The sequence below is a fragment of the Bos indicus genome, chromosome 2 (genome assembly GCF_029378745.1).
Source record: "Bos indicus isolate NIAB-ARS_2022 breed Sahiwal x Tharparkar chromosome 2, NIAB-ARS_B.indTharparkar_mat_pri_1.0, whole genome shotgun sequence".
Classification (NCBI taxonomy): domain Eukaryota; kingdom Metazoa; phylum Chordata; class Mammalia; order Artiodactyla; family Bovidae; genus Bos; species Bos indicus.
Window position 1 is genome coordinate 33,243,710 of NC_091761.1, and position 1,097,325 is coordinate 34,341,034.

The window sequence follows — 1,097,325 nt, forward strand, 5'->3', positions numbered from 1 at the left end:
GGCATTGCCTTTCTTTGGGATTGGAATGAAAAGAGACCTTTTCCAGTCCTGTGGCCACTGCTGAGTTTTCCAAATTTGCTGGCATATTAAGTGCAGCATTTTCACAGCATCATCTTCCAGGATTTGAAATAGCTCAACTGGAATTCCATCACCTCCACAAGCTTTGTTCATAGTGATGCTTTCTAAGGCCCACTTGACTTCACATTCCAGGATATCTGGCTCTAGGTGAGTGATCACGTCATCGTGATTATCTGGGTTGTGAAGATCTTTTTTGTAAAGTTCTTCTGTGCATTCTTGCCACCTTTTCTTAATATCTTCTGCTCTGTTAGGTCCATACCATTTCTGTCCTTTATCGAGCCCATCTTTGCATGAAATGTTCCCTTGCTATCTTTAATTTTCTTGAAGAGATCTCTGGTCTTTCCTATTCTGCTCTTTTCCTCTATTTCTTTGCATTGATTGCTGAAGAAGTCTTTCTTATCTCTCCTTGCTATTCTTTGGAACTCTGCATTCAGATGCTTATATCTTTCCTTTTCTCCTTTGCTTTTCACTTCTCTTCTTTTCACAGCTATTTGTAAGGTCTCCTCAGACAGCCATTTTGCTTTTTTGCATTTCTTTTCCATGGGGATGGTCTTGGTCCCTGTTTCCTATTCAATGTCATGAACCTCCATCCATAGTTCATCAGGCACTCTATCTATCAGATCTAGTCCCTTAAATCTATTTCTCACTTTCACTGTATAATCATAAGGGATTTGATTTAGGTCATACCAGAATGGTCTAGTGGTTTTCCCTACTTTCTTCAATTTCAGTCTGAATTTGGCAGTAAGGAGTTCATGATCTGAGCCACAGTCAGCTCCTGGTCTTGTTTTTCCTAACTATAGAGCTTCTCCTACAATTGTTATGTCTTCCTCTTGGGTTGATCCCTGATCATTATATAGTGTCCTTACTTATTAATCTTCTTTATTTCATGTCTATTTTTTTCTGATATGAGGATGCTACTCCAGCTTTCTTTTGCTTCCCCTTTGCACAGAATATATTTTTTCTATCCTCTCATTTTCAGTCTGTATATGTCTTTAGGTTTGAAGTGGATTTTTTTTGTAGAAAGCATATATATGGGTCTTGTTTTTGTATCCATTCAGGCAGTCTGTGTCGTTTGGTTGGACATTTAATCCACTTACATTTAAAGTAATTATTGATATATATGTTCCTATCACCATTTGTTTGGGGTTACTTTTGTAGATCTGTTTTCTTCTCTTGTATTTCTTGACTATATAAGTTCCTTTAATATTTGTTGTAAAGCTGGTTTTGGTGGTACTGAATTCTCTTAACTTTTGTTTGTCTGATAATCTTTTTATTTCTCCATCGATTTTAAATGAGATCCTTTCTGGGTACAGTAATCTAGGTTGTTGATTTTTCCCTTTCAGTACTTTAAATATATCCTGCTATTCCCTTCTGGCCCCAAGAGTTTCTGCTGAAAGATCAGCTGTTAAGTGTATGGGGTTTCCCTTGTATGTTACTTGTTGCTTCTCCCTTGCTGCTTTTAATATTCTTTCTTTGTATTTAGTCTTTGTTAATTTGATTACTATGTGTCTTGCCATGATTATTTAAAACCCAAGTTTATTAAAACCCAAATTTATTTAAAACCCAAGTTTAAACTCCTTGGGTTTATCCTGTATGAGACTCTTTGTGCCTCTTGGACTTGATTGACTATTTCCTTTCCCATGTTGGGGAAATATTCAACTATAATCTCTTCATAAATTTTCTCATACCCTTTCTTTTTCTCTTCTTCTTCTGGGACACCTATAATTAAATGTTGGTGTGTTTGATATTGTCCCAGAGGTCTCTGAGACTATCCTCAGTTCTTTTCATTCTTTTTACTTTATTCTGCTCTTCAGAAGCTATTTTCACCTTTTTATCATCCAGCTCGCTGATTCATTCTCCTGTTTCAGATATTCTGCTATTGATTCCTTCTAGAGTATTTTTAATTTCAGTAATTGTGTTGTTTGTCTCTGTATGTTTATTCTTTAATTCTTTTAGGTCTTTGTTAATTGCTTCTTGCATTTTCTCCATTTTGTTTTCAAGGTTTTTGATCATCTTTACGATCATTATTCTGAATTCTTTTTCTGGTAGTTTGCCTATTTCTTCTTCATTTATTTGGACTACTGTGTTTCTAGTTTTTTTCTTCATTTGTGTAGTATTTCTCTGCCTTTTCATTATTTTTTTAAACTTATTGTGTTTGAGGTCTCCTTTTCCCAGGCTTCAAGGTTGAATTCTTTCTCTCTTTTGGTTTCTGCCCTCCTAAGGTTGGTCCAGTGGTTTGTGTGAGCTTCGAATAGGGTGAAATTTGTGCTGAGTTTTTATTTGTTTGTTTGTCTTTTCCTCTGGTGTGCAAGGCTGAGTGAGGTCGTAATCCTGTCTGCTGACGATTGGGTTTGTATTTTTGTTTTGCTTGTTGTTTAGATGAAGCATCATGCACAGGGTGCTCCTGGTGGTTGGGTGATGCTAGGTCTTGTATTCAAGTGGTTTCCTTTGTCTGATTTATCACTATTTGACACTCCCTAGGGTTAGTTCTCTAGTAGTCTAGGGTCTTCGAGTCAGTGCTCCCACTCCAAAGGCTCATGGCTTGATCTCTGGTCAGGAACAAAGATTCCACAAGTGGTTTATTATGACATTAAAGCAAATATCAAAAAATGAGAAATCAAAGATGAACCCCAGACCAATGCAGTTGCAAAATCAGGCAAATAATAATTAAAATAATGGAGTACACACAAATACATGTACACCCATGAGCAAAGTCAAAACAGTCTAACAAAAATAAAGTACAGTAGATTGACCTGAGACACAAGGGAAATCAAAATTATATTTACCAGTTAAGAATAAAACTAACTAAAGCACAAACTGGAAAACAAAACTAAAGCAAGGTGCCAAGTGGGGAGTAAAGCAATGAAAACAAAACTAACAAATATGTAGAGAGGAAAAGAAAGAAAGAATAGATATGGAAAGTTAAATAGACGTAGATGAAGAAGATGTATATACAAGATTAACTGCAAGGGGAAAAGAACAGTAGGAAAGGCAAACAAAGGAATAAATGTAGAAAAATATAATAGGTTAAAAAAATTAAACATTAAAATTATAAAGAAGAGAAAGAAAGAAAAAAAAAAAAAGAACGGAAGAAATAAAAAAGGGGAAAAAAAGAAGGAAAACTCCCCAGAACTGCAAAAGCCCAAGGTAGAGGCAGGAGTTTATAACAACAATAAAAAATGTGACTGAGGGGAAAAAAGAAAGGAAAAAATGCTCAAAAGCTTAATTAGATTTCATAGTGCAATAAAACTGACTATTACAACAGAGGGTGGGGGGGATGGAAGAAGAAAGAAATCCAGAATAATCTACAAAACAAGTCAAAACATAAAAAAAATGTGATAAAAACAATAAAAGCATAATAAAACATAATAAAAAAACATAATAAATGTTTTTCTTGAGTTAGTGCTGTCAGAGTCCTTTCCCTCACTTGGAGTCACAGTCCACCTCACCTCCCTAAAAAAGTTTAGTCATTCAGTCATGTCCGACTCTTTGTGACCCCATGGACTGTCGACTACCAGACTCCTCCATCCATGGAATTTTCCAGACAAGAGTGGGTTGCCATTTCTTTCTCCAGAGGATCTTCCCAACCCAGGGATCAAACCCGGGTCTCCCACATTGTAGGCAGACGCTTTACCATCTGAGCCACCATGGAATGATCTCTAGACCCATTGTGGGGGCAGCTCGGATTCTAATCTGGTCCTACCCCTCTGTGTTCTTGCCTCCAATGTCCACAGCTATAAGAACTAGTGCATCTTCTTTTTTGGGAGCTCTCAATGACCTTTTACATATTCCATAGACACAGAGTCTGCCCAGTTGATCGTGTGGATTTAATCTGCAGCTTGTACAGCTGGTGGGAAAGTTTGGGGTCTTCTTCCTTGGTCACACTGCCCCTGGGTTTCAATTGTGGTTTTATTTCCACCTCCTCATGTGGGTCGTCCAATGGGGTTTACTCCTGAGGCTGCCTTGGAGGAATTGGGTTTGCCCCTATGAGGCCAGGGGTGGAGGTGGTGCAGCTGCTTGGGTTGTAGGGTTTCTGGCAGCACCAGATACTCAGGGGAGTTGGCAGCAAGGGAATCCCATGGACGGAGGAGCCTGTTAGGCTGCAATCCATGGGGTCGCTAAGAGTCGGACACGACTGAGTGACTTCACTTTCCCTTTTCACTTTCATGCATTGGAGAAGGAAATGGCAGCCCACTCCAGTGTTCTTGCCTGGAGAATCCCAGGGACGGTGAAGCCTGGTGGGCTGCCATCTATGGGGTCACACAGAGTTGGAAACGACTGAAGTGACTTAGCATAGCATAGCATAGAAGAATATAGCAACCAGTATTGGCCAATATGCTCCAGTATTCTTGCCTGGAGAACCCCCTCCCCACTCCTAAACAGAGAAGCCTGGCAGGCCACAATCTATGGGATTGCAAAGAGTCGGACACTACTGAAGTGACTCTGCATGCATAGACACAAGACATTTTTTCCCTGTGGCAGCTCTGCCCCAGTTAGAGTTGAGCATGAAGGTGGCACAGCTGCTTGGGTTGCAGGGACCCAGACTGCCTCCACCACAGGAATTATGGCCCTATCAGAGTCTTTTTTTCCAGCCTCTGGTAGCTGGCAATCAGAAGACCTCTTTGGCTAGTCTTTCTACATAGCTCCAACCGTTCAGGCACTTAGAGGGCTCCCTTGCCTGGAATCCTTCTCTGTTGTTCAACATGTCAGGCACATAGAGGGGTCCCCTGGCTGGAGTCCTACTCTGTAGATCAGCATGTCAGGCACTTAAAGGGGCACCCTGGGTGGGGTCCTACTCTGTAGTTCAATGCATCAGGCATTTGATTGGCCAGCCTCTCTATTGTTCAGCTGCCAATGCTGGCATGTATGGGGAGAGAGGCTATGGTGATGGCTCCACCTCCTACACATGCCTCAGCAGTATCCCCTTGCTTCCATGGCTTCCCAGCTTTCCTCCACAGGCATTTCCCATCAAAATCTCCTCCCTCACATCTCCTGGATCTGTCTCTCCACAGTCAACAGCAGCCCTCACCCTGGGATTGCTCCACAATCTCTAAACTCCAGCTCCCAGCTGCGGCACCTTCCAAGGGATCTAAGTCCCTGTCTGGGGTATATATGGCTGCAGCAAGGATTGTCTGATTCTCATTCCATTTAGGCTACCACAGATCAACTGTTTCACCCTTAGCCTTAAATGTTTCTCCTCTGACTCTGACAATTGCCCCGATGTGGGGATCAGACCCCTGCTTCAGTTCCCCCACCCGCTGAGGGCAGGTCCAGTCCTACTAACACTCCTGTTTTTCCCCCTAGTTCCTTTGTCCTACCGAGTTTTTGCGTGGTTCTATATATTCTTTTCCGCTGGTCAGTTACTCCTGTCCACTCTCAGCTGGTGTTCTGCATGCACTTCTGTGACTGAAAGTGTATTCCTGATGTATCCATGAAGAGAGATGTACTCCATGTCCAGCTACTCCTCCGCCATCGTGTTCTCCCCCTTTTTGTTTTTATTCTTTCCAATCTCTTGCTCTTTTTCTGTGGAATCACTTCCAAAATAAGTCACTCATATAGAAGCTCTCATTAAAGCTCTGCCTTCTGGGAAAAGCCTAGGTGAACGCAGGGTAACTATAGGCCTTTGATTTTGTGTAACCTAAATTCCTTGATTGGCTGTATGTTAAAAAAAGAATTCTAGGTACTACCAACTCCAAAAATTAATAGTTGAACTGAAACACTTTAGGGAAGGAAGTGAATACCATGTGTTCCAATTTTGAAGGAAACTAGAATGAGTGGAGCCCAAGTTTCAACTGCTCACAACCCACACCCGAGTTGTAAGAACATCTTAGGATTATATTCTTTCCATCTCTCCTAATTAGAGCTCTGTGCAGAAAAAAAAAGGGGGGGTGGGGGGAAGAAAACACCTCTGCCCACATGTTTTACCAGCACAGACTCAGCCTTAAGGCAGATTCACATTTCAGTTATGTAGGCCCCCAACTGAGGCTTCCATTCATGTGCTCTGTTCTAATTTCATCATGAAATTCAGTTTCCCTTTCTTAGTGTGATCCATTCCATGAGAACATGCTAGGAGTTTCCCATCCCTTTGACTTTTCTGTGGCACCAGGACACACATGGCCCGGTCGCTGACAGCCACATTGCCACTGGCATCTTCCTTGTACTGCACACTCTGCATGTGTCAAGAAGCCATGCCTCCTGTCTTCTTTGCCAGGATATTATGTATTGGCCTGCCCTGGTGGCTTAGTCAGTACAGAATCCTCCTGTAATGCAGGAGACCGGGTTTGATCCTTGGGTCAGGAAGATCCCCTGGAGAAGGGTATGGCAACCCACTCCAGTATTCTTGTCTGGAGAATCCCATGGACAGAGGAGCCTGGCAGGCTACAGGTCACAGAGAGTCAAACATGAATGAGCGACTAAGCATACCACAGCAAGCATTGGCTTTGGGAATGAGCCACAGTCTAACATCTGGACACTTCTGATTTACATTGCCCTAAGGGAAAAAAATATTTCCCCAAACCCTCATTCTTTATTTAACTGATTAGCAGTTAGCTTATTTTTCAAAAATATAGGGATCAGCCATATGACTGTACTGCACTACGAAATTACTCACAAGAAGTTGGAAAGCTGGTCATTCAGTCTCTGTCTCCAATTATGTGCTTCAGAGGAAGTCTCATGTGAAGGCTTTTGCTTTCAATATGATCCGAATTTTCAGAAAGAACTTAAAAATTTTGACTATTGTATCTTGTTGTCTGATGTTATTTAAAAAAAATGGAGCTTCATTTAAACTTAATTCAGTGTAAGGTCATTCCCTCTTGAAGGTATGGTGGAGCTTAAGAACAAAATAAATATCAGACAAAAATGGGTGCAGCAACTGCAAAGTCACTGTATTTGATACCTTTTAAAATATTAGACAAGTGCTGTGCCATGCTAAGTTATTTCAGTCGTGTCCAACTCTGCGTGACTCTTTGGGCTGTAATCCGCCAGGCTCATCTATCTGTCCATGACATTTTCCAGGCAAGAATACTAGAGTGGGTTGCCATAACCTCCTCCAGGGGATCTTACTGACCCAGAGACTGAACCCACATCTCCTGTGGCTCCCACATTTTATGTGGCTTCTTTACCCCTGAGCCACTGGGGAAGCCCATTAGACAGGTAGGAAATCACAGCTTTTAGTTTATGGCAGTTTATTTGTGGGTGTGTCAGGAGTGAACAAAAGCACTCTTCACCTGATTTTTGAACAAGTGAAATGACAGGTTTTGTGATTTATATTCAAGGCAAGTATAATCATATACACTGCTGCTGCCGCTAAGTCGTGTCAGTCGTATCCAATTCTGTGTGACCCCATAGACGGCAGCCCACCAGGCCTCGCCGTCCCTGGGATTCTCCAGGCAAGAACACTGGAGTGGGTTGCCATTTCCTTTTCCAATGCATGAAAGTGAAAAGTGAGAGTGAAGTTGCTCAGTTGTGTCCAACTCTTAGCAACCCCATGGACTGCAGCCTATCAGTCTCCTCTGTCCATGGGATTCTCCAGGCGAGAGTACCAGAGTGGGGTGTCATCGCCTTCTCCAATCATATACACTATTCCTATGTAAATAAAAAATTGGGGGGAAAACTTTTGCTTTTTTTTGAAGCTACCACTAGATGGTATGCAAATACTCTTTCTTCAATGCTGGTTCTATTATTTTTCAGATTGTTAGGATATGGGAAGGACTTGTTTATGTGATGTTCCAATTTAATTTTATTCTTATCTTTGAGACTGAGTGTAGGCAGAGGGATGCTGCTGAAATTAGACATTTTTCATTAAATATTGTCAGCTCTATAGGGCCAGTTTTATTCCCCTAAATGTTAATCGTGATACTTTGACTTTCTTAAGCTTTACATTTTCTCATACCATTTCTCCAGTGTACCTAAGAATCAACTTTTAAATAATAGAATTTAGGAATTTTCTGCAAGTAAACTTTACATATAAAACTTCTTTGGACTTGAAGAATTAAAGATATTTTACATTGTTGATTTTAAAAAGTTACTTAGAGGTTTAAAAAAAAACTACATAGTTACCAAATACAAATTTCACCTCATGCTAGGGGAAAAGAGAATGTGCTTTTCATATAAATTATCTAATACTTTAAATAGCTAAAATTAATTTCTAGTTTGGCCTATCTAAATATCTACATCTTTCAGTATATGTAAGAATACTAAATGTCCCTCTATCCAATTGAGATTCTGTTCTGTTTTCTTGTAACTTATAAACATTAGGCTGCAATTCCCAATGAGGTAATGACATTCATCATCATATAACAATTTTATGATGAGTCCAGGTCTTTCCAAAACAATTATTATTTGAAGCACCAATCAACTCTAGCTTATAGTATTAGATAGCATGTTCACTCTTCCAACTTCATTATTCCTGCTATAACTCAAAAGAACTTCTGAACAAAAGCCACCTACAAGATTTCCCAATCGATGGCTTCCAGATTGGCAGTCATGGCCTTCCTGCCATTCTTCAGGATGGGCGATTAATGAAAGACCAGTAAAGTGTAGGGAGGAAAATGAAGGTGAGGTGAGATGGCCATAAGCATCACTGACTCAGCTGTCAATGTTTAAAATGAATCTTTTCTCAGAATATGTAGCACAGTCCTTTGCATTAGTTCCAGAGATTTCAGAGATAAAGTGCATCTGATCTCAGCATAATATTTAGTTTATATAACTACATATACCTACACAGCTATACATTTCATAAATGTAAAAAGTCATCCACACACATAACCATGTAAATAGTAAGGAATTGCCTTTTATCTCAAATTATCCAAATTTTGCTGTTTGTTCATTTTCAGATAATTAAGATGTCATCATCTGAACTTCATGTTCATCAATTTTATTCCACTTATTGCTCCATTTTTTCTAAACCTTTGTCCTTTGAGTCTCATACTTGCTTTCTCTGTTTTTGCTCTGAATCACAGAGTAATCCCAGAGGAAGACAGATAGCCGTGCAGATTTCATGTGGTACAGAGACCAGATCAGTAGGAGTCCTCCTGCTTGCTGGCTTACCACAGAAGACCTACTAGTAGTCATACCCTTCCTATAAGTTCCGAACCTCACTGATTTCACACATGCGCTATTTGCGGATGAACTAACCTCTAGCTTCATTGAAATGGAAACTTGTGGATCTATTCTCATTGACCTCTTTTCATATTTTCTGAAAGATAATTGCAGGAGAAGGTGTAGCAATCTTTGTAATCCATAATCATTTGCTCTTGATCTCGTTTCCTGACATCAGAAAGCTGTGATCATTTATCTGGTTCTGAACTGTTATTTCTCTTGAGCAATTCCTTCTTATTTAATACATAATATTTCTTCTCTTAAGACAACAAAGAAACAAAAACTAGTGAATCTTTCCTTCACCCCTCCACACTTATAACAAGTTACCAGTTTTTATCTTTTATTTCACTGAAAAATGTGTTAATATTCCAACATTTTAATTCTTATCTTTATCAGCTGTAACCTCTGCAATTTTATATCTGACCTTATTCTTCTGAAAAATGCTCACTTTCCAATATTCTATTTATTGCTACTCTAATGACATTTCTTATCTGCCTAGACCTGGAGACTATATTTATTTTTTCAATGAAACTTTCCTTTTGTGAAACTCCCTTGTGCTATGAACTTAGTGATCACTACCTTGATGTGGCTTCCAGCATTCTGATAGCGTATCCATTTATTCTAGGTCATCAGCATTTCTTTTTTATTCTTAATTATAAACCTTTCTCAGGGCTCACTGCATCCTAATCCTTTACTCTTCTATTTATTTCCCACTTATTTACTTTTTTATTCACTCTTTCCTTTTTTACAGCTATCATACTAGTCTACTCATACACCATTACATATGGTATCATTACAGAAGAGCGAATTAGCAAACATAAAAAGAATGCTGGGGTTAGAGAATCATTTTGTAACCACATAAAGTTAAGTATATAAACCATGTAATCTTAGCAAAGATTTGTTCAGGCAAGAATCACCAATGGATGCTAAATCTAGAAGAAAATTTTGATGAGGTGTAAGATATTTACCTTATTGTATCTTTCCAAATATTAATTGTTATTGATTATCTTAAGCTGTCCTTCCAAATTTTGATTAATAGCAGAAGCAAGTAAGCATCATATTAGATGAGTGATAACATTAACATCACAAAAGGTTAGGGTTAGGGTTACCAGATGTTATGCTCAGGTACAACATCATTTAAGCCATCACTTCAGATTCCTTAGCAACGAATTGAAGACGTGCCTTCTGAATACAAGGACTCAATACCGTGCCTGAATCCTTGTAAGCATTCAGTTCATTTCAGTTTAGTTGCTCAGTCGTGTCCAACTCTTTGCGACCCCATGAATCGCAGCACGCCAGGCCTCCCTGTCCATCACCAACTCCCGGAGTTCACTCAAACTCATGTCCATCAAATCAGTGATGCCATCCAGCCATCTCATCCTCTGTCGTCCCCTTCTCCTCCTGCCCCCAATCCTTCCCAGCATCAGAGTCTTTTCTAATGAGTCAACTCTTCGCATGAGGTGGCCAAAGTACTGGAGTTTCAGCTTTAGCATCATTCCTTCCAAAAAAATCCCAGGGCTGATCTCCTTCAGTAAGTGTTAATTTCTTCTTTCAAATTCTTCCATACTATGTCTTCATACAACATTGCTCTTTGTCTTATTGCTCTTCATTATGTCCTCTTCACTCCAGTCATATGTGTATCTTCTTTCTCCAGCTAGGTTGTCAGGTAGCATTTAGTATTGTGTCTCACATACAGTAGATACTAATACATATTTGTTGTTGCCATTGGTGGTTGATTACTGTATGCACTATTTTATTTGATAAACTGAACAAGAAAGGACTCTTCTAGGTTATACAGTCTGTTGCTATAGATACCACATTTTCCTCTAGATTTTCATTTTTTTTACTTCTCTACTCTCTGTGGTACCAGCAAATTATTTTCATCACATCTCTTTTTAACTTGATTTAGCTACGCAAATAACAAACAGAAATGCAATGATTTAATTTAAAATACAATCTAAATTCAATATTTATAAACGATTTCAAAATAAAGTTTATTTGTTAATAACCAAATATATCAGAAGACATATTTATTGATTATGCTGTGGTGTTTAGCATAAGGCTACACTAAATTTTAAAGGAGTTCTTTTCTAATAGTAGCTAAAGAAGAAAGTTAAGACTGCATACATGATACAGTCTATTTAAATATTTTAAAATCTCATCAATTACATTAAAATTGTATTGAAAAACTATGTTTATTGATTATACAGAGAAAACAAGGTAACTATAGATTTTAAACTAAAGTTATTTTCCAATTGGGTCTAAGAAATAATTAAGGAGTTAAGGTTTAATGCATGATTTATTTTCATTAAATCGCATTAGAAGTTCATCCTTTACATTAAAATGTGTTTGTCAAATAGGGATCTTTGATGTAAAGACCAATAAGAAATATTGTTTTAGTTTTTATTATCTATTATAGTTAGCATAGAATTTGTGCTCTTTAAAACATATTATGATTTGTCTATATTATATCATGAAATAAGGAAAAGGAAAATTCATTCAATACAAATAAAATGGAATCAGATTCATTTAATATTGCACTAGAAAATACTGCACTAGAACTTGAATTCTCTGCATATACAGGTAAAAGCAACCACTTCATTTGGTTAAAAAATTAGAAAAAGAAATTAGCTTCATGACATCCCAATCCATAACATTTTATAGCTTGTTTTTAAATTCAGAGTAGTATTGAATTCTTGCAGTAAAAACCATTGAATAGCAAATAGAACAATTTTGTTTATTTTCTTTCTTTCATAGTATTTAAACACGATGGTATACAGAATAACTAGGGAAACAACATAACACTATTCTTGTTAAACTTACCTGGAGCTTCCGTAGCTATCAGTAACCAAAAAATACTTAAAATGTATATAAATAATATATTCACCAAGTCTGGAGGGTAAAAGAAGTACTACTTACCATATTCTATATCAATAAATTAATAACATATAAATGGCACCTTACATACATGAATTTTCACTATTAACTATATTTGACAAGTAAGAAAATATACTTGTATTATCTTTATTTGACAAATGAGAAAGTAGAGACTTCCAGAGGTTAAGTAATTTGGCCAAGGTCATGAAGCAAGTACAAGCAGAACCAGAATTTACAAATAGATCTGTCTGGGTTTAAAGCCTGTAGTTTTATCTGGTATGCATATTGCCTTCATGGATGTGTTTATATTTCAAGTGTGAAGGTCAAGCAAGTATTTTGTTTCTGTTGTTCTCATTGTTGTTTAGTTGCTAAGTTGTGTCCAGCTCTTTGCGACCCCAAGGACTGTAGCCCACCAGGCTTCTCTGTCCACGGAATTCCTCAGGCAAGAATACTGGGTGGGTTGCTGTTTCCTTTCCCAGGGGATCTTTCCAACCCCCAGGATCAAACCCAGGTCTCTTGCATTGGCAGGCACGTTCTTTACAACTAGTGCCACCTGGGAAGCCCTGTTTTCCTTTGAACATGGATATATTTTACTTTCTTCTCACCAGAATTGGTTAAGAAAAATATGAGAAGTTTCACATAATATATCATCTTTTAACCCTATATTTCATAGAAAGAAATCATGGATATATGTTAGTTGGGCTTCCCTGATGGCTCATACATTAAAGAATCTGCCTGTAATGCAAGAGACTTGGGTTTGATCCCTGGGTTGGGAAGATCCCCTGGAGAAAGGAATGGCTACATATTGATACTAATTATTTCCATTTTAAAGTGAGGAAAATAATTGTTGTTGGTGTTCAGTCTCTCAGTTGTGTCTGACTCTTTGTGACCCCATGGACTGCAGCATACCAGGCTTCCCTGTCCTTCACCATCTCCTGGAGTTTGCTCAAACTCATGTCCACTGAGTCAGTGATACCATCCAACCATCCCATCCCCTGTTGTCTCCTTCTCCTCTGCCTTCAATCTTTCCCAGCATCAGGGTCTTTTCCAGGGAGTCAGCTCTTATCGGGTGGCCAAAGCATCAGTCCTTCCAATGAATATTCAGGGTTGATTTCCTTTAAGATTATTGGTTTGATCTCCTTACTATACAAAGGACTCTCAACACCACACTTCAAAGGCCCTCAAAAGTTGTTGTAAGTATTAAATGAGATAAGACATCAATGAAGTTATATATAAGAAGTTACTCATGTGTTCTACAAATATGAGCATTACTTTTACATTTCTCTACGCTTTTCATGGGGAGAAGGCAATGGCACCCCACTCCAGTACTGTTGCCCGGAAAATCCCATGGACGGAGGAACCTGGTGGGCTGCAGTCCATGGGGTCGCTAAGAGTTGGACACGACTGAGTGACTTCACTTTCACTTTTCTCTTTCATGCATTGGAGAAGGAAATGGCAACCCACTCCAGTGTTCTTGCCTGGAGAATCCCAGGGACGGGGGAGCCTGGTGGGCTGCTGTCTATGGGGTTGCACAGAGTCAGACACGACTGAAGCCACTTAGCAGCAGCAGCAACATGCTTCTTATGAGTGTTCAGTTATGACCCGAAAAAGGAGCTTCAACTTTTGGATAAATAGTGCCACAAATTAATTCTTAAGTGTGGTACAGTAAAAAGTTCTGCATTTTCCTTGCACTATAAGGCAGATATGAACAATTTTAAGGAATTCTAACTGGTATTCTGATACTCTGATACACTGACTGGTTTAGATCCTCTGGGAAACAACATTTAATGTAATAATTGATTAGCATTTAAGTTTGTGTGTGTGTGTGTGTGTGCCCTTGATTTGAAAATAGGTATATCTATATCTATCTATCCCTATATATGTTTTTTAATGGATATTATATGAGCCAGCCACATGCTCACCTACAATGATAAATAACTTGCAAGGTGACTGGTTCATACATCCTTTTTCTGATACTGTAGACTGCCAATGTATCCCTATGGAAGGGCCCTTCTGGGCAAGAAGACAAGTAATACTTAAAAAGTTTTTCAACAGAGTGCCAATTCTACCACCTGCACATCTGGTACCTAAAGCATAGATCTCTCTAATGAATTACACGAATATTATCCCTTTAGGCTGTTGTCACAGAATTCAATCATGAATTGATGGTGATTTAATACTTGCCAAATGTTCACTTGAGCTGGAATATTTTACAGGTGGTACAGGTATTCATTAAGTATCCATTCCTCTGAACTCCCTAAAGTTCTTCACTTTTCCCTGTATTATATTAAACCATCACAAAGTAATATTGGGTCTGTTTAAACATTTAAGCTTCTCATAAAAGACTTGAAATTGGGAATAGAGGCCCTACTCATATGGTTATAGAGTGCCACATACAGATTATTTTTCTTCCTTCATGAAAAATAACAGTTCTATACCCTAACATGTAAAGAACTTGGAATCCTTACTCCTATTATCACAAGGAAAAAAAATATTAAAAATCAACACTTGGAGGCCCAGTTATAGGCCCTCCCACTTTCATTACTTTTAACTTCTGGAACTCTACCAGATTCTCACCGTGGATTGGAGAAAAGTCCTCCTGTGCTTACGGCCGGAGGAGAGGATAAGTAACAATTTTTGAGATCCACCTAGAACATTCTGATGTCCCTGATGGACAAAGGTCCATCCTCAAGGGGAACTACCAGGTAAAGCCTTACCTGACCTGGGGGAAGGACAATAAGGTAACTCCAGCCCCCTCACGCCTTCCTGTCTCATATAAATCAAGAAATAAAAAAGCTAAGAAACTACTCTGAAGGTCATAATCCAGGGATTCTGCCCTCCCCCTTCTTCCAGATGAAGATTTTATTTTAGGATTATAGAATGCCTCCCTTTCCCAATACTTCACATCATGTCATCAGGGTGCTTCTATTCTTGTAGAAGACTACAACTTAAGAGAGTTGTAAGACAGAGACTTCCTTTAAGAAGTTACTAGGGAAATCCAAACACAACAGAGTAAACACATATGAGGAACCTAGAGGAACTGAAAGCCCTGACACCTATGGCAAACATGAAATACAGCCTAACTCCTATACAGATAAACATAAACCATTAACTAAAGGCCTGCTTTACCTCAGTTCCTATTAAACAATCTGCTGTGTCCAATAGTCAATAGAAAATTACAAGTCATGCTACCAGGCAAGGAAATAGGCAGTCTGAAGAAACAAAGCAAACATCAGATCAGACTCAGATATGGCAGATATTTGGGAATTATCAGAACAGGAATTTAAAGCAATTAATATGCTAAGGGATCTAATGGAAAAAATGGACAATATGCAAGAACAGATGGGTAATCTAAGCAGAGAGGTGCAAACTCCAATAATCAAAAGGAAATGCTAGAAATAAAACAGACTGTAACAGAAATGAAGAATGCCTTTGATGAACTAATCAGTACAGTGGACTGGAAATAGATAAGTGAAAACTTAGTAAAGTTGGAAATAATGTCAATAAAAAAGTCTAAAATACGTCTGAAAGTTCAAACTGAAAAAATGAATTAAAATAAAAAGGAATAAAATATCCAAGAAAACTGGGGCAATTACAAAAGAGAATGGGCATGGGAGTACCAGTAGAAGAAGAAAGAGAAAGGAGCAAGAGAAATATCTGAAGGCATACTGGCTGAGAATTTTCCAAAATTAATGACATACGTTAAAACACAGTTCCAGGTACTCAGAGAACCCCAGCAGGATAAATACCAAAAATGTACACCTAGGTATATAATACTCAAACATCAGAAAGTTAACCACAAAGAGAAAATCTCAAAAGAAGATGGGGTAAGGGGAAAACATACCTATAGAGGAACAAGGATAAGAATTACATTGAACTTTTATTCAGAAACCATTCAAGGAAGAAGAGAGTGGAGCGAAATATTTAAAGGCTGGAAAGAAAAAAATAGCTCACCTATTCTGAATTCAGTACCAAGTGAAATTGTCCTTCAAAACTGAAGGAGAAATAAAGACTTCCTCAGACAAACAAAAACTATAGAATTTGTTGTCAGTAGACTTGCCCTACAAGGAGTGTTAAGAGAAATTCTTTTGGTGGTATAGACAGAGACTCAGATTTGCATGAAGGAAAGAAAAGCATTAGAGAAGGAATAAATGATGGTTAAAAAAAAAAAACTTTTAAAAATTCTTAACTAATTTAAAAGATAACTTCAAAATTATATAGAAACAATTGTAAAGGCTATGGTTTTTCCTGTGGTCATGTATGGATGTGAGAGTTGGACTGTGAAGAAAGCTGAGTGCCGAAGAACTGATGCTTTTGAATTGTGGTGTTGGAGAAGACTCTTGAGAGTCCCTTGGACTGCAAGGAGATCCAACCAGTCCATTCTGAAGGAGATCAGCCCTGGGATTTCTTTGGAAGGAATGATGCTAAAGCTGAAACTCCAGTACTTTGGCCACCTCATGCGAAGAGTTGACTCATTGGAAAAGACTCTGATGCTGGGAGGGATTGGGGGCAGGAGGAGAAGGGGACGACAGAGGATGAGATGGCTGGATGGCATCACTGACTCGATGGACGTGAGTCTGAGTGAACTCTGGGAGTTGGTGATGGACAGGGAGGCCTGGCGTGCTGTGATTCATGGGGTCACAAAGAGTCGGACACGACTGAGCAACTGAACTGAACTGAACTGAATGTATGGGATAATTGTATCTTATGAATAAGCAAGACGCATAACAGCAATGTTGCTACCCATGAAGTTGTATAGAGTTATTTGAAAGTGGACTTAGATAGTTGCAGAAGTAAACTACAAACCATAAGGCAGTCATACACAATACACACAAAAAATGAACATGAAAGGATAACATAAAAATTTGTGAGATGCAGCAAAAGCAGTGCTTAGAGGAAATTTGAGCTCATATACTAGAATTGAAATAAGATAGAAAATCAATCATCTAAATTGCTGCCTTAAGAAACAAGAGAATGAAGACCAATGTAAACCTAAAAGAAGAAAAGAAAAATTAGAGCATAAACTAATGGAATTGAAACATGAATATTATAAATAAAACCAAAAGCTGGTTCTTTAGAGGTAACAGTAGAATTGATAAACCTCCACCCAGGCTAATTAAGAAAAATAGAAGACTAACTGCTGATATCAGAAATGTAGGAAGGCCCATCACTACTGATTCTGTGATATTAAAGTATAATAAAAATATAATGAGCAACTCTGTGCGCACAAATGTGATAGCTCAGATGAACCAGTTCTTTGAAAGACATCTACCAAAATTGCACAAATAGATAGACCATCCGAACAGGCCCATGTCTATGAAAGGAAGTGAATCAACAGCCAACAATCTTACAAAAAAGATAGTATAAGGCCTAGTTGGTGTCACTGATGAATTCTACCAAAGATTTTTTTCCTAAGAAAGGCAGACTGCAACACACAACACCTCATTCGAGGGTGTCTGAAGTCTTGTACGCTTGACTTCCCTGTGTTCTCCTACAAGTATATGTTGAGAGCTTATTTGGTCTACCAAACATTTGAGAAAGAAATGACACCTATTATCTATAACATTTTTCAGAGAATTGAAGCAGAGTGTACACTACACAACTCATTCTATGAGGCAAACATTAGCATCCTAATGTCAAAACTAAAAAAAGACATTACAAGAAACTACAAATCAACATCTTACATGAACACAAATGCAAAGATCCTCAACAAAATATTAGTAAATATAATCCAACAAGGCATAAAACATTATGCAGGAGCACTAGGTTGGGATGAGATGGATGACAGAGGATGAGATGGTTGGATGGCATCACTGACTTGGTGGACATGAGTTTGAACAAGCTCTGGGAGTTGGTGATGAACAGGGAAGCCTTGCGTATTGCAGTCCATGGGTTGCAAAGAGTTGAACACGAGTTTCTATTTTCCCCCTTTTTGCTCCACATGTTCCTTTCAGATAAGTTAGAAAATATATATAAAAAAATTTTAATTACCCATATCACCATTTAAAAATAACCACTGTTAATATTTTTATGGCTGTACTTCCTGACTTTTTCTTATGTTCAAATCTTAGCTTCATCATTTAGTATGTGATCTTAGACAGGTAACTCAACCTTTCTGAATAAGTTTTATCTTCAAAATGATGATAATAATTTTCTTCATTGAACTGCTGTGAAGTTTAAATGAAATAGTGCATTTTAAGTATTTAGAATAGTGCCTGGTACTAGCTTATAAACTTAAATGCACTCATAGCCTTTGATATGCTGATTATCCTTCTAGATATTTACTTATATCAGTTACACCACCCTCCCCATAATGCACAAATATTGAAAACAATCTGGATATCCAGCAACAATAGAGTAAAAAAAAAATGTGATGAAGACCACCCAGCATGAAAAAGCACGAACTAGTGATAAGTTCAACAATATGGCTAATCTCTAAAGCATTTTTGCTAAGTGAAAGGAGTCAGAGGCAAAGGACTACATAATATGTAATCCCATTTCTATGAAGTTTAAGAAGGAGCAAAACTAAAATGGTGCAATCAGAAGAGCAGTTACATTTGGGGATGGAGTTAGACTAGAAATGGCATGAAGAAAATTACTGGGTTGTATCTCAGTTGGAGTGATAGTTATATAGATGTGTGTGTTTGACATAATTCTTCTAATTCCACTCCTAAAATTGGTTCTTCAGTTTTGTGTTAGAATTGTACCTCAATTTAAAAAAAAGTCTTCCTTCTCACATAATACTTGACTGTCATGCTATCTCCAGCCATATGTCTGTCATTGCCATATCCAATTAATAGCTTGTGGAAATCACCCTGTTCTCTTCATCTGCACTGCCACCTCATGTATTCAGACTACTATTTTCTCTCATATAATTTATCCAACTATCTCTTAATTAAGATCATTGTCCTCAACTTAGCTGAATGGGTTGTTTTTTTTTTTAATACAAAACAAATCACATCACGTTATTACTTAAAAATCCTCCAAGGACTGTCAAATCTTGAGACAAGTTTCTATCTCTTTCTGTGTCTTTTTGGGGACCATTTGACCTGGGCCCCCACATCCCACTTTACTCTTATCTTCTAGTATTTATCCACTAGAATGTTCAGTCCCAGATATTAGAAATGTTTTTTAGTTTAATTTCAAACTCCTTGTCCCCTCTTTTTTTTAAATGAGGAGCATCTGTAGGATAGGAAGCACAGTGTATACCTGGCTCTAAGGCAGAATGTGAAAAGAAATAACCAGGGTTAGCTGGAGTCAATCCCATTTCTTGATTCCAGTTCTTCCCCCATGCTTTTTCTTTGACATGGAGCAATTCTATTTTCCTCTTACTTGGCTAGTCCTACTAGATCATCTGGTTTAAACTTAATTCACTTTTTGATCTAGGAAGCTGTCGCCAACCACATATTCTGTTCAGGACATAAATGCTACCATATTATCCTGTTCTTCTCATTGTGAACTTAATTACTTATTTGTCCATATCTATTTCTATACTCTTTAAATATATGATCTAAAGGATCATATCTGTCTTGTTTACACTAATATCCACGATATTTGCAACAATCCCTGGTCCATAGTTGGGTCTCAGTAAATACATAATTATTACTGTCATTAAATAATTGAATGAATAGATGAATGATGAGTAAAATAAAGAATGAGTGAATGTTATATCCTTGCCCTTTTTTAAAACAGAAACTATGAAATAGCCACTTAAAAATTAGATAGATAACGTTTGTAAAACTATAGTAAAAAGTTTCACACACAGAAGTTTCATGGATGCTTAAGTTCTCCAACATTTGTGTCAGCTGTTAAGAAAAACCCCTGCCCAGTACAGGGCAAAATGAGTGAGTGAATAAAACTCAGTTGTGTCCAGCTCTTTGTGACCCCATGGACGTTAGCCCACCAGACTCCTCTGTCTATAGAATTCGCCAGGCAAGAATATGGAAGTGGCTTTCCAAGCCCTCCTCCAGGGAATTTTCCCAACCCAAGGATTAAACCTGGATCTCGTGCATTGCAAGCAGATTCTTTACTGTCTGAGCCACCAGGGAAACCCATAGGACAAAATAGTCACCACAATTTCTAATAATTTCTGATATATTAAATGTATTGTGAGAAGGTTAAAACTGGCCTGTTCCTATGTAAATAAGACATCAGTTCAGTTCAATTCAGTCACTCAGTCGTGTCCAACTCTTTGCGACCCCATGAATCGCAGCACGCCAGGCCTCCCTGTCCATCACCAACTCCCGGAGTTCACTCACACTCACGTCCATCGAGTCAGTGATGCCATCCAGCCATCTCATCCTCTGTCATCCCCTTCTCCTTCTGCCCCCAATCCCTCCCAGCATCAGAGTCTTTTCCAATGAGTCAACTCTTCGCAGGAGGTGGCCAAAGTACGGTTATCCTATTACTGCTGCTGCTGCTGCTAAGTCGCTTCAGTCGTGTCCAACTCTGTGCGACCCCATAGACGGCAGCCTGCCAGGCTCCTCTGTCCCTGGGATTCTCCAGGCAAGAACACTGGAGTGGGTTGCCATTTCCTTCTCCAATGCATGCAAGTGAAAAGTGAAAGTGAAGTCACTCATTCGTGTCCGACTCTTTGCAATCCCATGGACTGCAGCCTACCAGGCTCCTCCATCCGTGGGATTCTCCAGGCAAGAGTACTGGAGTGGAGTGCCATTGCCTTCTCCATACCCTATTACAATAGGTGTTAAATAGTTTAAAAGGAAAATAAACAGTCTATAAGTCAGTCTCCCAAAGGAAACTCAAAGGAAGCAACTTAGTGAATATCCTCTTATAAACCATGTCAGTTTTTAATTAAAATAAAATTCCCAGTAGGTAATTTGGGATATAATTCATGGCACTTCTCAGGTAACACAAGGAATCACAAATATCTGATGATAACTATCTAAATTATTTTTTTTTTAATTTATAGCCATCTTACGATTTCTCATTATTTGTTAAACCCTCACTATTGCCCTGGTTGAAGCCTGGAAAAACCATTAGGCATACAAACATTTGATAGATAAAGTTTTAAAACAGTTAAATATTTTTTTTGTTATCTAAATACTTTCAAATCATTTTTATTGCAATAGGTTATAATGCTATTAGCCACCATTTACCACATGATTATATATCAGCTAATGTTCAGTTCCTGAGCACTGAGAGGTCTTGTTTCATCTTTATGAAAATGAATGCTAGAAATATGTCTATAATTTGTTATTGAAAAATGAACATATTATTCAAAAGGATACTGACTACATTTCTGATCATTTAAAATGATAGATACGCTGTGTACATGTAGGAAACCCTAGGCAGATTCCTCACCAAAATGTTGACAATGACTATGTATTACTTTAAAAACAATATTTGCAGGGTTATAAAAGGCATTTTATGACAATCACACATTACTTTATTCATCAGTAAAACCTCTTTTCTCTACACATATCTTCACTTTGAAGAGATATAATAGACTTTTATCATATTTATAATCTTTCCTCTATTTCCAGGTCCATAAAGAGAAGGCTCCTATTTTTCAAGCTTTAATGATTCAGAGGTGTTTTTTTTTTTTTTTTTCCTATAGTTTTATGTCTCAATCATGATATTTTACCAGAATCAGAAGGAGTGGGAATGACTCAATGATAGATAAATGAATCATTTTAAATGGAATAAATTGTAATTCTATTCTGACTCTAATCTCTTCTACTCATATAAACAAATTAGTTTAGTTTTAAAATATATTGGATCAAGATGTCCCAACATAGCCTAAGAATGTAATCATTAATTACATTTCTTTACTCTTAAAAGTTGGAATGTACTTGAGATTGTTTAAAAACAGTATTGTCACAGCAACTACACCAAAAACTGAGTGTTTTCAACATGAGAATTTCCCAGTTTTGAGATAGACAATACAAAATCACTCCATCCAAAGTCTACTCAACAATTTATGAAGCTGAAACTTGAGAGTACAGCTTGCAGATAACATATTCTGGTATGCTCAACAAAATCTGTGAACTTCAAGTCATCTAGAGATTTTCTTATTGCTTATACTTATGTTTAAAATTTTATAGCTTTCATGTTCATGCTTCTCCAGGTTTAAGGCAGATTTGGAGATCATTTTGAGAAGCTATTTGGAACTTATTCCTACAGTCTGTCTTCTCACAAGAGTACAATGGTACCATATGTTCAATGATGTATGTTGACACAATTACTTAATGAAATATTATCTAAAGCAAGTGAAGTCTCTGTTCAACCATTTAAATAATTTCCACACTTTAAATATTGACAAGAGAGCTTCATTCTTCTTTACTGACTCTTCCAATTCATGTCAAACAAATATTTGAAACAAGTGTTCCTTGAGAAAGAACAACCAGAAAACATGCTATTTCTACTATCAGTGACTAACTGTGCTCACTTTCTTATGAAAAGACCACTTGTACAAATAAATTTCTTGAAGGTAATTTCCTACTTCAGATGGGGAACCTTAGGGAACATGATCCAGTGAAAGACATGTCCCAGGTTCAGATGACAAGAGCAAGTGAAAACTTTTAAATCCACCATCATGATTATTTTCTTGATTCCTTAGACCTGTTATGCACTTTGATCCTGTGTTTTATATTAGCAACGATGCCAAGAACCATGAGGTGTGGTGTCTCATCTTCTATCTACTCAGTACACTCTGTCTTAAAACTAAAGATGGTATAAGAGAACATCTTGTCTTACAACTAAGGGTTATAAATGAAAGGAGGTGGTGGGGTGACACTATATTTGTATTTTTTATTTACAGTATTAAAACAATTAGGTTTTATTCTTTTTGAAAATTTGGAATTTACTTTTAATATTGGAACTTGATTGTTTTGAAAATTTGTACAAAATACTGTGTTCTAAAAGTCATTTTTTTTGATTCACCTTTTATTCTTTGGACCAGCACAGAGGGTTTCTTCAGAAATGTCTATTGACAGGAAGGAAAGTTTGTTTGACTTCTATCAAGGATCAACTGAGTAAAAAAACATTTTTCATCATATATAAATACTTATTTCTCCTTAAGTAAATTGTTCTTCCTAAAAGGAATAAGATAGAGAGGAATGATAAATTACTCCAACAATTTGGAAAATAAAATGTCTCCCTTGAAAATCTTTCTCCAAATTGGTCTAAGGATACAATTAACATTTTTTGATAATCACAGTATACCACAAAATAATATTATATCATTGTATATATAATTTAAAAGCCTTATTATAGTATAATTCCATTTATGTCTCTCCTATTTTTTGAGCTACATTGTCATTAGATTTACTTCTATATATGCTCCAAACACCACATACATTATTATTATTTGTGAAAATAATCAATTTACTTTTAAAAAATTTTAAGAAAAGAAATAATATTCATCATTCCTTCCTATATATAAGGATTTCCATTCTGGAGTCATTTACCTTTAGCCAGAGAACTTTATTTAGCCATATTTTAGTGTGTATCTACTGTAGTGCTATCAACTTTTTTTTACCTGAAAATATCTCTTCATTTACCTTGAAATTTTAGATATTTTTCCTGGATATAGAATTTTTTCTTTCAGAATTACTGTTATTTCATTATCTTTTGATTTACACTATTTCTAAAAAGGATGCAGGCAATATTTTAATGTTCTTGTTCCACTGGACATTATTTTCTCTCATTATCAATAGTTTGACTATGATGTACCTAGATGTACTTTTTTAATGCTGTTTTGGGTTCACTGAGTGTCTTGTATTTTAGTTGCTCTTTTTGATCAAATTTGGAATAAGTACAGCCAGTATTTCTTTAAATATTCGTTTCTACAACCATTCTTCTTCTCCTGAGACTGATTACATGTATGTTATACCATTTGATGCTGTCATATTGGCCACTGAGGCTCTATTATATTTTTCAGTCAGCCTGCTCACTGTATTTTGGTTTGGATAATTTCTGTTGACTTCTATTTATGTAACCAACCATTTCTTTTCTTTTGTGCAACCTATTGTTAGTTGAATGCAATGAATTTTTGATCAGATATTGGTTTTTTTTTCAGTTTTACATTTTTCATTTGTTCTTTATTGTTCTGTATATTTTCTGAAATTTTCTATTGCCTCATCAGTTCTACCCACATTTTCCTCTAATTTCTTTAACATGTTTATCATAATTATATTACAGTCTTGACTGCTAACCCCAAATCTGGGTCACATGCAGTTTTATTTTTAGTGAATTATATTTCCTCTTTCTTCACATATCTGGGTTGTTTTTTTTTTAATAGTTGACATTAATTCACTGTAGAGAATCTGGAATCTGTTATTGTCTTCTGAAAAGTGCTATATTTTGTAAAAGCATGCAGTTAAACTACATGTCATTTACTTGATCTTTGAAAGAATTATTTGTAGGTTTTCTTAAAGTGGTCAATTTTTTTTTTTTTTTGAGTCTTCTAGTAAACTCCTTAGTCTTTGGATGAAGTCTTTTTTTTTTTTTTTAATTAGTTAATTTTTTATTGTGCTATGACATACCTAATCTAAAATTTATCATCTTAACCACTTTTTTTTCTCATTAGCTTTCCATTTCATACATAACAATGTATATATGTCAATCCTAATCTCCCAATTCATGGATACAGTTTTTACTCAGAAGGTGTTCCCCTTAGGTTGTTTCACTGGAGACTCTGAGATATTTACCAATCCCTTCAAAGTGTTGAGATTAACATGGCAAGCCTATCTCTCCAGCAGAGGCAGCTACTAATGTCAAACACAAGTCTTTCAGCCTTCCAGATGTTCTTTTCAGTAAAAGGGCCTATTGATATCTTATTGTGGACTTCCTCATAGCTCAGTTGGTAAAGAATCTGTCTGCAATGCAGGAGACCCGGGTTTGATTCCTGGGTTGGGAAGATCCCCTGGAGAAGGAAATGGCAACCCATTCCAGTGTTCTTGCCTGGAGAATCCCATGGGCAGAGGAGCCTGGCGGGCTATGGTCCATGGGGTCACAAGTGTCAGACACGACTTAGCAACCAAACCACCACTACCATAGTTTAGGGTTCAGGGATTTGAAAGGGGTTTATAAGCACAGTTTCTGTGATTCTTTCCTTTCTGGGATTCTTCCCTGACATTCTATTCACTCTTAGGTCATGAATCCTATTGTCTGACTCTTTAAACCAATAAAACAGTAGAGTTTTTCTTCTCACTTGAGTTCTGTCAAAGGCATATCATGTAGACTTAAGAGATCCCTCAGGGGAAAAATCACATAAATGGGGTTCTTACCCAGAATTTTTCTACTCTTCCAGGGTTAAACCTCCTCCAGTTTGCACTTGCTTCTGTTACTCTCTAGTTACTTTAAGTATATACATATTATATTTTGCTCATGGTTTGTAATCACTAGCAGCAGATGAGTTCATCCATTATATGTTTTTCTATCATTGCTAGAAGCCAGAAGCTTTCAATCACTTTTATTTCCTTTATTTTCAAATTATTAGTGAACTAAGACATTTAAAATATTTTACTAAAACTAAATTCATTTGCATGCAAATTACCTCTTAATTATGTGACTGTTGGTACAACAAATGAATAAGAGCTTCAGAAGTTAGGTATGCCATTATTTTAAAGAATATTAGTCATTATGCAATCAGATCAGATCAGTTGCTCAGTTGTGTCTGACTCTTTGCGACCCCATGAAACGCAAAATGCCAGGCCTCCCTGTCCATCACCAACTCCCGGAGTTCACTGAGACTCACGTCCATCAAGTCAGTGATGCCATCCAGCCATCTCATGGGTATTCTTTTTGCTTTGGCTCCATCCCTTCATTCTTTCTGGAGTTATTTCTCCACTGATCTCCAGTAGCAGATTGGGCACCTACTGAGCTGGGGAGTTTCTCTTTCAGTATCCTATCATTTTGCCTTTTCATACTGTTCATGGGGTTATCAAGGCAAGAATACTGAAGTGGTTTGCCATTCCCTTCTCCAGTGGACCACATTCTGTCAGATCTCTCCACCATGACCTGCCCATCTTGGGTTGCCCCACAGGCATGGCTTAGTTTCATTGAGTTAGACAAGGCTGTGGTCCTAGTGTGATTAAAATTTACACAAACAGATACTTGAAAGATGGCAATCAAGAATCTCAAGTCATATTTATCCAAGTATTTAATGAAGTTGCTAACATTTTTCTGATGTCTCTTGGCACTACTCTTGAATTTTAACTCTATAATTGTTCAGGTTAATTTGACTATTTAAGCCAGCACTAAATGTCTTGGAAAAGGATCTATATACTTATTCAACATAAATGATTATCCCTAAGGATATCTCACATTCATAAAATATAGTTTGCAAATAAACTTCACATATGGCTACATGGTCTAATTCTCTTAACCATCCTCTTAGGTAGCATGCCAGTATCTCCATTTTATAGATTATAAAATTAGAATATTAAAGGGATTATGGTGACTTTCCAAAAAAGAAAAACCAAACCCACAGATGGCAGGTGATGGAGCCAAGTCTTGGACTCGGATATTCTGCCTTCCAATAAAACTTTGTTCCACTAATTCATCACAGTGTCCTTAATTGGATCCCCTCTAATTCTGCTTTGGATTTCAATGCCATTCTTTGTATAAATCAAATATAATATTTTGTGTAATCCTTTTATAATACAGAGTGATACAGGATATTTGATACTAGCTTTTAGTTTGAAACTAGTTACCTTGATGAGAAAATAAAATTCAGAAAAGATTCAGTTCAGTTCAGTTCAGTTCAGTCACTCAGTCATGTCTGACTCTTTGCGACCCCATGAATTGCAGCATGCCAGGCCTCCCTGTCCATCACCAACTCCCAGAGTTCACTCAGACTCATGACCATCAAGTCAGTGATGCCATCCAGCCATCTCATCCTCTGTCGTCCCGATTGACATAGCTCAGATTAGAATTTGGGAATCTTGATTACTAAATGTTCCATTGGTTCATGCTTGGCACAGTTAAAGAGATGCATTCTAGCTGATTATTTTCTATTACCCATGTTTATATTTTAAAATCTTGATCAACTTATATTTAAAATCTTAATACAAACAATTCATTTTCATTTGAGCAGGAAGTTTTTGTGTAGGAAAGAAGTCTATAACTGCAAACTTGGAAGTAAAAATGTTAGACAAAAATCTGTCTCTCAGCATCCAACGTTTTTTATCAGGCCTGAAACTGAGTTTAAAAATTACTTGTTAATAGCCTTTTATCTCTGAAGTCTAGAACTAGTCTCTTTTGTCCTGTGGGGAAAAAAAGATGAACATCAGTCAGTTTTTTATTTACAAGTCTCATTAATTTAACCACACATGGACATTAAACTATTTTTTAACTTCTAGCTCTGAAAATAAAACTTCAACCTCTCAAGCCCTGTGCAATGTGCAGCATTTTGATGATACTATTGATTATTATAGGCATCTCCTTCTAGGTAACTTATTTGAATTTTGCCACCTGAGAATCTATTTGGCTTAAGAAATTTGCTTCCTGAGGATCTATTTAGCTTTTCCGTTCTCTATACTATAATTACACCCTTACTTTGATTATTAGATACCCTGTGAAGAAAATGGAGCTGATTCTGAAAAGCTCTTACTTTGCTAATACACTGAAAGCTTGTGATTGTAGAGAGGGAGCTCTTTGAAAAACTATCATGTGACTCTTGTTACCAGGAAACCATATTCCTACATTAAATCTCTCATACAGCCATTGCTCAATATAGACATATATAAATATGCTATACATACATATGCATATGCATATCCCAATCTTTGGACATACATAAAAAACAAGTTAAAATAAGATCTAGCCTTACAGAGATATGGTTTTACAAATCTAGTTGGACTGAAAAGCAAGTCACTTTTGAGATTTAAAACAGTCAGATGATTCATGTTACATATTAGATTCTTGATCTTAGAAATATACAGAATGGAAATTAAAAGAATAAAACAACCTAAATTTGAAACCTTCCACTTTCTGTTTATTCTGTATTGAAAATATGTGTGGAGGGTAGTGAAGAGAGACATTTAGTTTAATTGTCAAAGCTGAATTTAGATATATTACAAGATTTACAAATTTATTTTCTTTTAAGAGAGTAAGAAAGACATATATATATATATATATGACTACATTGAGATATATCTCAATGTAGTCATTTTCCTGAAACTTAAAAAGTGTTATAGCCCATTCAGACAAATTTTCCTATTACTACCCTTTTTATAAAATTACATAAAGATGCCTTTTGCAAATTGATATAATAGTTAGGTGCATTAACTCAAGTACTGTTGTTCAGAAAACTTCCTTTTGTTGAGGACTTTTCCTAAAATTAAACCTGACATAGAATGATATTAAAATGGAGAATCATTTTGACCTAGTGGCCAGAAGGACCACTGAATTTCTTGGGACCAGAAGGAAAGCTCCTAGGAGCTATCTCAAAGAGCAAAATGGTTACTAGTTCAAATATACTTGAAGAAAGTGTGTTAGACGGGTGTAAATGTTGTTGTTCAGTCAGCCAGTTGTGTCTGACTCTTTGTGACTCCATGGACTTCAATACACCAGACTTCTTTGTCCTTCCCTATCTCCTGGAGTTTGTTCAAATTCATGTACTTTGAGTCGGTGATGCCATCCAATCATATTATCCTCTGTTGCTCCCTTCTCCTCCTGCCTTCAATCTTTCCCAGCATCAGGGTCTTTTCCAATGAGTCAGTTCTTCACATCATGTGCCCAAAATACTGAGCTTTAGTTTCAGCATCAGTCCTTCTAATGAATATTCAGGGTTGATTTCCTTCAGGAGTGACTGGTTTGATCTCCATGTTGTCAAAGGGACTCTGAAGAGTCTTCTCCAACACCACAATTCAAAAGCATCAATTCTTTGTCACTCAACCTTCTTTATGGTCCAGCTCTCATATTTGTACATGACTACTGGAAAAACCATAGCTTTGACTATATGGTCCTTTGTAGGCAAAGTGATATCTCTGCTTTTTAATGAGCTATCTACTGGTGGAATATAAAAACCTAAAACCATTGTGAAGAATTTATCAAAAGCGAAGAACTGACTCATTTGAAAAGACCCTGATGCTGGGAAAGATTGAAGGTGGAAGGAGAAGAGGATGACAGAGGATGAGACGGTTGGATGGCATCACCGACTCAATGGACATAAGCTCTGGGAGTTGGTGATGGACAGGGAAGCCTGGCGTGATGTAGTCCATGGGGTTGCAAAGAGTCAGACACGACTGAGCAACTGAACTGAACTGATCACTAGCTGAAAAGTAATCAGCAATGAAATTTCTCTTTTACTTCATAATCTTATATCTAGAGATTTACCTTTAAAATACATTCAGGAAAACAAAACTAAGGAAATATTCACAGAGGTATTAATTGCAGCAATATTTCTAATAGCAAAATGTTTATTTCTCATTTATAAAACTTGGTTGAATAAAATATGTTAATTCTGCACAAATGGACAGTTGAGTAGATGTAGTAAAAATGAAAATGATCTCCATGAATCAATCATGTGTTATTTTCAGGATATATCATGAAGTGGAAAAAACAGATTTGGAAAATATATTAGTTGTAAGACATTTTTTTAAATGAAGGTAATAAAATATTTATAAATATAAAAGAAACAAATGCAGAAAGGAACAATCAGACAGTAAAGGAAATGGTTATACAGAGGGAGTAGTAATAATTAGGTGAAAACAAATGGGTTGGGAATGAAACTCTTCTAATCATATATTTTCACATTGAATTGAAAGTATTAGTCACTCAGTCATGTTTGACTCTGCAAATCCATGGACTATAACACACAATTCTCTGTCCATGGAATTCTCTATGCAAGAATACTGGAATGGGTTGCTATTCCCTTCTCCAGGGGATCTTCCTGACCCAAGGATTGAACCTGGGTCTCCTGCATTGTAGGCGGATTCTTTACCACTGAGCCACCACGGAAGCCCCATGTTTTCACAGTGGAACTATATAAATAATTTACTGTAAACTGTGTAAATAATTTAAATATTTAAAAATAAATTAAGTCAAAAAGAGTACAAAAGAAGCAAACACCTACATGAAAAACAAATAGAAACAAAAGAATGAAACATAATAATATTGGTAATTAAATGAAATATTTGATCCTTAATTGGATCATAGATTGAAAAGAAACAGAAAATAGGCATTATTGGAACGATAGGAAAAATTTGGATATGGACTTATTTTCAATTTCAGGAGAATGAGGCTTGCATAAATTGAAATTAATTTAAATGAATTATCTTTAATTAAAATTACTAAGGAATGGTGGGCTGATTTGGCATTATTGAAACAGAGCACATATTTTTTTACTTTTTATTTTATATAGGAGTATAGGTGATTATCAGAGAAGGCATTGGCACCCCATTCCAGTCCTCTTGCCTGGAAAATGCCATGGATGGAGGAGCCTGATAGGCTGTAGTCCATGGGGTCGCCAAGAGTCAGACACGACTGAGCGACTCCACTTTCACTTTTCACTTTTCACTTTCATGCACTGGAGAAGGAAATGGCAACCCACTCCAGTGTTCTTGCCTGGAGAATCCCAGGGATGGGGGAGCCTGGTGGGTTGCCGTCTATGGGTTCGCACAGAGTCAGACACGACTGAAGTGACTTAGCAGCAGTAGCGTAGGTGATTATTGGCTTTCCTGGTGGCTCAGATGGTAAAGAATATGGCAGCAATGAAGGAAACCCAGGTTTGACCCCTGGATTGGGATGATCTCCTGGAGAAACGAAAGTCAACCCTGTCCAGTATTCTTGCATAGAGAATTCCATGGACAGAGGAGTCTGGCAGACTATAGTCCATGGAGTAGCAAAGAGTTGGACATGACTGAGCAACTAACACACACACACACACACACACACACAGACATGCAAACTTACGGGCTTTCCAGCTGGCTCCATTGTAAAGAATCCACCTGCCAATGCAGGAGACTTGGTTCGATCCCTGAGTTGGGAAGATCCCCTGGAGAAGGAAGTGGCAACCCACTCCAGTATTCTTGCCTGGGGAATCCCATGGACAGAGGAACCTGGTGGGCTGTAGTCCATGGGGTTGCAAGGAGTCAAACACAATTTAGCGACTAAAACAATAACAACATGCAAACTTATACATTAAACAATCTAACCCCAGATCTGTAATTCACAAAAAGTTCTTAATTCTCTTTAAAATATTTCATAGAAATATTAAAGTAAGAACTTACCTTTATTTAACGTATTTACTTTGAAAATATTTGGCCATTAAGACCCGTTTCTTTCTGTATGTGTGTGAAAACAATATGCTCTCTGAATATTATAGGGAAAATTGAGCAGGCCTTTCTGTATTTAGGCAGCCAGTAAGACAGAATTCAGGCATTTATATGGTTTAATTTTTTTCATTTTAATTTAACTGTGAGAGAATAAAAAGGTAATTATTTTCCTGTTATTTTCCCCATGTGTTCCCCACACCCGTCCAGTGTAAGGAAAACCAGTTCTGCCCAGTAAAGTTGGTGGCATTAATTACTGCTGCTATAAGAAGCGCTATGCAGTGATGGCTGGCTGCCAGCCAAAGGGAAGTCTTCCCTCTCCTTGGCCTTTCTCATTCTTCTCTCATTAGCTGCAAATGAAATTGTCATATATATTTTTATAAGGGGACTTTTTCATGAGAACCTAACTCATTCAATATTATATCTGGCCTGAAATTCTAGCATCACATGCTCCTAAGTATTTCAAGAAACTTTATTTTTAGCTTGTCTCTTTTTGTGCCCTGTCAGCACTTAGGGCTTTCCTCCCTCTGTAGCTAGGTGGTTAGGAAAGGCTAAAAAGACAGATCTATTCGGAAAGAAGAGTCTCATGAAACTTGAGATAACTATTTCTCTTGCTCTGCCAAATATTTATGTAGCAGCCTAAAAATGAGCACTGTTCAATTGGGGTTCTTTCTCTTTCCATTATCACCAAAGGTGAACACTTCCTTTTATGGATTTTGTTTGAATATATGTTTACACTCATGAAATCCAGATTTTTGTTTCTGTCCCTTCATCTTCCAAAATGCTCCAGCAACAACATAGTTCTGATACTCTGAATAAAAGTTCTGCTAGACTTCAGTGATAATGCTATCCTTGAAATTGGTAGGTTCTCTTGAGTAACACTGTGTCACTTTTATTTTTTGAAAAAATTTTGTCAAATTGATTGACATACCCTGGAAATATAAATTACTTGTAAGCTTGTTCTAGGGGGAGGGCATGGTAAGGAAAATAATTTACCAAGGTCAGTACAAAAAATAGTTTTGTTACTACTTTTGGAAATTGATTTGATTTGAGCCTAGTTTTTTAGTTTAAGGAAGAAGCTAGGTTCTCACACTCCACTTTCTCTGTACCTTCCTTGGTCTGAAGGACAAACCCCAGAGTCTCTGATTAGCAACTTTGAAGTGAGAAGATTTGAGATATTCACTGGCAGTGCTCCTTGGTGAAAATACTTAAGAGGAATGGAAAGAATATTGAAGATCACATTGTTTATTTTTCAGTGCGAGCCAAAGAATTAATGGAAGTAAACATTAGAAATATGAATTACCATCCTAAATCCATCATAGATACATGATTGCTCATGTTCGTGTTTATGTTCACATTTATGAACAATGAGCAATATGTCTCTTTCCCCGAAAATATTTTTTCTGTAGTGAAAATTATTTTACTGGCTTCTCAGATCTAGATTCTGAGGCACTTTAATATGCTTTAAAAATTCAAGTTTGACCACCACTATGAATTATGTGAAGGACAGTTTAAATAGCTCATTTTATATTTGTTAGTTTATTTTGTATTGGTATACATTTAACACTTTTCATTACTTGCAATGATTTGCTTTTACTAGAGAAAGAGAGTGCCAAGCTTAAAGCCTAACTAGGTAGTGACCAGTAGTACAGTACCTAGTTAGGTTTTGAAAACATTATTTTTGTGTTATTGCATTTATTTTAAAATTATCTTCCATTTATGGAAATGTTACTATCCTCTTTTTATAGTAGTGATATACATTTTCCTTATGTATTTAAGTTTAGAAAGTGAGTCATTTTAAAGAAAATAGTGATAATAATGTATATGAGGTATGAACATCATGAGACTTTAAAGGTAATATTTGGGAAACAGGGATCATAAACGTAGATTAAACATGTGGTCTGAGCTACTAGTCCATCAATAACCATAAATTTACCTCAATCTTAATCAGACGTTTTAGTTTGTTTTTTATGGCTATACACAGCTTCTTGCCTTGGTGAGAAAATTGGCGGACAGAATATGATTATAGAATAGTGCTCTAATTGTAATCTATGCCTTAGTGGTGAGATGATCTAGCTGGGCAAGGTAAATAATCTGATTATGATTAGTTGGTAACCCACATGGTTTAAAGAAACTAAACCACCCTCAAACTTGTAAAAATCAAATGAAAAGTTGGCCAAGGAACAGATTAGAAAAAGTTGCATAATCTAGAGAAGCGATCGTGATTAAATCTAAAGAATCACCCGGAAAACTTGTTTGAAATTTTATGCCTATGGCCTACTCTGAATAATGAGTTAGAATTTGTAGTGGTGGGTCCTCTAAAAATGAGTTGGAAGCAAATTGCTACAGACATATGATCTTGACAATATGTTCCTGAAATATATTGGGATTAATGCAATCTATAATTTATTCCAGAGAAAAAAGGCTTGTTTTAGATCAAAAGAACGAAAAAGAACATAGGAATTAGATGATCAAGAAATGAATCTTAGATATAAACACATATAAATATCTAAGTTATAAGATATTTAAATTTCTTTTATTGTTTAGTATTGTTAAAACACTATATTGATAAGAAGTAGAACTATTTGGTTTTGCCTTTTTTGTTGTGTTACTCTATCTGTTGATGAAAGAACAACATTTAAAAATTCTGAACAAGACAGTAATTTATTCTATTTCCTTTGCAAAAGTTCAGTCATATGGAATATTTCTAGTCATCATAACTATTTAAATGAAATATTTACTGAAAATACTTTTCTGAATGATTGGAAGAGTGGAATGAAAACAGGTTACCATTAGTAAGAGTAGACCATCTCCATGCTAATGATTTGAATAAAAAGTTTAATTCATTGTCAAATATAAAAGAATATAAGACATGAGATCCCCATCCACCTAGCCAAAATGCCATGCAAAACTCTTGTTTTCTAATCATAAAATACATGCATGTTTGTGCTGTGTTCAGTCACTCAGTCATGTCTGACTCTGTGACCCCATATACTGTAAACCGCCAGGCTCCTCTGTTCATGAGATTTGCCAGGCAAGAATACTGGAGTGGATAGCCATTCCCTTCTCCAGGGAATCTTTCCGACCCAGAGACTGAACGTGTCTCCTACATTGCAGGCAGATTCTTTACCACCTGAGCCACCAGGAAAGCCCCACATAAATTTACACATACATATTAAAATATTTTAAAATACAGCTTTGTTGTTGTTGTTTAGTTGGTAAGTCCTGTCTGACTCTGCAACCGTACGGACTGTAGCCCGTCAAGCTCCTCTATCCTTGGGACTTTCTAAGCAAGACTACTGGAATGAATTGCCATTTCCTTCTTGAGTTTCTGGTGTCTCCTGCATTAGCAGGTGGATTCTTTACCACTGAGCCAACAGGGAAGCCCAAAAGACAACTTACACACTCACATAAAAGAGAAGGTTGTTTAGAATCAAAACAATTTTAAGAGAAAAATAGAATAGAGGATTTGCTCAGAAATTAGGTTGGTGAAGGGAAATTGTGAGTATGTTACTAGTGCTGTCTGTCTACTAAAGAAAGAGAAAACTTGGCATAATATAACAATCCCATTAATAGAATCCTTGAACTTGATTTAATGACTTCCTCCATCTCATTTCTCATAAGAGAAAAAAATAGAAAGAAATTAGCCTTTTACACAATTAGACCTCATGATGTCATGACTGCACATCTATTACAGATATGCATATGAAATAAGATCTTCAGGAATCTTATGATTATAAAATAGAGTATAATACAGTCATTCCACCATAAGTCAGCCTTATAATATATCTAGATTTTTTTAACTTTCTCCTTTATAAGAAGCAGCAATGGAGAAATAGATCTTAGACAAATAACATGAAAGCGAACTTTACTACTATAGATTTTTTGTTTATTGTTTATTCATTTATTTTTGTTCTTGGATGCTGGAAAGCACATCTGAAAAGGCAGTGGTTACTTGTTCTGTCATGAAATTTTGGAAGTGGTAGAAAGTATAAATTCTCTAGTATTGTTTGAGTGCTGCAATAACTGTATCTTTAAAGCCCTATGTGTAGACACACACTCTGAAATAGTGTAGACTATTTCACTATTTAAACTCTTAAATAGTGTAACACTATAAAAATAGATATTTTAGTAGTGTTTTCAGAAAATATCTTTATTTCTTTCAATTAGTTGCAGGAAGGTCCAAGCTCTTATGTGTGTACTTTATATTTGTAAAACAGAAATAAATTCAGTGGCTTTTAGTTCAGATCTACCAAATTTAAGTTTTGTGTTTTTTTTTTTAACCTTTAATACTTTTTGAAGTTAATTGAGTACCAGGGAATAAAATGAAACAGAAAGTCCTTATTTTCTACCTTAAATCACCCTTGATATTAAACTAGGGTTTAAGAACCCTTACCGGTTATTTTCACTCTTTACTGTACTGACTGTGCTTTTTAAGGAACAGACAGTACTCATCTAACTTTAAGGCATTCAGTTCAGTTTAGTTCAGTTCGTCGCTCAGTCGTGTCTGACTCTTTGCAACTCCATGAACTGCAGGACGCCAGGTCTCCCTGTCCATCACCAACTCCCGGAGTTCACTCAGACTCACGTCCATCGAGTTGGTGATGCCATCCAGCCATCTCATCCTCTGTCGTCCCCTTTTCCTGCCCCCAATCCCTCCCAGCATCAGAGTCTTTTCCAATGAGTCAACTCTTTGCATGAAGTGGCCAAAGTATTGGAGTTTCAGCTTTAGCATCATTCCTACCAAAGAACACCCAGGGCTGATCTCCTTCAGAATGGACTGGTTGAATCTTCTTGCAGTCCAAGGGACTCTCAAGAGTCTTCTCCAACACCACAGTTCAAAAGCATCAATTCTTCGGCGCTCAGCCTTCTTCACAGTCCAACTCTCACATCCATACATGACCACAGGAAAAACCATAGCCTTGACTAGATGGACCTTTGTTGGCAAAGTAATTACAGACTAATTAAAGAAGGGAGATTTACAACAGTGAACTAAGTCAAGAACTTTAAAAGATATATGCCTCAGTGTTAGCTCGTGCAGTATGTGCACAGGAGGTGTAAGAAAAGGAAAATGATTTTTGTGAATTAGAAAAGGTAAAATGTGAGTTCTATTGTGATGGAGCAGATACAATGTTAATTGAAGAGCAGGTGGGAAAACTGTATAGTCAAAGGGAATGGAAATACTAAACAAACTGTACAAACGAAAAGGAGATCAGCTTTATTGGTAACTACTGCTGTTCCTCTTTAAAAGTTGAGAAAATTGAAGCATAAAAATTTAGAAAATTTGTCAAGATCACACATCTTGACACGGTAAGTGGCGCTACATGAATTTCAAACTGTCAACAGGACTTAGCCAATACGGAGCCCAAGGTTTGCCCAGAGGAGCAGCGAGAGACAGTAATAGGAATAGAAAGGGTTAGGTCTCTTCTAAAACTCAATTCCTCCTACTCACTTCTACTTCTCAGTTCTGGTTTCCTTTATTTCCACTTCAATATTCTCTCCTTTGAAATTTATTTTTCATTCTAGAATTTTCTCAAAAGAGAATTCTTATCTTTAACTGGATTTCAGAATTCTCCAGTCACTGCCTGAGAAACATCAAAAAATATTTTTTCTCCTACTGAACTTTTTTGTTTCTGCCTCATTCAGAGAGTTTCTCTGAGAATTAAGGACAAAGAGCAAGTGAAGAGCTGCAGATACAGCTGGACTGGCTAATTATCATTTCAAAGGAATTCAGTGGGAGGATTTTTGTCCCCCAAGTTCAGAGCTCAACTGTTTCACAGCTGTAACCATAGTAGTTTACACACGAAACCATAGAAATTGCTCACTATAGATGTCTACCTTTCTGTCACATTTTGTTCTGTCCTCCTTCTATGCACCTCTCCCTTGCGTTTTCATTGTAGTCTTTAAATGTTCTTTCTCTCAATCTCTCATCTTGTTATATTTGTTTTTCCTCTTTACATTATATCATTTCCTTTCTTTCTCCCTCAAAAATATCTAATGTATAGTTGAAAAATATTTCTTGTATTTATTAAAATGCAAATTATTTTAATTATTTATTAAAAATGATCTCTAAAAATTTAAACATGGCTTAAAATTTTATCTCTCAGAAAGAATTTATCTACAAGGATTTATCTTGGAACTCCATCCTGATAAACTGAACTATATTAAAATTTTGAATTTATTTGAACAAAAATCAATTTGAATCAAGCAGCATCCAATATAGCAGACCAAAAGGAGCTCCTAAGAGCTATACCAAACGAAGAACTTTTATAGGCAGAAGGGAGCAGGAACAAGAAATTTACAGGAGACAAAAAAGCAGATTGGTTGTTGAAGGTTACTTTCCTTTAGGGGACGGCAGAGATCTGTCAGGCAGATTGCCTAACTAGTGCTGCCAGGCCATTCCTCATTGATTGATTTAAGATGTCATTTTTGAGAGAGCCAAAACTGTGATTAAGTCTCAGCTTAGTGACAAGGCACTTAGCAGAAATGACTACATTTGGGGCTTATTGTCTTTTCTTCTTTTTTTTCTTTAATAATCTCCAACACCCTTTTTTTTTTCAGCATTTCAATCCCCTACCCCCCCCCCAAAAAAAAAAAAAAAAAATCTTACTTTTCCTTCTTTATGAGTAATGTTTGGAACTTTTTTAAAAAATTCATTTATTTTTTTAGTTGAAGGATAAATGCTTTACAGAATTTTGTTGGTTTCTGCCAAACTTCAACATGAATCAGCCTGCCTGGGTGCAAAAGCCCTCTTTGCCCTGTAAAATCTCTCTGTGCTGTGCTTAGTCACTCTACGACTTTTTGTGATCCCAAGGACGTAGCCCACCAGGCTCCTCTGTCCATGGGATTCTCCAGGCAAGAATACTGGAGTGGGTTGCCATGCTCTCCTCCCGAGGATCTTCCCAACCCAGGGATCAAACCCAGGTCCCCCACATTGCAGGTGGATTCTTTACTGTCTGAGCCACCAGGGAAGCCCTCAACTCCTATTTAAAAGTTTCAAAAACACTAATATATTTACATTCGTTCTATCATTTAAATAACTATTTGGCCTTCAGTGTTTTTCCGTAGCATGGAACTTTCATTTCATGTTACACTACATTTGCATACTCACAAAGCAATCCTACAATTGTGAAATAATCAGTGATGAATGCAACAGATGATTTGCTGCAAGATTTCTCAAAGCTTTTAATGTAGTAATCTGCTTTGTGAATTCTCTTTAATTATTATTTAAAAAATTAAATTAAAATTTTTTTCTTCCAATTTTATTGAGATATAATTGATATACAAGGCTTTCTACTGTGGTGCAGTGGTAAAGGATCTGATTCCCAATACAAAAGAGAGATGAGGATTCGTTTCCTGGGTCAGGAAGATCCCTTGGAGGAGGAAATGGCAACTCAGTTCAGTACTCTTGCCTGGAAAAATTCCCAGGGCTGAGAAGACTGGAGGGCTACTGTCCACGAAGTCCCAAAGGGTAGGATAGAACTGAGTGACTGAGCACACACGGGTACACAAGATCGACTATAGCACTGTATCTGTATAAATTTAAGGTGTACAGATTCACGTTAAGGTGTACAGATTCACGAATTGACTGACATACAACATGAAATGATTATCATAGAATGTTTAGGGAGCATTCATCATCTCATATAGGGTATATATTTACAATGCTGTACATTACATCTCTAATACTTATTTATTTTACAACTGGGAAGCTTGTCCTTTTTAACTGCCTTCATCTAGTTCACTCTCGCCCTAGCCTGTACCTCTGGTAACCTAAAATCTTATTTCTTTTTCTTTGAGTTTGTTTGTTTTTGAATTATAATTTACTTACAACACTCTGTTTGTTTCTATTATATAATATATAATACAATATATATACAATATATAATACAATATAATGATTTGGTATTTTTGCTCATACCAAAATGATCACCAGGATAATTCTAGTTACGGCAGCATACAAGCATATTATGTAATTATTGACTGTATACCACACACTGTACATTTCAAACACATGAGTCTTTTATTGTGCACCTGAAAGTTCATATTCCTTAATTTCTTTCATCTATTTATTTCTTCTCCTTACTCCTGTTCCCTCTGGCAACCACCTATCTGCTGTCATATCTATAGCTCTGCTACTGTTTTATTATGTTTTTTCATTTATTTTGATTTTTAGATTCCATATATGAATGGAATCATACAGTGTTTGTCTTTCTCTCTCTGACTTTTTAAGCTTAGCGTAATACTGTTTCAGTTCAGTTCAGTAGCTCAATCATGTCCAATTCTTTGCAACCCCATGGACTGCAGCACATCAGGCTTCCCTGTCCATCACCAACTCCCAGAACTTACTCAAACTCATGTCCATCAAGTCGGTGATGCCACCAAACTGTCTCATCCTCTGTCGTCCCCTTCTCCTCCTGCCTTCAATCTTTCCCAGCATCAGAATCTTCTCCAAGGAGTCAGTTATTTGTATCAGGTGGCCAAAGTATTGGAGCTTCAGCTTCATCATCAGTCCTTCCAGTGAATATTCAGGACTGATTTCCTTTAGGGTGGACTGGTTGGATCTCCTTGCAGTCCAAGGGACTCTCAAGAGTCTTCTCCAACACCACAGTTCAAAAGCATCAATTCTTTTGCACTCAGCTTTCTTTATAGTCCAACTCACATCCATACATGACTATGGAAAAACCATATCTTTGACTAGATGGACCTCTGTTGGCAAAGTAATGTCTCTGCTTTTTAATATGCTGTCTAGGTTGGTCATAACTTTCCTTCCAAGGAGCAAGCATCTTTTAATTTCATGGCTGCAGTCACCATCCGCAGTGATTTTGGAGCCCAGAAAAATAAAGTCAGCCACTGTTTCCACCATTTCCCCATCTATTTGACATGAAGTGATGGGACCGGATGCCATGATCTTAGTTTTCTGTATGTTGAGCTTCAAGCCAACTTTTTCACTCTGCTCTTTCATTTTCATCAAGAGGCTCTTTAGTTCTTCTTTGCTTTCTGCCATTAGGGTGGTATCATCTGCGTATCTGAGATTATTGATATTTCTCCCAGCAATCTTGATTCCAGCTTGTGCTTCCTCCAGCCCAACATTTCACAAGATGTACTCTACATATAAATTAAATAAGCAGGGTGACAATATACAGCCTTGATGTACTCCTTTGCCATTTAGACTCATCCAATATTGTTGAAAATGACAAGATTTCATTTTCTTTATAGCTGAGTAATATTCCATTGTATACATATATGCCACATCTTTTTTAACATGTGTCTATTAATGGTTACTTAGGTTGTTTCCATATTTTGGCTATTGTAAATAATGATGCAATAAACATGGGGGTTTGAATACAGATTTTCTGATTAACATTTTTGTTTCCTTTGGATAAATATCTAGGTGTGAAATGTCTGGATCATATGGTAGTTCTACTTTTAATTATTTGAAGACTCTCCATAATTTTTCCATGCACCAATTTATATTCCCACCAATAATTGAGAGGATTCCTTTTTCTCCACATTCTGCTAACACTTGCTATTTTTTGTCTTTTTGATAATAGCCGTTCTGACAATTGGGAGGTGATATCTTACTGTGGTTTTGATTTATGTTTGATGATTAATGATGTTGAGCATCTTTTCATGTGCCTGTTGACCATCTGTATGTCTTCTTTAGAAAAATATCAATTCAAATATTTAAAAATCAGGTGGTTTTTTGATGTTGAGTTTTGTTAGTTACCTGTATATTTTGAATGTTAATTCCTTATCAGATATATGCAAATATTTTCTCCCATTCAGTAGGGCTTTTGATTTTGTTGATAATTTCCATCATTGTACAAAACTCTTTAATTCTTTATTTTCTTTTTCATGACAGAACTGGTATTCCACACACATAGTGTTGCAAATATCATTGCATTTCCGTATGTGTGTGTATTTATGTAGTCAAAACAAAAATCTCTATAAACAGTATTTGCTTTTTTTGCATAATAAAGCAAAAAAGTGTGAGTGAGTGATAGTTGCTCAGGCATGCCTGACTCTGCAACCCCATGGACTGTAGCCTGCCAGACTCCTCTGTTCATGGAAATCTCTCGGCAAGATTACTGGAGTGGGTTACCATTTCCATTAACTCTCTATCAGAAAAAATGTTGAATCTAAAATAAGAAGAGTATATTGATATTCTTTTGTGGGCTAGAAGTACCTGAGAGAATCTATTCTAGGTTTCATGCTCATTGGTTTTTACATTAAGAGTTAAAATACAGATTTGGGTTATAGACAGAGCTGACATGCTAATAAAAATAAAATGTTCCATGTCTATTTTTCCAAGATACCTTGAAAGGAAATTTCACATGGTAAAAATGTTGAGATATAATTTAGAGAGTGTAAAGAGTAACATTGATCTATTAATAATTGGTACATCTGACTCTTAAAGTTTGGCAGTTATCTTTGTGCCACCTGATGTCTTTTTTCCAAAATGGAATTAAAATCTGACAACCATGTGTTCTCAGTATAAACACAGATATATACAGGAATACACAAGGATTATAACAAGATTGCTTTATTGCCTTCTGCTAGGTCTGCATCAACTGAAAATTAAATTTTTTGAAGTTGGCAATTTAAATGGAAAAGCCATAAAAATTGTGTTGAAAATAATATTTCTCTAATCTATGAGTCACTGATGATAAGACATTATTTCTTTTAGGCACTCTGATAGTGGTTATTTAGATTTTCTCATTCTTGAAAAGAAATTATGTTTCTCTAATTATAAATTTGGTTGTGTGTTTGCTGAGGTTTAAACAGATTGTTAATAAATGTGCTGTATTCAAAATTTATCATCTTTCAGATCAATTTAAGCTTCCCCTTGAAAGTGGGGGTCTGCTCATACCTTTCCACTTTGGATTGTCAATCTACATTTAAACTGACCTTTGCCAAAACTAGTTAAGGTATTTTAATCTTCAGAAATAAACATTAAGCATAGTATATGTTGGGATGCTGACTTAATTTTTGAAACTTCAACAACACCAGTGACATCTTTGCAATTAATACAGCATCAAGCTTCCTTCAAAGGGCTTCAAATGGGCAGGATGGGAAAGTTTACAAAGACCTTCCAAGGTGGAAATTAGAAAATTAATAGAGGTGACCATGGGTTCAAGAGACTATATTTCTGTTTTCTTTATTTGCTTCTCTCCTAGCTCCTACTGGGAAATCCCACACAGGGACATTAATCAAAATTCCACCAGAAATTGCCTCAATCTTTTTATGACAACTCATCAACGAAAAGTCTAATGTCTGGAATGAAGTTTGAGAATGTGAGTTAAATTGAGAAAGTCCATCTCAGAGCTGAGAAAGGGGTAGAAATTTTCCTTAACATTAGTCTGCCATTTAATACTAACACTCTAGATTCACATCAGCGATTTATATCTTATGGAACCCAATATATTTTGAAAGCTTTAACTCCCTTTCCCCCTCCTTCACAGAATCATTTCAACAGGGGCATGAAGTATCATTTCTATTGTAAGAGAGGTCACATCGCACCAGGGAGTTTTTAGAGAAGCTGGCCTGTGTCATTCTAAATTTAGTAAGAAAATCCCACTCTGCACAAACATTTGGTCTACATAATTGCCGAGTCTCAGGCTATATTACAGAAGCTTATGAAAACAAATGTAACTCTCTACCTCAGCAATGGCCAAGTACCCTTGAGCATCTCTAGACCTTGTTTAATTGACGCTTTTCCCAGCAAAGCACCTGCTCCTTAAACATGCAAAATTCCAGCCATATCCACACATAATAATCAGGCTGCAAAAGAGGGAAAGAGTAGAGAGAGACCCAAGGCAGCATGAGTTCTGTACAGAACCTAAAATCTGGCATTTCTGCCAGAACCAGAAATAAAGGATTCCTTTGACAATAATAATTGGGACTAGCTGCTGAACTGTGTTCCCTTGAAAATGTTTCAAAGTTGCCTTCAATGGGAAGAAATGCATGATGTTAGTAAACTTCAAATGATAATGAGACAGTATTTTGTAGAGAATAATGTAAGAACTGTACCATAAAAAACAGATAGCGATTATGAATCAGGAGACTACATAATGAATCACATGAAAAAAATTGTTTTGTTCTTTCTGCTTGCTTTGTTTTTATTTAAGTTTGTTTCTGCCATGTAAGAATTAGGAGGGTTTCACTCAGTTTCTGCCATCTCCTAAAAGTTGGAAGATCTGAACAACCTAAGTGTTCATCAGTGGGTAAATGGATAAATAATTTGCGATAACCACACACAAGAATGTTATTCATTCATCAGAAAGATGGAAATCTTGTCATCTGTGACAAAATGGATGGATCTTGAGAATACTGTGCTAAGTGAAATAAGCCAAACAGAGAAAGACAAATGCTGTGTGATCTCGCATATGAAATCTAAAGACAATGAATTTATAGAAACACAGAGTGGAATGGTGGTTGCCAGTGATTGAGGGGTGGAGAAAATGTGAAATGTTGGTCATCTTCTAGTTATGAGATGAATAATTATAACATTGTTAGTATAGTTAGGCTCCCCTGGTGGCTCAGAGGTTAAAGCGTATGCCCGCAATGCAGGAGACCTGGGTTCAATCCCTGGATCAGGAAGATCCTCTGGAGAAGGAAATGGCAACCCACTCCAGTATTCTTGCCTGGAGAATCCCATGGACGGAGGAGCCTGGTGGGCTACAGTCCACAGGGTCGTAACAATACTGTATTGTATACTTTAATAGAGTACTTACAATATAAGTAGAACTGTAATGTTCTCACCATAACAATAACAATAAAACAGTAATTGAGGGGAAGAACCAACCTTACCAACCTTACTGTGGTAAACACTTTGCAATATATATGCATGTATCAAATCATCAAATTGTACACCTTAAACTTACACAAAGCTGTCAATTTTATCTCAATAAAGCTGAAAAATACATGTACTTTTTAAAATTGGAGGACCTGATGATAGTGAGCCAAACATTTCTTAGTGTCAACAAAGAACTGAGGCTTGCATCACCCAAATCCTTGTCCTTGGTCTGTTTTGAATGTCACTTGGCATCAAAGTTTGCAAATCCTGCTCTAAAGGAAGTTTGAGATATAAAAACTGCCATTGGTTTTCAGGCATCAAAGGGTGTATAAAGAGACCTCTAGGAGAGGAATCAAGAAACATCAGTTTTTAGGTCATTGTAATTTATCACTACTTTTGCATATAATGAGCTCAGAAATATGTGCTATACAACTAATGGGAGTATATAAACATTAGAAGGCTACTAGGAATGACACAGGTAGCTATGAATCCATGAATTGAATCCTCACTGTGAATTTCCACCTACATTCATCTACTCTAATTCAAGGAAAAGCCTTGGGACTTTGGGAAGGCTCCTGGGTTTGGCATACAGTATAATGATCTGTCTGTGTTATAGTTTGTCTCTTGAAACAAGCAGACATTTCTCTTCACTGAGATCTTATGTCAAAAGATTTTAAGCCAATAATTACTGTCAGTGATATAGAAGCACTTAATATGTGAAAATTATATACAATAAGCTTTCATAACATTTTACAACCTGGTAGCTCAGATGGTAAAGGATCCATCTGCAATGGAGGAAACCTGGCTGGGTTCGATCCCTGGGTTGGGAGGATCCCTTGGAGGAGGGCATGGCAATCCACCCCAGTATTCTTGCCTGGAGAATCCTCATGAATAGAGGAGCCTGGCGGGCAACACTCCATGGGGTTGCAAAGAGTTGTATATTACTGAACGACTAAGCACATATAAACATTAACTCCTTCCTTTTTAAAAACAACTCTAAAAACAGTAGCCAATTCTTATAGGTCTTTGTTAATAGATTTTTGCATTTTCTCCATTTTGTTTTCAAGGTTTTTGATCATCTTTACTATCATTATTCTGATTTCCTTCTCAGGGAATTTTCCTCTTTCTTCATTTATTTGGACTTCTGTGTTTCTAGTTTGTTGCTTCATTTGTGCAGTATTTTTCTGCCTTTTCATTTTTTTTTAAGTTATTGTGTTTTAGGTTTCCTTTTCCCAGGATTCAAGGAAAGTTGAATTCTTTCCTTGAAGAAGGTTGAATTCTTTCTTCCTTTTGGTTTCTGCCCTCCTAAGGTTGGTCAAGTGGTTTGTGTGAGCTTCAAATAGTGTGAGATTTATGCTGAGTTTTTATTTGTTTGTTTGGTTTTCCTCTTACGGGCAAGGTTGAGTGAGGTGGTACTCCTGTCTGCTGATGATTTGGTTTGTATTTTTGTTTTATTTATTGTTTAGATGAATCATTCTGCATGGGGTGCTACTGGTGGTTGGTGATGCTGGGTCTTGTATTCAGGTGGTTTCCTTTGTGTGAGTTCTTACTATTTGATACTCCCTAGGGTTGGTTCTCTGGTGGTCTAGGGTCTTGGAGTCAGTGTTCCCACTCCAAAAGCTCAGGGTTTGATCTCTGGTCAGGGGCAAATATGCCACAAATGGTTTGTTATGGCATTAAGGGAGAGTAAAACAAATATCCAAAAACAAGAAACCAAAGTTGAACACCAGACCAATGGCAGTTACAAAACCAAGTAACTAATAATTAAAATAATGGAATATACACATATACATATACACCCATGAACAAAGTGAAAAAGGTCCAATAAAAATAAAGTACAGTAGATTGACCCAGTGAACAAAGGAAATCAAAAATTATATTTACCAGTTCAGGACAAAATTAACTTAAGCACAAACTGGAAAAAAAACTAAAGCAAGGTGCCAAGTGAGGAATAAAGCAATGAAAACAAAACTAACAAATATATTGATAGGAAATGAAAGAAAGGGAAGAAAGAAAGAATACATATGCAAAGTTAAATAGAGGTAGATGAAGAAGATATACATACATTAAAGATTAACTGCAAAGAGAAAAGAACAGTAGGAAGGGCAAACAAAAGAATAAATGTAAAAAAAATTTAATAGGTTTAAAAAATTAAAATTATAAAAAAGAGAAAAGAGAAAAAATGGAAGAAGAATGAAAAATGGGGGGCGGGGGAGGGGAGGAAAACGTCCACATTCCTGGACAGGAAGAATCAAAATTGTGAAAATGACTATAGCACCAAATGGAATCTACAGATTCATTTGATCCCTATCAAATTACCAGTGGCATTTTTCACAGAACTGGAACAAAAAAGTTCACAATTCATATGGAAACACAAAGGATCCTGACTAGCCAAAACAGTCTTGAGAAAGAAGAATGGAGCTGGAGGAATCAAACTTCCTGACTTCAGGTTAATCCTACAAAGCTACAGTCATCAAGATGGTATGGTACTGACATAAAAGTAGACCAATGGAATAAGATAGAAAGCCCAGAAATAAACCCATGCACTTATGGGTACCTTATTTTTGAAAAAGGGGGCAAGAATATACAATGGGGCAAAGACAGCCTCTTCAATAAATGGCGTTGCGGAAGTTGGACAGCTACATGTAAAAGAATGAAATTAGAATACTTCCTAACACCACACACAAAGAAATTCAAAATGGATTAAAGACCTAAATGTAAGACCAGAAACTATAAAACTCTTAGAGGAAAACATAGGCAGAACACTCAATGACATAAATCAAAGCAAGATCCCCTATCACGCACCTCCTAGACATGGAAATAAAAACAAAAGTAAACAAGTGGGACCTTTTAAGTTTGATTAAACTTAAAAGAAACTATAAGCAAGGTGAAAAGACAACCCTCAGAGTGGGAGAAAATAATAGTGAATGAAACAACTGACAAAGGATTAATTTCCAAAATATACAAGCAGCTCATACAACTCAATGCCAGAAAAACAAACAACCCAATCAAAAAGTAGGGGAAAGACCTAAACAGACATTTCTCCAAGGAAGACATACAGATGGCTAACACACACATGAAAAGATGCTCAACATCACTCATTATTAGAGAAATGAAAATCAAAACCACAATGAGATATTACCTCACACTGGTCAGAATGGCCGTCATCAAAAAGTCTACAAACAATAAATGCTGGAAAGGGTGTGGAGAAAAGGGAACACTCTTGCACTGTTGGTGGGAATGTAAATTGAAACAGCCCCTATGGAAGATGGTATGGAGATCTCTTAAAGAACTGGGAATAAAACCACCATATGACCCAGAAATCCCTCTCCTAGGCATATGTCATGAGGAAACCAAAATTGAAAGAGACACATGTATCCCGTTGTTCATTGCATCACTATTTGCAATAGCTAGAACGTGGAAGCAACCTAGATATCCATCGACAGATGAGTGGATAAAGAAGTTGTGGTATATATACACAGTGGAACATTACTCAGCCATAAATAAGGAACACATTTGAGTCAGTTCTAATGAAGTGGATGAATCTAGAACCTATTATACAGAGTGAAGTGAGTCAGAAAGAGAAAGAGAAATACTGTATTCTAACACATATATACAGAATCTAGAAAAATGGTACTGAAGAATTTATTTACAGGGCAACAGTGGAAAAACAGACATAGTAAATAGACTTATGGTCATGGGGAGAGGGAAGAAGAGAGTGAGAGTGAGATGTATGAAAAGAGTAACATGGAAACTTACATTACCGTATGTAAAATAGAAAGCCAACGGGAATTTGCTGTATGGCTCAGAAAACTCAAACAGGGGCTCTGTATCAACCTAGAGGGGTGGAATGGGGAGGGAGATGGCAGGGAGTTTCAAAAGGGAGGGGATATATGTATACCTATGGCTAATTCATGTTGATATTTGACAGAAAACAGCGAAATTCTGTAAAGAAATTATCCTTCAATAAAAAATGAATTAAAAAAAAAACAATAGGCAAAGCAGATATTTGCTGCTTTTAATAGTCTCTGACAGTAAAAATGACTTTTGTCCAAGAATAAAAAAATTGAAAAACCATGAACAGAGCTCTGATCTGTTTTCTACCAATAATAAAATTTTGAAGTGTGTTCTTTAAATACCTAAATTATCAGCAATTGAGTAAATATTATACAAAAGTGTAGTTGTTAAGAAGGAAAGTTCTGGAATTAATAGAGCTGGGTTACTACTCTGGGTGTGATGCTTAATACCTCTGAGACCTTGGTCAATTTAATAATATGTTTTATTTTTTCTCATCTGTAAAATATACATGATTGCAGTTACCTTACAGAATTATTGTGAAAATAAATGAAGCAATGCCTATTAAGTACTTGTAACAGTGGCTAGTACATAATAGAAATTCAATGCTTAATACTTAAAAGAATTATATTAAGATTTATAACAAAATACAGAATTTAAATATACATGACTGAAAAAGTGATTTAGGTTATACTAATATAACTTTCTCTTTATGAATTCAGTGCATGTATGGAAAGAAAAAGTCAATGGGGTATTTAACTTAGGTAACTGAATATATGTGTACAAAAACTCCTATAAAGATGTCAGAATGGTATTTGGGGGAAAATTGCCATTGGAGGCTATTGATATTATTCATTTTTTGTGCTACAAATTTTTTTGAAAATAATTTTGTTTATTTATTGTCAGGATATTTTTATTGGAGTATAATTGCTTTGCAATGTTGTATTTCTACTGCTGATTGACTTCCTTGACAGAATATTTTTTTTCTTTTAAATTTTATTTTATTTTTAAACTTTACATAATTGTATTAGTTTTGCCAAATATCAAAATGAATCCGCCACAGGTATACATGTGTTCCCCATCCTGAACCCTCCTCCCTCCTCCCTCCCCACACCATCCCTCTGGGTCGTCCCAGTGCACCAGCCCCAAGCATCCAGTATCGCGCATCGAACCTGGACTGGCAACTCGTTTCTTACATGATATTCTACATGTTTCAATGTCACTCTCCCAAATCTTCCCACCCTCTCCCTCTCCCACAGAGTCCATAAGACTGTTCTATACATCAGTGTCTCTTTTGCTATCTCGTACACCAGGTTATTGTTACCATCTTTCTAAATTCCATATATATGCGTTAGTATACTGTATTTATGTTTTTCCTTCTGGCTTACTTCACTCTGTATAATAGGCTCCAGTTTCATCCACCTCATTAGAACTGATTCAAATGTATTCTTTTTAATGGCTGAGTTGACAGAATATTTTTAATACTTGAAACATTTTCAAGCATAATGCTTTTAAAAGTTCATTTCACATTTGCATTGGCAAATGGAAACATTCTAAACTGATGCTTTCTCCATTACAAATGTAAAATTTTTGTAAAGCTCTTGGAGAGTTGCAATCTGCTTTTTGGTTTACAGGAAACTTGACTTTTTGTTTTCGTTTCTGTCTTTCAGAGTTGCTATCATTCTTACTGGGTAATGAGAAACAGGTGCACAAGAGTCAAAGCTCATTAAGATTAAAACCAACTGAGGTTCGTATTTCTCTGTAACAGATGCAGGGCTCTCATGTTTAAATAAGTATCACTCTTAATTTGTTGCATGATTGTTATTAATTAGAAATGAATCCTGATAACAAAATTGTAATACTATTGACTTTTAGTCTATGAACTGTATCCTTACCAAACACAACTAAACTGCATATTCTTTATACTGCACTGCTCACATAGTTCCCCAGTTCCAGTGGCAACAATACAAGCCCCTCTAACTTGCTTTCATGCTGCTGCTGCTAAGTCACTTCAGTCATGTCCGACTCTGTGAGGCCCCATAGACAGCAGCCCACTAGGCTTCTCTGTCCCTGGGATTCTCCAGGCAAGAATACTGGAGTGGGTTGCCATTTCCTTCTCCAATGCATGAAAGTGAAAAGTGAAAGTGAAGTCACTCAGTCGTGCCCGACTCTTAGAGACCCCATGGATTGCAGCCTACCAGGCTCCTCCATCCACGGGATTTTCCAGGCAAGAGTGCTGGAGTGGGGTGCCATTGCCTTCATAGTATTCATCAAATATCATGTCTATTTAAATACCTTTAATATTGTAGGATTTCATGCAAAATTCCACTGTTCTATATTCAATTATTTGAAACATCTAAGTCAAATTGATAATTATTTGGGGTCTCAGCTTAACTAAAGCACTGAAAGTTTAGGTAAACTCATTAGTTTTTGAGGTTTCTATTTCTTAGTTTGCTTATAATTTATTTGTGTACATTTTCCCAAAAACAAAATTTAATACCTCTCAAAACTTGGTAGTGTGTAATGGGGGCCTGGGAGGGAATATTTGTATACATATTGCAGATTTACTTTGTTACCCAGCAGAAACTAATATATTGTTAAGCAATTATTCTCCAATAATAAACAAAAACATCAAAAAAAAAAAAAAAAAACAAATCATCATGCTGTACATCTTAAACTTATATAGTCCTGCAAGTCAATATATCTCAGTAAAACTGGAAGAAAATCTTTTTAAAAACTTGGTAGTTTTAAGAATTATTTATAAGGCCAATGTATTCTTTCCCTTTAAAAACAGTCTTTTCTTTTCTTTTTTTTTTATTTTTTGACTTTACAATATTGTATTGGTTTTGCCATATATCAAAATGAATCTGCCACAGGTATACATGTGTTCCCCATCCTGAACCCTCCTCCCTCCTTCCTCCCCATACCATCCCTCTGGGTTGTCCCAGTGCACCAGCCCCAAGCATCCAGTATCGTACATCGAACCTGGACTGGCGACTCGTTTCATATATGATATTATACATGTTTCAGTGCTATTCTCCCAAATCATCCCACCCTCTCCCTCTCCCACAGAATATTTAAGGATGAAATAATTTTTTGTTTCAGTCTACAGCTCTCTCAGATTCAGAAACTTTTGTAATCACACAGCAAAAAGGAAAGGATAAAATCCTCTTTCAGAGAGACACGTGTACCCCAATGTGCATAGCAGCACTGTTTAGAATAGCTAGGACATGGAAGCGACCTATATGTCCATCAGCAGATGAATGGATAAGAAAATTGTGGTACATATACAAAATGGAATATTACTCAGTTATTAAAAAGGACTCATTTGAATCAGTTTTAATGAGGTGCATGAAACTGGAACCTATTATATAGAATGAAGTAAGTCAGAAAGACAAACAGCAACGCAGTATATTAATGAATATATATGCAATTTAGAAAGATGGTAACGATGACCCTATATGCGAGGCAACAAAAGAGACACAGATATAAAGAACAGACTTTTGGACTCTGTGGGAGAAGGCGAAGGTGGGATGATTTCAGAGAATAGCACTGAAACATGTCTATTACCATATGTGAAATAGATCACCAATCCAGGTTTGATGCATGAAACAGGGTGCTCAGGGCTGGTGCACTGGGATAACAACCCAGGGGGATGGGATGGGAAGGGAGGTGGGAGGGGGTTTCAGGATGAGGGATACATGTACACCCATGGATGATTCATGCCAATGTATGGCAAAAACCACCACAATATTGTAAAGTAATTAGCCTCCAATTAAATAAATTAATTTTAAAAATCCTCTTTCAGTGGTAGTACCAGAAATTTTTAATTGCCCTTTAATTAGCTTAATAGCTTACACTTGATTGCATGCTCCTGCTCAGTCACTCAGTCATGCCCAACTTTTTGCGACCCTTTGGACTGTAGCCCACCAGGCTCCCCTGTCCATGGAATTTCCCAGGTAAGAATACTACGATGGGTTGCCATTTCCTCCTTCAGGGGATCTTCCCAAACCAAGGATGAAACTCACGTCTCCTTTGTGTCCTGTATGGCAAGTGGATTCTTTGCCACTGAGCCATCAGGGAAGCCCTACTTCATTGTATATATTTTTTCATCTGGCAAATTTTATATAAAACCCCAGTGTTATTTTTACAGATTTTATTGACTATCAAATTGTTCATCAGTTACTAACATAGGCAAATTATTTGAATATATACATGTTCATATCTTGGTCTTCATATGTATGTTTGTATGTGGTGTGATCTTTCCAATAGTTTTTATTAAATCTGTGTCCATAATTAACATATTTTCTGTATGAAGAATAGCAAATAATCAAATTCTTAAAATATGTAGTATTGCTTAGCAGTTTTTTATAAGCTACAGGGCTTTTATGCATTTACAATGGAAGAAATTGTATTGTATAAAGATCTGCCCAATGAAACAGCATTAAATTATTACTTATTCTGATTCATTGCAGTGTTTGTTTATAAATTTTCTAACTGCACAGCTAATATAATGGGACTGCTGCTGCTGCTACTAAGTCGCTTCAGTCATGTCCAACTTTGTGTAACCCCATAGACGGCAGCCCCCCCAGGCTCCCCCGTCACTGGGATTCTCCAGGCAAGAACACTGGAGTGGGTTGCCATTTCCTTCTCCAATGCATGAAAGTGAAAGTGAAGTCACTCAGTCATATCCGACTCCTAGCAACCCCATGGACTGCAGCCTACCAGGCTCCTCCGTCCATGGGATTTTCCAGGGAAGAGTCCTGGAATGGGTTGCCATTGCCTTCTCCAATAATGGGACTAGAAAAGCTAAAAGTAATGTGAGGAAAACTAGTAGCCAAATATGAAAATTAGCCAGGTTTGAAAGAAATAAGCAACAGATCCTTATTAATTGACTCCTTGTATAATGCAAGTTGTTGGAGGAAAACAGACTCTTTCCATTGTTTGCACATACTCTCTAAGAAATATGTTTAATGAACTACATTAGAGTTACTAATACTTCACTATTTGTGATCGAAAGTACCAGTAAAAAACAACTGAAATGCAAGTAACAAATATTATAAATTGGCATTATTGGTTATTCTTACATGGTGATTTGTTTTTCTAGAAGCTGCTCTATAAAACTACAAAAGAAAGCGTGCCCAGTTCTTTGTCAAATGTTAAAAAAGTCGCCTACTCCCACTACTGACAAAGGACCCATGCATGCCTGAGTGCTTAGTTGCTCCATTGTGTCCAACACTTTTGCAGCCCACCAGGTTCCTCTGTTTTGGGGATTCTCCAGGCAAGAATACTGGAGTGGGTAGCCATTCCCTTCTGCACGGGAATCTTCCTAACCCATGGATCAAACCTGAGTCCTTCAATGCAGGCAGTTTCTTTACTGTCTGAGCCACAAGGGAAGCCCCAAACTACCCATGAAGAGTTCCCTCTCCTCTTCAAAGGGCCTTCAGGACAGTAAAAATTGTTTTTTAACTAGTCCTCTCTTAAATATATATTTTTCCTAGTTCTAAATTTTAATTATAGAAAATTTTGTATATATACTCTAAAAAGAAAGTTGTAATATACTTTCTAACTTATCCCAAAAACAAACTGTAAATGAATTTATTTTCTAATTATTCATTGCCTATTCCCTTTTAAAATTTCTATTCAAAAAGAGAAAATGCAATTTATTGAATAAATCAGGAAGTCTTATATTTTCCCTGAATTTCATAAAATAATTTGGATCACAGAATTTCACCACTGTAATATTTTAAACTATACTGGTAAGATTAATATATTGTTGGCATTTGTGCACTGGAACAAGATAACTATTTCAGATAAATGTATAATCATTACTAACACTATCATTATGACAGCTAATATTTATAAAGAATGTTATCTATGTCAACCCTCTTCCAACAACACAAGAGAAGACTCTACACATGGACATCACCAGATGGTTGACACTGAAATCAGATTGATTATATTCTTTGCAGCCAAAGATGGAGGAGCTCTATACAGTCAGCAAAAACAAGACCAGGAGCTGACTGTGGCTTGGATCATGAATTCCTTATTGCCAAATTCAAACTGAAATTCAAGAAAGTGGAGAAAACCACTACAGCATTCAAGTATGACCTAAATCAAATCCCTTATGACTACACAGTGGAAGTAAGAAACAGATTTAAAGGCCTAGATCTGATAGACAGAGTGCCTGATGAACTGTGGATGGAGGTTCCTGACATTGTACAGGAGACGGGAATCAAGACCATCCCCAAGAAAAAGAAATGCAAAAAAATAAAATAGCTGTCTGAGGAGTCCTTACATATAGCTGTGAAAAGAAGAGAAGCGAAAAGCAAAGGAGAAAAGGAAAAATACAGCCATTTGAATGCAGAGTTCCAAAGAATAGCAAGGAGAGATAAGAAAGCCTTCCTCAGCCATCAACGCAAAGAGATAGAGGAAAACAATAGATTGGGAAACACTAGAGATCTCTTCAAGAAAATTAGAGTTACCAAGGGAACATATCATGCAAAGATGGGCTCAATAATGAACAGAAATGGTATGGACCTAACAGCAGCAGAAGGTATTAAGAAGAGGTGGCAAGAATACACAGAAGAACTGTACAAAAAAGATCTTCATGACCCAGATAATCACGATGGTGTGATCACTGACCTAAAGCCAGACATCCTGGAATGTGAAGTCAAGTGGGCCTTAGGAAGTGTAACTATAAACAAAGCTAGTGGAGGTAATGGAATTCCAGTTGAGCTATTTCAAATCCTGAAAGATGATGCTGTGAAAGTGCTGCACTCAATATGCCAGCAAATTTGGAAAACTCAGCAGTGGCCACAGGACTGGAAAAGCTCAGTTTTCATTCCAATCCCAAAGAAAGGCAATGTCAGAGAAGGCTCAAACTACCACACAGTTGAACTCATCTCACACGCTAGTAAAGTAATGCTCAAGATTCTCCAAGCCAGGCTTCAGCAATATGTGACCATGAACTTCCAGATGTTCAAGCTTCTTTTAGAAAAGGCAGAGGAACCAGAGATCAAATTGCCAACATCCGATGGGTCACCAAAAAAGCAAGAGAGTTCCAGAAAAACATCTATTTCTGCTTTATTGACTATGCCAAAGCCTTTGCCTGTGTGGATCACAATAAACTATGGAAAATTATGAAAGAGTTGGGAGTACCAGACCACCTGATCTGCCTCTTGAGAAACCTGTATGCAGGTCAGGAAGCAACAGTTAGAACTGGACATGGAACAAAAGACTGGTTCCAAATAGGAAAAGGAATATGTCAAGGCTGTATATTGTCACCCTGCTTGTTTAACTTATATGCAGAGTACATCATGAGAAACGCTGGGCTGGAGGAAGCACAGGCTGGAATCAAGATTGCCGGGAGAAATATCAATAACCTCAGATATGCAGATGATACCACCCTTATGGCAGAAAAGTGAAGAGGAACTAAAAAGCCTCTTGATGAAAGTGAAAGAGGAGAGTGAAAAAGTTGGCTGAAAGCTCAACATTCAGAAAACTGAGATCATGGCATCTGGTCCCATCACTTTGAGGCAGATAGATGTGGAAACAGTGGCTGACTTTATTTTTCTGGGCTCCAATATCACTGCAGATGGTAATTGCAGCCATGAAATTAAAAGACGCTTACTCCTTTGAAAGAAAGTTATGACCAATCTAGACAGCATATTCAAAAGCAGAGACATTACTTTGCCAACAAAAGCCCATCTAGTCAAGGCTATGGTTTTTCCAGTGATCACGTGTGGATGTGAGAGTTGGACTATAAAGAAAGCTGAGCACCGAAGAATTGATGCTTTTGAACTGTGGTGTTGGAGAAGACTCTTGAGAGTCCCTTGGACTGCAAGGAGATCCAACCAGTCCATCCTAAAGGAGATCAGTCCTGGGTATTCATTGGAAGGACTGATGCTAAAGCTGAAACTCCAATACTTGACCACCTGATGTGAAGAGCTGAGTCATTGGAAAAAACTCTGATGCTGGGAAATATTGAGGGCAGGAGGAGAAGGGGATGACAGAGGATGGGACGGTTGGATGGCATCACTGACTCAATGGACATGGGTTTGGGTGGACTCCGGGAGTTGGTGATGGACAGGGATGCCTAGCATGCTGTGATTCATGAGGTCACAAAGAGTTGGACACGACTGAGTGACTGAGCTGAACTTAATACAAATACTCTAAAGAAAGAAGGATGCTTTCATAATTAGTATTTTATAACACACATACACATATGAACACATCTTAGCATTTATGAAATGAATTGCAGCACTTTGGTCTAGTGTCCTTTCCAATTACCTGACAATTGATGACTCCATAATTACACCATAGGCATCTGTTGTTTTGCTGCCCATTTTCTTGGTCATCTGTTAACGGCACCTTCAGGAAGATCGCCTGGAGAAGGAAGTGGCAACCCACTCCAGTGTTCTTGCCTGGAAAATCCCATGGACAGAGAGCCTGGTAGGCTACAATCCCTGGAGTAGCAAAAGAATGAGGTATGACTTAGCGACCAAATAACAACAGCAAATTTGCTTTGGGAGATCTGAGAGTGATGATTACAGGCACTCTCCTTGGATTTGGAAGCATATATGTGCTAGGTCACTTCAGTTGTGTCCGACTGTTTGTGACCCTATGGACTGTAGCCTGCCAGGCTCCTCTGTCCATTGGATTCTCCAGGTAAGAATATTAGAGTAGGTTGCTATGTATCCAGGGGATCTTCCCTACCCAGTGATCAAACCTGCATTCTTACATTTTCTACATTGTCAGGCGAGTTCTTTACCACTAACATGACCTAGGAAGTATGAACAACATCAAAAACACCAACCCTGATACATAGCATCCTGAAAAAAAATGTCAGCTTCTTTCAGATTTTGAAACTGCCTTGGACCTGGCACGTCTAAGCCCAGTGATTTTATGAATTTTTTTTTTCTTTCTTAAAATCTGTAGAGCTGCCTTACTTCTTTCCAACCTATTTTTCTCATTTCACTTACTCGCAGCTAATGGACCCTGAGTTAAAAAACCTATCAAGACAGTCAAGTGATCTTTGATACATGATTCCATGGTCATTTAGATATTACAAACAATCCAATGCAAATAGAAGATTTAATTTATATGCATACCTATAGATATATATCTTTCAGTTTGTTTTCCTTTTAATGAATTCATTTATTAATTGATTAATTAATGTTTTAATTTTAGAGTATTTTGTTGCTTTTAGGAGTTCTTAGCAAAGACATCATCTGAGAACTTACTAGAAATGGATTCTCAGGCTTCACCCCCGATACATTGAATTAGAATCTACATTCTTATAAGGGTGCCATTCTCAAATGTTAAAGTTTTAGAAAAGCACTGTTTTAAGTCATTCTGAGTCAAATTCATGAAATAGAACTCCGTCTTCTAAAGCAAATAGAGGTCACTTTCAAAACTATTAAATCCATTAAACTGAGAGGCATCCATGATTATTGCTAAGTGCTCTTGGAAAACCTACAACTTTTGCAAGTGGCTAATAGAAGAGGGCATGACAACCCACTCCAGTATTTTTGCCTGGAGAATCCCCATGGACAGAGGAGCCTGGCGAGCTGCAGTCTATTGGGTCACAAAGAGTCGGACATGAATGAGCTTGCACAGCACAATATTCAGTTAAAAGTGTTTTCTGTTTACTATTTTTTAATCACAAAATGTACAGATTCTTAAACTCAGAGAGCAGCACATTGTTCAGTCAATAAGTTGTGTCCCACTCTTTGCAACACCATGGACTGCAGCACACCAGGCTTCCCTGTCCTTCACTATCACCGGGAGTTTACTCAAATTCATATCCATTGAGCAGTGATGCCATCCAAATCTCATCCCCTTCTCCTCCTGCCCTTAATCTTTCCCAGCATCAGGGTCTTTTCTAATGAGTTGGCTCTTTGCACCAGGTGGCCAAAGTATTGTAGCTTCAGCTTCAGCATCAGTCCTTCCAATGAATACTCATGGTTGATTTTCTTTAGGATTGACTGGTTTGATCTTCTTGCTGTCCAAGGGACTCTCAATAGTCTTCTCAAGCACCACAGTTTGAAAGCATCAATTCCTCTGCATTCAGCCTCCTTTACGATCAAAATCTCACATCCGTACATGACTACTGGAAAAACCATAGCTTTGACTATACTGGCCTTTGTTGGCAAAGTGATATCTCTGTTTTTTAATACACTATCTAGGTTTGTCATAGCTTTCCTTCAAAGGAGAAAGCATCTTTTAATCTTGTGGCTGCAGTCACTGTCTGTAGTGATTCTGGGGCCTAAGAAAATAAAACCTGCTGCTGTTTACATTTTTCCCCATCTCTTTGCAATGAAGTGATGGGCCCAGATGCCATGATCTTAGTTCTTTGAATGTTGAGTTTTAAGCTAGCTTTTTCACTTTCCTCTTTCTCTTTCATCAGAAGGCTCTTTAGTTCCAATTTGTGTCATTATATTACATTGAATTCTTCCATTACAACACATCATGCAACTATAAGTTTGAGATATTAACTACTTAAATTTTTTAAACAAATCAAGAATAAATATTCTGTCTTATAAAATATCACAATGATAAAAACAAATTAGCGAAATACTGGAGATTCTTTGCACATTGCTTACCTCAACAAATCCTTATCTCCCTTTATAGTTAGTAATTAGTTACATGCCCTTTCAGATATTTTTCTGTTTCTATGTGTGTAGCTTTCAAAGAGTTATATATGTAGATCCTGGAGGAGAAATGGAACTCATTCCAACATTCTTGCCTGGGAAATCCCATGGACCAAGGTGCCTGGTAGGCTACAGTCCATGGAGTTGCAAAAGTGTCAGACGTGAATTCGTAACTAAACAACAATGAGATGTAAGATAGATGAATGTTCTATATGCAAATTTAGATATACAGATAGAAACTAATATATGAATTTTCAAAATGTCTCCAAAACCTTGTTGTGGAGAAAAAAATGCTTTGTTTACTTTTTTTATACCTGAACTTTAGATGTATCCCCATTTTTCCCCAGTAAAGGAAAATTTATTTTTCGAGTTCATGGAAAACGCAGTCAATTCAGACATTTCTCAGTTGGTTCAGAGATAACTTACATAAAATCATGATATCAGTAGAAGACTAGTGCTTGGTCACTTCTCCATCTGCTCGGATATTAGGTCATATTCAGAACTGATGGCTTCTTTGCTATTTGCAGCCATATGGGCACATGCTTGTTTTCATGTACTTCTCCCACAGAGGTCTTTGGGGACTCTGAGATTGGAACAAGTCCATTTGCCTAGGCACCCCCAGGTAGCCATTTCTACTCTATTCTCCTGTGACATGGTAGCATGGAGAACTTCAAGAATTACCTAGCTTTTAGGTCTCTAGGCAGGAGATAGAATAAAGGTCTTTCCCACTATCTGGTCTCTGAACGTACCTAGCAGTTCTGGTGTTCACCTCTGATCAACATAAGGGTAGGTATAGAATCCTTTCTCAGCACATCTTGCCAGTGTCAACATTCTTACTCCTTTCTCTATGGAAGTAAATTTCACCATTTGGAGAGTGGGAAAGTCTGTCATCATGGTCTCTTCTCAGTTCTAACAATTATCTCTTTATCTCTTTTCTTTTTTAAAAAGGAAATTAGCTGGAACCTCTCATATCTGTTGAATACAGTGCTGATAGTGTGCAATTTTGCTTTTACTATTTAGTGCCTGGGCTCCTCTGTCTTTCGAGAAAATGTCACTTTATCAATTTAAGAAAGTTTCCTTCTGTTTCTGATTTACCATTAAAAAAAAATCTGTCAAATCCCTCATGCTGGTTTTTCTCCTTGTAACTCTTAATTTCCCTATAGATTCACTAGTGTTGAGTTATTCTTACATTCTTAGGACAGATGCTACTTGGTTTCAATATCAAATCTGTTAGTACACTGTTCAACTGAGTAATATTTTATCTAGAATCTTACATCTGTGCTCATAAATAAGATTGTTCTACTATTCTCTCTTTTAATAATTTTATATTTTATTTTAGTGTTGTCTAGCACTGTTATCAATATCCTTTGTATAAGAATATTATATGTGTCTCTACTGAAGGACTAATGAACAGTGCTTTATAGGGTTTTTTGAGTAACCAAATTTTATAATATATATGTATATAATATATAGGTCATATATATTATGTTATATATATTCACATATATGTATATGTAGAAATATAAACCATATGAACTACTTATGAACCACATATATGTGTATAATATATTCACTAAGTAGTGTCCAACTCTTTTTGCGACCCCATGGACTGTATCCTGCCAGGCTCCTCTATCCATGGGGATTTCTCAGGCAAGAATACCGGAGTCGGTTGCCATTTCCTTCTCCAGGGGAACTTCCCAACCCAGGTCTCCTGCATCGCAGACAGATTCTTTATCCCTGAGCCACTGGGGAAACCACATATATATTTAAAAGTATTAATCTTTGGGAGGAGGAGGGAGTGTCCAGTCACCAAATCCCCATGGTTTTCCTTTGTTTTGCTTTCTATTAAAATTAACTGAGTCTGGTACATTGTCACCTTGCACTTGAACTCTATTATTTATTGTACTAATTCTATTCACTGCTTTCTAAAATATTTTTCATATACCATCATTAAAGTAATCTTCCCAATGGAACAAACTACAAATTCGCTGTTTCATGTATTAAGGAATTATCTTTTTAACTCTTGAAGTTTGCTTAGGGATAGATCTTAAATCAAAGAATTTGACATCAGTTGCTACATTTATTTAGGTGAGGAGCTGAAGTTTGAACTAACCAAGCTTGAAGGCCTTGGTATCTGAAAGACCTATACAATTTTGAAACAATCATTCAAATTCTTACGGCCTTTAAGAAAGCTTCTAACATCAGCATGGGTTAGTCTTGGCTAATTTGACTACAGTTGATCCTTAGACAACAGGGGTTTGGACTGTGTGTGTCCACTTCTACTCAGATATTGTTTCCAATACATACATTGTACAGTATGACTAACACATACACACACACACACACACATACACGGAGTCCATGATTGTTTGAATCCACATATGCAGAACTGCAGATTTTAAGGTCCAACTGTAAAGTTTTACTTGGATTTTCGACAGGGTAGAGAGGTCAACATCTCTAGGGCCAACTAACTGTATATCATTTGGTCCTCACAAAATAAATTTGAGGTATACAGGAAAAAAAGTAATCTTCCCAATCTTTGCATTGCCATGTTTTATTCCCTTTTCAGAATGCCTCTCCAATACTCATTCAGTTGTGAATATTGTACTTTATTCAGGATAGAGACTGGATAAATTTATTTCCTTATATTGATTACTACAATAAAAACACACAGATATTAAATAAATAATATAAATTATTAATATTTAATTCTGAATGTATTTTAGAATGTATTAGAACTGAATTAAGAAACTTCATCAAATAGTTTATCTTTGTATGGTGCTATAAAATGGGGGTGAGGTATCTTATGTTTTGGGATCCTAGATAAACTAGTTTTTTCTCTCAAAATTCCAGGCAAAAATTTGACAAATATGTATAAAGCAACAATAATATATTTTTCACTCTATATGAACATATGTGGTATTTGCATTTAAGAGTTTAAAGAAGCAAATATTGTTAGTTGTAATGTATAAAGAAAATGTGTATATTTGTCATTCATCAAAAATTTGGAGTGTTTTAGTGTGTGTCATCTTGAGAGAATTAAATGAATCTTAGCTAAATATAGAGTTCAAGTTTCTTTGAGTTTACTGAGTCTCATCTGTCTTTGCAGAATGTACAGCTTTCATTCATCTTGGGAAAATATGCCTGTATATGTACATATGTGTATATATATGTATATATGTATATATGTATATATACACACACACATACATTAGCTTCCCTGGTGGCTCAGAAGCTAAAGTATCCGCCTGCAGTGTGAGAGACCTGGGTTTGATCCCTGAGTTGGGAAGATCCCCTGGAGAGGGCACAGCTACCTACTCCAGTATTCTTGCCTGGAGAATCCCCATGGACAGAGGAGCCTGGCAGGCTACAGTCTATGGGGTCGCAAGAGTTGGACATGACTGAGTGCCTTTCCCTTTCACATACACATACACACTGTGTATAGATATACACACTGACTAACATGACAAATAATTAAATGCATTTGGCTAAAGTGAGGGAACAGCACGCATGAAAATGCAAGGAGTAGTGGAAACACAGAGGCAACTGGAATTTCTGAAATATATACTGGAAAATGTAACTTGATCTAAAGGAGCTCTTAATTCCAGCATCAGAAATATATACACAAGCCTCCCTGGTTGGATCTATTTTAGTCTATAGCCTGCATTTTTATTTATATACCAATGTAGCTAAGTTTAGTAATTCTCTCTTCTCTGTTACCAGTTGTAAAACAACACTCCAGGAATAAAAATATGCTTTTCACTGTGACCTGTTTAATATTCATTTTTTAAAGTTTAGCTTTATCATATGATTCAAATATAAATGGATACAAATTGATTTCTTTTATGCAATAACTGGTTACCCAACCTCACCCCCTTTCTTACACATTTGCACTGTATATTAACTCTACACGCTGATATAGAACCCCATGTTATAGACACAGGACACAGAAGAACTACTGAAATTAAATTTCCGTACAATTTGTTAGAACACCAGCAGAAATAAAAATTAAGTACAATTATAGAAACAAAATGTAGTTCTTACAGGTCTGAAATTCATACCCCATGGAACCTTACAGTTGGTTGTTGTTTTGAGAAGGGAAATGTCAAAGAAAGGCCATTCCAGCAAGAATAACACCTATGGAAAGGCAAAAATATAAACTTGAATATTTCATATGGTGCCCAGACACTGCATGGCTCCAAAGCAAAGTAGCTGCAAAGTAAATATTTACAGAATGTGCCGAACTTGGCATTGACACAAATAGCTTATAAAACATTTTGCTTTTCTCTATGAAAACCCTATATCGCTAAGTCCAGTGTACATTTAAGAGAACTACCTGTTGACTTTTCAAATGATTTGCATACATTCTCACTTTTATTTCCTACCCTTTACTTAAAACCGAAAGTCCCAAATGAAATGGTTTACTCTTACATCACCTAATCCAAAATGATTTTAATTTCTCATTCCTTCTGTCTGCATCTCTTCAACTATAGGACACTATACGTCCAATACCCAGGTTGACCTATATCTGCAACCTCTTGGGTCTCTTAATACAAGTGTCTCTATTTCCACAGCCACCTACCAAGGATAAAGCCTTTATTAGCTCATAGTCAGATGTGTATGATTCCACTCAGTTGATTTTTATGTGTTTAGGCTCTCTTCTATCTGGTGTATCTGCAGTATTTCTGCTATGAAAGTGTCGCTCAGATGGTCCGACTTTGCAGCCCTATGGACTATAGCCTGCCACACACTGTCTGTGGAATTCTCCAGGCAAGAATACTGAAGTGGGTAGCTATTTCCTTCTCCAGGGGATTTTCCCAACCCAGAGATCAAATGCGGTTCTCCTGCTTTGCAGGCAGATTCTTTACCGTCTGAGCCACCAGGGAAGCCCAGTGTATATATTTCTCAAGAATCTTGTCAGTAATTTAAATCTTTTCAAGCTTTAATAAATTTAATATCATACAGTCTTCAATATCTTGTATTCTGTATAATTTTAGTTTTACGAGGTTTTCTATCATGTAGCCTTTAAACTGGTCTTTTCCCATATTTTCTACATATAGAACTAAACACTACTTCTTTGCCTTTTTGAAAACAGTTGAGATTTCTACTTCTATATTTGAGTTTTATTGACCTTTCCATAAATTATTATTTTTGTATTTATTTCTCAAATCTAGCTAGTTCTATGACTTCATAACACTCCTTATAAAAGCAAATAACTTTTCAACATGTGATTATGTGTCCTAATTAATTAACTCAGTAATTATTTTTATGGTAGTTGGGATAACTTTGACCTTTACACTTCAGTTTTTATTACTAGAACTTTTTTATATTCTGTATCTTGAGATTTTTATTTAAAATACAAATAAAATAAATTTGCTATTAAAAAGTGATCACATTCTGTCACTATAGTTTGGAAGGCTGGGTTCAAAAGATATTGTTATTCCAGTGTGATAACCAGCAGGAAAGATGTGTGCAGGGAAATCCACAAATTCAAGGATGGATGCGTGAAAGAGAACTTTAAAAAAATTTTTTGGAGTATAATTGGTTTACAATGCTGTGTTAGTTACAGGTATACAACAAAGTGCATGTACATATATTCATTCTTTTCCAGATTCTTTTCCTATATAGATTTTAGAGAAGATTGAATAGTGTTCCCTGTGCTAAATAGTAAATCCTTTTTGACTATCTATTTTTATGTACATAGTAGTGTGTATATGCTAATCGAAAACTCCTAATTTATATCCCCCCAACCATATTTCCTCTTGATAACCATAAGTTTGTTTTTGAAATCTGTGAGTCTGTTTTTGTTTTGTAAAGAAGTTCATTTAGATCATTAAAAAAAATTAGATTCCACACATGAGTGATATGTGATATTACTAGGACTTTAAACAAAATATTTTAATGAGAGTTCAAATGTATAGTAGATACATTTTGAATTCTTATTGCAATATGTTAAGGAAATAATGTGAGAACTATCTCCATCTAAAATGAAAGAAAATGAAGCTTAGCAAAGTTGGGCAATTTATCAAAAGCTACTTAGCTGATGGCATATTCGAAAAGAATATACAGTTTATGCTGAACATTTGTGGTCCAAACTTCCGTTTCTCTACAGCAATATCACACCACATGAGTAGAACATTAATCAAAAATTCAGATTGAATGGATTTACAACTTAAAAATAGATCATGTGAAATTCTACTTAAGTAGCATCTGTTCCCACCCACTACCTCTTCTGATTCTCTTTCCCCAAAGTGCAAGGAAGTGATGATTGAGGACATTCAGCAGTTTTCATGTGATTTACCACCAAATTCGAGGTTTAAATTGAACTTGTCATGTGAGCTACATTGTCTGATAAGGAATCAACTATATAGTCTATAGTAAAAATTCCTTAAAGCAAAATATATTTCATTCTAAGTTTTTAAAATTAGAATTTGTTATTCAGCTAATAATTTCTTATGGCAACATTATACTGAGATTTTACTGAACATGCAACTATATATATATTTTTTATTTTTGTCACAAATATAGTTTGTTTACCAAATATATGATCTGCTCATTTTTGTTTTCCATTGCAAGATTTTCTTTTATTTGCATTTTGCACAAGGTAATGATCTAAAGACCCACTCTAGATGTTTAGCACTCTATCACTCTACAAAGCCTTTAGCTTATAATATCAGACATGATCCCCAGCTTCTTCTTAATATGTATTACCATTTATCACTAAGTCATTAAGATCTACAGAATTGTCATAGATGTTAGGAAGCACCTAGAAATGTGTACGCCACTGGCAGGGCTGCAACTAATAAAAATGGGCCCCTATGTATAGTTTCCTGTGCTTCTCTCTCTCCAGTTCAGCTCCCTACTTTCTCCTGCAAGCAGGCAAAACAGATTTGGATATTTATGGATAAGTTTCTCGGGACTCCCTGGAGGTAGAAGGTGATATCCTTCTTATTTCTCCATTAGTAAGCACAAATTTACCAAGAAAACAAGGTCTAGAATTGAGTGCCAAAAATAATATTCCTAGTCCTTGGTGCTCCTTTGAGGATTTACTTCTGTAAACCAAAGAATAGGGTATTTCTTCTCAGTAGTCAGCATCAAGTAGGAGCTAATATGATAGGTGTTTCTCTAATTGGAACATATTGAAGTTAAACTTGGACCAACAGGCTTTCATGTTGGACAAAGATTTCTGAGGTCTCTCAGAACTCAGAGTTTCTAAATTTGTCCACAGATTTTATTTTCTTTGGTTGTATCAGTTTCTATTCTACTCAATAACTGTTAATAGGCATTTAACTGTTAACAGACACTTCCAAGCATTTTATACTTACCAATTTTTTAGTCTTCACAGTGACTCAAGGAGGTTATTTTAATTCTCCAAATAGTCATATAGGGGACAGTTTATATTAATTACAGTTTATTCCAAATCACCTTACTTTTTCAGTAAAAAAAACTCCATCATGTCTTGTCTTTAAGTGCTATAGTAATTAAATTATAAACAAACAATAAAATAATTCAACTAAATTAAACCAAATTAATTAACTCAAAACCAAAAATAATCTGTTAAAAATGAAAATATCAAATGAAAATTGGGCATGATGAATCAAGAGATGATGATGTTATTATAATCATTTTTAATAGCTCTTCCTTTAGAGTTTTCCTGAAAGTCAATGACCAGTGGATTGCATTGGTAGGAAGTGATCTTAACTCATGAATTGATTATTTTGCTATTGATGAAGAGAAAATTTAGTCCACAGATAACTATATTTTAAAAAGAGAAAGTTTATTTAAGAGATTGAGCATTAGTCTTTATTGTTTTGATTGCAGTTTGAATCCATCCTCACTTCTAAACTCAACTGCCACTTTCTTACTGAGTCAGTTCACCGACCAGAACAATTATTGCCAATCCCCAGTTCTATTCTTTCAATTCTACAATAGTACCTCCATTCAGCTTCTAAAACTGCCATTTTCTTGCTTACATCCATGCCTAGGTAAGTTTCCAGCTAGTATGTAATAGTAACCACATAAATCTGAATCTCTCCATACACCTTCCAAAAACCACAAGATCAAAAATGACAAGGAAAACAACACAAACAAAGAACAGAAAATTTAGTTCAGTTCAGTTTATTTTACTCAGTCGTGTCTGAGTCTTTGCGACTCCATGGACTCCAGCATGCCAGGCTTCCCTGTCCATCATCAACTCCAGGAGCTTACTCAAACTCATGTCCATCACTTTGGTGATGCCATCCAACCATCTCATCATCTGTCGTCCCCTTCTCATCCCGCCTTCAATCATTCCCAGCATCAGGGTATTTTCCAATGAGTTGGTTCTTCACATCAGGTGGCCAAAGTATTGGAGTTTCGGCTTCAACATCAGTCCTTCCAATGAATATTCAGGACTGATTTCCTTTAGGATGGATTGGTTAGATCTCCTTGCAGTCCAAGGGACTCTCAAGAGTCTTCTCCAACACCACAGTTCAAAAGCATCAATTCATTGGCAATCAGCTTTCTTTATAGTCCAACACTCACATCCATACATGACCAGTGGAGAAACCATAGCTTTGACCAGATAGACCTTTGTTGACCTTTGTCTCTGCTTTTTAATATGCTGTCTAGTTTGGTAATAGCTTTTCATCCAAGAAGAAAGTGTCTTTTAATTTCTTGGCTAAGTAACCATCTGCAGTGATTTTGGAGCCCAAGAAAATAAAGTCTCTCACTGTTTCCATTGTTTCCCCATCTGTTTGCCATGAAGTGATGGGACCGGATGCCATGATCTTAGTTTTCTGAATGTTGAGTTGTAAGCCAACATTTTGCTCTCCTCTTTCACTTTCATCAAGAGGTACTTTAGTTCTTCTTTGCTTTCTGCCATTACAGTGGTATATCATCTGCATATCTGAGGTTATTGAGATTTCTCCCAGCAATCTTGATTCCAGCTTGTGCTTCATCCAGCCCAGCATTTTGTATGATGTACTCTGCATATAAGTTAAATAAGCAGGGTGACAATATACAGACTTGATATACTCCTTTCCCAATTTGGAACCAGTCTTTTGTTCCTTGTCCAGTTCTAACTGTTGCTTCTTGACACGAATAAGGCAACAGGAGAAGCTAAATACAAAGGAGAAAAGGAAAGATATACCCATTTGAATCCAGAGTTCCAAAGAATAGCAAGGAGAGATAAGAAAGCCTTCCCCAGTGATCAATGCAAAGAAACAGAGAATGGCAAAGACTAGAGACCTCCTCAAGAAAATTGGAGACACCAGGGGAACATTTCATGCAAAGGTGGGCACAATAAAGGGCAGAAATGGTATGGATCTAACAGAAGCAGAAGATATTAAGAAGAGGTGGCAAGAATACACAGAAGAACTATACCAGAAACATCTTCATGACCCAGATAACCACTATGGTGAGATCACTCACCTAGAATCAGACATCCTGGAATGCAAAGTCAAGTGGGTCTTAGGAAGTGTAACTATGAACAAAGCTAGTGGAGGTGATGGAATTCCAGTTGAGCTATTTCAAATCCTAAAAGATGATGCTTTTAAAGTGCCGTACCCAATATGCCAGCAAATTTGGAAAACTCAGCCATGGCCACAGGGCTAGAAAAGATCTGTTTTCATTCCAATCCCAAAGAAAGGCAATGCCAAAGAATGTTCTAGCTACCACAAAATTGCACTCATGTCACATGCTATCAAAGTAATGCTCAAAATTCTCCAAGCCAGGCTTCAACAGTACTTGAACTGTGAACTTCCAGATATTCAAGCTGGATTTAGAAAAGGCAGAGAAACCAGAGATCAAATTGCCAACATCCATTGGACCATTGAAAAAGCAAGAGAGTTCCAGAAAATCATCTACTTCTGCTTTATTGACTATGCGAAAGCCTTTGACTGTGGATCACAACAAACTGTGGAAACTTCTTAAAGAGATGGGAATATCAGATCACCTGACCTGCCTCCTGAGAACAGAAAATTACTACTGGCCATTCTTCAGATATGCTAGGGGACAGTGAATACCACAAACTTTTAATTACTTACAAGAAGACAAATGTAAAACAAATTCCAACAAGGTTTCATGACTGGCGAAAGTCTGTAAGTATGAAGAGTGAGGGAAGGCAATCCTAAGTGATTCTGTGGAAAAGAAGAGTGGAACAGGAGATGCAGACAAACAAAATCCCTTCCAGGAAGTGAAATTCAGTAAGCATGAAATTGCTATACGAAATTTGAAGAATCAAATTATAAGTTATAATTTCAGTTATAAGATCAGTTATAAGAATCGGACTTGCAAGTAAGAGGAATTAGGTATTAGTCCTTGGGAAACATTACCTTTGGGGGAAGAATTTGCCTGATAGAGAAGGGGTATCAGTGAAAAGAAACAAGTGACCAAGAAAAAAGGAAAGAAGAGAATGTTAAGGATCCCACAGAAACCAAAGACAAATATGACAAAGCCTCTCTCTGCTCTTCCTGTCACCATCTGTTTCATCACCAACATAATCACATTTTTAAAATACATTTTAAAATATTGGTATTAATAGAAGAGGACACTCTTGAGCCAAGAAAGTTATTAACGGAAAGCCTAGAATTAAAAAAAGAAAAGTTAATGCAGTATAAAGTACTACAAAAAGTAAATAGAAAACTCCAATTAAAATATTTCCTGTGATGGATATTCTTTCCGAAAATCAATAAGGGAGCAGAAGAACATGGTAACAAACTTCTAAATTGAATTAAATATTCTTAAACATGCCATTAGTTTTAAAACAACAATTTTAAAAAGGCACTGAAACAAATTTTAAAAACTAATGACCAAAAGAAGAGAAAACACAAATAAAAATGCAATGACAGTCATCAAGCTCAGAGAAGGAATTGAAGAAAAAGTTAACCAGAAAATGCAAAACAAATTAGACCGTGCCCAAGAGAGTACAGATTGGAATACAATTTTAATAAGGAACTTTGAGGAAAGCAGGAAAACACGCAAGAGAGTACATTTGCAATTTTAAGAGCTGAATGAAAAAGTTTAAGGAGAAAATGGAGGAAATGCCGGGCAGGCAAGAAAAAATTTTTGCTCTTTTTATAATTAGAATTACTTGGAAAGAAAAAAGAAACACAACAGAAATAAATATTTAAGTCTATAAGACAACAAAACTATTTGGAAATAAAAATTAGCTTAAATTTACATGTGGAGATGGCCTACCTTGTACCTGGGAACATTATTCAAAACAAATGACTTTGAGAAATATGCTACTAAGATGATTTGATTTTAAGTGGGAAAAAAGTCATCAGGTCCTCCAAACAAACAATAAAATTATAATGAGAAGAATGTTAGTCTAGCACTAGCCTCTCAAGATGGAGAAGGCAATGGTAACCCACTCCAGTACTCTTGCTTGGAAAATCCCATGGACGGAGGAGCCTGGTAGGCTGCAGTCCATGGGGTTGTGAAGAGTCGGACACGACTGAGCGACTTCACTTTGACTTTTCACTTTCATGCACTGGAGGAGAAAATGGCAACCCACTCCAGTGTTCTTGCTTGGAGAATCCCAGGGATGGGGGAGCCTGGTGGGCTGCTGTCTATGGGGTCTCGAAGAATCGGACACGACTGAAGCGACTTAGCAGCTGCAGCAGCAACAGCCTCTCAAGAGTATAATATAATGCAAAGTAACAGTGGAGCAACATTTTCAAAATATTCCATAGAAGAAAAGTTAACCAGGTTATATTCAGCCAAACTGTCTTTAATTTATCAAGTCTATAGGTGAATAGTTTTGCCTGGCAATAAAGCAGAGACTATTTTATAGGCGAGTCATTCATGAGGAATGTACTATAGAATGAGTTCATGTAAACAGCACATACTGAGGAAACCTTGGTAATTAAATTGCTGGTGGTTATTCCATTAAAACTGGGAGGAGAGGGAAAGTGGTGAAATTTGACAAAGGTAACTATTGTATATATGAGTGTCAATGAGTTCCATTTAAAGCTGACAGACTAGATAGTTTAAAAAAAATTTTTTAAGAAAAAATGAAGGGGTCTGCAACTGGTACACATATAAAGATTACTAGAACAAAACAGAATCTTTCTGAAAAACCAAATTAAATAATAAAAGAAAATTTTGCTATATTTATTTTAAATAAAACATGTCAGTTATAGCATAAAATAATGTTAAATTGAAGTAAAATGTACTTATAACATTAAAAGCGCCTGGCAAGAATGTCTTCATTCAACACTTTTTTTGACATTAAATTGGAAGTCCCAACTAATGCAAAGAAAAATAAACAAAAGATTTACAAAATGGATAGGAAGAAATAAAATTGTTTATATTTGCAGATACAGTAATGGTCTAAGTAGAAAATGCCAAAGAATCTTTAAAATAACCTCAAGAGCTAAAGAGCAATTTTAGTGAGCTGAAGGATACAAAGTCAATATATAAAAGTCAGTTGCTTTCCTAAGTACCAGTAATGAAAAACTGAAATTAAAAAAAATACTATTTACAAAAGTATAAAAAAGTCAAAAACTTAGGCACAAATTTAACAACATGTATACAGAATCTATACGTGAAAAACTGTAAAACATTGCTGAAAGAAATTAAAGATGAGGTAAATGAATGGATAGATATTTATGTTCATGGACTGGAAGACTCAGTATAGCCAAGACGTACATCTAGATCTATAGGTTCAATCATCTTGATCTATAGGTTCAATACAAAAAAGAAGTGAAGTCGCTCAGTCGTGTCCGACTCTTTGCGACCCCATGGACTGTAGCCTGACAGGCTCCTCTGTCTATGGGATTTTCCAGGTAAGAACACTGGAATGGGTTGCCATTTCCTTCTCCAGGGGATCTTCACAACCCAGGGATCAAACCCAGGTCTCCCGCATTGTAGGCAGATGCTTTTATCGTCTGAGCCACCAGGGAAGTCCCAGGTTGAATACAATCCCAATCTAAATACCAGGGATCTACTTTGTTAGTGTTGATAAACTGACTCAAGTTTACATGGAAAGGCAAAAGACATGCAATCCTGTTTAATGTAATATTCTTTCTACATCAGTTACCATGTTTCCTTTTAAAAAGATTGTTTTTAATCTTAATTCCAGACTTCCATTTTAGTAAAAACATATCAATAAATATCTCTGCAAAGGTAAACTGACAATTAGAAAATTACCTTGGAAACCAGACTCAAGTGTATCATCATAGGATACATGTTTGCCATTCTTGAGGAAATTGGAAAATAATCAATTAGTTGTTGATTTTTGTTGCTCTGGGATTCCATTGTAAACTTTCCACCACTGTATACTCTAAAGCATTACACATGCCTGATGGTAAGTGTGCTGAGTATGTACAATTTGCTTTACTTAATTACTCAAATATTCAGTGCACATCTTGGGAATATATAAACTGAAATTCACAATTTGTTTTTTATTGAACATTAGGGACTTATCAATACTAATTTTTCTTTTCATTCAGGCTTCTGGTCCTGGTGCAATTTTTGAGACAGCTGACCAATGAATGGGTCAAATAGATTTCAAAATCTATTTGAAAATCTATTTGATCTATTCAAATAGATTTGAAAATCTATTTTGATCCCCCAGGAAGGCATAGTGTTGGTGTTCTTTTTATAGCACAGGAAACTTCTGAAAAGCCTGCAACTACTCCCTTTGATTTCTTGACTGAGGATGGTCTATTTAGAAAATATGAATTACAAACCTAGAGAGATAGAAAGAAAAGAAAGGAATAGGTTCCTTCTATTATGAAAATTACCAAAGTCATTATAGATCTACTTAATAAATTTAGAAAGCTAAATATTATGATAGAACTAAACAATCTGGTGAAAATTTATTAAATAAAAACAAAAGTCAAAACAGCTCAGTAATTCAGTCTGGTAATAGAGTCAGTAAAATCAGATTGAAATTCTATCTTTACCTAATCCTGCACATGAGCTGATAAGCTAAAATTTATGAAATTTTCTATAACTGATCATTATACTTACCCAACAAAGCAGCTAAGTTTTGATTTGTATCATAGCCACCTGGAGAACTTGTTAAACTAATAAATGCCCGCTCCCCAAATTACCATATAAAATCTCCTGGGCATTGGTCTTTTCTCTTCTTAACTAGCTCCCCAGGTAATTTTGATGCACATCAATATCATGAATCACTGTCTCAGCACATAGTAGGCCCTCTAATATGGTGCATAAAGAGAATTCACTATGATTGCTCATTATCTGTATCTAGTATATAGAGGACCTTTTCTTTTGGTGCAACTACACTTCTTTGTCATTTTCTCGGGATTTCACTTCACATTAATATGTCTATCCTATAGCGGTAAGAGAAGAGAAAGAAAGGTAAGACAAAAATTTTCCAATTTTTCTTTTCAAGGATTTTGGTAAAGATTGAGTGAGAAATAGATTAAAGTCAATATTAAGAATTGTCTCAGGATGTTGTTGTCTATCCTTTCCATGTTTTTGGTTATCATAGATTAATAGAGGTGATTATATTACCTTTGGGCTCCCCTAGAGGCTCATTTGGTAAAGAATCTGCTTGCAATGCAGGAGATGCAGGTTTGATCCCCGGGTTGGAACTGGGCAAGCTACAGTCCATGCAATCGCAAAGAGTGGTACATGACTGTGCAACTAACTGGAGAACAAAAGTGAAGAATGTGTTTTAAATTGCTTCAGAAAGAGTTGGCCCTAACCTCTACCTGCAGGCTCACTGATCTAAGCACTCTGTCATGCCCCAGTCTCTTTGCACATTCTATTTCTTTTACTTGGAATTCTCTTCTCCTGCTCTTGACTTCCTTGATTTCACCTACCATGCAGTTTTCCTACTCTTGACACCTGAAAGTGAAAAGTGAAGTAAAGTCTCTCAGTCACGTCCAACTCTTTGCAACCCCATGGACTGTAGCCTACCAGGCTCATTTGCCCATGGGATTTTCCAGGCAAGAATACTGGAGTGGGTTGCCATTTCTTTCTCCACGGGATCTTCCCGACCCAGAGATCAAACCCGGGTCTCCCTCATTGTAGGCAGACACTTACAGTCTGAGCTACCAGGGAAGTCTCTTGACTTCTAATAGAGTGTAATTTAATTGTTCCTATGCTTGACTGCTACATTTCCTCCCAGGCAGAGATCATATTCAACCCATCTTTAACTCACCATTTCTTATTACCACGCCTTGCCTATACTAGTACTTGATGTTTGCTGAATGAATGAACAGTTAAATGGAAAAAAAAATACAAAACTCAGAAACTTCTTGACTAAAGAGTTGTAGGTTAACAAAAACAAGTCACTGGTGAAAAAATAAAACTGTCTTCTTTCTCCAGAATTGTCTAGAAGGTAAATATGTGAAGCCTCTGTTGCTTTCTTCTTACCTATTCTCACTTCCAAGGATACGGGAGAGGCAACGAGCATAGCTGTGGTGGCCTCTGAGAAGCTGCTGTTTTGGTTGGATCTATCACTTTCTGAGTCTGAGCACAGAATCTGGAGGCCGACTGTTTGGAGTGATACTTTACGTTGCAGAAGTGAATGGCATGGGCTGTAATTTGCAACCTCTTGTATCAGAGTAGCACCTTCATAGCCTGGAACCACACAGCCTGAAAGCATAAAAGCTGGCCTCTAACCAGGGAAAAATCAACTCCCATCACAATAGACAGAATAAAATACAATGCACTTTGTTTTAACCAGAGCTTCCGCAAGTTTAAAGCGTGGAGGGAGCTTGTAAACCCACATTCCTATAAGTAATTGATTATGGAGGTGTAGGAAACTGCCCAAGAATCTGCCAGTGCCTGGTAATTCTAATGCAGTTAGCCTTTTGAAAATTAATGCTATAAAGCCTTGTTGTTGTTTAGTCACTAAGTCGTGTCCGACTCTTTGCAATCTCATGGACTATAGACTACCAGGCTCCTCTGTCCATGGGATTTCCCAGATAAGAATACTGGAGTGGGGTTCCATTTCTTTCTCCAGGGGATCTTCCTGACCCAGGGATCGAACTTGTGTCTCTGCATTGCAGGCAAATTCTTTACCACTGAGCCACCAGGGAAGCCCATAGAGGATTGACTACAAGGGAAAAATATCTGCTAATTACATGTCACAATTCTAAAAATTTACCCAAATAAATAAAAATGATTAAGAACTTCAGCTTCTATGGAATTCATCAAATAATGGAGGAATTTTATTTAATGGAGGAATTTTTATTTAATTCCCATTCTTTTCCAGATAGAGGCAGTAGTTAGTAGAGGTAGTAGAGGTAGTTCAGAGACTATCCTCTGGCTTCTTCCTGTGCCTTGAATTACAAGGAATTTTGTGGAAAGATGCTTAAATATTTTGCATCTTTATTTCCTCCTTTTTAAAGAATGGGAATAATAAAAACACTTTCAGACTGCTGTAAGGATAAAATCAGTTCATATGAAGTGCTTAGTATCTGGGCTTCCCAGATGGCTCAGGTGGTAAAGAACCTGCCTGAAATGTGGGAGACCTAGGTTCAATCCCTTGGTCAGGAAGATCCTCTGGAGAAAGAAATGGCAACCCACTCCAGTATTCTTGCCTGGAGAAGCTCATGGATAGAGGAGCATGGCAGGCTATAATTCATGGGGTCACAAAGAGTTGGACTCGACTGAGTGACTAACACTTTCACTTTCTTTAGCACTAAGTACTGGTTCTAGGAAAGGTTAAAGTTATCAGTTCTGATGCTGTTATAATGTACAGTTTCAAAGAGTAGATAATATTTGGACAGTAATGACTATAATACAAATGGGATTGGGAAAAGGTAAAATATTCAAAATATCTCTATTAGATAAGAGCAATTTACACGCGGTATAAAACAGTCAATTCCATGACACAAGTAAAGATAGAGTTCTGTGGAGGTCCAGAAGAGAAATAGTGTATTCTCGTCTATCTAGTGTTAGTTGTTCAGTTGTGTCCAACTCTTTGTTACTCCCTGGACTATAGCACATCAGACTCCTCTCTGTCCATGGGATTCTCCAGACAAGAATACTGGAGTGGGTTGCCATGCCCTTCTCCAGGGGATCTTCCTGACCCAGGGACTGAAACTGGGTCTTCTGTATTGCAGGCAGATTCTTTACCACTGAGCCACCAGGGAAGCCCATAGAGTATGGACTACAAGGGAAAATTTTCTGCTAATTACATGGCAAAATTCTAAAAATTTACCCAAATAAATAAAAATGATTAAGAACTTCAGCTTCTATGGAATTCATCAAATAATGGAGGAACTTTATTTAATTCCCATTTTTTTTTCAGATAGAGGCACATGGTATTAATAGTTCAGAGACTATGCTCTGGCTTCTTCCTGTGCCTTGAATTACAAGGAATTTTGTGGAAAGGTGCTTAAATATTTTGCATCTTTATTTCCTCCTTTTTAAAGAATGGGAATAATAGAACACTTTCAGACTGCTGTAAGGATAAAATCAGTTATATGAAGTGCTTAGTATCTGGGCTTCTCAGATGGCTCAGATGGTAAAGAACCTGCCTGAAATGTGGGAGACCTAGGTTCAATCCCTTGGTTGGGAAGATCCTCTGGAGAAAGAAATGGCAACCCACTCCAGTATTCTTGCCTGGAGAATCTCATGGATAGAGGAGCATAACAGGCTATAATTCACGGGGTTACAAAGAGTTGGACTCAACTGAGTGACTAATACTTTCACTTTCTTCAGTACTAAGTACTGCTTCTAGGAAAAGTGAAAGTTATCAGTTCTGATGCTGTTATAATGTACAGTTTCAAAGAGTAGATAATATTTGGACAGTAATGACTATAATACAAATGGGATTGGGAAAAGGCAAAATAATTCTAAATATCTCTATTAGACAAGAGCAATGGATTACACAAGGTATAAAACAGTCAATTCCATGACACAAGTAAAGATAGAGTTCTGTGGAGGTCCAGAAGAGAAAGAGTGTATTCTCGTCTATCTAGTGTTAGTTGTTCAGTTGTGTCCAACTCTTTGTTACCCTGTGGACTATAGCCCACCAGACTCCTCTGTCCGTGGGATTTTCCAGGCAAGAATACTGGAGTGGGTTGCCATGCACTTCTCCAGGGGATCTTCCTGACCCAGGGACTGAACCTGGGTCTTCTGTATTGCAGGCAGATTCTTTCCTGTCTGAGCCACCAGGGAAGTCCAGTGTTTTCTTCTATGGAACAAAAAACAGAGAAGGCATTGCAGATGGAACAACATTTGATTTGGGCCTTGAAAGATCAGTAACCTGTGAACATATGGACAAAAACATCTCTGCCAGAGGAAATCTTGAGCAAGTTTTAGAAGCATTGAAACACACAGGGTGTGTATGAGTGAGAGAGTGCCTGTTTTGATTTATCAGTGTAGTACTGAGAAATACGATAGAAACGTTTCGAGTCTGAAAAATATAGAAATGAAAGCCTTGGCTTATTTGATGTTTTTTTCCACACAGGTGCATCTAACATGAACAGAGCAGCAGACACTTTTATTTTCAGCTTGAGAAGCAATTCCAGAGGTGGTAACTGGAATGTCAATATCATGGCCTTTTCAAAATGCAGTGAGTCAGTTGGAGTCTAGAGAAGAGGTCTTTATTAGTCATAGATAAATATTCAACTGAGACTGTCACATGAACCTAACAACAGGGGAGGTGCCGAGAGTATTGAACAGATGCAGGCTTTTCACACTACGGTCTCCAGCTTTTTTCTAAAGGGAATATTAAGACAATGACAGCATTTATAGCCAGAGAAGACTAACACCACAGCCTTTGGTAATGAGCACCATAACATAAGGCCAACAAGATCTAATCCTGGCTCTAGCACTGACCCCTCCTATGCTCTGGGGGAGATTTTAAAGTATTAAGGCCATGCTCCTTCCAGGGGGGTGACTCCAAACCAAGTTGAAACAAAAATCATTATAATAAAAATTTCAAAACCTTGCTTTAGGTAGCAAAGTTGATGCTGCCGATGCTGCTGCTGCTAAGTCGCTTCAGTTGTGTCCGACTCTGTGCGACCCCAGAGACTGCAGCCCACCAGGCTCCCCTGTCCCTGGGATTCTCCAGGCAGGAACACTGGAGTGGGTTGCCATTTCCTTCTCCAATGCATGAAAGTGAAAGGTGAAAGTGAAGTCGCTCAGTCATGCCTGACTCTTAGCGACCCCATGGACTGCAGCCTACCAGGCTCCTCTGTCCATGGGATTTTCCAGGCAAGAGTACTGGAGTGGGGTGCCATTGCATTCTCTGAAGTTGATGCTATTAACAAAGAAATATTAAATGAGTGCTATGTTTTTGGACTTAAGGTAAAACTATGAATATATTAGCCAAGCAAACCTCTTATGAATATCAAGTTACTAGAAGGTAGTTATAGCCACGATGTGTTTATTCTTTTCCTTCAGGAAAATTAGATAACAGAAAAAAGTATGGAGCCAAGTTCAGATGTTCTAAATTTATCAGAGACTCTTGTTTATGTTTCTCTATATATTAAAAACTCATGTGCTTGAAATTTATGTATGCATATGTTTAAAAAATATATGCTCAAAACATATATACACATGTATGCACAATGTGTTTAAAACAATAACACAAATGTTTGTAGGATTCCCCAAGAGGATGTTCATTCGCATATGTTCAGTTCAGTTCAGTCGCTCAGTCATGTCTGACTCTTTGCGACCCCATGAATTGCAGCACGCCAGGCCTCCCTGTCCACCACCAACTCCCGGAGTTCACCCAAACTCATGTCCATTGAGTCAGTGATGCCATCCAGCCATCTCATCCTCTGTCGTCCCTTTCTCCTCCTGCCCCCAATCCCTCCTAGCATCAGAGTCTTTTCCAATGAGTCAACTCTTTGCATGAGGTGGCCAAAGTACTGGAATTTCAGCTTTAGCATCAGTCCCTCCAAAGAACACCCAGGACTGATCTCCTTCAGGATGGACTGGTTGGATCTCCTTGCAGCCCAAGGAACTCTCAAGAGTCTTCTCCAACACCACAGTTCAAAAGCACCAATTCTTCGGCGCTGGGTTTTCTTCACAGTCCAACTGTCACATCCATACGTGACCACTGGAAAAACCATAGACTTGATTAGATGGACGTTTGTTGGCAAAGTAATGTCTCTGCTTTTGAATATGCTATCTAGTACTGACCCCATTAATAATCCAGAATTGTGCATGGTGTTTACATACTGAAAAGGAAGTTATTGAGGATGCCTCACTGAATAGACAAACCTTGATGATTATTTCTACCTTATGATAGTAGTGAGCCAGCCTCACATAAAGGGTAGACCAAGTTGTTGATCCTGAAGATAATATTAACATGTCAGATGTAAGGACATGGTTTGTTGAATGACAGCTGGAATTCAACACGGCAACCTTTAGCTCTGACACTTTTGCTGACTAATATACTTGGTAGCATTATTGACTTTTCGAATGACACATCTTTTAAACTTCCAAAATGAACACACACATTGGGCCCACATCAGTTATTGACATCATCAGAATGACAATATACCAATACAGTATCACCATAGAGGTGCCACATAAAAAAGATACCCAACCTACTTATTCCAAAATTATCACTAGAATAAACATGTCTTCATTCAAGTACGAAGAATAATAGTAAGGTGAACCTAGAGTCAAGTGGAGGAGTCATTTCTGTAAACATCTGACTTAATCTTTAGTATAAAAGAATGAAGGGAGCAGCTGCGTAGGTCAGAAAGGGAAAACACCAAACAAGCTTTGATTTAAATTATTTAATGAATTCTATAATTTCATTATTGCTAATGTTTTTATAGAGAGAACAGGCCTTGTGGTATTAAGTAGTTGGGCAGCCCACATCCTAGTAATATTTTAAAATCACCATTTATATTCTGGAATATTAATGAGTGAATATTTTATTTGAGAACATTTTATGTGCAGAAGTAATTCCAAATTTTCTTAATTGATAAAATATACTGCCTATAGAAACATGTATCCTTTAAAATAAGCTTAAGAAAATCCCAACTTTACTTTTTTTAAGTAATGTCTACTTCTGGTCTGAGAGCAGGGCATCATGAATTTGGCTAGTTTTCCCAATAAATAAATTATGTCCCGAGGCAAATTTGCATGCTTTGGGACTTTGACTCAACAAAATTGTGTTATGTGTCTCTTTATTCCTCCTAAAATTCAATCCTCAGAGCTTGTAAGCAGAACTAAAATGGCTATTTAGTAACCATGTACCACCTTTTGGCTTTTTATTGTTTTATTCTGTATGAGTATGTGCTCTATTTATCAAAAATATATAGAATATGGGGGGGGGGGGATAATTTACCATGGCCTAAAGAAATCTAGTTTGACAAAGATTTGCTATATACCAACTGTGAATCAAGAAATGTTACTTGAATTTTTGTTGATATATAGTATTCAAGAGTCTCAGGCAGAGAAATTAGTCTGGATGCTCTGTGATCTGTGGATTTGAAGCAATCACCTCATCAGGAAGATGATGCTATGGCCCAGGTTAGAAACGTCCAAACTTTACTCAGGCTGTGAGAAAAATGATGGAGAAAGAATCAGAGAAAAATTCAAGAAATACTAAAGATGTAAACTGGCTCCTTCTGATGATTAGTTGTATACAGAGACAACTGAGGAAATGAAAAGAGTTGAGGATGTTTCTAAGATTTTTTTGCATAGGTTGGAATTGTTAATGATATCACTAGGCGCAATACAGAAGGTATTGCTTAAAGACAAAGGAATATAATGAGTTGATCTTTGGGGTATTTTAATTTGAAGGTTCTTCAAGACATGCAGGTAGGGCTTTCCACCTGAGGTGAAATTCCAGAGCTCAAAGAAATCTCAGGGATAGATATAGACATTTAGTCAGGATCAGTAAATGGTAGTAGAGCAGATGAAATCACTTCTGGGGGGAATGGAGAGGAAGAATAAAAATAGTTTGATGGCAAAACCCTGTAAAGAGTATTGATGTTCAAGACATGGATAGAATAAATGGTACTAGAAAGGAAAAAAATAGAAAGATTGGAAAGGTAGAATAAGAACCAACAATACGGATTCAATGAAGCAAAGTGGTTTCGTGAATAAACCACATTGAGTGTTCACTTAAAATATCAGCTCCTTTGGAGCAAGGTACTTGCCTGACTTCTCTCTGCTGCATCCCCAGCACCAGGACCAATGTCTTAACCTAAATGGACACTCAAGAAATGTTAAAGGAGTGAGTCAACCAGCAGTATAATGTGCACTATAGAGGTTTATTCAAATAACCACTAAAAAACCCCCATCGATGAGGTGATTGAGGACATTGGCAAAAGTGATTTTAATGAAATGGTGGCAGCAGAGGTCAAACTCTCAGGCAAGGTAAGTAATACAAACACTGAGGGATGACTTCTTTTCAAAACTGTTGTATATAAAGGAAAAGTAAGAGGAAGACATTTCTTAAGATAATAAAAACGAAGCTTGGGAGACAGAAGATTATCAAAAGAAGAAAGTTCTCGAATGTCAGCACACAAAGCATTGGGGTCAAGTCATTCTAAATGGAGTATAGAAAGGACAATCTCAGCACCATATTGTAATTTCTTGATAACATGGACAGTATCTCACTGAAATACATGTGGGTTCTGACATAAACCAGGTACTCATATTGGGTGCTTTTGCTGAATCAACTCTATCAAAACTGTATAACTGTATGCCAAGATGAAAACCTATATTAATCTGTACTTATCAGTCTAGTCCTTTCTCTCTCCCCTCTGCCAGCTTGGCAACATAGAGATCTCAGGAGCTGGGCCCACACTTAAAGGAAAAATGATTGAAATGGGCAGAGAGGATGTTAGCACAGTCCACAGAAGGGGCTTAATTATGCTGTATTCCTGGGAGCTCTGAGGAAATCAGATGAAACCACTGCTCTTCATTATGAACATAATTCTCACTCATCTAGAGACCAGATGTGTTATGTGGCACTTGAAATTTTTCATATGATTCAAGGGTTTGAATCAGATGTTAAAACTATTTGATATTGACAAAATACATGTTTTAGTGCTGTCTGTTGGCTCAAAAGTTTGTTTCTGTGGATATACTTAAATTGCTTTCACATGTTTGCCTGTATATTGAAAAATAGTATTACTTTAAAACCACAATTTGTCTTTGTTTCCTTTCCTCCCTCCCTCCCATTCGTTCATCCATTCACCCATCCATTCATTATGGTTTTAAAATAATACTATTTTTCAATATACAGGCAAATATGTGAAAGTAATTTAATTATATCCACAGGAACAACCATCTTTATCTTAGGATGCTATGCTATGCTATGCTATGCTATGCTATGCTAAGTCACTTCAGTCGTGTCCGACTCTGTGTGATCTCATAGACGGTAGCCTACCAAGCTCCCCCGTCCCTGGGATTCTCCAGGCAAGAACACTGGAGTGGGTTGCCATTTCCTTCTCCAATGCATGAAAGTGAAAAGTGAAAGTGAAGTCGCTCAGTCGCGTCCGACTCTTAGCGACCCCGTGGACTGCAGCCTACCAGGCTCCTCCATCCATGGGGTTTTCCAGGCAAGAGTACTGGAGTGGGGTGCCATTGCCTTCTCTGTATCTTAGGATAGATATACATATGAAGAGGGTATGGCAACCCACTTCAGTATTCTTGCCTGGAGAATCCCCATGGACATAGTAGCCTGGTGGGCTACAGTGCATAGTGTCGAAAAGAGTCAGACACCACTGAGTGACTAAGCACAGTACAGCACAGATATACATATAAGCTGGATGCTTTCATTTGGGTGATTATATTCCTATTTTGTTTCATGTTTCTCTCTTGCCTTTACACAGCTAGTTTACAGTGTTTGGGTACATTCTTCGTATCTGTATTTTGTTATATAAGTTACTGTTGCCCTGAAGACCGTGAGCATTTGGAGCTTTGTCATTGACAGTTGCAGATATTGGGAGCTGTTTGATATAGGTTTGCAGGATGTCTCAGCAGATCTTTAATCCGATGTGATTGTGCCAAAATAACCTGGCACCATGCATGTACAATATGTCTGTGCTAAAAATTTCCACAAGAATTTTGGATGAGTAACCTCACAAAGTAACTGGGATCTGCTATTTTAAAAAAAGAACTAATGCAATTGTGTTTTTTGTTTTCAAATCACACAAGGTATGTTATCACCATATATGCTCCTTTGCTTAATATATTCCCCATAAATATGTGTTATTCGTGGTCTACCTTAAAAATGTCAATTTAACATATTGGTGCTTATTTATTTTTTCTCCGTAGTCATGACAGTAAAGCCCCCATTGCCTATTTAAATGTTCATTTTTGGTGGAAAACTACTTAGACTATCTCCTAAGACTCTTTTTGATCACCTCAGAAAACTCTGATATAATCAGCTTTAGAATCAACTATAAAGATCAATGGGCTTCCCTAGTAGCTCAGCTGGTAATGAATCCGCCTGCAATGCAGGAGATCTGGCTTTGATCCCTGGATTGGGAAGATCCACTGGAGAAGGGAAAGGCTACCCACTCCAGTATTCTTTCCTGGAAAATTCCACAGACAGAGGAGCCTGGCAGGCTACAGTCTGTGGGGTCGCAGAGAATTGGACACAACTGAGTGACTTTCACTCTCATAAAGATCAAAGGGCTTCCCAGGTGGTGCTAGTGGTAAAGAACCCACCTGCCAATGCAGGAGATGGAAGAAACATGGGTTCTATACCTGGGTCAGGAAGATCCTGTGGAGAAGGAAATCGCAACCCACTCCAGTATTCTTGCCTGGAGAATCCTAAAGACAGAGGAGCCTGGTGGGCTACAGTCCATGGGGTCGCAAAGAATCAGACAGGACTGAAGCGACTTAACATGCACTCACATAAAGATCAAATAATTAGCTAGAAAGGGGAGGAAAAGCATTGACTTGATATGTGTTAATGTTTCTCAAACTTTCATGGGCCTAAAAGTCACTTTGGAGGCTAAGTAAAATTGTAGTTTGATGAGCTATATCTCATGCCTACTGGATAGGAATCTATAGGTATGGAGGCTGGACCAGGAAATCGCATAACTGCCTTTGGTGAATTTTATGTCAGTAGTCCGGGACACAAACTATGTCCATGCAAAGTTTTAAAACTTTCTGGGATTCAATGCTAGCTTTTTTTAATCTTAGTTTCTTTTACTTTCTATTCACATAAGAAGGTATTGTGGGATTATCAATAGACCATCACAAGTCTGTCAGCTGAGAGTGAGTGAAGTTCAAGAGAAGAGAAAAAGGTTCCTCCCTTTTCTCTTTGGACAGGAGATGGTGATAAGCTATCCATACTTAAGCAAACTGACCAGGGAAGTGAAAGGAATTAGATAATTTCCTGAGCAGGTAAATTTGCTATTTGAATTATCTAGGGAATTGACCTGATTTTTTTTTTCTTGTTAGTGGAGTGTTGGTCTAAATTTGTCCTCATTGCTAATGCACACCAAACATAATAAGTAGTCAGATAAATCCATTGGTCCAGAGAGCTTTTAAAACATTTGCGTTAGTCTTTCATTAGCAACAAAGTTGAATTCTATTATTAAGTTGAATTTTAGATATTGTGGAGACTTTTCATGGAAGTTGTATCATTTAAGCCTTAGTATTAAGTTCAGTACAAGATTTCTGTTCCGTGTTCATGCATAAAAGATTAAAAGCGCCCCTCCCCCCCAAAAAAAAGCTAACAGCTTGGCTACCTGGAAATCAAGGACTAAAACCCAGGTTCCCTGACATATTGTTTAGTGTTATAGATTTGTGCTTGATTTATTTTTTCTTTAAAAAATAATTTTAAAATATTGATATGTATTAATATGAGTCTATTAGAATATTTTAAGTTGCAAGTTATAGAAAGTCTCAATCTGGCCTAAACAATAAAGGCGATTTATTGAGTCTTCAAAGCAAATGATAGTACAACTACTATTGCTTCAAAGAAGCTTGATCCTGGAACTCAAATAAGAACTTAGTATTAATATTATCCTCTATTTCCTCACCCAGCTTACCACTGTCAACTCAATGTTGATGTCTTGCAGCATCATCTTTCTTTGTGGCCATAAAACAATGGCCAGGAACACCCAATTCAAAACTTTTCTTATCCAGTAGGAAAGAAAAAGCATTTTGCTTTTTTGGGGGGCCCATGGCAGGATTAAAATTTCGCTGGTCTGATTTGGGTCATCTATCCAGTTCCAAGGGCAGAATAGATGGTATGATGGTTTGAGTCAAGCATAGTTTACACTGGAAGGTAGTTCTCATAAGCCCATTGTTAAAAGAAAAGGATATTGTGGATATCAAAAGAATTTTGCTTATCAGTATTCTGTTTTCAAAGTCCCAATATATTTTACTGTTGATTTTTAAAATATTTGCCTGGTGAGCTGGAGGCTTGTGATAATGAAGTCAAGAGACTGAGTAACAAACTGATTAGTTTTATTGAGGAAAAACTCCATGATTCTCATAATTTTGGCCAGCATTCTGACAAAGATTTACCTTTGATAATAAAATGAACCGGGATGGAGATTGTGCACGATGCATAATAATCTTTCTTTTCTATTAACATGTAAGATGATATGGATATATAAAATATATAATAATAAAATAGGGTATATTCTGTACCACTGATCTCTTAAGGACTTGGTGGGCCATTTCTTTGGCTTTATTCCAGTCCTGCTCTCCAGAGACTTACTAGGATGAGGAAAGTTAGTTTCTTTGAAGTAGCCTTGGCACTAATTACTAGGTACACAAAAAGAATGTATCAGTGGAATAAAAATATGGAAGCAAAAGACAAATGAGGAGAATAATTTTTGTGGATCTCCTTTAGAATTCTCCTATGCCAAAAGAAAAACTCTGAAGTTAGGAAGATTTGGTTATCTTGAGAGAAATCATTCCAATTTCAGAAGCAACAGTTTACACAGAAAAAGTAAGCATTAAAGTGTTCAATGAACAAATATTTCCTAAGCAATGACTCTGTGCAAAGGATTTATTTAAGCATCCTGTTAAATTACTGCAGAGGATAGATTGAGTCTGTTGCTTTTCTTTTATGTTTGATTATTTATGGATTGAGTAGCCTCTAATCCCAAACTTGCTTTAGGAGGATATTGATTTGCTTTTTGAAAATCATAACTTCTTAACTCTCAGTTCAAGTGGTTGCCATGTATTAACCATACCTCAGTACTAGCAATGAGCCATGATCAACTCACCTGGCCAAGAACAGAATTTCTGTTTCCCTGTGCGCACTTACTGGTTCAGAGATTTACCCATACCAGATCAACAGCAATCATTTCAGGACATTTTGCTGAAGCTATTAAGAAAGGGAAACTGGTATTACTTTTTACATAAGCTACTAAGATACAGGGGCTTCTCTGATGGCTCAGTGGTAAAGAATCTGCCGGCAATGTAGGAGACATATTTTTTCCCAGGTTGAGAAGATCCCCCAGAGAACGAAATGGCAACCCACTCCAGTATTCTTGCCTGGGAAATCCCGTGGACAGAGGAGCCTGGTGGGTTACAGTCCATGAGGTTGCAAAAGAGTCAGACAGGACAGTGACAAAACACACACACACACACACACACACACACTGAGATACAGGCATCAAGCTTCTGGGGGCCACCACTGGGAACTGGCTGAGAAGTAAGCAACATGGAAAAGAGAAGAGCTGAGAGATACAAATGAAGATCTAGTTCTGATGATAACATTTGAGTGTCTGTTACCAGTGTCTGAAATGTTACTATATACTTTTCAGTTGGGCAACCTTATACATTCTCTCTTCTGTTTAAACTAGGTTGATCGTGTTTCTTACACAATTAAATAATAGATTAACATAGTTTCCAGGTTTCTAAGTATAAACCCTTGCTTGTTAAACAAATCACTGAAAGAAACTACATATAATATAAAGAGAATGCAGCAAATTATAGTGGACATTGTGTTAAACGAAATAGAAACAGTTTCTATAAGTGATTGAAATTTTCTAAGGGGTAAACTCAGTTTAACTGCAGAATTTCCCAGTAGAAAACATACACCCCTCCTATATCAAAAGGAGTCTGAGATTTCATCCCCTTCATGGAAAGACTAATGCAGAAACAACACCTCTATATACTTCTGTTGTTTTTCAATAAAATGTGTCTATTTCACATAGGATGCTAGTCCAGGGTCAGGAAATTTTATAGAGGTGACCTCAGCATTTGCTTTTACCTTAGCGCTTCCCTGGTAGCTCAGTAGTAAAGTCTGCCAATGCAGGTGACACATGTTTGATCCCTGATCCTGGATGATCCTGCATGCTTTGGAGTGACTGAGCCCAAGTACCACAACCACTGAGCTGGTGCTCTAGAGTCCAGGAGCCACAAATACTGAGCCCGTGTGCCCAGAGCCTGTGCTCAGCAACGAGAAACCAGCGCAATGGCAACACAGGGCACTGCAACCAGAAAGTAGCCTCCGCTTACTACAACTAGAGTCAAGCCTGTGTAGCAAGGAAGACCTGGCACAGCCAAAATTAAATACATTCTCATGATTTCACCTTAAAGAGGTTAAACAGGGAATGTGAAAGCTGTAGATTTTTGGTCTAGCATGTTCGTCTAAGTGACTTTCTGTTTGTGACGTTTGGAAAGTGCAAACCGTGAGACAGCTGAGTGTTTTGATAACTCCTAAAATAAATGGTCAGAAACCATAAGAGGGTCCCAAACTGTGCTCTTTTAATTTAGGTTCTAATAGGGAAAACCATTCTTTCTTCTTGAGGTAAAATGCGCGTACAACAACAAAAAACCCTTCATAGTGTATAGGTTGAGAGCTGTGATAAATGTATATACTAAATACATCATCATAACCATCACACCAGTAAAGATACAAAAAATTTTCAGTCACACCAGAACATACTCTGATAAAGAGTTCTAGTCAAACAACATCCCTTTAAACAGTCACTGTCTGATTTTTCATTTTTTCTTTATTCAATTAAAAAAATTTTTATCTTTAGTTTTTAAATCTCTGTAGAATATTTGCCTTTTCTTGAACACCATATACATGGAATAATAAGAGTATTTACTCTTTTGTGTCTTATTTTATTGCTTAACATAATGTTATAGAAATTTACTGGTAGTTTGAGTGTATTAGAAGTTCATTTTAAAATCAAGTTTATTGGGTTATGACTTACCTAAAATAACATTTCAGATTTTAATGTATAATTCAGTGAGTTTTAACAGACTTACATGGTCGTGTAACCAGCACACAAACAGTGATATAGACTATGTCCATCACCACAAACATTTCCCACATACATTTTTATTGTCAACACCTTCCCCTACCCTGAATTCCTGCCAAACACTGATCGCTTTCTGTCACTATAGCTTTGCCTTTTTTAGAATTTTATAAAAATAGATCTACAGATTGTGTAATGTTTTGTGTCTGATTTCTTTAGCTTAAAATAATGCTTTTACAATTCACTCATTTTGAAATGTAGTAATTTCTCTTTTCTGCTGCTAGATGTTATATTATTGTATCTTATTATATGACTATATACCATGATTTTTTTTTTACTATGGGCCAGTTGACAGATATTTTAGGCTTCTTCCAGTTTGAAACTATTAAGAATAAAGCTTCTATGAAAATTAAAGTGCAAATATTTTACAGATTTTTAGTTTCATTTTTTTTTTCTATTTACACAACTGACTAGTTGTATAATGTACGGTAAATTTATATTTAACTTTATAAGAAATAAACAGGTCACTTTCCAATTTAGCTCCACGACTTTGTATTCCTGTTGGAGGAGGTCACGGAAGGGACATGACAGCTGATTGCCCTGCAAGCTGGACTCCAGCAGTTTGAGGCTTCTCACCCCCTCCCCTGTCCTTGGAATGTATCAATACATTCCACCCCCCATTTCCCACACTAGACACTGTCCCAAGAGCGCAGCCTTGAGAAAGCAAGGTGTTGTTGAGACCATCTGGACTGAATCTGCTGACTGAACCCCAGTAAAGCCTCTGTATAAACTTTCAGGGTTGGTGGTCTGGTGCGGAGATCTCTGCTTTGGGTTGCTAAAGGCAAGCCTCCTATGTAAATTCCCTTGCTTATTAAACGTGCCACCTAATGATCTGGAGTGGCCTGGCTTTCTTTGGCCTCAGATCCCTGCCCTCTGGACTATGGGGCCGAGTTTGCAGACCAGCAGTTCTCACTAGCCACGTGTAAGAATTCCAGTTTTTCTACCTGGTCACTAATAATACTTGGTACTGTCAGTTTGATGTGTGCCTGTGTGTGAACGTTTGGTTCATTTTAGCCATTATAAGAACTGCGGCATAGCTATCTGAAAGTGAAAGTGAAGTTGCTCAGTCGTGTCCAACTCTTTGCGACCCCGTGGGCTGTAGCCTACCAGGCTCCTCTGTCCATGGGATTTTCCAGGCAATAGTACTGGAGTGGATTGCCATTTCCTTCTCCAGGGGATCTTCCCAACCCAGGGATTGAACCTGGATCTCCCGCATTGTAGACAGACGCTTTACCATCTGAGCCACTGTTTTTAATTTGTATTTCTTCAATAACATGATGTTGAACATTTTTCCATGTGATTATTTGCTATGTATACTACTTTGATAAAGTATCTGATAAGAGATTTTGTCTATTTATATATTTTTAAGTTGTTTGTGTTTTTAAAATGCATATGTGTGTTAATCGCTCAGTCCTGACTGACTCACAGTCAGCCCACCAGGCTCCTCTCTCCAAGGGGTTCTCCAGGCAAGAATACTGGAGTGGGTTGACATTCCCTTCTCCAGGGGATCTTCCTGACCCAGGGATTGAACCTGGCTCTGCTGCATTGTAGGCCGATTCTTTACTGTCTGAGCTACCAGGGAAACCCCAGGGAAAGTGTTTATGTAAATCCAAGTTATTTATGATTTGTTTTGCAAATATCATGCTGTTTCTTTTTTTAAATAGTATATTTTAATGAGCAAAACATTTTAATTTTGATGAAGTCCTATCTATTTATTTAGTTCATGATTTGTATCCTAAGAAATATTTGCCTAATCCAGTTTTCTCCTACGGCATTTTTTCCAGAGTATATCTTTAGCTATTAAATTTAGGTTTATTGTTCATTCTTATTCTAAATTCATAGTGGTGTAGGTAAGGCATGAGGTTCATTTTTGCGTATGGTTATCCAATTTTGTTTCAGCACCATTTGTTCAAAATGCTATTGTATTTGCTTTCTATTAGTGCTGTAACAAATTACAAGAATTTTACTAGCTTAAAATAGCACAAATTTATTATCTTATAGTTGTGGAGGTAAGAAGTCCAAAATCAGTGTTACTGAGCTAAAGGTTTTGGCAATGTTGGTTTCTTCTGGAACTTCTACTACGGGAGAATCCTTTCCTTATCTTTGTCAGATTCTAGAGGTTGCCTCGGAGAAGGCATTGGCACCCCACTCCAGTACTCTTGCCTGGAAAATTCCATGGATGGAGGAGCCTGGTAGGCTGTAGTCCATGGGGTCGCACAGAGTCGGACACGACTGAAGCGACTTAGCAGCAGCAGCAGAGGTTGCCAAGGCCCCTCTAGCTACTTCCTGCATCTTCAGAACCAGCAGTGTAGCACTGTCAAATCTACTTTACTGAGTCAGCTTCTGTCATCATGTTGCCTTCTTTCACTCTGAATCTTCTGTCTCCCTCTTGTAAGGACCCTTGTAATTACATTATACCCACCAGCATAAAATCACTGTGCATGTTCAGTTGCTCAGTCGTGTCTTGACTCTTTGCAATTCCGTGGACTATAGCCTGCAGACTCCTCTTGTCCATGGAATTTTCCAATCAAGGATATGGGAGTGGGTTGCCATTTCCTGCTCCAGGGTATCTTCCTGACCCAGGGATTGAAACTTTGCCTCCTTAATCTTCTGCATTGGCAGGCAAATTCTTTACCATTGCATCACCTGGGAAGCAAAAAAAAAAAAAAAAAAATTGTGCCCACTCAGAACAACCCAGAAAATTAAGATCTTTTTAAATGTAAGTTTTATTTATTTTTAGATTTTTGGCTGAGTGGGGTCTTTGTTGTTTTGCATAGGCTTTCTCTAGACGTGGCAAATGGGGACTACTCTTTGTTGAAGTATGCAGGCTTCTCACTGTGGTGGCATCTTGTTGTGGAGCAGACAGGCCCTAGGCACACAGGCTTCAGTAGTTCTGCTGCGTGGGCTAGTCATTTCTTGGCATGTGAAATCCTCCTGGGCCAGGGATCAAACCAGTGTCCCCTGCATTGGCAGGCAGATTCTTATCCACCACTGCTGCTACTGCTAAGTCACTTCAATCGCGTCCGACTCTGTGTGACCCCATAGACTGCAGCCCACGAAGCTCCCCTGTCTGGGATTCTCCAGGCAAGAACAATGGAATGGGTTGCCGTTTCCTTCTCCAATGCATGAAAGTGAAAAGTGAAAGTGAAGTCGCTCAGTCCTGTTGGACTCTTCGTGATCCCATGGACTGCAGCCTACCAGGCTCCTCCACCCATGGGATTTTCCAGTCAAGAGTACTGGAGTGGGTTGCCATTGCCTTCAGTCATGTCAAACTCTGTGCGACCCCATAGACTGCAGCCCACCAGGCTCCCCCGTCCCTGGGATTCTCCAGGCAAGAACACTGGAGTGGGTTGCCATTTCCTTCTCCAATACATGAAAGTGAAAAGTGAAAGTGAAGTCGCTTAGTTGCGTCAGACCCTTAGCGATCCCATGGACTGCAGCCTACCAGGCTCCTCCATCCATGGGAGTTTCCAGGCAAGAGTACTGGAGTGGGTTTAACAACATTAGCAAAGTCCTTTTTGCCATATAAGGTTATATTTCATAGGTTTAGAGGATTAAGACACGTTCATCTTTGGGAGGAGACATTATTCAGCCTACCGTATCTATCATTTCATTCATTGAATTACTTCTGTTGTAAATCAATTGACCATATTTGTATGAGTCTGTATCTGGACTCTGTTCTCATCCAATGATCTATATATCTACCCTAATATCAATGCCACACAGTCTTAATTACTGCAGCCTGAAAGTGACTAATGAATTCCTGTACTGTGACCCCTCCAACTCTATTCTACTTTGTTGCATGTTTTGCTATTCTAGATCGCCTATGTTTATAAATGAATTTTTGAAGTGGCTTTTTAATGTCTACATTAAAGCCTATATATCGTTTGGAAGAGCATTAACAGCTTAGTAATATTAGATTTTCTGATCAGTGAACATATTGTGTAAGTCTTCTATAGTTCCCTGATCAGGTATTTTATAGACTTCAGACTATAGATATCAATATTAGATCTAGGGGCCTTTCCAGTGGTTCAGTGGTAAAGAATCTGTCTGCAATGTACGAGATGTGGGTTCAATCCCTGGGGCAGGAAAATACCCTGGAGGAGGAAATGGCACCCCACTCCAGTATTCTTCCCTGGGAAATTCCATGGACAGAGAAGCCTGCTGGGACACAGTCCAATGGTGTTGAAAAGAGTCAGACACGACTGAGCGACTGAGCATACACAAATAGATCTAACCATATTTTGTTAAGTTTATGTCTATGTATGTCATATGTTTATGATGTTAAAACAGTATTTGTTTTTACATTTAATTTCACATTGTTTGTGGCAAGCATATAGAAATACAATTGAATTTTCTACCTTTATTTTATATCTTTTAATTTTGATATAAATACATTTATTAAGTTGAGTAGGTTTTGTATATTATTTAGAATTTTCTATATTCATAATCAAATTATCTTGAATAATGACAATTAGATTGTAATTACATTCATCAATGTATTCTTTTCAATCTGAATGCTTATTACTCTTTTCTTTGATTTATCGCTCTATTTAGAAGTTCCAGCATTATGCCAAATCAAAATTGTGAGAGTTGGACATCCTTTCTTTGTTCCCAATCTTAGAGGATTTCATTATAAAGTATGATGCAAATGAAATCATGCAGGTTACTCTCTTGATTCAAGATGTTCCTTTGTATTTTTTATTTACTGAGAGTTTTAAGTTATGAATTTATGTTGAATTTTTTATATACCTTTTTTTGCATCAATTAATAGGATATTGCTTTTTTGTCTCTTGAGGTAAAATACAGGGTCTGGTTTTCATCTTTAAACCCCCAAATTTTGAAATTCAGCTTGCATTCCTAGGATGAACTCACTGAGTCATGATGTATTATTGTCCCTTTTATACTATTTTTTTTACTGTATGATCTTTCTTATATTTAAAATCTAAAAAACAAAATCTCACAGATATAGAGAACAGATTGGTGGTTGCCAGAGGTAGGGGCTGGAGAGAGGGGAGCAAAATGAGTGAAAGGGGTTAAAAATAACAAACGTACAGCTATAAAATAAGTCCCGGGGATGTAATATATAGCATGGTGACTGTAATTAATAATGTAATATGTACTTATAAGTTGCTAAGAGTAAATCTTAAAAGTTCTCATTGTAAGAAAAAAATTTACAACTATGTATGATGATGTTACTAGACTTACTTGTATGTTGAGAAATGATCACAGTATCAAATTGTGATGTACCCCAATACTGTTATATCTGTTACGTGTCAATTATGTCTCAATTAAAAAAACTACTTTGCATTATGATTGGCACAGAAAGCTTGCACATATTTAGTGTAAACTATGTGATGAGTTTGCCTGATTTTAAATTTTTGTACTTACTAAATTTATAAAGCTGTGCCTTGGAAGAGATCTGATATTTTCCTACTTGTTCTGTGTTTCACTGGCAATTTCCCACACTCCTGTCATCCTAAGTCTGTGGTTTTCCTCCCTTCACTGAAGGTATAAGTAACACACTGGGAGGAAAAGAGGAGTTGGCAAGTTTGTAACAATTGTATGGATGGGCTTGAGCAAGAAGCTCCAGTAAAAATCTAGAGAGGCACTACTTTGTCAACAAAGGTCTGTCTAGTCAAGGCTATGGTTTTTCCAGTGGTCATGTATGGATGTGAGAGTTGGACTATAAAGAAAGCTGAGTGCTGAAGAATTGATGCTTTTGAACTGTGGTGTTGGAGATGACTCTTGAGAGTCCCTTGGATTGCAAGGAGATCCAACCAGTCCATCCTAAAGGAGATCAGTCCTGGGTGTTCATTGGAAGGACTGATGCTGAAGCTGAAACTCCAATACTTTGACCACCTGATGCGAAGAGCTGGCTCATTTGAAAAGACCCTGATGCTGGGAAAGATTGAGGGCAGGAGGAGAAGAGGAAGACAGAGGATGGGATGGTTGGATGGCATCACCGACTCAATGGACATGGGTTTGGGTACACTCCTGGAGTTGGTGATGGACAGAGAGGCCTGGCGTGCTGCGGTTCATGGGCTCTCAAAGAGTCAGACACGACTGAGTGACTAAACTGAACTGAGGAGAGGAAGTGGGTTGGGAGCAAGGTGTTTCCCTGGTCTCTATTTCTCCCTACTGACTGCTCACTAGTGGTCAGAATTTCAGTGAAATAAACACATTCCTAGTATTCAGAAGGCAGAGAGGAGAGACAGAGACCTACCTTGTATCTACTCAAGACTTTGCATCATGATGGCCTAAATATGCAACATCCAGACATGGCCCCCTGTATGATAAGCCCTACCTGTAGGGCTGTAAGGGTCTGAAGCTCTGCAGTGGGACTTGCGTTCTGCTGTTACACTGCATATAGGGCATATAGGGGTAACCAGTAGTATCTTAAGTTGAAACTTAAATCACTGCTTTAAAACTTTTCTTCTTTCCTAAAATGATCACTTAATTTAATACTATAAAATTCCCTGAAAGTAACGCTTTAACTCTGTGCCTCATATTTTTGTATGTGATATTTTTCTTTTCATTCAATTCCAGTTATTTTATGTCTTGCCTTGTGATATCACTTTTGACTATGAGTTTTTTCAAAGTGTGTTATTTAGTTTTCAAATATTTGAAAAGTATCCAGATATCTTTTTAATTTTGTTTTGTTTAGAGAACACACTTTGTAAGCATTCAGTCCTCTTAAATTTCTTTTGATCTTTTATGGGCCAGAATATGAACTGATTTGATGAATATTCTGTATACACTTTAAAAGAATGCTTATTCACCTAACATGGAACAGAATGTTCTATAAATGCCAGTTCTATAAATGCCACAAAGTTGAGGATGATATTCAATTCATATGTACGTTTATACGTGTTCTATCAATTTTTGAGATATTGGCATTGGAATATACAATTTAGCTGATTTCACATTGATCAGCTTAACTGTTTAATTGTCAACAGGACTCACAGGTCTCAAACCATTTTTACTCACAAAACAACTTTTAATGAAGACCTCAAACCATCCTAAGCTTGCCTATAAGCAAAGCACCTTTGTACTGGGAAGCCCAAGGTCTATCATGGTGAAGGTTTTTTGAAGTAGGCTGATTTTGTAGGCATATACTAGTTATGTGACCAGCCCCTATTACCACCATTTCCTGAAACCAGGTACAAATTATAAATCCAATTAGTATTTCTAAACAGCATTGTCAAGCTGTTAAATCCTGTTCTGAAACAATTCACAGACCCATGGTTGCAGAATATTATCTTTACAATAGATTTCATAACATTGCCCAAGGGTCAGTAACTCTGGAGATAGGCATGGTATTAATTCAGCCCAGCTGAAATAAATCCACACAGTACTAGTTAAGTGTGCTGCTGCTGCTGCTAAGTTGCTTCAGTCGTGCCGGTTAAGTGTAAGTATCAATTTAAGAAGACAAACTAATACAATTTCTGTGAAAACTTTTACCATATTTTTGCACCAACTTAACTATTCTTACAGTCTTTGCCTACTGTAATTTGAACTTTGTTATAAGCTTATGCTTATAGATTATAATGAATACTGCTGCTGCTGCTGCTGCTAAGTCACTTCAGTTGTGTCCGACTCTGTGAGACCCCATAGACAGCAGCCCACCAGGCTCCCCTGTCCCTGGGATTCTCCAGGCAAGAACACTGGAGTGGGTTGCCATTTCCTTCTCCAATGCATGAAAGTGAAAAGTGAAAGGGAAATCGCTCAGCTGTGTCCGACTCCTCGAGACCACATGGACTGCAGCCCACCAGGCTCCTCCGTCCATGGGATTCTCCAGGCAAGAGTGCTGGAGTTGGGTGCCGTTGCCTTCTCCGGATGTGGACCTGAAGAGGACTTCTATGTTATTCATAATGAATAGAAGTCCTCTTCAGGTCCACATCTTCCATTGAGACTGCATCCTAAGCAGATTTTAACTCAGTTTCCTTGTGCATTTGATCAACTATGTCTGTATTACCACGTCTTATTTTCACCTTTCAAATTGATAGGTAATAGTTGATTAACCAGTTGACCAATGACCTCAGTATTGTACTAAATTGCAGTATCACTATAGACGTTAAAAATATAGTTTAAAAAAATCAGAAATTTTATGACTGTAGTGTTTGTTACTTCCCAACTGAAATAACTATTTCCTATGTGCCAAATATTATTACGTACACACATATTATCAAAGACGATGTTTTTGTAAAATGTGGAGTTCTTAAGTGTTCTGAATGAAGATACCTTCCGTCCATCACAAAGGATCAGACCAAAATGGGTTTCAAATGAAAGGAATCTTTTAAGAAAGCCCCTTAACTGTCTCTTTGTAGTATTCATGTAAGTTGAAATGTTTTCTATGCTCACAAGTTGTATAATTGGAGTATCTTATTCCAGTCTATTGATGTTTCTGGAGCTGTTAAGAAGACTGATGTAAAATATATTCCCCTTTTGCAAACTGTGTTAGTGAGGGGATCCATATAGTTCCATGAATGAACTACCTGTATTTTGTCAGTTGTATGCCAGGCCAATGGGATTGCCTTTTTTTGCCTCTATTTGACATAATATATCTAAAACTCTTGCTTGTGTCATAGTGCAAAGCTTTTTTCACTGTTGGTCGAGCCTGTTGTCTTAACCTTGTTCCATTTGTAAAAACTATTTAGTTGAAACTGCATGATTAAACTAAACAGCTTGATGTCTACTTCATAAAATTTGAAAACTCCCCAAGCCACCTTCTTTTTTTGCAAGATTTTTCTTTTCTTCTTTGAAAACTCTCTTAATTAAAGCAAATTTTGTTCATCTGAACATGCCTAAGCTTAGGCTTTCTCTTATTCCCCCTAAAGTACTCCCTGGTCTGGTGGTAAATGTTTTATGCATCGTGCTTGTTGTTCCTACTGTGTGCTAACTGCCCATGTGTAATGGGGAAGCATATCTCGCAACCAAATATGCCCTATTTCCCAGGATAAAGTCATATGGAAAGTTAGTACTCCTATATATACCTTTGTGGATACCAGAATGTCTGTCATAGGTAGTCTGTCTAAACTGCAGATACTGTATCTCTGGTACACAAACCGCTAGGTTAGCAGTATGGATTGGTCAACCTCAATAACACTAATGTTCTTTTTTCTTTTAGTTTTTCCTTAAAGGTATTGATGTATAACACTATGACATACTAGGCAAATAACGCCTTTCATTATAATCATAACATTTCATAATATGATATACTCATAATCTTAACATTTCATTAAAATTTATGGGTATACAATGATCTTCAGTTCGAACATAAAACAGAATAAATGATGTTTGACCAAGGGAAAGAAATTCCCATAGAAATGATCTCATTTGGGGTCCTAATAGTAAATAACTATAAAATGAGAGCCAAAGACATACCATGTTAGGATTTTTCTGTTTAGACATCAGGAAAACTTCTGTTATTGTATTGAAGCATCTGACATTGCCATTTCAATAACGATGTTGTTTAATGCTATCTCCCAGGTCATGGCATTTTGTTCTAGTAAGGATGGAACATCTGAGATATCCTTACAAACATCTGAATCAAAGCTAAGAAAGAAAATAATTTTTTGGCTTTGTCTTTCTCAAGATAACAAAATAATGTTTATCCATTTATGAATAATTCCTTTGTTAATTCTTTTACCCTCAGTGATTATTTTAGATCTTTCAGTTTACTATAATCCAAACTTTTTCTCCCAAAGTATGCACTTAGTTTCGGCTCCTGAGTGCATAGAAAGAAATATATGCCTCCCTCTTAAATTATTGCCATTTGTTTGAGCAAGGAAAAGAAAAATGTAGGCTCACAGACTATCCACCAGGTAACAGGGCACTTGATCTTACTGAAGCCAGTTTGATTTTATATATTTTGAAGATTAGGCATATATATATTCAGTATTTTGTGTCTTTTGATGAATTGTGCCATTTTTTCAGTTTTATTGAAAGAATTGATATACAGCACTAAATAAGTTTAAGATCAGCAAAGTGAGTTGACTCGTGAAATGATTACCACAATACATTTAGCTAACATCTATCATTTTATATAGATACAAAAAAAGTTTTATTTTTCTTGTGATAGGAACTTTTAAGATCTGTTCTCTTAGCAACTTGCAAATATATCATACAGCAGTCTGAACTCTATTCATCGTATTGTACTTCACATCCCCAGTGTGTTTACTTATTATCTTATAACTAGAAGTTTTAAGATGGTCTTTTGACCATCTTAACTCAGTTATGAATTGACCCTATAACGTTTTAAGACATACAGTTTATCCTTCATAATATTCCTTGGTCTAAAATGAAACTTTATCTAATTATTTTTATAGCCATTCCAACTTTGTTTAACTTGTGCTTACATGGTATATCACTTTTTATCCTTTTACTTTTAACATATCTTTGTCTTTATAGTAGATTTCTTGTAGACTACGTGTAGTTGAGTCTTATTCTTCTCTGTTTTACAATTGTAGCACTTGGATCATACACATTTGATGTAGCTATCAATATACCTGATTTACATCTATAATCTTCCTCTCTGTTTTCTGTTTTTTTGTCATGTGTTTTTTTCCCTATAGTTGGCAAAACATTTGGTTATTTAAATTTTCCTAAAATATAAAAAACAGAATGGTTTCCTGAAATACAGTTTTTGGCAGTGAGTAAAGGTTACAATAAAAAAAATTAAACCCCAAGTTTCCATAGCAGCTTTTATTTATCTCTAAAAATAAAGTTCATTTTCCTACAGAGATATTCATTTAGAAGTATATTCTAATACACATGAGTTTTTTTCCTAAAGTGCCAAAACTCAATTTCCATTATTTCAGAGGAGAATCATAAGTCAAAGAATGCATCAGCTTCAATATTCAAAGTCATCTTAAATCCTTAGGAGTGCCTGGATGCTGTGATAGGAAATTATTTTGATAGAAAATAGTTGGGCTAAAATTCAAGCAATATGTACTAAATCTACATCTCCTGATTCTTAATTTTTTTAAAATATGGTAACAGATTGCTTCCATATCTAATTATGTGGTAAAAAGACCTGAGAGTGTTTTGTAAAGATTTGTTTTAAAAATTCCTACTTAAACTTTGCCAAAATTTTATTCTACTATCTATATTTTTCTTTGTTTTGTATGTCTTTTTTTCTTTCCACCAATTCCCAAGGGCAATTCTTTAAAAAAAAAAAAAAAAAAGCCTATTTGTCCTATTGTTTAGGGGGAGGTAAGCTTACTCCCATAATCATAAGGTCTGTGGCTGTCTAGAGTGTAAATTTGGTCAGCCAAATGGTCTCCAGTGGTCAGAGCAGTTCTATGTGGAGTGGTCTGGTCACTGCTCACTCCCACCAGGCTCAGCACCTCCAGCATCATGACACTGAAGCCACTGAACCACTGCTTGGCATTTCCACTGAGCCACAGTGCAGGGAACCTAAGACAACCAGAACAACATCTTTCTTTCCAAAGGACATTGTTCAGTCACTAAGTTGTGTCTGACTCTTTGTGACCCCGTGGACTACAGTACGCCAAGCTTCCCTGTCCTTCACCATCTTCCGGAGTTTGCTCAAACTCATGTCCATTGAGTCAGTGATGCCATCCATCCATCTCATTCTCAGTTGTCTCCTGCCTTCAGTCTTTCCCAGCATCAGGATTTTTTCCCAGTAAGTTGGTTCCTCACAGCAGGTGGCTAAAGTATTGGACATGGGCGTGGATTGTATCAAATATGTGTCCATATAAATCTAGAAGAATAAAAATGCAAATAAACAGATGAATCACAGGAGCCTTTGAAAGCACACCATCCAAATAATGTTCCTCAATTAAATGTCAACCCTGAGCTAATTAAGGCCAGTATGTAATTCTTTATAAGCAGGTGGATAATGACAAGAAGTAAGAAAGCTTCTCCCAGAGCTACGCATGTTATTGCAATCCTGGTCCCATATGTCATTAACAGTCTGACCTGCTCCATGTATCAGAAGAGCTCCAGTGTCACAGAGTTATACTATGTATGAATCTGGAAAACAACCTTGTTCAAAGGCCAAGTCAATGCTCCAGGTACACTGCAGACACATCTGTCAGGTTCCAATGGATTTGGTCAACCACACAAGGAGCATGTAGGGCTTTAGGGTGTGGGACACCAAATCCACGATCTCCAGTGCTACAGGGTAGTGGCTTATGAGCCTGATGGCCACCAGTTCCCCTGTGACATGGGCACCAAGATGCTGGAGCAGCCCTAGGAGTCAGGCAGCTATGCCTGCCTCACACCCGAAAGTCCCAAATGAGCCTAGGAGGCATGGTCCCCTTGTCATGGGTTCTTTGTGCTCTTTTTTTTTTTTTTTTTTCCTTCATGCCCTGACTTCTTTTGGTTAGTTAATACTTCTTTTGATTTTATAATGTCATCCTCGCTTATCTTATTAGATCTGTCTCTGTATGTGTGAGAATTCTCTGGGAAAGCAAAACCAACAGGCTATATTCAGAGACTGGTTTTGAGAAATTCGCTTGTGTGATTGTGAGGGTTGACTAATAGTAAATCTGGATGCTCCCACAGGAGTTGATGTTGTCTTGAATCTGAAATCTGTAGAACAGGCCAAGAAGTTGGAAATTCAAGTTGGATTTTTGTTACAGTTTTGAGGCAGGATTCCGTCTTCTCCAGGAAACCTCGATTTTTGTCTGAAGACCATCAACTGATATAGATCGTGCTTATCATCACAAGAATTCCTCATGTTGCCACTATAGCCATACCCACTTCTCTCCTATCCCTGGTCTCTGCTTAACCAGTGTCAACCACAAACATGTTCTCTATTTCTATATCTTTTCAAGAATGTTATATGAATGAGATGGTACATTGTACTTTTACAGATTTTTTTTTCCACTCGCATATTATTATTTATTCAGGTTTCCTATGTCAGGTAATTCTAACATTTCTATCATTTTGGTCTTGACATCTAATATTTGTATTTTTGACAATTCAGTCTGGAATCTTCCTTGTTCTTGGTGTGAGGCATGATTGTGTTCAGTTGAAATCTGGACATTTTTTGTATGGTCTCAGACTTTAGATCTTATTTAAAGTTTGTGTTTTCTGTTTCATCAGAGAAAGAAGGGGAGTGTTGCCTCATTACTTCCAGATGGAGATAGGAGTGCAGGTTCAGCACTTGGTCTTTATTGACAACCAAAGAGCAAAGTTCCTTGTTACAATTTGGACATGCAAGTCTGAGCTCCCCGTGTGAAGTTCACTGGTCTTGTAGTGGGATGGCCTCATCACTGCTGTGTGAGAGTCCTGAGTCTATGCAGGGTCTGTTACGACACTCATGGGGAAGGGTGCCTTGTTACTGCTGGGTGGGTATGCAAGTCCAAGCTGTGGTCTCCGTTAACTCTGGGGGGCTCACTACCAGATAATGGAAATGAAGATTTTACCTCCTTACTTGACCATCTCTGACACCACCTCAGAGGAATTGTTAGAGCATTTCATTGTAGCCTCCCAAGAATGCAAGCCTAGTTTTCCCACTCAGCCTTTTCTGGTGTGGATGGGGTATGGCCATAGATGTTGTTGTTGTTGTTGTTGTTGTTTTTCTCCTTCATTTTTGATTGAAGTAGATTACTTATTATCTAACAATTTTCTTTTTCTAGATTGCCCTTTCCTGGCACCTTTGCTAGAGAAAAGAGGCTCTTAGGGCATTTTTTTTTTTTTTTTGTCTGCACTGTTTCATTTTTTAGGCTACCAGCTTCTTCAACTCCAAGTCTAAGATATGAGCCAAAAGAAACCCTGGAGAACTTACCATCCTGTTATCCCTCTGGTCCTGAAGTCCCGGCTGCTCTCCTTTCTTGCTACCTTTCAGAGTCTTCTTAGAGTTTCTCAATCTCTCTCTTACATACACACAATCTATCTGATCTACCTATCTTACCTATCTATCTTTTTATCTACTGCCTATCTTAGTTTTCTAGAACTGTCTTAACCAATACCATATACTGGCTGGCTTAAACAACAAATATATTCTTTCACAGTTCTATAGGGTAGAAGTCCATGATCAGGGTGTTAGCAGATTTGGCTTCTCAGGCTTCTCTCCTTGGCTAATAGGTGGTTGTGTGTGTGTGTGTGTATGTACACACACACATTTATCCAGGAATTTAGTTGTAGTTAGATGAGGAAATAAGGAAAAGTATATACACTCTATCTTCCCAGAAATGGAAGTCTTTATTGTTATTTGTCTTAATGTCATTACATTAAAGATGTCATTATATTCTGGTCTCTTGTATTTAGTGAAATGTCATTCAACATTTGTAAAGTTGTATCTCTCTTTGTATTATAATATAATATATATATATTTTTTTTCTTCTAGTTTTCAGCAGTTTGACTGTATGTCTAGATATGGTCTAATTTGTGTTATACTATTTTGTATTTGCTAAGCTCATGTACTTTATGTTCTTTACCAAATTTTTTTTTAAAAGTTAAAAGTTCTTAAATCTTCAGGCATTTTTTTCTGTCCCATTTTCTCTCTCCAGTCCTTTTGGAACTCCAATTACACATAACAGGTTACTTGATTTTGTGTCGCAGATCACTGAGGCACTTCTGTTTGCTTGTCATTTTCCTGTCTGAATTGTCAGATAATTTCTGTTGAACATTTTCTACATATATTGATCCCTTTCTTTGGCCATCTCCAACCATCTGTGGATCAGTTTCAGTGAACTTTTTATTTTCAGAATGTGTGCTTCAAAATTCTAAAATTTCTATTTTTTAAAATATATTTCCCATTTCTCAACTGAGATTGAGGCAGGAGTTAGATGAACCCTCCCCCCAGGGTAAAGCCATTGGAAATTCATTCCCTGTGGATTGAAACTCTTAAGACATGGGTGTGTGCTAAATTGCTTCAGTTGTGTCTGACTCTGACTCTTTGCAACCCTATGGACTGTCGCCCAACAGGTTCCTCTGTCTGTGGGATTCTCCAGGTAAGAATACTGGAACGGGTGGCTATGCCCTCCCCCAGGGGATCTTTCCAACCCAGGAATCAAACCTGTGTGTCTTATGTCTTTTGCATTGTCAGGCAGGTTCTTTACCACTATCACTATCTGGGAAGCCCAAGACAAGAACAGCAGGACGATTAAGGGAGGAGGCTGGGCCCACCCCAGACCACATATTTCTTGTTCTCAAAGTCATACCTCCTAAGCTACACTTGCGCCCAAAAGCTTCTTGGAGTTCAAAAGGGAGTGATGCTAATATGGGGCTAGCCACAGGCCTCTTTGGCAGAATCCAGTTTGGCTAAGAGATTCGTGCACACACACTGGAGGACTGGAGGATCCTGAGATATACCAAACATGGACTGTGATCCAGGAAAATCAAAATGATTGGCCAAAGGAAACGCAGAAGAAATACCCCATAAAACTAATTCAAACTGCCACAAATGTGGGACTCAGGGACTCTCCCTCTGAGTCTGTCCATGTGTCTTTCCACATGTACTGTGCTGTTTCTCCTCTTACTAAATACTTGTTTTACTACTTTCCATCATCGTGGGAGTTTTTTCCGCATAGTTGAAGGGCCAGGGCCCTTGTCACTGACCACTGGTCTAGCAGCTTGGATCTGGTGCTTTTACCACCGCAACCCAGCTCAGTCACTGGCTGGGAACCCAATCCCTGCTTCAATCTGTTGCAGGCCAAGCCCACCCGAGACCAAGATCTTTCTTATATGCACTCATTTTGATAAGAGTTCCCATTTGATTTTTTAACAGGTTTTACATAACTGCTATAAAGTTCTAGAAATTCCAGCTTCCGGGTTATCTTGAAATCTGTTTTTATTGACTTAAAAAAAATATGGGCCACATGTCCCTGCCTTTTAAAGTACATCTCGATATTGTAGATAATACTTGATAAAATTTTGGATTCCATTAACTTCCTCCAAAGAATGTTGATTTTTATTTTTCAGATGGTAAATTATTGGCTGTTAAGTTGACTCATTGGAAAAGACTCTGATGCTGGGAGGGGTTGGGGGCAGGAGGAGAAGGGGACAACAGAGGATGAGATGGCTGGATGGCATCACCAACTCGATGGACATGAGTTTGAGTGAACTCCAGGAGTTGGTGATGGACAGGGAGGCCTGGCATTCTGTGATTCATGGGGTCGCAAAGAGTTGGACACGACTGAGCAACTGAACTAAACTGAATCTTGAATTTTGGAGGCTTGGTTTTATGCTTTATTAAAAGAGATCATTTTTTGTTTTATCTTTGTTCAATATAGATATTTTAGTCTACTACATCATCTATAGCCTTAAGGCATGATCTTATTGTATTTTGCTGAAAAGAACTCAAATTCAAAATTTTATTTTTCTTCTGTGGGAAGAAACTGAGATATGTGTTCAGTTATTTCAGGCTTACACTTGATGACTTCCACTGTTATCACTGAAGCCTTCTTCATATATGCACAGTTTAGGGAACAATGTTATGAGGAAGGTTATATGCAGATCTGGGGCCTATACTCACAGTGCCCTCTTTTTATCCAGGATTTTTATGCTCAATTTCCAGCAACTCTGGCTTCTGTGACCTTAAACCACTGAGACAGCAGTTTTCTGCTTGAGTTCTAGTCACTTCATGCCGTATGGACTAAAGCATGTTATAGTTAAAGGTAGAATTCACTGTTAAAATATAACCCCTCTTAAATTTCAAGTCTTGATTTGATTGCCCATTCCTTCAATTAGTTACTTAAAAGGTATTTTGGTAGAGTTTATAATTAAGAATTGATGCTTTTGAACTGTGGTGTTGGAGAAGACTCTTGAGAGTCCCTTGGACTGCAAGGAGATCCAACCAGTCCATTCTGAAGGAGATCAGCCCTGGGATTCCTTTGGAAGGAATGATGCTAAAGCTGAAACTCCAATACTTTGGCCACCTCATGCGAAGAGTTGACTCATTGGAAAAGACTCTGATGCTGGGAGGGATTGGGGGCAGGAGGAGAAGGAGACGACAGAGGATGAGATGGCTGGATGGACGTGAGTCTGAGTGAACTCCAGGAGCTGGTGATGGACAGGGAGGCCTGGCTTGCTGAGATTCATGGGGTTCGCAAAGAGTCGGACATGGCTGAGCGACTGAACTGAACTGAACTGATAATTGTTATCTGGGAGATCATGAAGTTATATCAATAAAAGCTATTCCCACACACCAAAACCAAAACTTGTCTTAGTTTATATTTGTAATTAAAAGAAAATAACCAATTAAAAAAATGAAGATAGAAGGAAGCATAAATTATAACAATTTACTGATTATTAGAATGGTATATTTAAACTTGGAGAAGGGAATGGCACCCCACTCCGGTATTCTTGTCTGGAAAATCCCATGGACAGTGGATCCTGACAGGCTGCAGTCCATGGGGTTGCAGAGTCAGACATGACTGAGCGACTAACACAACACAATATTTAAAGTGCCTCCCTAGTGGGGTTTTTAGTTTTAGCTATTTGGTTTTGTTTTTATTTGAATAAATATTAAGAATTTCAAGTAGTTCAATCAGACTATGAAAAAAGTCAACAAAAACAGAAAAAAGTCAGAGAAATATGGAATTTTACTTTAATGCTATATGCTGAAATTGGATTTTTAGATTGAGTCTCACACCAACTTTTCTACTTCTAAGGCTACATAGAACAATTTCAGTTACTATATCTGAAACTTCAAAGGAAAAAAAAAGATGGACATTTAACATTTTTTATCAGGTTCTCTGAAAATCAAGATTTCTCTTATGACTACAGAATTATACTATCAATAATAAAATGTCAGGCAGTGATCAGTGTGTGCAACTGCATTTGCTAAACATAAAAATTACATCTTTAGGGGATATTCATAAGGAACAATTAGTGTCTACAGATGAAATTTTATATTCTTTTTCAAAATCCTTGTATTCTTCAAATTACTTGCAAACAGCTTTCACTGCCAGAGAGTAGAGTAATCAGCTAGTTCACCTTGAGTGGGAAAGGAGGCTCAGTTTCATAAAGCCAAATTTCTACTCTCGTGATTTCAGGGCAATTTTCTTTTGCTTCCATACATAATTTCAGGAATCAAAACTAATTCCTCCTTATAACTATTCCTATAAAATCCATTTTAGTAAATAGAATTACATAGAAAAACAATTCTGTTCAAAAAGTAAAATAATAATTCTCTCAGCCTAAACTAAATTTCCTAACTATGCCAATGTTGTAAAAAAAATGAAAATCTTTTCTGTTATTTAAGCTTGGTCCTTTTTTCTTAAGCTCTCTTCTTATTTGGCTTGCAAATATACAGAAAGCCTCCCTCTAGGAGGATTAAAAAGTAATTTTCTGGGAAAATACTTTTACACAATTAAGTGCTTCTTTTAAAGATAAATAATGAGAATTATGTGCATAATTATAGTCCTTTAAGCTAAGCTACTATACCCTATTGGATAAATCTGTATTCATACTTTATTTTTTCAATGCATTATTTTTTATAAAATAGACCAGAAATATTATGCAATTTAAGTTTCAAATATATGTTATCTATAAGAAAAAAATCAATATCATTAAGTTGGCTCTTCATAAAATAGTGTTTTTTTTTTTTTTAATTTGTATATGTATTTTATTCCTAACAGTTTCATTTTGGGAGGATTTCTATGCAAAATAGAGTTCAAATAGCAACTCTGACTCAACATGGTGCCGCTAAGAACTTTTCAGTATTGGTCAAATAGATCAGATATTTCGGCACTGTCTCTCCATGTGGCTCCATTATAGCATTTCTCTCCATGAAGACTGGAATGAGTATTTTGATATTTATCTTACACATAGTATATATACATGTGTGTGTCTCTTTCTCTTATCCTAATCATACGCCTCTGGCTCTCCCTCTCTTTCCAGTTCCCCCTTCTACCTCAGTCTATCATTTCAATTTCATAAGTGTTGATTTTGCTAGTGACCTTCTTTCTGATTCATCACATTCTCTGCGTAGACACTCATCCCTTCACTAAATGCAGTCTTCTTTTAAATCTTATTTACTGTCAAACATTTCCACACAGAGACACCCCTACCCTCACCCCCCCTCCCACTGCCACCCCAGTTATCAATCAAGTAGAGCAATAACAGACTTTACAATATTTCTTTTACACCTACTGGTTCAACAAAGAAAGAAAGTATGCATGGGTGAAGAAAAATGTACAACTGGGCTCTTTTGGGAAAATTGTCATGTCAGGTCCTTATCTTTCTTAACATTTATTGTGCTTGTCGCTGTTTCTGCTAAAGTACATCTACAGTTTTCAGGAATTTATACCTTGTTGAACCTTTATTGCAGTGTATATGACACAAAGGATTGTGGTTGTATTTTGACTCTTAAATCCTACTATCTGCTCCTACACATATTAGCGACTGTTCTGTTTTATATTTTGGAATATTTTAACACATATTTTATCTAAGATACCTAAAAGAATTGTGGTATTTATATAATAACAATCGCACTAAGAAACTTAAGCAACAGCAGACTTTGAATATGTCTTGTCACCTGTCCATCCCATAATATTTGCCCAGCTTAGCATTGCATTTATATAATGTAACTGAATAGTTTTCATTCAAATGCTACATGCAACATGGCATTTTGTTACTTGTAGCTTCCTCAGATTTAAGAGGATCGTTTATTTAATTCATAATTATCAGACATCCAAAGGGACTTGCCATTTATTGTAATTTATTTACCACTGTGCTTGCCTGCCAGAACTAGAGTCACATTCATCGTGTTTAAATCCTCTACATTTGCTGAAATATTTAAGAGGCAATGTCAACAATGATTTAATTAAAAAATTACACCAAGAGATGTTTGGCACGGTGTACAATCTAGGTTGTGATTAGGTTTTGTCTCTTGATTATGGGATAAAGTAATTCCACCAGCATTGCTTTTGTACTGTCCCATGTTGAGTAGGATGTCAAGGGCCTGCTCTTTCTTGAAAAGAAATAGTAATGGGTTAATAGTCAAGGGCAGCCCTTGAAGAAGGCAGCCCTTTTGCTTTTCACTTTCAAACATTAGTGTGTACCAAAGCTCTATTGATTTATACAATGTGTTCTCTTTCCTAACAATATGAGACTATGAGCTCATGACTGTAGTTACACCTTAAATTATTCACAGACATTATAAACAGCTTACTAAGGAGAGTTTAAAATAGCAAGGTAGAAACTATTAAATAGTGCTAAATAAAGTTCTTAGTGTATACATTAAGATAGTGTATATGTGAGTTAGTAAGACTAACATATATAATAAGAAAGGGTTTTCCATAGTTCAAGTTATCAAAGGAAAAAAATTCTAAAAAAATTCACTTGACAGATGTGAAATATTATTTAGTATTCCTAAACAAAGAGGAATGAAGAAATGATGAAATATCCATAAATTCAAAATTTAAAAATAAGAGAGATATAAAGAGGTTAGTGTTGAACATGGAGTTGTATATCTTCATTGTATGTGTATTAGTTGCTCAGTCATGTCCAACTCTGCAATCCCAAGGACTATAGCCCTACTGGCTCCTCTGTCCATGGAATTCTCCAGGCAAGAATACTGGAGTGGGTTGCCATTCCCTTCTCTAGGGGATCTTCCTGACCCAGGGATCAAACCCAGGTCTCCTGGATTGCAGGCAGATTCTTTACTGCTTGAGCCACCAGGGAAGCCCATATATCATCAGCGTGCCTACCAAATTATCAGTCACTCAGCTTCTTTTAACTTCCCTCATAATTCAGTTGGTAAAGAATCCACCTGCAATGCAGGAGACCCCAGTTCGATCCCTGGGTTGGGAAGATCTCCTGGAGAAGGGATAGGCTACCCACTCCAGTATTCTTGGGCTTCCCTTGTGGCTCAGCTGGTAAAGAATCTGCCTTCAGTGTGGGAGACCTTGGTTCAACCCCTGGGTTGGGAAGATCCCCTGGAGAAAGGAAAGGCTACCCACTCCATTATTCTGGCCTGGAGAATTCTGTGGACTATATAATCCATCGGGTCCCAAAGAGTCAGACATGACTGAGCAATTTTCACCTTCAGCTTCTGCTTGGACTCTGGGAATGATGAGAAACTCATTACGTCATGAGCAAGCCTACACCCTCATTAGACAAATTTAACTGTCATTTAAAAAATAGTTAGCCGACATTTATTTTTCTAGAATTTCTGCTTGGTGCTAGACATATGAGAATTAAAATGAAATGACAAGCCAGAACTATCATTCTTTACCATAATATATATTTTATTGTCTGACTTTTTAAGAGTAAAATTCTGCTTTATTTCTAACTACATGAGGATACTGACGTTGCAGTGAAAAGGAAAGAGAGGAATGAGTTCTTTTTTCTTTCCCTTTCCTGAGAACAAAGAAGATAAAGAGAGCAGTGAGCAGGCCCGAACATTCCTGGTTATTTCACTTTTAACTGCTTGCAACTCTGCATGTCTTAACTGTTTGCTTTTCTGTCCCCTAATTCAGCAGGAGCTATACTTTGCACCTATTTTCCTTGACTCTATGCTAAATACATCCTATATCTGGTGTTTACCCTTTTAACACCTTTCCCCTTGAAGTTACACATCAGAAAGGAGGTCACAGAGTCATCAAACTGCCAGACTCAATTACTCCATTACTGACTATCTTTGAAACAATGCAAGAGGAAGAAATCACGATCCTAACACCTTTGTAAAAGGCAATGGCACCCCACTCCAGTACTCTTGCCTGGAAAATCCGATGGGTGGAGGAGCCTGGTGGGCTGCAGTCCATGGGGTCGCTAAGAGTCAGACCCGACTGAGCGACTTCACTTTCACTTTTCACTTTCATGCCTTGGAGAAGGAAATGGCAGCCCACTCCAGTGTTCTTGCCTGGAGAATCCCAGGGACGGGAAGCCTGGTGGGCTGCCGTCTATGGGGTCGAAAGAGTTGGACACGACTGAGCGACTTAGCAGCAGCAGCAGCAGCAGCAGCAGCAACACCCTTGTTCCTCACCACGACTCCTGACTGAGCACCCTTAGCTTATATAATCCCCTAGACTCCTCATTGGGGTGGGTGGCAGTTCTTGAGGCGTGAGCCAGCTGTGTTCCCCTCTCTGCCAGCTGAGAATTAAAGCCACATTTCTATTGCTTCCAAACTCTGGCTCCACATTTTTTATTCAGCTTCAGTGGGCAGAGAAAGCCAAAATTTTGGCCAGCAACAACATGAAAACAAACAGGAAAAGGAATGAGTGATCTAAGACTATGACTTTTCGGATTCATCCAGGTTGGGCTTGGTTTAAGTTTGAGATGAAGTTATGTATAGTCCTTTTATTGTAACCCATCTTCAGTTCAGTTCAGTCACTCAGTCATGTCTGACTCTTTTCGACCCCATGGACTGCAGAACACCAGGCCTCCCTGTCCATTACCAACTCCCAGAGCTTGTTCAAACTCATGTCCGTGGAGTCAGTGATGCCATCCAACCATGTTATCTTCTGCCGTCTCCTGCTTCCTCCTGCCTTCTTATTTAAGTGACCCATCTTACTGATCAAGAATTTTTCATCCCTTTACTAAATAAGTATAGGGATTGTGGTTTAGTAGCTCAGTTGTGTCCAATTCTTTGCAACCCTATGGACTGTTGCCTGACAAGCTCCTCTGTCCATGGAATTTTCTAGGCAAGAATACTAGAGTGGGTTGCCATTTCCTTCTCCAAAGGAACTTCCCAACCCAGGGATGCAAATCCAGACTCCTGTATTGCAGGCAGTCTCCCGCATTGCAGGCAGATTCTTTACTAACTGAGCCACCAGGGAAGCCCAAATCTTCTTGCTACATGAGTTGTAAGATATAATCATAGGTCTGTTGCAGCAAGTTGGACACATTCCAGGACCCAAGATTGGACTCTTATCTAATACTTGGGAATGAGTCGTCTAGTATTGAGAAGGGACGTCCAAGCCAAGATCAGCAAGGTAAGGGAACTACCCTGCCACATGGCTTGCTTCTCAGGTTTAATGGTACTAGGGTTAGCTTTCAGGTTGTCTCTGACCAATCATCTTGCTTGTTCCATATCTGGTCTGATGAAGGGTCCTTCCTGGTGGCATGCACATCTCCAGGTCAAGTTGAATTCCAGCATGAGGGTTTCTAGGAAGTTGGCAGGACATACCTTCTCTGCCCTCTTCCTTTTGTACCCTTTCAAGTTCTCCCCTTTGGAGACAACTCAGACAAATGGTTATTATCATGTTTGGCTGAGGCAAATGGTTTTGGTCAATGGTTCCCTAAGAAGTCTATTATCAATCTTGAAATGTACCTTGAGGCCTTATTTGTTGGGATGTGTGTAGCTAATTTAACTTAGTAAACAGTCTTTCCTGGCTACTCTAAGCCTTTACCTTTTTTAACTGATAATAAAATGACTTCCTAAGTGGCACTAAGTGGTAAAAATCTGCCTACCAATGCAAGAGACTTGAGAGACTTGGGTTCAGTCCCTGGGTCGGGAAGATCCCCTGGAGGAGGGCATGGCAACCCACTCCAATATTCTTGCCTGGACAATCCCATGGACAGAGTAGCCTGGCGAGCTACAGTCCATAGGGTCACAAAGAATCTGACATGACTGAAGTGACTTAGCACACATTCAATAAATCGACTTTGTGATGGTGGCTCAAGTAGTGTGCAGGCGTGGATTATATTGCCCTTCCCCTCTTTCCTCATCACCTGCTTCCGTCCATTAGTCTCTATCTGGTATTCCTTAGAAGATCCCAGAGACATTCTTGTTGTGATTTCCAAAAGATCCTTTTATATAGCATCATTATTTCCTATCGAGTTCTGAATAATTTGAGAAATAGAAAAAGAATGATAACATGAGAGCCAAAATATCACCTTTGTTACTGATAATGAACAGATTAGGATAGTAGATTCTGTTCAATTCAAAAATAAATGTTCCCATCACCCTGCAGGTGCTGGCAACACTGGATAATTGGAAGAAACCACCATCCCAAAGAGACAACAGCCCTGGGGCAGCAGTGGAAGGATTGTTTCTGCAGCAGACAGCTTCCACCTGAGAGGAAGGGAGGAGGATTGAGTTAAGTGCCTGGTGAATTGGCTCAGATTTACACATCAAATAATCATTTCACTTTTCTACTGACAAAAATAGGTGAACAGTTCTTCCTCACATCAGATAACAATAGTGGTGAGGGAAGTGTTCTCACTTAACACACTCATGGAGAAGAAATAGTGATGGATGAGTCTTTGCATGCTGGTCACTGAAGCTTCAGAAAACCAATTACCTTCAAAATGATTCTCTTCCAAAGGAATATCAGGTGAGGTTAAAAATACTAGTTGGCACTATTTTTTTTTACACTATTTTGACTAGATTTTCTTCTAGCTTATACATTTTATTCTTCTAATACATCATGAAAAATGTTGGGCTGGATGAAGCACAAGCTGGAATCAAGATTGCTGGGAGAAATATCAATAACCTCAGATATGCACATGACATCACCCTTATGGCAGAAAGTGAAGAAGAACTAAAGGGCCTCTTGATGAAAATGAAAGAGGAGAGTGAAAAAGTTGGCTTAAAACTCAACATTCAGAAAACTAAGTTCATGGCATCTGGTTCCATCACTTCATGGCAAACAGATGGGGAAACAATAGAAACAGTGACAGACTTTATTTCCTTGGGCTTCAAAATCACTGCAGATGGTCACTGCAGCCATGAAATTAAAAGATGCTTGCTCCCTGAAAGAAAAGCTATGACCAACCTAGACAGCATATTAAAAGGCAGAGACATTACTATACAAAGATCCATCTAGTAAAAGCTATGGTGTTTCCAGTAGTCATATATGGATGTGAGTTCTGGACTATAAAGAAAGCTGAGCACCAAAGAATTGATGCTTTTGAACTGTAGTGTTGGAGAAGATTGTTGAAAGTCTCTTGGACTGCAAGGAGATCCAACCAATCAGTCCTAAAGGAAATTCAATCCTGAATATTCATTGGAAGGACTGATGGTGAAGCTGAAACTCCATTACTTTGGCCACTTGATGTGAATAACTGATACCTTGGAAAAGATCCTGATGCTGGGAAAGATTGAAGGTGGGAGGAGAAGGGGACGATAGAGGATGAGAAGGTTGGATGGCATCACCGACTTGATTGACATGAATTTGAGTAGGCTCTGGGAGTTGGTGATAGACAGAGAAGCCTGGCGTCCTGCAGTCCATGGAGTTGCAGAGTAGAACATGACTGAGCGACTGAACTGAACTGAACTGAATGACAGTCACAGGCACCCAAACTCCTGAGCAAGCGCCAGGCATTGCCACTGTGTTCCAACACTTAAGCTTTTGTAGCCATTTATTAATGGTTACTTACTTCCTTTATTGTTTTGTATTCAGATCATGTTGATGTATGGCAAAACCAATACAAAATTGTAAAGTAATTAGCCTCTAATTAAAATAAATAAATTTAAATTAAAAAAATTTTTAGCTATTTATAATGAAGTTTTTAAATATGACTTCCTTGGAGCAAGAGAAATTCTTAATAATATTCTTTGTTTTGCTAAGTTTATAATATTTATTTCTACCCTTATGGCAGAAAGTGAAGAGGAACTCAAAAGCCTCTTGATGAAAGTGAAAATGGAGAGTGAAAAAGTTGGCTTAAAGCTCAATATTCAGAAAACGAAGATCATGGCATCTGGTCCCATCGCTTCATGGGAAATAGATGGGGAAACAGTGGAAACAGTGTCAGACTTTATTTTTCTGGGCTCCAAAATCACTACAGATGGTGACTGCAGCCATGAAATTAAAAGACACGTACTCCTTGGAAGGAAAGTTATAACCAACCTAGATAGCATATTCAAAAGCAGAGACATTACTTTGCCAACAAAGGTTCGTCTAGTCAAGGCTATGGTTTTTCCTGTGGTCATGTATGGATGTGAGAGTTGGACTGTGAAGAAGGCTGAGTGCCGAAGAATTGATGCTTTTGAACTGTGGTGTTGGAGAAGACTCTTGAGAGTGCCTTGGACCGCAAGGAGATCCAACCAGTCCATTCTGAAGGAGATCAGCCCTGGGATTTCTTTGGAAGGAATGATGCTAAAGCTGAAACTCCAGTACTTTGGCCACCTCATGCGAAGAGTTGATTCATTGGAAAAGACCCTGATGCTGGGAGGGATTGGGGGCAAGAGGAGAAGGGGATGACAGAGGATGAGATGGCTGGATGGCATCACTGACTCGATGGACGTGAGTCTCAGTGAACTCGGAGTTGGTGAAGGACAGGGAGACCTGGCGTGCTGCGATTCATGGGGTTGCAAAGAGTTGGACACAACTGAGCGACTGATATGATCTGATATGCAGTATAAAAACATATTACAAAACATACTTTAAAAATTCAAAACTATATTTTAAATTAGAAACTGAAGTCAAGAGACACAGACTTATATGAGGTCTCAAAATTAAGGTAAATGGATTTTTGAAAGAAAACAACCACTTCCTGATTATAAAATGTGTTAAGTAACTAACATAAACTAACATATATATATTTTAGAATACACAGAATGCATTTATTTTACTCAGTTGATATAACTCTTTAAGTGTGTAATATCATTGTCCCAACTTTCTAGATAAGGAACTGAGGTTCAAAGGAATTATGCTGGGGTTAGAATAGTTGTTTGGATTTGTAATATAAGAAAGGAGAGGTGGAATATATAATTTTCTCAAACTAGTGTTCAACTAATTTTTCATTTTGCTAATGTATTTTTAGACTTTCTAGGACTGGTTAACACAAATTCCATTTCTCTCAGCTTCCTATACATTAGGTTTTGAGACTTGAGCTTTCTTACGGTAGCCAATTAATTACCCCTGTTTCAACTGCTTTCGAGCATCCAAAATTTGGTTGCTGTTTTCTACTCTACTGTTCTTTGACTTTTTAATTTAACTTTCTTTACTTGTAATTTAGTGAGATTTTAGTAGGGAGCAGAAGGAGGGAGGTGGGTTCAATCTGTCATCTTTAACCAGAAACTATATTTGGTGAAGATTTTGGTTTTGATTAAACTAAGCCAATAAACTAAACTCAAGAATTCTTCAACATAAGTTATTTTTCATATGTTCCTTGTATTTTGTCTCTAGGTATTTAAATACTTTTTCATTTTATACCTATTGTATATTCTAAAAAGGCATTGTTAGAATAACAAAAGTTAATAATTTTCTGGTATTTTTGTGCCCAGACAATTAGAGAATTCTTTTACTAACTTTAAACTGTTTAGTTTTCTTGGATAGGTAATAAACGCTTTGTTAAGATGCTTTACTTTTGAAGTGTACTTTTATCTGATATTAAATTAGATATAAACATTTGAGTTATGAGATAAATACCTTTCACATATTTATTTTACTTAAATTATGCAACTTGGCATTAGTTAAGCCTTTAAAGTTTGAATATGTTATTTATAAAATTGTCAAACTCTGGAGAGTATTCTTGAATTGATATCTGATGTTAAAAAATTCTGCCATTTTATTATTATTTCTTTCTCTCACTCTCTCTGTATAAATAATACAAATATATTTATATAATATATATAATGTATTTGATATATTTCACATATAATATTGAAGTTTTAAAAATTTTACTCAAATTTTAAAATATTCCATGTATAATTATATGTAATATAAAGTATACTTTTATAATATCTTGCCTACACTTCTTGTTACATTACCTGTTGACTGTATTATCTGTTTCTCTCCTTAATTAGATTTTCCAGGTGACTGTAATTTTGGGGGGTGTAAAAGGTCTTATTTATCTATCCATTTACTGTTTTATAATGCATTTCTTCACATTTTGTTTTTACTATGTTCCCTTGTCATTTTCTTCATCATTTGTTACTTTAAGGAGTTGAATATTTATCTCACTCAATTATTCATTTTCACAATAATATAATTAAAAGTTAAGAATTGATAGATACAGCTTTGGGTACCATTCACATTTTTGTCAGAAAATATGGTTTTCTTCTGAATTATCTGGAATTGTATTGATGGTTTTGTTTTGGGTTGAATTGTGTTCTCCTCAAATTTTTATGTTGAAATCCTAATCCTCAGTACCGTGGAGTGTAATGTTATTTGGAAATAGGAGTATTGTGGATATAGTTAAGATGAGGTCATGCTGGAGTGAGGTAAGCCCCTAATCCAGTATGACTGGTGTCCTTCATAAGAGGAACCTCATATGCCTGGGGTATGTAGACGGGGAACACCACAGGAACATCATGACAGAGATCAGAGCAATGCATGTCTAATCAGGAAACAACAAAGATTGCAAGCAAATCACCAGAAACCAGGAGGGAGGGTGGAATAGAGTCTCCCTCACAGCCCTCAGTGGGAACCAATCCTGCTGACACCTTGGTCTCAGATTTCTAGCCTTTAGGACTAGGGAACAATGAAAGTAAAAGTGTTAGTCACTCAATCATGTCCAATTCTGTGACCCCATGGACTGTAGCATGCCAGGCTCCTCTGTCCATGGGAATCTCCAGGCAAGAATACTAGAGTGGCTTGCCATGCCCTTCTGCAGGGTATCTTCCCAAGCCAGGGATCAAACCCAGGTCTCCCACGCTGCAGCCAGATTTTTTACACTCTGAGCCACCGAGGAAGCCCAGTGTGTTGTATGAGACAATACATTTCTATTATTTAAGCCTCTCAGTTTGTAGTACTTTTTAGAGCAGCCTGGAAATCTAATACAATTACAATTTTCCATATATTGTTTAAGATTTTATACTGTAAAAAAATTTTTTTTCATTGCAAAAAGCAATTGCAAAATATTTTGAAGTTTCCTGTTTAGATTAGCCCTAAGTTCCCCTGAAGAAGAAAATGGCAACTCACTCCAGTATTCTCATCTAGAAAATTCCATGGACAGTGGAGCTGGGTGGGCTACAGTCCAAGGGGTCACAAAAGAGTTGAACATGATTAAACAACAACAAAATATCATTATGGTTGGAAATATCCCGAAGTCACTTGAAGTTTTATTCTTTCAAAATATAAAATGTAATATCAAATTCTTTATTCAATACATATTTATCTAGCTTATCATGTACCAAGCATTACTATGAGTGCTGGGAAAATGGTAGTGAACAAGTCATATAAGGCCTGTATTTATGTATGTAAGTAACAGAGGAAAACAGATAATAAACACATAAATATAAATAGTTTTTTGGTTTGTGTTGCATCCTATAGAGGAAATATACAGAGTTGTATATTGTACAGCAAGAAGGGTAAGGCATGGAGAAGTTCTGTCTGAAGAGATGGCATTCAAACCAAGAATCAAAGATTGACAGGGAGCCAACTAACTGGAATAGTGAGTGCACATTCTGAGCTGAAGCATCAGAAGTGCAGTCCATAAGACCAGAATAAATATGACCTGTTCAGAAATGGAAAGGAGACTAGGTTGGCTGGAGCAATGCAGAGAGTAGTTAGAGAAGTAGACCAGAAACAAGTCATATACATCCAGGGAGTGGACTCTGCTGTGGTCTGGCATCTAGTGCACCATTTCTACTTTTCCTGGTAAGGAAACACATTTTTGTTCTAGGGGAATACTTTCTTCCCCCAGTCTCAGTCCTGAGCAGAATCTCAGTTTGGGTCTCTTCACCCAGCTTTCCCAGAGGTGGATACTTGACGTGGGTCTGGCCAAGAAGCTTTCATATTAGTTTGTCATGTTCAGTTCAGTTCAGTAATTTAGTCGTGTCTGACGCTTTGTGACCTCATGAACCACAGCATGCCAGGCTTCCCTGTCCAACACCGACTCCCGAAGCTGGCTCAAACTCATGTCTATCAAGTCGGTGATGCCATCCAACCATCTCATCCTCTGTAGTCCCCTTCTCCTCCTGCCTTCAATCTTTCCCCACATCAGGGTCTTTGCCATTCAGTCAGTTCTTCCCATCAGGTGGCCAAAGTATTGGAGTTTCAGCTTCACCATCAGTCCGTCCAATGAACACCCAGGACTGATCTCCTTTAGGATTGACTGGTTGGATCTCCTTGCAGTCCAAGGGATTCTCAAGAGTTTTCTCCAACTCTGTCATGTACTTGTGATTAAATCAGAGGAGAGACTCATGATGGTGAGACATGCTCTCTTCTGCAGCATGAGAACCAGGCATTTCATCATCATGTAGATACCAGTTATGATGCAGAGAATCAACCAAGAATCAATAGATTCTGGCATCACCTAAGTCCTTCATTCAGGGAACTCTGAAGCCGGATCCATCCTAATGCAACACCTATTTTTGAGTTGGGCTTTCTATTACAGTCATAATAGAAAAAAAAAGATTATATATATTGATCCTTAATTGTATTGTTTAAATCATTTTTTTTACTAATTCAGCTGTTGAGTGATATCAGTATTTTAAAATCTCTCCTGCAATTGTATTTGTCAGTGTCACATTGCATTTCAACAATTCAATATATATCTCTTTGTTACAACTTACACCATTCTTTATATAATATTACCTGCTTTGATTGGTTTGATTAATTTGCTCTGAGTTCTCTTTGCTAGTAGTAGAGGCCCAGCTTTGCTTTTGCTTTTTTTTAAAAAAAATTAGACCCTTACATATTCTTTTGTTTTTGTAATTTCTTTCTTTCATTCTTTTTGAAGTAATTATTGTGAATTGATAATTGTTAGTTTTTTGTTTTTTTTAAGCAATCTGAATTCCAACCCTGATGTGTCAGGCCTTACATGACCTGGTTCTTCTGGAACTTCTGACTTCATGGGCAGATATCCTCAAGCTCACTACTATAGCTATAGTTGCCTACTTCCCAGTCTTCAAATACCCCTGACATATTTTCTCTTTAACATGTGCCATTTTCCAGCATACTTTACCAAAATGAACATGCTTTGAGGGAAGAGATTTCTGTCTACTAATCACTTTATGGCCTCTCCTGGTGACTCAGTGGTAAAGAATCTGCCTGCCAAGGCAGGAGATGCAGATTTGATCCCTGGGTTGGGAAGAAGATCCCCTGGAGAAAGAAATGGCAACCCACTCCAGTATTCTTGTCTGGAGAACCCCATGGACAGAGAAGCCTTGTGGACTACAGTCCATGGGACAACAACAGTAATGATTACTCTATACATAGGGCCAGAAATATTGCCTAGTGTATCATACATACTTGTTGACTGAAGGAATTGGAGAAACTATTTGGTTTTTGAAGCTATAACATTTAATTTTGGCATGCATTTCATTTATTTTGTGCTTCCTACCTGTTTTTTTCCTCCTGTGTTAAGTAGTCTTAATCCTATTTCCTTATTAACTTCTGGAATTATTTCAAAATTAATCTCATGGCTTTTAATTACATGAATGGATTTCCTTAAAACTTTTCTGTGAAATTTATAGATTAACATTATACTGTAGAATGTGGAGATTAAAGTTAAATCTTTACTTCAGTACCTCTCAAATCTGTGACTTAGGCAAGTTCTTTAACCTGTCTGTGACAGCTCAGCTCCACAACACAAGATAAAAAATGGTGGAAGAAAAACACAATACCTATAAGAATGGCACCTGCTTGAAAAAGAGAAAAATAGGAAATACAGAAGTCTCTTCTCCATAGTAAGTATTTCCTACTAAATAGAAATAGTTAAGAGTCACTGCCTGCCAGGGGAATAGGATCCTGCGCTGGTTCTGCTCTCAGGAAAGAGGGTCCTTTTCCATTGCCCTCTGTGATCACAACAGAGAGGTTCTTTCTCTGTCTATGCTGCTTCAGGAGCCCCCTTCCTGTTGTGGTGAGTCAGGGGCCCTAGGATTGAACATGTACACACTGTCAGGTCTTTAAATATCTTTCATCAATGGAATTCCCTCAAAAACTTAACAGTGTTCTATAACACTGATTTGTTGAGCTAGTAACTGCAACCAAGACCTTGACTACAATCTGTGTTATCCCCACAGCTAAGGTTTAGTTTAATGGCCTCTGCCTTGAGTCCAGGAACAAATAAGCAGAAATTGGATTTCTTCTTAATCAAGTTTGTTTGTTCTGCTGGTGAAGAATGCCCAGTGAAGGAACCTGGATTAGGTTTGGGTCTCACTGTCAATGACCATATTTGCTGCAGAATTGCTTACTTCCTGAAGGTATGAGTTTCCGCTCAAGGATAGAGAATTTAGTTTTAGAAGCCTCGAAAAGCACCAGATGAAGGCATTGAATCTACTTCGAAAGCCTGTAACAGACAGAAAGCATGTTCTTTCTCAAGGTTGTTTTCTTTCCTTTGTCCTTTAAGTTCAATCTTTCTTTCAGCTAAATTTCTCTCTGTTGTATTGTCCTTGCTGAAAGCCACAGTATGAACCCAACTCACCAAGCATTTTGAATTTTCATTTTATCTTTTTTCTACTTGTATATCTCTCTAGTAGGAGACCTGTTATGCTAGAAAATAAAGCAGAAGTGGTGGTGGGGAGGGTGTGAGAATAGGCAATGACTATTTTATTTTAATTTTATTTTAAAATTTTACAATATTGTATTGGTTCTGCCATATATCGAAATGAATCCGCCACAGACATACATGTGTTCCCCATCCTGAACCCTCCTCCCTCCGCATTCCCCATACCATCCCTCTGGGTCGTCCCAGTGCACCAGCCCCAAGCATCCAGTATCGTGCATCGAACCTGGACTGGCGACTTGTTTCATATATGATATTATACATATTTCAATGCCATTCTCCCAAATCATCTCACCCTCTCCCTCTCCCACAGAGTTCAAAAGACTTCTATACATCAGTGTCTCTTTTGCTGTCTCGTATACAGGGTTATTGTTACCATCTTTCTAAATTCCATATATATGCGTTAGTATACTGTATTGGTGTTTTTCTTTCTGGCTTACAATGGTCAGCAACGTCTGCTAGACTCAGGGCTTAGTAAATGTTTATTGAATCATTTTGCTTGTGTTCATAGTTGCTTCTGACAGCTCTTAATATTAAGACTGTTTTGTTACTTTAGAAATCTTTTCTTAACTCGTTTTCCCCGATGTTAATATGCCTGTATTAATTAGCATATCAGAGTGCTATATAAAATATCACAGGTTGAGCAGCTTAAAAAGGAGAAATTTATGTTCTCACACCTCTGACGGATAGAAATCCAGCATCGAGGTGCCAACAGGGTTGGTTTCTGATAAGACCTCGTCTGTCTGACGTACAGATGGCTGCCCTCTTCCTGTGTTTTCATGTGACCTTTTCTATACACAGGAGTTGGGGAGACAGCTCACTGGTGTCTTGTCCTTGCTCTTCTAGGGACACTAATCACTGGATGAGGGCCTGCCTTTTTAACTTCATTTAATTTTAATTACCTCCTTAAGGGGCCTATCACCAAACATGGGCACATTGAGGATTGAGGCTTCAACATGAATTTGGGAGAGAGATAGTTCTATCCATAACAACCTCATTTTAAAGCAGAATTTTAGTAATAAGTGAGTTTCTCTTGGGATATCTATTACTCCCACTGTGAATGACACCTTACCACATTTAGGACAGAGGAATTGCTGAGGAATTGCTTTAGGTCAGAGAAATTTAATTTAAACATTAAAATAGGGTTTGGCAAGATCCAGCCCATTGCTTATTTTTGTAAATAAGATTTCACTGGAGCAGCAGAAACATGTTTGCTCCTTTGAAACCCTTTTTATGACTATGGCAGGGTCTAGATGACCCTCAATACTAAAAGTATTTACTCTCTTGATCCTTTAAAAAGAAAAGATGATGATCTCTGATTAGGTGAATGCAGGAAGCACCATGCAGCTGTCTAAAGCAAAAAAAAAAAAAAAAGAAAGAAAGAAAGAAAGAAAAAGCACGCGTGCACACACCTGGAACTTCCACTAGTACTATTGAGGAGATGGGGAATCTTTCACACTGACGCAGATTAAGAAAAATGAATATAGAATGTATTTAGTGAGAGGGTTAGAAAGGTATAATTGTGTGATTATTGTACTGGAAAATGTGAGTTGAGTTGCTAGAAGTACAATTTACCAAGTTAATAGAGGTAAAAGAGGTCTTAGTAAGATACAGGAAGACACAGGAGAGAGTGAGAAGAAACTGTGAGGATATCTGCATTCTTGTAACTGAAAATGGAGCATTCTGGGACATATCGTCTGACTAAGTAGGGTAAAGGTTTAAATTACGGGACCATGATGATTGCATTCCTGGTTTCCTTGGTTATCAGACCCCTTTGCCAAGGTAAGCCATTTGTTTTGAGTGCCTAGTGCATTCTAGGCACTGAGGCTTGTGCAGTGAATTAGATGCAGGTAATAACCATGACCCGTATCTCCTCAACCTCTGGCTGCAGAGGACAGTTCTTAGGCAGGCTGACAGCTTTTCCACTCCAATAACTTTGCTTCTCAGTCTAAACATTAGGCTCTCTCCAGAACTCAGGAAATTATTCACCCCACACAACTGACAGCCCAGGAGGACTGGGAATGGAACATTAGCAGGAGAAATCTTCTCAATGAGAAAATTCCTAGGTACCATCAGTTTGGTTGTAATGCTTGTTTTGAAAATGTGCATTTATTCCAACACAATCAACATGTTAAGGAATGATTTGAACAGACCTCAATCTTTTGTTTTGTTTATGCATGATTTCTTCCATGAGAAGCATTATATTAGGGATTGGCAAAATCCAGCCCATTGCTTATTTTTGTAAATAAGATTTCACTGGAGCAGTAGAAACATGTTTGTTACTTTGAAACCCTTTTTGTGACTATGGCAGGGTCTATGTGACCCTCAATACTGAAAGTGTTTATTCTATTGATCCTTTAAGAAAAAAAATACGATAATTTCTGATTAGGTGAATGCATGAAACAACATGCAGCTGACCAAAGCAAAAGAAAAGTACACGGGCACACACCTGGAACATCTACCAGTGGCCTCGTCACTGGATAAATTATAAACCACACTCAGGCACTCCAACGCCTTCCAACTTTTTGCCAGATTTCACATAATTCTTCTTGTATCACTTTGTAGTAACTCACAAACTGCAACCCTTTCAGCACGCACTACAACAAGCAAACCTCATGCCTTCGAAGTCAAATGCCGGATTTATTGTAGATTTTACTTATTTCTTAACTATTTAACATGTGTGACACTGTGTGACCATTTTTAAGGATTCTATCCTTCTTATGTGTGACTGTAGCTTTTGAGAATTGTGCTTCTAACTTCATTTTTCTCCATAAGCCCCGTGATTTTTATTGCACGATTTTGTATAGCAGAGCGATTTTTTTTTTTTTTTTTTTTAGGAACACATATGCCACATTCTGTCAGAACTCACTGTAGTTTCTACACTCTGTTTCTAAGTTTCCCAGAAGAGTGAATCCCAATTGGCCAATCAGTGACTTGCTTGCTAACAGACAGGTTAAATGGCTTTTCTTTCTTCCCTGCCTCACTTCTCTCACTCTTTTCCTTGTGCTTCCTCGGATCACTTTTCACATCAGCAACCTGCTCCCAAGTGCTTATCTCAGGCTCTAATTCTGGGAAACAAGTTTAGACAAACAGATTCCTGCCCTCAGGGAGCATAAATTTGGATATATTCAAATTTGGTAGAGAAACTATGATCAAGCAAATAAATGAACAAACAACAAGCAAACAAGATAAAGACAGATTGTGGTGTTTTAAGTAGGAAGAAACCAGGGTGATGAGAGAAATAAAAAAAAAAAATAGGGGAGGTACTTTAGGGAGGATTCAGGGCAGGTCTCTGAGAAGGAGACATCTGACTTGATCCATGAAGGATGAAAATGAGCCAAACTGGGTAAAATAATAATCATGTTACAATGCATTTTCAAAGAAAGAATCAACAAGTAGGATAAGAGATCAACAAGCATGATATAAAAATGCAACAGGTGGCACAGATAAAGCATCTAAAATGACCCTGGGAATCCTTAAGTCCCCAGTAGAGGCTCTCAGGGAATAATGATGGCTCTAACATTGCATTGACAGTTGTAACGGAGGGTGGTCACAATCATGGTGTTGATTGATTAACAACTCTTAGTGCAGAAAAAATGAAATATATTCTCAGCCTTAGGTTTCTTGCCAATTTAGAAGAGACACAAATTCAAATGTTCATTATAGACTGGCTCCTAAAACTTAAGGTATCTTATTCAAAAGAGAGAAACAGAGGGAAGAAAGGAGGGATCAAGAGAAATGACATTCTGAGTGTCCACATGTCATCACTCTTCGGCACAGTTTACATCTTATACTACTCATGTCACAATAATCATATGTGATAGTCTATCCAATTTTTATATACAAGGAAACTGAATCTATAATTTGCCCAAGTTCACAGAGCTCATTCAAACCAAATTGACTCCATGCTAACAGAGAAAAAACAAGTCAACTAATATAGACTGAGTGGATGTGAGTAATTTTAAAGAAAAGAACAAACATGGAAAAACTGAGTGCCATCTTTAAGACTTTGTTCAGAAAATGTTGGAAAGCAGAGAAGACAGGAAAGGCTACAGTGGGACATGAGGTCATCTCACATGGATTCTATGGTTTTTAGCAGTGAGTTCATTCTTGTGGATCATCACCTTTACTAATATACAGTGTCAAGCTTATTGTCAGTAATTAAACATTTGTGCTGATTTTGAAGAATTTTATGGACACAGTAGGGAGGCCAAACTGACTTAACTGTTTTGCTAATTGCTAATTAGCTTCAGTATAATGGCAGGTGTTTGCATTTGTGTAGTTAGGAGGAGAGCCAGAATATCATTTGTAAGAAATCCTATACTAAAATTCGAAAAGTGAGAACTGTTATCAGTTGAGCAGGTTCTGGACAATAAAGCAGGTGCTATGGATTTTTTTGTTGTTGTTGTTATAAAATTACATTAAGATACAGTTTCTCTAGCTCTTCTTCTACCCTTTTTATGAGAGTAAACTGATATATATCTAAATCTTTCTACTTTTTTGCACATTTAGGAATGAGGCTGTTAGTAGACTAATGGGATTAGTTTATATGGAAAACTATGGAACTAAAACCCATCAGTAGCCGCAGCTCCTCCCCTGTTCTTCATCTCTTTTTCTTACTTTAAACTCTTCTTAAATTTATCACTGTAATTTTCAAATTTAACTTCATAAGTTTATCTTCATAAATTTAACTTTTTAAGACAATTTATCTTCATTCTTTTTAAAAGTATCATTCTCATTTATATTATACTAACTTCTTTAGTGTAATATATGTTTAGTCTTCAAGTTAAATTTTCTGTAACAGTAGGGATTCTCTGTCCATAAATGTTGTTTGAAATTCTTTATTTTCTACTTGAAAAACAAAGCTCTGTTACTGATACAATGTGCCCTCGGTCGAATAGGTTAATCAAGATATCAAGAAATTGGGGAAATTGCTTCATACTTACACTACACTGTATTATTATTTTTTTCATAGCTTTATTTTACCAATATGAAAAAGATGAAGCAACTAACTATGTTGATCTTTATCTGCATCATTTACTTCCAGGAAACATCAGACAGTTAAGATTTCCTCTCACTGTTTTGTATCTCCTCATCATTTTATGTTTCAACAAACGGCTAACCTAACAACAAAGGACCTGCCCTCTCTCATACTTCAAAAAATGACTCACCTCCATCTCCATCTCTCCTCAGTGATCAGATTAGACCAACCACTGACCTTCTTCATAACTCCCATAAGACTCAGTAGTAATTTACTTGTTTACCTGCCTCTGAAAAACTTCTTTTTTTATTAATGGACATTCTCACTATTGTAAAAAGCCTTACTAGAATCACATCCTTAATTGTCCAATGCCTTTTATCTTCCAAAGAAGGTTGAATGACTTGGAGGAGATACTTGAATTTACACCTGGCAAAGGCTTTCAGCCCATCCATTCTTTGATCTTTAGGTACCCAGATGACTGAAGAACATAGCACATAGCAACTAGCTGGTTTAATTCACAGACTCTTGACACAAGTATGGTTCCTAAAGCAGATGAGATGGTATTGAAGTTCATCACCACCAAGTGATATGAGTTGAGTATCCTAGGATGACCTTCTATTCCAAATTGTCTTATCCCTACCTTACTGATACACCTTCACAGACCTAGCAAAGAAAATATGCAAAGGTTTTAGTTCAGTGACTAACACATAGTGAATGCTCTATTAATAGTGTGTGTGTGTGTGTGTGTGCGGGTTAGTCGCTCAGTCACGTACAACTTTTGTGACCCCATGGACTGTAGCCTGCTAGGCTCCTCTGTCCATGGAATTCTCCAGCAGGAATACTGGAGTGGGTTGCCATTTACTTCCCCAGGGGATCTTCCTGATGCAGAATTGAACCCAGGGCTCCTACATTGCAGGCAGATTCTTTATTGTCTGAGCCACCAGGGAAGCCCCTATTAATAGTACATTTTGCTATTATTGTTAATCAAGTACTCATGATTCTTCTGGTAAATTACACTTTCATTTCTTTGTTTGGAAGGCTTTCTACATCTGAGATGCTCATAGTAAATGCAGATCCTCTTCAGAAAATATACTTTGCTTACTTTCTATAGCGTATCTAACTTGCCTTAAAAATATCCCACCACCACATTACATATATATCCATTCGACTGGTATAAATAAATAAATTATATATATATATATATACACACACACACATATGTACACAATTTATATATATATATATATATATTTAATATATAAAGATATATCTTTTCCACATGTATCTATTCTGGGGGTAGCAGGGGGACTAACTAGAGGTAATTCAGTCTGACAAACTCGATCCAATCTTATAATTTAGTCTCTATCTCTTTCAGGTCAAAACAAATTTTGAAGATACCTTCCTCCTCCTCCCTGCTCCTTTCCTAGATAGATTTCCCCAGGAGGCAAAATTGGCCCTGGTTGAGAGTAACTGGTCTACCATTGATCTATTTATAATTGAGAATTTTCACTGTTTAGTCCTTTGCAACCTTGGTTCTGGAGAAGGCAATGGCAACCCACTCCAGTATTCTGGCTTGGAAAATACATGGACAGAGAAGCCTGGCGGGCTCTTGTTCATGGGGCCACAAAGAGTCAGATTCGACTGAGCAACTGAACACAACCTTGGTTTGGTCACTCTACTACTGTAACTCTTAGGTACTTACTTCATCTATAAAATGTATATAATAATAACTATTGCATAGGAGTGTTACAAAAACTAAGTGACCAAAATGGTTTGTGTGACATTGTATCTGAGGGGAGTGGGGAATGATGACTGGATCTTTGATTCACATGGTACCCTGTATGCTCCTGGGCAGATGCTATGGTCAGGCCTATCTAGGCTACCCTCTGAATCAGTAATTGCTGGTCCTGTCCAGCCATTAAAGCCATCTTGTCGCAGCCCCTTATCCTTAGTCAGAAGGTCCTCACACCTCACATGGGGTGGCTGCTCTGTTTGGATTCCAGGCCTTTGCAGATTTACCAAACTTAGCAGTTTCTCTGGGCTCTTCAACCAGAGCATACAGAACACCTGAACTCCCTGTGCTTCACACAGGGCTTGGAAACCCAAGCATTTCAAAGATTTTTCTAGACACTTCCTTTTGTTCGTGCTATACAACATTCCCACATCATGAGAGGTGTGACTGTGTTGTTTGTTACACATAGAGGTTTGTGTCCTTCCTTGAAAGATATGCCACTGGCCATTGCCAATGCTCACCAGCCCCCCATCCATGTCAGCATGTTTCTCCCATTCTACTTTCATATCCTTCATGTCCCACCTTGAAAGACAGAAAGCAACGACACACATGTCTGATTTTTCTACACTCTCAACATGTATGTCTACTCTTAGTTAGTTACCATAAACTGGGGTCGTAAAGGGTGAAATGTCTTTATTTTTACCAACCCCTTCAAGGCAGAAACCACCAAACATCGCATTTTCAACTGGGACAGTGGATTATAAAAACTCAAGAGACCCTTCTGGCTAGGACAAATGGGCATCTCCATGATAAGCAGCAGGAGAGAAAACCATATGGAATACTCTCAAATGCACTGCATGAGACTCTTGGTATTTAACATGGTTCTCTGGAGTAAAGGAAGCACTAGAAGTAATTGAGCTCTAATTTCCCAGCAGGCCAACCAGACAAGGGCTCTTTTTTGATCGCCATTGAATTTAATTAAATTAAAAGAAAATAGAGAATGAAGACATCTCTTGCAAAGCTTAATTTGTGGACAGCTCACTTCTGCCAAATAATGTCATTCCTCTCCACTATAAATTCAAATTTTCTAATGATCTTCCTAATGTTTATAAAGACTAATGATATAAATTTAGACATTTGTACTTTGAATTTAAAATAGATTTCTTCTTCCTCAAAGTGCAATTTTAATTGATGTACACCTTGCATGCTTTGCATAAACTCTTAATAGTTATTTATTCCTCTGAAGGAAATTGAACTTTTGCAATTTATTATACAAGAATATCCTTGAGTTTCCCCATCATCATATGGTATGATTAGTATATCAAATTTGCTGTATCTATATTTTTAACAGTTGTGGCTTTTAAGAATTTTTTAGAGACAAGATGTACTCGACTCACATATTAATTCTTTATGCTGTGCAAAATATCTAAATCAATAAATATTTCAGACGAAGAAAAATCAATACTGCCCAAACTCCAGGGAGTAGACTATGTCCTTGTGCTTTAGGTAAATGTTGATGATTTGTGGGGAGACCCATAATTGGGTTGATTTTGGTTTTGGCTTTGTGGTACATCTTGATTATGATACATATTATATTACCAGTGTCACTCTTTGCCATAAACTTATGCTTTCAGGATCAGAGTCCCGTTTTCATTGTATGTGTTTAGTGTGTGAGGGATATCTGGGGTCATCGGCTTAAAGATACAAGGAAGTGACTGTAAGAACAAATGTTAAAGGTGTTTTGTAAACTGCTTTATTTATATATTTTTATTTACTAGATCATGGTAATAGAAAAGTAATGCAGTTTACCCAATCCTGGAAAAAAAGAAGGAACATCAGAAGTAATTGACTTCTAATTCCTTCACAACAGACCAAATGAGGGTCCTCCATTGGCCTCTACTGAATTCAGTTTAATTAAAAGAAAATAAATAAATGATACATTTCCTGAAATCCTAAACTCAAAATGCTAAATGTGTTATAACTGGATAGATAAAGGAGTACAGCTATAATTCATTAGTCATTGTGTTGTTCAGTTGCTCAGTCATGTCTGACTCTTTGCAATCCCATGGACTGCAGCAGGCCAGGCTTCCTTGTCCTTCACCATCTCCCAGAGCTTGCTCAAACTCACGTCCACTGAGTCAGTGATGCCATCCAACCCTTTCATCCTCTGCCATCCCCTTCTCTTCATGTCTTCTATCTTTTCCAGCATCAGAGTCTTTTTAAATGAGTCAGTTCTTTGCATCAGGTGGCCAAAGTATTGGGGCTTTAGCTTTAGCCTCAGTCTTTCCAATGAATATTCAAGATTGATTTCCTTTGAGATTGACTAGTTTGATCTCCTTGCAGTCCAAGGGACTCTCAACAGTGTTCTCTAGTGCCATAGTTCAAAAACATCGATTCTTTGACACTCAGCCTTTATGGTCCAACTCTCACATCCATACATGACTACTGGAAAAATCATAGCTTTGGATATAGGGACTTTTGTTGGTAAAGTAATGTCTCAATAGGCATTAACTCCCCCAAATTTTTATGCAGGTGTTAATATATATATATTTTTTCCTATAGTTTTTAGTAAATTGTTGGCTTGAAACAATAAATGCTGGAGAGGGTGTGGAGAAAAGGGAACCCTCTTGCATTGGTGGTGGGAATATAAATTGATATAGCCACTACAGAAGGTGGTATGGAAATTCCTTAAAAATAAAGGAATAAAACCACCATATGACCCAGGGTACACATGTACCCTAATGTTCATTGCAGCACTATTTACAATAGGTAGAACATGGAAGCAACCTAGGTGTCCATTGACAATGAATGGATAAAGAAGCTGTGGTACATATATAAAATGGAATACTACTCAGCCATAACAAGGAACACACTTGAGTCAGTTCTAATGAGGTGGATGAACCTAGAGCCTATTATACAGAGTGAAGTAAGTCAGAAAGAGAAATATAAATATATACTGACACATATATACAGAATCTAGAAAGATGGCACTGATGAATTTATTTTTAGGGCAGAAATGGAGAAACAGACAATGGAGAACAGACCTATGGGCACAGGGGGTGGGAGGAGGGAGAGGGTGAGATGTATGGAGAGAGTAACATGTAAATTTATATTACCATGTGTAAAATAGATAGCCAAATGTGAATTTGCTGTATGACTCAGGGAACTCAAACAGGGGCTCTGTGACAATATAGAAGTGTGTGATAGGGAGGGAGATGTAAGAGAGGTTTGGGAGGGAGGGGACATGGGTGTATGTATGGCTGATTCTTGTTGATGCATGACAGAAAACCACAAAATTCTGTAAAGCAAATATCCTTCAATTAAAAAAAAAAAGTAGAAAAAAAAACCAAAGAGTCAATTGTATGCCTGAAATGTTAGACATGCCTAACTTCTCTAGCCAGGGTTGCTGAATGTATTCTTTTCAGTTATAATTAGGTACAAAGGTGCACCAGGTGGATCAGTTGGGTTTCATTGCCTCTCCCCCAAAATTCATTTTTGAAACCCTAATCCCCAGTGTGACTATGTTTGGAGATGGGGCTTTTAGGAGACAATTAAGCTTAAATGAGGCCATAAGGTTGAGTCTCAATCTGGTAGGATTAGTGGCCTTAAAAATAAGAGGAAGAGAGACAGAAAGAGATCTCTGTCCATGTGCAAGTATCAGGGAAGAGCCATGCGAACACATTGAGACGGCAGCTATCTGTAAGCCAGGAAAATATCCCTCATGAAAATTCAACCATGTAGGCACTCTGCCAGCCTCTGGAAGTGTGAGAAATGAAATCCTCTTGTTCAGCCCTCCCAATCTATGATGTCTTGATGGTAGCCTGAGCTAAGACACCACCATTTTGTAAAAGCACCATTGTGCATGCATATGTGCTCAGTTGTGTCCGACTCTCTGGGAGCCCATGGACTGTAGCCCAGCAGGCTCCTATGTCCATGGGGTTTTCCAGGCAAGAATATTGGATCAGGATGCCATTTTCTACTCCAGGGGATCTTTCTGACCCAAGGATTGAATGTACATCTCTTGTGTATCCTGAGTTGGTAGGTGAATTCTTTACCACTGTACCACCTTGGAAGATCTCTTTCTAATCAGTGTCTACTGCCTCTGCTAACGTGATGATGACTCTTTTTGCCTGCTGGCCCTTGGTCACAAGGAATCCAACAGCCACGCTTGCAACTGTAGCTTGTAGTTCAGAGACCCTTTGCAGTGTTCCAAGACTGCACCTTTTTTAAGAGGCTATATCCTCCAATCCTATAGCAACCAGTGTTGCCAGGATAAAGAGCATGATTTTTAAGCAGGTATTTGGGAGTGACAGTAAGAGGGGCCAGTCCTCATAGCACCCCTCAGTTCTCAGATCTGTGCATTCTTATTGGGATCACAGTTCCATGTACATCTCTAATGTAGTACGTATTTATGAGTCCTGAATGATGACACCAAATTCTTGCAGAGTATTCCTTCCAATCTAGCACTTTTAATAGTAAGCCATCCCTGTATGAGATGGGACTAGATGCTTCTGCATGTTGCAGTATGTGGTGTAACTAGTGGGTCACAACCTTATAGGCCCATTCTTGTAAAATGGGTCCTTTGGTTGAATACTGTATTATATACAATTTAATGCCTGAAGATCAGGCATTCCCTAAACCAGTGGATAGTGGTTTTGGCTAAAGATTTGTAGGCAAGAAGGGAAAAATCAATTTTTCAGAGAGGCATCCATCTCTATAAGAATAAACAACTGGCACATCCAGGACAGAAGGTCCAGTGCAGTTAACTTTGCATCAAGTGACCCCTTCATCACCTAGAGGAACTGTGCCATCTTATTGGCTCAGTGTTGGTCTTTCTTGCTAACATGTTAGACATTCAGGGGTAGCAGTAGCTAGACTGGCCTTGGCAAATACACCGTTAGAATTAGTGATATTTTAGGTACCTGCATGCTGGAATTTTATCAGTTTCTTTTTTTCAATTATTATCATATCTTTCAACCTTCATGTATTATATTTCCAATTTTTTTAATCTACCCTTTTAGCATGTAGGCTGGCAAAATAACTATCAAACTGGAGAGGTGCCATGCTAAAAAGATTCATAGGTTTGGCAGTAATATAAAGGTTTTGTGCTTCAAAGCAAGAAATGTCACCAACTGACTGGGTGTGCTTTGGCACCTTAATGTCTATGTTTTCCCACATCAAAAATATGTGTTCAGTTCAGTTCAATCACTCAGTCGTGTCCGACTCTTTACGAGCACATGAACCACAGCACACCAGGCCTCCCTGTCCATCACCAGCTGCTGGAGTCTACCCAAACCCATGTCCATTGAGTCAGTGATGCCATCCAACCATCTCATCCTCTGTCATCCCCTCTCCCCCTGCCCTCAATCTTCCCCAGCATTAGGGTCTTTTCCAATGATTCAGCTCTTCGCATCAGGTGGCCAAAGTATTGGAGTTTCAGTTTCAACATCAGTCCTTCCAATGAACACCCAGGACTGATGTCCTTTAGGATTGAATTGTTGGACCTCCTTGCAGTCCAAGGGACTCTCAAGAGTTTTATCCAACACCACAGTTCAAAAGCATCAATTCTTCAGCACTCAGCTTTCTTTAGAGTCCAACTCTTACATCCATACATGACTACTGGAAAAACCATAGCCTAGACTAGACGGACCTTTGTTGACAAAGTAATGTCTCTGCTTTTGAATATGCTATCTAGATTGGTCATAACTTTCCTTCCAAGGAGTAAGCATCTTTTAATTTCATGGCGGCAATCACCAACTGCAGTGATTTTGAAGCCTCCCAAAATAAAATCTGCCACTGTTTCCTCATCTATTTGCCATGAAATGATGGGACCATATGTCATGATCTTAGTTTTCTGAATGTTGACGCATATTGAATCTTATTCTTGGAAGTTTTTATGAGAAATCTTACCTAATAGAAAATAAGACATACTTTTTCCTGTTAGTTTTTCAATGTGAATACATTTTACTCTTATGGCTTAACATATACATGTTATATGTTATATGTATATGTTATATACATGTTATAAAGGAAGTAATTCTTAAATTTGCCATTGTTTGCTTTGATGAAACAGTTTATATAGTTATTTTTTTGATTAAGGATTCTTTACCACTCTATATTCAAACTTGCTCCTTGGAAGAAAAGTTATGTCCAACCTAGACAGCATATTTAAAAGCAGAGACATTGCTTTGCCAACAAAGGTCTGTCTAGTCAAGGCTATGGTTTTTCAGTAGTCATGTATGGATGTGAGAGTTGGACTATAAAGAAAGCTGAGCATCGAAGAGTTGATGCTTTTGAACTGTGGTGTTGGAGAAGACTCTTGAGAGTCCCTTGGTCTGCAAGGAGATCCAATCAGTCCATCCTAAAGGAAATCAGTCCTTGAATATTCATTGGAAGGATTAATGCTCAAGCTGAAGCTCCAATACTTTGGCCACCTGATGGGAAGAACTGACTCACTGGAAAAGAGTCTGATGCTGGGAAAGATTGAAGGTAGGAGGAGAAGGGGACAACTGAGGATGAGACGGTTGGATGTCATCACTGACTCAATGGACATGAGTTTGAGTAGACTCTGGGAGTTGGTGATGGACAGGGAGGCCAGGTGCTGCAGTCTGTGGGGTCGCAGAGTTGGACATGACTTGAGTGACTGAACTGAACTAATATTCAAACTACCTCTCACATCTAGTGGCTTTAAACTAATCTCAGCATCCTTCTACAAGGTTCTTCATTGTTTACTGTTTCCTCCATTTATAGTTTCATCCATCTGTGAAAATCCTGTTTTTCTTTTACTGCTTTATCTCCCCAAGATAAATTTTCTCCTTCTATTCGAGTAAACTTCATCGAAATAGATATTTCATTTAAAATATATGAGTGGTAATACTTTTCCAGCTTTCTTTTTTATTATACAAATTGACTTAGAAATACTAACATGTCTATTTTATTTATTATTTACAAATATATGTTTAACATGTTTTTACTATGACTTGCTCTGAAAATCTGTTTAAATTTTTAAAACTTTTTGTTGGCCAATGCAAGATACACTCTCTTAAGAGAGTACTTTGACTTCTTAGGAAATCTAGAAGTATTATGAAATTTAAATTTAAGTAACATGGCTATAAGCTAATTACTATATGTGTTAAAAGGAAATATTTTTTTATTTAAAACTGAGGAAAAATATATCTATTGAGGAAAGAGTTGTTTATAAATAAAACCTCTACTTCTTCATCCCCCATTTATTCTTTATCTCAGCCCATTCTCAATTTTCCTCTAGCATTCAATTTAGTTACCTTTGTCAAGGTCACAAATGTTTTCCAAATCCAGGGAATATTTATTGGTTTTATTTAACTCAGTGGACTTAGGTTTTCACAGCTGAACTACTCTTTGTGAATCACATTTCTATCTTGGCTCTAATGATGCCATATTCCAAAGTTTGATTTTCTTTTCTCCTTTCTTACCTCCCCAGCTGCTATAATTTGATCTCCATTTCTGACTTATCAAAATGTGCTGTGATATTCTATGAAGTCTAATTTGGTCTCATATACCTTGCAATTATGTTGGTCAGCTATTTCTGTGTAACAAACAAGTTCCAAATTCCATTGGCATGCAATATTGAAATTTGTTTCATATGTGTCTGTGGATTGGCTGGAGTGGCTCTGTTGATCTTGGCTGGGCTTTTTCAGGCATCCATGGACTGGGGCTTGGATGGAGTAGGTAGATAGAATTAGCTTGCCAGCACTGATTCAAATTTAAGTTCTGCCAATAAGGCAGGTAGCCTTGTTTTCTGTGTTTCCCATCCTTCTAGACTAGTGGACTGGACAGAGCATGAAGACTGCAGGAGTATAAGGCGGAAAACTAGAGCATTTAGTGTTTGTAAGATTAGATTCAGAACTGGAACACTACCAAGTCCATTCAAATTCCACTGGCCAAAAAAAATCACATAATTGAATGTACAGGCAAGAAACATGAACATATACTCAGCCTTTAGTGCAAGGAAATGCATTATTATGTGACAGCAGATGTGGCTATAAGGATAAAAAATTGGAGCCAATAACTCAGTTTATTTAATACCATGTTTTAACTGAGGTTTTGGTAATCAATTCTATTAATGGATTAAATTTTCCCCATATCAGAATCTTTGCACATAATATTCCCACTCTCTGGGAGGTCATTCCATCTGGTATTTGGGTGACTGTGTTTTGTGCAAGATTCATCTCTTCAGAAGTATCTTTTCTGACCCTTATGGGATAATCAGCAAGTTCCACTTACTTTTTCACAGTACCCTCTTGTTTCTGTACTGCAATTTTGTAGTATGCTGTATATTATTTTATTTGTGTTTTTGGATATTTCTTTCTCTAGAATTCAAGCTTCATCAAAGCAAAGAGTAGGTTTGTCATTTTTTCACTGTTTCTCAGCACCTAATGCAAGTTCTTGTGTATGGTATTTAATCAATAAATATTTGTTGAGTAAATAAAATAAAAAATATGATTGGGCTTTTTAAAAAAATTTTAAATTATAGAAAAGAGGTAGACTCAAAACATTATATCTAGATTTTTATGCCCCAGATATTTCTTTGCTGTGGTTAAAAGGGGGAGGCTGATAAGGTGGTTATTAAGCATAATGAAGAATATTTTTTCTTTTCTTTTCTTTCCTTTTAATGTCAGAAGCCCATTACTGTTAGAAAAATTTCATTCTTTAGCCTATAATGTAATAACATCACAAAATCAAAGAGACCAATTAGAACATTATTGGAATGGTAGAGATGAGATAATGACTTGGAGTAGATTGGCAAAACAAGAGATTTGGGAGGAAGATGGGGAGTTCTACCTTGAACATGTAGACTTAAGGGGATTATAAAATATCTAGTAGATCATTGGAAATGTAAGCTAAAGAATAAATTTGTTAGAAGCTAAATAGATAGTAATTGTAGCCATGGCAATAACTAATATTATCTCTATGGAATAGAGAGAGAATGAAAGATGTTTTAGAATTTGGCCCTAAAATGCTCCAACATTTAAAGTTTAGTTAATGAAGATGAAAGAAGGAAAGAAAATGAGAATACACAGTTAGAAAGCTAGGAGGAGCACTATGCTATCACAAATCACAATGGAAGACATGTTTTCTGAAACAGAAATCGGTAAACTGGATGACTGCTATTGAAAGGTTAAATACAATGTGAGAAAGAGTATACACTGGATATGGGCATACTTTATGCTAACAAGAGCATAGCAGAGGAGTCCTGTGGGTGGAAGCTAGAATGGAGTGGTTGCGTGCGCTAAGTCGCTTCAGTTGTGTTTGACTCTTTGCGACCCTGTGGACTATAGCCTGCCAGGCTCTTCTGTTCATGAGATTCTGCAGGCAAGAATACTGGAGTGGGTTGCCATGTCCTCCTCCAGGGATCCTTCCAGACCCAGGGATCAAACCTGCATCTCTTATGTCTCCTGCATTGGAAGGCGGGTCCTTACCACTATTGCCACCTGGGAAGCCCCAGAATGGAGTAGACTGCACATTAAATGAGGGCCAGAAAGAAAGTCAGCAGGTGTAGATTTCTCTCTGAACAGTTTTCCCAGGAAGGGGAAGAAGTATGCATACAAAATTATCATTTCTCCATATGCCTTATATCGCTTCTGGACTATCTTTGTTTGTTTTTTCTTCTTTGTCACATGAAGTAGTCAAATATCTAGATATGGACTAGTTAACCCCTGGGCTTGAATCTTTGCCCGAGAAATTACCAGTTATTTTACTAAACCTCTAAACCTCATTTCTTCATATATAAAAATGGGGATAATAATACCAAATTTACTGATGTCCACAAGTGTCAAAGACATAATTAATGAGAAAATGACTGTAATAGAGAACATGGTTTGTAAAAATTTGATTTTAAAGTGGTAAATTTCAAATACTATAAAAACAGAGTACGTGTTGTCAAGGGCTTCCCAGGCGGTGACAGTGGCATAGAAACTGCCTCCACATGAAGGTTCAGTCCCTGGGTTTGGAAGATCTGGAGAAGGGCATGGCAACTCGCTCCAGTGTTCTTGCCTGCAGAATCCCATGGACTGAGGACCCTGGTGGTCTATAGTCCATGGGGTCACAAAGAGTAGAACATGACCAGAGTAACTTCGCATGCAGGCACACTTTGTCAAAGAGAGGGCCTTTTAAGATATTGTTAAAATCAACATATTTTCTTGTCTTTAACTTTGGTACTTTGATTCTGTACTTTGTTTTACTTTTCTGTAATAGTATTTTCATTTCTCTTCACTTTCACTCTCTTCATTAGTATCTATTCCATCAAGATTTGGAAACATTTTATGCTCTTTGTTCTCCCTTTGACTTTCTGATTAGCTAAATTTTTATCCCTGGTACCTTCTCTTATCCTTACATATTAGTTGCAGTTATACAGTGATGTGGATGATTCTCCAAACTGCATTTCCTTCCCTTAATCCCAGTCTCTCTGGCTAGGTGTTTATGTAATTTGGTACTTAACTCTTGGGGGGCCTATTAATAGTAAATACTAGACAAAATGGTTTAGTAGCTTACTCTCACATAGCATATATTTTATGCTGGACACTTATTATTTGTCAATCAATGTCATGTATAACACCGTTTTTTCCTTATAATAACCCTATGAAGTATGTAATTAGTATAGTCATTTTGTTGATAAAGAAACTAAGGCATAGAGAGGTTGAGAAATTCGTCCAATTTACACAGTTACTAAGTATTGAAATTATGCTCTGTAGGTTCATAGACTCTTGTCACAACTCCTAAATTCAAAAGTTCTAACAACTATACATTTTAAGATTCACTTCTGGCAAAAAGAAAAAAAAATCTGACTTTAGCATGAGAGTCCAGGTGCTTAAGATGGCAGTACTATCAGGAAAAACTTGTCTGGATAAGGGGACCCAAACATATTTGCAGGTGGCAGAGAAGGTCCTCATGGAAGAAAAAGAAAATACATTATTTTGACACATGTATTCTTTTAAATTTATTTTTTTTAATTTAATTTAATTTTTTTTTATTTTTTAACTTTACAATATTGTATTGGTTTTGCCATATATCAAAATGAATCGGCCACAGATACACATGTGTTCCCCATCCTGACCCCTCCTCCCTCCTCCCTCCTCCCTCCCCGTACCATCCCTCTGGGTCATCCCAGTGCACCAGCTCCAAGCATCCAGTATCGTGCATCGAACCTGGACTGGCGACTTGTTTCATATATGATATTATACATGTTTCAATGCCATTGGAGGATAATGCTTTATAATATTTTATATTGGTTTCTGTCCTATATCAGTGTGAATCAGGTATACATATGGCCCCTTTCTCTTGAACCTCCCTCTCACCTCTCACACCCCTCTAGGTTGTCACAGAGCATGGGGTTCGAGCTCCCTGTGTCACACAGCAAATTCCCACTGGCCATGTCTTTTACATATGGTAATGTATATGTTTCAGTGCTATTATCTCAATTCATCCCACCCTCTACTTCCCTAACTGTGACACATATATTTTTCACTGTATTTTTCCTACCTGAAACTGCTAGCTTCTGAGTATTCAGTGATGAACTCAATATAATCTCTGGCCTCATGGAGTCCATATTCTGTAGAGGATAGAAAGAGATTTCAAGGGAAGCAGGAGGAGATGGGATTTAAGCAGCATGATGCGAAGTATGGTCCACTGATGATAGCATCAGCACCACCTGGGAGCCTGGCAGAAATATAAATTCCAGGCCCACTGCATCAAAACCTCTACCAGTGAGACCGTGGAATTTGTGTATTAACATACTTTTTACCGGATTCCTATGCACATTGAAGTGTAAGAATCACCGGTCTTGAGCACACGTAGATGGATCAGCCTTATTAGGGAGGAAGAGACAAATGGGAAGAGACAGTGAAATTCTGAGGTGTGCTGAAATGAGACAAGGTAGATTACATCAGAAGATGTTCATTTTTCATTGAAGAAGGAGTGAGGTCATCTGCTGAACGTATTCTGCCTACCTTTCATCTCTCTGCAGGTCTGTCTCCCACTAAGTCCCTACATAATTTCCACTCTAGCCAGTGTTTCTTAAGCACAATAGCACCTTTCTGTCTTGTAGTCTTTCCCTTTTATCTTAAGAGCCTTCTTTTTCCTCTTAATTTATTAGGGTGTTCCCTTCCCTCTTGAGTCAGCGTGGCCTTCTCCTAGAAATGCCTTTCCTATAAATTCCTGCTGTAGCCTGTAGAATATAGGTTTCCTACAGCATAGACTCTGGAGCCAGTGAATGGGCTTATATCAACACTACAATTTAACATGTAACTTGGGAGAAAGTTAGCTAAGTTTTCTGAACTTCAGTTTCTTCATTGTAAATTAGAGATGATAATAGTATCCACCTCACAGGTGTACTTGGCACATGATAAGCAACCTTTAAATATTAGCATTTATTTTTTATTACCTATTTTATATTTGCCCTCAGCATATGCTACCTGTATGGTTATTTTCTATATATCTATATGCAAACATATGTGTATCATATATATATATATATCACATAATATATATATGTCATATATATATATATATATATATATATATATATATATGTCACATACATACATCCACATACAGATTCTCTTTCCACTGGAAAGAAAAGGCTGAATTTTCGTTGCACAACTCAATCTATCTCCAGATAACCATCTGGGGACTTCACAAATGGGTTGAATAAATGATGACGTACTTGTTTTCCATTTGCCGTTTTCTATTTTGAGTTCTGGGCCAGACCATCGCTGTTAATGTATCTAACACAGCATCTCAAAATTGTGTTCATATTGTTGTTTTAATAGCTTCATTATTAGCTTCAGAGGAGAAAACAGTGATATGATAAGAACACAGCCTTGAATTTGGACACATCTATTTCAGGGTTTTTTAAGCTCAGCACTATTGGTGCTTTAAGGCGTCAGTTGTATTGCCAGTCTTTAATTATACAGAAGACAATTATTTGTCCTCTATCTATCACATGATGTTTGGCAGTATCCAGAGCCTCTATATCCTGGATGCTACTAGTTCCCCTGTTTCACTTGTGAAGACAATAAATGTGTCTAGACATTACCAAAGTCCCCTAAACGACAAAAATTGCCCCTGCTGCTGCTGCTGCTAAGTCACTTCAGTCGTGTCCGACTCTGTGCGACCGCAGAGACGGCAGCCCACTGAGAACAAATGGTCTACCATTGATCTATTTCTATCTGAGCTTTGTCATTTTTTAGCTCTTCAAAATCTTAGTTAGGTCACTCCACTACTCTCAGCATCAGATCCCTCATCTATAATATGTGCAACATAACGTGTATAACATGTTTTTTCCTTATAACCCTATGAGGACTTATTGTATATTTATAGTTATATATTGCAGAGGAGTTTTGTGAGGACTAAATGAGATGCTATATTGTAGTGTCTCATACAGAAGTTATCAATAATACAATTTGTTAATCTTGATTTCAGATGCCTCTATTGTCTATTTAGGCAGAACAAGAGAAAATGCCAAAGACACCTGAAGTGTGGGAAAAGATCATGCCCATTTCTAACACTCTTACTTCTCTCCCACCTTGGCATCACTTTCCACTCGATTTGACCCACCTTTGCTGTGGGAGCTGAAATTGGCACAGTATTAAGTAAACTTCACGCACCACCTGTCTCTTCTGGCAGTCTAAACTTAAAGAGAGACAGGTCAGAAGTGGAAGGAGAAAAACAAAAGACAACAACCAAAACACAGAAGCAGCCAGGAGTAGTGGGATTTTGTAGTTAGAGTGAATTCTTTGTCTTTAGGGAAAACATTTCTCTAGTGGCTTCAAAAGTTTCAAGTATCTAGACCAAATTTGAGGGATACTAGTTTTTATACTTGAAGAAAATAATATTCCTTAAATGGAGAACTTAATCATTATAGAAGGTAGAATATTAAATATTCCCTTTATAGCTTAGTAGATTAATATAACTGCTAACCATGTAGAGTGAAATTTTTCTTAAGAAATTGCTTGATTCAGCAAACCAATTCTATCTTTTTATGGTATTGAAACTATAAATAAAATATTACAATTATTGAAATAATCATGAATGCCTTAGAAATATAGACTGAAATTAAATAAGTCAAAGGATGTAGATATGGGGTCCTTTCCCAAAGGATGTGGTAGTTCTTAGATGTAATGGAAGACTTGATTGACCAAGTTGCTGAAGAATTGAGCTATACTGTTAAACTTGAATAAGTTTAAACAATTTCCAAGTTTGGGTATATCTGTACATTTTCTTGACGTAAGAAAGAAAACACCCTGAGACTTTCCTTGCCAACACATGTTCTTGAAATGTTTCAGGGATCTGCAGTCTCATGAAGACTGAGTAATGAAGAGATAGAAAACATACCATCAAAAAAGAGCCAGAAAACTTGTGTTTAAGGTTAAGTTCCAGAGACCCACTGATTTTCTTATATTTATTTCTGTTTGATAGAAGCCAAGCACAAAATTATCTAGATAATTTAGAGTTTATTAAAGTAAGATTGATTTTTTTAATTGTAAAATATAATTTAAGATCATTAGAGTTCTTTCTGTAATAATAAATTGCTGAGCTGGTATTAAAATATTTGTCTACTTAATACAGTTAGCCTAAATTCCTAAGGGAGCCTTGTAAACATGTGGATGAATATAGTGTTCTATAACTTCCCCTTTCCTTTCTCCCTCCATCCCTCCCTCTCTCCCTTTCTTCTATTCTTCAAGCCTATCTAGATTCCACAAATATTTATTGACTATATCAACCTGTTTCAGATAGTTTGACCACTGTTGATAAAAAGTGAGTTATTTCAACACTAAAACATAATGTCTTTGATACTAAATGTGCTATAGACACATTGCTGAGATACAAAATATGAATTTTCTAGTTACTCGATGTCTAGCTGTTTTCATTAATTTTAGAATAGAACTCAAACATAAACTGCCACCAAAATAATTTGAAGCTATTTTAATTTGTTTCAAAATAATAATTTGAAAGGCCTCATCTGTCTTTCTTGATTTCAAAAGGATTATAAGGAGAGAAAGTAAATATTAATAATCTCATGATTGATCATAAATGACAGGTAAAAGAGACTTCCCTGGAGGTCCAATGGGTAAGACTCTGTTTCTTGGCAGGGGACATAAATTCAATCCCTGGTTGGGGAACTAGGATCCTGTTGCACAGAGTGGCCAAAAAAAGGTAGATAAAGTGACAGTGTCAATTTATCTACCCTGGCCCTTACACATACACACATACATACACTGAAACATACCAACAAATATATAGAACCCTCTATTCACTCCTGTTCTGGCTTATTATATAATGATTTTTAAGACTAGTTTATTGCTACAGTGGAAAACTTTACTTAAGAGAGAAAGCACAGGTTTGTCTGTGATGCAAAAAGAATCTTCGTCCTGTGGTTTAATTAATGATTTGCAGGTAATGTTCTCTCTGATTCCAACTACTCGTTTTTATAATTACTTCTCTATATTGCTCTGGGACTAGAATTTCTTGACCTTTCATATGAGAAACAAAAGTGAAGTATTTTGCACTTGACTTTCCTATTTTAGCTGTATTTTTCTGAAATGACTAAGAAAACTTGCTCAGATTGTATATCATAGACTTTATAGGAAAATAAATAGGAATGGCCTTGGCCTTTCCCATGATTGCTATATATTACAAATATATTTAGTTCACTGTCATTTAATTAGAATGTTGTAAATATTTCCTACTTCAAATATCTCTCAGGCACACACACACACACACACACACACACACACTCACACACAAAGGCATGATAAAAATTCTGACTTAAGAATTTATACTTGAAATTATTCTGACTATATGCAGTCATTCTGTATATATCTAAACATTTATAAACAAAAGTATTTAAGCATTAAAAAAAATATAAACATTTTGTATATATGCATATAATTATATATTTGCTGTTATCTATCATATATTTACAATTTTATGTATGTAATTTTATATATTTGCAATTATGATTATGCATAAATACATAATTATATATTTGCAATTATATATGTTTGCACATATATTTGCAAATTATAGTTGTTGCTACATTTTATACATTTGAAAGTATTTTTCATATAATTTAAATCTCAAAAATTTTTCTCCATGCTTGATAAAGAAGGAAACAAAGCATAATTTGGTTAAATAGTTTATTTAGGGTCACATAAGCAGACATGCTTAACCTGAGACTAGAATTTGAAGTTTCTGCTTCCTAGCTTCATGACATTTCTGCTACAAGTTCTTTTGCTGGTTGAGGATGTTATAATGCTTGTAAGGGCAGAACTCAGGAGACTGACTTGCGTCCAATTAGGTAAGCTGGATATAATCAATGTATAATGGATAGTATAACCTTGACAAAGAACACTATTATCTTAAATCACATTTTATGTATATCCTTCCAATCAACACAGGCAGGCAAATTTCCTTTCATTCTCTGAATGCCCTTTTTTGGATTTTAAATGTTTTGCCTCTCTATTCTCTTCATCTCCCCATACTGCATACCCCTCTGCCTGCCATACCTTGCCTTTTTCTGGGCAGTGTTCTCAGTTTAGAGTGTGTGTGTGTGTGTGTGTGCGTATCTGCACGTGTGTGCACTCAGAACTGTGTGTGTGCATGTGCTTTTTCTTGTTTATTGTGATGTACTGCATCCCAGATTCTGTTTTTGTTTGGAGTGCTTTATAGATTGTTATTAACATTCTCATTAAAGCTCTTTACAAATACAGTGCAAAATTCAAGCTTCCTACCTGCCATGAAGCAGGTAGACAGAGAGGCTAACTATTCATCTTTGCATTTCTAATCTTCCTCAAGGAAAAATAAAAGAGGTGTGAGTTTAGAAAACACAGACAAGGTGAATACAAAATGCTCGCTATTCTGAGACAGATGTCAGCGAATCAAGTCAATTGAAGAATAACTATGAAACAGTAAAAAAAAAGCTATTGTGCTGGGAAAACAGAACCAACATGATCCTGCACAACAACTTTAAAAGAGCTGTTTCCTGTACTGATCTGCTATTGTTCCTTTATATGAGATGTAAGCTTGGGTAATTTGAAATGAGAGCCAGAAGCCTTCACTTGATCTTAAAAAAAGGGGAAAAAGAAAATGCTAAAATAATTTTTTTTATTTCACTTGGCAAGAACAAATTATGCAATTTTTATCACTTACTGAACAACTCTAAACTCGGTGCAAAATACCACTTAACCTTCCTAACTTGTTGAGTAACATTTGAAAACAGAGCTGCACCATCTTTGTGACTGGGCCGCCATAGGTGCCATAGATTGTGGCCGACCCATCTACCAGTTGGACTTTGGTCATAGAGCCATGCATTAGGGTTCAGAGAATTGTGGCTGTCATCCAGATTTCTCTGAGTCGTATTATTTCATAGAACTGTGTGTACACTGTGATATTAACATGCCAGGGGTTTTAGTTTAAACTGATAATCATAAGTAGATTAAGCTTTAGTGATACAGCTGATATTTTAATAAAAAAAATAAGGTCCTATAAAATATCTGGGGAAGATTTGGCTATATAAAAGAAAGTATAGTCAAGTTTTGTTATTAATATCATTAATATGATAGATTTACACTGGTGATCTGATAAATCTTGCCTAATCTCTCAGTAAAACACATATAAACACCCTGTGAAAAATGCTATTTGACACTCCCAACTGGGAATAGTTGGTACTTATGAAAGCTTTCCAAGATAGGTTTCTAACATTTTTTCCTTTGTTCTTATCTGATTCATATTTTAATAACTTGAATCAAGGAGGAAAATGAAAAACTGGCCACTAAAGGTGTCACAACTTACTCTGGAAATAAAACCAATATATCATCTAATTTCAAAGAATATTAAAAAAAATTCTATTTCTGAACCTGAGTACTTTTAAGCCTGACAAGTATGAGCAAAGTAATGATCTTTTAGCGACAGTCATGAGATATAGACTGTGTAAAGCAAAAGAGAAGTAAAGAAATTTGACTGTAGTGCAATAAAGAAGCTCATTTGTTATTTTCAAGTTTCTTCTTATCTTAGTAACCATATCATCAAGGATTGTTCTAACCATGAGAGTCTAGTAGATTAGCATGATCTCACAGAGGTACTCCTTGTGAATAGCCTAAACTCTGATGAGTCAATTCAACAAAAATTAAGAGGACATCTCATTTATGTCAGGTCTTGTATGGGAACTCATGGTCAGAGCTGCTATTGTCCTAATGACAGTAGAAGGAGTAAAAGAGCATAGGAATTCTTTTATATGTAGTAGTTAGACTTTTGAGTATTGGCATGGCCTTCACCCAACCTAATACTGCAAACGGCAGTGAGCTATCAGCAATTCTTATCTCCCAGGAGCCTCATTCTGCATCAGCTATGCTAACCACAAAACTTGGGAGAACTAGGGAACTCTAGTTCCTATGGGCGGTGGGTGGGGGCAGGCGCTACATCTACTTGCACATTTGCATCCTTATCTCATATATTGTTTTCACTGTTTATAATCTGCTAGTAAACTGAGGCGAAATCAATGTGCAGCAGGTGAAAAGCATTTTAACCATATTCCGATTGAAATAGATCTTCATGGCTCACTTTGGCTCACATTTTTCTGGGTGCTCCTGAATATGCAAGAACATGAGTTCTAAATGGCAAATACTTAAGCTTTTGACATTTGCTGTTCAATTTACACCCAAAGATTTTATTTTGGTCAACAAAATGAAAGAAATCTGTCAAATAGTTGTGTTTTTTTTTTTTTTTTAATAGAAACTGACTCCAATTCATCATGTGATTAATTACACGTGAACACTTAATACAGGAGTTATGTACAGGGCTTCTCTGGTGACTCAGACAGTAAAGAATCTGCCTGCAAGGCAGGAGACCTGGTTTCAATCTCTGTGTTGGGAAGATCCCCTGGAGAAGGAAATGGCTACCTACCCTAGAATTCTACCCTGGAAAATTCCAGGGACAAAGGAGCCTGGTTGGGCTACATACAGTCCATGGGGTCACAAGTAGTTGGACATGACTGAGTGACTAACACTTTAGATATATAGACCCCTCCGCTTTCTCTTTGATTCTGTATGACTCTTTTTTTAAGACCACAGTAAAATCAATTGTGAAATCATAAATAAGATTTTCTGGCTCACATTTTTGATATTTTAGATGGTATATTGTCTTCAACAAGTAAAAGTCTTTTCATCTGGATATAATTTTGAATCTAATTATAGTATATTTGATCTTTACATACAGACACATTATTTAAAGAAAAAAAATAGAGTAAGTGTATTATACACTTAGCTGGTAGGTGCCAGTACCTTTTTCATCTGCTGTTCCTAATCTGGAACAGAAGAGTTAAATTATTTGCCCAAGATAGCAAAGAGGCCATCAATCTTGTCTAGATTATAACTGAAAATTCTCACAAAGTACTCTTTTCTATTTATACTATGTGCTAAGTAGTATGAATATATTCACCATATTTGAAAAACTAGTTTATTGAAATACTAAAAGCCAAACTTGACAAAGGCAGGGAATGCCAATCCTGAAACATAATCATTATCAAAACTAATCATATCACTTTTATATAAAGATAAATTGTAGTTTACTAGATAGGTTTATTCATTAGAATAAATATTTTTATCTACTTATATGGTTACTTCCCATTATTCAAAGTAGTGGAATATCAAAAAGGATCAAACCTAGTCTTGGACACTGTATAAATTAAGTCATTTCAGTCATGTCCAACTCTGTGCGACCCCATAGATAGCAGCCCACCAGGCTCCCCTGTCCCTGGGATTCTCCAGGCAAAAATACTGGGGTGGGTTGCCATTTCCTTCTCCAATGCATGAAAGTGAAAAGTGAAAGTGAAGTCGCTCAGTCGTGTCCGACTCTTGACCACCCCATGGACTGCAGCCTACAGGGCTCCTCCATCCATTCGATTTTCCAGGCAAGAGTACTGCAGTGGGGTGCCATCACCTTCTCTGATAAATTCACCAAGCAAACTTAAAATTCTAAAACTAAACTGGAAAACTTTTCAACCCTGTGGAATGTAGCCCACCAGGCTCCTCTGTCCAGGGAATTCTCCAAGAAAGAACACTGGAGTGGGTTGCCATTTCCTTCTCCAGGGCATCTTCCTGACCCAGGGATCCAACCTGGGTCTCCTGCACTGCAGGCAGATTCTTTACCATCTCAGCTACAAGGAAGTCCAAAGTATAATTATATTATTTAAATTCTAGAGAAATATTTAAAGTTAACTTTCAGTCAAATTCTGAAGACTCTCCCCCAAAGTCCTAGAGTCCTTTAGTGTAATTCTTTTATTTATGCAGATGTTTTATTTGTTAAACATCTGCCTTAAATTTATCCAAGGCCACTACTAGCCTGGCTTCCCAGGTGGCTAGGTGGTAAAGAATTCACCTGCCAAGCAGGAGACATAGGTTTGATCACTGGGTGTGGAAGATCCCCTGGAGAAGGAAATGGCAACCCAATCTAGTATTTTTGCCTGGGAAGTCCCATGGACATTAAAGCCTGACGGGCTACCATCCATGGGATTGCCAAAGTGTCAGTCACAACTTAGTGATTAAACAACAACTACTTAACTTAGCATTCCATTGCTAGCCTATCTGGTATCTGTACAGATAGAAAAAGTACCCATTCTGGGTAATTAATTAGGAAAAAGCCTTCGTTTTGGTAGAAGCACTCCCATGGACACAGTGCTTGGTGAGATGAGCACTGGCTAAATTTGAGTCCCCACTCATAGCCCCAGCTGGTGCCTTTCTGCTGTATTTGGTATGCATAAGGGTCCTGAGTTCACCCTCTGCTATATGATCATTATCTGCATTCTCAATTTTTAAAAAAATTCTTGTCCTTTTGTAAGAAACACCGGATAACCGATGGATTCCTTGCCCTTATTTTAAATCTCTGCAGCCAAGATTCTAGCTTTATACATGCTTGCATTTATCAAGAAAAGGACAGCAGCAAAAAGACAAAGCTAAACTCTTTAAGAGATAACTTTGCAAAATGTGGAAATTTAAAGAGAATAAAAAAGCAGAAATCACACTGGGATCAAACAATGAAAACTTTTAAATATTTTAGCTTAAATTCAATCCCATGAAGGTACACATGAAATATTTATACTTTAATGTCCCCAAAATAGTTTAATCTCATCTGCCAAGCCACAGCCACAGCAGAGTACTATGTCCCAGGGTTGGGCAATGTGCTGAACTCAGCAGGTTGGGCTCAGTTTCCATAGACAAGAGGATATGCCCTACAGGCTTAGAGGAAAAGTGTATAAATGAGCATCTCCCTCAGCCCTCACCTGCAGAGTTCTCTTAGAAATGTTAAAGAATTTTCTATTTAGATCTCTGCATTTATTATTCCTTCATTGATACTAGTGGGAGAGTCAGTATTTGTAGAATTACTACACAATTGCTATACAAACAAACTAATAATCAATTTTGAAGTACCATCTATAATTAAAGTTATAAAGTTGCTTCAAAATTTAACTGTTATTAATAACTAGCAATGAGAAGAGTTTTTAGAATGGAAGGATAGTAGAGTAAATCAATCTTAATTCATTTATCAGTTACTCAGAATAACACCATGATAAATAATTATCACCTAGAGGTGACTGGTTGTACCATTTCCTTTCAAGTGATATTTGTGACATATTATCAGCATACACAACTTAAAAGCTTACACATGTTTTTCTCATTTGTATAATCTAATCAAAGGTGCAAACCCTGGATCTACGCCAATGCAAACCTTCCCTTGTTACCGAGTTGCAGCCTGCACGGTCCATCTGGAGTTGCTGGTCTGCTTGATGTCAAACGACAGGTCCTACCGGCTCAGAAGATGAAAGGATGTTCAGGCCACGTGTCTGGGGATGACAGTTCTCTTTGTGATGAACCACAGAGTCACAGCTTGTTAAATAAGCCTGTGACAGTGATAAAAGACAAAGCCATCAGTTCATAGCAGAATATGGGCTATCTGCCCATGACAAACCATGCTATCTCTACTCACACAGGCTGACATTTCATAAAGCATTCCCACAAGTGGTAGCTAGAAATAGTCTCTGAAGACAGCCCCAAAAGAGAGTAATAGCTTGCCGCTTATCTTCGAGCGAATGAATGGAAAAAACCTGGAGTGCAAAATGTAGTTCTCTTAGCCTCAAAGATAAAGGTGACTTCCTACTTAGAACAATTTTTATGGTAGGCCTGTGTCACTTAGGTCTAAATGTCACATAACATTAAAAATTTGAGCAGTGTCATAAAGACGGCTATGAGGCCTTTGCTTTTAAATACATGTTGATTTTAAACTCCCCTTATATTCTCATAATTCCATAGGCCCACTTTACATGACTGCTTCTGTCTATTCAGAAATAATGCATCTATTAACCAAATAATATTAAAAGAACAATAATAAGACCTGTTACCTAGTCAGTGCTTACAATGTTCTAGACAGAGTGCTAGTCGCACAATAAACAGCTCAATGAATCCTAGAACCCATCTATCATCTACAAACAACTGGATGTACCATTTCCTTTCAAGTTAGAGCAGTATTGTATCTGTTTTGCAAATCAGGAAACTGAGACCCAAAGAAATAATTTACCCAGGTTAGTCCATGGATGATTCAAAGATTGGAATGTGAGACTCATAATTTATCATTTCTATCCCACGAGAATAGTAACAAATACTGTGGACCACATGATAAATATATGGATTAAAAAAATGTGAGGTCTAAAGCCTTGTACCTCATTTTTGATGAACTTAGTGTTGAAATTGTTAGGTCCAGGTATTTTAGGTAGGTTCAGATATATCAAAATAACTGACGTATCTAATTATGCCAGAGAAATATCTTCCAGATGTTTTGCAGATGGTTATTCAGAATAAGGAAACATTTAAATAATATTTAGGGACTTCCCTGGCAGCCCCATGGTTAAAACTTTGCCTTCCAGTGTAGGGTGTCTGGGTTCAATACCTAGTCAAGTCCCTAAGATCCCACATGCCTCTTGGCCAAAACCCCAAATGTAAGACAGAAGCAATGCTGTAACAAGTTCAATACAGACTTTATAAATGGTCCACATCAGAAAAGTAAATAAAGTAACATTCAACCATCCCTTTTCCTTGACTTCTTTTCCCTTCCTCCCATTTCCCTAGCTTCTTTCTAGCCATCTGACTTTCACCCCGTCGTTTTTCGCCTGATTCCCTCACACCTTAGGCTGTCCATGATGCCTTTGGCCCCTTGTCTTCCTGATCAGCCATTGTACACACACACACACAACTTAAAGGCAGGGTGGTAAGTTCTATTTAATCACAGGATGGTTTCACATTGTTCCATAATTGTTTTATATATGTAAATTTCACCTCTCTTCCCTACAAATTTCTTGAGAATGTAAATGGGTCAGACACTTCCTTTGTCCATGTATCAGACTTTGCAGAGCCTTGGACAACCAGAAGACACTCAGTGAATGGTTACCCAAGTGAAGTGCTTTTTTTAGCAAGTGGATTCAAAGACCAAAGAGGAGACTGTACCCCTGATGTTAGGAAACAATAATACCTGACAAATATAAATTCTTAATAAGCTCTCAGTAGCAATAGAAGTTTGCTTTGGGAAAAAAATGACTTTATGGTACACTAAAATTGAAAAAAAATCATTTCAATCCAGTGGTTCCTACTGTTCTAAAGGGATTGCTGCTATATTGGTTTTGATAGCCACCTTAATTCAACATGCTAATGATAGGCTTGTAATAGAATTTACAGACATATTAGGATGCAAAGCTTAGTACCTAAGAATACTGTTTTAATTATAAAATGACAAAATAAGAAATTTTCAGGCTGGAATTGGACTTTCAGGTCTAAGTACTTAATCTTAACTGATTCCCATCTTCATATTTCAACCAATTCAATCAAGTCATACATACACACACACACACACACACACACACATGCACGTGCGTGAGAGAAGGGGTTCTCTGGAGGTTCAGTGGTAAAAAAGTCTGTCTGCCAATGCAGGAGATATGTGTTTGATCCTTGGGTTGGGAAGATCCCCTGGAGAAGGGAATGGCTGCACACTCTGGTATTCTTGCTTGAAGAATCCCATGGACAGAAGAGCCTGGTGGGCTGCAGTCCATGGGATTGCAAAATGAGTTGGACATGACTTAGTGACTAAACAACAAGAAGAAGAATATTTATGAGAGAGAGCAAGAGAAGGAGGGGGAGTGAGGTGGGACTTGAAATGCCAAGCATTTAAAAAAATATTTTCAGTTGATTTTGATGTGTATTCAGAGTCAGCAGTGATGTAGTTTAATCACAGATCGGTTCTAGAGTCACTTGTATAACATGCCTTCCCAAGATCAAGCAACCTATTTTTTTTAACACCTTCAAACAACAGAGCGGTCAGTGTACATCATTACACTCCTGAACTAAAAACCTTGGTCACTTGTAAAATGTAGTATTTACAACCAGAAAATCACCTCTGATTAAAGCATACAAGGCTTTATATCTCAAAATTAGTGTATTTGAAACATTTACTTCATAATTTAAAAAATATACTAGATAATATAACTTTAAATCCAATTTCTTATTCTCAGTGAGAGAACTGGAGAAATCAAGTGGAAGATGGCTAAGAAAAGAGTCTCAAAAACAAAACAATAGGAAAAGGAGAACAAGAGATTAAGTTGGAAAAATAATCATTACCTAGCACATTATTCTGCATGTTTGATCATATCCTTTGCTTAATTTTCAACAGCCAGCTTTAAGTCACAGAAAAAGAACACTAGAAATCTGAGTTGTTTAAGAATGCTGGCCTGCTTGATAAACTTACTTGCTAGTGAAATGAACTAATACTTCTTGAATATCTGCTATGTGAAAGACACTGTTAGAAAAATGACTTCCTGAAAGGTAGCAGGACTAGCCAGTATATGGAGGCCCTGACAAAATTAAAAAGGCTTGTTGAGGAGGACTAGTCTGGTTTGAAAGAGACCAGAGACAACCTATAGCTAGAGACAGAGACAGAAAAACATATCAATGTCTGAGGAGAATGGTAAAAGCAGTGAAAAATGATTCTAAGTGGGAAGGGAGCTTGGCCTCCTGTCATAGAAGAAGAATAAAGGTCATTAGAAAATATTAATAATTACCCACTTAGGAAGACAACCTTCTGAATGATTTGATAATATTGAACTAATGATTTCTATCTTTTCCTTGACCAAGAATCATATTATTATCCCCAAATTGGAGTTTACAGAAAGGATGGGAAGGATGATATTGCAAGTGGAAGATAATGTGAATTTCAGTTGTAGTTATTTAAAGTTCTCCTGGATAGGGCCCAAGAAGATCATCAGACACTGTGCTATATATAATCAAAGATATCAAAGGGATTAAGGTATCCTTTTCCAACAGACATGTTCATAAGGAGATAATAAGGAACAATAAAGTTCAACATCTCAGAAAAGTTGTCATGAGATTACAGAATATTAATTGCCTAAGAATTTGAGTTGTTCAGATAATATTGTCTCTGAGTCTCAAAGAGGTACAGATCCCTTCAATTGGAAAGGACAGAAATCTGAAGGCAAAAACCTCATATAACTCGAAGGCAACATTCCAAGGGAGAAGCATTTTGTCACTAAATGCTTAGAGGCAGAGTCCTAAAACAGTCATATTAAATGATTTATTTGTTAGGAATGGGATATTTGGAAAGGATAGCTAGGTTTAGGTACTAGAAAACATGCTGAATAGTTTGGGCTTTATTTTAGAAACAACGGGGACCCATGAAAATGAAAATGTTAGTCGCTCAATTGTGTCCGACTTTTTGTGATTCCATGGGCTGCAGCCCACCAGGCTCCTCTGTCCATGGAATTCTCCAGGCAAGAATATAGACCGTCCTTTTAGAGGAAAGTTACTTGTGATCCAAATAGTATTAGAGAAAATTGACTTAATTATTTATATAGGACTAATGGAAGGGGAGAGAAATCGGAGCACTGAAAATCAGTTGGGAAATTGTCACAAGAGACTAAACTTAAGGATCTGAATTTGGATCATGACAGTGAAATAGAAAGAAAAGGTCCCATGCAGGAGGTATTCAATGAGTGAATTGAGATGTTGCAAATACTTCTTATTAATTTTTGTACTTCTATCATTGAACTGTGATCAGAAGTCTCAAATAAGTTGATTTGGTGAAATATTAGCTCAGTTGAAATGTGTGACAATTTGTCACTTAAAAGGTCACACAAGTCAAACCTGAAAGGCTTTCTTATCTGGATATAATTATTCAAACACAATTTGGAAGCAGCATTTTCACTTAGATGCTGCCTAGCAAAATATAGCCAGCCCTCTTATTCAGGCCTTTTCACCCGTGGATCTCATCCAAGTCAATAATGTTCCTTGGCCTCTGATGTCCTTTCCAAATACTAGCTGACAAGGAGAGAACCCTCTGTCTGTACTGAAGAGAGAAAATAGCATTAAATTCTAAGGCAATACAGATTCATTATCATTTAAAATGATTTTGAAAACACAAAGGTTATGAATTTAAAAGCTCTACTTAGCTGGTTGGGTGCTTTAGGTGGTGGTGTCGAGAGGTCAGTTTTGTAGGTGGCAAGAGCAACGACAGTAATGAGAAAAAAAAATAAACTGTAAAAGTCCTTAAAACAAGATAAAAACTATTTAACTTTGGAATTTTTCCAATAATTGAATATTTTCCAGGTAAATTCTGTTTATAGGGAATAGTTGAAATTTTTATTACCTAAAATATATGAATTTTAGAAGAGTATATCCCCTAATTATTTTCCAAAGATCTATTGTTAGATGATATAGGTAGAATCTTCATTTTGGTTCTATTTGCCTTACCTTCCCTGAAAGTCCCCAGGTTCATAAGGTGTAACTTTCTCATTCGTCAGTGATCTACTCTGTAATTTGTTCTATGTAAAACATTCTGGGATTATACAGGTATCTTCAGAACATCCTCTTTTCTGCTTTATTGACTATGCCAAAGCCTTTGACTGTGTGGATCACAATAAACTGTGGAAAATTCTGAAAAGGACGGGAATACCAGACCACCTGACCTGCCTCTTGAGAAATCTGAATGCAGGTCAGGAAGCAACAGTTAGAACTGGACGTGGAACAACACACTGGTTCCAAATAGGAAAAGGAGTACGTCAAGGCTGTATATTGTCACCCTGCTTATTTAACTTATATGCAGAGTACATCATGGGAAACGCTGGGCTGGAAGAAGCACAAGCTGGAATCAAGATTGCCGGGAGAAATATCAATAACCTCAGATATGCGGATGATACCACCCTTATGGCAAAAAGTGAAGAGGAACTAAAAAGCCTCTTGATGAAGGTGAAAGAGGAGAGTGAAAAAGTTGGCTTAAAACTCAACATTCAGAAAATGAAGATCATGGCATCCAGTCCCATCACTTCATGGGAAATAGATGGAGAAACAGTGGAAACAGTGTCAGACTTTATTTTTCTGGGCTCCAAAATCACTACAGATGGTGACTGCAGCCATGAAATGAAAAGATGCTTACTCCTTGGAAGGAAAGTTATGACCAACCTAGATAGCATATTAAAAAGCAGAGAGATTACTTTGCCAACAAAGGTCTGTCTAGTCAAGGCTATGGTTTTTCCTGTGGTCATGTATGGATGTGAGAGTTGCACTGTGAAGAAAGCTGAGTGTTGAAGAATTGATGCTTTTGAACTGTGGTGTTGAAAAAGACTCTTGAGAGTCCCTTGGACTGCAAGGAGATCCAACCAGTCCATTCTGAAGGAGATCAGCCCTGGGATTCTTTGGCAGGAATGATGCTAAAGCTGAAACTCCAGTACTTTGGCCACTTCATGTGAAGAGTTGATTCATTGGAGAAGATCCTGATGCTGGGAGGGATTGGGGGCAGGAAGAGAAGGAGACAACAGAGGATGAGATGGCTGGATGGCATCACTGACTCGATGGCCGTGAGTCTGAGTGAACTCCAGGAGTTGGTGATGGACAGGGAGGCCTGGCGTGCTGTGATTCATAGGGTCACAAAGAGTCAGACACTACCGAGCGACTGAACTGAACTGAACTCAGAACATCCTCAGAGATGATAATCCTTCATGGAAACATGACATCTTAAATTTGGAAAATCCTTTTGAAATTATATAGCTACCTCCCACTCAAAATGGAAATACCTTCTCTGACAAAGATATCCCTGACAGAAATTATCACCCAGACTGAATGCTTTGCAAGTATTCCATTCTATAGCAATCCACTCAAAAAAAGTCTTTCTTCTATACCTATCTAAGGCATTTGTAAAATTGTTGAAAAAACAGAGCCAAATGCTGATTGCACAGTACTGGAGACCTATTAGAAACATCACAATTCCATTATTTATTTATTTTTTTCTTTTGTATTTGACCATATCTCATCACCTTGCCCATAATGACATAAGAGATTTTAAGACCTAAGTAATTAGATACTTTTGAAGTAAAAGCATTTCTAAACAGAAAAATCCAGGTGCTCCATCTAAGGAATTCTCATCTGCTGAAGGCATTTTCATCTGATTTTCTATAGAAAACCATGAGGTTTTCCAGTCATACCATTTTATTTTCAAAGTGCAAACAACTGATCTATTTAATAATTTATTCTAGAATTTTTTCAAGGCTTCATATTAAATTCTGTAGATACATATTTATGCTATAATTTATTGATTCATTTGGTTAGATAAATATCATTAAGCATCTACTTTATACCAGCTACTCATCTAGGTTCTAGTGATGTGATGGTAAGTATATGCTCTACATTCTAGGAGCTTACAAGCTTACAAGCAAAATCAAAATTTAAATAGCCAATTTAAACACACTGGTAGAAAAGATAAGAAAGGAATAGTACGACTTTTGACAGCACATTGAAGGATCATTTATTGAGGCTAATAAATGTGTTTTAGAGGATTTTAGATCTCAACTGAGATACAATCAATAGGTGGTAGTTAAGTAAAGACAAGTATAATCAATGTGGAGGAATCAGCATGTTTGGAGGTCCTAATGATAGATTTTCAGTTCAGTGGAGAAGGTCGGAGTATGTAGAGAGAGGGTGTTGGGCTAGATTGTGGGGAAGGTGGTAGGGAGGCTGTCAGAAGAAATGAGACAAAAGAGAAGAGTACACAGAGGAGCCATAACAGCCAGGGAACATACTGTGTGAATTTAAAAGATATTGAGATATAGAAATGAGAAAGGTTGAAGGAAAGCCAGGACAATGTGGTGGCATGAATGCCAAAGGAAGACCATTTGCAAGCAGGAGTCAATTATGCCTCAGTTGTATTTTAAGATATTAAGCAAGGGTTTGGGAAGGGTTTATTGGATCTGGCTACACACAGGCTCTTGGTAACTGGTGTGAACAATATCAGTGGAGGTAGATTTGCTAAATCCTAATTGTTATGGGTTGAGGAGAGACTGCAAGGGGAAACATGAGTATAAGTATAGAAAACCCTATGGATAACTTTACTGTGAACAGAGGATAGGATAATACAGTAGCTACAAAGAAATTTCAAGGGAGAATTTTTTTAAGCATAGAAACATTAAAGTTAGAAAATGTTTAAATCTTGATATGGAATTATACCAAGGAATAGAATTAGGTATAGAAAAAGGAACAAAAATAACTTATATAACAAAGATTTAAGAGAGAATAAGATCAAGATCAAGTAAAATCACGATAGCTAAGAAAAGATACACTTCATTTTAAAAGGAAGAAAGGTAAAAAAAGATGACTGTACATGCAGGGACGTTTTTAAGTTTGTTCATAGCTATAGGAAATCAGGAAATGCTAATCTGATGCTTTCTACTTTCTCAACCACTTAAATGGAGATATATCTTTAAATTCAATGTTTACAAGAGTGGAGAAGGCTTTGCAGTGAAGAGATCTGGAGGTTGGAATGGCTTGTTTTCCAATTCATTGGAAATCTTGAGAATATTAAAGCATTGACACATCATAAAAGTATCATCTAGTAGCACTGAAGTTTCATTTAGGGATGATAACCATCAAGTTATAACTTCCGCAGTTTTGTGAAACTTATCCATCAGGGTCATTGGAGAGATTGTGAGCTGTGAGAAAAAAGCAAATATTTAGATTAAAAATGTCTAAGAAACATTGGCTAAAGTAGAATAATGGTGAGAGTTATTGGAGTTAAGACCAAAATACTAAGAGACTGAGGTAGCTGAATGATTTGTCATTGTGGAGGCAGATGTCCCTCAGCACGATTGAAGAACTGGAGTGGAAAAGAAGACAGACACTAAAATCTCCAGTGAATGAGGAATACACACACACACACACACACACACACACACACACACACATATGTATGCTGCTGGTGGTGCTAAGTTGCTTCAGTCGTATCTGACTCTGCAACTCCGTAGACGGCAGCCCACCAGGCTCCCCTGTCCCTGGGAATCTCCAGGCAAGAACACTGGAGTGGGTTGCCATTTCCTTCTATGTATATGTAAATACAGTTGGGTTGTGTATGACTGCAGTGAGGAGGACTAAGGCTTGTATTATTCACCTCCAAAGATGTGCTGTTACAAGGAAATAGAGAAACAATGTCTTGGAGTCAGTACTTGAAATCTTGACAGGAGCAGACTTTGAGATGTGGGTGAAATAGTCTCTTTTTGAGGAGTCTGCAGAAGGGCGGATGTGGGTGATAACATTTTACTTTATTTTAAAAAGTAGAAATTGGAGTTGCAGATCCAATCTCTGGTTCCTCTGGGTTTGATAAAAGATGGATGATAAGGCATTTGAAAGGTGACTGAGGTGTCCAGGATCCTCACAGTTGTGAGTGCTAGACCATTATAAGTGATTGCTTAGTGGCCACTAGCAGGTTTTGCCCCATCCCATATTAAAGAATGTTCTTACTGATATAAAGGACAAGCCAGACTAGAAAAATGTGATTCTGACTGAGAAATAATTCCTTCTCACTACTGGTTCTAATAGAACACCACGTTCCCTGCTGACTCACCAGGACTCTGTCATGCAACCTCACCAACACATGTGTCTTTACATGTGGCTTCTGGCTTGCATCATTTCCTTTTGTTGGTCTAGTTTAAACATTTGTGGAGTTCCCTGTTCTCAGCCACTGCACCAGTATTAAGTGCCATGCTAAGAAACAGAAATGTAAGATAACTTCACTGCCTTTCAAGGAAGTTAGAAACCTAAAAGATGACTAAGGAGATCTTTTCAAGGCTCTCTGATCTGGAATCTTATAAGCGGACAACTGAACTTAAAAAATAGATGGTAATTGCAATTTGTGTGGGTGTGCTCAGTTGTGTCCGACTCTTTGTGACTCAAGGGACTGTAGCCCTCCAGGCTCCTCTGTTCATGGGATTCTCCAGGCAAGAATACTGGAGTGGGTTGTCCATTTTCTTCTCCAGGGGATCTTCCCAACCCAGGCATTGAACCCACAGTCTGCTGCATCTCCTGCACTGGCAGACAGATTCTTTACCACTGTTCCACCTGGGATTTTTCTTTAAAACCCTGAATTTCCATGATTCTGTGATCCATTCTTCGGGTTACACTATCTTGTTCTCCAACATGCTCCAGACTTTTGTGATTTTTTTGAAAATTCTAATCCCTAGTATATAAGTGGGAATTAAACCTCTTGAGATTATGGGCCAGAATACCTATAACTCTTTGAAACTGATTGTATTTTGCAAGCCTGCAGAGCTTGATAAGCAAGTAAGCATGGATGGAATATATTAATACAACAAATTTTCTCTGGACATGAAGTAAATATTTATATGCTCACAGAAAAAGAAATATTTCTACACTCTAAAATGACAACTTACTTAAACATTTTACTTCTTTCATTCATTCACCTTATAAGTATTTTTAAATGATTACTATTGGCAAGGAAGTTGGAAGGGTACAAAAAAGAACTCAAAAAAATCCAATTACAAAAGATGATTTCCCCCCATAGTGAAGAACAGATGTGAATGTGAATAATTATCATTTGTGAGAAATATTTTAAAGGCCTTAGGAATCTCAGCATAAATTTAGCCACAATATTTAATGCTGACTGTGGGGATTATAATTACTGTTCTCAATTTTTTATATACTGATGGATACAAGAAACTGGCAGCAATTTTTCTCAGTGATAGGCTGGTAGGGAAGAGTTGGAAGGAGAATAGAATATTTACCAAGATCTCTGTAGGTGGGAGGCATGCATGATTTTTTTAAAAACTTCCAAAGGATTAGTGTATAGTATCGCCCTCCCCCTGCCCAAAAATCCCATGGATAGAGGAGCCTGGCAGGCTACTGTACTAGGGTCTCAAAGAGTCAGACACAACTGAACGACTAAACTTCCACACCACCACAACCACCACACACATGAACAGGCACAAGTGTGCATCTTTTGAGGACTTCTGGGCAAAACAAACAAAAACTATACTGAGATAATTCTTTATTCATAATTTGGGAAGACTGACTGGTGGCTAAGAGATTATTGTTGGGTTTAGATTATTATTTAGATTATTATTAACCTAATTAATATTTAGATAATTATTGTTGGGTTTTAATTAAACTTAAGATTTAGAGTTCACTGCTTCTTATTAGAGAGTTTCCAAACTAGAAAATATATTTAGTTAAAATTTTTAATGATTAATGACAAAATACTTTTCTAATTATTATAAATATTTTAAAAATACAGATTGGATTCTGGGTAGAAGAGGGAAAGCGATGTGAATTTCAGGTTAAAACTGTATAATGAGTTTATGAAATACAAACTGAAGAAAAAGTTGAAACAGAAAACTAGACCTAAAAAAAAAAAAAAAAAGAAAAGAAAACTAGACCTAATTGGCTGAATATCTTTAATGTTATTAATCAAGAAGAAAATTCTTAAATACTTCAAGGTGCTCGTTGCCGTGGATTTAATAAGAGGAAAGGCTTATCTACCACATATAACACAGTAGTCAGTCATTTCGGTCAATTCAGTTTTTCAGTCGTGTCCAACTCTTTGCAACCCCATGGACTGCAGCATGCCAGGCTTCCCTGTCCAGTGCTAACTCCCTGAGCTTACTCAAACTCATGTTCATTGAGTTGTGATGTCATCCAACCATCTCATCCCCTGTCCTCCTTGTGTAGAGTCTTCTGTTGTGTTGTTGGAAGAGGGTGTTTGCTATGACCAGTGTGTTCTCTTGGCAAAACTCTGTTAGCCTTTGACCTGCTTTATTTTGTACTCCAAGGCCAAACTTGCCTGTTAACTCCAGGTATCTCTTGACTTCCTACTTTGGCGTTCCAGTCCCCTATAATGAAAAGGACATCTTTTTTAGGTGTTAGTTCTAGAAGGTCTTGTAGGTCTTCATAGAATCATTCAACTTCAGCTTCTTCTGTGTGACTGGTAGGGGCATCAGTCAGTCAGTTCAGTTGCTCAGTCATGTCCAACTCTTTGTGACCCCATGAACCACAGCCCACCAGGCCTCCCTGTTCATCAGCAACTCCAGGAGTCTACCCAAACTTGTGTCCATTGAGTCAGTGATGCCATTAAACCATCTCCTCCTCTGTCGTCCCCTTCTCCTGCCTTCAATCTTTCCCAACATCAGGGTCTTTTCAAATGATTCAGCTCTTTGCACCAGGTAGCCAAAATATTGGAGTTTCAGCTTCAACATCAGTCCTTCCAATGAACACCCAGGAATGACTTCCTTTAGGATGGACTGGTTGGATCTCCTTGCAGTCCAAGGGACTCTCAAGAGTTTTCTCCAACACCACAGTTCAAAAGCATCAATTCTTCGGTGCTCAGCTTTCTTTATAGTCCAACTCTCACATCCATACATGACTACTGGAAAAACCATAGCCTTGACTAGATGGACCTTTGTTGACAAAGTAATGCCTCTGCTTTTTAATATACTGTCTAGGTTGGTCATAACTTTCCTTCCAAGGAGTAAGTGTCTTTTAATTTCATGGCCGTAATCACCATCTGCAGTGATTTTGGAGCCCCCAAAATAAAGCCAGCCACTGTATAGACTTGGATTACTGTGATATTGAATGGTTTGCCTTGGAAATGAACAGAGATCATTCTGTCGGTTTTGAGATTGCATCCAAATACTGCATTTTGGACTCTTTTGTTGACTATGATGGCTACTCCATTTCTTCTAAGGGCTTCTTGCCCACAGTAATAGATATAATGGTCATCTGAGTTAAATTTGCCTATTTCAGTTCACTGATTCCTAAAATGTTGATGTTCACTCTTGCCATCTCCTGTTTGACCATTTCCAATTTGCCTTGATTCATGGACCTAATATTTCAGGTTTCTGTGCAATATTGCTCTTTACGGCATTGGACTATTACTTCCATCACCAGTCACATCCACAAACTGGGTGTTGTTTTTGCTTTGGCTCCATCTCTTCATTCTTTCTGAAATTATTTCTCCACTGATCTCCAGTAGTATATTGGGCACCTATCAACCCAGGGAATTCAACTTTCTGTGTCATCTTTTTGCCTTTTCATACTGTTCATGGGGTTCTCAAGGCAAGAATACTAAAGTGGTTTGCCATTCCCTTCTCCAGTGGTTTGCCATTCCCTTCTCCATTGGACTGCATAGAAGACAGTAGTAGAATCAGCTTTATTAGTCCACTTTTCCCAAGTGCAGAATAGGATGCTGATGAAATGCTCTGCTTGAGTAAAGGAGGAGCTGTTTAATGAGAAGTCTCATGCTGCAGGCACTGGAGGAGGGTGAGATAGGCAGGAGTTTTAGACTTGGAGCTCCAATGGTCAAGTATTAACGGAAGAGTCCTGTGTTCTATAAGGATGTTTATCCCTTGATAGTCATATTGCAAAAGCAGGCATGTAGGGTCAAATGGCAAGGATTTCTATACTTGCTATGATTGCATGTAAGAGTTAAAATGTACAGAAAGATTCTCCATGTCCATTCACCTCTGTGCGACAAGACAAAGCAAATCCACAATTTCCAATACAATTAACAAAAATGGCCTTGGCCTGCTTATGGACTTTTTTATCCTCTCTTTTTCTTTCCACCACTCTCTTTTGCTTTCTTTATTCTTTCCTTAGTCCAATACGCATATCTACCAGATCTACAGAGTTCATTTAGTTTATGCCATATAGTTTATGACAAAAAGCAAGTAAAAAGAAAAACTGGGTCCATGAAAATACGTACTGCTGCTGCTGCTGTCGCTTTAGTTGTGTCGGACTCTGTGCGACCCCAGAGAAGGCAGCCCACCAGGCTTCCCCATCCCTGGGATTCTCCAGGCAAGAACACTGGAGTGGGTTGCCATTTCCGTCTCCAAGGCATGAAAGTGAAAAGTGAAAGTGAAGTCACTCAGTTGTGTCCGACTCTTAGCGACCCCATGGACTGCAGCCTTCCAGGCTCCTCGGTCCATGGGATTTTCCAGGCAAGAGTACTGGAGTGTGTTGCCATTGCCCTCTCCGAAAATACGTACATATATATGTAAAACAAAGTAACAATGACAGAAATAGGATTCAAATGATGACTTATAAAGTTAAAAATATCAGTACTTACAAAATATAGTAAAATATATTTCATTTACAACAGTAACAAAATATAATTTAAGAATAAACGTATGAGTATTGTGGATTTATAATAAAATAAAACTAATAAATAAAAGAAAATACATTTTATTATGGCATATAAAATAAAATTTGAATACATGGAGGCTATTGAATTAGAAATTTCAAAGCTGTAAAGATGTTAATACATGATATATTGTTCTAGAAACCTAATAAATTATTAAATCCCAAAGTATTAATTGTGGTGTTTTTTTAATATCTAAAAGAAAAAATCTCCCATTCTATTTTTTCCCAAGTTTTCACAGATATTCTTATTTGTGCATTATATTAACTTATTTTTAGGATTATTACATCAAATCACTAAGTAAATGACCAATTTTTTGATAGAAGATTGTGCAAAGGTTTAAATGTAGAATGCAAAGAAAAAGAACATAAATAAAAATAGCCAAGGAATATTTGTAAGGTACATTTGTAACTTCCATCATATGAAATGCAAATAAGAACATGCGTGACTTCTTTTCCACCCCAGAATGACATTTTAAAACATCATACTACTCTGTGTTAGTAAGGGTACGAGATAATGGTGTCCTCTACTGCTGGTATGAACATAAGGTTATAAAGAGCAAAATCCTTAATCTTTAATATAGTGACTCCCTGCCCCTTCCCCTATGCCCCAGAAATTCAACTTCCAGGAAATAATCTGAAAGAAATAATGGAATGAAAAAACAAAAGATATTTATGAACCTATTTAGAATACAATACTTCACAGAGAATAGGTCATCAATCAGCATTTTAATGGATTAGGGATAGTTGCTTAACTCCCCAGCTCTCTATTTTCCCACCTTTGAGATGGGATCAAAATCGCTATCATTCAGGATTGCTATGAGGACAACTATGATGATGTAGGTAAAACACAGAGCTTATTCTGCACAAGGAAAGTAGTGCTTGATAAGGGCATTTAAAGAAAAAGATACATAAATACATTGTTGTTATTGTTTAGTCACTAAGTTGTATCCAATTCTTTCAGGACCCCTGGACTGTACCTTACCAGGCTTCTCTGTCCATGGGATTTCCCAGGCAAGAATACTTGAGTGGATTCCCATTTCCCTCTCCAGGGGATCTTCCCAATCCACGGATCGAACCTGGGTCTCCTGCATTGCAGGCAGATTCTTTACCATCTGAGTGTTAATACTTGATATATGTTGATCTAGAAAGCGAATAAATTATTAAATCCTTCCTGCATTGGCAGGAGGATTCTTTACCATTGAGCTACCTGGGAACTCCATATAAATATATTATTTATGCATATATAAGATTAAACATTTTTGTATGTGCTTATAGACTGTTTCAACAGAATATTGCTTTATTTTCTATTCAAATATAGCTTTAAAATGTTTTTAACTAAAATGTTTTAAATCATTTATTTTTTCCCTACATAAATAGAGCTGCTGGAAATGTAGCTGTGTCCCAGCACATTTATCTTTTGCTGTGTAGGTGAAAACATCTTAGTAAATTATAATCTGGGGAAAAATGAAATTGTTAAATATTTAATTTCCCTACAGCCTCCCCAACCACTTGTTCTCAGAAAACACACACACACACACACACACACACACACTCACTCACACATATTGTACTGAGGTATACAGTAGTATTTAGTCTCATGCTCTACAACCTATTATTTCTTATTTCATAAGCTTCCCTGAAATCATCTAATGTATCCTCATGATTGCATTTATGCCTAATATTGATATCTTTAGTGCATACACTGCCACCACTTTAGAGCAAAAGAAAAATATAGACTATGACTCGAGACTGACTGCTTCAAGGAAGGACAGGTGTATTGTTGGCTCTTCTGTTCCATTTCTTCGTGTTCTTGGCAGAGCTGTTTGCCCAATATAGCAGCCTGGGACTGTTTGATTGTTTACACAAAAACCTCATCTTAGTGTCTTACAAACTACACTGAAACCAAAGTCACACATAGCAATGACACAAGTTAATTACACCATTCTCAACAGTGTCAGAACACAGGGTAATGTGGGAGGAAGGCTACTTGAAGGAGAACTCTATTTAAACTTCTAAAGACAGCCAAAAGTAGGTTGCTTACTCCTATTATCACTAACCAAAGAAGGAGTCAACCTCTCTATAAACTCCACTATTTAAAAGTCTTTCTGCAGCTTGGTGTATTTTAACCTAGAAACAATGCAATCCAGGTGCAAGCACTGTGTCTCCTTTACATTTTTCTACAAATACACAATTTATGAATCATCTCTTAAGACACAAATTGAAAAAAGTAAATGATTTTGAGTTGACACAAAATGTTCCCAAATTTTTTACTGACCAGCCAAGATTATTTCTTAACAAATTTATTAGATTTAAAATTTCTAAAGCTGAACTTTCAGGTCACATTTTCTTGGATGAATTAATCCTTCCTAATTATCCTAGTCTCCTCCAGAGTGAAATGTAAGCACTGCACTGCTCTATTTCCAATGTGGAGGTAGAATTCCTTTGGGTTTTGGTTCTCTTAGCTAGAAAGTAAGCCACAGTAACCAGAAGTTCTTGCCCTGGCTTTTTTTGCCTGACTACATTGAAAACTCTCTAGACTACTGGAAGTTCAGAATATAAGGTTAATGATCCAAAGAACTAAACAGGCTTGGTAAGAAAAATCACAATAGGATATGCCAGAATGGGTTGTGCATTTTTGTAACCCTTGTGTTATGTGGAGTGCTGAGCAAAAAAGTCATTTTGCATTTTAATAGTTAGCTTCTGAAAACAGTACATCATATCCAGCATTAAAGTGAGAATCAGAAGTCTCCAGTGATCTCCGGGAGATCAAGTGTCTCACTTAGATAAAATGAAACATTAGGATGCCATTACTTTAGCATTTCAGGTTTGGAAAATGACCTACTGTGTTTCCTATATTTCTTACTGTAATTCTGGAGTCCATTCACTTGAAATAAACTGATACACTGACAGATAAACTGGCACTGTGGAAAGGGCTATAGCAAAACTAGACCCTCTGGGGTCTAAACTGAAGATGTATGACAACTGAAGCATAATAAGAAGCAAATTGTTGATAGTAGGAACATTCACATTTAGGAAATACTGTAGACTGTTCCCTGAATTGCAGGAGATGTGGATCCATCTTGAAGATATTCATGACCTGGAATGATCACTCCAGCTCCCAAAATCATCCATATTGGAGTTTAAATATCTTGCTCATATTTTGGACAACATAAGTATCTTTGGAATTGTTACTGTGAATTGTCATGTCTTGATTGAGAGATGGAGAACACGAAACATGATAGGTAGCAGAGAATGACTGGATAGGATAAAAAATATTTGCTTAGTTTGTTCCCATACGGAATAATTCATGGATAACTAAAAAAGTTGAATTTTTAAATTATTCAGATGAAAGATAACATCTAAGTCTTTTATATTGCTATCACTAATATGATTATATCAGTTCTTATATTGCTATCACTAATATGATTACAGCAGTTCTAGATATGGGTAGTTAATTTACAGCTCAAATAGTCTAGCTTCCTATATGATATTTGAGGAAGTTAGGTGAAATAATTTGCACAACAATTTGCACAATCACATGCCCAGAATCAAGAATGGAATCCATATATATTCTTCTACTATAAAAGGTGGTCAAGAGACTTGATCAGGACTTAAGAGCCCTAAGTGAAATTTTACTAAAAATATAAATACATGCACAAACTGCTAGGCAGAATAATAGTTCCCTAAAGATATCCACATTCTAACCTCTAGAACTTGGAACCTGTGAATATATCACCTTACTTGGCAAATGGGATTTGCAGCTGTGATTAAGGATATAGACCTTGAGATGGGGAGATATCATGGATTATTCAGGCATTATTCAGTTGCTGGCTTTGAAAATGAAGGGAGACAGCCATTAATTCAGTTAAGTTGATCAGTTGTGTCGGACTCTTTGTAACCCCATGGACTGCAGCACACCAGTGTTCCCTGTCCATCACCAGCTCCCAAAGCTTACTCAAACTCATGTTCATCGAGTTGGTGATGCCAATCCAACTATCTCATCGTCTGTGGTACACTATTCCTCCCACCTTCAATCTTCCCCAGCATCAGGGTCTTTCCAATGAGTCAATTCTTCGCATCAGGTGGCCAAAATTTTGGAGTTTCAGCTTCAGATCAGGCTTTCCAATGAATATTCAGGACTGATTTCCTTTAGGATTGACTGGTTGGATCTCCTTACAGTCCAAGGGACTCAAGAGTCTTCTCCAACACCACAGTTCAAAAGCATCAATTCTTCGGTGCTCAGCTTTCTTTATAGTCCAACTCTCACAGTCATATAAGACTACTGGAAAAACCATAACTTTGACTAAACGGACCTTTGTTAGCAGAGTAGTGTCTCTTCTTTTTAATATGCTGTATAGGTTTGTCATAGCTTTTCTTTTCTTTTTTTTCTTTTTTTTAAATTTTATTTTATTTTTAAACTTTACAATATGCTGTATAGGTTTGTCATAGCTTTTCTTACAAGGAACAAGTGTCTTTTAATTTCATGGCTGCAGTCACTATCCACAGTAATTTTGGAGCCCAAGAAAATAAAGTCTGTGACTGTTTCCATATTTCTCCATCTATTTGTTATGAAGTGATGAGATCAGATACCATGATCTTAGATTTTTGAATGTTGAGTTTTAAGCCAAATTTTCACTCTTCTCTTTCACCTTAATCAAGAGACTCTGTAGTTCCTCTTCTGTTTCTGCCATAAGTGTGGTGTATTTTGCATATCTCAGGTTATTGATATTTCTCCCAGCAATCTTGATTCCAGCTTGTGTTTCTTCCAGTCCAGCGTTTCTCATGATGTACTCTGCATATAAGTTAAATAAGCAGGGTGACAATATGCAGCCTTAATGTACTCCTTTCATGATTTGAAACCAGTCCATTGTCCCATGTCAATTATAACTCTTGCTTCATGACCTACATACAAGTTTCTCTTGAGGCAGGTAAGGTGGTCTGGTAGTCCCATCTCTTGAAGAATTTTCCACAGTTTGTTGTGATCCACACAGTCAAAGGCTTTGATGTAGTCAATGAAGCAGGAGTAGATTTTTTTTTTTTTTTCCTGAAATTCCCTTGTTTTTTTCTATGATCCAGTGGATGCTGGCAAGTTGATGTCTGGTTCCTCTGCCTTTTCTAAATCCAGCTTGTACATTGGGAATTTCTCAGTTTACCTACTGTTGAAGCCTAGCTTGAAGGATTTTAACCATGACCTTGCTAGCATGTGAAATGAGTGCAATTGTGTGGTAATTTGAACATTCTTTGGCATTGTTCTTCCTTGGGATTGGAATGAAAACTGACCTTTTCCTGTCCTGTGGTCAATGCTGAGTTTTCAAATCTGCTGGCAAGTAGAGTGAAGCACTTTAACTGTTTAAGATTGTATTTTATGTATTGTATTTTAAGACTGTATTTTATGATTCATCAATTCCTATCTTTTAATTTTTACCGTGTCTATGTGTTTATATTAAAAACATTTTTCTTCTTAGCAGAATAGTTATTCTTAATTTCAAACTGACAAGTGTAATACTTTAATTAAAATACCAATTCCATTTTCCTTTAATGTAATTATTGATAATTTTATTGTTGTTCTTTACTCACTAAGTCATGTCCTACTCTTTTATAACCCCAAGTGTGTAGCCTGCCAGCCTCCTCATCCATGGGATTTGCTTTCCCTGGCAAGACTCCTGGAGTGGTTTCCATATTCTTCTCCAGGGGATCTTCCTGACCCAGGGATTGAACCTGTGTCTTCTGCATTTGTAGGTGGATTCTTTACAAGTGAGCCACCAGGGAAGCCAATTATTGACATTTGTTGTTGTTGCTTAGTTGCTAAATTGTTTCCAATTCTTTGCGACTCCATGACTGTAGCCTGCCAGGCTCTTTTGGCCATGAGATTTCCCAGACAGGAATACTGGAGTTGAGATTTTCCCAACTGAGGGATCGAACCCATATCTCTTACATCTCTTGTATTCCATATCTCTTACATCTCCTGTATGTTCTTTATCATTATCCTTATGTTCTTTATCACTAGCGCCACATAGATTTAAACCTCGATTTTACTATTTTCTCTCCATTCTGTCTCATTTATCCTTTTGTTTCTCCATTTAATTTTTTTTTGATTTGCAGAATGTTTTTATTATTATATTTTCTGTCTCTAATATCTTGGAATTATACATGTTAAAAATTATTCTTTTAATGCTTACTGATTAAAGATTCATCATTGACTTATTGCCAATAAATACAGGTTTTTAATAGTTTCACTTCCCTGTAATGCTAACATCTTAGGACACTTTTAAGAATTCACCTCTCGTGTTTGGATCATTGTTGTAATGCATTCTAAGTTTGTATTTATGCTATAAACTTTATGACATTAAATTATTCTTTTATACAACCAGTATATATTTATACAAATACTTACCATTCCCAATGCTCTTAACTCCTTTGTGTGTTCCATTTATTTGCCTGGAATTATTTAACTTCTGCTTAAGAACTTTTATATGTTTCCTAATGCCTTTTAATGACATTCTCTTAGTTTTTCCTTGCTGAGAACATCTTAATTTCATGTTTGCCTTTGAAGAATATTTTTCTAAGCATGTGTTTCTAAACTAACAATTATTTCAACACTTTAAAAATATCAACTACTTACTTTACAACTCCATTATTTCTGATGAGAAGTCATCTGTCACTTTTGTTTCTGTTCTTTTGGGAATAATATCTGTTTTATTAATTGCCACTTGTCAGACTTTCTCCTGATCTTTAGTAATCTGCAAATTGACTATAAAATTCATAGTAATATATCTTTAAATCTTGCTTGTGGTTTGCTAAGTTTTTATCTGTGTCGATGATGTTCAGCTGTTTTCTGAAATTCTCAGCTAACATTTCTTTAAATGTGTCTGTTCTGCCCCATTTACACATATATTGGACTTTTATAGAGTCCATTATGTCTATTATGCTCTTTTTTTGTTATTCTGTACTTCAGACTTGGTATTTCCTATTGACCTGTCTTCTACTGTCTAAACTTAGGTCAAAACTGTTCATTATTTTACTCATTTTCAAATGTTGTGTTTTTCCTTCCACAATATTCATTTTATTCTTGTAGTATATTGAATTTCTCCATGTTACCAATTTTCCATATTGCCCATAATTTCTTGATTAGTCACAGTCATTGACTTCTGATTTCAATATTAGGATCACCTGAAAGTCTGATTCTATTGTCTGTTTTTCTTCTTGGTTATTGATCATATGGTCTTATCTTCTTCCTTATTACATTAAAAAATGTAAAGGTTCATATTATAGATGCCATTTTTTTTCACCAGCGGTGTTCTAAGAAATGAAATAATCACTTTAATCCAATCAGAAATGGGGCCAGGTCAAAAGTGCACTTGATTATCAAGATTCACTTTTTTTCTACTTTGTCTTTATTCTTCGAGTACACCCACCAAGACCTTTTAATCAAGAGACTGGAAAGGATTTTTCTTCTCACCTCTGGGAGACTGTTGGAAATCTTGCTCTGTCTTTCAAAATTTTTCTTTTTCTTTTTAAAAAATTTGTAATATAAATTTATTTATTTTAATTGGAGGCTAATTACTTTACAATATTGTATTGGTTTTGCCATACATTGGCATGAATCAGCCATGGGGACACATGTGTTCCCCATCCTGAACCCCGCTCCCACCCCTCTCCATCCCATCCCTCTGGGTCATCCCAGTGCACTTAGTCTTGTCCTGTACAGCTTTTGAAAAGCAGTTATGAGAAATTCTGGCTATGTGTTTGATTGACAAAGTGCTTGTATGGTTTTTATTGTGTTTGTTTTGTTTTGTTTTAAGGCCACCCACATGGCATTTGGGATTTTAGTTCCCCAACCTGTGCCCCTGCAATGGAAGTTTGGAGTCTTAACAATTGGACTGCCAAGAAAGTCCTCTCCAGCTGTATTCAGAATAAGCAAACATTCCCAGAGAGAAAAGCTAATAGAATATCAGCGTCAGTTCACTGCTTTCTCCAGTACCTTTAAAAATTATTTTATGGACCTTTCCTCTAGCAGAGAGACTTCAGTAAATTTCATTAGTCAGTAAAAAATTAAATACAGTTTCCAACTTAGTTCTTTAAATACTCACCATACCCATCTATAAATTATGTTCTTTTTAGAGAAACTGACCATGTTTGAGACAATTTAAGTCTCCAGCCCTCCATGACTACTAAAAACCCTGTTGGTTTATGTATCCCTTCTCATTGGTTTTCTCCCTGAAGGAAGCCCAGATTCTCAAGCTCTAGATGACACTCAAAATTATCACATGCTGCCTTGAAAAGACAGCTGAAAAATCTGAGCTCATATCTGAATATTTTCCAAAATTTTCTCCAAATATTTGGTTCCTCTAATCTTCCTTGCATTCACAGCTCTCTGATGTCTTTAAAATATGATTTGTATAATTTATCTGATTTTCTTGGGTTCTCACATTAAGAATGTTAGCCTTCTGAAAATTATTTCATCTTACTTGGAAATGAAAGAATCCATAGATCTTCATTTTAATTTGAATACCAAAAAGAAGAGCAATTGTAGTTTTCCAAAGATTTGATGAACCTCTATTGTCTAAAATTCACAGCCTGATGCCTTGTAGAGGAAGTTTGTGACCACAATACTAAAAGACACTATACATTTTTTTGTCTCCTTTGCTGCACAGTTTGTATCCTTTTTTTTTTTTTTTTTTTTTGAGGTTCACATCAAGCCAAACTCCCGTGGGACACCTTGTCTTACTGGCAAGAGATATCTAACTTTCAATAAATTCCTTGACACTATTCTTCTCTGCCATACTACTCAAAAATAAATATTTTCAAAGAGCTCATGTGTTCCAAAATATAAAAACATCCCTATTGTCTGAAATAGTTTAGATGTGAATAGAGGACCAGGGAAGAATGGAGTTTGACTCTTGCCAATTTCATCTCACTCTTATAATTTTGGTTTATAAGGTTTTACTAGCTGTAGATTTCATGGAAGATAAGCAAATAGGTTTTTGAAAGAAGCAGGTCTTAGAATACTTTGGAAAATGTATATTATAGGTCTCCTCAGTGCTATCCTGTTTCTGCAAACTGAAGACAATAAACAAAGAAAAAAAAAGTGCACCCAGGAATCAGTTGTCCCTAATAGAAATATCAAATTTATCCCACTGGATCTGTTAAGTTGTTCACTTGACTATTCTGCTTCTGGCTACACTTAAAATCCCTCAAGAACCAGAGTTAAGTGAAAGACCCATGATCCTATTAATAAATTTTCTCTTCCCAGTTTAGGTAACGGTATCCCTCTTGGCCTACAGGCAATCAACTAGTGCCCCAAAGCACGCAACTGAAGTATACAATTACTAATGTTAATAAAATGATGGCCCTTATTTTTAAAAATAGCTTATAGCAGTATTGATAATATTCCAGCAGCAGAATTTGGAAGTCCAGCCACAATATCTTAATATTATATCTGCATATTCAGTACTGTACATTTATCAATACATTGCCACATGATTTATTCATACCACTCACCCACTGTCCTCTAGCATTGATCTCAAGGCTGTGTTTTTTTTAGCTCTGTAATGAAAACTCTAGAGCTCAAAATCCTGATCAAATGTCATCACTATACCAAATCAGAAATAGGGCCTATAGGGGTTAAGGTAAGATAAATTATTTTGGGCTTTAATTATAAAATCTTACCCAGAGATAATATTGAAAAAGGGGGAAAAAATAACTCAGTGGGTCAGAAGATTTACTGTAATTTTCCCCTCATCAGGGTAGATTGTGTTTATCCTTCTGAACCACGTGCTCCAAATATATATATATATGTATATATATATATATATATATATATGTATATTTAAAGTGCTGTTGAGAATGTGTTAAACCTTGATGAGAGTTTGGAAATGCATTTATGATGGAAAGTAAGAACAGCAAACAAATTTAAGGAACTAAAAAAAATATCATTTAAAATGAGGCTAATTTAAAAATAGAAACAACCTTGGAATGATAGTAGTGAGACCCTTACTAAATTGCTCCATTTTGTGTGTATTTGTTAAGTTGCTTCAGTCATATCCAACGCTATGAACTGTAACCCTCCAGGTTCCGCTGTCCATGAAATTCTCCAGGCAAGCATACTAGAGTGTGTTGCCATGCCCTCCTCCAGAGGTTTTTCCTGGCCCAGGGCTTGTACTTGTGTCTCTTAGTCTCCTTTATTGGCAGGCGGGATCTTTACCACTAGTGCCACTTGGGAAGCCCATATTGCTCCATTATCATTGTTAAATACTTGGAAAAGAGCTCTGGTTTGGATGAGTAATGGTCATCCAAATGTTACCATTTCTAATGCCATAGGCTCTGAGTCATGAAAATGACTGTTTCATAAGCAAAAAAAAAAAAAAAAAAATCCAAGGAGACCACTGAAGTATTTTTGGTCAAATTCTTCTTGGAGGGCACCTTATAAACAAAAGATCTCTGTCTATATGGTGGAGCTGGAGATGGTGGTCAGTTCAGTTCAGTCGCTCAGCTCTGTCTGACTCTTTGTGACCCCATGGACTGCAGCACGCCAGGCATCCCTGTCCTGGAGTTTACCAACTCCTGGACTTTACCTCAAACTCATGTCCAATGAGTTGGTGATTCCATCCAACCATCTCATCATCTGTTGTCCCCTTCTCCTCCTGCCTTCAATCTTTCCCAGCATCAGGGGCTTTTCCAGTCAGTTCTTCGCATCAGGTGGCCAAAGTATTGGAGTTTCAGCGTCAACATCAGTCCTTTCAATGAATATTCAGGACTGACTTCCTTTAGGATGGATTGGTTGGATCTCTCTGCAGTCTAAGGGACTCTCAAGAGTCTTCTCCAACACCACAGTTCAAAAGAATCAATTCTTCGGTGCTCCACTTTCTTTATAGTCCAACTCTCACATTCATACATGACTACTGGAAAAACCATAGCCTTGACTAGACAGACCTTTGTTGGCAAAGTAATGTCTCTGCTTTTTAATGTCTATGTCTAGGTTGGTCATAACTTTTCTTCCAAGGAGTAAGTGTCTTTTAATTTCATGGCTGCAGTCACCATCTGCAGTGATTTTGGAACCCCCAAAATTAAAATCTGCCACTGTTTCTAGAGATTGTGGTGGGGTGTGACAATTTGCTTTTAAAAGATAGCAGAGTATCTAGTTTCTATATTGCTTTATTCAAACAAAAATTTCCATCATATATATTTAAGAACTTGGGATGCTAATAAAGTCAGTCCTCTTTTTTTATATTTTTACACTTCTATATTAACAGTATACACAGATCTATATAAGAATCAAAAGTAATATATAAGAAAACAAGATCCCATATGCTTACAAATACTTATTGACCCAGGAAAAATCAGACTGTAGCTACAATAAATATTCACAAAACTGACAGGATACCTTCTAGCAATGAAACATAATCTCTAAGTTTAATTAATTTTTAAGATATAACAGTATTTTCCTGAAGGTTAGGAAACACAATTCAGTAATCTTAACATAAGTCATTGGTTAATGTTGTTTGGAATTATAATCCAGGTAACTGTATAAATCATGATTAAACAAGAGAAGCAGAATGCTTTCCTTTTATAAAGGAAATGTAAATTAAGAGATGTATTGTAGGGAACTGACTGACACCGTTTGGGGGACTGGCTACGCACGTCTGGAACTTGTATGGCAGGCTGTCAGGAAGGTCAGGCTGGAACACTCAGGCCCAGGATAAAAGCCTTGTCAGCATCGTTTCTTCTTATGGAAGCCTCAGCTCTGCCTTAAACCCCTTTCAGCTGATTGAATCAGGCCCTCCCAAACTATCTAAAATAAATTCTATTTTCAAAGTCAGCTGATTATAGATTTTAATCCCATCTACAAAAATCTTCACAGCAACCCCTAAAATAGTGTTTGAAAAAATAACTGGAGATTAGCCAATTTGGCACATCAAAAAGACTACTACAGTACTACATGTAAGTTTAAGTATTGGTTGATTTACTCAAATCTCTAAAAGCACTGAAGATTTCTTATTTGATATTCAAACTCTGCTGTCTTTAAGAAACCATCAAATGTGGTATGTATTATGTTCTCTGATCTTTCCTTCTTATCTGGCTTTCTTGAAAATAAAGTTAAGTTAAAGAAAGCTCAGATCTTTCTTACTATAAATTTTTGTCTCAGTTTTAATAAATATAATATGCAGAGGAGGTACTTCTGGATAAAGAATTTCCTATAACATGAAGCCATATGAAGGAAAGAATATGAATTTCCACTATTTCTCTTTTTAAAAATAAAAAATAGAAGGGATAATTCTGTTCACATATCTAGTGCAATTGTCGATAATGGATAGCATTAACTCTTATACATTGATATATTAACAGAGAATTAGAGAACTTGTTTTCATAATCCTTAATTAGTACTGTAGAAATCTTAATGTATAGGAAGATAGGGGAGATTTCAGTTATTGAGGAAGATACACCGTGGTCTGTCCCCAGCATTTTAGAATGAGTGATGCAAGTTTCATTGTTTGCTTTTGGTTTTGTGATTTTCACCATTTAAAACTGTGTGGTGCTCACTTTGACAGTACGTTTACTAAAATTGTATGAGCAATACAAGCAAAATCAGAAAACCTCCCTATAAACAAACGTCCAAGACCAGATAGCTTGACATATAAATTCTACAATACATTTAAAGAAGAGTTAACACTATCCTCTTAAAGTATTCCCAAAAATTGCAGAGGAAGAAATACTTCCAAACTCATTCTAAGAGACCAACATCACCCTGATGCTAAAACCAGACAAAGGCATCCCCCCCACCAAAAAAGAAAAGTACAGGCCAATGTCACTGATGACCATAGATGCAAAAATCCTCAACAAAATATTGGCAAGCTGAATTCAATAATATATTAAAATAATCATTCACTATGATCAAGTGGGATTTATTTCATGTATGCAAGAATGGCTCAATACTTGAAAATCAGTTAAGGTGATACATCACATTAACAAATTGAAGAATAAAAATTATATCAATATCTCAATAGATTTAGATAACATTTTAGGTAAAATTCAACATCCATTTATGATTTTAAATAAACTCCCAACAAAGTGGCTATAGAAGGCACATACTGCAATATAATTAAAGCCAGCTATGATAAACCTACAGGCAACATCATACTCAATAATGAAAAATGGAAGACTTCTTTTTTACATCTGCTTTATAATCTCTAATCCTTAATTAATGTCTGAACATTACATTCCTAGGAAAACTCCACTTGATGTGGGTATTAGTCTTCTTCTCTACGACTTCACTGAGTTTTCACTTCACAGGATCCTCACTTCCCTGCCCTCTGGCTAGAAAGCCAGGGTTTTATTTCCCCCAGTCTGTGGCATACTGTTAATAATTGTGACTGCCTTTGAAACTGCTTCCCTTGTGGCTCAGAGGGTAAGCGTCTGCCTACAATGCAGGAGACCTGGGTTCAATCCCTGGGTAGGGAAGATCTCCTGGAGAAGGGAATGGCAACCCACTCCAGTACACTTGCCTGAAAAATCCCATGGACTGAGAAGCCTGGTAGGCTACAGTCCATGGGGTCGCAAAGAGTTGGACATGACTGAGTGACTTCACTTCACTTTGAGAGTAAGTGATGAGATAATGGAAAGAGCGAATAAAAAATGATAGACATCCTCTCCACATGTTGAGGAATACAGTTCCTCTAGACAGAGAGAAGGGTTCACATCTTTATAATTATAGAGTTTCTGGAGTCTGATCAAATATTGATTCCATTGCTGCTCCCACTGCCATAGGAATGCCTGGGGCTACAAAAGAGGAGAATGGATGGAACAAAAAATATAGGTGTTTTCCTTTACTCTCTCTGACTCATTAGAGCTTTCTTTCTCACTCCTCAGATCAGAGATGAGGCCTTCCCTTGCCCACTTTCTGTCTACATATAGGGCACTTCATTTAGAAGCAGTGAAATACATTCTTTTCAGGAAACATTATTTTCAAGTGAGCATGGGACATTCTCCAGTATGGTTCATGTACTAAGCCAATCTTAATAAATCTAAGAAGATGGAAACACTGTCAAGCATCTTCTTCAACATAGTGAGTAGTTACAGGGCTCAGATTTCCTTTGAGTCTTGCCTGGGAATCACTGGAAGAAAAATTAAATGGGAAACTCCCCTAGTTCAATGGTATTTCACTTGATCTTAGCCAAAAGGCTGAGAAGTGATTCAATGGTATTTCAAATTATGGTTTCTTTTTCCAGTCCACTCACTAATTATTTTTCAGAGCTCTTAGAGGGCTGCTGCCTGAAATGTATTCAGAGATTTTAGTTTCATTTAGTATGAGAGAGAGAGTAAAAATTTCTTACTCCATCTTACCTGGAACCAGCATTTACACAGTTTTTCTTTTTCTTTTTTTTTTTACTTAATAAATGAAGTACCTTTCATACCTCTGAGTAGAATTTGTTGTTGTTGTTGAGTCACTAAGTTGTGTCTGACTTTTGTGATCCCAGAGACTGTAGCAAGCCAGGCTCCTCTGTCCTCCACTATCTCCCACAGTTTGCTCAGATTTATGTCCATTGAGTCGGTGATGCTCATCTGCTGCCACTCCCTTCTCCTTTTGCCTTCAATCTTTCCCAGCATCAGTCTTTTTCCAATGAGCTGGCTTTAAGCATCAGGTGGCCAAACTATTGGAGCTTAAGCTTCAGCATCAGTCCTTCCAATGAATATTCAAGGCTAATATCCTTTAAGATTGACTGGTTTGATCCTCCTGAAGTACAAGGAACTCTCAAGAGTCTTCTCCAGCACCACAATTTGAAAGTATCAATTTGTTGGTGCTCAGCCTTCTTTATGATCCAACTCTAACATCTGTACATGACTGCTGGAAAAACCATCACTTTGACTATATAGACCTTTGTCAGCAAAGAGATATCTATACTTTTAAATACAGTGTCTAGATTTGTCATAGCTGTTCTTCCAAGGTGCAAGCATATTTTAATTTCATGGCTGCAGTCACCATCCACAGTGATTTTGGAGTCCAAGAAAATAAAGTCTGTCACCTGCGGGGAGCCGGCGTGAGGACCTCTACCCGTGGCAAAGGTCATAAGGAAGGAGGCTTGACATACGCAAAGGCGGGATCAAGCCTCAGGAGCCCCCTGGAAATTATTGAGCATCTGCCCCCAAAACCAGAGTCTGTCTACTTTACTACTTTGTGCTCTCACCTACACCTCTGACTTTATGGGAGGCTGTCCCCCACCACCTCTTTCGGAGGAGTTCACTTAGAACTCTAGTTAATAATTTTTGGGTGTGACAGGAGTGTTCTAAACTTACAAACTCCTTTGAAGTTTCTCTAGCCTGCCTGACAGGCTTGTCCGGCCACATGTGATTGTTCACAGCCTCCCAACCGTGAGAGGCACAAGATGTTAAAAACAGGTTCCTTAGAGAAGTTAGAAAACTATTAGTATAAGTATAGTGGGCTGATTAGAAATTGTATTGGTGAAGGGTTTCTCATTTGTTGAGCCAATGTTTGCTGCTAAGTCTCCACATCCCCTGCTCTTACACACATTAATGAATATATAGAAGAAATAAGTATTAACCTTTGATATAAATCACGTTAGACCTTAGGCTAAGTAAATTCTTTTCTTAATTAAAACCCACTACACCCTCACCCTATAGGAATGTAACTTTATTTGGGTGGCATCTGTTTTAAGAATAATCACCCCTGGAGAAATAAGTGTTCTGGTTGACTGACTGCTGTCACAAGGAGAGGGTCATAAATTGTCAGCAGGCCCCCTGGCCAGAAGATGATGTAACCTCCCTAAGACCTCTGTATACATCTGTATGAAGCACCTGACTTTAATAAAAGTCAGGACTGCTGACCCTGCATGACTTTTGTATAACATCTCAGTGTATAAAAACAGACCCCGGAAAATAAAAAATTGGGATCAGTTCCTCGAAAGACTGGTCTCCCCATGTCGTTCTCTCTCTCAAACTCTGGCTAAGTTTCCATCTGAAGTGCGGAGCCCACCAAGCTTATTAATTATGCCTGGGCTTCTAAGATCCGACTGGGAAGGCCTCAGTGTCTCCTCTCCTTTGGGAGAACGGAAGGACGCCTGCGGCCTACGTAAGTGGTGCAAACTTCTTGTCTTGAAGTTTTATTGGTTTCCCGCATAAACCAAGCTACTCAGCCTCTTTTCTCTACTGAATTTTCCTGCTGAGCTATCCTCATTCTATTACTTTTTATATCTCTAATTAATATCTAATTAAAGCCAGTGTATTCGCCAATGCCATCTCTCCTTCGAATTTCCCTGGATCCACCAGGGCTGGACCCCGACAAGTGGTGCCCAGATAGGCTGATTCAAAGGTAAGCCCCCCACAAGGTATCTGCAATCATCAGCCCTGAAACCCACCCCCCAGGACAATTAGGGTCATCAGCCCTATTGTTCCCCCTGTGTTGAGTTTAGGCTGCGCTTTTTCATCTTCTATTTGCCATGAAGTGATGTGACCAGATGTCTGATCTTAGTTTTTTTAATGTTGGGTTTCAAGCCAGCTTTTTCACTCTCTTCTTTCACCCTCATCAAGAAGCTCTTTATATTTTACTTTAAAGTGCATTTTGATCTTCAAAAGAGGGTCATTCCTCTGTATAGTTGAACTGTACATATTTTTAATTTACAAACTTCAGTCTTTAGAAATTACAGCAGAAAAAGATGCATATCATAGATTTAAAATAACAAATCAGAGTCACAGATCAGACTACATATATAACAAAAATCTGATTTATTTTTAGTTTAGGAGTTAGAAAATAATTGCCTTTCCCTGAATTTTCCTTAATAAAAACCACTTATTATTGGGAACAGCTTGTGAGGCTATCATCAGATGCAGCTCATTATGTGGCCTTGCGTTGCTAATTATCCACTTTGGCTTAGCATGACTTACTCTTAGCAGGGTGGCAGCTTCTGCACTGTCGTCATCGAAGTGCTTTATGTGAGGTAGCAAGGTGATGGTGGAAAGAAACAATAGGTGTAGAGTGTGAGCGAACATTCAGACTTGAATTTTCCCCTTGAAGGGAGTTATTTCCCATCTGGCACCTTTTAGCTAAAAATATTAGATGCTTGCTTTCACTATTACCTCTGTTGCTAAGCCCCAAGGAAAGAAAAAAGAAAAGATATGTATCTATAAATTGGAAGACTTCTAGGTTCATGGAAACTGCAGGCTACCTGAAGAAGTATTTGGCATGCCTGGGTCCAAGTTGTCCAGGATCTCAGTTTAGTTCAGTCATCTTTCAGTGATGTCCAACTCTTTGCAACCCTTAGGACTGCAGCACACCAGGCTTTCCTGTCCACACCAACTCCCAGAGCCTACTCAAATTCATGTCTGTTGAGTCGGTGATGCCATCCAACCCTCTCATGCTCTGTCGTCCCCTTCTCCTCCTGCTTCGCATCAGGTGGCCAAAGTATTGGAGTTTCAGCTTCAGCATCAGTCCTTCCAATGAATATTCAGGACTGATTTCCTTTAGGATGGACTGGCTGGATCTCTTTGCTGTCCAAGAAACTCTCAAGAGTCTTCTCCAACACCACAGTTCAAAAGCATCAGTTCTTCAGTGCCCAGTTTTCTTTATGGTCCAACTCTCATATCCATACATGATTATAGGAAAAACCATAGCTTTGACTAGATGGACCTCTGTCAGCAAAGTAATGTCTCTGCTTTTTAATATGCTATCTAGGTTGGTCATAGGTTTTCTTCCACAGAGCAAGTGTCTTTTATTTTTTTTTTGCAAGTGTCTTTTAAATTCATGGCTGCAGTTGCCACCTGAAGTGATTTTGGAGCCCAAGAAAATAAAGTCTATCACTGTTTCCATTGTTTCCCTTTCTGTTTGCCATGAAGTGATGGGACCAGATGCCCTGATGTTAGTTTTTTGAATGTTGCATTTTAAGCCAACTTTTTCACTCTCCTCTTTCACTTTCATCAAGAGGCTCTTTAGTTCTTCTTTGCTTTCTACCATAAGGGTGGTGTCATCTGCATATCTGAGATTATTGATATTTCTCCTGGCAATCTTGAGTCCAGCTTATTGGATGGATGCTTCATCCAAGCTGGCATTTCACATTATGTACTGTGCATATAAAACTTCCCTGGTGGCTCAGACGGTAAAGCATCTGTCTATAATGTGGGAGACCCAGGTTCAATCCATGGGTCAGGAAGATCCCCTGGAGAAGGAAATGGCAATCCACTCCAGTACTATTGCCTGGAAAATCCCATGGACAGAGGAGCCTGGTAGGCTACAGTCCATGGGGTTGCAAAAAGTCAGACATGACTGAGCGATTTCACTTATCACTTACTGTGCATATAAGTTAAATAAGCAGGGTGACAATATTCAGCCTTGACATACTCCTTCACCAGGATCTATAAAATGACTATGAACAGAACTCCCTGTATCAGGCAGCATAGTGCTGGACAAAGAGAATGAGCTAGAATAACTGAATTCTAGACCTAGTTTTACCATAGAGCAATCAATGCCTTACCTTTCTATTGTGGGTTAGAATTTTAAAACACTCAAACTCCCACGGTCTCATTTGATCTTCCCAACCTTGTTTTCAGCCAAGAAGAACTCATATTGTTTTCTCAGTTCTCAGGATGAGAAGTAAAGACTCAATGCAGTTAGCATCTACTTTCTGTTAGTCTAAGATTCTTTCCACTTGAATGTCATTATTCATTTGTGTTTCTAGAAGACTCAGTTTGTGATCTATAAATGTAAAGATTTTCAGTGAATTTTTTTCCAGGTCTTTTCAGTTTTATCTAGTCATATTCTTACATTTTAGACACCTATCACCTCATAAATGGTTTATTAGGAAATTTTTCACAATTGCTCAACCTATAAGATGTCCCATATTCTGTCATTAAGATATAAAGCATTTCTTCTGATCATACTCCAGTGCGTAAGTACCAGCTGGGTATAAGAGAGCATATTTCTTAGTATATCATCTGATTTCTCACTGTGTGTGTTAAGTCATGTCCAGCACTTTGTGATACTAGGCGCTGTAGCCTGCCAGGCTCCTCTGTCCATGGGATTCTTGCCTGGGGCAAGAATACTGGAGTGGGTAGCCAGGCCTTTCTTCAGGGGTTCTTCCTGACCGGGGATGGAACCTGTGTCTCCTGTAGCTCTTGCCGTGCCACCGGGGAAGGGTCCAGTTTCTCATTGTGTTTATAGAATTATATAACTTGAGAATTGCAATCTATTTTACAGTCTATTAAATTTTGTTGACTTCAACCACTCACTCAAATTCTCTTGATTTAATTTGTCTCATTAATATAAACATCCAGTAGAAAGGCAGAAGATATAAATGGCCAATTCATTAAAGAAGAAAATAATTAGACCATATATAGATAGATAGGTACTCAGCCTCATTAATAGCCAACTAAGTGCAAATTTAACAATACGACACCATTTTGCACACATTAGGCTGGAAAAATTGTAAAAGATTAATAACGTACCATGATAGTATGCATATACAGAAATGAGAAAGCTCATATACTGTGTTACTTGAGTAACAGCTCATACACTGTTGAGCCTGGTGGCTCAGATGGTAAAGAATCTTCCTGGAATGTGGGAGACCCGGATTTGATCCCTGGGTTGGGAAGATCCCCTGGAGAAGAGAAAGGCTATGCAATACAGTATTCCTGGACAATTCCTGGACTATATATTCCATGGGACTGGGAAGAATCAGACACAACTGAGCGACTTTCACTTTCACAGCTTTCAAGCCCTTCATAGTGTCTGGCTTATAGCAAGCATTTAAAGCAAGCATTAAAAAAAAATTCAGTCAATAAAATAAACTGCTATTGCAAGTGTTAATTGTTTCAAATCTTTTGGAAAGTTATCTGGAAATACCTAGAATCACTAAAAATTCATTTAAACTTTGAGTGAGTACTGCTACTACTACTACTACTACTACTAAGTCACTTCAGTCGTGTCCGACTCTGTGTGACCCCATAGATGGCAGCCCACCAGGCCCCACCGTCCCTGGGATTCTCCAGGCAAGAACACTGGAGTGGGTTGCTATTTCCTCCTCCAATGCATGAAGTGAAAAGTGAAATTGAAGTCACTCAGTCGTATCCGACTCTTAGCGACCCCATGGACTGCAGCCTACCAGGCTCTTCCATCCATCGGATTTTCCAGGCAAGAGTACTGGAGTGGGTTGCCATTGATGCTTTTGGCAAATACCTCACAGAAATAAGGGCACCATTATTTAATAAAATATATGGAGAAGGATGTTTATTTCAGCAAAAAATGCTGAAAATAAAGTAATTTTTCATCAGCAAGGGAATGATTAAATAATTTTATCAGAGTCCCAAGAAAACAAATAAGTCATGGAAATTTGAGGGAAGTTTATTCACAAAAGGGGTATTTTAAAAGTATAATCAGTATGAAAGCAGTCATAGATTTTATTTTCTTGGGCTCCAAAATCACTGCAGACCATGATTGCAGATATGAAACTAAAAGACACTTGCTACTTGGCAGGAAAGCTATGACAAACCTAGACAGTGTATTAAAAAGGAGAGACATCACTTTGCCTGAATATTCATTGGAAGGACTTTTGCTGAAACTGAAGTTACAATACCTTGGCCACCTGATGCAAAATGCCGACTCACTGGAAAAGACCCTGATGCTGTGAAAGACAGAAGGAAAAAGGAGAAGAGGGCGGCAGAAGATGAGCTGGTTAGATAGCATCACCAACTCAATGGATGTGAATTTGAGTGAACTCTTGGAGATACTGGAAGACAGAGAAACTGGTATGTTACAATCCATGAAGTTGCAATGAGTCAGACACAGTTTATCTACTGAAAAATGACAACAAGGGAAAATCTATTTTAATAACCTAGTTTGAATAGGAAGAAGGCAATGGCAACCCACTCCAGTGCTCTTGCCTGGAGAATCCCAGGGACAGAGGAGCCTAGTGGGCTGCCGTCTATGGGGTCGCACAGAGTCGGACACGACTGAAGTGACTTAGCAGCAGCAGCAGCAGATCTATTATCTTCCTGGGCTCAAAGTGAGGAATCTGTGACCAGAGCACAGAAGGAAAGTGCAGTAGTGGAGAAGTTCTCCTCTTTGGGAGAAGTGGCCTTCAGCTGAGGGACACAGCCAGGCAGAGGCAAACTTGAATGGAGGGATCCAGGAATAAATACCCTGCCCTCAGCATTTTTTCTTTCATCTCTTGCCAAGGCTGCCTATTTGTTACCTCAATCAGAACCAACCAAGAGCAAGGGAAGCCATAAGAGTCTGCCTCCCAAAATGCAGAATAGAAACAGGGGGAGAGAGAATCTAGGTCATCAAGCAAAAGGCATCTAACACAATACTCATGTCACGTAGTGACTGTGGAATAATACAAAGCAATGGAAATATTATGAACTGATATGGATGGCCCATTTCATGGATCCATGTATGCTACATATTTGGGAAAAATGGAGTGTGAAGTTTTGAATATGATTTAAGTTTAAAAGCAATAATGGTATGTATGTAAATGTATATATGTACCTGCTAAGTCACTTCAGTCATCTCTGACTCTTTGCAGCCCCGCGGACTGTAGCCCACCAGACTCCTCTGTCCATAGAATTTTCCAAGCAAGAATACAGGAGAGGGTTGCCATTTCCTCCTCTAGGGGATCTTCCCGACCCAGGGAGTGAACTCTCATCTCCTGCATCTCCTGCATTGGCAGGCAGATTCTTTACCACTACCGCCACCTGAGAAGCACATATGTATGTATACATGTATAAAAGTGTATATATATATAAACATGCATGTGAATATGTCAACTTTTTATATTAGTGTTTCTACAAAGTGCTTTGAAATCCATTAGAATGATAGGACGTCAGGAAGATTGTAATAGTGCTAAATGCACTTTGCATGCTCATGGCAGGTGATTAGTAACATGGATTGGTTGATGGAGATGGCTGAAATATTATTTGTAATTTGCATAAACTAAATTTTGCCTTGTAATAATGACTAGACTAAACAGTGTACAGATAAATGAACCTTCACACAAAAAAGATGCAAATTCTATGTTTTTCTCATATCCACATGGCTGGAGTTGCAATGGACCAAAGCATAATGGGATCTGACCTGCTTTTGAGTCAGGGAAATTTAACAATCATTTGTGTATGTGTGCTAAGTTGCTTCAGTCATGTCTGACTTTTTGTGAACCCATTGACTGTAGCCCACCAGGCTCCTCTATTCATGAGATTTCGGAAGCAAGGATTCCCTTCTCCAGGGGTTCTTCCCAACCCATGGATCAAACTTGAGTCTCCTAAATTGCAGACAGATTCTTTACCATCTGAGTCACCAGAGAAGCCCAACAATCACTTGTAGTCAACTCTGAAGTCAGGAATTCAATGAGGCCCTCAGCTCCATGGCAACTTATCTCAAAGTCAAATTTTTACCCTCAAATCTGGAACATTTTTTAGATGTTATCAGGTAACAATTCTGTTTTCTACTGTTCAGCTGAGGTTCTCTAAATATTCAGGAACTTTTTGTTGACAGAAAGATATTTTTATAAATATCCCCTCCCCCATTTTTAATGGATGCGTATGTTTACAACACATTTCTCATTTTTTAAAGTATTTTCAAACGTCACTAACTTTCAAATATTACTTTTTCACAAACCTACTTGCAGACCTTGCTGTTTTTAAAACACATGCCAGACTTGGACTTGCTACAGATAACACACCACACTTGCACAGCTGTTTCATCAGCCTTACCTGGGATCGTTTTCAAAATTCCAGGGCAGGACAGGAGTCCCACAGCATAGTGCCTGGAACACAGCCAGTCTCACAGCACTGAGTCAATATGACACACACTCAGTCAAAAGTACATTTGATTCTTGAGTCTAAAAGACACAAAACACCTGGTGTTGTCTTCTTTCTTTCTCTCTGTCTCTCTCTCTCTGTCTCTCAATCTCTGTCTCTTTGAGAGAAATATGGAAGCTCTGGAATTATGGGCAGAGAGTCTATTGGGAACAGTCCTAAGAGAGCCAAGGTTTATATGTGAGCGCCTGGGAAGGAACATGAGTCACACTTGGATCTTTTCAAGCCTGGCTGCAAACGTGCTGAGCCTTAGCCATTATTAGTGCTGGTTTCTGATGTGAGAAGCAGCAACTCCATAGCTGCTTTTTAAAAAGAAAAACTCAGGTTTGACAAAGAATTTGCTAAAAGGATATTAAAATAGAACTCTTACTTTTTAACCTGCAGGAGTAGAGCCTTACACCAAGGATATTTGTTGGTACTTAGTGATGAACTTTCAGATTTTCAAGCTGGTTTTAGAAAAGGCAGAGGAACCAGAGATAAAATTGCCAACATCAGCTGGATCATGGAAAAAGCAAGAGAGTTCCAGAAAAATATCTATTTCTGCTATATTGACTATGCCAAAGCCTTTGACTGTGTGGATCACAATAAACTGTGGAAACTTCTGAAAGAGATGGGAATACCAGAGCACCTGACCTGCCTCTTGAGAAACCTAGATGTAGGTCAGGAAGCAACAGTTAGAACTGGACATGGAACAACAGACTGGTTCCAAATAGGAAAAGGAGCACGTCAAGGCTGTATATTGTCACCCTGCTTATTTAACTTCTATGCAGAGTACACCATGAGAAACGCTGGACTGGAAGAAGCACAAGCTGGAATCAAGACTGCCGGGAGAAATATCAGTAACCTCAGATATGCAGATGACACCACCCTTATGGCAGAAAGTGAAGAGGAACTAAAAAGCCTCTTGATGAAAGTGAAAGAGAAGAGTGAAAAAGTTGGCTTAAATCTCAACATTCAGAAAACTAAGATCATGGCATCTGGTCCTATCACTTCATGGGAAATAGATGGGGAAACAGTGTTAGTCTTTATTTTCTTGGGCTCCAAAATCACTGCAGATGGTGATTGCAGCCTTGAAATTAAAAGATGCTTACTCCTTGGAGGGAAAGTTATGACCAACCTAGATAGCATATTGAAAAGCAGAGATATTACTTTGCCAACAAAGGTCCGTCTGGTCAAGGCTATGGTTTTTCCAGAGGTCATGTATGGATGTGAGAGTTGAACTGTGAAGAAAGCTGAGCGCTGAAAAATTGATGCTTTTGAACTGTGATGTTGGAGAAGACTCTTGAGAGTCCCTTGGACTGCAAGGAGATCCAACCAGTCCATCCTAAAGAAAGTCATTCCTGGGTGTTCATTGGAAGGACTGATGCTGAGGAGCAAACTCCAATGCTTTGGCACCTCATGCAAAGAGTTATCTCATTGGAAAAGACCCTGATACTGGGAGGGATTGAGGGCAGGAGGAGAAGGGGATGACAGAGGATGAGATGGCTGGATGGCATCACCGAATCGATGCACATGAGTTTGGGTGAACTCCCGGAGTTGGCGATGAACAGGGAGGCCTGGCATGCTGCCATTCATGGGGTCGCAAAGAGTCGGACATGACTGAGTGACTGAACTGAACTGAACTGAGTGATCGATTTGTATCCCTTTGCCTGAGGAACAATTCCTTTAGTTCTAAATTTGATTACTTTACCTGAATGATCTACCAGATATAAATTATACCCTTGACACTATAAAATTATAACTCAAGCTAAGTATCTTATAATTAGTAAATTATGAATGTTGTATTAATAAAAAATTACATGTAGCAAGTTAGCAATATAGTGAATGAGATAGTCTAATAATTGCTTACCCTATTTTCATGATTCATCTTTGTAACTCTGGACGCTTGAAGGTGGTGGTATAGCTAGAATTTCATAAGGTGTCTGTAAGCTTTAATCACAAATAACAAGCTGGTAATTACTACTGAAAAACTTACACAAATCAGGTCAAAGTCTGAGAATATTAGCATTTTCCCATGTCTCCACTACCCACTACTTTAGAACATGGGAGGTTTCTACGCTGGTAGGAAATGGAGCAGAAAGCAAAACAGTAGCAAAATAGAGCAATAAAAAGTTAAGTGAATAGGTAACCTGTGGGGTAAATCAGAGACTGTGACTATTTTGTAATGTCGGGAAAGTTAGAACAAATGGCCACCATATGATATAATAAACTTCCTGTGAATTACAACCCAAAAGCAGAATGACAGATCAATACTAAAGGTAGGATGCTGGAAAAGGGGGGCTTTATCTGAATAAGAATCTTTCAACTGTTTTCTAAGTGCAGCATTGCACTCAATCCATTTTCTTCTTTACTCCTACAGAATTACTAGTAAAGGGATCTACCAGGAAGCAATTTTGACAGTGTCATGTAACAGTATGTTTGCAGATTGGAACCTACTGATAATCCTTACAGAGCTAATACTAAATATTTACTGGCAGCCCATGACTTAGTACTGATCCATAGATAAAAATGCCTGTAATTTTCCCTGCTGCCTCTCAACACCACTGATTTTCTCTGAGTGTTACCTGCCCTTTCCCTACTCCTCCCATAGTGTGTTAGCTCTTAAGGAAAAGCTAAGAATTTGCTACCCAATTAGGGAGCCTGTGGATTCAGAGGTTTTCCTGGTGGCTCAGATGGTAAAGAATCTGCCTGCAGTGTGGGAGACCTGGGTTCAATCCCTGGGTCGGGAATCATTCCCTTCTCCCTCCTCCGGAGAAGGGAATGACAATCCACTCCAGTATTCTTGCCTAGAGAATTCCATAGACAGAAGAACCTGGTGGGCCACAGTCCATGGGGTCACAAAGAGTCAATCCTGCTGCTGCTGCTGCTGCTAAGTCGCTTCAGTCCTGTCCAACTCTGTGCGACCCCATAGACAGCAGGCCACCAGGCCCTGCCGTCCCTGGGATTCTCCAGGCAAGAACACTGGAGTGGGTTGCCATTTCCTTCTCCAAGGCATGAAAGTGAAAAGTGAAAGTGAAGTCGCTCAGTCGTGCCCGACTCTTATCGACCCCATGGACTTCAGCCTACCAGGCTCCTCCATCCATGGGATTTTCCAGGCAAGAGTACCGGAGTGGGTTGCCATTGCCTTCTCCGAGTCAATCCTGAGTGACATTTTCAGAAGCAGAAGTTAAAAGGTGCGAAAGCAAAAAAAAAAAATAAAAGTGATCTTAGGGGAAGAAGTATTTCACACTCCTAGATCGGGCTGATATGTCTACTTGGTGATCCACTGCCAAAAATTCCTCTTGAGCTAGCTGAATTTTCCACTTAACATAATATTGGATCAAAAGCCAAAAGCCTCTTGTTGGGTTTCAAAAATTACCAAAAGTGTCCAATCACTGTTGAGAGACTGCTAAGTAACAAGCATTTTGATAGACATTTTATTCTTACAATCAGCCTGTGACTTATGATACTATTAATCAAATTTAAGATGCAGGCAAACAAAAGCTCAGAAAAAGGTTAAGTGATTTATCAAAGCCAGGGTAATGGAGTCAGAATTCAAAGACAGGTGTCAAGCCCTAGAGAGTATCTCTGCTGCTGCTTCTGCATTCTACATTGTCTTCTTCATTGTTGGCAGTGTTTCATATTTTAGTTTGATTTAACTCAACCCTGATCCATGCATTTATCCAGCATTCAACAGGCATTTGTAGAGTGCTGTGTGGGCTACCCTGTTACTTCCCGAAGCTTCCTGAAATTAGGTGCACTGGGGAATTGTTTGATGTGGGGGTGGGTCAGGTGGCTACAAACTGATTATTTAGCTCAGGCATTTGATAGGCACTTCCTGGTTTGGACCCCCAGGGACTTTGTGGGCTGAAAATTGGAAAAGAACTAGGTAACGGGAAGTGAGAAGGTACTAGTGACTAGTTTTACATCTTTAATATAATCACTAGATTATATAGCCTTTAAATGTGTCAACTGTACTACATTTCCCATAATTCTCTGTGTGTTTCTGCTTAGGGTGGGGAAAAAAAATCTTTTCATGGGAGATTTGGAAGGCAAGAGTGAAGCAGCAGCCATTTTTGTCTTCATGCTCAGGTCAAGGCAGGTGGTTTTGTAGTTCATGCGTATTGTCACTTAGTTGATGGCTCACCTTGGGAGGAGTGAGTAGCCAGGCCCACAACTGCCTCACCTTCCCTTCATTCTCCTTCAGTGTTTCTGACTCCTGGGACAGAACTGTGCCTAGCTCCATGATAATTGGGTCCCAGGTCTGTCCTCATAGAGTTATAATTGGTGGGTGCTGATAGATGCCAGCTGGCTCTTGCACTTCTTACTTAGAGTCATCTTCTCTTCCAGACCATCTGCAACCTGTGTGTTTCAATCTCCAGGTTCCCAAAACAAAGGAAGTAGTCTTACTGAGACTGCTTTCACATTGTGTGAGATCAAATTTCTATATCAAAATCTGCTTCTCTGGTTCACCTCTCACCAATATACTAGGAAAGGAGGGGTCTAAATATTTTCCTCCCTCCCTTCTAGATTGCATAACCTGACTGCATCTGATACTCTTGGAAACTCAACTGTTTAGCTGCCTCAGGGATTGCATGTCTGTGAGCCAGGAAGCAGGTTCTCACCAGACACCAAATCTCCCAACATCCTGATCTTAAACTTCTCAGCCTCGGGAACTGTGAGAAGTAAATTTCTGGTGTTTATTAGTCACACTGTGATTTCAAGTGCCCATTCTAAGGCCCTGTGAGCTAACAAGTATCCCTCTCTATCGGGAGGCCAAATTTCTCTTCTGCACTTCAAACTTGTATATTGGGTTGTCTACTGAGAAAGCCCAATGAGATGTACTATATACAAAGTGAAGTGAAAGTTTCTCAGTCCTGCCTAACTCTTTGCGACCCCATGAACTACACAGTCCATGGAATTCTCCAGGCTAAAATACTGGAGTGGATAGCCTTTCCCTTATCCAGGGGATCTTCCCAACCCAGGGATTGAACCCAGGTCTCCCCATTGGAGGCAGATTCTTTGCCAGCTGAGCCACAAGGGAGCCCAAGAATACTGGAGTGGGTAGCCTATCCCTTCTCCAGCAGATATTCCTGAACCAGGAATTGACCCAGGTTCTGCAGCATTGCAGGCAGATTCTTTGTACTAAATACAAACTAGCATTTAATTTCTTCAATATCAAACTGATGATTGCTCATCCCATACTCTGAAAATGCAAACTAATAGACAAATACCCCAAATATTCTCTCAATGTTTTTTTTCTTTAGCTACTGGAACAACTGTCAATCCAGTGCTCAAGTCAGAATACTAGCAGTTCTTTTTTATTCCTTGGTATTCTCTTTTTCTTTACATTCAGTCACTCAGCTATAAAATTTCAAAACATTTATCAAATCCATTCATTTCTCTCCACAGCCACTATTTCAGCTCAAGACACCCATTCTCCAAGAATTATTAATAAGTGTGTGTATCATAAGATATAATGCAATATATGCTTTTGCTACATGTACATTATATATTCAGTTCAGTTCAGTTCAGTCGCTCAGTCGTGTCTGACTCTTTGCGACCCCATGAATCACAGCACGCCAGGCCTCCCTGTCCATCACCAGCTCCCGGAGCTTACTCAGATTCAAGTCCATCGAGTCAGTGATGCCATCCAGCCATCTCATCCTCTGTCATCCCCTTCTCCTCCTGCCCCCAATCCCTCCCAGCATCAAAGTCTTTTCCAATGAATCAACTCTTCACATGAGGTGGCCAAAGTACTGGAGTTTCAGCTTCAGCATCATTCCCTCCAAAGAAATCCCAGAGCTGATCTCCTTCAGAATGGACTGGTTGGGTCTCCTTGCAGTCCAAGGGACTCTCAAGAGTCTTCTCAAACACCACAGTTCAAAAGCATCAATTCTTCAGCGCTCAGCCTTCTTCACAGTCCAACTCTCACATCCATACATGACCACAGGAAAAACCATAGCCTTGACTATCTGGACCTTTGTTGGCCAAGTAATGTCTCTGCTTTGAATATGCTATCTAGGTTGGTCATAACTTTCCTTCCAAGGAGTAAGCATCTTTTAATTTCATGGCTGCAGTCACCATCTGCAGTCATTTTGGAGCCCCAAAAAATAAAGTCTGACACTGTGTCCACTGTTTCCCCATCTATTTCCCATGAAGTGATGGGACTGGATGCCATGATCTTTGTTTTCTGAATGTTGAGTTTTAAGCCAACTTTTTCACTCTCCTCTTTCACTTTCATCAAGAGGCTTTTTAGTTCCTCTTCACTTTCTGCCATAAGGGTGGTGTCATCTGCATATCTGAGGTTATTGATATTTCTCCCGGCAATCTTGATTCCAGCTTGTGTTTGTTCCAGTCCAGCGTTTCTCATGATGTACTCTGCATAGAAGTTAAGTAAGCAGGGTGACAATATACAGCCTTGATGTACTCCTTTTCCTATTTGGAACCAGTCTGTTGTTTCATGTCCAGTTCTAACTGTTGCTTCCTGACCTGCATACAGATTTCTCAAGGGGCAGGTCAGGTGGTCTGGTGTTCCCATCTCTTTCAGAATTTTCCACAGTTTATTGTGATCCACAGAGTCAAAGGCTTTGGCATAGTCAATAAAACAGAAATAGATGTTTTTCCAGAACTCTCTTGCTTTTTCCATGATCCAGCAGATGTTGGCAATTTTATCTCTGGTTCCTCTGCCTTTTCTAAAACCAGCTTGAACATCAGGAAGTTCACGGTTCACGTATTGCTGAAGCCTGGCTTGGAGAATTTTGAGCATTACTTTACTAGTGTGTGAGATGAGTGCAATTGTGCAGTAGTTTGAGCATTCTTTGGCATTGCCCTTCTTTGGGATTGGAATGAAAACGGAGCTTTTCCAGTCCTATGGCCACTGCTGAGTTTTCCAAGTTTGCTGGCATATTGAGTGCAGCACTTTCACAGCATCATCTTTCAGGATTTGAAATAGCTCAACTGGAATTCCATCACCTCCACTAGCTTGGTTCATAGTGATGCTTTCTAATGCCCACTTGACTTCACATTCCAGGATGTCTGGCTCTAGGTAAGTGATCACACCATCATGAGTATCTTGGTCGTGAAGATCTTTTTTGTACAGTTCTTCTGTGTATTCTTGCCACCTCTTCTTAATATCTTCTGCTTCTGTTGGCAATATATACTTTATGTATATTTGCGTGTATGATATCATGTTATACATACTTTTCTGAAACTTACTTTTTACTTAATATCTTATAAACCACTCTTTATCTAGTGCAAATATGTGTTATGGGTGTACCATTAGTTGTTTAAATTATACAAGTAATAGATGCATATAGTCAAGAATGCATGCAGAAAGCTATGAAATATAGAATAAAGTATTCCTTTTCCCATGACCCCATTTTCATTCTGCTATTGCAATCACTGCTAAAAGTTTATTGCATTAGTCACACCAAATTTAATATTTCACTTTAAATCCTGTGCTATACCTCTGTTTTTTCATCTGTCAACATTAAAGATTAACTTATTTACTCCCTTAAATAAAAGATGAGAATTCACTGCATTTATATCATCTTCCATTTCTTTGCCACAAACTAGGCAACATTTTCTGATTTAGCTTTAGTTTTTCATGTATTAATTTTAACTTTAAACTATATTCTTAAGCTTTTATTTCTTCCTTTATCAACTTTCGGCAATATCTACTGATTCCACTTTATGAAAAATGAGAAAATTAATTAACCTGCTGGTCTTTTCCTAGATCTTATTTTTCTCCATATCATATCTCAGTTTCTGTTGATTAAATCATTTTTTCCAACATCAAGATTAATAATATTGCTTAGTATGTTGAGTTACATCATTATAGTTAAAAAGCTCTTTTTATTTCTAGGTTTCTTCTCAAAGATAAAAAACAATAAATAATGTGGGTTTTACCCACATCTAAATATACCTATTTACTATACAACAAAATAAAATATTTGGACCATAAAAGGAGCAATAAAATGGTGTGACTGGAGACTCCAAAAGACAAGCCTCATGGCTTCTCTTTTATTTTCATGTTGAGTATCCATTTCTTCTGGATATTTTTCAAATACCTCTGTTTTTTAAATCCTGTTAATACTTCCTTAGATCAACAGGAACACATCCAACTGCTGAACATGTTGGGTTTATTACCTGTTGCAGTAGGGAAGACACAGATCAATGGGAATTGCTGGATATCTCAGTGAGAGGGCATTAAAATGAACTATCGGAAATTTTCTGAGTTCTTTAATATACCCTAAGGTTTATTTTCTTCTCAGTTGATTAATGATTTGACTAGCTATAGAACTGTAGGCTTAGAATTTAAAGTAGTCAATTATCTTCTATAATTCAATTTCATATAGCTGATGAAAAGTCTGAGGTAAATGTGGTTTTTATTTCTTGATATATGTTTTTTACTCTCCCTGTTTCTCTTAAATCTTTAAGGATTTATCTAGGTATGGGTTTATTTATATTTTTTCCATTAATTTCATGGGTATTTTCAATGTAAATATTTATGCTATCCTTCAGTTTAGAAACTTTTCTTTTAGTTTTAAATGTTTTCTCTCCTCCATTAACCCTGTTTTCTATGCTCTATGCCTTTGGAATCTATCCTCCATATATTGTTAACTTTTCTTGGATACTTTCCTACACTTTATCTTTTATTGTATATTCTAGGAAACTTCTTTAATTTGGATCACATATTTCATCTTCGGTTATTTTATTAACCAGAAAATTCACTATTTTTTTTGAAAATAAGAACTTCCAAGAACTTTACGTTTTCCTTTGATTTTCTTTTCTTTATCATGTCATCCTGATTTATTTTAAAAGTGCAGTACCATTTGAAAAGCTATGAAATTATTCATTGTATATTTTAATTACCTTTTTTTCTTTCAGTGATTTGTTTCCTAGGCAGTTTTATTATTGCTGTCACTCAGGATGTTGATTGTCCTCTGCTCTCTGCTTAATCTTGATTGCTCACTTATAATTAATTGAATGAATAAATTGATTGATATAGTCAGGGAGCCTGGAGACTTAACCAATTGCCGAAAGGAGGGCTTGACTTCTCTAGAGATGGAGCAAGATAAGTTACTTCCCTCAACAACAGATTGGATTTTTCAGTTCCTATTATCTGGGCTTCCCCTGGTGGCTCGGACTGTAAAGACTCTGCCCATAATGTGGGAGGCCCTGGTTCAGTCCCTGGGTCAGGAAGATCACCTGAAGAAAGGAATGGCTACCCACTTGCCAGGAGAATTCCCTGGACAGAGGAGCCTTGATGGCCACAGTCCATGGGATTGCAAAGAGTTGGGCACGACTGAGTGACAAACACTTTCAAACTTTCATACCTTATCTGATATGGCAGTCAGGCGTGCTCAAACCTCCAGTGTGCCTCTCTCCTAGGACCTTAAACCCTCCACAGACAGATTACAAACTTTCTTTAGTTTGTGTCAGGATTTTATCCAGATGGCAAAGTACTTTGTGTTAAGTCACTCCTCTTTATTTTTTTCAGTACAAGAGAGGAAGGAGTTACTCAGCGTTTTTGTTATCAGTTATGTAATGACTTTTCCTGATGGCTCCAAGGCCCACTTTCTGTTCTTAGGATTTGTTGGCTTTAATTTAGCACTCCTTTAGGAATCACTTCGGAAAAATAGTACTCAAGGATTGTAGGCTTCTCTGTCTAGGGCCTCTCTGCAGGTTTGTGTAGGATGAACTGGGCACTTATCTGTGTGAATGGAGACCCCCAGAATTGCACAGTGCACAGCTTGAAAACTGAGGCTTGCTATTTCATCTCTACCTAGCTCCTGAAATGTCTCCAAATTCTTATCTTCATGGATTCCCAGTGATATTCTTTTTTGTCTTAAAAAATACTTTAAGTACTTTAACGTGACTTTGGAAGTACAGGAAAAAACAAATATTCTTAGATGAATGACTTGAATCAGAAACCATGTATTAGTTTTATTATTTCTTCTAGATATTATCTGTACTTAGATTAATACCCTAAATATTATCACCCTAAAACTGATGGAATGGGGAAAATAATCATGCTTCTCACAACATTTATGTATAAAAATTTCAATTCTTTTTGAAAAACTATGATTGCCTCAGGTTATTTTAGGGTGAGAAATTTAGGGGGAACTATCTTTATCAGATACTGATCATTTAAACATAGAAATACATTAAATAAAGGTTTATGTATATAAATGAGAGAGAGTCATGAGGATGAAAATTATTTTTAAAAATAAATGATAATATTTATGCTTGAGAAATTCCTCTACTTACAAATTTCAGGTAAGGTAACTAAATTTGATTTAAGGGCAAAAGGATTAGAAACTTGTAGTTAAGAAAGAAGAAATTAAGAGATAGAAAGCAATAAAGACCTGATTATTGACTGTCTCTTTCTTTCCTATCGCAGCCAATGTGAAACATTCAATGGTGTCCTTGGCTTACTATTTGTCAGCCAAAGAAGGATAAGGTATGTGTCTCACTGGTTGGGTTACCTGAGAAGCGGACTCTGCAATGATCAGCAGGATATTTATCAGAGTGCTCTTAGGATCAATACATATGGAAAGGAAACAGGAGGACATAGTTGAACTAGTTTATAAGCCCCAGACCTCAGCCCACCCCAGATATAGCTTTGGAACTCATCTGCTCTTTCAGAGATGTCTTGAATTCGGGGGCTGTGTATCCTGGGAATGATCATCCACTGGATGTGGGCACACCTGAAAAGAGGTGTGACTTGACAAGTAGCTTTCTTCTCCTGTGGCTAGGCTCCCAAAACACCAATAGTTGACTACTATCCTCTAACATCACACCCATCAGCCAGGGAAGTATTTAATATTATAATAAATCCTTTATTTCTGAGAGAAGCTCAAGGCATCTTATATCAACCATAATCTACCCTTTCTACCACTTGGAATCATTTCTTATAGGTTCTGGGAGCATCTTCCTTCTCTTAGTGGAAGGGAAAATAAAGTAGAAAGATTAGTGGGAAAAACCAGCCCCAGCTATTAGCCTCAGGTCCCAACAGCACACCAGGAAATATTTCTCAAAAGCCATAAATCTCAACTGTAAATGCAATGGCCTTGCTCCAAAACCCTAGAAGGCTGCATGATATTCTCCTGCTAGGGCTTATCATAAAATCAGTATGGGTAACCCTTCCCACCACTAATATCTCTATCTAGCACCACAGGGTCTACTGAGTCGTATGTCCACCATCCAAGCGGCTGAATTACTTGTACTTAAGCCTGGAATTGCCGCAGAGCCCTTCCATGATCTGGGATCCACTCATAGCTGCCAGCCTTTCAGACACTAGCTATATCCCCAGGTGGAAAATATGCTACCTCTGGGTCTGTCAGCCACTGTGTTTCTTCATGGTGCGAGGCACAAGATGCAATAGTTTGTCCTTTACTTTGGAGAGAATGTCCTCACACACGGAGACCACAGACATTTTTATTAACTTGGTGGGCCTTGGAATCTTTCTATGATTTGTTTTGTGCTTTCTGGAGGACGTATGGCTTACAAGACTTTAATCATGCTGGCTACTTCTTGCTCATGCAGTCCAATTAGAATAATGTCATTTATATGATCGTGAAACAAAATGATATTCAGACATCCTGGAAACTATGTTATGACAAAGGACAGACTAGCTACCAGAGTCCTAGCACAAAACTGTAAATATATTCTGTTATTTGGGTCTTTCTTCTGACAAAGATACAAAAGAAAACATTCTCCAGATCAAATCAATGACCACTTACCAAGTTCCTGAGGACATGCTAATTCGTTCTAACAAACATTTCACATCTGGCTCCACAGCAGTATTTGGAGCTACTATTTTCTTGAGTTTACAGTAATTCACTTTACTCTTCAATATTTGTTGGCTTTGGTTTTGCTCTTTGTTGTAGGAACATGACGTGTATGAAGCAGAGATAGGAGGATAGCTGTTACTTGTGCACCTTTTACGTATTTAAGGGTGATGCTAATTTCTGTTCTTCCCCTGCCATGGGAGATGTGATTTATTTGCTCTCCTAGCAAGGTGTGTAGGTGGCGCAGTTCAGAGACACCGTCTTGGCCTTCATAGCGCTTACACTATAGGCCAAGAACCCATTATATGGGTTGCTGAAAGTGAAAGTGTTAGTCGCAGCAAATATAACCATTATACATTTAGGGACTCTAGAAACTACCATTGGGTGAGTCTGCAAATCCAGTCAACCCACTGTGAACTATGACTGGGCTAGAACCCTGTTTATTAGCTATCCTCATATGATCCCTCTAGAGCAGAGAGTGTGTGTGATAAGTCGCTTCAGTCATGTCTGACTCTTTGCAACTCTATGGACTATAGCCTGCCAAACTCTTCTGTCCATGGGGATTCTCCAGGCAAGAATACCGGAGTGGGTTGCCATGCCCTCCACGGGAATCTTCCCAACCCAGAGATTATACTCATGTCTCTTATGTCTCCTGCATTGGCAGGTAGGTTCTTTACCACTAGTGCCACTTGGAACTATAATAGAGTTCAGATCAGTTCAGTTCAGTCTCTCAGTTATGTATAACTCTTTGCGACCCCATGGACCAGCATGCCAGACCTCCCTGTCCATCAGCAACTCCCAGAGCCTACTCAAATTCATGTCCATTAAGTCGGTGATGCCATCCAACCTTTTCATCCTCTATTGTCCCCTTCTCCTCCTGCCTTCAGTCTTTCCCAGCATCAGGGTCTTTTCCAATGAGTCAGTTCTTTGCATCAGGTGACCAAAGTATTAGAGTTTCAGCTTCAGCATCAGTCCTTCCAATGAATATTGAGGACTGATTTCCTTTAGGATGAACTGGTTGGATCTCCTTGCAGTCCAAGGTACTCTCAAGAGTCTTCTCCAACACCATAGTTCAAAAGCATCAATTCTTCAGCACTGAGCTTTCTTTATAGTCCAACTCTCACATCTGTACATGACATGTTAGACATGTTCATGTCCAACTCTTTGCCACTCCATGGACCATCCATGAAATTCTCCAGGCTAGAATACTGAATTGGGTAGCCTATCCCTTCTCCAGGGGATCTTCCTGACACACGAATCTAACTGGGGTGTCTTGCATTGCAGGCGGATTCCTTACCAACTGAGCTATGAGGGAAACCCTTAGTAAATTCTTATGGGTCCCTTTGAGACAAAACTTTGGAATTACAGTAATGTACAGTTGCTGGGGCTTGGCAGGGCTCCTTCTCCTGGTGACCTAGTCTCTTTTTCAGTCATTAGGTTTTAGATTCCAAAGCTGGCTTGGGGTGAAAACTGGTTAAGACATTATGAATTTTATCAGTATTTCTAGCCTTACTCTCAGTTTACTGATTTTTTTTTATTATTGAATTTATAGATTGAGTAATATAGTACTTTACTTTTTGGTTACCTATTATTTCCCTTGAGATGCTATATTCTATTAACCATCACTGTAATTCTCTGTGACTTGATTTTCTTGGCCCTTTGACTTGACTCCAATCTTTTTTTAATCAAAGTGGAGTTGATTTACAATGTTGTGTTAGTTTCTTGCATATAGCAAAATGATTCAGTTATATATATTTTTAAAATGTTATGTTACTTTCTGGTGTACAGTAAAGTGATTCAGATATATATATATATATATATATATATATATATATATATACACACACATATATAAAAGATTATATATATGCATAATATTTTATATTATTTTCCATTATGCTTTATTACAAGATATTGAATGTAATTTCCTGTTCATTAATATACAGTGGTAGGAACTTTTTCATTTATTTTATATATAATAGTATGTATCTGCTAATTCCAAGCTCCTAATTTATCCTCCCCTTTCCCCTTGCTAACCATAAGTTTGTTTTTTCTTTCTTTGAGAACTTGACTCCAATCTTAATGCTCTTTACAGCAAACACACTCATCTGCCTATTGATGCTTATGTGCTGCCACCTGGACTCTACTGTGCTGGGTCTTATGATGCCCCTTCAGTTCTATGATGGTATTTTCCACTCACCTGGCCTAGAGAATAAAGCAATAGATGAACTTCTCAGTGAGGTTGGGACCAGTCTCACTGGCATATTCATTAAATGTTTCAAAAACTGGCCCTCCCGTGGAACAGAAGAGTCTAATGGGATTTCTCTATAATATATCCCCTCTAACATAACCATATCTCTAAGACTTTTGCCTCTTAGTCCATCATTTGCCATGACAATTCTGACATTTCCACCTCACCTAGATTAGCCATCTAACTGGCATGTTAGTAATGTCATCTTAGCTGTGTGTTCGCATCATCTCCCAGAGACCTTACCATGGTGATAAATTCTATACTATTTTCCTGACCCAGGGATCAAACCTGTGCCTCTTCCATCTCCTGAATTGCAGACATTCTTTTCCACTGAGCCATCTGGGAAGCCTGAAGAGTACTAACCAAATTTATTTTCTACCCTCCCCTTGGTTCAGCATGCTCAGAATCCAGTCTCAAGCATGTCCTTCCACCTCATCTTAGTATATGTTGTTCAGATCCAAGTGTTCCTTTGAGGCTTAATCTCTTTTTTCTCCCTAGCAAGGCTAGCACTTCCCTGCCTGGATTGTTGTAAATTTTTGCCTCAATTATTTTCCTGGTGGCCAAAAGGTGGAAAGAATGTAGATCTGGAAGACGTGTTGCTTTTTAGGGAAGGTGCCTCTGCCTTTTGTTTAGACAAAGGGAATTTCTAACTTTAATAAAGTTAGCTGGGCCATTTCTATGAGTTTGGAAGGTTCAGAGGGATCTGGAGATTAAAGATCTATTACCTCAGGTATCTCCATTCCAGGTGTCAGTGCCTTGTTCTTCCCCAACAAAGACTCTGATTTTGGCATGGCACATCTCCTTTGACTGGGAATTTAGCCTTATTTTGGAGCTTGGTATGCTAACCAGTTCAGTGCTGGGCCTGGCCCTCAGCTTTCTCTTCCCTTTTGCTCTAGGAGATGAGAGCCTCTTTATACCAAGCAAGCTTTCTGGCTTTGATATTTAGCTGTTAATTGCTTATTAATCACTCTTAATTTGTTATATTTTTTCCAGAAGATTGACAGAGCTTAGCGAGAATGATCCAATTCTAATGTCCTGGGGTTACCATTTCCCACATATTTCCAAGTGTCTAATGCATCACCCAAGCTAATGCAGTTTCTTCACAGTATGACATCCCAGTTTGCTGCTGATGAAAATTTTGATAATTGAATTGCTAACTTGTGCTCAAGGGCTATCCATGTTCAATTACTACTAAAGATGGACTCCTTATTCCCTACACCAGACAGGGACAGGTGATCCAGTTTTCAAATGCCTGTCAGTGTCTGGTTCTCTGACCAATACCATTGTAGCAAAGTTGGTTGACCTGGGAAGCTGGCTCTGAGATCGAGATTAATGCGCAGGAGCAGCTTTATAAGGAGTACATTTGGGATCAACATTTGTGGAGGGAAATTCAGGAAATAAAGTGTGATTAGGCAGTGGGCAGGCTTTCCTGGTTGCTCAGATGGAAAAGAATCTTCCTGCAATGCAGGAGACCTGGGTTTGATCCCTGGGTTGGGAAGATCCCCTGGAGGAGTCCATGTTAGCACACTCCAGTATTCTTACCTGGAGAATCCCAATGGACAGAGGAGCCTGGCAGGCAACAGTCTATGGAGCAGCAAAGAGTCAGATATACCTGAGCAACTAAGACCAGCACAGGCAGAGGGAGAAGAGAGACTGGGATGAAGTTCCAACAGAAGCCTAAGCTGACAAAATGGGGAGTTCTGGACATGTAATGGCCCATCAGAGTTGTCCCAACTTGGGACAAGGGGGCTTTTTGCTCCTTATTTATAAGTCTTTGAATATAAGCTTTTCCTGGAAGAAACTATGAAGTTAAATGAAGCAATTTTCCTTAACTAAAGGTAATTCTAAAGAGAACTGAATTTGAAGACACATTCCAACAGCTAGGGAAAAAATCCTTCACTCAAAAATGTGATCTAGATGATGCATCATAGCATCTATTTCATGATGCGATCCATTATAGCTGAAAGAACATTTTTCAAACTGAGGATGGAAAAAAAAATTTATGGCAAAATAATGTTAACAGTTCCTATTCTAGTTGTTTTCAAGATGTGACTAGAATAAAATTATTTAAATAAGAAAGACACTCATCTGTTATTTTCTGACTTGCTTAAAAAATCACCTATTGAGTAAAAATGTCTCATTTTAGACTCTGTTGAATTCAAATGTAAATATAAGTCCTACTTTCAAGATTATATTTTATGAGTGGGTACAAATATTAAATACATATGTAAATAAATATATGGGATAATTTCAGAAATTTAATAATAATGATATGTTATCAAGATAATTTAGTATATTTTATTGGGCAACAGTTCTATGCATATGTTAAGTACTGAGTGGAATACAGAAAAAAATACATTCTGTTTGTATCCTCTGCTAAATTAACTAAACATAGAGGTCATTAGACTGATGTTATTCTGATGTCCTGATCATAAACAAACTGAAATTTAAGCCTGTAAATGCCTCAGACCCACCTCCCAGAATATTGGAAATAAAAGCAAAAATAAACAAATGGGACCTAATTAAACTTAAAAGCTTCTGCACAACAAAGGAAACTATAAGCAAGGTGAAAAGACAGCCTTCAGAATGGGAGAAAATAATAGCAAATGAAGTAACTGACAAACAACTAATCTCAAAAATATAAGCAACTCCTACAGCTCAATTCCAGAAAAATAAATGACCCAATCAAAAAATGGGCCAAAGGACTAAATAGACATTTCTCCAAAGAAGACATACAGATGGCCAACAAATACATGAAAAGATGCTCAACATCACTCATTATCAGAGAAATGCAAATCAAAACCACTATAAGGTACCATTTCACGCCAGTCAGAATGGCTGCGATCCAAAAGTCTACAAGCAATAAATGCTGGAGAGGATGTGGAGAAAAGGGAATCCTCTTACACTGTTGGTGGGAATGCAAACTAGTACAGCCACTATGGAGAACAGTGTGGAGATTCCTTAAAAAACTGGAAGTAGAACTGCCTTATGATCCAGCAATCCCACTGCTGGGCATACACACTGAAGAAACCAGAAGGGAAAAAGACACGTGTACCCCAATGTTCATCACAGCACTGTTTATAATAGCCAGGACATGGAAGCAACCTAGATGTCCATCAGCAGATGAATGGATAAGAAAGCAGTGGTACATATACACAATGGAGTATTACTCAGCCATTAAAAAGAATACATTTGAATCAGTTCTAATGCAGTGGATGAAACTGGAGCCTATTATACAGAGTGAAGTAAGCCATAAAGAAAAACACCAATACAGTATACTAACACATATATATGGAATTTAGAAAAACGGTAACGATAACCCTGTATGCGAGACAGCAAAATAGACCCAGATGTATAGAACAGTCTTTGGACTCTGTGGGAGAGGGAGAGGGTGGGATGATTTGGGAGAATGGCACCGCAACATGTATAATATCATATATGAAACAAATCGCCAGTCCAAGTTCGATGCAGGATACAGGATGCTTGGGGCTGGTGCACTGGGATGGTACGGGGAGGGAGATGGGAGGGGGGTTCAGGATGGAGAGCACGTGTACACCCGAGGCAGATTCATGTTGATGTATGGCAAAACCAATACAATATTGTAAAGTAATTAACCTCCAATTAAAATAAATAAGTTTATGTTTAAAAAAAATGGTAGGGATGCACAGAAAAGAATAACATAATGTCATTTGCAGAAATATGGATGGACTTAGAGATTATCCTTATAAGTGAAGTAAGTCAAATGCAAATATCACATGATATCACTTATATGTAGAATATAAAAAATGATACAAATGAGTCTATTTATAATACAGAAATAGACTTTCAGACATAAAAAACAAACCTATGGGTGTGTGCTTAGTTGCTCAGTTGTGTCTGACTCTTTGTGACCCCAGGAACTGTAGCCCACTGGGCTCCTCTGTCCATGAGGATTCTCCAGGCAAGAATACTGGAGTGATTCCCATGCCCTCCTCCGGGGGATTTTTCCGATCCAGGGATCGAACCCAGGTCTCCCACATTGCAGGTGGATTCTTTATCACCTGAAGAGAGGGATAAATTAGGATTTGAGGATTAATGGATACACAGTACTATATATAAAATAGATAAACAAAAAGGACCTACTGTATAGCACAGGGAACTATATTCTTTATCTTGTAAGAATCTATAATGGAAAAGAATCTGAAAAAGAATGTGTGTGTGTGTGTGTGTAACTGAATCACTTTGCTGTATATCTGAAATATTGTAAATCAACTATGCTTCGATTTTTTTTAAAGATACCGGATAAATAAAACATGGCTTCTTCTTTTAAAAAAACCAAGGACAATCAGTCACAACCAACCAACCAGACTTTAAGTTATAACAAATCAAGTGATTTCCTCTCTTTACTTCCATAATTTCCTGTCTGTCTCCTGTCCCTGGAGGCTTCTAACCACATCCTGTTTGGTTCTATCCCATGTGAATAGACTTGTGCTCAAATAAAATGGTAAAAATTTTAATATGCTTCAGTTTATCCTGAATACTTAATTGAATTTACAATCTTACTGGAGAAATCAGAGACAAATACAGACATATCTCAGAGATACTGGGAGTTCAGTTCCAGACTGCCACAATAAGGTGAATATTTCAATAAAGAAAGGAACATTAATATTTTGGATTGCTAGTGTTTAAAATATTATGTTTACACATAGTATTCTATTAAGTGTGTAATATCAGTAGGTCTAAAAAATGTACATACCTTAATCTTAAAAAGCTTTATTTCTTCAATTAAATAAAAAAGATAATTGCATCTAAGGGCCTGTGAACTTAAATATAAAATGTGCTGTAGTGGGATTAATCTTTTAGGGAAAATAGAGGGGTGACTGTAAAAATGATTTTTGAACATACCCCCACACAAATACTTTATTACTAAAGCATGCTAACCATTATCTGAGACCTCAGTGAATTGAACTCTTTTTGCTAATGGAGGGTCTTGCCTCAATGTTGATGGCTGCTCGCTGATCAGGGTGTGGTTGCTGAAGTTTAGCGAGGCTATGGCAATTTCTTTTTTTTTTTCCATTCATGGATGGGTTTTTTAAACCCACTTTTATTCATTAATTGTAAGTAATACAAATATTTCAAAAATATAAACAGACACTTAATGGCATCCTACATTTCAAGTTTTTGAATACAACAAATTTATCAAATTATGGACTTGTAAGCAAGGTGGTCAGAACCCCAGAGCCCAGTCACAGTGGGAGGCAGATCTCCCTGACCCTCCAGATGGCGTCTTGAAGGGGGTTGAGCGGCACAACAGAGACAGGTCAAATCTGAGATAACTACAAGCAAAGAAGCTCAGGGCCCCAAAGATGAGAGTCTGCTCCAGGGGCATGCCCCACAGCATTAAGAGAATGTGGCAGGGGGCCAGACCTCTGCCTCCCCTCTTGCTTTCATTTGAATGCTTGGAAGCCATTGTTCAGTTCAGTTCAGTCGCTCAGTCGTATCCGACTCTGCGACCCCATGAATCGCAGCACGCCAGGCCTCCCTGTCCATCTCCAACTCCCGGAGTTCACTCATACTCATGTCCATCAAGTCAGTGATGCCATCCAGCCATCTCATCCTCTGTCGTCATTGTAGGATTATTATTAATTTTTTGTTGTATAGTTGACTTATTACATTAGTTTCAGGTGTATAGAGTGGTAATTTGATATTTATATAGGTTATACTCCATATACCACTCCAGTACTCTTGCCTGGAAAATCCCATGGATGGAGGAGCCTGGTAGGCTGAAGTCCTGAGGTCGCTAAGAGTTGGACATGACTGAGCGACTTCACTTTCACTTTCATGCATTGGAGAAGGAAATGGCAACCCACTCCAGTGTTCTTGCCTGGAGAATCCCAGGGATGGGGAAGCATGGTGGGCTGCCATCTATGGGGTCGCACAGAGTTGGACACAACTGAAGCGACTTAGCAGCAGCATACTCCATATAAAGTTATTATAAAATATTGACTATATTCCACATGCTATAATTACATTCTTGTAACTTATGAGTTTACACTTAGTATTTTGTACCTCTTAATCCTCCTCATCTCTTTTATACCTCTCCTCAGCCTGTCCCTTTTAGTTACTAGTTTGTTTTCTGCATCTGTGAGTCTGTTTCTATTTTGTTATATGTTTGCTTTATTTTTAGATTTCCCATATAAATGAAAATATACATTATTTGTCTTTCCCTGACTTATTTCACTAACCATAATACCCTCTAGATCTATCCATGCTGTTGCAAATATTTGCTGGCTTAATTTCAATACTGTGTCTTAGGGAACACGGAGCCCCAAGGAGAGGAAGAGAGATGGAGTAGCAGTCAAAACATACAGAATATTTGTCTATTAAGTTTACTGCCATATAATGCAGATTCCTGGTGCCTCAAAATAATTACAATAGTAGCATCAAAGATCACTGATCATAGATAATTACAATAACTACATAGATAACTACAATAACATAGATAACTACAATAAAATAATAATGAAAAAGTTTAAAATTTGCAAGAATTATCAAAATGTGACACACAGATATGAAGTGAGCAAATGTTGCTAGAAAAACAGAACTGATAAACTTGCTTAATGCAAGGTTGCTACAGACCTTCAGTTTATAAAATATTCAGTTTATCTGCAAAGCTCAGTAAAGTGAAGTACAGTAAAATGAAGAGTGTCTAAAGAAAATCTGCAAACTGCAAATGAGAGTGATTAAGACTCAAATGAACTAGACGATAATTGCTGTGCCATGTTTCTAGAAGTGTACTCACAGATTCACCAGAGTAAATCAACTACATTTTTTTGTTAAAAATATAGATTCTGGGGAGCTACCTCAGATTCAAAATTTCTAGAATGTATCCTGCATTCTACTAGCATTGCAAGTCATACTGATGTACAGTTATGTGTGAGAGGAACTTGTGAAAATGGCAGCTTATAAGAGGTTAAAATAATTGTCAGAATGCAATAAAGAATCTAGGAGCTATGAGTCTTGAGGCAAACCATGAAATGGATGGAATTTAGATCAAGAAAGAGGAGAGAATATTTTAGACAAGGGGAACTGAATCCTAGAGATAAATAAATGAGCAAGAGATATTTAAGATAGATTGAGAAGAATAGACAATTATGATGTACAAATTGGAGAACAGTAGGAAATGAAGTTGGGCAGAGAGTTTGCACCAGGTGGTAGAGAACTCTGAATGCCAGACTTGAAGAATTTTTAACTTTATTCTGGAAGTCATGAGGAATATTTGATTTATACAAAAAGAAAGTATTGGTACAAGCAAAGTTTTGAGAATATCAACCTGGTGTGGTACATGAGATAGCTTGAAGAAATACTCTAAACAGGATCTCAGTTAAGAGATCATTGAGATAAACAAGGTATGATGTCAATGGCCTAGATTAGCAAGTGAAAATACAAGAGGTAGATGGATATGAGAGATTACAGAAATACTCTGTGTGTTTTCATTCATTCTTATTTTTATGAAAGCTGAGAGTTAGTTATTATCCTGAGGGATTCAGATAAACTTAAATAAGATAAATATTTGATATCACTTATCAAATGAGTGATATTTGGTAAGTTATAATGTGGGCCTTGTCTGGTCACTAACATGGAGCTGATGCTCACTGAGTGCCAGCTCTAATACTGATTATTATTCATATGTGGACAAATTTGTGCTGTCAGGAAAGGACCATAATTGACTAGAGTCAGAAGTGCTGGGCTCAAATGCTGGCAAGGTCTCGCCTTTTGCTGACCCATCTAGGATGTGCAGAAAATTAGTTACACAAGAGAGCTTTAAGGTCCTCTAAAGTTCTGAACATCTATGATTTTAAGAAATGATAACTTAATGGATCTTGTAATAGATATCCTATAAAAGAATATGTATCATACATTATGAAAACAGTAGCAATTTCTTGAGTCTCTTCTAGACAGAGATAATCCCCTTCTCACATAAAAGTTTTCTTTTTTAAAATTCCTTTATTTGTTCTATTTTCAGGATACAATGTAACATTTGATTTTGAAGAAAAGAATTTTATTTAAAAATCACATAAGAACCAAGTTTTAGTGCTCTATGAAAGAAAATCAGTGTGGTAGACAAAAGATTAGAACTAGGCATCTTTCATTTACTTACACTTGTAGAAATCATTTTACAAATCTTGTCTCCAAGAAAAAAGACACAGAAGCAGAAAGGAATTTATAGATGAACTTGCAAGGCTCAGAAATTGTTGGACAACTCAGCTTTTCATGTTGAGTTTAAGAACCAAAAAATATGATTCTGAACTGTCTTTTACATTACCTATGAAGAAAATGATAAACTGATTTGGACCAGACTCACCCTATTGAAAACTGTATACTGCAAAGACAGATACCAGTATTTTTAAGTTTGGAAAACAAATTACTTTCTTCAGTTTAAAATCATTGGTTTAAAATAAAAGCAACTTGTTTTCCATAATATAATCTCTCTAGGGAGAAAAGAAAAAGAATGGAGGTGGGGGGGATGCGTGCCTTGAAATTTAGCATTTAGGTAAGCATTTCTAGGGAAGTCCTTTTTAAATTAATATTAGTAGGCAATATGTAAATAAACAGCAGCTTTAAAATAAATTAAGTTTTTTTAATGACAATAACTATGAAAAGTTCTTATGTCAACAAGGACTTATTTTAAAATAGATTTGTTTTTGACTAAAAAATACTCTTCCTGATGCATAATTAACAGATTGAAATTGTGGTTTAGATTTGGAAATATTCACCCTAGGAATAATTGTGGAAATATTCACCCTAGGAATAATTTGAATAGCCAATTTCTCAAGTATATTAAAAAGAGATTCAATTACCCAAAATGTATTTATATTTGTTTCTAAGGTTTACATTTAGTGAGTTTATATATACCTATATAGTGAGTCCTGTGTGGTGAATATTGAATATTTGAATTAGCTACCTGGAATTTAACAAAGAAATTGATTAGCCCTGACATTATGCACCAGGCAAATGATATAAGCCCAACCAGAATAAAATATGTGCATAAAGCTTTTTAAATTTATGTATTATTTTCATAATATAATGACATTTATCTTGTTTTCAAAGCAGCTTTAAGAGTTTTAGAATAAATGTTCTTTTTATGTTTTATTCTCAACAATATAATGTTTAGATATAGTCAGTATAAATATGGAAAACCATGTGAGATATGTAATTTCATCACCAGCTTTGTCTTTGGAATCACACTAACAGAACTATTTGGCAGAGAAGGAGCTGAGGGAGGTAGGTGTGAGGTCTGTTATGTAGTCACTGCTGGGCCATGACTGGGAGACAGCATTAGTGTTGAGAAGTACAAACAGATCACAAAGCCACTGCAAGGGGACTCAGAAGAAGCATCCAGAAATAGGGAGGCTTAAATAGATTTAGGCAAGAAGTCCTTCAGTTGTCCTTGGGGTATCTTAAAGGTATCATAAGGGCCCTGTGGCTGAGGGACTTAGATTTTTCATACCTTGAAAAACACTTGAAGATCCTCTTCCCTCCAGACCCACTTAAGAAGAATCAGTGCCCCAAAACAATTTTGGGGGAAAAAAAAAAGAAAGAGAAGAAAAAATACCCCAAGAGGGATTTTAATAACTTGTTGAGCAGGTTTTGAATTTGGAAGGCACGTGTCAGAACTAAATATTCCCATTAACCCCAAAGCTAGTAAAAGCAATTCCTAAAAGAATACTGCAAGATGTCAGAGGATTTGTAGACTGATTTCACATTTTCAGACCTTGCTTATTTTTTCAGCAATGTTTATTCCCAAATGAATATTTGACAAGGTAGGTAGCTGAAAGCTGTCTTCATTCTGTATTTTTCTTTTTCAATCCAAGCCAAGAAACTATGGAAGACTGGCAAAGTGACAGTAAAGAAAGAGCTGGAAATCTGGGTCAGACAGAAATGCATGATGATAATAACCTGAACATGTTTGAATTATAGCATTCTGAGCAGGTGATAAAGATTGCTGAATTATCAACCTGCTTTTTCTGAAGCCTTAATTTCTTCCAATTTGAGAGCCTCATTTTATACTGCACTATGAATTGAGTTTTATTTCATTAATATTGATTTAATTAGAGAAATAAGCCCATTGACAGGTGAGATGAATAGAAAAATTTACAGCCGCTAATTAACAACATTTTGGTTACTTCTTTCTTTCCTTACTTTTCAGTATATTCACTGTACACTGAATTGCACAATTCTTGAATGTATTTTGTTGAATTTTATCCACACTTAATTCAAAAGTTCTCCCAGTTTAGGGAACAGATACTGTATGAATATGCACAGTCTATATAATATAGACCCTTGAGGTGTGACTAGCAGATTGTTTTCAAATCTAGGGAATTGGAACTAGGATCTATGTCCTAATGGCTGAGGAATGCACGACAAAACATATTTTATGTGTAGATACAAAATCCATTTGTTTCAACTCCTTTTACTGATGGGGAAAAAAATAAAAAACAACAACAGATTATGTTGTATGTAAGACCATAGTCAAAAAATTGCCGCTATTTAGGAAGCTGAGGATTGACTAAATTGGCTGTTTCCTGGCTAGCCCCTAACTCCTCTGACACCAACCAACCTCCAGAAATCTATAAAGCAGGGAAAGGGTGCATCTGTGTAACACAGATGGGAAAACAAGTTGAAATACACTCCCAGCTGATGGTAGTCTAGCAGGGATGTCTTTTCATAGGCAGTGTCTCATGCTTATCTATTTCTTGGTCTTTTTGAATTCTATATTCAAATATTAAACTCATTTGAGTGAATCTTAGGAGACAACAAAAAAGGGACAGGAGGTTAACTCTTCAAATTGTAGAACTCTCCAAATCTAACTTTTAAGAAAAATTTACATTATCAGTTTTGAGGATTTTGTTTTGTTTTTGGTAAAACTCTTTTGATTAGGGATCATGTCTTATACTTAATTCATTGCTCACATTAGTCTCACAAGTATCCTAATAAAAGAAAGAAGGTATAAAGCAGACCTTGGGTAGAATTTTGAAGGAGTCAAGTTTACATGCAGGATTTTCTTCTTTATCAGCATCTTTCCTAGATCGTTTGAAACATAATCCCCACATTCTATTTGCTGAGTCCCTGAAGATTCACATGAGCCAACAATCCAAGTTTAACCCTTTATAACATCCTCTTTTCTTTCTTCCACCAAACCTCTTTCTAATGGATCAATGCCTTTTAACTTAGATCCCCATCAGAATATTGTTTCCAGGAAAGCAAGGAATTTATTTGTCTTGCTTAAAATTTTATCTTCAGTCTTGGTATCAATAAGTAGATCAATATATTTTATGTCAATGATGATTCATGCATTACAACTGGTTTGAGCTAGTTATTAGAATAAACACTTCTGATTTAGCAACATCTCGAATTTGATCATAAAGGCAACTTCATTTCTTTAAGGTGTTAAAGAAACTGTTACATGACACATGTTAGAGTAAGGGAGACTTTATTGAAGATGGCATTATGACAATAAGTATAAAGACCACTATAAGAGAGTTTTGCACTTGGGGAGAGAGATTGGGCTCAACTCTAAATGCAACAAGAAAAATGGGAATTTATAGCCAAAGAGCAGGGCAGGGGTCAGTGGATGAAAAATTACTAAGATGAATCATAAAGGATAAGGAGAGATTCTAGCTAAACTGACCTAACAGTATTCTTGCTGGAGGTAGAAAAAAAACAATGAAATGCCATTTCATATAACTACATTCAGCATTGCACTAAGTAAATTTCTAATCTTACCATCACCATACTTGTTCACTTGATTGTCCAATATATGGTAATCAGAATGTACATAATGAGGCCAGCTGCATTTGTGTGTATTCGTGAATGTGTGGGCTGCTGTATGATATCGCAACAACAACTTGGCCAAGCCTGGACACAGAGAAACTGGCTGTTTCCTCTATCTGTTTTCTCACCTCACCTGTAGCAGAGAAGGTTTGCAAAATCATGTCAGAATAACAGAGCCCAGAGTGATGAACACATGAAATGAGTTGGTCCTGCAACTATAATTGAAACTGCTAACTAGTTTTAGGATTATAATTACAAGCTAGACATTTCTGGTCTCTCTCTCTCTTTTTTAAACTGAATGGCATTTAGAAGGCCAACATTAATACACATTAAGAACAAAAGCCATTTAGTAACCCTCTCACCATCTTGTCACTTTACAAATTAAAATCTGGACTTTTTTTTTTTTTCTCTTCATCTTAAAGTATTTACAAACAGGTCTTTGCAATTCGGGCTTCCCTGGTGGCTCAGAGAGTAAAGAATCTGCCTGCAATGAAGGAGACCTGGGTTCCATCCGTGGGTCGGGAAGATCCCCTGGAGAAAGGAATAGCTACCCTCTTCAGTATTCTTGCCTGGAGAATCCCATCAACAGAGGAGCCTGATGGGTTACACGTCATGGGGTCACAAAGAGTCAGATGTGCTAGAGTGGCTAACACTTTCACTTTCACTACTTTACAATTCATTACGTGGTTCCCCATTTTCATTGAGACAGTGGGATGAACACTGGAGTGCAATCTGGCATTCCTGGAGTATGGTGTTGGCTCTGCCAGTGACTTGGTATGATCACTTACCTCCATGAGGCCTAGTTCTTCTCATTTGTAAAAAGACATGCTTTCAAATAAAAAAAAAGTTAAGGACACAGACTTATTCTTATGCTGAGATGGAATAGATATTCAAGGTATTAAGGGAAATAATGTCAACTCTTATGCTAAACATGAACTGATTATTCCCAGAGAGGTTTGATATATCTTCACAGTTACATGAGCTGTTATAGCAGTTTGGGGGTTACTTCTAAGCAAAGAAGTTAAAAATAATATTTTTACATTGACCAGTGACTTTTATATCCATGAATGTGAAATCATTTTAGAAACTTAATGGGAAGTTATGACCAGGAAAGCAAGTTTTAAATGGTTTTTAAGAAAGGCATTATATCTTACTGTCTCAGTAAGCAAATTGAAAGCATAAAATTTTCCAGTTCTGTTTTAGGTAGTAGGAGTCAAAAAGAAGAAATGCAGAAATTCTGTCAATTAATACAGGACTCAGTTGTACCAGTCAGAAGGAATTAAAAAGGACGGAAATAACTGGTATTGAATGTAATAGTATACCCCCTGAGAAATTAACAGACTTGTTTTCACCAAAACAATCATGGAGTTTTGAACAATTAAAACCATTCATTAATTCAACTCAAAATAACTTATTGGAAGCTTCTAAATGCCTAGTCCTCTTTTGACCAGGAAACTTGCTGGTCGTAACTTCCCATTAAGTTTCTAAAATGATTTCACATTCATGGATATAAAAGTCACTGGTCAATGTAAAAATATTATTTTTAACTTCTTTGCTTAGAAGTAACCCCCAACTGCTATAACAGCTCATGTAACTGTAAAGGTATATCAAACCTCTCTGGGAATAATCAGTTCATGTTTAGCATAAGAGTTGACATTATTTCCCTTAATACCTTGAATATCTATTCCATCTCAGATAAAAAACATATCTACCCTCATAAAAATTACATCCTGGTTGGGTGAGAGAACAATAAATGAGCAAATAAATGATACAAGATCTTTCAGAGGAAGACATGATTTGAAAGAAATATACTACAGGGATGTAGTAGAGAATGACTGTGATGTTGGTGAGACGGTTTCATTATTGAGGTAATATTTTCTGAGATCCAGCTAATGGGAATAAATCAGTGTATAAGGAAATTAATGGCCCTGAAAGACGTTCATGGCCCAGTCCTCAAAATCTGTGACTATGTTACCGTACATAAAGAGATTTTGCAGATGTGATTAAATTGAAGGACTCTGAAATGGGGAGATTATTAGATGGGCCCAGTCTAATCAATGAATCCTAAAAAACAGAGGATGAAGGCAGAAGGGTGGGTCAGAGAGATGAGACAATGAGTCAACTTGCTGTTGCTGATGATGCAGATGAAGGAAGAGGGTCAGGAACAAGCAATGCAGCAGGCCCTAGAGGTTGAGAGTAGCCCTCAGCTCACATATTGCAAGAAAATGGGAAACTTGGTGATAGAACTGTAAGGAACTAAATTTTGTCAACAACCCAGAGGACCAGGAAACAGATTCTCCCCTGGAGCCTCCAGAAAGAAATGCAAAAATAAAACCCAAAGGCTTTATTTGCTCTAGTAGAGAGCTTAGGTTTGTTCTAAATGAAGTTCAAACACACCATAGTCTGTGGTCTATAGCGTGCCAAGCTCCTCCATGGAACAATACATGACAAGAATACTGGAATGGGAACCCATTCCTTTCTCCAGGGTATCTTCCCAACCTAGGGATCAAACCCAGATCTCCTGCACTGCAGGCAGATTTTTTTACCCTCTGAGCCACCAGGGAAGTCCTCAAAGACACCAGAAGTCTTTAGATCAGAGTATGGGATAATTTATTTTTTTAAAAACATTAGTCTAACTGCCAGGTGGTAAGTAGGTTGTAGGAAGCAAGAGTGGAAGTGCCAAGGGCTACTAAGAAATATCAGAGTCATCTATGTAAGATGATGGTGTATGGGGAATAGTAATAAATAAAGCATAGGTGGATCTAGGGTCTAATTGGAGATGGAGTCAGCAGCATGAATTCCTGGTTTGGTGCAGGAAGTCAGTGAAGGGAAAGCAATCAAGAATGACTCATGGTTTTGCTTTAAGCAATTGGCTGGATGGCAGAGGTGTTTGTTGTTGTTTTAACATGGAGGAAACTGGAGAAGAAAACATAATCCCTTTTGACTAGTGATGATAATCAATCATGAAGATGGACTCTCATAGATTGACCAAAACTAGTCTGGGGATGTTTGGATTTAATATTTATTACTCAGGGAATGTGGGAGTCTCACTTATCACTTTCAGAATCTTGGTGAAACTTTAGAACATTTATTCAAGTGTGGGCTCCATAAAACTCAACTCAATCCCTTTAGGCATCACTAACAATATGGCAACCCAAGCCCATATGCTGTGGGTTTATCTTACTTTACCTCTAGCAGCTGTGGCATTTATCTTACTGAGGGATATGATATACTAGCAGATTTCCTTCGTGATCTGGCAAGACAATTTTTAAAAGTACTTGTTAACTATGCTCTCAAAAGGGAACTAGAAAGGGTGATTAGAATAATAGTTATAATTTATTGAGATCCTATTCTGTGCCAAGCACTGAACTTAGTGGTTTACACCTGTTTGTTTGTTTGTTTGTTTTTTTGAGATATATCCTACCTATTCATTTACTATGTGCAACACCAATATTCAGGGGAGTTAAAGAACTTGAGGTCACAGAATGAGCAAGAGTAGAGTTGTGAGCAAACACAAACTTGCAATTCTTCATAAAATTCTGTTTTATGTAATATATATTTATTTATTTACACTCACACTCATACACATACACAGAACCTCAATTAAGAGTCATAGCAATCCTATAAGGAAAGCATTATAATTCCCTTCTTTTTTCCGATGGAGAACTTGAAGCTTAGAAGGCCTAATACATTTTTTCTAAGCTCACAGAGCTCCCATTTGGAGCTTCCGGGATTTGTTATAATTCTAAATCTCAATCCCACTTTGTTTCTTAGGCTTACTTCTCCAATATAAAAAGCAGAAAATAGAGGACATTTATTAAAAATGATTCAATATTAACATATGCAGGTACTCTTCTAGGAATTTAAACAGTCTTTTAAAAATATCTAATTGCTGAGACTTCTGCTTCTCATCATGATAGAGGAATAGGTACCTGACTTACCTTCCTGCCATCATCAGCACAAAACTGGCCAAAATGTAAGAACCTGCATGTAAGAACCTAGAATACCTGTTTGAGGCATTGAATATCAAGCAGTGCAGTTCTGTGACCCTTCAGAGAGGAGAAATGCACAAAACAAGAACCAAGTTCTTCCAGATTTCTGCCTGGGAGAATTTTCTGGACACAGCGCATGAGTCCAAGGAGAGAATAGAAGCACTGGTAAGTTGAGAAGTCAGAGATCTGAGTTTGGACTCACTGAAGTGCCTAGAATTTGTGCAACAGGGCAGTTGAGAGAAGGAAGCAATGCAGGGAGGAGTGCAGGAACACGCTTGCGGTTCTCCTCCGGCCGTAGGTGTGTACTGGGTTGTGCCCGAGCAGGACAAAATTCACTAAGGCCTAACAGAGAGCAGATGTGGTGCAACTGAAACTTGAATGTGACTATCAGAGATAACACACAGCCAGAGTTGCTGAGACGCTGGCTCATCCACAGAGGAGAAATGTCGCAAAGTACATTGGGCATTCAAATAAGACCCTAGAAAGAATAGATTTTAGGATTAAGGATCCTACCCTGGAGTAAAATAATACCTTACAACTGAGGGCAAAACTGAAATATCCCCTTCCCTGCCAAAAAGGAAAACAGACAGTTTCAAGAGCATCTCCAATAACTTATCTATGTGTTAGAACAACAACAACAAAAAATGCTTTTTCTAGGAAGAATACTGTATTGAATGCCTATTATCATCCATCATCTCCAGTAATAAATTTTTAAAAATTACTAGACTTGTGAAAAAGCAAAATAATGTAATAAATAATTTTTCAAAGGTTATAGACATATATCCTGGGCATATATCCATAAAAGATGAAAGCTCCAATTCAAAAATATAAGCACACCCTCTGTTCAAAGCAGCACTATTTATAAGAGCCAAGGCAGGGTAACAAGCTAAATGTCCATTGAAAGATGAATGGATAAAGTAGATGTGGTATATGTATACAACAGAATATCACTCAGCCATAAAAAGAATAAAATAATGCCATTGGCAGCAACATGGATGGACTTAGAGATTATCAAACTAAGTGAAATAAGTCGGACAGAAAAATACAAATATCATATGATGTCACTTCTACGTGACCTCTAAAAAGTTGATACAAAGGAACTTATTTACAAAACAGAAAGACTCACAGACATAGAAAATAAACTTATGTTATCAAAGGGGAAGGGAGGGTAATTAGATTTGGGGAATTAGAAGATACCACTACTATATTATTTTTTTAAAGAAAATGTTATAGTAAAAACCTACAATATTGGAAAAGAAGAATTTAGTGGATATACTAATGAAAAAATCAGGTACTGCAAACAAAAAACTATGATCTGTGAACTTGAAGACAAATCGTGGGAATGGTTTAAAATGAAAATACAGAGAAAGATAATTTCAACCTCTGGAACGACTTCTGTGGAACTCCATGGACTCACACTCTATCTAAACAATAGGTGAAAAATATATTTTAAAAATGTTTAAAGTCTCTGGAAATTATCCTAAGGGTACACAGAAAATGAAGCTACATTTTTTAAAGGAAATCTACTAAATTTTGTGAATAATTGTCAGAGTCCTTGGAACTTGAACTTCAACCTGCTCCCTATCCATGTCAGTGTGACAGAAACTCTGCTTGTGTGAATGTGGCCAAGAGGATGGGAACAAGTCATTTCTGTCTCCTCCCAGGTCCCAGTCAAGGGATATTGTATCCTTCCAGGAAGAGAAGCATGTCTCCAGCACTTCTTACACCCCACTGCACCTTGAGTTTCCAAGGCTAACTTCCTGGTATATGTAACCAAAAGGTTGGTGATTATTTTTACCACCTATCTCCTCCCAGAGGATGGATGCCAGATGGGGAATACTGGTGCCCTAATTACCCTTACCCCACTTTCTCCATAGCTTAGTTTTTAAAGAATCTGCCTGCAATGCAGGAGACCCCAGTTCTATTCCTGGGTCGGGAAGATCTGCTGGAGAAGGGATAGGCTACCCACTCCAGTATTCTTAGGCTTCCCTTGTGGCGCAGCTGGTAAAGAATCCACCTGCAGTGAGGGAGACGTGGGTTCAATCCCTGGGTTGGGAAGATCCCCTGGAGAAGGGAAAGGCTACCCACTCCAGTATTATGGCCTAGAGAATTCCATGGACTATACAGTTCATGGGGTTGCAAAGAGTTGGACACGGACTCAGCAACTTTCACTTTCTCATAGGTGGCTCAGTGGTAAAGAATCCGTTTCTTCTGATGCAGGAGACACGGGAGACACGGGTTCAATCCCTGGGTCAGCAAGATTCCCTGGAGAAGGAAATGGCAACCCACCCCAGTATTCTTGCCTGGGAAATCCCACGGACAGAGGAGGGCTACAGTCCACGGGGTCGCAAAGTGTCAGACACGACTGAGCGACTAGCACTGTCACGTGTTTGCTTTCTCATAGGCTGGAGGTTTCCTGCTGAAAAAGGCAAGCCAAGAAAAGTAGAGACTATTACCCTAACCCAGTGTAGTGCTTATGAACTAAGAGAAGCAGAGTACTGTACCCACAGCCACTGCAGAGATTTTGCCTTAGACGAGAGGCAGGCCATAAGAACAGAGTGATCCAAAGTTCTCCCCAAAGAAATCTACTTTATTTGAAACAGAGTGTGGAAAAGTTCAAGCCTAAGGGCATGCTTAAAAATAATGAAGATTTTGGTGGTAAGCAATTAAGAAGAGGCTACTAACTCCATAAGAGCTAAACTGTCAGCTGGCTAGTTTACCACAGAGAATCTGGAAAAAAAGAGTTAAGAAGAGCCCTCCTAGAGTGAGGGGAAATAAAGCCTCAATGACTGGCCTTAAAAACTACCCTTGCAAAGGGACCTGGGGTTTAATTCGACCAGACTGTGGAGCAGTTTGTGTTCCAGGGCATTATTGAAAACAATAGGACAATCAGCTGGAAATTAGTGGAGCCTAATGACTGGTATGATGCCAACAGAAACATCAGAGATAGACAACTATCATCCTGGTAGACAGTCATATCAGGATGACTGCAAAATAAAAATGTATATTTCTTCTTCTGTATTCTCTTAACTAATTTTAAAAGCAATTGTGTAAAACTGTATATATATAGCAATTGAATTGTTTGACCCATAAAATCTAGAAATGAAGTACATTTGATAATACATGAGTGAAACAGAAAATAGGCACAAAGCTTCTATTTCCCTAATATGAAAACACATTCTCGGTGAGACAGTATTACCATTTCTGAAGCCAGTATTATTCTGACTTCAAAACTAGATGAAGATATTACAAGAAAAAAAACCCATAGACCAATATATGTTATGAATAGAAATGTAAAAATCCTCAAAAAAAGAAAAATACTAGCAAATTGAAACTAGCAATATACAAAAGAAAGAATCTTACACTATGGCTAAGTCGCATCCCAGTGGTGCAAAATTGGTTGAATATGTGAAAGCCAATTAATGCAATACACTGTATCAATAGAATAAAGAACAAAAAACATGATTACATCAATAGGGGCAGAAAAACATTTTGACAAAGTTCAAAAGCGCTTCATGATATGAGAAAAAAACCTGAAGTTAACTAGGAAAACAAGAGGGATTTTTAACTTGAGCAATATGGTGGAAAACATATCCTCAATAATTATAATTATATCAAATGTAAATGAACCATGCCCTCTAAATAAAAGGTAGAGATTCTCAGACTAGGGAGAAAGGAAGGATAAAACTATTTATAATCTTGAAGAGATGTGTTTGAAATATAAAAACCATAGCTAAACTGAAATAAATTATGAAAGAACTACATTTGGAAAAAAGTTCGCTGAATATCATCTGAGTCATTTAAAAATTATCAAAGTTTCAAAGTTATCAAATTTTCTATAAATGTGTTTTTTGAATTTGTTTCTAAAACTAAGGTAAATTTTCTTCCTTTCATTGATGAACTTTGCCAGAGTGTAAGAGCATTATGATGGCCATACCATAAAATATTTCAAATTACCTTGATATTTGAAAAATGTATTACTTTTCCTGTGTTATTACCCATCATTCACCAGATAGATGCCATTCACAATAGAATGAACTGTACAGTCATATACTGCCCACAAAAATGTCAGCTTTACTTTAGGGTGGTTGAATTAAATATGGACATATGGTAACATTTTCTCCTTTAATCATGATTTTAATGTATGCTTCTATAGCCACATTATTTAATAATTAGTGAAAGTTATATACTTCTTAGTAAAAAAATATTCATACTTAAACATGTACACATAAACTTACATGGGACTCTCTTATAATTTCAGACTGAGGAGCAAAACACTGAAATCCATCTTTGAACTCTGGCTTAAGAATCTCCCTTGAAGTTAACATCACATAAAAATGAGACTGCTGCTGTGCAGGGACTGAATTTCTCTTCATGCAAGTTCATAACTGAAGACAAATGCTTTCCTGTAGAAATTATACAGAATTTTTTACTCTTAAAGACAGATTTGGTTTTCTTTTAAATGGCATTTTTATCTTTACAGAGAAAGACTTTGAGAGATTACAGAGAAATTTTGTAAAATTCCATCAAATAGAAATGAAAAGGAAATTGTAGTTTTTCACTGCAGTCCACATATGTGTGTATGTGTCTGTGTGTTTACATGCCAATGGTGATGCCATACTGGCTGTGCTGGGGGTAAATGCTGAACAAAACTAGAAAAATTTTCTGTCACGTGGAGTTTGACATGTAATGAGAGGTAGATATGAATACAAACTCATTAAGATAATAACTGGATTGAAGGAGTTATTCAGTGGTGCTTAGAGGAGAGCTTAAACAAGATTTGACCTAATTTAAGAAGGTAGTAAAGTCTTTCTTTTAAAAAGAAATGTAAATTGAGCTGAGATATGGCAACCCACTCCAGTATTCTTGCCTGGGAAATCCCATGGACAGAGAACCCTGGTGGGCTACAGTCCATGGAGTCTCAAAGTCAGACATGACTGAGCAACTTGACAACAAATGGAATAAAGAGAGGGAGGGAAAAGGAAAGTTACACAGGTAAAGAAGAGAGGGAACATTTTTTGTAGAAGCAAATTTTTGTATGAATACTCCAGGGCTTGAAGGATTGTGAAATTGAAATCTTTTACATAATATGCTTATTCCCTTCTATATATACAGACAATAAAGAATCTGCTTGTGATGCAGGAGACCAGGGTTTGATACCTGGGTCAGGAAGATCTTCTGGAAAAGGGAATGGCAATCCACTCCAGTATTCTTGCCTGGATAATTCCATGGACAGAGAAGCCTGGTGGACTACAGTCACAAAGAGTCGGACAGACACTACAGGGTCACAAAGAGTCGGACACAACTGAGCGACTAACACACACACACACACACACACACACACACACACACATATACAGAAGTGTCAGAGGCAAGTAACAACCCTTGTGTTAGGATTGTGTCTGGAGGTTTGGCATTGAGTAGTCTGTAGGTTGCTCAGAGTAGTCTTGCTTATTGTTGTACTATGTTGCTAATAGTGTCCCTTTCATTCTCAGAAATGTCCATCTTTAGATATGGAATAGGCATTTACATCTCTTCTGAGTATCTGAGGACCTCTATAAGTCTAAATATTTGATCTTTAAGGCTCTTTTTAGCTATGAGTACTGTAGCATATGGACTTCCCTGTAGCTCAAATGGTAAAGAATCTGCCCGTGAACCAGGGTTTGATCCTTGGGTTGAGAAGATCCTCTGGAGAAGGGAATGGCAATCCACTCCAGTATTCTTGCCTGAATTCCATGGACAGAGAATCCTGGTGGACCACAGTCCATGGGGTTGTAAAGTGTCAAACACGACTGAGTGACTAACACACACGCTATTGTAATAGTTTTGATAGCCATGAATTTCTGGCTATTTCTGTTTCCTTATAATTTCAAAGTTAGTTTTTTCCTTTGGTACACTATATCTGTAATCATTACAATAATATTCATTGGCAATGATGCTACTGTTTAACTAGAAGTAAAATTATTCTGTATGCTTCTGTATGTGTTCATAGATGCATTTCTGCATGTGTCATTGTATGTATAACCTATTAATTGGCACTGCCTTTATCTTCTGAATATCCCTATATGAACAACCTGGCCTTTGATGATTGATTAATTTGTAGTATCCTCAATCTTTTTTTTTTTTCACCTATTCATACTAAAATGTGGAAAATTACATGGTAACCTTATGTGTTTTCTCACTGCCACCTGGTGGCAAGAGCATAGAAAAGACAGCAAAACAAAGATGGATGACCCACCAGATGGAAAGTCATTTCCCATAGCATAAAAATCACATGTCATGTTCTTGACATTTTTTTCAGACTCCTAGTAGAAGCATTTTCCGTATCTGGGGTTTGGTTCTGTCAATGAAATATATACATAATCCTAAGTAATAATAAGGAATGAAATTGTATATAATTATTGGGGAAAAAAATGAAAATACTAACATATTAAAAGAGCTACTTTAATTATTAACATTTAACTTCAGAGTGCTTTCTTTGAGTAACTTTTAAATTTCAAGGATAAGCTTTGTTGAAAAATCTCAATTTTGTGTGACTTCATTCTTTGTAAATAAAGAAAATCCAGTATCCTGATATTTTAAAATATACAATAATAAATACATTTTTGAAATTAAGTAAATATAGCTCCTGTCTTCCCTTTGTGGCCTAAGTCTTTTCTAAACTAAAATCTTCATAACTTGAATCACTATTTTTAGCTTTAGTGTCTAGTCTTCAGTACTAGCTACTCTAATTTTATTCTTTAATGTCTAGAAATTTCATTAAAATCCTTTGAAAGAATATGTATTTAAAAAGTAATAATACTGAATATCACTTTGACTCTTATTGCTCAAAGTTTTCTAATAGGTTTCGCTTTTAATGAATGAATTTCATGGATTATCAGGGTTGACTTCTATGGTCTACTCATCTGAGGAGCTTTTCAGTTCAGGATTCAACATTTGTCTTAATTATTTCGTATGTGCCTACTGTAGCCAGCCAGGCTTCTCTGTCCTTGGGGATTCTCCAGGCAAGAATACTGGAGTGGGTTGCATGCCCTCCTCCAGATGAACTTCCCAATCCAGGAATCAAACCCAGGTGGATTCTTTACCATCTGAGCCACCAAGGAAGCCCCATGTAGCATAAATATCCTATTTAAGTTATTCATATGTACTATGATGTATTTCTATATTGGAGTTATTGAATCCACATGCTGTATACATTTATTATCAAATTAGTGCATCATTTTTATGGATTTATCAAAATATAATTGACATATAACATTGTGTAAGTTTAAGGTATATAAAGTAATGATTTGCTGTAAATCATTGCAAAATGTTTACCACAATAAGGTTCAGTTCAGTCGCTCAGTTGTGTCTGACTCTTTGCAACCCCATGGACTGCAGCATGCCAGGCTTCCCTGTCCATCACTAACTCCCAGAGCTTGCTCAAACTCATATCCATTGAGTTGGTGATGATATCCAACCATCTCATCCTCTGTTGTCCCCTTCTCCCCTCACCTTCACTCTTTCCCAGCATCGGGGTCTTTTACAATGAGTCAGTTCTTCACATCAGGTGGCCAAAGTATTGGGATTTCAGCTTCAGCATCAGTCCTTCCAATGAATATGCAGAACTGATTTCCTTTAGGATAGACTGGTTGGATCCCCTTGTAGTCCAAGGGACTCTCAAGAATCTTCCATCACCACAGCTCAAAAGCATCATCATCATCATCAATTCTTTGGCGCTCAGCTTTCTTTATAGTCCAACTCTCATGTACATGACTACTGGAAAAACCATAGCTTTGACTGGACGGACCTTTGTCAGCAAAGTCATGTCTCCGCATTTTAATATGCTGTCTCTGTTGGTCATAGCTTTTCTTACAAGGAGCAAGCGTCTTTATTTTCATGGCTTCAGTCACCATCTGCAGTGATTTTGGAGCCCAAGAAAATAAAGTCTGTCGCTGTTTCAATTGTTCCAACAATAAAGTTAGTTAGCACATTCTTCACCTCACATAATTACCGTTTTGTTATTGTCATTATAGTAAAAACTTCAAGACTCTACTCTTATGGTAACTCTCCTGCTTTTACCAGTTTTCTTTATGTATTTTATTCCATCTGGTTCTCAAATCACTCATGGGAGGGAAAGATGGGGGAAATAGAACTGATTAACCTTATCTCATAAATAAGAAAATAGAAACATAAACTGGACAATTGGGGAATTATTGAAACTAAGAATTCTAGCTCCAACACCAGACTTTGTTTCAATACAACACAACAAATGATGTGAGCAATTCTTCCCTGCTTGGTAAATGTCCACTGAAATCTAACATGGCTAAGGAAAGTTAGCAAGCTCCTGAAGACACCCAGAGGAGGTATGAAAGAGGGAAAGAACATTGTATTGGATTTTGCTAGGTGTATGGCATGGCCTCTGCTGAAAAATTAGAATTATAACACATTCCTTTGTTTCATAAGAGGATTAGTGTTAATTTATGCAAAGCTCCTGGCACCATGCTGTTCAGATAGTAGTTATTACAAACAGCTATTATTAAGAAGAAACCATGAAGCTCACAAGATTCTTGTGGATCATCAGACCTGTGCAGCAGGCAGGTCCTCTGGGATAAATGGAGTTGACCATGGATTACCTAACAGTATACTGCCTGGTATTACTCCTGAGTTTCAAAGCTACCCTATCTTCTATTTGGTGCCTAGCAATGACTTTATTGCTGTGGCATTAACACTAATTGAGAACAATATGTGTTACTAATGTTTGCAAATTGAATTCCCTTATCTAAAGTTACATATAGTTACAATTACTTTTCATTCAACCAGTACATGAGGACCTATCTTATTCCTAGCACTGTGCAAGAGAGTTTTAATAAAATAAACAAGTAAACAAATAAAACTCAGAGCAATACCAAACTGATTTATAGGAGAGAAGGAATTGAAGAAAACAACAAATTAAAAACTCAGCCTTATAAATAGATAATCATTCCTGGATGTTGTGTGTATGTGTGTTTGTGTGTGCATGCATGCATGCATGTGTATGTGTTTTAATGAAATAGTATTCATGTCTGATCACATAAGCAAAATAAAGCTATGTAACACTATTGCTTGTAGGCAAGAGAAGTGAGTGGGTTTTGGTCAGGACAGAACTGAGCGACTTCACTTTCACTCTTCACTTTCATGCATTGGAGAAGGAAATGGCAACCCACTCCAGTGTTCTTGCCTGGAGAATCCCAGGGACAGGGGAGCCTGGGGGGGCTGCCGTCTATGGGGTCGCACAGAGTTGGACACGACTGAAGCGACTTAGCAGCAGCAGCAGCAGCAGAACTGAGAAGACACTGCCAGGTGCCAAGAGATTCTAACCAACTCAGTATCTAAGAAAATAGAGAGGGCAATAAATGGCCTGGGGAGAAAAATAGAAAGTATCACCTAGTAACCACTTAACAGTAGCTTGCAGAGGCTAAAACATTCTCAGGAGAGCAGCAGCTGCTGCTGCTAAATCGCTTGACTCGTGTCTGACTCTGTGCGACCCCATAGACAGCAGCCCCCCAGCCTCCCCAGTCCCTGGGATTCTCCAGGCAAGAACACTAGAGTGGGTTGCCATTTCCTTCTCCAATGCATGAAAGTGAAAAGTGAAAGTGAAGTTGCTCAATCGTGTCCGACTCTTCACCACCCCATGGACTGCAGCCTACCAGGCTCCTCCATCCATGGGATTTTCCAGGCAAGAGTACTGGAATGCAGTGCCATTGCCTTCTCCGTCAGGAAAGCAAAGGCTTATGCAAAAAATATAGAAAAGGGACCTGTGTGTGTGTGGGGGGGTAATGTATGCTAAAAGCTACTGTTTTAGAAGAAGGTATTAAGAATAAAAGGGGAACTTTTGTGTAAAAGGTGCAAGAGAATCTGATAAACTGAGTAAAATCGATTTTGAAAGTCCAGGAAATATGACTAGTTAATGTAATGAAAAACTTCATATTTCTATGCAGTACTGAAATGCTGCATATTTTATTCAATACATTTAGTTGTAACTCTGCTCATAAACAGATGAAACTGTCTTTAAGTGAATATATTATATAATATAGAAATTATAAAAATATATTTGAAGATAACTGAGTTTTTAATTCAACAAACACTGAGCATTTTCTTTACAAAGTAAGTTCTATTTGTGTGTTTAAGTTTAATTTTCAAAAGATAGCGTTTTATAAACAAATGTGATTGAAAAGTCTACCATAGTTTCAAACATGAGAAGCATAATAAAAGAAAACCACACACTCAGATCATGATTTAAAGTATTGCAGAAATTCAAGCATTATAATATATGGTCTACAAGTTAGACAAGGAAATTGCCTTACTAAAAAGAGAATATCATATATCTTCAGGCTGATAGAAAAATGAAAAAAAAAAGTTAAAAGATTCAGTCTTTAGTAACCTGAGTCATCAAATGTTGAATTGTTGAACTATGTTTCTTCTCTGATTCCATAATACAGGGACAGGAGTACTCAGTTCTTACTCAAAATTGATCTTTAACAAATAAACCACCAGAAGATTGAATGGAGACCTGTATGGTCTAGTTATAGTGAACAGAAAACTTGAACAAGAAGTAAACAAATCTGTAAGAGAAAGGGCATCTAATAATAACTCTACTCAGAAATGTATGGAAAATGATGGATGTACAAAGGAAACGTAACTCATAAAATGGAGGTGTGACTTTATTGAATGGTTTATTTTTTAAGAAGAAAAAATGAATATCTGTTGAGGGATTGTGGGTGTAGGTGTGTATTTCTCATACAACTATGATTTTCTACTCCGGCTTCACATGTCACCTGGATCACTTGGAAAGCTTTTTAAAAAGAGGCATGTTTGTGTCTCACTTTAAAATAATCAAAATAAAATCTCTGGAGGTAGAACCTGGGCATTTTAAAACAGTTCTTCAGCTGAAAATGTGGTGCAGCCTTGGCTAACAAACACTGACTAATATCAACAATAATAGTAATTCAGTGTGTATGTATCAAGCCCTGTGTTATATAATTGATTAATATTCTGTTAATAATCCTCACAACAATGCTGGTGGGTTGGTATGGTTTTTATTCCATTTACATGAGTAAGCTGATGCTTTGGAAAGGTTAAGTAACTTGTTCAATTATAGGGACTGGAAAGGAGAAAAAAATGATTAACTGATTTCAAGAGGTTACAGTCTACTATTACCAAATCTACAAGTTCGTGCAATTATTTTCTTTGCTCATTAATTTATTCAATGGTCAGGTTTCAAGTTAATATTATGTATTAGAACTTGGAAATATGCATAAATAGGACATGACCCATACCCTTGGGACATTCATTCCTAGAATCTTCCTAGCTTTTATGCCTAGAAGGTAACTGTGACTACTGTTGTCCCTATGCTGCTCATGTGTATTTTTCCTATCTGTCCATAGTAGCTCTTCAAATAGTAATTCCACAGCAGCTGTAGAAAGGCATTTTAAGTTGGTACATGTGTAGCATTCTCTACTTGGACTTTGTATCTATAGCTTTGGTAGTTGTTGGCTCATAAGTAGTACAAAGGTGGGTTTTAATGAATTAAACTGCCCCCTCCCCAGAGAGGTATATTTAGCACCGGTCTTAGTCGTGTATACTGCTAATATTCAGACCTACAGCACTGTGGCACAGTTCCTATCTAGGATATAATAGGTATTGAATAACTTTCTTTAGTCTAAATAAAGTCCGTCTAGTCAAAACTATTGTTCTTCTAATAATTATGTATGGATGTGAGAGTTGGACTATAAAGAAAGCTGAACACTGAAGAATTGGTGCCTTTGAACTGTGGTGATGGAGAAGACTCTTAAGAGTCCCCTGGACTGCAAGGAGATCCAACCAGTCCATCCTAAGGAAATCAGTCCTGAATATTCATTGGGAGGACTGATGCTGAAGCTGTAACTCCAATACTTTGACCACCTGATGCGAAGAGCTGACTCATTTGAAAAGACTCTGATGCTGGGAAAGATTGAAGGCATGAGGAGAGGGGAGGACAGAGGATGAGTTGGTTGGATGGCATCACCAACTTGATGGATATGAGTTTGAGTAAACTCCGGGAGTTGGTGATAGACAGGGAAGCCTGGTGTGCCGCTGTCCATGGGGTTGCAAAGAGTCAGACATGACAGAGACTGAACTGAACTGACTGAATCTAAGTAAACCACATTAAATTGGAGTAACACCTCAAGATGCCTGAGTTATTGAGGATTTCATAGCTTTAGGTTTCTTTCTCTTTTCATAGAATGCAAACTTTCCACTCCAAACTTCTACTAGTGGTCCTAGGAAGGCATGTTGGTGGTTCAGTCGCTCAGTCATGTCTGACTCTTTGTCACCCTATGGACTGCAGCCTTCCTGGAGGCATCCCTTTCCATGGGATTTCCCAGGCAAGAATACTGGAGTGGGTTGCCATTTCCTTCTCTAGAGGAACTTACGACCCAGGGATCAAACCCTGCTCTCTTGTATTGCAGTCTCCTGAATTGCAGGCAGATACTTTACTGACTGAGCCACCAGGTTGAGAGAGGTCTTATTAAAATAAATAATGAGTCTGTTTTGTGTCTTCTGCGAAGATCTATTTATTCTCATGATTTGATCCATATTTGTGTATTCACAGGGGTAAGAGGTTTATAAAAGTGCCATGTACTCTACCATGTCCCTCATTAAATGTTAAGCAGATATTAATGGAATTAAACATTACAGTGGTTCCAGAAAATTAAAATTAGCAGTCATCATTTGATCGCTGAGCTTTTATACTTTAAAGCTTATATGTACAATTACAGGAAAGACTTTGGGCAATTAAAGCTCTTAACTTTGGGAGAGAAAAATGTTGTAGCGAATTCTCTGATGGAATAACACAGATATTTCCCCACAGAAATGTGCACTAACTCTTGGGATTTCACTGCTGAATTTTGAGTTCTGTCAAGAACTATCAGTGAGGGATTCTCTCCCATAAGACAAAAATCTGAAAAAGAAACATGTCTCCTTCACAAACCCATAGTTTTCATGTTTTCTTCCCTAGAATCCAGGTAGAAGGAGAAACCTCAAAATGAAACTTAATCTTTTATATTTGCATAGAAATGACTGTTTCAGGGTTTTATTTAGGAATGTGTGAGTGAGGGGAAAAAAATTCATCTGAGACAGTCTTACTCGTGCAGATCTTATTTGAGCCGCTAGCCTCATCAGTGAAAAGCTGTCAGAAAAAACTCCCAGATCCGATTGCAAGGACTGGCCACAAGCCTCAACAGGCAATGAACCGGCCGGTACATTCAATTTTAATTAAGTCCCCATACCAGGAAAGAAGGCTTTGGGGGCAAGCTGGCATTGGGGGCACCGTGTGTTCATGGAGTTACTCTCTATTCATGGAATCATTTGAAATCATAGCAGCTGGTGTGGATATTTAACTGACCGATTAAAAGAATTTTATCATTTGACTTCTGCCAAATGTTTGACATAACTACAAAATGATCTCTGAATTATGCACACCTTTATGGTTGTTTGTTCTCCTGGGAGGTGAAGCTTTCATCCAGAATTACTGTCTCTCCTGAATTCAGGCCAGCTCTTCCTCTTTTCGTTTCCTGTCATAAGTAATAAATGAAAAATAAACCATTCCGTTCTTTTTCTGCAAAAACACTAAAGACTCAGAGGTAATGTTTTTACCCTAACTTCAAAGAAGCGGAGCAGGCAAATTACAGCTGTCGAAGGCAAGCTGGACTCTGTCCTTGCAGGTAATACGATCTGCCTGACACTCACCATCTGCACCTTCATAGCACCAGTTGCTTTCAAATTACATTTCCCATAAAGAAATTAAAGAAAAATCGAATCACACACAATATGTAGATCCATATCCCCAGTGTTACTCACATTTGCCTTAGCCATCATGACTATTAGGAGGAAGGATATTTGTGACCCGCTCTACAACTAAATTATATCTGGATGACCACTACCAAAATACGACCTTATGCCTGCAATGCCACCTTTGCATATCCTTAGGAAAACAGGGGGCCATGGGTTCAGTGAGCCATTTATCCTCATTCTAGAGTATAGAAGAGTTTTTTTTAAAGAAAAGAAAGAAAGGAAAGAAAATGTATCCAAGTTGAGAGTCCTGAGACAAGTATTTCCTTTCTGAGGCAAAAAGTTCGTGCAATTAATAAAGAATAGAACTGGGAAGCAATTTGCTTTTGTTAATAGCACGTGCCTGAAAATATCCAGAGACTTTTTATTTATTTATTTTTTTAGCTATAAGGCTGCAGCTTGCAGTACAGTAAGGAGAGGGGTGGGGGAAGTATGTGAATTGGGAAAGCTTAAAATCAAGATTCATCTCTTCCTTGTTCCTATTCATAGGGCTTGTTGATCTTCACCTCAGTACATTGCTTCTTTTCCCTAGGTATGTTTACATGCTGTAATTCCTTTTCTCTTAAAAAAAAAAAAAAGTCCATAGGTCACCTCAAGTCCCTGTTTTGCTAATGAGTTGTCTCCTTTTACCTTCATCACTATGGCTTTGAGAATCTCAATTCAATTTGCTCAGTTTCCCTCCATGCCTCTCAGTTCACTGCAACTTTTCTCGTTTATCCCTAGCATTCCACTAAGTGGAAACATCGCTCATTCAATGCACACAGTTTAGTCACCTTGCTCTAACTCTGCCCCACTAACATTTTATTCTCCTTTCTTATTTAAATTCTAGCCATTTTCACTACTTCATTAATATTCTCTCTTGGTTTTCCTTCAACCTCTGTGATCTCCTCTTCTCACTACATCAAGTCCTTCTTTTTTTCATTCCTATTGTTGTGACCTTAGAGTAGGACCTTATCATTTTTTATCTATATGACTTCAAAATTCTTCCAATTAGTATCCTTCCACTCATTGGCTGAACTTCCAGTCCTTCTTTCTGCTTGCTGCCTCTCCTACTGGCATGTAACAGCACTCATTTCATCTCCCTTGCCTTATTAAAATCCTTTACTGGTTATTAGGATAAAACCCAAACTTCTTATCATATCCTGCACTAGTTTCCAGCTTCACTAGACACTCATCTATAAACAGGAAACCATATCAAATTGTTTGCAAGTGACCTGACTGCTTCATTTTCCTTATCATAGTTTAAACATTCTATTCATTCTTTTGGTAAATTCCGTATTCCTTTTTTTCACCTGGTTAAGTCCAACCTATATTTTATGACATATTTCAAATCATATCTCCCTAGGAAATCAACACAGACACCATATGCAAACAGTCCAATGTTCTTCTTCATTGTCTCTTTTGCAACTCATACATGCCTGTGTAGTTACTTATTATCCTGCTTTGCAGTGGACTGAATCTTGCTGGTCGACTCATCTCCTTCTAGCAATGGGCTGTTTTTTCCTATTGTTTTATTATTTTTTAATTGATGTATTCTTAGTATTTAGAATAGAGCCAGATGCTTGTCACTAGATAGAAGAATGCAAGGACATAAGAGAGGAGGAAAGAAAGGAAGAAAAAGAAGGGAAGGCAGAAAGGCAGGCAGGAAGAAAGGAAGAGAAAAAGAGAGGGAGGAATAGAGAGAGAGAGATGCATTATTGTGTCAGCCCAACACTCATTCACCCATTCGGCCATCCTTCTGGTAGTGGTGTCTGTAGAAATCACCCTCTCCTATTCCTAGGCCATCTGATGGACTAGGTGGAGTTCATTCCACACTTGGCTTCAAGGATGGACATATGGATTTTGAAAATATAAGAATTAACTTTGTCTGCCAATTCTGAATGTGGAAGCTTTGAAATCTAAAATGCTTCAGATTTGGTGTATGTTTTCCAAAAATATGTCAGATTGGAAGTGAAATTGTATACTCCTTTAGCATATATATCAACAAAGCTAAAAAGTCGATTAAATATCCAGCAGGTGTTATAGCCCCAAAGTCTAATCTATGAATGAGCTCATTACTTTCAGTGATATATAAAGTCATTTATCCATGCAAATAAGCCCTTGGATTCAAGTTTCTATCTGTTTATAAAACTTACTTGAACTTTTGCCTGGAACATCTTTATGCCTACCTTATATGTTGATTTTATTTTGTTCATGACAAAACAGCTATTTTTGACCCTTTTTTTTTCTTATAATCAGTCATAAAATTTTCTCTCTGAGATATCCCAGGAATTCCATATTTCCTCTCCATCTCCACAGTTCTCGTTTCTATCATCACCTTTCTTAATTCTCTAGTGGTACTAGCTCCTGGAGAAAAGCAAGTTATACTCCATGTTTTCTTTACCCAGCAGCACAGAGGTGGCAAGTTGACAAAATCAAAAACTGTATCCAGCCCACAGATGTATTTTTCAGAAGCCAAATTATAACAATTTAAGAATTTAACATAAAAGCTAAATTTTGAGCTTCTCATGAAAAATAATTTCCAACAAACCTATAACCCAAGTTCTTTCCCAATAACTGTTGCAGTTTAAATTGCATCTCTCCCAAAGATAGATTAAAGTACTAATTCCTGGTACTTATGAATGTATCTTACTTGGAAACAGACTTTGCAGGTGTAATCAAGGGAAGATGAGTTAATACTGGATCAAGGTGGGCCCATGACTGGTGTCCTTTTTTAAAGGCAAATTTAGACGCAGACACAGAAACACAAAGAGGAGAATGCCATGTGAACAAACACAAATACAGGGAGAGCATAATTGTGCCAGAGATAGGACTGATACATCTACAACCAAGGACCGCTGAAGACTGCTAGCTGGGAAGCGGCAGGAAATGATCTTCTTCCCCTGAAGCCTTCAGAGAAAGCATGGCCTTTCCAATACCTTTATTTAGACTTCTAACATCCAGTGCTCAGTAGCTCAATCGCATCTGACTCTTTGAGGCTGCATGGACTATAGTCCACCAGGCCCCTCTGTCCATGTGATTTCTGAGGCAAGAACACTGGAGAGGTTGCCACTTCCTACTCCGGGGGATCTTCACAACCCAAGGATTGAACCCGTGTCTCTTGTGTCTCCTGCATTGGCAAGTGGATTCTTTTACTACTCGTGCCACCTGGAAAGCCTCTTAACCTCCAGAAGGGTGAGACAACCACTTTCTACTGTTTTAGGCCAATCAACAACTTGTGGTACTTCATTATGCCGCCCTAGGATACTAACACAGCAGCAGTGGGCTAGGATGAATAAAGGGAGATGGGGTTTGTGATCTTCAATTGAAGGAGATCACTCTATCACCCCTATATTTTAATGGGTCACCAAAGCTAAGTGTTAGTGGTCATTTGTCAGCTTACTTTCCCTTACATCTTTGGTCCCTATAACACTTTGAGCTTATGATGGCATCTTCAGTTCAGTTCAGTTCAGTCACTCAGTCCTGTCCGACTCTTTGCAACCCCATTGACTGCAGCACTCCAGGCCTCCCTATCCATCACCAACTCCTGGAGTTTACTCAAACTCATGTCCATTGAGTTGGTGATGCCATCCAACCATCTCGTCCTTTGTCGTCCCTTTCTCTTCTCACCTTCAATCTTTTCCAGCATCAGGGTCTTTTCTAATGAGTCAGTTCTTTGCATCAGGTAGCCAAAGTATTGGCGTTTCAGCTTCAACATCAGTCCTTCCAATGAACATTCAGGACTGATCTCCTTTAGGAAGGACTGGTTGTGTCTCCTTGCAGTCCAAGGGACTCTCAAGTGTCTTCTCCAACACCACAGTTCAAAAGCATCAATTCTTTTGCACTCAGCTTTCTTTATAGTCCAACTCTCACATTCATACATGACTACTGGAAAAACCATAGACTTGACTAGATGGACTTTTGTTGGCGAAGTAATGTCTCTGCTTTTTAATATGCTGTCTAGGTTGATCATGACTTTCCTTCCAAGGAGTAAGCGTCTTTTTATTTCATGGCTGCAGTCTCCATCTGCAGTGATTTTGGAGCTCCCCAAAATAAAGTCTGCTACTGTTTCCACTGTTTCCCCATCTATTTGCCATGAAGTGATGGGACCGGATGCCATGATGTTAGTTTCCTGAATGTTGAGCTTTAAGCCAACTTTTTCACTATGACATTTTACTTTATATTAAGTAGTATATATTCTTTACTACAATTCTCATCGATATTGTTTTGTTGCTGCTGCTGTTCTCAGTACAATTGATGAAATTTGGATATTGACTTCGTCTTGTCAAAACAAAGAGAAAGAGAAATATCTAGGTCTTCATTAGATGTTGATATTTTGTCATGGATAATTCTTTATTTGAGAGGTAGTCCCGTTCTTTGATAACTTCCCAGAAGGTTCAGTGGTAAAGAGTCTATCTGCCAATGCAGGAGACACAGGAGATGCAAATTCAATCTCTGAGTGGGAAAGATGCCCTCGAGAAGGAAATGGCAACCCACTCCAGTATTCTTGCTGGGATAATCGAATGGATAGAAGAACCATATACAGTCTATACGGTCTCAGAGTCAGACATGACTGAGCATGCACACACACCTGTCTTTGAAAAATACATATTGGCATCTCAGGCCTCTACTCACTAGATACCTGAAGCACCTCCTGTAGCTGTGACAACCAGAAATGACTCTAGATATTATCACATATTACAGGGATCTAGGGAGCAGCCAGGAGGAGGAGGAATGAGAACATCTCCCTCACTGAGAACTGCTTTCCTAGGCTCTTTTTCCTCTCCAATCTCATAAAAATAAACATAGTAGCACACTATAATAAATGTTTCAACATAAAATATTTACACTTCTGTCTTATCACCTGCTTTATGTCTTGCTGTTAAGAATTCTCTTTTCTTAGTCTATGACAGAGTGTTAATTGCTTCCCAGTATCCCTTTGGCTATGCCACCTTAATGAAAAACACTGATGCCATTTATATATTAATATTACATATTGATATATTTATCTGGGCACATTGCCATACAGATAAGAAAATTCAGAGCGTGGCCAGTGAGAATATGTGAATAGATACTGACCTGTAAGATGTGAGTGGGAATCGATGTGAAATTTTCAGAAAGTGCCATGAGAGAAAGGCCTTACTCTTATGCATTCCTTTTTTTTTTTTTCTTGATACCAGAAATATGACTGTGATGATTGGAGCTCTGGCAGCCATCCTGAGGCAGTTCACTAAAAATAGAGGAAGAAACAAATCATGGATCTTCCTTAACTTACAGTGGGGTTACATCCTGATAAACCCATCCTAAGTTGAAAATATAAGTGAAAAGTACATTTAATGCCCCTAACCTACTAAACATCATAGCTCAGCCGGCCTACCTTAAATGCACTCAGGACACTTACAGTGGCTTGCAGGTGAACAAAATAATCTAACATGAAGCCTATTTTATAATAAAGTATTGAACATCTCACATAATTTTTTGAATACTGTTCTGAAAGTGAAAAACAGAAAGTTTGTGAGTGTGTTGGTTGTTAGCCTCCTGATCTTGTGCTGATTGTGAATTCCACTCACTGCCACTGTCCAGCATCAAGAGAGAGTGACATGCTGCATATAGCTAACTTGAGAAAAAAAATCAAAATTCAAAATTTAAAGTAGAGTTTCTACAGAGTGCATATTGTGCTCACACCAACATAAAGTTGAAAATCCTAAACTGAACGATCATGAGTTGGGGACCTTCCTGTGGAAGTCTTGGTCCCTGAAACAGAGGAGCTGTCACATAACTTCTGCTCTGCCTCCAATAGAACTTCAATTCAGGATAGAAAAATAAAAAATCTTATGTAATTGACTTCACTCTTATTTCAGGTATTCTGCCCCATAAAATACAGCCCATCTCTTGTTAATCATGGTCCATTTTAATTCTTAGAAGCTTTCCCAAAGATTATTTTATAATAATTTGCACTATTACAATATTGACTCATACCTAGCTTTATTTAACATTTTTAAATTGTCAAAGTTTTTTTTTTTTTTGTATTATGGCAATAATAATATGTATTTGGAGAGTCTGTGTTTCAGATCAGAGATAATACATATAAATCACTTTACACATTGCCTGTGTGATGGAAATGTTGCTATAATCATGAGGACAATTAAAACAACTGTGATTATTATTATTATTATTATTATTTCTGAGAGTATCTTCAGTTAGCACTCCTATTATTCAATTAAATCATTCCAATAATTTTTAAAGTTTTTTCTTTGAGAGGACAGAATACCTGGCTAAGTGAAACATATATTTAATTAGCTATATTTTGTGTATATTGTATGAAGTATAGTATTAAGCACACAAATTAATAATTTAAAAATAATTTACTTTAAATTTAGTGTTTTAAATCCAAATACAGTTATTTCCTTTCAACCACTGTACCTGAAATCTGGCTTCACCAATTGTATATCAAAACCTGTAGACGCCTGGGTATCACTTCTAGAGATTCTGATGTTGTTATTGTGAGGTGGAGCCTACGCATTGCAGTTGATTACATTGCACAGCAAAGTTTGAGAACCACTGCTTTAATTAGCAGTCAGGATAAGCACTTTCCCTATGATTTGCTAATTGTCAGAAACTAGGAGCCTGAAACATGGTGAGAGTGAACAAACGTAGTTCTGGTTGCCTGGATGTTAATCAAAGTAATCACAAGATTTCCTTTGTTTTCCATCATAATCTTCTATTCTCCTGTTCTTCTATCTGTGTTGATCACTTGTCATTCTAAAATAGAAGAAGAATTTGTTAGTTAATTTTAAAAAATGGATATGAAACATCAGAGTAACAGTTGAAAAGAGGAGATCATTAGAATGGCTTGGCATCAGAAAGGATGCCATTATTTAACCCAAATTGCCTTGACTCCCAGACCGTTGCTTTTCTTACCTCTAGCAGTGAACTTTCTTTCCACGGTTTTTTGCACACTCAACTGGAGAAGGAAATGACAACCAACACCAGTGTTCTTGCCTGGAGAATCCCAGGGACAGGAGAGCCTGGTGGGCTGCCATCTAAGGGGTCGCACAGTCAGACACGACTGAAGCAACTTAGCAGCAGCAGCAGCAGCAAACTTAAGGAAGAAGGGAAACAAAGAGAAAAGAAATTACTCTTTTTGACATCCTGGAAACTACCTTTAACAACTTACAAGATGAAATAAAGCCATACAGAATGAAGGGATGACATTCTGCTTTTTAAAGCCACTTAGTATTTCTTAATATCCACTTTATATGAGAAAGTCATGTATCAAACCATTGCTTCATCTCCTTCAAAACTGAATTTGCTAAAAAATTACAGCTTGTAGCAAGTAAAATCCAATTCTTATGCCTAGAGGTTGGTTTTAAAATATACATACAGCATATTATCACTTGCTCTAAGTGGATTATTATGAGCTAGGATTTAAAAGAAAGCAATGTACATACTCAATTGCTGATGTCAATAGATTTTGGAATGGTTCAGCTTTAAAAATAGAAAATGGATGAACATTGGGGTACACATGTCTCTTTCAATTCTGGTTTCCTCAGTGTGCATGCACAGCAGTGGGATTGCTGGGTCATATGGCAGTTCTATCTCCAGTTTTTTAAGGAATCTCCACACTGTTCTCCATAGTGGCTGTACTAGTTTGCATTCCCACCAACAGTGTAAGAGGGCTGACTTTTCTCCACACCCTCTCCAGCATTTATTGTTTGTAGACATTTGGATCAAAGCCATTCTGACCGGGGTGAGATGGTACCTCACTGTGGTTTTGATTTGCATTTCTTTGATAATGAGTGATGTTGAGCATCTTTTCATGTGTCTGTTAGCCATCTGTATGTCTTCTTTGGAGAAATGTCTGTTTAGTTATTTGGCCCCCTTTTTAACTGGGTCATTTATTTTTCTGTAATTGAGCTACAGGTGTTGCTTGTATATTTTTGAGATTAATTCTTTGTCAGTTGCTTCATTTGCTATTATTTTCTCCCATTCTGAAGGCTGTCTTTTCACCTTGCTTATAGTTTCTTTCATTGTGCAAAACTTTTAAGTTTAATTAGGTCCCATTTGTTTATTTTTGCTTTTATTTCCATTACTCTGGGAGGTGGGTCATAGAGGATCCTACTGTGATGTATGTCAGAGAGTGTTTTGCCTATGTTCTCCTCTAGGAGTTTTATAGTTTCTGACCTTAGGTTTAGATCTTTAACCCATTTTGAGTTTATTTTTGTGTATGGTGTTAGAAAGTGTTCTAGTTTCATTCTTTTACAAGTGGTTGACCAGTTTTCCCAGCACCACTTGTTAAAGAGATTGTCTTTTCTCCATTGTATATTCTTGCCTCCTTTGTCAAAGATAAGGTATCCATTGGTGCGTGGATTTATCTCTGGGCTTTCTATTTTGTTCCATTGATCTATATTTCTGTCTTTGTGCCAGTATCATAATGTCTTGATGACTGTAGCTTTGTAGTATAGCCTGAAGTCAGGCAGGTTGATTCCTCCAGGTCCATTCTTCTTCCTCAAGATTGCTTTGGATATTCGAGGTTTTTTTGTATTTCCATACAAATCGTGAAATTATTTGTTCTAGTTCTGTGAAAAATACCGTTGGTAGCTTGATAGGGATTGCATTGAATCTATAGACTGCTTTGGGTAGTATATTCATTTTCACTATACTGATTCTTCCAATCCATGAACATGGTATATTTCTCCATCTATTTTTATCCTCTTTGATTTCTTTCATCAGTGTTTTATAGTTTTCTACATGTAGGTCTTTTTTTTCTTTAGGTAGATTTATTCCTAAGTATTTTATTCTTTTGGTTGCAATGGTTAATGGGATTGTTTCCTTAATTTCTCTGTTTTCTCATTGTTAGTGTATAGGAATGCAAGGGATTTATGTGTGTTAATTTTATATCCTGCAACTTCACTATATTCATTGATTAGCTCTAGTAATTTTCTGGTGGAGTCTTTAGGGTTTTCTATGTAGAGGATCATGTCATCTGCAATCAGTGAGAGTTTTGTTTCTTCTTTTCCAATCCGGATTCCTTTTATTTCTTTTTCTTCTCTGCTGTGGCTAAAACTTCCAAAATTATGTTGAATAGTAGTGGTGAGAGTGGGCACCCTTGTCTTGTTCCTGACATTAGGGGAAATGCTTTCAATTTTTAACCATTGAGGATAATGTTTGCTGTGGGTTTGTCATATATAGCTTTTATTATGTTCAGGTATGCTCCTTCTATTCTTGCTTTCTGGAGGGTTTTTGTCATAAATGGATGTTGAATTTTATCAAAGGCTTTCTCTGCATATATTGAGATAATCATATTGTTTTTATCTTTCAATTTGTTAATGTGGTGTATTACATTAATTGATTTGCAGATATTAAAGAATCCTTGCATCCTTGGGATAAAGCCCACTTGGTCATGATGTATGATCTTTTTAATATGTTGTTGGATCCTGTTTGCTAGGATTTTGTTAAGGATTTTTTCATCTATGTTCATCAGTGATATTGGCCTGTAGTTTTCTTTTTTTGTGGCATCTTTGTCAGGTTTTGGTATTAGGGTGATGGTGGCCTCATGGAATGAGTTTGGAATTTGAAAATTGAACACAAACATCTTCATTTGAAAAGGTTTAGGGTAGTATTCCTATGAGTTGGTTGTAAATACACTCTTACTTTTGGGGGATGGAACTCTCATAGAAAGTACATTGAAAGATGTTATTTATAACAGAGAAACTTCCATGTTAGCATTCTCAGAGGTCAAGAAAATAGAACGATGTCAGCACTCAGAGCCCCCTCCTGTCTCTTCTCACTACCTACCCTTCCCTTCTGCAAAAGGTAACTACTGTTCTGAATTTTATGGCAAATCTTTCTTTACTTTTCTTTATAGATTTACTAATTAAGCATGTATCCATAAGCAATAGGACTGTCTGACTTATAAAATCATATATAATTTATAAAAATGTATGTAAACTTCATATAAGTGAAACTATAGAATATGTGTTCTCTTGGGTTCATCTTTTCAATCTATATTATGTTTGTGAGATTCATTCATATGATTTCCTATAGTTGTAGTAAAGTTAATTTAATGCTACTTATTATCCCATTGTGTTAAGAAGCCACCATTTATTTATCCATTTTACCTTTAATATATATTAGATTGTATTCACTTTGAGGATATGATAAATAAGACTGCTATGAACATTCTTGTATGTATCTTTTAGAGCATCCAACAGGGATTTGTGTCACAATTGAGGAGCTTGACGTGCAAGAAACTGTGGAGATGATTAACATTGGACAGTTAGCAAGAATATTGCTTAATATATAGAAGAATGAATGTCCACAATGCTGAGAAAAACTGTATCACTTACCATTTTTGTTGTTTAGTCACTAAGCCGTGGCCAGCTCTTTTGTGACCCAATGGATTGTAGCTTGCCAGGCTCCTTTGTCCATTGAGAACTTACATTCTTTATCCAGTTTCTACCTGAGCTAATTTTCAGACCCCAAATCCATTGACTTGGGAAATAGCTGTTTCCTCATGAGATAGGATACAGTAACACCAGGGCAAGTGTATAAAGTAATAATTCTCTGAGTCCTTTTTCAAAGTGACATGTAAATTTACTGAGGTTACTATTCACTGGACAAAATGCCCGAAGATTTAGAGGACTTAGGGACACAGTTTGAAGTTGACATTTATCCTGAGGGACCTGAAGCATCACTGTTGCCCACTGGTTAGGTAGAGATTTATGCAGGACCTGGTAATAAACTGTGTCCTGACCTATCCTCAGTTCACAGTGGTTATCTGGTGATCATTTCTGTTTCTGAGTATATAATTGTAAAGTACATTACATGGTAGTTGGCAAAACATTGTTTCCTTGCCTTATGAGTTAGGACCTATCTTCAATGGGGAATTGAAAGTGGGAGCTGCAAAAGCTGCCAACTCCATCTTCTGCTAAAGTAATGAGTAAAAACATTTTCCATCCCAGAGAGAAAGATAGAGATTAGTGTAATTTTTAAATGTCTAATGTATACAAGGGTAATATCGCCATCATATACTCATTTGATTTACCAGTCTGACTCCTACAGGAGCCAGACAGATATAGGATGATACAGTAGATTACCTCAAACAACCAATTAATATTTTATTTACATCTGAGGTAACTTATGTAGTATCTTAGCTGGAGTAGATGAAAATAGGTATTAAAATAGGTGTAGGTATATACCTGGTCTCAGGTATATAGCCAATGGTCTGGCAAATGCATTCTTTTCCATGTCTGTGGGGAAGGAGGAACCCAAATTAGTTCACATTCATATGGATGGAGGAAGTATATATTCATTATCTTCCACAAGTGCTATGTTAATTCCCTCAATGTCTATCATAATATAGTCCAAAGGAACCTGAAACAGTGGAACACTTCACATGATATTTGATCCAGCTATTAAGCAGATCAAATGAGAAGTGACGAATACATTGGAGATTATTGCACAACACAGGAACTTCTGCCACTTTGGACATATGACCCAGCAGAGTCTCTGACAGAAGAGTTGCCTGTGATGAGAAAAAATGCTGTGTAGCAGAGTTTGTGACAAGTCCCAGTAGAAAAACTACAACACATACTCCTGTGGTCCTGGAGAAAGCAGACAAGTACATGCCAATTGAAAAGCAGCCTCTGGAGTGATTCTGGGCCTTGGTAGAGACAGCCTGACTAAGTATCATCAAGCAACCATGCACCTCATCTCAAGTGAAGTTCCACCAGACCTGTCAAGTCATAAAATCAGGCGGACCCATTGGCAATCCATAATAAGGTGCTCCAACACCTTGATTTTAGCCCAGTGATTTTTTTTCACTGTACTGTATAAAATAATTGTATACTTAAGTCCCTCCTACACCTTTGTTTCTGCTGATCCTTTTGCCTGGAGGTTGGATAGTTTCCACATCCAAATTTTACTTTTTCTTCAAACATAATTCAAATACATCCACTTTCAAAAAAAGCCTTTCCTGGTCACTTTAGTCCTTATCAAATGTCCTGTTCTCAAATGAAATGTAATATTACTAGTCTTTATCAATACACTGATACATTCACATAGTTTTTGCATTATGTACTGTTGATTAACATGATGTTATTGTTGTTGTTCATTCGCTCAGTTGTGTCCAACTCTTTGTGATCCCATGAACTACAACACACCAGGCTTCCCTGTCCTTCCCCATCACCTTAGAGCCTGCTCAAATTCATGGGCACTGAGTCGGTGATGCCATCCAACCATCTCATCCTCTGTTGTCCCCTTTTCCTCATGCCTTCTATCTTTCCCAGCATCCAGATCTTTTCCAATAAGTTGGCTCTTTGCATTAGGTGGATAAAGTATTGCAGCTGCAGCTTCAGCATCAGTTCTTCCAATCTATAGTCATGGTTGATTTCCTTTAGGATTTACTGGTTTGATTGTCTTGCAGTCCAAGGGACAAGCTTATCTTCCCAAGTAATTTTTAAGCTATGCAATAAGTTTCAACCAGAAACAGATGGCAAACACAAGTAAGATAATATGAGTAGAGTTTATTTACAAAAGGAATAATTTACATAGATGTGAGTGTGTAGATGAAGCCTAAGGGATTATTGGAATAACCTTGGGATATTGTTAGCAAGTTAATACAGTCCCTAAGCAAGAAGACATAAAAGGCAAGGAATAGATACCAGAACTTGGAAGAAAAGAATATTTTGTGATCAGCTGTTTTGAGAGGAGCAGTGATTGTTATTTGAGAGAGACAGTCAACTTTGCAAGAGAGCTTGCAAGGGAATAAATACCTTGGTTTCACTTTAGTTGGTGCTGCTATTGACAGATTCAGTCAAAATCATAAGGCAAGGGAGTCCTATTAATGTAATCCATGTAGATCTGCCTCTAGGGACAAAGAACAGGGTGGAAAATATTGGAGAATGGATTAGTGGAGGCAGATAGAATAAGGGCTTCAGCATCATCCAAAGCATTCATAAGTCCTGGCAGAACTATAGGAATATTATACGCATATATACTTTATAAATACTTGTTAATTGTATTTACTTTAATGTAATTATGTGTTTAATATGGTGTGTATTATATGATTGCTATTTAATGAAATTAATATTTTTGAAATACTTATCATCTGATAGGCCCATGTACTCTAGTCTTGAGGATATATTTAATACTAGTAACCATAACAAACTCAAAAACACCTTTGTTTCCTGGAGATTACATATGTCATATACAGAGAGTGTATGATAGAACTATAAAATATTTTGGCATATGCCAAAGATGCATTCTACTAGATTTCAAATTTCATAACCAAAAACTTCATCTAAATAGTTTATTGATTTGTTAATACAAAAGGTCAATTATGTGACAAAGTACTACACAGTAGATACATTTATATAAAATTTATATGTGGAATTTTAAAAATTGTGTGTTAAATTAAAGAATATTATTTGTTTTAAAAATATCATTAATTTTCTATAAGTCCTTATAGTGTTTACCTAATACTATATAAATAAGTATGGATTTGTATATGCAGACCAGAGCCTCAACCTTAACACTCAAGTGCATGTGTGTGTGCTTTGATATAAATAATTTCCACAGATGCAGAGCATTGCCCCTAATAGCTAAACTTCAGCCAAACTTCTGTTTAGTTCAGTTCCACACATTACCTCTTTGATTAAGATAAGTTTTCTGGGAAAATCAGGTATTAAATCCCTTAATTTTAATGCTCAACATAGTCTTTTTATATTGTTCCATGATAAATCAATGACTCTAAGAGGAGTTGTAAAGCTTTGTCAAATGTTAGTATGAGAATTGCACTAATTTAGTCACCATTTCAAAGCATTAATTTTTGGTGCACTTATGAATATCTGTTGGCTCCTCTTATGAAACCCAATTAACTCTCCATTTCCCTATGAGTTTGCCAAAAGCCTCTTTATCAACATATTCAACATGAGTAGATATTTATTAATCAAAATGTCAAACATTTAGAACAAAACGATTTAAGAACTTAAAATGAATCTTCATGGACAGAATCTTAGACACAGACATTTATCATCAATTATTTTCAGACAGCCTAATTATTATTCTGGTATACCAAGTGCATAAAAAGCACTCTGAAAGGTACTATGGGGGAAAAACGATACATTGGGAATAGACAAAGTTCTTAAGAAGTTTCTGACCTAGTTCTAAAAGAAACACAAAATTGTAAAAAAAGAAAATTGTAACTCTAAGTCCCTAGACTTAGGAATTTGAGGTGATACCAACTGTACACAAACAAGTAATGTTTCTGGGAAAAAAACAAACATTTGCACTAACCCCTATAGAATGAGGTTGTGATTGGCTGTTTATTTTGTTTGTGTTTGTCTAACATTGGAGAAGATAACATTTCAGGAAGAGAAAATGACACAGCAGAAAAGCAGATATTAGAAAGTATGGATTTTTTTTCTCAGCCAAGTATTTTGGTTGGACAAATAAATCTATTTATGTCCATTAAGAAGAGGCTATGAGGGATATTTACAAGACCACTTTCTTCTCACTGCAACTGGAGGTGTTTACATCATTTGCACCAAAATGTTTATATTCAGTCACTTCTTAAAAGGAGATCATACATACACGATCAATGATTTGAAATAGAATAACTGAAAAATAATCTGCTAATATATGAAATGTCAGTTAACTGTTGAATCAATTACCAAAACCTTTCCCCTGTCTATCAAAAATTAAGTTTTTCCCTTAAGGATTTATTTCCCTATCTTCAGACCAGAATTTCTCTCTCATTTTGTGTGTCTGTAGCCATTTGTATGATTCTCTGAGACAAATAACCACACGATATAGTATTGGTTAGCAACCTCAAGAGTTTCTGGGGTGAATCTAGTAACTGATCCTGGTACAGGGCGGGCAAGGAGAAATCAAAGAAAGAGGCATGCCACTTAAGATGGGTAGGCGACAGGTCTTGTATACAAGGGAACTTACTGATGAGGCTCCTCTTGGGTGGCCACAGGATAAATAGATCCCTACATCTGCCCTCTAGAATCTTAAGAATTTATAGAGAGGCCTTAATATATACAATGCAGATGGTCTCAACAATATTACTCTCTCAAAAATGCATCCTAGAAGCAACTCCTAGTACAGGGACAATAGGCAGACCCTACATTCCAGACACAGGGAAAGGAGTAAGGAATCTCCCATTGCCCCATCCTGCCCTCCCACAGGTCAAGGGCAGTCATATCCTCTCAATGACCTTCTCCAACGTATATTAATTTTAGAATTTACACCCAGTTAATTTTGGTTTACCTTGAAATATTGAATTATTCATCAATCAATAAAAATTACATAACAGATTCCATTTGCTTTTTCCCCTTTAAAGACTAAGAGCAAAAATCTAACTTTGCTCAATCATAAGAATTACACTGAGCTAAATAATTGGCTATATTTTTCTCCCCTTTTATTCAAATGTTTATTTGTAAGCTGTAAAGATGTTAAGATATGTACTTGCAAGTACCACATATTTTAACACTATTACTCTATTTTTAATGTTATCTTTCTCAAAAAGTTGGAAAATATAAATAATAAATTACTTAGAATTTTATTTATATCTTAAAATATACTGGTGCATGTCAAATGTTCTAAGTGCAACAGTGACTCCCATGAATAATTTTTGCACATTTGTGAACTACTCTTTTCAAGTAATATAGTTAGAGGAAGTTGCCAGTTGTCAGTCTACTAAATAAATTATAAAAACAAAGAGGTGGAAGCAGAGAAAACTGTTTAACATAAAGTTTTGCAAAAATTAGAAATTACATTAACCCATTTATTCTCTCCCAACAACTCACAATAGGGATTTGAAAACATGTTTTATAACCTTAACTGAATGTTCATTAACTGCAAAGTAATGGCTCTTAAAGCTATACAGCTTAATAAGCAAGGACGTTTATGTAAAATTTTGTTGTTGTTTAGTCATTAAGTAACATCTGACTCTTTGTGACCCCATGGACTGTAGCCCACCAGAGTCCTCTGTCCATGGGATTTCCCAGGTAAGAATACTGGAGTGCGTTGCCATTTCTTTCTCCAGAGGGTCTCCTGACCCAAGGATTGAACCTGGGTCTCCTGGATTAGCAGGTGGGTTCTTTACCACTGAGCCACCAGAATTATCTGTATGTAAAATTATAAGATAATCAAAATATTTGCACCAGGAGATATATTAAATTTTGCATTTCTCAAGTCATAGTTACTGTTTTCTGGTTAGCAAATAATGGACTATATGCAACCAAGTTCCATTCATAGCATGATTGACAAAGCAGCAAAATACTGGTCATATCAAGTGAGTTACCATGTGCTTGATCCTGGAGATGATTAACTTTGACACTGAGTTTTGGTGAAAATAGTAAGAAATCATTAGACTATCCTAACATAAAGACAGAATGAAAGAAAGTGAAACTTTTGGAAATCATAATCTAGGTAAGAGTAGTTCTGTGTGTATATTTGTGTCTTGTTAATGTGATTTGAGCTTTAAAGTAACAAGTTTCGTGGGACATGTGAAAGGTAGAATTTTCTCCCCAAAATTTCCCAATTTATTTTTTTTTAATTTTATTTTATTTTTAAACTTTACATAATTGTATTAGTTTTGCCAAATATCAAAATGAATCCGCCACAGGTATACATGTGTTCCCCATCCTGAACCCTCCTCCCTCCTCCCTCCCCATACTATCCCTCTGGGTCATCCCAGTGCACTAGCCCCAAGCATCCAGTATCGTGTATCGAACCTGGACTGGCAATTCGTTTCTTACATGATATTATACATGTTTCAATGTCATTCTCCCAAATCTTCCCACCCTCTCCCTCTCCCACAGAGTCCATAAGACTGTTCTATACATCAGTGTCTCTTTTGCTGTCTCGTACACTGGGTTATTGTTACCATCTTTCTAAATTCCATATATATGCGTTAGTATACTGTATTTATGTTTTTCCTTCTGGCTTACTTCACTCTGTATAATAGGCTCCAGTTTCATCCACCTCATTAGAACTGATTTATTTTTAAAACTTTACTATTTGCAATGAAGTTTTGATTTACATATGAAAATTTTAAGGGCTTCTGCAAAGTTTTGGATCACTAAACATCTTAGAAAAATGTGTTTGCCAGAATATTTTCCATGGGAAATTATGTGAGGAAGAGTATAGAATGAGGGTGTTGTGTAGCCTGAGTGTGTATATACTTCCTTGAGGTCTTTGCATTTCATGGAGAGAAATTAAACTGTGGTAAAACTTCAGACATCAAGCACAACTTTTAAGAATCTTTCTAGTCACCTTCTAGTTGAGCGTGACCATAATGCATAGTGCTGATCAAGGAATCATAAGGTATAGTGTGGTAGGTAGAATCTCTAAGACATTTTTTAAGAGAAGGCAGTTTCAGGTGGTATACCCTTTTCTGCTCTTTTTTGCCTCTTCTCTTCTTTTTCCCCTAACTCATTTTGCCTGGAATACTAATTAGAGGCTATTTTGCAACCATAAGGGGCTTGCCTAGTGGCTCAAATGGTAAAGAATCTGCCTACAATTCAGGAGACCCAGGTTAGATCCCTGGGCAGGGAAGATCCACTGGAGAAGGAAATGGCAACCAAATCCAGTATTCTTGCCTGGAGAAGTCCATGGACAAAGGAGACTGGCAGGCTACAGTCCATGGGGTTGCAAAGAGTCAGCTATGACTGAGAGACTAACACTTTCATTTTCACTTGCAATCATAAAGAAACAAATGGAAGAAAAATAATAAAGTATAAGATGTGATAATTCTGTACCTTCACTGGTATATACCTGAGCTGTCCTGTCCAGAACTTCCTAACAGGGGCTTTTTATGGCTTAACACAGAGACTTCTGAGTCAAGCACATTCATTTATAATTTTCTGTTGCTTGCAGCCAAGTGCAATTCTAACAGATAACACTTTCAATCACACCGTGCAGAGAACTGTCTTCTCCATCACTTGCTGATATTGCTGCAATACCAAAGTTGACGAGATCACCTGAAACTCCCCAGCAGAGTGCCAAAGCCATGTTGCTTAATACCCATACTAATGTTAGACAGTCTTTGTAAAGGTGAAGGATTCTAGGACTATCCTGAAGAATTATTACGAAAACATACTCAACACAGAAAATATCACACATGAACCAAATCATGCCCAAGATGGTTTCTTTCATGGACTATTTAAATAATCATTTAGAGAAAAAAATCGCCACTACTATAATATCTTTTTTTTCTCCCACTTTTATTTTTAGTGTGTTTTGTAATGTAATATCTGCCAGGAGAAGGTATAAGAAACTCTATTTTACCCATAATGGTGCATGACAAAGTATCATGAAACAAAAGAAAGAATAATTGAAAGAGGAATTTCTTGGCCTGAATGTATTCCTTAGATTAGGATGACAACATAATGAGAAATGACAGTGAAAAATGGTCTCCCAAAGAAACTGATCCAGTATATTTGCTACTACTTGGTAGTATGGACTTTTCAAGTGGCCCAGTGGTAAAGTAACTGTATGCCATTGTAGGAGACACAGGAGACCCAGGTTCCATCTCTGGGTCCAGAAGATGCCCTGGAGGATGAAATAGCAACCCACTCCAGTATTCTTGCCAGGAGAATTGAATGGGCAGAGGAGCCTGGAGGGCTACATGAATGGGGTCACAGAGTCAGACATGAGTGAGCAACTGAGCACACACATGGGGTATTAGGGTATGAAACAATAATTCAGATAAAAAATGGTGAGAGAGTACATCTTTTAAAATACAGTATGAAGAACATAAGGAGTAGATGAGAATTATTTCCAGTGCTTAATTTTATCCAGGGCTAACAATGTTAATGACTAATTCAGTGGAACACCAGTTTTGCTATTTAGATTAACTCCCTGTATAAAACGCATTAACAATATTCAGCAAAAGAATTTAATGTAGAAGGCTTGAAATAAAAGATTAGTGTCATACAGTTTCATAATTATATTTTGCTCAAAAAGAGACAGAATATTCATTTAGGACAAATTAGAGAAAGAGAAATGAAAATTTGTCTTTGAAAAGATTAAATACGTTCACACTGGGTAAAAGCAGCTCAAAGAATTTCAAGATCCAAACTTCTGTAAAACATTACTAAAATGTGCATGAATGTGCAGCATGGCTTAGATATACAGGGTTGGTTAAAAAGAAACATTCAAATTAGTTATCAAATTTAGAAATTTAACAGATTTGGAAGAGGAAGGCTGTTTTAGCAGTTAGTAAGGGTATGAGATTCACATATTAGTTACAAAGCTGGAAAATGAACTGAGCTGAACTCATTTTGTGACCTAAAACAGATCTCTTGATCTCAATTTTCCCTAGGTGTAAAAGTGAGCTGAGAGAGATGACAGTCCTTGTTCCCTTACCTGCCTCATTCCATGGGCAGGAACTTCCCTTCAGAGTCAGTGTAGAGAAAGTTGAAAAGGAAAAGGAATTCAAACCAGACATGAATGCACATGGTGTTGATTGTATAAGCCCTAGATTTTACTGCTATAGTAACAACCATTTGCAACTATGATTATCTTTGATTTATAGTAAATTATAGTCAAGTACAGCTATTAATTGCAAATATATATTTCCATTCAGCAGTTTCAAGGTGGCATGGGTTTTATATTGCCAATAAGTATTTTCCTTTATTATACGCACATGCTATTCTTCTTTATAACGTCATTAAAATAGATGTCAAGTTTGCAGTAAATTATTTCTAGGCACTTTTATAATACCAGGCATATGATACAATTGTATATCAACCTGAATGAAACATGTCTGCATTTATTTAGAAATAGAATCTTTCTGATACTTAGGAAATAAGACAGTTCTTTCATGTCATTGTGGTGAAACTGTGCAGATTTTTGGAGGTGCTATTTTAAATGATTGTTGGATTGTGCCATAATTATTCAGTAATCTTCCAGAAAGGCATGGTGGGCTCATGAGTACTTAATTACTTCATTCTCCTTTTCTTTCTTTTCCTTCCAACCCTGCTTCCTTACTTTTACCCTGGTTTTCTTTCTTTTTCTCTTTTCTCCGTGTATTTCATCCCACTTCTCTTCCTCCATCTCTTTGCTTATTCTCTCCTTGCTTCCTCCATCCCTTCCTTCTCTTTCTTTCTTCCTGTTAGTGTTTAATATTTCCCCTTCCTATCCTCATTTCCTCCTGCCTTTCCTATTGTCCTAGCTCAACTCCAGTCATTGATCCTGCTTGCTTCTTTTTCTTCCTTTCATGCATACTGACTCTCTTCCATCCATCCATTCATCCACTTATACTTTATATGCTTTCCTTTTCTTTCTCTTACAACAAACATTTATTGGGTACTTATTGTGTGCCAGATGGCATGCCAAATATTAGGAATCCTTAAATAAATATCACATGGTCTTCAAGGAGGAAAATGTGTGTCCAAGGTGGAAGAAGAATTTTAAAATGTAGTAAAATCATATAGAGGACTATGGAGAAAGAGGTATGGGTTGTAAAAATGAGGCTTGTGCACAAAGCTTCTTTTCTATCATTCATCTCTGCTTTCAGAGACCATTTGTGATATCTAGTGCAGCCAGTGAGCAGCCCATCCCTGCTATGATATTAGTCATTATCACAATTAAGAATTGCCCTCTTTGCAGATCTCAGTTCTTTCAATAACCCACTATATTATCATAAGGAAGTTCATTCTGAAGAGACTTTGGGTTAGTCAAGCAAGAAAGACCACACACCTGGGCTTCTCCAACCCAACACATTCCCAAGAAAGTCCCGTCTTCGGGACTGGCCCTTGGCTAGACTCTTATAAATTGACCTCTGAGTCCTTGAAATATCCTGTCTGATAAGAATGTATATATATGCTTAAGGCCTTGGGCCATGCTGTGGTTTGACACTTGCTGTGGTGGTGGACTGGAGATTGAGTAGCTGAGGCCAGTTGCATAAGCATTGCATGCAACATATCTTCAATAAAAATCCTTGGATGCCAAGCCTTGATTGAACTTGTTTTGTTGGCAGCACTTCACATATCCTTACATGGGTTGTCCACTGGACAGGGACACCTGGAATCCTGCACTTGGTTCTTCTGAACTTCACCTCATGTGCCTTTTTCCTTTGCTAGGAAGGGAATTTCAGTTGGCTTTGACTGAATGGAGTGATTTTCAACATGGCTTTGAGATAATGTTTTGCTTGGCTAATACATATTTTGCAATATTGTCAATTGAGACAAAAACCCCCAAACATTAGAAAAATGTTTGCACATTGGCTATTTTTTGCTAGGAAGGCACACTTTGTTGTACAATGTTAAGATCATGAATTTTGCTAAGTATAATTGTAAACACATGTTCTATTACAAAGTAGGTAATGAAAAGCAAATTAAAAAATAAACACTACAAATGGTTTCACCAAGAAACACTGAATAAGACCAACGATGTTTTAAAGACATGAAATTGTGCAATAACCATAACTACTACTTTTTGCATTGCTAATATATTAATGAGCCATATTGGTTGTGCTATTTCTACTTTTTAAATAATAAAATCAATAAGATTAAATCATGAAAGCTTGTATTTTACAAATTGTCTTCTTTTTTATTAGTGAAGACATTTTAAATGCACAAGGAACTAATTTGAGGATGATTGAAATATTAATTTGTTAAAAATGGTCTTTTCTGAAATTTTATTTTGGTCATATCAGAATATTATGGATTTTGAATGAAGACCAAGATAGACTGGTTTGGACCGGTTCAGACCTGATCAGATCAGTAGAGAAATTTTAAACTGATTCAGACCAGTTAAGACTGGTCTAAACTGGTCTGGATCAAACTGGTCCAGACCAATCTAGACCGGATCAGACTGGTTCATACTGGTTCAGGCCGATTTAGAGCAGTTTAATCTGGTTCAGATTGGCAGTCCAGACTGGATCAGACTGGATAATACCGGTTCAAACCTGTCTAAACTGTGTCAGACCGATTCAAACTGGCTCAAACTGGGCCAGACTCCTTCATACCAGCTAATGCTGGGTCTGGTCCAGACCCATCTAAACTGGTTTAAACCAGTCCAGACAGATTTAAACTGGATCAGACTGATCTAAACCAGATCAGTCTGGTTCGTGCTGGATCAAACCAAATCAAGTTGGATCAGACCTGATCAGACCAGCCTAAACCAGATTAGACTGATCCATACCAGTTCAGACAGGTCTAAACTGGATCAGACCCATTTAACTAATTCAGACAGGCTTAAACCAGATTCTAAAGGAGATCAGTCCTGGGTGTTCTTTGGAAGGAATGATGCTAAAGCTGAGACTCCAGTACTTTGGCCACCTCATGTGAAGAGTTGACTCATTGGAAAAGACTCTGATGCTGAGAGGGATTGGGGGCAGGAGGAGAAGGGGACGACAGAGGACAAGATGGCTGGATGGCATCAACGACTCAATGGACATGAGTTTGAGTGAACTCCGGGAATTGGTGATGGACAGGGAGACCTGGCGTGCTGTGATTCATGGCGTGGCAAAGAGTCAGACACAACTGAGCGACTGATCTGATCTGAAACCAGATTCAACTGATTCAGACTGGATCGGGCAGGATCATACCAGTTCAGACTGGTTTATACTGGTTCAGACCAGTTTACAGTTTTGAACTCATTCAGACTGGTTCAGAATGATTCAGACCAGTTTAGACTGGAGTAGAGCGGATCAGATCAATTTCCACCTGGCTCCTCTGTCCATGGAATTTTCCTGGGAAGAATATTAGAGTGAGTTGCCATTTCCTACTTTAGTCAATCTTCCCAACCCAGGTATGAAACTCATGTCTCCTTCATCTTCTGCATTTGCAGGCAGATTCTTTACAAATGAGCCAACTGGGAGGTCTGGAGAAGGGATACTCTTTTCAATAATTGGTATGAGAACAATTGAAAGTCATATGGAAAAAGCAAACAAAAATACTTCAATGCTTCTGTCACAGGCTACATGTAAATTAACTCAAAACAGGTTATAGACCTAAAAAATGAAAGCTAAATCTATAAAGTTTGTAGAAAAAAATATAGTAAAAAATCCTAGTGATTTTGGCTTAGACAAAGATTTCTCAAATAGGACAGAGAAAAAAAAAAAAAAGCCTAAAGTATAAATAAAAAATGATAAATTGGAATTCAACAAAATTCTAAACTTTTTTCTATTAAAAAATGAAAAGGCAATTCAAAGATTAAGGAAAAATATAAGGCACATATCCAATAAAGTTCCTGCATCCAGAATATATAAAGTCTTCTTAAAAGTTAATAATGACAGGACAAACATCAATAAAAAATGGGCAATTGTTATTGATTAATGAGCAGATACTAATAAAGAAGATACAAATATAGCAATGAATACTTGAAAATAAGGTCAACATTTGTACTCACTAGCAATACATAGATCTGGTTAGCTACAGTCCACGGGGTAAAAAAGAATAGGACACAACTGAACACAAAAGAGCATGAGAAAATGAACCTTTCTCCATTGGATTATCTAGACCAAATCGGTGAAAACCAATTAGTCATATATGTTTGAGTCAATTTCTGAATTTTCTTTGATTCCATTGTTTTCGTCTATTTAACAGAGGCTTTTCATAGATGCCCTTTGTCATGTTGAGGAAATTCCCTTGTAATTCTAACTTAATGAGAGGTTTTTTTTTTTTTTTTAAGACAGGTTGATATTTGATATTGTTATTTTTTCTATATTAACTCCATTTTTTTCTTTTTAATGTCAATATAGTGAATTACATTGATAGATTTTAAAATATCAAATCAAATTTAAATTCTTAAGAGAAACTCTGTACTCAGTTCTCTAAAATTTGGGTGAGGAGAGGTTTGCATCTATGTTCTTGAGAGATATAGCTCTAAGATTTTTGGAATTTCTTTATCTGATTGCAGTACCTGATTGCCATTCTCATGATTTGAGGACTTTTACTGTTCTCCTTTCTTTAAAAGTTTCTTAAGTATTGCTATTATTTCTTACCTTAAATATTTGTTAGCATTCATCAATGAAACCATCTGAAACTATTTTTTTAGGAAAAGTTTACATATCCAATTTTTTTTCCTTTTTTTTTTTAAATTTTATTTTATTTTTAAACTTTACATAATTGTATTAGTTTTGTCAAATATCAAAATGAATCCACCACAGGTATACATGTGTTCCCCATCCTGAACCCTCCACCTTCCTCCCTCCCCATACCATCCCTCTGGGTCGTCCCAGTGCTCTAGCCCCAAACACCCAGTATTGTGCATCGAACCTGGACTGGCATCTCGTTTCATACATGATATTTTACATGTTTCAATGCCATTCTCCCAAATCTTCCCACCCTCTCCCTCAATATTGAACTATTCAGGTTATCTACTTCTTTTTGAGTCATTTTCTTAATTTATATCATTCTGTCGTTCAAGGTTGTGTGCATTTTTTAAATTTGTTGGAATAAAGCTTTTTCACAGTTTTTAAAATTAAATGTCTATAGGATCTGAATCATTGATCCTTCTTTAATTCATGACATTGGTAGCTTGTGCTTCTTAATTCATGACCTTGGTAGTTTGTGCTTCTTTTAGTTTTTCCTAATCTATCTGACTAAAAGTTTACCAGTTTTATGTCAGTTATTGTTTTCATTGATTTTCTCTATAGTTTTCCATTTTTCTCTTCTATTATTTCTACTGTTATTTTTATTTTCCTCCTTATGCACATTTTTAGTGGTTTTGTTTGCTAAAGTTTTTTTGTTTTTTTTTTTTTTTAGTTTCTTATGTGAGAAGCTTAGATTTGTGATTTAATTATTGTTGATGTGCATTGAATTCTATAAATTTCCCTTTCATCTCTGCCTTGGTTGAATGTCACATGTCATTTTTCTTTTCTTAATCAGTTCAAATTATCTTCTAAGTTTACTGGATTTCTTCTTGACTGTATCAGTTAGGGTTCTAGGAGAAAACACATATAGGTAGATAGATAGATAAATTATATGTAAAAATATTTAGTGTCAAGGAATATAATTGGCTTAAGTGACTGTGTGAATGTCTAGGTAGTCCTATTATTTGTAGGGCAGGCCATCAAGAAGGGCAAACTGGAACTTGTGTATGCCCTAATGCTGCAGTTCACAGGCAGAATTCAGTTTTCTTTAGGGAAATCTCAATTCTGCTTTTAGAGCCTTTTAGCTGATTGAATCAGGCTCACTCTTGCATAATATAATCTTGATTAAAGTAAACTGATTATAAACTTTAATTACATCTGTAAAATACCTCCCCTGCAACCCTCAATTAGTGTTTTATTGAATAATTGGGAATGGTAGTGTAGCCAAGTTGACACATAAACTGATCATCACACTGACCCAATAATTGTATAGGAGTAAACTTTTAAATTTCTAAATATTTGGGGGTTGTTTATATATATTTCTTTTTGCAATGTAATTTAATCCCATTTAGTCAGAGGACATATTTTGTATGTCTTAAATATATTTATGGAGCTTATCTTGATGATCTGGGTGACTGTTCCTTAAGTGCTTGAAACAGTGTGATTTCTATTATTCTCTGGTGAAGTTGAGTAAATGTCAAAAGCTTAACTTGGTTGATAAAGTCGTTCAATTCTTCTATATCCTTACTGAAGTTTTGTACACATTTTCTATCTTTTATTATAAGAAGAGTGTTGACATTTCCAACTATGATAGACTGGTCTATTTCTTCCCTTCTGTGAATATTTTGTTTAAAATTTTGTAGTAACAGTTTTAATGAGATATAATTCACACACCATAAGATTTTTTCTTTTAACATGCACAATTCACTGGGTTTTTAATTAGCATATTCATAGAGTTGTGCAACAATCACTAATCTAATTTTAGAACATTTTTATCACTCCAAAAATAAACCTTATACTCACTGGAGATTACTTTCCATTCGTCCCTCTGCTAGTCTCTGGCAACCACAAATCTATTTCATGACTCTAGGGACTTGTCTAATCTGGACATCTGACATAAATAGAATTATACCCCATGTAGCTTTATGGGGTTGGCTTCTTGCAGTCACCATAGTGGTTTCAATGTTCATTCATATAGTAGAATATATCAGTATCTCATTCTTTTTCATGGCCTAACAGTATCCATTGTATGAATATATCACTTTTATTAGCTATTGATGCTGCTGCTGCTGCTAAGTCACTTCAGTCGTGTCCGATTCTGTGCGACCCCATAGATGGCAGCGTACCAGGCTCCCCCGTCCCTGGGATTCTCCAGGCAAGAACACTGGAGTGGGTTGCCATTTCCTTCTCCAATGCATGAAAGTGAAAAGTGAAAGTGAAGTCGCTCAGTCGTGTCCGACTATTAGCAACCCCATGGACTGCAGCCTTCCAGGCTCCTCCGTCCATGGGATTTTCCAGGCAAAAGTACTGGAGTGGGGTGCCATTGCCTTCTCCATTAGCTATTGATTTATGTATTTAAAACTTGTAAGTGAATAAGATCATTATATTCTCTCGATGTTTTAATGTCTATCATTATGAAATGTCCTTCATTATCTCTGATAACAGTTCTTGTTCTGATATTCACTTTTTCTGATATTAATATAGCAATTCTCGCTTTTAAAAATAGTTTGTATGCTCTATCTTTTGCTGATTAACTTTTAAACCTATTTGCATCTTTATAGTTGAAGTGGATTTGTTGCAACCAACAATAGGCAATCTTGATTTCAGCTTGACAAACTCTGCCTTTTAATGGAATGTTTAGATGAGCTGTATTTAATATAATCATTGGCATGATTGGTTAAGTCAATTATATAGCTATTTTTGGGGGGATCTTCCTGTTCTTGATTTCTTTTCTCCTCTTCTTTTGCATTTGTTTGGAATATATTTTTATAATTCTACTTTATCTTTGTTCTTAAATGATTAACTATATGTCTTTATTATTTTTATAGTGGTTGCTGTAGGGTTCACAGTATATACTTTTAGCTTGTTACAATCTAAGTTCAAATAATACGATATACAAGAAACTTTTTAAAAGTTTTCATTTTCCCCTCTTGTCCTTTGTTTTGTTATTTGCAGTGTTATTTAATTCTATATTGTTATAAACCTCGAAATTTATTATTTACTTTAAAGAGTTATTTTTTCATCTTAGTCTTATGATTGTCATTATTTTAAAAATAATTACCTGATTGATTTTTTTAATTGATGTATAACTGATTTGCAATGTTGTATTATTTTCAGGTGTACAGCACCATGATTCCATCATACATGCACACATCTATTTTTTTATCAGATTATTTTCCCTTCTAGGTTATTACAGAATATTGAGCACAGTTCCCTCTGCTATACTGCTATAGGTCCTTGTTGGTTATCTGCCTTATGGATGAAAGTGAAAGTGAAAGTCGCTCAGTCCTGTCTGACTCTTTGCCAACCCATGGACTATGAAGTCCATGGAATTCTCTAGGCCAGAATACTGGAGTGGGTAGCCTTTACCTTCTCCAGGGGATCTTCCCAACCCAGGGATCGAACCCAGATCTCCCACACTGCAGGCAGATTCTTTACCAGCTGAGCCACAGGAGAAGCCTTATATATAGTAGTGTGTATATGTTAATCCCAAACTCCTAATATATTCTTCTCCCTTTGGTAATCCTAGTTTGATTTTTATGTCAGTGAGTCTGTTTCTGGTTTTGTAAATAAGTTCGTTTATATCTTGTTTTCTGTTTTAGATTCCACATAGAAGTGATTTCATATGATATTTGCCTTTCTCTGTCTGGTTTACTTCACTTAGTATGGTAAACTCTAGGTCCATCCACATTGCTTCAAATGGCATTATACCATTCTTTTTTATGGATTAGCATTATTCCAGTGGGGTATGTGTGTGTATACTGCTCTTCTTTATCCATTCATCTGTTGACGGACATTTCAGTTGATTCTATGTGTAGGTTATTGTAAACGGTGCTGCAAACTATAAAATTGGGGTGAATGTATCTTTTCAATTTTTTTTTTATAGTTTCCCCCAGGTACACGTCTACAAATTGAATTGCAGGATCATATGTTAACTCTATTTTTAGTTTTTTAAGGAGCCTCCACATTGCTCTCCATAGTGGCTATACCAATTTGCATTCTTATCAACAGTGTAGGAGGGTTCCTTTTTCTCCACACAGTCGGTAGTATTTATTATTTGGGATCTATAGATTCAATGCAACCCCTATCAAATTACAAATGCAGTTTTTAAATAACTAGAACAAAAATTTTAAATTTTGTATGGAAACACAAAAGACCTCAAATAAACATTCAGTTATCTTTTTAAGAAAGTTTTTAAAACTTGTAGGTAAAATTTTTTTTTAATCTTTATTTTGCCAAAGGAAAAACAACACCCAATTGTGGATATGACTGGTAATGGAAGCAAGGTCCGATGCTGTGAAGAGCAATATTGCATAGAAACCTGGAATGTCAGGTCCATGAATCAAGGCAAATTGGAAGTGGTCAAGCAGGAGATGGCAAGAGTGATCGTCGACATTTTAGGAATCAGTGAACTAAAATGGACTGGGATGGGTGAATTTAACTCAGATGACCATTATATCTACTAGTGTGGGCAGGAATCCCTTAGAAGAAATGGAGTAGCCATCATAGTCAACAAAAAATCCTGAAATGCAGTACTTAGCTGCAATCTCAAAAACGACAGAATGATCTCTGTTCATTTCCAAGGAAAACCATTCCATATCACAGCAATTCAAGTCTATGCCCTGATCCGTAATGCTGAAGAAGCTGAAGTTGAACAGTTCTATGAAAACCTACAAGACTTATTAGAACTAACACCAAAAAAAAAAAAAGATGTCCTTTTCATTATAGGGGACTGGAATGCAATAACAGGCACATTTGGCCTTAGAGTACAGAATGAAGCAGGGCAAAGACTGATCTAGTTTTGCCAAGAGAACACAGTGGTCATAGCAAATACCCTCTTCCAACAACACAAGAGAAGACTCTACACATGGACATCACCAGATGGTCAATACCAAGATCAGATTAATTATATTCTTTGCAGCCAAAGATGGAGAAACTCTATAGATTTAGCAAAAACAAGACTGGGGGCTGACTGTGGTTCAGATCATGAACTCCTTATTACCAAATTCAGACTTAAATTGAAAAAAGTAGGGAAAACCACTAGACCATTCAGGTATGACCTAAATCAAATCCCTTATGATTATACAGTGGAAGTGAGAAATAGATTTAAGGGACTAGATCTGATAGACAGAATGCCTGATGAACTTTGGACGGAGGTTTGTGACATTGTACAGGAGACAGGGATCAAGACCATCCTCAAGAAAAAGAAACGCAGAAAAGCAAAATGGCTGTCTGAGAAGGCCTTACAAGGAGCTGTGAAAAGAAGAGGAGTGAAAAGCAAAGGAGAAAAGGAAAGATATATCCATTTGAATGCAGAGTTTCCAAAGAATAGCAAGGAAAGATAATAAAGCCTTCCTCAATTATCAGTGCAAAGAACTAGAGGAAAACAACAGAATGGGAAAGACTAGAGATCTCTTCAAGAAAATTAGAGATACCAAGGTAACAGTTCATGCAAAGATGGGCTGAATAAAGGACAGAAATGGTATGGACCTAACAGAAGCAGAAGATATTATAAGAAGAGATGTCAAGAATACACAGAAGAACTGTACAAAAAAGATCTTCATAACCCAGATAATCATGGTCATGTGCTCACTCACCTAGAATGTGAAGTCAAGTGGGCCACAGGAAGCGTCACTATAAGCAAAGCTAGTGGAGGTGATAGAATTCCAGTTCAGCTATTTCAAATCTTAAAAGATGATGCTGTGAAAGAGCTTCATTCAATACTCCAGCAAATTTGGAAAACCCAGCAGTGGCTACAGGACTGAAAAATGTCACTTTTCATTCCAGTCCCAAAGAAAGGCAATGCCAAAGAATGCTCAAACTACCACAAATTGCACTTATCTCACATGCCAGTAAAATAATGCTCAGAATTTCCAAGCCAGGCTTCAACAATACACGAACAGTGAACTTACAGATGTTCAAGCTGGATTTAGAGAAGGCAGAGGAACCAGAGTTCAAATTGCCAACATACACTGGATCATCTAAAAAGTGAGAGAGTTCCAGAAAAACATCTATTTCCACTTTATTGACTATGCCACAGCCTTTGACTGTGTGGATCACAATAAACTGTGGAAAATTCTTTAAGAGATGGGAATACCAGACCACCTGACCTGCCTCCTGAGACATCTGTATGCAGATCAGGAAGCAACAGTTAGAACTGGACATGAAAAAACAGACTGGTTCCAAATAGGAAAAGGAGTACGTCAAGTATTGTCACCCTGCTTATTTAACTTCTATGCAGAGTACATCATGAGAAACGCTGGACTGGATGAAGCACAAGCTGGAATCAAGATTACCGGGAGAAAATAACCTCAGATATGCAGATGATACCACCCTTACGGCAGAAAGTGAATAAGAACTAAAGAGCCTCTTGATGAAAGTAAAAGAGGAGAGTGAATAACTTGGCTTAAAGCTCAACATTCAGAAAACTAACATCATGGCATCTGGTCCCATCACTTCAAATAGATGGGGAAACAGTGTCAGACTTTAAATTTTTGGGCTCCAAAATCACTGCAGATGGTGACTGCAGCCTAGAAATTGACGCTTACTCTTTGGAAGGAAAGTTATGACCAACCTAGACAGCATATTAAAGAGTAGAGACATTGCTTTGCCACCAAAGGTCCATGTAGTTAACGCTATGGTTTTTCCAGTTGTCATGTATGGATGTGAGAGTGGTATGGGGAGGGAGGAGGGAGGTGGGTTCAGGATGGGGAACACATGTATACCTCTGGTGGATTCATTTCGATGTATGACAGAACCAATACAATATTGTAAAGTTAAAAAATAAAATTAAATTAAAAAAAAAAAAAAGAAAGCTGAGCACTGAAGAATTGATTCTTTTAAACTGTGGTGTTAGAGAAGACTTTTGTGAGTCCCTTGGACTGCAAGATCCGCCCATTCCATCCTAAAGAAATCAGTCCTGAATATTCGTTGGAAGGACTGATGTTGAAGCTGAAACTCCAATGCCACAGCCACCTGATGCGAAGAGCTGACTCAGTTGAAGACCCTAATGCTGGGAAAGATTGAAGGCGAAAGGAGAAGGAACGACAGAGGAAGAGATGGTTGGATGGCACCACTGACTCAATGGACATGAGTTTGTGTAAACTCCAGGAGTTGGTGCTGGACAGGGAGGCCTGGCGTGCTGTAGTTGGACACGACTGAGTGACTGAACTGAACTGATACTTTTACCATTTCTGTGATGTTTATTGCTTTGTACCAATGCAGTTTTTCTTCTGATATAATTTTTCCTTCTAGAAGGTATTCTTTTACCACTAATCTTACCACAAGTCTGCTAGTAATGAATTCTCTTGGCTCTGTTTATCTGAAAAAGTCTCTGATTTGCCTGAACACTTTAAACTTTTACTGTATAGTGAATCTTTGACAGCTTTTTTTTTATTTTGTTGTTGTTGTTACTGTTTTTTAAGTACTTGATGAATATGGCACATTGTATATATACTGGCATAGATTCTGATGAATTTGACTATAATTTGATTATAATTGGTGTCTTGGTATGGTTTTATTTTTATTTTTTTCAGTGTGAACTTCATTGAAGTTTGCATATCTCTGGATTCAAAAAATTTAAGTAATATTTAGAAAATATTTAGACATTATTTTTGAAATTATTTTCTTCTCCTGACTCCTCTCCCCATTGACTCTAGTTATATGAAGTTATATGTATATTTGATCACTTAATTGTTGGAGAGTTTCCATTGCTATATCCTCAATTTCACTGATTTTTTTCTTGTTTCTTTTGGTAATGCTCATCTCATCCTCTGACTCTGTTCTCTTGACTTACCCTTAGTCTCATCAGGTATAGAAAGAGAGATATATATTTCAGTTGAGATGCTATATTTACATACCTACAGTTTGATTTCGATCTTTTTATATCTTCCACTTCTTTCTTCATCCCTTCGTGTTTTCCTCTACCTTTTTGGATGTGGGTAGTATATTTACAATAACTGTGTGATGACTTTTTATGCTCTTCTAGCTGTTTCTATTGAATGATTTTTCACCTGCTTTTTTAAATACCTAATAATATTTGGTTAAATGACGGATGTTGTTAGTTTTGTGTCTTATGGTCCTAGATTTTGTTGTAGTCCTTTAAAGATAGCTGGGTTTTGGTCTAGAAAATAATTCACTTCAGTTCAGTTCAGTTCAGTCACTCAGTTGTGTCTGACTCTTTGCAACTCCATGAATCACAGCACGCCAGGCCTCCCTGTCCATCACCAATTCCCAGAGTTCACTCAGACTCACGTCCATTGAGTCAGTGATGCCATCCAGCCATCTCATCCTCTGTCGTCCCCTTCTCTTCCTGCCCTCAATCCCTCCCAGCATCAGAGTCTTTTCCAATGAGTCAACTCTTCGCATGAGGTGGCCAAAGTACTGGAGTTTCAGCTTTAGCATCATTCCTTCCAAAGAACACTGAGTACTGATCTCCTTTAGAATGGACTGGTTGGATCTCTTTTAGAATGGACTGGTTGTATCTCTTTGCAGCCCAAGGGACTCTCAAGGGTCTTCTCCAACACCACAGTTCAAAAGCATCAATTCTTTGGCACTCGGCTTTCTTCACAGTCCAGCTCTCACATCCATACATGACCACTGGAAAAACCATAGCCTTGACTAGACAGACCTTTGTTGGCAAAGTAATGTCTCTGCTTTTCAATATACTATCTAGGTTGGTCGTAACTTTTCTTCCAAGGAGTAAGTGTCTTTGAATTTCATGGCTGCAGTCACTATCTGCAGTGATTTTGGAGCCCCCAAAAATAAAATCTGACACTGTTTCCACTGTTTCCCCATCTATTTGCCATGAAGTGATGGGACCAGATGCCGTGATCTTAGTTTTCTGAATGTTGAGCTTTAAGCCAACTTTTTCACTCTCCTCTTTCACTTTCATCAAGAGGCTTTTTAGTTCCTCTTCACTTTCTGCCATAAGAGTGGTATCATCTGCATATCTGGGGTAATTGATATTTCTCCTGGCAATCTTGACTCCAGCTTGTGCTTCTTCCAGCCCAGCCTTTCTCATGATGGACTCTTACATGTAAATTGCATATAAGTTGCATATACTCTTGGATATAAGTTAAATAAACAGGGTGACAATATACAGCCTTGAGGTACTCATTTTCCTATTTGGAACCAGTTTGTTGTTCCATGTCCAGTACTAACTAACTGTTGCTTCCTGACCTACAAGTATACTAATATAATCCCTTTGAGATTTGCTTCTGAGCTTAGTAGATCAGTCTCTCCTTAAGGTCTAATTTCACCCCTTTATATAATTGCCACAAATTTATGAAGACTCTAACAAGTGTTCCATGTAATGGTAGAATTTTCACTTTAAATGATAGCATAGCAACTATTCCCAACCCCATATAAACTTTGGTAGTTGTTCCATACAATACTTTTCTTAATTTTTTCCTTTGCTCTTGGATGGTTTCCTTACATACACTATGTAGATATCTGGACTTCTCTTTCTTTGCAACTTCCAAAATTCTGTTCTGCAAATTCAAGTTGCATGGATTTCCCTAAACTCCAAACTTTGTTTCCTCAATTTAGTTCATTGAGCTCTGATAGGGTTCCTACTTCATCCGCTGTGATCTGGAAATTCTTAGATGGTAAGCCAGGGCAATAGAGCTTACCTTGCTTTGGCTCTTCTTTCAGGATACAGTCTCCTGCACTTCTTGTTGTCCAATGTATGAACAGTGTTCTTTTCTACATTTTGCCCAATTATTTAGCTGCTACAAGTGAGAAGTTACACCTGATTCCAGTACTCTTGTCATGAATAGATGGGAAAGCCCAAATGATAGCTTTCACATTATTTAAGTTCAGGAAAAAGTTAATTCCTAGTGTACAGATTTGCTATTTTGTGTTCATTTGCCCAGTCATGTTTGACTCTTTGTGACCCCATGGACTGCAGCACTCCAGGCTTCCCTGTTCCTCACCATCTCTCAAAGTTTGCTGTAACATTATAGAATTTGCATGGTAGAATAAATATGTCCACAGATATAGAGACAAGTTTTAAAAATAACTAAAGCAAACTTCTTCCAGAAAAAAAAAAAAAGCAATCTAACTTAGTGTAACTCTAGGGAAAAATATTTCCGCAATATTCAAGGATCAATTAAAATTAGGTTTAGTGAATATAATAAATAATCTAGATAATGTTACTAGTGCATTTGTCAACTAAGAAATGATTTAAAGGTCTAGATATAAAAGAAATTTCATATACTATCTTAGTCTTAAAAAAGCTGTAATGTATAACAACTGGCCTATTTTTAAACCAATGTGTTAAATTATTTATTAATTTGAGTAAAGAAATTATTCTTTGAAACAACCTTACCAAATACCCCATCAAATCTCCACATATATATACATATATTTTCAACAAATTTCTAGGTATATTTTATTTTTTCATAGATTAAAAGGGCTCAGTTGAGTCACTAGCTGTTTTCTACATCAGTTATTGATGAATGCCTTAATACTGCGCATACGAAAAAATTCTTTTTGCAGAAATAGGTGGCCTGTTTTAGGGAACTATCTACCAACACCTTATTCCTCACAGAGAAGACATCTAAACTTATAGTAAGGCTTACAAGTAATCAATAAGATGAGCCAAAATATTAGCCATTTGGATAAAACCTATAATATGGGGTATGTTATCACAAAATTATCTCAGGTGAAATTAATAGTAGACATTTGAATTAAAACTAATTTATAAAACATTATCAGAAAAGCATCTAAATTTTCTGAAGCAATATCCAATTTTCTAACTAAATATGTTTACGTTAGTATATTAAGTACAGTCACTGGTATCAATCCCAATCACTTAGGCTAATGAGTATGAGTATAATTCACCTACTCTGTTGTTAGCTTTTCACGCCACACACACACACACACACACACCCCTAGCACAGCCTTAGTATAAATTAGTTAAATCCCATATGTTAATGTAAATATTATTAATTCACTAATTTTAGATTGTCAAACAGCTGTTATTTAAATGTTCATCACCTGTCAGAGTTTATACCAAGCATTTTATATCTATTTTTCTAGTTATTCCTTACACAAAACAGAAAGTTGGGATTATACTGATTATAGAAATGAAGCTATGAGTGTCACTATTTTCATTGGTTTCTGCTGTAAATGACAGTTTCAAGTTAGAGCCCAGTTTTTTTCCTGCCTTCTTCACTAATTCATGCTGCAGAGAAATATTGCTGTTTTAATTAATGACCTCAAAATTTCTGCCTATTAAGATATTGTAGGGCTACATATGATAATACAAGCTAAAATTTGACCAACTTGTAACTATAAAGTCAGATGTTTCTTAGGTTTAATGTGACCCAGTTACTAAGATAATACCCAGGATTCCCATAGAAGGCCACATTAAAATAGCATTTATAATGTTGCATTGTGGTCATCAGATCATTAAACTATTTTTGCTAAATTGAGAAAACTTCACATTACTTTCATTGATTTATATTCTACATTATTGAAAAATATGAAGCAAATTATACTGTTTATTTGATCTTGAAATGATTTCATTCTCTGTCAGTTTAAGGATGCCACTTAAGTAGCCCATAATTAGTACTGACTTATTAGTTTAAAGATTCAAGCATTAATGTATGATACTTAAATAATTTCTAAAGTAGGATTCTTAAGCAGGGCTGCATTAATTCTGTGGGCTTGCATAATTTTGTATGTATGAAATATATGGAGTACTTACTATGTGGTAGGCATTGTTAAAGTTTTAAAATACTGTAAATCCTAAAGTACTTAAAGTAACAGAGACAAATAATTTTAAGAATACATCAGAATCTGTTCTATACCCTTGCCCATAAGTATACTTCATTCAGTGTTAAGCTGTACACTTGATAGGATTTCAATGGTAGAACATATGTGCTTTGTTCAATATGTGGACTTCCAAAAAAGATCCCAAATTGCTAAAATGTTATGAAACCTGGCTTCAACACAAAAAATGAATCTAAAGTTCATTTTTGTAGAGGGTGGGGATGAAGGGAGGGGTGATTTTCCAGCCAGTGAGCAGCCATGATTGCCATCTTCTATTTGATTCTATTATTGGCTGAATATAGATTGATGTACTTGTCTCCACTGTACCAATGTATAATGCATGAACACAATTACTGGGGTAATTTGAAACAGGATGCCTTTAATCTTCTGCTCAGATCAATCAATTACAATACATAGATTATAGAATGTCCTATGATCTTACACTGAATCCTTAATAGAACTAATCTTAGAACTAAATGGGGTTGGAAAAAAATGTGAAGCCCACGGTGATTGCTCATATGAACACAGACAATGAAACTTTAACCATCATATGTTTAATTATCCAGAATGAATGAACAGAGACCACACTAAAGTTTGTAGAGTAAGAAAGAATGCTCTGGGAAACAGAGAGGTTTTCTCTTGAAGAAGCCACTTTTCCACCTTTTAAGGTGGAATTTCAAGGGTTTCCACACTTAGTAATCTGTGAAAGTTTGTATCAGACTCATAATTAGAGACATCGTGCACTGTTATCTTTTTCATGCCAATATATCTTGTCATATGACAGAAAAATGTGTTTAAACTGCATTTGGAAATGCCCATTTCCCTCTAAAGCAATATTCATTCACTGAATTTACATGTAATTTGAAAAATATATTTACCACACAACCTTGCTCTAACTTAATGTTATGTTACTATGCCTTTATAGTGTACATGAAACTTTAATTGCGGTGCACACAATGTGTGGTGTACTCATTTATTTCTGGAGCCCTTGATGCATTTTGGGAGGAATACATTTGAGCTTGGGTTTCACTAAGAAGCTAATTAGAAAAAGAAGGTGTTTTAGAAATGGGCAGATAATAGCATTCTGTGTTTCTGTGGACATTCAGTGAAGACAGTAAGGTATTTGAATATATCAGGGACACTCGCCTGAGTTTGCAGTTCTGTTGTCTGTGGCTGAGTGTCGACCAGAGTGCAGTTGCTAATGGCAGAGTTAGGGTCAGAACCATGGATAGCTCCCCACGTTTAGTACCTAGGAGAGGAACTCGTCGTTTCATAAGCTCTGCTGCAGCTAGCGATCAAAAAGATCTGCTTTTACTGAAAACCGGGAGAAAATAAAGCCGTACATAGGAGGAGCGTGCCTATTTATATGCCGAGCGAGGAAACTTTACGGATCGGGAAAGCTCAAGTTACCATAAGAGCCTAAAGGTTGTCATAGAGTGTTTTATGTTTTGTGTTTTCTTTTTTAAGTAAAGCTAATTAACTGGAAAATTCAACATTCCCAGGCAAATGTCTCTGATTTATTTTAGTTACTTTGGTATGAAAGATTGATAATTGTTTGTTATTTTTTTTCTTGGCTCGTGTTTCCTGGAGTAGAAATGAAAAGTTCTGTTTATTTCTTCTTTATTTATTGCAATCCACACGATCACCCTCCTAATTTAACCCTCCTTCTCAGCCCTATGCAGTTCCATTCTCTCTCTCTCTTTTTTTTTCACTTCAGGCTTTAATGTTGGAACTGAAAAAAAACATGAACTCGAGTTATTCAAGGCACAGCAGAGCAGGCTAAGGGACTGCAAGAACACCCAAAACTCTATTATGCAACTAGGTGTTTTGATAGGACTTTATCATCAGTAGAAACAAGAGGTTTGTCCGTGTTCTAGTTCAGTAGTGGTGGCAAATTCCATTAAGAGAAAGCGGCGTGGAGAGGACTGACTGTTAGGTTAAAGGAAAGGGAAGGAAGCAAGAAAAAACAGAAAAACAACTTAGAAAACACCATCCCCTGGCATGGCTTGTCACATGATTTCTCAAATCTCCAGGACTATTTGGACAGAAGTGTATGTATACCACGAGATACCACGAGATTCCCGAGTTAGCAGGCTCTGAAAATCAAGAACACAGAGGGCTAGTCTCTCCCCTGAACCCTTTCCTATCCTATAGGAGATGATTTCTTAGACGTGGTGTAAGAGAGCAGAATGGTGTGCCTAGTGTGTTCAGGAGATGAGTGGCACGGGAGGTCACAACAAGGCTGGTAACTCTTAGCCCCACCCACCTTTTGTTCTTTCCCCCTCTTGCCCAGCCTCACCCATTTCAAACTCTTTCCTTGATTTGTACCAGTTGCTTGCACAGTCTTTGGCTTTCCTGTCTTTCTCGCAGCCTCCGAGAGAGACCTAATCAACCCCAAGTCTTGCAACTCCTCAGGGGCTCAAGCAGTGAAACTGGGCATGCTCAGCGGCGGAGCCAGCAGCCTCCAGTCTTTCGGAGGCGCGGCTCAGCGCCGGGTTGGGACAGGAGTGCCAATTCAGCGTAGGCTTCAGCGCCCACCTCCGCCGCCGAGCCCAGGGATCCGAGCTGCTCCCCAAAGCGAAACCTGCACCCTTAAGTGGCTCATCCTCAGTCTTCAACCTCCTGAGCTACCAAAGCTTAGAGCCACCAAAGCTTCACCCAGGAACTGTTTTTTCCCACCTGTCTTTTCTTTACAGCTAAGGGTGTTTTAGCTACTGCGGCGTGAGGAGCTCAGGAATGGGGCCCTGTGGCTGGTGGCCTCAGAGATCACCTTCCCAGTATAGCTGTTTGTCACTGAGTTTTGGAGATTTCTTGGCTGGCTTCCTCTAAAGCACGCTTGAGTAATCCGAGCTGTGGCGGCGCCCAAGCTGCCTGGATAAAGGGAGCGTGTGTGTGTGTGTGTGTGTGTGTGTGTGTGTGTGTAGGGGGAGAGGGCGGGGATAGAAACGTCAACCATCCCCCCCGCACTCCCCCCCCCCAGCCTCCTTTTCTTTCTCCTCTTCCTGCAAAAGCTGCACAAGTCTCTCATCCCAGCCCCCTTCTTCCCCCACCTCCCACTCCCCCCCGCCCCTCCAGCTATCCTTACAGCTCTGGGCAACCGCCAGGTTAAGCCCATTTGCACTGGGAAATTGACGCTGTTTGGGAGAAGAGAAACAGATCGATTGCCCTTGTGACTCCCCGCCCCCCTCCCCACCCCCACCCCACCGCTCCCTCCTTCCTTCCCTCCCCCGCCACCTCCCCTCACCCCGCCTCCTTCCCTCTCCCCACCCCCAAACCCTCTCACCCGCGGCAGTCCGGTGCGAGGTCCCCTCCAGAAGGTGAGGGGAATGGATTGGACTCCGGTAGGGAAAGCGGGTGTCTAGAAGTGGTGCTAATGGGAAGAGATTTCTGGTTTCAAAAGAGGATGCTCTGCCACAAAGAGCGGCTCGCGCGCTGGCCTGGGCTCTAGCCGAGGAGAGATCCCGGGAGAACTCCGGAGCTCGCGGGCAGCGCTCCTCGGAAGACCGGGGTCAACATGCCTGTTCGCAGGGGGCACGTGGCACCACAAAACACATTTTTGGGGACCATCATACGGAAATTTGAAGGGCAAAGTAAGTTCGTTTGTTCTCTTCTCTCTCGCTCGCTTTTCGCTTTGATAGTGCACTTGGCGTCTGCCGCTTCCAAGCTGAGGAGACTCGGGGCTCCGTCAAGTTTAGAGACTGTGAAACGGAGCCAGGAGGTTCAAATGGCAGCGCAAGTGTTCTCCCCGTGATATTAATTTTGATTTACATTTTAGATTATGGTCTCCATTATAGGAGGCAATTTGATCCTCCTCTCCCACTGCTCCATTATCTGCCTTGCTACTTAATGTCCTACTCTTCTACTATCTTAAAGGGAACGTACTAGTGTAACGGGTTTAAATTTCGTGGCTGTTTTATTGTAGACTTTTTGAAAGTCAGGAGCAGGGCAAAACACACTATTGGAACGAAGGAATGTAAATGATAGCAGCGATGTAAATGTCTAGGCAAGCTGTATTTTACTTCGGTTATATTGCAAGGCTGTGGTGTGACAGGGATGCTTGCTTGCTGCTAGTTTATAGAAGCTAAACTTTGCATCGAATCCATGCAAATCCCAAGCAGGAGAATTTGGGGAAAGCAGTATCTGATCCATGTTGATTCCTGAGGCAAACAGTTCATTATTTGAAGAATATTTGTGTCCCTTTATTACCCCCTTAAATTTCCACTAAAAATTTAAAAATTAAACTGTAGTAAGTAAATCCCACAAAGACTGAATGCAGAGAAATTTAATATTCTCATGTGTACTAATTATAGGGAATAAATTATTGTTATACAAATATATTGATTTTGGATCCTACACTAGTTAATTTATATCTGACGTTTCCTTTAAACTCCATTAACACACATTTACTTTTGTACATTGTGCAGTTATTTTGGTGCTGCATTTAGTGGAGAGAGGATATGGTACCTTGTGTTCAAAAGAAACTTGTATATCCTGCTTCATATTCTATTTGGGAATAGTAAATATAATCTATGATCAAAATTAAGAAGCCCTTTGTATTAAAGTCCCTACTACTACACAAAAATGTGAGGTCACCAAAGTAAAAGTGAAAAGGTAGTTAACATGATATTTACTGTGTGTGTGTAAATATTTTTGTCTTCTGGGTGATATATATTATGAAAAGGTGAACTTTTGCATTATTGAACTGCTAATTACTGTGAAATAGTTTCATGGCTAGTAGTTTCAGGATTTGTTATTTTTAACATGATGTGTGTCATATGCCTTAGAGAGCTAGAGAAAAGCCAAATCCAGGAATAATAACTACTTTAAGAAAGTTATACTCTGAGGGCCAAGGTTGAAGTGAGGAACCTGACAGCTACAGGATGCTTCAGTGTTTGGGCTTTGAAAATATTTACCTTTCAGTTCAATGGCATTCTGGAAATATCAGTGTGCCAGCTGCTTGTCTGAGTGCTCATTAGGACCAAAGAGAGTTATAGGGCTTGAGAACTAAACTATTTGGGAAATGATACTCTCCAAATTTGAAGAAAAGCTTCTTAGTACATTTTGTTAAAACTACTCAGGGGACCATTCATTTCAGTTTTAGGGTGTCTGTGTCCAGGCAGTTAGTGATTTGGGAAGTACCTGCATTTCAGTTTTCCTGTTATGCAACAAATTGTTTCACTGTTTATAAGAATCTTGAGGAAGCTTTGTAAACAGTACCATACTCTCTTCTTATTCCAGATAAGAAATTTATCATCGCAAATGCCAGAGTGCAGAACTGTGCCATCATCTACTGCAATGATGGGTTCTGTGAGATGACTGGTTTCTCCAGGCCAGATGTCATGCAAAAGCCGTGCACCTGTGACTTTCTCCATGGGCCCGAGACCAAGAGGCATGATGTTGCTCAAATTGCCCAGGCGTTGCTGGGGTCAGAGGAGAGGAAAGTGGAAGTCACCTACTACCACAAAAATGGTAAAGTTGATCTATTTAGGATTCCTTGTGTCTTATTCCATTGAAATGAAATTTTGACAGTTGATTACTGAGAGTTCATAGGCAGAGAAACCCCAAATAGTCAGTTGAAGATACATAATTTGTTTATAGTGTTGCAGGAATCAAGGAATGTGGAGACTGTCCTCAGTGGATAGTAGGTACAATTTCATTTTTGAATGAGTACTCTGTACTCTTCAAAAGTGCAGTAACTTAATGTCACTGAAGACAAAATGCCATAAATCAGTCTCACTGTTCCTTAAGGAATAAAGGCTAGTAATTTACTGGTTGTGTTGATATGCATTTGGCTGGAGAGAAATACAGAGTTTTATTTCAAGTAAGGACTTACAGGCAAAGTAAAGTCTTACAGAAAAATGTCTATCTGAAACTAAAACTGTTATAGTTACAGGTATTTCTTAGCTCTTCAGCTTTATTTGATAGGCAACACCTTTTGTTTCTTTTGATGCTTTTTATGCAAGATTAAGGATGACATATAGGAACTTATAAAACTGGTCTAGTAAACCTATGTATATTCAAATAACAGTCTATTCATGTATTCAAGATTTATTCCAAAATAAGAAATGGAGAAAAGGAACTATGATATGTAGAATTATTGGTATTCGTTTTTACAGCTGCAGCAAAACTGGCATCTGAAACTTAAGGTCATACCTCCACTTCAAGGGCACTTCTCCTTTTAGGATTGCTTTGGGAGCATAAGTACATTAGACCTCTAATAGTTCTCAAAGAGATACACATTTAGTGGGCATGCATTCTTTAAATATATTATATATATATATATATATATATGAACTTATATGTATAAGTATTCAGATATACCCATTTAAAGTATATACTTTCTCATGTATACACTTAGTGATATCTGACAATTTGAAGCTTAAAGGCAAATAGATTAAAAATGAATGTTATAAGATTTGTTGATATTGCATTATCATTTTTAAATTCTATTGTTAGAAATCAGTGAGGCAGAGGGTTATCTAATCAGATATTTAGGTAACTCTTGAAGTTTATAAATGAGTGATATGTTATAATGACTTATCATTTGGTAAGATACATTCTAACAGGGAAAAGGTTTAGCTCTTCCTCCTATTTTCTTATAATTAAATATTTCATGATAGAAACATACAATTATTAAATTACTAGATTATCCTTAGCATCAATTTGAATGGGTATGAGTAACAAAGTATGACTGGAACAGGTCTGTATAACTTTGGATTAATCTGGAATGAAACCAGTTATATCATTATCAATCAAATAGAGTTTTTTAAAGTTCTCTCTTCCCCGCTACTTTTTAATCAGGAGGGTTGGCATGCTAGAAATAGCCCAATTGCTCTGTTGTCTTGAAAGCATTTCTTGGACAGAAGCTCTCACTACCCAAATGCAGCTCATCTTCTTTGTGTGTGCATGTGATGCCAACAGTTTGGACTTTTGGAATAATTTGAATGTCTTGACATTTTGCCCTTATGAATATCTGTCATGATGTCCCCACTGTCTGTATTGTGGTTACTGTACGGTGTATTGGTCATAATATTTTCTGGTACATTTCAGAATTTTTTCAGCTTACAGAATTTAAGTGTATAATTAATCTGGACTATATAGATAACTATAATTTTCAAATTATATTTTCAGATAGAAAAAGTGTTACTAATAGCTGTAAGTAAAATGGTAATGTTTTGAAGCCTAGTTTATTTTGTACAATGTGACCATATAAAATGGTCTCAAAACAATTTTAAAAAGCATTTTAATGTGGAATCACAAACATGGATGTAAAAATTTCTACAGTGAAGATGCTGGTACATTGACTAATGCAAATCTTTCTATCAGTGATTGCTTGGTTATAATGAATTAAAATATTGTTTTAGACAAGGAGTCTTTATTTGGAAGCTTGTTTAGACATATAAATATCAACTTTTGTTGATAATTTTGATTCTGTTGGCTTCATTTTCACATGTGACTCAGTCTACAAGGACTTGAGTATCTTTAGAATCAATGACAAATGCTGCCTATTTTGCTTTTTTTGATTTGGGGAACATGAGGTGATGGGCCACGCTTTTTTTTTTTCCCCCAAAGAAAAATATTAATTTGAATGACCTTTGTAAATTGAGAAGACACAGTCAGACTTAATTTCTTTGAATGTAATCAACTTGTGTTTTTGCTACTAATACAACTGTCTTGAATAGAATCTTCTGAGTGTATTGGTTTTATTCACATGGCAACTAAAAAATCAGTTAGAGCTTGTGAAGTTCAAATGATTTGAAAGTCTCGTCTCTTAGAGACGTGCCAGCCAGCTCTACATTTATAAAAGTAGGGAAGGACAAGCACTAACATTTTCATTGGTTTGTTTCCGAAAGTTTCCCTAAATCTTTATTATTGAGGTCATTTACTTTTGACAGGTTCTTGGTTTCTTAAGAATATATGGTAAATGCCTCCTTTACTTATTCTTTATTTAGCACTTCACTGGGATATGAATTGTGATGCAGTATGCACAATGAGCAAATTGAACAAAAAGTTGAGATATACTGTTTTCCACTTTTTCCATTCACTCACATTGGAGTAGCAAAAATAAGAGCATAGCCTTATTTCTGAAAGATTGTTTCCCAAAGTGGCCCAGAGGCTCATAAGTAGTTTAAACTTTTGATCTGGGTGATGAGTTCATGTGGATTAGGTGTGCGTGAGCCACATGGTCACCATTGTGAAGCAGTGCTTCCTACCATACTCCTTCCAGTGATTTTTTTTTTAACCAGGTACAACTGGGCTTGCTGTTTACCAGAATATCAGTTTTTATAAACCTGGTTATTTGCAGTAGGAATATTTGACAGCCCTTCCTTTGAGGATTCTATTTTACAGCTTAAGTCATTATTGCATAAATCATTCTTGGCAGCTGTGAAATATTGCTTGAGGTGATAAAGCTGTAAATCTTTTGACATAAAACTCTAATTATACAAAACTATAATTATGCTGAAGCTTACATAAGGACAAGTATGTATTTTAATAGCATAATATGTGCATTTTAAAAATACCTTTTTAGCAAAAGTGATTGAGAAATAGGAAACACTTCAATTATTAACCCATTCATAGTTTGGAGATGATGTTAGTGGTAATGTAACAGAAGAACAATTTAGTTGGTCATCCTTTAAGTTATTGCTCATCTGGTTTGGGGTGTGTCGTGGAACAGAGCTGGCTAGTTGAAGTGCTAAATCATTTCCATCAAATCTACATATGTAATTTTTACCTTAAATTATCAGGCCACTCTAAACATTTGGAAAGATCAAAGTAAATTTCTCCAAAAGAAGTAAAGGTCTTACCTCGGTAGAAAAATAGGACTTGAAATGCATTATTTTTAGAGGTTAGAGTATTTCTGTATTTTTGCCACTATACTTTCAGACATAGTGCAAAGGCAGTTTTTGTTGTTGTTGTTGTTGTTAGCAAATCAGAAATGCCGCTTTCTTTGTTTTGCTTCTAAAGGACTAAATGATGAGAAAGGGCTGAGGGAAGTCTTTTCCTGATCTACACGGGGACCAGATACAGACAGGGCACTAGTCATATTGTGAAAAGTGTGAAAGTCGCTCAGTCATGTCTGACTTTTTGTGACCCCATGGACTGTACCCCGCCAGGCTCCTCTATCCTTGAAATTCTCCAAGCAAGAATACTGGAGTGGGTAGCCATTTCCTTCTTCAGGGGATCTTCCTGACCCAGGGATCAAACTCCCATCTCCTGTGCTGCAGGCAGATTCTTTACTGTCTGAGCCACCAGGGAAGCCCAGTCATATAAAGTTCCAGAGGTATCATTTGATTCAAATCAACTCTAAGAAAGGTTTTGGTTTGGTAACACTGAATCTACCATGTCTAAGAATTATTTGAAAAGACCTTATGGAAAATGCTATGTTGTTAGGAGTAAAAGTGAAGATGCACACTGAGTGCCACCACTCTCCAGGCACCTGAGAAATAGTAGGAGGAGATGCGAAGGATTATCCAACCTTATCTCTACTTTCAGGATGTTTTTATCATAGGGTGACTAAAGTTCATTTCTATCTTCTAAATCTCAAGATGTTTTCTTAAATTATTTTTAAAGAAAAAAAGACTACATAGACTACAAAATGAAGACGCTTTTATATTAATGAAGAAAACAACTTAGGATTAACTACCATTCTTTCTCTATTCCTCAAAGCTAAAATAAACTTGTATATTTCCTCTTATTTTTTATTTGTGCATAATACAGACTTATTAAAGAAGCAGTGAAGTTTAGTTAAAATTTTAATAGCTCAGAATAAATTTTATAATAGCTTTATAAAGTTATATTGCATGCCGATATTCAGATCTCTTAATTCCTGAATTGTGTAGTAGAGATAAAGATGGTAGTTTTGAGAGAAAAATTGAAGCATATTTTGTGTGTGTGTAATTCAAGCAACAATAAAGTTTGCCAGGGAGCATCTTGCCTAGAATTTGTTTTGGTGTTCATTTAAATTTTCAGTTTGTACATTTTTCTGTTCTGTCCAATAGTATTTAGTAACAAGAGTAACATAAACTACATTTTTCTTTTATATATCTAAATTTCATTGGGCTTCCCTAGTGGCCCATATGGTAAGGAATCTGCCTGCAATGCAGAAGACCCAGGTTTAATCCCTGGCTTGGGAAGATCCCCTGGAGAAGGGAATGGCTACCCAGTCCAGTGTTCTTGCTTAGGAAATTCTATAGATAGCTAAAGTCCTTGGGGTTGCAAAGAGTATATTTCATACACTCTAGTAGGAGACTCGAGTAGAAGGAGAAGGCAATGGCATCCCACTCCAGTACTCTTGCCTGGAAAATCCCATGGATGGAGGAGCCTGGTAGGCTGCAGTCCATGGGGTCACCAGGAGTCGGACTTCACTTTCACTTTTCACTTTCATACATTGGAGAAGGAAATGGCAACCCACTCCAGTGTTCTTGCCTGGAGAATCCCAGGGACGGTGGAGCCTGATGGGCTGCCGTCTATGGGGTTGCACAGAGTTGGACACGACTGAAGCGACTTAGCAGTAGTTATTTTATAGAATTTAGATTTGATCAATTGTATTTGTTGATAAAATAAGATTTCTCAATACTCCTCCTCATAGTTTGAAAACTTTACTTCATTTTCCAAGTGAAAACAAAATATCCTAAAAATTTGGGTGTGCGATGTTTACCTCTAAGCAGGTTTGGTGCTGAAAAGAAGCTGAATTATCTGCCAGCCTGAGAAATAACTGCTCAGTTACTTTCTCACTCAAGGGGCTTGAGAACAGGGTCAGCTTAGGGCTGTAGGCATATGCTAGATTTAGTGGAAGGAACTAATTTCTCTGGCTTCTATTGGCTTCCAATGTTGTTTTCATTTTTATTTTTTGGCTATAAATAGTCACTAAATCAATTACTGGCAGTCAGTGGCAGAGAGAGTCCTAGAATAATTGATTCACAGGGAAGTAGCGGTTTGGAGTATGAGATGTTAAGACATCAACATTCATTTGGCCATCTAATCTAGAAACCTCAGGGTCATTTTCTGCTGTTTCCTCTCTCTCTTCTCCCTAAACCAATTGTTCACTAATTCCTTTCACTATTTACATTTGAAACATTTCCTAATGACAACCCTACATTCCCATCACTGCCAAGTGCCCTGTTGAAGCCCTCTTCATCCTTCTTCTAGAGGAGAACAGACGCTTCCCTCCCTTTGCAATTCATTCTCCACTATACCAGCAGAGAGCTATTTCTGAAATAAACAGTGATAATTATCAGAGTCAGGCATCCCTGTAAATGAATTTCACATAATAATGAATACAACAATCCTGTAAGATACATGCTCTTATTATCCTTAGGAGAACCCTACACCCCACAGAGATGAACTTAGCAAGTCACACTTAAGTGATGATGCCCAAGCCTTTAAAAACTTTTTCATATTTTCAGCTCAACGTACTCAGGTCATAATTTGGCTTAAAAATCTATCTTAACTCCTTTAAACTTTCACAAATAAAGTTCTGGACTCTTTAATACTTGTTGCCTTCAGAGTTGAATTCACTTGGGTTTTTAAGTAGAGTGTGTTTAGAGAACTAGGTGGATTCCCAGTTCTGACAGTTACTAGGTGAACTCAATCAAGATTACCTTCTTGGTGCCTCAATATCCTTTTCTGTTGTATATTTGGAAATAACATCTACTTTGTTAGGCTGATTGATTGTTTTATATAGAACAAAGTACATGGCATTATTCCTAGTATGGTTTCTTGCCCATAAACTCTGCTTGATAAGTATCAATTAATTGAATCTTGGCAACTTTGTTTTTCTTATAAATCTTATGTTCCCATAATACTTCACTGCTCAAGAGTTTCTCAAAGAAGCCATGCCCTTTTATGTCACCATAGCCTTGTTCACCCTTCAGAAGTCTTCCTTTATCTGTAATAAACAAAGTCCCAATGATTAGATTATCTTTCCCTCAGCTTCTCACCCTAAAGAAACCATTATCATCTTTCCAAAGTCAGATTAAAACAAGTCTTCTGATGCCTCCTTCTGTTTATTCCTGAATCGCTGCAACTCTCCCACCCTTGGTTCTCAACTCCAGTGTAGCACCCAGAATGTGCTACGTGTCATTATATGTCGTTGTTAATTTTGAGCTCATTCAAAGAAAATGCCAAATCTTATTAATTTCTAAGTTCAGAATGTATGGAAAACTGTCTGGTATGAACTATGTGTTCAATTAGCATTCACACAAAGAATGAAGAGAGGATTAGAAATGGAACCATAGAATTGGGGAAACAAGAAACAGATCAACATCAGGAGAGGTTGTGAAAAGTGTAATTAAAGGGAAAGTGTGATGTTTTGATTTTTCTTATCTTCTTAAGAATACTTCTAAAGTGTTAAGAACAATTTTCAACATTGTTATATTAATGGACCTGTTTCTTTGCTTAATAAGCTATTAAATAACCTTCATAGTCTATAGCTATGCTGATAGCTAGAAAAATATTTAGTAAAAATGATAAGCTATTGATCAGGAATTCTCAATAATTAGTAGTAATAATCAATAGTTACCCATGTCACTCACTCACCAGTAAATCAAAATGATGCTTACTAGTGTCTCCAATTATATCTGTATAGCAGCCAAAGTTCTCCTCTAACTTGAATTCATTGCTGTGTTTCACATAGTTCCCGTGGGAACTTACAAGTTAGATAGTACTGGCATTTTAAACCTAGTAGAACATCTCATTCCTCACTGTTTCCTTGAGAATTCTTAATTGACAGTGAAGCTCAATTTCAGGGTCAGTCAATGAGTGTTAAATCTAAAGTTAGCTTATTAAAATATAAATAATAATTATTAATTGTTACTGTCAAATGAACACATTCTCTCTTTACTCTGTGCGACCCTATAGATGGTAACCCACCAGGCTCCCCCGTCCCTGGGATTCTCCAGGCAAGAACACTGGAGTGGCTTGCCATTTCCTTCTCCAATGCATGAAAGTGAAAAGTGAAAGTGAAGTCGCTCAGTCATGTCTAACTCAGCAACCCCATGGACTGCAACCCACCAGGCTCCTCTGTCCGTGGAATTTTCCAGGCAAGAGTACTGGAGTGGGGTGACATCGCCTTCTCCGACTCTGCTGTCTACATTTAGCAAAATTATAGAACCACCAAGAAGCAATAGAATCAGGCAGCAGTAAGACATTAATCACCATAGTGAAGAAATTTGTCCTATTACTGAACAATTAGGAAGGTCAAATTGCCACTTGTCACAGATGGGTTACAAGAAAACCGAGTACCAGCCTTCTATTGCCGTGACTATTTCGTATCGTCCTCTTGCTTCTATAATTTATGTAAAATATCTAATTGGAAAAAACCAAAGCAGTCTTTCTGTGAACAGTTTAAATTAGGACAGAGGCAGCCCCTGTGCCCTTTAGTCTGTTAAATGGACACGTGTGTGTACAAGCTCTCCTGTGTGTGGTTTCCACTGTTGGGTGGAGTGTCTCACACTGCTTTTTACTTCTCTTTATTGATTTACTTCTGTCTATGGTGGATCTCCGTTGCTACATGAGGGCTTTCTCTAGGTGCAAGGAGTGAGGGCTTCTCTCTTCTTGTGGTGTGTGGGCTTCTCATTGCATTGGCTTCTCTTGTTACAGAGCATAGACTCCAGGTGCACGGGCTTCAGTGGTTGCAGCACACGGGCTCAGTAGTTATGATTTGCTGGTTTTAGGGTATCTGGGCTTCAGTACTTGTGGCACGTGGGCTCAGTAGTTGTGACTTGTGGGCTCCAGAGCACAAGCTCAGTAGTTGTGGCACATGGGCTTAGTTTCTCCATGACATGTGGGACCTTACCCAACTGGGGATCAGACCCATGTCCCTTGCATTGTCAGGCGGATTCCTGTCCACTGCATCGCCAAGGAAGTCCTACTTTTTACTTCTAAAAAGGGTAAAATAGCCTGGACTGGCGCTTGGTGAGCAAGAATTTGGAAGAACTGAGAGAGGATTGGGGTGCATTTTGGCACTTAGTTGCACTCAGTTTGTAAAATAATTTCAAACTGAACCACACTGGTGAGCCTGGCAAGGCTGCCCAGGCCACCCTGCTTTTGTTTACCTGATTTTTTCCTCCAGGATGAAGAGTCAGAAAACAGCAGGTGGAATCTCACCATTGCTGGTTTTATTGTCTCCTTTTTTTCTTCCTTCCTGAGAATCATTAGGAGCATTTCTATTGTCATTCATTGTTTTGATAGGACATTAATTCTTATTTGTTGTTTGAAATATTGCTTTTGAGAAACACGTAATAACTGCATGGGTTCAAGACAACTTAAAATGACCTTCTGTCATTAAAAATCTCTTCTCATACTAACCTCTGTGTTCAAAATACCATTTGTATTTCTAATCCATGAAATCTGTATTAATGACTCAAGCTGGTGGGCATGATGAAAAAAATTAAAGTATAAAATTGATGGTGGTTTCATAATCAATTTCTCAAGGATGAAATAAAGAATGAAATCTAGGAAAAAACTAAACAAGGTGCTTATATGTTAAAAAAAAAAAAAAAAAAAAAGGAACACTATTTGTGTTAGAAAAGATCTCATATTGAAATCAGAGCCTAAGTGTTTTGAATATATCCTTAGGGTATAATTAAGATCCCATTAATTCAATAAAATCAATAGTAGAGCCAAACAACATTGTATGTTGTGTGAATAATTTTAATCAGGTTCCGACTTATTTCTCTTAGCTAAATTACTTAAAATTTCTTCTGCTTTTGCTAAAAATTTCTATGGACACCACCCATTTTCTTTAATCATGTTAATCAGTTGATGTTTAGCTGTACATTTATTTTAGTCTTTTATACACAGAGTTGTGCACTCTGGGTTTTAATTTTCCTGGTTGTAGTATATGAACTATCGTCCTTCACCCAATATAGATCTTCTCCCAAAGGATTAATCAAGTTCCATTTCTTTGACTGACTATATAAATTACTTTATCTAATTTTCATGACAGCTCTGGGAGTAGATATCCCATTTTACAGATTAAAATAAAGTTCAGAGTAGAGAACTGATGATCACTGGGCAAAGTGGAGTTGAGATTTAAAATCTAGAATTTTCTATGCTTGCAAACTTTGCTGCCTTCAAATATTTTATACTTTTAAACTTTACCACATCCTACGTGTCCTAATTCTAGTTATTAATTATAGATTCTTACTGGTGGTATGAGGTGTGTATCTGATTAATTTTCACCAAAGGGTGAATGAATGAAGCAAACTTCATCCTGGGCAATTTGTATTTTAAATAGGACCATCATTCAGCATGAATCTTTATCTGGCATATAATTCGATTTCGGTAGGGTGAGGATAGTTATTGTGTGCTTATAATCTTTGCATTGTTATTAATGGTGCTCTTTTTTTGCTCTTAAAAGTGTCTCTGTTTTGGACTGTCAACTTAGGTTTGGGGACATTTGTACTGAAGGACACCCCTCAGCTACTATGTGTCCAGTATTTATCCAGAAGGTCCAGAAAGAAATGTGTGTGGTAGTGTGATTCAGGAGCAGAAGCCCTATTATGTTCTTATCCTCTCTCCTTCGTACAAGGAAGGTTTTATTCTTGGCAAAACTATGCGATTTAATGAAATTTACCAAAATATTTAACAGGGGAATCATAAATTTACTGGCATGAAGAATCCTTGTTTTATTTAAAACATCTCCAGTTTTTTTCATCTTGGGCCAAACGTCAGACTCAGTTCTGCTACACACCCTACTGTCTTATGCCTCCCAGTTCCTCCCAAAGGCTGCCATCCTCTCCTTTATATGATCTCTGAATTTCTCAGCCAACTTGTCTTAACATTTTTTTCCCATTGTCTCTACAAGAACACCTATGAAATTACCTTGTAATAATTTATTTCTATGTCTGTCTCTTCCACTCAGAGTCAAACTGTCTGAAAGCACTTATCAATGCACTTATTTTAAAAAGGGAAAGAAATGGAAGGAGAGCAAAAAAATAAATTTAAAGAACCAAAAAAAATACTTGTTTGCTGATGAAAATGTCAGATAGCACATTCTAGAGAAGTCTCTCTCATTCAACAACCTTTATCTAGATATGAGAAATGTAAAAATTACCAACATATGTTGTTTATTAGTTGAGTGGCTTAATTTGCTGCCATATAGCTTATATTTTATGATACAATTTCTTTTAATACTTAATAACCTGTAGCTTTTTCTAAAAGATAAGACAACTACTCAGGCTTCTTTGGTTCACCTAGAAGGAGAGAGGTGGTCAGGACAGTCCAGATAAATCCTTAATGCCTGCACAGTCAGTTGATTCTGGTGGGGGCAAACACAGGTCAGTAAAAGGGAGAATATGTCTACATATGCTTATAATAATAAATGCAGGTTTGTAAGCCATCCTAGCTCTCTATGCATCTTGTTAGTTGAATATACATGATAAAATATTTATAAAAGCTTCAGTTCGGCTCAGTTCAGTCACTCAGTCACGTCCAACTCTGCAACCACATGGACTGCAGCACACCAGGCTTCCCTGTCCATCACCAACTCCCGAAGCCTACTCAAACTCATATCCATTGAGTCCGTGATGCCATCCAATCATCTCTTCCTCTGTTGTCCCCTTCTCCTCCCGCCTTCAGTCTTTCCCAGCAAGAGTTTTTTTCCAAGGAGTTGGTTCTTCGCATCAGGTGGCCAAAGTATTGGAGTTTCAGTTTCAACATCAGTCCTTCAAATCAGTACTGAATAATATCTGCTTACAGTCCAAGGAACACTCAAGAGTCTTCTCCGGCACCACAGTTCAAAAGCATCAATTCTTCAGCGCTCAGCTTTCTTTATAATTAACTCTCACATCCATACATGACTACTGAAAAAACCGTAGCTTTGACTAGATGGACCTTTGTTAACAAAATAATGTCTCTGGTTTTTAATAAGTTGTCTAGTTTGGTCATAGCTTTTCTTCTAAGGAGCAAGCATCTTAATGTCATGGCTGCAGTCACCATCTGCAGTGATTTTGGAGCCCCCCAAAATAAAGTCTCTCAGTGTTTCCATTGTTTCCCCATCTATTTGCCATGAAGTGATGGAACCAGATGCCATCTTAGTTTTCTGAATGTTGAGTTTTAAGCCAACTTTTTCACTCTCCTCTTTCACTTTCATCAAGAGGCTCTTTAGTTCTTCGCTTTCTGCCATAAGGGTCATGGCATCTGCATATCTGAGGTTATTGATACTTCTCTCAGCAATCTTGCAGTTATTCTGATGTCTTTTTCTGCTATCTTTCTTCACACACTGAAAACAGCCTTGTACTTACATGTGTCTCCAAACACATTTAATTCTTTTGTCCCAATTCTGAGTCATGGATTGAGATTGTAAGGTCTGTATGGTATCAGCAGACACTTCATCAGTCATATCCTGACACAGGATTTCAGTCAGCAAGGATTTCATGTCTCTAACTCTCTCTCAAAGTGGATTAATTCCACTGTCAAAAAAAAAGAACATAAGAGAACAAATAGAATAAAAGACATAATCTTGAACCTCAGAGATAGCCATTGTTGAAATGATGGCATGCATATGGTCCATAATTTTTCTATACAAATAATGCACACGCACACATACACTTACATATGTGCACACCCATTTTTTACATGATCAGAATAGCATTAACTATACCAAATTCTATCCTGTTTCCCTCACTGAAAAATTTATCCTGAACAGGTATGTGTTTTAATGATTGTATAATATGTATTACATGGCAAGTCTATAAATTATTTCAATATTCACAAAGTGTTACATTGAAGGAAGTAACATATGACCAACAATATCTTATTATTGATCACTAACACTTCTAAGTCTTTACAATTATAAAAACATACTAATTTTTCCTTACTGTGTACATCTAGAAATATAATTGCTGAGCAAAATGGTAACTTTGTACCTTAAAAAGCTTTGGTGCATGTGTGCATGCATGCTCCGTCACTTCAGTCATGTCAGACTCTTTGTGACCCCATGGACTGTATAGCCCACTAGGCTTCTCTGTTCATGGAATTTTCCAAAACTTTGGTTCCTCTTGTCAGATTATATTCCACTTAAGTACATATTTCCTGTGTATAATAAAACTTGGTATTCATTTTAATTTTTGTTGGCTCATTAAATAGTATGTTACTGTCTGATCACTGAATTTACTCCAAAATTTCTGTCAGATAATGTATAGAAAATATTTAGAGATAACAGTGCTCAATATTGCTGAGCCTATGGAGCTATATGGCCTGGATGAAGCAGGAGCTGAAATCAAGATTTCCAGGAAAAATATCAATAACCTAAGATATGCAGATATGACACCACACTTATAGCAGAAAGCAAAGAAGAGCTAAAGAGCCTCTTGATGACAGTGAAAGAGAGAGTTAAAAAGTTGGCTTAAAACTCAACATTCAGAAAACTAAGATCATGGCATCTGGTTCCATCACTTCATGGCAAATAGATGGGGAAACAATGGAAACAGTGAGAGACTTTATTTTGGGGGCCTCCGAAATCACTGTAGATGGTGACTGCAGCCTTGAAATTGAGAGGCGCTTGCTCCTTGGAAGAAAAGCTATGACCAATGTAGATAGCATATTAAAAAGAAGAGACTTAACTTTGCCAACAAAGGTCTGTCTAGTCAAAGCTGTGGTTTTTCCAATAGTCATGTCTGGATGTGAGAGTTGGACTATAAAGAATGCTGAGTGCCAAAGAATTGATGCTTTTGAACTGTGGTGTTGGAGAAGACTCTTGAGAGTCCCTTGGACAGTAAGGAGATCCAATCAGTCCATCCTAAAGGAGACCAGTTCTGAATATTCATTGGAAGGACTGATGCTGAAGCTGAAATGCCAATACTTTGGCCACCTAATGCGAAGAACTGACTCATTTGAAAAGACCCTGATGCTGGGAAAGATTGAAGGAGGGAGGAGAAGGGAACAACAGAGGATGAAATGGTTGGGTGACATCACTGACTCTATGGACATGAGTTTGAGCAAGCTCTTGAGCAAGCTCCAGAGTTGGTGATGGACAGGGAAGCCTGGCCTGCTCTGCTGCAGTCCATGGGGTTGCAAAGAGTTGGGCATGATTGAGCGCCCTGAACTGAACTGAAGGAGCTGTAGGACTGTCCAGTGTAGATGCCCCTTCCTACACCAGGCTCTCGCTTCCAAAAACTCCTTTTCACATTCACATTCTCATTTCAGTGATTTTCTGGCAGTTTTCCAAGCCTCAGATTCAGAAACTCATACCAATTATTGAGTGTTTAGCAGCATTCCTTGAAGTTTTTTTTTTCTTTCCCTTTCTGTTTACGGGTTTGATTTTAAGTTATTTTCAGTATTGCTTATTGTCTGTGTAAACTCTGATGAAAATCTTGATTAGTGAAAAGTTTTTATTCAGTAGTTTGCATATGAATATATAGTCATATATATAAATATATCTCAAATTTTATAGCTTTGTTTAGATTCAAGTGATAGGCATGACAAGTAATAAATTCATAATAAATAAACTTCCAGCAAGGATTCCATGTAAGAGAAATGTTGTTGTTCAGTCACTCAGTCGTGTCCAACTCTTTGCGACCCTATGGGTTACAACAAGCCAGGCTTTCCTGTCCTTCACTATTTCCCAGAGTTTGCTCAAACTCATGTCCATTGAGTCAATGATGCCATTCAACCAAATTGTACTTATAATTATAAATGATATCAATTACTCAAAATTACACAAAAATATGTGAGGAAATATACAAGCAACAGAAACTCAAGCAGCATTAAATAGACTGCTAACTTTATCCCAATATAATACTATCGAAATGACTGCAGAGAAAGATCATTCTCTTCCTAGGCTTACTTAATCAGGACATGCAGAGCTCAGGTAATCTGATCTTTCTAGCTGTGACTCAATTCTCAGGTTTTCCCTCCAGGTGTTCTTTATAATGAATGTCACTTAACCAAGACTCAGTAGGATTTATGGATTCCCAAATTGCTATTCTCAGAATTTGCTCCCTGAATGAAGGAAGGACTACACAAAAATTCCACTAATGATGCATAGTTTCAACTGTCTTATTCATTGGCGTCTATTTAGTTCTCACTCTAAAATTGCAGGACTTGTTTCTTTGCACAGTTCATGTTTCAAGAGTTGAGCAGAAGGCGTCCTACTAAAATTTCATACCCCTCAATGTTCATTATTTTAAATAAGGTCAGAACAATGTGAGTACAGTGCGAGTTACACAGCATTTGTTTTAAATATTGGCTCCTTTGAGGATGCCAATAACTTAAATGATGAACTTCCCTCTGGAGCATAACTCACTTAAAAGAATTCTGTTAGTTAGTACTTTTTGTTGTTAATCTGAATTTTTTTTGAAAATGTGAGGAATGGTGAATATGTTTTCTAAATCTTTACCAAGAATTTTACACTACTCTTGAGTTTTCTTCACTACTACAAAATAAAACTAAATGTTTCAACTACAGCTCAGTTACAGAAATGAAAATTAACCTCAACTGTAAACAAATAGGCAAGAGAAGCTTCATAAATACTTCATATATGACGTTTGAAACATAACAAGTAACATTTTAAATTTTTTTCAGAAGAGAGTGCTTAGAGATTTTAGCTACAATATCTGAGGTTATAGAATTAAAATATTAAAATATAAAAAATGAAGATGAAACTGACCTTTTAATTATTTTAGCTGCATGTTGGAATCCTGAGAAAAAACAAACAAGAAATTCCAGGTATTATCTTTTCATTCTAGCAGAAGTAATCATCAGGGTCTGGGGGCTGGGAGGGATTGGGGGCAGGAGGAGAAGGGGACGACAGAGAATGAGATGGCTGGATGGCATCACCGCCTCAATGGACATGGGTTTGAGTGAACTCTGGGAGTTGGTGATGGACAGGGAGGCCTGGCGTGCTGCAATTCATGGGGTTGCAAAGAGTCGGGCACGACTGAGCGACTGAACTGAACTGAATTGAACTGAAGTAATCATACTAACTCTGTTAAAGAGTTCAACAAACATGCACTAAAAAAACCCAGAAAACTTATTCTAAAGTAATGAACTTATAACCAGGCAGGGGGCCTTCTTGCTACCAACTCCATTGTTCCAGAATTAGAATAACCACCCTCTTCTATCCACACACCCATTTTAATCATAACTCAAATAAAAATCAGATCTTGAAATTTTTTCTTTTTGTTGATTTTAGTTTATTTGTATTTGTGTACCCTGGTATCTTGCTAATGAGTTCAAAGACTAGGCTTCCCAAATTATCTATAGCAGCGTACATGTTATTCTGTAACTGGGATGAATTAAGTAGGAGACTGTGGTATGAGCACTTTAATTGATATTAAAAACTTTCATTTATTGGGTACTTACAATGTGCCACTAATCTTGTGGAATCTCATTTTTCACCCCAATCCTCAGGACATCTTATGAAGTAGGTATTTGATTATTCCCATTTTATAGATTGAAAAGGTGAAGTCAGTAAGTTTTCCCAAGGCTACCCAGGTGAAATATAACAAAGCTGTGATTTAAGTGTAGCTTGTCTTCTCTCAGAGCCTCTGCCCTCAGAGCTCTACTGCACCACCTCGGGCCCCCTTCTGCCCATGGAAGGTCTCTAAAACGCACAGTGCACACAATGCACACAGATTTGACATTAGAGTTAAGTTCCATCTTAATAGAAAAATGTAAATTGTTTCTGGATTTTAGACACTTAAATGTTTTAAATTTTGAGGCTCCTAGTTTTCTCTCAAATGCAATTAAGTAAACACGTATTTCTGGTGTTTCAGAAATACTTTAAATTCACCTTTGTTTGCCCCATGCCTGAAGTAGTTGCTTAACAAATAATTTCTCTAAATAAATATATAAATGAATTAAACCTGAGGCAAACTCTCTTAACCATTTGATCGGTCTGTTACTTCTTCAATAACGTGCAAGTTGTCTTTTGCCTGTTTGAAAGGGATGATAAAGAAGGAGCATACCACTCAGATATTCCTTCAAGAGAAACACCGGCATCTTGAACAGATGTTTTCACACCTACATGTTCATTGTAATGGTATTCACAGTAGCCAACAGGTAGACTCAACCTTAGTGTCCATCAAGAGATGAATGAAAAGGTGTGATGCATACCTACAAGCGAATACTGTTCAGCCTGAGAAAAAGAATGAAATTCTGACACATGCTACAACATGGATGAACCTTAAGGACAGTATGCTTAGTGAAATAATTCAGCTATGTGGTGTCGACTATAGTTACACTGTTAACGATAGAAAGTAGAATGTTGATTGCCAGAGTACAGTAGGAGGAGGCAAAGTGAAGTTTGAGATATCAACTTTCTGTTGTTCGAGATAAAAAAAGTTCCAAAGATTGTTGTACAACAGGGTGCACATAATGAACATTACTGTACACTTAAAAATGGTTAAAATGGCAAAACAAAAACACAGAAAAAAAAGAAGCCTAGCATAGTGGCTAAGATCATGGACTCCGTAGTCAGGTGACCAGGTCTAAATCCTGAAATATACATCGTGTGATCTGCAAGTTACTTAGTTGCCCTGTCCTCAGCTTCATCATCAGTGAAATGGGAACCATGATAATAATAGGACCTATCCTGCAGGGATTTATGAGGACTAAATTTGTCTGTATTTGTAACAGCACTTACAGAAGTTCCTGGTACCCAGTAAGTGTAATGTAAGTGTTAACAAATAAAATTACATAAACATTTGAAAAAAAAGTGAAAAAGAGATTGGGTTAAAAATACTTGTAAAGTTGAGATGCTTACTGAGTGTTGTGCTCAAAAGGAAATTTGGAGCCACATGTGTGACTGAGTAAAAAATGTGAATGAAATTTTGATGTCAGTAGGTAAAAGAAGATATCAACAGTATTTCTTGAAAATTTAAAATGTGAAATTCCCGGGACTTTATTCTGGAGATTATGGCCTCAATCACATTCTGTATAATTTATTTTTATACCTATTTTGAAATGCTGAAGCTCGTTTTGTTTTAGGTATAGTTGCCCTGAAAATGTCAGCAGTCTGGGTAATTTTTTACAATTTTTCTCTGCACAGCTATCTTTCAGCTACACTGCACCAGTTCCAGAATAGTATTCCAGAAACCAGTGCATTTTGAAAGCAATAGTTCCTCAAGTCACAGTGAAGTGTAAGCTCAGTTCACCTTTCCTCCTTCCTAGATTTAGTGGAAATCAAGATAAATCTTATTTAAGACAAATATGTGGAATTAATTGAAACCTACTGATTTGGAGAAAATATGTAACTATAAATACCCAAATATTGACACTGTAGCTAAGGTGACTGTATCATTTATAATCCAAAGCAGGATTATTTTTAATGTGAAAGGGCAAGTTATTAATAATTATAACAGGAGCACAGGAGAAATCCAGGACTGTCCAGACAAATTAAATGAATGAGTACTCTGAATACAACCTATATCTGTCACTGTGTATCAGGGTTTTCAAAGAGTAATCCATTCTATAATACATATTTTTCATGAACAGTTTTTAGATTCCTGAGAATGACGAGCTTAAAAATGTAGCCACTCATTCTTGTGATGCCTAAAATGCTTACTGTGTAGACAAAGGCAATATCTTGCAATCTGGAGAAATGAGTCAGAATTCCTCTAAAGAATATATTGCACCTGCTGACCTCTTTGAAACAAGACTACAAATGAATCTTTCTATAAATACCATGTTAAAGGCTCTCAGCAAAGGAATTAACCTTAACCACTTTGTGGACCATGGTGAGTCATGGGAGCAGAATGGACAAAAGGCAAAGAGACTGAGTTCCTTGTTGAATGCCACCAGTTCTTTAAAGGATATCTTTGACTTTCAAAGATCTTATAAAGGATACTTATCTCTGAATCTGTTTTTTAAACCTTGGGTGTGCACAGGGTGAGTGCACAGCCATCTCTTTGCTATCTTCTCTGTTAGGCTTTAGTCATATGTATTTATCTGTTTGTAATCCTGTGATGCAGTTAGCCTTGCTTTGTGTGTAAAATTAATTGTCTAAAAGATTAAGAAGGAAGGACAACTCCAGAACAGTTGGGACAGATAGCATTAAGCATAAAGTTATCAACATTCTAATGAAAACAATTTAAAAAGCAGTTAGTTAATTTATTCAGATTTTGACTGTAAGTTCAGAAGTGAACTTATCAGTTCTCATGAATTTAAATGAAAATTGATCTCCAAATTTGAAGAGAAAGTGCAAGAATCAGAAAATCAAAATTAAGGAATAAGAATTATTTTTCCAGAAGAAAGTTAGATGAAAGTGGTACAGCTGGTATTCTCATATTGTTTGTATTTTCCCAGATCCAGCACAAACATAAAGGAAATCATCTTTGTCTGTGAAAATTGAGTTTGTAAGTAAATTTAGCTTTTGCAGTGGTACAATTCAAAAAGGGGACAAAAGCCTATGAATAACAGTAATCACAAAAATCCTTTTTCCCTTCCAGATCCAACTAATTATTCGTTTTAAATTACCCCTGGTTTTCAAGATCATTGCCCATGATAAAACATTACCAGGAGGATGTGGGGAAAATATTAAGGCATGAGAAATTATACCCTTCACATTTATCTGTTTCTTTTCCTTTTGACTTATGGTGTCCCATTCACTTTATAATTGCTAAATAAAATTTCACAGAATAAAGAAATACCTGAATAAATATATTGAAGAACTTATATGATATGTGGAAATAGAAGTTGCATTATTGTGGGTAGTCACATATTTTTCAATGAAGATGTGTCCATCCCCTTTTTAATCAACTAAGAGAGAAGAAATACACAGATCTTCGGTCAACATTATTGACAATTTATCCTTAATGAAAAGTTATAGAAAAGAGCATCCTTAGTTAAGGAGTGATTTCTTCTAGTCCCTTACCCTGCATTCTTCCTCAGCTCCTATTCTAGAAAAATATTGTCCTATCTCCAAACAAAGAAAAGTGAACTAGACAAGGTAGAAATCTTTGACAGTTGAAAAGGGCAAAATTTACTGGTTTCTTTCAAGTACAACCAAATTTGCATTATTCTTGAAAATTTACAGAAAAGATTATCACTTTAAAGTGATACTTTACTATTATCACTTTAATTAAAAGTTTTATTTTGAAAAATATTCAGACATACAGAAGAGTTGCCAAATATTACAATGAACTCTCACACTACCTTGATATAGATGAACCTGTTTTACAAGTTGCCGCCTTTGCTTTATCTTTGTATTTTCCGTATAACATATATACACATTGCTGTCTTATGTCTCTTTACTTATTTTGCTAAGCCATTTGAAAATTCTGCAGAGATCATGACCCTTCATCCTTGAGTACTTCAATGCTTTATAAATTAATAAAAAGGAAACACATTTAGGTAGCTACAGCTTACTTATCAAATTCAGGGAACTTTATGTTGATGCAGTACCATTATCTAACACACCCTATGATCAAATTTTGTCAGGTGTCCCAATATTGTCTTTTAGCTAATTGTTGTTGTTCAGTCACCAAGTCGTGTCCAGCTCTTCACAGCCTCATGGACTGCACCATGCCAGGCTTCCCTGTCCTTTACCATCTCCCAGAGTTTGCCTGAGTTCATGTCCATTGAATCGGTGATGCCATCCAACCATCTCATCCGCTGTTGCTCTCTTCTTCTGCCTTCAATCTTTCCCAGAATCAGGGTCTTTTCCAATGAGTCAGTTCTTTGCATCAGATGGCCAAAGTATTGGAGCTTCAGCTTCAGCATCAGTCCTTCCAGTGAGTATTCAGGATTGATTTCCTTTAAGATTGACTGGTTTGATCTCCCTGCTGTCCAAGGGACTCTCAAGAGTCTTCTCAACACCACAGTTTGAAAGCATCAATTCTTCAGTGCTCAGCCATCTTTATGGCCCAACTATCACAACTATACATGTCTACTGGAAAGACCATAGCCTTGCTATACAAACCTTTGCCAGCAAAGTGATATCTTTGCTTTTTAACTCACTGTCTAGGTTTGTCATAGCTTTCCTGCCAAGAAGCAATCATCTTCTAACTTCATGGCTGCAGTCACCATCCACAGTGATTTTAGAGCCCAAGAAGAGGAAAGCTGTCACTGCTTCCACCTTTTCTCCTTCTATTAGCCATGCAGTGATGGGACTGGATGTCATAATCTTAGTTTCTTTTTTAATATTGAGTTTTAAGCCAGCTCTGTTATTCTCCTCCTTCAAGAGGGTCTTTAGTTCCTCTTTCCTTTTTGCCATTAGAGTGGTATATCATATGCATATCTGATGTTGTTGATATTTTCCTGGCAATCTTGATTCCAGCTTGTAACTCACCCAAGTTATTAGCTAATTAGTTTTTAACAGTTCAGAATTTAAACCATTATCATATGTTGCAGTCTCCTTTTTTGAAAATTATTTTTTGAATTATAGTTGACTTATTGTGTAAACTTCTGCTATACAGCAGAGTGATTCAGTTATGCATATATTAATATTTTTAATATTCCTTCCCATTGTGGTTTATCCTAGGATATTGAATATGGTTCTCTATACTGTACCATAGGACTTTGTTATTTATACATTTTATATATAATAATTTACATCTGCTCATGCCAACCTCCCACTTCATCTCTTAATTTGAATCAGTTCCTCAGCCTTTCCTGTCTTTATGACATTGATATTCTTTAAGAGTACAAACTCATTGTTTTATAGAATGCTCAATCTGGATTTGTTTGATGAGTCCTCATAACTTGATTCAAGTTGAAAATGTTTATATGTTGTATCATTTTCAGAATTGCCAGAATCATGTAATGTCAGTTTGTCCAATTATTGTTGATAAATTTAACAAAAACATGCAAAATATCTACAGGAAAATAATAATAAATATTATTAAGAGAAGTTATACAGCAAATAAGTAAATAGAGAGATGTTCCTTGTAAATGAACTGCAAGTTTCAATGTTGTAAAGATGTCCAGTCTTCACAATTGCCCCGTAATCCTAACAAAATTATAGCGTATTTTTGATATAAAGTATCAAGCTGATTCAGAAATTTATATGAAAATGCAAAAGATATAGATAGCCAAAAAGATCTCAGAAAAGAAGAACAAAGTTGGAGAATTCTAACCACATGATTTTAACAATTACTATACATTAAACCAATCATGAAAATGAGTATTGGCCTACATCAGTCAGTTCAGTTTAGTTCAGTCGCTCAGTCGTGTTGGACTCTTTGTGACCCCATGGACTGCAGCACACCAGGCTTCCCTGTCCATCACCAACTCCTGGAGTTTACCCAAATTCATATCCATTGAGTCAGTGATGCCATCCAACCAGCTCATCCTCTGTTGTCCCCTTCTCCTCCTGCCTTCATTTTTTCCCAGCATGAGGGTCGTTTCCAATGAGTCAGCTCTTCGCATCAGGTGGCCAAAGTATTGGAATTTCAGCTTCAACATCAGTCCTTCTAATGAACACCCAGGACTGATCTCCCTTAGGATGGACTGGTTGGATCTCCTTGAAGTTCAAGGGACTGTCAAGAGTTTTCTCCAATACCACAGTTCAAAAGCATCAATTCTGTGCTGAGCTTTCTTTATGGTCCAACTCTAACATCTGTACATGACTAGTGGAAATACCATAGCCTTGACCAGACAGACCTTTGTGGACAAAGTAACGTCTCTGCTTTTCAATATGCTGTCTAGGTTGGTCATAACTTTCCTTCCAAGGAGTAAACGTCTTTTAATTTCACGGCTGCAGTGACCATCTGCAGTGATTTTGGAGCCCCCCAAAATAAAGCCAGCCACTGTTTCCACTGTTTCCCCATCTATTTGCCATGAAGTGATGGGACCGGATGCAATGAGCTTCATATTCTGAATGTTGAGTTTTAAGCCAGCTTTTTCACTCTCCTCTTTCACCTTCATCAAGAAGCTCTTTGGTTCCTCTTTGCTTTCTGCCGTAAGGGTGATGTCATCTGCATATCTGAGGTTATTAATATTTCTCCCTGCAATCTTGATTACAGCTTGTGCTTCCTCCAACCCAGCATTTCTCATGATGTACTCTACATATAAGTTAAATAAGCAGGGTGACAACATACAGCCTTTATGTTCTCCTTTCCTATTTGGAACCAGTCTGTTCCATGTCCAGTTCTAACTGTTGGCATACATACAGATAAAGAGATCTATGGAACAGAATAGTTTATAAATAGATCCTCACATATATAGTTAACTGATTTTTGATAAAGGCACCAGGATAATTTAATTGGGGAAAGATGAGGCTTTTCAATAAATGAGCTAAATTAACTGAAAAAATACATGGGAGGAAGTAGATCCTTACATTGTACTTTGCACAAAGTTAATTTGATGTGGTTTATAGACCTCAATATACTTCCCCTGTGGCACAGTGGTAAAGAATCCACCTGCCAATGCAGGAGCCACCAAGAAGGTGGGTTTGTTCCCTGGGTCAGGAAAATCCCCTGGAATAGGAAACCAACCCACTCCAGTATTCTTACCTGTAAAATTTCAGGGACAGAAGAGCCTGGTAGGTTACAGTCCATGGAATTGCAAGGAGTTGGCATGACTGAGCACGCACGCTAACTAACATTATAGACATAAACATAAAAGTTAAAGTTATAAATTTTTTAGAAATAACCACCCAAAAAGTCTTTTAACTTTCACTGGGCAAAGATTTCTTAGAAAGTGTATAAAGGACCCTACCCTTAAAAATAAAAATGAATTGTACATCATCAAAATTAAAAACTTAAATGTAGTACTTAAAAAATTTCATTAAAGGCATGAAAATTGACATAACCTGGGAGGAAATATCATCAATGCATTTATTTGACTAAGTACTTATATGTGTGTGTAGATAGAACAAATATATGTATGTGTCTACAAATCAATAATAAAATATAAATGAAAATGATGGTCAAAAGACTTGTATAGATATTTCACGAAAGAAAGATCCACAAATGGCCAATAAGCACCCGAAAATGGAAATGTAAATGAAAACCAAAGGAAGATACTATTTAACACCCACCAGAATAGGTAAAATTAAAATATTGACAATATCAAATGTTGGTAAGGATGTGGAGCTACTGAGGCTGTCATCCATTGCTAGTAGGATTACAAAATAGAGTTATACTGAAGAATTGTTTAGGTTTCACTAGAAAATGAAAATCTACCTGCTTTGTGGTCTGGCAACTCCTCTCCTAAGTCTTTCTCCTAGAGAAATGAAAATTCATATCCATAAAATGATTTGTATAAATTGTTTTCAGTAGCTTTATTTGTAATAGCCCAAGTCAGGAAATGGGCTTCCCTGGTGGCTCAGTGGTAAAGAATCTGCCTGCAATGCAGGAGACGTGGGTTTGATCCCTGGGTTGGGAAGATCCCCTGGAGAAAGAAAGGACAACCTACTCCAGCATTCTTTCCTGAGAAAACCCATGGACAGAGGAATCTGGCAGGTTAAAGTCCATGGACTTGGAACAGTCAGACATGACTTAGTGACTAAACAGCAACAAGTCAGGAAACAACGTGAATATTCACCAACAGGAAAATAGCTAAATAAATGGTGAAGGAGAAGATGGCATCAGAGGACGAGATGGCTGGATGGCATCACTGATGCATGGACATAAACTTGGGCAAACTTTGGGAGATGGTGAGGGACAGCAAGACCTGGTGTGCTGCAGTCCATGGGGTCACAAAGAGTCAGACACGACTGAGTGATTGAACAACAACAAATGGTCAGCAGCAGTGCACCAGTCAGCAATAAATAAAATATTGATATAAAAAGCTAATGAGTGGCTCTCAAAACTTGGGGAAAAGCTTTATTCTTATAAATAAATAAATACTGCACAATTTCATTTATATAGACTTCAAGATTAGGAAAAACAAACTAATCTATGGTAATGGAAGTCAAAACAGATTGCCTTTGGATCAAGGGGAGTAGGAATTGACTGGGAAAGGGCACATGGGGACTTTGGAGAGTGGTGGACATATTGTCTATTTTCAATGGGGTATTGATTATATGAGTCCCTGTACTGGTCCACATTCAACAAACTACCTCAATTTGCATTTCACTGAACATAAATTTTCCCTTAATTAAATAAAGTCAGTATTTATTTTCAGAGTCATACTGTTTTTTCTGTAACCAAATAGTTTTTACACAGACTTCAGTAAGACTTAAATAAATTCATCAAGGGAAATGCATTATTTAAATTCTGGGCATTTACTGTATCATATAGGGAGATTAGCGTTATATTTAATATTGCACTGATTGGATTTTTGTCATAGCAATAAAACCACAGTCCATAGCTCATTTTCCACCTTTTTCCCTAAATTTAAAGATGTTAGTAACATCATGATTACCAGCCAGGATTTAGGGAAAACAGGTTGAATGCTTGCTTAGCAACTAGTTTTGTCTGTTTTCCCCAGTGGCCTCTCAGATTTTAGAAATGCCTCAAAGGAACTAAATCTGTTTTTTTATTATATGTTGGTCTATTTCTATTCACTTTTATCCCTTGTAAAAGTGGTATTTTATAACTTTGAATTCAACATTTCATCTTAAAACTATATCTAAACCAATGGCATTTAAGTCTTTCCTCCTTAATCAATGGTATTTCAGTTTTGTTTAAGAGTATTATTTTCAAGTGGAAAGTGAATCTTCAGTAATCTGTGAACCCTTCAGGGTAGAGTGCTTGCTATTGATTTCTGCTTGTAGTTTTCAAGGCAATTTTATGGGGAAGGGCAGAAATGATCATTTTAATGAAAGTCATTTTTTCTTAGATGCTGAGCCAAAGAGTTCTACTAAAAGAAAACATGGGTCAGTAAAGAAAGGAAACAAGAATAGGATAAAGGGTTTCTTTGTTAAGGGTGGATTTCTAAGTCAGCTTTTTTTAATGTGGAGGATAAAAGTTATGAGAAAATTAATTATATAATCGAAGACATACATACATGCTACTCATGTAGCCAGATGCTTCTTCACCAGAAGCCCAGAATGATAGAACTTTCTTTGAAGATTGAAAGAAATCATGTTTAAATATATAGTTACATGGAATCAATAAGACTTTCCCCAAGAGATGATATTGGCTGAGTTTATAAATATATGTTAAATGAAAAGTTTATTTACGCTGTCAGAGCTGAGCTAGGCCAGTTCAGTTCAGTTCAGTTCAGTTTAGTTGCTCTGTTGTATTTGACTCTTTATGACCTCATAGACTGCAGCACGCCAGGCTTCCCTGTCCATCACCAACTCCTGGAGCTTGCTCAGGCTTATGTCCATCGAGTCGATGGTGCCATCCAACCATCTCATCCTCTGCTGTCTTCTCCTCCTGCCTTCAGTCTTTCCCAGCATCAGGGACTTTTCCAGTGAGTCAGTTCTTCGCATCAGGTGGCCAAAATATTGGAGCTTCAGCTTCAGCATCAGTTTTTCAAATGAATATTCAGGACTGATTTCCTTTAGGATTAACTGGTTTGATCTCCTTGCCATCCACGGGACTCTCAACAGTCTTCTCCAACACCACAGACCAGTTAGAGATGCAAACTGAACATTTTATTGACTTTGACATTAACATGAAAGGCAATCAGGTTTCATCTGGACATCCCTTGGTGCCCACTTTGCTTTCTAATATGCATTATTCATCAGGGCATTCTGACCCAAGTTTTGTCTTTCTCTATATTCTTATTTATGTATAATAGCTAAAAATCAACTCAAAACCACACCTTAAACCCAGTGCACATACAATCATATTACTTCATATGATTTTTCTAGAGAATGTTTTCTCACATTTAATATAATAAGAATTGAACTATACTCTAATTTTTGTCACACGGTAGGCCACTAAACATAATTGAATACATATTTATATTTTTATTTGGAAAAATCATGTCTTTCATTTTTTACTTTTTCATTCTGATTATTTTTTTCAGTTTGTAATATTTAGAATTTTATTTGTTTAAACAGAGGCTTGATTTTCATACTGTTCCTCTAATTATAAACTGAACTAGCATGTTTAGATTACATAAGAGGATAAGACATGGCTTCTCCTTTAATTGTTCAGTTCAGTCCCTCAGTCACGCCCAACTCCTTGCGACCCCATGAATCACAGCACGCCAGGCCTCCCTGTCCATAACAACTCCTGGAGTTCACTCAAACTCATGTCCATCGAGTCGGTGATGCCATCCAGCCATCTCATCCTCTGCCATCCCCTTCTCCTCCTGCCCCCAATCCCTCCCAGCATCAAGGTCTTTCCAATGAGTCAACTTTCGCATGAGGTGGCCAAAGTATTGGAGTTTCAGCTTCAGCATCGTCCTTCCAATGAACACCCAGGACTGATCTCCTGTAGGATGGACTGATTGGATCTCCTTGCAGTCCAAGGGACTCTCAAGAGTCTTCTCCAACACCATAGTTCAAAAGCATCAATTCTTCGGTGCTCAGCTTTCTTCACAGTCCAACTCTCACATCCATAATGACCACTGGAAAAACCATAGCCTTGACTAGACGGACCTTTGTTGGCAAAGTAATATCTCTGCTTTTCAATATACGATCTAGGTTGGTCATAACTTTCCTTCCAAGGAGTAAGCGTCTTTTAATTTCATGGCTGTAATCACCATCTGCAGTGATTTTGGAGCCCCCCAAAAATAAAGTGTGACACTGTTTCCACTGTTTCCCCATCTATTTGCCATGAAGTGATGGGACCAGATGCCATGACCTTAGTTTTCTGAATGTTGATCTTTAAGCCAACTTTTTCATTCTCCTCTTTCACTTTCAACAAAAGGCTTTTAGTTCCTCTTCACTTTCTGCCGTAAGGGTGATGTCATCTGCATATCTGAGGTTATTGACATTTCTCCGGGCAATCTTGATAACAGCTTGTGCTTCTTCCAGGCCAGAATTTCTCATGATGTACTCTGCATATCAGTTAAATAAGCAGGGTGACAAAATACAGCCTTGATGTACTCCTTTTCCTATTAATTGTAGTAAACATTAAATTTAGATCTATGGTCTTTAAACTTAAAATATTTGGGGAGATTACTTTCTATGCAAAAAAAAAAATGAGATTTTTCAGAGTATAAACACAAAATTTGTGTGTGCTACTCAGTTATTGGAAGGGGCAAAAACAGAAGTGGAAAATCAAGAAAGAAAGAAGAGAGGAAGGAAAGAAACAAAAGGAGAGAAGATTCAAATGTAGGAAAACTGTGAAGTGGAAAAAAAAATATATATATATAAACCTGTAGTGGAGAATAAGAAATAAGATAGGAAAACTGCTTCAAGATAATGAGGGAATAATATAAAGAACTAAAAAAAAAAAAAAAAAATAGACTGCTACTTTCTTCCCTCAAAAGAAAACATGCCAGTGAAATCTCAGACAAGCACAAGTTCAAGTGGGTTATCTGAGACTGACACCATGATCCTAGAAGGATGAATTCTTCAGTGTGAAGAATATTTATTCCTTAGGTCTGTTTACTGTTCTATTTGGAGCTGAGGCAAGAGCAATGAATAATGGATAACAGGACACCCTAATTGTTTCTGTAACAAAGGCAGCAGCACTGGAATTCATTATATCTTATTGTGTGAGAGCCATATATTGACAGTTACATAGATGAAAGAACTTCCCCTCGAGAGATAACAGGTCTCTGTTACAAACAAAAAATTACTTTTCTAGAAGTAGAAGCTGATACTTGGGGGCATATTTTGCCGTCCACACCTCATTGGTGAAGCAACTAGCTTGAGCTTTGTGGAAAACAAGATACTAATGATAGTGACATTTTTCCCTTGAGTCGGTTTAAAACAATAAGGTCTAGAGATGAAATGCTGCAGAATCACGGAATTTTAAGATGGTAAGAAACTGGGATCATCTGTAATGCTTTTTAGGAAGTGGCACAGAGTGAGTGCCCCCAAAATGCTCACTAACCAGCTTCCTGCTTGCCTGCCTTCCTACCTCTTTTCCTCCCTTCTTTCCTTCAACAGCCTTTATTTACGAACGAGGAAACCAAGGCCAAGCAACTAGTCCAAGCTCACTTGGCATCAGGACTCACATCTTAACAGTTTCTAAAATGGGACTGGATTTACCATTTAATGCTGAAAGCCTTGTCTTCTTGCTCATGTTCACAAACAAGCAATATTCTTATAAGGATAAATAAAGAATAGTATCTTTTCTTCATGATGAGGAACACTCTGCCTGAATTTCAAAACAGTGTTTCTCACTGAATTTGAGTAATCCCATAGTTTTCTATTTCCACTCTGAGCATTTCATTTGCTCTTCTGGTGTTTTTTATACAACCTTTCATGACACTGTTTTTCTCCAATATAATATCTGTAGTGTATGAATCTATAAATTGATTTAAGCCACTCGAGAAGGAATGGTGCTATTTGTACTGTATATTAAAATAATAGGGCAGCAGTATTTGCCATAAAATGAAATTGCAATATCCTAAGAGGGGAACTCACCTCTTATAGTGCATCTACAGGGGCATTAGAAATGAAACAAAATGCTGATCTGAGTTGGTGAATCTGATTTATTCTGTTTTATGAGCTCCTGCTGGTAGTTTTGGTTAATGAACTGTTGCAGAGAATTTTAGAGAATGCTAGTATTTGTGTCCATAAGAAATGGGAATATCATCCAGGCTTATCTATGCCATGAAGACAATTCAAGTTCACTGTGGAGAAAGGAAAATCAAATGAGGATAGTACATTCTAGTTATAGCTAGATTTTTTGAGTTTGTGTATTTTTTGCATTTTTCTCAGTACGGTTTCAGAAATTGAGTACAATTCTTAGAAATTATGCCCGAGCTAAAGCACCTCCATGCTATAGATTATTTTTACCCATTGCCCTCTTGGCTCTCAGTTGTGCCTCAGAGGTAACTGGTGGTAGCACAATTACAGAAACCCCAGTTAGTGATATTCTAGTTTCTGTATGATCTGCCCTGCTGATTGTACTTTTACAGTTTTTTTTTTTTAATTTTATTTTATTTTTAAACTTCATAATATTGTATTAGTTTTGCCAAATATCGAAATGAATCCGCCACAGGTATACCTGTGTTCCCGATCCTGAACCCTCCTCCCTCCTCCCTCCCCATACCCTCCCGCTGGGTCGTCCCAGTGCACCAGCCCCAAGCATCCAGAAAGCTGTGGTACATATACACAATGGAGTATTACTCAGCCATTACAAAGAATACATTTGAATCAGTTCTAATGAGGTGGATGAAACTGAAGCCTATTATACAGAGTGAAGTAAGCCAGAAAGAAAAATACCAATACAGTATACTAACGCATATATATGGAATTTAGAAAGATGGTAACAATAACCCTGTGCACGAGACAGCAAAAGAGACACTGATGTATAGATCAGTCTTATGGACTCTGTGGGAGAGGGAGAGGGTGGGGAGATTTGGGAGAATGGCATTGAAACATGTATAATATCATATATGAAACGAGTCGCCAGTTCAGGTTTGATGCACAATACTGATTGTACTTTTAATAAACAATGAAACATTCAGTTTTTAAAAACTCTATCCCTTGATAGGGTGTTTGGTTAGAATTTTGAAAATACACAATTCCATTTGCCACTACCCTCCTTTGGTAGATGAGGTCTTTGTTACCCTGATATTTTATTGTATATGTATGTTGTTAAGGTATATTTGCCTCAGATCTTTAAAAAAAGAATAATAGTGTTCTGTGAGAATCATATTATTATCTTTTTTATTCAAAAGTGTATGTGTCTGTGGCTCATTTTTTTTTCAAATCATTTTTAAAATTTAATTCCTAAATGGTGAAGAAACTTTTATAATGTACTATTTCAGTAATATAGTATTTTTCTCATTTACTTTTATGTTGTATTACAAGACATTTGGGGGCTTCCCAGGTGATGCTGTGGCAAAGAATCCACCTGCCAATGCAGAAGATGTGGGTTTGTTTCCTAGACTGGGAAGAGCCCCAGGAGAAGGAAATGGCAACCCACTCCAGTATTCTTGCCTTGAGAATCCCATGGACAGAGGAGCCTGGCAGCCTAAAGCCCATGGGGTTGCAAAGAGTCGGACACAACTTAGTGACTGAGCATGTACCTGTGCAGAAAGTCTTTGAGACATTTAAACACGGGAGGGGATCATTATCGAAGTAGCTTTCAACATAAATCTTATTACTAACTTTTGTTAGAAAGCAATTATAAACCTGTGTAACTGCCACTATAATGCAGTATAGTATTTAAGAAGATAAGAGATTCCAGAGTTGGGAATCATAATAATAATATGGCTGTTTTTAAAAGTTTTTATTTACATGAGAAGAAGGATGAATTATTAATTGATTTGTAGAAGACATAAGAGATGTGGGTTCGATCCCTGGGTCAGGAAGATCCCCTGGAGTAGGAAATGGCACCCCATTCCAATATTCTTGCCTCGGAAATCCATTGGACAGAGAAGCCTGGTGGGCTACAGTCCATGGGGTCGCAAAAGAGTTGGACATGACTGAATGACTGCACACACACACACACACACACACGACATGGGCTTAGACCATCAGTCAGAAAAGACTGCTTCCCAGAAAGAGAGAGAGCCATCCAAAGTAGACAGGATCAGGTTCCTGGGGGCCCCTGCTGCACCAGGAATAAACCTGTAGTAATTGGATAAAGTGGTGATTCATGGGGTCCAGTGCAGCCAGAGTAGTGTGGGCAGCATTCAGTGGGCTGTGATTGTGGCTATTTGCCAAAGTATGCAGAAGTACTTCAGAATTTTATTAATAGGAATGGCAATACTGCATGTAATTACCAAATTACCATATACTGTATGTGTTGATTTTATACATATATCACACTATGCCTTATTTTTATTGGGATATAGTTGATTATTATGTTATAGGTGTACAACATAGTGATTCACAATTTTTAAAGGTTATACTCCATCTATAACTATTTGGCTCTATTCCCCTGTGTGCTACAATATATCCTTATAGCTTATATATTTTACACATAATGGTTTGTATCTATGGATCCACTAACCCTCTGTTGCCCCTCCCCCTTCTATATTATGTCTATTAATTACACATGCGGATTTTTTTCTCAGTATAAACAGTGTAACGAGCTGTCTTGCTTGGTTTAAGTCTATAATGAGAGGAAACTATTATTTATTATCTAAGTCCAGCATTGTCTCCTAATATTCACTAGAATTCTAATTATACTAGGGTTTCAAAATTCCTTGAAATGTGGACTACTAGTAGCTACACAGCGTAAAATGATTTTCATTCTTGAATGCAAATCTCCATTAGGAAAGCTTGATATGGTAAATTTCTTTCTCTGCTCCTGCAGAAAATTCACTAGAGTCTAATTGGGGAGGGGAGTTACTTATTAGGTGAGGGACTGTAGAAGATTGTACCATTCATGCATGAGAGTGTAGGTTTTTGTGTCTAAAATTCTTTTTTATCAAGAATGCATTGATGGAATGATTCACAATTTCATTTACTATAGCTGAATTGTTACACCATACCTGAATTTGTCTCAGTAATAGCTATTCAAATAAAAAGTTTAAGAATTTTTTGTGAATTCCTTTTATATGTCTACTTAGAGATTTCTTAGAAAATGAAGTTTAGCAGTTACTAGAGCTATCTTGACAGAGATAGATGATATTACTGATAAGATAATTCATTGTAAGGCTGATTTTTTCCAGAGTTCTAAACAATGCTAGGGCATGGTTTATTAGATGTTCCTGTCATGTTTAGTGTGGTAAAAATGTAAAAATATTAAAATCTAATTTTCCTAACGATAGACTTAAGATAAATTCAGGTGAATTGTTGTATTTGTAAAACTTGGTGAGCAGTGGCTTATAATGGGTGGGAAATAATTCAGTCTCTCAGTGCCCGAATAGCTTTTCCCATGAAATACTGAGAGTGAATAGTAGACATAAAGTGTCATCTAAAGGTGTTAGAAGTCTCCTCAAGTTTTGATGAGCCTCACCAATCAACCTCAGTGGCAGTCTAACGTTTCACTACTGCTCAGTGACGCTATTGTATATGCAATACATGCACCTGATGACAAGACTGTTCTGGAGGAGGAGAGAATGCAAATCTGGCCTGAAATTTCATCTACAGTTATTTTGTGTGCTGTGTGCTAACTCACTAACTCATGTTTGACTCTTTGTAAACCCCTGGACGGTAGCCTGTCAGTCTCCTCTGTCCATGGGATTCTCCAAGCAAGAATACTGAAGTGGTTGACATTTCATCCTTCAGGGGATCTTTCCAACCCAGGAACTGAACCTGCGTTTCTTGTGTCTCCTGCTCTGGCAGGGAGATTTTTTTTACTACTGAGCCACCTGGAAATGATTATTTCATCTTTCTATGAATTGAAAATGACCTGGGCCAGCTTGGGTTCTGGGAGGAAAGATATCTATGTTAACTATACAGGCCACTGTATTTTCTGATTTATATCTCAGCTTTAACATTTCCAATCCCCTGTTTCTGAAGTTTTGTCTTGTTTGACTCTGAACATTTAAGACATTTCTTAAATTTTAGAAGGAGGGTAGAGAGGAGATCTATTCTTGTTGGTTCCTCTCTGATTTTGGCCCTTTCTTTCCACCTAAGAATTATCAGATTTCTTCTTCTTACCATCTCTGCATTTCCTCACTCCCTTTTCCATTTTTGAGTCTCAGAAATCTTTGAATCCCAGCCATCCTCAAGACACTGTACTCATACAGGTCACCAAGGATCTCTTCACAGCAGGGTCGACCTGGTCTTCTTCAGAATATACCTCACACAACTCTCCTCTCTCACCTTTCCTGATATTGCAGTGTCCTTCCCCTCTGATTGTTTCTTTGATTCTCATCTCATGCTATCTTTGAACCTTAATTCTTTATTATTTTTTTTAAATTTTTCATCTGTAATTTAATTTCATTCTTACCTATAGAACTGTCTCCATGTCTAGTCAAATTGAACTTATTTTCAAGACAGAAATAGAGATGCAGGCTTAGAGAGTGGACATGTGGGCATGGAGGGGTAAGAGGAGGGTGAGATGATTGGGAGAGTAGGGTTGACATGCATATATGTATGCATATACATATACATTACCATGTGCAAAAGAGATAGCTTGTGGGAAGCTGCTGAATAGCATAGGGAGCTCAGCTCCATGCTCTGTGATGATCCAGAGGAGTGGAATGGGGATGAGAGGGAGGCCTCAAGAAGGAGGGGATTTAGAGGGATTTAGGTATACACATCAGAGAAGGCAATGGCAACCCACTCCAGTACTCTTGCCTGGAAAATCCCATAGACAAAGGAGACTGGTGGGCTGCAGTCCACGGAGTCGCGAAGAGTCGGACACAACTGAGAGACTTCACTTTCACTTTTCACTTTTCACTTTCATGCATTGGAGAAGGAAATGGCAACCCACTCCAGTGTTCTTGCCTGGAGAATCCCAAGGATGGTGGAGCCTGGTGGGCTGCCGTCTGTGGGGTCTCACAGAGTCGGACACAACTGAAGTGACTTAGTAGTAGTAGTAGGTATACATATAGCTGGTTCACTTCATTGTACAGTAGAAATGAACACAACATTGAAAACCAACTATGCTCCAATTAAAAAAAAAAAAAAGCATCATTCCTTAATGCCTATTGGTTATTTAAACTTCATTGCAATTCAATCCTGTATTTCATTGCCAGTCTGACCTCACTTTGGCCCTGTTTTCATTGTGTCCCTTTTTATCAAAATATTCAAGGGCTTCCCATTTCTTTCATCTTTCTGTATAAAGTCTTTCTTGATACAGGTTAAGTTTCAAGGTCTCCCATGAACTAACTCCACTCTCCAGCCTGATGTTTGTCAAACTTTTTAAACTATAACCAGAGAAAAATTTTTATATTGCAACTGAGAATTTGTGCACATGCATACATATACACACACTCTTTTACACTCACATAATTGAAATATCTTTCTTGAAATAATATTTACATAAGCTACATATGATTTACTCTTATTTTTTTTGTGTGTTTCCTTTAAAATGTGAAGTTTCTGAGCCCCTAAACTGACTTCCTGTCATGATCTGACAGTTTGAAGTGGTCCAGCTTCTCAGATTTCTCACCTCTTCACATTCTACTTCCTTGACTCTCTCCAGGAGAGTTCATCTCTACTCTATAAGCATAAGAACTCTCATTTCTGAGTTTTTATTCCTGTTTTTTCCAATTCAAGTATCTTCTAATCATAAAGATATCTCTGCCAGCTTAGGCTCTTGAAAATCTCCAGTTCCTGAAGGACAACATATATAACCCAAGCAGATCTGCCCAAGATGACCCATAATCCTCTCCTGATTTTGTACTGGTTTTATAACAGTAAAAAACTGAAACTGAGCCTGACTTGCCAGTGAGTGTCCAGGAGTCTCTGGCGGAGGTGTGGATCAACAGAGGTCTGCCATGGGGTCCGGAGCACTGACTACAATAGTGCTGGCATAAGTCCTTTTGAAGGAGATTGCCATTACTGCCGTTACCCCATAGTTTGGCCTCAGGCCACACGACAGGGAGGGAACACAGCACCTATTGACAGAAAATTGGATTAAAGTTTACTGAGCATGGCCCCACCCATCAGAGCAAGACCCAGATTTTCTCACAACCAGTCCCTCTCATCAGTAAGCTTCCACAAGCCTTTTATCCTTCTCCATCAGAGGGCAGGCAGAATGGAAACCACAATCACAGAAAACTAACCAAACTGATCACTTGGATCACAGCCTTGTCTAACTCAGTGAAACTATGAGCCATGCCATGTAGGGCCCCCCAAGACAGACAGGTCATGGTGGAGAGTTCTGACAGAATGTGGTCCACTGGAGAAGGTAATGGCAAACCACTTCGTATTCTTGCCATGGGAACCCCATGAACAGTATGAAAAGGCAAAAAGATAGGACAGTGAAAGATGAATTCCCTATTTGGTAGGTGCCCAATATGCTACCCAAGAAGAGTGGAGAAATAGCTCCAGAAAGAATGAAGAGGCTGAGCCAAAGTGAAAACGACACCCTGTTGTGGATATGACTGGTGATGGAAGTAAAGTCCAATGTTGTAAAGAACAATGTTACATAGGGAGCTAGAATGTTAGATCCATGATCAAGGTAAAGTGGAAGTGGTCAGACAGGAGATGGCAAGAGTGAAAATTGACATTTTAGGTATCAGTGAGCGAAAATGGACCAGAATGGGTGAAATTAATTCAGATGACTTTTGTATCTACTAATGAGGGCAAGAATCCCTTAGAAGAAATGGAGTAGCCCTCATAGGCAATAAAAGAGTCTGAAATGCAGTACTTGGGTGCCACCTCAAAAATGCAGAATGATCTCTGTTCATTTCCAAGGCAAACCATCCAATATTACAGTAATCCAAGTCTATGACCCAACTACTAATGCCAAAGAAGCTTAAGTTGAACAGTTCTATGAAGACCAACAAGCCCTTCTAGAACTAACACCAAAAAAGATGCTCTCTTCATCAGAGGTAACTGGAATGCAAATGTAGAAAGTCAAGAATACCTAGCATAATAGGAAAGTTTGGCCTTGGAGTACAAAATGAAGCAGCTCAAAGGCTAACAGGGTTTTCCCAAGAGAACACACTGCCAAGAGAATGCACGGTAAACACCCTCTTCCAACAACACAAGAGAAGACTCTGCACATGGACATCACCAGATTCTCAACATCAAAATCAGATTGATTCATTCTTTGCAGCCAAAGATGGAGAAGCTCTATACAGTCAGCAAAAATAAGACCAGAAGCTGACTGTGGCTCAGATCATTAACTCCTTACTGCCAAATTCAGGCTTAAATTGATGAAAGTAGGGAAAACCACAAGACCATTCAGGTATGACCTAAATCAAATCCCTACGATTATACAGTGGAAGTGACAAAGAGATTCAAGGGATTAGATCTGATAGAGTGCCTGAAGAACTATGGACAGAGGTTCATAACACTGTACAGGAGGCAGTGATCAAAACCATCCCTAAGAAAAAGAAATGCAAAAAAGGCAAAATGGTTGTCTGAGAAGGCCTCACAAAGATCTGAGAAAACAAGAGAAGTAAAAGGTAAAGGAGAAAAGGAAAGATATACCTGTGTGAATGCAGAGTTCCAAAGAATAGCAGGGAGATATAAGAAAGCCTTCCTCAGTGATCAATGCAAAGAAATAGAGGAAAACAGTAGAATGGGAAAGACTAGAGATCTCTTCAAGAAAATCAGAGATACCAAGGGAACATTTCATGCAAAGATGGGCACAATAAAGGACAGAAATGGTGTGGACCTAACAGAAGCAGAAGATATTCAGAGGTGGCAAGAATACACAGAAGAACTGTACAAAAAAGATCTTCACGACCCAGATAACCACAATGCTGTGATCACTGACCTAGAGCCAGACATCCTGGGATGTGAAGTCAAGTGGGCCTTAGGGAGCATCACTATGAACAATGCTAGTGTAGGTGATGGAATTCCTGCTGAACTATTTCAAATCCTAAAAGATGATGCTTTTAAAGTGCTGCAGTCAATATGCCAGCAAATTTGGAAAACTTAGCCATGGCCATAGGGCTGGAAAAGGTCAGTTTTCATTCCAATCTCAAAGAAAAGCAATGCCAAAAATGTTCAAGAACGTTCAAACTACCGCCAATTGCACTCATCTCACACACTAGCAAAGAAATGCTCCACATTCTCCAAGTCAGGCTTCAACAATCCATGAAACAGAACTTGAAGATGTTCAAGCTGGATTTAGAGAAGGCAGAGGAACCAGAGATCAAATTGCCAACATCAAAGAAAAAGCAAGCAAATTTCAGAAAAACATATACTTCTGCTTTATTGACTATGCCAAAGGCTTTGACTGAGTAGATCACAACAAACTGTGGAAAATCCTTCAAGAGATGAGAATAGCAGACCATCTTACCTGCCTCCTGAGAAATCTGTATTGCAGGTCAAGAAGCAACAGTTAGAACTGGACATGAAACAAAGGATTGGTTCCAAATTGCGAAAGGAGTATGTCAAGGCTGTATAATGTCACCATGCTTAGTTTTTATATGCAGAGTACATTGTGAGAAATGCTGAACTGGGTGAAGCAAACACAAGCTGAAATCAAGATTGCTGGGAGAAATATCAATAACTTCAGATATTCAGATAACACCACCCTTATGGCAGAAAGCAAAGAACTAAAGAGCCTCTTGATGAAAGTGAAAGAGGAGAGTGAAAAAGCTGGCTTAAAACTCAACATTCAAAAAACAAAGATCATGGCATCTGGTCCCATCACTTCATGGCAAATAGATGTGGAAACGATGGAGACGTGACAGACTTATTTTGGGGGGGCTCCCAAATCACTGTAGATAGCGACTGCAGCCATGAAATTAAAAGACACTTGCTCCTTGGAAGAAAAGCTATGACAAACCTAAACAGTATATTAAAAAGCAGAGACATTATATAGCTGACAGAGGTCTGTATAGTTAAAGCTGCAGTTTTTCCAGTGGTCATGTATGGATATGACACCATAAAGAAAGCTGAGTGCCAAAGAATTGATGCTTTTAAACTGTGGTATTGGTGAAGATTCTTGGGAGTCCCTTGGACTGCAAGGAGATAACCCAGTTAATCCTAAAGGAAACCAGTTCTGAATATTTATTGGAAGGACTGATGCTGAAGCTCCAATACTTTGGCCACCTGATGTGAAGAACTTGGAAAAGACCCTGATTCTGGGAAAGACTTAAGGTGGGAGGAGAAGGGAATAACAGAGGATGAGATGGTTGGATGGCATCACTGACTCTATGAACATGAGTTTGAGCAAGTTCTGGGAGTTGGTGATGGACAGGGAAGACTGGTGTGCTGCAGTCCATGGGGTTGCAAAGAATGGGACATGTTTGAGTGACTGAACTGAACTATAATAGTAAATCTTATATTTCTGATTATCTAGATTGTAAACTGATTAAGAATAGCACTATGTTCCCTACAGCAGTCTCAGTTCAGTTCAGTCGCTCAGTCGTGTCCAACTCTTTGCAACCCTACGAATCGCAGCACACCAGGCCTCCCTGTCCATCACCAACTCCCGGAGTTCACTCAGACTCATGTCCATCGAGTCAGTGATGCCATCCAGCCATCTCATCCTCTGTCGTCCCCTTCTCTTCCTGCCCCCAATGCCTCCCAGCATCAGAGTCTTTCCCAATGAGTCAACTCTTTGCATGAGGTGGCCAAACTACTGGAGTTTCAGCTTTAGCATCATTCCTTCCAAAGAAATCCCAGGGCTGATCTCCTTCAGAATGGACTGGTTGGATCTCCTTGCAGTCCAAGGGACTCTCAAGAGTCTTTTTCAACACCACAGTTCAAAAGCATCAATTCTTCGGCGCTCAGCCTTCTTCACAGTCCAACTCTCACATCCATACATGACCACAGGAAAAACCATAGCCTTGACTAGACAGACCTTTGTTGGCAAAGTAATGTCTCTGCTTTTCAATATGCTATCTAGGTTGGTCATCACTTTTCTTCCAAGGAGTAAGCGTCTTTTAATTTCATGGCTGCAGTCACCATCTGCAGTGATTTTGGCTAAGTGGTCAAAATAATGATCTTAAGTACTTTTAATAGCCATGTCGCTCAGTCGTGTCCAACTCTTTGAGACCCCATGGACTGTAGCCTACCAGGCTTCTCTGTCCATGGGATTTTCCAGGCATAGTACTGGAGTGGATTGCCATTTCCTTCTCCAAGTACTTTTAATATCGACATATTAATAAGAGAATATTAAATTCATTTTTCAAAGTGCTGGATGTATGTGATGAAGTGAAAAAAACTTAGTTTCAGAAGTCTAAATACAAATCTTATCTCTTCTAGTTGCAAAATGTGATATTGGATGAAATCCTTAACTAGAAAATTGCCCAAAAGATAAAATGAGAAGGCTCATTGAAAACCTCTGGTGTACACTAGAGGTCCAATGAATATTTGTTGTTAAAATCCTGCCCTGGTGCATAAACATTTTATTACATCTATTGCTTAGTTTTCCTTCTGTTTGTTTATAATAGTTTCAAACGTAATGCTTTCTCTAGTTTTCCTGTTATTCTTTTCTGATTATGTCAGTTACCCACTAGACATATTTTTCTGAATTTTATGCTTGAGTCAAGATCAAATGAACAATAAATGGGAATATTATGGATGTCTTCAGGTTCTTGTCTCCCCATGAAGTACTCAATGCCGGACTTTCTAATGTTCTAGAGCAAGTAGATACAACTAATTTCTTTATCAGGTTTCCTTTGGAGAAGAATGTTTGTTCAAAAGATTTGTGGCCACAATCTCTGAAGGTTAATTATAGCAAATCAAATTGATTTAAGTATGTTTCACTTAAAAATAAAAAAAAAAGTTTCTGCAATAAAAAAGGGAATGTTTTGAGCTAATTCCTCATTATCTTTGGAAAGGTGGTAGTTTGGCCTTTAGCATAACTAGTTTATTTGACGAATTATGAGATGCTATTTTATTTTAAATTTGTGAAAGGAAGGTTTTGTATTTTAAGATAAACTAGGACACGAAGTTTTAGAGGCACATATTGCATCAGATTTTAGAACTAAATTTAAATTCATTTTCAACTTTCTTGCAATGATATATGCAGATTAAAAGGAAAGTGACACACATAAAATCATGTCTGTTAAGCATTTTGAATTTAAAAAATAGTTTTTTACTCACCAAGTCTCCCAAGAATGGAACTTGCTGGCATAAATTATCTAGGATCAGTTAGATGGCATAAGCAGCAGGGACTTATAGCAGATACAAAGGCTAAAGAAGGGTGAGATAAGCTACATGAATATAAATATGACATTCCTTACTAGTTATCTACCTTCAAATTAAATTCAGTATAAACTATTTTTTCTTTTCCGTTTCATTTCTTTTTATTATATGTGGTAAACATATAACATTTAGTATGATGATATATTTCTGACAGACTTTCTGCCGACACCCACTTTGTATCTTATTTTCTTTTCTCTGAATGTCTGAGATATGTTCTTAACATTCTAAACTTATTTTGTATTATCCTCTTAAAAGCATAACCTCAGTTGCATTTGGTTTATTCAACTATAATATGAATATTATAGTATAGATTTATTATAAATGTTATTATAAATGTATATATACATCAACAGTAGGTGAGAATTCTCATCAAGAATAGGTGAGAATGATTTACAAAAGAATTCTGAAATCTTTGAATGTTTAGCAATCAAAAATTATAAAAAATTTTATAGATTCAAATGCACCAGTTAGTGTTATTCAAATTCCAGATTACCTCTGATTCTGTCAATTAGTAATGTGAAAATTTGCAAATTATCTTTTTCTTATATATTTATTAACCTAAAAATCTCTAGAAATCTTTATATGACATGGAATAGTTAAACCTGGATTATCTTGAGTATCCTCAAAGAAAGATACTTTTATAAAGCTTTATCTTTTGTAAGATCTAATGGTTTTATTATGCTTCCTAAAATATTTGCAGCAAAATTTGCTTCTGATATATAATCTGACATTTGTTTTTTAGTAAAATAAGCATTGTTATTATAGGAGTTATAAGTATTGGATAAAGTTTTGCCGTCAGTGAGATTGAGTTACATATCAATAAAGTATTGACTTTATTTTAGGAAGAGGAATAAGAAGAATTTCTAAAATGTCATTCTAACATTTCTTAGTGTCTAAGTTAAAGGAACAGCATCTTCTGAAAAAAATCTAGTTCTTAATAAACTCATAAGAAACGAGAAAGTAAAGAATGTCAACAGACATATGACATAAATGGTGAGTAGAAAATACAAGTTTTAGAATTTCTTATTCAGATTGCCTCAAGAAATGGGTGGAAAGAGTAGCCAGATAATATTTTTTTTCTTTGAATTTTCTTTTATAACAAAAAGCTTCATAAAATAATATAGCTTCATATCACTGTGTAGTCAGTGATAATAATCATTCTTTAGTTAAACTAACTGTTGGATGATGGATCTCAAAAATGACTCCATCTCAGTCATGACTCAGATTTGTCTGCCGAATTCAATTATTAATGGATTAGAAAAATCTGTTAGGAGATTCTGGCTGATCAGCAGTGTACAGACAATGCTCACTCTCCAAGCACTGAGCCTTGCAGAGCAAACACTAGACTATCTAAAATAGTACTAGCCCGATGGCTTATCTTGAGCAAAATTCAACTACCAAGTGCTGTTACCTCACCACCCAGCACCCTTCTTCCTGCTGTTTTATGTTGTACAGCTGCATGTATTTATAAAATGGAAACTGATCCCCAAATTACTTTATTGAAAATAAAATTATTTTATCTCATATGTTTATATACACACATGTATAAATATGCACAAGTATACATGTACAAGTGTGTGCATGCATATATCAGTTCAGTTCACTTCAGTCACTCAGTCGGTATCTGACTCTTTGCGACCCCTTGGACCACAGCCTGCCAGGCCTCCCTGTCCATCACCAACTACCAGATCTACTCAAACTCATGTCCATTGAGTCAGTGATGCCATCCAACCATCTCATCCACTGTTGTCTCCTTCTCCTCCTGCCTTCAATCTTTCCCAGCATCAGGGTCTTTTCAAATGAGTCACCTCTTCGCATCACGTGGCCAAAGTATTGAAGTTTCAGCTTCAACATCAATCCTTCCAATGAATATTCAGGATTTCCTTTAGGATGGACTGGTTGGATCTCCTTGCAGTGCAAGGGATTCTCAAGAGTCTTCTCCAACACCACAGTTCAAAAGCTTCAATTCTTCCATGCTCAGCTTTCTTTATAGTCCAACTCTCACATCCATACATGACTACTGGAAAAACCATAGCCTTGTTGAGATGGACCTTTGTTGGTAAAGTAACGTGTCTGCTTTTTAATATGCTGTCTAGGTTAGTCACACCTTTTCTTCCAAGGAGTAAGCATCTTTTAATTTCACGGCTGCAATCACCATCTGCAGTGATTTTGGAGCCCCTCAAAATAAAGTCAGTCACTGTTTCCACTATTTCCCCATCTATATGCCATGAAGTGATGGGACCAGATGCCATGATCTTATTTTTTAGAATGTTGAGCTTTAAGCCAACTTCTTCACTCTCCTCTTTCACTTTCATCAAGAGGCTCTTTAGTTCTTCTTCACTTTCTGACATAAGGGTGGTATCATCTGCATATCTGAGGTTATTGATATTTCTCCCGGCAGTCTTGATTCCAGCTTGTGCTTCCTCCAGCCCAGCGTTTCTCATGATGTACTCTTCATTTAAGTTAAATAAGCAGGGTGACAATATACAGCCTTGACGTACTCGTTTTCCTATTTGGAACCAGTCTGTTGTTTCATGTCCAGTTCTAACTGTTGCTTCCTGACCTGCATGCAAATATATGGTACACTTTAAAATGGAAGTAAAATGGAGAAATCAGGCATAAGATAGTGGCTCACATTTTAAAATCTGTTAACATTTGTACCCCTTTGTTATATTTCTTCTTGGCCTGATCTTTACATGGATATTGACAATTTCTAAGTTAAAAAATAAATACATTTGTAATAATAAACATTTAGTTATAAAAAAAGCCCAGGCTGAGTAGTATAAAGTAAAAAGTCAGAGTCTTACTTATCTTCCTTTGCAATACAGCTGTACACCTTCAAGAGTAACTCCGTTTAGCTAGCCCTTCTGAATGCTTCTATACTAAAAGCTCTGTGGGATAAAGACTATCACCATGGATCCAGAGCCTCACATAGTGTCTGGTATATACTGGCATTCACTGAATATTTATTGAAAAAATAGAATGGATGTCAAAGAAGAAATAAATAAATGGAGAGATATGTCATGGTCATGGATAAGAAAACTCAATATTATCAAGATGTCAGTTCTTTCAAACTTGATCTAATTGATTTAATGTAATCCCAATCAAATTCCAACAAATTAATCTTCAGTATCAAAAAACTGATTTAAAGTTTATATGAAGAGTAAAAAGATCCAAATTAGCTAATGCAATTTTGAAGGAGAAGAACAACCTGGAGGATTGACACTACATGACATTATGACTTATTTAAAGCTACAGTAATCAGGGCTGTGTGGTATTGGCAAAAGAATAAACAAATAGATCAATGGGACAGAATAGAAAGCCCAGAAATAGATTCATATAAATATAGTTAATGGATCTTTGACAAAGAGCAAAGACAGAGATAGTCTTTCTAGCAAGTTGTGCTAAAACAACTGGACATCTACATTAAAAAAAAAAAAATCTTGACACAGAACTTACACCCTTCACAAAAACTATTGCAAATCAAATCACAGACCTAAATGTATAACATAAAAAACTATAGAACTTCTAGAAGATATATAGGAGAAAATCTAGATTATGTTAGATTAGGCATTGACTCTTTACATGTGTCACCAAAAGTATGACCCAAGAAAAACAGAAGTTATGTTAGACTTCATTAAAATAAAAATTTAAAAAATCTGTCTTGTAAAAGATACAATAAAGATAATGAAAAAACAAACCACAGGATGGGAGAAAATATTTTCAAAAAGCATAAGAGACTCTTTTCCAAGATATATAAAGAACTCTCAAAACTCAACAATATCATCAATGAAACTATGAAAAAAATGATCAAAGGCCTTAAAAGACATATTACCAAAGAAGATATACAGATGGCAAATAAGGGAGATGTAAATTAAAATGTTATAGCACTATATACCTTTTAGAATGGCCAAAATCTGGAACACAGACAATATTCAATGCTGGTGAAGATGTGGAACAACAGGAACTCTCATTCATTGCCAATAAGAAATCAAAATGGTACAGTCACTTTGGAAGATAGTTTGACAATTTCTTGCAAATCTAAATGTACTCTTATATGCAATCCCAAAATCATGTTCTTTGGTAGTTTTCCAAAGGAATTGAAAACATAGGTGCAGAGAAAAATCTGTACATGGTTGTTTATAGTAGCTTTACTCATAATTACCAAAAATGGGAAGCAATTAAAATGTCTTTCAGTGGATGAATTACAAATATACTGTGGTATATCCATACAAAGGAATATTATTCAGTGTTAAAAAGAAGTGAGTTATTAAACCATGAAAAAAAGAAAGAAAATCACTTTTCTACATAATGTCCTCTTTATTTTCAACTTGTAAATGGATGCAGAGGGATGTTAGACTTTAGGTTTTATAAATGCAAATAAACCCCAAGATTGTTTTCTGAATTTTTCAGTTACTATTAAAGTTAACACTTTGAGGTAAATATTTTGCAAGTTTTTTGTTCTATTTTGTTGTTTTTTTTTTTTTAACATTTTTTACATGAAAGCATTTATTATTCATCTATTGTGTTTCTATCACTGCAGTTACTTATGTTCTATTTCTATACAATTCTATTAATATATTTTTATTTCTATGCTACTATTTCTAATACTATAGTTTTTTATTTTAGTGATTTTCTATATAGTATTTTTAAACATATGATGATATGATCAATATCAGCTAGTTTAACTAGTACTTCCAGTTTAAGATTTATCTAATTACTAGTAATTATTTATTCCTTCCCTGTCTTGACCTCATTAACAAAATAATACTCCTCACTCCCATAACTTCAGTTTTACTAAAACCACAAATTTTATTCAAACATATAATATTGCCAGTGGTACGAATTCCTGATGGAATACAAAGTACTTATTAGTACAACTTATATAATATTATCTCAAACTACTAATATTTCTTCATTGATGACTTTATAAGAATGCCCTAAAGTACAATGTAAATTTGCTGAAGAGCTAAATTTGAGGACTAGAAAGCCAAATATTTTCCTTTTCTATTGACAGTAATGACAGCTATTTTTAATTGCCTGCTCTCTACCCATGAAATATTGAAACAAGGAAATCTATAAAGTGCACTAACAATCTGTGTCAGATACAATTCAAAGGCATTTGTTATTTTCTGGTATCACAGAACAGAGCACATAGTAAGAACTCAGTAAGTTGTGAGTTGGAGCATTTTATTATCTTCATCCAAAAGCTCTTCTATTCAAGATGAACTATGAAGAGACAAGCTGTTATTCCTAAAATGGAGTTACCTAAACTTAGAGTTAGTTTAGAGTGGTTTTAGAAATCTGCATAATTCTTTGATGTAGTGATATTAGAGAAGTTCATGTCTGTGAATTTAGGTAGTCTCAGAAATAGAATAATTGCCTGTGAGGGAGATGAAAATGAAATGAAGTTACTTAGATTTTAAAACATTTTTGGAGGAACATTCCTTGGTTTTTTCTTTGGAGAAAATTGGAGACACCTCAATACGTCTACTGAATATGTCATTGCCCACGTGTCCTGTAACTAAGGCATGAAGACAAGGGAACACGAGGAGAGAACACTTGCATTAAGTGCAGCATCAGCTTAGGTCCAAATTCCAGGAAATTATTTTGTTCTTTTATTGCCCTAAACACTACTCTGTGAATTATATACCAAAGTAAAAACTGGTCTCTTCGAACACTAAGATTCCAGAAGTAGTTCTCTGATTACAATGAAATATTTGTCAATAATTTTAGTTCTCAGATTATCAGCCTGTGAACGATATTCTTCAGAAATGAAATTCTTTGTTGTCTTGTGGTACCAGAGTCTTAAAGTAGAAAGAATGTAGGCTTCTCCACAGGCAGAAAAGATTTACTAACTATGTGTCCTTAAGAAAATCACATACTCGTAAGTGTCAGTTTCCTCATATTAAAACAGGCAAGGCTCTATGAGTGGAGAGGTAAATCCAGTGTTATAATTAAAGTATCTCATGGAAGTATGTCAATAAAAATGCCTTATGTTTGTTGTAAACATATTGTCAGTGGCAACTATTCCAGAAGTATTTTAAAATTCTCCCTTTCCTTTTGTCTATTTCTAAAATTATATTAATTGAAGTAAATTTCTCAAGGAAATTGATCTAAAATTGAAATACATTTTAAATAGTTTAACTATCCCTTCTGAAGAAGTCTATAGAGAATTTTAGAGTTTTATTTGTAAATAAGTTGGCTATCTCACTGCTACTGCTGCTAAGTCGCTTCAGTTGTATCCGACTCTTCGTGGCCCCATGGACTGCAGCCTTCCAGGCTACTCCGTCCATGGGATTTTCCAGGCAAGAGTACTGGGGTGGGGTGCCATCACCTTCTCCAGGCTATCTCACCAGTGATATTTAAATTGTAAAATTATTCTTGTTTAGGTTAGAATAGTATTTAGTTTTCACAATAGAAATTTGGGGGAAACTAATTAGAATACAACAAAATAAACACAGTAGAATAATAAATTGTGTGGGATCATTGGATTGTATACTCTCAGCTATGCTTTATTATTAAACAAAAGACATTTTCAGTGTGGACAGAGTCCTTCCTCTTCTGACTGGTGATGTCACGTCTCAGAGGTTTACTCCTTTTCAAGCTGTCCAGTTCTTCCTCTGCTAATTTCAGTAGAGCTTGTGGGTTATTTGGGAAGTTCAAGAATTTCCCTAATATAGTCACCTGTTTCAAGGCTCTCCCAAGTTTCCTACCAAAAGAAATGGATCTATGTGGTTGTTAAACATATAGAATTGTGATGCCCTTTATGGCACACATAGCTATATGTAGCAAGTAGGAACTTGAATATCAGATTAGCATGACTGAGAAACTGAATTTTGTTATTTTCCGTTTTTTTTTTTTTTTTATTCAGTTCAGTTGCTCAGTTGTGTCCGACTCTTTGCAATCCCATGAATTGCAGCATGCCAGGCCTCCCTGTCCATCACCAACTCCCGGAGCCTACCCAAACGCATGTCCATTGAGTTGGTGATGCCATCCAACCATCTCATCCTCTGTCATCCCCTTCTCCTCCTGCCCTCAATCTTTATTCAGTTAGGTTTAAGTAAATTTGAAGCAGTCTGAATACTTTTTTGTTAAGCAAAACTATTGTTTCTGTCAAATTACATTTTAATTTAAACCACTGAAAATTTAGCATCTAAATTGAAATGTACTGTAAGTATAAAATGGATACCAAAATTTCACAGATTTAGTGCCAAACAGTAAAATGTCACATTAACAATTTTTGTATAACAGGTTGCAATGATAATATTTTGATTTATTGGGTTAGATTAAAATATGTTAAAATTTATTTCACCTGTTTTCTTTCCTTTTTTCTGTAGCTACTAGATAATATAAAATTAAACTTATGGCCTTCATTCTATTTCTGTTGGACACTGATGATATAGAGAGATGGCAAAATAAAAAAATCCCACACTGGGAAGATCAAGTCCCAGATAAGTCAAATGAAGCTTCGAATGTAACCTGGGAGAGCAAAGGTAGTTTGTGGCAGAGAAAACAAAAGTTACTGGTTCTTACAGATTCTGATTCAGAAGTTTCTCCTGAGTTTAGTCTTAGCAAGTAGTATGTAATAAAACTGTCTTTTAGCTAGAATGCTACTGACAGCTTTACCTAACCTGTAATAGCTTAGGTTTTCCTGATTCACTTGATTATTGGGAAACTTTTGATCATATTGTATCTCTCATTCTTTGTAAAAGAAACTAGAAAGTTATTAAACCACAAGAATGATTCTCAAAGTAGTGCTAGAACCAACATCATCAGCATCATCTGGTAATCTTATTACAAATGCTAATTCTCCAGCCCCACTCCAAATGTACCGAATCAGAAACTCTGGGAGTGGGGATCAGGAATCTCCAATTTCAGCCCCTCAGATAATTTTGATACACTGAAGTTTGTGAACCACTGGGATATAACATTCTTGTACTGGAATATAGTATTCTTGCTAACTGTCCTACTAACTGATAGATTGAGATATCAGTAAGTCAACAGATATTTATAACTATAAAGCCATAATTAAGCACTGAAGCTGCAAGGAGCTCATTAAAGTACAGTCATAATCATGACTCCCACTTCGAGCAGTTTCTTATATTAAATCATTAGTTTTCATGAAGACCTCTGGATAAGGATTTTCCTGGTTTAGTATTTAGTTGTCAATTGCCTTAATGGAGTATTCTTTGCTTTAATAGAGTGTACTGCTTAGCATCCTGAAGCAACTCCTGGTTTATTGTGACATGAGTCTAAGACCACAATGCTTTTGTTCTTCACAGTGTACATATAAGAATTGCTGAATGGGATATGTTAGTTTTAAGGCACTCTTGTGTTACTTTTTGAGAATGTCAGAATGATTATGTAACTTTTATGGTGCTAAATTATTTTGGATGTGACATTCTTGGTAAGGGAAAAAGGGTGTTTTAAGAAATCACTTCAAAATCTGACTAATTTTTTATTCCAGTTTTCCTTGTGTAAGTTAAAATTAAAAAGAAAATTACTTTTTTGATATACCTGCTGTTATATTTAGCATTCTCAATATATAAGCTTAAATACTTAAGTTGAGAAGGAAAAGCTTATCTTTTTGGTATTCTAAATTCCCAATAATCCACTTTCTCTGTTATTGTTCATTTACTTTTTTGGATGGTTTTATCAAGTCTATAGAGTATTGTGCACCTGTTCTCTAAACATATCTACCCTTTTAAAATTAGTTCCAAATATATCAAAATGAATTTTTCCTTCTTTTAAAAATGGATAGCCTTTTTCTCAATCTCCACATAAATCTAAATATGGCTTTAAAAGAAATGAAACATGAATTTTACATTAAGATGTAAAATAAAAAGTCAATATATGCATGTACTACTTGAGTACATTTTCACCTTATGCAGAGATAAATTTCAGCAAAAAAGCTCTGTTAACTATTGTCAACCCTATAGCCTTCTTTTCCAAGCACTACTTCAACATACAAGACAGAAATGTTAAATAAACAGGATAAGTGTACAAGGACACAGCATTACTTTTACCACTTTACAGCTAGGAATTCTTCAAAGAACTTTAAACATCATGAAGGTATCAAAGACCTCATATTCTGACAGGTAGCATACATGCCAGCATGGCTGATTATTGTATTTTGTCATCTAAAGCATAGGATTAATAAAAGCTGTTGCAACTTTTCTCTTCATTAGTGTTAACAAGTGCTATGCTTATTCATGTGCATAACTGATGCCTTCTCAGAAATGTAGTATTTGACCCAATAATGCTATAGTCCATTTTGAGTGGGTGAAAGAGAAGTACTATTCTTTACCATGACAGGTGGGCTTAGATGCTTCAAAGGGCACTTAATGGAGTGTTTGGAATCAGAGCTTGAGGTATCCTGTAGTTAAACTGTTTTAATCAGAGTTTAGAAGATGATGGGTGCAGAGAAACAAACTCACTAATATAGGTGATAATAGCATGCCCGGTAAAAATTAAAAAAAACACTGATACTGTACATGACTTTCATTAAAATGATCTGGTAAAAGCTCTAGGAAAGCTATTTACTTTCATTTTCTACAGTGCTTCACCTGGTCATTTTTTAAAAACTGATTTAAGTTTTTCCACCAACAGCGCTTCTCTCCTCTTTTCAGAGGGTTTAGTGTATGCCCCCAGGCACAATGCCCCATTGTCTTCTCTCCTCTTTTCAGAGGGTTTAGTGTATGCCCCCAGGCACAATGCCCGTTTGTTATGGTGATGGGCTAGTAAGAGATCAATTTCTCTGACAAAAGATAAAATAGGTACAATTTATATTTTATTGCATTTGAAGCCCATTCTGAGTATTTATAGTGTATTTTTACGTATGCATATATGTAGGGAGCCAGTGGGAGGACCTCCACCCGTGGCAAAGGTCATGAGGAAGGAGGCTCGACATACGCAAAGGCGGGATCGAGCCTCAGGAGTCCCCCTGGAAATCCTTGAGCATCTACCCCCATAACCAGAGCCTGCCTACTTTACTACTTTGTGTTCTCACCTACACCTCTGACTTTACGAGGGGCTGTCCTCCACCACCTCTTTCGGAGAAGGAGTTAACTTAGAGCTCCAGTTAATAATAATTCTTGGGCGTGACAAGAGTGTTCTAAACTTACAAACTCTTTTGAAGGTTTTCTAGCCTGCCTGACAGGCTTGTCCAGCCACATGTGATTGTTCACAGCCTCTCAACCGTGAGAAGCATGAGATGTTTTAAACCTTTTAAAAACAGATTCTTTAGAGAAGTTAGAAAACTATTAGTATAGTATAGTGGACTGATTAGAAATTGTATTGGTGAAGGGTTTTTCATTTGTTGAGCCAATGTTTGCTGCTAAGTCTCCACATCTCCTGCCCTTATACACATTAATGAATATATAGAAGAAATAAGTATTAACCTTTGATATTAATCATGTTAGACCTTAGGCTAAACAAATTCTTTCTTTAATTAAAGGAAGAATTACACCCTCACCCTATAGAAATGTAACTTTATCTGGTACCTTTGGAAGGTGGTGTCTGTTTCAAAAATAATCACCCCTGGAGAAATAAGTGTTCTGGTTGACTGACTGCTGTCACAAGGAGAGGGTCATAAATTGTCAGCAGGCCCCCTGGCCAGAAGATGATGTAACACCCCTAAGACCTCTGTATACATTTGTATGAAGCACCTGACTTTAATAAAAGTCAGGACTGCTGACCCCACGTGACTTTTGTATAACACCTCAGTGTATAAAAACAGACTCTGGAAAATAAAAAATTGGGATCAGTTCCTCAAAAGACTGGTCTCCCCATGTCTCTCTCTCTCAAACTCTGGCTGAGTTTCCATCTGGAGCGTGGAGCCCGCCAAGCTTACTAATTTTGCCTGGGCTTCTAAGATCTGACCTGGGAGGCCTCAGTGTCTCCTCTCCTTCAGGAAAACGGAAGGACGCCTGCGGCCTACGTAAGTGGTACAAGCTTCTTGTCTGGAAGTTTTATTGGTTTCCCGCGTAAACCAAGCTACTCAGCCTCTTTTCTCTACTGAATTTTCCTGCTGAGCTATCCTCATTCTATTACTCTTTATATCTCTAATTAGTATCTAATTAAAACCAGTGTATTTGACGACACCGTCTCTCCTTCAAATTTCCCTGGATCCACCTGGGCTGGACCCCAACATGTATAGATGTGTGTGCGTATCCATATGTGTGAAACAAAGTGTTTTATGTTTGTATTACAAAGACTCTTCTCTTAGGTAAGCCCCAGTAATACAGAACTACAGAAAAGGCAAATGTATAATTGATGATGCCCTAGACTTTCTAAAGCTTTGACGTGAAATCCAGACATGCAAATTATTTTACCAAAAATGAAAATGTCTTCTTGTATAACAACAGTTTGTTCCAGCTGCACCTATGCTTTGCTATAATTCACAAATTGGTTGAAATTTGGCCCTTGGCATACTTTTAGCTTCAAAATGTTTGAGTATTCTAGGGGTGAAAAGGAACTGCCCATTTATATACTCTTACATCTGATTTGAGATAAATTTTAATTTTATGAATATAAGATACTTTTTTGAATAGGACTATTTCATAAAATAAGAAAGATTACTTATAAATATTTATAGTGACACACAAAACAATCTTCTAAATATTTAATATCTGGGTTATAATGATGGATGATATTGATGTTTACCTAATTTTAGAAAAATTGACTAATTATGGCTTATGTTTCATGTTATTCTGCAAGAAATATATAACCACTTTAGCAAAAATATATGCAATTTAATAATAAAATTTTTTCCCAAATTTTAAACAGAAGCTTACTTTTCTCCAAAACTTAAATGAAAAATTTATGGAGAAAAAATAACATAAAGACCACTCAGACCTCTCAATCGCTATATTTGAACACAGAATTTGGCACTGAATTTCTTGACAGCTTAAGGGAAATCTAGAAAGGGCCTGTTAAAAAAGGAGAAAACATCTGTTTCTCAGGGAAGCAAAGCTCTCCCTAGTACTTAAAGAATAAAAGATATTTCTCCAGTGGGTTTCTACCCTAAGGATCTTTGGTAATACAAATATAACTGAATTTGCTCCAATACTGCTGCTGCTGCTGCTACTGCTGCTAAGTCGCTTCAGTCGTGTCCAACTCTGTGTGACCCCATAGACGGCAGCCCACCAGGCTCCCCTGTCCCTGGGATTCTCCAGACAAGAACACTGAAATGGGTTGCCATTTCCTTCTCCAATGCATGAAAGTGAAAAGTGAAAGGGAAGTCGCTCAGTCGTGTCCGACTCTTAGCGACCCCATGGACTGCAGCCCACCAGGCTCCTCCATCCATGGGATTTTCCAGGCAAGAGTACTAGAGTGGGGTGCCATTGCCTTCTCCTGCTCCAGTACTACCCAACAGCAAACCTGGTGACAGGGCTCTTTCCTTTAGGGTTCCTGGATGAAAATCATAAACAAACTAAGAATTTCTATCAAGAATATCTTTCAAAATTTTTTGTTATTCCCATTTCTTTCAGTTGTATTTTGCTGAATTAGAGTTAATTTAAAATTATTTTATCTGCCAGAATTTGAGATACAAGAATTGTCTGTCGCTGATTGGGAAGCAGGGTTTTTTGTTTGTTTGTTTGTTTGTTTTTTTAGATAACAGACACAAACGAATATTGGCCATTACCAAAAACCCAAAAAATAGCAAGTGTTGGCAAGGATGTGGAGAAATTGGAAGCCTTGTGCACTGTTGATGGGAATATAAAATGGTGCAACTCCTAAACCATAGGAGGTTCCTCAAAAAGCTAAAAATGTAACTACATAGGATCCAGCAATTCCACTTCTGGCTATTCATCCAGAACAACTGAAATCAAGAACTTGAAAAGATATTCACATTCCCATGTTCAATGCAGCATCATCCACAAATAGCCTAGATGTGGAAAATTCCAAATATCCATCAACAGATGAATGGGTAAAGACAAATGCAGTATAGACATACAGTGAACTGTTATTCAGCCTTTAAAAAGGAAATCCTGCATTATGTAACAACATGAGCTAAGCTTGAGGAAATGATGCTCAGTAAAATAAACCAATCAGAGAAAGACAAATATTGTATGATTCCACCTAGTTGTCTTAACGAGTTAAACTCATAGAAACAGAGAGTAGGATGGTGGTTTCCAAGGGCTAGGCAGGGAGAGGGAAATAGAGAGTTGCTATTTGAGGAGTGTAACATTTCAGTTATTCAAGTGGAGTAAGTTCTGGAGATGAATTGTATAGCATCATGCCTGTAGCTAACAATACTGTATTATGCACTTAACATTTTAAGAGGATAGATCACATATTAAATGTTTTTTACTACATAAAAAATTAAAGAATATGTCAGTTTTAAGTGATCAAAGTTTTTTTTTTTTTTAAGTTTTCTAGTGACTTTTATGAAGTTACTTTTTATTAGAGTATAGTTGTTTCACAATGTTGTGTTAGTTTCTACTATATAATAAAGTGATTTGGCTGTATGTATACATGTATCCCTTCTTTCTTGATTTCCTTCCCATCTAGGTCACCACTGAGAACCGAGGAGTGTTACCTGTATATACATTAGGTTCTCATTAGTTACCTGCTTAATACATAGTAGTGTGTATGTATCAGTCCCAATCTCCCAATTCATCCCACCTCTCCATCCTCTCTTGATGTCCATATGTTTGTTCTCTATGTCTGTATCTCTACTTCTGTTTTGTAAGTAAAGATCATCTGTATCATTTTTCTAGCCTACAGATTTTGCACTGTTAAGTTGCTACTTAACAAGACACACGGCCTGACAAATGAAGCATGATATCTGGTTTCCCACAGCGACTTTATACTTATATTTCTATCTCCATTGAAGAATCTGAAGCTCTTTATGGGTGCAAACCACTTTTCATTCATAGTGTAGTGCCTAGCACATATTAAGTACAGGATAAGAATAAAAATAATGCACATATTGTTATAGATTTTCCAGCAGCACATTCTATGGGACATTTTTATATTTTGAAACTTAAAAATTGTTTGAAGACAATATTTTAAAAAAATCTTGAAAGAAGGATTTATTCATAGTGCCTTTTTTGAAAGAAAGTAACAAAATTAAATACAAACAAGAAGGAGTCAATGTATATTGTGCATTATATTGATTTGAGCCAAAATTCCAACTATTATGTGTTTGGAGGAGACCTGTAATTATATTTCTATACTAGAGAAGCAAAAAATTCATAGAAAATAAATTCTAGAAGTTTATTCAAGATTCTGTCATACAAAATGTAGAATGTTCAATGAATCCTTGGAAATATCCCCATAAAATTTTCTAAAATTCATGCATCTCTTTGGGAATCTTACCATAATAACACTGACTACAATGCAAATAAAAACTTTGGCAAAAATTAGCTTGTTTGAAATTTTTTTCTACAATACTTAAGCAATTTTCTGGGATATAAAATTCATAGGGGAATAAAAAGTAAATTTTAAAAAGCCATAGGGCCAACCACCTTCATTTTCTGGATAAAACACTCCTGTCTTTAGAAAGGAAGTTTCTAGTAAGGAAAATGGAAAAGTGCTATAAACTATACCTGTATCTGTATATAGTGTATATAGAGGCACAAGGCAACAAAGCTTTTTGCTTTTCATTTACTGAAGGCAGAAAAATTATGTATTTTTAAAGGTTGCTTGAAAGCACATTATAAAAAGTATTATTCTTGCCATTATTCACATTGTCAAGGCTATGACTTTTCTGGTAGTCATGCATGAATGTGAGAGTTGAACCATAAAGAAGGCTGAGTGCCGAAGAATTGATGCTTTCAAACTGTGGTGCTAGAGAAGACTCTTGAGAGTCCCTTAGATAGCAAGGAGATCAAACCAGTCAATTCTAAAGGAAATCAACCCTGAATCCTGAATATTCATTGGAAGGACTGAATCTGAAGCAGAAGCTCCAATACTTTGACCACCTGATGCAAAGAGCCAACTCATTGGAAAAGACCCTGATTCTGGGAAAGATTGAAGGCAGGAGGAGAAGGGGATGACAGAGGATAAGATGGTTGAATGGCATCATGGACTCAATGAACATGAGCTGAGCAGACTCCTGGAGATAGTGAAGGACTGGGCAGCCTCGCATGCTGCAGTCCATGAAGTCACAAAGAGTCAAGCACGACTAAGCAACTGAACAATAGCAACCGTTATTCACAATATTCTTCATTCTATCAAGTAGGAAAAAAGATCAAAATTATTTTCCTATTTAATTCTGAAATGGGTCACTATAGACAACTACTGAGGCAATTGAAACTTCTGGCTCCATAATGTTATACACTTCATTAATTTGCCAAGTTCCTATTATCTCCCTCTAACCTTTGCTAGATTTCCGGGCTTCACAGGTGGTGTTAGTAGCAAAGAACCTGCCTGTCAGTGCAGAGGATGCAGGAGATGTGTGGTCAATTCCTGGAACAGGAAGATCCCCTGGAGGAGACCATGGCAACCCACGTCCAGTATTCTTGCCTGGTGAATCCCATGGAGAGAGGAACCTGGTGGGCTTCAGTCCATAGCATCGCAAGGAGTCAGACACCACTGAAGCAATTTAGCACAGCACACACAACTTTCGCTGGATTTCCAGAGCTGTAACTTGGCCCGAAAGTCTATTTACCAGCTTTAATAGTTAGGCACTGCCTCTGGCAAAGTGATGAATTTACTTCTGGTCCCTGAAACTCCACTAAGGACTTCCTGTGGGTCAGAGCTGTCAACTGTGCTATCACGCTTAAAGATTTGCATTGATAATTTTGCTCCCATATCTTTAATATTTGGGTCACAGTTCAGGGATTTACAAACAATGGCCCATGGTCTAGAAGTAGCCCAAAGAATCCTTCAGTTTGCTCATTCTATTCTTGGCAATGCTCTGTTTGAATGCCTTTGTGTCTATTTTGCAGTAACCTTAGTGCACCAATTTTTCTTTTCACTTCCGATCATTACCCACCTTGGTAATAATGAAGATATGTTAGTTCTTCATCCTTATGAAAGCTCTTATTTTCTCCTGAGTTGGACTTCTCTGTTTAAAGAAGGAATGTTAATATCCCAACAGCTACTAATGAATGAGTCAGTTCTCTTAGGTCATTTGTGTATTTCCAGCGAGAATCAGCAATATCATGATTTATGGATACTAAATAGGTTATTGACTCTGATCAAGGTTACTGGCTTGACAGTGAATCATGTTGGCAAGACTTCTGAGACAAAATCCAGGTATGGGGAGAGACTATAATTAATGGTGGCCACAGACTATGAGAGATTAGCATTTGTCTAACTTCTATAGTTCCAATAGGTAAGAATTTACCATATTATGCTTTATAATTATGTGCTTGCCATATTACCCCCCACCCCGTTCTTCAACTAGATTGTAACCCAACATGGTGGGTGTGCATTCAAATTATCTAAATAACTTGTGGCACCTATCTCAGAGCTTTATGTATGGAAAGCTGCCTAGGTAATTGGAATGAAATTAAGCCAAGTTTTTTGACTCTCTTATCTCCTGCTACAACTTTTTAACCTATAAAGGGATTCCAAATTTAAAAATAAAATATTATTAAGCAGAAACCAATTTTAAAAGAAATCCTGAGTGATTACTGTCAAACAAACATGAACACAATTTATTCTATTGAAGCTACAGCTCTCTTTCAGATATCCTGCAGTTGCTAGTGCATAGAAACTGTGGCTCTTTAGATGAAATGTTCACATATGCATTATGCTAAGTGCAATACAGAATATGGTATAGATAGCTGCTACTGCTTAGGTACCACAGGCAGTGCCTGTTCTCAGAAACATTTTCTAATAATAAGAGATGTGAAATACTGTCATCCATTTTACGTTATCTTGCTTGGGCAGTGTGTCACTACAGACCAGTTGTATTACCTGGATTCCATGAGGAGAAAGCCTTTAAACTGGCTATCATTGGGAAGTCTTGAGCCCACTAAGCTCACCAGAGGCAGATGTTTGAGCATACCAGCGGGTTCTGGGTTACTCAACGTCACTGGGAAATTCTCTTGGTCAAGCAGTGTTTGTTGGCTTATAAACCTATTATGTGCTTGGCTCCTTGGCACCTCATGTACATTATCATGTTCTATTCTCTCAAGAAAACTTTCAGGTTCATATTGTTACACCCATTTTACATGTATGAAAACTAAAGTTTAGAAAGATAATTTTCCCAATGTCATGAAGCTGATCAGTGATAGATATGAGAGTCAAACCCCGGCCTCTGATTTCAGTGCCCATGTTCTTTCTTTCTTGTCATTTGTGGTGTACATAAACAACTTTTCATTTAAGCAAAACCTGGATGCTATTGGTATGAGCAAACTTATTCTAGAATTTCAAATTTCCTGTTTGTTTGTTCCTTGGGCCTGATCGTGCTTGTCTTGGAACTGATGTTCTGAGGCACCATTCTCACCCTGTGCTCTTCTTTGTTTCTTCGTTTTATTCACTCTTCCTTTTCCTTCATGGAAGTAAAATAGCCAATATCTGCCTGTGAATTTGTGCAGAGTATGTGCATGACCCTTGCTCTTTAAATTGCTCATAAGAAGGACCCCGTATTCGTTGCTTTCTCACTGTAGAAATGGAAGTGATCAGAGCAAGATGTCCACAATTATTGTCTTAAATTGTTTATGTATCCTGCAGACATACACGTTTATTCTGAGCATGTCTCAAGGTAAGATTCAAAGAAACGGTCCCTGTTGTACAGAGGTGGTTTCGTGATGCTTCTCAGTATGACTTCAGGGGTCCTCAGTGTCAGAATGTGAATGCAGATGAGGACCTCCTTCACAGCTTCCTGGGCATTCTTCTTGTTTACTAGGTTTGAAATCAGAGATTTTCTGAGCTAATAGTGAATGTAAAAGTGTGGATCCTGAAGATAGGACACAAGGGCTATAAGAAGTCAGTAGTTGGGGGGTTGTCCTCAGGACAGACTTCACTCTGCTTTCACCAGAGGGACTCCATTTGAGGGGGATGTCCTTTGAAAATGCGAGTATCTCTGGAGCTAAAAAAATTTTTCTCTTTTTTTGAGCCACACTGGTATAGTCTAGATTCCTTGTAATTGTTGCGGCTTCTCCTTGTCTATCTTCTCTTTTCCCCATTCACCATCAAATTCTCATGAAAGTATAAAGTTTTAAACAATTTCCTTCCAATTTATCCACTAAATTCTGTAATGATAAAAAAGATTTTAATAGATTGTAATTATATTATCTAATTACCAAATCATAGAACATTAAATCATTGATAATATGCAAGGCAAACCTTAATCTACAACTAATTAAAGAATCCCTTTATATCTATGAAATGAGTTAACTGTCTGAGAAGAGATTTATAGATATTGTGGTTACTTATTCACTTTTATGATGTTAAAAACTAAAGCACGTTCTTAATTACCGACTGGGCAAAATAGTTAAGAGTGCAATGAATAGCTTAAAAAGGAAAAAAAAGCGGTATAATTTCACTAACTTTGATATGTATTTTACTCAAGGTCATGAATTAGAACTTTTAAAACTATTAAAACTGTAGGATATCAAGAAATAAAATTAATGTGTTTCTATACATATTAATAAGGTCATTTTTCCATGTCAGATTTTTCTAGGACATAAACTATATTATAGTTTGAAGTTAGACTATTTTTGAAGGCATTATTATGTATTAATAATCAGAATACATAAGTGGTACAATAAAGGTTGGTTTGCTAAGCCTAATTAGTAGGGCAACCTTGGGCAAATTCACTGCAGTAAAACTTCTCTGAGACTCTTTTTTCATATGTGCCATAGAAGTATATGTGGATTGAAAGATAAAGAGTATATGTGTATTGAAGAATATATACATGAAAGAAAAAGAGGAAGAGTAAAATTTCAAGGACTGCTGCTGCTAAGTTGCTTCAGTCGTGTCTGACACTGTGCGACCCCTTAGACGGCAGCCCACCAGGCTCCCCCGTCCCTGGGATTCTCCAGGCAAGAACACTGGAGTGGGGTGCCATTTTTGGGCAGTGGTTGTTAAATGCTTGTGGAGATTATTCTGGCAGTTAAGGAATGAGTATTGGAGTGAATATATAGATGCCCCAGCTCTAATCTCTTCTCCAGGGTCTCTCAGATCTTTTTCTAGTCCCGCACTGAGTAGAAATGTGTTTGAGGAGGGAAAAGGTGATGCTATCTGCAGTGTGCCTATTCTTTATGGGAAAGAACATGGAGTGATTTTGCCTGCACAAACACCGGGTATATGATATACCTGATTTAGTCTCTGGTACACAAATGATTGGATTCTTCCTTCTTTCCTTCCTTTCTCTTTCTTCCTTTCTTTCTACTAACTAGCTAGATAGCTATGCATTCATGAATCTTTATTTTTGTTTAAAATTTATTGGAGTATAGTTGTATTACAATGTTATGTTAGTTTCTACTGCATAGGAAAGTGAATCTACCATACGCATACAGGTATCCTCACTTTTTAAATTTCATTCCCATTTAGGTCACCATCGAGCATCAGTAGAGTTCCCTGTGTTATACAGTAGGGTCTCAGCAGTTATCCATTTTATACAGTGTCAATAAGTGTATATATGCCAATTCCAGTCTTCCAATTCATCCCAGCCCCGCCTTTACCCATTGGTATCTGTATGTTTGTTCTCTATCTCTGTGTCTCTATTTATGCTTTGTAAATAAGATCATCTGTACCATTTTTTTTTCAGATTTGCGTTCATCAGGTTTTACTTCTTTGTTTTACCATAGAATTTTCATTCAATATGAAGGCTAAGTTTTTTTTAACATATCTGAAATTATGCCTGCAAAATTCTGAGATGAGAAATAAGTAAGAAACAGCAAGTTTTGTTTTAATCGTTCAGCCTAAAAGTTGAACATCTAGATAATCCTCAAATTTAACACACTTTATGCATGGTAAATTAAAGTGCACTTCTGTTGGACAGTAGCTTATATTCAGAATGTTTGGTTAAAGTGAAAACAGTTCAAAAATGCTTTATTTAGAATACACTTAAATTTTTGAGAGCATTTTCAAAGATATTATACAATTTTTTTTTTTAAGTCAAGTAAAATATCTTGGAGAGACCCAAACAAACTTTTTGGCCAACTCAGTATAAAACCAAGGATTTTTAAACTTGTTTTGTTTTTCACAGAAGCACGAGGCTCTGAAGCTGCACTCCCAGGCTTGAATCCTGGCTCTGTGACTTCTGTGTGTATCCTCTGGCAAGTGACTTAGCTTTGTGCCTGTTTCTTTGTGTATAGAATAAGTGGGTAATAGTACTCTTGCCTGGAAAATCCCATGGGCGGAGGAGCCTGGTAGGCTGCAGTCCCTGGGGTTGCGAAGAGTCGGACATGACTGAGCGACTTCACTTTCCCTTTTCACTTTCATGCATTGGAGAAGGAAATGGCAACCCACTCCAGTGTTCTTGCCTGGGGAATCCCAGGGACGGGGGAGCCTGGTGGGCTGCCGTCTATAGGGTCGCACAGAGTTGGACATGACTGAAGCAACTTAGCAGAAGCAGCAGCAGCAGCAGTACCTACCTATTACTGGCATTGTGGTAAGGAGGAGTTGATATACATCAAGACAAAGGAAGCAGTGCCTGTTGAGTAATAGATACTCTGTGAGTATAGGCTCTTGTTACTTGTTTTGATAGGAGTTTTTAGTTCAGTTCAGTTCAGTCACTCAGTCATGTCTGACTCTTTGTGACTCCATGGACTGCAGCATGCCAGGCCTCCCTGGCCATCACTAACTCCTGGAGCATATTCAAACTCTTAACCATTGAGTCAATGATGCCCTCCAACCATCTCATCCTCTGCCGTCCCCTTCTTCTCCAGCCTTCAATCTTTTCAAATGAGTCAGCTCTTTGCATCAGGTGGCCAAAGTATTGGAGTTTCAACTTCAACATCAGTCCTTCCAATGAATATTCAGGACTGATTTCCTTTAGGATTGACTGGTTGATCTCCTTGCACTCCAAGGGACTCTCAAGAGTCTTCTCCAACACCACAGTTCAAAAGCATCAATTCTTCTGTGCTCAGCTTTCTTTATGGTCCAACTCTCACATCCACACATGACCACTAGAAAAACCATACCCTTGACTAGATGGACCTTTGTTGGCAAAGTAATGTCTCTGCTTTTTAATATGCTGTCTAGGTTGGTCATTCAGAGAAGGCTATGGAAGTCCACTCCAGTACTCTTGCCTGGAAAATCCCATGGAGCCTGGTAGGCTGCAGTCCATGGGGTTGAGAAGAGTTGGACACGACTGAGCAATTTCACTTTCACTTTCCACTTTCATACGTTGGAGAAGGAAATGGCACCCCACTCCAGTGTTCTTGCCTGGAGAATCCCAGGGACCGGGGAGCCTGGTGGGCTGCCGTCTATGGGGTTGCACAGAGTCGGACATGACTGAAGCAACTTAGCAGCGGCAGCAGCAGGTTGGTCATAACTTTTCTCCCAAGGAGTAAGCTTCTTTTAATTTCATGGCTTCAGTCACCATCTGCAATGATTTTGGAGCCCCAAAAAATAAAGTCTGACACTGTTTCCCGTGTTTCCCCATCTATTTACCATGAAGTGATGGGACCAGATGCCATGATCTTAGTTTTCTGAATGTTGAGCTTTAAGCCCAACAGGGGTTTTCAGAGCCATTAAAATGGGAAATTCATTAAATAATTGAAAAATTAATGCCCCAATAGATTTGATGCATCACAGCTCGGTATCCATTCTCAGGGGCTTCTAAGCAGCACTGGTTTCAGATTCTTTGCTGAGAAAGTTGACCCCCAAAACCCAAACTACCCACAAATAAAAACAATGAAAACAAAGTCCCACATACTTCCTAACCTTCGCAAAACAAAAACAAAAAACTCCACATGCACCCTGAGTAAAGAATGGTAACTGAAGTCAGAAGAAAATCCAAAATGCAGAAAAGATTTCCTTTTTATCTCACTTACTTGAATGTCTAAAGCAAATTAGGTATTTTATTTTTTTAATTGAAGTATAATTGACTTACAATATTGTGTTATTTTCAGGTGTATAATGAAGTACTTCAGTATTACATATATATTCTTTTCAGATTATTTTCCATTATAGGTTATTACAAGTTACTGAATATTATTCCCTGTGCTCTATAGCAAATCCTTGTTGTTTATCTGTATTGTAGTTTGTATCTGTTAATTACATATTCCTAATTTATTGCTCTCCTCTTACCTTTCCTCTTTGATAACCATAAGTTTGTTTCCTGTGTCTGTGAGTCCATTTCTGTTTCATATATAAATTCATTTGTATTATTTTTTATATTCCATATTTAAATGATATATAATATTTCCATTTTGTATAATTTTCTCTATGTACATCCATATTATTGCAAATGACAATATTTCATTCTTTTTATGTCTGATTAATATTCCATTGTATTAATATATATACCACATCTATTTAAACCAATCATCTGTTGATGGGCACTCGAGTTTCCATGTCTTGGCTATTGTAAATATTGCTGCTGTGAACACTGGAGTAATGTATCTTTTCAAATTAGAGTTTTCATCTTTTCTAGATGTATGTCCTTTTCTGGAAAAATCCTGGAGTGGGATTGCTCTATTTTTAGGAACTCTAAACGCTATTCTTAGAAACCTCCATAAACCTCTATACTGTTTTGAGGAGCCTCCATACTGCTTTCTGTAGTGACTGCACCAGTTGGCATTCCAATAGCCTAGGAGAGGTTCCTTTTCTTCACACTCTTTCCAGCCTTTATTATTTGTAGACTTTTGATGATAGCCATTCTGACTGATGTGAGGTGATACTATATTGTGGGGTGGGTTTGATTTATGCTTCTCTAGTAACTAGTGACATTGAACATCTTTTCGTGTACCTGTGTGTCCTCCTTGGAGAAATGTCTGTTTAGGTCTCTGACCATTTTTGATTGAGTCATTTGTTTTTGTGATATTGAATTGTACAAACTGTTTGTATATTTTGGAAATTACTTGTCAGTTACATCATTTGCAAATATTTTCTCCCATTCCATAGACTTTTGTTTTGTTGATGATTTCTTTTTAAAGCAAGTTAAATATAAGTAATTGCAGGAAAAAAAAAAAAAAAAAACTTTGAAGAAGGAAGTCTAGATATCTAACTAATAGCATACTGTGGTCATAGGTCAATAAATTGGTGAAATGTTGGAAAACTTGATATACATAACTAAGTGGTAGTGACATCCTAAAACTATATTAAGCAAAAGCTATAATAATAGAATAAAAAGTTAGTATAAAAGTAAGGATTTTAATAAAGTGTTATATTTAAGACCATTAATCTTAAGTATGGGATTCACAACTGGTATATTTATCTCCAGCTAAATGTGATTCACAGCTGTTAAAAAAGACAGGAAGTATTTTGGTTTATGCTATTTCATGACAAGCTAAAATCTTCTTTTAAAAGTGAAATATATACATAAATGACAACATTTGAGGTTGATTTAAAAAATTAGAAAATAGTACAGACTTGGCATAACAGAGTCATTCTTATTGGGCCCATGTCAACTCTTTACAAATGTGAGCCCAAGTTGGAAGATATCTAGGCTACAATGATTCCAAAACCATCTCACCTCCTCTCCCCCTTCCCCATTCCTCCCCTGGAGAACTGGTTGTAACACTGTGGAGATTAACCAGCAGTTAAAAAGCATTGTACCCCACTGGTCCAGACTTTATTCTATATTAGAAGCTCATAAAATATACTGTGGTTTACATGGGGTAATTTTATCAAAGATTCTTTTTTCTTTTAAATATTTGCTGAAACTATCCAAACCAAATAATGTATCCCAACTAGTGCTATTTTCTGAAACCTTTAGGAAAGGAAGTGAATCTAATGCTTATTGAATATCTGACTGCATTTGACCCTTACTGCAATCCTGGGGTAAGGTGATCTGGCTGCTATTTTTGTGGATGAGAACAGTGAAGCTTAGAGAGTCACTCACCCAATGTTGCCAAGTTTCTAAAGGGTGCATGTGGAATCCTCTGGCTTAAGTTCTTTGTACTCCTTAATGGAATTAGAAAAGAAATTTAAATAAAATTTAATATGAAACCACTCAAGTAGAAGTTAATTATTCAGTATTCATGTCTATATAGTTGAGGATAGGAGAATTATCACATTTCTGGTAAGGATTAAATGAGAAATAAATATTGGGGTCAGTAGTGTTATTTACACACCTACCATGACAGAGATTGAAGGAAGGAATTCTCATTGGTAGTCAGTATGCCAGGGTAAGAATCTGCCTTCAGTGCAAGAGACATAGGAGTTGCAGATTCCATCTCTGGGTCAGGAAGATCCCCTGGAGGAGGAAATGGCAACCCACTCCAGTATTCTTATCTAGAGAATCCCATGGACAGAAGAGCATGGCAGGCTACAGTCCATAGGTTCACAAAGAGTTGGACATGACTCAGTCACATGAAGTGACTGAGCATGCACGCAGTAGCTCTGCCCCTTACTGGTGTTAAGAATATGCACGTTATTTACTTTCTCAGAATGTCCATATGCTGTAAAGCCAGTGCATGGGATGGCCAGGAAGATTAATAAAGCATTGTAATAGAGAATTTCTGAGGTATATTAACTCAAAAAATTGTTGTTGACTTTGGATCAATACTTAACAAGTAACATAAGACTTTTCTTTTTAATCTTTAATTTGTTGAAGACTCTTGCTCTTCTGCAGACTTTCTGCATTTCACAAAGTCCAAACACTGAGTGGTAGAAACAGTGCAAATTTAAATGGGAGTTTTTCGTGAATAAAAATCAAGATGGTTCCACACAACTTGTATTTTTTTTCAAAGTGTATCTACACATCTCTTACTCAGACATACCAGCTATAAGCTCTTTGAGCTGCAACTTGAATGCACTCAATACGTTTAGAAAGGAGAAACTCTGAAGTCTGGAATCACTGATGAATAAATCAGATATTCATTTACATTTCAAATGGAAACATGCAGAAAGATTCTCTTTAATGTTTCTTAGGTTGTAGCTGTGATACTAAAGTACAAAAACTTTGCTGTGTTTTACTGACAACACTCTTTTGTAGTCGTCATCTGAGAGATGTCACCTTTAGGGTGTACAGCCAAAAGAGTTTTTAAAATAAATTTAAAAGAGGATATTTATTCAATAGTCTCACACTGTCTTTCCTTCATAGTGTTTGCTGAGGCATCAGATTGGCAAATACATCTCTGTCAACATCTGCTCTCATTTTCCAAATTGACAGCATTCGGAAGCAGAATTTGGGATTAGACATTATTCTTAAACCTTGGATCAGCCTATAAAACCACATTCCGTCTGCTTCAGAAAAGCCTTTCTGAAAAAAATCTTAAAACATTATTGGCCTGAACCAAACACGTCCTGCAAAGGATTTAAGTTTACTTTACAAATTTTCCCAAACTTGCCGATTTTAGCTAAATTTTAGTTCAGTTCAGTTCAGTCGCTCAGTCGTGTCCGACTCTTTGCGACCCCATGAATCGCAGCACACCAGGCCTCCCTGTCCATCACCAACTCCTGGAGTTCACCCTAACCTATCAAATGTCAAAATAAATGGACAGTTTTCTGTAGATGGGCGAGATTGGGCAAGTTCAGGCACAGGAGCAGAGTCACTAATGACTGTTATGAGATAAAGGATTCATCATAAAAATTAGGCCTTCCACTATTGCAGAAGGAGCTGTGGAAGTGAAGGAAGGATAGTTGGATCATCAGAGCAGAGAATCAATCTGAGATAACATGCATTTCAGCTACCAGGTTGGACTGCCAAGGGCAAGCTGGGGTGGGAGTCTGTAGGCACTTATTACCTCACCACTTCTGTGGCCTCACAGTGAAGTGCTTGGTGGTGGCTCCAGCCACTGTTGGATAACAGGACTAGTGACCAGGAAGATGCTAGATGGGGAATGGAGGAGAGTTAGAACTGTCTGAAGTCTGCCTGGTACCTCTGCACCCATCTACCACAGCATCGGACGATGAGACCCTCACAGAGTAATGACCACTGGACTGCTCTACTTCCACCTTCCAGGTCTCACACCTACTCCCCTTGTGGTCAGGTATATTGGGCAGTCACACTAGAGAAAGGGGTTTGGGAACCAGTTTCTAACTTAACTGGATACATAGTACAAATAACAGTATGCTCCATAATCCACATTATGGATGCCCGTTTCATTGCTGTCTTTGGTGAAGGATGTTTAATCTCTTTTTGAAGCTATTTGACTTTATTCTGTTGTCAGAATAATTCAACAGAAACACTTGGAGCCATTGATTTTTTTATTTCTTGGGTGTTTTCTTCATTAAACCTCTCCAGTGATTTTTCTATTTCTTTCTCAGTGGTTAAGCCAAAGAGCTTACAATGGTTTTTGAAGCTTGGTTTTGAACAGGTTTTGAAGCTTGGACTCCTGATGTCTTCTCTGACCTTATCCCCTAGGCTTCTCTCTCTCCTCCTTCATCCCCATCACCCTGGCCCCCTCAAGGTTTTCTTGAAAAATGCCAGACATTCTCCTGCCTTAGTGCCTGTTCATTTGCCTTTCCTGGAATGCTTCTCTCCAAAATAGCCACATGACTCATTCCGTCATTTCTTTCTGGTCTTTCTTCAAATATCAACATCTCAGAAAAGCTTTTCATGACTATTATATTTAAAATTATACCCTTGACTCCCTGTATATCTTTCCTGATCTATTTTTCTCATTGTCCTATTCATTATTTAACAGACAATATAATATACTCCGTATGTATTTTGTGTGCTATCTTTTCTCCCACTCTAGAATGTAAGCTCCATGACAGCACAAATTTGTGCCTGATGCTTGATGAACAGGTAAGTCAGTAGGAACTGCACAAGTATTTGGTGAATATATTAAATGAAATAATCAGAGTCACAGAATTGTTTGTTCTGTTCATAAAGATCGTGAGGTGCCGGAGTCCAGCCCCGGCTGATCCAGGGAGTTCGAAGCGGGGACGGTGTCGGCGAGGATCAGGATACAATAGCTTCAATTAGATATTAATTAGAGATATAAAGAGTAATAGAATGAGGATAGCTCAGTAGGAAAATTCAGTGGAGAAAACAGGCTGAGTAGCTTGGTTTACGCAGGAGACCAATAAAACTTCAAGACAAGAAGTAGGCCACAGGTGTCCTTCTGTTCTCCCGTAGGAGAGGAGACATTGAGGCCTCCCAGGTCGGATCTTAGAAGCCCAGGCATAATTAATAAGCATGACGGGCTCCGCGCTCCAGATGGAGACTCAGCCAGAGTTTGAGAGAGAGAGAGAGACATGGGGAGACCAGTCTTTCGAGGAACTGATCTCAATTCTTTATTTTCCATGGTCTACTTTTACACACTGAGATGTTTTGCAAAAGTCAAACAGGGTCAGCAGTCCTGACTTTTATCAAAGTTAGGTGCTTCATACAAATGTATACAGAGGTCTTAGGGGTGTTACATCATCTTCTGGCCAGGGAGCCTGCTGACAATTTATGACCCTCTCCTTGTGACAGCGGTCAGTCAACCAGGACACTTATTTCTCCAGGGGTGATTATTCTTAAAACAGACTCCACCTTCCAAAGGTACCAGATAAAGTTACATTCCTACAGGGTGAGGGTGTAGTGGGTTTTAATTAAGGAAAGAATTTACTTAGCCTAAGGTCTAACATGATTAATATCGAAGGTTAATACTTATTTCTTCTATATATTCATTAATGTGTGTAAGGGCAGGGGATGTGGAGATTTAGCAACAAACATTGGCTCAACAAATGAAAAACCCTTCATCAATACAATTTCTAATCAGCCCACTATACTATACTAATAGTTTTCTAACTTCTCTAAAGAACCTGTTTTTAGAAGGTTTAAAGCATCTCGTGCCTCTCATGGTTGGGAGGCTGTGAGCAATCACATGTGGCCGGACAAGCCTGTCAGGCAGGCTAGAGAACTTTCAGAGGAGTTTGTAGGTTAAAACACTCTTGTCACGCCCAGGAGTTTTTATTAACTGGAGCTCTAAGTTAACTCCTTCTCCGAAAGAGGTGGTGGGGGACAGCCCCCCGTAAAGTCAGAGGTGTAGGTGAGAGCACAAAGTAGTAAAGTAGGCAGGCTCTGGTTATGGGGGTAGATGCTCAAGGATCTCCAGGGGGACTCCTGAGGCTCGATCCCGCCTTTTCGTATGTCGAGCCTCCTTCCTCATGACCTTTGCCATGGGCGGAGTGTCTCACGCTGGCCCCCAACAGTGAGGGGTTTTGTATTTTGAATGCAAGGAATAATTTTAAATGCCATATTTCAAAATTAATTACACTTGAAATATCTAGATTCCTGTTAGTTTTTCATTCTGACTTATTATTTCACTAATGATGAGACTTGTAACATGAAGGAATGTTTGTTGAATTTACCTAGCTATCTAAATCTCTACCTTTGTGACAGCCAATCACAAGAGGATTTTCTCAGTCCTGGTAAAAATTTTGGTCTCCTCTCAAAGCCCTAAATTAGTCACTTTTCTAAGTGATCCCTCCTAAATCTTAATGATTGGCCTTGGTGACTTTTGGGGAGGACAATTCAAAACCAGTTGTCTAGATTTACTGGTTGATTTCTTACATTGACTGTGCGGCCACTAATTAATTGTTAGTAAAATAAAGTGAAAGTGTGAGTGGATTGAACCTGGGTCTCCTGCACTGCAGATATATTCTTTACCATCTGAGCCCCAGAGAAGCCCCAATTTTTAGGGAACCCATAACCAAAATAAACTTTTGTAAAAATTATATAACTAAATCCAGAAACACCTTTACTTACTTATTATACCACTCTTCTCAACTCTTCTGTTATTCTTTCATTTTTTTCCAATTTCAATTCAATTTTTATCTTCCTCATTCTTTTCTGCCACATTTAGTTGCTTCCATTTTCCTCGTCATGAGCATCTGCACAAATAATATTAAGAGATTTGCATTTGGGGTCAGTTAATAAACATAAGGGCTTAATAAAAATGTGAACTAAAATTAATAACCTGAATTCACTCTCTTTGCTTTACCATTTACTGCAGTCTAACATTCTGAAAATTTTTATTTCCTTTAGTCTTATCTGTTTAAATAATAATAGATAATAATAGATTCTGTCTTAATGAGGATTAGATGAGTAAATACACATAAGATATTTAGCACAATGCTGAAGACATAGCACACATTAAATCTGTGTTACAATCAATGTTCAAATTATTGATACTGAAAATCAGTATTTCAGAATTATAGATTATATGTATAAAGGTACATGTTTGGATATATAAACAAAATGTAATCTATATTGAATCTTTTAATTTAATTGGACAATGACAGTAATGGAATATTTAAATCATCACGCCAATTTATTACAGTCATTATACATAGCTATTAGCTATTTTTAACAGTTATTTCCTTTAAGAAAGAAGCAAATCATCTTAATTTAAGGTAGTACCCTTTTCAAATTTTATATTTGTAAGATTTTTGGTTTAATAAGTAATTGAAATAGTGTCTTCTGCAGGAAATACCATCTTTAGAAATAGATCCTGTCCTCAAATTTGTTGAGTTTGGAACTCTAAAACCCTTTTACAAGGATATAAGATCAGAGAAGAGGTCATTTTTTCCATGCTTGGGAAAAAGTTAGTTCAGTTAACTTTTTCTTAAAAAGATGTGATAAAAATGGTTTTGTAGGGTCTGAAAGTTGTGTTTGGATATTGTCACAAAACTGAGGGTACTAGTGTTTTATTTTTATTTCATCTCAAGAATCACATCTCAAAAAAGTGAATATTTCTCCCCTTACCCTTGGGACTCAGTTACTGCTTTTATGTGTTTGGTCCACAACTACCCTAGCATTGGCACATCTTTTTTTTTTAATACTAGCAAAAGATTAGAAACTTTAAAAATCCTTTAGTGAAGAATTTGTTACATAAACAAGGTACAACTGTACAGTGAAATAGTATGCAGCCCTCAAAAAGGATCAGGCAACTCTTTGTGTACTTAAATGAAAATATCACTAAAATATGTTATTGTGAAAATGGGAGGGAAGTGGGAGGGGTGTTCAAGTGGGAGGGGACATGGGTAAACCTATGGCTGATTCACGCTGATGTTTGGTAGAAAGCAACACAATACTGTGAAGCAATTATCATTCAATTGAAAATAGAGAAAAAGAAAATACATTATTGTGGAAATGAAAGCCCAGCAAAATCTGATTTATAAGCTATAACTTCTGTTGAGGAAAATATTTCTATGATTATGTCTGTGTAACACAACCTTTAAGAAAGATAATTGCTTTTCTGGAAACAAGGAAAGTAGAGAGAGACTTATTTTTGTAGTTCATCATTAAAATGAATTAATAAGACAGCTTAAATTTGTTTTTACTATCTCCTTGGATACATTTATATGGATAATACTCTTGATATACTAATCAACCACACACTAGGAAGATTTTTTTTTTTAACTCACAATTGAAATAGATGGAAGGAGAAAACAGACATACACCTAGAAGAAATGGAGGCAGTTGGGAGTGGAACAGGAAGAGGGTTTAAAAGGACATATGAGTTCATTGAAAAATTACTTACGATACAATTAATTAAGATATGGAAAGGAATTAAAGAGGAATACAGTGACACTAGACTGTGCAGAATTTCTTTGAGAGAGCAGAAGAGACATTGCCAGTCAGTTCAGACACTCAATTGTGTCTGACTTTTTGGGACCCCATGGACTGTAGCATGCCAGGCTTCCCAGTTCATCACCAACTCCCAGATCTTACTCAGACTCATGTCCATATAGTCGGTGATGCCATCCAAGTCCCCTTCTCCTCCTACCCTCTATCTTTCCCAGCATCAGGGTCTTCACAAATGAGTCAGCTCTTCGCATCAGGTGGCCAAAGTGTTGGAGTTTCAGCTTCATCAGTCCTTCCAATGAACACCCAGGACTGATCTCCTTTAGGATGGACTGGTTGGATCTCCTTGCAGTCCAAGGGACTCTCAAGAGTCTTCTCCAACACCACAGTTCAAAAGCATCAGTTCTTGGGCACTCAGTTTTCTTTGTAGTTCAACTTTCACATCCATACATGACCACTGGAAAAACCATAACCTTGACTAGACAGACCTTTGTTGGCAAAGTAATCTCTCTGCTTTTTAATATGCTGTCTAAGTTGGTCACAACTTTCCTTCCAAGGAGTAAGCATCTTTTAATTTCATGGCTGCAGTCACCATCTGTGGTGATTTTGGAGCCCAGAAAAAGTCAGTCACTGTTTCCACTGTTTCCCCATCTATTTGCCTTGAAGTGATGAGACCGGATGCCATGATCTTAGTTTTCTGAATGTTGAACTTTAAGCCAACTTTTTCACTCTCCTCTTTCACTTTCATCAAGAAGCTCTTTAGTTCTTCTTCACTTTCTGCCATAAGGATGGTGTCATCTGCATATCTGAGGTTATTGATATTTCTGCCAGCAGTCTTGATTCCAGCTTGTGCTTCTTCCAGCCCAACGTTTCTCATGATGTACTCTGCATAGAAGTTAATTAAGCAGGGTGACAATATACAGCCTTGATGTTCTCCTTTACCTATTTGGCAGTCTGTTGTTCCATGTCCAGTTCTAACTGTTGCTTCCTGACCTGCATACAGTTTTCTCAAGAGGCAGGTCAGGTACACTAATAATACTATGAATGGGCTTCCCAGGTTGTGAGAGTAGTAAAGAATCTGTCTGCCAATGCAGGAGACATAAGAGATTCAGGTTCAATCCCTGGGCCTGGAAGATCCCCTGGAGGGGGCACGGCAACCCACTCCAGTATTCTTGCCTGGAGAGTCCCATGGACTGAGGCTACAGTCCATCTGGTCACCGAGAATCGACACAACTGAAGTAGCAGGCACCCAGTACTATGTATAAATAGATAAGTAATAAAAACATATGATATAGCACAGGGAACTCTACTTAAAGCAATGTGTTGAACTGAATGGGAAAGTCAAAAGGGAGGTGATACATGTATATGTATGGCTCATTCATTTTGGTATACAGTAGAAATTAATGCATTGTAAAGCAAATATATTCCAATAACGTTAATCTAAAAAGAAGAAGAAAAAAGAAAAGCTAGGAATAGGGGCAGTGAGTTACCTGACTTGCTGAAATAAATATTTCATTAATAATATTTATTTTATTTTATTTATTAATTTATAAAGGATGTTGACGAACAAGTTGAAGTTCCTATTTTTCGTTTATCCTATACCAGAGTTTGTTAAACCATAGCCTGTGGGTCAAATCCAGCCTGCCCTCTTGTTTTAAGTAGTTTTATTGAACTACGGCACACTCACTTATGTGAGTCTGTGCCTCATATTTATAATATTTTCTGTGGTTACTTTTGCACAATTGATGGAGAGACTATGTAGCCCACACAGCCTAAAATATTTTCTACCTGGTTCTTTCTAGAAAAAAAAAAACTTTGTCTACTTCTATCTTATAGGGAAAATACAGAGATGTTGAAAGCTGTTAGCAAATGAAGTGGATTACGTGGAACATATAAAATGGTGTGTGTATGTGTTCTAAAAGAAATCAACCCTAAATATTATTGGAAGGACTGTTGCTGAAGCCATAGCTCCAATACTTCGGGCACTTGATGCGAAGAGCTAACTCACTGGAAAAGACCCTGATGCTGGGAAAGATTGAGAAGAGGGTGGCAGAGGATGAGAGTATGAGAGTATGAGATGGTTGCAAGGCATCACTAACTCAACAGACATGAATCTGAGCAAATTTGGGAGGTAGTGAAGGACAGGGAAGCTTGGCGTGCTGCAGTTCATGGGGTCACAAAGAGTCAAATGTAACTGAATAACTACATCTATATAGACATAGATGTATATGAGCCAGTTAACATTGTTCATGCAGGATGAATTTATAGGGAATTATTGAGCTTCCCTAATAGCTCAGTTGGTAAAGAATCTGCTTGTAATAAAGGAGACCCCGATTTGATTCCTGGGTCAGGAATATCCCCTGGAGAAGGGATAGGCTACCCATTCCAGTACTCTTGGGCTTCCCGTGTAGTTCAGCTGGTAAAGAATCCACCTGCAATGCAGGAGACCTGGGTTTGATCCCTGGGTTGGGAAGATCCCCTGGAGAAGGGCACGGCTACCCACTCCAGTATTCTTGCCATGGACTGTATAGTCCATGGGGTTGCAAAGAGTTGGACACAACTGAATGACTTTCACATTCATTCACTTTCATGCTGCTATTGCAAGAAAGAAGTGGGGGGAACCTCGCCAAGGTAGGATTAGGCAGGAAGGGATAGGAGTGAACTTAGGAATTGACAGAATGCAGTTGTGGAAGAACACCCAAGGCTGATCCAAAGGACCTTGGTGAATGAGTAAAGACATAAGAAAGTCAAGAAAGGAAACACTATAGAGGAAGATGGAGATGTATTTTAGAAATAAATAATGTATTAAATTTGGCACAGTGGGAAGAGCATAGACTGCAGATCTGCCATCTGGGTTCGAGTTCTAGCTCTTCTACTTGTACACATGAGACCAGGGAAAAATAACCTTTCCCAGACTGTTTCCTTTTCTGTAACCTGAGGGTAATGGTGTCTGCACTGGAGGGTTTTGAGGAGGTCAAATGAGATGACATACACTTAGCATTGTACTTGGGACATGTTAGGTAATTGTAGTGATAATAAGTTATTCTTATTATTGCCCATAAAATTGTTATATTTCAAAGGACTCTGCAAATTAGGCCATCATTATAAGTATTACATTACACTAAAAGGAGATTTCATTTTCATGTGTGTCAAAAGTGAACCTCTGGTTTCACTTTGGCCTATTTCTTATTATTCAATCATCTCCTTTTATACTTCCTTTCTTAATAGACAGATAGACAGTTTGTCATGTAAATGCCCAAGTTGGAAACTTTCTGGCATAATATCAATTTCTTTGCATTGGAGAATAAATTAAAATGATTTATTAACATTACAGAATTATTTGTTGTAATTGGTATAATTTTAAAAGAATTAAATGGATTATTCTCTACTGAAAATTTAGTATTCCAACTTCACATTTATTTTTATTTTTAATAAATGCTTTAACCTCATCATTTTTCTTTTTACATCTATTCTAGGACATAATTAGATTGGCATAGTCAACCAAGAATTCCTCTAGACAAATTTTATCTTTTTGGGGTTCTAAACCTTAGTGGTCATTCTCTATGTTTGTTACATATTACCCATGAATCCAATAGCAAAATTAAGGTTAAACATAGATAATGTAATGTAATATACAGAGTTAGGGTTAATATAAAGGATTAGGGTTAATGTAAATGTCAGTGAAGAGGTCTTATATTTACATGAATGATCATATGTACAGTTTAAAGGCTTTTAAGGCACTAAACACATATACACATTCACGCCCATACAATTAGACATTTAGGAAGTGCATTAGACATTTAGGAAGTAAAAAGAATACTTTTTCTTTCCTACCTGATGTAGAAATGAATTGAAAATTAGTTGGAGTGGTCAAATGACTGGGTCAATTTTATTACTGATGAAAACTAGATTTGGCTTTTTCTGTGGTTGTTCAGTTGCTCAGTCATGTCTGACTCTTCACAGCCCCATGGACTGCAGCATGCCAGGCTTCCCTGTCCTTCACAGTCTCCCAGAGGTTGCTTAAATTCATGTCCATTGAGTTGGTGATGCCATCCAACCATCTCGTCCTCAGTTGTCCCCTTCTTCTTCTGCCTTCTATCTTTCTCAGCATCAGGTCTTTTCCAGTGAGTTGGCTTTTCACATCAAGTGCCCCAAGTATTGAAGCTTCAGCTTCAGCATCAGTCCTTCCAATGGATATTCAAATAAAATTTCTCTTGGATGCAAGCAAATAGACCTAATGATACTTCTTGTTAATTTGAACCTTAGACTTTGCCACTCAGTAGGGGCCTGAAAGGTCAAAAGTGTTCATCTAAAGAAAGTTTCTCCACATAGAAATATTAAGTGTAAGGGAGTAAGTGCGCACCCAGAACATCAGTTTGTTCTCAGAACTCTTTCTGACCTCTAGACCTATGTGAGTAGAAGACTAGCAAGCTTAATGCCCCCAGGTTATTCTGCAGCAAAGAAATGTGGTGTTTATGTCAGTCCATTTTGATACTGTGTCTCTTTTTTTAATCCGGTCTCCTCTAGTGTATTTCTTTATGCGTAAGGTACTTTCAGCTGTCCTGAATTCTGATGTATCACACCACTGACATTGGTATTTATTTTATTGCTAATGTTTTATCCCTCATGCAGGCACAGTTTCACTTATTGTATGATTTCACCTTGATGGGTTCTCTGCTGGTTTACTGAGCATTCATCCTCTTGTTTCATACATACATTGCTGTCTTTAGTGCATTTTGATTTATCTTTTTAAGCAGTTGGCACTGGGTTTAAACTTACTGCTTACTCTGTTAATTTCAAATCTTTCTTGGTGCACACATTGGATTTGTATTTAATGATCCTTTTACTTGAATGCCAACAAGGATCATTACATAGGCCAAAGTTATATTTTTTAACAAATAACAAGAACTAGTCTTAGAAAAAAGATGTCCATTTTAAAATCTATTTCAATTTAATGTTAGATTCAGTATGATAATTCATGAAAGTTAACTGATGTCACAAGTTTACCTTGTTTCACACAAGGAACCAAATAAAGTTCCTGGTAGGTCTTCTGTATTGGACTCTGTTGTAAATTTACTCAGAGCCATGGATTTGAACTCTGGTTAAAATTTAACCAGAGTTCAAATCCATGGCTCTGCTACTGTCCTTAAGGCCTTTGATAAGTTGCTTCCTTTTACTGAGACTGGCAGTTTTCTTCTTTATGAGGATGGTACAAACCTCACAGAGTTGCTGGAGAGTAAAATGTGGTAATATAATTAGTATATATTAAGTACTTAAAATAATTCTTAGCGTATATAAGACATACCAGTCTCCTCACCTTTAATATTTACCCTCCTACTTTTAATGCCACTAAAAGAGAATACTGTACTGATGATACTTGTTTAGTGAATAGCAGAATAATAATAAAGATTGCAGAATCCTGTTGTAAGATAAATCACTCAGCTTATATATATGGTGCCTGAGATGGTGAGTGGATACTGGGCTCCAAGTACAACTCCAACAACAGAGGACTGAAAACAAGGATCGAGGGAGAGACAGTAGTTTTTAAGGATTTATACAGGAAGCTTTTGTGGACTAGCTGGCCCCCTGCCTATACCTTGCCCGAGCCAGGAAGTTACTTCATATTCGTCTGCTGTGTTGTTCATTTACTCAGTCGTGTCTGACTCTTTGTCACCACATGGACTGCAGCACGCCCAGGCTTCCCTGCCCTTCACTGTCTCCCAGAGTTTGCTCAAACTCATGTCCATTGAGTCAGTGTATGGCTTTAATTAAAGTTAAAGAATGAGAATGAAGAATGAGAGACAAAATTACACATAGATATCTCAAGTAAAAATAAGAGTGAAACAGTAGCAGATATTATAAGAACATGAGAGTAAATCCCACTGACATCCAAGATAATAAAGTACAGTCATACCCCATGGAAAAGGAAATCAAGAATCGCTAAGTCCTAGCCTGAACTACTCTCTCTCAGAGGCTACATGGTTTCCATATTCTGTCCTTTCTTCTTTCTCTTCTGTTTCGCAGACCACCCTCTGAAACTCCCCTCTCTCTTTTTCTTTTTTTCCCCTCATTCCCTCTCTCTTTTTTCTTTTTCTCACCTCTGCCTTTTTTCTTTCTCCTTCTCTCTCTCTCTCTCTCTCTCTCTGTCTCTCTTTTCCCCCCACAAACCCAGTATTTTTCACTTGTAGTTGGTTCAACATGCAGTCTTTAAATCAATATATCTTTTTAGCCCATTAGCCAAGAATGTAATTGGCTTAGTATTTCACTATTGTAAGTACAATTCCCAGAGAGGAGCAGACTTTACCCCGGATCATTTGTATTAGCCAATGGATTGGCCTTCCTAGGTATGAAACTCGGCATACTTGAAACTATATAAGTATGTTCCTTAGAAAGGTATCAGTTGTTTTCCTACAGCTTCATGCACGGGTGTCTACCAAACTGGAAGCTCTTGGAACCCCTTACAATCAGGAATTTATGCAGGCTTCCTCATGTAAGAGCATTCAATTATTAACTCCATTTCTAGCCCCTCCCCTGTCTCTGGAGAATGAGGGGTGTTGGCTTGGTCTTTCTGGTGACCAGCCCCACCCAGGAGTCACCTGCAAGCCCACCCAGTGTTTCATCATTTAGGAATTTATAAGGGTTTAGGAGCCCTGTGTCAGGGACCGGGAACCAAGACCAATATTTATTTCATTTTCTATTATCTCATGGCCACATAGAGTCAAATGTTTTCATCCAAGTCTTTCACTCTGCCCACTCTTTGTTGAGTACAAAAGATCTCTCCACTTCTGATCCTTGTTTTGCTGATCATTATAAAAGCAAGTGATAAAATCAGTGCAATATACGAGAATAAAAAGAGAACAAGAATTTATTCAAGTTTAAGGTGAAAATTGAATATAAAATAAAATATTTTAAGTACTGATTTAAAAATGAGGAAATTAAGAGAAAAAGACTATAGGAAGAACTCGGACCCAGGAGGAAAATTAACCAAGTACAGTTGTATATAAATGTATATGAAAGGTCACTATAGTGACTGAGGTGAACTGATCCAGTTGAGACTTGATAACAGTCACTTGGAAAAAGATAGTTCAGAGCTTCAGGGAGAGTGATAAGGCTAGTCCTGGGTAGGGACCAATTTTTCCTGTTTTCGGAAAGAGTGGAAAATAGTCCCCTTTGTTTTTCTTCTCTGAGTTGTCTGTGTCTATTTCCTCCACTGTATAAACTTCTCAAAGACAAGAATGGAATCTTTCACTTTGGCACACAGTAAACAAATAAATGCACTGAATTTGTTGAAGTAGGAGAAAGAAGAGCTTATACCCAGGGCTCAGCAATAAAGAATCACCTGCAGTACAAGATCAACAGGAGACATGGTTGGATTGCTGGGTCAGGAAGATACCCTGGAGTAGGGCATGGCAACCCACTCCAGTATTCTTGCCTGGAGAATCTCCATGGACAGAGGAGCCTGGCGGGCTAGATTCCATAGAGTCACAAAGAGTTGGACACAACTGAAGTGACTTAGCACACATGCATGCAGGAGAAAGAATAGAGAGACAAAAAGCTGGAGATGTCAAAGTTAGAATCATATTTAGTTTAATTATAGTCCTAATTGAGCTCTAATATTGATTTGTTGAAGAAGGAAAAAGAAGGGCTTCCCTGGTGGCTCAGACCATAAAGAATCTGCCTGAAATGCAGGAGACCCAGGTTCAATCCTTGGGTGGGGAGGATCTGCTGGAGAAGAAAATGGCAACCCAATCCAGTATTCTTGCCTGGAGAATCCCATGAACAGAGGAGCCTGGTAGGCTGCACAGACAATGGCTCACAGAGTTGGACACGACTGAGAGACTACTTTTTTCTTGATCCTGTGGGCTTTGAGGATCTTAAGTGTGAAATACACTGATGTATTTGCGGCTGTATCTTAGCTGGCTGCTCTGGTACTTGCTTGATTTTAACAATACCTGTGGCCAGTGACCAGTGGGGGAAAGGAAGGCAGCTTTAATAAATACTCCAAGAGGAAAAACTATACTATTTTGAATGAATTGAGGCATTAAATATATATATATATATATACTGAGCTAGAAAAGAATTTCATTGTCATGAAGTCAAAGGGTGATGTATTTGATGTTACGGGACAAGTTGGAAATAAGACTGTAATGATCTAAAAATGAATGCAATGGGAAGGACATAACATGATGGAAAAGAACAGCTTTTTAGTCAGAAAATCTGGGTTCAATTTCAAATTTTCCTAGGATATTGGCTATGATTTTTGCAACCGTCATTTTTTTAATCTTTAAAATAGAGGAGATACTAATATTTTACTTACTTATCATCATGATTAATTAAATGTGATAATGTATGTTTTCTTTTTTAAGATATATTTGGATTCAAGAACCTGAAATCCATTTACTAATTCAAATAAATTAGAATATATTTTAAAAAAATAAGGAAATTAAAGGCTAATCAAAAGAAGTATAGCCTTTCTCATAAAATTTAAAAGTCACTGTGACTATTCTTCTTATCTGCCTCTTTCTCTCCCTATGATCTTATGTCTGTCATCAAGTCATTTCTCTGAATTCTTGTGGCATTCTTTTTTTTTTTTTTAGCCAGGAGTAATATAAAATCTGATTATAACAAGAAGTTCATTAACTTATATAGCAAAAAGTTTTAAGGTAGAACAGATTCAGAGTTGGTAACTCAACAGCTTTGCTGTGCCGCCGTGGACCCAGGCTGTTATCTTTATGCGTGTCTACCTCAGCTTATAGGCTTATCCTCTTAAGCTGGTCACTTCCAGGATCCCTAGGTAGATACCTCAGTCTCAAGCATCAGCTGTCTACAAAAAGAAAAAGGGTTGTCTTTCTTACACATTTCTTTTTAAGAGCAATGACCACTCTAGGTATTTTCAGCAATAATTCTGTTTGTAAACTATATGTATGTTAATCACTCAGTTGTGTCTGACTCTTTGTGACCCCATGGAGTGTAGCCCACTGGCTCCTCTGTCCATGGAATTCTCTACGCAAGAATACTGGAGTGGGTTGCCATTCCCTTCTCCAGAGATCTTCCTGATCCAGGGATTGAACTCAGGTCTCCTGCATTGCAGGCAGATTCTTCACTGTCTGAGCCACCAGAGAAGGTATAAACTATATAACAATGTATAAATAGTTTTGAATACATTCTATTGATGTATTCTGATAGAAATATGCTGAAGATTAAACATATGAAATTTTTTTAAAAGTGTGAAATCAGATAAAAGGTTGCAAAAAAATCTGAATTTCACTGAGACTTACTTCATTAATAGATAAGAATTTATACAATCATTTATAAACTGTTTATAGATTTGTAGAAATTTTATACATTTAAAATACCTTTCATATTAAAGTTGATTGTAATAGTTGCTATAGGGAACTCTCAATTGAATAAAGAATATATCTAAAAATATCACAAGGCAGTCAGAAATACACAAAAATAAGAGTGACATAAGGTCAAATGTAAGTGCCAGAGGATGGGCCAAGGAGGTCTACCTTAATACAAGGGTGAGAATTAAGAAAAACTTTATAAATTGGTATTTGATCTCAAGAAGTTAGGGCAGAGGAAAAGTTGCACATGAAGGGGAGACAGAGTGAGCAAAGACTTGCTAAAGGCAGAGTTTTAAATCCACGAATTATGTTAGGAGATCATCGGAAATTTTATTTTACAATGAAAATAACAATAATAGGTAGCTTGGATTTTGATCCTGGAATATCCTACGGGTCAGGTTAAGAAGTTTCAACTGTATATTTGGAAGCCAGAAACTATCAAGTTACTTGAGGAAGATAGTAATGTGTTTGGGAAAAAGAGTTGATCTGCAGTATGTTGGGAAACTTGGAGCTCTGGAGACTCTGCAGTAGTTTGAGCAAATTCATGTTATTTCAACTAGAGTTGAATAGGAATGAAAATGAGAGCTCAAACCCATGAGACAGCTCCAGGTTGTAAAGGTATAAAACTTAATAGTCTGGATATAAAGAAAAAGCAATAACTCTTAAACCTTGGTAACTAGAGGAAAGGTAATGCCTTTACTAGAAATATGGTAGAAGGAGGAAAAATTTTGAAAATGAAATGACTTATTCAGATTTGGGTCCAATGCGTTTGAGATATTGAAAGGAACTTCAATGACAAATTTGGAAAATCCAAGTCTGGAGTTTGGGAGAAAATTTGACTAAGTTTGGAGATTTTAATGTTATCACCATATTGATAATAAAAAAGAATATAAGAAGATAAAAGTGAAATCAATTGAAGATGAAAAAATAATAAATGCTAGTTCCTTTCTCTGTTATTGTAACAGCATCATATGATATTTGCAGTTTCTGCATGAATTTTTATGTCTTGTTTTAATTGATTCTCTTAGAAATGTGTCACAAAGGTGTTAACATCATTGTTTTACAGTTTGTGAGACTTAAGCTCAAAGAGATTAGAAAATTCGCCCCAAATTGAACAGTCCAAAGGCACAGAAATTGTAATACTTGTGCTTATTTTAGGACTCAGACTATCACCTTTAGTTAATTCTAAATTGAATTAACTGAAGCTAATACAAAATCTTTGGGTTCAAAAATATTGTTGAATAAGTGAAATAAATGTGTATATTCATGAGATTTAATAATAATCCAGGACTTCTATATTTAATGAAATAATCTAAACATCTTTGCTGTTTCCTTCCAATTTGAATCAAAGTTTATTCATTCCAATTCAATGCAGTTTAAAATGCATTGAAATTCAATTCAGGATAAAATGAGTTGTTTGCTGTGAAAATTCATAAGCAAATACACAGTCAAATTGACATGAACTGAGGCCTGAGATATAGCATGTGGGATACTTTCTGTTGGCAAATTAAACCAACTAAATATTTCATGGATTTTACTAAAATTCAAAGTTTAAAAGCTCTTCGTTAGATTATGAGTAAATTTTAATTTAGAAACAAGAGCATCACTTTGCTTTCTTATTACACTTTTCCAAAATCCCAAAGGGTTAGAAACAAGTAGCAAACCTATGTTCAGTATCAATTTGCTTATAAGGACATCTGTGTCTTTTGCTTTGCTTATTTGCATCTTAAGTTTTTGTTTTTACAAAATTTGACTACTCAACCAGCAGATGCCTTTTTTAATGCTTTATTTTTAACCCATTGGGTTTCTACTTTATACCATGAATTTACAGATATATGTATCAGTTCAGTTCAGTCGCTCAGTTGTGTCCGACTCTTTGCAACCCTGTGAATCACAGCATGCCAGGCCTCCCTGTCCATCACCAACTCCCAGAGTTCACTCAAACTCATGTCCATTGAGTTGGTGATGCCATCCAGCCATCTCATCCTCTGTCGTCCCTTTCTCCTCCTGCCCCTAATCCCTCCCAGCATCAGAGTCTTTTCCAATGAGTCAACTCTTCGCATGAGGTGGCCAAAGGACTGAAGTTTTAGTTTTAGCATCAGTCCTTCCAATGAACACCCAGGATATATGTGTATATATATATATATATATATATATATATATATATATATATATATATAGTTTTACGAGTGGTTCAGTGGTAAAGAAGTCACCTGCCAGTGCAGGATACATGGGTTCTATCCTTGGGTCAGGAAGATCCCCTAGAGTAGGAAATGGCTACCCACTCCAGTATTCTTACCTGGGAAATCCATGGACAGAGGAGCCTGGCAGACTACAATCAATTGGGTCACAGAGTTGGACGTCACTGAGTGACTGAGTACACACACATGTATATATGAGTATAACATATTGTGTATACATATAACTGGATATGTATATATGCATGTATATTTGTGTATGTAATATATGTGTGTGTGTGTTTATATATGTTGTAAGGCACTTGTTTCTTAAAACTACATTTTTACATAGATAGGTAAATAGGCCATTTGTTCCTTAGAATGAAACCACATTTTTCTCTACCTTTCCCTTGGAGATGATGACCCATCTTTACTAGGCCTATAGAAGGCCTTAGTAGGCTGGTTTTAAGGGCAGTAGGTGTTTGCAACAGTCAACATTTATGAATATTCATTAATTTGTTTTGAGCAGCAATGCAACTTTGTAAATGGTTGCTGCCAGAAAAAGCTCTAATTAGAGGAATTAATTAGGACTTGGAAAGGTGAACAGGGATTTGTAGCATTTGGAAGGAGTGCTGTTTCCTGTTGAGAAAAATGCCTCCCAGAAAGCTTGAGCTACAGGTTGCCTGTACACCAGGTAGAAAGATAAGGCAGGGTTTCAAGTCCCAAGGACACAAAAGAGTGGAGGTGTGTTGTTCAGGTTAGCTCAAGGCATCTTGAAGATCACAGCACACCTAGGCCTCTGCTTGGTGGAATTTCTCTTTTAAAAGATCTTGTCCCCAACATTCAAAACCCACATTTAACCCCAGTATAAAGTTCAGCTCATTTAAACAAGAATGATCTGATATGGAAACTATTTTCCATGGTCAGTGTGCTGCTGCTTTCGCTCTGGGTTACCTCCATAATATCCCTGCCACCAGAAACCCAAAGGAAGCAGCTGTTCTGAATATGTACAAACAAAAGAAGCTGTTACTATAGCAACCATAGAACTCTGTGGAAAAGCTCTCCTTTAACACTAGCCAATCCCTCCTCTCTTCACCCTCCCTCTTCTCCTTTCCTGTACCAGTGTAGACTGCCCTTGGACAAAAATGATGATTGGTGATTTGACTGCACCTGAGCGGGTGGAGCAGGGTGAACACTTCACTTTGCATTTACACTTTGCAAGAGCTGGAAGACTTGCTCCTGGCCAAAGCTTAGGAAAGGGCTGCAGAATTGATAGGACCACCTGCTTGCTTGATTCCCTGATTCTTCTTTATCCTCCTTAAAAATACTGCTGGTCTCTCACTTTCTGCATTGATGAAACAATGTTATCTCTTTCACTTCTGCTTTTTGTATCAGCTTTTCTCCCATGTCCATGTGCCTGGAGCCCACAGCATGGCTTGAATACCATCTGTAGACTGTTAATTCTGCAGTTGCTACTGAAATGTATGAAAGATAAGGACAAGTTTGTTTTCAAAGGTAAAAGAGTGGTGCTAGATACTCAAGGTTATCATTGTGTTTCTCCACATGGTTGAAAATGCAGACATATTTTATTAAGATTAACCTAGCTTCAGTAAAACTGTCTCAAATAAATAAAATTTAAGTCATTTCATCTGTTTTAATGTTCCACAAAGTTTTGTTTTGATTGATGTACCAAAATATCTTTAACTTGATATCTCTTTTGGTAGTCAGCTTTCATTTCACTAATTGCTTGTACTCCCAAATTAGTTTTGAGATCAATAATTTAGCTACTTAAAATTGGTTTTTAAGTTAGTAATTTAAAACTTGGAACATCTTTTGATATAGATATTATCCGCTAACTATCCTGCTAACTTAAATCATGGCTATCTTGCTAAGACCAATCTAGTTTCCCTCATATCACTTAAATATTTTATCTTGGCAAGGAAATGTTGTAGGATGTTAGTCTTCTTTAAAGTATAGCACGATTGTTTATAGAAAGACCTATCTTAACCCAACAACATCTTGAAGTACGCTTTCTAACTTGGGACTTAAGTCTTAAAATTTGTTTACATGGAAAGTTAAAACCTTGAATTTAACAAGTAATGAAGAAGAAATAGTCTTATCACTAATTAAATCATATTTTAAAGCTTTATATGTAAAACTATGAAGACAGGTCAATGAAACAAGATAAAAACTCAGACAATCCAGTTATTGATGAGGTTTTAGTACATGATGAAAGGAGCTTTCCATGTCTGTGGGGAAAAAAGATGAATTCATTAACAAATAATGTGCACCATTTTAGTAATTATCTGAGGAAAAAAATGAATGCACATCTTAAATCCTACATCATAATAAATTCCAAAATGGACAGTTGTTAAAAGTAAACGGAAACTATTATCATAGTGAAGACCATGGGAAAAATATTTTCAGAACGTTGGAAAATCATCTATCAAACCGAAAAGAAAGCTTATATTTTTGTTCATGTTAGTGATAAAGGTTTGGAGGCCACATATTCTCCTCCGTCACTGGAAGGAATATAAATTGGTAAATTTAGGTATAGCTTTTGAAATTTAAAATATACGTAATCCTTTAACTCAGTAATTCACCTTCTAAAAGTGCATCATGAAGATAGATAGACACACCAAGAATTATAGAATACATGGTTATTCATTGCATGAAAAGATTGAGAATTTTGTCTATACTTTTGAATATGATATGGGATAAAAATTATTTTACAGTTATGTGATAGAATAAGAGGCAGCTATTAGTGAAAAAGACTGAGAGAGAGAGAGATGAGGGGAGAGAGCTTTTCATAAACTCTTTATAAACTAATAGGAAACAATCTCAAAGATCAATTGTTAAAATTTTACAAAGCAAAATAAAGAACTTTGATGTGCTCACCTGAAACTTGCCCCTCAATTTTGAGGCATATCTGTTGTCAACCAAGTATAATTTAATACAGCTATGTGTTTAGTAGTAACTCAACAAATGTTCATTGACACCAAAGATCAGAAATAAACCCATATGCAGCCAACTTGACTGATTTATATCAGGCAGACTAATGTCAAGTATCCGTTTAAACTTTTTAAGAGTTACTACAAAATGCTCCATTTTTTTTTTTTTTACAATTTCAAAATAGTTAACTTTCTATTTTCCTTGATATCAGTTCAGTTCAGTCTCTCAGTTGTGTCCGACTCTTTGCGACCCCATGAATCACAGCACGCCAGGCCTCCCTGTCCATCACCAACTCCCGGAGTTCACCCAGACTCACATCCATCAAGTCAGTGATGCCATCCAGCCATCTCATCCTCTGCCGTCCCCTTCTCCTCCTGCCCCCAATCCCTCCCAGCATCAGAGTCTTTTCCAGTGAGTCAACTCTTCGCATCAGGTGGCCAAAGTACTGGAGTTTCAGCTTTAGCATCATTCCTTCCAAAGAAATCCCAGGGCTGATCTCCTTCAGAATGGACAGATTGGATCTCCTTGCAGTCCAAGGGACTCTCTAGAGTCTTCCCCAACACCACAGTTCAAAAGCATCAATTCTTCGGCGCTCAGCCTTCTTCACAGTCCAACTCTCACATCCATACATGACCACAGGAAAAACCATAGCCTTGACTAGACGGACCTTTGTTGGCAAAGTAATGTCTCTGCTTTTGAACATGCTGTCTAGGTTGGTCATAAATGCAAAGTCTCAGTGATAAAATATTGACATGTACACACTACTACTACATATAAAACAGATAACTAATAAGGACCTACTGTAGAGCCCAAGGAACTCTACTCAATACTTATATGCGAAATGAATCTATAAAGAGTGGTTGGTTATGTGTATAACTGATTCAGTTTGCTCTACACCTGGAACTAATAAAACAGTTTAAATCAACTACACTCCAATAAAATATCTGTAAAAAAGCAAAACAGATTAGCAATATATGTAAGTCAAATCATTACACTATACACTTTACAAACTATAGTGTTGCATGTCAATTATATCTCAATAAAATGGGGGAAATTTGCATAAATAAAAGATGTACAGTCATAAACTTTTTTTAAAGTACTGTAGAATTGAAATCACAAGGTAGAATTCTGTGATCATTTGTTTTATAAGTTTGACATTAACCTTTTTGATGGGAGCCTGTACAAAATGCTGTGTTCTAAAGTCTCTTTGGCAAGAGTTGCTGAAACGTGTTTGGACTAGGAATTTCTAGAGTCCATAAATGTATCTCAGTCATCTGAGGTTTTTCTTTTTTTTTTAATTGTAGTGATTTATTCCCTCATGTTTTATACAAATTTCAGGCATATTAAATTTTAAAAGTAATTGAATATTTTGTAGAGTTAAATAAGTTGTCTTGATTTAATGAAATGGCACTTTCAGAATTATTTACTGTTTTTAGAGATGGTTTACCTCAATCTGTTTTGGCAATCTTTATTCTAGTGTTGTCAGTTACTTAGTAATATTTATGGTTTTTAAAAAATGTTTAGATTCCAGTTTATATAGACCAAAAAAGGTTTATTGTTATTTGAAAGCATTATATAAGCTTTGATTCATTATTTCATATTCTTTTTATATTGAATCTTCTGCTTAATAAATAAATTTCTATAAGGGTAGAAGGGCTGTTTTTTTTTTATAAAATTGCATCCTAAATTTAATGTTTCCCTGAATTAATTTTTAAATTAAATAAATAAATGAGGAAATATTTCTTAAAAAAATAGAATTACTAGATACAAGATCAACCTTAGTATATCATTATGTCATGACATATTTTTGATGCTTTCTAGATACAGCCTATCTTTGGAAACTATTTTCTTTAGATGAAATTCATGAGTTGAATTAAACAAGTAATATTTTTCAAAACAAAAATAATTCTATATTATCATAAATTTGAAGAATAACAAGGCCAACTAAAATATATAAATATGAGCCAAGCTTAAAATCAGGTCTGTATTGACCATACATTTTTGTTTCATTGTTGAAAAACCTGTTGATTTTTTAATCAATTCTGAAATGTGGACTTATTCAAAAATATTTTGACAACAAAGAGGTGTTAGACAGATTTGGAAACTTAGTAAAAGGGATTTCATTTCCCTGTGCGAGACTTTTCTTTTACTAATAATCAGTACTTTCACATATACAAAATACTGTTTTTCTATTTGGATTTTTGTTTGGATTTTAATTGTACATAAACTTCTGTTTCATTTTAAGGTACATGCACAATATGTGAGTGACTTTGGCTGGTGCTAACAGTGAACTTTCCAGTTGATAAGGGGCATCAGTAATTTCAAGCCTTATGCCCTTTTGTGTCACATGCACACACACACATATTCTTTCTTTTTAAGGAAAAAGTGGGATAAAGGAAAGTAAACAAAATATAAAGATTTTTTAAATAGTCAAAGTGGAGGAAGGGAGGAAAATTATATGAAAAGCAGATAATTTGTTATAAAAGAAAAAATATGGAGAATTTTGTCACCATCATGAGTTTCACTTATGTGAAATTTATTCATTTATTATATATTCATTTTCATTATCTATTGGACCAACTCTATGAAAGACAATACTATGATCACTCTTCAGTTGTAGTAACCACATCCTCCGCTACACTCAATAAACATTTTTCTTATGCTTACAAACACCAGTTGTTAGGAAAACAGCGTGTTGTCAACAAAGTAGGACCTCTCACCTCCAGCCTCTATCAAGAGGACACTTGCATACACAGTAAAGCACCTGCCATATGTAAGAAGCCCTAAAGAATTAAAAACATTGAAACTTATTCAGAAGAATTAAGTTGTACATACTCAGCCTCGAGAATCTTAGGATTCATTCTTCAACACAGTGTCAGCAGTAAACTGATTGGTATTTAAATATTTAGATAGATAACAAGATACATGTGTATGTAGTTTTTGGACTTGTAGACAGATAGCAGGATTCAGGTATCACATATTAAAGTTTTATTTTGTTTTGTTTTGTTTTAGATTCTTTTCCCATGAAGGCCATTACAGAGTATTGAGTAGAGTGCCCAGTGCTGTACAGTATGCCCTTACTACATATCTATTTTATATATAGCGGTGTGTTTATGTCAGTCCCATTCATGTGTGTGTGCTCAGCCATATCCGACTTTTTGAGACCCCATAGACTGTAGCTCACCAGGCTCCTCTGTCTGTAGGATTTTCCAGGCAAGAATACTTGAGTGGGTTGCCATTTCTATGTTCAGGGCATCTTCCCAACCCAGAGATCTAACCTGCCTCTCTTGTATCTCCCTGCATTGGCAGGTGGGTTTTTTGTTTTTTGTTTTTAACCAATGGTGCTACAATTTTATCCCTTGCTGCCCCCGGCTCCCCTTATGTTTGGTAACCATAAGTTTGTTTTATACATCTGTGACTCTACTTCTGTTTTGTATATAAGTTCATTTGTACCCTGTTAAAGGAATTTTGACATTTATATCTTCTATTAATTTTCCACTTCCTACACCTTCAATTAAGATATGTTTAGGCTTTTTCCCTCTTCTTCCACCTGACCCTGAAGAGTAAATTTATTGCTGAATGTTGATGTTAGTACCAGGCTAGTCGATTTTTTGCTAGCCTGTATTCTTTTCGTCCCTTTGTATTTTTCCCTGGTAACATCAAACTAGATAAAGTCAGTGTAAATATTCTTGTCAGCATCGTGGCATTTGTATTATTTTTGAATTTCTATTTATAGTTCTGTTTGATGCTTACTTTAACAAATGGTGCTGGGAAAACTGGTCAACCACTTGTAAAAGAATGAAACTAGAGCACTTTCTAACACCATACACAAAAATAAACTCAAAATGGATTAAAGATCTAAATGTAAGACCAGAAACTATAAAACTCCTAGAGGAGAACATAGGCAAAACACTCTCTGACATACATCACAGCAGGATCCTCTATCACCCACCTCCCAGAATATTGGAAATAAAAGCAAAAATAAACAAATGGGACCTAATTAAACTTAAAAGCTTCTGCACATCAAAGGAAACTATAAGCAAGGTGAAAAGACAGCCTTCAGAATGGGAGAAAATAATAGCAAATGAAGCAACTGACAAACAACTAATCTCAAAAATATACAAGCAACTCCTACAGCTCAATTCCAGAAAAATAAACGACCCAATCAAAAAATGGGCCAAAGAACTAAATAGACATTTCTCCAAAGAAGACATACAGATAGCTAACAAACACATGAAAAGATGCTCAATATCACTCATTATCAGAGAAATGCAAATCAAAACCACGATGAGGTACCATTTCACGCCAGTCAGAATGGCTGCGATCCAAAAGTCTACAAGCAATAAATACTGGAGAGGGTGTGGAGAAAAGGGAACTCTCTTACACTGTTGGTGGGAATGCAAACTAGTACAGACACTATGGAGAACAGTGTGGAGATTCCTTAAAAAACTGGAAATAGAACTGCCTTATGATCCAGCAATCCCACTGCTGGGCATATACACTAAGGGAACCAGAATTGAAAGAGACACGTGTACCCCAGTGTTCATCGCAGTACTGTTTATAATAGCCAGGACATGGAAGCAACCTAGATGTCCATCAGCAGATGAATGGATAAGAAAGCAGTGGTACATATACACAATGGAGTATTACTCAGCCATTAAAAAGAATATATTTGAATCAGTTCTAATGAGGTGGATGAAACTGGAGCCTATTATACAGAGTGAAGTAAGTCAGAAAGAAATACACCAATACAGAATATTAATGCATATATATGGAATTTAGAAAGATGGTAGCAATAACCCTGTATACGAGACAGCAAAAGAGACACAGATGTATAGAACAGTCTTTTGGACTCTGTGGGAGAGGGAGAGGGTGGGATGATTTGGGAGATTGGCATTGAAATATGTATAATATCGTATATGAAACGAGTCGCCAGTCTAGGTTCGATGCACGATACTGGATGCTTGGGGCTGGTGCACTGGGATGACCCAGAGGGATGGTATGGGGAGGGAGGAGGGAGGAGGGTTCAGGATGGGGAACACATGTATACCTGTGGTGGATTCATTTTGATATATGGCAAAACCAATACAGTATTGTAAAGTTAAAATTAAAATTAAAAAAATAAAAATTTAAAAATATAACAGCTTTTAAAAATTATTTTAGCTAGTCAAAGTATGTTGGCTAGGTTCATGATGCCTCATAATATGCTAAAATGTCCTGGATTGGGGAAAATAAATTTAAAATTGAAACTGCATCTCCTTAGATATATTTATGTTTACATTGGGTAAATATCATTTAGTTTTTGAAAAATAATTCATAAATTGTCTCTTAGATATCTATATCCAAGCCTACATTGTTCGTCCCCTGTCAGTTTGGTTCTGGCTGTTGTGCTCATAGTAATTTGTAGAGGGAGTGATTATTTATACCCAGGTATAATTCAAGTGGAATAATCAGTCTATTTGAACATTTTTTAAAAAGCATTTATGTATTAGTTTACATTTTTAGCAGTTCCTAATGATAACTTAGAATACTTTTGATAGTTTATACTAGAGTTTATTGACTTTATTGATGTTTAGATATTTGGGGAAAAACATATAATGTGCTGTTTAATTGTAAAAGATTACAAAGGAAGGCACATGGTGAAAAATATTCCCTTGGAAAGGATTTTCTTCTTAATATCTGATATTTTCTTCTTAGTTTACGATATAAAGTATTACTGTTTTGTGGCTTAAATTTTTATAGTCACACCAGCCATAAAATCAAAGCATCACTGGTTCTTATAGATGCTGATGCTTTTGTTTTATAAAATGAAGCTTTCTGATATACCATGTAGATTTTCCAGGTCCTGGCTTACGATTCTCTGACTTCTGTTTTACATGAAGCCTTCAGGAATTTTATAGTCATGTAATATATTACTGAATAATATTCACCCACTTCTGATATGGAAAATATAGCAAATGAAAAGATAAGTATCTGAGAGGGAAGGCACTAGAAAGAAAGAAGTTTACAAACACTGTCTACTGGTATAAAATCTCCTTAAGGCAGAGATACTCCCTTATCCCCCAACACACACACACACACACACACACACACACATCCCTAAGGCACCTAAGGCACTTTTATTATCATCTCCTTGATTCACTATAGTACTTGACACATTTTCTGCACATCTCTCTGATAAAGGCAAAGAAGCTAAATTACCTCCAGAGATTATTAGAGTAGTTGACACACAGTGAAGTGAAAGTCAACTCAGTTGTGTCTGACTCTGTGACCCTGGACTGTACTGTCCATGGAATTCTCCAGGCCAGAGTACTGGAGTGGGCAGCCTTTCCCTTCCCTGGGGGATCTTCCCAACCCAGGGATCAAACCAGGTCTCCCGCATTGCAGGCGTATTCTTGACCAGCTGAGCCACAAGGGAAGCCAGTTGACACACAGTAGATACCAAATAACCCTGTAGTAAATGAAGGAACCAGCAAGCACAAGTAGTATAAACACTCCTGCTGCAAATGCTTTCCTTCAGGGTATTTTCCCACCGAATGTTCGACCTATCTCGGGCAAAATCACCAGCCCCCTGATGTCCTTTGTCATTTATTCTAACTACTTCTTAATATCTCCTTTATTTCTCCTGCCTCATTAAGTTGAACATTTATTCTCTGTTGAGACATAAAGCTCTGACTACTCTGTTTCCTACCAATTTTGGAATTTTTCTGATTAAATATCAAGATAGTGATAGAGACTAGAAAGAAGAGTACTGTATAACTTGTAGTGAGTAACTTGCAGTTTTAAATAATAAAATCAATAGAGTTGATTTTAGATACTGTCTACAATGAACAAACTATATCTACTTGGCTAAATACAGATACAAGACTTTAAAGTAGTGACCAAATGACTGTTTAAAAAGTGACTCAGAAATAAAATTTTTAGTGTTTATTGAGTACTCAGAGTACTGCTCAGTGAACTATGGTCATTGACTTAAAGGTGTATATATTATCTTATAAAAACCAATTTGTATAATTCAGAGAAAGTTATAGAAGTTTAAGGAAATGTGTCAATTGAATGGGATTTGGGGATATGGTTCCTGAACTACATTTAGAAAGGCAGATAAAAAATTAGACAGAAGAAAGAATTATAGTAGCAATGATAGATCTTATCATCTTTATTCTATCCATCATATAATAAAATTCTTTCAAGGTGTCATTATAAATCTGTTATTTTAATAGCGAATGTCCTTCTTTCCTCTCAGTCAAGTTGAAAAAACTGCTGAAATAATAGTTTCTTAAATGCATAGAATATATTGACTACTTATTCTGGATAAAACACAGATTAAGAATCATACCGCCCATGCTTAATTCTTTACAGTTTTCCTAGAATGTTCACGTTAATTACATAATTTTAATCTCACAATTTTATGAAGTGGTTGGTCCAGGAGTTAGTATGCTTATTGTGGAAATGATGAGTGGGAGGCGCAGAGATATTATGGCCAAAATCCAACCCTGGCAGCTCTGGTGAGCTTTCTTCAAACTCAAAGAAAGGAGCCCAAACTTTCAAAAGGATGTAAACACACACACACTTGGGACATCAGAATAAATTCTGAATGAACTGTGTGTATGCTATGTTTAGTATTGAAAGGAAGTCTTTCAGCTTGTACCATGGAATGGGCTTTGTTGATTCCTCTGCTAATTAGATCGGAGTGAATCTATAAACCTTGCTCTTTCACCTTACTCCTCCAAAAGGTATAGCACTTCCCCCCATACACCTCCCAACTTACCCACCCCCCATCCTCAGCTTCCTTCTCCTTCCACAAGATCTTCATTAACTCAAATAATTCACTGCCCAGGTATTACAATGAAGACTTATTTATATTAATTCATGATATCTTTAAAAGAACTCATATACTGTGTAGGGAAATACAACAAAGACCCTAGGAAGTGAGGAAAGTCTGATCCCTGGAAAGTAAATGCCTACACTGGGAAACCAGTTGGGGAGAGAGTAAGATCTAAAGAAGACAGAAGGATGCAGAAAGGAAGGGGCCTTGCTGCCCTTGGAGGGAGGCAGAGAACCACTGGATCTGGCCTCCCAAAACCCCTGTCCATCACTAAGGGATGAACCTTTATGCTCCCTTTCCTTGGAGTATCAGAAACCCTACTCAAACTAGCTTACAGGGGAAAAAAATGAAATTTATTGAAAGAATTTGAGATTCTGTCAAAATGAAAGGAATGTCTAAATGGGAGGTGGGGCAGAGGCTGGACAGCTGATATAGCCATCGCTCAGAAGCCATTGGAATCACAGATATAAATGCCACCAGACAGCCTTGTGTGATTCCTTTGTGATGTGTGTCACGTTCTCACTGGGTTTCATTCATCCGGCTGCTCGGAAAGGAATGTACTTTTGAAAGTGGCCAGATTGAGATCAGACTGCCTGATCTCAAACACCAGACACTCATTTGTACTAAGACTTGGGTAATAACTCTAATCTATAGTTTCCTCACCTATAAAATGTGGTGACTAACGTAGGGTTGTTCAGTTGCTCAGTCGTAGGGTTGTTCAGTTGCTCCGTCTGACTCACTGCGACCCCATGGTCTGCAGCGCATCAGCCCTCCCTGTGTGTCAACAACTCCCGGAGTTTACTCAAACTCACGTCCATCAAGTAGGTGATGCCATCCAACCATCAAATCCTCTGTCAACCCCTTCTCCTCCTGCCTTCAGTCTTTCCCAGCATCAGGGTCTTTTCCAATGAGTCAGTTCTTCGCATCAGTTGGCTAAAGTATTGGAGTTTCAGCTTCAGCATCAGCCCTTCCAATGAATATTCAGGACTGATTTCCTTTAGGATGAACTGGTTGGATCTCCTTGCAGTCCAAGGGACTCTCAAGAGTCTTCTCCAACACCACAGTTCAAAAGCAGCAATTATTGGGCACTCAGCTTTCTTTGTAGTTCATCTCTCATATCCATATGTGACTACTGGAAAAAACATAGCTTGACTAGATGGACTTTTGTTGGCAAAGTAATGTCTCTGCTTTTTAATATGCTGTCTAGGTTGGTCATAGCTTTTCTTCCAAGGAGCAAGCACCTTTAATTTCATGGCTGCAGTCACCATCTGCAGTGATTTTGGAGCCCCTCCCCCCTCCAAAAAATAAAATAAATTATCTCACCCCATGAATAGTATGACCAGTATGAAAAGGGTTGTTGTAAACATTTTAAATGTTTAGTAGAGTATTTAAACCCAAGTATCAACTGTTTTTGTTATTGAAACTGATATTTTTTCTTTGGGAACTCACTTCTCACAGTGTTGTTTCCTGAGAAAGACAGTCTCTAGGTTCTGGATTGAAAACATCTTAAGAAAGTCACCAGTTAGTCATATGTTCAGGCTGTAAGGATACAGGGCCTTTGGGACTAAACAAGTTTGGAGTCAGGAGAGGAGGGATATGTCTAGAAAAGACATGGGAGCGATGCTGAGCTGATCAAGAAATGAATGCTCACCTCAGATCGATATTAACAATATCTATCCTAAATCTATACAAAATTTCCCTTCAATTAAACTTACTTGAGTAGGTCTCTAAATGAATCTCTGGTATAGATATTGATATAAATATAGGTATAAAAGTAAATGAAGACAGAGACATCAATTAGATAAATATTACATGTCAAAAGATTGTTTTCTCTTCATAGAAAGAAAATAACTATTTTTGTTGTAATGTATCAATCTGATTCTTGTTAGAGAACTTTTAGAATGCATTCAGATCAGATCAGATCAGATCAGTCACTCAGTCGTGTCCGACTCTTTGCGACCCCGTGAATCGCAGCACGCCAGGCCTCCCTGTCCATCACCAACTCCTGGAGTTCACTGAGACTCATGTCCATCGAGTCAGTGATGCCATCCAGCCATCTCATCCTCTGTCGTCCCCTTCTCTTGCCCCCAATCCCTCCCAGCATCAGAGTCTTTTCCAATGAGTCAACTCTTCGCATGAGGTGGCCAAAGTACTGGAGTTTCAGAAATCACTAATTAGAAACTTAGAAATCACTGCCAAGTAACTAGAATGACATCTAAATCCTCTAAATAACACTCAGCTGATGTTCTACATGTAAATAATGTATTGTTCATAATTGAAAGAATAATACTCTGTACTGATCTTTCTAAGGAAGTGTTTTTGCATGCACTTCCAAAGACATTTTAAGTGTGCTGTACAAATAAAATACCATATTCATGCATTGAATAAAGTGTACACTTAAAAAGGAAATTCTTGTTAAGCAAATGCTGCAGTTAAACAAATGCAATGAAATAAAATGTTGACGCTAAGCTTATTTGTATGCATACCAGACACTTAACATTTCTGGTATAATTAGCGTTTAAAGACAAGTGGTTCACTACTTTTGATCACATTAAGAATGCTAGTATATGTATGATCAGAAGAAACCATTTAAGGAACCAAAGGAGGTTTCTTAAATTAATATCACTTAGTCCCAAAACAAAATGTATACTCTTTTTCAATTTTAAAGGTAACAAAATGATCGTACTTTTCTAACCTGTGTGTCACTGGCTTTAAGGGGATGCAGAATTATCACAAATTCATTTGAGAAATGAGTATTATCTGAAGATTGAATAAAAATGTCTTGCATACATGTGTATTCTTTCTAAAATAAGGAGAAATTGTTGACTGACAAAATATAAATTAATTACTGAAAAAGTATTTTGTAGTATTATCTCTCTAGTGTGTGTATATATATATATATATATATATATATATATATATATATACATTAAACAAAGTATTGTATGTGAGCCTGAGACATTTTGAAAATTATGGAAACTTATTCTTAAATTGGAATGAAGTTTGAAACTCCTGCTTTAGAATCTCACTGAAATGTGTCATATTTCTAAACTGTTGAAGATAAATAAATATTTTGTCTAACAGAATAAGTGATATTAATTTATAGCATTAAGAAATTATCTGCTGCCTGCCAATGTTAATATTGTGAAAATAGGACAACTCTTTCCACTTAAGCTGTTTGATTTTTTTCCTATTTTCAGTAAACAGGCTGCACACAAAGCAATACATTGATTCTTCAAGTCTTTTGTATGTTTTGAATGGTTTACTAGGGGAGCATGTTGATGCCTAATTCGGCAATCTTAGTAGCGAAGATGAGAACAGGTAATGGAAACAAATACTCATTATCATCTGGAAAGTACATATTGATATGTTTGTAACAGGCTTAAATTATTTCGAGTCTCAGTTTTAAGAATTCTAAATTGTTTTCTCTGCTTTTTTTCTTTTCTTATGCCCCTTTTCCTCTCTTCCCTTCTTCGTTTGCCCCTTTTCTCTCTCTCCTTTTCTTCCTTTCTTTCTTATGTTTGGTCATTAATCTAATCAAACCTGGCTTGCAATTTCTTTCCAGCCCATGCATGTGAAAGAGCAATCATTTTAATTCACGCTCCTCTTCTTTGTTGTAGAGATCCTAGGGTTTACATAGCCTGAGAGAATGGGTTGAGAAGCTGTGACTGGTTGATATATTATGGTCACCACTGAAGATGTACCTTGACTTAGCCTGGGGATCTACTTAAAAGGCGATATTTCTGCTGTTGAGTTTACACTCTCAGTGCCACACCAGGCAGATGCAACACAGGGATGCCCTACTTCCTAAGATGTGCGTGTGAGGCTCGGTTGCTGGTCTTCACCATTACAGAAAAGACACTATTTCACTTCTCTGTCTTGGGCAACTTCCCTTTCTGTTCCCAAGGCTCTAGTCAGTCACTTCTTTATATAGGCAAAAACAGTTGAATAATGCCTTCAGAGAGATACATTTTCAAAAACAAAAAACTGTTGTTCCTGGAGGTAAAAGAAGCTCAGATCTGATCCTTATGTACATATCTGGGAAAGTGGGAAAATGCCTGTCCTCTCTTGAAGAGACAATAATTCATTCAACAAGGACTTTTTTTGGATCAGTCTGCTACACTATATTTGGATATTTGTCATGTCATCCTTTGCTTCCTGAAATAATTATCTATTTTTCCTTTATACTTTTTTGGCCTCAAAATGGATTCATATGGTACCCCTGTATTTCCTCCTGTGCATACCCAATCATGAGAGTTCAAAGTTCAGCTGAAAGACAATAGAGTTATTGTTGCTTGCTTGCGTTCAGTTTTTGTTGAAAATCCTGTAAATTGACTCATGTTTAATTATATAGGATGAGTCTAAAGGGGGCTTCAATGGTGAAGCCTTTAGTGTAGAAGACATTCCTTCTAAATTTAATGCTTTATCAGTCACTTGCATATATTTTGTCTAAAGGATTAACACAGCTATAGAAATATTATTTTAAAAGCAACTAAAATTGTTAGTACCTAAAGCTAAGAAGTTTTCTAATAGCTTTTGGCTTGCTGGTTACATCAAAAATAATTTTTTTTTTTCAGTTTGGCTAAGGGCTTCCCAGGTGGCGCCAGTGGTAAAGAATCCACCTGCAATGCAGGAGACACAGGAGATGTGGGTTCAATCCCTGGGTCGAGAAGATCCCCTGGAGGAGAGCATGGCAACCTACTCCAGTATTCTTGCCTGGAGAATTCCATGGACAGAGGAGCCTGGTGGGCTACAGTCCATAGGGACACAAAGAGTCAGACACAACTAAAGCGACTTATCATGCATGAACAACATATCCTCTAATACCAATATAACCTTGACGCTCATACTGGATCCTGTTCAATCTTTAATGTCTATCCATGAGCTCACACAGGGAAAGAAATGTGGTTTTGATCAGATTACTGATAAAATGATATGGCTTTATTGTTAAAATTCAAATCTAGCACAAAATTGCCTGATTTTCCTGACTTTCTCTTATCTCAAGGTATATGTCCCACATTTCCTAGAACAGACCTTGAAACATCCATTTGTTTATTCACAAATATTTGCTCAGGTCTTACTATGTTCAGTTCACTTACTGTGTTTCAGGCACAGTGGTCTCATGGAAATAAGAGACAATGGATAGATTTTTGTCCCTTTTCTCTCAGTGTTAACAGACAAGAAATTTACATATATCCTTTCTCCTTGTAGTCTTTCTCATTGTAGTGACTCAAGCTTTGGTTCTGACCAAGTATGGTGAACTCCTTGAGAATAAGGACATCTTGATAGTGTGTAGTACAAACTCATATGGGCTGAATGGCTGAGTCCTTGAAAATGTAGCACTCAATGGCAGTATGTCTGAGATGTGTGCAAAATAATTGGAGAAATTGTATAACTTGACAATTGTCCCAAGAAACAGTCTTCAGCTGCTATTTACACTAGAAATAGATTCCCTCTTACCATCTTTCAGAAATCTAAGGTCTGATTCCAGAACATGGGGTGGTGGGGGATGCAGGGGAGGCTGTGTAATCCTTTCACCTCAGTCTTTGTTGAAAGTGAAAGTTGCCCAGTCATGTCCAACTCTTTGTGACCCCATGGACTATCCTGTCCATGGAATTCTCCAGGCCAGAATACTGGACTGGGTAGCTGTTCCCTTATCCAGGGGATCTTCCCAACTCAGGAATGGCGCTGGGATCTCCTGCATTGCAGTCAGAATCTTTACCAGCTGAGCTACCTTTGTAGCATGTTTGTTAGCTCAGAAGAAGTAGTCTCTGCACTGCAGTTCCTTTATCTGGAAATTCTGGTAACTTCGATAACTGTGGTTAAAACCTGCTATGAAATACACATTTTGGGGGAGAAAGGCAGCTAACTCTCTAGATATTTTAGGAAGATTTTATTTTGTATTTCTCACCAGATTTAAATTCTAGCAATAAAGCTATACCATTTCATCAGTAGTCTGATCAAGACTGCACTTTTGGAAAGGCAAAAATGCATTAAATAGACTAATTGGGGAACCTGAAGGGTATTCATTAAAATCAGCTGCCTTTTCAATACATGTTGAGAGATTTTTCTGGGAGCCTTTCTTTCAAATGATACTATTTCAATCATGCCTAACATTTAAATCTCTAAACATTGATATTCCCATTTTAATTTTAGCTGGCACCAGAAGGAAATGGTAAAACAGCAGATGATTACCTCGGTAATTTATTCCACATTTTCTAACAGCTTTACGGATTCAAATAAAAAATAATAATCTAAAAATGAAAAATACAGAACTAAAATGAAACATAGAAAATATTCTTAAACTAAGAGGTTTTTTCCCCCCTCATATGCTCCCAAATGGTGAAAAATAAATTCCACAGTGAAATGTAAACAGGACCTAATTTTACCAGTGGTTTTATTTTGATGACTAACGTGGACTTTTCTTAAAAATAGTATAGATTCAAGCCTTATTAATTTAAAATTTAGGATTATTTAGCTAAAGGATTAGCTGGTATTTTTTAAAATTTGCATTTCTATGATCAAATCCCATTTCAGAAACACCCTATATACAAATTGTTCTTTAAAAGAAGTCCTCTAAATATTTTGATTTAGTTTATTTAAGAGTTCCAACTGAAAGCAAGAGATGAGATTTTTTCCTTAGATGTGATAGAAAGGAGCCTGAAGGGGACAAGTGCTTCAACAATAAGCACTTATTGAGAGTCTAATATACACCAGCATTTGTCCTAAACTCTGGGTACAGCAATGAACAAATGGGCTAGGTCTTTCCTCTCACATCGTTTACATTCAAACCTATGACTTTTACTCCAGTTGGGTCTTTCGTAAGTCATTCTACCACTGTGGCTGTTTTTGTAAATAAAACTAGTGTCCCATTAAGTTTATTTTCTTGAAATTTTGATTTATTTTGAAATGAAGATATACAAAATTCTATCTGTCTTTTGAAGTCTGCTGAATAATCAAACTAGTATTTCTTTTAATGTGTATTTTAGAACTCATTTATGATGATGAATTTATGAAAACTCAGAATTATTTCAGTTAATATATTAGAATAGAACATGGGCCTTAAGATAAAGTGTGAAACATTAAATTTAAAAATATCACTTGCTTCTCTTGACTACTTCTCTTAACTTTGGATTAATATTAAGGTTAATATAAATAGGTTACTATTAAGGTTGCAATTTACTTTGCAACAATAAGGTAGTTATAAATATGACTATTCTGGTTGTCGTACACTCTACTTCCAGATTTATTTAAAATCGTCATTTAGATTTGCCTCATAATTAGTGTTTCATGTCATAACATAAATAGTGTGGTAAAGATTTTCTTAAGTCAATAATGAAATGATAATATGTTTGGATGTGTCTGCAAGCAGATTGAAATTTTTGTCATTACATCTTAAGGTAGATATACTGTATCTCTTTCAACATGTGTTTTGCTGGAAACTGTTCACTCTGATCATCTTAAGATTCAAATCTCTACTCACACAGTACCATGTAAGGATTCTAACCAAACACTCCTGAGAAAAACTGTATTAAATTACATTAAATAAAGCAGATTGATAAAATTGGGGAAATTTATTATGTAATAAATATGTATTTAAGCATCAACAGTATAGGTAATATCCATCAACTATATAGGAAATATCCTTTGATCAAAAGAAAATTGATTTTTTTTGTTGAATACAATTTTTGTTGCTATTTTTCTATAGAAAAAAATGACAGAATGCTAGACAGAGATAAACAGGAAGAATGTTGTAAAGTATGAAACTTCTTTCTGTTCAGACAGCTATGTGGCAGTCATTAGATGGAGAGTGGTGTAGATTTCCCACTCAATGGGGACCTTGGTGGCCAGGTAATTCATATGTTTAATTTGGGTCAATATGAGGTCCTTGCAGAGTGATTCCTATTCTTTGTACTTTACCAAAGCTGTGCTCACAAGTTTCCAAAAGTTTGCTCTATGCTGAATCCAATGGCTTCTTCATAGCTTCTTTTTTTTTTTTTTTTTCTTCGTATTCTATTCATTTGTGTTGGAAGGGATTGCATTCTTTGGGGTTTGACTCTTCTCAGTATCTTCTTTCCAGCTGCTCTTCCTCTACCTATCTCTTAAGTCTCCCTCTAATCTTAAAAATAAATATAAATTTCCCAAGATTCTGCCCCTGGACTTAACTCTTCTGGTCTCATTATTTCAGTAATTACATCTGTTACATAATTTATATTGGACATCTCTAAATGGAAAGCTTATCCACACCTCAACCTCTCAGTGATTAAAATGCACTGTTTTATCTTTTATCATTTTCTCCTCATCATGTTTCTTCAGTTCAGTTTAGTTCAGTTCAGTCGCTCAGTCGTGTCCAACTCTTTGCGACCCCATGAATCGCAGCACGCCAGGCCTCCTTGTCCATCACCCACTCCCGGAGTTCACTGAGACTCATGTCCATCGAGTCAGTGACGCCATCCAGCCATCTCATCCTCTGTTGTCCCCTTTTCCTCCTGCCCCCAATCCCTCCCAGCATCAGAGTCTTTTCCAGTGAGTCAACTCTTCTCATGGGGTGGCCAAAGTACTGGAGTTTCAGCTTTAGCATCATTCCTTCCAAAGAAATCCCAGGGCTGATCTCCTTCAGAATGGACTGGTTGGATCTCCTTGCAGTCCAAGGGACTCTCAAGAGTCTTCTCCAACACCACAGTTCAAAAGCATCAATTCTTCGGCGCTCAGCCTTCTTCACAGTCCAACTCTTTCACCTTTGCTAGTAATTTTAATTCTTTAATACTTTCCATACCTTCCTTACCCCTTCTTATGAAACCTTTTAAATGGTTTTAGAATATGAAATTATAATATATAAATATATGTTTCTTAATAATTTATTAAGTTAGAAGATCAAAGGTGATGAGTATAAATAGTCATCTGAGCTATTTACAACATTGTAGTTGATATGAAACTATGTTTACTTTCTATTGGTAACAAAGTTGAAGAATTTTTAATGGTGGTGTGGTCAAATTTTCCCCTCCATGGACTACCTGAATCACAGGTAAAAATCCTTTATCTCAGGACTTCAAAGTATGATCCTGCTTAAACACAGAGAAATTAGGTAGGTAATTTCTGCTTAATTATTCTAACCTGATGTTTTCAGCTGAAAAGTGACTTGTTAAAAAGTTGACAAGGAAACCATTAAACAAACATAAGGAGGACTTTAGATGACTTGTTTTTTAAAAGATGGAAGGCAAACATATAGGAACAAGTCTTATTTTCTTCTTGAAAATCTCTCTGTGTTCTTCATGGTCCTGGATAGTTACATTGTTTGGTGTCCTTAGAGAGGTTTTTGGTTTTGTTTTAGCATTAAAATATTATTAGTTACTGCTGGAAATGCAGTTGGTTATATAAGTACTTTCTTTTTAATAATTTTGAGAAAATATTTTTTGTAACGGATTATTTTATGACTGGTCTCCATCTTGGGTAAATCAGTTACCTAGAACAAATTTTTATTGACTTACACTGTAGAAAAGCATCACCGACTCAATGAGCATGAGTTTGAGCAATTCTAGGAGATGGTGAAGGACAGGGAAGCCTGGTGTGCTGCTGTTCATGGAATCACAAAGAGTTGGACACAACTGAGCAACTGAGCAACTGTAGAAAGGGCTTCCCAGATGGCTCAGTGGGAAACCTGCCAATGCAGGAGACAAGGGACGCAGGTTTGATCCCAGGGTCGGGAAAATCCCCTGGAGGAGGATACGGCAACCCACTCCAGTGTTCTTGCCAGGGAAATCCCATGGACAGAGGAGTCTGGCAGGCTGCAGTCGATGGAGTTTTAATGAACCGGACACAACTGAACACACATACATGCGTGCACTGTAGAAAATGGGCAGGAAAGAAACAAGAAAAGCTAATATGGAATTTAATATAAACAGGAAAACCTAAATTGTTTTATAGTTTATTTTGCTTATCTCTTTTATACATCATTCTTCTTGTAGAACATTAAATGACAATATAATACTTTGGTGAAAAGTAGTTTATCTGTATAAAGAGTGTCATGAATTTCCATTTCCATTTTAATTCATTCTTTGGAAACTATGAATGCATCCCTCTTAAAAGTGAGGTTAAATATAATGTTGCACGGATAAGAAATCCAAGACTTTCAGAATCAGAAGGGCCAGAGTGTCACACCAATGGATACTGTTCTGAGACCTTATTATTCCGGTAGTAAAAGAATCTTGGGGGCAGAGTCATGTGATCAGGAAATAACTGGTTGTTGATGTTGTTGTTGTCTTGATTTTGAATTTGTTTTAATTGGCCTTGAAGTTGAATATAAGTGAATTAGGTTCTTCAAAGGAAAGGAAAACACTAAGCCAGTTAAATTTTTTTAATTTTAAAATATGTATTCATTAAGTATAATAGAAGGAGGTAGAGATTTTCATGAGATTCTTTCCGAGTTGGCACATTTTCTATAAAAATATTGGGAGGCATAAGTTTTTTTTTCCCTTCTTGATCCCATGCATGAGAACTTGAGCAAAAGTAATTCCAAGGTGACACATTCTTCCATATACCAGCAAAACCTAAGTCAAACAAAATGTAAGTGCTGATGAAAATTATATAAAGCAGACTGTTCTACAGTGTTGAATGTATCTATTAACTTGCCTTTTAACTTTTATAAATGACTTAATGTACTTCTTGTACCTCTAAATTATCTGTTATAGATATTCATATAAATTCATTCATTAAATATGACCTTAACTTGGAAAATATTGTATAAACTATGCTAATTCTCTTGGATACACTTTGAGTTATATTAGTTCTCTGAACTCTTTAACTTATTTTATTCATTTTAGCATAAAGTATATCTAATATTAGTAGCATTTTATTCATTTTTGAGCCTATCTGGATTTGCTATCTTATCATTTCTTTTACTACATAAGCTAAAGTGTATCCATTATTTGTTTGCTCACATGTTTTCTTTTCTTCTGTGAGTTTAAAAATTCAGTTCCAAGACACCCTCTGTGCCATCTGTGTATTGCCATCCAAAACACAGCAAGATTGCAGTTCTTTCTCTATCCCATTCCACTGCCACTTTCTTCCTGTGGCACCACTGCCTTGAAGCTGACACCCCAGGGTATTTTGTTGACTCCCTGGCTTTGCAAAACCTGATTTACCATTGTTAATAATTTTAGAGTTTTCATCCTTATCTCCTCTATGTTAATAGGTTGAATCCAGATTTATCATTCTTTTTAATTAATCTGATTAACCTTCCTAGGCTCACATAAATCCCCAGTGTAAGTTTCTTGTTTGAAAGTAGAGAAGCCCCAGTTTGAAGGTCTTTTCAGATCATCAGTAGGATAAAATTAAGTTGACTCACTAAAAAGATCTGCTCATTCCTATCACAGCATTTCTTTCTTTCTACCTTTAAACTCTACTCAGCTCTCAGCAGGAATGTTCTCTTCCCTTCATTCAATCCTTATTATCTTATACTCAAATCATTTCTGTGCTATGCAGTTCTTCAGCACCCACAAAAACCCACTATATTCTACCAATTTGTTCTATGAGATATATTGCTTTTTGGTATTTTCTGTCATGTTAATCTAGATATGTACTTCTTGCCCATAGCTTCTAGTGTCTTGGAGCTTGTCTGACTTGAGGGTTGGCTAATTCCTTCATAGTTTTGCTCAAATGTCAGCTTTTTAAAAAAGCTTAATATTTCAAATGCTATTTGCTACTCACCTGGCTTCTCACCCAGGGTGTCCACATTCCTGACCCCCTTAGCCTGCTGAATGTTTTACATTTGACTTGTCACATTCCACAACACATTGTAAAGTTTGCTTATATTTTTATTATGATGTTGCCTAAAGTCTGCCTTTATCATTAGGAGATAAATACCCCAAGGACAGAGAATTTTATTTTGTTCACTAATATATCCCATGAAGTTAGAAGAGTAGTGAATATAATATGTGATCCAGAAATAGTTGTAGAATGGATGAATAATGTCAGTCTTCTACAGCATGTCCTGTTGTCATGCTGCTAAGGATATAGTGCAGTGTGTTTCCAAAAAGGTAGTTAAATTTAAGTTGGATAGATATACAGTCAGAGAAGAAGGAGGAGGATGAGAAGAACAGAGGAAAGGGGATTAAAAACAGGGAGAAATAAAGGAAGAGAAAAGAAAATTGATGCCTTTCAACTTTAAATCTTGCTTTGTTGGTGTCATATCTCCCTGGCTCACAGTCACAGGTTCATAATTTCAATAGTTTTTTGAAAGTTGTTGCAAAAAGCATTTAGTTGCTTCTATACTACTACTAGACAGTGATTCCATTTTGTTTGTCAAGATCAAATTTGAGAAGGAAAGCAAAATTATGAGAGGGAGAGAAAGAAGATGCCTAACTAGCCATATCACCTAAATCACTGGGACTATGTAATGCATTTAGACAACCCTCATGCATAAAGAATGTGCTGTTTTCCTTTTATCTTCAATGTGTTGGCATAGGTATTCAATATTTCACATACACATGATAGGATGGTTCATTAAACAGGTTGACAAGGCTGGAAAATGAGAAGTTAAATGAATCTGGTGAAGAGCATAAAAATCTAGTATAGCTCATCTCAACAAAAGGACTGTTATTCTGGAAAATCCAATCTGGGATTTAGTGCATTCTTTATGCACGAGGGTTGTCTAAATGTATTACATAGTCCCAGTGATTTAGGTGATACGGCTAGTTAGACAGGCATCTTCTTTCTCTCCCTCTTATAATTTTGTTTTCCTTCTCAAATTTGATCTTGACAAACAAATGGAATCACTGTCTAATCACTGGGTAGCATATAGAATTTAAAACCTACACTGATGGCACTCAAGACACGTTTCACAGAAGCCATAACAATACTATGGCATGAGGAATCTTATAATGTGTTCTGAGTGTTATTGTCCTGGTGATTCCCGGATGGCCTTGAAATACTAAGGCCACAAGGGCATTTGCATTTCCTTTGTGCAAATCTATACATACTGTGTTTAGTGTCTTTTGAAGACTTTTCAGAGTAAAATGATTTTATTGATGTCCAGAGGTTATCAATTCAGCATCTACTATTTGCTTTGACTTTCAGACAACCACACCAACCACACTCTCTACACTTCCAAAGAGCTATCAAGAAAAGTACGAATGAAAAGTCAGAATGCGTGTTTGTTCATAGGAAAGAGAGACACGGGCTATAAATCACTCCATCATTTTAGTGAGCCAATGTAGGATGCACTATAAGTAGTTCTTAAGAGACATTAGGTAATAACACATTGCGCTTTTCAAAAAATGAATTATATGAATAGTGGGTGCATTTAAATATCAAGAATCCAGTTCTACACTAGAAGTTACAATCATTAAACCTGGTTAGGTTTGGTAGGTTTCTGTCATCATAGTGTGCTCTGTTTACTGAGAAATCAGTGCAGCTGGTAGAGTGACTTCAAATAACAAGTCACTCTGCCATCTTGAAGTAGCCTATTGGATGAGATATTGAGTTCGGTTCTGCCCACATATTTGTTGTCACTCCACAGAATCCCAGCTCTACACCCACAGCCAATTAGAATATGCAAATAAAACTTCTAAAATAGTCAACAAAAAAGCAATAAAAATAAAAGCACTTTGTTCTCAGCTATGAACAGTAGAGAATATGTACTTGCTTTTGAAGACTATTGGGAATAATTCCCAGGAGCTGATACTGACTTCTGTCTTTGTCAGTGCTAATACATAAAAAATTCTTAATGTTTTATTGTAATTAAAATTCTTTTTTACTTTCATCACTGTTAAACCCTCAGAATCTAACCCCCATTTAGATAAAGCTCTTTTTAAGATTCACAGTTTTGTTACTTATTCAATTGCTATTCCCGCCAGATGGCTTTTTTGCTACCTTATGTTTAAAACTTTTTTCTTATCACTTCATCTCTCTCCTCCTCCATGCAATGGAATACTCACTCAGTCAGTGATACTCTGAAGTTAAAGTTTAAAACTCAGAAAATAAATGCATTAAGAAGATTTTGTAGGTAGTTTTATATCTTTATTCAATAAAAAGATGAAGAATTTTCATATTTCTTTTCCTTTTTGCTACTTTGCTTTTATGATTGCTTCCATATGGGCAGAATTATTATTAATGGTTGATGACAGGATCATCTGGAACTTTATGATAATCCAAGAAAGATGAAGAAGAGAGTCTTTGTTGTTTTTTTTTTTTTTTCCATTTATTTTTCTGTGCTATTTTGAGAAGCTTTATAGGTAACTTCAAGTGTTTAATGTTTAAAATGTTGTCTTTTGAATTTCCTATGTTAATTATCTATGCTGTCCCCGTATATAATCTGTAGAAATATTGATGAGTGAAGATTATTTACTAAAAAATTGATCCATATTGACTATGTGGATTTATTAGTATTTTACCTGATTTCTGATTTACATACTAGCTTTAGGCTTATAGCAAGTTTTATTTAAGTTTTAAGACCTTGGTGATTTCATGAAATTGGAGTTTTGAACAAATCTGGGCTGAATTTCAAGTTTGATTTATTACTTCAGGCAGAAACCATGTAAAGTTTGGCAGTGTGAGATGAGTTTTGAGTTTAAGTTCTCTGGTTCATTTAAACCTGGATCTCAAAGAAATCCTCAAGGGATAAGAACCCACAGGAACTGAAGCCACATTCACTATAAATATTTTCAAGATAAAAATATTTTCTGACCTCTAACTCAAATTCTTTTTTTTTTTTAATTCTTTTTTATATATTAACACTTACAACGTTACTGTCCAAAGCAGTCATCTTTTTACAGGTTGCGGTGACAAATTACTACTTGAAGACCATAAATTGACTGTAGCATTATTAAGAATGATTTGGCCAAAATGCAAAATTAGTGAGAGTTTTTCAGTTAATCATCCCATTTTCCAGCAATATTAATTCCCATATTTATATTGCACTTCTAGCTTGAAAAATCTGAAAACTAAAATATCCTAGGAAAGGGAAGTTGAAGAGAAATCACTGCTATGTACCTGTTTTAAAAGATACCCAGTTATAAGAATTAGAACAATAACAGCCCTTTAACTTAGAATATATCAAGCTCATGAGTTTTGTCTTGAAAATTATACATACATTAAAAACAATGGTTTTTATAAAGTTTCATCAGCTCCAAGTATCAGTGTGTTAACTGAGCTGGGAGGCAGTAGAATTTAACTTCTGAAGAAAAAAATTATTGATATAATACACTTAAATGTTTCTTAATACCTTTTTAATAAATAAAGGAACTGAGATAAAATCAGAAAGCTTTTGGAAAAAAACTCAGAAAAAAGCAATTGCAAAGAAGTTTTATCTAGTGCATGCTTAGAATAAAAATATTTATTATCATTTTCTGTTTTCTTTGGTCTTTTTGAATTGTGATTAAACATTCTTTAGAAGTAGGAAATAACACACTGTTATGTATGATTTTATTCCATGTTTAATGTTCCTTTAGGAAATATCTTCTGTGAGAAATGTAACTTTTTCAGGGAATATACTTTTATGGGAGTAGTATACTTACTATTTCTTAAGGTGAATTTTTATTGAAATTACTTGGTAAGACTCTTATTTTCAAACTAAAGGAAAAATCTCAATTAGGAAGTTTGCTGCTGCTGCTAAGTTGCTTCAGTTGTGTCCGACTCTGTGCGACCCCATAGACGGCAGCCCACTAGGCTCCCCCATCCCTGGGATTCTCCAGGCAAGAACACTGGAGTGGGTTGCCATTTCCTTCTCCAATGCATGAAAGTAAAAAGTGAAAGTGAAGTCGCACAGTCATGTCCGACCCTCAGCGACCCCATGGACTGCAGCCCACCAGGCTCCTCCATCCATGGGATTTTCCAGGCAGGAGTACTGGAGTGGGGTGCCATTGCCTTCTCCGATTAGGAAGTTTAACCTCAGTCAAATATCTCATTTAATATTCTTGATCATTCATACTAGTCTCTAGACTCTAGTTTTTTTTTTTGTTTTTTTTTTAAGGCTTTAGGTAGTGACATACTGTTCATGGGTTTGAACAGCCTTTAAAAAAAAGAAAAAACCTTTAAAAAAAAGAAAGCTGCACGCCAAAGAATTGATGCTTTTAAACTGTGGTGTTGGAGAAGACTCTTGAGAGTCCCTTGGACTGCAAGGTGATCCAACCAGTCCATCCTAAAGGAGGTCAGTCCTGGGTGTTCATTGGAAGGACTGATGCTGAAGCTGAAACTCCAATACTTTGGCAATCTGATGCGAAGAACTGACTCATTGGAAAAGAGGCTGATGCTAGGAAAGATTGAAGGCAGGAGGAGACGGGGACGACAAAGGATGAGATGGTTGGATGGCATCACTGACTCAATGGACATGAGTTTGAGTAAACTCCAGGAGTTGATGATGGACAGGGAAGCCTGGCATGCTGCAGTCCATGGGGTCACAAAGAGTTGAACGTGACTGAGTGACTGAACTGAACTGACTGAGATAGTGACACTCACTTTGTCAAGTTATAAAATGTAGGTAAAATACATTGGTTGAATAGATGTAAGTGGACCTTGTCAACGTAAAAGAACCTTAAGAACAGAGTTGAGATTGAACTGACAAATTACTAAATCAAAATGCTTCATATTTCATGATTGTTGACAAGACCTCTATATGTCTTCTCTGTAAAATGACTAAAAGCTCTACTCGTCAAGATCATATAAAGTCAAGGAGTTGTACAAGGATATCCTCAAATTTCAATGTTTTAATGCCTTCCAAGGACAAAGCATCTTTGAGCATTTTTGTTCCTTGAATGTCAGAAACGAGATGGGTAAAAATCAATGATCAGTAGCACTTACTACTCTTGCAGGGTGTTGGGATCTGCGTCTTAGCAGAACTGCCCTGTCAGGCTTTTTTTCTGGAATCACAGGTCATTGTGGTAACTAAAATACTGTAAATTAAAATAAAACTGTATGGGTGAAACTAAAATTGTCAGAACAGACCTGGTGAGAATGTGATGATTAGAGCTAGGAAGGACTGGGAACACTTGCCTGGTAGGGAATCTTGTTTGTCTGGAAAAAACTTAAATACAGTGAATAAAAAGGGAAAATGCCAGAACCATGGAGGTGAAAAAGGTTGGTGTTTAATCTTAAAAGTTTGTATGGGCAGCAGTTACATATCTTAAAGAAACTATTAAAAATTAGCATTTGTTTAATCCAGTAAGAATGATATCATTTTCCTTAGCAATTTGTAACTTGGGACTAACCAATATGTAACTAACCAATATGGTGTTTTAAATCTTCTGTGATTTGGGATATAAGTAGTCAGATGTGTTTGTCAGTTTTTAAAACATGACAGTTCAGTTCAGTCGCTTAGTCGTGTCCAACTCTTTGCGACCCAATGAACCACAGCATGCCAGGCCTCCCTGTCCATCACCAACTGCCAGAGTTTACCCAAACTCATGTTCACTGAGTCCATGATGCTATCCAACCATCTCATCCTCTGTCATCCCCTTCTCCTCCTGCCCTCAATCTTTCCCAGCATCAGGGTCTTTTCAAATGAGACAGCTGTTCGCATCAGGTGGCCAAAATATTGGAGTTTCAGCTTCAACATCAGTCCTTCCAATGAACACCCAGGACTGATCTCCTTTAGGATGGACTGGTTGGATCTCTTTGCAGACCAAGGGACTCTCAAGAGTCTTCTCCAACACCACAGTTCAAAAGTATCAATTCTTCTGTTCTCAGCTTTCTTTATAGTCCAACTCTCAAATCCATACATGACTACTGGAAAAACCACAGCCTTGACCAAAGAGACCTTTGTGGACAAAGTAACATCTCTGCTTTTTAATATGCTGTCTAGGTTGTTCATAACTTTCCTTCCAAGGAGTAAGCGTCTTTTAATTTCATGGCTGCAATCACCATCTCCAGTGATTTTGGAGCCCAAGAAAATAAAGTCAGTCACTGTTTCCCCATCTATTTGCCATAAAGTGGTGGGACCAGATGCCATGATTTTAGTTTTCTGAATGTTGAGCTTTAAGCCAACTTTTTCACTCCCCTCTTTCATTTTCATCAAGAGGGTTTTTAGTTCTTCTTCACTTTCTGCCATAAGGGTGGTGTCATCTGCAAATGTGAGGTTATTGATATTTCTCCCGGCAATCTTGATTCCAGCTTGTGCTTCTTCCAGCCCAGTGTTTCTCATGATGTACTCTGCATAGAAGTTAAATAAGCAGGGTGACAATATACAGCCTTGACGTACTCCTTTTCTTATTTGGAACCAGTCTTGTCTAACTCGGTGAAGCTAAGCCATGCAGTGTAGGGCCACCCAAGAAGGACAGGTCCTGGTGGAGAGGTCTGACAGAATGCGGTTCGCTGGAGAAGGGAATGGCAAACCACTTCAGTATTCTTGCCTTGAGAACCCCATGAACAGTATGAAAAACATGACAAGGGGGTGTTTTTGTGAGGATGATGTTTTTCCTATTTCTTCATTGATTAGTGTACCAGCTCAGTTAGTAAAGAATCCTCCTGCAATGTAGGAGACCCTGGTTTGATTCCTGGGTTGGAAAGATCCCCTAGAGAAGGGAACAGCTACCGACTCCAGTATTCTGGCCTGGAGAATTCCATGGACTATACAGTTTGTGGAGTTGCAAAGAGTCAGACATAACTGAGTGACTTTTACTAAAAACCAATGACTTCTGGGTATCAACATTTGGGAGATATGGTGAATCCAACAATTATGTGGAATTTGAAGTAGAAAAAGAGAAAATGGCTCTTCTTGTAGTAATCCATTTCACCAGAATTTAGGTAAATGTGAAATGTACTGTGTAATTTTGTAGCAGAGGGAGTTTCAGCTTCAACATCAGTTCTTCCAATGTGACAAATTACAACTAATTTTGTCACATTAGTACTAATATATGTGAAGAAATATTATAAAATACATTCTCTTTAGACATACTTCTTGATAATGTGTCTTACTGTTTGTTCTGTGATTAAGGTTTTTATGAATGACATTCTGGAGGGGCACAATGTAAATTCTAAGAACTTCTTTATAGTGAGTCATTCTTATTTTTATGTTTGTTGTCATTGTTGTCAGTTTGCTCCAAACTACTAAAATTTTGGCCCCCTTATAGTGTCTGTTGATGTACCAGGTCACTGCATGAAAATGTTGTGTACTTTTAATTTTTAATACCAGAGATATGATGACTCTGGTATCCTAGTCATTGAGCTTACACTTAGATTGCAGTTCTCAACCAATTTTCATTTATATTAGTAAGTTAGTGTTCTGTCATTTTCCCTTTTCCCATTTGCTAGCATTCTATATTATCTGATGTAATTTTGATTTCAAAAATAGCTTCAGATTTGTCTTCCTTATTTAATCTCTAGTGCATGCTAAGTTGCTTCAGTCTTGTCTGACTCTTTGCAACCCCTTGGACTGTAGTGCCAGGCTTCTCTCTCCATGGAATCTTCCAGGCAAGAATACTGGAGCGGGTTTCCATGCCCTCTTCCAAAGGATCTTCCAAGCCCGAGATCAATTCTGCATCTCTTCTGTCTCCTGTATTGGCTGGAGGGTTCTTTACGACTAGTGCCACCTGGGATGCATTCAGTTTTTTCTGTTGTTGTTGTTCTTTTTGTTCTTTTTTCTCTTTTATTTCCTTTCCTTTTGCTTTTCATTATGTTATTATTTAGGAACTATTCTTTCTAGAGCTTCATTTAAATGATTAATTTGGGTGAATAAACACTCAAGGCATAAAATGCAAAATGCTAAAAGCAATATAAAAAATGCTCTCACATCTGTTCTCCAGCCATCAAGTTCCACTTGCTGAAAGTTACCACCTATAACAATTACAGAGAGATTTAGATTATAGACTCTATCATCTAGAAAGAAGGAAGGAGGGAGAGGAAAGGAAATTACAGAAGTTGACAGGATCAATCAATGAAATCATATGTCACAAACAAGAGATGTCTCTTTGCTCAGTTTCAAATGTACTGTCAACCATAAAGTTTCTGTCTCTGTTCTCTTTTCTAGTAGCAAGTTAATACCACGGGGCAGTGTGGTGAAAGGATGGAAGCCTAAAATGAAAACATCTGTACTGTGTAATCATACAGTTAGTTGAATTGCAGATAATTTGTCTAAAATGTTATTCTGTCCTCTCTGAAAAAAATTATTTTTTTTAAATTTTGTTCTCAAGAGGAAAAAGGAAAGAAGAAAGAAGAAAAAAAGAAAATATTTTGTTTTTACCAAGGAATGAAATATGAAAGGTATAATATGCCAAATAGTGTAGTTAACAAAAAGGATACAATGTACAAAATATATTGATGCAATTAATAAACAGATTTAGTTAACAGTTAACTTCTAAAAATAAGAAAAAATAGTTTTTTAAAAAATTTATACTCAATAAAGAAAGTAGAGATAAATTTATATAATCTTTAAAAATACAGAAATGAAAAAAAAATAAAAAAAATAAAAATACAGAAATGAAGTGAGAGGAAGCCCATTTTACTATTATTCTATTAACAAATACAGGATCAAAATTAAAAGAAAAATTAAAACAATTTCTTCCCTCTGTCACTCTTATACACATTGCTCTGGACCATTTTTAGGTCATCTTAATCTTAACTATTCAGACCACTCCTGGTTCCGGGTCCTTTCATTCTTTGAATCTGTGTCTCAGTGACACAGTCACCCACAGATGTGGCTTTCAGGCTCAGAGCATCTGTCATAATTTGGACCTTTGAAGTTACCTCTTGTTCTTGAAGACAGCGTTTGGAATTCTCTATTCAATCACTTTGAACTTTGGTTATCCCATCACAAGTGATAAAGTAAATATGTTTCCAAAACAAAGTTAAATCCAACCATCCTCTGCATCCATAAATCTTTTTCACAGGCAATAAGATTGCTTCAAAGAAAATAATTTTAGCTGTAAGAAAACAAGAATTTTTAATCTTTAAACTAGGTTTTAGAATCTTATACATATCCCACTTTGCTTCAAGGAAATCTGAGGATATTTTATAAGTGGAGCTAACGTATGAAAGTACCTTGAAAAATGTGAAGTGTTCTGTAAAGTTTATATAAATGTAAACACCATTGTTTTTATGGTATGTGTTGATAGCTATCCCTGTTTCTTCAGAAGGTCACCATAGAGATTATGAAAGTTCAGATTTTCATTCTGAAAATTTGTAAGCTGAAATCAATTAAAACTTGACTAACATGGAATTAGTCCTTTACATGTTTGTAAAATAGTAGTGATAGAGGTACAAAATAAATAACATGCAGCACCAATATATATATAACAGAGCATGCGGAATGTAACATTATATATTAATAAAAATATATAATGACCCTATTTAATATGTAATAAAAATACATAACAAATTAAAAATTATTTTGCTTTGTTTTTTAACTTACCATTAACATACCATATGCATCATGTAACCATACCAGTATGCTGTTGTGTAATACCAACACCCTTCCTCTGAAGCATTGCTTGAATTTTACCTTGAGAATATTCAGTTAACTTATGTCTGGTATGCATGACCAATTCATCATCAAAATTTTTTTTTATTAATAATTTATTTTAATTGGAGGATAATTGCTTTACTGTATTGTGTTGGTTTCTGCCATACATCAACATGAATCAGCCATAGGTATACATATGTCCTCTTTCTCTTGAACCTCCTTCCTACCTTCCACTCCATCCCATCCCGCTAGGTTGTCCCAGAGCACCGGTTTGAGCTCCTTACATCATATAGCAAATTCCCACTGGCTAGCTATTAGGTTGGTGCAAAGGTAATTGTGGTTTTTCATTGTTGAACTTTGCTGTTTGATGTTGGAATGCATTCTTAAATAAATGTAGATATGCTATGCACCATTTTAATGTACATTTCTTGCATTCCTTGCCAATGATTTATTACTTGCTATTTATATTTATTTTAGACTAGGGAAATGATATTAGATAAAAAGCAAATTTAAGCAATTTTTTTTTATTCAAGTTCAAAATGAGTAGTACAGCAATGGAGGCAACTCACAACATCAACAATGCATTTGGCCCAAGAACTGCTAACGAACATTCAGTGCAGTGGTGGTTCAAGAAGTTTTGACAAGGAGACAAGAGCCTTGAAGATGAGGAGCACAGTGACTGTCCATGGAAAGCTGACAGTGACCAATTGAGAGCAATCATCGAAGCTGATCATCTTACAACTACAGGAGAAGTTTTCAAAGAACTCAATATCAATCATTATATGGTCACTTGCCATTTGAAGAAAATTGAAAAGCTGAAAAAGATTGATAAGTGGATGATTCATGCTGCTGCTGCTGCTGCTTAGTCACTTTCAACTTTGTGCGACCCTATGGACTGTAGCCTGCCAGGCTCCTCTATCCATGGAGTTCTCCAGGCACGAATACTAGAGTGGGTTGCCATGGCCACCTCCAGGGGATCTTCCTGACCCAGGAATCAGAGCTGGGTCTCCTACATTGCAGGCAGATTCTTTACTGCTGAGCCACCAGGGAAGCCCGGGTGCCTCATGAGCTGAACGCAAACCAAATACATCATCGTTTTGTAGTGTCATCTTCTCTTATTCTATGCAACAACAGCAAACCATTTCTCAAACGGATGGTAACATGCGATGAAAAGCAGATTTTATCTGACAACTGACACCTTAGTGGTTAGACTATGAAGAAGCTCCAGAGCCCTTCCCAGAGCCAAACTTGCATCAAAAAAAGTTCATGGTCACTGGTGGTCTGCTGCCAGGTCTGACCTACTACAACTCTCTGAATCCCAATGGAACCATTATATCTGAGAACTATGCTCAGCAAATCGTTGAAATGCACTGAAAACTGCAATGCCTGCAGCCGACATTGATCAACAGAAAGGGCCCAATTCTCCATGACACAGCCAACTGCATGTCACGCAACCAATGCTTTAAAAGCTGAATGAATTGGGCTACGAAGTTCTGTCTCATCCACCATATTCTCCTGACCTCTCACCAACAGATTACCACTGACTGAGCATCTCAAGAGCTTTTTGCAGAGAAAATTCTTCCACATTTTCTCCAAGAAAATGCTCGGAGGCAGAAAATGCTTTCCAAGAGTTCATCAAATCCCAAAGCATGGACTTTTATGCTACAGGAATAAACAAACTTCTTTATCATTGGCAAAAATGTGTTGCTTCTACTGATTCCTCTTTTGATTAATAAAGATGTTTTTGAGCTTAGTTATAATGATTTAAAATTCATGGTCCAAAACCACAGTTACTTTTGTAACAGCCTAATATTTTACGTATGATAATGTATATGTTTCAATGCTACTCTCTCAGTTTGTCCCACCCACTTTCCTCCAGTGTGTCCACAAGTCTGTTGTCTGTATCTGCATTGCCAATGCTGCCCTGGAAATAGGCTCACCAGTGCCATCTTTCTAGATTCCATATATATGCATTAAAATATACTATTTGTTTTTCACTTTCTGACTTATTTTACTCTGTATAAACCTAGGCTCTAGGTTCATCTACCTCATCTGAACTGACTCAGACTAATTCCTACTTATGGCTGAGTAATATTCCATTGTATATGTGTACCAAATCTTCTTTATCCATTCATTTGTCAATGGACATCTAGGTTGATTCCATGTCCTAGCTATTGTAAATAGTGCTGCAGTGAACATGGGATACATGTGTCCTTTTCAATTATGGTCTTTCTCAGTGTACATGCTGAATAGTGGGATTGTTGGGTCATATGGTAGTTTTATTCCGAATTTTTTAAGGAATCTCCATACTGTTCCCCATAGTGGTTGTATCAATTTACATTCCACCAACAGTGAAAGAAGGTTCCCTCTCCAGCATTTATTATTTATAGATTTTTTTAATCAAAAAGTATATTTGAAGTCTATAATATACAAGATTCAGAAAGAATTCCAAAAAATTCATGTCCTTGAGAGGATTTCAAACCATCATACAGAGCAAACTAATAGTTCAAAGCCCAGAACAGTGCTTCATGGATACACAGTGACCACAAGAGCTATAGCATTTCTTGGCAGGTCTTGGGAAGGTAACAGAAAGAGAAAAGGAAATTCCCAATGAGGCACTAGAGTTATACAGAAAAATGTTGAGGGGATGCTCCCAATGACCAGCCCTTGCATAGGACTATGACTGGACCTGGAGTGCTTTCGTTGTCTCCAAAGAAAAGACTTAGAAAAACTTTATGCAGGATCTAACACATGATATCTCAGTCACCCTTAATAGCGCAAGATGGTCCCCACTGGTGCAATGGCATAAATGTTTAAAAAATTTAAACTAGCAACTAGAAAAAAAAAAGAGACATGGTGCCCCAGGTAGTAGGGCAAAAGTAGAGAGCATCTAGGTGCATGTGGCTGGCAATCCAGATGTTGGAGACAAAGTAAAAGTGTGATGGTGAGAAAGTATCTGAGGATCTGTGGTGACAGCACTTAGAAAAGGCAGTAGACAGTTGGGATGGGATGAATCAGCTGGAAGGTGGGTCTCAGCCATTTAGCAGAATGTCTCACAGCCTTTGAGACAGGAAATGAGGTGAATGTAGTAACAAAGAAAGTTGGAGCCAAGAACAGGCCTGCCTACAGAGGAGGTCTGGAAGAGGAATCAAAGAAAGTCATCAAGGCAAAAGTGCATTTCTAAGACCTGGAACATACAGGGCAGAGGAAGCCCGAGGCTCCCAAAGAAGATGGGCGTCTGTATTTCAGAAGGACCTAAATGCCAGCAGGCATGGAGAGATGAGGGAAGTTGAGCTCATGTGCAGAAACAGAGGCAGAACTATGTCCCTCAAGGCAGGAATCTGATGGGGAGGGATTTGGGAGCAGGAACTGGGCTGGGTCTGATTTAGACCTGATGAAATCAGTGTTCTGCTTTTACCAAATTGAGCATAGATGGGTTGAAGGCAGGTAGACAACTTGATTATTTGGGTCTCAATAAGAGAGGGGTGGAAATTAAGATGCATTAGATGTTATTTTATATTCATTATTTCTCTTAGCCTCTTTGGAGCCCACAGGAGATAAATGTTTCCCTCATTTTCTGGATTAGTCTCAGTAAGACTAAATTACTTAACAGCCAGACAAATAATAGAAAACAGGGCAGACGGGGCTCTAAGCTTCATCTTTAACATTTGTCCACTGTGCTGTGTTGGCACTGACTTGGTTCGAGTGTTTCCTTTAGGGTTCTTTTTTGCTCGGAACAACTGGGTCAGATTAGGCAGCATTCTGCATGAAGCTAATGGAGTGTCGAGGCCTCCTGACTGAGTCAGAAAGCCTTTGTCAGCAAGTTCTACAGAACCCTGACTAAATGAAAACTACCAAGGCAAGCTCATCCTTTGAGAAATGTCAAAAGTTATAGGGCACTGATCATCTTAACATATAAAAGGGGTGCTTCTCTGTGCTAAAGAGCACTGTGGGGACGGATTGCTTGGTAGTCAACTAAGGAGGTCCACCAAGACCTCACTCAGCAAAGAGTCACATGCAGAGAGAGGAGGGACTTTGTAAAAGTGAACCAACAGCACGGTTTTATTAATAGGTGTATATGTAGGTAGGTACACATACACACATGTACACACACAAACACATATTGCCAGAATTGATGGTGGCTTGGCTACTAGCTTTTATGCTTAGAATTTTACAAAAGGGATTTATTATAGAAATATTCTACTTCGTGGAAGCAGGGACTAAGTAGAGTTATTCCATTTTTACAACTCTTTTCAAAAGCTACGCAATGTAATCCTGAGTTGGACTCTCTTGACCTTACAGTAAAAGTGCAGTAATGGGTAGGCAAGCAAAATGTTTTAGATCCAGGCAGTGAAGTTGCAGAGTGTGTTTGTGATTCACTTTGAGTATTATTATTCTCATCTCTGATGTTGTTGTTTAAATCAGTCATTAATATCATTTGCTTTACATACAGTGTGTGATCATCAAAGCATTATTTTCAAGTGTCAGTCTATTTAGTCTTTGTACATATTTTCCCCATGTGGAATCTTAATTAATTTACTATACATAGCTCAAATGTCTCTATTTTCTTTCTCACCTGAATGAGAGCAGGACCTTGACACCTCTGTGTGTTATTTCTGAGAATCCCTGGGTACTCAGACCTTCACAATGCCCTGTGACCATGTCTCATTGCCTCCTTCCTGTTCCTGATGATCACACTTTTTGCCTTTCACTGGTCACAAGGCACTGGTCTGTTACTGTTCTGATCCTGGGCCATGAATAGGGTCTCCTGCAAATCTCTTAGCAGCTGCTCCTTTTGGGACTCACAAACCCTCACCTACCACTCTGAGCTCCCATGTAGCTCAGGCAGAAAAAGCCACCTGCTACAGACCAGAAGAACAGTCTCTAGCTCAGCCATGGTTGGGATTGAGTACCTTTTCCTTCACAGGTGCTTTTGATGGGCTCAAAAAAGACTTGAGTCCACACTGAAATATGAGTCTTTAACTCACTTGACCAAACGCCAATCATGCCACACATAATGTGGGCATACTTGCAACGACTTGCTGTGCAAATTTGGGTGGTCCCAAACAAAAACCACATTCTCCAAAACGCTGTACTTCACTAGAAACTGTAAAGGATTTCAGTTTTCCTCTGAAAGGACTTCAAAATTTTATCTTGGGCACACTATGTCAAGGATAAATCCATAGGAAGGTGAAAATGGGCTTTATGCTTCGCTAGGAATTTGTATACATTGTCATCTTACTGTTGAATAGAAGACCAAATTCTAGGTCCACAACTGGTTTCAGTGAGATTCTTTCTTTCCAAGCTACAGAGTTTGGAGCATCTTCTTCCCAGAACTATTATAATACTTGGGTTTCTATTTAGTTTTGTTTTTGTAGATGTCTGAACCTATGGATATAATTGGATCATAAAAAGTATACTTTCCCCAAAAAAGCTGCTTTAGTTGCTGAATCCTCAAAATGAGAATATGAGGCTCTAAAGAAAATGTTTAATTATCAGTCAGTATGAGAAAACACAATAAAAATAATGGTATATGAGGAAATAACAGACCTCCTACTAAATCTTTTAGCAATGGTCCTTATCCTATGCCCCTTTGCTTCAGGAAGCCCCAACACCTCTTGCTGTCATTCTTTAAATTCTGAAGGTATTTCCTGATGCTTCCTACCTTCCTCTTATTAACCACCACTGTCCAACACACCCATTTCTCCTGGGATTTTATTTCCTGTTTTTGGGAAACAGTGCATCACCTATGATGGGTGAGCTTAACCGTAAATGGGATTTCCCTGGTGGCTCAGATGGTAAAGAATACGTCTGCAATGAGGGACACTTGGGTTTGATCCCTAGGTTGGAAAGATCGCTGGAAAAGAGAATGGCTTCCCACTCCAATATTCTTGCCTGGAGAATTCCATGGACAAAGGAGCTGGTAGGCTACAGTCCATGGGGTCACAAAGAGTTGGACACAACTGAGCAACTAACACTTTCACTTTTTCACTAACCATAAGTGAATCATTTATCTTCTAAGTAACTTCCAATTGGCAACTCCCTTTTCATTCTATAACCTCTCACTTTTGCTTTATAAGAGCAGTCACCTTGTGTCATTTATTATACAGGACTCCACAAAATCCTCTATTTTGATGTAAATCATATCTGATAGGGACCACAATGAAACAGACATCAAAAGCTATAAGACGGCAGATGTTAGGGGTTTATGCGTAACGGGCAGAAATGGATTTCTTATAATGATACATGCAAAAATTAACCTTGGTTTTTTTTGACAGCTGAAATTAATGTTGATCATGCGCCTCCATTCTATTCAATTAGCAGCTCATTGCGTTCAGAGTTTCCTTGGTCCAGTTCGGATTTAAGTGTGTGATTCCCTCCTTTCTCCTCAAGCCATGTCAGGAGACTTGTCAAGAGTCTTCATCCTCAGCCCAGGCTGGTATCATTTACCAGAGTTGCACTGTTTTTCTTTTTGTTTGTTTTGTCACCAACATCAATCACAACAGACATCCATCCAAAATGTCCATTCTTTACATACCTAAGTCACTGGCTCACACTAGTCACTCAGCATCCTCCTTTTCCTGACCACAGGCCCTTCAGATCTACTGGCTTTTTCTCACTAACTCTAAGCTCTGCTCAAGGAAAGTTCTATAGGCAGTGAAATGATTGATAGGGTGCTCTGTCAAGGTTGCTTGTCTAGACACATCACAGCCGTTTCCTGCTATTTCATACCATGTGAGACTGATTGTAAGTCTTGCCGTCTCCCAGAGAGGGAGGCACTAGTTCTGTTGGCTTAAAGATCCCCACAAACTAGCTTGAGGAACACGAAAGACAAAGCTCCTTTTCAAAGGCTCACATCAACATCTAAATTTCTTAATCCTGTTCATAACTCTTTATATTTATATATTTACTTTTATTGAAATATAGTTGATATACAATGTGTTAATTTCTACTGCACAGCAAAGTGATTCAGTTACACACACACCCGCTGAAACATATATATATATATATTCTTTAAAAATTCCATTCCATTATGGGTACAGGATATTGAATATAGGTCCTTATGCTATACAGTAGGACTTGTTTATCTGTTCTATACATGATGGTTAACATCTGCTAAAGCTAAACTCCCAATCCATCCCTTTCCCACCCTCTTTCCCACTGGCAACCACAGTGTCTTCTTTTCTTTAATACCTGTCTCCTGTCACTATTCATATTTGTTAATTTTAAAAAGATTTTAAGAAAATTTGATTCTAACCAATCAAAGATTTTTCTATGACTATGGCTTATGATATAAGCTTTACGTTTTGAGTTCTACTAAGTAGTGGCTTTTGATATTTAAAACCATGATTTTGAGGTTTAAACAGATTACTGTTAAATTATCCATGCTGTGAGTTTTAAAAGTCCATTTCAAAACTCAAAACACTTCATTTCTGTTTACATAATCTTCCCCTGAGGGAAAAAGTGCCTGATGGCTAGTTTTCATGGCAAGGAGGGGTTTCACGTTAAAAAGGATCACAGAGGGGAGAAAAACAGCATAGTTTTTCTTGTTTCAAAACACACCCCACAACACAATGGCAGGGCAATTGCAGTAATAACAGAAAATGAGGACTACATAATAGTGACTTAATGTTTCCAGATTAAAGACATTGCACAAAATCAACATCTATGGCCATTGTCATTTCCTACAGAAAAACACCTTTTGTTATAAAACCACGAAAAGGTCATAACTAAAAATAAAGGACAGTTCTTTCTTTATGAAACATTTTGGGAGGAAAAAGATGCCATATTTTCCTGTTTATATCATTTATCCATATCCAGAGGGATAGAATACAACTTTATCATGGGATGACACAGATCCATGAAGGAATCACTGCTTCTACTCAAGTCAAGTGAAACTTAAATGCTGTCATATTACTGAGTAGCGTTGTTTTGAATTAGACTTCCTAGAATTTATGCTCTCAAGAATTGAGTGGGTTTCATGGTGGGTCAGACGGTAAAGAATCTGCCTGCAATGAAGAAGACCCTAGTTCGATCCCTGGGTCAGGAAGATCCCCTAGAGAAGGGAATGGCAACCCATTGTAGTATCTTGCCTGGAGAATTCCATGGACAGAGGAACCTAGTAGCCCATGGGGTCACAAAGAGTTGAATATGACTGAGCAACTAACACACACGCACAGTAAAAAAGAACATAAGCTTAAGACTATGAAATACACACATATTCAAACACAAACATTTATCTAAATTTCTGAGTCTCAGTTTACTTATTTGAGAACTGAAAAGAATACTAACTATACATGTGATTGATTTTTATCTTTAAAAATAAGGTAAAGTATGAAAAACACCCACCACATGGTAGTATTCAGTTATTATTAATTTATATACATTTCACTCTAAATTATAAAACTATGGAGGGAACATATATGCCATTTTATATTGGGTTGGTCAAGAAGTTTGTTCGGATTTTTCATAACATCTTATGGAAAAACTTGAACAAACTTCTTGGCCAACCCGATGTAACAACTGGGTATTTTTACCATGCTCTATACTCCTGTTTCTCAAAACATTCAGATTTAGATCACTGGATCAAATATGTCTTCTTTTTTAGGCAGGCAAGAGATAGTTGCTGTTGTTGGATAGAATAAAATGGCTAGAGGAACTAGAAAGATGTATGGTTTTCTTAGGCTAAGTTCTGCTGTAATAGAATATGACACCACAATCTCTTATTTTTGCTCATGCTACATACATACACATCACAAGTTTGCTTCAGCTCTGTTCCTTATCCATCTTCTCTCTGGGACCAAAGAAGCATCCACTATCTGGGGAATCCTGATCTCTTGGCTGATGGGGAAATGCAGAAGGCAGAGCCACATGATAGCTCCTAAGGCTTCTGCTTGGAAGTGGCTTATGTCCCAATTCATTGGCCACAGCGAGTTAGTAGCCAAGCCTGATGCCACTGGGTTGAGAAGAAAAAGAATCCTGCAATGGAGAGAGGTAACAAATACGGTGAACGGTAACACAATCTGACAAAGTGGGCAAAAGTAGATGAGTGTCAAGAGGGTAAGGTATTAATATAAACTATAAAGAATGGTGGGCAGTATTGGCAGCTGTCTACTCAGCTCCAATTATTTGCTGCCATGCATGATTATAGACCCAGTGGTGCCAGATAGAGGTTTTCAGAAGAAGCTGAGGACTGGGGACTGCGTCTATTCATAATTCTCTGAGTCAAACCCAGCTTCTGGATGGATCCTGGCCCTTTGGAACACTAATACCAGGTATAACATAAGAATATGCCAGGACTGGAAAGAATATACACTCACTGTTGCTAAACACCACATTTTTAAGACAGGTTGGGATCTGGTCTTTTATATAAAAGATTTATATTTCCTAATATCATCAATATATTCAAGTATTTTAAAAACACCATGCCAGACTTATAAAATATGATATGGGCAAAATCTGACTCACTGACCACAGTGTCTGAATATGACGATGCTACAGTTTGGAATCTCTCCACTGTCCTGAACTGGCAGCTTCTGAAAGGGGGTATTCATACACACCATCAGATTGCTACATGATGGATGAGTAGGCTGTTTTCTTGTTCTATTGTCTGGGAATGCCAACTTCTAAGGACCTCATTTTTGTGTGACAGACAAGTCTAGAATGTTTAGATAGAACGTAAAGGATTTTTTCCACCACACAAAACATTTACAATGATAGAATTAATAAAAGTGAACAGTGATCAACTGGTATTTTACATTCTTTCTAAATTTGAATTTGTAAATGTTCATAAAGTCATAATGCAATGGAAATGTAAAAGTTTGAAATTATAAAGATGGCTGGCATCATTATTAATGCAGTTTTATATTTAATGTACCAGAGAAACCATGGCAAAAAAAGTGTGTTAACTGGATGTAAAGCTTGGGCTATCAAACAATTGAAGTTAAACAAAGGCTAGTAGCCGTAATAAGAAATTACTCACAGTAAATTAAAATCAGCTAATTGAATTTCATTTTTCCTTTTATATCTCAAATGATCTTGCATTTTGTGTTTTGAGCATATGGAGATAAAGACCTTCCATCCTCCATATCTGTCTCTTAGATATCCTAGTCCTTGCTGTGGTCTAAAATTAGGACCACAAAGGCCACATTTGATGTATGAACATTTGGGTAAAGGGGAGACACTGCATTCTATCTGTCCTTGTATCTTCATCACCTGGCAAAGTGTATGACACAAAATAGATGCTCAATATCTTATTAGATGAATTCGTATTCAGGATAATATAGATGTTTTTTATCAAAACAACTGCCTCCCCCATTTAATATGCTAAATATTTAACAACATAGATCCTGGAGAACAAGAGTGCAAGTTTAATTTCTTTTACTATTATTGTATTTGGATCTCCTGGCCTGAATGAATGACTGGGTTACTTAAAGATTTTAGCTACATCCTTTAGAGAAGTATTTTAGCTCAGTCTATCTGTCATCTATCATTTTATTTGTCTGCCTGTCTTCCTATCTGTATCCTTATGTGTAATAGGCATAATAAAAGTACCAGATGCCTGTACAAAGTTTTTTTCCCATATCCCATCATCTTTTCCAAATCGTACTGTAATTCTTTGAAATGGATGCTAACAATTATAATTTTATAGTTACATATAAGGATATGAAAGTTCAAAGGAACAAAGCCACTTGCTGAGATGAACATATCTTATAACTGAAAACACAAGTCAACAAATCCTTAATTCTATTTCCATTATACATTGCATTCAGTTTAGCTCTACTTGCTGCTTCAGCTGTTTTGTCACCAAGTCATATCTGACTCTTTGCGACTCCGTGGACTGTTACCCACTAGGGTCTTCTGTCCATGGGATTTCCCAGACAAGAGTATTAGAGTAGGTTGCCATTTCCTTCTCCAGGGGATCTTCTCAAGCCAGGGATCGAATCCACAGCTCCTTCTTGGCAGGTGGATTCTTTACTACTGAGCCACCAGGGAAGCCTTAATTCTACCTGCTGAATCCCTAATATATGATTTTTATAAACACACACTCTTTAACCAGTAACTAAATAAATGTGAAGCATTGCTTATCCTCATGAGCCTATAAAATTCAAGGGGATATATCCTTCCAAGAAGGATATGAGAAAATAGAGTATTTGTATGTATCAGGTTTTCTTTTTTTTTTTTTTTCTATATAGATCCTATTGATTTCAGGAGTCTTGGATCATTTTTGGCATTCTAGCTACTTGCATCAGAGGCATAGTCAAATGTCCTTTTAACTTCTAATATCAGTTCAGGAGAACAACTTCATACTGAAATAGAAAACGAATGTCTACATCTTCCTCACACACAGTCCCTCTCAGTGGCTGTAGAATCTGATTACTTCAGGGTATCATGCCTACACCACCACTATAATAATTTTCAATATCAACTCATGCTTCAATCTCTGTTCTTTCAAGAAATATTAGAATCATTTGGATCCATGATTTTTAATTTTTTTCATATTTTCTATCTCTTTTTATTTAAAATCTTCCAGTTTCCTAAATTCAGCTGTATCTAGTAAGATGTTCACATCACACCTTAACTTTCTTATTTCAGGAACTGTAATATAATTTCCACAAAATGTATTTTTTAAATCAGCCTTTCCATGTTCATATTGTCTTGATTTTTTCTATATTTTCAGTTCTGTATTCTATTTATAGTACATTTAAATCTACTTATTTTATAGGCTTGATTTTATTGCTAAAAAATAAAACCATATGATCATCTCAATCGATGCAGAAAAACATTTCAAAAAATATTTCAACACCCACCCAGAATATAAATCAACTACAATTAGAATAAACTTTTCTCAAACTTTAGGCATCTTAAAAAATTTTTTATTGAAGTATAATTGATTTAGAATGTTGTATTAGTTTATGGTATACAGCAAAGTGATTTAGGTATGTGTGTGTATTTTTTCTCATATTCTTTTCCATTATAGCTTATTACAGGATATTGAATATAGCTCCATGTGCTATACAGTGGGACCTGGTTGTCTATCTATTTTATATATAGTAATGTTTGTCTGCTAATCCCAAACTCCTCATTTTCCTGCCCCACCCTGTTTCTGCCTTGATAACCTTGTTTTCTATGTCTGTAAGTCCATTTCTGTTTCATAAATCATTCAAGTCATATTTTTGTTTGTGGTGTTAATATTATTATTCTTAGAGTTTTATAGATAAACTAGCATATAATGTAGAAATAATTTTGTTGTTTTGGAAACCAGGATTCTTGGAGAAATAAACAAGATAGATTTAAGTAAAAAAATGGTAGTACTAAGTTTAAATTGTAAGTTGTCTATATGAACTCATGGTGTTTTTATCTTTTTTAAAAATATTAGACTTCATCCACTAAAAAGCAAACTCTAAAAATAAGGACTAATCCAGCAATGATAAGCTTCTTGCTTAATATTTATAATCTCTAAGGATAATTTCCTACTAAAACAAACCAACATTCCTTGGAGAATGCTGATTTCACTCAGATCTAGAGTGGGGCATGTGAGAGTCATGTCAGAAAGTAAGGAAACTTAAAGCCACTAAGGACATAACAGAAAGACACTGGACCCAACTGATGTGTCTTTGGCTCCCACTAGCCCAAGATAGAACAGTCTAAACAAGAAAAAGGAATCATAATCTCCACAAATTCAAGCATGTTTAAATATGAGTTTATAATAATACTTAAAATCTCATTCACTAGCATTTAAGATAAGTAACTCAATTGCTTTGGAAACTGGAAGACAGAGATAAGACTCAAACACTTATCCCGTTTTTCTGTATTAATTATACCTTTGGTTACCTTCCGTGACCAAGTGATTGATGAGGGTATTAAAAAAAATATTCCAGATAATAAATTAAAAATGAATGATAGAAATAAAATCACACCTTTTGAAATCTCTGTGAAATGAAGGATCTCATCATTGATTATAAATTTTTATATAACAAAAAGAGATGACCGAATATCTCATATCTCCTGATTAAAGCAAACTACAGTGCCTAAGAAGTAGTAGTACAAAAAACTGGAAACTGACACCAGTCAGTCTCTGAATCTCATGATCTAATCATCTATTTACAGAAAATATAGGTGACAAAGAAGCATGAAAAAACAGCATCATGCCCAACTATGGAAAATTCTAAGAAAAAATGACCCAGTTAAAAAAAAAAAAATATATATATATATATATAAAGCAATAAAAAGAGGGTTCTAGGTGTATAAATTAAAATTTATAGTTTAAAATCTGTAGATCAAAAGAGATAAGATATAAACATACTAAATGCAGTGACTGGACTTTATTGTATCTCAATTCAAAGGACTTAAAAATCTGAAAAGCTTGTATCTTGATGGGATATATAAGAAATACTGATAATTTGTGTAAGCATCATAATAATGTTGTAGTTTTTAAAGAAAATATTTTAGAAATAAGCATGGAAATATGTGAATATGGAATATGTTAAATATTGAAGTAGGAAGCAATAATCAATGTGAAATAGCATATCTATATGTTCATTTCTAAATAAAATATTGCCAATAGCAATCTGTATTTGGATTATGAAATCTTGTCTAAATCTTACCGTGTTATCAGAAACCTTTGAAATAATCTTCTAATCAAAATACAATTAAATTGAGAACACCACACTTATGGCTAAATTTGGGGTTTAAGCTTTCTTTTTCAAATTGCAGAAATGTTCATCAGCAAGCTGTTGGCTAATGTGACCTTAGCTTTTCAGAAGACATTCCAAAAATAAAACACACTTTCAGTGAGTCATGAAAAAAAAAAAAAAAAGTATCTTCCAGGGATGTTCCATGGGATTTAACCCTTCCCTTCAATTCAGTCAGGTGCCACTATATCTATTTCTATATATTCCTTTTTAATGCTGTGTGTTACACAAACATACACAGTGAAAACGTACATATGTTAATTGATCTAGCAAATCACCTATTTTTCTCAGCTAGCAAGATTTTAGACAGGGAGAATTTACCATATTTCAGTGTTACCTATTACTCCAAAGTTGTTGATTTTCAAACTTAAACTAGAGTTATTAGAAAAATTTTAATTCTGTTTCAACTGAATCTTTATCAAATACAGCATCTTTCCAGTAAAACTTAATAAGGACTTGTATTTGAAACTGTGTGAATTGGCCCTTAATTATAACATTAGAATTAAGATGTTAATGTTCTTTTATGTACTCTATATTCCTTTTAAGAAGTCCTTCTCCACTCCTGGGCCAAGGACATTATCTCTTTCTAATTATACTTTTACCTCTTACATTTGGGTTTTAAAATCCATACAGAGACCATTTCTGAATATGCAATAAACAAGACTGTTGTTTGTTTCCTCCAGCAATGGTATAAAAAGACAAATCTAAAAAACAAACAAAAAACAACTGACAAACAAAAAAAAAACAAAAGTAAAACAAACTCACAGATACAGAGAACAGATAAGTGGTTACCAGAGGGGAAGGGGGTCGGGAGGGACGAGCAAATGGGTGAAGATCAACTGAATGGTGATGGATGGCAACTAGAATTGTGGTGGTGATCACTTTGTATAGTTTATAGGTGTTGAACTATAATGCTGTACACCTGACATATATACATATATGTTTTTATAAACTTGAAAGGAACCATTCAAACAAAGGTTGTTAGTACAAGGGGAGGAGTGTGGTAAGTCAGGATGACAAATTCAGGTAGACCATTTTTTGTCTATTTATTTGTTTGTTTTTTCTTGAACTTGAGGATGTTGATTGAAAATAGCAAACAATTTGGGTTAGTGAGTAGGTTGAAGTCATGGTTTAGTATTTAGTCTCTAACCCACATATTCCTATTTAAAAAGCAGGGTTACAAAAATTAGGGTTTTCACTCCATCTGTTTTAAACTGGTACTTGCATAGTCAGGGTGTTCCTTTTAATATCATAAAATGCTTCTTGCTAAAACATGATGAAATCTTTATTCCTCAGAAAATAGAGATATTTTGTGGTATATTAGAAAATAATAGACTACAACTCAGTTCACTTAAAAATAATCTTCTTGCAAGTATCCTTGGTTATTTAGCATTTTGATATATCAACCTTTTAGAATGCACTCAGGTTTAAATATCTCATTCATCAAGAAAAGATAGAAATCTCTATCACTTACACATTTAATTGTAGGCACTGAAAATAAACTATGTAACTTTACCATGTTTCATGCAGACTTACTACATTTTCTTAAAGTTAAGTGAGGATAGATATTAACATTACAAGGGTTTTTACTATAAGTTTTTTTGAAATAGCAAGCTCACACTAATGCACTGGATAAAAGAATGTCTAGGACTGAAAGAGATTATGATGATTTAGTCCTGCATTCACATTGACAATGTAGAAACTGAGGTGCAGAACAGTTAGGTATCTTCTCTGAGATCTATAGCAAGTCTGTTTCCAATTTGGCAGAAGAACTTGTGTCTCCTGATGTACCTTCTTTTCAGTGAGAGTGATGTTATCACTGAATTTGAAGACAGGTGGGAGATAATAGACCTTTTTTAATCATTTTTTAAGAATTTTGAATATTTTTATTTATTCTGAACATTTGGGGAAGGGAATGTTCAGGTTAATTGAGTGTTACCAGCTATTATATATATTATATGTTTATTATATATAATAAATTTGCAAATAATTAGAACATAAAATACTCTTGATGTAAAATTATATTTTATTTTATCTTTTAAAATGATTTAGAAAAGACTTAGGTAATTGTAATCCTTTTAAAACATCATTATAAATATAATTTTTAAATATTGAAATTTACCCTATATAAAGCTAGCAGATAATTAGATTGAACCTTAGCAAGTGTGTGACATTCCCTACAAGTCTTATACAAGAGAAAGCCATGAACATACTAGTTGAACAGTATGGAAAGGAATACACTAAAATACGAAATTCGACCTTCAAACAATCTCAGTTCTTTAATCCCTACTCTTTAGAAGTAACTATATTTTCTTAGGTGTCCTTCTAGATAAATTTTTAAAACAAGCAATATATTTTTAGAGTAGTTTTAGGTTCACAGCAAAATTGTGGTGATAGTACATAGATTTTTCCTATACCTCCTGCCCCTACACATGCATAGCCTTCCCCATTATCAACATCTTCTACCAGAGTGGTAATTTGTTACAAGTGTAGAGTCTACACTGACATGTCATACTCACCCGAAGACCATAGTTTACATTAGAGGTCACCCTTGGTGTTACATTCTATGAGTTTGTACCAATGTGTAATGCCATTTTTCTACCATTATAGTATCATCAGACGTAGTCCACTGCTCTAAAAATCCTCCATGCTCCAGCTGTTCATAATTTCCCCAACCCCCACCCCCCACCAACTTCTGGCAACTATTAATCTTTTGTGTCTATATAGTTTTTCTTTCCCAGAGCCAACTTCTTTTCTGTATTTAAAATTTTATGACATTTTGACTATTGAAACTGGGTTTCTATATGGTATGCCAGAAACATATCCACTGGGCAAAATGAAGTTATCCACCTACCTAGTTAATATGATTTTATACAGAGTAACCGAAAATATATCCATAAGCAGAATCACAGGCATTTGAAATTAAAGGATACATATAAATTGGAGAAAAACATGTTTTATTCTAAACTCTCTATATATTAAGTAAAAATAGACTGACATTTTTTAATATAAATCAAACATATGTAATTTAAACATCTAAATGAGTGTTGTTCCAAATAAAGTCAGTACCATAGTTCCTGTTATACTACAGCATTCAAAAGGAGTCTCACAATGCTTTTTTGAAAGTTCTTCCAGAGACACTTTATGAGCAATCAGTGAAAAAGGGAGTCTCATTATGTTCTAGTCACATCACTTCTTTGATGAAAAATTCATAAGATCAGCTTGTTCATATCATGTTCTCCACAGTGGGCTTTAAATGACTTCTGGCTGTTTCCGAGACCATGCCTACTCTCAATAGATAAAAATATCCATTACTGAGTATATTAAAGTTAAATTTTCACAAGTTCTGAAGGTAATGGCTAAGAGTTGTAAGAAACATGTTTGAACAATGGTCGAGTCACTGAGTCAGTGCACTGCTTGCCAAGTAGTTGATTTTGAGGTGGAAACGTTACTTAGAAGTATACTACCTGTTATGTTTCGTTTAACAAGTCACAATTACTTCTCAGGAACAGAGCAGATTTTGTTAAATGTGACACAGAGTTTTAAGATCAGGTATCAGTGTCAAGAGGTTATAAAGCTTCTTTTATATGTCAGTTAAAGAATTTCATTATTTAAAGATCATCTTTAAAACTGTTGTCCTTTTCAGGTACTACTGAATTCATTCTCCATGAACAGCTATTATCTCACTCATCTATTCATTTAGATGCTAGGAATATAGCTAAAACAGGCACTTACCTCCTAGTGGAAGAAGCTGGCAATAAACACCAAAGTATAAAATACAAGGTCAGGTAGCAAGAATGTCTATGAGGAAAAATTAAGATAAGAGTCTACTGGGGGACACCATTTTAGACAATGTGATCAGAAAGTTTGCTTTGAGTGGTTGACAAATGATCACCTATCTGAATGCGCACAGTTGGAATTACTGGAGGTAATTTTTTCCCCACAGCTTTCCTACTGGAGGTAACAATTGCAAACAAAGGTCCTAAAGACCTTAAGAACAACCAGGTGCCAGTGAGGCTGATGAGGAGAGAGCAGGGGCTGGTAGTAAGAGCTCCTTTCAGAATTCTGTATAGGAAAACAATTAATGCCCTGGACCCATGTATTAGCTCCATCAGTTATTATCTGTGTGCAATTTGCTTCACCTCTGCAGGTCTTGAATTCCTAGCTGTCCCAAATAAAAATAAGCACAACACCATCTAATGGATGTGGCAAGTAAAGAAGAGAACACAGCATTGGACAACATAGATCACTGATGATGTATCTAATGAAGGAAGAGAGAGTAGAGACATGAGGTTGGGTCTTTCTAAAGCAAAAAGAGTTAAATATCTGTTCACCTATTGAAAAGGGAACGCATAAAAAAATTAACTTTCCGGCTTGAGCTAATGACTAGGGGTTTCCATAGCTATTTCTTTCAACACCTTTTGCAAATAGCTATCATTTACTTGCTTTTAGATTTAGCTCCCTAGTGCACCTTCCAAGGTGCATATCAGCAACCTCAGAAATGCAGATGATACCACTTTAATGGAAGAAAATGAAGAGGAACTAAAGAGCCTCTTGATGAAGGGGAAAGAGGAGAGTGAAAAAGCTGTTTTGAAACTCAACATGAAAATATATATATATATATGATGATGATGACTTCCAGTCCCATCACTTGATGGCAAATAGATGGGTAAAAAGTGGAAGCAGAGACAGATTTTATTTTCTTGGGCTCCAAAATCACTGTGGACAATGACTGCACCCATGAAATTAAAAGATACTTACTCCTTGGAAGAAAAGCTGTGACAAAACTAGACAGCATATTAAAAAGCAGAGACATCACTTTGCTGACCAAGTCCATATAGTCAAAGCTATGGTTTTTCCAGTCGTTATGTATGGATGTAAGAGTTGGATCATAAAGAAGGCTGAGCACCAAAGAATTGTTGCTTTTGAACCGTGGTGCTGGAGAAGACTCTTGAGAGTCCCTTGGATTGCAGGAGATCAAACCAGTCAATCCTAAAGGAGATCAATCCTGAATATTCATTGGAAGGGCTGTTGCTGAAGCTGAAGCTCCAAGATTTTGGCCACCTGATGTGAAGAGTTGGCTCATTGGAAAAGGCTCTGATGATGGAGAAGACTGAAGGCAAAAGCAGATGGGAACAAAAGAGGATAAGATGGTTAGATAGCATCACTGACTCAATGGACATAAATTTAAGCAAACTGTGGGAGATAGTGGAGAACAGAGGAGCCTGGGTTCCACAGTCCATAGGGTCGCAAAGAGTCAGACATGACTTAGTGACTGAACAACCTTTAGTGCAAGATGTTTATAAAAACAAATTTAAAGAATTTTTATGCCTTTTTTTCAGAAACACATTAAGTATTTTGTTTGTTAAAAGAAAACTTTCTAGAGCACAGAAACATAAATATAATAAAAAAACAATTATCATAGTTGTAATCAGAAAATACCTTTCCATATGATGAGTAAATCATGTAAATATTAGTAAATTTAGCCACTTGCAGTGATTTAATATTGTAGTAAAGATTTGATCATATTTCATGACTTTTTTTTACATTGGACTTCTTAGTTTATCTCAATTTTGTATTACTGTATGGTTCAAAGTCGGAGAAGGCAATGGCACCCGACTCCAGTATTCTTGCCTGGAAAATCCCATGGATGGAGAAGCCTGGAAGGCTGCAGTCCATGGGGTCACTGAGGGACTGAGCGACTTCACTTTCACTTTTCACTTTCCTGCATTGGAGAAGGAAATGGCAACCCACTCCAGTGTTCTTGCCTGGAGAATCCCAGGGACGGGGGAGCCTGGTGGGCTGCCGTCTATGGGGTCGCACAGAGTTGGACAGGACTGAAGTGACTTAGCAGCAGCATGGTTCAAAGTGGATCTAACTTCAATTTTTCTTTCAAAGACACAATATAGCTCATTCCTAAGTTGAAGATCAGTCTCTTTCAAACACTAAATGTACAAAAATCGGTTATATATGTTTTTGGACTTCGATTCTGTTTCTTTCAACTGTCATTTCCTGAGCCAGTATGACATTATTCAATGATTTGATATTAAATATAAACATATGTGATATATAAGGTTATAAGGTTTAAATATATTGTAGGAAATTTTAATTATTTAATTAATTTATTTAATTAAATTATAGATTATTTCTTCTTAACATAATTTTCTTGTTTAATTGTTGCCTATTGTATTTCCAGATGAAGTTTATATTATTTTATCAACCTAAAAAAGTATTTTGAAGGGCTTCCCTGATAGCTCAGTTAGTAAAGAATCTGCCTGCAATGCAGGAGATCCAAGTTCAATTCCTGGGTCAGGAAGATCTGCTGGAAAAGGGATAGGCTACCCACTCCAGTATTCTTGAGTTTCCCTTGTGGCTCAGCTGGTAAAGAATCTGCCTGCAATATGGGAGATCTGGGTTCAGTCCCTGGGTTGGGAAGATCCCCTGAAAAAGGGACAGTTAAACCTAAAAAAGTATTTTGAGAGCTTTTTATGGAATTGTGTTAAATTTCTACGTGAATTTGGAAAATGTGGCATTTTTACATGATAAACCTTTTTATCTGGGAATTTCACATCTTTCTCTGTAAGTGTGTGTATGTGTGTATATATTTTACCAAAACTCAAAAGAAAGTATTTACTCCTCACATTTTTTCCTCCACTACACCATCATTAGCTGTTATGGGAAAATGTAATTAAAACACAAAGATTTGTTACTATGCTAATATCAAAAATGTAATTAAAAAAACAAAAAGTAACTGTATGAAATGTTGGCAAGGGTGCTGAGAAACTGGATCACTCATAAATTGCTGGTGTGAGTGCAAAATCGTACACCCACTCTGGAAAGATGTTTTCTAGTTAATTTTAAAAACTAACATGAAACTACCCTGCTGCTGCTGCTGCTGCTAAGTCGCTTCAGTCATGTCCGACTCTGTGCGACCCCATAGACGGCAGCCAACCAGGCTCCCCTGTCCCTGGGATTCTCCAGGCAAGAACACTGGAGTGGGTTGCCACCTCCTTCTCCAATGCATGAAAGTGAAAAGTGAAAGTGAAGTCACTCAATCATGTCTGACTCTTAGCGACCCCATGGACTGCAGCCTACCAGACTTCTCCATCCATGGGATTTTCGAGGCAAGAGTGCTGGAGTGGCGTGCCATTGCCTTCTCCGTGAAACTATCCTATGACCTGGTAATTGCATTCCTGGGCTTTTTTTCCCAGAGAAAACAAATAAAAACTTGTGTTTACACAAAAACCTGTACAGGAATTCCATAGACGTTTTATTTATTATAGCTGAAAACTGGAAATACCTCATTTGTTTGTCAGCAGATGAGTGATTAACACATTGAGGTTCACCTATAACACACAACATTACTATGCAGAGAAGAGAATGAACCATTCACTGATACATGCATCCACTTGGATGAAACTCCAGAGAATTATGTTGAGTGAAAAAACTCAATCCCAAAAGTTTACATGTCTCGTGAATCCATTTATATAATATTCTTGAAAAGACAAAAATATAGTAATAGAGAACAGATTAGCTTTTGCTGGGGATTAAGGATGTGATACAAACTGTGGAAAATTCTGAAAGAGATGGGAATATCAGACCACCTGACCTGCCTCTTGAGAAACCTATGTGCAGGTCAGGAAGCAACAGTTAGAACTGGACATGGAACAACAGACTGGTTCCAAATAGGAAAAGGAGTTCATCAAGGCTGTATGTTGTCACCCTGATTATTTAACTTATATGCAGAGTACATCATGAGAGACGCTGGACTGGAAAAAGCACAAGCTGGAATCAAGATTGCCAGGAGAAATATCAATAACCTCAGATATGCAGATGACACCACCCTTATGGCAGAAAGTGAAGAGGAACTAAAGAGCCTCTTGATGAAAGTGAAAGAGGAGAGTGAAAAAGTTGGTTTAAAGCTCAACATTCAGAAACTAAGATCATGGCATCTGGTCTCATCACTTTATGGGAAATAGATGGGGAAACAGTGGAAACAGTGTCAGACTTTATTTTCCAGGGCTCCAAAAGTCACTGAAGATGGTGACTGAAGCCATGAAATTAAAAGACGTTTACTCTTTGGAAGGAAAGTTATGACCAACCTAGATAGCATATTGAAAAGCAGAGACATTACTTTGCCAAAAAATGTCCGTCTAGTCAAAGCTATGGTTTTTCCGGTAGTCATGTATGGATGTGAGAGTTGGACTGTGAAGAAATCTGAGCGCCGAAGAATTGATGCTTTTGAACTGTGGTGTTGGAGAAGACTCTTGAGAGTCCCTTGGACTGCAAGGAGATCCAACCAGTCCATTCTAAAGGAGATCAGCCCTGGGTGTTCTTTGGAAGGAATGATGCTAAAGCTGAAATTCCAGTACTTTGGCCACCTCATGCGAAGGGTTGACTCATTGGAAAAGACTCTGATGCTGGGAGGGGTTGGGGGCAGGAGGAGAAGGGGACAACAGAGGATGAGATGGCTGGATGGCATCACTGACTCGATATACATGAGTTTGAGTGAACTCCGGGAGTTGGTGATGGACAGGGAGGCCTGGCATGCTGCGATACATGGGGTCGCAAAGAGTCAGACACGACTGAGCGACTGAACTGAACTTAAGGATGTGATATGGGCTTCCCTGTTGGGTCAGACGGTAAAGCGTCTGCCTACAATGTGGAGACCTGGGTTCGATCCCTGGGTTGGCAAGATCCCCTGGAAAAGTAAATGGCAACCCACTCAAGTGCGCTTGCCTGGAAAATTCCATGGACCAAGGAGCCTGGTAGGCTACAGTCCATGGGGTCGCAAAGCGTCAGCCATGACTGAGCAACAACACTATGGGTTGAGGTAAGTAAATGTGGCTAAAAAGGGCAGCATGAGAGAGTCTGTGATAATGGAAGTGTTCTGTGTCCCGCCCACTGACAATATTCTGGTTGTGATGATATACTGTAGTTAGGGAAAATTAGGTAAAGGCTACACAAGATCTCCCAGTAGGTTATACAACTGCTTTTGAAACTATGATTATCTCAAGAAATTATTTAAAAATAAGAGTAAATACACATGAAATTTTAAAATGTATTATTGGCATTAGTTTTGGTTGAAATTGTGTTAAATTAATAAAATTTGAAGTGATCTGACATTTTTACAATATAACTTTTTTCATGTAGGGACATGTCTTTCTCAGTCTGTGTGTGCCTTTCTCAGCAGTTTTTAAAGCGATTTTCTTATTCCTTAACATTTTCCCTCTACTTCTGTGCTTCTTACTTTAAAAGTTTCCAAGTAGTATATTGCCCTAGATAAAACAGGTCTAAAAAAGCTTGATTTCCGCAAGTTAAGTCTTTTTTCTGTATTATCTTATCTAGTGTCAGAAATAAATCTTCTCTTTAAAGTTCTGATTGTATGTGTGTGAAGAATTTATATTTTTAGAGCAGTCTTAGGTTCACAGCAAAATTAAGAGGAAGGTACAGGATTTCCCCATATACTTGCTACTGCTCACCCCTGCCGTGTGTTGAGCCTCCCAATTATCAACCTTACTCACATATTTTACCAAGGATGGACCTCCACTGACACATCACAGTCATCCAGACTCACTCCTGGTGTTGTATGTTCTCTGAATTTGAACAAATGTGTAATGACATATTTCCATCTTTATATTATTACAGTGTTATTATTGTCATAAAATTCCTCTGTATTCTACATGGTCATCTTTTACCCCTCCCTCTTCCCTGGGAACCACTGATATTTGTATTGTCTCTGTAGTTTTGCCTTTCTAGAATGCCATACATTTAGAATCATATAGTATGTAACCTCTTGGATTGGCTTTTTTCACTTAGTAATATGCATTTAAGTTTCCTCCCACATTTTTTCATAGCTTCATAGCTCATTTATTTTTAGCACTGAATAGTATTTCATGGTCTAGGTATACCTGTATTTGTTTATACATTCATATATTGAAGGACACTTTGATTGATTCTAAGTTTTGGCAATTTATGCGTCGGCTGTGTGTCTGCAGCTTTTTGAGGGAAATGAGTTTTCAGCTCCTCAGGGTAAATACCAAGGAATACAACCACTGGATCATATATGAGTGTGTTTAGTTTTATAAGAAACTGCTAAAGCATCTTCCAAAGTGACTAAATTATTTTGTATTCCTAACAGTAATGAATGAGCATTCCTGTTGCTCCATATCATCACCTGCATTTGCTGTTGTCAGTATTCCAGATTTTGGCCATTCTAATAGATATGTAGTGGTATTAACATCTTATTATTTTAACTTTCATTTCCCTGATGACATACGATGTGCAACAGCTTTCTATAAGTTTGTTTCCATCATATGTCTTCTTTGGTGAGGTGTTTGTTAAGGTCTTCAGCTCATTTTTAATCAACTTGTTTGCTTTCTTATTGTTCACTTTTAAGAGTTTTTTAATGTATTTTGGATAACAGTCCTTTATTTTATATAGCTTTTGCAAATGCTTTCTCCCAGTTGATGGCTTGTCTTTTTTATTCTCTTAACATTGCCTTTCAAATCAGAAATTTTTCATGTTAATGAAATCTAGCTTATCAATACTTCATGGGTAGTACACATATCTAAAAGATCATCACTATATCCAAAGTCGTCTAGGTTTTCTCCTATGTCATCCTCTAGGAGTATTATAGTCTTGCATTTTGCATTTAGGTCTGGTATCAAATTTGTGCTATTTTTTGTGCATGTGGATGTCCAGTTATTTCAGCAACAGTTACTGAAAAGACTGTTTTTGTTCCACACATTGTCTTTGTTTTTTTGTCGAAGATAGTTGACTCTGTGTATGCAGTCTACTTCTGGGCTCTCTATTCTGTTCTGCTGATCTGTTTGTCTATTCTTTCACCAATACCACACCTGTCTTGAATAATGATAGCTTTATAGCAAACCTTGAAGTAAGTAGTGTCAGTCTTCCAGCTTTGTTCTTTCCCTTCAATACTCTGTTGGCTATGCTGGGTTTTTTGTTTCTTCATGTAAAGCTTACAATCAGTTTGTCAGTATCCACAAAATAACTTACTGGGATTTTGATTGAAATTACATTTAACCTAGATTAAGTTTGAAAGCACTGATGTCTTAAAAATATTGAATCTATCCATGAACATAGGATAGCTATCCATTTATTTAATTATTCTTTAATATTATTCATCAACTCTGTATTTTTTTAATCCATCAGCAGGCTGCCTCCAGCATGTTCTCTAACACTGAGGGATGTGCACTAAGTGGAAACATTCAAACACTTTTCAAGTTTCTGCTTGTGCTACAATAGGTAAAAGACAATTGGTCAAAGCAAATATCATGGCTGAGGTCAGAATAAGGAGCACTGGAATATACTCCAAATTTTTGCTATGAAAAGCAACAAAGTCATGGGAATGAGAATAGATACAATGAAAACTGAAAGATAGGAGCCCCTTACATAGGGTTGTTCTGAAGGTGTAATAATATACTTGAAAGCCCTTTGTAAATTATAGTAGATTTTGCCCACTGTGTTTTTATAGACATTCTCATGATTAAAATGGCATTTATAACAAAGCTGTCTTGACTGACATAATTTTTGAACAAGGATCAACAAACTTTGGCTCCTGGGCCCCGTTTTCCCTATTGCCTCTATTTATACAGCCCTCAGGCTAATAATGGGGTTATGTTTTCAATGGTTGTAAAAGAACTTTAATAATAATATTTTGTATCATTTTAAAATTATATAATGGTTCATATGCCAGTATGTTTAAAGTTTTCTTGAAATACAGCCATGCTTAGTAGTTTACATTGAGTATAGCTTCTGTTATGTTAGAGTGGCCAAATTGAGTAGTTGCAACAGAAACCATGTAGACCACAGCAGATAAAACATTCACTACCTGTTTTTTTACAGAAAAAGTTTGCTGGCCCTCAGTTGTTGAATACTTATATAGATCTTAGGTGTTTAAACAGACATTCCTAAAGAAGTCTAGTATAGTTATATGCGTCATTCCTTTCAAATCCTTCAGTGACTATTTGAAAGAGTCAGGAGTTATATGACTTTTGACTAACAGTACTGATAATGTACCTGCTTTGTCAGCTAAACTCTTACAGTATCCTTTTCCCTCACTGCTCTTTTCGATTTATTTAGTCTTTCAGCTTCACACTAGCTGGCTACCTCTCTGCAGTGTCCTTGCAGCTCAGGTTTGGACAATTAACTGATGTGAGTTTCAGTGACCAGTTGTTCCCTGCAAAGTTCATCTCAAGGAGAAGTCCAGTTCTGGAAGCACCCCGCCAATACTCCCATCTGTCAGAAACAGCAAGAACTCTAACCCCCGAGCTGGAGCCTGGTGGCTCTGCCCTAACACTTCAGGCTCCAAGTAGAGAGCACCTCAGAAATAAGTGGATAGTTAGTAAAAGAAATGGCCTCATGCAGAACTCAGATATTCTGACTGTAAATATGAGAAGAGTACTATATCATCCTTATAGGCATAGTCCATTAGAGGTTTAGGTTACATTTGTACTTTCCATTATGTATGGCAAAACCAATACAATATTGTAAAGTAATTAGCTTCCAATTAAAATAAATAAATTTAAATTAAAAAAGAAATTAAATATATAATGTTTTGTTAGATAATTACACATGAGAGTTAAAACCTTACATTTAAGGATATTATGCTTATATAAACTGACTTTCAATTTGGAGTGCTTTCTTTTACTACATATTTGATGTAATGAACAGCCACTAAACTAGCATGAGTAATTTTATATAATACTGTTTTTATCCACGGCCTTGATTATAAAGTTACTTTATAACTTGCTTTTGTTTCTTACTTTGAATTGGCTTGCCCTCAATAACAACATAAGGTTCTAGGTGTTCACTGCATTTGGAAATCAGAATACCATCAATTTGGCCCATAGCTACCAGCCACAAGGCATATCCTCTGCCAATCAGATTTTCTGGCTCAGACAGAATTTTTATTATCATTTCTTTGTCTCAGAATTGCCTTCCCAGTCATGTCACTCTCTCTCAACTGGTAAAATAAGAAATCTCCATCTTATTTCTTCTCTTGACAGTGAATGATTTATCTATGACTACTTTTTCCAGTCATAAAGAATTGTCATTCCAACACCCCAAACCAGTTATCTGAAATCTATACACCTTCTACATACTGTAGAGCCAGGTAGCTACACCTTGCAACAACAGCGTTCAACTGACATTTCAGAATAAAATATGTATGAATAGTTAGAGTCCCTTTTACTTTAAATAAAGTAGGAACTGTCTTTCTTCTTCCTAGTAAAGTTCAGGGAATTGCTCTTATAAGTGATGTTTAAAATGTAAAAGCTTCAAATACTTTTTAAAGGCTAACAAACCATGTGTGTTGAGGGAATTCCTGGTAGCCCAGTGGTTAGGATTCGGTGCTTTCTCTGCTGGGGCCCAGGTTTTATCCTTGTTAAGGGAACTAAGATCTCACATGTCTTTCAGAGGAATAACTCACAATGAATGAGCAGGTAGAAGAATAGTACTGAGGCATTCATGTACCATAAAATATCGACATAGATGTCTTAAAAAGGATTAATTAACCTATTTCCAGAATGTTTGGAGAATGGTTTGTTCACTTTATCGTTCATTCTCCTGTGTTTGAAAATCATTCTGATAGTTGTCTATTTCAAATTCTTATGATTTTACACCACTCTGAGTGTAGATGAGTCATTTTATCTCAATCACTTTTCCCTTAAGCAGCAGAGCCAGTTGCTTGTTTATGGAAAGCATGAGGAGAGAGTAGTGGAGGGCTGTGGAGAAGGACTCTTGCAGACCCTCTTCTAGTGCTGGAGAGCTGCCTTACTGAGTGGGGTGGAGGTGGACTGAAGATGATAATCAAGCAAAGCAGGAAACATTCTCACAAAGAACATCGACATGTGTGCTGAGAACCACGGAGGGAAGAGCGTTCAGCATGAAGCATTTTTCTGTGATTCTCAAAATCTGCTTTTGTTCCCCTGACGTTAAAATTGTTCACTTTGTTTTTTAAATTCTAAAGATGCCAGAATTCTAAAGATGGCTAAAAATATGAGGGGAAAATCCTTAATAGAGTAAAAAAAAAAAAGTGTAGCCAATTAAAGTGCCAAGTGAACAGTCTTGTACAAGAGGGCAAAGCACCCTTTGATCAAAGTACTCAGGTCCTGTTGGGAAGCTTTGAAGAGAAAATGCAGCATCCTAAAAGAAAACAATGAAAAGGGGACAAAGACAGATAGGAAGAGAGGATGAGGAACCTGCGCTCCTTTTGTCTTCTCACTCTTTCCCTTTTCAGATGTACTGCCTATAGTATGTGTTTGTTTGGCTGTTTGTTTGGTCCTTTTCCCCCTCTCCTCTTGAAAGTAATAGCTATTGTAAAGCTGCTTCACAGCAGGAACCCAGGTGCCTGCTGTGTGCTTCTTTTATGGAAACAAAAGCACGCTTACTGTGTGAAGCATTCAGAACTTACTCTGGCTGTCTGGCTTCTAAGTTGAGAGCATATTTTACCCTTTGCAATTTTTGAGTTATGTTAACTGCTGAAGAAAGACATGACTTTTGATCACTAGGAAAGTGTTCTGCTAGAATGTATGGGCACACAATAGCTCCAGAGTTGTTCTTTTAATGAAAAGAATATGAGCAAAATTCCCATTGAAATCTCTCAATGAAAATGAAGGATGTAGGTGGGAGAGGGGCGATGTTTTGTGACTTTTGCTGAGCAATGCAAGTTGCAAAATCCTTTTACAGGTATAACCTTCTTCCTTGTTTCACCAATTTATTCTTTATCAAGGTATTGCTCCCCAGAGACTGTTTTCATAGTACCCCCCCTGGCAAAGGCAGAGACTAAGAGATAAATGGGGGCAATAGTAGCCTCAGTGAAAGAGTTCTAAAAATACAGTACCTCTCAAAATCTCTGCTGATACAGAAAGCTCAGAAATGATATCTGGATATTGCTTTAGGAAAATATTCAGCCTAGAGGGCATGCATTGAATGAAATGGGGCAAGAATATCATGTAATCTACATTTCCCCTTAAAAACTTCTGCCCCTTGCCACTCGGTTTCCACATATCATTTCAAAGCCTTTCCTATTATTTTTAGATAAGGATATTTTCAGCTGTGTGAAACTGTATTATAAAAAGTGCAATGGTTGTTTTAAACATCTGATAGGTGAGTTTTTTAATATTGAAGTGACACTGAAGAAGGTCATCGTAGGAATCCAAAACTTTAAAATGGTGGTTTGCAGGCCATATCTGGACCACAGATGTGTTTAGCTGGATCTGTAATATTTTAGAAATATTTGAGCAAACTTTTATATTCTTTAAATTTCACTTTTAAAAGTTTAGGTTTGCAGCTTTTCCTGAAAACTTGGATGACCTCTTAGAAGACACTAGGGTTGTATTCTCGAACAACAAAATTGGTTTGAGCTAAGTAACAGCAAGGCTTCCCTGATAGCTCAGTTGGTAAAGAATCCACCTTCAAAGTGGGAGACCTGGGTTCGATTCCTGGGTTGGGAGGATCCCCTGGAGAAGGGAAAGGCTACCCACTCCAGTATTCTGGCCTGGAGAATTCCATGGACGACACTCCATGGGGTTACAAAGAGTCGGACATGACCGAGCGACTTTCACTTTCAAGTAAGAGCAAAGTTTCCCAGATGGCACTAGTGGTAAAGAATCCATGTACCAATGCAACAGTCAAAAGCAACACGAATTCAATCTCTGGGTTGGGAAATCCCCTGCAGCAGAGCATGGCAACCCACTCCAGTATCCTTGCCCGGAGAAACCCCTGGACAGAGGAGCCTGGTGGGCTAGAGTTCGTAGGGTCACAAAAAGTTGGGCACAACTGAAGCAATGAAAGTGACTAAAGAGCAAGTCTGGCCAGTGTTGGCCAGAATCCCTGATACCAATCCAGGTCCTTAGACAGGTCATGTGTTATGAACCTGCCCGCCTCCCACCAGACTCATGCATGTCACCTGCCCTGAGGACTTTAAAATGTGTGATCCGTGTTCCAGAAAAGCATTACTATTGGAGTGTGTCTTCTCCCAAATGTTAGCGAACAATAGAGCTAACTAGTTTGTAGTTTATGAGTGTGTATAAGTGAACACACTGGTTTATGGTATTACCTTGTGCAATTTTGTTGCTGGTTGCATTCAACCTGTGGCAGATTCATTCTGATATTTGGCAAAACTAATATAATTTGTAAAGTTTAAAAAAAAAAAAAAAAAACTTTCCTTAGTGTCAGTACCAAAATACTAACAGTAGACCTGGGTCAGCAAATCAGAAGGAAACAAAAACAGAAAGGTCTAAACAAGATTCCGGATCAGAATGCTTTTGGTAAAAGCATCTAGAAATAAACTTATCTAATTTTATCATACATGCATACTTTATATTTTATGGGTTAGCATTGTTTCAAATTACTATGGTGGTCCCCATAGACATTTTAGTGCTTTAGAGTCCACAAGGAATTTATTGGGCTAATTCTGAACAACTGGATTTCAAAGCTCCTTTTGAATCTTGGATGTAATTTTGGATGTTGGATTTATTTTATATAACTATGAACCTGAGCTATTTAACATTTTACCACCTCTGCTCCATGATGGGGAACTCCTTGGTGGTCACTCTGAAACTAGTGTATTCCTACTCATTCTTTTCTCTATCTCTTTTTTTTTCTCGTTATCTATCCAGTTTGATAATCATGCATGCACAGAAGGATGAGTTCCCTTCAAAATCCACTCTTAAATGAACACGTTTAGTTCCTTCGACATCCACTGTTTAATGACCAAACTTTATGAATTTGTGGCAGTACATGTTTTTGAGTAACTGTAATGCCCTGGGCCTTCTCCAAGAATATGGATTTTAAGTTACACAAACATTCAGCAGACAGGGGTATTTCTAACGGTTGAAGACACAAAAGTGCTTAGGAATGGCTTGAGTAGAACATTAGCAGAGGGAATAATGACTAGTAAGCCAGGCAAATGTATTCCAAACACATACAGTGAGAAAACCAAACTCTTAGAGATAGGGAGCTTGAGATGTTGGGAAAAGTATGAACAGATCTCTTGGCTGGAGTAAAGGTTTGGAATTGAAGGGGCCTTCAATTCCAAGCTTAAGAGCTCAACGTTTATACTATATAGATAAGAAATAGCCACAGAAGTCTCAGATCAAAGGATCATGACATAGCTTCTATGCAGCTAGTGGAGAAATGGAGTTTTTTCATTCCAGTTTGTTCATTAAGTATGTTATATACCACAAACACTGTTCACTGTTCTCTAGATGATAAAATACAAGCATGAATGAAGAGATCAAAATGTAGAATTAATCATAGGAGAAATAAGCAAACCACAGGAAGACTAGTTGGGGTATTAATAAAGGTACAAAACTTATAATAGCACTACATCAAACACACACACACGTAACACCATCCATGCTGTCTTGCCTTCAGCCATATTGAAGTGTTCTGACATCCCTAACTGCACTTTCTACATGAGAGTTAAGAACCTTTTCTCTAATGAACCACCATTACAAGTTGTTGCCTGTCTTATCATTCAGTTGTTTTAGGGAATAAAGAAAACACCAATAACCACTGGATGGAGAGGTTTGGTTTTTAGGATTTTGCTTAGTCACCACCACCAAGGAACCAGCACCTGGGTCCGAGCATTCTCAACAGTTCATCATCGTGTGTTCTTTCTTTATTTTTTTTTTTAAGTCAACACTTTTATAGTGCTTATTTTAAGCTAGACACTGTTTTAGACACTTTATATTAAACATATTCATTTTTAATAATTCTCATTTAGTTGTTTTCTCCAGGATTAGATTGAATTCCATTTAATCATCACAATAAACCTATCACGTAAATCGTATAGGTTATATAGCATCAATTTGATAGATGGTAAATTGAGCCATATTTGAACCTTATGGATTGTCGGGGCTATACTACTGACAAGCTTTAGCATATTACTGTCCACTGCTATCACTAAATCTAACCTTGATTCTTTTGTCTGTGTGATTCTTTAAATAGTAGCAACAACAACATAAGATCATTTATTAGGTGCCTACCCTGTGTTTCCATAATATGTACTGAAACCAAAATTAGGCGATTCTAAAAATATACTCCCTTTTTCTATTTCATAGTTGTCCCATCTGGCATTCTGTCAATCTGATCTTCCCTGTCTCCATACCTGGATAACACCCACAGTATTCTTTCTCTGGTCTTTATTCAGGATAATAGGGAACATATAAAAGGTGGCTGATTGACTCTTCTTAGGCATATCATACCCACTACTCTTAAAAGTCATTCTACTTATCCCTAACTAGTTCTCTTTTGCACTCTGTTGAACAGCTATTCTAGTCTTTTACCATCCCAGAAGTTCCTTGTTCTGCTTTACACTTCTCATTTTTAGTAAATGGCCTAGGAAAAATGGGCTTCCTTAGCTTTGCTTTTCTGACATTTATAAGTTCCTCTTTATCCTCATCTATCTGTCTCATGTCCTCTGATCCTGTCTTAAGGGATGAGGTCTTCCCCTAGAGAGGAAGCTAATTGCTCTGCTTATGCCTCTAAACCTGTGTTCTTTGTTTTTTTATTTTTTCATGACTTTGATTCTCAATGGTTTAATTTTTCTTAATTTTTTTTTCTTTCACCAGTCCATATCTCATATTCTTTGGCATATGAGTTTAACCTTATCTTAATTTTAGTAAACCCAGACTTTCTCTGTATCCTTATAATATTCAAGCTACTATCTTAGCCTTTTATTGTTTTGTCCAAATAATCCCTCTAAAACTAGTCAATACTGCATTTATGCAATCAACAAATAACTGTTCGGTGTGTGAAAGTGAAAGTGTTAGTCACTACATCATATACAACTCTTTGCGACCCCATGGACTGTAGCCCGCCAGCCTCCTCTATCCAAGGAATTCTCTAGGAAGAATACTGGAGTGGGTTGCCACTTGCTTCTCCAGGAGATCTTACTGACACAGGAATCAAATCAGGGTCTCTCATACTGCAGTCATATTCTTTACCATCTAAGCAACCAGGGAAGTTCAGTGCCGACTATATGCTAAAAATGATTGAAAGGTCTATCATTGATAAGTGAGCAGCAAACAAAATAAAATTTTTTGTCCCTGTGTCACTTAAATGGTAGTACTAACCAAAAAAAAAAAAAAACAACCCACAAAGTGAGTATTGTGAGCTAGTTTTTATTTGGAGCAAAATGAGGACTACAGCCTGAGAGCAACGTATCAGATAGTTCTGAGAAACTGCTCCAAAGAGGTAGGGGGCACGGTCAGTATATAGGTGATTTTGGTGAAGGGGGAGTACATGCAATCAAGCACATATTTTTTGCAGGTTTCTGCTAGTCACAAGGACCAATTGTCACCATGAATGACTTTAGTGCTTTTCTATAGGCATGAGGAGATGAAAGAATTGGGATCATGAATTCATCTCTTGAAAATATCTAACTGACTGGAGACTGGTTCTGCCAATTTTTTTCCAGAGCACAGAATTCCTCATTTCTAATCTCCATCCTGAACTCTTTTCAGGGGGTGTTGAAGGACAGCAGCTGTGGCAACTCATGATTTAATGCTTATAGAGGTAGATGGCAGGTGCCCATGACAAGTGCGGAGAAGGCAATGGCACCCCACTCCAGTACTCTTGCCTGGAAAATCCCATGGATGGAGGAGCCTGGAAGGCTGCAGTCCATGGGGTTGCTGAGGGTCGGACACGACTGAGCGACTTCACTTTCACTTTTCACTTTCATGCATTGGAGAAGGAAATGGCAACCCACTCCAGTGTTCTTGCCTGGAGAATCCCAGGGACGGCGGAGCCTGGTGGGCTGCAGTCCATGGGGTCGCACAGAGTTGGACACGACTGAAGTGACTTAGCAGCAGCAGCAGCATGAAAAGTGACAATTTTTAGTTGAGAGTAGTTGGGGAACAGCAATATATCTTTTAAGAAAGTATTATGTTGTGTTTTAACATTAATAAGAGCTCAGTAGTAAAATAAGTAGGCAAGTATGATAGGAAGGCTATCCTTTAAAATGGGACAGCGAGGGAAGGAGTCACTGAGGAACATCATTGGTGGAACATTTAAATGAAAGTGATACCTTGACAGGGAAGAAAGCAAACATTAGATCCTGACCTCAAGATTGAAGTCAAAATCAATGTGTCAATAACTCAGTCGTGTCTGACTCTTTGCAACACTATGGACTATAGCCCATCAGGCTCCTCTGTCCATGTGATTTCTCAGGCAAGAATACTGAAGTAGGTTGCCATTCTCTTCGTCAGGGGGTCTTCCCAATCCAGGGATCAAACCCAGGTTTCCTGCATTGCAGGCAGATTCTTTACCATCTGAGCCACCAGGGAGTATTGAAGAGTACCTGGTTATTCAACAAAGCCATAAGGAGGTTAATCTGCCTGAAGCTGACTGAAGGGGACAGTGGCAGGAAGAGATGATGTTAGATGTGTCAGAAGATGGCAGTTAGCTTCTGGTCTGTCCCACCCTATCTTTCACCTGTTTGGGTTACTTCTTATGCTCTATATCAAAGCTATTTATACTCATGTCCCATCTCCTTTATGTGAACATAATTTTCTTTACAATAGGCTGTAATCTTGTTCATCATTACATCCCTCACAGACCCCCCCCCTTTTTTTTTATACAGTGGATGTGCTTGACCCATTAATGGAATTAAATTGAATTAAATATGACTTTAGAAATAAAGTATTTTGTGTTTCCGTGATAGCTCAGGGGTAAAGAATCGACCTGCCGGTGCAGGAGACTTGAGTTTGATCTCTGATCTGGGAAGATCCCACATGCTGTGAAGCAACCAAGCCTACGTACCTCGACTGTTGAGTCTGTGCTCTAGAGCCTGGGAGCTGCAACTGCTAAAACCCACATGCCCTTGATCCTGTGCTTTGCAACAAGAGAAGCCACTGCAATGAGAAGCCCACATACCACAATGAGAAGCGGTCCCTGATCGCCATGAGTAGAGAAAAAGCCTGTGCAGCAGTGAAGACCCAGTATAGCCAAAGACAATAAACAAATAAATTTTAAAAATGAAGCATTTCTTTTTAAACATATATAAAATTATTTCAGCTAATTTTTTTCTAGATGATATTGGGTTCTAGCTACACAGTTTATGATAAAATCAGCATAATTCATATACTCCATAGTCTTAAGCAGAATGATATCTAAACTTGGTCATTATCTACTGATGCCAAAGCCTTTTCCTTAAAGGATAATTATCCTAGTGCTTTTTACCTTTTTGAATTTATGAATTCTGTGCTTAATCATTTAAATCAAAGGGAGTATTAAATGAGTTTCCAAATGTAACTTCAAATGTATCGCCAAGATAAGAAAAAAAAAAGCTCTACAGAAATGGAATCAATTAGATATTTTTTAATCACATAGATTTGGATCCTCTTCCTTTGATTTTCTAATGCAAGGAGAAGAAATAACATTCCCTAAATGTGAAACTTCTTAGGGGACAAAATATGGAGTGTCAAAAGATGTGTCAATAAGTTGTGTCCTTGGGCTTAAGTGGATGCATATTCTAATGCGCTGTGAGGGAACACCAAGAAACGAGTTATTCTGAGGCTTTCAGAAATAGAAAGCTTTCCCACTCCAACTGTGCTCATTAAAAACCTCCGTAACACACACTGTAAAAAAATAAAGTGTTGTTTTAAATGACCAGACCAACCTCTAACTGCGGCTGTTACATTTTTAGGTATGAGAAGCAATTTAAAGTTGTTTTTATTTCCTATGTGGATGAGCATGTTCTAAACCTCTTTCCTCCTGCAGTCAGCTGCATTTCAGAGGTGACTTCCCTGTGGGTAGATGCAGTTAGAGGCAAATAGTTTATTAGGAGCTCTGCAAACTTCTGAAATAAAAATATGTTACAGAGCTACCAGATAATATATTTTCTGGGAAGCAATTTGAATACCTTTAATTATGTGAAATGGTATGATGGTCAAAGGTAACAACTTTGTCGAAAGGCCTGTCTGAGCTCCTGAATGGGCTCAGCCACGTGCTTGCTGTGACTTGTCAGATAACTGAACATTTCTGCTCTTCAGCCTTCCGTTCTATAAAATGGAGGTTACAGGGATACCTACCCTAGAGTTTTTATAAGGATCGAAGTGTGGACATGTAGTATGTAGCAGACGTTCAGGATATGAGAACTGTTCTTGTCATCACCATCATTCATATTATTATCAAGGTCATCTACAAAATGGCTAAAAATATTTTTAGATTACCGTTACCCCTCTGCCTTTTAATTTTCTTGGAAAGGTTCTTGGTTTCTTGTTTCTGTAGATCAAAAGGTAAACTTTAAATATTTGCTGGGATTACTGGTTTGGTTAAGTCATCCTAATGGCAGCAGAGCACCATGATCTTCAACAAAGCTTCCTGAGCCCTCCTGTCTTTGGGTAATGGAGCGCAAAAGATTTTACATTTAGCAGGACACTCTTCTGTGACTTGAAATTGTACCTCTGTGGGCATGCACAGCAGAAGCTTAGCAGAAATATCAGGAACTTTGAAATGTGAAGTCTGACTTTTAAATCAAGTACATTTGTGTAGAGTGTGTTTTTCTTACCAACATTCTAATTTTATTGCATTATGAATGCTCCAGCTGGAAGCACTCTCTGACAGTTGGTTTAGAGTCTTTTAATTTAATTTTTAATGCATTTGAAGGATTTTTCCAACTCATTCCCCAAAATTCATTGATAAGGAAAGATTCAATGATGTTATTATTAAATACAACTTTTTGCTGGATGCTCACAGTAAAGTTTAAATGGGCAAAGGCTAATTTAAAATCTTAAATTACTTGAGGTGGGTCTTCCTTGTCCCCTGTAATACAACATAATCCATTTTATCAGCCCAAGAATAACAATGGATATCTTTAATAGGAAAAAATCTCTAAACATCAATGTAGAACATTTTGCAATTTACACTATAAATAATTTACACAAGGCGAGGCAAAAAAGAATTATGTCCTGACATGGTTTTTCCCTTTGAGGCTGTTTCAGTGTTCTGAAAAGGCAAATGTTACAGTCTTCCCACAAATGAGGAGGATAGTTCAAGATTTATGAATCTTATCTGTTTGATCAAGACCCTAGCAATAATAAAACTGCCACTACACTCCAGCTACTCAAAGTTTCTGTTCTTTAAATACTTAAAAAAATATCACCCCATACCTTGTTCCACAAAAAATAGATATTATTTCTAGTTCTACATTAAAAAATAAGCATAGAGCATGTGCTTATGGTTCCAATACAACCCTGTTACTGAATATGTTATGTTCTCTGCCTATAAATTCTGTAGTATATACATGTTTTATTTTTTAGATTATTTTGGAATAAATTTCCTAATTATTATGAAAGGATTTTTTATCAGCTTTTCTCTTGATTCTAGTATAATTTAGTGGTTTCTGTATAGCTTTCAGTTTGTGAATAGAATGCATAGTAATATAAATGAATTATGATTTACAAATATAATTTTCAAAAGAAAAAAACATAATGAGAAACTATTCAGAAGTGTTAGAAAAATTAACTAATTTATTCTAAGTTTTACTCATCTTAATTTTGCCAAAACACAAATTTTCAAAAATATGAGAATCATTTTTGCTATAAACCTTTTCCCCCATGAATTTCTTCTTTCGATTCTACTTCAAATTAAGCTTTAATTAAGAGGACAGATAAAAAATATTCTTTACTGAGGGACTTCACTTTCACTTTTCACTTTCATGCATTAGAGAAGGAAATGGCAACCCACTCCAGTGTTCTTGCCTGGAGAATCCCAGGGACAGGGGAGCCTGGTGGGCTGCCGTCTAATGTGGTCGCACAGAGTTGGACACGACTGAAGTGACTTAGCAGCAGCAGCAGCAGTAGCAGTTACTATATATGTGTCAATGCCAGTCTCCCAATTTATCTCACCATCACCCCCTTCCCCCATTCGTACATACACTATTACACTATGTATGAAATAGATAAATAATGAGAATCTAGCTCAGAGATCTCTACTCAATGCACTGTGGTGTTAGGAAGGGAAATTCCAAAAAAAGAAGGGATATATGTATAGGTATAGATGATTCAGTTTGCTTACAGTAGAAACTAATACAACATTGAAAAGAACTATATATACTGCCATGAATATTGAAAAAAATAAATACAAATAATACAGGGGAAAAAAAAATTTTTCCTCCAAAGGCAAATACTCTAGGTTTCTGGTATCTTTGTATTCCACCTGGCCATAAAGTCATTTTGCCTTTAATCACCTAGAGATGCCAAGTGGGAGTTGGGATTTCTGAGACAGCTGGCTAATACCCAGGCTCAAAACAACAGGGAATTTGGAAGAGGAATTGGAAGAAATTGTCTCTTTCATTGCCCAGTAGGGTTCTTTTCCTGTTTTATGAAGCTGGAAAGAGAAACTCTGGCTGGATGAAGCTATGGATTCTTTTTTTTGAATCATGTATTTAAAAATAATAACTCTTCCAAAGCAACAAAAGCTTCTGAAAATTTGACCCCTACTTTCACCCTAAACCAAGAGAAACCAACTCATAAAATACAGGCTATAATTTCTATACAGCCAAATGTTGCATTTTTTTGTTTGTTTTAATCAGTTTAAACTCATGGGAGGAAAAAAAAAAAAAAAAAACAATGTCCATCCCATCTTTCCCTGAGATTTCAATAATTTGATTGCTTCCATAAGTGATTTTATTTTTTTTTATTGGTCACAGTAAAGTCAGAATAATGCTTTGCCATTATTTTGCACCTTTTTAATTTTAAAATCTATCAACACCTGCCTACCCTGCAAAATGGCACATTTCTCAGGAAAACTGAAGTACAAGAAATATTATGTGATTTGGTCAAGGTCAAACATAATTTTAGTGGCTAGGGAGGTATAACAGGACATCTAAATCTATATTTTTACTCTGGAAAATATTATAACAATATTTCTCAAAAGTCTCATTTGCATAGTTATTTGCTAATATAGTTTTAACGATACTCCTTTAAGCTATATCTGAGTAGCAGAAGTAACAGTATTACTATAAACTTATACCTTGTGCATTTATATTTTCCATGTGAATAAAAAGCATTCTATTATCTTTTTCTCTGCCCTTTTCTGAGAAACTCACATATGATTTTTGAACAGTTGGCAGGTTAATTACTAGATTAAGGCACCTTCTACTATTTCTGACATTTTCATAAGAGCATATATGATGCCTCAGAAGTGCTAAAAGTTCTAGCTACAAGATAATTGAGTCACCATTTTAAATGACTTCTGTTACCCTTCTAGTACCATCATGACTGTGGAGACAGGTAATGCCTGTCTAGAAGAAGTCAGTGTTAGACTTTGGCCAAATTCTAAAGTAGTTAAATTTAAGTTTTATGCTTCTTTATTTGTTTCATCATTTAAAAAATATCTGCTCCTTAAAAAGAGGTTGCTATCATATAGGCATTATATATAAGGTTTAACATTATCTCTAAGTATGGATGTGTCTTTTGAAATTTCGCTGTAAAATATGATGATAGAGACATTATGTATGCATCCAAACTACTTCCTTCTCTGGTATTTCATATTTCTCCTAACATATTCTGTCAAGCACTGATGCTTACGCTTTCTGTAATGAGGTGTCTTATATATAAGGTGAAGAAAATGTTAGCTACTTCATGGATTAGTGTGAGGATCAAATGAGATATTGCATATTGCACGGTGAACAGTCGTATCCACTAATGCATATTATTGTCTGTTATAGTTATTTACCTCCAACGACTATACATAATTGGGAGAAGGCAATGGCACCCCACTCCAGTACTGTTGTCCAGAAAATCCCATGGATGGAGGAGCCTGGTAGGCTGCAGTCCGTGGGGTCACTAAGAGTCTGACACGACTGAGCAACTTCACTTTCACTTTCCATTTCCGTGCATTAGAGAAGGAAATGGCAACCCACTCCAGTGTTCTTGCCTGGAGAATCCCATGGACGGAGAAGCCTGGTAGGCTGCAGCCCATGGGGTCGCACAGAGTTGGACATGACTGAAGCGACTTAGCAGCAGCAACAGCACTATACATAATTAGATATAAAAATGATCCTTTTTAATATTTATCATATCCAGCATTTTTAAAGTTTTTAATACCACCCAATATTAATCTGGGTCCTTGATGCCCTCCTGAACTACTGCAATATGTGTGTGTGCGTGTGTGTGTGTAGGATTAGCTAAAAAGTTTGTTTGTATATTTTCTGTAAGTTGACATGGAAAAAAATGAACAAATTTTTGGCCAACCGAATATATATTGTGGGCTTCCTCAGTGGCTCAGCAGTAAAGAATCCGCCTGCAATGCAGGAGATGCAGTTTTGATCCCTTGGTCAGTAAGATCCCCTGAGTAGGTCATGGCAACCCATTCCAGTATTCTTGCTTGGAAAATCCCATGGAGAGAGGAGCCTGGCCAGCTATAATTTAACTTATAGTTAAATATGGACCTTATAGTCCATAAGGTCACAGAGTCAGACACAACTGAAGCAACTGAGCACAGCACAGCACGCATATTGCAGTAGTTCAGGAGCACTTATTGAGTTCTGATAAAGATCTAGTATTTTAGGAACCTAGATTTCCAAAAATGAATCAAACACACTTCCTCAAGAAATATGCAGGTTAATTGGGAAGAAAAAATTTTGCAGAGATTTACAATTAATATAACTAAAGAGAATTAAAAAATGTCAACTAACCTGGTTAAAGTAACAGTTAAGAGAGAGTATTCCAGACAAAGGTATCCACTTGTTATAAGGGACAGAGTGCTAACAGAAAACAGGATCAGAAATGCAGTGCTTTAGATGTATGAATAATAATTTAACTTAGAATATGACTTCTTTTCCTTCAAATATTGGAACACATGTCTTGGCGTTCTTTTCTATCACATCTACATAGCATTAACTGTTTGACGGATTATCATGGGGTAATTGTTACAATTATTTTTAGACTATTTTTAAGCAATTCCAGTAAATGATGAGTAATATCATTTGAGGCACAGTATTTCATTGATTGCACTAAAGTGATAACACATTATATTCAAGGTAGGAACCAGATGTCTCTACCTGATGGTGCGTCATTTATTTGACAGAACAAATTGGTATCATACAACTTATTTTACTACTGTGGCTAATCTATGCATAATATAGTGTAATGGCCTCAGAATTCAGTACTCCAACAGGAAGAAGGGAGATAATGATGGAAGTCTTATTTTGTCTGACTATTGTGAATATTATGCTTATCAAAATCAGTAATAACAATGATGATAATATATAGAATGTTGTCTGTGATTCATCCCGGCTGATGTTTCTCTCTTCCTGTTTGTCTTTAAAAGACTTAACAATATAAAATAATATTTTATCTCCTTTTAATGTCTTTTAGTAACTGAAATTGTTTGAATTATACAATGCTGATGAGCATCTAGATAGAATCTTCAATTTGATTTTAAATGTTTAAGAGATTAAACTCTAACCCTTAAATTTCTTTTTAAATTGTCTAGGTACTGACTTTTAGAGGTATTCTGAGGGGTTATGAGATTATAATTTTGAAGAAAAGGTCATGTGTGCCCAAAATAGCCATTTCTGACAGAATTTTTGGCTGTCATATCTGGCTTCTTCCATCGATATCATCTTTTTCTGGACATTTTGGTGCTGAAAATAGTAAAGTTACTTAAAAGAGATTAAAATACTATGTAAATTGATTTTAATCAGGGTAAATTTTTAGAAATAGTATATAAGCATTTATTAAGCATTTCTAGCATATAAAGTTGATCATTACAAAAAATAGATATATTTATACATTTGCTAAATATAATAATTCTCCAGGTAAACTCATCAGTGATAATCTCACTAGCAGCATTTTCATTGTGCATGTTTCATAGAAAAAAATTTTTTCAGACTTTACACTAGATAAAACATAAATAAAATCTAAGCCACAAGAATGAATGTGTCCTAGTCATTTATATCTGATAATATTCAAAATGTCTTTCTTTTTTTTTTTTTTTTTGCTGTTCCCCAGTGAGTCCTTAAAATCATTATATTTTGACAGTGTCCTTAGTAACAATTCATTGACTATACTCTGGTAATTCTGAAAGAGCCAGGAGTGTAATATGCTTGTCATTTATTATTAACTGAGCATCTCATTATGGAGAAAATTGTTGGTCTACTTAGTTATAAAACCAATGCCCTGACACAGAGGGCAAACACGAAAATAATTCAGTTTCAAAAGAAACCCCAAAACCTTAAAAAGAGCAACCAATATTTAACTATTTAATAAGCCAAAACTCTGATTTTAAAGACACCAAAACAGATTTGTTGTATCGTGTTCATCCAGGAAAAAAAAAATCTAACTGAATGAGCAACAATATTCCAATTTGTTAAAAAGTCTTTGACAGACTCAAAAATGAAACAGATTCTTAAATGTTAAGGAAAAAACTGAGAGCAACAGTTTTGAAACCTCTGACACAATCACTAAGAAACAGATTCTGTTAGCTTCAAAGAAATTGGAAAGGATCTTTATTTTTCAAATATGCTGACAGTCAGAAAGTAATGGATTTTTTTTAAAAGAAGAGGCTTCTTGCAAGCATTTACATTTTTACATGTAGATTTCTGGAGTGGTTGTCTGGTAGAGCAGGGGATGGCAGTTCCACATTTTATTCAGCCTCTTTCCCTTTCCCATGCACACCAAAAGTGTGTATTTCACATTATGATCCTTAAAGAGTAGAAATGTTCTCCCTGTAAGGAAAGCAGAGAAGCTGACCTGTGGAGCTTGCTCTTCAACTTTCTGGTTGGTCAGTTTGCGGCATGAGCAAGGATTCTGAGTAGCATCTCATGACTCCACAGCAAAACTGTAAATGGATCAATGTGTTTACTTTTGGTGTTTTCCGAGAGTGATATTTAAGATGTCTTTTCTCATCCTCTTGGCTGAGGCCCTAGGAGATGTTGTACCTCCATACCTGTGTCCTCAAAACTCACCAGTTCCCACTCCACCATCACAGCACTCACTCCAGCTAGGGATATATTTACATATTCATTGGGAATTCTCAAGGTTTTTTTTTTTTTTGAAAGAGAAAGTAAATACATGAAGATCTATCAAGTTTAGTTTGTTTTCTACCATCCTTAGGATCATACCGTAGAGGTTGATGCCAGCTTAAAAGACTGGTCATAGCTACAAGGTATCACTCTTACCTTTAATGGAAATATATATGTATATATCTTCTCTTGGTTGGAGAAGGAAATGGCAGCGCACTCCAGTATTCTTGACTGGAGAATTCCATGGACAGAGGAGTCTGCCGGGCTGTAGTCCATGGGGTCGCAGAGAGTCAAACCGACTGAGCGGCTAACACTTCTCTTGCTTTCCTAAGGTCATGTTGTTTTTTTTCTTTCCTTTACCTATCACTTTCTTTTTTTTTTTTTTTTCATTTTTCATTTTTTTAAAATTTTATTTTATTTTTAAACTTTACATAATTGTATTAGTTTTGCCAAATATCAAAATGAATCCATCACAGGTATACATGTGCTCCCCATCCTGAACCCTCCTCCCTCCTCCCTCCCCATACCTATCACTTTCATTCTCCTTAAGAAGAAGGCAGTGGGAAGAGATACACAGTCTTAGAGCTGTAGAATTGAATGGCTGTTTCTGTTTTGTGCAAAGGAAAACCTTTTATTTTATTTTGAAATTTTGTGAGAGAGAAAACCATTCACCAGAAACAGGAGAAAAGGACATTTTTTCCAGTTGTTAGAGGCGATTACTGGGTGTGAGTTAACCCTTACTAAATTAAAAGCAAGTGAAACAGACTATCAAATTTCAAGTAGATCTCAAGTGTCGTAAATTTAAAATATGAATGTTTGAAGAGATACAATCTGAACTAAGAATAGATTTCATCACTTAGTCAGTTGTGGATTACTGAATGCATACCTAATACAGTTCTACTATATCTTTTTAACCAAAAATTTTATTTGAGAATGAGGATAAGAAGAGGTATTGGTTTACCTCAACTGCCTCACCTTATATTCCTATGTTTCTACTTTTCTCTAATCTCTGATTTTCTATCTAAGAAAAATAGCTTCATCTTTTCTGAGTCAATTTCTGAACATGAAAACTAAGAATGTTAATTTTCCTGTGGTAGATTATTAACAGTTTGAGTGCAAGATTATAGGTTTCTTAAAATGAATGCCACCCTATTGTTGCTGTTCAGTCACCCACTTGTGTTGATTTTTTGTGAGCCTATGGACTGCAGCATGCCAGGCCTCCCTGTCCCTCTCCATCTCCTGGAGTTTGCCCAAGTTCATATTCATTGCATCAGTGATATAATCCAGACAGCTCATCCTCTGATGCCCTCTTCTCCTCCTGTCCTCAATCTTCCCCAACATCAGGGACTTTTCCAATGAGTTATCTGTTCGCATCAGATGACCAACAGCTTCAGCATCAGTCCTTCCAGTGAATATTCAGGGTTGTTCTCCCTTAAGATTGAGGGAGAGGGTGGGAAGATTTGGGAGAATGGCATTGAAACATGTATAATATCATGTATGAAATGAGTTGCCAGTCCAGGTTCGATGCACAATACTGGATGCTTGGGGCTGGTGCACTGGAACGAACCAGAGGGATGGTATGGGGAGGGAGGAGGGAGGAGGGTTTAGGATGGGGAACACATGTATACCTGTGGTGGATTCATTTCGATACAATTTTGTAAAGTTTAAAAATAAAATAAAAGTAAAAAAAAAAAAAAAAAAAGATTGACTGGTTTGATCTCTTTACTGTCCAAGGGACTTTCAGTTGTCTTCTCCAGCACCACAGTTCGAAGGCATCAATTCTTTGGCGTTCTTCCTTCTTTATGGTCCAGGTCTCACAACCGAATGTGACCACCGGGAAGACCATAGCTTTGACTATATGGACCTTTGTCAGTAGAGTAACGTCTCTGCTTTTCAACACACTGTCTAGGTTCGTCATTGCTTCCCTGCCAAGAAACAATTGTCTAATTTCATGACTCCAGTCACCGTCCACAGTGATTTTGGAGACTAAGAAGAGGAAATCTGTCACTACTTCCACCTTTTCCCCTTCTATTTTTCATGCAGTAGTGGGGCCGGATGCCATGATCTTAGTTTTTTTTTCTTTTTTTTTCATTTTTCCCCTTCACTCTCTTCAAGAGGCTCCTTTAACTATATACAAGGCCACGCTATTACTCTCCTAGTAGTCAATATCACTTACAAATTAGATTCAAAGCTCAGACACTTGGGGTAAGCAAACTAGAAAATCACAGCCTCTGGCTCATTTTTTCTCTAATTCCCTCTCCTTATTGTTAAGCCTGTTACTCTTCTATTTTTATTTCAGATGCATAAAACATTTAATTCCTAAATTCATATGTTTTTCACACATATGAATGGAATACTACAGATATCAATGAAATAAAGAGTTTTATCCTGTAAAATTAATTCCTTTTTCTGAAAATGATATGTACTCTAATGCTTAAGATTATGGATAAAAAGCCATGCAACTTGTAAGCACTAAATCTTATTTTTAATTACTCCTCCTGCTTCTGATTCTTTGGATCATTGAAGATAAGATTTCATTTCATTGGATAACGATAACGTGCCTCTTTTTTATTTTCATTGCATGTAAATTAATCTTTCCAAGTCTTATTAATATGCAATTATTTTAAAAAGAAAGGAAATACATGAAGATTGATCAGTCTGGGCTTTTTCCTACTATCCTTAGTATCATACTGCAGAGGGAGATGCCAACCTCAAAGACTGATCATAACTATAAAGTATCACCATCACTTTAGTGGAAATAGATATTTACCCTTTCTTGGTGTCCTAGGTAATGTTGTTTGTTTCTTTCATTTCCCTCTCACTTATGTACCCCTTCAGAATTAAAGGGAAGTGGAAGGCAATGGAAAAGGGGTATCAGTTTTCAAGATAAAGTGAATTGGCTTCCTATCATTTTCCAAAAGCCAATTTGATTTTTATAGTAGTGTGATGAACAGTGAATTTCAATTTGAAATTTGAAAACTATTATGTAATGATGAAACTTCCACCCTTCCAAAATCCAATAACTGTTTATTATTGAATACAGACATAAAATACTCTACTTGATAGCAGAAAAATAGACTTACATAAATTACACAAGTAATGGGGTCACAATTTTCTTCCTTTGGGAAAACAATAAAATTCCTTTGGAATTTTATTCCCTTATTATCATTAATATCCAAAAACACTGCAAAGTAGGGATATCTAGATTTAGTAAAAATTTCCACTAATTGAGAAATAATACTCTAAGAACTTCAGTTTTGTGTCTGTGTGTGTGTGTGTTAATTCTAAGTCAGATGGGAGTTGTGCTGGGGCAGTCTCTTGGCAATGAAGAGCACTTCTACTTCCCCACCTCCTCTTAGAAATTTTGTCATAACCTGTCCTCCATTCCTGGGAAGCAAATTCCTTGAAAGAGCAAGAACCCACCATATAGCCTCTGATGATACATACTCATTCCCAAAGACTATGCACCAGATTCCTAAGTAAGAAGCTTAAAGCATCATGAGAGTTCAGACTTATGTGAGTATCAAGTACACATACACAGAGGCACATACACACGCTCTCCAAATGGTTGTGTTCAATACTACAAGATCTATGAAAGTTCCCTGCCTCTCTGCCAGAGTGAAATAACCCTATTAAATGTTGAATTGCTAGGGTGGAGAAAGAAATTTGAGTTCTATGTTATCGTAACAATTACCTGTTCTAGATAGCTTTCTCAATCATATCAGATGCCTTTTTTATATTAGTTGTAGAAGCCCAGCCTCCGAACTATAGTAGAAGTCTGTTCACTATTTCTCAAGTTCTGATGTGCTGATGAGAGTTCTTAATAATATGCTATGTAAATTACTGACAAGTATGTGAATTAAAGTGGAGATTGTTAACATAGTTCCTCAAATGTTTTCAGAATGAGAGTTTATATTATTAAAATATGTAGACACTTGTTAATAGCCAGATGTTATGCTTGTATAACACTTTTCTCTAAGGAACTTTGAAAATGCTCTCACGTTAATCCTCATAGGCTTTATTATGAAATCACTGAACCATTCAAAATTGGCAGCAATACAATACAGTTCCTTCTATCCATAATATTTTGATTGACTCCTTATTATCTGTAATCTCCTCTGAGATAACAGCCAGTCTTTCTACTTTCCATATTTGTTAACATGAGAAAGGTTTAATATTCATGTTCAGCATTTATTGCCACATATGTTTCATAAATTTGGAAATTGTCCTTATTCTTTTCACTTGTTAACTCAGAAGTGTCATCTTTTTTTAAATAAGGTCTTTGTGTTATGTTATGTGTTATGACCCACATGATCAACAGTCTCCTGCCACTCCGTCGACATTGTTCGTAAGAGACATCATATGGCCAATACCTACTCAACCTCCTACCTCTTGCCTTCAGTGTTTCTTCTCTTCCTTAACTCTTCTGATTTGCAGTTGGTTGTATGCACCCATGTCATAACACATTACACACTGAAAATGACTTTCCACTGATTTCATGTTGTTTAAACATGGAATAATTCTTTAGTGTTACCCGACTGATTTGTAATACTTCCTGAATATGTGGCGTTCTGATGTGTGATGAGAGCTCATCTGGAGGAAAAACAATCTCATGCTAGAGTTGAAAACCACTGATTTAACCTTATTCACCATATCCCCCTTGAAAATACAGTGACTTCTTTTCCTTTATAACATTTTATCTTTAAGCTATATCAAGGTATTATATCAAGATATATCCATGCTGCTGCTAAGTCGCTTCAGTCGTGTTCGACTCTGTGTGACCCCACAGATGGCAGCCCACCAGGCTTCCCCGTCCCTGGGATTCTCCAGGCAAGAACACTGGAGTGGGTTGCCATGTCCTTCTCCAATGCATGGAAGTGGAAAGTGAAAGTGAAGTCGCTCAGTCGTGTCTGACTCTTGGCGACCCCATGGACTGCAGACTACCAGGCTTCTCCGTCCATGGGATTTTCCAGGCAAGAGATATATCCATATCCAGATGCATATGTGCTGAATGTGGTCATTTTTTGGTAGTCAATTCACCCAAGCGCTCCTTTGAGATGAAGAATCAGAGTCAAGCTAAGGGATTTTTATGATGTGTTTCAATGGGCAATTTTAAACAAGTAAAAGGCCATTATCAAATGATCTATGTAGGTAAACTATTTAGAGTTCCTTCCTTCAGAAATATCTTTTCCCCACTTTCTCAGCCTACTTGCAAACTATTTGGCATTCTTACCTCAGTTGCATGTGCTCCTGCTCAGTCGTGCCCTCTCTCTGCGACCCCATGGACTATAACCCCCCAGGCTCCTCTGTCCATGGGATGGTCTGGGGATGAATACTGGAGTGGGTTGCCATTTCCTTCCAGGCTTACCTAGATATAATTTAAATCTGACCACTTAACTTTTTTATACATTAAACAAAATAAATGAGCATGCATTTTTATTTCATTTACTTATTTAGTTCATTTCTCTGGATTATTTAAAAGTTTTGGTTTGAAACTTTGGCATTTTCTTCCTTAGCAGTTTCTCTCTGTCACACACATTTTCTTTTGCTGGATTATTTGCAGTGTGCTGACAACTTTACAGTGTTCACTTTTATTGGATTACATTTATTTTTGAAGTGGCTTCCAAATTCTCCCACGTGGCCTCTAATTCTGGAACACCAGTATTTGTTTTCTTTTCCAATGATTGACAATAAAACACAAATATGAACTTTTTTCAACCTTTGCCATCTCACTTCAAGTATTGCTTTTGTCCTTAAGAGTGCTGTACCAGCATATAGTCTAAAATATCGGTAAAGGGAAGAAAAATCAAGTTATCTGGACACTCCTTTGTACCTGTTGGATTTTTCAGTAAAACAGTGAAGAAGCAAACAGTCTGTTCCCTGATGTCACATAGTCTTTTTCCAAATTTGGTATACTGTATTTTTATTGAAGTAGTAACTTTAACTGACATTTCAGATACAAAAGCATGTGTGTCTTGGGTATATAAGTGAGTATGTGTGTTTATGTTCACAAGGAGATTTTGTTTATAGAAGTCCTACATGAATTCTGAGATCCACGGTTCATAGTAGTCATGATGTAGCTTTGATTACAAAAAATCTAATGTTCTATTAATCCTCCTTAGACAACACCAGTGTCATGGTGTTGATAACGAGTAGCTGCAAGCTATCATATTTTCAAAACTAAACACAATGGGTTATTCCATGATTCCAATAGACCAGCAGTCATAAAAATCACTGGAGAAAAAGCAGTACGCTTTTTCTTTGAAGCTATTGAGATTATGATCCTGTCCTAACAATCTCAGGAATGTTGGTATTTGATGTCTTCCTGAAAGACCAGATTGTTGCACATGCCTTCAAATAACTGTCATTTTTTAAAATTAATTGGTTGTAAGTCATAGAGTAGTGATATTTGACTTGAAAAAATGTGAGGTTATCTGTTAAAAGGTATTTTTTGAAGGCAGTTTTCAAATTTTATCAGTAATCTTGGTTTGTTGTTTAATTGAAGGTGTGTGAAGAAAATGTGTAACCAAGGTACAGGTTTACCTTACTGCAGTGGAATTAGGATGGACCTCAAACATAGGTGCCACGTATAACCTTTGTTTGTTGTTTTTGTGTGTAGCTATGACCTAACCAGGCAGAACTTGCTATAGTGGACTTAGTTGAGTTATATAGAGCTATATATAAAATATTTATTATTTTTTGAGGAACATAGTATTTCATAGTTTGCTACTGTAAAAACTTTCGTAGGAGAATAATTGTATTAGTGAGAGCCATGTATATAAAATCTCAACAAAGTGGGGACAGAACTCTGACCTCACCTGATGAATAATGCGTTTTAGCCTGTTTTCAAATTAAGCTTAGAGATAAAAGTTTATTCAAACTAAGGTCTCCACAGATTAGCAAAAGTTAACTACTGGCCTAGAGTGATATGTGTGCTAAGTCACTCCAGGCTCCTCTGTTGCTGGAATTCTCCAGGAAAGAATACTGGAGTGGATTTCCACACCCTCCTCCAGGAGATCCTCCCAACCCAGGGATTGAACCTGGGTCTCCTGCATTGCAGGCAGATTCTTTACCTCCTGAGCCACCAGGGAAGCCCATATATATGGTGATTATTCTTAGAGCACCTTCTTATACATGAGATAGCTATGCTTATCCTCTCCATCCTCTTCAGATATTTTTATCTGAAAGGCATGTTGGAATGTTCATATATTTCCTCTATTATATAGAGGAACGCATTTAGTTTTAGATTAAATTATTCATGTCACAATCCTGGAGAAATGCATAATAGATAAGTACCACTGTTTACTTGAGTTAATAAGGCTCTAAAAACACTAAATGCATTTTAATTGGAAACAATACAGGCAGATTTAACTGATCCTTGCATACTGTAGTTCTTGAATTGGATTTACTTATACTAGGCATCATCTTCATCTTTTCAGAGGCAAATTTTCTTTTAAGATTTCTGTGCTACTGAATAAAAGATAAGCCTGAATAACTGTAATAATTAAATATAATACAGTAACTAAGTATTGTCTTCAGTATTTAGTATCATAGAAGTAGAATAATAGATACTATTTATGTGAAATGAACTGTGCTCGATATTGTCTTGGGAAGTTGTTGAGTATTATTGCATTATTATTATGGTTTACGACTCTGTCAAGGTAGTGGGTGATATGCCCATTTTATAGATAAGAAAATCAAGACTCAAAAGTTACACTGCTATTAAGTGGCAGAGAAGGGATTCATTTCAAATCTTTCTGACTCTCTCTGAACGCTTTGCACTATAGCAGTTTATAAAACTCTGGGAGATAAGGCACTTTTACACACCTGGTGAATAACAGGGAAATGCAGCATGTTATTAAGTTGCTGCTAAGTCGCTTCAGTCATGTCCGACTCTCTGCGACCCCATAGACGGCAGCCCACCAGGCTCCCCCATCCCTGGGTTCTCCAGGCAAGAACACTGGAGTGGGTTGCCATTTCCTTCTCCAATGCGTGAAAGTGAAAAGTGAAAGTGAAGTCGCTCAGTCGTGTCTGACTCTTCACGACCCCATGGACTGCAGCCTACCAGGCTCCTCCATCCATGGGATTTTCCAGGTAAGAATACTGGAGTGGGGTGCCATCGCCTTCTCCAGGCTATCTCACCTGAAAAATACTTGTACCATGTTCAACATTCATAACAGTAAAAGGGTATATTGCCTTTGATTGCTTGGTAAGCATAGCTCCACTGGAAAAAATGTGAATTCACTTTAAACTGAGTGTCCTAAAGAGAGATAGTCCTGTACTCCTACCTAATGCAATGAAATAGCTTGGTAGGAACTATAAACTTAATTGCTTAATGAGTTTTTGTTTCATTTTCAACATTTTAATATTAGTCCTATATAAGGTAAACCATCACTAGTAAATTTGCTATTTAATTGTTCCCCTGTGAAATGAAATGTGCTGTAATTAAAAATTTCTTGAGGAAACCCTTGATTAAAGTAATTCTGATTGCACACAAGTGGTTTTTATTTACTTGAAAGGCTCTTGGGCCATTTTACTTAGAAACCCATCTTCTGAATGTATACTTCTAAGAGAAAATCAGTCTGGTGATTATCATGCACAAAAAAAGCTGAATTTTAAATTAACATAGTCTTTATTCTGTCCAATGGTTCAGCCCTCAAAATAGTGGGTTCTTAACTAGTGGTGTGCTACTAAATGTTTCACAAGTGGTTTTCTGGTGAGGAAGGGCGCTCTAACTTGTAGTGTTTGCCAGTTTTTGTGGTAAATACATCCAATGTGGCTGATCCTGCATCACCAATGTGATATCACTGTACTCGGAGTTGTGAAGAAATACACAGTAATATACCTTATGGAGTATTTCTGCTATACAGATAATATAAATAACCTCAAGAGTATAAATGATAAAGTGTTATAAAATAATTAGGAATTAAGTGTTCTGATATTTGTGCCCTTTGTTTTTCCTATAGTTTATTAAATTCTAAATTTATGTAATTTAATTTTCAGTAGCCTGTGCTTGGGCTTCTGTGATGACTTAGTGGTAAAGAATCCGCTTACCAAGCATGAGACCCGGGTTCAATCCTTGGGTCAGGAAGATCCCCTGGAGCAGGAAATGGCAACCCACCCCAGTATTCTTGCCTGGAGAATCCCATGGACAGAGGAGCCTGGTGGGCTACAGTCCATGGAGTCACAAAGAGTCAGGCACGACTTGGTGACTGGACAACAACAATAGCTGTGTTTAACTACTGTCTGTCTCATGGTCATCTTGAAAATTTAGCAATCACTTCTTGAGAGCCATTGTGACCTAGAATGAGGCAGTATAAGCAGCCCCAGCTGGTATTAAGCAGTGGTACCCCCACTGATACTAAGCACATCTTTTTCTCTATAACTGCATAGCAATGCAAAGCATCAAGGATTTGAAAATGAGGAAGTAGAAAATGAAGACAGTACTGTCTGAAAATGGGCCAAAGTTAATCAGTCAGGGTGAATTTCAAGGCTGAAGTTGTTATCAGCCATGTTCTTCTTCGTGGGCATTTGATTGTTGGGGGAAGATGACTGGACATTACATTTTTGGATTCTCTGTGCTCATATTAACCTTGATAATCTAGTCATGGAATCTTGGGGACAGCAAATGGCCAAACTACTCTGATAAAATGCTTTCTTCTCAAAAAACAAACAACCTTCCCCATGCTGAAAATGGGCTTTACTGGAAACTTTTCATCTCTAATGAAGCAGAGTTTGAAACTTCATCTGAGATAGCTTGTATACCAGGCAGGTTAATGATCCTCAAGAATTTGTACTGGGCCTACCTAGGAGAGTACTTGCCTGGAGAATCCCATGGAAGAGGAGCTTCGCAGGCTACAGTTTGTGGGGTCACAAAGAGTCGGACACAACTGAGTGACTAACACTAACTAACACTAGCTAGGCAGTCTGTGAAAGTGGTTTGGACCTATAAGGGACCAGCACATTTAAGAAGAGGTGAAATGTGGAAGAAAATAAAAAATTGCAGAAGGAACTTAAGGAGGTATTTCAAGGGAGAAGAGTAAAGATCATTCGTTTAAGACATGATGCTTTGTTCTGACTTTTAAATAAATCCCTTCCCAACCTCTCCTATGGAGAAGGAAATAGCAACCCACTCCAGTATTCTTGCCTGGAGAATTCCGTGGACAGAGGAGCCTGGCATGCTGCAGTCCATGAGGTCACAAAGAGTTGAACACGACAGAGCGACTAACGCTCACTTCACTAAACCTAAGACTACACTAAGGTGTAAACTGATTTGCATCTCTTGTAGAGTGAGATGTGCTGAATGTCATCCATAGTATCTCTCTCTCTCTCTCTTGATTACTTCCTAAGACCAAACCATGACACTCATTTGTAACATGACTAGCCAAGGCTGGTAATATTGCTTTTGGCACTGAAATAGGGGATAGTTTGCATTCACTAATTCTGGTTAATGAAAACCACTAATTCTGGTTAATGAAAATTATTATTTTGGTAATATTAGCAGAAACTCAGGATTAAAAATTGGTATATTCACTGGTATATTCAGGATTAAAAATTGGTGTATTCACTGGTATATTCACTGGCATATTCACTGGCATATTCACTCCCCTGGTTGGCAGAGAAGTTAACCTCTTTGGATTATTTGAGTTTTTAACCCAAGCTAAAGAAGAAAGCCAACATGTATTTAAGTTTGGGTTTTGAAATTGTAAAATTGCTTTTACTATTTTAGTGCTTAACTCCTCTGCTATAAAAGAGGAGTATATGGAATGACAGCAAATCCTCTAAGATGGTTTTTATGCCCATCAGAAGGCAAAGTCATTGCCCTGCTATACTCTAAACTTTTCTTGCTGTCCAGATGAATGCACTTTCCTGTTTTCTGTCTCAGTTTCCTTGACCTGGCTGGTTTCTTCTATTAAAACTAGTTTATAATGTGGACAGTAATGTCAGAGAACAATAGCTAAATGGTTTTTGTTCCACTGTGTTAGATTATCAATCTCAACTGATTAGAAAAAAGAAAAGGCTAAGATTCAGTGAGCTGAATGATTCTTGTTTTAGCATGGGACATCTGTTTTATTGTTCTGTTCTGCTTTATCTTCCCTGACTGGATGAGTGGCAATAAATCATTATTAAGGTTTGAGTAAATCCATCTAATTTTATTTCCTATCTAATTACCCTTTCTCCTGATTTTTAGTGATGTCCCTTTCTTTCTGCTCTGTGAGTCAGGTCCTGGTACAATCCTCCCCAAATGACCTCATTTAGCCTCTCTCGTACGTCGCTCAAGTTTCCACTCTGATGTCATTTTACTTGCCCTCATACATCTGAAATAGCCACTCCCACCAGGCACTTCTGTCACTGCCCACCTACCTTTGCTTCTATTTTCTTGCTTAAGTAATATTTCCACACTGAAAATCTTCCAGTCCCCGTGCATCACTCAGTTCCAGTTTTATCATAGAAGCATTCCCAATAATTCCTTCATTTCCTTCGGACCATCCATAACAACACATCTTCTTAGTATACGCTGTGTCACTAGAGTATATTCATGTAGCCTTTTGTTGTACCTTATCTTGTATACTACTCATTTTCTAATGGAGATTTTCTTTCTTAAGTAACATACTAGCTATCCTGAAGGTATGGTGCAAGAAAAATTTTTTATTGATTTTACTAATTAGTTTTGAGGTACCTGGCTAATGCCTAAAAAAAAAATTACTTGTTACCAGAAACTACTCTTATTGAATTAGAGAAATATTATGTCTAAATAAATTTAGACATTCAGGAAAGTCCTTTTCTGCTACAGTATTAGGCGATTTCCTCAGGTGACCGCATGTCTTCTCTTAGAAATGACTTCATTGTGTCTCCCATCTGTGAATTCTGACATACTTACTTGATAGCTTACTTGAAACCTTGCATTGCTTTCAGGAGAGCTAAATGAGGTCATGATAAGGATGACTTTAGATGATAAATAAACAAAAAGAAAATCAAAGGGTAAAAAATACTTGTAAAAAATAAGCTGTTGAAATGGTATATTTTAAGAGATTGTTTGAATGAATAAGAATCATTTTAGACAAGATTAACAGAAAGCTACCAGGAGAAGACTTGAATAAGATTCAGAAGTGGACTCTGTCTTTGACCATTAAGATGCCGTTGATTGAATCAACTAATTTCTCTATCATCATTGTCTTTATCTCAAAAATGAGGAAATTTTAATTAATCCAAAGACTATTTTCAGCTCTAATACAATGTAATTTAGAAGTGAGAAGTGTTTATAAATGAGGAATTTTTGAATTGGAGGTCTAAAGATTTTAAATTAATTCTTTCAATATCTGCATTTATCTGAATAAGAAATTGTATGCTTTATTTGAATATTGAGTGATAAATGTACATTTAAGAAACTTGACATTTTGATTTACTTCATAGAGGACTGTGGATGTCTACAAACTAAAATAATGTCTTTCTCAATAAATAAAATCACCATCACTCTTTTGTGCCCTGCTATAGAAAGTTCTGGGTCATTCATCAGGAAAACCATTGCTGTATTACACATTCTCCTATCCACAATACTTAAAGTTTTAATTGTGTGCTTCAGCACTTCCTATTTCAATATCATTGTTCTTTTGAGGCTGTACTTTGATCCATGTCCTTGAGAAGAGGAATGAAAAATAATCTATACTTTCATTTCTGAGTAAGCCAATTTCAGTGCAAGATACCATATAAGAAAGATTTTCTGAAGCTGAAATGTGTTAACAAATTAATTATTTATTATTTGTGTTTATCCTGAATGAATCATCAGGAAATGATGGTTCTCTGTGGTTTTATTTAAATACTGTGATATTGATCACTGCAAATTCAAGCAGGTCTATTAGTACATTTTAAAACTTAGCTTCAAGGTCTACAATTTTTTTTTTATTTTAATTGGAGGCTAATTACTTTATAATATTATCATGGTTTTTGCCATACATTGACATGAATCAGATTTGGTGTACATGTGTTCCCCATCCTGAACTCCTCTCCCACCTCCCTCCCCATCCCATCCCTCAGTGTCATCCCAGTGCACCAGCCCTGAGCACCCTGTCTCATGCATCGAACCTGGACTGGCGATCTCTTTCATATACGATAATATACATGTTTCAATGCTATTTTCTCAAATCATCCCATCCTCGCCTTCTCCCCAGTGTCCAAAAGACTGTTCTTTACATCTGTGTCTCTTTTGCTGTCTCACATATAGGGTCATCGTTACCATCTTTCTAAATTCCATATTTATGCATTAGCATACTATATTGGTGTTTTTCTTTCTGACTTACTTCACTCTGTATAATAGGCTCCAGTTTCATCTACCTCATTAAAACTGATTCAAATGCATTCTTTTTAATGGCTGAGTAATATTCAATTGTGTATATGTACCACAGCTTTCTTATCCATTCATCTGCCAATGGACATCTAGGTTGCTTCAAGGTCTGCAATTTATAATTTACTGCTTCCCTCTGATTACAAAAACAATTAATTTCTTTTATTAAGACTGCAAATTACAGAAAGAATAAAGTAAAATCATATATGACCCACCACACATAAATAACCATGGATAACATTTTGATGAGTATTCTTTCAGTATTTTATAATACCTGTGTCTTTGGGGGGAAAAAAAATGTCACTTTATCAACCCATACCTGTTTGTACAAATTCTGAAATACAGATTGACTAAACTGGGACCATGTTATGTTAGACCTAATATTTTGTTATAAATATTCCCAAATTTTTATAGCCCTTCTCTCTCATTCTCAGAACAACTAGTGTGTATGTGCTCAGTAGCTCAGTTATGTCCAACTCTTTGTGACTCATGGACAGGCTTATCTATCCAGGGGATTTTCCTGGCAAGAATACTAGAGTGGGTTGCCATTTCCTCCTCCAGGGTATCTTCCTGACCCAGGGATTGAGCCCATGTATCCTGCATCTCCTGCATTGCAGGTAGATTCTTTACTGTTAACACACTAATAAATCAGTTCTTACAGTGGGCAGGAAGTAGATAAGCAACAGCAGACTTTCAGTTCAGTTCAGTTCAGTCAATCAGTCGTGTCCAACTCTTTTCGACCCCATGAATTGCAGCACACCAGGCCTCCCTGTTCATCACCAACTCCCGGAGTTCACTCAAACTCACGTCCATCGAGTAGGTAATGCCATCCAGCCATCTCATCCTCTGTTGTCCCCTTCATCTCCTGCCCCCGATCCCTCATAGCATCAGTCTTTTCCAATGAGTCAACTCTTTGCATGAGGTGGCCAAAGTATTGGAGTTCCCTCCTCAGCATCAGTCCTTCCAATAAACACCCAGGACTGGTCTCATTTAGGATGGACTGGTTGGATCTCCTTGCAGTCCAAGGGACTCTCAAGAGTCTTCTCCAACACCACAGTTCAAAAACATGAATTCTTCAGCACTCAGCTTTCTTCAAAGTCCAACTCTCACATCCACACATGACCACTGGAAAAGCCATAGCCTTGACTAGACGGACCTTTGTTGGCAAAGTAATGTCTCTGCTTTTGAATATGCTATCTAGGTTGGTCATAACTTTCCTTCCAAGGAGCAAGTGTCTTTTAATTTCATGGCTGCAATCACCATCTGCAGTGATTTTGGAGCCCCGAAAAATAAAGTCTGCCACTGTTTCCACTGTTTCCCCATCTATTTCCCATGAAGTGATGGGACCGGATGCCATGATGTTCGTTTCCTGAATGTTGAGCTTTAAGCCAACTTTTCACTCTCCTCTTTCACTTTCATCAAGAGGCTCCTTAGTTCCTCTTGGTTTTCTGCCATAAGGGTGGTGTCATCTGCATATCTGAGGTTATTGATATTTCTCCCGGCAATCTTGATTCCAGCTTGTGCTTCTTCCAGTCCAGCGTTTCTCATAATGTACTCTGCATAGAAGTTAAATAAGCAGGATGACAATATACAGCCTCGATGTACTCCTTTTCCTATTTGGAACCAGTCTGTTTGTTGGGCTCCAGAATCACTGCTGATGGTGACGGCAGCCATGAAATTAAAAGACATTTACTCCTTGGAAGGAAAGTTATGACCAACCTAGATAGCATATTCAAAAGCAGAGACATTACTATGCCAACAAAGGTTCATCTAGTCAAGGCTATGGTTTTTCCTGTGGTCGTGTATAGATGTGAGAGTTGGACTGTGAAGAAGGCTGAGCACCGAAGAATTGATGCTTTTGAACTGTGGTGTTGGAGAAGACTCTTGAGAGTCCCTTGGACTGCAAGGAGATCCAACCAGTCCATTCTGAAGGAGATCAGCCCTGGGATTTCTTTGGAGGAAACGATGCTGAAGCTGAAACTCCAGTACTCTGGCCACCTTATACGAAGAGTTGACTCATTGGAAAAGACTCTGATGCTGGGAAATATCGAGGACAGGACGAGAAGGGTACAACAGAGGATGAGATGGCTGGATGGCATCACTGACTCGATGGACATGAGTCTGGGTGAACTCCGGGTGTTGGTGATGGACAGGGAGGCCTGGTGTGCTGCGATTCATGGGGTTGCAAAGAGTCGGACATGACTGAGCAACTGAACTGAACTGTTGTTCCATGTCCAGTTCTAACTGTTGCTTCCTGACCTGCATATAGGTTTCTCAAGAGGCAGGTCAGGTGGTCTGGTATTCCCATTTCTTTTAGAATTTTCCACAGTTTATTGTGATCCACACAGTCAAAGGCTTTGGCATAGTCAATAAAGCAGAAATAGATCTTTTTCTGGAACTCTCTTGCTTTTTCCATGATCCAGCAGATGTTGGCAATTTCATCTCTGGTTCCTCTGTCTTTTCTAAAAGAAGCTTGAACATCTGGAAGTTCACAGTTCACGTATTGCTGAAGCCTGGCTTGGAGAATTTTGAGCATTACTTTACTCGTGTGTGAGATGAGTGCAATTGTGTGGTAGTTTGAGCATTCTTTGGCATTGCCTTTCTTTGGGATTGGAATGAAAACTGACCTTTTCCAGTCCTGTGGCCACTGCTGAGTTTTCCAAATTTGCTGGCATATTGAGTGCAGCACTTTCACAGCATCATCTTTCAGGATTTGAAAGAGCTCAACTGGAATTCCATCACCTTCACTATCTTTGTTCATAGTGATGCTTTCTAAGGCCCACATGACTTCACATTCCAGGATGTCTGGCTCTAGGTGAGTGATCACACCATCGTGATTATCTTGGTTGTGAAGCTCCTTTTTGTACAGTTCTTCTGTGTATTCTTGGCACCTCTTAATATCTTCTGCTTCTGTTAGGTCCATACCATTTCTGTCCTTTATTGAGCCCATCTTTGCATGAAATGTTCCCTTGGTATCTCTAATTTTCTTGAAGAGATCTCTAGTCTTTCCCATTCAGTTGTTTTCCTCTATTTCTTTGCATTGGTCACTGAGGAAGGCTTTCTTATCTCTCCTTGCTATTTGGAACTCTGCATTCAGATGCTTATATCTTTCCTTTTCTCCTTTGCTTTTCACTTCTCTTCTTTTCACAGCTATTTGTAAGGCCTGCTCAGACAGCTATTTTGCTTTTTTGTATTTCTTTTCCATGGGGATGGTCTTGATCCGTCTCTTGTACAATGTCACAAACCTCCATCCATAGTTCATCAGGCACTCTGTCTATCAGATCTAGTCCCTTAAATCTATTTCTCACTTCCACTGTATAATCATAAGGGATTTGATTTTGGTCCTACCTGAATGGTCTAGTGGTTTTCCCTACTTTCTTCAATTTAAGTCTGAATTTGGCAATAAGGAGTTCATGATCTGAGCCACAGTCAGTTCCCGGTCTTGTTTTTGCTGTCTGTATAGAGCTTCTCCATCTTTATGTTTCTGAAAATGGTTCTTGAATAACAGGTTTCCACTGTGGTGTATAACATATGAATGTATTACCATTCCTGATTTTCCATTGCTTAGACTAGTACCTGGCATCTATTTGGCATCATGTATATATTTATTCTATGAATGGGTACATATTGAATTGAAACAATGGAAAGTCTGGCTATTCCATTGAAGCTTCATGGAATCCCAACTTTGGGACTCAACTCTAAGATCTGACACATCACTTAGCATGGTCAAAAATACAGTTTTCTGACTTTATCTTTCTTAAACAATCATGAGGATAAGTTCATTCCAATCATTCCCTATAAGAAGAAAATTAGTTTTGAAAAAAAAAAGGAGAATAAAAACAATTATCAGTAACAGGAAGCAAATGATAAATGCTAAAGAGTTAAGATTTCCAGAACTCTCTATGCCTCTTGTGTTTTTTTGTTTTGTTTTTAAACCCATTTTTTCCCCAAATACACAAAAGCAAATAAATAAATAAATAAGGACTCCTTTTAAAGTAAAAATAAATCAAACTCTTGAGTAGAACTTATGTTATTTAAAGGCGTATAGGCTTAAAGCTATTTGCAAACTCCTGTTACACTTTTAGCTCACCTATAATTATTAAATCTAAATGTATGTTAACTCCAAGCAAAATTACAAAACTAAGAACTTTTCAATCAGCAACACTAATGGGGTGACTTTTTTTTTCTAAACTAAACCACTTTCATAACATAGAGCATCAACGCAGGGCTGACCAACAAGCCATCACTTTTGGCTGGGGGGGAGTGGGGAGTAGGGAGTGGGGTGGGAACAGAGGCAGAAGTCTGCCCCTTCTGTATTTTCACTTTAATTATTTATTTAAATAGACATAAATAAAAGTGCACAACTCATAAATGTTGAATTTTCTGAATTATTACAAAATGAACATACCCACACAATAGTCCAGATCAAGAAGTAGAACATTACCATCAATTCAGACACCTCCCTTGTACCTCATCCCAGTCTTTTTTTTTTTTTTTTCATTTTTTAAGCCACTTTATTTATTTGTTTTTTAATTGAAGGATAATTGATTTACAGAGTTTTATGGTTTTCTGTCACACATCAACAAGAATCAGCTGTAGGTACACCCATGTCCCCTCCCTCTCATTCCAGCCTTTAGGTCCCCCTTCCTCCTAAAGACTACCCAGCACCAGTTTGTGCATCTGAAATATTTCCACTAGTGCACTTTTCAAACCAATTTCTACTCTCTTCTCTTCCTGAACTATGATGAAACTTTTGTTTTTACAACAGTGATATAATTTGCCTTTTTATTTTGATACAGATTTATTGTTTAAGTCTACGTTGTTCCCACTAATAATGGTAGCTAGCATTATTCATGTGCTTTACTGCATTCTGGATACTGTTCTAAGTGCTTAACATAGAATTAACTCATTTAATCTTCAAATAAGACTACAAAGCAGTTATTATTATTCTTATTTTACAGACTAGGAAACTGAGGCACAGAGAGGGTAAATAACCTACCCAATATCATATAGCATGTAAATTGGGGTTCCAAGATTCAAACCCAAATGGCTTGGCTCCAAGTGTCTATGCCTTTAATTATCTACCCTGCTATGCCATCTTAAAATTTTCAGGGATCAAACCCAGGTCTCCTGCCTTGCAGGCAGACACTTTAACCTCTGAGCCACCAGGGAAGCCCTTTAAAATTTAAATATTCTCAAAAGTACTGTGTGGCACCAACTTCATGTAAAACTCAAACTGTTTATAGCACAGGCACCCTCTGGTAGTACCAATTATAAAGTAGTAATTCACATGATCAGATAGATAGCTATTTTAATTTTTTAGATTATCACTGAAATTCAAAGTCAGTTTTAGAATTTCTCACACAGAAAATCTGAAGCTCTCCCTCCCTTATATATAAACAAAGATATGTGTGACCCCTGTCTGAGAGAAACTGAGTTTAAGTAATGAGAAATCATTTCTTACAAAAGCCAGTTGACCAGAGCATAATCACACAAAATGATCATCTATACCTTGCTCGTTACAGAATGATTCACCAATGATCAGTAAAAGAATGAGTAACTAAAGACAGATACTGACTGTTATCTTTCAATATTATTTTTAATTGTTAAGTTATATTAGACATCTTGTACCTATTGGACACAAAAATGAATTTCAAGTATTATTGGATATTCTTTTGTCAAACATGATCTATACTTTACAAAGATTGCTGCCATAATATATTACAAGTGAGCAGTTTCACGAGTGACTTAGAAAATCACGTATAGAGAAATACGAAAGTAGACCCTAATAGGGTATCTTGACAAGCACAATCTGCTCTTCTTCTTAATGAAAATTACTAACTTATCCAGTGTCTGCCTCTGTCCATATTGCTCTCTGCAGTTGGGCACTCACAGCCCCATCTCCCTGAATCATTTGAGTTCTGTCCTTTAGCCAAATGTGATTATCAGGCATGCCTTTAGAGGTAAAATGATGGATGTCTGGATAGCACCCTAAGCTGATGTGACCATGTTGGGCATCCCATAATATAGCACTCAAACTTCCTCTTTGTTTTTACCTTTATATTGGTTTAAAGTATGTTTTGTTTTGTTTTTCTTTTTTTCCCTGCCTTTGGTAAAGTTATTCCTGCTGCTACTGCTGCTGCTAAGTCGCTTCAGTCATGTCGGACTCTGTGCGACCCCATAGATGGCAGCCCACTAGGCTCTTCTGTCCCTGGGATTCTCCAGGCAAGAGTACTGGAGTGGGTTGCCATTACCTTCTCCAATGCATGAAAGTGAAAAGTGAAAGTGAAGTCGCTCAGTCGTGCCCGACTCTTAGCGACCCCATGGACTGCAGCCTACCAGGTTCCTCCGTCCATGGGATTTTCCAGGCAAGAGTACTGGAGTGGGTTGCCTTTGCCTTCTCCGAAAGTTATTCCTAGAGTTTGTTAATTTTAAATACATGAAGATATCATAGTTTACTCAAAACTCATTATGTTTAAAAATTTTAAAAAAAGTAATGTCCAGTGTGTTCTTTCATAGGAAAAAAAAAAAACAAAACTTAAAGAACCATTGAGGTTATACAAATTTTTATAAACCTGAACCTCTTCTTTGGATAGCACTTATCAGTCAGTACATTCTAATCGATTTAACAGTTATTTACACCTGTCTGTTCTCTTCTTGAAACACTACCTTCTCTAACCTTAACTTGGCCAAGAAAACTCTCATGACCTTCCCTCTCTCTTCAAGTTTCCTGCATTGTCTGAGCCCCCTTGCTTAGAATCTTTACTTGAATCTTCAGAGATTTTACACTTAGTATCCTCTTTACTTATCTTTCTTTCATCTCTGAATCATTTTTAAATGGATATTGTACTTTATTTTCAGAAACTAAAACTATTCAGAAATGCGTAATACAATAAAAGTTTCCTGTAATCCTACACCACAGAGATAACATGTAAAATACTTCGGATGTTTTACTGTCTTTAAATTTTGTAGAAATTGTTTTTAAAGATTATGCATAAGAAATTTTATAAACACAAAAGAATATATGTGATATGTCAGCATGATAGTCATTAGTTATGATTCACTAGCAACCTAGGGAGCATAGAATTACCAACCCAAAGTTCCATGGGCTTTCTACTAATTGCATCTTCCATCTCCACTTCCTCAGAGTGTCGTCGCTTTCAGTTTTACAGAAACTTTGTTAAGTAGCAACTAGTGTAATAGTCGTTTCAAAGTGAGTACAGTGTCAAATTATGGCCTGGGGGTCAAATCCAGCCTATGACCTGTTTTTGTAAATAAAGTTTTATTGGCACACACACACAAAAAAATAAAAACAAGGAAAAAAAATAAAGTGAGTACATTAAGGCTTAGAATATTTAAAATCTAAGAGTCACATGGCCAGTGAAAAATAGTGTTAGTGACTCAGTCACTTTCAACTCTTTGAGATCGCAAGGACTGTAGCCCACCAGGTTCCTCTGTCCATGGAATTCTCCAGGAAAGAATACTGGAGTGAGTAGCCATTTCCTTCTCCAGGGGATATTCCCAACCCAGGGACCAAACCTGGGTCATCAGCATTGCAGGCAGATTCTTTACTGCCTGAGCCACCAGGGAAGCCTCACATGGCTATAAGTTAACCAAACTCAGGACTTGAATTCCAGAGCTCAGGCTCTTACCCACTATTCCACACTAATTTTCCTAGACTCCCATACTCAACTTGAGATCTGTCAAAGTTGTCATGGCATCTAGAACTTCACTTTTATGGAAGAAGCATGATAATAGTTGCATAATTATTTGTAGCCTATTTGCATATCTCCCACTATCTTGTAACATCCACGAAGGCAGAACACATATGTATCTTATACATTACTCTAATTACTGTTACTGAAGGTCAGTATAGGCATACCTCATTTTATTGTGCTCTGCTTTCTTCACTTTACAGATACTGCATTTTTTACAAATTGAAGGTTTCTTGCAACCCTATACGGCTGTAAGCACTGTTTTGTTTTGTTTTTTTTCCCCCCCAACAAACAGCATTTGCTCACTTCATGTCTCCATGTCACTTTTTGGTAATTCTACCAATATTTTAAACTTTTTCATTATTATTATATTTGCTATTGTGATCCATGATCAGTCAACTTTGATGTCAGACTTGTAATTGTTTTGGGATGCCGTGAACCATGCCTATATAAGTCAGAGAACTTAGTAGATATTGTGTGTGCTCTGACTGCTTCACCAACTACATTCCTCATCTCTCTCCCTCTCCTTGGGCCTCCCTATCCCTGTGATATGGTAGTATTGAGATTAGGCCAGTTAGTAACCCTCTGATGGTCCCTAAGTGTTCATTGAAAGGAAAATTCACACATCTCTCAGTGTCAATAAAAATAAAATTATAAAATCTAGTTTAATAAAAGGAAACAACTTGGATAAACATGATCAAACAGTGAGGAAGGCATGTTGAAAGCTGAGATAGCCTAAAAGCTAGGCCTCATGCACCAAATGGTTAGCCAAGTTGTGTTTCCAAAGGAAAAGTTATTGATGGAAGCTAAAAGTGCTACTTCAGTGAACACACAAATGATAAGAAAGCAAAAGAGCCTTATTGCTGATATGGAGAGAGTTTTAGTGGTCTGGATAGAAGATTAAAGAAGCCACAACATTCTCTCAGCCAAAACCGTATCCAGAACAAGGTTAGCTCTCTTCACTTCTGTGAAGTTTGAAAGAGATGAGGATGCCACAAAAGTAAAGTTTGAAGCCAGCGAAGGTTGGTTCACGAGGTTGAAGGGAAAAAGCCACCTCAAAACATAAAAGCACAAAGTGGAACGGCAAGTGCCAATATAGAAGCTATGGAAAATTATTCAGATCTACATACAAAAAGAATGAAGGTGAATATACTGAACAACAGACTTTCAAGGTAGATGAAACGTCCTTCTATTGAAAGAAAATTCCATCTATGACTTTTACAGATAGAGAGGAGAGGTCAGTGTCTGGCTTCAAGGGTTCAGAAGACAGACTGACTCTCTAGGGACTGATGCAGTTGATAACTTGAAATTGAAGCCAGTACTCATTTACCATTCTGAAAATTCCAGGGCCCTGGAATAGTTTTTATGCCAAAACTATTCTGCCTGTGACCTATGAGTGGAACAACAAAGCCTGAATGACAGCACATCTTTTTTAACATGGTTTACTGGTTATTTGAAGCCTACAGTTTGACACCTACTGCTCCGAATAAAAGATTCTTTCAACATCTTCCAGTTCATTGACAATGCACCTGGTCACCCAAGACCACTGATGGAGATGTTTAAGATTCAGTTTGTTTTTATGCAAGCTAACACAACATCCATTGCAGCTCGTGGATCAAGGGGTAGTTTTGAATTGCAAGTCTCATTATTTAGGAAATGTATTTCGTAAGACTCTAGCTACCATAGATGGTGATTCGTCTGATGGGTCTCAGCAAAGTAAATTGAAAACCTTCTGGAAAGGGTTTATCATTCTCAATGCCATTAAGAAAAGTGTTGGGAAGAAATTGATTCCAACTCTTATGGATGACTTGGAGAAGTTCAAGACTTAAGTGGAGGAAGTAACTGCAGATATGGTGGAAATAACAAGAAAACCAGAAGAATAAGTGAAGATGTGACTGCATTGCTGCAATCTCATGATAAAACTTTAATGGTTGGGGAGTTGTTTCTTATGGATGAGTAAAGAAAGTAGTTTCTTAAAATGAGTACTGTGGGTGATGATGCTATGAAAATTGTCAAAATGACAACAAAAGATTTAGAATATTACATAAACTTAGTTGATAAAGCAGCAGCGGGTTTTGAGAGGACTGACTGCAATTTTGAAAGCTCCACTGTGGGTAAAATGCTATCAAACAGTAATTCACGGTACAGAGAAATTCTTTGTGAAAGGATCTTCATAGAATGAATAAAATAAGCCACTTCCTTGTCTTATTTTGAGAAATTGCTGCAGCCACCCTAGCCTTCAGCAATCATCACGTCAGTCAGTCAGGAGCCATTAATGTGGCCGCAAGACCCTCCCCCAGCAAAAAAGAGTGTAACTCACTGAAGGCTCAGATGATGGGTAGCACATTTTAGCAATACGTTTTTTTGTTTTTTTTTAAATTAAGAGGTGGGCATAACAGCCCACTCCAGTATTCTGGACTAGAGAATCCCATGAACAGAGGAGCCCAGTGAGTAGGGTTGCAAAGCATCAGACATGACTGAAGCAACTTAGCACACACGCATACATTTTTTGGACATAATGCTGCTGGACAGTTAATAAGCTACAGTAGAGTGTAGACATAACATATGCACTGGAAACCAAGAAAATTGTGTGACTCACTTTACTGTGACATCCACTATATTGTGGTGGTCTGGAACCGAGCCTCAATACCTCCCAGATGTGACTGTATATATCTACTAGATAGATGAGTGGATGGGCTGGAGGCTGAATATTTATTTATATGTTTACCAGTCTCATAGACATCCAGCTGATGCCATGGAAAAAATAGAAAAGACTTGTTTCTTCTATGTGGTGTATATGCTAAGTCACTTCAGTCGTGTACGACTCTGTGTGACCCCATAGACTCTGCTGTCCCTGGGATTCTCCAGGCAAGAACACCGGAGTGGGTTGCCATTTCCTTCTCCAATGTGGTGTATATAGACCCTGTATAAAACTAAATCCTTGCATTCCTTCCCAAGTCCTACTGATTCTATCAATGAGACACCTATACAGCAACTGTCTTTTGTTTCAGTATCATCACATTTCTTTGACTGTAGGTTGCTTTTTAAATCATGTCCTCTCTGCCTTCTCTTCTTCCTCAAGACTGCCAGACTGGTTTTACTTGAATGAAATATTACTAGACAGAGGTGACCATGTGATCACCACCCTGCCTTCCCCTCTTCTCTGGGAATAATTTTGGTAAAGTTTTAGGAAAAAATGCTTCTTTTTCAGTTTTGACCCTTAAAAGTGAATCAGCACAAAATACTGAGACTGTACTGTTGAATACCAAAAAGCCATTAAAGTTGCATAATGTCAGTTAGCTACATATGGGTATTATTTATCTAGAAAGATACCATATTCTTTATGATTTTCTTTCTGCAGTAGGTTTAAATATGGTATATTTTCTCCTTCTGTACAGAAAATTTTAATTTTCAGTGTTCTGAAATTGTGTAAATTCCAAAGATACCACATACTTTAAATGTTACCAAAGAAGTTTTTAAAATGAGTTTTCCAAAGCAAATTAAATGAAATTCAGAAAAGTATTTCAGAAGGTCATTAAAGTTGAGAAATATGGGGTGCAGACATAAATAAGGCACAATACATTAATTAACACAAAGCTGAACCCTGCCTTGGTTTTCACCCTGAAAGAAAGATAATTAAAAACAACACTGTGAGGTATTTTTCATATGACTCCTGGGTTAGTGAATGGATGAGGAATGAAGATAATGACAGAAAAGAAAAGTTGAATGTGAGACTTCTATCATAATAGCAAGAAAATGCATAGTTTGATGCTGTTGTTCTGTATTTAACACCCTAAATTGCTCCTACATTTTAAACAACTGCTCAGAGTGTTTCAGTAATGAGCACATCAGGGATGCATTAATATAGAATGATAGTCTTAACTTTGGGAGTTTTTTAAGCTTTAGTAATCTGCCTTCCCCAAAGCATAACATGCAAACAATTTAAATGAAAATAATATATCTCAATCATCTACCAATACACTCCAATATATTAAATATACACACATTAGCTTATACATGCAAACCTGAAAATATTGCAATATTACTTGTTGAATATTTCTTAAGGTTGACTTGAAGGTATGGTTTAAGATGACTTAAAGATATGGGTACATGATAGCGGTTCTTTCTATTCTGAGAACTACACAAGCAAGATGACTGTTCTGGGAAATTGCTATTTACTAATCCTGTTGTATGGGGCTCTTCCCTTCCCTTTGTATCTCAAGGGCTTATTATCAATTTGGCTAAAAGTAGCCACTCTTGTTTCAGAATACTTGCTCTCCAGGATGATCTATGTGGTGCTGTTTTTCCAGTTTCATATCTGTGATCTGTTATTTTAGATTTAACCCCAGCATATAGTTATACTTCCTAAAGTCCACATTGGATTGTAAAACTCCTGCAAAGACATCTACTACCTATTGTATTTACTTAAGACCCTTAGGTTAATTTTTCAGTGTTTATGTGTAATCACCTTTTCAATCAGTCTCAAGATTCTAGATTTTTCTTACTCTGTATTTGGATAAATATTCTACATGTCTAATGTTATACCCATCCCCTAAATAAATATGTCCAATATTATAGGAAAATACCTACCCCAAGAACTGTGAAAGAGTTCCTTGACCGTGATCAGTAGGTTGTTAGGTTACACAACCTAAACATATGTCTCCAAAGTCTGTCAATATTAAGGGTTAAGGAGGTTTCTTACTCTTCGAGGCTCTAAAGCAAAATCCACATAGACAAAGCCTCCAGAATTTGACATACTGTGTAATGCGGCTGATGAAGGTATAATCCTCAGTCCTTCCTAAAGTATTCTAAAGTTATTGGTAAACTTCACAAATGGTTCTTTTTCCCAGTGTGTGTAGAATTACTTGAAGATATTCTTATTAGAAACAAGTCTTCATTGCTGATGAAAATCTTTACCAACAAGTTTTTCCTTGGTTTGTTTGAATATTGAGGTCAGTTTTATTCAGGGGTATCATCATTCCTTAACAAAGTTCTAAATGCTTCACACTCAAGGTAGATAATGTAATTAAAATGAAAACAACTATCATTTAGAAAATGTATTGAAGTATAGTTGATTTACAATGTTGTATTAATTTCTGCTGTACAGCTAACTGATATATATATATATATATATATATATATATATATATATATAAAACATTCTGTATATATTTAGGCTTCCCTGGTAGCTCAGCTGGCAAAGAATCTGCCTGCAATGCAGGAGACCCTGATTTGTTTCCTGGGTCAGGAAGATCCCCTAGAGAGGGATATGCTACCCACTCCAGTATTGTTGGGCTTCTCTGGTAGTTCAGACAGTAAATAATCTGCCTGCAATATGGGAGACCTGGGTTTGATCCCTGGGTTGGGAAGATCCCTTGGAGGAGAGCATGGCAACCCACTTTAGTATTCTGGCCTGGAGAATCCTTGTGGACAGAGAAGCCTGACAGGCTGCATTCCCTGGGATTGCAAAGAGTCGGACACAACTGAGTGAGTCACTCAGTTGTGTCCGACTCTTTGCAATACATATATATGCCTATATATAAATATATATATATAATGGCAACCCACTCCTGTATTCTTGCCTGGAGAATTCCATGGAGAGATGAGTCTGGCAGGCTACAGTCCATGGGGTTGCAAAGAGTTGGACAAGACTGAGCTACTAACATTAACATATGGCAGATATATATATATATATATATATCTTTCCATTATGGTTTATCACGGGATATTGAATATAGTTCTTTGTGCTATACAGTAGGACCTTGTTGTTATTCATTCTATTTGTTAAGAGTTTGCCTCTAACCCCAAACTCCCACTCGATCCCTCCCCTTCTCCCTGCTTGGCAACCACAAGACTGTTCTCTATGTTGGTGAGTCCATTTCTATTCCTTAGATAAGTTCATTTATGCAACTCTATTTTTAGCTTTTTAAGGAAGCTCCATACTGTTTTCCATAATTACTGCACCAACTTAAATTTCCACCAATAATGTATGAGGATGTCCGTTTCTGTACACCCTCTGCAGCATTTGTTACAAATGACTATTTTTTCTAATTTATTTTTTTTGAAGGACAATTGCTTTACAGAATTTTGTTGTTTTCTGTCCCCATGTCTGTTTCTCCATTGCTTTCTGACTTACTTCACTCTGTATAATAGGCTCTAGGTTCATCCACCTCTAGAACTGACTCAAATGCTTTCCTTTTTATGGAAAGTGAAGAGGAACTAAAATGCCTCTTGATGAAAGTGTAAGAGGAGACTGAAAAAGTTGGCTTAAAACTCAACATTCAGAAAACTAAGATCATGGCATCTGGTCCCATCACTTCATGGGAAACAGATGGGGAAACAGTGGAAACAGTGTCAGACTTTGTTTTTGGGGGCTTCAAAATCACTGCATGTGGTGATTGCAGCCATGAAATTAAAAGACGCTTATTCTTTGGAAGGAAAGTTATGACCAACCTAGATAGCATATTCAAAAGCAGAGACATTACTTTGCCAACAAAGGTCTATCTAGTCAAGGCTATGGTTTTACCAGTGGTCATGTATGGATGTGAGAGTTGGACTGTGAAGAAAGCTGAGTGCCAAAGAATTGATGCTTTTGAACTGTGGTATTGGAGAAGACTCTTGAGAGTCCCTTGGACTGCAAGGAGATCCAACCAGTCCATCCTAAAGGAGACCAGTCCTGGGTATTCATTGGAAGGACTGATGCTAAAGCTGAAACTCCAATACTTTGGCCACCTCATGCGAAGAGTTGACTCATTGAAAAAAGCCCTAATGCCGGGAGAGATTGGGGGCAGGAGGAGAGGGGACAACAGAGAATGAGATGGCTGGATGGCATCACCGACTTGATGGACATGAGTTTGAGTAAACTTCGGGTATTGGTGATAGACAGGGAGGCCTGGCATGCTATGGCTCATGGGGTTGCAAAGAGTCGGACATGACCGAGCGACTGAACTGTACTGAAAATTCCATCGTGTATATGTACCACAACTTCTTTATCCATTCATCTGTCTATGTACATCTACATTGCTTCCATGTTCTAGCTATTGTAAATAGTGCTGCAGTGAACAATGGGATACATGTGCGTCTTTCAATTTTTGTTTCCTCAGGGTATATGCCTAGGAGTGGGATTGCTGGGTCATATGGTGGTTTTATTTCTAGTTTTTTAAGGAATCTCCATACCGTCTTCCATAGTGGCTGTATCAGTTCACATTCCCACCAACAGTGCAATGGTGTTCCCTTTTCTCCACACCCTCTCCAGCATTTATTGTTTGTAGACTTTTTGATGACGGCCATTCTGATCAGTGTGAGGTGATACCTCATCATAGTTTTGATTTTCATTTCTCTAATAATGAGTGATGTTGAGCGTCTTTTCAGGTGCATGTTAGCCATCTGTATGTCTTCTTTGGAGAAATGTTTATTTAGGTTTTTTTTTTTCCCACTTTTGATTGGGTTGTTTGTTTTTCTGGCATTGAGTTGTATGAGCCACTTGTATATTTTGGAAGTTAATTCTTTGTCAGATTTTTCATTTGCTATTATTTTCTCCCATTCTGAGGGTTGTCTTTTCACCTTGCTTATAGTTTCATTCGCTGTGCAAAAGCTTTTAAGTTTAACCAGGTCCCACTTGTTTACTTTTCTTTTTATTTCTGTTACTCTTGGAGGTGGGTCATAGTGGGTCTTGCTTTGAATTATGTCATCAAATGTTCTCCCTGTTTTCCTCTAAGAGTTTTATAGTGTCTGGTCTTACATTTAGGTCTTTAATACATTTTTAGTTTATCTTTGTGTAAGGTGTTAGAAAGTGTTCTAATTTCATTCTTTTACAAGTGGTTGATCAATTTTCCCAGCACCACTTGTTAAAGAGATTGTCTTTTCTCCATTGTATATTCTTGCCTCCTTTGTCAAAGATAAGGTTTCTGTAGGTGCGTGGATTTATCTCTGGGCTTTCTAGTTTGTTCCATTGATCTATATTTCTGTCTTTGTGCCAGTACCATACTGTCTTGATGACTGTGGCTTTGTAGTAGAGCCTGAAGTCAGGCAGGTTGATTCCTCCAGTTCCATTCTTCTGTCTCAAGATTGCTTTGACTGTTCAGGGTCTTTTGTGTTTCCGTATGAATTGTGAAATATTTTGTTCTAGTTCTGTGAAAAATGCCATTGGTAATTTTATAGGGATTGCATTAAATCTGGAGACTGCATTTGGGTGGTATAGTCTTTTTCACAGTATTTATTCTTCTTACCCAGGAACATGGAATATCTCTCCATCTGTTTATGTCATCTTTGATTTCTTTCATCAGTGTCTTATAATTTTCTGTGTACAATTATTTTGTCTCCTTAGGTAAGTTTATTCCTAGATATTTTATTCTTTTTGTTGCAATGGTGAATTTGCTTGATTCCTTAATTTCTCTTTCTGATTTTTCATTGTTAGTATATAGAGATGCAAATGATTTCTGTGTATTGATTTTGTATCCTGTGACGTTCCTAAATTCACTAATTAGCTGTAGTAATTTTCTGATACTATCTCTAGTGTTTTCCATGTACAGTATCATGTCATCTGCGAAGAGTGAGAGCTTTACTTCTTTTCCGATCTGGATTCCTTTTATTTCTTTTTCTTCTCTGATTGCTCGTGCTAGGACTTCCAGAACTATGTTGAATAATAGTGGGGAAAGTGGACACCCTTATCTTATTCCTGATCTTAACGGGGGTGCTTTCAGTTTTTCACCATTGAGAATAATGTTTGCTGTAGGCTTATCATATATGGCCTTTCCTATTTTGAGGTAGGTTCCTTCTGTGCCCATTTTCTGAAGAGTTTTCGTCATAAATGGGTGCTGAATTTTGTCAAAAACTTTTTCTGCATCTATTGAGGATATCAAATGGTCTTTATCTTTCAATTTGTTAATATGGCATATCACATTGATTGATTTGTATATATTGAAGAATCCTTGCATTGCTGGAATAAACCCAACTTGATCATGGTGTATGAGCTTTTTGATGTGTTGCTGAATTCTATTTGCTAAAATTTTGTTAAGGATTTTTACATCTATGTTCATCAGTGATTTTGGCCTGTAGTTTTCTTGTTTTGTGTTGTCTTTGTCTGGTTTTGGTATCAGGGTTATGGTGGCCTTGTAGAATGAGTTTGGAAGTGTTCCTTCCTCTGCAGTTTTTTGAAAAGGGTAGCCATTAGCTCTTCTCTAAATGTTTGATAGATTTATCCTGTGAAACTGTCTGGTCCTGGGCTTTTGTTTTTGGGGAGATTTTTATTTTTTATCACAGCTTCAATTTCAGTGCTTGTAATTGGGTTGTTCATAATTTCTATGTCTTCCTGGTTCAGTCTTGGAAAATTCAACTTTTCTAGGAATCTGTCCATTTCTTCCAGGTTATCCATTATATTGCCATATAGTCGTTCATAGCCCACCAGGCTCCTCTGTCCATGGGATTCTCCAGGCAAGAATACTGGAGTGGGTTGCCATTTCCTGCTCCAAGTTGTTCATAATAGTCTCTTATAATCCTTTGTATTTCTGCATTGTCTGTGGTAACCTCTCCTTTTTCATTTCTGATTTTGTTGATTTGATTGTTCTCTCTTTTTTTTCTGATGAGTCTGGCTAAAGGTTTGTCAATTTTGTTTATATTCTCAAGAACCAGCTTATAGTTTTATTAATCTTTACTATTGTTTCTTTCATTTCCTTTTCATTTGTTTCTCTTCAGATCTTTTCTTTCTTTCTATTAATTTGGGTATTTTTTGTTCTTCTTTGTCCAGTTGTTTTAGGTGTAAATTTAGGTTGTCTATTCTTTTTCTTGTTTATGAGGTAGGATTGTATTGCTATAAACTTCCCTCTTAGAACTGTTTTTGCTTCATCCCATAGGTTTTGAATTCTTGTGTTTTCATTGTCATTTGTTTCTAGAATTTTTTTGATTTCACTTTTGATTTCTTCAGTAACCTGGTTACTTAGAAATGTGTTGTTTAATCTCCATTTGTTTGTGTTTCTTACAGTTTTTTTATTGTAATTTATATCTAGTTTCATAGCATGGAGGTCAGAGAAATGCTTGATGCAATTTAAATTATCTTAAATTTACTGAGGTTTGATATGTGACCCAAATGTGGTCTATCCTGGAGAATGTTCCATATGCACTTGAGAAGGTTTCGTTTCAGTTCATTTCAGTTCAGTCGCTCAGTCGTGTCCTACTCTTTGCAACCCCATGCATCTCAGCACGCCAGGCCTCCCTGTCCATCACCAACTCCCGGAATTCACTCAGACTCATGTCCATCGAGTCAGTGATACCATCCAGCCATCTCATCCTCTGTCGTACCCTTCTCTTCCTGTCCCTAATCCCTCCCAGCATCAGTCTTTTCCAGTGAGTCGACTCTTCACATGAGGTGGCCAAAGTACTGGAGTTTCAACTTTAGCATCATTCCTTCCAAAGAAATCCCAGGGCTGATCTCCTTCAGAATGGACGGATTGGATCTCCTTGCAGTCCAAGGGACTCTCTAGAGTCTTCTCCAACACCACACTTCAAAAGCATCAATTCTTTGGCGCTCAGCCTTCTTCACAGTCTAACTCTCACATCGATACATGACCACTGGAAATACCATGGCCTGGACTAGATGGACCTTTGTTGACAAAGTAATATCTCTGCTTTTGAATATGCTATCTAGGATTGGTCATAACTTTTCTTCCAAGGAATAGCGTCTTTTAATTTCATGGCTGCAGTCACCATCTGAAGTGATTTTGAAGCCCAGAAAAATAAAATCTGACACTGTTTCCACTGTTTCCCCAACTATTTCCCATGAAGTGATGGGACCCGATGCCATGATCTTCATTTTCTGAGTGTTGAGCTTTAAGCCAACTTTTTCACTCTCCTCTTTCACTTTCATCAAGGGACTCTTTAGTTCTTCTTTACTTTCTGCCATAATGGTGGTGTCATCTGCATATCTGAGGTTATTGATATTTCTCCCAGCAATCTTGATTACAGCTTGTGCTCCTTCCAGCCCAGCGTTTCTCATGATGTACTCTGCATATAAGTTAAATAAGCAGGGTGACAATATACAGCCTTGATGAACTCCTTTTCCTATTTGGAACCAGTCTGTTGTTCCACGTCCAGTTCTAACTGTTGCTTCCTGACCTGCATATAGGTTTCTCAAGAGGCAGGTCAGGTAGTCTGGTATTCCCATCTCTTGCAGAATTTTTTATAGTTTATTGTGATCCACAAAGTCAAAGTCTTTAGCATAGTCAATAAAGCAGAAATAGATGTTTTTCTGGAACTCTCTTGCTTTTTCCATGATCCAGCAGATGTTGGCAATTTGACCTCTGGTTCTTCTGCCTTTTCTAAAACCAGCTTGAACATCTGCAAGTTCATGGTTCACGTATTGCTGAAGCCTGGCTTGGAGAATTTTGAGCATTACTTTACTAGCGTGTGAGATGAGTGCAATTGTGTGGTAGTTTGAGCATTCTTTGGCATTGCCTTTCTTTGGGATTGGAATGAAAACTGACCTTTTCCAGTCCTGTGGCCACTGCTGAGTTTTCCAAATTTGCTGGCATATTGAGTGCAGCACTTTCACAGCATCATCTTTCAGGATTTGAAATAGCTCAACTGGAATTCCATCACCTCCACTAGCTTTGTTCGTAGTGATGCTTTCTATGGCCCTCTTGACTTCACATTTGGATGTCTGGCTCTAGGTGAGTGATCACACCATCATGATTATCTTGGTCATGAAGCTCTTTTTTGTACAGTTCTTCTGTGTATTCCTGCCACTTCTTCTTAATATCTTCTGCTTCTGTTAGGTCCATACCATTTCTGTCCTTTATCGAGCCCATCTTTGCATGAAATGTTCCCTTGGTATCTCTAATTTTCTTGAAGAGATCTCTAGTCTTTCCCATTCTGTTGTTTTCCTCTATTTCTTTGCATTGATCACTGAAGAAGGCTTTCTTATCTCTTCTTGCTATTCTTTGCAACTCTGCATTCAGATGCTTATATCTTTTCTTTTCTCCTTTGCTTTTCGCTTCTCTTCTTTTCACAGCTATTTGTAAGACCTCCCCAGACAGCCATTTTGTTTTTTTGCATTTCTTTTCCATGGGGATGGTCTTGATCCCTGTCTCCTGTACAATGTCTCAAACCTCCGTCCATAGTTCATCAGGCATTCTATCTATCAGATCTAGGCCCTTACATCTATTTCTCACTTCCACTGTATAATCATAAGGGATTGATTTAGGTCATACCTGATGATCTACTGGTTTTCCCTACTTTCTTCAATTTAAGTCTGAATTTGGCAATAAGGAGTTCATGATCTGAGCCACAATCAGCTACCAGTCTTGTTTTTCCTAACTGTATAGAGCTTCTCCATCTTTGGCTGCAAAGAATATAATCAATCTGATTTTGGTGTTGACCATCTGTTGATGTCCATGTGTAGAATCTTCTCTTGTGTTGTTGGAAGAGGATGTTTGCTATGACCAATGCATTCTCTTGGCAAAACTCTGTTAGCTTTTGCTGTGTTTCATGCCGTATTCCAAGGCCAAATTTGCTTGTTACTCCAGGTATTTCTTGACTTCCTACTTTTGCATTCTAGTCCCCTATAATGAAAAGGACATCTTTTTGGGGTGTTAGTTCTAAAAGGTCTTGCAGGTCTTCATAGATCCATTCAATCAGTTTCTTCAGCATTACTGGTTGGGATAGAGACTTGGATTACTGTGATATTGAATGGTTTGCCTTGGAAATGGACAGAGATCATTCTGTCGTTTTTGACATTGCATCCAAGTACTGCATTTCAGACTCTTTTGTTGCCCATGATGGCTACTCTATTTCTTCTAAGGGATTCCTGTGCACAGTAGTAGATATAATGGTCATCTGAGTTAAATTCACCCATTCCAGTCCATTTTAGTTCGCTGATTCCTAGAATGTCGACATTCACTCTTGCCATCTCCTGTTGACCACTTCCAATTTGCCTTGATTCATGGACCTAACATTCCAGGTTCCTATGCAATATTGCTCTTTACAATATTGCATAGGACCTTGCTTCTATCACCAGTCACATCCACAACTGGATATTGTTTTTGCTTTGGCTCCATCCCTTCATTCTTTCTGGAGTTATTTCTCCACTGATCTCCAGTAGCATATTGGGCACCTACTGACCTGTGGAGTTCCTCTTTCAGTATTCTAACATTCTGCCTTTTCATACTGTTCATGGGGTTCTCAAGACAAGAATACTGAAGTGATTTGCCATTCCTTTCTCCGGTGGACCACATTCTGTCAGACCTCTCCACCATGACCTGCCCATCTTGGGTGGCCCCACATGGCATGGCTTAGTTTCATTGAGTTAAACAAGGCTGTGGTCCATGTGATTGGATTGACTAGTTTTCTGTGATTATGGTTTCAGTGTGTCTGCTCTCTGATGCCCTCTCGCCACACCTACCATTTTACTTGGGTTTCTTTTACCTTGGCCATGGGGTATCTCTTCACATTCATTACATATAAATATGCAAATATCTTTATGTTCAGTTAACTAAGTTTTTGGCACAACTTAAAAAGTTACCAGATTAAAATAATGAATTTGTGCTATAGAATAATGTTTTAGAATTTTCTTTTACATTTAGATAAAAAATATTTTCTATCTTTAACCAATGGTGTTATTTTTTGCTTTTGTTTTTTCATAAATGATAACCTTGCAAATTCTCTAAGCATGGATGATGTTTCTCAGGGAAACATAAGACATATGAAATTAGAGAGTGAGTATACTATCAGAAAATGAAGCTTGTGTGGTAGTACAGAACAAGAAGAGTTTTCTGTGAAGTTACTTTGGAAGACTTCATTTTTATTTCAAATTTAAAACCCATGATAGTAGTAACTACTGGAACTCTCCAAGGTACTTCTGTTTGCACCATTTAGCTCTGGATTTCATTTAAAATTACTTTAAAAGCTCCAGGGAATGTCAGCTGTGGCAGTTGCACATCTCTTAGACATAGAAATAGAAACTGGAACTGACTTGATTCTAGTGAAAATTTAATTTTGTTCTTTCTGTTTTATCTCTTTTTTGTTAGTTACTGTCTTATGCAACTATATCAATAGGAACAGAGGAACTGGAACATTTGGCTCTTCTCCTGGTTGGTTTCCTAAGTCCTATATCTGAGAGGATCAGAAATTTATATTTATTTCATAAATGAATAATAATGTGAAATAAACCCATTTACTTCTAAAGATCGCTTTCTATTTAGGTCAAACAAGTTTGGAGGGACCTTCAAAGAGATTTCTTAACTGGATGAGTTGATAGGTCCCACTGTTGTTTTCAAAACCTTAAAAGGCAGAATCCATGTCTTCTTTACGTAAATTAAAGGTCATTAAAAGATAATAAATTATTACATTCTATTGGGAGGAAAAGATAAACCCAAAACAAAATACATAAAAAGGAGAGCTTTGGATACCAATGGGTGCCATCCGGAAAATAAAACAAGATGATGTGATAGAGTTATCTGGGACAAGGAACCTGATTTATCAAGTAGTTAAAACCAGTTACTCTGAGGAAGTGAAATATTAGTTGAGCCCTGAATGATGAGAACTGAATACTCATTCAAAGGCACAGAGTGTTCCAAACGGAAACAATTGCAGAGGTCCTGAGACACAAATTATCCTGGAGTTTGAGGAAAGAAACGTAGCTGTTCTAGCTAAGTCCAGAAGATGAGAAGATAAGTAGAGAGAGATAAAGCCACATGGAAAATAATAAAATATGTAGGCCATGATGAGGGATTTGGAGATTTCAGTAAAGTGTAAGATGGAACCATTGGAAAGCTTTTTGCATGAGAGTGAGAGTTTGATTTACACTTCTGAAAGAAAGCCTGAATTGCTCTGTAAAGATGGTACTGGAGGATGCAAGAAGGGTTTTGTCATCCACACAAGGTCATAGAAGAACTTGCATTAGGGTTGGAGGAGAGATGGTGGTAGTAAGAAAGGTTGGCTTGAGATACATGGAAGTATAACTAATAAATTAAAGGTGTAAGGAATACAGGCTGACTCCCAGAATGGTATGTACTGAAATACAGAAATTTGATAGAAAATATATTTTTGAAGTATAGCTAATAAATTAAAGGTGTAAGGAATACAGGCTGACTCCCAGAATGGTATGTATTGAAATACAGAAATTTGATAGAAAATATATTTTTTCATACACAGTAGTTATTTCGTTAATGTTTTAAGTTTGAGATGCCTATTATATATCTAATTACATATATTAATAAGACAATTGGATAGTCCAAAACTAGAGAAAAGTCTAAAGTAGAGATAAAATTTGATCATCCTCAAAATTTTGTATTATTTTAAGCCCTTAGAGAGATTTCTTGCAAAGAGAATGAGTCCTGGAAAGGAAAGAACTAATGGCAAAAACAGGAGTAATTCAGCAATTATAGATGTAGTAGAGAAGAACATACCAGCAAATGAAAACGAAGAAGAAAACCAAGTAGAGAGCGTACATTTCAGATAAGTGTCCATAAAATTAAAGTGAGTCCAGTCAATCCAGTTACGTAATATCACTGACAACTTTTAGCTGCAGTGGTGTAGAGTAAGTGTATAGTTAGATTAATCTGGGCTGGGATTTTATTAGACAATTTTCATAGCAGTAGAAAGGGATTAGGTAGTTATGATGTTTGCAAACGAAAAAAAAAGTGATGATAGTACTGGATCAAGAAATCTAGTATAGATAAGAAAGTTCTTGTAGGTAGTAGGGTCACAGAATAAAAGATTTGCAATGCTCAGAGAAAGACACAATAAGAATTCTGAAAGTCATTGTGGAATGATTCAAGAAGGTAGTAGTGGGGAGAGGTGAAGGACAGGATTTGTTATGATTGTGTAGATCATTTGGAAGATGATCATCAAGAAGAATGAGACTCTGAGAAGATTGGGCTTCTGACCCTGTTGGAGATGAAAGGAAGTGTGAGGTATGATAGAATTAGTCCTGGAAGTTGGAGCATGTTACTTGGCTTCAGCCTGGTTGTCTGCCAGAGCACAGGCAAAAACGGAGGATTTTTAGGGAGGTAGAAACAGCTCCATTTTTTAGTTTGCAGTGGTTTCAATGAGCATTTTGAATATTTTTCTTTCTTCATTTTTTAAGGATGGTTTTAGGAATAGGATTCTTTTTTTAAGAAGAGCAAATTCAGGGTTTCTCATAATTTCACTGTATTTAGAGCCAGTTAAACATCACTTTTTAAATCAAACTACATGAATAATAAAAATAATGAGCTGTTTTTAAAAATTTTTTGTTCTTGTTTAAAGTCTAAGAGAGTTTTAAAATTCTTGGTTGTACATACACTCTTTCTAGTTTGTATAAAAAACTAAACACTTAAAAGTAGCTTTGGACTTTTTCATTGTACCTGTAGTAAAAATGAGAATTTTTTTTTTTAATTTTAGCATTCAATAGAGATAAGAAAATGAACACAATTATAATTTGGCATGACTTTGGCAAGATTTTTTATACTATTTAAAATCAATTATGTTCTTACAGAATTTAAGGAAAGAAATGAGAGATTTAGAAAATTGGAATAGATATCAAAATTGGGAGTAAAATCCAAAAACATTTTTCCATATAATAATGTTTTTCTAGAAAAAGAAGTACACTTTCAAAGTTTATCATAGCTGATGAAAAATATGAGCTGAATGTGACCTGAAATAAAAGAAGTGGAGTAATTTCAGGTGGAAGAACTGAGCAATTTATTTATGTTCTGTTTGTAAGGGATGTTCAAAATATTTTACATCTACAAATCTGAACTGGTCATAGCTTGGCACTGCAATGATAAATCTTAATTCCTTAATTACTGGGTGTTCTTTGAGAGGGGCTATGAACTGGATCATCCAGAAGAGCATTTAGGGAATTTAGAGCTGAATATTTTCTTACCAGTAAATATTATTTTTTATTATTTAACAACCAGTATGCATGTTCTACTTGCATAGTAGCTACAAAACAGTATGCCATCACCTCCTAACACCCCTATTCAGGAAGGTTCTATCATCTGTATATGGAATAACTATCCACATTCCATAGTTATATGGATATCATATAAGGATAAGTATATGGATACTATATACTATATATAGGACAATGGCACAGCCTCCAATTATTACCTGTAAATCTGTGGTATTTCAATTGTTTTTCTTTATCTCATTCTTCTCACCACTTCATGAGGTACAGGGAAAATTATTTATTTAAAATTAGTTTGGATTCACAACCCAATTCCACTAAAACTGATAGTAATTTTGGATAAAAACCTTTACCATTCAACTTCATCTTCTGTGAAATGAGGCTCATTAGGTTTAGAGACAAAGAACAGAAAATAGCATCAAGTGTATGACAGTTACTCAATAAATGGTAACTACTGCTACTGTTTTGAGAATTGGAAGGGGGTTGCTAAAGGCGTGTTCTTCACCTGGAATCCATCCATGGTTGATCCATAGAATGTCCAATAATTCCCTAAAAGTTCAAGTGCTGCTGCTAAGTCACTTCAGTCGTGTCCGACTCTGTGCGACCCCATAGACGGCAGCCCACCAGGCTCCCCCATCCCTGGGATTCTCCAGGCAAGAACACTGGAGTGGGTTGCCATTTCCTTCTCCAATGCATAGAAGTGAAAAGTGAAAGTGAAGTCGCTCAGTAAAACTGGTTAAATCTGTAGACACACTCCTCTTCAGAAAGGGTTCACAGCATTTGTAAGATTCTTAAAAAGTGTTTTGAATTTAAAATAGCTAAGAAAATGTGATTGAAGAAAAGTTGGCAAAAAAGAGAAGGAATGGCGTGGAAATAGCAACAGATGAAGAACCAGGGAATAAGGACAGCAATTAAGTAGAGACTCATGACTTTAAATGGGGGAACTAATGTGGAGAATTCACAGAGAAAAGAGATGATAGCATTGATATGATATTGAAGAAGAAGGAGGTAGTGTTGGCAGGAATGAGTAGATAAGGTCAGACAGAATTAATACCCCCAAGTAAAAAACATCAAAGCTTTGTAATGGGGTCTGCAGTAAGGGCAGCTACTCTTAATGCATTCCTGGGAAGCTTTTATATTTCAAATTGCTTCTGTTTTATCTTTCCTGTTACACAGAATTATTTACATAGTTCACCTTACTGTACTAAGCATTTTATATTGATATTCCTACCTCATTTTGAGACATTTAAGCTGTCTCATCACCATTACATTATCATTTGTCTGATGTTACTTATTCTCAAAAACTGATATTAGAATTTGATGAAGCTTATTCAGAGAGGATTTTCATACACAGGTTAAATGTTTAAACTTGTATGTCAGTTTCTATTCTCTCTGACAGTTGATCATTTGATTCTCTTGAACATTTTTTTAAGAGTGGGCAAAAAAAGTTATTGATGGTTATCTGAAAGAGCAACGAATCAGCCCTCTTAAAAAGAATTTAGCGATATTCAAAAGTATGTGTTACTCTTAGAGAAAAGTAAATAAGAGAAATTCTGCTTGAGTTCATTTATGTTTATAAGTTATCAAACATTGTCATCAAAACATATCTTAGGATTAGAATAAATATGGGGAAAAAAAGCAGAAACATTGAGTAAACCATAATCAAAATTTCTTCAAATGTTAATTTTTTTCTTAAAAATATAAAATGAAGCTGTATGAGAAATTATAGGATGAGTATTAGACAATATACTTTCTGAAAAGGCATATTCAGCAAACATCTACTTCATGTCTACTCTGTGCCAAGCACAAAGCTTATAGGAATCTTAATTTCACAGTAACTCATTTCCTGATTTTATAAATAGTAAATGGCAGCTCTGAAGGCTATGACTACACAGTTGCAACTTCTATTTGCCAAGTGTTAACAGGTGTTATTAATTTTTATCTTTTCTCTTAAATCCTTATAACCACAATCTAAGAGAAGCCTTATTGTTATTATTCATATTTACAAATGACAACTAAGGCCAAGACAAGTTAAATAACTTGCCTATATATATATATATATGAGATATATAGATAGATATATAGAAAGGTTTCATAGATGTAAGAACCCATGTCTCTTTGCCTTAAATTCAATGCTGTTTATATGTCATATTTATTCATTTATTTTCAAAAAGAATATTTATTCTGTACCTAATATTTTCCAGATGTGTTGAACACTGTACCTAAATCATGGTGAACAAAACAGTCATGACCCTTGTTCTAACAGATTTTATAAATTATTATGGGAAACAGATTTTAAATAAGCCAGCAAGCAACAAACTATGAAGAAAAAAAAAGCGACTTATTGAAAGTAAAGAAAGGATGTGATCAGAGAGGACCTTTGTGGGAATCAGCTATAAAAAGAGAAAGTATGTTTCAGCCAGATGGAAGAGCATGTGCAAAGGCTCTGAGATATGAAAGAGGCTAGAATTATTAACTCCAAATGAACACAATGATCAAAGACTTTTTTTACACAAATGATGAAATGTGCCTATCAAATAAAGAGATCACACAAATTGGTAGGCTAGTATATTGAGTATCAATCACCAATTTACTTTACTTGAAAATGTTTCCTAGAAAAAAATATATGTGTATCAGTTCAGTTTAGTTCAGTTCAGGCACTCAGTCCTGTCCAGCTCTTTGCGACCCCATGAATCGCAGCACACCAGGCCTCCTTGTCCATCACTAACTCCCGGAGTCTACCCAAACCCACGTCCATTGAGTCGGTGATGTCATCCAGCCATCTCATCCTCTGTTGTCCCTTTCTCTTCCTGCCCCCAATCCTTCCAAGCATTAGGGTCTTTTCCAATGAGTCAACTCTTCACATGAGGTGGCCAAAGTATAGGAGTTTCAGCTTCAGCATCAGTCCTTCCAAAGAACACCCAGGACTGATCTCCTTTAGGATGGACTGGTGGATCTCCTTGCAGTCCAAGGGACTCTCAAGAGTCTTCTCCAACACCACAGTTCAAAAGCATCCATTCTTCGGCACTCAGCTTTCTTCCCCGTCCAACTCTCACATCCATACATGACTACTGGAAAAACCATAGCCTTGACTAGATAGATATATATTTATACCCCACAGTGTGTAGGTGTGAGGGTTACAGTAAGTACATTTTGCCTAGTTATAAAGTTTATACATGAAAAAAGAGAATTTTAATGCACATTAAATTTTGTTAAAAATTATAAAAGAAAACATGCAACTATATTATCATTTTTTTAAAATTGTTACCTACCTAGAACCAAACCAATTAGCATTCAGACCTGTTTTAATGACATATGCAGACATCAAAGGAAAGCTCATGAAATAACTCATTGGAAACATCTTTAAGTGTTACTGTATATGCTGTATATGCAAGTGTTATATATGTTACTGTATATACTGTATACACACATATATACATATATACACACATATATATACTGTATATACATATATAAGTTATATATGTTACTGTATATACTGTATATGCAAGTGTTACTTGCCTCCTATATCCCTTCTAAATCAGGACTGTCTCCTCAGTGGCACATATCCTTTATTCCATAAAATTTATGAAATTTTTATTACCTAAAATATCTTATTACAGTGTCATTTTTCTCCATCTATTATAATTCACAGTTCCCTTTACTTACCACAGTAAACATGCCTCTGTGATATCAACAATTGGAACACATAACTTACAAAAAAATTCATGATTTGGATGAGTTGTTTAAATTCTCAAATAAAAATTATTCTATTATATATAATAATCTTTTATAATCTTGAATACAGAAAACATACAAAAAAATTAAATATTCCCAACCATATTCATTTCCATTTTGAATTTTGTTAAAGATGCCATATTCAAAGTTTCGGTTTAATATTTAGTTGATCTCTTATAAACTTGCATTTTCTTCAGTGTCTTTCCTTCAACCTGAAATTCTCTACCTTTCCATTTTCCTGTCTCATAGAGCAACTTTTAACATTTTGGTAAGCTTCTGCAAAAGTGGGGTTAGCAATTGATTTTGTTTTTGCTAATAGATAAAGATTCAGGGTGTTTCCACTAATGGAGCACTTCTTCATGTGAACTGGTACAGGCACTGTATTCTTGGGACATTGGGATCATAGTATTGTCACATTCAATCTTGTTTGTGGAAAATATCTTTTTTTTTTCCCCCAGAGTGTATTGAGAATAATTTTAATTTGTCATGGTTCTTCAAAAGTTAAAAAATCAAATTATTTTAAAACTCCCCTAAAATAGATCTCTTTGCCAAAGGAAAGTACTATATTATGAAACAGAACTTTTTTATTGAGACTCATCAACAGTCATTTATATTGAACATAGGACTTGAGTCTCCTGGGATCTTATGGACTAAGTACTTGTCTCAGTCTCATCATTGAATTATCGTTGTTCTGCTGCTCAGTCATATCTGACTCTTTGTGACTGAGCACGCCAGTTTTCCCTGTCCTTCACCATCTGCCAGAGCCTGCTCAAACTCATGTCAGTTGAGTCGGTGATGCCATCCAACCATCTCGTCCTCTGTCATCCCCTTCTCCTCCTGCCTTCAATCTTTCCCAGCATCAGGGTCTTTTCAGATGAGTCAGTTCTTCACATCAGGTGGCCAAAGTATTGTAGTTTCAGCTTCAGCATCAGTCCTTCCAATGAATATTCAAGGTTGATTTCCTTTAGGATTGACTGGTTTGACTAGTTTGAATAGGTATAGGAAATATATATTTTTCTCTTTTCTTGGTCTTAATATCTATGTACATAATTTGAAAAGTTTTGTTAGATTTAAATTTGAACTGCAACGTTTCACATGTGTATTTTGCTTACCATCACATAAAAATAACTAAATTAATTTCTAATGTTAAAACTTTGATGTTTTTGGATAGATCTAGAAGTCAGAAAATCAGAAAAGTCATAGTTCAATTCAACAGCACCATCAAACAATAGAATATAATAGATATCTATAGAATATTTCACCCCAAAACAGTAGAAAAAACATTCTTCTAAAGCTTGAATGGAATATTCACCAAGTTAAACCACCTTCTAGGCCATAGATCACACCTTTAAAAGTTTTAAATAGGAATTATGTAATGTCTGTTCTTAGATCACCATGGAATTAAAATGAGAAATTAATAGCAGAAAAATATCAAGAAAATCCCCAAATACTTAAGATTAAATAACTCATAGGTCAAAGAAGATATCTCGAGACACAACCAAAAAAAAAAATGGGAAGACTAAACTAAACGAAAATATAACTTCTAAAAATTTGGAGAATTTAGGAAAACTATGTAGTGAAAAATTTATAACATTGAATGTATATATTAAATAGAAAGAAAAGTCTAAAATCAATAATCTAAACTTCTATCTTAGGAAAGTAGAAAAGGAAGAGAAAATAATCAAATTCCAACGTAAGCAGAAGAAACATAATAGTAAAAATTTGCACAGATATCAATGAATTTTGTTAAAGGAAATCAATAGAGAATAGTAACAAAACCAGAACCTAGTTCTTTGAAAAGAGTAATAAAAGTGGTAAGACTTAAGTTAATGGAGAAAAAGAAGGACAAAACATATTACTAATAGCAGAAATGAAAGAAGAGACATCACTACAGATCTTATGGACATTAAAAGGGTAATAACATCCCTTTATTATCTTTTTAATGTCCATAAGATCTGTAATTAACAACCCTATGCTTACAAATGTGATAACCTAGGTGAAATGTACCTATTCCTTAAAAGACACAATCTACCAAAACTCACATAAGAAGAAAGGTACCCTAGGCCTGTAACTATTAAAGAAATTGAATCAGTAATTAATTGGGACTTCCCTGGTGTCCCAGTGGTTAAGACTCCGCCTTCCAATGCAGGCAACATGGTTTTGATCCCTGGTATGGGAACTAAGATCCCATATGCCATGGAGTGCAGCCAATTAAAAAATAATAATAATAATTCAAAAACAGAGAGAAATAGACCTAGATTGTATTGGGTTCTATTGAATTCTACCAAACATTTAATGGAAAAATTTTACCAATTATCTATAATCTCTCCCAGAAGATATAAGAAAGGAAATACTTCCTAACATTCTATGAGATCAGCATTACCCTAATATCAAACCAGACAAAGACATTGCAGGAAAAGCAAACTTTAGACCAATATTTCTCATGAACATAAATTCAAAAATCCTCAACATAATACTATATGTATTTTTTGATATCCACAAAATAACTTGGCAAATTTTATTAGGATTTAGTTGAATCTATAGATTAAGGTTAAAAAGCCTTCCTATCTATAACATTGGAGGAATTCTCCATTTAGTTAGTTGTTCTTTGATTTCTTTCATCAGAGTTATAACACTATAAAGTTTTCCTCATATATATCTTGAATATATTTTGTTAGATTTATACCTAAGTACTTTTTGAGGGGTACCAATATAAAAGACATTGTCTTTAATTTCAAATTCCTATTGTTCATTTTTGGTATGCAAGAAAATGGTTTACTTTTGTAGATTAATCTTGTATCTCATAACTTTGTTATTCTAACTAATTAGTTACAGGAAGGTTGTTGTTTTCCTTTTTTTTTTTTTTTTGCTGACTCTTCTGAATTTCTTTACATATGCAGTCATGTTATCTGGAAACAAAGAGAAGTTTTTTTTTTTTTTCCTTCCCAGTCCCAAATTTTTGTTTCTTATTCTTGTTTTAATGCATTAGCTAAGACTTCCCATAAGATGTTAAAAGACATATTGCCAGGGGAATTCCTTGCCCATTCTAATATTAGCAGAAAAGCTTCAAGTTTCTCACCAAGTCTGATGTTAGTTGTAGATTTTTTTGTAGATACACTTTATCAATTTGAGCAAGTTACTCTCTAATTCCTAGTTAAATCAGAGTTTTTATGAAGAGTCTTGGGTTTGTCAAATACCAAAATACTAGAAAATTGATCCTGACAATTATAGAGCATTTACACCACCCAACTGGAAGTTATTTCAGAAGTGCAAGGCTAGTTCAAAAGTCAAAAATAAGTTAATGGAATCAATTCACATTAACAAACTAAAGGGGAAAATCACACAGCTGTATTAATAAACATGGAAAAGTATTTAACAAAATCCAACACTCTTCATGATAAATAGATGTCGTGATGTCATACAGTTTTTCATATTGGTACCTCTCAAAAATACTTAATAAATCTAGCAAAATATATACAAGATCTATATGAGGAAAATGTCATAGTGTTATAACTCTGATGAAAGAAATCAAAGAACAGCTATCTAAATAGAGAGTTACTCCAATGTTATAGTTCAGTTCAGTTCAGGCACTCAGTCGTGTCCGACTCTTTGTGACCCCATGAATCGCAGCACGCCAGGCCTCCCTGTCCATCACCAACTCCCGGAGTTCACCCAGACTCACGTCCATTGAGTCAGTGATGCCATCCAGCCATCTCATCCTCTGTCGTCCCCTTCTCCTCCTGCCCCCAATCCCTCCCAGCATCAGGGTTTTTTCCAATGAGTCAACTCTTCGCATGAGGTGGCCAAAGTATTGGAGTTTCAGCTTCAGCGTCAGTCCTTCCAATAAACGCCCAGGACTGATCTCCTTTAGGATGGACTGGTTGGACCTCCTTGCAGTCCAAGGGACTCTCAAGAGTCTTCTCCAACACCACAGTTCAAAAATATCAATTCTTCCGCACTCAGCTTTCTTCACAGTCCAACTCTCACATCCATACATGACCACTGGAAAAACCATAGCCTTGACTAGATGGCCCTTTGTTGGCAAAGTAATATCTCTGTTTTTCAATATGCTATCTAGTTTGGTCATAACTTTCCTTCCAAGGAGTAAGTGTCTTTTAATTTCATGGCTGCAATCACCATCTGCAGTGATTTTGGAGCCCCGAAAAATAAAGTCTGACACTGTTTCCACTGTTCCCCCATCTATTTCCCATAAAGTAATCAGACCAGATGCCATGATCTTAGTTATCTGAATGTTGAGATTTAAGTCAACTTTTTCACTCTCCTCTTTCATTTTCATCAAGAAGCTTTTTAGTTCCTCTGTTATAGTTAGGAAGGCTTTTTAACTTCAATCAATAGATTCAATACAATCCCAATAGAATTTTCCAAGTTATTTTGTGGATATCAACAAGTTGACCCTAAAGTGTTTATGGAGAGGCAAAAGACCCAGGCTAGCCAAAACAATATTGAAAGAAAGAACCAAGTTTCAGAACTGACAACATCAAGACTTACTAAAAAGCTACTGTAGTCAAGAAAATGTAGTACTACTAAGAGATTAAACAAGTCCATCAATGGAACAGGAATGAGAGCCCAGAAGTAAACTTACACAAATACAGCCAGGTGATTTTTGAAAAAAGAGCAAAAGCAATACGTGGAACAAAGACAGCCTTTCCAACAAATAATAATGTCAGTGTAAGTTCATAGATGGTAACAAATGTACTACTCTTGTGTAAAGTGTTAATAATGAGAGAGGCTGTATGTATATGAGGGCAGGGGATATATGGGAGCTCTGCACTTCCTGATCAATTTTACTGTGAACCTAAAACTGCTTCAAAAATATAGGGTTTTTTTTAAACTGGAAGTTTTACACAAGTATCCCTTTTTCTAGTAGCCATCTGTTAGAGCTAGAGAGGACACATACTCTTCAAATTGCTATAGCCCCTTCTAGCTTGTTCCTTGTTTCTGCTGTGGGCAAGAATCCCTTAGAAGAAATGGAGTAGCTATCATAGTCAACAAAAGAGTCTGAAATGCAGTACTTGGATGCAATCTCAAAAACGACAGAATGATCTCTTTCCAAGAAACCATTCAATATCACAGTAATCCAAGTCTATGCCCTGACCAGTAATGGTGAAAAAGCTGAAGTTGAAGGGTTCTATGAAGACCAACAAGACCTTCTAGAACTAACACCCAAAAAAGATGTCCTTTTCATTATAGGGGACTGGAATGCAAAAGTAGGAAGCCAAGAAAAACCTGGCGTCACAGGCAATTTGGCCTTGGAGTACAGATTGAAGCAGGGCAAAGGCTAACAAAGTTTTGCCAAGAGAATACACTGGTCATAGCAAATACCCTCTTCCAACAACACAAGAGAAGACTCTACACATGGACATCACCAGATGGTCAATATCAAAATCAGATTGATTATATTCTTTGCAGCCAAAGATGGAGAAGCTCTATAGAGTCAGCAAAAACAAGACCAGGAGCTGTGGCTCAGATCATGAACTCCTTATTGCCAAATTCAGACTTAAATTGAAGAAATTAGGGAAAACCAGATAAGGCAATGGCACCCCACTCCAGCACTCTTGCCTGGAAAATCCCACAGACGGAGGAGCCTGGTGGGCCACAGTCCATGGGGTCACTAAGAGTTGGACAAGACTCAGCGACTTCACTTTCACTTTTCACTTTCATGCATTGGAGAAGGAAATGACAACCCACTATAGTGTTCTTGCCTGGAGAATCCCAGGGATGATGGAGCCTCATGGGCTGCCGTCTATGGGGCCGCACAGTGTCGGACACAACTGAAGCGACTTAGCAGCAGCAGCAGCAGGGAAAACCACTAGACCATTCAGGTAGGACCGAAATCAAATCCCTATGATTATACAGTGGAAGTGAGAAATAGATTCAAGGCATTAGATCTGATAGATAGAGTGCCTGAAGAACTATGGACAGAGGTTTGTGGCATTGTACAGGAGGCAAGGATCAAGACCATCACCTAGGAAAAGAAATGCAAAAAGGCAAAATGATTGTCTGAGGAGGCCTTACAAATAGCTGAGAAAAGAGACGCAAAAGGCAAAGGAGAAAAGGAAAGATATACTCATTTGAATGCAGGTTCCAAAAAATAGCAAGGGGAGATAAGAAAGCCTTCCTCAGTGATCAGTACAAAGAAATAGAGGAAAACGGTAGAATGGTAAGGACTAGAGATCTCTTCAAGAAAATGAGATACAGCAAGGGAATATTTCATGCAAAGATGGTCACAATAAAGGACAGACATTGTATGGACCTAACAGAAGCAGAAGGTACTAACAAGAGGTGGCAAGAATACACAGAAGAACTGTACAAAAAAGATCTTCATGACCCAGATAATCATGATGGTGTGATCACCTAGAGCCAGACATCCTGGAATGCAGAGTCAAGTGGCCCTTAAGAAACATCACTATGAACAAAGCTAGTGGAGGTGATGGAATTCTAGTTGAGCTATTTCAAATCCTAAAAGATGATTCTATGAAAGTGCTGCACTCTATATATGTCAGCAAATTTAGAAAACTCAGCAGTAGCCACAGGACTGGAAAATTAAATTTTCATTCCAATCCCAAAGAAAGGCAATGCCAAAGAATGTTCAAGCTACCTTACCATTGCCCTCATCTCACACACTAGCAAGATAATGCTCAAAACTCTTCAACCCAGGCTTCAACAGTATATGAACCATGAACTTCCAGATGTTCAAGCTGGATTTAGAAAAGGTAGAGGAACCAGAGATCAAATTGCCAACATCCATTGCATCATCAAAAAAGCAAGAGCTGCTGCTGCTGCTGCTAAGACGCTTCAGTCATGTCTGACACTGTGCGACCCCATAGATGGCCTCCCACCAGGCTCCCCCATCCCTGGGATTCTCCAGGCAAGAACACTTGAGTGGATTGCCATTTCCTTCTCCAATGCATGCAAGTGAAAAGTGAAAGCAAAGCCTCTCAATTGTGTCTGAATCGCAGTGACCCCATTGACTGTAACCTACCAGGCTCCTCCATCCAGGGGATTTTCCAGGCAAGATTACTGGTGTGGGTTGTCATTGCCTTCTCCGAAAAAAGCAAGAGAGTTCCAGATAAACATATACTTCACTTTACTGACTATGCCAAAGCCTTTGAGTGTGTGGATCACAAGAAACTGGAAAATTCTTAAAGAGATGGGAATGCCAGACCACCTAACCTGCTTCCTAAGAAATCTTTATGCAGGTAAAGAAGCAACAGTTAGAACCGGATATGGAACAACAGACTGGTTCCAAATCTGGACAGGAGTACGTCAAGGCTGTATATTTTCACTCCGCTTATTTAAATTGTATGCAGAGTACATCATGAGAAATGCTGGACTGGATGAAGCACAAGCTGGAATCAAGGTTGCCAGGAGGAATATCAGTAATTCAGATATGCAGATGACACCATACTTGTGACAGAAAGTGAAGAAGAACTAAAGAGTCTCTGGATGAAAGTGAAAGAGGAGAGTGAAAAGTTGGCTTAAAACTTAACATTCAGAGAACTAAGATCATGGCATCTGGTCCCATCACTTCATGGCAAATAGATGAAAAAACAATGGAAACAGTGTCAGACTTTATTTTTGGGGGCTCCAGAATCTCTGCAGATGGTGATTGCAGCCATGAAATTAAAAGACGCTTACTCCTTGGAAGGAAAGTTATGACCAACCTAGATAGCATATTAAAAAGCAGAGACATTATTTTGTCAACAAAAGTCCATCTAGTCAAGGCTGTGGTTTTTCCAGTAGTCATGTATGCATGTGAGATTTGGACTAAAAGAAAGCTGAGCACCGAAGAATTAATGCTTTTGAACTGTGGTGTTGGAGAAGATTCTTGAGAGTCCTTTGGTCAGCAAGGAGATCCAACCAGTGGGTCCTAAAGGAAATCAGTCCTGAATATTCATGGGAAAGACTGATGCTGAAACTGAAACTCCAATACTTTGGCCACCTGATGTGAAGAACTGTCTCATTTGAAAAGACTCTCATGCTGTTCCCAGCATGAGATTGAAGGTGAGAGAAGAAGGGCACCACAGAGGATGAGACGGTTGGATGGCATTGGTTGGATGTCCTTACTCAGTGGACATAAGTAAACTCTGGGAATTGGTGATGGACTGGGAGGCCTGGTGTGCTGCAGTCCATGGGATGGCAAAGAGTCGGACATGACTGAGTGACTGAACTGAACTGAATCCATCTACACAGTTTTTTTCAGATTCCAAGAAGGAAGATTTACAATACATTTTAATTTGGTGGGCATTTATCCTGTTCCTTTATCTGCTGGCTATTCCTCTGTCTCTTCATCTTGTTTAAATTGCTGAGTTTGGGGTGTCCTTTCTGTATTCTGGCAGTTTGTGGAGTTCTCTTTATTGTGGCTTTTCCTCGCTGTGTGTGGGTTTGTACAGGTGGCTTGTCAAGGTTTCCTGGTTAGGGAAGCTTGTGTCGGTGTTCTGATGGGTGGAGCTGTATTTCTTCTCTTTGTTCAGTCGCGCTGTGGGGAGGGAGGGAGGGATGCTGTAAACAAATAACACTGGCGTGCGCTCGCAGTGCCTCAGCCACACTGCGTCTGCCCCCGCTCACGGCGCGTGTAGCCTCCCTGCCCACACTGCTCGGGCTCTAGGTTGTTCCGCCGGGAACAATCCGAGGCTGGCCCTGGGTTGCATGTACCTCCCAGGTCCAAGCCACTCAGGTTCAGGCACTCGGGTAGTCCTCAGAGGCGCAGACTCAGTTGGGCCTGAGTTTTGTGCTCTTCCCAGGTCCGAGCAGCTCAAGTGATGAGGTGTTTGGCGAGCGCCAATGCTGCGACTTATCGCCTCCCCGCCACTCGGTTATCTGGGTGTAAAACCGGCGCACCTTCTCAGGCAGATGTTAACCGTCCAGACCCCCAAAAAGTTTTAGTTAGCAAAGAAGCCTGCTTACAGTTTTATAGATAATGTCTCTCTGGGGCTGCGATCGCCCCCTTCCGGCTCTGGCTGCCTGTCACCGGAGGGGGAAGGTCTGCAGCCAGCTATCTCTGTTCAATTCTTTGTTCTGTGCGCGGGCCTGGCGGTCTTAGGTTAGGGCTGGCTTTTCGCGTGGTAGATATCCCACAGTCTGGTTTGCTAGCCCAAATTATCTCGCTCAGATAGTGCTCAGGGTATTCAGGCCAGATTCTTACTCTAAGTGATGCAGCCCACGCTGCGCCTCCCTGCCCAGCCCCCGCTTGCTAATGGCGAGTGCAGGCGTCTGCGCTGCTTCTCCGCTGGGGGAGTTACCGTAGGACTCGCAATCTTCGAGTTGTAATTGTTTATTTATTTTTTCTCCCTGTTATGTTGCCCTCTGTGCTTCCAAAGCTCGGCACAGATTCGGCAGTGAGAAGGTTTCCTGGTGTTTGGAAACTTCTCTCTTTTTAAGACTCCCTTCCCGGGACGGAACTCCGTCCCTCCCTCTTTTGTCTCTTTTTTTGTCTTTTATATTTTTTCCTACCTCCTTTTGAAGAGTTGGATTGCTTTTCTGGGTGCCTGATGTCCTCTGCCGGCATTCAGAAGTTGTTTTGTGGAATTTACTCGACGTTTAAATGCTCATTTGATGAATTTGTGGGGGAGAAAGTGTTCTCCCCGTCCTACTCCTCCGCCATCTTGGCTCCTCCCCTCTACAATACATTTTAAAGTGATTATAGATACATATGGTCATATCCTTTTCCATGCATTGTATTATTGGTATTTATGCCAACTACTTGACCAGAAAATTATTCATGTTAAGATGTATGCTACAGTTGCTATTATTATTATCATTATTAAAAACATGTATTGAGAACCACCATATGTCAGGCACTGTGTGAGAATTTATGGCCTCTATCTCTATAAATAAAATAACCCTGTATTTCATATTCATAAAAATAAGAATTACATGAATTTATTCCATTTTAAAGATGAAGATAATCCAGAGTTTCATAGCAAATTGATGGCAGAGTTGGGAATATACCCGAATATACTGGGCCCTTAAGACTTCGAATCCTGGTGCTTTAAAAATATTAAAATCCCATCAGTAACTTCTGTTAGGTTAAACAGAGTACCTGTGTCAATGTACAAAAAACAAGCACTTGCTTATTTCATATCTTTAATAATGCCATCATGCTGCATCCTAATGGCAGAGCTTTAGGCATTGTCTAAAACCTACTATAACAAGGTTAAAGTCTTTCTTAAAGACTTGTCCTTTAAGAACCTTAGTTTCTTCCAAGTGAAACAGAATTACAACTCTGGGGTTTTGTGGGTATTAAATGACATAAAGTAAAGCCCTGCACGCAGGAATCATTCTGCAGTATCTGTAGCTATGTTAATTCCAAAGATAAAATGAAAGGTGCTACCTGGATCTAATTCCTTGATGTCTGAAAGTTAAAAGTGTTAGTCACTAAGTTGTATCTTGTGTCTGACTCTTTGTGACACTAAGGACTCTACAACCCCTGGCTCCTCTGTTCATGGGATTCCCCAGGCAAGAATACTGGAGTGGGTAGGCATTCCCTTCTGCATGCGATCTTCCCAACCCAGGGATTGAACCCAGGTCTCCTGCATTGCAGGAAGATTCTTTACCATCTGAGCCACCAGGGAAGCCCTCCTTGACACCTACCATTCTTCAGATAGTCTATATATTTTCAAGGTCTTAAAGTATTTGCTGTATAGAGAAAAACAACTGTTGATAAATGTTATAAAAGTATTGAAATTGAAACTAGTTTTTATAAAATATGTGCAGAACAAGGTGAGTGTGTGCTCAGTTGCTTCAGTCATGTCTGATTCTTTGCAACTCCATGCACTGTGGCCTGCCAAGTTCCTCTGTCCATGGGGTCTTCCTGGCAAGAATACTGGAATGGATTGCCATACTGTCCTCCAGGGGCTCTTTCCCACCTAAGGCTCTATCCTGCTTCTCTTTATGTCTGTCATTGGTAAGTGGGTTCTTTACCACTAGTGCTATCTGAGAAGCCCACAGAATGAAGTATTTTAGTCAGAATATCTTATTAATTCTCATAACGCTCCTGCTAATTTGTTATTATTATTTCCATCCTAAAAATGAAAAGTTCTATTTCCAGTTTTTTAAGGAATCTCCACACTGTTCTCCATAGTGGCTGTACTAGTTTGCATTCCCACCAACAGTGTAAGAGGGTTCCCTTTTCTCCACACCCTCTCCAGCATTTATTGCTTGTAGACTTTTGGATCACAGCCATTCTGACTGGCATGAAATGGTACCTCATACTGGTTTTGATTTGCATTTCTCTGATAATGAGTGATGTTGAGCATCTTTTCATGTGTTTGTTAGCCATCTGTATGTCTTCTTTGGAGAAATGTCTATTTAGTTCTTTGGCCCATTTTTTGATTGGGTCATTTATTTTTCTGGAATTGAGCTGTAGGGGTTGCTTGTATATTTTTGAGATTAGTTGTTTGTCAGTTGCTTCATTTGCTATTATTTTCTCCCATTCTGAAGGCTGTCTTTTCACCTTGCTTAGAGTTTCCTTTGTTGTGCAGAAGCTTTTAAGTTTAGTTAGGTCCCATTTATTTATTTTTGCTTTTATTTCCAATATTCTGGGAGGTGGGTGATAGAGGATCCTGCTGTGATGTATGTCGGAGAGTGTTTTGCCTATGTTCTCCTCTAGGAGTTTTATAGTTCCACTGTTGGACATACACACTGAGGAAACCAGAATTGAAAGAGACACATGTACCCCAACGTTCATCGCAGCACTGTTTATAATAGCCAGGACATGGAAGCAACCTAGATGTCCATCAGCAGATGAATGGATAAGAAAGCTGTGGTACATATACACAATGGAGTATTACTCAGCCATTAAAAAGAATACATTTGAATCAGCTCTAATGAGGTGGATGAAACTGGAACCTATTATACAGACTGAAGTTAGCCAGAAAGAAAAACACCAATACAGTATACTAACGCATATATATGGAATTTAGAAAGATGGTAACAATAATCCCGTATACGAGACAGCAAAAGAGACACTGATGTATAGAACAGTCTTTTGGACTCTGTGGGAGAGGGCAAGGGTGGGATGATTTTGGAGAATGGCATTGAAACATGTATAATATCATATATGAAATGAGTCGCCAGTCCAGGTTCGATGCACGATACTGGATGCTTGGGGCTGGTGCACTGGGATGACCCAGAGGGATGGTACGGGGAGGGAGGAGGGAGGAGGGTTCAAGATGAGGAACACGTGTATACCTGTGGTGGATTCATGTTGATATATGGCAAAACCAATACAATATTGTAAAGTTAAAAAATAATAAAAAATGAAAAGTTAAAGGTTTAAAAACTTAGATTTTCTCATGAATACACAGCAAGTGTATGGTTTTCAATCCATCCAGATAGACTGTAAAGTCTATGCTCTTTTCACCACATTCAAACTTAAAGTATACTGCCTTTGAATTTTCTTGATTAAAACTGGAGATAACTATGAAATGCTTAGGAACAAAACATTTTCTTTTGCTTAATATTCTGTAAACAAAATCATGCTCTAAGCTGTCTCCCACATTGTGTGTATTCATATTTCAGAGTTTATCTTGAACATACAGGGAAAAGAATGCCTCAGTTTATTTTTTAATAAATAAAATATAGTCAGTATGTATTTGGGCAATGCTATTCCTCTAGAAGTTTCCAAAACTTAGCAGTCTTTCTTTGATATGAATTTGCACATTTTTTCAACATAATAAACAATTATTTATATTTTTAATATGCTATCTTTGAATACTACTTATGGTGTATTGGTGTATTATGAATGTATGGTGTATTATGAATACTACTATGGTGTGGTTCTTTTCAGAATGTTTTTGGGGAGGGTATGGCTTTAGTTACACATGCCTACTCTTAAGTCTTCCCTGGTGGCTCAGTGGTAAAGAATCTGCCTGCAATGCAGGAGACCTGGGTTCAGTTTCTGGGTTGAAAAGATCCCTTGGAGAAGAAAATGGCAACACACTCCAGTATTCTTGCTTGGAAATGCCATGGACAAAGGAGCCTGGAGGCTATAGCCCATGGGGTTGCAAGAGTCGGACACGACTTAGCCACTAAACTACCAACCACCACCTCCACTACTGCTAAGTAAGAGTCTTAGTTGAATCTTCATAGGCTCTTCTATTTATTCACTCATTCAGTGAATATCGATGAAAGCCCTCCTACATACCAGATATTTGCGAAGAGAATGATACAAAAGCATACAAGTCCCCTAGTTTGGTGTGGCTGAAAGCCTAGTGGGGGACACACGAATGATATAAATAATCACACTATAAAGATTAAAACTGGCAGCAGAGACAAGTTCCACAAGGAAGACAGAAATGGTACTGTGTGTGAAAGTACTTGACAAGAAAATTTAACCAGAAGGTTTGGAGACTTTGGTGAAGAGGTCACTTTGAAACCTGCATCTCAGGAATGAATAGGCATTGAACAAGTGAAGAAAGAAGAAAAAATTCCCCTCACAGTAGCAGTGTATGCCAAGGCTTCTTGTTAGCATTTTTCTATATTTGTATTCTTCTTTCATTGATATCATATATTTAAAACATAGTCATCAAAGAGTATAACTGAACATGTGAGTTCTAAATTATGAAAAAGACCCGCTAAAGACTTGTAAATGAACTGTTTAAGTTACAAAAAAGTCTTCATTTCCTATGTATCTTTACATATACAAAAGGATTTTTTATTATCCTATCCTAGAAACCCTTATGAAGCATCTCTATTGACATGTGAGGTAACTATACTTTTAATATATGTCCTATAGAAATATAAACAATCTTTAGCTGTGTGAATTCATCAAAGACCTCACAAATTGTTACAACAGTGTGCCAAGAATTGTGCCAAATGTTAGAGATTCAAAGAAATGTAAGATAAAGCTCCTGTGCTCTGAGAGACTATAAAATCCAACTAAAGATGAGTAATGAGTGAAATACTAATTATGCCAGGGCTCAAACTCTTCAGCTTATTTAAGTGCTATGAAAACATAAAGGTGAGAGCATTACTTTTTTCCTTTACTCTTCTGTAAAGAGTACTCAGTGCATTATTTGGCTTTACCTAAGGGCTCAGTATATTAGAAATGCATTAATTATCTTGTATGAGTAGATATGTCATTAAATAATTCTGTAATTAACATAAGTATTATCATTTCTGTATAGATGAATGTAAATGCAGTGATGTTTAATTATGCTCTGTTACTGACCCAACAAAGAGAGATAACAGAATTCTTTTTTAACTTGCAGTAAATATTCCTAGGGCTGCCCTGCTGGCTCAGCTGGTAAAGAATGTGCTTCCAATGCAGGAGACCCCTGTTCGATTCTTGTGTCAGGAAAATCCCCTGGAGAAGGAAATGGCAACCCACTCCAGTATTCTTGTGTGGAAAATCCCATGGACAGAGGAGCCTAGTGGGCTATAGTCCATGGGGTCACAAAGTTGTTCATGACTGAGCTTTTAAGCATGAAATATTCTGAGTTGCAAATAACCTCTGAAAATCCCACCATCTGGGTTTTTGTTGTTGTTCTTGTTGTTGTTGTTTGGGTTTTCTTTCTTTCTTTTTTTTTGGGTTTTCTTTCTTTCTTTTTTTTGGTACGAGTGTTCCACACCAATACATCATCAAAGAAGTCTTTCAATGCAGAAAGAGAAAATTAAGACCCAGGGTTTGTTCTCAGGCTCTACCATTGTCTCAATGAATTCTCATAAGGCATCTCCTCTTGTACCAGTGCCCAGAACAAGAAAACACATGCCGTACTACTCTGCACAGTCAGTGTGACTTCTCAAGAGACAGGATATTCAACTGACTTCAAAATAATAAGTGAATATTTAACAATTCATTGAATGTGAAATAGTACCATACGGTTGTTATAAAGCTAAAAGTAAAAATCACTTTCAGATTTTTTTGGCATACTTTTTATTCTATAACAATTTACCATTTGTGTAGATTTGAGCTTTTCTTTAAACAAAAAGCCTGTGACATAATTATTCAGATATAACCTCTAAGAAATCTTTAGCATTCAAAAAAAGGCTTTGGTGCCTTTTATTTCAAAATATGCTCATGCATAACAATGAACATGCTCTTTCTCTGAGAAGGTTTTGTCATGAATACATTAGGAGAAGAAAACACTCAGGTGAATTTATTTAATAATTAATAGTGGAAATAGAATCTTAAGGAAATTTCCATCTTTCTGAAACATGAGTTCTGTATTTATTACTTTTTATTATCATCTAATACTGATGTGTGCAGTTCCCTGGCATAGGTGAGCTGCAACTCTTATTAGCAATATAAAGTATCTGCATTGGAATTTTTTTCAAACACTAATCTCTCTCCATTAATCTCAAATAATATTAATACCAGTCAAGCAGTGCTGAAGAGACCATTCTTATGATAGAATTGTGTGTTCTTGCTTGACACATTTTAAATTAAATGAGTATTTGTTTTTCAAAGACTGGACATTATTAGTGGTAATATTTCATTAAAACAGTTTAGTTTTGCAGGTGTTCTGAGGAGTCATTTAAATTCAAAACTGCCACTTTGAAAGTGGATTAATTTACACTTTCATTAAATAAAGTTACAAAATAATCATTAATAGAATCATAATATTTAGAAAGAATCCTCAAATTTTAGGGCCACTCCTACTCTGACAGTTTTTATTTTACAATTCTGAAGCTCCTCAAGCCCAGAAAGAAATGAATTTCAGTTACCTAATATTCTAGGATCACCAAATCAGAGACAATAAAGGAGTATCATTAGTATCTAATCCCAAGGAAGTAACAACTTAATATGACAGACTAGTGATCTGGTATCTACTGAAATTCCCGAGGACAAGGAGCCCCAAACTGCTCCTAAATTATGCATTTCATTTCTGAGCTATGGTGTTTGTAACTTTTATTTATGGTCCCAGTTCGTCCATCTGGAATTACAGTAATTCTTTTGTTCTCTTCCACAGTTGTCTTTCACCTCTGATTGCAGCTCTCATGGCCCTTTGGGGAGCTTTTCTCTTGTCCCTTCTTAACACTTTCACCCATTCCTCATATGGTCTTTCTTTCCAAATCAAAATCTTTTGTTGCCTCTTTCCCTTAGGATTTTATTCTATCAATTATCCCTCTAAAATGTGATCTCAAGAGTAGAAGACTATAATAATTTGATTTTGATCTCATTGGACACTTCAGAGTTCAGAGAGGCTATTCCTGGTGTGGCTGTTAAAATTTATATTATTACAAGTATATTATATAATTAACATTATATTATTTTAGTTGTATGGTGTTTGTAACATTTCTTTAAAGCTAATCTTAATTACTCTAGAGTATCATTTTAATGATAATATCCACAGTATGAGCATATTTTATAAAACTTTCATTTACTATATTTTCTTCTGGGGATTTGAGACATTTATAATGAGCTAACAGGGATAAATTCAGGAACTGTAACCAGTTAACTACTTTGAGGATTGTAGTACTTTGATATAATTGAAATCATTCTATAGCAATGTATAAAGTAGCAATTATGCAATTTCCTCCATCCAGGAAAACAGAGCCTTTGTAAAGGCCAGATTATTGGAGCTTCCTTCCTAATAAATAGGTCAGACATTAGCTGGAGGCATCTTGAAGGCTGTTAAGCATTATTTAACATTATTGCTGCTATAAGGAAACTATACATTTCTAAAGAAGGTGCCAATATTTATTAGCAGATTATTTAGGAATCATTACTCTGTCCTCAGGGAATTTTTTAATGCTAGTGAATAAAAATAATTGAATGATTAATTTATGCCAGGTACCATGAAAAGTCCTCTATATGTATTATTTCTTCTATGTATTACATTATTTTGACCTATATATTATTGAGCCCATTTTACAGATGAGTAAAAATAGGATTTCTAGAGACTAAATTGCCAAAGATCATAATTCTAGTTAGTAAAAAAAAAACAGGACTTGATCAACTGTGTCTGACACCCAAGGTCTTAACTAGTTTGAATCATCCACCCACTACTTTACTTACTTACTTACTTACTTATTAATAAAATAAACTTGTCTCTAGCATTAATAAGGGGTTTCCTTGGTGGCTCAGATGGTAAATAATTTGCCTGCAATGTGGGAGAAATATCCCCTAGAGAAGGGAATGCCAATCCACTCCAGTATTCTTGCCTGGGGAATTCCATGGACAGAAGAGCCTGTTGAGCTGCAGTCCATGGGGTCACAAAGAGTCAGACACGACTGAGTGACTAACACACAGTGTTGATAAGTCTCAGAAACATTAACTAGTAAGTGCTGGGTCTTAACTAACCTTCGGGGACTGAACTTCTGGTCTGAACACCAATAGCCAAGAGTTCTAATATACATATCACACTTAGCTTCCATTTGGACTTCATATTTTGGAATTCAGAAAAACAAAATATCGTTTGCTTTGTCTCTATTTCTCTTCTCCCTCATAATTTAAGTTAAGGCACCTCAAACTTTCTCACCAAAATGTTCCTAGTAGCAGAACTTAATAAAAATGTGTCATTGAATGCAATTGGGGAAAAAAAAAATCCCTTTTACAAGCTATACATTCCATCAAATTTTTGTTTTTTAGCTTAAAAATTAATGTAAATTTTATACTGTATGGAGTAATACATAGTTATTCTATATCCATGTGATTTTATCCAAATATTTTTTAACAAAATTGAAGCTTTGGAAAGAGGTGTCATGAAACTCTCAGTTTGAGAATTATTTTATGCAAAGATGATACAGATAGGATATGGATATAAATAATACATACTGTCTGTCCAAGATAAACTCAAAATCTACCTGAGAGACAGCCTAGCAAATAATTCTAATACTTACTAGCCCTCTACTAATAGAAGTTATTGGGTTAATCTTAATAGGTATTAATAAGATATTAAAAATCTGTTTATCTAACTTTGTATTTTAAACTCACATGGGCCATTTGCAGGCAGTGAAGGACTACTGATGCTGCAAATGTAGACGGCACTTGTCAATTGCTTTCTAATTTAGGTTCTTTTTGAGGTTTTGCCGTGAATGTATCTCCTGTAAGGATCTTTATATAGGAGAGTAGATTTCTGAGACAGGAAGCCAAATCAAAAGTGTTATTATAGCATTTCATATATTGATTTGATGTGTTCAGCTCTAAGCCCAAACATCTCTTAGTTCTAGCATTGTTTTCCATATTACAGCCTTTCTTGCTGACCACAACTTGTTGATTATTGATATCTGATGCTTTGATTTGGCCAATATTAAAGAGTTTCACTGTTATTGCTCATATGCAACTAGCTTATTTTTTTCAGTGTTCTCATCCATCTTCGCCATCATATCATGGGACCTCAAGTCTTTGAGACTTGGGTTTTGTTCCTTCTAATACATTGTTAGCATTTCTTATGTGATTTCTGAAAATTGTTGTACATGGATCAGCTATTTTTGTTCTTTTAAAAGTTTTAAATTACAATAACCCTGTGTACGAGACAGCAAAAGAGACACTGATGTATAGAACAGTCTTATGGACTTTGTGGGAGAGGGAGAGGGTGGGAAGATTTGGGAGAATGGCATTGAAACATGTAAAATATCATGTATGAAATGAGTTGCCAGTCCAGGTTCGATGCACGATACTGGATGCTTGGGGCTAGTGCACTGGGACGACCCAGAGGGATGCTATGGGGAGGGAGGAGGGAGGAGGGTTCAGGATGGGGAACACCTGTATACCTGTGGCAGATTCATTATGATATTTGGCAAAACTAATACAATTATGTAAAGTTTAAAAATAAAATAAAATTTAAAAAAATAAATAAATAAATAAAAAATTAAAAAAAATAAAATGTATGTATTATAAAAAGTACAAAAGTCATTGAATAGGCACTCATGTATTTTTTACAATTTTATACACTACTACATGCAAAATATGCAAAACACATTAATAGTATGTACTGAAATTCCAGGCCTACTTTTAGCAATCTGAATAAATGTCAGATATGAATAGAGATTTTATAAATATTCAATTAGACATTATGCTGTTCAAGTAGTTTCTGTATGTCTAATTGTTCATTCACTGACAAGAATGATATATAACAGTCAAAACCTAGAAAAACATGCTTGAGTATTTCATTATGTAGTAAAAAGTAAAGCAATGTGATACAACTGCTTAATAAAGTTAAAAACAGTCTACTAAAAGACTTAAAAGGCTTTTTTCCCACTTGGAAGAATTTAGGTAAGCTTCATGAAGAAGGTGGCATTTAAAGCAATATTGTAAAGTAATTAGCCTCCAATTAAAATAAATAAATTTATATTAAAAAAAGAAAAAAATAAAATCAGGGAGTGTGGCTTAAAAAAAAGAAAGAGCTGAGCAAACTTCTTTAAAAGACCAAAGGCCAGATAGTAAAAAGTTAAGGTTCTGTGGCCAAGAAGCGATAGTGAGGATGTTATGTAGGTATTAATACGTATATGACCATTGAAAATGCAACTTTTTGAAAATGTAGAAAATGTGGACTAGACGAAAAACAGGTGAAGGGCAGCATTTGGCTGCAGGACATTGTTAACCTTTGACTTAAAGAATGACTAAGATTCTCTGGGCTGAGAGAAAGCAAAAGCACAGAATTCTGTGTTCTTTGAATGTGAAAAGGCATGGGAGGAAGTAGAGAGAGATGAAGCTGAAAATATATTAGAAGCCAGATCATGGAGAGTTTAATGTGCTGTGTTAAACCTCAATTAATGAGAAGCACTGCAGGTTTATAATATGTCATTTATTAGTGCCATTTATTGAATGCTTAAAGGCTTCCCTGGTGGCTCAGTGGTAAAGAATCCACCTGCCAGTGCAGGAGATGGCAGGTTCGATCCCCTGGTCAGAAAGATCCCCCAGAGAAGGAAACGAGAACCAGCTCCAGTATTCTTGCCAGGGAAATCCCATAGACAGAGGGACCTGGCAGGCTACAGTCTATGGGGTTGCAAAGAGTCAGACAAGACTTAGCGACTAAACAACAAGAATAGCAATCAAACACTCAGTATGGGCTGATAATATGCTGTCTGGAGTTTGACTGCAAATCTTGCATTCCAGCTTCTATGATTTATTGCTTCTCGTGACCATCATTGATTCAGGAACCGTTTGTTCAGTGCTCACTACAGGCTTACTGAAAATATGAAAACACATAGTTTTTATTCCTTATGTATTTACAGTCTTAGGTATCATAAACAATCATAAAGGATATCAATATGAAGAATTTGTAAATTGCAGCCACACAAACAGGAATGACCCCTTACAGGCTTTAAAAATCATCAAACATTCTGCAAAAGCCTTATCTGTAATAAGAATAGCTACTGTATGCATCACCTGTAACTATCCCTCCAAGTCACACCCAGATACACACATGTGCAAACACACACACGCACACACATTTATCAGAGACCTGATTGAGAGAGGAGTTTAGCAGTCAAGGAGCAGTAACTCTCTCAGCACCTTGAACCTGGAACAACTTAACTAATCCATGTATGGCCCCAGATGCTATGAAGTAGACACATACTCTGAGGCTCTACATCTCTTTTTTGCTTAGAACGCCAGCATCCTGATTCTGAGAAGCCACTGTTGAAGCCCTGCTGTATTTATAATGCTACTGACAGGCTTCAGATGAAGGCCATATGTATTCGGTTTCTGTTGCTAAGTAACAAATTACCACTAACTTAGCAGGTTGCAGTAATTCATTTATTATTTCATAGTTCTGTTGGTTACAAATCTGCATGAACTCTGTTGGGTTTTCTCCTGAAGGTCTCACAAAGCAAAAATCAAGATGTAACTCAGGCTGGGCTTTTTTCTGGAGGATGTGAGGGAAAATCTTCTTCCAAGCTCATCAGGTTGTTGGCAAAATTGAGCCCCCTGTGGTTGATAGTCTTAGGTTCCTCTTTCCCTGGGATTGTCAATTGAGGGCTTCTCTTTGTTCCTAGAGGTCATTCCTGTTCCTCCTTTCAGAACCTTCTGCATCACCAAACCATCAAGCCCTCACCCTTTGCATCTCTTGGCTTTCCCCTTCTGCCAACAGTTAGAGGAAGCACTCCATTTTTAAGGGCTCCTATGATAGACCAACCTGCCGCTTGGATAAACTCCTTAAGATTAATTGCACTGTTTAATGTAACATGATCACTGCAGTGATATATCATCAAATTCCAGGTTTTGAGGGCAGCATGACTCGTTTGTGGGAAGGGACTGTTTTGGAAATTCTACCTACTGTGCTATAGAGTGGGGACAAATAGAGACTAGTAGAAACAAAGCAGTGCAAGAATAATCAAAAAGGAGGAAGAGCGAGTAGTATAGGTTACACACTGAGGCTCCATGAAGTACATACTATATCAGGTAACTGTCCTTTGTTATAGTGTCATGGATTCATGACAGATCTAAAAGAAGCAGATGTGATCATGTTGAATTTTTGAAAAAACCTTTTGCACTCCCACAGAAATTCTCATTCACTTTCTGTGAGGCTAAAACATAGATATGTAGATTTGCAAACAGAGCTTATGGGACTCTTGTGTTTAATGGCTTGAACATCACAATATGGCATGTTTTGCTACATGCATTGGGTCGACAAAACCAGTCCTTCCAGTATTCTTGACTAAAATTCCATGGATAGAGGAGCTGGTGGGCTACAGTCCATGAGGCAGCAGAGTTGGTTGCAACTGAACACACACACATAGTTCATTTACAAATGTTGTGTTCAGCTGTATGACATACCATTTTATCAAACCTCTAGAGATTTCCTGGTGTTTAGAAGCCATCATTTATGTCTTTTTAGAATTATATGGGGAAATAACTGTCATTGGCTTATCAACCTCAGAAAAAGAGATGATTCATATGAGTTGAAAGATGTGTCATACAGGAATTCAAATTCTCAATATATCAATGTAAAAAACTTTCTCAAGAAAATATACATTCTGTAAGTGTTACCAGAACTCTCAGTGTGACCTCATTTGAGAGAGAAAACAGAAAACCTGAAGCAATGAAACACTGTTATACATTCCACTCATACTCAATGTATAAGGAAAACTTACAAATTGATTTAGCCTCTTTTTTCAAGGGAAGTCCTCAGGAAAGTAGATGAAAACTGTGCATGGCTATAGCCTCAGAAAATCTAGATACAGTTTTTCTAAGATTTCAGATACCCGAAAAGAGCAATATCCTCTTTAAGTTTCACAGTTACAGAGGTGGTAGAGTGCAGCATATGCTTATGAAAATTGCAGACGACCTCAGCTAGAGACTTGTTTCCCTGTTATATGTGAAATGACAAAATAAATACAGTTTATAAAAATGCTTCAGTAAATACAAACTCAATCAAACACAATACATACTAATGCCATACATTTTTTTTTAATTTTATGAAGCAGACTGGTCTTACTAAAACTGAACAGAAAAGTTTTACTAACTGTAGATGCAACAGGTTATATAGGAATAAACAAAGTGGTATTTTATAAAAATTAAATATACATATACCAGTTAAGTTGAATTTATACGATTATTAATTTCTACGTCAAGAAACCCCCATCAAATAGACATTCTCTATATTGAGGGGGGTGTGTGTGTGTGTGTGTGTTAGTCACCCAGTCTTGTCCAACTCTATGTGATCCCATGGACAGTAACCCACCAGGCTTCTCAGTCCATGGGATTCTCCAGGCAGCAATACTGAAGTAGGTTGCCATGCCCTCCTCCAGGGGATCTTCCCAGCCCAGGGATTGAACCTGGGTCTCCTGCATTGCAGACAGATGCTTTACCATATTTAGCAATATCTGAGCTTTAATGTAGCAATGCATCGAGTGTAGTATTTGTCATAAGAGTGCTTAAATTTTTTCAGAGAAGAAAAGATAATTAAAATAATTAAGGAAGAAATAGGATAGTTGAAGAAAGCAGTTGGTGACAGTTTTTTTAAAATATCAAAAACAAAGAAGTCCCTTCTTAGATACATGATACATTCAGTTCATTTCAGTTGTTCAGTTGTGTCTGACTCTTTGAGACTCCATGTATCGCAGCACGCCAGGCCTCCCTGTCCATCACCAACTCCTGGAGGTTACCCAAACTCAAGTCCATCAAGTCAGTGATGCCATCCAGCCATCACATCCTCTGTTGTCCCCTTCTCCTCCTGCCCCCAATCCCTCCCAGCATCAGATACCCCTATAAAACCCACAAGTTATTCTGAATAGTCACTTTGCCTAACTATAAGTAATAGTAAAAATGAATGCCTATTATCTTTCATTATAGAAATACTGATAAATAATATCCTATATTTCTAATTTGGAAAAACTCTAAATGTTTTAGAGTTTATGATGTTGTTCAGATGTTGTTCATTAACAGCGTTAATATTGTTCTGATTTCAAAATGTTGAACTGCCTTTTTGCTCATACTCAGGGCAGGATGACTTAGCTTACTGTTTTGTTGAAAAAGAATTTTAGATATATTTTCATAGAAATAAAGGGAACTTTCTAGCTGATTAAAACAGATAGATCCAATATATAAGACTATTGGATATCATTCTAGAATCATTCAGTTCAGTTCATTTCAGTCGCTCAGTCATGTCCGACTCTTTGCGACCCCATGAATCGCAGCACACCAGGCCTCCCTGTCCATCACCAACTCCCGGAGTTCACTCAGACTCACGTCCATAGAGTCAGTGATGCCATCCAGCCATCTCATGCTCTGCTGTCCCCTTCTCCTCCTGCCCCCAATCCCTCCCAGCATCAGAGTCTTTTCCAATGAGTCAACTCTTCGCATGAGGTGGCCAAAGTACTGGAGTTTCAGCTTTAGCATCATTCCTTCCAAAGAAATCCTAGGCTGATCTCCTTCAGAATGGACTGGTTGGATCTCCTTGTTAGTTACTGTTAATCTTTAACATTTACACTACTAATCTTTGATATATAAACTGCTATGCATAAAAAACAGATAACTAATCAGAACCTACTATATAGCATAGGGAGCTCTACTCGGTGCTCTCTGGTGACCTGAATGGGAAGCAAATCCCAAAAAAGGGAGGGAATATGTGTGTACATATAGCTGATCCACTTTGCTGTACAGCAGAAACTAACAGAACATGGTAAAGCAACCATACTCCAATAATTTTTCTAAAATAATGCTTTAGCACACTAAAAGATATACCATCACCAATTTCCTCTCATAAATGACTTTTAATTGCTAAGGGTTCCTTTTGGGGCAAAAGACCATTGATACTGAGTTAGTCATTGTAAATAGCAAAGATAATGTACATTTATTCCTATCTGAGGGAGCCTTACAAATAGCTGTGAAAAGAAATGAAGCAAAAAGCAAAGGAGAAAAGGAAAGATATACCCATTTGAATGCAGAGTTGCAAAGAATAGCAAGGAGAGATAAGAAAGCCTTCCTCAGTGATCAATGCAAAGAAATAGAGGGAAAAAATAGAATGGGAAAGACTAGAGATGTCTTCAAGATAATCAGAGATACCAAGGGAACATTTCATGCAAAGATGGGCTCAATAAAGGACAGAAATGGTGTGGACCTAACAGAAGGAGAAGATATTAAGAAGAGGTGGCAAGAATACACAGAAGAACTGTACAAAAAAGATCTTTACGACCCAGATAATCAGGATGTTGTGATCACTCACCTAGAGCCAGACATCCTGGAATGTGAAGTCAAGGGGGCCTTAGGAAGCATCACTATGAACAAAGCTAGTGGAGGTGATAGAATTCCAGTTGAGCTATTTCAAATCCTAAAAGATAATGCTGTGAAAGTGCTGCACTCAATATGCCAGCAAATTTGGAAAACTCAACAGTGGCCACAGGACTAGAAAAGGTTGGTTTTCATTCCAATCCCAAAGAAAGGCAATGCCAAAGAATGCTCAAACTACCACACAATTGCACTCATCTCACACACTAGTAAAGTAATGCTCAAAATTCTCCAAGCTAGGCTTCAGCAATACATGAACCGTGAACTTCCAGATGTTCAAGCTGGTTTTAGAAAAGGCAGAGGAACCAGAGATCAAGTTGCCAACATCTGCTGGATCATGGAAAAAGCAAGAGAGTTCCAGAAAAACATCTATTTCTGCTTTATTGACTATGCCAAAGCCTTTGACTTGTGTATCACAATAAACTGTGGAAAATTCTTCAAGAGATGGGAATACCACATCACCTGACCTGCCTCTTGAGAGACCTAAATGCAGGTCAGGAAGCAACAGTTAGAACTGAACATGGAACGAGAGACAGGTTCCAAATTGGGAAAAGAGTACGTCAAGGCTGTATTTTGTCACCCTGATTATTTAACTTATATGCAGAGTACATCATGAGAAATGCTGGGCTGGAGGAAGCACAAGCTGGAATCCAGATTGCTGGGAGAAATATCAATAACCTCAGATACGCAGATGACACCACTCTTACGGCAGAAAGTGAAGAAGAACTAAAGAGCCTCTTGATGAAAGTGAAAGAGGAGGGTGAAAAAGTTGGCTTAAAGCTCAACATTCAGAAAACGAAGATCATGGCATCCAGTCCCATCACTGCATGGGAAATAGATGGGGAAACAGTGGAAACAGTAGCTGACTTTATTTTTCTGTGCTCCAAAATCACTACATATGGTGATTGCAGCCATGAAATTAAAAGATGCTTACTCCTTAGAAGGAAAGCTATGACCAACCTAGACAGCATGTTGAAAAGCAGAAATATTACTTCGTCAACAAAGGTCCATCTAGTCAAGGCTATGGTTTTTCCAGTGGTCATGTATGGGTGTTAGAGTTGGACTATAAAGAAAGCTAAGCACCAAAGAATTGGTGCTTTTGAACTGTGGTGTTGGAGAAGACTCTTGAGAGTCCCTTGGACTGCAGGGAGATCCAACCAGTGCATCCTTAAGGAGATCAGTCCTTGGTGTTCATTGGAGGGACTGATGTTGAAGCTGAAACTCCAATACTTTGGCCACCTGATGTGAAGAGCTGACTCATTTGAAGAGATCTTGATGGTGGGAAAGATTGAGGGCAGGAGGAGAAGGAGACGACAGAGAATGAGATGGTTGGATGGCATCAGCAACTCAATGGACATGGGTTTGGGTGGACTCCAGGAGTTGGTGATGGACTGGGGGGCTGGCATGGTATGGTTCATGGGGTCACAAAGAGTTGGACACGACTGAATGACTGAACTAACTGAACTGAATGTTCAACTGATCTAACTGAACTGAGTTTTCTCAAACCTTCTTTTCCTGAAGTTACCCACAAGGATTTTATTAAATACTGGACAGATGATATGGGATTGAGAGATACAGACAAGAGAAAAAAAGCATGTAGTAAAAATATATGTAATAAGTAGAAAAAAAGCAGTATAGTGATGACTTCAAAGGTCACACACTGTGGAACCACACCACCTGCCCACTGGTTACAGCTTTCCATTATGTCTCCCTAATCCTCTGAGAATCAGAGCTACTGTTTTTAAAGGTCCAGACAAACATTATCAAATAGTATATCAATCTACTTTGTTAAGCATTCTTCTTTAAATAATTAAATCCATTTCATTGTTTTCCATGTTATAAGTGCAATTTTATTTTGACTATAAAATTTCACCTGTACTTTTCCTAAAATGTATACCTACACTTACTGTATAATTTGGATAAAAGAATATATTCTGGGACATTTTTTGCAAATAGGTTCTGATAAATTGTTGAACGTGGTGTCTGAAGTAAAATAGTCTGAATGATCATCAATTAGAGATGCTTGGAGCCAGCCAGCTGTCCACATTGATACAATAAATTTTGAAGTTAAACTGGCTTATCATTATTTGATAAAAATCACCATTAAAAACACTAGGAGGGCAGTTCTTTGAGTCATTAAAATATTTCAATGGAAGAAATTCTATTAACTCAGGGGTGTCTCCCAGTAACAGCTTGAGCTGTGTACAGTTTCAAATTTTAATTGCACAAATATTTCTATTTTCTCTCCATTGCACTCCACAAAGTATTTTTAAAATTCTCAAACCATAAGCGTTCTTTCCTCTTACACTTCCCTAAATGCCCATAATATGACCACTATGCTTTGCCTTGTTAAATTGTTTCAGCATAAGAGCAAACATATTAAAATCTGTTGCATTTTACATGGTGCTTTTCTGGTTATTTAGTGCAACTCCAGCTTCCTGGTTATCTACTCTCCCTGCCACAAGAACAGCAAGAAAACAACTGCATACTGATAAGGATTTTAAGTTAAGCAAATGTCTCTGCATCCCTGAAGCACATCTGTGGCTTCCCACAGACATGTGCAGGTATTTCTGTTGCCAGGTGCTCTCTTGTTCTGAGGAGTCAACAAAGTGATGTAAATGAAAAAGAAAAGAAAAAAAAAAAAAACATCTAGCAGCAGAAATGAGCCTGCCTGAATGATTCAAATATTAACAACAATACACCCTTTCAAGAGTGAAAGTACTATACAGAGATAGTCGGAACTCTTTCAGTTAATCACATAATTCGAAAAATATTTGCTGTATGCCTACTGCATGTAAGACCTCACAACAGATTCATGACAGATACACAGACAAGATTAACCTTACAAGTTTATAAAAAAAATGATGTGCAAATGAAAATTAAATAGCACAAAGATCAAGTGACAAGATAATAATCTAATAGGTATTTAGTGTGTTCTAGCTCAAGGCCTTACAGTATAGGAGATAGACAGTATATATTGCCATGATTAATGTACACCTGAGGGCTTAATGGGCTTCCCTGGTAGTTCAGTCAGTAAAGAATCTGCCTGCAGTGTGCGAGACCCAGGTTCGATCCCTGGGGTGGGAAGATGCCCTGGAGAAGGGAATGGCAAATGAGTCCAGACAGGAGCCATCTCTCTGTAAACTTCAGGAAACTAGAACTGGATTGTTGTGTTAAGGATGAGTAGGGCTTGAGACAGTGAATTTAATCAGGGCAAAACTTCCCATACCTTAAACATACCTACTGGAAATTATTGGGTAAGGAGTCTTTAGCTCCACTTGAAAGAGGTACTCTGCATAGCTACATCATTGTCCTTCTTTTCTTGTTGTTGTTCAGTTGCTCAGTTGTGCCCAACTTTTTGCGACCCCAAGGACTGCAGCATGCTAGGCTTCCCTGTCCATCACCATATCCCAGAGTTAGCTCAAATTCATGTCCATTGAATTGGTGATGCCATTAAATCATCTCATCCTCTGTCATCCCCTTCTCCTCCTACCTTCAATCTTTCCCAGTATCAGGGTCTTTTCTAATGAATCAGCTCTTCACATCAGATGGCCAAAGTGTTGGAGCTTCAGCTTCAGCATCAGTCCTTCAAATTAATATCAGGGTTGATTTCCTTTAGGATTGACTGGCTTGATCTCCTTGTTATCCAAGGGACCCTCAAGAGTCTTCTCAAATACCACAATTTGAAAGCATCAGTTCTTTGGCACCCAGCCTTCTTTATGGTCCACCTCTCACATCCATACATGACTACTGAAAAACCATAGCTTTGACTAGATGAACCTTTGTTGGCAAAGTGATGCCTGTGCTTTTTTATATGCTGTCCAGGTTTGTCATAGCTTTTATTCTAAGGAGCCAGTGTCTTTTAATTTCATGGCTGTAGTCACCATCCACAGTGATTTTGGAGCCCAAGAAAATAAAGTCTGTTTCCATTGTTCCCCCATCTGTTTGCCATGAAGTGATGGGACTGGATGCCATGGTCTTAGTTTTTTGAAGGTTGAGTTTTAAGCCAGCTTTTTCATTCTCGTCTTTCACCTTTATCAAGAGGCTCTGTAGTTCCTCTTAGCTTTCGGCCCTAAGGGTGGTGTCATCTGCATATCTAAAGTTGTTGATATTTCTCCTGGCAATCTTGATTTCAGCTTGCACTTCATCCAGCCTGGCATTTTTCATGATGTATTCTGCATATAAGTTTAAAAATCAGGGTGAGGGTATATAGTTTTGACATACTCCTTTCTTAATTTTGAACCTGTCTGTTGTTCCATGTTTAGTTCTAAGTGTTGCTTCTTGACCTGCACACAGGTTTCTCAGGAGGCTGGCAAGGTGGCCTGGTATCCTTCTTCTTTATGAACACAAAAAAGAAATTGACTTGGGCACCATTGAAATGAATGAATTAAAAAAATATATGTTTAGGCTGTTCCAATTGTTAAACTTATCTAAATGTCTCAGACCCTCAATGTTTTTCTATGTAATACCTTTTAGTTATGTTTTTTTACCCTGAGATAATTGTAAGAAATAAAGGCATGGCAGGTGGCACAGTGGTAAAAAAAAAAAAAAAGTCCTCCTGCCAATGCAGGAGACATAGGAGACATGGGTTTGATCCCTGGGTTGGTAAGATCTCCTGGAGGAGGAAATGACAAACCACTCCAATATTCTTGCCTGGAGAATTCCATAGACAGAGGGGTCTGGCAGAATACAGTCCATGGGGTTGTAAAGAGTTGGACACGACTGAACATGCTTGTCACATTTTGGTATTTCTCATAATATTTCAAACTTTGTCACTATTATATTTGTTAGGATGTTTTGTGATCAGAGATCTTTGATGTTATTATTGCAAAAAGATTGTGACTTGCTTAAGGCTCAAGGATGGTTAGCATGTTTTTAATAATGCAGTAAATTTAAATTGAATTATATACATTGATCTTTAGAAATAATGCATGTAATAGACTACAGCACAGTGTAAACATAAGTTTTATATGCACTTAGAAACTAAAAATTCATATGACTCACTTTATTGCAATATTTGCTTTATTGTGGTAGTCTGGAACCATACCGGCAATGTGTCTGAGATATGCCTATAATTCTGTCACTTTAAGAATGTTCTATAAATAGAATAATATAGTATGTAACTTTTAGCTTTTTTACACAGCATAGCTTCCTGAATATATATCCAGGTTTTTGCATGTATCAATAGTTCTTTTTTGTTTTTTTTTAAGTTTTATTGATGTATAGTTGATTTATGATATTGTGTTTGTTTCTGCTGTACAGCATAATAATGCAATTATGCATCTTTATATACTTTTCATATTCTTTTCTATTATGGCTTATCTCATGATTTTGAATATAGGTTCCTCTGCTATACAGTAGGACGTTATTGCTTATCCATTCTATATATCATGGTTTGCATCTGTTAATCCCAAACTCCCAATCCTTACTCCTCATCTCCAATAAAAAAAAAGATAAATCATTTGATCGCTAAATAGTATTCCATAGTTTGTATGTGCCACAGTGTGTTTGGCCATTCATTTGTTGAAAGACACCTATGTTATCTCTGGGTTTTGGTTCTTAGGAATTAAGCTGCTATAAACATTCATGTCGGCTTCCCAGTGGCTCAGTGGTAAAGAACCTACCTGCCAATGCAGAAGATGCAGGTTCGGTCCCTGAGTCTGGAAGATCCTCTGGAGAAGGAAATGGCAACCCACTCTAACATTCTTGCCTGGGAAATCCTATGGACAGAGGAACCTGGTGGACTACAGTCCATGGGGTAGCAAAGAGTCAGACACAACTTAGTGTTTAAGCAACAACAAACTTACGTAAAGGTTTTGTGTGAACATAGTCTACACTTCTCAGGGTGAATTTCCAGGAACACAGTTGCTTGACCATGTGGTAGTTACATGTTTAGTTTCTAAGAAATTGCAAACTGTTTTACAGAGTGGCTGTACCATTTTACATTCTCACTAGCAATGTGTTAAGTGATCCAGATTTTCTAAATCCTCACTAGTTTTTGGTGCTGTTAATTTTTTTTTTTATTTTAGTTGTTTTGATGTATGTGTAGTTATATCTCATTGTGGTTTCAATCTGCATTTACCTAATGCCCACCTTTGACTGTGTGGATCACAAGAAACTGTGAAAAATTCTGAAAGAGATGGGAATACCAGACCACCTGAACTGCCTCTTGAGAAATCTGTATGTAGGTCAGGAAGCAACAGTTAGAACTGGACATGAAACAACAGACTGGTTCCAAATAGAAAAATGAGTACGTCAAGGATGTATATTGTCTCCCTGCTTATTTAACTTATATGCAGAGTACATCATGAGAAACGCTGGACTGGAAGAAACACAAGCTGGAATTAAGATTGGTGGGAGAAATATCAATAACCTCAGATATGCAGATGACACCACCCTTATGGCAGAAACTGATGAGGAACTAAAAAGCCTCTTGATGAAAGTGAAAGAGGAGAGTGAAAAAGTTGGCTTAAAGTTCAACATTCAGAAAATGAAGATCATGGCATCTGGTCCCACCACTTCATGGCAAATAGATGGGGAAACAGTGGAAACAGTGTCAGACTTTATTTTGGGGGGCTCCAAAATCACTGTAGACAGTGACTGCAGCCATGAAATTAAAAGACGCTTAATCCTTGGAAGGAAAATTATGACCAACCTAGATAGCATATTGAAAAGCAGAGATATTACTTTGCCAACAAAGGTCCGTCTAGTCAAGGCTATGGTTTTTCCTGTGGTCATGTATGGATGTGAGAGTTGGACTCTGAAGAAGGCTGAGCACTGAAGAATTGATGCTTTTGAACTGTGGTGTTGGAGAAGACTCTTGAGAGTCCCTTGGACTGCAAGGAGATCCAACCAGTCCATTCTGAAAGAGATCAGCCCTGGGATTTCTTTGGAAGGAATGATGCTAAAGCTGAAACTCCAGTACTTTGGCCACCTCATGTGAAGAGTTGACTCATTGGAAAAGACTCTGATGCTGGGAGGGATTGGGGGCAGGAGGAGAAGGGGAGGACAGAGGATGAGATGTCTGGATGGCATCACTGACTCAATGGACGTGAGTCTGAGTGAACTCCGGGAGTTGGTGATGGACAGGGAGGCCTGGCATGCTGTGATTCATGGGGTCGCAAAGAGTCGGACACAACTGAGCTACTGAACTGAACCAAATGTCCAGTAAGACTGAACATCTTTTCATACAGTTATTCGCTGTTGTGTATAATCTCTCAGTGAATCATCTCTTCATGTGATTTGTTCACTTTCTAATTAGGTTGTTTGTTTCTTTTATTATTGAGCTTTTTGAGTTCTTTTTTTTAATATAAATTTATTTATGTTAATTGGAGGTTAATTACTTTACAATATTGTATTGCTTTTGCCATACATCAACATGAATCCGCCATAGGTATATACATGTTCCCCCTCCCTCCTCCCTCCCCGTACCATCCCTCTGGGTCGTCCCAGTGCACCAGCCCCAAGCAACCAGTATCATGCATCGAACTTGGACTGGTGAATGTTTCATATATGATATTATACATGTTTCAATGCCATTCTCCCAAATCACCACACCCTCTCCCTCTCCCACAGAGTCCAAAAGACTATTCTATACATCTGTGTCTCTTTTGCTGTCTCTCATTCAGGGTTGTTTTTACCATCTTTCTAAATTCCATATATATGCGTTAGTATATATTAGTATTAGTTAGTATTAGTGTTTTTCTTTCGGGCTTACTTCACTCTGTATAATAGGCTCCAGTTTCATCCACCTCATTAGAACTGATTCAAATGTATTCTTTTTAATGGCTGAGTAATACTCCATTGTGTATTGTACCACAGCTTTCTTATCCATTCATCTGCTGATGGACATCTAGGTTGCTTCCATATCCTGCCTATTATAAACAGTGCTGCAGTGAACATTGGGGTACATATGTCTCTTTCAATTCTGGTTTCCTCAGTGTGTATGCCCAGCAGTGGGATTGCTGAGTCATAAGGCAGTTCTATTTCCAGTTTTTTAAGGAATCTCCACACTGTTCTCCATTGTGGCTATACTAGTTTGCATTCCCATCAACAGTGTAAGAGGGTTCCCTTTTCTCCACACCCTCTACAGCATTTATTGCTTGTAGACTTTTGGATTGCAGCCATTCTGACTGGTGTGAAATGGTACCTCATAGTGGTTTTGATTTGCATTTCTCTGATAATGAGTGATGTTGAGCATCTTTTCATGTGTTTGTTAGCCATCTGTATGTCTTCTTTGGAGAAATGTCTATTTAGTTCTTTGGCCCATTTTTTGATTGGGTCGTTTATTTTTCTGGAATTGAGCTACAGGAGTTGCTTGTATATTTTTGAGATTAGTTGTTTGTCAGTTGCTTCATTTGCTATTATTTTCTCCCATTCTGAAGGCTGTCTTTTCACCTTGTTTATAGTTTCCTTTGTTGTGCAGAAGCTTTTAAGTTTAATTAGGTCCCATTTGTTTATTTTGCTTTTATTTCCAAAATTCTGGGAGGTGGGTGATAGAGGATCCTGCTGTGATGTATGTCGGAGAGTGTTCTGCCTATGTTCTCCTCTAGGAGTTTTATAGTTTCTGGTCTTATGTTTAGATCTTTAATCCATTTTGAGTTTATTTTTGTGTATGGTGTTAGAAAGTGTTCTAGTTTCATTCTTTTACAAGTGGTTGATCAATTTTCCCAGCACCACTTGTTAAAGAGATTGTCTTTTCTCCATTGTATATTCTTGCCTCCTTTGTCAAAGATAAGGTTTCTGTAGGTGCGTGGATTTATCTCTGGGCTTTCTAGTTTGTTCCATTGATCTATATTTCTGTCTTTGTGCCAGTACCATACTGTCTTGATGACTGTGGCTTTGTAGTAGAGCCTGAAGTCAGGCAGGTTGATTCCTCCAGTTCCATTCTTCTTTCTCAAGATTGCTTTGACTATTCGAGGTTTTTTGTATTTCCATACAAATTGTGAAATTATTTGTTCTAGCTCTGTGAAAAATACCGTTGGTAGTTTGGTAGGGATTGCATTGAATCTATAGATTGCTTTGAGTAGTATACTCATTTTCACTATATTGATTCTTCTGATCCACGAACATGGTATATTTCTCCATCTATTCGTGTCCTCTTTGATTTCTTTCACCAGTGTTTTATAGTTTTCTATATATAGGTCTTTAGTTTCTTTAGGTAGATATATTCCTAAGTATTTTATTCTTTTCATTGCAATGGTGAATGGAATTGTTTCCTTAATTTCTCTTTCTATTTTCTCATTATTAGTGTATAGGAATGCAAGGGATTTCTGTGTGTTGATTTTATATCCTGCAACTTTACTATATTCATTGATTATCTCTAGTAATTTTCTGGTGGAGTCTTTAGGGTTTTCTATGTAGAGGATCATGTCATCTGCAAACAGTGAGAGTTTTACTTCTTCTTTTCCAATTTGGATTCCTTTTATTTCGTTTTCTGCTCTGATTGCTGTGGCCAAAACTTTGAAAACTCCTTTCCACTTCATTTTCCTTTTTCAAAATTGTTTTTACTGTTCTACTTCTTTTGTCCTTTCACATATTGAAAAATCATGTCTATATTTACTTAAAAATTTTTTGCTGGTGTTTTGTTAGGAGTACTGTTAAATCTTTATACCACTTTGGGGAAATTGAAATATTTACTATTGAGTTTTTGAATCCATGAACAAATAGATCAACATTTTTATAATTTTTATAAATATTTACAAGTGTATATGTATATTTATAAATCATTGATTTTTTTCATCAGCATTATATAGTTTCCGGTACAGAAGTTCTGTATGTGTTCATTAGATTTACCCATAGATATTTTGTTTTGTGGACATTTGGGAAAGGCATTCTATTTCTAATTCTGATTCATTGCTAACATATACAAATAAAATTGATTTTTGTATGCTTATCTCATGTCCTGTAATCTTCTGTACTCTCTTATTAGTTTATCAGTTTTTTGGCAGATTCCTTGAAATTTTCTAGGTGGATAATCATGTCACCTACAAATACAGGCAGTTTTATTTCTTCCATTCCAGTGTGGTTTCCTGGATATTCTTTTCTTGCCTTATTTCATTGGCTAGAATTTCTAGCACTGTGTTGAAACAGTTGTGTGAGTGAGCATCTTTGCCTTTTTTCTAATGTTAGAGGGAAGGCACTCAGTCTTTCAGATCATTTGCTATTTAAATCTTAGCGTTATGATTACATATTATGTCAGTTTTTAATGATTTTTGTTTGTTTGTTTGCTTTCATAACAGGTCAAGTAAAGACTGTATTGAAAGATTTTGTAATGTACTGCTTACATGTGCTTGCTTTGGATTTGGTCAGAGGCAGATGTAATTCCATGCTCTATCTCTTCCTAGCCAGTATTACTCTGGCTAGTACCAGACCACATGACCTGCCTCTTGAAAAACCTGTATGCAGGTCAGGAAGCAGTAGTTAGAACTGTACATGGAACAACAGACTGGTTCCAAATAGGAAAAGGAGTTCATCAAGGCTGTATATTGTTACTCCGCTTATTTAACTTATATGCAGAATACATCATGAGAAACGCTGGGCTGGAAGAAGCATAAGCTGGAATCAAGATTGCCGGGAGAAATATCAATAACCTCAGATATGCAGATGACACCACCCTTATGGCAGAAAGTGAAGAACTAAAGAGCCTCTTGATGAAAGTGAAAGAGGAGAGGGAAAAGTTGGATTAAAGCTCAACATTCAGAAAACTAAGATCATGGCATCCGGTCCCATCACTTTATGGCAAATAGATGGGGAAGCAGTGGAAACAGTGTCAGACTTTATTTTTGGGGGCTCCAGAATCACTGCAGATAATGACTGCAGCCATGAAATTAAAAGACGCTTACTCCTTGGAAGGAAAGTTATGACCAACCTAGACAGCATATTAAAAAGCAGAGACATTACTTTATCAACAAAGGTCCGTCTAGTTAGGGCTATGGTTTTTCCAGTAGTCATGTATCAACGTGAGAGTTGGATTATAAAGAAAGCTGAGCACAGAAGAATTGATGCTTTTGAACTGTAGTTTTGGAGAAGACTCTAGCCCATTGGACTGCAAGGGGTCCAACCAGTCTACCCTAAAGGAGACGGGTCCTGGTGTTCATTGGAAGGACTGATGTTGAAGCTAAAGCTCCAGTACGTTGGCCACCTGATGTGAAAAGCTGACTCATTTGAAAACACCTGGATGCTGGGAAGAATGAGGGCGGGAGGAGAAAGGGACAACAGAGGATGAGATGGTTGGATGGCATCACTAACTCAATGGACATGAGTTTGGGTAAACTCTGGCAGTTGGTGATGGACAGGGAGGCCTGGCATGCTGCAGTTCATGGAATTGCAAAGAGTTGGACATGACTGACTGAACTGAACTGATTGTCACTATTATTATTATATCATGAGTGTCAAATGAAATATTTACCTATAACAATGTAATCAGTGGTTCTCATTGGGGCAAGAGGATTGATCTTATCCCAAATGCAAGGGACATTAGAAACATATAGAGACATTTTTGGCTGTTGCAACCAGGGGACAGAGGTGCTAGTAGTGTCTGGTTGATAGAAGCCAAGGGTTTTGCATAGGAGAGCCCTCCCTAATGAAGGGAGCCCAAAATACCAATGGAACTAACATTAAGAAAACCTGATTTAGATAGATGATAGAAATTATTTATAGTTTACCTGTAGCTCAGTTAGTAAAGATTCTGCCTGCAGTGTGGGAGACCCAGGTTTGATCCCTAGGTTGGGAAGATTCCTGGAGAAGGAAATGGCAACCCACTCCAGTATGCTTGCCTGGAAAATCTCATGGAGAGAAGAGCCTGGTGGGCTGCAGTCCATGGGATCACAAAGAGTCAGGCACGACTGAGAAACTAACACTTACTTACTTATTTAATCCCTGTGCTCCCCTTAAACCCTGACCTAAACTCATTCTCCGGAATCCCTTCTTTGATTGGCCACCTAAAGTTCAGAATTGCCCTTAGTCCATCATTCTTTCAATAATATATTTATTTATACTCCTGCATCTGAATTGCTTCACGAGCCAGAGAGTGAATGTGTGCATGCGGGAACTATGTATTTCTTGGTAGTAATTCCTCTTTGCTACTACACATTGCTCATGCTGCTACTGCTACTGCTGCTAAGTCGCTTCAGTCATGTGCGACCCCATAGACGGCAGCCCATCAGGCTCCCCCGTCCCTGGGATTCTCCAGGCAAGAACACTGGAGTGGGTTGCCATTTCCTTCTCCAGTGCATGGAAGTGAAAGTGAAGTTGCTCAGTTGTGTCGATTCTTCGAGACCCCATGGACTGCAGCCTACTAGGCTCCTCCATCCATGGGATTTTTCAGGCAAGAGTACTGGAGTGGGGTGCCATCGCCTTCTCCAACACATTGCTCATAGTCATCAATAATGTTTAATAACTCTTCCTTTGACTTTCCTTTTTTGGTCTTTAACACTGGTTTCTTTTAAAATTTATGTTTTTCTTTATCCCTATTTTAGCAACTCCTCAGAATTAATAATGTGACACCATGTCTACCAGTAAAATTGAGTAGTGGTGCTAGAAAATTACTCTTCTGATTTCAAAATGCTTTTAGTATATACTCAATTCATTAATAATTTCTGTTAGAGAAAGAGATTCACAGACTTAGAAAGTGAACTTACAATTGCCATGGGAAACTTGAGGGGAAAGGGATAGTTAGGGAGTTGGGGATGGACATGTACATACTGATATATTTAAAGTGGATAATCAACAAGGACCTACTGTATAGCACATAGAACTCTGCTCAATATTATGTGGCAGCCTGGATGGGAGGGGAGTTTGGGGGGAAATGGATACACACATATGTATGGTTGAATCCTTTTGCTACTCACCTAAAACTATCACAACATTGTTAATCAGCTATACCCCAATACAAAATAAAAAGTTCAAAGAAAAAAAAAAAACAATTTCTGTTAGAAGCACCCTAAACAGCAATGTATATCACATGAGTTTATATCAATATTCAAATCAACATTTGAAAAATTTATTCAAAATAAGTAGAAAAATTCATGTTGATTACGTACAAATTCTTTCCCAAGGATGCCAGTCTGAAGCAGAATCTGAATTCGTGTACCTTTAGTAATTGTTTTTGCCTGCTGTGAGCTTTTTTACTGACCACAAGCACTTTTACAGCATAATCCCTGATCTTTGAAGGTTGAAACAATTAAGGATTACCTCTAGATCATGTTGAAATTACCACCTCAGTATCAAAAATAAGCTAGTCAAGAACTTTATTCTCAATCATTAGTTTACTTTCAGTTGCTCAGTACTATCCTACTTTGTGACCCTATGGATTGCAGGACACCAGGCTCCCTATCCATCACCAACACCTGGAGCTGGCTCGAACTCATATCCATCAAGTCAGTGATGCCATCCAACCATCTTATCCTCTGTCATCCCCTTTTCCTCCTGCCTTCAGTCTGGCTCAGCATCAGGGTCTTTTCCAAGGAGTCAGTTCTGTGCATAAGGTGACTAAAGTATTGGAGTTGCAGCTTCAGGATAAGTCCTTCCAATGAATATTTAGGACTGATTTCCTTTAAGTTTGACTGATTTGATCTTCTTGTTTCCCAAGGGACTATCAAGAGTTTTCTCCAACACCACAGTTCAAAAGCATTAATTCTTCAGCACTCAGCTTCCTTTATAGTCCAATTTTCACATCCATACATGACTACTGTAAAAACTATAGCTTTGACTAGATGGGTCTTTGTCGGCAAAGTAATGTCTCTGCTTTTTAATATGTTATCCAGGTTGGTCACAATTTTTCTTCCAAGGAGCAAACATCTTTTAATTTCATGGCTATCGTCACCATCTGCAGTGATTTTGGAGCCCAAGAAAATAAAGTCTCTCACTGTTCCCGTTGTTCCCCCATCTATTTGCCATGAAGTGATGGGACCAGATGCCATTATCTTAGTTTTCTGAATGTTGAGTTTTTAGCCACCTTTTTTCACTCGCCTCTTTCTCTTTCATCAAGTGGCTCTTTAGTTCTTCTTCACTTTCTGCCATAGGGTGGTATCATCTGAGTAGCTGGGGTTATTGATATTTCACCCAGCAATCTTGATTTCAGCTTGTGCTTCATCCAGCCCGGCATTTCTCATGATGTACTCTGCATATAAGTTAAATAAGCAGGGTGACAAAATACAGCCTTGACATAGTCCTTTCCTGATTCGGACCAGTCTGTTATTTCATGTCCTGTTCTAACTGTTGCTTCTTCACTTGCATGAAGATGTCTCAGGAGGCAAGTCAGGTGGTCTGGTAGTCCCATCTCTTGAAGAATTTTCCACAGTTTGTTGTGATCTACACACTCAAAGTCTTTGGTATAATCAATAAGGCAGAAGTAGATGTTTTTATGGTATCCTCTTGCTTTTTCTAAGATCCAATGGATGTTGGCAATTTGATCTCTGGTTCCTCTGCCTTTTCTAAATCCAGCTTGCATACAAGCTATCATATTCATGTTTGAGTCTAAACAGGCCAATAAATTACAATTTTTCCTATGCAAATCAGATGGGGATTTACCCATCATATTCTAACTAGGTACATGGATTATAGATAAATTTTTATATGTTTGGTCACTTAGATCTATATGATGTGTTTCTTTTACTAAAGCAAAATGATCCAAGGCTTAGTCTACAAGAGTAGGTACTTACTTCGCAAGCTGCAAGAGGAAATCTTTGCCTCAGCATACAGGTCCTGCCCAAGGAGACAAGAAGACCAGGTAATGCAAATGAGAGATTAAATGATGTATATAAAAGCTATAAATACAAACACAAAGATGAGGGTTACCCTAACCAATAACATGAAAAGTAGCATGATCAACAGTCAGAGACCAGAAGAAAAGGCAGGAAGGAGGTACATTTTTGTGTCAATCAAGTGTTGTGTGTGCATGCATGCTAGTCGCTTCAGGCGTGTCTGACTTCTTACAGCCCTATGATCTGTAGCCTGCCAGGCTCCTCTGTTCATGGATTCTCCAGGCAAGAATATTGGAGTGGGTTGCCAAGCCCTCCTCCAGGGGATCTTCCTGACCCACAGATCAAACCCACATCTTTTCTGTCTCCTGCATTGGCAGGCAGGTTCTTTGGTTCTTTACCACTTGCGCCACCTAGGAAGCCCAGATAACGCTTTGGAGGATTGTAAAGGATAAAGAAGACAGTCCCAAAGTTGAGTCCTCTTGATTGGACCCTAATGAATTCCCTAAAAATGGACCCCTCATGTAAAATTGTATTATTAAGAAGAATGAAGGTAAGAGGAGGAAGAGAACGACAGCCTGGTAGCCCTAGATTATGTGAGGAGTAGATTGCATGCATGCTCAATCGCTCAGTTGTGTCTGACTCTTTGTCACCCCATGGACTGTATTTGCCAGCCTCCTCTGTCCATGGAATTTTCCAGGCAAGAATACTGGAGTGGGTTGCTATTTCCTGCTTCAGGAGAACTTCCCAATCCAGGGATCGAACCCACATCTCTTATGTCTCCTGCAATGACAGGCAGATTCTTTACCACTGAGCCACCTGTGAAGTCAGTGAGGCATAGACTGGGGCAAGGTTAAATGAGGGAGTTAAATTGCAAATGACGAACACAAGCTCTGTTACTCAGTGTGTATCAGGCTGGCCTTGCAAAGCACACTGCAAGAGTTGGATCATTGGAGGAAAATAGCAGCTTTGTCTCTTTTTGTTGTTCGTTTTTTAAAATAAATTTTTTGTTGGAGCATTGTTGCTTTACAAATGTTGTATAAGTTTCTGCTGTACAGCAAAGTGAATCAGTTATACATATACATGTTTCACCTCTTTTTTAGATTTCCTTCCCATTTAAGTCACCACAGAACATTGACGAGAGTCCCCTGTGCCGCACAGCAGGTTCTCATTGTTTATTTTATACATAGCAGTGTATGTATGTCAGCAATAGCAACCTCCCAGTTTGTCCCACATTCCTTACCTCACTTAGTATCCGTAAGTGTTTGTTTCCTGCTCTCAAGAAACTTACTGGTTCACCCTGTGGGATTATTTGCTTGAAACAGTGGAAACAGTGTCAGACTTTATTTTGGGGGGCTCCAAAATCACTGCAGATGGTGACTGCAGCCATGAAGTTAAAAGACGCTTACTCCTTGGAAGAAAAGTTATGACCAACCTAGATAGCATATTCAAAAGCAGAGACATTACTTTGCCAACAAAGGTCCATCTAGTCAAGGCTATATTTTTTCCAGTGGTCATGTATGGATGTCAGAGTTGGACTGTGAAGAAAGCTGAGTGCTGAAGAATTGATGCTTTTGAACTGTGGTGTTGGAGAAGACTCTTGAGAGTCCCTTGGACTGCAAGGAGATCCAACCAGTCCATTCTGAAGGAGATCAGCCCTGGGATTTCTTTGGAAGGAATGATGCTAAAGCTGAAACTCCAGTACTTTGGCCACCTCATGCGAAGAGTTGATTCATTGGAAAAGACCCTGATTTGGGAGGGATTGGGGGCAGGAGGAGAAGGGGACAACAGAGGATGAGATGGCTGGATGGCATCACTGACTCTATGGACATGAGTCTGAGTGAACTCCGGGAGTTGGTGATGGACAGGGATGCCTGGCATGCTGCGATTCATGGGGTCGCAAAGAGTCAGACATGACTGAGTGACTGAACTGAACTGATTCATGTCTGTGGGGTATATTGCTTCCATTTATATGAAAGAAAACAATACATAAAAAGCAGGTCATCATGGTCAGCTTATTTTCAAACTCACTGTGTGGTGTATAGTATGTGATGATATGTCATGTCATTGAACTTTCATTTAATCAGTCATTTGCTTGGGATCAGAACACTGGGGCCCTCAATATAGCAGGGCTGGAAACAAAAGAGAACACTTTTATCTAGACAGTAAGAGGAAGAAAATGTAACAAAACTGTCAAGTCGGATTTTGCATGGATTAAGAAACACAATGAGGGTCCAACAAGTAGCAGAAAGCGGCAATTTCAACATGATATGGGCTCTTTGGTTTACAGCACCTGGCAACAGCTATAATGAATGTCTTACAAACAGGGAGAGTGATTCAGGTAAAAGCTGAACAACATTCAGTGACAAATCTTTCCTCAGACGAAGGGGAATGTTTAGATACGTTTAATTATCTCCATTTCTGACACTGGCCAAGATTCTGATTTACCCTCTTTTTTAATAATGCTAATTTTAGGCTATTTTCAAGAAATAATGCCCCATAAATTGTTCTTCTGCCAAATTAAAAAAAAAAAGCGTACTTCGCTCAGTCATGTCCAACTCTTTGCGACCCTATGGCCTGTACCCTGCCAGACTTCTCTGTCCGTGGAATTCTCCAGGCAAGAATACTGGAGTGGGTTGCCATTCCCTTCTCCAGAAATAAATATAACCAAGCATCAAATTGGAAAGGAGACATTTTGTGCATAGATTCTAAAATACTCAAAATCAAAGTAAGTGCAAAAATGAGGCCCTGATGACTCTTCCAAAAAGGTGAAGTGAGTTTTTGTTGTATTTTTTAAAAGTGAACAACAGAATTACTTATAGTGAGTGAAGAGAAAGCCCACATAGGGGTCATATTTGATAGCTTTCTCTGGCAGCAAGATGTTTCCAGAAACCCCTCTGGCTTGTGCATGGAGACTCATAGGGAGCACAAGCTTTCTCTCACACAGTGAGAGAACAACAGGGTTTTCCAGCAGCTTCTCCAAAGTGAGAAATTTCAAATGATTCATCATAAAGAATCAAACTGTTTTGTTGGTAATTTCATCAGTGGTTATTTTGTGCAGGATGAAGTGGGGGTATTCTAGGTCAAGATCTTCTATTTTTCATTAGGTAACAAAAACAAAGAAGATGTGAATAGATCACTCTTGACACAGATTATTATCTAAAAAGAATTAGCAGAAATTGTGATTCAGATGTGTGCTGCAAAGGCAGCAGTTCTGGGACTGTGTGGGTGTGTGTAAAAAGCAACACTAAGATTTGCAAAACTTTAAGGCCAAAAAATCAGAACTAAACTCATAAAATCTTAGGGCAATGGATATCGTAATTCAGAGCACCCCAATCAATCTGAAATCCTTGCCTTGTTTCTGATCTTTAAATGAATGTTTTCAGCTTTTCACTGTTGAGAGTGATCTTAGCTGTGGGTTTGTCCTGTATGGCATTGATAATATTGAGGTAAATTCTCTGTATTCCTAATTTCTGGATAGCTTTTATCATAAATGGGTGTTCAGTTTTGCCAAAAATTTTTCTGCGTCTATTAAGATGATCATATGGGTTTTATTATTTGGTTTCTTAATGTATATATCACACTGAAGGATTTGTAAATATTTAAGAAACCTTGCATCCTTGGGGGTAAATCCCACTCAATTGCAGTGTATGGTTCCTTTTAATGTATCAGTTCAGTTCAGTTCAGTCACAGAGTCATGTCTGAATCTTTGCACTCCTATGGACTGCAGCATCCCGGGCTTCCCTATCCATCACCAACTCCTGGAGCTTATTCAAACTCATGTCCATTGAGTCTGTGATACAATCCAACCATCTCATCCTCTGTCAACCCCTTTTCCTCCTGCCTTCAATCTTTCCCAGGATCAGGTTTTTTTCCAATGAGTCAGTACTTCACATCAAGTGGCCAAGTTATTGGAGTTTCAACTTCAGCATCAGTCCTTCCAATGAATATTCAGGACTGATTTCCTTTAGGATTGACTGATTTGATCTCCTTTCTGTCCAAGTGACTCTCAAGAGTCTTCTCCAACACCACAGTTCAAAAGCATCAATTCTTCAGCACTCAGCTTTCTTTATAGTCCAACACACACATCCATACATGACTACTGGAAAAACCATAGCTTTGACTAGATGGATCTTTGTTGACAAAGTAATGTCTCTGCTTTTTAATATACTGTCTAGGTTGGTCATAGCTTTTCTTCCAAGGAGCAAACGTCTTTTAATTTCATGGCTATAGTCACCATCTGCAGTGATTTTAGAGCCCAAGAAAATAAAGTCTCTCACTGTTTCCATTTTTCCCCATCTGTTTGCCATGAAATAATGGGACCAGATGCCACGGTCTTAGTTTTCTGAATGTTGAGTTTTAAGCCAACTTTTTCATTCTTCTCTTTCACTTTCATCAAGAGGCTGTTTAGATCTTCTTCACTTTCTGCCATAAGGGTGGTGTCATCTGCATATCTGAGGTTATTGATATTTCTCCTGACAATCTTGATTTCAGCTTGTGCTTCATCCAGCCCAGCGTTTCACGTGATGTACTCTTCATATAAGTAAATAAGCAGGGTGACAATATACAGCCTTGATGTACTCCTTTCCTGATTTGGACCAGTCTGTTGTTCCATGTCCAGTTCTAACTGTTGCTTCTTGACCTGCATACAGATTTCTCAGGAGGCAGGTCAGGTGGTCTGGTATTCCCATATCTTTAAGAATTTTCCACAGTTTGTTGTGATCCACACAGTCAAAGGCTTTGGCGTAGTGAATAAAGCAGAAGTAGATGCTTCTCTGGAACTCTTTTGCTTTTCCTAAGATCCAACAGATGTTGACAATTTGATCTCTGGTTCCTCTGCCTTTTCTAAAATCCAGCTTGGGCATCTGGAAGTTCATGGTTCACATACTGTTGAAGCCTGGCTTGGAGAATTTTCAGCATTAGTTTGTTAGTGTGTGAGATGAGTGCATTGTATGGTAGTTTGAACATTGTTTGGCATTACCTTTCTTTGGGATTGGAATGAAAACTGACCTTTTTCTAATCCTGTGGCCACTGCTGAGTTTTCCAAATTGGCTGGCATATTGAATGCAGCACTTTCACAGCATCATCCTTTAGGATTTGAAATAGCTCAACTGGAATCCCATCACCTCCACTACCTTTGTTTGTAGTGATACTTTCTAAGGCCTACTTGGTTTCACATTCCAGGATGTCTGTCTCTAGATGAGTGATCACATTATCATGGTTATCTGAGTCATGAAGATCTTTTTTGTGTAGTTCTTCTGTGTATCCTTGCCACCTCTTCTTACTATCTCCTGCTTATGTTAGGTCCATGCCATTTCTGTCCTTTATTGAGCCCATCTTTGCATATAATGTTCCCTTAGTACCTCTAATTTTCTTGAAGAGAACTCTAGTCTTCCCCATTCTATTGTTTTCCTCTATTTCTTTGTACTGATCACTGAGGAAGGCTTTCTTATCTCTCCCTGCTATTCTTTGGAACTCTGCATTCAAATGGGTATATCTTTCCTTTTCTCTTTTGCCTTTAGCTTCCCTTCTTTTCTCAGCTATTTGTAAGGCCTCCTCAGAAAACCATTTTGCCTTTTGCATTTATTTTTCTTGGGGATGATCTTGATCACCGCTTCCTGAACAATGTCACAAACCTCTGTCCATAGCTCCTCAGGCACTCTGTCTATCAGATCTAATCCCTTGAATCTATTTGTCACTTCCACTGTATGATCTTTGCCAACAAACGTCCATCTAGTCAAGGCTATGGTTTTTCTTGTAGTCATGTATGGATGTGAGAGTTGGACTATAAAGAAAGCTGAGCACCAAAGAATTGATGCCTTTGAACTGTGGTATTGGAGAAGACTCTTGAGAGTCCCTTGGACTGCAAGGAGATCAAACCAGTCAGCCCTAAAGAAATCAGTCCTGAATATTCATTGGATAGAGAGATGCTAAAGCTGAAGCTCCAATACTTTGGCCACCTGATGCAAAGAGCTGACTCACTGTAAAAGAGCCTAATGCTGAAAAAGATTGAAAGCAGGAGAAGGAGGGGATGACAGAGGATGACATGGTTGGATGGCATCACTGACTCAATGGACATGAGTTTGAGCAAGCCCCAGGGGTTGGTGATGGACAGGAAACCATGGGATCGCAAAGACTTAGACATGACTGAGCGACTGAAATAAACTGTATAATCATAAGGGATTTGATTTATGTCATACCTGAGTGGTCTAGTAGTTTTCCCTACTTCCTTCAATTTAAGCTGTTAATTGCACCATAGAGCCACCAGAATTTACACAGCACTGGGAAAACTGACTCTTAGAGGCCACATACAAAACCTCGTGCACACCAGCACCCAGGAAAAAGGAGCAGTGACCCCACAAGAGACTGACCCAGACTTGACTGTGAGTGTCCAGGAGTCCCTGGAGAAGGTATGGGTTGGCATTGGCCTGCTGCAGGGTCAGGGGCACTGCGTGGGGAAGTGCATACACAGGGCCTTTTGAAGGAGGTCACCATTATCTTCATCACCTCCACCATACTTTGGTCTCAGGTCAAACTACAGGGGGGGAACACAGCCCTCCAACAGAATATTGGATTTAACATTTACTGAGCATGGCCCCACCCATCAGAACAAGACCCAGTTTTCCCCACAGTCAGTCTCTCCCATCAGGAAGCTTCCATAAGCCTCTTATTCTTATCTGTCAGAAGGCAGAGGGAATGAAAATCACAGTCACAGAAAACTTCAGTGTATAGTGGGATTCAGTTTGCTACTATTTTGTTGAATATTTTTTGTGTCTATGTTCATCAGTGATATTGGCCTATATTTATATTTTTTTGTGGTATCCTTGTCTGGTTTTGTTATCAGGGTGAGGGTGACCTCATAGAATGAGCTGTGTGGAGTGTTTCACCCTTTGCAATTTTTGAAAGAGCTTCAGAAGAATAATTATTAACTGTTCTCTAAATGTTTGATAAAATTCATCTATAACCTTTCTGGCCCTGGACTTTTCTTTGTTGAAAATTTTTTAATCACTGTTTCAGTTTCAGGACTTGTGATTGGTCTGTTTATATGTTTGTTTCATCCTAGTTCAATCTGATAGGGTTGAACCTTTCTAAGAATGTGTCCATTTCTTCTAGGTTGTCCATTTTATTGGCATATCCTTGTTTGTGGTAGTCTCTTATGATCCTTTATATGTCTGTGGTGTCTGTTGTAACCTCTCCTTTTTCATTAAACTTAAGAACTTATGCACAGCCAAAGAAACCATCAACAAAGTGAAAAGACAATCAATAGAATGGGAGAAAATATTTGCAAATGAAGTGACTGACAAAGGATTAATCACCAAAATATACAAACAGCAAATGCAGCTCTGTGTCAAAACAAAAACCCAGTCAAAAAAACTGGGTAAATCTATACAGACATTTCTCAGAAGAACTCATACAAATGGCCAAAAGCACACAAAAAGATGTTCAGTGTCACTGATTATCAGAAATGCAAAATAAAACTAGAAGGAGGTATGACCTCACACTGGTCAGAATGGCCATACTCAAAAGGAATCCAAAAAAAAGGTACAAATGAAATTGTCTACAAAGCAGAAATAGAGCTGAAGATGTAGAAAACAAATTTATGGTTACTTAGAGGGTAAGGGGAGAGCAATAAATTGGGATTGACATACACACAGTACTATGTATGAGCTTCCCAGGTGGCTCAGTGGTGAGCCTGCCTGTGGAAGACATCGTTTCAGCCCCTGGATCAGGAAGATCTCCTGTAGAAAGAAATGACAGCCCACTCAGTATTCTTGCCTGGGAAATCCTATGGACAGAGGAGCCTGGCAGGCTACATACAGTCAACAGGGTCACAAAGAGTTGGAAACGATTTAGCAACTAAACAACAACAACTACTGTATGTAAAATGGATAGCCAAGAAGGACCCACTGTGTAAAACAGGAGACTCTACTCAATATGCTGTAACGGCCTATATGGGATAAGAATCTGAAAAAGAATAGATATATATGTATAACTGAATCACTGTGCTGTATGCCTGAAGCTAACATAATGTAAATCAGTTATACTTCAGTGTAAAATAAAAAGTTAAAAATAAATACATATAACTGAAAAATATCAATGAATTATATAACACATTGTTAAAATATTCAATAACTGGTGATTTAAAAATAACTAAGGGTTAATATACATAATATGTGATTTTATAGATTATGACTATTAGTATTACTCTTTATCTCATATGAATATTTCATTTTTCCAAGACGATTACTTGCTTTCACTTTTATTTTTACCGTCTTTTGTAAAAGAATGTTTTTATTTTTATTTACTCAAATCTATCAGATTTTTTCTTCATGTCTCTGGATTTCCCATTTTATTTAGAGGCTTTCCCTTCTTTTCAGCTTCCTTAGCATGATTATAAAATATTCTCCTCTATTTTTATCTAATAATGTGATTTAAAATTCATATACATACAATATTTGTTAGCATAGGACACTGTAGATGATCTGCTTTTATTAATTTTAAATGATTAACTGATTGTCACAACACTATTTCTTGAATAGTCTATCCCTTCCAAAACTTTAAATGCCATTTATTTCAAGCTGTTAAAATGTTTTCATAGGTAATTTTTTCTGGACCCTTATTTTTTCCCACTAATCTATTTATCTGTGCCTCAGACGTCTTCCTTATTTTAATTACTATGTCCTTGTGTTTGAATCTATTTTAGGACATTGTGCTTTATTGAAAGTTTCTATTTTTGGATTTATATATGAATTTTGAAATAAGTCATCAGGTTTTATAATTTTGAGGTTTTGATTGGATTTCTTTAAATTTATAGAACAATTTAAGAAAACTTGACATTCCAAAAAATTAAGATTTTAAATCCTAAAATCTTTGATATATTTCTCTAGTAATTATTTTTAGCATCACACACTCAATAAACTTGTTATTTTCTTCATATAATCATAATGCACTTCTTATTCTCAAATATTTTATGTTTCTTGGTTATTGTTGTTGCTATTACAAATGATACACTTTTCCCACTAAATTTTCTGATTGGATATTTATGCTTTATAGAAAATCTATTTTATTACTGCTAGATAATCTTATCATCTTCATGTATTAAATTTTTTGCATTTTCCTTCCCAATATTTATACCTTCTTTTTCTTATCTTTGTTTTTCTTTAAACAAAGTGAACCTATGCACGCATGCTCAGTCTCTCAGTCGTATCCAACTCTTTGTGACTCCATGTACTGCAAACCCCAGGCTCTTCTGTCCATGGGATTTCCCAGGCAGGAATACTAGAGTGAGTTGCCATTACCTCCTCCAGGAGATTTTCCCAGCTGGAGGATCAAACCCAGTCTCCTGGATTGGCAGGTGGATTCTTTACCACTGAGTCACCTGGAAGCCTGAAGAGGATCTAAGTATGATGTTAGATAATAGTATTTTCCTTAATATTTACTAATAGGTATGTTTCTAATATTTAACCACAAGCATTATTTTTTTTTCCAAGGCGGTAATCTCCATCAGGGTTAATCTTCCCCCTTCTCAAACTACTCCCCACCCTTGGGACCATTCAGTAGGAGAAAGGCACATTACAATTTTCGTCGCGATAGAGGCCTGAAAATTGGTGGAGCAGGATCATGTAAAACAGAGAGAAAAGCTCTGTTCAGTGTTTTTACAGAGATAAAAGGAAAAAATAAACTTAAAGGAGCACTTTATTGTTTTAATTATTTTAATCAATTGATGATATTTTGAAACAGAATTCCTTGCAGTGATTAAATCTATGTTTCTCTTTTCAAACTACACTTATACTTATTTTAATATTCTGTTTATTTTTTCGCTCTTTCTGACTTCAAATTCATTCTCAATTTTATTCTTTCTGTAATTCACTGTCATCTAGTGTTTTTTCTTATGGTTCTTTTTTTCACAATGTTTCAGATACTTTGGGGGTATTTTAGCTATCTTTACCAATTTATATGAAGTTGAAGTGGTCATGTTATTCTGTAACTTAAAAATAAGCCTTTTTTTTCCTTTTCACATTTTTCTGTATTTAATATTTAAACAAAATATTATAAATTAAAATTTAAAGTACTATGTTATATGTTTATTTGAACTGCACACTTACGAGTTAGGTATTATACATATCCATTCATAAGAAACATTCTGATGAAATTTTTCTCCAAAATTTTATGAAGACATATTTTTATTTCATTGTTTTCACTTTGTTAGACCAGCTTCTGAAAAGATACCGTATCTTAACTACTCTGTCACACACAATTATCCTGTGGTTTCATAGATACCCAGAGACACATGAAAAAGTGCAAGTTCCCCAATGTATAGAAACAAAAATGTAATGTGAATACATAGAACTAGGAACATAGCAACATCTGCAGTGTATACTGGTTCCCGTGTTCAGAAACACCTATAGACTGCTGTGGGGAGTCTCTCTGGGAGTAAAGATTCCTGTGAGGAAAGAGAATGAATGTTCCCCACCCCACACAGAAGGAGGATGGTGTGTGGAAAGAATGGATAAAGCACCAGAAACTTAAGAATTATAAAAATTCTTTGGCCTGAAAACCCTTTCCCTGTTTCTGGTTAATATCGCATCTCTGCCTGGAGCGAGGGAAGGATGAAAAACCTGTTCTTCTATGGCATCAGTAACCTAGTTTCTTTATTCCATATGATACTGGTCGGTAGGGTATGTTTCAAAAAGGGAGGGAAGTTTACTTTCGCTAGTACCACCAGAAAGAAAATAAATGTATTTTCCTCTTAATGTCATACACTCATTAAAAGATTGGCTAGCTAGCTATCATTGAAAATTTGGAATCACAGAGGAATATGTGTGTACACAAATGTGTCTTTCTTTTTAACAACTCTATAATTTGTTGTTTTAAAATTTTTATGCAATTTGATATTTTTAATAGAAACTGCAAAGACAGTGTACATATGTGACTTCCTTAAATCATATAGTCAATTATTCAGTCATTCTGTTGATTAGCAATTTCCAAATATCCATATGTACAAGTCACTACCACATTCTGAAGCTAAAGAGGAAAATAAAAAGATATGATTTCTGCTCTCAAGGACTTAATCAGTAGAAAAATTTAAATATTGCCTATGTCAATCATTCAATTAGCCAAATCTACCCTGGCAGTCAATAAAGTGACAGATGTCATGGCCAGATTACTCTACAGTCCAGGCCAATCACTAAATTACCACAAGTTCTTTAGTAGCTTCATGTCAAAGACATTAAAATTTCATTATACACATGATGAGATATGAAAATCACTGATAGTCTCATATCTTTCAGTTTTTACTTCATTAAAAAATATTTAGCCATGAATTTAAATCATCTCTGTAGACTATTGTCTATTGTATTGTCCAAGTACTTATTGTGTGCATGCTCAGTTGCTAAGTTGTGTCTGACTCTTTCAACTCCAAAGACTGTAATTCATCATACTTCTCTGTCCATGGTATTTTCCAGGTAAGAATACTGGCGTGGGTTGCCATTTCCTTCTCCAATAAGTACTTATTACTCATAAACAAATTAAAATGTTCAGTTGTCTCAAATTTTTTGCTTCACTGCATATTTAGGAATACAGTTCATTCAAGGAAATGTGTGTTAGTTTAGCTTCAGTGTACATGGATTTTATATTTTTCATATATTCAAGTATGGCAAAATTAATATTTTATTTACCATCTCACCCTCTTTGTGACACCAGTTACAATGCAGACAGAGGGAAATCAGCTGCCAACCATGGACCTTTGCAATAATTGCAGTTGTCTGAATCTAAGAGCCCTGAGTAAGTGTCAATTGCAGTGCACTCTCAAAAGTCTCAGATTGAGGAGAAATCAAATCCCCAGGCTAAATGCTTCTGGATGACATGAGACAATAGACTTTAATTTCCTCAGAGATGTAAAAGAATGCATATGGTTGAGAAGTCTCTCTCAGGACTATGAAGGAATTCACTCACTAATTCAACAAATATTTTCCAGTGCCTTCTTGAGCATGGGGCTTTCCTGGTAGCTCAGACAGTAAAGCATTTGCCTGCAATGCGGGAGACCTGGGTTTGATCCCTGGGTCAGGAAGATCTCCTGGAGAAGGAAATGGCAACCCACTGCAGTACTGTTGTCTGGAAAATTCCATGGACAGAGGAGCCTGGTAGGATACAGTCCATGGGATCGCAGAGTCGGACACAACTGAGCAACTTCACTTCACTTCTCTATGAGCATGATCTTTAAGTTGCCACAGTGTAGGGACTCTAAGGCAATATATTTTTTAAAAATTCTCTTCTTATTGTTAGAGCATGGAATGAAAAACACAGCACACTCTTAAGGTTTTGGAGAGAAATAAAGCAGCACAACATTGAATTTCTACGAGTTTATTTCCACTGTATTTCCTTATCAAAAATTGACTTTTCAACTAATTGCCTTTATGTCTACAGTTGGTTTTATTGAAAATTAAGCTCTTAATTCTCATTTTTAAAACATTCTGTAGTTACATAAATCTTTAATGTTGATCTGTAATCAGTTTAGATTGAATTTGTCTACGCAATAAAGTGTATGTGTGTTAGTTGCTCAGTCGTGTTCAACTCTTTGTGACCTCAGGGACTGTACCCTGCCAGGCTCTTCTGTCCATGGGATTCTCCAGTTCAAAATACTGGAGCAGGTAGCCATGCCCTCCTCCAGGGGATCTTCTCAACCCAGGGATTGAACCCAGGTCTCCTGCATTGCAGGCAGATTCTTTACTGTCTGAGTCACCAGGGAAGCCTCTAATCCTAATGATGGTGCTGCCGTTCAGTTGCCTCAGTCATGTCTGACTCTGCAACCCCATGGACTGTAGCCTCCTCTATCCATGTAATTCTGGAGTGGATAAGAATACTGGAAGTGGGTTGAATACTAGCAACTGGAGTGAGTTGCCATGGCAACCAATACTGGAGTATTGGCAAGAATACTGGAGTGGGTTGCCATGCCCTCCTCCAGGGGATCTCCCAGAACCAGGGATGGAATCTGAGTTTTCTCCATCGCAGGAAGATTCTTTACCACTGAGCCACCAGGGAAGACCAGTGATGGTGCTAGTGGTGGTGTAGGGGCTAAGTCGTTTTCGACTCTTGTGACCCCATGGACTGTAACCTGTCTGGCTCCTCTGTCTGTGGAATTCTCCAGGCAAGAATACTGGACTGGGTTGCCATCCAGCCTACAATTCAGAAAAGTCAGTATATTAATCTCAGTTCAGGTATTATGACTGAATTTGTTATGTCACAGGATCCGTTACCCCTCAAACTGTATTTAGATTATCCTCTTCACACATGCCAGTTACTTTTTTTGGTACAGAATAATGATTTGACTTACATACATCATGAAATGATTACCATAGTAAGTTTAGCGAACATCCATCATCTCATATAGATACAGAATAAAAGATATTTTTCTTGCAGCGAGGACTTTTAGGATTTACTCTCTTAACAAGTTTAATATACAATGTACAGTAGTGCTAATTATGAGGCTTCTCAGGTGGTGCTAGTGGTAGAGAATCTGCTTACCAATGCAGAAGACTTAAGAGATGTGGTTTTGATCCCTGGGTCAGGAAGATCCCCTGGAGGAGGAGGGCATGGCTACCACTCCACCATTCTTGCCTGCAGAATCCCGTGGACAGAGGACTCTGGCATGTTATAATCATGAGGCATGTTATAATAATGTTATAATCATAATAATCTCTGTTGAGAGTCAGATATGACTGGAGTGACTTAGCATGCAGCATGCAGTGTTAATTATATCCATCATGGGGTACAATACATCCATAGTTCTTATTTATCTTATAACTGGAAGTCTGTACCTTTGATCACCTTCATCCAATTCCGTCTCCTCTCATACCCTACCTCTGAGAACCACATATCTGATAGCCTTTTTTATGTTCATTTTTGAAGTATAACTGACCTACAACACTATGTTAGTTCCTGGTGCACAATGCAGTGATTTGATATTTCTGTATATTATTTCAACACAGTCATCATAATAAGTCTAGTCACCATCTGTCCACCATACAAAGATATTACATAATTGTTGACTGTGTTCCCCACACCGTACATCTGTACATTTCACACCTATCACTGTTTCTTTTGTAACTGCAAGTTTATTCCTGTTAATCTCCCTAACCTATTTCTCTCCTCCCCAGACCCCCTCTCACCTGGCAACCACCCATTCGTTCTCTGTATATATAACTTTTTCTGCTTTGTTGTGTTCACTCATTTGTTTTGTTTTATAGACTCCACATATAAGTGAAATCATAAAGCATTTATCTTTCTTTGTCTGACTTATTTCAACCAGCGTAATACCCTCTAGGTGCATCTATGTTGTCACAAGTGACAAGATTTTGTCACTTATTTTTATAGATAGAAGAAACTTTGAATTTTTAATCACAAAGAATGTATAAGTCTACTTCTTGATATTCAAAATTCCAGTTTTCTCTCATTAACTACTCATCTTTTCTGCCAAATAGCAGCATCTCCTATTTTTCTAATTTATCTTATGAATAATATTAGTATGATAGTTACTTTATGAGACATTGAGAATGTATTTTAAAGAGTATAAAACTTAAGTCCCAAGTGTTTATATAAGGCCTTAATACAAATATGTCAAAGCTTTCAGTGGGTACTCTGTCTCTAAATATTTATTATCTTAACAAATGGCTTGTGTTTGCTTACATTTTTGCTGTCATTTTTCCCACAATTAAAATTTTGTATTTGGAAATGTAACTGAAACTGCATACCATATGGACAGTGTATTTTTATTGAAAATTGAGCTAAACCATCACATGTTAATAGAAATAAAATGTCTCCATATCCATAGCATACCACTATACCAAAAGTTTTAACAGAGTATAACTAAACTGCCTTAGAGTTCCAGGTCTGTGACAGAATCACATTCAAGTGAATTTTACTTGATCAAAAAGATTTTTTTTTAATTTAGGATGTATATTAAGATTACCACAGCAAGACTTTTAAGAAGCCTTTTTCTTTCCCCTAAGGTGACCAAGAATCTCCTTATCTACAGCTCAGTCACTGCCTTTTTATTCCAGCTCCTACCCCTACCTTTTTTGACAAACTCTGTTGTTTTTATGGATTTTCCTCTCTTCAGTGTACACTAAATAATATAATCCCTAATTCTGCAGCTCTTCTACAGACAACTAGAAAGCTGAATAACAAACCCCTTGGGATGGGATCAAGTTGTGAAGATTCTTTCACTATATATATATATATTTTTTTTTTTGGTTATGCAATTGTATTTTTTAATCATGTAATAACTATAGAACATCTTTTTCTTCAAAAGGGGTCTTGCTGCCTCAACCTTGATTCTGCCTAAAGCAGCTTTGTCTCTATTAATAAAATTCATCTCCCACTGGCCCCCATACTCCCTTCTGTTAGTCATTCAGTCATGTCCAACTCTTTGCAACCCTACAGACTGTAGCTGGCCAGGCTCCTCTGTCCATGGGATCTTCCAAGTGAGAATACTGGAGTGGGTAGTCATTCCCTTCCCCAGGAGATCCTCCCAGCCTGGGGATCGAACCTGGGTCTCCTGGGTTTCAGATAGATCTCTGAGCTCTTTACTGTCTGAGCCACCATCTAGTTCCTGCTTCATAAAATAAGAAGACCTAGGCAACATTTGTTGAATACTTACCACAGGCCAGGTAAAGTTCTAAGTGTTCTACTTGCATTTACTCATTTAATCTTCACAACACTGCTAAGAGGCAGGACCTCTTTTCCCCCTTCTTTTATAGGTGAGATAACTAAGGCCCCAAGGGTTAAGTAAATTGCCCAAGGCATTAGACTAGTAAGTAACAGAGCCAGGCATGGAACCAAACACTTAACCACCATGCTACTTAATACTATCTGAAACTTGCCTTGGTACAATGAAATGAATCATTATGCAACTGACAGTGGAATTAGAGAAGATGAGAAGAAAAGTTTTAGAAATAAAGGAGGTGGCAAGGTTATCAATAGGGAATTACAAAAAATAATTAAAATTCCTTATACTTGGAAAATCTGTTTCATAGCAGTCCATAAAATCACAAGCTTATTAATCACAATATTATTAAAATAAATACAGATTTCTCTAATTAGTTTTTTGTGTGCTCAGATTCTCAGTCGTGTCCAACTCTGCAGCTCCATGGACTGCAGCCTGCCAGGCTCTTCTGTCCATGGGATTTCCCAGGCAAGAATGCTGGAGTGAGTTGCCATTTTCCTTAGTTTTGATAATACTTTCATTGAATGAAATCAGATTTAGTTTTACACTATTCATTTATAAGCATTATCACTTCCCATTTTTCAAATGGAGAAACAGATTTAAAGGATTAAAGACTCAAGTTTTCATTTCTCTGATCCTATAGCCCTTACTAGTAATCTGTATATTCTGCCTTTCAAAAACTCCTCAAATTATTGGGTCAAAAGATAATGATATTAACTAACACATTAAACAACATAATCTAGATACATTAACTATTTTTAAAATTTTGTAAATCTTAGCTCATTTAATGTTTACCACAGTCCCATCCGGCTCTTTGCAACCCCATGGACTGCAGCACTCCAGGCTTCATTATTGCCTGAAGTTTGCTCATACTCATGTCCATTGAGTTGATGATGCCATCCAACCAACTCATTCTCTGTCACCCGCTTCTCCTCTTGCCCTCAATCTTTCCCAGCATTAGGGTCTTTTCCAATGTGTTGGCTCTTTGTATCAGTTGGCTCTTTGTACCAGAATATTGGAGCTTCAGCTTTAGCATCAGTCTTTCCAATGAATATGTAGGGTTGATTTCTTTTAGGATTAATTTATTTGATCTCCTTGCTGTCCAAGGGACTCTCAAGAGTCTTCTCCAACACCACAGTTGAAAAAAATCAGTTCTTCAGTGCTCAGCCTTCTTTACGGTCCAACTCTCACATCCGTTCATGACTACTGGAAAAACTATAGCTTTGACTAGACAGACCTTTGTCGGCAATGTGATGTCTCTGCTTTTTAATATGCCGTCTAAGTTTGTCATAGCTTTTCTTCCAAGAAAATTAAAGAAAATTAGAGTCCCAATAGTAGTAGTATTATCTCATTTTATAAGAAACAGAGGTACAAGGATTTTATGTAATTTTCTCAAGGTGATATGACAGGTTCACAGAGCTGGGTTTTGAACCCAAGTAGTCTAGCTCTTCAATCCACAGAATTAATTCCCATACTAAACCATGGAAAGAGAAATTCTAATTAAGTCATGTTTTTCAGTGTATATCTCTAGTATTAATGGACCACATATAAAAAAAAAATTCTGTGGTCAAACCAGTTTTTTTTTTCAACATATCAGATCCTTTAATAAGAGTATGTATCATATATATTTTACATTTAAATTATATCATTAAATTATTTGAAATAACTAATAGTCAATGATTTTAGGGATAATATTGGCAATAAGAGACATAACACTCATGATATACAGTATTTCTATACAGTTTAGTGAAATACAAGCATTTTAGAATAGTCTAATCTTTTAATAGCAAGCTGTAAGTGATTGATGATGCTTTCTTTTAATAGAAACTAGAGACATGGGAAGACCCTTCAACTTCTACAGGTTCAGTTCAGTTTAGTCTCTCAGTCGTGTCCAACTCTTTGCAACCCCATGGACTGCAGCATGCCAGGCCTCCCTGTCCATCACCAACTCCCTGAGTTTACTCAAACTCATGTCCATTGAGGCGGTGATGTCATCCAGCCATCTCATCCTCTGTCGTCCCCTTCTCCTCCTACCTTCAATCTTTCCCAGCATCAGGGTCTTTTCCAATGACTTAGTTCTTTGCATCAGGTGTCCAAAGTATTAGAGTTTCAGCTTCAGCATCAGTTGTTCCAGTGAATATTCAGGACTGATTTCCTTTAGGATGGACTGGTTGGATCTCCTTGCTGTCCAAGGGACTCTCAAGAGTCTTCTGCAACACCACAGTTTAAAATTGCCAATTCTTCAATCTTCAGCTTTCTTTATAGTTCAACTCTCACATCCATACATGACTACTGGAAAAACCATCTACAGGTCAAATTATGGAAAATCATCATTCCCTAGTACAAATCACCTCTACAAAGATAGATAACCCATGATGTTTTATAAATTGCCTTACAATTTACAATGTGAGGAAGTTTTGAGCCCCAAACCTCTATCTGTTAATAACTCTATTGTGTAGTCAGCACATCTTGGCCATAAATATGCAGGAATTTCTCTGAAGCAGAAGTTTGCTTGCCCTTTTCCATCTTTAGACTAATAATGCTTTTCTCTAATGATGAATATCATAGAATAAAAAACTGCAATACTATCCCAATGCTCCTTTGTTTTACGGAATAGAAATCTATGGATCATCATCAACAACCAAAACTCTGTGAGACAAAATATATGAGATGCAAAGCCAAGACTCAAAGGACAAATTCCATGCCAGCCTTCTATATTTGTTTCCTAATTACATCCCCTGATAGCTTTTGCTTTTCTGGGCATCAGAGCTTTTTATTCTTAGGACATCTATGATCAGATTTTATGACCAGTTACAACAAGGCTTTAGGGGCATACACATAAATACAAATTGAAGTATTTACTATTGCATTCCAGAAGTCTAAGCATTGAAAAACAAAATTTTAGACCTAGAATAAAACTGAAAGATCAATTCCATCCTTCACCCCATCTCCAATAAAGTATAAGACTGAAACCAAAGGATGCACTAAAGCTTCCTTTGGCACACAGGTATTTAACTCTAACCTATCTGTGTTAAGAATAAACTAATTTAAATTTATTTAACAATAAACCAAGATAGATTGGTTTGATAACACTTGTTATTGATTTGCAGTAAGTGACGCTAGTAGTAAAGAATCCACCTGCCAATACAAGAGACCTAAGAGACGCAGGTTCAGTCCTTGGATCGGGAAGATCCTCTGAAGCAACCCACTCCAGTATTCTTGCCTGGAGAATCTCATGGACAGAGGAGACTGGAAGGCTACAATCCATAGGGTCACAGAGTCAGAAAGGACTGAAGCGACTTAGCACAGTACAGCACAATGACCAATATAGTTATGTTAAAGCCAAAGAAACATCCTGTCTGTCCTTCCTATTGTAAGTGGGTGATCAGTGCATGCATGTGCGCATACTAAGTCAGTACTCTCTTTCTTTAACCGTATTTGCTGCCATAAATGTAGCCTGAATATCAGCACTTGATGATATGGTACTGACCCACTTTCAGCACTGCTTCTCATGATGCTTTATATAAATTCAGGGTTGACCACTCTCACAGCTTGGAACAACTCCTATGAGCAGCCAACACAGGAGTGCTGTATATTTGATAACTGCACATAAGAATGGCAGTTAATTTCTTTAGGTGTTTAATTTAAGCCTTTCTGCAGTTTCTAAAAGTAGCAGGAGAAGGAATAGTACAGAGTGTTCTCATTTTGCAGAAATAGAATAGCAAACTATATATCAAGAAAAAATAGACTGAATATTCTTTAAAAAGGCTCACATGAGAAGTGGCAAGAGGAAACTACCCTTTAATAGCAACTATATATTTTGGTATATTGATAGCATTTCTCATAAAAGAAATATTTGTGCTATGCATGTAACAAATAATGATGCAGAGAATAATGCAAACCAATTATTTAATATATAGAACTAAAGAAGCCTCTTTAATTTTGTGAGAAGCGCATACTTTGTATATTGAACAACCTCTTCTGTAAAACAAGGTTTTATATAAAATTTCAGATCTAGTGAAATTTAACCAGCAATTCATATTTACTCTTTTTCTTTTTCTATACATATCCCCCCAGCACACGTAGATACAGAATGTGTACTTGTGGAATTTATTTGAAATCTGTGACATATCTCACATATTTTATACATATATATCATGTATTATATATGTAATATTCTGTGTGATTTTAACCAGCTACATGTTTAAAGGTGTATAGTCTGTTATCAAGGCAAATATATTAAGCACAAATTATTTTCAAAATCCCAGAGAAGCATGTATAGGGTATACAACCTGGAAAAAGGTTCTAGCCCCTACTCTGCTCTAGAGCACAGGAGAGAAGTCCGTAAGTTCCTAAGTGTGACAGAGCAGAGTAGCATCCTCAATTGAGAGCAGTGTCTATGTCTTCTGGTTCTTTATTAGCTAGAAGATTTTTGCCAGCAAGGACCACCTTTAGTGTCCCCCATGCCATAGATAACCCTTACATATTATCTGACTTTAGCAATGATTTTACCCAGAATTTGAAGCATAGGAAAAATCAGAAATCAAAAAATAAAATCACAGAATTGCTTCTATACAAGCTATAAAATGAAAAATTAGCAATATTTTAATGGGGGTAACTGGGTTTCCCTGGTGACTAAGTGGTGAAGAATCCACCTGCCAATGCAGGAGACACATCTATCCCTTAGTTGGGAAGATCTCCTGAAGAAGGAAATGGCAGCTCACTTCAATATTCTTGCTTGGAGAATCCAGTGGAGAGAGGAGCCTGGCAGGCTACAGTCCATAGAGTTACAAGAGTCAGATATGAATTAGTGACTTAACTACCACCACCACCAATGAGGGTAACTAAAAAGATTGTTTAACCAGAACAACACACATTAAAAAATGTGTGAAATTAAAGACAGTATGAGATAAGTTAATTGGTGAGGATATTTGAAAGTCAGAGAAAGAGAATTCGGATCATTTCTTTTTGAAGTGACCATATATCACCAGTTGACTGGAACATTCCCAATTCATGCCTTTTGTTCCAGAATAATACCCATTTTGAATAATGCATCATACTAATGCTAGGTATTAGAGGTATCCTGCATGTTACTGAGCAAATAAATTATGTGACAGAGTGTCTGTGACAGGAAGATTATTCTGTGATTTCTTGATGCCTGGAACAAAGGGAGACAGGACAAACTGAGAGTTTTTTCCATTTGTTTATACATAAGTTGACTGTTATTAGTGATTAAGACACAAATAATGAGGAGGATCCAGAAGGCCTCATAAAGGGGTAACTTACAGAATTTTAAAATGATTTAAAATAAATTATGATGGGCAAAAGATCTCAAAAGTACATATTAGTTGTGACTCTAGGGAACTTAGTAAATATAAGAGGGTTGAAATGTTGGAAAAAATATTTAAAGAGAAAATAAGGAGCTCACTATTTAAAATATCATTTTCTGGGTTCTAAAGAGGCAAGCCAAGGAAGTTGTAACATGGTATGATCATCAACAAGTACGAGTGTAAAGAAACAGGAAATACACTTTTGAAACCATTAGCACATAGGTGATTTTACACACAACTTTAAGTTTCTGGACCAAGTTAACATTTAAATTTCTAGAAGAGGCTGTAGAGATCTTGGAGTCAAGCATCTTTACTGATTGTATCTACTTGGAGTCCAATGTCTCTGTCTATATATCTCTATCTAGAAATCCCTGTCTATCTATCTATCTATCCATCCTTCTAAGGAATATGTAATGATTCAATGTAGGACCAGCTAGCTACAAAACAGTGAATCTGAGGACTGACCATAAATCTCCCAGGATTTTGGACCCAGCACTCCATTATAATGTATTTGTTTCCATAGGACAAGTTTTGATGAAATTCCAAAAACTAAAAGGTTCAGGAGTATTACTTAAATTTATATATTTATGCAAACTCCTTATATCTTTTTAAAAGTGAGGTATAAAGTTGAATAACAAATAATAATAAATTAGACTGTAAAACTATTTGATTTGGAATCAGCTCTGGGAAAAGATGGGCTTAATTTCTTTGAAACATCTTTTAGGATTTGAGATTGATTTGCAATTGTCAAGAAAGTCTTTAGTTGTCAGCAAATTCTTGAGCTAAAAGAATTATTTCATCAATGATAGGGATATACATTGGCTTATCTATTAAAAGAATCCCTTTGGTGGAAGGACATAATTGCCTTCTAGTTTGTTTTCAGTTTGAGTTGTCACTGAGGAAAACATTAATAGATCAACTGTCATCTGGCATTGATTTTGTAGTGTTTTCTAGAGGGAGATTAGGGAAAGGGATTTGTTTTTTGAAAAGAATCAAGTATCCTGGACCAAAAGGCTAGCTCTGATTGTCTTTCCATTTAGGGAGAATTATAAATGATTTAATTAATTTTCCTTAAAGAACTTTTCAATATCACCCCTGGTCTTTTGTCCTGACTGCCCATAGAATATAGCTAGTTAATGAGATTTGATGTTTTCTTATTTTGTCCTCATTCTCTTAGCACTATCTTCTCAAGCTTTGCTATTTGTTTGAGATTGATCTTAATAAAGTGGAGCATGTCGTATTTATTAAGGTGGATAATTTTTTTAACTAGTAAATTTGTACTTTTCATGCTCAGTGACTGTATAGCACAGCTCTTGACATAAAATAACTGATGAAGAGTAATTGAATGAATAAGTAAATGAATGAATGGACAGAGAGATGAGCTGAATGTTCAACAAAACCTGACTAAGATGATAGTATCCTAAAGGACAGGAAGGTTTTCCTTTAGTCTCTGTATCCTTAACAGTGGCCAGATCTGAATATGTTAATGAGCTATTGCAGCACTGCCTGGTCTAATGTCTCCTAAGTAGCTAATCCACTCTTGCATCCTCACTTAATTAGTTTATATAGTAATGTAACTTAAAATCAGTTTGCTGTGTTAGGCAGTTTTCCACACCTTCTATAGTGCATGTGGAAGAGAATCAGAGACACTTAATAAGCTAAATCAGTTTGAGAGAATATTCTATTGATTCATCAACCCATTAACTTCTACAACCATAAATTAACATATATTCACAAATCACAAGTAATGAAATACAAAAGAATGTTTAAAACAAATGTGGCAGTTTATAATATTGGAGTTTGAAAAATAAGATTACTTTGTCTTCCCAAAAGAAAATTGGATATAGTTTTATTTATAAGTTAGTACTGAGTTTTTTAGCTTATGATTTCTTTGTATACATTTAAGCTAAAATTCTATATGTGTGTACCTGTGTGTTTGTCCTCTAAAATGCTCTTTAAGGTGCAGATTTTATAATAATTGTCCAATTAAATAATGTTATAGGGTCTACATGATAAAAGTCAATATTAGGGATGAAGGGGAGGAAAAAGTTTTCCTTGGCTCTTTGCCTCTGATTGGGTCTGGCAATTAGACAAAGACAGATTAAAAGCAGCAAAGCACACAAATGTATATAATAGAAGTTTTGCTTGAGCCTTCATAAGGAAATGAAGACTAGGAGAAATGGTTAAATCACTGTGTTTTTATGCTAGATTTTTGATGAACAGTCGAAAGATGCAGTAGGCCAAAGAACACTTTGTAGGAAACTGGAGAGAACTTGAGCTTCCCCAGTGACTCAACAGGTAAAGAATCTGCCTGCCAATGCAGGAGATAAAAGAGGCGCAGGTTCAGTCCCTGGGCTGGGAAGATCCCCTGCAGCAGGAAATGGTAATCCACTGGGTATTCTTGACTGAAAAATCCCATGGACAGAAGACCCTGGCGGGCCACAGTCCATGGGGTTGCAGAGTCCAGCGTGACCGAGTGACTAAGCATGCACGCAGGAGGGAACTCAGCAAGGCTTACCACTCAGATTCCCCTCTGCATCAATTTGTGTTCAGAGATATGGATGCTTCTTTCCTCTGGAATTAGGGAAGGCACCTCTCACATGAAGCTTTTATGACCTGCTTCAGAGATTGGTCAGAAAGTCCTCCCTGTACAGGCCACTTCCCAAATTCCTTCAGCTTTTCATGCTCAGTATGCCAGTTGGGTGTTAGTTCTAAAAGGTCTTGTAGGTCTTCATAGAACCGTTCAACTTCAGCTTCTTTAGTGTTACTGGTTGGGGCATACGTTTGGATTACCGTGATACTGAATGGTTTGCCTTGGAAACAAACAGAGATTATTCTGTCGTTTTTGAGATTGCATCTAAGTACTGCATTTCAGAATCTTTTGTTGACCATGATGGCTACTCCATTTCTTCTAAGGGATTCCTGCCCGCAGTAGTAGATATAATGGTCATCTGAGTTAAATTCACCCATTCCAGTCCATTTTAGTTCACTGATTCCTAGAATGTCGACATTCACTCTTGCCATCTCTTGTTTGACCACTTCCAATTTGCCTTGATTCATGAACCTAACATTCCACGTTCCTATGCAATATTGCTCTTTACTGCATCGGACCTTGCTTCTATCACCAGTCACATCCACAACTGGGTATTGTTTTTGCTTTGGCTCTATCCTTTCATTCTTTCTGGAGTTATTTCTTCACTGATCTCCAGTAGCATATTGGGCACCTACCCACCTGTGGAGTTCCTCTTTCAGTATCCTATCATTTTGCCTTTTCATACTGTTCATGGGGTTCACAAGGCAAGACTACTGAAGTAGTTTGCCTACAAGAACTTTTAGAACTAACACCCAAAAAAGATGTCCTTTTCATTATAGGGGACTGGAAGGAAGCCAAGAAACACCTGGCATAACAGGCAAATTTGGCTTTGGAATACGGAATGAAGGGCAAAGGCTAATAGAGTTTTGCCAAGAGAACACACTGGTCATAGCAAGCACCCCCTTCCAACAACACAAGAGAAGATTCTACAACGGACATCACCAGATGGTCGACACCGAAATCAGATTGATTATATTCTTTGCAGCCTAATGTGGAGAGGCTCTATGCAGTCAGCAAAAACAAGACCAGGAGCTGACTGTGGCTCAGATCAGGAACTCCTTATTGCCAAATTCAGACTGAAATTGAAGAAAGTAGGGAAAACCACTAGACCATTCAGGTATGACTTAAATCAAATCCCTTATGATTATACAGTGGAAGTGAGAAATAGATTTAAGGGATTAGATCTGATAGACAGAGTGCCTGATGAACTATGGATGGAGGTTCGTGACATTGTACAGGAGACAGGGATCAAAACCATCCCCATGGAAAAGAAATGCAAAAAAGCAAAATGGCTGTCTGGGGAGGGCTTACAAATAGCTGTGAAAAGAAGAGAAGCGAAAAGCAAAGGAGAAAAGGAAAGATACAAGCATCTTAATGCAGAGTTCCAAAGAATAGCAAGGAGAGATAAGAAAGCCTTCCTCAGTGATCAATGCAAAGAAATAGAGGGAAACAACAGAATGGGAAAGACTAGAGATCTCTCAAAGAAAATTAGAGATACCAAGGAAACATTTCATGCAAAGATGGGCTCGATAAAGGACAGAAATGGTATGGACCTAATAGAAGCAGAAGATATTAAGAGGTGGCAAGAATACACAGAGGAACTGTACAAAAAAGATCTTCATGACCCAGATAATCATGATGGTGTGATCACTCACCTAGAGTCAGACATCCTGGAATGTGAAGTCAAGTGGGCCTTAGAAAGCATCACTATGAACAAAGCTAGTGGGGGTGATGGAATTCCAGTTGAGCTATTTCAAATCCTGAAAGATGATGCTGTGAAAGTGGTGCACTCAACATGCCAGCAAATTTGGAAAACTCAGCAGTGGCTACAGCACTGGAAAAGGTCAGTTTTCATTCCAATCCTCAAGAAAGGCAATGCCAAAGAATGCTCAAACTACCGCACAATTGCACTCATCTCACACACTAGCAAAGTAATGCTCAAAATTCTCCAAGCCAGGCTTCAGCAATATGTGGACCATAAACTTCCAGATGTTCAAGCTGGTTTTAGAAAAGGCAGAGAAACCAGAGATCAAATTGCCAACATCCGCTGGATCATGGAAAAAGCAAGAGAGTTCCAGAAAAACATCTATTTCGGCTTTATTGACTATGCCAAAGCCTTTGACTGTGTGGATCACAATAAACTGTGGAAATTTATTCAAGAGGTAGGAATACCAGACTACCTGACCTGCCTCTTGAGAAACCTATATGCAGGTCAGGAAGCAACAGTTAGAACTGGACATGGAACAACAGAATGGTTCCAAATAGGGAGAGGAGTACATCAAGACTGTATATTGTCACCCTGCTTATTTAACTTATATTTAGAGTACAGATGACACCACCCCTATGGCAGAAAGTGAAGAGGAACTAAAAATCCTCTTGATGAAAGTGAAAGAGGAGAGTGAAAAGTTGGCTTAAAGCTCAACATTCAGAAAACTAAGATCATGGCATCCAGTCCCATCACTTCGTGGGAAATAGATGGGGAAACAGTGAAAACAGTGTCAGACTTTATTTTGGGGGGCTGCAAAATCACTGCAGATCGTTATTGCAGCCATGAAATCAAAAGATGCTTACTCCTTGGAAGAAAAGTTATGACTAACCTAGACAGCATATTAAAAAGCAGAGACATTACTTTGCCAACAAAGGTCCGCCTAGTCAAGGCTATGGTTTTTCCAGTGGTCATGTATGGATGTGAGAGTTGGACTGTGAAGAAAGCTGAGTGCTGAAGAATTGATGCTTTTGAACTGTGGTGTTGGAGTAGACTCTTGAGAGTCCCTTGGACTGCAAGGAGGTCCAACCAGTCCATCCTAAAGATCAGTCCAGAGTGTTCATTGGAAGGACTGATGCTGAAGCTGAAACTCCAATACTTTGGCCACCTTGTGTGAAGAGTTGACTCATTGGAAAAGACCCTGATGCTGGGTGGGACTGGGGGCAAGAGGAGAAGGGGAAGACAGAGGATGAGATGGCTGCATGGCATCACTGACTTGATGGACATGAGTTTGAGTGAACTCTGGGAGTTGGTGATAGACAGGGAGGCCTGACGTGCTGCAATTCATGGGGTCGCAAACAGTCGGACACAACTAAGCGACTGAACTGAACTGAACTGATGCCAAGTTGCCATATTTGGGGCCCCTCAATCCTGAGTCTCATCAAGGACTAAGACTATATCTGGTTTTATCTTTCTTAGCTCTACCACCTGCAAGAGAAACTGGATATTTCTCATCTACAAAAGAAAGTAGCCTGAACCTAAATAATGGGAGAAAGAGAAAGATGAAGTTCTTGTGGCTGCCATGATCTGTGATTAGATGACCTTTTGATTACTTTACTATTATTAGGCAGCATTTACTTATAAACATATAATCAATCTTTTTTCTTTCATTATCCTGCTTCATCAGTTCAGTTCAGTTCAGTCCCTCAGTCATGTCTTTTCAACCCCATGGACTGCAACATGCCAGCCTCCCAATCCATCACCAACTAACTCCCGGAGCTTACTCAAACTCATGTCCATTGAGTCGGTGATACCATCCAACCATCTCATCCTCTGTCATCCCCTTTTCCTCCTACCCTCAATCTTTCCCAGCATCAGGGTCTTTTCAAATGACTCAGTTCTTCTCATCAGGTGGCCAAAGTATTGTAGTTTCAGCTTCAATAACAGTACTTCCAATGAATATTCAGGATTGATTTCCTTTAGGATTGACTGCTTGGAACTCCTTGATGTCCAAGGGACTGTCAAGAGTCTTCTGTAAAACCACAGTACAAAAGCATCAATTCTTTAGTGCTCAGCTTTTTTTATAGTTCAACTCTCACATCCATACATGACTACTGGAAAAACCATAGCTTTGACTAGACGGACTTTTGTTGGCAAAGTAATGTCTCTGCTTTTTAATATGCTGTCTAGCTTGATTATAACTTTTCTTCCAAGGAGTAAGCATCTTTTAATTTCATTGCTGCAGTCACCATCTGCAGTGATTTTGGAGCCCAAGAAAATAAAGTTTCTCATTGTTTCCACTGTTCCCCCATCTATTTGCCATAAAGTGGTGGGACCAGATGCCATGATCTTAGTTTTCTGAATGTTAAGTTTTAAGCCAACTTTTTCACTCTCCTCTTTGAATTTCATCAAAAGGCTCTTTAGTTCTTCTTCACTATCTTCCATAAGAATGGTGTCATCTGCATATCTGAGTTTATTGATATTTCTCCCTGCAATCTTGATTCCAGCTTGTGCTTCATCCAGCCCAGAGTTTCTCATGATACATTCTGCATATAAGTTAAATAAACAGGGTGACTATATACACCCTTGACGTATTTCTTTTCCTATTGGGAACCAGTCTGCTGTTCCACGTCCAGTTCTAACTGCATACAGTTTTCTGTATGCATGTATACATACAGATTTCTCAAGAGGCAGGTCAAGTGGTCTGGTATTCCCATCTCTTTCAGAATTTTCCACAGTTTATTGTGATCCACACAGTCAAAGCCTTTGGCATAGTCAATAAAGCAGAAGTAGATGTTTTTCGGGCACTCTTGATTTTTCGATGATCCAATGGATGTTGGCAATTTCATCTCTGGTTCCTCTGCCTTTTACTAAAAGTAGCTTGAGCATCTGGAAGTTCGTGGTTCATATACTGTTGAAGCCTGGCTTGGAGAATTTTGAGCATTACTTTGCTAATGTGTGAGATGAGTGCAATTGTGCGGTAGTTTGAGCATTCTTTGGCATTGCCTTTCTTGAGGATTGGAATGAAAACTGACCTTTTTCCAATCCTGTGGCCATGGCTGAGTTTTCCAAATATGCTGGCACAGCATCATCTTTCAGGATTTGAAATAGCTCAACTGGAATTCCATCACATCCACTAGCTTTGCTTGTAGTGATGCTTTCTAAGGCCCACTTGACTTCACATTCCAGGATGTCTGGCTTTATTTAGGTGAGTGGTCACACCATCATGATTATCTGGGTCATGAAGATCTTTTTTTGTATAATTCCTCTGTCCATTTTTGCCACCTCTTCTTAGTATCTTCTGCTTATGTTAGGTCCATACCATTTCTGTGTGTTATTGTGACCATCTTTGCATAAATGTTCCCTTGATAGCTCTCATTTTCTGGAAGAGATCTCTAGTGTTTCCCATTCTGTTGTTTTCCTCTGTTTCTTTGCACTGATCACTGAGGAAGGCTTTCTTATCTCTCCTTGCTATTCTTTGGAACCTGCATTCAAATGGGTATATCTTTCCTTTTCTTTGCTTTTCACTTCTCTTCTTTTCAGAGCTATTTGTAAGGCCTCCCCAGACAGCCATTTTGCTTTTTTGCATTTCTTCTTCTTGGGGATAGTCTTGATTCCTGCCTCCTGTACAATGTCATGGACCTCCATCCATAGTTCATGAGGCACTCTGTCTATCAGATCTAATCCCTTGAATCTATTTCTCATTTCCACTGTATAATCATAAGGGATTTGATTTAGGTCATACCTAAATGGTATTCCCTATTTTCTTCAATGGAAAGCTAATTTTGGCAATAACAAGTTTTCATGATCTGAGCCACAGTCAGCTCCCTGTCTTGTTTTTCCCGACTGTATAGAGCTTCTCCTTCTTTGGCTGCAAAGAATATAATCAATCTAATTTCGTTATTGACCATCTGGTGATGTCCACGTGTAGTGTCTTCTCTTGTATTGTTGGAAGAGGGTGTTTTCTATGACCAGTGTGTTCTCTTGGCAAAACTCTGTTAGCCTTTGCCCTGTTTCATTCTGTACTCCAAGGCAAAATTTGCCTGTTAATCCAGGTATTTCTTGACTTCCTACTTTTGCATTCCAGTCCCCTATAATGAAAAGGACATCTTTTTTGGGTGTTAGTTCTAGAAGGTCTTGTAGGTCTTCATAGAACCCTTCAACATGAGTTTCTTCAGCATTACTGGTCAGGGGATAGACTTGGGTTACTGTGATATTGAATGGTTTGCCTTGGAACTGAACAGAGATCATTCTGTCGTTTTTGAGATTGCATCCAAGAGCTGCATTTCAGACTCTTTTGTTGACCATGATGGCTACTCCATTTCTTCTAAGGGATTCCTGTCCACAGTAGTAGATATAATGGTATCTGAGTTAAATTCACCCATTCCAGTCCATTGTAGTTCGCTGATTCCTAGAATGTTGACGTTCACTCTTGCCATCACCTGTTTGACCACTTCCAATTTGCCTTAATTCATGGACCTAACTAACATTCCAGGTTCCTATGCAATATTGCTTCTTACAGCATTGGACTTTGCTTCCATCACCAGTCACATCCACAACTGCATGCTGTTTTTACTTTGGCTCTATCCTTTCATTCTTTCTGGAGTTATTCCTCCACTGATCTCCAGTAGTATATTGGGCACCTATTGACCTGGGGAGTCCATCTTTCAGTGTCCTATCTTTTTGCCTTTTTATACTGTTCATGGGGTTCTCAAGGCAAGAATAATGAAGTGATTTGCCATTACCCTTCTCCAGTGGAACACATTTTGTCAGAACTCTCCACCATGACCTGTCCGTCTTGGGTAGACCTACAAAGCATGGCTCATAGTTTCATTGAGTTAGACAAGGCTGTAGTCCATGTGATCAGATTGGTTAGTTTTCTGTGATCATGGTTTCAGTCTGTCTGATGGAGAAGGATAAGAGGCTTATGGAAGCTTCCTGATGGGAGAGACTGAGGGGGAAACTGGGTCCTGTTCTGATGGGCGGGGCCATGCTCAATAAATCTTTAATTCAATTTTCTATTGATGGGTGGAGCTGTGTTTTCTCCCTGCTATTCACCTGGGGCCAAACTATAGTGGAGGTAATGAAGATAATGGCAATCTCCTTCAAAAGATCCCATGCGTGTACTGCTATACTCACTGACCCTCAATACTGCAGCAGGCCACCACTGATTCATGCCTCTGCTGGAGACTCCTGGACACTCCCCGGCAAGTCTGGGTCAGTCTCTTTTGGGGTCACCGCTTCTTTCTCCTGGGTCCTGGTGCACAAGGTTCTGTTTGTGCCCTCCAAGAGCCTATTTCCCAGTACTGTGTAAGTTCTGGCAGCTCTTTGATAGGGTTAATGGCAACCTCCTCCAAGAGGGCTTATGCCATACCCAAGTCTGCTGCACTGAGAGCCCCTGCCCCAGTGGCAGTCCACTGCTGACCCATTCCTCCACAGGAGATGCTCCAACACATTTCTGTCTCAGTCTCTGTGTGGTCCCTGGGTCCTGGTGTGCACAAGATTTGTTTGAACCCTCTGAGCATCTCTGGCAGGAATGGAGTTTGATTCTAAATGTGAATTCGCCCCTCCTACCATCTTGCTGGGGCTTCTCCTTTTCCTTTGGTTGTGGGATATTTCCTCAGAGCTGCTCCAGTGCCACACAGCCATGGCTCCAACACCTACCATCTTGCTGGGGGTTCTCTGACCTTGAACTTGGGCTATCTCTTCACAGCTGCTCCAGCAAAGCGCGGCCACAGCTCCTGACCTTGGCCGTGGGGGTATCTCCTCACAACTGCTCCAGCGCCTCGCAGCCACTGCTCCAGGGCCTCACTTCCTCCGGTCCAGGATAGTTGAATAGGATAGATTAATATTGCTTTACTAAAAGGAGATTAAACTGGAAATATTAACATTAATATATTCTTTCATTTTTATTGTAAAAATAAACATAGATAAGCATTAAAATGCTCCATAAATTTTCAGGCTTATGATTATCAGAATTAAGAAGGCTAAAATTATATGTATTTCTATGATTTAATTATCTTAAACTGGAGGATAATTGCTTTGCAATGTTTTATTTGTTTCTGCCATACAAGAGCATGAATCAGTCATAAGTATATATATTAATCTATCTCCTCTCTCTTGGTCCTCCCTTCCACTCCACCTCCTCATCCACCTCTCTAGATCATCACAGAGCATGAGCCTGGCCTCTCTGTTATATAGCAGCTTCTCACTCACTATCTAACTTATATTTTATATATAGTAACTGTCAATGTTGCTTTACATATGACAGTGTATATATGTCAACATCACTCCGTCAATTTGTCCCACGCTCTCCTTCCCCTGACGAGTCCACATGACTGTTCTCTGTGTCTGCCTCTCTATTCCTGCCCTACAAATAGGTTCATCAGTACCATTTTTCTAGATTTCATATATATGTGTTAATATATGATATTTGTTTTTATCTTTCTGGTATACTTCACTCTGTATTACAAGCTAGAGATTCACCCACCTCAGTTCAGCTGACTCACATGTGTTCCTTTTTTATGGCTGACTAATATTCAATTACCTCAGATATGCTGATGACACCACCCTTACGGCAGAAAGTGAAGAAGAACTAAAGAGCCTCTTGATGAAAGTGAAAGAGGAGAGTGAAAAAGTTGGCTTAAAGCTCAACATTCAGCAGACTAAGATGAGGGCATCCGGTCCCATCACTTCACGGCAAATAGATGGGGAAACAGTGCTGCGGTTCATGGGGTCGCAAAGATTCCGACGCGACTGAACATCTGAACTGAATATTCCACTGTATATGTGTACTGCAGCTTCTTTATCTATCTGTCAGTGGACATCTAGGTTACTTCCATGTTCTGGCTATTGTAAATAGTGCTGCAATGAACATTGGGGTACATGTATAAGAGCTTTAAAGAGAAAAAAGGAAATTAGAAAAAAATTCTAAGTTACATATCCCTTTAATGAATGCAAACGGTTTTTTGCCTTATTCATAAACTAATATATGGATGTATGGATGTGAGTGGTGGGCTATAAAGAATGCTCAGCACCAAAGAATTGATGCTTTTGAACTGTGGTATTGGAGAAGACTCTTGAGAGTCCCTTGGACTGCAAGGAGATCCAACCAGTCTATCCTAAAGGAAGTCCATCCTGAACATTCATTGGAAGGATGGATGTTGAAGCTGAAATTCCAATACTCAGGCCACCTGATGCAAAGAATCATTTGAAAGATCCTGATGCTGGGAAAGATTGAAGGTGGGAGGAGAAGGGGATGACAGAGGATGAGATGGTTGGATGGCATCACTGACAGGATGGACATGAGTTTGAGTAGGCTCTGGGAGTTGGTGATGGACAGGGAAGCCTGGTGTGCTGCAGTCCATGGGGTTGCAAAGAGTCGGACGCAACTGACTGAAAGGAACTGATAAACTGAATTTTAACAATTACTGCATATAGAACTAATTCACATTGAATTTCAAAAGGCCATTATTGTGTTGTACATGAATAACACACTTAATCCATTAGAAAGATTACACTCATGTTGGTCATGAGGCAAGTGTTGTCCAAACACAGTTTGTACATCTGATTTGAGAACAGTGTTAATACTCTGAAATCCTCACTCAGCTCAGCTTTATATTTATGACTTTGTTTTGTGTTTTTCTGTCTTGCCCTTCATTCCTCTATTATCTAGGCCAGAGAAATCTCTGCTGGAGACTTGTGGCTTCAGTTTGTCTAACTTCTTAAAGCCAAGACATGGGTCTCTGCTTCTCTCTCACTCGGCTTCTTTTATTCCCCTGGTTATCAATCACAGTGTTCCCCAACCTTTAACTTCACATTTATTGGACTCTCACTTAATATAAACCTGAGAAACACACTTACAAAACCAAAAAGAACAGAACCATACAGAAACTGAAAGTCCACGCTGCAGTATAGATAGGATAATTGAATTTTCCCCTTTAGAATGAAAATCCTAGAATGACTATAATTCTTTTAAGCTGAAAAGCAAGAGGCATTTTTGGGAAAAAATAGAATACTTTTCTCATTAGAAAAGTATTTCTTTGTAATATGAATTGTACAAATATTTTCTACCATTTTATGTTTTCCTTATGCTAAAGAGAAACCCCAAGGACAAGGATCATCTTTATAGATGTTTACAGAATTTGCACTTCTTTACTGCTTGCTTTTTTTCTTTCTTTATTTATTTCTTTCATTCTGCCACACAGACCAACCTGATGTGAAGAGGGTGAAACTGCAGCCAATGACAAACCCTGTCAGGACAAACAGGCCAGCACAACTGATGGTGTAGAAAGACTGAGAGGGAATGGATACTCAAATAATCTGATCTATCCATTTTACAGATGAGGAATCCAAGACCCAGGGAGGCAAACATGGTATTTGACTGAAATTATAAAACAAGTCAGTGACACAAATGGCTCAGTTCAGTTCATTTCAGTCGCTCAGGCGTTTCTGACTCTTTGCGACCCCATGGACTGCAGCACACCAGGCTGCATCAGGGTCTTTTCAGATGAGTCAGTTCTTTGCAGCAGGTGGCCAAAGTATTTGAGTTTCAGCCTCAGCATCAGTCCTTCCTATGAATATTCAGGACTGATTTCCCTTAGGATCGACTGGTTGGATCTCCTTGCAGTCCAAGGGACTCTCAAGAGTCTTCTCCAACACCACAATTCAAAAGCATCAATTCTTCGGTACTCAGCTTTGTTTTTAGTCCAACTCTCACATCCATACATAACTACTGGAAAAACCATAGCTTTGACTAGATGGACTTTTGTTGGCAAATTAATGTCTCTGCTTTTTAATATGCTGTCTAGGTTGGTCATAGCTTTTCTTCCAAAGAGCAAGCGTCTTTTAATTTCATGGCTGCAGTCACCATCTGCAGTGATTTTGGAGCCCCCCAAAATAAAGTCTATCACTGTTTCCATTATTTCCCCATCTTTTTGCCATGAAGTGATGGGACTGGATGCCATGATCTTAGTTAGTTTTCTTAATGTTGAGTTTTAAGCCAACTTTTTCACTCTCCTCTTTCACTTTCATCAAGAGGCTCTTTAGTTCTTCACTTTCTGCCATAAGGGTGGTGTCATCAGCATATCTGAGGTTATTGATATTTTTCCCGGCACTCTTGATTCCAGCTTGTACTTCATCCAACCTGGCATTTTGCATGATGTACTCTGCATATAAGTTAAATAACTAGGGTGACAATATACAGCCTTGACGTACTCCTTTTCCAATTTGGAACCAGTTGCTTGTTCCATGTTCAGTTGTAACTGTTGCTTCTTGACCTGCATACAGATTTCTCAGGAGGCAAGTCAGGTGGTCTGGTATTCCTGTCTCTTGAAGTTTTTTCACAGTCTGTTGTGATCCACACAGTCAAAGGCTTTGGGCTCAGTGGTAAATAATTTGCCTGCCAATTATGGAGACACAGGAGATGTGTGTTTGATACCTGGGTTGGGAAGATTCCCTGGGGTAGGAAATGGCAACCCACTCCAGTATTCTTGCCTGGAAAATTCCATGGACAAAGGAGCCTGGCAAGCTGTAGTCCATGGGGTTGCCAAGAGTAGGACACAACTGAACAGGCACCCACAGGTTAGCATGTAAAGAACACAAGGTTTATTTAATATACATAAGTTAGATGGAGTTAAATTTCACTCTTTTATTCCATTGAGGTATAAACCAAACCTTAAAAATGCAAATCAGACTAATGTGGAAAAATTCAAAGTGTTAAATCATGCCTGTCATAGCCAGTATACAAATGAAATCTTTGGCTTTTTATTTTTTGAAGTATACCTGATTTCCACTCTAGGAATACTTTGGATTTGAAGACAGTTTAGAAAACCATAGTATTAGAAACTCTTCTCAGCAACTTTCCTATCTCTAATTCAGCAACTTCTAATTTAGTGTGAAATAGGAAATCATTTTGTTAATTAGTTGAAAATTAACTTACAAGCAATCTAAGAAAAAAGTTGTACTTTTTTTGCCAGTGTATTTAAAGTGTGGATCATTTGTACATTTTTGCATGTCCTTTTATAATTATAATTACGTTCCTAAACATTCTCTCAGAGCTAGGACTTTTTGCTGATCACAGTCTTTTAAAAAGAATGAGAATACTGGATAGCAATGGGAGAGTTTAATAACCTCATTGTTTTATTACCTTATCAATAAATAAAATGACTCAATTGCTCTGGATTAAGGGTCCTGCATAAATTTAAGTAAATATAATTAAGAGTAACAGTTGATACATAATACTTCCTGTGTGTACAGAGATAATATGATTCTTAAGGATAAGATTGTGACTTTGCCTCATCACCTAACATTTGAGAATCTTCCTATATATTTTAAGTCTCAGGAGAATTGAACAAAGAATTCACAAGTCATCCTGATCAATGAGGCAAATCCTAACTAGTGTTAAGTTATTAACTGAGTCCCTTGAGTGATATATTTTTAATGTCTTTTATATAAACAGTCAACAGAGTAAAACAATTGCCTATTTATTTACAATTACCATGTTTGTAGGCAATGTTTATAAGTGCTGAATAAGAAAATGAAAAGTGTATATTAATTAAGCTTGAATCCCAGTGTGGGAGGCATAGCACTTTGCTTTGTTATTAGAATCTTCCTATAAAAATCTCCTCTGAGGGACTCCAGTCTTCCTGCACACTAGTACCTAGAAAAACTTGCTGTGTGTAAAGGTAGGACTCAACACAGGGTATAAGTGCCCAGAAACTGTTGGTATTACACTTATACTAGCTTGAGATATTAACTGAATACAATTTGAGTTTCTTTTTAAATGTGAAAAATCCCTGGGTTGGGAAGATCCCTGGAGTAGGAAATGGCAACCCACTCCAATATCCTTGCCTGTAAAATTCCATGGACAGAGGAGCCTGGCAGAGGGCTATGGTCCACAGGGTTGCAAAGAGTCAAACACAACTGAAGTGACTTAGCATGCAAACTGAAAACAAAACTCTTCAGGTTTGTTAAAGAATGGCAGATCTGAATGATTGCTGACATTTAAGCTACATGGTGGTAATTTTTACTCTCAATTTAAGAAATATTTTTATTAATGTATCTTCTTCCATTTTAAATTATGAAATGCTTCAAACATACAAAAATATGTGAGTGGTATAATGAACACACTTGAAACTTCTGCTCAACTAAAGTACAAAAGTACAAATAGAGTTCATGAACACTCCCCAGTAGTGTTTTCTTTCTTTCCCACCATCCAGAAGTAGTAACTATCCTGAATTCGGTGCTTACCACTCCTATGCATGTCTTTATACCTCCCTAAGAATATATATTCCTCAAGAAACCATGACATCATTTTATGTTACAAAACACTATCATATAAGATGAATTCTTCAGATTGCTTTTTTATACTCAGCATTGTGTTACCTTTAATATTTATCTACTCTGATACCTTTACTTCTAGATCATTCATTCACATCACTAAATATTATTAGATGTATGAATATTCTTCAATTTATCCATTCTTTGGGGAACATTTAGCTATATTGTTTTGTTTTGCTATTTCAAGCAGTGCTACATTGATTACTGTGATATATTTCTCCCTACGGATGTGTTTAAGACTTTGTATAGAGCAATGCTCTTCAAAATATAGTGTGGGCCAGTATCAATGAATTATCTCTGGTGAGGTAGTACAAGCACTGAGAGCAAGCAAGTGAAAACTTTACAGCAATTTGACATTGCTGCCACATCATATGATTTTGCATTCTTGCAAAATTATTGTTCTGCAGTGGATTACACATTGTAAAAGTTGTTTTAAATCATAGATAGCTTAAGAGGTATTATTCTAGTCTACATACCTAGAGATAGAATTGTGCTTCCAGGAAGTGATTAATACTTAATCTTTAAAATATTGCCTGTTGTGCTTCAGAATTTTTGTGCTGATTTAGATTCACACTAGAAACATGGAAGACTTTCTGTTCCCCTGCACTCTACATATTCTGCTTTTTTTTATGCTTTTTTTGGAAAACTTTCTTTTGGTGTAGAGATTATTCAGTTCCTACTTCTCTTCCTCTCGACCATAAAATTTAAATGCTATATTTCTGTTTTTCAGTGGTGGACTTTCAAATGTTTAATATGTGTACTTATCTACAATGATTCTCTCCTCTCCTCTATGTTATTTTTATCTAGTATATTTTTCCATCTCAATTTTTTTACCATTAAAATCAATAGTTGTTACTGTTTTATACCATCAGTGATTGTTTGGATCACCTTAAATTTTAACCATTTTCCCACCAATACCTTTTGAGCTTCATGTCTTTTCTCTGAAATAATTTTATTTTAAGTAACTGAAAAATTTTAGTGCTTTAGCACTTTTTTCATTCACTGAAAAAAATGAAAATTCGATAGCAAATTATTAGTGCTGTTTTGACCTAAGTATATTTTTCCCTTGAGTAAAATTCTACTTGACAGCATTTTCTCTTAGTACATAGAACTGGTCCAATGTCTCCTAATTCTTAATGATGCTCTTGAGATGTTTACAGTCACTCTAATTATCATCCTTTGGAGAAAAATCTGCCTTTCTTTCAGGCTGCTTTTGAAATACTTGTTCTATTTAGTGTTCTGTAGTTTCACCATGATGTTTTATATCTAACTATGTATTCCTCTTTATTTACTTGATTAAGATTTAGTAGCTTCCCTCAATCTGAAGATCCATGCTTTTTTTATTCTACAAAACATGTTTTTTTTTCTCTTTTACCTTTTTTCATTATATAGAATTTTTTATCAGAAGCCCAGTTAGATTCTCATTCACTCTTTCAAATCCATTAAGTACTGTCATATTTTTCATCTTGTGCCACTGTGATAAATTCTGCATACTTCTTTAAAAACATAATATTTATTTATTAGCTATCCCTTTAGCTGGTATCTGGTAAACCTGTTATTTAAGCCTTCAATTGAATTTTAAATTTTAATTTATTAATATTCTTTATTTCTTTGTTATTTTTTTCTTCCAGTTTTCATGAGATAATTTACATAAAACACTGTATAAGTTTAAGATATTCAGCATAATAATTTGACTTACATACATCATGCAATGAGTACCATAATAAGTTTAGTAAACATCCATCATGTCATTCAGATACAAAATAAAAGAAAATGAAAACAAATTTCCTTATGATGAGAACTCTTAGAATTTACTCTCTTAACAACTTTCATACACAATATAGAGCAGCATCAGTTATATTAACCTTGTTGTACATTACATCCCTAATATGTATTTATCATATAACTTCTTTTTAAATTTATGACTGTCTTTGAAAAAGACATTGTTCTGTCCCATGTTTCACCCTATTTTTCTCTAAGCATTTTAAATATATGTGTGGTAGTTTGAGCATTCTTTGCCATTGTTTTTCTTTGGGATTGGAATGAAAACTGACCTTTTCCAGTCCTGTGGCCACTGTTGCATTTTCCAAATTTGCTGTTACATTCAGTAACTAAATTATTTGTTGTATTTGCAGGTCTTATTTTAATTGAGCATGTTGCTGATTCTTCCTCATGTATTTTGTAATTGTGTACTTGGGGTTCATATTTGGCAGGGCTTATCTCTGGGATCCTTGAGACATTCTATTTCCTTCTGCCAGTGTCCTGTTCCAATATGAATCAATGAATACCAATCGCTGAGTATAATTTTTAATTTAGGGCCTCTAAAACCATCTACAGAGTATAGATTTGAACTTTAAACCCATGTGAATATAAGCTAACAATAATGGATTTTCAGGAGGACACATTTTTCCACTCAAGCTCAGCTCAAGATAGATGAATTCACTTGTGCTTGAGTTCATCTTTCACCAGGAGTCCAGTCTTTCATGGATCCTTCTTTGCATGGTGCTTTCTGGCCTAAGCTTATAGAACCATTAATACTTAGTCATTAAGATTGTGAAACCTTTCCAAAGCATCCAGGATGTCTACATCAGCTTTCTTTCTGGATTTTAGCTTAACTTTTCACTCTTGATTCCTGGTTATTCCCCTTCCTCTCTTGGAAGCTTAGTTCTGAGTCTAAAATGAAGGTTTGCTACATTTTATCCAACATTCCTAGATACTTTGTACCCAGAATTTTTTGAATTATCTAATATGCCATAATGCCAAAAATGAAAGTGAAATTCTGTCCTTTCCAGGAGTTTGCCCAAATTCATGTCCATTGAATCGGTATATGTAACTCAATGAAGCTATGAGCCATGCCATGTAGAGCTACCCAAGGAGGACGGGTCATAGTAGAAAGTTCTGAGAGAACATGATCCACTGGAAGAGGGAATGGCAAACCACTCCATATACTAGCCATGAGAACCCCATGAACTGTGTAAAAAAGGTTTAACTTACACTGTGCTTAAATGTGCAAAGACAATACAACTCTTTTTTTCTCCCATTACTAACACTATCTTTTCCCTTAACCTCAAGCATACCACAGCTTTAGAATATTAATTTGATGCCTGATCCATTCAATTCTTTTCTTTTTCAACTCTGCAGTTTCAGTTAGTCCCTTTAAATAATGTTTGTTTTTGTTGCTGTTGTTGTTTAGTTACTAAGTCATTTCCAACTCTTTTGCAACCCCATGGAATGTCGCCCTCCAAGCTCCTCTGTCCATGGGATTTCCCAGCAAGAAGACAAGAGTTGGCTGCCATTTCCTTCTCCAGGGAATCCTCCCGACCCAGGGAATCCTCCCGACCCAGGGATCAAACCCTCATCTCCTGCATTGCAGGCGGATTCTTTACCACTGAGACACCAGGGAAGCCCTTAAATAGTTTATTGTCAAGGAAAACATTCTTTAAAAAAAAAAAAAAAATTCCTGAAAACTTTACTAAAATCACATGGAGGGCCGCTGTTCAAGAGCTTTTTCCCTTTAAGACCACCTTTAATCTTTAGAGTGTATTTTGGCCAAGGCAGGGGAGGGGAAATGTCTAGAGCCCAACAAATGTCTCACTAGCCCAACTTTCTCTCCAGCTTATTTACATTTTGCGCCATAGAAAGCTTAAAGGAGTTCTACTACACATTCATCATCTCTGAGGCCTAAGGCCCAGAACACTCTATAGCAGTTATCCCAAAGAAGCACTTAAGTAATGTGTTTATCAGATTAGGAGTAAGAGTTAATCCAGTAGTTTCTCTGCCATGCATTTCTCAAGACACACTTCTGAGTAGTATTCTTCCATGCACAACAGGAACAGGATGGACAAGAATGAAACTCAAATGTGTTGAACAGGCTAGTCTGTTACATCCCACAGAAACTTCAAGGAATCACCCCCACCAACCTACCCAAGATCAAATAATAGGCCATCTTCAACTTTATATTATTTGAACAAATGGTTATTAACACACACTTCTCCAACAGATTTATTTCTTTAAAGGAATGGATTTTGAAGAGAAAAAACATGAGGCAGGGAAGTGTGGAATAGAAAATAAATACAAATGTAAGCTGTTTTGCTAATTGCTTTATAACCACAAACTAGTACAGAGAATGCCCTCTACAAAACACCAGACAGGTTCAAAGGTGGAGGTGTTCCCTTAGGCAAGGCTGAAGGCTTCAGTCCCTGGTATTTGGAATTTAGGCTGCAGTCCTTGTTTTTGGATGGATCACTGGGTGTGTGGCAGTGCTTTTAACCAGATTTGAACAGGAGAATGGCCACTTGGCCCAAGTAGATAAAGTGTTTGGTTTCACGTGTCACGTAACTACCGAAGTTCCTCCCCACGATGCAGCGCCAGGTGGGGTTGTACTTCTTGTTGAACTCCTTGATATGGGCCGCAATGTCCTTCTCTATATTATATCTCTCCAATGCCTGAGTAGCACGCTCCACCAAGTCCTGTTGCATCTCCTTAGACATATGGGCGTTCTTGATCTCAGCCTTTCGGTCACACATGGTTACCAAGGAGCAGGGGCTGGCCGATTGCAACAGTCTCCTGGGGGAGGGGCTGGCGAGGCTCACACCAGAGAGGGGGTCGCAACGGAAGCCTTGGCTCATATTATTGTCAAGGAAAACATTCTTAATATCTCCTGTCTCTTAGCTCATTATTATTAGCTCACTTCCACCCGAGAATGGTGTCAAAGTATCAGAGAGCAGAGTATATCTTACAGAACCTCGTATCAGAGAGCAACAGTCAAAGTCTAGAGGTGTGATGCCATCTCATGTCGCAGGCTAGGTCTCTTGTTCACTTGATTACAGATTACCCTGCTGGAACTCTTAGATAATGAGTAAGGCCTGTGTAGCTCAAGATCTTATCTCTCCAGTGCCATCACAGTGAGCCTTGTGGTAGGCTCCTTGGTTCTCAAATTTGCATCCTTGCCAAGTGGGACTGAAGATGACTTGAAGAGTTAAAACCTCAGGGTCATTAATTTTACTATCTTATTCTGTACTCCTCACTGATAAAAACTAGTGTGGTTTCTTTTCATGATCCCTACAGGATCATGTAGGATCTGAGTAGGCTCTGAAGTCCTCCTATGCTTCAGTTGTCTGACACACCTTCCCATTTTGGCCATTTCTATGCTTTTAGTGAACCTGGATTTCAAATCTGTTGTCTCACATAACAGTCTTATTTTTTGCATGTCTTTTAATACCTTCTATGACAAATCCTAATTCTTTTTAAAAAATTTATTTACTTTTGGCTGTGCTGGGTCTTCGTTGTTGTGTGGGCTCTTCTCTAGTTGTGGCGAACTGAGGGCTACTACCTAGTTTGTGGTGCACCAGCTTCTCATTGTGGCAACTTCTTCTCTTGTTGTGGAGCACAGGCTTTAGAATGCAGAGGATTCAGTAGTTATGACACATGGGCTCAGTAGTTATGGCTTCCAGGGTCTAGAGTACAGGCTCAATAGTTGTGGCACATGAACTTGTCTCACAGCATGTAGGATCTTCCCAGACCAAGAATCAAACCCATGTCTCCTGCATTAGCAGGTGGATTCTTTACCACTGAGCCACCGGAGAAGCCCCGGCAAATCCTAATTCTTACCACATTTCTCACTCCTTACCTTTTGGCAAGCAAAGTGGAGGTCTCATACTCAGAAAAGCAAAAGAGAAAGCACATCAATAATTTTCAGAATATTAGCCCAATTATTATATCAATACCTTATCAGTGACAAGATAAATGAAAATAAAAATTGCCAAATCACTGGTCTTTGTTTGCATGATATTATCAGCAAACTGGGACTAGGAAATTGAAAGATATTTTAATAAATTGTGGGTCACATGTAAGTTAATAAAATTAGGAATCTGTTGTTTCCAGAAATACACATATAAAAACAATTCTGTAACTACTTTTATTTTTGGCTCAAGGGCAATTTTAGTGACTTCAGCTGATCTCCCAGTATCCGAGGCTTTGGGAGAACAGAACTCCACAGAGGTAGTGCTTCTTGAAAACGGTGTGGATAGACAGATCTAAGTGGGAAAAAGAACTCATTTAGCTGTTCCTAAAGGACCTGTATGTATTTATTGATTCATACAATAAAAACATAAATGTCCTCCTAAGCAATCAACTGAGGTTCCTTGCCTGGGCACTGTAACCACTCAAGTTATATTATTACCGTGTACTTTTCCAGTAGTTAAGAACAATGCTCCTCTATGATATAATTATATCATTATATCTAAGGATATAATGATCCTTAGACTTTTTGCAACCCCGTGGATTGTAGCCTTCCAGGCCCCTCTGTCCATGGAATTCTCCTGGCAAAGATACTGGAGTGGCTTGCCATTTCCTTCTCCAGGGGATATTCCCGAACCAAGGATCGAAACAGGCTCTCTTACATTGCAGTCAGACTCTTTACCATTTGAGCCACCAGGGAAGCCCCATGCACTCTCTTGACCCTGTTTTCAACTTTCGGATGATATGTTCCTGTTTTCCTTTCCAAGTTCATTCGGATGTTCAGTTTAACCTGTCTTTCTTCTATAAAATTCTGGTGAGAGAAAGAAACACACAGTGAGTGTAACAATCCCCAACCCTCCCCTCTTTTCCCCAGTACCCCCAATGCCCCCTGACCTGTCCATTCTCTTAAGGAGAGTGTAGAATCTCCATGCTCCTGGGGATGGTCTGCTTTGAGCCTGAACTAGACGGAATTAGGTTTGCATTCAGACTCTTCCAAACTCGAACTTTCTATCTGATTTGTCCCCAGCCCAGGGAAGCCTCCATTGTCTTATGAAGGAAGCTATATCACCTCTCTCTCAACCTCCACTCACTTGAACCCTTGATTCTTCCAGACTCATCCTTAGATTCACATCTCTTTCAGTTTTGGCTATTTCACTCCCCAATTCTCCTCTCCCTTTCCTTTCCTTTCTGCCTAATCTCCCTTCAAAAGGAGGAAGAAGCAATAAAAAGTTTGCCTTAACTTCATTTATGCACTCCTAGCACTTTCTCCCTTAACTAATGCATCTTGCCTCTGGGCCAAAATACCTAAAATACCCTCACAGCGAAATCCAAAAGAAATATCAATGAAAAGGTTGGGCTAAGTGATCTCTAAGGACACTTCTAGAGAAGAGTTCTATGACTTCATATGAGGTCAACAACATACAGAAAAATCCAAGCTAGTTCTCAAAAAAATTCTGTAAGTTTTGAGAATCTATTATTTGTGAAATGATGAGTGAGAGAACTCAAATAAATAAATAAAGGATACATTCCCTAGTCTCCACAACTTCAATATTCAATATAGATGACCTACATGCAAGAAAAGTTAAATACTACTTGAGGAATCCATTCATTTAGTCATTCATTTATTCATGTTTTCTGGGGCTTTACTTAAGATAATGAAGTTCACAATTGCAAGGATCCACAATAGGGAGTGCAAAGGACACTTTGGTTCATGTAGGAAGAGTACCCAACCAACTCCCAGGTGGGAAAAAGGAATTGTCTTCTTGGGAAAAGTGTCCTTGCTGAAATTTGAAGACTCTGGGCATAACTCTGTGCGTGCGTGTGTGTGTGTGTGTGTGTGTGTACATGTATGCACTAGCATGCAGTTGAGCCATGATTAAATTGAATCAGAGCAGAACAATGATATGAGCAAGGAGAATCACACTTGTAAAGGTCCAGAAGTTAGAGTAAGAACACCTTCTTTTCAGAAAACTAATAATAGTTCAGTCTGTCTGGCTGGGGAACATTGGAATAGCAGTATAAAACCTTATAGTCACTTACAAGTCAGAAGCTAGCATGGAAAATACCAAGTGAAATGGCCAATGGTGTGAGGTAAATAAAATGTTATAACTTCAGAGGTTGATTACCATGTGTTACTTGGAAAGAGCTGCATCAACACATGTGGGGAGGCACCAATGATAAGGGATTTCTAGTAGATTTAATGGTGTGATCAAAGGCAATCAGAGAATGCATGAATTTTTCAGTGAACTGTAGGCAGGCCTCTTTGACTAAAGTCAGGGTATGAATAGAAATTCACTGGTCAAAATTTAACATCTCAAAATATACCTCCCTCTTATTGCTGAATAAAAAAAGAAGAATTTCAGTAGCTCCAAAAAGTCCCCCACTTGTGTGCGGGGAAGAATGGGAAATTGCACTAACTTAGAAAATGAGAGTGAACTGAATTCGACTCAGCACAAAACTGTGGCCACCGTATGCCCAGCTGCAGCCCACACTAGTAGTACCCTGGTTATAGCCTGTAGTACAAACTTTAACACTATTAAAACAGGTTTCCTTTGGACTTGAGAGTACCAAATTCTGCCAGCTGCTTATTTCTCAACAGCTAATCACACCATCAACCCTTCACACAGAATCTCTACCTCTTCAGTGCAGAAGTGGAGTCCCCAGGGCTGGGCTATTCCTTTTTGTTCCCTGTGTGAAGATGTGGTCAATAAACAGAAGTCACATTCTGTCTTTGAAATATGGTTCTTTTTGTGAACACCCAAGTCAAGCCAACCCCCTATGCTAACTTGATTTGGGATCTAACATAGCAGAAGGAACCTAAGAAATATAAGTATGGAATATTTGTTAGGTTTAGAAACAGCTAAAGAAGTCAGATTTTATAAATTAAGAAACCTTGTAAGGCAGCACAGTCTATATTTTCAGAACTTTGTAATTATATTCATATTATCAAGCTGGCTGAATTTGTTAGACTGGAAGGAGATCAGTGTTTTTGTGTGTGTGTGTGAAGTCTAGTATTTTAAAACTTTATTTTTTTTATTCGAAGATATGTGAAATATAAAATATTAACCATTATAAGTTTGGGAAATTATTTGAATAAACTACAGTGTATTTAGAATTTTCATTCAACTTCAGTATATAATTAAGGGCGTTGAAATATTGTTAATAACGATAATATCACACACCATATATTATTTTTCATTAATGTCTATTTGACGCAAATTAAAAACTAGGTATAATTCAAGGCTTTTCCTCTTATTCCAAACTTGTTTTCACTCAAACTTTAGCAGCTATGCAGTCAACTTCCTTCCTGATAATATACAAACCATTTTTTTAAATTAATTTTTATTGGAGTATAGTTGTTTTACAATGTTACTAGTTTTACTGTATAGGAAAATGAATCAGCCATACATATACATGTGTCTCCTCCCTCTTAGACTCCCTTCCCATTCAAGTAACCACAGTACACTAACTAGAGTTCACTGTGTTAAACAGTATGCTCTTGTTAGTTATTTATTTTACACATAATATCAATAGTGTATCTGTGTCAGTCCCAATCTCCCAATTCCTCCCACTCCTCTTCCCCACTTGGTATCTGTATATTTGTTCTCTTCATCTCCATTTCTGCTTTGCAAATAAGATCATGTATACTATTTTTCTATTAATTTTCAAAAATGTTTATTTTCCCAGTTGTAAAATAAATGTGTTATAGGCAAATAAAAACATGAAGGAAACATAATTTGTAATCTCATCACCCACAAATAATTACTGTTTATAGTCATTATTGTTTGTTAGTTTCACTTTTAGTCTTATATCTAATATGTATATGTTTGTATTTAAAATTTGAGGTCATTATATATTCATGTTTTAACAACGTTTTGTATTAGTGTTTGAACATTATTTTGTATTTATTAGTGTTTGAACATTATTTGTTTGAACAAAATTGAAAACTATCAATTTTAGTAGTATCAGGCTATCAGTTTTTTCCATTAAAATTAATATTTACTAGATATATTTATTCACATCTATTGTTTAAGGTTCTGATTATTTTAATAAGATAGATATCTAGGTGAATTACTGAATCAAAATATATGAACCTTAAAGGTTATCTTAACAGAGTGAAGTAAGCCAGAAAGAAAAGCACCAATACAGTATACTAACGCATATATATGGAATTTAGAAAGATGGTAACAATAACCCTGTATACGAGACAGCAAAAGAGACACTGATGTATAGATCAGTCTTTTGGACTCTGTGGGAGAGGGAGAGGGTGGGATGATTTGGGAGAATGGCATTGAAACATGTATAATATCATGTATGAAACGAGTCACCAGTCCAGGTTCGATGCATGATACTGGATGCTTGGGGCTGGTGCACTGGGACGACCCAGAGGGATGGTACGGGGAGGGAGGAGGGAGGAGGGTTCAGGATGGGGAACACATGTATACCTGTGGCAGATTCTTTTTGATATATGGCAAAACCAATACAATATTGTAAAGTTAAATAAAATAAAAATTAAAAAAAAAAAAACAATTTATTCTCAGGTGTATGAGCCTGCAATCCTCAATAGCACTGTGTATTTATTTTGGTTATAATGATGGTCAGAAAATGATCATCTGCTCAAATTTACATTGATATGATAATAGTGAGGTGGAACATTTTTCATACTTAAAAGTCGTTTGTATTGCTTCTATTAACTGTTCATATCATTTAGTATATCTGTCTCTTGGATGAACTGAATGGAATTTAGAATTTAAAACACTGAGCTGAAAAAATAATTTAAAAAATGATAACAGTAAATGCCACCTTTTTAATTAAATGAATACTTAAAAATTAATCAAGTTTTAATTTGCTCTCAGTTAACTCAATGAGGATTTTAATTAACACAACAGTTTTTAACTAGTTTGGTCTTTTTTTTTTTTTTTTTTTTTAAGCTTGGCTTTTACTTTTGAAATCCTAAACTGCATTTCTCACTGAAGATTTGTACATTGTTAGAGCTTTCTTTCACTTCACGCCCTTTGTTCCAGACTACCTCGCCCATGCCATACACTCAAGCCTATTACCTCGGAGCAGCAAAAAAAGATCTGAAAAAAAAATATTCATGAGTCAGAGGGAAAAAAAATCTTTAAAAATAGATTTTAAAGGTAGTGAGAGGGATTTATTTATACGGAAAGGGACCCTGTACTGTGTAGTCAGCCATTGCTAATAGAATCTTTCCAGAACAGAATATTAATCTTTTTAGCACAACTGAAATAAAGAAAAACTACCATGCAAGCAATTTGGTAAAAAGGTGTTTACTGTGCCCACCTAATATATTAACAGAGCAATACAAAAAGTTTTGGTAAGTTGAAGTAAATCTTGAGTCATTATCCTAAATCCTAGGTGTGTGTAAGCTGTAAGTGGAACCCTAGATTTCTGTGGAATTTTTCTCACTGACTTTGTTAAGGGTCTCTTTTAATAATGAGGAAAGCAAATTATCCAGGTAAGAGGAATGGTGCAAGCTTACAAGGGAAAAAGGTCAAAGCTGAAAACTGAGACTTGACAACCAGAATGTCTGTAGACATTTAGAATATTATCCATTAGAGAAATGATGTGGGGTTCAAATGAAAGCAGGATTTTAGTGCTCACATCTGTCACCTTCTAGGCACCTAGAAATCACAACAAGGAAATTCTTTCAAAACAGTGAGGGTTTTGCATTTTCCTAGGGATCTGAAGAATAAAAATGCATTCTGTATTCCTTTCCCATAGATTTTTAGTTGTTACTTTTTTGGCATCTTTTTACTGCTGCTGCTGCTAAGTCACTTCAGTCGTGTCTGACTCTGTGTGACCCCAGAGATGGCAGCCCACCAGGCTCCCCCGTCCCTGGGATTCTCCAGGCAAGAACACTGGAGTGGGTTGCCATTTCCTTCTCCAATGCATGAAAGTGAAAAGTGAAAGGGAAGTCGCTCAGTCGTGTCCAACTCTTAGCAACCCCATGGACTGTAGCCTTCCAGGCTCCTCGATCCGTGGGATTTTTCAGGCATGAGTACTGGAGTGGGGTGCCATTGCCTTCTCCAATTATAAGTTTGATAGCTGCTAAAACAAGAATCCTAATCAGATTTAACAAACCCTCTCTGAAATGATTTATCTTGTCATAGCTATAGAGCAGACTAAATTGAAAAGCAAAATTAATCTGCTTCTATAAAGGTGAACTCTAGCCTATCATGTAGTCCATGACAGTAATTAATGCTGCTTTAGCTTTCTTTCTGAGCTCAGCCCAAGAAACTAGTAATAATTTAGGTATGTGAATGTGTTGAGTTTCATTCATTTCAACCACACAGGATGAGGAGAGATTGGCATGTTTACACACTTTCAACTTCTCCCAAGAAAATGAAGCTTCTGGTAGGCATTTCCTCTTTGCAATTCTCATTTCAGTTTCATGTAAAATTAGATACTTTTCTATTTCCTGATAGGAAAAAAAGAATTAATCAGGAACCTCTATGGCAGCTTATAAAAACGTTGATAATAAATTGATGATATTTTAGGACTAACGTGAAAAAAATACTACATATTTGAGGTTGTTTTCCCTTATGTACTACTATTTTTTAAGATAGATAGGTAAAAACAATATTTTTAGCTGTTCATCAACACTCAGTTATGTTATACTGATCCTGAAACCCAGCTCTTAGTATAAAAAAATAGGGAGAGGGACTCCTTTCCTGCTTGACAGGTCAAGTTGATGTGATTTTCCTTTTTGCTGAAGCAACAATATCTCAAGTAATAGCTTGAAAAAAAGAGAGGATGCTATGAAGAATTTAGAGAAAGTAAAATTAAAAATTCATTAAGATTTGAGGTGAGGCAAAGGTGAAGAAGAGGAATGCTCCCAGAGTAACTGCCCTGCTTCTGTTTTAGACACTGGACAGCTAAAGGCACCTTTTGTAAGAATAGGAAGTACAGTAAGAGGAAGAAATTAGACACGAGAACGAATAGTGCAGCTTTGGATATATTGTTTAGAAAGCGTGTGTGGAAGAGGTAGTCTGTTATTCATGTGGGTGTCTGAGAGAGGTCTGGGTGACGAAATAGATCTGGGAAAGCTCAACACCTAAAAGGTCGTGAATCCACAGGATTGAGTGGGAACAGTACAGCAGAAAGGCCATGGTTTATAAATCAGTGCTTATTATCTCAATGAAAAATAAATTTTTTAAAAATTTTGAGGCCAATGAACAATCCATTATTGAACCCAAAAGTGGGTTTTATAGAATGTCCATATCTTCTTCTTACTATCTTTCTTGTTCATCAATCATGAACAACATAAATTTATTAAATTCTTAAAGAGAGAAGGAGGCCAACAGGCATAATGTGGGAAAATATGTGCCTTCTTCTTGAATCAAATTTGAAAAAAAATGCCTAGTGTAAAACACAACTCTCTCTGGCTAAGTCTGTAAATTCTCATGTATGAATGTGTTTGCCATTCCTCCATTTTCATGTCAATGAAAGAAGAATCAAAAACTCATTGAAATCTTATTTTAAGGTATACATATTTAACTGTTGGTATTATCCTACTATCTATGAGAAATATAAGCAGCACTGCATGTTTGTGTTATATATATTTTTAAACAATACTAAAATTATTAAGGAATGATAAGTTAGTTTATCAACCCTGGCACTAAATTTTTAAATTCTAGCTGAAGACTAGACTAAAGGCGCGGTTTAACCATAAAACACATAAAGAATAGGAAAAAAAGTAATCTGGAATAGAGATATTTTCTGAAAGCTCATAGCTTGTTTCTTAAATGGAAGTGTGTGAAAAAATATCTAGAACCTCTATAAATTCTGTTATTTTTCTTGAGGAGAATAAAAATAATATTCCTCAACCACTTCTGACACCTTTCATTAAATATTTAAAAATATATAATAAAAAGACATTCTTGGGCAGATGAATAATAAAAGTATGATATTTATATGGAAACAAAAGTCAGTCTTCCAGAAATACAACAAATCTGAGAACAAAATGAAAATTTGGGTGCATTGTCAGTGCTTCCATAGAGTATAGATTTTTTTGAAAACAATAAAGAGTAAAATAACCATGTTCTATTTTATTGTCATATTTTATCTGTTTGGAATCTATTTAAACTCTTTCTACTTGTAGGGTTTTAGCTCTCACTTGAGACACTCCTGTTGCAAGTTTCTTTCTGAGCCATATAATTTCTAATCAAATTATTGAACCTTGTTCACCCATTTGGAAGTAGAGAATAAAAGAAAATGAAATTGCGTTTTTTTTTTTTTTCAGAATATTGTAATAGATTCTTCCATGGGTTTCCTGCTGCACTGTCACGTCAGTCCCCTCGTCTGCAACGACCTTCATGTCCTGGTGGACACTTTCAGTTCTAGTTCCTTTCCTATTCAGATCCAGGAGCACTTAATTTTTCCATGTCTGGCTTATAATATTTGGAATATAGATTTCTTTACATTTACAACAGAAGTTTTCTCACTTCTTTTTCCTAAATTCTGCATTAATCTTCTTGTCGGTGAACATAAATTCATAAAATACTTCAAACTGTTCATTCTTGATAAAAGTTAAAGAGATCATGTCAAGGTTATTATGGAAAATAACATGTGATCTATTGTTTAACACATGTAAGGGAGAATACGTACACCCAAACGTTTGCAATATTTCATTTAACTTGATAAAATAAAGTTCAAAGCTTTACATTGATTAGCTATGACTGAGTGCATCCTTCATTGTACAGATAATTACATGAATTACTAACCTTCAAAGAAGACAAGTTAGAATAAACTTTGTCACTGATGGGCCAAATAAAAAGTTAAAAGAGATTAATTGTATGGTTTGTTAGAGAATGTGACATTTAAGTATAAATTGAAAAATGAATGGCAAGATCATTAAAGGTCACTTGTGCCCTTACTTAGATGTTTAGCCTGAAAAATGTTAAAAACACCAAAAAAAAAAAAAAGTATTTTTAATTGGGAAGTCAGAAAGAGGAAATGTACTCAAATGAGTGCTGATGAAATAAATTAGAGTTGAATGCCAAGAATCCAGGAGGGTGGACACACAGGCTCATCTTAAATGAAAGGCTCTCTGGTCAGCTGATATCGTTTGTCCTTATATCTGTACACCACTGGCCACCAGGTCACAAATTTTCACTTGATCTTACTGAAAACACATACTCTTCTTCAACCAGCTGGTGGAGCAGAACTCCAACAAAGTAATATTCTCTCAAGCCTTTTGATATGAATAATATGAGTTACATTTTCTTTCTTTTTTTTTTTCTTTTGGATATGTTCTCATTCAATCTTAGAGCAAAAAGGAACTTTAAAAACCATCTAGTTCAGACACAATAGCATCCATAGTATCATTTCCTTCTTTTTGTCCTCTCACGGGAGAGGTCACTGCTTCCTGTAACATTCTTTCCCATGAAACAGAATCCAATTCACAATTTGCAGCGGAGCACTTAAGGGCAGCCACTTTCTATCAATTGGTACTCCAGGTAAAAACCACCTGCTGTACCTAATCTAGTCCAAATTTCCATTTTACAGTGAAAGAAACAGAAATCCAAAACTCATTTGCAACTGGGTTGGAGAGTCAATCTATAATTTTGAAAGCAAATTGCTCTAAATAGGAAGTAAAACTTTAATCACCTTTGCTCAAATTCCTGAGTGAAACCATATGAGTAGAATTGTTTGATACAGAGTTAGCAATTTGAAAGACTCCTTTTATCATTTTACTGTACACAATAGAGCATTTAGGAGATTGTGACTGAAACTGATTCTTCTCATGTGGGCAAAATAAAGTTTTCCTAAATACTGGGCAACATGCTGCTTGTCTTGCAAATCAAGAGAACAGTAAATTTGGCAGAGGCAAAAATTTTCCACCCTCAAATTACCTGGTTTGTCCATGAAATAATATCCAAGTAGGGTACAATGGTTTATAAAGTGCTCTGAAGGAAAATGCACCCCTCCCCCCACCAAGGGTAATCACATTCCTATATCATTTTGGTCTCATTTAACTTAGAGAGACTTGTAGTTTTCTTCCTCTGAGGCTTATGACGGAAAATAAAGCAATCATGGGAATTTAAGAATAACACAGTGTACAACCATCGCCCCTAAGCCCTTAACAAGTGATATTCTGCAGAGAGCAGTCCTGGATGCATTTAACATCTCTACATGTGATTGATTATGAGCTGGAGAGAGTAGTCATTAAATCTGCCAAGTACATCACATCATCAGGATGGGTGAGCACCTTGAAAGACAGGATTAGAATTAAAAATGACCTTGACAGTTTGAAAAATGATTACAAGCAAATGAAATTGAGTTCCCTAAAATCAACGGTGCAGCAACATACTTACAACACCCCAGACTGCACAAATCAAGTTTGAAGTGGATAGTTGAGCAGATGGTGGTGGTTACCTAGTGAGTTGTAAACTGTACTTTGGTTGACTTTGTTCTGCTGACCAAAAAGCACATGTACAATCAAATATTCGATGAAGTCTAGTATATAGTTTTATTCATGAACTAATGCAGATTAATCATTAAGCAGAGAGTGAAGAAGAACTAAGGAACCTCTTGATGAAAGTGAAACAGGAGAGTGAAAAAGCTGACTTAAAACTCAATATTCAAAAAATGAAGATCATGGCATCTGGTCCCATCACTTCATGGCAAATAAATAGGGAAAAAGTGGAAACAGTGACAGATTTTATCTTCTTGGGCTCAAAAATCACTGTGGACAGTGACTGTAGCCATGAAATTAAAAGATGCTCCTTGGAAGGAAAGCTATGACAAACCTAGACAGCATATTAAAAAGCAGAAATATCACTTTGTCAACAAAGGTCCGTATAGTCAAAGTCATGTGACTTTTTTCCAGTAGTCATGTGTGGATGTGAGAATTGGACCATAAAGAGAGCTGAGCACTGAAGAACTGATGCTTCTGAACTGTGGTGTTGGAGAAGACTCTTGAGAGTCCCCTGGACTACAGGATCAAATCAGTCAATCCTAAAGGAAATCAGTCCTGAATATTCATTGGAAGGAATGACGCTGAAGCTGAAACTCCAATACTTTGGCCTCCTGATGCAAAGAACTGACTCACTGGAAAAGGCCCTGATGCTGGTAGAGATTGAAGAAGGAGGAGAAGGGGATGACAAAGAATGAGATGGTTGGATGGCATCACCGACTCAATGGACATGAGTTTGAGAAACATCTGGGAGTTGGTGAGGGACAGGGAAGCCTGGCGTGCTGCAGTCCATGGGGTCGCAAAGAGTCAGACATGACTAAGCAACTGAACTGAACTGAACATCAGTAGGTTTTTCCAGTAGTCATGTATGGATGTGAGGGTTGGAGTATAAAGAAGACTGAGTGCCAAAGAACTGATGTTTTCGAATTGCGGTGCTAGAGAAAACTCTTGAGAGTCCCTTGACTGCAAGGAGATAAAATCAGTCAACCCTAAAGGAAATTAGGGTTGACTGAATATTCATTCAGTCATTGAATTTTCATTGGAAGGACTGATGTTAAAGCTGAATATTCATTGGAAGGACTGATGTTAAAGCTCTGACACTTTGGCTACCTAATGTAAAGAGCCAACTCATTGGAAAAGACCCTGCTGCTGGGTAAGATTGAGGACAGGAGGAGAAGCAGGTAACAGAGGATGAGATGCTTGGATGACATCAGCGACTCAATGGGCATGAGTTTGAGCAAACTCCAGAACAGTGAAAGAGAAGCCTGGGGCACTGTAGTCCATGGAGTGCAAATAGTCAAACATGACTTAGCAACTGAACAACAACATTCCCAATGTAATTTATGAGGTATATAAACCCTAGAAACCCTGGAAAAAAATCAGAGGCCTAGGACGAAAATAATTGCAAGGAACATAGAAAAAGTAAGGAAATGTTAACAAAAAGAATTTGGAAATATTGTGAGTGGAAGCTGTCCAAAGAGATGTGAGAAAATATGTTAAATAAGATTGTAAAGGATTTAGGCCATAAATAAAACGCTCTTGCATGCTATAAACTCTGACTTGATTTTGAAATGTTCTTTCCTAGAGATGATATCAATACAGACTATTAATTTACAGCTTTGCCTGAATTCAACAGTGCAAAAAAAACATAGGATTCTGTGATCTCGAAAGGGTGTAATATTTATGTGGATTTTTACTTTCTCTCTCTGAAGAAATGCTAATTTGTAAGAATAGTTTGAGTTGCATAACTTTCATAATTAGTGATTACAGAATTATTACTCCAGCTATTGAAAAATTATAAAATTCTTTCACAACTTTCATAAAGTTTTTTACTCTTATTTTTTACTCTTATTTGATGTAGAACATCACAAAGAATATGTGACATTCCTTAGCAATGCTTATACCCCATCGTATCTCTGGTATGTACTGTAAGAAAAACTGGTGTAGAATCTTCTGTATTATCTGCAAAACTTTAAACCTAAAAAAAGACTTTTAACCTAACCCCGTCAATCACTTCACTTGGCAAATATAATATAGTGACACTTTTAATAATGGTAAATACATGAAGTGATAGCCATACAATTCTCTTCTGTGTGCAGTGACATTTTTTAATTGGCCAAATAACTCAGTAGAGGAATGTTTAAGTTTGTTTAAATGTAAATAAAATATATAGCTGTATTTTTTTAATATCATGATTTTTAAATACTGTATTTCTTAAATATCTGCTCCTGCTGTTTAGTTGCTAAGTCTTGTCTGACACTTTGCAACCCCATGGACTGTAGCTTTCCAGGTCCTGTGTACAGTTTCCCAGGCAAGAATACTGAAGTGGATTGCTGTTTCCTTTTCCAGGGGATCTTCCAAACCCAGGGATGGAACCTGAGTCTCCTGCTTGGCAGGTGGATTCTTTACTACTGAGCCACCTGGGAAGCTTTCTAAAATACCTATAGGGATTTTTATTTATTTATTTTTTTGCCACATATACACTGGATTCTAGCAGTTCAAAAGACTATTTATGTATCTGAATATCTGTAGATTGTATTTGCATTTAAATCCTTCAGGTGATTCTTTGTATAATTATAGGGATTTTCCTCACTGTGTCCTTAACTTGCTGTAAAATGTCACTTTTTTGTAAGATTTCATCTCTTTTGTTGCATCCTTAGCTTATAAACAAAGAAAAGCTCTATGGTAACTTCCACATTAACTTCATAGAAGGAATCACCCAAATTCCTGTTTAGCACACAGCTGGATTCTGAATAATTTAACTTGTGTATACAGTGTTGGTTTCAGTAGCTTCCTTACCATGGGAGAAATATTGATATCTGCAGCACTGGCTGTTTCCTTGACATGAGAGTAAGAAGAAAGAAGGAGTAAGAGAACAATGAATACGGGTACAGGGTGGACAAAGAGGCAGGGGATTGCTTGGAAATACTAGGATTTAGGGGTCAAAATGATCTCTGGGAAATAGTACCTGAAAAGAATTCTAACTTAGATTTCATCACAATTTACATATCCAATTCAAGGAATATTTGACAGTATCCTATTTCCAATAATAAGAAAAAATAGATTTCCTAAAATGTTAATTTGGTTGGGCTACATTCTCATTCCCTTGCCCTCATCTCAGTGTTCACCCTCAGTAAGAAACCTTGCTCGGGCTGAGAAGGAATGGAATATGAGAGAGAGAGATTGACAAAGATTGAACATGTCTGAAGCAACTGCACGAAGCCAGTAGTTCCAAGAGGACTATTCACTGCTTATTAGATAACATCTCTGTGAGTTAAACTATAATCTTCTTCTGAAAGACAGTGATAGGGTTGTGCCCACTCCTTCCTCCAATTCTCAAGGCCTTCACAGATTACAAGTCCAATTTGGAATACAATAAAGTAGATGAATGCTATACAACCAGAGAAAACTGCAGCAGATTGAGAGAAAATCAGGTTCCAAAAGGTCATGGAAGACAGAAATTCCTGCTCAGTGTGACTCTACTAAGGCCATAGTCCTTTCCTCATTCTTCATACGTAGGGTTAGCCAGTCAAGTGCAAGACAGGAAACTTAACACTAGACAGTTACACAATAATTGAATGAACGTGCACAATATCTGAGTTTGTCCTTGGGTATTTTGAGGTATATTGAGTCAATAAACATATACATTGGTATGTATTGAAGTTAATTTGATTCAACTATCTCTCCTTAGTTATGAGATTGAATCTTTGAGAAACAAACAAACAAAAGCAGGCTTATTTTCATTTAGGAATGAGAACTCTGCAAACTGAAAAACATCAAATAGGAATATGGCCCTATTGTTGTGATTAGTTATCAGGACTGAAGATTTGCCCAGAAATCAGGAAAAAAGGTGGAAAATCATATTATCACAGATGAGAAGTGACAATTCTTATACCTGCCCAACCAACTCAAACTTAAACAAAGAACAGTATTAAAGATGATATTTCAGAATTACATAGGATGCCTTTTCTGGAAACAAAAAATTGCTACCAGTGTTAAATTGGGCCACATTTTTTCTAAGTTTTCAGGTTTTACTAGGCTAGACTAAGGTTGACTACATTACTGTAGGCATTTAGAAATGTTCAATGCATTGGAGAAGGAAATGGCAACCCACTCCAGTACCTGGAGAATCCCAGGGACGGGGGAGCCTGGTGGGCTGCCGTCTGTGGGGTTGCACAGAGTCGGACACGACTGAAGCGACACAGCAGCAGCAGCAGCAACATCCCTACTCTCTCCGCCATACAGAATACCTGTCAATTCTGTCTGCCTATATTATTATCTCTATTATACTAAGAAGAAAAGCAAAGTTATTTGGTTATATCAAAACAAATTTTTAAATATAATTCCCATTACTTATGCCAAAGGTCAGAAAATCAAGGTCCTTGGGCCAAATTCAGTCTGCAGCCATTGTTTTATATGGCCCTAGAAATATGAATGATTTTTACATTTTCAAGGGATTATTTTTTTAAAACATTATGCAGTGACAGATTTTATGTCATCCACAAAAACTAAAATATTTGCTCTGCAGCCTTTTACCTGGCTATTAATAATATAGTGCCTTTAAAATCAACTTAAGTGGTTGACTATTAGTAAATTCAATGATTTGAATAAAAATGGAATGTTTAAACCTAGAAAATAGAAATGGAATACAGATACTCATTTAATGTACAAAATGCTATATAATATGCTTCGGATGTAATTATGATTTGATCATTCAATATGACATAATGAATTCATTAATGTAATGTCAAAAACACATCAGTATTTGAATATCCAGAAGAAAAAAGCTTTTCTGTTTGTAAATTTGTCTGGCTCAACAAAAGAAAAAAATTTATAAGACAAACTTTTGCCAGTAAAGTCAAGAAATAGAAGCCACAAAATAAAATACATGTATGTGTGTAAATATATGTGAATATCATCATAATTACAGATATACAAATAAAGTAGTATTACATTGTCCAATAAATAAATAAAGGTCACTGCAGGGAAAGATTGTAAGCATTAGCTGCAGTCAATTTTTGCAGCTTTCATCTGTAAAAATTCATCTGTTGAGCCAGATCTTGATACTTTTTCTTGCTGTTAAATATCTAAGCTTGCCCCTTGTCCCTAGCTAAGAATCCAGTTTTTCCAAAACACATTAGATTTTTGTGGAAAGACCAGTCACAGAGAAAACCTGATAAAATGAGAATGCTCACTGTTTTTTCATTTTCCCCGACACTTGCCAGGGGACTATATTTACTAGGCTGGACTCTCCAGTACTTAATGATGTCCTCCCTGCCTCTGATGGCTTTCACCTCTTTCCTTGCCAATGTACTTACAAACGCATCAGCCTCCTTGCCTCAATATAACTCTGGTGCTGATTGCAGATTGTGGGTGAAACCTCTGTCTATCAGGAGACTAGGAATAGATCAGGACACTCAGCACAACTCTGAATTAAGTAACCTTTCAGCTGTGAGAGACTTGAATCACCCCACCAACTTCACACACTATTCTTAACTGTTTCTTTGTCAGTATTTTTGTTAAAGGGAAAAAGATTAGGATGCTTCCTCCCTTTCTCTGTCTCTGTCTCTCTGTCAATCTAGTAGAAAGAAAAATAGAACATGGACTATAAAGTCCATAGATTCTGCATGAGATGTTCCCTATTACCTCAACATTCACAAATCTTCATCCAGTTTCTCAGAAAGTGTATTAACTGTTGTATGTAACCAGCTGCCTTAGAACACTGAACCGAGGAGTGTAATCTATGAAAGGAAGAGAAAACAGTGCTAACAGGAATAACAGGTGTGTTGATTCTTATTTGAGGAAAAAGAAATTGTTAACAGTGAGGGTTTAGATTTCAAAAATGAAAATAAAAAGTCTCTACTTCTGATAAGAAAAAGCAAAGTCCCAACCATAATTTAAGTGTCAAAGATGGAAAAATAGTCTATAGACTTTATGTAACAAATACCTACAGTTACCTATTTTTAACATAGACAAACTATGAGACCTAAGTTCCTTGATGACATATTGAGAGTTAGTTGTCCAGCCAATTTTGAGAGCTAACCTATGACTTATTTAATTGGTTAGCTCTTCACAACTGTGAAGACTGGCTATTTCTTTTCATACCATATGTGGTTTCTATCTTGCTTTTTATATCTCCCACAAAATATCTGTAGTTGTTTAATTCTGGAGAAAAATCACTTTTGTAAAGGTGGGATTCTGAAATAAGCAGAATGACTAGAGGTTATATATGTTTTAAAATAAATAATTATCGAGCTCTTGTTATATACTTATAATATGGCTGGACACAGATATATAGACTGCAGAGACATATGTGAAAGAGTTCCCTTGCCCTGGGGTAATTACATTCCAGTGTGAGATACAGACAATAAATAATACTAAAAGAAATACATAATTTCAGATAATGTGAGATGGATAATAAATTGAATGATATACAAAGAAAATAAGCATTGGGGGAGGTGCTTTGGTTGTTCAAGAAGATTGTCCTGAGAAGGTGAAAGTCTTAACAGAGCGTTGAAGGTAGAGATGGAACTAGCTATTGAAGAGCTGAGGAAATGTATTTGAAGGAGAGGGACCAGCAAATATCCATGGGTGGAAATTGAGGTTGGACATGTTCCAGGAACAGAAAATTGATTGTGCTTGAAATAGTGAGTAGGGATGAACATAATTAAGATGAGGACAGATGGTAGACAAGGGCCAGATCCTGGTCCTTTGGGGCTGGGATTAGGAGTTTGAATTTTATTCTTGGTTTATTGAGAAACCATTGGAGTGCTTTAAAGACATACTTTAACTTAAATATTTTAAAAATTATTCCGGCAAAGGTTCTAGAAAAGTAGGTCAGATGAAGGAAGAGTAGAAATGAGGCTATACAGTCATCTAGGCTACATAGGTAGTCACTAGAGTGATGATAGTTGAAATGGAGATTGATAAGTGGATTTAGCATGTATTTTGGAAATATAACCTAAAGACTTGCAGCTGATAGATTGAACAGAGACCTTTGTGCTGGTAATTTGGATGACAGGAAAAGAATGGACTCCAGTGTTTGCCATGAGCATGAGGAAGGCTAGAGAACATAGCCTTGCACTTCTGTCCCTTTGCTATTTTCCTGGACCTAAGTCCCCTTCTTTGTCATCTTCCAATCCACTTCCAATTAGGCATTGATTCATTTAGATCCACATAACCCTAGTCTCTTTCCTATGTTAGAGCTAACGTAAATCTCAAAGTCTTCTTCTGATTTTGTTTCCCATTGCGGTTTTTACAATATTTGCACTCTTTCCTCACCCCAGCTGTTGCATTTACCAGAATTTCAGGAGGTGCAGCTCTCCTCCCGCACAGATGCATCAGAATAAATGCCTAGCACAGGATGTCTTCTTTCCTGCCAGGCTGTGGTTGGGAACTTTCAAAGTTGCTTTGATTTTCCTGGGACAGACTATCTTCAGGTGTACTTCTACACCTATAAAATACTCTAAAAGTCCATTTTCTCCAATTGCATTGGTGTTCTATACTTGAATGTCTCCTTTCCCTCCTATGCTCTCCTATTCCATCCAGACTACATATTTAGTGCCCATCTTGGATTTTATCATTTAACTAACATCTTTTGCATTGAATAGCTAGTCTAGCTTTTCATATTACATGTGTGTTTTTCTTTTTTATTTTGCATTTTTCCTTTATTCATTCCTCAATGCATCAGTTCTTATCTGCACATACAAATACTTTAACAACAACATACTGCATGTTTAATGGATTATGAGTGTCCATGAATGTACCACAGTAAATAATAGAGTTAAGAGCAGTAATGGCAATTTATAAATCATCTTTGTAGTTATCTTTTCTATCAAAATCCATTCAAGTATGAAATCTGAAAGTAGTTTCTTCTCATGTTAAATCCATGTTTGTTTGATTTTTTGCAATTGAAGGATAATTGCTTTACTGGTCAGAATGGCCATCATTTAAAAAAACCTACAAACAATAAATGCTGGAGAGGATGTGGAGAAAAGGTAACTTTCTTGTACTGTTGGTGGGAATGTAAATTGGTACAGCCACTATGGAGAAAATATATGAAGATTCCTTTAAAAAACTAGGAATAGAACTAGTTTCAAAACCATCAAATCCATGGTTTTGAAACTTACTTTATCATTGGAATTGTTTCTCAGACAGAATCCTGTGTAGGGCCCCAACTCCCAATATGAGAAGGAAACAAGAGGAGAGCTGCTCTGAGGGAAGAGGAAGATGAGCCATGCTCTCAGTCTCCTCTGTGTGCCCTGTGATTATGCTTGAGACATTTATACACAGGAAAATTCACACACAACAAAATGCAGTTTGATACCTCAGTGCTAAAAGAAAATTACTCTAGATCTATTTCTTTAAAATGTCAAATTTGGAAACTTCCCTACGTGTTATATTTGTGTGAGTAAAATTCAGTAATCCTGATGATGCATATCACACAAGCACACACACACATACACACACACGCTCCCCTCTGAATCCTAAGATCATGCTGTTAATACTAAGAAGAAGATTACATTCTCTCAGTAAACATCTAAAAGACCCACCTTCTTCAGAAGTGGAGTTTTGTTCTATAAATAATGAGGCCATCCTTCTGAACTATCCCCAGGTTCTCCTGATTCATGTAGTGTAGGGTCTCCATTGAGGGTTGTTTAGCCTAGAAAGTTCTAGGGCACTATGGCAACTTTGCCACTCTCCACCTAGAATGCTGCTAGTTGTTATGTCTACATCAGCCTGGTGAGGTAAACAGGAATGAAATCTTTAGTACAGGGTCAAATGTGAAGAACTTTGCTCATATTTATGGAGAAAGATCAACTCTCCATATTATCTACTCATGAAAATGTGACTGGGGTGAGGCAGGGTGTCAAAAAAACCACATGACGTATCATCTGGTTAGGCAAGCTTTACTTCTTGACTTTATCAGTGCAGGTTTGGGATTATACCTGCCACTGATCACATGGAGGGAGAGGCAAGAGGACAAACAGGTTAACTGACAATTCATCATCATTCTTGGCCAACTGAATCTAGAATGTTCCAAATAAATCATGAATTAAGACAATCAACTTTGACTTCAACAAGAAGTTCATAATTTTATTACACAATCGCAATTTGACAGACACCTAACTTTTGTATTAGGAGAGGTGTATGGAAAAGACCATAGAGATAGTAACATACTAATCATAGTAGCATATTAATTATTCAGTTAATGTAACAAATTCATAAATATTTAGATCTCCTTTACATTATATATGATAATGAAACCACCAGGATCTATATCGAACAAATAACTTACTGGGTAAAGTTATCAAGAAAATAGATTATCTTTGGTTTCAGGAAGATGACTATGTTTAGATTTGTGCTGGTTCTCAATTATTTCCTAACTTTTCCTCCAAGTATCATAATTGGGTAATATTCAGAAGTGAGAAGGTGAGGAACTGAGTTGCATTAACCAGTGCTTCTTTTCATGTGATACCTTTGGGACAGTGCTGTCCTTGTCTACACTCCATGGTCTTTTACCAGCTCATTCCAAGCAAGAGCAGTAGGAGGAAGAACGGATGGTCGGCCAGTGGCATCTGTGTTGCTGTTCGATATTATGACTGGCTCCCTTGTCCTGGCAGCAAGTACAGATGTAAAGATGCTTCCTGGAAAATGTTCTTTCGGTTTAGTCAGCAGAACTTCTGTGTATCTCTGCTGTGCTGCCCTGTATTGTTATGTACACTGACCCATCATGTGTTCTTAGGGTATAAAAAAAACAAAGACATAGCTAAATAAATTTGGCATCTTATGGATACAAAGGCAAGGCAAATGAAAGGTAATATATACTGTGGAAAGAAGCAAGTATTTGAACAGTCCAAAGTTATTACCAGTCTGCTGCTACTGCTAAGTCACTTCAGTCGTGTCCGACTCTGTGCAACCCCATAGACGGCAGCCAACCAGGCTCCCCCGTCCCTGGGATTCTCCAGGCAAGAACACTGGAGTGGGTTGCCATTTCTTTCTCCAATGCATGAAAGTGGAAAGTGAAAGTGAAGTCGCTCAGTCATGTCCGACTCTTCATGACCCCATGGACTGCAGCCTACCAGGCCCCTCCGTCCATGGGATTTTCCAGGCAAGAGTACTAGAGTGGTGTGCCATTGCCTTCTCCTATTACTAGTCACTACAGTGCAAAAAGAGAGATACTTTTTGCTATTTATCAGCACACATGCTAATGTCTTCTCTGAACAAAGTTAGAAAAAGGAAACTGTATAAACCAAAATAGAATCATAAGAACACAGACAGTATATAGATGACACAGCAAATATGTGATAACTAAAAATAAAAGTTTCTGCTGCTTCTGCTACTTTAAATTTTTTTAAATATCTAAATGCTATAAAGACAAAGGCTCCACAATAAAGTTGATTCTGTATTTATTCTGGCACCACAAGCTTGTGATAGATGAGAGAAGTTATTGTGAGTGCATGTCATACAGAATGCAGGAGGTGAACACACATTTTAAACAAAAATGTATTACAATGTATTCTAAAAGTTCTTCTTGGGTCTAAAATCTCAATGACAGTTTCCCAGAAAAGAGTCTGTACTTTAAGATATCTTCCAACTGAAAAACAAATGTAGTCGAAATGTTTGATGAAGCTTATACAAGTTTTCCTAATGGTACTGGCAGATCACTCATAAATATGAAGTAAATAGCATAATAAAGAAGCAGAAAATTAAATACATAAATTACAAGCGAAAAAAACTACAACCACACAATGACAGGATTCATGTACATGAATTCATTTAACACCAACCAAAAGCTTTGCTTACAAGTAACATTTAAGCAGTAAAATTTGAGATGAAAGGACATAAAGTTATTCTTTTCATGGGGAAGAAAAATGTCTGTTTAATGTATAAATCAAGTTTTAAATTGGACATGCAGTCTTGGCTAAATATCCTCATCATAATGAAGGGAATAGGTTCAAATAGGTATAGTATAGATGACTTGGCAAATAAAGTTGATACAAATGTTTATTATTTTCATCTTAAAATTTTAATGTGATTTTATGACATGGTGAAAATTATTTGTACTAAGAAATCCATATCATTCTATTTCTAATTTCAAATTAACTTGCAACTCATATTGATTGCAAAGCCCAACTTTCTGTCTTTAGGAGGGAAATGAAAACAGAAGATATCATTATCAATATATCTGTTATTTGCTTCATCAATTATTTAAGCATTTCAAACCATATCTAATGTAGTAACTTAAAAGAAAAATCATTTATTTGCTCATAATTCTTCAATTTGAGCTCAGCTCACATGGGCAGTTTTTTAGTTGGACTTGTCTGGCATTCTTCACAGGGCTGCAGTCATCAGGTAGATTGACTGGTGGTGGCATGCCTAACGTGGCTTTAGATCTGAGGCCTCTGCTGAGATGGCTAATGGCTGAGGGGGCAGGGTCTCTCTTTCCATCTGGTTCCTCTTCCACACTCCTGCAGAGCATGGTACTCTCAGAGTTCCAAAAGGATAAAACAGAAGATATAGGGCCTTTTGACATCTCATCTCAAATTGCACAGAGTCACCTGCAGCGCACTCTTGGTGATCAAAGCAAGTTGCAGGGCCAGCCCAGATTCAAGGGTTCGGGGAGGGGGTGAGATAGGAAAGAGACTCCACCCTTTGGTGAGCAGAACATCACTTTGAAATAAGGACAGGAGGAATTTAGGGTCATATTTTATACTCTATCACAATCATCAAATTTAAAAAAGGAATAGTACTTGGGTATATTAATAGTAACCCAAACATGAATACATAGGAAGAAAATCCTGCAAGTTTGAATTTTTGCTTAAATAAAATAATTTTATTGTGTAAAAGTTTATTTCATGTTCTGATAAACTGTTATAAATATTCTGATTTCTGGAAAAACCTTTCTATGGTGTTATGAACTCCAACACCTGTTACATTATGCAATACATACAATTCCTTCTGTTTAAAGACATCTAGATAAGATTTGCCAACATGATCAATTCCAACACAATTCTAACCTGCTTAATATTAATCTAACAGTGTTCCTGAAAATCCTTGCTCTAAGTTTGGATCAATAACATTCGGCACCGAAAATTGTACATTATTTAGTCTTTTATCCAGTTCTTTTTTTGTAAAGGTTTATCCAGTTGTGTCCATTTATACTTGATAAAGACTATTATTCAGTCATCTAGTAGAGGACATTTTAGAAGTTATTTAGAAATTATTCATCCTCAAAAATTAATTTAAATTTGATTATCTCCCCAAATCTGAATTATTAGAATAAAAATCTCATTATGATTAGATTTTTCCAAAGTTGGGGAAAGTGGATTTTCAGATGTTTTTAAAGGTTTTATATGCTTCATTTTGTTATATTTTATTAAACAGAGATAATTACTCAACTGTTGCTATATGAGAAGAAATTTGCTATTCATGGGTCTGGAGTGAGACTGTAAGAAATGTAGTAAATATTAAACAAATCTTGATCAAAAGAGTTTTCAATCTACTGATGAGAAGATATGAGCACAAAAATAGTACAAAGATGTTCAAAAAGTATAAATCAAGAAATATAAAGTCTTTAAAATTATGCAGGCTTTAAAGTTAGATGGGGAAACAATGGAAACAATGACAGACTTTATTTTTTTGAACTCCAAAATTACTGCAGATGGTGACTGCAGCCATGAAATTAAAAGATGCTTGTTCTTTGGAAAAAAAGCTATGACCAACCTAGGCAGCATATCAAAAAGCAGAGACATTACTTTGCCAACAAAAGTCCATCTAGTCAAAGCTAAGGTTTTTCCAGTAGTCATGTATGGATGTGAAAGTTGGACTATAAAGAAAGCTGAGCACCAAAGAATTGATGCTTTTGAACTGTGGTGTTGGAGAAGACTCTTGAGAGTCCCTTGGACTGCAAGGAGATCCAACCAGTCAATCCTAAAGAAATCAGTCCTGAATATTCATTGGAAAAATTGATGCTGAAGCTGAAGCTCCAATATTTTGGCCACCTGATGCAAAGAACTGACTCATTGGAAAAGACCCTGATGCTAGGAAAGATTGAAGGCAGGAGGAGGAGAGAACTATAGAGGATGAGATGGTTGGATGGCATCACCAACTTGATGGACATGAGTTTGAGCAATCTCCAGGAGTTGGTGATGGACAGGGAAGCCTGGCATGCTACAGTCCATGGGATCACAAAGAGTCAGACATGACTGAGCAACTGAACTGAACTGAACTGAAAGTTATTTATTTATGTTTCCAAACTGGTCACTTTTAAATCCCCCAGTTGAGAAGAATGAATTTAAAGGACAAGGAAAAAGCCCACTCCCAGCAGTGAAATCAGTGTCTGGAGCACTACAGCACGGGCTAGCCTAGTCTTTGCTGGTGCCTAGAAGTGTGGTGGTTGATAAATATTCTCTCAGATTCTCACATGTCTTTTTACACAAAGGACTTCTGTTGGCATCCATAATCTCAGTAAATCCTACAGCATTCAGTGATACAGGTAGAACCCTTGTTTAACAGATGAAGCAATTGGAGATGAATTAGGGAAAGTAACTTGCCCAGAGCTAAATGAAAAATTAAAACAAGACAGAATTATGGCAAAACGTAGGCCATGTACTCATTCCATTGCTTTCATTTTTCTATATGGAGCAAATTAGCAGCATGATCAGTGGGTAAAAGCTTAATTTTTCAAAAACATCTATTAGTTCACAAGCACTGCAAAATGCAATGGCTCTGAAATAACACACTATGTGACCATAAAATCTGGATTCCTCAGCTGTAATAGTTTCCGCATGAGGTCATGTGTGTAAAGACAAAAGGATAAGTTCTAGTGTAAATGGACACAACTGGATAAACCTTTACATTAAAAAAAACTGGATAAAAGATTAAATAATGCACAATTTTCAGTGCCAAATGTTATTGATCCAAACTTAGAGCAAGGATTTTCAGGAACACTGTTAGATTAATATTAAGCAGGTTAGAATTGTGTTGGAATTGATTATGTTGGCAAATCTTATCTAGATGTCTTTAAACAGAAGGAATTGTAGTTTCTCAGACATCTCTATCCCTTCCGATTGTCTTTCAGTCACTCAGTTGTGTCTGACTCTCTGCGACCCCATGGACTGCAGCACACCAGGCTTCCCTGTCCATCACCAACTCCTGGAGCTTGCTCAAACTCATGTCCATTGAGTTGGTGATGCCCTCCAACCATCTTATCCTCTGTTGCCCCCTTCTCCTCCTGCTCTCCATCTTTCCCAGCATCAGACTCTTTTCAAATGAGTTAGCTTTTTGCATCAGGTGGCCATAGTATTGGAGCTTCAGCTTCAGCATCAGTCCTTCCAATGTATATTCAGGGTTAATTTCTTTTAGGATTCATTTCCTTTAGGATTAACAGGTTTTATCTGCTTTCAGTCCAAGGGACTCTCAAGAGTCTCCTCTAGCACCAGTTGGAAAACATCAATTCCTTGGCACTTGGCCTTCTTTATGATCCAACTCTCACATTTATACATGACTACTGGAAAATCCATAGCTTTGACCAAAGTGATGTCTCTGCTTTGTAATATGCTGTCTAGGTTTGTCATTGCTTTTCTTCCAAGGAGAAAGTGTCTTTTAATTTTGTGGCTGCAGTCACCATCCACAGTGATTTTGGATCCCAGGAAAACAGTCACTTTTTCCATTGTCTCTCCATCTGTTTGCATGAACTAATAGGAGTGGATGCCCTGATCTTAATTTTTTGAATGTTGAGTTTTAAGCCTACCATAGCTTTAGAATTAGGCCACAAGACCAACTATCACCATTTTATAACAAGATCCTTTTGGTTATTTCAAGAGCTGAATCACTTTTGGTGTCTCTGAGATTCTCTTGTCTCTGAATTTAATTAGACATTGGTTCATTTCTCACTCTAGGATCTAAGTCTCTTGGAAGTTCAAGGACATATTCTTGAGGGTAAGCAGATACTCTACAAAGATTATTTTGACCATATTGACATTGCTAATATAAAAACAATGGAAATTGACTTGATACATATATGATGGTTCCATCCTATGAAAACCAAACAATTTCGCATTGTGCTGTGTGAAGGAAGGTTTTACAAAATATAAAGTAGATTATCACATAGCTTAGTAGAGGACAATAGACATGTTTCCACAATTCTAGATGCAATAAGTTCTAAAAGGCAAAGAAGGTAATATAAATTCTTTTGATTGATTTGTTACCAAACTTGACCTGTACAAACAAGGCCACTTGTAATTTTCATTCGTTTATATCTTTTACTGTGAATATATATGTAGTCATGTATTATTATTATGCAGAGATTCATATGCCTCATTATCGAGTACTGTCTCTTTCTAAAATCTGAAAGACTGATCTAAAATAGATCTTGCCAAGTGGTCTCAAAGGATGGGTTATGCACTCATATGGGTGTGATACTGCAAAGGAATCTGCATCAGCTTGACAGTGTGCTATTCTCTATTTTCAGTGACAGCTTTATTGAGACATTAGTGTCCTATTCTCAGTGCTGGTGTTTTTCAGCAAAGCAACACCAACGGTCGTATTTAATTACTGGTGCTCCTTTTCATTGTGTGTGTTTTTTAATATTTATTTACTTGACTGCATCGGGTCTTAGTTGTGGCATGAGGGCCCTTTGCTGTGGGTGCAGGCTTCTCTCTAGTTGAGGTGCTCAGGTTCAGCAGTTATTGAGGGTTTCGTTGCCACACAGCATGTGAGATCTTAGTTCTTGGACCAGAGAGCAGACTTGTGTCCCCTGCATTGCAAGGCAGATTCTTAACCACCGGGAAGTCCCTTTGATGTTTCTTTGACTTGTTTGTGTTAAACTCAAAAATGCATTTTGGTTGCAAATGTGGTAAGAATTGTGGACATTTGAAATTTATCCTGAATTTTATATCTTTATATATTTCTGTAATGTTTTAATAAAAGTGTTTTAGGTCAATACTGAAAGGTTCACTAGATTTTTTTCTTTGCTTGTTTAAAAATAAGCATATTAATCATAGTTGAGAAACTTTGTTTGACAATATACTTATTAACTAGAACAAGGATAACAAGGTAGTAGTTTGGAGTTATTTTCAACATTTTAAACCTTTATATACTGACAGAATTACTCTGGGGGAAGTGTAGCTATGGCCTAAAGTGTAACTGTGATATTTTGCTATGTATCAGGGAAAACAATTTTTACTGCTTGTAACATGATCATGAAAGTATATCTACACTTTATATACAATCTGATTTACTGTTGAAAAATCTCAGTCTCTGTACTATAGGATATCTATATCTTCTCTTTGCAGCAAACAAATATCCAGCCTACCTGTGCTGCTAAACATCTGGTCACCTATCTGAAGCATCTTTAGATTCTGGGAAATGAAAAGTTCTCTAAATATATAGTAACTAATTACAAACAATGTACAGCTATTAGTCAATCAGTCTTGTTTAAATAGTTGGGATGCTTTAAAACTTCAAAGATAAAGCAAGTTGTTCTGTGATTACCCAGAGAGGTGGGATGGGGTGGGAGGGCGATTCAAGAGAAAGGGGACGTATGTATGCCTATGACTGATTCATGTTGATGTATGGCAGAAAAAAAAGAACATTGTAAAGCAATTATCCCCCAATTAAAAATAAATAAATTTTAAAAATACAACCAGGGATGTAATTTTGAAATTTAGTACTTACTGCAGAATTTATCTTCATTGTCTATGCCAAAAATAGATGATAAATATCTCACTCTTACTAAGCAGCTAAAATGTAACATTTAAAATGCTCCTCCCTGTGGGAAGATTTATAAGCAAGCAATTTTAGCAACCTCATGTTGAGTTGTTGCCAGTTTTATTTTCTAGATACAGGTGTCATCTAATATCCAAGGCAATGATGGTATAGCAATTTCTTTGGTCCCTTTGATCTGAGAAAGAAAATGAGATTTTGAAAGGCTTCTTAGATTGTTCATGATCACACAGCTAATTAGTGTCAGAGTCAAGTCCCCTCACTTTTGAGTCCAAATGTTTGAAGTTTTGTTATCATTTGAAATGCTGTGCTCTAAATCTAAGAAAGAAGTGAACTTATCTGCCCCAAAGCTTAAGATCAGTTGTCCTCAAATGACAAAGCAGTAGTTGAGGCCAGGAACAAAGAGCCTGACTCAGCCAGACCCCCTTTCAGCAGGGCTGGCTTCGAAGCTGAGTCACTGAAAATTAGATTGCAGGGAAAAGGGACTGTGCGTGCCTTCCTGGCCTTATGCTACAAGTGAAAAGACAGGAAACCTCAACCAAACCATTAAATAGAAGAGTTTTTCTAAGCAGGATTTCACCAATCTTAACATTTTATCCTTACTAATTGTCACTAAAGGGTAAGTAAGGATTGTGCTAAAGTATCATCACACCATGTAAGAGAGTTTAGGGTAACGGTTCTCAGGTTTATCATTTTAAATTTTTATAAAGGTTTCCAGAAGACCTTCTGCAGTCCAAAGAAAGAATGGCAAATTGTTTAGGGCAGCAAATCTCAGCCTAGCATCCTCCCAAACCAGTCATTTAGGCAGCCAGCCATGTGCGAGGCCAAATGGTGTCTCATGTCCTATCCTGGCTGAGATCTTCCTAACCTTTTAGAACCACCTTTCTCATAAATCTCAAATTGCATTGCAAAGGGCAGTATTGTGCAGTCATGCTCATCCAGCCTTATATGAAAGGTCCTTCAGTTTATCCAGCCGTTTTGCTTTGCAAGCTGGCTTGGTTATCTCTCTGGTCCTTTAATCAGATGCTGCACTTATCATCTTCAAATGAGAAGCCTGTGGGAAATGAATACGATTCCAATACTGCAGTCTATTCTTAAACAATGAGTATCTCACCTCATCATTGCTTTTTTATTTTTCAAGTCAGGTGGATTCCTTTGCCGTAAAAATGGTTTGAGCATCTTTCTGGGTTATTGCAGTTTTCTTAATTATAAATTAAACCAAATTCCAATCGGTTAAAATATATGACATTACATTGTGGTTTTACTCCTGGCATTCAGTGTCATATTTTTTCCCAATAATTGTAAATGTTACTCAATAAAATCAATATTAATTTTCCATCAGTCTACTGATCCAATAATACCATTATGTAGAACAAAGTTTGCATCTTGGGAAAAAAATCTGAATTTAAATATACTTAAAAAAAAAAAAAAACAACTAAAATAATCACAGCAAAACAAATGGTTATTTTCCATGTCCTGAAGGACAAGCAGGGGATATGACCTGCAATGACTCTTCTTATAACAAAGTAGAGAGACTGTCACCTCTGAAAGAATGTGAACCAAATACCTTGGTAATGGATATAAAAAAACAGTGATTCTTTTTTTGTTAAGCTGTTATAGAAGTGATTGTTGTGTTAGTCATTTATATATTCCATGCAGTTCTGAAAATAGCTATCCATTGTTCTTTAATATATTAAAGTCTCTTCTATTGCTTATGGATACAAAAGTGCAACTAGAAAAGTAAGCTCTGAGCCTACCGTACTCGATTGAAATTTGAAAAAAGAACAGGCTTTATAGTTTGAGTTTATTTGGTCTATTGACTTGAATCTATCATACATAAGGACACAACTTTATTATCTAAAATCAAACTGGAAGTTCTGCTTTTAAAATTCAGGGATTTACCAAATTCACTTAACTGAAGCCTCCTATCATTATGCATCCTAATCACTCCACATTCTTCAAAACTTGGGAAAACCAGGTTGCTGTCTATCTTTTTTTCGCTCTGAGCTTTAGTTACAGTAAACAATAACAATGACCACTTCATGATTCTCATTGTGTGTAGCTAATATAAGAAATTACATGCTTTTGAAAAATCTCTGTTAGTTTTACTCTGTCCATTCTCTGTAAGAATATCACACAGGCCTCTTGGCACTCTGAGACCATTTCTATACAGGAATCTTGAAGTCTTCTCCTACATCCTTCTCAATATCCACAGGATACTCTGCTTCAGGCTATAGTCTTTGCTTTCTGCCCCAAATCAAGGTCTCTTCTCCTTCTCCCTGGTGCTTTTGTGCTAAAAGAGATTCATCTCTGATGGTGGGATGGTTGGACCATTTTTCCTAGCGTGTACTCGTTTTCTCACCCAGGTCATGCACTGATCTTCCAAATACCGGGTATTCTGGGCACCTCCTTTATACAGCAACACTTGAAAGCTCTTAGAATTAAAGATAAATAAAACTGAAGTGAGTTAAATTGACATGAGTGCAATGGAATGGATTGGATTACAATGGAAGGGACTGGAATGGGATAACTTGGTGCTAAACTCTGCCTCTTTGTAGCCTCCCATATTTGTACTCTTATGATGCTAAGATTCACTTCTTGGGTTCATAGTTCCTTATTTTAACTTTTGAAAAATCACTGTTATGAAATATTATATCTTCCTGAAGGATGTAAACCAGGTCTTATTCATTCCTTATAGCCATTTGGTAACTGTTTGTTTGAAAACACAACTTATACTGTCTCTAAGTGATGGATATGGGCACTATACCATAAATAATGTAAACACATTAGCACTGCCAGAGAACAGGAGTTCAATTGCAGCCTAGAAAGACCTTCCTGGCTTTGAGCTGTGGTGTCGATAACAAGCCAGGAAAGTTCACAGAGTTGCATTATCTGAATACTTTCTAGAGAACAGTCTAGAGTTCATGTAATTGAGGTCAAGTCCACTTTGAGTGAAGGAGAACTACCACATGAAGTGGCAGCAGCTACTCCTGAGGGTATGATCTTTTTTGCTTCATCCAGAAAAGGCAAAGTTTACTTTTCCGTAAATACTCATTTAAAAATCATTTCCAATGAGGTGGATGAAACTGGAGTTTATTATACAGAGTGAAGTAAGCCAGAAGGAAAAACATAAATACAGTATACTAACGCATATATATGGAATTTAGACAGATGATAACAATAACCTGGTGTACGAGACAGCAAAAGAGACACTGATGTATAGAACAGTCTTATGGACTCTGTGGGAGAGGGAGAGGGTGGGAAGATTTGGGAGAATGACATTGAAACATGTAAAATATCATGTAAGAAACGAGATGCCAGTCCAGGTTCGATGCACGATACTGGATGCTTGGGGCTAGTGCACTGGGACGACCCAGAGGGATGGTATGGGGAGGGAGGAGGGAGGAGGGTTCAGGATGGGGAACACATGTATACCTGTGGCAGATTCATTTCAATATTTGGCAAAACTAATACAATTATGTAAAGTTTAAAAATAAAATAAAATTTTAAAAAAAAGAAAAAAAATCATTTCCAGAATATTTCACATGTAAGAAATCGTTGTCTTTTTGTACACTTTTTCCCAGTTCCATTTGCTAACCTTTCTGGAGAAAAAGTGTTTTCTATCAATGATTAAATGTTCTATCCCGTATGCATCTGCTGTGAGTAAGGTTCCTCATGAAACGACCACCTCTAGTGTCATATAGACATTCAGGAAGGCTGTGCACTGTTCAGATACACACATCATGTGAGGAGTGAGCTCAGCAGGAGCAGTTTATCTGTTAACATCCCCAAACTTGCTCCCCAGCTGTTTCATTTCACCAGGGGTGAGAAACCTGGCAGACTGCCTGCAGGTATTGATAAGTCAAACATGAGGGAGCTCAAAGTGTCTCAAGATGCTCGCTGAAACCACATCTTCACATTGACATAGCAGAGGAACAGGAGAATATTCTCTCCTTGGAAATGTGATTGCACTTGTTTTTCCATAAACTTCCATCAGCCAAAAAATACTGCATCTCCCTCTACAGGAAGTTAAGTTGAATAAAGCCACCCTTGAGCTGATGCTGCCCAGGAAGGGGTAAAGAGGAGCTCAAACCCACAGAGGCCCACATGACCAGTTGTATACAATCCTGGTTCTTGGTGGGTAATGAGCTTCCTACTCAGGAGCAGTGACATCCTCCTTTTGTCCCATTCCCCCTCAGTCAGTACAGATGAGAAGTGCTTTTGCTCTCTGCTCAAATAGTTTATGTCACTCTTAGGGATTCACACAGCCCCCATAAGCCTCATAAATGACCCATAAAAAAGTAAGTCTGACATATGTTTTTCTCAGTGCTGTGGCTAGAATTTCACCAAACATAGAATTATTTTATTATCTAATCAACCCAAGTGTAGGTATTTCAGTAGACAGGCATATATAATGTAAAATTGATACCTTGCTAGGTAAAAAGAATCTCATAAACCTGAATGCAAACTTAATTTTTGTTCTTAATAAAACCTAAAATATAATTTGGTAGGACTGTCTTCATAGGAACTCTATTTGTTTTCTCAAATGATAGCAAAGAATGCTTATTAAAAGAAGTAAGTCTCACCTCCATATCCAGGAATTACTTTTCTTTTTTCCATACGTAAGTAGATATATTCCAATCCTCAGTTCCTATATCATAAGTGAGATGGCATGATCTCTCTGGGTGCAACCTTCAGAGACAGTCCACAGAAAATCCCTGATGTGAGGAAATTACTACAGTTTCTTCCTTCAGAGTCATCTAAGCTTCAGCCTTTTCTTCCGGAGGTCCCAGGTGCAGTGCCCTACCTTGTCAGGCATACGTGGACACTGAATGGACCTTCAGACACTAGCAAGACTCCAAATGTGGGGATCAGAAGTCCTGGTTGAGTCCCTAACTGGTTTGTCATTTATTAGGCATGTCATTAACCTCTGTGAATTGGGAATGATAATACCTAATTTACAGGGCTATAATGAGGAATGACGATACATGTGTGGAACACACTTGAAAGCATAAAGAACAAAATAAATATGAATAATTAAACACCTTGTAATAATTTATATTGAATGCCTGACTCAATAGATACTGGTTTGCCAAATAAAGTTATTGTTCATAAAATGTTACTTTCATCCCTCCCCCTTTGCTGTTGTCTAAGTATGGTTTTTCCAGTGGTCATGTATGGATGTGAGAGTTGGACTGTGAAGAAAGCTGAGCGCTGAAGAATTGATGCTTTTGAACTGTGGTGTTGGAGAAGACTCTTGAGAGTCCCTTGGACTGCAAGGAGATCCAACCACTCCACTCTGAAGGAGATCAGTCCTGGGTGTTCTTTGGAAGGAATGATGCTAAAGCTGAAACTCCAGTACTTTGGCCACCTCATGCGAAGAGTTGACCCATTGGAAAAGACTTTGATGCTGGGAGGGGTTGGGGGCAGGAGGAAAAGCGGACGACAGAGGATGAGATGGCTGGATGGCATCACCGACTCGATGGACGTTGAGTTTGAGTGAACTCCGGGAGTTGGTGATGGACAGGGAGGCCTGGCATGCTGCGATTCATGGGGTCGCAAAGAGTCGGAAACGACTGAGTGACTGACCTGAACTGAACTGAACTGAAGATAGTGTTGAAAGACCTGCTGTTTTCTAGAAATCACACAGACACAAGTGTATAAAAACGCTCACACACACACACACACCAGATTTGCAAGGTCAGTATTTTCTCATGACATTCCATCATGACATTCATTACCTTTTATTTGTAATTGCTTATTTATTGCCTTCTTGGCTTCCCAGGTGGCTCAGTGGGTAAAGAATCTGCCTGCATTACATGAGATGCAAGACTCAAGATGCAAGGTTTAATCCCTCGGTTGGGGAGATCCCTTGGAGGAAGAAATAGCAACCCACCCCAGTAATTTTACCTGGAGAATTCCATGGAAAGAGGGGCCTGGTGAGCCTGTCTTGGGGTTGCAAAGAGTTGGACACAACTGAGTATCCATGCCTAACCACTTACTTGCCTTGAAGCTCGATGGGGAGCAGGAGTATACTTATTTTTCTCATCTTTGTCAAGACCTGGCATTTTGAAGGCACTCACTGAATAAGAAAATCAATAAATGAATGAACACACACATACACACACACACACACACACACACATATCACCCCAAAGCCCTCTCCCACTTCTTTGATTCATGATATTCTTCTATCCAGAAACAAATTATTTCACTCCAAATTACAGACAATGAATATTCCCAGGGCAAGGTTGCTTAATAACCAAATTTCCTCCTACTAAAATATAAACAATTAAAAACAGATGCCCATGAGAATTAGTTCTGATAGGGAAACATCATAAGGAAAAAAGGACTAAAAGAGAGAAAAAATGCAGACTGATCCCTGGGCAAGAGTAAACACATGCTCAACTTCTTGACAATTTTGCTCAGATATACCCCATCTTTTTAAAAATGTCTCTGCCTTTTGTTCTGGTCAGTTCCCAATCTTGATTTCACTCAGTGCTTATAGAGGATCTGACTCAGCACCAAATAAATCAGTGAAAATGACTGGGAAAGAGAATATCCAATGAGTGTCATGCTTTAGAGATGCTACAGAAACACTTCTGTGGAAAATGTCCCAAGTCACTAGGGCACATTTGACCTGTGTCTGTATTGCAGCATCAGGACTTATCTCAATATTCCCTGGAATCAAAGAGTACAATCCTAGTGGAAGAATCATAGATTTTGGAATTAGGCATATTGGAATCATATCTTAGCTCAGCCACTTAGGAGCTCTGAATGTGGATCACCTTGGGCAGGTGACTTAACCTTGTTATACTCTATTTCTACAATTATAAAATGAAAATAGCAATGCCTCCTTGGAAAGAATCTGATGCTGCTAATATAAATATGTGAAGTTGTTTTTTTTTTTTTTTTTTTTTTTTTAAATTCATTTAGTCAGGAGCTTGCAGGAAATTTTAGAAAAGACAGTCTTTTAAATAAAATCATACTACCATAGTAAGGATTAAGCAAGTCTACTCTACTCCAGGAAGAATAATTAAATTAAGGTCCTTTATGTAAAAAGGGACTTCCCTGGTGGCTCAGATGCAAAACGTCTGCCTACAATGCGGGAGACCTGGGTTCGATCCCTGGGTCAGGAAGATCCCCTGGAGAAGGAAATGGCAACCCACTCCAGTATTCTTGCCTGGAGAATCCCATGGACGGAGGAGCCTGGTGGGCTATAGTCCATGGGGTCAAAGAGTCGGACATGACTGAGCGACTTCATTTTCACTTTCTATGTAAGAAGAGTTGACTCATTGGAAAAGACCCTGATGCTGGGAGGACTGGGGGCAGGAGGAAAAGGGGACGACAGAGGATGAGATGGCTGGTGGCATCACCGACTCGATGGACATGAGTTTGAGTGAACTCTGGGAGTTGGTGATGGACAGGGAGGCCTGGCGTGCTGTGATTCATGGGGTCGCAAAGAGTCAGACACGACTGAGCGACTGAACTGAACTAAACTCATGTAAGAATATTCTGCAGTTTATAAAATTCTCTCCCTAGAAATCTTCCTCCCCTAAGTTCATTGAAATCTGTGACGAAAAGAACAGGTTATATTCCCTCTATTTTACAGAAATGACTGATATTAGGTTAAGTGCCTTGGCTAAAGTTTCAGGAAAAGTCATACAAATGGCCAAGCTAGGTCAAGAGTCCAAGGTCAAAGTTCAAGGCTTTTGACCTAAGGCCCACCAGTTTTGTTTTTTCCCCATAATAAGCCACCTTCCAGAGAAGTTTCCAGAATAGCAAACTTTGAAATCTCTCGGTTTCTCAGTATACGACCGATCCTGCTTTCCTCCTTGTCTGTGATTTTAAAGATATTAATATAATTTGATGTGGCATTAAGTGAGGGAGAGGGAGGGCAGAAATTGCAGGAAGAGATTACAGTATACTGTTCGGGTAGAAAGAGACTGTTCTTTCCAGTTCTAATTTTTTCACCTCTCATCTATAGTTTACAATACTTCTTTGGTCATTCTCATAGTCTCTGCTAGCTCTAAAAATCTATGATACACTGCTTTTTTTCTTTATACCCTTTTGCCAAAAGGGAAAGTGAAGTCTTAGTCACTCAGTTATGTCAGACTCTTTGCAATGCCACAGACTGTAGTCAACCAGATTCCTCTGTCTGTGGGATTTTCCAGGCAAGAATACTGGAGTGGGTTGCCATTTCCTCCTCCAGCAAATCTTCCTGACCCAAGGATCGAACTGGGATCTCCTGCAATGCAGGCAGATTATTTATTACTGAGCCACCTGGGATTCCCTCTTGCCAAAATGGGAGAAAAATACAAATATTTTGTGGCTATGATGGACTTTTGAGGGGAAGTGAAATGAGGTACATTGTTGAGGAAAAAAAACAAAAAAGAGATGGGGAAAAGTTAAGACCATATACAAAAGAGTGGCTGATTTTAATAATTGTCCCAGGTTTTCTTGTTTTCTGCTTTTATGGAAGAGTTCAATAAGGAATGGGTTCCATTTCAAGTTCCCTAGCTTCCAAAATCTTCATATGTTAGAGCTGAAAGACATTTCGTCTTCTTCCCTCTATCCTCAAGCTCCTAATTTTAAATAATGAAAAAAAGAAAGCCAAAGAGGTTACCTAACTGAAGCAAAGATGCAGAGAAGTTAAAGGAGTGGCAATTTTTCTTGTGTTTTGCCTGAAGAACTCATTCTTACCCTCAAATAGTGTTAGAGTAAAAAAGTTAACAAACCAATGGTTAGTAAAATCACAGGGAAAATTCCATGAGAAAAATTTGAATTCTTCACATCACTTACGAAGAAGAAGAAGAAGGAAAAAAAAAAAAACAGTTACTTGGTGTGCAGCCATGATCTCTCTCTTTATGCAAAGAATGAATGTTGCTATTAGAAAAATGCACTTTTGCCAAATTCACAGCTCTTTCAAAACTGATGGGTTCAATTTTAAATCCAACCCAAATTATGTGGTTCTCAAAATTGTTTATGCATAGCAAAACCCCATTTCCTGCAAGTGAGTCAGCTGTCTGTACATCATTCATAATGCTTCAAGCACTGCAGAAATAATTGTTTGATTTAAATTAATTTTACAGTTCTATGGCTAACTGAGAAAGTAAAATATCTTCATGAGCTAGTTTTGGATTTTTTTTAACTAAAGTAGTGATTTGGTGAAAGATTGCTTTTTTTTTAGTTATTTCTCCCATTTCAAATCACCTAAACATAATCTTCTTAGTTTCAAAGTAAATATTATACTCCTAGTGCAGTGCTCAGTTGCTCCATTATATCTGAGTCTTTGCAACCCCATAGACTGTAGCCCACCAGGCTCCTCTGTCCATGAGATTTCCCAGGCAAGAATTCAGAAGTGGGTTGCTATTTCCTCCTGCAGGGGATCTTCCCAACCCAAGGCTCAAACCCACATCTCTTGCGTCTCCTGCATTGGCACACAGATTCTTTACCACTGCGCCTACTCCTGGTAAATTCACAAATAAATGCTGCTGCTGCTGCTGCTGCTGCTAAGTTGCTTCAATCGTGTCTGACTCTGCGCGACCCCATAGACTGCATCCTACCAGGCTCCTCTGCCCATGAGATTTTCCAGGCAAGAGTACTGGAGTGGGCCCCCATTGCCTTCTCCCAAAATACTATTGTTTAAAGAAAAGACATAAAAAATATTTGGAGAGGCCATTGGGATGTAGCCAGGCAGTGTAGTCACATATAAAAGAATGGGGCAGACAATAGTGGCCAGACCTGAAGCTCTATATATTCCCTGGGAGTGTCACCCCACTGTATCAGATGCCGGGTCTGGTTCTGGGAGAAGCACCATAATAGATGTAAATATGCAGGAAATATGGCTGGAAGGAGGCTGGTTATCTTGGATGTCACTTGGCATGAGGGGATCTAACCAAAGTTAAGACGGTGACTGGACAGGCAGTAAAGCACAGTGTCAAGAACTCCAGGTAGGCAGGTGAGTAGTTAGTCTTGGGCAAATCTGTCTACAAGCAGCAGAGCCCCAGAAAGTAGATAGAAGCAGAAGTCCCCAGTGGGGGACTATCCTAGAAGAGTAGAGACCAAAGCAAGTTACAAAGGCTGGGATTCAGACATGAAAGCATGAGTAGGCTAAGTGTGGAAAGGGACACAGGGTTGGAGAATACGGCAGAAGGCCAGGTACTCTACTTGATCTCCAAGGTCAGGAACAAACCAGCAGCAGATGTGATTTGATCCTGTGTCCCTGAATAGAAGGCTTTACAGCCCTAAACCTCCCATGCCCGGGTCAGATTCCCAGCTCTGGATCCTGGGCTAAACCTGCCTGCCTCCTGACTTAGCTAGAGATGAAGGCACTGAGGCTGTCCTGAGGCCACACCTGGAAGGAGCACTACAACTTTATCACAATAAGTATAAAATCGGGGGAGTGGAATTCTCACATGCCCAGTGCTTCACTGGCATCTGATATTCTACACCAAGTTTTGCTCATGTGACATTTACTCTTGCCATCTACCCAAGCCTTTAGTATTCTAGCTAAAAACTATTCCATCATGACAAGAAACAACCGTTAAAGGTCTACTTTTCTAAAACCAGCCTAATAATACTATACAGAGGAAAAAACATGGAACTGAGTCTGTAAGGAGTAGGTTTTCTGGAGCTGCTGGAGGTCTGTGGTGTCACGGCCACCAGCCAGCTTTGATTTTGTCAGAGTGACAAAAACAGGGTGAGCTCACAGGTTCCTTTCAGCTCCAGCTTTCTATATTTTCATTCCAAAACTCAAAAGGTTAAACACTACTAAAGGATCTGGGGCTTTCTCTTCTAGACAGTTCATATGGCATTCGTAACATTGAATGCTCAAATGAAAAACACAAAGAGGACTTTGTCCTCAGTTGCTTCAGAAAGTCATTACAATTTATTAAGTAAATAGCCTAGATTTCAAGTGCATTTATATAACTGTATTAAGAGACCATAATAAAGGAATATTACATTTCTATTGAGCCAACTCTCTAACAGGTATATGATTGAGTTTTTGTTCCTTTTTCTTTAAAGAGAAGAAATTAAGGCTAAAAAAAACTGTGCTAAAGTTAAAAAGAGACCATTAAAACCCTGCAATAATGAGCAGAGACAAGCTCTTCTGTCAAATTGAACAATGGCTAATGAAAACTCAGAACATACTGCCCAAGCTCTCTCAATCAGTAATATTTGCACTGTATAAAACATTCAAAGTTATCCTATAGTGTATATAGTTTGTAGTACCCAATAAAAGATTTAAGTATCCATGCCAAAGTGATGCAAGATACACCTGTGCTTTGTAGACTCCTTCAATCGATAGTCAGTGAATTATGTGATTGAAGACAGTTAAATACCAAAATTTAAGACAAATTTCAAATTCATAAAAAGTTACCCAATTTAGAATAAGAGGTTTGATGATAATTTAAACAAATGACAAATTGTTATTCACAAATATGCTTATTCTGCCCTTTTTATAACATATTCATACTTAATATAGCAACTCATTCTCCCAGTCATATTTTTCCTGGTGAACATATGCAGGAATGTACTTGCATACATATTAAACTATGATACAAATCTGTGTGTGTGTGTGTGTGTGCTTGTGTGTGTATGTGTGTGTGTACGTGCTCAATCACTCAGTTGTGTCCAGCTCTTTGTGACCCCTTGGACTGTAGTCCATAAGGCTCCTCTGTCCATGAAACTTTCTAGGCAAGGCTACTGGAGTGAATAGCCATTCCCTTCTCCAGCAGATCTTCCCAATCCTGGGATTGAACCTGGGTGTCTGCATCTCTTGCATTGGTAGGCAGATCCTTCACCATTGCACTATCTGGGAAACCAAATCTCTCTTTAACTTTTCCTTAAAAGTTGAAACAAAAACTTCTTGGTAATTAACTATATAGTAAAATATCTGTAAAATAGTTAAGTGACCTTTATTAAACATGATAACATGTTGAGTAATTCTTCCAAACCAAAGTCTGAAATAATTTTTCTTTTTTAACTTAGATTTATATAATGTTGACACAAAATGAAAGGTAATAAACATACTTGTACCTATCCAGTTGGGTGAACAAAATAATATTCTCTAGAGATATGTTAAATTAATAAACATTTTATAGAAATTCTGTGAACATGTAATTAATACATAAAATCTGTCTAAATTCCCAAGCAAAGTAATTTATTAGCTTTCTGTTTACTAAGGTTTTTCACCTTGAATCTCTACACCTGATTTTTACTCATATTTTAATTGTTATTTATAGTACCCTTGTTAAATGGAAACTTTAATTCATCTTTAATTTATTTCTTCAGGAAATATTTATCTCTTTTGCAGACATTGGGAGCTAGATAAGGCCACAATGACAGGAATGAGCTAGTAACTTTACCCTTAAGGTCTCTCACCCAATCATGGCTTGATTTCAGAATTCCTCCTTCTCATATTAAAAAATGTCCCTTTTGACTTTTCTATACCATTTAAGATATTTAATTTATATAGTTTTTACAATATTTATAATATTTTTGAAGATATTAGTTTCAGAAATCATCTGCAAGCATTTAGGCTATCTTTGTGTATCATGACAATTATTTTCAGAACCTAAAGTTATGGTTTCTTTTAAAACTGCAGTTGTATTTATGCCATATGTGCAATATCTGTGAAAAGCTGTAAAGATACTATAAGAAGCCAAAATGTTTTTTTTTTAAGATAAGTATGACATATGATGTTTGAGGTCTGTTTACATTTGATTTTATTTAATTTTCATAAAATGCCTAAAAATCTTACATTCTTCTCATTGCCTCTGGCTAGACTTCTTTCCTTTACCTATTTCTTATATACCTTTAGATTTTTTTTTTCTTTTTATACTATCTAATAGCTTTCAGTTCATTCTTCAAAATATAGATACCTAAGACTCTGAGTCTGCTCACCAATGCAGCTCAACGATAAATTCTGAACAAAGAAAAAAATTCTTATTGAGATGTCACTAAACTTTGTTTCATTATAATGCTGCAATTATTTAATCAACCAGAAATAAAAAATTATACAAAGTATTTAACTTAATACCTTAAAGACCTTAAAAGAAATGACAATGTTTCATATGCATCTGTATTGTACAAATCATTCTTTTCACTCTTAAAATTTGAAAATTATTTATGAAGATCTTACTGCCTGTCAGGTTCTGTTCTAGCCAGTGAAAAGAACAGTAAAAATTCTTACACTATAAAGCTTACATTCTAGAGAAAAGAGGTTAACAATAAACAAAAATAAAATTTGAGTGTGTAACTTACAGCATTTTTTACCATAATCATTCAGATGCTTCCTGTGAACCACGTTTCTTTTCAGCTAGAGGTGAGGGGGTGGGCAGAGGAGGGAAGAAGTCTGAAAAAAAATTTGCTCTCATGGAGGGTACAGACAGTTAACATGTATGATAGTGACAACACCTATTATTCTCCAATTTACTCAATTCCAGCTTCCAATATTATACGTAATAGGTGGTGCCTACCTTGAGCTTCCCTGGTGGCTCAGATGGTAAAGAATCTGTCTACTATGCAGGAGACCCAGGTTCGATCCCTGAGTCGGGAGGATCTCCTGGAGAAGGGAATGGCTACTCACTCCAGTTTTCTTGCAGGGAGAATTTTGTGAACAGAGGAGCCTGGTGGTCTACAGTCCACGGGGTCGCAAAGAGTCAGACACAATTGCACAACTAACACTTTCACTTCACTTTTACTTTGCACTTAACCTCACTTAATGGCTTTTGGTCTGCATTACTCAGAAAGAAAGAAAGGAAGGAGGGTTAAAAGGAGTTGTCTTATCTGTCCAGAACCCATTGTAAACTCCAATTTTATTAGAACAGGATTTGACTTCAGAGTGTAAAGAGTTATTTTGGAGTATTGAACATAGCTAAACTGATAATTTTATAATTATCATCTTCTTCCTAAAGAATGGTCATATTTTTCAGTTATCTTGTTTTCTTGTGGTATGTGTTGAGTTCATACAATAAACAGATAGAGTAATAGTTCTGTCTTTGTTCAGTGAAAAATTACACTACTGACATGTCCTGGGTAGACTGTATCTTTTGAATGCCTGGATTACCCTATCTCCCTTCAACTGAGAAAATTCTGCTCATCTTTTAAGTCTAGGCTCCCCAAAAGTTATTTGAACAATAAAGGCACTTCCCAACACTTAACCACCCAGGTAGAATTGTTCCACTTTTCCTTTGGGTATGGCTCTAATTCACTCAGAGCTGCTGAAATGAAAATGTTACTCTTTGGTGCTTACAGTTTGATCTCTTCCTGACCCTCAACTTTGCTCACCAGAATGAAAATCCTTCAATGGCAATTGCTGTCTTGTCTTTGCAGCTTCAAGCAAAAAGTGCCTGGTCTTTATTAAGTACTTAATACATGTTTCCTGCTTAAATGTATAATAAGCTAATGAATAAATGTTTACATAAGGTGGCAAAATGACAGTCTCTTATTTTTCCTTCCTGTACTTAACAATTATATTTTCCAAGACAACCCGTTCAATTTAGGCAGGTCGTTTTTGCCCACAGGCTAGGCCATAGGGGACTGTCTGAGGAAGCCTCATTCTCCTCTTATTATAAATAAATGAGCTGACAATACCTACGAAGCTTTTATAAAGCACCTGAAAAGTTTCAAAATATTATACTATCCCTAAATAAAATTGGATTAGGACAAAGTGACCATGTTTTATACAAAAATAGATTTAGAAAATATAATAAATCCAGATAGGTGTTCTGACTGTGAGGCTGGTGAACAACTTGAAATATGGTGGAAAGGGAAAATGCAGAGTTACAGACAACAGATGCCTCTTTTCGGGAGGAAAAGGCTGATGCTGGTGGACTCCACAGAAGGCAGTGACCTCTTAGGTTAATGTCTTTCAAAGACATTCTGTTCTCCACTGTGAGCATTAATAGGGCAGGGCATGGTTCCCAGATAGATGAAAGTGACTTGTAATACCTTAAAGCAATAAATAATAAGCTAATATTTATTAATTATTTAGTGTACTAAGCACTTTATAGCCATTATTGTTTTTAATCCCTACAAAACCCTTTATTTTCCTTGTATTTTATAGATGAGGAAACAGAAAAGATCCAGTAATTTATGCAAGGTCAAACACCTCAGAATAAAGAAAGGAGTTAAATCTAAGGTGTCAGCACATTCTTACCCACTCTTCTGCTTCCAAACTCAAAAATATCAAGAAAACTCTTCAGATGATGAAATTTTTTAAATATAATTTCACATTCCTTGTAGTGGTCTTGGAAGACCAAGGACTGACTTTAGATTTGCAGTGTCATAGTATGGCTTAGAATCACGGGAAGAAGTCTCCACTCTACCACGTCAGGGTAACTGAACCACCATTCAGCAGGTGACTGCTTAAAGGGACATGTTAAGATCCTTCATACGGCAGCATAATTCTGCCATTTCTCCTTCCCATCTTACTTTACCATTCAGTAAATATTGTCATCCTTTGGTATTTCTTATCAAGATATTTTATATGCTACTAATATATGTAAAACAAATTCTATCCCGGTGGAGGAATATACTAAACAATTAAAATCTATTTAAATTGCTTATGTTGTCCAGCTCATGTAATGGAGGTGTTCCTAGGGCTAGTTATTTATTTTTTTCCTAGTGATTTGTTTGTACATTTTACTTTAATGAGTGATGATCAGGAAAGACATATATCCTATGTTACTCTGGTCTGAGCATCATGTAAAAAAGACCAAATGCAAAAAAAAAAAAAATTCCAGACCAAAAACAACTGAAGGATGCTGAAAATTATTGCTCATTCCTACAGGCAGTATTCTGTTACGGGTGGCAGGCGTTATGCCAGTCTAACAGAAGGACATATTGAGGCCCCTACTTTTTGGTATGAAATATTAATAGTGAGGGCATGGTTCCAAGCTGAGTACATAAAAACAAATTACTTTGTAGGTTCAGGGGATATGCTATAGTTAATCTGTCGCTGAGCTGAATTAGCCTTCAGAAATAAAAATTGCTCCCAGTAACATGTTTAACCTAAGGCTCAACTTATTTTAACCAGGTGGGGCTTTGGGGAGACTGTTGAAAGCTATTATAAATTTTCTGAACTCATCAAATATGGAATAAGAAATTCAGTACAGAAGACAATGTATTGATCCAAGGATGCTAAAAATAGAGTGGGGACCTAGCTCTTAATGACCCTCAGAAGTAAAATCATGTAGTAATTTTACAGATGCTAAAATATTATGTTGTACTTCCTTAATCCTAAACCAATAATCCTTCTCATCCTTAATGTTACAAAGAATTAGTGATCAAGGTCACTTATAAAATATTCTGTTATATCTAATAAGGGAAAATAACCTGTATAAATATTTCTTTAAATTTACCACAAAGGGTCTTCCCAAGGTTTTTCAAGAAAGAAAAGCAGAACAGATCAATTGTATAAGCAATTTTAAGGATTGGTGAATTCTCTTTCACCTCTCTGGACCTCAGTTTAAGATTTCAAGTGTGCATGGCCTGTTTCACATTGGCAGAGCTAAAAAAAATTCACTGAGAATTTACAAATATAACAATTCTCTTTCAAGATCTGCACTAATGCTTTTAACTGGGACTCAGCCTCTGTGAAATTTTTGCCCTGTTCCTTAACCTGGGTCATGCCATTTAAACTCTCTGGGTCATATCTATAAATCAGGTAGAAAAAAATGCAAGTTCTAGCCATGGTACATAGAGATTATGGAAAAGAAGTTTAAAAAAAAAGAAAAGATAAAAATGGAGGTATAAAAACAGGATCAAAGAAGTATCATATGTTAGTAATAATTGTTTTAAAATAGATTGTACATGGAGAGGAGGATGTAAAAGAAAATGCAATTTATAAATTTTAAGCTATGAAAGAAAGTAATTTTGAACTTTAATTGTTTATTGCTATTAACAAATGAAAACTCTATTGTAGATAAATTGTTAAACCTCTGATAATAATAGCTGTTAGTTTTTTTTGGAAAATATATTTATTAAATAATTCCACAATAAATCATTGTTGTAAACACTAGGCACAAGAGAATGTTAAGGGGAGAAGAAAGAACTAGGAATTAATTCTTTCTTAACTTGAGAGATTTTAGATACGGACACTGATGTCTATAACCATAAGGAGACAATGCCATGAAGTCTTAATATCTAAAAGAATCTCATTTGTTGAACTCTAATTATATGTTTTCATCTAACAGCATGCAGGTTAGTTTTTCTATTTTGCACTTCATGAACTTTTAACTGAGTTTTTAACTTCTTTTTTTACAGAATAGTAGGTAAGCAGCCATATCTGGGAAATTCAAGGACACAGCACAGGAAGTTGTTGAATCTTTGTGAAGACATTTTTTTATCTAATAGATTTATGCCATTTCATCCTAGCTTTACTACTAGCTAGAAAAAGCATAATCACCTTATGTGCTAAGCCATGCAAATAAAACCATCACTGAAAAGTGTGTGTATAAATGTCCACATTGTGTTAATCAATAAATAATATAATATGAGATGGTGTAATTAAAATGTAAATGCCTGCATGCCTTAGAACTTTTATCGGTGGTTTCTTACTAAATAGTATTTATGTGTTTAGCACTTTCCTATAAGTCATGATATGATTTCATGCTGAAAACCACCCACCAGGGAGTATTAACTGAGTTCTTAGATGAAGTAAGCATGTTTCCTCAGATAGTATGTGGCAGAGACCAAACTCAAATCCTTGTCAGTTGTCCTTGCCTGGGAGGTGCTTATCACTGCACATTTAAGCTCAGTGAATATGCCATCTTTCATTTAGTGGCAGTCACTTAAATTACAAGCGTTGAAAATAGTTACTCTATGAAAAGTGACCTTGTGTTTCTGAGTCAGATAAGTGACAGTTTGAAGAAAGACCAAAGCTCTACCCTTATCCTCAAATGTTAGCAATAGCAGTAGGATCTCCACAAGGACAAGCATGCCTCTCTATCTCCATGGTCCCACTGGGCTATGTGTCACAGGTGTGGACACCCAACTGAAACATGGATTCTAAAAGGGCTGAGTTTGTGCAGAATATTTATTTTTTTTTAATTTAATTTAATTTTATTTTTAAACTTTACAAATTGTATTAGTTTTGCCAAATATCAAAATGAATCCGCCACAGGTATACATGTGTTCCCCATCCTGAACCCTCCTCCCTCCTCCCTCCCCTACCATCCCTCTGGGTCGTCCGTGCACTAGCCCCAAGCATCCAGTATCGTGCATCGAACCTGGATTGGCATCTCGTTTCTTACATGATATTTTACACGTTTCAATGTCATTCTCCCAAATCTTCCCACCCTCTCCCTCTCCCACAGAGTCCATAAGACTGTTCTATACATCAGTGTCTCTTTTGCTGTCTCGTACACCGGGTTATTGTTACCATCTTTCTAAATTCCATATATATGCGTTAGTATACTGTATTTATGTTTTTCCTTCTGGCTTACTTCACTCTGTATAATAGGCTCCAGTTTCATCCACCTCATTAGAACTGATTCAAATGTATTCTTTTTAATGGCTGAGTAATACTCCATTGTGTATATGTACCACAGCTTTCTTAGCCATTCATCTGCTGATGGACGTCTAGGTTGCTTCCATGTCCTGGCTATTATTAACAGTGCTGCGATGAACATTGGGGTACATGTGTCTCTTTCCCTTCTGGTTTCCTCAGTGTGTATGCCCAGCAGTGGGATTGCTGGATCATAAGGCAGTTCTATTTCCAGTTTTTTAAGGAATCTCCACACTGTTCTCCATGTGCAGAATATTTATTTATTTATATTTAATATATTTTTATATTTATAAAATATTTTATATTTATATATGTTTTATATTTATATATTTTGACTGCACTGGGTCTTCATTGCAATGCGAGGGCTTCTATCTAGCTGTGGCACATGGGCTTCTCTAGCTGTAGCCCTTGGGCTCAGTAGTTGTAGCACGTGAGCTTGGTTGCCTGATAGCGTGTGAGATCTTACTTCCCCAACCAGGGATCAAACCCACGTCCTCTACTTTGAAAGGCAGATTCTTAACCACTGGACCATCAGAGAAGTCCTGAATACTAAGAATACTTAAGTTAGACTTTACTGAGGACCCAGGAACAGCAACATGGGCAAGACAAAGAAAATGACATAGACACTGAAGATCTTGCCAGTTTGCAAGATCCCCTTCCATTTGAAATTTGCCAGGAAGCTGCTTCTTCTTGGTAGAGGCCACTCTTCTCTGACCACTTGGCAATATTTTAAGCTTTCTCAAAGCCCGGGGCCAAGCCCACAAAGAGACTAGTCTGCCTCCCACATTTGACATCTGAGCTAAGAATGGACGTTTTTTCTCTTGGTAGTTAACACCAAAAATATTCACTCCTTTATATTTTGCCTTTGCATAGCAGCTCAGAATTACCCTCAAGCCACTGCTAAGCTAGTTCAGAATAGTACCCAGGACAACTAAGCTCCATGTAAGAGACAGGTTCAATGTTCATACAGCAACATATATTGAAGGAGCTGTCTGTACACTATGAAACCCATATCCTTACAACTAAAGCCTGCCTCAGTTACCTAACTCTTTAATTGTGATTTAATATGAGCAATATTTTTAAATAAAATTACCCACATTATGAATCAATAATACATTTTAATTAATGGCAATGCAAGGGCAAATTCTTATTTTTCACATAAAAATTTTAGAATTGTTTTAAAGCAAATGAGATTCTGTTTTTTCAGCAACAATGACAACTACTACTTCATAGCAAAAGCAACAGCTACAGAAAAAATATAAATAAATAAAAGGAAAGAGAGTGTTTAAAGGGAAAAGAGAAGGGAGGGCATGCTGCTGCTGCTCCTGCTGCTGCTGCTGCTGCGTCACTTCAGTCGTGTCTGACTCTGTGCGACCCCATAGACAGCAGCCCACCAGGCTCCCCCGTCCCTGGAATTCTCCAGGCAAGAACACTGGAGTGGGTTGCCATTTCCTTCTCCAGTGCATGAAAGTGAAAAGTGAAAGTGAAGTCGCTCAGTCATGTCGGACTCTAGCGACCCCATAAACTGCAGCCTACCAGGCTCCTCCGTCCATGGGATTTTCTAGGCAAAAGTACTGGAGTGGGATGCCATTGCCTTCTCCGAAGGGAGAGCATAGCTATTATATAATCCATCATGGGTTTTAATATAAATTAGATGCATAAGGTAATCTTGTGTGTGTGTTAGCCACTCAGTCGTGTCCAACTCTTTGAGACCCTATGGATTATAGCCTGCCAGGCTCCTCTGTCCATGGAATTCTCCAGGCAAGAATACTGGAGTAGGTACCCAGTCCCTTCTCCAGGGGATCTTCCTGACCCAGGGATCAAACTTGGGTCTCATGAATGGCAGACAGATTCTTTACTGTCTGAGCCACCAGGGAAGCCCAAGGATGGTCTTGCTAGAATGTAAATAAAAATTACAGAATCTGAGAGAAATCACTTACTGAGCAAAACATTTGATGCTATAAAAATTAATAGTCAGTGGAAAAATCATCATTTTCAAGTTATAAAAAATATTATTCCAATTCTATATTTTAAGTATGAAGTTGCCTGATTACCTTGGTTTTTCTATAAGAATCATTCCATTTTAAGAGCAGACAACCTTACAGAAACACATACTGGAAAAAATGGCCTCATAGTTATTCAAGAACGGTGAATCAGAGAATGAGCCATTGCCTTAAGAGTCACCTTCTAAGAAGTCTGATTACAACCCCTTTAATTTTCTGTAACTCTGCAATATCTAAGTCACAATTACTTGTAAAATAGAATTTCTATTTAGAACAAACAGCTCAGGAAATCAAGTTAGTTTTATCTGTTTTATCCTTCAGTTTCAGTATTGAAAGTATGATATAGACATTAAAACTATGTGTTCAAAAAACTACTTCTTTTTCACACTTGACTGGCCTCAGTAATTCAAAGGCGTGGTATTCCTAACCTTGAATATTGATGGTATCTTTTTATACACAAAGGTGAAACAGAGCTGGAGCATCTTGTAATGTCTTTTGTCCCTCTCTCCTCTTTGTAATCTTGGTTGCTAGTCACCCAGCTATGTGCTGATTCCCAAATGGTCCCAGCCTTCCCTTTCGACCTATAGCTTCTACTCTCTCATGAATTCTCCTTGAGGCTAGAGTGGTGTGCTACTTTTGTTCCTGCTCTGATGTGGTAGTTACAAATTACCTGCTTGCAGGGAGATGAAAAATCTTTTCAGCTCAGACATCTCTAAGACCAGAGCCTTTCATTCACAAGAAATATTGAAATAGCAGAGACATGCTTCAGGAATGTTAACTTTTCCAAACACAGAGGAAAACTTGGTTCCTTGATTCATAAATTTTGTGGATGAAAGTTGGCATTGACTTTATTGAATTTGGGAAACATGATGTTCTGGCTAGTTGCCGCAAAAGGATTATGCTTATATTAGGCATCTTCACCATTTTTTGGAGTTTACCCCCAAAGAGAATCATCACAGACAAAGTTTATATGCCAGAAATTATTTTAGAAAGCTATAACTAATGCCCACAGTGGGTGTCATTTTTAAAGATCAGGACAAGTTCTACCCTGTTTTGGTAACCAATACATTTCTGTGAAACAATTCTACATTGTAAGTTATGTTCACACAATTCAAAATTCCATATATTAAATATCATTGAGACAAATATATTTCAGTTATACACACACACCATTTACCTACCATTGCCCAAACAGACACAACTGTAACTCAGCTATACAGCTATACAGTCTATGCTGTCACATTTTGGATGGCTTCCTTACCCCATCAATATAAATATCATCATCATTTCATTGGTCCCATATGTTTTCTTTTCTTTTCTTTTTTTTTTTAACACAGGTAGATTTTTTTTTTTTTTGGAAGTGAATTTATTTTTTTTTAATTTTATTTTATTTTTAAACTTTACAATATTGTATTAGTTTTGCCAAATATCGAAATGAATCCACCACAGGTATACCTGTGTTCCCCATCCTGAACCCTCCTCCCTCCCCATACCATCCCTCTGGGTCGTCCCAGTGCACCAGCCCCAAGCATCCAGTATTGTGCATCGAACCTGGACTGGCGACTCGTTTCATACATGATATTATACATGCTTCAATGCCATTCTCCCAAATCTTCCCACACTCTCCCTTTCCCACAGAGTCCATAAGACTGTTCTATACATCAGTGTCCCATATGTTTTCATGTTGCATTCAATGAAGCTTCAATTTTAAAGCAGTTACAACAAAGACTGACAATGGTGATGACACAAAGGAAACAGCTGGGCAATTTGGAAATGTTATAAAATGGTTATGAGTATCTTTGTAGTGAAGTGTGAAGTCATAGAAGTGATAAACTAATAAAGAGGGTAGCTTTTGTTTTCTAAGTCCTTGCTTTTAAACATTCTAAAATGTTGGCAAAAAACAATATTGGTTCTTGGAGTAATGGTAAATATTAGAAGTATTTTAGGCAGCTTCTGGCATATTCAGCAACTTTATTACTAATTCTGCCATTGCTAATCACAGCTGACTCACATTGATTTTTTTTCTGCAGTTTGTTAGAATTCTTCAATATGGAATTCTTTAAATTTGGTTTTATAATTGAGTTCTTTAAAAATTGTTCATTACTCTGGAGTTTACTTCCTTAAATTCAGTGGTTCAGATTCTTCATCTGTGAGTTAAAGAGCCTAAATTTGATGAGTTCTAAAATGCTCTGGTTCCATGACATCTGAGCTATTTGACTTCAAAAGGCTTTTGTACCTTTCCTACCTGTAGACCATCTATTTATTCTTTTAGACTGCTACAGCTCTTTTACAAAAACACTTTGTTTTGTATTTTAGGTTTGTATCAGAACTTCATGCACTTTATTCTTATTCCCTTGCACCTGCCTTTAGTGGATCAAAGCAAAAAAGAAAAAGTTTAGGGTTGGGTATGAACTCCCCAAAATGCATCTCTGTATAGCTATTTTTTAATTCTTATTTGTGAATTTCCTACCCCAACACTACTGACTTCTTTTGCTTATATATTTTAGCCTGTATACAGACTAAACTTTATCTAAAATAACTCAAAGACCTCGCGATATCTATAAAATGGTTTGTTTACCAGAGCTTTGGTTATAAGAATTTCAAAGCAAACTTTATTTTTTATAAACTCCAAATTTGAGTAAGACACATAAAAAGTGGGGTACATAAAACGATACTCAAGTTTGAGTAAAATTTTAAAAGGCATATATTATTTGTTATCATAAGGGCTTCCCAGTTGGAGCCAGTGGTAAAGAACCCACCGGCCAATGAAGGAAGCATAAGAGACGGAGGCTCAATCTCTGGGTCAGAAAGATCCCCTGGAGGATGGCATGGCAACCAACTCCAGTGTTCTTGCCTAGAGAATCCCATGGACAGAGGAGCCTGGTGAGCTACAGTCCAGTTCACTTCAGTCACTCAGTTGTGTCTGACTCTTTGAGACCCCATGGACTGCAGCACACCAGGCCTCCCCTGTCCATCACAAACTCCTGGAGCCTACTCAGACTCATGTCCATTGCATTGGTGATGCCATCCAACCATCTCATCCTCTGTCATCCCCTTAACCTCCCACCTTCAATCTTTCCCAGCATCAGGGTCTTTTCCAATGAGTCAATTCTTTGCATCAGGTAGCCAAAGTATTCGAGTTTCAACTTTAGGGTCAGTCCTTGCAATGAATATTCAGGACGGATTGCCTTAGATGGACTGGTTGGACCTGCTTACAGTCCAAGGGACTCTCAAGAGTCTTCTTCAACACCACAGTTTAAAAGCATCAATTCTTCAGCACTCAACTTTATAGTCCAACTCTCACATCCATACATGACTACTGGAAAACCATAGCTTTGACTAGACTGACCTTTGTTGGTAAAGTGATGTCTCTGCTTTTTAATATGCCATCTAGGTTAGTCACACCTTTTCTTCCAAGGAGCAAGTGGCTTTTAATTTCATGGCTGGAGTCGCCATCTGCAGTGATTTCAGAGCCCAAGAAAATAGAGTCTGTCACAGTTTAAACCGTTTCCCCATATTTTGCCATGAAGTGATGGGACCGGATGCCAAGATCTCAGTTTTCTGAATGTTGAGTTTTAAGCAACTTTTTCACTCTCCTCTTTCACCTTCATCAAGAGGCTCTTAAGTTATTTGCTTTCTGCCATAAGGGTAGTGTCATCTGCGTGTCTGAGGTTATTGATATTTCTCCCAACAATCTTGATTCCAGCTTGTGCTTCTTCCAGCCCAGCATTTCTCATGATGTACTCTGCATATAAGTTAAATAAGCAGAGTGACAATATACAGCATTGATGTACTCCTTTTCCTATTTGGAACCAGTCTGTTGTTCCATGTCCAGTTTTAACTGTTGCTTCCTGACCTGCATATAGGTTTCTCAAGAGGCAGGTCAGGTGGTCTGGTATTCCCATCTCTTGAAGAATTTTCCACAGTTTATTGTGATCCACACAGTCAAAGGCTTTGGCATAGTCAATAAAGCAGAAATAGATCTTTTTCTGGAATTTTCTTGCTTTTTCAATGATCCAGAGGATGTTGGTAATTTGATCTCTGGTTCCTCTGCCTTTTCTAAAACCAGCTTGAACATCAGGAAGTTCATGGTTCACATATTGCTGAAGCCTGGCTTGGAGAATTTTGAGCATTACTTTACTAGCGTGTGAGATGAGTGCAATTGTGTGGTAGTTTGAGCATTCTTTGGCATTGCCTTTCTTTGGGATTGGAATGAAAACTGACCTTTTCCAGTCCTGTGGCCACTGCTGAGTTTTCCAAATTTGCTGGCATATTGAGTGCAGCACTTTCATAGCATCATCTTTTAGGATGTGAAATAGCCACAGTCAGCTCCCGGTCTTATTTTTGCTGACTGTACAGAGGTTCTCCATCTTTGGCTACAAAGAATATAATCAGTCTGATTTCAGTGTTGACCGTCTGGTGATGTCCATGTGTAGTCTTCTCTTATGTTGTTGGAAGAGTTTGTTTGCTATGACCAGTGTGTTCTGTTGGCAAAACTCTGTTAGCCTTATCCCTGCTTCATTCTGTACTCCAAAGCCAAATTTGCCTGTTACTCCAGGTAGCTCTTGACTTCCTACTTTTGCATTCCAGTCCCCTCTAATGAAGAGGACATATTTTTTGGGTGTTAGTTCTAGAAAGTCTTGTAGGTCTTCATAGAACCATTCAACTTCAGCTTCTTCAGCATTACTGGTTAGGGCGTAGACCTGGATTACTGTGATACTGAATGGTTTGCCTTTGAAATGAACAGAGATCATTCTGTTGTTTTTGAGATTGTGTCCAAGTCCTGCATTTTGGACTCTTATTGACTGTGATGGTGACTCCATTTTTTCTAAGGGGTTCTTGCCCACAGTAGTGCATATAGAGTTCATTTGATTTAAATTCACCCTTTCCATCCCATGGTGTCACAAGGCTTCGGGCATGATTGAAGTGACTTAGCTCACAGGCATTTGTAATCATATCTTCCACAGTTTACTCACTAATTAATATAGCTTGATATAGGTTTTCTTTTCAGATTTCAATTTTGTACTCAAAGCATACATTCATACCATATAACCCATGGTATGTGGAATACCCAATACATTATGTTCTGCAAGGGATCATTGCAGCTTGAGGGAGAGAGTGGGATTCTTCTGATTCTCACCTAAACTGGGTTTCGCTCCAGTTCTGGCAGAGGTGACAGAGAGATAGAAGGAAGGAGAGAGTTAAAGCCTTTGCAGAAATGACCCAGAATATAGACAGGTGACTCAGATCAAGAGCACTGTCATCTTATGGTAGACAGATGGGAGAACCAACTGGAAAGAGTAAAACCCAGCTCAAGCCCTTGTGAGTAGGAAAAACAGCCCCAGCACAGCTGCTGGGGTGCAGGGTCCCTGCGTGGCACACACACTCCAAGTGTCCCTGTGATCACCAGCCCCAGCGCAGTCCTCACTTGGTTGTGGGTATGCAAGATGAATAACCTAATTTTGGACATTCTTTATGTCCAAAATTATTCTGTAGTATATGAGGGGGAAACACATTTATTTTAAAGGCACTGCTTATAAACTTCCCTAAATGGTATCTATATCTAAGTAAATAACCTCAAGTTACAGTAATTTTAAAAGCATTGCATGTGTTATTTTTTATCAGTAAAAATCAAATATCATGTCAATTAACCACAGAAACAGATCCCACAATTAATGCAATAAGCCACATTTAAGAATACTTTTTAAATGTAAAACTGTTTGGTCAGGGAATTAATATGTCTTTTGTAATTTTTAATAGCTTGTTAAACAATTTGAATATCAAAAAACCCACCTGTTTTCTGTAACAGGTTGTTAATTAGGAAGAGATTTTGGAAACTCTAGTTTTATTCATCAACTTATATTCAATTCACAGCTAACTCTTCACTTTGATTTTTTTTCAAATGATTCATTAAGGTTATTTAATACAGAGCTCTTTAAATGTGGTCTTATAATTGAGTTTTTTTTTAAATGTCTATTATTCTGGAATCTAGTTCCTTAAATTCTCTGGTTCTTAATGCTTAAGTTAGGTTTGGAAACATTCCTTTTGTTTCCACCAGTATTCAGTCTACACCCTCATTAGTCTCTAGATATCCCTTGGGTATATAGCTGAGATATATCTTGTTATGTTAAGAAAAGAAAAGGAAATGGAAAATTCTTGAATATGATCTCTTTGCAGAAGAAAGTGCCAATTAAAGCACTCCATGTTATTCTTTCTGAACATACATATGTCTTATCAAAATAGTTTAAAATTCTCTTCACAAAATAATGCAGATTTTTAAGGTTGAAATCTCTTTGTTTACAACACATATGCTTATAAATAGTTGCTTCCTGTAATATAAAGATAATTTTGCTCATGATTTAAGAGGCATCCTTGAGATATCTTTCTATACAATGTTACCTCCTATTTTTAAGGACATTAGAAAAAATAAACATTTTCTTTAGGTTAGGTGCACCTAACCTAAAATAAATAGATTTATTAAAATAAATATCAAATAAAACATCAAATAAAGGAGATTAATTAAAATAATTATATACCCCTACACAAACATACCTCTCTCACTCTCGATTGAAAATTCAAAATCAAATCAACAAATTAATCTGCAAAACTTTTCACTGTCAATCTTGCTATGAACCTGCTAAAGTGTCACTAAACTCATAAAGGGCACGGGCTGTATCTGAGCCTTATTCATCTTTAAATATCATTTTTTGTCAACGCCTGGCAGGTAGAAAGCTCTAATAACCTGTTTGTTGAATGAATGACCCTGATGCTAGAAAAGATTGAAGGCGGGAGGAGAAGGGGACAACAGAGGATGAGATGGTTGGATGGCATCACTGACTCAATGGACATGAGTTTGAGTAATCTCTGGGAGCTGGTGATGGACAGGGAAGCCTGGCATGCTGCAGTCCATGGGGTCACAAAGAGTTGGACACAACTGAGCAACTGAACTGAACTGAACTGAATAAATGAACTAACTACTCTAATTTCACTTAATTGCATGTAATAACTTGCTCACCATTATGATTGCACTCATATAAAGGGTGTCTTATCCATTTTCTGAGTATATTTTAATACATATCTAGGTTAACAACACAAATTTAAATTTTAATCATTTCTTCTTCAATTTGGATCTTGGAGAGATAAAGGGTCACAGTGCAAGGTTTTGCTGCATGTTAATCTTTGCGAGTGTCATGAATTCACCTATTAATATTTAATGAGGACCTACAGAGTATGAAGCTGTGTGCTAGGCAGTGAGAAACGAATACTTAAAAATATTTCAGACTTTTTGCCCCCAGACATTTTCAGTTTAGCACTCACAAGATTCCTGTCTTGCATTATAATATACTGTTTGATTGTTTCTAATTATTTAATCATCTTCCTGCAGAAGAATTAAGCATGCTTGTCACTTTGATGTTGAACTTAACTGTACAATATGTCTTAGGCTAATGAAATATGAGTATAATTGATACATATCACATTTGGACAAAAGTTTTAAAAGCTATTATGTGGTTTACTTGTTGAATTTTCCCATACCATGAAAACAATGTGCCTCAAATAGTGAAAGTCCCTTTTAGCCTGGATCCTGGAATAAGGAAGGACCTAGAAGTAGAGCAAATGAAAACCCACAGCTGCTTTCAGATCAGATCAGTCGTTCAGTCATGTCCGACTTTTTGTGACCCCATGAATCGCAGCACGCCAGGCCTCCCTGTCCATCACCAACTCCCGGAGTTCACTCAGACTCACGTCCATCGAGTCAGTGATGCCATCCAGCCATCTCATCCTCTGTCATCCCCTTCTCCTCCTGCCCCCAATCCCTCCCAGCATCAGAGTCTTTGCCAATGAGTCAACTCTTCGCATGAGGTGGCCAAAGTTAGTCTACATTTAATAGGAGCAAAAAGTAAGCCATTTTTTGGAGTAGGCTGCTGAGACTTGGGAAGTTGCTTTATCCTTAGTGTAGTCTTCTGAGGTTGAAGAAACTTTTTTGTGTTTGCATATTTAATCACTCAGTCATGTCCGACTCTTTGGGATCCTGTGGTCTATAGCCTGACAGGCTCCTCTGTCCATGGTATTTTCCCAGCAAGAATACTGGAGGGGATTGCCATTTTCTTCTCCAGGGGATCTTCCAGACGCATGGAGTGAACCAACATCTCTTGCATCTCCTGCATTGCAGGTGGATTCTTTACCTTTGAGCCACCTGCTGCTGTTGCTAAGTCGCTTCAGTCATGTCTGACTCTGTGCGACCCCATAGACGGCAGCCCACCAGGCTCCCCCATCCTTGGGATTTTCCAGGCAAGAACACTGGAGTGGGTTGCCATTTCCTTCTCCAATGCAGGAAAGTGAAAAGTGAAAGTGAAGTCGCTCAGTTGTGTCCGACTCTTCGTGACCCCATAGACTGCAGCCCACCAGGCTCCTCCGTCCGTGGGATTTTCCAGGCAAGAATACTGGAGTAGGGTGCCATCGCCTTCTCCTTTGAGCCACCAGGGAAGCCCAAATATGACCAATATATGGTCAGAGCTCAGCAATAGTTTCCCAGATAATATTAATAGGAGACTATTCTCATGCAGTGGCTTTCTGCCTTAAACAATGTAGAAATTTGTACTGATTCCACTGAAAAATAGACACTAGATCTGTCTGACTCTGTGCTTTGTCTACTGTACCAAATTGTCACTTTAAGTAATCATAAGGGTAATTGTAATAGGAGTGGGAAATAACATCTCTTTTTGATTTTATTACCCTTTATATTTAATCTACCCAACAATTATACTTGGAAGGCATTTTTGTCTTCTAGGTTAAAAAGATCAAGTTATTTACCCCAAATCACGTGTCTGTCTCCACCCTTGCCCACTCTTCATTTTGCTTCTTACCTGCTCTTCACAGTTTTGGCAGTAAAAGCCCATAAATGTATTGTGATGCAAAGGGGAGGGACTTAAATACAGAGGACCTGTGTTTCACTCTCCATTACTAGCTAAGTGACTTTAAGGGCATCAGTTAACTTACTTTACCTCTCAGGGTCAATTCAGTTCAGTTCAGATCAGTCACTCAGTTGTGTATGACTCTTTGTGACCCCATGGACTGCAGCACACCAGGCTTCCCTGTCCATCACCAACTCCGGGAGCTTGCTCAAACTCATATCCATCAGGTCAGTGATGCCATCCAACCATCTCATCCTCTGTCATCTCCTTTTCCTCCTGCCTGCAATCTTTCCCAGTATCAGGGTCTTTTCCAAGGTGTCAGTTCTTTGCATCAGGTGGCCAAAGTATTGGAGTTTCAGCTTCTGCATCAGTCCTTCCAATGAATATTCAGGACTGATTTCCTTTAGGATGGACTGATTGGATCTCCTTGCAGTCCAAGGGATTCTCAAGAGTCTTCTCCAACACCACAGTTCAAAAGCATCGATTCTTTGGCGCTCAGCTTTCTCTATAGTCCAACTCTCACATCCATATATGACTACTGTAAAAAACCATAGTTTTGACTAGATGGAGCTTTGTTGGCAAAATAATATCTCCACTTTTTTATATGCTATCTAGGTTGGTCATAGCTTTCCTTCCAAGGAGTAAGCATCTTTTAATTTCATGGCTGCAATCACCTTCTGCAGTGATTTCGGAGCCCAAGAAATTGAAGTCTGTCACTGTTTCCATTGTTTCCCCATCTGTCACTGTTTCCATTGTTTCCCCATCTATTTCCCATGAAGTGATGGGACCAGATGCCATGATCTTTGTTTTCTGAATGTTGAGTTTTAAGTCAACTTTTTCACTCTCTTCTTTCACTTTCATCAAGAGGCTCTTTAGTTCCTCACTTTCTGCCCTAAGGGTGGTGTCATCCACATATCTGTGGTTATTGACATTTCTCCCAGCAATCTTGATTCCAGCTTGTGATTCATCCAGTCCAGCATTTAGCATAATGTACTCTGCATATAACTTAAATAAGCAGGGTGACAATATCCAGCCTTGACGTACTCCTTTCCAGATTTGGAACCAGATCATTTTTCCATGTCCGGTTCCAACTGTTGCTTCTTGACCTGCATGCAGATTTCTCAGGAGGCAGTTCAGGTGGTCTGGTATTCCCATCTCTTGAAGAGATTTCCACAGTTTGTTGTGATCTTCACAGTCAAAGGTTTTGGAATAGTCAATAAAGCAGAAGTAGATGTTTTTCTGGAACTCTCTAGCTTTTTTGATGATCCAGCTTGTTGGCAATCTGATCACTGGTTCCTCTGCCTTTCCTAAACCTCTCAGGTTTCTGACCCATAAAATAAGTGTGATTCAGGTTCAAAACAAGAAATATACATGAAAGGTCTTTAGAAAGTATAAGGTACAATGATGTAATCTATTGACACAGTTATATACAAAAAATGATCTTTCCTCTTGATTATTAACTTTGTAGGTCAACAGCAAGTATCTGTTAACTTCTCATGGTTTGACCAGAAATTTCTGTCTGTGGATTCATTCTTTATTGCCAACTCTTTTTTTCCCAATCTGCATACTCCATTTCCCAATCACCGGCAGTCAAAACAAAGAAAAAGAAAAAAACAAAAACAAAAAAAAACTAGGGCAGAAAAACAGACAGTCAGGAATGGAAAGAGGCATAGTCAGCTTTATTTTTTAATAAGCACTATCAGTTGGAAAGAGATAACCTGTGGTAACCAAGATCATATATCCCAGAGTTTATTAACTTTTCCTTGTCAATAACAGAATAACTTTTTTGCATCAAATATATTTTGCAAATACTAGGTGAAGTTTGCTTTTTAAGCAACTGCAGCTGGTTGCATTTTCCAGAAATAGCTGCCCCAATATCTCTATCCTATCTTCCATCTCTTGCCACTACCCTATCAAAGAGGGAGCCTATTTCTCTACTCTCTTGAATATAGGTGAACTCTGTGACCTCTTTGAAAGAAATACTGCTATCCTAGTTCCAGACTTAGCCTGTCATTAGCCTGGCAGCTTCCACTTTTTGCCTCTTGTAAAGCTCACACCCCAACACTCATTCTTGGGATGCTTCTTTTAGAAACTAAGGCACCATTCTCTGAGAAGCCCAAGCCACTTGAATATCCATGTAAGCATTCCAGTCAATAGCCCCACTTAAGCTCCCAACCATCAGCCAGCTTCAACTTCCAGCCATGTAAAGTGCACCATTTTGGATAGTTAATCTAGTTCAGCATTTAGGTGGCTGCAATCATAACTGAAATCCAACTGAAACATGAAGGAACATAAGCTTGAACAAGTCATGTTAGAATTTAACCTACAGAACCATGCAGAATAATAATCAATGATTCATTTTTGGGGGGTGGTTTGCTACATAGCAATAGATACCCAGAACGCTATCCACTGCATAGTTTCCCAAACGTGATTGTCCTTTGTTTCATATGAATCCATTAACACAAATTAATTAAAACCAACATGATCTTTGTAATTGTCTAGTGATTTCATCATTTTGATGCTGTGTGTTTTAAAAATTGTATGACAAATTTTAAAATGAAGACATTACTTCACATACTTCGAAGCTCATTGTAAAAGTTTTCAGGAAAAGATAGAACTAGCACGCGAAGACTTAAAATATATTGAGTTTTCATTCAATTATTTGTGTGGATATTTGGTGATCTAAACTGAATTTATTTAAAAAACAATGGATTCTCAAAGACTCAGTAAGATAGGTTTTCAAGTATCTTTTCTTACATTCTAAATAATGTTTCATAGCTGGTAAACTGAAACCAGGTATTTCTCACTGATATCCTCTTTGGTGGGAATCTTTTTTCCCCAAATGAAAAATATGTTTCTTACTTTTTATAATTGTAAAAGTAATACACACTCATCATTGAGAATTCCAGCATAGACTATAAACCAAGTAGAGGTAAGAGTCATTTGAATATTCACATCCCAAAGATAGTGTTAAATAACGAAGTGTTTTTGGAAAGTTACGTCATCTCTCTGATTCAGTTTCATCTACAAAATCAAGATAATAATAATTCATAGGCTTGCTATGGGACTATTTTAAATGATACATACAAAACATTTATAACAGAGCCTAGAATAAAATGTCTTCAATATGTTAGTTTTAATTAGTAACAGTTTGATATATAAGTGTGTTTCCTTCTAGATTTTTATTTTAAGCATGCATAATTACATGTGTACATTTTTAGCAAAAATTTATGAAATCATAAGTGCTCAGCTTTCAAGCTAGTTTTTTAACTCTTCACTCTATCACTTGAATGTGGTTTTATAACAGTATATAGAAAAGTCTCATTCCTTCTCACAACCACATCGTATTCTAATTTATAAAAACATAATATATGTAAAATATAACCCTAGTCTATTTGAATTTTTTTTTTACAGTTTGAACTAGTATATAAAACAATGATTTTATGAACAAGAAAACCAGGAAAAAAAATAATTATCTTAAAATGTATGGAACATTTCACACAGATAAACCAGAATAGTTTCTGATCATATGCTATTTGCTTTATTAGCTCTAAATTCTTAGAGAAACCATGAATCTGCTCATCTACATGCAGATAAAATTCTAATAAAATCAATATATTTTAAGGACCACAAAAACTAGAAAAACCAAAACCATACAATCCCCATAATTTTACCAGGACCCCTAAATAATCAAATTTAGTTAAAGACTCTGGGCACCTCCATTATATTCAGCACATCATGAAGAGAACCTTTATTTCATTATATCATGTAAAATTTTAATTAAAGACTAAGTAAGTTCCAAATATCTGAAGACAGAATTTGGGTTAAGAATATTAAATCATAGATACTGAGAAATTGAGTGAAACTGAGATATCAGCATGCTAACATTGATTTGACAAGAAGATTAAAATAAAATGTCAAACAGAGCAAGTTATTTAATAGGTGTTAAGTTCAAGTAAATTTCACACAGCAGGACCAACCTGCCTGTCTTATCTCCTCTCTGCTCCTTTAAGCAGGATATTCAAACATTCACAGTGGTAGAGCCAAGAGGTTTGGCTTGATGGAGGAGAGGTAGAGAAGAATTTGACTACTGGAATTTGACTCCAGTAGTTTCTTTAGTCTCTGATTTCCAGCTTCGTCAAATGCCCATAAGATCCCTGTAAAATATCAAGCTTGCTAATGAAAACACAGCTCCAAAGTAAGTTTCCTAGCCCTCATCTTCTAACCAAGTTGCATCCTCTAAGCTCCTCAGTTCAGTTCAGTTCAGTTCAGTTGCACAGTCGTGTCTGACTCTTTGCAACCCCATGGACTGCAGCACGCCAGGCTTCCCTGTCCATCACCAACTCCCAGAGCTTGCTCAAACTCATGTCCATTGGGTCGGTGATGCCATCCAACCATCTTATCATCTGTCTTCCCCTTCTCCTCCTGCCTTCAATCTTTCCCAGCATCAGGGTCTTTTCATATGAGTCACTTCTTTGCATCAGGTGGCCAAAGTATTGGAGTTTCAGCTTCAGCATCAGTCCTTCTGATGAATAGTCAGAACTGATTTCCTTTAGGATTGACTGGTTGGATCTGCTTTCAGTCCAAGGGACTCTCAAGAGTCTTCTCCAGCACCACAGTTCAAAAGCATCAATTCGTCAGCACTCAGCTTTCTTCCTAGTCCAACTCTCACACCCATACATGACTACTGGAAAAAAACCGTAGCTTTGACTAGATGGAGCTTTGTCAGCAAAGTAATATCTCCGCTTTTTAATATGCTGTCTAGGTTAATCATAGCTTTCCTTCCAAGGAGTAAGCGTCTTTTAATTTCATGGCTGCAGTCACCATCTGCAGTGATTTTGGAGCCCAAGAAAATGAAGTCTGTCATTGTTTCCATTGTTTCCCCATCTATTTGCCATGAAGTGATGGGACCAGATGCCATGATCTTAGTTTTCTGAATGTTGAGTTTTAAGCCAACTTTTTCACTCTCCTCTTTCACTTTCATCAAGAGGCTCTTTAGTTCTTCTTTGCTTTCTGCCATAAGAGTGGTGTCATCTGCATATCTGAGGTTATTGATATTTTTCCCAGCAATCTTGATTCCAGCTTGTGCTTCATCAGTTAAATAAGCAGGGTGACAATATATAACCTTGATGTACTCCTTCCCCAATTTGGAACCAGTCTGTTGTTCCATGTCCAGTTCTAACAGTTGCTTCTTGGCCTGCATACAGATTTCTCAGGAGGCAGGTCAGCTGGTCTGGTATTCCCATCACTTTCAGAATCTTCCACATTTTGTTGTGATCCACACAATCAAAGGCCTTGGCATAGTTAATAAAACAGAAATAGATGTTTTTTTCTGGAATTCTCTTGCCTTTTCAATGATCCAGTGGATGTTGGCAATTTGATCTGTGGTTTCTCTGCCTTTTCTAAATCCAGCTTGAACATCTGGAAGTTCACAGTTCATGTACTGTTGAACCCTTGCTTCGAGAATTTGGAGAATTACTTTGCTAGTGTGTGAGATGAGTGCAATTTTGCGGTTTGAACATCTTTGGCATTGCTTTTCTTTGGGATTGGAATGAAAACTGACCTTTTCCAGTCCTGTGGCCACTGCTGAGTTTTCCAAATTTGCTGGCATATTAAGTGCAGCACTTTCATAGCATCATCTTTTAGGATTTGAAATAGCTCAAGTGGGATTCCATCACCTCCACTAGCTTTGTTCATAGTGATGCTTCCTTAGGCCCACTTGACTTCACATTCCAGGATGTCTGGCTCTAGGTGAGTGATCACATCATCATGGTTATGTGGGTCATGAAGATCTTTTTTGTATAATTCTTCCATTTAATCTGGCCACCTCTTATTAATATCTTCTGCTTCTGTTAAGTCCATACCATTTCTGTGTGTTAATGTGCCCACCTTTGCATGAAATGATCCCTTGGTATCTCTAATTTTCTTGAAGAGATCTCTAGTCTTTCCCATTCTAATGCTTTCCTCTATTTATTTGCATTGATCACTGAGGAAGCTTTTCTTATCTCTTTTTTTTCCTCAGCTATTTGTAAGGCCTCCTCAGACAACCATTTTGCCTTTTGCATTTCTTTTCCTTGTTGGTGTTCTTCATCACCTAAGCTCCTCTCATTTGGCAATTCTGGTTTCCCCCTGACTGCTAGCTGTTTGACATCTTTCACACAATAAGTCTTTTACATAGAATCATGTTGACACATGCATGAAATATTTTACCAGAAGCTTTTGGATTTTCAGTGTCATATGAAGTCTTGGCTTTCTAGGAGTCTTATAAACAAAGACATATAAATAAAGTACATCCCCTATAGTCGGCTAAATAATGGCCCTGCTAAGAGGTCTATGCCGTAAACCCCAGAACCTGTGAGTATGTTACTTTGCATTGCAAAAGGGACTCTGCAGATATGATTAGGTTAAGGATCTTGCGGAGATTCTTCTGGAATTTCCATTTGGGCCCAGTGTAATCACAAATGTCCTTATAAAATTGTGGCAGGAATGTCACAGTCAGTGAAGTTTATGTGACCCCAGAAGCAGAGGGAAGGAAGCAGAAATGAAGATGATTAGAAGATATTGCATTGCTTGCTTGAAAATGGAGGAAGGGGCCAGGAGGTAACCTCTAGAAGATGTAACAGACAAAGAAGCAGATTCATCCTGGAGCCTCCAGAATGCATCCTTGCCAATCCGTTTTAGAGTTCTGACCTCCAGATCTATTCAATAATTATTCTTCTTGTTTTGTCTTACTACTGCTGCTGCTTAGTCGCTCAATCATGTCTGACTCCTTGAGATACTGTGGACTGTAGCCTGCCAGACTCCTGTGTTCATGGGATTTTCCGGGCAAGAATACTGGAGTGGGTTTCCATTTTCTTCTCCAGGGAATCTTCCCAACCCAAGGACTGAACCTGGGTCTTCTGCCTTGTAAGTGGATTCTTTACCCTCTGAGCCACCAGGGAAGCCCTTTATCTGACTAAGCTTGTGGTAATTTGTTGTAGCAGCAATAAGAAACCAATACACTTCGGTGAGTATGTTATGATGAATTCTATTGCTGATTTCTTCAGAGTAAAGTAAGCAAATATGTAACATTTAAGAAGAGTGTGACTAGCTAGAGATACTTGTCATAGAAGTATTCACAATATGCTAAATTCTAATGAGAACACAAATATTTTATCCCTCTCTTTGTAATCCTCACTTATTTTCCTCTGTATTCATGTGTAAGTTTCATTCCAGTTATGTCCTTCCAAAATGTCACAAAGGGTACAGAGTAAACATCGTACTTTTATTGCTTTTTGTAATAATGGTTTGAAGCTATCTCTGTAGCTATGCCAAGGATGAAATGACTTGTTTCTTGGAGCTAGAACCCCCAAGTCACTGATAATCCAATATTCCCTATGCCTTATAAAGAAGTACACCTGTGGCGTGAAAACAAACACAAGCACAGTTATTTCAGATCAGATCCGACCCAGTGTGAGTCATAGCCGTGTGGCTTCTGGTATTTCTACGATTGGAAGTTTGTTTATTCATTAAACTTGAATCCAAAACTTTGTGTGAAAGGGTTATGTGGCTTTAATAAACATAAAGAAGCCAAGAGTGGCTTCATTTCATCTTATACTCAAGAAGGGAAATTAACGTATGCAGGAATAATGCAAGAGAATCCTGCAAAATAGACTATCCATATAAAATGGAATAATATAAAGTGCAGAATCTTTTTAAAAGTGCTGAGGAGATTCAGATAAAAAAGGTAATTAGAGCCCTTTGGGATTGTCTGATATATTGCCCTTGGCTCCTTAGATTTCTGCAAGGAGAAAAGAAAAGAAACAATTCTTAAATTGTGTTCTCTAGGTGAAAGCAATATGTATCTTTCTCATTGCTGGATCCAGGAAACGATGAGAATGAGATGTCTAACATGGCCAATTAGTCAGGATCTTCCTTTTAGACCTCCTTTTGCCACTGTCTTGTTAGGGAGATTTGTGTTTAGAAGGTTAATTGCTCTTTGTAATACTTCTCCATTGGTTCCATAGTGCACACAACTTCTAGAAGAATTATGAAATGTAAAATTCACCTTCTGTGTCAAATATTTAATAATTTAAAAATCAAAGTTGTAAAATGGTAGAGAATAAGGAAAAATACAGAAGAGAACTAGGATTGCAAATCTTCCATGTTGAGGCTTAAGGGTGACTTTTTATATATTAATATAAAAAATCTTTCTAATGCTGGAAATTTTTTCAAATGTTGAAAAATGCCCACTTGGGTTTAGGCTGCTGCCTGAATAATGAGCAAATGAATTAAAATATACCAGAGATACTACATAATTATATAATAACCCAGCTATATGACCTCAGAAATGTGGGAATCAATCCTTTTTAAATGTATAATAATTAAATTCATTAAACACTTCTTGATGTCCTTTGTAATTTCATCCTACACATCTTGAAGTAACAAATTTCTTAAATATGCTAATACTTATGAATAAAATTATGCCTTATTTTAGTTTCAATTTTAAGAATTCTTTTTTGTAACATTAAGAGGAACGATTTTGTTCTAATTGTTCAGACCTTTGGAGAGACCCAATAAATAGCACCTCTTTCACTACCACATAACAAACTTCAATCTAGCAGAAAAATAAAATAAAAGAATATGATTTGTGGAACAAAACTTCACCTTTACTACTCAAAAAGTTCTAGAATGGCATTTACTGGTTATATTTTTGAGAGGTTCAAATCCCAGAATAAAACAGCCTTATCTATCTGGTTGGGCTTCTCAGGTGGCACTGGTGGTAAAGAACCTTCCTGCCAAGGCAGGAGACAATAGATGCAGGTTTGATCCCTGGGCCAGGAAGAGCCCCTGGATGAGGGCATGGCAACACACTCCAATATTCATACCTGGAGAATCCCAAGGACAGAGGAGCCTAGTGGGCTATGATCCATAGCGTCGCAGAGTCGGACACAACTGAGTGACTTAGCATGCACGCACGCATCCATCTACCTAGTTAGAGACATGCAGAGAAGAAAATGTGCTTTTCTTAAAATCGGGTTTATTCTTGAAAGGTAAAATGAAGAGGTGAGTCAAGCACACCCAACCTATTATCCCAATTCTGCCAAGGAACTAAATCACACTACCTTCCCAAGGGCAAGATGACCAAAGGGATGAAGAGGACTCAGAAGTGTTATGTGACTCTCACTTCCTGGATATGAAACATCTGGAAAGGAAAGAAGCAGTGTTTCCCCACTAACTGGACTCTCAGATTCCTGCCAGTACACTTAATATGCAGTCCTTTTATTTGTTCTTATAAACCTTAAGAATACTTCCTCAATCTTTAATTCTCCAGAAAAGTGCTATATCTGTAAGATGTACTTCCTAAGAAATTTTGACCTGTTGCTTATTTTGGTTGTACATCCGGGAACATTGTCTATCACTTACGCACTTCCTGCTGTCTCGTCAAGAAGGGTAACTGTTTACAGTATCCTGGGAAAGGATTAACTCTGTAATTTTTACAGCCCTTTTGTTTCCAGTCAGTTTCCAATACCTTTTCCAAGGATGCTCAGAAATGTTGCTGGTCTTCTCAATAGGAGCATGCTAAGCCTATGTCTATGGGGAGCAATGAAAATGCTCACTGTAGCTTTTTAATGAATCATAATTGCTGGTTGAGACTAATCTGTCATGCTGCACATATCATCTAGATTCATTCTTCCTAAAATGCCTTGCCCTCCAACACATATTGAAACTTTTTCTACCATTTCACACAGTCAATATAACTAAATCTCTATTTAGTATACTCCCCACAGGTCAAAATTGTTCTGTATACAGAAGTTTCTTCTAATTTTACTGAAGTTTTGTAAAGAACGTCAGATAAGACAAATTCCAGAAGTAGTTTTTGCTCTGTTATTAGTTTCCTACAGCTGCCTGATAAAATACTACAAATTAGCAGCTAAAAACAATGACCCACATATTAGCCTCTTGTTCTGGAGGTCAGGAGTCTGGGCACATGGTGGCTGGGTTCTCTGCTCAGGGTCTTACCAGGCTGAATTTAAGCTATTAATATCATCCCAGGCTGTGGTTCTCACCTGGGCTCAGGTTTTCTTCAAATGTACTGGTTTATGGCAGAATTCACTTCCTGCGGGTGTAGGACAGTGTCCCTCAATGCCTGTTAATTATCAGTTGGTGCCACATTCAGTTTCTAGGGGCTTCTGGACTCAGTGGTTCAAATATGGGTGTTTGCTTTCTTCCAGGCCAGCAAAGACTTCCCTTCCTATCACCAGCCAGAGAAAATTTTCTGCCTTTAAATGTCCCAAATTATTACATTATACTCACCTAAATTATATCCCTTTCAGAAAGTCTTCTATGCCATGTGATAGAAACATGATATTCACTGTAGCTAGAATTATGAAGGGTGTGTACACCAGAGGCAGAAAACCTTGGGGGACCATCCTAGAATTCTACCCACCAAACACTGTTAAGAAGTCCTAGGCATTGAAATGCCTGATTGTTTCTCTCCTTTTTTTCTTTCTTATTTTCCAGTCAACTCCTTATCTTTGTCAAATACTGTCCAAATTAGACTGTCGTTCAATTTTTAAAACTTTATAAAATCTCTGGTAAGTATCTGTTAAAATTTTAAAGAAAGTCTAAATGAATTTCTTAAATAAACAGTCTACTTAGAACCAGCCAAACCTGGACAAAACTCTAGATTCTCCTTCTGCATGGTGATTGAACTCTAGCCAGTTAGTGATATAATTATGTAAACTTTTCAGCTTGTTTTCCTCTGTAGAATGGAGACCGTGATTTCCACCCCTGAAACACTGTCAGTATTTAATAAGTGTGTTAAAATTCTTACCACAATGCTAGGTCCAGAGTAGCCAGCTAACGATTTCTCTCCTTTTCCTTTGTTTTATCTTTTCATTTTGGTTCTGCTTGGTTTTCATTTAAACACAAAAGTCTCCGATAGCTCAAATGGATCAGATTTTGCCTTACAGAAAAATGTTACTTTTCCACCAACACATTATTCTCAACAAGATTATAGTATCCTACAGTTTATTACCATTACCAATACCTTGCCTGGTAGGGAAGAGCTCTAATCTATTGACCTCTCTTAAAATTCTTATCATGGGAGTCACACTGACCAAAGCATTGATCATCTGAACAATAAATTGCATACTTCACGTACCAGCAGCACACCTTGAGCACTTTAAACATTGATCCTGGAAGGCGATTTATTTATATTGTTTTTATAATTAACACATTTAATGCACTCTACTTATATAATGTGGTTCCAGACTCCTCCATATCTAGTAGAATTTTTAGCTGAGTTTCCTTTTCTACAGTGAGTAGAACATCAGGGATAAAATGTGTTCCCCAGTTCATCTTCTTTGTTTTTTTTTTAATTGTCCAGTAACTTATTTAACCCAGTTGCTTAGGAATTCTTTGCAAGTGTCCCTTGAATTACTTTTAGGTTTTTTGTTTGTTTGTTTGTTTCTGTTGGGTCTTCGTTGCTACACACAAGCTTTCTCTAGTTGCAGCGAGCAGGGACTACTCTCCAGTTGCTGTGCGTGGGCTTCTCTTGTGCTGGCTTCTCTTGTGGAGCGTGGGCTCTAGGGCTTGCCAGCTTCAATAGTTGTGGTGAGAGGGCTCCAGGGCACATGGGCTCAGTAGTTAGTTCCCAGACCAGAGTTCGAACCTGTGTCTCCTGCATTGGCAGGCAGATTCTTAACCACTGGACAACCAGGGAAGTGTCCTTTAGCTTAATTTTTTGTACTTGACATTTAACTCTTACTCAGTTCCCTGGTTCTTTTTCACAATTTCTTCACTGTGGAAATGTCTTAATTTGTGGTTTTCTTCTTTCAAGGGTGTGGTTTTACCACATAGTCATGCAGGACTTGTGATCAAGTTACTTTCTTTGAAATACATTATGGTGCTTTTAAATAACTTAAAAAGTTTACCTTGGGATATTAACAAGTAGTTTTTTTAAAAAAATGTTTTAAATGTTCTGTCAGTTTTGGTGTTTGTTTTCCCGCCCATCATTAGATATCCTCCTTCTGATAGATATTTTCAATTCCCCTCACTTTTTTAAAATGTTGAATTTAATCATACTATTACAACCTAGTAATTGCCACTTTTCTGACCACTGCTCAGAACTAAATCTATCATATTTCATTCCCCTTTGAAGTTCTAAAGGAATTTAATCTTGAAAAATCATTTATCATATCCAGATACCTGACACCCATATTTTGTCAAGACTACGATTTCTGCCAACCTGTGTGGGGACAAGTGTGGTGCCTTATTTCTATTATCTGGCCTAATTTTTTAGGTTCCCTTTGTCTTATTTAACATCTCTTATTTATTCTCATTATCCCAGTGTTCTGCTACATTTTTGTTCCTTAAATATGGAATGTCTGCTTATCAAGTTTCCACTTACTTCACTTGTCCAGTAGTATTTTTATCTTGTATGAATCAGTATTCAAGTGTTTCTGAACACTCAAATTGAGTAATTTGAAGAGAGTTAAATAGGGGCTTCCCAGGTAGCTGAGTGATAAAGAATCTGCCTGTCAATCCAGGAAATGCAAGAGACATGGGTTCAATCCCTGGGTTGTGAAGATCCCCTGCAGGAGACCATGGCAACTCACTCCAGTATTCTTGCCTGGAGAATCCCATGGACAGAGGAGCCTAGCGGGCTCACAAACAGTTGGACATGACTGAGCAGAAGACAATGAAAAGATAACTTTATAAATGTGCAGTCAGGAACAATGCAGTGTCCCAGGCTTAGTCACAGTGGAGAGCCACTGGAAGGGACAGGCTGAGGGACTGATAATTACTGGAACCCTGAGACAGAGCTGAGGGCTGCCAGAAAGTCAAGTTCAGTGAGGGATGCATCCAACCATCTGCAGACCAGGAGGATTGGAGTCTAGGGAATAAATACTCTATCACACCTCCTTTCCTCTGATTACCTGCCAGAAATCTCCACCAGCTAAACTTCAGCTGGAATTCAGAGGATAAGGGAGTCCTTTCAGCATATTCTCCTCATTTGAACAGGAGGAGAAGGATGAAGAGTGAGCCTGGAAGAGAAAACTGAAGAAATCCAGCAGAAACACCACCGCTATTTGCACCTTCATCTCAGTGCCTTATTAGAGACCTTGTGTCTAAGGAGCAGCATGTGTCAGTTTTCAATTACTCTCCTTCCAGCTGGGCTGGAAAATACCATTCACTGTCTGAATACTTGCCAAGCATTCCCTATCACCATGGCGTCTGAGATGAGTTTGGAAATACGTATGCATTCTCCATTAAGATGTGATTGGATGTCATCTCCCTGGGAAGCTTTCCATAACATCCACAAGAAGACACTTTGAAATGCACGATTGCTTCTCAGGGGCAGTTCTTAGAAAGAAAAGCATTTTAAAGAATTTATCAGTGGCAACAATCCAGTATCTTCTTGTCAATCAAAATTTTGGAATTTCTTACTGTGCTTTTGGCCTTCTTACTGTGCTTTTCAGTGATGTTACTAGACGACTCAGTGCTGATTCCCTCCTTGTTCTTGTTAGCATTAATGGTATATAATATTGTCTGTTTTCTTTGTCCTTAGAAATTTACAATGACAGTAAAAGAAAGGAATTTAGAAAAACTTTTTTTAAAATTTTATTTTATTTTTAAACTTTACAAATTGTATTAGTTTTGCCAAATATCAAAATGAATCCGCCACAGGTATACATGTGTTCCCCATCCTGAACCCTCCTCCCTCCTCCCTCCCCATACCATCCCTCTGGGTCGTCCCAGTGCACTAGCCCCAAGCATCCAGTATCGTGCATCGAACCTGGACTGGCATCTCGTTTCTTACATGATATTTTACATGTTTCAATGTCATTCTCCCAAATCTTCCCACCCTCTCCCTCTGCAACAGAGTCCATAAGACTGTTCTATACATCAGTGTCTCTTTTGCTGTCTCGTACACAGGGTTATTGTCAGCATCTTTCTAAATTCCATATATATGCGTTAGTATACTGTATTGGTGTTTTTCTTTCTGGCTTACTTCACTCTGTATAATAGGCTCCAGTTTCATCCACCTCATTAGAGCTGATTCAAATGTATTCTTTTTAATGGCTGAGTAATACTCCATTGTGTATATGTACCACGGCTTTCTTATCCATTCATCTGCTGATGGACATCTAGGTTGCTTCCATGTCCTGGCTATTATAACTAGTGCTACGATGAACATTGGGGTACACGTGTCTCTTTCCCTTCTGGTTTCCTCAGTGTGTATGCCCAGCAGTGGGATTGCTGGATCATAAGGCAGTTCTATTTCCAGTTTTTTAAGGAATCTCCACACTGTTCTCCATAGTGGCTGTACTAGTTTGCATTCCCATCAACAATGTAAGAGGGTTCCCTTTTCTCCACACCCTCTCCAGCTTTTATTGCTTGTAGACTTTTGGATCACAGCCATTCTGACTGGCGTGAAATGGTACCTCATTGTGGTTTTGATTTGCATTTCTCTGATAATGAGTGATGTTGAGCATCTTTTCATGTGTTTGTTAGCCATCTGTATGTCTTCTTTGGAGAAATGTCTATTTAGTTCTTTGGCCCATTTTTTGATTGGGTCATTTATTTTTCTGGAGTTGAGCTGTAGGAGTTGCTTGTATATTTTTGAGATTAGTTGTTTGTCAGTTGCTTCATTTGCTATTATTTTCTCCCATTCTGAAGGCTGTCTTTTCACCTTGCTCAGAGTTTCCTTTGTTGTGCAGAAGCTTTTAAGTTTAATTAGGTCCCATTTGTTTATTTTTGCTTTTATTTCCAATATTCTGGGAGGTGGGTCATAGAGGATCCTGCTGTGATGTATGCTGGAGAGTGTTTTGCCTATGTTCTACCCTAGGAGTTTTATAGTTTCTGGTCTTATGTTTAGATCTTTAATCCATTTTGAGTTTATTTTTGTGTATGGTGTTAGAAAGTGTTCTGGTTTCATTCTTTTACAAGTGGTTGATCAATTTTCCCAGCACCACTTGTTAAAGAGATTGTCTTTTCTCCATTGTATATTCTTGCCTCCTTTGTCAAAGATAAGGTGTCCATAGGTGTGTGGATTTATCTCTGGGCTTTCTATTTTGTTCCATTGATCTATATTTCTGTCTTTGTGCCAGTACCATACTGTCTTGATAACTGTGGCTTTGTAGCAGATCCTGAAGTCAGGTAGGTTGATTCTTCCAGTTCCATTCTTCTTTCTCAAGATAGCTTTGGCTATTTGAGGTTTTTTGTATTTCCATACAAATTGTTAAATTATTTGTTCTAGCTCTGTGAAGAATACCATTGGTAGCTTGATAGGGAAAAGTTTTAGTCTTTCTTCTCAAATGTAATACATGATAGATCAACCTTGCTAATGGTTTTATAATGTCTGTTGAAATCTCACCAGTGTGTTCAATCTAATATTTTATTTCAGTTCTTCTTTACCATTTGAGGAGAGATAAAAGTCTCCATTGCCATCCAAAGGTCTCTACCTTTGGCTCACCATAGTGCCTGAAATGTCCATCTTTAGAGAAGTTTCTCCGATATAAGACTTATCTCCTGGAAATTCCCATTAAGTGGGTTTAGATTAACTAAGAGAGGTAATATATTGACATACAGAATCACTGATCAGCTTCAAAGTCATCAGGCAAAAAGAAAGAGGCATTGACATTTAGATGGAAGTTCCTATTTAGAGAAGCTAAAGACTTAACCTTAGGCTAATGGAATAACCCCAGCTTTTATGTCCAACATATTTCTATTCATGGGTAAAACTAAAGAACAGAGGGTTTATCTGCCAAAAAATTTCAAACACCAGGGATGAGATTTATCTGAAAACTAAGTCCCATCTTTCTCTGTCAGCAAGTGCTTAGGCAAGACCTTTGGTTATATATCAGGTTGACCAAAAAGTTCATTTAGGTTTTCCCAGCACATCTTATGGAAAAACCTAAATGAATTTTTTGATCAATCCATTATTAATACCTGGACTAGTAAATTTTCATAAAAGATAAGACAGGAGAAGTTCAGGGATAAAGGCAAGTTAGAGGCAAGTTCTGGGAAAAGAATTGTAAAATTAGAGGAGAATAGAACAGGAAATGCCGAGTGTGGGTAGGCAGATATTCACAAGGGAAATGGATATGTTAGAAGCACATTTTGTCCCCTCTCCCCAACTTAAAACTTTGATTGTTCTGTCTTTCGTTCTATCTTATTGGCTACAGAACTCAAAAGTGTGCTTTGATCATTTCTTTATGATAACAACAGATGACACTTTTTTCAATATGCAAGGCAAGATTTTAAAATTTTGCAGATGTTGGTTTATTTCATCCTCCCAATAACTGTGAAATGGATAATATCATCATCTTGATTTTACAGATAGGAAAAAAAAAGGAGTCTCAGAGCAATTGAGTAACTTATTCTAATATCAAACCCTGCCAAAGTCAGATCCAGGAATTAACCCCTGACAATCTGATGAGCTTTATGCTTAACCATTATACTATACACTCGCTGATGAATACAGAAAATATATCTTGACCCTCAGATTAGCATTTTGCTGTCTGTATCAATCAGATCATTCAACCCTGCATCTTTCTCTATGGTCTCAGTCTGTAGCTGGACCAAGGCAGTCACCACTGTGTTACCTTGAAAGGGCACTACTTTTGGTCATGAATCCTGGTATGCATACAACACACAAGCAACAAGAAGTGTGGTCTGGGTGAATTTTAAATAGAACCTCTCTCTCTGTTGCTGGGCAAGATGAACCATTGCAAAGCAGTCCCTCCATAAGGGACTGCTGCAGGTCCATGCCTCCAGCAGCCTTCAGGAATAGAGAACATCTGTAGTAGCCACATGCCCCAAAGCCTGGTGTCAAAGCCCAGGAGAGGGTGTTCCCCATTAACACTGCCAATGGGAAGGAAAAGCCCAGTTTTCACTGGTTGCCAGGACAGGACATCCTTTCTTCTCCCTCTGCTATTCTGTAAAAAATATCCCATGCTTTTTACAGATAAAAATGAAAATCCCAAGTTATAATGGTCAAATAGGATAGGAATTTTTATGAAAAGAGAGGAGGATTAAATTATCTAGAGCAATGCCTTCAATTTCACCTTCTCTGCTTCTATCACCTTTTCTCCAAGACAGGCCTACAAAGCCGAATTTTAACCCCTCTCAAGATCTGTGCAAACACAGTGAGAGCAAATAATATTTTCTTTCAACAACCACGAATACACCATGAACAGAGCACTCTAGGCATATGGCTGTGTACAGGCTTCATTAGCAACGACATCCTCAAGGTGGTAACTGGCCTCAGGATTCTAATTGTGTTTGACCTTGACAGCAGTGTATACATACCAAGGGTGATGTACAGATTTTCTCAAATTCTGAGTCAAATTGCTTCAGCGTTCATGCAGTTTTATTGAATAAAAGGCAGTTTGGTGGGTGGATTTGCTTTAGAGGTTCAATAACATGAGTACGTCTTATTTAAAAAAAAAAAAAATTGAACCAAATAAACATTTACCTGGGTGTAAAAGCCACAAAGTACTAAAAAGTTATCACAAACATGGCTCAAAATTCCTGATTACAAATGTAGACTTGGTTAGCCTGCAAATCAGCCTCAGCTGTTCTAATACTCATCTGTCCCAATACAGTAATTCAATTCAAAATGCTCAAAAATTAAATGAGAGCCAGGGCTGGGGAGTGGGTAATCTTAATAGTACATCTAAAGTGAAAGTCGTTCAGTCGTGTCTGACTCTTTGCAACCCCAAAGACTACATACAGTCCATGGAATTCTCCAGGCCAGAATACTGGAGTGGGTAGCGTTTCCTTCTCCAGGTGATCTTTCCAACCCAGGGATCGAACCCAGGTCTTCCGCATTGCAGGCAGATTCTTTACCAGCTGAGCCACAAGGGAAGCCTGTTGGTACATCTAAAGAGACTATGTAATTTATGAGTCAGACATGGTGTAAAAGTTTTTCTTCCTTATTTCAATTCCAAAATGATTTCTTAGTGGTTTATCAAGTCTAGAAAGACAGTTGAACTTGCTTTTTTTCCCCAATGGTCAAGTTTACAAGTATGATGAGAACCTAATGCTTGAGCATTAATGTTAAAGGAGGATATGTCAGTGGCAACGAGCAAGAGTCAACAAATTATTATACGTTCACATATGTTCACATTTTGAAAATGAAGAAGAAAGACTGTGAGGAAACAGTGTGAAAATATTTCCTTGTACATGTCAGTCATGCAATATCTGGTGCAGAAAAGTAATGGATTATCAAATGAGGGCTTTCGTGCTTTAAAACGTGATCTCTCTCATATAGTATGGACTGGACCTTGTATGTGAAACACTATATCATGTTTTAGTTTGTGGGAAGAATAATTGCTACAATATGTATTATAAAATATGTTGATGCTATTTTAGTTGGATTTCTGAGAACTCAAATAAGGACCAACACCAAGCAGAGTATACTGAGTAGGTGATGTCATCTTTGCCATTGTCTTTCCCCTCCTGCTTCAGCCCCATGTTGCCTATAGTTCCTTCCTCTCCAATAAGTGTTTAGGCGACCTATGATATTTACTGATATTTACTTTCCTCCGTCTCAGAAGGATGTCTTTAAAACAGGGAGGGAGATAACCCAATTTAGTGTTTTCCAATGGCTTTCTAAGGAGCTGGATGTTATTGCAAATTTTTCTAAAATAGCATTTCAGAATCAAATTAATTTGGGAAGTGCTGTGTTAAACAAAGTAAATATGTACTTGCTTTTACAGAACTTCTCAAAACTTCTAATACAATAATGTGCATTGAGCATCTTTTTTACAGGAGAACATTTCCCAAATGACCATTCCAGAAAGTCCTTTCCAGGAAAGTCAGTTCTCATCTCACTGTTTGGGAAACACTGATGTAGGAGGAAGATCTGAGAAATGTCTGAGTTCAAAGCCTGGTCCTATTACATATTTGAGAAAATTCTTTGAGATCAAGTTTTCTTATGAGAAACATGGCACATAGAAGACATTCAGAAAATAATAGCCATGATTTAATTATATAGTTGCTAATCAGTTCATTTCAGTACATGTCCCTCAGTCATGTCCCACTCTTTGAGACCCCACGGACTGCAGCACACCAGGCTTCCTTGTCTTTCACTATCTCCCAGAGTGTGCTTAAACTCATGTCTATTAAGTCAGTGATGCCATGCAAACTTCTCATCCTCTGTCGTCCCCTTCTCCTCCCGCATTCAATCTTTCCCAGCATCAGGGTCTTTTCCAATGAGTCAATTCTTTGCATCAAAGTATTGGAGTTTCAATTTCAGCATCAGTCCTTCCAATGAATACTCAGGACTGATTTCCTTTAGGATTTACTGGTTGGATCTCCTTGCATTCAAGGGAGACTCTCAAGAGTTTTCTCCAGAACCATAGTTTGAAAGCATCAATTCTTCAGTTCTCAACCTTGTTTATGGTCCAACTCTCACATCTATACATGACAACTGGAAAAGCCATAGCTTTGACTGTAGTAGCAGATATACTATACAGGGATTGAGGGAACAGAGTAGGGATCCTTTACTCTTAGAAAGCCCAGAGCTGATCAAAAGAAGACCTAGAAGATGCTCATGAGGCAGTAATGACTGAATGGACACAAATGGAATGTGGGGCTGGGCATGGCTGGACAAGTAGATGATGCCTTCCTGCCTCCCAGGTGGCAGAAGGGGACTCTGCCTAATCCAGAAGGGCTGCAGAAAAGTGCAAGACTGAGTGAAGGAAGTGGGAAGAGTTTTAGTTCTCAGGCCATTGCTTATAAAATATAAAAATCTCTTAGAACTTAACTGATTTAAAAATCATCGAATTCAGGGTCTTGGCATAAAGAAAGACTTGGAATCTTCTTTATGTATTCCACCAGTCATGGAAAGGAGTTCACTTCATTTCAGTTGCTCAGTCGTGTCTGACTCTTTGCGACCCCATGAACCACAGCATGCCAGGCCTCTCTGTCCATCACCAACTCATAAACTCTCATGAATTTACCCAAACTCATGTCCATTGAGTCAGTGATGCCATCCAACCATCTCATCCTCTGTCATCCCCTTCTCCTTCTGCTTTCACTCTTTTCCAGCATCAGGGGACTTTTCAAATGACTCAGGTCTTTGCATCACGTGGCCAAAGTATTGGAGTTTCAGCTTTAGTATCAGTCCTTCCAATGAACACTCAGGACTAAGCTCCTTCAGAATGGACTGGTTGGATCTCCTTGCCGTCCAAGGGACTCTCAAGAGTCTTCTCCAACACCACAGTTCAAAAGCATCAATTATCTGGTGCTCAGCTTTCTTTATAGTCCAACTCTCACATCCATACATGACCACTGGAAAAACCATAGCCTTGACTAGACGGACCTTTATTGGCAAAGTAATGTCTCTGCTTCTTAATATGCTGTCTAGATTGGTCATAACTTTCCTTCCAAGGAGTAAGCATCTTTAAATTTCATGGCTGCAGTCACCATCTGCAGTGATTTCAGAGCCCCAAAAAAACAGTCTTTCACTGTTTCCCCATCTATTTGCCATGAAGTGATGGGACCAGATGCCATGATCTTAGTTTTCTGAACGTTGAGCTTTAAGCCAACATTTTCACTCTCCTCATTCACTTTCATCAAGAGGCTCTTTAGTTCTTCTTCACTTTCTGCCATAAGGGTGGTGTTATCTGCATATCTGGGGTTATTGATAGTTCTCCTGGCAATCTTGATTCCAGCTCATGCTTCATCCACCCCAGCAGAAAGGAGAAGAAATGCCAAAATCAAGGGCGAGATGAGACTGTGTATGGTTTAGTTTTCATCTTCACAATAATAATAATGGTGCCATCGTCAAGTTTTTTTTTTTAAGATGCCAATGTATTAAGGCATGGAAAACCATTAGAACAGTGACTGGGATGCAAATACCAATAGATGTTAGCTATTATTATTACCTTTCTTTCTAAAATGTGCTTTCAAATACTGATCATAGTACTTCTCGAGCAAATCCAGAAATAAAGATTACTTCACAAATTTCTACTGTATACCAGATTCCACTCACTATGGGGCTTGCCAAAAAAGGCAGAGTTCTGTTATAATCACAAAAGTTACCTAGTATATAGTAACTTTTTAAAGGCAATAGGACAGCCCACCAGGGACAGGAACTATATGAGAAACAAACTAGGAGCCTCATCACTACAAAGTTAGGAGACATATTTTAAGACACTAGAAGATAAAAGAATCTTCCATCTACTAAGCTCTCATTCTGTTCAAATTGCTGTTTGATGTAATTTCTCCTCTGAAGTCAAGGGGATTAAGTTGATGGATTTATCTCTGAAGTTCTTTAAGAGGTGAATGACGATTTCATCATCAAACCTTTGAAGGAAATTTAACCACCAGTTCAAGTTGAGAGTGTGCTTTTCCTCCCCCATTTAATAACAATAAAACTTGATTATCGCTCACTTTCTACATGCTAGGCTGCTAAATACTTTACAGGCATTGTCTAAATTCAGCTTCCCAACAATGCTGTGAAGTGTGGTACTCTCTCTTCCTTTCATTATTTTACAGATGAGGAATCTGAATCTTGGAGAGATTAATCTGTCCAAGGTCACTCAGCAAAGAATACCAGACTCAAGTCTGTCTAATTTCAGGGACTACACAGAACTACATGTCCAAGGAATTTACTACTCACTGGGATTGCTTCAACATTTTCTGAATGTTTAAAATTGTTTTAAATAAGAGGTAATTTAAAATAAATCATTCATGCTGTTGACATCTCAGACAGAGCTAATACTGCCACAGAGAGCATGAGTGTGGCAACCAGGCTTGTGTAAGTTAGGTTAGTTCTTCATTTTGCAAATAAAAGGCATATAGGTAATCTCTCCTAGAAATTTGGAAAGGATACTTCTAGTCCCATGTTATTCCATCAAGTACTTCGACTGTTTAAATATGTTCACAATTGTCACAATTTAATCATGTTGTCTGTGTTTGTTGGTGACTACTATGTTAAGGTCATTTCTTTAGGCTAATGCATTAGCAGAGGCACAGCTCAGTCCTTTTGTTAATAATGCTTCTGTATAAAGTGTTTCTGTTAGCTCACATAGCCAGACTATATGAGTTCATGGGACCTACCTATTCTTGTTAATATGATATTGTATAAGAGTTATTAAGTAGTCTTTCTAAATGTGCCTTTTGTCTCTTCAAAGAACTCCTCTGTGGCTGCTACTGTTTAGTCACTAAGTCGTGTCCAACTATTTGTGACCCCATAGACAGTAGCCTGGCAAACAGAGGCTCATCTGTCCATGGGATTTCCCAGGCAAGAATACTGGTGTGGGTTGCCATTTCCTTTTCCAGAGGATCTGTCCAACCCAGGGATCAAACCCTCATCTCCTGAATCAGCAGGTGGATTCTTCATCACTGAGCCACTTGGGAAGCTGTAAAAGTTATTAAATAGTCTTTCTAAATGTGCCTTCTGTCTCTTCAAATAGCTCCTTTTGAAATTAATTCTCTAACACATCACTAGGACCTATAATAGCCATGTCTTTATCTGTACACTAAAATATTTCTCTGAAGATACTCTCATGCTTAACACAATCACTGCATCCTCAACACCAAAAACTACATTTCAAGAACATAGAAGGCCATCAGGCCATGACCTCCTACTGCTCAAGCCTTGTCCATCATGAAACAGAGTTGACACTCTATGCTCTAGTATACTATTACTCTATTTAGACCAAGTTACTTGACAAACAAACATAAAATATTTCATGTGTCCATGTCTTCACAGCAGCCAGAGCCTGCCACTTCCCTGTCTCAATCCATCCAGTGGCTTCACCTCATCAGCCCAAGTCCTTGCAGTCCCCACAAGGTGATGCTTCCTTAGCCACCCACCCTCCACTCACCCGCTCCCCGGCTCTGGTAACTGTCTGACCTGGATCTTACCACTTTCCTCTCAGCTTAATCTGTCTTAGCAACACTGGCTTCCTGCCCTGACATGTTCCACCTCAGGGCATCCTAGTCAGCTCAGGCTACCATAACAAAGTATTGCAGACTGAGTGGGTTAAATAACAGGAAATTATTTTCTCAAAGTTCTGGAGAATCAAAGTCCAAAATCAAGGTTCTAGCAGCATTGGTTTCTGGTAAGAGCTCTCTTCTTAACTTGCAGATGGCTGCCTTCTCATTGGGTCCTCACATGACCTTTCTTCTGGGTATGCAGACTCTTGATATCTTTCCTTCTTCTTATAAGAAGTGATTCACAATGTTGTACTCAGAAACCAACATAATATTGTAAAGCAATTATCCTCCAATTAAAAAAAAAAGGTTAGTCCTATTGGATTAGGACCCCACCCTTATGTCCTCCTTTAAAGCGAAAGCGAAGTCACTCAGATGTGTCCGACTCTGTGCGACCCCATAGACGGCAGCCCACCAGGCTCCACCGTCCCTAGGATTCTCTAGGCAAGAACACTGGAGTGGGTTGCCATTTCATTCTCCTGTCCTCCTTTAACTCCTTATAAGATTACCTCCTTATAAGTCCCTATGTCCAAATATAGACACATTGGTGATGAGTCTAATTTTAAGACTCCATAATAGTTTTCTCTCATTCTTTAGGTCATAAATTGTTCAAAAGCAACATTGATATCAGCAAACAATGACTTGTAAGATGTGAATTGAGGGATATATGAAAGGCCTTATCCATACAACCAAAATATTTCTTCTATATAGAGGCAGCATTAGAACTCATCTTGGGATAATTGTTGTTTTTCACTATTCCCCTTAAAAAAATTATCCTGAAGGTGGTTATCCATAATGTTATCAGTAGTTCTATAAGAGATTAATATTTCTAATGATGCCCCTCACTGATAGAAAGAGGTTCATAATTTTCATCTTGGAGGCTTGGAGAGAGCAGAGGAAAATGGAAGAGGTTCTTAAAAAACAGAAATAAAAGGAAATGTTTACTTGCTCCTTTGTGTCCGACTCTTTGCAACCCCATGGACTGTAGCCTGTCAGGCTCCTCTGTCCACGGGATTTTCTAGGCAAGAATACTGGAGTATGTAGCCATTCCCTTCTCCAAGAGATCTTCCCAACCCAGGGATCGAAGCTGGGTCTCCATGTCTCCTGCATTGCAGGCGGATTCTTTACTGCTGACCCCCATAGGAAGCATTACATACTGAAAAGTCAAGTACAAATTTTGCTTGTTTCTCACTTGTGCCTCCACTCAATATCTTAAATCATTCATGACTGGGGCTTTCTCCATCTAAGAAGTGTAACAGTCCTTTTTGCTTTTCTAATAGGCTTTTCAATTAAAAAACAAGCCTGCCCATTTGATAAGGCTTTTGTTTCCCAAGATCGCTATGTTTAGTTTTTCTTCTAGGACAGGTCTCAAATGGTATTTTTTTTAAATCTTCAAAGACCACCCTTCCCCCACCAGTCTACTGAAAAGAAAGGAATTTAAAACTTTGTGACATTCACCAAACCTATCAACTCAGAAAAGAAAAATCTCCCCTTGGTGCTGAGAAATGCAAACAATGTAGCTTGTGGTTCCTAGAAAAGTAAAAGACTAGAAGAAATTACATGGAGAGACTTGAGAGTTAGCTTGCCCCTCTGGAGACCCTCCATCAAGGAGCAAAAGAAATAGCTCTCATTAGTCAGTTTCGCTCTATGACAGGTACTGTTCTAAGAGTTCTACTGAGAAGTGTGTGAGGCTTGAAACGTGAGTAAAATGCAGCTTACTTTTATTTTTCATCTTCTGGTTCAACTTTATTCACCGAGTAATTCAACAGTGACTTTGGATGGTGTTTGGCAGAGCCTTCCTTCATGAGGTCACTCTCAGATAATATGTCGATAAAAGGTCAGCTTTTGTTATGAAAACGGTCTCAATTGTAAAATTACAATTCCCAACCAACTTCAGGTCCGAAGGCAATGGGAAAACTGCTTGAACTCCGTACCCTTTATCCTTCCCCATGATCTACAAGGCGTGGCTCCCTACTTTGTTCACTGTCCAAGCCTGTTCTATGCCCCAAACACCACACTGCCTAAGCCACACTGGCTTCCACACTGTTCCTTGAGCTTACAATCATGCTTCCACCTAAAGGACTTTGCACTGGCAAAGTCATACAGCCCATTTTACCATTTGCTAAATGTCTTTGCTTACATGTCATTCTGAACGAGAAACATTCCCTTAACACTATTATTATTTACCATCTTATTCTCCAGTCTTTTTCTTCATTGTACTTTTTTACTTGATAGACTGAATACTGACATGTTTATTAACATGTCTCCCTTAGTTGGATATGTTACACAGATTCAGGACCTTGATCTGTTTTCTCACAGCTGTTCTTCTCATTACCATCTGAGAACTCTGAACAGTACCTGACCCAATATTAGGTGCTCAGTGTACATTTTGGGGAGATTCACAGGTGACTCAGTAGGTAAAAATCTGCCTGCAATGCAGGAGATGTGGGTTCCATCTCTGGCTCAGGAAGATCCCTTGGAGAAGGGCATGGCAACCCACTCCAATTTTCTTGCCTGGGAAATCTCATGGATAGAGGAGCCTGGCAAGCTACATACAGTCCATCAGGTTGCAAAGAGTGAGACACAACTGAAGTGACAGCATATACATACACACCCACACATTTTTTTAATTTCAGGGTAAGACTACACCATGAGTATAAACTGTAGAATAAAGCATCTCTAAAGCAGCTCAAAGGGAGGAGTCTTGATATTTTATTTTAAAATGTGGCTGCTGCTAAGTTGCTTCACTCATGTCTCACTCTGTGCGACCCCATAGATGGCAGCCCACCAGGCTCCCCCATCCCTGGGATTCTCCAGGCAAGGACACTGGAGTGGATTGCCATTTCCTTCTCCAATGCATGAAAGTGAAGAGTGAAAGTGAAGTCGCTCAGTTGTGTCCGACTCTCAGCAACCCCATGGACTGCAGCCTTCCAGGCTCCTCCATCCATGGGATTTTCCAGGCAAGAGTACTGGAGTGGGGTGCCATTGCCATCTACAAAATGTAGCTAGGAGTTTATTAATAAAAGAGTAATTATTCAGATTACTCCAAGTTTGCTTACTCTATGGCTACCATTAAAAATTAATATTCTAAACATTTTATTAAAATGAGCAGTGTTCCTTCTAAGCAGCCTTTCCTGCTTTGACAATGTTTTCACTAGGGAGACAAAACATGGAAATGAACCCGAGTCTTACTAAATTAGTATAATTGCATGTATAATTTTATAATTATTTGATAATGTTATAAATAAGCTTTTTCTTAGAAAAATTATTAATTTCATTTTAATATAACCAATATAACTTTCTTTCAACAAGGTCTGAACTCTTTAATTCTAGATTTTTTTAAATTCTCTTATTTAAACATTATAGAAAGTGTCTATTTTTGTCTTCATGGCTAGATTAGTGTTTGCTGGGTTATGCTTCTGTTTCTCTGCTTCCACTGTTGCATTTAACAAAAATATTTAGGATCACACAGTAATGACTTCTTAGGGTAATGTTGCTTTACAAATGTGGTGTCTTAATAGAACTTGGAGTTTGTAGCATTATGCAAGCTAAATTGTTCTTGCACTGTAAAATGCATTTGATTCTTCTCCTCTTATAAATTCCATGTATCTCCTTTCAAATCTGCTTTCCAGGAGTCTATGCAAGATTGATGGAGACATTAAATTCAAAAACTAAAAGAGAAAAAAATGTAATGTGAGTCTTCAGTTGACTTTAAAGGAGATATATTGCTTAATAGAAACATTCAGGGAACAATGATAGTGGGCAGTAAATCCTAGATTAATTACATTTACTCAATGTGCTATAGAGCTAATTCATATAGCCAAACTTTTTTACAAAGCACTATCATTTCATGATTTTTTGCACTGGACAGTAAATGTACAAGCATTACTGTTAAAAGACAGGATTTTGCCCCCTTATTACTGAAAGCAAAATTACTCTTCTCTATTGCAAACCTAGTAGATGTCTATCCCTGCTGCTGCTGCTAAGTCGCTTCAGTCCTGTCCAACTCTGTGAGACCCCATAGACGGCAGCCCACCAGGCTCCCCCGTCCCTGGGATTCTCCAGGCAAGAACACTGGAGTGGGTTGCCATTTCCTTCTCCAGTGCATGAAAGTGAAAAGTGAAAGTGAAGTCGCTCAGTCGTGTCCGACTCTCAGCGACCCCATGGACTGCAGCCCACCAGGCTCCTCTGTCCATGGGATTTTCCAGGCAAGAGTACCCCTATGTCTTTTATTAATTGATTTCTCAAAAATCTGTCCTTCATATTTTATTGTACAGTCAACAGTAAACCTCATATTTTGAAAGATTTGAAACTGCTAAGTAACAAATCTGTGAATTCACAATGATATTCTAAATGATTCAGGAAATGTCATTTTAAGTGGTAAAATCAATATGTATTTTGGTTCATTATCAAAATACATAATGACTATTTCTAGCGTCTCCTCAGATTTTCTGTTTAACCATTTTGTATTGTGATGCCTGGCCTGAAGCAATTCTATTTTTAGTTCTAATGGAACAGTCTTAAATTGCTTATTTTCTGTTTACTAAAGTCATCCTGTTTGTTACCATGGAAACTATGACAGCTGCTCCAACTAACTATTTTATTAAATGAATTGAAGATGTAGCTGAAGACTGTGAAGGTGCAGCATCTCATTCTTAAAACGTATTTTCCAACAACTGCAAAACTATGGCCAATCTGTAGAAAAAATGAAATTAATTATGAATAAGATCTTCTACATTTCAAATTAGGGAGGCTTATCCACATTTGAAAATCTGAATATAACTAGCACATAGTCTTCCCCAACCTACAAAGGGTATGTCTTTTAAAAGTGTATCTGTAAATCTATTCCTTGGAAATTGGAGCACATGAACCCATTTATGAAATAATTTCATAAATAATAATTAGGTCTCCAGGACCACCCTCAAAAGCCCTTTGACCTGTAATGTCTCAATCGATAGCAATATTAGCAATAGCCTTTGTTCTCAGTTCTGGCAGCAGGAGACAAGTTTCAGAAATGTGAAGAAAGGGAGGAGTTTTCTCATACCCCGGTGCCCCTGTCTCTAGCCTCTTGGGGTCCTCTTATTACCAACTCTCCTGGGTTGATCCTCAACAGGGTCCTCCTGCCCAGTGTCATTCAAGCCAATAAAAGAAGACTGAGGTTCAGTTCAGAAGCAAAGGAAAACTTATTATTTGATCTAAGAATGGAGAGGTGCAATCATCTGCTCTAGAGTCCAAGCTCTATCACTTCAAACATTGTGGCTGGGACCCCTTTATAGGGTTCTGTCTGCAGGGGAGAGGGGTGGAGTTCTGGTGAGTGGGGCAGGGCTATGCTACTCCCCCCTCCAGATTGTAGTGCTAGGGATACAGTGACTCTGCACAGGCCCAGGGAGTTGCGGTGTTAGGCGCAGCCATTTTGCTCTAGCAACTCTGGTCTGAAGTGCTGAGTGCAAGGCCTCTGCCTGAGGCATCCTACTAGCAAGGGAATCTAAATTAAGCACGAAAGAGCTTAGACTTTATCTAAACGCCTAGATTCCATCTTATTTTTCCTGTGGACCCTGTGGGCTTTGCAGAGACACTCTCACTTTAGCACATCTTTCTTCAGAGTTTAACTTCCCTTCAAGTTTCACTTGGTGAAAAGGACTTCTCTGGTGGCCCAGACGGTAAAGCGTCTGCCTACAATGTGGGAGATCAGGGTTCAATCCCTGAGTCAGGAAGATCTGGAGAAGGAAATGGCAACCCACACCAGTATACTTGCCTGGAAAATCCCATGAATGGAGGAGCCTGGTAGGCTACAGTCCATGGGGTTGCAAAGAGTTGGACACGACTGAGTAAGTTCACTTCAAGTTTCACACTTCGATCCTGCTTGTACAATGAACCATCATTCTCCTCAAGAGTCAAGATGTTCCCAAATAATTGTTTTAAAAAGAGGGAAAGCAATCAAAAGATTCTATTGTCTGAATGATTGAACTCTTCCTGAAGTTTTTGCATTTTAAAACATTCAATATTTTTTTACCCAAAACAAATCCCTAACACATAAGATTTCCATAACCACAACTAAAGAAAATATTCAGAGGGTAAATGTGTGAGGAAACTGCTCTGAGGATATACTCAGATTTAGAAATCAGGCCAAGGAATCAGGCAGAAGTCAGTTGATACGAAAAGTCAGCTTCTTTATTGTCTTCCCTAAATCTTGGATCTTGGGTTAGCTGTTCAAGGATGGATAGCGGTGGTTAGTTGTAAATTGAGTCATCTTTTTGTTCATTTAATTTCCAGGAGATTTTAATAAAATGTATCTTTTAGCCCTACAATTGTGCTTTTAAAAGAATGTCATCTTCTTGGTTAAAGAGATCAAATTAACACAATAATATAGACAAACATTTTGTTCTTATTTTCTAACAGAATACAAACCAAACAAAATCATTGTGATTTGATCATTGTGAATTTTACACAAAAAAGGAAAGAATTATTCAGTTCAGTTCACTTCAGTCACTCAGTCGTGTCCGACTCTTTGCAACCCAATGAATTGCAGCATACCAGTCCTCCCTGTCCATCACCAACTCCCGGAGTTCACTCAAACTCATGTCCATTGAGTCAGTGATGCCATCCAGCCATCTCATCCTCTGTTGGCCCCTTCTCCTTCTGCCCCTAATCCCTCCCAGCATCAGAATCTTTTCCAATGAGTCAATACTTCACATGAGGTGGCCAAAGTATTGGAGTTTCAACTTTAGCCTCAGTCCTTCCAAAGAATACCCAGGACTGATCTCCTTTAGGATGGACTGGTTGGATGTCCTTGCAGTCCAAGGGACTCTCAAGAGTCTTCTGCAACACCACAGTTCAAAAGCATCAATTCTTTGGCTCTCAGCTTTCTTCACAGTCCAACTCTCATATCCATACATGACCACTGGAAAAACCATAGCCTTGACTAGATGGATCTTTGTTGGCAAAGTGATGTCTCTGCTTTTGAATATGCTATCTAGGTTGGTCATAACTTTCCTTCCAAGGAGTAAGCGTCTCTTAATTTCATGGCTGCAATCACCATCTGCAGTGATTTTGGAGCCCCCCAAAATAAAGTCTGACACTGTTTCCACTATTTCCCCATCTATTTGCCATAAAGTGATGGGACCAGATGCCATGATCTTAGTTTTCTGAATGTTGAGCTTTAAGCCAACTTTTTCACTCTCCTCTTTCACTTTCATCAAGAGGCTTTTTAGTTCCTCTTTACTTTCTGCCATAAGGGTGGTGTCATCTGCATATCTGAGGTTATTGATATTCCTCCCGGCAATCTTGATTCCAGCTTGTGCTTCTTCCAGCCCAGCATTTCTCATGATGTACTCTGCATACAAGTTAAATAAACAGGGTGACAATATACAGCCTTGACGTACTCCTTTTCCTATTTGGAACCAGTCTGTTGTTCCATGTCCAGTTCTAACTGTTGCTTCCTGACCTGTATATAGGTTTCTCAAGAGGCAGGTCAGGTGGTCTGGTATTCCCATCTCTTGCAGAAGTTTCCACAGCTTATTGTGATCCACACAGTCAAAGGCTTTGGCATAGTCAATAAAGCAGAAATAGGTGTTTTTCTGGAACTTTCTTGCTTTTTTGATGATCCAACAGATGTTCGCAATTTGATCTCTGGTTCCTCTGCCTTTTCTAAAACCAGCTTGAACATCTGGAAGTTCATGGTTCATGTATTTCAGTTTTTCTCATCTTGAAAAAAAAACTCTGAAATTATTTGCTTTTTCTTCTTTAATTTCTTGAACATCAAACAGTAAATTATTGATTCTGTCTTAAATATGTCCTAAAAAAAAAAAAAAAGAATTATTAGGACATCTTTAAGACAGAATCAATAATTTACTGTTTGATGTTCAAGAAATTAAAGAAGAAAAAGGAAATAATTTCTGATTTTTTTCAAGATGAGAAAAACTGAGTTATCTTTATTGTTTATACAACTATACTTTACATAGATTCAGAATTAATCAAAATATATAAAAGCTAAGAGTTATTTCTAGAAATGTAAAGAAATTGTCTTTTTTTTTTTAATTAAAGTGATGAGTATAAGAACAAATGAGATTTGATATTCTGTCTTTCCATAATGTAGTAGCTGAATTTTCCTGTAAAATATTTCTGGCAAATCTGTGTATTTTATGTAAATATATATGCAATAAAATATGAAATGAGAAATTAAATTTTTAATTGAATTTCACTGATCTTTTAGGATGGAAAATTCTACAGGGCTTTATTAGAATTTTAATATTACTGACACTTCAAATGAAGACATAATTTTGACCTTATACTCATTTTTTATCTTCTTAGGGTCCACTTTCATTTGTAATACTCACATAATTCCAGTGAAAAACCAAGAGGGCGTAGCTATGATGTTCATCATTAATTTTGAATATGTGAGAAATGAAGAAAATGCTGCTTCGCCAGAGAGGGTAAATCCAATATTACCAGTCAAAACTGTAAACCGTAAGTAAATGACAACATGTACGTGTTTCTTTATTTTTATGGTAATCTTATTAATAGAGTTGCTAACATGGAACTATTTTTACATTTCATCTTGTGATACTGAATTCTTTTCATCTGAAATTAATTTAGGATTTTGCATCAATACTCATCAGGAAAATCGCTCTGTAATTTTTGAGGGTGTATATGCAGTTTCCCTAGGTATTATTATCAACATTATAATTACTTTGGAAAATAGTTTAGAATTTATTCTCTATTTTCTATGCTACATAAATAACCATTTCAGTTTTTCAACTGTTTAATAAAATAGAGACTGCATTTTATTTTCCAATTTTTATACATCTAATAGTTTTCTCTTGTCTAATTGATCTGACTATTACCTTCCAACATATTATTAAAAAGAAATTGATAGTGAAATCACTTATTCCTGATTTTTGTGTGAATGCCACCAGTGATCCGCATTAATTCAAATGGTTGAGTGGAACGTGTTTTGTAATTTTATGGAAGTTTCCATTTGCTTCTATTTATTAATGGGTGTTGAAATTTGTAAATTACCTTTTCAGCATCTTTGGAAACAAATTTACTATTCTGTTTCCTTATTTTTATGGTAAATCTTATTCATAAAGTTACTAACATGGAACTGTTCTTTTGTCTGTGAAAGAAGCCACATTTGGGCATGATGTATTTTATCCTGTAATATTGAATTCATTTCATCTAAAATTAATTTAGGATTTTGCATCCATACTCATCAGGAAAATTGCTCTGTAATTTTTGACTGCATATGTGCAATTTCATTAGGTATTATTATCAACATTATAATTACTTTGGAAAATTATTTGTAATGTCTTCTCTGTTTTCTATGATATGCAATAATAATAAATAGTTTGGGGATTATCAGTCAGTTCAGTTTAGTCACTCAGTCCTGTCTAACTCTTTGTGATCCCGTGGACTGCAGCACACCGGGCATCTCTGTCCATCGCCAACTCCCAGAATTTACTCAAACTCATGTCCATTGAGTCTGTGATGCCAGGATTATATGGGCTTTAAAACTTAAGTATAGATCCCCTGTGAAATCATCGAAACCTGGTACTTGTTCGTGGAGTAGCTTTTTGACATTTCTTTTCCTCCAGAGGGGCTTCCCTGATAGCTCAGTTGGTAAAGAATCCGCCTGCAATGTGGAGACTTGGGGTCAATCCATGGGTTGGGAAGATCCCCTGGAGAAGGGAAAGGCTATTGATTCCAGTATTCTGGCCTGGAGAATCCCATGCACTATATAGTCCATGGGGTCCCAAAGAGTCGGACACAACTGGGCGACTTTCACTGTCACTGTTCCTCCAGAGATTAGACTATTCAAATTATCCTGCTCAACTATTATCAGTACCCTTGTACTCCTCTGCATACTTAGTCTTTTACCATTCAGTTTGTCAGTTTAAATTATATTATTTCATTCCCCATTTTTACCAACAAGGCATTTGATGAGCTTACATTATATTTCCTTCTCTTTGCATTCCCTTGGTTGCAGTACTTCTGGCTTCTCAGGATGTAATTTACATACTTCTCACTTTTGTTTTGCCTTAAATTTCTAGTGAAATGTATTCGATGCTCACCACTTGTCTTTTTGTCAAAGTTTCACCAAACAAACTTCTTGGATAAAGTTCATCCTCTTTAGGAGATGTTCATAAGTAAATCAACACGGCCTTTCTGCAGCCTCCACAGTTTTAGGACAGACTGGGTAGATATAAGCTATTTGGTCCACACTTTGTTGCCCTGTGAACCTAGAAGATGATGTTCCACGTTTCTTGCATCAAATTTTCCTAATGAAAAATCTGATGCCAACCCTTGCCTGCACTTTGTAAGTGATTTTGTTATTTTTCTGATTCGCAGAAAATTTCAAAAATAAACTAATAATGGTAGATTTTAATACTTTTCTTTCAAATGAAAACAGACTTTTAAAGTCTAAAACTATTGCTTTTATATGTCTAGGTTTGACATTCTATGTCAATTTTTCCAGATGTATGGTGGGCCCTTTCAATATGTACATTCAATTCATGTTATACTTCAGGAAATTTTGTTGAATTATAATGTTAATAGCTATTTTCTTTTGGTCTATTTGTCTTTTTCAGAGACTCAAATAATAAACTCAAGTAACCTTGCACCTTCTTTGCCTGTCTTTCATATCCACCACTTCCTTTCTAGTCCTTTTTTCTGTCTTTGTTCTATTTTATTTTATTAACTTTTCTCATTTCTGACCTATATTCTTATGGTTTGCTTGTAATATGATCTTAATTTTTTATATAATTGTGTCTTTTTTCTATCTTGAATGTATTGCCTGTATTCTTTCAGTCTTGCTTTGCATTTTCTTCTTTGTCCAGATATTATTCTATGTTCTTGAATTCTTAATTTATAATCTTATTTCATATCTCTAATTACTGGCATAAAATTTTAAATTTATTTTGGGGTGCTATATACCTATTCTGTCTTATGGCCAGGTACATAACACACTTTCTTCTGCACATTTTTATTCCTGTTTCCTGTTTTTCTCTTATGATATCTTTGTACATATATTAGAGTTTTCTTTGTACAGATATTAGAGATATCTTTGTACAGATAATCCATTCATTAAGGACTTTCCTGGACGATGACTAATGAGAAATATCTGGTGGGGGGGAAAGAGAATAGGTCTTGTTTGAGTGGCTTCTTAAATTTTTCAGTTCAAAGTTTGATTCATGTATAGCAAAGAGTTTGTAAACGTGCGGGTTTTGTGGAGGAAGTTTCTCGTTCTTTAAAATATATGACACTAATTGATTTTGTTGTTTGCTTGTTTTTCTCTTCTGATTATTCTATTCCTTCGTATGTGAATACGGAGAACTTATATTTATCTGCTTCCATATTTCCTAGCTTCCAAGGGACAATTCCACCTTTGAAGATACTTCCCCCTCTCCAAGAAGTAGTGCTTTTCCAAAGCTTACATGTGGGTCTTGTACACTTTTCTAGCCACTTTTATTATCCCCCTTTTAACCAAAGCTTTCTCCATTAAGGTCACAGAATTTCTCTCAATGTTTCTTACTCAGTGTGAAACTGTCTTCTTCTGAGAGTAAACTCTATTTGATATGTGTTCCATTACTCTAAGGAGACTTTTGTACTCCCATTTTTTCCACTTATTTTCTGCTTAATATTGTATTGTGTTCTTGAGCAATTCTTTTGGTCTTGGGCAGTTATTTCCCTGGCTACATGTAAATTAACGTTTGTAATGTCTTGGTCTAATTACTCTTTAGGCATAGTTTATAGGTATTTTTATTTGCCTCCCTTATTGATCTTTGTAGTTTTTAGGAGGATCTATGAGCAAATGAAAATTTAAGTTACTGTCATTGTCTGTGGGAAACTGGAAGACTTATCCCAAAACTTTAATATTGAAAAAATAAATTGTTATACTATATGTAAATCAGAAGGCTAAATATATGTCAAATAAAAAACCCGGTCCCAAAGCCTATGTTGCAAAATGAACTAATTCTAAATCAAATGTACACCAGCTAAAAAATTTTCATAGTGTCAGTTGCTTTCTTAGCTGCATCGAAATGACATTATAGTATCCTGTTAAGGCAATACTGGGACATTAGTGTATTAGTGTAATACAATTCCAATATTCTGAATATTTTACCCTGAACAATATCACACTTGGGAAAAACTATCAAAATGACCGATTTGTCAGTCTCCCAGGTGACATGTTTATAACAAAACTGAAGTACTATAAAAAATTAGTATAATACCAAGATTTGTTCCTTTAAGTTGATTACTATTTTTGCTTTCTTTATATTTTCTGCTAACAAACTTCATCACTATTGAATGGTTCTCAAGAATATACTTTAGGCAATCTCAGGTTGTATTTTGATTATGAATGTCAATAAGATAATCTGTTTTGGGGGAAGCCTAGTTTTGTTTCTTTTTTGTCTTCAGAAAGTCTTCATTTCTCCCCCAGAATAGTTGTCTTTCATGGTCCATCAAATTGGATGAGAGTGAAAAAAGGGAGTAGTGTATTAGTTGTATGGCAAAAAAAAAAAAAAAAGATTTAAAAAAAAAAAGGATTCATTTCACACTGAAATACAAACGGATAATTGAAGCTTTGATTTCTTGAATGGAAGATAATCTCTACAGTAGCCTCCCAGAATGTCATACATAATATATGCAACTTTATACTATGATTAAAATAGCATCTCTTGTGCAAGTCACGGCAAATTCAGTAGAGATTGTTCCTTATTATGTGAACATGAGTGGTTTCCCTACACTGCAGCTGTCACTCAAACAGGGAATCATTAGAGAGAGTACAAATACGCAGATAAAATTGTTTCCAGAGCATTACAAAGGCCTATTATTTATAACCATTATATTGGTTTTGATTATACCTTCTGTCATTATATGCTCTAAATTTCTTTTTACTTGGTGTCAATTTTTGAAGAGTTGATTATTAAATCAAGCAGAAAAGTTAAAGACAGACAAATTATATTTGGTAGCTTCTGCTATCCAAGTTCTGCTTTGCATCATTTCTGATCTTTGGAAAATTCCCCTGTTTTTCCTTAAAGTATAATTTTGCTACCTTTGTAAAATAATATATTGACTATATCAAACATTGTTGCTCAGTTGCTGCTGCTGCTGCTGCTAAGTCGCTTCAGTCATGTCTGACTCTGTGCAAACCCATAGATGGCAGCCCATCAGGCTTCCCTGTCCCTTAGATTCTCCAGGCAAGAACACTGGAGTGGATTGCCATTTCCTTCTCCAGTGCATGAAAGTGAAAAGTGAAAGGGAAGTCACTCAGTCGTGTCCGACTCTTCATGACCCCATGGACTGCAGCCTACCAGGCTCCTCCGTCCATGGGATTTTCCAGGCAAGAGTACTGGAGTGGGGTGCCATTGCCTTCTCCCTGTTGCTCAGTTGGTGGCCACAAAACAAATAAACCAATGAAAAATAAAATGAAACCAAATTTTGATAAACCCCATTCTGCAGAAAAACTTCAACTTTAAAAAAGCTTAATTTCTTATCTAAATAAGGAATATAAAAGTTTGTGTGTTAAGTGGGTGTCTGGGGGTGTATGCATGCCCTTAGTATTGGTATTTAAATGAAAATAATAGGAAAAGGCTACTGTTTGTTTGAGAAGATGTAGGTGTCTATAAATTTAACTGCCTCTCCTGAAATATAGACAAAATTTTTAAAAAAATGTGAAGTGACAAGAAATACAGATGAAAAGGAAATGAAGTATTAAATTGAGAATATTAAGTAATAGAAAAGAAGCTATTAGTAAATACACAATAGAAAAGATACATCATGAAAAGACACTGTGATAAATTGGGTGGAGTAAATTGTGAGAACTTAGAGACTTGTATTGAATAAAAAGGTGAATCAGTTCTCAGCACAAATATCTAGTTTCTAAGTCAAGAATACAACACAACAAAAGTAAGCAGCTTTCTCTGGGAAGAATTAATTTTTCACAAACTTAATCTCTGTTGAAGATATAGAACCAGCCATAAATAGATGACTTATTTTTCCTGAATAAAGTACAGGAGAGAGTATTATTCTAGTAGGTCTAACTATCAAATTAATAAATACTGCACAATTGTGTTGATTAATTATTCCATAATGAATATAAATACCAATTATAATACATAATTAAACCTTTTCTCACTGATGGTTTAAACTCTGTTAATCTGAATAGTGGAAATGATACTGAGTGGAGGATAAAAATCTACTCTTCCTCCCAAATAAAAGGGGATCACATCTAAAGGAAATAACAGCAATGCAGCAATGGGATAATGTGGTCTCTTCTTTTTCTGCTCTTATATCTGTTGCTATCAAATATTTGTACAACATGGAAGATACCAAACTATGTGTTCATGCTTACACTATTTATTTCAAAGTTAATTGTCATCAAGTTTAAGAGGTTTCTGTTTTTATTATTTTAAATAAAATATTTTAAAATGTTACTTTACATGTATATTTAAATCTAGTGTTTCTTCTATTTGACAACAAAAATCTAGGGTCACCAGTCTGGTTCACACAGACACACATACACATTCTCATTTGTTAAAAATCTCTTTAAGGTGTTTGGGAAACCTAAATTAAACAAAAACAATATACAACCCAACAAAAAATAAATACATTCCATCTTCTTTTTATGTCTTAAAACCAAAAAGTCAGTTTGAGCCACTATAAATGCTGACCTTAAGTTCATATCCCCAAATAAATTTTAACTAATAACATTCACTCCTCTTATCAATTTAAAATAGCTTTTTGTTTGTCTATTTAATCTACTGCTTCCATCACAGTCAAAAATCCATGAAGTTTTCTCATTTTACTAAACTTTAAACATATCTCAACAAGAAAACAGGCCCATGTTTAAGTCTTTTTAGTCAGAGAAAAATAATGAATTTTATCATTTAGTGACTACACTACATGTAAAAATTGCACATAAAATACTAATTTTTTAAGATAATTTTCATCTCTTTCCATTAATAAGTATTTCAAAACTTCATCAAGGTTTTCATGACTCTCTTGTCAAATCCACCTCCTTTGTCAGACAGATCACCTCACCTTCCACATCTCAGAGGGCTTGGGGAGGGCTGAAGGAAGTCCTTTCATCAGCCCAGCGTCAACAAATGTATCTCATTCCTGGTGACAAAGAGCAAGAGAGGTGAGGGCTGTGGAAAACTAAAGAAGCTCACTTTATTTTAAGTATCCAGGAGCACTTAAGCTCCACTTCATAGGAGGAATGTTGTATTTTCTTCCATATCCCCCATTTTGCAAAGAGTGAGTACCTATTGGCTCAGTTATAAAGAATTCACCAGCCAATGCAAGAGACATGGATTGATCCCTGAGTCGGGAAGATCCCCTGGAGAAGGAAATGGCAATACATTCCACTATTCTTGCCTGGGAAATCCCATTGACAGAGGAGCCTGGAGGGCTACAGTCCATGGGGTCGCAAAAGAGTCAGACACGACTTAGCAACTGACAACAATAACATCGCATATTTGTAGAATATATAAATATTAAATATAAGTTATTATTTGCATTGAGTGATTAAGTCATTTTTCCTACTGAATGAGCATTAGTCAGTGATATCCTGATACTGAGACCAGCAACATCATCTTATCACATGTTTGAAATGTAATTTGCTGGGCCTTACACTACAACACCTGATTCATTAACACAGATACAGCAATCTGTATTTTGAAAAACTCTTCAGGTCATTCTGACACACTGAAGTTTGAGAACAACTGTTCTAGGTTATTAATGGTTAGATAAAAATACATTTTAGAGGAAGCTACACATAAAAATAAAGTTAAAATTTTACAGTATCTTATTTTCACAGTTATTTTCAAAAGTGAACTTTTTCATTTAATTTCATTAAGGTATTATAAAAGGGACTCCATTATCTTTGAAATGATTAAAAATATCCTCTCCAAATCAAAAGAGAATTTTTACTTTTATGCTTACTAAAATAAAAATTTGAATTACTCTGAAAGCTTTGCCTGAAGCAAAGTCTATACACACAAAATACAGTTGGTAATTTAGGCAATTATCTAGCTAATTTAAGCCAGTAAAATGTATTCATATGCTTTGGACTCAATATTCTTAATAATTGACGCATAAAACATATATCTTCCTGAATAGCTACGTTACTCCCTCATATTTGTATTTCAGGGTTCAGACCCCAAGCTAAGGAACAAAGACATTTTCTGTATAGATGGTTTATAAAGGGCACTCACAATGTTTTTACTATTCTCCATTGGAGCTGAAAGTCATTCTTTAATTCAAAGATGAAGAGCTGTGGTAGTAACAGTTTCCCACTCAGCAAGCATTACTATAGAAACAATCCATTATTCAGATGAATTTAATTAAAGGTTTTACAACATAACTAATGTTTACTATTATCATGTGTGTGGAAGTTTCCTCTTTTTAAAGATTAAATTTGACATAGAAAAAGGAACCATGACATTGTTGCTAAAAGAAATCTGGGAAAAGTTCAGTCATAAGTTGCAATCAACTTTATATCATGCCACCCCACCCCCCAGGATTTGGGCAAAATACATGTTTCTAGGATCAAGAAAATTACTAATCATTAAAAATTATGCATTATTCTTTTGTTAGCAATGAATGTTAATGACAGCCTAAATGAGCATGTCCACATCAGAGTCCCTGTGTGCGTACCATTTGGAAGAATTTGTTACTTAGCAACACCCAAATCAGGGACAGTCCCTATTTACACAGCATAAGGGTAACAGGTGTCTGTACCATTTGTGTTCGGAACACTCCATCAAAGAGTTCCTGTCGATTGTAACAACTATTAATACATGGTCATCTTGGGTCAATCTAGGTACAAATGTTATTACTTTTGCATAACATGAATGGACTCTTTAACTTGGCATTTTGAAAAGAAAAAATTCTATAAAAGAAAAACAAAATAGCAGTATTGTAAATCATACATTGATTTATTAAGCAGTTAATACTGGAAACCCAGTTAGGTATTTATAATTCTAATGTGTTTGATTTCATTTCCAATGCCTCCTTGTGGAGGGATTTTTGACTTTGGGTGGCTAAGAGCAGTCCACCAGCCTGTCCCGTTTTCTGCCTTATCTCCCTTATTCTAAACCTGTGTTTTCTGCTTCTTTGCCCTCAAGATGAGCTAGCTAGGTTGGAAGCAGTGCTTCTCAGACATCATCAGCATTTGTGAACTTGATCCAGAAGTTCTCTGCTGCTGCTATGGCTCCTGTGGTTATTCTCACTCCTACTATATCAATAACTTCCCCTGATGATCTTTACACATTCCTTCAAGATTCCTATCTTGTCCTATACTTAATGCCTTATTGTGAAATGTTTCTTTTTCTCCAGTATCTCTCACCCCAGGAAATGTCCCAGAAGTCTAAGTCTTTCAAGGCATTACAGATCACATCTGCTCCTTTAAAGGGTCCCAAATTTAGCTGCAGGTTTACCAGGTTGATGGACACCCTGGTGACCTTTTGTTTTCACAAACACCAGGACTGCACTGGCTTTACTGCCCCATTTGTCACCCACTAATCAGGTTAGCCAGGTCAGTACTGTGTTCACTCAGAATAATATTTTTTTTCTTTTTTTTCCCGCAGTCAAACTGCTAGCTACTGCCTTCTTTGACAATACTATGGGTTGTTCCAGCAGCCCATGGGCATCATCATAGACTCCTAACACATTAGTAGGTAGACATCTCCTCTCAGGGTGCCTCTGTGGAAATTTCTTCCTGAAAAGGAAAAGTCAAATATGTCAATTATTTTTCCCTGTTTCTCCCATAAAATTTGATATGTTTCTCTCTCTGACTCAGAGATTAAAATTTTATTTCTCTGCACATCCAGAGCTAGTTGGTTGGAGAAAAGTCCCACAGTGATTTTAAGGCTTCCGATTTAAATGCCAGATGTGTGAATACCCTGGTCATAGAAAGGTACATTGATATTAATTCATGAATTCTTTTGTGTGATACTGACAGTGAAAGTGAAGTCGCTCAGTCGTGTCCGACTCTTTGCGACCCCATGGACTGTAGCCTATCAGGGTCCTCTGTCCATGGGCTTCTCCAGGCAAGAATACTGGAGTGGGTTGCCATTTCCTTCTCCAGGGGATCTTTCCAAACCAGGGATCGAACCCGGGTCTCCTGCATTGTGGGTGGATGCTTTACCATCTGAGCCACCAGGGAAGCTTACTCAGATCATTTTTTTCAGACCCTAGACTGACTGTCCTTCCCCATCTGTACCATAGGCACTGTGCCTGACACCTTCCTCAAGGCAGGGACAGATGCAGAAAATATTGGCCCCTGCAGGTACACAGCTCCATCCCTCACTGGGAGTTGTAGTCAAAGACAGGCACCTGCCTTACCCAAGGTCATGGCCCTTCCCATGGGATACCTGTAACCGGTGACTAGCTGCAACAGGGAGATACCTGACTTCATTTTGGCATAACTCTGAAGGGCAAGTCCAGCTCCACAGCTCCCAAGAGGACAGGCTGAAGTTTTAGCTGCATTTTTGTATCAGTTTAAATAACTTCCTCTGACCAATCCTGTCTTCTTCTTTTTTTTTTTTTTTTTCTTATAGGCGTATCCCCTGAGGACGCATCCCCAAAACTCTTTTGCACGGTCTGTTTTCAGAGATCCAATCAAGATACTTCCCAGCACTCCAAATGCTTTGTGAGGGGAAATATCTCTGGTTGTGACCTTCACAACACCCTGCCCCCCAGCCCCATATGCACACACACATGTCCTCTACTTACCCCACTGTAGTCTCCAGTTTGTGTGACTTCTTGAATGTACAATTTTTCCCACTTTTCAGTTTATAATCCAGCTAAGCAGAACCAAGCAAGGGTAATATCTTTTAATTTATATTTAACTTGAATTTAGTAGTAAAATGATTAAGTAGTCAAAAGTTCTAAGAGTTTGTGGAAATGATGAGAAATTAAACCAAGGGAATGGGGAATTTGTAATTGTGAGGAAATTCAGTGATTTAGCAATATATTGATAACTTTTTAGGAATATTTGGGTTTTCTGCAAGAAATATACTGTTTCTAATATTCCTAGGTATAGTCTTAAATTAGTGTCTTGTTTCATGTCAAAATTAGCACAATAGTTTTCTTCCAAATTTTAGATTAGAATCAGCTCTGGTTGAGTGAGGGAGGTGAGGAGAGAGAGACAGAGAAATAATTCAGATTGGTGAAAATTTCTCAATTTGGAAAATTTGATAAAACCATTTCCTAAAGTCCCATTACTGAAGGAGATAGGGATAGAAATGTAGTTGCGATCATTGTAATTCTGTGAGAACTGTGATTAGCTAAAAGTATATGTAAAGAAACTCAAAACTGGAAGGAATATTAAGAATCAGCTAGTCCTAGAGGATTCTAAGGAAGGTTAGTGGAGGGATTTCAGATGGAGGAGATTTTGTTATTCAACCTTGAGATTATAAAAAATGTGTGCATGCATTTATCTACATTCATTTAGAGGAGAGATTTATGATTCTCAATAGATGGTTGTGTGAATATTTATGGAACAAAAAAACATGAAATCTGGGGTAAAACTGAAATTAAATCAAGGAAGCTGCTGTTTTATTTTGATTTTACCACCCTGATTCCCTATTTGACCCTGGGCCAAGTATTTAACATTTTTTCATGTATGGTTTGAAGTCATAATTATAGGTTTCAAAACAGAAGGACACTGGGAATATCTGTATCTTCTTGGGTGAGATGTAAACAGCTCTTATTTAAGTGTTAGCGCAAGGTGTATGAAGATGAAGCTTACAAATTTATATTCAGCAGTTTCATAGAAGGTACATGTCCTGAGAAAGACATTGTCATGATAGTTAATTATAAGTTCATGTATAGTAGAAATATCTCTCTCAAGTGAAAAATGATGCCTTTAAACAAAATTATGTTCATGTCAGTAGTTTATCAATACATATAATTGTTTTAGGGAATGTGTTAAAAGATGTATAACTCCCCCGCCCCGATTCTATTGTTATTATTTCAGACTTATTGAACGTTTTAGTAGATAGTAAGCTAAATAGTATCTCTTTTAGTTATTCAAATTAGAAAGCAAATATATTAAAATATGGAAGCAACTTACAAGGCTGTTTTTTAGTGTTAAGAATCATAAGGTTATACTTATCTATGTTTTATATTTGATGCCTGAGAGTGCTAGCACTGACCAAAATTCTCAATGTTTATTCTTTCCGGATGAACTGAGGTTAGACAACTAAATCTGTAATGCAATATAACATGGTCATATTAACCTAGTGATGCAGAAAAGACCATCTGTACCACCTTGGATATGACTAAACTGTAGGAGCAATCTAAATGCCTTGTGCAGTCATTAATTTAAGAAAGGCAGGGAATTGTTTTTAAATGTGGAGGGTAATGTAATGGATTAAAAATGAATAAAAGTAGGCACTGACCTCAGTGCATTGTAATAAGCTTGCAGAATTGATTTGTAAACTGCTTTATAAGTCAATTCCAAGTGCATTAAAAACTAATCAAATGACTTTGATGCAGTTCACTGATTTTTAACTTGGCAATTTACTTGAGCATATAAAAGTTGTTAGTAGAATTATATAAGAATGCTTGCAAAATAGATACTGTGATGTACTGTTATTTAATCATATGCACACAGTGATTACTGTCACCTACTAATTAATCCAGAGCTTAATGTTGAATGTACCTGGAATTTGTGCACTGTGTCCTTTGATCAGAAAGATAAATTCTATTTCAATTATATTTGCCACTGTTAACTACTAGCACACAAAACCTAACAGTAAGAATTTAGCCTGCCTAATTCTAAAATTTTCTGTAATTGGTATTTTACATAAAATACACTAGATTTGAGGAGTTTGAAAACACTTCTGCGTATGCTCTAGAATCAGAAAGATAGCAATTAATAACCTCTGGGGAAAAGGTGACAATTAAGAGCATGTGTTGTATTAGGCATATAGGGCATAATATAAACTTCACCATTTTCATCAGCTGTTGGATTCTACTCAGTTATTTTGGTGAATATGAGTAAATACAGTTCCAGGAGGCTGTGTGTATATGCTAAGTTGCTTGAGTTGTGCCCGACTCTTTTCAATGCTATGGACCATAGCCCACCAGGCTCTTCTGTCCATGGGATTCCCCAGCCAAGAATACTGGGGTTGGTTGCCATGGCCTCCTCCAGGGGATCTTCCCAACTCAGAGACTGAACCTGCTTCTCATGTCTCCTGCATTGGCAGGCAGGTTCTTCACCACTAGCACCACCTGGGTGCTACTAGGAGGCAAATATGGTCTAAATAAGTTGGTCAGAGCAACTGAATATCTTAGTTTTTCCACAGTCAAAACTGAAGCACATTATCAGTTTAGGATCTGCTAGTGAACATTCATTTATCATGCTCAAGCATTCTGTTAGAACTGGGATTTTGTGAGCAAAGTAGACAGAGGCCCTGCCTACAGTCCACTAGGGAAGAGAAATGTTAATCAGAAAATCAGTAAGTGTACAACTACGAGCTGTTGTGAAAATTACAAAGGTGATACTAATAGTTCTGAAGGAAGGAAGAGCTTCCCATAGGAAACGACTTTGGAGCTAAAATCTGAAGGCTGTTATTATAGATTATGTATAACTGAATCACTCAGCTGGACACCTGAAACGGCTGCTGTTGCTGCTAAGTCGAGTCAGTTGTGTCCGACTCTGTGTGACCCCATAGATGGCAGCCCACCAGGCTCCCCCGTCCCTGGGATTCTCCAGGCAAGAACACTGGAGTGGGTTGCCATTTCCTTCTCCAATGCACGAAAGTGAAAAGTGAAAGTGAAGTCGCTCAGTTGTGTCCGACTCTTAGCGACCCCATGGACTGTAGCCTACCAGGCTCCTCCGTCCATGGGATTTTCCAGGCAAGAGCACTGGAGTGGGGTGCCATTCCCTTTTCCACACCTGAGACTAACACAACATTATTAATCAAAGACTTCCCTGGTGGCTCAGATGGTAAAGCGTCTGTCTACAATTCGGAAGACCTGGGTTTGAGCCCTGGGTTGGGAAGATCACCTGGAGAAGGAAATGGCACCCCACTCTAGTACTCTTGCCTGGAAAATCCCATGGACAGAGGAGCCTGGTAGGCTACAGTCTATGGGGTCACAGAGTCGGACACGACTGAGCGACTTCACTTTCATTAATCAAAGAACATGCCTGCCAATAAAGGAGAGGTAAGAGACAAGTATTTGATCCCTGGGTTGGGAAGATCCCCCAGAGGAGGGCATGGCAACCACTCCAGTATTCTTGCCTGGAGAATCCCATGGACAGAGGAGCCTGGCAGGCTACAGTCCACAGGGTTACACAGAGTCCAGACACAACTGAAGTGACTTAGCACACACACATACATGCTCCAGTATAAAATATTTTTTAAGAAGAAAGAAGTGCAACAGATTTCTATAAAAAGAAAATCCTAAAGGATGTACTGAGTAGGAAGAGTGAAAATTATCAAGCACAAGGAAGCCCTGAATCTAAAAGAAGCATAGACCTCTGGAAATTAAAGTTCATATGGCTGGGTCCTAGAAAGGAAAGAGGAAAAATTAAGCTTCAGATAGTAGAGTTAGTGTTATCTTCATGCCCAAAGCAAGAACTTACTGGGAGCAGTAAAAGGTTAAGCAATAGTCTATGTGGTCAAAAGTTGTTTTTTTTTTTTTAATATATAATTTTTAAAGGATAGACAATATGATGCAAATATGGAAAATGATATGTATCTTATTGCAAGAAATCCAGTGAACCGTGATTATCTCCACAGAGTGAGAGCAATGGAGATAAAGAGAAGTAAAGACATTAAAAAGATATTCAAGAGGTAAAATGAACACAGCAGATTAATTGGATATGAAGGATGGAGTAAGACAGAACAGTAACTACTAGAGTAGCACTCATCTCAGGCTTATACAACTAGATGGACTGTGATGCCATTCACTGAAAAAATAAGAGTTGGACTTGGAGGATAGATCATGAGATCAGATTTGTTACAGGATTTTGAGGTGTCTAGAAGACTTCTAAGTGAAGATGCTGATGAGGCTATTAAAAACACAGCTTTGGAGGTAAGACAGTAAGTCTAGGCTTGAGTTATAGATTTATGAGTATTTGAACTAAAGATGGAATTGAAAATATATGGATAGATAAGACCATCCACTGGAAAAGTATACTTAAATATAATGCAGAAAAGTTCATAAGTTTTGAGTGTTCTTTCATGTTTTAAAATGATTCTCAATACATTGAAGAAAAGTTCATGGTAAATATATTAAAGATAATGGTGCCTATGACACTTAAAGAACTTAAGGAGGGATTTCCGTGGTATCGAGTGTTTAAGACTCTGAGCTTCCACTGCAGTGGGCGTGAGTTTGATTCCTAGCTGGGGAACTAAGAATCCACATGCCACGTGGCATGGCCAAAATATAGAAAGAAAAAAAAAAAAAAAGAATATAAGGAGGTAGAAAATACCATAGCCCAGATAATCCAATTGACTGACTCGAAACCCAGCATGTGATTGTAAAGCCATGGAATGGTGTGGACTTAGGCCACTGGACTGACAACATAAAACAGAATCTGCATTTTCTTGTAGACAGTACTTAGAAAATCTTTGAATTACACAGTATTGTTTGGATGCTTTCTCTTATCCTTCTAGTTTTTCTAGGAGTATAAGCTTTACCTTTTTACTATTTTAACTTATAAAAGAATGCATGCTCGATGAAACAAACATCAGCAATGTATAAAGAAGAATGCAATACATTTCCCACACTTCCAAACCCAATGACCCAATCAACATGAAAACTGTGGATTGTGTTTTCCCACATCTTTTTCTACTGCCATATGACTTCTATGGGCAAATACAAGGTTTTATTATTCTTAATGAAATAATACCACTGTAAACACATTAAACTGAAACTTCCCTTTTCATGTAAAACCATATTTGAGTGACCGTCTAACCAAAGCATATACATATTCTTGTTTTTCAAGAACATTATAAGATTCCAAAGTATAAAAATGCCATAATTTATTCCACTATTCTCCTTCTAATGGATAATATGATTGTATCCTGTTTTGGTGCATTATCCTATAATGGGGATTTCTGAGTCAAAATAAGTGTATATGAAAACTGTATTTTTTTCACTTTCATAGACATTGTAAGATGATTTTCCAAAGAATTTGTACCAGTTTGCTGTTCCACTAGCAAAGCATCAGAATGCTTGTCAGCATTCTTTGGCAGCACTAGATGCTACGTTTCTTGTTTTCATTTACTACAAGTTGAAGCATGGAAAATACTATCTTGTTTTAATGTGCATATTTTACTACCAGTAAGTTTATGTGTTTATTAGCTAATATTTTAATTTTTAATATTTTAATGTTTATATTTAGTTGCCCTTCTAAGCATAAACCATTCTGAGATACATATAACATTCCATGCCATATTCTTAGATATTGGAACAAAAACTAATCAAGGCAAAGAAATTCTTATGTTTACAACCCACTCTGAAGCCAAATGTTTTTCAGGAATTCCAAGCAGAATGAGGACTGTTTCATACACAGTTGACCCCACTTTTTCACATCAACACTAGACTAACAATATCATCCAATACAGATCTTTTAGAATATGTCAGGCCAACTCCTTACTCCAACCTCATTCCCTCTCCTCCACTTCCAATACTATAGCATCCTCCCCTCCGTAGACCTCCCACACATATGCACTTTCCTGTGTCTGGCCCTTTTACTCATAGTATCCCATCCCTTCGTTTTCTTTCTAAACTGTACTCCAATTCTCGGTTTCCCTTTAAGAAAATGCATGTATAGTGAATATATCTTGTAATTTGTTAAAACAAAAAAAATTATCCAAATAATGCTTTTGTATCAATGGAGTATATCTAACCATCAGGAACATGGTAAAATCATTTCACTATTTTCTTACAGCTTATATGATAATTCATATCAGTCCCAGAGACGTTTTCTACCATAAACCACATTCCAACTGTAAATGACTTAAGTATTTGTTAATAACTTTTTACATGGTAGTTAAATATGTGTCAGCAATGTTTATTTGTTTGTTTGAAGGGATATGTATCCTTTGTCGTGTAATAATGCTCTTTTCCTATCTCCATTTGTAGGGAAACTTTTTGGGTTCAAATTCCCTGGTCTGAGAGTTCTCACTTACAGAAAGCAGTCTTTACCACAAGAAGATCCTGATGTGGTAGTGATTGAGTCATCTAAACACAGTGATGACTCCGTAGCCATGAAGCACTTAAAGTCTCCAACAAAAGAAAGCTGCAGCCCCTCGGAAGCAGACGACACAAAAGCCTTGATACAACCCAGCAAATGTTCCCCCTTGGTGAATATCTCTGGACCTCTTGACCATTCCTCTCCCAAAAGGCAATGGGACCGACTCTACCCTGACATGCTGCAGTCAAGTTCCCAGCTGACTCATTCCAGATCAAAGGAAAGCATTTGTAGTATACGGAGGGCTTCCTCGGTTCATGATATAGAAGGATTCAGTGTCCATCCCAAGAACATATTTAGAGATCGACACGCCAGTGAAGGTATGTTAGTAATTTTTTTAATATGGAAACTTATATTAAGGGGTAAGGAAAGATAATTTCTGTATTGTGTTTAATTTCAACATTAATTCTTATACTTGTGAAAAAGAAATGTGAGTAGAATCTATTAAAAATATCAGTTCTACAGAATTGTTACTGATTTCCTCCTTGAATCCTAGTGACTTTTTTCTTTTCTGGCGTCTTTATCTGAGGTAGAATGATAACTATTATCTGCTTATTTTATGGAGTGTTAAATAACTAATGCTTAACATAAAATCTGTTTAGGTGATAACACTATTATCTCAAACATAATGCATTGTGCTGCATTTAGTAAATAGTCAAGAACTGGTCAAAAAGAGTGGTGCGTGATCATAGGACTATTTTACTGACCATTTCTTTCCAAAAGGAAAAGGTGTATAAAATATGATATACTGAGTGATAAGAAAGCTATACACTAATTGGGGGCAGGGAGGAGATAGGAAGGGGGAAGGGGCTCAACCAGAAGCAACATGAAATGCAAAGTCAAAATTCATTATTTCTCTCTGCCCTCTTCAGGACAACAAAAACAACTCATCATTAACATGATAATGATAATATTTGTTGAGTATTTACATGTGTGAGGCGCACACATTAACATTAACTCATTTAATTCTTATAATAACCTTATGAATTAAAATCTGTTATTAAGTCCAGGATTTAATAGATGAGGAAACTAAGACCTAGAGGCATTCCTGGTGGCTCAAGAATCTGCCAGCCAATGCGGGAGACAAAACAGACTAGGGTTTAATCCCTGCATCAGGATGTCAGGAAGCTTCCCTGGAGGAGGGCACGGCAATTCACTCTAGTATTCTTACTTGGAGAATCTCATGGACAGAGGAGCCTGGTGGGCTACAGTCCAAGGGGTTGCAAAGAGTTGAACACAACTGAAGTGACTTAGCACACAAAGCTTAGATATGTTACATAAATATCTGGTCCTAGGTTATGAAGTGCCAGAAAGTGTTAGTCGCTCAGTCATGCCTGACTCTTTGCAGCCCCATGGACTGTAGCTTCTCAGGCTCTTCTGTCCATGTAATTCTTCAAGCAAGAATACTGGAGCGGGTAGCCATTCCCTTTTCTAGGAGATCTTCCCGACCCAAGGATTGAACCCAGTTCTCCTGCATTGCAGGCGCATTCTTCACCATCTTAGCCACCAGGGAAGCCCTTTCAAACCGAGGACTGGTCGCCAGAATCCACAAGCCATTCATTCAATGTTGTTCTTCTTTGATGCGTGCTTCACGAAACCTTACTGCAAGGAAATGTTGAATCACTGAAACTTCTCCAGGGAGGTCCAAGGTTCAGGGTACCTGTCATTGTCTGTGCATGTGTTGGAAAAAATTTCCAGACATAAGGCAAAATGAGAGGAGAATAAAGTTTATTAGAGTGGAAGACACTATTAGAACAGTGGGTGGCTCAAGGGAAAGCCAAACCCTTTCACAGCTGGGCAGTCAATTTTTGTAGTCTCAAGACAGAGAAAGTTTCTACTGGAATGGTGGCATTAGGTGATCGGCCAGGATGATACAAGGCAGATAATAGGATGGGCACTTTACCTAATTTGGAGTCATGGAACTGGCTGGTTTTGATCCAGAGATTCATGGCAACAGATGCTTGGTCAGTTCCAGAGATTTTTAACCTCTGACTTTGGTACAGGGCTCCAGACCTGTGACCTTGGTATAGGGCTCCACAGTACCCATTGCACGGATGCATTAGTCTCACTTTCTACAGATTTGGGTTCTGGAGAGGCCCACTGTCCTCTCTGTGGTATTTATTCCTGTGAGCACCCGTCATCATCCATGCTGCCGCTGGTTTTCTCTTTTAAACATAAAAGACCATGGGGCTCCTTAGTGTAGGGTACTGGACACTTACCCAGCTGTCCATCGGTTTTTCAAGCTTCATTTCTAGCCCCTGCAGGATTTCCTCCCCTTCTAAATTCTAAACCTGAACAAAAATAATCACCATTTCCCAAAAATATCTCATGCATTTTCTTCCTTCATTGCTTTGTTATGCTGGGAATACTCATGCGCACTTTGTCCCTCCTCACACTACTACTCATAGCCATAAGGATCCGTTTCTCCTTTCCAAACCAGAATTAAATGGTTTCATACCTAAGTGTGTAAAACAGTGTTTACATATATGATAGCATTTCTTCTTATTATTTCTTATTGTTCTACATTTATTCCACATTTTATATCTTTCAATGCTATTAGATATACACACAAATAATGATATTGTTGAGAGGTTCTCTAGTGCTGGAATTCTAGCATGCTTGGCTCCATGGCTTTGGTTTCAAGCACAGTCACCTATTTCATGGCAAGAACTCAATAAGCATTGAGGTGACTTTAAGAGCATCATGCTCATGAATTTTGTTACAGAATCATACACACCAGGCAATAATGAGTTATCTGTTCATTAGTACTCTGCAATTTAAACAAAAATCATAGGATTGAATCATGTGAGGGATCTCTATTTAAAGAGTGCAGTGAAGTAGAGAAGACAGAAGAGATGAAAGAAAATGAATTAACAAGAAAAAATTCAAAGAGAGATAAATCAGTATCACAGAAATAAAAAGAACAGTTTTCTATAAGATGGATTTGATATGGTACAAGAGCAATTAGCGCATCTCTTTTATTCTCTGGTCCAAAGAAAGTCAAAAGGAAAAAGGAAAATAAAGTCAAGAACAATTTTCAAACCAGATTGTCTAAAACTTTGTATCATCTAGTCACATCATGCTCATTATCTCCTGACTAAAAGAAACTTCTGAAATTTAGTCTTTAAGCAATGGATCCTATAGCTGAACAACAGTAAATCCAATATAATAATTCAAATGTCCAGCATATATTTTAGTTAGTCAGTCCACTGAGTGTAGTCTTCTTTAGCAAACATACTGACTTTTCGGAGACTGGCCTTATTGCCTAGAACCTGAGTTACAGTGCAGTAACATTCAGAAACAATATTAAATGATGCATATTCTGTGCATGGTACAGACTTAACCTGTGTTTTGACAGCGGTACTAAGTTAGATCAGATTTCATGATTTAACTTTATTGTTTTCAATTTTATGTAGTCTCCATTTAGCACACAGTTACTGATGCAATTATGGGAAAAGGATGTGTTAGTATTTTGGGTTTCTCAGTTCAGGTTCTATGTATGGACAGGATGGACAATTGAGATCATCCTCAATTTTTCTTCTCCCACCCAAGCTATGTTATTTTCAAAAACGGTATCATTTTTTTACAGTTGCTAAAGTCAGCTTCTGACTACCAATTGATAATTCAGAAGGTATTTTGTACTACACCATTAGAGCAATTTTAGATACAAAATCTCTAAGTAGTATAGAAGAAACTACAGTTCCTAAAGCTTTATAATTTAATATGCTTTAGAAACTGAGGCACTGATGGGAGATGGAAAGCTTTTAAAACTGATTTTAATTTTATGACTATATAATTATTTAATGGTTTCAATTGTTGTCTCTTCACTTAAGAAGAAAAGTCCCTCCTATATAGGTTATTTTATAGAACTTGAAATAATTTGCGAATATATCAGTGCATATTATTTAACATTATCTTTTCACCTAATCTAAATTACCAAATACCTTAGAACCAACTCAAACCATTTGTGGTGAAGGACCAAAATTTTTTGGTTTTGTTTTTCTATCTACCACATACCAACCAATATATTTGTAAATACAGTAAAAATGCATTATATGGAAAAATGAAAATCTAAAAAATAGGCATAAAAATATAAGCTCCAATTCTTGTATTATTAAATTGAACAGATGTAAAAGTATTTTCTGTCAAACTGCTACAAGACTCTAAATGCTTACTCTAATCTTTGCACTTACACTGTCATGGAGGAGTAACAAGCACCGGCTCCAAGACCACATGCTTTGTTTCAGAAAGTCAGTGCAGCATTAACTGTATAATATCACTTTGGGGCAGTTGTCTTTGGAACTTACAGTTCTTTACATGTAATTTCCAGGTTGATGAATAGAGTTATACTGTTTAACTACTTGCTCGCAAGCAGTTATTACTTTCCTAATGATTGTTGAGCCCAACTTCTGATGGAGATAATTAATTCCTTGTAATCAAAGTCTCTTCCATTAGCCCTATTTGCTTCTTATAGTCCCTCAAAGAGGGCAGAGCATTGACATATAAGGTCATTATTTTATTTGTGCATCTCTGTGTGAGATAATGTCTATGACAATTCAGTATACCACACTATTGAAATTGCTTCAGTTGGTGAATTTGAAACAATTATGATATATCCCAAGATTTTAAACATGAATAGCATTAGCATATGTGTTGACAATATATTTTTCAAATCTTGGTTATATTTGAAAGTTCCTAACATGATGTCATTAATATTAAGCTTCTTTGTTTCAAAACTAGTAATGAATATTTTGTTAGTAGCAATATATAACACTGTCAGATTGCTATTCTCAAAATAAATCTGAAAACACTCCATTTTGAAATTTGAAAACAAACCCATTATAATATAAGCAAATTTCCTAAAATTTCTAGGTATTACATTGAGTGTATTGTGGACAGCATAAATTTTTAAATCTCACATTACCTTTAAACAGTCGAATCTTTCACTGATTTCTTATAATTATTTTTGCCTAAGAATGGCTCTTAGAGTGCTGTTTCATATTTTCAAAATATACACTGAAGAGCATTTGTGAGATGGATTGTTCATAAAATTGTGATTAATAATTCAAGTTGGTTTATTAAACCATTGTCTAAGAACCATTTTTTATTAACACACTAATTTATAATGAAAAACATTACTTAACATACAAAATGCTGTGTAGTTCTTTGTAAGTGGTGGCTGAAGCTACACTAAAATTGACTTCTGACAATGTTGAAAGTTTTTATCCCAACTCTAGGCATATAGATACAGCTTTCTCCAAATAGTGAGATTAATGTTTCACGTATTTGAACACAGATGCTTATGATGGCAGATATTATTTTTAGCATATGCATCTTCCTTGGTTGAAGAATACAGAATGTTAATTTCAAAGATACATTTTCAATCATTGCATCCTATTTTCTCTGATTGTTGTTACAGAGGTTATTCAGTGCATATAACATAATTTTAGTCTTCATATTTCTCTCTTTTTTTCCTTACGTGCTCAAAACAGACAATGGTCGCAATGTTAAAGGTAATGTATGAACTCAAGTTTCATCATCTGATGCTTAAATTGCCCCCTTACTCGGCATGTTAACTTGCCTGCTGTATGCCCTGTTCAATGCAACATCATGCTGCCCTTAGTGAGTCCAGGTGCCTGGTGGAGACATCATGGCTTGATTTTGGTGGAGATGTTGTTACTTTCTCAACTGTGTCACCAAAATGATTAAGAACTCCTTTTCCCTTCAAGGAATATAAGCCTAGGTTGACAATGAAGACTTCCTAAATATTTGAATAATTTGGAAAGAAGCAAATATTAAGCTAAATATATTTCAGCCAAAAAAAAATCTTTTTTGAGTACCAGATTAAATAAAATAAAGTGCTACATGACAGCATCACTTCACTTGTTCCTCTTTTGTTTCCTTAAAACTAGTGTCACGTTCCTGGATGGCAGGGGGTATGGTTTTAAGCTTACTGTAGTAGTAAACTGTATATGCATGATAGTCGTTTCCTATTTTCCTATATAACATTTCAATCATTTTTAATTGTGTCCTATATAAGTCTGAAATCACTAGCATGACCTAAAGCTAATGTAGGTTTAACTGGGCAATACCTGTGAATAAACCTGGATCTGACTAAAAATAGAAAATTCACTTCAGTTTTTCTACTCTATTGTACTAGATGCAAAAACCACAAAATATAAAACTCATATTATTCTCATCCAATTGGAAACTTTTGGAACTTAGTCCTGTAACATACGCTGTGCATGCTGCCATGGGTGTCCATATGGTGACAACTACTCATCTATGCATGTGTGTTGCATGGACACGTCTCCGTCAGTGACCGTCGTTACTTAGAGTTCGCTGTTCTGGCCTCTTCCATATGTCACTTTACTCTGATCACTGTGAAGTTTTGTATATTGATTTCTCAAATGCTTCCCTAACTAATTCAGAGCTGGTGATGATTATGAATTGAGAGCACTAGAAACTAAAGATGTTTTCTCATCAGCATCCCAGGTAATTTGAAAATAAGAGAAATCATGGCAGCTTCTCTCCATCCTAACTTCATTTTCTAAGTATTTCAAAAAGGGTCTGTGCAGGTGACCTCCAATCACAGGATGGAATTTCATATACATGATTGTTTTATCCTTGGCCTTTCCACTGAGATTTCTAAAAGGGAACAAATTAGTGTCAGCTGTGGGTAGTGATTTGAGTTGATATAATTCAGAACATAACCTCAAAAAACAGAGTACAGACAGCTCATGACAACTGGCCTGTGTGAAACATGACTGGCTTTAGCATTTAGCAATTAGCAATAAATTATTAGACATTAATTTTCCAGTGATCTTTAAATGCGTGAGAAACAAATATAATTTTCCTCAGTAAACAGGAAATTGAGCTTACTAATCTTCAGACTAGTAGTTCACATAGTTTTCATGTCATTCAAACTACATTAATTCATTTTTTCCTTATAGATTAAGCCATTTAATCTCCAACCCATTCCTTCAGTCCTCCATTTTTTAATAGCAATACTCTGAATAAAGACGAATCATAAAAGTCAGAATTTGGGATTAGGAAACTCTAACCCACTCTAGAAAGTTTTCACATATTAATATTTATAAAGTTAAAAGATAAAACATGAGCAATTTAATAAAAATTTAATGTAAATGTGCCCTCCAGTGTCTTTATTATTTGTTCAGGCTCTGATTTTGAAAACTATTTAAAAATATTTAAGTACCTGGCTCTTTGAGATTTTCACAGAGTAATTAGTATGCTAATTAGCCACAGGACAATGCATTAAAAGTGTGCTTTTTAAAATTTTGGGGGCCTTGTTACTAAGGCAAATTTTTAAAAATAAAAAAGTTTCTATACATCTTTGTTTGCAAATATATAATTACAGTTTTTTTTGCAATGTTGACTTAACCAAAAATAGTTTCTTTAACAAACTAAAATAAATGATTTAGAAATGTGCTTGGAAGGCCTTCAAGATCATCTAGTTTATTCCCCTTAGGCAAGAATATTGGTGAAATCTCTTGCACAGGTGGTAGAAGCATCTTTAGAGGATCCCATTCTTTAACTTTCTTGGAAAATCTATTTTTCCTGCCTATACAAAAGCTAATTTAAATCCTTCTTGCTGAAATGTAATTGTTTTCCCTTCATCTGTCCTGAGTGGACTAAGATACTAGCTGGTTACTTCTATTCCTTATGTAACATCACAGTGTAAAAACAGCAAATTGGTACTCAAATCTTTTCTGCTAAAATGGAATAATTTCCATCTTACCTTTTTTCTTAGGATCAATTTTGTTTTCCTTTAATAAATTCCCTTAACACTCTGACTCTGAAATAAGATTTCAGAGTGTACAAAGTATATATAACCCATTATCAAAGAGTGAAAAAGTTAATTCAAATAATTGCACGTGCTGCTTATATGTATGTGTGAATGTGTACATCATATATTTAAACAATTTTTCTAATATATGAAATATGAACTCAATTCTAGTGGTTATTCTGTTTATTCTACTTCCCAAGTCACCATAAAAATTTACCCCACTTATACCACTTAGTAAGTCATTCAAAAAGTTTACCTCTCTATAGCTTCTACTCTTCATTATCCCAAAGTGAAAGTGAAAAGTGAAAGTGAAGTCACTCAGTCATGTCCGACTCTTTGCGACCCCATGGACTGTAGCCTATGAGGCTCCCCCGTCCACGGATTTTCCAGGCAAGAGTACTGGAGTGGATTGCCATTTCCTTCTCCAGGGGATCTTCCCGACCCAGAAATCGAACCCAGGTCTCCTGCATTGCAAGCAGACACTTTACCGTCTGAGCCACCAGGGAAGCCTCTTCATTATCCCAAGTAACTCTATACTCCACTGACAATGGTATGTTCAATTTCCAAGTCATCTGTGAATCTGGCATATGAGTCCTTTCACCTCCCCTCATAAAAGCTATCACATACACAAAGGAAATCAACTGATCTAATATAACTTTTATCTTATATGCTACATTGGCTGTTACCAAGTGTTTTTACTTGGTACAAACACTTTTACAAGTGTTTTTTACAAGAATTTGCAAATTGATTTTCAATCATGACAGTTTTCTTCTGTAAAGTATATGTCATGCACAGAAACAAACAACATGGATATTGATTACAAATAATTTGGTGAATAATTCTGATATATTTTTAGTTTCGAACTGGTTATCTTATGCTTATTGACAGTGGTCTTTTACAAAATCCAATTACTAAACACTACATCCACATTTTCTTTAATGTTAAGCCACTTCAGCAATTTAGGTTTTATTAAATTTAGCCAAATAAACTCACGCTGTAAGAAATACTATATAAAGATGATTTGAAAACACTCAGTCTTTTTGGTTTCCTTTTCTGTTCCCTTTGGCTCTCAAGAGCAATAATCTTTTTTTTTTAATAACATTATTTTTAAAAAAGTTTATCAGAAACCCAGCAGCATCTTGAAGACAATATATTCTCCTTTAGCATCTTGTGTGCATATGTATGCTAGTTGCTTAATGGGGTTGTTTAATCCAGTCAACCCCATGGACTGGAGCCCACCAGGCTCCTCTGTCTTTGGAATTCTCCAGGCAAGAACACTGGAGTGAGTTGTCATTTCCTTCTCCATTAGCATCTTGTAACTCATGATAAATTCAAATAACCTCATCATAAAAATTTTAAATACCTTTAATCTAAAATTCTTCCCAGATGTTGCTTTAGCCTGTACTTGATCTTTAAAAGCAGGATACTTCTTTGTAGCTGGAATCTGGCTTATTTTATATGTAATCAGCCACTTGTGATATATTTGAGCTTGATCCAACTGTTAGTCTTTTTCTATGATCCAAGGGATGTTGGCAATTTTATCTCAGGGTCCTCTGCCTTTTCTAAGTCCAGCTTGTACATTTGGAGTTCTTGGTTCACGTACTCTTGAAGCCTGGCTTGAAGGATTTTGAGCATTACCTTGCTAGCTTGTGAGATGAGGGCAATTGTGCAGTAGTTTGAGCATTCTTTAGCATTGCCCTTCTTTGGGATTGGAATGAAAACTGACATTTTCCAGTCCGGTGGCCACTGCTGATTTTTCCAAATTTTCTGGCCTATTGAGTGAAGCATTTTAACAGCATCATATTTTAGGATTTGAAATAGCTGAGCTGGAATTCCATCACCTCCGCTAGCTTTGTTTGTAGTGATGCTTCCTAAGGCCCACTTGACTTCACACCCCAGGATGTCTGACTCTAGGTGAGTTTAGTCTTCATGGTCTCCTGTTTTCCATATTCTACTAGAATATTAGAAAATTGTCTGTTCATCCATTTTGCAAATGTTTCTCTAAAAATTGTCAAGTCCTCCTAAATACTTTTGAGCTTTATTATTTTCTATTGAATCTAGTGTGTACATATTCAGTCACTCAGTGGTGTCTGACTCTTTGTAGCCCCATGGACTATACCCCTCCAGGCTCCTCTGTCCATGAGATTTCCCAGGCAAGAATACTGGAATGGGTTGCCATTTCCTTCTCCAGGGAATCTTCCTGACCCAGGGATCCAGCCGGTATCTCCTGGGTCTCCCTCATTGGCAGGCAGATTCTTTACCATGAGCCAGCCACCCTGGAATCCCCACTGCATCTACTATTTCCCTTTATTTCTGCCCATCTATTTTCTTTAAATTCATTTACTTTGTTTTACAGGTTATTCTCTTTTCTTTCATTAGCATTTTAAATGCCATCTGTTTATGATCACTCTCAGGGAGGCTTCATTTCACCTTTAAATCCTCAACCATGGCCTCTCTTAAAATAGACCTAGGAGGTAGGAAGCCCTGCATTCTAATTTCTGGTGCTTGATTCTTATTCCCTTTTGGCCTCCTATTGTGTATGCTTAGGCTTACAATTGGTAAAAACGAGGATATTACTAATACCTTCCTTAATTAAAATGTAGGAAGTTATTTTCATTAGAATTTAGACAGATTTCAGAGAAACCTAAACTGACACTGATAATCATTGCAGATACTAACAGACTGCTGCATATAAACACCTGCTTCAAAAGCAGTGGAGAAGAGCATAATGATCTTTGTTATACAAGATGAAATAGATTTTGAATCTAAATATGCGTGAATTATTTTAAGTAGTATATTTTAAGATCTGCCAAAGTCTTTAAATGTATAAATGTAAAAGGAAACCTAGCATTAAAAACAGAATAGATTAACAGTTTAGAAATGTTTTATGTTAGAAAGTAAGAGAAGATGAAATACAGATTGCAATGAACTTGTAATATTCTGAGGCCAAATCTTAGTGTGATGTGTATTGGCCAGTGGTTTCTTAGCCCTATCAGACTAAGGCCCTCTTGTTTAAACTTCCTGTTGTGCTCACTTGACTATCCTAAAATGATATTCAGAGGTGAGTAACCTATTTCTAAAAGGCCAACTTAATTTCTTAATTATACAGCAGGAATAAAAGGAAAGCAGCTTATAATAAAATATTTCTATCAATATGTTAATGTTTAAATATAACTACACTTGAAGATATAATATGAAATATGAAAAAATATTTGGTTTTAATAACATTAAAGGCATGATAAAACATTCCATAAAAGTACTGCCTAAAATGATAGAGCAGGAATATGAAGGAATAACAAAGTTAAAACCACTATTGGAATAAATAGTGACAGATTGGACTTATTTATATATAAATTTTTAAATAGTGAATAATCAAAATTAAATTATAAATAATGCCAAAATCAACTGGGGAGAAATTGAGAAAGTGCAATATCCTCACAAATGAATTGGCCCTTGCTTTTCAGCATAGTGTCAAAATGATTCCCTATGGGATAATGTGCAGTAATAATGCATTGCACAGGAGAAAGACATCCTACTCCTCGTAAGGACGTATATATATCCTCCAATACTGAAGAAAGACCTTGCAGACTATTCACCTTCATAAGCAATAAGAGCCAGAAGATGGATTGAAGAAGAAATGGCAATCAAAACATTTGTAGAACACAGGCATTAAAAACAAACTAGTGGTTACCAGGAGGGAGAAGGAAGGTTGGGGGCTGACATAGGAGTATGAAACCAAGAGATACAAACTACTCCGTATGAAATAAATGAGCAAGAATATATTGTACAGCAAAGGGGAATAAAGTGGTTATTTTGCAGTATGGAATATAATTTATAAAAATATTGAATCACTGTGTTGTATACCTGAAGCTAATCTAATATTGTGAATCAACAATACTACCATAAAGAAAAGACATTATGGAGGCTTTGTGGCAAATCTCTAGGGAGTTATTAAGTCATTCCAAGGGTTTATTTTTTACCTAAAAACTAATATATAATTATTTTTGTTATACATCATTTTACATATATAGGAGATCAATAATATAAAATATTTTAGAAGAAATTTAACCAATAATTTTGTGTGATTCCTATAATTATCTGTAAATTTAATAATATTGGATTCCAACAGTGTTTCAAAAAAATACTCAGATATCTTTATTTACATGTCTGCATGTCATAGCTACAAACACAGACTATAACCTGAAGTCTGAAATTTTGTATTGGTGTTAAATAACATAAGTAGTGTAGCTCGCAGTGATTAGGTTTTCCGAAATGGTGAACAACTTTTGGTAAAGTTCTGAATAAAAGGAAAAAAAAACTGTAAAAATATTCATTCTACATGGCAGTTGTAGCTCTGAAAGGTTCATTGTATTAATATGTTAAAATACATAAAACAGGTTCAAGGCCCAGGTCATTATAAATAGACTTTTCACCTACATGAATGCCCACTGAGTCATCCGGGTCAATTTTTCAAGGTGAGAGAATAGACACCTCCCATCTCTGTAACAAAAACACCCCCACAGATGCTTGGATGGTGAAGTACTGTCACAGTTGATAATATTGGCTTATCTATGCAGCAAATTCACTGGCGTTCATTTGAAGTGGCCTCAAACACAAGCAAAGTACATATAACAGTACCTTTCTGTGTTAACAACATTACAGATGATTCATATTTCTAAGCCATTTGCTACAAAATCCAACATATAGAAGGATAATAGAGAAAGAGGATTGAAAGGCAGGGTTAAGGTTTTGAAATACAGTTTAACTATTTGCTTGAGCTCAATGTTCTCCAATCTCATGTGTGCAGTAAAGTTACCTGAAAGTTAAAGTGAAGTCGCTCAGTCGTGTCCGACTCTTTGCGACCCGGTGGACTGTAGCCCACCAGGCTCCTCCGTCCATGGGATTCTCCAGGCAAGAATACTGGAGTGGGTTGCCATTTCCTTCTCCACAAAGTTACCTAAACAGTGAAAATATGACATCAGAGTTGGGAAAAAGGCAATATCTAAGAAATCTGAAGCCCTAGAATATTTTTCAGAATTTAAATACGAAGCTATAGGTCTGGAATGTAGCCATAGAATGATGCAAAAAAAGGAAACGCTATGTAGCATATGTTACAATAACAAATTAGTGGTGTGTATAGAGGGGTTTACAAACAATGGGGTTTCCCAGAGACCTATCTGAAGGAAGGATTAATCTAACTTTGGATTCTTATATCTCTTCTGTCACAGAAATAGAAAAGAGAATGAGAATCTATATTCAAATGAGAAATACTTGGAAATATATGCCCAGAGAGCACAGTGACATTTTTAATTTGGATAGACTTGGTCATCATCATGGGTAAAACTCATGGAATGAATAGACATGCACCTCAAAGAATACATACTTTCTTTCCTACATAAATAAAAAAACTCTTAAAATCATTTCAATATTCTGTAATAACCAAATATAAATTTTTATAAATGAATGCAGTGTGATTTTTTTTCTCTAAGATGAATATGAACTAAATGATGGTTTTTTTTTTTCTTGGATTATTTTTGACCTGAGTTGATTAATTGTTGTGGTCCAAAATACACAATCCATAAATTTAATTTTCAAGGCTTTATACCTCACTTGGTGCATAAAGCACATTTTGATCTCCAAAATGTACTAGTTTCATACTGAACGGGGGAAACAACAGCATAAGGCAAAATGTGTTAACAAGTTTATTTATGCAGTTTGTATGTTTCAAGCACTCTCGAGGCAGAAAGCTAATGTCTGTATAGCATTCTTCCTAATGCTAATCTTCAAGAGCTACATAATTTTATAAGTAATATCATCAACTGTATAAGAAACTTTTTGGAGTTTTTTGTTTGTTTGTTTTGGCTCTCCGTAACCAACAGACGATAGTAGCAGTGTGTTTGTAGCTCAGTCACGTCCAGCTCTGCGATTCCATGGACTGTAGCCCACCAGGTTCCTCTGTCCGTGGAATTTTCCAGGCAAGAATACTGGAGTGGGTTGCTGTTCCCTTCTCCAGATCTTCCCAACCCAGGAATCAAACCCAGGTCTCCTGTATTGCAGGCAGATTCTTTACTGTCTGAGCCACTAGGGAAGCTAACAGACAATAGGTTCATCTCAAAGGAAGATGTAGCTGGTCAGTATACTTATCCTCAGTGAAGGGGTCCAGGATCTTGACACTGTGCCAAATTGTCTTTGTAAGAAAGAAATGTGAGAAGTGACCAGAGTTGGTCAAAGAGTCCAAACGTTCAAGAAGAAGTTCTGGGTATCTAATGCACAGCATGTTTTTTTTAAAAAAAGTAACTAAGTACTACCAACCCCAAACCAACCCACTGACAGTCATTTCAGTTGTAAGTTATGTTTGCCAAAGCACTCTTCTACTGTGCCTTTTTTCCTCAAAAAGTGGCCAACATGAATTCTAAATAAAAGAGAAAAAATGAGAAGAAAGGAAAGATTTAAAAATCCCCCATAGGATCCAAATTATTCAATTCAGTCCATGCAACACATCATGCTTATGCTCCGTTGCTAAGTCATGTACAACTCTTTGTGACCCCATGGACTGGGGCTCACCAGGTTCCTCTGTCCATGGAATTTTCCAGGCAAGAATACTGGAGTGGGTCACCATTTCCTTCTCTTGTGACCCCTTACATGCACACAGATGACATTTGTCCTTCTCAATGTTACCTGAAATTCCTCTGTCTGGACTTAACACTTCTAGAATCTCTGTGAAGTATCTTATACAGGTAATAGAAGCATCTGAAGAATGCAACTGGCTTGTCACTTGTTATGGCAGAGTGGGGAGTAATACAAATAAAAGCAGGTTAGACACTATTCAGCAATTTCATGGCCAATATGATTTTAACCTTCCTTGATTAATTCATAAATTATAAAAGTCCTTCCTTGAAAAATTGTTAGGTTATAAAAAAGTTTTTGAGAAACTGAATATAGAGTTTAGACAAAAATAGGGAGTAGAGTTCTTTCTTCTATTCCAGCCTCTAATAAAAGAAGCCAGTTAACAGCTAAAGCTGCCATCTGCTCCCTGAGTGCACACCTAGGGCACGATCTTATCCTTGGATATTCACATGCCGTTCCATATGGTGGATGGTGAGCAGGTATCAACCAGCTGCATTTAGTCCCATCTGAATCAGGGTCACAATGATCATGAATTACTAACAGGTCATTCGAGACCATCTCTTTCTTAATTTTTCCTGATATTGCTTTTACAAATACTTTCCAATTTTTTAGGGCCTTTTAATCATATCAAGTCAAGCCTCCTGGGATCCACGTCGGATTCAAACCTCAACAAATACAGCACCATTAACAAGATTCCACAGCTCACTCTGAATTTTTCAGATGTCAAAGCTGAAAAAAAGAATGCATCCCCTCCTTCTTCAGATAAAACCATTATTGCGCCCAAAGTTAAAGATCGAACACACAATGTGACAGAGAAAGTTACCCAGGTAGGACATTATTTTGCTATCAATTTTCACTGTTTTTAAGGTTATTTTCTGAGGTAAGCCATTTATTTGCACTCCAATTTATCTTCGGATGTTGGGTGACCCTCTAATGTAACAAATAAATAAAACTGTAGACTCTAATTTTGTCTATTCCAGGACTAAGCAAAAATGGGCTGGCTTGGTTTATTTGTTCCCGTTGTTGCAGAGGTGATTAAGCAGCTATTCATCACATTTAGGCATTTATTGTTTTGCTACGAATCCTTGCATTAGTAAAGCATGGTATTTTACTATAATGGATGTCTATTGAAGGTTTAGGTGACTAATTGGGATTTACTCTTAACTGTGGCCCTCTTTTTTGCACTTATGCTACTAAGTAGAGTGAGGTATAAGTCACTGGACTTGGGGGAAGAACTGTCTGAGTCGAAGAAAAGTCAGAGCAAAACAGTATGTTTCTCAGGAAAAATATTTTGTTTTTAAATAAATATTGCACATCTAACTAGGGTAAAAAAAAGTACTGTCTAGCAAGATTCATGTGGTAAAGAATAGAGAAAAATGATTTTTATTTATTATATCAAAATACCAACCTAAGCAGTACCCAGCTTTTGCTTACAACGCATTTACATTGTTGGGAATTCATGACTCTAAAATTTGTGTCAAGTAAACAATTTTTTTTAAATAAACAATTTAACCTAGTATATTTGCTTAGCAAGTCATTTTATAAACTGTCACAATATAAAGATAAACTTGACCCTAATATCTATCTCCATCATTGAAGATCCTTTATTAAGAAAGGTTTTGTAATTGTAATTACTAAAACAACACTATAGTAGTTTGTACATACCGTCTTATGTGTGAGCTGAAACAGCCATGTAAAGGCCATGAGTTGGTTGTAAATAGGCCTGAGAGTCTCTGTTTATTTGAGATGAGAGCTTATACATGCCATACTCAGATACATATTTTGATATTTATGTAGTAATGAGGCTTTCTACACTTGGTATTTTGTTTTTAACTTATTCATGGTAAATTGGACTTAACAGTGGTAGATAAATGTATGTGTGTGTGCTTAGTTGCTCAGTCGTGTCCGACCCAGCAACCCCATGGACTGTAGCCCGCCAGGCTCCTCTGTCCATGGGATTATCTAGGCAAGAATACCAGAGTGGGTAGCCATTTCCTTCTCCAGGGTATCTTCCTGACCCAGGGATTGAACCCAGTTCTCCTACATTGCAGGTGGACTCTTTACCATCTGAGCCACCAGGGAAGGCCAGTAGGTGAATAGCCTACTGTTATTCATGTTGCATGGGCACCATTTTAATAGCTTTGAATTTTACTTGCAATTGTTCCTACCTTAAAAATTATCCTATTTGTAGACTATAGTCATTATATGGATATATAGGAAGTAAGAGATTTCAGAGATTGCACAGCAGTCTGGTTGCAATTCTTAAGACCGTCAGTAGCATAAATGAGTGAAGTAGTCGTGATACCAGAGCAGGCATGGGGGGGGCTACAGCAACATCAGAGCAGATGGCTGCCACTCAGCTCCAGCCAACTGTGGTCATGAAGGAAGGATTAACCCATGTTTTCAAATCTTTCAGTTTTAAAAAGAATCTGGAAATCCAGATTTGAAAATAAACTCTTTATTACTAAAAGTTGGCAAGCTAGTTCAAAATGCTTCTGCAGACCAAACAAAACACACCTTAAGGCCTGTGGGCAGACAAGCTTGGTCTTTGCAAAGTGTTCATGAGCTTGGTTCACTACAGGCCCCACCCTGTCCTGCCATGTTCAGCAGGTCCACTGTGCCAGGAGGAGATGATATACCCCCGACTCAGAGGTGGCACCCATACTGGGCGCTTTCTGAGCCTGGTGAGAGTGGAAACATACAAATGGCCCCAGTGAAATCATGGTGGTAAAGAACATAGGAGCAGAGCCGGGGGGAAATCATTATACTTTAATGGGAGATCTTTCAGAGAAGAAAAACAGATGAGATACTTAAGATGAGTCTAGAAGATTACTTATCAAACTGGGTGGTAAATGATGTTTAAAAGCATAACAGAGTCCCATGCACTTGTGCTTTAATTCTGAGTCATTTATTGTGTGACAAGAGCCATTTGTTCTGTGACATTGAGGAAAGTTTTAGTTATGACACAACTTATTTCTCAGTGTTGACATAAGAATTAAGTAGAATGATATGTCAAAAGTATTCATCAAGGTGCTATGTACATGACAAGCAGCATCAGCCATTCTTCTGTTTATCTGTGTTCTTGTATGACTTCCCCCTGCCCTCATCACCATCATTGTAGGATAATCCACACCTTGCCAGGACCTAGTCAAACAGCTGGCAGAGTAGAGTTTATGAAATGTTGAAGGAGGGAAGGCAGGCAGGAAGGCAAGAGAAGCTGGCCAAGCAAATGAGGCAAGAGATGAGATACCCAGGTGGAGAAAAAACAAGAAGAAAGTTGCAGAGGTAGAAAAGTCTGAGTGTCTTCTCAGAAAGAGTAGGTTGAGCCGGGAAGATGCATGGCTGAGCAGGGGCTTATTACAGGTCAGGAGCTGCTGGAACTTCCCCCTCTAGTTGGTTCTTCATTACCTTTCTCACAAAAATTGCATCTGGGATTGAGTAAAATGCAATAGCTGCTATCAAAAGGTTGGCATTCTTTTAAGGTCTCATGTTTCTCTTTAAAATTCCCAAGACTCGTATATTTATGTCTGTAACATTATACTATTTGTTTTAACATTAAAAAAAATGTTGTAAACTACTTACCACTGAAGGACTCAGGCTCACAAGGCCCCATAGTTTTCCAACAGCTTCTCATACTTCTCATCCAAATCATCATGGCATGCCCATCCCCACAGTTTCCAAAATACCCCAGTTGGAGAAGCAAGCAAAAATCCTTTTAAGACGCTGGGAGGTTAGAATTGGATATTGTTTTATAAAGGATCACTTTGTTTTTACCAATGTAAATACAGTGATAGGAAGGACATTCTGGAGAGAGAAGACTTAGATAGCTGTGAATCTAGCCAGAAATGATGAGAAACGTCTGGACAACAGTTGAGACTGGAAACTAGTACCCCCATTTGCTCTCAGCAGCAAACCTTCCTGTTGTGCACATGTCAGACCAGACAAATGTATGTGCATGCTCAGCCGCTTCCAATTCTTTGTGACCCTGTTGACCATAGCCCACCAGGCTCCTCTGTCCTTGGGATTTTCCAGGCAAGAATACTAACAAGGTGGAGATCAAATATTGAGATATTCCTTCTGTAAACATAGCCCCTGAGGGGGGAAAAAAAAAAAAACACTTGAAGCAGAGACACTCTATAATTGTTTCCTCACTGGGTGTTTGTGAAGTTTCCTGATCGTAGTTATCACTGGAATGCCCACATTCACAAATGTAGTATCACTTGTCCCCACGTATCTGGAAATGACTTGATAGCAACTCAAAGACTTTGCTATTCTCTTTGTTCTGACTGTGTAGAAGTCCTCTTTGTCAACATGCCTGCCTGCGTGACAAGTCTCTCAGCCATGTCTGACTCTTTGCGACACTTTGGAATGTACAATGTCAAGATATTCTCAACCTATTTGCTGTAGGCAGCCAGCAGTGTTTCCTTTATCAAAAGTTCTTATTTGTTTTATTCTTTTAATAAATTTGTATGGCAATCCTTTTTTCAAAAGATATCAGAGTTTTGCTCATCAGTCATTCAGTAGTGAGTTTTAAACACTCCCCTGAGCATAAACAATAGGGTAGATATTTTAAAAAGGCGTAAGTGAAAGGAACAATTCATCTCTGCTCATGTTATGCTCTCTCACCATTCGCATCTTATCTCTATCATACATTGGCTGATTACTAGTTAGCCAATTAATTACTTGCCTCCCCAGATAGAGTGAGCTCATTGAGAGGGACCATGCTGCTATCCATTGATCTATTCATTCATTCATACATCTATGTATTTTTTATTCACTCAGAAAACATTTATTGAGAGCTAGTAATAACATGTGGAGAAAGAAATGGCAACCCACTCCAGTATTCTAGCCTAGAGAATCCGTTGACAGAGGAGCCTGGTAGGCTGCTGTCCATAGGGTTGCACGGAGTCAGACATGACTGAAGTGACTTAGCATGCATGCATGCATTGGAGAAGGAAATGGCAACACACTCCAGTGTTCTTGCCTGGAGAATCCCAGGGACAGAAGAGCCTGGTGAGCTGCCATCTATGGGGTTGCACAGAGTCGGACAGGACTGAAGCGACTTAGCAGCAGTAGCAGCAGCATTAACATGTACAGTATTGATGGTGGTGGTTTAGTTGCTAAGTCATGTTCAACACTTGCAACCCCAAAAACTATAGCCCACCAGGCTCCTCTGTATATGGATTACCCAAGCAAGAATACTGGAATGAGTTGCCATTTCCTTCTCCAGGGGATCTTCCTGATCCAGGATCAAACCTGTGTCTCCTGCTTGGCAGGCAGCCCCCTGCATTTCAGGCAAATTCCTTACCACTGAGTCACATGGGAAGCCTCTTAGTTGGCTAATTCCTACCAAATTCCAATGCAATGATGAAGAGAAAACAATGAATTGGAAGAAAAGTTGGGTGGGTAAAGAGCAAAGGTCTGCCTTCACTATGTGGTTCTCAGTTCAGTTCAGTCTCTCAGTCATGTCTGACTCTGAGACCCCATGAACTGCAGCACGCCATGCCGCCCTGTCCATCACCAACTCCCAGAGTTTACCCAAACTCGTGTCATTGAGTCCATGATGCCATCCAACAGTCTCATCCTCTGTCATCCCCTTCTCCTCCTGCCCTCGATCTGTCCCAGCATCAGGGTCTTTTCAAATGAGTCAGCTCTTCGCATCAGCTGGCCAAAGTATTAAAGTTTCAGCTTCAACAGCAGTCCTTCCAACAAACACTCAGGTCTCTTTTAGGACTGATCTCCTTTAGGATGGACTGGTTGGATCTCCTTGCAGTCCAAGGGACTCTGAAGAGTCTTCTCTAACACCACAGTTCAAAAGTATCAATTCTTCGGCTCTCAGCTTTCTTTGTAGTCCAACTCTTACATCCATACATGACTACTGGAAAAACCATAGCCTTAACTAGACGGACCTTTGTTGACAAAGTAACCTCTCTGCTTTTTAGTATGTTGTCTAGGTTGGTCATAACTTTCCTTCCAAGGAGTAAGCGACTTTTAATTTCATGGCTGCAGTCACCATATGCAGTGATTTTGGAGCCCCCCAAAATAAAGTCTGACACTGTTTCCACTGTTTTCCCATCTATTTCCCATGAAGTGATGGGACCACATGCCATGATCTTAGTTTTCTAAATGTTGAACTTTAAGCCAACCTTTTCACCCTCCTCTTTCACTTTCATCAAGGGGCTCTTTAGTTCTTCTTCACTTTCTGCCATAAGGGTGGTGTCATCTGCATATTTGAGGTTATTGATATTTCTCCCAGCAATCTTGATTCCAGCTTGTGCTTCCTCCAGCACAGCGTTTCTCATGATGTACTCTGCACATAAGTTAAACAAGCAGAGTGACAATATACAGCCTTGATGTACTCCTTTTTCTATTTGGAACCAGTCTGTTGTCCCATGTCCAGTTCTAACTGTTGATTCCTGACCTGCATATAGGTTTATCAAGAGGCAGGTCAGGTGTTTTGGTATTCCCATTTCTCTCAGAATTTTCCATAGTTTATTGTGTTCTATACAGTCAATGGCTTTGGCATAGTCAATAAAGCAAAAATAGATGTTTTTCTGGAACTCTCTTGCTTTTTCAATGATCCAGCGAATGTTGGCTATTTGATCTCTGGTTCCTCTGCCTTTTCTAAAACCAGGTTGAACATCTGGAAGTTCATGGTTCACATATTGCTGAAGCCTGGCTTGGAGAAGTTTGAGCATTACTTTAAGCGTGTGAGATGAGTGCAATTGTGCGTTAGTTTGAGCATTCTTTGGCATTGCCTTTCTTTGAGATTGGAAAGAAAACTGACCTTTTCCAGTCCCATGGCCACTGCTGAGTTTTCCAATTTGCTGACATTGAGTGCAACACTTTCACAGCATCATCTTTCAGGATTTGAAATAGCTCAACTGGAATTCCATCACCTCCACTAGCTTTGTTCATAGTGGTGCTTCCTTAGGCCCACTTGACTTCACATTCCAGGATGTCTGGCTCCAGGTGAGTGATCACACCATTGTGATTATCTTGGTTGTGAAGCTCCTTTTTGTATAGTTCTTCTGTGTATTCTTGCCACCTCTTCTTAATATCTTCTGCTTCTGATAGGTCCATACCATTTCTGTCCTTTATTGAGCCCATCTTTGCATGAAATGTTCCCTTGGTATCTCTAATTTTCTTGAAGAGATCTCTAGTCTTTCCCATTCTGTTGTTTTCCTCTATTTCTTGGCACTGATCACTGAGGAAAGCTTTCTTATCTCTCCTTGCTATTCTTTGGAACTCTGCATTCAGATGCTTATATCTTTCCTTTTCTCCTTTGCTTTTCACTTCTCTTCTTTTCACAGCTCTTTGTAAGGCCTCCCCGGACAGCAATTTTGCTTTTTTGCATTTCTTTTCCATGGGGATGGTCTTGATCCCTGTCTCCTGTACAATGTCATGAACATCCATCCATAGTTCATCAGGCACTCTGTCTATCAGATCTAGTCCCTTAAATCTATTTCTCACTTCCACTGTGGTTCTCAGTAAAAGATCAAATTCTTGACTATATCTGCCCCCTTTTCCATAAAAGTAAACTGAACTTTTGTAACCTTGTATGATTCTCTTATTACTGAGGCTAGTTACAGTTCAGCTGTTAGGCTAAATTTTAGATTAAATGTACTATTCTGTTGTCAGATTTAGCTGTTACAAATTTTGTAATATCAGGTTTAAGAAAATGGCACTGTGGATTCCAAAACTTTATTGACCAATCTCATACGGCCTATCAGTCAATGCTGTAACAATGCAAGTTATAGAAGCCTGATTGAAACCATTTTAAGCAAAAAATGAAAGGAGGAGGGTCAGCTTACAGGGTCACATAACCAAAAAGTGCAGGGGTAGATGCTTTGGGCCATGGCTACCTTCATTTTTTGAATAGCTGATGAATTCTCTCTTCTCTGCCTTGCTTTCCTCATTAATAACTTCACTCTCCATCTGATGGAAGCATGTCTTTAGACTCTCTTGTCTTACATAATGCTCACAGTTCGTGATCTGATACGAAGGGCTTTCTCTCCACCAATGTCCACATCAGATTCTGAGAAAGTGAACTCTGATTGGCCAGCTTGAGTCTTGTGCTCATCCTTGTGATGGAAGAAGTGTAGCTCCTTGACTGAGGACAACAGCAGAAAAATACAGTAGGGAATGAAGGGCTCCATGGAAGGAAAACAAAACAACAATGGCCCATTACATTGTTGAAGATAAGAATTCAGACGAACAGTATCTCATATACACAAACACACACATATACTGGATAAATAAATATGTTGGATAAGCTCTAGAGACACAGAAGAATAAAACCTAGTGTGTGCATGTTAAGTTGCTTCAGTTGTGTTCAGCTTTTTGCAACCCAATGGACTGTAGCCCACCAGGCTCCTCTGTCCATGGGATTCTCCAGGCAAGAATACTTGAGTGGGTTGCCATGCCCTTCTCCATGGGATCTTTCCAACCCAGGGATCAAACCTGCATCTCTTACATCTCCTGTATTGGTAGTAGAGTTCTTTCCTACAAGTGTCACCTGGGAAGCCCATAAAACCTAGTACCAGTAGTCAAGTACTACCTGGAGAAAAATGATACAAGAATATATAATAATAGTATTTGCAACTAATTGCAGAAGGCAAAGACAACCCACTCCAGTACTCTTGCCTGGGAAATCCCATGGATGGAGGAGCCTGGTAGGCTGCAGTCCATGGGGTCACGAAGAGTTGGACACGACTGAGCGACTTCACTTTCACTTTTCACTTTCATGCACTGGAGAAGGAAATGGCAACCCACTCCAGTGTTCTTGCCTGGAGAATCCCAGGGACGGGAGCCTAGCGGGCTGCTGTCTATGGGGTCACACAGAGTCGGACATGACTGACGTGACTTAGCAGCAACAGTATAATAAATGCTACAAGACCATATTATGAAACTAAAGGTAGATTGAGTTGCCTTTGTAGACAGTACTGGCCAAATTATGAGCAAGTTATTCTGTAACTTATTACTTTATTACTTAAAAAGAATATCTGGTGAACTTAATAGAAACTCATATTGTGATCATCAGAAAGAAAAAACATATAATGAGGAAGAGAATACTAGTTCACAAGTATAGTTTTCCGAGAGCTTTATTAAGGAGAATACTCAAAATAATTAGTTTTGAGAATAATCACACAGAAACTTAGACCACAAGAAAGAAATTTCTGAATGTTTAGAAGGTCATATAATTTTGAAATATACATACAACTTTAAACCTAAAATAAATTCTCATTATTTGGGATTTATTAAAGTATATTGTTGGCATGAAAATAGAATTAAGATAGATTTAATAATAGGTGACATTGGTTGAGCATTTACTGTGTCAGACTCTATGCCAAGTGGTTTAACAGATTATCAATTTTAATCCACATGAAAGTCCTATAAGTTGATACTATTATTATCATCTCTATTTCATAGAAGAGGAATCAAGCTTAGAGAGAAGGAAGCACCTTGCCTAGGTCACACAGTAAATGGCAAAAGTAGCTTTCAGACTGAGATCATCTGACTCCAAAATGAAGTTCTTAATCTCTAAAGTATATCCTCTTTAATTCTGTTTTCTGTGAAAAATACCTGTAACATTTGGCAGTATGGACAAATATCATAATCTAAAAGTCTGCTAGTAACTAATTAGAGAAGTGAGTCTATAGAAATAAGAGAATGTAGTATATTTTCTCTAAAATTCCTCAAACTCTTCAAAAAGCCAAATAAAGTGATCCTTAATAGATTCATTATCTCTTGTTTAAGTTCACATCCCATTTTTTAAGCTAATTGTTTGTTAGGATAAAGGTTTTGTGCTTTGTTGGTGGCATGCCACTTAGTGGCAGGAGAAGCAAAATTACACTGATAAAACTGATAACAAGAGCTCAAAGTATGTAACATTTCACTTCCACTGAACTTTATCCATTGTAAATATGCTCATTATCTCTTTATGTCATTCAGTGCTCTCAATTTATACTTACTTTTGACAGAACTCTAAAACAGTATTTCTAACTCAGTACTTATTTATCAGTGGAGATTGATTTATAATGGAGAGACAGCATTAATTTCATATTATTATCTAATGTTTAAAAATATAAATCTGTGTAATTTGTATATATCAATTATACCTCCATAAATCTAAAAAATTATATATTGTCTCAAGCTTAATAGTACAAAATTTGTTAATGCTTTGTTTAGTTTCGCTCAAATTGATAAACTTAGCCCTAAACTTTCTTCTATGACAGTAATAAAAATATCTTCCAGACGCAACTGTAAGTTAAAAATACTTTTCAATAATAATGTCATTTTAATTCTGACTGCAGTTCAGATTCTGACACCAACTGGGTGCTCTACAATTCAACTCAGTTCTGCCACTGTCTACCCAGAAATCATGACAGATGCCATGGATTAAGGGCTCAGTTTCTCAAGACTGCCCCCCACTTCAGATGCCAATTACAATTCCAGGTGTTACCCGTGATTCTGACCAACTGGATGTAAATTGGATTACAGCCCCTCCTTTACTTACATTAACTTGCTAGAGACACAGAATTTAGGAACCTTTTATTCACTTGATTACCAATTATTACAAAATATGTTACCAATCAACAACCAGCTGAAGAGATTCATAGAGTGAGACCTTGAATGAAGGCACTTATGTCCCTGCAGTGTTTGGACTCAGCCTGATGGCATAAGGAAGAGTTCTGTTCCACCAGCTTGGAAGCTCTCTGAACCCCCTCCTTTTTAGGGTTCTTTGTAAAGCTTCATTACATAGGCATGAATGATTATTTCATTGACTATTGTCTATGGATTCAACTTCTAGCCCTTTCCTCCCTGGAGGTGAGGAGCACAGGAGGGGGCCTGAAAGTTCCAACCCTTTGATCAAGTGATTGCTTCCTCCGTTGACCCCCACTTTGTCCTCAGGTGATTAGAGTCTTTTCAAAATCATTTCACTGACATAAGAAATTCCAAAGGTTTAAGAGTTTTGTTCCAGGAATGGGGCCTATGACTAAATGTATATCTTATAAATCGCAGTTATCACAGTCATGAATTAAAAATAACACTTAATTGAAAAATCGATGTTCCAACAGTATTTTTATAAATCCTCATTGATGCTGTAGTCTTGAAATTACAAAAAAACAACATACAACTTCTACAGCATGATTTAAATGTTTTCATAAACCTCATTTTTTGCCTAAACTCATGGAGCATGCAAACCTCTATAAAAACCATACCAATCATCTTGAGCTACCATGAAAAGAAAGTGAAAGTGAAATTGCTTAGTCATGTCCGACTCTTTGCGACCCCAGGGACTGTAACCTATCAGGCTCCTCTGACCATGGGATTTTCCAGGAAAGAATACTGGAGTGGTTTGCCATTTCCTTCTCCATAAATAGTTAATAATCACAAAAGAGCAAGTAAAATTTGAAATGTAATGCGGGAGTCCCAAATTGCCTCTGAACACTTCCAGTTTAATATGACATTACTTTTTGCATCTATTGTCTTATTGTTGTTTATAGAATACCATCAGACTTGGTTCAGCAAAACAGAAATCACCATCTAGTATTTTCCCCGTATTCTGGATTTGCTCTATGTCTAAACTGAAATGGAAAACAATATATGTGAATACTGTAAGTAGGAGTAAAGCACACTCATCAGGATAATTATTGACTCAATATTCGTGAGTGCTTACTAAATATAAGTCAAAGTGTATGTACAACGCTGCTACAGAAATGTATACGTCAATGTCTTTGCCTTTAGGGGCCTTTGATTGAATACAAAGCCTGGATCTTTGAGATCCTCAATTATGTTTTCTAGTTCTCCCTGGGCAAATAAATATATTATATAACCTAGTCAATGATGAGGAGAAGGCATAATGTAGCCAGCCATTTAGGTAGCAACTGACTCGTGCAAACATGTTGTATGTTATATACATATTAAATATTAAAATGATGTTCATTACTTTGAAAAAAGTGTATAATTTAAAAAAGTAATATTAATTTTCTTTTTTTTTTTTTGGCTCCGCTGGGTCTGCAGTGCTGTGTGTGTGTGTGAGCTTTCTCTGGCTGCAGAGAGCAGGGGCTGCTCTCTAGCTGTAGTGCACAAGCTTCTCATTGTGGTGGCTTCTCTTGTTGCAAAACACAGGTCGTAAGGTCCACAGGCTTCAGTATTTGCAGCACATGGGCTCAATAGTTGCAACTTGCAGGCCTGTTTGCTCCAAGGCATATAGAATCTTCCAGGATCAATGGATGGAACCCATGTTTCCTGCATTGGCAAGCATATTTCTACCCACACCACCACCAGGGAAGTCCTAATTTTCTATTTTTACTAATTGCTATATGCACATCAAAACTGATCACTTGCTGACATATTCAAAATTGAAATAAAATTTCAGTTCAGTTTTAAACCTCTAAATTACCTCAAAGGTTATACTTCTCTATATTCTAAATGATGAAGGAATAACATCTCTGATCGGCACTTCACCCTACCTTGTAAAGCAAGCATTTATGTATAATTGCTTTTTAAAAGCACCTGTTTGGTTTTCTACATTCATTAGACATTTTTTAATGGAAGGAGGAAAAATACCCACTTAAAAAGTTCTGTTAATGGCACCCCACTCTAGTACTCTTGCCTGGAAAATCCCATGCACGGAGAAGCCTGATGGGCTGCAGTCCATGGGGTCGCGAAGAGTCGGGCACGACTGAGTGACTTCACTTTCATTTTCACTTTCATGCATTGGAGAAGGAAATGGCAACCCACTCCAGTATTCTTGCCTGGAGAATCCCGGGCACAGAGGAGCCTAGTGGGCTGCTGTCTATGGGGTCGCACAGAGTCGGACACGACTGAAGCGACTTAGCAGCAGCAGCAGCAGCCAAAGAAATCAGATTGAAAATAGATGATTGAAATAAAGAAGTAAAATACCAATGGTCAGAAGAGACAGGTAAAAATAATTTAGTTTAGCATACAGAGCAATAGCCTGGTTCCTATGGCAACCAAGGCAGAGATTGCAGTTATCTGTTGCCAAGATGGTTCAGCTTTTATCCCCCCCAGTAGTATAAGCCTTGGGTTAAAGTTGAACTCTGGGACAGAAAGGAAGCGCTGAACTGGGAGTTCGTATGTACTTTTGCCTGATGGCCTAGAGTTCGGGACAAACACAGTTCAAGGTGAGTTGCCAAATGAGAGTGGGCAGAGCAGTACATTTTTCATGTTTCATAGGATAAGAATTAACTAAAGGATTTTTATCAGGTATGGAAATTCAGAGCAGACGTGGAATTTTCACAGACCCAAACAACCCAAGGTCTTGTACTATCAAGTGGCTGTGGACTGTTTCTTGAGTAAGGGAGTAAATTCAACCATGGCATCTAATTTGAAGAAAATCCCAAATAAGAAAGTAAGATAAAAAATAATAATAATAATAAAAGATCCCATTGGTTATATTGGTGGTAAATTGTGGTAAAAATAATATATTTTCCCCTTCTTAGTTCTACTTCTGTGTATTATGCTAATCACATTTACAATGGAAAATATGTAGTTAGATAATAAACCCTCTAAAACTCAATTGCTCCAAAAGAGTTCTTTAAAAAGCAGTTAATCTTCATAGAATTGTAAAATTTAAAGGAAACTTAAATATCACCTTCCCTAGGTTTTTGGTTTATTTTTTGAAACTTCTTGATCAATGGAATCATCTGGTTCTCTCTCCCTTCCTCTGTCCGTGTCCTGCCACCCTCTGGAAATTCAGTTTCAGTGGAGCCTGAGGACTGTGAGTTTTTAACAATTCCTATTCCACATTATTAAGATCAGGCAAATTTGGGAAACAGGGGTATGGCCAAATGTTTTTATTCTGCCTATAAAGTTAGAGCTGAAAAGAGAACCCAGTAGAGACCTAGTTTTTGTATTTCCTCATTATTATTGTGCATTATTACTCTTTCCGTATATTTCTCAATGAGGTAACTGGCTCAGTTATATATCCTTGTGACGTTTAAATTACAATATACTTGTCTTTTAAATAAAACATACTAATTCATATTTACACAATTCATGTTGGAGAAGTAGGCTTACTTTCATGGGGGAGCTACTGAGTCCAGGAAATGGTACTGCTATATTGATTTCTCAGGTTAGACCCTCTAAGAAACAATGTCCATTTAAGAGAATTTGCCTAAGCCAAACTAGGAAAATTAACACAATAAAAGTTCTGTGAAGTCCTAAATTAAAGAAGTCTGAAAAAATTACCCAACACTTCTTGAACATTGTTGATAACAGAATTCATTTTGTCTTTTTCTGTATATAACATCTATCAATATCCTGAACTCATATTTGAGGGAAGATTTTTTAGGAAATACTAGCCTAGACAAAATGTTTTCTTCACAGGTAACTGTGAGGACTATATTCAACACAAGCATGTATAATATTAGAAACTTTAAAACTTTCAAAAGAAAGAAGGTTAGGATTAGCATGAGGTAATGGTGACGTGAAGGAGACAGTGTGTAAGAGGAAGTACATTTTTCGTCCTTGTTTTAACGAAGTCCACTCAGGCTTTTTCCTAACCATGTACCAAATATACAACTCAGTTTAAAGTAACTAGAAGAAAGCACCATACATAGTTCCTTCTCTGTTTTAAACACCATGTTTAATGTCTTTTTCTGTTTTAAATGTATTGGTTACAAAAGCACCTGTATTTTGAAGCCTACTCAATGTAGAAATGGAAAAATATGGGATGCAAAGTCACACATACAAAGTGTCTAAGTCTTTATTCTGAGATTAACCTGGCTAAAGCTGGCCATAGAGCTGAGAATGGAGAACCCTCTTTTTCTGCCCCTTGGCCCAGTGTCCTAAGGTCAGTGGCAGTAAGGATGCTACCATAATGGTGGGAATAGAGACAAGGGGAGAGAACCAGAGTGAGAGACCCTGCAGTGTGAGAACCAGAGGACACAACCATGCTATTCTCCACATTTCCTTGGCTCCTCAGTTTCCTGTGGGTGTCTCAGTTCTCCATTTCAGATGTTGCAGAAAATACTAAAAAATAGTCTGCAGCCAGATTTCGTTTCTGGCGCCTGTTGATCCTTCTTTCATTTGAAGTGAAGGGTCAAACTGAGAAATCCCTATACCATCATGAGGAGCACAGGCTTAATTTTCAGGTCATGGGAACAACACTAGGTGAGATTGAGAATGTAAGTCAAAGGGGAAAAGAATGTAGGAGTGAGAAATAATCTAGTTTCGTGGTTAACTGGCAGCTGTCATTTGAGCTGTACAATCCTGTTTCTGGTGATAAGCTGTCATTTGTAAATTATGTCCATAGCTATATCCATTATTCATGGGTTAGTACTGGGAAAGAGTGATTTCAGGCGCCTACATTTTCCGACCTGCAGGCACCTGAATTACCTCCAAAACTGACTACTCTATTACCTCTCATGCCCTCTCATTTTTTTTTTCTACCATTGTCAGATCCTACCAGCCTACTCCTTGTTTCCTGTGAAGAAAGACTTCTTCTTTCTCTTTCCTAGGTCTTCTTTCTTAGAAATGAATGAATAAACTCTGATGAATACGTCACTTTAAGTCTAGTAAACGGACAACTGCAAGCATGGAATTTCAGTGTAAAGCTAACTTAAAAAAAAAATATTTTCCAAAGAATAAGTATTCCTTTCCACTCTACGCAATCTATTACTTAAAAGTGAGTAAAAGCTAAGGCATGAATAAACCTGCTAGATATTTAAATAGAGAGTCTTCATTACCATATTTTTGCATTTTAGAATCGTTTAATATTATTTATATAATAAATTAGAATAACCATGTGGCTTCTTCTTCTGATTAGCCATTTTAAGATTTTGAATATGTTTCTTACACACATTATCTCAAATTTGTCTTCCTTTTGCATCCAAAGTGCTCCTTTAGAATCACTGAAGAAGAGAGGTAAACAATCACTGTGCAGGGAGGTTGAAAGACTGTCACTTTGGAGACAGTTTTGTTTCATCCTGAATCGGCAAACTCCCTTTTTTTAAGGTCCAGGAAAACAACAGAGACACAGATGCCATAGTCCCTATTTCATTTCCATGCAGTGTTTTTGTGTGGCATATCAAACTGCCAAGGAAAGGATTCTCCCACATTAGATCAATTAGGTCAATCCTGACAGTGGTCTCTCTGGTTTCTTTGCCATGTTTTTGACTTAGCAATAAAGAAAAAAATAGAATGTAATTGAAATATCCTAATGCTATTTTTAAGGAAAACTCCTTTACATAATATAAAACTTGCTTTAATGCAATGTTTTGAAACTAGTGCTCTTTAGAGTGCTAAGTGCCAATAAGCAGGATGGGGCATTGGGACTTCCACACCACCCCCAAATTCAGTCAAACCAGCTTCATTCTCAGTAGCTTTTTATGTATTAGCCTTCTTTTAAGGGCATGTGTGTGGATTTTAAAGAACTTGAAAGGGCCAGGCACTCTAAACAAACTTCGGTCTAGCTCTGCTGTTTAGAGAAGGCAATGGCAACCCTCTCTAGTATTCTTGTGTGGAAAATCCCATGGATGGAGGAGCCTGGTGGGCTGCAGTCCATGGGGTCACTAAGAGTCGGACAAGACTGAGCAACTTCACTTTCACTTTTCACTTTCCTGCTTTGGAGAAGGAAATGGCAATCCACACCAGTGTTCTTGCCTGGAGAATCCCAGGGATGGGAGAGCCTGGTGGGCTGCCGTCTATGGGGTCGCACAGAGACGGACACCGACAGAAGTGACGTAGCAGCTCTGCTATTTATTTTTTGCTTTCCTTTACCAAAACTGCTTAGAGTTTTTCATTGATTCTGGTCATCAAGTTCCCATTTTTATAGAAAACTTGCAGTTAAGTGAATTATTCAGAGCCTCACAAGTTGTTAACTACACACTCCAGACTAGAACCTTTATTTCTGTTTGGATTCCAGGGTTTTTCTCACTTGACACTCCCACTCAGGAGCAGGACCATTTTAATTCCTGCATCTTCTCCTTTCCATTAAAACTGTCAGAGTCCCAGAATTCCCAGTCTTCTGATACAACTCCTTCAAACCTCAACCCTCTTCTCCATAAGATCAATGTCTCAAGAAGTATAAACAGAGATACTACCAGAAGAAATCAGAGTTTTCATAACTACTTAAAACCAAGCAATCAAACAGCAGGCTACTCTTATGAACATGAACAGTCTATTATTTGCCTCTAGAACCAGTCCATCCTAAAGGAGACCAGTCCTGGGTGTTCTTTGGAAGGAAAGATGCTGAGGCTGAAACTCCAATACTTTGGCCATCTCATGTGAAGAGTTGACTCATTGGAAAAGACCCTGATGCTGGGAGGGATTGAGGGCAGAAGGAAAAAAGGGTATGACAGAGGATGAGATGGCTGGATGGCATCACCGACTCAATGTACATGAGTTTGAGTGTACTCCGGGAGTTGGTGATGGACAGGGGGGCCTGGCGTACTGCAGTTCATGGGGTTACAAAGAGTTGGACATGACTGAGTGACTGAACTGAACTAAACTGAACTGATAGGACATAAATTTGTGGGGAAGCAAACAACTTTTTTTTTCAACACAGTCACTAAAATTTAGACTGTTATTACTCATTTTTTCCAAAAATATTCTCAGAAAAAAAGAATCTAACACTACTTTTATGCCAGCAGGTTCAAATGTAAACTTGATATTAAATGTCAAGGAGAGACACAATATAAAAGAATATAAAAAAGCAACAGAAAAAGCAATGAGTTTCTGTTTCTTAAGATATTATTTTTATCATTGAAAAAAGAATTACTAAATATTGTCAAGAACAGTAATTCATGTTGCAGAATCTCTCTTTACTTGTATCAGTTCAGTTAAGTCACTCGGTTGTGTCCTACTCTTTGGGACCCCGTGGACGGCAGCACACCAGGCTTCCTCTCCATCACCAACTTCTAGAGCTTGCTCAGACTCATGTCCATCAAGTTGGTGATGCCCTCCAACCTTCTCATCCTCTGTCATCCCCTTCTCCTCATGCCTTCAATCTTTCTCAGCATCAGGGTCTTTTCTAAAGAGTCACGTCTTTGCATCAGATGGCCAAAGTATTAGAGATTCAGCTTCAGCATCAGTCCTTCCAATGAATATTCAGCATTTCCTTTAGGATTGACTGGTTGGATCTCTTTGTTGTCCAAGGGACTCTCAAAAGTCTTCTCCAATACCACAGTACAAAAACATCAGTTTCTTGGCACTCAGCTTTCTTTATGGTCCAACTCTCACATCCATACATGACTACTGGAAAAACCGTAGCTTTGACTAGATGGACCTTTGTCGACCAAGTAATATCTCTGTTTTTTAATGTGCTGTCAAGGTTTGCTATAACTTTTCTTCCAAGGGTCAATCATCTTTTAATTTCATGGCTGCAGTCACCTTCTGCAGTGATTATGGAGCCCCCCAAAATAAGCCTCTCATTGTTTCCATTGTTTCCCCATCTATTTGCCATGAAGCGATGGGACCGGATGCCATGATCTTCTTTTTTTGAACATTGAATTTAAGCCAGCTTTTTCACTCTCCACTTTCACTTTCATCAAGGGGCTCTTTAGTTCTTTGCTTTCTGCCATAAGCGTGGTGTCATCTGCGTATCTGAGATTATTGATATTTCTTCTGGCAATCTTGATTCCAGCTTGCCTCATACAGCCCAGCATTTCGCATGATGTACTCTGCATATAAGTTAAATTAGCAGGGTAACAATATACAGCCTTGACGTACTCCTTTTCCAATTTGGAACTAGTCTTTTGTTCCATGTCTGGTTCTAATTGTTGCTTCTTGACCTACATACAGATTATTCAGGAGGCAAGTAAGGTGGTCTGCTGTTCCCATCTCTTGAAGAATTTTCCACAGTTTGTTGTGATCCACACAGTCAAAGGCTTTGGCATACTCAATAAAGCAAAAGTAGATGTCTTTCTGGAATTCTCTTGCCTTTTCTATGATCCAGTGGACATTGGCAATTTGATCTCTGGTTCCTCTGCCTTTTCTAAATCCAGCTTAAAAATCTGGAAATTCTCAGTTCACGTACATTGAAGCCTAGCTTGTAGAATTTTGAGCATTACTTTGCTAGCATGTGTGATGAGTGCAATTGTGTGGTGATTTGAATATTCTTTGGCATTGCTTTTCTTTGGGATTGGGATAAAAACTGAACTTTCCAGTCCTGTGGTTACTGTTGAGTTTTCCAAATTTGCTGGCATACTGAGTGCAGCACTTTTACAGCATCATCTTTTAAGGTTTGTAATAACTCAGCAGGAATTCCATCACTTCCACTAGCTTTATTCATAGTAATGCTTCCTAAGGCTCACTTGACTTTGCATTCCAGGATGTCTGGCTCTAGGTAAGTGATCACACCATCATGGTTATCTGCGTCATGAAGATATTTCTTGTATAGCTTTTCTGTGTATTCTTGCCACCTCTTCTTAATATTTTCTGCTTCTTTTATGTCCATGCCATTTCTGTCTTTTATTGTGTCCATCTTCATATGAAATTTTCCTTGGTATCTCTCATTTTCTTGAAAAGATCTCTAGTCTTTCCCATTCGATTGTTTTCCTCTATTTCTTTGCATTGATCACTTTCATTGTATGTAAAATTACAATTCATATCAAAAGAGTACATAGCATTTGTTGTCCACCTGAAACTTTCACAACATTATCAATCAGCTATGCGCTAATACAAAATAAAAAGTTTACTAAAAATGAAAAAGAAGACCAAATAACAAAATACAGAAATACATGCCTCATGCATAGAAGAAATAACCTGAAACTTGATTTAGCCAGCATGGCCCCTTGTCCACAGTATTTGAAGAGGTTACAGTGTAACATTTTGAAATTATTAGTTTTAATGTAAGACTTTTATTAAAATATGTTTGACATGGTTAACACACATATCTCTGCTTCTCACCCATATGGAATATAAATTAACTATTTTAAAATTTATGAAATTCACAAATTAAATTTGAGAACATTTTAAGATCAGAAATATGCTTCATTATTTGTTCTGCCTTCTATTTTTATTTCCATAGCTTATGGAGAGTTAATTCCTTTTTATCCCTTCCTCATCATCAACTCTTGAGAATAAACTCAGAGCACAATCACTAGTGCATAACAGTTTTAGGAATTTTAAGTTACAACATGTAAAAATTAACCTGATAATAGTTGAAATATGTTGCAATACTTACGTTCAGTTGGCACTTGATATTCAGTTTGTGTTCCAGAAAGCATTGAGAATAGACTTTGATATTTTCAAGGAAATATTTAGTTTAGTGTAGGTACCCAGTAGAGGAAAGGAAAGTTTCCTGATTAATCTATAAGGCCTAGGAGAAACTGCTTCTGCAACATTTTCAATTTCCCAAGGTTCTGTAACTGTAGAAAGCAGCAGACATCAATAATACCATTCTCTTCTCTTACTTTGGCTTAATGCTTAACCTGAGTGACCTGCTGCACACCTTGATTCTGGTTCAATCTGTTAGCTTAATGTATCTATTTAAAAGTACTGGAATTGTCTGAAACAGTTATTTCCAACACTGTCTTAGAAAACTTTATTTTAATGGTTAATTCCTTTTTTGTACTAGAACCCACATGAAGTAACTTTAACATATATCCTTTGGAACCAACTCTTCTGATCTGTCTGGAAAGCAAAGACACACACACACACAGCAGAAGACATTTGAATACTTCCTCTCCTCAAAGCCCTCTTAACCCTATGCATGCTTTTCCCCCTTCCCTGCCTCTTGTAGGCTCACTGCTCACAGACGCATACTAGGCAACTATCCCCTTTCAGTTCCACTTGCTCCACTTATGACAAGGACCGGAGGTTTGTTCCAGGTGATTCCTAGACTTACAGGATTATCATCCTTTTCTTTATATATCAAATCCTACCCATTTCTGAAACTTGTATTATCTCCAGGTAAATTTTTCAGGCTTCACAGCTTTCATTGACCTCTCCCATCATTTTTCTTCTTATTTTTTGGCCACGCCAAACAGTCTGTGGGATCTTAGTTCCCTGACCAGGGATCGAACCCATGTCCCCTGTAGTGAAAGTTCAGAGTCTTAACCACCAGGTTACCACACTAAGGAAGCACCAATCTCTCCCATCTTTAAACTCTAAGAATACTTAGTTTATTTTCACACAACTAAATAATTTATTTCCACAATGCTTTGTATCTCTTAGTGGATGGATACCTGATAGGTAGGTAGATAGATGGGCTTCCCAGGTGGATCAGTGCTAAAAAAAAAAAAAAAAAAAGTCTGTCTGCCAATGCAGGAGATGTGAGTTCAATCCCTGGGTCAGGAAGATACCTTAGAGGAGGATATGGCAATCCACTCCAGTATTCTTGCCTGGAAAATCCCATGGACAGAAGCATCTGGCAGGCTACACCCTATGGGGTTGGAAAGATGTGATAGATAATTTGTGTGTATGTGTAAGGGCATGAGTTTCTTTCATCTCCCTATACCTTAAGAAATAGAACTTATCACATCTTTTAAAAACATGCCCCCAAAGAACATGGCATACCAATCAATTGGTAATTAGGCTAAATAAAATGTCATTTTACATGGTACATTCTTGGCACTCACATGAGAAAATTCTAACTTCTGATGATGTTTTTATGGTAAGAAGGAATAAGGACCTCATTTGGCTATTCATTTAATATTTCTGAGTTTCTAATAAGTGCTAAGCAGCTCAAATAAGACACTTGAAAATTAACTGTATTTCTCCTTTTATATATTTTCTTATTTTTAACGAATAAGGAAAAAGGTAAGAAACAAAGGGGAGATACTATGCCAGACAACAAACCTTGAGTTGGAAAGTCTGGACTGAGCTGTGAGAGACTGAGACTCTGATACCATTAGCTTCTGAGTGAAGATAAGAGAATGTTACCTGGACTTGAGTTCTAGCCCTGATTACTCAATACTGCCAATGTTATTGGCTACATTATTTGATCCTTCTTTGTCGTGGATCCCTAACTAGCCTCTAAGTCAGAATAATATTTTTCTTCATGTAGGCACTCTTTAACGTTTCAGGTCAGGTCTAAGGCATTCTCCAGATACATGTGGACTGTCTGCTCTAACAGGCCATGGTGTTAGGAAGTCTGGTTACAATGCTGACGTATCTTTGCCATCAGATCAACCGGGCAAAGATAGAACGATTAGCAGAATCCCTAATGACTTGTGCTAAAGACTCCACTGTGGAGAAAGGAGTTAACAGTGAGCAGAGAAGGGACATCATATCTAGTCTGGAGGAGACAGAGGAGGGAATGCCCACACTGCAACACGAAAGAAGGTATAGGATGGGAACCAGCTCGGGACACGGGCAGCAAGGTCACGAGGTGTACACAGATAACAGTGCAGAGACTTTTAAACCTAGTACTTCTGGCTCTCTAAGGTAGACCCTTCTACCTGGTCTATATTCCACTCCATTGCCCTCCTGCCCTATCATGCATAGACTACCCACATGTTCTAAACTTATGCATAAATAAATAAATGTACTATTAACAGAGTTTGTTTACAATAAATTCCCTCAGTTCGTCTTATGGTGATTAAAAAAAACACATTGCTGGATGTCGCTAATTTGATTAGAGTATTTCATATAAAAAGGTGCATGAGGGAATTCCCTTATGGTCCAGTGGTTAGAACTCAGCACTTTCACTGGGGTGGGGGTGGGGTAAGTTCGACCCCTGGTCAGGGAACTATGATCCCACAACCACCAAATAAATAAATAAATAAAAGATGCCTGGAAAATGGAATTTTATTTTATTCTCACTGGGATATATTTGCACCCTAAAAGCAACTCATTAACTCAAATGAATATTTAATTGATGGAAACATGGGGGATGGAGCTAAAGGGATGAGTGGTGAAAGAAAAGATACTTTTAAAAAGCAAGCCTTCTGGTTCTATCTGTATCCTCCCCAACCTCCTACCACTCCACCACCCAATCCCCTTTGGCATAATTATTCCCCTTTCTGTACTCTCAGAAGGAGTTAGGGGTTCAGTAACACAGGCTTCTCCTGAAGAATGGGCATTAGTGACTCAAATTAGAAATGTGATGGACTTCCTGAGTTCACCATAGACTGGACCATTTGCAAAATAGTGACTCATCAGGAAAACTAAGAAAAGTACATACACCACAGGTGGCTATTTAAAATAGTAGCATTTCAATAAACCTAGATTAAAAAAAAATTTATATTAATGAATCAGAACTCCATTTTTTGTAGCTTAATCTAAAACCTGCCTTCAACTAGAGATTTTCTTTCCTCTCCTAAAGTCTTGAAATAGCTTCATTAAACTCTTGATAAATCATGGTCTCCTTGGCAAAATCATTCTTCACAGAATATCAAGTTTCATTTGTAATACCTTCAAATAAAATCTAAAATGACATTGTCATGAAGTAGAAATTAAAATGAATTCTGTCCCTCTATCTTGAGGATCAGCCTGCACTTATTTCCATTCTAAAAATGACAAAAAGTCAGGAATTAATAGAACTTTAAAAAGGCATTAGTAGGGATTATATCAAGATCTCTCCAAAAGCATCCCCAGGTAGTTAAAATATTTAATACAGCTCTGAAGTTCTGATTTCAGTCTATACTCCAGGCATCATACAAGCCAGAACAATCTTTACAAGATGCACATGCAAACACATGATTCCTAACATTATATTCTGAGTTTAATTCCACTGCCTCTGTCCTTAGGAGACATCAATTATTGTGTACATGACATAAGACACTGCCTACCTGCTATGCATAAGCAGTCTCCCACAGGGGCTTCCTCGGATAAGTCTAGGTAGGGAGACTATAACACGTGACATAATTAGAAAAGACATTACAGAGTTATTTATAATTAAAGAGTAACATGTATGGGCCAGACCATATTTGAAATTAGCATTCAGATAAAGGTTTTATCCACATGGTCAGGAGAAACTTCACGGAAAAGAGAACTTGTTCTGGACCGTGAATGATGAGCAGTGTTTGGAATAGTGGAGAGGGTGCTATGGACGTGAGGATGAGGCTGGGCCAAGTCCAAGCAGTGGAACTGAGAAGGGAGCATCCAGAACAAAGCTCTTTTCTCATAATAATTGTCATTTTGACCTCCTACTTTTTATTTTCTGTGCCAAATTATCTTAGGTCCTTCAGAGTTTCCTCAGAGGAATGTCCCTGGAGTGCTTATTTGTCCTATGACTGTATATACAAATTTTACTTAATCTATAAAAATTGAAGAAGGGTCAAAATATGTATTATTACTTGATTTATGCTTAAATTTTGAAAGCAAATTGCTCATTCAAACTGAATTTTGAGTTGTTCTTTGGGTACAAATCATTTGTTCTTATTAATAATAAATATGCCTCCTTGGAATCCACAAGACTATATGAAGTGCATAGAGTGTTAGTCACTCAGTTGTGTCCATCTCTTTGTGATCCCATGGACAGTAGCCTGCCAGCTCCTCTGTCCATGGGACTTTCCAGGCAAGAATACTGTAGTGGGTTGCCATGCCCTCCTCCAGGGGATCTTCCCAACACAGGGATCGAACCCAGCTCTCCCACATTGCAGGTGGACTCTTTCCCAACTAACTGAGCCACCAGGGAAGCCCATATAAATGCATAAAGCCTTCCATTTCATGAAAAATTCAAGTTCTGATTGTTACTATAATATAAAATCTTGATTGATATGTAAGGGTATCCTTTAGCTAACACATAGCACTCGTTTTAAAAGATAAATAATTTCTATTCAATTTAGCAAATATTAGATGTAAATCCAAGATACCGAATGACTTTTTATATAATTTAAAAGAACACCTTTGCATCCTCGTTTCCATTACTGTTAGAGGAAGTTAATGTTTCCAGTAATTGAGTCATCTCCACTCACCTAAATTTGGAGTACGCTACCTCTCTGCCCTCCCTAGTGCTTTCTGTGAATAGATCTGAAGCTTTCAAAATAAAAATTCCCCACCTGTAATATTTGTATCACTTCTGCTTCCTTCTTAAAAACACCAGGGAAGCCCAGGGAGCTACAATGATTAATGACCTATTCTGGAATTTACCTGCTCTAAAAAATGTGCTGAATTTCAAAGCATAAAAGAAACTCTGAGGTAGGTCAGGAGCTTAACCTGCCCGAGGGCCTACCTTAGACCAAAGGTAAGCAGGTTTGAAATTAAATTAGCACCATAAATTGCAGTGACTCATGATTCAGTGGCTTCATCCTGGACTGGAAGATGGGAAATTATGTGTAATAAAGCCTTAAAAACCAAATTCACTCAGACTTATGCATATGCAATTGAGAATTTGAATTCATTCCGATGATCAACCTGGTTCAAAATAGTTTTCTGCATTCTCTAAAGTGGATTGAGGTGAGGTGCAGGGGAGAATTTGCAAAAGGAGTTAAGGAAATGTTTAGCTTATTAGAGTGGAGGCCAAAATAGACATTCAAGGATTACTTTAGAAAAGCCACAGAATGAGTGTGCTAATTACAAATAATTCATATTAAATTTAAAATTTTTATGCCAAGCAAGTAGATGAAATCTACAGGATGCTCCCCACAAAGGCAAAACATGATGTTCACAGGACCAACTGTTGGCCCACTTCCATCTCTAAAAATCTATAATACTATAACCCACATGGGAAAACCACTGAAGTTCCCAAAGCTGTCAAGAGCAACTAAGTGGGAAGAGGTGAAGTATTAATGGGAGATGGAGGTAGCTTCTTTCAGAAGAAGTGTAGATCTTTGGTCCGGGAAATGATTGGGAGCCTCAAGGCAGTTATTCCAGGTGTGTGATTCTGACCTGTCTCTAGGCTCACTCTGTGTGCCACCATATACCTAACCCATTTCAGCTTAAATACCATTTCCTCAACTGCCACCAGATTAAGCTAAATTCATCCAGTTTTACACTCTCTTCCTTTTATCCCTTATTACATGTATCACAATTTGTAATCAAATCTTTGTATAGTTATTTCTGTTATGCCTTCCCCCACTAATATGTAAACTTGGTGAAGACGGAGATGAGGTCTTTTCTGTTTTCCATGAATTTTCTCAGTATCTGATACATTGTGGGTGCTCAATAAATATCAGGTGCATGGATGGATGGTGGATGGGTGGCTGGCTAGATGGTTAATAGGAAGAGTTATTAGATGCTATATGAGGAGGCAAGGTAGAACCAGATTTCAACCAAGCTCCCTCTTAAATCTCTTATGGCATTTGTCTTCTAATTGCTGAACAATATTCTATCCAGTAATATAAAGAGACTGAAAATAAGGAAGCATTAGAGCAATATATCATTGTAGAGTTTATTTTTACTTCATATATGTACATTATTCCTTGTGAAGACAGAAACAGCAGGCTGATTTTTTTAGGGCTTGCCAACTGCAAAAAAATAAGAAAATATAAAAAGCAAAACTCCCATTTAAAACCTTTCCTTCTCTACCCTATCTCTGAAGCCTACAGGGAAGACCCTGTTGAGTTTTTTTTTTTTTTCCTCAAGTCTGCTTGTTGGGAAAGATAGAACTGGAACTGGAAAAAGAGCCAAAAGAATAAGAATGTGACTGGTGCCACGGCCAGGCACATTTGTACTCCACAAACCCTAAGTCTTGGCTTTGCCTCTTGAGCCCTCTGCTCCTCTACTCCCCAAAGATTCATTAAGCTCTGAAAGCTTGTGATGCATATTGGGCCCTAGTCTCCTGCTGAGTGAGTCCAAGAGAGGAAGTGAACTCCCAGCCCTAAGAGATATCATGGCAGAAATGAACATAAACTCCTAAGCTTTCAAGATACTGCCTTTAACAGAGAGACCTGAAGTACTGCAGTCCATGGGGTTGCGAAGAGTCAGACACAACTGAGTGACTGAACAACAACCCGGGCAGGAATTTTATACCTTTCTTCCACTCATTTTTCTTCTCCTTGAAGTTAGAAAAATCTACCTTTACATATAGTTTTAATAGATGCTAGTGAGTGACAGGGTTTCTGTGGCTAGCCTAAGCCTTTCTTGTCCTATTCCCTAACTCCTGAGGTAAATGAAACTTAAATGAGATTCAGGGGTGCCTCTCCTGCTCCTGACCAATGCACATTTTTATTCCTCTAATAAAAGCTTGTAAGTGAGATGCAGTCATATGCATAACCACTTTTAAAATCTGAGAAGCTATGTTGCTACTAGAGGTAACAACTAGGTCTTATTTTTTGAAGCTTCAAGTTTGCAAATATTCTCTAGAAAAGTATTTTTTCTTCAACTCATAGGAAATGATACATAATGTTTTCTGCAAAGAGTATAGCATTAACTGCTGTTTCACTAATTATCTTGAGATTAGTTGTATTTAAAGATGTTTTTAAATGTGCTAATAAGAGGCATTGTACTTTTAAAGATACAGAGCAAGTGATATATAGCTTAGAAAAATAGAAACAATTTAAAATGAACTGGTAAGAAATCCTTTACTACTTGAAGACTTATAACTTTTATTTTAAATATATATTACATTAAAGATATAAAATCTGCTATAAAAATCGCCTAATTTCAGCATCTGTCTTCATAACAAAGTAAATGATAGTTTCAAGATAATGAGTTTTTCTGAATTACTGAATGCATTAAAGGTGCTCTGAGGTATTCTTATCTGACAGTAATCCAGGCAAATATTAATATTGTGATACAGCCTTTGGTATAATGAATATGTCTTGGAAAATTAGCACTAGAAGTTTGCTCCGTGTATAAAATTCCAGTGCAATTTTGACCAGAAAGTTTAAGGACGTTTTTTCAGCAGGTTACAATGAGAAAGCTGAGGATTGATAGATTGAATTTCATTAATGGGCGCCAGACTCCTTTAATGAGATGCCAAGTTTCAGAGGTTTCATCCAGGTTCTAAATGTTCAGGACAAGCCCTGGCAATTTGCTTTGCTGAAAGCAGAGTTCCCCCCTCCCCACAAAAGGGTCTTCTCCAGTTGCAGTTTTCTGGGTTAATGTATTCTAGGCTGAATTATCTCACCCATCGATTGCTGCCTTAGGAATTTCAGTGTTCATACAAACTAACAAACGTCCACCAGACAGCACCAGCAATGCCCAGCTGGCTGTTTGTCCCCCATGGGAAATTTTCTCAGTCAGAGCCTGGTAATTGTTCAGCGCAGCTGCTACAGTTTCAAGGGTGCCAGCTCATCTAAGCCAACTGTATGCACACAGTCCATGACTCATGAGACTGAGACAGTACACATCGAGGGTGGGTGGGGCCTTCAAGGACTCCATTTTAAATTTGCCCTCTTCTTTGTCAACTGTTTGGGGGAAAATGCATAACGAAAGGCAATTATTTAAGAGTTATAAATGTCCTGTATAGTCATGAAATTCAGCTATAGGAGTACATAATAATATCATCTTTATCATAAAGAATGTGCAGTATGTCTCAACAGTCCCTGGGCTGTACTGTATGTGTTACAATAACAGCTATCCTGTAACACCTGTTACGTAAATAAAGAACTGGCTTGATATCCAGGGAGAGGGACAATCTAGGCGGAGTCTGGGAATGCAGGCCCCATACTCTGGCCTCTTGCCATGCTAGCTAGCATAAGTTCATTAAAAGGTCTTCCAGAATTGTACTGGAAATTACAAAAATATATTTTGTTAGAATAATAGACAAAACTAGATTATTATAAGGCAATTTGAAAGAGCTTTACTGTCAATTACAGGCAGTAATATCCTCCTGGAAAACTCCTCCTACAGAGTATGCTGTACACAAACGGCGTCATTAAACAGCGTCAACCCCACACATATATACCAAGTGTCTCCAGGGGCTGTGGGATATGTGATGACTAGGATGCAAATTCTCAATGTGTCAGTTATCTTTTGCTGAGAAAAAAAAAGTATTACAAGATTTTAGTAACTGAAAACAACAAGCATGTATTATTCACTGCTTCTGTGGGCCAGAAATCAAGGAAAAGCTTAATTAGGAGGTGGTTTTGCTCAAAGTCTTTCACGAGGCTTTAGTGAAGTGACAGTCTCAGCTGCAGTCATCTCAAAACTAGACTAGAGAGGGCTCTGCTTCAGACTCACAAGACTGATGCCTGACCTCAGGAGATTCTCTGCTGAGGTCACCATGTGTCCCTCCCACACTGCTACCTCACACGTGGTAGCTGACTTCCTCCAGAGCAGCAGTCCAAGAGAGAATGAGAGAGCACACACAAGACTGAAGCCACAGGCTTTTAGTAACCCAATACTGAAAGAGGCAGCCCTTCACATCTGCCATATTCTATCCATTAGAAGCAAACTGATTTGTCCAGCCTACACTCGGAGGGAAGTGAAAGTGTTAATCGCTCAGCGGTGTCCGACTCTTTGCAACTCCATGGACTGTAGCCCACCAGGCACCTCTGCCCATGGAATTCTCAAGGCAAGAATACTTGAATGGGTAGCATCCCCTTCTCAGGCAGATAGAGGGGAAGGGATCACATGAAGACCTTAATTCCCAGGAGACAGAAATCATTGGGGGACATCACAGAGGCTATCTACCACACTGAGGGACTTAATTCAGGGCTTTAGCATTTCTCTGGAATTATAACTACTACCTCTAATTTTAGACCCTGATGCTGGGAGGGATTGGGGGCAGGAGGAGAAGGGGACAACAGAGGATGAGATGGCTGGATGGCATCACTGACTCGATAGACATGAGTTGGGGTAAACTCCGGGAGTTGGTGATGGACAGGGAGGCCTGGTGTGCTGCAATTCATGGGGTCGCAAAGAGTTGGACACGACTGAGCAACTGAACTGAACTGAACTGAACTGAACTGAACCTCTAATTAGTCTTAGATCCTAATTTTGATCCCTTCCAACCAAACTATCCTTGCTATAACAAAGTGGTCTTTAAAAACAGCAAATCTTATATCATCTAAAAGGTGATAATTGTCCTCAGGAGCAAGTCTAAGCATTTTAATGGGACACACAAGATTCTTTATACACAGAGCATAGTCTCTTGTTGTTGAGTGGCTCAGTCCTGTCTGACTCTTTGAGACCCCACAGACTGTAACACACAAGGCTTCCCTGTCTTTCACTATCTCCTAGATTTTGCCCAAACTCATGTGCATTGAGTCAGTGATGCCATCCAACCATCTCATCCTCTGTCACCTCCTTCTCCTCCTGTCCTCAATCTTTTCCAGCATCAGAGTCTTTTCCAATGAGTTGGCTCTTCATATCAGGTGGCCAAAGAACTGACACTTCAGCTTCAGCATCTGTCCTTCCAATAAATATTCAGGGTTGATTTCCTTTAGGATTGACCAATTTGATCCCCTTGCTATCCAAGGGACTCTCAAGAGTCTTATCCAGCATCATAGTTCAAAAGCATCAATTCTTTGGCACTCAGCATTCTTTGTAGTTCTATTCTCACATACATAATGACTACTGGAAAAACCATAGCTTTGACTATATGGACTTTTGTTGGCGAAGTGATGTCTCTGCTTTTTAATAAACTGTATAGGTTTGTCATATTTCCACCCCCCCCCCCCCCAAGAAGCAAACGTTTTTTAATTGCATGGCTGCAGTTACTGTCTGCAGTGATTTTGGAGCCCAAGAAAATAAAGTCTGTCATTATTTCCATTGTTTCCCCCATTCTTTTGCCATGAAATCATGGGACCGGATGCCATGATCTTAGTTTTCTTAATGTTGAGTTTCAAGTCAGCCTTTTCATTCTCTTCTTTCACCTTCATCAAGTGGCTCTCGAGTTTTTCTTCATTTTCTGCCATTAGAATGGTATCATCTCCCTATCTGAGGTTGTTGATATTTCTCTTGAAATCTTGATTCCAGCTTATTATTCATCCAACCTGGCATTTTGCATGATGTACCCCCACAGATCTCTTCATCCATACCATCTCCACATCCCCTTGCCCATTCTCAAATACATACACACACAGACTAAACACACATACAACATAGATACACACACAAATACACATATCTTCAAACACATAACTATATCCCAGGAGACACTGCTTTGGATTCACTCTAGATGCTTGTTAAAGTTCATATTCCTGAGTCTCACCTAGATTCAGAGGGAAAAGGAGAGGAAAACAGCCTTTGACAAGCTTTCTAGGTAGTTCCTATTCACAGAAAGCTTCAAAGACCACAGCCCTTGTCCTGCTGAATGATCTTGACAAGCATGTCTCCAAACTTTACTACTGTCATGACCTCTTCCTGAAAATCATGTCATTTCCAACTTAAAAAAAAAGAAAATCCCATTTACCCGTCAAAATGTACTCAAATAGCACCCTTGTCAAGCATCCCTAGATGGCCCCACAGCAATTGATGGGTCTTGCTTGGCTGGCCCTTGGCACATTTTATGAAAATTATTAGTTTGTACAATCATTTCCCGGCTCAGTTCAAGGACAACTTGAGTGCAGGGACACCTCTGACAGCATTTCTAGTGCAAGGTCAAAAGTAGTCATTGCTCAGTTTATGTTTCCTGAAATTTTAGCTATTAAAATATACTTTTGCCCTCAAAAAAGTCTTAAAAATACTTTCTAAGAAAAAAGTCTTAAAAAGTTTGTCTTAACATTTTCTATACAAGATAAAAATCTCATAACAGTATTTAGCCACTACATGCCACCTTAACTTTTCAATACATTATAAAAAAGAATAGCTTTTTTAAAGCTTTTAAATTAAATTCTTCTGCCATGACATTTTGTCAATAATCTTGCATAATTTGGAATAATTAACTCAAAATTACAGCTTTCAGTTGTGTTGATTTAATAGCTTTATATTTCTTAATACAAAGGCATAAGGTCAGAATGTGTTGGTATTTTTTTTTTTGAACTTTAATTCCTCAGATTTATTTGGATTTTTAAACTGAATTAAAATTTATGAAACTATTGTACTTAGCTGATCCTTGAAATACTTGAAACCACTTACAGTAAACTTCATAGGTAGCAATTTTTCTTTTTTTTATTTTATTTATTTATTTAAATTTTATTTTATTTAACTTTACAATATTGTATTGGGTTTGCCATATATCAAAATGAATCTGCCACAGGTATACATGTGTTCCCCATCCTGAACCCTCCTCCCTCCTCCTTCCCATACCATCCCTCTGGGTCGTCCCAGTGCACCAGCCCCAAGCATCCAGTATCGTGCATCGAACCTGGACTGGCGAATCGTTTTGTATATGATATTATACATATTTCAATGCCATTCTCCCAAATCATCCCACCCTCTCCCTCTCCCTCTCCCACAGAGTCCAAAAGACTGTTCTATACATCAGTGTCTCTTTTGCTGTCTCGTATACCAGGGTTATTGTTACCATCTTTCTAAATTCCTTATATATGCATTAGTATACTGTATTGGTGTTTTTCTTTCTGGCTTACTTCACTCTGTATAATAGGCTCCAGTTTCATCCACCTCATTAGTGTGTTGGTATTTTTATTTATATTTTGGTGTCCCAAATATTTTAATGCTTTAAGATTGCTGCTCAAGTTTTCTTCTCTAACTAGAACTTGGAGTATATTAAGTAATCAGTAATCAGATTTCTCAGACTTAAGGTAAACAAATGTCAAGATGCATAGCCAAACACATTTTAAATGGAGTCACTGCTGAGCCCACCACTGTCAAGGAGGCTATTCTTAAGGTGCAAAAGAGCAAGAAATGTAGCATCAAAACGCTTGAGCAGCTGAAATGTGCAAGGCCACCAGCTGATCGAGCTTGTTTCATTACACGTAGAATTCAGTTGACATTGATTTCACAGCTTTAGTGAAAGAATCACTTCTGGCTTCTCTGTGACATGATGACTTCTTCTGACTAAACTCTCCCTGAAAGACAGACAATTTACGTAGCCTTCCAAGCCCTCAGTCAGTGTGGGATCCTTTAGGCTTTATGGTTTCTCTTTTAATATCTTGTGAATTCCCAGAACAAAACCTTTCACTGTCATAGGAAGGAATTAAAATCCACCCTGAAGTCAAAAAGAATTATTTGGAAATGACATGCTGGTTATGGGGTAATCCACTTCTTTCCCTAAAGAGCAGATTGATAAAACAACATCTCTCTTCATTTGTGAGTGATTCTTCCCTTTATTATTATTCATTATTACTCTATTTGATATTTAATAGTTTAGGATTACTTGTCCTTATTCACAGCTTATTTATAATCTTAGTGTCCAGTTAAATTATTCTAAAATTGACTTGCAATTAGATAATTTTGGGTCTTTTTGCTGAGTGGCAATCAAGTAAAGTCCATTTGCACGTGTGTGTGCTAAGTTGCTTCGGTAGTATCCAGCTATTTGCAATCCCATGGACTGTAGCCCAGCAGGCTTCTCTGTCCATGGGATTCTCCAGGCAAGAATACTGGAGTGGGCTGCCATGCTTTCGTCCAGGGGATCTTCCTGACCCGGGGATCAAACCCACCTCTCTTATATCTCTTGCATTGGCAGCCAGGCTCTTTACTACTAGCTCCACCTGGGAAGCCCATTACCAGTCCTCAAATTGAGTAAGAAACCAAAACTAGTTACCAGAGAAGTATACTAGTCAAGATGGCAGCCTGAGCTGCCACTTTACACGAGAATTAATCATTCCAAATATACAACATGTACAGTGAACTACAGAAATGTGTTTTTGATATCTTCTAAGTTTTCTTTCATGATACACCGTTGCCAAGCAAGAGTTCCCTAACACATTTAACATGTACTGTCTCTCTTGCTATTTTCAGATAATAGCCAACATATTAACATTAGTACACACAATGCACATTATATTTATATATTCATTCAAATCCACTTTTATAAGTTTAACCCCTATCCTCTGTGCTTATAGTGCCAAAGTAGATGAATCCAGTTAAGCAAAGAGAAATAAGACATCACACTAGTGAGATGTTTGACTTTGTGCAGTGCTGAGTAAATTCTGATTGACTTCAGAGATTGAGTTTAACTCAAAGGAACACTCTATAAAGAAAAGTATTGGAGATAGATTTGTGAAATAATTGAATTGCAACCAGTCTATTATCTAGGAAAATAAATGCCTCTTCCTGGATCCATTGCTACTTAAAAATTCATAAAGGAAAAGATGAAAATGGAATGAAGAGATGCATGACTATGTGGCAGTATGTACATCTATGTGATAGTAAGTGGATTGGGAGTAAATGCGTAAGATTAATATACAGTTAACTATAGTCATGTCCTGCTTATACCCTCAACAGAAATATAAGCACAACATTACTCGCATACCTCACTGAATTGACCCTATGCAGAATAACCTTTGTGACCAAAATTATTGATCTGAAGCACGTTTTACTTTAGGACAGCAGGATTAAACAGGAAATATATTTGGGCAGAAATCTTTGTACTTAATGACTTGCTGCTACCAAGTCCTTCTCTACCAAGCAAATGCCTAGGCAATAAGTGTAGAGACATATCCTTAAGCTTTAAAAAAACTTACATTTATATTTTGGAAATCTTTACTCTCTCAATAGAGCTTGAAATTGAATATCAGCAACACAATAACGACTCTTGACTAGTAGAGTACATTTCGGTACCAAAATGCAGTAATAATCAGAAACTTAGAGTATGTTAGGGCTGGAAGAGATTTTAGAGATCACTTAAGTGAACCCATGTATTTTATAATTGAGATAATTTATATGACAATTTTTCAAAACCCTGGTCTGCAGAGCAGTTCTTGATGATGACACTATTTGCACTGTCCATAAAAAAACAAGCAAGATGAAGCAGTATAGTGAGTTTTCCATAAAATTAAATTTACCTATGTAATATTATTACCTTTTATTCTAAGACTTTGTCCTTCCTTAATTTATATATTAATATTTCTTATGAAGTGATGATGAAAGTAAGAAAAAGACACTTGCTTTCCCTAACTTTGTAATCGATTAAATAAAATCCTGGCAACCCTATAATACACCCCATTTTTTAAACAACATTTACAAACTGAAATACATGGCTTGGGGAACCACTGATTTAGATGCCAGTGTAGAATTTCTTCCCTTGTCTCCTCCCTGGTGGCTCAGAGAGTAAAGAATCTGCCCACAATGCAGGAGACCCAGATTCAATCCCTGGGCTGGGAAGATCCCCTGCAGAAGGACATGGCAACCCACTCCAGTATTCTTGCCTGGAGAGTTCCATGGCTAGAGGAGCCTGGCAGGCTACTGTCCATGGGGCCACAAAAAATATCAGACATGACTGAGCAACTTTCACTTTATATATGAGACACACAAATTTATCAAAAGGCAAGTTTAGTAAGAAGGGTTATATATGAAATGAGCCATACATAGGACATTGCTTCTTTTTACCATATAAAATGCGACAAAAAGTCTCAAATGAAATAGTCTTTTGCTATTCATATGTGTCTCTGACAAAAGAGAAAATGTAAGTTTTAAAAAGCCGGCATATTTTATCTATCAATAAGACATAAAAGTTGTAAGAACAAAGAAATAAGGGAGATTAAAGCATGAGTATAATCATATTATTACATATTTATTAGGATAAAGCTTATGGAGAAAGTCATACTTGCCATGAGAAGGCATAAACTGGCTTAGTTTTCATTTGTTCTGTGTCACCTGCATAATCCTTTTTGTTTCAGATTGACATTCTCAAATGCATGCCTCACCCCAGGAGACATAAATAGGAGTCAAATATCTTAGTAGGTTTTTTCAAAGAATGTCAAGGTGAAAAATTCCTAACGAGATATAAAGTATAGTGTTTCAAAATGGAATTCAAAACCATTTAAAATCAAGATAAATTACCTCCTAGGAAGTTATCCCTGTCAGGTGATACACAAAAATAAGAAACTAATGAATTTCTGCTACAAAATTATGCTTCCACATCAAGTCACCTAAGTAATCAACAGTGGCGTATGTATTTCTTTTTACTTATTTCAGATAATTCATATGCCCATTGCCTTAAAGTGATGTACTTAAAAAATCAAATGTGATTTTCTTGAATGAACTACCCAAGATGCCTCTGCATGACTTTGAAAGAGAGACTTTGATTAATACTTAGCTCTCAAAAAAAGATATTTCATTGCCACTTCTAGCCAGCATTTAAATATAATTATTTTTAGCTATGATAGAATCAGTCTCAGATTAAATTTCAAGACCCGTCATGGTTTTTGGTGAAACATTTGGCCTGTTTTCTCTCTTAGAAGAAGAGAGAATATATCATAATTAAAATTTCGTATCATTTTCAAATTTCCTCTTATTGTGCAGGTTTACTCAGTAATTTTTAGTATACAGAATGCTTTTTTCAACCTTTTTTGTTGTTGTTGTTTGTGAGGAGCTTTTCATTTTTGTTTGCTTGTTTTGTCATTGTTTAAACATGGAGAACACACTCCCAATTTTAGTAATTGGGCTGACCGTACCATATTTAGGACCTATTTCTGAGTCCTAGAAAGACATTTTTCTTAAACCCTTTGAATTTAATACAACAGGAAAATAATTTGTCATATAACTAACTTTCCTCTTATGTGTTTTTGACCACTTATGTCACAGGATAATCATCCAAGGAAAAATACATATTGGGTATTTACTATATAAGCAGCAATGGATATGGTGTGGTTTGAAGTGCAAAAAAAAAAAAAAAGATATATATATAGAAAACACAGTTAAACCCATCAGGAAGTTTCAGTTCAATTCAGTTCAGTTGCTCAGTCGTGTCCAACTCTTTGAGACCCCATGAATCACAGCACGCCAGGCCTCCCTGTCCATCACCAACTCATGTTGGTGATGTTCACTCAAACTCATCATCAACTCATGTTGGTGATGTTCACTCAAACTCACTCAAACATGAGTTCACTCAAACTCATGTCCATCGAGTCAGTGATGCCATCCAGCCATCTCATCCTCTGTTGTCCCCTTCTCCTCCTGCCCCCAATCCCTCCCAGCATCAGAGTCTTTTCCAATGAGTCAACTCTTCGCATGAGGTGGCCAAAATACTGGAGTTTCAGCTTTGGCATCATTCCTTCCAAAGAAATCCCAGGGCTGATCTCCTTTAGAATGGACTGGTTGGATCTCCTTGCAGTCCAAGGACTCTCAAGAGTCTTCTCCAAAACCGCAGTTCAAAAGCATCAGTTCTTCGGCACTCAGCTTTCTTCACAGTCCAACTCTCACATCCATACATGACCACTGGAAAAACCATAGCCTTGACTGGAAGTTTAGAATATAGTAAAGAATTTATTAAGTAATTTTTAAGTCCTCTTTGCAAAAATTTGACTTCTGTTAAACCTTGTCATTTTGGAAGGAAGGAAGAGAGGGAGATAAAAAAGGAGAAAAAATATGGGGGAAGGAGGAAAAACGTAAAAGAAAAATTGATAATTTAACACCTGTTTTTGTAGAAGCTATCTTGTTTTACTTCTTATGTTTCATGTTGAGTTGATCTATAGATATTCTGTCTTTTTCTATTCATTGCCCTTCTGGGTCCCTAATGAAGCTTGTCAGACCTCCAAAAAGAGCAAATCCAGGAGGCAAATCATGGCCTTCCAAGAACTTGTTACTAAAGTAAACAACTGGACTGGATTCCTGCCATTAGAGTCGAGTTTTACTGACTTGTAGTCATCAGACATGCCCCAACCAAAGAAAACCTGTCAACTACAAATTTGGTAGGAAGGTCACAGTTGCTAAGGCTACTTGAAAACTGGATGTTCTCAACCTCAACAGAACAGCATTTCTCACTTGGAAAATTTGCAGGAATGAGAAACCATCTTTGAAGCCACGTTATTTAAAGGCAAAACACAAGACTTAGATTTTCAGTAGGCTATTCATTCTGTAAATACATGTGGACCTTTAAACAATACAGACTTGAAATGTCTAGGTCCACTTATTCACAGAATTTTTTTTTTAGTAGTAAATACCTCACAGAATTTTTTTCAATAGAAATACTACAGTCCAAAAAAATAAAATAAAAAAAAAGAAATACTACAGTCCTGCACAAGCTGCCATTGGATGGGACCTTGGATACAGAGGAACAATGAATATAGAGAATCAAAGTTCTACATGGACATTCAACTGGGAGTAGGGTTGGTGCCTCTAACCTCTGTGTTGTTAGGGGTCAACTGTACTCAGAAAATCTCTGTCAATAATGAAGAAACAGCTCACTTGTGCTTTGGTCAAGATGCCTTCTTTGACTTTAACTTTAAGCACATTTCCTGCTAGTGCCACCCCCCATTAATTTATACTTCCTTTCCTGTCCAAATAATTCTTATTATCTTTTGTCTTTCTGTCTTATTTCCACTCACTTGATATTATAAATGTGTTTGTGGTTCTTGGAATTCAGAGACACATAGAAGTTTATGTCCAAGGTCAGGATTTTTAACTATTATAAGTCCTAGATGACTTTAAGAATCCCAAAAAAGAACATAAATACATAGTCCCTGAAAAGTAAACAACACCATACACCTTAATTTTTTAAAAATAATTTCAAACCCACTCATATATCCCAAGCTAATACTTTGCATCAGATAATCATGTGCTTGCTACTGCTGCTACTGCTAAGTCGTGTCCGACTCTGTGTGACCCCAGAGATGGCAGCCCACCAGGCTCCCCCATCCCTGGGATTCTCCAAGCAAGAACACTGGAGTGGGTTGCCATTTCCTTCTCCAAAGCATGGAAGTGAAAAGTGAAAGTGATGTCGCTCAGTCGTGTCCAACTCTTCGAGACCCCATGGACTGCAGCCTACCAGGCTCCTCCATCCATGGGATTTTCCAGGCAAGTGTACTGGAGTGGGGTGCCATTGCCTTCTCCGAATCATGTGCTTGCTCATAAAATTCCAGGATAAAATTCTCATCACAAGGATATTTCTTTTTATTGTATCTATATGAGATGATGGATGTTGGCTGAACCTTTTGTGATAATCATTTCACAATATATGTAAATTAAACATCATGCTGTATGTCTTAAACTTGTATGTCAATTATTTTTCAATAAAATGAAAAAAAAAATTCCAAGATGATGGAAAAATGCAAATATGTGCATTTGTATATGAGCAATCATGTGCATGATGTATATGAGCAATCATGTGCAAGATGATGGATAAATGCAAATGTGTGTATTTGTTTATGAGCAATTATGTGCTTGCTCATATATCACAAGTTTAAGACATACAGCATGATGTTTAATTTACATATATTGCGAAATGATTATCACAAAAGGTTCAGCCAACATCCATCATCTCATATAGATACAATAAAAAGAAATCTCCTTGTGAAGAGAATTTTATCCTGGAATTTTATGAAGATTCTTCCTGATTTTTTTCCTTAAAATACATTAAGCCTGTCCTGTAGATGATATAAATACAACAAAACCATACTAATGTTTATCTAACTGAGTGTAACTGAATAAACAACCAGTGTGAGATAAGCAAAATAGAATTACAGAATCTCAGAGATTAGCTGCACCAATTTTGTTGCATGTATAATTTCTACAGGATCCTTAGAAAGTATACTCAAAATTTAAAACAAATAGGGACTCCATACTTACTGATTCATTTTTAGAAAGAACCATTTCATTACCTATAGCAAAATAGAGAATAGAGTAAAATAGAACAAAATAGAGTATCGCTGAAGATCTCGAATAATTTTCTCCAACAACCCGTCAGATGTTCAGTTTCCTTTATGACAGGCATTCCAGCAAGGCCAACTAAATGTTCCCTGGTTCCACGGCATGTACTACTTGATGAGGAAATATCCTATTGCTTGCTTAAACTGGGTCTTTTCAAAGTGTTGAGGACTTTTAAAAAATAGTTGATTCTCTAAATTACCACTCAGTGTATTGACCCACAGGCCAACATATCATAACAGATATTCATAAAGAAAAAAATATTATCTAACCAGCAAACACACACAATCAAGAGGCCTAACAATCTGCCTTCTGCTGTCTCTGACTACATAGTTGACTTGCTCTAAGAGTCACATCAGAGAACTGGGTTCAGTCAATAATTAAATTGACATTGAATGTTATTTATAATTAAATTGAGAGCTGTTCAAGTTAAATATGCCTAAAACATAATAGTAATACTCACTTACTGGATGTTCATAGTGAAACAGGAGTTATATATAGAACTTTATGTTTTTTGCCTTACTTAGTTTACAGATGCCTGTGAGGTGGAGATTGCTGTCCTCATTTTGCTGTTAAGAAATCTGATACTCAGGAGATTTTTGAAATGGCCATGGTAGAGCTGGGGTATGTAACTGGGTTGTCTTAGTCTGGAGTCTTGTTTATTCTGCAATATTTGACAGATTGTGGATTTCTAAATTAAAATGGTCTTTATATTAATTTTTTGTGCCATCATGGCCATCAGGGGTTTCTCTGGTGCCTCGGTGGTAAAGAGTCTGCCTGCCAATGCAGGAGATGTGAGTTTGATCCCTGGGTTGGGAAGATTTCCCAAAGGAGGAATTGGCAACCCACTCCAGTATCCTTGCCTGGAATTCCATAAACAGAGGAGCCTGGCAGGCTACAGTCCATGGGGTTGCAGAGTCGGACATGACCGAGCAACTAACACTACATGGCAGGTGGCACTGGTGATACGGAATCTGCCTGTAATGCAAGAGATACAGGAGGGGTGGGTCCCATCCCTGGAGCAAGAAGGTCCCGGGGAATAGGAAGTGGCAACCCACTCCAGTATTGCTGCTAGAAGAATCCCGTGGACGGAGAAGCCTGACAGCCGATAGTTGAGGGGGGTCACAAAGAGTGGGACACAACTGGGAATAGAGACACACAGGCTGCTGCAGATGAGAACACAGGCCTTACAGAACCAGACAACCTTAGCAAGTTAGCTAACCTTGTTTTTTTTTTTTTAATCTGTAGAGTGGAATAAACAATAGCATTGTCTTAATTTCCTTTGTTGTCATACAAAGGACCACAAACTAAGTGGTTTAAAACAATCTATGTTTACTCTTTTACAGTCCTGAAAGCTGAAAGTCTCAAATCTAGGTGTTCACTGGGGCATTTCTCTATTTGGAGGCCCCGGGGAACATTTATTCCATGCCTTTCTCTCAGCACCTGTGTTTCTGGCAGTCTTGGTGTTCCTTGGCTTACAGACGCACAGCTCCAACCTCTGCCTCCATCATCACATGGCATTTCCCGTGTGTCTGTCTCTGTGTTCTCTTCCCCTCTTCTTCTGAGGACACCAGTCCTTAGATAGAGCTCCCCTCAATCCTGTATGACCTCATCTTACCTTGGTTACATCTGCAAAGACCTTATTTCCAAATAAGCTCATACTCACAGATACTGGGCATTAGGACAACAGCATATTTTTTTGCTGGGGACATAACTGAACTTGTAACAAGCACCTCCAATGTAAAAATTGTCATATTTAAAAGTGACTGTGCCTACTAAGCCTTTAGTAAATAATAGGCATTCAGTAAAGTTAAGAGTTATTATGATTGATAATCCTATAGTTGACTCTGAGGCCTCAAATAAATTATTCAGCCTCTCTAAGTCAGTTTCCATGTCTATAAAAATGGAGATAACAGTGTTTATTTCAGAGAGCTGTTGAGAGAATTGAATGTCATAATTCAATACGCGCCCTGGTAACTAATTCAATGTTAACGCTCCTCTTTCTCCAAGAGACAGCATTGATGAGCTGCACAGGTACTCTCTCAGAGTCCAGTGTCATCAGGTGCATCGTATTTCAAGGGAAAAAAAGCAGAGGCCAAAATAGGCTGATGAGGACATCCAGGAGGGCAGCTTGCTCCTTCCCAGTTGCAGTGGCGGCAGCTGCGGCTGGGAGCGTGGTCTTCCCCTGCACCAGGAGGGCGGTGTTAGAAAAAGCACCTCACTCCCCTTGTCTTCTTGTCAGTGATAATCATTCTGGGAATTCCTGGCCAGAAAGAGTCTGACTGAGCAAAGTGAGCTTGAGCCTGTCTATTCCTTTGTGGTTTCTGTACTCCTTACTCACTCCAGCCTTGAAAAAGTCCCCAAACTAATGAGTGTGCTGGTTCATGTGATTTAGCTAGATTTAGATGTGGCTCTGTTAATCTTTTGCAAGTTTGCACACTATCATTGTTAACACCAGTGATGTGACTTTATTAAACTAAACCTCAAGGGAGAGCAGAGGGAAGAGATGAGATACACTGTGGACTTGGTATTTTTCTCTTGCCTGTTTGAGATCTTTGTCTTATTAAAGATCTAAGTATTAGAGTAATACTAGCACCTGGAACTAATAAACCCTCATATTATTGTGGTGCGTGTATGCTCAGTCGTGGCCTGCTCTTTGTGACCTTATGGACTGTAGCCCTCCAGACTCTTCTGTCCATGGAATTTTCCAGACGGGAATCCTGGATTGGGTTGCTATTTCCTACTCTAGGGGATCTTCCTGACCCAGGGATTGAACCTGTGTCTCTTGCATTGGCAGGTGGATTTTTTACCACTGCACCGCCTGGGAAGCCCATGTCACTGAGGCTTACCACAGTATTATATTTCATCCTCAAGCAATAGCAGCAGCTGGTGTTTCTGTGCAATGAATAATTTCCTCCACTTGATGATTGGGTGACCCAGGTTTCCTACCCTTGATGACTCCCCTATCCCATAGGATTTAAGGACCTGAAGACTTGGAAGCATCTGGCTTTATGCCATGGAAGGAAAAAAAGAATGAATAAGGAAGGACACACCTGCTTGGGTTTGGCCAAGAAATGCTATTCATGACAGATGGCTATAGTTAGATGCAGATGGAGCTGAGTAACATACTGTTGGCTGGACAGACACGTTCTAGCAACAGTTCTGTGGAGGGTAGAACAGCAAATTTTGGCAACAGCAGCTGTTTCTATCAAAATCCTTTCTCTCATGAACTTTCTGTCTTGCCACTTTCATTGTCTCTTTTTCTTAAGCTACAAACATGCCCGCTTAACTATTTTGAGTGTTTACTATGTATATTCAGGTAAATTGCTAAGCCCCAGGAATATTCCCTTGCCTTTATTCTCCATCCCACATTTTAGTTATTTCTAGTGGATTCTCTCTGTCTTTACACCTTCCTGGCAAATGAGTCCACTTTCCAGAACTTCAGCCTCTGTCTCTACAGGAATAAGTGTCAGACTCCAACCTCCTCTGGAGCCCAGTCCTAGACCATCTACCAGGCACCTCCTTGAACTGCTATCTGGCACATTTATCTCAAACTGTCCTATCTAAACCCTGTATCTCTCGCCCATCTTTAAGGCTATTCTTCATTCTTCTGTGATTTTGAACTGGTGTGCCTAATGCTTCTTTTCCAGATTTCCATTTTTTCTTAAATTATGTCCATTTAAAAACAAAGATAAAATAAATGGAGAGAAGAGTGCATGTGTACAGTTTCCAAGAGAAAAAAAAAAAAGAGAGAGAGAGAGAGAAGAGGCTGATAAGGAAGCAAACATTAGGCCAGAAAGCATCTGGTATCAGCAGCAAGGTGATACCCCAAGCTCCTCAGATGAGCTGCAACAGGGGAGGGGGTGATTCAAAATTAATTGAATATGGAGCCAGAACCAACGGCCACTGCCCAGCTAGCTGTGGTGTGGAAGTTAAAAGGAGTTTATGGTTCTGGAAGAACCTGTCATTTTTTAATATGCATATATTGAAGTAACATCAGAGTACTGTAAGTGTTTAAGATATTATCTAACCTATTTCTTTCATATTCTGAGAGTCACATGTATTTTGAGAAGAAGATATTTTTCATATTAACATACACAGAACATACAAAAACAAAGCACTTACCTGAAATTTAGTTAGATGACTCTTATTTTCACAAATTCATACAATCTTCAGAATCCAATCCATACACACAGATACACATGTGTGTGCACACATACACACACACATGATTAAATGTCTAAGCTATAGAAAATTATTTGAATACAGAATGCTGCAGTGATCCTACTACCTAATTTTAGAATTTTATTTATTTTTAAAAATGTCCTATGCTACAGATTTGATTTATTGTGTTACTGTTTTTCATCTTTTTACTTAAATATCCTGATAATCATCCATGGAACTACTCGACTCAGTGAAAATACTTAGGTTTTGCTTTATTTCTCAAATCAAATGCTTCAAAGCCATGGGAGTTTCTTTTCTGATGCTATATAACCTATCTGATTCATTTTGTTACTGACTATTCTTGATGGATAAAAATATAGCCAGCCTATTAGTTAACTGCGAGTCCCGAGTAAAGGATAAATAACAGATGAGCAGTCTCTACCAACACCTCAGCATGGTGTTTAACAGCTGCCAGAAGTACTGTGTAATCTTTTGGAAGGCTTAATCGTTCCCTATTGCACTTTTCAAAAAGGAAGAGTGGTTATTAATCCTGGTGTTTGCACAAAAGTTTCACAGTAGATCTTCATTGAATAAATAGTGCTATTTCCTATAAAGATTTTGGTTTTATATAACACTTTAACCATTCGAGGTTAAACAAATAGTAACGTGCTACTGAAGAGAAAAACTGTACTTAGTAAAGAAAACCATATTTTAGGCTGTATTATACTGTGCAATTAATTGGTGGTTTGAGGAAAGAAAATGTGTCTTTTTGGAGACCATGGAGTTCCCCTTTTTTATACAGTGAGGTTTCTTCCCTCCTTTGCTTTCTCTCTTAAAAGAAAATCCTTACAATAGTTCAATTAATCATGTTTTATTTTTCTAAAATGTGCTATTTCTCAAATGTGTGGGAGAAGTTGGCTCTTAAAGAAATGTAATAGACTAATAGACTGTGTAGCAGACATTTTCTCTTCAATCATTGACCCCTTAGAATCCTACTTACCTTTTCTTTAGAACAACTACTTTTTAAATGGTATCTTAAATACTATCTAATATTTTATTTCCAACAGAATGACTCCCAGGCACTGTCATATTTAATTTTATTTTCTTGGGAACTTACAATTCACACATTTATCCAATTCCAAAGTAAGTATGAGGTGTCATTATCAAAGATACATGTCTTTAAATCATTAGGGCAATTAAAATAATATAAAGGGAAATAGAAATAATGGTGGTGGTTTGCTCACTAAGGGTTGTCTGTCTCTTGCAACCCCATGGACTGTAGCCTGTCAGGTTCCTCTGTCCGTGGAATTTTCCAGGCAAGAACACTGGAGTGGGTTGCCATTTCCTTTTCAAGGGGCTCTTCCTAGCCCAGAAACCTGCATCTCCTGCATTTTCAGGTAGATTCTTTACCGTTGAGCCACCAGGGAAGCCTTTGAAATAACAGTACTGAAATTCTAAACTCATATAGGTTTTCTCAAGATAAAAAAAAAAATAACTATAAGTAATGAAATAGCTCATTGTCATTTTTAAAATAAAAAGATATGAAACCTTTTGATATATCAAGAGAGATCAATTTTTTACTAGAAATGAATTATAAATATACATAATGCATAGATTTACAAAAATGACATTAAACAACATAAACATTTCATTTTGTTTTAAGAGGAAAGAATGCAGAAACATGCTTCTTATATCAATCCAGAAAAAAGTTTGAATACGAAATACCGATAAAGTATTTTAACAAGAGACCTACCCTGGTGAGTCTTGAAAAGTGGCTGTATTTTAATCTAAGTTGGTGGGCAGTGTAGCTAAGTATACTCAGAGAAATGGGCATCTGCAGACTTAGCATGTCCAACTATCTTCTTAAAACATAATTTGTCCCAGCCACCAATTTGACAAAATTTAAGGAGAAACAGTTCAAGCTGGGCATCACTGAGATTATGTGTAGGATCCGTGGACTCAATAGAAATAAACATAACATGAATTAGATGTATGGAGAACAAAGTAAACATTCTGTTGTAGAAAAAGGAATTCCAAATTGCCTAACAAGGAACCAACTGAATTCTGATAGGAGTGAGACCCTGTGATATGTGTAGGCCCATCCTCAATATGAGTTTGAGCAGGTTCAAGGAGTTGGTGATGGAGAGGGAGGCCTGGCATTCTGCAGTCCAAGGGGTCGCAAAGAGTCAGACACGACTGAGCAACTGAAGTGATTGATCCTCAATATCTTGGCCTTTTCTGAGTGAGATTTTGTATTTCTTTTCATTATTATTATTATTATTACTGTAAACAGTTTAAGCATATTGTAAAAATAGAGAGAATTGTATATACCTTCACCCAGTTTCAATAAAAGTCAATATACATCTATTGTCGTTGCATATAACCAGACTTTTCCATTCACCTTTCCCTTCCCTCATTCTGAATTTATTGGAACCCACCTCATATAGTATTTCATCCACAAATATATTATGTATCCCTAAAATTTCAGACCATTATTTAAAACAGCACAATATCATTATCACATCTAAAAACAATACTTGTCAACAGTTTCTGTGACAGCTAATCTCCAAGATGGCTCCAGTCGATCCCTTCTTTCCACACTCCTACCATTCCCCTATCAAAAGGTAAAGCCTAACTCACCACTGTTTTAGAATCTACGCTAGGCTGTGATTGCTTTAACCAGTAGTATATAACAGGAGTAATGCTCTACCACTTCTAGTCCTTGACTTTAAGAGGACAAGATAGTTCTACTTCTCTCTTGGGAGTGCTAAACATCCATATAAGACATCTTGAAAGTGAAAAAAAAAAAAGTGAAAGTGTTAGTCACTCAGTCGTGTCTGAATCTTGATGACCCCGTGGACTATAGCCCGCCAGACTCCTCTGTCTATGGGGTTTCCCAGGCAAGAATATTGGAGTGGGTTGCATTTCCTACTCCAGGGTATCTTCCCAGATCAGGAATTGAACCCATGTCTCCTGTGAGTTTCCTGCATCACAGGCAGATTCTTTACCACTGAGCCACCAGGGAAGCCCCTTGTACATATTTACCTAACATTATAAATAAGAATAATATAATAATCACTGGAGTTCTGTAATAAGTATTTCCTTTTGAAAGGAGTCTGTTTTATTCAAAGGTGAGTAACCCTAACTTAAAGAAGAAAGCCTGAGGTTCCAATCATGTCACATTAGGTCTTCTGCTGCCAGCCTTCACCACTACTCCCTTGCATTTTATCCGTCAGTAAGATAAGGCAGCTTATAGTTCCTGAACACACAACATAGCATTTTAGGCATCCCTTCCTTTGCTCATTCTGTTTCCTCTGCCTGTAAGTGCCTTCCCATTCCAACTTCATCATCCCCAACCACTTCCTACTGGAAGGCTCAGTTCAAGTGCTATCTTTTCCTGAAATTCCTCTATGAAGGCTGCTCCCCCACCCCATCAGCACTGCCATCAATCTCAGGAGCTGGGTGGACCTCAGTAGAGCTCCCATTTTCTTGTTCATATTTCTCCCAATAAACAATTGATTCTATGATGTCAGGAACAATGTCTTCCTAATTTTTCAGACTCCCCTCTTAGCACAGTAGTCATCCAACTGTTATATGAAAGTTTGCATACTTGGCATGCAAAGAGTTCTACCCACAGTTTTTACATCACAAGGGCAACTCTAAGATGCTGGATGTACTCTAACATACACTTCTGCTAAAACAAGTATGCAAATTGTCCAATGTGGAAAATTGGTATCAAGAGCATGAAACAATCAGGAAGCAAGCTCAGGATATATCCATATATTTAAAAATAACTTTCTTTTCCCTTTGGATGATTATCTACCTTTTTTTTTAATGAGAGAAATTCGTGACTTCAGGGAGTTGGGAAGATCTCAGAAATTTTAGTTATGGCTTGCCGGAGTACACTGAGTGCACAGAGGAATCTAACGGGAAAAGGAACTGAGAAGGTAGAACAGGTCTATATTTTAGATGACTTTGAGAGTCAAAATAAGGTTTTGGATTTTACTTTCTAAATACTGAGTAGCTCATAGTTTTTGAAAAAGGAACATAACATAATGATGCCTTACAAGATGATCCATTCCTTCCAGACCAAAATATCAAACACTGGTTTTTATACAAAGCATAACAGGATAGAGTTGTCTGCACTTATGAATTGACAGATTCTCTAAACATTATACTTATTTTGATATTGGGAATTACATATAGATATTGATAAAAATCTTGGTTTCTGAAGATATTTAGTATTTCATAAACAGTGAAATCACATTTTTCAGAGTTCTTTTCTACTAATAATTAATTCCTATCATTTGTCATAATAAAAATTCCTTTTCCACCATATAGTTCAGATTTACTCTGGGCTTTGCTCTCATTTCTTTATTATTTTTTCCAAAGCGAATTGAATCAGTATAGCTGTTAATCTAAAAACAGTTTTGTCCATTTTAACTGAACTATGGTTATATTTAAAAGTCTTGTTGTATCTCAGTTGGGGTTATTTAACTTCTCAAATTCTTTAAATGGTTCATTATGTGTGAAAAAAAAGGTATAGTATATGACAATTTCATATGGTATATGAAAATGAGATTTAAAATTGAAATTATTATAATGAAGTTAAAATCTACATGAAAATTTTCTACTGAGTAGAGTCACAATTCAAGTTTATCTCTCATTTTTTCATATAAACTGAGACTCTAAAGGTGAACGATTTTAGTCTTTGCAATGCTTTATTAAATAAAATAAATCTTAGAGTTTAAGTAGCCTTGGTGGCTGAGAATCTTGCAGCCTTTCCAGATCAATATTCTGAATGTCTCCCTGCACAATTCTTTCTACACAATTCCCTAAATGTGATGAAGGAGTTCAAGTGAAAGTATAATTGTCTCAGAATATAAAATACTCCTTCAGCCTTTTAGGGAAAAGACTCATTTTGTTTATTTTAATCTCATGTCACTTTTTCTAATATTAAAAAAGATTTGCAGGTGAGAAAATTTTATTTGAAGATTTGAATGAATTAGGTTTAATTTATCAAGGCTTAATTACAAATTAAATATATTAAAATTAAATAAGACCATGGATCCAAATAGGTTGTTTCTAATCATTGCAGTCAATCCTTTCTTAAGTTTGAAAACTGAAATGTCCATGTATCAAACTGATTTTATGATTTTCTAAAAATAGCAATGTGTTTTATTTCCCAAGGAACTAATAACCATTTTTTAGTACCTCAGGGACAATATTCATTATTTTTTTTAGTGAAAATTATATTTATCAAGGAATGCCAATGAAGTTTTCTGGGGTCAAATATATTAAATTGTGGGGTTCCTTTAAATGTACATACTTCATAATTATATGAGTTTTTTCTAAAAGATTTTGAATTAGCTTAATATTTTTTATAGGTTTGTAGATTAAGTAATCACATTTTTATGTAGTGTATGGTTCTCTTTTCTTTATTCAGGTTCTCTCTTTAGGAGCAGATGTTCTACCAGAATATAAACTGCAGACACCACGCATCAACAAGTTTACAATATTGCACTACAGCCCTTTCAAGGCCGTCTGGGATTGGCTTATCCTTCTGTTGGTCATATACACTGCTATATTCACTCCCTATTCTGCAGCCTTTCTCCTCAATGACAGAGAAGAACAGAAAAGACGAGAATGTGGCTATTCCTGCAGCCCTTTGAATGTGGTAGACTTGATTGTGGATATTATGTTTATCATAGATATTCTAATCAACTTCAGAACAACATATGTAAATCAGAATGAAGAAGTGGTAAGTGATCCAGCCAAAATAGCAATACACTACTTCAAAGGCTGGTTCCTGATTGACATGGTTGCAGCAATTCCTTTTGACTTGCTGATTTTTGGATCGGGTTCTGATGAGGTAAGAGCTGCTTAAGATTCTTATTTTCTAAAAGGTTGAAAATATAAAGTGAAGCTATTTTAACTACAAAATAAGCTATTGCTTTACAAATTTCTATATCTCACAGATAAAATTCATTTTCAAAAAATGCTATAAAATGAAATGAAACCTGTTTGCCACTGCAAATGATTAGCAATTTTTTCCTATTTTTGCTAAGAAACAGTAAAGACTATCCTTTAAAAAACAAATTAAACTTTGAGACAAGTGTTTCATTGTGCTTAGTCACTTATTCGTGTCCAACTCTTTGAAACCCCATGGACTATAGCCCAACAGACTACTCTGTCCATGGGGATTCTCCAGGCAAGAATACTGAAATGGGTTGCCATTTCCTCCTTCAGGGTATCTCCCCAACCCAGGAATTGAACCCAGGTCTCCCGAATTGCAGGCAGGTTCTTTACCATCTGAGCCATCAGGGAAGACCATGGCATATTCCCAGGATGTATAATTTCTACATATTAACTTTATAGATATAAAACTATCTAAGATGAAGATGCATCTTTCTTTCCTAACTCATAATTGTGGTTTGTGAGAGGAGGGACTTGTTTTATGTTCAAGTTATGTGTAAGAGAAATCTTCTGAGATGTTTTATCCAAAACCCTTTCTCTTAAATAATATCTAGGTTTGAAAATACTTTTTGTGCGGCCAATATCTTATAAAGTTGGAAATTTTAAGGAAATTTGACAGTGGATGTGCATTTTCTGGATAGAAAGGCCATAATTTTAATCAGATTCTTCTCAAATGGTTCTTTGAACCAAAACAAATCATGTTCTCCTAAAATCTCTATTTTATTGCCACTGTGTGTGTTGTGCTGTGCTTAGTTGCTGAGTGAGTGAGTGAAAGTCACTCAGTCGTGTCCGACTCTTTGTGATTCTGTGGACTATACAATCCATGGAATTCTCCAGGCCAGAATACTGGAGTGGGTTGCCATTTCCTTCTCAAGGGGATCTTCCCAACCCAAGGATCGAACCCAGGTCTCCCACATTGCAGGCAGATTCTTTACTGTGCTTAGTTGCTACGTTTTTGTAAATAAATTTCCTGGATTCTCTAATGGAAAGTTTTACAGAAGGTGTGAAAGTAGGACTAAGGGATTAGATTGAGAAAGATAAGCTTGGTGTTTGGAATTTTTAAGATTCAGTTTTGGGAATGCCCTGGTGGTCCAGTGGTTAGGACTGCATGCTTTCACTGCAGGCTGATGTCTAATCACTGTGGTCCCACGATCAATCCTTGGTCATCGTCAACTTAAAAAACATGCACAAGCTAGAAGCTGAGAGTTATGTTTTATGCAGTGGGAATTTTTAGGACTTCACATCATGCCCAAGAGACAGCATGTCAAGTAACCCTGAGAGAACTGCTCTGAGGAGGTGAGTGGAGAAGCCAGGTTATATAGTTTTACAAAAAGGGCAGGTAGCCTGAACATCAAAAGATTATTGTTAATTAAAGAAAACTAGATATTCCAAATTAAGGAGTTTGTTGTTGTTGTCACTCAGTCATGTTCTACTCTGTGCATCCTCATGAACTGCAGCACTCCAGGCTTCCTTGTTGTTCACTATTTCCTGGAGTTTGCACAAATTCATGTCTGTTGAGTCAGTGATACTATCCAACCATTGCATCCTTTTCCTGTCCTGTTGCCTTCTTCTCTTCCTGCCCACAATCTTTCCCAGGATCAGGGTCTTTTCACATGAGTCAGCTCTTCCCATCAAGTGGCTAAAGTATTGGAGCTTCAGTTAAGGAATTTAGCACTTTTCTATGTATGGGAAGATGTAAGAGTCTGGGCTCACTGAAATCATTCCTTTCATATTCATCAAAGCTGTCTGGGGCCAGTATTCTGTGTGTTTCATATCCTGAGTCCCTCAGGGCTTTCCATAGGGATGGGCTGCAGCCTCATGGCTACTGATTACCGTGGCAGTCTTGTTTATTGATATGGGAGGAAATATTCCAATTCTTAGTCAGGGAACTAAGATTCCACAAACCGCATAACATGGCCAAAAAGAAAAGATACAAAAGAAACTAAAATTCAGGGTCCTTTTCCACTTAAGAGGGTTTTCCCAATTGCTCAGCAGGTATAGAATCTGCCTGCAATGCAGAAACATAGGAGATAAGGGTTTGACTCCTGAAATCCCATGGACAGAGGAGCTTAGTGGGTTACAATTCAAAGGGTCACCAAGAGTCAAATATGACTCAGCAACTGAGCATGTTCCAAGTCCATCAGGACCTCACTATCTTTTTTTTCCCAAGAGGAGATCGGATATCATAAACAAACACCCTCTGTAGATGGTTGCTCCTGACCAATTAGGGCTTGATGGCAAGAGAATCCTCCTTAGCTAGGAGGACAATAGGTTTAGAGGTAAATTGTCTCCCATAGAACATGCCCATCAAACTGGATGAATAAAGAGCAGGTTCAGTTCAGTTCAGTTGCTCAGTCGAGTCCGACTCTTTGCGACCCCATGAATCGCAGCACGCCAAGGCCTTCCTGTCCATCACCATCTCCCGGAGTTCACTCAAACTCATGTCCATCGAGTCAGTGATGCCATCCAGCCATCTTATCCCTGTCGTCCCCTTTTCCTCCTGCCCCCAATCCCTCCCAACATCAGAGTCTTTTCCAATAAGTAAACTCTTCGCATGAGGTGGCCAAAGTACTGGAGTTTCAGCTTTAGCATCATTCCTTCCAAAGAACACCCAGGACTGATCTCCTTTAGGATGGACTGGTTGGATCTCCTTGCAGTCCAAGGGACTCTCAAGAGTTCTCCAACACCACAGTTCAAAAACATCAATTTTTCAGTGCTCAGCTTTCTTCACAGTCCAACTCTCACATCCATACATGACCACAGGAAAAACCATAGCCTTGACTAGATGGACCTTTGTTGGCAAAGTAATGTCTCTGCTTTTCAATATGCTATCTAGGTTGGTCATAACTTTTCTTCCAGGGAGTAAGCGTCTTTTAATTTCATGGCTGCAGTCACCATCTGCAGTGATTTTGGAGCCCAAAAAGATAAAGTCTGACACTGTTTCCACTGTTTCCCCATCTATTTGCCATGAAGTGATGGGACCAGATGCCATCATCTTCGTTTTCTGAATGTTGAGCTTTAAGCCAACTTTTTCACTCTCCTCTTTCACTTCCATCAAGAGGCTTTTTAGTTCCTCTTCACTTTCTGCCATAAGGGTGGTGTCATCTGCATATCTGAGGTTATTGATATTTCTCCCGGCAATCTTGATTCCAGCTTGTGCTTCTTCCAGCCCAGCGTTTCTCATGATGTACTCTGCATATAAGTTAAATAAGCAGGATGACAATATACAGCCTTGACGTACTCATTTTCCTATTTGGAACTAGTCTGTTGTTCCATGTCCAGTTCTAACTGTTGCTTCCTGACCTGCATACAGGTTTCTCAAGAGGCAGGTCAGGTGGTCTGGTATTCCCATCTCTTTCAGAATTTTCCACAGTTTCTTGTGATCCACACAGTCAAAGGCTTTGGCATAGTCAATAAAGCAGAAATAGATGTTTTTCTGGAACTCTCTTGCTTTTTCAATGATCCAGCGGATTTTGCCAATTTGATCTCTGGTTCCTCTGCATTTTCTAAAACCAGCTTGAACATCTGGAAGTTCACGGTTCATGTATTGCTGAAGCCTGGCTTGGAGAATTTTGAGCATTTCTTTCCTAGCGTGTGAGATGAGTGCAAGTGTGCGGTAGTTTGAGCATTCTTTGGCATTGCCTTTCTTTGGGAATACACAGAAGAACTGTACAAAAAAGATCTTCACAACCAAGATAATCATGATGGTATGATCATTCACCTAGAGCCAGACATCCTGGAATGTGAAGTCAAGTGGGCCTTAGAAAGCGTCACTACGAACAAAGCTAGTGGAGGTGATGGAATTCCAGTTGAGCTATTTCAAATCCTGAAAGATGATGCTGTGAAAGTGCTGCACTCAATATGCCAGCAAATTTGGAAAACTCAGCAGTGGCCACAGGACTGGAAAAGGTCAGTTTTCATTCCAATCCCAAAGAAAGGCAATGCCAAAGAATGCTCAAAGAGCAGGTTAGTTAAACAATATATTCTTCCTGGATTCTACAAAACTTAGACAAAGTCTCAAACTTGACTCTCCTCATCTATAAGGATGATAATATTACTTCCCTTCTTAAGTTTTTTTTTTAATTTGAGACTCTAATGAAATAATATATGTAAAACTCAGCAAACTACTCAAAATCAGCTGTTGTTAAACTAGTTGAAATTTTAATGTTAGATACTCCTAACTTTGTTTTTAACTAAAGGGCAAGAAAGCAAAATACTTCTTTATGAGTATTTATCTTTATGAACCTCTTATTATGGGTAAGTCCATGTAATTACACCAAATAAGTTCCTATTATAAAGAGTAAAATCTCACTCTTTCAAATTTTAAAATATGTACACCAACAGTAAATAAATTTCAGCTTAGTGAAATGAAAGAATGGGTAACAAATAAATAGACAAACAAGATTTTTATGGGAAGTTAATTTACTAATGATATTTCATCAGTAGCAATCAAACAAGTGAATATTAGAATATGCTGATTATTCTAGGATAATTTCTAGATTGCAACATGATCAGTTTAGCTTCAGTTACTATATTACTTGAAAATAAAGATTTCCTAAAATAAGTAATTCAGGTTATCACTGTTTCAGATAGAACTTCAAGTGAGCTGAAACAAGAGTAAATTTATGTGGTTCACGTTAGTATAGGATGAAATAATCTTGGGGGAAAAATGGTGTTTGAATAACCTTTCTCATATAGTATCAGAGAGAAAGTGAAGTTTGCATCAAGAAAAGCAATGCCAGTTTCTTACTGTGTTAGATATTATTTCCTGGGTTCCCCCATGTCTCCAAACCTGCTCCTCACTCTTAAAATGTGATGTGATATGGCAAGGATTCTGGCTTTGGAGTCATACAGACCTGAGTTTGATTCACCTCTGTGCCACTTACTTGCTATATTTGAGCAAGATATTTACCTCATTTAAGACTTCATTTCTCTTCTGTTATATGATGAGAAATAGATTCTTGTGATATCTAAACGTAAAGCAGTGTATGTGAAAAGACTAGACCAGCACCAGGTACATAGTAATCACTTGCCAAAGATTACTTTTTTATCCTTCCCATCCCTTTGGATTAAATCCCTGTTATTTTAATAAGTATTCCTTTTAAAACTTAAGTGTTACCACATTAATCCATAAATACCTTAATTATCCACTTATTCGACAAAGATTTATCAAGTGTCTACTATCGTATAGCAGTTATTAGATTAGCTAGTTGCAGTTAGGATTCCTGGAAAAATAGGAGACAAAAAGGAAATCTTTTGAGGACAGTTTTCCAGCAGGCTGCAGTCCATAAGATTGCAAAGAGTCCAACACAACTGCACACCCACACAAGCAACTCAAATTGTCTTGCAAAGCCCAGGAGCTCGGGGTATGTGGTAGGGAGAAGTGTGTGGGCATCAAAACTAGCAAGTGGGAGGGGTGGTCTGAAAAGAGCATAAAGAATCAACTAGGAAGGATAACAAGACCAGTGATGGATTGGACTGCATGATACATTTCTCAAGAGTGACAATGAAGATATTCCTTTCTATGCAGACTATATTTTATAACTATAATCAGGCCTTTCAAGATGTAGTGATATTTCAGAATGAAATTTTCCCCAAAGGGTATAATATATCATGTTGTTGTTGTTCAGTCATGTCCAACTCTTTGAGATCCCATGGACTGTAGCCCTCCAGGCTCCTCTGTCCATGGGTCTTAGATAAGAATACTAGAGTGGGTTGCCATTCCCTTCTCTAGGCAACCTTCCTGACCCAGGGATCAAACCCACATCGCCAGCATTATTGGCAGATTCTTTACCATCTGAGCCACCAGGGAAAAAGAAATACTTTCAAAGTAAAAGATCTTACATTCACATGGGTTAATTGGGAAGTTTCATCATATGAAGGAAAAAACTTCTTTGGATTTTGGTCCCCAAATTGAATGACAAGATCTAAAATCACTAAGCTTGAGGTCATTCTGATGAGGGGTAATCTAGTTCAGTGTTTTTCAAACTGAGGATTCATGGAGGTGCCTGAGAGTCCGAGAGACCCTCAAGGATTGACAGCAAGACAGGATGATAAGACTCAGAACCATCCACCTCCACCATACAAAGAGTAACCCAATTTTATCTGCTTTTGCTTTACTAATTACAGTTTCAAGTACATTTTAATAAGAATTAACTTCATTAATTTTTTCATTTCCAGGAGAGGGTACAGTAACTCCCTTCTCAAGTAGATTCATTCATTCTATCAGCATTTACTGGGAACCCTGCTTTCTGTTGTAGTTGTTTAGTCGATAACTTGTGTGTAACTCTGTGACCCCATGAACTATAGCCCACACAGCTCCTCTGTCCATGGGATTTCCCAGGCAAGAATACTGGAGTGGGTTGCCATTTCTGAGTTTATAGGAAAGAGTGAGAAAAGACCCCTAGAGTGTTATCTGATGGCAGCTTTAATATTACTATGTATAGGAGGACATGTGAGCATGAAGGGGAAGTTTTTGATTACCAGAGGGAGTTTTCCGGGTAGAAGGGTCAGGCTAGTTAGAAGGGAAGCCCATTAGAGGCATAGAGGTACAAGGTGTTGGTTCCCAGCCCTATCAGAACCAACATAACAGATATTTTAATGACCCTTTCTACTATTGTTAAATAAAAGTCATAGATAATATAGCCTTCTTACACACACATAATTTCCTAAATATATAATACCCATTTTTAATATAAAGGAAAAACAAAAGAAATGTTCATTACAAAATACCTAGTTGATTATGTAAATGCTTCAGGCATGTCTGCATAAAAAGATACAGCGAAGTTATCAGAGGCTTGTTGTTCAGTTGCCAGGCCATGTCCAACTCTTCATGACCCCATGGACTGCAGCATGCCAGGCTTCTCTGTCCCTCTCCATCTCCCAGAGTTTGCCCAAGTTCATGTCCATTGAATCCGTGACGCCTTCCACCCATCTCATTCTCTTTCCCCATCTTCACCTTCTGCCTTCAATCTTTCCCAGCATCAGTGTCTTTTCCAATGAGTCAGTTGTTTGCATCAGGTGCCCAAACTATTGGAGCTTCAGCAACAGTCCTTCCAAAGAGTATTCAGGGTTGATTTCCTTTAAGATTGATTGGTTTAATCTCCTTGCTTTCCAAGGGTCTCTCGACAGTCTTCTCCAGCACCACAGTTAGAAAGCATCAGGTCTTAGGTGTTCTGCCTTCTGTATTGTCCGGCTCTCACATGTCCGTACATGACTACGAGAAAGACCATAGCCTTGACAATATGAACCTTTGTAAGCAAAGTAATGTCTTTACTTTTTAACACATGTCCAGATTTGTCATAGCTTTCCTACCAGGAAGCAGTGGTCTTCTAATTCATGTTTGTACCTAGTGATAATGAGGAAGCCCATAATTAAACAATAAATTAAATATTAAACAAGATAATGTTAGTTTTCTTTAAATTTGCATTTTAATAAAGGTTTTCATAGCTATGTATGTATATTGCATACACATATATACATGCATTTATATAGATAATAGAAAAGTTTATCTGCATATATTAATATTTATATACCTAAGAACACTGATAACTACAAATGTTGACTGATATAGCTGTGCTGTATGCCATGTATGTTGTATATAAATAACACAAGATCTATTGTCATGAAAATGAATAGTGGCAGTAACGGGGTTTGCCAGTGTCATTAATATCTTCCTAATGCTAATGCCATCCAGATATCAAGGAAAAGATTCTCTATTTCTTAATTTTTGTATTATCAAACATCATGCCATCCATAGCAAATTACCTCAATATCATTGATGCAAAGGAACAATATTACTCAGTCCAGTTCAGTCACACAGTCGTGTACGACTCTTTGCAACCCCATGGACTGCAGCATGCCAGGCTTCCCTGTCCATCACCAATTCCTGGAGATTGTTCAAACACATGTCCATCCAGTTGGTGATGCCATCCAACCATCTCATCTTCTGTTGTTCCCTTCTCCTCTTGCCTTCAGTCTTTCCCAGCATCAGGGTCTTTTCAAATGAGTCAGTTCTTCAAATCAGGTAGCCAAAGTATTGGAGTTTCAGCTTCAGCATCAGTCCTTCCAATGAATATTCAGGACTGATTTCCTTTAGGATTGACTGGTTGGATCTCCTTGAAGTCCAAGGGACTCTCAAGAGTCTTCTCCAACACCACAGTTCAAAAGCATCAATTCTTTGGCGCTCAGCTTTCTTTATAGTCCAACTCACACCCATACATGACAACTGGAAAAAGCAACGCTTTGACTAGATGGACCTTTGTTGGAAGTAATGTCTCTGATTTTTAATATGCTGTCTAGGTTGGCCATAGCTTTTCTTCCAAGAAGCAAGTGGCTTTTAATTTCATGGCTGTAGTCACCATCTGCAGTGATTTTGGAGCCCAAGAAAATAAAGTCTCTCACTGTTTCCATTGCTTTCTATGTATTTGCCATGAAGTGATGGGACCAGATGCATGGTCTTAGTTTTTTGAATGCTGAGTTTTAAGCTAGCTTTTTCACTGTCCTCCTTCACTTTCATCAAGAGGCTCTTTAGTTTCTCTTTGCTTTCTGCCATAAAGGTTGTGTCATTTGCATATCTGAGGTTATTGATATTTCTCCCTGCTATCTTAATTTCAACTAGTGCTTCATCCAGCCCAGCATTTCACATGATGTACTCTGTATATAAGTTAAATAAGCAGGGTGACGATATACAGCCTTGATGTACTCCTTTCCCAATTTGGAACCAGTCCATTGTTCCATGCCTAGTTCTAACTCTTCCTTCTTGACCTGAATACAGATTTCTCAGGTAGCAGGTAAGGTGGTATGGTATTCCCATCTCTTGAAGAATTTTTCAGTTTGTTGTGATCCACACAGTCAATAAAGCCAAAGTATATGTTTTTCTTGAACTCTTTTGAATTTTTGTTGATCCAACAGATGTTGGCAATTTGATCTCTTGTTCTCTGCCTTTTCTAAATCCAGCTTGAATATCTGGACATTCTCAGTTCACGTAATGTTGACACCTTCCTTGGAGAGCTTTGAGCATTACTTTGCTACCGTGTGAGATGAGTGCAATTGTGTGTTAGTTTCCACATTTTTTTGGCATTGCCTTTCTTTGGAATTGGGATAAAAACCGACCTTTTCCAGTCCTGTGGCCACTGCTGAGTTTTCCAAATTTGCTGGTATATTGAATGCAGCACTTTCATAGCATCATCTTTTAGGATTTGAAATAGTTCAACTGAAGTTCCATCACCTCCACTATCTTTGTTCGTAGTGATGCTTCCTAAGGCCCACTTGACTTCACATTCCAGGATGTCTGGCTCTAGAGGAGTGAGTACACCATCCTGGTTATCTGGGTCGTGAAGATCTTTTTTGTACAGTTCTTCTGTGTATTCCTGCCACCTCTTCTTAATATCTTCTGCTTCTATTAGGTCCATACAGTTTCTGTCCTTTATTGTACTTATCTTTGCATGAAATGTTGCCTTGGTATCTCTAATTTTCTTGAAGAGATCTCTAGTCTTTCCCATTTTATTGTTTCCCTCTGTTTCTCTGCAATGATCACTTAGGAAGGTTTTCTTATCTCTCTTTGCTGTTCTTTGGAACTCTGCATTCAGATGAGTATATCTTTCCTTTTCTCCTTTGCCTTTAGCTTCTCTTCTTTTTCAGCTGTTTGTAAGGCCTCCTCAGACAACCATTTTGCCTTTTTGCATTTCTTTTTTGAGGGGATGGTCTTGATTACTGCCTCCTGTACAATGTCACAAACCTCTGCCCATAGTTCTTCAGGCACTCTATTAGATTTAATCCCTTGAATCTATTTGTCACTTCCACTGTATAATCATAAGGGATTTTATTTATGTCATACCCAAATGGTCCAGTGGTTTCCCTACTTTCTTCAATTTAAGTCTGAATTTTGCAATAAGCAGTTTATGATCTGAGCCACAGTCAACTCCCACTCTTGTTTTTGCTGACTCTATAGAGCATCTCCATTTTTGGCTGCAAAGAATATAATCAATCTGATTTCGGTATTGACCATCTGGTGATGTCCATATGTAGTCTTCTCTTGTGTTGTTGGAAGAGGGTGTTTGCTGTGACCATTATGTTCTCTTGATAAAACTCTGTTAGCCTTTGACCTGCTTTGTTTTGTACTCCAAGGCCAAATTTCCCTGCTATTCCAGGTATCTCTTGACTTCCTACTTTTGCATTCCAGTCCTCTGTGATGAAAAGGACATCTTTTTTGGGTGTTAGTTCTAGAAGGTCTTGTAGGTCTTCATAGAACCATTCAACTTCAGCTTCTTCAGCATTACTTCTTGGGGCATAGACTTGGATTACTGTGATATGAAAGGTTTGCCTTGGAAAGGAACAGAGATCATTCTGTCGTTTTTGAGATTGCACCCAGGTACTGCATTCTGGACTCTTTTGTTGACTGTGATGGCTACTCCATTTCTTCTAAGGGATTCTTTCCCACAGTAGTAGATATAATGGTCATCTGAATTAAATTCACCCATTCAAATCCATTTTTGATCACTGATTCCTAAAATGTCGGTGTTCACTCTTGTCATCTCCTATTTGACCACTTCCAATTTACCTTGATTCATGGACCTAACATTCCATGTTTCTATGCAATATTATTTTTATAGCATTGGACTTTATTTCCATCACCAGTCACATCCTCAACTGAGCATTGTTTTCACTCTGTCTCTGTCTCTTCAATTTTCTGGAGTTATTTCAACAACAATATTATTGGTTGTCTCCAAAAAGTCAACTTTTCATTATCTGCTTCAAATGTTTCCATAGTTTGCTTCTCTTTGTTAAACGTTACTTTAGAGATATTAATAGTTAGACTCTAGAGCTCTCTGTTTAGTTACATGCTTCATTAAACTCTTACTCCCCTGAAAATTTGTAGTAGTATTTTGATTAATTAATTGACCTTTCACACTTCACTGTTATTTTTCATGAATTCTGAATGTAGGCAAGGCCTTTTGACAGGAAGTTTTAGCAGAGAGGAGGAGTTTCTGCTCACATTGATATGTTTGCTTCATTAGTGTGATAGATAAATCGTGGAATGGTTACAAGGGAATGCAAAGCAGGCCTCTGTTATAGAAACTTTGATCATTTTGTCAGTATTCCTTCTGAAGCTGATCTCTACAGTAGTTGTCATTAGTTTGTTTGAAATAAATTTCTAAAACATTAGACATACTCGTGTTCAAATTGAAATAACAATGAACATTTTGCAGCCCTGCATGTTTATATGTGTCTACACATAAAGTAACTATGTCTCTCATTAGGTAGTTTTTAGGAATTATAGCAGAAGTTTCAACTAATTGTATTTGAGGTTACAGGTCATGTTTCTAAAAGTCTGTGGCATGACAATTAAGAGACAAAGAATCTACAATGGAATAATTCTTGAACTAAGGAATAATAAGAGTATTCCATCAGTAAATGTTGCATTAAGTTCTTCACTTACCCATTACTTATATGTGATCCACTGACTAAAATTTGCTAAAGACAAAATAAGTTTTGGTTAAATGTTTCCAGAACAAGCCAAATTCCAAATATAAAAAGATAACATATTATTCATAATTGTTTATTTACTGCAGCATTTGCCTACTACTATTTAGAATCATTTGATGATCAGTTTTCTGTGTTACTATAACTAAAGAGAAAGTAAGATCAAAATGCAGCAAAATAGAATGTTAATTTTAAAACAAAATAAAAATAAACATATCTCGAGAGTAAAGGATGTTAAATATTGGAGATTGTAAAATCTTCTTTTTAAAAGCCTGTTTGTTGAGAAATTTATGAGGTTTGGTACAAATAAGGAAAGGCTAAGCTAGGTGCCCCCTCGCTATGGTTTTTTACACACTCAAAATACAGCTCTTTGATTGTATTAGTGAGTGTGTTTTAGAGATATTAAAATAATATGACTCAAGCTGAACAAAAAAATAAAAATTAGTTTCAGTATTATTGTGTTTTATTGGGCAATTTATTGAATGATGTTTGCAAGTACTAGAACTTAATGGGAATAGAAATGAAATCTAAAAAAAAACGTGAGTGTGGAATTATGAAATTTACTACTCATTAAGTGTTCCCTTTTCCACCTTGTGTGTGTTGGTCACTTTGTCATGTCCAACTCTTGGGATCCCATGGACTGTAGCCCACCAGGCTTCTCTGTCCATGGAATTCTCCAGGCAAGAGTCCTGGAGTGAGTTGCCAGTTCCTTCTCAGGGGATTTTCCCAACCCAGGTATCGTACACAGGTCTCCTGCATTGCAGGCAGATTCTTTACCATCTGAGCCACCCAGGAACCCCCTTTTCCCATTTGAACCCAAATATTATGCTTCCCAGATTATGTAGGTAAAGGATCCGCCTATAATGCATGAGACACAGATTCAGCCCCTGGGTCAGGAAGATCCCCTGGAGGAGGAAATGGCAACCCAGTCCAGTGTTCTTGCCTGTAGAATCCCATGGACAAAGGAGCCTGGTGGGCTACAGTCCAGAGGTTGTAAAGAATTGGACACAACTGAGCGACTAAAAATATACATCACTTGATAAACAGGACAGAATGATGGATTAAGTAGCAAGTTTCAGTGACAATCATGTAACAATCATCAGCCAGAACCAAAGATCGCATATTTACATTTCCTCATTCATAAAAGAATGATTCTATCTACTTACAATAGGCAAGGATTATAGAGATTAAACCCTGAAATAAAGTATTTTAAAAGTAAGATTTTTTAAAATGCTTACTAAAGAGAATTATTTTTCAAAATTGTTTTGAAAAATGCTCAAACATGAGATTTCCTCCTATTGATGATGCTTTCTCAGTTTAACTGTAGCCAGACTTATTCATAAGCAGAGTTGTTAAATACTTCACCTATTTTAATTTTAAAATAACATTGTTTTTCTTCAAAAATAATTCTATTTACATTAAGAGAGAATGCCTGAACTACTGTAAAATATCTAGTAGAAAAAAATCTCATAGTTTTTTTTTAGTCTGGGCCTGTTATCTAACATATTGACAAAATTGCAGTTGTTTAAAGTATATATTCTTAATATAAAATTCAGTTAACAAAGTTGTACTTAATAAGGGAAAGTAGCTTTTATCTCAATATATATAAAATTAAAAAAAAAGTATCTGGGGCTTTAATAAACTATGGATGTGGGTACATTTTTTAAAAAACTGAAATTGGATGATATTCATCAGCTACTCAGAAATTTGAAAAATTAAATTTCCAGGGGGAGAATCATTTTACATTTTTTAAAAATTGTGGCAAAATGAAAGTCTTAAGATCGTCTTTCTTTACCGTGGTATTCAGACAAAAATAGTTTGAGATGTTGTTCAATCAGGGTAAAGGAGTTGAATTCTGAACTGGCATAGGTACTGTTGAGGTGGAAAATTGACTTGTTAAAGTTTATTATATCTCTTTTGTTATATATTAATAGACAGTACTGGAAAACAGTGGACCTTGCTTTGACCTACTGCAAAACAGTTCACCTCTTTCTAGATCTTATTTCTTGTCTTTCTGTCTTTATATTACATCATAATGATTACTCTTACCTCTAGTGAACTTTTATATGCTTTTCACTCTCTACCAAAAGTAATAATAAACAAAGAATAGTTTTCTAAAACCAGTGAAAAATTCAAGATATACCACCTAAGAGAAACTTCTTTACCTCTACTATTTTAAAAGTTCTTGTCATTAGTTTCAAGATAGTTTTATTTCTATTTTCAAAAATTGAAAAAACACCCACTAAGGTAGATTTTCATAGTGTGTCTCGGTATTACATGAACTTAGATATACTGTGAGATAACTAGGCATTCTGAAAATATTCTAATCAGCCAAAAAGTACCAATTATAAGGTAGTTGTTGGTCCCATTTTTGACTTGCCGATAATACAAAGATAGTTCATTGAACTAAACAATGGAAACTAATAGCCTGACAAATCAGAAAGAAGAGATTGATTTTTTTTTTTTTTTTGGCCCATTTTTTCTGAGATTGTGGTGCAGTCACTTCTCTTTATTGTATTATCTGGGGAAAAACACCTTAAATCTTTAAAGAGATATTTAAAGAAAGAAAACAGAGTTATTGCTAGCCTAAATGTCATCTACAAGCTGTGCTGTACACAGCTGTAACTAAGGAAGAATGCCCAGGCATATTAGCAAGCATCTTGATAACTATAGAAAAGGCATTTGTCACTTGGTACAAGTTATAGAATCAAAAGAGAGTGGCTTTGACTGCTGAAGTCAGTACTCACTCATCCTCAAGACGCACCTGAAGGTTCTGTCTACCCCCAACACTTTCACTCTCCGCTCCCTCTTCCTCTCTGTCCTCCTCTCCTCCTGCAGTTCCTTTGTGCCAGCTCCTTTGGAACTTTATCATGTACCTTACTTTTTCAGCTTTTGTGGTACAGAAAATATGTCACTTGTGTGTTATTCTATTTGTTTACCTTCTCAGGAAACTTACTGTCATCTAGATTTCACCTCATTTTGACATAATTGTAGAAGAAACACCAGAGGTTTCTTTTGAGAGGAGGGCAAAAAGGAAGCGGCATGTACAGCAGATTTGATTCCTTTCCTTTTCATAGCATCATTTTGCTCCACCATCTTTGTAGCCAAAAGAGTTGCTAGTACTTTTTATCACAATATGTTATTAAAACAGCTCATTTATTCTGAAGCATTTCTCTTCATTAACAAAATACCTATACAAATTTCATTATATTTCATTTATCTTGAGTTTCAGAAATTGCTCCCCCAAAAAGGCAGTTTTGAACAATAGCCCTCAAATATTTCTTATTTCTCCACATAAGTAAATAGGAATCAAAACTGGAGGAAAAATAAATGTGCAAACTTAAGCTCTGAAGTGTAGAAATGGAGTTACACTGAAACAGGTTGATTTCTGTTAAAGAGTCTGAGCAGCCAGTGCAACTGGCTGATAGTCTTGTCTTTTAAAAATCCCTGCAGTTTCCCAGGGGAGCTGAAAGACCAGTGTTCAAAAGCTTCCACTCAAAATTCCCAATATCAGAGTAACAAGTTTGGGAAATATGTACCTCTAAAACTCATTTTACAATATAAAGTTACTGCTTAGTGATGGAAACAAAAGCAAATGAGATATCAAAATAAAAACACAGTTACAATGTACTGGATATTACCTACAATGCTAGAAGGAGGCATTATTATGCCCATTTACAAAAGAAGAAATTGACGCTTAAAGATTAAATAAGTAAATTGTCTGTGATGACACTGTTACAGAAGCAGAATTTCAAACCTAAGTTTGTTCCGAAGTTCTAACTCATAACTGCTACACTGAAACTTTGATAATATAAATAGTAGCAAGTTGTCTTTTCTCCCAGGAACCCACCTTATACTAATTTATTCTCCATTCATTCATTGAAGAGACATAATTTTAAAATTGTGATGAAAAAACACTGTTTCCCTTCGGATCAGATCAGATCAGTCGCTCAGGCGTGTCCGATTCTTTGCGACCCCATGAATCGCAGCACGCCAAGGCCTCCCTGTCCACCACCAACTCCCGGAGTTCACTCAGACTCACGTCCATCAAGTCAGTGATGCCATCCAGCCATCTCATCCTCTGTCGTCCCCTTCTCCTCCTGCCCCCAATCCCTCCCAGAATCAGAGTCTTTTCCAATGAGTCAACTCTTCGCATGAGGTGGCCAAAGTACTGGAGTTTCAGCTTTAGCATCATTCCTTCCAAAGAAATCCCAGGGCTGATCTCCTTCAGAATGGACTGATTGGATCTCCTTGCAGTCCAAGGGACTCTCAAGAGTCTTCTCCAACACCACAGTTCAAAAGCATCAATTCTTCAGCACTCAGCCTTCTTCACAGTCCAACTCTCACATCCATACATGACCACAGGAAAAACCATAGCCTTGACTAGACAAACGTTTGTTGGCAAAGTAATGTCTCTGCTTTTGAATATGCTATCTAGGTTGGTCATAACTTTCCTTCCAAGGAGTAAGCGTCTTTTAATTTCATGGCTATTTCCCTTACTACACCCTAAAAAATAATAGCTCAGTTTTGGGAACAGAGAAGACTCACCTCTCCTCCCATTCCTAAGTGAGCAATGACCAGAATCCAAATTGTAATAAGACGACCATCACAACTACACAAACTCCTTTTTAGAAGATTCGAATACTAACTGAAAAGAATTCAGGGGAGACAGAAATCTTTCCTTCCCTTGTGACCACTCTGGCATAAGGAAAAAAAAAATTGTAACCCTGATTTTAGAATGGTAATGAAAGTATTTTCTTGATATTTAGAGCTCTTTTCTCACCAAATCAATATGAAGATATAGGGTGATAGTTCTGCCACATGCTATTTCTTTAATTAAAATATGTGTTCTTAACAAAGATGGATGTACTTTGAGAAATAAACACCAACAATGAACACATAAAATGACTCAATAATTGATTGGTAAATACCATGTAACATGGAATAATTATATACCCTGTGAATTATATACTACTTATAGTTGACATTATTTAGGAAACCTAACAAATGAACTTGCAATTTGTTTACAAATTTCAAATCCAAATTTGTTTACAGATTTCAAATCCAAACAACCAGTTAAATATCCTGTTATTATTTAGAAGTGTCCTATCTTTAGATACCTGGTCAATAATAGTCATGCAATTAGTTACACATATCACATCCCAAAGCAAAATACATACTATCATTGGGATATCAAGAAACAATTTATCGATTCAACACATTTAAAAAGGAAAAACTGAATCTGAATATAGTACTTAATGCATGCATGCAATCATCCAGTAAGTTTCCCAGTTATCTGCTTGACTGGCTCCTCATTGAAACACGTCTAAACTCTAATGTCAGCTTGTCAGCAAGATTCTCTTTGGCCTTCCTTTCTAAAACAGTTCTTATCCCAACCCAAGCTCCTGAATACCCTCTATCATATCGCTCTGTTTTTATTATCATTGCACACTTTTCACTCTCTGAAATGATCTTATTATTTGTTTTAAAAATATTTATTTCCCCCCAATAGACAGTGGGCCTTGTTTCTCTTTATAAAAAGTGACACTTTGTCTAATAAATAAATATCTTTTTCTACTATAAAAATGACCACGTCCATTTGCTCTACACTATAATCCCACTTGCTAGGCCCACCAGTAACACACTGGGTTGTTTGTCAGTGAATGAATGATTTACTGAGTACCAATTATGTTCCAGGCAAATGGTTAAAGTGCAAAACAAAGCATGGTCCCTGTTCCAAAAGTATTACATGCCAAGATACTGAATTAATGTACCATACACTTTCAAAGTACTTTCCAAACAAATGTTAAAAAAAATAAAAAAACTAACCTTGATGTTTAATTCAAATATGCAGTTATCTTCAGTGCTGCCATATTTTTGTAACCTATTTCTACTTACTTTGCTACACAGGAACACACACTGAATTGTTTACCAACTGTTTCTGATCATGCACATTTATTTCCACAGACAACAACATTAATTGGTCTTTTGAAGACAGCTCGACTCCTGCGTCTTGTGAGAGTGGCCCGAAAACTTGATCGATACTCAGAATATGGGGCTGCAGTTCTAATGCTCTTAATGTGCATATTCGCCCTGATTGCTCACTGGCTGGCTTGCATTTGGTATGCCATTGGGAATGTAGAAAGGCCCTACCTGACTGACAAAATCGGCTGGTTGGATTCCTTAGGACAACAAATTGGGAAGCGTTACAATGACAGTGACTCAAGTTCTGGACCATCCATTAAAGATAAATACGTCACAGCACTTTATTTTACCTTCAGCAGTTTAACAAGTGTGGGATTTGGGAATGTGTCTCCTAACACCAATTCGGAGAAAATCTTTTCGATTTGTGTTATGTTGATTGGCTGTAAGTAGATTTCTCTTTTGTTATCTATTAGGATAAAATAATAGTACAAAATCAATGTCTCAAAAACATTTAAAAGAAAGCAAAGAAAAAATTTTAGAAAGTTGTAGAGATGATGGGATTAAATATATGTGTATTTTATCATATCTGATTCTCTCTGTGAGGGGAGACACCAAAGATGTTGCATGACTTCAGGAAACCATGAGCATAAAACTAGAGTGACATGATCTTGGGATTCAGGAATTGAGACTTGAAGTTCACTTTTACTGATGCAAAAATGTGTCTGTAATTTATTACTAATGGTTATGTTCTGTAATATTTCAAGCTGAGACCAGATTAGAATAGGAAAGACTCTTTTACATTACATAACTAGATATACAGACATTGGTAGATTGATATAGATATGTAAATATCACCCTACTAATTATAATGTAAGCCAATCTTTCATAGGTACATATATGCACATATATACATATATATATATATATATATGTATTTTTCCTTGTCATTTGACTAAAAATTCCTTTGTGACATTATGCCAAGGACCTAAGTGATTGCCTTTTACCCTACAATGGGTAATGCTATGAGCATCATTTATAAGTTATATATATAAGAAACAAAAACTGTGTAAAACTAAAGATATTTTAATATTAATTTTAAAAAAATCACACTTTGGAACCACTAAAAACAACCTTGTTTATACCAGGCAGCAACTGACAAAAGCATGATGGATTTTTAAAATCTGAAAAAGAGCATCATCCTTAGATTGCATACAAATTTGAAAATAGATCCAGAGAGTTAATTTTTGAATGTTAATATATTGAGTAATAAAATGTTCTTGGTAAGCTTTATTTATGAAACGTAAATAGATTCATATATTATTTATTGATTCAAATAGTTTAGTGTTCACTGTGTTTAAAATTTACTTTTCATATGTATGCCTTGTGCTTTTATTTTAGTAAGATTGTATAGGCAAATAATACATTTAAATAATGCTTAAAATATTCTGAAAATTCAGGCTAAGTCTTGTTACAAACCAAAAAACAGAATTACACTCAAAAGGAAATGAAAGTGGAGCCTGCTGGAAAAAATAGAAAATTCATTCGAGAGAGACTGAATCTTACAAAACAAACACAGCCCCAACCATTCTGTGATTGCAACTGCTAGTAAATACTTTATAGTGGCTATCAGTTTTAGTGGCATTAGTAACAAAGAAAAGAAAAAAAGTATGTTTTTAATTATAGAAATATATATAGGCACTTTTCAAAAGAAAACAGTACTTGACTCTTGAAACAGAATTTGCAAGGAAGAATTTTTTAAGAGCTGTGCCATGCTAAGTTGCTTCAGTCCATGTCCGGCTCTGTGTGACACTATGAACTGTAGCCCGCCAGGCTCCTCCGTCCATGGGATTCTCCAGGCAAGAATGCTGGAGTGGATTGCTATTCCCTTCTCCAGGGGATCTTCGCCACCCAGAGATGGAGCTGTCTTATATGTCTAGCCTGCACTGGCCTGCGGGTTCCATGCCACTAGCCCCACCTGGGAAGCCCTTTTTAAGAGCACTGAAGTTTATCCTGTTCACCCCATAGGAATCCTTACCTCTTGTGAGGATTAAGTGAAATGCATGGTACTATTTATCGTGTAAATTATTTTATTTTTTTTGTCTTACAATTATTTTAATTTTTATTTTAATGAGTTCTTTGATTTTGCTTGTCTTGTTTGCTCATGACTTTTGTAAATTCTTTAATTAGTTAATATGATACCTCCAATAATTTTTTTTCTTTTCTTTTTTAACTTTACAATATTGTATTGGTTTTGCCATAACGTGTAAATTATTTTAAATTAGAGAACTCAGTTCTTTACTTGCTCTGTGGTGGTGGTGGTTTAGTCGCTTGTGACAATGTGGACTGTAGCCAGCCAGGCTCATCTGTCCCAACATCTAATCCTTAAATCAGGGAATTACTGCCAGTTTTTCTTCTTCCTTTCTTTGTGTCTTTTTCCTTCCTTTTTTCTTTCTTTTCTTCCTCCCTTGCTCTCTACTTCCCTTCCTTCCTTTCTGTATTTTTGCCTTTTTGAATGTGACATTATGCTATTTCTATTGATTGTTTAGGAAGAATATTTATTTCCTGCAGAGGAATTCTATCTTTTAATAAAAAACACTCTAGTTAATTGGGTTGACTAAGATATATCCATATCCCACATAATATCTTTTATTTGAATAACAGACTTGCTTCTACAAAACTTAATCAAAATGGGATTATGTAAAGCTTAGCATCACACAGGAAAAAAAATTTATACATATTCCTAGAGAATTGGATCATGAGCTATTATGCCATAAAAGGTAAAATAAGATTGGAAACTTAGCAATAATAAGCATGCCTTGAAATTTTCATAGCCATTTAATGTATTTGTGTATACCTACACATGATATTTTCATTTAGACCCAAATGTATTAAGAAATGATTTAATTTTCTGTATTTAGTTCTATTTTTATACTAAGTACATACCCCTCAATTGTATGAGTAGTTTGATTTAAACCTAAAAATAAAATATAATATCCAAAATATAAATGTAAAGTATTGTATATATACTACTGCAAGTTAAAGTTGTTACAGTCAGTTATCAAGTTGAACTCTTTTTCCCAAAGCTTCTTTAAAACTAATCTTCATTCTAAAATAAAAATTTTAAGCCAAAGTAATCTTCAATCCCTTTTGCAGCAATACAATTCAAGGAAACTAAAAAGTAAACATTAAAGGCTATCATCTAATTAAATTCAAATAACTCAGATACCTATAGACACATTTTTAAAAACTATTTGCAAAGATAGTCACCAACTTTGCTTCTGAATATGTACAGAGAACAGTAACCATAGAATTCTTTTTAAAAATATACACACTTCAAGATGAAAAATAAAAGTATAAGTGGAATTAAATAAGTGAGAATATAAGTTAAGATCACATATTTATATCTATTTTTCTGATATTAATATATAATATAAGTATAATCTTTATTCAAATATTATAAATATAATATACACATTTGATTTTTTAAAACCTATAAACCAGTATATAAAGGCAAATGTATTTCATCTCTGACCTGCTTGACAAACATCTTAGGAGCATTTCTTGTTTTTATAATGTGTAAAACAAAGTCACTAGATTTCTGCTTCTAACCATGATGGCAAAACTGAAACCTTACACTACTCCTATAACTTCTTTTTTTAAATATCAGAAAACTAAACAAAGTATATAAGCATTTGGATTTCATCAAAATTAGTAACTTCAGCTTTCCAAAGGACACTGTTAAGAGGAACAAGCAAATGATAGACTAGAAAAAAATACTCTCAATACTTAGATCTAGAAAAAGACTTTTATTTAGAATACATCAAGAATTCTTACAACTCCATAATAAGAAGACAAGTCAATTTTAAAAAAATGAGAAAAAGTTTTAAACAGACATTTCACAAAAGACGATATGTCAGTGGCCAGTAAATACATGGAGAGATATTATTAGTTGTCACGGAAATGCAATTAATGCTCTAAGATGGTTAAAATAAGACAACACCAAATGTTCGGAAGGTTGTAGAACAGCTGGTGTTCTCAAATATTGCTGGTGAGAATGTAAAGTCACCCCAAATTTGGGAAATAGCTTGGCAAGTTCCTTAAACATAACCAGCGGCATGTGTGTTCAGTGGCTACGCCATGTCCAGCTCCTTGCAACCCAGTGACTGTATCTCCCCAGGCTTCTCTGTCCATGGGATTTCCCAGGCAAGAATACTGGAGTGGGTTGCCATTACCTTCTCCTGGGGATCTTCCCCAGCCAGGGATCAAACCCTAGTCTACTGCATTGGCAGGCAGATTCTTTACCACTAAGCCACCAGGGAGGTCCGAACATACCACACAGATCCGCAATTCTATTTCTAATTCTTGCAAAGGGAAATGAAAATGTATACCCACACAAAGACTTGCACACAAATGTTCCTCACAGTTTTATTCATAATAGCCAAAAACTAGAAATGGTGAGATTTTATCAACAGAAGAGATAAATGAACTTGGTAGAACCATGTGATGCAAATCTACTCATGATAAAAAAAAAAAAAAGAACAAATTGCTGACACATACAAAACAGAATTTCAAAATTCATATGACTGAAAAAGAAGTCAGACATAGATGAATGTGTTCATTATGGTTCTATTTATATGAAACTCTAGGAAATGCAAACTAATCTGTAATGACATAAAGGAGCTCAGTGATTGTCTAGAGTTAGCCTAGAAAACAGTGGCCAAGCAGCCAAGGGACACAGTGGAATCTTCTGGGATGATGAAAATGGTCTATAATCTTGATTGTGTTAACAGGCGTGTGTATGCTTGTCAACTAACTGAGCTGTGCATTTAAAACAGATTCATTTTGTTGTACCTAAATTATACATCATCAAAATTTATCTTTTTAAATTGGCACACTAGGTAGAAAAGCATTTTTATTTCTTTTATCAGTATGTTTCAGCTATTACCCAATGACCCTACATTCATTGGGATTCCCTGGTAGGCTCAGATGGTGAAGAGTCTGCCTGCAATGTGGGAGGCCCAGGTTTGATCCCTGGGTTGGCAAGATCCTCTGAAGAAGGAAATGGCAACCCACTCCTGTATTCTTGCCTGGAAAATCCCATGGACGGAGGAGCCTGGCAGGTTATAGTTCATGGGAGCCCAAAGAGTCAGACAGGACTGAGCAACATCACTTTCACTTTCTAAAATCATTAGTTTGGTGAGCTTCTTAGATTTTGAGTGTGGCGTGCTAAAGTTTTAAATTATACCTGTTTTATTTGTATAGTACCTCGAGGTGAAGCAAATCATTTTGGTGAAAGAATTTTCTGTTAAGGAAGGGTAAACAAAATAGTGAGTTGAGAGAAATGATTGTATGGTCTGCCAGCTTGCTTTTGATTCATATTTTATGCCAGTTGATGTGCATTAGCTAAATAATTGGAGAAGGAAATGGCAACCCACTCCAGTGTTCTTGCCTGGAGAATCCCAGGGACGGGGGAGCCTGGTGGGCTGCCGTCTATGGGGTTGCACAGAGTCAGACATGACTGAAGCGACTTAGCAGCAGCAGCAGCAGCTAAATAATGTATACAAAATAGAATCATTTTATGATTTTCTCTTGCTTACCACCTTTAGCTCCATTTGCTTCCTAAAAATATAGGGGAAAATGTACGCCTTTATTATAATTTAAAAAGTCATCAGCATAGAATTTCCTTAGAGAAATATATGCTATTCATGTATTCAACTGTGTACTTATGATCTAGATTTTGCTGTCCTATCAATGAGTAGAAATACCTGTTTATGATCAAACTAATGTTTGGTTCATTTTTATGGCAGTATGGAGATACAAACACAGTATCTATTAAAAACAAAATAAGAATGTTTTCCCTGACTCTTCTTTGCATAATTATGTGGTTTAAGTAAAATAACTAGCATTGATTATGGGCCCTCTAATTAAATCAAGTGAAAATCTGTACCAAACCATTTCCTGAGAACATGATAGATACTTTGGACACTTATCAGCAAGCATAAATATTTCCAACACTAAAGTTAGTCAGAGTAAAATATATTTTTCACATAAATCTCTTTGAATCGTGGTAATCCATTTCAGACACGTATTGCTAGCTCCCTTCTTAACTGTTCATTTACTCAAATTATGCCCAAGTTTTGTTTTTTTTTTTTTTTTTTTCTTTTTCATGCCTGTGGAAGATACAACCTAAACAGGTTTTCTATATTAATGAGACTTACTGTCTTTCACAAACCCCAATTCAGCCTTCCTATAGATTTCCCCAATATTTTTCCCTTTACATAGATAAAGCACCACCCATTTGTCTGGGACATTCTCTTACTTGGGACATCTATGATAAACAAGGACCATGCTAACCAAGAGACAGAAATAAGATGGAAAAGAAAGCAAATGACCAAGAAGATAAATCATTTTAAAACACAGACTGAATCTGGCCAAAATTTACCTTAAAAATGATCAAGCGGTTTATATAGGCAATGGTTTGTAAAATGTGTTGTGGAAAAAAAATACGTTGGGTGAATATTGTTGAACAAATACTTTGAGGAGTTGTTGATTGTTGTTTTTGCTTTTTTTTCCCTTTCCCCCCACCTGCTTGATACATTACAGTTCCATTACCTCCGCTCTAAGTGTCTGACATATGTCCAAAGCAAGATGTAGGCCATTGTCATCATGTGACTTTCTGTATAGAATATAGAATTTTTTTTAGGATTATTAGAAACTAAACAAATATAAAAAGAAAGACAAGATATTTAAAGAGCTTCTGTTAAATTATAAATATTTTGCCCAGGAAGCTTTAGAAATGGTATTCTAAATAATGAATGTTAGGTTTTTTTCTTCCCATAGGTGAAAGAACAAAGACGTCATTCTATTTTTCTCTGCAAAAATAAAGCTATTTTCTCATAGTCTAAGCCAAAGATATATTTCTCATATAGAAAGTAGAAAAATAAATTTTAATAGATTAAAAATTACACATGAAGAAGCACTCTAAGGAAACGGTGATTTCCTTGAAACAATTTATGGGGACTCCCCTGATGGTCCAGTGGCTAAAACTCCGGGTTCCCAATGCAGGGGACCTGGGTTTGATCACTGGTCAGAGAACTAGATCCCACAGGCCACAAAGATCTCACATACCACAACGAAGCCCTGGCACAGCCAAATAAATGAGTAAATAATTCAAAAAATATTATTCCTTAGCAAATCCTTAAATTTTATAGTAAATTTTTAATATTACAAGGTAGAGTTGTCACAATTTAAAAACCTTTACTCCACTTCCAGAATACAGATCTGTGGTAACCCCATGATGTACCTTCTTATTACATTACAAATAAAATGTTGATTCTAAACATATTTTATCTCTAGTCAATAGTCTAGATTGGTTACAGGTTGATACTGTAAATGGTCTGAGTTTTTACTTTAATATTGAATCCATGATGAATTCGGGTATTTTTCCTCTCCAGATTTACCATGAAAATTATAAACTTTACAACAGTATTGACTTAACTACTTTATTCCCCACGGGCCAGTGATAAACCCTCACAAATGGATTGAGATTTAAAAAAAAAAAAAAATCTGCATTTTGAGATTCTGACAAGATATAATATCCCCAAGTGCAGTCTTTCCCCCATAACTTTGTTTTTTATCCAATCCAGCATTAATGTATGCAAGCATTTTTGGGAATGTATCTGCAATTATCCAAAGACTATACTCGGGAACTGCCAGGTACCACATGCAGATGCTGCGAGTAAAAGAGTTCATTCGCTTTCACCAAATCCCCAACCCTCTGAGGCAACGGCTTGAAGAATATTTCCAGCACGCATGGACTTACACCAATGGCATTGACATGAACATGGTATGTATTACTGTTTTCCAAAACTGGAGCCCCTCAGGCATTATAGCTACAGCCAAAATGAAAAAAAAACAGTCTCACCAGCTTTGAACCCCTTGCTTTTGTTTTCCTTTCTCGGATGTTTATTTTCTCCCCTGGAGATAGTCTTTCATTCTCAACTCATGGCATTGCATGGTGCTATATCTAGTTATACTGTGTGGCAAAGGCATAACATGATGCAAACTGATATAACTGTGTGTCGTAGAGCGCCCACTTCTGGTCAGAGAGAGCATTGCTAAGTTAGGACTTGGGCTTTCCCACATGGCCTAGCTGCCAGAGCCTGCAAAATAGATGGATCCATATGCATTAAGACATTACCAGTAAACAATAAGATATTACCAGTAAACAGTAATAACTATAATGCCTCCAAACAGAAATTTTTTTTAAAAATATGACATTTTAAGGATCTGTGGGAGAGGTTAAGGAACTTAAGTATACCATAAACATTTTATAATAGGAAGTTTCATGTTTCTGTTAAGGACAATTTTTCTATATTTTAATCAATTAAATATGTGCCCTTTTACTGTATCTGGTTTAATGCATCTTTCCTTTCAAGGGGGAAATATGTATTCCTTCATAACTCTTAAACAAATTCAACATCAACTTTTCATAACCTTCCCTCCTCTATTAATGCTTAAAAATCAATACAACTAATAAAATTAATTGACCTAAAGAGCTACTTTAATTATTAGGAAAATTACATATATCTTTTGGACCTAGCTATTTGGCTATAGAGATTGATTACTAAAGATAAATTATATGATAAATACAAATTCAATAGCGTGTCATAGACCTATTAAAAAATGATTAGAATTATGATACCCTCCCATCTAGCTATTCCTCCACTGGGCAAGGATCTTTTTTCTAAGAGTTCTTTAGAAAATGAAATCTTTCAAAGTTAGTGACAGCAACAGTATGATACAACTTTTTCATACAACTTATTCAATTGAGATTGACATTTTTTTATTTCATTATCAATAGCCTAACAAAAAAAATAAAGGTTCAAAATTAGCAGTTAAGGTACAGAAAGCATTGCAAATACTGCCCAGTTTGAAATATATATTTACATATGATAAGTTTACCATAGCTGTGCATGATTTATTTGATTGAGAAGTAATGGCATGCCATTATAAAATTTTTAATTTGAGGAACTAATCAATCAGCACATTTCATACAAAACCATAACTGAATTCCATGAGTTATTTGTAATTATCCCATATTTACTTGTGAAAATTCATGTGCAAAGTTGATCTCACCAGGATAACACTTTAATCTCTTAAGAAAGTACCTACAAATTGGTCACTTTTGTTTATTTCCATTCATATTATTATTTAATGAAGATATCAACATTCAGAAACTACAGGGGATTCTCTAATGCTGGGTTGGCTGAAGCAGTGTCAAGAATCTTTAATCAAAACACATGTCACTCAATTTTGTTGTTCCATTCTGCCAGATTATTTCAATAACAATAGTTAAACATTTATTTATTTTACTTCCCCTCTCCATATTACTCTAGTTTTGTGACCATTTTTTTTGTGATAAAGTCTATTTTGTAAAAACTATTTACCTTTCATTGTTTGACTCTATTACCTATGAATTTGGTTTATATACCACTTGCCTATTTACAATGTACTTATGAAAGATTTATCTCTTTCCTGTCTGCTTCACACCTTAATACATGGAATCACAACACCCACCGGTAAGAACAGGAGGTATTTATATCCAATTTAATTCTCGTGTAAATTGTGGAGAACACCCTTGTGATCTGTCAGGTTTAGAGCTTGTTAAATGATTTCTAATGTTAGTTCTGATCTTTTTTGCATGGTGTAGCAGAGGAAATACAAAGCAAGAAACTGGGGAAGATAACCTGGAAGAGGCCAAGTACAGAATAGAAATTCTTAACTTGAACAACAACTTGACCTCTAATAATATTTATATAGAGTTTCCCCCCAAACCCACCCACAAAAAGTCATTTATCTGCCCCTTCCTCCACTCTGGTAAAGGTTATGGGTATACGGTTTGCATTAGATAATTGTCATAAAGAAAACGTCATTCTCTTTCATCATCCTCTATTTTCATGATGTAGGTGCTTTTCTTTCCTCTCATCTGCATGCCTGTATTGCATGATCCAGGAGTTGTGTGAGCTCTAAACCATGTGCCACTGAGTCTTGCGTGTGGTTTTGAGAGCTTGACTTTGCACGAACTTCTTGTTTGTACACAGTGTCTACATTTCTCATCTTGTGACTGCAATGTGAGTAAAAGATCCAAGTGCAATATAACTCTGAAAACTCAGCAACTGGAAGATGCTTGCTAATTAAGCACAATGTGCTAAAGAAAGTTGATTAGAAAAAAGCAACCCTACTCTTAGACTACTGAGAGGTTAAAAAAAAAAAATTCTTTTTTTTTTTTACCTCTAACACCACATTGTTAAATCCCTGTGTCTTATTAGTTTTATTGTTAACTAAATTGTGATTTAATAACAATTTAATGCGACTTAACTTTATGTACTGTGATACATAAAAATACATCAAACTGTTGTATTTTACATCAGCATTCCATGTTATTTCATTTAAGTATAACCTTAAATATAATTTATCATGAAACATTTCAGGCCATTTTTGCTGTTTAACCATGTCCAGATGAAGTACAAGATGTTTATTCATTCTCTATTAATTGACTGAAAATTCTTTTTCATAGCCCCAAACATTTGTTTGATAGATCACAAAACATCACAAAGAATTTACCTAAAACATGGAGCCATATTCCTTATTCCCTGTATTTTTGCTTTTAGTGGAACATCTATTGCCAGAATGTTCCAGAACCCAAAGCATTCTGGGAATATTTATGGGCTTCCTCTCAGTTGTGCCAAATGATTCAGATTGCAAAAGGAAAGCAGTCAGAATAATGAAGTGAGTGAAAGGAAGATGTCCTTTTGCAAATTATGTCAGGTTTAGAATTAGTAAAAATTAGCTCAGAAATGTCCATAGGTCAAGCTTGGAAAATACTTTTCTTTCTGCAATACTTTTTCAGATTAGGACTGAAGGTTCCTCAATGGATTTCCCAAAAAAAAATCAAAGCTGTCTTATAACCCAATCTGAAACTTTCAGACATTATCTAACATTGATTTTAGTTACAACACTGCCAGAAACTGAAAATCACCTTCCATGTCATTGTAGAATCAAGCCATGCACATGAAGGAACATGGCTTGAATGACCAAGGACACCAATAACTATGATCTGTCCATCATTCTGGATGGAGAGAAATAAATCACTAATGACAGAAACCACTCCATAATTTAAAATTATATTTGCATGGAAGAAAAGCCTTTTTAAAAATGGCCCTCTAATAATGCCTGAATAATAGAAAAAATATATATAGAATAAAAATTCAGAAAACCCAAGTACTAGCTATCAATATGCCACTAATCTTGGACAAGTCACTTAACCTGTCTGTCGTTTCATTAAACATGCCATTTTCAAATAGTTCTAAAGCGCCAGAACTGCCCTTGCTAAATCTGTGAAGCAATTATTATAGGAGTTTTTCTGCTTGAGGATGTAGAGTCTAACCTATCTGCTGCACACTCTTTTGCTCCCTCTGAGTCTCCTTTGTAGAACAATTGTTTCTGTGTTGAGTATTATTCAAAAGCCACTGAAGTAAGTGAATGGTAGAATTGTGGATGGCAGAGAAATCAAGGAGACCATTTCAGGTAAAGACAAGGACAGGAATAGAGGCCCTGTTTTGAGACTTCCAAGGCAGAATTAAGGCAGATAATCTAAAAACAACTTCATTTAATTTATTTTAAGAAGAAGGGAGAACAGTTGAGTATTTTAGTCTGGGGTGTTGATGCAGAAAAATTTGAGAAACAGATATAGAAAGGAGTTGAAATAAGAACCTAAAAAAGAAGAATAAATTCTTTAGCAGCCAGATAGACAAAGTTTCCTTAAAGAGAGGTAGGAGAAGAAAGAAAAATGATGGAGGCTTTGGTTTTGAGGAATAAAGAAGGCAACTCAGTGGCACTCGTACATACCACACAGTCCAGCCCTTGTGGTCAAGCAGAGACTAATTCCTCAGAAAGAAGAAGGTATAGGGCCAGAGAAGAGTTGAATAAGGGAGAATATTTAGAGATTTCAATCAAGAATCAACCTAGTGGGCTAAAATTACTTAGAATCACAGTGGGACTCTTGCCAGGCAGATTCTTTACCGCTAAGCCACCTGGGAAGCCCCAGAGTGGGACTCTCGAGTGACAAAACATACACTTCTAATGGACCAAATGAGTGAAGCCGATGAAAATAGAAAAGAAAATAATGAAGAATGACATACTGTTTAATAGAAATTCCTACTTCTTGGGGCTGATGTGATTTCTAAGGACATTTTAATGAAAATCTGATTTCATTTCTTTCCATGACTCTTTTCCTGCTCCTCTGTTATCTGATAACTCTGACTATAGACTACTACTACTAACTGCTTGCTGCTACTACTAACTACCATCTATTTAACTAGCAATTACTAACACTAACCTGCATCTACAATCTAACTGCATTCCATCAAAACTATTGTTGCACCCATTCCCTATGTTTATTTAAGTAACTTCATATGTGCCAAACTGTCACTTTCAAATATACTCCTGCTGCTGCTAAGTTGCTTCAGTCGTGTCCGACTCTGTGCGACCCCATAGACGGCAGCCCACCAGGCTCCCCCGTCCCTGGGATTCTCCAGGCAAGAACACTGGAGTGGGTTGCCATTTCCTTCTCCAATGCATGAAAGTGAGAAGTGAAAGAGAAGTCGCTCATTCGTGTCCGACTCTTAGCGACACCTTGGACTGCAGCCCACCAGGCTCCTCTGTCCATGGGATTTTCCAGGCAAGAGTACTGGAGTGGGGTGCCATTGCCTTCTCCGCAAATATACTCCACTAATGTTCTATTTTAATATGTTGTAGTGAAATGTAATTTTGAGCTCTTTCAATGTCTAATTCAGCAACTCAGATAAAATAATGCTTGTGACATTAAGCCACATAGGATATAAAGCAAAATTTATAAAATAGCATATCTTGTCTCTACCATAATATTTTTATTACCCTTTACTTTTTTCTAATGATACTTTATATACCAAAGTTGATATAGTCAGTGAAAAACCTTGGACTAGTTCATTATAAGGCTACAGTAAAATAACTACAAATATGATGCCTTTCAAGTGTGACTAACCATCCAGTGGGCAGGGACCCAGTTACCAAGAAGTCTTCAGAAAATAAAAACACTCGTGTTTAAAGATATAAGCAGCATAATACAATTCTTGCACAGGTGAACCTACAATTTAGATTGATATTTTTATTTGATCAGTAATAGTTTAACAAAAAAGCACCAGTTCAAAATTAGCAATCAAGGTACAGAGAACATTACCAATGTCTCCTAATATGAAAGACATATGCTACTTCTCTACACTTAGGTAGAAAAGTGTAAATCCACATATTTAAAAAGGGAGCATGGGGATTGGCAAAACAAAAAAACAAAAAAACACCTGCATTTAAATGATAATGACCCTGAGGATTGGTGACATCTTTTAGTTTTCTGTAAAGAAATTGTTGCTGTTTAAGAGTAGAATTAAAGTAATGGCTGTCTACAATGAACCTTAAAAGATATTTTCATCATCATGCTGATTAGTTGACAGGAATTGCCTGGATCATCAGAAACTGGATATGTGAAATTTTCCACTTGCAAGAAATCTGCTATTAACACACATACTTGGCAATTGTATTTAACACCTGAACCTCAGGCGTTTAAGAGAGGGCAAGTCACATGTCCTTCCTATTTTTCCTCCAGGCTCTTTATCCTAAAGTCTCAAAATGCCACAGAGCACAATAATTATACCATCTGGAGCCCCCTGACATGAACAATACCAAGCTTAAGACAAGCATCTGGTATTTTCAGATTACAAATGGTATATGTTAAATTATGGTTCACAAATGATGACGGTCATTTCAGGCTGGTCTCCAACCATTAAAGACTTGTTTACATCGAGCACCAAACCTGCTTTAAGCAAATCAAGTTCAGCAGTGGGATCTGATCCTGAGCCATTCCTGAGTCAAGAGAAATAATGACAGCTTGGTCTGTGGCATTACACATGAAAAATAATCATTGCAGAAATACCACACTGAGGCAATGAACACACTTCTATGCTTCAGTTTCTCCATTTGTTAACGTTCTTCCTATGGTAGTAGGAAGGTGAAAATGATGTTTCAAGTTGTTTTTCAACTTCCAAAATTTATGGTACTATTCAAACAGGATTCAAGTGCAGTCTCTTATGCTGAAGAGTGATCTATGTGTCTAGATGCTTTCTTTGGAACACAGGAATAATTCAAGCTCAATACAGTTTAGGATCAATTAATAATCAGTACAGGCGAGCCAATAATGGAAAATAAAGACATCAATGTTCACTTTTAAAATATTCTTTGGAAACATGAATTTAGGTCCATTAAATTCAAATATTAGAGGAACTTAGCACTTATCAAACTTAATAGAATCAAACCATTCACAATTTATCCCAAAATAAAAGTCCAGTATTTAGTTAAAGAATTTCCCAAGACATCACCAATAGCTTGAGAATTTATATTAAAAATGGATATGTAAATTTCTACCCACTAGACCAGATATCATTTTTTAAAGGCAAAAATAAGCACAAGTAGTTCATCTTAGCCAATTGACCATATAGCCTTATGGCAGCAGACTCAGGAAAATTACATTTAATTATTTTTCATGGTTTAGACATATTACTATCCATGGAGATGAGTGTGAATGGAAAAAAAACATATCTAAGCATGCCTCTTTCATTCCAGATATTCTAAAAGAATCTTTTAGTTTGCATCTTGGGCTGCTGTTAGTCCAGTGTGCTACCCCAAGAACTCTACACTCAGCTTAGTGACCATCTGGTAAGAATCTTCCTCACTTTGGGTCCAGTACCTTGTATAGTGCATTTTAACACTTCTGGAGCCATGCTAAAGCATTTTCCTCACTCTCCTGGCCATCTTCTTAACTCAGAATGCTCTACAATTCAGACAGAACTGAAACATGTCAGTAGTTAGAAACACCCACTGTAGTGGGAGGGAAAACCAAAGACTCAGTCCACACAAGTGTAATTATTGTACTTGAATCATAGAGGTTCACATCTAGCCATTACCTAGTTTTATCTGTGAGTCAGTGTGTGGACACTAGGAAAACAGGGCGTTAGTCGTGTTTTCTAAGATGGGAACATTGGCCCAGATTCTAATTCTAATTTTACATGCCTTATGTATGAGCTGTGCTGGAGTAGGCAACACCAGAACCGAGTTCAGAATGCTTTTTTATAATAAAGCAGGAATGGTTAATTGAGATGTCACTCCTATGAATTACTTATTCATAACATTTTTGTATAGATTTTGGTTACACTTTCCTTGTCATTTTTAAAGAAATCTTTGCAATTTATAGACATTGATGCTCTATCTCTCATCTAGATTTCAATTTATTCCTAGTCTCTTTCTAATATGCTGAGTTTGTTTAGGATATTGTCTGGATTTTAATTTTTTTGTTTTTTGTATCATCCAATTAGTCAACTTTTCCTGTATACTTCAGAGATCCTGTCCTGTTTCACAAAGTTCCCAGTAAACCTGTGGATTACACAAGTAGTTTCCTAGGCTTTGAGCTTTGTTATATGATTAAGGAAGAAAATTCTGAATCTGTTTGAAATGTAGTTTTATAAATTTTCTTCACATGGATGGAAGATAGGACTTTTTCTTTTGGTCTTAAATACCCCTGATTTATACATTAAATTATTAGGTATAATTGGAATATATATTCCCTGATGGCTCTGATGGTAAAGAATCCTACTGCAATGCAGGCAACCCAGGTTCAATCCCTGGGTGGAGAAGATTCCCTGGAGAAGGAAATAGCTACCCACTCCAGCTTTCTTGCATAGAGAATCCCATGGACAGAGGAGCCTGGCAGGCTATAGTTCATGGGGTCTCAAAGAGTCAGATGCAACTCAGCACAAATACCTTTACTCCCATATTGGCTCTATTCCCTGGTGGCTTAGAGGGTAAACCATCTGCCTGCAATGCAGGAGACAGGAAGATCCCCTGCAGAAGGAAATGGCACCCCACTCCAGTACTTTTGCCTTGAAAATCCCATGGACAGAGTAGCCTCATAGGCTACAGTCCATGGGGTCACAAAGAGTTGGAAACGACTGAGCAATGACACACATGGCAATATAAATTCTGATTTATTGTTAATAGCTTTATATCATACTTTGGTATCTGACAAGGCAAGTCAACTCTTACTAATCTTGCTTTTCTTATTTGGGGGGACATATGAGAATATTTATTATTCCATACAAAATATATGACTATCTTAATTCAATTATGACAGATTCCATTTGGGCTTTTGAGATAACCCAGAGATCAGATTGTTATTTCTGGCACACAAAAATCAGAACTTGTAACCAATATCAAAGTTTACTCAAGAATATATGTAATCATAAGGCAAATCAAGGCATGGCGATCCTTCTTCTAGTATGTGTTCTAAGTTTTAACATTGTTGTTCAGTCACTAAGTCATGTCCGATTCTTTGCAACCCCATGGACTATAGCACACTAGGTTCCTCTGCCTTCCACTATCTCACAGGGTTTGCTCAAATTCATGTCCATTGAGTCAGTGATGTTAGTTAACCATCTCATCCTCTGCTACCCGCTTCTCGTTTTGCCCTCTACCTTTCCCAGCATCAGGGTCTCTTCCAGTGAGTCAGCTCATAGCATCAGGTGGCCAAACTATTGGAGCTTCAGCTTCAGCAACAGTCCTTCCAATGAATATTCAGGGTTGATTTCCTTCAGGGTTGATTGGTTTGATCTCCTTGCTATCCAAGGGACACTCGAGTCTTCTCCAGCACCGCAATTTGAAAGCATCAATTCTTTGGTGCTCAGCTTCACTTATCCAACTCTCACATCCATTCATGACTACTAGAAAAATCATAGCTTTGACTCTACTGATCTTTGTCAGCAAAGTGGTGTCTCTGCTTTTTAGTCTAGGTTTGTCATAGCTTTTCTTCCAAGAAGCAGGCATCCTAAGTTCATGGCTGAAGTCACAGCCCTCAGTGATTTTGGAATCCAGGAAAATAAAATCTGTCATTGTTTCTACTTTTTCCCCTTCTATTTGCCACGAAGTGATGGGACCAGATGCCATGATCTTAGTTTTTTGAATGTTGAGTTTCAAGCCAGCTTTTTCACTCTTTTCTTTCATCCTCATGAAGAGACTCTTTAGTTCCTTTTCACTTTCTGCCATTAGAGTGGTATCATCTGCGTACCTGAGGTTGTTGATGTTTCTCCCAGCCATCTTGATTCCAGCTTGTGATTCATCCAGCCAAGCATTTTGCTTCAAGTATCCTGCATAAAAGTTAAATCATATTTAACATAGGAGGCCCCTAAACCATGTGTGTGATAACATAACACTTAAGCAGAACGAAGCTCTTTCGGTCATCAGACATACACATTTTAGAGTCTGGAAGTTACATAGCTTACAAGACATTTTCTAAAAAGTAATGTCCTATAAACCAATGAAATATTTGTTTACTGTAAGCAATTTAAACTAGACACACCCTGCCACAGATAAATGCCGCTCCATAGATAAGAGCTGCCCCACACCTTTAGTGTGCTTGTGAAGAGCAGGTCATTAATCTTTGTCATTATCTAGTCACTTTTCTTTCCAGGTATTACTCAGAAAGGAGAGAGAATGAATCAAATACCTGTTGCTAACCCTTTCCATTCTATGAATTTTATATTAATTTTTACATGACTTTGAAATTTCAATATTAAGTTCCTTGCTGCACATTAAAATCATCTGAATATATAAATGTTAGTGCTTCAGACCTACCCTGCAACAGTTAAACCAGAATTGCCTATAGCTATGTCAGAGCATCAGTATTTTTATGTCTATTCTAACATGTATCCAGGATTGCAAGCCACTGATGTAGAGCCTAAAAAAATTATGTCTCCTTCAGTAAGATTTTTCTAATGCTCTTAGAAATTCTTACCTTTGTTATTAAATTCATTCTTAAATTTATATATCTTAGTCAACCAAATGAAATACATTATACATTTCCGTTTTTACCTGCTATTTATCTTCCTTATAGCCACGTTAACATATTATCTGTCTCATTGTTTTTTCATTTGTTCTTTTTGCCTTACCACACGATTTGCAGGATCTTAGTTCCCTGACCAGAGACTGAACCCTCACCCCTGGGGAAGTGAAGGTACGGAGTCCCAACCACTGGACTCTCAGGGAATTCCCTATCTGCCTCACTCTTATCGGACTTTTCCTTTAGTTTGTTTTAGTCTGATTTGGGTTGCTTTGTTTGGGCAGGAGGAGAGGTCGTTGAGGATTTACTCTTGGATGTTCTAAGTATCATATCAGCAACAAAAAGAGATACATCCATTCTCTTTTTTAAAACTACTATTTATTTTCCATATGAATTCACTAGATTCTTCAAAACAGTTTTGAATAGTAGTAGCTGACTTTTTGAAAATAACTTTACCATTAAAACTAATAGTTTTAAAAAATTATTGCATTTCTGAAATAAATCCTACTTGGTCACAGATATTTTTGATATTTTGTTGATTGTATTAGCCAGTAAATTATTCATAACTGTGCATCTATTTTATAGTGGTATTGTTCTATAGTTACAAGCTTTTTAAATGTTAGAAAGAAATCATCTCTTAAACTATGTGGTCGTTGTGGTTTTAATAGTAGTTCTTTAACCACCATTCAATCTATACTATGGTAATTATTTATTCTGCTTCTTTCTTGGTCAATATTGATAATTCATATTTTGGGAAAAATTCATCCATTACATCTAGGCTTTCAAAGTGGTTACAAAATTGCTTCAAAGATTCTCTTTTAACTCATTTATTTAGTCTTTTCCATATCTGTAGCTACCTCTGCCTTATCATTGGTAAATTTGCATATTTTTGTTCTTTTTTTCTTCCTTTAGCAGGCCTTTGAAAGATTCACTTATTTCACTGTATTTTTTTCAAGGAACTAGCCTTTGGATTAATTTATTATTGCTACTATTTTTTCATCTTCAGCATTTGCCTTCATTACCTTCTTTTTTATTTCTTTGTTTTGTTCTATTATTTTTACCATTTGTTTTAAGTTTCTTTGAGTCTTTCTTTCTGAAATAACTAAGACATTAAGACTAATATTTTCCTTTCAATGTAAATTTTTCTGTGGTTCCATGGATTTTGATATGAATTTTTCTACTGCATTCTAAATTATGTATTTTTTGATCCAAAGGTTATCATAGAGTATGGTTCTTAATTTTCATGTGCTTCTGATTTTTAGTCACTTTTTAATTATTTTTTCTAGAGTTAATGGACTATATAAGATTTCCACTTTTATAAATGTTTAAGTACCCACACCTAATACAAAACCAATCTATGACTGCATTTGTTTGCAATGACTCACTTTTATAAAGTTTTTCCGAAACATGTCGTTTTATTTTCATGGAGATGGGGGAACCCTGCTCTCTTTCTTTAGTCATACTTACTTCATTCTTTTATGTGCAATACAATTGAATTATGTGATTTCATTAACAAGTACAGCTGATGTACACGTGTTTCGGAACTTACACAGCTGGTTTGAAACTCAGTTTGTAGAAGTAGGAATGTACGAGAACACAACAATATGGAACATTTGGAGTGCTGGGTAACAAGACTAAACACATTTTACAGAAGGGGAATCTACTAGATAGAGGAAGAGAACTTCTGCTATTTTGAGAACTTCTGCTATTTTGAAAAAAGTTATAAAATCGCCAATAGAGCCATCACTTTCCCTAGAAAACAACTGAATTGTTGTCTAGTTTTACTCTTTCTGGGAAACAAAGACCCTAACCAGTACAAAAAGAAAATAGCATTTATGCTACGTTGCTCTTCTTTGTTGCTTATCGATAAAACTGATGAATGAATGGAAAACATTTTGTACTTCACCATACTAGTAGCAACTTCAGAAATCCACTCTGATGAACAGCTATGGCAAGTCACAAGGGTTGAAGGAATCCTGGACTAAGGTTAGAGTCTTAATTCTTCCACAAATAAAATCCCTTAATGCACTTTTGTTGTTGTTGTTTACGCACTTAGTCATGTTCGACTCTTTTTGACCCCATGGACTGTAGCCGGCCAGGCTCCTCGGTCACTGGGATTTCCTAGACAAGAATACTGGGTTGGGTTGCCATTTCCTCTCCAGGGGATCTTCCCAATTCAGGGATTAAACCTGCATCTCCTGCATTGGCAGGTGAATTCTTTACCACGAAACCACCAGGGAAACCCTTAATACACTTATTCTTTAGTTTTCGTGTGAAAAAATGGGGAAATCACCCTTCTACATTCCTTATATAAAGCTGATAAATCAAAACATGATTGTAACATATTACACATGAGAAAATTTTCTGAAACATAAAACTAGATTCAAGTTCAATATGGTATATCAAATGTGAAGTGGTACTTAAATCACTTTTTCATTATATGGCAGACTGCACCTCCCTTTTCCTTAATTTGTAGGCAAACTCAGCTCATCTAAAATCAGTCCATTTATAAAAAAGTATTTATGAGGTATTCCTTCATCCCTTCCTTCACTCCCTCTCTCAAATAATTGGGAGGTTGAGGGGAAGGTCCTGAAATTGCTTTTCAGGATGCAGATCCCTTCTGTTGCCTTTAGAAACTTTAGTGAGTTCCAGGGTTTCCCCCGAGACCTTATTTCAAAAATCCTAGTGTACCCTCTTAAGTCAGGCCTTTGCTGATTTAGCAGAAGGGCTCCAGAGTTGGAGTAGCAAGAATAAGTATGTAAAAGCAGTAAATCCCCTCTGCCTACACATCATCGCTCGTGCTGCAGCCCATCCTAGGCCCTGACTTAACTGGGATCAGGTTAAAGTTTTAGTGTCCTTCTGAAAGCAAAGGAACATATCATAAGTAAGCTGTTAACTGGGGACGGGAACTGCAGGACAAGGAAGGGACAAGGGAAAGATACAGGAGGGAGGACTCTGTTTTCATTTTTCAGAGAAAATTTACTTGTAGCACAACTGATTCAGGATTTATGACACTGTTTTCCATGTCTATGTGCAGCAGCATTTTGATCTGCTCATGTTTTTTGCCTAAATGATGTAACCATATGATATATGTTGAAAAGTTGCATGCAGAAAATTAATTTTCGCAAGACTTATAAAAGCCCTTAGTCATGGATTCTACAATGCCCTGCTTTGCCAGCAATCTTGCCACGTGTGATAGTGCTATGCATTAAAACAATTCTTTCTTCTCATTAGCCACATGAAAGTAAAACAAGCAAGTAGATGAAAAAGCAGTTTGAGATCTCAGACTAAGACTATATATATTTGTATGTTTAAAACTACTAAAAGAATGTACCTGACTTGATCAGTGGATAAACATGTAATCACCAAGGAAAGATGAAAGATGTATTCTCCCTATTCCTTAATGATAAACCATAATCATAGAAATAATATAATCTGGGATGACCTCAAAATTATGAAATCCATTAAGGAACAACATTATCTTCTAGAAACAGTGAAAAGTGAGGGTTAGTATTTTTTAAAGATGTTATCAAATCTAGAATGTCCACATAGTATGTAATAATCATATTAGAATTTTTAAAAAGCTATAAAATATTAAGGCTGTGATTTAGGGCAGACTTTTAAGATTTGTTTTATTTCTTGCACAATTCATTTGATAATCATACTTGAGTTTTAATGTTTTGTTAGTGAGTGTTAATTTATGTTTTGATTAATACTAGTTTGTCAAGATTTAAGTATATTTAAGGACCCAAGGAAATTTCCTACTGTTAGTTATCACAGTTACCAAAGTTGTTTCTGTGATTAATTTGCTGTTTAGGGGAACCATTTGCCACATTCAGACTGTCTTTCTCCATGTGCCCTCTGCAGGCTGCCTTTAGGAATGGCCCTCTCTGAAGCTCTGCTAAGTGAAACAAACCAAAAGCCATTTATTACAGCATAGGTCAGCTTTCCAATGCTATCTAAATAAGGGACCTCTATTAGATAATATTTTTTTTTTCAAAATAAAATACAAGAGTTCAAAACACTATGAAAGGAGAGTTTTGGTTTTGTTTATTTTTTTGGTAAAAATTCAATTGTTGACATTCTTCCAACAGAACTTAGTATACACAGCGCAAAAAGAGTGTTTTGCATTGCAAGCTAAGAAACAGTGAACACTGAATCTTGTATCTTAAATCTGAGGAAGGAATAATAGAGTTTGATAGATGGTTAATATGGAATAGTTATTTCCATTTTTGCTGTCTCCATTTGTCATTTCTTCAGTCTGACTGTGATTTAATACTTCTATCTTGTTTTGTGGTTGTCGGGTGGTTTTGTTTGAATGTCCCTAAAATTTTATTTCTCTAGTACTAAGTTATGGGATTGATTTAACAGTCACAGAAAGCACTTCTTACTCACTTAAGAGAACAAATGTCTCATTTATCTTATATAATCTGAGAGTTTCATAGAGTTTTATCTACCTACATTCAAGTAAAAGGAAGTTAATTTTGCATTTATAAAATATTCAAATGACTTTATATCATAATTAAGATATGAAACTTTTATCAGCCTTGAAAAAAATGTTCTGGAACTTTCAGGAACTTTTTAACTCACCTTAAATTAGCTATTACCTTGATAGTTCCTTTGAACAGCCATTAGTATTGTAAACTTGCATTATAAAAGTCTAATTTGGCATGAAAATGTGGGAAATTCTGAGTAACCTTATATATATATTTTTTTTTCCTAATCAGGGCATTTAGAGGCTTAAGGACCAGGGATATTTTAAGAATGTTTTATTCATTGTTATGCTCTCATGCCTAGTATAGTGCCTGGCATACAGTAGATACTTAATAAATATTTGTTAAAAGAATGAAGACTTCTTTTCCAAGCTGCAGGCCATGAAACTGAGCAATGGCCTTAGTCTGACATCAGGCCAACTCAGTAAAACAATAGCTTCATCTGCACAGCAAAAGATGCTGTGTCCCCTCGTAGCAGCTCCAGAGCCTGACAAACAAGAAGCTCGTGTCGAGTGTAGCAGCATGACTGCAATAATCATTAAACCAACCTGTGTCCCGGTTTGTACTTATGTATTTGAAACAGATTCTCTTTTAGCCAGGCTAAAGAGTAAATAAAATGCTAAGGCTTTTATCTGCTCAGGCTCAATAAAATGCCACTATTCGAAAGCTAAATGAGGAAGTTCCAAGTCAGGTAGTTTAGCAGAGGAACCACCTGACCAGAAAAGGAAATCAGTTGGAAGCAAGAAAGGCAACATGGCTGGGACAATGGAAGGGGTGCCTTGGATAACTATCCACTTAAACCCTACCCTTTCTTCCCACCCTTTCACTGTGCCTCTACCTCTGTTTCAATACAGCTCCCTCTCTTATAACTCCCATTGTAAAATCCCTTTACTTAGGCATAACCCAGATTCCAATGCTGCTAATTTACTTAGGACTTCCAAATCTCTGGGCTAAGAAGAGATTCAATGAATAAATCTTAGTCTATTGAGTTCTATGTAATTGACTTAAGAAAATTAAGGAAGTCAGTTAAGGGCTAACATCATAGGAGGATTCCTTAATCTAGACAAGTCCTTCATGCCAAGATCTGCGAATCTTACCCCCACTACATACAAACAAAGGCCTCTCCACAGAATTCTATAGTACTTCCTTTGTTATTGTTTAGTCACTAAGTCATGTCCAATTTTTTTTGTGATGGACTGTAGCCATGAACTGTAGCCCACCAGGCTCCTGTGACCCTAGGATTTTCCAGGCAACAATACTGGAGTGGGTTGCCATTTCCTCCTTCAGGCAACCTTCCCAATCCAGGTATCAAACAAACCTCTGTCTCCTGCATCTCCTGCATTGGCAGGTGGATTCTTTAGGCCACTGAGCTGCCAGGGAAGCCCCATGGTACCTCCTACTAGAGTTATTTTCTCCAGTGATTGTCACTGCTATTAGGATTAGTGTTAGGAGCTGACAACACATGAGAAAGACACTTGATAAGAGAAAGATATTGAAAAACTTTCCCAAGTGCCCTTAAGGCTTCATGGGTGACTCCAAGAACACTGGAATTCCAAAAACATCTTTCTAAATTGATTTAGTAACTGACTACTTTCAAAAAGGATTTAAGACAACTCACAGTGAAAACCTGAGTGCAAAATTACAAGCCAAAATATTTAACACAAGTCATAAAGAGGAAACAGAAGTCAGAGAGATGAAAGGAAAAATAATCAAAACTCTCCTGAGGCAATGGAACACAAAATTTAGTGGTGAATTTCTTAGTCACCAAATGAGACCAACAAAAATACATTGGGCACTGTATCTCTCAATTTCTAGCAAAGAGAATGTAACAATTTCTCTTTAGAAGAAATTGTTAGTTCTTTACGAACAATAAATATGTGTGAAAAAAAAACCCACAGGAAAAGCCAGAAGTAAACTTTCTATTGAATGTCTACAATGCACGGGATGATTTATACTCATTATCACATTTAATTGTGGGCACAACCCTGTGAGGTAGATATTATTTTTACAGTAAAGGAAAATGAATCTCAAGAAAAGTTAATTGACTTGATAAGTCACAGCTAGTAAGGGATGGAACTAAAACTTCAACTCATGCCTATCTGACTCCATAGCTCATATCACACCCAGTAAGTGTATAACCCCTACCTCGATCTCATCTGCATCTCCAGCTCAAAGCACGCATACACACACACACACACACACACACACACATGAACACACAAATACACACACATGCATGCATGCACAATTTCTTATTCTGTAGCCAAGTTATACTCAGAAAATATACTTTAGAAACCTCAGGAAAAATACAAAGCTACAGCTGTAAGTTCAACATCCTCGTTCTGACTACTATAATGTTAGCAGTATCTCCACTGGTGGCGGTCAGTGGCTTCAGTTGTGTCCAACTCTGCAACCCATGGACTGTAGCCTACCAGACACCTCTGTCTATGGGATTCCCCAGGCAAGAATACTGGAGTGGGTTGCCATTTCCTTCTCCAGGGAGTCTCCCTGACCCAGGGATTAAACCCACATCTCCAGAGTCTCCTGCATTGCAGGCAGATTCTTCACCACTAAGCCACAGGGGAAGCCCAGTATCTCCACAGTTTGTGTGAAATATAAAATGCCTTTTTGTACCATATTATAGATAAATCCTAAGAGAAAAACAGCCATATCCAATTTGTTTCTTGGAATAATGTTCCTTATGTTTTTATTTGTATAAGGATACCTGAGAGTTATGCTGAGATCACAACAGTGGGCTTCAGCCAGGAAAAGTAAATCATATGCAAAGACACCAGTGAACTGGAGTCTGTTCCTACCAGAGCAGAAGACAGTATCCAAACCTGCTTATCTTCAGTCTAACATCACTTGCCAAAGCCAATGTGATTAGTTTAGACTGGCAGAAGGATCAGCAAACTAGAGGACTGCTTCCATGAGAGGAGCTGTGTTGCTTGTAATCCCGATAAAGAGTAAGAAAAAGATCTCCAACCCCAAAGGCAGAAATGGACAGAGCTGTCATTCTGGAGAGATCTCTGGTCTAAGTAGGAAATGAGACAGGAGTCCAGTCATGGAGGTGAAGCCTGAAGGTTACAGTTAAGGGGAGAGAGAGAGCTCATTCTTTGGGTCTGAGCTAGGTCCTACAGAAACTTCGGGATAAAAGTCTGAGTTTATGCAGCTGTGTGGAGCTGGGTAAGCAGTGTCTTACAATTGGCACACAATATATTGGTAACTTATGACAAATTCGAGTATTGCAAAGGCTCTTATTCTCTGTCAAAGAAACACAGATGGATAAAGTGACTTGCACAAGCATCAACCTGTGGCAGATTCATGACCAGAACACATAGTATGTGGCTTTTCTTCTAAAACACTCCTGAGCTATTTCTGTGAGTGACTCTACGATGAAGGAAGCAAGATGGGAAACAGTGGCTGTAGTGTGTCAGGTCTTTCAATGATTCCTTTATATCATGTCACAGCCAGTCTGACCAAATGCATCACACAGGAGTCCTGCAGATGCAGGATCCTTGTGGCTGCTTTCATATATATATATGTTCACTAAAATATGATTTAATTTGAAGGTCTTCTATGAGCACATGTATTAGAATTACATACACAAATAATTTATCATTACATTTAGCTATAGTGGACAGCAATAACAAGATTGACCCAAAAAGGTCAGAAATCCTAAAACTAATTTATCAAGCACTTATAATGCCTCCTCCCCCTACTCCAAAGAATATTTAAATGAATTTATTTTTACTGACAGAGGAAAGTCAACCTGAGAATTAAAATCTCTATATGCCACCCAAAATAGCTAAGAAACACACAGAGACACAAGAGTTGAGTACCTTTGACTCATTGTATATGGGACTTTTTTTTTTTTGAATAACATAAAATTTTATTCAGTTTAAAGTGAGTAGCACTTGTCACAAGTTATTGTTTAATCTTTTTTACAAATTTTTATTTAGTCACTGAATAGGTTGTGAAGACAGTAGAGCTGTTAGAAGCTTTATATATGCATCATAAATTCTGGCACAATTTCCATTTCTGAAAACTGAACTACACTTTTAAAGTACTTCTGCTGTTCTTCTTTCCTTTCTCTATTTTCAGTACTTATCAAAATATTTAGTGTAAAATAATGTGCTTATGAAATGTAAATACTCAAAGTATTGTTAGCTAAGAGCCCTCTCTGGTATATGACATTTACAAATACCATGGCTATTTCAGTATCATTATTTATATTAATTATAACTGAGATGTATACCAGAGATAGCAGTCCAAATTGACTTGAGATTCCTTCAGAAGATTGTCTTTCTAGTTGTACCACCTTTCATTAATTATGTCCTATTAATTGTCACATTGCATTATCTCTGTGCACAGTATGGTGCTACATAACATAATGCAGGCAATGAGAAGCAGCGTGGAATGTTGTAGGCATGGTATTTTAATGAGACAGCATTTGTGTTGAGTCTGTATGCCTGCAGTTAATTCAGAGAACACGTATTTGAGTTCAAATTCTGACATGTTTAGCAAACCAAATATGCATCAAGTTAGGTGAAGTAGAAGCATTGTAAGAACTCCTGTGTGACAATTACTACACCTGAAGTGCTGTGAACAAGAAGTGTACTTTATTTCAGGTGGAGATCCTCTGTGTGCTGGTAGTATGAAACTCTTTCTCTTTTTTTCTTCAGGTCCTAAAGGGTTTCCCAGAATGTTTACAAGCTGACATTTGTCTACATCTCAACCAGACTTTGCTGCAAAACTGCAAAGCCTTTCGGGGGGCAAGTAAAGGTTGCCTTAGAGCTTTGGCAATGAAGTTCAAGACCACCCATGCACCTCCAGGAGACACCCTGGTTCACTGTGGGGATGTCCTCACTGCGCTTTATTTCTTATCCAGAGGCTCCATTGAAATCCTCAAAGATGACATTGTGGTAGCTATTCTGGGTAAGTGTTTTAAAACTGGATGGTCACAAATTCAGCTTTTAGCCAGTGTCGTGCATGGTTTAAAATGACAGAAAACAGGACTTTCCATTTATTTATGAGTACTATTTAAGATTGATGAATAATTTTAAAGCTTTACTTAAAATTCAATTCAAATCAAATTAACCTTGCAGAAAATACATTTTCTTGACTCTCTCACTTGTTCTCTGGTGTGTAAATGCTTCCATTCTTGGCAGCCACTTAAGCCTTTGAGGCCAAATATATGAAAATGGCATTTTCCTTTTCATGTTACAGGATCGTGGATTCATGCTGAGTCCTTATCACCTTTAAATAAGATGTATGTGTAGTAAGCATACTTGCTAGCATGTGCCAATGCCTGTCATGAACTGGATTTGTATGTTGATGAATCCATCTATTTGCTGTACACTTTACTACTGTGTCCCATCAGACAGAATTATATGAGTCCCTACCTAGGTTATCAGTAATATAGCGCTATAAACAACACACAGGGATCAAGGTGTTGAGGAGATAAAAATTCATAAGTTAAACTGGTTTGGGTGCAAAAGACAGTCCATCTCTCCAATCTGCCTCTTCAAAAATAAATTTAGCCAGTGTGAACTGGTAGGATTTCTTTGGAATATTAGAACAATGGGCAAGCATGAGGGAGCAGAGAGAAATGAGATCAGTTTTTGTTCTCACCTATCCTTTAGCCAGTAAGTTTAAGGCTCTGTCTCCCTGGGAGCACCCACTCCCAATGTTTGGGAACATGTGCACTCATTTTTCCCCCATGGATTAAATCTGGTTCTATTTAAATAAAAAGTACATAATTCAATGATTTCCTTTTACTTGACTCTTGATATTAACATCCAAAGGATGAGGATATGGGCTGTTTTCTTCACTATTGTATAGAACCAGTGGGCATAACACAGACCCAATACATGAATGAAGATGTTTGAGAGATTTATATATCTTGATAATTATACTATGATGAGAAATTTTAAAAACATTTTTTCAAACTTGAACAGAGGTACAATTTGGTTTATAATCCAATAAGCAGACCAAGAATAAAAATATATTTTAAATCACTTAGCAGCTACAGAGTAAAGTGAGATTTTCACTTGATTTGGCCTTGACAGTTCTAGTCTGTTGCCAGGGAAGAAGCATGCATCACTGCATTCCTGATCTTCAAATCAGCCAGCCTTAACTTCTACAGGAAGGTAACAAGCTGTCTTGCTTTATAAAATAGTAATTTTAGAATGTAGTTAAGCTGTACATGGTGACTGGCTTACTCTTTGCTCACTTACAATCATGTAAAATACAAATACAAAGCTCATGCTGAATTTAGTTCAGAGCTTTTCTCTGATAATATCTGTACTAACATATCAAAACTATAAAGAATTTCAAGAGATTCTCCTTTCCTGTCTCCATTTCCATGTAAATCTTCACTTAAAAATCTCAGAAATTATGATTCCTCATTCAATTTTTTTAAAAGCTAAGTATTTATTTAAATGAAAGTTAAAATATTCTCTCCAACATCAATTTTTCTTATAAAGATATGGCATCTGATTTCTCCCCATTACATTCATGTTTAAAATAAGAACATCACAGAGTTTTTCTTTTACCTTGAATTTTTTTGTTTAAAAGTCTTTGGTAGTTTCCATAGTTGGGTATATATGAACTTGTTTACCAAAAAGATAAGTAACAGATCCTCTAAGATTTTTCTAAATCTGAAAAGTAGCTTTAGGATATATGTATATATGTAAGAAGGTACATTTTACAGTGCCATCTACTACCTTTAAAAGTTACATAATCAATACTCCATCAGTAGTTAATGCACATGTATTTCAAAAGTACAATTTTTAAGTATCTTGGCTTTCTGAAGAAAGATCTAAGTGGCTGTGACATTCAGGGAAAATAATGGGAAGAGATGAGATATATCAAGTGTGCAAAGATTTTAACTGGAGTCAGAATTAATGGGATGTAGTTATGGCTGCTCTCTCTCTACCTTTATTTCACCCAACTAAGAAGGTGACCTTGACTTAATCCGTTTACACTCTTTAATCCTCTTTCATTTTCATAACATTTGGATAATAATTAGTAATTTTTTCATTAGGTTATTTTGGGGATCAAGTGAGATAATGCGCCTAAGCATTTGATGCAGAGCCTGACACCTACTTAGTCTTCAATAAGCATTTGTTGTTACTGTCATTATCATCCTCATAGTTGAAGGAGACCTAGGAAAGAAGTGACATGTGGCTAGGCAGAGGGGATGGGAAAGGCCCATTAGAAACCAGACACTGAAATAACCCCAGGCTTGGCAAAAAAGCAGGAAGGACACACCTTTGGAATAAAGGCCATACAGTTTAAAAACATGACTGTATTTGTTGAGAAAATATAACTAGATGTATTATTAAGGGGAGTTCCAAAAGTAGTTACCAAAGGAAACCGGGTATATTCAAATTGTACCCCTAGTCCTCTAGGTTAAAAAAGATCTACCATAAACCCATGCTTGGCATCACCTCCTGAGACCATTCTGAGATAGAAACTTTGGGGCAGAATTAGACCACACTAGACTTGCCAAAAACATAGCAGACCAAAGCCATGTTTGCTGCATTCCAGATGCTTAGCCAAAGAATCAAAACTAGGAAATAATGGGGATTATACCAGGACCAGGGCTCTAAAAGGTGAAATTCTGGTCAGCAAACAAATACGACTGGGGCAGTCAGTACGTGGCTCTAGGGTTGTGCTGCCCAAGTGTCTGTTGGCCGTCAGGTCTCACATGTGAAATGTTTGGTTCAGGGATAGGTCAGTGGTCCCCTTCAAATTTTAGAAGTAAAACGTTAAGTTCAGATTTCTTTCATTTCTTTTTTTTTTTTTTCTTTTCTCCTTTTTGATCTTTTAGGAAAAAATGATATATTTGGAGAAATGGTCCACCTTTATGCCAAACCTGGAAAGTCTAACGCAGATGTAAGAGCACTCACATACTGTGACTTGCATAAGATTCAGAGAGAAGATTTGCTAGAGGTTTTGGACATGTATCCTGAGTTTTCCGATCACTTTCTTACAAATCTAGAGTTGACTTTCAACCTGAGGCACGAGAGTGCGAAGGTATATGTTACCTGCTCATTTTTGGACTCTGACGTTTTATTTTATCCTTTGATTGCCCAAGGACCTCTGAAAGATCAAGTGAAATAGTGTAAACAGTTAAACAATTGTGAATATTTGAAAGGAAAAGCCAACTTAATATTAGAATTTCTCAATTATAAAGAAGGAATTAGGTCTAATTGCCCTCAAGTATGTTGAATAACTTTAGTAGTTCAATTTGACCTTTTAGGAACTTTTAGGAGTTATGCTTGATCTATAATACCTTTTTTTTATATTTAATGTGACAGTTATTTGTTATAAATGGGTGATTCTAGGCTATTGAAAATCACCTAAAAAGAGTTTATCTTATACAGAGGTTAAAATATTCTCTCAGATACTATTTACACTGTATATTGGTTAGCAGTATCTTTTCAATAATCATGAAGAAGTTAAATTCTTAAAGTTTAGATACATATTTAACACAATTTCTAAATTGTAGAAGTATAAATTAATCAGGCCTATACCTAAGTCAAAATTATTGATGCAGAATGAATAACATATACTCTAGTAGAAATAGTATCTTAAATAATGTTACAAGTGATTTAACATAGGATCAATTTCCAGGGCTTAGCCTCTAAGGCCCTCACTCACCCTCCTCCACCAGGAAAGTGTGTCCTTATCACCCATGAGTATTCTAAGAATAGATTTTATGTTGCAGCCCACAATTTATTACTAGGTTATTCTCTATCTCTTCCCCCTCCCCACCAAATTCATAATCCTAACTCCAACTCTAAATACATTTTTTGCCAGAAACCAAATGTTTTGACACTTGCAAGTGTATTTTAATGTTAACTAATAAAGTCTCTGGAAAGTAAGATTCTCAAGTCAATAGGTAAAACACGGTAGATTTCATTTTCCCTGGAGTTATAGTCATTCCCAGGATTCTGTGAGAGAAGAGACTTAAAGAATTTAAGGTCACCAGAGTACTATTTGATAACCCGAAGCACCAGCTCAGAAAATTACTTTACAAAATGCTGAAAGTTGAAAAATCAGGTGGTAAGAGGTTCAAGTTACCAAGAGCGTATGCTTTTTATAATGATTTTAATTCAGAATTTTATCAAGTTGCAGTTTAATATCACTGACCTCATTTTTATTTTGCTTCAAAAAACAAGCATCTACCTCAGATAACTTCTTTGTAAAAATTTTAGGCAGCAACCAAATAAACAAAACAGAAGTTTCCATTTGTTTTATTTATTTGGAAACCTCCAGTTTTGTTTACAAGAGAGGAAGGAAGAATGGGGAACAAAACAGGGTTCAGAGCATAGTGTTTATTGAATTCGACCTTGTATTTATTATGAAATTTAACCTTGTAATCTTTACCATGTAATTTAAACATCATAGCTAATTATAATTAGTCTACACATTTTTTTCTGCAATGATACAGATTTTTCAATTTTTAAAATTATTGCTATTTTTATTTTAACTTTTCCAAGTTACATAAAATATATTACACAGGAAGGAATATATGTTGTCTGTAAGTATTGACATCATCCCGAAACATTTCTGATAAATAACTTCTACAACTATGATTTCCCTGGTTAAACTACTAGAATTATTCTGTCTATTTTATAATTTAGAGAAAATCATTAAGCAAATTGTTGTAGTTATTTGCCTGCAATCTATTAATTAAGTCTTAGTGGTTGAAATGATATGAAATAGTAGAGTTTACTGATGATACACTGTGTTCAAACTGAATAATCTTCCACTTTATCTTCACGTTCCATTAACAAAGGCTGATCTCTTACTACGATCACAGTCCGTGAATGATTCTGAAGCAGACCACTGTAAACTGCGAAGGAGATTGTCATTTGATAGTGAAGAAGACAAAGGTAATTCATTCTTTTCTAAAGTTCAAATATGGAGCATGTGAATATTAGTCCTGCTTATTTAAATGCTCATTGTACTTCTTATGTCAAGGGTAATTAATTAATTCAGATTTTAAGAAGGCAAATCCTTTGCTTTTTTCAGTAGTTAATGATGTGGTTTCTGATTGATAACTCTCAACAGTGTTTCTCAAGACCCGATCCTAGGCCCTTTTCTTCTCTTCTTATTCTATATCATACTCTTCCCCTAAGTAATTTCGTTTATACCCATAGTTTAATTATATTTTTTGCATGCATGTGTGTGCTAGGTCGATCCAGTTGTGTCTACCTCTTTGCGATCCTATGGACTGTAGGTTGCTCTGTCCATGGGATTCTCCAGACAAAAATACTGGAATGGACTGCCATGCCCTCCTCCAGGGATCGAACCCTCCTCCTTCCCAACCCAGGGATCGAACCTGCGTCTCCTGCATTGTCTCCTGCATTGGCAGGCAGGTTCTTTACCAATAGTGCCACCTAGGAAGCCCTATCCTATTTTCACGTAGGAGATGTGCATGAAAGTGAAAGTGCAAAAGTGTTAGGTCATTCAGTTATGTGTGACTCTTTGTGACTTCATGGACTGTAACCCACAAGGCTCCTCTGTCCATGGGATTCTTCAGACAAGAATACTGGAGTGGGAAGCTCTTCCCTTCTTCAGGGGATCTTCCTGACCCAGGGATCAAACCCGGGTCTCCTGCATTGCAGGCAGATTCTTTACTGTCTGAGCTACCACAGACGCTCTGGAGAAGTACATATTTACATCTCAATACCAGAATATCTAGGGACTCCCCTGATGGTACTAGTGGTAAAGAATCCACCTGCCAATGCAGGCAGACGTAAAAGATAAGTGTTCAATCCATGGGTTGGGAAGATGCCCTGGAAGAGGACATGACAACCCATTCCAGTATTCTTGTCTGGAGAATCCAATGGACAGAGGAGCCTGGCAGGCTGCAGTACATAGGGTTACATAGAGTCAGACACAACTGAAGCAACTTAGCATGCACATACCAGGACATCTGAACTTCAGCCTCCTATATCCAAATGCCTATTAAACCATCTATATGAAATTGCAACAGCAACTCAAACTCAGTACTTCTTAAATTGAAATCATTAGTTTCCCTGGAAACCTCTCTCTCCATCAGTTGCTATGTCTCTAAATGGCACCACCATTCAACACATTGCACAGACTGGATATTCTCTCTAGGAACCAATTTTCTCTCAACCTCTCCATCAGCCTTGGCAACAAGTCTTGTTATTAGTACCTCCAACACAGCCATTTACTCTTCAGACCAGGTCTTTTTTTGGTTCACTCTTCTCCATCTTCATAACCACAACTCTGGGTCAGTGAAACATATTTCAACTCACCTTGCCAACTTGCCCCTGTTTCATCTATTGTTCACACTGGACCACTGGTAATTCCTTTTTCTAAATCCAGTTTGTTTTATGCCAGCTATATATTTAAAGTCCTCTAAGGACTTCCCATTCCCTAAATTCTTCATAGGGTGAGTCTATGCCAACCTTTTGAGTCTTATCTCATACCATCCTTCCTTTACCAACTCCTCTCTTTTGCAACATTTATTCCAGTTGCACTTCCATATTATTTGCATCATTATTTAATCAGTGATGTCTGCCTGTAGAGCATAAACATGATGGGAAATATTTGGTCACCTAAAGCTTCAGTGCTTGCCTCAGCAGGTGTTCAACAAATATTTGTTGAAAGAATGAATGAATTCATGAACTAGCATTTCAGCATCTTCCATGTGATTCTTTTCCTCATTTTGCCTTTTTAATCAAAGTTCTTTTCTTTGTCCTCTTTCCTCTGAATTCTCTCCCAAGGGGAGCTCATCTCTCAGCTTTAACTTGCTCTATATTCCAAGTGAACTCAGCTGCCCTTTCTTCCATGTACATCACTTTTGTGTTTTTGATTATATCCTTTCCTTAGTCAGAATTTGCCTCCCTGTCCTCAAACACACATATGTGCACACATACAAGCAAAACTATACCACACCACTTTTTAATCAATTAAATTACTTTTTTTCAAGGTTAAACTTCAGTAATAATCAACATGAACTCTTTCTTGATTTTCTCAAAAATAACAGGTTTTCTTTTTTTATGAATTCCTAAGACACTTTCCTCTTGTTATCTTGTTATACAGATGGTTCTTGACTTATGATGGTTTAACTTGTGATTCTGTGACTTTACAGTAGTGCAAAACAATACACATTTAGTAGAAACTATATTTCAAATTTTGAATTTTGATCTTTCCCAGCTAGTGATATCCCATAATGTAATTTCTTGTGATGCTGGACAGTGGCAGCTCTCAGTCAGCCACGTGATCACAAGGGAAACAGCCCATATACTTACAACCATTTGTTTTTTACTTTCAATGCAGTATTCAATAAATTACATGAGATACTCAACAATTTATTGTAGAATAGGCTTTTGTTAAATGAGTTTGCCCAACATAGCATAATGTAAATGTTCTGAGCATGTTTAGATTAGGCTAAGCTATCGTGTTCAGTAGATTAAATGTATTTTCAACTTATGATTTTCAATTTACAGTGGGTTTATTGTACTGTAACCCCATAGTAACTCAAGGAAGATCTTTATTTTTACAATATGCCCTGTGCAGTGGTTATTGGTATATTTGTGTTTTTTTTTTTTTCTCTATCAAATAGTAGACTCCTTTAGCAAAGCATGGTGAATAAATATCTGTTGAATTGGGCTAATTGTTGAATCTTCTGGCTGATTGCAGAACAATAAACCACTCACAGCTAGGTGATAATTTATTTCTGCAATGTCCTTAATTATTCTCCTGGTGACTTTTTCTAAAACCAGAACCACAACAGCCAAGCTGTTCTATCGACTTAACCTAAATCCCTTATCCTGAAGTTAATCTCATGTTTTGATCTCACTAAAAATAAAATACTGCTTAACAATACTGTCTATATAATAATGTCACCCATACTGTTGAAGATTTATTAAATCTCCTTTCAATCTTGTTTAGTTTCCTCATTCTCAAGCTAAATAATCTAACATTTTTATCTCCAGATAAGGCCCTAAAAGCATGTCACAATTTATATTGTGCTAATGCTACTAGACATTTCTATTGATTCTGAAGACTTTTCCTTTAATCTCAGGCTTAGTCTCTAAGACCCGTTTTATATAAAATGATGATAAGGCATTTGCCTGCCTATAACTTTTTGAAGTTTACTGGTATAACAGTAAGTCAATATAAAAAAACAATTAAGTCCAGTCTAAACTGCAGCTCAGTTAGTAAAGAATCTGCCTGCAATGCAGAAGACCCAGGTTCAATTCCTGGGTCAGGAAGATCGCCTGGAGAAGGAAATGGCAACCCACTCCAGTATTCTTGCCTGGAAAATCCGATGAACAGAGGAGCCTTGCAGGCTACATGGGGTAGCCTTGCAGTACACGGGGTAGCAAGAGTCATACAGGACTTAGTGACCCAACCACCATCCAGAGCCTGAGAGCCTATTCTAGTCTTCAGGACTTCATGGTGCTATAGGGAAGTTTAAAATTTGCTGAAACCAATTTAGTCCCAATCACCCCAATCTAAAGATCTAAAGGGGCCATCCATTCTGTACTTCTTGATATAGAATCAATATCTGGGAGAGGGAAAAATGCATATAAGCAAATATAAAGAATAATGAACATTCAGAAGATAATTGATCCCAAATGATATGAAGGTTACATAAATTAAAAGCTACCCATGAAATGTACTGATTACTTTAGAGTTAGTTTACTGCTCAATTGAAACCATACCTTGAGGGGATATATCCAAGAGTGCTGATGACTATGCATTAATCAGCAGAGGCATCAAGAACAGAGGGAAGAACAGGTGGTTGCCCATTGGTGACAGACACATTGAATCTTACAGTTACTGCTCACAACCTACCCAAAAAAACACTGGGACTCTTCAGGTTTCAGTTCCCACTTATACCTCCCTCCCACCGTGTCTACCATGTGGTGCTAAGGAGTTTACATTCAAAAAGAAATATTAAAAATGAAAAGATGTATATAGAAACTTTGAAGGTTGATTTGAACTAAATAGAAGCTTAACATATTGGACCTCTTCTCTCCTAAAATACATTTGTGGGTGAAAGTGGTTTGTCCTCATAGGCTGTGCATTTCTGAGGAAATAAACTCTGTTCTTGAATAGAAAGAATTGCCAGTTCAAGTCCAAATTTGAAGACACTTTGTTTTTGTTTTTGTTTTTGAGGATATTTTCAAGAAATTCTCTTTCCTTCGTAAAGTTCTGACATAGAGGTACCCAGGACCTTCCCAACTTGACTGTCGTTATTGTAGGGGGAGGTGTTACAGTTTCTGAGATGAAAGCAGAATGTTACTGTTACAGACTGTGAAGAATAAAAGTGTATCTTCAATGACTTCCTTAGTGATCACAAGCATTGAAAAGATAGTTGGACAGAACAGAAATAAATGAGCTATAACCATTTAGAACATGTTGAAAATAGTCCAAGTACTCTTCAGAGTTGAATTGTACTTACTTCAGAGTGTGCCAATATAGTCTATTGAATATGAGAATATTTCCTTTAAAATTTTATGTTGTGAAATTTTCAGGAATTTTATGTTGCCGCATGGTGTGGCAAAAAAATAATAATAAAATAAAATGTTATATTGTGTATATTTTATAATACTCATAAGTTTTACAACAATAGCATGTATAATGGCCCATGAGATACATACATACAAACATATATATATTTTTACTGATAGCTCTTTTGTGACTGCATATTTGGAATATTCTGCTTAGCTTTTTCTATGAACAGAAAATGCAATATCAAAGTAGCTATTAAACACTAATTTAAGGAATCAGTTACCCTTTGAGAGACACTAATTCAATGAGAGCATCAATTAATAGCCCACCCCCCAAAAAGAAAATTGGACTGTGTTAAATGTTCAACATCCTCTTTGCATTAAATTTAGATGGTTGTCACACATCATTAAAAAAGAACCCATTTTAAGAGATACATATATTCTAAGAGCAATTTTATTACTTTCCCACTCATGTGTTTTTTATTAAATTCTATATATATTCAACTGAAAAAAATCTAATGTTCCAGAAAATAAGAATGGAAAGAGGTATTTAACTCATATACATATGTTTCAAAGAACAGCAATAAACATTATCTTTTTCTAATATTTGTTTTGTGATTTCACATTGTCATACAAAACTCAGTAAAGTCTAGCAAGTGTTTCTCCAAAATAACTTCTATGAAAGTTATTGAAGTTAAGAATAAATATATACATTGTTAAACTTATTTTTACAAAATAGGAATGGGTCAAATTCTAATTTTATGAAGTTAATCCTTTAACAATATTGCTGTTATAATCTGGCACCTCTTAGGAACATCTTCTTCAATAATAAAGAATGATTAGTTTTTGTTATCCATTTCAGTAATATATAAATATATCTTTATTTATATTTTTAAAATAGATTTTTATCTGTATTTATGTAGAAAAGTGATGCTAATTTGTTTTCAACTTTCTTTGATGCTAGAGAGGAACTAAAGTACTTGAAATCAAATGAAGACATTTATTTTAGATTCCAGTGTTCCAATGCAATAAAATTCTTAATGCACTTGACTGGAAAATGCTCAACTTATCTCAAAATTGTTACCAGTGGGAAATCTTAAATGATGAGAGAGCACATTAAATGCCTCTCTTTTACCTAAACTTGGGCCCAGCTGTTAGGTCTGACAAATAAAAATGATAAATAGGTTGAGAGAAAAACTCCATAAATAATGGAGAGAACACAGACATTTGTTCCCAGATTGTTTGAAATGTAAAATTTTCTATAATCATTCTTATGATGGATGGGTCAACCTCTCCATCAAGACATTCACTCTATGCTCTTCAACCCATCCAGACTTAGAGAGACACCCACAAGACAATTCATAAATATTTTAGAATTGTATCCTGTGAGAAAGAGGGGAGGGGGGGGAGATAGACTGTCAACATACAGAAACAAGGTTTTTTTGGATTTTTTTTAGAGTTTTCAGTCATCTAAGTCAGAAAAATTCCAAGCTTAATTATACAGGCCAGCTTTTTCCTTTGTACAATGATTGGAACAGGAATGATTATACAATCTCATTTCTAGCAAAGGGGAAAATGTAAAAAAACTTCTGATTGCTATTCAGAATACTATTTCTACATAGCATTCAAGAAAGCAACTTTAAGAAATAATAATAATAAAATAGCACTAAGAATAATATTAAGAAAAAATAGCATCTAATGCTATTTAATGTCTATTAAGTAATGCAGTTTAGGGACTTCTCTGGATATCCAGTGGTTAACACGCCATGCTTCCACTGCTGGAGGGCATATCCCTAGTTGGGGGAACTGAGATTCCCACATGCTACCAGGAGTGCCCTGCCCCCATGCCAAAAAAAAAAAAAAAAGCCAGTTTAACTAGAAAAAGGCAGAAATGGAATATGCCATAAAAATCTAGAGGTAACTGGAGGCTAATTATAACGCATTTCAGTCCAGTTTCATGTATTCCATTAACCAACCTCCAGCCTAAGACTGAGCGGTTTCCATTGTTAATCCACAAATAGATTGTCATTTCAGCTGTCATTTTAAATGATCAAATTTGAAGCTTTGTTTTATCTAGCATGGAATAGAAAAATGTTGTTGCAGTTGGTCTGTGTCAGAGAAATTGTTCATGTGGCCTGAGTTCCAAAAAGCATCTGGCTAATCATTCAGTCACAAAGAACACAGAAATAAATATGGAGTAATTTCCCCTAAGTATATAGGGGAATAAAATTGAAAAAAATCAAGAATATAAAACTTTTTCTTCTTATTTCATGATCCTGCTTTCACTGGAGATTTTTGGTAAAGGATTTAGATATCATGTATATAGAACAATTTGCTCCATTTCACGAGAATTAAATAATAATTCCCCATTCACCACATTGTAAACACATCCCAAGTTGAAATCAGCAGTATATGTTAACTGATGAATTTTTACCTAAACATCCAAAATCAAGCCATAAGTTAGTAAACTAAGACCAAGGCCCATGTGGTAGGCGGGACAGAACATTTTACTATGTATGAGTATTTACAAATCAACAGAGGACTCCTAAGACTGCCCAAGCTGAAAAAACCATGTGATTTAATAACTTGTGATGTGCATTCATTACAAGTGTCCACCTTGTAATGCTATTATCCTTACTTAGATTAGAATTATGAATTAAATGGTAATTTAGTTTGCATTTGATTCTGCTGGAAAAGATTCCATGAAAGTGTTTAAAAGAAGAGCATTTCAGGGAAAATGAGAAGCCTTTGCTGATTCAATCCTCCTGGTGCCCAAACTGCACAAAAGTTACTTAGAAGCAACAAATTGACCCAATCCACTAAGCAGGTATGAGGATAATTTAGAGAAATGAAGCATTTTCTATTTTTAACATTTACTTGCATAAAGTTGGAAACTATTGTGTTTTGAAGAATGAAATGGTATGTTCATAAAGTGGGAGAAATGATCACATTTTCAGGTGGGAAGAAGTTAAAATCAAAGAAAACAGGAGGAGATGACAAGAATGAAGGAGGGCTGTGTCAGTGACCCTGGAGATAGACGGCTTGTGTAAGAAGATGAATTTACAACCAGCTAGATTAGTGGTTGAGCACCGAAGACAAATATAAGGGACACTGAGTTATCAAGATGTCTACAGAGCTTGAGACTAGAAAAGTCTGTAGTCTTCTCAGTAATGATGAAATCACTGTGCAAGTGAGAAATCTTAAAGAAAATAAATTAAGCAATCTGCTTTCATCACATTTAACTTTAATTGGCAGGATGTAAACAACTACCTCCTTAATAACCATGTCACATGAAGCTGGTTTTTGCACTTTATCCATTTGTACCTTGGGCTGCTTTCTGGCTTCTCAAGTTTTAAATTATGATTTTTTAAAAAGAAAAGAAAAAGATCTCTGTTTAATTTTGTGCCATATGGGAATTTTAAAAAACAGTTGGAAGTTTCTCTGGAGTGGCCTTAAATCATTTCATTTGGCCTTCTATAAATAACAAAGTAAGTATAATCAGGCAGAGAGTAGATGGAGACACTGTCTTAAACATTTCTCTAGAAAATGATATACCTTCTGGAGTATGTTGGTTAGTTATTAGTGGTAACCAGATGGAGAATTATACTGTCTCCCCAGGACACTAATGGAAACAAGTTCCGAGATTTGTCTTAGAGTTTTTCCTGCTGAAATATGTTCTAACACAATGCTCAGGGCTGAAATTATCCTGACATTTTAGTATAAAACAGCCAATGTGCACTACTGGCTTTAATGTAATTAGGTAAACCTACCTTAATTAATGAGTGAAGTCGCTCAGTCGTGTCTGACTCTAGTTTTATATTATTTGCAATATGCTGCACAACCAAACCGTATGGTATGTCAAGGCCATTATACGGATTGAACTAAGGCTGAAAGTCAGCCTGCCAGCCTTTACCATAGAGGGCTTCTGGATTTGACCTTCACAATGAGTAGATGACCACCACATGAGAGGGCATGAAGGTTAAAATAAACGAGCAATAAGCTGCAGAGTGGTGATATTTTAGAATTGGGACACGTTTTTCTTCACTGTTTCATTTCCTTAAGAGATAGTACACCAGATTTTAAGAATACAAATGACTGTTGAGTGTATATAAATAAGGTTTAAATTACCCTATAGTTTTTTTTATGAGATATAAATGTGATTACTGCACAGGTATTCTTTTATTTTGAAATGAATAATGTATTTCATGACATTAATGTCCTGTGAGTTAAGATTTAAAAAATCTTCTTAAATAGCTACATTTTCAGTAGGATAAAAAAATAAAGAACAACATTTCTGGAAATTAAAAAAAATTCTATGTTAAAGTTATTCAAAAACACACTATGAAAAAGCTAGTTTATGTAGTTATTGTAGAATGCGTAGAGTCTCATATTTGATTATCTTCTATAAAATAACTTTTCTTTGATAGATTTTGGCAAAGGAAGCACTACAAATGACCCTGAAGACTCTGTAGATACAATAAGACACTACCAGAGTTCCAAAAAGCACTTTGAAGAGAAAAAAAGCAGATCTTCATCTTTCATCTCCTCCATTGATGATGAACAAAAGCCTCTCTTCTCAGGACTTGCTGATTCTCCTCCAGGAATAGGGAAAGCAACTGGACTTGATCTTGAAGAAACAGTGCCCACCTCAGGAAGAATTCACATAGATAAAAGAAGTCACTCTTGCAAAGGTAACCAAGTTTCTCAGGAATCAGTTTGTCTTATGTCAGTGCTAATCACAAAATGCTGACTTTGTACAAATGAAAAGCCATTCCACATGTTAGTCGAATCTGCAATTTCATGATGTATTTGCAAAGATCAAATCTTAGATCATCTACAAAGTGTCTGCAAGATTCTGGGATAGTGGTCATTATTCCCAATTATAGCATAATAGGTTCTGTGTGGTCAGTCAGGCCTAACACAGTGCCACATAGAACATTCTAGGAATGTCTTTTGTAGTGATTCCATGGGAGAGGGACCAATGAGTATTTGAAGAATTCTAACCCATTGATTCTTATATGTATCTTCTGTGTCCATGAAAATGAAAGCGTTAGTCGCCCAGTCATGTCCAACTCTGTGACCCTGTGGATTGTAGCCTGTCAGGTTCCCCTGTCCATGGAATTCTCCAGGCAAGAATACTGGAGTGGGTGGCCATTCCCTTCTCCAAGGTATCTTCCTGACCCAGAGATTGAACCTGGGTCTCCTGCATTGTAGGCAGATTCTTTACCATCTGAGCCACTGGGGAAGCCTTCTGTATCCATTCCCACCCCCAAACCTGTTTTTATAGCATGAAAGGCCAATTCAATCAAAATACAATAAATACTAAAAAAGAACTTCAGTTTACTGTGAATTATGAGAAAATGGGGATAAATGACCCTAAATAAAATATGCTTTTGATTCAACTCATTGGAACACATTTGTTTATTAGGGATACCCAAATATATGGGCTATGTTTTAGACAATATGCATGAACTGTGTAACTGCATTTAATAAATATATCCAGATTTGATGCTAAAGGATGGAAAACTCAGGAAAACTTGAGGACTACTACATGAAAGAACAATTAGCTAAGCATAACAGGATCTAGATCTACAGATCTTATTATCTCACTAAGAATATGTAAGAACAGGCATGGGCAGACTGCCTGGGTTCCAGGTCCAAGTCTGTGATATGCTCTCTACATGTCTTGACAGGCCCTACTAAGACTCAGTTTGAACACCTTCAAAATAGGAATAATATGTTCTAACCAACTAGTCTGTTGTCATTATCAAACAAGATAATCGCATAAATTCAGTTCAGTTCAGTTCAGTCCAGTCGTGTCTGACTCTTTGTGACCCCATGAATCGCAGCACGCCAGGCCTCCCTGTTCATCACCAATTCCCGGAGTTCACTCAGACTCACGTCCATCGAGTCAGTGATGCCATCCAGCCATCTCATCCTCTGTCGTCCCCTTCTCCTCCTGCCCCCAATCCCTCCCAGCATCAGAGTCTTTTCCAATGAGTCAACTCTTCGCGTGAGGTGGCCAAAGTACTGGAGTTTCAGTTTTAGCACCATTCCTTCCCCTGAAATAAAATCCCCAACTCTGTTTAGTATTTTCTCACAGTTTTTACTTTCTAACACTTTAATCTTTGAATATATTCCTAGACAGATAAAAACGTAGAGATGAAGAGAGTATAACAACAACAAAAAAGAAACTATAACAAAAATGAGGGCAAAATAGGGTGTTCTTGAACTGGCAGGATACAAAATTATGGTACAGGGTAAGTAAATATTACTTATCATTGTCACCATTTTTCAAAGTGACTGTGTCTGATAACAAAAGCTTTATTTAACCTAGGATGTTTAGGTTTTACATTTGTCCAGAGTTACTTTCCCTATTTTACCAAATCAGCTTTTGCCATGACCCCAAGTTGAAGTAAGCTCAGAATATATGCAAATGTTCTCTGGACAATCTAAAATCTTGATGAAGTGAATGAAAATAGTACCTCATTTATCACAATGGAAGAATGGAATATTAGATGTGATTACTAAATGTCCCATTTTAGTTATTTATGAAAACGGATTCTGGGAAGTGCTAAAAATAATAAAAGGTTGCATCATGGAAGTCAGGAGTTCTGAAGAACTTGCTGAACCATCCTACTGTCTTCAAAAGAGTATAACTGAGTGGGCCTGATTTTTTTCAAAATATTTCTTGTTGTTTTCCTCTTGAGTTTTAAACTCTCAAGTGACAAGTTATTAAAGATATATTTGGGGGATTTTATTCAACTTGATGATGACGCTCACTGACAATGAATTCTCATGCCCTTCATCTTATGTTTTTCCTTGCCACTTCTTCCAATTATTTTTAATTAGCTATTTTACATGCACAATAAAAGATAGTATTCTATAAAATCTAAGTTAACATCTACAAATTTTAATTTTCAAAAATGTATAGTGACATCTCTGTTCAAACAAACAGCTGCCTTTAAAACTCATAGTTAAATATTCATGTCAATTGAATAGGCATAATTGATGCTGCATAGAGTCAATCCGGAGAAGGCAATGGCACCCCACTCCAGTACTCTTGCCTGGAGAATCCCATGGGTGGAGGAGTCTGGTAGGCTGCAGTCCATGGGGTCACAAAGAGTCGGACACGACTGAGCAACTTCGCTTTCACTTTTCACTTTCCACTTTCATGCATTGGAGAAGGAAATGGCAACCCACTCCAGTGTTCTTGCCTGGAGAATCCAGGGACAGGGAGCCTAGCGGGCTGCCGTCTATGGGGTCACACAGAGTCGGACAGGACTGAAGCGACGCAGCAGCAGCAGCAGCAGCAGCAGAGTCAATCAGTGTGACACATGGTTAACCTAGATAATTAACATAACTAATCAGTGGAGAATTCTAAAACTTGATTCAATGCAAATTTCTTTCCCTAATAATTTTTTAAGGTGAAATACTGTGTGATTTTCAAGAATTTGAATAATGTGTAGGGTGTAACTGTAACTGTTGTGATTCAAACTACTAAACCCCCAGAGACTTTAGTTTTATCGTCAATAGGAAATGCCACTTACATTTCTAGCATTTGTAATGCTGAATCCAACAGAGAAGCACCTTTGGACAGAACCGAAAAGAGAAAAATCAAACTAAATGCACTCTGATCCTGCTTAGATTGAGGTCAAAAGTTGACTCTAGGAAAATTGTGTACCCAGAACCAAATGAAAGTTTACTTTCTGTTCATCCATTTCCAGAAATGTGTCTTGCAACTATAGCAACATTTTCCAAGGCAACCGAGTGCAGATTCTTTCTGAGCTATATTTAGAAAGTATCTAAAAGGATGTTCATTTTGATTAAGACCACTAAGCAGGATCTCCCCTTTGCACTCTTTTTTTTTTCCCATATTGCTGTTAAAACAAGCTAATCACACATATCCAGATTTTAATAAAAGAGTAAATTATAATCAAGGAAGACTTTACCCAATAGTTTACGAGTATTCTTTTTTGCTAAGAGATTATCAGTTTTTTTCTTGAGCACTGAAGAAAAAATAAAATCTTATATAATTTATTGCACGTAATTCACCACTGTTATTTAAAAATCAATATCTTATATATGATTTGAGAATGAGAGAGCTATTAGGCATAAGTGGAAATACTGTAAGCTTTCTCAGCACAAAACTTCTGAGTATAATATGTAACTTTCCATCCTGTCAGTTTTATTGTTTTTGTTTTATTGTCTAGCAAAAGGCTAGACAGGGGGAAACATTGGCATCATCCAGCCATTTATATGAGTGTTCTATTTGTTTGGCATTATTTCTCCAAAAGTGAAAACCTAGTATACTAAAACATTATATTATTGTTTTGCATTTTAAAGTCACATGTGTGTGAATAAGAAATCATACTTTTCAGTGAAAATCGCTGAAGTATTACTTACAAGTTCAGCCATAACATTTTTGATGTTCAGTTTCATAGGAAATTACATATTGTCACTTTAGAAAACAAAACAGCAGTTGTATCCGACTCTGGGATCCCATGGACTGTAGCCCACCAGGCTCCTCTTTCCATGGAATTCTCCAGGCAAGAGTCATGGAGTGGGTTGCCATTTCCTCCTCCAGGGGATCTTCCTGACCCAGGGATCAAGCCCAGGTCTCCTGCATTGCAGGCAGATTCTTTACCAACTGAGCTACTAAGGAAGCCCCTTCCATAGAATAAAGAAGGCTTTAATTTCCTCTGAGGTCTGTTAACCATTTCAATAGTATACGGAACCCTGACCTTATATTTTCCTATTACCATCTTTGGGTGTGCTAATCCCTTTGTTAGAGCTTCACCCAAGTGAAGCAGAAATTGTTGGCACCTCATTAGAGATTTCTATGCATTCAAAGATAAAAGTATAGTGATAGAAAAACCATGAAGAAAAGGTACAGAAATTGTGTCTGCTACCTGTGGATAGGGGGTACTTCTGAAGAAACTGTAGGAAAGGAAGGGATTTCAAGAAACCCTACAAATCCTGTTCCTTGTTTCTAGAATCATAGTTAATTCTCCCTAAATGGGTTACTTTCTATCCAATTTTTAAAATAGCCAAAGATATAAATTCCATAACTTTACATAACTTTTGTCAGTGTTTAATCATAAATACTTGTCCAAAAGAAAAAACAAAAGTCATTCTATCAAAGCAAAATCACTTTTTGTTATTTAAGTCTATTTCCATGTGAAAATGAAGTCAGTCTTTTTTTCTACCAGTCCTCTGAGTGAGGAAAACATACTCCTTCTTTCTCTCTGAAATAAACTCCCAACTCCACCAGTACTGGATTGGTGTGCCATGTGCTCAGTCATGTCCAACTCTTTGAGACCCTATGGACTGTAGGCTTCCAGCCTCCTCTGTCCATGAGATTTTCTAGGCAAGAATACTGGAGTGGGTTGCCATTTCCTTCTCCTAATGCTCTTCCTGACCCAGAGATCGGATCAGCTTCTCATGTGTCTCCTGCACTGCATGTGTATTTTTTACCCGCTGAGCCACCAGGGAAGCCCCAACTAGTATTTTTTCATGGGTTTTATTTCCCAAACTTTCAATTGTTTTAAGCACTTCTTAGATACATGAAATGCAGAGGGTAAGAAAGCATAGTAAAAGTCATCAAAAGTATATTACAGAAATGAGAGGGAAAATAAGATATTATATTTGCCCTCAGATATTGACAACTTGCAAATACAGATTGTTAGAGAAACAGTAAATTAAATGAGGTTCAGAAAATGAACCTCTGTAAGAAAAATGATTAAAACCTTTTTAGACTGAATTCCTCAAGGGCAGGGCCTATGTCTTCTTCATCTCTAACTCCTCTACAATTAGCAAAGTGTCTGGCACATAACAGACATGCAGACCATCTGAAAAGTGGGCTTGAACAGATAAGTGATATGTTTTAAAGTATAGTAACATAAAAATATTTTAAATAAAAGAGCCCCAAGGGAAAATATTGAAATTTAATGTGCATAAATTAAAGGACAGTACAGAAGGAGCTACAGGAAAACATAAAAACATGAAAGAATGTCACGGGACATTAGGACAAAGAGACTTTAGGCCTCTTCCCATCTTTAATGGCTCATTGTTCTTTGGGTCTACTTTGAGTTTAGTTGGTCTAAGGGAATCCTGAAGATCATCACTTCCCCATGGCTCTCTCTTCTCGAACCCACTCTGAATCATTAATTATTCAAATTATTCTGTGGGAAAGAGCCCTAAAATCTTCAATCTGAGGTGAACCAGTACATACATATGGTGCTGTTTCTCCCCAAATGTAAAAGCTCAAAGTCTGTTCTCTTACTAGAGTTTAGGGTTGGCCATCCATGTTTCCCCTTAGCACAAAATAGAAGGGGAAATTGTACTGAAGACTCATAACCAGCTGTGTGGAAATAGGTGGGGGAGGCGGCAGTCAGGATCAGGGTGGATGGGAGTCAGCTACCTATTGGTTGTAGTTGCTCGACGGGTCCCTGAGCCACTGTGGTTCTGTCTTCCAGTTAAATTTCAAGGTCCCTTCCTGCTTGTATTGTGGATGTCTCTGTAGCTATAAATGGGCACCCAAAGAAGCTGACATCCATCTTGCTGTTTCTCACAGATATCACTGACACAAGAAGCTGGGAAAGAGAAAATGCTGGAACTCAGGCTGATGAGTCTAGTCCCTCAGCACTTCAGCGAGCTGCCTGGGGAGTCTCTGAAACCGAAAGCGACCTCACCTATGGAGAAGTGGAGCAAAGATTAGATTTGCTTCAGGAACAGCTTAACAGGTATAAGCAATCGCCAGGCAAAGGAATAACATAATCCAAGCCCTTAGTGGGGTCTGGCTTTACAGTTTGTAAATAGCAAATTCATCCTGCCATAGATCTCATATACACTTTCCTTATACACTTTCTCATTTAAAATAAGACTAGAAGTTGACAGAATTATTAATGTCTTGCAAGGAGCATTTATTTAGAACACTTCACACTTTTGGCAGCATGAATCCTATTTTTTTCTTTACTTGTCATAAAATCAGTATCTCATCAGCATTGCTTGCTTAAGAAACTTCCTTTTTTTAATCCCCTCAAATAATTCATATTTAGTTTGAATTAAACTAAATATGAATTATTTAGTTTAATGATACTAATAATAATAACACCCTTCTTCTTTCAATCCTCCTTTTATACTTTGTGGTGGTTCCTGGTAACTTAGTTATGTGTTATGGCATTTGTTTTAATATTGACAAAATCATTTAAACATTTATTTTTTCAGCCAACTTGTCAAAATGTGATTGAGTTGAAGTCCAGATCCTCTCCATTTTCTCTCCATCTTTGATCTATGACCTTTTAAGATAAGGAATAAATTTTGGTTTTAGAAAGGAGAGAACCCCTTAACCCAAATCTACATGAGTTCCTTAAAATTAAACTGATCAATCATATTTAAGAAAAATAGATGCATGATACTGTCTTAGTTGTGTTACATGTGGAAAGTGACCTTGATTCAAGGTATTTTCTAGGACACCACTGGGCAAGGTATTCCAATAGTCACACACGAAAAACTGCATGGATTAAGATGCTCAAATCACAGGATTTACTAAATCAACTTAAAACACGCAGTGAGTGATGAGGAGAGCCAGATGGGGTAATTAACACATTTCCAATACGTACAATCCTGGTAAAAGAATCGCACAACCTGAATCCTGATTTACATGACATTTATATATATATATATATCTCTCATCAGCCTTCCCTGCTGATGGTGTGGTTCTGAGGATGAGAATCGAGATTTCCACAAAAAAGGTCCACAGATTAAAAACTGCCCAACAGCAATGACACACACTTACTCCATCACTGAGATGTAAGGTCAAGTACACTTGGCCACAGTATAAGCCACACTCTGGTTTGTTACATCATATTTCTATTCTATCTTTGGGACGTTTTGCAGGTTACTAGCATGCTGTTTGTATTTAATGCATCTTATGAAGTCTGCCCATGTCTAACAAACTACTTGCTTACTCATTATCTATACTTACCACATTCTGTGTGTTTTGCTTATACACATGAACTAGCTACTATGCTTACTTTTTCATGTGTTTTGTTGATGTTGCTTGTTGTTTTATTGTTTTTTTTTTAATCTTTATGCCAGAATTGAGCAGTGTCAAATAATACAGTAAACATAAAAATGTGTGTCTACACAAATATACATTACCATTACCATGAAAGATGAATTAGCAATTAAAATAGACAAAAGGAATTAGAAAACCAACTAATTTGTAAATTTAAATAAACTTGTATGCCTTAATTTCAAAGAAAAGTATGACAATACTGCATGAACTAATGATATTTTTTGTATTTTTTCATGCAATTTAACCAAACTTTAAAAGTTAAAAAACTGAGATCTATATCCCATTCTAAAGTGTCAAATATCAGTCTTGTAAAACTGAAACATATATGAGAAAATTAAAACAGATGATCACTTACTTAGATTCAGTAATTCCTATTTAAGGTATAAGAACTTGACATGATCATACTTATTATTGCTCAGAGAAGCATATTTAGTTAATTACTACATTTCCTATCTCTCTCTTCTATTTATACCAAGCTACATTGATCTTTTAGCCATAGTATATATCAAAATACATACTGTACACACAGAACTGATAGATGAAAGTGTGATTTCTGAACTTGACCATCCTCTATTCCTGCATATTTCTTTGTGTGTTTGGGTGGGGGTGTGTGTGTGTGTGTATGTGGCTCAGTGGCTCAGTCATGTCCAGCTCTTTGAAACCCTATGGACTGTAGCCCACCAGGCTCCTCTTTCCATGGAATTTTCCAGGCAAGAATACTGGAGCTGATTGCCATTTTCTATTTCAAGGGATCTTCCCAACCCAGAGATAGAACCCACGTCTCTTTCATCTTCTGCTTCTGCATTGTGGGCAGATTCTTTACCACTGCGCCACCATGCAGTATGCATTCAATTCCTGGAGTAAATGAAAAAAAATGACTGAATGAATGGGTGAACGACAGGGACAGTGATTTCTTCAGCACAGTACTTGCACAGCACTTAACAATTGTTCAGCCTAAAGTTATAGCTCTCTTACTTTAACTACTAACAGGATTACTAGGTCAAGTCATTTAAATTTCTCCAGCCACAGTTTCCTTTTTCAACCTCTTCTGACCTGCAATATTATTGTGAAGACTAATGTAATACATGTGGAGAGTATATATGCTACAAAACAGAAAGAGGCCAAACATAATTAACAATGAACTTAACTTCATTTCTATTATTGATACTTGTTTGAGTATATTCTTCTACTCTTCATATATTTCTATGTTACCTAATTTGGATCTTTATTGAAGGTGAAATCTGAGATTTTAATTTTCCCTTGTTGCCTTGTCATGGGTGCCAATCATTGCTGCTGGTGTAAATCAAAGATCACTGAAAAAACTTGCCTTTAATGTGTCCTGGAACTACAGTATAAATTTTAAGGGCATGTACACCTAGTTCCCATTTGGTTTGCAACCACCATTAATAGTATTACTATTAATACTAATACTAATACTAATACTAATGGGCTTCCCTGGTATTTCAGTTGGTTAAGAACTGCCGCAAGACCCAGGTTCAATCCCTGGGTCAGGAAGATCCCCTGGAGAAGAAAATGGCAAACCATTCCAGTATCCTTGCCTGGAAAATCCCATGGACAAAGGAGCCTGGTGTGCTGCAGTCCACAGGGTCTCAAAAAGTCAGGCATGACTGAACAACCAACACACTGTTAATACTAATAGCTGTTATTATTTTATTATGTTAGTTTTAAAATTACTTTTATACAATACTTTTTTTCACAGCCAAACTGCAACTGAATCTTTTTGACATGTCCTAGCACCTGTATCGGAGAAGGTGATGGCACGCCACTCCAGTACTCTTGCCTGGAAAATCCCATGGACGGAGGAGCCTGGTGGGCTGCAGTCCATGGGGTCGCTAGGAGTCAGACACGACTGAGCGACTTCACTTTATTTTTTCCCTTTCATGCATTGGAGAGGGAAATGGCAACCCACTCCAGTGTTCTTGCCTGGAGAATCCTAGAGGCGGTGGAGCCTGGTGGGCTGCCGTCTATGGGGTCGCACAGACTTGGACACGACTGAAGCGACTTAGCAGCAGCAGCAGCAGCACCTGTATGTTTTTGAACATATCTACTTTCTTGTACTAAATTCTAGCTAGCTCTCAGAAACATTTTATTGTCTGATTCAACCTTTGGATTTAAAATCCAATATATTACATTTTTACTGCACAGATATCTCCAAGAACCTGTTTCCTCCATGGTAGAAGGCAAAAGTTTGAAGAAGGCAGCTCGATTTAAACTTCAGCTTTGCAGGATGAGAATCCTGGTATACTTTTTTAAGTTGGATCTACTCTGTTTAGCTTCAGCATTCTATTCAAATGTAGTAGAACAGTAAATTTCTACCCCATTTATTTCATCCAAATACACATATTAAGTACACAGTGCAATAAAAACAAATATAAATAGTCTATCTTGAGTCATCCTGGCTGTTGCTGCTTTTTGCTTTAATGGCCAATTAAACTCTATATGGGGTTAAAGGTTTACATAAGAAATGTTCTTACATACTTATATATTATGCCTACGGATATACATATTTAGGGAAAATCACTAACGCTTGATCCCAAAGCCATGCTTCTCAAACTTTAATGTGCTTTCGAATCACCTGGGGATCTTGTTAAAATGTAGATTCTAAGTCTAGGTCTAGAATCCACATTCTAACAAGCTCCCAAATCTGACCACACTTTGTATAGGGAAGCCCAAGAGGATATAAAAGTTTCAGTGCTGACTCCATCCCTTGCAGAACACTGTTCCTGGTACACTGTGAGCCTTTGATAAGATGTGAATGAAAACATTCATTTTACACAGCTGTTTAGCTATGCTGATGTAGAGGAAGAAAAATAAATGTCCCCCTACCTATTTGAGTTTCTGGCTGAGACCCCCTATAATAAAAGATTAACAAGAAAAAAAAAAAAGAACATAAATGCATTAACATGTATACCTCATGTACACATGGGAGATCCTCAGAGGAAAATGAGTTACTCCCTGAGGTGCCTTAGAATTCAGGATTAAATACCATCTTTATAGGGAAAGGGGCTAGAGGATGTAGGTCCCTTAGAGAAGAGTAAATGATGTTTAAGATAGATGAATGATCCCTTGAAAGAATAGGTGGGAGGTATGATAGTTTGTGACAAAGTTTGTCTTGGTGTGATGCCTCTTCTGTAACAAAGTTCAATCTTCCCTGGTTGTTGAAACTCCCAGGGAAGGGATTTATGACAATTGAGTTCATTCTGGAATATCTGCCTTTAGGCAGATAAGAAAAGTTCAGAGAAAGCCTCTCCCCGCACTTGCTGCTCTCCAAGTGCCTACAGCTCAAAAGAATCAATATGCCAAAGTGGCTTATTTTGGGGTGGCATCTGCTGCTACCCTTCACTGGCAAAAGAAAAAGTTATAAAATTGAGTTTTTCTGTTTTAAAGACCAAGCTAGAATTTTTCAAAATTCTCTCTAATTCTTCCAGAGTAGAATAGATTATTTAGTGTCATCAGAAGAGTCCATTCCAGTTAAACTGATAGATCCTAATCATAAACATGAAAATACAACCTATGCATAATAGAGAAATTCTTTACTAAAATTCTTCTTCTTGAATGTTTTAGTCTTTGGGGGCTGCTGTAACAAAAATACAATAGACTGGGTAGTTTATAAACACAGATATTTCTCAGTTCTGGAGACTGACGAGTCCAAGATGGAAGTTCTGGGAGATTCTGTATCTAATGAGAACCCGTTTCCTGGTTCATAGATGGCTGTCTTCTCACTATGTCCTCACATGATAGGAGGAAGGGAGCTCTTTGGGGCTCTGGCTTATGAGGCACTAATACCATTCATGAAGGATCTACCTTTATGACTTAATTACATCCCAAAGGCCATACCTCTTACTACCATCACATTGTGGTTAGGATTTCGCCATTAGCATTTCAACATAAACATTCAATCCATTGCAAAATATCAGACTATCGTTAATACAACTAAACCAAGTATTCATAATCACTGCAGGAAGACCTTGACCTAGAAAGAGTCTTAAGTATTATCTCAGAAAGGAAAGTAAAAAGTGGAGTATTTATATGACTTTGGAGTTTGGGCCTTTCAGGTTGAAAAACTGAGGGATTTGGGCTAAATTCATAAGATGATAGTCCAGGATTGATGGACACAGTGACGTGAGGATCTTACAGCAAGTATCGATAAATAAAATTTGATTAAGCAAGTTATTTGCTCTCAAGATCAGTTTGCTGTCTCCAGTGAGTTAATCTGTAGAATTTTCCTGAGGGAGTAAAGTTATTTATTCCCTTAGACTTATTTTTCTCAGGCAAAGTTTTCCTGAAACAAGCAACTAAGTCATGTTGATAAAGGTGGTCTACAGTCTCAGCTAAGTCATGTTGGCACAGACAGTCTCGTTCTCACCCTGCAACAGCTGCCCCACCTGCATGTGATGGTCTTCTGGTCAGGAGTCCCGCTAACGGGCCGCATTCTGCTCTTACTGAAGACACACTTCCAATCGGTTTTCCCTTCTCAGACAGAATCTGTGATATAGAGATTCTGTTTCTTGAAGATGATTGCTGTTTGACAAAGGTTTTGTAAGGAATCAAAATCATTATCATAATGTGTGACTCTCTGTTGGGTCTTGAATTTCATTTGTTGATGAAGTTTTTATTATTCCACTGTCCACCCCCAAATCCTTCTACATGTAATGGGTAAGCTACTCCCTAAATGTTAAATGCTGTTCCTGATAGGATAAATTCATACAGAAATATTTACAATGAATATGGAATTCTCTCTGGGGATTCAGAGGAGAGAGAAATTAATTCTGAATAAGGTAAGATTTGGGTGTGCAGATAAAATTTGTGCCGTACTTTGAAGCATGAAAGAAAGTATTGATGCTTAATAAAATAATGAGTCTTCCTTGTTTAGTTAGCACCATAAAAATATTAGATCAGAACAATGGGTAACAAGTAGATAATAAACTAGTTGATAATTCAAATTTTTGGTGTGTGGTTTTGACACCCGTAAGGTACAGTCACATATAATTTATAGCTATTTGTTTAGAAAACATTAAGCTACATGGCTATACATACCAAATATACCAAATATAGAAAACCTGTACAAATAATTTACAGGTTACCATGATTCTCAGCAGGAAAATTTCTAGTGTCAATATTAAAAACTAGAAGAAGAATGATCTTTTTTCATGTTGTCCCGGTTTATTCTGTTCTCTCTCAAATCAAAGGTTAAGTGCTCTCCATTTTGAACTTCACAAATATAGCATGTATATAACTGGGCAAAATTAGTCTATGCTTTTAACATTTTTGGGAAAATTTACCTTTTTCTTGCATTTTCCATTGAAACAGAATAGTAAGCACAAACAAGTAAAGACTTAAAACTTATCTCAAGAGGCATATGGTCTAAATTTTCTGTTTTATACTCACAAAATTCTTTTTTAATACTGTTAACACATGCAAAGGAGAGGAATCAGATCCATTGTATTCTGTTGTTTTTTCTCTTGAATTTTAATTTAAAATGAGAATGAAATTAACAGGCCATTTGGCTACTTGTGAACTTTGGGGAAAAAATGATCAGGCTGGTATTTTGCAAGCCAGATGGGCTATAGAAGCAAGTGAACTTTTATATTTGGTCTGTTTCTAAATACCAAAGGCCCTGAACTATAGATGGGAAAGGAATTTAGCATTTGGCAGTACTTAACATTAAGGAAAGAATGTAATGAATAATATATAATACTTGATGTGAATAGGAGAGTGGTAACATAAAATGTTGATAATATAAATTTGAAACACATAATAAATTATCCAGTTGTTGCCATTATGAAAGAAATGTGCTATAATATCTCTTTTTTAAAGAGTAAATAAAATATTCATGAGAAACTGACCAAAACCTGACTTAAAAGCAAAGAGAATGACTGATTAAAAATAGATTCTCAATGTGTTTTTTTCCATTTTGAAATCAATAAAGCTTAACTGTAATGTAATACAATGTACACTGTGAAAATGTAGTCTTTGCATTATGTTTTTCTGTTAAGATCTTATTAAAGGAACAGGAGCAATGATCATTATCAGAGCCATTAGTGTGATATAGCAAGCAAGCGTCTCCGTGCTCCCTCTCCTGTCCTTCTTGTTTAAAGCAAGGCCACGATTCTGTTTGGTGGTGCTGCTGCAGTTTTTTCAAATGTTTTGCAATCCTGAACTATTTTAGGACGGTCTTCCCCCATTTCTGTCTGTCCTGCAGACTTGAATCCCAAATGACTGCAGACATCCAGACCATCTTACAGCTGCTGCAGAAACAAACCACTGTGGTGCCACCAGCCTATAGTATGGTCACTGCAGGAGGAGAGTACCAGAGACCCACCATCCGCCTGATGAGGCCCAGGCATCCGGTCGCGTCCATCAAGACAGATCGAACTTTCAGTCCTTCCTCACAGGTGAATATAGACAAGAGCGTCTCCCGAGGGGTGTTTCCAGGGACCACCTAAATCAGAATCTAATAACCTGGGCTGCTATAGAAAATGCACACTCTCATTTCCATCTCTGTCTCTACTCAATTAGAACGTCTGGGAATGAGCCCTGTAATCTCTGTTTTAAACAAGCTTCCCCATACTATCCCTCTGGGTCGTCCCAGTGCACCAGCCCCAAGCATCCAGTATCGTGCATCGAACCTGAACTGGCGACTCGTTTCATATATGATATTATACATGTTTCAATGCCATTCTCCCAAATCATCCCACCCTCTCCCTCTCCCTCTCCCTCTCCCACAGAGTCCAAAAGACTGTTCTATACATCAGTGTCTCTTTTGCTGTCTCGTATACAGGGTTATTGTTACCATCTTTCTAAATTCCATATATATGCGTTAGTATACTGTATTGGTGTTTTTCTTTCTGGCTTACTTCACTCTGTATAATAGGCTCCAGTTTCATCTACCTCATTAGAGCTGATTCAAATGTATTCTTTTTAATGGCTGAGTAATACTCCATTGTGTATATGTACCACAGCTTTCTTATCCATTCATCTGCTGATGGACATCTAGGTTGCTTCCATGTCCTGGAACAGTGCTGCGATGAACATTGGGGTACACGTGTCTCTTTCCCTTCTGGTTTCCACAGTGTGTATGCCCAGCAGTGGGATTGCTGGATCATAAGGCAGTTCTATTTCCAGTTTTTTAAGGAATCTCCACACTGTTCTCCGTAGTGGCTATACTAGTTTGCATTCCCACCAACAGTGTAAGAAGGTTCCCTTTTCTCCACACCCTCTCCAGCATTTATTGCTTGTAAACTTTTGGATCGCAGCCATTCTGACCGGCATGAAATGGTACCTCATAGTGGTTTTGATTTGCATTTCTCTGATAATGAGTGATGTTGAGCATCTTTTCATGTGTTTGTTAGCCATCTGTATGTCTTCTTTGAAGAAATGTCTATTTAGTTCTTTGGCTCATTTTTTGATTGGGTCATTTATTTTTCTGGAATTGAGCTGTAGGAGTTGCTTGTATATTTTTGAGGTTAGTTGTTTGTCAGTTGCTTCATTTGCTATTATTTTCTCCCATTCTGAAGGCTGTCTTTTCACCTTGTTTATAGTTTCCTTTGTTGTGCAGAAGCTTTTAAGTTTAATTAAGTCCCATTTTTGCTTTTATTTCCAATATTCTGGGAGGTGGGTCATAGAGGATCCTGCTGTGATGCATGTCGGAGAGTGTTTTGCCTATGTTCTCCTCTAGGAGTTTTATAGTTTCTGGTCTTATGTTTAGATCGTTAATCCATTTTGAGTTTATTTTTGTGTATGGTGTTAGAAAGTGTTCTAGTTTCATTCTTTTACAAGTGGTTGACTAGATTTCCCAGCACCACTTGTTAAAGAGATTGTCTTTAATCCATTGTATATTCTTGCCTCCTTTGTCAAAGATAAGGTGTCCATATGTGCATGGATTTATCTCTGGGCTTTCTATTTTGTTCCATTGATCTATATTTCTGTCTTTGGTATAGGAGGGAGGAGGGAGGAGGATTCAGGATGGGGAACACATGTATACCTGTGGCGGATTCATTTTGATATATGGCAAAACCAATACAATACTGTAAAGTTAAAAAAATAAAATTAAATTAAAAAAAAAAAAACAAGCTTTCCTCAATCCCACCCCTTCTCCCCAATTCTTTTGCTCATTTAAAGCTTGAGAACGATGGACCTAGAAGAGTGATCTTAAAACACTAGTGTTTGTTTGTTTGTTTGTTTTTTAAGAAAAAGCTTTTTTCAAGAGTTAATAATCTACTTAAGTTTATAAATGGTAGATCATTGAAAACTAAAGACTACCCCTGGGTCCAAAAAAACGTTTAGATAAAGGTTTGTAATTTGCTCTAGAGACACTCTTGAACAGGATCTGGGGAAGGAAGGGGCAAGAACTATGGCCAGACAAGACCTGAGACCAGGAGTAATCAGATAATAATCACATCTGTGCCCACCCATCACTAAGGCGCTCTAAAAGTTTCTTACCTTGATGATGGTAGGAGAAATGTTAGTGTCCTTTATTTTCCCTCTGAAGTCCTGTGAGGAAGCCCTCTGATTTTGTTAATGTGAAAAGTGTAATTCCTTTGGAATTCCATTTTGGGAATCCTTCTTAATCACTTAAATACTGTGGCCAGACTGGACTTAAGAACAGCAATTTAAATAAGAATTTACAGAACAATCTTGCAAAAACTTTTTTAGAAGTTTGGGGATTGAGTGGAAAATGCTCTGGGGAATGAAACTATTTTAATAGCACAGAGTAATGTGCCTGAAGGAAAATAATGCACTCTCTCTAAAGTATGAAGGTAGACATTGATTTGTCTCTAACTGGTTTTGAATGACTGGGAAACATGTGAAATCATGCACCTTGTTTTTTGTTTTCAGTGGATTTACATGACACTTTCTGCCAAGGGATGGTTGATTTTCCTTCCTTTTTCTTTCTCTGTGTTTTCCAAATGTACTCACCAAATGACCCACCTTTCTGATCCCAGTTACATTGGGAATTTTGAGTTAAAACTCATCTGGAAAACTCAGTATGAAATATTGTGTTTAAAATAATAATAATAATCTGATATGGCTTCAGAGTAAAATTAAAGATCTTGGAATGGCTGGGTAAGATTATCTAAACTGACGTCTGACCTCCAATGTCTTGACCCACCTTTGAGAGGGAAAGATTGGTTAAGACCACTAATCAAATACAGATTTATGGGAGAAGTAAGCATGTTTAGATTTCATGGTGTCATTTAGAAATATGTCCAAATGAATTATAAAAATATGTTTTCTTCTCTTTTCTTTCATCAGTGTCCTGAATTTCTAGACCTTGAAAAGTCTAAACTTAAATCCAAAGAATCCCTCTCAAGTGGAGTGCATCTGAACACCGCTTCAGAAGACAACTTGACTTCACTTTTAAAACAAGACAGTGATCTCTCTTTAGAGCTTCACCCCCCAAGGCAAAGGAAAACTTGCCTTCATCCAATTAGGCATCCCTCTTTGACAGATTCATCCCTAAGCACTGTAGGAGTCTTGGGTCTTCATAGGCATGTTTCTGATCCTGGTCTTCCGGGGAAATAATCATTTTGTACTGTTTATTCCACATACAATGTAAGTGCTTTTAATGGCTGTTTTCCTTTTTGTATTTAAATCCTCTCTACTTGACTCAGGGGCTCACAAGTTACCATTATATGCAAAAGTACTGTATATTTTCCTAAATTGACGCTTGTAAGGTAAAATTGAGCAGTTAGGATGTAAATATATGTTTGAACTCTTCTGTTCCAAATGTTAAAACTGCCAGCATCTCAAGGCACCTTACTTTTATTTTTATTTTTTGAATCATGTGCATGTTAGGAAACTCCAATTTCTCTTGCATGGAGACTCCTATTTATTGCTTTTACTAAACCAGTACTTTGCTATGAAAATGCCTTCCAAGCAGGAAAGCAGAGGATAAAATTGTTCATGGATGCAACTCAGATGATCCTCAACTCATGGAAGTTCAAGGGGGCAAAAGGGAACCTGGTCACTTTTGAGAACAGATATCCTTCTGGATTGAGATGTTTATAGATAATTACATTCATTCTAGCACACTGAAAAAAAATGACAGTATAGGAAACCATTTCCAAATACATGAATATAAGCCAGCTTTAATGAGGACAAAAAGGCCTTTCTATTTAAAATTCTTTCTCCAACTGTATTCACAACTGTATTCACAAACTCCCTAAAATATTTTCCATTGGCACATTTCCTTAAATGCTTAGAAACAAGTTTCTCTAATTTTTATTTTCTTTTTTATTGGTGGGTGGTGTTGGAAGGGAATCATCTTAAGAACTGCTGAAGTGCTACAGACACAAACTAATATCCACAGCTTTCTTCTGACTCACATTTTAGGGCAATACTGAATTTGATCAGTAAGACTTTTGATCAAATTAGCACACATTGTTTTCTTTCCAAAAACTGCAATTTTAGTGGATTTATGTGGCAAAAGTAGCTTCCATTAAGGGTATATTGTTCTGTGACTTTCTAATTCCAGCTATAGGAAAACGGTATGCATTTACCTATCTATAAAGAAAATGGACAAACCAGCAGAAAAAAATGTTCAACTTTATTTGGTTGTTCAGACACATCTACTAATCAAAGAGTAACTGAAAATCTATTATATGTGAATTGGGCTGAATATATATTGATTCAAAATATCAGAATATATGATGGAATATATTTTAATATATTCAACTGTTAGATTATTTTGGGAGAGTGGTGACATATGTCTCTCGTAAAATCAGCATACAGATAAGTTGCAAGTTAATTTAAGATTCTGATTAGCCAAATTCCAGTTAAGACGTTTTATTTTTCAATTGATTTGAATGCAACTTTACATTTATTATGGACTGGTTCATTGTACACTTTTCTTCTGAACAAAATTTCAAAACTTTTGAAAGTTTCTTCATCTTTTACTAAGTTTTACACATATATATTTTTAAAGAAATACTGTATCTGTGTATATTATTAAATGGATTTATTTATGTCCCTCTATGATAGAAATATAATCTATTGACTTACTTTTACCTTTGGCTAGTATATTAGTTTCAAATACACGCAACTTATTTAAATTTACAAAAACTTTGCACTATTTAAAATATAATTAAAGTGACCTTAAATTGCTCCCTATATATTGTTTAATGGTCACATAAATTGATAATCTGTGTGGAAGGCAATCTGTAGGCATAGGCATGTTTTATCCCTGCTTAATTTTTGAAAATAAAAACATAAGCAATCAAATACACATGACAGAGTGTGTACACAGACCAGTCAATTCAATAAAAGTATAATAATTTTAGCCAGCTTTCCAAATTGTTGGGTGTTATGCAGGTAGAAATTTAGGGGCTAACTGATGATTTCCTTTCCTCACTCAACAAACTTTTATGGGTGTCTAGCAGAGGAGAAAGAGAAATGGCTAACTGATTCAGTGGACAACTTAGGGATTTTGTTTCTGTTATGTAAGGCAGATTTTTGCAGCTGCAACAAATTTCAGAAGGATTGTCAGTCCAAGCTCCAGGGAAGTTCAGAAAGAATTCAACAGAGAATGTTCATTTGTAGAGAATATCTGGCAGGTGAGGAATTCAGATCTGATTGATTAGCGAATGCTTCAACATTTGGTATGACATACCTAAAATTCAGCCTCCCACATAAAGCTTCTATACTTCTTTATAAAAACTAAGCATGAAGGAATAGGAAGACGGGAAGTGGTGTGCAAGCATCCAGCTTGTTTAAATTCTAGTATAACATGAACATTTTGTTCTTTGTAATTCCTCAACATAAAAGAATTTCTTGATATTAAAATCCAAGTCTCAGAGGGTGGGACAGGATTAGGAAGGTCCATTCCTACAGGATACTAGCTTTTTAGCTCAAGCAATATAAAGATATGGTGAGTCAAGTATAGACTTAACAATCAGAAGACTTAACACTGAATTAAACCAAAGCAGTTGTCTTAATTTACAAAACTCATCCCTTGTCCTAGCCAAATATCTAATCCCTAAAGTCACTGTCACTTTCCCCAGTCACAGTCTGATCCCTCCATCGTGGGATCCTGCTGAGAGCCAGGTTAACTACTGTAGCCAATAATGGCGGTATAGCAACTGCTCTCCTCCTAGGTGATTAGAAGCATTAACATAACACCTTTTGGCTTCCACCTAAAAATAATATTACCTGGTCTCCAGGTCTAAATAAAATAGCATCTTAATCTAAAATTTATCTGGGTTAGATGTTATTAATTGCTGAGCATCAATTTGAAAGACTTACCAGTTTACCCTGTAGGGGAGTCCCATACTCTTAATTAGTTGAGGAGAAAACCAGGAATGAAAAATGCAGAAGGCATGTTCTTGCAGGGTTTTAAAATAACCACTCATTCAACATATATGGAAGGAAGGGTTACATTTGGGACAGCAGAGCTTCTTAAGTCCATTATAATAGGTTGGTCATCAGAGTTAGTCAGACCTAGTCAGACCTTACTGACTCTTCCAGTAAGAAGATAAGGAAATTAAGTTAGGGCAGAATAGCATTTGGTGTCAGGTTTAACGTGTATAGGGCTTCCCTGGTGGCTCAGATGGTAAAGCGCCTGCCTGCAATGCGGGAGATCCGGGTTCAATCCCTGGTTCGGGAAGATCCCCTGGGGAAGGAAATGGCAACCCACTCTAGTACTCTTGCCTGGAAAATTTCCATGGACTGAGGAGCCTGGTAGGCTACAGTCCACAAGGTCACAAAGAGTCAGACACAACTGAGCGACTTCACTTTCTTTTCTTTCTTTCTTATGTGTATATGACTGCTGCTCTCAGGGTCCTTCTGGAGGTTGATCATTAACAATGGTTCTAAATGCCTAAAAGAACAAGGTCCCTATCCAAATGTTATTGTAAAATCCTATCATATGTTATCTAAGGATAAAATTGATCACCCGAAATGCCTATCTAAAATAGGAATTATTAACAATAGTATATTTTTTCTGAATGCTTTTTATGGTCAAAAAAGAAATCTGATAGAACTAGTTACTAAAAGTGAATTGGAGTTTGTCAAATGCTTATCCATGGTTAAAAACTCAAAGTAGAGCAGTTGTTTAAGTAGATTTCTAATTGTAAATCAAAATTCTTATAAATTGCAAAAATTTTAAATGTTACTAGACTTCAAATAATATTTTTTGCTGTACAACCAATGTGTCTATTGAGTTCAAAGAGGCACCTAGAAGACAAGATGATGTCATCGGGGGTGGCCCTTGAATTAGCAGCACTAGCTCCAACCACCTGGGAACCTGGTAGGAATGCCTATTCTTGGACCCCACCCATTCTATTAAATCAGAAACTTTGGTGGGAAGTGAGGCCAGTAGTCCTGTTATAACAAGCCTCCTGCATATGATCCTGATGCACATGAAAACTTTGAGACTCCTGTAGTGCTCTGCAGTTAGACCAACTTGGGTCTCAGCACAGGTTCTTTCATTAATAGCTGTGTGACCTTAAGCAAATTAATTAACCCTTCTGAGTCTTTCTCCAGAGATAATGGTACCTGCCCTGAAAACACCTGAGGAGGAAATAAGATAACATGTAGGAGAGTGCCTGGCACATAGTAGGTGCTCAAAAATGCTAGATTCTTTGGCTCTCATCCAGGAACATAACATTAAAAGCAATCAGGAAAATAAGCAATTTTCCACAATTTAGCTTTTGCACAATGTGCAACATCTCCAACTAAATGGCTAGAACCAAGACTAAAGCTTTTGTTTCAGAAAAATGCCAAGTGTAGCTATTGTTTTCTCTCTCCTAATTGTAGTTTGCACTGTTAGGTTTCTAGCTTTAAAATGATACTATTTACAGTAATAATTGTGAGAGTATGAATCTCATGGTTACAAACATATCTACTTTGAATGGATGTTAAATGCCAAGTGTGCAAAAATGGTCTGTTGAATTCAGTACAACTAGTATGTATTTCATGAAGACTGGCTCCCTAATGAACCCTCTTTTGATCCATCATATAATTCCCTAATGGTTATTTTAAAATAATTTTCAAAATACAATTTTGAAAAAATGTACGTTTTTTCAGAAAATAGAAGTTTACGGTCTTAACGGTTCTTTTCGGGCATCAAGGCCCACTCCCTCATGGCACAGATCCATTGTACAGAACAAGCCTGCTAAACTCTAGTGTGGGATAGTAGTGATGGCTAGAGACTCTCAGTGTGGTAAATCTCAGCTCAAGTCCTACCTCCTCTACTCACTGTCAAGGCAAACTCTCAGTGAGCTCCAGAATCCAAAACTATAAAAATGAGATAACATCTTAAGTATCTCAAAGGGGTGTTAAGGAGTCTCTGAAATATATTTGTGGAAGTGCTTTGTAAAACGCAAGGTACAATAAAACTATAAGACTTAATGCATCATCACAAAGATGGTGGTATTAGGGTACCAGTGCCGCAGCACTGCTTATGTCTTCTAAAAACCTTCTAGTGCTCTTTCCCTTGCCTGACACTACCTGAATTTAACCTCATGACAAAGATCTATAGGGTGATTCTCACGCAACTCGCAAAGATCCATCTGCTCAGAAAAGGAGAAAGCTGGCATTAGGAAGCTTCCTCTGCCATAACACCCCAGTGCGTGCATGCATACCCCAATACTTGTCCAACATCACTTTTGTCCAAGATCCATAAAATTATTAATATATCTACATTGCAATTGTTTTCTAGATATGTGATAGCTTCCCCTTGTCCCTCTTACTTGCGTGTTCTCCTTTAAAGTTGTTTTCTTGTGGTTCTCATTAACTTATTATGAAATGATTTCAACCTTTTAAAAACTAAAAGGGTAGCCTTTTTAAATGCTTTATAAAGTATTAGGTATTGTGACTGATCAATGCCCAAGCTTAGAACAATTCATTACATGCTTTTGTGATACAAATACACTGTAAGAATATGCAATATAGAAAAGAAAATCCACAGGAAGACATGAATTCTTTTTTTTTTTTAATGTCAAGATACTTTATCCTTTTTTTAAAACTGGTCACAACACTAAGCTTCTGGCCCATATGAATTCTTAATAATTGACAGCATGAAAAATAAATTATTATGACTTATTTATATAAACTACTAAATGGGAGTTGAGAGAGATGACAAGTTATTTAAAAGTAACACATTATTACTATGACTAGAATAACACATCTATAGAAATGCAATGTTAAGAACAATTGACCAATTTCATTGTTCTACTAATCATCACTCAACTTTCAAATGAGAATACCAAGAATTACTACAGAAATGCTTCCAACAAAATATTTTTATTTTGAGAAGTGGCAATAGTAATATGGTTACTCTTGAAAAGCTAATTTTAATATGAAAACCCAGATGAATTCCTGAATTGCAGTCATAACATCTGCGACTTAATTTATGTTTTAAGAGACAAAAAATAATTCAGCACAACTGTGGTTTTAAAGCACTATACGTTTAATCTGTATTCTTTGTACCTCCATTGTCTGTATTTTAATGCTGTTTTTGAGTTGAAAATAATCAAATAATTATAACTGCTAGCATTTAATCTGTATTTTTAAATACTGACAATATATTGTTTGAGTATTTGAGAAAATCCCACGTAATTCCATCATTTTTGTGTTATTCAGGAGTACAATTCAAAGATCTGTAATCTTATAATTAACTGCTTTACATAGTTTCATCAAAATGGCCCTATAATTACAATAGCATTGAAATAATATGGTACTCTCCTAACAAATACTAAGGAAATAGATAAAAATATTGGGGAATCCCTAGTTTTTAATCTGGGAACCTGCCAACTTTAAAGGCAAATTACCTATTTTTAGCTGAAGTTTATGTTCTATAATTTTGATAGGAATATGTATACAAGAGTGTTTGCTGGTTAAATAATGCATTTCAAACAGTAATGTGTGTAATTACTGGAAAATGTCAGTCATCTGATACAAAGAATCTTGCTCACATCAGTTAAGTAGTAAGTACCTTGGAATGCTTTAAACATAACGAAACAATCTACCAAAACACGTATATTTCCTAGTCTTTATGCACATAATGTAGCATGAAATCATGATGCTTTTGAAATACTCTGTGCAGAAATATTTATTTTTTAGCAAATATTTTCTTCAGATTGGTATGTGATATTGACAATGTAATCTACTTGCACAACTAGTTTTGCAATAACCATCCACAAATAACTGTAAATAAGAAAACTGTAAATTTCATGTAAAAATGATTGCAAAATTTTGGTAGCTAAAAGTGTACAAGTTGTATTGAAAATATAGTATATATACATAATTTAAGAATGAAGCATATAATTTCTGATCTATTTATACATGAAAATTCAAGAATTTGTAAAAGATATTATTTTGGGGAAAAAGAAAGTAAATCTCATTAGCTACTTAGGATACTTTTATTAGGGAAGCCAACTCTTTCCAACATTTTACTAGATACAGAGATAGATACAGGCATGGTGGTGCTGATATATTTCACAAAATCACATAATTGTTAACAGTGCTACAGTTTTACTGAGCTCCACTGGGGCACTAGTAAGCTAGACTGAGTGGTAAAAAGCATTAAATTTCAAAATAAACAAATGACAACCCTTCACTTTTTGCCTCTCAAGAACACAACAGTAATTTACTAAAACACTGTTTATTTAAAATTTCCGATGACTAAACAGGCTTTAATTTACATGAGATAAAATTTTTTATAATGTATGCTTGATACATATTTTTCATCTAGAATGAAAATACTGGGATATGATTTTCATTTGCCTATGCTTCATACATTTTTAATTCTTCCCCTGGAATCATTTATCTACTATTTTTTTAAAAATCAAACTCTCTTTAAAGAAAACTTTTAAATAAAACTGATTGATCATAACACGGCATGTTCTTAGCTAAGGGCTGTTTGGTCTGTTTAGGGTTGAAATTACCCACTATTCACTTTTAAGGTTTAAAAAACCAAGAGAACATTGCCCTATTTGATAAATAAAAAGCCAAACCAAATACAGAGTAGCAGAAAGCACTGTACTATCTAGAAGTGAAGCTGATTAAAAAATACGAATCAAAGTATGAAAAAACAAAATATTTTTTAAAAGATTCTCTTGCCTTAAGATAAATGTAGGGGTAATGCATTTAGATTGCCTGGAGAATCCCAGGGACGGGGGAGCCTGGTGGGCTGCTGTCTATGGGGTCGCACAGAGTCGGACACGACTGAAGTGACTTAGCAGTAGCAATGCATTTAGACAGCTTTGGGAAATTAAATACATATTCTCAAGTTCAGTTAACCCTAAAGTCTTTTATAAGTGGCCTATAATTTTCAAAAGAATATGGATCTTTAATTAGTATGTTTCTGGACTATCCATACTAGCAATGTTCAGGTTATCCTTTGCAATTTCAGTAATCATAACAATATAAAATGTGATTAAATACAGTCAACTAAAATGCAAATACCTGTATCTCTAAAGTACATATTTGTGTCTCCCCCTTCATGCAAGGGCACACACATAGACACATACACTATCAGAAGAAGGGGTACTGATTCCTGGCACACTTGTCTCTGAATATAGCTATTAACTATGCTGCTGCTAGACCAATTCTTCTCACTCCCTGTAAGATTTCCAAACTGCCACCATCTCTGACGTTGCAGAAGGGGCACACCTAAAGACCTAAGTGGCACAGAGGCAAGGAGCCTACTGCTCCCCTCAGGGCAGGGCACAGCACAGCAATGTAGAATTGCCACCAATGTCTACTTACTATGTATTCAGATATAGAAGCACATCTGAAATTTGAATGCTCAAAAAGTAATACACAAAGCTGCTTATCACCAAGCTACATGGGTAAAAGGAATGTTAAGTAATATAAGGTTCTTTTCTTTACTATGCTTTTTAAAATAAGTAGACGTGGCAAAAAACAAAAGCACAAGTTTCCCAGGATTCAAATAATGATCTGATAGTGAGACAGAGAAATTTTTCTTAACTTTCCCAGTTTTCTGCAAAGTACTTTTGTGCTCAGAACTCCATGTTACAGGGCAATTTGAATTCAGTAAAGACATATGTAATTTTATGACCTTATTCTAGACTATAAATTATTTGAACAGTATTCATTTAAAAGCCCTGCCTGTATTCATCACTATAACACAAATTCTAAATATTTTTCTTTGTATCATCTAGTATTATGAAATCAAGACACTCTTAGATGATACCTTAGCATTATACATTTATTTTTAAATGCTCAATTTGCTTTGAAAATGATTTGTGACCAACAAAAATGTGATATTGTAATATGTTTCAAAGTAATAAAACACCCATGGTTGCATTTTAAAGTTTAAGAGAAAAGAAGAATATACTAACCTGAAAAATGTATTAATTTTACTCACTAGATTTAATTTACCAGATTCTAACAAATTTACTCCTATTAATTTCCCAGAAAACTGCTATAAAAAAACATATCATTTATGTCTGTCAAATATAAAAGGACAAAGAAAAGCACACTTCTGACATATAGTATTTGTTTGTTCAGTTTTGTAATGCCATAACAGTGACCTTGATTTATATATTTTACTTAAATCATCACAATTTATATTTTCAATTACACAGATTTTATCTACATTAATAAATTTTACTCTCTTCCAGGGTAAATGCCTTCTCTGGAAATAAACATATCTCTTGACATTTTTCTATTATATTTTGTTTCTGAATGCATGCTTGATAGATCAAATGAGCACAGTCCTTGAAATTACACTTGAAAGTGGACCAAATTAAGATTCCAATAGTATTGATTACCCCCTGATGTAATTTAAAATGTGTAAACTGCCACTCAAAATAGAAGTGCAATACCTGACACTTAATCATTTGGCAGTCTTTTAAGCATAGGTGAATTACTGCACTGTTACTTGAACTGAAGTATCTCTTAATATATATGTTACAGATTTTGTATGATGCAAAACTTTACAGCAAGCTATTTGAATGTTTATTAAAAAAATTCTAAAAATGACATGGAAACATGTTTATTGTATAAATAAAAGCACTTAGACATTAAGAGTGTACATGATTTAATAATTTCCATCATCATAAGAAAACTGGGGCATGAGTTAATTAGTACAAACTACCACACCACATTCACATTCATGTTCATTATAAAATGATTTAATTTTTACCTTAGTAATAGATTCTGTTTACATTATTTTAAAAGCATTAAAAATATGAATTGCATTTTAGCAGAAAAATCCTGGTAATGTGTTCTCTATGGCTAATGTTTATATAAGATTTCCTAATGTGTACAGATTAGAAAACCAAGCACTAGAAAAATATGTAATTGTCCTGAAGGCCAAAATGACACCAGTGTTTGAAATAATGTTAATTTGGGAATTTTACAGGAAAGTGATGATTTTGCAAATCTTATTTCTAGATTTATGTTCTCCTCATTAGTATAAGAAAATTTGAAAAGAGGCTAAATAAAATTCTATGGATTAAAAAAAAAGATTATCTAATGTGAAGTGCAAAACAACTGTCTGACAACCAGGTTGGGCTGGCGTAGAACATCAGTTTTGCTAAGAGGAAGGGTTCTGAGGTTAAAAAAATTCAGAAAAAACTGAGTCAAATAAATTTGAGATTTTCTGTACCTTACGTTTTATTAAGCTTCCTGAGGAAGATGAGGCTTTCCCAAATACGCTTGGTCCTGGGAACTTCTTCAGACCTTCTATGACCAAAAGTCATAGGAACACCTTTGGTAAAGGATGAGTTAAGATAAGCGTGTAAAAGTTCTAACGCAAAGTGTCATTTGACAAAACTTATATGACTCATGTCATACCATTTTAAAAGTTTTACCTCAACTATGGAGCGTCCAAATAAGGAAAATTATAACTGACCTCAGAATAGTACAATTACTCAACCAACTGTACACAGTGTCGGAGAAGGCGATGGCACCCCACTCCAGCACTCTTGCCTAGAAAATCCCATGGACGGAGGAGCCTGGTGGGCTGCAGTTCATGGGGTCACAAAGAGTTGGACACGACTGAGTGACTTCACTTTCACTTTTACACAGTGGAGAAGGAAATGGCAACCCACTCCAGTGTTCTTGCCTGGAGAATCCCAGGGACAGCAGAGCCTGGTGCGCTGCTGTCTGTGGGGTCGCACAGAGTCAGACACGACTGAAGCGACTTAGCAGCAGCAGCAGTACAAAGTGTATGTTAAGATTCCATGCTGCTGAGTCACGGTATCACCCTAATTCAACATGAATGATACACAGTGTGTTTATATGATCTCTTCCCTACAACACTGTTAATTAGAATTCTGTATCTTTTATGCTTCAGTTAAAATGCTCTCACATTATCAAATATATGTTCATGAAAAAAATTAACAGCCAGAGGACAAAATTACATGATTTATTCATTCATACATTTTTATAAATCTAACCAAATGAATTTGACAGCTAATTATATAAAATTATCCATATCAACAAGAGTATACATTACTTCCTTTCCAAGTTTTTTTAAAATGAAAGTTGATTTATAATTCTGTATCTTTATAAAAGTTTTTTTTAAGATACTACATTCATCCTCCATTTTTATGAAACTTATATGAAAAACTATATTATTAATTCAATCACAAGCCATATTAAAATTATGTTAATTTGTATTCACCTTTAAGCTAGAAGATATTCAATTAAAGTGTAATAAAAGTATGTGGTTTACTAACTCTTCATTTAGAAAGACTGAGGCGTGTTTGCCAAGGGACTGATTAACTACAGCCACTTATATCAGTAATCTTAAAATGCTAAGAACCTGGTGACTCCACTTTCAATTTTCATAGTAAAAAATGAAATGCTGTCTACCATCCTCAGGACCCACATCACACTTACTGAGAAAGACTTATGGGTTTACTAATGTCAAAATCACAGACTAATGCTGTCAAGAAAGTCAAACATGTAATTTCTAAACATTTAAACAAAGTGGTAGATTACTTGATTTTTAAACAATTTTTTGAACAGCTAATAGCAATATGTATAAACAATGTAGTTTAAAATAACAAACTTAAATATTGAGATTTCATTAAAAATATGTCATTTGCAGAAAACCTAAATTTAAACAAAGATGCCATTTTAGGTTATCTATACAGAGAAAGAAGTTATGTTCATTAAGAATTTTGTTCCACAGAAGACAATAAAACACACTGAAGAAAAACATATACTGCAAAAAAATTTAAAAAGGAAAAACAATGCCTCCTGTAGTTTTATTTCACCATAGATTATTTATGGTCCACCTAATGTGATTCAGGATAAAATTTTAGGAACTACAATTTTCTTCTTCACAGGCAAAGAGTCGCAAGTTTCTATTTTCTGATTATGTGAGCAAATAAAAAAAAAACCCCTACTATAAAGATTGCACAAAATCTAGGCTTCCCTTTCTGGCTCACCTTCAAATACCAACAACTACAAACAAATTTTTCAAAATATAATTTGTAACCTTCAGGTAAGTATAAATTAGTTTTATCTAGGCTTGCATCATTTAGCTTCTTATACAATCTATCTTTTTAAATATATAATCTATCTTGTAATTAAGAAACAAAATTAAAGCTAAGAGGTATTTATATCACTTAATTATACACCTATGTTGATTATGCAGATACCTCTAAAGTTATAACTTTACTAAAAGCAATAATATTCCAAATACAAAAACATCTCTCTTATTGCTTTACACTGTGAGCTAAAGTAAAAACTCAAGAGAAGAGATTCAATATATGGAATATGGAAAAGCCTTAGAAGCTTTAATTCTAAGGAGTCCAGTTCATTTCTTCTAAGCAGAGAAACTCACAGTATTTCTTCAGCTTTCAAATTCTAGACATTCAAACTGCCATTGTGCCCTGCAAAAACTAATAACAGGCAAAATCATCGTTTGGTAACAACAACATGGTTTTTGTCTTTAATGTTTTGTCTCTAATTATATTCCACAGAAGCATTTTCTCAAGAGGAGAAATTTTTACTAAGGCTTGTAACTCAAACCAGTATTATACTAGTAGGATAAAGTTGACCTCATAATTTCCACATAACACAAATAAAACAAAACCCTGAAACACTTAAGAACATGTGAAATATAACCTTTCCTGTAGCTTCAATTTAAAAAAAAAAATGGACTCAGCCTAATAGCAACAATTGAAATGAGAAAGGAATAGTTCCATTACCTATCATAGATGAACATTTCCTATCTCTTTCAGAAGAAAGATCATCACAAGTGAAATACTTCTTTATAAATTTGCCCTTAAACATGATTTGGAACATAAACTGCCAAAATCACTGTCATAAAATTTTAAAGTATTTTTATGTTTAATATCAAGTCAAATTGGTTACTTGTACCACTACTGAATTTTATATTTGAGTTATGCTGAAAAATATAGAAAAAGAATATGGCTTTTAAAATATATTATCTCCACTACTGAAATCAGAGATCATTTACATTTTCTGATCACTATGAACACACATAGAACACAGTATAAACATCAAAAGTGTGATACAGGATACTCACATCGTCATATACGAAACTCACAACCCCTTGTTGCAAGTGGTCTCTTCTCCTAAAGAAATCTTTAAACAAGAAGTTATTTTCTGTGTTACAGTTTAAAATCTACTTTTAAATAACTGGTGCCCCCAGGTATTACAAAAGGAATAATTTTACACTCTAGTAAATCTTGTGATTTTTTTTTAATGTCCCAGGCCACTGAGATATGAAGAAAATTTTCCAAAACTGAGCTATAACATTTTTCACTATTTATATTCCTAAAGTTTTAAAGCGTTAGAACTCTGTTAAGATCTAACAGTGAATAAAGAGGGGAAGACACATAATACTATCACTTTGCTGAAGGAAATGAGGGACATCATTTGGGGAAAAAAGTCCCATAATACTGTGCCCATAAATGGTCCATACCTGTCAATGCTCGAAGCTTCACACAGCAAGCAACATAATCATCAAAGAAGATTCGGCCATTCTTGCTGTAACGTTTGACAATGGTAGTGACTGTTTGAGGACTCAACCTATAACCTAGAAAAAGGGATGGCTAGATTAAAACTTCTAAAACTACACATCATAAGAACACCATTAACCAACAATGTATTCATGTAAATAAAGCTATAAAACAAATTAACTTTCAGAATTCATTACATAAAAATATATTTCGGAAACAAAACACATTCCTATTGAAATTGATCAGGAAAGGTTTCATTACTAACAGCAAAAGTGGTACATAAATTTCACAATTCCTGCTCCATAAAAAGTCAAAGCTAGGAAAAAGAAAACAATTATCTTTTTGTGCTTGTAAAATATATTTTCACTTTGAAATAATGTCTAATGTAGTCACAGGTTTTTTAATTCATCAATTTTTAAACCCTGTAATTTTACAGTTCTTCAAAAACATCAAAGCAAAGATTATTAGTGATCTTTGATATCATTCAAACCTGTATTTCCCATTGACTGTATTGTCTTACAGTCAAAGAAAATTTGAGAATCAACATGGTTACTTAGAGGGGGAAGAAATAGGGAAATGTTATTCCGTTTTGGCCTATAACCCTTATTCTGTTTCTTCATAGACTTTTCATCTTAACCAGTCTTTTTACTCTTTCTTTGGTTCTTTGCTGTCTAGCCCAGTGGACTCCAAAAGTTTTTGAATGTATACTTTGAGTAAAAAGTTTTGGATCATTCACTCCCATTACATGTATATTATTTAGTCTTAAATTCTATACAAGTATTACTATTTGATGATTTACATTTTAAAATATATAAAAAATAAAATTTAAAAGAATGGAATAAAAGTAATTAGAAATATAAATTATTTCACTTGTTGCCCCCCTAGTGATGGTCCTATGTATTTAATGAGGTGTGTATATTTTACTGTGAAGAATGCTGGCCTAGAAATGTTGTCTTTGTATATTACTGGATTAGACGTAGACAAAAGACATTCATCCAGGCAAAGGGAAAAATAATGAAAATAAATGCAACAGAAGGTAATTCTACAAATAGCTATAATGAAACACAATCCAGGAAACTTGCTAAAAGTAACTGAAAGGAAAGGTATAAATTAATAGAAGTCAAACATGCAAGCAAATGCTATTATATAAAAATAAACCCTAAGCTTTAGAGAGTTATGATTCAGGTGGATATGGGACTGATAAAATTCACAAGATTTTCCATAGCATTCTCAGCAAAAAAAAAAAAAATGAATATTTTAAAATATATCTGAAGACCTAAAATTTGAATAATACAGAATGCCTCTTTGTTACTTACATTCAACTGCCTATGTGAATTCTTTGGTGGTTTTCTTTTTTCCAAATGGTTATATTAATTTTCCAACATTGTGCAGAATTAAGAACCAAGTTTAACTCATTAGGAATTAAGACTATAATTAAACTATACAAGTTTATATGGACAGGACTATCCCTAAAATGACAATTAAAATGTCTATTTATAAAACAAAATCATGGTTTTGACTTTAAACTGAAATTTGAAATAATATACACTTGTTCAGATTTCTGAAAAGTACAATCTTTCAAAAGTTAGTTTTGTTACAAAAGCATTTTATTTAGAAATGAATGTAAATAAAATCACAAGCATAAATACAATTAAGAAAACTACTTAAAACTATGTTACTATAAGCAAGTTAAATGGACTGTATGTAGTTCATGGAATTCTCCAGGCCAGAATACTGAAGTGGGTAGCCCTTCCCTTCTCCAGGGGAATTTTCCTAACTCATGGATCGAACCCAGATCTCCCACATTGCAGGCGGATTATTTACCAGTTGAGCCACAAGGAAAGCCCAAGAATACTGGAGTGGGTAGCCTATCCCTTCTCCAGGGGATCTTCCTGGTATTGAGCTGGGGTCTCCTGCATTGCAGGCAGATTCTTTACCAACTGAACTATGAGGGAAGCCCCAAGCAAGTTACACACAATTCATATTATCATTTTTTTAAAGAAAACACACTGAGAACTTTAGCTTATCAGAGATATGATAAAAATAAAGTTACAGTCTTTTGAGATACTCTAAAATGTAGATTTCTCATTTTGAGGTTTTTTGTGTGTGTGTGTGTGTCTACTGTGTGTTCTATACTACATAAAGAAGATGAAAAACTAGACTATGTATGGAGACCTGTTACTGAGATAAGCTTTTGCCATCAAATTAGAGATCTTACCAAGTTACAAAAGTATACAATATAAATGATGAGTATGAACAATTAGAATAAATTTAAGTATATTCAACATGAAATTAAAAGACGCTTACTCCTTGGAAGGAAAGTTATGACCAACCTAGATAGCATATTGAAAAGCAGAGACATTACTTTTCCAACAAAGGTCCGTCTAGTCAAGGCTATGTTTTTCCAGGGGTCATGTATGGATGTGAGAGTTGGACTGTGAAGAAGGCTGAGCACTGAAGAATTGATGCTTTTGAACTGTGGTGTTGGAGAAGACTCTTGAGAGTCCCTTGGACTGCAAGGAGATCCAACCAGTCCATTCTGAAGGAGATCAGCCCTGGGATTTCTTTGGAAGGAATGATGCTAAAGCTGAAACTCCAGTACTTTGGCCACCTCATGTGAAGAGTTGACTCATTGGAAAAGACTCTGATGCTGGGAGGGATTGGGAGCAGGAGGAGAAGGGGACGACAGAGGATGAGATGGCCGGATGGCATCACCGACTTGATGGACATGAGTCTGAGTGAACTCCAGGAGCTGGTGATGGACAGGGAGGCCTGGTGTGCTGCAATTCATGGGGTCGCAAAAAGTCAGACACGACTGAGTGAGTGAAGTGAACATAGGAAATTCAGAAACTGTTTTATCAACCAGAAGGCATGAAAGATTATCCTTTGAAAAGCTCACAAATAAAATGGTTTTGTTAAAGATATTTAATCAGAATGTATCTATAACCTTGAAATCAAACCAGACAATAGCTGCTGAAATAATATACCCTTTTATTACTTAGCAAGTTTAAACAATTAAGATTCATCTGATCAAAGAACAAAGACGACCTGGATTTATTTAAAGAATTTTAATATGCTTACCCATAGCAGCAATGGCTTGATTCAGTTCATGATGCTCTACTGAGCCACTTCCGTCTTTATCAACAGTTATGAAGTTTTGCTTCCAGGAGTTAAGAGCTGCCCAAAGTTCTTTGAATTCATTAAATCCCATTTTTCCTGAGTAATCTCTCTGATAGTTTTATTAACGAAAATAAATTCTGATACCAAAGAGAATTTAACCTGAACTCAAAATTCCAAATAAGTGATTAAAAAATTTTAAGCTCACTTCTGCAAGAGTTAGCCAATTTCGCATATAAATAGATGTGTGTAAAAATGGAAAAGAATGGAATTCAAATAGGATGTTACAAAGTATTTTTAAACACTCTAGTTTACTATGATCATTTATACCTAAAAACTGCCTTAAGGGTAATTTTGCTATATTCTAGTATTTTTTGTTTTTACTCAAGGATACATCCAACATGGCAATCATAATTCTGCAGGTTTCCAAACTGAAGGCTGTAAAACATATTTATTATCTGAATTAAACTCTGCCCTATTTATGTAAAATTACAACAATTTCTGTTTTTAAAACAAAACATTTACCAACTGACTGCCAAAACTATCCATCACTCAATGAACAAACTCTGACTGTTAGGCATGCATAGTGAAAGAAAAAAAAAAAAAAATTACTACCTTCATATACCTACTAAAGGGATTTGAGTAATTAAATAAGCAATTATAAAATACTGAAAACTAAACAAGGGGAAAAGAGGGCTTTAGTCTTCCTAACACAAATGCTAAGTTGGCTTAAGTAGTTCTCACGTACTGAGATCACAAAACTTGAAAGTGTTAGAGATTTGGTTAAAGCTTAGGGCATATGGGAATGAGAGGCATATAATGACTTCAGATGAGGACCAGATCATGAGTTTTGAACGCCACCCTAAAGGTTTAGACCAATGGAGGTTACTAGAGGATTGGAGAAGGAAATGGCAATCCACTCCAGTATTCTTGCCTGGGGAATCCCATGGACAGAGGAGCCTGGCGGGCTACAGTACATGGGGTCGCAGAGAATTGGACACGACTTAGTCACTAATCAACAACAAAGGATTTTAAGGAACATAGTGGCAATTCTAAAATTTCCATTTCAAAAACAGTAGTTGACAAAGAAAGACTACATAGAGAGTAAAGTATGATGAATCTGGATGTAGTTTGGAAGTTTATTTGGAAGTTTATTGCACTCAACCAAGTAAGAAAGGGATAAGCTTCAGAACTGAAAGGAACTGCTTTTTCTTGGGGGAGGGTGAAAGAAAGGAAGAAGAAATATAGATGATAAGATAGTTGGCTATCTTAAATCAGAAATATTAACACTTCCATATTTAAAGAACTATAAATGAGGACTTACTAGGCAAAATTTGGATCACAATAACTGGAAAATTCTGAAAGAGATGGGAATACCAGGCCACCTGACCTGCCTCTTGAGAAATCTGTATGCATGTCAGGAAGCAACAGTTAGAACTGGACATGGAGCAACAGACTGGTTCCAAATAGGAAAAGGAGTACGTCAAGGCTGTATATTGTCACCCTGCTTATTTAACTTATATGCAGAGTACATCATGAGAAACGCTGGACTGGAAGAAACACAAGCTGGAATCAAGATTGCCGGGAGAAATATCAATAACCTCAGATATGCAGATGACACCACCCTTACGGCAGAAAGTGAAGAGGAACTAAAAAGAATCAAGAATCAAGAAATATCAATAACCTCAGATATGCAGATGACACCACCCTTATGGCAGATAGTGAAGAGGAACTAAAAAGCCTCTTGATGAAAGTGAAAGTGGAGAGTGAAAAAGTTGGCTTGAAGCTCAACATTCAGAAAACGAAGATCATGGCATCTGGTCCCATCACTTCATGGAAAATAGATGGGGAAACAGTGGACACAGTGTCAGACTTTATTTTTTGGGGCTCCAAAATCACTGCAGATGGTGACTGCAGCCATGAAATTAAAAGACGCTTACTCCTTGGAAGGAAAGTTATGACCAACCTAGATAGCATATTCAAAAGCAGAGACATTACTTTGCCAACAAACGTCCATCTAGTCAAGGCTATGGTTTTTCCTGTGGTCATGTATGGATGTGAAACTTGGACTATGAAGAAGGCTGAGCACTGAAGAATTGATGCTTTTGAACTGTGGTGTTGGAGAAGACTCTTGAGAGTCCCTTGGACTGCAAGGAGATCCAACCAGTCCATTCTGAAGGAGATCAGCCCTGGGATTTCTTTGGAAGGAATGATGCTAAAGCTGAAACTCCAGTACTTTGGCCACCTCATGTGAAGAGTTGACTCATTGGAAAAGACTCTGATGCTGGGAGGGATTGGGGGCAGGAGGAGAAGGGGATGACAGAAGATGAGATGGCTGGATGGCATCACTGACTCAATGGATGTGAGTCTGAGTGAACTCTGGGAGTTGGTGATGGACAGGGAGGCCTGGTGTGCTGCGATTCATGGGGTCGCAAAGAGTCGGACATGACTGAGCGACTGAACTGAACTGAGGCAAAATTTAATTTTTTCTAATCCTTATCATTACATTCCATTAGCATACTGATTTACCTCAAGACTTATTATACATAGTCCTGATGAAGGAGATATTATGTCAGTACAGTTCAGTGAAGTTTACAAAGTTCTTACTAGTAGCTCCTTAAGATAAACAAATGAATAAGCAAAAATGCTTAAAATTATTTATGCTATTTGATAAAATATTTTGAAATTTTTATAAAGAAAAAAACTATTTCAGCTAAATTTTATACCCATTAAAGAAAATTATAAAATAATCCACACATTAAAAAAAAAAAAAAACTTTCTTTAATGTTTCACATGGTATCAATTGTAGAATAGATGGTTACGGTATTTTCAGACTGGTAATTCAATTGACACTGAATAAGCAGTTACTATGAACCAGTAGTGTATGTTTTGTGATTTAACATAAACATGCCTAACCTATAATAGTCTCAGTTTTACAAATAAAGCAACTGTGGCCCAGAAAGATAAAGTTTCCCAAGTTCACAGAGCTAACAGGTGGAAGAGAGAGGATTGGAGACCAATGCTCTTTCATACAAAAACTTCTCAGGCAGGGACAGGGAGAAATCTCTGGAATGCCATTCCATCATTTTGTCCAGTAAATTAGATCTATTTTGCCTTAAAGTTAACATAGCACACATTCTTTAAGTGGAAGAATTTGAATAGATGATAATAAATGACAAAAATTCAGTCATCCAATAACCAGCTCTTCAATCAGTTTCAAAATAGAACCAAATGTAAAAGTAAATAACTTGACAAAGAATAGAAGAGAAGTTTTAGGAGAGTTGACAGATTTTCACTCTCTCCCCACACCACATTAGAATGGACAGAATTAAACTGAATTTTTACAACTTGTAATCCTTTAGAGAATAAGAGAGGAAACCAAGGAAAAAAACTGTGCAAGTTGAAAAGTAGGTGGACATAAGTTGCCAAACTCCATCTGAGAAAGTAGCTTCCTGATCCTGCAATAAGAAAAGCTGAGAAGCAGCCTTATTATCCTGGAGGAGACCCCAAACTTTTGCAAATTGGCAGTACTTCTGAAAATGGATGTGAATGTAGAGACAAAAACAGAAGGACTGGTTGAATGCCTATTTAAGGCGCCTTTGAAGCCCAAATCTTCTCGCTTCGGCCGCATGGATGGCTGCCCTGTCTACTCCCAAGCCAGCAGACATCTGGGATTTTATTTTCCGGAGGGTTCTATGCACTGCAGGAAATCAGGAACTGTTGAAGACAGGACTGTCTATTAAAACAGGGAAATAAAGTGACAATTTTACAAAAGACTGAAACCCTCCTGAGTCCTCCCTCCTTGGCTCCAGAGAGCAGATCAACTGGACAACCAGCCCTGAAAGAAATCCCTAAAGATCCTGACGCCCAGTGTTGCAGAACAAACTGCCCAGCTGAACCACCAGGCTCTGAAGTCTGGAGTCAACACCCAGCCCAACTCTCAGGGCTTCTAACCAGTATTTTAGTTAAATATGAGCAACCAAGCCTCATCAGACATCTGAGAAAGGCAGCTAACATGAAAGACAGTCAAATGAACAAACCGGGGAAAAAACATCGAAGAAGCAGGTTATGTAGGAGGAAAAAAACCTGGAAAAAAAATTAAAAATCAGAGAGATAAGGAAAGACATCACATTCATGAAAAAAAGAACAACTGCCTTTGGATTTTAAAAACATGATAGGAGAAATGAGAGCCTCAATAGGACTTCAGGAGAACATATACTAAAATTGGAACAATACAGAGACAGTTAGCACGGCCTTTACACAAGGATGACACTCAAGTTCCTGAAGTGTTAAATAAAAAAGAAAAGAAAAGTTGAGGTTGTTGTGTACGCTCTGTAGCCCACCAGGTTCCTCTGTTCATGGGATTTTCCAGGCAAGAATACTAGAGCGGGTTGTCATTTCCTTCTCCACTCCTGGATCTTCCTGACCCAGGGATCAAACCTGTGTCTCCTGCATTGCTGGCAGATTCTTTATCACTAAGTCACCCAGGATTTCCCCAAAAGTAGAAGAAACCAAGAGGCAGGAGAGAAAAAGAAAAATGACCCAATCCAAATGGCAGGCACTCCACAAAGATAAAATGGAGAAAAGGTCACTGAAGAAAACTGCTCAGAATGAAAGCAAATGAGTCTCGATTGGAAACTCCCTCTGTATCCCCCGCACACCAAGGAATAGCACTGTGACATTTCAGACCAAGGGCAAAGAGAAGCCCTCACAAGCCTCTACACACTAAAAACAACTAATACAATTATGTAAAGTTTAAAAATAAAAAAAATAAAAAAAAAAAAGGCGCGGCCGCGTCGGGGCCCGCGGTGCCCGCCCACCCCCAGGAGGCTCGCCCGGGCTGCGGTGAAGAGGACGCTCCGTAGACTCGGCGCCGGAAATTTAAAAAAAAAAAACAGGAAAACAAATGACATACAGGCAGAAAACAAAAAGATCAAACAATAATGGAAGCTGGAAACAATGGAGCTTAAAACTCTTAAGTCAAAATGTTTTGTAATCTGGAGTTCTATACCTGGCTAGTCATTTGATTCTGAGGACACAATGAAAGCATTTTCACAGAAAGTCTCAAAAGATTTGTTTCCCATGTACTTTTATTAGGAAGCTAATTAACAATGCATTTTATCAAATTTAAGATGAGAACAAGCGATGGAATGAAGGGGAGATGCAACTCAAGAGAGAGAGGAAAGGGCTCCAGATGAGTGCATTATGACAGCTATGCACAGAAAACGAGGCACAACAGAAAGCTCCAGGATGGGGATTAATTTCAGAAAAAGCAGTTATATAAAAAGGAAAATTAATCATATATTATTCTAAGACTCAGGAAGAGCATTTAGACAGTAACAATAAAGCAAATGCTGATTACTGACCTAATGAAAATTACTTAACAGCTATAGGGGATGGAGGGGAAGGGAAGGGCTCCTGTGCACAGGGCAGGGACACGCCTGAAACGGTTATAGCCTCATTGTCCACAGCAGGACACAATCACTGATCATCATCAAAACTGAAAATCAGCAGCAATAAAAGCATGCTATTTGAGATATGGAGGCACATTTCAAAAGAATTAGCTGAAAGAAGTTGAAAGAGATTTTTCCTAAGAGTGGTTAACGTCATGGAGGGGGAATGCACACCGAATAGTATTTACTTAACAAGATTTGTAGCATTATTCGACTCTGCATTATGTGTGTGAATGTATGTGATAAAAAAGTTTTAAAAAATATTTCAAGTATGGAAACTAAAAAGTTAGAAAGTGAATTTCCTAGTGCAATTTCAACAGAAGGAAAAAAAAAAGATCTCACGAGAATAAGTTCCACTAATTCCAGACTGTGTTAAACACTTCTGAAGTTCTTCAGCATCCACTTCACCATCCTGTTAAAAAATAATTATAATCTGATTAATAAAAGAAGTTATATAAAAGCATACTAAAGTGCTAACTGGCTGTTCAAGGCCAATGAATAAATATGCAGTCTTCAAAATATTACTCTATTATCAACTATAAAATTATAGAGATAATTACTGATGACAAAGACACATTAGAGAACATCACACAACATGAATACTTTTTCACAATCAAATTTTATTCTATTAAATTATGCAGGCATTTCACATATAATTTATATTCTCTACTTCTGAAAAACAGCATAATCACTCTGTCCTATAATAATGCAATGTAAAATCTTGTGAGAATCATTATACTTCTACTATAAAAAGTTAGAAAAATGCCTAAAATGTGTTCAGAGAAGTCTCAAAATTTTTCTTTCATGCTTCTTTTGAGGGGAGCTTATTTCTAAAGGATACTGAATCTTTAACTGGGAAGAGAAAATATCATTTTCCTTCACATCTTTACTCTCAGCTCGAGAGTCCCCCTACATTTTGGTGCTACTCTTCTTTTTGCCCAAATATTCTTTGCCATTCTTATGGGAAAAAAATCTTTTATCACAAATAAGAAATCACAATCAAAGTGAAACAAGTTGAATACTTTCATTATGTTTCAGTACTGGATCCTCTTTTCTAAAAAATTAAAGAGTATTAATAATTTACTTGGAAGCATCTCATACATGGTCATGAATTCAAAACAAAAGCTCTGGGAAAGGATTAAGGAAGCAAATTTAAAGCATGTAATTTATAAGAATCCAAAAAACAAACAAACAAAACTTTTACAAACTAATGCTAAGAAGTATTATAAACACGTCTACGGAGCATTATAAACACTTCTAAGGAGTATTATAAATATTATCAGGCAAGTGAGAGACTAACTTCTAAATTTGAAAAAGTTTAAAAAAACTCAGTAGTTACATTAAATTATATTTTAATGCAATATTAAAAAAAAAAACAAAATTAATGCAAAAACATCTGTGAAAAAATATCCAGTTTTTAAATAAAGGCTCTGAACCTGTGTTTGCACCATTCACCTCATTTGTCTCTCTTGATATTGACCCTGTTTAGGTCTATCAAGCCTGTTAGATTTACCTGATGGTCTTAAATTTTTAAGATATTTAAGTATATACCAGTTTATTTATTGCATTTTAATCTGCTTATTTTGGGGAAATAAACCCAAGTATTTGGTAGAACAAAAATTTAATGGAAGTGTCAAATAGTACAATCATAGCAGATCATTGTTGACAACTGTTACAATGAAATAGTTTGTAAGTCAAATAAAGGTCTCTAAATATACATGTCTGTTTCTTATATTTTAAGTTGTAGTTTTATAAAATGAGTTTGTTATATAGTCAGCTATAGATTACATACTTTTTCCCAGTATTATACTACTTAAGAGCTCCTTGCAGATAAGAGTGGTATAAGGTAACAGGATTGCATTTAGCTGCAAATAATAGAAAATATTATCAAAGGGGCTTAAAGAAATAAATGCTTATTGGGGCTAAGCAGATCTAGACTCTGTGGCGACTTAACGAGGCCATCAATCTCTTTTCATATTTCCAAATCCCTCATCCACAGGCCTTTATCTCAAGCTTCTGGCCTCCAGATCACAAGATGGCTACAGCACCTCCATACTTCAAGTCTCCTTTCCAGGCAAGTAGTCGCCTTTCCAGAAGGAGGAAAAAGGACTAACACTAGTTTCCGTTAAGCTTTCCTCATTTGGAAAAGGAAAGCATCCTAAAGAAATTGCACCTACATCTCAATGGCCAGTATTATGGCACATGGCTACCTTTACACAAAGGTGTCTGAGACAGGATTAGGGTTTTCCAGCCTCTAATACACATGAAAAAGGAAAAGGACGTTTTGAATCAAATTTGGCTAGCCAAAACAAAGTGTTTGCAACACATAATAATTCTGTGTATATATATTTCTAGAAAGACATATGGGATCTAGTGAACTTTAAATGAATGAACAATGAATGGAAAATGTTATCAAACTTCTCTGAAATTCTAACCACTCAATAAATCTTGACTACTGTAAAAGGAAAGAGACATGGTCTGTGTCTAAGACTCAAGAGTGAATCTCTGTCTCTGCTCATTATTTGATATTTGCACCTTCATTCCACCCCATTTCCTTTACCTTTTCCTGATCTGCTTTACCATCAAGGCTCTCCCAGAAACATCCACAATGTACAAGTCTCTGTGATACTCTGCCCCAGCTTCCTCAAGAAGATTTACATATATATCACTTCTTCCCAGATGGTATCTGGCTCAGTCTCCATGCATCACCCTGGTTTCTCCTAACATGTTAGACACCAAACTAACAGACTTTTTAATAAGATAATTATGACCACCCTAATTTCTGATCTCAGGAAAAAAACTAGATAAGCTTAAAATACAAATTTCATATACATTTTAAATGATACAGTAAATAAAAGAGCTTGACATTTGTTTTATATTGCAATAATTTTTTTTAAACTGATATTTGTGCTGTATATTTAGCATTTTACCTGGCCAGCAATAGCAAGGAAGCATTTCCACATGGGGTCTCCTGTTGAAATACTGCCTGGATAAGCTGGGTGTCCAGGGTATCCTGGCTGTCCCAATGGATTGCCAAAATTTCCAAACTAAACGAGTGAAAAGGGAGGAGGTTATTCATATAAATATTACCCGTTATACACTAAATTTGGTTTAAAAGAACATATTTATGATAAGTCCGTTGAAAAGTAAAAATTGAGTTACTGAAACTTCCCAAATCATCACAAAAGCTGTTAGCTACAAACTGTTAGTTGCCCTGCGTTACTTAATTCATCTCATTAACAAATATTATCCAATGTTCTTTAAAGTCTTAAAAAAGAAGTCTCTAGCCTCTAAGAATGAGGCGTACTTTAAAAAAGTGTTGATCATCATCACAGAAGCAAAAAGTTAAAAAATATAAGAAAATTTCACCTATAGTAAAATGAAAAAGTAGTAAACCTAAAGATACATACATAGAAGAATACATAGTAAATACAATGAAACTGTGTCCATGACCAAATCATGGGAAAGTGCATAGGGCTGAAACATCCTGAAACAGCCACCAAAAATCATGTATTGTTTTAAAAAGCAAGACACCAATGAAGAGAATAACAGGTGGTAATTCAAACCATGGTCCTCTTCAAAATAAGAACAACAACAATACCAACAATAATACTAGCTAATATTTATTGAGAGCTTGTTATATCTTAAGTACTGTTCTAACTACTTTCTCACTACCATGTGAGTTCCCAACAAGTCGGTGAGGTATGAAAGTACTATGTCCTCTTTCAGTTGAGGACATAAAACTTCAAGCAGTTTCCTGGATTAGTTAAAGTTAAATGGGCAGTACCAGGTAAACCGTGATTCAAGTATAGGTAGTCCGACCTCAGAGACTACATACTGTTTGTTTCTTGCTTTGGCTCTGGTAATTGTTTTCTTTTTACTCTGGAACTTTGTATGCATTCTTTTATATCTTTGAGAGGCATTTTGCGTGCTTGTTGCTCTGTCATGTGTGACTCACTGCAACCCCATGGACTGTAGCCTGCCAGGCTCATCTGTCCATGGAATTTTCCCAGCAAGAATACTAGAGTGGGTTACCATTTCCTCCTTCAGGGGATCTTCCTGACCCAGGGATTGAACTCACATCTCCTGCATTGCAGGTGAATTCTTTACCACTGAGTCACCGGGAAAGTCCAGAGAGGCATTTTTTTCAGTGTTTTTAATGAGTCTGGAGAATGAAGAAATATCTTGACTATCTTTGAAGAATGAGCAGAGATTGATGGAAGGCAAAAAGAGAAAGAATTCTAAGTACTGGTTGCGGGGGGGGTGGGGCAAAAAGGAGCCTTTTGTAGCAGTTTGAAAATCTGCAGCTTGGGATACAGTAAAGGCAAAAAGGAATGACCTATGGGAACACCAGGAGATGTGCTCAGGGATGCAACCAAAAACTAGATTAGAAAGCAATAAAGTACAAGAAAGAAAACAAAAAATGTTAAAATAATATAATGAATTTTTTTAAAAAGTGACTGTTTAAGAATTACTTCTTTGGGACTCCCCTGCTGCTGCTAAGTCACTTCAGTTGTGTCCAACTCTGTGTGACCCTATAGACGGCAGCCTGTCTGTGGTTAAGAATCTACCTGTTAAAGCAGGGGACATGGGTTCAATCCCTGGTCTGGGAAGACCTGACATGCCACAGGGCTATTAAGACCAAGCTAAAACTACTGAGCCGAAGCTCCTGAGCCCATGCTCACAGCAAGAGAAGCCACTACAATGAGAAGCCCACATAGTGCAACTAGAGAGAAGCCCCTGGTTGCTGCAACTAGAGAAAGCCCTCAGGCGGTAATGAAGATCCAGCACAGTCAAATAAATAAATAAAATCTTTTAAAATAAATAAATAAAAATAAAAGTTACTTCTTTGAAAAGATGGACAGGCCAGTTTCCAGGAAAAAAAAAAAAGAGAATATAACCACAAAGAGAATTTAAAAATATATATATATTTATACATATATATATGCTGCTGCTGCTAAGTCGCTTCAGTCGTGTCCGACTCTGTGTGACCGCATAGACGGCAGCCCATCAGGCTCCCTCATCCCTGAGATTCTCCAGGCAAGAACACTGGAGTGGGTTGCCATTTCCTTCTCCAATGCATGAAAGTGAAAAGTCAAAGTGAAGTCGCTCAGTCGTCTCTGACTCTTCGCGACCCCATGGACTGCAGCCTACCAGGCTCCTCCATCCATGGGATTTTCCAGGCAAGAGTACTGGAGTGGGGTGCCATCGCCTTCTCCGATATATATATATATATATATATATATATATATATAGATATATATATATATAAACAAATGCTTATGAAAACCTTTTTACCAACACATTTGAAAAGGTAAATAAAATGGACCTTCTAAAAAGAATTTAAATTCTATAAATTACAAAAATATACTGAAGGAAAAAAATCCTATTTCTAATAAGGATAACTATGATATAAAGATCAACCTTAAATTTTAAAACTGCATAAAATTTTATTTTTTGAGTTACCTCACTGACTGGGGGAAAGTTTCAGGCCAGTACTGGGGGACAAGTCTTGGTCCAGAGGTAAAAGGATTAGCAAAATTCCCAAAGCAACTTTTGCCCTGAGGCAATAACAAACACCTAGACTTTTGGTTCTAAGGCCTCCAAGGACTTGGAGAGCAATCAGGGCCTGGGGCATATCCAAGAATTTAAGGCTTACTGGAGACCCTCACCTCCTTAAGGTTCACAGAAGGAAGAAAAACTGAAAAAAATTTTTTTTCTGAGAGGCCAAACCAAGTATAAGCATTTTGCTGTTGTTTAGTCGCTAAGTTGTGTCCGACTTTTGAGACCCCATAAATGGTAGCCAGCCAGACTTCCCTATCCTTGGGATGTCCCCACAAGAATACTGGAGTGGGTTGCCATTTCCTGCTCCAGGGGATCTTTCCATACCAGGGATTGAACCTATGTCTCCTGCACTGTCAAGTGGATTCTTTACCACTGAGCCTTAGTGAACCTAGACCCTTTACTGTAGCATCTTAAATAAAGTTTTACATCACTCTTTGGTAAGTATCCTTTGCTATCTAAATAGTATAATGATCTGATACTTGCTCCTACCTTTTTTTTTTTTTTTTTTTTAAGAGAGATGAAAAGGCTTTTCTGGAACATTTATTTATAAATGATTGAAAGTGAAAGTCCCTCAGTCATATCCGACTCTTTGCGACCCCATGGACTACATAGTCCATGGAATTCTCCAAGCCAGAGTACTACAGTGGGTAGCCTTTCCCTTCTCCAGGGGATCTTCCCAACCCAAGGATAGAACCCAAGTCTCCTGCATTAACAGGCAGATTCTTTACCAGCTGAGCCACCAGGGAAGCCCAAGAATACTGGAATAGGTAGCCTAGCCCTTCTCCAGAGGATCTTCCCGACCCAGGAATCAAACCGGGGTTGCCTGAATTGCAGGCGGATTCTTTACCAACTGAGCTATCAGAGAAGCCCTTAGAAAGTTTACCCTTTTTCTTTTACTCTTGGAACTTATTCTTCATTCTACTTCTTCCATGAATAGCTCATCTGTACAAGTTTTCTATGCTTAACATATATCCTTATGCCTGAAAATTCTGACCACACTGTAATACTACCTCAAAAATACGTATAAATTTTGTTGTATATGCTGTTACCATGTCGATACTACAACTCCCAACTCCCAAAGGTGATGCAGGATAAACAATTAGGTAAGAAAGTATAATCTTCTCCCACACAGCCCAGCCCCCCAAAGTTTAGAAAAGACTGCCCTTGGTAGAGTAATAAACACTAGAAGGCATTTAGCATATCTTAATTTACTCATAAGCAACATAAAGAACTGAAAAGAAATGGTCAAAAAAATTCAGGGAAAGGATGTCTAGCAAAACTGAGGAAGCGGGGCGGGGGAGGAGGGCTGAAGGGAGGGTGGACCAAAAAAGATACTGGGAACAAGAAGGATGTTTTGTTCCTCTATCTTAAGAAAGAAATTTCTAAACACACTCCATACCCGTGGTTCCACAAGGATTCGCCTAAGGGGCCATCAGGCACCAGAACACCTGCGGCTTTCCGCTTGGCCCCCGCCCCGGCTTCCTACACTGCGCAAAGTCCTGGCGCCGCCGAGTACCAGAAGCAGAAGTAAGCAAGGACCGACAGAGGGTGAACCCGGCACATGGCCACCGCCCGCAGGGGCCTCACATCCCGCGGGGGTGGAGGCCGCGCCGAACCGGCCAGGACTCACCCCTCCTCCGTATCCCGGGTAGGCCATAACAATCTTGCGAGCGTCAGCCGTAGGGTCGGCGAGCGCCCGGCTGAGAGAGAAGCGGAGCTCTAGGTGCAGGTGCAGGAGCAGGTGAGGCTGAGAGGCGCACTTGCAGCGCCTTTCAAGTCCTAGAGACCAACCTTTTCTGAGTCCAAACCCAACCTACTCGGTTCGGATTGGCTGAGACCTGCCCTTCGCAGCCTATCCGGCCTAGGCCCGCCCCTTCCCCAAGTCTAGTCCCACCCATCTCGTCTCTGATTGGCTTCATGCGCCCAGCCTTTTCCTACTCCGCCCCTATTGACTAGCTTAGGTCTCGCGCTCTAGCCTTCCTAAACTGCAAAGATACCTTTGCTGCAGTTAACTTCCACGCTGTTTGGAAAGGCTCTCAAGGCTGGTTTCTTTTCACCTTAGAAATCCCAGACCAGCCCGCCCATGGCTTCTTTTTACGTATTCGTCCACTTTTTAAAAGATGGACTACGAAATATATATCTGTGAATTTCAAAACTTGCAGTTACTTACATCTCTTTTTCCGTAGCACCAAAATTATGAAACTGACTTCTACTCCAAAGGTAGTGCGTCTAAGCTAAAACGCTCTTGACACCAGATTTTACAAAAAGGTTATTATAGCTTGTTTGGTAGACAAATGGTGACAAGAGTTGCCAGATTTAGCAAATAAAAATACAGGATGTTCAGTTAAATTTTATTTTAAAATAAACAATGAATTAAAAAAATATGAGTATGTCCCAAACGTTGAATGAGACATACACTTGTACTAAAAAATGATTTGCTGTTTATTCGCTGATAATTTACAAGGCATTCTATATATTATCTAGTAACCCAATAGATGACTCAACATTTGGGCAAACTCTTAACTCTTGAGTTGTGCCTCCTCATAATATCCATTGAAAGGAGCAGCTTGTTTTTTAATCACTCAGTGAAAAGTTAAATGCTTAATTACTTTGATTTATTAAGTGATAGTCATTGAACAGTACTGCTTTTCTCTGGAGCTCAAGTGGATTTTGCAGCTCCAGCTTGAAAAAAGGAAATGCACATGGGAAGGACAGCTGTAAATTTAGTTTAGAAACAAACAAAAAGACCATGATGATATTATTTTGAGTTACCTCTGAAGAATAAGACAACTGCTAAAATGTTTCTTAAAAATATGGACGAAAAAATAAATAAATAAAGATGTGGAAGAAAGTGTTACCTATTGGCAGGGGAAATTAACCTTGCAAAGCTGAGTAACTACAGAGGAGGAACTTGTTCAGCTATCCTACAGAGGAGGAACTTGTTCAACATTGTAAAACCTAATTTTCCCAGAAAGAGACAGAAAGGAAGATTGCTAAGGTACAAAGCACCCTTGAGAAAGTGTGCCTTGGTTCCGCTAACGCGATAAGAAATACTTTGGCCAATGAGGTTAAATTGGCATAAATAGATAAAGGGGGATGGTAAAAATTTTTTGATAAGAGGAAAGAACATTTGACTCATTAAAGCATCAAGTGATAAAACATTACAAAGCGAAACAAATTGAAACCAATTGATATCATTTCAAGGGGGCTGCAAAGAGCTCTGGTATCATAGTCCTTTATGGCTCAGGGCAGAGAAGAATTCAGCCACAGCAAAGAGGTAAATAAGAAGTGGTTTATTAGAATAGGACACCTGTGAGACTTACAAGAGGGTGAGTGAGAAATGTCGTGCCCCAGGAATTTCATGGGCTACAGTTTCATAATCAAAGGAAGAGTGGCGAGGGGGAAAAGACCTTCTTTGTCTTTCTTGAGTAGATGTCGTGCTTCCATCATTAGTTCCTCTTCCAGGTTGAACAGGGTCGTTTTCTTGTCCCTGTGTGATCAAACTAGGTCCACAAATTGTTTTTTATGTATGCAGAGAGCATGTCCTAGGGATCACAAATTTACTGAGCTCACAGGGCAGGATGTGCCTCTCATACCACCATTGCTTTATCGTTTGGGGGCGTATCCCATCCCATCCTGTTGCATGGTTTTGTTGTTAAGCAAGCCTGCTTGGTTTTGTGGTTAAGCAACCCTCTTAATTTACAGGGGTCTCTTGTATTTTTCTATTTACAGTCCCCTAGTGTGATTCACTATTTAAACACTGACTTTGTCCATTCTGTCCCTATCAAAATCATTGCAAAGTTTTATTCTAGTTGATTAACTACATATTCAAAGAAATGCTCAGAAAGGACCAAGTGTTTTACATTTACAATTTTAGTCTAAATCTCTGGTCAGAATTTTTGTGCATCTTCTTTTCATTGTACTAGCCTTATCAATGCATTGCATTTGTGTCAACACTCCATGGGCCCCTTGCATTTCTTCGTATATAATTTCAAGATGTGCTAAGTCGCTTCAGTCATGTCTGACTATAGCCCTCCAGGCTCCTCATCCATGGGATTCTCCAGGCAAGAATACTGGAGTGGGTTGCCATGCCCTTTTCCAGGGGATCGTCCCGACCCACATTTCTTATGTCTCCTGCGTTGGCAGGTGAACTCTTTACCACTATTGCCACCTAGGAAACCCATAATTTCAAGATAGAGGTACTATTTTCTTCAAGGGTTGAGAGAAGCTTGACTGCAGGATAGCAAAGTGAAACTCTCCTTCCAGGGAAAAGTTTGCTTGTGTGTGCTCGCAGGATTTTCCTAAACTTAGAGTTCCTCCATGGTGATTCAAACCCATTGCTTCTTTATTACTCATCTAGCAGCTTCATTTCACTCAGTGGAACTTGGGAACAAAAGGAATTCATGAGAATTCCTCCAGGCTGAGGAATCCACAGCCTATTGTGCTATGAGTAACAGAGTCCTTTGTCTCTGACAGAGAAACCTCTTCTGTTCTTCTGTCAACTTCTGTGAATTTGTGGCAGGCTACTTCTTAGCTGGTAAATAGGAAAAGATATCAGACCCTTTGAAGTTCTAGGTAGTGTGTTTCTTTCTTAGAGAAAGAACTAGCCAGGGAAACTCGTACTGAAGGGTAGCAGAATATCCCACCCCAAAATACGCCACTTTGGCATAAGGATTATTTGGAAGGCAATCGAGAAGAAGCAGATACAAGAAAAGTTCTCTATTCTCCATTTGTCTAAAAGCAGGACCAAAGTGACACTCCTCCACTCTCTACCGGAAAGGACAGAGATGAGTACTCTGAGACAAATGTGGACCCTTGCCATAACGAAGGCAGGGACTTAAATCTATATAACAAATCTTATGCTTGTTTATCCTTCTTTTCCTGGTAACTACCCCACAGGTAGTTTACTCATACCTTCCTTTTCTCTTTATCTGAAGATGGCATTTAAGCCAAAGTTCTAAGCCACCTCTGAGAATTATTCATTTTCTCTGATTATCTCCCATGCCATCTTCCCTGGTCTCAGCAGTAAAGAATCTGCCTGCAGTGTAGGAGACCTGCAGGAGATGCAGGTTTGATCCCTGGGTCAAGAAGATTCCCTGGAGAAGGACATGGAAACCCACTTCAGTACTCTTGCCTGGGGAATCCCCTGGACAGGGGAGCCTGGTGGGCTACAGTCTGTGGGGTCTGAGAGTTGGAAATGACTCTCAGCAACAAGTTGGAAACCACTAAGCACACACACACATATAACAACAACATACACATGAGTATATGTGTTAGTAAACCTCTGGGATTTTCTTCTCTTGCTCGTCTGTTTTTTATTATGGGGATCTCTGCCAAGAACTCGGAAGGGTAAACGGAAAATTATTTTACCACCCTTACACTATCATTTGAGATGCAGAGAAGATTTTCAACACTATAGTCTACTGTATCTCTCTCCAGACCCATTATTTCATATAATAAATTTCCCAGGAACAATAAATTGTAGGAACTGAAATTTCAAATGAATCAATAGGAGTATTTTTTAAAAGTAATTGTGTGATACAGCAACCCAAGATGGCTGTTCTCTTCCTCTCCGTATAACCCCTGCTTGACCAGTGAGTGCCTGCTTCACCTACACCCTGCTCACCTGGCTGACCTTCCCACATACTTGCCCCAGGCCCTGGCTAATAACTGTTACTTTAACCACAATGATAGCTTATCAAAAGGGGCAGTGAGGGACAGGCCTTCTGCTGGTTCCCCTGGTAACCAGTAAATCAACTTGATGTCAATTCCCCCTATAATTGGTAACTCCCGGCCCCTAGAGCAAAGACTGCCCAGTGTCCCGCCCGCAGTCCCCCAGGCATGGTAGGGTTTTCTCAAGGATATCGTGTCAGATGTGCAAGTTCTCCCATCCCTTAAACCTTTGATGTCTCTGTTGCAGACATCAAAGACATTTCTCTGGACTTAAGTCTGGATAAGCATAGGCTTGCAGGCCTTCATGCTGCAGCTCAATAGTAACAGTAATGACAATTTGCTCCATGATTCACTGAATATGGTATGAACAGTATCATTTTATGAAAATAGAATGTATAAAAACCATCTTAAGTCGTACATGTTTTTTCATAAATTACTCTGTTATTTCATAAAAAATAGCTTCTAGAGTAAATGGACTCTTCTGGTGGCTCAATGGCAAAGAATATCCCTGCCAATGCAGGAGACAATGGTTGGATCCAAAAGATCCCCTGGGGGAGGGGATGGCTACCCACTCCAGTTTCCTTGCCATGGACAGAGAAGCCTGGCAAGTACAGTCCATAGGGTCACAAAGAGCCAGACATGACTTAGCGACTAAACAACAACAATAATAAATAGTATGTAACAGGCACTGTTTTGTGAAGTGTTATTCCTCTAAAGAACTCCATCAGGTATAGACAATTATTATTTTATAAATGTAAAAACTAAGGTGGAGAGTTGAATATCACTTATCTATAATGCAGTGTTAGCATAGCAAAGCTGAGGTTAGAACCCAGGAAGTTTAGCTGCAGAATGTGGTCTCTTAAACAATACATTTGTTTGTTTTGTATTTTAAAATACAAAATTTTGTATTTTGCTGATAGATCTTCTTGCTTCTCCACTAACCCACTTCAGTCTATTGACATCACAGCTGAAAGAGCAACGCTTTAAAAAAATAAGTTACATCATGTCCAGCTAAGGCTCCAATCCCATAAGTGGCCCTTATCTCACCCAGAGGATGAAAGAATATGCTTGCTATGGCCTGTAAAGTCCTGATGTGATCTTCCCCAGTGCCGCTGCTCTGTAACCACTCTATGACTCACCTTTGGCTCAATCCACACCAGACTCACTGGTCTTGCTTTAGAGGAGAGAGCCCATTTACTCTCTCTCTACCCACATAGTATTTTAAAATAAAACAAAAATTATTTACACCATTAGTGAAGAGGTCTTAAAGAGCAGAAAAAATGGCACACCAATAACTAGAGAAATAAACAAGAAAATTCATGGTTTTGACTAAGATGAGCCTAAAATTTGTTCTCTTACACAGGAAATACATGCCTTCTGACAAGTGTAAAGTTTTCATGACTATGTCTACTTATAGTATTTCTTCCAAATCTTGGTGGTCTTTGGCCTCAGGGTGAGTTTAGATATTCAACTAACCAATACCTTTACTAATACAATATAAACAGTGAAATAACGATGGTTCCCTTTCCTATCTGTGCCCATCTCACTTTCTCTTTCCCTCTACATGAATTTTTTCTTTATCCCCCTCTTCACAGATGGAAAACATAGGAAAATAGAGACAGTAAATATTTACTGCTCCTCAGCAAACTTCAGAGCCAGAATCTGCCCCTCTCAGGAATCATTTATACACCAAATACTAAGATATACCAGCTAATGAAAAACAGCATGAGTGGAGCTTATTTTATAGCACTAAGAAATTTCACATAGATAGCCTAATTCATTTTAGTCAATAAATGCTTATTTAACATCTATATTGTAGTACAAGTTTAGATGGAAAAAATATACATAAGTGGAAGTGGGGAGGATGTCTTTGCCCTTGTGGAGCTTATATTCCAGCAGGAAGAATAAGAAATAATAACTAATGATAATGAATAAGTAAATTAATATATAGTGTGGTCAGTTCAGTTCAGTCGCTCAGTCGTGTCCGACTCTTTGTGACCCCATGAATCACAGCACGCCAGGCCTCCCTGTCCATCACCAACTCCCGGAGTTCACCCAAACTCATGTCCATCAAGTCAGTGATGCCATCCAGACATCTCATTCTATGTCACCCCCTTCTCCTCCTGTCCCCAATCCCTCCCAGCATCAGGGTCTTTTCCAATGAGTCAACTCTTTGCATGAGGTGGCTAAAGTATTGGAGTTTCAGCTTCAGCATCAGTCCTTCCAATGAACACCCAGGACTGATCTCCTTTAGAATGGACTGGTTGGATCTCCTTGCAGTCCAAGGGACTCTCAAGAGTCTTCTCCAACACCACAGTTCAAAAGCATCAATTCTTCGGTGCTCAGCTTTCTTCACAGTCCAACTCTCACATCCATACATGACCACTGGAGAAACCATAGCCTTGACTAGATATGTTAGAAGATGATAAATGCTGTGGAACAAAAGGAACATGAAAACAGAGGTGGGGTAGGGAGGTGACTAAGTAGGTGGCAGTATAGAATGGGGTGCCCAAAGTAGCCTTGTAAAGCAAAGGATGTTTGTGCAAAGGATTAAAGGACATGAGAAAGTTAGACATGAAATTCTCTGTAGGAAGTATATTCTAAGCAGAACTAGAGCTATAATCCAGAAATCTGATTACCTGTTTAAAGCAAAGTAAGGAGCCCAGTGAGTCTGGTGTGGATTGAACCAGAGGTTGAGTCATAGAATGGTTACAGAGCGGGAACGTTGGGGAAGATCACAGCAGGACTTTACATACCTTTGCAAGCACATTCTTTCATCCTCTGGGTGAGATAACAGCCACTTAAGGGGTTGGAGCCTTAGCTGGACATGATGTAACTTACATTTTAAAGCATCATTCTTTCAGCTATACTGACAATAGACTGAAGTGGATTAGTAGAGAAGCAAGGAGATCTATCAGCAATCTGTTGGTAATTTAGAGATAATGGTGACTTACCATGGAACAGCAGTTGAGATGGTAAGAAGTGGTCAGATAATTTTCAATTTTTAAGGTATAGCTTTCTTGATTTACTGATGCTTTGGATTTGACCATTATTGGCTTGGTGACAAAGTTTCTCTCCTTGGCCAAACTCTAGCCAGGTTCTTCTGAGTGATCTTCTTAACCCTGGCCCACACAAACTTGAACAAAAACTAACTTAGTTTCTAACACCTCAAGGCTGTATCCCTAGAATGACCCTAGTCCCCTTAAAGTGCACACATGAGAAGACTCAAAGCTTCCAAAAGAATTTACTGTTACTGGCTGGCTTGTTGCAGCCAGCACCTGAAGATAGGGTCCCATCTCCCAGTTCTCTGAGAGAGGGGAGCAGCCTACTCTGATAAGTGCCACTTGGCAAACCCCAAAGGATTTCGCTTGGGCTAGACCCCTCTTCCTGCTCTTTGTAATTTTTTCTTGCTTTCCAGATTCTACAAGGCCCTCACTTACCCCCACCCCTTATTCCCTCATCCTCCCTTTAAAACATACAGTCACCTATCTACAAGTCAAAGTTGAGTTCAATTCACATCAGATTCTTTTCCCTATAATTTCCCTATTATTAATAGTCTATGACCAATTTAAATTACCCTTACTTCTTTAACTAGTGTCCAGTTTTGTGTATCATTGTTAATGGTGGCAACTGGAGGAAGAACTGTTTAGGATAGCCAAATCAAAAATCAATATTGAATATGTTAGATCTGAGACACCTAGGAGACTAAGTAACAATGTTAAGTAGGTTGTTGGTCTAAGAGACTTGTTGGAGGGAACAGTGCCTACCAACCACCCAGCATTTGCTCCTTACTGAACCTTTCTATTTCCCACCTGATACATTGCAACTGTTAAGAAGTAGTGAAGAATTCTGTAAGAGATATTCCTCCAAAAATGGCCTTAAAATGGAAGTCATTCCTAGTGGCAATGAAAGTGAGAGGGCCCAAGAAATTAATGCCTCTTTGACATTGTTTTCCATAGAATTAATGAATGATAGAAACAGATTATGACCTAGTGAATTAAAGGTAAAGCTTATTATAAATGCAAAGTGATTCTGGCAACCTTTAAATCCACATAGTTTGAGAAATTATGCACACCCAATGTCTTGGACAGCTTGTGCTGCCTTAACAAAAATATCATAGATAGGACTGCTTAAACAATGGGAATTTATTTCTCCTAGTTCTAGAGACTGAGCGCTCAAGATCAAGGTGCCAGAGGATTGGTGAGACACCTTGAGCTGCATATGGCTGCCTTCTCACTGTTGCCACACATGGCCTTTAGCCAAAGGTAGACAGAGAAGTGAATTCTCTGGTGTTTCTTATAAGGGCACTAAAAATTCCACTCTGAGGGGCACACCTTCATAACCTCATCTAAACCTTATTACCATTCAATGATGCTATCTCCAAATACCATCACACTGTTAGGCTTCAATAAATGAATTTTAAGGGACCATAGTTATCTGTAACATAAATCATCTAAAAGGTGAGGAAGAGGAGACACAGTCATAAGTGTCTGCTGTGTCATCACCTTGGTTCCACCCTATAATTTATTTATTTCATGCTAAAATATATTCACAAAGATTTCATGTCATTGCTTTAATTGATAGACGTGCAGTAATTATACTTTCTCCAGAAATTATTCATTGTGTTTTCAACATGAAATAATGAAGGCTCTATATGTGTTACTTTCACAAGGTATAAACATATGACAGTACAAAGTGAAGTCATCTGGTAATAATTTCATTAAAAGTCCAAAGGTTCAGTTTCTTTCAGCACTGCCTAAGGGTTCTTCCTGCTAGGGAGGACAGAGAGCTATAAGCTTCCTAAGTAAGAAAAACCTGAATATTATTTACCATTTATTATTGAAACCAGCCACTTGACAAATTGACCTTATTCAGCTAGACTTTCAACAACACGGTTGTTTGTTTCTGATTCTGGTAATGTTAAGTACTCTATTGGCAGAAGCACAAACTCTAAAGCAATTTAATAAACAGTAATACATATATGAAAAGTGTCAACAGGGCTTTTCAGAAAGGTGAAGAATGGTAGCTTCTGAATATATATATATATATATAGCAATAAATATACTTGGATTGCTAAAGCTCTATTAAGCAATCTGGATTCAACACAAGCTTCTTTAGAAATGCTATGTGTAATGTTAATCACAATGTGTGTCTACCACTAATGCTCAATACAAGCACCAACACTATAATTAATAGCCTTGGTGAAGTTACCTGTGATTCAGGTAATATTGGAAAAACACCTGTCTTACATTTTATTTGTAGATGTTTATTTGTTTGTTTATTTGGTTGCATTGGGTCTTCATTGCGGCACACAGAATCTTCACTGTGTCACGCAGCATCTTTCACTGTGACACACAGACTCTCTGGTTGTGGCATGCAAACTTAGTTGTGGTGCATGGGCTTAGTTGCTCCACCACAAGTGGGGTCTTGGTTCCCCGACAAGGGGTGGAACCCCACCCCCAATCCCCTTTACTGAAAGGCAGATTCTTAATAACCGACCACCGGGGAAATCCTGTCTTAAATTTTAAATACAGGTTTCATGCTTGTGAATATCAGACCCCATATTAACATGAGATCATACACTCACAACACTGACTTTCTAGAAAGATAGAAATGAAATATCATTGATTGATACTTTTGGTTGGTGCTTATCCCTTCAGTCAGTAACATATGTTGTGTGAGTTTGAGTTACCAAAACCTAAAATAATTTGATCAGAACCATAAAAGTGATCCAATTCTTAAATAGATCACGGACTGCCTAAAAGCTGAGATCATCTTATTTCCACACATGCATGTGTGAAGATAAGATTGCTGGTAGAAATAAGACCTGGTAATAAGAATGAATGAAAAGATTAGAATCTTGTTTTCCATAAATGTTTGTTGTTTATATATTTATGAATCTGGTCACACTGTGCAGCTTCTGAGATCATAGTTTCCAGATCAGAGATTGAACCGATTGAACTGGGCCCTCAACAGTGAAAGCACAGATCCTAAGCACTGGCCACCTGGGAATTCCCCTACGATCTAGGTATTTATATAGCACATGATACTTTTCACAGCTATTTTGCAGAATATTATATTTGATATTCACAACAACCTTCTGAAATAAATAGCACCAGTTATTCAATACATTTTAAGAGGAAACTAAGATAGTAATAAGGCGCATGGTGAATGTAGGCACAGATCAAAAAACAGTTGCAAAATATTTTTAAAACAAAACATTACCTAATTGATTTTCATGTTTGGAAAATGATAACCCAAAGTGCTCCTGTAGTTTTGAATAAATGAATGAAGTTCCCGGCTTAAGCTTTCTAAGTTGTTTAAAAGCTAAGAATTAAGCTATAAAGCACTTTATTGAGTTCTCCCAAATTAGAAATTAAGTAAAAGAAAAAGTTTAGTACACCCTTTGTAAGGTCCCAGAGGATAGGAATTATGACATGTACTAACACAGATGAGGATCCATGATCAGTGATGGTGCAAAAACCATCACCAGAGTGGGTATAAGAAACTCAATTAATGCACCATCCAAGATCTGCTCAACTTAGTCTATCTCAAACTGTTGCTTTGTTTTCTGGCCTCTACCCATAAAACTCATTTGTTGCTGTGCATGAGTGCTCAGTTGTGTCTGACTCTGCGACCCCATGGACTGTAAATTGTCAGGCTCCTCTGTCCATGGAGTTTTCCAGGCAAGAATACTAGAGCTGGTTGTCATTTCCTTCTCCAGGGGATCTTCCCTATCCAAGGATCAAACCCATGTCTTTTGCATCTCTTGCATTGGCAGGAGGATTCTTTACCAGCTGAGCCAACTAGGGAAGCCCTCTAGTTGTTGGTACATTTATTTATTAAAAATGCAGATGGCATACTCAAACAGTAATTGAGGGATTATAATAAAGTCACTATTTACAAAGATGTTGACATAGTTAAGAGACACCAATAAGGGATGATACAGCTTCTCAGTGCAAGCAACAGTGAGAATCAATTACCACATTTAGGCTGTGGGGGCAAGGCAAGGAGACAGCTCCTGAAACCTGGAAAGAGCTGCTGTGTGGAGAGGGCCACCTGTCATGACCTTCAGTGGAGGTATGTAAGATACGCTGGATAGAAGGGAGTTCCCTATCTCTCTTCCCTGTCTCCAATCTCCTTTCAGAAATTCCAGTGACCGATCTCCATCAAAAGCCAAAGAAAAAGGGAGTTTAGGGACACAACAGCCTCCCGGGGTATAGGGGTATAGGGGAGGGTGGAGCATGAATCCTCAGAGGCAAGTGGAAAAGATAAAAAATGGTGAAGAGAAACCAATTCCATAACGTACATTTATAATCCTGCCAAAATTTAACAGCTCTTCAATTAGAGACTCAATTTATGTAATTTTTCTGTAAGGCAAAAATCCAGATAAATTGCTTAAAGTTAGTATTTATAGAAAGATTACATTGAATAGCGAATTTCTCTTTCGTTAAAACCAAATGCTTGACTGAGCAATTAGGCTATGGAGATGAGACGGAGAATGAAAGAAAACCTAGGTTTTTATTCAGCCACCATGATTCCATTACAGACTTGATCCACCCATTACAAGAGGCACTATGGCAACCAGCTCAGAAGAAAGGGGGAGGGGGAGGACAGAGGAGGATGTAACCTAGCAACAGAATCTTTAGGCCACAGTTGGCTCATAATTGTTAAAATGGTAGTTAATGATATCAGCAAACATAATTAAATCAAGAGAAACTTTACCAAAAAGGGGTGAGTGGGGATGTAGCATATATTTAGGTATGTAGGCAAGAAAGATCAAATATTTATTTTTTTAATTTAAATTTATTTATTTTAATTGGAGGCTAGTTACTTTACAATATTGTATTGGTTTTGCCATACATCAACATGAACATTTAAGTTAAAATTCCTGTATAAAATGTTTTTCGTATATTATTTTAAATAAATATACACATAAAGTAAAAACTGTTTAAAAGGAAATAAAAAACTGATTTCTATTAGAAAAGCATGTGCCTAAGATAGAGCTTTTTCAGTATAAAGTTGAAAATTAAATGGTTATAATCTCAACCTTAAGTATTAACTAAGCAAACATGTATCTTCAAGCTTATTACGACTTTATCATAGTTATTCAAGGATGAAAAAAGTAGTTCATATTTTTTTAAATTTTTTAATGTGTCTATTCATTTGGCTGCCTCAGGTCTTAGTTGCCAGACTTGGGATCTTCCGTGGTGCACGAACTTTCTAGTTGTGGTGTGCAGACTTAGTTGCTCCAAGGCATCTGGGAGCTTAGTCCCCTGACCAGGGATCAAACCCACATCCCTTCATTGCAAGGCAGATTCTAAACCACTGGACCACCACAGAAGCCCCCCCAGATAGTTGATATTTAGATCAATATTGCTATTTCCTTCTGATTGATAGTTGAGAAATGTTCATGTAGAACACTATTCGCTAACCACATCATGCAGATAACGAATTAATACCTATAACAGAATTAGGACAATTTCCCTTTATTAACTCCACTGATTTCATTCATTCACATACACATTCTGATTTCAAGAGAGTATGTTAATTGATACACTAACTACATTTTCTTATTTTCTAAATATTTGAAGTTCTGGGATCTGGGGCCAGACTAACTGACCCTCCCAGGACTTGTTTAGTCACTAAGTCGATCTGACTCTTTTGCGACCCCACGAACTGTAGCCAATCAGGCTCCTCTGTCCATGAGATTTCCCAGGCAAGAATACTGGAGAGGGTTGCCATTTCCTTCTCCAGGGGATCTTCCTGACCCAGGGATCGACCCTGTGTCTCCTGCATTGCAGGTGGATTCATTACCACTGAGCTATCAAGGAAGCCCAGAACCTACCAAAGGGAATTGTGTATATGTGTTTAGTCACTCAGTCATATCTGACACTTTGTGGTCATATGGACAGACTGGATCCTGCCAGGCTCCTCTGTCCATGGGATTCTCTAGGCATGAATACTTGAGTGGGGTGCCACCTCCTTCTCCAGGGGATCTCCCCAACCCAGGGACTGAACTTGCACTCCTGCATTGCAGGCAGATTCTTCACCACTGAGATGCCAGGGAAGCCCTTCCCAGGGGCTAACCAATTATTAAAGACAGCAAAAGACTCAACACGGTCTTTTGTAGGCAAACTAGGTAATCTAGGGCCTGAACTCTGAACTACCACCTCTCTCTGGATCTGTCTTGTCAAGAGGCAGAATCCTCTGCACTAATCTCCCTGGGGCCAGATACGAAGCAACTGGAAGAAACAGCCTCTATGACCCAGAGCCTGCTGAAATTATTTAAACTAGCCAATTCTAACCCTGCTTACCCTGTCTTGCCTGGCCTTTCCCATGGAAACCAAAATGCAGGCTCCACTCATCCTTTTCCTTGGCTCTTTATACCTCCTGACTGACCCTGGTGCTTCCCTATGCATGGTCTGGTGTGCCCCTCCTATTACAAACTGTAACCAACTTGGCCATCACCTCCTGATCTGTTGTCCTCGTCCTATTGGAATAACAATAAAACCTACATTTTAAAACAATAGGTTCTACTCATTATCGTCTGTTTTAACTCTTGAAGGAACAGTGCAGTAAATATTTCAGACGGATCAATGACTCCAAGTTCATTTACTGGCTGTGTGACACTGGGCAGAATAATACAACTTCTATGAATCTCAGTCTACTTTTGCAAAATAGTGAAATTCTCTACTAGAAAAATTAGTGCTTTTACTGTTTTCTCTGTTTTTATAAAATATAATACTTTATACTAAATTATCTTCCCATTGGGAAATATAGATAATTTCCCTTTTCTTTTATCTGGCAAAAAATCTATAATTGTAGCTGCTGCTGCTAAGTCACTTCAGTCATGTCCGACTCTGTGTGACCCCATAGACGGCAGCCCACCAGGCTCCCCCATCCCTGGGATTTTCCAGGCAAGAACACTGGAGTGGGTTGCCATTTCCTTCTCCAATGCATGAAAGTGAAAAGTGAAAGTAAAGTCACCCAGTCGTGTCCAACTCTTAGTGACCCCGTGGACTGCAGCCTACCAGGCTCCTCTGTCCATGGGATTTTCCAGGCGAGAGTACTGGAGTGGGCTGCCATTGCTTTCTCCATTCTAATGGAAGAAAAAATGCTGTTTACATATTTTAACTCATGTAATTAAGTATTGGACAAAAAGCTCCAGTTTCTTCCATAAAAATGGCATTTTCAAGGAAAAGGAATAGTATAGAAACAATGTCTTTAAAAAAATATTTGATACAAAATTTTATTTCAAATTCAGAAGCATGCAAATTAAAAGCATAAGGTGATACCACTTCAAACTCATATTGTTAAGAAAGTCAAATAGTATCATGTGCTAACAAGTTTCTACCTTTGATTTACTTAACAGGAAAGTTTCCTGGGATGACGTATTTCATATTTCATATTAATGGAATATAATAAAAATTATATGGTGACGTTCTCTACCACTTATGACTTTGTATTCCAGATATAGTTGCATTAAATAAAAATCAATGAATATGACATAAATAAGACTAAACATTTTGTTACTAGATGAGTCTGCTTTTTGGGTATGGTGCAGTATGTTATTCTTTCTGAAATTTTATTTTTCTTCCTATACAGTATCACAAAAATGAATGGCAAAGGATAGTTTTTTTGACTTCATACCAGCCAAAACAATTGTGATGCAATTAAGATTTGATAGTAAAGTTCCCACAAGGTGGCGGCAGAGGCATCACCATCAGCAGCCAGTCGCTGTACAGAAGAGCCTAAGGAAGGAAGCAAGGGAAGTGAATGGTATGACTACAGCTGAATGTCTAGGATTTGGTGCTGCTTTGAGTCTGTCGGCTCCACATAGGAGAAGCTGGGTCATTGAGGTTCCAGGGAACTTAATAGGCCAAAGGCAGCGTTTGGCCCCACCTAAGACCCTGGGTCAGCTTTTAGAATTTCATTCTGTGAGGAAGTTTAGGTTTTTTTCTACAGTTCACTGTGGTGTTTTACAAATACTAAATGAAATTACTATTTTTAATTTCTAATTAATGACACACAGCACATTACTGTGCATGTAAACAGTCTATTCCTGAAAAAACATTTCTGAGATGTAGAAAATTAGTTAACACTCATAGTCCATGTTTGCATCCTTATTAACATTACTCTATCTATTAAAATCATAAATTCTTTAAGTATTTTAAATAGATCATTTGTAGTAACAAAATAATTTGAACTACTCTTTCATTAAAATTTTAAAAATCTCCCACATAGTACAGTATATCTGTCTTGTGATTTTTACTGCATTTGAGGGAGAAAGAATCAATGAAATGGAACCCTCTGATTAAGTTCTAGGATTGTGTACCAGTTCTGAGGGGTGGGAAAGACCATGCAAGCCCCCTAGAACTGTTGGATCTTTACATCCTCAACACAAATGTGCAAATAGACACACAAATGCAGGACTCAGATACATCTGTTCTCATTAGGAATTCAGAGGAGAAAAACTAAATTCTTGTAGGTGTATTCAGGAACTATTCTATTTAAAATATTATAAAATTTAATTTTCCCAGCTGAGGCTTAAAAAAGGGATACTCTGCTTCTTGTTTCAGTTTTCACCTTACAAACCAGCGTCCTTTTCAACACATGTTCAGCATTAATGTTTCATCATTTTGCACTTTTTGTTGGTGATTTCACTGTTTGAAATGACCCCAAGCATAGTCCTGAAGTGTTATCTGGCATATCCAAGCACTGGAAGGCTGTGATGTGCCTCAAAGAGAAATATGTGTTAGATATGCTTTATTCAGGTATGAGTTACAGTATTGTTGACCCTGAGTATACTGTTAGTGAATTAACAACATATATTAAATAAGGGGTCTTTAAAGAGAAACACACAGAAAACAAGGTTATGCATTAATTGATTTTAGAAATATTATGACCTCAGGAACCTAATTCTATACTTCCCCAGGGGCAGTGGTTCAGTATTCGTGAATTAAATGTGACTTTATAGCGGATGATGAGACTTCATTGTACTTTCCATTGGTGCTATGCTAGTAGAGGCCCTAATCCTTAGTTCTCAAGTCTGGCTGGAGACTAGTATCACAAGTGGAATTGAAAGGAGAAGTAACTGACAATAAAGCTCCAATCGTGGAGATTCTGATGCAATGGATAATTGTATATATGTCTGCCTGTGAGACAAATATATAGGGAGGCTTGAGAGCAACTTTCTAGCTCACTTTGCCACACAACAAGGAACTGAGTGGCTGCTCTGGTACCCCTATTGGGGATTCTCTGGGAGGGCAATGTGTGTGCTTGGATAAGGAAAGCATCTAAAAGACAAATTTTTCTAGCCAGCCTTGGGTTATTTTTGAAATAAAATGGCTTGAGCTCCTATAAAAAAAAACAATGCCTTAAAAATCAGAATTTTTAAGTGTTTTGAGCAAGTATCACTTTATTTTAGGGGAGGTGGACACAGCCAAGTTCTAGCCAATGAGATATATAAAAAAAATTCTGCGTTAGACTCGTGGGGCATTTTTCTCTTCACTATTGAGAAAACGCAAGTGGGAGAAACTCTATGTTTCATCTTGTTACAACCTGCTTTGAACTGGAGTTGTAGGAAGAAATGATGTGGGGAGCTGTAGCAGTCATTTTGCAACCATGAAAGAGAAGAAAAGAAAATTATAGGGCACACCCCAGAGTTCTAACCTCAATGAATTATTGGCTTTTCCTGTTAAGTGTGAAAAGTCAATTCCCTGTTGCTGGGTCACATTTACTCAGCGTCATCTTTACCTCGAAGCTGGAAGCATGCCTACTGAAATGGCCCTCCTATCCTGCAGAGCATGGTGAAGTCTGGCACAGTTCATAAAATATTTGATAAATTCTGTAGAGCTTATGCTCTCATCGTCTCCCCTGCATGGAATTCTCAATCTATGCTCCCTCTCTCACTTTCTACAGCTACACTTTTCTATGTAGCTCTGCTCCACCACATGGAGCTACTGCTGCTAAGTCGCTTCAGTCGTGTCTGACTCTGTGCGACCCTATAGACGGCAGCCCACCAGGCCCCCGTCCCTGGGATTCTCTAGGCAAGAATACTGAAGTGGATTGCCATTTCCTCCTCCAGGGTATCTTCCCAACCCCGGGATCAAATCCAGGTCTCCCGCATTGCAGGTGGATTCTTTACCATCTGAGCCACAAGAGAAGCCCAGACCTGAGACTACTTAAGGTCAGTACAGCAAATGAAACACAGGAATGAACTTGTCATATTCTGGCCATCTCTGCCATCAGGAATCTCTCACAGATTCTCCCTTTGGAATGTCAATACGATCTACCTATGGTGATCTCTTTCTTGGAGATCTCTTCCTTCTACGGAAGACCATCTCAGTTCACCCTCTAATGAACAGATGTTGAGTGTGTATATATATGTGCACACATATGCATTTACACATACATTTATGCAATAAAAAAATGGTAGGAAATATATTAATAATGCCTATCTCTTGGTGATGGAATTATAAGTAATTCATATAATAGTCTTCAATATGATGTGATTTTCCCCCTGAAATTTCTACAGTGAATATAAACTATTTTTAAATAAAAATTAATGTTGTTAAAATATTCAATTCAGGAACAAATCATCTGGACAGCACATGTCTGGCAATAGGCTCTGAAATATATTCAGGTTCCATGTGTTAATATACTGACATTTGTCACAAAGCAATAATAGCACGAGTAATTTGAAAGTTCGACTTCCAAAATCTAAAAGCCGCATTCCACTTTCCTCCTGGAGCCCTCTCCCATTTCACCTCCACACCTTCATTCTTGTTAATACTCCTCTTCAAATGTATCACAGTCTCTAGCCCTTTATTGACTATGCCAAAGCCTTTGACTGTGTGGATCACGACAAACAGTGGAAAATTCTTAAAGAAATGGGAATACCAGACCACCTTACCTGACTCCTGAGAATGCAGGTCAAGAAGCAAGAGTTAGAACTGGACATGGAACAACAGACTGCTTCCAAATCGGCAAAGGAGTACGTCAAGGTTGTATATTGTCACCCTGCTTATTTAACTTATATGCAGAGTACATCATGAGAAATGCTGGGCTGGATGAAGCACAAGCTGGAATCAAGATTTCCAGGAGAAATATCAAGAACCTGAGATAGGCAGATAACACCACCCTTATGGCAGAAAGCAGAGAAGAACTAAAGAGTCCCTTGATGAAGGTGAAAGAGAAGAGTGAAAAAGTTGGCTTAAAACTCAACATTCAGAAAACTAAGATCATGGAGTCCGGTCCCATCATTTCATGGCAAACAGATGGGGAAACCATGGGAACATTATTTTGGGGGGCTCCAAAATCACTGCAGATGGTGACTGCAGCCATAAAATTAAAAAAATGCTTGCTCCTTGGAAGAAAAATTATGACCAATCTAGACAGCATATTAAAAAGCAGAGACATTACTTTGCCAACAAAGGTCCATATAATCAAAGCTATGGTTTTTCCAGTAGTCATGTATGGATGTGAGAGTTTGACTATAAAGAAAGCTGAGTGCAGAAGAATTGATGCTTTTGATCTGTGGTGTTGGAGAAGACTCTTGAGAGTCCCTTGGACTGCAAAGAGATCCAACCAGTCCATCCTAAAAGAAATCAGTCCTGAATGTTCATTGGAAGGACTGATGCTGAAGCTGAGACTTCAATACTTTGGCTACCTGATGTGAAGAACTGACTCACTAAAAAAAACCCTGATACTGGGAAAGATTGAAGGCAGGAGGAGAGGATGAGACGGTTAGATGGCATCACTGATTCGATGGACATGGCATCACTGACTCAATGGACATGAGTTTGAGTAAGCTCCGGGAGTTGGTGATGGACAGGGAAGCCTGGTGTGCTGTAGTCCATGAGGTCGAAAAGAATCGAACACAACTGAGTGACTGAACTGAACTAGCCCTTAGAAGGCTCTCTAGAGCTGAGGTCAAGTACTTTATTCTTGATCTCTATCAGCTAAAATCTTTGAACATGAACCCCCTAATATATATATAAATATACATTTTCTTTACATGTACAATTATGACATACCATAAAATACAAAAAAAAAAACTTAAAAATAAGGGATGAGATAAAGATGAAACAAGATTTTTAAAAGTAATTGATATAATCTAGTGCATTAATAATAAAAATAATTTGTAATTGACAATGCTTTATTTTTTAAATCTTAGTGTAACTCTCTTATTTAGCAATTCAGAAGTCTGGTTGGATTTATCTCAATATGTGATTTCAATAATTCATTTTAAGCACTAACTCATGTCTCTGTCCCTACTTGAAGACTTTGTCAGCTGTATAAGAGCAGAAGAGAAATAAAAATATTTAACTAGCTGTATGGCATGGGTAGTAAGCAATTAAAACAGCCACTCTTCAATCAGAATGGACCCAGGCTGAGACTGCTAACCCCACAATGCCCATCAGCTACATGCCAACCAGGATTTCAAGGAAAAGACAAGGCACTCTACCAACATTTGACTGTAGCTTGCTCTTGAACATTTATTGTAAAATAAAAGAAGCTCAGTCAATCTTTGCCCTTGAGGCAAAGGTGTTGTTTAAAGATGTGTAAATATGCAAGTAAAATTTTAAAAGGACTTAAGCTATGGAGGAAGGATTTAGAAAAAAATGGATGTTTGGAAAATGTATCTCTGACACCTGATACTTTTGCCCAAATATTTGTGTTGAAAAGCTTTCAAAAGTGCACACTTAAAACTATAACTTTAAAACTGAATTTTTGAAAATAATTGGGAAATGGTTATCATGACCTGGTAAACTTAGTTTTGTTTTTTTTTTTCTATTTTTGACTTATTTATATTTTTGAAATACAAACAGTATTCTTTCAAACTTTTCTGCTGTATCAACCTATCAGCTTCTGCTTCTTGCAGAAAGGGATACTGTGTAAAAACTCAGTTAGATGGCCAGTTACTATATAATGTTTATACGTATAACTAAGTTATTTCCTCTATAAATTGTGTATTATTTGAGTGCTAGCACTATCTCTTACTCATCATTTGTCCAAAAAAATTGCTGGCAGTCAAGTATAGGGTATGTGTAACATGCCAGGATTAGGGCTAAGTGCTTACAACAACCTTTTAACATAGTACAGATATCATCATTATTCTCATTTTACAGCTGAGAAATTTGAGGTTATTTTCCTGAGATGACACAGCAATTAAGAGGCAGTTGCTGCTGCTGCTGCTGCTGCTGCTAAGTCGCTTCAGTCGTGTCTGACTATGTGCGACCCCATAGACAGCAGCCCACCAGGCTCCCCCATCCCTGGGATTCTCCAGGCAAGAACACTGGAGTGGGTTGCCATTTCCTTCTCCAATGCATGAAAGTGAAAAGTGAAAGTGAAGTCGCTCAGTTGTGTCCGACCCTTAGTGACCCCATGGACTGCAGCCCACCAGGCTCCTCCGTCCGTGGGACTCTCCAGGCAAGAGTACTGGAGTGGGGTGCCATTGCCTTCTTTGTAAGAGGCAGTGCTGAGATGTAAATCCTCATCTCCTGAGCTCACAATCTCTAAGCATAATCACAACCCTATTCTGCCAGTGGAAGGGCATCTAACTTTAAATTATACAGAGTAGGATCTTTCCTGATACAATTTAGTAAACAAGTGAAAAAAACAGAATGACAATTCTAGAACTATTTCCTCATCAAATTAAATTATTGTCATTTTCTTTGGAAAAGGTATGACTGCCATGTATGGCCATTAAATTGTAGTTCTAGTTTGTTGAAGACATGGCAGTTTTGACTTTTCTTACTTCTTAATAGAAGAAAACTCAAATGGTAAGGTGGTTAACAGCAAGAACCTATTATCTAGTATCTTCCTGAGTGACTATTTAAAAAACAGAATGCTAAAAGATGACTTTTAAAACTGATAGAGATGGAAATATTTCTTTTACGTTTAAAAAGAAAGGGCAGCTCAAGAAAAAAGGAAAAGATATAGGTCAGTATGATTTCCTACCTCAAAGGAGAAAGGAAACAGAAACTTACATTTAGAAGCAATGAGGAGGATGATAAACAAAATTATTTGAAGAAACTTGACATAGAAAATCTCTATTAAAACAAAAGGGAGAAAATAAATGAAACTATGCAGTAAAAATACAGAAGAAAAAGGATACATTTTGAGAGATTAGATTCTTTGTACCCCAACTTCTTTCCTTCAGCAATGGCCCAATCCTAAAAATAGTGGTTTCTTTCTATTTTCCCTCAAAATCAGTTCTCATCACTCAATCTTCATTCAGCAAGGCAACTCTTCCCTGAGAGTAAATATGTATAGTTATTGATGGGTATTATGTGATGCTAACAGTGAGGGTCAGGAGAGGGCATCTATATGGAAAAGCATCCGTGAAACTGCAATGTGCATTATTATTTAGATGTTACTAAAGTCCTCATGCACACTGTATATTTTCTGGTTATTATTTATTTCCCGTCTTCCTCCTCCCATTAGAATGCGACATCCATAAAAATAGGAACGTTATTAAGTTTTATAAACTGACTCTAGGGCAGCACTGGTCACAGAGTAGGTTCTGAATAATTATTTTTTTAAGTGATTGAATGAATGAATGCCATAATCTAAATACCAAACACTTAAACCTCCATTTTTGATCGTCTTTCACCAGGACAGCAATTTCATGGTATTAAGAAGATGACATTATTTCTCTATATTTAATCAATAACCTCTTTTTATTCCCCAATGTTTGAAACTAAAGGACTAAAGATGAGTACCATGGGACACAATGTTTTTTGGTTTGTTTGTTTGTTTTTGCTTTGAAATACTGAATACAACCTGCAAGCAACGAAAGGGGGAGGGGGAGGCGGACCTTAACAGTCCTAACAGATAATTTTGTATACACATAACTAAGCATATAATGTGTTTATCCTCTACCTACAATATAAACTTCCCAAAGTAACTAAATATATGGAATTATTTTATGAAGAGACAGTAAAGAAAAGCATAAACCAGGCTCACTTGCAAGCTCAACATTCTACTTGACTTCAGCAACTTTCACTATGTGTTTTGACATTAAGCCAGTTGCTAGAGTCACCACTCTGGTGTTCTTGCCTGGAAAATCCCATGGATGGAGGAGCCTGGTGGGCTGCAGTCCATGGGGTCGCTGGGGGTCGGACACGACTGAGCGACTTCATTTTCGCTTTTCACTTTCATGCATTGGAGAAGGAAATGGCGGCCCACACCAGTGTTCTTGCCTGGAGAATCCTGGGAATGGGGGAGCCTGGTGGCTGCCGTCTATGGGGTCACACAGAGTTGGACACGACTGAAGCGACTTAGCAGCAGCAGAGTCAAGGCAAATAAAATTCCCATTCAGGTGGAAAATCAGCAATGGCCTACATATGTGCAGAGTACTGTAGTGGTCCTGTGTAAATATGTCTTTTCTTTAAGCATATTACAGTTCCTGGGGAGGAAAAAGCTATTACTAGGTACATAATGTAGTTAGTAAATAAAGTCAGAAAACAGCTATAACATTTTGAATTGGGTATTTTCTATGCCTCGGGTAAACAAAGATTCTGTATTTCTCCTACCCAGTGCAAAACACCACCAAACTTCTCTGGCCTATCCAAACTTCACTGAATGTGCATTGTTAACCCATGTCCACGGGATTCTCCAGGTAAGAATCCCAGAGTGGGTTGCCATTTCCTTCTACAGGGGATCTTCCCGACCCAGGGATCTTCCCCACCCAGTCTCTTGCATCTCCTGCATTGGCAGGTGGATTCTTTACCACTGCAGTCAGAAGCCCACCAACTGATTGCTTTGCCTAAACATATCTTTTCAGTAGCCTAAATGACCCCTTCCACCTCCATATAATTCTGGACCATGAGGTTCTCATTATGAAGCAGATAAACTACCACCCCTAGTCACCCAGGGCTGCAGAATGCCAGAGTGAGTAGCAACCCGAAGGACTCACATTTATGTGGCTTCTGTACTGAACCAAAGCTGCCATTTTTCAGTGTGGGTGTCTTTTTTTTTTCCCTCATGACATAGACAAATGTTGATGTTTACTACAAGTTGGTACATTAGTTGCTAATTAAGTTTCTGGCTGCTTCAGCCAAAACTTGCTGTATTGAATCCAAGAAAAGAATGGCAGCTACATCAAAAATAAGTTGTTGGGGATTTTGTTTGTTTTATTAAAGGAACGTTGTATATTAAAGAATATGGGGAACTTACATACTGGGAGATAGAAAACCTTCAGTCTTGGCTTCCTCCTAAGCTGAGTTGGTAGTTCAAGTCCTTCCGCGTCTGTCACCAGGCCTTGGTCAAAGCCAAATAAACAGTACAATCTACGCGAAAGTAATCAAGTTGATTAACTGTTTATCATTACTTGCTCTTTTTCATACCCACCCACAAATTCCCAGAGGAAAGAGTTACTTCTTGGGGACCCACAGGAGGACAGGTTTATCCTGGAAAGAGCTCACTTCACCCTGGGGGGCTACATATCTCTGAAAAGACGTCTTCTTAGTGTCATCTCTCTGCTTGTCCCTGTAATCTCACACTCGGGCGGGGCTGGGGGCTGCCTGCATTCGCCAGTCAAGCCTAATAACTTCCTGTTGACATCAGGGTCTGTGGCAGCCTCTCTTCACCTCTGGGCTGGGAAGTCCCCAATCACGCTTGCACGCCCTCCAGATCTTAGCTGACAAGGGGTGGTGCGAGACAGCTGCGGGGAGGGAAGTCTGAATTTTCATTCCGAGCCCTGCAAAGTAGACAAAATACCCGCTGGCACTGCTGAAGCCCTGCTGTCTTACTCCGTGGAAGAGAGAATTCGCTTTCCGTTTCTGTTTCCCACAGGGCCGAAGGACTGTCCTTACCAGAACCGACCAAAAGGTGGCTCCTCCCAGACCAAACAGACACTCCCGGCCCAGCTGATTACGTGTGGAAAGTCTTGAAGAAGAGAATCGAAACAGAAACCGAAGTCAGGAAAACTATATAACTGCCTGGCGGAAGGTTGGCCTCGAAACTCCCACCCGAGTGAGCAGAGCCGGCGCCCTGGTCCCAGGCTCACGCGAGCGCCCACCGCCGCCGCCGTGTCCTGCGCACCTGCACACCTGCCCGGGTGCCACCACGCCCCCGCGCGCCCGCCTGGGGGTCCTGCAGGCAAACCCTGTCGTCAGCGCGTTGCTGCAGGCCCCGCGGCTCCGAAGCAGCAGCAAAGATACCTATCATCCGCTGAGTTGAGAACAACTTTTCCATCTACCTGGAAGAGTCTTTTCCCACCTCTGAGGAAGAAAGATGTCGTCGGACGGGAGTTCAACAGACAAGAATTTCTGCTATCTCATCTCGTGTTTCAGGGCCAGAGTGAAAAGGTACATCCAGGTGGAACCAGTATTGGACTACCTGACTTTTCTACCTCCAGAAGTGAAAGAGCATATTCAGAGGACGGCCGCCACCACTGGGGACATTCAGGCAGCTGATCTGCTTCTGAACACCTTGGAGAGGGGGAACTGGCCGCTCGGCTGGGCTAGGATGTTCGTAGAGGCCCTCCGGCAAGCAGGCAACCCCTTAGCCGCCCGCTACGTGAACCCAGAGCTCACGGACTTGCCTTCTCCATCGTCTGAGAACGCTCACGATGAGTGTCTCCAACTGCTGAACCTTCTTCAGCCCACACTGGTGGACAAGCTTCTGGTTGCAGATGTCTTGGATAAATGTGTGGAGGAGAAACTTTTGACAATTGAAGACAGAAATCGGGTAGGTGTCAGTTCAAATGGAGCTGGACTTAAAGGCAGATATTGCTACTTGGGGTTGTTCCTCCATTTGCCCCATTCCAAATGTTTTTTGACATCTTTGGGTAAATTTGGTTCCCTCCTGCCTTGAGACTGTCTAGGATTTTAAAAATATAATTTTGCAAATTTAAACACAAAACAGCAATTTTTTTCTAATTCTTTAACTGAAATGAGCTACAGAAGAAAGAACTCTAGAAAAATAATGTTTGCTAATAGACAGCATTTATTAAACACTTACTGTGCAATTAGACTCATTTGCAAAACCTGTTATCGGAGTTCATGCTCACAATAATCTATTGAGTTATTAGTTAGTAATCTAGTGTTATTAACTGTGCCATTTTACAGATGAGTAGACTGAGGCAGTTTAAATAACCTGCCCAAAGTCTACCAGGAAGACAGTGGTAGAGCTAGGGATTTAGTTCCTGATGGTGTGAAATTTTATGTCATATTATATGAAGTTGCATAGAACGGGGATCAGCAAACCATGACCCATGCTAAACCAACCTGAAAGCCAAGAATGATGTTTAAATTTGAAATTTTTCAGTTCATAAAGAAAGTTTTATTGGAAACAACTATGCTCATTCATTTACATGCTGTGATTGCTTCTGCGCATTAAGAGCATTTGAACATAGAGTCATATAGCCCACAAATCCTAAAATATTCAGTATCTGGGCTTTAAACAAAAAGTTTTCCAATCTCTGGCCTATATTATGCACTATGCCATTTAATATTGGTCCAAATGGGGAAATTACATAGTACATACACACACACACACTTTTTTTTCTTTAATCAAAGTTTGAGCATTCTTTGGGAATCAAAAATTGGAGATAATTAATTGAAAAAATATGTAGCCGGTAGTAATTTTCCATTGTAATAGAAAAATAATGAATTTTTTAGATGCCATTTTGACAGGAAGACTCTTATAGGGGATTACACTTAGCGTTTTATTGTTCATTGTTTTTCAGTGAATAAGGAAGTACTGTGGCATATAGAAACTCTGTCATATTCGAATCTGACTTAGAGTGTACAGTGAAAGTTTTATTTTGAAAGGCATGTAGGCAAATAAACCCATTTTGGGGGGTCAAAGTCTAACATGCTGTGATTTTTGACATTTTCTTTCTTTCTTTCTTTTTAGTTCATCAGTTGTATCCTCATTACAAAGTTCTGGGCACAGGACTCCTATCAGCCTATGATGTGACTTGATCTTTAGTGACTAAAGCTAATGCTCCTTTGTCAACTTGACAGCCATAGGGCCTGTCCAAAGACCTAAGTGTGTATCTAATTTTGATGACTGGTTTTCCCAACAAGTAAATAACTTTACACTGTTGTCAGTAAGGTTTATGTAGTTTTGTGTATTGAGAACCAGCTAGAACGCATTATAGTAGTCCAGCTGGATATGACAAATGTGTACATCACTGTGGCAGAATCTTAATTTGGAAGACAGTATGCAGCCTTCAAGCCAGCTGGAGATGGAAGATGGCATTTCCAGCCACAGTAGCTGTTAGGAAGTCCAGAAGCAACAGAGTCCAGTAACACCACAAAGCTGTTTATGTTTGGTGGGTATGATGTCCCGATTGCCAGTGAAACAGCACTTCTCCTTATTTACTCTAAATACGTCTGCCTATCAGCATCACTTTTGTCTTGCCTGGATTGAATTTCCGCCAGCTAGATTTTATCCAAGTTCTTGATTCTGGCAAGCTTGGAGGCAGCTAGCAGGAATGCAAGGGATTTGACACAAAGAAGATATACAGTAAAAGGACATTTGTGTACTGGTAGCAGTTAAGGAAGGCCAAAGCAACCCCATTTCTCTCTCATAAGGGAGAATGGAGGAGCAATATATGGAGGCTTTCTAAGGATCAGTAGTGTCTGTGTGAGATCCTGGCACATCATTCTTAAAGATACCATCTGTCTCAAAGGGAAGCAATGGCGGACGATGGGAAGGAAACACTAGGTTTAGAAGAATCCATAGCATGTTGATATGGGTTCCTGAGGAATGTTTATCTTATTACAGAAAAGTGTGGTGAGGAAAGCATGGGAGTTTGGAATGGCAAGACCTGGATTTTGACTTCTCTGTTTCTTACCATCTCTATTCCTTTGGGCCAAATTATTTAAGTTTCCTGATCCTAAATGTACTATGAAAATGGATATAATAATAATTTCCTCTCTCATTCACAGTGTTTTAGTGAACATGAGTAAGAAACATTGTTTATGAAAAAGGTTTATTAATAAGAGAGCTGTTTTCATATGATGATGACTTCTATTATTTGTTTGGTTATATTTCCTTGTGAATTTAAAGTTTCAAGAACTAAGGTAAATGCCTTATGTTGAAATTGAGATCTGCCTCCTAAATTCCATGCATTAAACTGTGAGCTGAGGAAGAAACTGTTTTTCATCTAAGAATGAAACCAGGACCTAGTTAGAATTAAGTATAATATTGGTGCTTAATAAGTATTAATTGATTGGATTAATTTCCAAGAAGTCCAGAATAAAAAATGAAAATGCTTGGTGTAATGAATTGCTTTGCCAGGCATCAGGGGGGAGGAATGGTTGGATAATGAATATAAGATCTCCAAGTTGGCTTTTCTGACATCTTAAAATAGCATTTAACTAAGAAATTAGGACTTTTAAAAATAATTAATTAATTTTTTTGCTTTACCATATGACTTGTGGAATCTTAATTTGCTAACCAAGGATTGAACCCAGGGCCCCAGAAGTGAGAGTCTGAGTCCTAACCACTGGACCACCAGGGAATTCCCAAAATATTTTATTTTTGTTCTTTTCCTGTTTTCCAGTTGACATTTTCTACTTGGTCTGTATTTTAGTTTAGGATTTCCACCTCCACCACCCAATCCCTGTCCCTCTCACACAAGTGCTTCTAAAAGTGATCCTAGATTTAGTTTTGTGACCAGCAGATACCCAAAGAAATTGGTTTAATTGATTAATTATTCATTCATTCCATTTGAAAATATGGAGTGGCATGTTGCCCCAGACACCAAGCTAGTGCTGAAAAGAATGGAGAATAATACAGATACTGCCTGTGCTTTCATGGAGTTTATGATGCAGGGTTGATCCGTGTTCATTCTTCTAACAAATAGGTAAAAAATGTCTAGTATATGTGAGGCACTATTGTAAATGCTGGAGACTCATTAATAAATACAAGAATGACTTTATAGAACATTATGATAGAATGATCCCTAACAGTAAGGGAGTGCCCCTGTACTGACCTGCTTCTGTTTAGGCTGCTAAGTGACATCTTAGTACATCCATGACTTAGACATCCATGAACTCTGGATCATATAAACATTTCCATAGTGTCTTAACAGCTTAGGTAAGCTGCATATTTCAGCCCCGTCCAGTTCAAAGCATTAAATATCTACAGTCCTGGAAGACTTTATATACCTTTCATTTATACAAAGAATCAGAGATAGCATCACCAGTTCAGCTAGAAACCCCCCAGTTCTATTTACATTAAGTTGAGTATTGGGGTCAGTCTCCTTCCAGCTCATTGTATTGCCACCTAAATTAAGATGGATAAGATTTTTTTTTAATTTTATTTTATTTTTAAACTTTACATAATTGTATTAGTTAGCAATAAAAAGTACTAATAAGAAATTAGTTATGTCTGTGTGACAATGCCTATCATTCAGAAAGACATTAACTTTTGGAGAGAACTTGTTCTTTAAAATTCTTTGTTTTTAATGTGAGTTTGCTTCCTGATTTACTGGTACTGAGGGTAGTTCTGCTATGTTAAAAAGTCACCATTACCTTTAAATAGATATCTGAGGTTATTCTGAGGGAGAAAAACCATTTTATTGAACTTTACAACTGTGTTGGCTATCCACTGTTTAAAGGAAATATCACTGGTTTCTCTATTAATGTATGGTAGAAAAAACTAGATCAAAGAATTCAGAATATGAAATCACTGAACTGTATTACCCACAAATTCATATTTATTTTACACTCCATTTATTAGTTAATAATGTATCCATAGACATTTTTAACTTTGTAGTTAAGAGAATACATTAAATGGGGAAGAAATGTGAGTGGGAACCATTGTCCTGTTTCCGTCTCAAGTCTAAATATTCACTTCCCAAGAATTTTAATAATCAAGTGTATGTACTGGGATCTTATATTTTTCCTATGTTTTAAGAGAACAGATTAATTTTAAAAAATTTATGGTTGCTTTAAAGGAAATTGATATACTTTCTAGAATCCAAACTAGGAAGATTTCTTAAAAATTCAGAACCTTGATGATGCTGCTAAACTTGCTCAGATATTATATGTAGTTCCACATTCAAATAATAAAAATACTTGTAGGAAATAGTGGCAAAATATTTCTCAAATTCCTGAACTGAGTAAGGACAAAGCAAGCTTGACAAATGCAAATCATTGTATACTCAAAGAAATAACTAATTAATAGTCAAAGAAAATTTAGTGGATATAATATATTAGCTTTTTAAAATATAAGTATTTATTACAGTGCTTCCCTTGTTCATTTTAGAAAAATGCTTCCTGATTACTTCTGTGGAATGAGTTCAAAGCTGATTAAAGGCTGAAATAATTAAAAATGGAAATAGTTGAGTTAAAAGAAGGTGCTCAAACCAGTCTCATTCAGGATCTTTAGTGACTACTGCTTAAATTAGTAGATAATAATAAAAATGTTACAAACACCAGAGAAGGCAAAGAATTTCCATTAGAAAGTTAATGAAATTAGAGAAAAATAGGAAATGAGCGAGAATCTGCTTAGAAATGCTGTGAGGGAGAAATTGCCTAAACTTTATTGTCATTTTAACCACTTCTTGTCAAAAAATGAACTTAAAATGAGAGGCAATTACCAGCTATAGAGTTCAGGAAGGCAGCATTCAACTTCTGAAGCCAATTGCCTGGGATCAGATTCTACCTCTGCCATTTACTAGCATTATGGCGTTAGGGAGGTAATTGGACTTCTCTGAGCCCTGGATTTCTGATCTGTAAAATGGGTTAATGTCAGTATCTTCTTCAGAGTTGTTGGGTTGATATATGCAAAACCTTTATAATTAACTATTAGCTAATGAAATGAACATATCCATTGGGTAGAATATGCAGTATAATCTTGTTCTAAGTAGTGCCTGCTGGTGAAACATTTATAAGGATAGATGATTTTCCCGATTATCCATAATAATAATTAACACTGAATTTATACCGAGCATTGTTCCAAAAATGCAAATTCCTGATATTAGATGATTATGGAAATGTTTATAGGACTAGAAGATATGCAAATTTGTAGGAAATAATCTAGTGAAAAGGTCGATATTATACTAGAAGATGGACAAATGTTGAGAAGGACCTTTGAGAGTATTTAAGTCAGTATTTCGTACCTAATCTGCTGGCTGGAATCAAGAGATGGCTTTTGAAAAAAATTTCTGGTTTCCCAACATGGACAAATGAGAATCTCTGGGGGCAGATCTCAGACATCAGTATTTTCTAAAGTTCTCAGGCAATTCTAACCTGTAACTAGGACAGACAAACCCTGAAATTTCATTTCCGTTGCTTAATTTTACACATATAGAAACTGAAGTCTGGAGAGGTGAAGTGGTTTGCCTAACGGCATAGCTAGCTGATTGTGTTCTGCCTAATTTCTTTCTGGTCTAAATGTGATCATTTCTCCAAATGTTTGGCTCTATATTAAGAGTTGGGGGGGGGGGGGTTCATTGTAATAATGATTACACAAATGATTCACATTTTATTTTTTTTTTTTTAATTTTTATTTTTTTATTTATTTATTTTTTTAAATTTTATTTTATTTTTAAACTTTACATAATTGTATTAGTTTTGCCAAATATCAAAATGAATCCACCACAGGTATACATGTGTTCCCCATCCTGAACCCTCCTCCCTCCACCCTCCCCATACCATCCCTCTGGGTCGTCCCAGTGCACTAGCCCCAAGCATCCAGTATCGTGCATCGAACCTGGACTGGCAACTCGTTTCTTACATGATATTTTACATGTTACAATGTCATTCTCCCAAATCTTCCCACCCTCTCCCTCTCCCACAGAGTCCATAAGACTGTTCTATACATCAGTGTCTCTTTTGCTGTCTCGTACACAGGGTTATTGTTATTTTAAAAGATTTGCTAGATTAATCTATAAAAGAAATTAAATGAAGCCTTAAGATAGGAATGAATGAATATACAAATAATTCTTCCCTATTTATAAAAAAGATATATAGAAATACATTTCTTATAGTATTAAGTAAACACAAATTTAAAAATATATATATATAGTAATGATAAATAGCACAAATATTAAAGAATATAAAAGCTGTGATAGTACTTACTTACTCCGTAATGGTAAGAGTCAAGAAAGAGAGGTTGGATAACAAATGTTTGATTTCCTATTTATAGACTCCATGAGTTGAAAAGAAATAGCAAACCCTATATACACAAAAGGAAATTGATGCAAATAGACATAATGTAGGTAGAGATTAAAGACACCTTCTTTTGCACCCCTTATTCAGAATGATAGAGGTAAAACATTTGTTTCCTCTGTCAGGTTTGAATATCTCAAAAGCTTTAAAAAAGGGTGGACATTTAAAAGGGGATTGGCCCAGCGAATCTCCTCCCTCTAGAATCCAGAATTTCTGCAAGTGGCATTGATTTTTTTCTTTAATGATGTTTTCTTTTAATATGAACCTTTATACATACGGTTCAATTTTTCTAAAGGCTAGTTTCTGTTTAAATTTATTCATTAAGATGTTTGACTTCTTTAATTCTACTTTTCTCTTAAAACAGGTTTCTGCTGCAGAAAATAATGGAAATGAAGCAGGGGTAAGAGAGCTACTGAAAAGGATTGCGCAGAAAGAAAACTGGTTTTCTACATTTCTGACTATTCTGAGGCAGACGGGAAACGATGCGCTTGCCCGGGAGTTCACAGGCACCGATTGCTGTGAAGGCAGTACAGGTATTGCTCATTCTGCAAAGGACAGCTTTGTGTGTTTTGCCTAGTGATTGAGAGTTTAATGAAGCCTATAGATACAGTGCCCAAAGAAAAGGATGTTTAGAATCTGAATTTCAGATCTGTTTTCTTCTCCTTAAAAATGAAGAAATTGCTGCCTGGGAAAAGATGAACCTCCCAAAGACCATAACACTCAACAAGCTGGGCTAGAATATTGGCCACTGACTCCTCATCCAACATGTTTTCCATTTTCCATCTTATTTTGAAAACAAAGGGATTGTCTGAGATTTTTATCAAGATCATTTTAACATTGCTTAGACAAATAAACTGGAAGAAAATATTTTAGTGGTTATTACAATTATGCTGCAAAGTCTTCAGGACATTTATATAATACTTTGAGGAATTTATTAAACATTTGATAAAAAGTCTATAATTGCTAATGTATCACAATATTATTTTCTTTGAGTTTTTCAAAGTGTTCAATTATAATAATACAAATAGCATAGCTCTTTCACATATGTTATTTGTAAATATAGTATTAACTGCCACCTTATTTTTCTTTACAGAGTATGTATCCTATGTTTTAAAGAAGTAACAAATGAAAGACAAATTAAAATTTAATTGGCAATGAATGGTTACCAATATATAGTTGTTATAATTTATATACAATTATATATAATTTAAATGGAGTGTAATCATTTCAAGCTTACTTTACTTCTTTTATTCAGTCAGGCATTCAATCAACGTGTAACGAGTACCAACAATATACCAGATACTGTTCCAGGTGCTGGGGATATGGACTTAAATGAGACATACGCAGTCCCTGTTTCCATAAATCATACTTTATAATGGAATAAGAAACAGTTTTCTAAGTTACTTATACAAAAGATGTGGCACCCCACTCCAGTACTCTTGCCTGGAAAATCCCATGGATGGAGGAGCCTGGTAGGCTGCAGTCCATGGGGTCGCTAAGAGTCGGACACGACTGAGCGACTTCGCTTTCACTTTTCACTTTCATGCACTGGAGAAGGAAATGGCAACCCACTCCAGTGTTCTTGCCTGGAGAATCCCAGGGACGGGGGAGCCTGGTGGCTGCCGTCTATGGGGTCACACAGAGTCGGACACGACTGAAGTGACTTAGCATAGCATAGCATATACAAAAGAAAAAACAGATAATTACCAAATCATTAGACCAAAGAGTATATTATGATTTTATGTTGTATTATTTATGAAGTAGCTTAATTTTGCTCAGTAGTTAGAAATACACACGATATATATGAACATATATATCGTGTGTATATATATATGTATAGTGTGTATATATATATAATAGTGTTTACATATTTATGTGTATATATAGACAAATATTTTTACTATGTGATATTAAAAAGCCCTAAAGAATTACAAAATTGATGTTAATAAACTTGTGTGCAAGTGAACCATGGGAAGTAAAGTGCCTTCCATGTTTGTGGAAGGTCTTTTTGTTTCACCCCAAAACAAATGCTGTGTGGTGTCATAAGTTTGAAATGGCCACAAAGTGAAAAGCTCAAGAGGCTCCCCCTTGTCTCTGAAATCATTTAGGGATTTGAGGGGATTCATTCAGCCAAAGATGGTCAATCCAGTTTTCAAAAGCCAGGAGTAATTCCATGATTTGTCCACTAGCAGTTTCCTCGGTTCCTACTGTCATTTTTTTCTCTTTCCACAGCAGAGTTTAATTGTATAAGGAAAATTCCCTCTCAATAGGAAGCATCTTGATTTTGCTTTAGTACTCTGGAGGGAGCTAAATGATACTACTTGCTTGCAATATCAAGATTATAGTTGTTTGGGTTTTTTTGCATTTATTTATTATGGCTCAGCTGTTATTTCTATAGCATAACTCTAATGCCAATCTGCTACTTCTAAAGGAACTTCAGGTCAAATTTACAAACAATGATGGGGCCAAGTGTCTCCCTTATCCCTCCAGGATAAGCCAGACTCCAGTGCAGATCACACCTTATGATGAGTTCCCTTTCAAGACCACATGGGACCATTTCCATCCACAACAACATTCTAGACTTGAACTCTGAAATGGCTACAGTCTTGATTTTTTTGTTTCCTGGGAAATTTTGGTCTCCATATATCAAGGGATATTTGAAAGAGCAGCCTTGCAGATCACAAAAGACCTTGTTACATCCATCCTCTAAAGTAGAGGGTAACTACCCATCTTACAGCTGTGTACTAGTTTAGGAAAAAGGCTAGAAGATTGGCTCAAAAGTATCTTCCAACTCTCGTGACACAGACAATATGTCTGGCTGCATTGCTTTCTTTTTTTGTGGGGGTGGTTGTTGGGGCAGAGCAACAAGTTATATACAACATATTTCTTTCTAAGATATTTTGGTGCCTTTTTAGAAGTCTAATTCGATTTTTCAAATTCTAATTCTTTGAACAATAGCAATCCTAGGTGAAGAATACATGTGTAATAGCTGTGTAATAACGCACCTATCACATACATCTACCTAATATTCACAAAACCTCCTCTTTACTTTCCTTATTATATGCCATGACTGTGACTGTCTTTAAGTGTCTATTTCAGAATGGCTTAGGCACTAGTTTATCCAAATTCCTCCTGCCTGTGGACTTACATTGGCTGGCGAAGGTCAAGCACTTTATAAAAAGAATAAAGACCCTTCTGAAAAGAAAAAAAAAAACATGGCACTAATTAATTGTCTTTCATTCTTTTCACCCTCCCTGGTGTCCTGACAGGATCCTCTTAAATTTGGGGCTTTCCTTCTTTCAACCAAAGTGGATGATGATAGATGTTGCCCTAGATATGTGGGCTCTTAAAAGGCAGGGAGCAGGGTTAGGGTTTCCGAGCCTCTTTTTTTTAAGTTTTTAAATTAATTAATTTATTTTTGGCTGCACTGGGTCTTTGTTGCTGTGCCTGGACTTTCTCTAGTTGCGTATAGTGGGGGCTTCTCATTGCAGTGGCTTCTTTTGTTGCAGAGCGCGGGCTCCAGGGCTCCTGGGCTCAGTAGTTGCAGTATGCAGGCTTGATTGCCCAGAAGCACATGGAATCTTCCTGGCTCTTGCTCAGTCGCTATGTGTCTGACTCTTTCTGACCTCATGGACTGTAGCTTGCCAGGCTCCTCTTTCCATTGGGTTTTCCAGGCAAGAATACTGGAGTGAGCTGCCAGTTCCTTCTCCAGGGGATCTTTCTGACCCAGAGATCAAATCCATGTCCCCTGCATTAGCAGGCGGGTTCTTAACCACTTAACCAGGGAAGTCCTCTATGCTTCTTTCAAAAGTTGGATAGAGGTTACAATCTCCATCTGGGATTCAGTATTCTTACATTCTCACTACCCCTACCAGCAGTCAGGGTACTCCTGACAAACTCATTCCAAACAAGTAGGGCTCACTTCTCCTGTCCTCAGAAAATCCAATCAGGGGTTCAGGAATTTAAATATTGTTTGCTGATCTGTACATCTTATTAGGAGAGTCTAATCATTTTTTAGCCAGTCTTGATGCCCAGAACAAAGTTAGCTGTGATTATTCACGTGGTAGGAGCTGCTGTGGGCAGAATTGTGCCCTCCTCAACCCATGAATTCAGAGGTTGAAGCCACAACCACCTCTGTGACTGTACCTGGAGGTGTGTCTTTAGGAGGTAATCAAGGTTAAATGAGATCATCAGAGCAGGCCCCAGTCTGGTGGGCCCAAGGCCTTAGAAGAAGAAGAAAAATGAGGTCTCTGTCCATGTGAGGACACTGTGAAGAGGTCACACTCAGCAATCTCAGAAATAAACTCTCATCAGAGACCAAATGCTGGCACATTGACCATAGACTTCAAATTTCTAGAAATATGATAAAATACTTTTTTTTTACTTTAGCCACTCGGTCTACGGTGCTTTGTCAAGCTGGCCTGCACCGATTAATACAGGAGACTGGGCTCTGGAGCCTGACACTTACTGAATCCTGGCTCCTTCATGTCTCTGGATGTGTGACTTTCACCAGGTACCTGCCCATTCTATGCCTCAAATTACTCCTCTGTGAAATGGGGATAATAATATTACTTATCATCGGGATTATTTTTAGGATTAAATGATTTAACATTAGTAAAGCACAAAATAAATTGCCTATTATTATTATAAACCCCAAATATGCATAATATATACCTATGAATATTATCAAATCATCTTGTCTAAAGACAAACTCCAAAGTCAGAACAGTTGTCTTCAGGAAATTCTCCATACACAGCATGTATTTTCTCCTTATTCTTTAAGATAGGTTAATCAAAAATGATACTTTAGGAAATTTTCTTTATAGCATCAGTCTCTGACAGATTGTACTTCAGAAGGGCAAAACTCTTGTTTTTCTTCATAACCCACAAAAGGATTTAAGAAAACACTCAGTGCTTGTCGGTTGAAGGGAAAAAAGGCCAGATGAAAGAAATAGAGGGAAAGAGAAAAGAATGATCAGAATATTTTATTAAATTTCTAAAAAATCTCCAGAAATTCAAAATACATGAATGTAGGCTGACATTAAAGCATATGTACATCTCATGTAGAATGCACAGCAAGAGAAAAAAATGGCAAGATCACAAGTTAAAGAAAAACTACCACCAAATTTGCATTTTCACTAATGCAGTCTTATGTGTGACTTTGTATCACTGAAATAAGTGGCTTACTTCCTAAAGGTGATGGTCAGATAGGAAATCATCACACTTACGATTAGCATAATACTTAATATTATATTGGCTTTTTAGATAAAATTTAGTCATCACAAAAGAATTACTCACTGTGTTCATATTAAAAATAAAAATACTGTGTCAGAATGTAAAAACTGTTCCAAACCTTTCAAAATGTCAAACCACTGAAGTGTATTTAGGCATATCTCTACTAGAGACCCCACTTGGTTTTCAAAATAAAAATAGCAGCTCTTTATATTGTATAAAACCTTGCACTTCATTGCAATCTGCATTCTGTTTAGAATTTCAAAGTATGTAAGTATATTCAGGTTAATCTCTATTAGGAACCCCTATTTGTTTTCAAAACACCAATGACAGCTATGTATACTGTATAAAAGCTTGCATGGCACTATTGCTTACTTTCTGATACTTTTGTTCACAGAGTCTGAGAATTTATCACAAGAAGATGGTCTCGAAGTCAAAGAGCCACTCCTTTTAGCCACGGATCAGCCAAATCTGGAGGTCTTGGACATAGAGAACAGTTCATTGGAATCGTCTTTTGCAGATTCTTCTATAGTTTCAGGTACTTGGCGCACACACATACTTTACTGCACTAATTAACTACTTCCAGAAAAATCAATTGTTGCATTGATAACATTAGGATCTATTAAACAGAGGGAGGAAATTTGGGCTTTGGGGTTTTGTATTTGTATTCAGATAATATTTCTGGAGGATATTAAATGAAAATTATTGCTCTTTGTGGCTAAAAATCTTTTAAAGCTAATGCAATATTAATATGTTATAAATATGAACACACTCAGTTCTAATTTTATTTTATAAACATGTCCATGGTTCTTGTCATATGATAAGTATCATAAGTGCATCCCATGATTTTCAAAGTACTTTCAAATACATGAATTAGTTTGACTCATCCAAAGTTCCGAGAATTAAATGAAGGTATTACCTTTTCCCTTTTTTACAGATTAGGGTGTCACAGAAAGGTTAGGCCGGACTGTAGAAACCAAAACCAAGGTTGTAGAAAGGAAGATGAATGGGTGCTAAACAGGAGTTTGCTTGAATTTCAGTAACTAATTGGTGTGGGTACTAGATACCACCATATCCACCTCTTTTGATATGAAACAGGCTTGGAAGAATGAAACAAATTTAACCATTTCCCCTCCCTAGTTTTCTCATAATAGGAGAAGCCTTCTCTCCTTCCCCTCTGCCACCCCAAATGGCCATGTTCATTTTTCACTAGAAATAGTTGCTGGAAGTCTGTGGTGTACTAGTAAATGCTTACCAAGTGGCCCTATAGGGAAAAGAAAAAGCCTTGATGTTTAGGATATGCCATCTTCATGGTGTAAATACTTTTACCACGGCTATTTTCAAGCGTCCACATAATGTCACTGAACACTGAGTTGGGAATAGATGTGCAGTGCATTATTTGCCATTTATTACATGGAGACGATAGACTTAAATAGCCTCAGATTCACTGATGATTGTAAAATCTACAAAAATGATTAGAAAATTAAGAGTTTTACATATTCATTACCTTTGTTTTAATATAATTTAGTTAGTAAGTCCATATCATTTAATTTGTAAAGATGCTTGTGCTTAACATTAATAAAATTCCACAAAATTCCAGAAAATTTAACAGTTGTTCCTGTGGGCCCGTATAAGCTGACTCTATCACACTACCGCAAAATACACTGTTTTCACCTCAGAAAAAGTAATATAGCTGCGTTGTAGGAAATTTGGAAAACAGAAAACAAAGGAAAAAACCACTCCCCCTTTCCCAATAAAATACATTACTCTTCATATTTGGGTATTTGTTCTTCTCATTTTTTTACATACCTGGATGTCTATATACAATGGCATTTCTCCTGTATTTATTAAATATTCTTCTACAGCACGATTCTTAACAATTGAATAACAATTCCATCTGTTGGATGCTTTTTAGTTAATTAACCACCTTTTGAATATTTAGGATGTTTCCAAATTTCTACATCATGAGTAATGCTGCACTAAGTCTTTTTGTATTTATATCTCAGTTTAATTCTTTTTAAATTTATGTTTTATTTTTTAAAATTTACTGTATTGAAGTATAATTGATTTACAGTGTTGTCTCAATATCTGCTTACAGCAAAGTAATTCAGTTATATATATATATATTCTTTTTCATATTCTTTCCCTTATGGTTTGTTTATTACAGGGTATTGACTATATTTCTTTGTGCTATACAGTGGGGCCTTGTTCATCCATTCTCTATGTAATAATTTGTGTCTGCTAACCCCAAGCTCTCAATTCATCTGTCTCCCCACTCAGTTTAATTCTTAAAGACATATTACCTAATTGAAATTTCTGGATCAAATGATTTCTACAGTTTCAAGGCACTTGATATTTAATGCCATATTTTACTCCAGGAAATTGTACCAAACAATATAGGGGAATACTTACTGTCCTGAAGGCTCTTGTACATGAGTGGGCAATGCTGTTTTTAAACTTAACCAATTTGCTATGTTACTACCTGAATTTGAGTTTTTAATTTCCAATGAAAAACATATTTACAAGTTCATTCTTTTTGTTGTTGTTGCTTATTGCCTATTTTTCTTTTAGGGCATTTATATTCTTCTTGCTGGTTTAGGTGAATTAGCTAAATATATAGGGTAACAATCCTTTGTCATAAATAGTACCAAGGTCTTTTATAGCTTGCCTGCAATTTAGCCTTGTTTATTTAAGATGTTGGGTTTTTTAGTGGGATATTCTGAAGCATTAATGTGCTTATTAGTCACCTGGAGGAGGGGTCTTATTGAAATGCAGACATTGATTCATAGGTTCTGTGAGGAGCCTGAGATTCTGTCCTATTCACTTGTTCCCAGGTGATGCTGCTACAGCTGGTCTTGGACCACAATTTAATGTACAGAATAGCAAACCTGAATTCTAGAGAATCTTTTTTTTTTTTTTCATTTCAGCAGCTGTGCTTTCTTTCAGAAATCATGGTTGTATAGGAATGCCAAAATTACTACCTGAATGTGGATTTTTCATGTTTTAATAAACTTCCTTGTTAGGCTGCCTGACATCTCTGTGGGTTACTGGCTATTTTCTAAATTCACACTAGAAAGAATTAAACCCAGGACTGAGGCTGATAGTCAATCTTCATCTCAAATGAAGGGTTTTCATCAAACTTGCCAGCCTAATGCATCTTGTCAGCCTGCAGTATCTGTGGAACATTCAGAGTCTCAGCAAGGACAAAAATAAATGCAAAACTTTTTTTTTCTTTGATCTGTTTTCTGGGACTTCCCTGATGATCCAGTGGTTAGGACTCCAAGAGTCCACTTCAGCAGGGCTTGAGTTCAATCCCTAGTCAGGGAACAAGGATTCCACAGCCATGCATGGTGCAGCCTTAAAAAAAAAAAAAAATCTGTTTTCTTACTATTTAATATAAAACATAAATTTGCATCATGTGAAAAAATCTGGATTTTACAATAATGGTCTTGAGGGACAGGAAAGGGTTTGTTTTCCTTCTTGGGGTCCCCTCCCTCCCTTTCTTTCACTTCTTCCTTTTAACAAATCTTTATTAAACTCCTGTTGTGTGCCAGGCATGCACTGTTCAGTTCAGCATGTCAATATTGTGATGGAACAAAATAGAAGAGGCTTCTGCCCCAGTGGAGCTTTCCATGATGGGCATGCCAGCCAAGCAGTAGTCACTCTGTCACTGCACAAAGTGCTGTGGAAGAAAAGTACAGGCTGTTAAGACGTGTGCTAGTCTGAGGACATGTACAACAAACCGTACCATAATCTGAGGACTCCATCCTGTTCAAGACTTCAACAGCTACTAGGCTGTGAGGTTCTTGTGCTGTCTGAACTTCTCCTGTGGACTTGCTAACAGGTTCATCCAATCCATTCTGGCAACCGATCTACGAAAGTGTAATGCCTTTTGCTTCAGGCCTTGACACTGCTCCTGGTAGATGTAGATCCTCCCAGTTATTTGTTTCTTTGTTGTTGTTCTTCAGAACTAAGAATTACTGATGTAAATGACTTTTACATTAAGAATCATTACCCCCAAAGAAGTTATTGGAATTCTTTTGACAGAAGTTTTTGTTGCAAGATTAACTGTAGAAGGATTTTGCCTACATTGTTATTCTTTGGCAAACTTAACAATCAGGATAAATATGAAAGTATTCAATATTGAAAATATTCAATAATACTAATTTACATAATTTTGTGCATCTTACTGATATTGATAATGTATAATCTTTAGCTTGAATTTCAGTACATCAGGTTAAGATTCCAAGTACAGTTACCAAGGTAGCATTGAAAGAAACTTATTACTTAAGCCACACACATTCTATAAATATGAGATTTCATATGCAAAAAGAAAAAATGTGGCTTGAATTATTTCTAATTTTAAATTAGACTTCTCTAAGTTTTATTTCCAAATCAATTTCTAAAGTATTTTTTTTTCAGTGCCCAATAGTCTTTGTGGATACAAATGATAAATATTTATAGTTTTCAGGCAAAGATTCTTTATATATTGTTTTTAACCTTTTGTACTCCTTAACACTCCTGTCAGGTAAGACACTAGCGTTAGTAACAGTGGCCCACCGTGAAACTAATTTTAATCACAGCTCTCCTTCAGCCTGGGGGTGATAGATCAGAATTCCCGAGTGGGCAGTCCTGGACAGTCAGTTTTGTTATGCCTCCGCATCAGGGGTTGGCATTTCTTCTTCCTTTCTCCTTTCAACTGCTTCCCTTTAAAAAGTGGTTAATAATTAAGATAGACCCACACTAATGCAATAATCTGTTTTTTCCCACACTAATACAATAATTTCTAAAGGATATTTGAATAGTTTTCAGACTATTCATAGAATTTCATGCTGGATGTAATAGTTCTGCTTTCTTTAGTCACTGGTCATTTCCTAACAAGAAACTATTGGGAAACTTTGATGTTTCTCTGGATCACATGTCCCTAGAAAATATCAGAGGGACACAAAGCCCACATTCATTTTCTTCGATTAAAAATAATTTAACTATAGAAAATATACAGTTATCTGGTATATGTTAAGTTTATAGGCTTATGGTAAAATTGCTTATGCAATCATTTTTAATTTCTACTGTTAACTTTGTTAAAACAATTAAGTGGTTATTTTACTTATTTAAAAGTTGACTTTTTTAATACACTATTTTATAAATTAGTGCCCTGTAATTAGATAAAAACAAAGCAAATGAGATTTAAAACTAAATAATAAAATTTATTGTGTTTGGGATGAACTTACATTTACGCAGAGTTCCGCAGATAATCCCCCAAACTTCTTTTACCATTCTTCGCTAGATTTCCCTGTTACTAAACTAGAAAATGCAAATTCCACAGATTGGACAGCAGAGGGCGCTTTGACATTTATAAAGAGAGTAGAATGTCACTGTTCCCGGGTGGACGATTATAATGTAACAGGATGAGTGTGCCATGTGTGAATACACAGTGCGCATGACTGTGAGTGCATGTGTATATTTTGATTTATATATTCGTTCACGTGAAGATTTTAAAATTCCACCCCAGCTAATGAGCTTACCAACCTGCTTGTTTTCAGACTTTAATACCTTCTTTTTCATATTCCCCCATATGTTCCACTCCTTAGGTTTATCCGGTGACATTATGCTTTGGAATATATTGTGGATATATTTTGCATAGATCATGTTCTGTAGGAGGGGTTTAAAAATTGACCTTTATAAAACAGCCTCCTTCTTTCTGGCCCAATCTGTTAGAGCATTCTTTTTGTTGTTGTTTTGTTTTGCCTTTTTATAGACCAAAGTCCAATCTCAGACTTGGTCTATAGTAATCTCTGTAAAAATGCCACAAAATTTATCCTTGCACTTGCAGACCAGAATAATGTTCTTTAGTACTAACCTCTAGAAATTTCGAGATTTTTAGAATCTCTAGAAATACGTACCACATAGCACTTGAGAGCTTAGTGGGAAAGATAATTGATACAGCAGTCTTCAGTAATACTGTGAGAGATCACCCATACTATTATGGGATTGCTCTGAATTTAGATAGCTCTCCTTTACATCTCTATCACTTCTAAATTTAGTTATATTAATTATTGGGAACTAGAAATACTAGTACAGAAATCCAAGAGGCAAATATTATTTTGACTTGAGAAAGAGAGAAAGAGTTTGTTACAACTGCTGTTTTGTGTTTGTTAAAAGAAAATCTAGGATTGTATTTTGTTTGAAACCCACCGAGAGACATCTAGGTTAGTTATACGACCCCCAATTGCATAATAATTCTAGGAGGATTACTGTTCATATCTCAGGAGTGAGAATATCAGTATTTTGATGGGGAAAAAACCTCTCTGCTGTGCAGCTAAAATGAGTTGGATTTATTTTCATGATTTTTATATGGCTACAAGCTTAAAGTTTTTTCAGCAGAGTTTCAACAAATGTGATTTTAATTTGAGCATTAGACGTTATCTTCTCTATTTGAATAGGACTAGAAGCTGAGAATAAGTTCTGGCCAAGTGCTGGGGTACTGTCCTCACCCTCAGAGAGTTTATAATCCAGTTCAAGAAAACAAGTTTTGTGCCCCTAAACACAGACAGTAATCTGTCTCTAGGAAAAGAGAATACGTTAGAGAAGCCTGGGAAGACTTACCACAGAGGAGGATTGGAAGGCAGTTCATCTGCACTTTGAAGGTCCTGTGTTGGGTTTGTAAACAGAAGTGGCAGCCGACACTTCCCGTTGTATGGATAGCATAAGCAAAAGTGCAGGTATAAAGAAGGTTCAAAATGTGCTTTAGGGGGTATTCATAATGGAGGAGGTTATACATAATCTCTCTACCTTCTACTCAATTTTGCTAGAAACCTAAGGCTGCTAAAAAATAAAGTTTATAAAAATTTATCCAGGTATAATTAACACATGGGCAGAGGAGTCCAGTGGGTAATACAGTCCATGGGGTCGCAGAGAGTTGGCCACGACCGAGTGGCTGAGCATGCTCCCACATATTAAACAGAGGAAAATCCAGTCGTATTAATAATAAACATAGCAAAATACTGTGAAAAATGTGGGTAGGGAAACAGTTGGATTCCAGAGGAGCATTTATGAAGGAGCCGGTGGGAGGTAAGATTTCTAGGATCAATGAAAGTTAGCAGGTTTCTTTTACTATGATTTTTACAAAGACTTGTCCTGAGGCAAAAAACAAAAAAACCCTCTTACATGTTTATCATTTAGACAATTATGGACTATTAGCCCAAACCATGTGTGATGATTTCAGATGGTGTTTGTAGGAGAGTGTTTCATTACAGAGATTTATCCATCAGGATGCTGGAACGGGTTCCTTCTGGCTTGCAGGAGCCCAGCGTGTAAATCTCTTCCCAGCTCCACTGGGTGACATCATGCTGGTAGCTTGAAATCAGTCATGGTGGGGAATATGAACACCGTCAATGTTGGCAAGCACTTTTATTTTATTTTTGAACTAGATCTTTGTCTTATTAAATTAGATCAAATAGAACTTACAAATCAAGCCGTCAAGTCAATGTGGCAAACACTTTTAAATTGTCACTTTCTTTTTTCCTCCCCAAAAGCTACTACTGAATATTTACCAGGATTTGCCTTTTTTTATCGTTTTAAAGAATTTATTTTTTGATGTGGACCATCTTTAAAGTCTTTATTGAATTTTTTACAATATTGCTTATGTTTTATGTTTTTGGTTTTTTTGGCCACGAGGTAGGTGGAATCTTAGCTCCCCAACCAGGGATCAAACCCTCACCCTCTGCATTAGAAGGCAACATCTTAACCACTGGACCTCCAGGAAAGTCCCTACCAGGATACCTTTAAATGCACCTCTCTCCATACTTTCCTCAGATCCACATAACTTGAATAGCTTTTCCTGAAGGGTACCTACCAACCAAAGAGGTTTCCACTTCCCATCTATCTTGCATGTATTCCTACACTCTGCATTGCCAAGACTTACTTCCCATGTGGTCATCATGCTTATCACTCATAACGGACTCTGCTCTCAGACTTTTTACCTGTTACTGACAAGCAGTGAATGAATGGGTCACTCTAGTGGGTATGACTATCCCTACAACCCTGTACTTGAATTACTGTCTTTCTCTTTAAGACTCAAGTCCAAAGGCTAAAGGGCATAGATGACACAATTTAAGCCAACATCAATATACACAATTCTAATTTAATTCTGGCTGAAACACTTCAGCAGAGTGAATTCTATAAACAGGAGCAGAGGCGCTCGGTGGATAGCCATGTGGGCCTGTGGCTCTAGGAGATTTTTTTTTTTTTTCCTTTGGGGAACTCATTTCCTAGAAGCTTGGATCCAGGAGAGAATATGCAAGGTGGGTGGAGGTGGCTTCTCTCCATTCTGCGGGAACACATGTTCCCTGGCACAGAGAGCAGAATCTGACAGACCAAAATGTAAGCGTGTGTGTGTGCGCGCGCACACGCACACACAAATCCATATACATAGAGCTGAAAATAAAAGTCATCTATCTCCTTTCAGAAAAGATAGTTATTTCAAAAGAAAAGGAGATTGGTATTATTAGTAGTATGACAGTAAGCACACTTGTAAAGAGCCTGAGTCCTGCGTGAGCGCACATACGTACACGTGTGTTTGAAGCTTGGGATGGTCTTTGCTGTTCCAGACTTTGGGGATTATGCAACTAGAGAGAAGGAGGGGATAGTTGAAGAAGTAAAGCTAATGTGCGTCGAGAGGTCAGAACTAGAATAGATACACCATTACCTGGCAGGTGAAATCAGACTATTTGCATACTTTATAAACACTACCTCTCAGGAGAACCATTGGTTTTGCTGGTGCCCTTTCTCAGTCGCGCTGAGGCTCTGGCCCCATCCCTAATGTGATGCAAAAACCACGTTCCAGCAAAGAGAAGGAAAGGCTGAGGCAAGGGGTAAGACAGGAAGAATCTTCTATGAAATTATAAATGCATCTTAAGCTGAAATTAGGAGGAACACCACCTGGTAGGGATGGAAGTAAGCACCAATTGGTGTTTTACCTAATGAAGCTCAGTTCTTAGGCTGAATAAACAATATATTTATCAACTCATTGTTAATATAGCATTTTTCCAGCAGAGGGCAAACTTTACATTGAAATAGATCTGAAAAGGCCTTCAAGGAGGAGGGTTTTTTTCATTTGAAATTTAAAAAAAAAAAGAATTTTTTTTTGGCTTCCAAATGGTTTAAAAATATTTTAAAGTATTTAAAGTTCCATAGGATATTAAATATATAATTTCTCAGATTCAGGTTAGTATTTCTGTCTTATTAGTAAACTATTCAAGATGTGATTGTAAAATGAGGCAGTTTTTTTTTTTTCTCCCATGTTTTATAGACTGGTCTTAGACACTATTATTATAGGAAAAGCTGTTCTTTATCATGTTGTTTACAAAATTATTATCAAAAATCCTGTCTTTTAACAGAATAAATATTGTTTTTCTTCATTCCAGCAGTTTTATAGGAATAACTGCTTTTCTTTAAACAGAAATTACCAGCATATTCTAATCCATTTCATACCTACCTTTGATATTTTTCCTAAAGGAAATGACACCTATCTAAAAGTTAATTAAGCTTGTTATGTAATCTAACTCTAATATTCAAAGCTCATGTAAACAGCCACTCCATGAGAATTTAAGATTTCTTTCTCTTAAAGATTTATTTATTTGATCTAAGAGAATCATTCTCATAATAAAAGAGAAAGTAGAAATTGCTGTCTATATTTTTAAAAGGTAAAAAGGATAAGTCACTTGTTAGCAGTGGCTGAGCTCAGATCTGGAGACTAATTTGTTTGACTCCACAGCACATTTTCATGGGAATGCCCAGTCTCCAATGCACTATTTATCTGAGCTATTTTAAAATCATAGACACATGACTTTAGTCATTAGGACATAAATCCAGATTGATACTGTGAAAAGTACAAAGAATGACTCATGATAATCCTATATAATCAACTGCAGGAACTCTTGGTTTATAAATTCAATAGGTTGGTTTGATTTTTTCATCATATAACACTTTTTTGATCTGACTTTTTGGTGTGCATGTGTGTGTGTTACATGATTTTTTTAGGTAAATGCATGAAGAAAATCTCTGGAGAAAGCATTCTCAATGTTATCAAGAAACAAAATATTTTCTTTAATTATTAGGGTTATTTCCTTTAGTACTTTTGTTTCTATGAAAGAAAAAATATATCAAATGCATAAGAAATTGCTGCTGAGGAAACAAAATTATTTTTGTGTTGAAAAACTGGAGATTTATATAGCCTTAAAATGACAAAGATATATACCTCTCTGTGTTCACTTTCATTTTAATAATGATGTCTAGCAGAATTACCACAATTCATTTTATCCAAGAAGGATAGAAATGTTCCTCTTTTATTTGTGTGCAGAGAATATTTAGAACTTAGTATAGATGTTTAATCAACTGTACTCCTATATAAAATTTAAAAAAAAAAGACAATATGGATGTTTAAAAGTAAAGTAAATGAAAATTTGTGGATGAAATCAGAAATGTTAGTTAGCAAAATAAATAATCTCTAACTTTTTTCCCTGGCAAGATAAGCTACTTCAAGATTGTTAGAAAAACTGACATTATAATGCAAATGTTTGTATGCTTAAAAAAAAATCATTCCAGTTAACTCTATGGATATAGTATTGTTCACTTGTTTACAAAGCTTTTAACAGATCATCAGCATGCTTAGCATTGGGCAAAAAAACGCTGAATGAAATATTAGACTTGGATTCAGAAAATGGGATTCCCAGCTCTGTTCCATTCTAGCTGTGTGATATGGATATATCATTTACCCTCTCTGAGACTTGGTTTCTCACCTATGAAACTGAGGTGATAATAGGTATCTACCACAGAGGATGCTGAGAGCTTAAAATATCATTTACATCTGTGTAAGCACTGAGCTCAGTGTCCTCTGACACATTGTGGATTTGTTTACTAAACCAAAATAATCCAGATAATAAACTTAATTAATAATATCCTATTTTGGTAGTATTTTTCTTTAATAGTCATATATTATTCATGCACGCTGCATTAAGCAGCTCTCTCAAACCTTATATATGCTAGAAGAAAGCTTGGGGAAAATCCTGACTTTACAAATACATGGAGTATGTTTAAGATAATGATTTAACTACTAGTGATTAGAAAATGAAATGAAAATCAAGTATAATTTTCATCTGGATTATATTCAGTGAAAAACTTAAAGATACAGTGTTTCATTTCAGATAATCAGTCAGTTCAGTTATTTGTTAGTATTTTTCAGTGTTTTTGGCATTGTCTTCAGTTCTCTATACAACATTTAAAACAAGTAAAATGCGTGTCAAAATTCACTTTTTTTGCCTTAAAAATCTTGATTTATCTTTCTAGATCTAGAATTATCCTTGCAATGACATTTTCCCCACCTCATTTTACACCTTGCCTTTTCCTTACAACTCATATTCTCTTTCATCAGTACATCTGCCCAAAACGCTCTTCTACTTGACAGTTCTATCCCACACTCGCCTCTGAGCTCCTAACAAGGCATACCTCTGGGAATTGCAAAGTGCCATATTTAAAATCTCTCAGTGAGATATACAGGTTTTCCCGTGTGATCATAAGGGATTCCTCAAATCTGAGTTTCAGAGCTAATCTATGACAACTGATAAGCACAGTATTTTCACATGAGTATATTTGTGTTGTGCTAATATACTTAAACAGTATGCAAGTCCATTGAGGATTTTTTTTTTATAAATTTCTTATCTGCTTTCTTTTAACTTTTAAGAAAGCTATCTCATATATTTAATTTGTATTGGCTGTAATTCCATTACGTTTCCCAAGCTAAGTAGGCTTATCCAAGCTGGAAGGGAGATGTCACAGCCACATTTCACAGATGCTCAATGGAATAGTAGTCGGCAATAAAAAGGAACAAATTACTGATATAAATAACAACGTGAATGCATCTTGAAGGTCTTATTCTAAATTAATGAAGCCAAGCATAAAGGCTACATATTACCTCAATTCATCAGTATGACATTCTGAAAAAGACAAAACTCTAGGGACAGAAACCAAATCAGTGATTGTTAGGGGACAGCAGGAGGGAAGAGACAATGAAGGGGTTTGAGGACAAATTTTGAGGTTAAGCTCATCCAACTTATCCACCTAAAAAGAGTGATTTTTACAGTATGGAAATTATACTTCAACACACCAGACTTAAAAAAATAAATAACCTGTTAAAGAAAAAGCAGATACTGTAGGTTTAAGGAGTTATATATTGTCCATGTTTAGACATGTTTTATTGATAACATACTGTGTCTCTTTATCACCTGTTTCTAATTCCAGTTTAAGTATGTTGACATTCAGACTAGTTTTACTTAGCTTCATGGTGTGTACATGCTCAGTCTTGTCTGACTCTTTGCGATGCTATGGACTGCAGCCCGCCAGGCTCCTCTGTGCATGGGATTCTCCGGGCAAGAATACTGGAGTGGGTTGCCATGCCTTCCACCAGGGGATCTTCCTGACCTGCATGAGGGGATCAAACCTGTATCTCTTGTGTCTCCTGCATTTGCAGGCAGGTTCTTTACCACAAGCACCACCTGGGAAGCCCTTACTTAGAGTAATCTTACTTTAATATAATTTATTTAGTGCATGTGAGAACTCTAGCATAAAATAATAATCTCACAAGTATACATATTATGAAATATTAATTTTAAAGATGGTTTATTGTTTATTACTTATTTATTCATTTTAGCCCACACTGCCTGGCTTGATAGTTCCCTGACCAGGGGTTGAATCCCAGGCCCTGGCAGTGAAAGTGCGGAGTCCTACCCACTGGGCCACCAGGGAATTCCCCAAATATTTTTAAATGACACTCTTGCCTTACTAGTCCACCAACTCCTTGAATTTGATTTCATTTTTCAATCACCAATAAGTATATGCAAAGAACTTGTTATACCTAACATTACTACATGGTTGTCAAATACTGTGAAGTAAATTGTGCTGGCTCCATTTTATTTTTTATTTTATTGAAGTATAGTTGATGTGCAATATTTATGTAGGTTACATGTGTGCACGTGTGCTAAGTTGCTTCAGTCGTGTCTGCCTCTTTGCAACCCTTGGTCTGTAGCCCACCAGGCTCCTCTGCTCATGGGGATTCTCCAAGCAATAAAACTGGAGTGGGTTGTCATGCCCTCCTCTAGGGGATCTTCCTGACTCAAGGATCAAACCCACGTCTCCTGCATTGGTAGGCAGTTTCTTTACGACTATGGCCACCAACCTTATATAGGTTACAGGTGTGCACAATTTTTAAAGGTTTTACTCCATTTATAGCTATTATAAAATATTGGCTATATTTCTTGTGTTCTACATATATTCTTGTAGCTTATTTTATATATAATAGCTTGTACCTCTACTAGCCCAATTTTAAACAAGGGGAAGGAAGTTAGGCTCATAGCATTGCCAACAGCAAATTTCACAAGTCTTTTAATTCCAAAACCAACATCTGTAACCATCTTTCATTTATTTTTAACCAGTTTAGCAATAGTTCTGATCCTTGCGGATGGGATTGCATAAATCCTTGGAAATGAACTGTAAGAAGGGAAGCCTTCCGTTGTGGGAAGGAAGGTTTTTCAAAAGGAATTGATGCTGAGTATTGAAAAGAACAAAAGAAAAAAATCAGGATTAATAAATGAAATGTGCCCTTGCCACTTCCATTAACTGTCATTCTTGATGGAAGCTTAGTTTAATTATAAGAAAGAAAAAAATAATTTCCAACTTCATGTAAGCTTCTAGTGCCCCTGCAATGTCAGGCTTGCCTGATAGTCTGAGTGAATTCTTTGTGTGATTTTAGTTATGTGTATCACTGAGTTGCTGTTTTCATAACTTATCGGTAGAACCATGTTCTTCATTAATTCATTAATTGTTCTATAACATTAATTCTCTACCATTTTACATGCAGATGACTCAACGGTTTCTACATAGTACTTATGTTTAAGTAATAATATCAGGTTCAGATATTTTTTGGACAAAATTTACACAAAGGGGGACAACAAAAGTTGTAACTCCTTACAAATTTGCATGAGCCCTCATATTGGATGTACGGTACTTTAAGTAGGTAAATACATGTATTTGATTCAGTCCCCGACAGCTGCTCCTTCATAGTGGAGTTTTCAAACATTGCTTGCCAGAAACTCTTACCTTTTATTCGTGATTGTCTGGATGTACCTTCTCCACTTGCATTGAACTGTATGTACTGTGTGCTGTAGAGGTGTGCAGTTAAAATACGTTTATTCTCAGAAATATTTTTAAAATATTTTAAAATGTTTTCCTTTGCAGAATCAGACACAAGTTTGGCAGAAGGAAGTGTCAGCTGCTTAGATGAAAGTCTTGGACATAACAGCAACATGGGCAGTGATTCAGGCACCATGGGAAGTGATTCAGGTACTGCCTAACTGTTGTGTAAACCTTAAAAAGTGTGAAATAAGACACCATATAGTGGAACGCATGGGGGCTGTTCATACCCTCCCTAATGTATTTATGCAATTAAAGCAATTCTTTTCTACAGTTGAAATAGTTTTGGAACTTTGCCATTCACTTTCTTGAAAAGTACAACTTACAAGTCTTAGACTCAAGGTCTCTAATTTTGATCCAGTACATAGCTTTTTGGTCTGGCATATGCCACATTCCATAGAACCATGTAATCTGTTTTATTTATGTGATCTGTTTCAATTAATTTGACTGCTTTTAAATTATATACTCAATTTTATACATTTGTTTCCAACCCCTACATTTTAAAAAATTAAAATACATTATAAATAAAAGTAATATAAATGAGATGAGTATGACTATAGTTAATGGCATTTAATGAGTCCCTCTTAAGCTTTATAATATACATATATAGTTAAAAGAATTTCAATATTTATAAACATCCCTTTAGTTGAGTTTGCAAAATATTTTCATCACTAAATGAGAAATTTACTAGATATTTCCCAAATTGTTCTTTGTATCAGTTTAATATCCCACCCGCTTCCCAGGTAGTGCAGAGGTAAAGAGTCCATCTGCCAAGCAAGAGAAGTAGGTTCAATCCCTGAGTCAGGAATATCTCCTGGAGAAGGAAATGGCAACCTACTCCTGTATCCTTGCCTGGAAAATCCCATGGACAGGGAGCCCGTAAGGCTTACAGTCCATAGAGTCACAAAGATTTGGACACAGTTTAGCAACTGAGCACACACACACACAGTAAATAAGAGGGCCGTTTCCCAATCTCCACACTTTAGCAAGACTTCCTGTTGTCAGACTCCCTAACTTTGGTCAGTCTGATCCATTTCTTATCTCTTCTTTCTGTCCTTTGAATGTACATTTCCATTATTACTACTGAGGTGAAATTTCACATTGAGAATGGGTGATGGGCCCTTGCATGTCTTTCTAATATCTGTGTGTTTGAAATATTTTATAATTAAAATGAACAAATTAGTGCAAACAAAAATCAGTGTTTTGCAATATGGTCAGCAAAGAAGCAGCAGCAAAATGGCAAATTAAGAAACTATTCTTCATTTGTTCTGTGACTGAGTTATAGAAAATACTTAGAAAATATTATGTACTTCAGATTACCCTGCATTGTCTGAAGGATTATAGAAATTTACATCTACAATAGGCCTAAAAGGGCAAAACAGTTTACATAAAGATAGCCATCTGCCCTAAAGCTTTCCCAAGGGAAACTACCACCTCTTTTATTTAAATGCTCTTGTCTCTTAATAACCCCCAAATAACTTAGAACAAGTTGATTTGAGGAAACTCAATTCACCAAATGTCAGTCATAACTTTAATGTTAATTAAAAAGGGTTAATTAATTTTCTGTTCAATTTAGTCAGTGTTAATATTAAGTTCTTGGCATGTGCATATTTCTGTGGCTTTTATTTGTTTTTTCTGTGCTTGTTATACAACTGTTAAATTTAATAATTAACATTTTTATTAAACGGTATTGATACTAGAACTCAAAATACACTCTAGCTAATATTTAACATCTTTATGATTGCTTTAAGCTTCTGGACCTTCTCCTAATTTTTGTTTGCCTGAGTAAGGGCTTTTCAACAATATTCATTCATTTAATTACTATCTAATAGATATCCTCTGTGTGCAGGGCATTTTGTCTGTTTAGCACTGTTAGCAAATGCAACTATTTACTGATTTTCAGTCTTCAATATGGCATGAAAGGCGTGATAAATCTGAATGCAACCTACTTTTAAAAAGCAAATACATTTCCAAAGGCAAATACATTTGAAGACAAACACATTTTTAAAGGGCAACTCATTGAAGTTCTGGATGATTAGTGCTTAGGAATAAAGACTAGTGGGTATAAGATTGCATAGTGGATAGCAAAATTCTGAAATCATAAAATTATGAAATTCCTTTCTTTCATGTGCATGCTATAAGTTGACATACAAATCAGTTTAATATAGATTTATGTAAACTGCAAATTGTTAAACATGCACTGACTCACTGAAAGCATTGCAGTGTTTGGGATTGTGTTTAATTTCTGAAGTTGACATCAAAGGGACCCTATTCCACATGCCCTTTGTCCACGTTTAGAGGTTACATTATGAGGCATAAGAATCATGGATGTGACATTATATTCTTTCATAGTATTATTATGCCATAGTAAAGCATAATTAGTGGTACTTTTGACGTTTAAATATTTTAATTATACTGTGAGAGGCTTTTTTGTTTTTCTGTTCCTCAGTCTCAGAGGGATATACTGCTTCTTGCAAAGTGGCAATGTTTTTGGCAATGCACATTGGCCTGATATGTAGAAAGTGTTTCCTTACTATTTTGAGGTAATATCTATTAATATTTGTCCAGCTGGAATGGTATATTTTTCTGAGGTTACGTACTATAGGTAAAGGAATACTTTGTCATTTTCAAACACATGCAGTGACAGACCTTTTCTCTCCAAGAATAACTCAGCTGTCAAAAATCAATGTGAGAATGAAATTTGCCACATGGTGCCGTTTCAATAGAATGTTATTATTTAAGCCTTATTTGATTTCATTTTTTGACCATTTGTATGGTATAGTATAATTTTAAGGTCTTTGATAAATACTTGTTGTAGAGGATGGGCACAATATTATTCAAAGCCTGTGCATATTTTAAATACCATTTTCGTTATTGCATTTAATTAATTTTGCTTTTTCAAAGAGAGCCAAAAAGAAGTAAACAACAAACAAACAAAACCCAAACATTTTTTTTTTTTTTTTATAAAGGAAATTGGCTCCTGGCTCCCTGACACCAGCCCAATTCTCTCCTTCTGGTGATAGAGAAGAGAAAATTCTCTTTTCATTGCGTATGTGGATATATTCTTTCATTCCTGTGTCAGAGGATGTGATAAGGCAAGAATCAGGCTGAATATTTAGCACTCACCCAGCTCTTTTTCTTTGGATGCTATCCTCACAATGAATCCAACTCTGATTTTTTCCATATTCACTCTGTGCCTCTCTTTTAAACTTGAGGCTACCAATCAAGTTTCCTAGAATTGACTCAAAAAAATATGGATGATATTGAGCTATCTGGGCTTCCCGGGTGGAGCTAGTGGTAAAGAACCCCCTCTGCCAGTGCAGAAGACACAAGAGACATGGTTTAAATCCCTTGGTCAGGAAGATCATCTGGAGTAGGAAGTGACAACCCACTCCAGTATTTTTGCCTAGAAAATTCCATGGACAGAGGAGCCTGGCGGTCTATAGTCCATGGGGTCGCAGAGTCAGACACAACTGAGCACAGCACAATGATATTCTGAAGTCAACTTGAATCTTATGTAAATATAATAGAGGATGGGTTATTATAATTGCTATAGAGTTCAAAGACAAGCATGGAAAGAAAACTTGTCAATGTGTGTTTTTAAAAGCTGGTGATCTTGAATGAGTTCTTCCTGACAATCCTAATAAATGAATCAGCAGATGAGCCAATGATAACGTAAATGTATTGCATATATGTTTACTCATCCATACAGAAGGCAAATTTCCTGCCAGGTTAGTAGATGACTCTGACTAAGTGGTATTTGGTGTGAATTTTCCTACCTGTTCAGATAGTGCTATCACAGCAAGTTAAAACCCGGTTAAACAGAATCATCCAGTTGCTGAAATGGAACAATCAGCAACTTTTTTTGAAGTTAATGGGATTCTGTTAGTTTAATTTTATTGCATTCATTGATAAGAGACAGAATGCTTACTTCATGTGTAATGAAATACTGATAAGTGCTGTCATTTCACTTTTTTTTCTTCTGATTACATAAAGCAAAAGATGGGCTTTTAAATTGATACAATATTTATTTTACTGCATTCCACATGATAAGTTATACATTTTTAGATCTTTCCCCCTGACTAAAGAGTTGGACACGACTGAGCGACTGAACTGAACTGAACTGAATATAAATAAACTCGGTCACTTCTAAAAAATGTATATTTAAACCAAGACATATTATAATGATTTTATTCTAATGTTTATAAAATTAATGTATGTTAGCATGTATTTTTCAGTATTTTAAATGTAGAGATCTACTCTAGCTGAAAATATTTTTAATGTATTGTGCTTTGAGTTTCAGGAAAACATGAATATGTGGAGACATACCTATAAGAAAGTGATAAAAATCACATTCAAAGCTAAATAGAAAAATTAGTCACAATCCAGTTATGAACCAACAAAATTGTTTTTCATCTTTCACTGCACATTTAGAGATTGAAGGCTAGCATGGAAAAGGCTAGCACCTTTTCCCTAAATACAGCTTCTATTTAATCTGGTTGCCTTAAATGGCAAAAATTGGATTGGGGGAACCATTTTTAGGTATTTGAGACAGATGATCTACAGACAGAAGATAGATAGATAGATAGATAGATATGCTTTTTGGTGTTTGGTTTGTCAGGTAAAGTTTTTCACATGAAGGAAAGCAGCATCAGCTTTAATATTTCTTCGCAATAAAAAGTGAGGGGGAATATAGAAAAAGGAGTCCTACTTTCCCTGTCCCTCTTGATTTGTTGGTGAAAGAGAACTGGGTGTGGTAGAATGGTTCCACAAAGAAATGGCAAGTCTGAGGCATTAAGAATCATCAACTGCCAAGCCTGCACCACAGTCATTTCCACTTGGCTTTGCCCACTCTCTGAAAAGACTTCTCTGTGTTGCCACCTCCTAATCCTCCATCCTATTAATCCCTTCCCTCTCCATTCCCATGCCTTAGGCCACTTCCAGAGTCCTTGGGCTGTGTCCTGCAAACACAGAGAGCTGACACCCATTTGGTACAGAAAACAGAAAATGGATTGGTTTGGACCCCGTATGAAAGGAGATTTAAGCTGCAAGGGGCCCATTTTCCATTTCAGGCTTCCTCAGTTCAGTTCAGTTCAGTTGCTCAGTCATGTCTGACTCTTTGCGACCCCATGAATCGCAGCACGCCAGGCCTCCCTGTCCATCACCAACTCCCGGAGTTCACTCAAACTCATGTCCATCGAGTCGGCGATGCCATCCAGCCATCTCATCCTCTGTCGTCCCCTTTTCCTCCTGCCCCCAATCCCTCCCAGCATCAGAGTCTTTTCCAGCCTTAGTTATTTTGTTGTCTGTTTCCTTAATTTTCTTCCTTGTAACCTCCTTCAGATGATGAGAATGTGGCTCAAAGAGCATCCCCCGAGCCAGAGCTGAATCTCAGGCCTTACCAGCTGGAAGTGGCCCAGCCTGCCCTGGAGGGGAAGAACATCATTATATGCCTCCCTACGGGGAGTGGGAAAACCAGAGTGGCCGTTTACATTGCCAAGGATCACTTGGACAAGAAAAAAGCATCTGAACATGGAAAAGTTATGGTTCTCGTCAATAAGGTATTCAGACAGTACATAAATAAAACATGCTTTATTTTCATATTATTTTTTTCTGAAGCATTTGTATAGTGATGTTTGTAACAATGGATCACACAGATTTAACTAGGAAAAATGTCAAAATGAGCAATTTATTTTAAATCTTTGTTTTTTCAATTCTCTCTAATATCTAAATTATTAGCCATTAAAGTAGATTTTTTTTCCTATTAAACCAGAACATTAAATCAAAAATCTGTAACCAATGTATTGTTGTTCAGTTGCTCAGTCATGTCTGATTCTTTGCGACCCCATGGACTGCAGGACGCCAGGCATCCCTGTTCATCACCAACTTCCGGAGCTGGCTCAAACTCTTGTCCATTGAGTTGATGATGCCATCTCGTCCTCTATCATCCCCTCCTCCTCCTCCTCCTGCTTTCTATCTTTCCCAGCATCAAGATCTTTTCCAATGAGGCAGCTCTTTGCATCAAGTGGCCAAAGTATTCGAGCTTCAGCTTCAACAGTAGTCCTTCCAATGAATATTCGGTGTTGATTTCTTTTAGGATTGACTGGTTTGATCTCCTTGCTGTCCAAGGGACTCTCAAGAGTCTTCTCTAACACCACAATTCAAAAGTATCAGTTCCTTGGCATTCAGCCGTTTTTATTGTCCAGCTCTCACATCTGTACATGACTACTGGAAAAACCGTAACTTTGACTATACAGACCTTTGTAGGCAGAGTAATGTCTCTGTTTTTAATAATGTCTCTAATTTATACTGATGTATAAAGAATATGTTTACCCAGATTTTCTTTATGGTGAACTAGTACTGAATTATCATTGCATATGGACATAAATGACCTCAAAATATGACTGGACTCTAGGCTTAAACACTGTGTTCTAGAGTCTCTTTAGCCACCATGCATGAGTGTGTGCGTGCTAAGTCACTTCAGTCGTGTTGAACCTGTGTCTCTTGTGTCTTCTGCATTGGCAGCGGGTTTTTACCACTAGCATCACCTGGGCTGCCACCTGGGAAGCCCTTTTTAACCACTGACCCTCAGTCAAAAGTGGCAAGTGCTCTTTGAATATATATAATTTGAAAATGAAGAGAAAATTAAGTGAATATTTGACTAATTTATATCAAGTTTAATAGAGAAATAATTTTCAAATAGTTTATATATATGTAAAAAATATATATATATACACATATATCATTCAGTGCAATGATTTGCTTTAATATTTTTATCTTAGGATTTTTAAAGTTTATCTTCATAAACAGGTATAAGTCTCCATTTTAAACAAAGTCTAGTTGAACTTTATTCATATATATCAGAGTTTATTAATTTATAAGTTTGTAACTTGGGGAAATTAATTTTTACCATTTTATGGAGTAAAGTTGAGTACAGTTTCCATGACCAAAAACAATCTTTTTCCCATTATGAATGGTGACTGGATTCTCATTTGCTCCTTTACAGAAAATATAATTACGGACTGTATGTGTAACTTTCCTCTATTTTTTGGATTTCTATCATGCTGAAAGTTTTAGTTGTAGTCTGCTTTTCAGTATTAGAGAAATGTATTCAGAATCCATGATCTTAATGATTTCTATCAGGTAACTCCAACAGCATTTTGTATATACACCCTAAGCCTAAATACTGTTCCTTCATACTTACACGCCCACTGTTAGAACAGTTTGTGAATGTGTGTGTGGTGATGGTGATAACATTAGAATTTTTTCCCATGGCTCTTCATATATTTTCCTTATTAAGGATATTATCTTTTGGAATAAAACAAATCTAGGTGTAAATACTATTTCTACCTACCAGTAATTTGATCTTGGGCAAATTATGAACTTCTCTCACTTTAATTTCCTCATCTGTAAAGTGAGTAAAATAATACTATTCTATACAAGGTTGGAAGTTTAACTGAGATAATCTATTTAAAGTCTAAGAGTGACTCAGTGAATATTAGTTCCTTCTTCCCTTCCTTCCTCCTCACCTTAACAACTAATAAATTGCAATTCCTTAACCAATGAATAAGGTCTTAAGTGCCAGGTCCAGAGAAAAGAACAAAATTAATTGGATTTGAAATGACTTAAACTGATGCTCTTGATACCATCTGAACATTCTTCCATTTCCTCAAGCTCATTCCCTTCATTTACTCTCCCAAAGATCTCTCCTTCCCTTGTCTGTCTCTCTGTTGGTTATATTACCTCCTCCAAAGCATGTAACCTCAAAACCTAGAAGTTACTTTTGATTCATCAGCTTCCTTTACTTCCTTTATCCAGCATCACAGACTACTAGAGTTGAAAGAAGCCTGTAAGATCTGGTTTTCATTTATTGCCAAGTGGTTCTCTCACCTCTGCTGAGTAACTTCTAATATCAAGAAGGTCCTGCTTCTAACAAAAGAGCTCAATCCATTCTTTGAACAACTGACACTGTTAGAAAGACATACCTGTATTCATCAAAATCTGTTTCTTTGTAATCCACACTCATTGCTTAGCATTCTTTCCTCTGTAATATACAGAGTAAGCTAAATCCTAATTTTTCTGCCTTATGATAGCCCTTCACAAAGAAAAGACATCAAGCATCATATGACTCCAGAGGGATTTTTCTTTTAGTTTCCTATGATAAATCCTTCCAGTTCTCTTATATGTTCTTAATAAGACCCTGTTAAAACACAGTGTTTAGGGTTGGACAAAATACTGTAGATACAGTCAGTACAGAATACAGGAAAGATGAGATGTAACGTGTGATCCATGACCGGGTTTGCCTTTTGTCACCAACGCTGGCACCCACAGACTCATCTGAAGTTTTCCATAACCTGAGAAGTCTCAGCTTATTTTCATTTGAAGATCTGTTAAACTAGACCTCTCTTAAGTTATTTTTGGAGGTTAATTCTGAGCCTGCATGCAGACACTTAGGTTTACATTTATGTTTTTCATACTATTAATCTTGATTGATCTTTTCAAGTCTCATATTTTTGTGTGTATCTCATGCACCTTCCTTTTTGTATAACTCCTCATCCTCTCAATGCTGTATTCTGGCTGTGAATCTTTCATCCCGTTGGATCAAGGTGATACTTATGAATTCACATTTGCACCCATGTTTAAATGTGAAATTATCCTCATTAATTATTCATATCCATTGCTCTGTAGACATGTAAGGCCATGGGTCCAGTTTCTGATCTGCTTCCCTCTTGTTTTTCCCTAGAAATTACTGGACATCTCTCCACAAGATCTTCCCTAATAATCGTTAATTTATTATCCCATTGCTTTGAATTCTAAAGTAATTTAATTCTTTTAATTGAATCAGATAATCTCTGACCCAGTAAGTCAACATAACCTGCTTTCTGTATTTGGCCCAATGGCAAGGCATTAATATTATAACTCTTGATCTAGAAAGGAGAAATCCTGTTTCCTAATACCATTTACTTTTGTCTCCCTTTCTCTATCCTTTCCAAAGTTATCGCCTTCAGATGCAGGGAGAAATGAAAACACCACCTGTGTTCCCAGACTTTCTATTTCCTATCTAGGACTTCAACATCATGAGAGAGAAATCCCAGGTTCCTAGATGCTATAATACAGCCCCATATGATTCAGCAGAAGTGGGTAGCATTTGGGTTTGATTAGTCTTGGCAGGCACTCTGTCACATCTCAGGAAAAGGCTCCAAGAGGACCACACACCTCCCAATTAGCCATGTCAGGCTTGCATCTGGCTCTCTTTGTGTCCTTCAGGAGGAAGTCAATGCCACCCAAAGTGAGTCTCAGGATTTCCAACACCTGCCACCTCCTGTGACAACGTCTTTTTATTCTGTAGACCAAAATATCCTGCTTCTTTGGAATATCTCAGCCCATCCTTTATGGGCAGAACCTCAGGTTTCTATGCCACTCCAGACCATAGTGGTGGTGGCTTAGTCTCTACGTCATGTCTGACTCTTGCAACCCCTTGGACTGTAGCCTACCAGGCTCTCTGTCCATGGGATTTCCCAGGCAAGAATACTGGAGTGGGTTGCCATTTCCTTCTCTACTCCATCGTATGGAGATTCTTAAATGATTCAGCAGCATGAGAGTATTTAAAGACAAATCAAACGCAGAGCCTGCCCTCAAGGAATCTATGGTCTAGGAAATGAGAGCTGTGTATTAATATAATAATGACTATTGTGTTGCACTTTACATCCTCCCATTGAAATCACACAGCTCTTCTTTTTAGTAACCATAAATATCACCATTTTAGCAATCAGGAAACCAAGGCTTTGGGCTTTAATTGGCCTGTCAGGAGTCATCTGCAGCAGAGCTGAGACTTGAACCCTTTTCTTCCGAAGGGAACTGGTCCTCTCTTCTACCATTATCTACTACTAGACTAAAAAGATGGTGAAATACCAGGGAAGTTTTCTGAGTACTGGCACTATGTCAGCCTCTATTTCATTTATTTTTCATAACACTTCCATCACAGGTTGATATTTTCCTGACTTTGTTAATTGGAGATAGAGATGATTAAGTGACTTGTCCAAGGTCACACAATAAGCAAGTAGTTGAAGTATTTGTTTTCAGAGCTCACTTTCTCTCCTCTGGAGCATGCAGTCTCCACTACATTTAATCTTCTTTTACTTCCTCAGAATCTCTTTTGCTGACTTCCTTCTTAGATTATTTCCTCTGTCTTGTATAAGTAGAATGAAAAGAATAGTCCTATAAAACTGAATCAGAAATGACTTTGTGGAAGAAAAAGAAGAGCTGTGGTTCTCTTTTAAAAATTTTTTGAAAAAACTTAAATGTCATATTGGAAGCTTCATAAAGTACAGGCTTCAAGACTCTGTCCTAAATATGGTCAGTGTCTAGATTCAGCAGTTCTTGAGTGGGGCTTGGGAGTCTGTGTTCTCCAAATCTCTCAATTGATTTTGTGACAGACAGGCAAGAGATCTCATTTTGGAGGGAGAAAAACGACTAAGTGAAATTTTCTCTTTCAAGCCTGTGTTATATTCTTTCACTTACCAAACTTTGTTATTTATTCACTTTGTTTCCTTGGAATTCATGGGCTCCGTTTAGCCCCTTTTCCCCTCCTACATTCACTCTTAGAAGCCCTCATCATTTCTACTAAATAATAAAACAAAGAAGTGTTCTTCCTTGGTTCTTTCCAGCTAAGAGGGTCAGCCAGCCCTTATTTTTCACATAAACAGAGTTCATCTCAAAATTTTAAAAATGAATAGCACATACCTTACAGACCACTATAAGATAACCACTGATCACATTATCAGATAACTGCATGAGGAGAAGTGTAATGTTCATTCATTGATGTTTGCCCTTGAAACTCTTTCTGCCAACTTTATTTGCCACACTGTACATTCCTGGGCTTCCACTGTACAGCTTCTCCTAGGATATAACCTTCAAGATGGCCTGGTTCAGAAAGATCTCTTGGAGAAGGAAATGGCAATCCACTCCAGTATTCTTGCCTGGGAAACCCCATGGACAGAGGGGCCTGGAGGGCCACAGTCCATGAGTTTGCTAATAGATGGATACAACTTAGCAACTAAACAACAGGGCCCGGTTATTCCTTTCCCTAGTAATCGAGCTATTCTAAATGACTGTGATGTGAGAGCCTTGAGGTGTCAACTCAGTCACCTTCAGGGGTCACTACAACATACAAAGACTCAACTCCTTTGTTCTCTACTGAGCAATAAAACCTTAACACTTTGACCAAGTTCAGCTGTTACCGAGGCTGGACGTTTCTAAATGTAAAGTAAGGTAGAATGCAGAGTAATGACCTCATTGGGCGTTGTGAATGCAGGACTGAAGATTGACAGCACTCCTCCAATTCAGCACTAGGCTCAGGGGCAAAACAGTACCAGACTTGCAGGTCTCACTTCTCAGACAAGGGATTGAACCTGGGCCAGGGCAGTGAAAGCCAGAATCCTAATCGTTAGGTCACCTGGGAACTCCCATAAGTTTGTTTTCTGTGTCTGTGAGTCTGTTTCTACTTTGTAAATTCATTTGTATTTTAGATTACATTAGATTACATTTAGTTCATTTATATATTTTTTAGTTAACACATATATTGTTGTTCAGTCACTAAGTCATGTCCAACCTCAATGCCATGCTCCTCTGTCCTCCACTATATTCTGGAGTTTGTTCAAACTCATGTCCATTGAGTCAGTGATGCTGTCTAATCATCTCATCCTCTGTTGCCCCCTTCTCCTCCTGCCCTCAGTCTTTCCCAGCATCAAGGTCTTTTCCAATGAGTCTTTATATCAGGTGGCCAAAGTATTGGAACTTCAGCTTCATTATCAGTCCTTCCAATGAATATCCAGGGTTGGTTTCCTTTAGGATTGACTGATTTGGTCTCCTTGCAGTCTAACAGACTCTCAAGAATCTTCTCCAGCATCACAATTTGAAAGCATCAGTTCTTCAGCGCTCAACCTCATGTATGGTCCTACTCTCACAACTGTACATGACTACTGGAAAAAGCATAGCTTTGACTAAATGGACCTCTCTCAGGAAAGTGATGTTTCTGCTTTTTAATATGCTGTCAAGTTTTGTCATAGTTTTTCTTCCAAGGAGAGATTACATGTATAAGTTATATGATATTTTTCTTTTTCTTTTTGACTTAGTTCACTTAGTAAGATAAACTCTATGTCCATCCATGTTGTCTCATGTGGCATTATTGCATTCTTTTTTGTAGCTGAGTAATATTCTATTATATGTATATGCATACATATATATATATATAAAACATCTTTTTTATGCATTCATATGTTGATGGACATTTAGGTTGCTTCCGTGTCTTGTCTATTGTAAATTGTGCTGCTATGAACACTGAGATTCATGTATCTTTTCAAACTAGGGTTTTCATCTTTTCTGGATATATGCCCAGAAGTAGGATTGTTGAATCATTAGTAACTCAATTTTTATTTTTTTAAGGAACTTGCTATTTCGTCCTTTTTCAGCCACCAAAGCTGGTCTAGCAGTCCACCCCTTCAACTCCACCTGTTCTCCTAGACAATATCTTACCTTCTTACCTTTGGTTTTCTGCATCCTCCAATTCCTTAGGCAGGTTGCCTCTGGCTTGATCCCCCAACAACTCTATAGCCCATAAGGGTCCTATGAACTGTTATATTGAATTTAAAATACTTTTGGTGTTCATAGCCCTTTATAGCTTGACTTTGTTCTAAAAATTCAAATTTTGTTTCTTATTCAGGCTTAATTTCAGTTTATCTCTTCACTAACCCACGGTTCACAAGATTAAAATTTTTTCTAAACCCTTCCAAAATGGAAGTTACTTCTTCCATTTTGCTGTCACTTTCTTTGTTTCCATGGGAGAATTATCACATTGTGTTGTGATCATTTGTTTTCTTTTCTTGAGTCTTGATCCATGTGCTCAGCTAGAAAGAGTTCCTGAGAGTTGTCAGCTATACCTTAAACATCTTTGTGTTCCAGACACAATGTCTACACCTAATGAAAAGACATTGAATAAATGCTTATTGACGTGTGGATGAATGAAATGATGGATAGGCTGTTACATCTAATTAACTTAAAATGCAAACATTTCTGTTAATACTTGGCACATAGTAGGCCTTTGATTAATACTTTTTGTTTGACAATGCTTTCTCTTTCTTTTTAACTTTGGCATTTTTAAAGGTACCGTTAGTTGAACAGCTCTTCCGCAAAGAGTTCAAACCATTTTTGAAGAAATGGTATCATGTTACTAGATTAAGTGGTGATACCCAATTGAAAATAACATTTCCAGAAGTTGTCAAGTCTCATGATGTTATTATCAGTACAGCTCAAATCCTTGAAAACTCCCTTTTAAACTCAGAAGAAGGTGAAGATGATGGTATAGAGTTGTCAGGTTGGTTGAAATGTTTATTTTTGTAAAATAGTATTAATATTGATAGTAGTAACAGGGACTGTATTAGTTAAATAAGTTTTTAAAGGTTGATTAAATATTTAAATGTTTATTATTTTTATGTTTTATCAATTTTTAATTGAAGTGTAGTTGATTTACAATGTTGTATTGATTTCTCTTGTATCACAAAATGATTCATTTATACATATATACATTATTTTTTAATATTCATCTCCATTATTGTTTATCATAGGATATTGAATATAACTCTCTTCTACAACCTTGTTGTTTATCTATTCTACATATAAAAGCTTACATCTGCTAACCCCACTCTCCCACTCCATAATTTTGATTTAGATTGTCTTCCATTGCTTAAGTTTTCATTAAAAACCTTCTTCCTTGGGGAAGCAAACAAAAAGTGGGATATCAGCATCAGTATATCATTATTAAATCAAACAGTTACTGGACTTCCAATTTACTCAGTATTTCTAAGTACCAACAAGTTCTTTTTAAGTTTTAGTGGATCCTGTTAGATATGCCCTCTTCTCTGTAGAATAAATACAGTCCTTTCTATTTTGTGGGGGATGGGAAGAAAAGGTAGGAGCAAGGTAGGGAAGGAAGTATATAAAATCATAATAATTAAATGCAATGTTGAAATAAGGTAAAATTATTCCTTTTTAAATAATGTTTTTCATTTGATAGAATGAAGATAAAATTCGCCAACTTTAAACATTTTATTAAAGAATGAAAATGTAATTCTAAGAGTTTTGGGGAGTAAGTCAGGATTTGATCCATCCCATAACACTTTTTAGATCTATAAATTTTCTGAGACTCACCTATTAAATGGAGATAATAACAGGGATAGTTTCATGATTAATATGCACAAACATCTGTATATACAGGTGGCTAGGATAATGTACATTTCCCTTTAAAAAGTGAGAGATACTTGGCTGCTAAGTTTACTAACTTAAAGGTACTTTTTCACTATATTTTGCCAATATGGACAAATAAACCATTTTAACTTCCTTTTAAGACTTTTCTCTCATCATCATTGATGAATGCCATCACACCAACAAAGAAGCGGTCTATAACAACATCATGAGGCGTTATTTGAAACAGAAGTTGAAAAACAATAAACTTAAGAAAGAAAACAAACCAGTGATTCCCTTACCTCAGATAGTGGGACTAACAGCTTCACCAGGTGTTGGAGGAGCCAAAAAGCAAGCCAAAGCCGAAGAACACATTTTAAAAGTAAGTCATTAACTTTATGCATGAGTCAAAAAACCAAAGTTAGAGCAAATGCCAGTGCTTCTCGGTTAAGATTAAGTCCAAGTGCTGTGGAATGCATGAAGGATGGTATTCCATGCTCATGAGTTAAAAGAAATCTATACGCTTTGAAGTGAATAGACTCAGTCTTGTTCAAAGCAGTAAGTGCTTTAGTAAATTACTGTGACAGAGAACAATATCAAAAAAATTATGGAGAGCAAACTTAGTGAAAAATTGGGACAAATTAAATACCTGCCTTTAAATATCTATCCCTAATTGTCAAACTTAATGATCTATTCATAGAAGTATGCATAAACTGTGAAAGTTTCTAATTTTCATACATACTCTATGCATTTCAAAATTGCATGTTTTGTTCTGTGCCTTTTTGTTGTTGTTCTTCTGTGTGATACTCAGGTTCCAGGTAATTCAAATTATATGGGAAATGGAGATATGAGAATCTTAATTAAAAACATATTTCTTGTCCGCTGCCCCAAAATGGTAACAACACATATAGTACTATTGTTGATCTCAAGCACTGAAAGAATTCAGAGTAATTCACATAAGATGTTCACACGAAGGCATTGTATTTGCATTTTAAGTCCCTTATTTTTAAGTTGAAGTTGGTAAAAAGGATATAGAGTAGATAAAAGCACAATTATTTTTCCCAACATATTATCTATTACTAGAATTAAGGACTATCTCCAATCGAAATCCAGGTACATGGGCTTTGTCTGCTCCTACCTTTGTGCTGTCCTCTTTTATGTGTAGAAGAAAGTGGTAATATGATCCATGGATGTCAAGGTGACCCATAAATGCCTTGTGTAATACGGTTAGCTTATAAACATTCTCTTCGCATCTCTGCAATTTTCTGTACTCTCTCCATGTTACTTTTTCCATCTGGAAAAATGGAATTTAAGAAATGAAAAGAAATACTTTTTCTGGAATTTTCTACCAACTTGATTGTTCTGTTTTTACTCTACCAGGATGAATGTTACTGGTTGGACCCACAGTGAAGCAGTACTAAAATACTGTGTTTAGCAAATCACGCTACATATTTCTCACACAAGAAAAAATTCTACATTGAATCAATTGAAAAGGAATAGTATTTGAATATTGAAGTGTCTCTTTTTCAGATATGTGCCAATCTTGATGCAGTTACCATTAAAACCGTGAAACAAAATATTAATCTACTTAAAGAGCAAATAAAGGAGCCATGCAAAAAGTTTGTAATTGCAGATGATACCAAAAAAGTATGTGCTTAAATTTTTATATTTATTTTATTGATGATACTATATTCAACTGAAAGATGCAAAGATTATCTTACACTGACACTCTGAATAATATCATTTTAAATTTTTGCAGAAAAGTTTGTTTTATTCTTTTTTATTGATATTAGGCAGCAAAACACTGCTGTGAATTCTTAATCTTTTAGTTTTCTAGTTTGTATAAAGAGTAGCTTAGTACTTTGTTTACTAAGTATCAGTTGTGGTGGGAGAGAAAGGATAAGGGTGGGGAAGGTTGTAAAGCTAAACTAGAGGTATTACCATAGTTTCTTTTATTCGTTTTACTTTTCTGAATTGATTTTCCCAACATTGAACAGAGCCATTTTTGACTACCAGATTTCAGTTGGCAATGATAACAGGTATACCACCTAATTGACATATTTGGTTTCTTAGGAAAATACTTACAGTAAAGAAGTGAAACATTTACTTTAAATATTAAAGTGTTTTTGTTATGAATATCTTATTACAAAAATCAACCTGAGTCAGTGTGAACATTGTGACTAGAACATTATGTCAGTACTTTCTTTTGTAAACTATAAAAAGCACCATAAATTTTAGCTGTGTGTCCTTAATAGTAAGTGTAATCTTTGCAAATCCACCTCATAAGAATGTTGAGTTATGAAATATGCATAATAGATAATATTGTGTTTGAAATATAGGCACCAAACTAATGTTAGCAACCGATCTCCATAGGTCATTCTTTTCTGGAAATTTTGAAAAATAGAACTGTCTGTTCCAGCTGAACTAGCATATTTGACTGAACTTGATTTTTCTTCACTTTTTTCATTCAGTTTTATTCAATAAGTTTAAATGCATGTTTCTAATCATAATCATTAAAACTAATCCTCAGCATCCTCAAAGAATTTGCTACCCTATCTTTTAACTTAATTAACTTATGCTGTGCTTAGTCGTTCAGTTGTGTCTGACTCTTTGCGACCCCATGGACTAGGCCTACCAGGCTCCTCTGTCCATGGAATTCTCCAGGCAAGAATACTGGCATGGGTTGCCATGCCCTCCTTCAGGTTCCTCCAACTTAATTAACTTTGGGTATACTTTTTACTGGGTTTCCCTGGTGGCTCAACTGGTAAGGAATCCACCTGCAGTGCTGGAGACCTGGGTTCACTCTCTGGGTTGGGAGGATTCCCTGGAGAAGGGATCGGCTACCCACCCCAGTGTTTTGGCCTGGAGAATTCCAGGGACTGTATAGTCCACGGGGTCAAAAAGTGACGGACATGACTGAGTGACTTTCACTTCACATACTTTTTAATTGAAGTATTAATATAACGCACATACAGAAAGGTTCAAGTCCATAAGTGTGCAGATTTCTGAATCTTCATAAACTGAAAACACTTGTATAACCAAAATCCAGATCAAGGGACTTCCCTTGCAGTCCAGTGGTTAAGACTCCATCCTTCCAGTGCAGGAAGCGTGGGTTTGATCCCTAGTCAGGGAACTGAGGTCCCACATGCTAAGCAGTGTGGCCAAAAATAAAAATGAAATCCCCATAGTATGTATTCTTCTATATCTGGCTTTTCTCAAAACTCTACCTTTTAAAATTTTATTTTGGTACAAATAATATTGAAACCAGTTCTTCACCAAGGAATGTTTTTTTAAACTAAGTTCAGGCTTTTTAAATAATTGGGATATTAATATGTATTTTTAAAATAGCTATTAGCATTTAAGATGTATAACATTCATTAATTTTATTTTTTAACTTTTAAATGGGAAATTCCAGCACAGATACCTGGTGTTGGTGTGGTGTGGCTTGAGGGTGGAGGTAAAATAGAAACTGAAAAAAAAATGAATGTATAAAGAGGTGATCAGAGTAACTTGTTACTTTGTCTAGACAATGAGTCTGAATCAAATTTATTATAACATATAAATTATTTTAATAAAGATAATGTTATTAATTCAATAATATAAACATGTAAGAATAAGTGTATCATTTATTTTTAGGATCCATTTAAAGATAAGCTGCTAGAAATAATGACAAAGATTCAAACATTTTGCCAAATTAATCCAATGTCAGATTTTGGAACTCAACCCTACGAACAATGGCTCATTCAAATGGAAAAAAAAGGTAATTTGGGTTTTAACATAACATTTGCTTTATCCCATGTTTATACCAAGATTCCAGGTCACATGTTCCCAAGCAAACTGAAAGCAAATATATTAGCAAATGGAATTTCTGTGTTCTAAGTAGTACAAGGATAAAATGTCCTGACTCCTTATCTAAGGAAAGAGGCACCAATTCATCCATTTTCTCTTAATCTCCAGAGTCTTTCACTTATTATATATTTAAAGTATTAAGATAAATATTAGCATCTCTGTTTCCACATGCAAACTTAACTAATGTGTTTTTCATGCTATTCCTCAGAGTCAGCATGAATCAAGTGGTTTTTTTTTTTTTTTTTTTTTGCTGATGCAGAATAGAAGTAGCAAGTCTAGGAGTCAGAAAACTTGCCTCCTTTTTGTGCTCATGGCACATTTTGAGCCTTAATTTGCTCATTTCGAAACCAAAGTGAAGCCTATTTTCAAGTCAGTATCATAAACATATTAACATATTCAAGTCCACAGCACACTTGGGGGAGTATTCTGTCATTATTTCATTGTACATAACATATTTTTCATAGCTGCAAAAGAAGGAAATCGCAAAGATCGTGTTTGTGCAGAACATCTGAGGAAGTACAATGAGGCCCTACAAATTAATGATACAATCCGTATGATTGATGCATATAATCACCTTGAAACTTTCTACAATGACGAGAAAGAGAAGAAGTTTGCGGTCCTCCTAGGAGATGACAGTGATGAGAGTGATGACAATGGTGATGATGATGTGGGTGATGGAAAACCACCTTTGAAGCTGCATGAGACAGATGACTTTCTCATATCTCTATTTTGGGGTAAGAATCAGTGTAACGTTTTTGCATGGTCTCATGCAGTTATGTCTTTGGCATGAACCCACTGCTTCTTAAGAACTCTCCAAAAAGTTCTCTTAAAATCTCTCATTTTGAAATAAGAAACTCCATTCCTATTGGAGCTATTTCTAATTGATGGGGTTAACTAGCGATGAGCTGTATTATCTTAATTTATCATTTGGTCATCTGGCTTTATTATTAAGTTGACCACAATAAATTTATTTTAAAAACTAGCCTGATTATTGGATACAGCACAAGATTAACTATAGTTGAGCTTCTTAGTACTTCATTATATGAAGTCTTCCAGTTAGTTATTCACATATTTTATGAATTTAAGATAATTATTTCTTGCAAATCAAAACAGTAATAAGATGTCACCTCACACAGTCAGAATGGCCATGTACAAATAGCAAGTGCTAGAGTGTGGAGAAAAATGAGCCCTCCTGCACTGCTGATGGAAATGTAAATTTGTGGAGCCACTGTTGAGAACAGTATGGAGGCTCCTTAAAAAACTAAAAACAGAGTTACTGTATGATCCAGCAACCCTATTCCTGGGCATATATCCAGAGAGCACTCTAATTTGGAAAGATGCATGCATCCAAATGCTTATAGCAGCACTACTCACAATAGCCAAGACATGCATGCAACCTAAATGTACATCAGTAGATGAATGGATCATAAAGATGCTATACATCTATATCTATATTTATATCATCTCTATCTGTAGCTATACATGTACACAGACAATGGAAGATACTACTCAGCTATAAAAGAATGAAATAATGCCATTTGTAGTTACATGGGTGAACCTGGAGATTATCATGCTAAATGAAGTAAGCCATTCAGAGAAAGACAAATAATTATCTGACATCACTTATATGTGGAAAGTCAAGTATGATACAAACTTATTTATAAAACAGAAACAGATTCACAGACATAGATAGGAAACTTATGGTTACCAAAGGGGAAAGGCAGAGGGAGAGGCATAAATTAAGAGTTTGGGATTAGCAGATACAAACTATAATCAATATATATAAAACAGATAAACAGCAAGGTCCTACTGTATAGCCCAGGGAACTGTGTTCAATATTTTGGAATAAGCCATAATGGAAAAGAATATTAAAAAATGTATATATATATTTCTGTATACTTTTCTGTATATCTGAAACTGACAGAACATTGTAAATCGAGTATACTTGAGTTAAAAAAGGAAATAAATGAATTCTTTCTTAAAGGAAATAAGAAAAAGTTGAAAAAACTAGCCCAAAACCCAGAACATGAAAATGAAAAGCTCATCAAATTGAGAAACACCATAATGGAACAATATTCAAGGACTGAAGGATCAGCACGAGGAATAATTTTCACAAAAACACGACAGAGTGCATATGCCCTTTCCCAGTGGATTATTGAAAACGAAAAATTTTCGGAAGTAGGAGTCAAAGCCCACCATCTTATTGGCGCTGGACACAGCAGCGAGTTCAAGCCCATGACACAGGTGAAAACTTCCTTTCGGATTTTTTGTTCTTATGCTGTCATTTCTTTTCACCTGTAGTCTTTTTTCATCAATCTTCTCACCAACCCACAAATACTTTAATCGAATGAAACAACTGTTCTTGAAAGAAAATGTGAGTTTAATAGCCATCAATATGTGGCATTTGAGAGGCTAAACTTTGTTCTAGGAATCACTTTCTCTATGTTCTTGGAGGAACTTTCTATATTGGGTTTCTTTTGCAAAAATGCTTAACACTTAAACTTAGTAACAAAATGGGAAAACAGTCACAATATAATATCAAATGGAAAAATCAAATTTCCACAAAAATGTGTGCATTATAATTAGAACTTGTAAAATATGTTTGCATAGGATGAGATCTTTAAGGGAACTTGGGAAAATTAAGACATTTGATGTGATAGAGATTTGGGACCATGAGAGATTTTCTTTTTGAGTTTTGTTTTGTTTTGCTTTTAATTTATTATACTACTTATGTGAACAATAAAAAAAACTCTTGGAAGAAGGAAAAAAAGACACTTATAGAGATTATAAATACAGGTGAAACAGAAATGGCTTGTTAGTATAAAATGTCTTCTGAAGTCCTATTGGTCCTGAGTTTTTCTGGACAAAAGGACACTTTAGTTATTATGGTCATCATCATTTGGTCCATTGGAACAAACTGAATTTGTTTTAACATTTATTGAAAAGAAGTTGTTCTTCAAATTGTGCACCAAAACTCTTGGTATACGGTCTACTTATACTGGAGTTGCCTCTAAAGTTTATGCCAAAGAAAGCACTGTTTTCTTTAGGTAAGGAGTTTACATCCTTCTTTATGATGAGAGCTGCTTTACTTGATATGTTTTCCTCTTTGCCCTAGCTGCCAGGAAACTTATAGCAAAACTGAAGTTCATTCTCTCAGCTTCTGTTTTAATCCCTACAAGTGATACACCTATACTTTTTCACTTTTGATCCCATTTTTTAGTTTTTATTCTATTAGCTTTAGTGTTAAGACTTTGATTTTATGCGGCCTTGGCTCATCTTTGGAAAGAGATGGGTTACAAATGGCAAGTATGCATTCAAGCTACTTTTTGCTTATCCAGTTTTGACTAGGTAGCTGAATGCCAAAATATAGAACACACCCCCTTCCTCACTCCCCACATCCTCACCTGTAGACTGACTTGGACTTACTCATTGGAAGAGGAGTTAGGCATCTATGTAATATGATGTGGGGGTCTGACACTGAGTCTGAAATTCTCACTATTAAAGTTACTCCTTTGAATGAAGGCAAAAACATCTAAAATCCAAGGATCTGTCAAGTTTGTATCAATAGTGGGCGTGAGTGCAAGAAGGAAAAATTACCAGAGAAGACTGGAGAGGGATCTTTCTGCAGGATTCTCCAGCAGTTAGAAGTCAAAAAGAAAGACATATGTCTTCTTGCCTCTGAAAAGAATTGGATGGGAATAGGAGAACATACAGTCTGTCTGACAGGTGTATTTTTGTTTAATATATGGAGGCAAAAGATAGGTAAACATACACCAAAGGCTACTGGATCAACAGCTTTGATAAGAATAGTTATGAAAATAAAACTCCACTGGCTACATCAATAGGATTATGATGTATACATAATCCTATTATCAATAGGATTATGCTCACCAGTTCCTCCTATGCAAGAGCAAAGGGAATATTTGATTCCTTTTCCTATGTTAACTTTCAAAATTCAGATTTTTAAAAATTTAAATATGTTTTAATTATGTTTTTAATAACCTATTCTTTCATTTTTATTGATATCATCCTTTGAACAGATAATATATTTACCTCTTTAACAATTAATAAGGTACAGGGCACACCAGTGTCCTTCAGTCTCCCAGCTCCTCTCCCTGGAGGCAACCAATGCTTTCAGGTTCTGCCAGGAATACTTCATGTTTCTTTGCTTGAATGACTCTTAAAGTGACCAAATGCAAAATACAGTGTATATTTTTTCTCTGACTCAAAATTTGACTGTCTTTAAAAGTGTCACTGCATCTTATTCTCTGACTGTTGAAGATTCTGAAGTTAATGTAGTAAAAAGCAAAGCCTATTTTAGTTTCTCATCGCTGTATCCTCTTCTCAGCTGAGAGCATCTCCTCCTTTCTTCCGCCTAAGTCACCCATCAGTTTGTTTCCTTGGCACAAATGATGGCCTTCCCACCTCCAGACTGGAGGATGGAAATATTTTTGTTATTGTGCGGTAATCCCAGATTGGAAATCAAATGTTGCCTCACCATCATGTCTTTGTTCAATGCCAAAAACAGATGGCAGCAAATCCGTGTATGATCTAATCCTTTCATTTACACTGACCAGTTGCAATTTAGTATTTCTTCTCCTAATTAGAAGATTTTAATGTGTTTAGCAGTACAACATTTAATTTACTAAAATGTTTCTACAGAATGAACAAAAAGAAGTCATTAGTAAATTTCGCACGGGAAAAATAAATCTGCTTATCGCTACCACAGTGGCAGAAGAAGGTCTGGATATTAAAGAATGTAATATCGTTATCCGTTATGGTCTCGTCACTAATGAAATAGCCATGGTCCAGGTACATTCTGATACCTCAAATATGTTAATTTCTTATTTTATGCTCTTGTTTTGTTTTCTTTTAGTAAAACAGCACACACGAAATGGAAAGTGAAAGTTGCTCACTTGCATCCGATTCTTTGCAACCCCATGGACTCTACAGTCCATGGAATTATCCAGGCCAGAATACTGGAGTGGGTAGCCTTTCCCATCTCCAAGGATCTTCCAATTCAGGGATCGAACCCAGGTCTCCTGCATTGCAGGTGGATTCTTTACCAGCTGAGCCACAAGGGAAGCCCGTTTGTGTGTGTGTTTTGATTTCTTTTAGTAGAACAGCACACATAGTTTAAAAAATATATCTGTTTCCTACAAAAAGAGAAATCAACCAGATAATCAGAAAGCCACCAAATTAAGAAATACTTGGATTTCAGGAGTTGATGTGTTATTAATGCCTCACTACTCAGAATGAATTTTTCACGAGGGTGATAGCATTTATTGTGAGGTTCCTGGCCAAGGCCATAACATTTTTTGTTGCTCAAAATGTGCCTTAGTATTAACTCTTTATACAAAAGTGAAGGACTGTATTGGGCTTCCCTGGTAGCTCAGCTGGGTAAAAAATCCACCTGCAATGCAGGAGACCTGGGTTCGACCCCTTGGTTAGGAAGACCACTGGAGAAGGGCATGGCAACCCACTCCAGTATTCTTGCCTGAAGAATCCCCATGGACAGAGGAGACTGGAAGGCTACAGTCCATGGGATCACAAAGAGTCAGACACGACTGAATGACTAAGCACAGCACAGCATAGAAATGTACCACCACATTGAGTGTGTTTTCTTGGAACATTGAAGGTAGGTGCTAGAAACATAATGGCACTCACCTCAGCTCTGGTGTCAAAGTCAGAGAGGCCCTTCTCCCCATTTGTCCTCCCTACCGGGAAGGGGGGCAATTGGGCTCCCCCAGCCCAAATCACTGATGATGGTTTGCAGGGTTTGAGAAGGGTACTTGGAGAAAAGAAGGGCAGGACAGGATGGCCTTGTGTCATTGAGGCTTTTGAGGGCTGGTGTGGGCTTCTGTGGTGGCTCAGCGGTAAAGAACTCAACTGCCAATGCAGGAGATATAAGAGACACAGGTTCGATTCCTAGATTGGGAAGATTCCTTGGAGAAGGGCATGGCAACCTTCTCTAGTATTCTTGCCTGGAGGATCCCGTGGACAGAGGAGCCTGGCAGGCTACAGTTCATGGGGTCACAAAAACTTGGACACGACTGCAGTGACATAGCACACATGCACCCATGCATGTGGGAACCTAACCATCATCATTCTACAACATTGTTTTTCACTGAAGTGCATTTTGAGTTTCAAATAGCCAACTTATTAAGAAAATGGATAATAACTGACTTTACAGAGAATAGAGGAATCTTTTGATGATGGGATACTGAGCAGTGAATATCATTCCAGAACAAAAGCAGGTACATTCGCAGCAAAGCACAGCCCTTCACTGACTTGATTTCTTTCTGTTCTCAGGCCCGTGGTCGAGCCAGAGCTGATGAGAGCACCTATGTCCTGGTTGCCCAAAGCGGTTCAGGGGTTGTTGAACGTGAAACAGTTAATGATTTCCGAGAGAAAATGATGTATAAAGCTATAGACCGTGTTCAAAATATGAAACCAGAGGAGTATGCTCATAAGGTATTGTTTTGGGCCAACTCTGAATTTAGTTTTCACTTTTAAATGGCTGCCTGTGGTTGCCATGATATCTCTTTGTGGTTAAGCCTCTAGACAGAAATTGTGCTGAATTATAAGTTCCAGTTTGAAGCACTGTTCGGAGACCAGATTCACATACAAAGACTCAAGATCTGTGGTGGGCAGAAATCATCAGGGAACTGTTCTATAAAGTTTGGTAATATAAATTTAGATTTTCCTTGATCCAGAAAGTCTAGTGAAACTCAGTTATTCAATTCAACCTGGTCATTTTGGTCCCATCTAATCTGTACAGGCACAATTTTTTCATTTTAGAAATATTTGTGAAGTGCCTACTGCGTGTTAGGCAACGTTGTAAAAACAGTGAATGTCACTGCAAGCAACACAGATAGATCCCTCCTGCATGAAACTTGTATTTGAGAGAGTACATGGTGAGATTTGAGGGGGAGAAATAAAGAGAAATAAAGCAAGTAATACATGTATGGAGAGGAGAGCTGAAGCATTAGATCAAGACAATGTGAAACAAACATCTAATTGGGCACTTTAGGTTAGGTGTTTGGGAAAGGCCTCTCTAAGAGGGAGAGACATTGAGGCTAGCCCCGAGTGTTAAGAAAATAGATCATATACCATCTTGCTGCATCTCAGTTTACTAACATAGAATCATTTGAGTTGTGAGAGGAATGCAGCAAAGGAAGAATGTATTTCTACAATATTTCAGGAAATCCCCCATACCACTGAATTAAAGACTGTAACTACTATAATAGCAAACAATCCATTTAGAAGAAAATTCACACCCTTGCATATGGGTGTGAATGTTAGTTTCTTAACATTGGAATTGGCTCTACCCTAAATAGAGTTTCACGGAAGGGATGCTTTCAAATTGGTGTGCATTGCTATAACCAACTCCAAGGTTTCCTGGCCAGGTTTCTACACGAATTTATATTTTAAAACCCCTTTAAATATAAGGCAAACCAAACATTTTGTGGTGTCAAATCAAACATTTGTAGCCATATAATACCAGTGGAAAGTTAGCACTTTACATTTAAAGTACTAAATGAATAAATCACGTGGGATGTTTTTCAAAGATTGATGTTTCAAGACCAGTGTTTTGTATAAACTCTAGAACCATCTCTGGAGTTTATGAGTCACAGAAAATCTCTAGAAAAGACACAGTTTCTTTGGGGGCCCCATGGACTATCTTTTTTACGTCTCCTTTGGCTAAGAGACCAACTCTCTTAGAATTGCTCCAGGTAGACAAACCCAGAGTAGGGATGGCAATGACACGAGGTATGTGTCAGCACTACTCTGTTCAAAACCCCATCACACATGGCCGCCAGGTCAAAACACTTCTTTCTACTGATTTAAGAATCCTTCTCAACATAACACTGGAGCAACCACTAATAAACAGTTTGAGTTGACATATAAGGGGAGGTCTATTTTCCATGTTATATACTGAGTTTATACATACCCCCAAGCTTCTTCAGTCAAATCAGACTTGTAGGAGTAAGTTGAAGATACTAAACATTGTCCCTGGCTTGACCCAACAACATTTGCCACATTACATTTTAGTTGGAATTAGACTGATTATTATTGGAGAAGGAAATGGCACTCCACTCTAGTATTCTTGCCTGCAGAATTCCATGGAGAAGACTAGCGTGCTACACTGCAGTCCATGAGGTTGCAAAGAGTTGGGCACGACTGAGCACGCACGCAGACTGATTATAGCTGTGCCTCCCGTATATTTGTTATGATTTCTTTTCTTTTCTGGCCCTTTTAATTGTTTCATATCCTTTACTAGCTTAGAGTTATTCTTTTGGTTTCTGGTGTCCTGGTTACATATCCAAACACTGACCTTGGTTTTGTTTGCTTTTTCTTTCTGTTGCATTCATAGTTATTTCTTAATTGCCCATATGTATCTGTTCCTATGCCAAATCATCTTTTCACCAGCTCGCTGAACTGTAAATATCCTGCAAGAACAGCCTAATTAAACTTTTAAAGAACAGAATACTTCAATTCATTATATTGTTATAATTTACATAGGAAATTTGTCTTCATACTCATCTGATTAACTCGTATTATAGCCCACAGGTTCACTTGCAAGGTTTGTTCTCTTTTCTGTGCTAACTATGGCTGCCTTGAGTCAGGGTCTAAAACAGAGGTGAGAGCCAGAGAACTGGGCTATTCAGTTTTGTTCATCAGCACCGATAGTTTACTTTTCCTGAAAACTTCCCTTTGATTTTAAGGAAAACAATGGCTTCCTCCACAACTTAATATCAATTTGTCATCTTTGAGAGGTTTAGTTTGGAGGTAAATTATTTAAAAACTAGAATTGTCTACTGTGAAGTTGTATAGGTATGAGAACTGGCCAGTCTCTATCTCAAGTTTTATATCTCTCATAAACGATATTATTTCTGTTATGAACAATTTCTCCATTAGCCGCAGAATTGGGAATATAAAAATTTTAAGATTTTATTCTCTCATATAAAGACTGTGGGTAATCTAGACATACACAATAGCTCCATGTCATCAGGATGCCAAAATTCCTTTCTCTTCTCTGCCTTTTTACTATTTGGCTTCCACTCTCAAGGTCAAAGCTTTTAGAATTTCAGCTGCTGCATGTTCACTCTAAGAAGGAAGGAGGAGAAAGACGGAAAAGGCAACAGTGCCCATGCCAGCTACCTGATACTTAAAGATCCTTTCTGGAAATTTCATTCAACATATTATAGACTTATGTCTTAAAGGCCACTGACTCATAAATGTAGTTATTTAGAGGTATATTTCCACTCAGAATAAAATTATAGTTCTGTTACTACAAAGAATGGAACCTAGGTGGGAAACTAGTATTTTCTGTCACAAATGTATAGAGGAGATAAAATAGTGACAAGTCTGGAAGTTACAGTATATGAAGAGAAATGAAAGAAACTGGAGGCTTCTCATGGATAAGAAATGACTAAGGGTGATGAAGTAAGAATGTTTAGTTCTTTAAAGAGACTTCATGTGGAAGAAAGAGTAGACTTATTTTATGAGATAAAATTAAAACCTATGGAGATGCAGATTAGAAGGAGTTTCTTTGTTTTTGCCTTTTTCCCTTTGTCTTTATTAAATATTGCCAAACATTTTCTCACAGTAGAGCATTTTAAAAAATGGAGTGGAGTATGTTTTGCACACTTAAGGATTCCACATTTCCATGATTGTAGGAGAAGACTCTATACTAAACTCTTTGGGGACCATCACCTCATCACTTTTATTTTTAGACTAAAAGTCAAATGTATACTTTCATAACTATCTATGATCTTTGAATTCCAGGCAACTTACTTCATTGAAACTATGAAAAAAAATCACATTGAATATTCTTTTGCAGATTTTGGAATTACAGATGCAAAGTATAATGGAAAAGAAAATGAAAACCAAGAGAAGTATTGCAAAGCAGTTCAAGGGCAAGCCATCATTAATAAATTTTCTGTGTAAAAACTGTGGTGTGCCAGCCTGCTCTGGAGAAGATATCCACGTAATTGAGAAGATGCACCATGTCAATATGACACCAGAGTTCAAGTAAGTCCAAGAGAAGACTTAAAGTCTTTAAGTTTCTTTATAAGGGATAAAGCAGTTTGTATTGTAAATGGTCTAACAAAATAGTACATATGAGATTCATTATTTTTCCAGAACTTCCCCTTCTTAGTCCCCAAATTATGAACCTTATTTCAAGTGTCCATTTTTCAAATATATACACAAGGGCAGGAAAGGAGAAGTGTAAGACCCAAAGCCATTTTCACCCAAACCAGATCAGTTTGTGAATGCTCATATTTATTTTCAACTTCTTGAGCATCTTAAGTCTAGTTAAAATAATCAACAGACATGAAGGAAGCCATAAAAAGCAACATACCGTGAGAGGTGTGTGCCAATGATTTGGCCGAAGGGATGAAGTGCAGAATGGTGCATGCATGTGGATGACTGGCAAGCCCAGTAGTGTGTGCCATAGGCTGTGTACTGGTCCTATATGAATTCTCAGGGATGATTCTGACTCCTTGATAATTTTAGGAAACTGTACTTGGTGAGAGGAAACAAAGCACTGCAAACAATGTGTGTTGATTATCAAACAAATGGCGAGATAATCTGCAATAAATGTGGCCAAGTAAGTAAATTGCTGTGGGCTTAATTTTACTTTGGCCAAAAGGAATTCTTAATTGAATGTGCATTTAATCTTTCCTCTCCCTCTCTCTTTTGTTTTCCAGGCTTGGGGAACGATGATGGTGCACAAAGGCTTAGATTTGCCTTGTCTCAAAATAAAGAATTTTGTAGTGGTTTTCCAAAATAATTTACCAAAGAAACAATACAAAAAGTGGGTAGAATTACCAATCACATTTCCTGATCTTAACTATTCAGAATATTGTTTGTTTAGTGATGAGGACTGACATTTGATTCAAGATTTCTTTTAAAAATATTATCAACTTGACATTTACATGATTTTTATTGTTTTCATCATACTACAGAACTTATGTGAACATTAATAAAAGTCAGTGCTTTACTCTGTATTGAGCTATATGAAAGAAGACAATATATTATGCTTTCAATTTCTACCTTGTTGGTGGGCAGAGGTCAAAAATAAAAACCTCCCAGCAAAACCCTTTAGTGTGGAGCAGTATATTGCCGTGGGAAGGGTGTTCGAGTATAAATAAGGATCTAAGGTACTAATCTCAGTCCTGTCACTAAATTTCAGAATAAAATTAAGCAAATCAGTTCATCTTTCTGAACCAGTCTCCTTTTTGGTGAAATGGTAATAGTGCTATCTGCTTTTGCTTTTATTAGCTTTCTGTTGCTTCATAGGACTTCCCTGGTGGCTCAGGGGTAAAGAATCTGCCTGCCAATGCAGGAGACGGGGGTTTGATCCCTTGGTTAGGAAGATCCCCTGCAAAAGGAAATGGTAACTCACTCCAGTGTTCTTGCTTGGAAAATTCCATGAATAGAGGAGCCTGACAGGTTTCAGTCCATGGGTCACAAAACTGTAGGACATGACAGCAACTAAACAACAAGTGGCTTAAAACAACACCCATTTATTATTGCACATGTTCTGTAGCCCAGAGGCTGCTCGGCATCTCAGAAGTCTGAAAGTCAAGGTGTCAGTTGATGTTTTCACCTGGATACCCTGGAAGAAGAATCACTTCCAATCTTTTCAGGTTGTTGGCTGTCATTTTCTTGCAACTGAAGAATGGGATTGCTATTTTCTTGTTAGCTGTCTACTGGGGGCACTCTAAGCCCCAAGAGTCACTCTTATCATGTGGCCTGCTCATGGGGCCTTTCACAGCTACTTGCTTGTTCACGGCCAGCAAGAGACTCTCTCAAGTGTGCTAAAACAGTCTAACTATAGTCATGGGAATTTTAACTGTAATCCCATCATATTCACAAACTCTACCCATATTCAAGGTCGGGGGAATTTTCAGGGAATATATACCACTGGCAGAGATTTTGGAAGCCTTCTTAGAATTCTGCTTCCCACATCCCTTGCCCAGTGTTTATGATTAAGTAATATATGTGTTTGGCATGAGTTTAAACAAACTCTGGGAGATAGTGAAGGACAGGGAAGCCTGGTGTGCTGCAGTCCATGGGGCAGCAAAGAGTCAGACACAACTGAGCAGCTGAACAACAACAGCAATATGTATGTATGTATGAAAGTATTTTGAAAAATATGAAGTACCATAAAAGGCAAGGTATTGTCAGGGAAGTGTAATCTCCTCAGTTCTGTCTCATCACAACAAAGATTTGAAGCGACAGATGTTAAGGCCCTCAGCGCGTCACAGCTCTCGGACAGTCCGTGTTATAGTTCTTGGACAGATCAGTTTTATTTAGAAAATAAAGGAAAATACATCCTCGAGGTGTGAGGGCATGCCGACCCAAAAGATGTAAAGAGAAGAGAGAGAGAGAGAGAAGGAGCGCGCGCGGGAGATAGAGAGACCCCCAGCCCTTTGGCTCCTCTTTTTATATGTTTTTTCCTCCCCCTGGGGCTGCTCTTTGTAAAGTGGGCTAGCCGGGAATGCTGTTTGTTCCACTTGAGGTCCTTACTCCAGTCCTCAGACCTTCCTTTGTTCTATTTTAGCAGACTTTTCTCTTCCTTGTCTTTTAGCCACCTCCATTCTGGACTCCTTTTTCCTATTCTAACTACCTAACAGTATTATTAAGAAGAAGACATAAGGTAGGTTAAGGCTTAGTTCCACAGCTTTCCCTTCATGAACATAACACTATGCTCAGTAATTACCTTAAAAGAACGGAGGTTAAATCCAGACTAGTTATTAATACATACAAGATTACCTGCGTCAGTGGAGATGTCCAACAGGCTACAGGCGCTGGATGTCATTAGAAAATGAATAGAAACTGTTTACCTGCACCACTCCCTAGTCCTAATAGAAGAGTAACCTCTCTGTGTCTGGGACATTTTCAGTGTTCCTGAACTAAGTGTGATCGTTTGCAGAGAGACACAGGGCTCAGCACAACAGAACATTCTCCCAGTAGAAAAGTAGCCTCTTTTGTCATGGAAGAACCACATGATCGAGGCAGAACCACAACAGGCCATTTTAACCCACACTTACCCAGTCTCACAGATGGTCTGCCTCACAGAAAGTTACTTCCTATGACTAAGGAGAAACAAAATGTTGGAGGCAGTAAACAGTAAATTCTGTGGTTTTTTGATTAATTAAATTCAATCTAACAATATCTTTGAATCTTTTGATTAAGACCTGAGCAAATATGAATATTAACCAATCAGAGCTCTTCAGAATACAAGAGGACAAAAGAAGGCTATGACTTTCTCAAGATATTTTTAAAACTCCATCTGACTCTATTTCAAGTATTTCTGCCTTCTAGAATATTTTGGAAATTATACGAGAAATCAAATGCATAGAATAGCTAAACATACTACCACAACATATGTAGCCTGTTTATGAAGTATCAGCAAATACTAGGTTTTTTCATCAATGTTTTCCAGTATGTTTTCAATAAAGAGATAGTATTTTTACCACAAAGTTTTAAAATACCTGTTTCAAGTAACATAAAACTTAATATGCACTCTACCTGAACTCAAATTCTGATGCATTCAAAAACCATTGTAATCATTGTAACACTTTGATTGTTAATGAACAGTTTAATATATTAAGGTCATTTGCAGAATATCCTCATGACAGGTAGATATCATGTCAGATGCCTGAGTTTCAGTCCCCATATAGTCTTTAATTACTTGGGTAACTGAGCAACCTCATTTCACAGAGCTTATGTTTGCTTTATTGAAAAATCAGAGGTTGTATTAAGTGGTATCAAAGTTTCCTTAGAACTCTAGCATTCTCATTGTTCATGCTTCTGGCTCCCTGGCTGCTCTCATATGGAGACCTTGTGTAGTGATTTGTGATATTACCAACCACAGACTAAGGCTTCCTTGGTGGCTCAGATGATGAAGAATCTTCCTGCAATGTAGAAGACCCAGATTTCGACCCCTGGGTTGGAAAGATACCGTGGAGAAGGGAATGACAACCCACTCCAGTATTCTTGCCTGGAGAATTCCATGGACAGAGGAGCCTGGTGGGCTATATAGTCCATGGGATCGCAAAGAGTGAAATACAACTGAGTGATTAACACTTTAACAACTGTGGGCTAAATATCTACTGCATACATTACACTTTTGAAGGTAGCTCCTGTTTGCTGAAGGGCATTGCAGAGGTCTCACTAAACAGGTTCACAGGCTGGAGTCATGCGTCTCAAGGCAGGGTTGAAAGGTCTGAAAGGGTCTGGAAATTTTAGAACAACCAGCATTTCCAAGCCAATAGATCATTGGCCAACCTTGGGGATAAGAAATGTAAAGGCTTACTACCAAAGGTTTGAGATCATTTCAGTGAAATCCCATGAAATTAAGATAGACTAACTTATAGTTTATACAGGTATTTTTTGTATGGCATTGAGTGTAAGGCATTGAGAGAACACATAAATGAGTGAGAAATGGTTTTCCACAGGATGATTAGTGCATGTCCCAAGCAATGGTTGAAAATGAAAAAATGCTATAAGAGGTGAATATTTTCCTCTCTGTAATTTAGTAGTCTCTATATCAAAGTGTTGTGCCTTAGGGAAAGGAAGGCTTCTGATATTGTTTTCAAATGTTTGAACCTAAAGGCAAAGAGGATTCAGTGTTTTTCATTGTTGTTGTTGCTTTTAAGATGTAAGAGTCTTGAACCTGTTTATGTGCTAATAGAAAAGGACAAGAGGAAGTGAGAAAATTAGCAATGTTCAGCCCAAAAGTAAATTGTTTATTGGGTATTAATGATATATTCTACAAAATGTTCTTGCTACAGAATTTTCTAGTCACCCTGATCCTTTTTCACCCTGATGCCTTTGCACAAAAGTAGAAGCCCTTCTGGAGGTGGCAATGGCAACCAGCTCCAGTGTCTTTGCCTGGAAAATCCCATGGACAGAGGAGCCTGGCAAGCTATAGTCTATGGGATCCCAAAGAGTCGGACACAACTGAAGCAACTTAGCAGGCAGGCAGGCAGAATCTCTTCCTTGCCATATCTTCAGCAGACATCCTTCACATTTTTCAAAGACAACATCTGTGTGTCACTTCCCAGTATTTAACACAGTTCACGTTTTCAAAATTAGAATGGAGAGCACACCCAGGGAAAGTAACATTCATGCACCCAGAGCATAACAAAGTACTCACTTCCAAAATCTGGTAAACAATTACATGAGTCTTAGCAACGAAGAAAAAACAAGAAAATTATTTTGTTTTCTTCTAAGAGTTAGGAAATTAATTTGAAGTGACTGTAAGTTTGTAGTTTGCTGTTTGTGAATTTATCCTTAATTAGTTCTACTAGACATACAATTTTACATCTTTGTTTTTATTGGGGGAGTACAGAGTGAGACAAACTTGGGTGTGGATCCTCACTAGCTTTGGGACTTGAGCAAGTCACTTAATATCTGAGACTATAGGAAATTAATACCAATCCTGAGGAACTGTCAGGAGAATTTGGATATTGCATAAAACATACCTATTAAGTGTAAACGCATTTGGTTTTGTCACGCGAGTGTATGTTCCTCGGCTCTTTGTCTCGTCAAAACAAAGATTTGGAGTGACAGACGTTAAAGTCCCCTCGGCGTGTCACAGCTCTCGGGTCTTGGATAGACCATGTTATAGCTCTTAGGTCTCGAATGGACCGTGTTATAGCTCTTAGACAAATCAGTGTTACAGCTCAGTGTTACAGCCCTTTATTTACAAGATAGCAGGAAAATCCATCTTCGAAGTGTGAGGGCACGTCAATCCAAAGACACGAGGAGAAGAGTGCCCCAGCATGCGGGGCGGTGGGGGGAGACAGAGAGAGAGAGAGAGAGAGAGAGAGAGAGAGCTAGCTTTGGCTCGTCTTTTTATATGTTTATCTCTCCCTGGGCCTGTCCTATGTAAATAGGGCCAGCCAGGAGTGTTGTTTGTTTTACCTGAGGTCCTCACTCTGGTCCTCGGACCTTCTTTTGTTCTATTTTCGCGGGCTTTTCCCTTCCTTGTCTTTTAGCCACCGCCATTTTGGACTCCTTTTCCCTATTCTACCTACCTAACAGTTTCTTCTATAATTTCCAAATATATATGTATATATTTCCAAATAATATATGTATAGAATATATTAGTAAGAGTTTTCAGAAAAGCAGAAGCAGTGGTAGAAGCACAGCTGTGGATGTAGCATAATGAGTAAATTTGAGGCCTTTGTTTGATTATGATTATTATAAACATTCAATATTTATCTAGAGGGCTTTTCTCAAGAAGTAAGGGGCTCAGTGGTAAAGAATCCACCTGCTAATGCAGGAGATGCTGGTTTGATCCCTGGGTTGGGAAGATCCCCTGGATAAGGAAATGGCAACTCAGTCCAGTATTCCTCCCTGGAAAATCCCACGGACAGAGGAGACTGGCAGGACACAGTCTATGGGATCACAAAAGAGTTGGACAGGATGTAGTAACTAAACAACAAATATTAGTTGTAATGAAACATGATTGCTATGAATATGCTATTCGGTGTAGTTTGAGGAAGGATTTAATGGCCAAATCTCCTATAGATGCAACACAAAGATAGGTATCAATCACAAAGATAGAAAAATATAAAGATCAACACTTTTTTAAGTGACTATATGAGTTAAGTAGGTCTAGCATATAGATAGGAGAAGGCAATGCCACCCCACTCCAGTACTCTTGCCTGGAAAATCCATGGACAGAGGAGCCTGGTAAGCTGCAGTCCTTGGGGTTGCTAAGAGTCAGGCACAACTGAGTGACTTCACTTTCACTTTCCACTTTCATGCATTGGAGAAGGAAATGGCAACCCACTCCAGTGTTCTTGCCTGGAGAATCCCAGGGGCGGGGAAGTCTGATGGGCTGCCGTCTATGGGGTTGCACAGAGTCGGACACGACTGAAGCGACTTAGCAGCAGCAGCATATAGATAACAATTACAATTAGAGCTTGTCTTCATCTTCAAGAAGACTATAATAATGGAAGCAACCTAATATATAAACACACTATACCTATATACATACATATATATATGTGTATGTACGTATACTCACACATAATAGAATACTATTCAACCATAAAAAAGAATGAAATATTGTCATTTGCAGCAACATGAATGGACTTAGAGGGCGTTATACTAAGTAAAATAAGTCAGACCAGAGGATGACATATACTGTATAATACCGCTTTTATGTGGAATATAAAAAATACAACAAACAAATGCGTATAACAAAAAAGAATCAGACTCATGCTGTAGAGAACAAACTAGGGTTTATCAGCAGTGGGGACAGGGGAGCAGTATATACAGGTTGGGGAGTGGAAGACACCAACTTTTGGTTAAGATAAGCTCAAGGATATATTGCACAGCACAGGAATATTAGCCAATATTTTGTAATAACAGTAAATGGAAAATGACCTTTAAAACTGAACATGCATTTAAAAATAATAATATAATTTGATACTGAGCAGGCCAGCAATTGCATGAAAAAATGAGAGCAAGTGAGAGAAGGATTTTTGTTGTAGCATATGAACAGTAATTTTTGTCTAACACAAATTGTAATTGTTTTGTTTTTGTTTTTGTTTTGAGGGGATTGTTTTGGTTCTCTAAACATTTTTTTCAGGTCATAAATTATAAAATATAAAATATATATGGAAAGCATTTCAGATATTCTTTATAATTTTTAGATATTTTCTACACAGAGTATTACCAAGTCTCTCTATATAGGAAATTAGTCATTCCATAAGCATCTTGAGGATGACATCAGATAGTGCTGAACTCTATTAGTTTATAATTTAAAATCCAAATTAAAGGCTACATTCTAGGTGAGAAGAGGAACAGACTGTTCATAGGAAGTAATATTTAATTATGCAGTTGTTAGAATATATTTAAACTACTATTTAACTTGAATATACTTAATGAAATATATTAGGTTTTGCACCTAATTTCAAAACTGGGCATTAAGACACATATGAAAGAAATTTAAATATTTGACTCAGTTATATATGTAAACTAATAATGAACCAAAGATGAGCCTTTTTTAAACTTAAATATATCCTTCAAACTCTGCCTTTTGCTGTTTTTAATGAGCACTTGTATTTTATTTTACATACACAGGATCAATGGACTGTTGGATGGTTAGTTCTTTCATTCTGAATCTCTTAATGAGCATGAAAATGATTTTAATTCAATAAGCTATAAGGATTTGTGTAACACCAAAATGATCTGAATATCTGAATTAGTGTTGCCCACTTGAGATTTATATCAATTCAGTACCATACTGAGGTTTCTACTACTAAATTTACTTTTTTCCTTAGCATTTGATCCAGATTTATAATATCATGACTTGACTTTGTACAATTCATGCCTAAATAACCTGTCAAGTTCAAAACTGCAACTTCATGTGACTTTCAAAACATTTATTACATTTGACAAATGAATCCCAAATCTTTCTCTAAAACACTGATGTTTCTTGTATTTAATTAGACTAAATGGTTTTTCTTGTTTTGAAAACCACTAACATCTTGGGTAAGATTCTCCAAATTTTGTAATAAACAACTTAGTTTAGTATTTTATTCTATCACTTGTTTAGAGATAAAACATAGAACTCAAATAACTGCAAAAAACAAAAATAATGTTTCATTCCAAGGAAAATGGTGTGTTACAAGCAGGAGAGTAAAAAGAAGAGAAAATGAAGGTAAAAATGGAGTAGAAACTAAATGAATGAAACAATAAAGACAGAAGCAAAGAAGATAAAAAGACACCCACACTAAAACACATAGACAAAGAAATGAAAAAGGAAAAATGAATTTACCGAGAGATACGTGTAGTTTTAATAAATGGCCAATTATTGTTTTTATCTACTAATCAAATATTTTTAAGTCCTACTATTTGTTTTGTTGTTTAGTTGCTAAGTTATGTCCTACTCTTTGTGACCCCATGGAATGCAACACTCCAGGCTCATCTATCCTCCAGTATCTCCCAGATTTTGCTCAAATTTATGTCCATTGAGTCAGTGATGCTATCTAACTATCTCATCCTTTGTTGCTCTCTTCTCTTTTTGCCTTCAGTCTTTCCCAGCATCAGAGTCAGTTCTTTGCCTCAGGTAGCCAAAGTATTAAAGCTTCAGTTTCAGCATCAGTCCTTCCAATGAATTTTCTGGGTTAATTTCCTTTAGGACTGACTGATTTGATCTCCCTGCAGTCCAAGGGACTCTCAAGAGTCTTCTCCAGCACCCAGCACCACAGTTCAAAAATATCAGTTCTTTGGCCCTCAGCCTTCTATATGGCCCAACTCTCACATCTGTGCATGACCACTAGAAAAACCGCAGCTTTGACTATACAGACCTTTGTTAGCAAAGTGATGTCTCTGCTTTTTAATATGTTGTTTAGGTTTGTCATAGCTTTCCTTTCCAGGAGCAAGTGTCTTTGAATTTCATGGGTGCAGTCACTGTCCAAAATGATTTTGAGGCCCAAGAAAGTGAAATCTGTCATTGCTTCCACTTTCCCCCTTCTGTTTGCCATGAAGTGGTAGAAATAGATGCCATGATCTCAGTTTTTTGTTTTGTTTTTTTTTAGCTTCAAGCCAGCTTTTTCACTCTCCTCTTTCACCCTCATTAACAGGCTCTCTAGTTCCCTGAAAAAGTAGGGAAAACCAGTAGGCCATTCAGTTATGACCTAAATCAAATCCCATATGATTATACAGTGGAGGTGATGAATAGATTCAGGGTTTTAGATATGGTAGACAGAGTGACTGAAGAACTATGGATGGAGGTTTGTGACTTTGTACAGGAAGCAGTGACCAAAAACATCCCAAAGAAAAAGAAATGCAAGAAAGCAAAGTGGTTGTCTGAGGAGCCTTTACAAATAGCTAAGGGAAGAAGAGAAATGAAAGGGAAGGGAGCAAGGGAAAGATATATTCAATTAAATGCAGAGTTCCAGAGAATAGCAAGATGAGATTAAGGCCTTTACAAATGAGCAAGGCAAAGAAACAGAGGAAAACAATAGAATGAAAAAGACTAGAGATCTCTTCAAGAAAACTGGAGATATCAAGGGAACATTTCATGTAAGAATGGACATGATAAAGGCCAGAAGTGGTAAGGACTTAACAGAAGCAGAAGAGATGAAGAAAAGTTGGCGATAATACAGAAGAATGACACAAGAAGGTCTTAATGACCAGATAACCCTTATGGTGTAAGCACTCACCTAAAACTGGACATCTTGGAGTATGAAGTCAAGTGGGCCTTAGGAAGAAATACTATGAACAAAGCTAATGGGCCTGATGGAATTCCAGTTGAATTATTTAAAATTCTAAAAGATGATGCTGCTAAAGTGCTGTACTCAATACACAGCAAGTTTAGAAAACTCAGCAGTGGCCACAGGACTGGAAAAGATAAGTTTTCATTCCAGCTCCAAAGAAAGGCAATGCTAATGGATGTTCAAACTACTGTACAATTGCATTTATTTCACATGCTAGCAAGGTTAGGCTCAAAATCCTTCAAGTTAGGCATAAGCAGTATGTAAACCAAGAACTTCCAGATGTACAAACTGGATTTAGAAGAGGCAGAGGAACTAGAGATCAAATTGCCAACACTCATTGGATCATGGATAAAGCAAAGGAATTCCAGAAAAACACCTACTTTTCTTTCATTGACTACAGTAAAGCCTTTGATTGTATGGGCCACAAATAATGTGGGAAATTCTTAACAAGATTGTAGTACCAGACCACCTTACCTGTCTCCTGAGAAACCTGTATGTTGGTCAAGAAGCAACAGTTAGAACCAGACATGAAACAGCTGACTCGTTCCAAACAGGGAAAAGAGTATGTCAAGGCTATACGTTGTCACCTTGCTTATTTAACTTATATGCAAAGTACATCATGAGCCATGCCATGTAGGGCCATCCAAGATGGACGGGTCATGGTAGACAGTTCAGACAAAATGTGGTCCACTGGGGAAGGAAATGGCAAACCCCCTCAGAATTCTTGCCTTGAGAACCCCATGAAAAGGCAAAAAGATAGGACACTGAAAGATGAACTCCCCAGGTTGGTAGGTACCCCATATGCTACAGCAGATCAGTGGAGAAATAACTCCAGAAAGAACGAAGAGGTGAAGCCAAAGCAAAAACAACAACCAGCTGTGGATATGACTGGTGATGGAAGTAAAGTCTGATGCTGTAAAGAGCAATATTGCATAGGAACCTGGAATGTTAGGTCCATGAATCAAGGCAAATTGGAAGTGGTCAAACAGGAGATGATAAGAGTGAACATCAACATTTTAGGAATCAGTGAACTAAAATGGACTGGGATGGATGAATTTAACTCAGATGACCATCATATCTACTACTGTGAGCAAGAATCCCTTAGAAGAAATGGAGTAGCCCTCATAGTCAACAAAAGAGTCTGAAATGCAGTATTTGGATACATTCTCAAAGACAACAGAATGGTCTCTGTTCATTTCCAAGGCAAACCATTCAATACCACAGTAATCCAAGTCTGTGCCCTGACCAGTAATGCAGAAGAAGCTGAAGTTGAATGGTTCTATGAAGACCTGTAAGACCTTCTAGAACACCCCCAAAAGATGCCCTTTTCATTGGAAGGGACTGGAATGCAAAAGTAGGAAGTCAAGAGATACCTGGAGTAATAGGCAAGTTTGGCCTTGGAGTATAAAACAAAGCAGGGCAAAGGTTAACAGAGTTTTGCCAAGAGAATACACTGGTCATAGGAAACACCTGCTTCTAACAACACAGGAGAAGACTCTACACATGGACATCACCAGATGGTCAATACCGAAATCAGATTGATTATATTCTTTGCAGCCAAAGATGGAGAAGCTCTATACAGTCAGCAAAAACAAGCCTGAGAGCCAACTGTGGCTCAGATCACGAACTCCTTATTGCCAAATTCAGACTGAAATTGAAGAAAGTAGGGAAAACCACTACACCTTTCAGGTATGTCCTAAATCAAACCCCTTATGATTTTACAATGGAAGTAACAAACAGATTAAAGGGATTAGATCTGATAGACAGAGTGCCTGATGAACTATGGACAGAGGTTTGTGACATTGTACAAGAGGCAGTGATCAAATCCATCCCCCAAAAAGGAAAGCAAAAAGGCAAAATGGTTGTCTGAGGAGGCCTTACATATAGCTGAGAAAAAAAGAGAAGCTAAGTGAAGTGAAGTGAAATCGCTCAGTCATATCCGACTCTATGCGACCCCATGGACTGTAGCCAATCAGGCTCCTCCGTCCATGGGATTTTCCAGGCAAGAGTGCTGGAGTGGATTGCCATTTCCTTCTCCAGGGGATCTTCCCAACCCAGGAATTGACCCTGGGTCTCCCACATTGCAGGCAGATGCTTTACCGTCTGAGCCACCAGAGAAGCCCTAAAAGGAAAGACATACCCATTTAAATGCAAAGTTCCAGAGAACAGCAAGGAGAGATTAGAAAGCCTTCCTCAGTGATCAATGCAAAGAAATAGAGAAAAACAATAGAATGGGAAAGACTAGAGATCTCTTCAAGAAAATGAGAGATATCAAGGGAACATTTCATGCAAAGATGAGCACAATAAATGACAGAAATGGTATGGACCTAACAGAAGCAGAAGATATTAAGAAGAGGTGGCAAGAATACACAGAAAAACTGTACAAAAAGATCTTCATGACCCAGATAACCGTGATGGTGTGATCACTCACCTAGAGCCAGACATCCTGGCATGTGAAGTCAAGTGGACCTTACGAAGCATCACTAAGAACAAAACTAGTGGAGGTGATGGAATTCCAGTTGAGCTATTTCAAATCCTGAAAGATGATGCTGTGAAAGTGCTGCACTCAACATGCCAGAAAATTTGGAAAACTCAGCAGTGGCCACAGGACTGGAAAAGGTCAGTTTTCATTCCAATCCCAAAGAAAGGCAATGCCAAAGAATGCTCAAACTACCACACAATTGCACTCATCTCACACGCTGGTAAAGTAATTCTCAAAATTCTCCAAGCCGGGCTTCAATAGTACATGAATTGTGAATTTCCAAATGTTAGGTGGATTTAGAAGAGGCAGGGGAACCAGAGATCAAATCGCCAACATCCACTGGATCATCAAAAAAGCAAGAGAGTTCCAGAAAAACATCTACTTCTGCTTTACTGACTACACCAAAGCCTTTGACTGTGTGGACACAACAAACTGGGAAATTCTTAAAGAGATGGGAATACCAGACCACCTGACCTGCCTCCTGAGAAATCTGTATGCAGATCAAGAAGCAACAGTTAGAACTGGACATGGAACAACAGACTGGTTCCAAATCAGGAAAGGAGTATGTCAAGGCTGTATATTGTCACCCTGCTTATTAAACTTATATGCAGAGTACATCATGTAAAACGCCAGGCTGGATAAAGCATAGGCTGGAATCAAGATTGCTGGGAGAAATATCAATAACCTCAGATATGCTGATGATACCACCTTTATGACTGAAAGTGAAGAACTAAAGAGCCTCTTGAAAGTGAAAGAGGAGAGTGAAAAAGTTGACTTAAAACTCAACAATCAGCAAACTAAGGTCATGGCATCCAGTCCCATCACTTCATGGCACAGAGGTGGGGAAACAATGGAAACAGTGAACGACTTTATTTTGGGGGACTCCAAAATCATTGCAGATGGTGACAGCAGACATGAAATTAAAAGATGCTTGCTCCTTGGAAGAAAAACTATGACCAAGCTAGACACATATTAAAAAGCAGAGGCATTACTTTTCCAACAAAGGTCCATCTAATTAAAGCTAACTTTTTTTCCAGTAGTCATGAATGGATGTGAGAGTTGGACTATAAAGAAAGTTGAGTGCTGAAGAATTGATGCTTTTGAACTGTGGTGTTGAAGACTCTTGAGAGTCCCTTGGACTGCAAGGAGATTCAACCAGTCCATCCTAAAGGAAATCAGTCCTGAATATTCATTGGAAGGACTGATGCTGAAGCTGAAACTCCAATACTTTGGCCACCTGATGTGATGAACTGACTCATTGGAGAAGTCCCTGATGCTAGGACTGATTAAAGGTGGAAGGAGAAGGGGATGACAGAAGATGAGATGGTTGGATGGCATCACTGACTAGATGGACATGAGTTTGAATAAGCTCCAGGAGTTGGTGATGGTGAGGGAAGCCTGGCGTGCTGCAGTCCAGGGGGTGGCAAAGAGTCAGACACGACTGAGACTGAACTGAACCGAACTGAAAGTTCATTATGCAAATGCCTGGCTGGATGAAGCTGGAATCAACAACTTCAGATATGCTGATGATACCACTCTAATGGCAGAAAGAAAAAAGCAACTAAAGAGCCTACAACTCGTAAGGTATTATATTTTAGGCACAGAAAACAGTGAGTAAAATAAGGATGTTTTACCCAATAGAGAGGCTTTTTTACTCCGTAATGAGTAACATAAGAATTTTGCTTTTAAGATTTACTTGCCACATTCACAAATCATAAATTAGCCATATCATAAATATCAATAATATATGAAACACAGTGATCAATGCCATAAATGAGAGGTTACTTCCAACAGGTGTCACTGAACTGTGGAGTGTCCAGGAGGTTTTTCAAAATCTTTTTGTGGATTATCCTACCTCGGGGAGGGTGTGCAGGGCAGACATAAGAAAAAAGGAGAACACGTAACAATTTAGGAAAGAGAATTTTACCATCAAGTAGGGTTAGATAACCTCCTATTAGAAAAGAAAAGGTTGTTCTGTTCAGAAAAAAAAAAATTTGCCTTAAAATGTATAATAAGTTTGAGAGAGTTTTTATAGATAACATAGTATTTAATTTTAAAACATTATGCTTTATTGAAGTAATTATAAAATAGCTGAATTGTTTCAAAAGATTCAGTGCCTCTGTAAAAGTGTGAAATGGAACTGAATTGATTTAAGAGGATGCCAACTGTTGGTATAGCAGTAATGGGGAGAGGTCAGGACTTCTCTGAATGGAGTTATATACAAGAAAAGAATTGTAAGATGCCTGTGTTCTGATCATATCCATCCTGTTCAGAAGATGCCTAGAGAAGCAGTACTACTTTTCCAGCATTCTCCTAGACAAAGGTCTTAGCAAGTGGACCAGCAGAGTCATCTTCTGGCCCAGGTAAGGTCATAAGCATAACCTCATAATCATTCTGAGGAAAAGAATGCCCAGACAATCATAACTTGCTCTGGGACTATGATGGTGGATGAAGGGATGGATACTTAATGCCACATACATCTTTGTTTACAATATCCAGTGATTGGGATGCAGTAAAAATGTTCTTTAAAATGCTTTGTGATGAGTGCTCAGTTTGATTTAATTATGTGTTTGGCTGAAGGAAAACTGACCTATAACAAGTGAACCTAGTAAATGCTCTTCAACAGAGAGAATTTGCGGAGGTGAAAAAATGGATGTAATGAGAATAGATGATCTCTGAATAGGAATTGTAAAAAAAAAAATTGCAAAAAGAGGGAAGAGATGGGAAGAACATTTTGAAAGGGAATCTAAAGTTTCAAGACTGTTTACAGGACAAGGAGTAAGAGTCAAAAAACAAGGAGAGATTCAAGACTCAAGAGGGATAAATGAGAGTGTAATTGTTGAAACAAAAGCCTAGGAAGAAGGAAGAGGATGAAGCCAGAGCCCAGGAAAGACTAAGGTTGGCAGCATGAGAGAATCAGGAGAATTCCAGGAGAATCAGGAAAAAAGTAAATATAAATAAAAGATACAGCTTAGAGTAAAGGAGCATGAAAGATACAGCTTAGCACAGAAGGAGGAGGTTGATGGAAATATTCTCTGACATCAATTACCAGGCTATCTGCTGAGCTGAGTTTGAAATTTAAGGATGGACATGGAGACATTAAATAGAAGGGATTTTCAAACATGCTTTGATAAAGGCAAAATAAATAATTAGAAACCAAGAAGAAGATGGTCATTCAGTAACTGAATTGAAAATAATAAATGTAGAAATAATAATTTAATAAATAATTATGTGCAGGATATTAGACTAAGTTCCCTTATATGTATTCTCTGGTATGTAAGAGGAAAAAATCTGGATGTTTATGATGGGTTTGAAAACTTTAAAATGTTATGGTCAGTGTAACACAAAGCTGGTTCTGTTTGTAGCTTCCATTAGCATGAAGTTATATTACAAGAAACATAACATCAATATCCAGACTAATTAAAAATTAATTTAATATTTTTCTGGCACCCCCAAAAAATCCAAATGGAAACTGCATATTATAAAAATGCCTTCAAACCTTTTAAACTTGGTGTTTCCCTAAGAATTATACATTATATATCAGAACTGCTTCACAACCTCTTTTCCTCTTTCCAAAACTCCTCAAAATTATCTCCCTAAATCATCCTGTATTACTTTTTATCTCATCTATTCCTTCTCCCAGTCTCTTCCTTTTAATGTAAATCAACATGGATTTTTTTTTTCCTCTCAATTTCTTTTCCTCTCTTTATTATCCTAGGTTTGATGGATGCCTGAACTACAATTGGTTATTCCACCCTGGAAGTATGAATTTGGAGGTGGGAAATTTTTGTGAATATCCATATTAGTATTTTTAGTCCCTGGAATATCTGAAAGTAACAGTAACAGTTATCAGTTTATTGCCTTTTATCTCAAAATTCAACCTTTCTATCTGCTCCTTTAAAGATAGGTCTGGGTCCTTTGAATATTTTTGATTTGCCTGCTGCCGTGATGTTATAAGTTCCCCTGGAGAGGATGCTGGAGAGGCAGTACAGGAAGAAAGGGTTTATTTCCTGGTTCTGGTGTGCTTATACGACAGCCTTCTGCAATCTGAGTAGTTTCTCCAGTGTCCAGTTACTACAGAACCTGTGACTTTCTCCAGTATCAGTGTGTTGCATGGCAGCCAGCAGTACTCCATGGCCAGCAACTGCATATTCCCAGACAGTTTTGTTTAAAGTACCTCCAATAAGACACACCTCCTTAAATAGCTTTCCCTGGTCCCCAGAGAGCACAATTCCAGCAAGCTCCAACAGGCAGACTACTGGCAAGTTCTGATGGCACCATGGCAACTTCCTTGCTCTCCAATAAAGTCTGAATCAACCTTGGGTGCTCTATCTCAACCACAAGAGAAGCAGCTGTTTCATGTCTCTGTTGTTCAGTTGCTAAGTCATGTCTGACTCTGCGACCCCATGGACTGCAACATGCCAGGCTTCCCTATCCTTCATTACCTCCCAGAGTTTGCTCAAACTCGTGTCCATTGAGTCAGTGATGCCATGCAATCATCTCATTCTCTGTCACCCACTTCTCCTGCCTTCAATCTTTCCCAGCATCAGGGTCTTTTCCAATGAGTTGGTTCCTCATATCAGGAGGCCAAAATATTGGAACTTTAGCTCCAGCATCAGTCTTTCCAATAAATCTTCAGGGTTGATTTCCTTTCAGACTGACTGGTTTGGTCTACTATTTCTATATTCTTTAAGATTCTTTATACTTCTTCTTAGCTAATTCTCTGTTACTTCAAACCCATTGTAGTAAGTCATTATCTATATTAAAATTTGTAAGTTCAAATTACTCTGTGGTTTTTCTCCCAGCAGACTGAACTCAGATTCACACAACAATATGTAAAGGAATATTGGAAATAGTTCATAAGAAGTTATCATTTTCAAACATCCGGTTATGTTCTCTTAAGTTTAAGCATTGGATTTCACATTGGAATTACTCAAATGCATCTAACCAAAAATTTAGAAACCAAAAAGTCTCTAACCAAAAATTTAGAAACAGGACAGAATGCATTTTATAACTAGATAATTTCCTTTTCTGAATCTAAACTATCCACTTTATAATACCAATAACTGAACTCCAAATCTCTATCTTACATGAAAGACCATGAAATGAGTTGTGGAGAGGATATAATGAGAAAATGTGTGTATAACATATTTTTAAATACTTGAAACTCACCAGAATAACTCTCAGAGAGAGAGAGCAAGAGAAAACTACTTTTGTAGAACCCTTGCTAATATATTTGCTTATTTTTGAAGATGAGACTTTCTTAGGGCACTGGTAATGAGTCAAAGAAATAGTTTAAATGTTTTGCATTAAACAGAATCAGTTTAGTAGGAGCTAAAGAGGAAGGGAAAAAAAAAAAATGAAGAGAGAGGGAATCCCAGAGGCAAGGCAGGAAGCTGCAGCCTGAGTTAAAATTACCAATGGAAATTCAACCATCATTGTCCCAAAACACAAGTAAACCTGCTTATTACATACTTGAGTTGGTGTTATTTGGCATCAGACATCAGGGCGGCCTGGCAGGGAAGTATGGAAACAACGAAGGGAGAGCACATACACAAAGAAAAGTGGAGACAGAGAAATTCTGGATAACAACCGTTGAACATATTTTACAGTGACCAACACTAAGCAGGCATTCAATAAATATTAATCTCCTTTCCTGACTTGAAGTATTAATATAAAGTGTAATTTCTGACCTTAGGGAGTTAACAAATTGGTTGAGAGTTCAGTGACTATAGGTACAAAATTGTCAGAAAAAATATTGGTATACAACAACTGTGTGGTATACAAACTATAGGTATTCTATACTTCTGAAAAGTCAGGGATTGAGAAAAGCTTCTAAATTAGAGTAATAAGGAATTTGAATAATGCCTTGTGTAGAATAGATGTTCATAGTTCTTTAAAATAATTTTAAAAGGGAAGGAGTAGGACATACGTTCTAAATGGAGGTAATGAGGAAGAAGGGGGAAGAAAAATGAATGCGTTTTGCACATCTATTGTGAAGCCAGACTGAGTCTGGGCTTGACTGGGTAACCAGTACAAATGAAGTCATTCTAGTTTTTTGAGCAGTGGAGTAACGTGTTTTAGACAAGATGATCTACAGAAAGTTAAGCTAAGTCATACTGAAGAAATAAAAACCGGAAGGAGAAAAGATTAAGGAAGGAGCTGGTTGCAGTCATTCGGGCTGAGGTGGTGAAAATCTGGACTTGATCTTTGGCAGTGACAGTGAGAGAAATGACTGGTCCTAGATGATGCTGAAATAACATCACGAGCTGAGGAAAACATGGCTGGCATCGAATTGACGGCAGCTAGCAAAGAAATACAAAAGGACAACAGAGTTGGTGACAGAAAGAAATACAAGTCATTTCTTTACATTACCTTATTTTTGTTCTCAGTGTGACTCATAATTCTGTTTGGTTATCATCTAGTGCCACGTGTGGTCATGTTCCTGGCACATGGAGTAATTGTTTCATTGCATCCAGGAACTTGCTCACTGGGCTCCAGCTGTTCCCTGGTCCACCCACACGGATCACGGAGCTGTGGTGGATACAATTCCTTTGTCCTGAGGAAAAGGTTTGAAATGAGTCAGAATCTCTTGATTTGTGAATAAAGCAAACTTTTTGTTTCCCTAAGGCTCTGGTTACCATGGAGGATAGCACAATGCATCTTGGTTACTTCCTCCATCCATTCCCACTGTACCAGTGGGGGCACACTGGCTATATGACCCATGTGCAATCTTGGTCTCTTAAAAGCTAAATAAGGTGCTTTGGGGCACCTCCCATTTTGCTGAGGCCAGGGAAATGAATTTCTGATAATGTGGAGGAGATTGTTCTATACTCTTTATTCTGCAGCCCTTTCAAGCGCTGCTCTCTCTGAGGCTATGGCTTGAGATCATGACATCTTTGTTAGACTTTAAGATTTTTCTAGACCAGCTCTGTCCAATACCCGTGAAACACATAATCAATCTAAAATTTGTCAATACTGAGTGCCAAAGAATTGATGCATTTGAACTGTGGTGTTGGAGAAGACTCTTGAGAGTCCCTTGGATTGCAAGGAGATCCAACCAGTCCATTCTGAAGGAGATCAGTCCTGGGTGTTCATTGGAACGACTGATGCTGAAGACGAAACTCCAATACTTTGGCCACCTCATGTGAAGAGTTGACTTATTGGAAAAGGCTCTGATTCTGGGAGGGATGGGGGCAGGAGGAGAAGGGGACGACAGAAGATGAGATGGCTGGATAGCATCACCGACTTGATGGATGTGAGTTTGAGTGAACTCCGGGAGTTGGTGATAGACAGGGAGGCCTGGCATGCTGTGATTCATGGGGTCGCAAAAAGTTGGACATGACTGAGTGAACTGAACTGAATCCAATAAATGGTTCCCAGGTGACACTAGTGGAAAAGAATCTGCCTGTCAATGCAGGAGACTCAGGTTCGATCCCTGCGTTGGAAAGATGTCCTGGAGAAGGAAATGGCAACCCACTCCAGTTTTCTTGCCTGGAGAATCCCATGGGTAAAAGAGCCTGGCAGGCTACAGTCCATGGGGTTGCAAAGAGTCAGACTCAAATACAATAAATAAAAAATATACATTTGGTTATGTAATTTTAAATTTCTTTGATTTCTATCAAATTTAGCATCATGTTTATATTTTTATCACTTGTGAATTTGCCTGAGTAAACTGCTTTGTTTGTTTTGTTTTACCATTTATCCACTTTTCCCTATTGTGCTGCAGAATAAATGTTCTGAAAGAGGAACAAAAGATGGGAAGCACAAATGTCACCTCAATCTTATTCAGCTTATAGCTGAAAGTTTGTATCCTTTACCAAGCTCTCCCTGTTTCCCCCAGCAACCACTTTTCTACTCTATTTCCGAGTCTGACTTTTTTTAAAAAAAGATTTCATATATAAATGAAAACACAACATATATGTCTTTCTTTATTGGGTTATTTCACTTTGCATAACACCCCTCAGATCCATCCATGTTGTTAACAGTAAGTGTCAGGATCCCCGATTTCTCATGGATGAATAATATTCCATTGTATATGTTGTGTGCTTAGTCACTCAGTCATGTCCAACTGTTTTCAGCCCCCCATGGATAGTAGCCTGCCCAGGCTCCTCTGTCCATGGGGATTCTCCAGCCAAGAATACTGGAGTGGGTTGCCACGCCCTCCTCCAGAGGATCTTCCCAACCCAGGAACTGAACCCAGTTCTCCTGCATTGCAGGCAGATTCTTTACCATCAGAGTCGCCAGGGAAGCCCATTGTATATGTATACCCATAATTCCTTATCCATTCATCTGTTGACGTGACACTTAGGTTGTTTCTATATCTTGGCTATTGTAAATAGTGCTGCAATGAACATGGGAATGAAGATACCTCTTTGATATCTGTCTTCACTTCTTTGGACATCAACCAGAGAGGGATTACTGAATTCAAGCTTAAATGGTTGTCTTCTGTTCTCATAATTATCTTTGTGGTCATTTTTCCCGATTCTTCTTGAGTTTTTTTTTTTTTTTTTCCCCTTACTTCTTTTTCTTAGTGTCTTTACATTTTCTTTAACATTTTAAGATTTTGGTCTTTTTTAAAAAAAAAAAAATATTATTCTTCTCTACTTATTCTTGGTTTTCATAGTAGATATAAGAATGAGGGAAGATCAGAGAGACCTTGGTATGCAGGTGGTGCTTGTTGGCTGGTGAGTTTTGTTTAAGGATAAGTGGTCAGGAATCCATTGAATTGAAGAATTAAATTTACTTTGTCGCACTGACTCCTAGCAAGTTCCTCTCACAGTCCCCACAGATAGTTTACTATCTCTTAAATCTTTTATTTTTTTCAGTTCAGTTCAGTTCAGTTGCTCAGTCGTGTCCGACTCTTTGCGATGCCATGAATCACATCACGCCAGGCCTCCCATCCACCACCAACTCCCGGAGTTCACTCAGACTTACATCCATCGAGTCAGTGATGCCATCCAGCCATCTCATCCTCTGTCGTCCCCTTCTCCTCCTGCCCCCATTCCCTCCCAGCATCAGAGTCTTTTCCAATGAGTCAACTCTTCTCATGAGGTGGCCAAAGTACTGGACTTTCAGCTTTAGCATCATTCCTTCCAAAGAAATCCCAGGGCTGATCTCCTTCAGAATGGACTGGTTGGATCTCCTTGCAGTCCAAGGGACTCTCAAGAGTCTTCTGCAACACCACAGTTCAAAAGCATCAATTCTTTGGCGCTCAGCTTTCTTCACAATCCAACTCTCACATCCATACATGACCACTGGAAAAACCATAGCCTTGACTAGACGGACCTTTGTTGGCAAAATAATGTCTCTGCTTTTCAATATGCTATCTAGGTTGGTCATAACTTTTCTTCCAAGAGTAAGTGTCTTTTAATTTCATGGCTGCAGTCACCTTCTGCAGTGATTTTGGAGCCCAAAAAATAAAGTCTGACACTGTTTCCACTGTTTCCCCATCTATTTCCCATGAAGTGATGGGACCAGATGCCATGATCTTCATTTTCTGAATGTTGAGCTTTAAGCCAACTTTTTCACACTCCACTTTCACTTTCATCAAGAGGCTTTTTAGTTCCTCTTCACTTCCTGCCTGGAATAAATGCTCAGCTGCAGATTGTTTTGCATCCAGAGGTGAAGAATCCATACATGCATATCTAACTGCTGCTGCTAAGTCGCTTCAGTCGTGTCTGACTCCATGCGACCCCACAGACGGCAGCCCACCAGGCTCCCCCATCCCTGGGATTCTCCAGGCAAGAATACTGGAGTGGGCTGCCATTTCCTTCTCCAGCCTTCCTTTTTTCCCAGTGCCAGTTCTCTCTCCTACCCTCAGTGGTAAATGTCATTTCAATTCTGGAACCATTCCATGCAAGTCCCATTGGAGGTGTGTCCCAGACAGTTGCTATTTCTGCTCTGCTATCCCATGCTCTCTGCATCTCTCCATTGTTACATGTCTTATCCTTTTCTTCCTTTTCCAATCAGTTTAATGGTATTTTAGAAAGCAAAGAAATTGATGTATATGTTCATTCTACCATTTTGACCTGACGTGAAATGAAGTGACCTGAGAATCTCTATAATTCTTTTATAAACAGTTTAGAATGTGACTCAATGTATTTCTTTCCCCTCCTCAATTATTGCCATAATATGGAATCAATTAAGCTCCCATATACATCCCAAATGTTTCCCTCACTTCTCATTGTTTTGGCAACTATAGTATAGATACCTTCACCTCTTTCCTCTACCATAGCCACCTGCTTCTGTATCCACACCCACACTTTGTCAGCACCTTGCACTGAAATCATAAACTAAAACCTGCTCATTTCTGATAACAACTTCTTTATGTCCTATTCTATCACTGGTCTCATCAAGATAACCAGCTTATTAGACCATCTAATTTCTTCCTTCTGTTTCACCTTCTCCTAGATCCAGTCTTGATTACACACGCCAGTCACTACACCTATATATATATATAGGTGAAACCTATACACACACACACACACACACACACACATATATATATATACACATATATATATATACCCTCCTAGCAGAAACTTAAACATGGACCAATCAAATTGTGTTATAGGATAGGACTGTTTGGGTTCATGTGGTGTCTCTACCACCCACATAGCTCATGAACACATAATCATAAGCTACGTAACTTTGAGGGAGTTACTAAATTTTCTTTGCATCCATGCCCTTGTGTTTCAAATGAAGAACATAATGGTACTAATGTTTTGAAGGTGGAATGAGAAAGTACAAATAAAGTGCTTAGAAAAATGTCAGGATTAATATGTATTCATTAAGCATTACCTATTAATAGTAATATTCTCTACTGTAAAAATACTAGTGAAATTGCAGTCTAGTAAGTTTTATCAAAGTGTGTAAAACACACACTCAATTTAAACTATTTAATATAATCAAGCCTACTGATTTATTACTTCTAGGAAAATGTAATATTTGCATTTTTAACCTGCATCTAAACACCCAAAGAAATAGGTTATTTCTCTACTGTTTATTTCCTAATCCAACTTTATTGTTAACTTTCTGGGCCACCAAGGAGACCTTCCCCTAATTATTAGAGGATAATAAACACTGACATCTAATTACAACATTTATTAAGACAGTAGGTATCAATTACAAACCAGGAGGCATGTTGCTTCATATTCTCCCTCATGTAACAACTGGAGTTTTAGAAAATAGATCAGATTCAAAAGTAATTTAAGCTGTATCATTTGTCATCGATGCTGTTACATCACATCTTCCACATCTATCATTATGTGACAGTTGCCCTGAGCTTTGACGATATTAGCTCTTCTTAGCTTAGATCTCATATCTTTGATGATGGATATTCTGATGAATCCCTTAATTTAAACAGGTCCCTGGAGGGATATCTTCTGATCCTAGGCATTCTGTAACTATTGCTCTGATTACTAGACCTCAATTCTATTAAAACTCTAACCAAGCTGATATTTTGGACGCAGACCCTGTAGAGTAAGACGGAGATCTTTGGAGTCACGCATAACAGTGTTCTCTGAAGATGTGAGGACTGCACGTATTTTACCTCTAATTATTCTACCATCATACTCGGATGCCTTTCAACAGAAAACTCAGTAAGATATTAATTAAAATTTTTACTTATTATTTTTTTAATTTTTAAAAATATATTTATTACTTTGGAATCAATATATTTTTAAAAATTAAAAAAATAACTAAGCTTTGGAATCAACTTCAAGACTTACCACAAAGACTCAATATACCATAGTAACAATGTTTCCTGCTGGAATCTTGGGCAAGTTACCTAATTTTTCAGGACTCCATTTCCTAATCATTAAAATGGGTTTTGTATGAGTTAAAGGAAATGTATTAATGCACTTTGTACAAAACAGTTGGCAGGAAATTTTTACTGAATGTGAGAAGACAAATGGACAGGCATGGCCTTCTTGGGAGCAAACTTTTATTTTCGAGTTATTGCCCAACCTTAATAATATGTTTTAGCTTTTGACTAATGAAAGCATCTTTCTTTATCTCCCTACCCCAAATTAAAAAGACAAAATCCTTATTTATGCTTTCAACATTGTCTTAACCTTCACACTCAAGGAATATACAGCTGAATGTGTTTTCTGGGAAAACATCTAAATCAAAATCATTTTTGGCAGACACAGTAGCTATTACTAAATAGTTCTATTGCTACTAAATAGCAAGCTAAGGATTTATGTTATAGTTAACTTATTCAGTGGGCTTACTAAAATGCAGTCATATTTTAAATTAAAACATGTAAGTTCCATCTCTGGAAAAAGCTCACTTTAGTCTCTAGTATCCTAATACTTGCTCTTAATCGTTTATAGGCCAAAGTCATACTTTCCATTTTATCAGCAATGAATAGGTCCAGAATTGCTAAATGAGGAAAGTCTCCGTCTCGATAAAAATAAGACTTAGACTTGAATTAAGGATCACAAACATGTGCCATGTTGACTTTCTGTCTCTCCTCCTGGGTCCATGTAGCAATCAACAAACCCACCAGGGAGCTCTTGGGCACTTTTTTCTACTAAACACAAGGCCAGCTTCAGGTTCATTCTCAGCAAGGGCTCCAGGAAAGCAAAAGAAACAAATATGTAAGGACTCACCTGCCAGGTGGCGGAGTGGTAAAGAATACACTTGCCAATGCAGGAGAGGCAAGAAACACAGGTTCAATCCCTGGGTTCGGAAGATTCCCTTGGAGGAGGAGATGGCAACCCACTCCAGTCTTCTTGCCTGGAAAATTCTATAGACAGAGGAGCCTGATGGGCTATATAGTCCAGGGGGTCCTGAAGAGTCAGACATGACTAAGCATAAGCACACACACATACACACAGACAGTTGCCAGGCTTGTAGGAGAATGTAAGTTTCCTGAAGACACAGACCATAGCTTATTCATAATTATTTCCACCCCCTGGCTTATTCATAATTATTTTCCCCCAAAAATGTTAACTGGATGTTAACTAACTATATAAAATAAGGATATATTGAGTTTCCTTAATGTTTAAAAAATGTTAGCATTAGAATTTGCATTTTGACTCTAAAAGGAGAAAAAGTCAGTAAAGATGCTATAATATTAAAAGAATGTTAAGTTATTTTTGTGGGAGTACTTGTTTGGATGAAAATTAGAACACTTACACATTATCTCAAAGGGATGGATATGTGTAGTTCTGTTATAAGCACTGTATCCCTAACTCCCCTTTATTTCTGTAGTCAGTCTCATTTTTCTTGAAACCTTTCAAACTAGTCAGAATCTTCCAAAATTTGCAGTTTGAATTACCCAACCATCCAAGGAAAAAACAAACAAAATTAAAGAAACATGTTTTAGCCTCATATTTTCCCTTCTCACTAAAAGTTTCAATCAAAACTTTTTCTTCTTAAAGCACTCAGATTTCTTCTTAGATTCTGTCAAATGAGTTTCTTATAGACACCCACACTTAACTGAAGTCCTAAGTGGTACCCAGGCAAGTCACATGTCAGTACATTTTTAATTGCTAAAGCCAAGAGTAACCATTTTAATTATGCCCTAATCATTTACTACAGTCAGTTCCTCTTCAGGATGTAAAGTCGTGGAAATAACTCACTAAAAAGCACTTGGAGACTTTGGAGCCTTGGCAGCTGGAACAGAACTTCTGAGAATGCGCTGTGTGAACTTTCCAAAGAAGGCAATACATGTGAGAGGACCCACATGGTAGCAGCAGTTCATTTGGAACCTGGCTGGTGGCTTTTAGCTTGAATTTGAGGATTTCACAAGCACACGGAGATGCCTACATGTATATAGCACAACTTGGATGTTTATCTCAATGATTGCTCCAGTTTGCAAAGAGCTGGCCCCATCAACTGCAAAGGAGGGAGGGCCGCCTCTCCAACCTGGGGTGGCTACATCTCGCTGCCAGTAAGTGCTTCATGACTCATTTTCCTCAACAGAATTTTCATAAGGCTGGAATTCAGGGAGGGATGTCTGGAGAATGTCTGAAAGGAAGTTCACAAGCCACTGTCCTGCGCTTTGCTGGAGAAAACCTTCCATGGTAGTCAGACCGGTTGACTAAAGCAAACAGCAAATGATTTCAGAAACATTTCCTCATTACTGTTCATGAAAAATCCATGAAAGTTCACCATGAAGTTTGTTTTAGTCAGGTTGAGACCCATGAGTGGGGGAAAAAACACACAGTAGGTTAACAACTGTATTTATGAGGAACAACAGAATCTATCCAAAGGAGTTACATTGAAGCAGCCAACATACGCTAATAAACTGGTATGTGTGTGCATGTGGACGTGTGTGTGTGTTAATTCAGACTGATGTCAGATGATGTCAGGTTGACCGATTGCTTGGGATTTATGCAAATTTAGCCAAAATGAAATTATACATATGACTTACTTCTTTTTTCAAATGCTTTTTATTTATTTTAAAGGCTTTATAATTACTGTTCTCTCTCAGAATATATTCTGAGAGGGAAGCAAAAATATCACTTTTGCAAAGCCATGTTCATTCTTTCAAAGGTCTGCTGGTAAATTATTCTTACTGATCTTTCCATCTTTCTGGCCTGTGCATACACACCTAACCCATACTAAATTTCACCAGATGGCATTTTAATTCTTTAAAGTAAAGCAGTCGTGGGTTTAGACAGTTGAATTTTTAAACTTCTGTATTTACTGAAAGTGCATATGGTGCTATATGGACAAAGAAATTGTGCTGAAAGAAAAACATTTCTGTCTGCAGTACCTCATAATCTCCCAGAGAAAGAAAAATTGCAGTAACATGGAGTCTGTCTTACAAAATCTTATGTGGCTTTAATCTTCTTCCTCTGCTAAAAGTTAGATATATGTATATTATACACACCTTAAAGTTATATTTTAAATTCTTCTTTTGGTTGCAAATAGAAAGGTTATCCAAAACCCCATGACTTTCCAATATGATTCATAAGTGATTTCTAGAAGAAAATGAAACATAAACCTAAACTTGTTAAAAAAATGTTTTAAAAAAACCTCTGTATGTCAACGTAAGCAGATGTTGGTGTAGAATTTACAAGGATAAGAAGGCTATAAAACCTCCCTTGAGCCACTCACAGTTCATTTCAAGGCCAAGAACGCCCCCAAAATCTGTTTCTAATTTTACAGAAATCTTTTGAAATTTGGCACGGTTTTCGAAAGTCCGTGGAAAGAAAAAAAAAAAACTTGCCCCAGCTTCGACTTCCAACTACGAAGACAGACCTGCTTCTTTCAACGGTTTTCACAGATCTGTTGACCCACGCTCTGAAGTCAGAATTAGCTAACTTTCAAAAACATCTGGAAAAATGAAGGTTAGTATATGTAGCCTCAGATACTGCTAAATGATGGGGGCTGGCTGAGTTGAGCACAATCAAGAGTTTTCTGTTGTTTAGAAAGTGAGGATTTGTACATAAGTATGTACTTCCTGGAGTGAGTTAGGATAGGGGAATTGTTCTAAATATACTGTGGAAACATTTCTCCTTGCAGGGCTGGAAGAATTCCAGCAATTATAGCCAGATCAGTGGAAGACAATCAAAAGCTTTATGGGGAGGGAGAAAGCGGATTTAAATGTAAACAAAATCTTGCCATTTCTACTATTTAGCAGAAACCATTCATATGTCTAATTTTCTTTATTTTATGTAGACATGGTTAAAAATTGTATTTGGAGTTGCCACCTCTGCCGTGCTTGCTTTACTGGTGATGTGTATTGTCTTACGTCCTTCAAGAGGTAAGAATTTTCTCTATTTTGCTCGGTCTGCCTAGAACAGTTTGGAAAAAGCAGTAGTGCATGGTGACAAGAGATTGAACATTTCCTAAGTGCTTATTTTCCAAAGTAACTCTGTTATTTCTAAGAAGACATATAAGCTCCCAGGTATGTTGTTGAGCAACCAGAATCACTGAGGAATTGAAGGCATAAGTAGCAAGAGATTTCCAGTATTACTTCTGCAATAGAAAAACCCGAGCACTCTCTGTAACACCCCGACGTCTCTCCAAAATACATGCTAAATTCCAAGCTTTGACAGGCCTTTAGAGACAGTATTTTTAACTAACATTGCTTTTCATTATTGGATTGCCTCATGGAAAGTAAAGATGAGTAAGAATGGAAAAGTTAAAACAGAATCTATGGAAATTTTTATTATGAGTCTTTCCAAAAATTTAGGGAGGCAGTCAAGAATAGAGATCTCAGGAATAGCTGCATAGAAAAAGTGAAATTGTTGTTCTAGATGCAAAAGCCAAGAAAATAAAATTAGAAGACTAAATATTATTAAGCAAGCATTATGTTTAGTTTTTAAATTGACCCTTTTTAAACAGGCTTAGATAACATTGATCTCACTTTGCTGAAATTCAGGAGACTGATGTTGGGACTAGTTTGGATTTAAATTAAGACTTTGTTTATAAACCTTTCTGTGATATCAAGGACATAGGTTTTTATGAAACTATGTAAAGAAGCTTACGATCTAAAACAGGAAAAATGTACAATAATAACATGTCTAGCTTTGGAGTCTAGGGAAAGGAAAAATGTTTGCACCAACATTAAAAGCTTATGATAGCTTGTGATAACTTATGATAGCTGAAGTGGGAAATACCTCTGGTTAAAAGCTAACTGACAATAATGGAAGAACAGTGGCAAGCCTTTAGCTGAAGAAAGTGTGAGTTCTGAATTATTTATTGCTTTAAAAATGAAATATAGGAAAATACTTTGAAAAATTAAGAATGCTCATGAGATTTTCACAGAATTGCAAAATGAGAAGGTTAACCAATAAGATAAAGGCAATATGTCTTCAGTGTAGATCTTCAATACTCATTCCTCTCTGCGAGCACAAGATTATTCTGAGGCTGTTGATTGAAAGAGATTGTGTGAGTCTGTATTTTTTGTACTTTGTCAAGTTAAAATTGTTTTCAGACCAGTGTCTCACCTCATTTTGGGCCCATATTTTCCTCAAAGCAGCAGTGGTCAGGCAGTGCATTAAGTCCTATCCTATTGATTCCTTGAATGCTAATACATGCAAAAATAACACCTAATTTTTAAAGGAAACTCCCCAATACTTGAAATGGACATTTTGCTCCATCAGAAACAAATGTGCGGGAAACACAAGTGTGTGGATTTTAGGGGGACTAAGATCCCACATGCTGCTCAGTGTGGCCTAAAAAAAAGTCAAGGAAAAGTATGTGGATTTTATGGCGAACCTGCCTCCATGTCTAGAGGCAAGGGTGAGTTGCATTTGCACTTTGGAATTTGAGTCATTATTTCCAGTAAGAAATATATGACAGTTATAGTATATAAAAGTGAGAACATTTTGAGAAACTTAAAGACCCACTTACCAGACACTCGTTCATTTGTTTGTTGTTTAGTGGCTCAGTCATGTCCGGCTCCTTGTGACCCCATGGATTGCAGCACGCCAGGTTTCCCTATCCTTCACCATCTTCTGGAGCTTGCTCAAACTCATGTCCATTGAGTCAGTGATGCCATCCAACTATATCATCCAATGTCATCCCCTTCTCCTGCTTCAATCTTTCCCAGGATCAGGGTCTTTTCCAGTGAGTCAGCTCTTTGCATCAGGTGGCCAAAGTGTTGGAGCTTCAGCTTCATCATTGTTACATATAAACAAATGAAGTCCCACTCGTTAGTCCCACTCAGTTAATTGAGTTTCACCTCTGCCCATCATTGTGCTAGTTGGGGAAATAAGGGTACTGCATTTAGACTTTCGTCTGAAAGCATGATTAAGAACGCAGTATGGATGCTCAGTCATTACCACCAGTGTGGGATCAGGCATTCACTTAGACCCCTGGGCCACTTAAATCACTAGGTCTAAGTGAAATAAGCAGAGGAAGGGCTTTTTCCAAGGAGAGGGTAGGTCCCAGGAACATCAGTATGAGAATTAAAAGAGCTTTGGGGGAATTAGGCAGGATTTTAGGAACAAATAGGGTAATGGGGTGATAAAATGAGAAAGATCCATCTAGCTCACTCAAATAATCATAAAAATAACAGATAACTATTTGGGGACTTCCTAATTTTCCCATTTTTTATTTTTACCCAATGAGAAACACGTGTGAGTTCCCACACCTTAGACTCAAGCTGTCCTCATTGGCCTCAGCTTACTCCCCTCCAACCAATTCCTTTTCTTTTCTCCTGTGTCTATTTTTTCTCTTGAGGTTCTTCCCAAGCATCATTCCTCTTCCTATGTGAAGATACAACCACACCAAGAGTAGAAAGTAAGCTTCTCATCTTTCCCTCATTTTCACCAACCCTGAAGACAAACACAAGACTTTTTTATTTAAGAGATATGCAGAAGTGACAAAATAAAAGCCAGACAAGCAAAAGCTAGAATTGGAAAGTAACAGAGGCTCCAGAATTTTGCAAGTAAATTCTATATGGCCTTGCTTCATGATTTACAGTTTCTGAATTCCTGAACATTTGTGAAAGGACTTAGGGGAGCTATCTGCACTTTTCTTGATTTCAATTGAGTATAGAGTTCACTACATGAGCAAACACTCAATAAACATTAACTATTTTTTTTTCTAAAATTGCTAACATTTTGTGGCAGCTTAATAAATGGTAGCAAGCATCTTATTGTGTTCTCCATCCTAGTTCACAAAGATGACAGCTCCCTCTGTGTGATGTATTTTTTTTTTTTCTCAACAACGCTCTTCTTAAGTCTGAGAGTAGGGAGCAGTTATCCCTGAGTAGCACCCATGTTCCTATCCTCCACCTTTTTGGATCAGAAACAAATTTTTTCAGGAATTTTGGTTGCAAGGCAAGGATATTGGCAGCTGTAAGGCAAAAGCAGGAGAGAAGAAATGAAGAAGAAAGGAAAAGGAAGCTGAGGTGGATGGGAGTAGAGACTAAGGCTGAGCGAGGGAGAAAGAAAAGAGAGATTATATAGTGTGGAGAAGTCGGGTTCTTCTGGGCAGGGCCTCCAGTGCCTGCATTGAAAGGAGCTCCACCTTTAGCTAGCGTAGCTTCAGATCTCCTTGAAAGCCTCTTGTCGACTTCTGCATACTTTTCCTTTTATTATTTTTTTATTGTTGGTTTTGGCCTGCAGTATTTTATACAAATTTGCATTAGTTGTCAATTTTTTTAAATCATAAGATTTCACATAAAAATATAGATTTTTTTTTTACTTCTTTTTAAATATTAGATCTGACAACATTGGGCCCATGGGGATAGTTGACTCAGAAGCAGGTGTTGTCTTTAGGTTGGCAATGCATTCTCCAGTTTGCTATGTACCCCAATATAAAATAGAAAATGGAGAAAAACTTTCAGTTTTATTTGCATAAAGTAACATATTCACTTACAACATCTACTTGACTCCTATAAACACTTGGATTTTTAACTCGTGAGCTGAAGAAGTTATAGTGTTCCTCTTGTGATTAAAAATAACCATCTACTGAATTAGAAAAAAAAAAAAACAGAGATTAGCATCCCATAGTTATCCATTATCCACAATGCCTAGTCCACTGTGGCTTTTGGATACTTTGGTTATTTGTTCAACAGTTATTTATTGAGTACATTCCAGATACCAGGCACAGGTATATGGCATGAATGAAAATTCTCTGACCTTACAAAAGGACAGTCTGACAATAAACAAGTAAATAGTGAATTAATAGAATATTTAAAATTTGTAAAAGTGCTACAGAAGACAACTGGAGTGGGGCTGTGTTAGACATCCAGGGTTGCCATAACAAAATATCACCTGGGTGATAATAATAAAAAACAAAATAAAGCCTGGGTGGCTTGAATAACAGAAATTTCTATTCTCACAGTTCTGGAGACTGGAAGTCTCAGATCAAGGTGTAACTGGGTTTAGTTTTTCTGGGGGCTTCCCTCCTTGGCTTGTAGATGGATGCCTTAAGCTTTGTCCTCACATGACTTTTTCTCTGTGTATGTGCTTTCCTGGTATCTCTTCCTCTTTCAGTAAGGACACCACTAGCTTCATCAGATTAGGGCTCCGCTGTGTGTTCTTGTATAATCATAATTACTTTGTTAAAGCACCTATTTCCAAATACAGTTCCATTGAGGATTGGAGCTTCAATTTATGTATTTTGAGAGGACAAAATTCAGTTCATAACAAAAGTGGCTAGGGAAGGCTTCTCTGAGATGATATTTGAGCCAAGACCTAAAGGACAGGAAGGATGCAAACTGGAGGCTAGATCCTCACTGCAGAGGGAAATGCAGATACAAAGTCTCTGACGTAGGCAAGTACCTGGGAAGTTCAACCTGTGCGGCCAAAATTATGTACCCAATGAACACAGGAAAAAAAAAAATGTGCATATAGACTTATGAGTATACATACACATTTATAAAATTTATAGTGATTGCTTACTTAGGTAAGTAATAACCTTATATAATTATTTCAGAAGGTAATCTGAATTCACAGATGATTTAGACAGAATATGGATCAATATTTTATAAAGACAAGTATCATTTAGAATGCCTATATTTTCAGCAGAAATCCATTGTTATTGTTACTATTATTGTAACTATTACTAGTACTGTAATCTCAACAACAATTTTTTGTAAAGTAAGATATATGTGAGACCAAATTATCATCAAAGGAGATGTGAATTTGTTTTTAAGGCTTAAAATGTTCCCAGTATCAACATTCAGAACTGTGAAACAGAATATTCACTGTTCTTTTGGAGGAAATATGGGGAAGTCTAAAGGGCTGAATAAAAGATTCAGAAAGTTCATGGACCTAAAAGAGTTTTTAGTTGAGTGTAAATATCAGCCTTGCAGATTATATTTCTCTACTTTGCTCTTGGATTTTAAAGTCACAGAGGATGAATCTTGGCAAATTCTTTTTGAGTTTTGTCAAATTCTAAATAATTTGAAAACAATCCAAGTTTTTGGATGATTCCCATATTGCAGAGGAGTTTACCTGTCTCTGATTTCCAAAGTGAATTGTGTTACAACTACACAAGAATTTACAGTCATGCATACACCTTGAAAAAAACAGGTTCTAAAGCTCTAATTTGGAATATGAAATCAAGGCCAAAGGTTTTTTTAACAACAAGAGACAGTCAAACTGAGCCTTAAAATCTAGGAACATGCTAGGGTAAATTAAAATAATATTTCCATGGGATAATCAATATTAATGAGTCTTTTATTTACTTATTGCTTATTTTATGTAAAGCAAAGAACTTACTTTTTATTTCAGTATCCTTGTGAATTAACAAAAATTATGTAGTAAAAATGGAATAGCTTACAATCCTTATTAACCTTTATCCCTGTGAATAATAAACAAATAGAGTTGCTTCATATCTAAATTAAAATTTTCTCCAACAGATTATGGTTTTTATACTTGGTAGAAAAACTGATGAGATAGTACTCCTTAAAGGAACAGGTTAGAAAGACTGTATATCAAAAAAAAATCAGACAACTTAGATGAAAAGAACAAATTCCTGTAAAGATAAAAACTACCACAATTCACTCAAGAGTAAACAGAAAACCTGAATAGAACTATAACAACTGAGAAAATTGTTTTAATGATTTTAAAACTTCCCACAAAGAAAACCCCAAGCCCAGTTGACTTCACTGGTAAACTCTAGAGAACATTTTAAGAATTATTACCAACCCTTCACAAACTCTTTCAAACTATAAAATAGAACACTTATCAATTCATCTTTAAGGCCAGATGCTGTGATACCAAAACCATACTTCTTTACATTACAAGTAAAGAAGTTACAGACCAATAGTAGTTACAGACCAATATCTATTATGAATATAAATGGAAAGACCCTCATCATCTACTAGCAAGCCAAATCCAGTAATGTATAAAAAGGATTATTCACCAAGATCAAGTGAGATTTATCCCAAGAATATAAGGTTTAACATCCAAAAATCAATTACTATAATGAGTTATATTAATAGAAAAAGAGACCAAAAAAAAATATGGTGATTTCAATAGATACAGAAAAAGGATTTAACAAAATACAGCCCCCTTTCATTATAAAAACACTCAGCAGACTGGAAATAGGAGGAATTTCCTCTATCTGATAAAGGGCATCCACACACACACACACAAAATCAGGGTTAATATCACACTGGTGAAAGTCAGTGCTCTTTCCCTAAGATCAAGAATAAGATAGCATGTTAGTTCTTATTTCTATTAAATGTCTTATTGACAGTTGTATGGGCTTCCCTTGTGGCTCAGCTGGTAAAGAATCCACTTGCGATGTGGGAGACCTGGTTTTGATCCCTGGGTTGGGAAGATCCCCTGGAGAAGGAAAAGGCTACCCATTCCAGTACTTTGGCTTGGAGAATTCCATGGGCTGTATAGTCCATGGGGTCGCAAAGAGTTGGACATGACTGAGAGATTTTCTCTTTCACTTTTTGGCAGTTGTATCCAGGGCAATTAGATAAAGAAAGAAAGAAAAAGTATCCAGATTGGGAAGGAAGAAGCAAAACTATATTTACAGATGACATGATCTTGTTTATGGAAAATCCTAAGGAATTCACTAAAAAATAATGGAACTAACAAGCAAGTTGAGTAAATTTGCAAAACACAAGATTAATATATATAAATCGTTTTCCTATACATTAGCAATAAATAATACAAAAAGATATAAATAAATGAAAATAAATCCTATATTTATAGATCACAAAACAGCATTTTAAAGAAGGCAATATTCTCTAAATATGTCTGCAAACTAAATATGACCCCTATCCAAATCCCAGACCATACTTTCTGCAGAAATTTATAAGGTGATTCCAAAATTCACATGGAAATACAAAGGGTCAAGAATAGCTATCTTGAAATGGAAGACTGAATCTGCCTGCACTACAGGTAGATTCTTTTCTCACTGAGTCATTAGAGAAGCCCACAGCTTCTGGGAAGCCAAAGGACAGACATATCCCCTAAAGAAGATATTGTGCTTGTTGCTGAGTCACTAAGCCGTGTCTCTTTGTGACCCTATGGACTCAACATGCCAGGCTTCCCTATCTCCTAGAGTTTGTTCAAACTCATGTTCATTGAGTCAGTGAGCCATCCAAATATCTCATTCCCTGTCACCCTCTTCTTCCCCTGCCGTCTTTATTTTCCAGCATCAGGGTCTTTTCCAATGAGTTGGCTCTTCCCATCAGGTGGCCAAAGTATTGGAGCTTCAGCTTCAGCATCAGTCCTTCCCATTAATTTCCTTTACGACTGGTTTGATCTCCTTGCTGTCCAAGGGACTCTCAAGAGTCTTCTCTAGCATCACAGTTCAAAGTCATCAATTCTTCAGTGCTCAACCTCCCTTATGGTCCTACTCTCATGTCCATACATAACTACTGGAAAGTAAGCAATAACTTATGAAGAGACTCAACATCATTAGTCATTAGAAAAATGTAATTCAAATTCACAATGAAGGGATTTCCCTGGTGATCCAGTGGTTAAGAATGTGGGCTTTCACTGCAAGGGGCCCAGGTTTGATCCAAGGGAATTAAGATCTTGGGTGCCAAGAGATGTGGCCAAAAAAAAACAAAAAACAAAAAAAACCCGCAGTGAAATACTAGAAATGAAATTGCAGGTGTAGCAAACAGATATCCATTACAGCCTACCTAGTGAGACATAGCTTGGCCTTGGAGGTTGTAGTAGAAATAGAGAGGGTAGAGAGAGATTTTGGACATAGAATTGTCAGACCTGGGTGCTACACAAAGGCGGTAAGCAAAGAGGGAAGGCAAAGATAAATCACGGGTATTTGAATTGAACAACGAAGTGGATGATAGTGCCATTGACTTGGAGAAATCTGGAGCAGCAGGATGGAATTCCTGTTTTTCTGAGCTTTAGACATACTGATTTTGAAGTGCTTGTGAAATACGCAAGTGGAAATATCATCTAGGATTCAAAGAAGAAATCCAAGTAAATTCAATAAAAGTTACATCACAATTTAAAACAGAGATTAGAGGAAGATGAGATGGCAAAGGAGACCGAGTGGTCCTTCAAATATAGACCGGGTTTACTTTCATCTTCAGGGTCACCAAAACATTTGTCATTTAACACCATATGGCGCTAGTGATAAAGAACTCACCTGCCAATGGAGGAGACTTAAGAGATGAAGGTTCAATTCCTGGGTTGGGAAGATCCCCTTTAGGATGGCATGGCAACCCACTTCAGTACTTATGCCCTGAGAATCCCACATAGAGAAGAGCCTGGTGAGCTACAGTCCATAGCATTGCAGAGTCTCCCACGACTGAGGTGACTTAGCATGCACGCAAAGTCGTAAAGATCACAGGGTATGGTCAACATAAAGCATAAGAACATGGTGCATGCATATATTCTCAGTCACTTCAGTTGTGTCCAACTCTGTGACCCCATGGACTGTGGCCTGCCAGGTTCCTCTGACCATGGGATTCTCTACGCAAGGATATTAGAGTGGGTTGCCATGCCCTTCTCCAGGGGATGTTCCTGACCCAGGGATTGGACCCGCATCTGTTATATCTCCTGCATCGGGAGGTGGATTCTTTACCACTAAGCCACTTGGGAAGCCCCTTACTGCTCTAGAGATCGGGGGGGTGGGGGGAAAGCCCCATTTAACATAGCACAAAAATAACATAATACACAAAATGAACTTTTAAAAACCTGACAATTCCTTTGAATAACTTATATTGTTTAGTGTTATCTACAGAAAGAACCTTGCAATATTCTTTCAAAACCAAGAGCTACTATATTTTTCAGTGAGACGTTAAAAGCTTTATAGCAATCTCTTTGCTAATATTTGACGAAGATCAAATTGTCTCATTTTCTCTTAATGTTCATTTTGAGGTATAATTATCCTACCTCCCCTTGTGTGCTGTTGGATTTTTGTGTTTGTTTTGTTTTGTTGGTGTTTTATTACAGTGTGCATTCACTTTAAACCAAAAGGTAGTGGTAAAGCGCCCAGTCTCTAAAATCAGATGGAGCTGGATTTAAACCCCAGCTCTGTTATATATTAGCAAGTTATTTTAACTCTCTAGTTTCCATTTCCTAATCTTCAAAATGGTGTTGATAATAGTACTTATGTATCAGAGAGTTGCTGTGAGCGTTTCATAGGACTATACATGTAGAGTGCCCCGTACATAGAACTTAGTATAACACTTTTTGTTACTGGTCTAAAGCTACCACAGTCCCATTTCTTCAAAATTGTCAGCCTTTGCCCAAATGTAATATTAGTTTGAAATAGTTTGTTCCCCACCCTTTTATTTCCAGCATTTACTCCTGTGGTGCTCACGCCAGAAATAAACATGACTTGATGCGATGGCTGGACATACTGCCTATTGAGGACAGTATCATTGTAGAGCAAGCAGAGACACAGATGCGGTGTGCTTGGAAGTCCATGTCACTCCGCTGAGATGGCCTCATAAGCATCAGTTTCAAAATCAGTATGAAAGTGAGAACAAAAAGACCTACCAGCCATTTATGAGCCCACTATAATAAACCATGTTTTCTCATTTAGTTTATGATGAATATTAGAACTGACATCTGATGTCTCTGCTCTGACAGTTATTGTCAGTTTTTCAAGACTAGAAAATTAAATGACAAAAACAGAATCCTAATAAAGAATAAATACAAAATTTTAAGAAAGAATTAGGAGAATAGTGAATCATTACTTGTGAATTATTTCTGTGAATTGTAATTTTTTGGATTAGTAATTGAAATAATTGCCATCTTTGTTTCACTAAGTTGAAAATGCAAATAATTATTGTTAATTAGAGTGTTTAAGCAGTGTATGAGTAATTGTAAAGATGAGCCAAATTGACTCTAAGGGCACTATCAGGAATTAAGTGTTAAGCGAGTGTCAGTTACCAGTGGAAGAATGATACGCTCTCAGAATTCATTTATACTTCTGCTCAACTACTTTGAGTTTAAAAATTTCAGATGGCAAAACTAAACTTTCAAAATAATCAGGAGATTATAATTCAATATTAAAACATTATTTAGAAAAAGTAATGAAAATCCACGCATTCAATTTTTTAGGTGACTAGAACTTGTTTGGTGTGATTGATGCCATAGTGATGCATTTTATACTGATTTACACATACAAACACAAATAGAAGTCAGCAGAGAGAACGTACCTAAAGAAGAATCCATCTGGCGATGAGCAAGAGGACTGAATAGAGACATAAACATTACAAGAGACTTTGAACATTCCTTGAAAGCCATGATCAACATTAGCTGTGGGGAGTCTGTCCATGAGATGTAAATTGCTATGCAGGCCAGACCCATCCACCTACCAGGAGTTCATAGGCTGTGAGAAATTCAACTGATAGGTACAGGAGAACACTGAACCAAGTAGATTCAGTGAAATCACTAAATTTGGATTCTTTGAAGAAGACTCACCAGTGGGACTTGAACAAAAATGAAAATCAGGGCCTTATCCCTAATTCTGAATCAGTAGATTTGAGATAAGAACTAGGAATCTGTTTTTCAAACAAGTGCTCCAGCTAACTCCAAGGACAAAATTTTGATATATTTTAAAATGATGTCCAGGTAGAAGAGTTTATATATGAAATTTACAACATGGACAGGATGGTAAAAAGTAAGGGCAGGTGTATCTTTGGGGGAGGATTAGTTAAAAAAAAAACACACACACCTAAAATAAAATCTGTACAGTTGATTTATTTTTTCATTCGACAAATATTTATTATTCTTTCACTATATGCCAAACACGGTCCTAGCTGGTACAAAGAACCAGAGATTAGATTGGAAATTCTAAGTACATGTTTTATTACTCTTAATATGTGATCTAATCCATCATCTTAGAGCAGGTACATTATTCTATTATGAACGTGTGGTCATTTTAAGCAGAAAGAAAAGAATGCCTAATGTAAATTTTCCCCCATCTGATTCAGTAGAATCAGCCCGACTTCAGGACAGGCTGACACCTTTTGACCCCTGGCTACACCCCATGCAAGGTTAGGAGTAATCACCTATCCCAAAGCTCTATTTCCCCTATTTCCACAAACCCTATTTCCAGATAAATACAGCTGGCTCCTCTTGATGTGTTCAGTATAACACCTTATCTCTTCCTGAGTGCTGGTGAGGCTTATTATCATTATGATAATTAGCAGTATAATTAATGCATATTTAAATTGTTCCACAGATATTGAGTCAATGTGACATATGTTAAGTTCTCTAGATCATTAGCATTTATAGCTACTATCAGTTCAGTTCAGTCGCTCAGTTGTGTCTGACTCTTTGTGACCCCATGGACTGCAGCATGCCAGGCTTCCCTATCCATCACCAACTCCCGGAGCTTATTCAAACTCATGTCCATCAAGTCAGTGATGCCATCCAACCATCTCATCCTCTGTCATCCCCTTCTCCTCCCACCTTCAATCTTTCCCAGCATCAGGTTCTTTTCCAATGAGTCAGTTCTTCACATCAGGTGGCCAAAGTATTGGAGTTTCAGCTTCAGCATCAGTCCTTCCAGTGAATATTCAGGACTGATTTCCTTTAGGAATGACTGATTGGATCTCCTTGGGACTCTGAAGAGTCTTCTCCAACACCACAGTTGCATAGCTACTATGCACCCATTTAAAATAAATGACTGGCTGAGAAGTAATATGACATATACCCTTACTCTCACATAACTTTCCTGGATAATCTAAATTAGAGGTTACAAAGAGTAAATAACTAATCCTTGATATTTTCTTGAGAAATCTGATAAGAATCAGCATGATTGTTAATGTTAAAGGAAAATGAGTAGGAATTTTAAAATAATTTGAAATTCTTATTTTTTAATAAATTTTATTTATCCATATGTGTGATATCAGTACTAACTGTACTTATGATCATGATTGGACTATTTCAGTTATGGAGCCCTAGGATAACCAAGATGTTCCAAGTATAACTGATGAATTCCATTACATTAGAATAAAAATTAACCTTTATATACTAATAGCTTAATCTGAAACTACATTTCCTATATTGTCAGGGGATGTTCAACTTTAAAGAATCCAATATGTTGCACTTTTTTTCCTTTGTGTGCCATTTCTCAAGGATTCTCTGTTCCTTATCAGTTCCTATTCCAGGAACAAGTAGAGCTGGATGCAGTTCTCAGGACTGAGATCATGGGAAATGGTACCTGCCTGGATTCCTCTCAGTGGCTCCCTTCAATGACTTTTCAGTGTCAGCAACCTTGTGTGTATTAGACTATCCATTTTCATCCTTTGTAATGACTAATTACTTTACTAAAGATATATAACCTGCATTTCTGCTAATAAAATACCCTTGTTCCACTAGAGACCCCATGTCGTTCTTTCTCTCTCTCCCTCTGGCTAATTCTCTGGAGTGCAGAAACCTGCTGAGCTCACTTTCCTGCCTGGGCTTTCAAGACCTCTTCGAGAGGATGCCCTGTGCCTCCATGAGTGGTACAAGCCCTGTCCTAGGGCTTTATTGGTTCTCTGCGTAATCCAGGGAATATTAGCCTCTTTCTCTCTTTTGCTTTCTTATCAGCGACTCCAGACCACCAGGTTCCGGTCCATTAAAGGACCGCAACACTACATTGTGATTTTGTGTGTTTGTGCTTACTCAGTTGCATTCAATTCTTTGCAACCCCATGGACTGTATGTAGCCCACTGGGCTCCTCTGTCCATGGGGATTCTCCAGGCAAGAATACTGGAGTGAATTGTCATGCCCTCCTTGCTGTGATTTTAGTAGATATTTTTTTTAAATCTCAGTGACCAAATTAGTTTGTAAAATACAGATCAAAAATATTTATTTCAAGAATATGATGAGCTATAACAATAACAAAAGCTAACATTTGTTGACTGCCAAGCATAGTTAAATGTTTCACTTGAATTAGCTCATTTAATTTAACCTTCTATAAAAATGAAGACTAATTATAGCTAAGAACTTCTCAATTAAACATAATTGCAAGTAAGGAAAATTATATTCAAGGATACTTAAACAGGAAAATCTATTATATAAGTCATTAGCCATAATCAAAGCATTATTCATGCTAGACAAAAAAGATGTCACCAAGATTATATTAATTTATTGAATTAATAACTAAAAAAGTTTTTAAAAAGCAGTTACCTAAGTTTTCTTAGTATTCATAGTACAGGGATTCACTAAGGTAAATTTTTTTCATCTGTAAGTTCAGTATTGTAAAGACACAAATTAAATATATCTCAAAAGAAAATAATTTCCACTTTAAATAGTACTAGAATTTTCCCTTGATTATTTAGAAACAGATTGCAATTTACTCTTGAAAGTTAAATAAAATCAAATTAAAATACTTAGCAATTATACTAATGCTATTGTAGTAAAATGGTATTTTATTCATTGAATGGGAATTACCAAATCAGTGGTATGAATTTTGTACAAGATCATTTAATTAATTAGAAGCACTTTCATTACAAATAATTGTATAGCATGTAGAACTTTATTTAGGATACAAAGTACCTGTACAAATGTGATTATTAGAATAATCTAATTTCATTCATTAAGTTATTTAGTGTCTGGTTGCAAAAGGGTTCATTAGTCACTCATGTTCTTCTAGCTACCAGGATAATGTTTAGTAAATTAAGATAACTCATGGTCCTAATAAAAAGTTGGAGCATACTTACTTCAGTGTGAATCAGTTAAAACCTCCAAAAATGCTATTATCCAGTTGGTCCCTTGGACCTTATCATATGGCAGTTTACTTATGTGATTGTATAGTTAATAGAGCATATTTTTTCTCAAATCCCAAAATTTAAAGTGGTAGACCTGGAAAGTATTATCAACATTTTCTAGTCTGGTCCTTTACATTATAGGTGAGCAAGCTCTGATGCCAGAGATTGTCTTACCCAGTATAGGAAATTGGTAGTAGAAACATTCTGTAAAGAAGAGGGCACAGATCTCATCCATCCACCCATCAATCCTTCATTTCATGTATTCATTCATTCAACAAGTATTTATTAAATGCCTATTATGTTCTAGACCCTGGGGATATGGTGGTGATCAAAACTAGACATGGTCCCTGGCCTTACATGACTCTCTTGAGAATACAGTGGGAGGTAATGAAATGTGAATAAAATAATCACTCAAATGCATACAAGATAACAAACCAAGACAAGTATCCTTTGAAAGGGGAACCTGACCTATGGTACTGTATAACAAGGGAACCAGACCTAAACCAGGGGGTCAGGAAGGGCTTGCTAGAGGACGTGGCTCTTATTAAGCACAAAGGGCTGAAAGTAAGTTATAAGGAGAAGGGAGAAGGTGAAACGAGGTGCAATGGCTCTAGAGAAAGAAGTAAATATTTGAGGAACAGAAAGTCCAGCATGTTTGGAATCTAGAAGTAGTGAGAGAAGGGCAAGAAAGGGCTGGAGAGATAGATCATCCCAGATCAGCCAGTGCCTATTGTCCAGACTAATGGTTTTGTTCTTTATCTTGAGAGTCTTGAAAACGTTGTGGAAGAGTTTAGCAGGAAGATAAAGTTAAAGCTCATCTTTGACAGTTTTATTTTTACATGAGCAAATACCAGATTTGTATATCCTATCCAGGGCATAGGACACTTTCCTACGTTTTGGTTCTATAAGTGATGGTCTGGAGAAGGGGTAAGATAGGAGAAATGGAGGACAGGAATATGGATGTGAAGAAGGATTGGAAGTTGGTCACCATAGTTTCTGGTGTAGCAGACCGTTGCCAGGCTCTACAATGAATTTGGTCTGAGAATGGAAATCACATTTGAAACATATAATTGTCTTGGAGGGTTCAAATACACCTGAGTTTTGCTTGTGGTTTGCGAACTACTTTAGATTAGTTTTTATATGGAAAACCTCTACTCTTGGAATTTCCAAGGTCAATTGTATAGATGATGTGGTTTTCTTTTCTTCTGGTCCACTTTGTCTTTATAAAAATCCCTAGCCAGGATAAGAAATTATCTGCATTCATTAATGTCTCTCTTGAGATGTCTGAAGGTAGGGATTCTGGCTGATGTCACCTGACCAATTGGGATGCTAAAATACATCATTTATAAGTCAATAGAAATCTAAGTCAAGCATGTGTGAGGAACTACAAAGAACTGCTTAAAAGACTGAGTTTTTAGTCAAATGTGCATGGGCTTCCCCTGTGGCTCAGTGGTAGAAAAACCACCTGCAATGCAGGAGCTGCAGGAGATGTGGAGCCGATCCCTGGGTTGGAAAGATCCCCTGGAGGAGGAAATGCAACCCTACCCAGTATTCTTGCTTTGAGAACCCCATGACAGAGAAGCCTGGTGGGCTACAGTTCATGGCGTCTCCAGAGTCAGACACGACTGAAGCAACTAAGCATGCGTGGTCTGCAATCTCAGTTTTGTAAGACCTAGAGTTGTTGGAGCCTCATCTCATCTTCCTTCTTAAAAACCTCTATGACCCACCTCCCAGAATATTGGAAATAAAAGCAAAAATAAACAAATGGGACCATATTAAACTTAAAAGCTTCTGCATAACAAAGGAAACTATAAGCAAGGTGAAAAGACAGCCTTCAGAATGGGAGAAAATAATAGCAAATGAAGCAACTGACAAACAACTAATCTCAAAAATATACAAGCAACTCCTACAGCTCAATTCCAGAAAAATAAATGACCCAATCAAAAAATGGGCCAAAGAACTAAATAGACATTTCTCCAAAGAAGACATACAGATGGCTAACAAACACATGAAAAGATGCTCAACATCACTCATTATCAGAGAAATGCAAATCAAAACCACTATGAGGTACCATTTCACGCCAGTCAGAATGGCTGCGATCCAAAAGTCTACAAGTAATAAATGCTGGAGAGGATGTGGAGAAAAGGGAACCCTCTTACACTGTTGGTGGGAATGCAAACTAATACAGCCACTATGGAGAACAGTGTGGAGATTCCTTAAAAAACTGGAAATAGAACTGCCTTATGATCCAGCAATCCCACTGCTGGGCATACACACTGAGGAAACCAGAAGGAAAAGAGACACTTCTTGTGTACCCCAGTGTTCATCGCAGCACTGTTTATAATAGCCAGGACATGGAAGCAACCTAGATGTCCATCAGCAGATGAATGGATAAGAAAGCGATGGTACATATACACAATGGAGTATTACTCAGCCATTAAAAAGAATACATTTGAATCAGTTCTAATGAGGTGGATGAAACTGGAGCCTATTATACAGAGTGAAGTAAGCCAGAAAGAAAAACACCAATACAGTATACTAACGCATGTATATGGAATTTAGAAAGATGGTAACAATAACCCTGTGTAAGAGACAGCAAAAGAGACACTGATGTATAGAACAATCTTTTGGACTCTGTGGGAGAGGGAGAGGGTGAGATGATTTGGGAGAATGGCATTTAAATATGTATAATATAATATAAAAAACGAGTCGCCAGTCCAGGTTCGATGCACGATACTGGATGCTTGGGGCTGGTGCACTGGGACGACCCAGAGGGATGGTGTGGGGAATGAGGAGGGAGGAGGGTTCAGGATGGGAAACACATGTATGCCCGTGGCGGATTCATTTCTATATATGGCAGAACCAATACAATATTGTAAAGTTTAAAAATAAAAAAAAATAAAAAAAAAATCTCTGAAAGTTCTTCACTGCCTGAAGAATAATGTCTCTGATGTTCAGCGTGGTCTCCTTCACACTTCTCAAGTTTTTCCCACAACATGTTCCTTTCGGGCAATCAAACTACTTCTCTAAGCCTCATTATTCTCTCTATAAAAAAGGAAATAACACTGGTAGTCATTAGGACAAAAGTTAATGGTGCTGGTGGTAAAGAATCTGCCTGCCAGTACAGGAGACATGAGATGTGGGTTCAATCCCTGGGTCAGGAAGATCCCTTGAAGGAAGAAATGGCAACCTACTACAGTATTCTTGTCAGGAGAATCCCACGGACAGAGCAGCCTTAGTGGGCTACAGTCCATAGGGTCACAAAGAGTAGGACGTGACGGAGCATCTGATCAAACACACAAAAAACAAGGATTTAGCAATGGCAGATCTTTTCTTTATATGATATCTGAGAGATATCTGAGTTATTAATCTTCTTTTAAGTAATGATATGTTTCCTCCTTCCCCAAAGTTCACAACTCTGAAGAGAGTACAACACGAGCACTCACACTGAAGGATATTTTAAATGGGACATTTTCTTATAAAACATTTTTTCCAAATTGGATTTCAGGTAAGTGAATTATTTTTTACATTTTTTTAAATGTGTGATTTTAGTGTTTTTAGTGCCAGCACATCTCTATTGTAACATAAGCCACCTTAGTTGAAATGGATTAAAAGAGCAATTATTTAGATAAGTCAAGTGGCCACCAAAGCATTTTTGACAGAACTACTTAGACAGGATTTGCTCAATAATAATGATGCCAGTTGTAGTTTTAGCAGAACAGTAAAATCTGAGAATGCATTGTTAGAATAAGCTGAGCATAGGCTATAGCTTTTCAGAATGGGAAATAAGCACCTATTTAAAAGAGGTCATGAGAATTTTACAAAGAGAAATTCCATTGTTAATCTAGATAATCTAAGAAATGAACAGATCCTACCCTGAAGACAAATCCTTTAAGGGCCATAAAATTGATATTTGCATATAGTTTTTCAAAATAGTGTGTTGTTAAATGAATCTAATCAAACAAATGGTAAGAGAAACTAATTGTGTACATTATAATTTATATCCAAAATGCCACTAAAAATTGAATATTTTTTTCTCTTTAGAAAATAACATGCATATAAATAGGTTTTAAACTAAGTCAAAAACAGCCTAAATGGAATGTGTATATATATATATATATATATATTTGCGAAAGAAACATGCCATTTTAACTAGTTTATTCTCCTTATAATGAATAATTGAAAAAGACTCTGATGCTGGGAGGGATTGGGGGCAGGAGGAGAAGGGGACGACAGAGGATGAGATGGCTCGATGGCATCACCAACTCGACGGACATGGGTTTGGGTGAACTTCTGGAGCTGGTGATGGACAGAGAGGCCTGGTGTACTACAGTTCATGGAGTCCCAAAGAGTCGGACACAACTGAGCGACTGAACTAATTAATGCAGAGAAAATCCAAGTTTATTCCTAATCATCCTGAACTGGTAAAATAAGGCTTCTACTGGTAAATACAGTATTTTTGTATAAAGTAGAGGAAAGCATCCTTTCCTGTCTTCCACCATCAACGTACTGGTTTTTTTTTTTTCAACTTATTTTAAATTTGACAAAGCAATGTGTAGTGGACAGAGAGGAAAAAAAATAGTCTGTCTATAAAATAAGAGAGGTGTTTCTTTGTTATAAATATATTTCTTGCTACGGGAGATCATTTCAAGTTTTGTTTTCCTTCTTGTTTAAAGGACAAGAATATCTTCATCAATCTACAGATAATAATGTAGTATTTTATAATATTGAAACAGGAGAATCATATACCATTTTGAGTAATACCACCATGGTATGTATCCACCATCATCTTCCTCCTCAAAAACCTCTGCCAGCTCTTCACTGACCAAGGAACAGAGTTCAAACTCGGAGCACTTGATCTGGACCCAACTTGCCTTCTCAGCTGTCTCCCACCATAGTTATCCTCCAATTCTCTCTTCTAGTCACACTAGGTTACTATCCTTGCCTCCTCAATTACTAGCATTTTTCTTCCTCTGTAGAACTGGTATCCCGTGAGATAAGAGGTACAAACTCAGTTCTTCTGGCCAGGCAAATTGAGTTCAGATCCTCGCTCTCATTTACTAGTTATGGGGCCTTGGGGTTCCACATTCTACCATCCTCACTGTGCCTCAGATTCTTAGGAATAATAATACCACTTTGGGTTAGTATAAGAATTAAATAAAGGAACATTTGAAAGTGCTTAGAACAGTGCTGAGTAAGAGCTCAGTGACTAGTCCTATGGTACATACGCACACACTGCTCTGTCCTAGACCCTCGGACCTCCTGCTTTCTCTACCCTCAATAGCCTAGTAATCTTTTAGTCAAGCTTGGCTGATATTTCTCCTTCTCTGGGCAACTAATGATCCTCTCATTTGCATTTAATCACTTCTTCCTCAAAATTTTTGCAGTGTTGTATTTACCTCTCTCTTATAAAACTGTCTAAATTATAATGTTATTTATTTACAAGTTTAATATTATAAGCCTCTTAAAATCACAAAGTGTATCTTATTTATCACACCGTCATCCCTTAAAGTGTAGTAAATTTCTTTGTATATGGTAGGTATTACCTAAACTTCTAAAAAATTACTTTTAATGTATATGTGGCACTATATTAATGATATAATATTCTCTTAGAACTATAAATGTATATGGCTCTGTTATTTTTTCTGTATTCTAATCAATTTCTTCATAATTTCAGAAAAGTGTGAATGCTTCAAATTATGGTTTATCACCTGATCGGCAATTTGCATACCTAGAAAGTGATTATTCAAAGGTATTGGCAATTTAATTTGGATTTGTCTGATTACATCTCCTATTAACCCACAGACTGGTCTATAAAAGAGGAAACAAAAGTCTCTTTATCTCTAAATATTTGAGAAATTAATGCAATTCTAGTTGAATCCCCAAAGCATAACAGTAACATACAAGTAATTCAGAATTTGGTATTCTTGTCTGGCTATCATCAAGTATTAAAAATTACTTTCATGCTGAGGGAAAAATTTATTTTGGGGGCACTGATATTCATCATAAAAATGTTATTTGCCATCATAAATCACTAGTCAATTCTCACTTATTTTAACCTTTTAAATATTTATTATTATTGAAAATGGAACTATCACAGTGTATCTTATTTAACTCACTTGCTCAAGCACAATAATATACAGTCAGTGGTTAGACCACAGTTTAATCTGTGTCTTTGAAAGCCTAGTGTAGTGTAGCAGTATCCATAGCTGGACTGTTTAGCCTTACTTAATTTCCCCTTCCTGGATGAGGTTGTGGAGGGAAGATAATCAACTTATTTTTTTCTACTTTTACTGGCAAAAGAATTTATTTCAAATTCAACTTCTAATAATTACTTTGAGATCAAGAACCTTTTGTTTTAACTGCCATTTTTCAAATTTAGTTGAGATGCAAAACTCCCTCAGTGCAGAGAATGAAAAGTCAAGCTTGCCCCTCCTCCACTGTTCTGACAGCTGATTATTTTCCAGTGGACCAGGTCTTGGTCACCTGCAATCTTCAGAAAGACATGTTTCAACATGCTGGAGTTTCTTTGCCAAAAGGTTGAAAACCCTTTAAGAAATAAAATCCAAAATAATACTTGATTTGTTCACTTAACTACAGTACAGATGCATGTCAGGAAGCAACAGTTAGAACTGGACATGGAACAACAGACTGGTTCCAAATAGGAAAAGGAATACGTCAAGGCTGTATATTGTCACCCTGCTTATTTAACTTACATGCAGAGTTCATCATGAGAAACACTGGGCTGGAAGAAGCACAAGCTGGAATCAAGAGTGCTGGGAGAAATATCAATAACCTCAGATATGCATATGATATGACCCTTATGGCAGGAGGCAAAAAACTAAAAAACCTCTTGATGAAAGTGAAAGAGGAGAATGAAAAAGTTGGCTTAAAACTCAACATTCAGAAAACTAAGATCATGGCATCTGGTCCCATCACTTCATGGCAAATAGATGGGGAAACAATGGAAACAGTGACAGACTCCAAAATCACTGCAGATGGTGATTGCAGCCATGAAATTAAAAGATGCTTGCTCCTTGGAAGAAAAGTTATGACCAATCTAGATAGCATATTAAAAAGCAGAGACATTATTTCGCCAACAAGGTCCATGTAGTCAAAGCTATAGTTTTTCCAGTCATCATGTATGGATGTGAGAGTTAAACTATAAAGAAAGTTGAGTGCCGAAGAATTGATGCTTTTGAACTGTGGTGTTGGAGAAGACTCTTGAGAGTCCCTTGGACTACAAGGAGATCCAACCAGTCATTCCTAAAGGAAATCAGTCCTGAATATTCATAGGAAGGACTGATGCTGAAGCTGAAACTCCAATACTTTGGCCACCTGATATGAAGAACTGACTCATTTGAAAGGACACTGATGCTGGAAAAGATTGAAGGTGGCAGGAGAAGAGGACCACAGAGGATGAGATGGTTGGCTGGCATCACTGACTCAATGGACATGAGTTTGAGTAAACTCTGGGAGTTGGTGGTGGCCAGGAAGGCCTGGTGTGCTGCAGTCCATGGGGTCAGACACGACTGAGAAACTGAACTGAACAGTACAGATAAACAATGAAAAAAGAGCAGTTTTCTTTTTTTCCCGGAGGAATTACAGCTGTATATCTTTTATTTATTTTTTCAATATCTATTATTAAAAAAAAAACTATGCTCAAAAAAGCAAGCATTTTACAAGAAACTATATGATGTTTAAAAATAAAATAAAATTTAAAAAGAATAAATAAATAAAGTGAGTTTGATACATTGATGACAAAAAAAAAAAAGAAACTATATGATGGAGAAAATTAGCTTTACCCAGTTTTATGGGATATTATAATTATTACTCAGGTACAGGGTAATCCTTACAGGACTTGGGAATTGTAGTGATTTTACTTCAATCAAGGTTAAGTAGAAAGGGAACAAATTTAGAATACAGAGTGTTAGAGAAAAGCTTTTTATATTAAGAAATGTCTTTGGATATACTTTTTATGGAGTAAGGGTTGAATCACTGCTGAGATTAGTTCTGGAATTTGGATGAACAGCACAGAAGTCTACAGTAAAACTCTTTAAATGACACTCATTTGGAATTGAAACATCTCTTTCCTAGTGCTTTGTGAAAACAGTTCTTTTATAATTCTGAACCTTGAACTGAGTGATCTATGATTCTACCTTATTGACCTGAGCCTCTTGTGAATCATAATTTGTCTTTGCCTCTTTTCTTCCTGACAGCTTTGGAGATACTCTTACACAGCAACATATCACATCTACGACCTTACAAACGGGTAAAATGTCATGTCTTTTTATTAACACAACTTCAATCTCATATAGAGCCTCCAGACTCTAATTTGAGATTGACTGTGTTATCTTATTTCTAATCTTAGTTTCTTATGTCTTTATAATAAACATATACCTATGCAACTTAAGAAATTCAAAGAAATATTTCCTTGGAATATTCACCTGTTTTTATTTGACTGATATCTTACATTTTTATACAAAACATAGTTTTGTTTTTCCTACTTTTGAACACCTAATTATAAATTTCTAGTTTATGAAAGTAAACATATCTATAAAAGTACCAAAAATGCATGGGAATGATACATGGGGAGAGGGGCTCCTTCAATGGAATGAAGCAGAACAGAGGGAAATGTAGCATTTAATCTAAATTTAATTAATTTTATGCTCTTTTTAAATGTAAAATGTTAATATTTTTAATTTAGATGAGTAAATTATCATCTATTATATTCTTTTCTGTATCTCTGAGTTTAATTTTTTGAAATATTTACAGCTTAAAAAAAATTAAAAGAATGAGTAGGTAGGCAAAGGACTGAGGGAGAGAATTTCTGACAGAAGCAACAACATGAAAGACCTAAAAAGAAAGGGAGAGCACAGAGTGTTCAGGAAATTCAAAGTAGGTCAGTTGAGTTGAAATTGGAGGAGGGCATGCTTACTAATAGGAGGTGGTGTAAGGTTGGGAAGGAATTGAGGCCAGAAATCACGCGCCAAATAATAATAAGGAAACCATTAAGAAGAGTTTAGTTCTCATCCTGATGACAATAGGGAATCACTGAATGGTTTTAAATGGGAAATGACATGATCAGATTTGCACTTAAGAAAAATCACTCTAAATATGGGCAATGAATTGGTTTAGTTACTCATCTTAATGTGATATCCTATTTGCTGTTATATAAAAGGGAAAATAATTATACGGCTTGAAAAGGTATTAAAAATCTTACAGCCTATTTCCTCTTTTGTCCAGTAAAAGCACAAAAGTTTAAAGACAACTATCTTTCTACTTCTTTTAAATTCTTTCTACTTCTTTTAGAAAAGAATAACTCTGATCTTCTTAAACTGTCAAATTAAGAAATAGGATCTGCTATATAATGTAGACTCTAAATCCATCCAATACACTCTTGAGTCTTTTCCTCTGTATCCCCATTGTTACCAAAGTCAAGAAGTGTTTATTGAGCAACTCTTAGATGGGCTTCTCCAATGGCTCACTGGGTGAAGAATCTGCCTGCAATGCAGGAGACAGAGGAGTCAGTCCCTGGATAGGGAAGATCCCCTGAGTAAGGAAATGCAACCCACTCCAGTATTCTTACCTGGAAAATCCCATGGTCAGAGGAGCCTGGTGGGCTACAGTTCAAAGGGTGGAAAAGGATCAGACGCAAGTGAGCTCAAGCACAGACGGCATATGACAGGGAGACACAAATGAGTTTGAGGTGGTAACCCTATTACCAAAATCTTTAGACTAGTGAAATGGAAACCTTACCCTTTCAGTAGACTTTCTCAAGGCTTTAATCATTTCCTTGTTTTTCTTTTAATCATTTTAAAGTTCTCCAAGTCCTATCTCTGTGGAGGTTCACCGAATTAAATAACATTCCAAAAGAAGATGACAATACTAGTATTTTAATCATGGTTTCTATAAACTTCATGGCCTAGAAGCATTTTAAATATTTAGCTTTTGTGCAGTGAATTTAATCAAGCCATTGTCTGTTTGTTTTCCTGCACAACTATCTAATTTGCCAGATTGTTTTTTGGTCAGGTAAATACACCATAATTTAAGGAGTGAAGAATGACAAATTTGTTGAAATTCAAGGCAAGACTGAATATCATTCATTCCAAGTCTTCTATGTGCCTCTGAAAATTTTATTTAAAAAATCTACCTTAGAGAAGATGAGGATAGTTCTGGTTTCAAGCAAGGGAAGGGTAACTGAAGAGATGAAAGCCTTTGTAAAGAACCGTCCTCCATTTTCTCTCATACTGTAAAACAGACAATGGCTGCTGTGGTGGCTTGCCAGCTGTGAAGAGACTGTGGGCTGAGATTTTCAGCTTGTCTGCATGATTGCATAGATGATTCCATGGGATATGGAAACCTAAAGCAATGTTACGATGTTAAGGTAACATGGACACTGATTTGAGACAGAGCAGTAAATTGGGGCAAATGTCTTCTCTTCTGAGACATTCTTTTTCCTCTGCCCTCCTATGTTGATCTGTTCCGAACATTCTAGTGGCCTGGTGCTTATAAAATGCCTTCTACGATCAGGATCCCCACTGCAACACCAACATTCTTCCTCTGTGGGCATCACTTTTTCTACAGTCAAAGCTGATCTGTCCAGTGCCGTGTTCCCTCATTGTTTGCTAGGCCGCAGCATACTTTATGTTTGCTAGGCCGCATCATACTTTGTGATGTAGTAAGTTAAATCAAGGTAACATGTGTTATAAGTGTTCACAAGAGTCCAAACTTTAAAATGATGGGAAAAATAGAAACAGCAAGCCTATGTCAGGTTGGAGAGATGTTTTTGGAGGGGGCAAACAAGGAGTCTTCCTTCAGATGCCTCACATTATACCTTGGAGGCAGGTCTTGTTTTGCATCTCCACACAAGCATTCTTGATGAAACTATTCATTTCAAGAAGATAATAGTCAAAATTTAAACAAGACATCCTATGACTCCAACACTTATAAAAGTCTGAACATATTCTTGCTGAAGAACTACAAAGTCTCCATGGTGCAAGTCAGTCAACTGAGTATTTGCAGGATGACTTAAGCATCAAAGTGAGATTTTGGGCCAATAGTATATTTGAAATTGGGCTTCCCAGGGGGCGCTAGTGGGAAAGAACACGCCTGCCAATGCGGGAGACATAAGAGATGTGGGTTTGATCCTTGGGTTGAGAATATCCCCTGAAGGACAGCATGGAAACTCACTCCAGTATTCTTGCATGGAGAATCCCATGGACAGATGGAGGCTGGCAGGCTACAGTCCATAGGGTCACAAAGAGTCGGACATGACTAAAGCGACTTAGCGCACAAGCATGCATATTTGAAATTTCCCCATGGGGGGAGGACTTTCAAGCTTAAGGCATACTGCCCAGTATATGATCTGTTTTTCAGTTTAGCTTGAGATCAGATGTTCCTTTCCTTTTCTGATTTCAAGTCAGATCCCTGGGGAGATTGTCAAATGGCATCTTATTTTCAAAAATTTGAAATGCATATGCATTCACAGGGATGGGGGTTGTGAATGAAAATGTGGAAGAGTACATATTAAACTTTAGCACAATTATAGAATTTCAGAGCTGGAAGTCTCTTCAGCGACCATTTCAGCCTGGTGTGTACAAATTTTACAGTTCTGAGGGTTAAGAGACTTGAGTTTAATGAGGGGTCTGCCAAGAACTAGCAATGTTATTTTTTAAAAGTCCTATCATTTCTCTAATCTTAAGTTTATTTTCACAAGACTAGGGAGATTCAATTAGATAATTTCTAGAGGTATTTCCACTTAGTCTATAAACATTTAATCCATTCACCTCAGTATAAAAGGTCAGAAAACTGAGATCCAGAGACATTAAATGACCTGTGAACTAGTTAAGAACTGCAACTACTGCCCCATGTCTTCTGTCTCATGTTATATCACATTCTTTCTATAGGTTTGCAGAAGCATAGATGATGATGCATTATTTTTATTTTTTTAAATTTTTTCTTTTTATACCTATTATTTGCACTGAACAGCAAAATTCATTTATTTGTTTTTTTTCTTTCTTTCTTTTCTTCCAGGGAGTTTATAAGAAGAAATGAGCTTCCTCGTCCAATTCAGTATTTATGCTGGTCGCCTGTTGGGAGTAAATTAGTAAGTGTTTAAATTATAGAAGTGTTTAATCATTTAAATAAAAGAGGAGCCATTTGATTTTGGCCTTTGTTAAATTTCCCTGCCTGAAAAAAAATACATTTATGACTATTTTAAGTGGTTAAAAATGGGAAGAGTTTAGATAAATTGAAACCCATCTGAGAATTCCGCAAAATCTCAAGCTCATGGATAGACTTCTTTAAATATCGCAGTCAAAAACTTTATCCTCATACCCAGCCAGAATGCGTTGTGCCAGAAAGCTCAGGAAAAATATGGTTTTCACAAGTTTCCCAGACTAGCTTCAGACAACATGAAATTTTGTCCAAGCTCTTATTTAAGGACTCTAAATAAAGATTAGATCTGGCTAGCTATTAATATTCAGAGATTTATTTGACTTTCTGTTAATATACACAATTATTTATTTACTTAATAAAAGCAACTAATATAATAGCAGACATTATTCTTTATTTAATATATAGACTTTAAAATCATAACTTTTATATGTTAAAAATCATAATGTTAATGTGAGTTGGTTGGTATTTTTTGACCTGTTAAAATGGTATCTTAGTTGCAAGTCTTTTCATATCTGGATTATCACTCTTTTTAAAAGTATTAGGTGAATAATTAACACAAATATGCAAACTTTATTGTGTTTCTTATGAAATTTCTCCTTATTAACTAACTTACCACCACTTCTAGGCATATGTCTATCAAAACAATATCTATCTGAAACAAAGACCAGAAGACCCACCTTTTCAAATAACATATAATGGAAAAGAAAATAAAATATTTAATGGAATCCCAGACTGGGTTTACGAAGGTACATCGTATTCTTTTTCTTCTGCTGCTGTTAGGCTTTTAATTGAAAATAATCACACGCATTTAGTAACATTTAGATGAGTGGTATGTTACTGTGATGAGGGTGGCATTTCTGAAAGCTGTTATCAGGTTATGAACAGGACGTGCATATTCTGAAAGAACGAAATCTTGTTATCAGACTGGTGGAATTTATTTTCATGAGCATTATAAAGCAGTAGTAATAATTTATATTCTAAGAAGTATATGGTCCTTAGAAGCAGTGTGAGTATATTTTTCTCAGGTTTATTTTTTCTTGCAAAATAAACCTTTTATCCAAAACTAAAGAGCTGTCTATATTATTGTGCAGGAAAATTTTCTTAGTTCTCAATGCTGTCATGAATTTTGTCCTCTTTCTTAGTTCATGTAGGATCCAGGACTTAACTGGACTTTAAAAGGTCTTCTAGTCCTTGCCTTTGTTAAAAAAAAAAAAAAAAGATATATATATATATATATATATATATATATATATATATATATATAACTAAATTAACTGGGTTTTTTTTAATATTCCTAGAACAGAAAGTTAACTTTCAAATTTATGTTGCTCTGTAGTATAAGTATGGTTTTCCTTGTCTTGGCTACTTTAGATGACTATAAAGAAGCTCCCCCCAATGGGAAAATTAATTATTGTTGAGATTTTATTTTAAAAAATACATTCCTGATTAATGTCAATTCCCTAGTACACTAATTGATGTTTGATATAGGGTATAAGGTTACACTATTCCTCTATACCCAGATTATTCATCTTTTGATAACCAAAGCATGATATATATCACATCCACATTATTAAATTATTTCAGTTAATAAATGGCTATATACAATGTATTTTGAAGTATTTACAATTATTTTGAGTAAGCCATCTTAGTAACTAATAATAATATGCTAGTATTTATTTTTCAGAGGAAATGCTTGCTACAAAATATGCTCTCTGGTGGTCTCCTAATGGAAAATTTTTGGCGTATGCAGAATTTAATGACACAGAGATACCAGTTATTGCCTATTCCTATTATGGTGATGAACAATATCCTAGAACAATAAATATTCCATACCCAAAGGTATGTGGAATACTTTTAGCAGATGCTTCCGTTTCCCTGCTGTCAAAATGAGCAACCAATACCGTGAATAGAGGTGGGATCAACAAGTTTGGAGAGCTTCTTATCCTTGTGCATTGTAAGGCAAACATTGTACTGTGCTCTATTATTTATGTGGACATCTGTTGCTTTGGACATCTGGTTGTGCTGGATGAAGTAGTCTTTGCAAAATCCATTGCAGTCTTTGAAAAACATATGGTCTAGATCATGGAGGAAAAACAAGCTTAACTTAATTTTAATTTTTTTCTTACTTCATGCTCCAAATTCAGGGTAAAGTTCTGTTTTGCAATTCCTTCTGAATTCTGATCTAAATGCAAACTAGAATGGGAAATTAAGACGTTGAATGTGATGTTCCTGTCAGGTCAAAGCAAGTAGGAGTTATGGTCTTTTCTGGACATTTATAGCGACTTCACTTTCCCTTTTCCCTTTCATGCATTGGAGAAGGAAATGGCAACCCGCTCCAGTGTTCTTGTCTGGAGGATCCGAGGGACGGGGGAACCTGGTGGGCTGCCGTCTATGGGGTCGCACAGAGTTGGACACGACTGAAGTGACTTAGCAGCAGCAGCATGGTAGTTTAAGTTTATAAGCCTAGGTTCTTCTTTGAGGGAATTAGGCATGCTGTGAGCCAATGTTTCTTACATAAACATTCTAAAATTCTTAGCTTATGTACTTCACATGCAGTCCCACCTCTCAAGAGAGGCCTCCTGAAAATAAGAGGCCTCATGAAAATAAATTCCACCAGAATGGCCATGTCACAGTGGAGAAATGTCGTAGTCTGAGTTAATTTAGAAAGGAAATCTGAAAGATCAAATCACAAATTCTCCTCTGGCATGAGAAGTAGAAGTGATTTTAGAAGGTAATTTGTTCTTAAGTCACTATTGTTTTTCCTTGCCAAAGGGAACCCTGTTATAGAGGTCCCTATATTGACAAAGATGGGAAGGACATGCATAGACACAAGTGGATTCTGAAGCAAGTCAAAGTGGCCATAGTGAGAGAAATAGAAATTCCAGATAGTCTAAAATTTATATTAAAAATCATATGAGAAAAGGAAATGAGTATGGGGGAGGGTGTCTGTTTAGGTAGAAGATCCTTCAAAGGCTGTGTATTAAATCTGAAAGCTGGAGGTATTTGGAAGTGAGAGGTATGATCCTTGGAACCCAAAAGATGGAAAAGAAGTTGGATCTTTAGAAGGTTGTATGGAGCAGGAAGAGATGAAGAAACCCAGACGTCAGAGCAACTCACACTGACAGAGAAGTCAGGACCCAAATTCTCCTGTTTCTTTGAAGCTGAAGCTACTGAACATCTGACACTGGACTGAGAAGTGAGGCAACTATATATATAGCCTATATGCCTAATTTTTGTGGATTTAAATTATTTGACAATTTTAAGGATCTCTTTTTCTGTGGTAAAATAACAGAACTCTAAGAAGATATGTGAACATGAACTACACTGCCATGTAAACCTAGGGCATATGCTAAGGCAAAAAGCACAAAGCAAGAACAGTGTAAACCACATGACATTTTATTTTGGGGTGGAATTTTCCTAATCTGGGGGCATTGAAAGCAGTAATAATTTAAGCAGCTACTAGACTGTTTGGTAATTGTCCTAGATCAAATTACAGAGTAAAAGCAAAAAGTATCTTTCATTATTTATTCTTTACACTCCCTTCCCCAAATCAAGCTCCCTCTGCACTCCCCTTGGCACATGGAGAAATTATTACAATTATCCTAATAACAATAATAATAGTGTGAACTATCTGTCTTAAAAGTCAGAAAAGAGAGTATTGATTATGGAACTGCATTTTTAAATCCCTAATAGTTTTCCTTATGAATTAAAGCTCCCATTAATCACTAAGAGTATGTATTTTCACTCTGGCTGCACAATATTTGTAATTACACTGCAATGAAATTTGTAAACGTTATAATTAGAATGTTTTCAACAGTAATATACCTAACAATTACTAGCTTATAAAAATACGCCTAAATTCCAAAAGTGTCTTTAAAATGTTGGTGATAATTAGAATTTTGTGAGTTTATCTATCTCCACTTTCTTTACAGGCTGGAGCTAAGAATCCTGTTGTTCGGATCTTTATCATTGATGCCACTTACCCTGAGCATATAGGTCCCAGAGAAGTGCCAGTACCAGCAATGATAGCCTCAAGGTATATTTATCTCTGATGCTCCCCACCTTTTAAACTGAATTTTAGCACTGAAATTTCTTCATCAGGGTTTACATTTCTTTTCTAGCAAGTTTGCAATGACTATTGTACAACAAAAATAAATAAATAAATTAGCATGCCAAGCTAAACACATAGCAAAATTAAAATTCACAAATAAGTTTTCTAAACTGATGTGAACATACTAACCCTTGACATACATATAAAGATGACCAGAGTACTCAGTCTAAGTGCTGCTTCCCTTGGATATGTGAGTGTAAGCTAGGGACAAACAAGGAGATAGTAAAATTTATGCATGCTCTCAGCCTGGCTTCCTTCAAGTCTGGCCTACTTTTTCCCAGTGTTTGTGGATCATGCTTATTATATGTGCACCTCAAATAGGAGAAGATAAGCCAACCCCCTCCAAATATTAGTGTTTTTCACTAGGATGCAGTCTATTTGAAGTGACCTGGTTGTAGCATTATCTGTTTGTGGATGAACTGCAGGCAGACCTGGACAGAAGCATTTTCATTTCTGTGAAAGGTACCAGCATGGTACCCATTGAGATCTTGTCTAATTGATCCTGGTCATTCTGGTTGACATGGAAAACGGGGAGGGGTCCATAAGCCCTGTCTGGCTGGCATCCTTACTCCTTCCTATATTCTCTCAGAACAAGGCTTGACTCCTCTTCTCCTGCCTCAGCAGGTAGGTCAGCCAGGGCCAGATGATTGATTAATAGGAAAAAAACACCTCATCAGAGGCCTCTGCCGGATTTTGCCAAGGTGAATCCACTCTTGGATAATCATTCTTTTTTTTTTTTTTCAATTATCCATTATTCCCCACCCTAATCTGGTTGATGAAAACTGGACTAAATATATCTGATTTTTTTATGCATCATTCTCCTCCAGAGGCAAGTGGAACAAAAGAAAGCATCATTTGTGCATCCGTAATATACTAACTATGTAATAATATCTAACATTTTTTGAGCACTCACTATGTTGTATGTATAGTTTGTAGGCACTTTAAGCATTCTTAGTAAATCTTTACAGCAACCTTTCATACTGGTAATGTTATTATTCCCATATTATATAGAAACAGAGGCACAGATATGTTAGTCAAGGTAGTATAACTAGTAGGAGATAAAGCCAGACTCTGAACCAGAGATCCCTTGTAGCTCTGTGATTCCTTTTACAACAAGGTCCAACATTTTGTGGTTTATTTACATTGTTGTTCTCTACACATTCACCCTCAGAGCCAAGTAATCATTGCTTCCTTTCACCAACATCCACTTTGTGCCAAGCACTGTTTGAGTTACTTCGCATACACTATCTCTGATTATTATACTAACCCAAATTTCAACCCCTGACCTGTAGCTAAAACAGCTTCCAACACAAACCTGCCTGGAAATAAAGGTGGTCTTTTATCCACTTAGCTCTCTGTTAATTAGTTAAAAAGTGAAAACTTGAGTTCAGCTATGGAAAAATAGGCAATTTAATGCTTTTGTCCTGTAAGTTGGCCAATAACTTTGGCCTTGTGTATTAATTTTTTTCCTAAGATATTAAAATCCCAACTGGGGAGAAAATTCAATTATAAAATCATTCTATTAGATCAGTGAACTCTTATATGTTCTCTAAAACTTAGCAGGTGTATTTAAATTTTTAATGTTTAAAAGAATATTTTGCCTTCCTTACCTGTGGCTTAAGTGTTTCAGAATAATAAAATATGTCCTTTAGAAAACACAAATTAAGAAATTATTTGAATGTGATATTGATTTATAGTTGTGACTTTCTGTTTTGATTTGTTTGCAGTGATTATTATTTCAGTTGGCTCACATGGGTTACTGATGATCGAATATGTTTGCAGTGGCTAAAAAGAATCCAAAATGTTTCAGTGTTGTCTACATGTGATTTCAGGGAAGACTGGCAGACATGGAACTGTCCAAAGGTATGTTGCATTAAAACCACAGAGGTATATTTCTGAAGATAAAAGTACAAGAGTGGGGACTTATCTATAGCTAATATTTTGTATTATAAAGCAGAATTACTGCATTCAACTCCTGATTGCTTTGCAAAAAACACTATTTGAAGGTTCGTTATTTTTATTAAACCAGTAAGATACTTTTTGTTTTCTTGAATGACTGTGCATTGAAACTGAATAGAGAAAAAGATTAAATGACAATGCCATACTGGGAAAATCAGGTATCTGGTTTTGAATTAGGATGGAAGTCCATCCTTTTAAGATTATAAAATTGTCAGTCCAAAAAAGCAAAATAATGATGATAAAAATAAAAGATGGGTCCATTAAAGAAGTAGATGTGTTCTATTCAAAAGAATTAGAGAAAAATGCAAATGGTGATGTTTGCATTTGCAAATGCAAACGTTCTATTCAATGTCAAAATTGAAAAATAAGAATTCCAAAGTAAACAAATATTATCAAAGGAAAGCCAAACACTTCTATTTGAAAATCAAAAGTAGGTAACTGAGAATGATATGAAACAGCTTTAATTATCCTGCTATCCTGTTATCTTTGCAGAATACTCAATACTGTGCTAATTTTAGGGAGAAAAAAACTAGGCACAGATTTATTGTTGAGTTTTAATTGTTTTTATTGCTCAAATCCAAACATAATCTGTTGAATTAATGAGTCAGAAAGCTACTTCTCCAATCGGAAAGCTTCAAAATAGGCCTGTTCTTAAGTACTCATATTAGAGACTAAGAAACACAAAATGTTTTCTTTAAATAGGAAATTTGATGGGTACATTTCATGAGACATCTAATTATGAAGAAATGTTTCATTAAACCAAATATAGAATAAACCTATTTTATAAAGTAAGAAAAAAAGCACAGAGCAATCAAAGTAAAACACTAAATTCCATCTAGAAATTAGGACATTATGTTTTGCAAGAAAAAAGTCATATGAATCTGTTTGGAAATATATCAGGACTATAATAGTCAACATTACTCAGGCTAAAAATATTTTTAAATCACTACTGTGTCTGTAAGAAGCTTGACTAATTTTGATGGAATATGCTAGAAGCTTATTTTTATCTTATTTATGTTTTGATATACAAAGCAGGAAGATTTTTGGCATTAATGCAGTGTCATAGGCAAAAAGAAAAGATAGAATAAATTTAATTTTTCTAGGTAAATAGAAACAACTGGATGAATATATTGTTAATATCTTCATTGAATCTCAATACTAGGAATTATTGATTTAATTATATTAGTTTATAAGATTGGTCATTTAGATAAAATTTTTAGCTCTTAAAACTAAGCATTTAAAACTATAATTGCTTTGGAATTTGAATTTCTAATTTATCAAATCTGAGACAACTTAATCCAAACTGACAGAACGTATAAGATGCTCATTCAATGAGATGTGGAATTCCCTGGAATATAAACTTTAGTTTTATGGCCAAAATCAATGATTAAGTTTAGAATACCAGGTTTGAATAACCTTAAAATTTCAAAACAACTGCAGTTTCGAAATAGTCTGGTAAACACATGGAACATATTTTTTAGATTTAAGAACAATAGAGTTGAATTTTCCAGTAACCATACTTATGACTGATGTGTATGTGTGTGTTTAGTTTTGAAAACAAACAACATTTAAGGTTAAGAGACTTGGCAACACTTTATTCATGTTGGGAGTCATACCCAAAATAAGCAAAGGAAACTGGCAATAATTACTTGTAATATAACTGTATTAATAAATTTGTAGTTTGAGGGAGGAACATCCTTCATCATATTATTCTCTGCAAGAGAATTAAAATTAATTTTATCTTAATAGCTAGAAATGAATAAAACACTTCACTCTATTAAGTCTTATCTTATTTTTTCTGAAACACTGGCCTATCCCTATAAGAGAAAATCCAAACTATGCTTTCAAATTTTATTATTCTTTTGCTTTTTATGACAATACACTCTCTCATGTTTCTCTTTCTAGTTTACTGTTTCTTTCTAGCTCTTCCTCTTCTGACTTTTCTAGAAATCTTATTATTCTCCAAGTTAATGCATTTAACCCCTCCAAAAGTTCAGCAGGTTAATACAATAGGTTTGCACATTCATGTAACCATCTAATAGTGAGTCCAGGTAAGTGGGTGAGGAAATGAGTGCTCTGCTCCACAGAGTCATTCAGGAACCCAGGTTGATAACATTTCTGTCTTCATCCAGTAACTTCTAAGGATATTCCAAGGTTATTCAAAGCTGGTCATCAACATCCAGCTAGGGAGTGAAAAAAGAATGGAGGATATGTATGAAAGGGTTTTGTAGGTTAGACATAGAAGTAGCATGAGTTACTTTTGCTCAAAAGCTATGGGTTAGAACTTACACATGACCACATCCAAGTGGATGGGGGCCTGGGAAATGTAGCCTACCTGAAGTTCTAGGAAAACCAGGAAGTAAATGATTGCTAATTATCTTAAGTCTCTATTCCAACACTCTGTTACTCTCCTAGGTGATTTTTATCTAATGCAAGAAAGTTTCAATTACCACTTGACCCACAAATTCATTCTGAGGATTTGAACTTTTATGTATCTCTGGCTACATCTGCTCTACTCCACCCTCACTACCACTACCCAGATTTGGGTCTTCAGCATCTTTTTTCCAAACATTACAACGTCGTTGTTTAGTCACTAAGTCGTGGCTGACTTTTTTTGTGACCCCCAAAGACTGTAACCCGCCATCTGTCTTACATCTGTCTGACAGATGTAAACTCATCTGTCCATGGGATTCTCCAGGCAAGAATACTGGAGCGGGTTGCCATTTCTTTCTCCAGGGCATCTTACTAACCCAGAGATCAAATCTACATCTCCTGTATTGCAGGCAGATTTTTTACTGCTGAGCCACCAGGGAAGCCTCCCACTATGTTACCCACTTCTCATCTATTCTCTTATCATGTTCACAATTATATTTTTCAAATTGTGATTTTGAAAACTTTCAAAGGATTTATTATCCACCGGAGAAATCCAAATTTCCTAATTGTGGCATAAAATTTTCTCCAAGATTTTGCTGATGCCCCTACATTCTCCCTTATCTTCTAATTCTTTCCCACGGTCAGCCCTCACTCAGCCATACTGAGCCACCTGTGCTTTTCTAAGCTAGCCTCATCTCTATGCTATTTATTCCATCTAGAATACTTTTCATTTAACTGTTTATAAAATTCTATTCATTTTTAGGCTTATTAAGTATTTGTTCAATAAATTTGTTGTACTATCCTCAGTTCAGTTCAGTTCAGTCGCTCAGTCGTGTCCAACTCTTTGCGACCCCATGAATCGCAGCACGCCAGGCCTCCCTGTCCATCACCAACACCCAGAGTTCACTGAGACTCACGTCCATCGAGTCAGTGATGCCATCCAGCCATCTCATCCTCTGTCGTCCCCTTCTCCTCCTGCCCCCAATCCCTCCCAGCATCAGAGTCTTTTCCAATGAGTCAACTCTTTGCGTGAGGTGGCCAAAGTACTGGACTTTCAGCTTTAGCATCATTCCTTCCAAAGAAATCCCAGGGCCGTTCTCCTTCAGAATGGACTGGTTGGATCTCCTTGCAGTCCAAGGGACTCTCAAAAGTCTTCTCCAACACCACAGTTCAAAAGCATCAATTCTTCGGCGCTCAGCCTTCTTCACAGTCCAACTCTCACATCCATACATGACCACTGGAAAAACCATAGCCTTGACTAGACGGGCCTTTGTTGGCAAAGTAATGTCTCTGCTTTTGAATATGCTATCTAGGTTGGTCATAACTTTCCTTCCAAGAAGTAAGCGTCTTTTAATTTCATGGCTGCAGTCAAGTATATACCAAAAATAAGATTCAGTGCAAACTTTAAGATTTCTAGATACTTTATAAGATTGAGGAAAGAAAAAAAAATTAACCTAAATTCCACTGGGAAATGCCTTTTTACCTAAATGACAACGGTTTGGTTTGTGGTAGGTCTCCATGGATGTTGTTATAATTCCAGTCACTGACTTGTGGAAAATTTAACCAGAATTATGAATGATTTGCAATAAGACACAGCCCTCAGATCATCCTTATGTACGCAATAGTGATGTTGCATACGATTTTGAATCTAGTCATCTTCAACTCAAGTGTATAGTTGGTTGACTAACAGTAGTACACTCTGACCAGCCAGCTTAACTTGTTCAACTGTCCAGAGTAAAAAACTGTCCTCTTAATACTATGTTTCATTTGATCTTTTTTTTTTTTTTTTTTTTTTTGCCTCTTAGACCCAGGAGCATATAGAAGAAAGCAGAACTGGATGGGCTGGTGGAGTATGATTGCTATCTTTTCCTTATCTTTTAATTAAATTCTCAGCTATTAAAGGACTATTTGAAATGTATGCAAACTGGCACTACTTGATTTTATAGAAAAATAACAAGGTAAAAAACACAAAGGTAGTGATCCCTTCAGCAATTTTGTGCCAGACAATTTTAATGTCTATATATCTAGAATTCTATTGAGAATGAATCATATACCTCATGTTCATTTCTTAACTTTTTCAACCAACTCTCTGATATCTATAATTAGTATTGCTTCTTTAAAAATGTAATAAATATCATTTTTCAAAAGGGAACACAACCCCTGATTTACTTAAAATAATCTTGATAACTTTTAGCCATTTGAATCCAGGGAAAATAATTACATTTGGTATCCTTGGTTTAGAGACAACCCTACCTCTCATTATATTTTATATAAACAAGTGAGTAGATTAATTTCATACATACCCATATTTATTCTAGTTTTTAAGTAAAGTGGTATCAGTTAGGGAAGTGTGTGTTTTGTTACAGTTTGTAATCATATATATCTGGATTATTTTGGATAGATTTATTCAGTGATTTTTAAGGATTTTTGTGTAAAACTAAATCGTGTTTTAGGAAAACATCAATTGTATCTTATATCTTATACGAAGAACACAAAATAAGACAAATAATAAATGAATATTGTAAGGATGCTACCATTTATCACAAATATGGCATTGAATTCAACTAACATTTGGGTAAAAAAAAGAAAGACTACTTCTGAGATTTGGACACATGCAAAGAAAAAAGAAACTCTTATATAGTTTAACACATTAACCCAAGACAAGGGACAATAAAGAATTCAGAAGTAAATTCTGAGATGATAAGTCTTATAAAAATTTAAATTAAGATGGAGAGTGAAGTAAACATCTTCAGGTATTGAAAATTATTTTTTGTATACTTTCCTAGATCCAGCAATTTTAGCTTACATATATTTACTTTCTATCTTCAGTTAAAGATACTTCAGTTTTATTCATTTGGAGAATTTAGTTGTGTTAGTCGCTCAGTCTTATCCAACTCTTTGCATCCCCATGGACTGTAGCCCACCAGGTTCCTCTGTCCATGGTCTTCTCCAGGCAAGAATACTGGAGTGGATGGTCATTTCCTTCTCCAGGGGATCCTCCTGACCCAGGGATTGAACCCCAGTCTCCCATATTGCAGGCAAATTCTTACTGTCTGTGCCACCAGGGAAGCCCCTAACTAGAGAATAGTTATTACTTTATTTTTTTATGCAGGTAAATGTACATGGGTGCAGGCTAAGTCACTTCAGTTATGTCCAACCCTATGGACTGTAGCCCATCAGGCTCCTCTGCCCATGGAATTTTCCAGGCAAGAATACTGGAGTGGGTTGCCCTGCCCTCCTCAGCATGCTCATAAAATCAGCATCTCTTATGTCTTCTGCATTGGCAGGCATCATCTTTACCACTAGTACCACCTAACAAGGTAACAAGGATAAGTGTGTAATTCAGAAAAAAAAAGAAAAAGAAAATCCTATTTTATTTCACTCTTTAACATTGTATAAGTAACAGGAAAAAAGAGAAGAAGTCAGTGAAAGAACAGGATTTTCTAAATTTTTTGGATTCTAGGTCAACCAGAAGCTTGCCTTCCAGAAAGGTAATTCCTAGATCAGCATTTGAAAACTTGAGAAAAGAGAAAATTTTAATTTATGAGTTCACTGTCATTATAGAGATTTCCTATAAAGACTGAGAGAGGAAAGAATACTTGAAAATATCTTTAGTTATGTTCTCCATGATAATGATATAGCTAGAGTTTCTATAAAGTAATATGAATGATGTGATTTTACAAATAGACAAACCATGATACCAGCAATCTTATCAAAGACATGATCTTAGGAATCCATATACATTTATTCTGAAAATACTGGCACCATTCAGAACACTCTGAAATGCTTTAAAACACATCTTTTGAAATCTGTTTATAAGCAGGTTGAGAACAATTTTATCTTGTAAATTTTTATAGTCTGTATAGCATAAGTCTTGTAATCCCAGCAAACAATAGCTGAATGAATGAATGAATTGACTTCTAAAGTTTTAGAACATTGTTTAAATACCCTCAGTGGAAGCACATACATGCCCTTTGAGGGAGAATGAGGTCTCTACATTAAATCAAAAATCATGCCAAAATAAATCTAGTGAATAAATGAAATATGCATCTGCAAAATATGATTTTACACTAGATCATTATAGTATCTACAGTTTTAGAATTCTAATGGAAAAAATTAGTTTTCCTGTGTACTAATCTCAATTTCTCCAAATGTATCCAATAGTGATTAACTTTCTGAATATTAGAAGAATTGTGGAAAATTTTTTGAAGTGAGTTTTCAAGAGTAAGTTCACACTTCCCCAAGGCAGCTATTTTCAAGGGGGCCATTCATTAGATTTTATAAGTCCTGACAAGCTTTTTGGAGTCATGACTTTGTATAGTCATAACTCATATGTCATAATGTGCTGCATAGCTTCCTTTGACCCATAATCAAACCAGTGGCTTAATAAAATTACCTAGAAATAACCCAGAAATATTTGTTTTTCAGACATCTGTTCAAATAATATTTATGAGGGTTTTAGATAAAGTGTATAGGCTAGTCATATTAATATAAATTTAAAGAGCAATTTTAGACCAGTTTTTCCTTTAGTATTTGTCAAAGAGGTTTAAAATGAAAAAGGCCTTCAGAGATCACCTATGAACTAGAAAAGAGACTAAATGACAGTTAACCTATTAATTGAGGCAGAGAACTAGCAAATACTTCCTTGAGAACTTTAAGGAAGTTCTTAAAGTCACTTCCTTTTCTTCCGCATGAGATATTGTGTCTTAATTTGGGGGAAATGCTCTAATTTCTTCTTTGGTATTTTATCAGAAAAATAACAACAAATTCACTTAAAAAAATTTTTTTTTTTTGTCCTGTGGAGAGCAGACAAAAAAGGAAGATTTAATCAAAGACTCTATTAATAGTATTTAATCACTAAAATGTGAAGAACAAATACTAAACACATAATGCTTAGAATGCAAAGCCACATTTAAATCATTTAAAAATAATTAAGCCATACACCGCATCACATTTGAGTTGTTGGTGAAATCCTATGGCTTAGATAAATGGATGCTCTACTTGATGCCTGAAAGTCTGTGCCTTTGACTAAATGTGGGCTCAGTTTAGGCATCAGCCTTCCATAAGCAGGTTATTTACCATCTGTGGCAAAAAATTAACTGGTGTTACATCATCTTACCTTCCAAGAAAAATATTTTCAATGACTTTGTAAGTAGAGATGAGGAGTTTATCAGTACATCTAAGCATGATAAAGGGAGCTGTGAGGATGTCTTGTTAAACTGAGGACCACCTAGTGACATGTGGTTATCTAGGGCCCAGGCGTGACTTGCTGCCGGAGCACTTAACTCAGGATGCATTATGGATCTCACTCTGGCAGTGTGAATGCGGAAATATTTTACACTCTCTTTACCTCACCCAAGTTACCTGTTCATCTAAAGCATCTGTCTTGGATGTGTGCAATTAAAGGAGAGAAGATAACAGTCTTTGCCTAACAAAAATACTCTTCCTGTTTGCCTGATTCCACTATCTTGAAACATAATGTTCTGCCCTCTTACTTTCTGTTTTCAATGAAAATGAAGTTTTCTATTTTAATCTGGAACTAAGCCGTTTTTAGAGTTCCTTAACTCTCTGCAGATGTAAAGTGAGTACTTTTTTCACTAAGGTACCTTATAGTATTTGTGACCCCAGTTCCATTACAGTGGTTGAGAAAATGTGGAGCCAATTTTCATCTTTCATCTTGATGGGGAGAGGGAGACACTGTAAAGTATTCAGTAATAAGGAATCACTTGGCTAAGAGGGTGAAGCCTCGTTCTAAAATGAAAGAATGATTTTTCAGACCACTACTAATGAAATTCCTTCCACAAAATTGCAAATCAGAATTTCCTATTCAGGGGCCTCATGGCTTTCAATTTCAATGAGTCAATACCCAGAATCCTGCCAGAACTGGTGTTATGATTAGTGTCTCATGTAAGGAGACAGAAGTTTCTCATTATTCCATTTTTTATTTTATTAAAAACATCAATTTTATGCCAAAGAGATAAGGACACCATATTAGTTTCCTAGTGTATCTGTAAAAAAATTACCACAAACTTGGCTTAAAACAACAAAAATTCATTCTTTCATCATTCTGGAGGCTAGAAGTCCAAAGTCAAGGGGTTGATGGGGCCATACTTAGATGTCTCCAGGGAAGAATCCTTTCTCACTTCTTCCAGCTTCTGGTCTCCTGGCAATCCTTGGCCTTTCTTGGCTGGAGCTCCACCAGCTCCAACCCCTGCTTTCATCGTCACATGACCTACTCCCCTGGGTCTCTTTGACCCTCATCTCTTCTGATGAGGACACCAATCATTGGCTCTAGGGCCAACTTGGATCCACTATGATCACATCTCAGTTCTTAACCTTGATTACACCTTGAAAATGCTATTTTCAAATAGGTCATTATCCTACTCTGAGCTGTTATAACAATGTATCCTACACTGAGTGGCTTATAAACAACAGAAAATCATTTCTCACAGTTCCAGAGGCTGGAAGTCTGAGGTGAGGATGCCAGCATCGTCAGGTTCTGGTGAGAGCTCTCTTCTGTCAACTTCTTGTTGTATCCTCCATGGCGGAGAGCAGAGCAGGGGGAGGACACGCTCCGGTAATTCTTGGAAATGGGCTAATCCCATTCGTGAGAGCTGTACCCTTATGACCTCATCGAATCCTAATTACTTCCCAAGGCCCCCACGTCTTGATACCAAATACCATCTTAATAGGGGTTGAGTTTCAATATATGAATTTGGGGGAACAGAAACATTCAATCCATAGCAGTTATCTTCTGGGTTAGGTGGAAAAGAATTTGGGGGACACTAGTTAGACCCCTGGAGAAGGCAATGGCACCCCACTCCAGTACTCTTGCCTGGAAAATCCCATGGACGGAGGAGCCTGGTAGGCTGCAGTGCATGGGGTCGCTAAGAGTCGGACACGACTGAGCGACTTCACTTTCACTTTTCCCTTTCATGCATTGGAGAAGGAAATGGCACCCACTCCAGTGTTCTTGCCTGGAGAATCCCAGGGACGGGGGAGCCTGGTGGGCTGCTGTCTATGGGGTCGAACAGAGTCGGACACAACTGAAGCGACTTAGCAGCAGCAGGAGCAGCAGTTAGACCCCAGAGATACCACATCAAAAAGTTACATTTTAATATCATTCAATCATAATCATGACTTTTATTAAAAAACATTATGTCAGATTACACACAGGATCATCATTAAAAATACTTACAACTACTTCCCTTTGCTGTAAAGTGTGTCCCGGCAAGATGAGTGTCAGCAAATTAGGTGTTTGTAGCTGAAACTACTGGTAGTCTTTTGATTGTTGTTGCTTGGACAATTGTGAAGGGTCTGAATGTTTTAACACTGTCATGTGGAAGCACTCTTGCTAAGAAATCTAGTTTGGAATAACTTGCGGGAATATCTACTCTGTATGATGTAGAATAGATCTTTCCTTATGGAGCCCCTTCACCATGCTACCATCCTTCCTCCACCCAATGACCAGGATAAAAATGGAAACCAGCAAATGTACAATGAGTCTCTTTTTCTAATGGGAGAAACTACTAGCTAAAATCTGATGTCAGGACATTTACAGGACTTTAATTATCTGTACCTTTCAGGATGCTGAGTTGTAGCTTGCTCTGTTCAGGACACACTAGACCTGTGGCAGAAACTCCTTAGGTTCTTCAGCAATTCCCTACAGGTGGTGAGCATGGGCCCTGGGAAGAGGTCAGAGGTGAACAGTGAGGTTTGGTCTGTTCCCTAAGCTCAAGGAGTACACCTTTCATTGTCTTGTTATTGGTTACATTTTTCTCTCAAGTCCAGAAGTCCCTTTCTGCCATTAAAAGCTGTGACTAGCAGTTTGTGATATTTTAATATTTAAAATGTCTTTATTGCATCATCAGTATTAGGTGCTTGATATCAAACAAATCAAGAATTAAAAGAGGCTATCAGCATTCAGAAAAGTCACATTTTGGTCAAATATAACATTTTGAAGTTTGACTTAGTTAAACATCAACATTCATTTGTGAATTTTTTTTAACTATGTCAAACCACATAACCTCAGAATACAGAAATTCAAACTAAGCAATATAAACCCAAGGATATGTAGTAGCAATTAAGCAGCAGTTGGAATGTATAAGTGCCTGTTAGAAGCACGAGAAAAGCTGTCCATTTGAAAGGAAGGAATCTAGGGTGTGAGTGCGGGAAGGAAGGGGAGGCAAGACTTTGTGGTTCCGATACTTGTAACTACACATGGCTTTTAAAAAATCAATCATTTTAGTTTGGTTTGTCTCCTGAACATAACCTCTGTTCATTTCTTTCAGTTCTTTGTTTCAACACCAGTGTTCAGCCATGATACCATTTCATACTACAAAATATTTAGTGACAAGGATGGCTACAAACATATTCACTATATCAGAGACACTGTGGTATGTTCCTTCCAAGATTTATCTCCTGAAAGATCATTCACTTGAGGTTGCTCAAATAACGCTCAGCTTCACACAACATAATGTTTGTCTTTTTATAGGAAAATGCTATTCAAATTACAAGTGGCAAGTGGGAGGCCATAAATATATTCAGAGTAACACAGGATTCACTGTAAGTATTGCATGAAGCTTGATACACCATTCAGGTTTTAATTGGCACTGATGGATGGATGAAATCTACAGCATCACTGCTTTCAGTTAAGAGCATTTTTGTTACTTATTCTAAAGTGTAGTTCCGACAGCTGTGGTTTCATTGAATTACACATTCTTTAATAATTAGTCAACACAATTTCCTTTTTTGGAAAGAACATTTAGTAGGTGGTAATTTCTCTTCTGATAGTTGGTATATAATTACATTAAAAGTATAAAAGTTTTAAAATAGTAACTGGTCCTAAAGACCAATTTTCCCTCTAGCACTTGAAGCAATAAGCTAGATTCAGAAGTCCATGAGGGCAGCCCCTTGATAAGAAACATTCTTGCAGTGATTCATTGTTGTATACATTTGAGATTATTATCTGTAATAGCTATTATTGATTAAGTGATTGCTGTGTACCACATAATATAAAGTAGAAATGATAATCCCAGTTTTACAGATGAGAAAGCTGATACTTGGAAATTTAATTAACTTGGGCAAGGCTACATAGTTAGTGGTAGAACTAGGATTTAAACCTAAAATATATTAAATCTAAGATTCTTATTATTAACCTCAACATGGGGCTTCTTTCTTCTAGGTCTTTCCTTTTCAGTCCATCTTAAATAGATGGCTAAATAGACCATCTTAAAATAAGCATTTTTGATCAAACATTTCTAATCAAGAATGTGTAGTTTTTTTTCCCCTTTATTTCTAATAAAGTCCAAATCTAGGGCACTCTCTTGTAACTTCCCTGCCATTAGCTTGAATTCTAAGAGCAAAAGAGGAAGATTAGTCCAGCTTCACTGGATAAAATTTGTTTAGAAACCTGTTGCCAATCCATGGAATTCTTTGAACTGTCAGCAAAGGAGTTTAGCCATTACATGGAGCAGCCATTAAAACTGCCCGTGTAAGATGAGTGACAAGATAAAACCTAATGGGAGATTTCAGGAATAATATATTTAGGAGGTTGGGGAAAACTGAAGGCAGAAGAAGACCCTGGTATGGTCATAATCTAGGCCTGAGGGGACTGAAGCCTGAACTAGAATAGTGGCAATGAAATGCAGACGCTGAGAGAAAACTATGTCTCCATTTTTTTAAATCTTTGGAACATGGGATAGTGCCTGGCACAAAATAGTTAAATGAATGAGAGGAAGGGCAGACAGACAGTGAAGAGAGACAGAGGCTGAAAAGGTAAGTCAGTGGCTGTGAGGGAAAAGGGAAGGGAAAGAGGGAATGTGGACTCTGTTCTAAGTGTTAGAGACAAAGACAATTGAGAAACCTTTGACATAACAAAAAAACTATAGGAGGCAGTTTGGAAAAATCTGAGTAGTTTATTCACAGGTAGTTTGAGATGATGTGGGAAAAGCGAGTATAGTGATGTTTGGAGTCCTATGAAGTCAGTAAGACATTTAGGAGGATGCTGGTTTAGAAGGTAAAGTTAATAGTAGGAATCAGGTGTATCCTGTTGCCTTTTCCTTTTACTGGGGGTTTTCCCAGGTGACTCAGTGGTAAAGAATCCACCTGCCAACGCAGAAGACACAAGTTCTATCCATGGGCTGGAAAATCCCCTGGAAGAGGAAATGGCAACCCACTTCCGAGTTCTCACCTAGAAAATCCCATGGACAGAGAGCCTGGCAGCTACAGTCCATGGGGCCCCAAAGATTCAGACACAATGACCGTGCACACTGGTGCCTTTTACTGGGAATAACAAGGTTGTTGTTTCAGTGAGGATATACAAGTACTTGGGTGAATGAAAAGTTCTGAGAATTAAAAATAAGAAACCAAACCTAAAACTTTTAACATTTTATTGTGCTCTTTCTAAAAATTAAATGTCAGTTATTTTGTTATATTCAGATGAACTCACAGAGGAGAAAATCATGCCCATTAAATTGGATTTCCCACTTTGTTAAGACAGGTTAGAACTGGGACCGAGATACTTAAGTAACAAGCATGCTCTCTTGTGACTTGTTTTGCTTCTGGGTATTTAGCATGCCCCTTTGTGTGGTATCCTTGGGTAGATGAGTTTCCTGATTTATAAAAAAGTGATCTACTGTCAGTGCTTCTGTAAACTAAATTCAAAACATTCAAAAATCATAGAAAAAATTAAATAGTATAGCACAAAGAAATCAGTAAACTGTTAATTATGGATTGGAAAGAAGTGATATTAATCAAACATCCTAGCTTAACCAAAAAAGAGTACTCAACATAATTTAATATTTTGCCTATAATTTATACATATATTTGTGTAAATATATTTTATATATGTATAAGTCAGAGTACATAAAATTCAGAAGTATGAACAGCAACAGTTTGTGTACATAAGCGCCAATTAATTGCTTCATTCCATTAAAGTTGGACTATATTGTTTACTATATATGAGGATGAGATGGCTGGACGGCATCACTGACTCGATGGATGTGAGTCTGAGTGAACTCCGGGAGTTGGTGATGGACAGGGAGGCCTGGCGTTCTGCGATTCATGGGGTCGCAAAGAGTTGGACACGACTTAGAGACTGAACTAAACTGAACAATTCTATCACCATTTAGCCATCAATAATTATCTGGTAACTTCTGAATGTATTTTCAGGTTTTATTCTAGCAATGAATTTGAAGGCTACCCTGGAAGAAGAAATATCTATAGGTAACTTATGTCAATTCATTCTAATATTTTTATATATTGAAATTTGAATAAAAATCTATCAGAGTCCTCAGAATGTATAAAATATTTTTAAAAAGCTGAAATGTAATAAAATTAATTTATGAATTAAAATATTCAGAGAATGTGTATACTACATCACTATAAAAATATATGCCCTAACATACTAGCTAACCAAATGTTTTCAAAAAGAAAAATTAAGGAATTTTAATGCTGATGTAAACATGGCATTAAACATTTCAACTAAATTTAGAGGTAATTGAGAAAATTCATGTAACCCTCGTTCATCAAGTTACTGCTGTATACCATGCATTGTGTTTATTCCTGTAATGCGTGATTTCTTTTAACATGACTTGCTTTGAGACTATTATGATTAGAAGGAATTCATCTCTGTTCATATGGTGATTGGAATAGTGCCCTGAATAGTCCCTTCTGGATATGGAAGTGAAAACAATAGCTTCCATGGGTTGGTGGTCTGCTATAGGCCTTGCACATTTTTATCTGCTTGATACATGTAATTTCATTTAATCACGACAACAACTCTATGCAGTCAGTGATGTTGCTGGGCCAGGATTTATACCTGGGCATTCTGAACTTGACCCCTTATTGCTAACTGCCTACCTAATGTTTTCCAAGATCACACCAAAATATAAATGTGATTACTACTAACTGTAGTGAGAAAATAAATTTTTCCTTCTGCTGCATTCCTCTGTTCTCTTCTGGGTCATAGCTTTTCATATGTTGAGAAAAATCCCCCTCTGAGGATAGCAATGACTGATCACCCTCTACCATGCTCAAGGCAAGTCGGGGCAGCAGTAGAAGGAACACTGCAGTGGCCACAGGTACACTTACCAGCCACATCAGGACTCCACCTCTGGCTGCATCCTGGCATAAAACCACCTGGTCCTCCCCAAATGAGACTCTGAGGGTTTGGGGTAAGGTCTGGGAGTTGTATGTTAAAGCCAACTACTCAGAGAGTTTCCCCAGAGTGGTAGGTACAGGTTGGCTTGTGTAGGGCCATTTTGAGGGGGCATTTCCAAGAAGAGCTTCCATGAACCCAGATTTCCTGCCAAATAAAATGAAAGGCATGAGATCTACTGAGAACCATGTTTGTTTGGCTTTTTTCCTCCCCTTCTAGATATATGATAAGGACAAGAGATCCCCTTTTTGGTGATACTGTCAAATCTTTATTGTCTGTTTTGCCATGGGAGCACACATTATAGGAGGTATTGAGAAAATTCATGTAATACACATTCATTAAGTTAGTACTGTATACCAGCCATTGTATTTATTCCTATAATGTGTGATTTATTTTAACATGACTTGCTTTGAGCAGATGGGAGAGAGATGGTACATGGGACATGAAAGAACTATGCATTCTCAACCACTTTGTAAAGTAAGAGATTGATAGCTATGAGAAGTGACTACCTCGCTCCCATTTGAGGTGCTAGATATTTCTCCCACCGCCAGAAAACCGCCGAGGGCTTCTCCCTCAACGTCTGTGCCTATTCAGGCAAAGATGGATTGAAGATCAGATAAATCAAAATACTGTGATTCTCCCTTTACTTTAAATGATGTTGGCAACAGAAAAATAGTGAGCTTGATGTTAATATGTAAATCAGTCATTTTGCACAGAGTAGTACATTTTGATAAATACAATCTCAAAATTTCAGCTTTTAGTTTTATTTTCATTTCCCTCCAGAATTAGCATTGGAAGCCATTCTCCAAGCAAGAAGTGCATTACTTGCCATCTAAGGAAAAAAAGGTGCCAATATTACACAGCAAGTTTCAGCGACTATGCCAAGTACTACGCACTCGTCTGCTATGGTAGGTAACGGACCTAACACACGCTCTACCTCCTCTGCCTCTTTCCTTGTTCTTGTCACCATTATCTGATCAATCCTTAGCTACAGGTTATTGAGCACCTGTTATATGTGAGGACCTTATCTGCCTTATCTTATCTAATGCTTACGGGAAAAAATGTAAGGAGGTTAGGAAGGTATTATTATCTCCATTTTTTGCAGTTGAGGAAACAGACCTTTTGTAAAAGGTCCACACTGCTGGTAAGCATCAGAGCCAGATGGGAGCAAGAGTTTCTTGGCTGTAAATCCCAACCTCATACCCACCATGTACCACAGCACCATGACGTTGTATTGTGAGAGCAATATCATAAAAAGAAGCATCCTCTGATAAAATGGTTCCTGGACTTCAGCCCCATTTGCTTGGAGAAATGACAATCTCCTATAGCCAGGGAAAGAAATCTGAGCTGTTTGTCTTGGAGGCCAGCAATTCTTTGAACTATAGCTTCCATGGGTATGGAAAATAAGCTTTTGTCACCTAGTATATCCTTTCTGAATTTGAGAAACATGAAAAGTAATTCATTCAAGTATTAAAAAAAAAAAAGCCCATAAAATATACCAGATGTTTCTTGGTTGTTTAGGTTACATGTCCATTTAACAAATAATTTCTATCCAGATAATTTTATTTTATGCATAACCTTTCATCTGTATCTTGAACGCATAGCAAAGCTGGGTTAGGCAACCAATAAATCATTGAGATATGTTAGGTCCTTGCTAGTCATTATGGGGATTTTGGAAAACTGATCTGAAACGTATCTACCCCTCCATTCTTTGTTCTGACACCCCTTCCCCCACCGTTATTAATCCCTGAGTTTCCCTGAGAGTTCAGGGTGGACAGAAAACAAAAGGGAGTTATTACAAAACATAATGCCTTTCTTATTTCTGGTGTCAACTGCTGATATTCAGGTGGGCAGCTCAGAATATAAACAGAATCTCTGACTGATTTCAATCCCTGCTCAGTGTAGAGGACCCTGAGGTTCCCTTTACTTGCCAAAAGAAAGGTTACCCTGACATGCCACTTCTTCAGTCCAATCACCTGGGCCCAGACCCTCACCCCAGCTCTTTTGACTATGTGAAAATGAGTAAGCATTTTAATTCAAATGCTCCCTTCAAGATGGCACAAGATACCACTTTAATACAACACTTTCACAAAAGGTTTGGTCTGTGGCATCTCTGTAAAGTCAAAAGATTGTTGTTCATGACCATATGTGCTGATTGTGGCTACAGCATTTCAAGGTATACGTTAAATGTCCCTCTCAATTTATGTGCAACATTTTTCATCCCAAGCTATGTATTCGTGCAGCATATATTGAAGCTTACATGCCAGGCACAGGGTATCATTGAAATAACTGTCCTGAATCATCTGGTTGTCTATTTTCTCTCCTGGAGGCAGAATAAACTTTCTTTTCATCTTTATATTCATAAGGCCAAAAAAGAATGGTTAGTGCATGATAGACGTAGAATGTTTGTGGAACGAACTTAGGTAACTAGGGGAGATCAAAACATTGCTGCCTTTTGCAAAGCACACCCCAAGCCTCATTTTTATGCTGATATTTGTTGTTGTTCAGTTGCTAAGTTGTGTCTGTCTCTATGCAACCCATGGACTACAGCAACACCAGGCTCCTCTGTCCATGGGTTTTCCCGGACAAGAATACTAGAGTGGGTTGCCAATTCCTTCTCCAGGGGATCTTCCCGACCCAGGGATCAAACCTGCATCTCCTGCATTGACAGAGAGATTCTGTATTTCTGAGCCACTAGGGAAGCCCTTTATGCTGATATATTTACTGATAAAGACATCAGTGACCCTACTCATACAAACACATTTATAGTTTATGTATTCTGCATTTGTACAGTGCTTTAATGCTTTTTGAAAGCACTATACCACTTCTTAGTGTCTTCCTAAGATCTTCTTGAGCCTAAGTACCCCCTGAAGAGTAAGAAATCAAATACTAATCTCTCATCAAAAGTTGGTGAAAGACTCCTTTCTGGAACTTGAATCGCCTGACTTTTCCACACTCACTCTTCCTCGGCAGTATGGTAATTTCCCATTTAGCAAAAAATATACTGTGTGGGAAGCATCACATCGTCTGGTGTTTTTGAAGCTCCAGTAAAATGAGTCACTGCACCATCATAGGAAAAACCTTGAAATCTTCCCCTTTAGGACTAAGAGTAAAGCTTCATTATGTAACTTCAAACTCTCTGAGAGAGATGGTGAGTAAATCCCAGATAATAGGACTGAAGTAGGTAAAATCATATTGATGATGCTAATGGAACAAAAGCAGGGCAAAGAATACTCTGCCACTAGGGCCACACCTTCAGGCCACTTGTGTCAAGGGCAGTCGGTCATTAGTTTGTCTCATAGTTTGGACAAAAGATATATGCTAGTTATCCCTACTGGAACTGCACACCTATGAACATCCCATAAGGTGGGTGCTGTTTGACTAAAGTTTAGAAATTCAGATTCATGTCTCATTTTCTTCAGTTTAGTTCAGTTCAGTTGTTCAGTCGTGTCTGACTCCTTGTGACCCCATGAATCGCAGCACACCAGGCCTCCCTGTCCATCGCCATCTCCTGGAGTTCACTCAAACTCACGTCCATCGAGTCAGTGATGCCATCCAGCCATCTCATCCTCTGTTGTCCCCTTCTCCTCCTGCCCCCAATCCCTCCCAGCACCAGAGTCTTTTCCAATGAGTCAACTCTTTGCATGAGGTGGCCAAAGTATTGGAGTTTCAGCTTTAGCATCATTCCTTCCAAAGAACACCTAGGGCTGATCTCCTTTAGAATGAACTGGTTGGATCTCCTCGCAGTCCAAGGGACTCTCAAGAGTCTTCTCCAACACACAGTTCAAAAGCATCAATTCTTCGGTGCTCAGCCTTCTTCACAGTCCAACTCTCACATCCATACATGACCTTACATGCTAACAAAAATTACAATGTGTATTTGTACATTTTAATAATGTTGAAGAAAATCTAATCAAAATGAAAATCTCTGAAATTAAATTCTATAAAATTGAGACTCCACACAGTAAGTATTGCTGGTTTTTGAGGGAGCCTAATAAATGATATCCTTTCTCCTCACTCTCAGGTCAGATTGAGGAGTCAGGCAGGAAATCAAAATATAAAGGTTAACTGGAAAGGTTAACTGCCTATAAAGGTTAATTGGAAAATGGGACTAAGACCCCAGAATCACAATTACTCATACAAATGTGGGTGTAACCAGACAGCCTCTGGCTTCGCCCGTGGGGCCTGCCACTTTTAACACTTATAGCACACTGAGAAGCAAGTCAAAAGCATTTTCTCTGTAGGCCAAAAGATGTCAGGTGCAAGGCAGAAGAAGGCACTACTCACATCCAGGGTTTCTAATAACTTTACAAACATATTTTTAGGTATTATTTATTCTATAGTTCAAGTAATAGTTTTTTTTTTAAATATTTACAGATATTGTTAAAATGACCAATTTTTGGACTTCCCTGGCAGTCCAGTGACTGGGACTCCATGCTTCCGCTGCACTGCAGGAGAGAAAAAATTAGATCCCTGGTTGGGGAATTAAGATCAAAAAAAAAAAAAAAGAAAGGGGGCCAATTTCTGCACAGAGAACCTGAATTCCATGTCAAAATATATGGTGGACACTGGTTTGCCACTCAGACCTCCTACCTTCAGGACTGAGTCATTTCTCCAGCTGCTGAAAGAGCTGGTGGCTAAAAGCTTACAGCTGGGCCCGCTGCACCCAAGCCAGAGATCACTTGTCTCTCAGGCCAAAACCAAGAATCACTCCATTCTTGGAGATAAAAGGCAAACTAGTTGGTTCCATTCAAGACAGCGCCAAAGGCCAGCCAGCTCCAGAGCTCCCAGTGAGGTTGGCTGAGGTCTCTGTTGTGACTGCATCCCGCCCCACTTTCCCTCAGTACCCCCCCTTTTTTTCTCTTCCCCCACAGCTGGGATCCTAATACAGCACCCCAGACGAACTTTTGGTGCACAAAACAGACCTCCTTCTAGGTCTGTTTCATAGGGAATGTGTCCTGTCACAGCATTTTGAACAGGAAATATTTTCTGTATAAATTAATTTCTGCCTATAGCAATTAAGGGGGCTTTCCTAGAGAACCAGCTGGTAAAGAATCTGCCTGAAATGCAGGAGACCCGGGTTCGATCCATGGGTCAGGAAGATCCCCTGGAGAAGGAAATGGCAACCCACTCCAGTACTCTTGCCTGGAGAATTCCACGGACGGAGAAGCTGGACAGGCTGCAGTCCACGGAATTGCAAAGAGTCGGACACAACTGTGCGACTAATTTCATAGCAATTAAGTGAAAGCAAAAAAAAGTTGCTGAGCTCAACCTACCATAATAAACTGAACATTGAACCAGGAAGCAAAATTGAAAATATAATCTGAGTATTGGTGAAGTTAAAGACACAGCTAAAACTGGCCCATACAGCATATCTTCCCAGAAGGCCATTTATCACTGCCGCTTCCCATTTGTGTAATTAGATACTGACTATTTAGGATCACTCTTGGAAATATATACAAGCAACTATTCTCCTATGACTGTTCTTTGACTGGGCTCTGGTCTCATGTATTGTTTGAATGTAACTTAAAAGGGAATGTTTACTTCTTTATGGGAGAAAAAAAAATAGTTGCATAATTAAAAGAGGTAATTGAGCTTGACAGCAATCATAAATACAACCAGCAATTCTTACTGAAAGCTAAATGTTATTTGAAAGCTAAGCCATGCTTTTGTTTCATCCTCTGCACAGGCCCAGGCCTCCCCATTTCCACCCTTCATGATGGCCGCACCGACCAAGGTACTGTCTCCTACATGCTGTAGTCTTAAGAAATCCTGGACTCTTGTGACACTAGAGAAAGCAAGACAGCTTCCCCACACCAGCAAGGGGAACAGTGACATATAGCTTATTGCATAGCTTTTGATTATATTGATCAACCTATTCTTTGTCAAACCTGACCAGATGAAAGTTTATTATTTGCAGTAAGAACCTGGCATAAAGCAGATGAGTTATGTAAGACGAATTAATCCTGTCTTCGCCAATCACCCTTATAAAAACACAGAAGCTTAAAATTGGAAGGAAACTGAAGATTTTTAGTACACTCTCCCTCCCAAATAAGGAGGCCTGTTTTTTTTTTGTTTTTTTTTTAACATCCCGAACTGGAGATAAGTTCCGGATATAACTCCAGTTCGAAGCAGAGGGTGACTATCATGCTAGCTTTTTTGTTTTAACAGCTACATCACACTGTTGCCACGTATGAGAGCCCTGAAATTTGGAGGCTCTTTCCATTTGCAACTGCTATCAAGGCAGATCTCCTCCATCCTGTATTCGTGATATTGGTTCAAAAATAGTTCACAGCTCAAAGATGACCATTTTTACTCTCGACGGAGATATACAAGTGTATAATTGCCCTGAGACTCTTCCTGCGGTTCTCTGTTACCTTTTGATTTACTATGAGACATTGTGGGGTTGAAGTTGATGGAATCTAAGGGCAAAAAGGGACTTCAGCACTCAAGCCTGTGATTGTCCTTGGACAGCTTTGGTGACAAGTCAGGAGACTGACTGCTTTGGAATTAGTTTGGCTGCCAGCTCAATGGCCTACGCACAGGTGAAAATAAGGCAATGAGGAAAATCAGAGTCCATTCAGGAGCTCAGGACAGGACAAGCATTGAAATAATGAAACTGTGAATTTAGTTTCGTTTTGAAGTTTTGGGGGTTTTGTTGTTTTTTTTAACCTTGTGTCTAATAATGAAATACTTTAAAGAATAACAGATTGTATTTCTGAGTTTGGCTCATTTCAACCTTCAGTGAGAGAAATTTTAAAGCAAGACTAGTTTCAAATTTCTAAGTCTTTGTTTTAATGGAAATCACCATAAATGTGTAATTCTCATTTGTTCTCAAAAGAGAACAGAATCTCTGATTTGCATAAAATAATCTTGATAACTTTTAGCCATTTGAATCCGGGGAAAATAATTGCATGACTGCAAAGTAAAGGTCAGCTTCTCTTTTTTAATGAATTTCCACTTTCTTACTATTCTTCTCATATTTCTGCTAGATACCAATTTTTGTACTGATTACAAAACTTTTATCACCTCATTCAGTACTTACAAAATAGGTACAATGTTCATGTGTCTATATATGTTATATGTATTTACATGTTTTTAACTCTCAAAACCAATGAAAATTCTTTTATAGTGCAGTTCTGCAAACTTGCCCCATGATGAAATTCTCCAGAGAGGTTTATTATAAATATAGGTTCTCAGGCCCGCCTCCAAAATTCCAGTTTAATAAGTCTTATATTGGGCTAGGGAATCTGTATTTTTAATCAATTACGAGATAAGTTTTAGAGTAGCTTTTCAGAGCAGATTCTATGTCTTCTATTTATTTGTAGTTTCTTTTTGCATTTGGTGCCAAAATTTTTCATTCAATACACATTTATTAAGCACCTATTAAACCAGGCACTTTGCTAGAAAATACATCCTAAAAGTGAACAGATATTGCATTAGAGATGGTCCTGTTCTCAGGAGATTACAGGTCAGTGGGGAATGCAAAAGTGTGAACAGACAGTTACAACACAGTGGGATTAAAGTATTAAGATAGGGAAAGTAGAGATTCATGAGAGCATATTAGCAGGGCTCCTCCTCTGGAATAGGGGGTTAAGAAATGTTTCCTAATGATGACTACGTCAATCTTAAGACTCATAAATATAAGGGAGAGGTTGATGCTGTTTGGATGTCTAACTTGGTCAAATGGATTCACAATGATGCTTTTTCTTGAAATACGGGACCCACAATGGAGAGAACGTTTTTGGAGAGGTGATGAATTTTGTTTTGAATATTGAGTTTGAGGTGCTGATGACATGTATCCAAAAGGAGCTGTCCTGGAGTGACATACTTTTGGATCTGGATGTTGGAGGATTAGTTTGAGTTGAAGATAACTATCGGAAAGTTATTCATTTATGGAATACCTGGTTACTTTGTGGAAATGGATAAGAGAGCAGAGTGGGGAAAGTGAGAGTGGGCAAGGGTAGTAAAGAATGAGCCTAGAGTAAAATTGTGCAGAACACCAACATGAGAAATGGAAAGAGAAAATGAACCTATAAAGGAGACTGAGGGCGGAGAGAAGGAGAAGGACACCCTTGAGAGTATGGACTCATGGCATGCAGGGGAGAAGAGGATCTCAAGAAAAGGGAGTGCTCGACTGTGTCAAGCACTTCAGAGTGAAACAAGACTTGCCCTAAATCAATGAGCTTAACAAAGTAATGATGAGCATTAGCTTAGTCAGAACAGTTTCAGTGGAGCAGTGGAGGTAGAAGCAAGACTGAAGTAAATTTAGGTTTGCATAGGAGGTAAGTAAATAAAAAGAGACTATTTTCAATAGGTCTGACTGATGAGTGGAGGAAAGAGGTGAATAATCCTGGAAGAGATTGATAGAGGTTTAAATTAGCTTTTGAAAGCTGATAAACATTTGAGAATGGTTGAATGCTGATGGAAGAAATGTGGAGACCATGGTTGAAGACATAAAGGAGTGGATGTCCCTCCACTCTGGGTAAAGTGGAGTCCAGAGACAGGTGAGGAAATTAATCTCTGGCCTTGTGATGAGAGACAGTGAGGAAATTTCTGATGTAATTCTATGAAAGTTTGCAGAAAATAGGGCTTTCCTGATAGTTGAGTTGGTAAAGAATCCACCTGCCACAGTTTGTAGAAAACAGTGCAATGGCTATATTTTCTCTGCAAAGTGAAGTAAAGTCATTGGACAATAACAGATAGCACTTGACCCAGATGCTAAAAAAACATAGAAGAGTTGACACTTGACATGGAGGACCCATTTGAGGCTTAGGAACTTCAGACACAGCAGATTTTCATTAAAATTGCTCAGCTGATTGAATAGCCTTATTTATCAGGTTTCCTGAAGATTCTTCACATAATTTAATCAATGAATAATATATCATAGTTAACATGATTTTAACAAATAAATCAGATGTGATCTATCATTCTTACACCTTGATTTCATCATAATGAAGAGTCTCCAAATATACGGAGAACACAACCACATATCATGTATTTGGTACCCTGGGCATCGAGTATACAATGATGAGTAAAAGAAGGTAAAAGGTATAGTCTGGGCTGTATCAATCCTTGCCATATTATATACTTCCAAGGCAAAACCACATAGAGAAGTCCAATTGCAACTCCTCCCTCTCTTCACAGCCCTATGAAATTCTATTTTGCTCCATGAGGTAGGAAAATTGCTCATCTACTATCCATAAAGATGCAACTCTGGACTGTAGAAGCATTAATAATCTTTTCTATTCAACTTGTCATTTCAGTAAGTCCTTAACTGGAAACAGACTAGAGAAGGAATCAAGGTCAACCCAATCAGGCAACATCCGTGGATTGTCTCAGACTTCCAGCATCTGTTGGCAAAATGATAAACATGGTCTAAGTAAATATTACAGCCACTCTGTGTGCTTGTTCCACATAGATTCCCTTTATCCTTGACAGTTCCACAATCAGAACCCGCACACAGAGAATGAAGGACTGGCTCCATTGTACTTAAGAACTGAGTATTCATTTAACTCATTATTTTAGTTTTGAGTTTTTAATTGAAATATAGTTCATCTACAATGCTGTGTTAGTTTCAGGTGAATAGCAAAGTGATTCAGTTATGTATGCAAGCTAAGTCACTTCCGTTGTGCCCAACTCTTTTCGACCTCGTGGATTGTAGCCTGCCAGGTTCCTCTGTGCATGGGATTCTCCAGGCAAGAGTACTGGAGTGGGTTGCCTTTTTCTCCTCCCAACCCAAGGATCAAACCCACACCTTTTACATCTCCTGCATTGGCAGGAGCATTCTTTACCCCTAGCACCACCTGGAAAGTCCTTAAAGTGAAAGTGAAATTCGCTCAGTTCTGTCTGAGTCTTTGTGACCCCAAGGACTGTAGCCCGCCAGGGTTCTCTGTTCATGGAATTTTCCAGGCAAGAATACAGGAGTAGGGGCCCATTCCCTTCTCCAGGGATCTTCCCGACCCAGGGATCAAATTTAGGTCTCCTGCATTGCAGGCAGATTCTTTACCTTCTGAGTCACCAGGGAAGTCCATATATATATATATATATATATATATATATATATATATATATATATATTCTCTTTCATATTCCTTTCCATTATAAGGTGTTACAAGATACTGAATGTATTGATAGTTCCCTGTGCCATACACTAGGTCCTTGTTATTTATCTATTTATACACAGTAGTACATATATGTAAATCCCGGCCTCCTAATTTATCTCTCCCCATCTCCTGCTATTCCCTTTTTTAGTTTTAACTTTTAAATTGCCACAACTATCTCTTTCCTGATGGATTATCCAAAGTTAAAATGAAATGTATTATGTATCTTATACAACTCATACCAAAACATCTATCCTTGTTCTAAGATTAAATGTAACACGTTGGAGCAAAATGCCATGAGTACATGAAAACTGAGAGTTAAAAGAGAAGTGGTTTGGCAAACTTAGTGTAGTTACAAGTACTCCCCCAGCTCCCCATCTTTAAGGACCACTTCTTTAAAAAAGCACAAAAACAAGGAGTCCACAGGCCTGCTGTATCTCAGAAGTCATCCAGACCCTCTTTTTAAAAATAAAGCTACAAACGTCACTTATTATTCAAAAACCTAACTTTTCTCAGGAGATCAATGGATTTGTTCAGTTAAACAGCAGTTTTTTAGGAGATCTTTTCCAGGTTCCCCCTTTGAGAGTTCTCTTTAGGAGTCTTGGGTTGGCTCAGATGGTAAAGAATCTGCCTGCAATGCAGGAGAACCAGGTTCACTCCCTGGGTTGGGAAGATCCCTTGGAGAAGGAAATGTCACTCCACTCTAGTATTCTTGCCTGGAGAATTCCATGGACAGAGGAGCCTGGAGTGCTACAATCCATGGGGTCACAAAGAATCAGACATGACTGAGTGACTAACACTTTATGATGAATGACAAAGATCATAGTGTGTATATATGGTTGTCCTACTAAGATATATAACTACCTTGAAAGAAAGGATTTGAAGGAATTGATTGCACAGTAATTTAATTACAAAAAAAAAAAAAAAAAAGAATATCCTATATTAAGCAAGTACAGCAGGAAGAGTTTAAGAAAGAAACAGATATGAAAAAATCACAGACTTAATATTTGATCTTGTGCACTGAAGATTTAAAAACAAACTTTATAGCTATATACTTAATTGCTTTAAATATGAAGTATCAGCAATATGGATTTTATTTCTACCACTTTTGTTTTAGTGAATATTTTTTTCAAAATGCTACCTACTCAGGGTACTTATTAAAAAAAAGGTTGAACACAGGAAAATGTGGCTGAAAAAGCATTGTTACTTCTGTGATTCTGCTCAAAATGTGTTTTGATGCCATCAGGGTCAGTTTAGGAGACAATGATTGAGGTCTTTTACAAGGTCATCCCTGCTTTAAAGCCTGTATTAAAAATCTGCTTGTCAATATGAAAATCCTTAAGCAATCCATATACCATTTCAGTTTCATGCATAGTAAATTCAAAGACATTTTAAGAAAGAAATTTTTTATAGAACTTCTATTAATTAAAAATGAACTTTTTTTTTTAAGAAATTAAAATCCTGGAAGACAACAAGGAATTGGAAAATGCTTTGAAAAACATTCAGCTGCCCAAAGAAGAAATTAAGAAACTTAAAGTGGATGATATTAGTAAGATCTTTAAAAACTTCTCATGAATAAATATGAAGCTGAGCACTTATCTTGCTTTTTAAAAACAAAATTGTAGGGTAAATATTATAGTACAACCCTATAATATTACAGGATCTTAATTTAAAAGTCTTACTGTAGCAGTAAGGTTTTATGAAATATCTTTCATATGTTTGTGAATAAGGTTGATATTTTTTCTATAGCTCCATTTCAACACTGTTTTTTTAAAAGTTTATCTAATTTTAATTTTAGAATGCATGCTTCTAGAAAAACAATAGTTCGATATTTCTAATAACTTGTAAATTAGACAAAATACATAATAAAAATCAAGAAAAACATAGTCTTGATTCTTCACAATTTACTAATTATAAGTTGATTTTATATTATATATTATTATTAAAGAAAATAAATAATGCTGAGTATAGTGGAATGAAGATTTTTCTCTGTTTTTGTTTTTCAAGCATTGTGGTACAAGATGATTCTTCCTCCTCAGTTTGACAAATCAAAGAAGTATCCCTTGCTAATTCAAGTGTATGTAATATTTTCTTTGGTTTAAAAACTATTTATTGAAAGCATGCTGTATTAAATACACATTTGTGAGATAGAATGAACCATTCTCCTCGGTAACAGTTCCTATTGATGCTGTTTTATATATTCCCCAACTAATCAGAGTAAATAAAATATGGCTATTTAAAATAGCTTGAGAAAGTTTTGAGATTTTTAGATGGACTTGCTTGCATTTGCTGTTTTGAATTTCCTTTGTGTGGCAAATTGCCTAATGTGTCAGAATACCTTTGAGATAGAGAAATTGCAGCCAAAAAAATATTGTAAATCATCTTCACATCTTATGTAATTGAGTTAGAAATGAAATAAGGGAATGGAATACATTTTGTGGAATCACACCCCAAATCAGTGCTGACCTACACACAATTTGCTTAAAACACCATGCATTTTTTTTAGTATATCTTATGCCTGCTTTTAGCAAGTGGCAGGTGGCAGAAATGACGAAAAACCCACACATATTCCTTGAAATGCCAACCCTAGATGTATCCGTTTTGGGGAATAGGAGGGGCTGTGTCCCAGAACAACTTCCTTGTAGCAAACCTCTGGGAAAAGCCTGGTCCTCTCTTGATTCTGAGCCAGTTCTAATGCCGCTGGTATTGAAATTTTATCATACAAATGTACTGGGAAATACTAAAGGCAATTCTTGGCCCCGATGGGAAGTTGAGTTTCACAAAAACATCAGAGATTCTCTTTCTTTTTCCCCCTTAGGTATGGTGGTCCCTGCAGTCAGAGTGTAAGGTCTATATTCGCTGTTAGTTGGATATCTTATCTTGCAAGTAAGGAAGGGATAGTCATTGCCTTGGTGGATGGTCGAGGAACAGCTTTCCAAGGTGACAAACTCCTGTATGCAGTGTATCGAAAGCTGGGTGTTTATGAAGTTGAGGACCAGATCACAGCTGTCAGGTGAGCGCCTTCTCATTCAAACAGAAACTGATGTCAGCAAAAGTTATGCAATAACTTCTGGGTTTCTCCATCCTTAATGCCTTAATGCTTTTTGTCTGTTTTCCTAACATCATCTAAAGCTATCATTAATCATCAAGGGATATTTTTACCCAATATGAGAAAAAAATTATTCACGGAAAAGAGTAGAAAAATAATTCGTAGTGAAAGATGATAAATACTCTCTTTCCATGGTTTAGTCATTCTAATAGCCTTTCATTAACATGGCTCACAATTAACAGAAAAATTTGTATAACTCTAGGAATGGTCTGTAGAAAACCGGACATCTGAGTGCTCAAGCCTTGTGGATTCTACCTCATAAATTCAGAAATGGCTCAAGATTTCATCGGCACTATGCACTTACAGATATCAGACATTCATTTGTAATTAAACTATCATATTAACAAGAAAGTGTTTTCCTACTTTCACTTGACCAAAAAAAAATTATTTTATGTAATGGAAATTACATTATGAAAACATTTAGAGGAAATACAGATTTATAATCTGACTTCTTCCCAATTACATTCTCAACCACAATTTATGGCTCAATCATTTCTTCCTGAAAAAAAAAAAAGAAAAGAGTCACCAAAATTGTTCCTAATTTGGAAGCACTGTGCAGGATTCTTCTGGATATTTCTTATAGCTGTCAGGTTTCTGTTATTATGGTATGAGTAGGTGACATTAGAGAATAGTAGCTTGTAAATGTAAAAACTAACAGTCTGATTGCACTCTTGGTCATGGATATACGTGCATGCATGACAGCTAAAGGTCAAACAATGCTTCACAGAAAGAGCAATTTAGAAAATTAATTAGTATGTTTCTTTTATCATCTTAATATCACTAATGGTTATTGATTTCAGTGTAGCACACAGAACACAGACTGTATTTAACAAATAGGAGCCAGGCCCAGACAACACTTTTCTGTATTTTTTGTCTCTAATCAAAGCAGAAGAGTTTAGACTCACAAGTGATATTTTTTTAAAATAGAAAAGTAATCATATGCTTTTAAACTTTCATTCTGTGGACACTAATTACACACACACACACACACAAAAACCATTCAATTAAAAGCAAAGTCTATTTGGATAAAATCTAACAAATTAATAAGTAAATTATTAAATAATGTTACACAATCTGTAGGCATTATTCACACTTAACTTCTAGGAGGCTCTGTCTTTCCTACTCACCCAGATTTTTGGCCTTTCCACTGTTTCAACTTTTTTGAGAGATACTTCTGTGTGACAGAGAGTCATAGGAAAGGTAATTCAAAGAAAAATCCCAAGATACAATGTCTTATAGAAGACTATGGTATGCCTTACAAATATTAACGCAGCTATCAGCATTATAGACTTAATTCTTTTTTGGCTGTGTGTCACACTTGTTTGTATTAAACCATGCAATAAAACACCAGGGACACGTAATCATGGGACAATATCAAAGGACAGAGCTGTAAACTGCGGTTTATAATTCAACTTTCCAAAGTTGGTAGAGCTAAAAAGTGATTTGTTTGGTGTTGATTAAAAACAATCATTACCATCATACATCATTATATGTTTGTGCATTTATTTATCACCAAAAATGTGGCATTCAAATTTAAGAGGAATACCTCAAGAAATGGAAGAGATAGAATAGATAACTTCTGAAAGTTTTTCTTTGGATGAATTGAAAATTTAAACCTGATATCCATGCATTGACCTTAACATAAATTGTTATTTCTGTTCAACACATAGAACAGGAAGCCACAAATTCTATTGATTTTTCACAATAACATAAATGACGCTTAGAACTGAAATGAAGATTGGACCAGAGGCTGTAACTGTCTACCTTTACCTCCTCTGAGCCATTTTTGGATGGAACCTGAAGAAAGTTTTTGTACTGTAGATCAGACATATGTTCACTCATTGACTCAGCCATTCAAGAGCAGGTGAAGTAGTATATGCAATTACAATACTCTGTATAAAATCATGCAATTTACAATCTCAGCTTTCAGTGCACTTGCAGTTTCTGAAGAGAGAATAAACCACATGGAGCTTTCTGTATTTGCCTCAGTGAACAGGGGTGTCTGTGTGGCCCATGCAAAGTGCATCTGCAGCAGTGGAGATGCCAACTGGCCTTCACCTTGCTTGAAGCCACTATTCTGCCAAAGTACAAGGGAGGCCTGGAAGCCTGATGTTTTGAGAAGACAAAAGCTAGAGAATAGATTCATAGTGATAATTCTGGAAAGAATTCAATCACATATTTTCCAGAGAAATATTTTAGGAATCAGACCCTGAATGTCTGACCTGAAGACTTGGGATTGTAATCCCTCTATGGTAGCCCTCCAACTCTTGTTGCTGTCTTTCAGTCACTAAACTGTGTCTGATTCTGCAACCCCACCAGGACCGTAGTCCTGGTGGGGTTGCAGTCCCCAGACCGTAGTCCACCAGGCTTCTCTGTCCATGGTCCTCAAATTACCTCTTCCTGCAAAAAAAAAAAAGAAAGAAAATGAAATTTGTTTCCTTGAATCTCTTAGCAAATGCAATCAGGCTAAATTTTTTACATAGCAAAAAAATCATATGTACATATTTGAAAATACTAGTAAATTCTAGTCAAGGTTGAGAAATAAATTCAACGAAGCAAAGCAGGGGAAAAAAAAGCCCTACAGCTGCACAAATTTTGAATGCCCCAAAGGAAATGCATTTGAGGTCAAAGCTTAAGTAAAACTGAGACCTATGTTCTTCAGTCTCCTTTGCAAGTGGTACACATGCAAAGTGGTACACATTCAGTAGTTACAGGGTCAAATCTGGTCATTTGGGGTAAGTTCGGCACTTTAGACATTCCCACAATTTTGAAACTTTATATAACTTCAGGGATAGTGGTAAGAAAGAATTATATGAGAAACAATATACTGTTATACATGATACCAATAAAAACATTTCCAAAATAGAATAATAATCAATCAATAGGGTTTCAAACTGATCTTTAGCCTAGGGTTATTTTTAAGAGAGAAAATTTGTAATGTCCAGACCAGTCTCCAAAATTAGAAAAACATGCTTTTTCCCCTGTTATTAACATTTGTTGATTTAACTACATTATTGGCAGTATTTCTGATAACCCTCCTGAAAGCTCTTCAGAATTTTGGAGGTAAATTTTATAAAGCTTGGTTGGTCTCAAAGTGCTCAGATTATCTAGCTAACCTTTAACCTAGTCTTGCCACATTAAGTGTTAATGTTTCATTTCCATGTTAACTATTGCGCTATCATTTCCTGTAAATGTCATCCTTTTGGAATAAACCTAGGAAGGGAGCTGTTAAGAATTTCCTGTTCCCATGTATCACCTGTTATTTGCTTTTACCCCAGATGCAAGGCAATATGATTGCTAGCTTCTGGGAGATCATAAAATCATGATTGATTTTATGGCTTCGAACTGGCTTCAAGCACTAGCAGCAAGATTGCTTTGTTTGGTTTTTTGTGTGTGTGTTTTTTTTTTTGACAAAGAAAGTGAACCTTCTTTTCTTCCATTTGGCTTTTGAAGTTTGTGGGCAAATTGCCAAAATACCACAGTTGACAGCCCGTTTTCTCTACCTACTGTGAACAAGCATCCACACAGGTAGCAACTCTCCGATTGCTACTGCATTTCTCCCCTGAAGACGCCTCAGTGTCCTTCAGAATTAGTGTCGAGTAAGCTGTGACTGACGGGGCTTCTTCCCATCTGTTTGTCCCGGGCATCTGCCCAACTCCTCTGTGCAGCAGAAACGTGCATTTTGAATACATGCAATGAGCAAAATGGTTGCTGTGAAATCCCTTTAAGAAATTCCATTATTCAACTAACGCAAATCACTCCATTCTAGTTCCAGAGAAGAATGAGGAAGGACATTAATGTCACTTAAGGCAACCAAAAAAAAAAAAGTTTTTCTGGTCATGAGTGTCACTTTGGTCTCATCCCCTTCTTTTCCTTCACTGTCCCATCCAGGCCTCTGTAATGGCTCATTCACTTTGCTTTTTTCTTCCACTGCTTCTGTTTCTTTGAGAGTTTCTTCTATCAAAACACTCCCTAAGTAAATCACAATGGCTCTCGAACACCAGCCTTCAGGTAAGCATGGAGTAAATTAGCCCAAAACACTCTTGCTTTGCAGCAATGCACTTAGATTTCTGAGAGTTTCCCAGGACTTTCTGAAGGTCACCATTAAGCATGGCCCTTTGCTCCTAAGGAGAGATTTGTCTTCAAACTTGATTTCAAATGGAGGGTCTTTTGTGATGGAGCTTGAATGAATCATGTTCATATTCTAAAAGATACATGTAGTTGTCCAAACCATGATAAACAGAGGGTATCTAAATATGATATGAGAGAGGGATAGATATTTTTCCATGGATGGATGTGACCAAAAATGAGACAGAGATTATAATGTGTGCGTGTGTACTAAGGCTTCAGTCGTGTCCAACTCTTTGCTACCCTATGGACTGTAGCCTGCCAGGCTCCTCTGTCCATAGGATGCTCCAGGCAAGAATATTAGAGTGGGTTGCCGTGCCCTTCTCCAATTATAATGCATGTCAACTTAAATAAAAGGTTAAAATGAGGCAAACTCAAAATTGTTTAAAAATGAGTTTATTCAGGTATAGCAGAGGAACTGCAGTTCTAGACTCACAAACTATTTTAGCAAGCTATAGGCCAGTTCATTGAGGGTTTGGGATAGGCTGTATTATAGGCAGGGAATATAAGGAGGGAAGAGTTCAGTGAGAGTCTGTTAAAATCAAAAACAGAGACAAACTTTGACTACTACCTGGGCAGATAAAACTAGTCCCATCACACAAAGCTCAATTCAATGTATTTTGAGGAACTAACCTGACTTGGGTTATTTCTTGTTCTGGTCTCTGGAAACCATAAGCAAAACTTTCCAAGGTTGATATGAGGCCAACTCTCTATCATTTAAGAAAATTTCAGTAATATCAGTTTTCTGTACATCAGGCATATATGGAAATCAGTCTCTTGCAGTCCTGAGGGCACTTGTGTGTGATTTTCATTTTTATTTTTCAGTCCCATTTTAGATTGAAATTCTTTCACATTAACACGTAAGCAAACAAAATCATAAGAAATTAATAAAATTTAAAACAGGAACAACAAACCCTCTTTTTTTTTCCCCAAAAACTTGCAGATTTGGAAATTTGGTTCCACTCAAAATACTATTTCTTCTGGTGTTACTATGAGCCTGTCTCTCTCTCTTTTTTACTTATAAATAATTTAACTACATTTAATATCAAACTCAAAAACAGGTAGCTGTAGTCTGAGAACCTGAACTAACCATTTACTTCTTCAGTGCATTAAAAAATTATTTCCCCTTTTGATCAATATTCATTTGCTGACTATGAGCTTCTTCACCTGAGCCCCAAGTAACACCAGGACAATTAGGGTAGGAGGCCTTACAGCCAGGAGAGTACTACTCAATAGATGTACCAGAGAGTTTAACAGCTCCTTTTATCCTTTGCAGAAAACACAATAATATTATTTTAATTATTTGTAAATGCAACCTTATTATGCATGTGTTTAAACAAAGAAAATGTAGCATTTCTATTAAATCTTTGGATTAAATATGCTTGTGTAATGAAGTAAATGTCATGTGTACACACTTAAAATTCTAAAAATTTGTTTCTTTTACTTTAGAAAATTCATAGAAATGGGTTTCATTGATGAAAAAAGAATAGCCATATGGGGCTGGGTGAGTTGTTTTATATGTTTTATGCCTGTTATTTGGTTCAGCAATCATCATTTTCTAAAGTGTTCGCTTATAAGATTTCTCATGAAATGTTAATGTTGCAACATAATTTGATCTGTCAATGGAAACAGTCAATTTGGATAATCTGGGCTTCAAAGTGGTGGCTTTCAGCGTTTGTTCCTTTTTTAAAAATCATTTTATTTCTCCTTTGTATAGAAAATTAACTCATAATTGATACTCTTTCACTTAATTTCTGCTATTAGAGTATATAAAACTAAATCATATTTATCAGAAGTTTAATTCCCTTTGTTTTTTTAGAGTTAACATATTTCTTTTATACCTCATCATTTCATTTTAATGAAAAGCTACAATAAAGTTGAAAATTACAGGAAATTTCAAAGTATAAATTCCTTAGGACCCAGTCTATCCTAGTCATATCTTGGCTATTTGATTCTTATTTTTGTAATCAAAATTTTCCCCTGAACTAATGTTAATTTCTGCTAACTGGAAAGAAATAATTATTTATTACTAGTTATAGGTCGTGGAGATCATTTCTCAAGTTTGAGAAACTATACTGGTTTTCTAAATACATACTGAAAAAAAGTGGCGACATTTACCAGTCTTGGGCAATAAAGTCACTGGAAAGTTCAGAGAATTATGGGAAAGAGTTTAGAATCGCCTATTATAAATTATGATAATCACCCTTCAAAGATTTCCTGTTTCACGTTTTGGTCTGAATTTGTACATTTGCAAGTCAATTTGCAGCCATTTGTGCTTGGGTTGTTTTTCTTGGCTGTTTTCTGAGAGCGGCCTGCACAAGATGGAGGGAATGAAACCCAATATTGAAGGGAATCTGCAGGATTCCTCTCAGCTCAGTGACCAGATGAAGAGCTGTTATGAATTTGTAAAAAGTTTTTACTTCAAGCCATTTGGTCCTTCTTAAAACTATCAAGTGTTAAGTATCAAAACATAATGGAATTCAAATGGGTGGAAATAAATGAAATATTTTATACTGAAACATTTCAGATAAGACTTTTCTTACCATCCATTTTTATAAAATTTCCTAAAGTAAATTCTTGAAAGATTCACATTTTGAACTGAACCCTTACATATAATCATGAACATTTCTTTCAGAGTTTCACTTTGCTTTTACTTCAGGCTTTGAAATAACCATAAAGTGAACTTTTAATTTCATTTCTAGAACATTCTAGGTTGAAGTACTTTGGTAGAGAACCACATATGTAGATGATTTAAGAAACCCACTCATCACATAAAGGAGAGTGGGCTTTATCCATGACTCTGTAACATGTTTCTCTTCTTAGTTTTCTGTTTCTGTGATCATTATACTCTATTCATCCTTTAAATGTTGGTGTTTTTCTGGATCTGGTCTTGATTCTCATTGTTCTTCACTTTCTTGGGGAAATCCACATGGTTTCAAAGACGAGGCCAACTGCCAGATGCCTGCCACTAGCCCCCACCTCTCTCTTCTGAGCACCACATTTCAAATGCCCGCTGATCATGTTTCCCAAATGTCTTACCGAGGCCTCAAGCTTAACTTGCTGAAGTTAAACATACTACGTTGGTGTTGTTCAGTCTCTAAGTCATGTCTGACTCTTTTGCTGCCCCTTGGACCATAACCTGCCAGGCTCCTCTCTCCATGGGATTTTCCAAGCAAGAATATTGGAATGGTTGCTATTTCCTTCTCCAGGGGATATTCCCAACCCCAGGGTTGAACCCGCATCTCCTGCATTGGTAAGTGTATTCTTTACTGCTGAGCCACCAGGGAAGCCCTAAACAGATAATAGTCTACTTTAAAACAAATCTTCATCTTTAATAAGGACCTTACCACATACCTGAGCTTCCCAGGTGGCTCAGTGGTAAGGAATCTGCCTATATACTGCCTAAATACCTGTGCAGGAAACACAGGTTTGAGAAGATCCCCTGGAAGAGGGCATGGCGACCCACTACAGTATTCTAGCCTGGAGAATCCCATGGGCAGAGTGGCCTGGTGGGTTACAGTCTATAGGGTTGCAAAGAATCAGACACGACTGAAGCCACTGAGCATGCACAGTGTATACCAAGTCACCCAAATTCATAACTCTAGAGATGCTTTCAACTTCTCCAGCTCCCTGACTCCAATATTCGATTGATTAGTGAATTCTGTCAATTCTGCCTCCAAATATCTGAGTCTATTCTCATCATCCTCACTGACATTATTTTAGTTCAAGTTTCTTTATATGTAATTTAAACCAGAGCTTCTCAAACCTTAGCTTATATAAGCATCACCTGGAGAACATGTTAAAGCAGTTCCCAGGGCCCTCACACCAGGGCATCTGATTCTGTACTCCAGAGTGGGGTATGAAAGTCCACTTGCATGGACCATAGGCTGGGAGGTACAGGTTTAAATCTTGCAGTTGTACCTTAACTAGCCTCCTTGCTTTAGTTTCGTAAGCTCCAATGTTGCTGATGAAATTATTGTTCTAAAACACAACTCTTTCCATGTTGCTTTTTCGTTTATATTGCTCATATATATTCTAGGGCTACCTGCTGACTTCAGCCTAGGGCCCAAACACATTTACTTGCATGCAAAGCCCTTGACAATCTGATTGCAACCTACTTTCTCAGTCTCATCTCCCTCTACTTTTCCCCAGACCTTATAAATAATTTGATTTGTCTGTTCCCATGAGTCAATCACGCCTGTTCAATGCACCTCAGTGGCCATCCTCTTCTTCCCCCCCATGTCTTCCTCTCTCCAAAATGCAAAATTTCTATTTATTCTTTTAAGACCCAACTCAGATATGACCTTTGTATGCTCCAATAGCTCTTTATTACCGCTCTTATAGGAATTACCATTTTATCTTATTTGTGCATTGTTTTCTCTCACAAGGATGTAAGCTCATCAATGGAATGGACTTTGTTTTTCAACTTTGTTTCTCAAATGCTTAGCACAGTATTGGCCATCTCACATATCTATGAGGCTGTTTAAGCTGAATTTAATCCTGTAAGTTAACGTACCTCCAATGTGTCGTACCATGAAATTTGGGGGCAAACGTTCTCTGGTCTAATAATTTGGTAAATTATGAAGTCTATATAATAGTGCATATAGGTTCCATGAAGAACAGTAAAGAAATCTGTTAATTTTTTTTAATATAGTATTACCAAAAAGTATTTGATTCCATGGATACCTCTTTGAGATGTGGTCTTGAAGTCAATAGGGAGTGAAACTGGAGTCTTAGAAAGATACTTTGGCTGCAGAATGAAGAATAGCCTGATCTTGGGAGAGGGAGTGGTTCAAAGGAGTAGGAGGGATGTAATATTGGCAACAAATACCAAGGGCCTGAATTTATGCAGTGAAGAAAGGGGCAAAAATAGGTCATAGTTTTGTGTGCTCTTTTATAATATAATAAGCAGACATCTATGGGAAATTGGAGAAGGGAAAGAGAAAGATGTTGAGAATGACCATTTGGGTTTGTCTGTCTATTACTGTGTTCTGTAAACATCTGTTTCCACAAAGTATTAGATACCTTTCTAAACTGAGAAATACACTAAAGCTAACTATACAATTTTTTCTTTGGCCAGTTGGTCAGTAAGTTACAAATCATACATTTCCCTCCATTATCCAGATTAAGAAGGGGAGAGAAGACATTTTCATTGTACCTTTTCATTTTTCTGGCACACAAACCAAATTCTAGTAGCCTGGATTTTAGCTACTTAATAGATATGTACTATGCACTATGTACTCAGCCCTGTGCTTAGGAAGTGTCTGTTATGACAGTGGTTCTGACCTGGCAATTTTGCCACTCAGGGGACATTGGCAACGTCTGGAGACACTGGGTTGTCAGAACTGGGGGAGCACTACTAGCATCTAATGAGAAGAGGCCAGAGATGCTGTCAAATATCCCACAGTGCACAGGACAGCCTCCAACAGAAAAGAACTATCCAGCCCCCAATGTCAATAGTGCCAAGGTTGAAAAACCTTGATTTATATGAAGAAAAATTAAAGCAATTATTCTGACAATTGAAGAGCAGCAGGGGTTTTGCTAAATTATTAGAATAACAACCTCATTTATGGGCTTTGCTTTGTTAATATAGACCTAGCCAGGTGGTGTTGAATAAGCATTAGTTCGTGATTTAATCTTAGTTCCTTTCTCTTCCAGCGACTAATTATAAGCAATTTGAATTGCTATGTGTGATCAACGATGTAAAAGTAGGACAAATGCACCTCTATTGAGACTATATTAGACTGAATTTAAAACTTCCCAACAAGGTTGCTCTAATGTAGGGATATAGAGGAAGTGGCTTGTTGTCAGATGTCCTGCGGTTGAGTCTCAGCTCCGCTTACTCTAAATTTATTCTGAGCCTCAGTTTCCTCATCATGAAATGCAACAATAATTTCCCCCCAAATCACTGTGAGAGTTAGATGAGTTAATAGGAAAGTCATATATTAAACAAATATTGATTCTATTCCCAATGTGTTTCAGATTGCATCATCAGTGCTAGGGGGGACATTCATTAACAAGATGGACAAAAATCTCTACCTTTATCAAGTTGGGAATGGTTGGGGAACAAGGCAATACGCAAGAAAAATAAATAGCACAGATAGAATGTTAAATAATGATTGATGAAATGGAGAAAAGCAAAACAAGAAAGGAGTAAGGAGCGTCATACAAGATTGATGCAGTTTTAGATTAGAAGGACAGGTGAGACATTTACTTATTTATTTATTTATTTGAGTTAAGACTTGAAAAAGGAAAGAAGTAAGCCATGCCAATTTTGGAGACAAGAAAATTCCAAGCAGGGGGTGGTGGCATTTGCAGAAGTCCTGGGGCTAGATCATGCTTGGAGAGTTCAAAGAACATTAAGAGAGCCAGTGAGCAAAGAGAAGTGGGATGGGGGAGAAAGGAGACAGAGCCTGTAGGACCACAAAGACTGTTGCAATGACCTTAGCCCCACAAATGTTAACTAGTTATTATTATTGCCTGTAAGCAAAATAGTCCAGTCCGATTTATAGCTCCCATCAGAATACTATTCCATAAATCCCTCAAAATTCTGTGCCGTTCTAAGAAAGTTTTTAAAGATATCCTCCATTTAAACAAAATGGCAAGGCATCTAAGTGCAAAGGACAAAATTCTAGAATTCTCATGGCCAATCTGCTCCGTGGGTTCTTTTCTTACTGCATCCACCCACTCTGCCTTGGAGCCCCACCCATGGGAGAACAGAAAAAAGTCAACTCGGGTGTTTTTTTTTTTTTCCTCTCTTTATTTCTACAATAGAAACAGCTTTTCTAAGCTGCCTGAGAATTTAAAGTACACCTTCTTTTGTTGTGCTGCTGCTATACTAGTTTTGCTTTTACAAATTTCTGGAGACAATGTGTTCATATCGAAAAGGTGACGATTTTATTCAGATACCACACTCTTATCTAATCAGTGAACAAATACAGATTAATATTTTTATAATTTCTAGGATTTGGGACAGAGATGTTCAAAACCCTTTTTACTATATGCAAATGCTCTAATTTCAAATATCATTCTGTGCTTTTTTGTGTTATGGGGCATACAAGAGGAAAAGCAGAACCCAGTATTATAATTTGCAGTGAACGTACTTTTCCAATAAAACCGTAAACAATCAAATTTCTAAAGGACTCAGGCTTACTCTACATGCATTTAAATCTAAAATTAAGAACAAAGAAGAAATCTTTCATTTCAGTAATAGTTGCTGCTAACCTACTAATCCAAACAGATTATTTTTATAAGTAAAAATTTGATCCTGATGAGAATTTTCACTTATCAAAATGATTTTAAAACCCACATTTTCCTTCTGTTTTTAAAATATATTTTTCCTCTATTAAAATACGTTTTAGTTCTCCTCCAAGTATAATGAAAGGAGGCCACGGTATAATTGGAGCTGCCTCTTTTAGTCTGTGTTTTGTAGCCAAGGGTCCTCAGTAAGATTCCCTGGAGATGGAAACATAAAACTGTAAACTAGTTAGAGCATTCTTTTTCTAACAATTGAATTCAGCAAGAGGGTTTAGCTGATCCCTGCGGACCATGTATTTCGTGGATTAAGACTAGACCCCGGCCACTGACCTGCTGCCTGATTTCACCCTGTCTGTCTGCTGTCTCTCCCTCGCTCTGTAGGGCTCTCACTCCCACCCTGTCTTAAGACTGACTTTTCTGTGACAAAAGATGATATGATCTCTCCTGACCTGAGGGCAGATCATTCCCAGAAGTTTGTGGTAATAACAGGGCACACCCTTAGTTAGAGAGCCGTATTGTCCTCTTTTGATTTTTAGGGATGTCCTGTGTTGGGGCAAGAATAATCACATCCTAATCTAGCACAGACATTGGTGGGGGTGAGGGTGGGTTTTGAGCAGGACACTGCTTAATCCATGTGCCCAGAGGAAGCATCTCTCTCCCAACAGGTAGACAAATTTGCCTTCTGGGGGAAGATGCAGCTTTATTATGAAGTTCTCTGTTCATTTTTTCATTTTCAGGAAAAGGTTCAAATTTCCAAGTGACACAGACACACATCTCCTTCTGTTATCAGAGTCACATTTCTGAATCACCTACTGATTCCATGGTAAAGAAAAGTGATGAGTGCGAAACCTGCTTCAGACTCTGCAATTTGTATCTCCTTTTGTGTTTGTGTTCCCATTAAGTTGAGGTCGTAGGGGCAAGTAAGATTTGTTAAGGCACCAATGGCTTTTCCTCCTTTGAGCTGCTATGCCAGAAATCCTCAAAACAGAATACGTGTATACAAACTCTGGCCATCTCTTCAGTTCAGTTCAGTTCAGTCGCTCAGTCGTGTCCGACTCTGCGACCCCATGAATCACAGCACGCCAGGCCTCCCTGTCCATCACCAACTCCCGGAGTTCACTCAGACTCACATCCGTCGAGTCAGTGATGCCATCCAGCCATCTCATCCTCTGTCGTCCCCTTCTCCTCCTGCCCCCAATCCCTCCCAGCATCAGAGTCTTTTCCAGTGAGTCCAGTCTTCGCATGAGGTGGCCAAAGTACTGGAGTTTCAGCTTTAGCATCATTCCTTCCAAAGAAATCCCAGGGCTGATCTCCTTCAGAATGGACTGGTTGGATCTCCTTCTCTTAAACTACACAAAAGGTTCTTGTGTCATTCCCTTGACGTTCTCTTTTGAAAACAAATTAAGTAAATACACAGATATAAGTTTTGCCTCACATTACTGTTGTACATTGTGGAATGTATCTTGCTTTTACATTTGGAAATGATCTTTTTTGTGTGCACTTTTTAAGAGTAAAATTCTGCTTTTGCCATAGCAAGGTCCTGGTGGAAAAACACAGAGGCATAGGTAAAGAAATTTTTGCAGAAAAATTGCAGTTGTATCTATCTCTTAAACTGCCCCCTCCATATTCTGATCAGCACACCAAGTCTTTGTAATTGACTAGGATGAAATTGTTGGAACTTGCTGCCAAGAGTGCAAGATAGACATTTAATCTACCCAATCCATATTCCCCAGCTCCCATCAGCACTATTGTGAGTAGAATCATTATACAAATATGTTGGAGAGTTTAGGAGAGTGAATCTGGGACTGACTCCTAACAATGTCTCCACAGTCCTATGGAGGTTATGTTTCATCGCTGGCCCTTGCTTCAGGAACTGGTCTTTTCAAATGTGGGATAGCCGTGGCTCCGGTCTCCAGCTGGGAATATTACGGTATGGAAACATTTCATAAATGTTGCTGCAAAAACATTTAACACATAATTACTCTATATTTAAGGTTGCTAGGAAAACAAATTATGCAGTAAAATTCACCCCAGCATCACTGGGAAAAATATAATCTATAAATGAGGTTGTTTATATGATTCATTATAATCATGTTGCAACAATCAAAGAAATCTTAAGACGAAAAAGGACTCTTCCAAAACCCAATGAATGTTATTCTCTCCTAGAAACCTTGTGCCCCCTGATAAACCAAATCTTTAAAAATCGGAGCTAACTCTGTTTTTGCAGACACACAGGTGTAGCCAAACTGGCTTTTAAGCAGTTCTTAGGGAAAATCAAGCCAAGCCAAGTAATTCACCACCACACAATAGTTTGCAGCTGCCTGATACATTACTCCAGAAGTCAAAGAAACAAAAAATTTGTTCGAGAAGTATACCTTCCATGTGTGCCTATTTTTATGATTAACATCAATGCAGGATGACTATTTGGAGTTAATTATAATAAACGCACAAAAATTAGCTTTCATTAGATCTTCTTCCCTGTGTTGAGATGAAAATGAGGCAATTGTGACTTGGGAATCTTTATTCAGAGGAAACTATCCCAAATTAAGAGACCAGTGAGAGTACTAGAGGTGGCTGCATTTGTGATTTCTTTTAAAATGTAATGAGGTCATTCCTAGCTCAACATTTCCCCCATCAAAGAACTTTGGGCAGAAGTGAAAAAACTGAAGAGCTGTCCTTTCTATTGTTAGGTGCTCCTGTTTCCACAATCTTCTCCTGCATCTCTTCTCCAGGCTTGTTGAGACAACTAGCAGAGCAAATGACTAGGGTGGAGCATTACAGAAAGGAAAGCAAGAACCTTTCCTCAGCAGCTCCCCCTGGGAGACTAAGGAGCTGGCTCAGACAGTAAAGAATCTACCTGCGATGGAGGAGATCAGAGTTTCAATCCCTGTATTGGGAGGATCCCCTGGAGTAGGGAATGGCTACCTACTCCAGTACTCTTGCCAGGAGAATTCCATTGACAGGAACCTAGCAGGGATGCAAGAAATCAGACATGACTGAGAGACTAATACATTCACTATCCAGCCTGAGTTATCATATGCAAACCTCATGCTCTTACATATTTTACAGCATCTATCTACACAGAGCGATTCATGGGCCTCCCAACAAAGGATGATAATCTCAAGCACTATAAAGTAAGCATTTTCTGTTTTATATATATATGAAATATATATATAATAATATATTTCATATGTGCTAAATAATTGTAAAGCAGTCATTCAGAGTTTACACTGCTGCTGGGTCCACAAGCAAATATGATGATCTTTTGTCAGCTGTAAAACACCTTACTAGAAGGAATTAACTCCCTTTGGATTCTACTTTTTCTTTCCTCATCCTCCTCCCCACCCCCAACCCCTACACAGCTTGAGCGGGCATCATTTATGCCTAAGGTCTCACTCATATGTAACATATGACACATAAACTTTCAGTTTTTCAAACTAAGAATCAGATGGAAGTAATGCAAATGATGATGAAAATGTGTTGCTCTGACTCTTAAATATTTATCAACCAAAGCAATACATAATTTCAGTATTGGTGCTAAGTCCATTGCACAATGATTTAGCTAGTTTTCTATTAGAACTTGCAGCAACTAAAATGTTAATTTTTCCCCTTTTCCAGAATTCAACTGTGATGGCAAGAGCAGAATATTTCAGAAATGTAGACTATCTTCTCATCCACGGAACAGCAGATGGTGAGGTTTAAGCAAGACTCTTACACATAAAAATACTGAGCCAGCATCACTTTGTTTAAGAAACATTAAGCATCCTCCTATGCCTGTGCTCAGGGTCAGTACCTAAGAGTCAGGGACATTTCCATAAGCGAGTGTGATTACTCACTGCTGACAATGTCAACTGCATGACTAGATAATTGTTGGTGTTCATTTCCAGGCAGTACATTGTCACTCTGCTTTCTGGTATTTAACAGCACTTTAACTCTCTCTCTTTGTTGCAGATAATGTGCACTTTCAAAACTCAGCGCAGATTGCTAAAGCTCTGGTTAATGCACAAGTGGATTTCCAGGCAATGGTACATAATTTCATTTTATTCAGGTTGATGGCCTTAGACCCCTAAGCTAAAAGGAGGACTCTTCTTCTTCTTCTCTTTTTTTTTTTTTGCTAAAACCTGACAAGAAGGCTATTCAATAGAGTAGGCAGAACATTAGCAAATGACTCTTGGATCTTCCATGAACTCCCTGAGGGACACTAGGCAAACCACGCCACCTTTGCTGACCCCAGTCGAGTCATATATTAAATAAAGGCATCCACAAGATTAGAGGCTCTTCTAGCTCAAACATCCAACAGTTCTATGGTCCTACATACTGACTGCAGCTTCGTGCTTCAAATCCCTGTAAAACCTCAAAGCAGCCAGAAGATTCTGTGTATTCAGTAAGAAGCCATCACAGAAGGCTGTCAGAGACCTCAGAGGCTCCCAGAAATCATGCGGTTCCACTCAGAGCTAGAGAATCCTTCTATCTCTGTGTTTTCTATGCCTGACATGCACTTGGCCCACCACAGAAGCTCATATTTTCACTGACTGAATGAATGAATGAGCTAGCTGTGAAATCCAGTTGCTTGAGGAGTGGGAAATGGAGACAGAGAGGAAAATAAGGCAAAATCCAAGTCGAGGGAGACAATCCTTGATGGTTCCATCCCCCTTCTCCACTTTTCCCTCACTTGCTTATGTTGCACAAGAACCTAGAAAAGGAAACCCTCCTTCTTTCAGAAATTTGGCTTCTTAAAATAATTTACAGAGGGTGAGGTGAGACTTTTCTGGTCTTTTTTTATCCCCTTTACCATTTTTTAAACTGTGACTCCTAAAGTGCATTCAACTCATAAGAATATAGTATTACATCAATAACCACTAGCCAACTTTATTCAGTGAAAATCATCTTACTGGCATCTCTCCAGCAATAAAATTTAAATCCATAATACCATCTCCCTGTTTTTTTTTTAATAATACTATTTTTAACTCCTATGAAGGATGTTTATGGTTATACGTATTATGGATTTTCTACAATAGAGAGGAATTAGATTCAGGGGCTAAAAGCCTCATGGAATTTTTTAGCTAGAAGGCGCCTTAGAGGAAGTGAAATCCAACCCCCTCATTTTTCAAATGAGGAAACCAAGCTCTGGAAATTCAAAGTAACCAACCCACCACCCCAGTTCTGGAACCCAGGCCCGGAATCCCAGGGTGCTGGCCGCTGTGAGAGCTCAACCACCCCAATGCGATCTCACATATAGGTTTAAAAAATATGAAACAATGGTGAAAGTTAGTAAAAGGGCTTTAAATCTTCTTGTTCTTCAAGTATACATGTAAATTATTTTATTTATGCAAGTATTCTTAGGTATTTCAATGGTAATATTAGAAAAATTACCAGGTTCTGAGAGCACAAAAAAGTCAAAGCCGGATGCACTGTGGGTTTGCAGGAATAAAATAAGTTTCTTCCCTTTGTGTTTCAGTGGTACTCGGACCAGAACCATGGCCTATCCGGCCTATCTACGAAGCACTTATACACTCACATGACCCACTTCCTAAAGCAGTGTTTTTCTTTGTCAGACTAAAACAATACAGATACAAGACTGTATCACAATCTGAACACTTCCTATAAATGCCTCAGACCGTTTACTTGTTTCACTCTTTATGCTGTTAAATGTTGGTATAAACAAACACACGAATGTTGTTCTGAAGGCTGACAGAAGATTCAGAGGACTCAGAAGTTCAACCTAAATATTGTTTACATATTCTGGCACTCTGTGAAAGAAGAGAAAAGGAGGCCCTGCCTTTTGCTTTGGACACAAACAGTGTTTTGTTACCTGTTCATTTGCAGGGAAAAGAATAAAATCAGAAGTTAAAATGCTATTATTTTCTCTGTGTTCCTTCCTTTCAGGTTCCAGTTTCTATCAGAGAAAGAAATGCTTGTGTTAGGCAAATGCTTGAATAATAGGGTGGTCATGGAGGAGAAGAATCTAGAAGCAGTTTGGGATTTTTGTAAATAGAATTCCAAATGCTGGAAAAACATAGCTCAGAGTGTGCGAAAGCATTGTTCAGAAATCAGGTTGGCAATACATTTTGTAGAGGCACCCTGACGTTTGCTCTCTGTGCTGTCCCTCCAAGAAATGTTTATTAAATTTCTCCCAGAAGATTTCTTATTGTCAAAAGCATTTGATAAAGATAAAGTCAGAATGTTGAATCCAGGCTCCTTTTAAGAAATGCTTCAAATTTGGAAATGTTCCTATTTTAGATTCCTTTTTAGAATGAGTAATGGTAACTGTTTTCAGATTGCTACGCCACACCAAACTAAATAAAACAAAAAATTAAACAAAATGGACATCAATAGCTAGAGAAGGAAAATGTTACGTCTATGAGATTATTCTGGGGTTTTTGTTCTATAAGTTTATTTGAAAAAGAAAAAAATACCAGAAGTACCATAACGTCTGCAATCCCAAAGGCAACGCTCTGCCAGTAACTGTCCCTGTCAATTAGAAACACAGCTAGTGTGCCATCTCTGTGATGACCATAGAATTAAAAAGGTCCACACCAGGTCACCATAAGATATCTCTTATATGAATGTTGAAAGTATCCATGAAACCACCGCTGAGGGGACTTTTCATTGGCATGGTTTCCAGCATTGGATTACCCTGGATGATTTCTCCCCACCCTTGGCTTGATCCTGCCCAGTGGTAGACAGGAGACCCTCAACCTCTGTCAGGCTATGTAACCATAAGAGGCATGGAAACTTACAGCTCCAAGGGGCCTCAAAGGTCATATACCATAGCATCTTCTAGAGTTTTCTGATCTTTCTTAGTCCAGAACTCTTTCTCCTATGACTTTCTGAAATCATGCTCCCATTCAGGTCACAGAGTCCCACCTCATCTGTCAGGAAGGGCACGTTGTGGATGTCAGGGGGCCTGAGCAACACCCCTACAGATTCAGGACTGGCCATAGCCCCTCTGCACATCTATGCAACAGCTGATGCTCTGAGGGTCAGAGGGAAGCTATTGCTGTTGTCTTTTCTTCCACAGGGAGCAGTCTGCAAAGCAAACCCAAGACATTTCTGCATAATTTACTCCCCATTTGCTCTATACAACTAGGAAATGAAGAATAGCCAATAGTCATTGCCTGACACTCTATCAAGGGAGATACCAGGGCAATTACAAATAATAAGGAAGTCTTATTACCTTCACTTATTTTCTGTCTTTGTGAAATGTGTGAAGCTGACATTTAATATCAATGTGCAAAAAGTCATATCCAGTCTCAAGCCTTGGCTCCCACTACTGTAGAGGTAACTTCTATAAGACAGATTGCCATTTTCTCCAAGTAGAAATCTCTAAGGATTCTCCATGGTCTGTGAAATAATATTGTGGATATTCGATGTAGAACATTGTCATCATCACAGAAAGTGCTATTCAGTGGTGCTGTCCTAGAGGAATCTTCACAGACCATATCTTGGAACATAGCATATTGCATAGGCTCGCCAACTGGTGAATGATTGACCAACTCAACTCTGTTCATGGGAGACTCAGGCTTTCTACATCACTGTTAATGCAACCTTCCCTAACTCCTCAGGCAGAATTATGCAGCAGCTCCTTGGGACCGTGTGTGTTTATGTACTTATCTATCCATTCAAAAAACATCTGTCCAGTTTGTCTATATACCGGACACTATGCAAGGCTTTGAGGACGTAGAGCAGAACAAGGAAGCAATGAGAGTGACAAGGTTATTTTGTAAAATTTTTTTTTTAACATTCACATTTTGTACAGATTTACCAGATTTTTCTTTTGGCTTAGAAAATAAGAGGTACATAAAGTACAAAGATTTTAGTAGAAAATACCAAACTAAAAGGGATAATTAAACATCTTATCATTTCTATTTGCAGAAAGTGAATCAAAATAACAACTATCATTTGCCACACTTTATTCTTGCATATGGGATTTGGGAAGGAGGATGTCCCACTATATTAATTCACCCTACAGGGTATAATAATCTTTCATACATTGCAAACTCGAGATTTTCCTGCATTCATTCAACAAATGCAATTGCAAGTCCCTGATTTAGGTACTATAGGTGACCTTCTCCCAAAAAAAGATATGTATGTTAAACAGTATGCATATCTTTATGCTATGCTATACTAAGTCACTTCAGTCGTGTCCGACTCTGTGCGACCCCATAGATGGCAGCCCACCAGGCTCCCCCGTCCCTGAGATTCTCCAGGCAAGAACACTGGAGTGGGTTGCCATTTCCTTCTCCAATGCATATCTTTAGGCAGAGCTTAAAGTCTGTAAAGATAAGAAATGATTGTAACTACATTGCAAGTTTAAATGAGATCAGGACTCTGGGGGTGAGATTCTTGTATGTGTTAGAGGAAAACCATAAAAAAAATGATGCCATTTCAAAATAATCTCAAATTTTAATCCTGCCATGCTGGCTTTAGAGGTATTTCAAGAGGTTTCAAAATTCTGAGTGACCATCGTATATTTGTTAGCATGAATGAGAAAGAAGCAATAAGAAAATGGGTATCTTACTAAATTTGATACAAATGAGGGAACCTTTATTGAGGCTTAATTTTTTTTCAAATCTTCTTCAAAGTATGACATGTATGATTTATTTCCTTCAATAAACATTTTTTGAGTACCTATGTTATGCACAACAGTATTCTGTGTCCTGCAGGGGTTACAAAGATGAGTTTTTGTGACAAGTTCTCAATTTCTAGACTGTTTCAGTGAAGGCGACTTAACGAATCTGATTTTCCCAACATTTGAGCATTTTTCAGAAACTGACAGATCTTTATGCAAATGTTGTTGCCAAGCTGTTTGTAATGGTGAAATTATACTTTGACAGTAACTCTTTAAAATACATTAAACCCAGCTAAGGTTTTCTTTGAAATGTTGCCAATTAAGTGACTTTAATGAGCTTCTTGATGGTAATGTAATTAAAATTCAGATGTTCTAATTGTAAAAAAAAAAAAATACAGTTCTGGGAAACTTAACAGTAAAATAAGCAAATGTGAAATGAAGTAAGGCTAATTTAAATGGTGATTATGTGGTCTTCTGAGAAGATTCTACGAAAACAATGCTTTCAATTATCCTGTTTGTAAAGAAGAAAGATGGCACCTAACAGATATTTTAAATGTATCCCGTAAAGTAGATACTTTGAGTTTATCTAATAAGACAGATTAAAAAATTCTGAACACAGGCAGTCATTCCCACCTTGTGAAAGAACTGCTAAAACACTTCCTTGGTTTTAGGAACAGGTATCCTGGCAATCTGAAGTGAAATAATTTCTAATTCAGGGAGAAATTAGTGCCTGAACCTTACCAAGCTATTCACGGGGGAATAGATCTGGCTCCTAGTGAAAGTCTCTACTGACCACCTGCTCAGATTATTGGCATGCAATACTAGCATGCTGGTCACAGACACTTCTTTTTGACACACAGGTAATATCGTTGGCAAGCTAGAGCAGTATGATTTCATTCTATTGGCCTCTAATAAATACTCCATTACTTTATCCACCCACTTGAAAAATGGCCTGACAACATGTGAGTGAAGTGAAAGTTACACACTCGTGTTTGACTCTTTGCAACCCCATGAACTGGAGCCTGCCAGGCTCCTCTGTCCTTGGGGATTCTCCAGGCAAGAATAGTGGAGTGGGTTGCCATGCCCTCCTCCAGGGGATCTTTCCAACCCAGGGATCGAACCCAGATCTTCCTCACTGCAGGTGGATTCTTTACCATCTGAGCCACCAGGGAAGCCCAACTATACTGGAGTGGGTAAACTATCCCTTCTCCAGGAGATCTTCCAAACCCAGGAATCGAATCGGGGTCTCCTGCTTTGCAGGTGGATTCTTTACCAGCTGAGATACCATGATTTACAAATATTCTTTGGTGCGGCATTACATCTTTTGCTCTGTGGTTACAGAGTCCATATTATGTGCATAAGAGGGAGGGGTAATCAAGCCAAGATAATGCCACCATCGTTTGACAGTTCATCTTCCTTCTTTCATAATTACTGTTTATAGACCAGCAAAGACAGGAGCATCTTTGCTAACCATGAATTAATAAGGTTAGGCATTTTTTTTGTGTTATAGAAAGCAAATTGTTGAAAGAAATGTCTTAATGAAATATGTAAAAATATATAAAAGTTATTTCTTTGCTAAAAAGCTACTATCTATTCACTCATGATTCAATTTGTTATGGAAACATCCTTTCTGATAAAAGACATAATAGAAAATTTATATAGGTCAAAAAATTTGCTTTTATCACACTGACATTTTGCTGAATTTCCAGCTTTAAGGGACAATGTTTTACTATATGCAAGTGCTTTTTATACCAACAGGAGACAATGCTGCTCACTTTGCAAAATTGCCTTCCTTTCAAATGAATTGGCTCACATGCCAGTTCTTTTAAAGATAATATGTTCATTGTAACTTATTTTAGAGGTAATTGACTGTAACAGATTAGGGCACAAATACTAAAGTTAGATTACCTGGTTTGAATCCCAGTTCAGCCACATACTAGCTGCCTAACTGTGGTCAGCTTTCACACATTCTTTCTGCTTCCTCTTCCTTACACGTGAAATGGGGAATAATAATACTTCCTACCCCATGGCATTTTGGAGATTTAATTTAGTTGCTATTGATACAGTTCATAGTGTCTGGCATATAGTAAGTATTTGGTAGGAGTCTGCCTAGATACATAAAGTAAACCACTTTTTAGTTGGCTTCTTCAGTAAATTAATTCTCAATAAATTAATAGTTTAATCAGAAACCAATAATTTCTTCCCAGTATTAGTGAGTTTAGTAGAAATATCAGAATCATTCATCAGTTAAAAATGAATTTCTGTCTTTTTCTGAATCAATACGGCCCTTTAAAAAAAACCAATATGATGGGGAAACTCATCGACCCTAATGAATCATTTGACAATAGTAATATTGTCAATATTTGACGGTAGTAACGAAAACACCTTTGGGGAAAGCAGACCACCAAGGAAAAGTGTGCTTGAAGGACACAGACAGTTCCCTCAGCCAGCTTCACACACAGCCACAAAGCACCACACCATTCCTTCCATTCTGGTTCTGTCCTCACCTGCTGCCCTCCAAACGCCACACACCAAGTCTCCTTGCTTTTATGCAGTCCAAACTCATTCCTGTTTCAGGGCCTCGAATGTGGATTTCTTGCATTTTTCATTTGGCTGTGTCCTTGCCATCTAAGTCTCAGGCCAAGTATCACAACCTTAGAGAGAACTTCTCTGGATTCAACAGTCACTGGATTTAAAGTTTCTTCTTCCACAGCCAGACTTCCAATCACAATATCTAACTTTGTTGGCTTGATCGCACATATAACCATCAGAAATTTATATAGATATATGTTTGGAACCTAGTTCTCCTACTCAAATATAAGCTCTCTGTTAGCAGTGACCTTATCTGTGCACCCAGGAACTTGATAGCCTTTGGAATAAGGTGGAAGGATCTTGATAAACCATTGCTGAACGAATTTCTACATTTTGCAGATAGAAAGGCCTATGAAACTAGAATCCTTATGTGTGATCTCACAGTGGAAACAGATCTCACCCTTTCTGGAAATGAGCGTGTAATAGAAACTTGTCTTTTCCCCTTCAAAGTGAAGAAAAAAAAAAAAAAAATCCCTGAGTTGCAGGTGATTCACAGTCAGGAGAATGCAGGTCGGGAGGACATGAATCTTAGCCAGAGATCTAAAGAGTTGGCCTTTGGAACAAACATTAATTGGCTTAGGAAATAGAAACCAGCCCAGTGCATTGTCCTACCTCCAACTCTCACTGCCCTTAGATGACACCACAGACCAAGTTTAGCACAAAACGTTCAGACTGAAAAAAGTCATAGAAGTCTCTGGAATGCGATCGATTATTTTAGCATCTTTCACTTTTTTTAAGTATTTTTAAGAATATATTTTACTTAATAAATATATTTTAAGTACTAGTGGTTTCTTTCACATTATAAAACAAGCATGTTTTACACTGTTTCTTTCTCCTGATCAGATAAATCATAAGTTCAAACCCAGAACGTTTGACTGGTTGGTTCTTTTAAATTCAAATTATAAACATGGAGTTATCAAAAATAAGCCAAACAAATATGTCTTTCAAAAGTTGTAAATTAAAGATCATATTTTTCTAGTTGATCATTCAACATGGGTGAATTGAACTTTCTAGGGTCCTATTGATACAGCAGAGTATGGCCTTGTATATCTGCAAAGCTGCCAAACAGAATCAAGACAACTGAATTCTAATTCTTATGATTTGAACAAGCTCCTTCTTTTCCTGAGTTTCATTTCTCTCTCTTTACCACAGTTACTGGGCTAAAGCCATGGTTTGTAAGTCCTAAGAATTAGTCTGTATTCCATTAGGTGATGGTACAAGGTAATTGCTAAGTGCTAAATCATATTCCTAAAACTGAGACCCATAAATTGGACAACTGGAGTCAATCTTGTGTTTTAATTCATTCTTCCCTCCCCTGGATCCTATCACCTTCTGGGATTAAAGTAGTTACATTTAGGATTTTTGTTTCCTCTCAATATAGATCTCTCATGGTCTCTTTTCAGGCTCTACTTGTAGATATGGGGTGAGATAATGATGCTTTATTATTTTTGGCCACATGGCACATGGGATCTCAGTTCCCCAAACAGGGATTGAACCCATGTCCCCAGCACTGGAAGCATAGAATCTTAACCACTTGACTGCTAGGGATGTCCTTTTTTTTTTTTTTTTTTTTGACGAAAAATCTCATATCCCCTAGAAACACTGAGATTGAAGTGTTCTGCCTGACTTGGATGATGAAAGTGAAGTCAATGACCCAACATGGCACTTTGATTGGTGCTAATACAGTATAATGGCAGAACTAAAGAGCCTCTTGATGAGGGTGAAAGAGAAGAGTGAAAGTTGACTTAAAACTCAACATTCAAAAACTAAGATCATGGCATCTAGTCTCATCACTTCATGCAAATGGAAAAGTGGAATCAGTGACAGATTTTATTTTCTTGGGTTCCAAAATCTCTGTGGACAGTGACTGAAGTCATGAAATTAAAGGACACTTACTCCTTGGAAGGAAAGCTATGACAAACCTAGACAGTGTGTTAAAAAAGCAGATACACCATTTCACGGACAAAGGTCCGTAGAGTCAAAGTTTTTCCAGTAGTCATGTATGGATGTGAGAGTTGGACCATAAAGAAGTCTGAGCACTGAAGAATTGATGCTTTCAAATTGTGGTGCTGGAGAACACTCTTGAGAGTCCCTTGGACTACAAGGAAATGAAACCAGTTAATCCTAAAGGAAATCACTCTGAATATTCATTGGAAGGACTCATGCTGAAGCTGAAGCTCCAAGAGTTTGGCCACCTGATGCGAAGAGCTGACCCACTGGAAAAGACCCTGATGCTGGGAAAGATTGAAGGCAGGAGAAGTGGGCAGCAGAGGATGAGATGGTTAGGTAGCATCACTGACTCAGGGGACAGGAATTTGAGCAAACTTTGGGAGATAGTGAAGGATAGAGGAGCCAGCATGCTACAGTCCATGGGGTCACAAATAGACATGACTTAGCAACTGAGCAACAGCAACAACAATATGGTAATATTCACAAAGGAATTGCCATGACCACTCACCATCTTCCTTAGTGAGATTGATTTTATATGAATTAAATTGATAGTTGAGAATCTTGTATTGGACAAGTGCAACAGATGCCTTGGAGTAGAGTTCTGCATCTCAACCAACTGCTGAGGTCAGCTAGGCTATCAGAATAAATGAAGCAAACCAAAGAGGGGGTGAGCAGGGTCTCAGTAACCTAAGGATGGGACTCAAACAAGCTGGTATGTGCTTCTAAAAGGATAACCAGTACTGACTCAAACTGTTGCTAGTGACAATATGGGCCTATTATTTCCCAACTTGATTTTTGTCAAGAGAAGCCAGAAAACTGAACTGTTAAGTGTAAACTCTCTCTCAATTTTGAACCCTTGATAACTAATTTATGAGTAAAGAAAATTCGTCTGTGTGCCAGATTTGGTCTATGAGTATTAATTTCTATTTAAAGTAATAATTTAGTTGCCTATTTTTGAATGTCAATTACATATCAAGTACTCCATATACATTATTCCACTTAATTCTCCTAACTGTAAAGTTATAATTTTAAATTAAAAAATTAAAATATGTGTATTTCTTATTAGGAAAATTAAATCAAGTTACAGAGTCCACTGAATATTCCTAAATTCAAATCTGCTGGGCCATGGTCTTCCTACAACTCCATGGAACAAGGACAGTGCCATTTATCAGGTATTCCAGAGGAGCAAGCGGAATACCTTTTCAGGTGGCTTTGTTACATATTACTGCCATCAATCAATGTTCAATATAGATTATCAATAAACACAACCCTAGTGGCAGGCCCTCAGTCACTGTTAGAATTTAAGTACAGTTAATGGAGTAGCCATTAAGTGACTGCTTAAATAAACATTGGTAGGGTGGCTTGGAAAATGGAGTATGGTGCCCCTCTCTATAATTCGATGATTTCTACAGTGTTTCCATCTTGTTTCTGTCCCCGGCAAAATTTTGTGTATGTAGAGGAAAGCCGTCCAATATGTAAATCCAATTCGTGACTGGACTTAAAATGTCGTTAGCATTCCAATCTCCCCATCACCTCTCCTCCACTCATCAGTATTTCTTCTGGATATCTTCTCTCTGCCGTTACCCCTGCTTTGTATCTTCCCACACCTGTCCTCCTACCAGCTCCCACACTATGGCCATGGAGCCGCAGAAGGGGGCAGAACAAGGGGGAAGCTCCTAAGAGACCACACAAGAATGGGCCCCAAATTGGAATCGGGTGTATCTTGCCAACAGCACTCAGGCTGCCAAAGCAGAGGCTCCAAAAATAAACAATGGAAGTCTAAACCTGAGATTTATTCCTTCAGATTAGGTTTTTAGAAAAAAAAAAAATGGAAACTTCAAAGTTCCATGAAAATAAGCATTTTCTCTCTCTCTTGTTTTTAGTTAGTGGCTATCAGTGTATGTTTTAAAAAAAATATATATCACATGGGCCTCCAGGTTGCCAAAGCACCTTCAACATATCCGGAGTACTTTTGTTATTTACTTTCTCAAGTTACAGTATCAGGAGCCATAAAACATTGTTTACTTAATCTTTGGTGAAAAAGCTGTGCCTAGTGAAACCTGCTACCCTAGTATCATTTCCTTGACATAGAGTCTTTTGCATAGTGTTTCCTCTTAACAAGTATTAGTAATTTGTCATCAAAGTGTTAAAGATGTGTGGTAAACCTTATATCTTAGATATTCAATATTCACATATTCCTGTGTCATAGCTCCCAGAAAATAAGTAAAGTCATGGAAACTATGTCTGCAACTGTTAATATGTATAATTTATTGAAATGCATAATCTTTTCATTGAAATTTTATTCATTTTTAAAAAAGAACTTCATATATCATATACATAGTTTGTTTATATGTTTATAAGTATAATGTACATATTTAAATATACATATGCACATACGTATATACATACATATCTATATTTTTAAGGTTCAGTATCTAGAATATATAAGGAACACTTGCAATTCAACAACACAATTTAAAAATGAGCAAAGGACTTGAATAGACATTTTTCCAAAGAAGTTATGCAAATGATCAATAAGCACATGAAAAAAAAGTTCCATATCCTTAGTCTTTAGGGAAATGTAGATCAAAACCACAATGAGATACCACTTAATACTTAGCAAGTTGGCATTAAAGAAAAGAAGTGTCAGCAAAGATATGGATACCCTAATATATCGCTGGCAGGAATGTAAAATGGTTCAGCTGCTGTGAAAAACAGTTTAGTAGCTCTCCTAAAAGTTAAACATAGAATTACCGTACAACCCAGCAATTCCACTTCTAGCTGTATAGTCAAAAGAATTGAAAACAGGTTCTCAAACAAATACTTATATAGGCATATTCTTTGCAGCACTGATTCATGATAGTCAAAGGATGGAAACAGCCCAAACATCCATCAATAGATGAACAGACAAATGAATTGTTCTATATACACATAATGAATATTATTCAGCAATAGAAAGAAATGAAGTACTGATACAGGCTACAATGTGAATGAACCTCGAAAACAAGCTACGTGAAAGAAGCCCAGACTCAAAAGGCTACTGTATGATTCCATTTTTATAAAGTATTCAGAATAGGTAAGTCCACAAGACAGAATGCAAATTAGTAGTTGCCTGAGGATGAGAAGACTCTGCTTAATGAATAAGGCGTATTTTCTCTTGGAGTGATTGAAATGTTTTGGTACTAGGTGGAGTTGGTGGTTGCACAATATTGTGAATGTACTAAATGCCACTGAATTGTTCACTTTAAACAGTTTGATTTTGTCATACAATTTAATTTCAATAAATGATTTAAAAATCTAGTTTAAGAAACTCCATTTGTAAAGATTTTCAGCATAAGTAACATAATAATTATGACATCCTTTCTAGAATCAATAGACTCAAGTTTTTCATCTAAGAGAAGAGTATATTTCAGGAAATTAGGCTCTTGGATACTTTATAAGTATTTGTTTTGATTCATCCTCTTTGCTGATAAAAGGAATATTCCGAATCTCAATTTAAAAACTTAAAATTTGTTATACTTATTTAACTGCTTGTCATTCACACTTCCATACCTCTGGACACAGAAGAGAGGAACCCATAGAATTCACTCCCTTCAGTCATACCTTACACCTTATGAGCATTCAAAACACTTAGGCTTTCCAAATACCAGATATTCGCTTCTCTGCATCTTAAATTCTGTTCTTCCAACTTCCTGCTCAACTGCACTGAGCATAGCAGTTCTTCCAAAATGACTTTTTCAAATAGCCAACCTCAAGCTGCCTCCTACTTTGCTCCTCCCATTCTGTTTTCACATCAATCTACAGAAAACTATAAGAACAAGCTCTGTTTGCCAAGACCTGTCCCATTTCCATACTCTGCTCTCAATCCTATGCTCTTTCAGTGTTCCAGCTTCTTCAGCAGAAAGTGAAATCTGTAGCTGTTGAAAAGGGTGAAAAGTCAATTGGGTGACATCTCCAAAACTCATGGAACTGATTCTTAAAAAATGAACCTCCACAGTCACTTTGGAAAGCAATTTGGCAGTCTCTCAGTAAGTTAAACATAACCCATCAATTCTACTTCTAGACTTCTTCTTTAGAATTCTAGAATTCTACTTTGCCTGAGAGAATTAAAAATAGAACCAAATAAAAACTTGCACTCAAATATTTATAGCAGCATTATTCATAATAGCTCAAAAGTGGAAACAACCCAAGTGTTCATCAATTGATGAATAGTTAAACAAAAAGTGTTATAAACACATAATGGAATATTATGCAACCATAAAAAGCAATGATATACTGATACATGCTGCAGCATGGATGAACTTTGAAAATACTATGCTAAGTAAAAGAAATCAGATTCAAAAGTCCATGTACTGAGTGATTCTATTTATATGAGAGGTTCACAGAATAGGCAAATTTACAGAGAGAAAGTAGATGAGTGGTTGTCAGGGCTTGGAAAGGGGCAATGGGGAACAACTGCTAAGGGTACAGGGATTATTTTGAGAGTAATGAAAATGTTCTGGAAGCAGACAGTGGCAATGGTTATACAACACAGTGAATAAACCAAAACTAGTGCATCAGGGAGCCTGGTGGGCTGCCGTCTATGGGGTCACACAGGGCCGGACACGACTGAAGCGACTTAGCAGCAGCAGCAGCAGTGAATCATACAGTTTTAAAATAAAAGCTAAACTATAAAATATCTGGAATTGCCAATTGTTTGTATTTTAGACCTCTTGCTGTCTTGGCCATCTGGTGGTTGTAAATGGATTCAGACAGAAGCAAAGGCAGATTCTGAGGGGGTTAGGAGATCCCGCCTGGACTCCCACCACTGCTTTGCAGAGTCTTCCTCTAGAAAGGCCGTATGATCTGGATTCTTAGCAAGTGGCTTTAACCAACTTGGTTGCCTATTCTAAGCCCCTGAATCAGTATTTGTAATATAGAGGCAAAAATATTTAACTTATTGTGTTAACTTAGGAGGATTAGACAGTGATATATTGAGAGATTTTTGCTTTTAGTAGACATTCATACATGGTAGCTATCTCTATTATCTTAGAGGACTTGCTCCTCATCTCTAAAATATTAAAAACAATCTGTCCTTAAACAATAGAAATATTTTCAAATTATCATTATTTTCTAAATCTGTTGTCTATAATTAAGCCTATATATGAATTTCGAATGAAAATGAAAAAAAAAAAAAAAAGCAATCACCTAATTAGGTGGTTGGTACCCAACGAAATGAATGCCTATTACACTTTCATCCAGGTATGAAATCAAACATTGCCCTGAAATCATAATTTATACATGATTGTTTTCATTAATGTCAACTATCCTAAGGGATACATTTATGCAGGATAATTGTCCAGAAAGACATTAAATCAAATTGGTGCTTAATAAATCAAAGCAAAAGTTAAGATACTCAGCGAGTCACCTTTTTTCAATGTATTTTGCCTAGTGTTAAGAGAAAGAGGTGGAGAAAAAGGTATAAGATCCAGACTTTGACTCCTAGAGTTAGCTGATCAATGTTTATGAAAGAGGATGCTGGTGACCATGGACTAGATTTATGAGAAAGTAAGGGAGAATCAATGGCACCCCACTCCAGTACTCCTGCCTAGAAAATCCCATGGATGGAGGAGCCTGGTGGGCTGCAGTCCATGGGGTCGCTGAGGGTCGGACATGACTGTGCGACTTCACTTTCACTTTTCACTTTCATGCATTGGAGAAGGAAATGGCAACCCACTCCAGTGTTCTTGCTTGGAGAATCCCAGGGACGGGGGAGCCTGGTGGGCTGCCGTCTATGGGGTCGCACACGACTGAAGTGACTTAGCAGCAGCAGCAGCAAGGGAGAATCTATCTTTATAAAACATTAGGAAGGGGTTCACAGTTAATGCTCTGGTGTGCTCTGTAAAGATTAAAAAATCTTTAATTAAAATGGAAGTGAGAAATCAGTGTTTACTTCCTTTCCTCTGACAATATGGCAACAAAGAAACAATTTACTTTTCAGCCAGAAAGAGTTAGGATGAGAACACAGTACTGAGGCCATAGATTTGTTTATGAGAGCAAAGATAAATTTGAGGGGTGATTTATTACAAAATGAAATTGTAGAAATTAATTCTGTATGTTTGAAGAATAAAATAGTGAAACAATGAATTCTTCTAAATTAGATAAAAATTCTACTTAAAAATAAGAAAATAGCCTAGAGGACTTTATAAATTAGCCTTCAGTCTATGATTATATCATTTCAATATCACCAAAAAAAAAAAAAAAACTGGGCATATCTTTACAATATATCTGATAAAATATGAGTTGGCAGCACCAGCACTGAGCAAATTTCAGGCAGGGGGCAAGAATGATTACAAGACATCATGAATAAGAAAAAGTGTTTATAACTCCATTTTGCATTTTATGCATTTTTTAGTATAGAGATTTCAAATTTTAAATATTTTAATGACTGAAGTTACTTCCTTTTACAGAAGCCTTTGAAAAATTGCAATGTTTTAATTGGTTCACATTAAACACTCTTAGAAGCTTGAGGGAAAAAAGTCTTTCCAGATGAGCAAGAGGTTGGATAAATGTAATGACATATGGTTTGTTTTTTATAGCTACAATATGCAAAAAATAGAAGCATAACACATGTATTCAATGATATATATGTATTTATACATATAAATATATATTCTGATATAAATTATGAGATATGATTATTTTGTATCAGTGTGATTTTGTTTTTCTCTTTCTTGTTCCCTTTATGAATAAAAATAACAACTGAAACTTAGAACAATTTTAAACATCTCATTATACCCAGGATCTAACGAAAGATAAAATCAACGTATGCAAAACCATGATGTTGCTTGGTCCTCTCCAACTTGTGAGCTAGGCTGTTGGAACAGCAACAGCTAGGCTGTAGGTCTTGGAACCTTGGGGTTGTAGTGGGATGGTGGGGGGCGGATACTGAGGAACTGTCTGCTGATCTTATTACAGAATTTTCCCCCACCCAGCAGGATTCCACAGAATCACTCCAGATGAATGGGTCACCAACTGTTTCTTAAATATCTCTCAGTAACAATGTATCTCACATCCTTTGGCAACAACACCCCCCCAACACACACTGCAGTGTTCTTCTTTTATTGCCCCTGGACTCCTGAACTCATCAAGACACTCAGGAGACTTGAAAGGCATCTGATCATTATGTGCTATATACTTAATTTCAAAAGTTTCAAAGGCTTTTGTTAAATGGCTACATTTTTTTCTTCAAAGTTAAAAAAAATCTGAGTTAATGTAAAGTTTCCTTTCACATGCTATAGACAATTTTGGGGGGTAAGGGGGAGTGAGTTTTTTGCAGGCTCACAGACTATTTTCAGAAGATCCTTCTTATGGAGTCTGCATGCATATTGAGAGGATCACCTCTGAGAAACCAAAATGGACCTCAAACCAAAATTTTCCTCATCGGTAAAGTGTTAGCGGTCACTATTAAGCCTTTCGTGACAGGGCAGAGGCATACTCTCAAGACAGGCCTTAAAAATGGTGGAGAAGGAGCTGGGATCACTATCCCATTACCTCTGAATGGTGGTTCTCACGTCCTGCCTTCATTGCAGTGGTTTTTCTGTTACCAAGACCTGGGCCTGTGCTACCTTTTTACCTTCAACTTTGAGGCCGCCATGAGTCCCTGAACTTCACTTACTTTACCCAGCTCATGTTTGATAACGAAGGGTCAAACTCTTTTACTTCCAGAGTAACTGATTGCTGCTGCTGTGCTGTGCTCAGTCACGTCCAACTCTTTGTGATCCCGTAGATTGCAGCCCACCAGGCTTCTCTGTCCATAGGGTTTTCCAGGCTAGAATACCAGAGTAGGTTTCCATTTCCTCCTCTAGGGGATCTTCCTGACCCAGGGATCCAATCGGCATCTCCTGTGTCTCCTGCATTGCAAATGAATTCTTTATCCACTGAGCCATCTGGAAAGCCCGGAGTAACTGGTGCTAATGGCCCACCCCTCCAAACTTATTTTTTTATAGTTTTGATTTAACTTTTTAGCTTGGAAATTCCGATCATGTATAAATACAATTACATAATAAAACTTCACAGTAATAACTCATCAATTTCAAAAATTATTGATATTCTGCCATGCTCTCTACCCACATATCATGCTCCTTTTTAATTTTACTATTCTTTTTCTTAGATAGAATTTTCATAAATTGAAATCACAACTCTTGGCTGTACTATTTTGACAACTGGGCATTCTTGGTAAAGCATTGGCCTTTCACAACATGGAATACTTCCACCTCCCCAGAAAGTTACCCCCAGATGATTCTCCTCTTCTGAGAGAAAACCATAATTCTGCATTTTATTTAACTTTAGTTTTGCTTCTGAACTTCTATGAATGGATTCATACTGTATGTAGTGTTTTGAGTCTAGCTTCTTTCACTCAGCATCATATCTATGACAGAGAAGGCAATGGCACCCCACTCCAGTCTCTTGCCTGGAAAATCCCATGGATGGAGGAGCCTGGTAGGCTGTAGTCCATGGGGTCGCTAAGAGTCGGACACAACTGAGCAACTTCACTTTCACTTTTCACTTTCATGCACTGGAGAAGAAAATGGCAACCCCCTCCAGTGTTCTTGCCTGGAGAATCCCAGGGACAGGGGAGCCTGGTGGGCTGCCATCTCTGGGGTCGCAGAGTTGGATACGACTGAAGTGACTTAGCAGCATATCTATGAAATTCACCCATATTGCAAACAATATCAGTTATTGTTCAGTAGAATTTCATGTTATGAATTCTGTACCACAATTTGTTCATTTTTCCTTTTGTTGATAAATAATTTGGTTCTTTCCAGCTTCTAAAAGTTTTAAATAAAGCTGTTGTGAATATTTTTGTACAAGTCTTTTTGTGGATATATTTTTTCATTTCTTTTGGGTAAAACACTTAGAAGTAGGATTACTAGGTCAAAGCATAGCTGTACATTTAGCTCTAAAGCTTAACCTTTTCCCTAAGTGGGAAAATCAGTATTTATTTTTTTTATTTTTTTTTTAAATTTTATTTTATTTTTAAACTTTACATAATTGTATTAGTTTTGACAAATATCAAAATGAATCCACCACAGGTATACATGTGTTCCCCATCCTGAACCCTCCTCCCTCCTCCCTCCCCATACCATCCCTCTGGGTCGTCCCAGTGCACCAGCCCCAAGCATCCAGTATCGTGGATCGAACCTGGAAAGACTCTAAGATATGTTGTTAGGTAAAAATAGGACAGTTTATGGATATATAGTAGGTTACCTTTTTGTGTGGGTTAGAAGACAGAAAGGGACAAATAGATATTTATTTACTCATCACTGTAATTTTAAAAATTGGAAGCATGCACAAGAATTTAATAAAAGTGCTTACCTGTAGGAGGCAGTGTGGAGTAGTGGGCCACTATTTGTACTCTGGTCTTGTCTGGCCCACTACTCCACACTGCCTCCTACAGGTAAGCACTTTTATTAAATTCTTGTACATGCTTCCAATTTTTAAAATTACAGTGATGAGTAAATAAATATCTATTTGTCCCTTTCTGTCTTCTAACCCACACAAAAAGGTAACCTACTATATATCCATAAACTGTCCTATTTTTACCTAACAACATATCTTAGAGTCTTTCCATATTGACTAATCATTAATAATAAACGGCTTCCTCTTTCTTTTTCTAGAAACTGCTCTATTGATGGCCCCTTATAGTACTTCCAACCTGTTTCTACTATACATATGCTGCAATAAAGAACACTGTATGCCCCCCACCCCCACCCCGCTGGCCTCCCAGCCCAGCTCCCGTTGTGGCCGAAGCCAAGAGCCAGCATGTCGATGCCCCTCCATCACTGCAATTTTGTATTTAGCTTCAAGGAAAGAGTACTTTGTGCCATTGCAGCAGCTCCCTGGGCCTGGAAAGGCCCCGCTCTCCCTCATGGCTGGGGGGACACGTGCTTGCTGCCTCTGTGCTGGCCCAGACCAAGTTGGGGAAGAGGGACTAGGCGGTGCAGTCTTTCAGTGCCAAACACAGAGCCAAGGGTCGGGGGACACCTCGTGATGCCCCAGGACTTGAGGTTGGCAGAGGTCGGGCTGGGCTGGGCAGAATCCAGTGACCTGGGCAGGAGTGCAACCCATGGAGATGTTTGGGGCAGGAACTCCAGCTCTCCGAGCCTTTGGTGGCAACACAACTGCCAAACTCATTGAGCCTATGGGCCAGGCGACCATGCACACAGACACGTGCCAGGCACACGTCTGTGCTCACGGTGAGCCCAGGCACAACTCCACCCCAGGCACGTCCAGGGAGGGATGCAGGCCCTGCACCCGGTTCCTGTGGTTCTGGGGAACCACCAGGTAGATGTGAACAGTTGACCAAAGTGGCCAAAACCTGGGCTTCCAGAAGCTCCCTGGACAGAGCACCCTTCCCAGTCCTCTGGTCTCTGTGGGCACTAATTGGGTGCACCTCAGGCTTCTGTGCCCCAGTCTTGGGGGGTGAGGCTTGGGGGTGGGGACAGCCCCCCAAGAACAGTTTCATTTCTCAGGATTCTCTCAGCTGAGAAAGAGCCAGGGAGCAGAGCCTAGCCCCCTCCCTCCTCGGGGGCCTGATATTTCTGGAGCTTCTAAGCCACAGAGCCCACTGGCTGTGGCAGATGGGGGTGGGGCCACCCCACCTAGACCATCTTGGGGTGGGGGTGCCCGCACCCCACCTGGCATCTGAACGAATGTTGATTGAGAGAAGGGACTGACTGCTGAGCGTGGGGTCACCAAGGCCGGGCCAGAGGCCACTGGTGGGTGATGCCGTGTGTCTGTGTCCACCCTTAACGGATGTGGAGCCCAAGGCCCAGGTGCTGTGCCCCTCCCCGATGCTTGTGTGTGTCAGTGGGGCCTGTGCCCTGCCCCACCCACGAGTCTGCTGTGTCCACATGGAGAAGGTGCTAGTCCTGGTGCCCCCTCCCGTATGCCCCACACAGCTGTCCCCTGGAAACAAGCAGTTACCAGTCCATTCACCTCACCTGGGTCCACACCCCCACCACCACCACCTGTCCCCCGCCCCCCATGGTGATCACTGTACAACTTTTTTATTCACAAATTCCTGCTCCTCTCCCCCTTCAGCCTTCACCCTGAGGGATCGGTAACTTATTTGTCTGGATTCTTGGAGGTACCTCTGTGCATTTGTCCTCAGGTGGTCTTACGGATGTCTTTCAAAAGATGGTTATTTTATATGATTTGTCATGGAATTTATTCTAATAAATCATTCTTCTATCATGTGGCAAAAAAAAAAAAGCTTTGTACCTTCGTCATTACATATAGATGGGATAAATTTCCAGAATGGTGCTTCAGCTTTACTGGGCTGAAGGGTGAGAGGTATTTGTACTTTTGTTTACTATTGCCAAATAGTGCCTCAAACATATTGTGATGTGTTTTACTCCCATCAGCAATGCATGAGCATTCCCCTGGTCCATCCGCTTGCCACCAGAGTGCACTGTGAACCTGGATCTTTGCCATTTGCAAACATTTCAACCCAAGTTTCATGGGCAACTGATGAAACTAAACATGTGAAACCCCTGAACCCTGTGATTTTGTGAGGTGAGATCCTAAGAGGAATTTGCTACTTAATTTGTGGCATCAACTGAAAAACAAAAATGTGGAGTCTTTGTTCAAAAATTATTAAGAATTTCAAGATGGTATGAGTAGAACATTAAGCCAAGTGTGTGGCTCCATGCAATGGCCCAGGCTGAGAATCTTAAACATCATAAAAAAAAAAAAAAATCATAAAGAAAATAAGAGATCTTTGAGTAGACATTTACTTTACCTGAAAACTTGATGTATGTTTTTGCACACTGCTCCATATAATACTCATATTTTAAACGACTTACATCAAGTTAAAGGATGTTTCAGAAAGGCATATTGTAGCTATCCTGTGGCCATCCCCAGGTACTCTCCACACAGCCTGATGGGAGAACTCTAGATGACATCTCCCAGGACTTTCCTGCTCCCAGACAAGCTGTTTAATACTAGTTACATAAATATAGGGTCACCACTTTTCCTGCCTGAGTAACTGCAATGATAGGAACTGAATACCAAGTGGAGGTTGATTTTGGGACAGTCATTGGAAGAAGATCCCCTAGTCCAAGTGGCACTTGATGTTCGTCTTAATTTCTGACAATACAATGTCCATGAGGGAGCCTGAGTTCCCCTTCCAGGGGAGGAGAGCGGTGCCTTATTCAGTGGGACTCAGTGCTTCTATACTCTCAGAACGCTTGCCATTAATGGTATTGGGACCCCCAAGAATTAGTCTTGTTGGGCTGGAGATAGATGACACTAGAGGAAATTTTCTGAAAGAAGTGAGGATAGTCATTTCTGAAATAATAGAAAGCAAGTAGAGTGGAAGGCTAAAAAGGAGTTTTTTGGTGAGCTATCGGAAGAGGGAATTTACTGAGATGCCAGATGCCATGTTAAGACCCTTACATACAGCATCACAGGGCCCCCTTCTTAGGGCTGCTCCCACAAACAAATAGCATCTGCAAAGGAAAGAGAGACAGACGGACTGACAGAGACAGAAAGAGGGTAAGAAACCTCTATTCAAAGAGGCAAATGGAAAAAAATAAAACTGAATGTCAAGCAATTCAAGAGAAATATAGCCGATATACTCATGAAGATTGAGGCCAGAGGGAAGAACAATTTGCTCCTGTGTCAACCTAATCCACAGTGTCCAGTCATTACAGTCTGTATCAGAGATAATCCAGCCGGCCCTGAGGTGAGCCACAGTTCTTTGCTCTTTCACCCCCTCTGCTGGTGAAAGGAGTCCTCAGGTCAAAACACCAGCAAGCATAGGGAGAAGGTGAAGAAAATGAGATCGGTATTTTATACAGCCGTGCTTCTCAAACTTTAACATGCACATGAATCGCTAGGAAGCTTGGTAAAATGCAACTTACTCTGTAAGTCTGGGCTTGGGCCTGAGAGTCTGCATTTTTGGTAAACTCCCAGGTTATACTGGGGTGCTTGGACCACACTTCTAATAGCAAAGCTAACATTAATGATATACCACCAGCAATTACCAGCACGAATACCGCTTCCTGAGGTTACCTAATTTCACAGAGAACTGATCTCTTATGGTGTTTAAATAGCTCTACATCCAACAGTGGGTCCAATCCACAAAGGGAACTGTTTAAGTTCATTGGGAATATTTCTATAGTTGTCTCTGATTTACTCCTGTGCAAGTTTCATCATGCAGTTGATTATATTAAAGTGTTGGAATCTAGTTAGCAAAGGTTGCAAGGCTTTTGTTGAATGAAAGCACATTTTTAGTTTAGAAGATTCATTTAATCAACACTCATTTCTGAACAGGAAGCTGAGGCATAAACAGAGTATGTGACTTGACTGAAGCCACACAGCTTATTGATAGCAGCCAGACTAAAATCTAATTACACTAACACTGTCTCATGCTGTCTGTCCAGATGATTTCCCATTTTCCCGTTCCTCGAAGGGCATCAGACTCATAACTGCTAAATCCCATAGATCACTGAAGTCTTAAGTGGCAGATCACAAAGCTCAGTAATATGACATATACATAGTAACTCATTCTTTTGAAAATTAGTGTCCAGCTCTCTTATCAATAGAGTTAGCCTTTAAATATGCATTGGAAGAAAGAAGAAATATTAGACCTTGTCTTATTAGCATCACCCATCTTGGATGTTTAATCCTCACTTTGCTTTATCTTTTCTTCCTGAATCCCATTTTAAACAACAGTCTTAATTGGCATTCTTAATTGAAAAGTCTTAATTGGTATTCTTTAAAATTCCTCACGAAAATAATACAAATTAATTTCACATAACGTTGATGAGAAGATCCCTAATGTTTTGAGTGAGTGATTTATTATTTGGGTAGATGAAAGAATGAATTGATTATTCTATTAAGATAAATTCATTATCACTAAAGAGCAAAAAAGGGCTTCTAAGACCCTGAAATAAGGCTATGCTCAAAGAGGTTGGCCACGGACTATATAACTTCACATTCTTTTGTTCTGCAACCTAAAAATTCACATCAGAGTACTTAAGTGATTTTCTTTCCCGATCAAGAGTGAAGGTGAATTTCCAAACTTCCCTTTCCATTCTCAGCCAAAAAAAAAAAGCAAGAGTAAATAAAAAGTTTCCTGGTCTCTGAGTTCCCACCCAATATAAGCTTATTATGCAGATGAGCAAAGTGAGTGGGCGAGTGAAATCGTTTGTAACAAAAACCCATTATTCACAGATGAAAAATTTATATTGTCAGCGTAATATCTGCAAGGCTAAACACCACTGGAGAGTATATAAAGGCAGTGAGCTTTGGTGCACAACTACAGAGCTCAGGACACTGCACACCCAAACGAGGGCTCACTCTCTCTTCACCTGCTCTGTTCCACCTCCTGGTGTCAGAAGGTAAGGTTAATATTGAGTGATTGTAAGACTGTACATTCTGTTTAGGGTACAGTTAAGTGTTCATAAGGGGGCAAAGTATTATGAATTAAAGTGCTGTTTTTTCAACTTATACTTTGTTATTATACTACGCGAGGCAGAATTGAAATGAAAAAGTGATGTAAAATGCATTTAAATAAACTTTAACATAATAAAGCCTCAAAGCGAGTCAAAGAAATAATTCAATGAAAAGATATAAGATAGAAAGAAAAACAAAGATTCAAATCAAGGCACTTATTACAAAATTTAACTAATGAAAATTGCATTTTAAAACCAGTGGTGACATTTTGAAAAACAAATATTTTTCTTCGGATTCGATAAATGTGTATACCATTTTGAACAGAAGGCGCCTTTTAAACAGCAGAAATGTGCCCATTTAGAGAGGTTATAATAGTAATTGATCCTTACCAATGAAAACGTATGGTTTTCCAGAAAAGCAAAATCAACATCATCATTCAAATATTCAAATTTCTGATAAGGCTATCAAAAAATCAAAGTCCATGAAATCAGCTCTTTGTAGATAAGACATAGCGTATTCAGGGCAGAGAAGTAATGTCATCAGTTATTGGGAATTCTGTGGATGGAGCTGAGTAAAAGCACAGATTAATAATTACTATGTTTTGGGGACCAATAGTAATAAATAAACTATCTAAAATGTCTACATTCCAAAATGAAATTTTAGTAAATACCTTAAGAAAAAAAATCAGATGGTCTAAAGTACCTATTTAAGCTCTTAAGGACAAGGAACAATTTTACAAAGATCTTCAGGGGAGAAAATGATTTCATCGTGTTTTTTTGTGTTTGTTGGTTTTCACACCTCCCCATCAAATTCAGGATCTTAGTTTCCCGACCAGGGTCAAACCTGTGGCCCCTGTATTGGGAGCACAGTGTCTTAACCACTGGACCACCGGGGAAGTTCCATGTGGTATGTTTTCTTTCACACATACTAATTAATACCTGTGAGAAGAAATTACCTAGCCAGTTTTAAAAGAATTTATTTGGCCTATGGCCCCAGTATACTTAGGGATATACTATATAATATATGTCACCTTGCCTAGATCAAAGATTAATCTTTGCAAAAGACTTCCTATTTAGGAGGTATGATTGGTACCACATCTCCTTTGAAATTTGAGTGGAAATGTATAGGTTTTATTAAAGTGCAGACTCTCTCTGTAGGCTAAAGCAGGGGTGGGAGAGTAATTGGAAAGTCTCTCCTCACTGAATAAGATTTTGATACCAAAATGATGCAAATGTTTGCTTTCTCAAGTAGCAGTATTCAAAAATCCTTATTCTTAAATATTTCACAATTCTGTTGACTTTTACACAATGAATAAATAAAGTTTCAAAAATCAGTTATTTATTTAAATAGAAATATTCTACTGCCTGGGGAGGACTTCAAACACTGACTTCTCTATGGTTGTTTCTTATACCAGCTCTCCCAGAAACTACATGTCCCATATCTGCCATATCCATATCCTAATAGAAGATAGTGTAAAACCTTTAGGGACATTACATGAAAGCAATTATAGTTTTCAGTTGACTTTCCAACAATGATGTAATCCTAAAGAGGAATGTTTGCTTTAATTTTTTATGTTTCTGAATTTTATGAATGTATAATTAAAAATTGCAGTCAAAGACCCTGCCTATATATTTGGCAAGGTTTCCCAAGTTTTCCAACTGTATAAACTGAAGCACAGAAACACACCAAATTAGTAATTGAATATTGGTGAATAAAGGGTGAACATGTAACGCCTATTGTGTTGCTTTATCTAATTGATCACTTAGTCTAAAAGGCAATATTTTAAAGGGAAAAAAAAATACCACTGCAGGTATTTCCAGTCCTCATGTTTTAGTGCCAAAGAAAGATAGGAAGTATGGCTAAGATGTTAAAGACAAGGTTGATAGTTTAAAAGGATAATATTTGTAAAATACTCATTTCAAACCAAATGCCATTTGCTAAAAATACTCAGTCAAATTTTTAACAAATAAGCATAATCAAACTTGGATTGAAATCCCCACTTCTCAAAGTAAATATGGTCGGATTTGAAAGAAGCAGAGAGAAGTTTACAAGAAACACTGGATTTGAGATTTTCATTCAGAAAATAGAGGTGCTTGTCCTGTGGGGTCATTCTGCCCCACACTCATGCTGGTTCCACCCCACCCCATCCACAGTACATTATCATGTCCTTGGCATCCTATGGCCTCACGGGGCATCTGCTTATGATGCAAGGTATCTTGCAACATGGTCTAGGGTGTCACTAGCAGTGAATGACACATCCTGGACTCAGTCCAATTATAAAACAACCTGGGGACTTTCAAGACTTCAGAAGCAAGCATTAATTTTCTTTATGACAGTGATCTCTTAGTTTCTTAGTTGTGATTGTTCAAGTTGCCAGAAGCATTAGTTCTTGTTGCAAATTGCTTGTCTTTAAAATGATTTTTTTCCTTTAATTTAGAATAGGTCAAAGCACCCTAAAATACCTCAAATCTGTTGGCCGCTTTATAATTACAAAGTCTAGACCAAGTTACACTATTTAAAATATAAATGAATAATACATCTGAACCGACAGCTGGTATGCCAAGTTGTAGCCTGAGGCTGCTTTAAGATGGTTGAAATGCAGTATAATGTAAACGCTTGGAAGTGAAGGACTATTAATTGAAAGCCAGACTGATAGTGGAGAGGGTGGGATCATGGATAAGGTGCCATTCAAGCTAACCATATGTAGCATATCATCTACAGTGGGTATTTTCAATGTTTATCATGGACAATTTTAATTTCAAGTCTGGAAATGAGCCTTCCAATTATTAACAGAAGTGTCCTACACTAATGAAGAAATTTCATAGTGCTGCACATCTTTTGTATTCTTTTTAGCCACCAAAAAAAAAAACTGCAAGAAAAATACATTATAATATTTTAAATTAAACTAGAAATATAATCAGAATAAAATTGATGACTAGTGTTTTCTTTCTACTCTCAATATTTACTTAGTCAAAACTGAACTGGGCACTCTTTCTGCCCCCTTCTGATGCCTATGTCAGAAGCTTTCTCCATCTCCTTTATACTTTAATAAAACTTTATTACACACACACAAAAAAAAAACTGAACTAATTCACCTGACACTTTTAATATGGTTGAGTGTCTTTATGTCTCCCCTGACTCTGTGTTTCAACAGGCAGCAAAAATGAAAAGCCTTTACTTTGTGGCTGGATTGTTTGTAATGCTGGTACAAGGCAGCTGGCAACGTTCCCTTCAGAACACAGAGGAGAAATCCAGGTATTAAATCTTTAGATTTGAGCTAACATAGCACTATGCTTATAATACAGCCCAAGATAAGTGTGACTAGTAAATAGGTCTCAGTAACTTGGAATAAATGCCCTGTACTGCTTTCAAACGTTTAAAGTATCATTGTGATAAAGGCTTTTCTGGAGTATAGATAGGAGTATGTTATTTCATAACTAAAGGAGTGGGGAATGTTGAAAAATACAATATATGGGAAATTATAGCTCTTCGAAATCTTTGACTGATCCTGTCTGTCCATTCATTACTCACACTGCATGGTAGATCATTTTAATTATTCACATCAACTTTTTCTTTTTATTTCAAAAAATAACATTGTTTCCTACTAATTGTAAAATTAGTAAGAAATTTTACATGCACATTCATGATAGACAATATGCATGTACTGTATATAAATACATCCCAGATCATTTACAGCTTTGTATTGTATTTTTTCTCTTAGCATTGTATTGTTAGATTATTTTTATAACATTACAAATATCTATTAAAAGTATGATATTTAATGACTACATACTATTTCATCTTATAAAGTACAATATTTATTTAGCTACCCCTCCTCTTTTGAATACTTAAGAGTTCTTCAAATTTTCCTACAAAAAGCCTGCCAATAACATTTTTCCTACATTTCTTACTATTTTCTGAGGATTTATTTCTAGTGGTAAAATAATTATGTCAAAGGATTTGAATGAGTTTAAATTTTTTATAATATCTTGCCAATTTGCTTTCCAGAAAACTAATACACATACACATTCCCACTGGCATTATAGAAATACTCCTCTCACAATATCCTCCCTGGTATTTAATCCTTGCTAATTTGACAGGTAAAAATAGCATCTCATTTCTATTTTGAGTCTTAATCATATTGAATATTTCCCCACATAGCCATGCCAACCAACTGTTGATTATTGGCATGTGGATTATCCACTACATAGTTTCAAATTAGCAAGTGGGCTTTTTCTTTTCTTTCTCTGAACTTTTAATTGTCTTTCCATTAGCTGCCACATAACCAGGTGATGGAGCTACTTTTTTATAGTAATATATGCAAAACAGAATTTGGAATATAAATCTGCTGCCCAAACAAAAATGATTTGGGATGCTTCACTCTTTTAAAATATTCAAGGCGTGTTGCTCTCTTCTGGCATTATTAACATAATGAGTAGATGAATTTGTTGAAAAAAGATTTATTTAATCCTATTTCAGAAAAAGAGAAGCCAGTTGAAAAATCAGTTGCTAGAGTTCCAAATCAGAGTATATTCAACTCTGGTAAAACCATGGGAATCCCATGGCAAATTAAGGTCTTTCTGAACTGCCAACTAAAATGCTGGGGGAACCTGCCTTCCAGCTTCATGTGGTTCTATATTTTGTAGAGAAGCTGCTTCTCAAGTGAATCTACTCTTGAGGAGAGATGTAGTTGCACCAATCACTGTTCTTCACAGTTCATTCCCAGCTCCCCAGACCGACCCGCTCGGCGATCCAGATCAGATCAATGAAGATAAGCGCCACTCGCAGGGCACATTCACCAGTGACTACAGCAAGTACCTGGACTCCAGGCGTGCCCAGGACTTCGTGCAGTGGTTGATGAATACCAAGAGAAACAAGTAAGAATTTAAACCTGATCGGAAATGTACACTCAAATGTATACTTAAATATGTCTAAAATTCTTCCTGACTTTCTTAAGTTATCATACATATCAAATAATGCCCATGAACTCATTTGATTCTGATGATTTTTAAGCTTGGTGTTGTTAACCTCCGCATTATGCCTTTGCATGTCCTACACGTCACCCCTTCAAAACTCTTGCTGCTAAGTCGCTTCAGTTGTGTCCGACTCTGTGCGACCCCATAGATGGCAGCCCACCAGGCTCCACCGTCCCTGGGATTCTCCAGGCAAGAATACTGGAGTGGGTTGCCATTTCCTTCTCCAATGCATAAAAGTGAAAAGTGAAAGTGAAGTTGCTCAGTCGTGTCCGACTGTTAGCGACCCCATGGACTGCAGCCCACCAGGCTCCTCCATCCGTGGGATTTTCCAAGCAAGAGTGCTGGAGTGGGTTGCCATTGCCTTCATTACCTACCCTCAAATGGGACATAGACTTTAAATAATTTTCCCAACTTTGGTCTTAGCAATATTTACTCTGTTGCCAATTTTACTTTAAAATTGAAAGCTGACTTTTGTGAAACTGCAAGGTTAGGAATCTAATTCCTGACCAAAAGACAAGAGTAAATTCAACATTCTCTTGTAGGGTTCAAACTCATGACTATGATCACATTCAAAGTATCCTCTAGCCAAGTTCATCACGGTAAGAAATGGAAACAGATGCAGTCTTTTTCTTGTAGAATACAATCCAAGATACGCATTAAAATTACAGCCTAGCAGCACAGCATAAAGAGAAAAGAAGGCACATAGGAACACAAGCCTATCGTAAGGCATACATTTTAATGTTGAATTTCTTTGACAGTGTTGGGGGTTTTGCTGCATGAGGCTACTGGAGGAAATCAGCCACAAGGGTTTCACAGGGATGGTGGAATTTCACAATTTCTTTGGAGGGTGGCCCACAAAGGGAGGGAGTTATGCATGCAAAGTAGCTGAAGGAATCTAAAAATCAGGAAAAGGGAATATATTTGTCCGGATAGAATGGAGAAGGGTAGAGAGAAAGAGAGAAACCAGCAAGAAGAATTAAAGAGGGTTGTTGACCAAAAATTCGTAAAGTGGAGAATACAGGAAAGATGGTGATCATGGTCAAAGAAGACACTAGAAGTTCTTGCTAAGGATTACAGACGGGGCTTCCCAGGTGGCTCAGTGGTATTGAATCCGCCTACAAATGCAGGAGACATAAGAGATGCAGGATCGGTCCCTGAGTCAGGCAGATCCCCTGGAGGAGGAAATGGCAACCCACTGTAGTATTCTAAATTCCATGGACAGAGGACCCTGGCAGGTTACAGTCCATGGGGTCACAAAGAGTCGGACATGACTGAGCTACTGAGCATGCATTGGTGAAACAGGAGAAATTACAAATTTGAAAAAATGCAAACTGTCTTCATTTCTAGAGAGACAATGCCACAACTTGGCGAATGAATGTAAAAGAATCCTAGCTCCCAGGTGGTTTCTGTTGTGTTTAAGATGAAACCTTCCAGGACTTATATATGATGGAGCAACTGACCATCTTTCTGGTCAACCCCTTCCACGGGGCATTCTGTACACATGTGAGGGTGATGTAAGGTCACTTTCTTAGCTTTCCTCACTGCTAGCCCATCATACATTTCCTTTAATTCATTATCCTGTGGTCCTTTCAATGACATTTTGTGACGCTCCTTTGCTTTCCTTTGATTCAATAAACTAACTCTGACCCCATGTGTTGGAATAGGAAATAGAAACCCACTCCAGTATTCCCGCCTGGAAAATTCCATGGACAGTGGAGCCTGGCAGGCTACAGTCCATGGGGTCACAAAGTGAGTGACCGAGCACACACACACGACCCTATATGTACAAATGACATGCTGCTGCTTTGTTTGCGAGTGGCATGGCACAGTAGATAGCCCTCACACTTTTGGACTGAAGTAAGGGCAGCATTAAGAATTAATGATACAGACAAGCAGAAGAGGTGAAAATGGGTCACTGGGTGGAGTGAGGGAGCTTAGCCTCCCTTAATTGTCATTAGATTGCCCCCATCAATCTTCACTCCCAATAATTAATGCAGCTTTCTGATGAGTCTCCTACACACCCTCATCTCCCCAATCTCCCTCTAACCCCCCTCCACACAGAATCCAGAACCCGAAGCTGCCATTGCTTATAGGTGAGAACCATATTGCTAAAGAGACAGATCTTCAATTTAACTTTCACATTTCTTTCAGGAATAACATTGCCAAACGTCATGATGAATTTGAGAGACATGCTGAAGGGACCTTTACCAGTGATGTAAGTTCTTATTTGGAAGGCCAAGCTGCCAAGGAATTCATTGCTTGGCTGGTGAAAGGCCGAGGAAGGCGAGAGTAAGTCTGTACATTCTTATTTAATTTTTTTTTTTTTTTTGCTTGATGCTGAAAACTTAGATTACAGTTATCCATAAATGGATCTGCATTATGAAGCCATTAATATAGTCTCACAAAGTAAGGAAATAACTCCTGTTGGTGGGAGACAGTTTATAAAAGTCTCATCTGTTTTATCTTTGAGAGCAAGTGTTAATGATAGCATCACACAGGTTACTATTTATCCCCCATCATTAGTTGTGTTAAAATTAGATATTAATTTGCCAGTCCAGGAAACTTTTGAGGATAAACAGAGTGCTTCTGATAACTACGCCAGGAAAATATGCTTAAACTAGGACTGTCCAGGAAAACTAGGGATAAGGGAAGAGAAGAAATACTGCTGAAAACTTAGTTTCATTTTAAATATTTACATAGTTGATGTGTTAGTAAGTATTCAGGTAAAAATGTGATACAGACAGGAACTAAAGATGTTTAATGAAATGGCATTCAAAACAAAAATATGTAGAAACATTCATCTATTTAACGATGTATCCATTTTTTATGAGACTACCATAGAGATAGTCATTAAATTATTACAGTTGAAAATGAGCCTAAGACCTTTAGGTACTTCCTTGCATCTTACCACAGCCAAACAGACCCACAGACCAAACAGACCATCTCATTTTCTTGTGACCATTCTGATGACTTTGAATTATGAAAATCAAGAAATTCATGTTCCACTCTATTTTTTCTTTAGTTGTTTTGGCTGTACCTTATGGCATGTGGGTTTCCCACCCATGGATCAACCCAGGCTCCCTGAAGTTGGAAAGACAGAGTATTAACCACTGGACCATCAGGGATGTCTTTAGCAAGATTTTCAATAAGCGTATTGAGATTTTAAGGAGCTCTCAAGACAAAAAGGAGCTAGTATTGTCACTGATTTTTAAAACAGCAGCAATAAAATTTATAAAATCAATGCAAAAATAGTCACACGAGATTATTTTATAGTGTTTTAAAGAGATACCAAAAATTCTGTTAAATAAACCAGTCAGAGAAAATATCTAATACAGACTAAGGTTTAATCCCTTAAGACTGTACTTGGCAAGGCTGTTTTGATCATCATTAGTTTTATAGGATATACTATATTTTTCTGAATATGCTGCTGCTGCTGTTGCTGCTGCTAAGTCGCCTCAGTCGTGTCCGACTCTGTGCAACCCCAGAGAGGGCAGCCCACCAGGCTCCCCCGTCCCTGGGATTCTCCAGGCAAGAACACTGGAGTGGGTTGCCATTTCCTTCTCCAATGCAGAAAAGTGAAAAGTGAAAGTGAAGTCGTGCAGTCATGTCCGACTCTTAGTGACCCCATGGACTGCAGCCCACCAGGCTCCTCCTTCCATGGGATTTTCCAGGCAAGAGTACTGGAGTGGGGTGCCATTTCCGTCTCCATTTTCTAAATACAGACAAATCAATAGTTTCAATAATAAGTTCTATGTTGACAATACACTAAAATCTTAGAAGCAGCTGGAATACAGAAAAGGGCTTTGTTTCAGGTTCTGGCTCTGCACTTGTCTACCTAATTCCCTTTCTGACATTCAAGTTATGAGGCTTTTTGTGGTAAGCCCTCTGTAAATAGAAACATATGGTTTTCTCAGTGACCCTTACACAGGTTACCAGTGACAGGCAACCAATAAGCATTTCTTTGAAACGTTTAACCAAGTGCTGATTTTACCCCTCCATTTCTCAGTTTCCCAGAAGAAGTCAACATCGTTGAAGAACTCCGCCGCAGACACGCTGATGGCTCTTTCTCTGATGAGATGAACACTGTTCTCGATAGTCTTGCCACCCGAGACTTTATAAACTGGTTGCTTCAGACGAAAATTACTGACAGGTGATTGTATTTTAGTTCATCCCTGAAACCATCAAAACTTTCATAAATATTATCATACTGCTATAGGTTGTTCCTACATGAAGGAGAGAGTCTTTACTTTCTTGGTATACAATGAAAATTATGAATCATTCAAGAGTATATTATTATATTTGTTTCTGATCATTACAATTTTATCCTTTCACTCATTGATTCCAAACACTTTTCCTGAGTGTTGGTAAGGGACAAGTCATTAGGAATACAGGTATGGAGATGTTAAGCTGGTCATATATTAATAATATCGCAAATTGCTGTATATGTTGAAATTATAGCACAAAGTAAAATACCAGTATATATGATATTTAAATACTTAATGCAATAAGTATAGCAGTAAAATTTAAAAGCCAAGATTAACAGGCATGTAATAGGTTGGTTGTAATTACTTTTTATAATTATCTATACACTTTATATTTCTTGCTGGGGACAAGTTAGGATAAGCCATCTGTGAAGGTAAATATTTGAAGAGTTCAAAACACAAATGGATGTATAAAATGAGAAGATGAACAGCCTTTATCAAAATAAATCATTGAAACATTTTCTGGCTAAGTTAACTATCATCTATGTATTATACTATGTTAAATAATTGTCTCTCTCTTTTTTTTTTAATTTCTAGGAAGTAAGTGTGTCATTCATTACTCAAGATCATCTTCACAATATCACCTGCCAGCCATGTGGGATGTTTGAAATTTTAAGTTCTGTAAATTTAACAGCTGTATTCTAAAGCCATATTGCTTGCATGCAAATAAATAAATTTCCTTTTAATATTGTATAACCAAAAGATTATAAATTGAATACACCATTGTCAAAATAGTGCTAAAATATCAGCTTTAAAATATGTTAATTCAGAATTCTCTTTCTTTTCTTCTGCTAACCTGCTTAGCAATGAAATTATTTCTCTGTGATATAATTTGTATATATAAATTACTCCAATCACAACATATTTGCATTATAATAAGATAAGGGGAAGGACTGGTAGCCACAGTTGTGAAATGGGAAAGAGAATTTTCTTCTTGAAACTTTTGTCATAAAAATGCTCAACTTTCAGTATATAAAAGATAAACTAAATAAAAATTTCAAGCTTCTTCATCAATGCCTGTATTCTCTCTTCTTTATGGTCCCACTCTTTCCAAATAATCCTGCTTCCTAAGTTGGTAAGCCATAAGCCAAATCCGATGCACAGATATGGCTTCATGTTTTAAATTGCTGCACAGTACTTTAATGCTTTCAGCCAACATCAAAAAACCAAGGTATTTTATATCAAAATGTTGATTTCTCGTGTTTCTTGAAAAATTAGATCATCAGGCAATATTAGACCCACAAATCAAATCTCTTCTAAAGACCAGTACCAGTTGCCTCCTTCTGAAAAGTCACATGATTTTCAACTCACTATTGTGTCCCCTACACACACACACACACACCGCGCACACACACACACCGCACACACACACACCGCACACACACACATCTGTGTATGTTACACATTTACATTCAGGTAATACACATAAGTAGCCACTTTCCCCGGCCCAGTTTATTTTTGTGTCTTATTTGCCTGGCGCCTGCAGACATTTAAGCTTGTCTATCATACCTTGTACCTTCATCTCCCTGTCCTGCAATGTCCAGTATTTTGGGCCAGTCTGGTGCTCATTGCCATGTTAGGGGTATTTTTTTGCTGTATACAGACAACATTGCCAACTCTCTTTCTCTCTTGTATTACATAGATATAATAATCACATAACATTGTATATACTTATGGTGAACAACTTGTCAATCTGATAGGGTTGCACTCTTTACACCAAAAGTTAAAACTCAAGCAAAAAATTACTAAGGAAAAGAAGGGCACTTTAAAATGCCAAGTGTTCTGAATCATAATGAAGACCTATAACAGCTGTTAATTTTTATGCACCCAATAACACACCAACCGCTTTCATAAAGCAGAAACTACATGAGGTTCAAGAAGCAATAGAGATAAACTGATAAAAGGAAATCTAAACTCTTTTCCCTTAACACAGGATAGAGTCAGGAAAGCAACAGAGACCTAAATAGCATAATCAATAGGATAGATCTCATAGGCCTAAACTGAACTATAAATTCTGATGAAAGAGGATCCACATTCTCCAAAATGCAATGGAAAAGTCACAAAGATTGACCACATAGTTGGCCACAAAGAAAACCTTAGTTATACAAAAGTTGTATAAATCTCTAAGTTTGGAATCATTCAGACCATAATGAAATTAAGCTAGAAATCAACAACAAAAGAGAGCTTAAAAATTTACAATGACTTGAAACTGGGCAATCACTTATAAATAAACCATGGATCAAAGACACCATAAAGGAAATTTAAAAAATACTTTTGTATTCTATTATAATGAAAACACAATAAATACAAATTATAGCTATAACTAAAACAGTATTTAGGAATAAAACATAGCTTTAAATGTATTTGTTAGGAAAGAGTAAAATTTGAAACTCAATAGCCTCAGTTTTTAACCTCAAAAAGTTGAAGGAAGAAAAAGACAGCAAATTTCAAAATGTAAAAGAATTATTTTTAAAAATATAGGAGAAAATAATAAAATGGAGAAAATTTGGCACTGAAAATTAGCAAAGCCAAGATTAATTCTTTGACTAGATTAATAAAATTAAGAAACCCCCAGCAAGACTAGGCGAGGAAAAAAAAGGAGGAAAAATTACAAATATCTGAAAGTGGGCCTCTCTAAAGAGCTCTCAAACAATAAAAGAATAATAAGTATATGGTACATAAAAATTATATGCCTGGTAAATTTGACAACTGGATAAAAAGAACAAATTCCTTTGAAAAATGTTACTTAAATAGACATAAATAGGAAGAAAATCTTAATTGTCCTCTGTTATGGAAATTGAATCTGTTATTTTAAAAACTTTTCCAGAAAAGAACCCCAGGCCCAAATGGTTTAACAGGTGAATTCTTCTAAACATTTAAGGAAGAAAAACACCAATATTACCTAAGTTCTTCAAAATAAGGAGCAAATAAAAAATATTTCCAGGTCACTTTATAGGACGAGTATAACCTTGATGAAAAATCTGACAAAGATTTTATAGAAACGGAACACAACAGATCAATCTGACTCATGGACATAGGTAAAAAAAATTCTATACAAAACATTAATGAATCAAATCTAGCAATATATAAAAAAAATACTACAGTACAAACAAATAAGGAGTAAGAGAAAACAGCAATATATAAAAATGAATTGGGAAACAACCATCGAAACAGATGAAATTGAAACATGTTAGACTGTTGAGAATGTCTATGATATATTAACATAAAATATATTTGAAAACCTAGAAAAGATAGATAAAATTGAAAAGAAAGTATAATTTGTAAAAATTGACACTAGTGCAAATACAAGAGCTTAAATAAACCAATTTCATAGAAGAAATGGAAAAAGAAATCAAAGAACCATCTCATAAAAAGTCACCAGGTCCAGATGGTTTTGCATGGAAATTTTATCAAAGTTCCAAAGAAGCTGGTAGTCACAATACTTCATAACTTATTCCAGAGGCTAAGGGGAGAAAAGAAGAAAAAAGAATTTTCAAAGTCTTTTTATAAAGAGAACATAAAATTGATACCTAAACTTGATAAAGATAGAAGAAGAAAAAAGCAGAAAATTATAAGCTAATTTCACATATGAGGCTGATTTAAAAATCCTAAAAATCCCAGAAAATAGAATTCAACAGCATATTAAAAATATTAGATAGCTAGTTGGAAGTTGCTATACAGCAACCAACACAATATTGTAAAGGAATTATCCTCCAATTAAAAATACATTAAAAAATAATACACAAGGCTATGGTTTTTCCTGTGGTCATGTATGGATGTGAGAGTTGGACTGTGAAGAAGGCTGAGTGCTGAAGAATTGATGCTTTTGAACTGTGGTGTTGGAGAAGACTCTTGAGAGTCCCTTGGACTGCAAGGAGATCCAATCAGTCCATTCTGAAGGAGATCAGCCCTGGGATTTCTTTGGAAGGAATGATGCTAAAGCTGAAACTCCAGTACTTTGGCCACCTCATGCGAAGAGTTGACTCATTGGAAAAGAGTCTGATGCTGGGAGGGATTGGGGGCAGGAGGAGAAGCGGACGACAGAGGATGAGATGGCTGGATGGCATCACTGACTCGATGGACGTGAGTCTGAGTGAACTCCAGGAATTGGGATGGACAGGGAGGCCTGGCGTGCTTTGATTCACGGGGTCACAAAGAGTCAGACACGACTGAGCGACTGATCTGATCTGATGCTTGAATTTAGTTTATTCCAAAATTATCCAGGGTGGTTCCATATTAGAAAACCAATTAATGTAATATACCATATTAAGAGATCTGAAAAGAAAAAAATTATCATTTATCTCCACACAGGCTGCATATAAAAATATAATAATATAGAATTAAAGTGTTGGGCTTCCCTGGTGGCTCAGACAATGAAAAATCTACCTGCAATGCAGGAGACCTGGGTTCAATCCCTGAGTCAAGAAGATCCCCTGGAGAAGGAAATGGCAACCCACTCCAGTATACTTGCCTGGAGAATCCATTCCATGGACAGAGGAACCTGGTGGGCTTTAGTCCATGGGGTTGCAAAGAGCTGGACACGATGGAGTGACTACCACTTTCACTTACTGCATTACCTGTTTATAACAAATTTGTGAAAGCCAGCTGCCTAAATGGTGGCGAAGATGTGGCACTGGAAGTCTCATATATTCTGAGCGATAGTAAAAATGAGATGGTCACGTGGGAAAATTGGCAATTCGTTATAAAGTTTATATACGCATGTTATATATATTACCTAAAGAAACAGATTCTTATAAACAACCTAAATACTCATCCATCCATAGGATACTGGTTGAATGAATCAAGTTGCTTCAACAAATGGACAAACTGCACAGCCACTGAAAAATGTGTGTGTGTGTGTGTGTGTATGATTTGAACAAGGTTGTTCTAGTAACTTCCATAATAGCCAAAATATTGGAAATCCAAATGTCCATAAACAGAAGAATGGACAGAGAAACTGGCATGTTCATCCAATAAAACATTACACAGCAATAAAAGGATAAATTATTATAATGCTAGCAACAATACGAATAAACCTCGCAAATGATATGTTATACAAAATTATCCAGACACAAAATAGACCATACTGCTCGATTCTATTTTATGAAGCTTAAGAACAGCACAAACTAAGCAATGATGGTAGAACAGCTCAGTAGGTGCTTCTGGGGAGGGAAGTATGGAGTTCTGAGTAGAATGGACACTGGAGAGCTTCCTAGAATGATGGAAATGCTCTATTTCATGATTAACACGGGGGTTACAGGGATGTGAACATTTATCAGATATCAGCAAAATGTGCACTCAAGATCTGTGCATGTGTGCCTAAATTATGCCTTGATAAATAAATTTAAAAGTGCAAAAGTCTATGTGAACAAAACTGTATTGAGATATTATTTCTAATTTGAAAGCTTAAAAATACACTCTGTTGACAAGGATGTGGGTACATAGAACCTTTCAAACACTGCATGCTGCTGCTGCTGCTAAGTTGCTTCAGTTGTGTCTGACTCTGTGCAACCCCATAGATGGCAGCCCACCAGGCTCCCCCATCCCTGGGATTCTCCAGGCAAGAACACTGGAGTGGGTTGCCATTTCCTTCTCCAATGCATGAAAGTGAAAAGTGAAAGTGAAGTTGCTCAGTCGTGTTCGACTCCTAGCGACCCCATGGACTGCAGCCTACCAGGCTCCTCCGTCCATGGGATTTTCCAGGCAAGAGTACTGGAGTGAGGTGCCATTGCCTTCTCCGATATGAGCATACAAATATTATTACCCCTTCTGCAGGAGTATTTGACAATATATGCAAAAATACTTACGCATTTACGCTTTTCTTCAGCAGCCCCAGTTCCAGAAATTTATCCTAATGATACATACTTAGAATAAAAATCTACCTATGTACAAGGTTATTCTTTGTTATTACTAATTATTCATTGTAAAAAATTAAAAACAACCTGAATACCCACAAAATACCCTTTGAATGAATCAAGATACATCCACGAAATGGAACTGTACAGCCACGGAATAAAGAAAAAATTTTCAATTCATAAACATAGGTTTGTTTCCAGAAGTATTAGTGTAATTGTTGGGGAGGAAAAGTGCTATCCTGTACCCTTCTAAGTTCTCCTGGCTTCCCAGATCTAGGGGCTTTCCACATGGCTGAATGGTAAATGATCCACCTGCCAATGTAAGAGATGCAGGTTTGATCTCCAGGTCAGGAAGATCCCCTGGAGAAGGAAATGGCAACCCACTCCAGTATTCTTGCCTGGGAAATCCCATGGTCAGAGGAGCCTGGTGGGCTGCATGGGGTGGCAAAGTGTAGCACACCACAATTAAATTAACAGGATTAACAGGAGAAAATCAAATGTCACTTCATACATTCAGGAACCCCACATATATAAGAGGGTCAGAGACTCCCACATACATGAGAGATTCTTGGTAATAATTCTTTTACTGGAGAAAATCTCCAATCTAAATTCTTCTAGGTAGTTAAGGAAGGGACAATAGTTTCTCTTGAAGGGTCTCTATTGCCTGTAGCTCAAAATAACCCACATGCTAAAGTAGCACATGTTGGGGAGTCCTGCTCTGAATCCTTATGTAATAATTTTGAGACTGCTAGGAGAGAGACTCTTTAAGGGAATGCATCTTTATTGACTCCTGGGCTATTGTCAGTAGACTCCAAGCCTGGACTGGACAATGGCAAAAGGGTTGTTTCATGATTCGGGGAAAGCCTCTCTGGGATGCCTCCACTTAGAGATAACCAGGTCACATATGTTGATGATGGTCACTTAACATGCCTCTGCACACACACACACACACACACATGCACACACACATACACACTAACACCAAAAAGATACTGTAATACCGTAACAACATTGCAGACGCTTTATCCAAATTGCACACTTGTTCCAAGTCCCCATGAGCTACATCTCAGAGCATCAGACACAGCCCCAGAAACAACTATTCCTCCAGAGACAACACACCCACTAGTAGAGTTAGCCCACATCATATCAGGCCTTTGGGGAGTGACTCAGGGGGCAAACAGGCACAGCATCTTCCTCACCCTGCTTCTAGCCAAAATGGTAGCAGATAAAGGCCCCCTTTGCTCCCAAACAAAACTGGAAGGCTCCCAGGTGGGGACACATGCCCTGGCGGGACAGACCTTACTGCTTTGGCAAGAGATTTTTATCACAGGGCCGCTGCCCTCTTCTGGAACTAGAAGGTACGAAACCATTCTGGTGGGTAATTTCACTAGACTCCCACTGGCTTCTCCCTCCAGAAACACTGCTTCCCGTCATGTAATCTCCCTCTTCAGCAGGGATGTGCTCATTCTGTTTGGCCTACCAGACATTGTAGAGTCAAATCAAGGTACTATTTTGCTTCCCAAGCTGTTCAGTCATATCCTACATCTAGCTAACATCCATCCAGAATGTGGAATCTTACGGAATTTCCACCTTACTGATCCCAAGTGGCCAGACTTATAGAGAGGTGGCTTACCCAGAGACATGTTCCTCAAGCTTTTAAACAATAAATGATCTCCCTAAAGGACAAATATTTTACCCCAAGTTCTAATACTGCTTAATTCCTGGCCAGTCAGTCAGTCACTCCTGGTCTCTAAATCCCTCATATCACTGACAGTCTTCTCCAAAGACTTCCCCGATGGTACCTCCAGGGAACATTCACTTCCTTCATCTTAGAGAGGATGTCACTCATGTCCAATCACAGATAAATGTTTCCCTTAACATTTTGACTTTGCCATAATCTCGCCATCTTCCACATACTGGCAACCCTACTGAGGGCGGATTGTGCAGTATGACTCTGTAATTACAGAAAAACTAAGGGAATGAAATTGTTTAGAAATCATGATTATACAGCTATAATTGGCCCACATGATGGCCCAGTACAAGCCACCAACCTCAGGTCACTGACTATACCTCACTATTCAGGTTATAAAAGCTGATTAATTAAACAAAATTCATCAAAAATCTTACAAGAAGTGGAAATTATAGCTCCAGAAGCCACTAGTGGAAAAATGTGGGGATCTCAGAGAGAGGGACACAGGCCCTCTGCCTTGTGAGTGTCAGTCACATTCAGTTCAGTTCAGTTCAGTTCAGTTCAGTCGCTCAGTCCTGTCCGACTCTTTGTCACCCCATGAATCACACGCCAGGCCCCCTGTCCATCACCAACTCCCGGAGTTTACCCAAACTCATGTCCATCGAGTCAGTGATGCCATCCAGCAATCTCATCCTCTATCGTCCCCTTCTCCTCCTGCCCCTAATCCCTCCCAGCATCGGGGTCTTTTCCAATGAGTCAGCTCTTCGAATCAGGTGGCCAAAGTATTGGAGTTTCAGCTTTAGCATCAGTGCTTCCAAAGAACACCCAGGACTGATCTCCTTTAGAATGGACTGGTTGGATCTCCTTACAGTCCAAGGGACTCTCAAGAGTCTTCTCCAACACCACAGTTCAAAAGCATCAATTCTTCAGCACTCAGTTTTCTTCACAGTCCAACTCTCACATCCATACATGACCACTGGAAAAACCATAGCCTTGACTAAACGGACCTTTGTTGGCAAAGTAATGTCTCTGCTTTTGAATATGTTATCTTGGTTGGTCATAACTTCCCTTCCAAGGAGTAAGTGTCTTTTAATTTCATGGCTGCAATCACCATCTGTAGTGATTTTGGAGCCCAGAAAAATAAAGTTTTTTATTTTTCCACTGTTTCCCCATCTATTTCCCATGAAGTGATGGGGCCAGTTGCCAGTCACATTAGGAAGTGAAATCCACATTGGAACCCAGGAATCCAGGTTACTAAGGCATCTTGGGGGTTGAGGGAACAACCTGCTGGGCTAAAGTGACTCCATCTTTGATGGTATCTAGATGCTGTGAAAGTGCTGCACTCAATATGCCAGCAAATTTGGAAAACTCAGCAGTGGCCACAGCACTGGAAAAGGTCAGTTTGCATTCCAATCCCAAAGAAAGGCAATGCCAAAGAATGCTCAAACTACCGCACAATTGCACTCATCTCACACGCTAGTAAAGTAATGCTCAAAATTCTCCAAGCCAGGCTTCAGCAATATGTGAACCATGAACTTCCTGATGTTCAAGCTGGTTTTAGAAAAGGCAGAGGAACCAGAGATCAAATTGCCAGCATCCACTGGATCATCGAAAAAGCAAGAGAGTTCCAGAAAAACATCTATTTCTGCTTTATTGACTATGCCAAAGCCTTTGACTGTGTGGATCACAATAAACTGTGGGAAATTCTGAAAGAGATGGGAATACCAGACCACCTGATCTACCTCTTGAGAAATTTGTATGCAGGTCAGGAAGCAACAGTCAGAATTGGACATGGGACAACAGACTGGTTCCAAATAGGAAAAGGAGTGCGTCAAGGCTGTATATTGTCATCCTGCTTATTTAATTTATATGCAGAGTACATCATGAGAAACGCTAGACTGGAAGAAGCACAAGCTGGAATCAAGATTGCCAGGAGAAATATCAATAACCTCAGATATGCAGATGACACCACCCTTATGGCAGAAAGTGAAGAGGAACTAAAAAGCCTCTTGATGAAAGTGAAAGTGGAGAGGGAAAAAGTTGGCTTAAAGCTCAACATTCAGAAAACGAAGATCATGGCATCCGGTCCCATCACTTCATGGGAAATAGATGGGGAAACAGTGTCAGACTTTATTTTTTTGGGCTCCAAAATCACTGCAGATGGTGATTGCAGCCATGAAATTGAAAGACGCTTACTTCTTGGAAGGAAAGTTATGACCAACCTAGATAGCATATTCAAAAGCAGAGACATTACTTTGCCAACAAAGGTCCGTCTAGTCAAGGCTATGGTTTTTCCTGTGGTCATGTATGGATGTGAGAGTTGGACTGTGAAGAAGGCTGAGTGCCAAAGAATTGATGCTTTTGAACTGTGGTGTTGGAGAAGACTCTTGAGAGTCCCTTGGACTGCAAGGAGATCCAACCAGTCCATTCTGAAGGAGATCAGCCCTGGGATTTCTTTGGAAGGAATGATGCTAAAGCTGAAACTCCAGTACTTTGGCCACCTCATGCGAAGAGCTGATTCATTGGAAAAGACTCTGATGCTGGAGGGACTGGAGGCAGGAGGAAAAGGGGATGGCAGAGGATGAGATGGCTGGATGGCATCACTGACTCAATGGACGTGAGTCTGGGTGAACTCTGGGAGTTGGTGATGGACAGGGAGGCCTGGCATGCTGCGATTCATGGGGTCGGGAAGAGTCAGACACAACTGAGCGACTGAACTGAACTGAACTGAGACTGCTTGCCCTGAAGGAGGCGCTAGCAAGCTGCTGCTGCTACTGCTGCTAAGTCACTTCAGTCGTGTCGGACTCTGTGCGACCCCATGGACAGCAGCCCACCAGGCTCCCCTGTCCCTGGGCTTCTCCAGGCAAGAACACTGGAGTGGGTGGCCATTTCCTTCTCCAATGCATGAAAGTGAAAAGTGAAAGTGAAGTCACTCAGTCGTGTCCGACTCTAGCGACCCCATGGACTGCAGCCTACCAGGCTCCTCTGTCCATGGGATTTTCTAGGCAAAAGTACTGGAGTGGGGTGCCATTGCCTTCTCCAGTAGACCCCTGAGACCTGTGGAAATCAGCCAGGTAAACAGCTGCAGGGAGGGTGGCTGAGCATCAAGCCCTGTGAGAAGAGTTTCAGCCAGTGAGCTACCAGGTGTGGATTCTGACCCAGAGCTCACCTCCCTCTACATTGAATGGCGCCAATGGAAGTGATATATAAGGAGCTGTTCCGTCCTTATTGTTGCTGTTCAGTCGTTCAGTGGTGTCTGACTCTTTTGTGATCCCACAGACTGTAGTTCACCAGGCTCTTTCAGAGAAGGGAATGGCACCCCACTCCAGTACTCTTGCCTGGAGAATCCCATGGACGGAGGAGCCTGGTGGGCTGCAGTCCATGGGGCCGCTAAGAGTTGGACACGACTGAGCGACTCCACTTTCACTTTTCACTTTCATGCATTGGAGAAGGAAATGGCCACCCACTCCAGTGTTCTTGCCTGGAGAATCCTAGGGACAGAGGAGCCTGTTGGGCTGCTGTCTATGGGGTCGCACAGAGTCGGACACAACTGACGCAGCTTAGCAGCAGCAGCAGCAGGCTCTTTTATCTATGGTATTTCTCAGGCAGGTATACTGGAGCAGGTTGCCATTTCCTTCTCCAGGGTATCTTCCCAACCCAGGGACTGAACCCATATCTCCTGGATTGGCAGGCAGATTCTTTACCACTGAGCCACCTGGGAAGCCCGTTCTCTCCTTATACCATGCCTCAGATTATATCCCAGACAGAATGGCCTCCCAGTGTAATCAAACGAGACCCATCTGGCTGGCAGGTTTGTGTCCTAATGATCCTGCTGCTGCTGCTGCTGCTAAGTCGCTTCAGTCGTGTCCGACTCTGTGGGACCCCATAGACGGCAGCCCACCAGGCTCCCCCGTCCCTGGAATTCTCCAGGCAAGAACACTGGAGTGGGTTGCCATTTCCTTCTCCAATGCATGAAAGTAAAAAGTGAAAGTGAAGTCGCTCAGTCCTGTCCGATCCTTAGTGACCCCATGGACTGCAGCCTACCAGGCTCCTCCGCCCATGGGATTTTCCAGGCAAGAGTACTGGAGTGGGGTGTCATTGCCTTCTCCACCTAATGATCCTACTATATATATAATCTCAGTGGGACACTCTCTGGATTGTGAAGTTGCCATTCACAAAATGTTCCTACAGTTAACCCATCAGTGTGCCCAGAAGCTACACATTACGGAGGAACTCTCCACAGAGCTGAGTCACAGATATCACACTCTCCTTTGCAAGGTACCCGTGATGATCCTACAGAGCTCACTGAGATGTGCTCAACTAGCATTAGATCCTGCACTTGTGATTTCACTCTGAGACAGGCCTCTAGCATACACACTCGGAACATGACACCAGCCAGCCAGTCCATGAGTCTCTCCCCAGGGAGGTCACCTTCCCTGGAGCTGGCCGCCACCATCCCCAAGACCCCAGAGACTCAGAGGACATAGCCCCAGCCCAGGAGCTTGCTATTGGAGATGCCAGCACCTCAGCCAACACACCTCAACTCCACTAGATATTTGGATGCCCCCTTTCTTGCATCCTCCCTGCCAGGTGGGAGATGGCTGGGTGACTATCAGCCTGGAGGATGAGTTGCAAAAACAGGTCCTGTTGGTCAGCTCAGATCAGATAGGCTTCCCCAGTGGCTCAGTGGTAAAGAATCTGCTTATGATGCAGGAGCATCAGGAGATGCGGGTTTGATCCCTGGGTGGGGAAAATCCCCCGGAGAAGGGAATAGCAACACACTCCAGCATTCTTGCCTGGAGAATCCCATGGACAGAGGAGCCTGGTGGACAATAGTCCATAGGGTCACAAAGAGCCAGACACGACTCAAGCAACTGAGCATGCGCTGTCAGCTCAGAAGACATAGATATTTTCTGAAATATCTATCTGCTTGCCTCAAGAACCATGCCTCTATCAGAACATTTGCAAAACCTAAGTTCCCCACCAACTGTCTGGCTGCACTAGACATTTTCACCTCAGTGTTGTCAACCACGATTTGGCACTTGCCATCTACTTCTACAAGGATTAAATCATGTGCTGCTATAGCTTTTGACCCTCAACACCCCCTTGAAAGGAGCTCAGGGTGGAGCGCAGAAATGAGGCACTCTGTGCTCTGGGAAAAACTGGCAGAACAGGTCTTCAGACAGGATTTTTCAGGAGCTGATTTTATAAGCCCAATTCTTACATCTCTTCATATCTAGAAAAACACTAAATTCCTTCATGGTGACATCTGCTCCTCATGACTAGCAGAAACGTTCTGCAAAAATGTGCTTGATTGCCTGTGCTCCCCCTTCAACAAAATCACTCATAGATTAAACCTCCTCCCTATCTCTTTGGAGAAGTTTTCTTAGAACTCTCTGAAATGCTGTCTAACAAGCTGTAGCCTTTATTTTTCCCCAAATAAAACTTAACTTGCAACTCTCACCTGGTGTGTTTTAAGTTGGCAATGTCAAGTCAAACAATGTATTTGAAATCACGTTAATCTGAAATAAGGCACTTCCTCAAAACATCTCTAGCTTGACCTGCTTGGAGCCCAAGGTCAGGAACTTCTGGGTACTGTGTTCCTGCTCAATGTCCTATTAATAGATTACAGCCTTTCTTCCCTCCTGAGGCATCCATGAGAGACCTTGCTCCCCCATTATTCCCTCCCCCCACTTTCAGCAATACCTCCACACCCGAAATTGCCACTTCTGAGTTGAACAGTAATGTGTTGGTAAATGTTCACTGGCTCATCATCAAGGGGTTGGAGGGGGATAATGAGGAAATGCTTGATTATGCTATCTTTGTATAATGTTTTATGCAGAATGGAACATGCATGCATTCTTAGTTACTCAGTTGTATTTGACTCTTTGGGATCCTGTGAATGTAGCCCACTGGGCTCTTCTGTCCATGAGATTCTTTAGGCAAGAATACTGGAGTTGGTTGCCATTTCCTCCTCCAAGGAAACTTCCCCCAGAGATTGACCCAGCGTCTCTTCTGTCCCCTGCATGAGCAGGCAGATTCTTTTACCACTGAGCCACCTGGGAAGCCCCAGAGAACAGAGAAAATTTACTAATTGTTCAGATGGTAAAAGGAGGAAAGAGACGACTAATTAGTAGAACCAAGGAGTGGTTGTTGTTGTTCAGTCGCTAAGTCATGTTTGACTCTTTGCGACCCCTGGACTACAGCATGCTAAGATTCCTTGTCCTTCAAGTCATTTGTTGACTGAATATTTGTTGGTTGGTTTGTTAAGATGTGATGACTTTAGAACAAATTTGTATCTCCTCCCTCCCAGCCTGTGCAGATCACATGGAAAGCAGAATTGGGAAAGGTTGGTATTCAAAAGTAGTTGCACTCTCTTCTCTTTTAAACAGAGAGAAGTGGGAGAAGGAAGCAGACACAGAGATAAAATAGCACCCTTCCTAACCTAACTGGTCAAATTATACAGGTAACCAAAAAATGACTGAAGAACAAACAACATGGGTTCAGAGACTTACCTTCACAGGGCAGAACATAAGTTTAAACAATACATTTTCTGGAAACTAATTCTAAAGTTTTGCTGTTTAGAAATGCTGTTTCCCCTAGGAAATCACAAGTTCTTGCCAAGGCAGAGTTCTCACTTTCCCCCTAATGTTTTTGAATGCTCTCTCACTTTTCCAACAATTATCATTGCATTTTGATGTTTGAAATCATTTCTATCTGACATCTGGAACAAATGCATGGCATTTCTAGGAAACTAACTTTTCATTTTTTTTTTTCCCAAAAAAAGTTACATTTAGAGTAACACATCTTCCTCGAAAATTCATGTGCTTCACATTCTTAACATTTTTATATCCCAGTGAGAGAAATAGAGCAGAGAGCAGGGGCAGGTCAAGTTGAAAGGATATGAGCTCTAAAATCAGGCAGACTGGGACTTGCATGACAGCTCTGTTGGTGAATAAAGTGGTATAATAACCCCTACTTCATGGTTATGTCTTGGCACTTAACTGAGATAGCACATTCCAAGCTCATGGTGCTGTCCCCGGCACACAGTTCAGTTCAGTTCACTCACTCAGTCATGGCCAACTCTCTGCAACCCCATGGACTGCAGCACGCTAGGCTTCCCTGTCCATCATCAACTCCTGCTGCTGCTGCTGCTGCTAAGTCGCTTCAGTCATGTCCGACTCTGTGCGACCCCATAGATGGAAGCCAACCAGGCTCCCCCATCCCTGGGATTCTCCAAGCAAGAGTACTGGAGAATACCAACTCCTAGAGCTTACTTAAACTCATGTGCATCGTGTTGGTGATGCCATTCAACAATCTCATCCTCTGTCGTCCCCTTCTCCTCCTCCCTTCAATCTTGCCCAGTATCAGGGTCTTTTCCAATGAGTTGATTCGTAGCATCAGATGGCCAAAGTATTGGAGTTTCAGCTTCAGCATTAGTCCTTCCAATGAATATTTAGGACTGATTTCCTTTAGGATGGACTCTTCTATTACTTAAATTATTTCAAAACAGTTGATAAGAAGTTAAGGTTACCAATAGTCTAATAAATACCCACTGGTATTGTTGTGGCTTTGGATGGTGAGAACATAATACTAAACAACCTTGATAAGTCCAAAACTGGTCTATTGTATAAAATCATGAATTTGAAGACAAGCACAGATATATAAATAAAGCTGTGTTAGTTTCTTATTCCTGCTGTAACAAATTACCACAAATTTCGTGGCTTATTACAACATGAATTTATTATCTTACACTTCTACAGGTCAGAAGCCCAAAGTACTGGCAGCACCACACTCCTTCCAGTGGCCCTGGGGAAATTTTGGTTCCCTCCTTCTTCCAATTTCTTGGAAATTGACTGTCTGCATTCCTCTGCATTCCTGCCTCTTTCTCCATCTTCCAAGTGCCTCTCTCTAATCTCTACTCTTGTCATCATATCTCTTTTGCTGCTGAGCCTTAATCTCTCATCTCCTTTTTGTAAGTACACTTGTGACTACATTCAGTTGAGTTCAGTCGCTCCATCGTGTCTGACTCTTTAGGACCCCATGAACCGCAGCACGCCAGGCCTCCCTGTCCATCACCAACTCCTGGAGTTTACCCAAACTCATGTGCATTGAGTCGGTGATGCCATCTAATCATCTCATCCTCTGTTGTCCCTTTCTCCTCCTGCCCCCAATCTTTCCCAGCATCAGGGTCTTTTCAAATGAGTCAGCTCTTCGCATCAGGTGGCCAAAGTTTCAGCTTCAACATCAGTCCTTCCAATGAACACCCAGGACTGATCTCCTTTAGGATGGACTGGTTGGATCTCCTTGATTACATTGGGTCCACCTAGATAATCCAGATAACTTCTGCTTTTCAAGATCTTTAATTCAATATCATCTGCAAAGTCCCCTGTTCCGTGTAAGGTAATATAGTCACTGGTTTTGGGGATTGGGATGTGACATTTTGAGGGGGCCATTCATCAGTCTACAGCAAGACCCAAGACATGTTACACAGATATGACATATAGAAAATAGCAGTTTGACAGTAAAAGGCTTGGGATTTATTGTGGAACATAATATGTGCCAGAAACAGAAAGGAAATGCTGTAATTTAAACAGCAAATATGATACTGGGGTAAGATAAGAAGAAAACTATGCTGTTTATTTACAGCTGATTTGGACTTAGGAAGAAATGCCATTACCAGTTTTATATAGCGAAGTATAGAATAGACTCCAAGGAGAAAAATTCTTAATTACAAAAATCGTCATATATAGAGGAGAAAAATGTCTTCTGAAAAATAAGTGATTTTCAACCGTTGTAGCTTGTGGGGGAGGGGGAAGGTACAGCATACATCTTAATAATTAATTGTGAAAGTAAGAGTGTCAGCCAGAGATAATTAACAGAAAAGGTTGATCGTGTATTCTCCATACTCACAGAGAACTGAGAAAAAGGAAATGGGCCAAACTGCAAAGAGAAGCTGGGCTTTTAAAAAAGGAAGTTCTTGACCATGAAGATCAGACTACCAAGGGAAGCTGTGTAATCTCCATCCTTAAAGAGCTTTAAAAATAGTATAAACAGCCATCTGCACAAGATGATTTATGCATTGACCTTCAGGAGGCGGGCCCAGATCATCTCATGAAGTCCCTTCCAAGTGTGGGATTCTATGATTTAATCAGTATGTGATTTTTCTCAGCTCCACATTTTGTGAGATAACCAGCAGATGGAAGCCACGAATTCCCCAACATCATACCAAAATCATGGTTCCTCGTACTGGTAGGGCCCGGTCAAGCTTGCCAAATTGGCATCGGTTGTAAAAATCATTGAAGGACCCACCTCAAACATTTATTTATCTCCTCATGGGTGTCTGGACCACCCATGTCCACAAAATACAGATAATCTTTATATTGATTCATGTGCATTTAGCTTTCACTTAGCATAAGAGAAAATTGCATATGTTAGAAGTATTTGTCTGGTTTTAAAATCTGAGGCAATAGCTCTTAAAAATGTTATGAAAGATTCACAGACCCCCATCTGAGCAGAAATTGGACCAATTGGACACTTTGCTCTGAAAAGACTGGTGACTCACTTGGACCTCAGTGTTTGTCACTTAAGTAACAGATACAGTTCTCTGTGTATGTTTATTTGTTCATTCAACAAATATCTGAGTGCTGACTGCATGCTAGGTTATGTACAATACATTAGAATGCAACAGTGAGGCAGACTCCCCTCATGGATCTTTGAGTCTTCTGGGAGAAACAAATAAACAGCCCATTTTGCTGCAGAGGGATAAAAGCTATAATAGGGTTAGGAACATGGTGCTAACTTCAAAGGAGTAACCAACCCAACTTGAGGAGACTTTTAGGTCCCTTAGGATGAGATGGTTGGATGGCATCACCAACTCAATGGACATGAGTTTGAGTAAACTCCGGGAGTTGGTGATGGACAGGGAGGCTGTCCTGGTGTGCAGTCAGGTGTGCTGCAGTTCATGGGGTCAAAAAGAGCTGGACACAACTGAGCGATTGAACTGAACTGAACTGAAGAGGATTTCTGGGCTTCTCCAGTGGCTCAGTGGTGAAGAATCTGCCTGCAATGTAGGCACTGCAGGAGACACAGGTTCGATCTGCCCCTGGAGAAGGGCAAAGTAACCCACTCCAGTATTCTTGCTTGGAGAATCCCATGGACAGAAAGGCCTGGCATACTACGGTCCATGGGGTTGCAAAGAGTCGTACACAACTGAATCAACTTAGCATGCAAGAGGATTTCTGGAGAAATGAAGCCTAAGCTGGGATCTGAAGGATGAATGGGGGTTACTAGGGGAGAAGGTGGTGGAAACATATTTCATGGAAAGAGAACAGCCTGGCTGGGAAGCTTGCTGTGCCATGGTATGGGAATTGAGTGTCTTAGCATATGGCTGGGGCTTGGAGGGTAAAGGGAAGGTTGAAAGTGAATGGGAGGAAGGAGACAGCAAGAGAAAGTCAGCAATAAAGCTTGAGAGATCATGAGAACTCTCATGCTAAAGAATTGGGACTTTTACATAAAATAATGAGCTTCCATTCAAAGGTATAGATCAGGTTTGTCCTTTCAAAAGATATATTATGGTACAGTTTTGAATCCAAGGGCAGGAAAACACTGACATTTGTTTTAGCAAAAGGAAGAGTTTCTCAGAAGAATATTGGGAATATAAGGAATCCAGGTAGGAACTGAACGTCAGAGCTGAGTGCAGGGCAGAGAGGTTAGCTGGGAGCCACGGAGCTTGGTGTGGGAGCAACGTGGTACTTCATTCATCTCCTATTGTTGCTTTTTGGAGCTTTGTCCCTTCCAAATGCTTTGTGTTCCTCCAGTTCTGTTAATGGTCACCAAAGTCTCCTAAATTGTAAGCTCTCAGACTTAGCCAGTTCTTTCTAGTATAAATCCTACTTGTCAATGGAGGGGACTGCCAGGCTCATCTTTAATCTAGGAGCTCACCTCTTGACCACAGAACTGTGACAGGGAGCAGAGTTGCATGATAATGAGGCAGCTGCGCTTCAGCCACTTGGATGGCAAAGGAGGGCTTGCTCCTAGATATGCAAGTGCTGCATTGCAGATTTATCCGAGTTGCTTTGCTACAACTTAGATGGAGTAATGGAAAGCCTGGAGGCACAGCCATTGTGGACTTGGTTACATACATGTCCTTGCATACAAGGTGGAGCTTGTATCTAAGATCCATGAGGAGAGCTGAAGCCTCCATTAATTCCAGGAACTACATAGCCACACAAGCCACAAGCCCAGAGCAAGCTTGGAAGCTCCATCAAGCTCCACAACCCAGAGAACAGGTTTCTGGGAATGTGTTCATATTCAAAGATATAACTACTGGCAGGTTCTACTCTCACATGTGAATTTCTAACCAGCATGCTTTTACTCAAATTGTTCTTTTGTTTCATCGTGTTACTAAAAAAAAGTATGACAGGTTGGCATGCTTGTTCATGAATGTCTGCAACTGTAATTTCTTACAACTTAGCTTATGATCACTATATAGGCTACCATTTATAATATCCTCTGAAACAGTTAAAATCATCTTATCAGTACTGACAAAACTTTCCTTAAATTTGTGAAGTATGAACTATAAGCCTTTTTATTAATTTACCTCCCTCGTGTTTCCATTTGTTTTCAATTTCTGTCAATAGATGTTACATTAAGCAATATATATGCAGTTACCTATTTCACCACTAGATGGCATCATACATCTTTCCTTCTAATTTGATCTCAAACCAGCATTTTAGAAAAAGGATTTGCTTTTGTTTTTGCCTGTTGTTTTTCAAAGAGTTAATCGAATTATTGCATCATTTATTGAGCGTTCATTAATGTCACTATTTATTTGTAATACTATCTTTAATCATATACTAAATTTCTATATGTGCTACACGTTTCCAGGCAATTTTATTATTTCCTCTGTCAATTCTTATTACAACACCATGCTGTTTTAATTACTTTAGTTTTACAATGCATTTTAACATATTTTATCACCATCATTACTCCTCAACTGTGTCTTCAACTTCAAAATCTTTTTAATCCATTAATTTATCCACATGAAATTTGGAATGATTTCATTCCCTTAAAAATTTTACTAGCATTTTTATTGGAATTGACAATAATTTGACAATAATTGTATAGGCTAATTTTTGAGGAGGTTACATCCTTGCAGTATTTATTCCTTTACACGTAATAAATGCTTCTGAACCAGAGATGCAGATAAGAACATACTCAGAATTCTTGGCATATGCATGAGTGTGTGTGTATGTGTACAGAATAAATGATTAAATAGAGAGGGACGCATTCAAATATTCTTTTTAAAAGGAGAAAAATAACTCCTCATGTCCAACTGTAGCAGATGGGCTAAGTAAATTACTGTATAATCTCAATGGAATACTTTGCTCTACCACATACAGTGATTTCAAATGATTGTCAAATGAGAAAATGCTCATAATAAAAGGTTAAGTAAATATAGTAGATGTGAAATTATACATACAACAATTTAAAAATAGAGACAGAAGGAAATAGAATCTATGCTAACTCATCCCATCTAGGAGGTAGAATTGCAACTAATTCATATTTTATTAACACTTTCCAGACTTTTCTGTATTTCCTATAGTGAACATGTATTGATTTCGTAATCAGAAAAAGAAACCTTCTAAATCTTTAAAGCAAATAGATTTCATGGAGATTTCAAAGGTATATCATTTTCTTTTATATCTATATACAGATTGATTTATTGACCAGTTTTTAGTAAAAATACTCTTGTGTTATTCAAAGTCAGGAAGTTTCCCATAGCTCAAAAAGTTACTTTCTGTTGATTTTTTCCCATATGTTTCCCTGCCATCCCCTTAGAGACATAATCTCAAGTTGTAGGTCACTGTCTCCAGAAAGTCCCTCCACTTCGATTTCTTTTGCACAGGTCTGACCTTTCAGTCATTCCCTGAGAGCAGGTCTTCACCGTCCAGTAAGCAGTAGAAATCGGTGGGTCTCAAACTTTCTGATCTCAAGGCCTCTATATTTTAAAAAATTATTGACTATGCCAAAGAGATTTTTTTAGATTATATTTATCAATATTTAACATATTCAAAATTGAAACAAATTTCTATATATTTATTTTAATTTATTTAAATAAAAAAAATAAGGAGGAGGTTGACCAAGATGATGACATTGGGGGCTCCTTGATGCCCCTCCTCCCACGAACATGAAGAATGTATAGCTGCACACAGAGAAATCATCTCTGAATGAAATTCGAAAGCCCTGCACACTGAGTGAATTAGAAAATGCCTACATTGGATTGGGTGGGAAATGCTGAGACAAACTCTTGCCAAAAAACCTCACCCTTGGTACAGTGCATACAATCCTGAGGGAACACTCAACTCTCAACTTCTCTCTGAAGAGTGAAGAGTTTGGACCCCACAGCTAGTGCTCCAACTTTTCAGACTCTCACTTGAGAGATGGGCCTCCCAAAACTTAGCTTTGAAGGCTAATGAGGCTTGTGTTCTTGAGATGCTTGAGACTATAGCTAACAAAGAGTTCTTAAGGGACAGGCAATCACTCACTGTAGCTACCTCCCCAGGGGTCAGCACGTAAGGAGCAAGGAAAAAACACCCATTTCCCAGTCTTTTTGTAAAAGGGGTCCATCTGCAGACTTTGAAAGTTGCTGCTTGAAGGTCAGGCTTCTAATGTAACATACATCTAGGGGCTGGTGGCGATTGTCGTCAGAAGATGCATACTCTTACCACTTTTATTCAACATAGTATTGGAGATAATGATCAAGGCAGTTATTCAAGAAAAAAAATTGAAGTCATTCAAACTGAAAAGAAAAGTAAAAGCATCTCTATTTGCAGATGACATAATACTGCATATAGAAAATCCTAAAGACTTAACCAAAATATTAGAATGAGAAAAACAAATTTAGTAAAATTGAATGACATGAAACTAAATATACAAAATCAGCTGCATTTCTATACACTAACAACAAACAACAGAAATAAAATTAAGAAACAATCTCATTTACTATAGCATGAAAAAGAGTAAAATACTTAAGAATAATTTAACAAGGAGGTAAAAGTTCTATAACTTTAAGATGTTCATGAACAAAGTTGAAGAAAACACAAATAAATTGAAAGAAATTCCATGTTCATAGACTGGAAGAATTGATAATGTTAAAATGTCTATATGATACAATGTGATCTACAGATTCAGTGTAACCCCTATAAAAATGACAACGCCATTTTTCACACAAATGAAAAAAAGCAATTCTAAAATTTCTATGGAGTCACAGAAGACCTCAAATAGCTAAGGCAATCTTGAGAAAGAAGAATAAAGCTGGACACATCACATTCCTAATTTTAAGTTACATTACAAATTTATAGTAATGAAAAGAGTGTGGTGCTGAAACAGAAACAGACACATAAATCAATACGGAACAGAATACCGAGCCCAGAAATAAACACATACATATATGTTCAATTAATTTTTCACCAAGGAGCCAAAAGCATACGGTGGATAAAGAACAGTCTCTGCAATAAGTGATGTTGACAAAGCTGAATTGTCACATGTGAAAGAGTGAAACTGGATCCCTGTCTTGGACCATGCACAAAAACCAACTCAAAATGGACTGAAGACTTGAATGTAAGATCTGAAACAGTGAAATTCCTGTAAGAAAATACAGAAGGCAAGCTTCTTGACATTGGTCCTGATCGTAATTTTTTGGGTTTGACAGTAAAAGCAAAAATAACAAGTGAAGCTGCATCAAACTAAAATGTTTTTGCTCAGCAAGGTAAACCACCAACAAGAGGAAAATACTTGCAAATTACATATCCAATAAGGGGCTAATATCCAAAGTAGATTGGAACTCATACAACTCGATCACACAAAAAAACAAATAACCCAATATAAAAATGGGCAAAGGACCTCAATAGGTATTTTTCCAAAGAAGACACACCAGTGGCCAACAGGCTGCATGAAGAGGTGTTCAATATCACTACTCATCAGGGAAATGCAAATCAAAACCACAATGAGCTGTCACCTCACACCTGTTAGGATGACTTTTATTAAACAGAAATCACAAATGTTGTCAAGGTTGTGAAGAAAAGGAAATATTTTTACACTCTTGGTAGGAAAACAAACTACAATGGAAAATGCTATTAAATTCCCTCCAAAAAATGGAAAATAGAAATACCATGTGACAAAAGGAAATTCCACTTCTGGATATATATCCAAAGTAAACAAAACCATATCTCAAAAAGATATATGTACTCCCAAGTTCACTGAAGCATTAGTTGCAATAGCCAAGATATGGACACATTTAAATGTCTGTCAAGGGATGAATTAATCAAGAAAATGTGTGTGTGTGTATCTTGTGGTTTGTGACATGTATGAACCTGGAGGATATTATGTGAAATAAACCAGGCACAGAAAGACAAATACTGCATGTTATCACTTACATGTGGAATTTTTAAAAAGCACAAAGTCATAGGAACAGAAAGTAGAGAAGTGGTTGCATGGGCTGGGGTGTGACCAGAATAAGGAGAGACTGGTAAAATGGCACAAAGTTTCAGTTATAAAATGAATAAAAGATGAATAAGATCTGAGAATCTAATGTATAACTTGGTGAATATAGTTGATAACACTGTGATTGTATAATTCAAATATTCTCACCAAAAAAGGTAAACATGTGAATTTATGGATATGATAACTTGATGAGGGAATCCTTTTACGATGTGTACATGTATCAGATACCCACATTGTAGACTTACAATTTTATTTGTTAATTACACCACAAGAAATTTGAACAAAAAAAGATTGTGACTGAGACTTTAGCCTCATCTGAAGTTCTGCTGGGGAAGGATGTGTTTCCCGTCTCACCTGGGTTGTTGGCAGAACTGTTTCTTGCTGGCTGTGGGTTTGGGGCCGTCCTCAGCTCCCTGAGGCATCTACAGTTCCTTGACACCTGGGGTTCCCCAAATGGCCACTTGCTTCCTCACGGGAGAGATGGAGCACGTCCAGCAAAATGAGCTTGTTTAAGAGAATCACAAATCACCTATTCCCCATTACACTTGGCATAGTTGGTTAGTGTCTCAGATGTATGTATGGAGCATCCTGGCTGTAGGATACATCAAATAATTTACCTGAGAGAATGAGGCAAAGTCTTCATGTTCCCTAAGACCCCAGATAATAACGAACCAGCCATGAGAAGATGGAGGTTAGGAGCATTCTGCAAAAAAGGAACAGAAAATGGGAAATGTAGTTATACCTACAGAGAGACCATATTATCATGGCATTATAACTTTGAGTTTTGCTTCTGTGTCTATTTTCTCTATCATCCAATGCTCTGTACAAGATATCTCAGAATCAGCATATCCCTGGTGGTCCAGTGGTTAAGAAAACACCTTCCAATCAGGGAGCACAGGTTTGATCCCTGGTGGGGAAATTAAGATCCCACATGCGGTGAGACAACGAAGCCTACCTGCCCCAGCTAGATAGAAGTCCACATGCCACAACAAAAGATTTCACGTGACGCAAGAGATCTTGCTGCAACTAAGACCCAAAGCAGCCTAACAAATAAATATTTTTAAGCAATAACAACAACAGAAAACTAATTATCTCAGAATCTTCAACATGTATTATACAGTAGACAATCAGCAAATTTACTTAACAAAAGGGTGAACTTTTAAATAAATAAATAAAAATTTTAAACTAAACTCATTGCAAGTTAACATAAATAACACATTTTTATGGGGGAAAAAATCCTTTATTTTCCAAAACAACAAAAATGTAGTTACCAAAATGTTGTCATTTTCCATGTTTTGAAATTTATTTCATTTCTAGCTTAATATAAACCAGCTGGATTCTCATGTCTGCTTCTGAACTCAATCTGTTGTGCTCTCATACATCACATAGCCTCTGGAAAACTCCACTGTAGAGTCACAAGACAAAAAGGAAAAATGGTTAGTGATTTCTTAGTATCCTTAAGCATAAAGTTATGACTTGATAAAGTTCTGGAGGAATTCCAGGGCCCCCCCCACCCCAGTCTATACTTTGAAATTCATTACTTAATTGGATTAAAACAATCATCAAATTCTTTCCTCTCTCTGTTACAATACTCAGGTACTCAGCTGAAACTGAAAAATAATGATGATGAGAGTAAAAACACTAACATAAAATCTGGTCCCTCATTGTCCATGTGATTACGTGGAATGACAATGGGACTATTTTTAAGCTAGACCTGTGTGTCACTCCAGAGGTGACTGGGTTTGTTGACGTCATCTCCCACCCCTAAATCCACCACTGCTCTCATCACTACGTGGTTACTCCTTATTCCTCTTGGGAGATAGTTTAAGTTTCACTCTTTTTAATTCTACTCCTCTTTTACTTCCCGATGAGTTCATTATCATAAAAGTGATGTTTTCCATGCATGCCCTCTCAATTCCTAGCTCTCCCTTCTTTCATTGATGTTGCCCGCCCCTTCACCCTGGCTACTCATTCCCATGAATATACCCTTGAATAACTGCAAACTCTCCACAGTCTCAACTTTAAACAACCTAGTTTCTGGCCAATAGCTACTGTTTTGTTGTGGTTTTTTTTCCCTCCAGTTCACTTCCTATACCCCAGTTTCAACAATCTCTCAACTCCACAAACACTTCTAGTCCATTGAGCCTACAAACTTTTCACTGGTTCTCCTTGTATCCTCACTCGCTTTCCCATTATCCAGGTTAAGTTCCATGGTCACTTATTATAATCACTCCCGTAAATTTGCTCCTAATTTCTTTGCCTTGCTCTTGCTTCATCACACTTTCTTGGATTAAAGCCCTATTCTAATTAAATACAATGTCTGCCTACTCTATACCTACACCTTCCTGGTTGAACATGGCTAGAGAAAAATCCACTGATGACATCAATCGAAATTCATAATTACCAAAATGTTCACAAGTGAGTCTTTCTTTAATGGACACTTTCATAGGTCTCCAGTAGGATCGCTCCTGAATGCCTCCCCTGAGATTCCCTTGTCTCAGACAGACAGATGCATCCTATTATGGATTGTCAAGCGAAGGGTGACCAACCATCCTAGTTTGTTTGGTAGTACCCCTGTTTCAGCATTTACAGTCCTATGTCCTAGGAAACCCTTCAGTCCTGGAAAAACAAGAATGGTGGAGCATCCTAGTCATAGGTGCCCTGTACCCCTTCATTAATCTGATATCAACGCCAACTGCTGGCTTCTGGTCCTTCGCTCATTTAGGGCATTAGATAAAATCAATGATAATCATACATTGATTCACCCACACAAGTGATTCACATCTCTGGTCCATAGCAAATATTCTCTGGCTGTTTTGAAATCTGGAGGTATAAACCCTCCATCCTGCCTGAATCCAAATATTTGCAGTGGTCATCTCCAAAAGCAGCTTCTTGTACTTCCCCTCCTTTTCCTAAGAGGAATTAAGTGTGTCTTGGGCCCATTGGAACAGATTCCTCCCCATGGCCTCTGGGAGGGTTTGGTGATGGCCAAGAGTCCTCAACGGGGGTTGGGTTTGGGCTTCTCAAAAAGATACATGTTCCTCACAGATGTTGGTCATGTCTGTATATAACCGTTATGATAAGTATGGTGAGGCCATAAATAACCCTATCCTGGGCCTTCCTACCTTGCTTACTCTATGGTGGAATAATAAAAACTTTAATTACTGTTACGTTTTAAAAATAGTAGCAATTTTAGTAGAATAATAAATAAAATAAAAATGTTATTTTCAGCAAAATAATAATAACCAATACAAAATTTTAATATAATAAGATTTTTAATAAAAAAAATAACACTTTGTCTTGTTGCCATTGCTCTAAGTCTTCTGAGAATTGGGCACTAGTCTACTGAGAATCGCAACTGCATGAAACATGTTTCAAAACTCTCCAAACAGACACACTGAAGTCTCTTCTTACTTAAGTTGCAGTAAAAGAAATAATGATGGCTCAGACGGTAAAGAACCTGCCTGAAATACAGGAGACCTGTGTTTGATCCCTGGGTCGGGAAGATCCCCTGGAGAAGGGGATGGCTACCCATCCCAGTAGTCTTGCCTGGAGGACTCCGTGGAGAGAGGATCCTGGTGGGCTACAGTCTATGGGGTCACAAAGCATCAGGCTAGACTGAGTGACTAACACTTTCATCATTTTCTATAATGGAGCAACTTCTCTTCCCAAAGAAATCATTTCAAAATTCTCCTCCATATCAGCTCTCTCCATATGAAAGTGATTGAGGAGTTTCAGACACGGAATGTAAACTTTTCACATCGTGATCTGGCTACGGAATATTATCTCAAGTCTATATTGGAGTTTTGGTCTCTAACTTTAATTTGAACATTCTAGTATACAAGATTATCCAAAATAAAAACTGTACCCAGTAAGTGGCACCTGCAGAAATATGTGCAGAATATTTGTAGCAGATTGTATTTTCCACCAAATGTGATAGCAATATTTATGTTCTCATATAACCTTGACATCCTTCCATCAAGCAGTGGTATCTATCCTTCTCTCTTCAAATATGGGAAACCTCAGTGACTCACTTCTAAAAAATGCAATGTCACGGGAGCCTGACTTCCTAGATGAGGTCAGAAAGGGCCATATAGCCTCTGGCAACTTCTCTTTCTCTGGCTCTCAATCAAGACCAGCTAAATAATTGGTGGGACCCAATACAAAATGGGACTTCCCTGGTGGCTCAGATGGTAAAGCGTCTGCCTACAATGCGGGAGACCCGGGTTCGATCCCTGGGTCAGGAAGATCCTCTGGAGAAGGAAATGGCAATCCACTCTAGTACTATTGCCTGGAAAATCCCATGGACAGAGGAGCCTGGTAGACTACAGTCTGAGGGGTGGCAAAGAGTCAGACATGACTGAGTGACTTCACTTTCACTTTCAATACAAAATGAAAATGAGCAGCCCCTTTTGCAAAACTTAAAAATTTCAAGACAAGTACCACAGAACACTACACCAAGCATGAGATGAGTGTGGGGCCTTGTGTGATGCACAGGTCACCAGCCAGATTTGCTGAAGATGCTTACCCTTGAAAACCAGCCACCATGTGGAGAGAAAATCTAGGCTAAACAGAGCAGTCATGTGTACCACTTCTAGCTGACAGCCCTAGAAAGACCCTCAGCCAATAGCCACGTCGACCACCTGACATGTGAGTAAAGGAGCATTCAGACAATTCCAGCCACCAGGCCTCTAATCTTCTGGATGAAACTCCAGACCTAATAAAAACAAGCTGCCTTCATTGTTAATATAACTATAGATTTTTTTTAATGCCACTATATCTTGAGATTGTCACACAGCCATGTAAGTACAACAACCTGATTTACAGACACAATACGTGAAAGACGTGCAGCCAGCCACACCTGCCCTTTCTCTGCTCTTCAAGCGTCTGCACACAACCTGTCTCCTCAGACACCAGAGTCCTCCTGTGTTCTGCTGAAAAAGCTTCAACCACCGCAACAGCACGGTAATGGAACAAGTGCAAGTCTCCCCTCTTCCTAAAGCAGCTCCTGCCTTTTAGCACCTTTGCCAGCATCAAAGTGTAATCTCCTTGAACTTCCTTGTCCAGCAGTTAAGACTCTGCACTTACAATGCAGGAGGCATGGGTTCGATCCCTGGTCAGGGAATTAAGATCCCACATGCTGCATGGAGCGGCCAAAAAAAAAAAAAAAGCTTAATCATCTTTCACACTAGAGCTCCCTTTACAGGGTTTCAACCTCAAGACAAGAGGGCCACTCAGAATATCCAGCCCTGACTCCACAGGCAGCCTTTGAGGTACACTCACCAATGGGACAAGCTTCCCGGCTGTAGTTTTGGGGTTACTGTATATCCAGCAACCATGTATATTAAACTGGCCCAAGGGAGTGGCTTTAGAACTTAGACCAGGGATTTTTATTTATATTTATATCAGGGTTTCTATGAAAATGAGGATCTACCTTTTTGTTAGTTAAAAACAACAATCCAGTCTGTAATCACATACAATCCATCATTTGACTTAAACAGCTGTTGGAGGCCAGTGACTTCGTCTTTCCGCCTGTTTGTTTAGTGACTTTGGAAGTCATATCTCTCAGAATTTAAAACACTCAACCCAAAGCAATTTAATGTCATTGCACTCTAGAAAAGAACTACAAAAACCAAAGATTCCAACTAAGAAGTTTAGGTTTTACAAATTATGAAACCATGACCACAGAAAGAAGCTCATCTATTATACAAAATGATGTCATGAGTTATTTTGAAAAATATAGGAATGTTCTCAAAGTAAATGTTGTTTTTACCATAGTAAGTTATTTGGTGCAACAAGTCCCTGAAGTATCTGTCTGCTCTACTCTTGATAATTCCCAAATTTAGTCATTCCTAAGTGAAGATGTCTTTTATCCCCTGACTTTTCATGTCAGTCATACATTAGTGCATGTACCATTTCAACGCCATGTAAGCTTTAACTTAGATAAATACACACTTTAAAAAAATCTAAATAATCTCCAACTTTGAAAAGATTTCTTGGACTTCCCTGGTGGTCCCGTGGTTAAGAATCCACCTGCCAATGCAGAGGACATGTGTTCGATCCCTGGCTCAGGAAGATTCCACATGCCTCAGGGCATCTAAGCCCGTGCGCCACAGTTACTGAAGCCCACACACAGCTATAAAGACTCAGAGCAGTCAAAAAATAAATTTTTAAAAAAGAAAAGATTTCTTACATTTCTCTTTGGTATCCAGTTGCCAAACAAACATAAATTCAGATTTTATCAAACTTGTTTTCCATACTGAAAATGTAATTATTTGGGACACACCAAGCATAATAACACTGAAGAACTGTTGCTTTGAACTGTGGTGTTGGAGAAGACTCTTGAGAGTCCCTTGGACTGCAAGGAGATCCAACAGGTCCATTCTGAAGGAGATCAGCCCTGGGATTTCTTTGGAAGGAATGATGCTAAAGCTGAAACTCTAGTACTTTGGCCACCTCATGTGAAGAGTTGACTCATTGGAAAAGACTCTGATGCTGGGAAGGATTAGGGGCAGGAGGAGAAGGGGACGACAGAGGATGAGATGGCTGGATGGCATCACTGACTCGATGGACTTGAGTCTGAGTGAACTCCAGGAGTTGGTGATGGACAGGGAGGCCTGGCGTGCTGCGATTCATGGGGTCGCAAAGAGTTGGACACAACTGAGCGACTGAACTGAACTGAAGCATAATAAAAATTAAAATTGAAATAAAATGGCACTGTATCCTTAAGGGATTAAATTTCATTATTAAAAAATAAATTTGTGAATTTCTTTTTTCTGTTTTCTTTTTCTTTTTCCTGGACCAATCCAAATTGAACCAAGCAGGATCATAAATTGGGATATCAAAATACTCACAGTCCAGATTCTCTAAGGGACCACCCATATCACCGTAGCACTACAAAGTAGAAGTGTCAGTAAACTATGAGGAAATGTGAGCTCCTTCCTGGGAAATCCAAAAACAGGATGTTCAAGAACAATGAAAATCTGCCCTGCCTACTGGTGTATGAATGATGAGAGTGACTGGCCAACCAAATTCTGTCATGATATAAATGGAAACAGTATCATTTGGTTAAGGACTGGGAATGTTTTCACAATATTTAGCTCCAGATTAACTCACTGTTATAAGCTTGCTAAATAAAATCATCTTGCTTATCTCATTTTTTTCCTCTCTACAACCTCTCAAGATGAGTAATACTATCCACCATTACTGGAAAGAAGTCCTGTGTTCAAGAGCTACTGGCTATGTACAACACTCTTTCAATATGACAGTCAATCAGATACTGCACTCATCCATCCATCTGCTCATTCACTTACTCCTCAAAGCCAAACTTGTGGTTAGTACATATGAAGAGCACACAGTCCCGATGGGAACAGATGGGGAACTTGAACACTGCATTCCAGACTGAGTGGTGCAATACAGGAACACGGTTGTGGAGGCATTCAGGGCTCCCTGGAAGAGGTGATACACTGCTGAACGCTGAGTAGAGATAATCTAGTGAAACTGTTTTAATCCACATATTGTCTAACTCAGCACTTCTCAAGCTTTGTTCAAAGGAACACTAATGTTTGGCTTGATATCAATAAATATCCTGTGGATGATGGAATATCCCTATTAGCAGCAGTTACCCTGTGGTCTGACCTAGCATTTCATTCATTGTAAATAATTAAAGTTGACCCACTGTTTCACCAATGAACCTGCTGGATCTGATCATTCAGAATTAGCCCAACATGAACTGGCTCATTTATGCAATAAGACTCCACAGATGGGCTCATAGCTGACTATTCTGACCTGGTGGGATGAAGACATACCCCAGAACAAGTGTGGTATCATTGCACCTGACCACAATTCTCAGCTTTCCTGGAGCTAACACTCTGGGTAGCTTTTCTTATTTGCTTAAGGTGATACTGGACATTCTTTGGATGAATTTAGTGGATGTGGTTAAAAGATAATTTATTTAAAAACAAGCCAGAAGTGATAAAAGGTTATTGCTGAACCATGCAAAGATGCCAGGATTCTTGGCCTCCGGAGAAGAATTCAATCCAGGGCCAGAGACAAGGCTTGATCACTCAGAGCTTTTATGTAAAAAGTTTTAATTAAGTATTAAGGAGATAGAGAAAGCTTCTGACATAGGCATCAGAAGGGGGCAGAAAGAGTACCCCCTTGCTAGTGTTAGCCATGAAGTTATATACTCTCTAATTAGTTATTACAGTGAATCAAAAGAATGTCTGGAGGTTGTAAATACCTCACTAGACCTACTCCCATAATTTACACCTTAAGATAACAGGATCAGCCAGAAAGTTTTTTTCCAGAGACTGTCCTCAAGCAGGATACATTATTGTTATATAATCCTAAGGATTTAAAGGGACAAAAAAGTTTGTCCTTTATTCCTCCTTGAGAATTCCAGACCCTTCTCTCCTTGGGGACCCCTAGACTTCTTATCAACCTACCTAGGAAATGACTCTTTCATTCCCCCCTTTTCTTTTAGGAGAATTATGTTGCCAAGGGAAAGGGGCATTGTTTTCATTCCATAACTACTTCCTGCTGTTTAGGGGCATGGTCCCTGAATTGTTGAGGCAACATATTCTCCTAACCCTCATTTTGAGGGTCTCTGATCCAGGGCCCCCAAGTAATAGTTGGAGGAGGCTGTGGCACTCATAGGAGCTTGAACAACCATTTGTAACTTTAAAGCTTTTAGACAGTTAGAAAACTCCATTATACAGTTACAGACGTAAGGCAAAATAGTCATTAAACCAAGTTAAAATCAAAATGGAAAGTCACATTATGTCCATAGTTATATCAGTCCATCTTAATGTTGTTAGATGTCATCAGTTTAAGAAGAGGCATTGCATATGATTGTTGTGGAAGGTATTCGCAGACTTGGAGAAAGTATTTTCCTTGAAGTGGAGAAGCCTTTCACTGATGAAGAGCGGAGTGCTCCACAGACCCAGCAGTTAGACTGATTGTGAAATGCTGCGTAGGAGTGAGCCCAGGACAGGAAGGCATTGTCTTGAGGATAAAACAGCAGACACAGGATTTTTGGAGTCAACAGAAGTAGGCTCACATAGATTATCAGGCCCATCTGAAAAGTACAAAGTCAGAGCATAGAAAGTAAAGACATAAAATGAAGTCACTTAGTTATGGTCAGGGTGCCACCTCTTAACTTGAGTGTGATGTACCCATGAATCAATTCCTGGCACTTTGACAGCTGTAGGAGAAGAAAGAATAACCTGGTAAGGACCTTCCCAGAGGGGCTCAAGGGATGCGCCCCCAGGCCCCAGTGTTTTTATGAGGACCTCGGTTCCTGGCTCAAATAGAGGCTTGCTTGACTCAGAGGCTGGGTCAGGAGTCATCTCCCAGAGTTCTGTTAATGTCTGTTGAAAAGCTGAGAGCTGAGTTACATAACTAGTTAATTTCAAGGCTTTAGGGTCTATAACAATGTCTGTGCATAAGAAAGGCCTTCCATAAATACATTCAAAGGGGGACAGTCCCTCCTTTTTGGGGGCAGTTCGAGCCCTCATTAAAGCTATGGATAGGACTTTAATCCAGTTGTCCTGTGTCTCTTGAGTTAATTTGCTCAGATGTCTTTTGATAATGTCATTAGCTTTTTCAACCTTTCCTGAGGATTGGGGTCTCTAGGAACAGTGTAAGTGATATACTATTCCTAGAGCTTTAGACACCCCCTGAGTTACAGCAGCTTTAAAGGCGGAGCCATTGTCACTCTGAAGGCTCCGTGGCAGCCCAAACCTGGGAATAATTTCATGGATTAAAATCTTTCTAACCTCCTTAGCCTGTTTACTACGACAGGGTAAAGCCTCAATCCATCCAGTAAAAGCATCTATCCAAACTTGTAAGCAAGAATATCCATTAGCTTTTGGCATATGAGTAAAATCAATTTCCCAGTCCTCTCAAGGGTACTTTCCACTTCGTTGTAATCCAGATTTTGCTAGCTTTTCAGTCTTTGGGTCTTTCTAATTCTTCCTCAGCATATTGTGGTTTTTCCTGTTCCACAGGACCTGTCCAGATCAAAGGCATCTGTAGTGAAGGGGTTTCGCAAAGTGCCGCTTTTCTGGCTTGACAGTCAGCCAGCTGATTACCTTCAGCTACTTTACTCCCATCTCTGTTGTGTCCTTTGCAATGCATAACAGCTACTTCTTTAGGACAATATATCACAGTTAGAAGTCTCTTGATCTCTCTGAAATGTTTAATAGGTTCTCCTGTTGCTGTTTTAAACTGTCTTTCTTTCCATATTACAGCATGAGCATGTAAAGTCAAATAAGCGTACTTAGAATCAGTGTAGATATTTACCCGGTGCCCTTTGCTTAACTCTAGAGCTCGGGTCAGGGCCATAAGCTCCACTAACTGAGCACTGGTTCCCTGGGGGAGAGATTTTGCTTCTAAAACCTGTTCAGCAGTCACCACGGTGTAACCTGCTTTACACTTTCTGTCCCAAACAAAAGAACTGCCATCTGTAAATATTTCCATGTCAGGATTGTCTAATGGGGTATCCATTAGATCTTCTCAAACTGCATAGTTTAAAGTTAGAAATTGAGAACCATCGTGATCAGGTGTTTCATTTTCCTTCTCAGGAAGGAAAGTGGCTGGATTTAAATTTCCACAAACTTTAAGCTTAGTTACTGGTCCTTCTCGGAGAAGGCAATGGCACCCCACTCCAGTACTTTTGCCTAGAAAATCCCAGGGACGGAGGAGCCTGGTAGGCTGCAGTCCATGGGGTCGCTAGAGTCGGACATGACTGAGTGACACTTTCATGCATTGGGAAAGGAAATGGCAACCCACTCCAGTGTTCTTGCCTGGAGAATCCCAGGGACGGGGGAGCCTGGTGGGCTGCCGTCTATGGGGTCACACAGAGTCGGACACGACTGAAGCGACTTAGCAGCGGCAGCAGCAGCACTGTCCTTCTAACAACAATGACTGATATTTAAGAAGCCTACTGTCTGTCATCCAAACATTAACCTTAGAATTTAAGATTCCACTCACATCATGAGAAGTCAGTACAGTAAGGTTTCGTCCATTAATTATTTTTAAAGCTTCAGGTGCTAATAAAGCCGCTGCCCCAATTACTCTTAGGCAGTGGGGCCACCCACATGAAATTACATCTAATTCTCTGCTTAGATAAGCAATAGGTTGATGGTGAGGCCCTCGGGGTTGTGTCAAAACTCCCAAGGCCACACCTTTTCTTTCAGTGACAAACAAATTAAATTTTGACCCTCTGGGCAACTATTTAAGAAAGAGAAATCAATTTATCAAAGAAGCTTTTTGGAGCCGCAGGAGGCAAAATCATCTATACACCAGGGTGAGGTCAAGTAGCACACACCACAGAAAGCCACTCAGCTCCCAGTTTCCCTGGAGAACAGAAAAGAGTCAGGAGGGTTGTCTGTTTAAAGTAGAAAATCTGAGCAGAGGACTGTTGAAGTGGAAGTCAGAATTAGATTAGTTAGAAAAAATTTTAAGGGAGAAGAAACCTCTCCACGTATCTCCACTTGTGCACAGCAGCAGCCAGACCTCCACTAAAATCATGAGAAAAGCACACCCCTTTGTGAATTAGAAACCTGGCAGCAACCTCTGTAGGTCCACTTCTTCAGTATATTTCATGTCAAAACACATATAGAAGTCCCAAATGGGTGCTGGTAATCCCTTCTAAAACTTTCCCTCAGGATAAAATTGGCAGTCCTGGGAATACATTGTAGGAGTTCTAAGGTTTGTTTACGCTTGTCCTGTTCTTAAATGTTTGAAGCAGGATAGCACAAGTTTGAGGTGGAAGGGATGCCCTCGACAACAAGACAGGGCCCATTCTAACATCTAAAGAGGTTTGATAGCCCATAGCACAGAATCCTCCTTATTTCAGATGATACTTCATACTTGCAAGCCAACTCCTTGGACACTGTGGGGCTTGATTAATTTGCACCAAGGCTCCTGTTTGGCGCAGTCTGAATAGTGACAAAGATTTGTTGAGTATTTGCTCTGTTCTAGCCTCTTCACATTAATTATTTCCTATCTTGGCAGAGAAGCAGGACTTTCTGATTCAGAAATACAAAACCCTGGTTGCTGATACCGGCAAACTTGTCCCTACGGCACCTGATTGGGACAGAACAGGAACACGCTTTTGTCCCTCATTCAGAGAGTCCTGGTTCTTTTTTCTATGGTTCACAAGAAGGCTAATGTGCTATCTTATTCTACTAAACTTCACAGAGAGGGGAGGAGTGGGAGAAAAGAGGAACTGAGAAAACAATGCTTGGCTTTCCATATGATGCCTGTGAAGCTTTCTTCCTTGAAGCAAGCACAAGCTGTATGAGAGGGTCATGTTCCTCCTCTTTCTACATCTCTTCCTCCACCCTATTTTCTTGGCTCTTTTTCTAAAACCCATCTTTGACCACAAGAAAGTAAAGAGTGGATTTGGGCAAAGAATGTTTAAAACAATGCTAGTTGTCTCCTCCTTATTTCAAGTTCACAAACCATGAAAAATCACAACTATTCTCATATTTAGCATCCGTATCTAAGCTCCTGCCATAGCTGCCCTGGCTCATGAGTCCTCTACCGTCACACCTCACCAGCGCTCCCTGCCCAGTGATAAAAACACGAGTGAGGACACAGCACCATCTCCATACTGTGTGGATGCTCAATTCGTTGTTTGTTTGTTTGTTTAACTTGGAATTTCAAAGCAAAACCAAATTGTACTTTTTAAAAAAACAAGTTTTCCAAACTATATACACAAGTGATTCTTACAGGAAATTTTCCAGTAAACCATTTATGACATTTGGCTTTACTCTGTTTTAAAAACACCAAATCAATCATCACTGATCCAGTCCAGTGAGAAATGAGACTTAAAAATAAAAACCAACAAAATGAAAAGACTCATTTTTTTAGCATTCTCAGGAATTTTCACAATTAAACACAATCATGTGTGTATGTATATTTGTGTACAAGTAATCTTGTAAGTTTATTTACTAATTTAGCAAATATTTTTCAATCATCTACAATATACCAAGTTTGCCAACTCATGCTAGGGGCTGAAGATAGAGTAGAGATTTAATAGAATTGTGTTGTGATTATCTATTGCTGTATAATTAACCACCCCAAAACATAATTTTAACCTTACTACAGATGGCATGGCTGACTCGATGGACATGAGTCTCAGTGAACTCCGGGAGTTGGTGATGGACAGGGAGGCCTGGCGTGCTGCGATTCATGGGGTCGCAAAGAGTCGGACACGACTGAGCGCCTGATCTGATCTGATCTGATCTGATAATTCATTATGATCTTTCATAGTTCAGTAGGTTGACTAGGCTCAGCTGGGTAGTTGTCATGTAGGTCTTTCATGTAGTTACAATAAGATACTGGTTGGGGCTGAAGTCACATGAAGGCTTGACTGGTTTGGATGTACTGGACCAGTACATGGTGTTTGCTTGCAACCTGGATGGCTGGACCAGCTGGAGCTAGCCAAATCTGCCTGTCTGTCTCTCTGTCTCTCAAAATCGCTCTCTCACCATCTGGTCTATGCTCATAGCCAAGTTAGGCTTCCTTATAGCCAGGCAGTCCCAGGTAACCAGAGTTATCAATTTCCTCCGGAGCACCGAAAGACCAAGGCAAACATTGCACGGTTTCTTGTGACCTAGCCTCAGAAGTTATGCAGATTCAATTTCACTGAAATTGAGCTACATAGGACAAGACTGGATTCACTGTTGGAGATAACTACCCAAGATCCTGAATGCAGGGAGACATGGTTTGTTGGGAGTCGTCTTTAGAAACTAACCTGGGTAAACAAGCATGGTCCCTAACCTCTAGAAGCTTATAGTAATTAAATACACTCTGAAATAAGAGTTGTAATTTTAACTACTAATTTTGGTTTTGCCATGCTATTGTGGAAGAATTGTTGCTTTTAAACTGTTATGCTGGAGAAGACTCTTGAGAGTCCTATGGACAGCAAAGAGATCAAACCAGTCCATCCTAAAGGAAATCAATCCTGACTATTCATTGGAAAGACTGATGTTGAAGCTGAAACTCCAATACTTTGGCCACCTGATGCAAAGAATTGACTCATTGGAAAAGATGCTGATGCTGGGAAAGATTGAAGGCAGAAGGAGAAGGGGACAACAGAGGATGAGATGGCTGGATGGCATCACTGACTCAATGGACATGAGTCTGAGTGAACTCCAGGAGTTGGTGATGGACAGGGAGGCCTGGCATGCTGCGGTTCATGGGGTCGCAAAGAGTCGGACAGAACTGAGTGACTGAACTGAACTGATACTTATCCAAATTTTCTATAATGAACACGTATTGCTTTAACAACAAAAAGTATACTATATTTATAACTAGCATGCTGAGAAAAGGAAAGTGAACAGCTAATCCTTATACTTATTTCTGTGACTTGGGCTTTCTAAAATCACCACTGAGGATGATAAGTTATCATAGAATACTAGTACGACGATCGGCAAAAATGAGGACACAAGGTGGCCAGGAGCACAGTTCACAGGGCTGCAGTGTCAGCAGTCTTGAGAAAGAGTAAAGCAACAGGGTATTTCCTAAATCCTCTTAAAGACAGAAACCACATCTTGACAAAGGAGAGAGTCAAAGGCTTGGACTTGTCCTGGAACACTGAAGTTCTCAAGAGAGAAGTGTCTTGGCCACTTCTGTATGAATCTGTACGAATAAAAGAAGGTGAAAGAGTAAATATAATTAAATATAGTATGACTCCACAGTGTATGAGAGCAAGAGATCAAGGCCACCCATTGAAGATTCCAATAAATTGAAATATTGATGGTGAAGAGGTGCTTTCCTGTCTCAGGTGGTTATATAGATGGGAATAGGATGGCATTTCAGTGGCAGGAGCCCATGCATGGTAACCAGAATCACAGACTTAGTGGTGAATGTGGTGGCCAGATGAGCACTGAGCCATAGCTCGTGTGGCTCAGCCTCAAATCTAGGTCAGAGACAATGACATTTAGTACAGAAACCAAGGTTTTATTTCAAAATAACTCAGATTCTTCACTTCACATCTCAAGGACTGTTAAAAACATTGAACTACACAGTCCACAACACCACCTTAAAATTACCTTCTCTTTCGGTATGGGATGTCTGCTATTCCTCCCCTCCAATGGGTGTTTTCCTTTCCTTAATTAGACATGTACATCTTGAATAAAAGCAGACGATTCCCAGGTGTGGTCAAGCGACTAAGCAATTTCCTTAAAGAATGTGGGCAGGCCCTCTGTGCCCCTTCTTCCTTTATGCTGGCAATAATACAGGCGATTTGGCTGGAACTGAAACATCTATTTTGTACCATGGGAGAGCACGCTAAGGTTAATGGAACAGGAAAAGGATCGCAAGTCCTTGATGGTCTGGAACTTCCATGACGGTGAAATACTACCTGCATTTGGACTTTGTAAGTGATCGAGGAACAATCTTCTAACTTATGTAAGCTATTATTGTTTAGAAGTTTTTCTTGCTTGCAGCCAAACATAATCTAAACTAATTTAAAGTCAAATCTGTACATTCTGCATTTGCCTTTCCTAAAATCCCTGAGAGAAACACCCCCCTACATGAAGTCTCCAGAATTCCAGCCCCAAGAGAGAAATATCTACCCTTTCTGATGAAAGGAATGTCTGATGATTAGAGGGAAGCCTCTAACCACTCCACCCCCTCCTTTCCTCCAGACCCCGAGGCTCTAGCTGCCTGTCCTCATTCTCAAATTCTGCAACCCACATTCCACTTACCTGGTGGGCAACAGGAGGAGGAAATAACAAGCAGGCACAGCCTAACCTCTCTTTAGGAGGAGGGGGATAAGGAATTAAAAGCTGTAGGAAGATTCATACTCTAATTGCTAAATCACACCACTATTTTCAAAGTATAACAATGAAGGAAAAATGTCAGTGTTAACAGGACACCTTTTTACATATGCAGATAACTTTATTGAAACGTAATTTTTATTTTCTGTTTGGAATGAAAAATTGAAGAGGGAAAAATTGCATAACTTTTTGGAGATGATATCTGAGAAAGAGCATGCTTGGGGCAGCAATTAAATCCTTTCCACTCTCACATTTACCTGCCGCTTGAATGCATTACTTCATCTTACCTCTAAATAACCCTGAGGGTGAATATTATTACCATCCCCTATATACAAGACAAAGTTGAGGCTCAGAGAGATAAAATGTCTTGCTCAAGTTCATGTAATATGTCAAGTTGTGTTTTTTGTTCTCCAATATTGGCTGCCTGGCACCACTTGTAGGATTAGATGTTGTCACATCTTTGACCTCAGGCTTAATGCTGTGATGATCTGCTTGAGGAAAGTAAAGTAGTAAAAGTATTGACTAATAAGAGCTGTGTTAGTTGTGTTCCACTCTTTGTGACTTCATGGACTATAGCCCAGCAGGCTCCTCTGTCCATGGAATTCTTCATGCAAGAATACTGGAGTGGGTTGCCATTTCCTACTCCAGGGGATCTTCCCAACCCAGGGATCAAACTTGCATCTCTTGCTTCCCCTGCATTGGCAGGAGGATTCTTCACCAATGCGCCACCTGGGAAACCCGAAGGCCAGGTGCCGATTTCCAACACAAGCTTTAAAGCAATTCTTCCACTCTCTTTTTCCTGGCATAGCCTGCATGCCCCAGGTAACTGCTGGGTCATTGATCAAATACTCAGATTTGAGCCCCAGATGATGCACAATGCACATGTAACCTGAGCAAGAAAGAACAGCATGTTTATTTGTGGGTCATTTATTCCTGTCATATAATTTAGACTAAGGTGATCAATGTACAAAGTGAGTGAGTAAAAATCCTGGGGCTGAAAGATCATCCTATTTAAGGCAGCATTTGTTTAGCACCACCAGACATTCCAGCAGGACCCAAAGAGCAGAAGGAGTTAGAGGCAACTATCCGCTCCCAATCTCATCCCCCTTCTCTCATGGTTGGAAGTTCTCCAATCTACAGGTAGATCTCAGAGATAATGCGGTTTGGTTCCAGACCATTTCAGTAAAGAGAATTTCCCATGTGCATTTTTTTGGCTTCCCAGTGCATAGGAGTTATCTTTACCTTATACTGTGGTCTATTAAGTATTCAATAGCACTATGGCTAATAAAGCAATGTAATGCCTTGGTTAAAAATTACTTTGTTGCTAAAAAATAATAACCATCATCTAAGCCTTCAGCGAGTTGTAAGCCTTTTGTTGGTGGAGGGTCTTGCTTCGATGTTGATGGCTGCTGAATGACCAAGGTGGTGGTTGCTAAAGGTTAGGGTGGCTGCGGCAGTTTCTAAAAATAAGAAAACAATGAACATTGCCTCGTTGATTGTCTCTTCCCTTTACAAAGAAATTCTTTGTAGCATGCAATCCTGTTTGATAGCATTTTGCCCACAGTAGAACTTCTTTCAAAATAGAAGTCAATCTTCTCAAATACTACTGCTGCTTTACCAAGCAGTGTAACAGGCTTGTGTAATATTCCAAATCTTTTGTTGTCGTGAACTGTACCAGTACCTCAACTGTGGCTGCCATGGCTGCCAAGGAAAACCCAAGATCCCCAGATTTCACGGCAAAGAATCAGCTTGAGAGCTGGGGGACAGAAGCTTAAGGGTCACGGAAATCCTGCTGGGTAGGACACAACTTGGTCATCCTCTCCCAGGTTGTTGTGGCCTGAAAAACGTTATATACAGTTTATTTTTCATTAATACACTGATTGTATTTGCCATAGCAGGTGCTTTGTTGCTAAAAATATTTTTCCACCACCAACAAATACATGGGCTCCTCATTATGCCTTTGAGCTGCATGAAGGTTCCCACATCTTACTATCAATTGAATCACGATTTATTGCTATAAGAGAATAATGAGGACATTTTCAACATCTATAAGGAAACAAAACTGCATCACTTTCAGTTTTATGGAAAATTACTGTTTGACTTTTATTTTTTGGGAGCCATTATGGATTGTAGTAACTCCTTTAAAGTTTATTTTAAAAACTCATTTCCTCTAAGGCTTACTGAAAACCCTACAGTATAGTAAACTGAGTGTAAAAACATCTTTACCAGGGCAAGTGATATGAGGAGATGTGGAGAAAAAGCCCGGATACATTTCTGATGTTTTTGTGGCAAAGATACCTTCTTTGAAAGGTCTCTGTAAACTTACTAAGAACCTGTTTATCTACGCAGGGGGCCCACATTTTAGCTATTTGACCCAGTCCTGAAGAGAGTGAAGTCTGATGGCAAAGGAAGAGGATTAGAAATCGGAACAGGAGACAACTCAAAGATTCAAAGGAGTAATGTGTGCATTTGCCAAACAGGTTAGACATGCAGTACGGAATTGATACCGAAGCCAGATAAGGTGATGTTTTACTTGCTACCGAACAACTTGACTGTGTTTTGTAACTGGATCCATTTCTATGTTCAAGTGTTCCGGCAAAGCCTTGTGTGTGTGTTTCCAAAAGCTAAGAAGAAAGGGGATTTTCCCCATTGTGGCAAAGCTAGCTGAAGAAACCTGTTTCTAGATGCTGTAAAATCCTGTAGTGGCAGCTGCTTTAACTGGACAGCAAGGGGAGAAATGCAAAAGGCAAGATGGAAACAGCCATTGTAACTGATGCTATGCCTCTCACTCCTCCCTGAAGATTCCTTTAATAGCTGTTAGTGTTTTTTCACTTTTTGACATGAGTTCTGTATTTTAACACTCTTTCTCCAGATCTCCTCACGGCCACTTTCTCACCTCCCTCACGTTTTGCCCAGATGGCCCCTTCGAGTGAGCCTTCTCCGACCTCCCCATTCCAAATTACAGCTCTAAGCTTCCCTGGTGGCTCAGTGGTGAAGAATCCACCTGCCAATGCAGGAGACACAGGTTCGATTCCCGGTCCAGGAAGATCCCACCTGCCGAGGAGCACCTAAGCCCGTGCCCCACAGCTATTGAGCCTGTGCTGAGTCTGAACCACAACTACTGAACCCATACACTGCAAATACTGAAGCCGAACACCCTAGGGCCCGTGTTCCACGACGAGAGAAGCCGCAACAAGAAACCCAAGCACAGCTAGAGAGTAACCTCCACGTGCCGGCGACTAGAGAAAACCCCACGCATCGGTGAAGACCCAGTCCAGTCAAAAATAAATAGATAAAATTGCAGTTCTTCCCTCTCTAAACCAACATTCCCTATTCCTTATTTCTACTTATATTATCCATAGTCCTATTTTATTCTTTTAAAGTGTAATATTTAATGCATACAAAAGGATATACATATACATGTAAATAATAAATCATATTCATAAAAGAAAAGTTCACCACAACTTAAGAATTGAAACATTTTGAATACTCTGTTCTCTTTCTGATTGTATCCCTGGTATGTGCGCCAGGAGAATGTACATGATAGCACACATAATCACAACACAAAACTGAAAGCAACAGAAACACCCATCAAACAAAGAATAGATAAGTGAATTACGAAAGATTCACCGCATAGAATATTCATTTGGTGGAAATGAATGAACTATAGCAATACACAATGAGCATGGAGAAATCTTAGAAACATAATGAGTAGAATAATTAAGTCCCAGAAGACCAAACTGAATATGATACCATTTATATAAAGCTCTAAAACAAGCAAAACAAAATTATTAGCATGAATCTTAATAAATGTTAGCACTATGATATATTCATCATCTTTATCTTAGTTTATTATTCAAAGAGGACTCTTCCAACTTCAACATACATACATGTAAAATAATGTTTTCTAAATTCATGCCAGTTTTAAAAACTCTTAGTTCCAAAACCGTGAAACTATATTTAGACCTCTAAGCTGAAAATAAGAATCAATCTTGATATCTTTTGTTTCTTGCCCACCATAAAAAACTGGCTACCCAATCAGGTAACTGCCTCTTGAATCCGGCCTCAGTCTTCATCCAAGGTCAGATTATCCTTAGATCAGGTCATCAACTTTGAATTCTAACATTTAATAATTTCCTAACTCATCCTTCCAATTTAGTCTATTCATAAAGTATCTTTCTGTGAGTTATACAAAAGATTATTTTTTTTTAGTTTTTATTTCAATGATAAATTTCAAATTATTTAATGAACATAATTGACTTCTCAGATAGCTTAAACCTGACACAAATTTGTACTGGAAACAGTTTTATTTATTTCTCCAATTGCCACATTCATTCATACCAGGATAAACCCTCCTTTCAGGTTTTCCAGGTGGCGTTAATGGTAAAGAACACACCTGCCAATGCAGGAGACACAAGAGATGCTGGTTCGATCCCTGGGTTGGGAAGATCCCCTAGAGGAGGGTACAGCAACCCACTCCAGTGTTCTTGCCTGGATAATCCCATGGACAGAGGAGCCTTGTGGGCTACAGCCCATAGAGACTAAAAGAGTCGGACACAACTGAAGTAGCTTAGTATGCATGCACACAAACCCGTCTTTCAGTCACTTTCAGATAATTTCTAAGCTAGTTCATTTTAATCCAGCTAAAACTTTATTCTCATAGAGCTCCCTCCCCCCCACTCCTAGCTCATGCTGCTTGACCTTTTATGGCTTGAAATCTGTAGGGCACAAGAGTGCCCTGATTATTGCCTCTTCTCTGGCAAGTATAGGTGAGTGGGGGAAAAAGAGTTATGGAAAGGGATGACTGGGGACTACTTGAGATGCTGTTGTGATTCTCTCTTGGCTACACTGGTTACTTATTCACTCCCTCAGTATAGCAGGAATCCAACTGATGCTCTTTACGGAGGCAGAGTGAAGTTCACTTTGGGGCATAGTGTGTTCTTGTTGGAGGGCCCACATCACCATTTGATTCTGGGGATAGGAGATCCGATCCAGCTAGACTTATTCCCATCTCTTTATCCCGTTATCTGCTGCAATTGTTAAATTTTTAGAAATTTTGTGAGCAGGATATTAATCTGCTGGTAAGCTTGAAAACAGCCATGGTGGCTGCTTTATTTATTTTTGGCTGTGCCGGGCCTTCGTTGCTGTGTGGGCTGTTCTCTAGTTGCAGTGAGCAGGGGCTACTCTCCAGTTGCCATGCACGGGCTTCTCATTGCAGTAGCTTCTCTTGTTGAGTAAGATGGGCCCTAGGACACATGGACTTCAGTAGCTGTGGCACATGGGCACGTGGGCTCAGTAACTGTGGCTCCCAGCCTCTAGAGCACGTGCTTAATAGTTGTGGCGCATGGGCCTAGTTGTTCCTCGGCATGTGGGATCTTCCTGGACCAGGGCTTAAACTCGTGTCTCCTGCATTGACAGGCGGGTTCTTTACCACTGAGCCACTAGGAGATCCCCTTTTGTATGATTTTTTGAAAGTAAAATTTATTAAAGTATAATATATATACACAGAAGAATGCCTGATAGATTTACATACAGTGCAACATCCATGCAGCCAAAAGCCAGATAAAAATCCAACATCAGGGTCCACCTTGTGTTTCCTCCTAGTCACTTACAGCAGAAAAGAGAAGCCATTCTCAACTCAGTCTGGATTCCTGACTCCCAGAATCTATCAGCATAATAAAATAGAGGAAAATCTTATCTGACTTCTAACCTCATAGATGATTTATGCCTGAATAACATCTTTATTGAGATATCACTCACATTGCCATATAATTTAATCATCTAAATTATGTAATTCAATGGCTTTTAATATATTGATGAACTGTGCAACCATAAGTACAATCTAAAATTTTAAAACATTTTCATCAGCTCACAAAGAAACCCCATATTCATAAGCAGTCGTCCCCTAGTCTTCCTCACTCCTCCTTAGCTCTGAATAAGACTTTGAAATGATTATCTCTTCACATTCTTGAGATCTGACAACAGAAAAACTTAATTCATTTATTTGCAACTAATCAAACATTTCCAACAGCTGAAATTATAAACTAATCTAAATGGCATTTCTTCCCTTAGCAAATCTGATATTGATATTTCCTATAAAAACATGAATGGTGCTCAATATTGGCACTTTGTCAAGGATGGGTCATCTGCATCTGGCTGGTGCAGTAGACAGGTACATGTACAGACGGTAGGGTGCCACCTTGGCTGTGCTGAGCACTCAGAATAGTGGCAGAGGAACAAGTGCTGCGTGTTTTTCCATGGGGACCTCATGACACTCTGTGTTCCATGAGAAAGGAGGAAACAAAGCCTTTGGCCATTTCTTTAGTCGTAATCGGTGTATCTAATGCCTAATAGTATGCCCTCCAAAATGAGAGATACCACCTATTTGTGGTGTTTGGAACTTAATTGCTAATTTTAGAGCCTAAGGAAAAAAACTTAATTATTATTCTATGAATAAGCATACTCTGGATTATCCAGATGACTACCATTTAAAGATGCCTTTTTAATATTCCATGTTGGTTTCTTGTGTTATTCTCACAGCTGTGATAGTTTTCAAATGTGGTTGAAAATTCTTCAACACTCCTCCCATTATGACATGGGGTCTATGCCTCCACTCCCTGAATCTAGATAGACTTGTGGTCTCACTGTAACCAGTAGAATACAGAGGAAATTATCTTGTGTGACTGCTGAAGCCAGAACAGAACATGTGAAGCAAGCTCTACTTTGTGAGCTGGGACACTTGGGAGCTCTGAGCTGCCATGTAAGAAATGGGAGCTACCACTGAGTTCTGCCAATGATATGACTGCCCTGGGTTCCACGCATCGCGGAAGCTGAGTCTACCTGCAAAGGCACGTACTGAAGCTCCAGTCAACTGCCCAGCTGAGGTCCCAGCCCAGAGGTAGCATCAATCACCAGAGTGAAGATGTTGAGTTATCGCCAGCCCTTGAGTCTTCTCAGCTGAGCCCCAGGTATCCTGGAGAAAAGAGAAGCCATTCCCAGCTCAGTCTGAATTCCTGACTCACAGAATCTATCAGCGTAATAAAATGACTATTTAAGCAGCTAAGTTTTGAGGGAAACTTATAGAAAATGGAGGTCAAACGACTTCATAGCATGTGATATAGACGAAAGATATGCAATAGTTTGAGCAACAGAAAGAAGTGGAAGAATTGAGTTATCTTAAAACATGAGGTATTATAGGCATGCTGAGATCTCATGATTAAAGACATTAATTTTTTTCATGAATTAATTTTAGCAAAACATACTCCTTCATGTTAATGAGAATGTGAACTTTAGAATTCATATGGTTTTGTTTTTATTGTATCAATCAATTTTGGTTTAGTTGTATAAAAATTATAAGCAAAAAGAATTTATATGTAATTAGCCAAAGCTTATACATATAGGATATCTATCATAATAAAAATACATGTCAATCTTGAAAAAGTCTTCAAAAAAGATTGCTATTAAAGGATGCATGGAATAATCAGATTTGGGAAATACTGTCTTCTGCTTACGGAGAAGGCAATGGAACCCCACTCGAGCACTCTTCCCTGGAAAATCCCATGGACGGAGGAGCCTGGTAGGCTGCAGTCCATGGGGTCACTAAGAGTCGGACAAGACTCAGCGACTTCACTTTCACTTTTCACTTTCATGCATTGGAGAAGGAAATGGCAACCCACTCTAGTGTTCTTGCCTGGAAAATCCCAGGGGCAGGGGATCCTGGTGGGCTGCCGTCTCTGGGGTCTCACAGAGTCAGACATGACTGAAGCGACTTAGCAGCAGCAGTCTTCTGCTTAATAACCCACCATTAACCTGTTGCCTTTGGATTGAGTCCAAATACCTTTATAGGAAACACAAGTATCCACTCCAAAAGTATCCTGATTTCTGTCTTCCCTTTATCCATTTGCTTTATGTTCTAGCCACCTTGAAGTTCTCCCCCATCTCTTTAGGAACGCCCCCTCTCCCTAAAAGACCCATCCTCAGTGCCACTTCTGTGAAAGTCTTTCTGGATTCCCCAGAGTTCTGTCCTCTGTGTTCCCACAGTGTGTCAGTAGGGTCTGGCAGGAAACAGACGGCACAGTCGAAAGAATAATTCGAGGACGTTTCTTGAAAGCAGCTATGACTGGCTGACAGATGCAAGCAGCCCCACGTGGAAGGAGAAGGGGGGTTCGATACCTCACCTCAGCTATCCCTTCCTCCAATCTGCTGCCTGGGTCCCCATTGGTTGAGCCTAACCAGAAGCCAAAGGGCAAAAGAACCCATTAATACAGCCCACTCAGATCAGCCTCCCCAGGGAAAGTACAAGGTGGAGATTGAATATGGGGGCAAGGGAACAGAAGATATCCAGGTTTTTTTTATTTATTCTTGAACGACATTCTACGCTATGACCTTTTTCATGATTGCTTTCCTTTTGGACTCACCCTGCCATTAATATCTCCATATGCTCTTTGCTTGGCAAAAGCTACTAGGACTTCCCTAGTAGCTCAAACAGTAAAGTGTCTGCCTGCAAAACAGGAGACCTGAGTTTGATCCCTTGGAGAAGAAAATAGAAACCCACTCCATTATTCTTTCCTGGGAAATCCCATGGATAGAGGAGCCTAGTAGGCTACAAGTACACGGGGTTGCAAAGACATGGACACGACTTAGTGATTAAACAACAACAATCTATTAATAAGTATTTATTGAATTGATGAATTAATAAGAAAATGACATGGTTGAAAACACCGAGAACATTACTTGTATTCTTGAATATTCCCCAATTGTTATTTAAAAATTTTTTTCTCTAGTTATTAATTTAGTTCTATTTTTTGAAATCCATTTTTTTCCCTAAAATAAGTTTTGTGATTTTTTTCCCTGAGTAAAGCAGCTATTTGTATTGTATTTTTGTTTGTTTGAATCTTGTTAGTGAGATTTTAGTTCTTTAAGCCAGTTAGGATGATATCTTATAATAAATCTCATTTTAATCTGTTTTATTTTTGTGTATATAATTGTGGGACAATTTTAATTTATAAACTAGGACACATTTATGGCACATAGTTTAAAATTTTCCCTTCAGTTTTGTACTGATTTCCTAAATTCCTTTACACTATTTGTATGGATATTGTCAATCAAATTTATTCTGTATAAGAGATTAATAGAGGGATGCTACATTATAAGCTTTCCAGTTTCCTTGAATGATTTTTAGTATTCTATAACACTTTTTTGTAATTAAGATTTAAATACCCAATCCCTCAAGACTTGCCATACAGAGAGCTGTCAATCAAGGAATTGGCAAGCTCTATGAACGGCATGATGAAATCTTTATCCCTACTCTCTGATGCCTTCAAGACCAGCTTTTGCAAGTTGATCCTTCATTTCACATGTCTTAGAACTCACTCACACTTCTTATGCTTGGAAATGTAACACACAGAGTGACAATGTAATCCACAGCTAATAAGTTAGCGGCTATAAAAATGAACATCCACATTAACTTGCCAAGCGTGGAGGCTGGAGGTGTTACACTGCACTCGTGTATATATGTCTGCCAGGGCAATAGTACATATGCCTTTGGAAATGCTTCTAAGTTATGCAGAGAAGCCGACAATAATTCTTGAACTTTGTTGTCAGGATCCAGTTTCATTTAAGAGCCAAACCAACAGCATCAAAACACTTGGCCATGATCAGCTACAATCCAACCGAAGAAGAAAACATACAAAACTAGCCCTTGGGTTGTCAATTTTGTGGAAATAAGGCTATCTCAGTACTTTCTCTTGTGAACTAGTTTCGAGTATAATACATTTTCACTGAAAAAGTAATAACAATGAAGGAATTAAAAATCTTTTCTCTGCATATCTCTTAAATCATTACACAGTCAAGTAAAATGAATAATTACTATTATTATTTACAAAAAAATTTTTATCTGAAATTTATGTCATCATTACAAGTATAAAAACATAATGCCATTGCACTTTTTAACTTACATTTAAAATTGTGTTTTTGGAGTTTATTCTGTTACAAACAATATTAAAAATAATGTACTATAAACTTGCATAGCTGGTTAAAATTTTAGCCCCCATACCTTAAAACTGAGCTCTACCCATCAAAATCTAATATTACATTTACTTATCCTGTACATTAGGATAGGATGTTTGACACATAGTGTTTTAAACATTTATAAACTCTTTATATAGACATATCCTCTTAATGTGTTATACTTTTTAATAAATATAATGTTTTTAATAAATGTTTTTATTTTTAAATGTTTTTAATAATGTTTTTAATAAATATAAAGCTCTCCTCCTACTACTACTAAGTCGCTTCAGTCGTGTCCGACTCTGTGCAACCCCACAGATGGCAGCCCACCAGGCTCCACTGTCCCTGGGATTCTCCAGGCAAGAACACTGGAGTGGGTTGCCATTTCCTTCTCCAATGCATCAAAGTGAAAAGTGAAAGTGAAGTCGCTCAGTCGTGTCTGACTCTTCATGACCCCATGGACTTCAGCCTACGAGGCTCCTCTGTCCATGGGATTTTCCAGGCAATAATACTGGAGTGGGGTGCCATTGCCTTCTCCAAAGCTCTCTTACCTTTACCCAATATAATTTTTTTTAATCATGTGAACTTGTCATCATACCCATGAGGGAAGATCATCTTGAGTCCACTGGAAAGTTGAGTAGAGATTTATGTTAAATGGAAGCTGTGCTATATGTTGGGAGAAAAAGGAAGCCAGCATTATCCTGTGTCTATTATGGTACTTGTTTAATGTCTCCTATGTTGTTACCTATAAGAACCCAATGAAGTAGTTGTCATTTATTGCTATACTGATTCATATGTTAAATTTCAAGAAGGTTGGATAAACTGCCCAAATTCACAGGACTAGTAAATCATAATGCTGGGATATAAATCCAGATCTCTCTAAAAAGCATGTTTTTTTGTGTGTGTGTCATTCCACATCCTCTTTCAATGTACAGAAAATACTACATACTCCAAGCTCCTCAAAGACAGGAGCTCTACCCAAAGCACCATTGTGAATCTGACTGCCCATCTGTCTGTTTCATCCATTTATTCTATAAGTATACAGTCAGTGTCTTCTCTGAGCCAGGTACTGTCCTAGGCCCTGGGAATACAATGGTGAACAAGACAGACAAGGGGTCCTGTCCTTAAGGAGCTCGCAGACTATGAAAAGTTCAGAAAAGCAGAAAGGCAGTGGTAATATAGAGAGGTCACTGCTACGGGGAGAGGGGAACAGATATGCAAGGGGGATTCACATTTGGCGGATCTGGGAAGGCAACTTAGAGAAAGCAGCACTTAAACACGGACAACAAATGAGGAATTTCAAACTGAAGCTGAAACTCCAATACTTCAGCCACTTGATGCGAAGAGCTGACTCATTTGAAAAGACCCTGATGCTGGGAAAGATTGAAGGTGAGAGAAGGGGACGACAGAGGATGAGATGGTTGGATGGCATCACTGACTCAATGAACATGCTGCTGCTGCTGCTGCCAAGTCACTTAAGTCGTGTCCGACTCTGTGTGACCCCATAGACGGCAGTCCACCAGGCTCCGCCGTCCCTGGGCTTCTCCAGGCAAGAGTACTGGAGTGGGTTTCCATTGCCTTCTCCTCAATGGACATGAGTTTGAGTAAACTCCAGGAGTTGGTGACGGACAGGGAGGCCTGGCGTGCTGCAGTCCATGGGGTTGCAAAGAGTTGGACACAACTGAATGACTGAACTGAACAAACAAGGAGGGCTAACCCAGGTTATCAAGCATTGTAAGGTATTTAATCTTTGAAGGGGCTAGTGGTCTTAATCTAACTTCTGGTAATGCAGGACATGGGGGATGCTGCTGGAGAGAGAGCTCCCAGAAAACAGTACTGAACAACCAGAGGTTGGGAATGGCACCCCACTCCAGTACCCTTGCCTGGAAAATCCTATGGACGGAGGAGCCTGGTAGGCTGCCATCCGTGGGGTCGCAAAGAGTCAGACATGACTGAGCGACTTCACTTTCAGTTTTCAGTTTCATGCATTGGAGAAGGAAATGGCAACCCACTCCAGTGTTCTTGCCTGGAGAATCCCAGAGACGGGGGAGCCTGGTGGGTTGCCGTCTACGGGGTAGCACAGAACTGGACACGACTGAAGCGACTTAGAAGCAGTAGTAGCAGCAGCAGAGAAGGTGGCAGGAAAGAAGGGGAAGGGAAGCGAGGTTACAAAGAAGTGTATAGATATGTTCAAAGGATTGGAAATGAAAGGATCAATATTGCATTTGAATATAATCTCCCTGAGCTGGGTTTCCCTGGTGGTTCTGCTGGCAAAGAATTCGCTCGCAATGCGGGAGACCTGAGTTCAATCCCTGGGTTGGGAAGATCCCCTGGAGAAGGGAAAGGCTACCTACTCCAGTATTCTGGCCTGGAGAATTCCATGGACTGTATAGTCCACAAGGTCGCAAAGAGTTGGACAGGACTGAGCAACTTTCACTTTAACTTCCCTGAGCTGTTTAGAGAACTAAAGAAGGAGAGGCAGATGGGGAGGGCAGGGAGCCTGGAGTCGGGGGACCACTAAGAGAAGGGGTGGTGGCCTGTGCTCTGACTGGCCTGGGAACTGGGAACAAGCACTCTTGGGGAGGGAGGGAGAGCACCCTGTGGGCTGTCCATGAAGTTTTGTTAAATCTCTCAGGACAACTGAGGGGAAAGTGAAAGTGAATGCCGCTTAGTCGTGTCCGACTCTTTGTCTCCCACATTGCAGGCAGATTCTTTATTAGCTGAGCCTCAAGGGAAGCCCAAGAAAACTAAAACAATTAATGCAGGTGAAATCCTATCACAGAGAACTCCACAGGAAACCAGTATTAATGAAAACTCCCAATGGATCAAAGTGGAGACTTCTCAGAAGCTCTAAAGTATAACTCCTCCTTTAAAAATCTTAAACTGCAGCATCCAGAGGGAATATCTCTAATAAAGAAGGCCTCAAGTATTTTAAGGTGTTTATCTTTGAAGGGGCTAGAGGTCTTAACCTAACTTCCTATAATAGGAAAGGAGCAATTCTTTCCTCTCTAGTCAAGGTGCAGTCATTCTATAATTGCGGAACATTTTCTTGTTTTCCATATAAAAAGATTTACTCCACAATTAGTGAGCTTTTTGGTTTCCTCCTTATGTTTATGCTGCACCATACCATCAGATACTCATTATCTCCTTCATTAAGACTGTCTATTGGATGCACACACTCTGAAGAAGAGCATTATCTCTTTTGCATAATTTAGAGTTGTGAATTCTCACTGTACAGGGACTAAAATATAAGTGAGGGAGTTTACTTTTGAACATTAGTCAAACTTTCAAACCCAAAATGCTTCATCTATTTCTTGAAATTCCCATTATTATAGTTCATTAAAATTATTATTAATTTTTCTATTTGATTAACACTGTATATTAGCACACTGTATTCAGTACAAAGTAGTTTTTTAAAAATGAAGCTTTCTTTTTTTTTTTAATACATAGTCTTTAGTGAGATAAAGGGAGATTTCCCAAACCTCCTCAACACCATTCACCTCTGACTCAAAGAACATAATAACGAGTTGCTTCACAAAATGTTATTGACTTAAGGGCTAGCTAATAGTAAACCAATATATTTTTTATAATTATAAGGCTCATATTTAATTACTGGGTATAAAATAACATAATTGGATCTTCTTTCATCAGCTACTGGTTTATTATCTTATGGAATTATGGTATCATGTTCCTGTTTTGCAACTGTACTTAAAACAACTTTTGAATTTTGGAGATTTAAAAAATTTTTTGAAGTATACTGTGTTACTATTAGAACATCGGAGAAGGCAACGGCACCCCACTCCGGTACTCTTGCTTGGAGAATCCCATGGCAGAGGAGCCTGGTAGGCTGCAGTCCATGGGGTCGCCTAGGGTCGGACACGACAGAGCGACTTCACTTCCACTTTTCACTGTCATGCATTGGAGAAGGAAATGGCAACCCACTCCAGTGTTCTTGCCTGGAGAATCCCAGAGACGGGGAAGCCTCATGGGCTGCCGTCTATGGGGTCGCACAGAGTCGGACACGACTGAAGCGACTTAGTAGCAGTAGCAGTATAGACTGAATTGTTTTATGAATAAATTCTGGACATATTAAGTTGTACTATGTGAAACCATAATTACGTAGATCAAAAATGGTCAAGGTCAATATCATATGGTTCAAATTAAATCTTCCCATACAGATTTTCTCATCCATTTCATTATCAGGAGGAATTAGCAATGGTTTTGTTGTTGTTCAGTTGCTAAGTACTGTCTGACTCTTTTGCAACCCTATGCACTGTAGCCCTCCAGGCTCCCCTATCCATGAGATTTCCCAGGCAAGAACTCTGGAGTGGGTTGCCACTGCCTTCTCCAGGAGATTTTCCAAGCCCAGGAATTGAACTCATGTCTCCTGCATTGCAGGCAGATTCTTTATCACTGAGTCACAAGAGAAGTCCTTAACCCAATCATTGAATGAATGCTTAAAGGAAGTACTGTTCATATACCATATAGTCCATTAACCAATACCTAAAAATATAATAGCTCAGTTCAGTCCAGTTCAGTCACTCAGTCGTGTCCAACTGTTTGTGAACCCATGAATCACAGCACTCCAGGCCTCCCTGTCCATCACCAACTCCCAAAGTTCAATCAAACTCATGTCCATCGAGTTGGTGATGCCATCCAAACATCTCATCCTTTGTCGTCCCCTTCTCCTCCTGCCCCCAATCCCTTCCAGCATCAGGGTCTTTTCCAATGAGTCAATTCTTCCTGTGAGGTGGCCGAAGTATTGGAGTTTCAGCTTTAGCATCAGTCCTTCCAAAGAACACCCAGGACTGATCTCCTTTAGGATGGACTGGTTGGATCTCCTTGCAGTCCAAGGGACTCTCAAGAGTCTTCTCCAACACCACAGTTCAAAAGCATCAATTCTTCGGTGCTCAGCCTTCTTCACAGTCCAACTCTCACATCCATACATGACCAGTGGAAAAACCATAGCCTTGACTAGATGGACCTTTTTTGGCAAAGTGATATATCTGCTTTTTAATATGCTATCTAGGTTGGTCATAGCTTTCCTTCCAAAGAGTAAGCGTCTTCTAATTTCATGATTGCAATCACCATCTGCAGTGATTTTGGAGCCCCCAAAATAAAGTCTGACACTGTTTCCACTGTTTCCCCATCTATTTCCCATGAAGTGATGGGACCAGATCTTTGTTTTCTGAATATTGAGCTTTAAGCCTACTTTTTCACTCTCCTCTTTCACTTTCATCAAGAGGCTTTTTAGTTCCTCTTCACTCTTGGCCATAAGGGTGGTATCATCTGCATATCTGAGGTTATTGATATTTCTCCAGGCATTCATGATTCCAGCTTGTGCTTCTTCCAGTCCAGCGTTTCTCATGATGTACTCTGCATAGAAGTTAAATAAGCAGGGTGACAATATACAGCCTTGATGTACTCCTTTTCCTATTTGGAACCAGTCTGTTGTTCCATGTCCAGTTCTGACTGTTGCTTCCTGACCTGCATGTAGGTTTCTAGGTTTCTCAAGAGGCAGGTCAGGTGGTCTGGTATTCCCATCTCTTGAAGAATTTTCCACAGTTTATTGTGATCCACACAGTCAAAGACTTTGGCATGGTCAATAAAGCAGAAATAGATGTTTTTCTGGAACTCTCTTGCTTTTTCCATGATCCAGCGGATGTTGGCAATTTGGTCTCTGGTTCCTCTGCCTTTTCTAAAATCAGCTTGAACATCTGGAAGTTCACGGTTCGCATACTGCTGAAGCCTGGCTTGGAGAATTTTGAGCATTACTTTACTAGTGTGTGAATGAGTGCAATTGTGTGGTAGTTTGAGCATTCTTTGGCATTGCCTTTGGGATTGGAATGAAAACTGACCTTTTCCAGTGCTGTGGCCACTGCTGAGTTTTCCAAATATGCTGGCATATTGAGTGCAGCACTTTCACAGCATCATCTTTGAGGACTTGAAATATCTCAACTGGAATTCCATCACCTCCACTAGCTTTGTTCACAGTGATGCTTTCTAAGGCCCACTTGACTTCACATTCCAGGATGTTTGGCTCTAGGTGAATATCACACCATCTCACCCATAGATAAAAATCAACTACTCATAAAAAAAATTCAGTGGATGAGAGGTCCAGAAATCTGATTTTGTATATGTTTGAGTTAACTTTATGATTTAGACTAAAATAATGAAGACTGACTTGTTTTACAGTAAATTCTGTGTTTGGCTGAAACTTCAAAGGGTAGTTGCTAAACATAAATGATCTCTTAGCAATTATGCCTTTCAAAACAATAGAGAAGAGAAAGCTACTGAAAATTTTCTACCAGCAATGACTTCATAGAGAAGTGTAGGGAAAAACAGAGGCTCTTCTTGAGAAAACATGAACTTTAATCAGAGAACCTGGTTAGTCCAGGCTGCTTTATTTCACTCCCTTCATAAATAAGAATGCCTAGGCCACTCCTCTGTTAAAAAAAACTGGATCTGGAGAGGACAGCAGGTCATCACGGCTAGAGCAAGAGGCACCCTATGCCTCTGAGTGTCGGAGATCCAGGAAGGAGATTCCATGTACAGAGTGAAGGTCTCTGCAGGACCAAGGGTTGCTGTATTTTGCCACTATGTGTGATATACCAGGTGCCGCACAAAGTCATTGGATAGAAACTCTTGACAATTGTATCAAATCTTGCCAAATATAATTTTATGAATTGTATTTATATGAAACTCTACACATGTTTAGCAACACAAGTAACTTGAATTTCTGGGTCTGTTTTATCCATATGTGCCTTCTTAGTTCCTGAAAACTAAGAGAAAGAAAAAGAAAGGTTATAAAAACAAATGTGAAGACATAGTCTCTGCTTATAAAGGGTGTATATTCTTCTCGGGCAGAAAAGATGAACTATACACAAAAGAATTAGAGAATACATCTTCTCTTACAATTCCCCTCCTCTCTTGGGACATTAAATATTTCAGTTACACTTATACCACCCCCTTTCTCAAGAGCTCAAACACCGGCTGTGGAACAAACTTGGATAAAACACTTCTCACAATCCCTTTTTAGCCAGGGAGCCCATCTGGGAAACCCATGCAGTGTCTTCATATTAATTGTAAGTTCCACTGACTTTGGGATCTACCTTAGTCAGTTTTCCCCATGAGGCAATACCTCCAAAGTCTTAGATGGAAAATTAAGAAAATAATGCTAGCAAAAAGCACTAATGATAAACTCACTCTCATTGGAGCCTACCAGTGGCCCTTTCATATCTTCTGTATTTTCTTACATCAGGCTTACAATACAGCCTGCAGGTGTGTTAGTCATTCAGTCATGTCTGACTCTTTGCCACCCCATTGACTGTAGCCTGCTAGGCTCCTCTGTCCATGGAATTCTCCAGGCAAGAATACTGGTGTTGGTAGCTTTTCCCTTCTCCAGGGGATCTTCCTGACCCAGGGATTGAACCTGGGTCTCCTGTATTGCAGGCAGATTTTTTTTACCATCTAAGGCACCAAAGTGCTGCTCAAAAAAGACAAAGAGGTATAGCCTGAGTAAGTCCTTGCCCTTTCTCTTGCTGTATCAACATGTCTCCCATGTAATAACTACCAAATGAGCCAGAGATTAAGACATGAAAATTGTCTTGGATTTTTTGGTGGCATGACTATGAAAGGCTGACCAGTTCACCACCCTCATTCCATCCAGTTTTAAAAGTTTCTAGAAAAATTCTGCAACACATTTTTAAAAAATCAATTGGCATTTAGAGGAAAAAATGTAAAATACACCTACTACCCAGGAAACAAGGGTTTCCCTGGTGGCTCAGCGGTAAAGAATCTACCTGCCATGCAGGAGACATGGGTTTGATCCCTGGGTTGGGAAAATCCCCTAGAGAAGGAAATGGCAACCCACTCCAGGATTCTTCCCTGGGAAATCCCATGGACAGAGGAGCCTGGCAGGCTACAGTCTATGGAGTTGCAAAGAGCTGGACAAGACTTAGCAACTAAACAACAACAACAACCCAGGAAACACTATCAATACTTGTCACCTACCTTCCAGCTCAGTGGAATCCCAGAGCACTCAGGATATCCCAGGATATTCTTTTATCATGTTTTGCAGAAGTTTCACCTGTCATTCCTCTAGCTGTCCCTTTCCCCATATCTCAGCCTTACAGAGGTCAGTCTAGCCCTATTACATGCTCTTCTCTGTGACACCTGGGAACATCTGCTCAAAAGCTTTCAAACTGGAGTTTGGAGGTTGCTCAGGGCACTGGAATACAGACTCCAGCTTACTTCTCTCCAAATTTGACTGCAACTATTTTTTAGCCTTGGAATTCATATTTTTCAACATTTAGGTCTTTTTTAAATCTCTGCTTATTCTCTCCTATTTCTCTGTGTTGTGTAATATTCCTTTGAGTTATCTTTTTCCAAGGAATTCGAAGAACTCAGTGACTCAGCTCTCCACCCACATGCCCACATGAGGCAGGAGGTTCTCCTCCCTGCTGCCCTGAGATACAAAACTGTTTGCCTCCAGCGTGGCTCTGTTTTTCCAGCTGTCGAGCAGCAGCTGGCCAGATTTTTTCCTACAGGCTGAAAATTCACATGCAGCAAAGTGGGCTATGGCGTGGCAGGGTGGATGCAAGGTCTCAAAAAGAGCACAGAGGAGAAGTGGAATCTTGGAACTCAGAGAGACAGTGAAGCTATAGAGAGAGACAAGTTTATCGATTTTACATGCCACGTACCAGGCTAGCTATTGGGAATACATGGAATAAAACCTTCTCC

General features: G+C 37.4%; 7 protein-coding genes, 1 long non-coding RNA gene and 1 other non-coding gene across 13 annotated transcripts; 5 read left to right on the top strand and 4 right to left on the bottom strand.

Moving 5' to 3' along the window:
* Positions 1–98,435: 98,435 nt before the first annotated feature.
* Positions 98,436–177,418, bottom strand: LOC139187374 (uncharacterized). The gene is made up of 3 exons (XR_011570948.1): positions 176,636–177,418; positions 148,439–148,597; positions 98,436–99,416 (listed from the first exon to the last, which is right to left on the bottom strand). It is a non-coding gene; the product is annotated as an uncharacterized lncRNA (long non-coding RNA).
* A 90,377-nt stretch (positions 177,419–267,795) lies between these two features.
* Positions 267,796–803,236, top strand: KCNH7 (potassium voltage-gated channel subfamily H member 7). 2 transcript variants are annotated; one of them, XM_070804157.1, is made up of 16 exons: positions 267,796–268,123; positions 269,772–270,002; positions 638,369–638,524; positions 655,169–655,597; positions 660,770–660,790; positions 670,324–670,538; positions 718,781–719,206; positions 736,762–737,161; positions 744,366–744,565; positions 763,875–764,127; positions 767,027–767,232; positions 769,001–769,097; positions 778,130–778,393; positions 784,279–784,447; positions 792,008–792,200; positions 795,061–803,236. In XM_070804157.1, the coding sequence occupies exons 1-16, from the start codon at positions 268,048–268,050 to the stop codon at positions 795,328–795,330; spliced, it is 3,606 nt and encodes a 1,201-aa protein (XP_070660258.1). In that variant the 5' UTR covers positions 267,796–268,047; the 3' UTR covers positions 795,331–803,236. The 2 variants fall into 2 exon arrangements, with proteins under 2 accessions (XP_070660258.1, XP_019827361.1); XM_019971802.2 differs by lacking the exon at positions 660,770–660,790.
* LOC109567050 (dynein light chain 1, cytoplasmic-like) lies at positions 548,775–549,674 on the bottom strand. Its single transcript, XM_070800571.1, has one exon. It carries the CDS (start codon positions 549,403–549,405, stop codon positions 549,043–549,045), a length of 363 nt encoding a protein of 120 aa, XP_070656672.1. The 5' UTR covers positions 549,406–549,674; the 3' UTR covers positions 548,775–549,042.
* Positions 803,237–804,706: 1,470 nt separating the features above from the next.
* On the bottom strand, positions 804,707–848,486 carry GCA (grancalcin). Of its 3 annotated transcripts, none has more exons than XM_019971835.2 (9): positions 848,350–848,486; positions 847,712–847,824; positions 820,216–820,332; positions 817,628–817,697; positions 812,227–812,270; positions 811,797–811,944; positions 808,679–808,792; positions 808,280–808,338; positions 804,707–807,629 (listed from the first exon to the last, which is right to left on the bottom strand). In XM_019971835.2, exons 3-9 carry the CDS (start codon positions 820,246–820,248, stop codon positions 807,603–807,605), a joined length of 495 nt encoding a protein of 164 aa, XP_019827394.2. In that variant the 5' UTR covers positions 820,249–820,332; positions 847,712–847,824; positions 848,350–848,486; the 3' UTR covers positions 804,707–807,602. The 3 variants fall into 3 exon arrangements, with proteins under 3 accessions (XP_019827394.2, XP_019827388.2, XP_019827382.2); XM_019971829.2 differs by lacking the exon at positions 848,350–848,486 and adding an exon at positions 848,255–848,349; XM_019971823.2 differs by lacking the exons at positions 847,712–847,824; positions 848,350–848,486 and adding an exon at positions 824,481–824,652.
* On the top strand, positions 816,031–816,133 carry LOC139179070 (U6 spliceosomal RNA). The gene has a single exon (XR_011563475.1). It is a non-coding gene; the product is annotated as a U6 spliceosomal RNA (small nuclear RNA).
* Positions 848,487–848,618: 132 nt separating the features above from the next.
* Positions 848,619–904,468, top strand: IFIH1 (interferon induced with helicase C domain 1). Its single transcript, XM_019971816.2, has 16 exons — positions 848,619–849,226; positions 856,034–856,202; positions 861,298–861,438; positions 875,190–875,294; positions 880,488–880,705; positions 888,306–888,516; positions 889,547–889,764; positions 890,913–891,029; positions 893,019–893,142; positions 893,696–893,965; positions 895,216–895,475; positions 897,894–898,043; positions 899,544–899,705; positions 903,079–903,269; positions 903,756–903,849; positions 903,950–904,468. The coding sequence occupies exons 1-16, from the start codon at positions 848,771–848,773 to the stop codon at positions 904,127–904,129; spliced, it is 3,066 nt and encodes a 1,021-aa protein (XP_019827375.2). The 5' UTR covers positions 848,619–848,770; the 3' UTR covers positions 904,130–904,468.
* Positions 904,469–931,123: 26,655 nt separating this feature from the next.
* On the top strand, positions 931,124–1,008,787 carry FAP (fibroblast activation protein alpha). Of its 2 annotated transcripts, XM_019971845.2 has the most exons (26): positions 931,126–931,282; positions 931,614–931,698; positions 948,959–949,057; positions 950,226–950,320; positions 951,227–951,301; positions 953,769–953,821; positions 957,586–957,658; positions 958,355–958,475; positions 959,414–959,568; positions 961,662–961,765; positions 963,568–963,703; positions 967,978–968,022; positions 974,464–974,568; positions 974,667–974,737; positions 977,345–977,398; positions 979,116–979,240; positions 984,022–984,069; positions 989,886–989,984; positions 990,443–990,512; positions 991,254–991,448; positions 997,122–997,176; positions 1,004,760–1,004,859; positions 1,005,999–1,006,063; positions 1,006,548–1,006,620; positions 1,006,881–1,006,954; positions 1,008,388–1,008,787. In XM_019971845.2, exons 1-26 carry the CDS (start codon positions 931,277–931,279, stop codon positions 1,008,487–1,008,489), a joined length of 2,283 nt encoding a protein of 760 aa, XP_019827404.1. In that variant the 5' UTR covers positions 931,126–931,276; the 3' UTR covers positions 1,008,490–1,008,787. The 2 variants fall into 2 exon arrangements, with proteins under 2 accessions (XP_070660292.1, XP_019827404.1); XM_070804191.1 differs by lacking the exon at positions 967,978–968,022 and having other exon boundaries at positions 931,124–931,282.
* A 24,864-nt stretch (positions 1,008,788–1,033,651) lies between these two features.
* On the top strand, positions 1,033,652–1,039,618 carry GCG (glucagon). Its single transcript, XM_019985120.2, has 4 exons — positions 1,033,652–1,033,743; positions 1,035,204–1,035,365; positions 1,037,616–1,037,753; positions 1,039,471–1,039,618. Exons 1-4 carry the CDS (start codon positions 1,033,652–1,033,654, stop codon positions 1,039,616–1,039,618), a joined length of 540 nt encoding a protein of 179 aa, XP_019840679.1.
* A 33,111-nt stretch (positions 1,039,619–1,072,729) lies between these two features.
* Positions 1,072,730–1,073,287, bottom strand: LOC139185701 (ribonuclease H-like). Its single transcript, XM_070798167.1, has one exon. It carries the CDS (start codon positions 1,073,285–1,073,287, stop codon positions 1,072,730–1,072,732), a length of 558 nt encoding a protein of 185 aa, XP_070654268.1.
* Between the last annotated feature and the right edge of the window lie 24,038 nt (positions 1,073,288–1,097,325).

Excerpts from the sequence above, each read along its gene's own strand:
- IFIH1 (XM_019971816.2), top strand. The coding sequence starts at position 848,771 with ATGTCGTCGGACGGGAGTTCAACAGACAAGAATTTCTGCTATCTCATC. Across the intron at positions 861,439-875,189 it reads AGATTCTTCTATAGTTTCAG|AATCAGACACAAGTTTGGCA; the intron begins GTACTTGGCGCA and ends TTTCCTTTGCAG. Across the intron at positions 903,850-903,949 it reads TCTGCAATAAATGTGGCCAA|GCTTGGGGAACGATGATGGT; the intron begins GTAAGTAAATTG and ends TTTGTTTTCCAG.
- LOC139185701 (XM_070798167.1), bottom strand. The coding sequence starts at position 1,073,287 with ATGGATACCCCATTAGACAATCCTGACATGGAAATATTTACAGATGGC.
- KCNH7 (XM_070804157.1), top strand. The coding sequence starts at position 268,048 with ATGCCTGTTCGCAGGGGGCACGTGGCACCACAAAACACATTTTTGGGG. Across the intron at positions 268,124-269,771 it reads ACGGAAATTTGAAGGGCAAA|ATAAGAAATTTATCATCGCA; the intron begins GTAAGTTCGTTT and ends TTCTTATTCCAG. Across the intron at positions 769,098-778,129 it reads TGATAGTGAAGAAGACAAAG|ATTTTGGCAAAGGAAGCACT; the intron begins GTAATTCATTCT and ends TTTCTTTGATAG.
- FAP (XM_019971845.2), top strand. Across the intron at positions 959,569-961,661 it reads TAAATATTCCATACCCAAAG|GCTGGAGCTAAGAATCCTGT; the intron begins GTATGTGGAATA and ends CTTTCTTTACAG. Across the intron at positions 963,704-967,977 it reads AGACATGGAACTGTCCAAAG|ACCCAGGAGCATATAGAAGA; the intron begins GTATGTTGCATT and ends TTTGCCTCTTAG.
- LOC109567050 (XM_070800571.1), bottom strand. The coding sequence starts at position 549,405 with ATGAGCCAAGGCTTCCGTTGCGACCCCCTCTCTGGTGTGAGCCTCGCC.
- GCG (XM_019985120.2), top strand. The coding sequence starts at position 1,033,652 with ATGAAAAGCCTTTACTTTGTGGCTGGATTGTTTGTAATGCTGGTACAA. Across the intron at positions 1,033,744-1,035,203 it reads AACACAGAGGAGAAATCCAG|TTCATTCCCAGCTCCCCAGA; the intron begins GTATTAAATCTT and ends TGTTCTTCACAG. Across the intron at positions 1,035,366-1,037,615 it reads ATGAATACCAAGAGAAACAA|GAATAACATTGCCAAACGTC; the intron begins GTAAGAATTTAA and ends CATTTCTTTCAG.
- GCA (XM_019971823.2), bottom strand. The coding sequence starts at position 824,507 with ATGGCCTACCCGGGATACGGAGGAGGG. Across the intron at positions 820,333-824,480 it reads ACCCGGGATACGGAGGAGGG|TTTGGAAATTTTGGCAATCC; the intron begins GTGAGTCCTGGC and ends TCACTCGTTTAG. Across the intron at positions 812,271-817,627 it reads AATTAGTGGAACTTATTCTC|CCTTCAGTTTGGAAACCTGC; the intron begins GTGAGATCTTTT and ends TATGTTTTACAG.